Source organism: Bos taurus, chromosome 10 (assembly GCF_002263795.3).
Source record: "Bos taurus isolate L1 Dominette 01449 registration number 42190680 breed Hereford chromosome 10, ARS-UCD2.0, whole genome shotgun sequence".
NCBI classification, from domain to species: Eukaryota; Metazoa; Chordata; class Mammalia; order Artiodactyla; family Bovidae; genus Bos; species Bos taurus.
Window position 1 is genome coordinate 79,579,095 of NC_037337.1, and position 1,086,728 is coordinate 80,665,822.

The following is a 1,086,728-nucleotide window of genomic DNA, read 5'->3' on the forward strand; positions in this document are numbered from 1 at the left end:
AAGCAAGTAAAACAGCAAAGGAGACAGAAATCAATACAGCTAATGACAACAGCCAACTCCTACACACAACTAAATGTGTTAGTTTCTGTCTCAAATTTTCTATTTAAATACTTTAAAAGGTAGGTGTATATTTTATCATGCCCATTACACAAGTGAGGAAACTGAATTAACAGAGAGGTTTAGTAACTTACCCAAGGTCACTGCTCTGGTAAACAGGTCAGCTGAGATTTGAACCGGAAAGCTCACTCTAGAGACCACGCGCTGGCACACTATCCCTTTGCTTTGACATGTGTACGTGTGGGTTAACTTCACTGAAATAGAACATAAACACAGTCAAGGGCTTCGGTGGGGGGCCAGTGGCTAAGAATCTGCCTTGCAATGTAGGGGACACCAGTTTGACCCCTTGTCCAGGAGGACCCCACATGCTGTGGAGCAACTAAGCCCATGGGCCACAACTGCTGAGTTCATGAGCCACAGCTACTGAAGCCCCATATGCCCAAGAGCCTGTGCTCTGCAACAAGAGAAGCCACAGCAATGAGAAGCCCATGCACCACAATGAAGACTCAAGTACACTAAAAAATAAATAAAAAAATTTAAAAAACCACCAAGTGCACAGATCAAGTGCATGACTCAGTGAATTTTCACCAAGTGAGCACACCTGTGTAACAGCAGCCACCTCAAAGAACAGAACACTCCCAGCACCCCCCACCAGAAGATCCTAACATGCTCCGCCCCAATCTCTACCCCTTCCCCATCAAGGGAAACCACTCTGCTGAATTCTCTCATCGTTCTCCTTGTCTATTTTAATCACACTGTATTTCAAATATCATGGGGTCTGTTGCTAAAGTTAAAAATATTCTATTTTGCAGGTGTGGAGCTGGGGGTGGTTGAGAGAATACACCTCCTAGATAAGATAAATGATTGAGGATGGGAAAGTTAGGGGGCTGTTCTCCATCTGCCCTCATTCTCTTTGCTAATGTGAGGCTCTGCTCTTTTCTCTGTCCTCCTCCCCCAGGACTACATCTCCCAGCAGGCTGTGCTCTGACAGTGCTCGGATTTAAATAGGATTCTGGGCTACACTCAGAGCCAGGCTGTTGCTGAGCACCCAGGATCGAGAGGAGCTGGAGGAGAGAGAAGCAGCAAGAAGCAGCCAAGAGTTGGAGCCAGACCAGGAGGAGCCTGAGCCAGAGTTGGAGTAGAAGTTGCTCTTGCTGAAGCAGCAGCAACTAAAGAAGTTGAAAAGATGCTGGTTGTCTTGGGACTGCTCACCTCCTTCCTTTCTTTCCTGTATGTGATCGCTCCATCCATCAGGTTTGTCTTAATTCAGTAATTCATTGAATAGTTTACAAAGCCCTGAGTTGGGAGCCATGGAGCTTGTAAGGAGATGAGTTCTCAGCTGCTGAAGGAGGAGAAAGGGATGGAGGCCAAGGGAGAGAAAGTCAAGGCAGAAAAAGCACGAAGGAAGGAGGTGGTTATGAATACCATGGTGGAAGATGAGAAGGAAGCACCTGGGGCTGGGAGAGGAGAGGTGGGTTTGAATTCTGAAGCTAGTGAAAGGCTGCATGGATGACTCTAGTAAGTAGCTTGAAAGCCATCTTATGGGGGAGCCCTTGCTCTTTCATTCTACTCCCTTGGGTTCCTCTGAAGACCTCCCTTTCTTCAGTATCCCCAGTCAAGGTGGGCTTGCTGCATTATCATGGGTGGTCCATGCCAAGGGACTCATTGTTAAGTACCAGGCATCTTGGGAAGGAAACAAACTCTCCCCACTTTGAAACTACTGACAAGTAATGTTTGGGGATGGCTATTTTGCTGTAAGATTTCTGGGGTTGTCAGAGAAATGTGTGTTCTGACTAGAGAATTTTTAAATTGCTGATGGCCAAGAAGGTTAAAGGGACATATCTAGGACAAAGTATTACTCTAGGTCCTGGCAGAGAAACCTGGGTTCAGATTCTAGTTTTACCACTGTTAGCAAGTGAACTTCTTCAAGCCTCAGCTTTCTCCATTGTCATATGGGGATAATAACAGAATGACTGAATTAAATTTCCTTGGAAAGAGCCTGGCTTAGTGCTTGGCAGCTGGATGATGTTCAGGTCATGTCAGGTCTGTTCCTTCCTGTCCTATTTTGGGGAACTTGTCAGGTCAACTCTATGTAAAAGAATGCTCTTCGCACAGAGGTCTGAGCAAGGGAGGTTTTCCTCTCTGTGCACTGACGGCTAGAATGAAATCTCTAATAAGATGGCAGAATATTCTGGCTCTCTTAAAACTGGCAAGGCAACCCAAGAGCCATGTTTACATATGGAACCCCTGGAGGTGCTGTTCATCAGTTACTCACCACTGATGCTTATTGGAGACCGAGGGCTCAGGACCACTGATTGCACGAATGCCCACCCCTCTCATGTTTGTGGCGCAGGTTAGAGGAGGAATCTGACCTCTGAGAACCTCTAGAATTAACAGCAAGATATCTTTGTTATCTAACAAGGAAGGTCTCCATTGGCTCTGGCTCAAGAGAATTGATTTTATTTGCTCTGATGATCATTTGTAGCTTCCAGGCACATGACCTCCCCACCTGAGCTGATAAGCAGGAGACTGTCTTGCTCACTGGGACAATGCTGTCCCCTGAAGATTAGCTGCTTTAGATCTCCTGACAACAATGCAAAGAAATCCCTCTTTGAGGGCAGGTGGGTTTTATGAATCTCCTTCTGGGGTTAGAAGAGATGGTGCGTAAATGTTTTGTTTCCTTTGCCTATAGGAAGTTCTTTGCTGGCGGGGTTTGTAGAACAGATGTGCAGCTTTTTGGAAAGGTGGTGGTGATCACTGGTGCCAACACAGGCATCGGCAAGGAGACAGCCAGAGAGCTCGCTCGCAGAGGCAAGTCTTTCCCTTCGTCTCCACAGGGCAGGACCTTCTGCCTTTCTTGCTAGGAGCTCTGCTCACATTCCCTTATCTTTCCTCCTGGGCTTTGAGGTTGTGGCCAGGAACTCAAGGATCCTGGGGTTCAAGTCCAGCTGGGACACCAACTTACTCTATGTCCTGAAACCTTCCTTCCTGCCTGCCCCTTCCTTTTTATATAAAGTAAGGAAAACAGTGATGCCTGCGTATAATATTGATCAGGTTGGTTATTCTAAAAGGAGGTCCTTAGCTATGGTAAATATAAAACCAGGGTTGTGAAAATCAGGGTTCCCAGCCTGGGCTGAAGCTGATAGCAAAGAGAATCCAGAAGTGGCAATATAGCCACTCATTGTTTTAAGAATGGTGAGGGGGAGTGCTCTGCCCACCAGTCCTGAACTCACTTACTAGACTCTTCTTCAGCCCAGGCTCTGAACTTGTAGTCCTCTGTTTGTTTCGGCCCTAGGAGCCCGAGTATACATTGCCTGTCGAGATGTACTGAAGGGGGAGTCTGCTGCCAGTGAAATCCAAGCTGATACAAAGAACTCCCAGGTGCTGGTACGGAAACTGGACCTATCTGATACCAAATCCATCCGAGCCTTTGCTGAGGGCTTCCTGGCAGGTGAGGCCCCAGTAGGTGGCTAGAAAGGCAGGAAGCTGGGTGTGGGAGTGGCTGCTCCACCCTGGACCATCTCTAACTGTAAATCAGAACCATCACAGATCCCACTGGACAGGTTCTGCCGCATGAATTAGCAGGGCAGGGAACTGGCACAGGGACAGCGGGTGGACAGGTTGGGCAGGATCCTTATCATTCTCTTGCCCCAGAAGTGGGGATGTTGGAAGTGTCAGCTCCCTGTCTGGGCTTGCACCTTGGCATCATGGTGTGGCCCTGATGCCACGCTCTTCTTTGATTCTGAGAATCAGCGTTCTGTGGCCACAGGCACTAGAGGAAGTTGTGTTGCTGCTAATACTCTTCTGTATCTTGGAAAATGACCATCTCCCATCAAGGACTATGAAATCTATGAAGGACAGGGACAGTGTCTGTCTTATTTACCACTGTGTGCCCAGTGCCTAGCCCAGCCCCGAGTCAGTAACTGAATACACATTTGCTGAATGAATGGATGAATGGTGTCCGAGAAGACAACAGCAACCAAAATTAGAAACCCAGTGACAGCGGTTACAGAATATCACTGAGATAGGCCCAAAGGCAAGGAACAAACACTCAGAAGTGGGACAGGCAGCTAACCACATGGTCTCCTTGGCTGTGCTCTTTAGAGGAAAAGCAGCTTCATATTCTGATCAACAATGCAGGAGTGATGCTGTGCCCGTATTCCAAAACAGCTGATGGTTTTGAAACCCACTTGGCAGTCAACCACCTGGGTGAGTATCTTTGAGTGACTGAAAAGCAAGGCATACTGGTTTTTCCTTCATTATCTCTCTCCTAACCAGTACAAAAAAGTGAGCTCCTCTTACTCACACCATTAAGAAATCCCCCAAATTAGGAGATACCAGGAAGAAGAATGTCATTCTTGAAGGGAACCATGGTAGTGAAGACTTGCCAGGCAGGGCCAGATGTGGGGGTGCAGGGATCTTTGGCTGCAGGGGGTCAATTACTGTAACAAGTAAACCAAGGGTTGGTCCATGGAGGAGGCAGACCTTTGAGACTTGAGGTATGAGAGAGGTTATGGTTCAGAGTTCAAGGCAATGGCTTTCATGAGGGTGTCATGGAGCATGTTCTCTGATCATAAGCACATGTTATTTTCCCTGAATATTTCATCCTTCCTTAGTCCATGGCCCCAGCTGTGTGATCATAGCTAGAGGGGAGATGTCCAAAGCTCACAGTTGCCCCTCACTGGGGCAAGGGCAAAGGTAGAAATAACTACAGGTTACATCTGTATTGCCTTACCTACAGTCCAGCTCTGGCCCTTGCCTTGAGAACTCCACTAACTCAGACTGACTGACCACTAGTGCTAAGTTGCTCATTGTATCAACGAGTTCATACCCAGAAGAGAGTGAGCTAGTGCTAAAGTCCTGTCATACGCCAGCTCTCACACCCAAGCCCAGGCTGCCAGTCCACTCTTACATTCCCCCTCCACTGGCTCTCCTCACAGGTCACTTCCTTCTCACCCACTTGCTCCTGGGGCGGCTGAAGGAGTCCGCCCCTGCACGGGTGGTGAACCTGTCGTCAGTGGCCCACCATCTCGGCAAGATTCGCTTCCATGATCTCCAGGGTGACAAGTACTACAACTTGGGATTCGCTTATTGCCACAGCAAGCTGGCCAATGTGCTCTTCACTCGCGAGTTGGCCAAGAGGCTCAAAGGTGAGTCTAGAGAAAGGGCCAGAGTTAAGACGGCAAAAGCGAGGGCTCAGCCCAGTTTCGAGGTTGGCAGAAACTTCTGAAGTCAGAATGTCAAGCATGCACATTTCTGTGGCAGCTCTGTGCACTAAGGAGAATGAGGTTACAAACAGAGTGAAAAACGAATGAGGTTATAAAACAGAGTCCTTGCCCTTGGGAAGGACTGTTAAAATTGAACAGGGGTCAGGAAAACCTATAAACCTTATGTGTTTTGTTACATCTTATTGGGTTGGCCAAAAAGCTCATTTGGGTTTTTCCATAACATCTTACAGAAAAACCTGAATAGACTTTTTGGTCAACCCAGTATTTCATATTTATAATCTCATCTGATTTTTAAAATAATTTAATTTATTTTTGACTGTGCTGGGTCTTCATTGCTGTGAGGGCTTTTCTCTAGTTGGGAGAGTAGGGGCTACTCCCTAGTTGCAGCGTGCAGGCTTCTCATTGCAGTGGCTTCTTTTGTTGCAGAGCGTGGGTTCTAGTGCATGCAGGCTTCAGTAGTTGGGGCACATGGGCTCCGTAGTTGCGGCTCCTGGGCTCTAGAGCACAGGATCAATAGTTGTGGCGCACAAGCCTAGTTGCTTCACAGCATAAAGGATGCTGCTGGATCAGGGATCGAACTCATGTTTCCTGTATTAGCAGGCAAATTCTTTACCACTGAGCCACCAGGGAAGCCCTCATCTGATTTTTTCATGACAACCTCTTGCAACAGGCAGAATAAGTATTATTTTTACTGTTTTATGGGTCCACACTGAGATTCAGAGAAGTGGCCAGCCCAAGATTATACAACAAGTGAAGGACAAGGACTGTAATGTGGGGACTGTGATTTAAGTCAGGTTGCTTCCTTTACTGGGCCTTCTGCTGAGGTTCACATGGTGAGCTGAGCTACAGAGTGGCCACTTGCTGCCTGGAGTCAGGGTTTCAGATACTTGGGTCTGAGTTTTTGCTCTGCCATATGCAGAGCCACGTGTATATGCAAACATGTCCCTTTAATCTCCCTTGACTTCATCCCTTCAGCTGTAAGGGGAGGTGAGGCCACTCTTAATCCTATGATTCTATGCTCCCCTGGAGTTTTTGTTGAGCTGTTGACTTTGATATCTTTGAATCTAGAGGACCATTTGCTCTAGTGAATAAGCCAGAGTTTGGGGGAAATGGTATTTACTATCAGAATGCAGAAAGTAGAAGAATCGGGTAACTCTGTTCAATGTCATATGGTGGCCTGGGTAGGAGGGGAGCTTGGGGGAGAATGGATACATGTATATGTATGGCTGAGTCCCTTTGCTGTCCATATGAAACTATCACAACATTGTTAATCAGCTATACTCCGATATAAAATAAAAAGTTAAAAAATACTAATAATGACAACAATAATTGAGAGTTTGTATGTGCCATGTACTATTGATGTCTTTACTCATTTAATACAATATTCCTATGAGGTAAATGCTATTATTTTTCCCCTCCCTACAAAGAAAGAAATGAGCACAGATATCTTAAGAAACTTGCCCAAGCAGGATATATTATTCCTAAATGAGACAGGATTCAAATCCAGGCCGCTTGGAAGTCCATGCTCTTTGCTCTACATCAGGGTTCAGACCTTAGCTCTGCAACCTGCTAGGTGGGACCTTGGGCAATTTCCTTAACCTGTCTGATGAGAACTCAATTTTCTTAGCTATAAGTGGGCTTCTTAGTATTGCTTACCTCATGAACCTCTTTGAGAGTCAAATGAGATAACATGTAAAATATCTGGCACAGCCCTTGGATGTAATAAATACTGAAGACAGTAGAGGTAGCAGGGGTGTCTTAGGGGCCTGTCAGTAGCCCCCATCATATCCATCAACACCCCTCAACCTATATACTTCATCAAATGTGCTTGCCTGGCAAATGCAGTTTACAACAAGGTCCTAGCTTCCTACCTTCTAACAGAATTGTTACCCCTGAGACCCTCCAATAGAAATTCCAAAGACACCATTGAAGCCAAAGATTAAGATAACACTGAAACAGGGACTTCCCTGGTGGTCCAGGGAGTTCACCTCCCAGGGCAGGTGGTATGGATCTGATTGCTGGTTGGGAGGTAAGATTTCATAGGCCTCATGGCCCAAACACCAAAATATAAAACAGAATCAATATTGTAACAAATTAAAGACTTTAAAATCAGTCCACATAAAAGAATCTTCAAAAGAAAAGATGACACTGAAATAGGACCTTCAACCAAGCATTCCATCTGGCACATAGAAGGCTGAGAAAGTTATAGATTTTTCTGGATAACATCAATGAATTACTTGTGAGCTTCTACCTGGCGACTTAGCAGCTAAATCACCACCACCACCTCCACCTGGCTAGAAGTGGTGTCTTTGGAACACAGGGGTTCTCGAGGCTCTTCTTGTCGCTTGTGCATGATGGTGCAGGAGGTGAGCTGTTTTCCTGGCTGGGACTGTGTCTCTGGTCTAACTGTGCCTTCTTTGCCCTAGGCACGGGAGTCACCACCTACGCAGTGCACCCAGGCATCGTCCGCTCCAAGTTGGTCCGACACTCCTTCCTGCTGTGCCTGCTTTGGCGGCTCTTCTCCCCCTTCCTCAAGACGACGTGGGAGGGGGCCCAGACCAGCCTGCACTGTGCGCTGGCTGAGGGCCTGGAGCCTCTGAGCGGCAAGTACTTCAGGTGAGTAGCAGCTGTGTGCCTGCCGGGGGAATCCGGATTCAGGCTGGGCCAGTAAAGCAAGTGCTTTTACTTTTTAAAGGAAGCTTAGATTTGATACATAGGCTTCCCCAGTGGCTCAGTGGGAAAGAACCTGCCTGCCAATGCAGGAAACGTAGGTTCAATCCCCAGGCCAGGAAGATTCCCTGGAGAAGGAAATGGCAACCCACTCCAGTATTCTGGCCTGGAAAATCCTATGGAAAAAAAAAAAAAAAATCCTATGGAGCCTGGCAGGCTACAGTCCATGGGGTTCTCAACAGAGTCAGACATGACCTAGTGACTAAACAAAAGCTTTGAAACTTGGCAAGAACTGGTTTCAACAACAACAACAAGGGTTGGTTTCATGGCTCGGTTTGAAGCCTGTGGGCCACAATTCCAGGTAAGCTTTGCAGAGCCTTTTTCTTTTCGCTGAAGCTTTTGGCTGACTTCCTTCATGAATTTTTAAATAGCACATAGCACAAAGCTCCAGGGCAAAGCCACTGCTTCCCAGCGTGAACTCTGTCTCCCAAAGATGCCGAGATTGGCACTAACTGATGGGATGTAAGAATAGACATTTTGTGGTCTACTAGATGAGCTAGCCTGGGGTCTGATCACCACCAGATTTCAAAGGATTGGTGAGCGTAAGTGACATTCTGTGGTCTCTGAAACAGAAGGTCTCTGAAATAGTGGACCTCTGAATAGTGGTCCCTGAAACCACTGCAAAGTGACATGAACATGTTCCTCTGCTATACATTTGTTTTTAAAATATTTTATGCTGTATATAAGACAGATAACCAACAAGGACCTATTATATGGCACAGGGAAAGCTACTCAGTACTCCGTGATAACCTTTATGAGAGAAGAACCTAAAAAAGAATGAAGATATATACATGTCTAACTGAACCACTTTGCCGCACACCTGTGCCTAACACAACACTGTAAATCAACTCGACACCAAGAAAATTAAAATTTTTGAAAAGTCAATACAAAACCCCAAATATTTTAAAATTGCGTTTTAGTACAGTTAGTTTCCTTTTTATCTAATATATTTTATACAGTTAGAAATCTATTCCAAGGAGGAGGACGTGAACTTTTCCGGACTGTCCATTTTCACACCTGGATATTCACTCTCTTTCTCTGCCCTCCAGTGACTGCAAGAAGACCTGGGTGTCGCCCAGGGCCCGGAACAATAAAACGGCTGAGCGCCTGTGGAATGTCAGCTGTGAGCTTCTGGGAATCCAGCAGGAGTAGACCTGGTGGAAGAGGCATTGTTGTATCAGGCCGAGACCACACCATGAGAAACAGGGACGGAGGAGAAAGCCTACCCTGCAGGCTTGTCCTGGCAGGCTGCTGTAGTGAACCCTGACCTGCTGTGATACTCCCAACCCTTCTAGAAATCTTTGCACACCCAACATTCTCATGAGGCTGGCTCATGGCATAAGATGGTCACACCTACAGAGCACTCTTCTCCAAGACTTACAGAGACTCTTGGGCCAGGAGAATGGGGCAGATGTCAGGCTGGGCATGAGAATGGCAGAAGAACCTGGGAAAGTGGCTCAGTTTCCTCACCAAGACCAGGAATGCCAGTCAGCACACTCAGCTGAGGGGATGAACATCAGTGTTACATCTTTCTAGGATCTATAGGCTCAAAGACTATTGACTGATCTCTTTCCTCTTTGTAACGCTAGTCTGGAGTCTGGACCAACTCAGGAAGATCTTGGCTCAACCTTGGCTGACTTTATTTCCTTCCTCTGAGCATCCTGGAGCCATAGTGTAAAGGCTCCAGTGTAAAGGCACAACAGCCTGTTCTCTCTTTCCAGTAGTTTTTTTTTTTTTTTAATTAAAAACAATTTTTTCAGCTCTATTGAGATATAATTGACATATAACGTTGTATAAGTTTGGACCTTCCCATTTTCAATCATGTAGATGGTTTCTTTTCCTAAAGAGTTGCCTTTGCCTCAATTTTAGAGAAAATAAAGACTGTGTATTCATCTTATTGCCTTATTTATTCTTTCAGGGTAGCAAGGGAGAAATGAAACCAACGTCAATGAGTAATATTTCACTTTCTTACCCACTGACCCATAATCTTCTTATAATATGTCCTCTAGGTACAGAATAAGATGGTTCAGTTGGGTGTTTTCTCAAGTTTCTTTCAGCTCTCACATTTTACTATTTAAGAAGTGGTAGGAGTGATTTAAATTATACAGATGCTGAGCTTCACTATAGATCAAGGTCAGAGGCAGTAGAGGACTTCATTTAATTTGATACTTAAAGACAGAAAAATCAAGCTCTGATAAACCCTCTAATTAAAACCATAGATCTCTTCTCTTCTGGCCTCCCTGTTCCCGTCTACTGTGGCCCTGGGTGACCTGCTCCTTGCCTTAAGTGCTGAAGGTCACCAAGAAGAGACAGAGAGATGCCAAATTTTTAAGTCAATTGACCCAAGAAATTATGTTATTGCTTCCAGTTTGAACATATCCAAAGGGCATATGGGAGAAGGCAGTGGCACCCCACTCCAGTACTCTTGCCTGGAAAATCCCATGGACGGAGGAGCCTGGTAGGCTGCAGTCCATGGGGTCGCGAAGAGTTGGACATGACTGAGCGACTTCACAGCTATTTGTAAGGCCTCCCCAGACAGCCATTTTGCTTTTTTGCATTTCTTTTCCATGGGGATGGTCTTGATCCCTGTCTCCTGTACAATGTCACGAACCTCATTCCATAGTTCATCAGGCACTCTATCTATCAGATCTAGGCCCTTAAATCTATTTCTCACTTCCACTGTATAATCATAAGGGATTTGATTTAGGTCATACCTGAATGGTCTAGTGGTTTTCCCTACTTTCTTCAACTTAAGTCTGAATTTGGTAATAAGGAGTTCATGGTCTGAGCCACAGTCAGCTCCTGGTCTTGTTTTTGCTGACGGTATAGAGCTTCTCCATTTGGCTGCAAAGAATATAATCAATCTGATTTCTGTGTTGGCCATCTGGTGATGTCCATGTGTAGAGTATTCTCTTGTGTTGTTGGAAGAGGGTGTTTGGTATGACCAGTGCATTCTCTTGGCAAAACTCTATTAGCCTTTGCCCTGCTTCATTCTGTACTCCAAGGCCAAATTTGCCTGTTACTCCAAGTATTTCTTGACTTCCTACTTTTGGATTCCAGTCCCCTATAATGAAAAGGACATCTTTTTTGGGTGTTAGTTCTAGAAGGTCTTGTAGGTCTTCATAGAACTGTTTAACTTCAGCTTCTTCAGCGTTACTGGTTGGGGCATAGACTTGGATTACCGTGATATTCAATGGTTTGCCTTGCAAATGAATAGAGATCATTCTGTGGTTTTTGAGATTGCATCCAAGTACTGCATTTCGGACTCTTTTGTCGACATGATGGCTACTCCATTTCTTCTAAGGGATTCCTGCCCACAGTAGTAGATACAATGGTCATCTGAGTTAAAGCCACCCATTCTAGTCCATTTTAGTTCGCTGATTGCTAGAATGTTGATGTTCACTCTTGCCATCTCCTGTTTGACCACTTTCAGTTTGCCTTGATTCATGGACCTAACATTCCAGGTCCCTATGTAGTATGGCTCTTTACAGCATTGGACCTTGCTTCTATCTTTAAAAGAGAATACAAAATTACAGATACAGGGGACATCATTGGTGGTTCAGTGGTTTAAGACTTTGCCTTCCAATGCAGGGGGTGAGGGTTTGATCCCTGGTCAGGAAGCTAAGACCCCCACATGCCTTGTAGCCAAAAAGCAAAAACATAAATCACAAACAATATTGTAACAAATTCAACAAAGACCTTAAAAATGGTCTGTATTCAAAGATCTCAATACATATACAAAATTAGGTACACAGATGACATTGATTTAAAATGAGGAAACCCCCCACTCCCAAATCCTGAGTAATTGGAGCTGTGGGAATTCAAAATCATCTGATATCTTTAGGCAATTTGATAGCAATACTTGCATAAAAATGCCTTCTTAAAGTAGTCTGGCTTCCTCTCCCCACTTAACTCCCCTCCCCAGTTCCCAGGAACTCCTGTAACTCTCAGGGGCCCAAGTGAACTTCAAGAACTTAATTGTAAAAACAGCCTTTAGGTTACAATATGAAGAGGTTCACATCCTCTCCGTATTTTTAAGCCACTTCACGAAGCAGCTCCCTTGAATTAGTAACAGGTGATTTCTCCTCTGATTTCATGGAGAACATGGAAGCCAGCAGTCCTAACTACTTCAACTTTCTGCTACCACACTAGCAAACTTACCTATATCCCATTCATATTATCTTCCTTTCTACGTTTCATGGTAAAAGAGGTGTTACTCCCTCTATTGTTTAATTTTCATATTGAAAAATTCTCTGAACATTTATCTCCTTCTTTCATCAAAGATGAAGTTTCTGTTTGTGTTTGTTGCCCTCCTTCGCTCTTTGGGGGTGGTTTATGAGAGTAAACAGAGCCACGTGGAAACAAGAGATCAACACTTGTTCCCTTGGTTTCTGTGAACTGCGTTTCTAGTTCTCCTCCCCTCTCTGGAGCTTCTTTCCAGGTTCTTCCTCTTCCTGCCCTTAAATTGTAGACATCCTCCATTTCTGGTGGCAGAGTCTGGAGAAAGGGTGGCAGGTGTGGTGTGGGGCATGAAGGTGGCAAGAAGAAGACCCTGCAGCTGCCCAGGAAGCAAGCCCAGGGAATGGATGAGGAAGATAAGGCATTCAAGCAGAAACAGAAGGAGCAGAGGATATTTGAGGAGCTGAAAGTGAAGGCCATGGGGAAAAGGTCCCCAGCCTCAGGTGGAATTAAGAAATCTGGCAAAAACAAGCTGTTCCTTGTGCCCGAGGCAATTATGATCTTTAATTCCATCCTTCTTAAAACACCTGGATTCCCTGCCATAACATTTGTTGCCACCTATAGCTAGAATGAAGTTTTGTCTCGAAATCTATTGTACTTTTAAGAACAAGCTTTTGTTAAAAAAAAAAAAAAGTAAAAATAAAAAAATTGTAGATATCCTCAGGCCACCATTAGATCATTTATTTATTAAAAAAAGTACACACGATGTTCCAGGATTGTTGCCAGTATGGGTGACAGGAAGTGAACAAGAGACATGCTGTTTCTGCTCTTACTACAGATACACATGGCAGAAGTGCCCATGCTTGTCTGCGGTGGGGTGAAGAGATCGGAGATGTCCTAAGCCACGTGCCATGTGTTTAGCAAGACTTGTTCACCAGGTGAAGAGAAGGTAAAAAGAGATCAGGCAGCAGGCTCACAGGGGGCAAAGAATGGTCACATCTGAGAAGCTGAAAGAAGGGAGTGGGGGTGGAAGGTGAGAAATGAGAGGTATGTCAGGATCCAATAGGGCTTCCTTGGTGGCTCAGTGGTAAAGAATCCTCCTGCCAATGCAGGAGACAGAGGTTTGATCCCTGGGTCAGGAAGATCTGCGGGAGAAGGAAATGGCAACCCACTTCAGCATTCTTGCCTGGGGAATCCCAAGAACATAGGAGTCTTGCAGGCCATGGGATTGCAAAAGAGAGAGTCAGACACAACTTAGCGACTAAACAACAACGATGAGGGTCTAATAAGGATGGGCCTTGTGAGCCCTGTTGAGGATTTGAAGTTTATTCTGAGGGCTACAGAAAGCCTCAACTACCATCCAAATTTGGTAAAATCTCTTCTTCTCCTCCTCCCCTGCCCCAATTAACCTGTGCTCCATTCTGCAGCCAAAGTGACCTTAAAATTAAAGACATATCATGTCATTCTCTTGCTGAGAACATTCTGATGCTTTGTATTATTCAGTGGGTTAAATCTGGAACTCTTTAACAAGCTTATAAGACAGCATGCTGACCTGGTCTCAGTGAGGTGCTCTGTTGTTTCTGGACCCCAAGACAAATTGTTTATCCTGCCAGGAACATTCCTCCAGCTATTTGTGTGTTGAGCATCACATTTGCTGGGAAGCCTCCATTGACTGCTCCCTAGTCTATATCCAGGACTCCTCCTGTGAGCTCTCATTTATACTTGGACATCCTCTCAATATTTAATACATAAGACTTATAACAAGTGACTGGGCATCTGCTATGACTCTCAAAACCCTAGCATACAGCTCACAATATAACCTTGATATTTATTGGATAAATAAGTGAATAAAAAATGAAATAGGGGATGTAGTCAACATGTTCTGTGATCGCTTCTAGCTCTGAAAAATACATTCTCTGTAGGTGCTGTCTGATACAGGTGACTTAGGAAGAGTTGAACAATTTACTTCTAACAAGACAGTGGGAGTCAAATTTCTACTCTTTGAGTTCCTATTTCCATTAAATTGAAGTAACTACTATGTTGGATTTTTTTCCTCAGCTCAAATGTTCTCAATATATCAACACAGAAATGAAAAGTATCTCCTCAGCTTTTCTTTATATATGTTCAATCTTGCCCATTTTCTCTATAAAGTACTTTTCTCTATAAAGTCTTTTTCTCTCCGAGGAAATGATTTCTATACAGGTTTCAGTTTCAGTTCAGTTGCTCAGAGAGTCCAACTCTCTGTGACCCCATGAACCGCAGCACGCCAGGCCTCCCTGTCCATCACCAACTCCCAGAGTCCACCCAAACCCATGTGCATTGAGTTGGTGATGCCATCCAACCATCTCATCCTCTGTTGTCCCCTTCTCCTCCTGCCCTCAATCTTTCCCAGCATCAGGGTCTTTTCAAATGAGTCAGCTCTTCCCATCAGGTGGCCAAAGTATTGGAATTTTAGTTTCAACATCAGTCCTTCCAGTGAACACCCAGGACTGATCTCCTTTAGGATGGACTGGTTGGATCTCCTTGCAGTCCAAGGGACTCTCAAGAGTCTTCTCCAATACCACAGTTCAAAAGCATCAATTCTTCAGTTCTCAGCTTTCTTTATAGTCCAACTCTCACATCCATACATGACCACAGGAAAAACCATAGCCTTGACTAGACAGACCTTTGTTGGCAAAGTAATGTCTCTGCTTTTTAATATGCTATCTAGGTTGGTCGTAACTTTTCTTGCAAGGAGTAAGCGTCTTTTAATTTCATGGCTGAAGTCACCATCTGCAGTGATTTTGGAGCCCAGAAAAATAAAGTCTGCCACTGTTTCCCCATCTATTTGCCATGAAGTGATAGGACCGGATGCCATGATCTTAGTTTTCTGAATGTTGAGCTTTAAGCCAACTTTTTCACTCTCCTCTTTCACTCTCATCAAGATGCTCTTTAGTTCTTCACTTTCTGCCATAAGGGTGGTGTCATCTGCATATCTGAGGTTATTGATATTTCTCCCGGCAATCTTGATTCCAGCTTGTGCTTTCTCCAGCCCAGAGTTTCTCATGATGTACTCTGCATATAAGTTAAAGAAGCAGGGTGACAATATACAGCCTTGACATACTCCTTTTCCTATTTGGAACCAGTCTGTTGTTCCATATCCAGTTCTAACTGTTGCTTCCTGACCTACATACAGGTTTCTCAAGAGGCAGGTCAGGTGGTCTGGTATTCCCATCTCTTTCAGAATTTTCCACAGTTTATTGTGATCCACACAGTCAAAGGCTTTGGCATAGTCGATAAAGCAGAAATACATGTTTTTTTCTGGAACTCTCTTGCTTTTTCGATGATCCAGCGTATGTATGTTCCTTAAGTAAACTATTCCCATTGGTTCGAACCAATTAAAAAATTCAGCTAAAACTGATTGATAGCCCATCACGTGCCAGGCTCAGTCCTGGGGATATAAATAAGTCATTTGACCTTACCGTTATCTGACCGGCTTACAGCCTGGAAAGAGCCTCTTGAACAGATAACTTAAAAATGTTTCACTTTCTCAACTATTTCTGGTTCAGGACATGCTTTATACTATACAGTTTAATTTAAAATAATATTTATGTACTGGTAAGCAGTGCACAAGTAATTTGTAAGTGAACTTGAAGATGAGCAAAAGATGACCCTGGCTTCCAGGAGCTTATGGTCTATGAAGAAACAAAATGATAAGGTAAAATTGACTGTCAGCTCAGGGAACTTAGAGGGGTGGGAAGAAGGGAGGGAGGTTTCAAAGGGAGGGGACACATTACACCTATAACTAATTCATGTTGATGCATGGCAAAAATGAAACCAATATTGTATAGCTTTATCTTTCAGTTAAAAATAAAGAAATTAAAAAAACTGAATGTCAGGAAGGCAGACTAGGGGAGCTTTAAGAGAGACAGAGGGTTAAAGGAGTAACAGCACACATCCTTCGGGGAAGGGCAGAGACAGAAGTTGCCTAGTCACTCAGTCGTGTCTGACTCTTTGTGACCCCATGGACTTTAGCTCGAAAGGTCTCAGTCCATTGGATTCTCCAGGCAAGAAAACTGGAGTGGGTTGCCATTTCCTTCTCTGAGAGAAGGAAGTGGGGAACCAGGAAACAAAAACTTCTCAGCACAACTGCTATTCGGAAAAGGCCCCGAAGTACCGATAAAATTGATGTAGGTACGTTATGTTAGTGGAATCATGTAATATTTATTATCTGTCCTTTTGCATCTGGCTTAGATTTCACTTAGCGTAATGAAAAGACAGTTTTTATGTAGTCAAATGTATGCTTATGGGTTTTTAAAATATGGGCTTCCCTGGTGGCTCAGATGGTAAAGAATCCACCTGCCATGCAGGAGACCCAAGTTCGATCCCTGGGTTGGGAAGATCCTGTAACAAAAATAAAAGGACTACCAAAAGTTGGAAAAACATGTTTGCAACATATATGACAAAGATCTAATTAATTGAGATGTAGGGTAGCACGGTGATTACCAGGGATTAGGGGTAGTCGAGGAGGGATAGAGGGTTAGTGGTGAATGGGTACAGGGTCTCAGTCTGGGAAGATGAAAACGTTCTGGAAAGGGATGGTGGTGATGGTCGCAAACAATGTGAATGCATTCAATGCTACTGAACTGCACACTAAAAAATGGTTAAAACGCGAACTTATGGTTACCAGGGGGAAGGGAGTTAGGGAGTTGGGGATGGTCATGTACACACTGCTATATTTAAAAAGGATAACCAACAAGGACCTACTGTATAGCACACGGAACTCTGCTCAATGATATGTGGCAGCCTGGATGGGAGAGGGTTTGGGAGAGAATGGATGCATGTATACATATGGCTGAGTCCCTTAAGCTGTTCAATTGAAACTATCACAACATTTTTAATCAACTCTACTCCAATACAAAATAAAGAGTTCCAAAGAAACAAAATGGTTAAAATTATGAATCTTTTTGTTAGGGACATTTTAATCACAATAACAGCTAAATAACTTCATGGAAAATAGATGGGGAAACAGTGGAAACAGTGACAGATTTTCTTGGGCTCCAAAATAACTACAGACAGTGACTGCAGCCATGAAATTAAAAGACACTTACTCCTTGGAAGAAAAGCTGTGACAAACCTAGACAGCGTACTAAAAAGCAGAGACATTACTTTGCTGACAAATGTCCATATAGTCAAAGAAATGGTTTTACCAGTAGTCATGTACGGATGTGAGAGCTGGACAATAAAAACTGCTGAGCACCAAAGAATTGATGCCTTCGAACTGTGGGGCTGGAGAAGACTCTTGAGAGTCTCTTGGAAAGTGAGAAGATCAAACCAGTCAATCCTAAAAGAAATCAACCCTGAATATTCATTGGAAGGACTGATGCTGAAGCTGAAGCTCCAATACTTTGACCACCTGATGTGAAGAGCTGACTCATTGGAAAAGACCCTGATGCTGGGAAAGATTGAAGGCGGGAGGAGAAGGGGACAACAGAGGATGAGACAGTTGGTAGGCATCACTGACTCAATGGACATGAGTTTGAGCAAGCTCTGGGAGATGGTGAAGGACAGGGAAGCCTGGTGTGCTGCAGTCCATGGGGTCACAAAGAGTTGGACACAACTGAGCGACTGAACAACAATAATTAAATGTTTCAAGGATTCTGGAACTTACATCTGCTTAGAAAGACTTCCCATGCTTGAAGATCATAGAAAAGTTATTTTTTCCAGAAGTATTTTGTCTGTTAATATGGAGTTGATTGGAGGTACAACTTTTGGATAGGTGTTTGAGATGAAGAAAATAGGCTTCTGCAACAGTCAGAGGAGGAAGTGACAAGGACCTGAAGTAAGGTGATGAAGGGTCAGGTTCTTCAGTTGGGAAAGCAGGATAGGAGGTCTTGGCTTTCAACAGGATATATGCTTGATGCATGGTAGGTACTTGAATATTTATTGAATGATGAGGGAAAAGAAAGTCAATACAGAGAACTCCTGAGGTTTCTAACCCAGGTGGCATTCACAATAGTAATACTAATATTAATTAATTGATGATACTAATATTCATTGAAGGAGGAAGGTCTGTGGGTAGAAGAGGATTGTGTTCCATTTTGAACATGCTAATATTTTTACGGGCAGTTCAGCCATCTGGGTGAGTTTCAGAAAAGAATCAAAGATGGATCTGATGTGGAAAAAACTTAAGGAAGACAAATTTGGTTTATAACTTGGCCAATGAAGATGACTGCTGAAGCTATGGAATTATTCAGGAGAGTATATGAGTGTCAAGGAAGAATGGATGTGACCTTGAAGGATTTTAGTCCTTCAGTGGGATGAAGAGGAAGTATAGCCAGAGCAGCAAATAATTTGTAGACAAGACACTTGAAGTGGGTTTGAAGGGGATTCCCTGGTGGTCCAATGGATAGGAGTCTGCACTTCCACTGCCAGGGATATACGTTTGATCCCTGGTCAGGGAACTAAGATCCCACATGCTGAATGGTGTGGCCAAAATAAATAAATAAATAAAAGAAATGGGCTTGAAGGAAGGTTTTGGATAACAGCAGATTGGAGGGTGGGGTAGCAGAGGTGATGAAAGAAGAGCGCCAAGCAGGAATGACAACGTGAAGAAATAAGGAGAGTGAAAGCACCCCACTAGAGAAGCCATTCAGTAACCAGATGTTGAATAAACCTGTTGTAGAAGAATTGGAGGCTTCAAGGATGGGTCAGTTAACATCATTACTAAGAAGAGAGGATGATGACCAAGACAGGCCGTTTCCCTCAGGGTTATGGTGACCATTGCTATTTGGTTGCTTGAGTATGAAGAACCTGAGAGCATTTGATCTACTTCACTTAAAGCTCCAGCCAAAGATATCCAGTAAATTTGGAGCATCTCAGGTTTCTAAACATAGTCCGGGTCCTCTATCTTAAGATTTACTTTGGGTGTTCCAATTTCCTTTGTTTGAAGCATCTTCGTGACAGATCCCAAACAGGGGGTTTTCAGGTCTACTTTCATCATTACTTTTTGTTTGTTGTGTGTTTGAAGTTTTGTTAATTTTCTTAAATGAGATATTGGATGACATCATGTTCCTGGGGAAAGACGATAACGGTAGCAAAGCTCCTGTCTGTGGCTCAAGTGTCATTCTGCACACAGGTGCTGTAAGAGGGCGGCCGGAAAACAACAAGCCCAGTGTGAGTTCTACTTTCCCCAAAGATCTGACCCCTGGTTTCAAAGAGTCACAGTTTGGTTGATATTAAAAAGATACGTAGAATTAAAAAAAAACAAAAAACAAAACCAGCTTGAAAAAAAATTTCAGAGTTCCATTTTTCATTCTCAGACTGGCAGAGATCTACAGAGTTTGCTAAGTGTTGAGGTAAGGGTGTGGGAAAGCAGGCCCTTGTCTTCACTGCTGGTGGGACAGGTAATTACCATGACCTCTATGGAAGTGACTGACAACACTCACCAAATGCTCATACTCTCTGACCCAGGGTATTCTAGTTCAGAGGTTTTTTAATTTTTTGACTATGCCATGCAGCATACAGGATCCTAGTTCTCCAAACAGGGATAGAACCCATACCTCCTGCATTGGAAGTGCGGAGTCTTAACCACTGGACTGCCAGGAAGTCCTTGACCCAGGGTATTCCAGACAAGATAATTCCCTGCAGCATAATCTGTTGTGGTAAAGATGGCAACCACCTAAACTATCCGTCAATAGAGACTGCTTAAATAATTATGGCATATCTTCACCACAGAATACTTTGGTCATTATTGCTTCTATATGCATAAAAGAGTTCTGAAATTATACACAAGAAACTGGTCACACAGGTAGCCTCTGGGAGGGGATGGGGCTGAGGGCTGAGGAGGTAGGAATGGGAAGGACTTTTCATTTGCCTTCTCTACCTGATGAATGTATAACCTACGTCCACCCACCACTCTGAATGAAGCAAAAAAAAAAAAAAAAAAAATCCCTGGCGGTAGAGAGTACACTGGGAGGTTTTTGTGTGTGCCTAGTCGCTTCAGTTGTGTCTGACTCCTTGTGACTCCATGGACTGTAGCCTGCCAGACTCCTCTGTCCCTGGAATTCTCCAGGCAAGAATACTGGAGTGGGATGCCATGCACTCGTCCAGTGGATCTTTCCAACCCGGGGATTGAACCTGGCTCTCCTGCATTGCAGGCAGATTCTTTACCATCTGAGCCACCTAGGAAATTCGAGAAAAATCTTAACCCAAGAGGCCTGAGTTATAACAGGAATCATTTTGAGAAGTTCAAGAGTTGAAGGTTATTGCATCTTTCCCACCCACCTTTTCACTCCACAGAGACAGCACAAATGAGCCATGAAGCCAAGAACTTGTAGGACAGACATTTTATTGTGACTTGCTTATAGTCAAACATTCAACCCGGCGACTTGCCCATTAGTTAATTGTTTTGCTGGAGATCACAGCCTGATGCCCAAAGGCCCTTAGCCTCATCTTTTGTCAGTCTAGTCAATGGTTGCCTATTTTACATTTCAATTAATTAGAGGAAAATGTCAGGAAAATCTGGTCTTAACATCTCAAATTAATGGCTGTGAGATTTGCAATCCATTTAATATAAAGTGCTCAAGTTCAGTGCAAAAAGGGCAGACTCAGAAGGGCAAGCAGGTGCCAGGGAGGAACGTTTCCTGGGAGACAGATGCATTCTACGACTCAAAGAAGAAAAAGCCACTTGTCCAACTTCCCCATAACGGGGTCTAGTATTTTCTTTGCCATCTCTTCCCTCTCTCAGAGGACCAGAACCTCTACAGATACTCTTAGAGTTGTTTAGTTCACTATTTAAAAAACCCAGTTCAGAGGGAGATCCGCAGGGTTTCTAAGCACCAGAGATACTGACTTGGGCTTCTAGCTCCCGTTCCTCTCAGCAGCCCCTGTGAGGCTGACAGGCTGAGTTCTGGCTGGTGGGAGGCTTGCAGCTGTGGAGCTCTCTTCACACCCCTCATTTGCAAATCACATCACGGACTAGGGCAGACTTTTTCCAAAAGCTTGTCACATCTCCAGTGGGAAGACAGGCCCACACTAATTAAATAAAGGAGCACTTCATTTGGTTGCTCACCAACTGGACATGACCTATTTCATCTTCCCCTTGTTTAACTCTTGTCCTCAGGCCCAACTTTAAAGTGAACCTTTGACTCCCACTGTTAAGACAAAGAAGTGCACTGCCTTCTCAATGACCCTGGGTCTCTTCATGTCCATCCTTCTGTCCTGAAGAGACTGAAGAGAAGCAGGTGGGAAGAGGAAGCGATTTTTTACCAATTTAAGGGGCATAAATAGGACTGTAACTCAAACAGGCAAAGTCTAGCCATTCGGTCCCAGGACCTTGGCTATTGTTTCTCTCCCAGACTCTCCAAAAGGAAGCCACGTTCTTTTACTTGGCAGCAGGAATATTGACAAAAGCCAGTTCTGTGCTTGTAGACAACTCTCCTGCAATGCTGTTTGGAGAGGTTCCCCTTTCTCTCCCTGTGGATGAACACGATGGCACCCCTCCTGCCCGTGTCTGGGGCTCCAGACTCCATCAGGTGGCCAGGCAGCCACAGCTTTCAGAAGCTAGCACCTGCGGACTCTTCTGTTCAGACTACTTTCCAAAGACTCACAGTAACTCTTGTGCTTGTGAGAGGAGAGAAGCTCAGAACGGTTTCACACCACAGGAAGCACCTGCCCCAAAGCCATCTCTGCATCTGGGGACGGGAAGGAGGGGAAAAGAGGCAAGCCTCTGATGTAGCTCCATCATTCTCAGTCAAAAACCCTTCTAGTCACGAGCAGCTACTGGAACATCTCCACACCAAGGAGACTGGGTACAAACAGGATGAGCCCGGGTTAAGAACCAAAAACGCAGGAAGGTTTTCAGACAGGCAGAAGTCGAAAGTAAAGTGCCTCTTTGCAGTGGGGGAGAGCTTCGTTTGTTCAGAAATGCTTGGGCGTAAACATGAGCGCAAAGAGCGTGAACACACACACACTCACTCTGAGGTAGAAAGAACTGGCCATCTCCAGACAAACACACACACAGACTCCACAATTTTACAGAAACATGGCACTTGCGTGAAAGATCCTATCTTTGCTCAAGATGGCAGGTTGGGTCCAATTCCAGCTCTTTCCAACCTGGGGTGGAGCCAGGGAAGTCCTGCCCCACAGGAGGAAAGAGCTGGAAGTGCGCCCATCACTCCTGCCCCACAGCTGTCTGGCCCTGCAGCCAGGGTCACTTCCTGGAGGCCGAACCATGGGCACCCCGGCTGCGGCTTGTCAGAAGCCACTGGGAGCAGATGTCTTGCACCACTGCGTCCCCGCTGCTCTTGGCGGCCTGCTGCACCTGCTCGACTAGGACTGCGGCCCGAGAGTGTTCTTGTTTCACGGCGATCAGGTAGGCAGAACGCAGCTTGCAGCACTTCAGGTAGGCCTGAACCTGGCAATTGGGTGTGAGAGATGGCCGGAAGGAAACCATCACTGACAAGTCACCAAGAAGTACACAGGGCCGCGTGAAGAGAGACAAGACAGCACTTCTCACCTACCAGTAACTGGGTTCTTGCCTTTTATTACGTTATGGCTACTCTTTAAATATTCTGGACACTAAGCTATTATACTGTATTACTGTACAGTGTAAAAGTTATTATAAATAAGACATGAATTTTAAAAAGCAGAAGGCAGGCAGGCAGAGCCTGGCCTCTATCTACTCCCTTCAAGGCCCTCCTTACTCTCCTGGGCTCTCCAGCTTTCTCCGGGCCTCATTGCTGACAAACTGGTTTTTGTGGTTATTTGGGTGATTATTTGATTGATGTCTGTCTCCCTGACTAGGAGGGCAGGAAAAGTGTCTGCTTTTTCTAACCATTCCTGGAGCCAAGCACAGGGCATGTGGGTGTTCCATGAATGTGCATGAAGTGAATGAATGAATGAATGAGTCATCACACCTGCCCTCTACAATGGGCCCATAGGGCCCCTTTCTCTATTTTTCTTCGACCTGCTTAGTTAAAAATCTTCTATCAGGAAGCTTGGGAAAAGAAACACAGATACACAATTAGAAAAACGTCTAATTAAGGGGTGGCCCCAGATTGACCTTACTTGCTGTTTGCATCAGAGACAGTCTAGTTTCCTGCATTCTGGACACACTCCATCTCATGAGTTCCTAGTGTGAGGGAGATGAGAGCCCCTTCCTTCCCTGCCCTGACCCCACCAGCACCTCCCTGGTTAGCCAGGGCTCCAGGCTAGCAAATGGCAAGGTCCTGGTGAGCTGCCTCAGACCTCTAGGCCAGCAGCTGCCTTTTGCCATGACAGTCCTCCTGGTGGTTGGAGAGGACTCCTCTCTTCATGTTTCAAAGCTCTACCTTCTTTTCTTACTTCAGTCACTAAAGTCTTCCTTTTCTAAGCTCAGTTACAGATAATTGACAGCTGCAAGATGGCTGGCACGTTCTGAGCTCTGGTCTGGTTAATCCACCCACTGCTCTGGGATGTTCGCTCTCACCCAGGCCTTCAGCTCCACTTGGCACCAGTGTACATTGAACAGAATATCACCAAGTCGACAGGCAAAACTCCCTACCTAGAGAAGGGCATTTTTCCAGAAAGTCTGGAATAAAAACTGAATGAAGCTCTTTTACGGCAAGATCTTGTGGCCTTACATCTTGTGTGTTAGAACAGCGACTAACAGAAGAAAAAACCTGAATAAGTTAACAATGACGGTAGAGATTCCAGGGTCCATCTTTTCCAGGGACAAAGGCTCTGTCCTACTGAGCAGGAGGTCCCTGAAGGCTTAGAAAAGAGCCACACACAGTCTGAGAATCAAGAAGCCTGGGTATCAGGCCTGGCTGTCAGGTTCTCAGTCTGATTCTAGAAAAGGAATTTTTCACATTTCGGGATGTCAGAATTCCATTCTTTTCATAGGATCGCATCAGGATCTTGCAGAATTAGATGAAGAAATGTTAAGAACAGATCCTCCCTAAACCCTCGAATGAAACATGCCCTGGAAATTCAGTTCAGGAAACAGCAATACCGCCATGGGGGGCAGCAACGTGGTAGTGTGTAAGAAGTTGTTTGCTAACATGAGTTTTCTTCACGAGGCACTCAGCTGCCGGAGGATTCCGCTGCTAGTGGCCAGGGCAGGCTGGCTGGGTTTTCTCATGCCTCTCCTGGCCTGCAGGCCTTCCCCTGAATGGCAGGTGGATTGAGTCTATGGTGAGCCACAAACTGGAGCAGCTGGGAATACTTTTAGTCTATCCATTTCCTATGCAACACGAAGCAGGCACGGGCCTCAGGGGAAAGGCCTGTTCTGGAGACCAAGGCACTAACAGGCATTGTTGGTCAAAGGGCTGGCTGGATTTTTTCCCTACCATAGAGGGTACCCTCGCTCCTTTAGGATAAAGAGATGCCTGTTCACTCTGAGAACCTTATTCAGTGAGACAAGCTGCAAGTGAGGATTTCCTAGGGATGGGAGAGAAAACCTCCATGGAAAATGGGGAGAGTGGAAAGGCCTGTGTGTCTTGGGGGTACAGAAGAGAGAGGGCCAAGGCTCATGTGGTCAGGGTTCTTTCTCATGTTCTCTACATGTTCCCTCCCTTCTACGCCCTTATCTGGGTCCCGGCCCCACCTCTGATAATAAAGAGGGCGAGATAGGGGTTGAATGGAACTGTCGTAGCAAGTGAGGGGTGAAGGTGACAAGGCAACTCCAAAGGGCTGTTCCCGAGCATTACTGGGTGAGGAGACAACTCTGCTCACCTTGTTGTCGTCACTGTGTATCGCCTGGATCAGGCCCTCCAGCTCCTGTGCGGGACAGAGACACAGCAGTTGTGAGATGGAGCATGGGAGCCGGGGCTCAACTCCGTCTCAGCCCAGCCCTTCTGACTCTGGTTGGGGATGCCCGCCTGACCCTTCCTTATAAACTCAACTCCTGGGAAATCCTGGTGGTCCAGTGGTTAGGACTCGGTGCTTTCACTGCCGAGAGCCCACGTTCAGTCCCTGGTTGGGGAAATGAGATCCTGATAGCCTTGTGGTGTGGCCAAAATAAAAAAAAAAAACACCTCAACTCCTGCTATCAGAGCAATAGAGGAAATCTAATGATAACACTAAGCTTGGGAATCTGAGAATCAACATCAGATCAAAAGCTTTTCCTTGGCTTTCATGAATGATGTGTCTGTTCATCCCACAAAGCCATCAGGGGACAGTTTTGCAGGTGACATGCCACCTGCAGGCCCACACTGACCTCGTCTACAATCCCTGGGAGAAACTCAACTCCGTCTGTCCGCAGACACTTCCAGGTGTCAATAACATCAGACAACGGGATGCTTAGGGGGCGGCTTCTGGATACGTACCATGAATTTTCTTTCCAGGGAAGGGTTGATTAGCGTAAGGCCATTATTATAGAGGGGTCAGAAAGACAGAGGGATCTTGTAGAGTTTTGGGTACATGATGGGGAAGAGAAAAATAAAGACGGGGATGTGAAGACACTGAAACAGATGCAGGAGCCGAGGTCTGAGGTGGGCGTACCTGGGGGGGAATCCTCCTGAACGCTTCCACGCAGTTGAGGAGGACGGTGTCCCTGTCGCTTTGGGCCGCCATGCCCGACTCGCTGACGCACTTGAGCAGCTGTCGGATCTCACCGAACTTCTCCCTCTCCACCAGCTGCCGGGCGGCCTTGCAGTAGGTAGCGGCGGCATCCAGCTGGAAGTCCTGGAACAGAACACAGGATGACAAGGGTAGGGAGGCAGGGACTCCACAGCTGGGGGAAGGACGGTGACATTCACAGAGCTCCGAACGGGCTTGGGGCAGACACGCCAAATTGACTGCAGTCCCAGTAGAAACATACATAAGCAGACAACCAGCAGAAAGTTCCTCTTTTGGAGTCTGGCAGACGTTTGGGAAGCAAGCATGAAAACTGGGACTTTGAGATCTATGCTGGTTCATCTCCCTTGCTGCCGCATCACTGCCTGAAGATATTCTAATCAAATGCCCGAGACCAGCTCATTCTCCCTCTAACGAGTCAACCTTCTCTTGGAAAATGGATGCTGGGGGCTGATACTGGCTGCCCGGGACACCAGGTGCTCTGTGAAGAGAGGCTGTGGTGTTAGGAGATAGACCAATTCCCCAAAGGGTGGATGATCTAGAAACTACTGGATAAATACTTTGTTGCCTTGGGGTCTGATAGGAGCTGTCACTCTGCCTGCCCACGGGGGTATCTGTGTATGGAGAGCTTTGTCCAACACTGAAAATGGGTGGGAAAAAAAGAGATCTGTCAGATTGGATTGCTTGCTGTCTTTGATCCTTGAGATGAGCACAGTGTTAATTAACACCCTGCCTGCCTGGAGAGCGAGGGGCCTCTGGGTGCCTCTGTGTCACTGTGAAGTAGGGGTGGTCTGGCTTCTCATGGTCTTAGCTCCCTGCTCCATCCTGCTCCAGTGCCACAGCTGTACCTGGGTCCTCTTATCACAAGCAACAAAAAATGTATGCCTCGAGCTGGCTCGTGGGCAGATGAAGGATGGAGGGGCGGCTCTTGTTGCCAGGGGCCCCCTCCCACTGAATAGGACCTCTCCCCCCACCAGCACCTCCTCTAGCCATGCTCCCCTGCAGGGAGGAGAGCTGTGGTGAACTGTTGTAGACCTGGTTTCAAGTATTTATTTGACGTTTTGATGAACTTGTCACCAGTTGCTTGGCTTTTGTCAAAGTGGCCTTCGGTCTCGAACTTGACCCAGTTTTGTAACAGCCACCTCGTTGCTTTCATCCTTGATGTAGTATAAATCTACTTTTCTCGGGATAAAAATTTTCTGAGGAATAATCTCTCACAGAACTGTGCTCATGTGCTGATCCCTGCTCGAATAATCCTGAGTAATCCGGTCATACCTGCAGAACACGGAATGCGATTCCAAAACCATCTTCTACATTTTTCCCTCCTAGCATGACCTGAAAAGGAGAGGGAAACATGCTTACAGAAACAATAATGACTGGAGCAGCCCCTCAGTTAAGAACAAGGCCCTCGTTCATTCGTTTATTCAACAAATATCCGGGAAGACTCTACTGGGCACAGGCATGAGGGATACGAGAGTCATCAAAATGGACTCAAGCCACAGCCTTCTGGGGCTCACACTCCATCGGGGAGGCAGCCATCAAACAAACGACTGAAAAGATCAGACGATTCCAAGCGTGATGAGCATTTAACAGCCTGTCGGGGGCCTGCGACATCAGGCATACCTTGCAGGCAACATCCATTTTCATGTGGTTATTTCCAAACAGGGTTGGCAGAGGCGAGGTGGTGACTTGGGAGGTCCCGGCACTTTCGCAGCGATGCAAGAACCTGGTCACTTCCATCTGCAGCTGAAGGGTGTTCATGTGTCTGTGGGGACAGGTGACACACAGTCTGGCCTCAGGAGGGAACTCGGGGGTAACTAGGACCAGGGGGGACTGAGAAGTCATAACAGGATGGCAATGAAAAGGGCAAGAGAAAGGGTTCGGAGGGAAGAGATCCAAAAGGCCCTCTGAGAAGTTACGACAGGACAAAAAGGGGTGACGAGTGTTTACAGAGCATGGTATGCTGCTAACAACAGAGGTTGAGACAGATGTGAATCCTGGCCCCAGAGGCTAGAGGAGAGCTGGGGAGGGAATAAACACACCAAGGCACCTAGCGATTGGGACTGTGAAGGAAAAAACAGTGACAGCGAGCATTCACTTCAGATGCTATGTTTCGGCATAAAGGCTGTGAGGAGGGAAGGACTCGGGGCGCCGAGGAGCCAGTGTGCCTGATGCACCTCAAGGAAGGAGAGTGCTTTGACGTAAGATTGAGATGAAGGGTCACCCAGGACTTCTTTTGCCTCTTGGAGGGGGTAGGGGTTTAGCCTGATTGTCACGGGTGAGCCTAATCCCTGCCCCTCCCCCACTCTCCTTTCCTCCAAGCTCCTCTGGAGACTTTTGAGACTTAACACCAGACACTATCATCCGTGAATGACTCCTATCAGGTATATATGTTTGTTTCCCATGATTTCAGAGATGGGCGAGGGCGGCTTCATCACCAACAGTCCTCCCGGTTCCAGCCCTTCTGCACTGCCCCAACTGTTCCCTGAACCCCGAGCTACCTTGACACATCAGACGCCGTCATCTTCTTTCGGAAGAAGGTGGTTTTCTTCCTTCCGCTACGCCGGGAGGTTTCTTGGAGGTAGATCTTCAGGTGGTCCTTGGCTTTCAGCAGCCAGGAGAGCTTCTCTCCCAGCTCCGTGTATGTCTTTGCTTTGTGAGTGAAGAACCGGATACAGGTCATGGCGGCCCGCACATGGTCCTGGAAGAGGAAAATGAATGTTCGGGTCAAAGGAGGCTTGGAGGCTGGGGATGCAGGGAGAATTCTGATCTGAATTCCACCCAGGATGTCTGGTTGCCAGCACCCCTTCCCTCAGAGGCCCAAGAGATCCAAAAGTCAACCGACTGGCTGGGTTCTTGTTTCTGCAGCCTTGTGGGCTATGCGTGTGCTCAGTCGTGTCTGACTCTGTGACCCCATGGACTGTAGCCCGCCAGGCTCCTCCATCCATGGGATTCTCCAGGCAAGAACACTGGAGTGGGTTGCCATTTCCTCCTCCAGGGGATCTTCCTGACCCAGGGATCAAACCTGCATGTCTGGTGTCTCCTGCATTGCATGGCTCCTGCTGAGCCATGGGGGAAACAGCTGGCCAGACTCTTGGGTAGGACATTATTCCACCACAAAAGAGATCTTTAAAAAGGAGACTTAGGATACTCCATGAGACTTGCCATCACTTTCACTCTGGCTTTGAATCATTCAATGTCTCTGTGACTTAGTATTGGCCACCCTCACAGACTGGAAGAAACATGATCCCTCTCCTTTCGTGCATGTTCTCTACAAATACTTCTCTACCCTTCCTTATGAATTCTGCATTCACACCCCATGTTTATCTAGAAACTACCATATCCCTCTCCTTTTTAATCTTTATATTTCCTGAATTCTGAAGAATGCCATTACTGACAAGATTAAAGTTTGCCTCTTTGGGATGAGAATGGAAATCCTGATATTACATAAGAATGCCTCAGAGCAACATGGATTTCTTGTTGCTGAGTCAAGGAGCAAGGCTAGGGACCAAGTGACAGTCTTGTTCCCTTATCCTGCGCAGACCCACCACATGGCAAGGCTGCAGGGACAGAGGTAGCAGGCAGGATGGGGCTGTTGTTACCTTCATAAACTGCTGCAGCTCATACAGGATGTGGTAGTAGTTCTTCTTCTGTAAATGCTGGCAGGCGGCAATCAAGTATTTTCCCCAGCTTTCCAAGGATGAGTCAATAGATTCTAGGAGGTTTTCTAAATCATGTAGCTTCCCACTTTTATAGCTTGGCTGGAAAATGCCTTCTATGAAGACTTCTGGGGGACTCTCCTGGAGCAGGGCAAAGCAACAAGGCAGAAGTCTTGAGCCTGGTTCTGGCACTGCTTAGGATCCATTCTGAGTTTCCTTCCACTCACAACCCTCCGCATTCTCATATAGGGATGCTACTTAACCTTTTTTGTGCATCACAGATGGATCCCTTTGAGAATCCCACTCCAGGGACTGCTTCTCTCCTCTGTACAGAAGAGCTCTTTGACGGAGTTATCTACACCCCCTGTCTCTAATTCCTCTCCTGTGATTGTCTCTTGAACTCACTCTCATCCAGCTTTTATACCTACAACTCCACTGCAACTGCCCCTTAGGTCACCGAAGACCTCTACTTTGTTAAATCTAAAATTCTTAGTCCTTATTTTCCACCTATCCTGTCAATAGCTGCTGATAGCTGGTGGTTTGCTCCTAACTGTCTTTATTTGGCTCCCAGGATACTATCCCTGCCAGGTTTTCATTTTATTTCTCTGGCTAGTCCTTCTCTACCTCTTTTGTTGATTCCTCCTAAGCTCCCCAGGGCTTAGGAGGATCCTCTTCTCTTTTCTTTTAGTCACTCTTTTGATTTTATAAGTCTCAGGGCTTTAAATCTAGCTATTTGCTGATTATGTCTAAATCTCTATTTCTAGCCTGTTTATTCTTCCTGAACTCCAGAACTGTATATCTAAATTATATTCAATTGCCGACCCAAAAAGTCCTCTTGGGTATCTAGAGAATACATACTGATATAAAACTGCACTCCTGATTGTTTCTCCTCACTCTGCTCTTTCTGTGGTCTTCCCTTTCTCAGATGGCAATTTTATTCTTCTATTTGTTCAGGCCAAAAGCCTTCACCATCTTCTTCTTACCTTGCAACATAGAAGTCATTACCAAATTCTATTGGCTCCACCTCAAATATACACAGTATCTATATGTAATTGACCACTTCTCACCACCTCATGTACCACCCTGGTCCATGTCATGGGCACCACTTGCCTGAATGATCCCAATGGCCTTCTCCCTGGTCTTCCTCTTCTACCTCCTGCCTCTTTTTTGACTAACGTCAATCAACCCAAGTGATTTGGTTAAAAACATAAGTTAGATCACATTATTTCTCTGCTCAAAATCTTCCAAAGGTTTTCCTTCTCATGCAGCACAAAGCTCAAGTCCTCATAATGTCTGCAAGGCCCTATATGATCTGGGCCCTATTAGGTTTCTGACCTTACCTGCTACCACCCTTTCCCCAGCTCACTCTGCTTAAGCCACCCTGGCTTTGCCCTTGTGACTCCATCCACCTGGACTGTGCTTCTTCCACAGTCTACATGGTTCATTCCCCACCTACTTTAAGCCTTCGCTCAGATGTCACCTGTCCAAACATCCTGTCTACAATTGTACAATTCGCCTCTTCCCTCTCCTCTACTTTATTCTTATTACTTGTCACCTACACTATATATTTTATCTTGTTTATTGTCTCTCTCCCTAGTATAATGTAAGTTTTATAAAAGTAGATTTTTTTTTGGTTTGCCTTTTTTTTTCTTCACTGTTGTACTTCTGGTGCCCAGAATAGTCCTTGGCCATTTAATAACTATTTTTTGGGTGAATGAATAAATGATAAATATCATGGATCTTATCAGGAAAGTGTACACACTCACTAATCTACTCAATTCTGAAGCTCATCTGTGGTTCAGAGACCCTGAATCATACCCCCTCATTGCATAGTCATAGAAAAGAAAATCATTTGGCCATTTAGACTTTAGATGAGTAAGTGATGAGAAGTGAAGGACAGCTATAAACTCGTGGCCGTACAACCATGCTGGCCTTGAAGCACTGGGCACAAGCTGTTTAGAAGTGGAGAGGATCTGGGCTTTAGAACATCCACAGTGGGCGAGTGGCTTCTTTCCCAATTTTGGCTCTTCCTGAACACTCAGACCTAACCTAAAAGTTGTAGGACACACTTTAAGAAGTAGGGAGATCAGCTGCACTGGAAAGGTACAATATCTCAGAAGAGCAACCCCTTAAGAACTTTCATTTCATCCACTCATTCACTGGCATTAGGACAGGTGGCTGAAGACAGCAGGTAAGGGAAGTAAGGGCCTTCTCGGTCCAGATGGGAAGACACAGTTGTAAAGAAATAGCTGCAATCCACTGGGATAAAAGCAATAAGAAACCTAGGTTCTAGGCACAGAGGTGGTATATAGGAAGAGGTGAATGCTCAACAGAGAGGGTCTAGAAGGACAAACAGGAGTTCTCCAAGAAAACAAGGAGGGGCAGGGCATCCTAGGGAGGGGAAACAGCAATGCAGATTCCTGGAGCTAAGAAAGGGCATGGTACTATTAGGAAAATTTAAGCAATCTGGCAAGTCTGGAATACAGATCATAGATAGGACTTGTGGTGAAAGTAAACTGGAGAAATAAGAGGACCTGATCCTATTGTGTTCTGCATTCATGCTAAAGAACGTGGACTTCATCTTAGAGCCATGGGGATCCACCGAAGGCCTTTTAGAGAGAGGAATCACATGAATTATGAATACCATAAATAACATGTACTATGTTTTAGAAAGCTCTCTCAGGGATGAAAGGCAGGGAATGAGCATCTTCCATGCTCTAGGCATTCAGTTGTAGTTTTCACAATGTTTTTTTTTTTCTGTTGTTCTCCACCTGCTTGAGAAGGTAAGATAGTCCACTTCAAGGGTAGTTGTGATTACAGGAGACAGAAAGAAGAAGCAGGGGCAAAGCTGTCATCAGCTTTTACCAAGATAAGTAGGTAAGCAGCTTAACTCTCTGGACTGGTCATCAGAAGAAACAGAACTGGGTGAGGTAAAGCAGCTTTATCTCAAAACTCATTTGGAAACTGAACAGACAATTAGCAATTGAAGACCAAATAACATAACTTTTACAATATTCTTGACACCCGGTTAAGACACAGTAGCTAAGGCAGGAGTGAAAACATCTCCCTTTTGTGTCCTGTGTGTGTGTGCTCATTCATGTCTGACTCTTTGCGACCCCATGGACTGTAAACTGCCAGGCTCCTCTGTCCATGGGATTTTTCAGGCAAGAAAACTGGATTGGGTTGCCATCTCCTCCTCCAGGGGATCTTCCTGACCCAGGGATCAAACCTGCGTCTCCAACACCCTGTAAGGGTGGGGTTACCAGGACTCTGTACTGCTGACTCACTTGGAGATATTCGAGAAGGTATGTCTATTTGTAAACTTGCACTGGCTACCATTTTGGATGAGGGCAGCAGACTAAAATTAAAGTAAAACTCAAGTTTCTTTAATTTTATATGAAATTTGCTATGAATCAGTTTTTCCCTCAGAAAAACTTCATGGGACATTCAGATAAAAAAAGAGAAGGTCAAAGAGTCATGGTGAAATGGAGTTTTGACTTGGCTTAAGAATCGCTCCAAGGAAATCACACACTTCACCTTTGCCTCCTGTGAGAGGAGAGCAGAAGACGTCAGAGGAAGAAAGGAGAGCATACTCTCTCCTCCCGTAAGATGCTTGGGGCCAAACTTAGGATCTGTGTCTTAGGGTGCCTCCTGGGCTTTGTGATGACAACTCAGAGTGGATGCGCAGTTGGGTTAGCAGCAGGACATAGTCCAGGGCAGGTGGGAAGTGTGTGGAAACAGAAGTTAAGCAATTTGCCCAAGGTCACACCACGCATACCAAACATCTTGTTCCAGAGCCCACATTCTCAGCTATTATTTAGTTCTGCTGTATGTTCTGGGAGAAGGGATGAAGTGTGTCATTGCCAGTGACAAGGGCAATCTGGGATCCAGGTTAAGACTTTTACATGCTCGTCCAAACATGATTTGTGTAGAGAGAATTTGCCATTTGTGGTTTTTTTTTTTTTTGGTCGTGCCACACAACTCACAGGATCCTAGTTCCCTGAACAAGGATTGAACCTGGGTCCTCGGCAGTGAAAGTGCAGAGTCCCAACCACTGGACCGCCAGGGAAATCCCTAGAATTTGCCATTTGGACTTGACTCTGCCTGAGATGATCCTACAGCTGAACCCTGGGGTAGCGTTAAGGGGGGTTATTGCTCCCGGAAGCTGGGCAGGCCAAGCCAGGGGGGCAAGGCAGGCACTGCATGCGAGGTGTCTGGGGTCCCACCGTGTGTAGCAGGTGCAGCAGGGCCTCCCGCAGGCAGCTGTGCCTCACGTAGAAGCTGATGATGGCCAGGTGGGTGCTGTAGCTGTGCAGGTAGAAGAGGCATTCTTGGTAGTAGGTGTTGTTCAGGATCTTCCCTTCAGGAATCACTTCCAGAGAGAGGCTCTGGGTCCGGAGGGTTGCTTCCAGCTCTTTCAAGGTGGCCAAGAAGTCATCATCTTGCTGCCAAGAGAGGACAGAGAGGGAACAAGGGACCCAGAGAGTTCTCAGCAGCCTCTGGAAACGCTGCTTTCAAAAAACACTTAACAATATGGAAAAATGCTCTCTTGTATAGTGTTAAGGGTAGAAAACAGGCAGGATATAAAATTCTACACATTATAAACCGTATGCCATGCTGCGCTAAGTCACTTCGGTCGTGTCTGACTCTTTGTGACCCTATGGACTGTAGCCCGCCAGATTCCTCTGTCCATGGGGGATTCTGTAGGCAAGAATACTGGAGTGGCTTGCCAGGCCCTCCTCCAGGGGATCTTCCTGACCCAGGGGCTGAACCCGCATCTCCTGCATTGGCAGGCAGGTTCTTTACCACTGGCACCACCTGTGGAACCCTATATACTGTACAGCAGCAATTTAATTCAGAAACATAACGAAGAAAAGTCGCCAAAATCCAAATACGGCTTAAGTCTGGATATGGGATTATATGTGATTTTCATGTCTTTAAAATAATTCTTTTTGTTGTTGGAAATTTGACTGTTTATGACTTATCTAATCACACAGATGGTGAGGGACAGGGAAGCCTGGCATGCAGCAGGTCCATGGGTCATGAAGTGTAGGACATGACTAGGCGACTTTCTTGGAAAAGGAACCACATACACTGGAAAGAAGGAAATCCAAACTGGACAGCTCTGGGCCAGGGCTGCACTGTCATTGGGACGGAAGCTGATCTTCTTCCCAGGCCGTTACTGCTCTGGGGCCTCGCTGTTCCCCTGAGCCCAGCCTGTGCCTGCTGCGCTCTTACCACAGATAGGAGTGGCCTCGCTGTGGACTCCAGGTACTCAACCACCTCCTGTACCAGTCTTGAGCCATGACTCAGCTGATTGAGGTCGAAAGGGGGCTTCAGGCAGCGGCTGAACTTCTCCCGTGCAGCAGTGAGGTTCCCAGCTTTGAGGCAGGCCATGCCCCAAGCATGCCATGCCCCGGTGGGATCAAGGCCAGTCTTTGTGGAGACCTGGAGGAAAAACCGCTCCTTTTAGGGAAGAGGACTTGCAGCCAGGCCTGAGGGTCCCAAAGACTGACACTATCCCCTGGTTGTCAATCATCTCCCCTACCCCACCCCACCCCACCTGCCATGACTCCCACACTGGCAAACTGTCATGCCCTAGACACTCTCCATGGCCAAGGAAAAGAGGAGGAAGTAACTCACTGGGGCAGACATCAGCTCTGTGCCTCACCTCAACACCCAGTTGGTAGTACTCAGCTTCCAAGAGCTGGTTCCTGAGCCTGGTTACCGCAGCTGGTTGCAAGATCTGATCCAGAGATGGCACGTGGCGATAGGCAGCAGCAACTAAAATATTCAGCACATCGACCTTGCTGATGTAGCTACCAGGAGGAAAAGGGCATGGCAGTGAGGCTCCCCAGGGTCCTCCCAGCAACAGTGCTGCTTCAAGGTTCCCTATTTCATTTTTAATGTGAACTGGGATCATGAGAATTGGGAGGTACATGGGCGAATAGGTGCTGGAGTCAGACGTTCTGATTCTCAACTTTATCTCTTGGTGGCTCTATGATCTTAGGCAAGTTAGCTAACCTTTCTCTGCCTCAATCTACTCATCTGTGAAATGGATATAACAGGGGGTTTTAAGGATAAAATGAAATAACTGAAGGAAAAGACTTAGGATGGTATCTGGAGCTTTGCAGTAGATTGCAGTAGTTGTAGTGTTAGTCGATCAGTGGTGTCCAACTCTTTGTGACCCTATGGACTGTAGCCTGCCAGGTTTCTGTCCATGGAATTCTCCAGGCAAGAATACTGGAGTGGGTTGCTATTTCCTTCTCCAAGGGATCTTCCCAACCCAGGGATCGAACCCAGGTCTCCTGCACTGCAGGCAGATTCTTTACCATCTGTGCCACCAGGGAAGCCCCCCCAAGGAAGCTTTCAGGAACTCATTAAATGTTAGCTATCAATACGTGGAGTAGGGACGTTCTGGAACACTCAGGTCTATTTGAGGCAAGGCCTTTACATTGAATGTTAGGAGCTCACAGGCTACCCATTGCTTTTTGGTTCTCTGGAAGCCTATTTGGGAGAGCGCATACAGACTGTATCAGGGGTCTGCACCTCCAGTCAGTATGGAGGTCACAGCACTACCATCCTCTGGAGTGCTGCTGGGCAGGGGCCTCCTGGCCTTTTGGATTCTCGTGCCCTGGACTTGACATCCTCTATCTGGGTCAAGGATGGATACTGTTACTAGGACTGCTGCCTCTGATCTTACTCCGAATATCTGGTGATTGCAAAAACCTTTTAAAGACAGACTCCAGAAAGCTGTCTGGGATCATTCTGTGTGGTCCTACCTGAGACAGGCCTACACTCAAGGTTCTTGACTCTTGCATCAGATTCTATCAAAACCCTTCCATGGATCCTGACTTGTCCACTGATTTCCCTGGAAAGGGATTCAGCACATGAGTGAGTCTCAACGAGTCAGGGTAGGGCAGGGGACGTTACAGTGTGTAAAAGCAAGTTTGGTATTATCATGTACTGCTGCTGCTGCTGCTGCTAAGTCGCTGCAGTCGTGTCTGACTCTGTGTGACCCCATAGACGGCAGCCCACCAGGCTTCTCCGTCCCTGGGATTCTCCAGCCAAGAACACTGGAGTGGGTTGCCATTTCCTTCTCCAATGCATGAAAGTGAAGAGTGAAAGTGAAGTTGCTCAGTCGTGTCCGACTCTTAGCGACCCCATGGACTGCAGCCTACCAGGCTCCTCCGCCCATGGGATTTTCCAGGCAAGAGTACTGGAGTGGGTCGCCATGCCTTTTCCGACTAGATACGTGTAATAGGTGGTTTGAGCTTCTGTCTTTAAACATTATTTGTCTATAGACTCTTGAGCGTCCCTTGGACTGCAAGGAGATTAAACCAGTCAATCCTAAAGGAAATCAATAGTCATTGGAAAGACTGATACTGAAGCTGAAGCTCCAATACTTTGGCCACCTGATGTGAAGCGCCGACTCACTGGAAAAGACCCTGGTACTGGGAAAGACCGAGGGCAGGAGGAAAAGGGGATGACAGAAGATGAGATGGTTGGATGGCATCACCGACTCAATGGACAGGAGTCTGAGCAAACTCTGGGAGACAGTGAAGGACAGGGAAGTCTGGCGTGCTGCAGTCCATGGGGTTGCAAAAAGTTGGACATAGCTTAGCAACTGAACGACAACAATTTGTGTACTGGAAGAAGGTATTTAAAACAGTGGAAAAATACTCTGCAAACCAGGAGTTCTCAATACCCGAGAGATGAATCTATTGTTGTCAGCAACTGGGTACAAATGCAGCTAATGTGAGGACTCCAGGGTTGGGCGGAAAGAATGTGCAATTTGAAACCACTGCTGTTACGGGGCCAGCAAGCCCAAGACACCTGGGGGTGGATGAGAATCCTCCTGAAGCAAGGCCCTCCTTAATTTCTGCTTGCTTAGTCCAAAGTGGATATTGCCTCCATCTGTACTGGATTTTGAAGGAAGTTTAGGACTTACTATTAAATTTGTTCTGCCTCCCCACAATCTGAGTATCTTTTTTCTCTTAATAAGACTGTATTTCATTTACATTTCCGATATTTGAGAAATATTCAGACATCTCAAGATTTTTGCCATTAACTCTGCCTTTTGCTATATGGGATGGTTTCTGTTCTTTCCTTCTCTTCTCCCCCATTTCTGATAAATTGGTATAGTTTTGGTTCTTTACATGGTTATTTAAAAAACTGTATTTAACATATTATATTCCTCTTTTTTTGTCAACTTGAAAAATGATATAGACACCTTTGTCTCTTGATCAAGGAGTAAAATTAACTCCTACATATTTCCTTCTACTTTCTGTCCCACTTCTTTCTGCCTTTCTCAACCTTCGGGTGTTTGTTAATATGAATAAAACTGACATTTTTGGAGTACACAGGCCCAGTTCTTAGCCCTTTATATGGTTATAGTACTCACACTTTATCCTTATAACAGCCATATAGAATAAATATCATTATTATCCCCATTTTCCAGAGGAGGAAACTGAGGCCCAGAGTCATCTAAAGTTACAGAGCTCTAGGAAGTGGTGAAGCTGAGCGTCACTGTACTCTCTGTGACCCGGTGAGTGTGCAGGCTGGTACTCTGGGCAAGTGCCTGAAGCCCTGACACGTCAAAGAAAATTATGCTCTCTGCTCTGAAATCTGGGTAGGACTGAGTGCTGGGAACATACAACATGAGTCACACATTTGGGTGGGTAAGCTGGAAACTGGGAGTTTTCAATGTCAGGTTAACAGAGGCAGAGCAGGTTGTGCAGGGGCCTGGGGCAGAATCCTCCCCTTTCCACAGAGACTTCTATTTTATGACTCGCGTTTCTCCCTGGGATGCAGGGACAGACGAGTCCACAGTGTGCTTCAAAGATCTGTCATCCACAGCTCCCTGAGGCCACACTCTCAATTTGATCAAGACTAGGTAGAGTTTTGGTTAAGGCTAAGGATACATTTCCTTGTCTTTTTTTTTTTTTAATTTTTGGTTGCACTGAGCAGCATGCAGGATCTTAGTTCTCCAAGCAGGAATCAAACCTGCAACCTCTGTGGTGGAAGATTGGATTCTTAACCACTGTACAGCCAGGAAGTCCCAGAACACATTTTCTTTAAAAGCCAGAAAGTTCCACAGGGACTAAAGATGTTCCCCTAAATTAATTTTAATTACAAATTAGCCAGTCTTTCTTTCAGACCGGGTATAGCTAGAGAACCTTCCTTGAGGACCCCTCAGGGAAAGGGAAGAACTGTCTCGGGAGGGTGAGGAGGACGGCTTGTGGTCTGGTGATGGCATTTTGCCAACGTCAGACGGGATGCAAAACAGTTCAGCACGTCTTGTCAGAGGATGGGGAGGTGAAAACTCACAGTGGGATCAGAAAAAGAAGCTGGATAAACATGTTGTTTAGTCGCTAAGTTGGGTCTGACTCTTTGGCGATCCCATGGACTATAGCCTGCCAGGCCAGAATACTGGAGTGGGCTGTCACTTCCTTCTCCAGGGGGAGTTCGACCCAGGGATCGAACTTGCATCTCATGATCACCAGGTGAAAGAAGAGGGACTCACTTCCGCTTACCTGTCACAAAGCGCCAGGTCCTGGCTCTGGCCTGCCTTGACGAACATCATCTTGGCGCTGAAGAGCAGCTGCTTCATGATGTCCGTGAGCAGCCCCGCATCCACCTCGGGGTTGGTGAGCCCCTGGGACAGCCTGCAGCAGTGCTCGATCAGCTGGTGGCCACAGGACACGCTGTCCTCGTGCAGATTCAGGATGGCAATGCACAGGGAGGCACTGGGGGCCTGGCCCGAGCGGAAGAGGAGAGAGGCACACCGTGAGTTCAGGGGCCAGGTCGGTCTTCAAAGGCAGCCGGGGAGGCAGGAACTCTACCCATTTCAGGAAGCTTGAAAAGCTCAGGTGGAAGAAGCCAAACTCCCACAGAGCAGAAGTGGAACTAAACCTATTTTGGAAGTTCTAAGTCATACTCTGGCTGCTAGGCTTTGTCACCTGACTGGGAAGAAGGCAGCTGTGTCCACGTGTCACCTACTGCTTGGGAATGTCCGGAGGGGCCCTTCTTTTCCAGTTTACTAGGAGTTCAGGTACTCTTTGATGCTGGTTTGGACAACAGTTGACTTGCTTATTTAGCTACCTGGAGAGGTCTCTGCTTCAAGCCACTGGACACAGTGCTGCTAAAATTAATATTCTTAAAGCACATTCCATGGCCCCTCATGTCTACCTAGTACATATATCTCACTGCAGAGTGTAAGGCCCTACACATACGTAGCCCATTTCAACCTTACCTCTATTAACACCCCATGTTTCCTCCAAATTAAACCACTTCTAATTCCCCAACTATTTTGGGCACCGAGTCTTTGCTTGGATGTTCTAGTTTGGAAATCTTTGTCCTTACCCTATCCTCACTCCCCTCATGACATCCAAACTTCTGCTTGTCAAACTCCTACCACACTTCCCAAGCTCATCTTAAATGCCACGAAGGCTTTCCTGATTTTCTCCTGTGTATTTCTCAAGCTGTTCCTCATTTTGTGCTTTTAACTGGTTTCCTTGCCTTAGCTCCCATGTGATTACACTGTGAGCAAGTGAAGACCAGCCTGTGTTTGCCCAGCTCTGCGTTTCCTGCTATGTGACTATACATCACGTGTGTACGTGTTTTCAGCTGATCAGTCGTGTCTGACTCTTGGCGACTCTGTGGACTGTAGCCCGCCAGTCTCCTCTGTCCATGGGGATTCTCCAGGCAAGAATACTGGAGTGGGCTGCTATTTCCTTCTCCAGACTACACATTATAAAGAAACTCAAATGACTATCCATTTTATCGCTATTACCTGCTCATAGTAAAATTCACTCCGCACCAGCTCATTTTCCTCCTCGTTCAGATCCAAAATCCATTCCACCTCTGCTGCTTTGGGGACTCTCACCACAGCTGAATACGGAGGGCTTTCACTCTTGGAGCTGTCTGGGGCTGAGAAGACAAATACCATCCACGTGTCATTCATTGGCAGCAGCCCAGTTAGTCCAGCCAGTGGGCAGCGTGAGCTGTTGGCAGATCCCTGCCTGCTATCTTAGGGCTCTTTCTTTCCTTTTGGTCCCTTGTATTTCCTTCAGGAGATCACCTTGGGTACCTCAAACTTTCTTCCCCAGGCACAGACCTGGGATGAGTGTTGCAATATTTGCCACAAAACCCTGTTGCTTCATGTGAGAAGCCCTGAAAGGTACATGCTTCCCCAGCAGAGGGCTGAGCCACTGGCTGCTCTAAACCAACCTGCCCAAACTACCAACGGTGATTACCAAGGGGAGGGAGGGAGCATTGGGAGGCAGGATGGTGGTCAAGGGGAACCTAGGGGGAAACAAGAAAAATAAGCTACTAAAAGTTAAGGACCCAATTCTTTGGCTACTGGCATTCTCGATGCTGGAAGCTAATGGGCCAGTGTGATAAGTTAATATGATGACAAATCTTAAGGGAAACAGCCTGATAGAAATGCCAAGAATTTTCTTTGGTCAGCCTACTGGACTGAGTTGCCACTGAGGGTGTCAGTTGCAGCAGATATGCTGAAGGAATGGCTAACTTGAGCACAGAAAGGAAAAGTCACAAGGAGGGAGCTCCCAGGCGGTCCAGTGGTTAGGACTCTGTGCTTTCGCCTCCAAGGGCTCAGGTTCAACTCCTGGTTGGGAAACTAAGCTCTTGCAAACCTGGCAGCATGGTCAAAAAAAAGAAGTCATAGGGCATGTGAGTCAGCCTTACCTTCTGCTTGTCCTGGATTCTCCTCTGGTACACTGGAAACAGAGAAAGAAAAGGAAATGCCTGTGAAAACCGAATTCCTCCTCCTCCTTGACCTTGGTATACAGCACTGACATTTACTATTACTGCACTGAAATTATCAGGGACTCATCCAAAACTCTTCTCTCTCTCTCACCTGTCACAGCCAACCACTTACCATTTCTTGTCCATTCCATCTCCTGAATCCCTCTTTAAATATCCTCATCTCTCTCCTCATCCCTGTCTCAGAGACAGCCCTCATCACTCAATGCTATTGCCTCTGCAGTAGCTTCTCAAATGGTCTCCTTGATTCTGCCAATCTATTCTCTACTTTGTAGCTATAGCAAGCTTTCAAAAAATGCATTATGCTATGCTTCTGCTTAAAATTCTTTAATAGCTCCTCGGGGTACAATATTGCACATTTGCAGGTTAGCAGACAAAGCTCCCCATGGAGCTGCCTCTGGAGACCATCTCCTACCACCCATGACCTCTGCTCAACCCATAAAAGTCCTATTCACACTGTCACAGGCTTTGATCAAGTTCAATTGGTGCCGTTAACCACTAAATCCCAATGTCACAGGCCAGAGCCCAAGGCTATCACCTGCATGAGGAGCCTTCTGATCAACCAATCCCAGCCCATGCTGCCAAAGAGCAAGCTCCAAGCCATTGTGCCATTCCCTAGGTCCTCCCAGCTCAGATGCCAGCCTCTGAGTCTAGAACCTTAGCCCATGACCTACCTATTTACACTTTTCAAAGGACCCACATTTTCTCCTATCCCTGACTTTGCAGGTGTTATTCCCACTTTTGGGCACACTCTGTTTTGACTTATTTTATCACCAACTTTTCATCCTCTAGGGAGGCTTAGGCCAAGTGCCACACCCCTAGGAAACCCTCCTGATCACTGAGCTAAGCTGGGTGTGTCTCCATACCACACTTACCAAAGGGCTCTGTGCTCTGTGTTTTGGCTATCTTCCCACCAAAATAGGAACTCCTCAAGGGAAAAGTGATTACTGCTGAGTGATTGCTGAGTGAAAGAATCCGTATTGACTGCTCATTTCAAATCTCAGCAGAAAGATAAATGGGTAATTTCCCTGACCCCCACTGGGAGGGAGACAGTGGTATGCCAGGGTCACAGAAACTGTGGTATAAGCAAGGCACACCTTCCTTTCTATCAGGTCAGTAAACACCATGATAAACAATGATAAAAAAGTTCATGTTAAAAGAAACACAAACATGCGTTTGAGATCGATTTAGGTCTGTTCATAAAACACAAAGAAGTCAAAGTAATTTGGCTTTTGGATAGCTGCTTTGGCTCATATGCCCACACGCACTTAGTTTTACCCTCTTTTGCCGCTAGAAGTAGTGGAAAAAACTGAGCGACACTGAGCCGGCAAAAATCCCTTGACCTGTTTTGCCAGTGGCGTGAGCAGTTTCTGAGATTTGTCCCTGGGTGAACTGTGTGTAGGAAAGTGTGTGGGGACTCTGAGTCATGGATAACAAGCCAGAATGATAAGGTTGATGAGAGCTGATGTAAGTGAGGCCCCAACATTCAGTAGGTGAGCGTGTCGTTTTGAGTCCAGCTGAGACTGACTGAAGCAAGAGTGGCTGGAAAAGAGGTGAGGGTGTTGGCAAGCAAAGATCAGTGGCCTCAGTTAGGGGACAGGCCAAAGAACCCAGGGCCCTGATCTCTGAACATCATGCACGCACTTGCTCTCTGCTTCTACGCACCCCTACATCCTCTCTCTGATGTCTCTCCGACCAAGGTTGACCATTACACCGCAGGCTTAATGGCATTTCAGTGTGAATGTGGAAAGAAAACCTTCTGTAACTGCTCAGATTTGAGATGCTCTCCCTCATGAGACTTGTAGGTATGTCAGGACCCCGGGGGAGGGGGCACTGGTCACCAGCTGCAGTGGCCCCGCCGTGGGACACTCACTCTTGGTTGAAGTAGCTGTAGCACTGGTCACACACGCGGGTGGGGTTCTCTCGGCAGCCTTCCACTACCATTTTCTTGGTGGAGCAGGAACTGCACACCAGCCGGCCACAGCGGCGACAGTGATGACGCCTGTTGAACTGAGGAGTGTCATTGGAAAGAGAAAGAGGAGTAGGGAAGAGAAAGTGAGATGGCCGGACCTGTGAGCAACCTGTCAATCCATTTATCCTTGGAATGAGCCACCTGTGACTTGCTAAGACTATCAGGTGCTTGGGCCTCTGTTGAGAAAGAACACACTAATCCTTGCCTTCACAAAACTGACGTTTAAAAATCTCTCAGTTGATGGGCAAACATGCCCAAGCCATGGACAGTTTTGCAAGAGCTTCTGACAAGCCCTACCTGTCTGTGGAGGAAACATGTGAAGACGGAATAAAAATCAGTGGGGAAGAAGTGACTTTCCCAGCCAATGAGGAACACAGTTCTACAAGGTATTGATGATGATGAAAAACTGTCCTTTTTTCAAGTGTTTTACAAATACTGCCTTATTTCATCGTAAGAGGTTGATAGACATTTTACACCTTTTTTATAGAAGAGGAGGAAACAAACCCAGAGAAACTACACCATCGTCATTTTCCCACGGGCTGAGCTGTTATGCCAGTCAGGTACTGTGCTCAGTGTGGTAACGTGTGTTACTATAGTGTTTATGAACCAAGTAATAATCATTGCCCCCAGTTTACAAGTGAGCATCTGAGATGAAAAGATTAATAGTCACATTGCAAGTAAGAGGTAGGGCTGGAATGAGAACTGAAGTCCTCTGGCTCCAGCACAGAAAACCATTACCAGGTCACCTGTCTCATTGCAAAAGACACAAGAGCTGGAAACAAGATTTCCTGATGTGTGGTCACTCCTTCTGCAATACCTCTGCCTCTTATCATTTATTTCATAAGAAAGGCAGAGATTTAGAATTTAAGGCTACTCAAGAGTGGGGGCGGTCTACCCTCTGTCTGAACTCAGAAAATACATCCTGGTCAGGTCAAAGATAAACTCAGTGCCTTAGACCTTCTGAACATACCCTCTCCCTTGGGGACAGGAGGTGACTATAAATTCAGGCTCATGAAGGAGAACTTTCATTTCTCCTACAGGTGAAGCTGGAGACAGATAAGACTTACCATGGTGAAGCGCTCCCTGCGGCAGACCATGCAGACACTCTCACTCTCATCTGGGACCCACTGGTGCCTGGCAGGGGGTGTAGCCGGGGGCACAAACTCCAGTGGCAACTGACTCGGGGGGAAGTTCCTCTCCCTCACACTTGGGGAATGTACAGTGGAGACACCTGGGAGTCAGAGCCAGAAGTCAGAGTAAAAGGTGATTAACAGTCAAGCTGATAAATGACAAACGAAGGAGACAATTAGAATTGTACCATTTTACAAAGCCTCCTGATATCACAGCTCCAATTAATGATCATCGATGGCTGATTGCCAAAAGAGCATTGTGTGGGACTTCCCTGGTGGGCCAGTGGCTAAGACTCTTGGCTCCCAATGCAGGGGGCCTGGGTCCAGTTCTTGGTCAGGGAACTGGATGCCACATGCCACAACTAAGACCTGGCACAGCCCAATAAATAAATACGTCATGTTTCTGAACTTGGTGATTTAAAGAAAAAAAGAGCATTGTGCATTTCCTGACGGAAGGCACAAGACCGCCTATCAAATATACTAGCCAAAAGACACTGAGCCTGAATCAAATCAAGCTTCTAGATCTATCTACAGGGTACTGGATACAGAGGGGACGGAGACCCAGATTACCACAGGGTGACAGTCAACAAAATCCAGAGTGTGGGAAGCTCTATGGGACAAGTGAACCAGTTTCCTTCACAAATAAAAAAAGAGGTAGAGGAAAAAAGAGGGTACGGAAACCTATTGATTAAAAGAGATTCTTATTGAGAGAGAGTTTAGTCAAATGCCATGTGTGGACATTATTTACATCCTTATTCTAGAAATATCAATTCTAAAAAAACTCCTCATGAGATTACTGGGGAAATCTGAATATTGACTGGATAGTTTATAATAATAAGGAATCATTAATTTAGTTTTAGGTATGAGAATGATGTTACGGTTTTGTTTTATATATGTCCTTACCTTTCAGAGATATATACTGTTTTTGGGGTTTTTTTGCGGGGGGCCATGCCATGCAGCTTGTGGGATCTCAGTTGGCTGACCAGGGATTGAACCCAAGCCATAGCTATGAAAGCCCTGAACCCTAACCATTAGACCACCAGGGAACTCCCAAGATAGACACTATTTCATTTATGAACAAAATGGTATGATGTCTAGGATCTATTTCAGAATAATCCAGTAGAGGGACAGGGGTACAGATGAAACAAGAATGGTCAGACTCAGATGATAAATATTGCAACTGAGTAATAGGTATGTGACACTTCATTACACTATTCTCTCTACTTTTGTGTACTGGAAGTTTTGTATAATAAAAAATAAAGAAAAAATTAAGTACACTAAAGCTGCTCAGGCTGCCTTATGCAGATTTGTGCAGCTGCTCATATCCCTGTATACCTGAGCCCTTCTGTCAGGTCTGCTGATTATCCTGAAGCATGGCTCCTTCTCAAAGTTGGGCCACAAAATGCCACTTTGCTCTATGGTATCTAAGGAGAAGGATGGTATGGTACCTAGCAGAATGATGTTGGCACGTCACAGTAAAAGAGAACTGGGAACACAGTGACTCTTAGCAGCACCCAAAAGAAGAGGGATTGTTGACCTCTCCCCAGGAGCCTGTTCTCCTGACTGTTGGCAAAACAAACACTCGCTGAGCGTCTTCTGAGTGCAGCCCATTGGGCAAAAGTCAGGAGACTGGAGTGGAAGGGTGGTGAAAAGGGGTGACCGAGAAATGGCAGGAGACTTCAAAGGCCTTGCACCCAGTGTGGGTGACAGGCGTAAATAACTGCCTGCAGGACTGGGCCAGAATGAACATGACAACTGAACAGTCGATCCTCCTTATTGGTAGATTCCGTATTTGTGAAGTGGCCTACTTGTTAAAATCTACTTTTAACTTCAAAATCGGTATGTGCATTGCTTTTGTAGACACATATAGAGTGGTGAATAATTGGAGTTGCAGGCTTGTTATTATGCAGGTTCTCATCTACGGTTGAGTAAGGTCATGTTTTGCTTCCTTATACAGAGCAGACCAGAGAATGGAGCCAGCAGAGGACAGTGCAGCAGGGAGTGCAAGAAGCTCACTTCTGGGGATGGCTGGACAGGGTTTGAATCCCAAATGCTCAATATGCATTCGTGGATGGGGTGACTTCAGGCAAGTCACTTTAACACTCTGAGCCTCTTTTTCTCTTTTGTACAATAAAGAAAATAGAATCTACTGGGATGAACTGTCTTCAGTTTGAGATTATAATGTATGTGAAATGTTATATATACGTATATATACGTCTGTGTACGTACAAGCATACACACACATACAAGCATATTTTCCCTAGGAGCAATGGTTCAGTATTTGCTAATTCATTGTGGAATCTTCATAGATATACTATTGCAAATAATAAGAATCGTTCATATGTTGAGTTTTCTGGGATATACAAAGCTGGAACAAATCAACAAAACCAATAAGAATGTTGTGACTGGAAATGAAAAAAGCAGCAAAAGAATAAAAAAATCAGAGTAAGGCAAGACTGAACTGAAAAATGGGTAACTCTCAGAACTCATTCTTACCAGGAGCAGTAGCAGAAGAGAACTCGGCTGATGGTGACCTAGACAAGGTCTCGAGGTCTGAAACCTGACTGACAATCTCCTGGAGGTGAATTACAGAGTCTGCAGGGAAGGAAAGTGTTGACAGATCATTCTACCATAAACAAACCTTACTTGTTTTGCTAGGAATTTAGTTCAAAGCCCTGTTGGTTTCACTGTCATCCCATGATTCTACCAGGTATGCAAAGAATGAGAGAAGGGCGTCTAAGATAGTCATAAGCATGCTTCTCAAATGCCTCAATAAACAAACTATGTTAGGCATGTGAGATAAATGATGTAGACACTAGGATTTTACAGAATAAATCTAAAGATGTCCAGAGGGAAGTGGAAGATATTTAAGTGATAGTCCTGGAGGGTAGGGAGTAAGAAAAAAAAAAAGCTGGCTGGGAACATTAGCCCTCATTTATTTAATTTTCTTCATTCTATTAGAGGCTGAGTCAGCTCACATACTAGTGACATCTGATGTGACCCTGGGAATAGTCCTCAAATCAAAATGATGGCACTTAAGAGCCCATTGCACCAAGGCTAGACAGACACCACTCTCAGCATGTTCTGTTTTCTGAACCTTTATGTTATTATGCACATGGCGGTTATCCACCATCATTTCATTCAGGTTAGCCTGCCACTTCCTCCAAGACTGAGATCTCTCCTATACAAAAGAGCTCTCTCTCCTGAAGCGTATCCTCTCATTCTCTATCAACTCAAAACCATAAAAGAAGAGAAATGGAAACTAAGGATGGAGCACAGTACTTCCTTCTCCACATAGAACTCCCCCTGAGCACGCTGGCCGTTACCTGAGCGTTTCTCCCGCAGAGGGTATGGGAAATCCAGGGCTTTTCCCGCGTATCTGGAAAGCAGCGCATCCACCTCGTCCGTGGTGAAGCCAATCTCCTGGCCGGCCAGCAGCTGGCGCAGAGTCTGCACGGCCACAGCGGCCCAATCCACCTTCATGTTCATGAGCAGCTGCTCCAGCATGAGCAGGGGGCTGGAGGACAGGTGGGCGTAGCTGGCCCGGTGCTGCTCGGGCAGGGTCAGCAGCACCTGGGAGTGGGGGAGAGCCCCAGCGTGAAGGAAACAGGATATGAACTTCAGAAGAAAGTCAAGATTCTCATGGGGAAGTGGGAAGGGTATCTGGGACCAATGGGCTCTTGGCCAGCTGGCTGGGAGTCTTTTAGAAAGGAAGTAAGGCTGGACTCCTAGCTAAATCCTCCAGGTGGCAATCAAGATGAGGGGAACTGTCTCTGGAAAGGTTCAGATAGTAAATATTTCAGACTTTAAATATTCAGACAAAGGCCATAAGGTCTTTGTGGCAACTACTCAACTGGTAAATGACCGTACATGCTTGTGTTTCAATAAAACATGATTTATAAAAGCAGGCAGAGGACTGGATTTGGCTCACAGGTGCTGGTCTCCTAACCCCCAGCCTAGACCAACCAGGCATGATTGACTTCTTCCTGATCCTTAAAGTCACCGTTCTGTCCTTCTGAGGCTTTGCTAGAATAAGCAATAGAAGGTGAACTAAACCTGGCATCTCCAGGGTCCTACAGGTGAATGATGACTCTAAATTCTTCCTAGGGGTTGTTATCATTGGGCTTGAAATATGTTCACTGGCTCTGATCATTGCCAGTCTTCAAAGATTCCACTCAGGCACAGTACAGCCAGAAAAGAAAAACAGGTGTATCTTCTTTAGGATCATTTTACGTGGTTGAACTCTTAGCAAGTAGGCTGGTGGTCATGTTCATGGCTCTACCAGCACTGGTTCTATTCATGCGGTGTGTTCTATACTCAGGGGACAGTATGACAGGCAACCACAATCATCAGAGAGTTAGAAGGCCTTATCTTTTCCTAAACACTACTCCACTGAAATTAGCTTGTAATTTCTTCTACTAGGTTACACATCAAGGGTAAGGACTTGTTATCCCACTGCATAGTGAGAGAGTCAGTTCCTAGGCAGGTTGATAGGGAGTCTAGGGGTTCCCAAGGAGAGAGGGGTCTGGAATTCTCAAGGAGGAAGAAAGGACAAACTTTTCTTTCTCCACATTCCTTAGGATTATATAACAATAATGTATCTTGCCTAAGGACAGTCTCTGGATTAAACCTTCTGACACAGTTTTTTTCTTTCTCCACATTGCTTAGGATTATATAACAATAATGTATCTTGCCTAAGGACAGTCTCTGGATTCAACCTTCTGTTATCTTAAAATGTAAATTATGGGAGTAGGTGTGATGAGGTCTTTACAACCTCCAGACATTCTTTGGATTCACTGGAGAGTATATAACTTCATTGTTAACACTAGCAAGTGGGTACTCTTTCTGCCCCCTTCTGATGCCTATGTCAGAAGTTTTCTCTATCTCCTTTATACTTTAATAAAACTTTATTACACAAAAGCTCTGAGTGATCAAGCCTCGTCTCTGGCCCCAGATTGAATTCTTCTCCTCTGGGGGCCAAGAATCCTGGTGGTTTCGCGTGATTCAACAACAACCTTTCAATAGACAATTGACCCCTTTCCTTTAGCACAGAGTAGTTTTAAGGATTTAAAGCAGCAGTTTTAAGTCTTCACATCAGAATCCTTCTGGAAAGCAGGCAGGTCCTGTCCCAAAAAGTTCAGTTGTAATTACTCTAGAGTGTGAGTCAACTACTGCTATTTTTAGAAAGTCCAGGTGATTCTAATTCATAGTCAGACTTTAGAAGCCTTGATATAGCAGATGTCAGGCAAAGCATAAAGAGAACTTAGGAGGACTGTAAAATTCACTTTGGAGGCAGAGCAGTAGGCAACGCTAAGTTCTAAGGGATATGGTGGGCTATTAGGGTCAAGACTTTGTATAGCACAGGTCAAGGAAGGCAGGTGCCTGGAAGAGCAAGTTCTGAAGTGGGAGCTGGACCAGCATGCTTTCCCAACAGCCCCTTCCCCTCCTGACCTTGGATCCCATGTACAGTGCCTGGATTTCACGGTGTCGGTCAGCAGTCAGTTCTCCATAGAAGTGGGTGGTGAGGTAGTTGGCCAAGAAGTGAGAAGTGGCCAAGCTAGGGTGCTGGTCGAGGGACTGCTCTGTGACCTCAAGGCACATGGTGGGGTCGGGAATTCTTTGTAGAAGCTGTTGCAGGAGGAAGGTAGAGGAGAAAGGTGAGGCCTGTAGAAGAACTCTTAGTCCAGCCTTGTTTTGTTTGAGAACAGAACCTTTCAGTTTATTCACTTTGGATTAACCCTTTTTCTGCACTCATTTTTTTCCCTCCACCACTCCTCAGCTTCACAAATGATTTTGACAGGACCAGAGATCAGCAGGATCTTGGACCCAGCTGCCCACCTGGTATCTAATGTAAGGTTGGCACTTACAGGCAGGGTGACTATAACCAGCTTATGGAGGAGCAGATGTGAGACTGTGAGTGCTCTGAATGGGATCCAGTAGGAACAGAGCCATCCGATTCGACCAACTTTTGAATCCCTCCCCAAAGAAAACTGGGAAGAGTTGGAGGCTTACCTGCAGAGCCTTTTCATGATCTCCTCTTTCTAGAAGGTGGAGGAGATGCTTCTGATGTAGGTTGATTAAATGTTCTCTTGGAATAGGGTAGAGGCAGCCCCACTCCTCACACAGCTCATACTCCTGGAAGGAAACACACATGCCTTCAACCCATTTAAAATCCAGGCCTTGTCACTCATTCAACGCTTGCCTGGTTTTTCTCAGCAGTCCTGAATCTGCCAAAGCCCCAGGACAGCTTGGGAAGTGTTGATGGGAACTTCGTTGTGGGATTAAAGTGGGATCATAAAGGACTACAATTGGCAAGGTAAGTTCTGAAAATGGTGCAAGTAGGCAGCTAAAGATGTCCTTTTCCTCTTAGCTCGACTATAGAAAAGAAACAGATGACATACAGCCACAAGCACTTGGTGTCGGTGCCGGGAAGATACTAAGGAAGTGGGCAGGACGGAGAGGACTGTCAAAGGAGACAGAGCCCACTCAGCTCTGACTGTGGCCATATGACTGTGCAGGCCCCGTGCTGCCAGAGTTTAAAAATTTTCAAAAAAAATTTTTAGGGCTTCCTTGGTGGTCCAGTGGTTAAGACTCTACACTTTCACTGCAGGGGACATGGGTTCAATTCCTCATCAGGGAACTAAGTTATCTCTCACATGCTTTGTGGCACAGCCAGAAAAAATAAATTACAAAAACATTTTTTTTTAATTGAAAAATCTCCCTATTTTCCAATGCTGGCAATGAAATCAATATGAAAAGCTAAAAATTCCACAGACCACTATTGCACAGGCCAAATAAACACGTTGGTGTTAGATTCCATTGATATCAACCCTTGCTACTCCCTGCATCCCCACCCCCAATTTGTGAACTCTGGATTAAAGTTTCAGACGGTGGAATTCTCAGAGCTACGTCTGAGTGTTCTATGGTGGCATGTGGAAGGCTCTCCCCACAACTCTGCCTGGGGCCACCTTCTTCAGGATGTTCCCTTGTCTCTCAGGCTACATTAGATGCCCTGCCTGTGCCACCACCACCGTCTGGGCTTGCTTCTGTCACCTGGTATATCACAATCACCTAGGGATATGTCTCACATTGCCCCCCACCCTCGCCCTACCCACCCCCTTCCCAAAATAATGAGCGGCACAAAGGCAAAGGCAAAGGCTAAGTTGAATGACCTTTAGTTTCACCATCATCTAGCAGTGGTCAATAAAGGTTCCCTGGATGAGTCAGCACCTGAATAAACACATCTACATTTTGATCTATGATACAGATCAGCTTCTTAAAGGGTAAAGAAAAAATTTACTCAGCATTCAATGTCCAACAAACATGTGGAAAGGTAGTTGAGGTCATTAGTAATCATGACAACGTAAATTAAAACAATGATGAGATACCGTCTTATTGGCAGAAAGTAAAAAGCTGGACGATGCCAAAATTGCCAAGAAGATGCAGCAATACGGACTGTGAGTGGGAGACTAACTGGACCAGAACAATGTGGTAACATCTTAGTAAAGGTGAGGATGCTCGTGCAGCAGTTCCACATTGGGTATGTATTTTGTACCTACTGTGGACAGTGTAGGAAATTTCATGTATGAAAACAAGGGTGTTAGTTCAAAAGCGTTAACTGCCTTATTCTTTATACTTCTCCGAATGTTGGTAAGTTTCACATGCATAAAAAAGAGAAAAAAGAGTGTTATGTAATTATAGAAAAAACTGTGAACCTTGACATATGGAAAGGAGTCTACCTAACTGGCTAAGGAGGGGCAAATCTAGAAAGAGGAGGAAGGAGAACAGTACCCAGGAAAATGGTACCTTGGCTTCCAGAATCAGGTTCATGACAGTCGATGGGTCCTCAGCACAACAGTTCCTCAGGGCCTGCCAGTTACACCACACTGGGGTAGACTGCAAACCTAGAATCTAAGGGAAGACAAGAAAAGCTATCAAACCACACTGTAGTTTCTCTGTCCAGGAACAAGTCCCTGGAGTTTCCAGGGATGGGCCATCCCCAGGTCTCTGTACCAAACTTGCCAGGAGAGAGAGGGAATGAGAACCAATGGGACAGAGTGTTTGGAGAGATGAGTGAACCAATCTGGCAAGTATAACCAGAGAGCCAAGATTTGGAGTGGGGAGGCCCCAACTGTAGGACAGTTCTCAGAGGCTTCTGTCCTTTGCAGCTTGTTCAGTCTTCTGGGGTCACTTGTCCCTTGCTCCTTCATCTCAAAACTCTATCCAGGTTATTCTTCTGGCTTGAATGCTCTGTGGGATCACCCTTCAGGCAGCATTTTAGCTCAGCATGAAAATTGCTGAGGAAGAGTAGAAAGAAAATCTTTTTCACTTGCCATTTTCACTTTCCCTGGTAGGGCTCTGGACTCTGGTTAAACAGTACACTTGGAAAGATTAGCATATATGTATACTTGTTATGTAGCTGTATCACGTAAATCTATCTCCCTAAGCCTCTTGATCTTGAATATAACACATACATCACAAGAACCTTTCACTTGAAAGGTTGAACTGAAAGTGAAATTGTCACTTTCAGTTATCCCTTTCAAAATGGCTATTGTTATAGTGAAGAGTTCTCATAAAACATGATCCACTGAAGGAGGAAATGGCAAACCTTGAGGTAATTTTTGCCTTGAGAACCCCATGAACAGTATGAAAAGGCAAAAAGATATGACACTAGAAAATGAGTCTCCAGATCAGAAGGTATACAATATGCTACAAGGGAAGAGTAGAGGGCAATTACTAATAGATTCAGAAAGAATGAAGTGGCTGGGCTAAAGTGGAAACGACGCTCAATTGTGGATGTGTCTGGGAATGAAAGTAAAGTCGAATGCTGTATACAGCAATACTGCACAGGAACCTGAAATGTTAGGTCCTAAAGCAAGGTAAATTGGACATGATCAAGCAGGAGATGACATGAATGAACACTGACATCTTAGGAATCAGCCGACTAAAATGGACAGGAATGGGTGAATTTAATTCAGATGACCATTATATCTACTACTGTGGGCAACAATTTCTTACAAGAAATGGAGTAGCCCTCATAGTCAACAAAAGAATCCAAAATGCAGTACTTGGGTGCAGTTTCAAAAATGACAGAATCATCTCGGTTTGTGTCCAAGGCAAACCACTCAATATCATAGTAATCCAAGTCTAAGCCCCAACCACTAACACCAAAGAAGCTGAAGTTGACCGGCTCTCTAAGACCTTCTACAGCTAACACCAAAAAAAGGTGTCCTTTTCATCATAGTGGATTGGAATGCAAAAGTGGGAAGGCCAAGATACCTGGAGGAACAGGCAAGTTTGGCCTTGGAGTACAAAATGAACCTGGCGAAGGCTAACAGAGCTTTGCCAAGAGAACACACTGGTCTTCAGATCAGATCAGATCAGTTGTTCAGTCGTGTCCGACTCTTTGCGACCCCATGAATCGCAGCACGCCAGGCCTCCCTGTCCATCACCAAGTCCCGGAGTTCACTGAGACTCACGTCCATCGAGTCAGTGATGCCATCCAGCCATCTCATCCTCTGTCGTCCCCTTCTCCTCCTGCCCCCAATCCCTCCCAGCATCAGAGTCTTTTCCAATGAGTCAACTCTTCGCATGAGGTGGCCAAAGTCTTAGTAAATACCATTTCCCAACAACCCAAGAGATGACTCTACACATGGACATCACCAAACGGTCAGTACCAAAATCAAATTATGTTCTTGGCAGCTGAAGATGGAGAAACTCTATACAGTTAGCAAATCAAGACTGGGAGCTGACTGTGGCTCAGATCATGAGCTCCTTATTGCAAAATTCAGGCTTAAATTGAAGAAAGTAGGGAAAACCACTAGGTCATTCAGGTATGACCTAAATAAAATCCCTTATGATTATACAGTGGAGGTGACAAATAGATTCAAGGGATTAGATCTCTTAGACAGAGTGCCTAAAGAACGATGTACAGAGGTTTGTAACACTGTACAGGAGATGGTGGCCAAAACCATCCCCAAGAAAAAGAAGTGAAAGAAGGCAAAATTCTTAAAGAGATGGGAATACCAGACCACCTTACCTGTCTCCTAAGAAACCTGTATGTGGGTCAAGAAGCAACAGTTAGAATTGGACATGAAACAATAGACTGGTTCAAAATTGGAAAAGGAGTATGACAAGGTATAGCAGAGTACATCGTGTAAAATGCTGAGCTGGATGAATCACAAGCTGGAATCAAGATTGCTGGGAAAAATATCAACAACCTCAGATATGCAGATGATACCACTCTAAATGACAGAAAGTGAAAAGGAACTAAAAAGCCTCTTGATGAAGATGAAAGAGCAGAGTGAAAAAGCTGACTTAAAACTGAAAATTCAAAAAACGAAGATTATAGCATCCGGTCCCATCACTTCATGGCAAACAGAAAGGAAAAAAGTGGAAGCAGTGACAGAGTTTATCTTCCTAGTCTCTAAAATCACTATGGACAGTGACTGCAGCCATGAAATTAAAAGATGCTTGCTCCATAACAAACCTAGACAGTGTATTCAAAAGCAGAGACATCACTTTGCCAACAAAAGTTGGTATAGTCAAAGCTATGATATTTCCAGCAGTCAGGTACAGAAGTGAGAATTGGGACCATAAGGAAGGCTGAGTGTCAACAAATTGATGTTTTTGAATTGTGGTACTGGAGAAGACTCCTCAGAGTCCCTTGAACTGCAAGGAGATCAAATCAGTCAATCCTAAAGGAAATTAACCCTGAATATTCCTTGGAAGGACTGATGGTGAAGCTCCAATACTTTGGCCACCTGATGTGAAGAGCCAACTCATTGGAAAAGACCCTGATGCTGTGAAAGACTAAAGGCAAAAAACAGAAGAGGGTGGCAGAGGGTGAGATGGTTAGATAGCATCACTGACTCAATGAACATGAATTTGAGCAAACTTCCCTAAAAGACAGGGGAGCCTGGTGTGTTGTAGTCCATGGGGTCACACAGAGTCAGACACAACTAGGTGACTGAACAACAGCAACACTGAACTTTAACTGAAGTTTAAAATAATCTTTAAAGAAGACAGATTAAATTCTATAAAAACTCTTGACCATCACCAACAAAGACACCATATCCATAAAATGTACACAAAGCTCAAATATACAGGTATTCCTTGGGGGTACTGCGGGTTCAATTCTAGACGACGACAAAATGAATGTTATAATAAAGTGAGTCACACGAATTGTTTGGCTTCCCAGTGCAAATAAAGTTATGTTTACACTGTACTGTAGTCAATAAATTGTACATTGTCTGAAAAATGCACATGCCTTAAATATTTTATTGCTAAGAAATGCTATTTTTTAGCATCTGAGCCTTCATCTAGGTGTAATCTTTTTGTGACAGCAACATCAGAGTTCACTGATCACAGATCACCATAACAAATATAATAATAATGAAAAAGTTGAAATACGGTGAGAATTCTCAAAATGTGACACAGAGACATGAAGAGAGTAAATGCTATTGGACAAATGGTGCCAAGAGACGCTCAACACAGGGTTGCCACAGACCTTCAATTTGTAAAAAACGTAGTATCTGCAAAATGCAAAAAAGCGAAGTGCATCAAAAAAAAGAAAGGTATGCCTACACATAAAAAAGATGCTTTTTAGACTGTACAGCATCATTGCAGTGTTAATCTTGTTATGATTTTTAATCCTCATCTGACACATATATATTTAAAATCATAGGAGTCAATACAATGGGAACCAGGTAAGAGACCCTATCGATATTCACCTAAGAACAGAAGCTAGACACAGAGAAATAGCCAGGCCTAGATTTTGTTTCTTAAAATCCACCATCACATGAGAACAGGCTGGAGCTGGTAACAGGGTAAGAAGCCTACTTCCTTTCTCTTGATGCCAGGTCGTATACCTTCTGATACACCTGCAGCTCTGCGAGCTTTCTCCGTAGCTCACACTCCAGCCCATCTTGGACAGCTGTGTCTGAAAGGCAGTAGGCCAGGATCTCCAGGCACCACTCCAGGGGCCACCGGTCCACAAACTGCAGTGTTAGCTGACTTCTCAGACATGCATCCTTCACAGCAAACAGGAACTGCCAACCTTCTTTGTCTACGAGACAAAAAGATGTTCAGCAAGCCTGGCACGGGAGCTCAAGAGTCCAGGTTACTTCTTAAGAGAAGGGCTGCGTTCAGTTTTACAAACAGGAGCTGGGTGGGTCCTGAAGATCCATCCGACCCGAATTAGTTTTTACACTTGGAACAATTCTATGATGGGGACAGATGCTGTATCTTGTTTCTTGTTTATGCAAATGAAATCAAAGTCATGGGAGTTTCTGAAGAGAAAGGAGAAGAGAAGAGAGGAGAAAGGAAAAAAGGGAGAAAGAACGAAAAGAGAGAAGACAGAAGAACAGATGAGGAGCTCCATGGTTTGGCAAGCTGCATGCACAGCACCGTTTCAGACTCAACTTGTCAGCAGAACTTTTGGTTTTCCCTGTATTTCCATGCTGCTTCCTACATTATGACTTGAAAGTTATTGCAGGCAAACTAAGTGTTTTTTGTTTTTTTACTGTTGTTTTTACTTAGAAGCTCTCTTTCTCACACTCCCACATCATAGAGCTGAAACACAGACTCGAAGCCATTAAGACCTCGGAGCTGGTCATGGATTTCTCTACCTTCTCATGGAAGGATTTTCTCCTTTGCATAGAGAAGCCTAGGACCCACTCACAGCCTGCCTGGCTCTTGCTCCCCCTAGTGGAGGGCTGAAGGTCGCCACTCTCACCTCTGGGTACACGTCAGTCTCCTGGGGAGCTTTTATAGTAGGAGTTAACTAGCAGGCCCTTGTGTATGTATGTTTTAAATAATTTTTAAAAATCATTTATTTATTTACTCTTGAGTGCACTGGGTCTTTGTCACTGCCCAGGCTTTCTCTAGTTGCAGTGAGCACGGGCAACTTTCTAGTTGCGGTGTGCAGGCTTCTTATTGTGATGGGCTCTAGAGCACAGGTGTGGTTGTGGCTTCTCATTGTGGTGGGCTCTAAAGCACAGCTGACCACCTCAATAGTTGTGGTCCCATGGGCTCTGTTAGCAGGTGGGATCTTCCTGGACTAGGGATCGAACCAGTGCCTCCTACACTGGCAGGTGAGTTCTTTACCATCAGGGAAAGGGTCTGTTTTTATAAAGATTTACTAGAAGATAGCCACACTCACTTATTTATGGTCTATGGCTGATTTCATGCCGTAATGACAGATCCGAGAGGTTGCCACCAAGCCTGTAGAGCTTACAAAGCCCTTTACAGAAAAACTTTGCTGATTGCTCTTTTAAAGCAAACACTTGCCTGAACCTTATCATGGGCTTCTGGAAATGCTGCTGCTGCTGCTAAGTTGCTTCAGTCGTATCCGACTCTGTGCGGCCCCATAGACGGCAGCCCACTAGGCTCTCCCGTCCCTGGGATTCTCCAGGCAAGAATACTGGAGTGGGTTGCCATTTCCTTCTCCAATGCATGAAAGTAAAAAGTAAAAGTGAAGTCGCTCAGTCGTGTCCGACTCTTCGCAACTCCATGGACGGCAGCCTACCAGGCTCCTCCGTCCATGGGATTTTCCAAGGCAAGAGTACTGGAGTGGGGTGCCATTGCCTTCTCTCTGGCAATGGGGCTCAGATATTTGTAGTCTATAACATTTGCCAATGATTCTGATATGCAGGGTTGAGAATACTGGTTATGAGTGCCTGTCCCAAAGCTTGATGGGCTTGGGTTCTAAGCTCTGCTTCACCACTGACTATCCTGGGCAGTTTCCCACACTCTGGGCCTGGCTCGCCTCTCAGTATCATCAGACTATGGCGGCACCTTTCTCTAGAGTTCCTGTGAGGATCAGACATGATGAGCCACTCGGGGAACGCTCAATGTTATTACCACTAGCTGAAGGAGGGAGACACAGCTTTCTGCTCACCACAAGCCGCTGCACAGCTCAAGACTGCATCCTGTATGCTGCTCAAGTCGTCCACATCTTGTCCGTACACATCAGTGAGCTGAAGGGCCCGGCGCCAATCTCTAGCCACCAGGGCTTCCTCGAAGGCCTCGGTGAGCACGTCCAGGGCAGTGGGAGAATGGGGGCCCAGGAGGACGGTGGACAGACTGGCCTGGCCACAGAGACTCGAGGCCAGACTCTGCCCCTGCTCGGAGGACCCTCGGAGGGGTTCCCAGGCAGCCAGGAGGGAGGCCTCCAGCACAGGGAACTGTTCCAGGAGACGCTCACACTCCCGAGCTACCTGCTCGGCTGTCAGAGGCACTTCCCTGCGGCCACGAAGCTCCTTCCAAGACAAGCTGGTCTTGGTGACCTTTGACCCCCGGGAAGCCCCCAGACAGGCCACGGTAGCCAGCAGCTTCGAGCGGGACTTCAGAAAGGCCAAGGCGGAGGAGGTGAGGGCTGGGGGTGATGAGTCCCTCGGGGAGGAAGGGGGCTTTCTCTCCAGTGTGGGGTTCTCAGTTGACTTCAGGCAGCTCAGCGTGGAAAGTGGGAGGTCATCCAGGCAGCGGGAGGTGTGCAGCTGGGCCAGGGTGCCCAGGCGGGTCAGAAGGGCTGATGTCTGCTTGCTCTGCCTGGAGGAGCAGAGGGTGAGGGGCTCGCAGCAGCAGTTGACAATGACTTGTGGCACGCTCAGGCTCAGACCCTCTTGGGCCAGGAGGGCTGCCAGCCTGGAGGGAAAGAAGCAGAGGGCACGCAAGGCTTGAGTACCTGGGCACCATCACTCAATCTCCAAATTTCTTTACGTTTAAACAAACAGAGGTAAATGCAGACTCTCTGTTTGCCCCTAATCTTTTTAACTCAATCTTTTAACTTTTAACCCTAATCTTTTTAATCCCCTCCTCTTTTTAACTCAAAAGGCAGCCTATTAGACCCAATGCCCTGCCCCTTGCTTTTTTACTTAATAACACATCTGGTAGATCTGTCCATATCCATCTACAGAGAGGCCCCTCATTCTTTTTTTTTTTTATAGCTACACAGCATTCCATTATCTGGAGGAACCTGAATTTAACTAGTCTCCTATTAGTGGACGATAGCTATGCCACACAAAGTTGTGATAAAATGACTTAGTACATACAGCATTTTTCATATGTATAATAAAGCTTTGGGATAAATTTCCCAATGTGGACTGCCAAAAATGTCAAAAATGCGGATCGTCATTTTAGTGGACATGGACAAACTGCTTTCCCACAGGGGCTGTACCGATTTATATCCTGCTGGCAATCTGTGAGAATGTTTGTTTTCCTACAGCCTAGCCAACTAATTGTGTTACCAACGTTTTGGATTTTTGCCTACTCTTAAGTAGAGTCACCTCTTTATTTTATTTACTTATTTATTTTTAATCTGATTTTAACCCCTTTATTTAGATGGGGATAGGAAGAAACAAGGCACATTGAATTTTAATGAAGCCTGCATAAGAGTAACTGCAAATTAATGGAAAAGTTGAAGAAATCTCCACTTCCTGTACTGGACTCAAACACAGCTCCACTGAGCCCTTGGTTTCCTTGATGAAACAATTAGGAAGGCCCATGCCTTACACTCATGGGGTGGCTCCTACCTGTCTGGGGGTACTTGTCGCTCAAGCAGGAGATGTGACACCAGTTGGGAAGAGCTTTGTTGCAGGAGAACAAAGGGATTTCCTACCTTGACCTCCACGTGATCTGCAGAAGTAAAGAAAGTGATCTTTGCATCACTGACCGCAACATTCAGAGCCCTATTTTCCAGACTCACCAACAAAAATAGTGTCAAAACTACATGGAAAGTCCTTTCATTGGTATTTTTCTAGGTAAAAGGTATTCTTGACATGATCCTGACCACAGGTTTATCACGCCTTAGCACTGTTCTAAAGACTTCCAACCACAGACACACTTCAGTGAACAGGTCTAGCCACAAATAGCAATTTCTGCTCCCTTCCATGCGACTGAAGTGCAGGTAATACTTGCTCTGTGGTAATACTTGCTCTGTGGACTCGAGTAAGCGTCTGGCATTTTAAACAGAGACTCAATTCCTCTTCTCAGTTCTCATATCCACAGTAGATCGAAGATCTGAGAGAGTATTTTTGAGTCATTAATGCCATCAAAATGTACTGAATACTCTCGTGTGCTGTACTACTGTATGAGGCATCGGGGAGATAGAGGTGAATAAGAGAGGACCTCATAAATCTACTGCTGCACCTAGAACCTCTTCATCGTGTGCCTTCTTCTTCCTTGCCCTAGACACTTGTGGGCCGGTCCTGGCTGTATTCCTGCTACTTACCAGGCTCAGAGCTCAGGCTCCGAAGGAGAACAGCAGCCAGGGTGCTGCAGTACCTGAAGAAGGTGCCCATGTAGTCAGTCTGCTTGCCGCCTGCTGCCGTCTGTTTGCCCAGGTTCTTCTGGAGGAGCTGAGCCTGGATATACACAGGGTGGGCCTCGGCCTCCGGAGCTTTCTGGGCCACCTGCTCCACCAGGGAGGAGAGTGGGGTACTCCTGGGCTCTGGGAAGAGTTATGGAAGGAGAAGGCATGCAGTCTTGAGTCTGTGCATCTGGCTTTGGGTCAATTTCCAACACAATATGGGAACTGAGCCTCTGCTCAGTTCTGCATGGGGCATCCTATAGGTGGGTATTATACTTACAAGGCAGCTATAAAATCCTAAGTTTAAGAAATATAAACGCAAGTATATACTGCATGGGGCATCCTACAGCTTGGGTATTACACTTATAAGGCAGCTACACAATCCCAAGGGCTTCCCTGATAGCTCAGTTGGTAAAGAATCTGCCTGCAATGCAGGAGACACAGGTTTGATTTCTGGGTTGGGAAGATCTGCTGGAGAAGGGATAGGCTACCCACTCCAGTATTCTTGGGCTTCCCTGGTGGCTCAGGTAAAGAATCTGCCTGCAGTGTGGAAGACCTGGGTTTGATTGCTGGGTTGGGAAGATCCCCTGGAGAAGGGAAAGGCTACCCACTCCAGTATTCTGTCCTGGAGAATGCCATGGACTGTATAGTTCCTGGTGTCGCAAAGTAGGACACGACTGATTGACTTTCACCACACAATCCCAACTTGGTTCCCCGTGCAAGTGATTCTCAGCCAGGAAGAGTTCTGAGTCTGGAGAAATTAGGGTGAAGAGTTCCAGTTTGAACTCATCTGCGAAATGCACAGCACTCTTTTGGGCACGGTTTGCCAATGTTTATGGAGTGACTTCTGGGTATATCTTTCACTAGGAATGAGAAACGTGCACCAGCTAATGGTGCGCTAAGCATCCCTTCACTTAGGAGGTGGGCAAACAGGTGGGATTAGTTACAAGACCAGTCCTGGTTAACTACAGTGCTGGTAGGGCCCACTGCTGGGCTTCCCAGGTGGTGCTAGTGGTAAAGAACCCACCTGCTAATGCAGGAGACTTGGGTTCAGTCCCTGGGTCAGGAAGATCCCCTGGAGGAGGGCATGGCAACCCACTCATGCCTGGAGAATGTCATGGACAGAGGAGCCTGGCGGGCTACAGTCTACAGGGTGGCAAAGACTCGGACATGGCTGAAGCGACTCAGCACACACACTCAAGGGCCCACTTCTGAGTCCTAAGCCTCCCTTCCAATGTGCTCCTTCACGCTCCGCTATGTCCTTTCCCTAGTTCAACCTCAACTGCTCCCTCACAGAAGGACTGGTACCTGGCAGCTCTAGCGCTTCTCTTAGCGACTGCAGGATCTGCTCCAGCTGCTGGGAGAGGGTGGTGTGGCTGGCTACACAGTCCTCGGTGAGGCTGGGCCAACACATCTGAAGCAGCTCAGCAATGCTGCACCGTGGGGGACCTCCTCCTTTATCCTCTCCACTCTCTATGGAGAGCAAACGAGAAAGAAAAAGTCAGGTCTGATGCTGACCCAACGTTCCGAGTCCAGGAGATTAAAAAAAGGTAGTTAAGCAGCTCACCTGATTTGATTTGCCCGGCTGACACAAGTGGGTAATTGAGAATCTTACTGATCTGCTGAAGAACGCCTGGAAAACCTCGAATGCCATCAGCATTGACAAATACGTGGTCTAGCCGGCGACCTGGAAATGGATGAATCAAGAGGGAATGCAGAAAAAACACAAGGTACTTTCAGAGATTGAAAGTCCTGTATTTACATGTCAAATTTTATCTCCTTCAATATTAAGGGGGAGGTAGATGCTGTGCCAGTTGAGTAGACCAGTAAATCTGGTGTATTCCATGCTTGTGGTTCCAGGGCTATCTGCGGCAAGATGCCTCAGCTGTCCACAGCAGCAGACCCAGGAGCTCTGGTATTCCTGGGGAATTGCTGTCCCAAGCCAACCAGGTACTTCTTGTGGATTTGCCTTGGTACCTTTCTTAGTTGAGAATTTGATCTGGTATCCAGTCTCCTCTGATTATTTTAAATGGTATCCTGATACCCTGACTAGACTATAAAGAACTTTATGTAGAGATTATTCCTTATACCTCTCTTGTGCTCCATAAACTTCAGATAATCTGGAAATGCAGCAGGTACTAAATTAATTCCTGATTGGCATGAAACCAGTTGGCCTGAACATTATATAATCTTCATTCATTTTGGAATATAAGCGCTAGACGAGGGGGCAGTAAACTGTTCAGTAAAAACAGCATTGTGTATGCCACAGCACACTTTCTTAGAACAACTATGTCAGCATTAAAGGATTTCAAGCCAACCGCTCAGAAGTGATTTAGAAGGGTGTGCATAAAAGAGTTAACACAGAAGGCCTGAGACTGCTATCCTCAGAAAGGCCTGCTGGCAAGGCTGGTCCTTGGCTGGCATCTCCGAACTTGACTGGTAGAAGCTTTTCTACACTGACAAAATTTTCCCTAAATGATGGAAGTGACTGATTGTGCCTAAACTGTACGGTGTGGTTTATGCTGAACACCTGCCTTCCTTCCGAGACTCTGGAAGTTTGGTACATGTTGGGCAGAGGGTGCCTTTGTCACCAGCCCCCAGTAAAAACCTTGGGCTCTGGGTCACTGATGAGCTTCCAGTAAACAACATTTCACATTTGTTTGTCACAACTTACTGCTGGGAGAGTTCAGTACGTCCCGTGTGATTCCAGTGGGAGAGAATTGCTGGACGCTTATGTCTGGTTTCCTCCAGACTTTATCCCATGAGCCTTTTCCCTTTGCTAATTTTGCTTTGTGTCCTTTTGATGATACAATTTGTAGCCATGAGTATAACTGTATGCTGAGTCCTGTGGGCTCTCCCAGCGAATCACTGAACCCAGGGAAAGCTACTCATGTCACACCTGTTCACCATTCCACCCTCCGTATTACTCAGAGTACGTTCCTTTCTCTCTGCCTCGTCAGTCCTTCCAGTGTTGGGTGTGTGTATCAAGGATGGGCGGGGAGTGACACTTTGCCTAATTCTTTCTTCACATTCCTCTACCTTCATTCCTCTAAGAACTCCATAGACACATTCTGGGATATCATTAACCTCAAGGTACAATCCTCCCCTTAACTGTGATCCACTAAAATTTTCCCTTATACCTGGTGTACAAGTTTGAGACCCAGGTTTAGAGTGAAGTGGGATTCACTGTGGAGGAGGTATGCAGTTTAGGGGCACAAATTCCATTTGTACCATTTTTGGAAGGCAACTATATTCACCACTGTATCACCAATGCCATTTGAACCAGTTTTGAATGTTTATCTCTTTCTTGAGTTTATCTATAAACCAGAAGAAAATTTCCCCAAATGACTGTAGACTATTATGTCTGTTAAGAAGGTGAGATTCTTGGGCTTTCCTGGTGGCTCAGTGGTAAAGAATCCGCCTGCCAATGCACGAGACATGGGTTTGATCCCTGATCTGGGAAGATCCCACATACCACAGAGCAAATAAGCCCTCATGCCACAACTATTGAGTCTGTGCTCTAGAGCCGGGGAGCTACAACTACTGAGTCCCTCACGTGCTACAGCCTATGCTCTGAATAAGAGAAGCCACTGTAACGAGAAGTCTGAGCACCGCACCTAGAGAGTAGCCTGGCTCTCTGCAACTAGAGAAACAGCGAAGACCCAGCAGGGCCAGAAATAAAATAAATTAAAAAGAAAAGAAGGCAAGACTCTCAATAGACTAGTCACCAGAATGGACATGAAGAAATAAAGAAACAATCCTTTCTCCTTGTCCCTCCTTCCCCAGTAACTTTCTTCCTGTACAATTATCAAGCATCTCAGAACCCTGTCTCCTTATTTGAGAATAAAGGGATCATGTGAAAGAAGCATACTCACCCTGACTCTCAAGGCTGCTGTTAAGGCGCCGTTCAGCTGTTTCCAAGAGCTGCTTGCCGGTTTTCCAGAGCTGGCACTGTGAGCAAGCCAGGTCAAACGCAGCCATGGCGGGCGGGCTGAGGTCTTCCAGAACCTCTTTCAGGGGAGCAGTGAGCTCCATTGGGCAACTGCTTATCCAAAAGTCCTCCTGGAGCGTGGGGATGGGGTCTCCAGAGGTGCTGAGCAGCTTGTCGGTCACATCAGAGATGGAATAAAATACCATCCCTGGACACCCAGCGGTTGGGGGTAAAAGGCAAGAGGTTAAAATGATGCTCACTACCACTTTTATTTTGAGAAGTAGTTATAAGGTCAGGAGGAGTAAGGGTTTCTTCCAGGTCGGGCCTAAAAGTAGGCTGAGAAAGAATGTGGTAGGTCTGTGTGTGCTCATCTGAAAAGATCTCTAAAATATATTGCTAAAAAACCAAAGCAGAAAATAGTACTTGTTATAAAAGCCCATTCATATTAAAAACAAAAAGCATATGCATATATTCTTTTGAATCTGTAAAGAAAATTTCTGGGAGCATATAGAAGGGGCAGTGTGTGATGGTAACTTGATATATACAGCCTAGACCGGCAAAAGATGTAAAAAATGGGACAAGGTTCCACTTTCAAGAAACAATGAAAGGATGAGCTCTTTCTACAGTACAGCCAAGGTTGGGCCTGGAGATCTGAGAACCCCAGGCCACAGATGTTAGACAAAACTTCTTCACTTTTTAGGAATGTAAAATAATCCCTGAATAACTACATGGGAAGAAGATACACTAATCAATTCCCCAAAGCTCAAGATAATGGCCATCAAAACCCATGGTGGAAACTGCATTCACACTCCTCAGTATAAGTCACGTAGGACAGACTTAATGGAATAGTTCGAGCAGCAGGTGAGAGACCCCTGTGGTCAGCATAGTTGGCCGCAGCTAGAAAATGACTCGGGGGGTGTCAGGACTGCTGTTCTTCAAGGCAAGCGTCCTGCCCTGGGTTTCTGTCATCTTCACAGTGAGCCTCTGGTTTGGGTGGTTTCTTGCCCACACCCTCCTCCCACAACTCCCTCAGCACCCGACAAGAGGGAAGCCGGACCTGCGGCCGCAGCGCTGCCGATGGCCTGCAAGGTGGAACGGCCACTTCCTGTTCTTCGGATAGTGCTGCTGCCCCCGTCTGAGTTCTGGTTTTCGATTTTATGTTCTACTTGGGCCAGCTCCTGGATCACCTCCTGGTAGCGCTCCATGAACATCAGCTCCCCAGAACCGTGTGAAGACTTCAGGTTGAAGGTGAACACCACCTGTCATAGAGAGAAAGGAGTGTGGCTTTTGGTGGGCCTGCTGGAGTGGGGAGAGTCTACAGATCTGAAATCTTGCCAGGCATCAGCCTCTGGCCCTGAGACAGCTGCTTTGGGGGGCTGGAAGAGTGCTGGATGTGCAGAGAGTAGATCAAATGTAGAAATGACTCATAAAAGTCAGCAAGAGAGTCACCAGAGCCCCGGCAGAATATAGGCAAATGATGTAGACAATTTCAAAGAGAAAATACATGTGACTAATACACACATGAAAAAATGCCTTCCCCTCCAAGTAGGATTCCTGTATTTCTCACAGCTTGCACACAGTCCTCTTAACATTCCAGGAGGCAGCACAAGCAGGTGTTACGTTTAACTCCAGTTTTCAGGTGAGGATATCAAAGCTCAGAGGGAGTAAGGGTCTTTCCGATTTTTAAATTTTAAATTCAGGGAATTTAAAAGTCATACTACTGTGCATCTATCATAAGGACAAAGTGTAAAAATAAACTCTCAGGGGGTGGTGGTAGAATGAGCTGTCACAATCTTTTTTGAAAAGCAATTTGGCAATCTATGGAGCTTTAAAAATGTTTATATTCTTTGACTCAGTCATTTTTATGAGAAACTTTCTTAATGAAAAAATTCCAAAGTCTTAATGTGTAAAGGTGATAATCTTTACACTAGTTATTACAATGATTACAGGATTGAAAATAATGGTCAAACACAGCTACATGATCAGATAAGGTTACTAAAATCAGTTACAGAGCAAATACTTGTAATGTAAAAAGGCACTAAAATTTTAGATTCAAAGTGATCTTGGCTCTATATAAAGGTCACATATATTTCAGAAAGACATTGGCAAAAAATATACTTTTATCTTTAGTATTGGTTCCTCTGGATAATTAGTTTTAATCTTATTTTATTTTCTGGTGAATACTTTTTGGCATTTTCTTATATGCACAACTTGCTCTGTAACCAGGTTGAAAAACTTCTATTAAAAAAGAAAAGAAGAAAAGAAAAACTCAAATTCTCAGAAAAGGAAGTGAGCACTTTAGTGGTAAAGCATCGGGGACCTCATAACTGACTTCTTGGTTTGGGTGTCAGAAAGGCTAGTGAGAGTCCTATCCTCCTGAGAGGGACAGAATTGTTACTGTTATTAAAATACAAGAGCTAAAATGTGTCAGAGGAAGTTAAACAAAAATTATCCCATTGCATAGATGTTTCCATGTAAACTCACATGAAAGAAAAATTCTGACCTGTGTGTTAAGAGACCAGCATAGGCATCATAAGTACAACAAGAGAGTTTTAAAAATTACAATGGTGGGTTTTTGTGCTATTACATTTAAACAATAGCAGAGGATTCCTGTATTTCTCACAGCTTACACACAATCCTCTTAACATTTCAGGAGGCAGCACAAGCAGGTATTACATTTAACTCCAGTTTTCAGGTGAGGATATCAAAGCTCAGAGAGAGTAGCTCAGAGGGAGTAAGGGTCTTTCCATTTTCACTCCCTGCAATTTCCCCTACACACATGAACCTAACAGTCTGCTAGCCCCCCTCCACTTCCTGCGTATTGAACTGGCTTTCTATTTCTTGTTAAAAATGGTCTGCACAGTGATTTCTAACTATATAAAACCACATATACGTTCAGAGAAGGACTACAAGGAAAGACATAAAAATCAATGTTTTGATTGCCGCCCAATACTTTATCTTGCTAAAACACCATTTATGTTAAGAAAACAAATGATTCAACAGCTTAAATCTCCCCTAGGCTGGCTCTTGAAATCCACAGTGCTCAATGGGGTGGATCCCACCCCCCCACCCCCACCCCCATGGGGTGGATGGGGTTCTGTACACGCAAACTCCCTCCTGCTTCTCCTGCTGGAACTGCGCCCTCGGGTGCACCCGAGTGGCTCTGGCTGCACACACACCTGCCTCTACCTGTGGCCCGCGGGTCCCGGAAGGTAAAAGGCTGCCCTAGCGCTTTCCTGCGACAAGGTAAGGCTGAGGCTCCTAACGCCTGTTGCACAAGAAGCCAGCTCACCTGGTGGGCTTCTGCAAAGTTCCCCCGGAGGATGCAGGATGCCAGCAGTGACTCCGGTGGGGAGAACATCATGGGGATGAGTGAACTGTGAGGCTGCGGCTGCAATCGGCCCTCCAGCTCGTTCTTCCCAGACGCAGCACTCAGACTTCCCTCTGTTGGGATACAGGAACATGGGCGGCTATGGAAGGGACAGCAATTGGGGAAAAACTATCCTGTCACCTGCTGCCCAACTCCTATCCTTCTCAAAGTCCTCTAAAAGGTCTATAAATAGATCTTGGTTTTTCCTCAAATGAAGGGCACACCTATGCTATCATCTTTTTATCTTCTTCTTAAATCTGAAGTACAGTTGAAGTAGAGTTAATATTGCATACTTTCAGGTGCACAGAAAGTGATTTGGTTATATCTCCTCTTTTTAAAAATTCTTTTCCGTTACTGGTTATTATAATAAGTATAGTTCCCTGTGCTACCTACCCAGTAAATCCTTGTCTATTTTATATATGGTAGTGTGTATCTGTTAATATGCTAAATTCTTTAACATATTAAATATAAGACTTTATCATCTTTAAATGTAAGACTTACGTACCAACTACTTTCCTTGGGTATTTACTTCTGTTTCTCTCTACTGATGGGTAACTCAGCTGATAGGGAAATAGCCCCTTCACTGCTGAACACAAGCAAGAACTGCTCAGTCCAAGGTTTCACATCAGGGTGTATGACAACTCTATCAGGGCAAAGTTACTGGAAGTTGGCAACTGGCAGGGACACTGATACCTGAAGTACTTGTGCTCAGTTCACTACTCGTATTTTCCAGGGATGATCTGGAACCTTTGTCCTGGTCATCTAGAGGTATTAGGAAGAAACAGAGAAAATCAACCATCAGTACCTTACAGTGCAGAAAGTGGGAGGTTGGCTTGAGAGCTGAGATCCAGGTAGAGTGAAAAGATAATGAGTAGTTACTACACCAGTGGCTCCTTCTACAGCAAAACACCAAGTTCCTACGGACCTATATATATATGTATATATATATATATAATTATTTCCCCCACCCGCTGCCCAGTGGTGAGTCTTTATTCCTTTTAGCTGAGCTGTATTGCTCCCCTTGCAGGGAGGAGAATTTCCTCCTATCTCAGTCCAGCTGCTCCTTCTGAGCGCCCTGAGAAATGGGGATCCATCTTCTTAGTCTCATTCTAGAAGGCTCCAGGCTTCCTCAACTGATGGTCCGCTTCCCCTCCAGCACGAAGATACACCTACCAACAAGCTCCAGGGAGGGGTGCTGGCCCTGGCAGAGGAGCAGGGTCAGGAACTGGGGTGAGAGAAGCGACTCAGAGTCTGGCTGAAGGTGCTAGAGCAGCAGCTGCAGGAGTGGGCCCAAGAGGTGAGAGCGAGGGCCCTGGCTGGACCCCTCCCTGGGCACACTGATGGCCCCAGGGCGGGCTTAATATGACCCCAGTGCCCATTTGGGTAGAAGCTTATACCAGTGGTTAGCAAGCTCTGGGTCTCAGAGCCCCAGGAGCTTTCAAATTACTTCTAGGGGTCACCGACCCCCATCTGCCCACTAAGCACTGTCAACAGTCTGAAAAAAAATAAAAGCACAACTATGATAGCCAGGAAGCAGCAGGATGCCAAAGAGGGTCACAAAAACTTTCTGACATAGAAAAGGTGGTCCTAGTACTTGAAAGAGTAGGTAACCAAAGTGTAAGGCCAGGCAGGCTGAAGACCACGATATTGAAAGCCCTGGAGAAAAAGCATCTTCTTCTCAACACTTGCTTTCCTGAAGTGCTGGGGCTTTCAAGGGAAGCTTGCTATTCCTTGTTGTGAAGAATATGTAATTTGAGGGTAATGTCAGGCCACATAAGGCAGCCTCCTTGGCTTACTGTGGGGAAGGAACAGACAGCTGCGGGAAAGAGAAAATGAACTATGCATTTGGGGTTGGATCAGCCAGGTGAATGCAAACTATGCCTTTTGACTCCAATTAACTGAGTCACTTAAGGGGCTCAGCCTTTAAGTTTTCCGGTTCTCTCTCCATATCTTCCAGTCTGGCCAGGATGCTTGCATCTCTCATTGCCACTTATCTAAAGCCAACTCATTCATCCATGTTTGGTTCAATAGTCAACTCTTTTATAAAACCTGTTTCTCTGCCTTTTCAGGCTATGCTGACCTTCCCTTCCAAGAGATCTCTTCTGTTTTCAGGCCATGCCACTGGGCAGTTTAAGTTTTTCATGGGTATTGTTTATGCAGGTAAATTATAAATTCTTCAAAGGCAAAGTCCCGGTTTATGCCTCATTCACCTCCCTCAAAATACCCAGTATTTTTTAGGGCACAGTAAACTATTGAAGAATTACCTGTTAATTATTTAAAAACTAACACAAATCATAATGGAATATGACTATCCAAAATTTAATACTTCTGTATAATGCTCAACAGACAAAATGCAGCAAAGCCTGTAGCACATAATGACAGAATATTTTCCTTCAGGTATAAAGAGCTTCTTACAATTCAACAAGAAAGACAAACCCAATAGAAAATATGGACCTGAGACTGAAAATTATAAACAGCCAATAAATATATGAAAAGACACAATCTCAAACTAAAAATTAGTATTAAAATGATGACACACCATTACTATACTAATCATATTGGCAAAGATTAGTACTACTCGTTTTTTTTTTGATACTCCTCATTTTTGATGAGTGTATATTCAAATAGGCTTTTATATACAGATGATGGGAGAGTAGATTGGCCTGCCTTTTTGGGGGGCGATTTGTTACATCTATATTTTGTACCCACATATACTTTGACTTGGTGAAGGCAATGGCACCCCGCTCCAGTACTCTTGCCTGGAAAATCCCATGGACGGAGGAGCCTGGTAGGCTGCAGTCCATGGGGTTGTGAAGAGTCGGACACGACTGAGCGACTTCACTTTCACTTTTCACTTTTATGCATTGGAGAAGGAAATGGCAACCCGATCCAGTGTTCTTGCCTGGAGAATCCCAGGGACGGGGGAGCCTGGTGGGCTGCTGTCTATGGGGTCGCACAGAGTCGGACACGACTGAAGCGACGCAGCCGCAGCATACTTTGACTTTCTGTTAAACTGCTGTCTATATTATAGATATATTCACACAAGTATGCATAGACATACATACAGGGTTGTTTACTGTAGCACTGTTTATAGGAGCAAAAAACTAGAAACAATTTAAATGCCCACAAAAGGGTACGTAGGACAATGGACTCCTAAGCAGTCTTTAAAATAAGTGAAGTGACTTCTCAATACGGAGTATGATACATTTACATATGTAAGAGAATGTAAGTGAAAAAAGAAAGTTGCAGCTCTCTCTATATGGTAACAATGAATCTATATATCTTCCCAGGTGGCACTAGTGGTAAAGAACCTGTCTGCCAATGCAGGAGATGCAAGAGATGCAAGTTTGATCCCTGGGTTCGGAAGATCCCCCTGGAGGAGGGCACGGCAACCCAGTCGAGTATTCTTGTCTGGAGAACCCATGGACAGAGGAGCATGGAGGGCTACGGTCCATAGGATCACACAACTGCAGCAATTTAGGGCACATATATATGCTTGCATTGCATAGAGAATTTCTGGGAGAAAACTACAAGCAGGGGTTATCTTAGGGGAGTGGGATTAGGATAATCTTAGACCACTTTTGTTTATACTTTATTTGGAATTGCTCTAAGATACTTTATCTTTGGGTGGTCCAGTGGTTAAAGACTCCACATTCCCCGCGCAGGGGGCCCATTTGGATCCCTGGTCAGGGAACTAGATCCCACATGCCACCACTAAGACCTAGCACAGACAAATACATAAATAACAATTTAGAAAAAAAGATACTTTATCTTTAAGAATTGCTTGACTGTTTTAGCTTTAAGAATACTAAACAAGCGGCAATACACCATCTGCCTGGTGCATGGGATGGAGGCATGGGGAGAGCTCTTTGGATTACCTGCCCGGCTCTTTCTTGTCCGACGACCCCGGCGGAGACTGGGGTGCCGTGTGGTGATGGGTCGGTATCTTCGGGAGGGTTGTTCCTCTGAAACAGCAAACCCAGTGGGTCATATGGGAGGGTGATCAATTTTTTTTCTAATTGATGTATCACTGCTGCTGTACAGTATTATATAAGTTATAGGTGTACAGTATTATATAAGTTACAGGTTATATATAACATATAATGTAATATTGTATATTACAGTTGCACAATATAGTGATGCACAATTTTTAAAGGTTATACTCCATTTATAGTTATAAAATATTGGCCCTATTCCCCGTGTTGTACAATATATCCTTGTAGCTTATTTTATACCTAACTGTTTGTACCTTTTACTCCCCTACTCCTATACTGCCCCTCCTCCCTTCGAGGGTGACCAATTTTGAGTTGGTCCACCTCCTAGGGTAATAACAGGGAAGATCTGAACCGGACTGTGAGCCGTGGAGCAGTCCCCCAGTTCTGACAGGGGTGGCTCTGGTGATGTGTCTGGAGCTAGTTGGCTCTATGCACTCCTAGCTCTCTCCCGTATTCCCGAGATGCTTCTTCCACCTCCCCTTCTGTTATCGCCTCTCACCTGAGCCCTGGATGCTGGTCACCACCTTGTACCTCCACTGGGCCTCCGAGAGAACCTTGGAGAACTGGTGCAGGCGACTCTGCAGTCCGTCTCTGCTGCCCGAGCCGCTCTGGTCTTCCAGCAACTTTGGCTTCTCAGGGGGACCGCGGCTGCTCAGCTCATCCAGCTGCTCCTGGAGCAGCCTGAGGAAGGCTCCTATCGCAAATTCATCAGCCAGGAACCCACTGACACTGCTCGTAAAGTGCTTTAGGTCCAAAAAGCTGTGCCCGTGAGGCTCCGGGGAACTGTCTTTTGGCTCTGGCTTCGGACAGCTTGGAACTGTGTAGGCCAGGCCCCTGGCGGTACCCAGGGCACCCTGTTCTGACTTCCTCTCAGGCTGTGCTATGTGCTGAGGGCTCTCTAATGGGGACCTCAAACCCAGCGGGCCTTTCCCCTCAACATCATCGTCCTCAGCGTAGTCCTCGGGCAGGTGAGGCTCTGGGTGAAGATCGGCAGAGGTGATGAGGAGCAATGAGAAGACGTTTTCTAGAAGTTCCAGGCACAGAGAGTCAGGAATACTGCACAGATACTGTTGACACCTGGCCAGGTATGTTGAGAAGAGATCTGAAGCACCTGAAGCAGCATGGGTAAGAGAAGAGGCCAGAGAAGGAGAAGGAAAGAGAGAGAATGCAAACATTAGAAAGAGTACTTGCCAGACTCAAACACTTTCCCAACTTTAACTCATTTCTTTCTTTGTAACGACTCAGGGAACTGTGGTTACAGTCAGAAGAACGAGAGACCGCTGAGCCATGTCTTCATGATTTGCAGAAAGATTTTGTTCCCTTAAAAAGCACAGCTGACTGAGCACTCAAAATTTTGTTTCTGCTTTTTGAAATTAGATTATTCCTCATCTTGGAGAAGCACTCCATATTTCAATTCCTACAATGAAGACAGCCTTATCCCTCATTTCCATTTTCATTCACTGTTACACTACAGGTGGCCACAGGCTACCCAGATCGCTTAAGACATACTCACTGGTCAAAAATGACCATGCTTAGAGGTGAAGGTCTATTCCAAAGCTGCAAGGGAGAGATATATATGAACACAAGGCACAGAAGGCATCATAAGGAGTTGCAAGTTATTAAGAAAAATGGAAGAGAATAGGACAGAAGGTTCTTTCAAACTGTAGGCTGTGACCCAAGACACTGACTTAGCTGCACTTGAAAAAAATGAAATAAAATAGAAAAATAATCTGGAGTGTGCTCTGTATGGAAGGGTAAGCAATGTTTCTTGAAAGTTATTTCAGTTTTGTTGTTGTTTAGTTCTTAAGTTGTGTCTCTTTTGTGATCCCCAAGGACTGTAGCCTACCAGGCTCCTGTCCATGGGATTTCTTAGGCTAGAATACTGGAGTGGGTTGCCATTTCCTTCTCCAGGGGATCTTCCCTACTCAAGAGATCGAACCTGCATCTCCTGTAGTGGCAGGCAGATTCTTTACCACTGAGCCACCAGGGCAGCCCTATTTCAGTTTATACGTCACATATATACATACACATAAAAGCACAGATTATATACCTAGGTACAAACTGAAGTGATGTAAAATACTGTGGGTTGAGTTAAAAAAAAAAAAAAAAAGCATTTGGAAAATACAGTACTAGATCAGACTCTGAGAAGTTATATAAATCACTTGCTTTCTCCATGTCCCTTTGATTCACAGAGGCTGATACATGGAAGAAATTAATCATGGGCATAATAAAAGGCCACCTTCCAATCCTGGTGGAAAAGTGTTCCCACGCAAAGAGCCTCCTGGGGCAGGTGGTGCGCAGCTTCTGCTGGGGAAGGGGTGAGGGCAGCGCTGTACCTGGGGAGGAGGGAGGATCGTTCATGGGCTCTGCAACTGAGGCCAGGTCATCAGAGGGGCCGTCTTTGCACTGCCGGCACTGGGAGTGCTGGTGTGAGCTGACGCACAGGGCATAGATGGCGTACTTCATGGCACAGAAGCTCCGGTAGAGAGTCAGGCTCTGACTCTGGCTCAGGTGTGCGGGGACGAGGGTGTCAGCTGAATCTGAATTGCAGAGAGAAACAGGCAGAACTTCAGGGTTGCTCTTTTTAGGCCAGGGCCGCACTTGGGGCTGAAGCACAGAGATATCAAGCTACTAGTCCCCTAAGTGTTCTCACCCTCTTTCTTTTTGGGCAATGTGATGGGTATCCCTTCCAGGTCTTGTTTCCTACTCAACAACAATGTCTAGTCCCCCTGTTTCCTCTTCCCCACCAACCTCCCCTCTACATATCTGTTCAACCCAGGTCTCCTGGCTATTTAACAAGTTTTCCCCTTGCATTTCTTAAAATACTTGTTTTTCCTTTTTTAAATAATTAAAACTTGTAGAAGTTTAGTCTACTTTTAGAATGCCGCATTATCCAAGAGGAGGCTTAAAATGTGTTTAGATCGAGAAACAAGAGAGCAAAGGTAACACAAAATTTTTTTTAAAATTGATATTTTTAGGAAAGCCCCAAAGCAGACATCATGGGAAAAAAAATACAAACTCTGTTGAGATTCCTTTACACTTATTTAATAATTTATAATTTTTTATTAAAAATTTGTTTTGAATTTAGGAAGCAGGGTCCCATAATCTTTACAGAATCTCTAAACATCTTAATCTAGCCCAAATTATTTCCATAGAAGAAGTATAACCTGTTCAAAGAAATAAAGCAAAAAGAAGAAAAAAAATGTCACCCACAATCCTACCAGCTAAACACAAACCACTGGTAGGTACATTCTGGTTTAACCCCTTTCACACTTTTGTGTACAAGTGTATGTGTTTAAGTTGAATGTAACAACATTTTGTATACAATTTACTTTTTCTACTTCTTACGAATCCCTTGGAGCATAAGCACTGGATTATGTTTCTTTATAAACTAAATCTCTGCTGGCTGCATATAGTTCTACCATATGAACCCTTTGTCTAGGCATATTCCTCAAGGGACACTGGAGTAGTTAGGGATGCTTTGCTACTACAAACCCTTACAGGTTTCCTAGTGATCAGTTCCTAGAAGCTCGGCCTTGCCAAGGTCAGGGTAATAAATAGAACAAGGTCAATATTGTTCTATGGCCTTGACTTCTTCATGGCATTACTGCCCAGAGCCAGGACTTGCAAGCACCCAGACAGGGAGTGGCTCCAACATTGTTGTGCCAGACGCCACTCTTGCCTTACTCTGTACCGTGTGACACGCTCAGTTGTGTCCAATTCTTTGTGACCCCATGGACTGTAGCCTGCCAGGCTTCTCTGTCCATGGAATTTTCCAGGCAAGAATACTGGAGTAGGTTGCCATGCCCTCCTCCAGGGGATCTTCCCAACCAAGGGATCGAACCCATATCTCCCTCATTGTAGGCAGATTCTTTACCCTCTGAGCCACCAGGGAAGCCCAAGAATACTGGAGTGGGTATCCTATCCCTTCTCCAGGGGATCTTCTCGACCCAGGAATCGAACTGGTGTCTCCTGCATTGCAGGCAGATTCTTTACCAGCTGAGCTACCAGGGAAGCCCTGCCTCATCTGAGTCCAGCCCTGTTATCACTCCTCTTTGCCTCTTCCAAGTTCAAGGTCTGAGTGTGTCCTGTGACAGAATTCAAATGCTTCTTTGGAAGATTTTTGTACCTATATGTGGAAAATAGAGTTCCAGTTCTTTTAGGAAATCTGCTAAAGTTGTCTACATTTCTAAAAAAAAAAAAAAGTGGAATGTAGTAACACTAGCTGTAGAGTTAGTGGTAGGTCCTTTAAAAAAGTAAATGGTGGGGTGGGATGAATTGGGAGATTGGGATTGATGTATATACACTAGTGATATTATATATAAAATAAGTAACTAGTGAGAACCTTCTAGAGAATGAAATGGCAACCCACTCCAGTATTCTTGCCTAGGGAAATCCCATGGACAGAGGAGCCTGGTGGGCTATAGTCCATGGGGTCACAAGAGGCAGACACGACCGAGTGACAAAACAGCAACAATGAGAACCTACTGTAGAGCACGGGGAACTCTACTCAGTGCTCTGTGGTCACCTAAATGGGAAGGAAATCCAAAAAAGAGGGGATATATGTATACATATAGCTGACTCACTTTGCTGTACAGCAGAAACTAACATAACACTGTAATGTAATTATGCACCAATAAAAATTAATTTACAAAAGTAAAGCAAAGCAATATCTAGGCTGAAAGACATCTACTGCCATATGAAAATGTTTGTTTCTCCCAAAGGTAAGGTCCCTGGCCTGTGTAGCAGATTGAGACCACACTATCGTATGATTTTTGAGAGCGGAAAGAGCTTGCTACGAGGGCTCTGAATTTACACCAAAGATCTAAGGCTAAAGTAAGGCTTTATTACTGTTTAAGGCAAGTCTTTCTTTGGAAAGAAAAACTCTAAAAAAGTTTGAAAAAGAATGTTCTAAGAGAAAAATCCAACCTGTTCAATAGACTATGAAGAAGGTACAGGAGGGAAGGCAGGCACAAAATGTGCTACGAGACAGCTAATGGACCTTAGAGACTCACCAAGAACTGGCATAGATACTGCCAGTGACAATGCTGTGAATCGCCACGTCACATGACAGTTCCTAATTCCATGGAATGAGGGTATGCTTGTGGTTCCTGAGCTCGATCCCTAAGGGACTGCTCTCATAGGATTCCCCTGGCCTCACCTAGAAAGGGGAGGGTGTCCCTACATCTCATAATCTGATTGGAGCAAACAGCACTAATTTAGAAGGTACCTGCTGGACCACCCATCTTGACAGATCCCAGCAATCATGCTAAATAAATCTTGTGCTAAAAGAAACATGTGTAATACTTTCCTTGGGGGGAACCCTGCCTAGGTCACTCCTTCGCCAACTCACCATGCTCTTGCTGGGGGTCCTTGGCTGGCACCTTCTGTAGGAGCTTGAGAACATCTTCCTCCCTGAGGGCTGGAAGGTTTGTAAGGTGATGGAGAGAGTAGAGCACTGAGTGGCTGTCTCCACCATGTAAATGACACAAGAGATCTCTCTTTGGTATGGGGTTGCTGAAAGCAAAAGTTGGGAGGATGGAAGGGGAGACAGTTTAAATAATTGCTTGGGAAAAGACCAGTCTCCGTTTCCTCTTATTCTTTCTCTCTGGCTTGTAACACCACAGGTTTCACTTCCCCAAACACTAAATTTCAGATGGACAATGACAGAGGATAGCATTTGTTTTACCCTCAGGGAAGGACATCTATCAAACAAGCTTTTTACTTGTCTAGAAAAGATCTAGGAAGGGCCTTTGTGCTCAGCAGACTCTAAAAAGGCCCCACAGATTAAGCTTCCTAATTTCTGTAACCTTCCTAGCTGAGATCCAACAGGGGCTTCTCTGCTTTTCTTTGAGTCAAGGCCCCTCGCTACTTCCACCTCTGCTGGTAATGTGGGTGAAGAACAAAACAGGAACCCAGATTTAGGGAGGACTAAGGCTAAGTTATCAGGAAAACACAGGACCTCACACACATTTCCAAAGGCAGTTGTTGAATAAAAACGTGACTTAAGATAACATGCAGCTAAGGATGTGGACTACGCCCAAAAGCTGTGTGACTCTAGGCATGTTACTTAACACTTCTGGGCTTCAGGGGCCCCATCTTTAAAAAGAGGATAACTTTGGTGTCTATCTCACAGGATTAGGGTCAAGCTCATTACGTAAATGACTTAAAGCAATCCCTGGTATACAGTAAGTGCTCAGGAAACACAAGCTTTTGTTTTTGTTATCATTGTCATCCTTAAATTATCCTCTAGTTATGACCTTGTGGCTGTAGTGAAGATCATCACTACTTGTATTTCTTTCCTGGTTTAATAGTTGGAAAAACTACTTGTTGTGGGTCAATACTGTCAACTCAAGACATTTATGGGGAAGATGTGTTGAAAAGGCCACATGCGTAGATTGTGGGGTCAAGTGTGCCCAGTGGTGGGAAGGGGGCTGGCGGTACAGAACCGTACCTGCTGTGCTGCACACACCACTCCAGGACCTCCAGGTGAGCCCACAGCCCATCGCAGGCATCCCTCAGGAGCTTATCACAGCCTTGGTCCTGCATTGATACAGGAGAAGAAAGAGATGCTGACTCGGGCCCCTGGGGTCAAAGGCTGTGACCTACTTCAGGACCCTGCCCCAGCCCAAAGCCTCATCACACACATTTCTGGAGGAGCTTGGGCTGCAGCGTGAGTTACCTGGGTCCTGTGGAGTGTCTGGAGCAGGCTCTTGGCTGACGCTAGGCTCTGGCAGTGTGTCCAGCCCAGGAGCACAAGCAGTCTGCTGAGAGGCCTGAATTCTCTACTGAGCAGGCAGCCAAGACTTGGGAAGTCTTCCTCCTTCAGTAGGGTGAGTGCTGTCACCTGGAAGCCAAAGGAGATGGCTAGAGGACTTGCTGCGCATCAGGGTGAGAAGATTTTCCATTTAGAAGGGAGGTTTCCAACAATGCCAGAAGTGGCCAGTTGTTTATAAAATGTTTACAAAAATACTAGATGGTAAGCTTCCTGAAGGCAGGGACTGACTTCTATTGTATCTCCAGATCCTAGCATAGGATGTAGCACATAGACTAAGTTAATAAACAGTTGTTGAATTAAACTGGAGCTCAGCTGCAAATGGAAGAAGGGTAGAGTAATTAGATTCCCCTGTTAATTAGGTGACGTGTTGTTGCCACTGTCTCTTCTTCCTCATGCTCTCCAGAAAGCTTACACATACCTGCCCAAGGACAGATATGAAATGAAATGCTGGTAGTTCTAAATATGAATGATACTGGTTCTCAGAGCCTTCTGGAATTGTGAGAGGGACACAAACTAGATGACTTACCACTAAACTGCTCTGCATTGGACAGATGAATGGGCAAGAAAGGAAGAATGAAAAAAACCTGGTAAGGATCCCTGGGAACTTGTGTGATGGAGAATCACTGAGTTTGACTTACCAGGATCTGCTCGAGGAAGTGCTTGCTGTTGCTCAGGCAATAGAAATAGGCCACTTTCCAGGCGTGGGCTGGGTCAGGATTGGAGAACAAGGCTAGCATTGCCCGCTCAGGATCAAGAGGATCTGGTGGGAGTGAAAATTAACACAGACAGCCCAACTGATGTGAGAGTTCATTCTTTCAGAAAGTTACACCAGATTTTCTACACTTCTATCTTAAAGACTCTTTCTTCTCTCGGTGTGTGTGCTCAATTCATCAGTTGTGTCTAACTCTTTGCAACCCCATGGCTCCCCTGACCAGGCTCCTCTGTCCATGGGATTTCCCAGGCAAGAATACTGGAATGGGTTGTCATTTCCTTCTCCAGGGGATCTTCCTGACGCAGGGATTGAACCTGCAACTTTTGTGGCTCCTGCATTGGCAGGTGGATTTTTTCCCATTAGCGCCACCTCTTTCCTGCTAGTGTGTCATTTTTCCCCCATCACTCCATCTTGGACTACAAAATCCGTGCTTTCACAAAGCACAGATGCCTATTTTTACAGAACCCTTGCCCATTTTTCCTTAGCTTTTCCCATTAGATTTCCAGAGCAACATAGAAGACAGGGATTCAGAGGGGTTGGACAGGGTGGAATTGGCAACACAGAAGCTGTGCAGGGACACACCTTTTCCTGAGGGCGTGGCCTTCTCTGCATAGGTGTGGCTGTACAGGGACACCAGGTCCCGCCCGGCCTTGTGCAGCAGGCAGCCCAGCAGCCGCTCCTCCCTCAGGGGACTCCCCTCGGACCTGCAGGCCTCCAGCAGCTCCTCACACAGGAGACGCAGCTCAGCCCCGAGTGGCTCTGCAGGGCAGCGCAGCGTCCGCAGAGCCCCGTAGATGGCATCGACTGTCCCTGGGGGAGCGGCGGTAGGGCCCTGCAAAGTTCGCAGTGCCTTCCGAATGAGGTCCACCAGTGCTTTCTGCAGAGGCCAGCCTCGGAGGCCCGCACCATCAACCTCCCCAAGCAGGAGCTCCAGCAGGGCCTGTGCGACCTGGGGGGCCTCCCTCAAGAGATCCCAGAGCATAGACACAGCTTCTGAGCTAAGTCGAGGTGGCCAGCTCTCCTGCCTCAGGTTTCCATCAAGCACAGGGTCCACTCTGTCTTGTGCTAAGACCGCATACAGCTCCTAAATAGAGGATGAAGAGAGAGATGGGTGGTATGCCCAGAATGTCATCATTTACAAGCCTCGATGTTTCCCTCCTTTCAGTGTACACATGCATGGATATATACAATAGTAGCAGTAGCAAAGGTTTCTGTAGTCGCTACTATGTGCCAGGTTCTTTAGACAGAAAAATTAATACTTAAAACCACCTTAGGAAGAAGACACTACTATTATCCTCATTTTGAAGGTGTCCTCTAACTAGGGGGTTGAGGCAAAGAGAGATTTGTCCAAGGCCTCCATCCTCAAGCTAGTCTATCCACACCCCTACCCCCATTGCCCCTGAAACGTACACTGTCACACTAAATCAGGGACTGCAAGCTCACAGACCAGGTAACAAGTTTTTATAAGCACTTAAATTCAATTTTTAAAAGAACACTACAGACTAGTTTTTAACCCTGGATCTAAATCCCAAGCAAGATTTCAGATACAGCCTGTTCTTTTCTTTTTGATTGTTTATTTTCTCTCAACTTTTAATTTTATATTGGAGTATAGCAGATTAACAATTTGGGGATAGTTTCAGGTGGACAGCAAAGGGACTCAGCCATACATATACATGTATCCAATCTTCCCCAAACTCCCCTCCTATCCAGGCTGCCACATAACATTGCAGATACAACCCATTTTTTTATCTTTCCATAAAACCTTCCCCAGTACCTCCAACCCACACAAGTCTCCCTCCTTATGGGGCTCAGTACCATATGGTTTAGTACATAATTGTGCTATGCACGTATTTCCTTCTTCCCCCACTAGACTGTATGTAGTCTTTAAAAGGCAAGATCTCTGGAGCCTATAATTTGTTTGGTAGGTTATTTCCCACTCTTCATTCCTGTGGGTGGTGCTCAGGGATACTTCTTCATTACCTGCCTCCGAGACAGTCAAAGGACCTTGAGTCCTAGTGAAAGTCCCTACCTTAAATCCTACTGTAAATATGTCTTTCATTAGCTGGTGGCCAGGTCATGAAGAAAATAAGCATTAAGCCTCAGAGCATCCCTCATGCACTAAAGGACAGATCTAGTTAAGATTCTGAATCTCTTCCCAGAAGGTGGTTGTGAGGATTAACTATAACATATTCAGTGCACCTGTTACAGAAAAAAGATTTTTTTTTTTTTCCTTGTCTAAGGGATTTTTCCAGGCAAGACTACTGGAGTGGGTTGCCATTTCCTTCTCCAGAGCTATACTTAGTACTTCTGGCCAAAACACTTCTAGGAAGTCTACAATTAGATAAGATTTCCCTATCTGTAAATTTCCTTCAAGGGGCCTCCCCCTGGTCTGGCCTGAGAAAAGTGAACAGCCAGCATCCTGAGGGCTTGTTTCTGCTGGATCCCTGAAAGCTGGGCTTCTTGAGTGACTGCACACCTGGGAAGACAGAGCTGGGGCTCTTTCTCACCTTGAGGATGTCCTCTGAGATGTCACTTGGGAGGTCTTCTGACAATAAAAGAAACTCAAGTTTTCTCCGGAAGCCAGTTGGGAGTAACTTCTAGAAGAATCATACAAAGGAGCATAGAGATTAAGAATATGATTTAAGGGAATTCCCTGACTATCCAGCGCTTTCACTGCAGTGGGCCTCGGTCCAATTCCTGGCCAGGGAACTAAGATCCCACACACCACATGGAGCAGCCAAAAAAAAAAAGACTATATTTTAGCTGAAAATTATAAGTAAGTACTTACTTTTCTCCCGTTCAGCTTATTTCTGCTGTTTTCTCTAAGATAAACTACTTTCTTTCTTGATAAAATACTTTTGACCATTATGACCATTACATTTCTAGGTATGTTTTCATTCAGACACTTTTCTTTATAAACAAAAACAGCTAAACTGAACATATACTCCCCTTAAATACTAACACTGAGATCCCACACTGATCAGCCTCAAATGCCAAGGCTTGCTCGTTTCATGTGATTTTTTCCCTCCCTAACTTGAGGACCTTCTCCAAGAATCTTCCTTGTGGTGTCCCAAATACCCAGTTATGAGTAAGTTGGGATGGAATGGCCCACATGATCCTTTTTTGGACCAACCCCCTATTTTTAATTTCCATTTTTAGTTAGAAAATTAAAGGGGGAGAGATCTAATGTTCATGAAACACTTATTCTGTGCCAGTTACTACATGCCAAGTTTTCATATGCTTTTAAAAATCTCATTTAATTGCTAAATCAACAAACCTATGGCCTTGGGATGTTTTAAGACACAATCTTCAGTAAAGATGAAATGATTAGGAAGTATTTTCCAGTCATTTCAAGCATGAAAAGGAAGATGTTTGTTAAGGAGACATGTCATCAGAGATTAATGCATAAGGGAAGAGAAAGCTTCTGATTTATTCTGTACCTACTTATTTCACAGTAACTTCCCTTCAGCTGGTCCTTAAAACTAAAATGATAGTTCCCCTTTCTCTAGGCACAAATTCAAATAAGATGAAAGTCTGGGACTAATCCTGACAAGCACTCTTTAAAACTAGAGACACCTGTAAATCTTGCAGCTGGTTAAATCTTCCAGAAGATGGGTTTTATTGAAAAGTCTCCTAAGTCAAGGCAAGAAGCACCTGCAGGATTGTGTGTCTATTAAGCGAAGTTTAGAACATAAGAGCATGCTTACTTTATTCGTGTGTCATTCATTACATCAGAGGCTAATAAGATCTAGTATGTTCTTGGTCCAAAATCCTTCTTACCATGCCCTCCCCTAATGCTCTATGCCACCTGAATGCATGCATAATGCTAGTGATTGGAAGGTGATAAAGAAAATTCATCTGGCAAGCTGAAAGTTAGTGATTCCATTGAGGACTAGGAGGAAGGAATAGATAATGCCAGAGAGCAGGCTCTTAATAAAAGAACTGGTTAAGATTTTAGGACTTTCATTTAAAGTCCTAAAGACTGACTAGCTTGTATTTTTCTACTGGTGAGGTTACTTTATGTCTCTGCAGGGTCATAAACATTTAACATTTGTAAAACAGGCAAGAATTTGCCCAATGTTTCTAGGCACAGATTTTCTTATTAGAAAATCAAGGCCACATTCAATGTAGAGAAATCAGAGAATACAAACAGGCAAATGAAAACACACATTCACAACACACACATACCCCAACTCTTTCAACTGAAGGAGAACTATAATGACAACTGTATTCTAAGAGTATTCAGACCATTTTCTATATATGCATATAGGCATGCATAACAAACACTGTTTTCTAAACAGCTTTTTCTTTTTCTTCACATAGCAGAATACAAATATCCTTCCACAAGACTGAAAATTCATTCACCATGTAATTTTAATAGTGCCATGGTATGTTACAAATAGATTAATCAGTTCTGGACTGTGGACATGGGAGCTGTTTCCATTTTTCCTCTTTTAGAAGCAGCAGGCTGTGAACATTATGCTGTTCACTTGATAAAACATAAAAAGGCAGAAGGCAAAAATGGATGAAGGAAAGGGAAAATGGAATCACTGTTTCAACAAATAATTAAAAAGGAGCTTTCAGTAGCAGGTGGTAGACAGGAGAAGGAGCTGCCAGCAAGTCCCTAGAAGATGAAGGCTGGTCTAGGATAAAGACTGGCTTTGTAGAACTACTCCAGAAATGCATTTCAAGTCTTGGTCCTTGTATAAAGTTTTAAAATTCTCTGAGGTCCTTGTATAAAGTTTAAAACATTCCCTAAACTGCTTAAATAACTGAGGCACTGGGGCTTTAAGGACCAGATGATCTTCAATGCTGGGTAAAACAACTCTTAAGTCTGTGAAAAGGAGCCAGGGAAGTGAAATTCACCTTCAGATCTGGTTGAGTAACTGTACAGAAATTTAACCACCACCAGTTAGCATAGAGTAAGCAAATATGCTCTGTGAGGCGAAAGTTCATCTGGTTTGACAAATTCCATGTGTGTACTGAAAAGGTCCTTGGTAACAGTAAGACATTTTTTTCCCCTTTTCTCTTTGAAGATACTTTTGGATATTTTAGTTGAAGATGTCTCTTTTAGATATGAAACTATAGCCAACTCTGAATCACCCTGGGGTTGATTATTTCTCAGTTTCGGTTCTCTTTCTTCCCTCTCCTGCTGACCTTTTTTGTCATTTCTCTTTGCTAGTCCATTATCAAAAATCTGGATGATGAATGCATTTAGATTAGTAACTTCTGGTACTTTTTGAAATCTATGTGAAGAAAGGTAAGTGTCAGGCAAATTTGGAACTAAAGACAAAATTCATTTTGATGATCAAGAGAAGGGAAGAAGAAAATCAGGCTGAATTATAGACATTTAGAAAACATAATTTACAGTTTCTTACTTTCCAGTCCATGTAGGCTAAAGATAACACTGAGGTGGGAAAAGGAGAGGACTGAGGAGTTGGAGGCAGAAGACCCTGGTTCCGGCTCCAGTTCTGCCAACTAACTTTATGGTGTGACCTTGAGCCAGTCATCTCTTTTTTGAGTCAGAGGTTCCTCACTTAAATCTTAAAGTGTCAACTTTAATACAAAATTGCCTCAGAGTTTCTTTAATGGATATTTATTTCTGATAATTAACACATATTTCCAAAAGAGCTAAGAACGGTAATTTTTCTTTTTTTTTTTTAAAAACGGTAATTTTTCTTAAAAACAAACCCTAAACCCTTCCTTATGTTTTCTTTCACTATTAATTTATTCATTTTTTTATTTGGTAACTTTTAGTTCCAGTCACGTGAGTTATTAACTTATTAATTAATGATGTTTAAATCAATAAGATTTCACTGTACTGGACTAGTTAAAATACAATTTTTGTATCAACAACCAAGTTTTGATTCAGCCATTCTCCATTATTTGAGTATTACGAGGATTAGACTTTATTCACAGTCTTGTCACTTTCACCGAGTTCTCCAAAGTTCTCTTCCAGCACAAGAGTCACAGTGGTTTTTAACACAATGGTACCACCTCAAATGGTAGGTTGGTGACTCAATGCCAATGCAAGTTAGTAAATTAATAAATGAATTTAGGTAAGGAGACATCAATAAATATTCAAGCCAACCTCACTGCCAATACTGAAAAAGGAATACAACAAACCTCAAAATAAAGGAAGCAGCAGACAGAAGGGAAATTTCACAACTCCTTCCAAGTTCTTTTCAATCCTGGCCTCAGGAGAAAATTTGAAATGTAAACCTATTTACCTTTTCCAGGGCCAACCATTTTTCCAGTACAAGAAGCCAGACCCAGGCTAATCTTTGAGGACTGATATCCTGTCCACATCTGAAAAATGTAAAAAGAAGAAAAAAAATCTAAACAAAGAGTTTCTACTTATTTTTTCTTCTTTGTGATCCAAAATTTAGATTTCACTGCTCAGTCTGTTTTACACCTGAACAGATAAGACATCGCCCTAATGAGAAATTTTTGAATGTATGTGACAGATCAGTAAAGGGAGAATCAGAACAGAACTAGCAGCATTCACTTAAAAAAAAAAAGGGAAAAGGTCTCAATTCTATCTCTATCTCCTTATCTAGTCTTTCTTATTTTTAACAAAATAATATTCCATCAAAAGCCATAAAAGCAAAGCTATCTGAAACAGAAAACTTGAAATCTTGAAATAGAAACTGATATCAAGTAATCAAAGAAACCAGAAAGTTCATAAAAATTTAACTCTATGCTAAAAATAGGATTGGGGCTTCCCAGGTTGCCCTAGTGGTAAAGAACCTGTCTGCTAATGCAGGATATATTAGAGAGGTGGGTTCAGTCCCTGCATTGGAAGATTCCCTGGAGTAGGAAATGGCAACCCATTCCAGTATTCTTGCCTGGAGAATTCCATGGACAGAGGAACCTGGCAGGCTACAGTCCATAGGGTCGCAAAGAGTTGGACGTGACTGAAGCGACTTAGCATAAAAAACAGAATTACAGGAATTCATAAGCCTTTCTTTGAAGTTAGTAGTTTAGACAGTAATTGACTAGAATCCAAATTTAAAGGAAAAAAAAAAAGGAAGAAAAGAATCATGTAAATCTCCATTCTATATGTAATACAATACTTTCTTATAAATAATTGCCAGAGTAAGGAAAAATGAGGGAAAAGACTGAAGTTTAACTCCTCTACCACTAACTGTTAATAGCACTGCTAAGAAGGACTTCAACATTCACACAGAGAACATTGGTTGCCAGGGGACAAGGAAGGAATCAATGCACAAACAGGTAGTCCCAGGGACGGGGGGGAATTCTTTTGCAGTGATGCCTGATTATAGTGGTAGTTACATGAATCTAAGAATGGATAAAGATGCACAGAACTACACACATAAAAATGAATACATATTGGGACTACCCAGGTGGTCCAGTGGTCGGGACTCCCACTTCTAATGCATGGGGTGTGGGTTCCATCTTTGGTTGGGGCACTAGGACCCTGCATGCAGTGCAGCACGGCCAAAAAAAAAAAAAAGAGAGAGAATGCAGATTAAAAAATGGTGAAGACTGAATAAGGGCTGTAGTCTAGCTAACAGTGGTGGTGGTTTAGTCACCTAGTCGTGTCCAACTCTTTGCGACCCCATAGGCTGCCAGCTCCTCTGTCCATGGGATTTCCCAGGAAAGAAACTGGAATGGGTTGCCATTTCCTTCTCCAAAGGATCTTCCTGACCCTGGGGCTGAACCCAAGTCTCCTGCATTGGCAGACGAATTCTTTACCAATAAGCCATGAGGGAAGCCCCCACCTAGTTAACAGTACTGGTGTCAATTTCTTGGTTTGATATTGACTATAGTTATATAAGATGTCACAATTGGGGGAAGTTGGGGAAAGGGTACTCTTAGTATCATTTATGCATTTCTTGTGAGTCTATAATTAATTATTTCAAAATAAAAAGCTTTAAGTGAACTCACTTCTGGTCCTTTGTTAAAGCTACAACAGTATCTTCAATTTCACAAGCAAGAAGGGAGCAGGATTTGCTCTTATGGAGGCAAAGAAAATGCTTTATTATTAATGATAATAAACATGAAATGCTGGTTCCAGGCTTAAATGCAGTTTCAGATGCTAGTTCAAAGCCAAACTGATTAAGTAATAAACAGGCATGTATCAATATTATAGAAGTAAAATTTCAGAACAAGTGAAATACAATCTGCCTTTGTTAATTCTTCACAGGTGATTGAGTGAGGTACGTGGACCAGAGCTCAAGTATTGAACCTTTCCTCTCCGGTCCTGTTGACTGCATGGCAGGAAGCGAGAGATCCCTTACCTCAGCTGATTGGGACACAGGACCAGCGCCCAAAGTATATCTTCCACCTTCTTTGGGATATCCCCTTGTGCCTCGTGTAGCTGAGGTACGCATGCCTTTGCCAGTTCCCATTCTCCTCTCCGAAGGCACTCACAGAAAAATCCTAAAAGCTGCTTCTGGGAAGCAGCTTCTTCTTTTCCAAATGGATGGTGCATTTTCCCCAGCACAGAGTGCAGGGAGATATAAACAGATGAATTACACAAAACACATCGGCTTTTTTCTCATTTGTGGACTATCTCCTAGAAACAATACACATCCGAGAGAGAAGAAAAGGAAGGAATAAGACAAACTAGTAACTATTACTCGCACGAGGAAAGGCAGGACTTACTTTTCTAATTTGACATGTTACCGTCTCTCTTTTTGAGAAGTTCCACCTTTCCACAAGGGGTGGATCCCATCTTTCTAGGCGCATCCAATATTTGATTAATATTAATCGTCATATTAGCCCGCGACGCAGACCCAAAACTCCACTTCCTTATTTCCTCCTGAACTTTATGCCCAATCCGGCCCCGAATCTCCAGGTGGTCGCCTCCCTAAAGATGAGAAATTCAGCAGGAACCTCCCTAGTTTGAGCCCTCTTTTAAGGCAGAGTACTGATGATCAGGAGAGGAATCGGGGTCAGAACTGGAGGGCGGTGGGGACTGGGGCGCAGGGATGCTTTCTACCGGGATCGTGGAGAGTGCTCCTGCCTTCTTGGGGCGCCTTACACTCACCAGCTCCCGGTGCCCAAATCTGTACATCTTCCAGCGAAGCCATGTTTGAGCCGAGTCAGGTGACAAATCTTGTTCGGCAGGCTGGGGCGGGGGAGGGGGGGAGGGGGGGAGGGGGGAGGCGGGAATGACGATTGACATCGGCTACTGTAATTGGTCAATGGAGGAAAGATGCAAATAAAGCGCCATATTTGTTTGGGTCACGTGACTCTACCTCAGGCCCCGAGGAAGCCAGCCAGCTGGGAAAGCGATACCAGATACGTGCCTTAGGACCATCCCTCATAGTTCTGACAGTTCCTCCGCTTGATACCTTCCGTTTTGCCTTCGATGGAGTGAGTGGCAGGAATAGCTGTGTGCCTTGATCTTTTTTCTTTTGTTTTCTTTTCTCCTCCTAGTTTGAAGTTAGCGTTTGCCTAGCGCCAGCCAGTGACAGTGCTTTGCCACGCCCTGGGGATACCCAGATCAAGGAGATTTAACGTGAAGTCGCTCAGTCGTGTCCGACTCTTTGCGACCCCATGGACTGTAGCCTACCAGGCTCCTCCGTCCATGGGATTTTCCAGGCAAGAGTACTGGAGTGGATTGCCATTTCCTTCGCCAAGGGATCTTCCCAACCCAGGGATCGAACCCGGGTCTCCCGCATCATAGACAGATGCTTTTCCGCCTGAGCCACCAGGGAAGTCCAAGGCGACTTAAGTCCTCCGTTATTATTCCGACCACTTGGACTCCCTTATAATTCCAGAACCCTACGTTCTGAATTTCCGGTTCCTTCTGCTTAACTCCCGTTATGTATTTGCTCATTTACCGACTTATGACCAACCTAAACAGCATGTTAAAAAGCAGAGACATTACTTTGTCAACAAAGGTCCGTCTAGTCAAGGCTATGGTTTTTCCAGTAGTCATGTATGGATGTGAGAGTTGCACTATAAAGAAAGCTGAGCGCCAAAGAATTGATGCTTTTGAACTGTGGTGTTGGAGAAGACTCTTGAGAGTCCCTTGGACTGCAAGGAGATCCATCCAGTGTATCCTAAAGGAGATCAGTCCTGGGTGTTCACTGGAAGGGCTGATGCTAAAGCTGAAACTCCAATACTTTGGCCACCTGATGCGAGGAGCTGACTCATTTGATAAGACCCTGATGCTGGGAAAGATTGAGGGCAGGCGGAGAGGGGGACGACTGAGGATGAGATGGCTGGATGGCATCACCGACTCAATGGACATGGGTTTGGGTGGACTCCTGGAGTTGGTGATGGACAGGGAGGCCTGGCATGCTGCAGTTCATGGGGTTGCAAAGAGTCAGACACGACTGAGCAACTGAACTGAACCGACAACCGTGAACTGTGCACTAGACTCTACTTTAGAAGCTGAAGAAGGTACGGTCTTATCCTCAAAGAGATCACAGTCTACTGAGGGGTGCAGGTCAATAGTAAGGATGCAGTGGGCTAAATGATAAGACAGAGGTATGCACAGGGGAGATGAGAGCAAAGAATTAGCAAAAAGCCATTCTCAAATATAATAATCTGAAATTGAGTCTTAAAACAATTTACTAGGTTTCCTCATCACAGCTGCTTTTATACTGAACTTTCTGGTTTCCGTCATGTTCTTCAACTATAGACTAGGACTTTTCCCCGTTACATGTTTTTGGCTTGAGCAGTTTCATTCAATGTTTTCCAAACTATTTCACCACCAAAGGCGGAGAAAAAACCAAAGCAAACCAAAAGTTCTCTTCCAAAACTTGGATGATTGGTGGATTCTCATCTATTCTCAGAAAATTAACTTGTCTTTCTGGTCCATTAAGCAGTTTTTCTCCAGTACTCTTGCCTGGAAAATCCCATGAACGGAGGAGCCTGGTAGGCTGCAGACCATGAGGTCGCTAAGAGTCGGACACGACTGAGCGACTTCACTTTCACTTTTCACTTTCATGTATTGGAGAAGGAAATGGCAACCCACTCCAGTGTTATTGGCTGGAGAATCCCAGGGACGGGGAAGCCTGGTGGGCTGCCGTCTGTGGGGTCACACAGAGTCGGACACGACTGAAGTGACTTAGCAGCAGCAAGCAGTTTTTAAATGAAGTGACAAAATAAAGAATAGAAAATTAAAAGAAAGTCACTTCCTGGCATCGTATTCTCCTTGCTGATATTCCTCCACCGGATTTTAATAATCAGTATAATGGGAAATTGATTGCGACTCACAGGTATTGGAGAGTGTGAACTACAATTCCCAGCAAGCAGCGGAGCCGCCCTGGGCCTGTGCCTACCTTTTATTGGATAGTTCCCCAGGGTGACGACCCAATCAGGGCTTCGGTTGTTACTTTTCCTCACTTTCCGCGGGGAAGTGTGTAAGGGATAGGGGAAACTTTGAAAGTTGGATGCTGCAGAACCCGGTACTGGAAAGTTTCCTGTTGCGGGCGGTTTGAGGGAATGGGGTGCGCTTATTATTTCCTGCTCCCTCTCTGGGGACGTGTTGTTGATATCGGGGGAGTGGAGAGCCACTCTTGGGTGCAGGCGCACGCCCCCTTAGGTACATTGGGATCTTAACTTGATCCCAGCCTCAGATCTTAGGGGGTCTGGTCTTCCTTTGTGGGGGTTGCGTGGAAGCTGCACCTTTTTGGGAAGAGCTATTGTTAAGGGATTCTGGGGTGATGTTTTCGCCTCTTGATGTCCATCCATCTTCCCACGTGTGGGCAGTTTGAGGTCTAGGAAGGAGAGCCTGTCATTAAGGAAAGTTGAGTGTCTTCTTGTCTTCAGGTGTTGTTGAATTAGAGGTACTTAATAGTGTGGAATATGGAGTCAGATACCTGGATTCGAATGCAGACTCCACCTTGTGCTAGATGTTAGGTAGGCTTTGCTTAAGTTTTTCAACTCCCAGTGCCTCAATATCAAACTATAAAATGGGGTAAAAATCGGAGTTCTTGGAAAAGTGGCATGTAATAAGGGCTCAAGAAATATTAGCTATGATTGTTAATTCATAGTTTTCTATTGTGAGGATTTTTCTTTTGATAAGAAGAGCATTCACTTTCCAGGATCGAACTTCTTCCCTCACACCCTTGTGTACATGCACTCGCACATATACGCAGAGCATGGATTTAACGTGGAAGAAACAAACGTTCAAGCCATAACAATGTGTTAATAAGATTATCGAACAAATGAGTACACCATGGGATGAGAACATTGGAGAGAAACAGAGTAAGCAGGAAGTCTTTGTGGAGGAAAATCAGGGAGGCAGGATGGCGCTTATGTAACCTATTAATGTTATGGCTGGAAGGCAGGTCACCTGAGGTTGCAAACGCTGGTTTTGCTGAATGAATTAATAGTAATTGTTAGCACTCCGAGCCAGGCACCATCCACATCCTCTAACCTTCACTACGTTCCTGCAAAGTAGATATTTACACGATGTCTGTTTTTCAGATGAGCAAAGTAAGGTACTGGGAGGCAAGTGACTTTACCAGAAAGGTCAGAATCTGGGCCTTGCAATCTGATATATGAATAAGAGGAAAGTGAGGGACCAGTTTACCAAGAGGCTTTAGGCCATCATAAGAAATGAGTTTATCCTGTGGTCTCACGGTCCCATGGGCAGTTTGAAAGGATGAGAGCGACAGGATTGGAGCACATTTTTAGGAGGCTACCTCTGACAGGATTGTGACTTGTGGGTCAGTTTGGTGCTTATTCCTCTCTGCTTCCATCTGAGTGTGTGTTCTTGTTGCTGTTGTGTCCGACTCTTTGTCACCCTGTGGACTGTAGCTGCCTAGGGGGATTTTCCAGGCAAGAATACCGGAGTGAGTTGACATAGCACATTTAAATTCCTATGACAGTACTTGCTACATGACTAATTATTTGTGTATGTATTACTTTTCATCTTTTACTGTGAGTTTCCAAAGGGGAGAAATATACTTAAGTGATTCTTGTGCCACAGCACTCAGCAGAATGTGTGCTTAAGAAGCATCTGTGGAAGGAACAAACGATTTATTTTTTTGTGGGTTGGTGGGTGGGTGTGCAGGGCAGGGAGTGACCAGAGGCAATATGAGTAGTCTAGGCAAGTGATGTGTGTGTGTGCGCTCAGTCGTGTTTGACTCTTTGCGACCCCGTGGACTGTAGCCCACCAGGCTCTTCTGTCCATGGGATTTCCCAGGCAAGAATACTGGAGTGGGTTGCCATTTCCATCTTCAGGGGATCTTCCCTATCCAGGGATCAAACCTGCGTCTCTTGCATTGGCAGGTGGATTCTTTTATCACTGAGCCACCAGAGAAGCCCTGTTCTCCTTTTTGGGTTGAATTTATTAGTCAAAATGATGTCGTTGCCCAGAGCTACCTGGTATGTGAAGACCCTGGGCAATGATTCAACAGATGTCACTTGGTAAACTTTCTACTGGAGACACAAAACCCAACACTGACAAATTCCCTTTGAGTAAAATGAGAAGGATTTATTTTGTGATTGTGGGAGGGATGTGTGTGTGAGAGAGAGAAAGATGAGGGAGAGAGAAAGAGTGTTAATCTGATTAGAAATTTGGGCCATGGTATTGGAAATAAATATCTACATTCTCAGTGAATAGTTTAGTTCCCAAATGTGACTCTTTTTCTGATCATTTTATTGTTTTATCTCCTGGAACAATGAAGAGTCCCTGTTTCTATTTTATCCAGAGGATATTCTGCCATCTGAGTATAATACAGCTTCTCCTTTGTTTGTGTAATTAAGAGAATCACAGTGATTCTGTTCTAACTCTCTGAAGGCACATATTTCATGAGCCTCATTTAGTCCTTACAGGGTTCAACAGCAAGAGTGAAATTTAATTGCATGTGGGAATATGAGCAGCTACTATAATAAAAAACAATTTCAGTTTGTAAATAACACCTGAAATAACAAAATCTCAGTTGATTCAGAATGTTTGTTCTGACTCCTAAAAGAGAGGTTCAGTATGATTATGGACTTGTAGAAGAGTGTACTGACTAAGGGATAGGCTTCAGAGTCAGACTTCCTGGGTTCAAATTCTGGATCTACCATTTACTTTTTTTGGTAACAGTGGAATGGCTAACCTTTCCAGACTTTGGTTTTCTCATATGTAAAAATGGGATCCATCATCAACCTTCTTATAGGGCTGTTGAGAAGCTTAAATGTGGCAATTGATGTAAAGCTTTGAAACAGTGCCTGATATATAGAAGGTGGTCAATAACTTTATTATTGTTTCAGTACAATGAAAGCAGATGTTTTGGGAGTGCTCTTTGGGAATATTTGTATTAATTACACATCCAAATAAAGTTTATGGATGAACTGAAAATCTTAAGAAAGAAAGAAAAAGTGAAGTTGCTCAGTCATGTCCGACTCTTTGTGACCCCGTGGGCTGTAGCCTACCAGGCTTTTCTGTCCATGGGATTCTCCAGGCAAGAATACTGGAGTGGGTTACCATTTCCTTCTCCAGGGGATCTTCCTGACCCAGGGATTGAACTCAGGTCTCCGGCATTGGAGGCAGATGCTGGTATTATTATATTTGTGTAATAAGTTTTTACAGAATTTTTGTGAAATGCAGATTCTTACATTGTTTCTTTCCATGTTTGACAAACAGTAGTCTCCCCCATTTAAAGTATTTAGAAAGATTTATAGCCTTCTTTTATCAGTAATATTTTAAATACCATACATTTCATTTTATATATGGAGAGGCTTGAAAAATGTTTTATTTTGTAGAGTGTTGTGGATAGCCCATCTGCTACTGCTTATGCTATTTCCCAATGTTTTTTCAAGGTTCTTTTTCTTGCGGCACCTGGAGGCATGGGTAGCAAGAAACTAAGACGAGTGGGTTTATCGCAAGAGCTGTGTGACCGTCTGAACAGACATCAGATCGTTACCTGTCAGGTACAATTTGTTTAATTTTTCTCAGTGAGAAACCTTAAGTGCAAATTAATCTTAAGTGTACCTAAATAACTCTTTTCTTAAAAAAATTTTGCTTCAAGTTTTAGAAAACGTGTTTATTTTAATTGGAGGATAATTGCTTTAAAATATTGTTTTGGTTTCTGCCATACATCAACATGAATCAGCCATAGGTATACATATGTCCCCTCCTTCTTGACCGTCCCTCCCAATAATTCTTAATTGCATCTGAATGAACATTTAGGTTTAAAAAAAAAGATAAATGATGGCGCTTGCTAATTCAAAATAACAAACCACTTACCTTGTATTTCCAAATGTGATTTCATTTCAAGAGTTTTGCATTTTAGTTAGGCTTGGGTCTGGAGAATGCTCATGGCAGAAGGCGAAATACACCTGGCCATTTATTTGGGATTCTAGAGAAGTTTTGTCCTTGTAAAAGAAATTCTGTAGTTACATGAGAAATATGACTCAAATGAGGAGACAGTATTCAAAATGGAGAATTTCTCATGAAAGCAAGAAAAATTTTTAGGATTATTTTTCTATCAGTGGAGTGATGTTGTATATTTAAACACAAGAGTAAAGCAAATCCCTCTTAGGAGGTTAAATTAGATTTAACATTTTACATTAGGATTTAATCCTTGATAAGATGGACTTTTAGAGAATGCTGGAGTTTTTTTTTTTTTTTCCAATTGTTTTGTGTGTTAATGCTATCTTTGCTTTCTCTGTTATACATTGGATAACCTTCGTGTTCATACTTTGAAACACTCTTAAAAATATGATATTTAACATTTCAGTCCATAGTTGGTTTTATTCTCTCTCAATTATTAAATACTTCCTCTGAATGATCTTATAGCTTAGGATGAAACGGATTTCATTTCTGGGTGTCTGTTTGTGTCCAAACTTTTGGGCACAGGGGCAGTGCTCATATCCACTTGGGCTGATTTCTGCTGCTGTGTATTTTCACTTGGTGTGTCCTCTGATATATACTAAGTTGGATAATTAGAAGATAAGATTATGTCATATCTTCTGGTTAAGGAATATGTAGGAGGAAAATACTATAAGAAACATACAAACTGATCTACAATAAATGATGCTTTTATTTACACATGGACAGTGTCAATTGAAAGCTTCCTTTTAATTCCAATATCTTTGTTATACATGTATATTTAAAATAGTCTCTTTATGTTTTTAGGACTTTCTGTGTCTTTCCCCACTGGAGCTTATGAAGATGACTGGCCTTAGTTATCAAGGTGTCCATGAACTTCTGTGTCTGGTTAGCAGGGCCTGTGCACCACAGATGCAAACGGTATATATGTATTTTAGAGTTATGGTTTGGTTATGATTTTTATTTTGAAAAGCTTCTGTATTCTCTTTAAAATCTTTTAGGGGATAAGGTAAAAGCAAAAATAGAGATGAACACCTCAAAAATACCAACCCTCACAACATAAGAGTTAGTCCTGTAATGAGAATAAACTTATGTTCTTTATAAGTTCATGGGAGACAGTTACGGGAATGAGAGGTAACAGGAATTTTTTTTCTCTGTAGCTGGCAGTTTTATTTCAAAAGGTCATCTTTCTCTTTTACTTGTTTGGGAAGGATTTGTGAACCTCATGGTTAAACTATAATATACTCATTTAGAGTATATTTAGGAAATTTTAGAATGTCCCTTTCTCTATAATACTAACTTTTACCATCATCATTTACTCTACATCTCAGAGTATGCATATTGGACTTACACTGACTTTTGATTGAATGAATAATGCTTTAAAACTTATCCTCACTCCTGAGAGGAGTTAAAGTCTTTTGAAATAAGCCCAAATCAAGTTGTACTATTATTTCATACTTTCTGTGTCCTGCCTTTAGCTTTTCAAAATGTAGGTTTAGTGCATGGTAGAAAATGTCTTATTTTCTCAGCATAAGAGTTACCTGAAAGTCTGTCCAGTGTTTTGTAAATGTATTTATTTGTGTGGGTTGTAAACTACTTACTATGTTATATTGAAATTTGGTAACCACTGAGCAATAAAGGAGGATCCAACTCTGTGGAGGAGGAAGGAAGGAATATTAGTGTCATTTGAAACTTTGAAAACAATGAACAGATTGAGCATTTTCTTTTGTTCAGGTTTTGCTTGTGGGTCTCAGGAAAATACTTTAAAGGCAGAATCATCAGAAGGTGATTTAGAATTGGAATTAGAGATGGGCACTAGTCTTAGCTTTGTCATTGGTTTCAACAAAGATAGGTAGCTTTGAACAGCTCACTTTGTTTTATGGGATAAGTTAAAGAGTTAAAATCATATGTGATGATTTCATTAGGAGGTTCAAATTAACTGTCACTATTTTGAAAGTTGTAAAGTACCAAGAGAACCTTTTAATTTGACATCTGTGATTCAATATGTATTGCGTATTCCTAGTCGGATAATTAAGCAGGAGATGATGGCTAGGAAATTCACCTTCAATCTCCACGTCCTTCACCACTTTCAGCTGCAGTGTCACTGCCATCCCAGTCGCCAGGGCAAGGTGCCATCTTTCTCCTTTGTTGCACATTTACTTTTGTAACAGTCATTCTTTAGAGTCCTGCCTTAAATATTGGATTAGCCTTAGTTCATTCCCTCACAAAGATTTTTTGTTTTGTTAATTTATTTATTCAGTCATTTATTCCTTCAACCAATATTTATCGAGTGCCAGCCATGGATGTGTCAGGTACTGGAGATACTGTAGTGAAGATGATTGATAAAGTTTTCTGCACTTGTGTAGCTGACAGTCTAGTGGAAACAGTTGGACATTAAACAAACAATTGTGTAAATGATCAATTAATTGTAGTAATGATAAGTCCTATCAGAGAAAATACAAAGAGCTTAGGAACTGAAAGGGACATTACTTAGTGTAGGGGTCAGCAAAGGCTCCCTCATGGAAGCAACACTTCAGCTGAAACTGATGGATGAACAGGAGAGAGACAGCCAAAGGGATTGGGAAGGGAGGGGAACAGGGAAGGGCTTGCAAGCAGTGGGAGTGGGAAATGCAGAGACCCTGTGAAGAGCAGGAGAATGCTGCTTGTATGGTAAGAAGGTCAGGCCGGTCTGAGTGAACATAGCAAAGAAGAGAGGGGCAAGAGATGAAGCTGGAGAAGCAAGCAGGGTCAGATCACTGGGGCCTGCAGGCCTGTTAAGGATTTTGGACTTTATTCTGAGAACAATGATAAGTCATCAAAGGGAGTAATCTAGTATGTGTTTTTAAAAAACTCAGTCTTTAAACATAGACAAGTGATTGAAAAGGAACAAGCAAGTATTTGTGGACTAGTTAGGTATCTGTGACCATACTCCAGACAGATTGTGACATGGACTATTAGTGTCCATGTGTTAATGCCAATGGTATAATGTCAGTTACTGTGAGCGATATGTAGGAGGCAGCATGAATAGGATTTGGTGATGATTTGTCTGTGGGAGGTGGTGAGGTACAGGAAAGGTCAGAGATTCCTTGGTTCCTTGATTTTGCTCTAAGAGACGGCATGGTACCATTTCCTGAGATAAGGAATATTGGAAGAGGATCAGGTTTGAGGGAGGCAGATCATGGTTTTGTTAGTACTTGTTGAATTTAGGCACTTGTGAAACACTGAATGAATATGTGAAGTAGGCAGTTAAATATGTGGACCTAAGCTTGAAGGATAGTGTGCACTAGGGAGTCATCGGAATGAATATGGTAGTCAAAACCATGAAAATGGATGGGAGATTGCTGAGAAAGTATGCACAGTAAGAGAGTAAGTGTGCCCGAGGCCAAGTCCCGAGTCAGTCAGCATTAAAAGATCAGATCAGACAACGATGGATCTGAGAAGCAGCCACCGAAGAAGAAAACTGGTGGAGTTGCTGATAAAAGTTTTTGGCCAACCCTGTATTAATATGTTGGTCTCCTGTGTCCTCATAGAGGCAGAAGAGCTTGGATTTGAGACCAGATTTATTAAATTGTAAGCTGTAAGTGGGTAGAAACTATATCTATTTGGTTTACCACTCTATTCCCAGAGCTTATCATATTATATAGCATGCAGTAGGCAATTAATTTGTATTTGTTGAATGAATGAGTGAATGAATAATTGTAATTCTGTGGCTTGACCTCAGTTTATTTGGGCAACTTAATACTAGTAATTTTTATTGTTAGAGATTCTTACACATTGCCAGTAGGTATGTAATCACGTCAACCACATCTGGAAAGACCCTTTTTCCAACTAAGGTGACATCACAAGGATTTGATACGGCTTTCTTTTGAGGGGCCGTATCTTAGTCCACACCACGTGCTTTCAGGCTGTTCTTCACATACCAAGCTTGGTTTGAAATGGTAGCTTGATCATGTCACTCCCTGTTGCTCTCAGCCTACATGCTACACTTCAGCAAGGTTCATCTGATGCAGACCCTGCTTATTTCTCCAGCCTCATCGTTTGCCATGCCATCTCACGACCATGCTCCATCTTTCAGCCATTCTAAATCACCTCTTTCTTTTTTGCAATTTCCCTTAGTTTCCACTTCTTATTTCTTGCTCCTTGACCTCTCTTCCTACATTCTTGTCTCTTTGGCAGGAACATGCACATTTCCTTTGCCCATCTCATAGCCTTTTCAGGTTTTAGCTCAGACATCCAGATCTTCCCTTGATCACAAAATCCAGATCAGGTGATTTGACCTGGACAAATCCACTTGCCAGTCTCCACTTGCCCTATCACAGTAGCTTGTGTTTAACTGTATTGTAATTGCCTACTTTCTAGTCCTGGTTTCATAGTCTCTAGTTGGCTATAAGTCCTGTGAGGGTAGGGGCTCTGTCTTTTATATCACAGCCTTCAAATTTAGCACAGTCCATGTGAAGTGCAAGTTGGTCAGTCATGTCCGACTCTGCGACCCCATGGACTATACACTCCATGGAATTCTCCAGGCCAGAATACTGGCGTGGGTAGCCTTTCCCTTCTCCAGGGGATCTTCCCAACCCAGGGATCGAACCCAGGTCTCCCACATTGCAGGTGGATTCTTTACCAGCTGAGCCACAAGGGAAGCCCAGCACAGTCCATGGTACAGAGTAAATAGTTGTAGAATAAATAATAGAAGGAAAAAAACATGAATTGGGTTCTAGCTGCTAAAATTTGAATTTGGAGTTGGCTTATGTTTTTGAATAAATATGGAGGTTGAAAAGAACTTAACTTCTTCTTTGATCAGGCTTATGAGATAAAGACACAGAGGTGTGCTGCTCACTCATCAGCATTTTTGTCTACAACCCTGTCTGCTTTGGATGAAGCCCTGCATGGTGGTGTAGCTTGTGGATCCCTCACAGAGGTAAAGAAGACACTTTCCAAACCTTCTAACATTGACCTAGAACCTTCAGAACCAGGGGAAAAAATATAATTAAGATATATAAATTATTTCATGAATACTAATCTAAATTGTAAGTACCTCAAGGGCAGGGTTCTCCACTCAGTCCCTGGTGGTACTAGTGTAGTATACCAAAAGGAAGATGTTCTAAAAATCTTTGCTGACTGACTGAAATCTACTTGGGTGGTTGTTCCTCTGAATTAGAAATTGAATATTATGAAATAATAGGAAACAATTCGGGGGGAATTAGAACAGGATCCCTATTTAGTGTATTAGGAAGAAAATTTGAAATTTTATTAATGTGCAGGTAAATTTTAGTATTATGCTGAAATGAGCTATTTTTACTCCCTGTTAAAGATAAAATTTGGTTCTAGGAAGTAATCAGTTGTTGTGTTAGTTATTTATTGTTACATAACAAACTACCCACAAACTAAGTGGCTTCCACGACAGTAAACAGTGATTTCTGTTTCTTTGGGACTGGCTTAGCTTGCAGATACTGGCGAGGGGTGCGAAGGGGCAGGTTGGTGCTGGTTGTTGGCAGGAGGTCATGATTCTCCCCTGGAGAGCTCCCCGCAGGCTGCCTCAGTCTCCTCGTGGCACGATGGCTGACTCCCCCAGGCAAGATGGAAATGGCCATTCCTTTGATGATTTAGCTTTGTATGTTACACACCATCATTTCTGCCACTTTCTTCTCTTTAGAAGCAGGTCATTAAGTCCAGTCCATGTTCAAGGAAAGGCAAATTAAGCTCTACGTTTTGAATGGAGTGTCAAGAGTTTGAGGATATTTTAAAACAACAACAGGTTTTTTCCCTGAAAACTGCATTGATGTGCTTACTGGTCCTGATGTGGTGACTCCATAGGCTGTGTTTACCAGTGCAGTCCTGAGGGCCTCCTTGCCTGAGAGTTCTAGGGGCATAGATGCGTGAATCAAACTTTTAATAAGAGTAGATGCTTAAAGCATTGTGATAGGCATAAATTTAACTGTAGATATTTTTCTTGGAAGATAGAGAACCTGTTTTAGATAGTAAGCCTTGTTTTATTTCCTGACTTCCAAGAAAGATTTAAAAATATGTGTTCTTTGCCTAGTAAATGAACCAGTGAAAGAGTTGATCTTAAAAAGAAATTAGAATCTGCTGTTGCAGTGCACTGCCACCAGATGGTGCCAGAATCCTATCTTCCATAATCTTTGCACTCTAGTTAGATCTTTCTTGAAATAGGTCTATGAAAAAAAAGTTTTATAACAATTGTGAGCCATAGTTATAAACTTACTTATTTAGATAACAAAAAATTGAACTTCAAGATGATTAACCAACAAATACTTTTTTATGTTTTTAAGTTTTGGTGTAGTTTTCAATACTTTTTCACATCAGTCAGTTTCAGTCACTCAGTCGTGTCTGACTCTTTGTGACCCCGTGGACTGCAGCACGCCAAGCTTCCTTGTCCATCACCAACTCCCAGAGCTCACTCAGACTCATGTCCATTGAGTCAGTGATGCCATCCAACCATCTCATCCTCTGTCATCCCCTTCTCTTCCTGCCTTCAACCTTTCCCAGCATCAGGGTCTTTTCCAGTGAGTCAATTCTTCGCCATCAGGTGGCCAAAGTATTGGAGTTTCAGCTTCAACATCAGTCCTTCCAATGAATACTCAAGACTGATTTCTTTTAGGATTGACTGGTTTGATCTCCTTGCAGTCCAAGGGACTTTCAAGAGTCTTCTCCAGCACCACAGTTCAAAAGCATCTATTCTTTGGTGCTCAGCTTTCTTTATAGTCCACCTCTCACATCTGTACGTGACTACTGGAAAAACCATAGCTTTGACTAGACGGACCTTTCTCAACTTTTTCATGTAGCTTTTATCAATTCTTTTCGAATTCAAGAGGTAGTTACAAGCCCTGAGTTGTGTTTTCGTGATCTGATAGGATGGCATGGAATATAAATACCCTGATAGCTTATTAGTGGCAAGTTCTTTACTTTCTGTTCCATCCACAGGTAGCCTCTGCAGTCTTTTTTGGGACTTTTCAGCTGATTACAGAGATTGTTTACCTTTTATTAAAAATAAAATTTAACATATATCTTCTGTATACAAGATTAAATACTTCCTGCATGTATAAATTATAAACATTTATGAGCCTGTGACCCCAATATAAACCCCAGAATACCAAAATCATTGAAATTAACTGTGGGCTCCTCCCTGATCCTATCTTTGGCTTTCTGTTGGGAGGTAACTTCCATCCTGAATTTCTGCCATTCTTGTAGTTTTTTAAAATTGAAGTATAGTTGAATACTTCAATTATTTACAATATAGTTGAATTAGTTACGATATAGTTGAATATCGTTGAGAATTGACTTAACGATATATCAATATTAGTGTCATGTGTACAGCCCAGTGATTCTACCATTCCTATGCTTTTTTCCCCAGTGTTTACTTATACCTGTAGTTTTTTTTTTTAATCACCCATGTACATAGGAAATTTAGCATTTTATTTAGTTTTGCTTTTTGAGCTCTGTTACATCATATATTGATGATTAAATCATAGCATATCTCTTCTATGAATTGCTTTTTCCACTTAATATTATTTTGTAAGATTTATCCATGTTGTTGCAAGTAGCCGGAATATAATTCACTTTCATTGCTATATCATACTCCTGGCCTTTTTTTTTTTTGATCCCTTTTTCTGTGAATGAACATTTGGCTTGTTTCCAGTTTCCTGCTAGTATAAATAAGTCCTATGAAAAGTGTTGTACATGTCTCCTGGGTCACACGTACAAATATTTCTCTATAGCAGGGACTGGCAAACTACTTCCTAGTGGTCAAATCTGGCTAGCTGCCTATTTTTTGTAAATAAAGTTTTATTGTCACACAGCTATGTTCATTTGTTTACATTTTGTCTGTGGCTTTGTTTGAGATACAAGACAGAGTTGAGGTACTTGTGACGGAGATCTCACGGTCTGAAACACCTAATATATTTACTGTCTGGTCCCTGTTGAGGGTATTTGCCTTGGAGTAATGGCTAGTTATAGAGTATGTACATAGGTAACTCTGCAGAATCAGGACAAATTATTTTCCAGAGTGGTTGTGCCTGTTTAATTTCCCACCAGTGATGTGCATGAATACTTCTTGCTCCATATCTTGCCTTGGTATTATCTGACTTCTTAATTTCTGCCTGTCTTTGTTTTCATTTTCCTGATTACTAATGAGCTTCAATTTCTTTTTTTTTTTTTTTAATAAATCATTTGGCTATTTAAAAAGTAATTTTATTAATGTACAACTTAAATACTATGAAAGTCAATGTTTGTAACTGTATAATTCCATTGTATTAGGGGATTTATAGTAAGTCATCACCACAATCCACTTTTAGAACATTTTCATTATCCTAAAACATTCCCTCGTGCCCATTTATAGTTAATCCCTACTCCCATTCTCAGCCCTAGGCATCCACTGATCTACTTGGTGTCTCTATAAATTTGCCTTTTCTAAACATTTCATTTAAATGGAATTGTATAATATATAGTCTTTTGTGTTTGTTTTTTTTCACATAGCATGATGTTTTTAAGGTTCATTCATGTTGTAACACGCTTTGCCCATTTCTGGTCGGTTCCCGAAGGAGACATTGGGTGCCTCTTGGCATTGGCAGGCTACGGAGAAGGCAGTGGCACCACACTCCAGTACTTTTGCCTGGAAAATCCCATGGACGGAGGAGCCTGGTGGGCTGCAGTCCATGGGGTCGCTAGAGTCGGACACAACTGAGCGACTTCACTTTCACTTTTCACTTTCATGCATTGGAGAAGGAAATGGCAACCCACTCCAGTGTTCTTGCCTGGAGAATCCCAGGGACAGGGAAGCCTGGTGGGCTGCTGTCTATGGGGTCGCACAGAGTCGGACACGACTGAAGTGACTTAGCAGCAGTAGCAACATGTATCAGAAGGTTGTTTCTTTTAATTGTTGAGTAATATTAATATCACTCCAGCCACAGGACTGGAAAAGGTCAATCCTCATCCCAGTTCTCAAGAAGGGTAGTGCTAAAGAATGTGCTAACCGTCGGACAGTTGTACTCATCTCCCATGCTAGTAAGGTCATGCTTAAAATCTTGCATGCTGGGCTTCAGCATTATGCGAATCAAGAACTTCCAGATGTCCAAGCTGGGTTTAGAAAGTAAGAGGAACCAGAGATCAAACTGCTAACATTCACTGGATTATAGAGAAAGCTAGGAAATTCCAGAAAAACATCTACCTCTGTTTCATTGACTACACCAAAGCCTTTGTCTGTGTGGATCATAATAAATTGTTGAAAGCTCTTAAAGAGATGGGATTACCAGACCATCTTACCGGTTTCCTGAGAAACCTGTATGCAGGTCAAAAAGCAACAGTTAGAACCCTGTATGGAACAACTGATTGCTTCAAGATTGAGAAAGGAGTATGACAGGGCTGTCTGCTGTCACCCTGTTTGTTTAATCTATACGGTGAGCGCATCATGAGAAATGCCAGGCTGGATGAGTTACAAGCTGGAACCAAGAGAAGCGGGAGAAATATCAACAACCTCAGATATGCAGATGATACCACCCTAATGGCAGAAAGCAAAGAGAAACTAAAGAGCCTCTTGATGAGGGTGAAGTAGGAGGGTGAAAAAGTCAGCTTAAAACTAAATATTAAAAAAAACAAAGATCATAGCATCTGACCTCATTATTTCATGGCAAATAGAGGGGGAAAGGTAGAAACAGTGACAAATTTGCTGATCTTGGGCTCTAAAATCACTCTGGTGACTGTAGCCATGAAATCAGAAGACGTTTGCTTCTTGGCAGGAAAGCTATGACAAACCTAGACAGTGTATTGAGAAGAGAGACATTACTCTGCTGACAAAGGTCCATATAGTCAAGGCCGTGGTCTTCCCAGTGGTCATGTACGGTTATGAGAGCTGGACTGTAAGGAAGGCAGAGCACTGAAAAATCGTTGCCTTTGAACTGTGGTGCTGGAGAAGACTCCTGAGAGTCCCTTGGACAGCAAGGAAATCAAACCAGTCAATCTTAAGGGAAATCAACCCTGAATACTCGTTGGAAGAACTGATTCTGAAGCTGAAACTCTAGTATTTTGGTCATGTGATATGAACAGCTGACTCACTGGGAAAGTCCCTGATGCTGGGAAAGATGGAGGGCAGGAGAAGAGGGTTTCAGAGGATGAGATGGCTAGATGGCATCACGGATACAATGAACATGAACTTGGGCAAACTTTGGGAGATGGTGAGAGACAGAGAGGCCTGGTGTGTTATAGTCCATGGGGTTGCAAAGAGTCGGACACAACTGGGTGACTGAACAGCAACATTAATGTTATTCCATGGTATGGTTATAACACATTTTGTTTATCCAACTGTTAGTTGATGTTCACTTGGATTGTTTATAGTTTTTTCTATCGGGAATATGACGTGTCTTTGTGTGGATGTCGGATTTTATTTCTCTTGGTTAGATTCCTAGGAGTGGAATGGCTAGATCATATGCTAGGTGTATGTTTAGTTTTTTAAGCAACTGCCAAATTTGCTTTCTGGAGTGGCTGTGCCATTTTACATTCTCACCTGCAGTGCATGATAGTTTATTTCTCCATATCCTCACCAACACTTAGTATTGTTTATCATTTTAACTATTCTAGTGAATGTTAATAGTATTCATTGTGGTTTTAATTTGTCTTTTCCCAGTGACTGATGACATTGAACTCCTGTTCATGCACTTATAACCATTTGTATGTTTTTTAGAAATGAAATATCTGTTCCAATCTTTTGCCTGTTTTTAAATTGGTTGTTTTCTTGTTACTCAGTTGTGAGTTCTTTGTATACTCTGGATACAAGTCTTTTATCAGATACATAATTTGCAGTCCAATCTATGGCTTCTCTCCTTATTTTCTTAATGGCAGCTTGTGAAGTTTTAAATTTTATAGTCTAGTCTGTTGGTTTTTTCCTTTATACTTGGTGTCAACTCTGTAAATTTTTTTTGTCTGGCCAGGCACACAAAGATTTTTGCTATATCTTTTTCTAGAGTTTTATATTTAGGTTTTGCATACAGTCTGTGGTCTATTTTGAGTTTTTTTTTTCTGTGATCTATTTTGAGCTATTTGATAGAATGATTTGTGGAATATCTTCTCTTTTTTATGTACTATAATAGTTTGTACATTGTTTCTTGAAAATTTGATATAAGTTTCCTGGAAAAGTGTCTGATCTTAGTATTTTCCCTGTGGGAAAATTAAAACAATGAAATAAATTCCTTTAATGATTAAAGGACTATTCAGGTTTTTTATTTCTTTTTAAGTAGTTTTACTGAATGATATTTTTAGAGATTTGCCCATTTTAAGTTTTAAAATTTATTGTCATAAAGTTTTTCATTGTATTCTCATCTTTAAATCTTGTTTGAATGTGTTTCTACCCCCTCTCCCTGTTTTCATTTCTACTGTTACTTCTTTGTCTTCTCTTTGCCTTCCTTTTAAAAAGACCTGGTCAGATGTTTGAGTATTTTATAGTCTTTTCAAAGAACTGTGCTTTTACTTTTGGTTCTTTGTTGGTTTTCTATCTTTTCTCTGTCTTCTACTTAAGTGATTTTTGTTTTTTTCTTATCTCCCTCTATCTAATTGTGTTTTTCTGGGATTCTTCTCCCCCTCCCTCCAACTTATTAAATTACACATTTAATTCATAATTTTCAGTTTTTCTTCTTTTTACTCTGAGCTGTTGCATTCTTTTTGTGTGTGTGTGATGAAGTATTTTCATTTTTATTTAGTTCTCATAGTGTTTAAAAATTTTCATTATAATTACTTCTTTCACTCATGATTCTTTTTGGAATTTTTGAAAATCTAAATTATTTAATTAAATTTTCTTTCACATTTTAATTAGATTGCTAGCTTATTTGCATTTTAGTCAAAGAATTTTGTGTGATACTGATTCTTGGAATTTTTCTCGTTTTAAGGATTAACGTGATTAACTTTTGTAAGTGTCCTAAGTGTGCATGAGAAGAATGATTATTCTCTAATGATTTAGTGTTCTGCTTATGACAATTAAGTTAAACTTGGAATTTGGGTTGTGCAACTCTTCTTTATCTTTGCTGATTTTTTTCTTCAACCCGACCTAATACTAATCCAGAGAAGGTTGTTAAAATAGTCCATTATATCGTTAGCGAATTTACTTGTAGTTCTGTTATTTTGAATATTTTGAGCCTATTTGATTATGTTTAAATCAACAGAATTGTTGTATATTCCTTGAGAACTGACATGTTCTATGGTTCTTCTATGTAAGTACTTCTCACTGTTACAGTTTTACTGTTTGTGTGATTAGTTACTATATGTCTTCCTCATTGGAGAATAAATTCCAAGTGGGCAGGAATTGTCTTTTTCTTCTTATTTTTACATCTACAATATTAACACATGTGGTGGTGGTGGTTTAGTTGTTCAGTAATGTCCGAATCTTGCAACCCCATCGATTGTAGCCTGCCAGGCTCCTCTGTCTATGAGATTTCCCAGGCAAGAATACTGGAGTGAGTTGCCATTTCCCTCTCCAATTAGCATATGTAGAAGGTACATAGTAAATATTAACTGAATGAATGAATTTGTTTTCATTTATTTATTTTTAAGCACTTATTTACTCTAATGTTTTGGTTCCTGCTGCCTCTCCTTCACTCTCAGACTCTTTGGTCTTGGAATAAGCCAAACTTCAGTAACTTTTAATGTTACTGCTCTTCCGTAGTACGGTATTTATTTTCATTTGTATGCCATTTGGTTTCTTCAAATTATCAAAATAGTACATTTAAGAAATATGATTTTTCTACCTAATTGATTTCTTTATTAATAAACATCAGCGATTATTTTAGGAGTTTTTTTTCTCATAAGTTTTAAAGTCGTTCCTCTCTGATTCTATATCTACAGATGTATAGAACTGTGTTAAACTGCTGTTTAACGAACCATTCCAAAACTTAGTGGCTAAACACATCAATAAATGTTTATTATCTCACACAGTTTCTGAGTCAGGAATTCAGGAGAAGCTTAGCTGGCTGTTTTCAGTTCTGGTGTCTTAGGAGATTACAATCAAGAAGTTGGCTGAGGCTGCCGTCATCTGAAAACTTGCCTGGAGGTGGGGAAGATGAAGATGCCTTTAAAGCAGCTCCCTGACCTATAGAACTGTGAGATAATAAACAGGATTGTCTTAAAGCTGCTAGTTTGTGGTTAATTGTTATATAGCAATAGAGAGCTCATGCAGATCTCAGAGGAGATGTCTAACTAGTTGTGTTGCTGGATCTTTGTTTCTGGTGAAAAGTTCAAACCTAGCATCCCAGATATCAGGTAGAAGTTAGATCTGGTGAAGATAAGATGTAAGGCATCTAGTTGAATAAACTTCGACCAGGCCTAAGGATGACTTGAGGGAGGAAGAATAAATCTGGAAACATTCTGCTGTCACTTTTATAGCTGCTCTTTCCTGACTCTGACTTCAAAACAACCTAATTTATTTATCATCAGTTTTGATTTATGTGAACTGCCCTGAATCTGTGTATGTTCAGCTACAGTACCAAGATTAAAAGTGGAATTAGAGAAGTGCTACTCATGCCAAAGGCAGAAGCAGCAGAGGAGAAATCAAAGGGAAACCAACTGTGCTGAATCACTAATGGAAGTGAGCTACAGGGCTTTGTCTCATTCCCAGAGAACATCAAATCCCTTACTTATGGAATATATAAGCAGATAATTCTACATCTATTATGACAGTATTGGTAGGGAAGATATGTTTGAAGTTTAAACTTTAAATATTTATGTTATGTGGAGATCAGACCGTGTAATGGTAGCCTTCTCATATGAGGTAATATAGATCAGATCAGTGTTTCTCAATCTTTGTTCATTACCACCCCTTAAGGAGCTTTTTAGTCATTTTTCCCCCCAATAACATTTCCACCCCCACTCGAGATTTTAATTGTTCCTGGTGAATTTAAGGTTCTTGCTTTGTCATGAAAGAATTTAGAGACAAAACGATAGGTTAAGAAGTGGCTTTATTTAGAGAGAAACACACTCCACAGACAGTGTGTGGACCATCTCAGAAAGAGAGAGCAAGAGAGCCTCAAAACATGATGTGGGTAGTTTTTATGGGCTGAATAATTTCATAGGCTAATGAGTCAGGGATTATTCCAATTATTTTGTGGAAGGGGTGGGGGTTTCCAGGTATTGGGCCACCACCCACTTTTTGACCTTCTGTGGTTGGCCTCAGAACTGTTATGGTGCTGGTGGGTGTGTCGTTTAGCATGTTCTTTTACCAGGAGGAGAAGGGGATGACAGAGGATGAGATGGTTGGATGGCATTGCCGACTCTGTGGACATGAGCTTGAGCAAGCTCCAAGAGTTGGTGATAGACAGGGAAGTCTGCTGTGCTGCAGTCTGTGGTTGCAAAGAGTGGGACACGACTGAGCAACTTAACTGATATTACCATGAGCACATAATGAGACTCAAGGTCTGCTGGAAGTTGGCTCATCTACCCTCTTGGACCTAGTTAGTTCTAACCAGTCTTTGTCATGTTCTGTCATTCTTTAAAAGGTTGTGCCCTGCCCCCTTCCCTCCTGTTTCATGTAGATATACTATATATCTGTTTATGTACTGTATGTAGATCTGTGCTTTATAAGGAAAAGAGAGTAACATCTTTCTTCCGTGATCAAAACCAAGTTTTGCCCTTGAGGTCACTGTCACCCTTGCTGAGAATGCATGATAAAGATGCTGATATAATTAGGTAAAATTAAAGGTTGTATTTAAAGGGATCATTAAAAAAAGGTATTTTCATATTGTAATCCAGAGATTATAGGAATAGAAAACTGGTCCAAACTCACGTCGATGAAAAGAGGTATGGCATCTGCATATGTTGGTTGGAGAGTACCTCTGGACGGGTAAACCTGTGAAGCACCGCCAAATCTTTATAACATTTAAGAAAAATGATTATACCCAGATCCTTGCTCTAAATAATGAGAAACAATGTGGCACATGTCTACATTATTTGTGTTTCCTGAGTCGTTTCTATGCTTTGTTCATGATTTAAGAAGACCAGGTGTCCTCCTCGAAGGGGGCAGTTTTGCTTTGGAGGTGACCACTCTTCTGTCCCTAAAAGGTAGAGGCAGAATGCCAGACTCCTCTTTTGGCTTCCTTATCTTTCCTTAGAACAGTTCTGCTTGTTTCTCGTTGACTGGGTGGGCTGTCTAAGATTACAGGAGACAATAAGTCAAGGCTTGTAAATTCAAGTGTCCACAAAGGTCTTGGCATGTATAGAAATGCATAAACAATGAAATACAAGACATACATACTTTATCAGTCAATTTTGGCTGCTTACTCTGCTTACAACAGCAGCAGACAGTCATTTTTCTTGCTCAGGGGTCTGTAGGTCGGTCAGGGTGGGTCTCATCTCTTTTTCAAGCTGCAGTCAGGTTCTGGTCTGTTCCACGTGCAGCAGCAGCAGTAGGAAAACTAGGGAGAGATTTCTAATCTGCATTCCTGGAACATCATCTGCTGACAAGATTTGTTTATCCTGCCCTGTGTTTTGAAAGGCAAGATAACCAGGCCTCTGTTCTAAGACAGGAGTTTAGCATATGTGGTTGATTGAATCATTGTTCCTAATTCGTCACTCATTTCCTGATTTAGAAATAAGTATCTTTCTCCATAAAGGTTTCATAAAGTCTTTTATATGGCACATATTATATGATTGTTAAATTTTTTTTTAAGTTTTATTTTTAAAATTTATGAAGGATAATTGCTTTACAGAATTTTGTTGTTTTCTGTCAACATCAACATGAATCAGCCATAGGTATACATATGTCCCCTCCCTCTTGAACCTTCCTCCCATCTCCCTCCCATCCCACCCCTCAAGGTTGATTCAGAGCTCCTATTTGAGTTCCCTGAGTCATACAGCAAATTCCCATTGGCTATCTATTTTACACATGGTAATGTTTTGACACTTTTTTTTTTAATGTGAATCTTGGGGTACTTGTCATTTTCATGTCCTCTTGTTTTCTTTTTCTACTCTGTTACCCTGCCTTCTTTTTTCCCCTTACCTTTCCATTTACTTTAAAAACAGCAGTTGTCAGTATGGAGTAAGAGAGAGTTGTGGAGAGAATTTAAAGTATAAAAGCTTCCACTTGTTGATATAAAATAACTTTAAAGATGAAAGTTTCTTTCACAAGGCAAACAGCTGCCTGACTGTTCTGAGATTGTTTGCTTTTTGTTTATTTTGGGATTCAAAGAGTGATTTTAAAAAAGAATTCTTTAGGTTTGAAAACCTAATTGTATTTCTGCCTAATCGTAGAGCATATGGAGACAGGTAGTTGGATGCTGGGGAAGGAGGCCATTAAAAAGATGATGTAATGTTTCCACATGCTCATTTCTCAGATCAGAACCAGGCAGTCCTTAAATTTTCTCTGCAAAATATTGGCTTGGTGGATTGACCCATCCTCTTGACCTCATCTTGAATGTGGAGGAACTCTCCCCCACATTCAAGATTTTGGGTCCTACTAGGTCTGGGTTTCACATTCATCTCTACTGCTTGTTCTCTTTTGAGACTAAAGTGACTAGGCTTCATTTTCACTTCAGTACAGTTAAACTGGGCTTCTTGGGTGGCTCAGTGGTAAGAATCTGCCTGCCAATGCAGCAGACACAGGAGTCTTAGGTTCGATTTCTGGGACGGAAGATCCCCTGGAGGAGGAAAATGGCAACCCACCCCGGTATACTAGCCTGAAGAATCCCATGGACAGAGGAGGCTGGTGGGCTCCAGTCCATGGCATCGCAAAGAGTCAGACACAACTGAACACACACGCATGCACAATTAGACTTTCTTGGTAATAATTCTTTCTCCTTTAAAGCAATTGCTAGTATTTGCTTCTTTGTTGATATTCTAGTGATCTTTACTACTCGATGTTTCCTTTCTGTTCTTTTACATTTCTCAGGCAGGATTGTTGAAACTCAGGCTCTAACTATACGAAGCTAATCGTATTTTACCAGTATCTTCTGTGTGTAAATGCTGTATTCACTCTGAGTTTCCAAGAAGCAATCACTTAGACTATTCTGGTTTGGCATGTCTGCTGTTTCTGACCACCATTGGAGCTGAACCTGGGAACTGAACACAATTTGAAATTTTGTGGTTTGGCTGCTAGAAGTCAGAGCTAAACTATCTGAAGCTAAAAATTATTAATGTTGAAATGTTTTAACCCACTAAGTAAACTTGAAAAAATAATGAAATTTAACTCTAGCCAACCTTTAAAAATTGCAAACAGCATATTTTTTGAGGCTAGAAAGAGAGGAAAAATATATGAAAAGGATCTGAAATTGCTAAAGAATTAGCAATTATTTATTATAGTTTACTTAAAGAAAATGTTAATAATCAAATTTGAAAGGGAAGTAAAGCAAACATAGAAAACCAGATGAACCCCAAAATCTTATGTTATCCATGTGATGTTCTACTTTTCTCAAGACTGTACTGAATCAGTACATAAAAATAATGAAGCAGGTAAAATGCCAGTTGCGCTCGTTTAACTTCAGAATTTTTAAAAACATGTTTTCTTTGAAGATGAAATGATAAGATATCACCTTACATTTTCATGGTATTTTATACTTTACTAAATATTTTCACATATAACATCTTAAAAAATGTTTTTAAGTTGAGGGCTTGCTTCACCTTTCCACTAAATATTAAAAGTATTTCATAGGTTTAAGCTCATTAAATCTCAGAACATATCTAAAGATCTAATTAAATCTTTTAGTTTAGTTCAGTAGTTTGGTCGTGTCTGACTCTTTGCGACCCCGTGAACTGCAGCACACCAGGCCTCCCTGTCCGTCACCAACTCCCAGAGTCTACCCAAACCCATGTCCATTGAGTCAGTGATGCCATCCAACCATCTCATCCTCTGTTGTCCCCTTCTCCTCCTGCCCTCAATCTTTCCCAGCATCAGGGTCTTTTCAAATGAGTCAGCTGTTCCCATCAGGTGGCCAAAGTATTGGAGTTTCAGCTTCAACATCAGTCCTTCCAATGAACACCCAGGACTGACCTCCTCTAGGATGGACTGGTTGGATCTCGTTGCAGTCCAAGGGACTCGCAAGAGTCTTCTCCAACACCACAGTTCAAAAGCATCATTTCTTTGGCACTCAGCTTTCTTTATAGTCCAACTCTCGCATCCATACGTGACCACTGGAAAAACCATAGTCTTGACTAGACGGACTTTTGTTGACAAAGTGATATCTTTGCTTTTTAATATGCTGTCTAGGTTGGTCATAACTTTTCTTGCAAGGAGTAAGCGTTTTTTAATTTCATGGCTTCAATCACCATCTGCAGTGATTTTGGAGCCCAAAAAAATAAAGTCTGACACTGTTTCCCCATCTATTTCCCATGAAGTGATGGGATCAGATGCCATGATCTTCGTTTTCTGAATGTTGAGCTTTAAGCCAACTTTTTCACTCTCCTCTTTCACTTTCATCAAGAGGCTTTTGAGTTTCTCTTCACTTTCTGCCATTAGGGTGGTGTCGTCTGCATATCTGAGGTTATTGATATTTCTCCTGGCAATCTTGATTCCAGCTTATGCTTCCTCCAGCCCAGTGTTTCTCATGATGTACTCTGCATATAAGTTAAATAAGCAGAGTGACAATATACAGCCTTGTATATTTCTAGGACATATCTGAAACTGGATAGGTAGATAGTGTATATTGAAAGGAAGTCGTTTATTCCTCCATTGGTTAACACTCTGAAGAGCTATCATTTCTCACCTTCAGGATCCACTTTCAAGTTTATTTATGAATATTTCCTTTGCTCTGATATCTGGCAGTTAATTTGATCCATATTGTTTTTGATGATGATAAAAAAGTCAATGAAAAGTGTTTTGGGGTCTTCAAAACTGCCAGTCTCCAAAGGAGAGTATGTAGCATGGCCCATTAGGTTATGGGAAGAAAATACTAGAATTTTTATTGGTGTTACATCTAAAACATAAAATAAACCTTAATTGACATTTAACATACGGCATCCTCACTTGATCCCTATCTTATACTGTCACGTGTCAGGTAATAATCCATGAGGAAAAGGTACAGAAGGTTGACAGAGACACCTTGTTTATATCTTTATTTTCAACATGTTGGGGTAGATTATAGTCCTACATGTTGGGATTCCCTGGTGGCTCAGACAGTAAAGCGTCTGCCCGCAATGAAGGAGACCTGGGTTCCATCCCTGGGTTGGGAAGATCCCCTGGAGAAGGAAATGGCAACCCATTCCAATACTCTTGCCTAGAAAATTCCATGGATGGAGGAGCCTGGTGGACTACAGTCCATGGGGTCGCAGAGTCGGACACGACTAAACGACTTCACTTCACTCACTTATAGTCCTACATGGGTCTAGTTAGGTCAATTTATGGATTTAGCTAAATCAAATCTCGCAGAACAGACAAATGGCATAAAAAGATTCCTGCAAAAAATACCTGTGGTGGATTCATTTTGATATTGGCAAAACTAATACAATTATGTAAAGTTTAAAAATAAAATTAATTAAAAAAAAAAACTATATATTGAAGGCAGTACTAATAATGTGAGTAGAAATGAACCACATGTATGTAAAAGTCAGAGGTGAGACCTCTCCTACGATTAATGAAGTAAAAATCAGTGACAGTCTAATCTCATTTGTAAAGACATCCCCAAAATTTGGAATTAGAAAACAATTTGATATGGAATTATCTCCATTATTGTTAATAATGAAACTTTCTCTGGTATTTTGTTCCTTGAAATAGTGATAGTAGGAAGCCATTGTTAAGAAACATACGTCACAGAAAGACAAACATTCACAAGTTTTTCAGTCATGTTTAAGGTCATGTGACACATATTCAGTATCTAGACAAATTTCAGTAAAATTAATGTTAGATATTTAAAAGCCTCTTTTGGGTTTTCTTAATAACAAAAGACCAAATACAATACATTTTTAATAACATTAGGGATACCCTTCAATGGACATGGTTTTGGGTGGACTCTGGGAGTTGGTGATGGACAGGGAGGGCTGGCATGCTGCGGTTCATGGGGTTGCAGAGAGTCGGACACGACTGAGAGACTGAACTGAACTGAACTGTTCTTCTGTTAAAATGGATGACATAAGACAGGGGAAGCAACATGGAATAACTTACATGGATTCTTTTAGGAATAAATACTTTCATCTGGAAATCATTGCCAATGATGTGAAGCATTAAGGATTAAAGCAAATTATTCATTGAGGAAAGATGCTAGACAGTTAAAGTACAGAAGTTTCTAATAGGGCCCAGATTATCTTCTTAGCTAGATTCTGTTTCAGTAATGAGATACATGAACTAAATTATTTTTAAGCCACAAAAGTGAAGATATATCAAGGAAGATATATTCTCAAAAATAAATGACTTCTTAAATATAAAACAATGTTTATGAGGGAATTTCCTGGCAGTAATATTCTTGTTCTGACCTGATAGGGGTTTGGATTGCTTACATATATATACATTTGCTACAGTTCATCAAATGAAACACTCACGATCTGGGCATTTCATTGTGTGGAAAATTTACCGTAAAAGAAAAAAGAATCATACTTACTAAATTCAGGTTAATGATACACACATCAAACTTTTAGGGGAAAGTATATTTATGTCTCTGACTTACTTTGAAATACATTTAAAAACATCTAAGATGGACTGACGAATGAATGGATTGATGGATAGTCTAGTGTATTAGTGAAAGTGAAAGTGAAGTTGCTCAGTCGTGTCCGACTCTTTGCGACCCCATGGACACCAGGCTCCTCTGTCCATGGGATTTTCTAGGCAAGAGTACTGGAATGGGGTGCCATTTCCTTCTCCAGGGAATCTTCCTGACCCAGGGATTGAACCCAGGTCTCCCACATGGTAGACACATGCTTTACTGTCTGAGCCACCAGGGAAGTCAAGTGTATTAGTAGACTGTACAATAGTATAAATATATGTATATATGCATGCACACTCAGTCGTGTCCAACTCTTTTTGACCCCATTAGTAGACTATACCCCTCCAGGCTCCTCTGTCCATGGGATTTCCCAGGCAAGAATACTTGAGTGGATTGCCATTTCTTTCTGCAGGAGATCTTCCTGACCCAGGGATAGAACCTGTGTCTCCTGCATTGGCAGGCAGGTTCTTTACCAGCTGAGCCACAGGGGAAGCCTGTTATAATAGTATAATAGTAATAAAATGGCAGTTGCAGAGTTTGGGTGGTGAGTATATGGATGTTACTTGTAAAATTCTTTGCATTTTTCTGGTACATCATCAGTCTATAGTAACACAGAAGTTGATGTCATATGTGTGAAGAATGCTTCAGGATGGTACAATTTTTATAAAAACCTGACTAGTTTTTATTGACTCTTTATAGTACTCTGTAACGTGATGAGTGATCATGAAAATCATTTGAATCACAAGAACTTCTTTGGTTATCTCTCAGCAAAGATTGTAAAAAGCTGTTGAATTTAAAAATGGGTGAAACTTTTTAAAAATGAAAAGTCAAATTTGTTGATCCTTTTTGTAAAACAAGTGACTGTGTAACTTGCCACCTAGCAGATTGCAAATCAGGCAGTCAGCCAACCAAGGGAACACTCTTATTCCATCCCTTCAAAGTAAAGGTGATATTTTTACAATGAGTGAGAAAGTAACTGCTTATTAAATGACAGAGATCAAAATACAGAACATTATTCAAATTTCTGCTTGGAAATGTTTTATGACGTGGTTTTTGTCTTCAAAGATGTACGTATCTTGTGAAAAAACTCTAACAATATTTTCTAAACTGTTAAGAAATCTTCCAAATAGTTTCATTTGATTTTGAAATCAATTTTTAAAAATGTTAAAGTGTAATACATCTTGATTGGTTTGCAAGAATAATTAATTGACCCGAGGGAAAATGACCATTTATTAGCCAAAGTTGAACAATAGCTTTTGCAATTATCCTTTCTCAACTACAGAGACATTACAATTAAGTACTACAATAAGCAGAACTTAGGAACTGTTTCAGTTGCTGGATTACAAAATAGTTAAATCAGTATTTTAAAAACAATGTACATAATTTCATTTATTTTCATTGTTTATTAGATTGAAAAGATCTGTATAACTAATATATGAAATATGAGTATTCTTTATGTTTCTAGATATTACTACTTTGTCACTTACATATATCACAAATGTAACCTTCAAATTTATAAGTCATCTTTTTTACTTTCTTTATGGCATATTTTTATCAAAAAAAGTTCTTAAAGCAATGAAACTATTGATTTGTATTTTAAATGAAAAATATATGAAACTTTTTAAATGCTTGTAATCTTTTATTTTTAATCTCTATGTGTATTTTTTACTGTCCATAATGTATTAGTAAAATAGTTTATATATAATACATATGCATATACTGGAGGATTGTAATAAAATTTTGTTTGTGTTTGTTTTTTTTTGGGTGTGTTTGTTGGAGTATGTAATCAAAGAATTTTGGCATTTTCACTGATCACTGATCTGGCACAGTGTTATTGCTAGCAGCAATTATTTATACTAAAAGTTTAAATCATTGTTTTAGAGATTATAAATCAACACATGGTTTCTAGCTTGTGAGCCTTTGTTTTTTTTCAACGTTAAACTTTGAAAAATGAAGTTTACCTTTAGTCTAAGTTCTATAACTGGTTCTCAAATGTGGAGCAGCATTGGTGTCAACTTATTAGAAATATAAATTTTCAGGTCCCCTTCCAGACCTATGGCTAACCAGAAATGCTGGTTAATGAGCTTGCCAGTTGAGTTTAAGCTCAGTCATGTTTGAGAACCACTGGCCTAGGTGATTTAGACTCCTGTGTCATCACTTCTCATTTCTTCCTGCTTCTTGGTATACCTGAGACAGTGTCTTCAGATCTGGTGTGTCTCAGTTTAGCTCAGAGTTCTGTTCGTCTCTACCTCAGATTTTCTTCTCTCCTCCTTTTCTCCTTTTTCTTTTCCCTTCTTCCTATTGTGAAAAATTATTCATTAGTGCTATTCTCACAAAAGGGATAGTGTTTTGGTTCTGAAAATCTGGATGCCATAGCCAGTATGACAAACAGTATGTTTAAAGGGGTTATTTTAAATATTTCAAATTAATTTTTGTTAACTACTTCCTGTTGGACTCAAATATGCCTTGATTAATGTCCTAGGCATATTCTTTTCCATCTATGCCCTCTTGTTTTCAGATTTTATAGTCTCAAATAGCTTTCCAACAACTAAACTTTTAAAATATACACTTCAAAGTATGAATCACCTAGATTTAGCAGTTGTTGAATTTGTTTCATTTGCTTTATCTCTCTTCTACACACACACACACACTTTTTTCCTTTGCTAAACCATTTAAAATTGTATACATCAATACCTTTTACTCTTAAATACTTTATTAATATTAACGATCAAAGTACCTTTAAATGGGACTAATTTAAAATTGTTTTGAAAGGCCAATTCATAACAAATGTTAAACCAATTATTAAAGCCTCTTAAATATTTTCAGAGCTTTCTATAAATGTCTTATTGAGAAAAAATATAGAACTTCAAGTTGTGAGTGTATCAATGAATCCTCAAGCCTTTCTCAACCAAAGTTTTTCATCTGAATTTTGCACAACACAGGGATGATTTTGGTGACTGTTTTCTCATTTCTCCCAAGGATGGTCCATACCTAGTACTAATCCAGATGCATAGGGGAGAAGTTCTTTTATTATATATATATAGTGAAAGTGAAAGTCACTCAGTCATGTCCGACTCTTTGTGACCCCATGGACTATAAAGTCCATGGAATTCTCTAGGCCAGAATACAGGAATGGGCAGCCTTTCCCTTCTCCAGGGGATCTTCCCAACCCAGGGATTGAACCCAGGTCTCCCGCATTGCAGGCGAATTCTTTACCAGCTGAGCCATAAGGGAAGCCCAAGAATACTGGAATGGGTAGCCTATCTCTTCTCCAGTAGATCTTCCCAACCCAGGAATTGGACTGGGTGTCCTGCATTGCAGGCGGATTCTTGACCGACTGAGCTATCAGGGAACCCTTAAGAGTTGTATTAACAGTGTTCCCTTTGGGAACCCAGGTTAGTTGAACTGTGGCAAGTTCTTAAAAGGGTTTTGCTTTAACTAGATTGTGATGTTTATACAAATAATATTTTTTTCTTCTTATTTTTTTAGATTACAGGTCCCCCAGGTTGTGGAAAAACTCAGTTTTGTATAATGATGAGCATTTTGGCTACATTACCTACCAACATGGGAGGATTAGAAGGAGCTGTTGTGTACATTGACACAGAGTCAGCATTTAGTGCTGAAAGGTAGGAGATTTTATTTTCTATTATAATGCTTTATTTTTGTAACATATACAGCATAAAATATTTACAAACAGATTAATATTTACTTTTGAGAATATATTGTTAATAGATACAGGTTTAAAGGAATTTTCTTTTTAAAATTGACACAGGAAGCGTATTCTTTTTTTCACACTTTAAACTTTTTGTTTTAATTTGATGTATAGCCAATTAACAATGTTGTGGTAGTTTCAGGTGAATATTAAAGGGACTCAGACATACTTATCCATGTATCCATTCTCCTTCAAGCCCGGCTCCCATCTAGGCTGGCACATAACATTGAGCAGAGTTCACTGTGCTATACAGAGGTCTTAACCTTCCTAAAGTCCCTAACTCTCCAGGAAACATTTTCTTTTTGCCTTTTCTATCCCTTTGTTATGGTTTAAAGGGAGTTTCTGGATAAGCTGTGTTTTTCACAAAGTCAGGAAGAAACAAGTTTAAGAAACAGAGGGAGAAATGTAAGTAGAAAATGGAGAAGAGGGAAGATTAATAAGAAAGACAAAATGTAAAGTGTTTTGTAAGTAATTTCTAGTTGGAAGTAAAATATTTGTGAGTGAAAAAAATTGCAATTTTCAAAACATTTTTTATTGAACATTATTTTACTTTAATCTTTGAAATAATGTGGTATTAAATGCAGGAAATACTGATAGTAAGTATATGCATGCTTAGAAAGAAAAGATTTCCTTAATTTGGCAAGGACCTTTGTTTTAACATTCTGTGAGAAAGGTATTCAGTCATTTATGTAATTCTGTAAATCTGAAGATAAGTCTGGTCTCCTCTTCTGCTACTCTGATAGACATTCATAAACAGGAGTGCTTTATACATCTGGAAGCTGATTCAATTCTGTTTTCTCAGCCAAGGTGTAGTATAGGTATAGTTCTTTGAGTCTTTCTCTAATTGTATCACAATGAATCTTCCTTATTTTTCTCTAAGAGTACTACAAAGATCAAAGTGTATTCCCTGACCAGGTAAATTCCAAATTTTGCCTAGAGCTTGTTTGCTTTGTTCTACAAATGGCACCCCACTCCAGTATTCTTGCCTGGAAAATCCCATGGACGGAGGAGCCTGATAGGCTGCAGTCCATGGGGTCGCTAAGCATGGGCATGACTGAGTGACTTCTCTTTCACTTTTCACTTTCATGCATTGGAGAAGGAAATGCAGTCCACTCCAGTATTCTTGCCTGGAGAATCCCAGGGACAGAGGAGCCTAGTGGGCTGCCGTCTATGGGGTCGCACAGAGTTGGACACGACTGAAGCAACTTAGCAGCAGCAGCACACTTCTTGATAATCTTTTCTTCCTAAGTATATACCACTGGTTTGTCAGCTGTTTAAGTTTGTGTTACATCTTTGTATCTTCAAAGCCAAATCCTACAAGTGGCACATACTGGCTACTCAGAAAATGTTTGATAAATGAGGGAATTGACAAGTGTTACTCTCAGATCATGGAATCCAGATACCATTTCCTACTAAAAGGAACTAGGGTTCCATAGGGGAATGGCCAATTCTAGGTATGGAGCAGAAGGTTTTTGTTTTTTAGTAAGAGGCAAAAGATTTATTTGATCTGAAGTTCAATCAGTATTAGGAGGTTTATAAGTTGAATCTGAAACATCAGATATCAAGAGAGCTATCGAAGACTACTTACAGGAGTATCAGAAGGACTTAAGAATCAACCTGAGGAGCTCACACTAGCCAAAGATGAAACAAATTAATTACCAATAGAACAATAATAGAAGTAGACTAAGATACATGAAATATATTTAAATTCATGAGTCTGTAATATTAAGAATGAAAAGCAACAAATTGATCATCCTTGGAGAATTCTGGAGATGCAACTTATTATTTTGAAAATTAGTTTTTATAAAAAGGGAAATTAAGCATTTATTCTGTTTTCTGTATAAATATTACTAAGTAGCTGCTGCTGCTACTAAGTCGCTTCAGTCGTGTCCGACTCTGTGCGACTCCATAGATGGCAGCCCACGAGGCTCTGCCATCTTTGGGATTCTCCAGGCAAGAGCACTGGAGTGGGTTGCCATTTCCTTCTCCATACTAAGTAGCAAATATGTCTTTTTTATAGACAATAAATGAAGAAGAAATAATAGAATATCACCAAATTATAAACCCTAAAAATCTAATGGATCTAGGCACTGAATATTGTGATATAATAAATATGTGTTTTGTAGTCATCCTGGTTCCTGTCAAAAGAACTTCTAAAACTTTTGAAATTTCCTGAGTGATAGAACTGAAAGAAGCATCATTTGTATTCATAATTACCCCCTTTCCAACCATAATTGATTTATGCTAATGAGATAACTCTTGATGGCCCTCTAGATTGCATCCAAATGGACCTGATTGCCAGAGGAATCTGTCATGTAATTATAGGTTTGAACTTTCAGTCCTACCTCCCCAGTCTCTGAGCAGGGAAGAAGGACTAGAATTGGATCAATCAGCATTTCAATCATGCCCATGTAATGGAATCTTCCAAAACTCTCTAATTGATAGAGTTTGTAGAGCTTCTGGGTTGGTGAACCTGTTGAGGTGTTGGGGGCAGGTGGTGCTCTCAATTTATTGCTGGTTGGTGTGAAGTAACAGAGGTCTGGGACTTGTGATTGATGTCTGAGGTCGGGGCAGTCTTGTGAGTCTGAGCCTTTAATCTATGGGGTCTGAGTTAACTCCTAGTAGTTAGTATTAGAATTGAACTGACTTGCAGGACACACAGTTAGTGTCCATAGGGAACTGGAAAATTGCTTAGTATAGAAAACCTACACATTTGGTGTCAGAAGTGTGAATAAAAATGGTTCGTAAACAGAAAAGCATGCTGACATCACAAGGCAACCAGCCATTTTGGTACTTCCTGATGGAAGAATAATCAAATCAGAAAGTGATCAAGGTTTCAGATCCAATGACCAGTTTATAGGGGCTTCCAGGTGGTGGTGGTGGTAAAGAACCCACCTGCCAATGCAGGAGACATAAGAGATGTGGGTTCGATCCCTGGGTTGGGAAGATCCCCTAGAGAAAGAAATGGCAACCCACTCCAGTATTCTTCCTGGAGAATCCCATGGACAGAGGAGCCTGGTGGGCTATAGTCCATAGGATCACAAAGAGTTGGACACTGCTGAAGTGATTTCAGTCACTTAATAATGTTTCCTAACTCACAAGGAACTTATGAAGGTTATTTGAAGACAAGGATTGAAATTTATATTGTTTTTACTTTTCTAGTCTATTCTTCACAAGGCTTGAAAAGTGTAGTCATCTAGTGCTAGGGTCAGATCGAATCAAAGGTCCTGGTGCTCTTTTGTATAGATGTCAGACTTGTGTTCTTATAGTGCCTTCTGGAGTTAGACATAGTGGGTTACAGAGTGGCACCAGCTCTGTCCTGCTTGGTCATGTTTCATTTGTGCTATTACAAGAGTGTTTGATCCCTGTTTGGTGTTGCTGGGAAAGGTAGGTCAGGAAAGCTTTCTCCTGCAAGCAGTTGAATACCCAAAGAATAGTGGCTTAAACAACAAGAGGTTTATTTTTTCTCTCATAGCAGGAAGACCTGAGTTGCTGGCAGTGGTTCTGCTTCTCAGTGGTGGTAGAGACCTAGGGCTGGTACATTTTCGGCATTATATCCATTCTGTGTTCCAGTCAGTGAGATGAGAAAGAGCCATTATATCTTAATCAGGAAAGTATATTTTTCAGAATAGCTGCCTCTTCTTCTCTGCTGATTTTCTTTTCATGCTTTGGAATCCTTCTCCAGATTTCTCAGTTGGTCACCCTTGCATGCAAAGGAGGAGGGGAAAATCAGGGGAGAAATATTTGTAACAAGTCTGATGGGGCTGGTTAACATTACTGCCTGAGTGAAATTGAGGTTCCCACATTGCAGGCAAGAAGTGGAAATGGATATTGGTGGGTAATTAACAGTGTCTGCCACAGCTGGGATAGTTTATAGACTTGGAAAAGATATAAAGCAGGAAAAATAAGACTGAAAAAGGAATATTTTTAGCTTTCTGTATGTCTCTATATGGAGCACTCTCTCCATTTTGTGTTTACAAACAACTTGTTGGAAAAAGGCAAATGAGAAAGTAAATTGAAGGATTAATATGACGAAAGATTAAAGGATTCACATCTAGGGAATTTAGGGTAAGTGGAAAATATTTTCTATCAATAAATTGCTGAATATCTTTTTATCAAGAAGGAGGAAGAAAACAATAAATAGAATGAAAAAGAATAAATAAAAGTAAAAATTTTTAAATTTATTTTAAAAAAAGAAACCCTTGTGGGTGATGTACGTAAAAGCACTTTGGAATGAATTGGGATGATTAGTTATATATATTTTTTACAACAGTGCACTAGGTAGCTTATTTTTATATGACTTTGAGCAGTATGTTAATCATACATGTTCATCACAGACTGCAATTATATTTCCATACTGTTAATAATTAGATAATAGTATGAAAATCAAAGTCGCTCAGTTGTGTCCGACTCTTTGCAACCCCATGGAGTATGCAGTCCAGGGAATTTTCCAGGCCAGAATACTGGAGTGGGTAGCCTTTCCCTTCTCCAGGGAATCTTCCCAACCCAGGGATCAAACCCAGGTCTCCCATATTGCAGGTGGATTCTTTACCAGCTGAGCCACAAGGGAAGCCCAAGAATGCTGGAGTGGGTAGCCTATCCCTTCTCTAGTGGATTTTCCTGACCCAGGAATTAAACCGGTGTCTCCTGCATTGCAGGAGGATTCTTTACCAACTGAGCTATCAGGGAAGCCCAGATAATACTATAGTCTGGTGCTAAACCCTCAGGTACTTAGGGACTGCCTTGGGGAGAGGGGAATGCGGCAGAATTCTGAATCCCCTTCTTCTGATTGATTCAGGAAAAGTCTGTTTTTATTTGTTTTACCTATTGGATTTCTGATTAGGGTCTGATATAGTTTTAGATGCTATATACTATATACACCTTGAGAATATGGATAAATAGATTAGTGACCTGTCTATGGAAATTTTGGCAGCCATGAAAATTCCAGTATACATATATTGAATAAATACTATATTGTCCCTATTGGGGATAATTAGAAGAAAAGATGGAGCTGGAGGTTAATAATAAAAAAGGAAGGTAATATGAATGGTAAGTAGTAATAGTGATTTTTGAAGTAAAACTTTGTGAGAAATAAAGTGGATAAAGGAGAATAAACCCAGGTCTTAGGACTGCAGGTGGATCTGTGTGTGAGAAAGGCTGAAGGATCTGGGGAAGCCGGAGATCTGGGGAAGCTGAATTCAGGGCCCTGGAAGGTGGCGACTTGGGGAGGAGGGATATAGAACTGGAACTGTAAGAGGCAGAAGTGGACATTCCTGAGTTGTCATGAAATCAGAAGAGCTTGAAAACCAAGAAGAAAGATGTAGTGCAATAGGGGACGAAGACAATCAACTAATCACAAAAATGTAAAATTATAACTATTATAACTAAGTATGCAAAGGAGAGGTATATGTTGTGTTGGTACCATGTGGAAGCAATGGCCAAGCTTAGATCTGAAGGAAGTTTTCTACTTAGGGTGCAAGTCACTTCTGAGGGTACCGGGTACTTTACCATTGCTGCTGCTGCTGCTGCTAAGTCACTTCAGTCGTGTCCGACTCTGTGCGGCCCCATAGATGGCAGCCTACCAGGCTCCTCTGCCCATGGGATTTTCCAGGCAAGAGTACTGGAGTGGGATGCTATTGCCTTCTGACTCTACCATTAGTGCCCTTTAATTCCTACCAAACTACTCAGAACATCAGTTTTTCTGAACCAGTGAAAGAGGGAGCAACATGTAGTGGTAGTGATAGCTTGACTTTGGCTGATTCTGATGGCAATGGCAGTGTAGTCTTAGGACCATCTACCTACTTGATAGTTAGTATGAAAGTGAAAGAGGAGAGTGAAAAAGTTGCTTAAAGCTCAACATTCAGAAAACTAAGATCATGGCATCTGGTCCCATCACTTCATGGCAAGTAAATGGGGAAACAGTGGAAACAGTGGCTGACTTTATTTTTGGGGGCTCCAAAATCACTGCAGATGGTGATTGCAGCAATTAAATTAAAAAACGCTTACTCCTTGCAAGAAAAGTTATGACCAACCTAGATAGCATATTAAAAAGCAGAGACATTACTTTGCCAACAAAGATCCGTCTAGTCAAGGCTATGGTTTTTCCAGTGGTCATGTATGGATGTGAGAGTTGGACTATAAAGAAAGCTGAGTGCGGAAGAACTGATGATTTTGAACTGTGATGTTGGAGAAGACTCTTGAGAGTCCCTTGGACTGCAAGGAGATCCAACCAGTCCATCCTAAAGGAGATCAGTCCTGGGTATTCATTGGAAGGACTGATATTGAAGCCTAAACTCCAATACTTTGGCCACCTGATGCAAAGAGCTGACTCATTTGAGAAGACCCTGATGCTGGGAAAGATTGAGGGCAGGAAGACAAGGGGACGACAGAGGATGAGATGGTTGGATGGAATCACCAACTCAATGAACATGGGTTTGGGTGAACTCCGGGAGTTGGTGATGGACAGGGAGGCCTGGAGTACTGTGGTTCATGGGGTTGCAAAGAGTCGGACACGACTGAGCGACTGAACTGACTGACTGACTGACAAATCCAGGATCTTTGATCCAGGAGACAAACAGTAAGGGAGATAAATTCCCTTTTACCAGTTTATGAGATGGCTTCTTGAGTCTGATTAGGTTTTTATTGGTTCACTTCCAGCTCTCCTATCACTTGTGAATCCAGGTAAATTAGTGGTGAGGGAGATCCTGACGATTTCTGTGATAGAAAATAAAAATTATTCATAAGTACTTATTATCACTAAAACAAAACTTTGGAATATTCTGGAATCTGTAAGGAATTAATAGGTTCACATTATTATACTTCGTAATACCACAGTACTGAGCAAGTACATACTGAATTAATGAACAGGAAAGTATTACATGTGTGCAAGAAGCTTTGAGAAACCATAAACATATTTCAGCACATTTGTTATGCTAGATTTCAACTAGAATTTTGAAAAGCTTTTTTTTTTTTTTTAACATTAAGCTTGTGTTTTGTTTCAAATTGACATGTGGTCACTAATGTAAAGCTTTTAATTCTCTTTTTATATGAGAGCTGTGAAGTAACAGGGGAAACTAATAAAAACCTTGATCTGAATCCAGTCTTCTTCACTTTCAGTTCAGTTCAGTTCAGTCGCTCAGTTGTGTCTGACTCTTTGCGACCCCATGAATTGCAGCACGCCAGGCCTCCCTGTCCATCACCAACTCCCGGAGTTCACCCAAACTCTTGTCCATCGAGTTGGTGATGCCATCCAGTCATCTCATCCTCTGTCGTCCCCTTCTCCTCCTGCCCCCAATCCCTCCCAGCATCAGAGTCTTTTCCAATGAGTCAACTCTTTGCATGAGGTGGCCAAAGTATTAGAGTTTCAGCTTCAGCATCATTCCTTCCAAAGAAATCCCAGGGCTGATCTCCTTTAGAATGGACTGGTTGGATCTCCTTGCAGTCCAAGGGACTCTCAAGAGTCTTCTCCAACACCACAGTTCAAAAGCATCAGTTCTTCGGGACTCAGCTTTCTTCACAGTCCAACTCTCACATCCATACATGACCACTGGAAAAACCATAGCCTTGACTAGACCTTATCTTGAATACAGTGTTACTAATTACCTGAGCTGTTCTCTCGGTCAAGTCATCATCTCTTATCGGGATGACTGCACTAGCTGATCTTGCTGTCACCCTTGCCCCTCTGTGTCCTATTCTCCATTTGGTAGCTAGAGTGATTCTTCAAAAAAAAAAAAAAAAAAAGAAGTCAGGGTTTTCCTTGTGGCTCCGTGGATAAGAATCCACCTGCCAATGTGGGAGACACAGTCCAGGAAGATCCCACATGCAGCAGAACAACTAAACCTGTGCACCACAACCACTGAGCCTGCAGTCTAGAGCCCGGGAGGTGCAACTGTGTGAGCCCACACACCCTAGAGACTGCTCCGCAATAAGAGAAGCCACCATAAAGAGAAGCCTGCGCACTGCACCTGGAGAGAAGTTAGAGAAAAGCCCGTGCGCAGCAACCAAAACCCAGCACAGCCAAAAATAAATAAATAAAATTATTTAAAAATATGTCATATCGTGTCAATCGTGATCGTAGGTTTCCTATCTTAGTGAATAAAATCTAAAAACAAAAACAAAACAAAACACCCGCAAACATAAAAATCTTTTGTGTCTTTGGCCCCTGGCTGTCTCTTTGACCTTATTTCCTTTTATTCTGCCTCCTGGTTTCTGTGTTTCAGCTACTACATTAGCCCCCTTGTTTATTCCTCCAGCACACTAGGTATCTTCTCACAAAAGAGTGGACTTGTGCACTTGCTGTAATTCTTTCTTCCTGTGTGCTGTTTCACTGGATAGCCATATGGTTCATTTTCTCATCTCCTTTAAACTTTAGCTCAAATGTCAGTTTATTAAAGAGGCTTTCCCCGACTACCTTCCATGAAATAGCCCTTACTTCCTTCTGTTACAATGTGTTCTCTGATCCTGACTCACTTTTCTTTAAAGCACTTATCATCTGCCATATATATTTATTTGTCTTTCTCAGTAGCATGTAAGTTCCATGAGGGAAGGATTTTTTTGTTTTGTTGTTTTTGTTCACTGTTGTATCCTTAGCACCTAGAATGGTACCTGGCATATAGTGGTGATGGTTTAGTCACTGAGTTGTGTCCAACTCTTTGTGACCCCATTGACTGTAGCCTCTCAGACTCCTCTGTCCATAGGACTTTCCAGGCACGAATGCTGGAGTGGGCTGCCATTTCTTTCTTCATTGGGTCTTCCCCACCCAGTGATTGAACCTGGGTCTCCTGCATTGTAGGCAGATTCTTTACCGACTGAGCTACCAGGCATATGATAGGTCCTCAAATATTGGTTGAATGAATGAATATTAAGTGCACCTTTTGGAAAGAATGCTTTTTATAAAAAAGACATCCACTAGATGGCATTGCTTTCAAATTTTTTGTAATTAATGTCCGGGAGGAAAAGATAAGATCTTTTGCTTGCTGTAACCAAAAAGACCTTTGTAATAAAGATTGTCCTAGATTAATGTGAGGCCTACAGAATATTACATTTATATTTGGTGTTTGATTTATATGTATTTTAGATACATTTTTCTAAAGTAAACATGTGGAGAAGCTTATAGGAAAACAACAGCATATTGGTATGTGAATAACCATAAGATACTGTTGCTTAGTGTGGTTAACTGTGATGTCCATATAGTTCATGTCCACACACTGACCATCCTGCTTCTGAGGGGCCTACATGCAACAAGAGAGCAGAAGTGAGTCCAGAGTCTTTCACTACTCCAGCCACTAGTTAAAATCGAGCCTAGTGTTAGAGGCAGGAAATTATTGTTGTCTGTCAGCTGTTCAGTTGTTGCCACCAATGAGTTAAGTACTCTCATCTCATTAGGTACTCTCAGTCCGGTTTCTAATCAGTTGAAGATCCAAATATTAAAAAAAACCCTCCCTGTTTCCTGCAGATGTCACCATCACTATCCTGTTGAAAAGCAGTAGACTCCAAGGATCAGAGCTTTTTAGCTGACTTCTCTGACTAGCACTTAACTCAGCAAATAGTTTTTCTAATCAAGAAATTTGAACGTTTTCCCCAAGCTGTTAAAATCTGCCTGTTCCACCTTTGCCTGTGTCATCTCATTTCTTCCTGCTTTCATCACTTACCTCATTATTTGTCCAATCCCTATGCCTACCTCTCTCAAGTACTTCTCCTGAATGGTCATTTGATCCATCTTGTTCTCACTTTGATGGATCCTGATTCTCAAGCTGGAATTGGGGTTGCCAGGAGAAATATCACTAATCTCAGATATGCAGATGACACCACCTTTATGACAGAAAGTGAAGAGGAACTAAAGAGCTTCTTGATGAAAGTGAGAGGAGAGTGAAGAAGCTGGCTTAAAACTCAGCATTCAAAAAATGAAGATCATGGCATCTGGTTCCCATCACTTCATGGCAAATAGATGGGGAAACAATGGAAACAATGAGAGACTTTATTTTTTTGGGCTCCAAAATCACTGCAGTTGGTGATTGCAGCCATGAAATTAAAAGATGCTTGCTCCTTGGAAGAAAAGCTATGACCAACCTAGACAGCATTTTAAAAAGCAGAGACATTACTTTGCCGACAAAGGTCCATCAAAGTCTGGTTTTTCCAGTGGTCATGTGTGGATATATGAGAGTTGGACCTCTTCTTGGAACTCACTATTTAGAAATGAAAAGTGTTTTTTATACTTCTGTATCATTAAATGGGACATAAAATATAGGATGGTTTTAGTGTTTACAGTCATTCCTCCCAGTCACCCTTGGATGATTAAGTTTTGGGGCTGCTGACTATCAGAGACAGAGACAGTTACTCAAAGATTTACATTTTTAACCAGAAATATCTGAAATTTCTAGTATTACTCCATGTCTTATATTATTAATGGTAAAGTTGCATCTGTTTCAACATGTCACCTCTAATGCTCAGCCTACCCCATGTATTTGATCTAGCTTTGAGGTGGGAATTCAGTATTTAGAAAATAGTTTTTTTTTTTTTTTTCTGAAGGAAATGATGGGCTTCTCTCGTGGTTCGGACTATAAAGAATAGGCCTGCAATGCAGGAGATCCGTATTTGATCCTTTGGTCAGGAAGAACTCCTGGAGAAGGGAATGGCCACCCACTCCATTATTCTTGCCTGAAGAATTCCACGAACATAGGAGCCTGGTTGGCTACAGTCTGCTGCTGCTGCTAAGTCACTTCAGTCATGTCCGACTCTATGTGACCCCATAGACGGCAGCCCACCAGGCTCCCCTGTCCCTGGGATTCTCCAGGCAAGAACACTGGAGTGGGTTGCCATTTCCTTCTCCAATGCATGAGAGTGAAAAGTGAAAGTAAAGTTGCTTAGTCATGTCCAACCCTCAGCGACCCCATGGACTGCAGCCTTCCAGGCTCCTCCGTCCATGGGATTTTCCAGGCAAGAGTACTGGAGTGGGGTGCCATTGCCTTCTCCGGGGCTACAGTCTATGGGATCTCAAAGAATCAGACGTGACGACTAAGCACAAAGGCAATGTGGATAGCATCCATATGTTTAGAAAATAGCATCCCGTTTACAAAGGAGCAATTGGATAGCATTTATTTAGTATGTATTAAGCTTTCATTGATAAATCATATTTTTCTGGTCTGAGACATGGAGATTTACTGATATCTGATTATTAGAATAATATTCAAATATATATTTCATTCATGAAATTGAAAGCCCTTTTCTTAATTTACTAAACACATCTTATAGGTGGGAGTCAGATGGTCATTTATAATAACATTTTTGTGTTAAACCTCAGAGATACTGCTTTCTCAGCACTAGATGAGATCTGAAAGCCCTTGCTGGGCTCATGCTCTGACTGGTAATCTTTTAGGAATTATAAAGAAGGGCTTCCATTCCAAAATCATATACAAAGCCATTTTGCTTATACCTGCTGTATTGATAAGACTTTTTTTCTAGTGTTACTTGTGGCTTATGAGTTTCCTAAATAAAAGTCATTAGAGGTTTTGTAGTGTAACCAGAGATCAAATTGCCAACATCTGCTGGATCATGGAAAAAGCAAGAGAGTTCCAGAAAAACATCTATTTCTGCTTTATTGACTATGCCAAAGCCTTTGACTGTGTGGATCACAATAAACTGTGGAAAATTCTGAAAGAGATGGGAATACCAGACCACCTGATCTGCCTCTTGAGAAATCTGTATGGAGGTCAGGAAGCAACAGTTAGAACTGGACATGGAACAACAGACTGGTTCCAAATAGGAAAACGAGTACGTCAAGGCTGTATATTGTCACCCTGCTTATTTAACTTATATGCAGAGTACATCATGAGAAATGCTGGACTGGAAGAAGCACAAGCTGGAATCAAGATTGCCGGGAGAAATATCAATAACCTCAGATATGCAGATGACACCACCCTTGTGGCAGAAAGTGAAGAGGAACTAAAAAGCCTCTTGATGAAGGTGAAAGTGGAGAGTGAAAAAGTTGGCTTAAAGCTCAACATTCAGAAAACGAAGATCATGGCATCCAGTCCCATCACTTCATGGGAAATAGATGGGGAAACAGTGGAGACAGTGTCAGACTTTATTTTTTTGGGCTCCAAAATCACTGCAGATGGTGACTGCAGCCATGAAATTAAAAGACGCTTACTCCTTGGAAGGAAAGTTATGACCAGCCTAGATAGCATATTGAAAAGCAAAGACATTACTTTGCCAACAAAGTTTCGTCTAGTCAAGGCTATGGTTTTTCCTGTGGTCATGTATGGATGTGAGAGTTGGACTGTGAAGAAGGCTGAGCGCAGAAGAATTGATGCTTTTGAACTGTGGTGTTGGAGAAGACTCTTGAGAGTCCCTTGGACTGCAAGGAGATCCAACCAGTCCATTCTGAAGGAGATCAGCCCTGGGATTTCTTTGGAAGGAATGATGCTAAAGCTGAAACTCCAGTACTTTGGCCACCTCATGCGAAGAGTTGACTCCTTGGAAAAGACTCTGATGCTGGGAGGGATTGGGGGCAGGAGGAAAAGGGGATGACAAACGATGAGATGGCTGGATGGCATCACTGACTCAATGGACGTGAGTCTGGGTGAACTCCAGGAGTTGGTGATGGACAGGGAGGCCTGGCGTGCTGCGATTCATGGGATTGCAAAGAGTCGGACACGACTGAGCGACTGAACTGAACTGAGTGTGACCTTAAAATTTGACTTATTTAAAATTTTTATTACAATTTTAAAGGTTACTATCCATTTATAGTTATTACAGAATATTGGGTATATTCCCTGTATTGTACAATACATCCTTGAGCCTGTCTTACACCCAATAGTTGGTATCTTCAACTCTTCCACCCCTGTACTATCCCTCCCCACTCCCCACTAGTAACCAATAGTTGTTCTCCATATCTGTGAGTCTGCTGCTTTTTTGTCGTATTCACCAGATGGTTATGTATGTTTTAGATTCCATGTGTACGTGACACCATACAGTGTTTGTCTCTAACTTATTTCACTTAGCATAATGCTTTCCACGTCCATCCATGTTGCTGCAAATGCAGAAGATATTAACTACTGTTGCTTGTGCTATTTTTTCCCTTCACAGACTAGTTGAGATAGCAGAATCTCGTTTTCCCAGATATTTTGACACTGAAGAAAAATTACTTTTGACAAGCAGTAAAGTTCATCTTTATCGGGAACTCAGCTGTGATGAAGTTCTACAAAGGTATGCTGTTTTAGATTTTGGCATGTTAGTAATAGTTTGAAGATTTATTCTTTTGTTCTTCATGTTTTTAGCTTCTGAGTGAAAAAAAGTCCCTACATATTAGGATTAAGAGAAAAATCATTTCAGTGTTCTTTATTTACCACAGCCTATTGGTTGAAGTATTTCTTTAAAAATGAAAAAAAATTAAATGAATAAAATGTTTTAGATTTGACTAATTAAGTTGTATATTAAATATCTACTGTTCTGTTAACAAATTACCCCAGAATTTAGCAGCTTAAAATAATCTATTTATCTCACCTAGTTTTTGAGGGTTAGTTATCTGGGAATAGCTTAATTGGGTATTTCTGGCTCAAAGTTGCTCAAGAACTTGCAGTTAAGCTGTTGCACAGGGCTGTAGTCATCTCAAGGGTCACTTGAGGCTGGGAGATCTTGGAGAATTCCAGGATCACTCATGTAGTTGTTGGGAGACTTCCATTTCTTCCTGGATTCTAGCCAGAGGTCTCCATTTCTCACCATGTGAGCCTTTCCATAGGGCTTCTTACAATATGTTGTTTATGCAAAAAAGTGCACAACTTAAAAGTTGAGAATTATGTTTTATTCAGTGGTCATACTGAGGACTTCAGCTTAGGGGGCAGCCTGTCTGATAGCCCTGAGGGACTACTCTAAGGATGTAAGGGAGGAACCAGGATATAGGAGTTTCTGTAACAAAAAACCAGGTAGTCAGAATATCAAAAGATTACTGTTAATTAAAGAAAAACCAGACATCTTTTAAAAATATATATATATTTATTTGGCTGTAGCAGGTCTTAGTTGCTAGTTTCAACACATGGGATCTTCCTTGCAACATGCAGGTTCACAAGGGATCTATAGTTGTGGCCTGTGGGATCTAGTTCCCTGACCAGGGATTGAACCTGGGCCCCATGCATTGGGAGTATGGAGTCTTAGCCTCTGGACCACGATGGAAGTCCCCAGATCAGACATATTGAGTTAAAGAATTTAGCATGTTTCTGTGTGTGGGAAGATGCAAGAGTCTGGGCTCATTGAAATCATTCCTTTGCTATGCACCTTAACTGTCTAGAGCCAGTATCTTGCTTTTCTCCATCCTGAATTCCCTCATGGTGCACAGCTTCAGTAGCTGATGGCTTGATGGCCTCAACATCATTTGTTTACTCATGTGGCAGGTAGCATTTCTGGTCCACAGTGGTATCTTGCCTTCCCCAGAGCGAGTGCTCTGAGAGAGAGTGGGCAAATGAGAAAGATCCCAAGACGGAAGCCTATCTCTTAGCAATGATGCACCATCGTTTTGTCATTTGGTCCACAGACGAACCCTGGTACAGTTGGGAAGGGGACTCCATAGGGATGTGAATACCGGGAGATGGGAATAAGTGGGGGCCATTTTGGAGACTATCCACTGCAAGTAGTTTTGCTCTAAAACTGGAGCTTTAGCAATATCATGAAAAAACCAAGGAATAAATCTACAGGAAAATATTTTGGCCTATTTACAAAAGAATGCAATATGTATGGAAGAGCTGGAAAATAAGTTATGTTTATTGAGAATATCTGCACTAACTACTGTAACTTAGAGAAGAGTAATTTGTTGTTTTACAGTTGGTTAACCTTTGCAGTGCTCTATTTTTAAGAATTATACCTTGAAGTCATCCACTATCTTATATATTCTGCTTTTACAGGATTGAATCCTTGGAAGAAGAAATTATTTCAAAAGGAGTTAAACTTGTGATTATTGACTCTGTTGCTTCTGTGGTAAGAAAGGAGTTTGATACACAGCTTCAGGGCAATGTGAGAGAAAGGAACAAGTTCTTGGCTAGAGAAGCAGCCTCTTTGAAGTATTTGGCTGAGGAATTTTCAATCCCAGTAAGTTTTTCTTTTTCTTTTTTTCCTTTCTTTTATATGAAGTTCACTAATTTATAATATCAAAAATATAATTAGAAAGAAGTATAAAACAGATGACTAAAAAGGATAACACAGTCTGGTTGCTATAGCAAATACTGCCATCTTCTAAAATTTGTTTATCTGTTGAGATTGTTTTATCTTTTTCATAATTTGAGCCTAGAGCAGATTTAAATATTATTTTCCAAAGTTCCTATAGTCAGTCCTTTTCTTCTCTCTCATTGTTTACTCTTTGTGATGTTTTTATATTACTTTTGTTATGCTGAGGTAAGTAATAAGAATTAAAACTCCATGAAATCGCCCATATCTATATACCTTTTTTTAAATGACAGTATTCATCAGTTTTATAAATTTTTAAGGTTTAAATATTGTTATTGTGTTCAGTGCTGTTTTGTATGCTGTAGGAATTGGTTTGCTTCAAAAGCCAGAGATTGATTCTTAGGGTATGAACATTGGGAGCGATAGTAATGAAAGTGTAAGTAAGGAAAACTTGAAAACTTACTTTTGGCATGACTTTTAATAGTGGACCAGGAAATCTGAAGATGAGATGTATTGTAAGAGTTTGTGGTGGGTAAGCTACAAGAGCAATAAGTTATATTCCCATCAGTAGCGTGTGGGAGAGGACAACTTGTTCTGAAGTCTCGCCAGCATTTAGTACTGTCAGGCTTTTAAATTTTAGCCATGTGTCATCTGAACAGAAGATAGGAAAATTCCTTAAACTGAGATAAAATTTAGTAATGATTTTATAATTTTTAGATTTGTTTGGAAAATTAAAACCTTGGATCTTGGTAACATAGGAATATGTAGCATTAGTGGAAACTATCACATAGCCTTTGAGATTTATAAACCAAAACAAGGAGTTGAGGGAGAAAATGTGGCATTCAGAAAGTTCTGCATGTTTTAATGGCTTTTAAATTCATATTTTGGATTATATGGTATAATTCCTGGTGAAGCAAGTGCTGTAAAAGTTATCTTGGATGATGTTTATCTTTTAAATTTTGTTACAGTTACATAAAGGGACAAATTCAAACTGTATATTTCCTGGTCAAGGAGAATAGGGAATTAAAAAATATTTTATAGAGTGGATTGAGTGGAAAAGTTAAGTGTATATGTTTATTTCATTAATTCATACTGTTGCCTGATTTAATCTTATGTAAAATATGAAAATTCACTTTTTAAAAGTTGTATTTGTTATTGTTCTATTGTAATTATAGACTAATGCATTTCAGGTTTTTCTCCGGTTGTTACTTTTCTGAGTGAGAAAGGGCCTCTGCTTCTGTTTGTTTTTATAGAGCCTTCGGAAAGAATGGGTGCTTAGCATCTCCACATTCCTCTGTCTTTGCCTTTGTTTTTCTGTTTAGAGGTAAACGCAGAATACAACATATTTTTATATAACACGGTATGGTATTGGTTTTTCTGACAAATCAGTATTGGTTTTAGAAAGCTTTTGAAAAATACTTCCTTTAAGAGATGTCTGACTTTTCCTAGCCTACTTAGCTTGTCTAAATGGAAAACCATAAACTTTTAAACTTTTATATTGTACTTTGAATAGGTGGCTTCGTATGGAACGAAACACGTTAAAAAGTGTGTTGTCTTTTGGTTCATCGTACCTTTCAAATTAGCAGTCTTATGCCTCTTTGTATTCACTCAAAGTGAAAGTGAAAGTTGCTCAGTCGCGTCCGTCTCTTTGCCACCCCATGGACTATACAGCCCATGGAATTCTCCAGGCCAGAATTCTGGAGTGGGTAGCCTTTCCCTTCTCCAGGGGATCTTTCCAGTCCAGGGATCTAACCTAGGTCTCCCACATTGCAGGTAGATTCTTTACTAGCTGAGCCACAAGGGAAGTCCAAGAATACTAGAGTGGTTAGCCTATCCCTTCTTTTTTTTCTTTCTTTTTTTATCCTATCCCTTCTCCAGTGGATCTTCCCATCCCAGGAATAGAACTGGGGTCTCCTGTTTGTGTTTACTCAAACATGTCCACAAACATTCCTGTCCCAGTAAGTGTTTGCTGTTCCTTAGCCTGAAATATTCCTCCACTATATCCATGTGATTTATTGTCTCCTATTGTCTTGTTAAGTGAGAACTTCCCTGACCATATTAGTATTAATCACACTACTTGTGTCTCTCTCTCTTATTATGCTTTATGTTCCTCCATCATAGTTTTCACCCTCTAGCATTATATATTTTTTATGTTTATTATCTGTGTGTCCCCACCGCCCATCGTGTGGTTATAGGGACTCTGTCTTCTTTGTTCATGGCTTTATTCTCAGTACCAGGAATAGTGCCTAACACATAGTAGGCACACTGAATGTGTGAACTTCTTAGGCTTGATTTAATCATGTATATATTGATATTGAACTTAAATTTTATTATTTGCTTTAAATTCTATTTTGATCCTATCTTTAATATTATTTACTATTTATATAGTGATAAAATATGATTTTAGATGGCAGAATCTTATCATATAGGAGCTGCCCTCAGTTTACACTGGTGTCTTATAGGAAGAAAAATAGTTTTTAAGATTCTTAAGCTTGGAAAAGTCTTTAGAGATCTAGATAGTATCACAAAGCCAGGAATTTTAGAAGAGATTTTATCTCAGTTTAGTAAAAGTGTGAAAAGTGAATGTATGATGATCTCTGAAGATTGGGCAAAAAGCCAGGCCCTCCAACCTGTTGTTTAACTGTGGATCTGAGGTGGTGGATAGGGCCAGGAAACCTGGCATATTGATACACTTTAGGTATGTTTTCATTCAGATGAGAATAAAGAGTCAAACCAACTTGGGTAGTGGGTTGATTGCTTCATTGAATTTAAAAATTTCTCTGTAGTGAAACTTCAGTGCTTTCAAAATGTGGGGGAAAAGCTTAAAATATAATTTGTATTTCATTTTGATCATCACACTGTGTATGTTTGTGTGTAGTATGTACAGTTGTCCCTCAGTATCTGTAGGAACTTGCTTCCAGAACACCCACAGATACCAAAGTCTGCAGATGTTCAAGTCCCTTGTGTAAAATGGCGGGCCTCCTTATCTGTGGGTGTTACGTTCAGGGCTTTGCATCAGAAATTGTTTAAGTGAGAATTTTTGATCCATGGTTGGTTGACTCCTCAGTTTTGGAACCCATGAATATGGAAGATGATCATATGTATGTTTGTATGCAAGCATGTCTATGTGCATGGAGATTTCAACTTCCTTTCTCAGTAACTAATGGAATAAATAGAAAGTCAGAAGAATAACATCAAGCAGCTTGATCTAATTAATATTAGATTAGATTATAAAACTTTCCACTTAAATGCCTGCAGAATACATACTCCTTTCAGGTGCACATGAGATATTCACCAAGATAGACTATATTTGGTGCCGTAAAATAAATCTCAACATATTTAAAAGATTGAAATAGTACAAAGTATGTTTTTTGACCACAAGAAAATTGAACTAGAAACAGAAACATGTCTGGAAAATTCACAGGTATTTGCAAATTAAGTAAAAACACTTCTAAATAACTCATGAGTCACAGAAGAACTTAGAAAATATTTTGAAATAAGTAAAAATGAAAATACAGTGTATCAAAATCTGTGGGTTGCAGCTAAGTCAGTGCTTGGAGGGAATTTTTTTTTTCTGCTGTAAGCACTTGATAAAGAAAGACTTATTTAATATTTAATATTAATTTTTAATATTTAACATTAATATTTATTACTTTTAATATTTATTATTTGATTTTATTTAATATTTATTTAAAGCAATCAGTGATCTAAGCTAGTGAAAAGTAGAAAAAAATTAAATCCAAAATAAGCAGAAGGAAGGAAATAAGATAAAAGCATAAATTCATGAAATTAAAAATAGGAAACAATAGAGAAAAAAAATCAGTGAAATAAAAAGCTGGTTCTTTGAAAAGTTTAGTAGAGTTGATAAGACTCTCCAGACTGATCAAGAGAAAAAAGAGAGAAAAAGCAAATTAACAGTATAAGGAATGAAAGAGGTTATATATCACTGGAGGTCCTCAGATATTAAATGAACAATAAGGGATTGTTATGATCAACTTAATTTCACTAAATTTAGTGATGAAATGGATAAATTCTTTGAAAGCTATAAACTACCAAAGCTTTCTGAGGAAGAACCATATAACCTGGATAGTCTCATATCCATTAAAAGGGACTTCCCTGGTGGCTCAGTGGTAAAGAACCCACCTGCCAACGTGGGAGACTTGGGTTTGACCCCTGATCTGGGAAGATCCCACATGCTGCTACAGAGCAACTAAGCCAGCTGTTGAACCTGTGGTCTGAAGAGCCTGGGAGCCCTGCTGAACCTATGTGCTGCAGCTACTGAAGCCCATGCAGCCTAGCACCCAGCTCCACAACAAGGGGAGCCACCACAGTGAGAAGCACACACGCCGTAGCTAGAGAGAAGCCCCTGCTTGCTGCAGTTAGAGAGAAGCCCATGCAGCAACAGAAATCCGGCACAGCCAAAAATAAGGAAGTAAACAAAATTATTAAAAAGAACAGAAATTGAATTTGTAGTTAAAAATCCCATGAAGAAACAGCTACATGTAAAAGGAGGAAATCAGAACACTTCCTAACACCATACACAAAGGTAAACTCAAAATGGGTTAAAGACCTAAATGTAAGACCATAAACTATAAAACTCTTAGAGGAAAACATAGGCAGGACACTCAATGACATAAATGAAAGCAAGATCCTCTATGACCCACCACCTAGAGTAATAGAAATAAAACCAAAAATATACAAGTGGGACCTAATTAAACTTAAAAACTTTTGCACAGCAAAGGAAACTATAAACAAAGTGAAAAGACAACCCTCAGAATGGGAGAAAATAGTAGCAAATGAAACAACTAACTAAAGGATTAATTCCAAAAATGTACAAGCAGCTTGTACAACTCAATACCAGAAAAACAAACAACCTAATCAAAAAGTGGGAAAAAGACCTGAATAGACATTTCTCCAAAGAAGACATACAGATGGCTAGCAAACACATGAAAAGATGCTCGACATCGCCCGTTATTAGAGAAATGCAAATCAAAACTACAATGAGATATCACCTCACACAGGTCAGAATGGCCATCATCAAAAAGTCTACAAACAATAAATGCTGGAGATGGTGTGGAGAAAAGAGAAACCTCTTGCAGTGTTGGTGGGAATGTAAATTGATACAGCCACTATGGAAGACGGTAGGGAGATTCCTTAAAAAACTAGGAATAAAACCACCACATGACCCAACAATCCCACTCCTAGGCATATACTCTGAGGAAAGCAAAATTGAAAAAGACACATGTACCCCAATGTTCACTGTAGCACTGTTTACTGTAGCTAGAACATGGAAGCAACGTAGATGTCCACTGACAGATGAATGGATAAAGAAGTTGTGGTACATATACACAATGAAATATTACTCAGCCATAAAAGGAACATATGAGTCAGTTCTAATGAAGTGGATGAACCTAGAGCCTATTATACAGAGTGAAATAAGTCAGAAAGAGAAAGATAAATATCGTATACTAATGCATATATATGGAATTTAGAAAGATGATACCAAGAATTTATCTGCAGGGCAGCAGTGGAGAAACAGACACAGAGAACAGACTTATGGACATGGGGAGAGGAGAGGAGAGGGTGTGATGTACGGAGAGAGTAACATGTAAACTTACATTACTATATGTAAAATAGAGAGCCAATAGGAATTTGCTGTATGTCTCTGGGAACCCAAACAGGGGCTCTGTATCAACCTAGAGGGGTGGGATGGGGAGGGAGATGGGAAGGAGATTCAAGAGGGAGGGGACATATGTATACCTACAGCTGATTCATGTTGAGGTTTGACAGAAAACAACAAAATTCTGTAAAGCAATTATCCTTGAATTAAAAATTATATAAATTAATAAACAAAATCCCATGGAGAAAATTCTAGGTAAAATTCACTGGTAAAATCTATCAAACATTTAAAAGTGAAATAATATCAGTTCTACACAAACAACTACAGACTGATGTTTCTCATGAACATAAATATACAAATCCTTAAAAATATTAACAAAGTAAATTCAGCAATAAATAAAAAGAGTGAATACATCATGACCGAGCAGAGCTTATTTCAGGATTGCTAGGCTGATTTTGAATGCAACATTAAGATGTAAAATTTACCACAGCAACAGATAAATAAAAAAGATCATTTCAGTAGATGTAGAAAGAAAAAAATCATTGACAAAATCTATTAACTATTTATGATGAAAACTCTGAGGAAACCCAGAGTAGAAGGGAACTTTCTAAACCTGATAAAGGATTTAATACTTAATAGTGAAAGGCAATGGCAACCCACTCCAGTACTCTTGCCTGGAAAATCCCATGGATGGAGGAGCCTGGTAGGCTCCTAGGTTCACTAAGTCCAAGGTTCACTAAGAGTCAGGCACGACTGAGCGACCTCACTTTCACTTTTCACTTTCATGCATCGGAGAAGGAAATGGCAGCCCACTCCAGTGTTCTTGCCTGGAGAATCCCAGGGACAGGGGAGTCTGGTGGGCTGCCGTCTATGGGGTCGCACAGAGTCGGACACGACTGAAGCGACTTAGCAGCAGCAGCAGCAGTGAAATACTGGGAGAAGGAAATGGCAACCCACTCCAGTATTTTTGCCTGGAGAATCCCAGGGACAGAGGAGTCTGGTGGGCTGCCATCTATGGGGTCGCACAGAGTCGGAAACAACTAAAGCAACTTAGCAGCAGCAGCAGCCGTGAAATACTGACTTCTTTATTCCTAAGATTGGGAATAAGGCAAAGATGGTCTATTCTTGCAATTTCTAAGTAGCAGTGTATTGTTGAATCTAGCCAGTGTGATATGGCAAGAAAAAGAATTTAAGTGTATTTAGATTAGAAGAAATAAGACTATCTTTACTCATAGACAGTATGATATATTTGGTAGAAAACCCCAAAGATTTTACCCAAAAAGCTACTAGATTTAATGAGTGATTTTAGTAAGATTACAGAGTATAGGCATTAATTATTTTTCTGTAAGCTAGTGATGGACAATTGGAAATCAAAACTTACAACCTATACCATTAATAAGAGAATCTTAAACCATGAAATATTTGGTGATAAATGTAGCAAAATATATGTAAGATTTATATGCTGAAAGCTATAAAACATTGATGAGAGAAATCAAAGTAGACCTAAATAAATGAAAATATACCATGCTCATATACTCAAGACTCAGAAGTGTCACAATGTTAATTCTCTCCAAATTGCTCTGTATATTCAATACACAATCCTGTAGATCCCAGTAGGCTTTTGGGTAGAAGTCAATAATCTGACTGTGAAATCTATGTAGGAAAGAAAAAGATTAAGAAAAGCTAGAGCAATTTATGAAAAAGAAAGTGTAGTTAGAAGACTTGCACTCCCTGATTTTAAGAGCTACTAGAAAGCCATAATAATTAAGACAACATTGTACTGGTGATAGGATTGACACCAGATCAATGGAACAGAATAGAGAGTGAAGAAATAAATCCACAGTTTGCAGTTAACTTTGAACAAAGATGCCAAGAGAAGTCAATGGAAAAGGAATAGTTTGTCAACAAATGATGCTAGAACCAGTGGATGCTGCTGCTGCTGCTGCTAAGTCGCTTCAGTCGTGTCCGACTCTGTGCGACCCCATAGACGGCAGCCCATCAGGCTCCCCTGTCCCTGGGATTTTCCAGCCAAGAACACTGGAGTGGGTTGCCATTTCTTTCTCCAATGCATGAAAGTGGATATCCGTATGTAAAAAACAACAAATAAACTAATTCCTTTCACTGTTGTAGAAACTCAACTCAAAATGAATCATACACCATAACATAAAACCTAAAACTATAAAACTTCTAGGAAAAAAAAAAAACATGGGAGAAAATCTTTGTGGCCTGGGGCCAGGCAAAGATTTCTTAAATGACATAAAAAAACATAAAATATAAAATATTAACATTTCTATTCTTTGAAGACATTTCAGAAAATGAAAAAATAAGCCACAGACTGAGATAATATTTATTATGATTAATATGATTAATATGAGATAATCACATGTTAAAGGACTTGGTAACTAGAAATATAAGGAACTATGAAAACTCTAACAATCTAATTTTAAAAATGGACAAAAAAATGGGCAAAATATTTGAATAAGCACTTCAGTAAGGAAGATATACAGATGACAAATAAGCATGAGAAAATATGCTCAAAATCATTAGTCATTAAGAAATGCAAATTAAAATCACAATGCAGTACTACTATATACCTGTTAAAATACTTCAAAAAACAAAAACAAAAATCCTGACATTACCGAATACGGACAAAGATACGAGCATGCAGAGCACCTTGAATTCTCCTACGTACTGATGGAAATGCTATTAATAGTATCGCCACCATGGAAAACAGTTTCTTATAAACATCTACTTTAACCATATGACCCAGCAGTCTTTCTCCTAGGTATTCTCTTTACCCAAATAAATGATATATATCAGTGCAAAAATCTGAAAATATTTTTAGTGGTTTAATTCATAATCACCAAACACCAGAAACAGCCCAGACAGGTCTGGGTTATAGTAGTAACTAGTTGTTCTTTTAAATTCAATTTATTTATCACAGAGCTTCAAATACAGCTTAACAAGTTAAAAAAAAAAAGAGCTGTAAGGGGCCCTTATGTCTAATATTTAACATCTTCATTTTATAAATCAGAGAATCTTATCGTCTTATCTCTCTTCTAGAAACAGTAATGCTTTGTTTCCCACTTGTTTGCTTCAGGACTTTCAAATGCCAGTGAGCGCATTCTCGTTTTGCCCTATTAGCTCACTGGCCAAAGGTCAGCAAATCTTTTCTATAAAGAGCCAGATAGTAATATTTTAGGTTTTATGGGCCCTACAGTCTCTGTGGCAACTACTCAATCAGCCATAGCATAAAGGAGCCTTAAACAATTTGTAAACAAATGGGTAAGGTTGCAGTTCAGTACGATTCGTTTACAAAACCAGATGGAGGGTCACAGGCCTTAGTTTGCCATCCCCTGATCTGCCCCTTTCCCTTTGCTCCTTAGCCTCAGGACTCAAGGCTGGTGCTACCAGTAGGATGAGGGTTTTAGAGGAAGGGTCAGAGAGCAGTCTCCTCATAAAGCAGGGTTTTCTCGAACTAGTGTAAGGCATTGACCCCTCTTAAATGCAAGTAATACTTTCATTAACCTCCATTTCTGACTTCAGGATTATTATAATATCATAGAAGTATATAGAATTATGTGCTAAGTAACTTCAGTCATGTCTGACTCTTTGTGACCCTATGGACTATATAGCCTGCTAGGCTCTTCTTTCCATGGGATTTTCCAGGCAAGAATACTGCAGTGGGTTGCCATTTCCTCCTCCAGGGGATCTTTCCAACACAGGGATTGAACCCGAGTCTCTTATGTCTCCTGCATTGGCAGGCAGGTTCTTTACCAAAAAGTAGTTAATAACTCTTCGTTTTAAACCATACTTACGAAACCATAAAAGTGGGTTGTATTTATAAATAACATAATACTATTCAAATTAATTATTCTAATATTATAGGTGATAATTTGTTAAATTAAACTATTACTTGCAATATAAATATACTAACGGTATAGCTTCTTTGAATTATGTGTGTGTGTGTGTGTGTATTTACTGTAGTTCACGTGATGCCTCAACTTTGAACTACTGTAAAATCTTTTTCTCTTTGGGAAGGATGACATCAATTGGTCTTCACCTGGGCATGAATGCCTTTACATTTGAATTCTGCCATTACTTTTTATCATTCAGTTCAGTTCAGTCCAATTGCTCAGTCATGTCTGACTGTTTGTGACCCCGTGAACCGCAGCACACCAGGCCTCCCTGTCCATCACCAACTACCGGAGTCCACCCAAACCCATGTCCATCGAAACGGTGATGCCATCCAACCATCTCATCCTCTGTCGTCCCCTTCTCCTCCTGCCCTCAGTCTTTCCCAGCATCAGGGTCTTTTCAGATGAGTCAGCTCTCCGCATCAGGTGGCCAAAGTATTGGAGTTTCAGCTTCAACATTAGTCCTTCCAGTGAATACCCAGGACTGACCTCCTCTAGGATGGACTGGTTGGATTTCCTTGCAGTCCAAAGGACTCTCAAGAGTCTTCTCCAACACCACAGTTCAAAAGCATCAATTCTTCTGTGCTCAGCTTTCTTTATAGTCCAACTCTCACATCCATACATGACTACTGGAAAAATCATAGCCTTGACTAGACGGACCTTTGTTGACAAAGTAATGTCTCTGCTTTTTAATATGCTGTCTGTTAGACTCTGACAATGAAAGTTGTGCCACTTGGCATCACTTGACTGAAAATACACATTAACATCTGGTGTCAGTTTTCAATTATAAAATGCCTATACTAATACAGATTTTGCGGCCATCATTGAAATGGAAACATAAAATTTTAAAATTCTCAGAAACAATTTATAAATCTTTGAATATGTTCACTGACTATAGTTTGAGAAACATTTGTACAAGTTTTGCAGAATTTTTTTTCTGAATTTTTTGGGGGAAGTTTAAAAGATACTTTGCTCTTGGGATGTAAGATGCAAAACCTTTGTCTTTTTAATTGAAGTATAGTCAATTTACAATGTTTTGTTAGTTTCAAGTGTGCTGCAAAGTGATTCAGATTATTTTCTATTATAGAAAACCTTTGTCTTTTTAAAGTGTGTCTATGCCAGTATTGGAAGAAACAGTAAGCTCTATAATTGTTTATAGATAATTGATGAAAATAACATAAAAGAATTTAAATATTACCTCTATAAAATAAATGTTGGTTATGGTTGCTTGTTATCATTGATTTCTAATTGCCATACAAAATAGTTTAGATATATTGTTAATTATGTATTAGATTAAAATAATTGAGGGTTTTTTGTTTTTTTTGCCAGAAAAGACCTTTAAAATCATTTTCATTTTATAGATGACACTGATTCTGAGAGGTGACTTGACTTATTCTATTTTTAGCATAAGAGAAGACAGATGAGTGGGTACAATGCAAGGTCTTTGGGGTGCCAGTTCTTAAATTTTTTTCTTACAGTAGGAGTCTCTTTTCTGAGCTCTACAGAATGATGGTGGTGCTTCTTTGAAAATGCTTCAAAAGTGTCTTAAACAGGCCCTTACAAATGCAAAAAATGCACAAAATGCCGATAGCAATTTTTCATGTTCCAGAGAATTCAAGTTAATTTTAGTGTTGATCTATGAGTAGCATTGAAGTTTCTTGTCTCTTTCCCCTCTCTTTTCTTTTACCTTCCTTGCTTGATATTGTGCAAATGTTTTCTAGTGAAAGAGAACTAGTACTAGTTATCAGAATTTAGAGATGTGGTATTTCAAGAAAAATCAGAATGTACTATTTAAAGGTTCTAAGAAGGAAAAGTCTTTTTTTCATTAAAAGTTGTTAAAATCCAAATTATTTTACCAAAATGTGGTTTTGACAGGTTTTTCTGTTGTTGCCATCTGTGTATTCTTGATTATGTGTTTTTTGAGAAAATGCATTGGTCTAATGTGTTGCATGATTTCTTTTGAAATATTAATGCTCATAAAATATTTAAAGCTGTTTAGAAAAATGAATTAAAACGTGTATTTCCTATTTTCATGTTTTAAGGACATAAGAGTTTAAAATAATTAACAAATTGAAATTGTGTTTAGTGAGGCAAATATTATAAAGTTAAACTTTTCATTATTATTTGACAAAAGCATAAAAACATTTTTCTCAGTTTCATGGTAAATTCACATGGGCCAGAATTTCTTATTCTTTATTTTTAGCTGTTCGTCATACAAGATAGATTTAATCTTATAGGATTATACCTTATTTTAGATATTAATAAATATTGAAAATTAAAAAAATATGAAGCTAGGTCAATGCATTTAAAATAATTAAGGTTTTGTTATTTGCAAAACTATAATACAATGTTTATGACTTGAAATAGAGAGAAAAGGTACATATGAACCCAGTTTTGACATTTTTATCATAAATGTAAAAATTCAGGACTTGGATTTTCATAAAGCATTTTGTAATGAAGTTTCTCTAATTGCGAAGTTGAAATCCTAGACTCTAGATACATGTAAGTAAGCCATCAAAACTCTATAGTTATATTTTATTCTTGTATAATGTTATTATATGATTTTTCAGAAATGATACAATTTTTGGTTTGATTACTTTCATCTTAATTACTGAAAGCAAACACTATGGGAATTCTATGAGATAAGAAAAGTCTTTTACATTTTTCTTTCTTTTTTCATAAGTACCTTGTGTTTGCTAACTCACATTTGAAGTCAGAGTATCCTTAACGGTACCCTATATTCATTTTGGTGGCTGAAACTAACAGTCCGGACTAAGTCTTTATTTTATTTCATTAGTAACTGATAATAATTCTGGAAAAATTATATTCTTCCTTTGTGTGGCTCTTTATAATTTATAAAACTTTGTTTTTATTGTTGACTAGAACAAAAAGCTAGGAACAACTTAAGGTGAATGAGTGTGGGGTGCTTGGCTAAATTAGTGGTAGAATACCCATACAATGGAATACTGTGCTGTTGTTAAAATGAAGGAGATAACCCAAAAATGTATTCATAAGTTGTATAGGGAAAGGTTAACTCAGCTGGGGTGGGTTGCTGAGACCTAGCATGCCCCCAAGAAAGTCTGGTTTTTAGGACTACCAGCTCCTGGGAAATGAACTCAGAGCCTTTGGAACATTCTTAAGAGTGTTTTTGTATGCTGGATGCCTTGGACCACATAATACCAGTTGAATCAGATGGTTTATGCAAACAGTGTGATTTATGGTGAACACTTAACGTTGCTCTGGTGTTTAGTTGCTAAGTCATGTCTGATTCTTGTGACCCTATGGACTCTAGCCCACTAGGCTCCTCTGTCCATATCGTTTTCCAGGCAAGAATACTGGATTGAGTTGCCATTTCCTTCTCCAGGGGATCTTCCTGGTCCAAGATTTGAACCCAGATCTCTTGCATTGCAGGCAGATTCCTTACTAACTGAGCTACCAGGGGACTGGAGTCTCAGTAGCTCACGTCAGTCATGCAGGCTCTGCATGTTGTGTGACTGACCCCTAATAAAAACTCTGAACACCAGAGCTTGGGCAAGCTCTCTTGGTTGACTTTACTTTTCACATGTGTTGTCACATATAAATTCTGGGAGAATTAAACACGTCCATGCAACTCCACTGTGGGATGACACCTGGAAGCTTGTACCTGGTTTCTCCTGGACTTTATTCATGCTCCTTTTCTTTTTGCTTATATCAGACTGTACCTTTTTGCTGTACTAAACCATAACTGAATGTAAAAGCTTTTCTGAGTCCTAGGAGTCCTTTCAGTGAATCATTGAGCCAGAAAGTGGTCTTAGAGACCCCTGACACAGAGGGACATTAGTAGATAGGTACAAGAATGTTTAGGACTTTTATGGCAACTTAATTTAATTGTTCAAAACTGACAAAATTTAGTTATTAGTATTTCATCAGCCTTACTTTATTGGTTTTGATCAATGTATAAGATTATTTATAAAAGATGTCAACATTAGGAGAAGCTGGGTGAAGAGCATGTAAGAACTCTCTATTTCTTTTTGCAACTATTTATTGGATGAATCTAAAATTATTTTTGAATAAAAAATTAAAAAGAACAGAGTGGGTTGGGTGCTTTTATATGTGTAAATTGGCTCTGGAAACTCATTAAGAAACTCTGTTGGTTGAATCTGGAGAAGGAAAGTGGGTGTTGGAAGAGGGCTTATGTTTTAATCACTGAATGTCTTCCATTTAGTCATCTGGTCCTGTAGGTGTTACCTAATACCACTTCAATTTAGATGCTACTCTTCATCTTTCAGCTAATCTGGCTCCATTTCCAGTATATACTAAGTACCATCATCAGATTAATTCCCAGCAACTTCAGTGCTATCTACCCTGGTTCCGGGTGGTTAACAGTACTGGCTTTGGAGTTAGGTGTTGATTTGAATCATAGCTTCACTGTTTGCTGGTTTTATGACCTTGAGTAAGTTCCTAGTTCCAACTCTTAGTTTCCCGTTTGAAAAAATGGGGACAATAATATCCGACTTATGGGGGTGTGGGGATTAAATAAGATAATGTCTGTACTGTTCTTTGTGCAGTGTTTGATACATTCAATAAGAGGTAGCCATTAATTATTAATTTTAGTAGTTACGTCATTCCACATGCTTGGTATATTTTATCTCTCGCCTCCTATTTTTTTTTTTTCCTTAGAAGTCTGCAAGCTCTTCAGAAGGAAAAACGTCTTACTGCTGTATCCCCTTCCAGATATTTTGCTGATGGTTGCTGTTACCGTCTGACTCTCCTATACCTGGTTTACTCACTTATATCTTTGGATCTCAGAAAAGTCCTAATTCGATCCTCAGCAGTGTGTACAAAACTCTCTGCTAGGCACTATGAGATCATAATGATGAATAAAACATAGTCTTTGCCCTTAAGACTTCTATAAATAAGTTATTTGTAGAAGACAAATGGCTCTCTATGGTATAATGGAGAATGAAATAAGTACCTTGTCTACTATTCTTTTTTTAACAGATAAGTAAATGCCTTGGTGTACTCTCTTCTCTGTCCTTTACTTGGAACTACAGATTACACACAGAGAAATAAAGAGAGGTGGCATAGATCTTCATTTTTGTTGTTCAGTTGCTCAGTCATGTCCCGACTCTTTGCCACCCCATGGACTGCAACACGCCAGGCTTCCCTGTCCTTCACCGTCTCCTGGAGCTTACTCAGACTCACGTCCATTGACTCTGTGATGCCATCCAAACATCTTGTCCTCTGTCCTCTTCTCCTCCTGCCTTCAATCTTTCCCAGCATCAGGGTCTTTTCTAATGAGTAGCACTTTGCATTGGGTGGCCAGAGTATTGAAGCTTCATCTTCAGCATCAGTCCTTCTAATGAATATTCAGGACTGATTTCCTTTAGGATTGACTGGTTGGATCTCCTTGCAGTCCAAGGGGCTCTCAAGAGTCTTCTCCAACACCACAGTCAAAAGCATCAGTTTTTCTGCTTTCAGCTTTATGGTCCAACTCTCACATCCATACATGACTACTAGAAAAATGATAGCTTTGAGTAGATGGACCTTTGTAGGCAAAGTAATATCTCAGCTTTTTAATATGCTGTCTAGGTTTGTCATAGCTTTTCTTCCAAGGAGCAAGCGTCTTTTAATTTCATGGCTGCAGTTACATCTGCGGTGATTTTGGAGTCCAAGAAAACAAAGTCTTTCACTATTTCCATTGTTTCCCCATCTATTTGCCATAAAGTGGTGGGACCGGATGCCATGATCTTCATTTTTTGAATGTTGAGTTTTAAGCCAGCTTTTTCACTCTTCTCTTTCACTTTCATCAAGAGGCTTTCATCATAGATCTTCATAGGCTCTAGCTAAATTCTGTCTCATCTGATCTTGACCCTGATGGTCCATTCTCTTTCAAAGAGTGTGCTTTTGGAGACAGATAGTGGTTAAACTGATGAAGTATAATGCCGAAGTTGAGTTGGTAAGAAAAAGTTAGAGATGAAAGAAAGCAAGTTGTAGCTGTTAGATTTTAGTGTTACTTTACATTTATTAGGCAGCGCTTTGATGTGCTTGTAGAATTTTCCAGTTGAGGATCTTAAGGTTGTAGCTGAATGGCAAACTTCAATTCTCAAGTGAGAACAGGGATGCAGAGAAATGAGGTGTTTTATCTAAGACTGCTCAAGAAGTATTTGCAGAATTGAATACTATCACTTATATCTTCTCTCCTGGATTATTATTACAGTGTCTTAATTGTTCTGTTGCTTTTCCACCCAAGTACCTATTACTGCTGCATAATATCCCAGAGTATATCTCTGATCACATCCTCTGCTCTGAAGAATTGCATGGCACCATATTTTTTTTATAGAATAAGCTACTAGACTATCATCACTGTGAGGGTAGAGAACTTCTCTGTTTTGTTCACACTTGTATCCTTTGCGTCTCGAATTGGGGTACATGACACAGAATAATTGCTCTAATTGGTATATGTTGAATAATTCATTCTAAGTTCCTGATCTGATATTCAAAGTTTGCTTCCACATGGTTCTAGCTTACTTCTCCTGCCTTTTCTCTTTGGTTCTGGCTGCTGGTCTGTCCCTGGTCACCTTATGTTTATTCCAGCTGTGGATGTCCTTCATCTCTCCTTTCTAAACTTTACTCTTCTTTGTTGTCTGAGCTCTCACGTTTTCTCTTTTTCCTGAGAGTTTTGTACCACTTGATTTTTAAGTACCAGTTAATTCTACACGCAGGTTTTAATCTCCATCAGTTCTGTCTTCTTTGTAGTATACATGGTCTTGACTTCTAAATTGGAACTTTAATCATTTATTGCTTTGCAGTATTATTTAAATTTTTGTGTGTCCATGTCTGGGCTCCTTAGTTATATTAGGAAGCTTCCTGAAAACAGAGCTATATTATAGGTATACTCCAGAGCTGCCTATATAGAATAGTATCCCTGTTGATTAGTGTCCTATGTATATTTTTAGAATGATTGTATCACTTTTTCTAGTCATGCAATTTATGAAATGCATATTTAATTGTCTACTTCATGTCTTACAATACTTAAAGGGAAAACCTTCTAACATTCATTATAAAAAGTGAAAAGATACTTGGAAACTAAACTTTGATGTCTTTTGCCAACCCCTTTCCTTCTTTAAAATTGATTTGCTCATGATTTGCTAGTTCTGTACCTTTAATATGATGGAAGAACTTCTGTCAGACATCATTGATCAAGATTTTATACAAAGAGTTGTGATCATCAAAGTGGGAATTTAACATTAGTGCTCTGATACATTATTACTATAATGCCTTGTTTGGAAGCTTAACAATATCGGATAATGCTCTATTTTAAGATTTTTAACTTATCAGAGGAAAGCATTGTAGATAAATTGGATCTTGAGTTTCACGGAATCAACAAACAGCTCACTGTTTAATTAAATTCAGATGAAGACTTTGAAATACAGTCTCGGCTCTATGAGAGGTTGGTCAGAGCATACTATCTTGTGTTTTTCAAAGACAAAAATTATTTCTTTGGTTCATACTGTTGTATGTTCTTTGTCTTTCTTCAGTATATCTGTTGAGTTAATTACACTTATCTTCCAAGTGCATACATATTGACATGTTGTTAGTGTTTTAGTTTTACACTTTTTAAAAAGTGTTTAAAATCTTCATATTTTAAAAAAAATTTTGTATTTTTTTGAGCTTAATTCTTTGACATTGTAAATTTTGATTTCTTTCTGGAAGCTTCCAGTTTTATAATTTCTGTTTTCCATCAGTTTATTAAGTCAAATAAATTTATTTCTCAGATAACTTATAATTTTAATAGAGTTTGAAGTCCTAGGCAAAGTTTTGCCTTAAAACAGAAAACAATTTTAATCATGGCAGTTAGAATTTTTTCCTTTATTGAGTACAAGAATTAAAGTAGGCGTTTAATTAACTGTCCAAGATTTAAGAAAAGTTTCCAAATACTTGAGTCTGTGTAAACATGTAACAGCTGTAGTTTAAAGGTTTTATTTCCCTTCCAATACAATTAAAATAATTTATAATAGAGACTATTGAAAGTTAGATGTTTCTTATTTGAGCAGTTTTTCCTTCCCCCTTTTTAATCTTTTGTTTATCCTTGATATTGAAATATTTCAATTTCACATTTTCCTATTTGTTTCGATTCTCTTAATGTGGATTCGTCTCTGCTGGGAAATGTCTTATTAAAAGTAAGACATTAAGGAATTCTCTGATGGTCCAGTGGTTATGACTCAGCGTTCTTACTGCTGGGGCCCTAGGTTTGATCCCTGGTTGGGGAACTATTATTAATAAGATCTCACAAGCAGCATGGCATGGCCAAAAATGAAGTAAAACATTAAATTAGTTGATGGCTCTTTAATTCTTAAGACTGTTTTGATTGTTACGGGAGAGAAAAATGTATGTGGATAGAAAGAGAACAAGGGCTCCTTACCACTAGTGGTTTGAAAAACTTAAGCGGCTTCTAAAATTAAATTTTGATCATAGATGTTTGGGTTTTGAAATCCCTTTTAAGATCAAGGACCCCTTATTTAGTATTTCAGAGTTTGTGTTAATTGTTTTACTGGCAGAAGTAAGTAGTTGTTGACTTTGTAGTTTGTCATCTTGAAAGACTGTTAATTATAAATAGCTGGACCTTACTGAGCACTTAAGTTTTTGTTCGAGGTATTGTAATGAGTACATTTTAAACATTTTTCATCTAATACTTTAAATAATTTTATGAAGCAGGTTATATTACTCTTGTTTTATAGTTGAACAAATTGAGTCTTGTAAGCATTAAAGATTTTAACTTTCCCAGAATCACATGGCTCGTGAGCGAAAGGGGTAGAATTTGAACTCAGATCTGTTTGATTCCAATACACATATTTTTTATTCACAGTGGAGCACATTGTTTCTTAAAGCACTAGTCAAAATTATTCTGCTCCCTCACTTAAAAAAAAAAGAAGAAAGTTTTATTTATTTATTTTTGGCTGTACTGGGTCTTCATTGCTTTGCATGGGTTTTCTCTAGTTGCAGTGAGCAGAGGCTACTCTTCCTTGTGGTACTCAAGCTTCTCATTGCCGCAGTTTTCTCTTGTAGAGCACAGGCTCTAGGCGTGCAGGCTTCAGCAGTTGCAGCACATGGGCTCGGTAGTTGTGGTGTACAGGCTCTAGGCACTCGGGCTTCAGTAGTTGTGGCACGTGGGCTCAGTAATTGCCGCTCATGGGCTCCAGAGCATGACCTCAGTAGTTACAGCAGTACGGGCTTAGTTGCTCTGCAGCATGTGGAATCTTCCCTGACCAGGGGTTGAGCCCGTCAGTGTCCCCTGCTTTGGCAGGCGAATTCTTATCCACGGCACCACGAGGGAAGTCCCCTTAAAAGCTGTTCAGTACTCAGAATTCTTTCTTCCAAAGCTTTTTCAGTGGAAGATTTCACACTTCACTTAATGCTTTGATTGTTGTTTGGAAGTGTAATGGTAGATGTGCTTCTATGTTAGCTGTATTGGTATTTCAAGTAAGAGAAATATTTGAACAGTTACAGCTTGGTTGCTTTTCCACCTGCATATAAATCATACTTGTATGTTAAGGGTATAATTAATCCCTTTTATCTGCTAGTGAATGTGCAGACTTGTTGGGTTTCTATATTTTCCAGCTAGAATTGGCGAATCTTAGCCTAAATCCTGTGTTAGGTATGCTATCTTAGGAAAATAATTTCTAGACACTTGTACTTTAGACCTCTCTTAGGGAACATCTGAAGTACAGACAACCTCCTAAGATTTTGCTCTGAGGTTTAATGAAGACTTAATACGTGCTGTGACTGTACGGGAGATATTTCAGTTTCATGGCATTGCCAGATGTATCTGGTAAAATTGGGTGTTCGTGATTTAATTAAAAGTTCCTAGGAACTTACAACTTAAGGTAGTTTTTATAAGCATTGGTACTCAAAGGATCTTTAATATATATATTTGAGGGAGGGACAGTTTTGACTTGAACTGAAATAAAGCCATGTTTGTAGTTATGATGACCAAGGTGCCATATTTTAAAGAAATACTGAAAATGTTATAATGTGAAGCTTTTTTTTTAATGCTCCTAGTTTAAAGTTATTGCAGTTGGTTTCATTTCCTAGACTATATTGCAGTGAATCTCTCTTTTGTTCTTCTTTATGATCTTTAGCTTAGTTTACCGGGTTGTCCAATGACATGAGATTGGTTTGCTCTGCTGCTGCTGCTGCTGCTGCTAAGTTGCTTCAGTCGTGTCCAACTCCGTGTGACCCCATGGACTGCAGCCTACCAGGCTTCTCCGTCCATGGGATTCTCCAGGCAAGAACACTGCAGTGGGTTGCCATTTCCTTCTCCAGTTTGGGAAAGTGAAAAGTGAAAGTGAAGTCGCTCAGTCGTGTCTGACTTTTAGCGACCCCATGGACTGCAGCCAACCAGGCTCCTCCATCCATGGGATTTTCCAGGCCAGGGCACTGGAGTGGGTTGCCATTTCCTTCATGGTTTGCTCTAGAGCCTTAGAAATGACACTTCAGTGTTCAACAGTAGACCTCTCCTTTCACATTTCTTACCCCATCTTTGGGAGTCAATCATGTTTTGAAGAGTAAACATTTTATACAAACAGGATGATGTAGTAGAAAGTACCCCAGAATTTCAAGTCTGAAGATACGAGTGTAAGTACCAAGTATATTTCAACCAACTGTGTGATTATGGTCCAATCAGTTCTCCTTCCGGAGCCTCAGTATCCTCGTCTATAGAAAGGGCATATAAATTCCTTCTCATAAGCCTTAATGTTATTGTTACTCATAATAGTAATATTATTACTAATACAAACTATAACTAGTAGATGAATAATAGTATTCATATTATTAGTAATATTTATTGCTAATACAGATTGCTAAATTACTTTTATAGAGATTTTTACAGTTAACAAACCACTTTCATATGTAGTAATTTTTAAAGAAGATCTATCTATCTATGAAAGGACTAAATTCTAAAGTACTGTGTGGGTATTAATTGATATTTGCATAACCAACTGAAGTGGCTGTTTTCAGTTTTAGTCATTTGAATGATAAACCAGAGTTTTTAAAATTCAGATAACACATTTCTGTTTAGCTAAAATAGAAGTTTTAGAATGTTTTCTGATTAGTGTTAAGATTGATTTTAAGTTAAATTTCAATAACATCTGATTTCTATATTACTATTATTATTTGGATTTCCCTGGTGGCTCAGACAGTAAAGCATCTGCTATTTAAAGAAATAGAGATAGATGATCAGTAAAATTATGAGTGATCAGGAGTACTTGTGAACTAGTGTCATTTCTAGAAAATACAACAAGATTCCCGTTGCACTAACAGTAAGTTTATCATTTACTGCTAAATCACTGTGATTATTTAAAAATAAACAGTTAGCCCTTTGTATTTACAAAGTACCCTGCAATTGTTAATTAGCCTGCACCAGTGTTTATAAAGGGCTGGACTAGTGCCTGTACTGGTCAGCTTTGTGCAGGATTTCCAGACACCATTCTGATGACTCAGTCTAACTCTGGGATCAGTTGATATTTGTCTGTATACTGCAGGGCATTATCAAAGCTTATTTCATCTTTCAGTTGCACCATCATTTTCTCAGAAAAAAGCTGAAGAAAAAATTATTAAATCTTTTCTGTGCATTTGTTTCAGAACCTCACAGTTTCTGGGACCTAGAAGTTCTTACTAAGTATGATATAAATATTTCCCTTCAGAATTTAAATAGCTAATAGTTTTAAGGTAGTTACCATTTAAGGCATTTTGTAATGAAATAATCTTTGCCTTCAAGACTCATATTTTACTAGTGGATGTAAGACATATATGTGAGAAAAGATCAATGTGATATAAGGTAGTAGGTAATGAGTGTTAACCAAGTGGTTGTGGCAGATACTGTTAGTTGCCTATCTAGTCCTCATTTCCATCTCCCATTGTTAATAGACCCCGATTAAGGTGGCAGTGTCCTCACCTTACTTAGTGTTAGTGTCAGTCACTCAGTCGTGTCTGACTCTTTGTGACCCCATGGACTGTAGCCCACCAGCTTCCTCTGTCCGTAGGATTTTCCAGGCAAGAACACTGGAGTGGGCTGCCATTTCCTTCTTCAGGGCACCTTAGTTAAGTTCATGGCCATCATGTTCCCTCATTTCCCAGGTTCTTTGCAGGTGAAGGTGGTCACGTGAGTTAGTTCTGGCCAATCATAGCAGTTTTAATTCTCGATTGTGCTTAATAAACTCTTCCAGAATGTAGTGACTTAAAACAACTTAAAACTTCTAGCTGTAGCTAGAAGACTCCAAGACTGGAGGCTGGAATTGTATGAAAAGGCCCCTTTGTACTGTTTGACGGTTAATGCTTACGTCTGCTGGGGACCCAGCTAGAACATTCACACGTGGTCTCAGCGTGGTTTCTGGGCTCTAAGAGTTTCCCAAAAGAGAGAGCCCCAGATGGAAGCTGTATTCTTTTTATGATGTTGCCTCAGAAGTCACATAGCATCACTTCTGCTGTACTCTGTTGGTCAAAAAGTCCCCCTTCCCAGATTCAAAGGGAGAAAATATGACCTCTCAGTTGAAGAAGTACCTATCACATTGTAAAAAGATCATGTGGGCTGGGGTGAGTTTGTTGGTGTGGCTATCTTTGAAAAATAAAGTTTGCCACAACCTATTGAGGGGAAGCTTATAAGAAAGCTTTTATAATACTTTCCAGATAAAAGAGAAGTGATATTTCTGCATGGTTCTTTGTTACTTGTCCCTTTTTCCTGCCTTAAAGGAGCAGCAACCATCTTGTGCTTATGATGTGACAAACCAGTATTCTAAGGATGTTAACATCATTGGATGTCAACCCTGGACTATCTGCTTTCAGACTTTTTCTTCAGTCAGTTCAGTTGCTCAGTCATATACGACTCTTTGCGACCCCATGGACTGCAGCATGCCAGGCTTCCCTGTCCATCACCAACTCCCGAGCTTGCTCAAACTCATGTCCATCGAGTTGGTGATACCATCCAGCCATCTCATCCTCTGTTGTCCCCTTTTCCTCCTGCCTTCAATCTTTACCAGCATCAGGGTCTTTTCCAATGTGAGGCAAATAATTGCCTATTTATTTAAAATTGCTGTAGAGAGGTTTCCATTTTTTTTTGTTGTAATTTATTTATTTGGCTATGCCAGGTCTTAGTTGCGGCATGCAAACTCTTAGTTGTGGCGTGTGGGATCTAGTTTCCTGACCAGGGATCAAACCCAGGCCCCTGCATTGGGAGCACAGAGGCTTAGCCACTGGACTGCCAGGAAAGTCCCTAGGTTTTCATGATCTTGAAATCTCCTCGTTGTCAATACTGAGTGTGCATAGAGATCACCTGGAGAGCTTGTTAGGGCTGACTTAAAGGGAGACATGGATCTTGGGCTAGATAAGTACGATTTGGACAGATAGAATTAGGGAAGCAATTCAAGTATTACAGGTGGAATGAGCAAATACATCAAAGCCAAAAAAGTTAAGTTTTTTTTTTTGAACTTCTATAATCAGCTTACTTTGAGTTTTTATTGAGGGTTGGAAATTAGTTAAAGGGGAGGGAACAACTATATTAAGGAGGTCCATGGAGGCCAGAAAGACATTTCTTTTTTATTTTGTAAGTAGTTAGATGCCCAGAACTTGTCAAAGGCTTGTACTGTTTGACCATTGTTTGTCATTCCCCACCCCTCCAGTTCCTGCTAACCACCATTCTACTTTGTTTCCTTGTTTTTTTTTTTTTTTTAAGATTCCATGTATAAGTGAAACCAGACAGTATTTGTCTTTCTGTATCTGCCTTGTTTTACTTAGCATGTCCTCCAGGTTCATCCATGTTGTCGCATATGGCAGAAATTCCCTCTTTCTTATAACTGAATAATACTCGTTCATTGGTTGACACTTAAGTTGTTTCTATATCTTTTTTTGGCTATTGTGAATAATAATACCCTTTAACTTTTATATTTCACTAGATTTGTGTAGTGCCAGATTTATGTAGTGACTCGAATTAGGTACCAATTAGACTTCAAGTTACTGACCCATATCTGAAGATAGCCTTGTATAGTATATATGTAATAATTTATATTGTGCATTGTAGGTCCGATTTTGAATTAATAGTTCTTCCTTTATGTCAGTGTTGAATACAAGATAGAATCCTTTATAAAACAGTGAGCCTAACCTGTAAAATGATCACATTCCTTTAGCTTTAGTAGTTTAAAAAACTGTCTCGTCTGTTAGTATGTTATGACTGAGATGTTTGCCAAGTTTTTCTTAGGAGCAACTGTTGTGCAAGCTATGAGCCTATATAGTTGACTCTGGCCTGTGCTTTCTGTTATTAGCAAATAGTGTTTCTTCCAGGGAATGTTACGTTTCCTGAGTCTAGAAGTTCTGTGAGGTAGAGCAACACTGAAGGTCAAATCACACAAACCACATTTTTGGTATTGCTTCCAGAGACCTCTTACGCAGTTTCTGTGACTGATTTTTGTTTAATCTAAATAGTAGATGTTTGACATTTGTGACATATGTGACTGTCTTTTTTAGATAGTTTTCTCCACAAGTTGTTGCTCTGTATTGTTAGAGGGAAGTGTTTTGTTTGTTTGTTTTTTAAAAACAGTTTTTTGAGCTATAGTATACATACCATATAATTCACCCTAGGAGGAAATCTTGCTTCCATGGAAAGACTAATAGATTCGAAACAAAGCCCACATTTCTTTATTCATTTATTCCTACATATATCCCATATTATGAATTTATTTCCTACTTTACTGCTAGGCTACTATATATCCTGTTGCCATTATTATTATTATTATTATTATGCATCTTACTTTATACATTTTGAAATAAAAAGCTTCCATGTCATTTTAGATTGATGAGTATTTTGAAATTATTTTTATAGTTATACTCTAATATGAATTCTAATAGATGAAAGAGCTTTGCAAGCCATCTTACCAAAGACAGTAAAGATTTTAAAGATGTCCCAGTATAATGAGATTTCTAACAGCTGGAAAAGTTGATGCAGTGAATTCAGAACCAAATGATTGCATTGAAACATTAATGGGATGAGGGAAGAAAATATTTTTCTTGGATGTTATTTATAGTCTACAAAGCATCCGTTCTTCTTTCTTCTTTCCTAATGGACCCATGCTTTTTCTCCAGGATTCCCCTGAAAGTGAAAAAGAAAGTGAAAGTGAAGTCTCTCAGTCATGTCTGACTGTGAGCTCATGGACTGTAGCCTACCAGGCTCCTCCATCCATGGATTTTCCAGACAAGAGTACTGGAGTGGGTTGCCATTTCCTTCTCCAAGGGATCTTCCCAACCCAGGGATCGAACCCAGGTCTCCCACATTGCAGGCAGACACTTTACTATCTGAGCCACCAGGGAAGCCCTGGGATTCCTCTACTCCCATGTAACCAGTGAGCATCAGGAAAGCTGATTTCCACCCTCAGTTCAAGGGTGGGCCTGGTTGATCCAGGGTTACTTGCTGCTTGATGGTTCAGGTGTGAACAGATGACCTAATCCTGGCAAATAGGAAAGTGTTTTAAGTTTTGGGGCTAGTATTCCTTGCTCTTATAAGAGATCCATGGGAAGCCACTCTGTATCTTCTGTGGGAAATAATCAAGGAAATCATGTATTAATAGCTCTGATTACTATTGTCATCCACACTGTACCCAAAAAGGTGGAGCCAACCTTAGGATGAAGTGACATTTTGGATGGTATCTCAGAGAGATAGACGAGCTATGGGTTCTTGATCACATTGTTGAACAGTCTTATCTCTGGGTTTCCAGAAGTATTAATACATATATTTCTTTGTGGTTTAAGTCGCTGGTATGGAAATGGTGGTCTGTGAACTGATAGCATTAGCATCACCTCTGAGCTTGTTTGAACAAAGAAATTTCAGGGCCTACTGTAGTCCTGCTGAATCAGAATCTCCATTTTAATAGGCTGTCCGGATGATTCATGTACACACAAAAACTGAAGAAGTGTTATTTTAACCCACTTTGAAATGAGTTTTTGTTTACTTAACAAATGAAAGCATCCTACTATGATATTCTAGAGTTTTTTCTCTAAGAAATTACAACCTGTTCCAAGCATGCCATTTAGAAATAATGGAGTTGGGGATAGGCACTATTTCTGGTTGTTATAGAAACAGCATTTATTGGGTCATGGTACAGAGTTTAAAAAATTCTCATCACACTTTGACTGATGTATGGTTTTTTTGGTTGTTTTTAATAGTTATTTTTAGATGAAACCTAAAACTGTAGTCCTTACTACTTGTGGTCAAAAAGACCCTAATGTTATTTTTGGAAAGTTGGGAGATGTGAGCTTAGCTGTGCTGGCTGAAAGCCAGCTTTGAGAGCTGCATTTTACCTTACCTAGGACCACCCCTTCCCATTCTCTCCTCATTCCCATTCCTATTTCAGCTCGTTTTGTACTGCTCTACTGTTCCAGAACTATTAACCCATTAACGTCTGGGGAGTACGTCTTGCAAACGTCTGCCTTTTAGACCAGATGTGTGTTTCAGTTACATGAATGGAGAAAAAAATTTTCTCCGCCTGCTGTAAATTATAAATTATCTGTCTGTATGAAGGTTAAAGATAGCATGAGTAAATTAAGTCCACTGTCTATCTGGGAATTTTATTTGAGAATTTTTTTCTTCTACATTTGTGCAGAATTAGATGCAGCATTCCAAAGAAGCAACTCAGATTATTAAATTATACTTCTTTGTCCATTTTTCTAGAGGCCTTAATGAGCCTCTGTCAGGATAAATTGGATAATTCAGTTCACAAATTAGATGATCATTTCTGTAATTAATTGAGGATGAATGGTATCTGGTGTGCTGTACTGTGAGAATTGCCAAAGGTCTGTGTTCAGTCAGAAAGGTCTTAGCTCTGAAAGGAGTACTTTTAATGGAAATGCCAGTATGCCAATTGATTTTATTATTGCTATTTGCTGAGTTTTTACTGTGTGTTAGGCATTATGCTAGTTACTATGAGCATTTATCTCTGATCCTTACAGTTACTCTAAAAGTAAATGATCATTTTATTTCCATTTTAGACATGATAAAATTGGGGCTAGAGAGATTCATTAACTCCCAAGATCATATATATGTTAGAGCCTATGACTGGTATGGAGAAGGCAATGGCACCCCACTCCAGTACTCTTGCCTGGGAAATCCCATGGATGGAGGAGCCTGGTAGGCTGCAATCCATGGGGTTGCTAAGAATCAGACACGACTGAGCGACTTCACTTTCACTTTCCACTTTCATGCATTGGAGAAGGAAATGGCAACCCACTCCAGTGTTCTTGCCTGGAGAATCCCAGGGACGGCGGAGCCTGGTGGGCTGCCGTCTACGGGGTCACACAGAGTCAGACACGACTGAAGTGACTTAGCAATAGCAATAGCAATGACTGGTATACCCAAGCTCATTCAGGCCCTCAAGGAGTTTTAATTTCTACTTAATGGGAGTCTAACATGCAAACAGTACAGTGTAATACAATGAAAGATAAAGTAAAATTTTAAAATAAAATAAAATCTAAAGATAGAATACAAATAACATTTAATGAGAGAGTAGAGGAAGAGGGAATTAATTCTAGTCCAGAAGATCAGGAGAAAAATAATTCATCTTCCTTCCCATTTCTCTAGTTCCTTAATAGGCTTCACATGACTTCTCTTGTTCTCTTAATGTTATTAGTAATCAAGACTCAGAACCTTTGCTATTTTGATTTTCTTCATATTCTTAACATTTCGTCAATCTGTAAAGTCTTTTAGTAGAGTTTCTGGCAGTCTCCTACTGTTCATTCCCACTTCTATTATCCTAGTTTTATCTATCGCTGTACCGTCTAGCCAGTAGTTGTTAACCTCTGTTGCGCCTAGGATTCAGCTAATGGTGCTTTGTCAATGTACAAATAGATTTGATTCATTAATTTGAGGTCACAGGTGATTCTGATGCACATTACAGTTGAGAACCACTTGACTAAGACAGGGGGTCCTCAAAATTTGATCTAGGCCTCCCGGGGTTAGGAGGCATTCCCTGGGAATCTTTCAGGGGTGTGCACAGTCTATAACTGTTTTCATAATTGTACTAAGATGTTATTTGCCTTTTTCACTGTCCTGACTTTTCACTGTTGGTGAAAAAGCACGAAGAGTAAATTTGTAGTGCTTTACTCAAATTAAGGCAGTGGTGCCAAACTATGTTAGTAATCATTGTATTCTGTACTGTCACACCCTTGTGGAAAAAAATCTAGTTTTGCTTAAGAATGTCTTTCATGAATCAGTTAGTATTGTTCATTTCATTAAATCTTGCCCCTTGAGTACATGTTTATTATGACTCTATTTGACTGCACATTGTGCATTCTGATGTACAGTGGTTGTCTCAAGGACTGGCACTTTTGCAGTTGTTTGAATTGCGCTAAACTTTTTTTTTTTTCATGGAACACCATTAAAAAAAATACTGATAGACTGAGGTTATTTAAGATTTTGATATTGGGCAGAAGTTTTCCCCAAATGAGCAAAAAGAATTTTACCATTGCTTGTGATAAAGTTTAAGCTTTCAAGCAAAAATGAAAATGTGAAAAAAACTTCCCAGTACTTGAAGACTTTTCGGATGAAATCGATGGTGTTTGAAATGTGTTGCTATTAGAAAGATAGCCAGTGTATTCCACATGACCAATGCATGATATTATAAAATCATTCAAAGTGCAAAGTAGAACAATGGATTTTAATGTAACAGAGCCTCAAGAGTTCACTGATAATAGTTCAAGTAGCAAAGCAACTGTCCATTTCTCTACCTCCTCTTCAACATTTGTTATTTGTGTTCTTTATGATGATAGTCATCTGGCAGGTGAGGTGATATCTCATTGTACTTTTGTCTTTAAAAAACGACCATTTGTTGAGTTTTGATGTACTGTCAAGGAAGACTATCTATAGTTACCCATAAAAGCTACTGAAACACTTCTTTTTCCAGCTACATATCTGAGGCCAGATTATCTTCAGATACCTCAACCAAAACTGTACATGATAAGACTGCAGAAGTAGATGTGAGAATCTAGCCATCTTTGATTGTGATTTACAGACATATAAAACAGTGCCATTCTTCTCACAATTTTTTTTGGAAAATACATTTATTGTTCATAAAAATGTGTTAAAGTGCAATGAGGTTTTTTTTTTTTTTTTTTCCATTTCTGTCTTAAATGAGCAAACTCAAGGAGATAGTGAAGGACAGGGAAGCCTGGCATGCTGCAGTTCACGGGGTCACAAAAAGTCAGACACAACTTAGCGACTGAATACAAACTACAACAAAATAAATGAGTAGAAAAGTACTTAAGCACTTAATTTTTATTTCTAATATGGTAGATATCAATATCTAACATGGTCAGTCAGTTCAGTTGTTCAGTTGTCTGACTCTTTGCGACCCCGTGGACTGCAGGCCGTGAGGCTTCCCTGTCCATCACCAACTCTCGGAGCTTGCTCAAGCTCATGTCCATCGAGTTGGTGATGCCATCCAACCGTCTCATCCTCTGTCATCCCCTTCCCCTCCTGCCTTCAGTCTTTCCCAGCATCAGGATCTTTTCCAGTGAGTCAGCTCTTTGCATCAGGTGGCCAAAGTATTGGAGCTTCAGCTTCAGCATCAGTCCTTCCAATGCATATTCAGGACTGATTTTCTTTAGGATTGATTGGTTGGATCTCCTTGCAGTCCAAGGGACTCTCAAGAGTCTTCTCCAATACCATAGCTCAGAAGCGTCAATTCTTTGGCACTCAGCTCTCTTTATGATCTAACTCTAACATCCATACATGACTACTGGAAAAACAATAGCTTTGACTATATGGACCTTTGTCGGCAAAGTAATGTCTCTGCTTTTCAATACGCTGTCTAGGTTGGTCATAGCTTTTCTTTCAAGGAGCAAGTGTCTTTTAATTTCATGGCTGCAATCACCATCTGCAGTGATGGAGCCCAAGATGATAAAGTCTGTAACTGTTTCCATTGTTTCCCCCATCTGTTTGCCATGAAGTGATGAGACCAGATCCCATGATCTTAGTTTTTTGAATGTTGAGCTTTAAGCCAGCTGTTTTACTCTCCTCTTTGACTTTCAACAAGAGGCTCTTTAATTCCTCTTCACTTTTTGCCATAAGTGTGGTGTCACCTGCATATCTGAGGTTATTGATATTTCTCCCGGAAGTCTTGATTCCAGCTTGTGCTTCATCCAGCCTGGCGTTTCGCATGATATACTCTGCATGTAAGTTAAATAAGCAGGGTGACAGTATATAGCCTTGATGTACTCCTTTCCCAATTTGGAACCAGTCTGTTGTTCCATGTCTGGTTCAACATATGAAAAAACCCTTTGGGAACTGCAGTCATTTTTAAAGAGTGTTAAGGGGCCTGTAAGTGAGTTGAATGTTCCCCCAAAAGATATATTCATGTCATAATCCGTGATCCTTTATTTGGAGACAGGATCTTGGCAGATGTATTTAAGTTAAAATGAGGTCATGGTGGATTACCACAGGCCCTAAATCTAATTACTGGTGTCTTTATAAGAGCAGGAAGGAGGAGATTTGAATATAGAGATGCAGAGGAGATGTATAGAGAAGAATGCCCTGTGAAGACAGAGGCAGAGATTGGAGTGATGTAGCTATAAGCCAAGGAACACCGGAGATTACCAGAAGCACCAAGGCTAGCAAGTGGCAAAGAAGGTTTCTCCCTCAGAACCTTCAAAGGGAGTGTGGCCCTGCCGGTACCTTGATTTCAGACTTCTAGCCTCCAGAATTGTGACAGAATACCTCTCTCTGTGTTAAGCCACTCATCTGTGGTACTTTTGTTACGATAGCCTAGAAAACTAATACAGGATCTTGAAACCAAAAAAGTTTAAGAATCTCTGACCTAGGTTACCCACCTATCTTTTCTTCCAGATTTTGTCTTGTCAGTACATACTGCTCACCACTGCTAGCTTACTTATCCTAAAACAAATATTATGCTTCCCTTTCTAAGAAAATGTCACTGATTTTTAAAATTATGTTGCAAATATAGTTCAAACTCTAAGTTTGCATTCAAAGTCATCTATAATCTGGCCCTAACCTACTTTTCCAATTTTGTGTATCACATTTTCCTAAGATACGATTTTCTAATATACTATATACCCTTTGGAATATTCACTTGAGTGTACATTTAAGCATGTATTCTCTTGTTCATTCATTTATTCAACAGAAACAAATACCTGTTCTGAGTTTTTATTCTAATAGTGTGTTGTCTAGTATGGTAAGCAGTAGCTCCAGGTGTCTATTCATTTGAAATTAAATACATAAAACTGAAAATTCACTTCTTTGGTCTCAGTGGCTGCATGTGACTGGTGACTGCTATATTGATCAGCACAGATATAGAACATATCCACTCTGTAGAAAGTTCTTTTAGATAGTTCTATTCTTATAAATAATCTCTTCACCTTGGCCCCATATCACCTTGCATTTTCCTTTGTTTTCAGCACTCCTGATATGGTCTTTCCAGAACTGGCTCTCTATCACACACCCCACACCTTTCCTCCAATTCCCTGGCATACTTTCCTCCCTGTTATTTATCAAAATCAACTTTTGATTCTGACTCAAATGATTCTTTTAAGATGACTCGAGCTGGATAGAATCCCTTGTTTCTATTACTGTAACACTAATTTTATTCTGTGATATATTTGCCTTGACCTGCATTTGCACCTGGCATGTAAGATGAACAGTTATGGTGTCTTTCCTACTAAGCTCATTGAAGGTAGGAACCTTGTCTTAGAGACTGGGGTATACTAATCATCATACTAGAAATAGAAGAAAAGAAAAAGAAACCCACCAGATAAATCAAATGTTTAGTGAATATGTTAATTTTAAAATCTTAATTTCTATTGAAAAATCCTCTCAGGCATATCTGTAAGGTGGTTACGATGCCTTGTTTTTGTTGTTGTTCAGTGGCTCAGTCGTGTCCGACTCTTTGCGACCCCATGGACTGCAGCACGCCAGGCTTCCCTGTCCTTCACCGTCTCCTGGAGCTTGCTCAAACTCAGGTCTATCGAGTCGGTGATGCCATCCAACCATCTCATCCTCTGTCATCCCCTTCTCCTCCTGCCTTCAATCTTGCCCAGCTTCAGGATCTTTTCCAGTGAGTCAGCTCTTCCCATCAGGTGGCCAAAGTATTGGAGCTTCAGCATCAGTCCTTCCAATGAATATTCAAGATTGATTTCCTTTAGGATTGACTGGTTTGATATCCTTGCAGTCTGGGAGACTCTCAAGAGTCTTCTCCAAAACCATAGTTAGGAATAAGAATTACACTGCTTCAGTATTTTGTTGTTTGTTTTTTGTCTCCTGTTTCAGAACCAATCGAATTGCCAGGTAGGTATGTCTTCTTGGATGTCTCATAAGCTCTTCAGATTCTTTGTATCTAAAACTGAACTTCAAATGCATTAGTAGCTCCTACTGGCCACAGAGAAGATTTGAGTCTCAAAAACAAAGCAGAACAAAAACCCCTACACAATTGATTGAAACATATTTAACATAAAATGATCTATATCATAATGACAAAAGGAGAATTACCCAACACCTCACTGAGACCACTGAAGAAACTAGGGCACTAATTCTAGTCTGAAAATTGGCCATTTAAAGGAAGAAATTCAGCATTTAATTAATTCACACTTAATACTAATTAAGATTTGTATAGCTAATCCTCTGGATTAGCTTATACTTCAGGAAGGTCAAGTAGCCCTTTACAGAAGAATTCCAGCTAATAAGTATGGAAAAAAAAATGATAGAAATAGAAGCTCATCATTTTGTGACTCCCCCCACACTCCCTGGGAAATAGATGGGGAAACAGTGGAAACAGTGTCAGACTTTATTTTTTGGGGCTCCAAAATCACTGCAGATGGTGACTGCAGCCATGAAATTAAAAGACGCTTACTCCTCGGAAGGAAAGTTATGACCAACCTAGATAGCATATTCAAAAGCAGAGACATTACTTTGCCAACAAAGGTTCGTCTAGTCAAGGCTATGGTTTTTCCTGTGGTCACGTATGGATGTGAGAGTTGGACTGTGAAGAAGGCTGAGCGCTGAAAAATTGATGCTTTTGAAGTGTGGTGTTGGAGAAGACTCTTGAGAGTCCCTTGGACTGCAAGGAGATCCAACCAGTCCATTCTGAAGGAGACCAGCCCTGGGATTTCTTTGGAAGGAATGATGCTAAAGCTGAAACTCCAGTACTTTGGCCACCTCATGCAAAAAGTTGACTCATTGGAAAAGACTCTGATGCTGGGAGGGATTGGGGGCAGGAGGAGAAGGGGACGACAGAGGATGAGATGGCTGGATGGCATCACTGACTCGATGGATGTGAGTCTGGGTGAACTCCGGGAGTTGGTGATGGACAGGGAGGCCTGGCGTGCTGCGATTCATGGGGTTGCAAAGAGTCGGACTCGACTGAGCGACTGAACTGAACTGAACTGAAACCATAATCATTGACGGATGAGGTTTGACTGAAAGGTTAAGTATGATTGATTATGTGTGTTTTGTTCCTTTATGTATATTTGATGCCTCTTTACCTAAATATGCATGTCTTTTTACTAAAGTGAAAGTGAAAGTGAAGTCGCTCAGTCATGTCTGACTCTTTGCAACCCCATGGACTGTAGCCTACCAGGCTCCTCAGTCCATGAGATTTTCCAGGCAAGAGTACTGGAGTGGGTTTCCATTTCCTTCTCCAGGGGATCTTCCCGACCTAGGGATCGAACCTGGGTCTCCCGCATTGTAGGCAGACGCTTTACTGTCTGAGCCACCACTAAGTATGCACCTAAATAGTAAAATCTCCTTCAGTCTGAGTTTTCATATGATTAGATGTGAGAAATACTCTTTCTGGGAGGGGATATATGTATACCTTTGGCTGATTCATGCTGAGATTTGACAGAAAACAGCAAAATTCTGTAAAGCAATTATCCTTCAATAAAAAATAAATTAATTAAAGAAAAAAAAGAAATGCTCTTTCTGACAAGAATACCACAGAAGTGATGTGTATTCTGTGTATCACAACAGAAGGTAAATGATATTGATTTGTCCCATTGCTTTTGGTATTAACTTCAATCACCTTGTTTAGGAAATATCTTTCAGGTTTCCTACTATAAAGTTACTATTGTCCCCTTTGAAATTTAAGCGTCTTATGAGGGGTTAGCTTTGAAACTGTAAATATGTTCTGTTCCCCCTCAAGCTTTCACTGTTTTAACATCCACTGTTGCTTCTTGCCTGAATCGGTTACCACTATGATGGCTGTCAAATGGTGATTTTCTAATATTATCATTTTATTTATATTTGTTAATGGGATTTCTACTGGAAGGAGCAAGTTTTCTTTTCTGTTTGTTTATCTGTTTGTTTTTATAAGCATGAATTTATGGATTTTAAAAAATTCAGTTGTCTGTAAACCATTACTATTATTATGAGAAAAGGTGAACATCTTTTCTTAGGTTTAAAGGCCATTTTTATATCTTTTTGTGTAAATTATTGATTTTTTTGCACATATTTATTTGGCGTTTTTGGACTTTTTTCCTTTAATTTTAAGATTTTTAAAATTTTGTTAGTGATTATTAGCCCTTTATCTGTGACATATTTTACATATACTTACATATTTTACATATACTTTTTCCATTTGTTTTCTTTTGACTTTTGCACATTTTTTGCCATGCATAAGTTTTTTATTCTTATGTAGTCAAACATATTTTCTTTCAAATGTATCTAGAATTTAAGTCATGGTTAGAAAGCCTTTTCCTATACTGAGGTTAGAGGGGAAGCCACTTGTATTTTCTTGAAGTGTGTACACATAGGTGATCTTCATTGCAGATTCTGTATTTGTACTAAAATGTATTTGTAACCCCAGGTCAATACTCGTGGTGCTCTTGTAGTCATGTACAGATATTTGCAAACTGGCACAAATCCGAGTCAGCCAGTGATCATGGGCCCAGCTGAGTTCGTACAAGGCGATGCTCTGCCTTCTTTCAGCACTCGCATTGTAAACAGTGTCCTTTTCATATTTTTGTGCTTTTTGTTGGTGATTTTACTGTTTGACCCCAAAGTATGGTGCTGAATTTGTGTCTACAGAACTTCAGTTCTTAAGCACATAAATACTGTGATGTCCGTTAGGGAGAAAATAAGTGTATTAGATAAGCTTCATTTAGGTATGAGTTACAGTGCTGTGGTGGTGTGTTCAATGTTTATGACTCAACAACATACATTGAATAAGGTGTCTCTGAACAAAAACACATAAAATAAGTTATGTGTTGATCAGTTGATGAAATTATTATCAGAGGCTTGCAGGAACCTGACCCTTTGTTTGCCCTAGGAATAATCATTCAGTATTTGTGAATTCAATGTTTGCAGAAACTTTGTAGAACATTGCCATGAATGCCATGAATACCAAGAATCGACTCTCGTTTCATTTTTTACTTTTTAATCTCTGATCTTTTGGGATTTGTGTAAATAATTTGTTGTAGGGATCTAGTTTTATCTTTTTCCAAATGGCTAAACAGTTGTTCCATCATTTTTCTTTCTTCCTTTCTTTCTCTCTCTTTTTCTTTCTTTCTTTCTAAAATTTACCTTAGTTGTAGTGATTTGAGATACCATTTTTATTATTACTAAGTTTCTATATGTATTTGGCTCTGATTTCAGAGTCTCTTTCATAGTCTATTTGTGTGCTGATACCTCATGTTTTAATTATAGATATTTTGTTTTATGTTCTAATTTTGGTAGGGATAGTTCCCTCTCACCGGAGAAGGCAATGGCACCCTACTCCAGCACTCTTGCCTGGAAAATCCCATGGACGGAGGAGCCTGGTAGGCTGCAGTCCATGGAGTCGCGAAGAGTCGGACACGACTGAGCGACTTCCCTTTCACTTTTCGCTTTCCTGCATTGGAGAAGGAAATGGCAACCCACTCCAGTGTTCTTGCCTGGAGAATCCCAAGGACGGTAGAGCCTGGTGGGCTGCCGTCTATGAGGTCGCACAGAGTCGGACACGACTGAACGACTTAGCAGCAGCAGCAGTTCCCTCTCATAGCTTTTCTTTTTTAGTGTTTTCCTGGATATCTTTACTTGTTTATTTTTCCAAGTTGTCTAGCTTCCCAAAAAAGATTGTTAGTATTTTTATTAGCATTGTATTAAATTTAGAAGTTAATTCAAGGAGAACTTAAAATTTTATGATGTTTAGTTATCCTGTCCAAGAACACCAGATATGTTTTCATTTGTTCAAGTCTATTTTTGTGCCTGTCAAGTGTCTTAAAGTTTCTGTCATATAAGTTTTGCACATTTCTTGTTAATTTGTTTGTAAGCATTTTATCTTATTTGTTGTTACATTAAGGAAAATTTTCTTGTCCACCATATCCTTTAACTATTTAGTATGCTTTCATATGAAGGCTATTGTTTTTTATATTTTAATTTTATATCTTGCTACCTTATTAAATTCTTTTATTATTTTAATTAGTTTATCTTATTGATTTACTAAGATTTTCCATGTTCCCTTCTACGTCATTTGAAAATAGTTGTTTAATTTTTTTTTTTTTTCCAATTTATAAGCTTCTTGCCCATTTCATTGGCTAATACTTTCAGTCCAGTGTTGAATAGTAGTGGAGATAGTGGACATCCTTGCCTTGCATTTGATCATGCATCTCTAGTGTTTATTAAGTAAGATGTTGGCTTTAGGACTGAGATATGTATTATTTTATCAAGTTAATGAATAATGCTTTTATTTTGATATAGTAAGACTGCTAGAATTTCTAACAGTGCTGGGAAGATCTAAGTAGAGAGAGGAAATGAAGTTGAAATGGACAAAAGAAGGAAGTAAGTGAGAAAGCAAAAGGCTTTGGAATGATCAGTAAAACTGCTCAATGGGAAAGAGAATGCTGTTTTTAATAACAACACATCTCACTGTTCACTTGGTTAATTAATCAAAGACTGAATGTCTGCACATTAAGATAGTAGAAATAATTCTAGAAATATTATTATCACTCTGCCTCTATTATATTCTTGGATTTTGCTGGTAGCTTGAGTAAATAAAATACTTATATGACTGTAACCCTGAAAATGGAGCTTTGCCTTGTTTTTGAACTTCCAGTTTTTCCAGATCGCTCCATAAGGCAATCATAAATGTTTATCGAGTGCCTTATATTAGAATATATATATATTTATATATATGCACACACACATATATTTACATTGTGCACACACATACACATTGTCTAGCTTCAAGTGAGATTTAATCCAAAGGCTCAAATGATTTTATCAGAACTCAGTCTTCTTTCTCTTGATCTTTCTGTTCTACTTTTGTTAGTGTTACCCTCATCCTCAGGGTCTGCTTTTGGCAGAAGAAATTTAGATTTATGTCTTCACCTCTTTGTAGCTCCTGTACAAGTCCTTGGAGTTCACTCTGGCTGGACTACCCCCATCATATGCCCACAGTGGCAGCAGGGTTTGTGGTTCCTGCCGGACCCCAATGGCACATTCCACTCCTCATGGGGATGCAGTTTCCTCCCCAAAAAACATGGTCTGAGAGACTGGAGGGGTAGTTTTCCAAAAGAAATGGGGTGTATTTATTGTAGTAGAAGAAGGGAGGGTTAGGTGCCAGTCAGGCAAAAAAGCAGCAGCTGTTTGCTGCAATAACTGAGTAAAGTTTATTCGATGGACTCGAGTTTAGTAGTGAATGAAAAAGTTGCAGTAATTTGGAGAAAGGGAATATGCCTGAATGAATTCTTTGGACATAGACTCCTCACTGCTTGCTTCCTTCCTTCCTTTGGCAATAGCTTACTGTTTTTCCTCCAGAACTGATTCCTCTAGCTTTATTGGATTCTTTCACCCTTGCTGGAGGGAAATGATATCAGGTAAGTAGTGAATGTGAAGATAAGCATCACGGTTCTGTTTTTCTGCAGCTTTAGTCCTTTCTCCCAGATCTGCTGCCAGAGATGAATAGAAGGCCTCCTCCCAGCTTTCTTCTTGACTCTAGGGGATGAAATGTGTCATTCTTACATAACACAGAATATTTATCATATGGCATACTTGACCGCAGTATTGGTTCATTTTTTTAGTGTCATCTAAAGTAACAATACGTATAAGTCTCTATCTTTCCTTTCTAGGGCTGCCAATACAAAAAAGTAATATTTCCTTTTGGAGCCTGAGGCTTGTTTTCCTCTTATTTATGGAGAATATGCAATTTAGATATTTGAATAGGAATAGCGGAAGCAGCCAAAAGCTTTTCAATAGTCCAGTTAAAATACAGAATAGCATGTGTTTAAAGTAAATCTTTGGAATACAGATCGGAAAATCCTGGATACAGTCATATCGTATGTACCGCAAAGGCATGCCTTGCTAATAAGTACAAGTGGGAGAAAGCACTACATATCCTACAAGGGGTCAGAGATTCCTACTAAGATGTTTCTCTGGCAGCCTTGTTCCCATCTAGGTAGCTGAAGGACTAAAGGAATTTTCCAGTCTTGCTTAATCTTCTGGCTTTTATTGAGTTAAATGCCATCACCTCTGCAGCCTCACATATTTGCATAAACACTCTCCTTCAGAATTTAAACAAAGAGTTATATATTCTCCTTTGTTAGAAATGTAAGAAAAAAACTTGCAAAGCCTGGAAGTCTGTGGAGGATTCACCTCATTTTAATCATAGACATGGACAGGGGGCAGTCTAACTTAAACATGTGGACTTTGGCACCAGGCCAGCATGGATTTTAACCCGGTTTTTCATGTTTTGGATGTGTATCCTTAGACCAGTTGATCGTCGTAGGCCTCACTTCTCTTAAATATGAAAGTTATTCATTTATTCATCCGACATGTTTGTTATTAACTACTCTTCCAATTAATGCATCAATAAACAAAACAATAGAGGTCTCTTCCTTTCTGTGGCTTATGTTCTAATGGTGGGGAGAAGCAAGAAAGAGAAATTAGGTGTTCAAAAATCATAATTGCTGTAAGAAAGGAAAGAGAAGAGCAAGATCATGGAGAAATGGATTAGGAAGAGAGTGGGTGCAGAAGTAGGGTAATCAGGATTGGCGTCACTGAGAAGGTGATGTTTGAAGTTTTCAGTGAAGTTTTAAAAGACGCTCTCTGCCTTGAGAACAGATTGTCGGGGGTTAAAAAAATAGAATTGTTAGGAGGCTTTCATTGTAATGTCGGTGAGAGTTGATGGTGACACAGTAGTAACACTGAAGATGGTGAGAATGGCTGAATTCTGTATACATTTTGTAGGCTCAGCCAACAGAATTTTCTGATGGTTAAGCTATGTTGTGTGAGACAAGAAGAGGAACCAAGGCTTTTGACCTGAAGAACTGGATGGAGGAATTGTTAGGTGACAAGAGGAAGACTGTGGGTAGGGTGAGTTTTAGGGAAAAGATCAGGAGTTCAGTTCTGTATATATATATATTGAGTTTGAGATGTCTGTTGGGCATCCACATAGGCATAAGAACATATATGCACAGGTTGCTTGTGGTGATTCAGTATGGTGAATATAAGTCACTTAGCACAGTGCCTGACATAATTATCTGTATGAGATCAGAGAATATATTGCTACATGAAACAAGAATCAGTTCAGTTCGGTCACTCAGTTATGTCCGAATCTTTGTGATCCCATGAACCGCAGCACGCCAGGCCTCCCTGTCCATCACCAACTCCTGGAGTTTACCCAAACTCATGTCCATTGAGTCAATAATGCCATCCAACCATCTCATCCTCTGTCGTCTCCTTCTCCTGCCTTCAATCTTTCCTAGCATCAGGGTTTTTTTCAAATGAGTCAGCTCTTCGCATCAGGTGGCCAAAGTATTGGAGTTTCAGCCTCAACATCAGTCCTTCCAGTGAACACCCAGGACTCATCTCCTTTAGGACGGATGGTTGGATCTCCTTGCAGTCCAAGGGACTCTCAAGAGTCTTCTCCAACACCACAGTTCAAAAGCATCAATTCTTCGGCGCTCAGCCTTCTTCACAGTCCAACTCTCACATCCATACGTGACCACAGGAAAAACCATAGCCTTGACTAGACAGACCTTTGTTGGCAAAGTAATGTCTCTGCTTTTTAATATGTTGTCTAGGTTGGTCATAACTTTCCTTCCATGGAGTAAGCGTCTTTTAATTTCATGGCTGCAGTCACCATCTGCAGTGATTTTGGAGCCCCCCAAAATAAAGTCAGCCACTGTTTCCACTGTTTCCCCATCTATTTGCCATGAAGTGATGGGACTGGATGCCATGATCTTAGTTTTCTGAATGTTGAGCTTTAAGCCAACTTTTTCCACTCTCCTCTTTCACTTTCATCAAGAGGCTTTTTAGTTCCTCTTCACTTTCTGCCATAAGGGTGGTGTCATCTGCATATCTGAGGTTATTGATATTTCTCCAGGCAGTCTTGATTCCAGCTTGTGCTTCTTCCAGCCCAGCATTTCTCATGATGTACTCTGCATATAAGTTAAATAAGCAGGGTGACAATATACGGCCTTGACGTACTTGTTTTCCTATTTGGAACCAGTCTGTTGTTCCATGTCCAGTTCTAACTGTTGCTTCCTGACCTGAATACAGGTTTCTCAAGAGGCAGATCAGGTAGTCTGGTATTCCCATCTCTTTCAGAATTTTCCACAGTTTGCTGTGATCCACACCATCAAAGGCTTTGGCATAGTCAAGAAAGCAGAAATAGATGTTTTTCTGGAACTCTCTTGCTTTTTAGATGATCCAGCAGATGTTGGCAATTTGATCTCTGGTTCCTCTGCCTTTTCTAAAACCAGCTTGAACATCTGGAAGTTCATGGTTTGCATATTGCTGAAGCCTGGCTTGGAGAATTTTGAGCATTACTTTACTAACGTGTGAGATGAGTGCAACTGTGTGATAGTTTGAGCATTCTTTGGCATTGCCTTTCTTTGGGACACTGCTGAGTTTTCCAAATTTGCTGACATATTGAGTGCAGCACTTTCACAGCATCATCTTTTAGGATTTGAAATAGCTCAACTGGAATTCCATCACCTCCACTAGCTTTGTTTGTAGTGATGCTTCCTAAGGCCCACTTGACTTCACATTCCAGGATGTCTGGCTCTAGGTGAGTGATCACACCATCGTGATTATCTGGGTCGTGAAGATCTTTTTTGTACAGTTCTTTTTTTTTTTTTTTAATTTTATTTTATTTTTAAACTTTACATAATTGTATTAGTTTTGCCAAATATCAAAATGAATCCACCACAGGTATACATGTGTTCCCCATCCTGAACCCTCCTCCCTCCTCCCTCCCCATACCATCCCTCTGGGTCATCCCAGTGCACTAGCCCCAAGCATCCAGTATTGTGCATTGAACCTGGACTGGCAACTCGTTTCATACATGATATTTTACATGTTTCAATGTCATTCTCCCAAATCTTCCCACCCTCTCCCTCTCCCACAGAGTCCATAAGACTGTTTTATACATCAGTGTCTCTTTTGCTGTCTCGTACACCGGGTTATTGTTACCATCTTTCTAAATTCCATGTATATGCGTTAGTATACTGTATTGATGTTTTTCCTTCTGGCTTACTTCACTCTGTATAATAGGCTCCAGTTTCATCCACCTCATTAGAACTGATTCAAATGTATTCTTTTTAATGGCTGAGTAATACTCCATTGTATATAGGTACCACAGCTTTCTTATCCATTCATCTGCTGATGGACATCTAGGTTGCTTCCATGTCCTGGCTATTATAAACAGTGCTGCGATGATCATTGGGGTACACGTGTCTCTTTCCCTTCTGGTTTCCTCAGTGTGTATGCCCAGCAGTGGGATCGCTGGATCATAAGGCAGTTCTATTTCCAGTTTTTTAAGGAATCTCCACACTGTTCTCCATAGTGGCTGTACTAGTTTGCATTCCCACCAACAGTGTAAGAGGGTTCCCTTTTCTCCACACCCTCTCCAGCATTTACTATTTGTAGACTTTTGGATCGCAGCCATTCTGACTGGTGTGAAATGGTACCTCATAGTGGTTTTGATTTGCATTTCTCTGATAATGAGTGATGTTGAGCATCTTTTCATGTGTTTGTTAGCCATCTGTATGTCTTCTTTGGAGAAATGTCTATTTAGTTCTTTGGCCCATTTTTTGATTGGGTCGTTTATTTTTCTGGAATTGAGCTGTAGGAGTTGCTTGTATATTTTTGAGATTAGTTGTTTGTCAGTTGCTTCATTTGCTATTATTTTCTCCCATTCTGAAGGCTGTCTTTTCACCTTGCTAATAGTTTCCTTTGATGTGCAGAAGCTTTTAAGGTTAATTAGGTCCCATTTGTTTATTTTTGATTTTATTTCCAATATTCTGGGAGGTGGGTCATAGAGGATCCTGCTGTGATGTATGTCAGAGAGTGTTTTGCCTATGTTCTCCTCTAGGAGTTTTATAGTTTCTGGTCTTACATTGAGATCTTTAATCAATTTTGAGTTTATTTTTGTGTATGGTGTTAGAAAGTGGTCTAGTTTCATTCTTTTACAAGTGGTTGACCAGATTTCCCAGCACCACTTGTTAAAGAGATTGTCTTTAATCCATTGTATGTTCTGGCCTCCTTTGTCAAAGATAAGGTGTCCATATGTGCGTGGATTTATCTCTGGGCTTTCTATTTTATTCCATTGATCAATATTTCTGTCTTTGCGCCAGTACCATACTGTCTTGATAACTGTGGCTTTGTAGTAGAGCCTGAAGTCAGGTAGGTTGATTCCTCCAGTTCCATTCTTCTTTCTCAAGATCGCTTTGGCTATTCAAGGTTTTTTGTATTTCCATACCAATTGTGAAATTATTTGTTCTAGCACTGTGAAGAATACTGTTGGTAGCTTGATAGGGATTGCGTTGAATCTATAAATTGCTTTGGGTAGTATACTCATTTTCACTATATTGATTCTTCCAATCCATGAACATGGTATATTTCTCCATCTATTAGTGTCCTCTTTGATTTCTTTCACCAGTGTTTTATAGTTTTCTATATATAAGTCTTTAGTTTCTTTAGGTAGATATATTCCTAAGTATTTTATTCTTTCCGTTGCAATGGTGAATGGAATTGTTTCCTTAATTTCTCTTTCAGTTTTCTCATTATTAGTGTATAGGAATGCAAGGGATTTCTGTGTGTTGATTTTATATCCTGCAACTTTACTATAGTCATTGATTAGTTCTAGTAATTTTCTGGTGGAATCTTTAGGGTTTTCTATGTAGAGGATCATGTCATCTGCAAATAGTGAGAGTTTTACTTCTTCTTTTCCAACTTGGATTCCTTTTATTTCTTTTTCTGCTCTGATTGCTGTGGCCAAAACTTCCAAAACTATGTTGAATAGTAATGGTGAAAGTGGGCACCCTTGTCTTGTTCCTGACTTTAGAGGAAATGCTTTCAATTTTTCACCATTGAGGATAATGTTTGCTGTGGGTTTGTCATATATTGTACAGTTCTTTTGTGTATTCTTGCCACCTCTTAATATCTTCTGCTTCTGTTCGGTCCATACCATTTCATAACAAGTTGCAAAACCAAATATTCAGGGGAAAAGGGCTCATTGAATATAATAGCAAAATGATAAATAATAGTTTGAAAGGCTGAGGAAATGAAAGGCTGAGAAAATGAAAGTCAGAGGGATGCAAAAGTCATAGAGAATCCATGTAGGAGATCTAACTCCTTCCTAATGGGACTCTTAGACACAGACCAAAGAAAATGAAAAAAAGAAATTATGAGTGAAACAGGACAAGAAAGAATTCCAGAACTGAAGGACAAGAATTCCTATTGAAAGTGCTCAGCACTAAGAATAGGGGGTTGAGTGGGGTGGGAAGAAATATAGTACCAAGACATTTTAGAGCAGCAGGGAGAAGCAGCAAGTCATAAAGAAAGGATTAGAAATTAGCAGATTGTCAGACTTTTCAAAAGTAATACAGGATGCAAGTAGACAATGGATTAGTACCTTTAAGGTTCTGAGGGAAAATGATCAAACATAGATTTCTATGTCCAGCCAAACAGTTAGTTATAAGGATAAGGTGACAATATTTTCCAACGTGCAAGGTCTCAGAAAATTTATCTCCTAATACATCCTTCCTTGGGAAGCTATTAGGAAAATAGGATATAACAGTAGAGAGACATAAAGGAAATTCCTAGAATGATGATGAAATAAAGTCCAGGATAACAGCTGAATAGCAAGTCTAGAGTTTAAGGTAAATACAGTTAGGGCAGAAGGATGTAAGACCCAGGGAACGTGTCTCTAAGAAGAAGATTGAACTGACATTTGATGTGTTTGACTTTTCTGAAGGAGATTCATAGGTCTTTCAGAGAGCTAGGGGATCAACTGTTCCCAGCTTAAAGCAACTTACACTGCAGTATGGCATATGCACAAGGAAGGAGGTAATTACGTAGTCTGTGAAGGTTTGGAAAGCTTAGTACCTTTCTCCTAGACCACCCATAGTTGGAATGTGGGTTTAGAAGTCTAGTATTTAGCTCCTTCAGCATCTGTAATTGAACTGTCAAACCAACAGCTTGAAGCTGACTGTTGGACTAGCTGAAAAATCATTCCACAGTCTAGGAAAGAAAGTCTTTTTCTTTTTCAGGAGGTGGGCGGGGGAAACTATTGCTTATTATTAGTTGAAAGAATTTAAAATATATGTATGTATATTTATAATCATTTATCAGTTTTTATTTTTGTATGTATGACACTATATGTTTGTAAGAATGTCTTGTTTTTACAATGGGTGTGGAATAGTACAAGAGAAAAAACTTTCAGTTGTCAATTTAGGTATAAAAAGCAACTGAATTTTTTATATAATAATTTATTTTATCCTCCCAAGATAACTTAAACCCCAGTGACTTCTGCCTATAAGATAATGTTCTCCCAATATAATAGTGACCTTTTGTGTGTGTGGAATTCTTCACTATAAAGTTATTTTATAGTTGGAGATTGATTGCAAGCAAATTCAAATTTTACTCTTTGGCTTAGACTTTGCATTTTTTGGTAAGCTTTGGCTATAATAGAAGATATAGTGGTTTTGTGTCACATAAGTATTTCTCAATATAAATATGGAATGATATTTATGTCTTATCTAATTTCTCACTCACTGCTGCAATCCATGAGGTTGTGAAGAGTCACACATGAATGAGCAACTGAATAGCAACAGTTAATATATATACTGTACAGATGTATAGAGTGAGTATATAAAGAAAAATTGCAAGGGGAGAAAAAGATAATCAAAATGAAGTTTATTATTTTAAAGTTCTAATACTATGTAAGATTTTATGGTAGTTAAGTTCCTATAGAATATGGTCATCTGTAATATATGACCTGGGAACATCAGTTAATCTGCTGGGAACACAGGAAAAGTTAGGACATTATTCCTGCTCTCTGATAATTCTTAGTCCTAAAGAAATTAATTTATAAACAAGTAAATGTAATAAAATAGAGGGTTGTTGATGTGTTGTGCTAAGTTGCTTCAGTCGTGTCTGACTCTTTGTGACCCTATGGACTGTAGCCTGCCAGGCTCCTCTGTCCATTGGATTCTCCAGGCGAGAATACTGCAGTGGGTTGCCATGCCCTCCTCCAGGGACCTTCCCGACCCAGGGATAGAACCCATGTCTCTTATGTCTCCTTCATTGTCAGGTGGGTTCTTTACCACTAGCGCCATCTGGGAAGCCCAAATAGAGGGTTAGAAGTACTTTAAATGATATTTACCAAATGAGTAAAGAGAGAAAATCATCCCAAGAAAAGTATGGATTAAGAAGACAGATATGGAGATGCAGTACTATTTGTGGAAATGGCAAACTTTTTGTTTGTTTGTGGCGTAGATTAAGAGGAAGGACCTGGGAAATACATGAGCTCCATCTCATAGAGCAGGCCTGCCGTACTCAGAGATTTAATTATTTCGTCCTAGGACAGTGTTTCTCAAATTTATGTGATCATAAGAATCAGGTAGAAAGTTAAAGCAAAGCAGAACAAGAAAACCTTTAAAGTTCACCCTTGACCTGACAAGTCAGAATCCTCAGAGGAGGTCTGGTTTAATGTATCTGGTGCTGCTAGAAGACCTAACTGGCACAAACAGAAGAACTGCAATTCATTGGTATTTCTTAGTTGTTGTTATTTGGTCGCTCAGTGTCCAACTGTTTTGCAATCCCATGGACTGTAGCCCACCAGGGTCCTCTGTCTGTGGGATTTCTCTGGCGAGAATACTGGAGTGGGTTGCTATTTCCTTCTTCAGGGGATCTTCCCGACCCAGAACCCGGTCTCCTGCTTGGTAATCAGATTCTTTACCACTGAACCACCGGGGACACCCATTTCTTGGTTAACTTTCAGGTTTTCCAGTTTTATTATGTGGTTCCTCTGGATAAAGGGAGCTTAGACCACTAGGGGGTGCTTTGTAATTAGAAAATGCAGGTCCTCCTTTGCTACCACTGGGGTTAGTGCAGCAAAGCAGTGGCCAGTCAGAAGAGTTGGTGCCAGTCCTAAGACACATTTAAAATAAGAGAGAGAAGAAGAAAGGAAGAGATGACGATAGCGAGAAAAGAAGTCGAAGGGCAAGAAGAGAGAAGAGGAGAAAGTAAACAGGTATACTGTGAAGGAGGTTGTCAAATACCATCAGTAATTACCTCAGGAAAATGGCTCCTATGCCGCTTGTTGCTGATTTATTTCTGTGTTTATTCATTTGACTCTCATTTAAGGAGAGTCAACTGAGGATACCATGGTTAACAAGATGTTCTCCCTACTTTCCGAGAGTTTATAAAGGTAAAGGGAGCTTAAAAAATCTGAACTTAAAATCTTGACCCTTTCTTTGTGGAGTATGTTAAATAATATGGAAAAGAATACTTTAAAATTTTAGTTTTGTTTGTTTCATATCCTCTGTTTCATTCCCCTACTGGAGAAAACCTTTTCTAGAATTTCAAAGAAATTTTTCTGATAAAAGTATTTGAAAATTAGCTGCTTGAGGTCTAATTCTTCAGAAATTCAGAGCATGTAGTTCATTACTGGGCTGTTATTAACAGGTGAGGGAGTGTGGAGGTATCCAAGTGTGTTGAATAAATGATGGGTTCAGAGAGGGCCCTTAGCAGCCAGCTCCTGATTAGAGTCTGCAGCCTTCCTGGCTCATTCCAGAATTCAGGCTTCTGACCTTGAGCACTCTCCCAGCAGCCCAGTATTCCCTCCTCAGCTGTAGCACACTGCTGCCATTGCCTGTTTACAAGGCATTCTGTGTGTCTCCATAGTGGTGAGTTCTTTTATGGTAGACTATGTGTCTAATTTAACTCATTTATGTAATCCCAATGTTTGGCAGGTGTGAGTGCTCAACAAATTTTGGTTGAAAGGGTGAGTAAATCGTATTCGGTAGTGAACTTGGTAAACAATAGATTCCTAATAGGGCTCCCTTCTACAAGAGGTGTTTTTTGAATATGCCAGAAAGCCCTTTCTTTAACACTTTTCATATGCATGAGTGTGTAGACTTGAAGTATAAGATTAGAGTACACTTTCAGAGATAACCAAATGATGCACCCTTCATCAGATAGAGATGGATTTGTCAATCCAACTCAAATTTTAATGTTGGATTCTGTTGCTTCACCATAGGTAAATAGCCCAGCTGTAGTTCTCTATATTTCTAATATAATAGGGACTGATGGCACCTATTATTAATATTTCAGGCTCTATGGCCTGCTGAGGACTTTGTCTTACAAAGATGTGCATTGAAGTTGTCAAGGTTGAGTTGAGGAGTAAAAGACAGGAAGACAGATTTCACAGTGGGTGAATTCTAGTCCCCCAGAAGTCAGTGACAGTAGATCAACATCTACTGAATGCGAGAGCTTTACTATTCAATAATGCACATCATGAAATAGATGTATCATTATAGGCCTCAAAAATGCTTGTTGTTTTATAAAGAACACATTACAGAAAGCCTTCAAATAACACATTTTTTAAAACAGCTTTATTGAGATATAATTCACATATCATACAACTCACCCTTTTAAAGTAGATAAGACTGTTTTGTTTTTTTTTTAGCATATTCACAAATTTGTGCAACTGTCACCACTATCTAATGCCAAAACATTTTCATCACCCCCCCAAAGAAACCCATTCCTAGTTAATAGTCACTCTCTGTGACTGTGAGAAGAGAATAATTATTTCCCTCTTTTGTGGTTCAGGCAGTGTATGCTTTTAGAGATACAGCTAAAAACAAAAAGCAACAAAGGGCCAACTGGTTCCAGCAGGGATGGCAGTAGTTCAGCTCTAGTCAAATCATTATCAGAGCAATATCCTCACAGTTGATCAATATCATAGTGCTGCAAGCTGTTATCTTTCTTTGACTGTGGGTTCAGTGAGAGTTGCCCTTGGGCTACCAAACACCTAATTTAGATGATGAAGGGGAGATATGAGGAGAAAATATAATGTCTGTGTCAAGGTTTTCTACTAGCCATGGGCGAGTGAACTGCTCTGATGAACATGGACATGGAGTGACACAGTGAGGTGGTTGTGACCACTTGCACATCTTTTTGGCGGAGTCTCATCCTGTGGTCAAGAACAGTCTTGGTGCCCTCACCACACCTTTAGCTTGATATCAAAGTGTAGTGGTAACAGTGAAGATGGTTTAAACTCAACTGAGACAAATTAAGAAATGGTCATATGTAGCAAGTGATAGGTACAGATGAGTGATTTTTTTTTCTTCTTTTTTTCATGGAGTGTTTGAAAAAGAATACTAAGAGTCTTCTGGGAATGATGTTCAATGTCCCGAAACTTTTTCCTGGAATGACCTATCAAAACTGTTATGGATTCTTGACCAAGACTTCTCAGCTGTATTAATGTGAAAAGGTTTGGGTTTGGTAAAGTAGCCTGGCATATGCTGCAGTACTTAAAATTTTTTTTTTTAATTTTATTTTTTTTTTAATAATAGCACTAATTCCAGATTATAGGTGCACTTGTGTGAACAGTTCCCTAAACTTTTCTTTCTAAAGTGTAAATTGTTAAGTCTTTCGGAATAACAGTACAGTTGTCTCTTTAGAAAGATCCTTTAGATTGATGTCTTATGACTGGCCTAAGTTCTTCTGGCACATTCTCTCCTGACTCCTTTTTATACCCAGAGAGATATTTCTTTCTTCTTAATCTATGCTTTGTTCAGAATAAAGAAATGTCGGAGAAGTTCTCTAACATACTTTTAGGAGAGATTGCACAATAAAATTTTGAATCCAGAATGGCATAAACTGTCTACTTTTGCTGTTCTTGGCTGATGGACAAATTTGTAATCAACCGTTTTGCATAATGGTCATGTAATTGAAGTTGTAGGTTTATCCTTAAGAACACAGCCTCAAAGACACTTGTGTTCAGTTGGTAATGTTTAAGGTGATTGTGAAACTCTTTGCTGTCAAATAGTGGGGACTTCTCTATCAGTTTGGTTTGCTTTGTAGACAATGCTGTTTTTAAGTAAAAAACAGTTGACACCTCCATGTCTTATTGGCATGTCTGGTTAAGTGTAGCTCAAATATATATTAAACTTTTGTGTGTGATAATGTGCTCTCCAAGTAAGGAGTCATCACTGTATGACTCTAGTAGATGAATTGTCTCATTTGATAATTTCAGTACCACCTAAGATTTTATCTAGTGTGTGATGAGGTCATATAGTGACTGTTATTATATATTGATTCAGAGTCTAGGAAGATAACTGATGAACTTGGTCCTTGGTTCCTAGAGGTCTGTCATAGGAGAAAGGCAATGATTAAAGAAGCAATCTTTATTGTTGCTGACCAGCTCTACTGTGGAACATTTAAGACATTGGGGCTCTGATGTGAAAGGTGAATTGAAAAATAAGTATTTAGCACTTATTCTATGCCCATAACTTTGTTAGGTACTGGTAAGTTAGAGACATAATTTCTGATCATGAGGTACTTAAATTTGGGGGAAGATAGGCAAAAAGATACTTCTTTTAAAAAAAAAAATACATTGAGGTAATGGCTTCCCTGGTGGCTTAGATGGTTAAGAATCTCCTTACCATGCAGGAGACCCCAGTTAGAACTCTGGGTCAGAAAGATCCCTTGGAAAACGGAATGACTACCCACTCTGGTATTCTTGCCTGGAGAATTCCATGTACAGAGGAGCCTGGTGAGCTACACAGTTCATGGGGTTGTAAAGAGCTGGACACGACTGAGTGACTAACACTTGAAGGACTTTACTTTTTCTTCCCTCCCCATTGTGGAAGCATGCACAAAGAGGGATTAGCAAATACATCAGAACACGCCATCAGTTGTAGTAAAAATTATTTTATAAGAGGCAAGAATAAAATAAATGCATTACTCAGAATATTGATGATCTTCGGGAGGGAGACAGAAGAATGGAATTCAAGAAGGGCCGATGTGTAACTTCACTGGGATTGGGAATATTCTGATTCATAAATTGGGTGATGGGTTCATGAGTATATATTTTATCATTATGGTTCAGTAACCTACATAGTATACATATTCTTTTATATCTATTAAATGGTATATAAGTTTAAAAAAATCAAGATATTTTAGTAAACATTTCCCAATCTTAATTCATTAGAAGCATTTACCTAGGATAAAATGGAAGACTGAACTCAGCCAGACTTTCTCTGAACAGTATCTATTCATCCACTCATCCTTTTTTTTTTTTACTTTTAGTTTTTGAAATATAATAAAAATAATGTAGATTTTTTTCATATGACCTGAATGCCCTATTTCTGTGCTCCCTAAGGTTCCATGGACTCTGTGTAGAACCCAGTTTATAAGTCAAAAGGATTCTGTCTGGACTGGCTGGCTAGACATTTAAGTATTCATTACCTCTGTGCATGTGTGTGTACGTGTGTGTGTATATTTAATGATGTTTGTGCATGACTTAGCTAGGGATTTTGAAGTATTTGTAGGGTTTTCCTATTTGCTGGGTGGCTTTAGAATTGAGAGCCATCAGTAGAAAGAAAACAAAGAAAAATACTATTTCTTCTTTCATCTGTGTCCTGTATCATACAAGTGTTGGCTGAAAATAGCACCAATTTTCTGGGAAAGGTCATGCCTGAGACTTTTCTCACCCTTTACCCCTACTCTCCAATTCATGTTTCCTTCTTACAACGTGGTCATGCGCTTGCCCAAGTCGGGCTTATGAACCGTGTCGAATATTTGTGCAGTTTTGTTTTTTAAGCCCTGCACTGTGCACATGATGCAGTATTTAATTTGGAATGGACCCTGAGTTTAGTCACACGTGCTTCTTGTGGTGTTTATCTTGGAATCCACAAGTAGGAGGGAGGTATTTTTGCATTTTATACATCTGGACATTGTTCATGATCCTCTTGTGACTTGGGAATTCTGTGTGGGGCAAAATCCAAAGAACAGCATTAAAAATAACACGGAGCTATTATGACATCTGAGTAAAAATCCTTGAGAATGCCCTTCTAATCCCAGCAGAGTTTGATCTTGACAGTGCATGTATGTGTTAGTCACTCAGTCGTGTCGGACCCTTTGCAACCCCATGAACTGTAGCCCTTCAGGCTCCTCTGTCCATGGGCTTTCCCAGGCAAGAATACTGAAGTGGTTTGCCATTCCCTTCACCAGGGGATCTTCCTGACCCAAGGATTGAACCCAGGTCATTTGCATTGCAGGCAGATTCTTTACCGTTTGAGCCACCTGGGAAGCCCTTGATTTTGAGAATGAACTTTTTCAATTGTGCACTTCACTGTTGGCCTGAGTAGATTGCTGGGGTTATGTTTACCTGACACCTTTGCGTGGAGGCTAATGCACTACCAGGCTTTCTGAAAGTCTACTGCACAGTCAGCCTTTTGGGAGGGGAAGATTCTGCCTTGATGGTGCATGGGGTAAGACAGATGAAGTAAATTCTGCTTACTGCTGCAGTGTCTCTGCCATTCTCTTACTCCATGGGCATCTTAAAATGATGATGACCTGTGAGCATCTTTCTAGTCATTCCCTTGATCTTGCCTCATTCCATGTAGTTTAGAGCTAAAGGTTGATCTGACACCACCTTGGGCTGTGTTAAGACTAGGGATGGGAGTCGGGGGAGGGTGTTGGGTGATGGGTGGGGGAGGCAGGGAGGTGCATCCGGTGAACTTATCCTTTCCTTGATTATACATGGGAAGTCGTTTTCAACAGAATTGGACAGATATAGTACATCGCCTCCTCCTTTTGGCTAGGGTTCTGCTAGGATGGCAAAAGTGAGAAGGGATGTATAGAAGCCTTGCTGCTCTTTGAGTGAGTTTGCGTACGGACAGTATTGCTTTTTGGCTCCAATCTAGTTTTCTTTCATTCCCATGTCTCATCTTTTATGCAGCTGCAGAGAGCAGGCTTGGAAAGTGGAATGAAAGCTTCAAACAAATTTGCTCTTGAATACAAGAAAAGAGTGATTTCTCTGGGTCAGAGTACAGATTCAACTGAGGAGGAAGCTATTTGCCTTATCACTTTCTGAGTGAGGGCTGTTAACTTTTTTCCCTTCAAATGTAATAAAAAGGGGAAAAAGCTGATAAGGTAGTTGGATCTGCTAGTTATAATTTATATAGAATTTTCAAATGTACTTAATAAGGTTTATCATATGATTATAAAAGAAGTAAATACTTGGAGGGCAAAGGTCAGCCTTTGCTTGAGGTTTCAGAAAGAGTGGAATATGGGGTGGTTGAGTGCTTGAATAGGACTACTCAAGTAGGAGCTGTTTCTCTTTGCTGGTTTCTTTGGCTTTTCCTTTGGGAACTTTTTCCTCCTTACTTTCTTAATGCATTTTGCAACTTTCAGTTAAAAAATATCCACCAGAGTTTAAGCTTTTAGCAAATAAACACGTCCTGGTCCTACTATGGGAATCACAACATAACTGAGAATGGCTTGACTTCAGCTGGAGAGAGGTTAATCGTCGGAACTCTGAGGGTTGATACCAAGATCGTGCTTGTTTAATGTTTTAATGACTCCAAAAGGAAATGGTGAAATCTGCTGATGACACCAAATAGTTTTTGCTGATCCAAACAGGAATTTCTGGGAAGCTTCTTCATAGTATTTGGAAGACTGGAAGAATTGGGCAATGTGGTAGCAGACACACCAAACTTGAAGTGAAGGTTTATGTGAAGTAGCAGGAGTAATGTCAATTTGTTGAAGCTACAAAGCCTGCCAAGTCCTCCAAGGGGAAGACTGCGGTGTCCCTATAAAGGACTTGGCTTTGATTCCTCTCACGAAAGGAAGATTTAGAACAAAGCATATTTTGATATATAGAAAATGAAAACTACTGTGGTAATAGTTGTAATTATAAAGCATAGTGATTTAAAGATACGGTGTCCAAGTTTCTTTGCTAGTGCCAGCAGTAGTATATCCACATAAGTGCTATTTTCTCTCCAAATGCTCATAGAAGATTGTATACTCATTTTATGCGTGCTCCTTTTTGGGGAAATAGTTCCTAGTATATATCCTTTTCACTATTTTCTGGGTTGGCAGGTCTTAATTTTTTAGGTTTATTTTTGATTTTTGATGTAGCCAGTGGTCAAAGGACTTCCCAGGTGGCTCAGTGGTGGTAAAGAATTTGCCTGCCAATTTACAGGAGATGCAGCACATGTGGGTTCAATCCCTGGGTCGGGAATATCCCCTAGAGAAGGAAATGGCAACCCACTCCAGTATTCTTGCCTGGAAAATTCCATGGACAGAGGAGGCTGGTAGGCTATAGTCCATGGGGCCACAAAAAGTTGGACACGACTGAGTGACTGAGCAAACTACACACACAAGTTGTACAGGGTAATGGTTTGATATATGTATATAGTGTGAAATGATTACCACAATCAACACACCCAGCATCTCACATAGTTACTACTGTTTTATGTTTGTTGAGAACACTTAAGATTTACTTTCTTAGCAAATTTCAAGTATATAATACTGCAGCTCTAAGTATAGTCATCATACTGTACATTAGATCCCCAGAACTCATTCATCTTATTACTGTCCCTTTGTCAAGCATCTCCCCATTTCCCCCCAATCCAGCCCTGACCAACTACTATTTTGCTCTCTGTTTCTGTGAGTTTGACATTTTTAGATTTCACATATGAGTGAGATCATACAGTATTTGTCTTTCTCTTTCTGAATTATTTCACTTAGCAGAGTGTCCTCCAGGTTCATCCATGTTGTTGCAAATAGCCAGGCTATTTAGAGTAAGTTCTTGATTGATTTATTTCCCAAATGTCACTCAAATAGATATGTAATGATAGTGTTGTTAAAACACTTGTTTCATTACATTATAGATACACCATGTTTATAAGTGACCTTCTCTTTTTAAAATTCTTAGAACTCTGTGTCCCCCAACTGTACTCTTAAGGAGGAATGAAGAGATTGAATAGTAACTGGAGATTCATTTAATACATTGATATTTTCTCATTAAAACTTCCATCTGTATAATTAAAAAAGACCCTGTGGGTTAATTAATAAGATAGTCACTGTCACAGAGGCTCTGGGCTAGCTGTCTATATCCATCCATCCATCCATCCATCTGTTCATTTACTTCACAAGAATAGTCATAGACCCTTACTTCAAGATTTTTTTTCCCTGACAGGGTGGTAAATTCATGTGAAGCAGATAGCAGTGAGTTGTACCGGTGTCAGTGGAGTAAGTCAGTGGTTTTCAGACTTTGTCTATGGATGTATTTTGATTAAATGAGGGCAGGATGGGAGCGGTATTTAATTTTTGTCTTCTGTTTTCCCCCTCAATGAGAATTCATGGAGTAACTTTTGAAAAATCACAGGTACAGAGAATAAGTTATCTGGAAGGTCAGAAAAGAGTTTGTATACAGAAAGCAGTGAGGGAGGCTTACTTCATTTCTTCCCTACTCTTCTAAGATTATTAAAACAGAATTAAGAATTTCCATTTATCAATCTTATATTTTTGTATCTTGAAAGTCAGTAAAACACAAAATCCCAATTTATGACAGTTTCACCATCATAGTTCTCTGTGTGTAAACTCTCTAAAATACGAGAAAAGTAACGAGAACTTCTAATTTAATAACAGATGGATAGCGCAAACATAAACTATGTCTTAGAGCTCTATTGTTCTAAATTCTGGGCCCCAGACTGACTGTGTCAAATCTGGCAAGGCTTTCAAGTTTCAGCTCAGACATAATGAATCAGAATCTCCAGAATAAGGCCCAGGTATTTTAAAAAGTTCTTTGCGTTAAAATAACACCTCTGGAAAAACAGATGTATACGAAAAAAGCCTATAGGGAGAGATAATGATGTTATAATGTATTAAGGTAAAGTGTTGTAGACTTTGTCCTATGGAGTTCTGATGACAGAAGGCTGATTAATCATGATTTGAACCTACCTATAGTAATAGCTTGATATCATGGTAAAGAGATGGGTTCTAGACCCAGAATGTCTGGATTTAAACATAGTTTGATCACACTTAGTTGTGCTACCTTGAGCAAAGTTTGAATAACTCCTTTGTGCCTCAGTTTCCTTATCTGTAAAATGGAGATAATACTAATGACAGCTGTCTCAAAGGATTATTGTGACAATTACTTGAGATATTGAGTCTAAAGCACTTAAAACACTATTTGGCACACAGTAAACTTTCAGTCCAGTTTCATGGATCACAGCCTTGTGGTGAAAGGGCTTGTGACCCTGATGCTGGGAAAGATTGAAGGCAAAAGAAGAAGGGGGCGGCAGAGAATGAGATGGTTAGATAGCATCACCAACTCAATGGACATGAATCTGAGCAAACTCTGGGAGATGGTGGAGGACAGAGGATCCTGGTGTGCTGCAGTCCATGGGGTCGCAAAGAGTCAGACACAACTTAGTGACTGAACAACAACAAAAACTCTCAGTCAGACTTTGCTACTATTATGACTTGTTCTTCTAATATACAGGAGTAAGTATTTGGTCCCTACTGTGATACTCTGCTTATAGTGAGTTTAGGCCTACTAATTAGAAAGTGAAGAGAAAGCAGGAAAAATGATTGTACAGATATGAAAGTGTGTGTTTGTGGGTAGGCAGTTCCACTAAGTATATGTATAAAAATATGTAATGGGGAAAAAAGCACACCCTCTAATTTTTTTGGAATAGAATTTTAAAGTAACAGATTCTTAATTTACTACATTTTGCTTTTCTCTAGCACTCTGATAAAATGAACAAAAAAATGATGTGATCCTGACAGACACAGTAGATGGCGCTTTAGACTTAATTTTTAAAGGAACTGGCACCAGAAGGAAAAAGAAAACTAAAGCACACTTTAATGGACTTTTTAGAAGTTTCACCACCAGGACAGTTTCATCTTAGGATACATGCCTTTAAGAAGTAAGGATTTTTTTTTTTTTGACAGTGCTGGACAATAATTTTAGCAAAAATAAATTTCCCAGTTGCTATGTTTGTGCCAGGTTTGTCACTTGGAAAATGTTAGTTGTGTTTTAAGCCACAAATATATAAGGAAATAGCTTTCTTTTGAAACACTGAGATTTATGAGATTTCCCCTGCTCTTTTTCTCTATATTTAATATTTCTTTTCCTAGTTTTTTTTGGATCCTTTTTAATTATTTATTTTATAAAAATGTCATAAAATTAATTTGAATCACATTCATTTATAATGTAGTTATATTTAAAAATTCAGCTACAGTCTTCCTAACAGGCCTCAAAATGTAGGTCTCCTTTAAAGGATAATTATAGTACTTTTGTTACTACCATGTTATGCTTTGTGTACTTGATCTTACTTAATCTTAGCAATAACTCTATCAGGATTGCTGTTCTCTCTTTTTAGATAAATAAACTGTCTCAGAGATGTTTTGTAACTTGCTGAGCTCACATACTTAGTGGTAGAAGTAGTAGCCGGTTTAAAAGTTTCATCAGTGCAGTGTAGGTGCATTTTTTGAGCAACTGCTGTGTGTCAGGCTTGCCAAGCACTGGCCGTAGTATAGTGACCAAACCCTGACCTTCTGGACCTTGCAGATAGTTAGCTATTTGATAGCAACTCTTTGAAGTCTACAAGATTGGGAATATGCAGAGATGTATTTCAGAGTCACTGTGATTTTTAGGTAGATTAGGGAGCCCTTAACCAGAGAGAAAGACTCATGCCTAGCTTGAACGTATTGTTATACTGAAATACTTCTTCAGGCATACTGATTCTAGCCAAGGAAAGAGCAAAATCTCCCTTCTCTCTACAACTCTGGACAGTTAAATTATAAAATCAAAAAATGAAAAAAAGTAAAATCAACAAATAAAACCCACCATAAGCTAAACTGATTTCCAGATATGGGACAGGTAGAGTAAGGAAAATATAAGTGTACTAGAATGTCAAAATTTTCCTTTGGTTAAATGGTATTGAAACATATAAGGCAAGAAAATGTCAGTGATAGTCTGAGAGAATAATGGACTTTGTGCCCAGTAAGACTATAGTAACTTCTAGATGGTTTCACTTGTGCCATTTGGTGAAATGTTTTGGTGTACAACCAGTCTGTGCTTAGTCGCTCAGTTCTGTCCAACTCTTTGTGATCCCATGGACTGTAGCCCGCCAGGCTTCTCTGTCCATGGGGATTCTCCAGGCAGGCATACTGGAGTGGGTTGCTGTGCCCTCCTCCAGGGGATCTTCCCAACCCAGGGATTAAACTAAGGTCTCCTGCATTGTAGGCAGATTCTTTACCAACTGAACCACCAGGGAAGCCCAACCAGTCTAGTGATACCCAAATTGCCAAGTATCCCTTCCACTTGGAGACGTTTAATGTTTTTCTTTTAACTGATTTTTTTTTTTTTCCAAAAAGTTTTGCTCTATTATTTTCACATATGATCCCAAGCTCCTATGCTAGAGAAAGGTATGTAATCGATGAGGAAACAGACCAAGAGTTTTAAACTAAGGTCCATAACTGGGCTTCAGTAAGTCTTTAGAACTCCTGAAATTGTATGAAATTTTATGTGTAAGTACTCAGGAATGTTACTGTAGGAAGAAACTCCATAGCATTCACAAAATACTTAAAAGACTTCTATGACTATTAAAAAAGTTAAGAATTACTGTAATTAGGACTTTAGTCAAAGAAGTTTGCTAGATTCACTCCAGTTCAGGATCATGAAAAGAGAGGTATCTTCCCAAACAGCATCTTAGAGAAGAAGGGGCTGTTTTGTTCCTTGTAGGGATTGCAGTTTTGAGACTCTGAGTAAATTTGGGATTTGAAAGTGGAGTTTTAGAACTCTCCGCTCTCAGTGGGGTATCCTGACTTCAACTGGGGGATACCTTTTGGGGAATTGGAAAATGCTTCTTTTCAATATAATCTTTTAGTCAAATGATTCCCAGGTAGCACAGTGGTAAAGAATCTGCCTGCCAGTGCAGGAGACCCAAGAGACTGGGTTTCAATCCTTGGGTTGAGAAGTCCCCTGGAGTAGGAAATGGCAACCCATTCCAGTATTCTTGCCTGGAAAATCCCATAGACAGAGGAGCCTGGCGGGCTGCAGTCTATGGGGTTGCAGAGTCAGACACAACTGAGTATGCATGCATGGACATTTTTTTTTTTTTTTTAAATGAAATAGAAAGGTAGTAGCAAATGAAAAAAGTTGTTAGATCGCAGTGGAATAAATAACTGAAGAAATTAATTCCTAAATCTTTAAATTTCATCAAGGTTAAAGATATTCCTTTAGTTCAAAGTCTTTGGTGTAAGTTCTTTGATAATACAAATTGACTTTTTTGGGACACAGGTTTAAGAGGATAGGAGATAGGTATAGGAGATATGTATAGTTCTTCTTTCTTCCCTATCACCTCTCTTATCTTAACCTTTGCATATATTTTGCTAAAGAGCAGGTAGTTATAACTTACAGTTAGGGTTTCCCAATTAAGCTGTTACTTGTGATTCATATTAAAAAGCAGAGACATTACTTTGCCAACAAAGGTCTGTCTAGTCAGCCTTGACTAGACCATTGGTCATGTATGGATTTGAGAGCTGGACTGTGAAGAAAGCTGAGCACCAAAGAATTGATACGTTTAAACTGTGGTGTTGGAGAAGACTCTTGAGAGTTCCTTGGACTGCAAGGAGATCCAACCAGTCCATCCTAAAGGAGATCAGACCTGGGTCTTCACTGGAAGGACTGGTGTTGAAGCTGAAACTCCAATACTTGGGCCACCTCATGCGAAGAGTTGACTCATTGGAAAAGACCCTGATGCTGAGAGGGATTGGGGGCAGGAGGAGAAGGGGACGACAGAGGATGAGATGGCTGGATGGCATCACTGACTCGATGGAAATGAGTTTGGGTAAACTCCGGGAGTTGGTGATGGACAGGGAGACCTGGTGTGCTGCAATTCATGGGGTCGCAAAGAGTTGGACGCGACTGAGCAACTGAACTGAACTGAACTGTGGTTCTAGATAGATGAATCAAAAAGTAGAATTAGATTTCTTAATTTGATATATTTGTCTTTTATTTTTATCTAATAATTTTTGATCAAACAGTGATCTTTTAATTCTAACACTGTCACACATAATAATAGTACCTATCAAATAGGATATGGTGAAGATTATGGTGAAGGGTAGACTGAATAATAAATACGGTGTTTAGTGTAGTATCTGAGGTTTAATGAATACTTACACAAGTATTGGCTATTGCTGTCTTCATCATTATCGTTATCATTAATAGTAATATGTATATTATATATCTCTATGACTGAATACATAGCATAAAATCACCCCAAAATGTAAAGAAATGGGAAGGCTACATTAGCTGGCCTCTTGTTTAGGGAAGCAGATTATCCCAGGAGTTGAGAGAGTTTCCTGTAAGGCATGCATATCTTTTATTCATGGGTTAATGGCAATATGGATAGCTTTTTTAAAAAAAATTATTTTTTTACTGAAGGATAATTGATTTACAGAATTTTGCTATTTTCTGTCAAACCTCAACATGAATCAGCAATAGGTATACATATATCCTCTCCCTTTTGAACCTCACTCCCAGCTCCCTCCTCATCCCACCCCTCTAGGTTGATACAGAGCCCCTGTTTGAGTTTCCTGAGCTCTTTGGATGTAAGAAAAATAATGGCGTTAGATCAATTATAAACTCATGAGGGCAAGGACTGTGTTTTATTTGCCTGTATTCTTTTTGGTTTTGGCTGTGCCATGTGGCTTGGGATCTTATTTTCCCAACCAAGGGGTCTAATGTGGGCCCCCTGCAGTGGAAGTGTGAAGTCCTAACCACTGGACCACCAGGGAAGGCCCTCTGCCTGTACCCTTAACTCTCCTTTCAGTGTCTGGCCCATGATCTGTGTTCCATTACTTGTTTTTATTTATTTATATTTTCTTTGTTTTTCCTTCAGCTTCCAAAAATATTTGCTGTTTCCATATTCAGAATTCCTATGAAAGAGTTACATTAGTATTGTGACTTTTTGAATTATTGATTAAAATATGGATCTTTTTTGGAATGTTTTGCTTGAAGCAAATTACCTGTGAAACAAGACTCAATTCAACTTAAGAACATTCAGACTTAAGACTTTTTGTAGAAAGGCAAATATTTGGTCTTAACAAAGGAAAAAGAACTTTATCTTCATTTATGTGTGTGTCCGGCAATCACTAATGTTTAACAACACTTAAGTTACCTAGTGTACTGGTGTGTATATATAATAATGGAAAAATGTACTGCCTAAAGAACAATATCTTTAATAAGATATTTAAGAAACACCGTTTACTCTCCCATATTAGAGAACTTTAGACAGCCAAACAAATATTTATAATTATAGGAAACATGATATTTTTCAGAAATGAATACCAATCATAAGTATGGCTACTGTGACAAAATTAGGTAAAATAGTTAACATCTGTTAACTCATCTTTCTTTTGGAAATGTATTTAGATTAAATACTAAATTGGACATAAAAATTAGTATCCCTATTGCATAAAAGAACCCAGCTATATGCAGGCCCAGGGTACTTTGTTATAGTTTATAAGAACATTGTAGATATGACCCCTTTGAAAAATGGACTTTTATGAGGCTTGGTTGGTTCTTGAATTACTCAAAATTGAGCTCAAGTTAGGGGACATTTCACTTCTTTGGTCATTGAATTGTTTTCTCCCTATTTCTAGTAATAAACAACTCTGGATGCCTTCTGAGACAGAGTAGAAATAGTACATATCTCTAGTAACAGGAATTAGGGTCTGGAGATAAATGATACTCAACATACAGTATTACAGTATCTTTGTTTTGGTAGGAGATTTGCTTACAGTATATGTAGTTGGTCACCTATGGTTTGGTATCCATTGAAATGTATTATTACTCATCTGGTCTGGAGTTGGGTGAGGTTTGTATTAACAATATCTACTTGTTGTCAGAGGGCTTCTGGTCTTTTTCTTTCTTCTGTGGTCGTGTGCTATTATTAAGTGAAATTTTTATGAACATTTTTAGAAGAATAGAAATTGAAAAATTATTTGTTAACTAACTTCAGTCTTAAATGTAGCGTTCATTCCTCCCACCCCCCAAAAAATTATTGTCCTCTTAGATTAAAAGGTTTAGACGGTGGAGTAAGAATGATGAGTAATTTTGAAATTCAAAAGTTAGAACCTGTTTTCTCTTGATCATATAATCACTGCTGCTGAGTCACTTTGTCGTGTCCGACTCTGTGCGACCCCACAGACGGCAGCCCACCAGGCTCCTCCGTCCCTGGGATTCTCCAGGCAAGAACACTGGAGTGGGTTGCCATTTCCTTCTCCAATCCATGAAAGTGAAAAGTGAAAGTGAAGTCGCTCAGTCGTCTCCGACTCTTAGCAACCCCATGGACTGCAGCCTACCAGGCTCCTCCATCCATGGGAGTTTCCAGGCAAGAGTACTGGAGTGGGGTGCCATTGCCATATAATCACAGGAGTCACAAAAGAGTGGGCCTCATTATCAGTAGATGAGAGTTCAAGATTATCTGAATTTAAAGTTTTAAATTAGGGTCTTCCTTGGTGGGGCAGTGGATAGGAATCCACCTGCCAATGCAAGGGGGCACAGGTTCGACCCCTGGTCCAGGAAGATTCCACATGCCTTGGAGCAATTAAGCCTGCTAGCCGCAACTACTGAGCCTACGTGCCACAACTACCGAAGCCCACTCTCGAGCCCGAGGGTAGCAACTCCTGAAGCCCGCTTGCCTGGATTCTGTGCTCTGCAACAAGAGAAGCCACCATAATGAGAAAATTGTGCACTGTGATGAAGAGTAACCCCTGCTCGCTGCAACTAGAGAAAAGCTCATGTACCAATGAAGACCCAGTGCAGCCAAAAATAAAGAAATAAATACATTAAAAAAATTAAATTTTACTTTAACCATAGTAACGTTATTAAAAGCCTTACTTAAATCACAGTTGACTTGATGCCACCATGTTGTCTTGGGAGGTAATGTCAGGTGGCTGGAGAGTTGCTTATAGTTAACCTTGAAGGTACCTCATTCTCCTGAGAACACTTTCTATAACTTAGTATTTATTTGCAAAATAAACCACATTTTCCCCTTGTCTTATTAAAATGATGGAATTATTTCTAGCATATGGAAACATTTCTGCACCTCATGTTCTTTTGAGCAGGTAACGCCATGTGATTTACAAATGTTGATAAAAGCAATAGATATTTCCAAATGCTATTAGAATGATGCAACTAATATATAGATATTAAAAAATTTTCTTCATTGGGATAAATGAAAACTGCAATGAATAAAGTATTAGGTACTCTTTCTACTGTTTTAATTCCAGAATTACTTTAGTTATTGTTGCTACTTTAATTTTTGTTGCTACTGTAATATCAGTATCACCACAAAAGATTCAACACTCCTCTCAACAGGCAACTGAATATTGCCCACCAAAGGTAGAAAGTTCTCCTTGCTTCACTTACAGAGAAAATAGCTGGTAGTTAAAAAAAGGTGTCCAGACTCTTGAAAGTATCATTTTAAATTATCATTGTCAAAATACATGCCAGGTTAAGATTTTAAGCATGTAAAATCTGTGCATGGAAAAATGAATGAAATATTTCTATAATATATTAATGATGATCAGATATTAATATATGGGGAGAAGTAATAGTGAACCTGGTCCTGTATTCTGACTGTAAATGAGCAGAGTGCTCATAAAAAATAGTGACATATCACTGTAATAGGATGTATTCTAAACTCCTTCCTAAATGACATCTTGAAATTTTGCCCTGTCCAAAAACATTTTTTTTTTTTTTTTGAGGAAGGACAGATGGGTTTAGCTGCTGTCTTCAAGGAAAAAGAAAAAGTGACATCATAACCTGTATTAAATTTCATGAGGTAAAGTAAAGATGGCCTCTGAAAAAATGATAAGGTAGAGAAGGAGCAGGAGAAGAAGGAAAGGATCTTTAAAAAAAAAAATAGAAATAGTTGAAGATATTGGGGTGTCTAATATCATCAGGAACGGTGCGTGTAATGAGACTGTTGGCAGAGTGCAGCTTCAGAGTTCTCTGAGGATTCTAAAAGCAAAAATTGTTTTTTCAACACAAAGGAATCAGACATTCTTTGGCATCTTAAAATGAGTGTCTGCTACTACATCAGCTATTTTGTGAGACTTCATTAATTCAATGCATATTCTAGATCCATCTACTGTAGGCTGCTATGCTGAGCACTTCAGAAAAAAACAAGATGTTATGATATTGTTTCTGTCTCAGAGAATTTATTATCCAGTAAGGGAGAGAACATCCATATACAAATATCTACAGCACAGAGCAGAACAAACATCTGAGAGGACTCGACTGACAAGACAGATCCCATCCTTTTGTCAAGATGAATGCTTCATGAGGGAGGACAAGTGAACTGGATGTTGTTTTGCTCCTTCCCCCCCGCACCCCCACCGGCTATACCACGTGGCTTGTGGGATCTTAGTTCCCTGACCAGAGATCAAACCCTAGCCCCTTGCAGTGGAAGCACTCAGTCCTAACCACTGGGCTGCCAAGGAAGTCCCCTGGGGTTGTTCTTGTGTAGAATTTGGACAGTTTAAGATGGAATTGGGGTAGGAGTTAGGCTTTTGGCAAAGAAAGAAGCATGAGCAAACTGGAGCAGGGATGAAAATGGGGGGCATGTTTAGGGAACAGGGCAGAGCTGAGAGAGGGTGAAGTGCAGGTTTTATGGAAGAGAGTGGTGGGAGGCAAAATGGAAAGTAAAGCTTGAGGTCAGGCATGGAAGGTTTTAAAAAGTGAACTGAAGGATTTTGGTCTTGATTCTCTAGGCAGTGGGGAGTCCATGAAAGCTCTTCATTGGTGACAAGATAGGAGCTAATAGCTGTGCTTTAGAATACTTAAGTCGGAGAAGGCAATGGCACCCCACTCCAGTTCTCTTGCCTGGAAAATCCCATGGACGGAGGAGCCTGGTAGGCGGCAGTCCATGGGGTCGTTAAGAGTCGGACATGACTGAGCGACTTCTCTTTCACTTTTCGCTTTCATGCATTGGAGAAGGAAATGGCAACCCACTCCGGTATTCTTGCCTGGAGAATCCCAGGGACAGGGGAGCCTGGTGGGCTGCCGTCTAGGGGGTTGCACAGAGTCGGACATGACTGAAGTGACTTAGCAGCAGAATACTTAACTGGAAGGATACACTGGAGTAGGGAGAAACTTTAGAACTAAGATTTAAAATCAAGAGGCCTGGAGAGGCCCATGTGAAAAATAATCAGGGCCTGACAGAAGCTGTGGCAGTGGAGAAGGTAAAAAAGGAGAAATATTTAGTGAGAATCAGCAGAACTGAACTGTGATTATGTGGGGTAAGTAAAAGAAAAGAGAATTCAAGGAAGATTTGCATCTGCCTCAGTTAGGGCAGTGGTGCTGCCGTCAACAGAAAGAGGAATGTTAGGCAGAGGAGCTGGTTTGGGAAATTAAAATTCGTTAAGGCAGTGGTTGAGGAGGAAAAAAGAAGATTTATTAAATGCTTGAAATGAATGGGTAGGGGCACATAAGAATGGTAAGGAAGAAAAACAAGAAGACAAGAGAAGTTTAAAGATGAAGAAGCCTTAAGAAATACGTACCTTTGGGGATTCGAATAGAAAAAAGGGAAGAAGTTGGCAAGAATGGTCAAAGAGGGGATGAAGAGATAAGGACGCTGTGTTCTTCAAAGGCCCCTCTTTTAGGCTGTGTGACCCTGTTTTATGGCGGTCACTGAAGATTCTACTATCTGTGTGGTCCCTGCTATACTCCCTCAAAGACTTTTCACTGTCCAGTGAGTGGCCTTTCTACCAAAGAAAAACCCCCAAATTTCTGGGAAATTGGTTACAGTAACCCTCTAACTCAACTTAATTCCATTGTTCTTTTTATTTCAATATCACAGGAGCTGTTATGACTGATAATCAACAAAAGGGTACAAGGAATCAGAGGCTTACATTGCCAGTGCCAAGGTTACACAGCACTCCCGAGCTCACCTGATAGGTCAGATTCTGTGTGCGTATTTCCCCCACACATAGGAAGGAAGGAATCGGTGTGAGTCCGATGTTTCTTTTCCTGTATCTTATGAGTGAGGGAAGGGTGGTAGGCATTTTGTTGGTGTCCAGGCTGGCTCTCGTGTTCGTTCTCCAGATCAGTGTGTCACTTGGAAACCAAGAGATGAAAACATTTTAATGAGAGTTCAGTCAGTAGTATCATGATTAATACCACTTGGTTTAGTGGTTTTGAGTTCATGGATGGCCTTTGAAAAGATAGTTTTAGTAAAATAATATAGGTAGAAGAATCCACTAGTTATAGAATAAATACATTATCAAGAATGGACTTAACTATTGTAAACTACTCTTTCAGGACTTGAGAATAGAGAGGAATGGGAATAGATAGGAGCACTAGGATGAAAGGAAGATTTTTTTCCCCTTTCTCTCTCTCTCTGTTTTTAGTGGAAAAATGAACATGTTTGTAGGCAGAGGTAAGGGAGCCTTAGGAGAATGTACTGGGGAGGAGAGGGTTCATTACTGATTGACAGATATTGGAGGAGTCTGGAAAGAAGGAGACCAAGAGTATGGGTTCAGGTATTGATGTTGGGAGGGAATATTTAGAGATCAGAGGAAAAAGGACGAAAGATGGATGAAGGTGGGGGAGCTCCATGGTGGAGAGCATGGGTGCTGAGGGACAATGTACCACATGACCTCAGACATCTCATTAAAGAAGGAAAATCCACTTGCCAGGGGTGAGGGGAAAGGAAAGAGGAGAAAAGATGTGGAGTAGCTGCTGTAAGAAATAGTTTAATTGTTGAGTTTCAGTGAGAACGCAATTGAGGATAGTTAATCTTATTTCTTGCTTTTCTTTAGTAAGATTTACGTGAGGTTTTTGTTTTTTTTTTTTTTCACTTAAAAGGATAGAAGAAATTTCCATGAACGTCTGCGCTCAAAAATGTGAAGAATTTTGTTGTCAGCTAATTCATGCTGATGCACATATCTTGGATCCAGAAATATAGATGACGATGGTACTATTCCTGCTGATGGGTGGATCACAGAAAAGCAATATCCACTGAGGACCTGATGGTTCTTTCAAGTGTTAAAAGAAAACAGAATTTCTTCAGGGACTTGTTTTAGGAATGTAGCTTGGGATTTCGCCAAGCATATCTTCTCTGTCACTCAGTGCATGGTTTTGCATGACAGTGTCTGGCTCCTCTTGTTTCTGATTTCTTCTCTTTCATATGAAAGGTATTTCTCTAGGTTTGGAAATACTCCAAATCAAGATATGTAAAAGATGCTTGACTCAATCCAAGAAGACTGTAAATTTTCTGAATTTGTCATGATGAAAAAGGAAATATTACATATAGGTATTGGTGGTAGTTCAGAAAAGTGGGACAGTAAACTCTATGGGGCTAACATTCATTGTGTAACATTCATTGTGTATAATGAACTTGACAAACATCTGTAGAACAAAGCAGAATTGAACCATCTGAGAAGACTCCCAGATCCCAGCCTTTTTTTTTTTTGGTCAAGGGGAATGCTTCATGAAGGCGCAGTATATGAACTTGACTATATAGTACATTTAGAATTTGGATGATGAAGGTGAGTTTGGGGTAAGAGGCTTTTGACAAAGAATATAGTATAAGCAGAGATGAAACAGAGATGGAGATGTGGGACATATTAAGGAAACTTCTTTCTTTCCCTAGTTCCTTTTCTGAAAGTAAATACTTGACTTAGCTGTTTGTGGAGGACATACAGTTCAGACAGTATAACATCTTTCTTTGTCTTGTTTTACTTTAATGGTGATTGTCTGATTTTTAGAATTACTTGCTATTTTTCAAGTGGAAAGAAAAAAGAAATGTCAAAGTCTTTAAGTTTTAGCAGTTGCTATCTTCATTTCAACTAAAGAGTGTTTTAAAATACGCCTACTATATATAAGATGTTGATGAACAAGATAAAATTCCTACCCTGAAAACATGTGCACCCTGTTAAGAGAAATTTTACCTTGGAAATTTTAATTATTTGAGCAAACTATGCTTTAATGTTCAATTTATTACACAACATAAGCAAACCAAATTGTGCATAATTTTGTATATTCCCATTGTGATTCTAGAGCTACATTGTTCAATATATTAACCACTAGCCACTTGTGGCTGTTAAAATGAATGAAAATTAAATAAAATTAAAAATTAAGTCACACTGGTTCATTTCTAAGTGCTTTGCAGCCACATATGACTAGTATTTATTAGTATATACTGTACTGGAAAGCAAAGATACTGAACATTTTCACTGTTGCAGGAAGCTCTGTCCTGTTCTAGAGATCTAGAACAAATTTTAATTGTTTTGGTCAGGTGATTGGCTTAGTCATTCATCTCCTCGGTGATGCAGCCACAGTACTGAGCATTTTTTCTGTGCCAAGTCCAGCATCGTGTTAGAGAAGCCCCACAACAGCCCAGTGAAGATGAAGAAACTGAAGCTGAGCAAGGTCAAGTCACTTGCCCACATCACTTAGCTGAGAAAAGGCTGAGTCAGGATCTGTACCTAAGCCCCTCTGATGCCGTGTGTGTGTGTGTGTGTGTGTGTGTGTGTGTGTGTGCTCATTCAGTTGTGTCCGACTCGTTGCGACCCCATGGACTTTAGTCCGCCAGGCTCCTCTGTCCTTGGGATTTCCCAGGCAAGAATACTGGAATGGGTTGCTATTTCCTCCTCCAGGGGATCTTCCCAACCCAGGAACCGAACCTGCGTCTGTTGTGTCTCTCGCATTGGCAGGAGGATTCTTTACCCCTGTGCCACCTGGGAAGCCCCTCTATAAACCTTCATGAAATGCCTGCCATGTAGCAGGTGTTGTGCTAGAGCTAAGTAATAAAAGTCATGGTTTCTGTCCACATGGACTTTTCAGTCTGGTGGAGGAAAGAGATAAGTTAACAGGTGGATTACATAGGATATGATAAGTGCTTTCAGTTGGTAAAGAATCTGCATTGCAGGAGATCCTGGTTCGATTCCTGGGTCGAGAAGATCCACGGGAGAAAGGATAGGCTACCCACTCCAATATTCTTGGGCTTCCCTTATGGCTCAGCTGGTAAAGAATCTGCCTGCCATGTGGGAGACCTGGGTTTGATTCCCTGGGTTGGGAAGATCCCCTGGAGAAGGGAAAGGTTACCCATTCCAGTGTTCTGGCCTGGAAAATTCCATGGACTGTATAGTCCATGGAGTTGCAAAGAGTCAGACACAATGAAGCGACTTTCACTCACCATGGGAAAAGAAATCCAATAGGCTATGAACAATATATAAGGAAAACTACAGAAGCAATGCTCAAGATTTACCTCTGAGGAAAGGTCAATAGATACTAGCTTGTGTAAGCTGGAGAGAGTGGTGAAAAGATGATCCTGGCAGTGTAAAACACCTAGGATGTAAAACAACACAGCAAATTGGAGGGACTGAAAGATGTTCACTCTGACTGGGGCCAAATAATCTCTAAGATCTCATAATTCTTTCTTTTTATGATATATTTACATTATTTTAAAAAACAGGCTGAAGTTGAACAGTTTTGTGAAGACCTACAAGACCTTCTAGAACTAACACCCAAAAAAGATGTCCTTTTCATTATAGGGGGCTAGAATGCAAAAGTAGGAAGTCAAGAAATATCTGGAGTAACAGACAAATTTGGCCTTAGAGTACAGAATGAAGCAGAGAAAAGGCTAATAGCGTTTTGCCAAGAGAACACACTGGTCATAGCAAACTGTCTCTTCCAGTAGCACAAGAGAAGACTCTACACATGGACATCACCAGATGGTCAATACCAAAATCAGATTGATTATATTCTTTGTAGCCAAAGATGGAGAAGCTCTATACAGTCAGCAAAATCAAGACCAAACTGTGGCTCAGATCATGAACTTGTTATTGCCAAATTCAGACTTAAATTGAAGAAAGTAGGGAAAACCACTACACCATTCAGGTATGACCTAAATCAAATCCCTTACGATTATACAGTGGAAGTGAGAAATAGATTCAAGGGATTAGATCTGATAGAGTGCCTGAAGAACTATGGATGGAAGTTTGTGACATTGTACAGGAGGCAGTGATAAAGACCATCCCCAAGAAAAAGAAATTCAAAAAGGCAAAATGGTTGTCTGAGTAGGCCTTACAAATGGCTATGAAAAGAAGAGAAGTGAAAGGGAAAGGAGAAAAGGAAAGATATACCCATCTGAATGCAGAGTTCCAAAGAATAGCAAGGGGAGATTAGAAAGACTTCCTTAGTGATCAGTACGAAGAAACAGAGGAAAACAATAGAATGGGAAAGACTAGAGATCTCTTCAAGAAAATTAGAGATACCAAGGGAACATTTCATGCAAAGATGGGCTCGATAAAGGACAGAAATGGTATGGACCTAACAGAAACAGATGATATTAAGAAGAAGTGACAAGAATACACAGAAGAACTGTACAAAAAAGATCTTCCTGACCCAGATAATCACGATGGTGTGATCACTCACCTAGAGCCAGACATCCTGGAATGTGAAGTCGAGTGGGCCTTAGGAAGCATCACTACGAACAGAGCTAGTGGAGGTGATGGAATTCCAGTTGAGCTATTTCAGATCCTAAAAGATGCTCTGTTAATGTGCTACACTCAATATGCCACCAAATTTGGAAAGCTCAGCAGTGGCCACAGGACTGGAAAAGGTCAGTTTTCATTCCAATCCCAAAGAAAGGCAATGCCAAAGAATACTCAAACTACCATACAACTGCACTCATCTCTTATGCTAGTAAAGTAATGCTCAAAATTCTCCAAACCAGGCTTCAACAGTACATAAACTGTGAACTTCCAGTTGTTCAAGCTGGATTTAGAAAAGGCAGAGAGGAACCAGAGATCAAATTGCCAACATCTGTTGGATCATCGAAAAAGCAAGAGAGTTCCAGAAAAATATTTACTTCTGCTTTATTGACTACGCCTAAGCATTTGTGTGGATCACAGCAAACTGTGGAAAATTCTGAAAGAGATGGGAATCCCAGACCACCTGACATGCCTCCTGAGAAATCTGTATGCAGGTCAGGAAGCAACAGTTAGAACTGGACATGGAACAACAGCCTGGTTCCAAATCGGGAAAGGAGTACGTCAAAGTTGTATATTGTCACCCTGCTTATTTAACTTATATGCAGAGTACATTATACGAAATGCCGGGCTGTATGAAGCACAAGCTGGAATAAAGATAGCTGGGAGAAATATCAATAACCTCAGATATTCAGATGACACCACCCTTATGGCAGAAAGTGAAGAACTGAAGAGCCTCTTAATGAAAGTGAAAGAGGAGAGGGAAAAAGTTGGCTTAAAGCTCAACATTCAGAAAACTAAGATCATGGCATCTGGTTCCATCACTTCATGGCAAATAGATGGGGAAACAACGGAAACAGTGACAGCCTATATTTTTTGGGGCTCCAAAATCACTGCAGATGGTGACTGCAGCCATGAAATTAAAAGACGCTTGCTCCTTGGAAGAAAAGTTATGACCAACCTAGACAGCATATTAAAAAGCAGAGACATTACTTTGCCAACAAAGGTCCGACTAGTCAAGGCTATGGTTTTTCCAGTGGTCATGTATGGATGTGAGAGTTGTGAAGCTCTGTGCTTCTGAGCTTTCTGTGAAGAAAGCTGAGCACCAAAGAATTGATGCTTTCGAACGGTGGTGTTGGAGAAGACTCTTGAGTGTCCCTTGGACTGCAAGGAATCCAACCAGTCCATCCTAAAGGAAATCAGTCTTGAATCATTGGAAGGACTGATGCTATAGCTGAAACTCCAGTACTTTGGCCACCTGATGCAAAGAACTAACTCATTGGAAAAGAGCCTGATTCTGGGAAAGATTGAAAGCGGGAGGAGAAGGGGATGACAGAGGATAAGATGGTTGGGTGGCATCACCAACTCCATGGACATGAGTTTAAATAGGCTCTGGGAATTGGTGATGGACAGGGAAGCCTGGCATGCTGCAGTCCATGAGGCTGCAAAGTTGTACACGACTGAGTGACTGAACTGAACTGAAAAAACAGGCTCCTTCCTTTTCTGAAAAGAAAAAAAAAGTCCCTGGGTCTCTCCCACTGTTTGGGGAGCTTCTTATACCTATCTTACCTTTGTAGATCCTGCAGTTACAGGAAGACAAGAGGTAAAAAGAAATTGGAGAAAAGAAGAAAGAAAGAGAGAAAGATGGCCAGAACAAGCTGCAGAGAAATAGGACAGGTGATATTTGATGGGGAATGTCAGTGCCATTTATAATACTCAGATTCCCTGTCTCTCATCAAAAGTTCAGATCAACCATTTCAAAAGGTCATGTCTTTGTATCATGAAATGTATTTATGTGAGAATATTTTTGATAAGGTATCTAAAAACTGAACTGCTATAGTGATTCATTTCATTAGAATCATAATAGAATTTTCTTTGTTCTATCGTCATGTCTGTGCACTTACAGTATATTCCACCTGGCAGAAATTTAAATGCTATTATTTTATTTTTATAGGGCAATAAGTAGTCACTGTAAAACTGTAAGATTGAAACATAAGGAGTCAGAGATGGATTAAAGTCAGGACACAATGAATTGTATCTTTACTCACCAATTCTAGAGATTATTCCATGTATTATACAAAATACATTACACATAATAAATCTCTCACATTTTGTAAATATTTAGTCGTTGTTGATTTATTTCTGCCTTGGCAGCCATCATGTCTCTGTTCTGCGTTGTGAAAGTCTGTTTATATGTCTGTGTCGACATCATCTGCGCTAGGGTGGAGGCTTCTGGAAGGCAGGGATGATGTCTATTTGCTTTGCATAATGCTTAGCATATAGCTCTGTACATGGAGCTTTATTTTTGTTTGATGAGGATAATTTTCTTTATGTATTTCTTTTCTTTCCTGTCTTCAGATTGGCCACATCTTCTGGTAACAATGACTCCAGTAGAACACAGAGATGAAATTAACTGTTGAATGCCTACTCAGGCCGGGCAGCCCAGTGTCTCTTGCAGCTATATGAGGTCTTACACCACCAAAAAGAGGCACCCTCTTGTAAAAAAATGAAAAATACAGAGAAGCCACCCACGTTGGTTTTCATGAAGGAAAAATTTGGTGTCTAGTTTTACCACCAGTGCTTGTCAAATAAACTTGGTCTGAAATCAAGGCTGAATACAGTAAACAGAAAATTCAGATAAAAGCTAAGTGGGGGAAAAAAAATCCTCTTTATTTCCATCCCTATTCTTTCTGGGCATGGGCTTCTGGAATAGTGTTGGGGGTTCAATGTAAGTTTGATCAAATGGAGCTGGAGCCAAGTAAGAACTCAGTATTTTTTGAAGATCTTCCAACTCTTTGTTTTAGTAAAAACAAATTTTACTACTGTATCCTCCTTTAGATTATCCATCTTTTAAAACTGGCATCACTAAATTATAAATCTGGGTATCTAAAGTCATTGTGTGGACACAATTATTAAGTTTAGTTTTGTTAGAATATTCCAAACACTAAAAAGAAACATCCTAGACTCTTAAGGTACCTTTAAACATTTCCTTAAAAACTCTCTTTTCTCCTTTACCTTGCCTTTTCTGCTCTTTCTCTAGATTTATCATGAGTTTTTCTATTGAATTTCAGAGAACTTTTAGGGGTTACTTGTTACAACTTTTGTTATAGTCAGTTTTTTATGTAACCTTTTTTGTATTAACCTATTATAAGTGACATTTCTTTTATATGATTTCTAGATTCTTCATTTTTATTTTTTTTTTCTATATTTTATTGAGGTCTGTATGTGTAACATAACAAATCTTATTATAAGGGGAATCAATATTCAGTTCAGTTCAGTTGCTCAGTCGTGTCCGACTCTTTGCGACCCCATGAATCACAGCACGCCAGGCCTCCCTGTCCATCACCAACTCCTGGAGTTCACTCAAACTCACGTCCATAAATCACATTTGTTTTGTTAGTTATCAGTGAAGGTTCTTATTTTCTTCAGTGCAACATTTCAGAGGAACCTATATCTTGGCTTTTGTTTCAGGACCCTGTCTCAGGGATTTTAGTAATTTGAACGCATCAGAGTATAGGTTTATCAATATATACACAATATACCTAAGAGGAAATATATTTAAGAGAAATATATTTTTGAGAACACTGGATGGTGCCTGGACATATTAATCAACAATTTCCCAGAATTTAAAAGGAATTTCTTTATTCAGATACAGTTTGATAAGAGAAATTCTCTAAGGTCCTTATTTCCTTAACCTCTGAAACAGAAGAACGAGATCAGTCAGGAAAAAAGGAGAAGTTTTCTTTCACACATGCTCTGTATCTCTGTCTCAGACAGATGGGGTGCTGGTGATTAGAATAGCAACACGGCTTACTTTGCTATTTTTTCAAAGCTACTTACTACTACTACTCATAGCTTGAGGAAGAACTTTATTCTTGGAAAGTTATGTATTTCGGATCATTGACATAAAGATGGTTAGTGCTTAGCTGGATACTTAAAACTTAGAGCTAGCTTAAATTAGTTATGTAAGCTCTATATGTGTTAGTGCCTATCAGTATCTGTGTCCGAGTAACAGTATTCAAAAAAATTTAGGAAGTTTGGGTAGGCAAAAAGAAAAAAGTCACTGACTACAGCAGAAAGCTAGTAAAACTCTGTTGTTAGCCTTTTGGACTTTATAGTACATGTACATACACATAAATCAAACACAATATACATAATTAAAATAATACACTTTAAAATACACTCATATTGATGAAAAGTGAGATTGTAGAGCTATGGGAACAAATTATGGACTAGAACAACACCATTAAAAAACTAGTAAGTGGTGGAGAACCAATAAGGAATAGAATAGAGATGGCTGAAAATTTAATGGGTTGGAGCAAAAGCTTGACACAATCACTGTGGAAACAGGGGTAAAGATGAAAGCATATTGGTTAACAGTGAAAGATAACGACACAAGGCGAGTCAAGGAAAAGATTACTGGTGTCTGTGAGGAAGAGGAGTCAAACAAATGGAACTAAAAAGGTATTCAGAGAATTGAAACAGCGAAACTTAACTGAAATGAAGAGCTGAATCTGCAGGTTAAACATACACACCAAATACTGAAATTGGTAAAGGAGAATCAGTATCAACTCATATCCTGGTTGTGTCTGAAGAGAGACTTCTTCAGTCATCACACAAAAGCAAAAGTCATCTGCAAGGGAGAAGATGAGTGGTCTGAGACTTCTCCACAACAAAGTGTAATACTACAGAAGCTGTGTCAACAAAGTTCAGATACAGGGAAATATGACCAAGAATATTGTATCTAGACAAGTTATTAAAGAATTAAGGTAGCAGGCATGTAATCCTCAAATGTGAAAGAACCCTGAGAATACAGTATCTGTGAGATCCCTGGAAAACTTGTTAAAATTTAGCCAACCAAGAGATGAATCAAAACAAAACTGGTTTTGAATATTAAAAACATTTATATATGTCTCAGATTTAGAAACTGTGGTAACAGGATGTGAAAATTATACACCGTAGCAAAGTAAAACAAATATTGGGAGGTGGGTGGAAGGGAAATGGAAATTATTAATCTCTTTATCTTTCATAGCAACAATTCAGTCAATATAGTCTAAAATTTAAAGTAGTTTTAAAGTAATATTAATCTCTCTGACTTTTTATAATTTTTCTTAAACATGGATTTTTATAATTAATATTTTTTGAGTGAAGAAGCAATTATCTAAGGTTTAAAATTGCTTCAGTTTCGTTTTAACTTCTGTTACTTTCAAGTAAAATTAGCATTGATACATTTTTATTATTTTTAAAAGTGAGTATACTCTTATTTTTTAGAAGTAAGTATACACTTATTTTTACAACTGAGTATACTCATCCTAGAAATTATAAATTTATTTTTGTTTATACTTCTATCTGTATATGCGAGTAGCTGTCTGGAGTGATATTCACTAAATCTTAATACTGAATATTTCTCAATGGTGAGATTTTGGATCATTTGTTGAATTTTTCATTGTTTATTTTGTATTATGTGAATATTGATAGACTATTTAGTGAAAATGATACAATGAATCTATTATCCTGAAAAATGGATTTATATTTATATATAGTTTCTCAGATATAGAATTTACTATCCTCATTTACTTTGCCAACAAAGGTCTGTCTAGTCAAAGCTATGGTTTTTCCAGTAGTCATGTATGGATGTGAGAGGTGGACCATAAAGAAAGCTGAGAACTGAAGAATTGATGTTTTTGAACTGTGGTGTTGGAGAAGACTCTTGAGAGTCCCTTGGACTGCAAGGAGATCAAACCAGTCCATCCTAAAGGAGATCAGTCCTGAATGTTCATTGGAAGGACTGATGCTAAAGCTGAAACTACAATACTTAGGCCAAGAAGTGACTGATTGGAACTAACTGGGAAAGATTGAAGGCAGGAAGAGAAGGGGATGACAGAGGATGAGATGGTTGGATAACATCACCGACTCGATGGACGTGAATTTGAGCAAGCTCCGGGAGTTGGTGATGGACAGGGAAGCCTGGCATGCTGCAGTCCATGGGGTTGCAAAGAGTCGGACAGGACTGAGCGACTGAACTGAGCTGATCCTCCTTTAAAAAAATTTTATTATGACCCTTTTCCTCTCGCCATGATATTTAACAGCTCACAGTGTTTTATGGATATGTTACACTTCTTCCAATCTTGATCTCAGTTTCTTCATCTGTAATTTCAGAGTTGGATTAGGTTAGTAGTTTGCAGTCTTTTTCTTTAAACAGTAGAAACTTTCCAATAAATAAAACAATTTATAACTCTTGGAATATAGTTTCAAAGCTGTACAGATTAGGTAATTTCTGAGATTTATTCCATTTTACCAGAAAAGTGTTTTTCTTAGGATTTTTTTTTTTGAGTGACTGCTTACTGTGTGTTAAAAAAAGAAAAATCAAGTAATAGCCATAAACTTAGGAATCAGAATTTTAAGGTGAAAGGGAAGAGCCTTTAAAAACCGTCTCATCTATTTCCCCTAACTTTTAGATATAAAGAAACCAAATTTAAAGTTGCTTAACTAATGTGAAATGTATGGGACTTCAGCCCAGATCTTCTGACTTTCTATGCTGTTCTTTCCTCTACAGTACATGTGAATATATATATATATGTATATTTTAAATGATGGGCAGGAGAGATACAATTTTATCTTAACCTATTTCACATGTAGACTAACTTGTAAATGTGAGGAAATGCACTTAATTTATAGTGTATTTATTTTTTTCCTCGTGAAGAAAGATCTGCAGGGCAGGCATTTATCGAACTCCTAAGTTCTAGAAATTAGGAAAGTGAGTGGGATTTTGGTGAGGAAGAAAGCATTTACTTGTCAAAGATTTGGAATTTACTGTGGTTGCTGAGATTAAAATAAAACTAAAACTTGACTTGGCAGAGGATTAAAAACAAAGCGGCTCCAAAGTGTGTGCACATTATGGAGAAGATGCCCTTCTTCCTTCAGGCGTCCAAGGGGGAAGGGAGTATTGTTTCTTTGTGTTGCCGGAGTTGATTTATTTAGTTATGATTTCAGCATGCCTAGGAGGCAAACCCCAGAAAACATTGCACAACATTAACCGGAACAAATGTGTTTTTTTCCCCCTATATCCCCCTTCTTAAGGTTTTCCAAATAAAACAGCACTGGTTTTTGTTTTTGTTTTTTCAGACTGTTTAGCTGGTTGTGATTATGTTTGACTGTTGGGTGTGGCAGGTTTTAGAATCTTAAGTGGTACTACAGGTTCCTGAACAAGAAAGAGAATTAAAGGTGAGGTGACTTGATTATTGGAATGTGTAGAATGTAAAGTCTAAGAGGTATTATGGTCTGCCGCAGGCTGCTCTTAGTAATAGGCCTTCTTGTTAAAAGCCCTATTATTATTGGAAATTTATTTTGGAAACGACTATAGACGAAATTTGACAAGAAAGTGAAACAAACCACCTTGTCTCATATTTCCTTTCCACACCAGGCACTTTGAAGAGCTATCTTAAATATTGTCAAGCCTCAATTATCCTGGGATAGGTTAGCATTAGCACCATCCTCACATCCTCACAAACTTAAATTAAACACACACGGTGTTGCATTGTGTGCAACAGCACAGAGACAGTTAGCAAACAAGATCCTTATCCTTTTGGAGCTTGCTGAAAGTTGATAGCTTCGTGTGTAGTTCACCAAATCCCCATCTCGTTTTCCCACACGCTGTCTCTAAAGCCGCCTCCCTTCCTGTATTCTGTCTCTTCTTTAATAGCTCTCCATCCTCTCAGCTGGAAACCTCACGTCCATCTTGAGTCCTTATGTTCTCTTAGGTTTCCCAGCCAATCGATCTACAAGTCCTGTCTCTTCTGTCTCCAGAATTGCTTTTGAATATGTTTCCTCTCCTCCATTCTCATAGCCATAGGCCTTGTTTAGGCCCTTTTCATCTTTCACTTCTTAGGAGAGATGCTTGTCTGCTTTCAGGCTTTCCGTTTTACAATCCATCCTCCATACTGCTGTCAAACCTTTCTTTAAAGACAGATCCAATCATATCATCTTCTGGCTTAAAAACCTTTGATGGGCCCCCATTGCCTTCAAGGGGATAAAGTCTAAACTCCTTAGCTAGTCATGCAAGGGTTTCATAGTCTGGCCCCAATGTGCTTATTCTCGCCTCATTTTCTGCCACATTTCCGTCTCCCTCCACCTCTTGTTCCACCAGCTTCCTCATGGTTTCCTGAGTTCACCCTTTCCTCGTACTTTTATCATACTGTTCCTTGCTCTCTACTCACAGAATGCTTTTTCTTGATTGCCATGATCCCCAAGCCCAAGCCTGGTTCGGTTCAGTTCAGTTCAGTTGCTCAGTCGTGTCCGACTCTTTGGGACCCCATGAATCGCAGCACGCCAGGCCTCCCTGTCCATCACCAACTCCCGGAGTTCAACCAGACTCACGTCCATCGAGTCAGTGATGCCATCAACCATCTCATCCTCTGTCGTCCCCTTCTCCTCCCGCCCCCAATCCCTCCCAGCATCAGAGTCTTTTCCAATGAGTCAACTCTTCGCATGGGGTGGCCAAAGTACTGGAGTTTAAGCTTTAGCATCATTCCTTCCAAAGAAATCCCAGGGCTGGTCTCCTTCAGAATGGACTGGTTGGATCTCCTTGCAGTCCAAGGGACTCTCAAGAGTCTTCTCCAACACCACAGTTCAAAAGCATCGATTCTTCGGCACTCAGCCTTCTTCACAGTCCAACTCTCACATCCATACGTGACCACAGGAAAAACCATAGTCTTGACTAGACAGACCTTTGTTGGCAAAGTAATGTCTCTGCTTTTAAATGATGACTATTTTCAGTTTGGTGTCTGTCCTTCCAAGCAAGCCTTTTTATATGCGTTGACTTAGAGATAGATGCAGGGGTTGATAAATAGGTTTATGAAAGACACATAGTGTTTTGTATGTGGGTGTTTGTGTGTGCTTTTCCCACAAAAACAGTATTGTATGTATTGCCTTGCATTGGTCAAACTTCCTTTTTAGATTCTACAATTGATATTGGAGAGATCTTTTCATATTATCACATACAGATGATGATTTATAACCTTTTTTTCAGTTCCTCCCACATGGTATCACCTTTAGGACTAGCTTTACTTTTCCTCTTTTCCTGTATTCTCATATGTACAATTAGAAGGTAAAAGAGAAAACAGTTATAGCAAGCAAGTATAGATTCTGATGCCAATTAAATAAGGAAGTGAAAGTGAAGTCGCTCAGTCGTGTCCAACTCTTTGCGACCCGTAGACTGCAGCCCACCAAGATCCTCTGTCCATGGGATTCGCCAGTCAAGAGCACTGGAGTGGGGTGCCATCGCCTTCTCCGATTAAATAAGGAAGAAGCTTGCAATTGCTGGCTGGGGGAAGGAATGTTTTCCTTAAAAGTTAGACTGTCTTAGAAACACTGTTGGACGCAGTTCAAAGGATATCACTGACATTAACACCCTCTCCCCTCCCCTTCCCCTACCGCGTTTCCCCAAATGTTGCTGGAAACTAAATGTAACCAGGGCTCTTTGTGTTATGTGTACATCTGGCTTTCCCTTTTCCATATGCTCAAGTCCTCCCTCCTCAATTGCTTCTGTTTAGTACTTAATTTAAATTCCCAAATTAATCCAAGAAACAAATTTGAAACCTGTGAATTGAGGGGGTTTGATGATTTTTTTAGGTCTTTTAGAGCTCTGAAAAGCCAAAGTGAAAGTTGCTCAGTTGCGTTCACCTCTTTGCAACCCCATGGACTGTATAGTCCATGGAATTCTCCAGGCCAGAATTCTGGAATGGGTAGCCATTTCCTTTTCCAGGGGGTCTTCTCAACCCAGGGATCAAACCAAGGTCTCCTGCACTGCAGGCGATTCTTTACCAGCTGAGCCACTAGGGAAGCTCTTTAGAGTTCTAGGATTCTTTTAAATACTTAGTAGACAGTTTTATTTCAGAGAATTTATTCTAATAAAATGTTTAAGTTGTTTGTTTAAGTTGTAGTTAAGGGCCCAAGAGTGGGCTCTTGTCTAACATTCTGAAACAAATTGTCGGAGGAGACAATTATTGGGAGACTTTATTGGGAAGGGGTGCCCAGGCAGAGAGCAGGATGGTAAGGGAACCTAGGAGGACTACCCTGCCATGTGACTTGCAGTCTCTGGTTTTCTGGTGATGGGGTTAGTTTCCTGGTTGTCTTTGGTCACTCAGGGTCCTTCCTGGTGGCTCACACATTGCTCAGCCAAGTTGGATGCCAATGAGAAGGATTCTGGGAAGTGGTAGGACACATGGGGTCTCCTTTTGACCTTTCCTGAATTCTTCAGGTTGCTGGTGGCTTGTTTTGTGTTCCTTGCCAGGACTTCCTGTTGTAAAATAACGCATGCAAATAGTTACCACGGTGCCTGGCCAGGGTGAGTGGTTTCAATCAAAGTTTCCTCTAACATTAGGCTAAGGAAAAGTTTTCTATGTTAGAAATAAAAATACTGAAAACTAATATAAAAGTAAGGTTTGTAACATTGTAGGATCTGATCTGATCTATACAATTCTCTCCAGCTCTAACGTTTGAAGATATTTACTGCCTTTGACAAATAATTAGTGACACACGTTTTAGTTTTTTTTTTGGTTATATATTTGTTGAAATATTCTCCATGAGTTCTGTCCTTTAGATAACCTTGGAATAGAAAGTCATATATAAAATTTTCCACTTTATTTGAATTCTAATCCTTTTTGTGGAGTTATTATGTCAGGTTCTGTTTCTAAATTCCATTTCTCACTTTCTTGTGATTGGTTGTTTTTTATGATAAAAACCTGTTAAAAAAACTCTTAACCTCCTTGAAAAATATCTGTTGCTCTTTCAGTTGATGCAAACACCAGTAAGCTTCCTCTTTAAAGAAAAAAAGCAATTGCAGTCGAAAGGAGATATATATTTGAGGAAGAGTGTAAAGAAATGCATACTTTTCTCATTGTACTTCTTTCCAAATTTTTGTCACCCCAGAGGGTGTGAGAATTCTCTCGAAGCTTCAGGTCTGACTGGTGAACAGAGCTGACACTTGATCGTGTGAAGTCCAGTGGTGTTTGGTTGTGTAGTTTCTGCATCTGGAGACGATTCTGTTATGTGAAAAATTAAGATTACAATTTTTAAAGTATATATTTCACAATCAGAGTATTTATAAACACATATGAAACTTGTTCTACATGTAACTTATGCTGAAATGAAATGGTAATGTTTATAACTCAGTAGGTAAACTACTCTGGAATGTTTCAGACCCGTCTCAGCTGACATTTTGAACTAATAACATAAGAAAGAGTTTGTTTCCTTATTCAGCAGTTTCATATGCATTTAAAAAGGTAGCTGATGTCTAGTTAGTTCCAAATTCAAGTTTGCTATACTTATGCCACTAGAACATGTTTTTTCTTCTGTTTGTAGACATAGTGGTGTTGGTTTTGGAATATGGATTTGCAGGTTAAAAAAAAAAAAGATTATTTGATTCTTCTTGAGCTTTAGAATTCAAATCAGTCAAGTAACCAAGAAGCACAATTAGGATACTGTTGACATGCTTTATATTTGTTGCTTTTTCTTTCTTTGTCTGCAAACTTATACTGAACTGTGGTTTTGTACTTAAAAATAAACATTAGAGAAAACTTGGAAAATGGAGAGAGGAAAATGAACTATAATAAATAGGGTCTGAGGTGAGTCTTGAAGAATACATAGTCCTTAATGTTGGTGTTTAGTCACTAAGTCGTGTACGACTCTTTTGCAACACTTTTGCTGTAGCCTGACAGCTTTTTTCGACATTCAGAAAACTAAGATCATGGCATCTGGTCCCATCACTTCATGGGAAATAGATGGGGAAACAGTGGAAACAGTGTCAGACTTTATTTTTTGGGGCTCCAAAATCACTGCAGATGGTGACTGCAACCATGAAATTAAAAGACGCTTACTCCTTGGAAGGAAAGTTATGACCAACCTAGACAGCATATTCAAAAGCAGAGACATTACTTTGCCAACAAAGGTCCATCTAGTCAAGGCTATGGTTTTTCCAGTGGTCATGTATGGATGTGAGAGTTGGACTGTGAAGAAAGCTGAGCGCCGAAGAATTGATGCTTTTGAACTGTGGTGTTGGAGAAGACTCTTGAGAGTCCCTTGGACTGCAAGGAGATCCAACCAGTCCATCCTAAAGCAGATCAGTCCTGGGTGTTCATTGGAAGGACTGATGTTGAAGCTGAAACTCCAGTACTTTGGCCACCTCATGCGAAGAGTTGACTCATTGGAAAAGACCCTGATGCCAGGAGGGATTGAGGGCAGGAGGAAAAGGGGATGACAGAGGATGAGATGGCTGGATGGCATCACCGACTCGATGGACATGAGTTTGGGTGAACTCCGGGAGTTGGTGATGGACAGGGAGGCCTGGCGTGCTGCAATTCATGGGGTCCCAAAGAGTCGGACACGACTGAGCAACTGAACTGAACTGAACTGACAGGCTTCTCTGTCCACGGAATTTCCCAGGTAAAAATACTGGAGTGGTTTGTCATTTCCCTCTCCAGGGGATCTTCTCGACCCAGGGATTAAACCCGTGACCCCTAGGTTGATGGTCAGATTTTTTACCACTGAACCACCAGGAAAGACCAGTATTTGATGTATTCCAGACTATCTCTTGGACAATCTGTGTGACTGTTGTGTGTTATATGTTATGCAACTGTGGTCATCCTGCCTTGGTGGAAAGAGTTGATAACTACGGTATAATCTTTTAAAATTTTTTCTAACTTAAAAAAAAATTTTTATTGATGTATAATTGATTTACAATGCTATGTTAGTTTCTGGTATATCGTAAAGTGATTGTTATACATATATATTCCTTTTCAAGTTCTTTCCCATTGTGGGTTATCACAGATATTGAATATCTGTGCTTGTTTATCTATTTTGTATATAGCAGTTTGTATCTGCTGATCCCAAACTCCTAATTTTTCCCTCCTCCGCCCCCTATAATATAATCTTAACATATCTCCATCTATAAAATGATCATAGCTATATAATTTAAGGTCTATTTAATTCAGTGGAGGTAAACCTTTTAAATTTGTGGAAATGACTTTCACTGTGAGTGGATTTAAGATAGAAGATAGCATTGCATATTCACACATTGTTCTACATTTAAGATGGAACCCCCCCCTTTTTTTTTTTGGCATAACGGTGAAGATTAGGCTCCCAAGATAGTTTGAGTGCCTTCTGCATGTTCTAGCTCGCAATAGTCTTAACCAGCATCTGGTTTATCCATGAGAGCCTTATAATTAGCCAGTTAGTACTTCTCTGTTTGGGAAGATTTATAGTATACTTCAGGTGATGTGAGATAGAAGGCAGAAGACTAAATAGCTAACTCTTCTTAGTTTAGAAGAAATGTGTATTCCTGATACCAATATTGTTAAAAAATTATTTCCCAAAACTCTTCATTTGACGTGGTTGATAACTTTACTGTCTGAACAACCTAAGAAGCTTAAGCCCCTTGGGTGTGGTTTTAGTCTTAGGAAAGCCTGAGGAACCTGAGCTTTAGAGGGGTTGACTTGTGTGTTCTGGAGTGTTATGCAAGGAAGAATTATTGGGCCAGGTGCCTTTCATGTCTGTATCTGCCACAGTAAAAAGCTGTAGAGGCAAGAGTTTGTTGCAATAAAATTTTCATATGTTCTCTTCTCTAGGCAAAATGGCTTTGTAGTACAAGCAAGAGTCCAGATACTTCATAGGTAATCAATCTCAAAAGGGAAATTTGTTTTCTGATTGGTTATCAAATAGATACACACTTCTGTTGCTGTGTTCTGCTTAAACTATAATTAAGAAAATCTTGTTAAATAGGATTTTATGAAATGAAGCCTATTAATTACATCAGACCCTTTGGTTTTATGTGAAACTATTATCATGGCATGAATTGAGAGCTGATTGTGCAACCTACTTATTTGGAAAATTCGTTACCTTGAAATTTTGTTTCAAATCCATGACTTCTAATGGAAAGGGTGTGGTGAGAGGCAACAGTAGATTTCTCATTCTCTTTTTCTTAAAAATCCCTCAGTGATCAAATTGCTTTGATTGAGTAGATCTAAAACCAGGGTTTGAGGTTAGTTTCAAGACATTTTGTGAAATACTCTTCTAGGGACAGGTTTATGCTAGCTAGACCCATAGAAATCAAAACTTATCAACATAGTGATGACAATGTAATTAGCCACATCTATCAGCAGTGTATAATCAACCATATCTGAGACTGCTGAAATGTCCACTGAGGTAAAAATTCTTGCTGTACCCTTGACTCTCAGTAATGACCTGAGATTTTGAACTCTGTAAGTGGACTTAAATCTAACCTGGGATTTACTCTGTGGTTCCAGGTAAATAGTGTGCAAAGTTAGGAAACTAGATCAAAACAAAACTCACTTTATAACTTGGATAAATTATGATAGAGTGAGAAATTGGCAGTAAGAAGTTTTAGTGAATAGGACCTTCAAAGAAAGCTGAAGTCTGTTGCATTGACTTTAAAAAAAAAAAAAAACTTTGTCTAAACTGTTAAAGAAGATTTTATGTAAATTGTTCATGCTAAATATTTGCATTATATATTCCTATTTCTTTGTACTTCCCATTTGATGAAGTTTTCAAACTGTGGTTTGCTAGAGGGGAAAAAAAACCCAAACCCAAACCACATAGGACAAATTGAATTACAAACCTGGTGTGGTCCTTTAACTCAATTACATCTAATTTGTGTTATTTTAGTCATCCTGGGAGGCAGCTGTTCTGCGTGATTGCCCACAAACAATTTCAGTGTAAGAATTTGTCCTGATTAAGACTCCTTAAGATTAGTAGTAGCCTATTTCTATTGTAAGGGGCAAACTTACAGATTAATTTTGTGTTATCAGGACCATTTTAAAAAATTAAAAATACAGTTGGTTTGTTTCTTAAATTGACTTAAGAATTAATAGTAAGCATATAATGTTTAAATGTTAACTTTTTAATAAGTTCACCTCATTTTTTAAAAAATTTCTTATGCTTCTAAAGTTTCTCCTAACAATAGCCTCTTAATTACATCTTTTAGGCAGTTATCAATTTGAAGGCAAGGGAATATGGAATTTTAGGTTTTTGAAATACCTAATAAATATTTTGACATTCTAAACCAACATTTGGAATGGTCTTGGAAGAAAGGACAGGAAAGAATATGGAATTATTGCTGTTCAGAATAATTGAGAGGGAGATTTCAGTTAGAGTTGAGTTAGGATTGAGTCTGAAATGCAATTGACTTTACAGAAATGAAGAATTTGTAAATTCTTCAGAATTTATAGAAATCGAAACCCAAGTGGCTTATGCAAAAACAGACACAGGAAGCACTTACATGAATGGTGTCTAACAATATCAACTTGTCCTTCACTCACTTTCTGTCTTTTATGATTATTCTTATTTTATTCTCAGGGGATTCATCTTCTGAGCAAAATACTCAGTTTAGATCATAGAGTATTATTAACTTTGACAGTAAGAGGACACTTAAATGTCTTTATTATTAGAGGTGAAATCTGCAGAATATATAGATGCAGAAGAGAACATACATGATAGAGAGATCTCAACTAGTTGTCTGAAGTGGGCAGATGGGATTACTGTGAAGAGATACTGTCCAACAGAGACAAAAATGGAAGAAAAATCTTAATTCTTCAGAAATGATATATGAATATGTTTGGAAAGACATCTTTCTACTGTATCTAGTAATTTTCAGTTAGCAACTGAACATCGGTTATAGGTTAGATGTTGTTTTAGGTACTGAGACTTCACAGATCACTAAACTATAGGTCCCTACTTTGGAGGAATTTACGTGTAGAAAGGATGGCAAACATGTAAATAATAATTTATAGGGAATTCCCTGGCTGTCCAGTGGTTAGGACTCCATGCTTTTAATGCATGGGCATGGCTTCAATCCCTGCTTGGGAAACTAAGCCACTTGGCATGGCCAAAAAAATACATAATACTTTATGGCACCAAATGGTAGGTAATGTGATAGAGGTTTGAATAACTTCAAAGCTTATATTTTGTTAGGTCAAAGTATAGGACTAAAGTTAGGATTTAGATCAAAATGGAAGTGTATTCCAAAACATACTACTTTATATGAGAGGCATCAGTTACTAGTTGACCATAGATTTAGGAATATAGATTAAGTTTGTGGTGTCTTTCGGCTGCCTGTACTACTTTCCTGTCATTCTCTTCATAAGGAAGAAACTAACAATTTGATTGCCTTTTATTCTGAGCATTTTCTTGCATATTATCTGCTTTTAATTAGTTGTGAACTATACCAAGTTCAGTAACATTTAAAAAATTTTTTCATCATCCTATATTCTTTTATTTCTGACCCTACCCACATATTTACTACTTGAAACTCTTACCACCCCCTTGGTTTTCAATGGCAGTATATTTTTTGATTTTCCTCCTGCCTTTCTAACCTTAGTTGGTGCCCCTTTTGCTGGCTTCATTTCTAGATTAGTTATCTATTGCTGTGACAAATCATCCTAAAATTTAGTGGCTTAAAGCAATGAACGTTCATTGTCTGACTGTTTCTGTGAACCAGTAATAACACAGGCACATAATAAATATTCAGACATTCAACAAATATTGTTGAATGTTTCATAAATGGATGCTGTTATTCTAGTTGATGTTCTCATCATTTCACACCTAGATAACTCCACCTACTTCTTTACTGGCTTTCAGTCTTTATCCCCGTGTTGCTGTTAAACCAGCATTTGTGAAGAATTTCATGATGCTGCTTCTCTGGTCCGTAACCAATTGTGACTCTCATTGGACTAACTTTAAGTTTGTATTGGTCTTGGCATTCAAAGTATTCCATATAGGAGCCTCACCCTATTTAACCATTTTTCTCAACAAACACCTACTTTATCTACTTATTTATTTTTATTGGAATATGGTTGCTTTATAATCCTGTGTTAGTTTCTGTTGTACAACAAAGTGAATCAGCTATGCATATGCATACATCCCCTTTATTGGGAATTTCCATTTAGGTTTCCACAGAGCATTGAGTAGAGTTCTCATTAGTTCCATTAGACAGTAGGTTCTCACTAGTTACCTATTTTATGCAGAGTATTGTATATGTCAGTCCCAATCTCCCAGTTCCTCCCCCTGACCCTGTATCCATACATCTGCTCTCTACATCTGTGTCTCTCTTTCTGCTTTACAAATAGGTGCATCCGTGTCATTTTTCTAGATTCCACAAGTAAGCCATATTATCTGATACTTGGTTTTCCTTTTCTGACTTCACTCTGTATGACAGTCTCTAGATCTATCCATGTCTTTGCAAATTTTGTTCCTTTGAATGGCTGAGTAATATTCTGTTGTTTATATGCACCACATCTTCTTTATCTGTTCTGCTGTTGATGGACAGTTAGGTTGCTTCCATGTCCTGGCTATTGAAATAGGGCTGCTATGAACATTGGGGTGCATGTATCTTTTTGATTTATAGTTTTCTGCTGGTACATGACCAGGAGTGGGGTTGCTGGTCTATGGTAGTTCTAGTTTTCGTTTTTTAGGGAACCTCCATATTGTTCTCCATAGTGGCTGTATCAGTGTACATTCCTACCAACAGTGTAAGAGGGTTTCCTTTTCTCCACACCCTCTCCAGCGTTTACTGTTGGTAGATTTTTTTTGATGATGGCCGTTCTGATGGGTGTCAGGTGATACCTTATTGTAGTTTTGATTTGCATTTCTCTAATAATTAGTGATGTTGAGCATCTTTTCATATGTTTGTTGGCCATCTGCATGTCTTCTTTGGAGAAATGTCTATTTAGGTTTTCTGCCCATTTTTTGATTGGGTTGTTTGTTATTTTGATATTAAGCTGCATGAGCTATGTATATATTTTGAAGACTAATCCCTTGTCAGTTGCTTTGACAAATACCTTCTTTAGTTAAACTGGTTGTTTATACCATATAAACCCCCAGCTCCATCCCTAATACTGTGTTTGATTTTGTTTTTTTATTGCCTTTATTACTGATTTTCTGCCAAATTTTATTCTCTCTCTAATTATATTCCTTCCACTTTTTCAGTAGTCACTTTGGACTTTTTCTGGCCCATTCTAGTTTTTAATATTTAAATTTTCTGTTAAGTAATGCTCTGGCCTGGAGAATTCCATGGACAGAGGAGCCTGGCAGGCTACAGTCCATGGGGTCGCAAAGAGTTTGATACGACTGAGTGACTTTCAGTCACACACTCACACACAAACCCACCAAACAGTATAGTTCTTTATCTTTAGTTTGAGTTAATTTCTCTTCCTAACTAAGATCCCAATTATCTGAGAGCAAAATTCTTTCACTGCTTGTATCTCTAGTGTACTGAGTCTGTAATGTGCATACATGCATAGTCACTTCAGTCGTGTCTGACTCACATGTTGCTTGATTGAGAATTAGGGTCACCTGTGAAAATGCTGCTGACTGAATCTTAACTCCCAGAGCCATAAGTGAGGATGAGCTGGGACTTCAGGACTGTTTGGAACTACATTTCATCATTTTCATGAAGCATTGATGTATGAAGTGATTAATTTGAAAAATGTTCCCTCTGGCCAACAATCAAAACTGGCTTTTAGCCTTGAACTATCAAAGCAAAAGTTTCACAGTTGCCTGGAGCAAAACAGGTATTCAGTAGCAAGCAGTTCAAGGCCTCTGATCCCTGCTTCAGCTATCTGCCTGGCCAAGCCCCTTGGCATAGATGAATCAAGGAATTTACTTTTATCTTCTTTCTCTTGAAAGTTTCCTGAGTTTGATTCACAAAGAAAGGGTAATAATTGAAATTTTATGTCAGCATCTTCTCATTCTTCTAAAAAAGTTAAAGTTAGATAATAATAGTAATCAAAATATAAGAACACGTATAGCTTGAAAACATCATTGGGGCTAATTGTGTTCCTTAATCCTCGGTATAATTTTGCACTAGCCCTGGAGAATGAGGCCTGAGAGCCAGTGGGAAGTAAAACTCCAGTTCTTTTGGTAGCTTTAAGTTTAGTTTTGTGGTTTTGCTAAGATAGGATTCTCTTAATATTCCCTTGTATGCCTTTATTTTTTTTATTTCCTTCTTTCTCTCCCTTTCTGTTCCTCTTTGTTCAGTTCAGTTCAGTCGCTCAGTCGTGTCCGACTCTTTGCGACCCCATGAATTGCAGCATGCCAGGCCTCCCTGTCCATCACCAACTCCTGGGGTTCACTCAAACTCATGTCCATTGAGTCGGTGATGCTATCCAGCCATCTCATCCTCTGTCGTCCCCTTCTCCTCCTGCCCCCAATCCCTCCCAGCATCAGAGTCTTTTCCAATGAGTCAACTCTTCACATGAGGTGGCCAAAGTACTGGAGTTTCAGCTTTAGCATCATTCCTTCCAAAGAACACCCAGGGCTGATCTCCTTTAGAATGGACTGGTTAGATCTCCTCTTTGTTGCTGCTGCTGCTAAGTCGCTTCAGTTGTATCCGACTCTGTGTGACGCCATAGACAGCAGCCCACCAGGCTCCTCTGTCCCTGGGATTCTCCAGGCAAGAACACTGGAGTGGGTTGCCATTTCCTTCTCCAATGCATGAAAGTGAAAAGCAAAAATGAAGTCACTCAGTCATGTCCGACTCTGAGCGACGTCATGGACTGCAGCCTACCAGCCTACTCCTCTGTCCATGGGATTTTCCAGGCAATAGTACTGGAGTGGGTTGCCATTGCCTTTTCCTCCTCTTTGTTACTTACCCCAAAGCTATAGGTATGGTATTTGGTCATGGTTAGAATATAAAAAGAACGTTAAAATTTTCATTGCAGCCATCTCAAATTCTTTTTAGGTTTGTATTTTAGGATTATTTATAGTATCAGAACTATGATTTAGTTTATTATTTGCACAGTTTTGGTTTCACTGTGGCTAAATTACTGATGTTTATATAAAAACTTTTTTTTTTTCCTTTTTATTTGTTCATGTAGGTGTTTCAGCCAAGATTCCTGTCTTTAGCACAGGAATATTTGAATTAGAGAAATAAAGGAAGTTGAAAAGGTTAAAGCTTTTGATTCTGGCCTTTTATCTGTATAGCTAATGACTTTTGGCTGTGTTTCCTGGAGAAGATAAAGAGTATCAGTTGTGAATTTACCTGGTTACTACCCAGATCACCTTGATTCATACATCCTGCCTCTGCATTCCTGCCTCTAGTTTCCCTGCACGTCTTAGGGCCTGCTCATACATGCCAATCCAGTGATGCTAGCTCTGATTATTACCTCTTTTAGTTTTCTTCTGTTCTTATCCCATACTTCTTCACATATGGAAAAGTGAAGTCGCTCAGTCGTGTCCGACTCTTTGCGACCCCATGGACTGTAGCCTACCAGGCTCCTCTGTCCATGGGATTTTCCAGGCAATAGTACTGGAGTGGGTTGCCATTTCCTTCTCCAGGGGATCTTCCCGACCCAGGGATCGAACCTGGGTCTCCCGCATTGTAGACAGACGCTTTACCATCTGAGCCACCATCTGCTACACTACCTTCAGCTGTGCTTAAAAGTGGGCTTCCCAGGTGGCTCATTGATAAAGAATCCACCTGCCAATGCAAGAAGCCTGGGTTCGACCCCTGGGTTGGGAAGATCCCCTGGAGGAGGAAATGGCAACCTACTTCTTGCTGATATAATTCCATGGACAGGGGAGCCTGGTGGGTGAGCCACTGAGTGTGCACATACTTAAAGGTAAAAAATAAAGAAGTGGGAGACAGAGAGTGAGGGAGAGGCAGAGACACACAAGAAGACTGTCAGGAAGAGATATGATTGTTATCTTCAGTGGACTCCCTGCCCTTTCCAAACACTGCCCTCCTCTGCCTTGTTCCTGTTGTCACCACTTGAATGTTTCTAAAAGGAAGTGTTAGTCACTCAGTCGTGTTTGACTCTTTGCAGCCCCATGGACTGTAGCCTGCCAGGCTCCTCTTTCCACGAAATTCTCCAGACAAGAATACTGGAGTGGGTAGCCATTTTCTTCTCCAGGGGATCTTCCCAACCCAGAGAACCCGGATGTCCTGCGTTGCAGGTAGATCCTTTACTGTCTGAGTCACCAGGGAAGCCTCAAAAGAGATTTAAATAAAAATTAAATTTTTATTTGAATTTCAGTTCTCAACACTCAGAAGTGCTTTTGAGAAGATCACCAATGTTGTCCTTAAATCTCATGGTTTTTGCTTAGTTTCTGTCTTCGTTGATCACTCTGCTGCATTTTATACAAATTGAACATTCACTTCTTGCTAAGAAAGAAGACTTATGAATACAACTTTTGCCACATGAAACCTTGCCTAATCAGCCTCATTTGAAAGTACACATTTCATTTTATGGCATTTGCAAATTATCTACCCTCCTCTGTCCCGGAACTTGCAATATTAAAATGCTTCCATATGCTAAAAGCCAGTCTACTCATTTTGCTGAAGAAGAAAGAAGAAAAACGTACTTTACTAACTTGCTGTTTTATAAACATGAAGCTACAATGTGGGCGGACTTGGCAATGGCAGCCCCTCAGAGTTCACTGTAAACAACTTTGCAGCCCTGAGGCCTCACTGCCATTCAAGATGAGTGTGGAGAGTTGTTTTTGCTCCACAAAAGTAAATTGTTAAAAACGAAATGCATTTGTGATTTGTATACAGTTCTAAACTATTTCAGTTCAGTTCAGTTCAGTCGCTCAATTGTGTCCGACTCTTTGCAACCCCATGAATCGCAGCATGCCAGGCCTCCCTGTCCATCACCAACTCCGGGGTTCACTCAGACTCACATCCATCGAGTCAGTGATGCCATCCAGCCATCTCATCCTCTGTCGTCCCCTTCTCCTCCTGCCCCCAATCCCTCCCAGCATCAGAGTCTTTTCCAATGAGTCAACTCTTCACATGAGGTGGCCAAAGTACTGGAGTTTCAGCTTCAGCATCATTCCCTCCAAAGAAATCCCATGGCTGATCCCTTCAGAATGGACTGGTTGGATCTCCTTGCAGTCCAAGGGAACTATTTAAGTACAGTTAAAATATAGTATTAGACTTTGATTAGATTTGGACATTTAGAATAGCTAAAATACTTAGCTATTCAAAGTTTCAGATTGTTTATCTCAAGGCATTTATTTCAATAGCCACCACTCTGATCTGGGTCCCCAACACCACATGGTTGGATTACAGCAATAGTCTTCTCACTGAGCTCCCTAACATTAGTCATTCTCCCTTTTAGTCTCTCCTACCTGGTGCTGTAGGATAATCTTTCTTAAATAACTTTATGCCTTTTCCTATCAACTGATCTCACTTATACTAATCTCACCAGTATTTCTTTCAAGCTCTGACTTATAATTTCCTTTATGGAGTCTTCCTAACAATCCCATCTGGCCCTGTTTTTTCCACAGTACTTTTCAACCAAGCTCCTGCTCAGTTGTATGTAGTTGCTTTGTTAAAGATTTCCTTGTTTTTGTTGTATGTGTGTTGTTTCCTTCTCAAGTGGATATTAGTGTGATAGAAATACAGTCTGCTATTTCTTTTGACTGGATTCTCATGGACTTAGGAGCAAATAATAGATATAAAATATGTATATTCTGTTAACCACAGGTTATCAGTTAAAAATTGTGGCTGTTTGCCTAAATTGAGTAAATTATCAAATAAAGAGCTGAATTACGGTATCTGAGCAATGCTAAATATATACTAGAGACTTTAAAATAAATCCTACTGAAGTCAGTAGGAGACTATACTTTGTCTTCTTTGAAGATTTATTGCTTGGGTTTTAGCACTGATGGTTTTATCTTTTAAAGAAAGAAATAGGTCTGCTGTTCATGTGGTTATAGACAGAAATTCCAGTATTTCATATTTATCACTGAAGCATCTTACACCAAAAAAAAAAAAAATGTCTTAAAGAACAACTTTGGAAAAGAAGATAAGGTTCGAGGACTAACATTACCTGACGTCAAGATTTATAAACCTAGAACAAATAAGACAATGTGGTATTGTCATTAAGACAGAGAAATAAACAAATGGACTTGATCCACACATGATTGAACAACTGAATTTTGACAAAAGTGTAAAGGCAATTAATTGGAGAGAGACCATTCTTTTAAAATGATGGTGCTAAACCAGTTGGATATCCATATTAAAGAATGATTCATATCATACCATATAAAATATTAACTCAAAATGGATCATAGACTTACATGTAAAACCTAAAACTGTTAAATTCCTAAAGGATATGATAGCAAACCTTTATCTTGGTTAGGCAAAGGTTCTTATACACAATTACAAATGTATAATCCATAAAAGAACAAATTGATAAATTGGGCTTCATCAAAGTAAAAAAGTTGCTTTTCAAAAGAAAATGGAAAGATAAGCCACTGAGTAGGAGGTAATATTTTCAGAACCTATGTGTGATAAAGGACTTGTATATACTCAGAATGTATAAAGAACTCAAGAAAACAAACCACCCAGCGGGTAATGAGACAAAAGCTTTGAACAGATTTTATTTTACCAAAGAAGTTATATGGATGATGAATAAGAACATGAAAAGAAGCTAAACATCATCAGTTATTAGGGAAATGGAAATGAAAGCAAAAGTGAGATACCATACCTATTGGTATGGCTAAAATTTTAAAGATTGACCATGCCACGTGCTGGCGAGGATGTGGAGGAACTAGAACTCTGATGCCCTGCTGGTGGGAACATAGAAGACAGTTTCTGTTTTCTAGCTTATTTTGAGATATAATTGATGTTGAACATTGTGTAAATGTAAGGTATGCATGTTGATTTGATAGATTTATATACCACAAAGTGATTACCACTCTAGCATCAGCGAACATTTCCATCCTGTCACATAATTACTAATTTTTTTTTTGTGGTGAGACTATTTAGTATCTACTCTCTTAGCAGCTTTCAAGTACATAATATAGTATAATTAGCTATAATCGCCATGCAGTACACTAGACCTTATTAACCTTTCAGATGGAAGTTTGTGCCTTTGACCAGTTATCTCCCCATTTCCCCTACCCTTCAGCCTCTGGTAACTGCCACTCTACTCTCTGGCAGTTTCTTAAATGTTAAGCATAGACCTACTATTCAATCAGCCATTCTACTTAGCTTTTTACCCAAAAGTATTAAAAGCATATTGCTGTACAAAGGTGACTTATACATGAATATCATAGCAGCCTTATTTTTAATAGCCCCAAAATGGAAATCATGTCCATTAACATGTGAATGGATAAAAAACCTGTAGTATATCCGTGCAAGAGAATACTGTTAGGAATAAAAAGAAATTAATTATTGGCACATGCAACAACATGCATGGCTCTCAAAATAATTATGCTGAGTCAAACAAGGCACACTTTCTCTTTACTGCCCTCTCCCCAAAGTATATACTGTAGTATTTCAATTCTGTAAAATTCTAGAAAATGGAAACTTTTATGTATTGACAGCAGATCACTGGTCACCTAGGAATGAGGGGCAGGGGAAGAGGAAGGAGTCCAGAGAGGCACATGGAAACCTTTGAGAGTTATTGACATTTTCACTATCTTAATTGTGGTAATGGTTTTGCAGGATGTGTATGTGATTCAGAGTTTATAAAATTTTACTCTTTGAATATGTGCAGCTATTTTATAGGTCAATAAAACTATATCTCAATTCAAAAAAGAAAAAATATTGTGAAAAAAAAGGTCTAATTTAGCAGCAAAAGCAACATCATTTAGCATACTTATTTACATGCTGTAAATAATATATAAACAAATATATATTTATAAACATAAATATAACACATATACATTATTGAAGAGACCCACATGCCACTTACCATATTTAGTCTTATAGAGTTGCTAGAATGTTATCAAAGAAGACCATTTTAAAAGGGAATTATTATACCCTGACCATCCAGCACTTGCCTTTCATTCTGCATAGAAGATGTGTACAACTGCAGTGATAACAATAAAAAAAGGAACTGCAAGCTTTATTTTTAATTCTGGTAGACTATCTCAATCTTTATCTAAATATCAATATTTTTGTTTTTTTTTTCTTTCACTTTCTTGATAAAGCCTTATATTTTGCTTTATCTTCTCAATGTGTTCTCTTAAACCAGCTTATTATTAACATAGAGAGTGGATCAGAGGAGCCATGTAAACTGTTCCATGGTATTGCGTAAGCAACTAAATTACAAAATAATGTGCGAAGGGAAATTACTGTATTTTATCACAAGTGAGGAATGAGAACCGAAAAAATGCCAGTGGTTAAAATAAAGAGTCTAAATCAAGCAAAGTCTTAAGATTCTCTTGTTATTTTATATATTGTGCTGAAGTTTTCCATTATGAAAGTGAAGTCAAATCTCATTGGTCTCTTTATTTTTTAAAAAAGGGGAATTTTATGTAGGCCAACTTATATCAACATCAGTCTGAGTGAAAGAAAATAATGAGTTTCTGCTAAGGTTCAGTGACACCACTTGGACAGCTCAGTACTAACATGTAATAATGCACAAAATATACACAAATTCGTTAGTGTTTTCTCACGGCAAACTATCACCAAACTACCAAGGAGCAGACACTAGGGGTGTATGACTTTGACTCTATATAATGATGTTTAAGAGATACTTAAACTTGACTTTAAAGCTCTGCAATGATTTGTCTAAGATGAACCTACAAAACTACTAAACTTTAGTTTTTTTTTTTTTTTTTAAGTTCTTGTTGATAGTAATAAGCCTGTCAATTATTTGATGTTTTAATACTTTGGAGGAAAGAATGTGACCAGTTGACATTTTGGCTGAAATAACATTGGCAAAATAAATGGCCTGTGCTGACAGTTGTTAGGTATATCTTGAAGGTAAATCACTTTGATGGATCAGAAACAACTTTATACCTATAGTTAGATAACTTAGACAAGTAAAAATATTAGGTGAAGCTAAGTTTTTATTAAAGATTCAGTTTGGTTCTTAAATGTTATAACTAAGTCCTGATGCATAATTTACCAATGACTTATGTACTTTCCTGAATTAATCCTGTAAGACATTGCCAGGTGTTAATTATTGTAAACATTTTTGGTTTCAGGACACTTCTTACTCTAAATACAAGTTTTTCATTGCCTATGTGCTTTGTTCTTCCTTGAATTTATGTTCAAGACCTTTCACAATCCATCATCAAGCTATTCTTTATCTCTTTGTGTCACTGCGCCTCTGTATGAATTGCCAAGAATTCTGTGATTTTCTTCTTCTTTGCCTTTTGTCTGTCTCTGTTCAGCTGGACCCTCTGCTTTTCTCTCCTCTTTAGTTTTCACCCCTCTAAGCCCTACAGTGCTTCAGGTGCCACATAAGTCAAACTTTTCTTGATATTCTGGGCTTCCCTGATGGCCCAGCAGGTAAAGAATCCGCCTGCAATTCAGGAGACACAGGAAATGTGGGTTCGATCCCTGGGTCAGGAAGATCCCCTGGAGGAGAAAATGGCAACCCACTCCATTTTCTTGCCTGAAAAATCCCATGGACAGAGAAACCTGGCAGGCTATAGTCCAAAGGGATACAAAAAGATGGACATGAGTGAGCGTGCACTATGGCTGTTGCGTTTGACATTCCGTTCACACATGTTATATATGCCTCTTTGGTGCTTCAGGTGGTCTGTGCCATTTGTCACCAAGGTAGGGGCAGATGGAGAGACTGCCCAGGATGTTCCACTGCGGTGCAGGAAGAAAAAATTAGAATTTTACAAATATTTTTAGTCTCATCCTGGCTCATGTGTGTGTGTATATATATGTCTTATAATATACAAGATAAATTATTGTCCAAACAGAAGACATAAAATAATTGAAATACATATAGTGGGGGTAGAGGTACATGCCCAAAATATGTTACTGATGGAGCACACACCAAAAAGTTAGAGGACCACTCATCTACACTGGTTATCATATGTCTCGAATTGTCGGATCTGTTTCTTCATTTGTTAAATTAGGTCCAGGATTGGGTTAGATCATTTCTAAGGTCTTTTGTAGCTTAAATGTTCACTGAGTTAAAAATGTTGTTAAAAATTTTTTTAAGCATACAGAAAAGTTTCAAGTATGGTATAGTGAACTCCCTTATGCTACTCACATAGTTTTATCCACTGTTAACTTTGTGCTACATTTCCCATTTCCTCTTTCTCTCTTAAATACATGTATATCATAATACTTTTAATCAGAACCATTTCATAACAAATTGCAAAGGTTGTGACCATTCAATGTAAGTACTTTAGCATGTATCTATTAAGAGCAAGGACAGTCTTACATAACCACAGGACATTGATCGAATTCAATACTGGACTATTATCTAGACCTCATTCAAATTTTTCAAATTGTCTGGAGTATGACCTATGTAAGCTGTTCTCCCCACAGTCCGAGGATTGAAGGATAATTTTTTTTTTCATGTCTCTTTAGCCTTCTTTACCAGAACAGTCTTTTAACTTTTCTTTGTCTTTCATGACACTGACATTTTTTGAAGAATAGAGACTTTCAGTTTTCTGGAGTGTCTCTTTTGAGTTTTGTGCAGCTGTTTCCACCGAACCTTGGTGTTTTCTTTTTTGTAGTTTAGTTCTCTCTCTATGTTATGTACTCATGCTGCGTGTTTATGTGTGGGTCTTCTTTTCTGAACTAGGTTCTAAGTTCCTCAGAGACAGTGATGATTTATCCTGTTCATATCTGTTCTTTACACTTCCATGCACATGTAATACTTTGCCTATAATATGTGTTACAAATATTCACAAACCAAAAGCTCTTTCATAATTTTTTGTAGGTTAAAAGGGTTCTTTAAAACATAGAGAAGGATATAACAGATTAATTAACTCTCAGTAATTAATGTCAAAGAATGCCATGGTAACAATAGACTCATTATGTTTTATTTTATTGAGTCTTGAAGGAAATTGGCTGCCTCAAAGTGTAGTATAATATGGGGCATGCTAAGAACACTGTGAATCTTGTACTTATTGACATACTTCTTTTCATCATTCCTTTGAGGAAACCCTTTGCAATAATGTTTGACCCCTTTCCATACACAATATTCCAATATAGCACTTGCATCTGTTCTGATATTTCAATAGGCAGTGAAATTAGGATGAAAGATCTTAGGCATAAAAATATCTTTCAAGATTGGAAATATCTAAGGTTGTCAAGAAAAGGTGTTTATTATCCTTAATTATCCTTTCAGTTAATAACTAAACAAAGTTATAAGAAAGTGATTCAGCCGAAGTTTCAAGGCAGCCACAAGTTAAAAGTTTTCCATTTTAAAATCAGCATCTGAGAAGATGCACTGTAGCCTTTTAGAGGCTCTGATTTCCCCTAAAATTCATCAGTTATTTGTAAAAGTCCATAGCTTTCAGGAAGTCTTAGAACCCGGTTTTCTCTTGTTTTGATGGCTGACATTTAATACATGGGTTTTCTTAGAATTGACATTTGTAGCTATCGTCTGGAATAATTATTGTCTTGGTTGATTATCTCTGAAAGCGTATTCTAACTCTACATTTATCTGAAATTACTGAATAACTCCTCGTTACTCAGCACATACTTCAGTGAAGATATTCTTAGGAGTAGTGGCTGACATTCTCCATATTGTGGTTTGTCTGTGTGTTTGTGCCTGTGGATAACTTGGCAATCACTTCCTCAGTAAAATAACAGTCAGTGTGGTTCAGCCAAAGTTTAGAGGAGTGAAATGACTGAAGTGGGAGTTTTTTGCGTAATGCCAAGTGATACTGTCCTTGGTTCATTCTTATTGAATTGCTCAGGTAGCAGGTAGTGTTTCGTTGCCTTGGAAGGTATTAAAAGCACAACAATACAAAGCAAGCAAGCAAACAAAGAAAACCCAACAACAAGTGGCAAACAGGAAATACCAGGTAATTCAGGTGCTCTACTCTCTTGCCATGGTGTGAAGACAAAAACTCTTCCTGTAACTGAAAAATGTATGCTTGGATAAGAATCTGATTTAGAGAATGAAAAACATCTTTTCTGTTTTTTCCAGGATCAGATTTAGTAAGAAACTGGTGATGCAGTAATCTTTTCTTAGATATGACTTGAGACTATTTCATATGTTAAAAAAAAAAAAAACAACAGAATTTTTTGAGGCTTATTTCAACTGCAGCAGGAAGAGGAGTCCTGTTATCCACTAAATTGTATGAATTAAAGGCATGATCATGGAACAGGCCATTGAAAATGATGGCTCCTGCAGGATTAAAAGTGCTTTGATCTTCTGTTTTCATATGATGAGTTTATCTTTAATTATATGTGATGATAGTTGATTACTATACACTTAGACTATTATAATGTGGTTTGTAAAATGTAGTTTGCACTATATAATAACTTTAGCACCCATGTTTCAGTAGTTATGGGCTTGCAGAGATATGTTCTAGTTTTGTTTAAATGAAAACTACTAGATTTCTGAATTAGAAGACACTTAAATTGTAAAATATTTATCTGCCAGGCAAAGTATCTTTCCTGTAAAATAAGGATTATTGTGCTCAGTTAGACCCGGTGTCTTATTTTATGAAGGTAACAGAATTATGTATGGTTATTAATTCCTGATCTATCCACTAACGGTCTGCTTGACTTCAGGCAAATCACTCAGGGCCTTTGAAAAATGAAGGCCTTAGACTGGGTGAAATTGTTACTGAATACAAGTTCATGTGTCTGTCACACAGTGAAGCCAAGCAAACTGAAATGTCAGTTTGGAGCAGAGAAAGGGTTACTGCAGGCGAAGCAAGGGAAATTGATTGGTATTTGCTCTAAAAATCCCCCAATAACAATATCCCAGGCTTCAACTCTGAAATTCTGTAATTCTACTATTCTGTGATGTCTGTGGTAGACATAATACAGAATAAAATAGAAATTCCCAACACATTTTCTAAAAGAAAGATGTTTGTGCAGTACTGCATAAGTTAACAGTTTGACCTTGCATTTTGATATGGAAATGAGATAAAAAAAAAAAACCCTACAATGACTTTTTCATTTTGCTGGGTCAGGGCAATGGATTGGTGGGCAACCCCGCTATGAAGCCACAATTGTCAATTTTATTTGAAATTTCCTGTATTACACCATCCCTTTAGCCTTAAGGGTATGAGGTCTTTCTTTGAAATTGCCTGCTTTGCTTGCTTGCATTTACATGCCCAGCCTTGGATTTTTCCCAGTTTAGGCAGTTATATGCTCTGCTTATGAAATGTCCTTAAAAGTTTGAACTGGATTTAATTCTCCAGAGGAAATTACAAAATGATTCTTTTCAAATGGTAGCCAGTCATAGTGATTTGATTCTTAACACCATTTCATCAATTTTGCAATTGTTCCTAATGGGACAATCAGGCAAAAAACAAAAGTAAAAACGAATAAACAAAATCCTTCAAGTCCAGGGGCTATTTGGATAGTACAATTAGGGAGCATAATATTCCATGTGTTTTTATCCTGGATTTTGCTTATCTTTGTCATATGATAATCCTTTACTTGCTTAAAAGGCATCTCATGTTTTAAGAACTTTTCCCTAATTATGGTTAGGATGATCTGGAAACATACAGGATGATAGGTCCATAATAGAAATTTGTAAATGTGAATATAAACTTTTAATATTTATTTATTATATTTTTATAAACGTAAATTCACTCAATAAATATTTAAGTGAATTGCAGTTTCAGAAACATTTTTCAAACATAAACATGAAAGATTTAAGAGACTGGATTAGTGGTTGAAATTGTTAAGCTTCTTAACAAATGCTAGAGTTATCTTTGTTGAAGAAATGAATTGTATGTTTTTCTTCTCTTTTTTTAATTGACTGTAAGATTCATTACTTTAAATTCTGATTGGTCGCACATGACAATTGGGTATGATTATTTACTGCCTAGGAAATAAGCATTACTACTTTGACAAGTTTAAAAAAATTTTTTTTTACTGAAAGATCATAGTATGTTTTATTTGTAAATACTTGCAGATTTTTTTAAGCTAAAGCCTATAAATACAGATAATTTGTAGTAAGTAAGTGACAGAGTGAAAAGCAAAACCAGAAAGGTATAATCATACAGCTGCATCTCAAGCTAGCCTCTTCTTTGCTCACAGACTATTGCTATGTTAAGATTTTAGAATTGGTTTCTTCTTAGGGAGAGTGGAAAGGTGAAGTCTTAGCATAAACCAGCAGTCCTCAACCTTTTTGGCACCAGGGACCAGTTTCATGGAAGACAGGTTTTCCTTGGACTGAGGTAGGGGGGATGATTTTGATGATCAAATGCATTACATTTATTGTGCACTTTGATTTTTATTATTATTTCATCAGTTTCACCTCAGATCATCAGGCATTAGATCCTGGAGGTTGGGGGCCCCTGAATGAACCATTTCCAGGCAGTTAGCTCTATACCACATACTAATGGAGAAGAAAAGAGGTACAGATAATTCAAAACAGTTGTTACCTATTGCTTCCCTTTGTTGGTAAAAAGAGCGCAGGAAAGGCATTTGGGAACTGGAGCTGGGTGGGCATGTAAAATCTGGAAACCCTGTTGTTGGTGTCTTTTTTCCCCTCTGCCTCTGTCTGGATCCCTCTCCCTGTGCTTGTTCAGGATCCCTTGAGATTGAACTTCAGTAGGAAGAATGAAGGGGGAAAAGAGAGAGAGGACAGATCACTGAGCCTAAGGCTATGGTGACCCTAATGGTAAAGAACCCACCTGCCAAGTGCAAGAGACTTTAGAGATGTGGGTTCGATCCCTGTCGGGAAGATCCCCTGGAGAAGGGCATGGCAACCCATGCCAGTATTCTTGCTTGGAGAATCCCATGGACAGAGGACCTGGTGGGTTACAGTCTATAGGGTTGCAAAGAGTTGGACACGACTGTAGCGACTTAGCACACACGCAAGGCAATAGCATCTATGGGTTCTCTTTCTTTCTTGTTCTCTACAGGCAGTGAATGTGACATGAGTCTTCAGTAAAATTCCAGGTTAGAGGATTTAGCAGATGAGCACTCAGAAGGAAAAATATTGATCTCTAAGGAGCCAACCTGAGTTTATTAAAAAAAAATGTTATGATAGATTAACCTAAATTCATTCTCCTTTAGCAGATTATCAGGAGATTCCCTGGTGGCTCAGTTGGTAAAGCCTCTGCCTGCAATGCAGGAGACCCAGGTTCAATCCCTGGATCGGGAAGATCCCTTGGAGAAGGAAATGGCAACCCACTCCAGTACTCATGCCTGGAAAATTCCATGGATAGAGAAGCCTGGTGGGCTACAGTCCATGGGGTCGCAAAAAGTCGGACACGACTGAGCGACTTCACTTCACTTAGCAGATTATTAGACTATTAACACACAATACAAGTGTCTGAATTTTATCATGATGGACCATACCATCATGATATCATTGTAGGCAAGATGAGTGAGAATGGTATGATAATGCAGTTATGTTAATGTGCAGCTGGTTGAGTAATTATCTGAAAGAGTGTTAACAGAAAAGGAAGACTCCGGGATACTACAGGAATCCTGTCTTCAGCTTCATATTACATAATACATAAACAAAGAGGTAAAAGGAAATAGTAGCTGGCACACTGATCAAATTTGTAGATAATGCATAATTGGAGAAGAATGGCTAAAGTTACTAGATGATAGAGACAGGAATCGAGAGCTTTTAAACATGCAGGGATGATGGCCTTGATCAAGGAGATGAAATTTACTGAGAACAGATTTAGAATGTAATATATACTGTGCATGCATGCTTAGTTGCTCAGTTGTGTCCAACTCTTTGTGACCCTATGACTGCAGCCCACCAGTCTCCTCTGTCCATGGGATTTTCCCCTCAAGAAAGTTGGAGTGGGTTGCCACTTCCTCCTCCACAGGATCTTCCTGACCCAGGGATTGAACTCGTGTCTCCTGTGTCTCCAGCATTGCAGGTGGGTTCTTTACCACTGAGCCACTGGAGAAGCCAAGAGGTCATAATAGCCATCTCCTAATCTTTGATGGACTTCCCTATAGAAGAGGGTTTAGAGTGAGACTGTGAGGGTTCACAACATAAAATGATAGCCAATGGTTGTATGTTATATAGCGATCAATTTTGGCTCCATATAAAGAAGAGTTTTCTGGTCCTTAGAAGTGTCTGAAAGAATGGAATGGGCTACATTGGGAATTAAATAGTGAGTTTTCCAGGCTCTTGCCAAATTATTTTCTGGGCCTGTGGTAACAGGAAATTTATTCATCCAATAGGGAATAAAACTGGTTGATTTAAAGATGCAGCCTGACTTTTCTTTGGTGGTATGGTCCCTGTTTGTTTACTACCAGTCTTGCTTCCTGTCGTTTGGCTAAGAATGTCTTTGACCGAAAATTATGAATCAGGAATTATCTGTATAGGTTATTATCAAAACATGCCTGTTGCTTTTTCAAGGAGCTTTTTTCTTATCTGTTCACTCCTAAAATATCTTTCTGAAATTAGAAGGACTTAACAAAAATGTTTAGAAGGGAAAATATTTGTAGGAAACATTATGTATATACTTGACACATTTTTTATTAGCACCAGAACCAAAATGATCATATGGTAACTGTTAGAAGATAGTACTCTGCAATGAACACATACAGATAAATCAGAAAAACCAAGTTTACTGGTTTGGTCTCTCATTTGTTCTTTTGCTCATTAATTCATTTATAAATATTTTTTGACTCCTGGTAAATGCTAGGCACTTTGCTAGGTGATAGGAAGCTAATGTATACTAGTTTCTCTCGTCAAAAATCTGTCATAGGCTCTGTTTCTTATAACTTGCCCAAGAAATACTTCCATTTAAAATAATAATATTTTCTATTTTTTGATAATATAAACTTCAAAAAAGACTATAGGGAATTCCATGGCAATTCAGTGATAAGGACTCTGTATTTCTACTGCTGTGGGCCTGGGTTTGATCCCTGGTCAGGGAACTAGATCCCACATCTCATTCCCACAGCCATGTGGCATAGCAAAAAAAAAAAGAAACTCTGGAAAATCCTGACATTAACTCTGGATTATATATATTCATATAAAAATTATGATTTTATTAATCATAATTGTATATAATAATCGTCATTATTAACATTGCTTTGAGACTGGATTCGCAGGCAGAACTTGTTTTTTTCAGCTTTCTTTTCTTTCAGAATTAGTGTTTTATATTTTCTTGTTTTTCTTCCTTGGACTGTTAGTATCCATGTTGCTCTTTGAACAGAAAAATAAAATACTATATAAAGGGCTTAAACATACTAAATACAACTTTTTAAGAAAAAGTTTTGCTCTCCTGACTGAATGTTTTTAGCTAGTTTTAATTCAGTGTGTATTATTGCTAGGTAGACAGGAATGATCTTGAAAAAAGAAAGCTTTTGAAATATTAAGCCAGCAAAGGCATTGCCTGCAGGATAAGTTAATAGTTGAACATATTCACTGGTTATGCTGCCAAGTTTTATCCTTAATTTATTTTAATGTAAGGTGGTTACTTTGTCTTTCATCTTTAAAGTGCACCTATTAATATGAGCTTATAAATCAATATCACACCCAGGTAGGGTTTATTAGTAGCATTCTTATAATTAAAAATATAGAATGAGAAGCAAGTCCTCCTCTGTGTGACTTCTATAGCCAAGCAGTGTTTAAGTCAGGGAGGGTCCCCGCTGGTTGGTCTTCAAGTCATCTGTACATGTCTGAGACTATTGCTACTGCCGTGTTGTCTTTCTCTGAAGTTTTCCAGGTTTCTCTGGTGAAATGTTAGCTTCCAACAATCAGTCTTACCATCCCCAGCTTATGGTCTTCTCTAACATTTCCCATAATCATCCCAAGACTGCAGAGAAATGGAAAAGATACTTATATACTCATGTTCATAGCAGCATTGTTTACAATAGCCAGAAGATAGAATCAATCCAGATGTTCATCAGCAGATGCATGGAAAAATTTTCAGCCTTAAAAAGAAAGGAAATGTTACAATATGGATGAACCTTGAGAACATAACACTGGGTGTAATGAGACAGTAATAGAGACAGATAGTATATGATTTCATTTATATGAGGCATCTAGAGTAGTCTAGCTCATAGAGACAGAAAGTGGAATGTGGTTGGCAAGAACTGGGGGAGGTGGTAATGGGAAGTTGTTTAATGGGTATAGTTTTCTAAGATAAGAAAGTTTTAGAAATTGGTTGTGTTAATACAACAGTGTGAATATACTGAACACTGATGAATTGTATACTCATAAGTGGTTAAGATGGTAAATTTTTTATATGTATTTTACCACAATTAAAAAGAGAACTTTCAAAGATACTTCAAAAGGTTAACTAAATAGAAGTGTTCCCATCATATTAAATAAAAAGTTGCAAAGAAATGAAAAAAAATGAGAACAAAAACATGGCCTCCACAAAAATAGGTCACCAGATTAAGACCTGGCTTTGACTTTCAGGATTTGGACTGTGAGACAGATTTACTAGAGGAAATAAGTAAGTCATTTACTCCACATGTCCAAAACTGAACTCAGCATCTTTTCACAAATATGTTTTTGCTTCCTCTGTCCCTGTTGGACATATGAATGTCAATTCACACCTCTTTTTGTCATTTGCCCTCCAGATACTACTGATGGGCAAATCCTGCTAATTATATATTCTTCACCTTTCTCTTAGCTGTGTTCTCTACATCACTGATACAGTTTATTCATTTCAGGAATACTTTGTTAGCAGTAGTATATGCAGGACTCTGTTCTAGTTGACTGAGACTTATCAATCAGTCCAGTTTAGTCCCTTAGTCATGTCTGACTCTTTGTGACCCCATGGACTGCAGCACGCCAAGCTTCCCTGTCCATCACCAACTCCTGGTGCTCAAACTCATGTCCATCAAGTTGGTGATGCCATCCAACCATCTTATCCTCTGTCATCCCCTTCTCCTCCCGCCTTCAATCTTTACCAGCATATATCAGATGTATCAATGAATAATAGCAAAAAAAGATCCCTGCCTTCCTGAAGCTTGTGGTGAGGACAGATAATAAAGACTAGATCTAAGAGTTAAATGAAATGTATAATATTTTAAAAGGTATTAATGCCACAAAGAAGGAAATAGTATGATAAGATGGGGGTTTTGAACTGTGGGAGTGTGGAAAGAGTTGTGATTTTAAAAATAGTGGTCTGTGTTGACCTTACTGAAAAGATGGAAATTGAGCAAAAACCTGAAGGAGGTGAATGAGAATATCTGGGGAAAAGCTTTCCAGATAGAATAACTCAGTGCAAAGACTGTAAGATGAGAGCATCCCTGGTGAGTTCAGGGAACACCAAGGAGGCCAGTACATATGGAGTACCTCTGGAGTACAAGAGAGCAAGAGCAAGGGTCATGGGAAATGAGATTTTAGATTTAACAGTGGTCAGTTTCTGTAGGGCCTTTGTGGAGCACTGAATGGAGGTATTGCGTTGAGCAGAGAAGAGATACCAGATGTATGTTTTAAGAGAGTCACTTTGGTTGCTGGGCTGAGAATGGACTGTGTGAGCAAGGACTGAAACAGACCGGTTAGGAGGCTGGAATATTTTAATCAAGAAATGAACATAGCTTGGATGGAGTGTTTAGTGTTAAATGGACTAGCACTTAGTCCAACAGTAGTTGGCAACAGTAGTTTCTAATAGATTAGAAACTGGGCATAACAGACAGGGTCAAGATAAATCTAAGGTTTCTTTTCCTCCCCTCACTGAGTAACTATTTCCCATCAACTGAGATGAAAATGCTGTAGGTGGAAGAGCTTTAGAAGGGAGCAATAAGCCTTGAGTTGTTGGACTTGCTAACTTTGAGATGTCTACTTGGTATCCAAGTGAAGGTATTGAGTAGATAGTCAGATACATGAGTTCAGAATTCAGTGGAAATAAATTTGAGAGGCAAATGCAAATATATGGTATTTAAAACCAAAGGCTAAATGAATGTTCTAAAAGTATGAGTAAAAACAAATAAATAAATAAAAGTATGAGTAGATGGAGAAAGGGACAAGAACTGAGCACAGTGCTCTTCAACACTAAGAAGTCTAGGTTTGGGTGAGATGGGGACAAAAAGAGAATTGACAAAGGAGATGAGAAGAAGCAACCAGTGAAATGACCAGGAGATCTAGTGTGCTGTCCTGGAAGACCAGTGAAGGAAGAGTATCAGGAAGGAGCAAGTAGCTCATCTTTGCCTTAGTTTAGGTTTCCTTAGTCATCTCCTAAGTTATACAGAGTCCACATCTCCAGGCCTGTCCTCAGCCCTTTCTGTATACCCTATCCTTTTCCTACATCTCTATTGTGAAAGTGCACTTTAAAGCAAAAACACAAAGAAAACATTATTCTGCAATTAAAACTTTATCAGGTACTCCTAGTTGTCTCTGAAATCCATACTCCTTTTCGTGAAACAGATTTTTGTGGTCTGTCATCCCTTTATCCGGTCTCACCTCTGTTCCCTTTCTATCTTCTGCTTCAGCCTTACTGAATTATTTTACTGACTCACACTATCTCATGCCTCTTCTATTTATGGAATATATTGTGTTTTCCTACCTTCATCCCCAAAATCACTTATTGAACATCTGTATATCTTTCAAATCTCAGCTCTGTCATCATCTGTGGATGAAGACTTCTCTGTAGAACGTACCTCCTAGCAGAATTGATCTCTTCCTTCCTTGCTCTGACTATGGCAAGTACCTACTCTTCTCAAAAATCCTTATATATTGCACATATATAAGCATATTTGTTTATCTGTCTTTCTTCCTCCTAAGTGTCTTGAGGGTAAATATTATTTCTGATTCATCACTTTATCCCCTGATTGTAGCATAATGTGTGATACATAGTGGTACCAAACAAATGATTTAAAGGTAACATTTTGTGCTTTAAACAATGTTTGAAGGAATTAAATAAATGAGGAAAAAAGCCTTTTATATTTAACATTAAATAGTAATATTTTAATTAAATTTATTTTATAAATTTATCAAAGTTTAATTTGTACATGTTTACTATGATAATACAATTTATAAATGATGATTTTATATTTATTAACCCACTTCAGTGTTCTTGCCTGGAGAATCCCAGGGATGGGGGAGCCTGGTAGGCTGCCGTCTATGGGGTCGCACAGAGTTGGACACGACTGAAGCGACTTAGCAGCAGCAGTAGCAGCAGCAGCAAATATTAAGTATTAAAACTAAAAATTAATAATAAATGCTACATATTTACCTTTTCTGATATTCTTTGTTTCTTTGTGTAGATCCAGGTTTTCATCTGGCATCATTTAATTACATCCTGAAGAATATTCTCTAACATTTCTTTTATTGCAGATGTGTTTGCAATAAATTCTCTCAGCCTTCGTTTTTCTGCAAAAAAAATCTTTATTTTACTTTTGATTTTAAAGGGTATTTTTACTAGATACAGATTCTGCAGTGACAGTATTTAGTGTGGGCGTGTGTGTTTTTCCTTTTTGCACTTAAGTTGTCATTCTATTATATTCTAGCTTGTGTTGCTTTGCATGAAAATGCAAAGGAATTCTTACCTTTGTTGGCATGTAATGTTTTTTCTGCTACTGCTTAAAATTTTTTCTCTGTTTATAACTTTTCTTTTAGCACTTTGATAATGATGTAATTTTCAGTGGTTTTCTTTATGTTTATCTTGCCTGCCATTTGTTAAGCTTTTATGTGTATGTGTGTGTTTTTTCCCCATCAAATATGGCAACTTTTGACCATTAGGTTTTCAAATACTGTCCTGCACATCCCCCACCCCCTGCCCCTCTCCGTTCATGGTACTCTAATTATATGTATGTTAAAATAGTTGATTTTGTTCCACAGATAGTGAGCCTTTGTTAATTTTATCTTTCTTTTTTCTGTGCCTCAATTTGAATAATTTCTATGGTGCTTCGAGGTCAATGATCTTTTCTTATGTCCAATCTGTGATTAATTCTATTCACTGAATTTTTCACTTCAGATAATGTGTTTTTCACTTTTAGGAGCTCTGTTTTGTGTGTGTGTGTGTGTGTGTAGCTTTCATTTCTCTCCGTGTTTTCGTTTCCCTTTACATTCACAAAATAAGTAAACTTAGTTCTTTTACAGTCTTTCTCTGCTATTTCTGTGTCTTTGTCATTTATATAGCTATTTTATTTACTAACTTTTCTTTTGTTTATGGGTTTCATTCTCTTGCTTCCTTGTATGTCTAATAGTTTTTATTGGATATTGTGAATGTTACGTTGTTAAATGGAGAATTTTATTGTCTTTCTATCAAGTGTGTGTTAGGTTTAGGTATAGCAAGTTGTTTAAGTTAATTGTGGATCAACTCTCTTGAACTGGCTTGGAGTCAAGAGTTATCTTTTCTCTAGGGCAGTGGTTCTCCAAATTCGTTACCTGAACTAACTGCATCAGTATTATGTGGAAACCGGTTAGAAATGTGAATTCTAGAGCTTTACTCCAAAATTACTAAATCAAAAACTGTGGGGGTGATACTTAGCAGTCTGGGTTTTAACAAACCCTCCTAGTTTTTCTGATGCATTCTAACTTTAAAAAAAAGATTTATTGTATTTGGCTGCCTTGGATCCTGGTTGCATCACGTGGGATCTTCTGTTGCTGTGCCGAGACTCTCTAGTTGTGGAATGTGGGCTCGGTAGTTGCCGCGCCTGGGCTTAGTTGCTCTGTGGCATGTGGGATCTTAGTTCTCTGACCAGGAATCAAACCCAGGTCACCTGCATTGCAAGGCAGATTCTTAACCATTGGACCACCAGGGAATCCCTGCATCCTTACTTTTTAAGTACCACTCCAGAGCTACTTGGGACTCTTTTGGAGTCTCTGTGCAGTGTTCTATACATTTATTGAGGGCTCTACTTTAGCTGGTTAAAATATGTCACAGCCTTGTATGAATTCTGGATGTTATTCAGATTACCAGTCATTGAAGTTTGTCTCTGTGGCCTTTATTCTAGTTTTCACCCATAGTCTCAGGAAGACCCCTATACAGATTTCTTGAGCTCTTCTCTGCATGGCTGCCTTCTCTCTACTCTGTCCTGCAGAGTCCGTCTCTTCTCTTCTTCAAATTCTGGACTCTGTTCACCCCAAGTCAATAAGACATCTGTACTCTGATTGGGTTACCACTCCCTGTGTTGCATTCCAGAAAATGCTATCAGACAGACATCCTGTGTAATTTGGGGGCTTACCTTATTCATTTCCCTTCACTTAGGGGACACAGTCTTATCCTGACATTTGTCCAAGGTGTAACAATAATTCTTTTGTATATTTTATCCAGGTTTCTCACTGCTTATAATAGGAGGACAACTCTGGTCCCAGGTACTTAATTTTTTATGATCATGAGGCCTTACAATAGCTAATTATATGAGGAAAATGAACATTGTATTAATTTCCTCATATCATATCTAGCACTACTAGAGTGCTTTATGTACTACATAGTCGACAATATACTAGGACAGGCGTATTCAAACCTAGACAGGACAGAGTCTTTGCCTTCAAAGATCTCATAACCTCTGAGGGTGGACTGACATATAAACAACTCATCATAGCTCAGTCTATGGTAACGGCTATAATAGAAGCAGCTTAAAATTATGTAAAGACCATGGACTTTGAAGTCAGATAGGCTTCATTTGAATCTCGTATCCATGACTTATAGCTTTAGTTTCCCATTCTGCAGAATAGAGAGAATAGTACTTTGTAGAACCATTGAGAAGATTAAAATGAAACTCTTTTGTAGAGCATCTAGCATGTAGTAGAGGCTTGTGAAGTGGTAGTTTCTCCTTAGGATAAATGGAGGATACAGGGACAGGAATTATTAAATACATAGAGTTCTTGAGTGAGGAAATGATATTTAAATTGTTCCTTTGAAGGTCAAGTAGGATTTTGATAGATGTTAGATGTGTGCCAAGAACATTCCACTTTTATGGAGCTAAATGAGCAAAACCTCCAAGGGTAGAATGTGGGAAAGCTTGCAGATATCCTTATGAAAGTTAGCATAGTCTAGACCCTTAGGAAAGCAGCTTGGATATTAAAAAGAAAATTCCTAGGAGTAGGAAAGTAAAAATGCAGAAAAAAGGGCAAACCGAAAATCTAACCCATAGTAAAAAGTATACTTCCTTAGACCATTCCTATTTACTGCCATGACTAATAAATTTGGGCAGGCCTGTGGAAAATTCCTGTGGGCTGATATTTTCCTAACCACTATTCAAAATGACTTTAAGTTGATATTCTAAGCCGATCATTTCATTAATATTAAACTCCAGACCATGTCCTCAAGTTTCCAAGTTTGCTTCATTGTTTTTCTCTAGTATCTGTTTCCTTGGGTTACTTCCATTTTTTCTTTCTCATTCTGCAAACATTTATTCTCTAGGTTTTCTAAATGATTGGTAATGTGAAAGCACTAAAAAGATCTTTCTTAAACTCTGGTTTGTCTTTCTGTGTTCACATTTGGTAGGAATACTAAAGGGCTTAGTAAATTATATGAATGGTATTCTTTCTACATTTCTATTGGTGGGGGATTATAAACATAAACAAGTTTAAAGAGGATTTTAAATTAACTTTCAGGTTAGGATTTGTCCTCATGAGATTTTTGTTTGTTTGCTTTCAATTATTATCTTTTATACTGTCTGTTAAGAATCAGATGGCTTCCTGGATTGAGTTTGCTTCATTTCTTCAGTGAGTAACTTTTATGTGACCTTTAGATATTTGTTCTAATATTGTTTGGTTTGCTTTCTGAAGCTTTGGGATGTTTTAGGAAAAATAAAGCTTAGGACTTCCCTGGTGGTCCAGTGGTTAACTTTCTGCACTTCACTGCAGGGAGCCTGGGTTCCATCCTCGGTCAGCGAACTAAGAACCTGCATGCCCGTGCATGCTCAGTTGCTCAGTTGTGTCTGACTCTTTGCTACCCCATGGACTGTAAACCACCAGGCTCCTCTGTCCACAGGATCTTCAGGCAAGAATACTGGAGTGGGTTGCCATTTCCTCCTCCAGGGGATCTTCCCAACACAGGAATCGAACCCGAGTCCCTTGTGTCCACGGGCAGACTCTTTACCACTAGTGCCACCTGGGAAGCTCTGCATGCCATGGGGTGCGACACCCACCTCAAAAAAAAAAAAGTCTCATGGAGAAGAGCTATTATCCCTGAGAATGAAAAGATCAAAAATGGAAAAAAGAAAAATCAGAAATCACTCCTGAAATCTTTATTTCCGTTTTTAAACTGTCCTTTGCTTCTGTCTCTGATACCAATCATTTAGAAGATTATCTGTCTCCTTCTGTGATATATTTTCACCAAATATTCTTTTGTGTTTGTACTAGATTATATTGAGTTCAAAACTTAAGTGAGGAGAAATTACATATTTATGACAGTGAATTTTCTTACTCATAAAAATGTTTTTTCCTTTATTTAGACCTTCTTCAGTAATATTATAGCTTTATCCCCAGAAAGCTTACACATCTTTTATTAGGTTTATTCTAATAAAAGTTCTTAAGAGTTTTTAAAAAATGGGAGTTATGCACAGTCACATTGGTAATTGCCTCAAAAAATTGATTTTATGTTTAGATTTTGAGTCCAACAAACTTGCTTTACTTGCTTGTGAAAATGAGTTGTAGATTTTCTTTGATTTTCCAGGGAGAGAATCTTATCCTATGCAATGCAATCCTTTCCTTTTCAAATCTCATACTTCTTTATTCTTGAATGACTATGGTGCTGCTGCTGCTGCTAAGTCACTTCAGTCGTGTCCAACTCTGTGCAACCTCATAGACGGCAGCCCACCAGGCTCCCCCGTCCCTGGGATTCTCCAGGCAAGAACACTGGAGTGGGTTGCCATTTCCTTCTCCAATGCATGAAGGTGAAAAGTGAAAGTGAAGTCGCTCAGTCGTGTCCGACCCTCAGCGACCCCATGGACTGCAGCCTACCAGGCTCCTCCGTCCATGGGATTTTCCAGGCAAGAGTACTGGAGTGGGATGCTAGTAGGACCTTATTTTGTTCCAGATTTAAAGAGACTCTCTCTAATGTATCAATTTTCATGTTAGAAAGTTTCTTTTTGTTGCTGAATCAGTGGACATTTTCAAAAGTAGTGAATCACTATAGAATTTCACAAATGTGTTTCCAGTGTCTACTGAGGTAAATTGTATGGGTTTTCTCTTTTATTCTATTAATGTAGTAACATATGTTAATGGATTTTCTAGTGTTGAACCATTCTTATACTCCCAAACTCTATTTGGTTATATAAAAATAATATATTGCCAGGTTTCTTTTATTAATATTTTGTTAAGGAATACCCTGGGATCTTTCTTTTTACTATTATACCTACCTTTTAATGATAGAGTAAACTTGGTAGCTTTTCCTCATTTTCTGTTACCTGTAAAAAGTTATATAACATAGGATTTATTTCTTCCCTGAAGATGATATGGTAAACTTATTTTACGCCATCTGTACCTAGTGTGGAGTTTTTAGGTGGGAGGTTTTTTGTTTTTTCTTAAAGTTTTAAAATATTGGAATATAACATGGATATGGAAAAAGTACGTAAATCATAAACATGTAACTCACTGAATTTTCAGAAACTGAATAGATGTATATAACCAGAATCCAGATTAAGAAACTAAAAATTGCCAGCTCCCCAGAAGTCCTTATTGTGTGCTAAAAGGACACACCATGGTCCTCCCCAGGGGTAACCACAATCCAATTTCTAAGCCATAGGTTAGAATCTTTTTGTTTGATTGGTCTCATACTATATGTAAATAGAACCAAAGAGAAAGAATTTTTTTGTATGTGGCTTCTTTTACTCAACAGTTATATTTGTGAGACTCATCATATTGTTTTGGTAATTACAGTTTATTCTTTCTGTTTACTGTGTAGTATTTCACTCAATAGAATCCACTACATCATTTATCCATTCTAGTACAAATGGATTTTTGAATACTTTCCAATTTTGGCCAATATGACTATATCTTTTGATGAGTAAATTTACATATTCTCCTTTAAATTTTTTTAATTAAAATATTGTAGGTTTACAATGTTGCATTAGTTTCAGGTGTATAGCAAAGTAATTCAGTTTTACATACAAACATATGTGTGTATATATGTGTGTGTGTGTGTATGTGTGTTTACATTCTCTTCCATTGCTGCTGCTAAGTCGCTTCAGTCGTGTCCGACTCTGTACGACCCCATAGACGGCAGCCCACCAGGCTCCCTGGTCTCTTCCATTATAGGTTATTATATGATATTAAATATAGTTCCCTGTGCTATACAGTAGGTCTTTGTTGATTATCTATTTTATATTTATATATTTTAATCTCAAACTCCTAGTTTATCCCCCACCCCTTGATAACCATCAATTTGTTTTCTATATCTGTGTGTCTATTTCTGTTTTTTTAAATAAGTTCATTAGTATCATTTTTTTTTAATTCCACATATAAGTGATATCATATGGTATTTGTCTTTCTCTGCCTGGCTTACTTTACTTAGTATGATAATCTTTAGGTCCATCCATTGCTACAAATGGTATTACTTCATTCTTTTTTATGGCTGAGTAATATTTCTATTGATAGACACTCAGGTTGTTTCTTCAGCTGAGAAGTTGAATTGTTGGATCATAGGATTTGTGTTTGTTCAGTTTTAGTGGTGGTGTACAACAGCTAAGTTGTAGAACTAGCTTACATTCTTACCAGCAGTGTTTGAATTCTGAATGTTCCACATTCGTGTTGGGATTTCATATTTAATTATTTTACTTTAGCCATTTAATGGCTATGTTGAATATTATAGTATTCTGTTAATTTTTCCTTGGTGAGGAAGTGCATTAAGGACCTTCTTCATAAACTTATTGCTCATTTGTATAGTCTCCCTGGTGAAGTACCTAGATAAGTTTTTGTTCATTTATATCATCTGCCTTTTTCTTATTGATAATATGAAAGTTCTTTATATATCGATACCATCCCTTTGTTGGATTTCTTTATTCCAAGGAGCTTCTCTTAATGATCAATTATGAATAGACATTTATTATATAGTAATTATGGATGTTTGGGCCTACATCTTCATTTATCAACAGCTCCAACCCAATTTTAAGAGAAAAGTATTAGGAACTTTTCCAGCATAAATTAAATGGAGCTAATTAGTAGCAAAGTGCTGATAAAAACTACATGAAAAGTTTAAACATCTGTTTACTAGAAAAACTTTAAAGGCCAACAACAAAGAGGTGGAACTGTTTGCAGCGTGTGTGTTGATGAAGGGCAAATCTCTTTATACATAGTGTTCATGAAAATCAGAGAGAGAAACGATGCTAATCTCTAATATAAAATGGCCAAATAATATTAAAAAAAAAAGATTTCACAGAAGAAATACAACTGGCTAATAGAAAAAAGATTAGCTTCATTGATTAAATAAATGCAAATTCAATAATGACATGTTATTTTTTGCCTTGCATATTTTCAAAAAATATGATACCTTTTGTGGGCAAGTATGGAATGGAAACTCTCAGATAACTAAGTAGCAGAAATGTAAGTTGGCATTACCTTGTGGAAGACATTTGACAACACTTATAAAGCTTGATATATTATATCTGTATAATTTAAACCAGAGTTTTACTGCTTGGAATTTATTCTAAGAAAATAATCGTTATTTTTAATATAGGTTGAATACAGTGATGTTCATTCCAACATCAAGTTTAATGGCATAAATTTGAAATTAACAATGGAGAGATGGTTAGTTACATACAGTAGAATATTTTACCATTATTGAAATTAATACTTTAAAATGTGGGCTAATTGCTTTTCAAGTAATATTAATGTTAAATGAAAAATAGCAATATACAAATCTATGTAAAAAGTATAACACTTCCATGAAAAACTATTCCCATAACAACCATTAAACATATACATGCATATACATATATAAAAATAAACACCTCTTTATATTGGAAATAAATACCACATTTCACTGATATCTTTGGATGATATTTTCTCTAGATAGTTCTGAATTTTCCACATTTTCAAGAATAGATACATATTGCTTTTAAATTAGGAAAAAAGTATAACAATTACAAATAAAATGTTTTCACACAGATTAAACAGATTATTATAGCATGGTGAGAATTTGTTCCATATGGCCATGGGATTTTCTGTTTATAAGTTGAAGTGCTGACAGTTGTGAACTAGTTTTCTAAGTGATAGGAAGCAGCTTTGAAATGTGAAGCATTCTAAACCGTATGGGTTGACAATGAAGAAAATACTTGGGCAAATAGTGTCAATAAGCTTGACAAGTACTGCTAGCTTGTCACCAGTTTGGTTAACATCCATGTGATGATAACTTTGTTATTCCTCCCCCATTTATTACAGTCTCCCAGCTCACCCTTTGCCAAGCCCATATGAGTAGTTATATGTTGCAATAATAGATATGAGGCCCATTTCAGTAGTTTTCTCTCACTCCAGCTTCCTTTTAAAACCTAACATTTACCTTTAAATGTTATATTTTATTTATTGTTGTGAATATGTTAATGGAATTTCCCTAAATAAGGAGAGCCATCTGCCTGATTTTGGGGTCATGGTCTCTTTTAATTATATTGGAGTTTTTATAATTATATCTAAAGTGGAAATCTGCATTAATTCAACCTTATTTTACGTCTCCTGTGTATCATTGTACTTGTATTAGGGATATAACAAGGAATGGACTGTGAATTTTGTCATTCTGGAGTTCCCAGTGGAGACTATATATTAATAGTATAGTGGGGAGAGAATCAGTTCAGTTCAGTCTCCCAGTCGGGTCTGACTCTTTGTGACGCCATGGACTGCAGCATGCCAGGCTTCCCTGTCCATGACTAACTCCCGGAGCTTGCTCACACTCATGTCCATTGAGTCAGTAATGCCATCCAGCCATCTTCTCCTCTGTCGTCCCCTTCTCCTTCTGCCTTCAATCTTTCCCAGCATCAGAGTCTTTTCCAACGAGTCAGTTCTTCACATCAGGTGGCCAAAGTATTGGAGTTTCAGTAATTGAAAGAATGAACTACTTAATGGGATTAAATGCCTGCTTTATAATTTACCAGCTTGCGATTTAAGCTCTCTATAGCTTCATCTCTAAAGTAGAAATAACAGTACTTCCTTCTATCACCCTCTCTTTCCCTTTATTTTTCACTTTTCTTCATTGAACTTTTCACTTGTGAGACATGGTTTTGTTCATTTATTGACATTAATGTAAAATCCTGGAGGACAGTCACTTTATTTGGTTCACTTATGTATTTTCAGCATCTAGCTTAGGATCTACTACATAGTAACTCTCAGTAAATTGGTATTCCTTCTCCTGGGAATATTCTTCCTACGTATTTGCACATAGCACATCCTCATGCTCTATTATCATGCCCAAATATCATCTTGGTGGAGGGACCTTGCTAGACAACCTCTTCTATAAAACAGCATCCTCTATTTTTCTCTGTTTTATCTTGCCTTATTTTTCTCTGTAACACTTGGCACTACTGATATTATATTTCTTGCTTATTGTCTATATTTTCCACTAGAATATAAGATTTCTGATTCTAGGACTTTTTTGGTTTACTCCTTGATCCTTAGTTTCTCACCAGGCACATTAGGCTCTTAAATGTTTGTTGAATAAATAAGCGAATAACAGTGTTAAATATATGGATGAATAGGTAAAGGAATATTACTTATACTATAGGGTTACTATGAAAATGAAAAAATTCATGTGTTACACTTCCATAGTGACTGATACAAGTAGATGTTTAAATAAATGCTAGCCATAATATAATGGAGAAGGCAATGGCACCCCACTCCAGTACTCTTGCCTGGAAAATCCCATGGACGGAGGAGCCTGCTGGGCTGCAGTCCATGGGGTCGCTAGCAGTCGGACATGACTGAGCAACTTCACTTTCACTTTTCACTTTCATGCATTGGAGAAGGAAATGGCAACCCACTCCAGTGTTCTTGCCTGGAGAATCCCAGGGACGGGGGAGCCTTGTGGGCTGCCGTCTATGGGGTCGCACAGAGTTGGACATGACTGAAGTGACTTAGCAGCAGCAGCAGCAGCTCCTTACTGTGAAGAGTATCGAAAGAATTTTTTTAAGCAGAATTTTTATAACTGGGGGTGTTATGGACATTCTGGCTGCCAACTTTGTCAGCGATTTTACAAGTCTTAATGGGCATATTTCTGGCACACAAGCAATAGACCTGAACTGCCCAAAATGGTAGCCAGTGGACATCTGTGGCCATTTAAATATAAATTAAAAGTAAAGTTAAAAATTAGTTCTTCAGATGCCCTAGCTGCATTACAGGTGGTCAATAGCTACAGGTGGCCAGTGGCTACTATATTAGAGAGTGTGGTTATGGAACATACCCATTGCAGAAAGTTAAATTGTGCAGCATTGTTAGAGACAGCTAACACATGACTGGGTAGAGGACTCAAGCTGATTTATATAGAAGGAGAGGATAGTGAATAAAAAGATTCCCCAAGCTAAAAATGTTTTACAAACAGAGTGTGGAGTAGTTATTGGAAATTCTACTCTAATCAAACTTAAAAAGGTCAGTTAGGCTTTTGTTTTTCCTTATAGATGAAAACTTCAGTTTATTTGGCCTGGGTGGAGATACAAAGCCAAAAGCTTCAGGAGTCTTGGAACATCACTTCATGGATATAGATTAAAAGTCATCTAATGTGACAGAGGATGAGATGGCTGAATGGCGTCACCGACTCGATGGACATGAGTTTGAGTGAACTCCGGGAGTTGGTGATAGACAGGGAGGCCTGGCATGCTGCAATTCATAGGGTCGCAAAGAGTCGGACACGACTGAGCGACTGAACTGAAATGAATGTGCCTCTCTATGCTGCCCATTAACCTGGCATGCCAAAACAAATGGAGTCAGAAACTTGGAATAGCCCATCCCTGATCTAGGCTCTGAACCATTTAGACTGGTTACTGATTAGGTAAAGAGTTGAGTTTACTTAATATGGATTTATAATCATCTTCATATTTACAGAAGTTTATATATTGTCTCTTCTCACTTTATAAAAACTTCACATAAATCCTCAAAATATCCCTGTGAGTTTGGCTCTGTTTCTTCAGACAGAGAAATAAGAATGCACGTAACCATGTAACCGATACCATGTAACCAGGAGGTGTTAGAGCCAGTATGCAGCCTCATATTTTCTGACTTTTAGGTCAAATGCTCCTCAAACCACATTAACAGTGAGGATACACTGTTTTAACCTGGATAAAAAGGAATGTAAAACTCTTATGACCAAAGTGAGAAGAGCTCAGATGAAAGGTAGGATGAGAGGCCTTAAAGAAGTGACTCTTTTGGCAGCAACAGGTTGATCCTTAAAATCATTGAAAGTCACCAAAGTTCTGTCTTTGCAGTGTCGTAAAACTTGGTAATGAACTTGATCACTCTGTTGAGGAGCAAATAGGTGAAAAAGCATGTTTGATCCTGGGAATCTAATGAAGTATTATAAATAAAAGATGATCTGGGCTTGGACTTTGTAGAAAGAAGTTTAAGGGAGGTGGATTAAGATACATCTTGAAGAAAGAATACATATTATTTGGCATAACATTATTCTAACAGTCAAGCTTAAAACATTGGTCTTCCCAGTTCTACTCAGGATTGATTGTGCCATCCTCCAGACTATTATAATATGTTGCTTATACCTATATTATAATATTGATTATGTTCAAACTTCATTTTCATAATTTTTGAGTGCCTTGTAGGCACTCAAGTGTCAGGTCTCCTTAAATGTTTGCTAAACTTGTCCATGCTTTCTGTCTTATTCTCAAATTTAATAAATTGCCAGTTTGTGACAATTTTCAGGTTCCCTTTATCTGTTTCTGTGCCCGCTTCGATTTTCCTTCCCACCACTGTTGTTCAGGCATCAGCCACTTACTTTGTGTACAGTTGAAGTTTCTTAATTTTGTTTTTTTTTCCTCCAGTCCTTTAACCCTCTAATCCAACCTGCACAAAAATCTAGATTACACTTCTTCAAATATTGCTATTACCATTTCACTCTTTTTCAGTGGCTTGCCATGATCTCTGAATTAAGTGAAAATCCTTAACTTGATATTCAAACATTTTTATATGATAGCTAATTGGAATATACTTTTCCACAGCACTAGGGAAAATCTTAAAGGAAGTAAGTTCTTAAGAATTGCTTATTGATGTGTTTAGATTGCTTTGAGATTCAAAAGCTTCTAAAGACACAAAGCAACATAAAAAAATGACTTGAAAATAGTAGAAATCAATATATCATCAATTACTTGACCATGTGATTCGTCCACACATACTTCAGAGAAAAAGATCATTGAAACTTTGGGTCATCAGACATACAGCTTTATTGGAGAAGCTGACAGTTTTGGGGGCCCTGAATCATTTATTCATTTTATTTATCCAGAGTAAATTTCCCCCTGTTTTCCTAGTAAATATATGAGGTTTTAGAGTAATGGGCTCTGTTTTGTCAGTATAAAAATATTTCTTTTGTCAGAAGAATTCGGATACTTATACATAGAAACTTGTGGTTAAATGTCATTATTTTAAATGTTATTGGATCCCTTCTCAGAACATTGAAAATATATATACCTGAGCTGTTTCTTCTGATCAGCTTCTACTGTGGGCACTTAGTTTGAAGTCACAATAGAATAATTGGAGAAAAAGTTGAATTTGGCAGATATAGCATTTGAGTATCTTTCATAAAATTTGGGTTTCAAATAGGCTATGGCATTGTGTAAGCTCAACTTATAATAAGTATAATTTGTCAATTATGTAATATATACTCAAAAGTTCTATTTTTATGGATGATGGCTTTTCCTATATGGTTAACTTCTCTGTTTTGTACTCAATACAAAGAAATTTGTATTTCTTTGTCTTTTAGATAAAAGAAATCTAGAGTGTCATACACAATAGTAAAAATATCAGATGCCTTAAATAACACTTCTAATTTTCCAGGAATTTTCAAAAATAGAAGATGTAAATTGGCTAGTTGTGTCTTTTTAGTGACTGGATTGGTTACTTTTCCTGAGGACTATTTTAACTAATTAATTCATCCAGACAAGCTGTTTCTATTACCATGACATGGCTAGCACTTAAGCTGCTAGTGTTCAACTTGTATCTATCCTATGTCTGTAAAAAGGGCTGTCTGTGACCCTATACTTACTGCTTTTTATTTACTTAAACTTTATTTTGCATTCCTAAACAAAATGAGTAAACATTTTTATACATATGATTTCATTTCCTCCAATACTTATTCCAGTTTCTAAGGGCTTTCTGATTTACAGACTCTTAAAAATCTTTCTCCTTCCAATTCAAATCTAAGTAATTAGCTTCTTCCTAATTTGGAACTTCAACTTGAAAACCAGTGTGATTTGGCATTAGATTAGGAATCTTATTTTAGATGAGATCGTATAACTTTGGTTTTAGGTGATCACAGAAGTGTTTGTCGAGCAGCATCTTTGTAGCCTTGAGAAAACTAGAAAACAACTTTTCTACTAAGATTATGATTCTCCTTGACAGTCACTTTAACTGCAGTTAGGTCCTGGCTGTACCAACTCCAGTTTAAACAACTGGACTCTGAACCTGTTTTTGTTCTGATTAAGAAGTTTATTTATATGTTCGGGAATACAGAGGCACAACCTGTTAACAGCTGTAAATTTGGTTGATTAAGCTCTATGTAGACAAATTTACTAGCGAGGACTGCTCCCTAGAAATTCCAGTTCACTTACATATGAAGGTAGTCTGGCTATTTCTCACCAGTTTCCATCACTTCCTGCCAAGAAAAATAAACATTTTCTTGCAAAGGATTGATGTAGAGGTTAGAAGTGGTCAGTGTTTTATCAGTCATACTGGGCTGTCGTGAATCTCAATAAACAAACATAGTAATATCCATGTATATGCCTGGAAAAGCAGCCAGACCCGAGAGAGATCATTTCTTTCAGATGGTCTTCCAGACCTTTTCAATGTAGGTGAATGTCAATTATTAATAGACATTTATTGTAATAGAAATTATGGATGTTTAACCCCATATTTTCACTTACCAACAGTTCAGGGAAGCTTGTGGTTTTAGTGGATAATAATAGGCTGGAGCCAGAAACGATGTTTTCTTAATTTAGTGTAACTGTAAGTACTATTATAAGTATTGTAATAAAAATGAGCTTATTAGGTCAAACTTCTGGTATTCAACATTTCCCTATAGTGGTCTATTGGGCAAACTATGGCCCCAGAGCCATCCCACAGAATATTTTTGTGGTGGGCACAATCTGAGAATTGTTTTATATTTTTAAAGAGCTATAACAAAGAAGAATATGCAGCAAAGGCTATATATAGCTTTCAACGTCTAAAATGTTCATTATCTGACCCTTTAAGAAAAGTTTGCCAACTCCTACTAATATAGATTAGCAATAGTCATGGTGAGATCCACTGTTGTTTAGTTGCTCAGTAGTGTCCGATTCTTTTGTGACTCTGTGGACAGTAAGTAGCCTGCCAGGCTCCTCTGTCCATGTGATTTCCTACTCAAGAATACTAGAGTGGGTTGCCACTTTCTTTTCCAGGGGATCCTCCCGACCCCGAGGGATAGAACTCATATCTCTTATGTCTCCTGCATTAGAAGGTGGGTTCTTTACCACTGAGCCACCTGGGAAACCTGGCGATCCATTACAAGGATTCAAAAAAAGCCATCTGAATAAACAAAGCAAGACGAAAATATGGAAAATATGTTTTTCATAGTTTTAGTTTTAGAGCCTCTTATTTCTGGTTTGCACGTGATATGTGAAATAAAGATGATACCATTATCCTTATAGGGTTCTTAGAATCATTGAATCATGGCTCCTTGCAGTACCTTACATATGGAAGATAACTGGTATCTATTATTGTTGTTATAGTAATGTGTTGAATGCCTGACAGTTGTTTCTGCTTTATTTTATGAGTCTCTGTTCTATTCATGCCATATTTGCATTTTATTTAATTTCATAAGCCACTTTAATTCTTTTATATTTTAGTTGAAATGTAAATCTTAAGTGTTACAGTTTTATTGCTCCTGTTACTATGGCTGCGTAACAAATTACCCCAACATTTAGTGGCATGAAAAAATAGGTTATAATGCTCACAGATTCTGTGGATCAAGAGTTCAGACAGGGCACAGCAGGATGACCTCTCTCTTTGTCCTGCAACATCTGAAGCTGGAAAACTCAAAACTGGGAACTGGAATCATCTGAAGACTTCATTCACTCTGACGGTTGTTGCTGTCTGTTGGCTAGGAAGGCTCCAGTTCCTCTCCATATGGGTCTCTCCTTGTGATATCTCCAAACGGACTAGTTTGTGCTTCCTTGAGTGAGCCAACAGGGTTCCCCAGAGCATGCATTCCAAAAAGACAGAGCCAGGCTGGAGCTATCCTCTCTATGACATAGCCTTGGAAACCACAGAACATCATTTCTTTTTTCTGCTTTGATGGTCAGAACAGGCACAAGTCCACCAAGTTCAAGGGGAGAAAAAAAGACTTTTGATGGAGGCTGAGGATATTTTTGGAATTAAAATTTCCTGTAATTATATCATTGTATTTATTTAACAATTGCTTACATATGATTTAATCCACATACCAGACACTATTCTAAGTATTTTGCAAATATTAATTCATATACTCTAGAATAGGATTATTTTATAGATGGAGAAATTGAATCAAAATATTGAATTAACTGGAATACAATTTTCTCTGACTTTGATGGGTCATAAAAAAGTACTATAATTTTTTTTAATTTGAACAGTATTAATTCAAAGATTTAAAAATATTTCAAATACATACTTCTGTTTCTTGCCTTAGAATTGCTTTGAGAGAGGCGTAGTTTCACATAAGTAATTTCTTAAATGTGTGCAGTGGTTAGGCCCCCACGGTTCCATCCTTCCATATTCTTAGTGTTGGGCTGTGTGGTAAATAAGTTGGGATTTCTTAATGAAGCAGGTTTCAAATAATAAGTAGCAATAATACTCTATTTTGACAGCAGTCTTGGACTAGCTTACCAAACTTGACTAATAGATTGATTCTGTGTCCTTTTATGAAAATCAGTACAATGTCTTGGTCTAGGTGTGATGATCTTACATATCAATTGCTATCTTTTCCTTCATTGCTATTGAAATTGCAAGCTTTGGTTGGTAAGGTCAGTGATCTTTCAGTCTCCATTGTCATGAAGATATTTTATCAGGGGCAAATGTTCCTTCTCTTCTTCTTTTTTTTTTTTTTTTAATTAACAGTATAAATGTTTGTTGGGTATATTTCTTTTTTTTTTGGGGGGGGGTATATTTCAAGCCCTAGGTCTTTTTGGTTTTGTGATTTTTTTGCTCTTTTACCTCTGTTGATTGGTTTTTACCTTGGAGATTTAGCAGTCTCTGACCAAGTTGTTTATAGCTTTTCAATCGGTTTGGTCTCCCAGAATTCAGTAGTCTTATTTTAAGGGTAGCCCAAAGTGACTTTCACCCTGATTCATTTGTGACACAGGTAACACTATATCTCCGAGTCTAATGAATTTATGCTTGCTTATATGTTGTACTATATTTAAAATGGATAATCAACAAGGACCTATTGTATAGTACATGGAACTCTTTTCAATGTTATGTGGCAGCTTGGATGGGAGGAGAGTTTGGGGGAGAATGGATACGTATATATGTATGGCTGAGTTCCTTTGCTGTTCACCTAAAACTGTAACAACATTGTTAATAGGCTATCCTTCAATACAAAATAAAAAATTTAAAGAAACACTCTATCTCCTAGTCTCTGCATATATAAATGTATAACAGGTATGAAGTATGCAGATAAGAAAAGGGTAGCCTTGTTAGAGTTCAGTTCAGTTCAGTTGCTCAGTCATGTCTGACTCCTTGCGACCCCGTGGACTGCATGCAGCACGCAGGCCTCTCTGCCCATCACCAACTCCCAGAGTTTACTCAAATTCATGTCCATTGAGACAGTGATGCCATCCAACCATCTCATCCTCTGTCGTCCCCTTCTCCTTCTGCCTTCCATCTTTCCTAACATCAGGGTCTTTTCAAGTGAGTCAGTTCTTCATCAGGTGGCCAAAGTATTGGAGTTTCAGCTTTAGCATCAGTCCTTCCAATGAATATTTCCTTCCCTTTCCTTTCTTTCCCTTGTGGCTCAGCTGGTAAAGAATCTGTCTGCAATGCAGGAAACCTGGGTTCCATCCCTGGGTTTGAAGATCCCCTGGAGAAGGGAAAAGCTACCCACTCCAGTATTCTGGCCTGGGTCACAAAAAGTCGGACACGACTGAGCAACTTTCACTTGTTAGAGTATCAAAACTCAGATGAAGTATCTAATACTTTAGGGGGATATTTAAATAATTTTGTTCTAATTGTAAAATTTGGGTTGTTCTTTTAAAACATATTTGATTAGGAGTAAATGTAGAAATTTGCATATCAAAACTTGCCAAATCTAAGACTCACTAATTTTATATTTTTAAATTTAAAATATAAGACAGAGAGATCAGTACTATGTGATCTGATTACACATATGTGTAATGTATGTGAATGAACTGATTACACTGAGTGGCATTATTTATTTACTTATTTAGACTCAGAAATAGTGTAAGAATGAATGCACAAAGGAGCTGTCCTGCTGCCCACTCATTTATCTGCGAGGTAGCATGGTGCCTGGTTTTATAGTCTAGCTCTTCTGCCATCTATGTGATTTTGTTCTAGTTATTATTTCTTTGTGATTCAGTTTCATTGTGTAATAGCTTAGTTCTCTCACTGGTCATGGCAGCACCTACCTCTTAATATTGTAGTGGGAATGAAATGATTTAATACATATCAAGTGCTTCAGACAGTGTCTAGCAAATTGTAAGCTCGTAAACAGCTCTTATTCATTAATCCATCCTTTCACTTACTCATTAAAGAAACATTTACTGAACATCTACTATGATGTGGACACAAAGATAAAGTTCTGCTCTGAAGGTATGAGTAGTTTAGTGGGGCAGAGGAATACAATAGTTGTTGTAACATAGGATGAGGGAAGTGATACATTGTAAAGTAGATATACACAAGTGCTATGAAAAGGAAGAGGTTGGGGACTTCTCTGGTGTTCCAGGGGTTAGGGCCCTGCACTTCCACTGCAGGGCACACAAGTTCCATCACAGTGCAGCCAAGAAAAAAACAAAAGGAAAGGAGGAGGATGGAGTTTTTGATAGCCTTAATCATTTTACTTTTCTATGACACTGTTTTTCATCTGAAAATGTTCTTTTGTGAACCTTTTAAAATTCTTAAGGACATAGTTTCCTTTCTTTGTATCTCTGTATCATTTTATCTTACGATATTTATCACTTTTTGTCTTGTTAAATCATTATTTGTTCATATCTTTTTTACTTCAAGATGTCAACATTTCTGTATCACCAACAACTACTCAACACAGTACTCTTTAAAAATACTTTATAAACATTTGCTAACTTAGCTGGTAAAGAATCCACCTGCAATTTAGGAGACCCCAGTTTGATTCCTGGACCGGGAAGATCCCCTGGAGAAGAGATAGGCTACCTACTCCAGCTTCCCTGGTGGCTCTGACAGTAAAGAATCCATCTGCAATGCAGGGGACCTGGGTTTGATCCCTGGGTTGGGAAGATCCCCTAGAGAAGGGAACAGGCTACCCACTCCAGTATTCTGGCTTGGAGAATTCCATGGACTGTATAAGTCCATGGGGTTGCAAAGAGTCGGACACGACTGAGCAATTTTCACTTTCTTTCTTTTTCAAGTGGCTCAAAAAGTAAAACTGATTAAAATACTTAGATGCCAGTCTCTGCTTCTACCTTTTGAGGACTTTTTAAATGTGTAGATAAGTGGAAAAGTACAGAGTCTGAGGGTAAAATAAACAAGATACATATATGGCTCACTGTCTGAATAATCAGGCTAGTTCTCTAGATTCTCTAGGAGGGTAAAAAGCCCCATTTGTACCATTTCCCCATTTCCACAATATGAATACTCCCACTATGGCCAAACTTATGCTACAATGTGACATTACTGAGTGTAGATGGGAAGAGATGTGCAGTAGAATACCAGTATATAGTAATATCTCCACTGTATAGATACAGTAGCTATAATTAACTTTGAGCAAAGATATTAATAAGGTGTATTAATACAATTAAAAAATGATGAATTTTGAGTATTTTTTAATTTAAAATTTAATTATACATTTACAGAATTTAATTTTTAATGATGTTGATATTTAACAACTTGCTTAGAAAATTTCTGAAAATTTAACAATAAGTACTTGTGAACCTATGCAAGCTGAGTCTATCACATCTCTTGTCCCAGGCCCTGTTCTTTACTGATTATATGTCTTTGACTAGTGATTTAGTTGCTAGAATTTATGCTAAGGAAATTATCTGTGAATCCAAAAAAACACAGATATTTATCTTGGCATTATTAGCATAACAAGAAGCAACCTAATATAATAGTTTAAAGTGAATTGTGGGATTTTTATTGGTTTGTTCAGTCACTGAATTGTGTCCAACTCTTTGTGACCCCATGGACTGCAGCATGCCAAACTTGCCTGTCCTTCAGTATCTCCCGGAGTTTGCTCAAACTCATGTCCATTGTGTCAGTGACACCCTCCTACCATCTTATCCTCTATTGCCCACTTCTTCTGCCTTCAATCTTCCCTAGCATCAGGGTCTTTTCTAGTGAGTCGGTTCTTTATATCAAGTGGCCAGAGTACTAGAGCTTCAGCTTCAGCATCAGTCCTTCCAGTGAATATTCAGGGTGGATTTCCTTTAGGACTGACTTGGTTTGATCTCCTTGCTGCCCAAGAGACTCTTGAGAGTCTTCTCTAGCACCTCGGTCTGAAAGCATGAATTCTTTGGCACTCAGCCTTCTTTATGGTCCAACTCTCACATCCATACATGACTACCAGAAAAACCATAGCTTTGATTATATGGATCTTTTGTCAGCAAAGTGATGTAAAGTATGAATTGTGGTTAAGTAATTTATTAGAATATTTCCTAGAATTAAAAGTGACTTTATTGAAGACTTTATAATAGCATAGAAAAATGCCATAAGTTTAAGTGAATAAGAAAGAATGCTGAATACCTAATTTATATAGAATTATCAAAGATTTTTATAATATAGAAATATATTAATTAGAAGGAAGTGTTAGTGGTGAGAACATGGCTGTATTTTTTTTTAATCTTTATCTTCACTTTACAAATTTCCAGCAATAAGCATATTTTATATCTATAATGAAAACATAGTATCATTTTTGTTACAAAACCAAATTCTAAGTAATACCTATAATTTTTTGTTGAATTAAAAGCATTATCAACATAGATCTTTTCTGTTTTGGAAATTAAATCTTTTCTTGTAACAACCAATAAAACATATGATTTGAATTTTTTTTTTTTAATTCAGAAACACAAAACTTATTTATTCTTTTAGTTTGTTGCTTATTGTTTTATTGGAATTTCTATAAAAAATGCTTTCTTTAAGAAAAAGTAAAAGCTGTTGACATCCAGTGACATTTTTTAAAATTTATTTTTTAACTGGAGTATAATTATAATTGCTTTATAATGTTGTGTTGGCTGACTCATGTTGTTTTATAGCAGGAGCTAACAGAACATCGAATTTGATTTTTATAGATCTATACTAGATTTGTTTTTCTCCCTAGATCTCATATACAGGCTGTCATAGATTTCCATGGAATACTTTGAATTTTTATAAAAGTATCCTACATTAAAAATGCTAACTTCAGAAATACCATTTTGAAAAGCTGTTTAGCAGTTAAGTCACTAACTCTTCACTTTAAGAAAACTGAAGATATATTGTTTCACAATGATGTGGGCCCTGTGTGTCTCACATTCCTGTCTAACCTCGGCATTGTTAAAAAATTTTTTGACCATTATAGCTCTTCTGTTGTGAAGGAATTTCTCTAGAGCTTTTCAAATTTTCTTTCAATATAAACAGATAATCTAATTTCACACACTTCCAGAAAGTAGTTTTAACTACTTTTACTGTCCCTTTTTAGTTAATAACTGGTTAACTGTAGTAGACAATTTAGAAAAGCTTCTGTGTAATTTTTTTCCCCTGAAGATTAAGATGTGATGAAACAAATCACCTGTGGCATTCTTTGTAGAAAGAATATGCTTTTTTGGTGATTTTTTAAAAGGTACTAATTTAAACGTCAAATCAAGTTCTGTTAGGATTTTGCCTTTGTTCCAAGGTTGTAATGTCTCTTACCACTTTATTTACTTGGTTTGGATTGGTTTCAACAGGATTTGGTCTAATGTAATTCTCTATATTTTTATGAAGGAGAAATTGAAGCATTTCACGATCTCTTGAACTCTCCCTCCTAGGAACTCCTAGTACTTATTATTTGTGTGTTTTTATCATGTGTTCTTATTAACTTTTTGAATTATTCAACTTTTTATTTGTCTGGATTGTGTTTTTAAAATACCATATATTTCTTTTGTGCAGATCAATTTTTAAACTCGTATAAGTAGATATCTTTACAGTTACAAACTATGAAATGACAGTGTTCAACCAGAAGGTATGACGGAGCAGTGAAAGTCAGAATTCAGTGAAGAAAACACTGAAGCAATAGATAGTTCTCTGCTTTGCCTCGAAGTGTCATCAATTTATAGTTTTAGTGTTAACTCTGCAAGTGTCTGTGGATACATTTTATATTAAGGGTAGACCAAAGTCAACACATCAAAACTTCAAAAATTGGGGGGATCTGGATCAAGTAGAAGCACTTTTGGCTTCAAATAAATATACTGATTTTTAACTGCTTTTGCCCACATAAAAAGCTGGTATTTACAGGAAACCTGGCTACCTTTATAATTATGGTTGAAAGTATCAATTATAATGCCAGAAGATGATAATGTGTAGACAGTAGTGGGTATCTGACAAAGTATTTTTCAAAAGTGATGAACTTAAAATGTTAAAGAAAAGTAACATATTCACAGAATCAGGGGTGTTAAATTTTGGCCAATCAGGATTCTAGGTGATCAACACATAGACCACTCCTGAATGAGACTAATTTTGTCTTTTGATTGTCTTAATGAACTTATTAAATAATCTGAATTTTAAAACTGCTGCTTATGTGAGAATTAGGCCCTTGATGAACCATTGAGTGTTTAAAATATCTTTGCATCATAGTACAGAAATTTATAAAAATATGTTGACTGCTAACAGGTATTTTCACAGGTTTGACCTGTTTCTTGATAAAGTTATTAAGACATTAAAGAAAGGTTGAAATAAACAACTAAATGAGACTTGAGAACTGGCCTTTGGTTTTAAATACTTGATTTGTTCCTATAAACCTTGTCAATAAAAACAATAAATCAAAATAAAATAAAATAAAATACCATAAACTCGGTGATGCAGATATGTGTGGGCCATGGGGAATGATAGGTAATGAACTTTAGAGAGGGTAAATCTGACTTATCACTTACTGGCTATGGGACCTTGGGTAATTATTCTTTGGGCCTTAGCCCTCTTATCTCTAAAGTGAATAGAACAACCTCTAGCTTGTGGGGTTACTGAGAGGATTAGAGATAAGGTATAATGTTCCTGGCATATAATAGCTGTTCAATAAATGATTGGTTATTAGGTGATCAGTAACAATTGAATGAATGATTGTGTATTAGTCTGCTTGGGCTATAACAAAACACCATAGAAACACCATAGACTGGTTGCTTAAGCATCAAAAATTTATTTTTTCACAGTTCTGGAGGCTCACAAGTTGAAGATCAAGTTGCCTGCCAGTTCACTTCCTTTTCCTGGCTTACATGTGGCTTCACATGGTTAGGGCTGGGGGTAAAGAGAGAGAGAAAGGGAAGAAGCAAGCTCTTTGGTGTCTCTTATATGAGCACTAATTCCATCATAAAGAACCTTCATGACCTCATTTAACATAATTACTTCTCAAAGGCCCCATTTCCAAATACCATCACATGAGGTGGGGGGAGATTAGGGCTTTAATATACACATTTTGTCTTGAAGAAGGCAATGGCGACCTACTCCAGCAGTCTTGCCTGGAAAATCCCATGGACGGTGGAGCCTGGTAGGCTGCAGTCCATGGGGTCGATAAGAGTCGGACAGGACTGAGCGACTTCACTTTCACTTTTCACTTTCATGCATTGGAGAAGGAAATGGCAACCCACTCCAGTGTTCTTGCCTGGAGAATCCCAGGGATGGGGGAGCTTGGTGGGCTGCTGTCTATGGGGTTGCACAGAGTCAGACATGACTGACGTGACTTAGCAGCCCCATACACATTTTGGAGAGACATGATTCATCACAGAAATTTGGATTACTGAAATAGCCATTAAACACCTACAAAATTTTAAGCACAGTCAAAACATGAAATTAAAAGATGCTTGCTCCTTGGAAGAAACACTATGAGCAACCTGGACAGCATATTAAAAAGCAGAGATGTTCCTTTGCCAACAAAGGTCCATATAGTCAAAGCTATGGTTTTTCCAGTAGTCACATATGGATGTGAGAGTTGGACTATAATAAAGAAAGCTGAATGCAGAAGAATTGATGCTTTTGAACTGTGCTGTTGGAGAAGATTCTTGAGAGTCCCTTGGACTGTGAGGAGATCCAGCCAGTCCATCCTAAAGGAGATCAGTCCTGAGTGTTCTTTGGAAGGACTGATGTTGAAGCTGAAACTCCAATACTTCGGCCACCTGATGCAAAGAACTGACTCATTTGAAAAGACCCTAATGCTGGAAAAGACTGAAGGCAGGAGGAGAAGGGGATGACAAAGGATGAGATGGTTGGATGGCATCACCGACTCAATGGACATAAGTTTGAGTAAACTCTGGGAGTTGGTGATGGACAGAGAGGCCTGGCATGCAGTCCATGGGGTCGCAAAGACTGAGCAACTGAACTGAACTGAAAACTTAGAAAAGAAAATCACTTATAATTGCATTGTCCAGTATTAATGTTTTTAGAGTATATCAGGTCAGACTCTTTTTGTGTTCACATGTAAAAATTTATTATTTTCATGTGATAGATACAGAATTTAAGTTTGGAGACAAAGTTCAGGAGATGGATTGTAATGATAGTTGCACAATAATGTGACTGTATCTAATGTCACTGAACTGTATATTTGAAAATAGTTAAAATGGTAAGTTTTATGTTATGTGTATGTAACTGCAATAAAAAAAAAATTTACTGTTTGCAAAAATAAGCTCATACTCAATATCTTTTTTTAAAGTCTACTTTTTATGCTCAACAATGAAAAAAGAACACCTTTCCACATAAGTAAATATATTTTTGTACTGTGATTTTTGTGGCTGAATATTTATTTTATTCTTTGGATGTACCACCTTTTATTGAGGGCAGTGTTAAAGCAAATAAAAAGGAGTGTTAGCCCTTTCCTTTTTAAGTGGATTCACAGAGAACTTTGTGATGCATGGCAGAGGACTTGGGGAAATAACCAGATGGTGGAAACTGAAAACCCCCCTGGGTCCTTAAACTGTGTCTGCCTTGTTCAAATGACTCTCTAAATAAACTGCTTTACTGTTCTGATGTCAACATGGCAGCTTTGCTTTCTTTTTTTTCCAAGTATAATTTTTTTTTATTTGTCTAAAAGGATGTTTATTCCAGACTAGTGGTTTTCTTGGATTTCTGCCTTTACTACGTTAATGTCATATTAGAGGAATCAGGGCAAAAGAGAAGCAATAGATGGAGAATATTGCACCCTGAGAATTGGTTCCTTCACACAAGGATCAGATGCCATGATGGCAGGCATGTCTGAAATTTCAGCATTGGTAAGCCACTCTTAGGAAGCTTCCTCTTGACTTAAGGTCTGGCTCTCCCCTAAGATGCTATTTTTTTCTTTTTTTAAATAGCTCTTCTGAAAGGATGCTCCTCATTTTCCCACACTTTCTCTGTCACAGGGTCCTTGTCTTCCTAGGCTGCCCCTACCTCTTTTAGACCACCATTTCTTCACCTGCTGTAAAATACTCTGCTTCTTTTTGTTTCTTTACTTTTGACTGAGCTGGGTCTTTGTTGCTGCACGCAGCTTTTCTCTAGTTGCAGAACGTGGGCTTCTCATTGCAGTGGCTTCTCTTGTTGCGGAGCAGGGCTCTAGGGCATGCGGGGCTTCGGAAGTTGTGGTGCACAGACCTAGTTGTCCCGCGGCATGTGGAATCTTCCTGGACCAGGGATAGAACCTGCAACCCCTGCATAGGCAGGTGGATTCTTATCCACTGCACCACTAGGGAAGTCCAGTACTCTGCTTCTTTGAGGATGCCTTTGCTACTCAGCTAAGCTAACTGGTATTTCTTTTCTGTGCCATAATTTCCTTATCTTTCCAGCTTATACACCAAATCTTCAGCCTTTCAGGGACTTGCTGTTATATGGCACACGTTCTTCACTCCTTTTTATCTTCACTTTAGATTCCATGGACCATAACTCTTAACTTATCTCTTGTCAGCTTACTGAACTCCAGTGCCCCATTATCAGTCATGTCTGCTTGGTGTTTTCACAACTGTGGGTGACTCTGAGGTTTTTCTGCAATTGCTCCCAGGCTGCTAAATTCAGTGGGAGAAAAGTATAGCGTGAGGCAGATGTCTCCATCAATACATGGCCCTCTCCTCATCTGTGCTCTCAGCATTACCGAGAAGTCTTGTGTCATTCCCTAAATAACCTTTTCGGCATCCTCCATGGCAGTGTGTTTCACCTGGGGCTTTTCCTGCTAGTCTCAGCTTGCACCCCACCAAGCACCTCATATAAAGCAGTTCTCTGTAAGTTCTCTTGGCCCCGGAATCCTGATTAATTTCCTCCAGTAGCATATCACAATATGAAATTATCTTGTTTGCTTGTTTATTTTATGTGTTCCCCTGAATAAACTTAAGGATCATATGAGCTGATAACTTAGTTTTGTTTTACTACTATATTCCCTGTGCCTAGAATAGTACCCAGTGCCTTTTGTTGAGTGAATGGGTGACAGTTTCAGTTGTTTTCTACTCTTTAATCCTATCTTGATTCTCAGCAAATAACTACTTCCAAGTCAATAGGAAAGATGTATGTGTGTGCTCAGTCGCTCAGTTGTGTCTGACTCTTTTACGACCTCATGGACTATAACCTGCCAGGCTCCTCTGTCCATGGAATTTTCTAGGCAAGAATACAGGAGCAGGTTGTCATTTCTATGCCAGGGGATCTTCCTGACCCAGGAATCGGACCTTTGTCTCTTGTGTCTCCTGCATTGGCAGGCAGATTCTTTACCACTGTGCCATCTGGGAAGCCCCAATAGGAAAGATAGAAATCTTCAAATGGAAAACCTGTTCCTCATTTGCCATTAAAAGTAAACCTTTCTACATGTTTTTTTTTTTTCTTCCTCTGTCCTGTCTGTTATGAAAAAAAGGCTTTCCTCATTTCCTAAAGCCTGGGGCCCATCCTTTTTCACCTTATAGGTATCTTGATTTTTCTCTAATCCTGTGTATGGTATGGTGATTATGAATGTGGACTTTGTAATCAGACATATGGATTCAAATTTGAGGTCTGTTGCTATGAAATTTTGGGAAAAGTTTCTAACATCTCTCAGCCTCAGTTTCTGTGTGCTTGGTTGGAGATAGTAATATCTATATCATAGAGTTGTGAAGCTGGAAAGATTTCATATTTTTAAAGTGCTAATAAGTTTTGTGGTTGGGACAAAACAAGCACTCAGAAGAAAGGTTTTTGTTATTATTGCCTCCCTTTCTATGAGCTCCTAATTTTATTAAGGTCATCTTTAAAAATTGTCCTATTTCAATGACATATTTAACACCCTATTTTTCTTTTACCCATCACACCTCTTCTCCAGTTTTTACCTCCTCCTCATTTTAGAACCCACTCCGGTCTGGCTTCCCAAACATTTCACATTTTATTCCCACTCCTAATCCCAGTCTTGTTACTTTCCCATCCATCTCTCTCCAAGCCTGTCCACCTCCAGTGATTTCATCTCCCAGTGGTCCAAATCAGAAGCCTGGAAGGTAGGCTTGTCCTCTCCGTCTTCCTTCCCTACATTGCATCACCAAGCAGAATTCTGATAATTCTACCTCCTAAATATTTCTTCAATTTTCCCTCATCTCTTTTTCCTTTGATGCTGCCATTCCAGTTCAAAGATCTATCATCTCTCACAGGATTGTGATCATAGCTTCCTGTCATTCACTCCTGTACCACACTGTTCCATACTCCATACTGTCGACAGAGCAATCTTCTAAAAAATGCAAAGCCGATAACATTATTCCCTTTTTAAACATTCCAGTGACTTCTTATAGTTCTTCAGGCAGAGCCCTTCTTGATTAGATCTTACTTATCTCTTTGGCTTTACCTTGTACCATGGTTCCCCATGTCCATGCCTTAGCCCTCTATTGAATTTAAATTCTTTCTCGTTTGTTCGGCTCTTTCACATTACTGTTCTGCTGCCTCTTTCATGATCCCTCTTTCCTGCTTAGCCTTCTGTTCTCAACCTAAATTTTACTTCCTCAGAGAGGCCTTCCTGCAGTTTGGTGCCCTGTGGTCTGTCCCATATCACTGTATCAACATGGTGTTTGTTACATGTGATAGGTCCTTGTCTCTTCTCTAGATCCCTGATGGCAGGAGGCATGTAATGTTTGCTCATCGGTGTATTCCCTTGTGGAGTGCCTGGTCTATAGTAGATACTCAGCAAAGTTTTATTAAATGTTGTTATTAAATGATAATTCAGTGAGGAGAAAAAACATCCTGTTTTACATTTGGTAGGGTTTAGAGCTACGTATGGTATTCCTGTATTTAGCTTTGAATATATCTTTAAACATAAGTAAATGTGGAAGATAATAAGACTGCTTTTCAACACATGCTCTTATTTTTCTATCTTCATACATTCCCTTATTTTAAAATCTTTTAATGTTTGTTTTTATTCTGTACTACAAACACAGATTCCCCCATGTGGATGCTTTTGAGTGTGAAATGCCACTTAACATCAGCACATCTGCCAGCTTTCATTCAGCTCTTTTCCATAGACGATCTTGTGAAGCTTTTCTATTAGACACTGAGTCTAAGTCATGCAGTCTTCTAATGGTGCATTTGCAAAATGGTGAAGCCTACTGAACTGTCTTGTTCTCTAGCACACTAGATAGAAAGCACTAGGACAGAGAGCTGTGACTTGGACTTTTTGGCTCTTCATAGCCACTCCACAGGCTCTTGGATTAATGATCCTTTCCTTCTCAGTCAGCCTTGGGTCTAAGCAGGTTATGGAGCTGAATCATCCCTGACAGGCAAAAATAAATGCTCTGGAAAGACATGGAAATTGGCTTAGATGCATTTTCTTCAAGGGTATTGAAAGCTTCATTATGGAAGGTAGTTGATACTGATTGTGTTTTTACTGTTCTTAAGAAAGAAATCCTTTTTTTTTTTTTTTTTTTTAAAATCTGAGCTACAAGATCACTGTATGTTAGTTTCCCTTGCCTTACTAATATGACCACCAATTATTTGACTGTTGTTTGATAATGTAGTTTGTGGCAGCTTTTATTCGTTTTTTAGTGCATTTTGGATTAAAAGTGTAAATAGGAAAATTTTACAGGGAAATATTTGTAATCTTGTATTTACTGGGCTTTCCATAGGATTTGTCAGAACTCTTTTCCCTGAACGGATTAGACTTTTATTTTTAGATCAGTCATGATTATTTGCTTTCTTAAGTCTATAACAAGAATGTAAGATTATTATATTTATATAACCCCATTTGATACAAAATTATCATTAGCTAGAGTTAAATTAATGGATATCCCTTGTGCACAGTTTCAGGCAGACTTGGATAGCACTTTTAGCAAGAAAGGTAAATCGGTTGTTGAAAATCCTCAGAGGAAGGTCAGTCTAGTTAGTTATGAAAAGTCCTTTAGGGAGAAAGAGTAAGCTGTTTCAATTATTTATTTATTTTTGATGTCAGGAAAAACTGAGAAAGCAGTAGCTAGAGGGATCAATGGTTAAAGAGGTTCTTTTGTTTGTTTTTTTAAATTTTTATTGGGGATAGTTAATGTACAGTGTTGTGTTAATTTCAGGTGTACAGCAGAGTCAATTAGTTATGCATATACATATATCCATTTTGTTTTGTTTTTAGATTCTTTTCCCAGATAGGTCATTACAGAGTATTGAGTAGAGTTCCCTGTGCAATACACTAGGTCCTTAATAGTTAGCTGTTCCACTTTTTTTTTTCCTTCAAATTTGACTCTGGCAATTGTCTATACCCAGGGAGCCTGGAGGGCTCCTCTGAAGAAATTGGGATTTCTAATGTTGCAAATTAAGTAATTCATCCTTGTGCCTTGGATTTCAAGCAGAAGCAGGAAGAGGATCTGATGAAGGAATTAACTTTGTGTCTCCAATGTTAAATATATTCTAAATCCATTTTGGTGATAGGTGTTTCCTGGTTGCAATGTGATCTCTGGTTCTTTTAGACTCTGATAATTTAATTTACTCAGTTCTTCTACTTTAAGTAAAACTGTCAAGAGCTCGTATTCATGGATTTCATCATTTTATCTCTAATTTCCGGAGTCTTTTTTTCCTTTTATCCTTATCTTTAAAAAAAATAACTTAAGGTGTTTGTCTTAGGAAGGCTGGCAGGATGTCAGTTTTAATGTGTTCATAAAATGAGCTGTTTTTGTTTTATGTACATGCTCAGATACTCTGTGTAAACATCAACTAATTTAAAGGAAATTAATTCAAGTGTTTTAATAAGTGAATAATTACTTTCTCACAGATTAACACATTCTGAGTTACATTCTTGGGTGAGATATGAAAATAAGAAAATACACCATTAATCTCCTCTTGTTGAGTACTAATATGAAAGGAAAGTTTATCTCATTACTACTTCGACACTCCGGGAGGTGGACTCGAGCTGCTGTTTATACTGTGGAGGAAATATATCCAGGGTTAGATGGGGAACAGCCATCCGAAGTTCCCCCCCTCACTCTTTCCTTCTGCTTAATCATGGTAGGAAAGGCTGGGGCCGCAGGAGCTGCCACTGATATTCTGGATGCTAAGAGGGCCATGCCTTCCTCTGGTAGTGTAAAAAATACTGTTTCTCCCCCTGGTAATAGGCCCCAGGGCATAATGAAAAGAACACAGACATTGGAAGCAAGATGGACTTGGGCTCTAATCCCTCTGCTTTGATTTACTTGCTGCTTAGTCTTAAGCAAACTGCACTTTCTGATGCTCAGAGAGATTAAATGAGCTTGAAACTGAGAGTGAGAAAAAAATATGACGTCTTAGGTTTATGACCCGGTTCACCTGAGGGAGCCAAGCTTCCTGTTTCAGGACATAAAAAGGTAGATGCAATCTTCAAAGGCCTATTAACTATTCTTGCCCTGTTGTTACTGACCATGGTACCAACTTATTAATGACAGACTAGATTCGTAACAAAACCTAACACCACGTTTCGGTATCTTTCGAATACAAAGAAAATACCAGAATTAGTTAATGCTAATAGAAGTTAAACGTGATCTACCAGTATATCCTAGAAGATTATAATGACTAAAGACTGGTTATATAGTAGATTTCAAACCCGAAGGTTTAAGATTCAGCTCACTCAGTCATGTCCATCCCTTTGCAACCCCAAGGGCTGCAGCACTCCAGGCCTCCTTGTCCATCACCAACTCCTGGAGTTTACTTAGATTCGTCTGTTGAGTCGGTGATACCATCCAACTATCTCATCCTCTGTTGTCCCCTTTTCCTCCCACCTTTAATCTTTCCCAGCATCAGGGTCTTTTCAAATGAATCAGTTCTTCCCATCAGGTGGCCAAAGTATTGGAGTTTCAGCTTCAGCATCAGTCCTTCCAATGAATATTCAGGACTGGTTTCCTTTAGGATTGACAGGTTTGATCTCCTTGCAGTCCAGGGGACTCTCAAGAGACTTCTCCAACACCACAGTTCAAAAGCATCAATTCTTTGGTGCTCAGTAAGGTTTAAGATTTTGGTCAGTCTTAACAAACACAGTTTATGTTAAGATGTAGAATTTTTGCGAAGATTATTCGTACGCTCAGTCATTCACTCCTTTTTTATTCTATGATTTTACTTCATATTATAAATTTTCAAATGCTGCTCTCTTGTCATATATTAGTAAGTATCTGGCATTTGAAATGTGTGGCCATTGTGAATGGAACTTCTCAGGAAAAAAAGAAGCAAACTGTTGCCATCACTCTGTGCCCAATAGTTTAAAAATAGAAATTATATGTATTAGACACATTAGAGTTTAGAGAGAAGATTCAACTGAAACCATTGTGCCCCAGAACCTTAATAACTTAAATGTAAATACTGGCATATATCCAGAAAGTAAGATTCAATTAAGTACAGTTGTTTCATCTTTAAAAAAATCATCTTTCCATCAAGAAATTTTGGCAGCTGTATTGATGACTTCTCAAGAGAGGGGCAGATGGGACTATAAAGACGCCTGAAATCTTCTTTTCCCACTGACTTCCTAATTCTTCATTTTTTTTTTTCTTTTTACTGTCAGGAGGAACCAGGCCGTAGAAATCAAGTACTCTGACTTGCCCTCTGCTTTTCCAATCATAAGTTTAGTTACTCTAGCTGTCTCTTATCTGTTCAGATGTTATAATTTGTAGTGATGGCGTAAGTGGATGTAATGGAAGTGGAAATTGGATAGGATCTAGATGGCAGATTATGGGCTTAGTTTCAAAGACTGTTTTTACCTGGAGAATAAATAAAAAGAGTTAATAAGCATTTTCTAGTGATTGGTGGTTTATCTGTTCCTTGTGTTCCACCTTGACTTAGCACTGGTCTCTCGGGAACTTCTAAAACCTCTCTTGCCTATGTCGGAATTCATTTTTTTCCCTGAAGAGATCAAAGCTTTTATGGGCATTATTTATTGTAGTCTCACAATATCCTAGGGAGCTAAGTAGAGTTTATGTGGCTCCATTTTTATTTTTAAAGTCAAGCGACGAACAGATAAATCTCTTCACCAAGGTTACAAAATGAGGCTGTGGTGGAGGCAGAAATAGACTCCTTAGTCAGAGACATCTCTTAATTCTGGCCCTTGTGTCTAAGATGCAGTAGATTGTTTGGCCTTTCTCTAAACAGGCCTTTGACACTTAGAGTGTGTGGAAAGTATGCGCTTCCGTCAACGAGTTTTGCTGTTTAGCTATTCTTTGCCTGTTAAAGCAATGACTGGGGGACTAAAGAAAACAGAAAGGACGTCCAAGCCTTATTTCAGCCCCGAGCTTTGAACAGAGAGTGCTTTTTTATTTCCTTAGGATTACTTTTCTGTCTTTATATTCAACTTGAACAGGATTTTTCTTCAGGGCACTACTGATATTGAGAACTTTTAAGGGAAATTAGTATTATTATTTTTTTTAAATGAAAGCTTTGTATGTGAAAATTAGACTTTTGAAATAATAAGTATACCAATACTAGACCACATTGAAAGAAGATTTGGGGAGATAACTGCACATTTTTACATTTTCAAATGTAGGTTTAGTGGCCCCCCCACTTTTTTTCTTTTTTCCCCTGAAAGTCATTGCCAAATGGATTATATTTTAAAATTACCCTAATTCAGCAATTTATATTACTATACATTAAAGTTTTTAAAAATGAAATAGTATGCTTGATAATAATTATTTTGTCAAAATTTCAACTGTTTTCATTTGAATATTTATCACTCAGTGGTTATTAAATTTATGACTTTTTATAAATTTACTCACTCCACTCTTCTCTTTTAGTATCCATAATGCTTATTTGGAATTTTAAGCACAAGACAGGAAGGAATAGTTTTTCTTCTTTCCTTTTCTTTAAGGTCTGCTTCTCAAATTAGCCTGCATGCCTGAACCTGTGTTACAATTCAGAAGGAACAGTGGAGTGTATTGCATACAGTCTTTTTGTTAAGCCGGGTTAGCACCACTATCCTCCTGATGTCTTAAACATTGCAATTTATGTAAACTTTTCCATGTGCCTCCAGCATCTCCAATTTGTGAGCGAGTCTTACTATATTTATCCCTATTGTATATGTCCACATGTTTGTTTTGCAGTGGAATAACTCTTGACAGTTATAAATTTTTCCATATGTTCCATCCTGTAGAGATAAACAATATGTGTGCTGTAGGTTTCCCTCAGCTTTGAAGACTTACTTTTGAAATAAACAAACCCAGAGGACACTATGCTTGGTTTTGGAAAGTCATTTACATGAGCATACTTTCCACGAAAGGGAAGGTAGTGAATTTTCACCCTTTTAATGTGAAGCTGGTTAATTGAATTTTTCTAAAGGACTGAGAGCTACTTAACTGCTTTCAGTTTTTCAGAGATTTACCAGGCAATTCAGACTTATTTTTGAAAGTCTTTAAAAGTGCCAGTTAAATCATAAATGACCATTTCACGAAGTTCTCTCAGTCTCTCACCGGTTTACTTTGGCTGTAGGGATTAGTGAAATAGCTTTGGATTTCCTTATAATTTTCCCTTTTATCTTTATAGATTGAAAAGTTGGTATTGGCATGTAATGATGGCATCTGAAGCATTTATATTGTGGCTGCTTTTTTTTTTTTTTTGTCTATAGAAAGAATTATTATGATTCACTTATAAGCAGCTATTTCTTTTTCTTTGGATTCTCCTAGGAAATCAAGTCTTTCTGACCAGTTTAATATGTGAAAATTGATGCAAGTATCTTTATTCTTAGCTAGATGCGTGTGTGTGTGCTCATTCATGTCTGATTCTTTGCAACCCTGTGGACTGTAGCCCTCAGGGCTCCTCTGTTCATGGGATTCTCCAGGCAAGAATACTGGAGTAGGTTGCCATTTTCTTCTCCAGGAGATCTTCCCGTCCTGGGGATCGAACCCATGTCTCCTCCCTTGGCAGGCGGGTTCTTTACCACTAGTGTCACCTGGGAAGCCTTGATGTTCTTTTTTACCCCAACAGATATCTTCTGCCTACATTTCTTTCCCCCAGAAATGCAAAGGTGCTTTTATTAGTTGATTTGCTAAAGCCTTTGGGTATATAAATGTTTCCTACGTTTTCTATTGCTAACTGCAAGATTGACTACATAAGGGATACAAATTGTATCTGTATTGCAATTTTTATTTATTTATTTATTTTTTTGTCGTCTCTTTAACATACAAAATTTATCGTCTTTCTCCAAGTGCTTTTTAACTTAGAAAACTGAAAAGTGATGTGTAAATCTGGCGGTATAAGCAACAATGTGTGGGATGTGGTTCAAGGCTAGTGACGTGCTAGAGTGAGCCCCCACCAGCTCCTAAAAACCAATTATTAAATTTTCAGAAAATTTCTGAGCTTGTTAACATTAAAAATTAAAATATATAAACTTTTAATTAAAATAAATTATATTTAAAAAAAGATTTGTACTCAAAACTCATCACATCATAATTATTTTTTACTACATTTTACTAGTTGACTCATTGGAAAAGACTCTGATGCTGGGAGGGATTGGGGGCAGGAGGAGAAGGGGACGACAGAGGATGAGATGGCTGGATGGCATCACTGACTCGATGGACGTGAGTCTGGCTGAACTCCGGGAGTTGGTGATGGACAGGGAGGCCTGGCGTGCTGTGATTCATGGGGTTGCAAAGAGTCGGACATGACTGAGCAACTGAACTGAACTGAACTGAACTGTTATCAGTGCTCTTGAAATTATTTGTGCCTATTTTATCTGTATTGGAAATACTATATACTAGTGAATACTTCTGGACACCTCTTCCAACTCTATGTTCACTGATAACTTGAAATCAAAGAAGTAGTAACACCATTGGCAAACACAGCAAATTAGGACTTGATTTATTGCTTTGTTAATTGTCTACACTTATGAAAATGATGAAGTATCAGTGATGAAGACTAAGCTATGGCTTAGTCTATAGCTACTATTAGGTTGGTGCAAATGTAACTGAGGTTTCAGACTGTGAATTTTAAATCGTTATAACTAGGCTCGAATACATCTTTATTAATCAAAGTAGGAACCATTACAGTCAACACATTTTTGCCAACAAGAAATGTTTGTTTATTACTGTAGCCTAAAAGTCTGGGCTTCAAGATTTGATGAACTCTTTGAAAGCATTTTCTGCCTCCTGATGGTTGTGAAAATGTCTTCCCTGTAAAAAGTTGTCGAGATCCTTGAAGAAGTGGTAGTTGGTTAGCAAGAGATCAGGTGAATATGGTGTGTGTAAAGTCACTTAAGTTGTCTGACTCTTTGTGACCCTATGGATTATAGCCCTCCAGGCTCCTCTGTCCATGGAATTCTCCAGCAAGAATACTGGAGTGAGTTTCTATGTCCTTCTCCGGGGATCTTCCCCAACCAGGGATCAAACCTGCATCTCTAGCATCTACTTCTCATGTAGTTGTAAGAGGATCAGTTATGATGATCCTCTCAACTGGTCTTTGTCAACTTCCAATGACTGGCCCCTATGCTCCCATCTTCAAGGCTCTCATCTCCTTTGCAAAACTTCTTGAATCACCACTGCTCTGTACATTTGTTAGCAGTTCCTACGTCAAATGCGTTGTTGATGTTGTGAGTTGTTTCTGCTGTTTTACAATGCATCTTGAATAAGAAAATCACTTCAATTTGCTTTTTGTCTAGCATCATTTCCCTAGTCTAAAATAAATATAAAATAAATAGCAAGTAATAAGTCATTAGCACATACATCACAGCAGGATCCTCTATGACCCACCTCCCAGAATATTGGAAATAAAATCAAAAATAAACAAATGGGACCTAATTAACCTTAAAAGCTTCTGCACATCAAAGGAAACTATTAGCAAGGTGAAAAGACAGCCTTCAGAATGGGAGAAAATAATAGCAAATGAAGCAACTGACAAACAACTAATCTCAAAAATATACAAGCAACTCCTACAATTCAACTCCAGAAAAATAAACGACCCAATCAAAAAATGGGCCAAAGAACTAAATAGACATTTCTCCAAAGAAGACATACAGATGGCTAACAAACACATGAAAAGATGCTCAACATCACTCATTATCAGAGAAATGCAAATCAAAACCACTATGAGGTACCATTTCACACCAGTCAGAATGGCTGCGATCCAAAAGTCTACAAATAGTAAATGCTGGAGAGGGTGTGGAGAAAAGGGAACCCTCTTACACTGTTGGTGGGAATGCAAACTAGTACAGCCACTATGGAGAACAGTGTGGAGATTCCTTAAAAAACTGGAAATAGAACTGCCTTATGATCCAGCAATCCCACTGCTGGGCATACACACTGAGGAAACCGGAAGGGAAAGAGACATGTGTACCCCAATGTTCATCGAAGCACTGTTTATAATAGCCAGGACATGGAAGCAACCTAGATGTCCATCAGCAGAGGAATGGATAAGAAAGCTGTGGTACATACACACAATGGAGTATTACTCAGCCATTAAAAAGAATACATTTGAATCAGTTCTAATGAGGTGGATGAAACTGGAGCCTATTATACAGAGTGAAGTAAGCCAGAAGGAAAAACATCAATACAGTATACTAACGCATATATATGGAATTTAGAAAGATGGTAACAATAACCCTGTGTACGAGACAGCAAAAGAGACACTGATGTATAGAACAGTCTTATGGCCTCTGTGGGAGAGGGAGAGGGTGGGAAGATTTGGGAGAATGACATTGAAACATGTAAAATATCATGTATGAAACGAGTTGCCAGTCCAGGTTCGATGCACGATAGTGGATGCTTGGGGCTAGTGCACTGGGACGACCCAGAGGGACGGTATGGGAGGGAGGAGGGAGGAGGGTTCAGGATGGGGAACACATGTATACCTGTGGCGGATTCATTTTGATATTTGGCAAAACTAATACAATTATGTAAAGTTTAAAAATAAAATAAAATTAAAAAAAATAAAGGAGAATGGTTAAAAAAAAAAGTCATTAGCAAAAAACCATAAAATGAGAAATGTGCATTAAAATGATGTATGGCATAACCATATTTATTTAAGAATGTATTTCAGAATCAAATGGCAAAGTTCAACAAAGCAAAACTGCAATTACTTTTGCACCAACCTAATATGAATAACCCAAAAAGCTTGAGAAAATATTTTTCCAGTATTTGAAACGGTTATCTGATTCAGCAAAGAAGCGGTTCACATCGTGGAAAACTGAATGAGTGAAATTCTGACATACGTCTGTGTTCATGTTCCTTTTTCTCATTAACTTGAACAAAATCATCAACCAACTAAGCAGAATTGTAAGAATAATATATTGCTCCAAGTGTACCAGACATTCGATGCTAAATACATCAAGAAGCCTTTTATAGTTCTCTTCTGAAAACCATGCTACTCACAAACATGCTGCCTCTCTTCCAACTCATACATGACTTTAGATTTCCTCTCTTTGCTCTAACGGCTATTGTTAAAGGGTATGACAAATTCATTTATTCAGTCATCTGCATCCATCCCTTTGACCACAAATTACCTTGGAGTAGTGTTAGAAAAAGTTTGCTGGAAAAGAGAAACAGTTTAATACTGGATTTATAAAACCGTAGCTTTCCTTTCTTGGAGGCATAATTCTGTTATTTAGGCCACTGTTGAAAGGTGGTTTAGATTGGCAGTTTACGTATCAAAGGAGAAAATAGCTTTATTCAATAGAATTTGTTTTCCTAAGCTTTATGGATAGTCTTCCCTGGTGGCTTAGAGGTTAAAGCAATGCAGGAGACCTGGGTTTGATCCCTGGGTCAGAAAGATCCCCTGGAGAAGGAAATGGCAACCCACTCCAGTACTCTTGCCTAGAGAATCCCATGGATGGAGGAGCCTGATGGGCTACAGTCCACGGGGTCACAAAGAGTCGGACACGACTGAGTGACTTCACTTCACTTCATGGATAGTCTGATGATCCATGATAGTGTATGTAATTCATACAAATAAATGTGGATAAGAATATCATATAGTTAAAGTTCAATTTTTCAGCCTTGAGTGACCAGAAGATTTTGAAATACATTTGGAGCTCTTATCACACACTTGCTCCTTATGATGGGATAATCTAGTCAAGCCCCTGCCTTCCTGTTTTAATTGATGCTTCAACTTTAGTCATTTGAATATCACCCTCATCATTTTTGTCATATCCACGTACCTCTTATACCTTTATTTACTTATTAATTTTTTAATTGACTTTTCCCTTATGACATAGCTTTATTCTAGGTGACAATTGGAGAAGGCAATGGCACCCCACTCCAGTACTCTTGCCTGGAAAATCCCATGGATGGAGGAGCCTGGTGGGCTGCAGTCCATGGGGTTGCTGAAAGTCGGACATGACTGAGCAACTTCACTTTCACTTTTCACTTTCATGCATTGGAGAAGGAAATGGCAACCCACTCCAGTGTTCTTGCCTGGAGAATCCCAGGGACAGGGGAGCCTTGTGGGCTGCCGTCTATGGGGTCACACAGAGTCGGACACGACTGAAGTGACTTAGCAGTAGCAGCAGCAGGTGACAATACCCATGAAATCTTGAGTTTAATGTAATCATCTTGTGTTTAAGTTATTTTTTTCTAATACCCATTAAAATATTGCCTACAAATTAAATTTTTTTAAGTTTGTCCATGTACCACCAATGGTATGTGTACCACATTTTGGGAAATGATGTACCAGTGGATGGTAATAACTAGACATTAGGCCAAATAGTCTTGTTTATTCCTCATGTCAACTTAGTGAGGTAGGGATTGCTATCTCTTTTTAATAGGTGAGGAAGCAGAGAAATTAAATTTGTTAACTAACTTGTCCACAGTTATTAGTTGAGTCAAAATTTACCTAACAAAGATCCACACTAACCCCTGAGACTCACAGCTTGATTTCTAGTCCAGCAGTATCCAGCATCACCTGGGAGCTTCTTAGAAATGCAAAAGCTCTGGCCTCATTCCAGACCTAATTAATTAGAATCTGAAGTTCAACAAGATTCCCGGATGATTCTGATGTGTGTGAGAAGGTGTGAGAAGCCTTGATCCAGACTCCTGTGGTGTCTGCCACAGGAGAAGAAGAAAAGATGGATGCCTCGACGAGTCTCTTTTACTCTCTGCAGTAAAAGCGACCATCATGCCCTGCTGCTCTGAGATATAGCTATTTCTGAGAAACACCCATTGGTTATGGATGGGAAGGTAGGAAATCATGTTCTCAATCACTTTGGTTATTTTTCTCTCTTGAAGTCACCTTTTGTTTGCTTCACTTTTTTCCTTGATTGAGGTATAAGGCTGGGTTGAAAGGTCAACAGTTTCTCTCTTTTCTCTCCTAGTTTCCTTCCCCAGCATCCACAGATCCACTTCTTGCCCTCTGAAATGGCCTGGTCCTTTTTCTCTTGCCCACCCCAAACCCACCTAGGCCCTGAGAACTGTCTGCACAGCTACAACTAATTTTCAGTTCTTCTTGGATGGTTCTAATAGTGTGTATGCTGCCCTGACTCTTGGCTTCTTTCCTTCTGCTTGCTGCTGTCTGCAGCTCAGCCATTTTACTGCTTGCTTTTATTTTCTCTAAGCCATCCTTACCTCTGCACTCAGGAGGCCGCTGTTTCCATTCTGCTCTGCATCTCACTCTTGCTCTTACAATTGGAAGTGTTACTATAAGCAGCAGCCTCAGGAGACCCTATTAAGACAATCTCATGGAAATGGTCAGAGTGTTGGGAATTTGATGGTTGGTTCTGGGAATATCAAGAATGGCTGTGACTGATGAACATAACTAGCTATAAATTTTGAAGTATTCCCGTGCGTCATCAGCATTTCATCAGCTTATTGTCTTAGTGTTTTTTCGTAGCATTTCCTTGTGAATCCTATGCCTGGAGGAATCTGCAGGGTTTCTAGACACCACACCCCATTTGTACAGTTACAGGCCTTCTGTCTTGGAATTTATGTAGTTGTTTATTCAGTCTCCAAGATGACTAGTTATTTGAGATGAGTGGAAGTTGCATTTATTAATGAGATCAGACCTTGCCTTCTTGTTCACTACTGGCCAGGTACAGGTCATAATAGTATTTCATTTTCTTAACTTTGAATAGTGTTAAAAGGGAGTTGACTCATTTGAATTATAAGAAATACTGAAAGAAAACTATACTGTTCATTATATATTGTAAACTGAGAAACAAAGAGGGATGGTTGTTTCTTACCATAGTAATTTCAGGCTCTGAAAGATTTGTTTATCAGCCAACTGTAGACACACCTATCCCAACCCAGATTTTTTTAATGACCTTCAGCTTTGTAGTCATTTAGACTTGAGTCTTTTTTCCCCCCCTTTTCTCCTTTCTGCCACATTTTTTGGGTACACACCCTTCTTCCCTCCCCTTTGTCATTTTCTTGTTTCCTTGAGAAAAGGAGAGTCCCTCTTAGGGTGTAAACAGTTCTTTGTGGAGTGTGACTTATTTATGCTTGAGGGGCTGTCAGTGTATACACAATAGAGAGGGTGACGGAGGCTCCCAGGCATGCCAAGTCAGCACTTTGCACATGTGAAGGCCAAAGAGCATGTTAAGCAGGCTGAAAAAATTTTAACAAGTCAGAACATTTTACAATTTCCATATTTATCAAACATGTCAGGGGATGGGATCACAAAGCCTTCCAGGGATTAACTGCCTCTAGGACCTGAACTGTTTTATTAAGATGGAGGAAGCCAAGTTCTCAATACCCCATGATTTTCTCTAATAACCACAGGAGTTAGAATGTAGGTGATCCTTGCTGAATGAAAGGTAATCCTCGGGCTAAATTGCTCATTGAATGGGGAAAAAAAAAAATCTTTCAACAGATGAACTGTGTGTGAATCTATCTGACAGAGCTTTGGAGTTTGAAGTTTATTTACCTAGAGCTTCAGTTTTATTAAATCTCTGGTTGGTGGTTCTTGACCTTTGACACTTAAGGGCTTAGAATATGAAGACTAAGTAGATGTCAGAAACATGCAGACATTCTTAAAGAGGGGTGGCCTTTGGGTTTTGGGGTTTGGCAAGGCATCCTAGAGTTATTATTTATTTTCAAATGTTTGGGGTTTGGCAGATCCAAAGATGCATTTTGCCAAGCATTTTCCTTTGAATTTTAGTACAGGAATATCTTGGGTGGAATTTAATTGCTTTATTGGTGATTCATTTGCAGTATACTGATCAGAATGCTATTTTGGAAAAGATATTTGATGATTGATAAATATTAGGAACTTGACAGTTTTTTGAGTACCAACATTTTCTTAGATGAGGATAGAAATGGCATTCAGGCTCCAAATATTTTCAGTAAGATTTGGAACTTGGAATCTTTAAGTAGTAGTTTCCAAATTTGTCTATCCCTTTTTCCACAAAAGCAAACTAGACTCTACTTCTCTGGCTTGATCTGCAAACCTTTAGAAAAGTTGCCGAGCTGATCTGCAACATTGGGCCAACTCTTAATTTGAAAATTAATATTAAAAAAAAGATTTTCAACAAGTAGAGAGAGCAACCCTCTTCTGGAGAAATAAGCTGGAATTAAGACAACAACCGAAGAAGACTAAGCATAGGGTAGATTTTGGGTTCTAAAGCCAAATTACCAGGAATGACAAAACCCCTGAGAGGACTAAAGTTATATAAGGTGCCATGAGGTAGCTTTTCCATTACAGTTTGTAGAAAAGCTTGTAAAAGAAGGAAGCATGCTGAGACTTTACAAATGAGGACCAAGTCATAACTTTTTAAAGAACAAGAAAGGGACATGGCTAAATATGGCACTGAACTTCTCACTGCCCATTGGGTTACAGCAAAGCATGATGATAAAAACAAGTTTCTTATTGTCTGTTGCCAGCTTCTTATCTTTTGTGATTGGCTCAGAAGCGGCAGTGCCAGCAACTTGAATGACTGCACACACTCTCCATGAGAAAACAGCAATGCAAATAATCATCTAGCAGGAGAAAGAAAAGCATTTAAAACAAATTGACATGGATGTCTTCCATGTCCCAATTATTTTAAAACCAACTGGTGGAAATTTTGGGAAATTCTAGTTATGAATTCTGCAAACTAGTGGTAGGAGATGACAGAAGGACATAGACTTCTTCATTTGCTTCAAATAGTGGGGTGCAGGAAACTGTGGATGTATCATTGAGCTCGTATCTCCCTTAATCCATATGTTCTTTAAATGACTTAAAATGCCCAAGCAGCAAGGTGATCTGTTTTGAATCCTTGAGTTTATCCTGGTACTGATTTAACAGATGAGATTATTAGGTGATCTGTAGAGAACCATACTGATGTATGCCTAAAATTTTTTATTTGGACCAACTTTAAGTAATTGTAAATGTCTTTCAGTGTAAGTAAAATTTCATGTTTTTCTTCTTAAACTTTGGTCCTGATGACCTTAAAACAGGCAATTTGCCAAAGACAACTTTTTATTTTTCCTTTCTCTCTCTTCTCCTCTCTTTTTTTCTTGTTCCTCTTTCCTTCCCTTTCTTACTGGTTATCATCTAATTAGTGGGTGCTTATTAATGACCAATGGAACATGTGACTTTTTGCTCAGCTGCAGTCTGTTCCAGCAGGCAGGATTTGTGTGAAGTTGACAGGAAAGGATGGGTCCCACCCATCTGATGCTGTTACCTTTTAGAAAATTGAAGTGATTTGTTTCATAATTGAGAACATGTGTTACATTTGGACAGTAGAGAATGTAAGTAAACATTTCAAGGGTAACTCTTGCTCTATGCTTGCTATCTCCCACAGTGCCTTTTATGTAGTAGAGGCTGAACACAAAATTGTTAATGATTTTAATTCTGTTAATTTTTGACTATAAGGGAAGATAAACTCATTTTGTTATCGTAATATGTTATCCAGGGGTGGTAAACAACATATTCTGCGAAAAACCCACTAACCATAGTAAATAAAAATCAACGAAAGTCTTACAAGTAAGAAGTAATTTAGTTTTTACAAGTAATGTATTTTTTAAAGAGAAGGATAAAATGTTTTGCAATCTGCATTTGAAATTAAGATTAAGAAGCAAAGCATTCTCACAAGTAAGTATGTGAAACAATGAGAAAGTACCTTACCTCTGCATTTAGTGCTGTTCTACAGTAGGTATTAATTAGTGACCAGAGGACAAGCCAGTGTGTAATATGGGATAGGAGAAAAGAAAGCATCTTACTTAGCTCAGGGCTGCTCTAGCAAAATACCAGAGACTGGGTGACTTAAACAAAAAGTGTTTATTTCTTATATTTCTGGAGGCTATGAACTCTAAGATCAAGGTTCCTGCAAATTCATTTCTTGGTATGGGCTCTCTTCCTAGCTGTAGACAGTTGCTTTCCTGCTGTGTGGTCATCTGGCCTCTCCTCACTGCTTGTGTGTGGAGAGAGAGTGAGACCTCTGTGGCCCTCTTCTTATAAGGGCACTAATCCCATCATGAGGGTCCCACCCTCATGATTTAATCTAACCTAATTACCTCCCAAAGACCCCATCTCCAAAACCATCACACTGGGGATGAGGGGACTAGGGCTTCAACACATGAATTTTTGGGGAATTCTTTCAATGCATAATAGAGAGTGTGATGTGCAAGCTCTCATGCATGATGGTTTAACTGCTTAAAAAGAGAAGCCTTCTAGATTTGTTCAGGGTTTACAAATATTGGATTTTTAAAGTTTAATTATTTTAATTCTTTTCTCAATTCTTCTCAGTTTTTTCTTCTTAGATTTAGTAGCAGCACTACTGGAAACCATGGCTTCCTTCTCAGGAAATTGGAGGAAAAGAGAATCTGTGGAATACTTTGTTCATCTTGTAGCCATTAGGAATATTGCTTCTGAAAATGTTTAAAGCCATCTGCAAACTGTGGTTTTCAGTATAAAATGGGGTTAATTATTGATACTTCACTACAGTCAGATAGAATTATGTTATGGTCCAATTTAAGCTCATTGGATGAAAGATCCTCCAATTTAGTATGGTATTTGTAATATATAAGATATAGGATAATTAGGATTTTAGCATTTTTAAATTCTAACATTTCCTGTGTTTTCAACATATTAAGAGGCCAATTCACATCATGTATTCACTACAGGAGGCTTTTACAATAATGTGTCATGTAGCTACATAAGTAAGATTTCTATTTATAAGCTTCTTAAGAGCTCATTTTTGTTTATTTTTTATACATATAATTAAAAAATTTTTACTGAAGTATAGTTGGTTTACAATGTATTAGTTTCAAATGTATAACAGTGATTGTTATATATACATACATATGCATATATATTCTTTTTCAGATTCTTTTCCATTATAGGTAATTTAAATATACTGATTAGAGTTTCCTATGTTATACAGTAGGTCCTTATTACCTATTTTATATATAGTATGTGTAAAGTTTTTATTCTTTAAGATCAGAAAGCAAGTGAAAGAATAGCAGGTAGACAACTTTCAAAGAATCAGAAGGAAGAAGTTGAAGGAAATAAAGTTTATGAGAAGAGCTTTGATCTTGTCATTAAGAGAGCCAAGGTGTTCAATAGAGGGAGAAGACAAAAATTCTATCAGTATCTACTTGGCAGAGGAAGTAAGACCCTCCCATTTCTTTTATGCAAAATCCCAGGTATTTTCACATTTACGATTATAAAAAAAATACCTACCTGTTGGGAGAAATTTGAAAACAATCAGAAAAAATAAAGAGTAACCATGTAACATCAACCATCTGGAGATTAATGACTCAACTTTTTTCTCATGGTTGCATGACTTTATTCATGCATTTTCCCATATTTATTGAAATGTAATTGATTTAATATCATTATATAAGTTTAGAGTGTACAGTGCAATAGTTTGACATATGTATATAGTATTATGAAGTGATTACTATGATAAGGTTAGTTAACCATCACCTCACATAGGTTTTTTTTGTTTGTTTTTGGTAAGAACTTTTAAGATCTAGTCTCTTAGCAACTTTTAAGTGTATAATATGGAATTATTAGCTATAGTAATCAGGCTGTTCATTATATCCTCAGAATTGATTAATCTTAAACCTAGAAGGTGGTCCCCTTTAATGATATGCACCTCCTCCACCTGCCAAGCATCTGGTATCCACCAGTCTGCTCTGTTTCTGTGAGTTCCTGTTTTTCAGATTCCAACCTATAAGGGATATCATACAGAATTTGTCTGTCTGACTTAATTCACCTAGTATAATGCCCTCTAGGTCCATCCATTTTTCTGTGTTGCTGTAGATGGCAAGATTTCCTCTTTTTTTGGTTTTTAATGGCTGAATAATATTTCCGTGTGTGTGTGTGCGTGTGTATGTGTGTATCGCATCTTCTTTGTCCATTCTTTTGTTGATGGGCACTTAGGTTATTTCCGCATCTTGGCTATTGCAGCAATGCTGCAGCGAACGTGGCGGTGCACCTATTTCTTTTGCGATAGTGACTTCATTCCCTTCAGATATGTATCTAGAAGTGTAATTTCTGAATCATGTGTCAGTTCTGTTTTAATTTTTCAGGAACCTCCGTACTGTTTTCTATAGTAGCTGTGCCAATTTACATTCTCACCTGCGATGTAGTAAAGTTCCCTTTTCTTGAGCCCTCCTGTACTGTTAGTGGGAATGTAAATCGGTATAGCCACTGTGGAATAGAGTATGGAGGTTTCGTAAAGAACTAAAAATAGATTTGCCATATGATCGCACTCCTGGGCATATACCCAGACAAAAATATAATTCAAAAAGATACACGCATCACTATTTTCATAGCAGCAGTATTCACAATAGCCAAGACATAGGAGCAACCTTAATGTCCATTGACAGATGAATGAAGAAGATCTGGTATACGTATACAATGGAATATTACTCAGCCATTAAAAAGAATAATGCCATTTGCAGCAACATGGATGGATCTAGAGATTATCATGCTAAGTGAAGTAGGTCAGACAAAGAAACACGAATATTGTCTGATGTCACTTACATGTGGAATCTAAAATACAACACAAATTAATATGTCTATGAAACAAAACCAGACTCATAGATATAGAGAACAGACCTGTGATCGCCAAGCAGGGGGTTGTGTAGGGAAGGATTGGGAGTTTGGAATTAGCAAATGCAAATTATTATATATAGGATGATAAGCAAGGTCCTACTGTATAGCACAGGGAATGATATTCAATATCCTGTGATAAATCATTATGGAAAAGAATGTGTGTGTGTGTGTGTGTGTGTGTGTGTGTAACTGAGTCATTTTGCTGTATAAGCTATACTTCAATAAAATTTAAAAAGAAAAAAAAATTCCTTTTCTTCCATCCTCTTCAGCACTTGTCTTATTTTTAATAGTAGCCATTCTAACAGATGTGAGGTGATACCTCATTGGGGTTTTGATTTGCAATTCCCTGATGATTAGTGATGTTGAGCATCTATTCATATACCTGTTAGCCAATTGAATATCTTCAATGGAAAATGTCTATTCACATCTTTGCCTGTGATGAATAAGTGTTGTCTTGCTATCGTCCTGCTTTTGGTTTTGTTGACCACTGTGTTTTATTCTCATTCTGAATAGTTACAATATCTTAGGCACTGTGTTAAGCACTTTACAAATACTATATCCTTTCATCTTCCCTGGTGGCTCAGGGGGTAAAGCATCTGCCTGCAATGCAGGAGACTGGGATTCGATCCCTGGGTCGGGAAGATCCACTGAAGAAGGAAATGGCAACCCACTCCAGTATTCTTGCCTGGAGAATCCCACGGACAGAGGAGCCTGGTGGGCTAGAGTCCAGGATCACAAAGAGTCAGACATGACTGAGTGCCTTCACTTTCACTTTCACTTTCATCAACACTATAAGGATAGATACTATTATGCCTTGAGGTTTTGTTTCAGGGAATGTCTATAAATGAGTCTGCTTCTTTAAGTGAGTGGGCTTCACTGTATGGGGAGAATGCCTACAGGAAGAAAGAAAGCTAGATACTTTTCATCTATAGTCTTTTCATTTCTCTCACCTTTTTCTTTCTCTTTCTCTTTCCTCTCCTTCTTTGTTAGGTTTTATTTTAGAAAGAAGGAAAGAAAATTTTCCTTTTTAAAGGATAAATGTTTTTAACTGAACCCTTGTCTGCCATGTTTAGTGTGTGAACAAGTTTTAAATTGTGAAAAAGTCTTATCAGAAGAAAGACTGCTTTGAAAGTGATATGGACATATTTGTTGGGTGTTCACTTCTTTAAGCCTAGATGAAGTATACGAGGGAGTAACTAAATTTTACAGTGTTTGGATAGTTACACAGTGAGTAAGCATTCTTTATGCCTTTAATAGAAAGTTAAAATCAGTCTTCGTAGAGTTTATATGATAGGACTGAATCACGGAATCGGTACCTTGGACATTTTTGTTAGCTCTAGAGCTGCTACTCAGACCCTGGGCCAGGTCCCACTTCCCTCTAAGGTGCCAGAACACATCAGAGTTCCTAGAGGCTGCAACAATGTTCCAGAATACTTCTCCAATTAAATGCCTCTGTTCCTCTGCCAACACCCAAGGCCTCTCCATCTTTCCTCCTCAGAGGCACTCCTTGCCCTTTCCTCCACCTTCTAGATTACAAACAACTCCAGATTCCCTGTGTCCAAGTGATCTGTAGCTCCTAGAGCCCAAGATCTCTTTGGAATTGCTATTAAGACTTTGAGATTTTATAGCAAGAGTTTTCGACTTGGATTTGCCCCTGTGAATCTATCACCATAGCCAAGAGAATAATCCAGGCCTTCGTTACTCCAGCAGCCTCCTAATCAGCCCTTCTGCTTCTTGCCTCACTGCTCATCCTCTTACGTACCATTCCAGATTTATCTTTCTAAAACGTTTTTCTCCTGTCATTCCTCTTCTTAAGAATGCCTTGAGCATCAGGCCCAGATTCCTCAGCTTGTCCTCCAAGGCCGTCTTTAACCTAACCGGCCCTACTGGGCCCCTTCCCCCATGAAACTTTCTTTGTGGCCCACAGGTGTGTGTTTTAGCCTGTATCCCTTTGATTGTGTTTTTCCCATAGGTCTAGAAAATCCTTACTTCTTAAAATTTATTGAAACTTTATCTTCAAGTTCCATTTCTTCTATTAAGTGTTTCCTAATTCAGTTTTCCAAAGTGTTGTCTTATTCTGACAACTTCCCCTTATAGAAAGTATCATACAGATGAAATCATGTTATTATGGAAGTTATTTTCCCAAAGAGATTATAAAATTCTTCATCAATGAAGCTATGATAAAAATGGAGTGAATGCTGTTTCCTTTTCTTCATCATCATGATAAATAAAGCATGTACCCTTTAAAAGCTTACTCTTTTTTTTTTCTCCAACTTTTTTCCTATTACCCCTCCTTGATAATTCAAATCATTGGACTGTTATCCCCTCTCCTTTCTATTACATTTCTCTCTTTTCTTTCGGAAGCCTCATCAATATACCAGCATACTCTAGTATGTATCATATTTTAGTCTATAGTGAAAAGAGCTTGTTTTTTTGTACATATTACTGTGTAATTACCTTCATGTAAAACATTTTTGAAACCCTCATAAAAAAGAACCTGAAATCCCATCACAGTAAGAAGTCTACCGTGAACATTTTGGTGACTTGTCTGTTTAGGTATTTCCGTTTGTACACACATTGACGTAAGTGCCATGCTGCTTTTCAGGAATATCTTTTCAAAAATGTACATCTTTTTTTGAGAAGGAGGTTTATCTTTTCTCATCTTCTTACTATCTCTTTAGGCATCCATGTTAACAAGCTGTATGTCTAAACATTCACCAAGTTCATTTGATCATATACAAATACAGGGGCTTTTTTCCTTTTGTTGCAGGAAAGGGGACCCCTTGCAGGGCCCGAAACTGGGCTCTTGTCTAACACTCGGAAATGAATTGTCTGAGGAGACACGTGTGTTGACAAAGCAAGAGATTTTATTGGGAAAACGCACCCGGGTGGAGAGCAGTAGGGTAAGGGAACCCAGGAGAACAGCTCTGTCATATGGCTCACAGTCTCCAGTTTTATGGTGATGGGATTAGTTTTGGGTTGTCTTTAGCTAATCATTCTGACTCAGAGTCTTTCCTGGTGCACGCCTTGTTCAGCCAAATGGATGCCAGAGAGGATTCTGGGAGGTGGTCGGACATGTGGTGTCTCCTTTTGACCTTTCCCGAACTCTTCCGGTTGGTGGAGGCTTATTAGTTCGGTGTTTCTTAACCGGGACCTCCTGTCATAAAATCAGTGTGCCTTCCCTAACGCTTTCAGTTTATCCTTAAGGGTTTTTGAAATTTTTGACACTGCTATGAATAGAACAATTATATTTTTAGCTAGTTACTTAATGGTATAAAGAAAAGCTATTGAGATACATATATATTTAGTATCTAGTCATCTAATCAGACTTTTTTCTTATTAATTCAAATTCGTTGTTAAAATTTCTTGTAGAGTTAGACACAAAGCAATTCTTTAGAAGAATTTTCTCAGCGTATAGTTAAGTGGAAAAAGCTAAATCCCAATGACTGTATATAATCTGATCCCATTTTGGCAAGCATACTCCCCTCCCATACGTAACACTATATCCATATATCCATATATATATATATATATATATATGTTATATATATATAAATATATATAATATATATTTTATATATAAACAAATATATGTATAAATATAAATATATATATAAGTATAAATTCATATATATAAATGTTGTAAGGAGCATCCTGTGGGTAAATTTTTGTGCACAATCCTGGTTGTTTCTATGAAATAAAAAACCTGGAAATAAAATTGCTGGATGAATTTTCACATTTTTAAGGCCTTTGCCACATGGGTGCTCATTATCGTGCTATTAACAATTGTTGTTGTTTTAGTAGCTAAGTGGTGTCCAGCTCTTTGCGACCCTATGGTTTGTAGCCTGCCAGGCTTCTCTGTCCATGGGACTTCCCAGGCCAGAATACTGGAGTGGGTTCCTGTTTCCTTTGCTAATCTAATTCCCAATGGAATCTTTGTTTACTAAAGAGACTGGACATTTTTCACATTTGGTATTTTTATTTGACAAGTATTTTTTTCTTTTTTGACAACTGTTGTTAGGGGAACTACAAAGGGATCAACTCACTAGCTTTCAAAACTAAGAAAAAAACTTACTTGAGGTGTAAGGCATTTTGAGATGTAAATGGTATGCAAACTGACAAATTGCAATCAAACTACAGACTCCAGCTTTTTTAAACATGACAGGAAGATCTGGTTTTTCTACATTTTGCTGTTTCACTCTCTATGGCAATTAGGACATTAATATCTTGAGGAAATAAGTGATAAGCAAAATGTGATATCTGGGGAATTCCATACCAGAAATCTCTTACATTTTCTTCTTAGGTCCAACTTGGGTAACACCATCAAGGTGTATTTCTTCAGCTTCTACTAGTAATTAATTAACAATAGTAGTAATAACTAACATATTGAAATAGAATAGATAGAATTCTATTATTCTGAGATAGAATAATAGAAATCCTGAGATAGGATTTAAATATTTTGTTTCTTTTTACTGATGGGAAAATTTACCATAATGAGGAATTAACTAGCATTGAGTGAGAGGACAGAACCCTGCAGCTGGCCTCATTATTACTCACCATAATCGTTTCCCTCATTCAGTCTTTTCTGTCCTTAGTCCTAACTTCTGCTTCATCACCTCTAGTCATTTCTAGATTTCTTTACTCTTTTTCTCTCTTGGTGTCTTCCTTTGTCCCAATTCCCTGCCTCCTTGTTATATGGACACCAGCTGTGCCGCCTTCTCTTTCTTTTTTTTTTCTGTCTTATCATCCATTTGTTTTATTGGTTGCTGCTGCTGCTCCTAAGTCGCTTCAGTCGTGTCCGACTCTGTGCATAGACGGAGGCCCACCAGGCTCCCCCATCCCTGGGATTCTCCAGGCAAGAACACTGGAGTGGGCTGCCATTTCCTTCTCCAATGCATGAAAGTGAAAAGTGAAAGTGAAGTCGCTCAGTCGTGTCCGACTCTTTGAGACCCCATGGACTGCAGCCTACCAGGCTCCTCCGCCCATGGGATTTTCCAGGCAAGAGTACTGGAGTGGGGTGCCATTGCCTTCTCTGGTTTTATTGGTAGCTATATTTAATTTAACCTACGGAAGCTTGATCTTCTTCTGTAGAAAAAGGGATGGATCTACTGCCCATTCAGTTGGAAGGAATGTTTACTTACATTGTTGTGTTTTAAAAATGTAGTTATTTATTTATAAAATTAAAAAAGCTAAAAACTAAAAAACATATGTGTAAAAAAGGAAATAAACATTGGTATAATACTGTTACCTAGTTTATAGACCTTATTCAGATTCTTTCATTTGTTTCAATAATAGCCTTTTTAACAAATTAAAATCCCTGATCATGTGTTGCATTCACTTACCATGCTTCTTAATCTTTACTCTGAGACATTTTATTAGTCATCTTTGTTTTCTACTATTAACATATTTGATTAGTACTGGTTTGTTATTTTATTCAAAGCACATCATTTTGAGTTTGTGCAATTTCTTATGAGCAGATTCAGATTGTGTATTTTCAAGCACTAATACCACAGAAATGATATTTTGTCCTTATCTCTTCCTGTAAAAAACTATGGGTTCATACTGATTACTCCAATTCCAATTCAGTATCACAAAGTTCATTCTATTTTTCCTCTTTTCCATATTTTTAGTCCTCTTTTTTTGACCGTGAGAAACTGGATCCGTTATCTTCAATATATTTACTTATTTACTCAATCCTAAAATACAAAGAAAGCAATTTCAGAATTTCTAACCCATATATCTACCAAAGGAACCTTGTTAACTATGTACAGTGTTTTAGGGTGCTTTGTTTTTAGTCTAATAAATATGGTTGTATTTATTATAGTGCAAATAACTGTGTCCAAAATTTACTTGGATTAGTTTGCCATTCTCAGTTCTCCTCTGCTCCTCCATCAAATGTGGTTGTGTTATTCATTTAAATACAAGTGTGATTCACTTATTCTATTTGTGTTTCATTTTCATATCTCCTGTCATTCTTATTATGTGTGTGGGCGGGTGCATGCATGTGTAAAACATCGACATGTTTCCAAAACTCAGAAATGTATGAAAAACTATATTCAGAGAGGGAGGCATTACCTCCCATTTTTTTCCATGTCATTTCCATACCCCATATTTCTCACCCACCAATCTATAAGTATCTAATCTCTCTCATTTCTTGTGCATTCTTTTGATGTTTCTTTTTTTGCAGATATGTATATATTTTGTATATATTTTTTTGAAGATATGTATATATTATTTGAACAGATACTTCTATACTTCTTCTTTTTCTCTTCTTTCTTACACAAAAATGTCACATACCATAGATACTATTCTGTATTTTATCTTAATAATGTTCTTAAATCATTCCGTATCAGTTCAGAGATTTTCCTCATTCTTTTTTTCAATAGCATAATACTTCATTATATCAATGTATCTTTAGATTACATTCATCTTTTTAAAAAAAAAAAACTTTTTATTTTGTATTGAGTTATAGCTGATTAACAATGTTGTAATAGTTTCGGGTGAACAGTTTAGAGACTCAGCCCTACATGTACTTGAACCAATCTTTAATTGTATTGAGGGAACTTTTTCCTCTTTAAGTTTCAATCAGTTTGGAGAGCTATTAATAGTTAGGCTATGGTGGTCGTAGTATATTGTATTAATTTCCACAAACTCAACAGTGTAGGAATAAACTAGTATTCCTAACAAGTGAGAAAGACTTATCTAATTATGCAGTAACTTGGGGCCTTACTTTCTGCACCTATAAATATCAAGGCATTGATCTAGATGATCACTGATGTCCCTTCCATCTTGAATATATTGATTTTGTATCCTGAAACTTTACTGTTTGTTGATTTAGTTCTAATAGTTTTTTTTTTTTTTGGTAGTGTCTTTTGGGTTTTCTATATATAATATGTCATCTGAAAGTAGAGATAGTTTTATTTCTTTCTTTCCAGTTTGGATGTCATTTCTTTCTTTTTCTGGCCTCATTGCTCTGAGTAGGACTTCCAGTACCATGTTGAATAAAAGTGGCAAGAGTGGGCATCCTTGTCTTGTTCCTGATCTTAGAGGAAAAATTTTTAGCTTTTTACCATTGGATATGAATTTAACTGGAGAAGGCAATGGCACCCGACTCCAGTACTCTTGCCTGGAAAATCCCATGGACAGGGGAGCCTGGTGGGCTGAAGTCCATGGGGTCTCGGAAAGTCGGACACAACTGAGCGCCTTCACTTTCACTTTTCACTTTCCTGCATTGGAGAAGGAAATGGCAACCCACTCCAGTGTTCTTGCCTGGAGAATCCCAGGGACGGGGGAGCCGGGTGGGCTTCCGTCTATGGGGTCGCAGAGTCAGACACGACTGAAGCGACCTAGCAGCAGCAGCAGCAGCATGTTAACTGTGGGCTTGATGTATATATGGCCTTTATTATGTTAAGGTACCTTACCTCTATACCAACTCTCTGGAGAGTTTTTGCTATGAATGGATGATAAATTTTGTGAAGTTTTCCTAAATCTATTGAGATGATCCTATGATTTTTATCCTTTATTTTGTTAATATGGTCCATCTCATAGATTGATTTGTGGATGTTGAACTGACTATCCTTGTATCTGTGAAATAAATTCCACTTGACCATGATGTGTGATGCTTTTAATGTATTGTTGATTCCAGTTTCTTTATATTTTGTTGAAAAATTTTGCATATGGTTCATTAGGGATATGGAAGTATAATTTTCTTGTAGAGTTTTTGTCTGATTTTGGTATCAGGGTAGTGCTGGCTTTGTGGAATGATATTAAAAGTGTTCTTTCCTTAATAAATCCCTTGAAGGATGAATGATTATTGACTTACTTATGTATTTATGTATGATTAGGATGTTCAGGAATTCTAATGTACTTGATGATATGCAGATAAACATACTGCATTATGATAAATTATCATCAAAGGCAAAAATTCCCACAAATGATTCAGAAAAGAGGTTAAAATAATTAACAACCTAGAAGAAATGGATAAATTCCTAGAAATACAACCTACCATGAATCCTGAAGAAATAGAAAATTTCAATAGACCAGTTACTAATAAGGAGACTAAATCTGAAATCAGAAACCTCCCACAAACAAAAGTCCAGGACCAGATGGCTTCACTGCCTCATGGAATGTTATGGTGTGAGGTGGAGAGCAATTATGTGATAATAGCAGCTAGAGATCAATAAGCAATGCTAGTGTGCTCATGTGAGCAGTACATATACTAAAAGTAAACAATGCTAGGTATAGAAATCTTGTTGAATATTTTAAAATATACAATTATTTATATCTTTGCAAAAATATAAGATAAATATCACACAGACATACTTTCTAGATATTTATAATGTCCTACTAGAATTGGGTTACAATATTATCATTTGCCAGTAGATGCCACTATCTGATATTATATCTTCTTAACAACCAGGATATTGTGTTCCTTACTTCCCAGGCCTCAAATACTAAAAGTAGTTGCCTCCAGTATCTATTGGATACTCCAATATCAGTTTCTATAAAGTTGAAAGTCTAAATTGCAAGTTTATTGAAAATGAAGATTATTTCAATTGCCTTGAAAATTTTAACATTACAAAAGCTTTCCTTTTTTCCTTTTTCTGTTCTCCTTTTATTTTTCTCTTTAAAGTTTTCATTTCCCTTCTTGAATGAAACCTCCTTTCATTTATAGGGTTGTGGGGCTTCCTTGTTGGCTCAGATGGTAAAGAATCTCTTTGCAATGTAGGAGACCCTGGTTCAATCCCTGGGTTGGGAAGATCTCCTGGAGAAGAGAATGGCTACCCATTCCAGTATTCTTGCCTGGAGAATTCCACGGGCAGAGTAGCCTGATGGGCTATAGTCCATGGGGTTACAAAGAGTTGGGCATGGAGAAGGAAATGGCAGCCCACTCCAGTGTTCTTGCCTGGAGAATCCCACGGATGGGGGAGCCTGGTGGGCTGTCGTCTCTGGGGTCGCACAGAGTCGGACACGACTGAAGTGACTTAGCAGCAGCAGCAGCAGAGCGACTAACATGGTGTTATTAACAAGGAAAGTAACCCTTTGTTTTGTCTTGATATTGCTTTAGCAGAGGCATGTGAGTGTCATTCAAGCTTCATTCCAAGGTTGGCTCTGATTTTGTCAGTTTTCAGTATTTATATATTTTTGAAATAGGTATTGAATCTCAACTGATATATCCTAAGTACCAGATATGGCACTAAAAAAAAAACCTAAAAGAAAGCATCAGTAAGTGCTGATGTGAACCTCAATAGAGAATAATTTCTTAAGCCTAAGAGCAATGGAAGAAATAAACGATTAATAGACTTGTGTTAAAATATTAATACTTTATTAATACAAAAACCTTAAATATAAAAAACCATATATTTTGAAAGTGAAAGTGAAGTTGCTCAGTCTTGTTGGACTCTTTGCGACCCCATGGACTGTAGCCTACTAGGCTCTTCCATCCATGGGATTTTCCAGGCAAGAGTACTGGAGTGGGTTGGCATTGCCTTCTCTGGGGATCTTCCTGACACAGGGATTGAACCCTGGTCTCCCACATTGTAGGCAGACGCTTTTACGGTCTGAGCCACCAGGCATACTTAAAACTTATTGATTTCATTTTATTTTGTTTAAAAATAATGCCTGAAGTTATATATGATATGAACTCACTCACAGACCTTTGGGGGTATAAAATGATACAGCTCCCATAGAATGTAACTTAGTGTCATCATATTAGGAATTTTGAAATTGTCTATAAATTTTTTTAGTATCATGATTAACAGAAGAACTGTTAAAAATAATCATATATAAATATAAATATTTATAAAGAATTTACTGCCTTATTATTTTAAAATGAAAAATAGAAAATAATGTAAATATTTCAGTGATTAAATGTTATTGATATTTATACAATATTATACAGTTTTGGGGCTTCCCTAGTGGCTCAGCTGTAAAGAATCTGCCTACAATGCAGGAGATGGAGGTTTGATCCCTGGGTCAGGAAGATCCCCTGGAGAAGGAAATGGCAGCCCACTCCAGTATTCTAGCCTGGGAAATTCCATGGACAGAGGAGCCTGGTGGCCTACAGTCCAGGGGGGTCATAAGAGTTGGACATGACTTGGTGACTAAAGCACTACATGGGTGCTATTTTCTAAAGGGTGTTTTCTTCCTTTGACCTGGCGAGATCAATCTATTGACTTGCAGTATATTCCAAAAGAATAATCAGAAATATAAAAAAGTATTCATTGTCATACTCATAATAGTGAAATTTTGAAAGCAACCTAATGTTATGAGAATTAAGGAGGATGATGGTTCAATAGAAGAAGATATAATGTTTGCAAATAATCTGTAATGGTATGAGGAAACACATTAATATAATTAAGGGGACATTTTATAAAATTGTATGTATAGTTGAGGTCTCAAACTATGTTGATAATACCTGAAATAAAGTATGAGGGAGAATACAGAAAAATGTTAGTTTTTCTGCTGGATTGATAATATAATAAATACTTTAAATTTTCTTTTCACTTTTCCATTTTTCTAGAAAAACATATATAATGTTTTCATTTTTGTTTGTTTTGTTTTGGCCTAAGACAACAGAAATTTATTTTCTCACAGTTCTGGAGCCCAGAATTTCAAAATCAGTGTCTTGGCAGGGTTGATTCCTTCTGGAAACTGAGAGAAAATTGGTTCCATGGATCTCTCCCCGTGTTTGGTAACTGCGGGTAGTCCTCAGCATTCATGGTCTCGAGGCTTCTTAACTTCAGTCTCAGCTGTGTGGATATACCACATTTTATTTATCCATTCATCACTTGATAGACATTCAGGTTGTTTCTACTTTTGGGCTATTATGAATAATGCTCTTATGAGTATATGTATACAGGTTATTGTATGGACATGTTTCAGTTCCCTTGTATTTTTACTTAGGGTTGGAAGGAATAGCTGAGTTGTTTGGTAATTCCTCAATTGTTGCAGGCCTTTTGATTGATTCCCAGAGTTCTGGAGGAATTGATTTTTGACAATTTTGCTACCACTGGGTGTAATTGTCAATATGGGAGGAAATATTGAGGGCAGTATTGGTTGTTTGCAACTGGCCTTCTATGGGTCAGTTTCCTTATGTCTAACTGAGATGATATTACTTCTCTATACAAGAAATATTCTTTGGGTGTAGAGGTACTTTTTCATGCTTCTTCTTCACAAATAGAAGGAGCTGAAAGTAGTATTTTTATTAGTAATACTCATATCTCAGTAGCTATAGATAGCAATCAACTATCTTATCCTCATGGGTATTTTATCAAGTGCCTTTATCACACACAGGTAAGAATGAGTGACTTATAAAATATTACATGTCAACTATATTTCAGTTTTAAAAAATGAGTTTTAAAAACTTCTCTAGCCCACTCATCTCATTTTTTAAAACTGAAATGAGTGGGCTAGAGAAGTTTAACCTGAAGGAGAGTTAATACAAGTGAGTAATAGGGCATCGCTCTTCAAAAAGCTGAAAAATTGGCACATGGAAAGCAGAATAAATCCAATTTCTGTAGAAGACAGACAGGACCAGTGGATCAAAGTTATAGGAATACACATTTTTAGTTACTTCCAGAAAGGGGCCTGACAGTTAGAGCTGATTTCTTATGTTCAGAAGTAGTTAGCATGAGCTTCTTAGGAGTTTGTCAAAATAATTCCTAATTGGGAGAAAGTTTGAACTAACACATTTAGGGAACTTTCTTACTTGAAGAATACATCTAGTATTTTTTATGTCTTACAATTACTGTGAAATAAATTACTTGCCCCAGATTCTTGCTTAAACAAACTTTAGTTCATTTCTATTACTTATTACATGAAAGTGAGAATTTCCTTTAGGAATATAAGGGACCTCTCAGAATTCAAGAAATAGTTGTACAGCCATACCTAAAAAAAGAAAAGGAACTAAGATAGCTCTAAGAAACTCAGCAAAACCTTTAATAGTCTGCCATTGACATGTTTAACTTCCCAGTATCAGTGTGTGTGTGTGTGTGTGTGTGTGTGTGTGTATGCCTGTGCTCAGTTGTGTCCAACTCTTGCGACCCCATGGACTGTAACCCACCAGGCTTCTTTGTCCGTGGGATTTTCTAGGCAAGATACTGAGCGGGCTGCCCTTTCCTTCTTCAGGGGATCTTCCTGACCCAGGGATGGAACCTGCATCTCTTGCATGGCCTGAATTGGCAGGTGTATTCTTTATTGCTTGTGCCACTTGGGAAGCGCAAATACCACTTTATGTGCCTCTGATTTCATATTCTCAGGTGAGACAGTCTGATTGCCTTTATCTGTGTTCTGTCTGCCTGTGATTCATTCGGCTCTAGGCCAGGAGTAAAAGTCATGTAACAGGAGGTTAACATGGTGGTAGTGCTGGGCTTACTCCTCTGGGTGGTGGTCAGCAGCTCTAAGAGGGAAGGTGGAGTAAGCTGTGGACTAGATGCTCCGAAAGATATTTATCACATTTCCCAAAATGTCAATGATAAAAATAGGGCTAGGATTTGGACTATTTAACTCTATTTTGGACAAGTATTTATTATATAAATATTATATGCAAGCCACCATGCTAGGTGATGGACAGAATGTAGAAATGTAAGAAATAGTCCCTGCCATCAGTATTTATAGTCATTCTGTCTAGTAGACTATTTATTATTTAAGAGGTCATCTTGCTGAGGTTTCATTTTGGAAGGATTAACCTACTGATTATGTTAAAGGGCTCCATGTAGACTGAAAAACGTGTCAAGTTGAATATTAAAACATTTGCTTTTTCTAAATATCCACACGTGTATCATTTGTGTAGACCAATCCTAAAGGATGATCATAAGCTCAGACTCCAAAAACACAAACAAAACACCCAATTTCTTCACATCAAAGAAAAAAATGAGTTGTATGTCTTACATTGCTCGGAATCTATCATATTAAAATGTGTGCCGATTCTTCTGTGTACATGAGGAGGAAGACTACAGATATTTTAAGGCTCTTTGAGCTACCCAGTGTCTTTGATAATGAACATATATAACATGACATACACATGCTGCTGCTGCTAAGTCGCTTCAGTCGTGTCCGACTCTGTGCGACCCCATAGACGGCAGCCCACCAGGCTCCCCGCTCTGGGATTCTCCAGGCAAGAACACTGGAGTGGGTTGCCATTTCCTTCTCCAATGCATGAAAGTGAAAAGTGAAAGTGAAGTCGCTCAGTCGTGTCCGACTCTTCGCGACCCCATGGACTGTAGCCTACCAGGCTCCTCTGTCCATGGGATTTTCCAGGCAAGAATACTGGAGTGGGGTGCCACTTCCTTCTCTATGGCATACACATATGGTGCAGATATTACCTGAAGGAGTATGCATATTAATTATTTCTAGTTTTTATTTTCATTATTTTAAGGGTATGTATTTATTTCAATTGAATGGCTAAGAATATTGTGTTATTTCCTATCTGTGTTTCAGCTGCCTTTAGGTTTGCAATATGTGAAAGGTGTCATTTCTGGTTTGCATTCAGCTCTTATTTTATCAGTGGAATAGTTTATCAGTAGCAGATGATAAAGTAAAAATGTATGTGTGTTCAGTCACTCGGTTGTGTCCGACTCTTTGCAGTCCTGTGGACTATAGCCTGCCAGGCTCCTCTGTCCACAGAATTTTCCAGGCAAAAATACTGGAGCAGGTTGCCATTTCCTACTCCAGGGGATCTTCCAGATCCAGGTGGATTCTTTACCATTTACCTGTGAAGCCCATAAAGTAAAAATAATGTAGTGTATATGTTAAATTCTAAGCCTTAGCCTTATTTATTTTCTAAATAAAGATGATGAAGATTTTCTAGGTGGAATGTAACATTAAAACCTTATAAGGATAATTAGTAGTAGACTTAGAAAATTGTTTAAATGTTTCCAGAAAATACTGGATTTCCACTTGAATAGGCCATTGGTTTTATTAAGACCCTATGTTGAAATCCTGGATTTATTTTAAATGGTTATCCATATTTTCATGGTACATGCTACACCTTCTTCTGGGACTCTGTGTGGCCTTAGAACCCAACTAACTTCTCTATGGATATTTCTCAGAGACCATTTTTCCTAAACAATCATTTCATTTTTTTGGATTTTAGTGCGCATTTTAAAAGTTGTTTTACAATTGCTCATATATTGTTAACTCTCCACTCTGCTAGTATGATTTCAGGAAAGGAGCACTTAAGAGAGTATGTTCAATTAAAGTTTCTGCAGATAAATTATTACTTGTCCTACTTTTCAAGTTTCATGTGGTCTTGGCAAAATGTAGTCAAAATTGTAGTATAAATGTAGCTTAGAATCGTATGTTTCCATTGATTTTTATAATATTTGTGGCTGTTAAAAAAAAAAGTACATCAATCCTGCTGCTGCTGCTGCTAAGTTGCTTCAGTCGTGTCTGACTCTGTGTGACCCCGTAGACAGCAGCCCATCAGGCTCCTCCGTCCCTGGGATTCTCCAGGCAAGAACACTGGAGTGGGTTGCCATTTCCTTCTCCAATGCAGGAAAGTGAAAAGTGAAAGTGAAGTCGCTCAGTCGTGTCCGATTCCTAGCGACCCCATGGACTGCAGCCTACCAGGCTCCTCCATCCATGGGATTTTCCAGGCAAGAGTACTGGAGTGGATTGCCATTGGCTTCTCGATAGTAATGTTTAGCTCTTCAGATCAGATCAGATCAGTCGCTCAGTCGTGTCCGACTCTTTGCGACCCCATGAATCGCAGCACGCTAGGCCTCCCTGTCCATCACCAACTCCGGGAGTTCACCCAGACTCACGTCCATCGAATCAGTGATGCCATTCAGCCATCTCATCCTCTGTCATCCCCTTCTCCTCTTGCCCCCAATCCCTCCCAGCATCACAGTCTTTTCCAATGAGTCAACTCTTCCCATGAGGTGGCCAAAGTACTGGAGTTTCAGCTTTAGCATCATTCCTTCCAAAGAAATCCCAGGGCTGATCTCCTTCAGAATGGACTGGTTGGATCTCCTTGCAGTCCAAGGGACTCTCAAGAGTCTTCTCCAACACCACAGTTCAAAAGCATCAATTCTTTGGTGCTCAGCCTTCTTCACAGTCCAACTCTCACATCCATACATGACCACAGGAAAAACCATAGCCTTGACTAGACGGACCTTTGTTGGCAAAGTAATATCTCTGCTTTTGAATATGCTATCTAGGTTGGTTATAACTTTCCTTCCAAGGAGTAAGTGTCTTTTAATTTCATGGCTGCAGTCACCATCTGCAGTGATTTTGGAGCCCAGAAAAATAAAGTCTGACACTGTTTCCACTGTTTCCCCATCTATTTCCCATGAAGTGATGGGATGCCATGATCTTCGTTTTCTAACTGTTGAGCTTTAAGCCAACTTTTTCACTCTCCTCTTTCACTTTCATCAAGAGGCTTTTTAGATCCTCTTCACTTTCTGCCATAAGGGTGGTGTCATCCGCATATCTGAGGTTATTGATATTTCTCCCGGCAATCTTGATTCCAGCTTGTGCTTCTTCCAGTCCAGTGTTTCTCATGATGTATTCTGCATATAAGTTAAATAAACAGGGTGACAATATACAGCCTTGACGGACTCCTTTTTCTATTTGGAACCAGTCTGTTGTTCCATGTCCAGTTCTAACTGTTGCTTCCTGACCTGCATACAGATTTCTCAAGAGGCAGATCAGGTGGTCTGGTATTGCCATCTCTTTCAGAATTTTCCACAGTTTATTGTGATCCACATAGTCAAAGGCTTTGGCGTAGTCAATAAAGCAGAAATAGATGTTTATCTCTTACTTCTGTCTAAACTCTGATACGTTCAAGAAAGTGGAGGGTGTCCTAGTAGTATTTTCTTTATAGTTGTAGCATAGAATATTACTATCATATAAGTAAGTATTTGAGAATTAGGATGAGCCTGCCTATCTCAATAGAATCTAAGTCTTTTAGTTGATTTTTGCTTTGTCACTGCTGCACCCAGTGCTATTTGAATATTAAATCAAAATGCATTAACAATATAAAAGGCAAAAAGACAGAAGGCTTTTTAATGTGTATATATTTTTTTCTCATTTCCCATGACATTAGACTACCTCTGTGCCATCTATTTAAAATGAATTTCTGTTTCCAAAAAGATTTCAGGTGTGTTTTTCACTCTCTCTCTCCATCACCCCTGCCCCTCTTCCTTACACACATAAACACCCTCCTAGACCTCAAGGACCCTGTCTTTTCTCCCTTTCTCCCCACTTCTTTTGTTGCTGTTCAGTCACTAAGTCATGTCTGACCCTTTGCCATCCCATGGACTACAGCATACCAGGCTTCCCTGTCCTTCACTATCTCCCTGAGTTTGCTCAAATTCATGTCCATTGAGTCTGTGATTCTATCTAACCTTCTCATCTTCTGCCGCCCCCTTCTCCGCTGGCCCTCAGTCTTTCCCAGCATCAGGGTCTTTTCCAAGGAGTTGGCTCTTCGCATCAGGTAGCCGAAGAATTGGAGCTTCAGCTTCAGCATCATTCCTTCCAATGAATTCAGAGTTGATTTCCTTTAGGATTGATTTGTTTGATCTCCCTGGCTAAAATAATATTCTGTATGCATGAAAATGACCATTGCGTATTACGCCGTGATTATTAGGTAGTTCACAACTTTCTTGAAGGACAGATACAAAGAACAAACGGGTCCTTCTTTCAAAGGAAAGATTAAAACATAGCTTCCTGCGACTTAACCTTACTGTTCTCACTCAATCATTACTTCTGTAAACCTGTAACTTTTCCCCTCCACATTGTGAACTTTTATGCTTCATGCCTGATTTTCTTATTTGCAAAATAAGAATAAAAACAGTTGCTTCCCATTTACTTCACAGAGAATTAAAGGAATCGGCTATGTTCCTTCCCCAGATGTAGCAACTTAATCTTACTTGTATATTTTCTGTCTGTTATTCTCTTCCATAATGTCCAGTTGTATATATATTTTCCATTCTTTTATTTACATTCTTTTCTTTCTCTGGGGTTTTTCAAAATCAAAGCGTGTTAATCACATTTCACAATGTACTTGAGTACTCAAGATACTTTTCAGACACGGGAGATGTTTGAATAGCTGCATTTGTTTTGGAGTGTCTGTCAAAATCCAGGCCCCGGACCATTGAAAAGTACAATAAGGCGGAGCGTCCCCAACCTGAAGTGTTGATTAGTTCCAAGGTGAGTGTTTCAGCCTTCTCTGAAAACCTCTCTGGTCTTCTCAGTTACCTTCTTTTCTTTTCACCTAGATGATCATTTATGAAACAATGGCATGATTGAGGGCTGAGTTTGCTCTCTTCAAAAGCATTAGCTGAAAAGTCTGATTTCTCATCTGAAGAACAGATGCTTTATCACAGTCCTCAATGCTTATGTGCCTGGTCAGCTTGGTATTGATAGAGAAAAAGAAAAAGTTTAGTAGTCAATATCTGGTGTCACTATCAATTACAGATAAACTATTAACAGTTAAATTACAACATAATTATTATTTTTGAATAATAGAGCATTGAAACTTAGACCTAAACTATTAATTGATGGAATTTCACTGAAGGTTAGTGTCAGAATAATGGCTTCCATCTATAAGGCTGTGCAGAAATCCTGACCTTGATATGATTTATGAATTCCAGTGGGAGCAAACTCTTAGTTGAAAACCCTAAGTTTTTAGCACTAACACAACCTGGAAACAATGATCTTAGATTTTGAAGTCAGGAGTTAATTAGAAGTCTCTATCACTTTATTATGGCTCTTTAAAAAATTTAAAAAAATTTTTTAAAAATTTGCCCTATAGTGAGATCCCTAAAGGATAGAGTGTCCTCCAGAGATCACAGGTTTTGGGTTGGTATAACTGATAACGAATTTTTTGTCTTCTGTTAGAAGGTGACCAAAGATTCAAATGCTTCTTGAATCTGCTCCTAGAATATGTGAGCAGGGCTGTGGTCCCAGTTCCATGGAGCATCCTAAACTTTCTTTTAGCTGTGGCCCCAGGACATGTGTCCAGATCATACAGTCACTTCATGAAATAATTGTTGTTGTTTAGTCACTAAGTTCAGAGAAGGCAATGGCAAGCCACTCCAGTACTCTTGCCTAGAAAATCCCATGGATGGAGGAGCCTGGTAGGCTGCAGTCCATGGGGTCGCTACAAGTCGGACGCGACCGAGAGACTTCACTTTCACTTTTCACTTTCACACAATGGAGAAGGCAATGGCAACCCACTCCAGTGTTTTTGCCTGGAGAATCCCAGGGATGGGGGAGCCTGGTGGGCTGCCGTCTATGGGGTTGCACAGAGTCGGACATGACTGAATCGACTTAGCAGCAGCAGCAGCAGCAGTCACTAAGTTTGTGTCTGACTCTTTGTGACCCCACTTACTACAGCACGCCAGGCTCTTCTGTCCTCTACTGTCTCCCAGAATTTGCTCAAATTCATGTCCATTGAGTTGGTGATGCTATCTAACCATCTCATCCTCTGCCACCCACTTCTCCTTTGCCTTCAGTCTTTCCCAGCATCAGGGTCTTTTCCAGTGAGTTGACTCTGCATCAGGTGGCCAAAGTATTGGAGCTTCAGCAACAGTCCTTCTAATGAATATTCAGGGTTCATTTCCTTTAGGATTGACTGTATTGATATTACAGTCTAAGGGACACTCAAGAGTCTTCTTCAGCACCAGAATTGGAAATACAGGTTTGTTTGTTTTTTTTAGAAAGAAAGGAGCTAGGACAAAATTTTAGTTTTTGACACTTAAATTTGGAACCACCTGTGTCAAACTTTTTTCTGTATTTATGTGTATTTCTTAATGATAGACAAATAAATTAGGCAAAAACATCTCATTTTTTTTCTTTTCCATAATTTAGGAAAATGAGTTTTATCAGTGTTCACTAATTGAATCTTAATACTGCCTCTTTTTCATTGCAAGTACATTGATTTGAAGAGAAAGTTATTGAGGAAAAAGCTGCCATCGATTTTGTTGTTGTTGTTGTTAATTACTGTTTTGTTTGGGCTTCCTCAATGGTGCTAGCAGTAAGGAGCCTGCTTCCCAATGCAGAACATGTAAGAGATGAGAGTTCAATCCCTGGGTCGGTAACGTCCCCGGGAGGAGGGCGTGGCAACCCAGTCCAGTGTTCTTTCTTGAAGAATCCCATGGACAGAGAAGTCTGGCAGGCTACAGTCCATAGGGTAGCAAAGAGTGGACACGACTAAAGAGACTGAGCATGTACTGTTTTGTTAGGAGTTCTTACCAGTGCCGTGTTCATAGAATGTTGAGGTACACATTGAACAATATATTAACAGAATTTACTGATTTAGAGAGTAATAAATAATTTTTCCCCTGATGGACAATTATGCATTGTTTTGGCAAATTAGATTTTAAATTTCAGTTGCACTTTTTTCGAATAGGAACTACATTCGCCTGGTTCACGATTCCAGAGCCACACAGCTGCACAGCAGTCTGTAGGAAGAAGTGTTCTGCTCATTCTTGTCCCCAAATCACCATAGTAGTCTCTCTGAAGTACAGTTTCTGTTATCTAAATTCCTTTGTTTCTTTCCATAAATATTTTACACATATAGAAGATATACATATGTGTGCATGTATATATGTATATTATTTGTAACAAAAGAATTTTCCTTCTCACATAAATGCTCACTACTATTTCTCCTGTTGCTTAGTTTCACTTAACAGTGTATCTTAAAAACAATTTCATGTTGGTCTGTAAAAAGCTTTCTTACTCTTGTGGCCTCATGGTATCTATTATATGGATGGATGGTAGTCTTATTTAATGTAGGCCCCTACTAATGAACATTTAAGTTGCTGCCAATCTTTTATTTTTTATTAACAATGATTAATATTGCTTTCTCCTTATTTTTCATTTTTAATTCATTTCCTGCTTTTGTCAGGGTCTATATATTAGTACCAAGAACTGAGAAGCATTTATTCTGACACATTTGGTGTTTGTGTGTAGACATTCAGGTAAATGTACACACTCCTAAGCTATATAGTTCTAGTCTCCTTCCTAGAGTACTCACCTACAATAAAACCTATTTATTGGAATTCATATGCTATATAAGTGCTGAGTCATAGCGCCTATTGGCAAACTAGAAATTTCCAGTTACTAATCTGTGATTTCGATTCCTGTGCCATATTCCATGTTTCAGTGACAGGGAACATCCCTTATTTGGTGAGAGTCAAATAGCCTTAAGTAAAACTGTATCATTGATAAGATAGGGTTAAGAAAATGGAAACTGTCTAAGTTCTTAGGGTAAGATGAGTTTAGGAGATCAGAGCAGTTTTACTCTTTGATTTCAGGGTTTCTGTACGTTATTTCAGATAATTCTGTTAGGGCCACAGCTGGGACATTTGCTGATCAGAACTCTTAAGGTAGTAATATGTGTGTGTGTTTAGTTGCTCAGTCGTGTCTGACTCTTTGGGAACCCATGGACTATACATGATGTTTTCCAGGCAGGAGTACTGGAGTGAGTTGCCATTTCCTTCTCCAAGGAGTCTTCTTGATCCAGGGATCAGGGTCTTGTGTCTCTTGCATTGGCAGGTGGATTCTTTACTGCTGCAGCCCCAGGAGAGTCCCTAAGATAGTAATCAGATGTAGTAATTAGATAGCGAATCATTGAGCAGGTTTGTTGACCTATGGTTCAGTTCAGTTGAACTCAGTCGTGTCCGACTCTTTGCGACCCCATGAATCGCAGCACACCAGGCCTCCCTGTCCATCACCAACTCCCAGAGTTCACTCAAACTCATGTCCATTGAGTTGGTGATGGCATCCAGCCATCTCATCCTCTGTTGTCCCCTTCTCCTCCTGCCCCCAATCCCTCCCAGCATCAGGATCTTTTCCAATGCGTCAACTCTTTGCATGATGTGGCCAAAGTATTGGAGTTTCAGCTTCAGCATCAGTCCTTCCAATGAACACCCAGGACTGATGTCCTTTAGGATGGACTGGTTGGATCTCCTTGCAGTCCAAGAGACTCTCAAGAGTCTTCTCCAACACCACAGTTCAAAAGCATCGATTCTTCGGCACTCAGCTTTCTTCACAGTCCAACTCTCACATCCATACATGACCACTTGAAAAACCATAGCCTTGACTAGACGGACCTTTGTTGGCAAAGTAATATCTCTGCTTTTCAATATGCTATCTAAGTTGGTCATAACTTTCCTTCCAAGGAGTAAGCATCTTTTAATTTCATGGCTGCAAAGTTACTCTAAATCGTTATAATATCATATAAAGTACAAAAAGAATATTGTCAAAGCAAGCAATGGAGGTTTTAATATTTAATCACTAGATTGAACCAATTTCTCCCTAAAATTTTCACTTTTTCACTCAATGAATCATAACTGCAGTTCTCTTAGCTTACTCTGATTTTGTCCAGAAAACACTTTAAAAAAAAAAAATGTATCTGGAAGGACAATAGAAATAAAGTCATTAGGATTGTTGTATATTGGTATTGATTTGATGGTTATTTGGCTGTATAAATAAAGAGAAAACAGATAAAATTCTATATTTTAAAAGTCTATGGAAGTAAATAAAAATTTTACTGGATCCTGATTATTTTCTATTAATGTATTTCAGTGACATATACATATATATATATTTTAAATAGACTTAGCCTCTTTAACCCCTCTTTCCCTCTGTTTAGTAACTCCCTTTCCCCTCTCTTTTTTCCATTTCTTGCTTTTCTTCAGATAATTGGGGACTTTGTGTTGCAGCATTTGCTGCTATCAGTCATGCCAGGAAATCTTCTGCACCAGAAATACTGTGAGATGTTTTTAAGCAAGACACAAAAAAGAGAGAGAGAGGGGAGGATAAGACAGGAGGAAGGGGGTAGATGGGGGGTGGGGGGATGGGAAGGAGGGGGGCAGAAACAGTGTCTGGGGTCATCGTGCTGGTGTTTTTTTCCTCTTTCAGTGAAGCTTCAGATTCTGTTTGGCTCTGGCTCAGCTGCTCTTTGGTCATAACTGAAGAAGGGGGTCAGAGAGGGGGAGAAGGCAATTAAAACCTTGAATACTGTAAAAGCCCTTCTAATTAAGTGGTGAGGATGGAAAAATAAAATTGCTTCTTAGGCTTTATTTCCGTTCTCCCTTTAAAAGTCTGCTGAGGGATTGAAGTTCATGTCCCTTAGAAGAGATAAAGTTCAAAATAACAACTCTGGAAAGAAAAAGTTTTCATGAACTTTTCAAATAAAGCCATCTTTATTTGATTTCCTGGGGCCCCCTCACCTGGGTCCTCCTCGCCACCCCCACCGTCACTCCAGCCTGAAGCACCCAATTCTCTGGAGTATTGCAGGAGACAGTTCAAGTAGCTCGCTGCTCCAGTTCCTTTGTTCAGGTTGCTTTTGGTCCTTGCTGGGAAATGTTCTGAAAACTGAACCGGCCATGAAACACAAAGGCTGACCTATGTCTTCCCTCCCGGTAACCACTGTGCGATTTGTTCCCACTCCTGTTCAGGACTCATTAGTTCCTCGGAACAGAAAAGGTTGTTCCCCTGGAATAAAAGGAATGGGCCGGGCTCAGAGTCCTCTTTCACCTTTTCCTGTGTTTTATTTGGGTGCTCTCACAGCCCCCTACCTTCATTAGTGACCTGGTGCAGGGGGGTGGGGGGGGGTCGTGGTGGGTTGGCACAGTGCTGAGACCAGCTTTTGCTGGTTCCCTGGGTGTATCGGAGATCTCAGAACTCAATACCTTACTGTGAAAATAAAACACTCTGCTTCAGACGACCTTTGCATGGAACAAAGCCATACGTCCCAATCTGCCTGGGCCTCTCAAATTGCCATCCCTGCCAAGAGCCCGTCTTGCATTTTGCACATGCCCTTCACCCCCCAACTTCCCCCTCGCCCCCACCCTTCCTCTGACTGTGGTTCTTTAGGTTGCCTCTGTATCAGGTAGATATTTATGTGTGTGTGAACATGCAGGCTTTATGTGAAGACCTTGTGTATTTAAAACACAGTTCAGGGTGGTAGTTTCTTGGAAGAGCTGTAAGCAGCAGATATCTGTGGGCTTTTACACCCCAAGTGCGGGCTTCCCAGGTCGTGCTAGCAGTAAAGACTCTGCCTGCCAATGCTGGGGTTGCAGAAGACACGGTTTCTGATCTCTGGATGGGGAAGATCCCCTGGAGGAGGACGTGGCAACCCATTCTAGTATTCTTGCCTGGAAAATCCGATGGACAGAGGAGCCTGGCGGACTGCAGTCAATGGGGTCACAAAGAATTGAACACAACTGAGTGAACAGACACACACATACCCCAAGTGATATTATTTCAGATTCATATAGGAAGTTTGGGAAAGTATGTGAAAACTTAAGAGATGCTCTAGAAAACTGAGTTACGTATTTATAATTCAAGTTGTTTTCCCTAATTTTCCAGAGTGACTCAATTATTTTCTTATTTAAAACCTGGTCTCCTGGAGATCTCTCCCTGATGCCAGAGCCACATGTATGCGTGTGTGTGATAATGTGCGACACTAACATGTACAGTGTCCATCAAACTTATCTTAAAGCCCTTGGAGTACTCAGAGTATTGTGTCTGTTCAGCTCCCAGTGTTTACATGCTATAATTCTTGGAAACGCATTACTGTACTTACTTTAAGGCATTGTGGGAAACTAAAACTAAGGGACTTTTTGTTATTAAATGACCATTTGAGTCTTAAGTAGAACTCAGCTTTCTTATCCATTGATTGTTATCACATCATCACTGCAACAACAAGGTAAGATTTGCAGTTCTAATGTGCTGAGTCGCTCAGTCGTGTCCGACTCTGTGAGCTCATGGACTGCAGCCCACCAGGCTCCTCTGTCCATGGTCTCCTCCACGCAAGAATACTGGAGTAGGTTGCTGTTCTTTTCTCCAGAGGATCTTCTCAACCCAGGGATCAAACCCGGGTCTCCTGCATTGCAAACAGATTCTTTATTGTATGAGCTACAGGGAAATTCTAATAAATTGTTCTAAATCTCAAAGTTCATTATTTCATTTCAATGATAATATTCAGATTGTATGAGATAGTTAGGGCCTTTGTTTATAGAGTATTTAGTAATTCAAGAAAAATCTCTTTTGAGTCCACAGGAAAATAATATACATATGCAAATATGATGTGCTATTTTTGTTTTGTATTTCAGGTTTGCAGACATGCTCTAATTTTCTACAGAAAGTTTATGATAGACTCTTGTTTGAAAAATCTATAGAGATAGAAATATTTTCATAGTTTGGGTCTACATGATTTTATATTGCATAAAAAAGTGGATTACCTCTTCCTTCCTGCTACCACAGACAGTAGAGCATCTTTGAACTCTCCAGGGTTTGTCCTCGGGAGTAGGATTGCAGGGTAATCAAGAACACACATTCTGAACATCCCTGAGTACTGCCAGGTTGCTTCCTGGAAAGGCTGCCCTAGTCTGTGTCCCACCAACAGGAGACGACTGCTCCTGCTTCCCACATCCTTGCAAAGATTTGCTATGTTTAGACTTCATCATTTTTCCAAACTGATGGGTGTAGAGTGATATTTCATTTTAATTTGCATTTCTCTGATTGCTAGTAAAGTTGAACATTTCTTTACATACTGGTTAGTTATTTGGCTTTTTACTATCATGGCTTGATTTAAGGTTTCACGTTGATGTAGACCTTAATTTTGAGTTTCGTAAATATATTCAAAAATGATGTCTCTTTTAATCTTACAGTTTATGCTGTTAGGATTCAAGACCATGGGTTACTCTCTGACATTTTTTCCTGTTAGCACACTACTTTTAGGCTTTAATTCATCTAGATGTGACTTTCGGTTGCAGCAGCGTCGTTTTAGGTAGCAACTTCATACTTTGCAACATGATACAGCGGTGTGGTGTGAACTCAAGGGCTATATTGCACCATGGATGCAGTCTGAAGAGAGGATTCGGTGAAAAAAAGATGGCTGTGAATTCATGGTATATTAACCATGTATATACACAAGATGGAGTAGGGAATAGCAACTCACTCCAGTATTCTTGCCTGGAAAATTCCATGGACAGAGGAACCTGGTGGGCTATGGTTCATCGGGTCACAAAGAGCTGGACACGACTGAGCAAGTGAGCACATATGCAAGACAGTACTTGATATTTTTCAAATAAACAGTCCATATCCAAAGATAGTCACCAGGCAGGTAAGTGTTTGTTTATGTAGGAGTAGGAGAGAATAGGAATTATAGATAAAGGGGAAAAAAAAACAAATTAATAAATTAACATAGACTGAGAGAGGGGCTTTGCAGAGATAGTATATTCTGGACTGAGAAGTATGATTAACCTAGTGATTTGGGGACAGGGTGAATATAATTTAGAGAGGTAATCAGAAAATAGGTTAGGTGACCAGCTAAAAGAGGTTAATTGAAGGAAAATAAAAATAAAATATTTTAATTGTTGTAATTTGTAAGTAAGATGCCTATAAGGAAAAAAAATGCTCTTAAATAACTGCATCTGGTTGTGGGCTTTTCTTATTTTTTTTTTGCTTTTAAAGCTTGTGTGGGAGAAACAAATTTTTCTTATTATTCCTTAGGTGAAGATATCTGTAAGAAAGAAAGCAGGTGTTTCTTTTCAAGTGCATGTGTACACCTGCCATAAGACAAAATGAGTAGGTACCGCTGAGAACAGGCCCTGGTTATTTTTTATGTTGCTTGTTAAATTAAAAATTTTTTTTCCTGGCAAGCATAGGTTTATAATTAAGTCATTTATCATAAGTGTTCTTTTAACTGCAACTTAAGTTTAATGACATGCAGAAGTAATATGTGGATGGTTACTTGGAAATTAGATGAATGAATTATTTTACTGGCCTTTATCAGTTGATGTGTTGATCTTCCTATTTATAATAAACACTTAACACTGATCAATTATTTGCAACTGAAAAAGTAAAAAACATCTTCGTTTGGAACTGTGTTCTTGACTTATTTCCAGCCCACCAACACTTGAGGAGTGTGCTACATCGCATTAATAGAGGTGGTGCTCTCTTGGCACCATACTCAGTTCTTTTACAGTATGAAGAAGCTTCCATGTCAGATATAGATTCCATGTCTCCCTTGCCTCAATATCATGTATTCTCTTTTTTTGCTATATCGGTTCTGTGGGTACTCTGCCCCATGCCCTCTCATTTATTTTGTGTCCACATACTCAGCACTACACTAGCACTTTACATTTTTTTTAATCTCATTTATTCCTCATTACACGTCACATACTATATAGATAGAGAAAATAGACTCAGAAAGTGGATGTGATTTTTCTAGGGTCATACAGCCATCAGTAGCAGAACAAAGATTTGAAGCCAAGCATAACTCCTAAATGCGCCTCTTTTTCTGCTTGACTGCATTATATTTTTCATGGGCTATCTTCAAAATTCATATTTGTGTAGAGTGTGGTATCTTCATTGCTGTTAAGTCACTTCAGTCGTGTCTGACTGTGTGCGACCCCATAGATGGCAGCCCACCAGGCTCCCCCATCCCTGGGATTCTCCAGGCAAGAACAGTGGAGTGGGTTGCCATTTCCTTCTCCAATGCATGAAAGTGAAAAGTGAAAGTGAAGTCGCTCAGTCGTGTCCGACTCCTAGCGACCCCATGGACTGCAGCCTACCAGGCTCCTCCATCCATGGGATTTTCCAGGCAAGAGTACTGGAGTGGGGTGCCATTGCCTTCTCCAGGTATCTTCATTAGGCTCCTTAATTTTGAAAGAGAACATTAATCCTATTCTCTGCTCCCACTGTTGCTGAAAGAGGTGGACAACTTTAAGTTGCATCATAGAGAATCTATATTCAGGTTCCCTTTACAGATTAGTATTTTGAACTCTCTACTATTCTAGTTGGTCAAAAATCTGCTTGTAGAAGATTGGCCTTCAATGATTGATGATGTCATGAAATCCACTCTTCATAAGTAATGGAGTTTTTGAAGAGGCCCTGACTATATCACACCCAATCATCTTTAGGATGACCTGGAAATGAAATTCCTCAAGCCTCTGGGTCAGGAAACACTGCTTGATTTTCTGTTAAAAAAAAAAAAAAAATCTTGTGGCTTTTATGAATCTTATATTTGATTATATTTTCATCTTTAAGTACCTTAGAGCCAAATTTACACGTAATTTCTAATAGCTGTGGAGAAATAAACAATGTGCATTTGTGTGCTAATCTTACTCTTAGCATTATTACACCTAGCATTATTTCTCTGTGTTCCTCTTTGATCTTTTGTTTCTTTTTCTCTGTGGCCCCATGGACTGTAGCCCACCAGGCTCCTCTGTCCATGAAATTCTCCAGGTAAGAATACTGGAGTGGGTAGCCATTTCCTTCTCCAGGGGATCTTCTGACCCAGGGATCAAACCCGGGTCTCCTTCATTGCAGACAGAATCTTTACCATCTGAGACACTAGGGAAGTCCTTATTTATTTGTATTAAGTGTATTTTCATTTGTTGTTGTTGTTTAGTTACGAAGTAGTATGGGGTCGCAAAGAGTCGGACACGACTGAGCGACTGATCTGATCTGATCTGACTCTGTGATCCCATGAGCTGCAGCATGCCAGGCTTCCCTGTCCTTCACTATCTCCTGGAGTTTGTCCAAACTCAGGTCCATTGAGTCGATGATGCCATCCAACTATTTCATTCTCTATCATCCTCTTCTTCTCCTGCCTTCAATCTTTCCCAGGATCAGGGTCTTTTCTAATGAGTCAGCTCTTCACATCAGGTGGCCAAAGTATTGGAGCTTCAGCTTCAGCATCAGTCCTTCCAATGAATATTGTGTTGATTTCCTTGTTGATCTCCTTGCTGTCCAAGGGACAGTTTATTTTCATAAATTGTCACAAATCATTTCACTGGTGTGGAATATAAATATACAATATCATGTGTAAGTTTTCCTGATTTGATGGCTCAGTCACATTCCTATTAGGAAATGTCATGTGTTCATCTTTCATGTTTGTTTCCTCCATTCTTTCATTTCCTAATTTTCCATTGTCTATTAGGGATTTCTCCCTTGATTAACAGGTTAGTAGAATTTCAGTGGTGTTTCTGATTATTGAGTGTCTACACAAGGAGTTATTTTATTTTAGAAAAATTAATCATCCATGTTTTTAGTAAAAGTATAATTTTTTATGGAAAAAATAAATTTAACTAATTTGATTTTGTTTTCATCTGAGGATAAGAATAGGGAAATCTGGAATCTCAGAGCAGTGCCATTATATAAAGTTTGGACAGTTTATATAGAATGAAATGATTTTTCAACTTATTATAATGAAGGCAGTGAATTCTCTGTCTGTTGCCTACTGGACATCACTAATTGGATGTTCAGCTGCTACTTCAGATTGTCTGAAACTTCACATCTAATTCCCCTCCTCAATGAAGTTACCTCCACCATTTCTGCCTTCCCATTCCTCATTCCATTTCCTAATTTGGTGACTCGTATTACTTTGTACCTCGTTACCCAAATCATATATGTGGCAGTCATATTAGACTCCTCTAAGCAGTCACTTGGCTTCCCCCGTGGCTCAGTGGTGAAGAATCTGCCTGCCAGTGCAGAAGACACAGGAGACATGGGTTTGATCCCTGGGTTGGGAAGATCCCCTGGAGAAGGAAATGGCAACCCACTCCAGTACTTTTGCCTGGGAAATCCCATGGACAGAGGAGACTGGTGGGTCCATGGGGTTGCAGAAAGTCTGAAGCAACTTAGTGACTAAACAACAACAGTCAGTCACTCAGTTCTTTACTTATTTCACAGCTTTTAAGCTGGCCCTTTTCCAGTCTCATTGCTTTTTACCGATTCCAGTGCCTTGCCCAGAGCCTTTCCTAGGCAGGCACTCCAAATTGTTGGTTGAAAAAAGGAAGAAATGGCTGAATGGATGCAGGAAGGAATTGTCTTCATTTCATTTCTGCTCTCAGGACTACTGCAAGACTTATCTTTGTGCCTCTATCCTGGCCACTCCTAATGCCCTCAGAGTGATAACCCGAAAATGCAGATCAGATCCTGTCAGTCTTTTGTTTAAAACCTCCAACAACTTCTTTAGCTTCCAGGATTAGGTTTAGTTTAGTACCAGAGCCATCCGCGCCAAGTCCCCTGTGTCTTTCTCATTTACCGCCTGCATTTCTACTGGCAGCTTCATCATGTGGCTGCATGTTCCACCTCCTCCCACACGCTCCTTCATTCTGAAGAATCTAACTGTAGCTTCACTGGAGAACTTGACTGACTCTGCCAAGTCTGAGTTAAATGCTTTTTCTCATTGCCCTCATATTCCTTTATTCACAGCACATGGCTCATCTCACATTAAACTACTATCATGACTTCCTTATCTAGGGGCCTTTAATTTTTTTTTTTTTTTCTTTTTTAATTTGGCTGCATTGGGTCTTGGTTGTGACACTTGGGATATTTGATCTTCGTTGCAGCATGTGGGATCTAGTTCCCTGACCAGGGTCGAACTCAGGCCTTCTGTATTGGAAGCAGGGAGTCTTAGCCACTGGACCACTAGGGGAGTCCCTAGGGGCCTTTTCTTAACCTGGGTTCTTTACTCCTAGACAGTATCCGACATGTAGTGAATAACCAGTAATTGACTGACTGACTGACTGAATATGGAATAGAAAAAGTCTGTAGGCTATAATCCAATCTGTTTATTCAGTAACTATTTATTGAGTACTTACTACATTTCAGATGTTGGTTGAGGGCTGGGATTATTGCAGTGAACAGTTACTACACAGACAATTTTAAAATTAGCAAAAAGATGTATAGTGTTGGATAGTGTTAAGTGCTATAAGGAAAATGAAGAAGGAAGGATACAGAGATTCCAGAGTGTACAGTCAAGCAAGACATGTTTGGAGAGGAAACCTTTGAGCAGAGACCTGAATGGAGGAGCCACGTGGCGCAGGTGGTGGCATGGGAGAGGGGTGGTTCTGGGCAAAGATAGTAACTTTCCTGAGTACTTATCATGTACCAGGCCCTACTCTCAGGGTCCTGGGGAAAGCAATGAACAATACTGTTAAACATCAGCATTGTTTATTGTTTAATGGTGAAGTCTATTCTTTTTCAATATTATATATCATACCTTTCTTTAATTGCTTGATTTTCTGAAATTAAAAAATTCTATTATGGTGAAGTCCCTTTTTTCTCCATAACTGCTTTTCATTTTTCTTCAGGAGAAGGACCTCTAGATTTTTACTATCTAGGGAGTCCTTGGAGAAGGCAATGGCACCCTACTCCAGTATTCTTGCCTGGAAAATCCCATGGACGGAGGAGCCTGGTAGGCTGCAGTCCATGGGGTCGCTAAGAGTCGGACACGACTGAGAGACTTCACTTTCACTCTTTACTTTCATGCATTGGAGAAGGAAATGGCAACCCACTCCACTGTTCTTGCCTGGAGAATCCCAGGGATGGTGGAGCCTGATGGGCTGCCGTATATGGGGTCGCACAGAGTCGGACATGACTGAAGTGATGCAGCAGCAGCAGCAGCAGCAGGGAGTCCTAATGCTAGTAAAGTAATGCTCAAAATTCTTCAAGCAGGCTTCAGCAATACGTGAAACGTGAACTTCCAGATGTTCAAGCTGGTTTTAGAAAAGGCAGAGGAACCAGAGATCAAATTGAAAAAGCAAGAGAGTTCCAGAAAAACATCTATTTCTGCTTTATTGACTATGCCAAAGCCTTTGACTGTGTGGATCACAATAAACTATGGAAAATTCTGAAAGAGATGGGAATACCAGATCACCTGACCTGCCTCTTGAGAAACCTATATGCAGGTTAGGAAGCAACAGTTAGAACTGGACATGGAACAACTTGACAAGGAGTACGTCAAGGTTGTATATTGTCCCCTTGCTTATTTAACTTATATGCAGAGTACATCATGAGAAATGCTGGGCTGGAGGAAGCACAAGCTGGAATCAAGATTGTCGGGGGAAATATCAATAACCTAAGATATGCAGATAACACCACCCTTATGGCAGAAAGTGAGGAAGAACTAAAGAGCATCTTGATGAAAGTAAAAGAGGAGAGGGAAAAAGTTGGCTTAAAGCTCAACACTCAGAAAACTAAGATCATGGCATCTGGTCCCATCACTTCATGGTAAATAGATGGGGAAATAGTGGAAACAGTGACTGACTTTATTTTTCTGGGCTCCAAAATCACTGCTGATGGTGATTGCAGCCATGAAATTAAAAGACGCTTACTCCTTGGAAGGAAAGTTATGACCAACCTAGACAGCATATTAAAAAGCAGAGACATTACTTTGCCAACAAAGGTCTGTCTAGTCAAGGCTATGGTTTTTCCATTGGTCATGTATGGATGTGAGAGTTGGACTATAAAGAAAGCTGAGCACCAAAGACTTGATGCTTTTGAACTGTGGTGTTGGAGAAGACTTTTGAGAGTCCCTTGGACTGCAAGGAGATCCAACCAGTCCATCCTAAAGGAGATCAGTCCTGGGTGTTCATTAGAAGGACTGAGGCTGAAGCTGAAACTCCAATACTTTGTCCACCTGATGCGGAGAGCTGACTCATTTGAAAAGAACCTGATGCTGGGAAAGATTGAGGGCAGGAGGAGAAGGGGATGACAGAGGATGAGATGGTTGGATGCTATCACTGACTCAACGGATATGGGTTTGGGTGAACTCCAGGAGTTGGTGATGGACAGGGAGGCCTAGCGTGCTGTGGTTCATGGGGTTGCAAAGAGTCGAACATGACTGAGCGACTGAACTGAACTGAACAGTAGGATACTGATTCAGGGGACAGACCCTCAATCTGCTGCTGCTGCTAAGTCGCTTCAGTCGTGTCCGACTCTGTGCGACCCCATAGACGGCAGCCCACCAGGCTTCCCCGTCCCTGGGATTCTCCAGGCAAGAACACTGGAGTGGGTTGCCATTTCCTTCTCCAGTGCATGAAAGTGGAAAGTGAAAGTGAAGTCGCTCAGTCGTGTCCGACTAGCGACCCCATGGACTGCAGCCCACCAGGCTTCTCTGTCCATGGGATTTTCTAGGCAAAAGTACTGGAGTGGGGTGCCATTGCCTTCTCTGGACCCTCAATCTAGCCATATTTAATTATGGTGTTTGGGAATGTGTGAAAGTGTCTTAAGCTTTTATGTCTTTGAGTTGACACAAATGTGGATATACATAAAGTTCCCTTTCCATGACTAGATATAAATATCCCCGTTTCCTTTTTCCAGACCCCCAATCTAGCCCACAATCCTGGGTAAAACATTTTTAGATCCTTGTGAGTCACTAAAACAAGAAATCACAATTTAGAAAAAAGTGGAGTATATAGGTAATTTACAATATTATCTTTCAGATGTACAACATAGTGGTTCAATATTTTTATAGACTGTACTCTTTTAGAGTTATTACAAAATACTGATGGCTCAGCAGGTAAAGAATCTGCCTGCAGTGCAGGAGACACCAGAGGTGCAGGTTTGATCTCTGGGTTGAGAAGATCCCCTGGAGGAGGAAATGGCAACCCACTCTAGTATTCTTGCCTGAAAAAAATCCCATGGACAGTGGAGCCTGGTGGGCTGCAGTCCAAAGGGTCGAAAAGAATCAGACACAACTGGGCGACTAAGCACACACACACTTGTGCTGTGCAATATCTCCTGGTTGCTTATTTATTTTACACATAGTAGTTCTTTAATACCCCTGTCTTCCCCATCTGTACTTCTCTCTCCTCACTGGAAAACACCAGCTTGTTCTCTGTATGTAAAAAATCATAATTTTGAATGCTATTCCTTACCTTGTCACTTGCCTACTTGGTAAGTTAAATCTGCTTTGTGGCAGTTTCCCATTGGTAAGCAAGGCACCCTTCCAGTTAAGTCATAAACAATCTCTCTTTAAATAAGCCCCCATGCCCTTGAAGAATAGGAGCTGTAGAAGCGGAGCGTCCAAATAGGAAAAAAGAAAGAACATTCCTAAGAAAACTGTGTAAATTTGCAAATTCGTTGTCCCCTGGATGCAGCTGACAGGTGGAGTGACAACCCAACCAAATAACACTAGGGCCATTGTGATAGGAGGGAACTTAATATTGTTATTGTTCCGCTCGGATGAAGTTTGCGTGAGGCCATGCCAGCTCTTGTATTGAGAACACCCAGTCTAGCGGAAGAGTCTTTGGTTTCTGCGTTTAGAGCTGCCCAACTACTGAGGAAAACCGATTAAATCTGGAAGGTGGCAGCTCACTCGACAGGCTTCTCCGGGCACCCTTGAGCAGAATCAAAGATAAATAAATACCACGTTTTATGAGAGGAGTGTGGGGTGAGAGGGGGTGCCTGGACAGGAGCTAAAATTTCAAAGGGTGGGGGACGTTCTCACTGACTTTCTTCCTGATCACACTCTTGTCTTATGACCTCGTTCATGCTCGGATTAGAGCCAGCCTTGTAAACATGTGTGAGTTTGATGGGGAAGAAAGGAGATAAGAGTGTATTTCCAACGACCTCATCTGTAGAAGCAAAATATTCAAATACAAATATCTTTTAAAAATGGTATATTGGGTGTTTGTTTGCCTGTGGAATGTGTAAAAATTCTGGCCTGTTATGCAGAGATTTATTTTTGAAAGTCTAATTCTTTTCAGGGAAAGTTTATGGACTTTTCAATATGGCCCATGTTCCAAGTTCAGTAAATTACCTCAAGGCCAGGTGGCACTCTGATTCTGTTTCCTGGGTTTGGACCTTGGTCCCTCATCTTTCCACTGTGCCTTACTTTTTTTTTTTTTTTTTTTAAATCTTAATGAATAATTTTTCACTTGAGTTTGACCTACCTCAGAGGGCTATGAATATTTAATTGGCTGAAAATCATTAATTATTTTCATAGACTTATAGAGCTTTAGAGATCATTTGGCCCACTCCTCCCGTTTTATAAAGAGAAACAGAAGTCCAGAGAAGTCCAGTGGCTTGCCTAGGGAAAATCAAACGGCAAGGATAGGCTCAAGGACTTCACCCAGATTCTGATACACCCAGTACTTTCCCCCCACCCCCCGTGTCTTTTGAGCTGCTTAGGGTTCAATATTACATACAGTGGAGAGAACTATAGCAGTTTACTTTATTGATTTATAAAAAATAATTAATGAAATAATTACAGGAATTTTCATATAATTCAAAACCTTTTCTGAGAGCAGCTGCGAAATAGATGACCACAATGAGTTTTAATTTATTGTGTTTTCCTTCCTGCTGTGGTGACTATGGTAATTAAAAAAAATAAAATGAAGTAGCCTAAAGTTAGGCAAACAGCAGGTGAAGAACAAAACCAAAGGTGTTAATTACTTTGTTAAGTGCCAATAACTGAGATTCTAGACCATGACTCCTGTGAATATAGTTTGAATCGCTGTGACTATTGTTAAAACATTTTATGTCTCCATAGCTTGTAATACTTTCTCATTCTCGTTCTTTTTTCCCAGTGTGCAAAGTTGACTTAAAATACTAGTACAGATTGAGGAAGGATAGCTTTTAAAGATTTTCGAGGAAGATAGGGGCCCTTGCCTGGACTAGAATAAAGGAGAAGAAAATATATTATTGACTACTTTTGATAGACCACTTCACAGAACAAGTTCTTAAACAATTAATTTAAAAAGGCATTAGTATCAAATAATCCCTCAAAAGAAAAGTGCTTTATGGATGAAAAATACAGTTAATTACTCCTGTAAAAATGTAGGGAATTTTGCAGGTTCAGTATATTTTGTTCCCTCTTAGAAGTGATAGTTGGCATTTGTTAGTATTAGTTATCAGTGCTGCTATTTTTCAGTATTAGCTGTGGCTTGCCTGGTTTCTCCTCCTTCTGTCTTTGTTTTAGAGAATAGAACTCACCCAGTCAGTTTTCAGAAGGGCTGAGGTAACCTTCAGTATGACAATAGTACTGTTTATGTTGGAGACAAATCCCAGAAACTCACAGTAACGACATACACAGAGTGAAAGAGTATATCCGGGAGATTTTTATTTGGCATTTTTACTGCTAACAATCTACAGAAGTTTTAGTATTTAGTGCCAGGTCAGGCTTAAGGGGCAGTTTCTATTTCTGTGTGATTTTGGAAGGTACAAAGAATAAGCAAAAGAATTATATAATAGATAATAGACAATGAAGAATCTGGCTTCTATAGAAATTTACAAAGGTATGGGGGAAGGCAAACAGCTGCTTCTATTTTGCTGCTGTTGTTTTAATTAAAGGAGCTGAAGAAGTTCGGTGTGTGTTTTGGTTCTTTGAGCAAGGCCTTTGTTTGCAAAAGTCTTGGAAACCCACCCCCTTCCCCAGACCTATATATACTAATGTGACAGATTAAAAAGACAGGTAAACTGAGAAACAAAGAATTTAGAAGATAGGCCTCGGGTCACATGGTGTGACCAACACAAATTCTGTGTCTTAAAACTTAGTTATCTAATCTCCCCACTCCATTGCATATTCTACTAGCAGTCATTCAGTAAAGTACCTTTCAACACTGTGGAGTCTTGCTATAAACACAGTGGCTTTGGAACAAGGTTATCTCTAGACTGTTGACATCGTGTCTCTGCTCACATACCAATTGGGTGAATATTGGTCCACATGATTCTTTTAAGTGGATTACAAGGAATCCATGATAGATCTCCTTCACTTCTGATGAAACCAGGAACTTTGCCTCTCCAGTGTCTTAGTGAGATACTGTTATTTGTGTATTACTCAGGGTGCAGGTAAGGGCTGTTAGCTCTCTGAATTCTTAGGCATTCAACTGTGAAAATCAAATCCATCATTTTACTGCACTTATGCAGAAGTTAGCTACATTTGTAATAAGGTCTAGTAGGAAATAGTAATATCTTTTAAAATTATGCAAGGAACAAAATAGCAGAGCTTCCAAGTCCTAAAGAGTTACGCATAGCTCTGGCAGTTAACTAATTTTGGACAAGTTACCTAATTAACTGAGTTTGTTTCCTGAACTCTAAAACAAAGATAAATACTCTTCAGGTAAATGCTCTTCTAAGTTGCCTCAAGCTCTTAAGTTCTCTAATTACTGTGTTATAGTCATACACTGATAATGAAACAAAAATTATCTATGTGCATAGTTATATTTTGCAGTAAAGAAGATGCTTTATATTTGTTAATAGTAGACTTGAAATTTCTTTTGTGTGTGTATAGTTGGTTATACTTGGCCAGTGAATGCAAAATTTCAGGTTGTAACTAAGAAACAGTTAACGGTTTCTTCTAAGGAGCAAGGCTATCGGTTTGTGGTAAGAGAGGAAGAATTTTATATTCATTTTATACTTCTTTTCGCTTTTATTTTTTTACTAAGTCCATGCAAGTTTTAAGTTATTTAAATTTGGCCTTATTATTTTTCAAAGAGCAAAGGGAAGACTTTAGAATCATTAGTGACTGTATACTAGAATGATAGTATCTGGAACTTAATTTCTGACTCCAAATACTTTATTTAGCCTGAGAGTATTATTTGAAATTACACGTAAATTGTTTGCTTTTATTAAAGGTCTTTTAAATCCTATCAATGAGAGCAGCTACTTTTGTTTGATGAAACAAGCAGCCTTTTAAAAGCATAGAAGCAGAGTTTAACAATATTAATGACAGTATTATATAGCTTCTATTTACTGATCCTCTGAAGATCTTTATTCTTTATCCTTTCTGTAACAGTTTCTGGAATTATCTTCCTTTGATTTGCAGCTATGCAAATGAAATAGAGGTGGGAAAAAAATTGTTTTTCAAATCAATTAGAAAAGATGAATGCCAAGTTTAGAGTCTCTCACAGTCATATTGCCATGCTTTAAATGCAAAACAGTAGCTCTTTCTTAATCTTCTTAGAAGAAAACTACAGGAAATGAAAAAGTCTGTTCAAACGTTAGAAGCCATTTCTAGAGGCTGCATATGGCAACTGGACTTGAATTTTGGTTTGAACATTGGTTTTTGTTCTCTTTTCCTACTTTTACAGATACTTCTATGAAGTTTTGAGAAACCATAAGAACCCCAAAACTAGGGGTTTCTAGTCTGGCATATACATGGGGTTCCTTTTCTTTTTATCTTTTCTATTTTTTGGTTTTTTGAAAAAATGAACTTTTCAGAAAATGAGAGCCTAAAGAACATTTCATTCTATTTTTGAAAAATTGGAGTACCTTCTTAGCACTGTTAATGCATTTATTTTATTAAAATCAATATAATACAGACATGATGGGGTTTTTATTTTCAGTTGTTCTGTCAAACCTTGAACATTTCCCCCTATCTGGATCAATGTTTTCTGGCCTTATCCAGATTCAACAGGAGCAAATATGGTGGTTCCTTCATATCTGAGGGAGATTGGTTGCAGGACCCCCGTGCATGCTCAGTAACTCAGTTATACCTGACTCTTTGGGACCCCACTGACTGTAGCACACAGGCTCCTCTGTCTGTGGCATTCTCCAGTCAAGAATACTGGAAGGAGTTTTCATTTCCTACTCCAGGGGATCTTCCCGACTCAGAGATTGAACTTGAGTTTCTCGTGGCTCCTGCATTGACAGGAAGACTGGATACTGAAATACGAGGGTAGTCAAGTCCCTCATATAACATGGCATAATACTTGCATATAATCTTTGCACATCAGCCCATATACTTTGAATTATCTCCAGATTACTTATAATACCTAATACAATGTAAATGCTATTATATAGTTGAAAATACAATATAAACACTATGTGAATTGTTGCCAGTTCTTGGCAAATTCAAGTTTTGCTTTTTGTAACTTTTTGGATGGTTTTCGAATATTTTTGATGCCCAATCAGTTAAATCCAAGGATGTGGAACTTCTGATACCTTATCACAATCTACTTATGCGGAGAACCTGTCTTATTTGATTCCAGTCTGCATTCTGCTGCATTCTACTGCCTCATGATAATCAGTACTATTTCCTTCATTAAAGATGTTTATAAACATATAGCATTGGTTTGAACATGCTTGATTATGGACATAATTATTTCTTTTTAACCTTGGTGCCTCGAGACTAGAAGAGACACTCAAACCTAATACTTTAAGCATCAAAAAGGGTACAACACTTTGAAATAAATTTTACCAAAAAAAAAGTTAGAAGATTTTTACATTGAAAACTACAAAACATTGCTGAAGGAAATTAAAGCAGCCTAAACAATGGAAAATCCCATGGATGGAAGAGCCTGGAGGGCTGCAGTCCATGGGGTCGCTGAGGGTCGGACATGACTGAGCGACTTCACTTTCACTTTTCCCTTTCATGCGTTGGAGAAGGAAATGGCAACCCACTCCAGTGTTCTTGCCTGGAGAATCCCAGGGACAGGGGAGCCTGGTGGGCTGCCGTCTATGGGTCGCACAGAGTCAGACACGACTGAAGCGACTTAGCAGCAGCAGCAGCAAACAATGGAAAGATATCTCGTGTTTAAGGATTAGAAGACTCAGTATTAAGATGGAAATATTCCCCAAGTTGATCTACAAATTCAGTACAATCTCTATCAAAACTTTAACTGATCCTAAATTCATTTTGCCTCAAAATACCCAAAATAATTTTAAAAATAAAAACAGAGTTGACAGACTCAACATTTCTAACTTCAGATTTAACTGCAAAGCTACAGTAATCCAGATAATGTGATGCTGGTATAGGGTAGAAATACAGATCAATGGATTAGAATTAAGAGTTCAGAAAATAGATTAATGGTTGCTAGGGAAAAAAAAGAAAGAAAAAATGGGAACAACTACTAATGAGTTTTTTTGGGGGTAATGAAAATGTTTTGGACTTATATATTGATGATGGTGATATACTCTCTGACTATACTAAAAAACACTGAATTGTAAAAGAGTAAATTTTATATTGTGTGAGTTATTTCTCAATGAAACTGTTACATGTATCTGGTTTTGGGAGTTTGGATTAAATTTGGATTATCTGTTTGTATTTGGGTTCTTTCAGTCTGAGTACAGTGTAATGTAGACTTTTATTACCATGAGGATCTTTAATCTTCTTTGTCTGTCTGTTGCCTTACTTTACACTGGCTAGCCTTATTGAAGTGAACTGAAGGGAAGTCGCTCAGTCGTGTCCAACTCTTTGCGACCCTGTGGACTGTAGCCTACCAGGCTTCTCAGTCCATGGGATTTTCCAGGCAAGAGTACTGGAATGGGTTGCCATTTCCATCTCCAGGGGATCTTCCCGACCCAGGGATCAAACCCAGGTCTCCCACATTGTAGGCAGACGCTTTACCCTCTGAGCCACCAGGCTAGCCTTATTCAGATCAGATCAGATCAGTCGCTCAGTCGTATCCAACTCTTTGCGACCCCATGAATCGCAGCACGCCAGGCCTCCCTGTCCATCACCAACTCCCAGAGTTCACTGAGACTCACGTCCATCGAGTCAGTGATGCCATCCAGCCATCTCATCCTCTGTCGTCCCCTTCTCCTCCTGCCCCCAATCCCTCCCAGCATCAGAGTCTTTTCCAATGAGTCAACTCTTCCCATGAGGTGGCCAAAGTACTGGAGTTTCAGCTTTAGCAGCATTCCTTCCCAAGAAATCCCAGGGCTGATCTCCTTCAGAATGGACTGGTTGGATCTCCTTGCAGTCCAAGGGACTCTCAAGAGTCTTCTCCAACATCACAGTTCAAAAGCATCAATTCTTCGGTGCTCAGCCTTCTTCACAGTCCAACTCTCACATCCATACATGACCACAGGAAAAACCATAGCCTTGACTAGACGAACCTTTGTTGGCAAAGTAATGTCTCTGCTTTCGAATATGCTATCTAGGTTGGTCATAACTTTCCTTCCAAGGAATAAGCGTCTTTTAATTTCATGGCTTATTAGGTGTAGGCAAAAACGGATACAGGATACAATATACAGCCATTTTGTTTATACTTTCTTCTTGATTCCTTTTTTTAAAACCTTAATGTTATATTAATTTTCAAACCAAAAGTGGCATATTATTATAATTATATCACTCAGGTTATGTATTTATTTTCAGGAGTACAGATTTGATTTAGAAACTGCTTTTCCTTCATTCTTACTTATTCATTGCACTTGATGGCCACCCAGTTTAAATGCTCCCTGGCCAGAGCACAAGAGTCTTGGTGGGTCATTGTAGAAGTGATTCATGATTTGATAAAATAGAGGCAGGTGGAATATGACTTTTATAATGTGGCTGTGAGCCCAGCTTATGGTATGGATTTGTATGCGTCTCTTTTGTAAACATGGAATTGAAGTAGGTTTTATTTCTTGAATGTTCTAGCATAGTGCTGGTGAGAAGTGTGAGTGTCCTACCCAGAGCATTCTATAGCAGGAAGCAAAGTTTGCTGAGAGAAATAGGGATCTTGGTAGAAAGAGAAGATAAAAATCTTTGATGGGGGATAGTTCTTTTCCATTGATATTCCCAATGCATTTCCCCAGGGTGTGTGCTGGAGGATCCTGTGCTATAGTTGGTAGATAATATTTCCTCTTATGCAGGGTGATTGGATAAAGAAACCAGTTATTTGGGGCCTGGAGTATAGACAGCAAGGAGCCATGGTTCTGAATGTGGTGTCTGGCCAGGCATTCTTGCCAGTGATGGTAACATAAGCTGGGCGGAGAAAGAGTGGGCGGCAGTATTTGATAACACAAGCCCTGGCATCACCAATTTTATTTCTGGTCTTCCCTTTTAAAATAGATTATGTTTTAGCCTCTTGTCAAATTACATTCTGAGTATCCCTGTAACTGTTGCCTGCCTTCCGAGTCATTGACAAATATGGAGAGAATTCTGTAAAAGCAGTTGCCAGCACATTTGAATTGTTAATTTTAATCAACTCTTTCATACATTGGTCCTGCCCACCAGCAACTTTCCCTTTTTGCACTTTAGTCTTTCTGCCCAATTCAAGTGACAGCAACCTCCAAATTCAGCACTCTTAATCCCTAACCTTATAGTTGTTACTTTCAGTGGTACCATGGGCAGTTGGCTTGTTTGTTCACTTGAATTTCTGAAGAAATAACATGGTTTCATGCCAGAAATGGACTTCCCTGGTAGCTCAGATGATAAAGAATCTGGCTGCAATGCAGGATACCCAGGTTTGATCCCTGGGTCGGGAAAATCCCCCAGAGAAGGGAATGCCAACTCACTCCAGTATTCTTGTCTGGAGAATCCCACGGTCGCAAAGAGTCAGACACAACTGCACGACTAACACTTTCACTCTTTCATGCCAGAAATGCATTTTAATTATTACACCATCTTGGAGTTAAGTGGAATCTTGAGATAACGTCCACTCTCTTCTTCCTAGTGGAATGCTTTAACTAAAACCATCCTAAGAAATAAACAGTCTTAATTTAAAGAAAACCTTAATTTTAAAAGAGATAACTCATTTAAGGTTTATGGGTTTTTACAGTCAGGGAAATTGTGTTTTAAATTTTTTTAAATTGATTTCCTTAAGCAAAGTTAATTCAGTTTTCTCACTTATTTTTCCTTAATATCCTATCAGGTAGATTTTTAATATATTCACTCTCAATCTGAAGCATGTCATTTTTCTCTACTTTAACACTAAACATTTCTCTCCAAAACAGGGGGAGAGGAGACAGTCTCTTAGACAAGTGGCTTCCTAGTCACCCTTGAGTTGTATCTCCCTTGAGTTCACGTTATGCTTGAACTGGACATAGATGTCTGGTTTTACTACTCAGAGATATGCTGATGTTTAAGTATTATTAATAGTTTGAAGTCTCTGAAGTCCAAATTCTATTGAAGTTCATAACTAGACATATGCCATTCCCAAGAACCATCACATTCAGGAGCTACTGAGAAATCAGGGTAAGTTTAGTGTGTCTTCTGTGAAAGGTGGAAGTTTAAGGTGGGAGAACTGTGCACAAGGGGGCAGCAGGCCTATTCTTTGAGGTTTCCTGTTGAATTCAAGATCCTGATGGGTTAGGAACTCAAGAGAATTCGTGCCATGGACACAAGGGAGCTGGATAGAAGTGGAGGATGAGGAGATTCTTAACTATGCTGAAAAAAATGGGGAAGTGTTCACAGTATCCCGTAATCCCCTCTTCTTACCATTATGACTTTGGTAAGAGGACAAAACTTTCTTACCTCTGCGTCAAGGTTGTTAACCTGCATTGGATGGACAGGAATCAGGGAGGGAGCAGAGCTACGTTACTTAAATTTCTTTTTTTAGGACTTTGGATGCTGAAGTCTTAATGATGGTCAGTTTAGGTTTTCATAAGTAAAAGTAGGACTCATAATTATTACCATTTATTGAATACAGGAATTGTGCTAAGCACTTTAACTATATTATTGCTTTATTTATTTAATCCATACAGCTCTGTAATATAAGCATTTCTCTATAAGTTAATGGATGTAAAGCACTTAGAATAGTGCCTGAAATATAGCAAGAACTCAATAAAATGTTATTGTCAATACCCATTTTGAAGATAAGAGAATTATCTTAGAATAGCATTGGTAGAATTTGAATCCATGGCTGTTAAACTCTGAAGTTCATGCTTTAAACTATTATGCAATATAGTGTCCCTTTCCTTCAAGAACTAAACTTCCTTTACAAAAGTGTTTCCTGATCTTCTCTGTGATATCCATTCTAGGATAATACTTATTTTTTAAATTCTACATTCCTACCTGTTCTAGTTTGTGAGTCCTAAATCCTTTTTTCCTCCCCACTGCACTTATCCCTGGGGAAGTTCATTCTTCACATTATCAAGGTCTGGGCCAGATTTGTTTAGTGAGAATGTAGAATTCTTCTTACAAGATTTTAAAAGAACAAGTAAGATAATTACATGAAAGGATCTGTTTAGGCTCTTTTGCATGGTAGGGGGTGGACCAAATAACCTTTGGATCACTTCCACTTGTATAATTCACCATTTCGGCAGGACAGCAACATTTCAGGCCAAAGTTCAACTTTTTTTTATTATTAAATTCTTTTATCGTCACCAGGAAACTAGAGAAAATGAATTCTTCACAGTGTGCTTGTGCATGCAACTTGAAACGGTTTGCACACTAAATGAAATTAAATGAAAGACAGCTGTTTGGGAAAGAGCTGTCAGAAACTGATTGGGTTCTATTAGGGAAGAATAGAGGCTAGGAATAAGTTTTCAGAAACAGGATATCAGTGGTTTAAAAAGCAAGCAAATTTACATACACAAAAGCTCTCATGTGGTTGTGCTGTTGCATGTCTTTTCAGTTCATTCATCTTAAATTATTATTTGCTCTTGGTGAGGAGGTGTCTGCTTTCAAGGCTGGTTTTCACATATCAAGTGTACAGCAGTTCTTTCTGAGAAGTAAATACAGCACAACCCCACTACAATGCCATTCTGAGTACTTTGGTTTTGGTTAAATTGCAAATCTAGTAATGCTCACCAGACCACTTCCTTTGCCCAGTACCTCTGTGTTCCTACCAAAATGCAAAAGGAGAAGGACCACCTAGGCTTGGTTGCCAGAGGTGCCACCAGGGTCTCCTAAAATGGCTGACAGCAAAAAAGGAGCAATTACATCCCGTCACAGTCTCAAAGCAGATGGTCTCCTATGGTGATAAGAGCTATGATGTTATTAAGCCTTTGACTTGTGATTTTACTTTGTACTTTCAAAGCATTCAAGTTGTGTTACCTGTGTGGTGCTGCTCTCTGACCCGCAAGACCTCATTGCTTATTGTTTGGGTATTTGTCCTTGTATCTTACCCTGAAACCCTGCTACTGCTGGAAAGCTTCACTCTGCTGTCCTCCGACCCTCCTGCTAGATGATAGCTCTTAGTAGAGTCTCTGCTGGGCCCTCACAGCAGCGGATACAGTGCTACATGTGAAACTACCTTTAAAGGAATTAAAGTATTCCTTTAAAGGAATAAAAATATCCTCACATTACAGCTCCTATATTCTTTATTACTTCTACAAAATAAGTGGCGGTAGGCACCAGTTTAGAGGCACCAGCAAAGTTCGCCATCTTTCCAAAGGTATTTCCTGAAGCAGATGTCATTACTGAAAGTAAGCCATGAGCTTACCAGTGATTTTGTTGGTGAGAACATTTGCTTCTTAGTTCTGAAACTGCTTATGTTAATTCCTCTGAATGCTTTCTTCCTTTTTCTCATCGTTAAGCTCTAGAGCAGATACCAAAAACATTGCCCTTTTTTTCTTAAACTTTTGATTTTGTATTGATGTATAACCAATTAACAAACCATGTTGTGATAGCTTCAGGAGAACAGCAAAGGGGGGATTCAGCCATACATATACGCGTATCCATTCTTCCCCAAACTCCCTTCCCATCCATGCTGCCACATAACAACGAGCAGAGGTCTGTGTGCTGTACAGCAGGTCCTTGTGTATAGCAGTGTGTATAGGTACATCCCAAGCTCCCTAAGTATCCCTTCCCCCTCACCTTTCCCCCCGGAAGCAATAAGCTTGTTCTGTAAGTCTGTGAGTCTGTTTCTGTTTTGTAAGTAAGTTCATTTGTATTGTTTCTTTTTACATTCCACGTATAAGGGATGCCATGTGATATTTATCCTCCTCTGATTTACTTCACTCAGTTTGACACTCTCCAGGTCCATCCATATTGCTGCAAACGGTATTATTTTGTTCTTTTTAATAGCTGAGTCATATTCCATTGTATATATGTACCACATCTTCTTTATCCATTCCTCTGTTGATGGACATCTAGGTTGCTTCCATGTCTTGGCTATTGTAAACAGTGCTGTTAACATTGGGGTGCAGGTATCCTTTCAGATCATGTTTTTCTTGGGATATATGCCCAGGGGTGGGATTGCAGTGCCATATGGTAGCTCTATTTTTAGTTTTTTAAGGAACTTCCATACTGTTCTCCATAGTGGCTCTACTAATTTACATTCCCACCAACAGAATAAGAGGGTTCCTTATCCTCTAAACCTTCTCTAGCATTTTTTGTTTGTGGATTTTTTTTTTTTTTTTATGATAGCCATTCTGGCTTGCGTGAGGTGATATCTCATTATCGTTTTGATATGCATTCCTCTAATAATTAGCGATGTTGAGCATCATTTCATGTGTCTGTTGGCCATCTGTATGTCTTCTTTTGAGAAATTTTCATTTAGGTCTTCTGCCCATTTTTTAACTGGATTGTTTGTTTTGATGCTGTTAAACATCATGAGCTGTTTATAAATTTTGGAGACTAATCCCTTACCTGTCACATCATTTGCAAATATTCTCTCCCAATCTATGGGTTGTCTTTTTACTTTTATTGTTTTCTTTGCTGTGCAAAAACTTTTGAGTTTCAGTAGGTCCCATTTGTTTATTTTTGTTTTTATTTCCATTATTCTGGAAGATGAATAAAAAAAGATATTGCTGCTATTTATGTTAGAGAGTTCTGCCTATCTATTTCTCTAGGATTTTTATAATATCCAGTCTGACGTTTAGGTCTTTAACCCATTTTGAGCTAATTTTTGTGTATGGAGTTAAAGAATGATCTAATTTTATTCTTCACATGTAGCTGTCCAGTTTTCCCAGCATTATTTGTTGAAGAGACTGTCTTTCTAGCATCATATAGTCTTACCTCCTTTGTCATTTATTAACTGACCATAAGTATATGGGCTTATATCTGGGTTTTCATTCTGTTCCATTGATCTGTAGTTCTATTTTTGCGCTAGTCTCATACTCTTTTAATGACTGTATCTTTGTAGTATAGTCTGAAGTCAGAGAGCCTGATTCCTCCAGCTCCGTTTTTCTATCCCAAGATTGCTTTGGCTTTTCAAGGTCTTTTGTGTTTCCATATAGATTCTGAGATTTTTGTTGTTGTTGTTCTTTTTCTGTGAAAAATGCCATTGGTAATTTTATAGGGATTGCATTGAATTTATAGATTGCTTTGGTAAGTATAGTCATTATGACAATATTGATTCTTCCTTTCCATGAACATGGTATATCTTTCCATCTGTTTATATCTTTGGTTTCTTTCATCAGCATCTTATAGTTTTCAGACTACAGGTCTTTCGTCCCTTAGGTAGGTTTATTCCTAGATATTTTATTCTTTTTGATGTGATGGTAAATAAAATTGCTTCTTGAATTTTTCTTTCTGAATTTTCAGTGTTAGTGTATAGTAATGCAACATATTTCTGTGTATTAATTTTATAACCTGAAACTCTACCAAATTCACTGATGAATTCTAGTAGTTTTCTGGTAGCATCTTTAGGATCTTCTATGTATAGTATCATGTCATCTTCAAAGTGAGAGTTTAACTTCTTCTTTTCCAATTTGGATTTCCTTTGCTTCTTTTCTTTGATTGCTATAGCTAGGACTTCCAAAATTATGTTGAATAAAAGTGGTGAGAGTAGACATCCTTGTCTTGTTCCTGATCTTAGAGGGAATGCTTTCAGCTTTCCATCATTGAGTATGATGCTAGCTTGGTTTATCATATATGGGCTTTCTTATATTGAGGTATATACCTTCTATGCCCACTTTCTGTACAGTTTTTTTTTTTTAATCACATATGGTTGCTGAATTTTGTCAAAAGTTTTTTCTGCATCTACTGAGATGACCATATCATTTTTATTCTTCAATTTGTTGATGTGGTGTGTTATATTGATTGATTTGCAGATATTGAAAAATCCTTGTGTGCCTAGGTTGAATCCCACTTGATCATGGTGTATGATCTTTTTATACTGTATTGTTGGATATGAATTGTTAGCATTGGGTTGGCCATTTTTGCTTCTATGTTCATCAGTGATATTGGTCTGTAATTTTTTTGTGTGTGATATCTGTTGGATCATCAAAATATCTGTTGGATCATCGAAAAAGCAAGAGAGTTCCAGAAAAACATCTGCTTTATTGACTGCACCAAAGCCTTTGACTGTGTGGATCACAACAAATTGTGGAAAATTCTTCAAGTGATGGGAATAACAGACCACCTGACCTACCTCCTGAGAAATCTGTATGCAGGTCAAGAAACAACAGTTAGAACTGGACATGGAACAACAAACTGGTTCCAAATAGGGAAAGGAGTACGTCAAGGCTGTATAGATTGTCACCCTGCTTATTTAACTTATATGCTAAGTACATCATGAGAAACACTGGGCTGGAGGAAGCACAAGCTGGAATCAAGATTGCCGGGAGAAATATCGATAACCTCAGATATGCAGATGACACCACAATTATAGCAGAAAGCAAAGAAGAACTAAAGAGCCTCTTAATGAAAGTAAAAGAGGAGAGTGAAAAAATTGGCTTAAAACTCAGAAAACTGAGATCAGAAACATTCAGAAAACTAAGATCATAGCATCAGGTCCCATCCAGTAGATGGGGAAACAATGGAAACAGTGACAGCCTTTATTTTTTTGGGCTCCAAAATCACTGCAAATGGTGACTGCAGCCATGAAATTAAAAGGCACTTGGTCCTTGGAAGAAAAGTTGTGACCAACCTAGACAACATATGAAAAAGCAGAGACATTACTTAACCAACAAAGGTCCATCTAGTCAAAGCTATGGTTTTTCCAGTAGTCATCCATACATGGATGTGAGAGTTGGACTATAAAGAAAGCTGAGTGCTGAAGAATTGATGCTTTTGAATGGTGTTGTTGGAGAAGACTCTCGAGAGTCCCTTGGACAGCAAGGGGACCCAACCAGTCAGTCCTAAATCCTAAAGGAAATCAGTCCTGAATATTCATTAGAACGACTGATGCTGAAGCTCCAATACTCTCTACTTCTTACTTTTCCTGTGTCACATAAATAATTAAATCATAAGTCTTGTCTTATTGTTACCTAGTTAGGGGAGATTTAATTGTTTGTATCAGTTACCTTTTATAATCTTCAACACTTTCCCACCTCATTCATTTAGAAAACATTTCTTGAGCAACTGTTCTGTGCTAGGTACTATTCTAAGACTGATGTCAGAAAAATTGGTGAACTGTGTCTCTTGCTCTTGAGAGCTTATGGTCTGGTGAGCTGTGAGGAAAAGTGTTTTTCTGAGTGTTGATATAATAATTACTTGTTGTTAATGGCATTTATGTCAATAATAGTTTTAATAATATATTTCTCTCCTTCTTCATCTAATCAATGTGATATTTATTCCCCTCCACAAAATATGATCAGCCCTTTTGTCTACCTGACCTCAGATGAGAAGACAAAATGTACATTGGGGTACATGACACAGCCACAAACGTAATTCTCTGTGCAGATAGTCTTCCCTATTTCTTGACACATTTTAATTGTTAATGTTGTGAGTCTTCGCTGTAGTAATATAGATTGAATTATCGTGTGATCAAGCTGGGGTGATTGTTTTTAGTGTAGCCATGAGAAATCAAAGCTGACAATGGGGATGCAGCTGTGACCCAGCTGGTTCTGTTGAGCTGCATTCAGTGGGAGAAGGGGTGGCAGCTCTCCAGGCTCCACAGCTCCAGGAGATGGTCTTCTTCAGTCATCCAAGGCAAGCTCTGCCAGATGCTTTTGAAGTCAGTGCAAATAACACTCAGGAAGTGAGACTTCAGTAAAAAGATATTAAGAATATAGTGCGTGTTTAGGTCACATGTCATCGTCATTTTCTTCCTTACACATTTAATAAACCTACAGCATAAAGACTACTTACCTCATACAACCAGGCAATATTTTCCCTGCATTACAAAGACATGCTTTTAAGGTTGACTGTCCTAATGTTCTCTAAACTCTCATAAGATTCTAACCTATGATGTCTAATTTTTGCCTGAAAATATTTGTAGATTCTATCAGGCAGAATAGCATATTTATGTTTAAAATATATTCAGTTGTTTTACTGATTTTATTAATTCTCACTAGAATTTGCATTAGCTACTTTTAGTTTTCTTGGAGCAAACCATGTTTGTAATTTAAATTAATCAATGTTGTCCTTATTTTAAATGATATTAATACTATAATGAAAGCTGGAATAAAATTGTTGCTGTGCATAATGAATGACTGACTAGTATCCACAATATATTCAGAATTGTACAACCTATTGTGTTGGTTTCTGGCATATATCGACATGAATCAGCTGTAGGTATATTTATATCCCCTCCCTCTTGACAAGCTTTATTTTTAAGGATAAACATTTTGAGGTTTCTTCACATATGATCTGTTAGTGAAGACCTTCCCACAATCATTATATGTACAGGTTTTTCACTGTATATATATGCATATGTATAAATGATGCAGTCAAAGATATGATTTCTCAGCAAAAGATTTCCCACATATAGTACATCCATGAGGTTTCTCTGCAGTATGAATCTTCTGAAGTGTAAATTAATTCTGACTTCTAGCTGTGGACCTGCCAATATTCAGTGCATAAGAGTTTCTCTCCAGGAAGAATTTTCTGGTACGAATGAAGTCTTAATCTTTTGATAGGAGTTTTTCTGCATTCCATATATATATATATAGTTTTTCATGTCTGTGGACTCACTGATGTCCTAGGAACTGCAGGACTCTTGCTTGTTTTACTATTTTGTCCTAAATACTTGTGATCCTTGTTAGTGACAGCTGTCCAATCCTGAGTCATGGCAAACACTTTACCTTTATTGAATGACATGCTCTTTGCCTAATTATGCTTTTTGTTATGTATCTGAATTTATGAAAGTGGAATTTGACTATTTCTTTGTTATATGCTAGAAATTGTTCCAAGTTACATTGAAAGACCACTTGTTTTTGCTGACCCATTTATATAGATTGCATGCTGACTTGCCATAATAATCCTTCAGCTATGTAATCTGAGTGTCACACAGTTGAATAACAGTATTTTTCTTATCTACCAGCATAGTATGATAGTCACTCTTTCAATTAAGCTTGTGAGGGTTATACATAGCCTTTTGTCTTTAAATTTGTGCAGTTATATATGATGGTTTCTCTGTTCTATTTCATAATATACCAACATGTTAAAATTGTTATGTCAAGAGTACTTATTTTCTTAATCTTGTTACTCTTATTGGGTTGAGTTTCTTATCAAAATATAGGCTAAATATTTATTAACTTGTGTTCCATTGTCATGGGTTTGGTGTACAAGTAAAAGTATTGGTATTTCCCTAAGACATTCATAAAATCATTTTTATTGAACATCAATTGATTTGTCAGAGTTTATTATTATTAATTGCAAATCATTTTTATAATTGCTGTTTATTGAGTTCATACTCCTGAACAGCAATTGTGTAGAATGTTTCATGTATTATCTCATTCAATCATCTTAATAACTTTTAGTATGGTTGTGTTTTCAAGTGAGTAATAGTTTCATACTGGCTAAGTAGAGCACAAGTAGCAGTCATTTGAAGGGATTCATTGAGAAAATGTGTAAAACTACAGTAACAGAGGGTAAATGATTCAAATCTGCAGATATAAAATTTTCTTTTAGTCTCTGTAGGATTCTGCTCTTTGAATAGTGATAGAATATGGTCTAATGTTTAAGCAGAGAATCTGAGAGTTGTGAGATAGTATTGTGAACTTTAAATCTTTACTAACTCTCTAAATCATTGTATTTCTCTAAAAATCCCCAGCTGGAAATGTTGAATGAATGTGCTTAGCTATTACTGAGGGGCATTTTTTATACTCACAGGCTTAGACCATCGGTGAATACTGCTTGGGGTTTTTGGTTAGTTAATTGTGTTTGTTCCTGGTTCTGCAGTATAAGAAATTGGACTTTGCTTATATAAAGAGATGTCTATAAAGGCACAGGCAAGTAAAGTTGGTATTTCTTCCTAGGGGAAATCTGGAGTGTAGAGGTATAAGCAAATATTAAGGTTCAAAGCAGGCAATATAATGAGCACATTCAAGAAATTAGTAAGTATGTAACACTTCATGTTTGCAATCTGTTTTACAGCCATATTCATTCATTTACATAAGTTCCCTGGAAGGTAACAATGTTATTACATCTGTTTTATAAGCAAGACAAGCAAAATATAGGCAAATTAATTGGCAAAAGATAGAGAAATTAGGACATTGATTCCAAGGCTTGGGCCTATAATCTGTACAACGTTATTCCATTAGGGAAATAAATAAAATGCTTCTGTTTTGTTGTAGACTTGGGCATCATGCCTATTTGGGTAATTGCTTATGTATTTATATAATTTTATATATTATTTTTTCAATTATATGGTTCAAAAGCCTCCCAATGCAGCTTCTAATGAATGAAAATCTGAGCTTATTATTCATGAATAAGGTCCCTAGTTATAAATTTTACATAAAATGTTCATGGCCAACAGATTGGTGAATATGTCTGGGGGATGCTCAGTGTTGACCTTGATAGAATACACACTGAGACCAACCAAGGGATGGATGACCTCGGAGAGCTGACCTTGCTAACTGCATACTGCCTGTACACCACTCTCTTCTCTCACTGTTTCTCTTTGTACTTTCCTTACACCCCCCAGAGAATAGCAAATTTCTACTAAGGAGTAATAAATTTTCTCATAACCTCAAAAAGGTAAAACTAGAAGAACTTCCTAACAGACGAGATTAGAAAAATCACTCAGACTCTTGTGTTCGAAAACAGGAGACATGATAAATTATTGCATTCAATTAACTTTTCTTTCACTTACTAAGCACACAGAAATTGCTTTAACACCCTGAGGTGTTAAAAGTAACGAAGAGTCACTTTTTAGAATAAATATACCATAAGGTACCCTGTTTAAATGAATGCTATTCTTCAATGTAGCCACTCTTTTACACTAATTCAACAATGCTGTTATTGCAAAAAATATTTTTGGACCTTGTCCTTTTGAATTGCCTTTGGAAGCTATAAAACTGTAAAAGAAAACAGAGTCGTATTTACCTAAAGTCACACCATGTTTTTTTAATCAACTCCTCTCCAACCAAGAAATTTATTACCCAGATAGATTACTGACCTTTTCACCAGCCTTTGTTCTGCACTAATTTTTCTTTTCTTTTCTGATTTCAAAATCAGTTCTATACTTAAAAAAAAAAAATAACAATTTGCCATCAATAAGGGTATTTATTAATTTTTTAAAACTTAAAATCTTAAACTTAGGAAGTTACAAAAATAGTAGAATTTCCATTATTCTTCACCCAGCTTTCTCTAATGTTAACATCTACTTGAAGTATAGAGCAGTTCTCAAAATTAGGAAATTGTTATTGATAAATACTATTTGATAAATACTAGATAATACTATTTGCTAATCTGCAGACATTATTGAAGTCTCTCCAGTTCCCCAGTAATATACTTTTGTGTTTCAGGACGCAATCCGGGATCCCACACGGCATTTAGTTGTCATGTCTCTTTAAGACTTTAACTGTAATCTGTGACAGTTCCCAATAAGAACATTTAAAAGAAAGTACTCCCTTGGAAAAGAAGGCCATAGACTCCGAATGTAATTCCAAAAATATCTGTCTCTGTCACTGTCTTGTGAATATTTGATATATTGTGGCCTAAAATTTGTGCTGACTGCTGAAATAAAAAGAAAAGTAGGATATGCTTGGACACAAAGGAGCTCACAGTGCATGAAAGCAAAAGACCTGTCTGTTAGGGTGCCAGGTGTATATCAAGCTCTGGATTTTTTTTATGATGCTCAGAGCCTCTTATATCTCTGCCTTCCTTTCCATTTCCTTTGCCGTACCCTCAGTTTAGACTCTCTCTACCTCACGCCTTATCTGTCACAATAATTTTCTACCTAGTCTAACTATAATTCCCTTCCCCCTTCCAGTTCACCTAAAATATCTCTTATATGTATCATCTCTCTATTCAGTAACTTTGTAGCTCTCCCTAAATTTAATTTCTTAATAACTTCTCTGTTTCTTAACTGGACAGCTCTAATGTTTGTTAATCATTGAACCTACTCTAATAGCTCCCTAATTGGTTGCCCTATATCTGCTCTTGTACCTTCGTATTATACAGAATGATCTTTTCAAAATGCAACTCTGACCACATCATACTTCTGTTTAACCCTTTGAGTGATGTCCCATTGTTCGTAGGATACCATCCAAGATATCTTTAGCAAGACCTATTAGCCCTTGTATGATCTGACCATAATATTATTGCCTCATAGGGTTTTAGGAAGGATTAGATGAGTTAGAACTCATAAAGCACTTGAAATGTCGTAAGCAGTTAATAAAAGTACAAAATCATTTCATTAAGAATGGTGAATTTTATAAAATACTTTTCATCATGTAAAGACATGCTAATATAATTTTTCTATTGATGTTCTAATATGGTAAATTATATTAATAGATTTCTTAACATTGGACTATCCTTATATTCCTAGTGTGAACTCTATTTCGTCATAGTGATTATTTTTGCAGGCATAATGACTGAGACTTATTTGTACTATTAATTTTTTATGTTAGTTTCTCATTCTCTAGTCTTTCTATGAGATATCTTATTTCCCTTATATAGTGCTTTCTGCTACTATAATTAGTTTTTGTCCAATTATTTGTTTGATGTCTTTTTCCTGTTAGACTATAAATACTTTGAATGCAAGAACCAAGTTTGTTTTATTCACCAGTGTATCCCTTACACTCAGGTCTTCTGAGGTGGTTCAGTGGTAAAGAATCCACCTGCCAGTGCAGGAGATATGGGTTTGATCCCTGAGTCAGAAAGATCTTCTGGAGTAGGAAATGGTAACCCACTTTTGTATTCTTGCCAGGAAAATCCCATGGACAGAGGAGCCTGGCAGGCTACAGTCCATGGGGCTGCAAAGTGTCAGATTTGACTGAGCACGCACAAACATTCCTTACACTCAATACAATTCTGCGAGCACAGTAGATGCTCAACAAATATGTATTTATTGAATAAATGAATTAATTAGTAATTATACAAGCGAACAGATACATTTTTTGCAGTGATGCAAGCGACTTTAGCTTCTTCCACCACTACTACTACAATAAGGGACTATGTAAATACTATACAAGTGTTTTGTGTGAAAGTCGTTCAGTTGTGTCTGAGTCTTTGTGACCCCACGGACTATTACAGTCCATGGAATTCTCCAGGCCAGAATACTGGAGTGGGTAGCCATTCCCTTCTCCTTCTCCAGGGGATGTTCCCAACCCAGAGACTGAGCCCTAGTCTCCCACATCGTAGGTGGATTCTTTACCAGCGAGCCACCAGGGATGCCCGTAAGTGCTTTAAAGTTAAGCAAGTCCGAGAAAGGAGAATTTAAATGAATGGTGTCTATTTTCCCTGTTTCCTCTGCTCTCACAAATATTTGTGATTTAATGAAGAGGTAGAATAATCTTACAGGAGAAATTATTGAATAATTCCTTACCTATAACACTTCCAATCAGGCTGAAATTGTTATTTAAATAAAAGACACTGTATTTACAAAGATAAACGGGACAGAGGGCTGAAAAATTCAGCCCTTTGTCCCTTGTTCTCAAGATTCTGACCATTTAGAACTTCTTAACTTTGGCCACCTCATGCGAAGAGTTGACTCATTGGAAAAGACTCTGATGCTGGGAGGGATTGGGGGCAGGAGGAGAAGGGGACGACAGAGGATGAGATGGCTGGATGGCATCACTGACTTGATGGACGTGAGTCTGGGTGAACTCCGGGAGTTGGTGATGGACAGGGAGGCCTGGCGTGCTGGGATTCATTGGGTCGCAAAGAGTCGGACACGACTGAGTGACTGATCTGATCTGATCTGATCTGAACTTTCTGTTTTTCCTAACACTTACTTTTAAAGAGAAAGTTTAAGTGTTAGGGATGACCCACCACTGGCAAAGTTCATACTGAAGAGGAGAATGTGATTGGGCTTAATCTGTTTTCAGATTGGTAAGTGGGCACTCACCAACCACCTATGGATTGTGGATCCTGAGTCAAGTTAGTATCTTTCATCCATCTGACTGAGGACAGAATCATATGGTATAAACCTTGGCTGCTACCACTCAGCAGGGTGAAATAACATCTCTTAGAAGGATATTGGTAGGCAGTTGCCATCTGTGTGTCTACTACAACTTCCTACTACCTTGAATCATTGGAAAAGTTTCATAAATGGTCTGACTTTCAGTTTCTTTACTTTAAAAATAAGGCTAATAAGGCATGGTTACAAAGTTAGTGTAATGATTAGAGATAATATATGTAAATGCCTGGAACACAGCAGTACTCAGTTGTTATAGCTAGTGTTATTCATATGAGATAACATTAAAAAGTGTTCTAATTTGGAACACACAGAAGAAAGCTATAACTTCCATGGATTCTTGTTCAGTTGCTCATATCTGACTCTTTGCAACCCCATCGACTGCAGCACATCGGGCTTCCCTGTCCTTCATTATTACCTAGAGTTTGTTCTAATCCATGTCCATTGAGTCAGTGATGTTATCTAACGATCTCATCCTCTGCCACTCTCTTCTTTTGCCTTCAATCTTTCCCAGCATCAGTCCTTCCAGTGAATATTCAGGGTTGATTTCCTTTAGGATAAGCTGGTTCGATCTCCTTGCAGTCCAAGGGACTCTCAAGGGTTTTCTTCAGCATTACAATTTGAAGAGGTTAGGTAATTTTTTTACTCCGGACTACATAGTTTATATGTAGAAGAATTTAGTTGCAAAGTTTGTGCTTTTGACTACTATGTTGTCTTTCATATGAAGATACTTTTTAAAATATATGTATGTATATACCTAATTTGAGAGGCCAACATCTTGCTTAATAAGGAAACAGCAAAAGCATTTCCATAAAATTATTAAGACAATACCTCTATTCCCACTATCACTTAATATTGATGTAGAGATACTGGCCAAAGTAGTCTTATAAGAAAACAATTAGAGGTAAACAAAAAGTTGGAAAGAGGAGTGTTAATCATACTTTGAAGCTTATATATTGAAGAATTGGATATCTGGAAAAGTGAAGTGACTCAACTGAAAACCTGATAAAAATAAGAATGCATAATGACATGCTGAGAAAGAAGAGTATAGAGGTGAATTAGTCCATCTTTTTAATAAAAATATTGAACTATAATTTATGCTGATATAGCTGAGTGGAAAAGCCTGGGAAATTCAAAAAATCAATGTGGGATAAATAGACATACGTGGAAATGTCACAGATGATAAAATTGGCATTATGCTTCATAAAGGACAAGATGGAGGCTTTAATAAATGTTAACTTTCTGTAAAGAAATAAAGTTAACTTTTACCTTAAACCTTATTACAAAATAATTCATAATGGAACATAATTTAAATGTAAAGAATAAAATGAGAAAAATCTTTTCAAGATAAAATACAAAATCCAGTAGCCATGAAAGAGATGATACATTTATATACTTAACAAAATTTTTCATTGAAAATAATCCATCATAGCCAAAAGGCCAAGACAGAAAACAGCAAAATTCTGTAAAGCAATTATCCTTCAATTAAAAAATAATCCATTATATGCAAAATCAAATAACACATGAAAATCTAGAGAAATATCTTATGTATATATGTCACAGACCAAGGCTATTTTATTTATTGTATAAAGAGCATCTACAAATAAGTAAGAATACAATAACCAACAATCTGGTAGAAAAAATAGATAAGGGACAAGGACAGACAAAGTAGTAAATACTAATGATTTTTAAACTTAAAAAAAGATGTCCAATTTCACTTATATATTAAGTGAAATAACATCAGATTGTTGAAGATAAAGAAGTTTAATCAAAAGTGTATCGTCAAGGGTTTGAGGAAACAATTGGTCTCATACTTCTGGTGGAATGATAAATTGAAACAACTTCTGTAATGGTCAGTCTATTAAAAAAGAAAAACCCTTGAATTTGTGTATACTTTGATTAAGTAATGCCACTCTTATGAATTTTCCTACATTTGTACTTTCATTTGAGCAAAATGGCGACATAAGCATAGTTACTGCATTATCATTTGTAATACCAGAGGTTTGGAAACAACTTAAACATCTATCAGTAGGGGGCTGATAAATATATTATGATATACCATGGAATATACTATGCAACTTTTTAAAAGAATGGGGAAGTTCTACAGTGCTAATGGAACAATCATATTGTTAAGTAATAAAGCAAAGTTAGAACAGTAAATATATTATGCTACCATTTGTATAAATTACACACATGCAAAGCTTAGCTTATTTTTATAGGATTGTTTTTAGGGAGAGAACTGATGCTTGGGAAACAGGGAAAAGAAAGAGATTCTCTTTTCACTGCAAATCCCTTTGTATTTTATATCATGTGCAGGCTTTGCCTGTTGGAAAAAAATAAAATTAGCCATGTAAATATTGTGAACTTATTTTAAAAGTGAGATGATGTCAATTCATGGTTGCATTTCAGACTGTTATTTGAAAAGATCTACAAGCACAGGAATTGCGTGGAATTTCATTTGTTTCTCTTAGAAGGATAAAAGCTTGGTTAGACTTGGTCTGATTGGACTGTTTCTGTAGGAGCTAATATTCCAACATGATGTATTAGGTCCCTGGACTCTTGATTAGTGATCTATAGGTCAAGACCTATGATATGCTATTTAAATCATCTGGCAAATAGATGTTTGAGGGAAAGAACTCTCCCCATTTTTTAAAAAAGAAACTTAAGTTTGTTTGTGTGGTAAGCACATAGAAAGATTGGAACCATCATTTTGGAAACGTCCTTAAATGAAAGGAGGATATGTAAACTCATAATTCCATCCAACAGGGCAAGTCCAACTTTATTTTTCCGTTCCTTCCATGGAGCTGCTGGGTAACCCTGAGTAAGCAGTTTCATGCACTTTGACCTTAAGCAGTTTCATGCACTTTGACCTCAAGACTGTATATTCCTAATGGAGGAGCAGTTATGTTGGTACGTTTCTTATTCAGAGGGTGGCAGATTAATGAGACTTTGGGTAGTTTCAAGATTCTAGCCAAACGAAAAGGACTTTTGTATACAAGATGGTGTGATTTTTCACTTAGTTATTTTATTACATCTCTACTCTTTGAAACCCTATAAGAGTTTTTCCTAATTTAAAACACTGAACTAGCTCCTTAATGTCACTGAATTTGCAAATCATTTTGGTTCATTTTGAATAATGAATAGGTCTCATAAATTGTTAATAAAAAGAAGACAGATATTCTTATTCTCATAATAATATAAAGATGCAGTTGAAAGATTATATAACTTTCTCAAGTTCTCATGAGAAACCAGATGACAAAAGCTTAAGTTTTCTCACATAATGTCATTTTGGATGAGAAATATATCCTTGTTTAAAATATTATATCAGTGAGTCACAAGCTTTGTGGAGCTCTCCTGCCAGCAGTAACATTACTAAGCCCTATACTGGGCAAGCAAGCAAGTGGTCTGAAAATTGGATAGAGCTCTAGCATCCATTTACATAGCATTCAAAACAAAATTAATTTCGAGTCAGGCAAGTGGAACTGTAGAATTTAAGGGGGTGGGAAATGATTTGTGTTCACTTCTTTTTTTATCCTCTCGTTTTCTTTAGCTGATGTTCTTCTCAGATGCCAGAGAGACCAGTCATGGTTGCCAGATGACTGGGCCCTGCTGGCTCATTGAGGGACTGTGGCAGTGCTTGTTTCCATGAGAGCTGGAAGAAAAGATGCAATGGAAAAAGCACACGCAGTCATTTATAAGTAGCTGGCTACGTAATTCTCAGTGCCCTGTGCACCTCAAAATGTGAACTTAATCTGGGAATTCTTACATCTGGGGCATCTTTAATACAAATTCAAGTGCCTGAAAGCTGATACATGAGCAGTGGCAGAGCGCTTTGGTTAACGTGTACACATCCAGGCTTGTAGGCATAATCGGTGCCACTTGACTTGGGTCGATTTGATTGCCAGGAGTCTATGAGTGAGAAAGACAAAGTGCCTCCTTTCTGGAGATACTGTAATCATTTAGATACTTAAGAGATGTATTTTGTAAAGGTAAATCCCTTTTGGGTGATCAGAGTGTTGATCTTAACTATCATGTAATCTGCTATGAAATTTGATGGTAGGCTCTGTTCCGAGAATAGGAGTTCAATCAAAGCCCATTCTCATGGTGTTTTTTAGAAGTATATTAAATATGATAAGGTACCAAGGCCCCACAGGAATCACATAAAAGCAGAGTTTATAAAGAAGTTACTGAAATGATACCTTTGAAGTTGGTGTTTTCTCATGGCTTCTCTGTTGCTAGATCTGACATGAATTACTTGGCTACAATAATTGTAATGAAATGGAGATTGAATTGTAAACATCTATTTCTTATAGCCATGCAATTTCTTTGGGCTAATGATGTTTTTTCATGACAGAGTGACTGACTGAGCACATACTTCCCATAGTAGCAAAAAAGAATCAGTTTCCTTTTTTGAATATTCATACTTCACTTTTTTTTTTAATTTTATTTTATTTTTAAACTTTACATAATTGTATTAGTTTTGCCAAATATCAAAATGAATCCACCACAGGTATACATGTGTTCCCCATCCTGAACCCTCCTCCCTCCTCCCTCCCCATACCATCCCTCTGGGTCGTCCCAGTGCTCTAGCCCCAAGCATCCAGTATCGTGCATCGAACCTGGACTGGCATCTCGTTTCATACATGATATTTTACATGTTTCAATGCCATTCTCCCAAATCTTCCCACCCTCTCCCTCTCCCACAGAGTTAGTTCATATGGCCTAATTTTCTGATCACTTTTACTTTCTTGGTTCTGCTGTGCATATTATTTTTCCTGGTGAGCCATTTAGTTCTTGTATATGCCAAAAAACATCTCACATTCAAGATGCACAGTTACTTTTCTTCTTAATGGATTATTCTGTTTTCAAGTTTTCTAATTCTAAATCACTGTCAGCAAAGATGAGAAGCAGCAGTCCAAAGTATTCTACTCCTTTGAACAACTAGATAAAACTGTATCAACCTGTCCACCTCCAGATGGGTTTTGCACTATCGTACATCTGATCAGTGTGAGATTGCTGCTGGACCGGACCAGAGGCTGTGCATCGACCCTCTCAACAGCAGAGGAATTTTTTACTTCCCTTATGCCTAATCTGAAGCATTTGTCTATACGCAGAAGTGACCAGCTTGTTTTCCAATCAAAATGGCTTTTTTCTGCAATTCAACCTTTTTTGGAAATTAGGTACACTTTCCAACATATATGTTTTGAGGCCCTTGGGTATTTGAACCATTTCCTAGCCCATTTTCCCAGACATAAAAGATACCATGTGTGAAATATGTGGAATGAGATTGTCAAGGTGTTTGGGTGGATTCTTTCTGCAGAAAATGTATTTGCTTATTGCAGTTTCTCTATAAAGACTTTGTGTCAGGGAAAATCTATAAGCACCTCTTCAGAACTGAAGCCATTTATGTCTCCCAGTATAAATAGAACCTAGAATATAAGCCAATTAGCCGCTGCAAATACCACCTCCTTTATGTAGCCTTCTTCATTCATTGCCTTTGTTGAAAAGAAAGCAGTCATCCCTTCTCCACTTTTACCAAGCACTTTCCATTTACAAAACAGTGCTTATCTCATATCTCAGTCTGCCTCTAATTAGGTTTTTATACATTTCTCTCCCCGTCCACCATTAAAGCAGGGTAGGGATTTTGTCTTCCTCATTTTTTATTTCTCCAACTGTTATATCCGGACCATTGATTGTAGCAATAGATCAGGCACCTGCCCCAACCTGCCTGATTTCTTCCTCTAAAAAGGTCTGTTTACTCCTTTGTCTCTGCTAGGATTATGTTCTCTTAAAGCACTACTCACACACTATTCCAATGACTTGCTTGCATAGGGGTTTCTCCTGTTAGATTTTGTACTCCCTGGTGACATGACTATGCCCTCCATCTGTATTTCCTCAGAGTCTATCATAGTGTTGGGACATACAGAGTACTCATTAAATTTCTACTGAATGACTGTTGGACTTAGTGAACAGTGGCCTTAAGTTATATGAATGGGAAAGATAGGGGCCCATTTTCCAAAGTTAGCTATACTGTGTAATAATAATAAAGCATAAATAACAGTTGCACATTGCAATACATATTCATGCTTTGGTACTTTTTGTCCCTGGAGAACTGTGAGTACTCAAGAAGTATTCTACTGTATGTTCATATCATCAAGACATGAGGCATATTTTGCTTTTAATTCTCACCTTAAAACCCAGAGATCTGTCATCTCTTAGAAGGTTAAGTAGAGTTGATTCCTGTCTTTTTGTCTGATCTGTAATCAGATTTAGACTTAAATTTTTGAGTTTTTATTTTATCAATTGATAGAATTGGCTTTCCTGGTGGCTCAGATGGTAAAGAGTCCGCCTGCAATGCAGGAGACCTGGGTTTGATCCCTGGATTGGGAAGATCCCCTGGAGGAGGGCCTGGCAACCCACTCCAGTATTCTTGACTGGAGAATCCCCATGGACAAAGGAGCCTGGTGGGCTACACTCTATAGGGTGGCAAAGAGTCTGACATGACTGAGTGACTAAGCACAGCACATTGATAGAATTGCCTGTTAAAGAAATGGTCTGTCTCTTCCAGGAATGTGCACACCCTGGGTGTGGAAACTGTGCCTCTTACTCCCAGGCTGCTAGCAGAGAGCCTGAAAAGTATGGTAGATGATCAATCAATATTGAATTGAATGTGAAAATAAATATGACCCAAATGAAATTAAAAGACGCTTGCTCCTTGGAAGAAAAGCTATGGCCAACCTAGACAGCATATTGAAAAGCAGAGACATTATTTGCCGACAAAGGTCCATCTAATCAAAGCTATGATTCTTCCAGTTTTCATGTATGGATGTGAGAGTTGGACCATAAAGAAAGCTGAGTGCCAAAGAATTGATGCTTTTGAACTGTGGTGTTGGAGAAGACTCTTGAGAGTCCCTTGAACTGCAAGGAGGTCCAACCAGTCAATCCTAAAGGAAGTCAGTTCTGAATATTCATTGGAAGAACTGATGCTGAAGCTGAAGCTTCAATACTTGGCCACCTGATGTGAAGAACTGATTGGAAAAGACCCTGATGCTGGGCAATATTGAAGGCAGGAGGAGAAAGGGATGACAGAGGATGAGATTGCTGGATGGCATCACTAACTCAATGGACATGAGTTTGGTCAAGCTTCAGGAGTTTGTGATGGACAGCGAAGCCTGGCGTGCTGCAGTCCATGTGGTTGCAAAGAGTTGTACACAACTGAAGCGATTGAACTAAACTGAACTGAATTAGAAACACCTATATGAATTATTTATCTTAATTTTCTTTTTCTTTTAACTTAAAAAAATTAACTAATTTATCCGCATTGGGTCTTAGCTGTGGCACGTGTGCTGTTTCTTTGCAGTGTGCGGACTCTCTAGTTGTGGTGCTGGGCTCCAGAGTGCACAGGCTTCAGCAGTTGTGGCATACTGGCTTAGTTGCTCCGTGGGATGTGGTATCTTAGTTCCCTGACCAGGGATCAAGCTTTCATTCCCTGCATTGCAAGGTGGATTCTTAACCACCGGCTCGCCAGAGAAATCTCTCTTTATCTTAATTTTCAAGTGAGAGCTCTTTTGCCTGCTTGGAAATGATCACTGGACAAAATGACTTTTGTCATTTCCAGATAAAAGTTGCAAAGATGGTGTCTTACTGCTAGAATATGGGTTGTCTGGTATTGGTTATTCCTAGGTTCTTTTTTTAGAAAATTGTGCTTCATTCCTTTAGAAGCTTAATCCTATTTGTTTCCCTATTTCTGTCTTAGATTATCATCCAGAGAAACAGGTTTTCAGAAAAGGTAATGTGGAGAACAATCAAATTAGGTCACAAGAATAAAGTTTCCTAGCAGTCACATTTTCTGTAACTTTCAGATCAAATGTGACAGAGGATCCTTTTCTGCCTATTCTCACATGAAAGTAATTGATATTACCCAGCTCTTAATAAGTTATCCCTTTCCTCTTAAAGTGACATGAATTAAATTTAAATTCTCAACCTAATTTTGATAAGCCTCTAAAAGTTAACGTGTCATTGAAAATTAATTTCTCTTTACTCCCAAAGATAGCTTCCTACAGATGGAAAGATATCTAGCATTTTCTACTTCTTGTGAGATATTATGCAAATTAAGCAACTTGCAATATTATTTACTACTTTATATCTTTCTTTTATCATCAAGGGCATTGGTCTGGCCTCGGCAGGAATGATCTGTGAATGAGAAAGCCACACATAATTTAGCTGCAGAAGACCTTAGAGCCCATCCATTGTGCTTCATTTTATAGATGAAGAAATAAAGGCTCGAAAGTATTCAAAAATAAACTCAAAATGGATTAAAGATCTAAATGTAAGACCAGAAACTATAAAACTCCTAGAGGAGAACATAGGCAAAACACTCTCTGACATACATCACAGCAGGATCCTCTATGACCCACCTCCCAGAATATTGGAAATAAAAGCAAAAATAAACAAATGGGACCTAATTAACCTTAAAAGCTTCTGCACATCAAAGGAAACTATTAGCAAGGTGAAAAGACAGCCTTCAGAATGGGAGAAAATAATAGCAAATGAAGCAACTGACAAACAACTAATCTCAAAAATATACAAGCAACTCCTACAGTTCAACTCCAGAAAAATAAACGACCCAATCAAAAAATGGGCCAAAGAACTAAATAGACATTTCTCCAAAGAAGACATACAGATGGCTAACAAACACATGAAAAGATGCTCAACATCACTCATTATCAGAGAAATGCAAATCAAAACCACTATGAGGTACCATTTCACACCAGTCAGAATGGCTGCGATCCAAAAGTCTACAAATAATAAATGCTGGAGAGGGTGTGGAGAAAAGGGAACCCTCTTACACTGTTGGTGGGAATGCAAACTAGTACAGCCACTATGGAGAACAGTGTGGAGATTCCTTAAAAAACTGGAAATAGAACTGCCTTATGATCCAGCAATCCCACTGCTGGGCATACACACTGAGGAAACCAGAAGGGAAAGAGACACGTGTACCCCAATGTTCATCACAGCAATGTTTATAATAGCCAGGACATGGAAGCAACCTAGATGTCCATCAGCAGATGAATGGATAAGAAAGCTATGGTACATATACACAATGGAGTATTACTCAGCCATTAAAAAGAATACATTTGAATCAGTTCTAATGAGGGGATGAAACTGGAGCCTATTATACAGAGTGAAGTAAGCCAGAAGGAAAAACATCAATACAGTATACTAACACATATATATGGAATTTAGAAAGATGGTAACAATAACCCGGTGTACGAGACAGCAAAAGAGACACTGATGTATAGAACAGTCTTATGGCCTCTGTGGGAGAGGGAGAGGGTGGGAAGATTTGGGAGAATGACATTGAAACATGTAAAATATCATGTAAGAAACGAGTTGCCAGTCCAGGTTCGATGCACGATACTGGATGCTTGGGGCTAGTGCACTGGGACGACCCAGAGGGACGGTATGGGGAGGGAGGTGGGAGGAGGGTTCAGGATGGGGAACACATGTATACCTGTGGCGGATTCATTTTGATATTTGGCAAAACTAATACAATTATGTAAAGTTTAAAAATAAAATTAAAAAAAAAAAAAAAAGAAAGAAAGACTCTGGGATGTTAACTGACTTCTTAGGATTACACAGTTAGACTCTGGTAGAGCCTCACTGGATCCTGAGTCCTTTGGCAGCTAGTCCAAGACTCTTTCTACTGTGCTTTATGGGTTTTCTTTATCTAGTAAGGCACGATGCTCACTTCCAGGTCCTTATTGCTAAAACTGACCATCAGAGTTGTATGAATTGAGTTTTGGGTGGCTAAAATGTAACACACACAGCCAAGATGTAAGGATTTAAGTTCACTGTATTATTCTTTCACTGGAGAGCTAGATGTAGATACCACATGGCAGTGATCCCCAACCATTTTGGTACCAGGGATCATTTCTATGGAAGACAATTTTTCCACAGACTAGAGGTGAAGGGAGTGGTTTCAGGATGATTCAAGCATATTACACTTATTGTGCACTTTTTAATATTATTATTACATCAGCTGCATCTCAGATCTTCAGGCATTTGGTCCTGGGGGTTGGGGACCCCTGCCCTAGGGGAACAACAACAGTGAGGTGCCTCTTAGTTAATGAGGTAATGAATGTAAGGTTTATCCTTAGAGGTTAAACTACAAATCAAGAAGTACTGGAGCCCAGTGGGTATTTATACAACAGTTTTAAAGAGTATGATGCCAAGGCAAAAATAGATGACTACAAAACTAAATAGCATGTATTAACATCCCAGAGAAAGAGTGTATCAGTCAGAAAATATGTTGGCCAGCTGTTGAAGCATGGATGATCACAAGGTCAAGTTTCCTGTGCGTTAACCATCATGTATTTCTGTGGTTCCTAGACTGCCGTACACTTCAGTGTTAGCTAGAGGGCTTGTTAAAATACAGATTGTGGGACCCTACCCTCCAAATTCCTCTGGCCCAAGAATTTGCATTTCTAATAAGTACCTAGATGATAGTGATGCTGGCTGGGGGAGCTACATTTTGAGAATCAGGCGTTTATAGGTGTATTCGTTTTCTATATTTGTATAACACATTACTAAACTGTGGCACACTTAGCAGCTTAAAACAACCTGTTAGCTCATGGTCCTATAGGTCAGAAACAGGGAACGGCATGCCTGAGTTCTCTGTATTCAGCCCGAAATCAAGGTGTTGGATGGCAACATTCTCATCTGGAGCTCAGGGTCCTTTTCCAAGCTCATTCCTGTTATTGGTAAGAATCATTCCCTTGAAGTGATAGGACTGAAGTCTTTTTTTTTGCTGTCAGCTCTAATCGAAGTTGGGGCCTGCTCTCAGCTCCTGATGGTCACTCTCAGGTCCATAGAGGATCCCTACAAGGGAGAAAGTATGCTAGACCGATGGACTCAAATGTTCCTGGTCTATGTAGTAACTGATTTCACTCAAATGATTAGTAAATCAGTATCCTGATTATATCTGTTAGCTCCTGTGATCTTATTTGATGTGAATCTCATCTTAGTAAAAGGTCCCATTCTTACTGCATTTAATAGACGGGGGTTTGAGACTGCGTAGCCTCAGTTCAGATCCTGGATAAAAATAAACTCAACAAAATGGAAACTGATGTTGGGGAGCAGACAGGGCAGCCAGCCTACTTTCCTAGCGATCACCCTTCTCTATTGCTTTACATTTGTACTTGTTCTTCAAACGTTTTATTATGTAGCATATCCTAGACTAAGCCATGCTTAAAATTAAAATGGAAAAGTTCTCAGAAATTCGGACAAAACGTCCACTGATTTTTCTTTAGCCAGTCTCCCCAACATCTCTTTGTTGGAGTTGATTCTTTAGCTGAAGCCTTGCTGAGCAGTATAAAGTTTCCGAACTGAAGTAGGACGCTGAAGATAAAATGAGAAAAGGTGAAACAGTGACAGCTTCTCTTCGCTTACCTGGGAGATTCCTGAAAACACCAAGATGGAGAAGTACACGGCAGCTGCATATGATTGAGAGTTAATACATAAAGCTTTGTGATCTACTGGTTTTTAATACCATCTATGTTCCTAATTGTGCATGTGTGTCTTTTATTTCTGTTTTCCTAATTGTTTTTCTTCATCACTTAGGAAAAAGGGTATCAGTGGCCTAGAGGTCCTTTAATACGCATTTGTTGTTTTTGTTGAGTCACTAAGTTATGTCCATCTCTTTGCGACCCCATGGACTGCAGCAGGCCAAGCTTGCCTGTTCTTCACTAACTCCTGGAGCTCGCTCAAACTCATGTCCATTGTGTCGGTGATGCCATTCAACCATCTCATCCTCTATTGCCCTCTTCTCCTCTTGCCTTCAATCTTTCCCAGCATCAGGGTCTTTTTCACTGTGTCGGCTGTTCACATCAGGTGGCCAAAGTACTATAGCTTCAGCATCAGTCCTTCCAATGAATATTCAGGACTAATTTCCTTTAGGATTGACTGATTTGATATCCTTGAGTCCCAAGGACTCTCGAGAGTCTTCTCCAGCACCGCATTGCAAAAGCACCAATTCTTTGGCACTCACTTAGCTTATTTTTTAATATAACTGAAATATTCAAATATAAAATTTTTATATTCCTTTAGTAAAGTTGATAATAGGACTATTCTTAGTTCATTCCTTTGTTAGATCAGGATAGGTTTGCATTGCAAGAGAATAAAGCTCAGTTCTATTTGCTTTCTTTCCTAAAGTCGGTGACAATCATGTCAGAACACTGGCAATAGTAAACCTTTGTAGACTGGGCTAGAATGAACTATATAATCCCAACAAGCTGAAATGTTACTCAGGTTTTTAAAAGTCAACTATGTAACTCAGGGCAGAAAATATTTAATTTTATAGAAATTAGTATGAAAAAGACCTAAAATTTTAATTCCCTATCAACTCAAACTGTACCATCATTCTCGTACACTTGTGACAGGGAATTTTACATGAACGATATTTCCATAAGCATGTGTCTGGCCCAAAGGTGGAAATATTATTCTATCTCTGCTACGACCAGGCCACCTGTTTTTTGACTGTTCAGAAATTTTTTGATAAATGAGTTTACTTAGGAGGGAATCATTCAGGTTAGAGATTGGAAGTCGTCACATAAAATAATACATTTTTAACAAACTGGGCTTGTTGTTCAGTCTCTGTCATGTCTGACTCATTGTGACCCCATGAACTGCAGTACACCAGGCTTCCCTGTCCTTCACTATCTTCTGGAGTTTGCTCAAATTCATATCCATTGAGTCAGTGATGCCACCCAGCCATCCTCTGTCTCCCCTTTCTCCTCTTGCTCTCAATCATTCCCAGCATCAGGGTTTTTCCCAGTGAGCTGGCTCTTCGCATTAGGTGGCCCAAGTATTGGAGCTTCAGCATCAGTCCTTCCAGTATCTATTCAGGATTGACTTCCTTTAGGACTGACTGGTTTGATCTCCTTGCTGTCCAAGAGACTCCCAAGAGTCTTCTCAAACACAATTCAAAAGCATCAGTTCTGTGGTGCTCAGTTACATAATGTAAAAAGAGAACTTGAGGGGTGGGAATGTTTCAGTTAAGAGTCTTTGATTGCATAAACTAGGTAACTTTAACAATAATATACCTCATTGGAAGAGGGTCAAGGAATTTATAGACTCAGAGAAAATAGAAGAATCAGGTTACCAAAAAATGGGGTCTCAGCAGAGGTCTCAGTTACCCTGGTGGTCATGTTCCTCAGGGCTTCATTGCCAGAGGCATCAGTCCTCAGCAACCTTCAGCACTTTTGTGAAGATTCAAAACTAGGGATTCTAACTTGGGTCATGTACTCACTCTTTGGCTAAAGGAAGGCAGGATACCTTGACTCACAGTCCTACCAGGCTACATTCAGTAGGGGAGAGGTAATTTCCCACAAAGAATTGGGATTCTGTTATTGATATAGGGAAGCATGCTCTGCAGTCAAAAAGTAACAATTTTCCACAACAGGTTATGTGATCATGATCTTTGAATATTTGGAAAAGAGATGAGACTTGGTATAGATGTAGGACAAGGGTTAGCATGTCAAGGAGGTCTTATTGGATTTTAACTTGAGGAAGAACATTCCAACAGAGCTGTTAATAGGCTGCATTGTGAGGTTATGGACCTCTTATTTTTTATTAGGATCCTTTTGGTTGCATGCAGCAGAAATTTGTTTTGCATTAGCTTGGTAGAAAGAGAAAATTATTAGAAAAATACTATGACTATCTCATGTGAACAAGGGAAGGACTGACCAGCCAAAAGACTGTGGGAAAGGCAGACATCCCACTGGGTCTCAGAAAAACTAGAACCAAGGACTCAGATGCAGCGGGTCTTATTTCTGTTTCTCCCATCACTTGCTGTCTCTGAGTATTGGCTTCATTTTTTTTTTTTTTTCCTCTGCGGACTCTCTCTCATGTGCATCATGTGAAACATGGTTGCTGAGTGCCTGAGTTTCACATTTCACAACACTGCAGAGAAGCTCTCTTTCTCTATCACATTTGAGAAGAATCTTGCGGAAAGGCTCTGGTCCAGCTTCGGCCAGATGTCCAGCTCTGGGCAAACCAACCAGCGCTAAGGGACAGGAGGGCTTCGCAGGTGGTGCTAGTGGTAAAGAACCTGCCTGCCAATGCAGGAGGCATAAGAGACACAGCTTTGATTCCTGGGTTGGGAAGATCCCCTGGAGGAGGATGTGGCAACCCACTTCAGTATTCTTGCCTGGAGAATCCCACAGACAGGAGCCTGGCAGGCTATATAGTCCATAGCATTGCAAAGAGTCAGGCACGACTGAAGCGACTTGGCACACACAGGGTCAGGTTGCTCAGTGTGGTCAGCTATCTTCTCTGGACTGAATCAGAGTATGGGAGAAATTTGGCTCTTGGTAGAACCACAATTGGGACAAAGCAGTTCACCACAGAAGAAAAAGGGGTGCTTGTGTTTGAAAAGAATGTGGTGGGCAGGTAAAACAATAAGAATCCATTGCTCTGTCACTGCATCTGTTTAAACAAAGGTTGGATCAGTCAGAGATATTACAGAAAGGATACTTCTGTTGGTGGAAATTTAAACTGGAGTTATTAGAACCCTAACTTCTAAGAACTTAGAACCCTAAATTCTTTCCAACTTGGAGATACAAACATTCCAACTGCTTTCTAAATAAAGCAGTCCTGTGTTAGTTTTGGGTTGTATCTGAGATTTTCTTTTTCTGTGTATTTCAGTTCCACAGTTATTCTGGTTGAAAACCAGGAAATATTTACCCAGAATTTTTTTTTTTTTTTTAGTTTGAGAACAGAGAAAATATTGTATGATTTAAAAATGAATAGATTCCTGGTTCAGGAAGATCCGCTGGAGAAGGGATAGGCTACCCATTCTTGGGCTTCCCTTGTGGCTCAGCCGGTAAAGAATCCGCCCGCAATGCGGGAGACCTGGGTTCAGTCCCTGGGTTGGGAATCCCTTGGAGAAGGGAAAGGCTGGCTACCCATGCCAGTGTTCTGGCCTGGAGAATTCCATGGACTGTGTAGTCCATGGGGTTGCAAAGAATCAGACATGACTGAGCAACTTTCACTTGGCTTTCATCCAGTGGAGGAGTCATGTAAAGGTTTAAAAACAATGGACCTTAGGGACTTAAAATCACATAATTATCTTCAGAGGGCGAGAACACTCTTAACTCTGAATTATTTGTTTTAAGATGATTTTGTAAAAACTTTTCATTTTGAAATAATTATAGATTCACAGGAAAATGCAAAGAAATGTCCAGGGAAATCTCATGTGCCCTTCACCCAGCCTCCCCCAGTGTCAGCATTTTGCATGACTCTAGTCAATATCAAAACCAGGAAACGTGAATCAGTAAAATCCACTGAACTTATTTTTCACAGATGTTATATATGCACTCATTTGTGTGTGTGCATACATATAATTTTGCATTTAATCACATGTGTAGCTTTGTTTAACCACCATCAGAATACTGTACCGTTACCATAAAGGTCTCTACAGCCACACCCACCCCCAAGTCCCTCATCTCTGGCAACCACTAACCTGCTCTCCACATCTGTAATTAGATTATGTCACAAACGTTATATAACTGGAACTTCCACATGTACCATTCTGAGACTGACTTTTTTCGCTCAGTAAGGTTTCATTAAGGTTCATCCACATTGCTGTGTGGATATGTAATTCATTGTTTTTTATTGCTCAGTATTATTCTGTGGTATGGATGTACTGTAGTTTAACTGTTTACCCTTTTAAGGGTATTTGGCTAGTTTCTATTTGGGGGCTATTATGAATAAAGCTGCTTTGAACATTCATGTACAATTTTCCAAATGTAACTTTTATTTTCTCTTAAGATATATGGCTGAGAGTATTTATCTGGGTTGTTTGATAAATCCATTTTTAGTTTTAAAAGGTATTGTCAAACTATTTCCAGAGTGGCTATTCCATTTTGTGTTCCTGCCAGCAGTGTATGAGTCTTCTAGTTATTCATGTCCTCTTAAGCAATTGGTGTTATCACAAATTTTAATTTTAGCCATTTTGATAGGTGTGTAGTTATATTTCATTGTTTGATATTTTTTTTGGCCAAACTGTGTGGCATGAGGGATCCCAGCTCCCTGACTAGGAATTGAATCCATGCCCCATGCATTGGAAGTGCAGAGTTTTAACTACTTAGCTGCCAGGGACGTCCCTCGTTATGTTTTTAATTTATGTTTTTCTAATAGCTAATGATATTGAACATCTTCTCATGTGCTTACTTGCCATTTGTGCATCTTCTTTGCTGGATTGTCTCTGCATATCTTTTTGCTTATTTTCTAATTGAACTGTTTGATTTTTTAATGTTGAATTTTGAGAATCCTTTCCATAGTCTGCATACAAGTCCTTTGTTGGATATGTGGTTTACAGATGTTTTCTATCAGACTGTTAATTGTTTTTTCATCCTCTTAACCTGGTCTTTTGCAGAGCACAAGTTTTAAATTTTGATGAAGATGATTCTGTTTTAAATAATGAAAGAATATATTTTGCATATTTGTGAGTGATCTAAAGAATTTTAAGTTAGTAAATTACCTGCTCCACCTTCTCCTTTTTCTGCTGAGAAGCTGAGACATGGTTAAATTTAAAATGAATAAAATCATATAGTATACATGTTCAAATGTACTGGAATGCCTGTGTGTTTGACTCTATTGTGGACTTCCCTGGTGGTTCAGATGGTAAAGAATCTGCCTGCAATGCAGGAGGCCTGGGTTTTGATCCCTGGGTCAGGAAGATTCCCTGAGAAGAAAATGGAAATGCACTCCAGTATTATTGCCTGGAGAATTCCATGGACAGAAGAGACTGGTGGGCTACAGTCCACGAGGTTGCAAGGAGTTGGACACGACTGAGTGACTAACAATTTTTTACTCTAACACCTATTTTTTTCTTTAGTGATATTTTAATTAATGAAGAAAAAGAAAATTCAAGTCTTTTAAGGAGGTAGTTTCATTTTTAATTTAAGCAAGATACTACAGATTGGAGAGAGGACATGTAATTCTGCTTGTACCACTGATTTTGCAAATAAAGACACTTCACATTACTAGTAGTTTTCTCTCCACGCAGTCCCAAACACACCAGCAGGTGCAGCCACATTCAATATTGCTTTGGTTATACACATTTGTCTTTTGGCTTTTCCTCTGGACAGTCCATTTGCTCAGTCTAAGATACCGCAGGACATACCAGAACCTCAGGACTGTGCTGGATTTAGGGTTATGATGGGGAACAAGATTCACATAGGTGCTGCCCTCATGGAGTTTACATTTTTGTTCTTATTTCTTGGTATTATAATATTTGTTCTTATTTCTTAATATCATAGACTTGTGTTGCTTGTCAGTGTTTCATTGATTAAATTAAATGTTCTTATTTCCCATCTCTTGTTACAGAATCTTTCCCACTTATCCAGTGTGTCCAAATTTCAGTGAATGATTTTGATGCTTTGGGAGTGGCTGCATTCCATTAAAATGACAACTAAGCCAAACAAGTAATACTTACAAGCATACACATGAAAATTTGTTATGAGGAGGATAATCCTCATATTTAGTTACTTTTTTGCTAATGGAGGAAATTTTTGGCAGAGCCTTAAGTTATCTTAAGCGTGATTGAAGATTCTAAATATGAGATCTCAAAGGCTCCCATTCACCTTATTCTATAAAATGAAGCCCAGCCATTTAAATGAGCCAGTTCATATACCATTTGAATGAACCAGTTAATATACTTTCTGCATAAGCTATGTTTTAAAAAATCTTGATCTTGTATCATTTATAAAAATTATGATTCCATGTTGATTTTATGTTATAAATAGGACACTTTTCCTGTCTATAAACTGGGTGACCTATTTGTAGTCTGGCTTAAATGTAACTTGCCCAAACATAGAGAAAATTCTAAAATAGCATCTAAAATGTATTAGTTAAAAATCAAAATTGGTTAAGAAACATTCTGAGTTGAAATTTTAGTTTTGCGTTAAATTCTGTGTTATTTGATAGGATATCAAAGTGATAGAATCAATAGAGTTAAGAACAGAGGGAGAAGGAAACTAAGATGTTCGTATCTGTGACAGATGATATTCTTTTGCATTGTTATAGCTGAACTTTGGGACCTACATCAAAGTGGAAAGTCCTTGTAGATTTTTAGTACTGCACTGATCGATCAGAACCCTTTTTATGAGAAAGTAATAAAAAAATACAAGTAAAACTCTATCATTAGGTTGCATTTGGCTGTAAGTTACAAAACTTCTACTCCAAATGACTTAACAAAAGGGAATTTATCATCTTGTTATCTCACATGTTGAGAATACAGAGTTGGCAACAATTCAGCAGCTCATTGATTTCATTAAGAACTCCTATTCCATCCATGCCTCTACTCTGCCTTTTAGTGGGGAGGCTTTGCTGCTAGATTGACTCTCCTCATGTTCAGATGGCTATAACATTTCTATCACATTTTAAACCAACATTATCCAAAGACAGCAGAGAGACTCTTGTGCCCCTTTTTTAGGAATAAGGAAGCCTTCCCCAAAAGCCTCTTGACACACTTCCCCATATGTTTTATTGACCAGAATTCTGTTACATGGCCCATTTGAAAATCAGTTTCAGGCAAGGAGAATGGCATTACCATGTTTGACTAGACTCCATGCCATCCAACAGAACTTTCTGTAGTGATGGCAATGTTTTGTATTTTTGCTGTTCAGTACAGTAGCCACTCACCACACGTGGCAGTTAGTGAGCAACTAACACTAGTGCAACTGAGGAACTGAATGTTAAAAATTATTTTAAATTTAGCCACATATGGCTAGTGGATGCCATATTGAACCACATAGGGCTGGATCAGTCATTTGAGACAGTGGATTTTGGGTAGTCAACTACCATGTTCATCACATCTTTAAATGAAACAATGAACCAATGATACATTAGTCTTTAGAACTTCAGTCGAACTACTGACCCACTAAGAAGGCTCTCTGGGAGACAGATAAACCACATAAGTAAAACCAGTGCACACAGGTGTGCATGCTAGCAGTAGCAGCCTCTCGTAGGTGAAAAGGTAAGGTTGTGAGATGATGGGATGCCAGCACTGTGGCACGGTGTAATTGATAGTGGGGGTTGGATTGGGATATCGTTGGCTAGGAACTCAACTGGTGAGGAACTCCTCTTCTCCACTAGGATGCTGTTTTATTTGCAGTGCTGTAAACGGGGAATAAAGACAGCTCTTATTAATATAATAATGCCAAAGCCTTTTTGCCTTGGAGGTTGTACAGCCAGGGAAATGCATAGATGGCACTGGTACATCCAGTAAATATCAGTTATTTGCTGTGCTCCACATACTATTCTAGGTACTGAAAAGATAGTAAACAGGACTCAGACTAGTGAACAAGTTCCTGCCCTCATGGAACTTAGTTTTTACAAACAAGTAATCTATTTCAAATTGCGATAAGTGTTAAGAAAAAAGCAAGATAATAGGTAGAGTGAATAAAACAGCCTTAACAAATGTCTAGATCTGTGACTGTCTTGTCAAAAGCTCGGGAGTTTTAAGTTTTTTCTCTGGGAAAAAAAGGACATTTGGTTTTATAGGCTTAATTAGTTTAACAGCAAAGAGAAACAAAAGGTCTTTGGCTTAGCTATTTGCCAAAATACAGGGAAATTAAATTAGTTTCTGAGAACGGTTTTCTGATTTTAAACTAAATTTTGCCTGAGTTGTTGTGGTATTGTAGGTGTGACCCAATTGTAGGATGAAGTTTATTTCTATTTTGTCCGTTTTCTTCTGTATCCTTTGCCTTATCTGGAGAACTTTGGCTACTTTGTCAACTTCTAGGCTCCAGCTCTCTCAGCCATAAAATGGCATTATTTAATAATAATAATTAATTATATGGGTTCTGGGAAGATTGGCTATTATCAGAATAATTATGAAAATTTTATAAAATTGCAGGCCAAAGGAAACATTAAGCTTTTTTCATTAAAATTGAGCAAGTCCTTTAACCTCTCTGGGTCTTAGTTTTTCCAATGTTGAAACAAAGTAGTTAGTATTGTCAAGAATGTTAGCAAACAGATCCTCTCTTGCAGTGCTGATGGAAATTGTTGTTTAGTCACTCAGTTGTGTCTGCTGCTTTTGCGACCCCATGGGCTGTACCCCACCAGGCTCCTCTGTCCATGGCAATTTCCAGGCAGGAATGCTGGGGCGGGTTGCCATTTCCTTTCCCAGGGAACCTTCCCAACCCAAGGAGTGAACCCAAGTCTCCTGTATTGGCAGGTGGATTCTTTACCACTGTGCCATCAGGAAAGCCTTGCTTTCCTGGGATTGGTATATTCTTCCTCCAGAGCCAATTTTCAGAATAATTTCAAGTTCTTTAAAATGTACAAACCTTTTCCCCCTAGGAACAGAATTCAAACAAGTATTCACATGTACATGTTTAAGGATGTTTATCATACTATTGTTTATAATGGCAAACAGACCATAAATGGATGTTGAACAATTGAAATTTGGTTCAGTTATGATACACTCCCTGTGAAATTCTGTGCAGCTACTAAAGATGGTAGTATTAATAAATATTAATGTAATTAGATAGAAGTTCTCTGTGCCAACATATGTGGTAGTCTGCCTCTTCACTTTGACCTACTGCAGTCAAGGGAGTAATTAGGGTTGCCTAGAAAACAGTCTAGCAATAGTGAAAGATAATAATTGAGCACTCCAGTATCCTAGGCACCAGGCGGAACTTTCCTCACGTATCATCTCACTGAAGTTTCCATATTAACCCTACTGAGTAAGAACAGTTTGGAACCTAACTTTACAGATGAAGAAACCAAAGCTCAGAGGAACAAAGTACCTTGTCCAAGGTCTTAAATGCAGTAGTAAAGTCAGCCTTCGTAACCTAGTCATTTGACTTCAGAGCCTGCTTTCTGAAACTAAGGGCCAAATTGCCTCTCTCTAAACTGTCTTTGGATTCTTCTTGCACTGGTAGATTGTGGCAACTCCTTCACATCCTTTCCTGTAGCTGCACACTTATTCGAGAATACTTTGGCCTGGGACTATGGTAGAGGAATGAGTGGTTCACTGTTTAATACAGAGGCCGGCACACTATGGCCAGAGTGCTGATACAGCCTGCGTTTTTGTGAATCAAGTGTTACTGCAACCCAGTCATGCTTATTCATTTAGGTCTTGTCTATGGCTTCCCTGGTGGCTCAGATGATAAAGAATCTGCCTACAATGCCGGAGACCTGGGTTCGATCCCTGGGTTGGGAAGATCACCTGGAGAAGGAAATGGCAGCCCACTCCAGTGTTCTTGCCTGGGAAATCCCATGGACAGAGGAGTCTGGCAGGCTACAGTTCATGGGGTTGCAGAGTCGGACACAACTGAGCAGCTAACAGTTTCAGTTTCATGGCTGTTTTTGCACTGCTAGGGCAGAAATGAGTGTTTCAACAGAGACCATATGGCTATTTGTATTATCTGGTCCTTTACAGAGAAAGTTTGTCAATAGAAATCTGGAGGGATGTGTGCTGTATTAGTTATCATTTTTCTTTCCTTAAAGAGAGTAACTTATAAGACACAACAGTGGCTTCTCTGGTGGCTCAGTGGTAAAGAATTTGCCTGCCAATGCAGAAGACATGGGTTTGATTCCTGGTCCAGGAAGTTCCCACATGCTGTGGAGCAACTAAGTCCATGTGCCACAACTACTGATCCTGTGCTCTAGAGCCTGGGAACCGCAACTATGGAAGCCCGTGAGCTCTAGTACCCCTGCTCTGCAATAAGACAATGAGAAGCCCATGCAACTAGAGAAAAGCCTGCGCAGCAACAAAGACCCAGCACAGCCAAAAATAAACTTATTAAAAAAATTTTTTTTTAAAGGAGGCAAAACAGCTCAGTTTTAGGACCACTCTCCTGCCACAGGGATACAGGCTGTTGTGGGGTTTTCCAAGGCAGTGAATAAGAATCTATTTCAGGACAACTGAAGGCTCTCTGTGTGCACGCTGACTGGCATTCTCTAACTGGGTCTTAGTTGCCTTGAAACCCTGCCTGCTGTTGCTCCTCTGAGATGGAATGTGTATTCACAAGTGAGGCGCTCCATTAGTCATGGTGCATTTCCTGGGCCCTGGAGACATGGGCATGACATCACCAAGGGCCAATGAGAAAGGCTTCCCCTGCCCCGCAAGCCCTTGAACCTCTTTAGAGGTCTGTATGGAGTGTGTGTTCTGTTCGTAGCCCTCAGGGTGTGATTTGAGACTGCCCTCCTCATCCAGCCATATTCTGGGCACAGAAGTTGAGCTTCCAGACCCCAGAGGCCAGGACAAGTTTGAAAATCTGCAGAGCTGGAGGCAGATTCCCATTTCGTACTTTTTTCCAGGGCTAAGGTTTTTATTCCCACAGTTTTCCACTCTTAATGACGTTGATACTTCATGTGGGGAAGGGAGGCTGGTGAAAGGCGCAGACTGTGTTAGATAAAAGACACTTGGCAGTTAGAGTTTCTGGGTAAGTATAGGTTGGTAACATAACAAAATCAAAAGCATATTTTGCTGTTTTGTTACATGGCTTTTGTGTGTAGCTTAACATTGTAAAACAACATCTTTTAACAGAAAAGGCTCCTGGCAAAATTAGTGTGGCTCAGAGTAGGGCAAGTACCAAAGGAATTTTACTGAGGGGAATTAGTCACTCATTAAATCTTTTATCTTCAGGAAGAAAAGAAATTTTTCTTTTCCAATTCTTTTTTCTTAGAATTTAAGCATTTTAGGTATACCCTGTGCCAGCACCCCCTCTTCCTAATTTGTGTATTTGTTTATTTATGAGAATGATTTGTGAAATTTAGTCTCAGGGATAACTGCTCAGGGATAACTACCAGAAAGTTAATTGAAAAAGACTTGTTTTCTTATGGATAACAGCTCAATCTCTTGCTAACAAGTCATAATCGTAAAATTCCCTCTTTAAAAATCATTCAAGGAAACAGGCTCAGGACTCAGGGTGAGGTTATACTGGACAGACTTTTATAGTTTAATTTAGGAATTGAGCCCAAACTTGTGTTTTCCAATCTTCATAGGCAACCTATGGTTGAGTGAGAATGATTCCTTCACTATTTTTTCATGTTTGAACACTTTTTTGAGGACATCTAAGAGAAATTATGAGGCACAGTCATTTTTGTTAGTATGTTATCTGTGGCTGCCCTAAGCCACCCCTACTGCTTAAAAAAATAATCCTCATTGTTTCTGCAAAGATGAAGATGATTTTACTTTATTAAATTGTAGGCGCTTTTAAGAATCGCTTGAAAGCATTTGAATTTATTCCTGTGGTCGCTAAGAGTCGGACACGACTGAGCGACTTCACTTCTAAGGACAAATATATAGTAGGTAAAGGAATTTCTTCTAGAACTGTGCTATATACCATAAAAGAGGGCTGTGTGTGCGCTTACTTGCTCAGTTGTGCTTTTTCGCATTTCAGAGATTCTCCCTTGAAGAACTCTATGCAGTTTAAAATATTAATGATTAAAATTTCCAAACATCTGTGGTATTTTTTCATGATATAGCTTTTATGGGTGAGGAAACTGACATATGGAAGGATTAAATCTCCTATCTTGTGTCATTCATAGAAGTAGATGCTGAATGCATAAATCATTCTTACCAAAACACTTAAGACATTCCTCTGTGTCTTTATACGTAGTTCTTATTTTTTCTTTGCTAGCTTCAAGCTTTGCCTCATTAACAACAAATTGTGTTTTTCACAAGCTCTTTGACTGGGACAAAAGAGCAGGTTAGCCTGGGCAGACTGGAGCCAGCCTGGAAAGGGGCCAGTTACTATAGGGGTGAAGGTGTGGGGCCAGGCCTCTGGGGGATCTCCTACTGCCTTGCTCTTGGCAAAAGGACTTGATTCTCCTCAACCCCATCCCCCACTTTCTCACACCTGAACTAATATTTTGCCACCTCTCAGGGTTGTCATGAACACCGATGAGTTTCATGTCAAAAAAATGCCTTTTGGAAAGAAAGTCTATCTTATATAAGTAAGTACACAATTAGTATTGGCCACAGCACCTAGTCACAAGCCTCTTGAGTGGGCAGTAGGTACCCTTGAATGAAGTTAACCAGATCCTCATTTTGCTGAGGACAGACTCTGGAGTGAGGTCTGCTGCTGCCTTGAGAGGACACATCTGGCTTAAAATGTTGAAAGCCAGGTGCTCCTTACAGCAGCTACACAGTAATGTCACTTCACTGCTTCTGTTTTCTGCTAATCTGGTGAGTAGCAGATGCCTCCTTCGGAATCCCTCCCAGAGCGCTGGCATGCCATGGTGATCTTCTCACTAAGCCCTGCACTTCTCCCACGAGAAGAAAAGTCTCGAAAGACTAATTCAGAATATGATAGCGAGAAGTCTTGAGAGATAGTCAAATTGGTTTAGGAAAAGTTAAGGATGAGTCATGTTACTCCTAAAGGGCTTGGCATCCATTTATCACACTAAACCAAACACTGAAGGAAGAATGTCTTTAGTCTCATTAAGGAACCCAGACAAAAATCCCACTTAATCCATCTTGCTTTTCCTTTTCCTCCGACTCAGCTGGTGTGCAGGTGTAGGGCAGCTTGGCAGAAGCTTTGAACATTTGGAAAAGGGAGTCATTACTGAAAGTCACTGACACACACTTCCCTTGGAATGCTGCTGATGTCATGGAAAACTGGGACCTTAGCAGTAACCCCTAACAACCAGAGCTACAGTAAACAGTAAATGTTACCTCCACCAAGGCATTGGTTTTTAAAGAGTTTTAACAGGCTAGGGCTTGCCAGCCACAACTCATAAAAATGTTCTTATAATTTTACCCTACTCTCTAAAAGCACTGGATAACTGCTGAGGTTTCTCTGCCACTGGGGTATGCAAAGCCAAATGCGCGTCAGTTTCAAGGTTCACTATTCAGAATTTATGGTGCTTCTTTTCCATTCCTTTTCATACCCCCTGCCATGCTCACAGGGAGATTTAATACCTTTTCAAAAAAGGCTCTTGTCTTACTGAGTTGCCCCCATTTCTGATGATGGGGTAAATCTATGTGCTAGCTTTTGCCTAGTGTTTTATTAGCCTAGCGGTTAACCCAGTCTGGTTAATTTGTAGCCCTTGATCAATAGGTTATATTCCAACCAATTTGAGATATTTGGTTTAAGTGACACCTTGTAGTTCAAATTCTGAACTAGGTGAGTAACAAGAGAACAAGTAGCCCGTGCTGTCGTATAGAGGTGTCAAGAAAGGAAAAGTAGATATAGAGACCAGGAGATCAGGAGGACTTTTCTTCCATGATTGGCTTTCTTTAAGGAGAAGAATTTGGAGAAATATTACTTTGTAAACAAAACCCAGCGTGGCTTCTTTTAGACCTGTCCACACAGTGGGAAGAAGCAGAATGCTAGCACTACTCATGCAAGACATTGTCAAAACCATATAACTTACTGTCCAAACTGGATACTTGGGAGAGTGAAAGGGCTCTACTAATAATTACTCCGGGACAATGGGAATAAACCTGGATTGTCCCAAGCAAAGCCGGCAATGGGCACCCCCATCACTGTACCAAAATCCAAGCCCAGTCCCTTTGAGGAGGCAGTCTTCACAGTGCCAGAGAGAGTAGACCCATTCATGCAACCTGGGTTGTCTCAATTCCAAGAAGACAAATCCACTCCTAGAATTAGTGGCCTAGATAAGGAACTCTCTTACTGAAAAATTTCCCTAAGTTAAAACCTCAAGTAGAATAAGCACTAGGATATCTGTTAAATATACAGAAGGAAGGAAAGTTAGTTAATTTAGCTAGTTATTGAAGTCTCCAGCCCCCCAGCCCCCAAAATAGAGGGCATTTATTACATCTTTAAAATATCACAGATAGGTCTTAGGAATCATGAAAAAAGTGAAAGTGAAGTTGCTCAGTCATGTTTGACTCTTTGTGACCCCATGGACTGTAGCCTGCCAGGCTCCTCTGTCCATGGAATTCTCTCCAGGCAAGAATACTGGAATGGGTTGCCATTTCCTTCTCCAGGGGATCTTCTTAACCCAGGGATTGAACTCGGGTCTCCCACACTGTGGGCAGACTCTTTACCACCTAAGCCACCAGAGAAATCCAAGAATGCTGGAGTAGGTAGCCTGTCCCCTCTACAAGGGATCTTCTAACCCAGGAATCGAACTGGAGCCTCCTGCATTGCAGGTGGATTCTTTACCAGCTGAGCTGCCCAGGAAGGCTGGTTTTAACCTTTGTGACTTGCTAAATCAAAGCAGCTGAATTTGACATAAGTTCAATATAGTTTCCTTCAAGAATTAACTCATGTTTCTAGACTTGAGATACCCTGTGGATATTTTTTCCATGTTTTTTTCCCACCCAGGACATTGTAGAGTTCAACAAGAGACCGCTTTAAAAAAAATTGTTTTTAAATTTTTAATTGGAGGATAATTGCTTTCCAGTGTTACGTTGGTTTCTGCCATACAACAAGGTGAATCAGCCATAGGTATATATATGTCCCCTCCCTCTTAAACCTCCCTCCTACCCCCTACTTCATCCCACCCCTCTAGGTTATTACAGAATACCTGATTGAGCTCCCTGTGTCATACAGCAACTTCCCGCTGGCTATCTATTTTAATATGGTAATGTATGTATTTGAGTGCTACTCTCTCAATTCATCCCCTCTCCCTTCTTCCCCCCGCTGTAAGTGACCTCTTCTGAATAAGGATGTCAGCTGGGAGGTGGGCACGTACAGGCTTCACCTTAACGACCATAACAACCCCTGTAATGCCCTTGTTGGTGTCCTGTATAAAACTGCAGATGGTGCCAACTACAGCCAGTTCTTCGTGTTTCCCACTATTTGCCAACCCAGAGCCTCTTTTCCCTCCAAGGGCAGCTGAGGTCTACATTGACGTGACTGAAGCCCCTCTGCAGGGTGCCTCTGGGGCCCTTCACAGTAACCATGTGGTGATGGTTATCGTCTATGTTCAGCGTGATGTGGACATTTTCTGGAATGTCGACAGTCTGTTGAGAATTGACTTCATTCTTACAGTAGATGCAGCAAAGGGAGGCATTTTTGTTTTTACGTTTTAATGTCATTTTAACATGGTTTCCATAGTACTGAACAAAAATTTTTTTCTCAAAAACAAATCTGAGAAAAGACGATCGACTGCTTTGTTATGTACTTGTAAACTGATATTCAGTGGGCCCTGCGTATCCCCAGATGCGGAACTTGTGGATGTGGAGGGCCAACTGTACTGAGCCATTTTATATAAGGGACTTGAACATTTGAGGATTTCGGTGTCTGCACAGGATGTCCTGGAACTAATTCCCTGTGGATGCCAAGGGGCCATATTTCCACCCATCCCTCCACACTCACAAACTCCTTATCAGAATCGGAACCTTTAAAGCCTTTAAAGGTTGGTTACTTTTTTCTGAGAATGTGATTTTTCTCAACATCAGAAATTATTTGTTTTGGCAAGAAGGGAAAAATTCTACTATATGTTATATATGTGTGTCCGTTTGTGTGTGTGTGTATATATATGCATACCACATCTTCTTTATCCACTCACTTGTTGATGGACAGTTAGGTTGCTTCCATGTCTTGACAGTTGTAAATAATGCTACTGTGAACATTGAGGCGCATGTATCTTTTTGAATTAGTGTTTTTTTTTTCCCCCAGATATATACCTAGGAGTGGAATTACTGGGTCATATGATAGTTCTGTTTTTAGTGTTTTTTAGAACCTCCATAGCATTTTCCACTGTGGCTACAACAGTTCAGATTCCCACCAATAGAAAGTCCCATTTCTCCATATCCTTGCCAACTTTTGTTACTTGTGTTCTTTTTGATGATGGCCATTCTTACAGGTATGAGGTAACAACTCGTTTTGTTTTTGATTTGCATTTCCCTGTTGATTAGGAAACTGACTCATCTTTTCATGTGTCTGTTGGCCATCTGCATGTCCTCTTTGGAAAAAATGTCAATTCCGTTCTTCTGCCCATTTTTTAATTGGGTCGTATGGGGTGTTTTATAATGTTGAGTTGTATGAGCTGTTTATATATGCTGGACATATATATCTCCACATATGGATATATATGTTGAATATTATATATACAAATATAAGTATATATATGTATATATGAAACCTCTTATCAGTCATATTATTTGCTAATATTTTCTCCTATTAAGTAGGTTCTTTTTTTGTTTTATATATGGCTTCCATTGCAGTATGAAAGCTTCTAATTTTAATTAGGTCCCATTTGTTTATATTTTTTGGATCCATCTCCTAAAACAAAGAAAGATATTCTGCTTGGTTTTAGGTTAGTCTTTTTTCTGACTGCAGTTAGTTATATGTCTCCAAGTCTCTTTTCCTTAAGACCTAACATTTTGGATAGTTACTTACAAAACTTATATGCAATTTTAAAATAAGTAAACAGAGAGAATATATCACAGTTCTTATCAAGTTCTCTTTTAAAAAGGGCTTGAAAAAAATTTTTTTAAATAAAAAGGTTTGGTGGGGGAAGATTAGTATTTTGTCTGAGATGGAGTCCTAAAGGAACACCGATATTTGTGGACAGGGAGGGCACTGACTGGATGGAATGGGAGAACTGGATATTTGTCCTGACTTTTGCTGCTCTCTAAATATTAGTATAATTTCAGCAGGTCACCCTGCTTTCCTTAGGTAATCTTCGTTTCCCCATCTGTAAAATCAGAGTGCATTAGATGGTCTTAAGGCCCCTTGCAGATCATCTTACTCTATAGTTTGTATTATACTGTCAGGACTTCTTGAAGTCCTTAGTTGACAAATAAGGTTTGGGCGGAAATGACAGAGTCTTGAATAACCAAAATGGATTTTGTCTACACACATGTGCTAATCCCCAAAAGAAGAAAAAAATGCAAACGAGCCAGGGGCCGAACACGAAAATGGTGACATTGAGAACATTGAAGCAGACAGCTGAAAGCTCCATTTCCTGGCCCGCATGAGAAAAGCTGAGACTGCCAAAGCCTCCAGGCAATCAAGGCCAGAACTTTGGCTCACTCTTATTTTGAGCTACCCCCACACCACACACACAAACCACACAGGAAAATTGTCTCTCTCCCTTCATATTTGTGCATTTTGGCTATATTTCTATTTATGCCAACTTCTTGCCTAATCCCCTTCTTCCAGCTGTCACTGTATTCTGCCTGCTGCTTTCTGGGGCTTTGGAGAGCAGCTGTAGTTGTCAGTGAAGGCCCAGAGGTGGTAGCCTTGGCAGTGGGCGTTGTCAGGGTGTGTGGACTCTTTCAGAACCCACAGTCACTTTTACCTGGTTTATAGGCAGCTTGAGCAGTGTTCTCACGCTCCTTCTTTGGCAAATGTCAGAACTGATGGCTTTAATTTTTTCCTCTCCTCTCTTTGGGGGAGATTTTTCCTCCCTTTGCATTCCTCAGGCTTTTTGTCTGCGAACGTCTTATGGAAGGTTTGGTTTGTCTCAGGTTCTCTGCCCATCTTCTTCTTTTTTTTGCCTTTTTTCCACATAAAACATATTTATCTATCAGGAGAGCTTGAGTTGGATAGCCAGAGCTTACAAGACTAGAAATTTGACCACTTCTCATCTCTGACAGTGTATCCCAAGCCATTAGGTTTCCCAAGGCCCAGAGAGCTCTTGGCTGGTCGCTGTCCATCCAGCCCCAGTTGTGGGGGTGGCTAGCTTTGGTGTTCTTTCACCTCTGGCTTTCGGTGTTTTCCCATTGAGCTTGTCTGCATACACCTCATGCTGGCTCTTAGTGATGGTGAATGAGCAAAGAGACACTTGGTTCTCATCATTTTAGAAAACTGAGCAAGAGTCAGGAAATCTGCTTGAAGAATCTTGGCTGAATATAAGAAGTCATGAAGGTTTTAAATCATTTCAGCATGCACAGACTGACCTTCCTGGCCTGAATATTGAAAGCAAAACACAGCAAAACCGCCTCACAGTCATCTTTTGCTGATAAGGAGAGCTTCTTTAGGTCCAGTGGATTGTTCTCTGCCACTCTGGAAATGCCATCAACTATCTTGCCTCCTACTTGGCAGAACCAGTTCACACTGTTGGTTATATAAGAAGAACTTTACATAGTTTTCAGAAGCTAGGGTAAAAAGCAAAACTAAAAACGTGTCTGTATTTGTATGATTTTTGTATTTTATTTCAAGGAATTTAAATGTTGCTGCTAAGCTAAGTCGCTTCAGTCGTGTCCGAGTCTGTGCGACCCCATACAGGGCAGCCCACCAGGCTCCCCCGTCCCTGGGATTCTCCAGGCAAGAACACTGGAGAGGGTGGCCATTTCCTTCTCCAATGCATGAAAGTGAAAAGTGAAAGGGAAGTCGCTCACTCGTGTCCGACTCTTTGCGACCCCATGGACTGCAGCCCACCAGGCTCCTCCGTCCATGGGGTTTTCCAGGCAAGAGTACTGGAGTGAGGTGCCATTGCCTTCTCCAAATTTAAATGTTAGGTATGTTAAATTTAAATAGGTGAGTCTATTTGATAAAATCCTTTGGTGATAGGATTCTGTTTAGCTTTGTAGGAACTATGTAAAGTCTTTCCATTCATGTTGGGAATATAATACCAATATTACAAAGCCATTTTCTTTCAGTTCTATGTCTTTTTCTCAGTCCTGGACTTACTTGATGATATTGTTTCTTATGCCCAGTTAACCCTTTTCTCATTCATCCTTTCATCCAGTCCACATTTTTGTGTTGTCTATAATTCATAGAGCTATAGTTTGATAAAGCATTAGTGCTAGAAGGGCCCTTAGATGTTAACTACCCAGACTTCATTCCATAGATGAGAAGAAGCCTACAAAAGGAACAGGATTAGGCCAAGGTCACATACCTGCCAGAGCTTAGGCTCACAAGTATTTTTCCATTATACTACTCCAGACTCCATGTGTCAGGAATTTTCCAAATCACTAGACCAGTAATAACTGCTTCAACAGCCAGGGAGTGCATCCTCCTGGAAAGGGCAGAGGGTAAATTGGGCAAGTAATAAGTTTTTAGGGACTCTGTTTCTTCTTCTGTGATATGGGAAGCCGTCTATGGGGTCGCACAGAGTCGGACACGACTGAAGTGACTTAGCAGCAGCAGCAGCAGCAGCAGTAATAGTTCAGAGTTATTATGAATATTGCATTATCTGATCTATATAATGTGCCTGTTATACATGTGTTCAACAAATTATTATTATAAAACTCTACCTATCATAGGGAAATGTTGTATCATATATGTAAATAATAATTTATTAAAATAGGTATTTTATAATTAGCGAGTCTGAGCGTCACTTCTTCAATATTCTCCTAAATTTAGCATTAAAATATGAATGGGGTGCATTGTCTGGAAATGAATTCCTGAAAGTTATTTATACCATGACAGTGATTCATGTATTTCCCTTTTCTTTATGGCTTTCATCTGTACTTAGCTGCAGTGTATCTTGTCCAGAAATTTTTGTGCAAGTTGAACTTAACTTAGGAAGACATCTGGAGCATCCTTGGGTTTGGCCCCTGGTTTTCATTTAGATAAACACTAGGGTATAAATCTAGAATATAAGCTATATGGAATGTTATATTCATATTTCTGAGAAACTTGAAATATTTACTGTTATCCTGAAACTCAGAGAACTGTGTGATGAACAGCTTTGATGTGAAATTATACGTACCTGTTTGGAGAATAGGCTGAAGTTATGTTCAACATAAAGGGGTCCAAGATCATTATGTTAAAAGGAAGTAAATCTATGTTTTTATTGTTGTTCTTGTTGAACCGTATGGCATGGAGAGGAGGAATGAGTTAGGAAACAAAAGCTAAGACTGAATTAGCAAAGGCCAGAAGCAACAAAAGAAGGTTTGGAAGCTTCAGAAGGAGTGATTCAGGGGAATTTCAGTTGAGGGCCTCTTGGGTTGCATTGATGTCGTTGGCTGACTGGAATGCACTTAAGTTTGAAGTGGATGGAAGGACCTTGAGAAACTAGACAGAAAGAATTTTGCTTCTTTAATAAAGAGAGGGCTTGGGATAAAGAGCTTTGGCTTAGATTTTAGAGAAATTAAGTGCAACTAGAAAGAAACACTATTTACTTTCCTCCATATGGAACCCTTCATTGCTTAGGTCCTTACAAATCCATGTAATTTGGTCCGTAACTATGATTAGATACATAGAAGTGTAGATGGTTTTTTTAAATTGCTTTTTCAGTAAGGAGAAAGTGAAAGTGCAGGAGTGGTAGAGAGCAGAATGGATATTCCTTGTGCATGTTCCTGTCCAGTGTCATATGTTAGGTTAAAAGCCTTAGCCTGGCAGTTTCTTAAAAGTAGACAAGAGTTTGGAGGAATATTATAACCAAATATGAGCAGGAAGTAGAAGGTGCTATTTTGCTCTAGTTTGGGTTCATCCAGATGGGATCAAACCAGAGGAATTTGGCAAGCATTGGGACTCACCACTTAGAACCGCACTGAAATAGTTGTGGTAGCAAAAGAATTTCTCCAGGAGACTTATTCCACTTGAGGCATAACAGCCAGAGATTCCTGACCCTTAAGGGGAGCGTGCCAAAGTTGATAAATTTTAGTACAATCAACTGAAGTCTATAAACGCAGAAATAGTTCAATTAGATGATACCGGGCCTATATTGTTTCCTTGATTTTCACACAAAGGACATATGATGAGAAAAATATTTCTGTAATCCACTGTTTAGAATTAGCTCCTCCCTAATATTATGTCCTTTCCTTGGGATTTATTATATTGCAATTTAATAAATGAGACGAGTCTAAAAGAATTTAACTTTAAGAATGTGTGTTTGACTTCTGTATTTGTGAAATTCTGACATATTAACCTTATCGTTTTTTTTTTTTTTTTTAAGACTTTCTGGAAGAGCTCTTTGTGATCTAAAATTTACCTTCCCGTTTAATTATTTTCTGAGGTTTTTTATAGTCTGGCAACATGAACTACACTTCATCATCAATGGTGTTGCTTATCCCTTGTCACCTGACATCTATCCCTGTATTGTCCAATTGTATCCCCTTCAAGCGCCCGGTCCACTGACTTAACATACATTAGGTTTTCATTAAATATTTTTTTATTTAGTGGTGAATGAGGAAGTATTTCTTTATATTTGAAACAACTGGCTATTGTGGAGAAAGCGCAACAGGAAGGAATTACTGTGAGTAAAGAGTCAAACGAGACTAAAAATGCGAGTGTTAAAAATTTTTAACAGCTCTATTGAATCATAATCGACAGTAGGCAGCACATCTTTAATGCAATTCAAAAAGATTTAACATATGTATACACCCATGAAGTCATCACCACAGTCAGGATAATGAATGTATCCATCATCCCCAAAAGTTTCTCTGTGGCTGTTTTAATCCATTTCTCTCATCCTTCCCCACCTTACCCTCTTCAAGCAAACCACTCATCTGTTTTTGTCACTATAGTTTGCATTTTCTAGAGTTTTATATAAACAGAATCATTTAGGGTAAACTCTTTTGGTCTAGCTTTTCCACTCAGCTTAATTATTTTGAGATTTATCCATGATGTTGCATGTGTCACTATTTTACTCATTTTGAGTAGTATTCCATTGTATTCATATAACACAATTTACTTATCCAGTCACCTAGTGATGGATGTTTGGGGTTCTTTTCCAGTTTTTGGATATTATAATTAAAGCTACTATGAACACTTGGCCACAAATCAGAGGTATGCTGTTTTTTGTTTTGTTTTTTTTTCATGGATAAATTCCCAGGAGTATAATGGTTCAATCACAGGATGATGTGTGTTAAGTTTTATAAAAAACTGACAAACTATTCCAGAGTGGCTATATATACCTTTTTGCATTTCTACCAGCAATGAAATAGAGTTCCTGTTGCTTCACATGCTTGCCAGCATTTGATAATGTCAGAGCTTTGCATCTTATCCATTCTAATAGATGTACCGTGATATCTCATTATTGTTTGAATTTTCAATTCCCTAATGACATATGAGGTTGAGCATCTGCTAAATAAATACTTATTTGTCACTTGTGTGTCTTATTTGGTAAGAGGTCTAGTCAAATCTTTTACCCGTTTTTAAATCAGATTGTTTAAAGGTTGTTTGAGTCCCTTGTGTGTTTTGGATATGAATCCTTTATCACTAAGCATTTTGTAAGGTTTTTGTCTCAGTCAGACAAGCCATTTCATTCTCTTAACAGTGTCTTTTGCTAAGCAGAAATTTTCAATTTTAGTGAAGTCCAGCTTGACAATTTTTTCTTTCATGGAGAGCACTTTTGCTGTTATATCCAGAAAACTCATTGCCAAGCTCAAAGTCACCTAGCTTTTCTCCTATATTATTTTACCTTCCAGAGTTCTATGACTTTGTATTTTATATTTAGTCCTATCATCCACTTTGAGCTAATTTTTGTAAAGAGTGTAAGCTAAGTGTCTAAATTCATTTTTTAAAATGTGGGTGTTTGACTGTTCTAGCACCGTTTGTTGAAAAGATGATCCTTCTACATTGAATTGCCTTTTGCTCCTTTGTCAAAATTCAGTTAACTATATGTGAGTCTATTTATAAGCTCTCTATTCTTTTCCATTGATCTAGTTATCTGTTCTTTCACTGATGGCACACTGCCTAGATTACTGTAGCTTTACAGTAAGTCTTGAAGTCAGGTCGTTTCAGTCCTCTGGTTTTGTTTTTCTTCTGTATTGTGTGGACTACTATGGGTCTTTTGCCTTTCTTTATAAGCTTTATTATCAATTTGTCCTTATCCATAAGGCAACTTATGGGGATTTGAGGAAGAGTATTGAGAATATTGGGTCTTCCTATCCATGGAATGTCTCTCCATTTATTTAGATCTTCTTTGAGTTATGTCATCAGAGTGTTATAGTTTCCTCATATAGATCCTAAGTATTTATACCTAAGTATTTCTCTCCCTTTCTCTTTCAGTGGCAGTATAAATGGTGTTGTGTTTCTAATTTCAAATTCTAATTGTTCATTGCCGGTGTGAGTGAGTGAGTAATAGTCGCTCAGTCATGTCTCACTCTTTGCAACCCCATGGGCTATAGTCTGCCAGGCTCCTCTGTCCATGGGATTTTCCAGGCAAGAATACTGGAATGGATTGCCATTCTCTTCTGCAGGGGATCTTCCCAACCCAGGGATCAAACACAGGTCTCCCACATTGCAGGCGCATTCTTTACCAGATGAGCCACCAGGAAAGCCCACCAGTATATAAGGAAGCAATTAAGTTTTGTACATTAATGTATCCCATCTTCCTTTGGATTAAGTATTTTTTATGATACCATTTTATATCCTTTATTGTCTTGTTACCTATAATACTTTATTTGTTTTTTGTGCTTACTTTAGAATTTATATTATATATCTCAAGTGATCACACTCTAGCTGCTGTTATGCCGCTTCACATATAGTATACAAATGTTGTAGTAGCTTTATTAGTAGTTGTTATACAATGGCACCCCACTCCAGTACTCTTGCCTGGAAAATCCCATGGACGGAGGAGCCTGGTAGGCTGTAGTTCATGGGGTCGCTAAGAGTCGGACACGACTGAGCGACTTCACTTTCACTTTTCACTTTCCTGCATTGGAGAAGGAAATGGCAACCCACTCCAGTGTTCTTGCCTGGGGAATCCCAGGGATGGGGGAGCCTGGTGGGCTGCCGTCTGTGGGGTCACACAGAGTCGGACACGACTGAAGTGACTTAGCAGCAGTATACGTTTTATTTATATGTGTTATACTTAAATTATGAATCACACGTAAAGTTTTGTTTAGGCAACCAATTTTATTTAAAATATATTTAATAAAATGTCTTATATACTTACTTGCTGCTGCTGCTGCTGCTGCTAAGTCACTTCAGTCATGTCCGACTCTGTGCGACCCCATATAGGGCAGCCCACCAGGCTCCCCCGGGCCTGGGATTCTCCAGGCAAGAACACTGGAGAGGGTGGCCATTTCCTTCTCCAATGCATGAAAGTGAAAAGTGAAAGTGAAGTCGCTCAGTCGTATCCAACTCTTCAAAACCCCATGGGCTGCAGCCTACCAGTCTCCTCCATCCATGGGATTTTCCAGGCAAGAGTACTGGAATGGAGTGCCATCGCCTTCTCCATATACTTACCTAGAAGGTATCATTTTCATTGTTCTTTATTCCTTTGTATAGATCCAGATTTCAATTTGATGTTATTTCCCTTCTACCTGAAGGACTTACTTTATTATTTCTTGTAATGTAGGTCAGCTGGTGATGAATTTTTTCAGCTTTTGTATGTTTAAAGAGCTCTTTACTTTACCTTTGTTTTTGGAAGATAGTTTTCCTGGGAATAGAATTCTCAGTTGAGTTTTCACTTTCAGTTTTTTGAAGTTGTGCTACTGTATTTTTACTTTCGTTGTTTCTAACTAGAAACTGCACTTATTTTTGTTTCTCTGTATATAACACATCTTTTTCTCTTGTTCCTTTTTCTTTCTTTTCACTTGTTTCGAGCAACTTAATTGTGATGTACCTTTATGTCATTTTCTTATGTTTTTTATGTTTGGGATTTGTTGAGCTTTTTGATATTTGGAGTTACAGTTTTTATCAAATTTGGCAAAATCCTGACCATTACCTTTTCAAAAGTTTTTCTTCTCTTTTACTTCTTTTCTCCTCCTTGGAGACTCCAATTACACATATAGTAAGCCACCTAGTATATTCAAAGGCAGAGACATTATTTTGCCAACAAATGTCCGTCTAGTCAAGGCTATGGTTTTTCCAGTGGTCATGTATGGATGTGAGAGTTGGACTGTGAAGAAAGCTGAGCACCGAAGAATTGATGCTTTTGAACTGTGGTGCTGGAGAAGACTCTTGAGAGTCCCTTGGACTGCAAGGAGATCCAACCAGTCCATTCTAAAGGAGATCAGTCCTGGGTGTTCTTTGGAAGGAATGATGCTAAAGCTGAAACTCCAGTACTTTGGCCACCTCATGTGAAGAGTTGAGTCATTGGAAAAGACTCTGTTGCTGGGAGGGATTGGGGGCAGAAGGAGAAGGGGACGACAGAGGATGAGATGGCTGGATGGCATCACTGACTCGATGGACATGAGTCTGAGTGAACTCCGGGAGTTGGTGGTGGACAGGGAGGCCTGACATGCTGCAATTCATGAGGTTGCAAAGAGTTGGACATGACTGAGCGACTGAACTGAACTGAACTGAACTGAAGCCACCTCAGGTTGTCTCATAGCTCAGTGATGCTCTTTTCATTTTGTTGATTTTTTTCTGTATTTCATTTTAGATAGTGTATGTTGCTATGGCTTCTACCATTAATCCTATGCAGTGTATTTGTCATCTCATATATTGTAGTGTTTATCTATAAAAGTTTGATTTTCAATCTTTGTGCCATCTCTATTTAACTTTTCAAACATACAGAATATAGTTAAAATAAGTATTTTAATGTTCTTGTCTACTCATTCTAGCATTTATGTCAGTACTGAGTCCATTTCAGTGACTGATTTTTCTCCTTATTATAGGTCTCAACTTTGCAGTTTCTATACATATTTAGTTATATTTGATTAGATGCTAGACATTGTGAGTTTCACCTTCTTGGGTGCTGTATTTTTTTGTACTCCTGTAAATGTTAAGTTTTGTTTTGGGATACAGTTGAATTATTTGGAAACAGTTTGATCCTTTTGTATCTTGCTTTTAAGATTGGGGGGTCGGGGTAGGGGCAGAACCAGAACCATTTGGTTTAAACCAAATTATTCTTCCCTATCAAGGCAAGATCCTTCTGTATACTCTATTCAGTGCTCCATGATTTATGAAATTTAGTCTGGTTGATGAGGAGATAGGCATTATGCCTGGCTTTGTGTGAGTACCAGGCACTTGTCTCTTTGCTCCTATCAATCTTTTTTTCTACAGCCTCAAGCAGTTTTCTCACATGCATGTATTGAGGGGGATTCCTCACAGATCTCTCCTGAGAACTCTAGCTGCCTTGTTCTTCCCAGGTCCTAGGCTTCATCTCGTCAACTTGAGGGGTCTGCTTGACTCCATCTGGGCTCTATCTCCTTGTATCATAGCCTAGAAATTATTTCAGGGCAGTATGCTGGGGCAATCATAGAGTGTTCTTTGTTTTTCTGTCTCTGAGGGATCACTCTTTTTCACTGCTTGATGTCCAATGTCTTGGGAGGGAGGGAGAAAGTTGTTTCATATGTTTCATCTTAAAACTTTTCTTTTTTTTTTTTACTATTCTAGGTGATGGGGTAAATCTGATCCCTATTACTCCATCTTGGTCAGAAGCAATAAAGCTTTTAAGTTTTCAGTGGTGGTTATAAAAATGACCAATAGTAAAACAGGGAGTCTCTAACCAAAATATCCATGGTATTTTTTCATAACTTTAGAAATTGGAAAGAGAATTAATCTCAGAATTATCATTATCTATTCTTTCTTCCACTCATATCCATCACAAACATTTACACAACAAGATTCGTTGAACAAATAGTCAATCACATCATTCAGGGAGGGGAACATTGAATCTAAGAGGAAAAGCCATCACAAGCCACTAGAATTATAAGTTTCAAAGAACATATTATGTAAAAAGGAAATGATGTCAAGTGAATTGAGTTGGTATCATAGTACAGTACTATTTTAATTTCTTTATATCAGTAAATAGCTGTGAAATTTTTGGTTTTGTTTGTTTTATTTGTGCTTCACAGGGAAGCCAAGTGATTTTTGCCAAAAAAAGAAGCAGAAAAAAATAAGAAAATGCTAGAGAAATGTAGGTTATCTCTTACATGTTCTTATAGCCCCTATAATGTCAGCTTAGTCAATAAATGTTTGCAAAAATCCAACTAGAATGTGATAAGGTAGTTGCTGTAGCTGCTTTCTCTTTTCCTACTTTTGTAAAAGTAGGAAAGTTCATGGATAAATGGTAGTAATTAGCATGCAATTGTGAATCTAGGTTGCAATTTGCAAGTGTGAGTTTCAAACTGACTAGGCCCTCAGAACAGAAAGACCCTTCTAAGACTGGTACACAAAGACTTGGAGTTCATCTGCCCAGTTTATATGACTAATTAGCACTTAGGGTTTTCTTCAATAGGGGCTAGTGAAATAAGACCTAAATAATATCTTGTAAGATTTTTTTTTTTTTTCTATCTGTACTTCTCAGAAGAGGGGCTTGTTGAATTGGAATGGAAAAATTAAACAGATTTTTAAATGAAGCCCTGATATACTGGCTGCTTGCCTGCTCTATTGGGACAACTCTGGTTCCAGGGAAAGAGAATGCTTTTTTTGTTTATTTGTTTGTTTCCAGACAATTTCCTGCGTCATCACATTTTTTGTGAGAGCCAAGTGTTTGAGGTTGATGATGTTGACAGAGCCCTTGGAGAATCGAAGGAGTTCATCTCCACAGAGAAAAGCTTTTGTATTTCAAGTTCTGAAATCCCAGAATATTTTTCTATAGCATTGTTATTGCTAGCTTTTTATGTCTTTTTATTGGAGAAGACTGATCTCCCTTTTATCTAGTCATCAGCTTTTTAGGTGGATTACTCTTTTAAGTCGAGAAGGCTTTTTAGAAAAACTATTTCTCTTGGTATTTATGAAACTCACAACCACGTATCTTGCTCTATTTGAGTCTGTCTGGCTGGTTGTACATGTTGTAATCCCAGAGGCTTAGAGTTTCATTGTAACTATAAATTCTATGTTTATTCATATTTAATTTTCCTATAATAGAATCATTGTTTAATTAATGATATTATCTCTTGAAGTGTTTGGGAAAATATAAAATATGTTTGAACTATAATGAATTATAATGGTTTCCATTTATTTACAAATTTACTTTTCTGAATAATGTACCCAAGACTATTTTTGACAATTTGAAAACAGAAACTTTTTATATATGTGTGTACACACACACACACACACACACACACACACACACATACACATGTTTTTCTGGTAAGATTTGGGACTCTGACATAAAGGTATAAAGTCTTATTCATAATAGAGTTCTCAGTCTGGTTCCATAGCATCTCTGATTCAAAGAGAGTGTCACAGTTTGTAAAAAGACTTACCTTTGGTAGCTGAGGTGGTGATTTTGGAGAAATTGTGGTAGAGGGGGAAGTGTTAAGTACAGAAATATTTTTCTAACATCTATTATATGCCAAGTGCTGGGCCAGACATCTGTATGTTATCCTTTTATAAATTGTCATTTCTGAGTCTCAGAAAATGACCTGATTAGGTGGGATTTATACAACTAGAAAATCTTACTGTTATTTCTTTTTTAAGCTAGACCTATAAAAGAGCATTAAAAATTCTTTTAATAGGAGTGCTTCTTTTTCTCTGCTTCAGATTTAAACTGTTATTCTATAAGCTAATCAACAGAGGGGTAATTAATATTTTAAAGCATGTTATAGGAAAGGCAAGGCATTATGAAAAATGGAGACACTAAATAAAATGTAATGAATAGTAGGTATGAAATCCGGTAGTCTGAGAACTATAGAATTAAAAATAATCTTAGAAATCGCTTGGACCATATATTTCACCTGACAGACTAGAAAATTGCTGTCCTTGCTGGGCTGGATGAAGCTCAAACTGAAATCAGGATTGCCAGGAGAAATATCAATAACCTCAGATAGGCAGATGATACCACCCTTATGGCAGAAAATGAAAAGAAACTAAAGAGCCTCTTGATGAAAGTGAAAGAGGAGAATGAAAAAGGTGGCTTAAAACTCAACATTCAAAAAATGAAGATCATGACATCCAGCAGCATCGCTTCATGGCAAATAGATGGGGAAACAATGGAAATAGTGACAGATTTTATTTTCTTGGGCTCCAAAATCACTGCAGATGGTGACTGCAGCCATGAAATTAAAAGTCACTTGTTCCTTGGAAGAAAAGTAGTGACCAACCTAGACAGCATATGAAAAAGCAGAGACAGTACTTTGCTGACAAAGGTTCGCCTAGTCAAAGCTATGGTTTTTCCAGTAGTCATGTAGATGTGAGAGTTGTACTATAAAGAAAGCTGAGCACCAAGGAACTGATGCTTTTGAACTGTGGTTTTGGAGAAGACTCTTGAGAATCCCTTGGACTGCAAGGAGATCAAAGCAGTCAATCCTAAAGGAAATCAGTCCTGAATATTCATTGGAAGGACTAATGCTGAAGCTGAAGCTCCAATACTTTGGCCACCTGATGAGAAGAACTGATTCACTGGAAAAGACCCTGATGTTGGGCAAGATTGAAGACAGGAGGAGAAAGGGACAACAGAGGATGAGATGGTTGGATGGCATCACCAACTCGATGGACATGAGTTTGAGCAAGCTCTGGGGGTTGGTGATGGACTGGGAAGCCTGGCATGCTGCAGTCCATGGGGTCGCAAATAGTCAGACACGACTGAGTGACTGAACTGAAGGAACATGTAGCTCATGGCAGACTATTCTCATCACACCCTTCCCATAAACTTTTTTTTTTCCCTGCCCCATATCCCATTCCAACCTGCCTTGACAAAACACAGTGAACAGGAACCATTGTATGAATCGGAAGGAAAATGCCTTAAATATATGAGTTATAATGACTTGGTAAGTGCTATAAAAATACTCTGTAACTGAGTTGGAAGTTGCATCATCCATGCCTGTGGCACTATGGACTGGGCCCAAGTGGTATAATTCTTTACTGTAACACTGAAGTAATGTTTGCATCTGCCGAGTAAATAGGTTAGATTTCAAACCCGTGAAATGGCCAACTGTAATTGTTCAATTCCAGTGAACCACAGGTATATTTTGTTTACTTTACTTCTTACTGTCTTCTTTAGGTATGCTGAGCCATCTAATTAAGATTGTGTTCTTATATGAATCTACAAGGTGAGCTGTAAAGTCACTCAATGTATTTGAATGCCTACATATTATACAGCCCTGCTGTCTTAAATGTACAAACTCTTTAATAGAGTATAAGTCCATTTCTATACAGAAAACAATAATTTTCATCTACATATGTCATGGTAATGGTAGAAATAACATATTGTAATAATAGAGCATGCTGCTGCTGCTGCTGCTGCTGCTAAGTTGCTTCAGTTGTGTCCGACTCTGTGCGACCCCATAGATGGCAGCCCACCAGGCTCCCCCGTCCCTGGGATTCTCCAGGCAAGAACACTGGAGTGGGTTGCCATTTCCTTCTCCAATGCAGGAAAGTGAAAAGTGAAAGGGAAGTCGCTCAGTCGTGTCTGACTCTTCGCAACCCCATGGACTGCAGCCCACCAGGCTCCTCCGTCCATGGGATTTTCCAGGCAAGAGTGCTGGAGTGGGGTGCCATTGCCTTCTCCAAATAGAGCATGAGAAATCAGAAATTTTAGATTCATCTTTTCCCTTACTGTCAATTTTCATCGGATCTGGCTTGAATCATTTCCTTTCTCTTTAGCTTCTTTATCTGGTGAAGGTGAATAATAATACTTTCATTTGCCCCACAGAGGTGCTGGGAGAATGAAAGATAAATTTTTCCAAAGCATTTTGAGCTATTTAAAACAAAGATTATTTGTTTATTTGATTATTATATTGTTATTTCTTACATTCAAATACCACAGTAAGTGTTAGAAGAGGCTCAAAAGATTTGGTTGTTTTTCATAATTTCATTTGTAGTAGGTAAGAAGGTGAGTATAATGGCCTGCATCTTATAAACAAAGACTAAGGCCCCAAAAGATTTGTTTATTGTGGCACTTAAAATGAATATCCCTTTATGAGAACTGGGAGAAATCAGTGAGGGTATAGGCAATAACACTGGCCATGAGTTGATAATTATTGAAACTGTTAATGGGTATATGGGGGATCATTATACTTTCCTGTACACCTTGTCTGTGTTTGAAAGTTTGCATAATACAAAGTTAAAAATATATTGATTTTAAAAAACGAATGGCCACTGTTTTTATTTACAAAGTCCTTTTCAAAAGCTACTGAGTCCCTTTATCTCCTAGGCCTGGATAATTCTTTATTTCATAGGGTTCAGCAAAAAAAATTAACATGCTTGGATCAGAGCACAGGCATTTTAGTTTTTCATATTTAGTGTTTATGTTCTATTTCCTCATGGCTCAGCTGGTAAAGAGTCCTCCTACAATGTGGGAGACCTGGGTTCAATCCCTGTGTTGGGAAGATCCCCTGGAGAAGGGAGAGGCTACCCACTTCAGTATTCTGGCCTGGAGAATTCCATGGATTGTATACATGGGGTTGCAAAGAGTCAGACACAACTGACCGACTTTCATTCACTCTTTTTCCATTGCTTTTTCAGTCACCTGCTACTTTTATCACTTTAATGTAATCGATTATTTTTTAAAGAATTAATAGATTACTTTTTTTCTTACTCCTATTCCAGATACTTGTTAGCTTTTCTTTGTTGTTGTTGATTTTAGATTTTCCTTTTCCTGTTTCTGAAAATTGTTGGGAATTATAAGCAGTCACTTATTAACCCAATTATTTTATGCTTCAGCAGACTTGTCAGTGGGTGGGCCATATGAATTATTTCATCTTTTAGCGACACAGATCAACCTTGCTACTCCATACCCACAATGGAAAGCTGCTGACCTCCCCACCGCAGGATCTTATAATCAAACGGCATGTGAAACATGTGAGAGCACTCATATTAAACAAACAAAAACAACCCTCAACCTGGGTTATTTTCACTGGTAGACTTGAATGCTTCAAGCTTGTTATTTCATAGGCTCCTAGATAACACGAATGCTGGACTGAAAATGCAACATAATAGTATTTATTTGTTTTTAGACATCAAAGAAATTAAATTTAGAATATAATCATAGGACTTTAGAGTTAAGAAAGCTCAGTTTATGTGTGAAAAAACTAAAGTCTAGAATGGCCAAGTAATTTTCTGGGTTACGTAACTCAGTACTGGCAGAGCTGGTTAGCTTTCAATTCAGAGTTCTCAACTGGGTTGCCTCTCAAGAGCATTTAGGTCCTTGATGTTGTTTGTGAACACTAGATATGCCTCTGCTTTTTCTATTAATAGCTTAGAAATTTTACTGTTCTGGAATGCCATGATGAGCCATTTTGAAGCCTGGGGCAAAGGAAAAAGTCAATGATGTTGACCTTGCCTTTATTTAAAATTCTGATATTTTCTTCATCATGGATTTTTGGCATTAATTTTGAATTTTAAATTGTGCATTAAAATATCATTAATCTTGCTTCTATTTTGATTACCGAGTTTTGCATCTAAGGTAGGTGTCTCACTCGACACACCCTAGTCCCAATCATGATATTTTGATGATTAAATCCAGTTTAACCCCTCTTTCAGTCTTCTGGAAGTTATTAAAAAAAAAACTATTAATATTAAATCATTATACTCAAAGCAAACCTTTACTGTTGGCCACCTAGAAATGTGGCAACAAAGAAAAGAAACCAAATTTGCATGTGCTATTCATTGACATCATAGTAGGTAACTCAAAGCATAGTAATTTTTGGCTCCATGAATTTAAGCTCTTTTAGACTCTATACCAGAGAAGGCAATGGCAACCCACTCAAGTACTCTTGCCTGGAGAATCCCAGGGACGGGGGAGCCTGGTGGGCTGCCGTCTGTGGGGCTGCACAGAGTCAGACACGACTGAAGCGACTTAGCCGCGGCAGACTCTATACCAGTTTATTGAAAAGAACTCAAAGCCAATCATGGGTTCTGATCCTTGACTGCATTGTGTTTTTCGGTCTTATATAATTGTGTTTGTTTTGATTTCTATAAAGTGAGAACCAGAGGAAGGAAGCTCTTTATAGGCTTATTGTGTTCATTATTTTACTTGGTCTTTTCAACAACTGTTTGAGATAGGTAACTCATAGGTTAGGACCTTTTTGGTTCCAAGTGATAAAACCCAACTCAATCCTGACTTAAGTAAAAATAAAAGGGAATTCATTACCTAACGTAACTGAAGAACGTAAGGGGTAGATCGAACTTCAGGTATTTTACATCGTCTCATCAAGGCTTGGTCTCTCTATGTCTCTTGACTTTATTTTCCACTGGGTTGATTTTTCCCACACAGAAGCTCTAGGCTTATGGTCCTACTCGCTTAACAACTTCAGGAGAAAGACAATGCATCTTTCCTCTTTCTCCAGCAAAATGCCTCAGAATTGAGTATAATTGGCCCAGCTTGGGTCACATGCCCATCCTTGCGCTATTAATTAATGCCTAGGACATGCATTTATTTCACTGGTTAGGCGGGCCTCACATGCTCAACCCTGGAGCACAGGAATATAATGAGAGTGGAAAAACTGTTTCCTCCTAAGGAAGAGAGGACTGGGCTGGAGGGCAAAGGCAAATGTCTACTAGGATGTTGTTATACCCGTTTCATTAATGAGGAAGTTGAGGCTTAATCAAGTTGATTTTCAGAAGGCTACGCAGCTATTGAGTGATAGTCCTAATTCCAGTCTGCGTAACTCTAAAGCCCATCTTCTTTTCTTCGTAACTTGTATCCTAGAATACTGTGCTTCTTCCCTGATGGCTCAGGTGGTAAAGAATCTGCCCACCATGTGGGAGATCTAGGTTTGAGCCCTGGGTGGGGAAGATCCCCTGGAGAAGGGAATGGCTACCCACACCAGTTTTCTTGCCTAGGGAATTCCATGGACAGAGGAACCTGGCATGGGGTTAAGCAACCAACACTTTGACTTCACGTTCTCCTGAATAAAACTGTGATGGTTGTCGTTCCTTTATAGCAGTTGTTTTCAGCTGGGGTGATTTTGCCTTTAGGGGAAATTTGGTGATGTCTGGAAACATTTTTTTGGTTGTCAGAACTGAGCAGGGAAGTTGAAGAGATACTGCTGGGTAGAATGCAAGGATGCTGCTGAACATCTGTGCACAGGACAGCACCTCACATGAAGAATTACCCAGCCCCAAACGCCAATATAGTGCGAAGGTTAAGAAACCCTCCTGTATAATAAGGTTCCAGTTCCAAGCTATTACTATTAAGAAAAATTTTGAAAGAAAGGTATGATACAGAGCAAGATTTGAAGGATTCAGACATCTAGGTACAGTTCAGTAGCCAATCAATTCAGAAAAACATTTATTTTCATAACAGCCAATATTAGAACACTGATTTCTCTTATTTAATGGGTAAAATTGTCATATTAGTGAAGTAAATCAAACAGAGAAAGCAAAATATCTGTGATATCACTTATGTGTGGAATCTAAAAAAAATTATACAAATAAACTTACTTATAGAAATAGACTCACAGACTTAGAGAATGAGCTTATGGTTCTGAGCTATGAGCCTGGGGGAAGTGATAGTTAGGGAGTTGGGGATGGACATGCACACACTGCCATATATAAAGTGGATAACCAACAAGAACCTGCTGTATCGCACAGGGAACCCTACTCAATGTTGTGTGACAGCCTGGATGGGAAGGGAATTTAGGGGAGAAGGGATACAAGAAAACCTATGGCTGAGTCACTCTGCTGTGTACCTAAAACAATCACAACACTGTTAATTGGTTATAATCCAACATAAGATAAAAGGTTAGAAAAAAGTTTTTAAAAATTGTTCTATAAAAGCTTTAGCTAATTTTTCAGGTATAATTTTTATTTCATATAAAATTTCTTTAAATTTAAATTTAAATAATCTAGGGTTATTTTAAATCAAATACTGAATGCTTTCAATTAAAAAATCTTCACAGTATTTATCTCCGTTTGTTTAATCTTATTTTATTGCTTTCATGAGTTTTGGGTAGTTTTCAGCATACAAGTACTGTACATGTTTTGTTTGATTTACATCTAAGTACTTCATTTATTTTAGTGATGATAAATAGTATTTCTCCTAGTTTTACTGAGGTATAATTGACAAATAAAATTTGTATATTTAAAGCATACAACATGATTGATATATGTATACAATGTAAAATGATTACCATAGTTAATTAACATCCATTACCTCACATAGATACATTTTGTGTGAGTGTGGTGAGAAAACTTAAAATCTATCCTCAGCAAGTCTTAAGAATACAGAACAGTATTCTTGACTATAGTCACCATGATGTGCGTTAGATCCCCAGGACTTCATCTTATAACTGAAGGTTTGTGCCCTTTGACCAACATCTCCCCACTTCCTCCACCCACCATGGCGACCATGATTCTGCTCTCTGCTTCTCTGAGTTGGACTTTTCTATTTTTAAATTCCACGTAATGGTGAGATCATACAGTGTTTATCTTTCTCTTTCTGGCTTGTTTTACTTGGCTTAATGTCCTCCCTGTTCATCTATGTTGTCACAAGTGGAAGGATTTTCTTCCTTTTTTATGGCTAATTGTGTGAATGTGTACACGTGGGTGTGTGTATATCACACTTTATTTATTCTCAACATTGAGGTTGTATATCTATCTTGGCTATTGTGAGCAGTGCTTCCATGACCATGGGAGTACAGATATCTTGCCCAGATACTAATTTCATTTCCTTCAAATATACACCCAGAAGTAGGATTGCTTGATCACATAGCAGGTCTGTTTTTAATTTTATTTCAGTATCCTGTGTACAGGCTTCTCTGATGGCTCAGTCAGTGGTAAAAAATTTGCCTGCCAGTGCAGGAGACTTGGGTTTGATCCCTGGGTCAGGAAGATCCCCTGGAGAAGGAAAATGACAACCCACTTCAGTGTTCTTGCCTGGAAAATCCCATGGACAGAGGAGCCTGGCAGGCTACAGTCCATGTGGTTGCAAAGAGTCAGACATGACTTAGCAACTAAACAACAGCATCCCTGTGTACATGCTAATATGTAGAAATGATTTTTGATTACTTGTTTTATATCCTGTGACCTTGCTAAACTCACTTATTAGTTCTAAGAGGGTTTGGTGGGGGTTTTGGTATATTTCTTAGAGTTTTCTTTTTCTTTCATTGAAATATAATTGATGTACAGTATTATGGTACTTTCAGGTGTACAGCATAGTTATTTAACATTTACATACATTATGAAATGAAAAGTCTAGTAACCATCTGTCCCCATCCAAAGTTTCTACAGTATTATTGATGATATCCCCTAGGCTGTATATTACAACTTGTGACTTATTTATTTTATAACTGAAGTTTGTTCCTCTTAATTTCTTTCACTTATTTCTTTTATTCCCCTGGCCCTTCTCCTCTGGAAACCACCAGTTTCTTCTCTGTATCTATGAGTCTGTTTCCATTTTTTAAAACTCATTTTGTTTTTTAGATTCCATATATAAGTGAAGTCATAATTCCACATGTAAGAAATCTGACTTATTTCATTTAGCAAATACCCTCTAGGTCCATCCACATCTTCACCAGTAGCAAGATTTCATTCTTTTTATGGCTGAGTATGGGCTCCCCTAGTGGCTCAGTGGTAAAGAATCCACCTGCCAATGCAGGAGACTAGGGTTCAATCCCTGGGTCAGGAAGATTCCCTGGAGAAGGAAATGGCAACCAGTAACCAAATACTCCAGTATTCTTGCTTGGGAAATCTCATGGACAGAGGAGTCTGGTGGACTACAGTCCATGGGGTCACAAAAGAGTAGGGCACAACTTAGCAACTAAACAACGACAACAGCATTCCTGTGTGTGTGTGTGTGTGTGTGTGTGTGTGTGTGTGTGTGTGTATCTCTTGGAGAAGGCAATGGCACCCCACTCCAGTACTCTTGCCTGGAAAATCCCATGGGTGAGGAGCCTGGTAGGCTGCAGTCCATGGGGTTGCTAAGAGTCGGACACGACTCAGTGACTTCACTTTCACTTTTCACTTTCGTGCATTGGAGAAGGAAATAGCAACCCGCTCCAGTGTTCTTGCCTGGAGAATCCCAGGGACGGGGGAGCCTGGTGGGCTGCCGTCTATGGGGTCGCACAGAGTCGGACACGACTGAAGCGACTTAGCATATATATATCTATATACCATGTCGTCTTTCCATTCATCTTCCGTTATACATTTAGGTTGCTTCCATGAATACTGAATAATTTTAAAACAAATATATAAGTTTATCTTAGATGCCTTTTAAACCTTTCAAATAGAAGATTCTATATGAGGGGAAATAATTATTTTTTAACCTCTCAGCCAAAGCATTTTTTAAAATTATGATGCAAATAGGATATTTAATGTGCTAGAAAATGTACAGAATTTTATTCCCTTTAATCAGCACATATTTTGGGGAAAAAGGAATGAAGGCAGAAGAGTATATTTAATATACTGTAGCTGCTAGTTATAGGGGCTTTCCTGGTGGCTCAGATGGTAAAGAATCTGCCTGCAGTGCTGAAAACCTGAGTTCAATCCCTGGGTTGGGAGGATCCCCTGGAGAAGAGAATAGCTACCCACTCCAGTATTCTGGCCTGGAGAATTCCATGGACAGAGGAGCCTGGCAGGCTACAGTCCATGGGGTCGCAAAGAGTCAGATACGACTGAGCAACTGAGCTGCTAGTTATGGGGCTTAGCATTTCAGAGAAATCAATCTGCTTGTTTAATGACACGAACATACTTCCAACAGTCCATCTCCTTAGGACTGCAAGTGCTTTCTGGATTGTGCAAGTCTGAATAACGTAGGAAAGCTGTACTTCTCTAGTCACACGTCACATAGTATTCCAGTAGAGTAATGGAATGAGTAGAGGGATAGTACAGAAGGCATTGACAGAGAAGTCTTTAACAATCCAGCAAATCAAATTTATTATTGGAATTGGAAGATTTGGGACTTTTCTCATTTTGCCTGTCTTACCAAATAATTTTTCAGTATCATATTCCAGGTGCCTCACAATTCTGTGCATGCACGGAATTACAGATCCATTTCTCTCTAATTCTTTTCAGCTTCACTGAACCCAAACCAGATCAACAGCATTTTCTCCAATTTCAACCAAATAATTCCTACTTGCCTTGGTATCTCACGTGGAAGACCCTCCTTCTGTCTTGCTTTAATCACTTGAGGTCCCTTCAGCCCATGCCTATCACCCCCTGGTTTGGCTTCGTTTTTTAATTCACCATCCACCCAGCTCTATGATTGCTTCTTTTGTTCCTTCTGTTTTCTTTTGGCCTCAGTTCCCTCTCCTTTATTATATTTCCTCCATGCAGATTACTCTTACTTCCTTTTGTGTCCCAAGCCTTAAATGTTGTTGTTGTTTAGTGGCTAAGTCATGTCAGAACTCTTTGCAAATCCATGGACTGCAGCACGCCAGGCCCCTCTGACAATGAAGCAAGAATATTGGAGTGGGTTTCCACTTCCTTCTCCAGGGGATTTTCCCTCCCCAGGGATCAAGCCTTCCTCTCCTGCTTGGCAGGTGGATTCTTTACCACTGAGCCACCTGGTAAGTCCTCAAGCCTTATTTACTGGTTTCATATCCCTAGATATCCCCATTTCATAGTTCGTGTCCTCACCTACTAAGATGTCTAATGTCTACCCGTCTAGCATATGTTAGTAAGGTATGGGTGTATAGACAAGCCATCTATTCATTGTTCATAAAATCCAATTTGCAATTTCCTGGGAAATAAGGCAACTACTTATCTTCAAACTACCCAAGGTCTTAGTCTCCAGAATGCAAGTCCTCCTGACACAGTAGCAGGGGTAATAATTGTATGTCTACAAAACATTTTGGGAAAATACCTTTGTAAATGGTGCTGGGTAAAATGTTACACTTTATTAGTATAGTCCTGCTAATTTCCTTGAGAAGAAATGTTCTTGGAGATTTGGAATTTCTTATCTCTCCATTTATATGCATTTTCCTGGTGCTGTCAGAAGTTTGCTCCTCCCCACAGTTTTGTGGGATATGTTGGTATTCTCAGTTTACAGAGCAGAGAGAAGAGAGGTCACTTGACTAACCGAGTCATCTGACTTGTTTAGAATTTTACAGCAAGCTAATTGCAGAGTCCTTGAGTTTCCTGGCTCTAGTTCCTGTGATATAAATATAAAATGATTTATTTTGCATTGCTTATTTATATAAATGCCTTAGAGCATTTCCTTTCCTTCTAATAAAATTGTAAAAACTCTTACCTGGTAAAGATATTGTTAGTATAGAAAAGAAATGAACTAGGGCCAAGGTTACCTCAATTTGATTACTGCCTCTCCAGCTGACTAGCTCTAAAGGATGTTGGTTCCTAGACTCTCCTTTCAAATTGTGAAAGCTGTACGCATTTTATTCTACACTGGTGATGTCCCTTGAAGTCCTTTAAAAAAAAACAAAACAGAAAACTTAAAGTACAAAGTGTTCTTATTGATTAACTTAAAAGGACCCTTGTTTGTGTTGCTAGGGCAGGTGATCCCATGGGTTAGCATTGTGGAGTGTGGTGGGAACCAGCCAGGTCTCAGTAATTTCTTTTGGATTTCTAGGACTGTCTTTCTGTGGAGTTGAAGTGGGGAAACAGCTTGTGGAACTGCTTTTGGTGCTGCCATGAGTGTGTTTGGGAAGAAAAGGGTGCATTCCGATGGTATGTTAGGGGGATGTTAGCTGTTCAGGAAAAATAACCCTTACCAAAGTTAATGGCTCCCACTAGCATTTTCAGTAACATGTACCAGATGTGGGTAGTTAATTATTCTCAGATCTGATAAGTACCTGCCAGCCAAGGCTAATTTTATTTTCAGTAAACAGTGGCCAAAGGTCCTAGCTGTTCATTTGATAGGATAGGGCCTGTTTGCACTTATCTATTAATAAAAGCACAACACTCCTTTAGTTTTCCTTTCCCAGGGCCAGATAAAACATTTCAGACACTCAATGTATTTGTCTTAGTAAATCAGGCAAAGTAAACAAATCTGGTGGATTAACTTGGTAAACAGAGAGTGGTTAAGTGTTACCTTTTGAGTTTAGCTCAATGCCATATAAATAGCATTAATCGCATGGTATTTTCAATAACCTTTATGGAGCAAGACAGAAGAGGCCTTTTTTTTTTCTTTCTTTCTTTCTTTCTTTCAGTCACAAGGGATATGGTGTGTTTCTTAAGTACTTTCAGATGTCCTTCTGTAGGAAGATTTGAAAATCACTTTAAAATGAAATTTATTCTTTTGTCCCATTAATAACGCATCGGGAAGCTTGCACCAGTTAATGTGTGTAAACCTGGAACCCTCCATGGATCCTCTTAGAAAGTAAGATTGCACAGTGGCATGTGGGCTTTGCCACAGAGAGATAAGGAACATCTAGAGGTTATTGATTTGGATGGAACAGTGGAAAGGGGACCACCTTTATGGTGGAGAAAGGGGCAGGGAGGCAGAAATTCAGACTTTATTCATCCAGAATTTTTCTCTTGGACAGAGTCCTATTAGGGTCAGGAGTGCTATTTATTTTGTGGTGTAGATGCTTGTCTTGTGAGAACTGGCATAAAACAGATCAGTTATTTCATACTAGCCAACAGAGCACCATTATATCAAAGTATCTTCCAGTTACACCAGGCCTGGACTGGATTTGTACTGGTGCTCCAGTCTCTCGCCAGCTCTCTGTATCATCTTGTATCCCTCGTTAAACTTTCTTTTTTTAGTAATGATCAAAACCAACTCTCTACTTATACAACACACACACATATATATTTTGCACTGGGTTTATACTCAAGGTTGTATGTACTTTATAAAATGCTTTTTAAGTTTTGCATGCTGTAGAATAATTCATTTAATTTGGTAAACATCATGCATAAGAGAAATAGCTGAAAGGCCTTAGAGACAATTCCCTACTCACACCTCCACCCCCATTCCTCTGCATTAATACCTTATTCTACAAAAGGGTGATCTGACCCAGTGCTGTGAATACAGTGCCAGGTGAACAGAGTACAAGGTACCCACCCAGTGGTAACATCCCGGATGTGACTGATGATGATAGAGTGGAAGAGACAGTGAAAGCCAGGAATTTAGATCTGTTCTCTCTTTTCAGCTTCACTTTATTGACCTACTCAGGGACAACTGAATGACTGCAATTGTCTTCTTGCCACCAGACCTATCCAACTGCAGTCTATTCTCGGGCCATTTCTAGATTAGCCTTCCAAAATACAAGTCATAAAGTGTCACTTTCTCACTTTAAAAAATTTGGTAGTGGATTCTTGTGTCCTTACAAGATAAGACTTAAACTTCTGATATTATCACGGTCTTAATTATTTTTACCTTGTTTCTAGCTTGGCATCCTCTCGCTGGTTTATGCTTCAACCATATTGAATATTTGTGTGTTATTAAACATACATGTTGTTGAACACTCTACCCTCTCTCTGTCCATTTCTTTGATCGATGAATACCCGTTGATTTTTTAACACCCAGTTTCAGCATAAAGTCTCTAGTGACTCAAATGGAATTGATTAATCTTGCTTCATCGTACCCTGTGCATATTGCTTACATAGTTCCTATGAAACCTATGGCACGTACTTTGTGTATTGCCTTTTCTTCGTACTTAATTACCAGAGGGATTGTATCTTGTCTAGTTTTGTATTTTCGTGTCCAGCTGAGTGATTGGCACAGAGCTAGGACCTGTCTGGTTGGTTGGATGGATGGATGGATAGATAGTTGAGTGTATGCATGGATGGATGAAGTAAAGTCCCATAACCATATCTCCTTGCTCAAATTCCACTCCCTTTTCAGTGTTGCATGGAAATAGCCCTTAAAAGTACCCAGATTAAGATTTGATAGGTATACCTGGTCTTTACTTGTGTGAGTGAAGGATCAAGAAGAACGCTCCCATACTCCTTGTACTTACCCAGAGATTTCATAGTCTGAAATTTCACCTTAAAGACTCATTCATCAGTTTTCTTATATTCTGTCTACATTTCCTGCCCTCTTTAGAACTTTATACATAGTTGTGAAGTCCTTCCATAAGCATTGTCTTATTTAGTTTTGAAAAGGACTTTATTAGATAGATTTCTATTATATATATTTTAGAGGTAAAAGAATATAACTTCAAAGCAATTCACTGATCTGCCTAAGGTCATTCCTTTGCCATGGATGAGCTAGTGCTGAGCTGAAGGCCTTTGACCCTGGCATCCTCTTTTCTTTAGCCCCTTGCCTTAGAAGGAGACACAGATCTATTAGTCATTAAATACTTTAGGATATTAATACTGTTTGATATTAATCAAACAGATCACTGTCTCCATGCCAGCTCACCAGATTCTGAGGAAAATAAGAGTTTTGATTTCTAAATTGGGAAGGAGAAGTAATATGAAGAGAAAAAATGAAGGATAATTTTAAAGACTGGGTCAAGCACAAAGAGTTTGGTTAGATGTGACAGTGGCCCAGGATGGACACTATCTTAACGTAAATATACCAAATTTATATTTCTTAATTCACCACTTCTTTGTTAAACTACATTTTCACTAATAAAAGGGACATAGACATTTCTATCATCATTATATTGATATTCATACAGATCTTATCAAAGTACAAGGTGCCAAATATTGAAAATCGTATCCTTAACATGCCCAGAAGTGCCCTTTAAGCATCTTTAATATAGTTGTTTCATTGTTGTTGTTGATGTTCAGTCACTAACTTGTGTCTGACTCTGTGACCTCATGCACCACGGCTTGCCAGGCTTCCCTGCCTTTCACCATCTCCTGGAGCTTGATTAAACTCATGTTCATTGAGTTGGTGATGCCATCCAACCGTCTCATCCTCTGTCATCCCATTCTCCTCCTGCCTTCAATCTTTCCCAGAATCAGGGTCTTTTCCAGTGAGTCAGCTCTTTGCATCAGGTGGCCAAAGTATTGGAGCTTCAGCTTCAGCATCAGTCATTCCAATATGTATTCAGAGTTGATTTCCTTTAGGATTGACTGGTTTGATCTCCTTGCTGTCCAAGAGACTCTCAAGAGTCTTCTCCAGCATCACAATTCAAAAGCATCAGTTCTTTGGTGCTCAGACTTCTTTATGGTCCAACTCTCCCATTGGGAAACACAAACTGTTTTTATGACACAGGTGACATGGATGGGATTATGATTTGCTCTTTATCTCTCATGGTGGAGGCTTTCTTTCAAAAGTCTGATGTTCTTTGGCCCTCTGTGTTGAAGAGTAAGAGGTGCATGCACATGCATGGGCATCACATGTTTGTACCACACACACAGGTGCTTTAGGTACATGGGCAGTTTTGTTGACTGGTGTCTTTATTAGACGGTTTATGGCATGGAAACAGTGTCTTGTGGGTGGACCTCCAAATGTCTACGTCTGTATGTCTTTTCTCTACATAGAAAAGAAATCTTTTTGTCCAGAGAAGACGGTTTCAATTTTCTTTTTGAGAGTTAAACATCTGGTTGCCAGAGTTTAGGGAGCTGAGGGAGAGAAAGAGGCTAAGGTGCAGATGTTGTCTGTCCCAGGATGTAGACTCTTCCTTAAATCTTCCATTTCAGTTCAATTACCTCCTCCAGCCCACCCTCTACTTTTGTGTCCAGAACTCCTTTACATCCATTTCATTGGGAATAAACCCCTGAAGTATATGTTAATTGTGGGTAGGATTTAAACACAAGGCGATCAGAAAACCTTCCTGCAAAAAGAAGAAAGCAGGAGAATGTAAGGCTGAGTCCCTCTGTTGGGCACCTGAAACTATCATAGTGTTGTTAATCGACTATACTTCAATATAAAATAAAAAGTTTAAAAGAAGAAAAATGCAAGCTAAGACATGAATTTGGAGGAAAAAAAAAAAAAACAATGAATGGGAAATAGCCAATAATTCACTTCACTTTGTGTGAAGCACACATGAAGATCTGTACTTAAGAAGAAATGAACGTGGGAACAGAGACTAAAGCTTCAAAGACTAAGAAGCCTAGACTTCTGGAGGCATCAAAGAGCCAGCTTCTGCACACTCATTCATTCATTTGTTCAGTCAGTTTCTGAGAGCCTGGTAGATCGTTACTGGAGTTTTAAAAATGAGTTAGATCGGACTGCTGCTCCGTGACTTTGACTCAGTTCACTATTTTTCAGTTGAGGTCTCAACATGGAAAGATTTAATATTTCATATATATAATGTTGGAGCTCACAGATTCTAAGGAGGTTATCAGGCTTGGGAGACTTGATGTTTTTTGAGATCTGCATTTCTTTCTCCAACAATGAGATCATTTTGTTAGAGTATGAGAGCTTGGAAATATCTTTTATCTTCTTGTCAGTGAATGTTATTACTTATAGCACAAATATCACTTCTTCAGGTGGGCCATATGACCAAGGATCCAGGTGGGCCATATGACCAAGAGGCTCGAATGAACATTATCGCTTCATAAATGGAATTAAATTTGATGTTTAATAGAAATGGACTTCTAGAATTTTTTGCCATCAACCCAGGACCAAAATACAGGACAAAACTATTGTACATTGCCTAACATTGTGCTCAGTTCTGCAAAGTCCTTTTATGCTGTTGATGATAGTGGTGAAAATTTGTAAGTAGTTTTTGCCCACATATGTATGCCATGGTAAAGCAGTTTTCTTCCTTAGCAGTCTAGGAAGAACATTATTATATTTATAGACCTCAGTTACAAATTCTCTCCTTCAGACTATTGGCCTGAGCTTAAAAATATGACATGATTACACAAGCACTCTGGAATTTAGATTAAACAGCATTCAATTTGAAAATCTAATCATATTATCTAAATATCATGAAGTTATAATAGGCTGATTGATAGGGACCAACGGTGTCTTTTCCTGGCGCTACATGCCTTTCACTCAGCCAGCCTTTTCCAGCTAAGATGTTGATAAAGGCGACTATAAATCTTAATAGTTGCAGACAGTTTAAAAGCATAGTTCACTGGGTAAGGTCACACCCACTTAAGTGATCTATTTTGTATACTTTTCAAAAATAGGTTAATTAACTTAATAGAAATAATAGGACTCTCGTATTGATGTGCAATTACTACTAAAACAAGTTTTTTCTTTCTTTTTTTTTTTCCCAAGTGAACATGATGTTCATGAAATTGAGGGCATAATAGCCATGACAAGAACCAGGCTTAGCAAGGCAGGTCACATTCAGCGAGTATATTTCAGACTTGCCCTTTAAAACCTGCCTTTATTCCCGTCCTAGGACATGGGCATGCCTCCACCAACGCATTTCATTCCTGGCACTCTCCTCTTTCAGTTTTCAGGAGGGATTATTCTTGCTATTTTGTTTCCCTAATCACTCTCACAGTCGTTTATATAGCCCCTGTTCCCTGAAGACTCCAACGTGCGTAGGATGCTCTATGAATTTGGGTCTCTGTTCTTTTTCATCTGGGGCTGTTTTCTTCACTCTTCTAACAAATGATTCATCTGGTACCCTGGGAGAAGCATGGTTTCAGAGGAGGCTGCAGTGAAGGACGACGAGGGAGGGCCCAGGCCAGAGTCATGTTTGGGACAAGTTATATTGTCCTAAAATGGCCTGGTTTCATTTTATTGTTTAGTGCCTGGTTCCAGCTTTCTACACTCAAAGTGATTTACCCTACTCTAAGACCTCTTGCTGATGGCTTAACCTTCTTATTTTATTATTGGTCACTCACTTTGCATAATTTGATTTTTTCCATTTATTTAGTCTTTAAAATAGACCTTACAGTTTTATATCTTAAATCAAGTGTATGGGTGTTTATTATATTATTTTTCAGAACACCTCAATATATTTAAAATAGCATATTACGTTTTAAGATGTGCATCCCTTCCTTCAATGTGGTATCTTATATCACAAACAGCTCTCTCTGTGGATATTGCTGAGTCCTCAGGGCTTGAATTCTCCTGTGGCCTAGGCGGTATAAGAGGGAGTTGGTTGTTGTTTAGTTGCTAAATCATGTCTAACTCTTTGTGACCCCATGGACTGTAGACCGCCAGGCTCCTCTTTCCATGGGATTTCCTAGGCAAGAATTCTGGAGTGGGTTGCCATTTCCTTCTTCAGGGCATCTTCCCGACCCAGGGATCGAAGCCACGAATCCTGCTTCGGTAGGAAGATTCTTTACTGTCTGAGCCACCTGGTTAGTGATATCTGTACATATGAGGGCAGGATGCATTTTGAACCAATGGGCATATTTTGAACTGGGGATCCCAGGTGGATTCCTAGTTTATCTTACGGCTGTACTGTTTTTCCACTTCCTTACACTGCCCTGCCAACACAGCCTTTTCTAAACAGAAACAAATCTTGTTGGTACGTATGTGTGAATGTACATAGAAAAGAGCAGGTAATACTTAGCTGGGGTAGAAAGAACCTTTTAACCATCTCCCTGCCTTAGGTTCATTAGAGAAATGCCTTCCTTACAGATGGTTGCAATGACTGTGAAGTTCAGTTTTCAGACTTAGTTTTCTGTTGAGCAATAAAATGGTTCACCTGCAGTGCAGGATGGAACCACCCCACTTGAATATGCCATATTCCTCTGTTTCCTAGGTTAATGTTAGTGGTTTTCCCTCCCAAGCATTCTCTCTAGAGTTTAGCAGCATTCCTTTCTTGAAAGCAAAGACCTCATTTCCTATTTCTTTCATATCCTCTAATTTGCCCAGTACAGGGTCCAATTGAGAACAAGCGTTTGTTAAAAACATTTTAGGTAATTAACTAGAAAACGTCTGGCTTGGGTTTCAGAGAGCATGAGAGATTGGGCACGGGAAGTTCTGGCAACGGAAGAATTGAACTCAAAGGGATATCTTTTTTTGTTACTATTTTTCTTTAATAATAAAAGAATTATAAGTACCTTGTACATATAAGATTTGGGAGCACAAAATTGTTTTAAAAACGGATCCATCTGCTCCTAAGAATACACTTAAAATAATTGAAAAAAAGTTGTATACAAATGTTCATAGCATCATTATTAGTAATACCCCCAAAGTGGAAATACCTTAAATATACATCAGTGGATGAATGAATAAACAACAGGTGGCATGTCCATACAATGAAATATTATTTGATGGTAAACAGAAATGAAGTACTGATACATGTTACAATGTAGATGAACCTTGAAAACATTATGCTAAGTGAAAGAAGCCTTTCACCAAAGACCGCACATTCTAAGATAACATTTGTGTGAAATGCCCAGAGCAGGGAAATCTATAGAGACAGAAATTAGGTTAGTGGTTGCTTACGGATGGGAGTGGGTGGGCTTGTGGATGATAGCTAAAGGGTACAGGATTTCTTTTTGAAGTGATAAAAAGGTTCTAAAATTGATTGTGGTAATGGTTGTACCACTCAGTGACTATTTTAAAAATGATTGAGAATTTTCCAATGAATGAATTGTATAGTATGTGAATTATCTCTCAATAAAGCTATTATAAAAAAAGTTAATGATCTAAAAACCCATCCTTAAATATCTACTGTTAATAATATTATATTTCCTTCATCTTTAAATATTTAAATTTTTACACACTTTAGCTCATAGTTTACATAATCTTGTATAGTGTTTTCATTTGCCATTTCATCATGATCATTTTCTCATTCTATTAAAAAATTTTTTGTAAACAGATTTTTAATGGCCACAAAATAAATTCTCTCATTGTAGCATAATTTCCATCACTGTTCTTCTAGATGTTGTACATTTAGGTTGTATCTCTTTTTCACAATTAGAAAGTTACATTTTGGAAAGACTATGAAAACTTTTATTCTCATTTGTGAGCATAAAGAGTTGAAGTAAAAGAAAAAAGAAAAGTGTAGTGAATAATGCCTTCATTGAGTTTTAGACTAAGGTTTCCCAAAATAAAAGCTTTATGTCTTGGTTTTAGCCTTTGGGTGCTGCTGCTGCTAAGTCGATTCAGTCGTGTCCAACTCTGTGCGACCCCATAGACTGGCAGCCCGCCAGGCTCCTCCGTCCCTGGGATTCTCCAGGCAAGAACACTGGAATGGGTTGCCATTTCCTTCTCCAGTGCATGGAAGTGAAAAGTGAAAGTGAAGTCCCTCAGTCGTGTACGACTCTGAGCGACCCCATGGACTGCAGCCCACCAGGCTCCTCCGTCCATGGGATTTTCCAGGCAAGAGTACTGGAGTGGGGTGCCATTGCCTTCTCCGAGCCTTCGGGTAGAACAAAGTAAATTTTCATTAGGAGTCATTAGAAGAGCAAGGCCCACCTGCCCAGGGAGAGTTTTAGGTCAACATACAAATTAGCTCCTCCTCCATACCCTGGCAAGTAGCAGAAGTCTCTTGCTTTCCTGTGTGAAGAGGTGGACAAGTTCTCAGCCTGACTGAGTTCATATCTCTATACAGTAGGTTCTTTTTCCTAAGAGATTCTACCTTATTTGATCCTTCATCATTTTCTGTTACTCTCGAGCCTGCAGTATGAAAAAAAAGTAAGAATTTCTAGAAAAGAGTCTTCTCTAGAGAAAAGGATTAAAGTTTTATTCACTGTAAATTTTCATTTTGTTATTTTCTAAAGAAAAAATTAAATGCAGTGTTTTAGGCAGTTATAACCTTTCATCATATTTATCATATCTCATATTCTTATTTTAGGCTGATGAAAATATTTAAAACTCATAACTCTGTTTAAATTTGTATACCCACCAGCCAGTTTTAGTATGCTTCTTTCCATTATATTCTGTTTAGTCTCTAATTTCAATTTGTACCTTCCCTTCTCCCTTAAATTGTCCGGTTCTAATTCAGAAGGGTAAGGAAATGCTTGGTCAGTTGTTGAGAGGAGGGTGTTGATCCTGTGTGTTTTTCTGTCATTTCATTCTTAACCTATTACATGTATTAATACATTTGTCCTGTCCTCACTGACTTGACCTCTGATCACATTGCAAAGTACAAACATCTTCTAAGGAAGGGAGAGCCAGGCGCTAATGAGCTTGTGCCTTTGTTAGCCAGGGCTCAATTCAGAATTTCTGTTTTCTAACTTGGGGGAATAAGAAGCTTAGCTAGATTAAGAGACTTGCCTAAGTCACATAGCAAGAAGCTGAGATCAGGACTGAAAGCTGTTGCCAAATTCTTCCACTAAAATCTGTAAACTTATGGAAGCTCACTCATACAATATATAAATTGGTGTAGGGAAGAAAAATAATTATGTATCCAGGTTGAACTGATCTCTCTCAAATTTCAAGTGAAGAAAGACCCTTTAAGGAAGAATTTAAGAGAATTAAAATGATGTGAACCTGAACCATGGTTCCTTTCTCATTCAATTATTTCCTTTTAACCACCGATGGCTTTTTGTGCTTGGCTGGGTATGTTTTCAGCTAGTCAAGCCTATGTTATGAAAGAGAAATAAGACACTTAATCCTGTGAATGATTAACCTGCATTGGCCTCCCTCCCCAGTAGCTTGCCCTTCCTGTATTGTAGTCTGTTTACTCACTTCTGAGCCAAATCTCCAAGGTCTCTTCTTATTGAGTGTAGGGCCATCTGGATCAGGAGTAGGGCCTTGCCTTTGTTTTATTCTGGAGATGATGTGACTGATTATACAGCTCCAGGCATTTGCATTTTTCAAAGGAATTTTTAAGTTTATTGCTTGCAAAAACCCAGTTACAGTAAAATATCAGTTAAAAAAGTTTACGGATGAGGAAGTTGAAGCCAGCGAAGTTTTGACTTTCCGAAAAAAGTTCCCCAACAAGTCAATGGCAGAATTCAAATTGGTGTACACTCTTATATAGTTAGTTCAGTGTCTAATTTGTTGAGGTGTGTTTTTTATTCTTATTTATAAAGCCAAGTAGAGCTGGCTTGAGTCATTTGTAGTTAATAAGTTTTTGTGTTTGATCTGTTGCTATTGCAACCCAGGTCAGGCTTAAAGATAGTTATATTCTCTACATTCTTGGCAAAGAGCTGTTTGCTATTTTGTCATAATGTCTGAGAGAGAAATTCAACCTGAGAACCAAAAATTTATTCTCCAAGATGGCTGTCAGTAGGTTCACTGAGACCTAGGGAATAACCTTTGGGCTGTAGATTTTCCTTCTGTGAACTGGAAGGCCTAATTGGGCTCCCAGAGGCGACAAGAACAGACTGATTACTCAGTGATTTAGATTCCAGGACTTGGGCATTTTAGTGGGATAAGAATCCCGTGGAATATGAGTAATTTTGTGTGAAGGTCTCTAGGACTTAGTCCAAGGGCATAGACTCTTAGTTCCTTAGTAGAGGGAACTAAGGAGAAATGGCTTTCACACTGTCATATTGAAAAGCAGGAGCAGAAAGAAGCCAGATTTCCTGGCTTCTCTCTTTGGGCTGTAACCATTAGACTGCGTAGATAAATATTTACTCAAGGAAGAATGCATAGCACTGAAAGAGCAAAGTCTTAAAATGGGTAAAATATACAAAATACTCCAAGGTAGGTTATTATATTGACATTTGTGGCCACATACTGGTCCATGAAGGGGAAAGTTCTAGCCACTGAAACCTCAACCACTAGAAACTTACTCTGCAGGGCGTCTTTGTAATTATGGCACTGACTAGCCCATGTTAATTAGCAACCCCTATTAATTCCTCAGTTCAGTTCAGTCGCTCAGTCGTGTCCGACTCTTTGCAACCCCATGGACTGCAGCATGCCAGGCTTCCCCGTCCATCATCAACTCCCGGAGCTTACTCAAGCTACTCCTTGTGTTATTTTCCTAATGACCCTTACAAAGTTTGCTATCTTCTTACTTTGCACATTAAGCTTCTGGTGGAGGTGCTGGTGAGTTCTACTTTCTGGTAGATTTTAGAGTCCAGATAGTCAAGAAAGAAAGAACAACAATGAGAAAGAGGAAAAAAAAAAAAAACAACATCAATTTGACTAAGACAAGGATATAGTGTTGATGGGCCTCAGTGACCCCAAGCTAAGATCAGAGCAACTTAGATTTAGTGTTAAAAGCTCTTTAATGGAAGCTATTTAAAACTAAAGCGTATGAACCTAAGACAAGCTGTGTTGGCAAGAGGGAACAATGCTGGAGCAAAGCCAAGAGCACGTGGTGAGACTCCATCCAGTGGGCCCGAGATAGGAGTGTTGGGTTGGATCAAGGTTAGTGGCGAAAATGCTCTTCTCCTTGATAACCACATGACTAACTCCCTCACCCTCTCCATTCTTTGCTTTAAATATCATCTTGTCAATGAGACCTACACATCTATTCTGACCCATCTATTTGAACTTGCAGTGAATAAAATGAGTTAATTAAACCTCATGTTGATTAATCCTGAATTACAGAAGAAAATTTAATGCTATAGATGGTTGAGCTCCATGGTATTATAATCCTCATCTTGGTTTTTAGTTTAATGCTCCTTGAAAATACTGGTATTCAATTAGTGTAAATATTAAAAAATATTTGCCCATGAGAAAGGAATAGGATGTGTATTCCCTTTCTTCAGCCATACTTTGAATCCTGGTGATCAAGATTTTCCTGAAAGATTAAAAATGAAATAAGGCAATACATTGATTTTGTTACATGATCTTTTTGTATACTAATATACTGTATTTTCTCATTTCCTTTCTTTCTTGTCCATGTTTTTTTTTTTTTTCCTAGCCAATGGAAACTCACAATCTCAAACTCCTTTTTCATCCTTTTGCTGTCAGGGGTGAGGGAGAATGGAAGATGCTTTTGCTGAGCTTAAATGTAGTTAAATGTTTATAATCAAAGTAAAGCATACCAGTGGAGAAGGAAATGGCAACCCACTCCAGTATTCTTGCCTGGAGAATTCCATGGACAAAGGAGACTGGCAAGCTACAGTCCATGGGGCCACAGAGTTGGACACGACTGAGCGACTATCACAGAGTGTGCCAAAGAGGCACAGTATTAGAGTTTCATCAGTCATGTAGGGTAATTTAAGTATGAAACGCATCAGACAGCTTATTTCCGCTTTCTTTGTTATAGGCATAGCTTAAAAAGACTTGGTAGATGTACTTGTTCATGGCCTTCCCACCTGTGTTTGGGATGAGCTCATCATGGTTTATAAACATAGCTGACATGAGGTAGTCTTTACATGGAATACAACTAAGAAACACCTATTTTGGGTTGCATCAGGTGAGCTATTGCTGACTCACCCTGTGATGCTTTTCTGTCTAAATCATTGCTGGGGCTTGATACTAAGTGTGCCAGTGCTCACCAGGAAGACCAGAGTTCTTTTATGGTTCCTAAATCAAATTCAGGTTCTGGAATTTATGGTGTCTGTTTAAATTCCAGGTGGCTGAGATAAGTTCTCAGTTAACATTTACACACTGGATTGTCATCTTCTAGTAAATTCATAGTATTGATAGAAAATGTATGGATTAGTCTGACCTAGGTTCAAATCTTTCTACTGCTACTTATTCTGTTGGGTAAACCTCTTTGTGCTTCTACTTCCTCATCTGAAAATCTGACAGTTCAAAGATGATGGCTTCATGATTCTTGACTACACATTCACTTTTTAGAATAGTTGCAAACAATTTGCAATATCTGTCATTGAGGCGTTACCTGTTTTTCCTTCCTTTGTTCTTCTATTGCTGTAACTGATATAGCAGCCTGTTTACTGCAGTCATCAGGAAATTGCTAGTCTTCTAATTGACTGGCTCCTCCTGGTGAGCTGGGACTCCATTTGGGTGTTGTGTTCTATTTGTTGTTGTTCAGTCACTCAGCGTGTCCAACTCTTTACGGCCCCATGGACTGCAGCACACAGGTTCCCCTGTCCTTCAGTATCTCCCAGAGTTTGCTCAGATTCATGTCTGTTGAGTCACTGATGCTATCTAACCATCTCATCCTCTGCCACCCCTTCTTCTTTTGCCTTCTAATGCTTTCTCAGCATTAGAGTCTTTTGCAATGTGTTCACTCTTCGCATCAGGTGGCCAAAGTATTGGAGCCTCAGCTTCAGCATCAGTTCTTTCAATGAATATTCAGGGTTGATTTCCTTTAATATTGGCTGGTTTGATCTTCTTATAGTCCAAGGGACTCTCAGGAGTCTCCTCCAGCACCACAATTCAAAAGCATCAATTGACATTCAGCTTTCTTTATGGTCCAGCCCTCACATCTACACATGACTACTGGAAAAACCATAGTTTTGACTATATGGACCTTTGTTGGCAAAGTGATGTCTTTGCTTTTTAATATGTTGTCTATGTTTGTCATAACTTTTCTTCCAAGGAGCAAGGGTCTTTTAATTTCATGGCTGTGTGTTCTATCAGCTGCGTTCTGAGTACGTGTTGACTTGCCAATCTATCTAGTCCTTAACTCTGGGAGATGAAGAGACAGATTTTATTTCTTCGGTGTATGCATTTTGGGAAACATCAGCTCACACTTACCTACTTTTCTGGGACTTTGTGTGAAGAGTAGAAAGTGAAAACTAGAGGTTATGTCACTTATTCAAGATCCACAATAGTAAACAGGGAAACAAATTCAAACATAGGTCCAACTAGTTTCAAAACCTGCACTCTTAGCTCTCAAATACTTGGTCATTTCTAAAACTAATGTAATAGAATCTAGTGGTGAAATAGTGAATCAGGAAATTAAGATTTCACTTCTCAGCGTCACCATTGCCTTTACCTCGGCAACTCAATTATCCTTTGATGATTTGTCCATAAGGATAGTGAGGAATGTAATGTCTGTAACATTAAAAGCTAAAACAAATTAGCATCAGAAAAGACTTTCAGTCTCCAGAGAGGATGAACATTGCATGAATTTATAGTTGTTAATGTTTCATATTGAAGACTTCTGAACACATCCATTTTAAATACAAAAAGGTAAACTTTGGACCATGAATATCCAGATTCTGGGAATCAAATGGTAACCAACCTTGAAATAGTTATAACAGTGCCCAAACAGGCTAGGATAACAGAACAATGTCACCCAGGTGACTACCAGAGGAGGCTGCTGGATCGTTTCAGTTAGCAGCAAGAGTATGCATTTCTTGGGCCCAGAGCATATTAATCAACTGCCCTGTGCCAAGACTTGAGTTATGTTTTTTTGCTAGAGACCTGTTCTAAATCACTTTGTTCATAATATTGTCGTCAAGTTTGCCATCCACAGTTGAGGCATGTCACGAAATGAGCAAAGGAGCTTTTTTCTCCCAAGCTATAACTACAAGAATGAGCCAAGAAAGACAATTTTGAGGATTTAGACTTGTTTCTGTGAAAGCTTATTCTTTTAGATTCTAGAATGCCATGGAGTGTACACTGTCACATCTCCCTTCAAGGGCAAACAGCACGTAATGCTATACACAGACATACTCAGTGATGTTTCTCCTGGAAACCTTTAAAAGTACCACCTTTTCCTGGATGCCGGAAAGACACTCAGCCCACCAGCAGCTGCCTCTGTTTATGCACGTGTGTGCACATAAAGGCACTTAGGTTCTTGTTTTTAGAGAAGGATCTTTTTTTTTCCTGAATGATCTTGTTTTTTAGAATGACCCTGTTGCTGCCCATTACCAGAGTAATCTAATTATGTATGCTTTACTGATCCCCATCTAGCAATATCCATTTTTCAAGTGTAACTAGGGTTCTTCAATGGTTCTTTAAAAACATGTGATCCATCACAGGTAGTTATCATTTCACTTAGAGCTGAAGTCCTTTCATAAGGAGAAAATATAAAATTGTTTTAATTTTGGCATTACCATTGAAGTTTCTCCAACAATTCTAAATTGAGAGAGTGTGAGAAAAAGAAAGAGAAAGGAGGATGGAAAGGGAGAGAGGGGAAGCAAAAGGGAGAGAGAAGGGGTTAAAAGAATTGAACTGTCCAGCCAAAAGGTTCAAACCTTCTGACCTTTGACCAACCTTTCACCTGGTCTTATCTATTGTTCCTTGAGTCACTGTTGAGCTGACCAAGATAACTAGGGGCTGAGAATACTTTAAAGAAAGTTGCCTTGCTGGAGAACATTTTCCTCCTCAAAATCTTTAACAGCTCAGTGCATATGACCTTGACATTACCTGAAAGGGCAGCTCATCCAAGTGGGTAGAGTACCAGATCATGTCTGCACGGCTTTCATTCATTACGACACTTTCCTAGCATTGAGCTGGTGACTATGTGCCGCCTTCATTTTGCAAGAATCAGGGTCTTCTCCTTCTTTTCTCACCCTCCTTCCCTGCCCTGAGGCTGTTTTGACTACGGTAAGCATAAACTGGAAACCCATCTCTTTGCAAAGACCTAGAATCAATTAATTGATAGGCAGCTTTTTAGTATTTAACTTTGGACTCATTTATCAAAATTCTAACTAAGACTCTTCCCTGGTGATCCAATTAATTGGATTATGCTTTCTAAAGCTGTTGGAGAGACTATTACTGCTTTATATGCTTTTCTGTGACCACTTCCCATGTTGCAGTGTACTGTACACACTTTCTTGTCACCATCTCCCTGCCTATACTGTTGGTTTCATGAACGACTAACTGGGGTTAGTACTTGACCATAATCATGTGAGGAGCTGGCATTGGAGATTGGATTAAGATTTCGGTCATCCAAGTAATTAAACTACACACAGCTTATTTAATCACATTCCTTTCCAAATCCTTCTTTGTTAAAAGTTTGAAGGTCGGGATGTTTTATTTTCTCTTATTCCTATAAGTCAACCAAGGAATTTTTAGGCTGCATTTGGACTTCTTCCCAGTCCTGGCCCACAGCTAACATACGGGAAATTGGCAAAATGTAGGGTCAAGAGAGAAAGGGGTTCTCAGTAAAGCACCGTGAAAGCTTTCCCCACACTAACACATCCCTTTCAGTGCTCCTGTTTTGTGTGGCTGGCAATTGATGTTGTTTGGGTTGTAAAAAAATCATTTTGCCCAAGTTTTTCAGGCAGACACAAGACAGGATTCTTTGAGGTCAGAACTCGAGCAAAGTATTTGGTTCTATTGAAGAAGTTGAAATAAAGGGCACTTTGAATGAGATGCATAGATGAAAATGTTGCTCTGGTCTGAATCACAGAGAAGTGTGTGTTTTGTCAGAGTATTGTGGGAGTATATTGGCGTTTTGGACATAGAAGCAGGTGAGATTAGTGCCACCTTCTTGCAAAGTACAGTAAAACCCCTTCTTCCTTCATTAATATTTTTTCCTTTGAAGATAAAGGAGCTACTTCCAGTATGTGTTAGCATTCCTTTTATCATTAAATTACTGTTTATTGGTATGTGATTTCCTTGTTACTCTAGAATGTGATAGATTCTCCTCATATATAATCCCTGGATTACAGGCTTTGTTTTTAGGATAAGGCTTTGTTGTTATTATTATTTTTTTCTTTCTTGACAAGAATCTGCTTGGGGATAAAACAGATTTCATTCAGCAAATTAAAAATAAATATTTAAATTACTTTTTTCTTCATCTAAAAATTTCAAAGCACTTATAGCTAATATTACGCTCAGGTCAAGCCAAAGGGATAAATATATATATTTTATCTCTGACCTATAGGTAGGAAATTAAAGAGCAGAATAATAAAGGCCTAGTTTCACTTACTAGGTTGCACTTACTAAGTTATCATTAAATGTTTGAAGCTTACTGAATGGTAGGTTTCTTTCTGGTATTAGTTTAGAGCAATGCTTCTCGACCTTTCTATGCCATGATACACAAAAATGCGTACTAATTACTGGAATATTTTTTTCAAAGGACATCTCTAGTGATAACATAATTTAGATAGGAGAATAACTTGAAAAATATTATGTTATATTATTATTGTATGTGTTGGGTGTAAAACTGCCAAAGGGCTCATGCATTAGAGTGCTCATCTGTGACATGGGTAAACAGATAACACATCCTTTACCCCATAGGAGTGTTATGCCAGACATCATGCTAAAGATACAAATGGCTTACAAGGAGCCACAAAGACTAGGATTCCAGCCAGTTCAGGTCTTACTTCAAGACAATTGATTCCTTTACAAATGGTAGACAGTGTCTATGTGTGTATTCCTCCAAGGCATTCTGTGACTAGAGCTGGGCCTTTGACACCAACAGTTTCTCAGTTCTGAAGAACATGTATAGGCCAGAGCATTGCCTAACTCCAATAGTCATCCTTAGTATTCTTGCCTGGGAAATCCCATAGACAGAGGAGCTTGGTGGGCTACAGTCCATGGAGTCACAAAGAGTTGGATATGATTTAGCGACTAAGCAACAACAGTCAAGGAAAGGAGTTTCAGCACCTGTCACCTTAAAATATGTCAAATTTGGGTAGATTCTGAACCATCACCTGCATTTTTAGAGCATTTAGTTTCATGGAGTACAGAGTATTTAGAGCGCTCCACCCCATTCATCTTTATTTTGCCTTTGACTAATACTTTGCCCAAACTTGTTTATCCTATAGCATGCTTACAAGTACCTCCATTTGCCTTTGCTCACTGTGCTTTGCAAGTAGCAGCTCATCTGTCCACTGATAGATGAGGCTGTACTGGTAACACTACATTACTATACTGTACTATTAGAGGGGACCAGTTAGAGGAATGATCTTTTTTAAAAAAGTACTCAGCATTAGTAATGGAAGTATCGTCATGTTCATCATCGAGCATTACAACATTTTAGACTCTGCTATAACATTGTGTGTTGATCCTTTAAAAGAATATTTTAGGTTGGACATGAGTTTGAGCAAGCTCTAGGAGTTGGTGATGGACAGGGAAGCCTGGTGTGTTGTAGTCCATGGGGTTGCAGAGTCGGACATGTCTGAGCGACTGAACTGAAATGAACTGATAGGTGATTTACATCATTGTGCTTATTTCTGCTGTGCAGCAAAGTGATTCAGTTATACATACCTGTATTCTTTTTCATATTCTTTTCCATTACGATTTATCACAGGATATTGAAAGTAGCTCCCTGTGCTATACAGTAGGACTTTTAAAATTAATCCATCCTATACATACTACTTTGCATCTACTAATCCCACACTCCCAGTCCTCTCCTCCCACATCTCTCCTCCCTCTTGGCAACCACAAGTCTCTTCCCCATGTCTGTGAGTCTTTGTTTCATAGATATGCTCACTTGTGTCATATTTTAGATTCTGATATAAGTGATATCATATTGTGTGTGTCTCTGTCTTTCTGGTTTACTTTTCTTCGTGTGATAAGCTCTAGGTCCATCCATTGTTTCATTCTTTTAGACAGCTGAGTAATATTCCATTGTATGTGTGTATCTTCTTTATTCATTCATCTGTTGACAGACTTTTTTTTAATTTTTAAAATTTATTTATTTTAATTGGAGGCTAATTACTTTACAATATTGTAGTGGTTTTTGCCATACATTGACATGAATCAGCCATGGGTGTGCATATGTTCCCCATCCTGAAGCCCCCTCCCACCTGCCTTCCCATCCCATCCCCCAGGGTCATCCCAGTGCACCAGCCCTGAGTGCCCTGTCTCATGCATCGAACCTGGACCAGCGATCTGACAGACACTTAGGTTGTTTGCAGCTCTTGGCTATTGTGAATAGTGCTTCTGTGAACATAGGCGTGCATGTATCTTTTGGAATCATAGTTTTCTCTGGGTATATGCTGAGCAGTGGGATTGCTATGTCATATGGTAACTATTTTCAGTTTTATGAAGCATTATGTTTCCTATAGTGTGTTTTTCAACAATGTCTTTCCTCCACAGCCTCTCTAACATTTACTATTTGTAGACTTTTTAATTATAGTTATTCTGACCAGTGTGAGGTGATACCTCATTGTAGTTTTGATTTGCATTTCTCTAATAATTAGCGATGATGACCATCTTTTCATATGCCTATTGGCTGTCTGTATGTCTCTTTAGAGAAGTATCTATTTAGATTTTTTCAATTAGCTTGTATTTTTGTTATTGAATTATATGAGCTGATTTTATCGTATATTTGATCTTTACAACTCTACGAGGTTGCTGGCATCCTTATCCTCATTTTACAAATTAGGAAACTGAAGCAAAGAGAGGCTGAGTAACTTTTCCAAGGGCATGCAGGTCATGAGTTTGCAGAGCCTAGAACATTTAACTCCAGAGTCCCTAGCCTTATGCACTATTTCTTCTTTACGTAGATGGAAGTGGGGAGAGATACCTTAGGGAGCAGATGCAGAGAATAATAGATAATCACAGTGGTGGGATGAGCCCTTATGCTGAGTTACATACTTCAAGAGGTAAGGAAAAGATGGGGAAATGTGGAAAGACAAAAGCATTTTTTTTCTAGATGAGAGCAGCCATGTGGCCATCATGGTGAAGTTGGATCCTGTCTGGTGTATACTGTGAGCATTCCTGTCCATATACATTGGGAACACTAAGATGGGGAAGTGGCAAGACAAGCCAGCATCACCTCCATGAGGCTGATGAGGAAAGGGAGGCAAACAGTAGAAGCATGGAGTGTCTTGTATTTAGGTGAGCACACAGCCTAATGTGAAAACTCACTTATTATTACATCAACATTTGGATGCTCTTTGAAAGGCTTCTGGGAGGGTTATGAGAATGATTTGAGGGTGGGTTTTGGTCTTGACCCTGTGCCACAGCAAACAAAATGAAACTCTCCTTGAGCTCAAGGTAATCAAGATGAAAGTGTGTTTACATAGATGAGCAGTGGGATTTATCCTGCAACTCTGGAAGGTAATCCCAGGGTTCAGCGCTCCATGAATACCATGCCGTGTTCCTAAGCTGGTAAATTACTGTGAGCTTTTATGAGAATGGATTGTGGGAAGCATCTAGATGAAATTCAGCCTGTTTCACCTCAAGTCCAGGGCCCACTAATGCACTCCAGGTGTGCAGGCTGCCCAGGCTTTCTGCCTTGGAAGCCTCAAAGAAGAACTTTCATCCCACAAGGGAAGCTTTGAAGAATACCAAGGGCCTTTCTATCTCTCCTTGTTTTTTTGTATTCTGTCTGCCCACATTTGGTAATTGGAGATATTTGTGGTGTTAAAGCCGGACTTGTTCCTTCTCAGCCTACCCCTCCAACAGTGAAATTTTAAGCCTGTGGCTTCAATTGTGCACAGCAGTGATTTCTCTGCAGTGTCCCTCAGATGTAAAAGGAGAACGGCTGAAATTCTAGAAAGGGGGATATAGGAAATCACCAAACAACAATTTTCCACGTCTATAGATCCTTTCATCTGAGGGCAAAAGAAGCTGGAAAGGGTCCCTCCAAGAGGACTGGCGGGGGTTGGGGGCACAATTTAAAACTCCCTGGTTATGGGCTAAGGAACTAAGATCAAAGGACTCTGTCCTCAGAATTACACAGTGAGTCACTGGAAAAACTCTGAGTAAAAGTCAGGCATCCTGTTCTCCAATCTTATATGGCTAATAAGTACAATTGACTTTAAACAGTACGTTTATTTTTTTCATTTAGATCCAATACCTTCCTAAAGAATATAATTATATGTGCATTATGGATGAAGAATTTCAAGCCCTGGGGCAGTCTGAGGGATTTTGCTGTGATGATACAGTAGTTGAAGGGAAAAGGGACTTGAGAAGCCGTGTGTCTATTGTGTGGTCCCTGTGCTCTCCTGGGTTGTTGGCCCCCCTTACAAACCACTGCCATTATTCAGGCCATCTTGTGGCTTCCATTTAGAAGTTCTCCTTTAGGAGAGATTTTTCCAAAGCTAAATTAACAGCTATGAACTGTACTGGATAAGTCTGTGATTTCCTTTTTCCAGTTTTGACTGCTGTAAGCATTTCAGTCTGGTGCCCACTAGTTCAGATTAGCATGTTGGTTTTAACTTTATTTCCAAATGCACTGCTTTCACATAGTATAACAAATGTGTTTGTAGATTTGAGGGCAGCAGAGTTGGCTTGAACAGGGACTGTATAAGTTCTGTAAATATTTTAATATCCCATTTAATTTGGATTCTTTTTTCATAGGTCCTCCTTTTTAAAAATATTTTTGGCCTCACCATGTGGCATGTGGGGTCTTAGTTCCCTGACCAGGGATCGAACCCGAGCCCCGTGCACTGGAAGCACAGTCTGAATCGCTGGACCACCAGGGAAGTCCTCACACGTCCTCTCGATGTATGTCAGTTTCTGATGATGGGTGATCTGGCTTCAAGGTCAGGTGCCTTGAAGTGCAGGTGGCTAATATGTGCATGTGCCCACATGAAATGTTCATGTGGTAAAACTGAGCCAGAGCTGTTAATCTTCTCACTACCTGCCAGAAGCTGGAAGAAAACATCCACTGCAGAGATGAGTTCTAAGTATCTTCCCCAAGCATGTTCTAAGAGACCACCTCCTGGGGAAAATGTTGAGGGCTTTGCCTCTTTGTTTCTTGGAGATTTAAAGAGCATTGGCTCTCTGACTGTACCTAGGTTGGTGAGACACAGGGCTGTCATCTTTGGGGTCATCCAGGAAGTGTATTAGAGTCAGAGAGACTTTTGCAAATCCCTTGAGACGCATACAGATATATAAAGGTAGCAAGGACATAATGCAAAGAGCATGAACTTTGCAGTGAGACAGATTAGGGCTTAATGCAGGCCGCACCACTTCCTGGATATGTAACTTTCAGTTAATTACTTAATTGCTATCATCTTGATTTCTTCTTTCATGAAAATGAGAATAATAATAAGTACCAGCCAGATTTGTTGTGAGACTTAACCAAGAATAAATATGTGAAAGTTTCTAGGACATGGTAGAGTTTCTCTAAATATTAGTTTTATTTCACCTCTGTCATAGCCCCCTTCTCACTCTATCCTCATATGACCGGCAAGAAGAAAAGAAAGCTCTTGTGTTTCTTCCTGTAAGGGCGCTAATCCCATCATGAGGGTTCTACTCTCATGACCTAATTACCTCCCAAAGGCCCCATCTCCAAACACTATCACATTGGGAATTAGAGTTTCATTATGTGAATTTTGGGGGGACACATATATGTCCCCTCCAATTCATACCACTTTCCCTTTCTCCCTTTTGCATATCTGATTTGAAAAATCTATATGCTATCAGTTCAATTCAGTTAAGTTGCTCAGTTGTGTCCAGCTCTTTGCAACCCCTTGGACTGCAGCACACCAGGCTTCCCTGTTCATCACCAACTCCTGGAGCTTGCTCAAATTCATGTCCATCAAGTCGTTGATGCCATCCAACCATCTCATCCTCTGTCATTCTCTTCTCCTCCTGCCTTCAATCTTTCCCAGCATCAGGGTCTTTTCAGATGAGTCAGTTCTTTGCATTAGATGGCCAAAGTACTGGAGTTTCAGCTTTAGCATCAGTCCTTCCAGGAATATTCAATATTCAATGAATACTGATTTCCTTTAGGCTGGACTGGTTGGATCTCCTTGTAGTCCAGGGGAATCTCAAGAGTGTTCTCCACACACCAGTTCAAAAGCATCAGTTCTTCAGTGGTCAGCTTTGTTTATGGTCCAGTCGTCACATCCATACATGACTACTAGAAAAACCATAGCTTTGACTAGATGGACCTTTGTTGGCAAAGTAATGTCTCTGCTTTTTAATATGCTGTCTAGGTTGGTCATAGCTTTTTTTCCAAGGAGCAAGGCTACAGTCACCACCTGCAGTGATTTTGGAGCCCAGGAAAATAAAGTCTCTCACTGTTTCCATTGTTTCCCCATCTATTTGCCAAGTGATGGGACTGGATGCCATGATCTTTGTTTTTTGAACGTTGATTTTTAAGCCAGCTTTTTCACTCTCCTCTTTCACTTTCATCAAGAGGCTCCTCAGTTCCTCTTCACTTTCTCCCATAAGGGTGGTATTATCGGCATATTTGAGGTTATTGATATTTTTCCTGGAAATCTTGATCCCCCAGCTTGAGCTTCATTCAGCCCATCATTTCACATTGTACTCTGCACATATATTAAATAAGCAGGGCGACAATATACAGCCTTAACGTACTCCTTTCCCAATTTTGAACCAGTCCATTGTTCCATGTCCAGTTCTAACTGTTGCTTCTTGACCTGCATACAGATTTCTCAGGAGGCAGATAAAGTGGTCTGATATTCCCATCTCTTGAAGAATTTTCCTTAGAGTATTGTGATCCACACAGTCAAAGGCTTTGGTGTAGTAAATAAACAGAAGTAGATGTTTTTCTTGAACTCTCTTGCCTTTTCTATGATCCAACAGTTGTTGGCAACTTGATCTCTGGTTCCTCTGCCTTTTCTAAATCCAGCTTGAACATCTGGAAGCCCTTGGTTCACGTACTGTTGAAGCCTAACTTGGAGAATTTTGAGCATTACTTTGCTAGCGTGTGAGATGAGTGCAATTGTGTAGTAGTTTGAACATTTTTTGTCATTGCCTTTATTTGGGATTGGAATGAAAACTGACCTTTTCTAGTCCTGTGGCCACTGCTGGGTTTTCTAAATTTGCTGACATATTGAGTGCCACACTTTCACAGCATCATCTTTTAGGATTTGAAATAGCTCAACTGGAATTCCATCACCTCTACTAGATTTGTTTGTAGTGATGCTTCCTAAGGCCCACTTGACTTCGCATTCCAAGATGTCTGGCTCTAGTTGAGTGATCACACCATCGTGATTATCTGGGTCATGAAGATCTTCTTTGTATAGTTCTGTGTGTTCTTGCCACCTCTTCTTAATATCTTCTGCTTGTGTTAGGTCCATGCTGTTTCTGTCCTTTACTGTGCCCATCTAGCATGAAATGTTCCCTTGGTATCTCTAATTCTCTTGAAGAGATCTCTAGTCTTTCCCACTCTATTGTTTTCCTCTGTTTCTTTGCATTGATCACTGAGGAAGGCTTTCTTATCTCTCCTTGTTCTTCTTTGGAACTCTGCATTCAGATGGGTATATTTTTCCCTTTCTCCTTTGCCTTTAGCTTCTTTTCTTTTCTCAGCTATTTGTAAGGCCTCCTCAGACAACCATTTTGCCTTTTTGCATTTCTTTTCTATATGCTATAATTGATTTTAATTATGCTTTTCTCACCATAAAATACGATCAAAGTCTTCTAAAAACTTGATTGGACATTTGGATTTCATTGCATCTTTTCATGATTTGCTTATAACATGTGTATGCTTCTATCATTTGACTTTCTTAACCTATGTGAAATTCAGAGTATAAATTCACTGACAAGAAAGCATTCAATGTGCGGTTAGCATTTTCCTGTCAAAGTCTGGTCACAGTTAATGGCCCTAGATTAAGGAAGAGAGGCTTATCCGCGACTCGGTCAGGGTCTGGCCTTGCGCACTGGGCCTATTGGATTTGTCAGCTAGCACTAGTTGTTTTCATGCATAAACTCCTAAATCTCAATGACTCAGTGAATTCAAATTTATTTCCTGCTCCCATCAAATTTAATTAGATGTTCTTAGTTGGTGGAAAGCTCTTCTCCAAGCAGAAATTCCTTCCACTTTGTAGCTCAGTCATTTTCAACAAGTGACGTCCAAGGTCACTTTGGAAGAAGAAAGCACATGAAGATTTGTAAATGGGAGGTTTTTAGAGGTCAGCCCTGGAAGTGTCTCAGATCAGTCCCATCCATATTCCATTGGCTTGGACTTACACGGCCGTAGTGAACATAAGGACAACTAGAAAGTGTGACATAGCTATGTGTCCAGGTGGAAGAGGAAATAGGTTCTGTGTACAATCAGCCATCTCTGACATATGTATTTGTTGATTCAACCTCATCCTTCTGGACTTGTTTGTCTTTCCTCAGTTGACCCCTGTTCCAACTTATGACATCAGTTTGTAATTTTGACTCTAACTTTATTAACACCTTATTTAAGAGATTTTGACTTACTTAATTTGTCCTCATCTTATATCCTTTTGACTCTGATTCTTGCCCCTGCCCTCTGGCCTTTTTTCATTCAGAGAAGATTGGAATTGTTTCAGAGTTAAAGAGAATTTTAGAGATCATTGAGTTCAAGAATTGTTTTCTGTGCTTCCCTGGCGGTCCAGTGGTTGGTACTCCCTGCTTCCACTGCAGGGGACACGGGTTCGATCCCCGGTCAGGGAACTAAGATCTTGACTGCCATGCAGTGTGGCCAAAAACAATAAATAAATAAAAAGAATTGTTTGTTATACTAGAGGTGTCTATTTCCAAAGACCATTGGTAAGTTTACATAGTACATGGAAACAAAATATGAACGTATCAGGATCTTTTTCTGCAGCTTTCCTCTTTTCTTAAATATTTATTTTATTTATTTATTTGGCTGTGTCGGGTCTTAGTTACAGTTTATGGGATCTAGTTCCTTGACCAGGAATCAAACTCAGGCCGCCTGCTCTGGGAGCATAGAGTCTTAGCCACTGGACCCCCAGGGAAGTCCCTGAAGCTTTCTTCTTTATAATGCTTGGGCATTGTGAAAGGAGCTTCCTGGTGTGATGGAACGTGTTCATGAATTTCAGCCCTAGTTTTGATGTTGATTAGTCATGTGAAAATTTTCTCATTTTAAAATGGGCTTAATAGGAAATGACAACCCACTCCAGTACTCTTGCCTGGAAAATCCCACGGATAGAGGAGCGTGGTAGGCTACAGTCCATGGGGTCGCAAAGAGTCAGACATGACTCAGCAACTAACACAATGCTTAACAGAATGTAGAGAAGAATTATTAGACACAAGGAGTAACAGTGTTATTTATGTCTGGTGGTAAGACTATGAATGATTCTTTGGCTTGGTTCTGTTTTGTTTTGTTTTTCACTTTTTTTTCTCCAGATTTTATGCACTGGGAATGCATTCCTTTTCTCTTTACTGCCCTTTCCCAGCTGAGTATCTCTTCAAATGTAAAAATCATGAAGAGCAAAAAGATGGAGATAAGTTCTAGCTCTAACTATCTCATAGAGTTAGGAGAATCACATGAAATAAGATGTAAAAGTACACTTTGAAAAATGAAGGCTAACTATATAATAAGGTTATTGCTGACAGGTTGGACTTGGCCTTAAAGATTCAGAATTGCTATGCAGGGGAAGTGGAACACATGAAGACATATTTTTTTTAAATTACTGGTTTATTTGGCTGCTGCCAAGTCTTAGTTGGGGCCCACGGATCTTTAGTTGCGACCTGCTATGACTATAAGACATCTTGTTGTTGTGTTAGTCACTTAGTCGTGTCTGACTCTTTGTGACCCCGTGGACTGTACTCCACCAGACTCCTCTGTCTATGGGATTCTCCAGGCAAGAATGCTGGAGTGGGTTGCCATTCCCTTCTCCTGGAGATCTTCCCGACCCAGGGATCAAACCCGGGTCTCCTGCATTGCAGGTGGACTCTTTACCGTCTGAGCCACCTGGGAAGCTAATGATGCATCTTGAATATCTTCAATTCACCACTTCAGTTTATTGCTCCTCCAAGAGGAGGAGATTTGGCAGACCCAGCATGAATATTTGTTTCTCACAAAGACAAAAGCTAAAGATCATTTGCTGCTCATACAGACTAACAGTAAAATATTCAGTATTAAAATAATCACTGCTCATACAGACTAACAGTAAAATATTCAGTATTAAAATAATCACTTGAACATCCACATTTGGGGGGGGGAAATGACCTTAGGAAGGAATTACACCGTTTTCCTGAAGAAAGTGAGGAGATAAATAAGGATTGTCTGCTAATCTAGAAACCCTGCCTTTGATATGTTATGTTGGCCACATAGAAATGGGGCAGACCTGCTTGTTAGTGGTGACTGTCACATGGAAGGGCTTTAGTTCACTTATCTGGCTTCCCACAACCTTTGTGATTATAGGCCACTGTCGAAAGGTTTTATTTAAATCAAATTGATCCTTCAGTGGTTTTTCTGCTTGTAAAAGTAGTACATACTCATAAAATTCAGACTTTTAAGAACTGTATTATGGGGAAAAAGAACTAGTCCCCCATTATCTTAGACTTAACTACTGATAGCAAGTTTGTGTATAGTCCTTTACGTTTCTTCAATGCATATATGAATGCATTTACTATGAATTTTCTGAACAAAAATGTGTTTCTATGTTACATACTGTTTTGCACATTTTTTTCCTCATGTTACATCATTACATCTTGAACATATTTCATAGGAGGATTTTTGATACCCGTTGCCCTACTTTTCTCATTTTCTTTCACAGACCCTTAGACCCTGATCTGGATGGTAAATAACTTACAGTGTGAAAAACAAGAGAGCCGGAGAGTGATTCAAAAAATAAGGCAAAACCTTTTTTAAAGTCAGAGCTTTTTCAGTTTGGCCATGGCCCTACATTCTTATTGGCCAACCTATTACTTGTGACTGTTGTATTGATAGTATGAGTCATGAATTAATGACTTCAGAAAAGTAATTTTTTCCCCCCATCCTGGCATTCTTTCCAGCACAGGGCTTGTGAAAACTAATTGGATTTAAGGGTGATGTTGATCTGCCCTGGAAAGATGGAATGAGTTATCCACTGAGAAATACATCTGATCCAGCCACTCTCCAAAAACATCTCTCAATTTCTCTTCTACAGAATAGAATCCAAACTCATTAGTTTCATAGGTCAGATTTTCTTGGCTCATCTCTCCAGTTTCAACTCCCAGCATCCCATTTCATGTACACATGCTTCACAAACTGCCTTTCTTGCTGACTCTTACCTTTGTGTTTTTGCATTGACTTACCCTTTGTGAAGATGCATTTTGCTAGCTTTGCTTGGTGGAGGGCTTCCCTGGTGGCTCAGAGGTTAAAGCATCTGCCTGCAATGCGGGAGACCTGGGTTCGATCCCTGGGTTGGGAAGATCCCCTGGAGAAGGAAATGGCAACCCACTTCAGTATTCTTGCCTGGAAAATCCCATGGACAGAGGAGCCTGGTGGGCTATACTCCACGGGGTAGCAAAGAGTCGGACACAACTGAGCGACTTCACTTGCTGGGTGGAGTTTGTATGCTCATCAGCTCTTTGGTGAGATTTTGCTGGACTCCCTAGGCAGAGTAAAGAACTCCTCTCTCTTCTCCATGCTGGTTCTATTTCGGTGGTTCTGATGCTAGAGTGAAACTTACCTCACCAGTCTGAATTCATACCTGAACTGTAAGCCTTTAGAATTTAAGAACCATATTTTATTCATCCTTTCTCTCCAGAGATACTCAATAAGTGCTTCAGTGAAATTAGTAACACTTATAATTTCCTCAGTCCATCTAGTGTTGATTTCTCTATGGGAAGGGGACAATAAAGGTTTTGTTTTGTTTGTTTGTTTGTTTGTTTAGGACTGTGACCAAGTATATTTGTTTACTTCCTTGCCACTAGCCTCAAAAGTGAAGAGATATAACTCAGTACGAATTTCCTTAGTAGGAGTTATGGATTGTCAGTAGCAATTATGGATCCATGAACAAAAACAAATGTTATCCATTTATCTATCCACTTGATGAGGCTTCCTTGATAGTTCAGTTGGTAAAGAATCCATCTGCAATGCGGGAGATCCTGGTTTGATTCCTGGGTCAGGAAGCTACCCTGGAGAAGGGATAGGCTACCCACTCCAATGTTTTGGGGCTTCCCTTGTGGCTCTGCTGGTAAAGAATTCGCCTGCAATGCAGGAGACCTGGGTTCGATCCCTGGATTGAGAAAGAGAAGAGAAAGGCTACCCACTGGAGAAGAGAAAGGCTACCCACTCCAGTATTCTGGCCTGGAGAATTCCATGGTTAGTCCATGGGGTCGCAAAGAGTTGGACACGACTGAGCGACTTTCACTCACTCACTCACCCATTTGATAAAGTTTTACTGGAAAATATAAATCTTAAGACTTGAGGTATTAGCAGAGAGACATGGTTAGGATCAAACTGCCTTCCCCTTATTATTTATTCCTTGTAGTAAAAAGCAACTGTGCCTTCCCTTTTAAATTCCTAAATCTAGATTTAGACTGCTTAAGAAATTGGAAATGGATGTTTAATTTCAAAATTGCTTATCCCACTAAGAGTTGCCAACATAGTAAAGGAGATAGTACTTATGTATGTTTTTTTAAGCTAAATATCAGAAAACTTGCTCAGAGTAATTTGACTTAACAAAAGGGTTAGTAATCTTCCTTGAAAAATGATCCTGAAATCAATTCCTTTAATTTACACTAGGCTCTCCAAGGAAATAAACACACTTTCCTATTTAAAATGAGGCTGGCCCAGATACCTTTTCTGAGCTAGAAAAATCCAGGCTGAAATAGTACTTTACATTGATTCCTTTTATAAACTCTTCTTTGGGACTTCCCTGGTGGCTCAGATAGTAAATAGTCCGCCTGCAATGCAGGAGACTCAGGTTTGATTCTTCCTGAGTCAGGAAGATCCCCTGTAGAAGGGAACAGCTACCCACTCAAGTATTCTTATCTACAGAATTCCATGGACAGAGAAGCCTGGCTATAGCGCATGGTGTTGCAAAGAGTCGGGCATGACTGAGTGACAAACTCTTTCACTCTGAAAAGTATATCTAGAAATAGCTAAACAATAGAACCAAATGGGCATGTTTTTTTCTGTCCTTATGAACTCAGATACCTTTTTCCCTTTTCAGCCTTAGTTTTATTATACAACTGCCCTTCTTCCATTAATTAACTAAGCAATCAATCACCTCATTCATTCACGTTGTCATTGTTGATGCCTCTTTGATGTGCAAGACACTCTAGATTTGGGAACACAAAGGTACCAAGTTCAGGTTAGACTTTTATCTCATCTCTCTATTCTTAAAAAATTAGTTTTTACTCCCTGTGACTGACTGCTCAATTTAATGAGTGTCCATTTAGGATCTGTTCTGTGCTCAGAACTGTTCAAAACCCTAATCCATAATCTTTCTAGAAGCTAGCAATTTATCCCATAAATTTAAATGACTAATAAATTTGAAGTTCTTTCTGTGGTTAATGTCATATGTTTCTTTTTTTAATTTATTTTTTATTGAAGTATAGTTGATTTACAATGTAGAGTTAGCATAAGTTATACAGCAAAGTGATTCAGTTATATATGTATATATTCTTTTTCAGCTTCTTTTCCCATATAGGTTATTACAAAATACTGAGTATAGTTCCGTGTGCTACACACTAGGTCCTTGTTGTTCATCTACAGTAGTGTGTATATGTTACTCTCAAATGCCTAAGTTATCCCCCCCTCTGTTTTTCCCTTCAGTAACCAGAAGTTTGTTTTTCATGTCTGTGAGTTTCTGTTTTATAAATATATTGTGTATATTTGTATCATATATTTCCTTAGTAATAATGAAATGGAAGATTTATGGAAACTCTTATTTCCTGTGAAATATATATCTCCTTAGTTCTCAATATTGATTATCCAAATGCTTTTAGTTAATGCTCTATTACTGTAGGCTTTTTGAAATATGCTGAAAGAATGTATCTGTGTTAGACAAATGTTATTGTTCATTTTTAGATGGACTGAGTGGTTTTGTTAGCAGAGTTGGAAACAGAAATGTGATTGCTTAAATCTTAAATTGTGTTAAGATGTGAACTGGTGATAAACAGACAAAAATTAATCATATGTGCCATGATTATGGTTTTATAGAGGTCATAGATCTGCTTTATGGAAACTGGAGTTTCTGTGTAACAGTTTGAAATTATTGCATAATCAGGCCACTTAATAGGACAACCCAATAAAAGGTAATTTGAGGTCTATGTTAAGAAACTGAAAACTAAGTGATATGACTACTTACCAGGTGAAATGAGAAAAGTCAGTCTCTCCTTTAGTTTCATCTGTTGTGGGCAGGGGAAAAACAGTTCTTAGAATCAGGTCTTAGCTTATCTAAGACTGAGAAGACACTGGCAGCTTCTCAGTGTATACCTTCTAGGGAAGCAGATAATGAAAGACCCTTTCTTCCTTGTCTTGTATGATCTCTCTTTTAAAGCCCAGGTCTTATTTAAGCATAGATTCTCATACTCAGAAAAACTCAGACTGTTTTGGTCTTAACCTATAAATCAAGAGGTAAAGCCTTTTCCTGCTCTCCTGAAGAGTTCTGCCCTCAGTAAAGGGCAGAGAAAGAGTTTATGTCATAAATCACTCAGGAGTTGTTTACCATGTTAATCTAGAGGGCACTTGCCCATGGCAGGCAGTAAAGTTACCTTGGTTGTTTAAAAATAACCTGAGTGGTTTATTCAGACTGTTCACAAATGTTTGGACATTATTCAGGGGCTGTCTTAGACTGACCAATTACCTTTATTTTTCACTGCTCTTCTTAGATTCACCCTTACACCATCCAATCACATTGAGTGGAGCAGGGGTTCCTGAAATTGCAACATTACTGACTTTCCAGCCATGTGATATAGCGTCTCAGACCCTGAGTTAAATTTCAACCCAGGCATCTCTCTTCAATTCGGGTCACCTACAGGCCAGACAAAAATCAAGGTCATGTTGAACCAATGTAAGGAGTTTTTTGTTGGTTGCAATAACTATAATGTTATTCACTGTTTGAAATACTATGCCATGGTTAATCATAAGTTGCTGCTGTTGTTGCCTTTTATTTATGAGCCCTTAATCAAGAGGATGCAGCAAGGGCCACTGTTTGAAAGGAGCCTTTCATGAGGTCTTCCTTTTGGATCTCCTTCATCTTTCATTGTGAAAAGAGGACTTCATGTGACTTTCAAAAGTTATTGAATATTGTGTATTGGCCTCTTAGAGAACAGATTTTACTCTTCTGAATTGAAATGATCGTGTTATAAACTTTATGTTTCAGCTGATAACCAATAGAACACTAAGCCAGTACTCTTCAGACTATTCCTTTCAGTTGGTCCCAAACTTGATTAATTCTTATATGTCAGTCACTATCACTAAAAGTTATATATTGGTTCTCTGAAAGCACATTTTGCTATCTAGAATTCAAGTTGTCTGTTTTTAACCATATGTTTCTGCTGATGTTAATGTAAACAGTCAGACCAGATCCCTCCAGGCAGCCCTTTTTACTGCCCCTCCTCCCCCACTCCTTCAGACTAATGGTTGAGACCTTAAATGTCAGTCTCTCTCTTTTTTTAAGCTTTTATATCCTATTTTATGAGAATTCATCTTGTGAGTTACCCTTGTTAAAAGAGGGGGTGATATCCAGGAATTAGAATAGGATCATTTTGTGAATGAATTTTGGAATTGATCATGCATGTGAATGAATATTTTTAAACCTAAGAATTGAGTAAGAGGTTATGCTCTCAGACTTGTTGATTTGTCAACTTCATCCTAAATTGAATTTGGATAAAACTAAAGCTTGGGTAGCTGCTTTTTCTTTGAGGCACTCAAAATGTTTCCAAAGTTTAAAATCAAATTTATTTTTTACTGATAGCTTTTTTGTGGATAGTGATATGAAATGATATGAAATGAAATGATAGCTCATTTCATTTACATGAGCTTTTAACTCTTCAGTTGATCCCTTGTGAGCCCTCTCCACGGGCCACACTAATTTCATGTGGTTCCCTAAGTATAGCACACACTCCTGTGTGGCTTGGCTTTTGCTGTTACTGTTACCAACCTGAGTTCTTGGCCTCCTTAATCAATAGAAATAGATAAGAGGCTAGACAGGAAATTCAGGCAAAGCATTATCAGGGTTCCTGTTGTAGCAGGAAGGAGTGAGCACAAGTAACAGGTTCCCTTGCTTGCTCACTCCCTGAGGTGGGACAAGCTGGTTCCTTTTGTGAAGTGAGGGTAGAGGTGGGTTCAGCTGTTGGGCCTGAGGGTGGCTTAGGTGTTTTGCCCATCCTTTTGGTGGTATTGTGTGCAGGGAACATACATAGTACCCTGTTTTTGCTCCTTCCTCTTAAGAAGTGGCAATTGGGTTTTTGGTCTTTTTGTATCTTGTTGTCCATAATTTGTCCCAACTGCTCATGCATGTGGTTATTATTAGTCCCTTATTTCTTTTGTTTTGTTGCTTGAGGAGACATTTGTCCAGGATCAAGCATGCTAGCAAAGGGTCCCAGGTCTCGGTCCCAGCCTGTCTCATTACTTCAGGCTGGTGTTCCACAGTACTTGACATCCTTGGAGGTAAGGCTGAAGTACTCCTTCCATCAGTACCTTCTGCCTCTGCTTACCACCTGGACTTAAATGCTGCTCACTGAACCATTTTATTTGGCCTGTTACTGAAGCACTTATTTCTCTCTACCTTGTGTTTTAATTGATTTTGTGCACATTTACTCCTCTATGAGAGGCAGACTTATTGAGGAGCGGGACTCTATCTTCATGCAGCATCCAAATGATTGACTTGATACAAAGCTGTGTGCATATCTCGTTTTTTCATTAACATAAGGAAACTTTTCTCATAACATTTCTCAGAACTGCTGTGAGGAAGGGCTAAGAGATGGAGAGGAAAACTCTTGATCAAATTCAGAAGTCTCTTTACAATAGTGTTGATCTGAAAAGGAACACCTCAAGTTTTCAGTGACAGAGTGTGACATAACAGCTTTGCATTTTTCTAAGATACCCAAAGATCAAGATGGATAGTTGGCCAGAACAAGAGGTGATAACCTGCCTCCAATCTGTTTGACCAAGTCAGGTTGAGACAAGAATGCTGGAGAATGAGCTTCTCCGACTGAACATGCTTGTTTAGGCCTCCTTCAAGCTTCTTACCCCTGGGCTTCCTCTCTCCTGGTACCCACATTTTCAATGCTCTTTTTACGTAGAATGGCATGTTAGCTGTAAGAGATAATAGGGATCATATTCATTGTGCCAACAATAGTCTATCTTAATGTGATCACACGCACTAGACAGATTATTACAGGAACTTGGGGTAAATAGCGTGGGACATTAAAACAAACAAGCCAAGAGGGCTGTCTGGGACCAAAGGAACAGAGTTACTGGATTTGTTTAAAGAATTAAGCTTATGAGCTACACTTTCCCCCTTTGCAACACAGATAAAAATCTTTACTTGAGGGACATTTCAACATCACAGCTGCAAGTGTAGCTTACAATGGAAAATGTTTTTCATTTTGGAAAGAGGCAATTGCTATTTTGTAATGGAAGACATGCTATTTTGCATGCATAGCCAATACAGTTTGATGAAGGAAGCAGAGTCTAGTGTATCAACCTCTAAGTCAGGAGATCAACATTTTCATCTTACTAGTCCTTCAGTCAAGAAATCTTAAGTGTCTCCTCTGTTTGGAACTGCTAATATCATGGACAATATAGTAAAAGTAGAAGACATTATGTCTTCCCCAGGAGGGAGAGGAAATGTAATAGGCAGCTCATATGTACCCAGGTCAACAAAGTATGTTAGTTCAGCTGGGTCTTATCAAAGTGTCACATGACTAACTACGACCAGAAGGCAAGGAGTGGATTGCTGTGGATTTTACTGCTAGGTGGCTTTAGATTCTTGGATCTTCTCCATGACTCATAACTTCCATTTAAACTAAAGATTATACCCACTGTCTACCAAGTAATGGAAGTAATCAAAGTAATGTTGAGGCTGTGAATTTAGAACCTGAGTCTCTTGCACTTTGGTACACAGAAAGAGGAAATATGACAGTGTGGTAGAAGAGACTCTTGAAGATTGATGAGATTCATGTTGATGTATGGCAAAACCAATACAATATTGTAAAGTAATTCAGTTCAGTTCAGTCGCTCAGTCATGTCCGACTCTTTGTGACCCCATGAATCTCAGCACGCCAGGCCTCCCTGTCCATCACCAACTCCCGGAGTTCACTCAGATTCACGTCCATCGAGTCAGTGATGCCATCCAGCCATCTCATCCTCTGTTGTCCCCTTCTCCTCCTGCCCCCAATCCCTCCCAGCATCAGAGTCTTTTCCAATGAGTCAACTCTTCACATGAGGTGGCCAAAGTACTGGAGTTTCAGCTTTAGCATCATTCCTTCCAAAGAAATCACAGGGCTGATCTCCTTCAGAATGGACTGGGTGGATCTCCTTGCAGTCCAAGGGTCTTCTCCAACACCACAGTTCAAAAGCATCAATTCTTTGGCACTCAGCTTTCTTCACAGTCCAACTCTCACATCCATACATGACCACAGGAAAAACCATAGCCTTGACTAGATGGACCTGTGTTGGCAAAGTAATGTCTCTGCTTTTGAATATGCTATCTAGATTGGTCATAACTTTCCTTCCAAAGAGTAAGCGTCTTTTAATTTCACGGCTGCAGTCACCATCTGCAGTGATTTTGGAGCCCTCAAAAATAAAGTCTGACACTGTTTCCACTGTTTCCCCATCTATTTCCCATGAAGTGATGGGATGCCATGATCTTCGTTTTCTAACTGTTGAGCTTTAAGCCAACTTTTTCACTCTCCTCTTTCACTTTCATCAAGAGGCTTTTTAGTTCCTCTTCACTTTCTGCCATAAGGGTGGTGTCATCTGCATATCTGAGGTTATTGATATTTCTCCTGGCAATCTTGATTCCAGCTTGTGTTTCTTCCAGCCCAGCGTTTCTCATGATGTACTCTGCATGTAAATTAAATAAGCAGGGTGACAATATACAGCCTTGATGTACTCCTTTTCCTATTTGGAACCAGTCTGTTGTTCCATGTCCAGTTCTAACTGTTGCTTCCTGACCTGCATACAGATTTCTCAAGAGGCAGATCAGGTGGTCTGGTATTCCCATCTCTTTCAGAATTTTCCACAGTTTATTGTGATCACACAGTCAAAGGCTTTGGCATAGTCAATAAAGCAGAAATAGATGTTTTTCTGGAACTCTCTTGCTTTTTCCATGATCCAGCAGATGTTGGCAATTTGATCTCTGGTTCCTCTTTCTTTTCTAAAACCAGGTTGAACATCAGGAAGTTCACGGTTCACATATTGCTGAAGCCTGGCTTAGAGAATTTTGAGCATTACTTTACTAGCGTGTGAGATGAGTGCAACTGTGCAATAGTTTGAGCATTCTTTGGCATTGCCTTTCTTTGGGATTGGAATGAAAACTGACCTTTCCCAGTCCTGTGGCCACTGCTGAGTTTTCCAAATTTGCTGGCATATTGAGTGCAGCACTTTCACAGCATCATCTTTCAGGATTTGAAATAGCTCAACTGGAATTCCATCACCTCCACTAGCTTTGTTTGTAGTAATGCTTTCTAAGGCCCACTTGACTTCACATTCCAGGATGTCTGGCTCTAGGTGAGTGATCACACCATCGTGATTATCTGGGTCGTGAAGATCTTTTTTGTACAGTTCTTCTGTGTATTCTTGCCATCTCTTCTTAATATCTTCTTCTTCTGTTAGGTCCATACCATTTTTGTCCTTTATTGAACCCATCTTTGCATGAAATGTTCCCTTGGTATCTCTAATTTTCTTGAAGAGATCTCTAGTCTTTCCCATTCTGTTGTTTTCCTCTATTTCTTTGCATTGATCACTGAAGAAGGCTTTCTTATCTCTTCTTGCTGTTCTTTGGAACTGTGCATTCAGATGCTTATATCTTTCCTTTTCTCCTTTGCTTTTCGCTTCTCTTCTTTTCACAGCTATTTGTAAGGCCTCCCCAGATGCCTCCAATTAAAATAAATAAATTTAAGTTAAAAAAAAGAGTGCTTTTATAGTATGATTTTAATTAAAGAGATTCTTCTTTTAGTTTTGTAAAATGTAACTTTCTGTTAATAAGTGGCAACTTATTAGGAAGATCTATCAAGTTGATTTGTTGTTCCTTTAAGAAACACAGGACATTTTATTTTCCCATAAGACTATTTTTTTTTCATTTTTATTTTACTCCATTCATTAATTCATTCAGTTTGTAATTACTGAGCACGTATGCTTTACTTGGCAGGAATATAAATCTGAAGAAGACATGGGCCATGTTGCTAAAGATCTCATGTAGAGGAGACTGAAGAAACCAAGGAGAGTTTTTACTGTTTTGAGTAGTTAGGATCATTTTTGCTTGTTTTCAACAGTTTGAAGAAAACTCCAGATTTTAGCTAGGTTTACTGTGCTGTCTTCATTTGTTCATTTTTTTCCAAGTTAATGGGTACTAGACACCTGATCTTTCTTGACATCTACTTTTCATTTCCCTCGAAATACAAGTGATCCCCACGTCCTTTTGATGCCTGTCTCCAGGAGATGTGTGAATCTGTCCCCTTCTCAACTTATTCACCCTCTTGACTACTCCATTCACCTTCTAACTGGTTTCCGAGGGTTTGCTCTTAATCCCTCTCATTAGAGGCTTTCGACTTTTTTTAACTATGACTCACAATAAAAAAATACATTCACGAGACCCACAGTACACATATGTCTGTGCTTTGTTTCTATCAGTAACTCTGAAATGAGAGAGTCATGAAATAATACTTTTACTCTGTATGACACAGTCTGATATTTTTTTAATTCTGTTTTTTTTTTTTTATACTGCCATGGTCAACTAAATTCACTTCATGATCCATTAATGGGTTGAAATACACTGTGCTGATCCTTTTCAACACAGTGGCCAGCATGATGGTATTATCCCACTTCTTGTTTAAAACTTTTCATTGGCTTCCCATTGCACGGATGATGAAACCTGGAAATAACAGTGCCATCCGTGAGGTCCTGCATGATCCCACTCCTGCTTCTCCTCATTCTTTCCCATTTTTCAACACCTTTTCAGTTCAGTTCAGTCACTCAGTCGTGTCCAACTCTTTGTGACCCCATGAGCTGCAGCACGCCACGCCTTCCTGTCCATCACCAACTCCTGGAGTTTAACCAAACTCATGTTCATTGAATCAGCGATGCCATCCAACCATCTCATCCTCCGTCATCCCCTTCTCTTCCTGCCCTCAACCTTTCCCAGCATCAGGGTCTTTTCAAATGAGTCAGCTCTTTGCATGAGGTGGCCAAAGTATTGGAGTTTCAGCTTCAGCATCAGTCCTTCCAATGAACACCCAGGACTGACCTCCTCTAGTTTGGACTGTTTGGATTTCCTTGCAGTCCAAGGGACTCTCAAGAGTCTTCTCCAACACCATAGTTCAAAAGCATCAGTTTTTCTGCACTCAGCTTTCTTTATAGTACAGCTCTCACATCCATACATGACTACTGGAAAAACCATAGCCTTGACTAGACAGACCTTTGTTGACAAAGTAGTGTCTCTGCTTTTTAATATGCTGTCTAGGTTGGTCATAGGTTTCCTTCCAAAGAGTGAGTGTCTTTTAATTTCATGGCTTCAATCACCATCTACAGTGATTTTGGAGCCCCCCAAAATAAAGTCAGCTACTGTTTCCACTGTTTCCCCATCCATTTGCCATGAAGTGATGGGACCAGATGCCATGATCTTCGTTTTCTGAACGTTGAGCTTTAAGCCAACTTTTTCCCTCTCCTCTTTCACTTTCATCAAGAGGCTCTTTAGTTCTTCTTCACTTTCTGCCATAAAGGTGGTGTCATCTGTATATCTGAGGTTATTGATATTTCTGCCAGCAATCTTGATTCCAGCCTGTGCTTCTTCCAGCCCAGCATTTCTCATGATGTACTCTGCATGTAAATTAAATAAGCAGGGTGACAATATACAGCCTTGACGTACTCCTTTTCCTATTTGGAACCAGTCTGTTGTTCTATGTCCAGTTCTAACTGTTGCTTCCTGACCTACATACAGGTTTCTCTAGAGGCAGGTCAAGTGGTCTGGTATTCCCTTCTCTTTCAGAATTTTCCACAGTTTATTGTGATACACACCATCAAAGGCTTTGGCATAGTCAATAAAGCAGAAATAGATGCTTTTCTGGAACTTTCTTGCTTTTTCGATGATCCAGAAAATGTTGGCAATTTGATCTCAGGTTCCTCTGCCTTTTCTAAAACCAGCTTGAACATCAGGAAGTTCACGGTTCACATATTGCTGAAGCCTGGCTTGGAGAATTTTGAGCATTACTTTACTAGAGTGTGAGATGAGTGCAACTGTGTGGTAGTTTGAGCATTCTTTGGCATTGCCTTTCTTTGGGATTGGAATGAAAACTGACCTTTTCCAGTCCTGTGGCCACTGCTGAGTTTTCCAAGTTTGCTTACATATTGAGTGCAGCACTTTCACAGCATCATCTTTCAGGATTTGAAATAGCTCAACTGGAATTCCATCACCTCCACTAGCTTTGTTCGTAGTGATGCTTCCTAAGGGCCACTTGACTTCACATTCCAGGATGTCTGGCTCTAGGTCAGTGATCACACCATCGTGATTATCTGGGTAAAAAGATCTTTTTTTGTATAGTTCTTCTGTGTATTCTTGCCATCTCTTCTTAATATCTTCTGCTTCGGTTAGGTCCATACCACTTCTGTCCTTTATTGAGCCCATCTTTGCATGAAATGTTCCCTTGGTATCTCTAGTTTTTTTGAGGAGATCTCTAGTCTTTCCCATCCTATTGTTTTCCTCTATTTCTTTGCATTGATCACTGATGAAGGCTTTCTTATCTCTCCTTGCTATTCTTTGGAACTCTGCATTCAAATGGGTATACCTTTCCTTTTCTCCTTTGCTTTTTGCTTCTCTTTTTTCACAGCTATTTGTAAGGCCTCCCCAGACAGCCATTTTGCTTTTTTTGCATTCTTTTTCTTGGGGCTGGTCTTGATCCCTGTCTCCTGTACAGTGTCACGAACCTTTGTCCATAGTTCATCAGGCACTCTGTCTACCAGATCTAATCCCTTAAATCTGTTTCTCACTTCCACTGTATAATCATAAGGGATTTGATTTAGGTCATACCTGAATGGTCTAGTGGTTTTCCCCACTTTCTTCAATTTAAGTCTGAATTTGGCAATAAGGAATTCATGATCTGAGCCACACCTATACATGTGTTCTTTCCTCTTCCTAGTTTTTACCCAGCCTACTCCTTCTGTTTTCCTGCAGGACTCTGTATAAAGATCACTGCTTTAAGAAAATTAGATTTCCCTTTATAATCCCTCATCCCTCATCTTCCTCTTTACTTTTTATTAACTGTAATTGTTATAGTAATAAAAAAAAGTTTGTTGTGATTTTATGATTATGTGTTCCATTGTATGACTCTTTGTTTAATCTTGATGGCTCACCCTGGACTGTAAATTGCACAACAGCTAGGACCAGGCCTGTTTTGTTTATTGCTGCCTCCACAGCACCTCGCACCGTCCTAGCGTGGTTAGCAAATATTTTTGAGCATCTACTTTGTGTCAGGCTCTGTGCTTGGCCCAAGAGTGCAAAGATGAATAAGTCATAGACCCTGCTGTCAAGATATGCCTCTTTGGCATGTGGTGTGTCTCCCATGGACGGAGGAGCCTGGTGGGCTGCAGTCCATGAGGTTTCTAAGAGTCGGACACGACTGAGCGACTTCACTTTGGCTTTTCACTTTGATGCATTGTAGAGGGAAATGGCAACCCACTCCAGTGTTCTTGCCTGGAGAATCCCAGGGATGGGGGAGTCTGGTGGGCTGTCGTCTCTGGGGTTGCACAGAGTCGTACACGACTGAAGTGACTTAGCAGCAACAGTGTCTGAAAACAAGCTCTGTAGAAAGCAAAATAGGTTAAGAAAAATGTTTGAAAGGGTATGAGAATGCTAAAATTCCTACAAATAAGGGTTTCTTTAGTTTAAGACTGTAACTGGAGCAGGGTTTTCCTTATTGTGATACAAATTCAAGAAACTATAGTGTTTTGTGGAATGACTATGACATTTCTCACTGATATATAGAAGGATTTAAGCAAATGATAGATGCCTTTTCTTTTGAATGTTATTTATGTCTCATTACGTGGTTCTCAGACTCAGTCTGAAAGACAAGGCATTGAGACTAGTCTCCCTCTGAATTCCGGAACACTCAGTTATAACATCCCTGCCAGGTGCTCATTAAACCTTGAACTCTTGGAGAAGTAACTCTTAGACAAAACAGCCTTTTCCATTTTGGAACAGTTTGAATTGTTAGAAAATGTTTTATTACGTTGCCTTATTTTTCTGCCCATTTGTCTGCCCTTTCGAGATATGCTTGCTCTTTCTTCCACAAAACAACTCTCCAGCTATGTATTTGCAGATAGCTCACCTGCCCACAGCTTTCTTTTTTCCCAGTTGAAATAATTTTGGTTTTTCCAATTATGCCTGTGATATGATTTCCCTACCCTTTCTATTCCTATGACACTCTTAACACGTTCCAGGTATTTCCATGTATACTTGGAAACTTAGCACCCACGGTGGAGGCAGCACTCCACTTGTGTCCGAACCAGTGCAGCACAGGACTATTTTTTCCTCCTCTGAACACTATACCTCTGCTAATCTGGCCTTAAATTGCATTGGATTTTTCAGCAGCCAAGCCACACTGCTGGCTCACATAATGTTCACAGTCAGCTAAAACCCACTAGGTCTTTTTCACATGAACTCTTGTTCAGCCTGGTCACTCTCCCACCCTGACCTGAGGCATGTAATAGTTTTCTTTCTTGTATCTATGTAGTAGGTTTTTACGTTTATTCCCATTCAGTCTCATCTTATTAACTTCAGACCAACATTCCCTCCAGTTGCTTGTGGAGTCTACAGGCTTGGCAAAAGAAGAAAAAAAAAAAAAAAAACAAACCAAAAACCCTCCAACTCCAGTGAATACCACAAACAGTTATTTGCTTTAGGTTCAGGAAATGAAAAGTTATGCTGGTTTTAAGTTTCTCAATTTGCCTTCCTCGTCCCTCCTCCGTGCCACCCCCCACCCGCTTCAGTGTTTTGGTCTGAGGCCCAGTGCAGTATGTCTGCAACTTAGGCTCTTTTTACGGAGGGCCCAGCTCTCATCCTCCACACACTGAGGTGCGGCAATAGCCAGGGTCTGTCTTGGCTAAGCTGAGGGAACATACATCTCTTAGCCTTGCTGAGGAAACCTTTGCTGCCTTATGATATGAAACATGCCACCTACTTGCTCTGTGCCATTGTGGGGCCGACTTGGCTCATTGTCTCCCAGAGGAAACACAGAGCAAGCAAACTCCTTCTCCCTCGCCCCCTCCCTCACCCCCCACCATCTCTTTTGTCCCCACAATCCAGCTCTGGAAAATATCTGAAGGCCACAGAAGTGGGAGTACCCTTTGATGTTTATATTGGCTGGCTCCTTTTCCTTTTTACTTCTTCTTTTTTTTTTTTAATAATCAGAGTAGTAGAAAATGTGGAGAATTAACCGCATGACAGCAGCAGAGGAATTCATCAGAAAAACTGAGATGAATTCTGCTCAGATTTCAGGTTCTCAGGCAGGAGTCACAAAGGAGTAATCGTCTTCTAGTTGTTTTTAATCATTTCTTTTGTGGCACCTTCCTTGTCCATGAAACCAATCTCAGTGTCCAGCATGAGGGAGCCTGAGAACAGAGGCTGTTGGAATGGAGGCTTTGATTGGCAAATTACTACAGTGGTATTAACTACTTCCTTCTAACCTCCCTTTGATGGAACTTGTCCATCTTGGAGAGGGCAACGGACAGTGCTATGTCACTGTATTTTATTTCAAGTGTTACCTATTAACTTTTTAAGACTGTAAATAATGTGCATAAAACTTTACTACAGAAAATTCTTAAATTGACAAAAACAACTTCTGAGGCACCAGGTTTTGCAAAGTGTGTTTTCTCACTTAAACTGCAGAACTCCTCCCAACCCTTTTTTTCTTTATTATCCTTGAAAGCAACTCTGATGGTGTCTCTGCCCTTGATTTAGTTCATTTATGCTTAAAGTTTTTCTTGAAGGAACTTGGTAAAATAAAACATTGATTTTCTCTCTAAATATATAAAGGCAGCAACTGGATTTCCAGAAGCTATGATAGGATAAAAATTTTACTCCAAAGTAGTTTTGACTGCTTTGCTTAAATATTGGATCTTCATTGCTATTCTATTTACTCATGAATCTGTTTTTAAAATGCAATCATATTAGGAAGTTTCATAGTGGAATAATTTAAAAGAAAAATCTTTCTCAAGTACTTTCATACCCTTCAGAAGTTCCTGTTAATACATAATGTATCAATCTTTTAAGTATGAATCTTTGTATCTACTTATTAAAGCAGATTCTATAAAGCCCCCCTTTCAGACCTTTTAGTGCAGTTCTAGTAAAATAGATCTACCCGAAAGCAATGAAAAGGAAAATGCTTGAATCTTAGTGATAGTTTTGCAAAGAGAATTCATTAACCTGAAGTACTCATGCATGTCATTTATTTAAAAGCCATTTGGTTTTAACTTTAAGCTCACCCAGTCAGCACGTGCTTTCGTCAGACATTTAGGGCCTAACAGGGATGGATTTATTTAGTATCACAGAAAATTTCCCAGGGAACACTCTTCTCATCTTAGGGCACAAAGTCAGACTCCGAGACTCAGAACCAGACCGTTGGCAAGTAAATTACTTTTCATGTCATGTTCCTCTTACCTGCCCAGTGGAGATGCACAAACTCATTATCTGCTTGTCAATGAGAGAAAAATATATCCTGTCTTTTTTGTGTCAGTGGTTATCAGGAAGCAGTGATAACTGTGGCCTGCAGTTTTTATAGGGAAGGCCCTGTGGAAGATGGGAGACATGAGCGAGGCCTGGGAGAGTACATAGGATGTTAGTCATTCTGAGACCATTTTTTGAGGACTTCTGATACAGGGACATTTAAGATATGTTGCCTGCTTCTGTTTTAGATTGGCACAGAGAAGTCACGAAGGCAACAAGAGAAAGGGAGTAAAAGCATAGCAGCCAAAAATCTCATAGTGTGTTTTGTATTCATGAAGCAGTGGAAGATGTGATTCAATTTAAGTTTAAAAAAACAGCCATTCATCCTAAGGAGATCATTAAGAAAGGAGTATAAAGTATGTTTTTATGAATATTTTTATTTGTGCTATTTATAAAAATGAAAAGTTGAGGGGAAAAGTCTCAGAAAACTGATTAAATAAGACTATAAGTAGAGAATGGAGTACTCTACAGATATTAAAATCACGCTGTGTAAAAGTATTTATTCCAATGGGGAAATACTTGTGGTATAGGGAAGAATGGAAATGTAGGTTATGAAATAGAATATACACTGTGGTCCCAATTTTGTAAAGTGTTTATATTTATTATGTGGGGAAAAATTAGAGAGGATCCGTAACAGTTAGCAATATGTTCTGAGATGAGTTTGACTTTCTTCTTTGGGCTCTGATGTTTTCAGCTTTCTTCTTCCAACAAAAGGCAATTAATTCTTTTTTAAAGTTAGGCTAAGAAGTTAGGCACTTTTTGGAATTGATTTATTCACTTATATGAGGCAATACAGAGTCCATTGAGAAAATCTGAGTCGATGAGTGACAGAATGAAAATAATCTTGTTGGGAGACGAATAAGATAAATAAGCCTAAAATGTTTCAGTGTAGAGAGACTACAGTTGGAGTGATGCATCTACAGACTGCAACAATACTTTATTGTAAAATGGTAGATGTTTGATGTTTGTTCCTGGAGTAGGAAATGGCAACCCACTCCAGTATTCTTGCCTGGAAAATTCCATGGACAGAGGAGCCTGGCGGGCTACAGTCCGTGGGATCACAAAGAGTCAGATGCAACTGAGTGACTGAGCACAGCACAACACAGATGTTTGAAATAAGAAGGTAATTGTAGGAATTCAAAAGAAGGGATGGATGCGGAACAGTATGAAGGGTGAATAGGCAGAATATGGTGAAATGGCTCTGGAGATGGGGGAGAGAATAGTCCTGAGGGAAAATGCAATATTTCAAGCTTGTTGAGGGCATGAAGTCAATAGAAGACAGAGACCGCTGTCTTGGAAATAGGGAAAAGTGGTTTTCAGACCAGGTTGGTTGGTTGGTTTGGTTGGTTTTTAGTGTGTATGTTTTAGTTTCTAGCTTTTTATTGGGAAGTGCAAAAAAATGTTGCAAAATAAAAATAGTATATTTGAGTACCTTTACCCAGTGGTATTTGACTACAGTTGCCTCATGACTTATCACTTGTCTATGTACATATACATACTTTTTTCCAGATATGTTTATCTTGATCCTTTACCCTCAAATACTAAGTTTGTATTCCAGAGAAAGTGGGTATTCTCTTCCATAACCATTGTAGAGAATTATCAACTGTAGTAAATTTGGTTAGATACATTTATCTACACTATCATTAATATTCCAGTTTTGTCAATTACGTCAGTAATGCAACAGTGTCTTTCACAGCATTTTTTTCTCTCTAGCACAGGAAAAAAGTCTAGGTTTAAGTATTACAATTAATTGTCTTTCCTTTTTAGTCTCCTTTCATCTAGAACTGGAACATACTCATAGCCTTTCATTTTCTTTTATGGCTGATATTTCTGAAGACTATGGTTCGTCTATCCACCCTCCACCCCCTTTTATTTTTAATTTGTTTTATTCAGTTTCCTCATGATTAGGCTTGAGTTATGCCTTGTCAGCCAGGTAAATGTTTTGTTCTTCTCAGGTTATCATATCTGGAGGCACATAATGTTCATCTGCCTCTCACTGGGATGTAAATTTTAATCATCAGGTCAAGGTATTATTAGATTTTCCTCTACATAGGTACTATTTTTCCCTTGAAAACACTAAGCAGTCAGTGGGAAGCAAATATCTTATTCCTCATGGTTCACCCAGATTTACTGTCCATTAATAATTCTTTCATAAGCCAAACTTTTTAAGATAGTTGCAAAATCACAATTTTCCAACTCCAACATTCCTGCCACACTTACCAATCATCACTAGATATTTTCCAGTAAGCAAAAGAGCTCTTTGTTTTTCTCATCTATTTATCCATCCATCTCTTCCTCCATCCATCCCTTACCAGTTTGGATTTATGGATTCCTGTTTTGTTTTGTTTTGTTTTAATGGTCAATACTGTACCGAATCACTTTGGTGCTCAAATTGTCCCAGATTTGGCTAATGTGTTTTTGTGCCATATCCTCACCATTTATTTCCCTTTCTTTTAAAAATATTTACTTTCTAATTTTTTGGCATAGTAAGTTATCTTAGGCTCATCTAAACCTATTCCTTCCTAGTCCTCAAATTGCCCATTTCTCCAAGAATCCTCAGTTGTTTTGTAGTGGCATGATATTAGAGACCAAGTTCTGGGAATAGGTGGGCTCATTACTGCTGGAGTATCTTTGCTTCTTGGCCCTTTTGTGGACAGAGTTGAGAACTATATACATACATACACATCTGCATATATACATACATACGTATACATATTTTAGAAACGGAATTCATTCGTATACTTCCAAATTTAGTCCATTCCCACAGGTTTCTTCCTTGCTTGATTCAGTTTTCTATGACTTTCAGTTTGAAATAATGATAAGGCAAAATGGTAAAGAAGTCTAGCATGCAGTAGGGAGACAGAAAATTGAAACTCACGTGAAAGCGTCAAGCTTAGTGATTAGGTTAGGGTGTCCCCCACACAGAGTAAGGCGCAAGTCGAGCTTGCCAAATCCAAAGGCAAAAGAGAAAGATAGTGAAAGTGGCAGAGGATGGCCCCTGAATTTTGAGATGAAGACACTGCAGTAGAGATAAGAATAGCTCAGGGAAGGAGGTGCAGAAAATGAAGTCAAAAAAGGAGGAGAAGCCAGTAGAGTCATGATGGTCAAGACTGGTAAGATTTTCAGTAGCTAGATACTTCAGAATGGTCAGAAAAAATTGAAGATTGAGACTAGACCTTTGGATTTGATATTTGATTACCAAAGATTTTACAAACTAGAGCTCATTGGAGAATTTTTTGAGAGTACAACTTTAAAGTGGCCACGTAGCTCAGGCTAATTATGATAACATTTGATTAAATGTTTGGGGGATGTTCACAGTTACTTTTTCTTTTAGATATGTTCACCAAATACCATTTTGTTTCTAATTACATGCTAATAAGCCAGTATGTTCTGTGTATAAAGTGACCAAATCTAAGAGGCATTGTAGACGGGCTATTTTAGGGAACTCATGTTTTTCTTTAAAAGCTCAGTTAGCATTTGGAATCGATATACAGTATAATATTTAAAAGAAAAACAACATATTTCCTCATCCCCCAAGAGGTTTCTTAAAATAGCATGTAATCTTACCTACAGTGGGAAAAAGTCTCAAATTTTATAAATTGGGTTGAATCTACTAACTCAGATTACCTGACCAGGAGAGCCCCCAAGAAAAACAAGGTGTGGTAAAGGTTATTGTAATGGTAATTAAGAAATTTGTGTTCTGCATGCTGGGCCTCCCTCACTAAAGGCAGTGACCCAGCCTGTGGCTACTGGCACCATTTCTACTGCTGAGACATGCTGTCTTTTTAGAGAGACGTCCAAACCAAATCTTTGCCCACTTTGAAAGCCAAGATATTCTTCTCATTCCTTGCAGCCACAGAAAGGCTGAGCTTTTGCTAATGGGATCCATGTCTCTGTGACCTGTTGAGGCATCAACCTGTTTTCTTACGTGGCATGTTAGCAATACAGGGTTTAATTTTAGTTGTTTTTCTTCCCAGAGTCAGAAGTGCTAGAAATCAGAAAGGATCTCTGAGGTCAACTGCTTTAAGCCTCTCACTTTCCAGATGAGAACACCAAGGCTCAGAGAGGTGAAATAATGTGTGCATGGCCCCACAGCTGGAAGACAGTGGAGCTTGAACTCAGGCCAGTTGACCTTCCTCCCAGGTCTGCAGCTGTAGCATGCATCACAGCATCTCTAGTCAACAGTAAAACCTCTGGGGTTATGTATTATACGTTAGATTCTATGTATCAGATTCTTACTGGGCTCAGCAACAGTTTGGTAGCTATACCCACAAGCAAACCCTGTGGGCAGTCTGAAGGTACAGTCTGTTCTGAGTTGAAAGGAGTCTGTGGAGATCCGTTCTGTAAATCTGTGAAGCTCTGTGTTGCTGAGTGCTTGCAGCTATTCTCCAAGCTGTTGCATTTGGTGGAAGTCCTTTCCTCTTTCATGATGGGTAATTCCATTTGCCATGAAATTAAGACGCTTACTCCTTGGAAAGAAAGTTATGACCAATCTAGATAGCATATTCAAAAGCAGAGACATTGCTTTGCCAACAAAGGTCCGTCTAGTCAAGGCTATGGTTTTTCCAGTGGTCATGTATGGATGTGAGAGTTGGACTGTGAAGAAGGCTGAGCGCCGAAGAATTGATGCTTTTGAACTGTGGTGTTGGAGAAGACTCTTGAGAGTCCCTTGAATTGCAAGGAGATCCACCCAGTCCATTCTGAAGAAGATCAGCCCTGGGATTTCTTTGGAAGGAATGATGCTAAAGCTGAAACTCTAATACTTTGGCCACCTCATGCAAAGAGTTGACTCATTGGAAAAGACTCTGATACTGGGAGGGATTGGGGGCAGGAGGAGAAGGGGACGACAGAGGATGAGATGGCTGGTTGGCATCACTGACTCGATGGACGTGAGTCTGAGTGAACTCCAGGAGTTGGTAATGGACAGGGAGGCCTGGCGTGCTGCGATTCATGGGGTCATAGAGAGTCGGACATGACTGAGCGACTGAACTGAACTGAACTGAACTGAACTGAATCCCATTTGCAAACTCTGATGGACCAGGAAGATTTTCTTATCCTTCATATTACAAAACTCAAAGACAGTCGATTAAAAATAGTATTTCTTTCTTCTTTCTTCCAGTAGCGAACATTCTACTTTACTTTCAATAGCATGTTCTACATGCTAATGTCTAACATTTTGGCACAGACAGGAGCTTGTTTCCATTTTATCTGATTTTAGTGAACAGATATTTATAGAAGGCGGTGTGAGCCAGGCACCATGCTGGGCACTGTGAGGTGACCAAGGGCCTTTGAGAACTGTTCATCGTCACTCCTGAGTTCAGGGTAGTGACCGATTGTGCAGCAACCTCTGCTGACCGTCTCTGAGAGGCCCTTGATGAGTAACCCCTCTGGTTCCCAGGGCCTTGCTATCAGCTTCACTGATACTCTCTCCAGGGAACTTGTCCCTCTCACTATGATTCCCTTCAAAAAGATGAGATTTTCCAAGAGAATTTAAAAAGTGTCTTTGTTGTCTTACTCGTTTCATTTTTCTTTAACATTTGAAAGGTCTGAAGTCAGGAGAAAGAAGAATGTTTAAGTCTAAAAACATGTGAATGTTCCTTTAAATCTGCTTTTGAGAAATGATAGAAAAACGTTCAGTACACTCAGAGATCTACTGCCCTTGGGATACTCATGCCTTGATTATCATCATGTTAGAAGATACTATGTTTAGGCTTCAAAGAAAGGAATTATACTGGGAACTCTTAGTAATGAATCTTTTATTGTAACCTTGGTTTTCTTCCTCCTGCTAATCTTTTTAAATGGGTATTGCAGGAAGCTACTTGCCAGGCTGTAATATACCTCCAGGGAATGTAGCACATAATCTTTCTCCTTATTTGGCACTGAAATTTCATCAGGCTGTATTAATCTGAGTGAAGCACACTCTAGGAATATCTTGAGAATAGGTCTCTAGTTAGAAAAGTTGAGACCAGATGCATGCCTGAAACAAATGACCAGTATTTGTGTGCAGTATCAGATACACCAGGACCAAATAAATAGTACTATCTTGAAAACATTCTCATCCATGTCTGTGTTTTCTTTTAAAAACGTTAAGGGTGATAACACAGTGTAGGGTACGTAGATAGACATGAATCATTGCAGAAACCGGGCTCGCTTATTTGGTTGACTAGGACACGGGCTAATTAAGGGTAGTGGAGTGATCATCCTGTCTGTCGTGGTGGCCTTTGGTGAAGTCTGGGTGGGCTGTGATAGCAACCTCAGCTGCTGTAATATCATAGAAAAAAAACCTTGAACTTAAAGCAGTTTCCTTACCTGTAACAGACAGACAGTAATCTCCACCTCACAGAGTTGGTGTGAGGGTTAAATGAGAAAGTGGGAAAGTGCTTTGTCATCCACATAGCTCTCTGCAGAAGCAAAGATGTTCTTCTGATCATTGTCACAATGACATGGAATGAGTTATTCCCCAGATATTTTGATAAGGTTGTCAGAAAAGAGTAGGTAGCTCACTTCACTAGGATTCTGAATGTGTTACAGGAATTCCCAGTTTGAGTCACAGAGTTAAATGAAAGGCAATGAGAAGTGTGCTTCATTGAAAATGTTGTTTCATTTTCACATTTCATTCTTCACCACTGGACTCTTTCACTTCATTTCCAGTCACTTTCACTTTCAAGTTCTCAAGCTTCACTTCAGTGTTAGTGATGTTCCCACACTTCAAAATTTGCATTGTTTTCCTCGATCTTCTCTGACTAATGGATTGTGGTCAGGATGAGAGCATTGCTCGGGGTGCATTTCCTAGGTAGGAATGTCTAAAATCAACAAGAACATTCTCTATGACCCTCCTGACCCACCCTCCTCTCCCAATGCCAAGTGACTCTGATTTGTTTGCATATAGGACTACTTCATTTTTAGTTCAAGGGCCTGACTGCTTGTACACTGGACTCTTTCTGTGAACTGTGGCTTAGAGCCTTTATCAGCATCTGGCTGCCTGCTTTTTTCTGTAAGTGAGAGTGTTATAACAAGGCAGTAAGCTCTTCCATGACAGATTTTTGGGATTCCAAGGTATTCTGGCTTAGTCTCAGGAATCACAGTCTAGAAAACATTCATAGCACGTATCCTGTTCTGTCATCTTTCAGCATCCTTCTCATAAGCCCTAGAAAATACTTAAACCAGAAGAAAAGGTAAGCAAGTAGGGTTATGCTGTGCTTAGTATCTGAGCTGGTCTGAGGCCTCCAGGTGTCTAAGGGAAAGCAGGATGGGATGTGTCCTTTGGGGCCCAAGAGACAGACAGAACCAAGGCCGTGGGCAGAAGCTACACAGAGACAGATTTTGAACTGAATAATATGAAGATTGTTCTAACAGAGCTGTCCAAACATGGGATGAATTGCCTCAAGAGTCTGTGAGTTTCCATTACTGGAGGTGTTTAGAGTAAACTAGACTACCAGTGAAGGTATATCATAGGGAAAATTTATATTATCAGATGAGATAACTTATTTTTTTAAAGCATTGGAATTTTAACCATGAAAGTAACTCATGCCTTTTATAACAAATAACACAGGGCTATATAACGAATCTTAGTAGTCCTTTTTCTTTTCTCTGATCACATTGCTCTTTCTCTTTCCCCTGTCCCCAGTGAAACCACTGTGAGGAAAAGATAGGAAAAAAAAATCTCAAATCCTATTTCTATACTAAAAAGGGGAGCTTTCCGGTGGTGCTAGCAGTAAAGAACCTGCTTGCCAATGCAGGAGACATTAGAGATCTGGGTTTGATCCCTGGTTCAGGAAGATCCCCTGGAGAAGGGCATGGCAACCTACTCTCCCATATTCTTGCCTGGAGAATCCCATGGACAGAGGAGCCTGGTGGGCTGTAGTTCATAGGGTCACAAAGAGTCGGACACGACTGAAGCAACTTAGCACGCATGCACACACTAAGAAAGAAAATTAAAAAGATAGTAGGAGAGCGCCTGTTTTTCTTAACTGAGTCAAAGGTTTTAGGCCAAAGCTGGTTATGTTATGAGTCTAGACCAGATGTGGGAGTTACTCAAGGACTTGGTTGGGAAGTAAATTTATATCTCTCTATTTATATATGGCCATCAGAGAATGGATTAGAGCAAAGATGTGGAAATTCATCTAAAGAGAATGATGATCTCTAAGCCAAAGACTGGCAGGCGTGGTGGTGGTTTAGTTGCTAAGTCGTGTCCAACTCCTGCGACCTCATGGAGCCTACCAGGCTCCTCTGTCCGTGGGATTCTGCAGGCAAGATTAAACCTAAATAAAACGCAGATGTGTCAGAAAGGAAGCTAGTCAACATCAGAAGCATCCAGAGTGAACACTGGTTGTGCTCTGTGTCCCCAGCAACTGTCTATAGGAATGGGAGTCTTCAAGGTCTCAGTTCCCCTGGCAAGAGCCTTCCTCTGTAGAAAATTCAGCTCGACATTCCAGTTCTATAGCAAGCTCCTCTTTGTGATACCTCATGATTATCATTTGCCTCTGTAGCTAGAACTGTCTGAAGGGGGGAAATGCTCTGGTCAGAATGTTACGAGTATCTTAGTCTGTGTGACAGATACATCACCATTGTAAAGCAATAAATTGGCATTCTGGTTTGCAGCACTGGTTTATTATGAATTTCGTTAAGGTGAAGTGTGAGAACTAACCCTTGTCAACTCTGGGATACAGACAATGTCAAGTTTCTGGGCCTGCAAGGCTGGAACTGCACCCTAGCTGTTAGTTCGTATAGTCTTAGGTTGTCATTTAGTACAAAAGGGAGATAATATATACTTGGATAATTTAGTCTCTAGAGTCTGATTTGGGTTTGAATGCTTGATCAGCCATTTATAAAATCTATGAACTAAGCCTTTTTCCTTCTCTGTAAAAGGGGAGAGAGATCATCATAACCCCAACCTCAAAGGGTTGTTTTGAAGATGAAATTAGATAATCTATGTAAAATGCTTGGCTCAGAGCCCTGCACAGAGCTGCTCTCATCTTACTACCAAAGCAAATGACACCTTGTGATGATTATTAAAAGCCAGTATGAGCTCATTAAAGCAAAGCATTCCTGTTTCCTTCTTTTACATTTCATCTGATTGCTTATAAGAATGTCATGGAGTAGAGTTGAGGTGTTTGGCAGAGATTTTTATTATATCCTTGATGTCTCATTGGGTTAATTAAGTAAACTCAGAGCTGGTTGAACAAACGTGACCAAGTGGTTTTGAGCTTAGATTGATGACAATCCAGAGGGAGATCATCACAGTAAGGAATCTGTTTGCTGATACTGTTCTATCCAATTTTCTCACTTAAAATTTTGATGAAAGCAGAGAAGACATGTTTGTGTAACATATGGTGGCCTCAAAGTTGAAAGAGATGGCTCACCCATCCAATAAGAGAGACCGGATTTAAAAAGATCTGTGTAGGTTGATGGGATAGGTTTGCAGCTAACAACCACATATGCATTTATTGAGCGCTTATCATGTGCCAGGCAGAAAGCTAAATGTGTTCCATGGATTCCCTCATTTAATCCTCACAGTCACCCTCTGAGTTGTACATTATTAATACTCCATTTGATAAGCAGATATAGAAGCACAGAGATGTTATTTCCTCAAGTCCTCCAGCCACAGAGGCACAGCTGGAACATGGACCAGTTGTCTGACACCAAAGCCCACACTCTTAACCATTGTAATAAGCTCTCTGAGCCAGTGAGTCTAAATTTTACATAAGTTGATGTAAAGTTCCACACTTAGGTTAGCAAAATATTGTGATAAGTCCTAAAAAGAAGGCAGGAGCTTAGTTTGATAGCAAGTAATGGGGAGAAGTTTTAGGGGTGTTTGTTGATGGGTAACTCAGTGAGTCAACACTGTCATGTCCTTGCTTTAAAAAAAAAAAACTAATACAATTATGTAAAGTTTAAAACTAAAATAAAATTAAAAAAAAAAAAGAGTTACAGAAAAACATCTATTAAAAAAAAAAAAGAAGAAGAACAATGTCTTCCATACTCCGAATTAGAGAGAAGGTAGCCTATTTCACATCTGCCCCAAAATCCTTCTTGGAATCCTTGGATGGGGCTGCAAAAAATACCAAAATGTTGCTCTAGCAGGAGGCCCCTCAGGAAAGCCTCAGGGCAAGGGAATTGTGTTAGCCCCAGTACTGGTCATCTGTGGCTCCAAGGGCAACCAGATCAGCAGGGCAGCCTTGTCCCCGGACTGTCCAGCCTCTGTGTGGAATGGGTGAAGATGATCCTGCCAGCAATGGGAGTTGTGGGGGATAGAAGATTTCTAAGACCCCGTGCCTAAGATTCTCTGAGATAATTTATGACACACTGAACAGCAACTCTGAGTTAAGGAAGTCGGTGGTTTAAGGGCTGAGTTTAAGCAACAAGAGACGGCCGATGTTCTGAGTGTTGCGGCGGTCATGTTTTGGACGTGGCTTTGCTTCTGCTGTTTGTTCACCAGTGTTTTGAATTAAAGGGAATGACAGTCTAGAAATTTATGTACATGGCATTTCACAGAATAGAAGAAGCCAGCTTCTGGCCACTGATATCCACATGCAACAAATAGAACTTGTAGCCTTCCCCTAGGACTCAATTTGTAAGCCTCTTTATTGCATTGTGCTGTAGTAACTATTTCCCAGTTTTGTGGGCAATCTGTGAAACCACCTTTCCCTTGATTTCCACTTTATTGTTGTTGTTTTGCGTTTATACAATGAGTTAAATGATCCCTTAGGGGTTCCAAATATATTACGAAAAAAAGACCTTGGAGTTCTGAGAACCTGAAGAACATTTTGTTTTTCTCAGCTAGATATTTAGGGACCTTTAGGACGTAGTTATCATTTTCAAAAAATGTCAAGATTAATCCTCTCTGTCAGCTCAGATGTCAGAGATAGTATATTCAATTCTCTCTTGAGTTATCCTCATAATAACCCCATATTCTTATATGGTCTTTTACATTTTCCCAAATGCTATTATTTCACGTATGATAATCATCACAAATAATACTATCTGGAAGATAGAACACAGGAGGCAAGATAGATATTATTGCCTCATTTCAGAAACAGAGAATGTGAAACTATGAAATTGGTGGTGGTAATAATTAGTTATTTTCTGAAAGCCAACTCTGTGCCAACTACCTGCAATACTTTATTTAATTCTTATTAATAATAGTTCGACAAATTAGGTATTATTATCTCCATTTTGAGATGGGGAAGCTGTGGCTCAGAGAGTGATTTGCTCAAGGTCACACAGTAGTAAGCAGAAGAACCAGAATCAAATCTAGGGCTTTTGGTTCTGAAATCCAGGCTCATAATCAATAGATTATTACCATCAGAGAGGTTATGAACCTGCCCAAGGCCATCTGGCTACTCAGGAACCTCCATCAGGCCAGAATCTATGTCTTTAGACTGCTCAGCACATTTTTTCCTATGTATATACTGCAGCTGCTTCACTGGTTTTCATTAACATTGGTTCTTTACGACGTATGAAGAGGAAACCTCTTCATGGATCATAGCCTTGTTGTGCTGAAGGGGCTTGTGTAACTCAGTGAGATTACGAGCCATGCTGTGCAGGGCCACCCAAGATGGACAGGTCATAGTGAAGAGTCCTGGAAAAATGTGGTCCGCTGGAGGAGGAAATGACAACCCACTCCAGTATTCTTGCCACAAGAACCCCATGAACAGTATAAAAAGGCAAAAAGATGTGACACTGGAAGATGAGCCTTCTATGTCAGAAGGTGTCCAGTATGCTGCTGGGGAATAGTGGAGGGCAATTACTAATAGCCCTAGAAAGAATGAAGCAGCTGGGCCAAAGCAGAAATGACACTCAGCTGTAGATGTGTCTAGTGGTGAAAGTAAAGTCTGATGCTGTAAAGAACAATATTACATAGGAATGTTAGGTCCTTGAATCAAGGTAAATTGAACATGGTCAAGCAGGAGATGGCAAGATTGAACATCGACATCTTAGGAATCAGTGAACTAAAATGGATGGGAATGGGCGAACTTAATTTAGATGACCATTGTATTTACCACTGCAGGCAAGAATCCCTTAGGAGAAATGGAGTAGACCTCATAGTCAACAGAAGAGTTTGAAATACAGTACTTGGGTGCAACCTCAAAAATGACAGAATGAACTCTTCTTTGTTTCCAAGGCAAACTATTCACGATGACAACAATTCAAATATATGGTCCAACTACTAATGCCAAATAAGCTGAGGCTGACCAGTTCTGTGAAGACTTACAACATCTTCTAGAACTAACACCAAAAAAAATGTCCTTTTCATCATAGGGAATTGGAATGCAAAAGTAGGAAGTCAGGAGATACCTGGAGTAACAGGCAAGTTTGGCCTTGGATTACAAAATGAAGCAGGGCAAAGGCTAGCAGAGTTTTGTCAAAAGAATATACTAGTTATAGCAAACACCCTTTCCCAACAACCCAAGAGATGACTCTACACATGGACATCACCAGATGGTCAGTCCTGAAATCAGATTGATTATGTTCTTTGAAGCTAAAGATGGAGAGGCTCTATACAGTCAGTAAAAACAAGATCTGGAGCTGACTGTGGCTCCAATCATGAGCTCCTTATTGCAAAATTCAAGCTTAATTTGAAGAAAGTAGGGAAAAGAACTTTCTTTAGGTTTCATTTATGTATGACCTAAATCAAATCCCTTAGGATTATATAGTGGAGGTGAAATTAGATCTGGTAGATGAAGTGCCTGAAGAACTATGGATGGAGGTTTGTAATGTTGTACAGGAGGTAGTGACCAAAACCATCAAAACCTAAGAGAAAGCAATGCAAGAAGGACAGTGGGTATCTGAGGAGGCTTTACAAATAGCTGAGGAAAGAAGAGAAGCAAAAGACAAGGGAGAAAGGGAAAGATATACCCAACTGAATGCATACTTCCGGAGAATAGCAAGGAGAGATAAAAAGGCCCTCTTAAGTGAACAAGGCAGAGAAATAGAAGAAAACAATAGAATGGGAAAGACTAGAGATCTCTTCAAGAAAATTGGAGATACCAAGGGAACATTTCAGGCAAGGATGGGCAAAATAAAGGACAGAAACAGCAAGGACCTAACAGAAGCAGAAGATATTAAGAAGAGGTGGCAAGAATGCACAAGAATGTACTGAAGAGCTGTATCAAAAAAGGTCTTAATGACTCAGATAACCACAATGGTGTGGTCTCTCCCCTAGAACCAGACATCCTGGAGTGTGAAGTCAAGTGGGCCTTGGGGAGTGTTACTATGAACAAAGCTAGTGAAGGTGATGGAATTCCAGTTGAGCTATTCAAATCCTAAAAGATGGTGCTGTTAAAGTGCTGCACTCAATATGTCAGCAAACTTGGAAAGCTCAGCAGTGGCCACAAGAATGGCAAAGGTAAGTTTTCATTCCAATCTCAAGGAAGAGCAGTACCAAACAATGTTCATACTGCCATAAAATTGCACACATTTCAAATGCTAGTAAGGTGATGCTCAAAATTCTTCAAGTTGACTTCAGCAGTATGTGAACTGAGAACTTTGAGATGTACAAGCTTGGTGGAGAAAAAGGAGAGGAGCCAGAGATCAGGTAGCCAATATTCGTTGGATCATAGAGAAAGCAAGGAAATTCCAGAAAAACATCTACTTCTGCTTCATTAACTATGTTGAAACCTTTGACTGTGTGGATCACAACAAACTGGGGGAAATTCTTAAAGATATGGGAGTACCAGACCACCTTACCTGTCTCCTCAGAAACCTGTATGTGGGGTAAGAAGCAACCATTAGAACCAAACATGGAACAATGAACTGGTTCTAAATTGGGAAAGGAATATGACAAGGCTGTATATTGACATCCTGCTTATTTAACTTATATGCAGAATACATCATGCAACGTGTTGGGCTGGATAAATGACAAGCTAGAATCAAGACTGCCGGGAGAAATATCAACAACCTCAGATATACAGATGACTTCACCCTGGTGGCAGAAAGCGAAGAGGAACTGAGAGACTCTTCATGAGAGTAATAGAGGAAAGTGGAAAAACTGGCTTAAAACTCAACATTTAAAAAACTATGATCATTGCATCTTGTTCCATCACTTTATGGTAAATAAAAGGGGAGTGGAAGCAGTGACATATTTTTCTTTTCTTAGGCTCCAAAATCACTGTAGATGGTGACTGCAACCATGAAATTAAAAAATGCTCCTTGGAAGGAAAGCTATCGCAAATCCAGAGAGCATATTAAAAAAGAGACATCACTTTGCCGACAAAGGCCTGTATAGTCAAAGGTATGGTTTTTCCAGTAGTCATGTATGGATTTGAAAGTTGGACCATAAAGAAGGCTGAGCACCAAAGAAATGATTCTTTCCAATTGTGGTGTTGGAGAAGACTCTTGAAAGTGCTTTGGACTGCAAGGAGATCAAACCAGTCAATCCTAAAGGAAATCAACCATGAAATACTCATTGGAAGGACTCATGCTGAAGCTGAAGCTCCAGTACTTTGGCCACCTGATTCGAAGAGCCAACTTATTGGAAAAGACCCTAATGCTGGGAAAAATTGAGGACAGGAGCAGAAGGGGGAGGCAGAGGAGAGATGGTTGGATGGCATCACCAACTCAATGGACATGAATTTGAGCAAGCTCCAGGAGATTGTGGAGGACAGAGAAGCCTGGCGTTCTGCAGTTCCTGGGGTCATAACAAGTTGAACACAACTTAGCTTCTGAACAAAAGAGGAAGCAAATGAAAACTGAGCCAAATTTTGCCCTTATCACATAAAGGAACTCACTCAGAACCAAAGAGAATCTCAGGCTCTTATGGGTTTTTAAGTGCCTGATGTTCTCTTCATAATCTTCGTCTTCACCATCACCATCATTTAATGCAGGTGGTTCTTGTCTGAGGGTGATTCATATGTGACCCTGAACCAGGTACACCTGTTCTACTCGGTTTGACATCTGTAGAGGCAGCATGTTTTTCAACCAACTTGGGGGAAGTAAGTTCTGATACTCTGTAGTAGACCAACAAACAGGAGAGACAACAGATTGAGCAGAAGGAACTTTGGCATCAGTTTTCAGCAGAGTTAAAAATCCCAGCTCAGCCTCTTCCTAAAGGAATGAGTTTCTCAACCTCACTACAAATTTGTTTCTGCATTTTAAAATGGAGATAGCACTTGAATCATGGGTTTGTTGTAAAGAACAAATGAAAAAGGTAATTAAGTGTTTATCGGGCATGTACTCTCTGGTTGGTGCTGTGCTTGCATCATTTACTTTTTTTTCTTAAACATTTTTACATCATTTAATCCTCATAAAAGCCTTAGGAAATAAGTGTTATTAGCCTTTTCCCCACTTCCAACCACTTGACAGATAAGGGAACTGAATCTTAAGGAGATTTTATAACTTTCCCGAGGTGATTTTTACCACGATGTCTTAGAAAAGTTTAAGAGGGCATTCTATCAAACATACCTAAATCAGTTTCCCTAAGCCATGAACTATCCTTATGACCCCCGAAAATGTTTCCCAAAATCTTTTTAAAGAATGCCATCTAGCTTCCATTATCTTAGCTGTTTCTCCATCTTTTTGGTGCCATAAAATTAAATTTAAAATTACACAGAAAAAAAATTAAGTGTATATTGCTCTGTGGTATGGATTTATGTATCCCATTCTACATCATCAGGAATCAAGAGGGGGTATATACACTTGAACAAGATTCACTTTTACTTAACTTCATTGGATACTCCGTTATCAGGAGTCAAGGGGAACCCAGGTGATCATCCCTCTCTGACCCCACTCTCAGCCTGGCCATCAATCTCTGCCTCTAGTAACACAGATCTGATTTCATTGTGCTTCGATTACTGTGTAGATGTCACAAGGAGCCCAACTTGTAGGAAACCCTTTATCTCCCAAACTCTCATTCCTCTCTTCCACCCCTTCTTCATCTCCCTGCCAAGTCCTGTGTCCCTACAGTTCAGAAACTGACATCAGCAAAATCTGGCATCCTATATCCTCAGCCTCTTCTTGGAGCACTCCTTTCCCCTTCTAACTCTAGGAGAACTTTGCTTCTCCTGTGTCTAAGCCTGCTGCCCTCTTAGTTGATGGCAGTTATTTTCCATAGTCTCCTACCATGAGCCCTGGATGTGGGGTCGGCATCATCCTTTTCCTCATTGCTGCTTTCAGATCATTCTTCATTCCTCCTTTCTAAAAGCCTCCAACTTAGAATCTCAGATTATCAGTAATATGGAAACTTCAGAGACTTTTTTTCTACACAGTATAAAGGCATATCATTTGTGGTTGATTAAATGCTCTTTTACAGAAAGTGATCCTTTGTAAAAGGTCCCTTGATCAAGAACATAACTGCTGTTTTAGTGAGTCAGTATTTTGTGATAGAGCTGTGTGGGACAGGGGAAGTGGGTTTAGCTTCCATCACTGGGAGTTGGCGTCATAGCCCACGAAGGGCACAAGAACTGCTGTATTAATGAGCAGACACTCAGACGCACTGTCTGAAGTATGACTGGCATCTGTTCTGAACATCAGAAATATACCATCCCTGCCCTGGAGTGATGATCACAAGATTTTTTACCTGGTGGGACTGTGTGGCTCTGGGCTAAATTAAATTTGAAATAAACTCCATTTTCATAGTCTCTGTGGAGGAATGGGACCTACAAAATGTGGTGCAGAGAGTTGGGCACCTATGTTGAATGTTTTTCTAAAACAGAGGAAGTTGTGGAAGACTCAGGATCTGGAGTGTTAAGTGTTTGTCTACCTAATTTTGAAAGGACAACTTTGTAGACATGAGCAAAGCCTTCTTGTTGAAGGTTAATTTTAAAAAGTAAGAAGGCCTTGTTGGATTTCTCCATAATTCTCAGTGGTTCCCAGAGGTCAGAACTACTCCTTATCTATAAGTGGCGGGTCTTTAGGTTATAGACCTAATGGGGATATAACTTTAATGTTGTGCAGTTAAACCAGCTTCACACTATTTACAAGACATGTCAGACAACACTGAAAACAAGAAATTAGAGTATGTGGAAACTATGCTACTAAAATTAAGCAGTGTAAGGAAAATTAATATAACCCTGTAAGTCACAGCTTGACTTCTGTTTCAGGAGCCAACCCAAAGGCAGTGGAGCCAAAAACAATTTTAAGACCTGTTCTGTTCTGATTTGTAAAGAGTATTTGATGTTACCCCTCCACATACACCCCTACCTCACTTCCAAGTTAGTATAGGGGTTAGGAAGAAGATTATAATATTTCCTGATTCATTTCTGGTCTAACTTTGATTCTGGCTTCAGTAAGGTGGGATGTGTGCTTTCTATTCAGTATTGCTGGAGTTAGCAGTGCATTTTGTGTTAGTTTATGTGGCTGCCAGTATTATTTATGATACTCTGAAGATGGACACTGAGGAAATAGGTGCTTATTGGAAAGTATGCCAATTTGTAAGGGATGACTTAGTTTTGCTATTACCTGAGTGTGAGTGCTATTAATATGGCATGATCTATTTAATCAAGAGACAAATTGCAAATGTATAATTATGACATGAGTGTATTGATCTCTCTTCAGAGATAAAAAGCATATTGTTAAGAGCTGTGCAAAGTTGCCCTAATTATATCAGAAAATTCATAGTTCTATGTTGAAAATGTATGTAGCTAATATAATCCAAAAGCTTGATTTTGTGGAATTTTCAGTATGAAAATATGATGTATTAGTGAGTGGGCTGTATATATTTTATCAAGGCACAACTTGGAATATTGATATTTGATTATCCAGTTATCATGGAGGGGAGCAGTAGGGATTCTGTGAAGCACAAAGTCTGGCAAGAGGTGAATGAGAAAAATTCTCCAGTCTGACAGACTGGTTGGGCAGAGATAAGGCTGACAGCAGAGAAATTTTCAGAATTAGGGGAAAATTAGAAACTTCTGGAAATATTAGTAAAGAGAATGGGAACTTCTAAGTAGCTAAAAGTCCCAGCATCAGTGTTTTTGACAGAACGCCTGAGTCTTGTGTATCAGAGCTTCTGAGTTCATCTGCAGCAAGAGAATTTGGTCATTTTTTTTTCTCCCATAAGGATGACTTATAGAGGAAAACAATAGGAAGCTGAAATTATCCAAAAAAAGTTGACTTCAACATAAACCCATTTGGACTTCATCTAGTCCATAACATATCTTTCTATCTATCCCACTTGCTTACCTTAAAATACTCTCTAGTCCCCCTCCCCCACTGCTGCTGTCCATCGCTAACCTACTCTCTGCAAATTCTAGACATTGCGTATAAAAGTGTATGTTGCCTTTTGTGTCTGACTTCTTACTTTTAGCATAATATTTTCAAGTTTCTCCCACTCTGTAGCATAAATCAGAACCTCATTCCTTTTATGGATAAATAATATTCCATTGCATGGATACACCATATTTTGCTTATTCTTGCATAGTTGTTAAACTCAGAGTTATATTAATGTCATATAGTCTATTCTCTTCCTCCCTCAGGATACTCTGTCAGATTTGAGGTTTTGAATCTTATTTAGCTTTTCAATTCTTTATTCTTCAGTTTTATAAGATTCTTTTGAATTCCTAATTTTACTGCTCAGCACAGTATTATTCACAAGCTACATAAACCTACATCAAACATGACTTGTTTCATTTTTTAAACAGACATGTTCATTATATGATGGATACAACAAGTCCCTTCTCATTTGTCAGATTCTCATCCCTCACAAGTTTGGGCATTTACTAAACAGTCTTAGAGAAGAGCACTTCTCAAAGCATGCTAACTCACTGGTCCTGGGAGTAGGTAAGGATGGATTAGCGTGTTTGATAGCAGCTGCTCAGTTTTTACAAAACCTCCCTCCTGTTGCTGATGGTGATCATTTGTCCCCTCTTCATGAGGAGTGGACATACAGAACATGAGGACTTTTAAAAGAGCATGGATTGGGACTTACTTGTGGTCCAGTGAGGTTAAGAATCTGCCCATCCCTGGTTGGGGAACTAAGATCCCACATGCCATGGAGCAACTAAGCCTGAGCACTATAACTAGAGAGCTGGCATGCTGCAACTAGAGAATCCATGTGCTGCAAGGAAAGATCCCAAATGACCCAACAAAGATCCCACATGCCACAACTAAGACCCAACATGGCCAAATAAATATTTTTTAAAAACTTTTTAAAGAACGTGGATTTACTCTTGTGAACATAGACACATTTGGCTTTGTGTCTTGGCTGTGCTATTTGGCAGCAGCTGTATCCTAACTGTTATATCTGTGAAATGGAGTAGTAATATCAACCTTGTATAGTCATTGTGAAGTCTAAATGAAATCATCTGTAAAGTCCTTCCAAATAATACCTGAAAAGTGAAAGTTAAAGTGTTAGTTGCTCAGTCATGTTGGACTCTTTGCAATCCTATGGATTGTAGCCCATCAGGCTCCTCTGTCCATGGAATTCTCCAGCCAAGATTACTGGAGTGAGTTGCCATTCCAGGGGAATCTTCCTGACCCAGGGACTGAACCCAGGTCTCCTGTATTGCAGGCAGATTCTTTACTGTCTGAGCCAGCAGGGAAGCCCTTAATAATGCCTGGATGTGCATTTAAGAACAAAATGAAAAGCTTAGGGAAACATATTGGAAAGGCATAGAAAGTACAAAATAATATTTTCTATTTCACTTTAGTAAATTTTGAGGGACAGTGTAGAACCTGGTGGGCTACAGTCCATGGGGTTGCGGAGTTGGGCACTTCTGAACTGACAGCATGCACACGCGTAGAGGAGGTACCACTGATATCAAGAAAGAAGTGTGTCTTACTCAGATGCCCATAAAACAGTCTCCGGGAGGGCTGGGACTCCCGTTTCCTTCTCCTCTATGCCTGGAAGTACCACATGAAATGACTGCATGGAGTGGCCACCCCAGGGAGGTATATACTAAATCGCTGCCTGTTACAGCATTCTAGATGCCAGCCTTGGTTTGCCTCTCACTGCGTGTTCTCCCTGGGCGATCTCTTATTTATGCTTATGAAATCCACCCACACTCCGACCAGTCTCAGAACTCTACTTCCAGCCCAGACTTCCCCCTACGCTCGAGCTCCTGTGTCCAAGTGTTTGCTGGATATCTACTCGATGTTGTGTAGCCGCCTGCAGCTCAGAACGCCCAGGTCTGGGCTGCTAGTCTTTCTTTCCACAATGACCATCTCTCACAGTTTTCCCATTTTTGTTAGTGGAAAATCCTGGTCCACATAGCTGCCCAAGTCACAATTTAGGGGCATAGGAACTCCGCCTCCCCCATCCAAGTGAATACATTTACCTTCCTCTTTCTCCTGTAGTTCAGGATTCCCACCAAGACAGGGTCCTTTTCTCATTACTCTTAGCCTTCCTCACCAAAGTTTGATTCAGAATATACACGTTTTTCATAAATGTCTAGTGAACTGGCATTTTATTCTATAGTTTTTCATTTTTATTGAAAGGGCACACACACAAATGTGTGGGCCTGTGACCACATACATCCATATACGTCATCCTAGTTCACCATCTCCCATTCAGTGCTCTTAACTCCCCCAACTTATTGAGGAGATGAGCACAAACCTACAAGCCTGTCTAGTTGTAAAGAGGATGTGAATTGAGAATTCTGCCATGATAAACTCAAAACTCCTTCCTACTGGCTAGTTAAGCCACACACTCCATTCTGCCAAACCTTTCTCAGACATTTCTCAACCATTTTCCTTCTCCTTTGCTAACCAATTTTCAAAATTAAAGAAAAAGAAAGAAGGAGAAAAGAAAAGCATACCCTAAGACATTATCTTGAGCTGGATGCAAATACCGTTTGGATTCCCAGTTGACCATTTTCCATTCTGTCATGGAGATGTATCTGAAGAACAACAATAAATAACCCCTGAGCCCTGTCGTTGTTTCTTTATGGTTCATGTTTCATGCTCCGCTGCTTAGCCGGCAGGGAGGGAGGCTTAACTGACAAACCCAATTTCTGGAGCTGTGCTGATATCATCCATGATTCAAAGCCACAGTTAAAAAATTACAAATCAACCTCAGCCACATTTTTGTTGTTGTTGTTCTTCTTCTTCTTGCTGAGAAACACACATGCACAGACAGAGAAGCCCCGTGTTTGCCAAGTGGGACCAAATGATCCCACTGTGGAATGAAGAAAGATTGTGAAACCATAGTGAGTGAAATTATGGAAACCATAAAAGGCAAATGACTTTGTTTCCCTGGATTGCCTGGCCTTTTAAACCGTCTCCTTTTTACGTAGTGTCCATCCTGCACGAAGCCTGTTGTGTTAATTAGTTGTTTACTCACTGAGATTGCACTGAAATGGCGTGACTGCGTGAACGGTACTTGGATGACTTTTAGTTGGAACATTTACTGTAAAAATAGCGTGTCTCCAGCATCCAGTTCAGTTCTTTCCCAACGACTCCCTTGGCCAGTGTGCCAGTAGCTGTGTCAGGAATGCCATCCTGCCTTCCTGTGCTTAGTGGATGTGCCTTCGGCTTGAGTGTGGGGTCAAAATCCTGCTCACTCCTCAAGGTCCTCCTTAAATGTCATCTCCTTTGGAGAACCTTCCAAGTTTATATGTGTTTTGTTTTTTTTCAATATTCTTTCCCAATCTCTAAGCACCTAGTGTGTGCACAGCAGGCATGTGACAAATATTCATTAAGTTGATGTTAATCTATGGCTCATACTATTGTGATCTTAATTCTTCATGTAAACAACAAAAGACATCTGAAAAAGCCAGTTTCATTTTGAGCCTCAGTGGTACTGACAGAGAACATAGGAGATAAGTTTGTCTGTTAGAGAAAAAAGCATTTAGACACGCCACTGTGCAATTTATAAAAATTCTTTTTCCTAAAATATTCTGAATTTAGAAAAATTGTGCAAAGAAGGAGAAAACACTGTAGGAACAGTGTATGGAACTAAATTGTGTTCCAGCAACTCATTACTTCTTAGATGCCACTGAACTATCTGTGTCAATATAAAAACAGTGATGCACAAAACCCAAATCTCCTTATATTTACATTTGATACACATTTTAGGATTCCTGTTCAGCTAACCTATTGATACTTTCTTATGTTTTTCCTGTATTCTTCCAAGGTAGTTCTCCCTAACTGCTTGGAGGAGAGTAGATAGAAGCATGTTGAGAGTTGGGAGATAGCCAGTTTACGTTTGCTATGAAGGATAATTTACTTTTACCCTAAATTAGGGTGCTATAGTTTTACAAACCAAAGCATGGTCTTGGAATGCTAATTTAGGGAACCTTCCTGTAGGAACTATGACACAATCAGCTTGCTAGTCCGCATTCAGAACCATAGTAGGAAATTGTGCTCAGTTCTGTGATTTGTAATTAACGGGGAGGAGTTGAGTCTCGAGGTAGCTGAGAGTTCAGCCACAAAGGTGATTAAAGGATTGGGGAAGAAGAAGTATGAGGGAATTTAAAGAAACTGGGATTAGTCAGCTTGGAAAGAAAAGAGGATAAAAGACAGTTTAATAGCAATCTTTGCGTCCATGAACATGCTTAGCAGAAAATAATGACATGTGTTTTCCATCTCACCTGAAAATAACACAAGAGGCTTAAACTGCAGTGTGAAGGATTGGGAGTGGATATAAGGAAGTATCTACTAAGAAGCAAAACTGGAGTAGACTATGAGAAATGTCTAGAATTTCCATCTCTGAAGGTTATATATATATATATATATAACTCTGTTCTCTTTAAGTGTTTTAAAATGAGTCCTTTTAAAAAGTTTTTATTTTATATTAGCTGATTAGCAATGTTGTGATAGTTTCAAGCAGACAGTAAAAGGACTCACCATATATACATATATATATTTATATATATATACATGTATCCATTCTCCCCCAAACTCTGCTCCCATCCAGGCTACCACATAACATTGAGCAGAGTTCCCTGTGCTATACAGTAGGTCCTTGTTGGTTTTTCCTGAAATAAGTCCTGCTCAAAGACAGTGGCACCAGAGCATGACAGAAAACAACAAAATTCTGTAAAGCAATTATCCTTCAATTAAAAAATAAATAAATTAAAAAAACAAAGCAGTGGCATGGATCCTATGGCTTCTTTGAATCTCATTAATCATGTGGCATTACTTTGAAGTCTCACGGACAGCAGGAGAGAAACAAGAGTACCAGTCAAGTCCTGAAGCAGTGTGGGTAGAAAAGCGGGTACCACACTTTTGAGGGAACTTCACTGCTGTCCTATGTGTCAGTCAGTCAGTTCAGTCGATCAGTCGCGTCCGACTCTTTGCGACCCCATGAATCGCAGCACACCAGACCTCCCTGTCCATCACCAACTCCCAGAGTTCACTCAGACTCACATCCATCGAGTCGGTGATGCCATCCAGCCATCTCATCCTCTGCCGTCCCCTTCTCCTCCTGCCCCCAATCCCTCCTAGCTTCAGAGTCTTTTCCAATGAGTCAGCTCTTCACATGAGGTGGCCAAAGTATTAGAGTTTCAGCTTTAGCATCAGTCCTTCCAAAGAACACCCAGGACTGATCTTCAGAATAGACTGGTTGGATCTCTTTGCAGTCCAAGGAACTCTCAAGAGTCTTCTCCAACACCACTGTTCAAAAGCATCAATTCTTTGGCGCTCAGCTTTCTTCACAGTCCAACTCTCACATCCATACATGACCACTGGAAAAACCATAGCCTTGACTAGATGGACCTTTGTTGGCAAAGTAATGTCTCTGCTTTTGAATATGCTATCTAGGTTGGTCATAACTTTCCTTCCAAGGAGTAAGCGTCTTTTAATTTCATGGCTACAATCACCATCTGCAGTGATTTTGGAGCCCAAAAAATAAAATCTGACACTATTTCCACTGTTTCCCCATCTATTTCCCATGAAGTGATGGGGCCAGATGCCATGATCTTCGTTTTCTGAATGTTGAGCTTTAAGCCAACTTTTCACTCTTCTCTTTCACTTGCATCAAGAGGCTTCATCTTCACTTTCTGCCATAAGGGTGGTGTCATCTGCATATCTGAGGTTATTGATATTTCTCAACAGCTATCTTGATTCCAGCTTGTGCTTCTTCCAGCCCAGCGTTTCTCATGGTGTACTCTGCATATAAATTAAATAAGCAGGGTGACAATATACAGCCTTGACATACTCCTTTTCCTATTTGGAACCAGTCTGTTGTTCCATGTCCAGTTCTAACTGTTCTAAAGTTAATTAATTAATAACAATTGTATTGTTCTTGCCACTTAACTTCTCCATATTTTAAGTTCCTCATGTGTAAGATAAGGAGGCCAAGTTAAATGACAGAATGGAGTTTAAAAGATGAAAAGTATCATATCAGTAAACATTAAGTTAAAAGCCTCTTCTAGGCCAGCCATTGTACAAGACTGCTTTACATATTATCTCCTTTATAGATCATCTTATCAACCCATTTTATAAATGAGGAAGCTGAGGGCCAGAGAGATTAAGTTTTATTTTATTAAAAAATTTTTTCTTTTATATTGGGGAGCTTCCCTGGTGACTCAGATGGTAAAGAATCTGCCTGCAATGTGGGAGACCTAGGTTTGATCCCTGGTCAGGAAGATAGCATGGAGAATGAAATGGCTACCCAGTCCAGTATTCTTGCCTGGAGAATTCCATGGGCAGAGGAGCGAGGTAGGCTAGAGTCTATGGGGTCTCAAAGAGTCGGACACACCTGAGCTACTAACACTTAAGTTATTACATATTGAGTCAAGTTCCTTGTGCTACACAGTAGGTCCTTGTTGGTTATCTATATTTTAAATATAGTAGTGAGTATGTTTAAGAGACTTACTCTTTTTTTTCCCTCCACTTTTCCTCGAAATTAGCAGTCTGATTTTTCAGTCTGTTGCTGGATTGGATTTAATGTAGTGTTTCTGTTTCATCAGTTTTATACATCTAGTTTTAGAACTGGGTAGGACCCAAGTCTCCTGACTCCCAGGCCAATGTTCTGTCACTGAGCTAGGGCTCTGATAAATTTTTTGAGAATCTTTTCTAGTTTTTTTAACCTTCACTTCCCCCTTTCCTTCTAGAAATGTTTATTGTGCCCTATTAATATGGTAGGCACGATAGAAGGTGCTGGCCATACCTAATGGATCTTTGATGGAGTCATCAAGGACTTTAATTCAGAAATGTTGGAGGCATCTTTGGGATTTTTCCAGGCATGTAAATACCTATCACAGTACAGTAATGCCTCCTTGACCCAAGTCGGTCAGAGGCAGAGTATCAGGACAGAGAGATACACATCCTCCAAGGCCTGTGGCTTTGACTTAGAGGTCAGTAGGCCTCTCCTGTCTTTTTTTCAGACAGTCCCTTCCCTCTTTTTTTCTCTCCTCTCAAAACCTCTGATTTGGACCTCAGCATGGCTGAGACATAGGTGGAGCTTTCCCAGCTGCCGGGACCAGGTTCTGGAATCCCAGGAGTGTACTTCCCCTCCTGTGGGGGCTCAGGGCTGTAGCCAGTCCTTCAATCTGAAGATTCCTTGGGTTTAAATCCCTACTCTGCCCCTCACCAGCTGCTGCTGCTAAGTCGCTTCAGTCATGTCTGACTCTGTGCGACCCCAGAGACGGCAGCCCACCAGGCTTCCCCGTCCCTGGGATTCTCCAGGCAAGAACACTGGAGTGGGTTGCCATTTCCTTCTCCGATGCATGAAAGTGAAAAGTGAAAGTGAAGTTGCTCAGTCGTGTCCAACTCCTAGCGACCCCATGGACTGCAGCCCACCAGGCTCCTCCGTCCATGGGATTTCCCAGGCAAGAGTACTGGAGTGGGGTGCCATTGCCTTCTCCACCTCACCAGCTGGTGACCTTCAATAAGTTACTTAAGTCTTCCACGAAAAGGAGGTAATCCTGATGCCTCTATCTCAGAGGGGTGTTGTAAGGATTAAATGAAACCATGCCTGTGAAGCTATGATTATTACTGAGGAAGCAATTGAGTGTTAGCAGCCAGTACATTTTAGCCATTTTGATTTCCGAGGCAGCAATACTACCCTCATCTTCACAGCCATGGTCCCTTCAACATAGTTCCAAGGAGACCAACCCCTCCCAGATCTTTTCAGTGAAATGGTGCTTTCTTCTCATGGATTAGTCTAGAGAGTGTATTTCTGTTTGGAGACAGTGTACAGAGTAGTCATGTGTTCAGCTTCCCTTTTTTCCATCCTAGGCAAGAATGAAGGCCTCACTTCTGGACCAGAAGCAGACGTCATACTGGTTTCTAGGGCTTACTTGTTAGCTGACTGAAAATAGCCCCTATTGCTGGCAAAACAATTCACATACTGTTGAGTCATTATTGTTGATATGATTGTACACATTTATTTATCTTTTGCCTCAATTCTCTTGCCTTTACCACAGTGTGAAAATGTATTAATGCTAAAACATCAAGAGGCACTTTTAGAAAGCAACTTTTTTCCCTTTTTTTTTGGAAGGAACTTAATTATATTTGTATTTATCATTTTATGCCTACATAGACCAGCTCCTGGCATATCAGATGTGTTTTATAAATGCATGTTGAATGGGATGAATGAGAATTTAGTAGCTTTGTTTTTAAAGCACTTGGTGTAGTGAAACAAGCACTGGACTTAAGTCAGATAATCTGTGCTCTCAGTTTAGCCAGGCCACTGATCAGCTATGTGACTTATATCAGGTAACTACTTCCTAACTGGCCCGCACATGCAGTTTGACCTTTGTAAAATGGTGAAATGTAATCTAAATGATTGCTAAGGTCCCATCTGAGTCTCAGCTTTTGTAGCTTTCTGTAGACTGTGGAAATAAAGTATTCCTTTTTTTTTTTTTTCAGGGATTCATCTGGAATCCCAGAACCTAGCCAATTTGGAAAGAAAACCTTGTGTTCTCCAAAAATACTACAGAAATTCTTAAGTTACCAACAGATAAGTTCCAAAAGTCTACTTGTTCCTAAGTCCCAAAAGATACTATTCATGCAACAGCTAATAACATCTTTTGCTGATGAGCTAAGTTGACTGAGACATAGCTTTATACTTTTGAAAGTTTATAAATGGAAAGTTCTGTAAGTAAATACTTCTAGATTTCTGAGAAGTAATTATTTTCTCTTACATCAATTTGAATATATTTAAATATTTTATATTAACTTGTAATAGCATCACTGACTCAATGGACATGAGTTTGAGTTGGTGATGGACAGGAAAGCCTGGCGTGCTACAGTTTATGGGGTCACAAAGAGTTGGACATGACTGAGGGACTGAACTGAACTGAATAGTTGTCATCCTGGTCAAGTTAACATGTTTTAATGGCCAGGAGCTGGAGAACCTAGTCACTACTGGCCTCATTTTATTCTCGGCATACCTATGGAACTCTTGGCATTTATAGGGTTTCTTATAAAACTCTTTCCTGGAGGGGCCTTAGTGGATAATATGAATAACACATTGCATTTTAGAATAGTATGTGATAAGAACCAAGATGATGAAATAATGTTTGAGACTTCTGGACAATTTTCAATGTAGGTAAGAATTTGATATTATGTAAGATGCCTCTGGCTTACATTGCCATTTCCAAGGTCTTTTATATTGCAGACTGAGAGAGAAATGAGCCCATGGAGTAGACAGCTGCAATGAAATCTGAGTTAATCTCCTCACAGTTAGTTTCAGAGCAGAGCAGTATCCAGGGTGTTGGGAATAACCCAGCCACAGTCTCTAGTCGTAGACTCCCTTACATTCTTTTTTTTTTTTTTTTTTTAATTTTACTTATTTATTTGGACACACAGGCATTTGGGATCTTAGTTCCACGACCAGGGATTGGAAGCACAGCCTTAACCACTGGACCATCAAGGAAGTCCCTCACATTCTTGCAAGGTGTTTGGCATAAGCTGTATAGTGCTCCCTTTTCAGGTGGTCAGTCACCGTGTCTCCAGACAAAGAGGCTGGTCCTGAAAGCTGTGACCAACAGGGCAAGTATCCCAGCTCCAGTGTGGGGCTTGCCATGCCCTGTTAGACAAGGCTTAATTTTGGGGCCAGGCTCAGAGCTGTGTTATAGATCTGTATCTCTGCAACCATACCCCCCACCCTCAGTTCTCTAGATTGTCTCATCTCTAAATGAATGTCTTAGGGTTTGACAGAATGGTCCTGACCAGTTTCTGGTGCCATCATAAACCAGGCTACAGCTTCATCTCTTATTAAAATTTTAACTTTTTGACTAGGTTGACTCATCTCATTTCTAGCCTGTCACCGCATTCTGGCCCTGCTTTTCAGAACAAGTTAAACTGTTTCAGCTGGGCTTCCAGGACTGCGATGGCACAGAGAACAGGCCTGTAGTTGAGAGGTTGCAAAAGGCGTCAAGCTGCAGGACAGCCTTACACAGATGACTTGTTGATTCAATGTAATGTGGATCATATTAGTTGAGAGTTTTTAATTAAAATTAACAGACACTAACTCTGGCTGATTAAAGGGGAAAAACAATTTTGGAATAGATGCAGAGTAAATCATATAACTGAAGGAAAAGTAGAGTAGGACAGCTCTAGGAACACAGGAAACAGGAACTAGTGGACACATCATAGTACCACCTTGGGGATGAATCCATTCCAGATATTTTCTGATCTTTGTTGATTAGCTAATATCAGATTTCCGGGAGAGAGTTCGATTGGCTGGCTTGGGTTATAAGCCCACCCCTTGGCTAGCAGAATCACCTGTGCCTGGGATGACAATCCCATCAGCACTGCCTACAATGAAGGTCAGGATGGTGTTCCAAACCATGTGGTTCTACTGAAAGAAAGGGAGGCTCAAAGACAACAGATGCTAACTACGAGTCTGTACAGAGTGTGAATAGAGTCAGCCTCACAGCCAAAGAAACAGGCAGCTGTGCAGATATTTCTGTTTCTTAGGAGTTGCCATACAGATATTTAACCCAGCTTAGGGGTCCTTGGCTCTAATTTTCATGCCCTTTTGTCCCCAATATACTTTCAGGCTTTAAATCAGTAATTAACAAGAGGCATCTTTTGGTCATTGTAGTTGCCTGGAGCAAAATGAATTTTTAAAATTCTTTGTGATTAAAAAACACCATCATTGTCATTATCACATATGGAAGGCCAGTAAACTGTCAGAAGAACATCCCAGTTAGTTCTTTTCTCATTTTTGAGTTATGTCAATTGACAGGATTTGAGTCTTTGAGGGCTTTGATGAGAGTAGCTGACTTCAAAAGAGTCAGCAAGACAGATATTTCAGTTTCTATAGGCTGAGGGATTTCTAACTGGAAGCCATATTGTGGATAGTAGATTATAATAACAAAGGAGATTTTAAAAATGAGGATGACACATTGACTTGGAATGTTTTCTCATCTGTATTTACTTATTCCTAAATATTTTCCTTTATGCTTTCTTTTTCAAGTGGATGGCCAGCTGCCTGCCACCTTTTTCTTTTCTCATTGCCTCTGTTCCTCATTTCTTTCTTTTCCTTAGCCACTCCACTTTCCTTCCTTGAATCCTGTGTTTTCTCTCTAAATCTTCCTTTCTCTAATCCTATTTCATCCCTCTCTTTCTTTTCCTTATTTGGTCTTACAGTTCATAACTTCTCTTTCTTTTCCTGAAATTCCCTTCTGTTCTCCTCCTCCAAAATCAATGTTCTGGTGCCCTATTCCCAAGCTTCTTATCTCTCCACTGTTAATCCCTAATGTGTTTACTGATCTGTGGGCCAAACGGCAGAATCCCCAGGGCCCTCTCTCCATGCCAACACAGTGCAAAGCAGCAGTTAGCATTGCTCAACAAGTGCCCTGTGAACCATGAATCAGTGGGTGGAAACCCTGTCAGTGAGAGGTTGCATATGTCTGTTTGTATGTGTATATGAGATGTATGATGATGCTCAAGCAACTAGTTTGTTGAATGGAGGGATTCCTGGATTTTTTTTTTTTTCCTGGCAGTAAAATGAATTAAGCAGCAAGCTTTGCCTACATTTCTTTCTTCATTAAGTTAATGGACACGTTTCTAAGAAGTTATGTAAGGAAAACAGATGATGTTAAAGAGAGAAACAGAGACAAGAGACTGGTAAACAGTCAGGCATTAGTAGATCCTGCTGACACATTTTTGATAGCAAACACAAAGAATGTGTTATGAATGCAGTGATAGAATAGAAAGCAGAACCAGGAAAGAGATGGCAATAAATGGTAATAAAATCCAAGTGATTCATATGTTTAAATCAAAGAAAGAAGAAGGATGGTAGTGCCCAAAATGTGAAAGGGTAATAAAATGGAAGTAGAGACATACTGGTGAAGACCAAGAGATTAGAAATTTGAGGAACTCTTCTTACATCAATACAACATTACATGTTAAACAACAAACAAAGAGCATGCAACTATACTTCTCAGGTGCAGTATCTCTAGTAACTTTAGGGAAATAAAAGCCAGATAAGATTAGTGTAGCATCTTTAAAAAAAAAAAATGTAAACTTCAGAATTCACATCCGCTATAAAAGGATTGGAAGAATTTGAAAAGATGAGGAACAGTGGCAAATGATAGAAATCTTAAGCAGAAAAAGTGATTTTAAATGGTATGGCCAGGTTTTCAAAAAGGAAAGTACTCTGGTTCTCTCTGCCCTGAGAGTTGGGAGACCAACATGGCCTAAAGAAGAATAGACCCACCTCATGTTTGCCATATACTGAGCTGGATGCTTTACGTTCACTTCTCATTTAAGCCTCATGATACATAAAGTGAAGCCAAAGACTGAGAATGATACCCACTGGGAGGAAAAAGAGGGAATTTTCTGAGCTAGTTCCAAAATCATAAGGCTCAGGGGGAGTAGCTTTGGTTTTGTCAAGTCAGAGCGGACAGCCAAAGGCAGCAGACATAGGATATTATCAGAGGTAAATCACCCAGCTAAGCCTGTTCTGTCTTTATTGCAAGGTCAGAGGACCGTAGCAAGGCAGCCAAATGTTTTCAACCATGGAAATCCCCTAACTTTCCAATGGCTACAGCCCCACAGCTCTGAGGTTTTACTCACAGGATGGCTCTCATCCAGCTTTCAAATGTCTTCAAGTGGATTAATCATTTTCTTCTCCTGACTCATTCAAGCCTCCAGCAAATAGCTGTAGGTACTGGAGGGGCTGAGTAGATCAGTTGACTTGATATTGGGCTATAGAAAAACTTATAATACAGTGACAAAAACACCTAAGTGTCTGTCCTCAGGTGCTAGTGTGTGGGTTATGGCCAGACGACATTGGCTCATTCATGTGTTTGAAGCAGGGTATTTTCATTTGCAGTAGGAAACTTGGTTATGTGTGGGGATTTTAGTCTCTAATTGTAAGATGAAGTATTGTATGCCACTGACTTAGACAGTAGAATTCCATTATGACAGCTTAGTTTTATATTTATTTAGATGGATTATGGGTCAGAACATAACCCCTTAATAACAAGACCAAACATATATACAGTGCTTATGGTGTGCTGGGCATTGTACTAATTGCTTTCCTTAAGAGGGCATAGTCACAGGATTGAAAGGTCGGTTCTGGTTGTCTAAGCCAAGACCATGTCTATCAATTACATTATTTTGTCTGGCTAATGTTCCTCATCATGAAGTTTATTTTTGAAGAAGTGTTCATTTCTAGATTCCTGATTGTACTTAGTTATACTGGAAAGTCAGTTTTTCTTGCTTTCGGAATGCTTTAATTTCCTGGTTCAGTCATTCAGTTCATGGACATTTATTAAGCACCTGAGTGTACTGATCATGGAAGATACGGTTGTGAGTAAGACATGGCCTCAGACCTAGAGTTCAGCACTCTGTTAGTGCTTTGTGATTGGCGTGAGCAAAATACCTGGGAAGCAGCAGCAAATATTTCTTCAAAGGAAACATTAGAGCTGAAACTTTAAGAATATATAGAAACTGCTCACTCTAATAAAGGCAAAAGGAGCATCAATAGAAGAAACAGCATGTGAGAAAGAATATAGCATGTTCAGGGTGGAAGAAGACATTTTAAACATGGGATTGTGGCAAAAAAAAAATGAGCCTAAATAGGTTAAGTTGGGATAAGATTCTGATGGATCTTGTATAACATCCTAAGGCATTCTCTTGTAAGCACTGGAGGGGCTTATGGAGGTTTTTAAGAAAGAGTAACTTTATTTGATTATGTTTCAGTAAGAGAGTCCTGATGATAATGTAGGGTAGGAGAGAGGGGTAACAAAATGGGACTGGTTAGAAAACTGTTGCACGGTCTAGAAGCGATAGCAGTAGGGGCAAAGGTGGGGGATAGATTTGAGATGCAGCTGGGGAGTGATGTGAGCAGGCTGTAATGTCGTGTTGGATACAGAGATTGATGTGTGGGTGCCGTCCACGATGAGGGACTCAGGTCTTTGGATGGGCCATGATGCTTTCCCATGAGAAATGAGGAGGAAAACTAGCCTTGGGGAGTGATGAGATTCCTTTGTGACATGTTGAGTTGAAATTAAGGTGCTAGTGAGAGGTGAAGTGCTTGAAGCTGATTAGATCAGTGAAGCTGAAGAGGAAAAGGGGCCAAGGATGGTAAAGCGTGCATTCTATTTAGATTGTGGGTCAGGAATCTATCCACGCTGTGTAGAGAGAGTTTGGGGAATTACTGGCTGGCTGTTTTAGCCATGTTGGTTGTTTCTGTGGTAGAACACACTTTGGATTCTGTTATTTTCCTACGCATGACTAATACATTTTTAAATGAGGTTGGAAGCCTCAGTCAAAGGCTAGCAGGACACTGACCGCGTATAGACCATTATTCTGCATGTGCTGCTTTGGGGAGGAGTTGAAGAGTCATTCTTGGAGATACAGAAACGCAAGTTCCCACTCAGATTTCTCTGGCTGACCTGGATTCCAAAGGACTGCTGGCCCTATAGAGATTTGCAGACATCCACACAAAAGGAGCATCGTTTGTATGCAGCCCCTGAACTAATTGTAACAATCTGTTCCTTAAGTCTCTGAGAAAGCACACAAATTGATTCTCCAGGACTTGTCCATTTTCAAGGACATCTGTGTGACCCTTCATCACATCAGCTGACCCCTCCCCCTTTTGTTCACCTGCTGTTTCAATTATGTGAGCTGGGATGTATCTGCCTCAAAACACCCTGTCCTGGGAATTTCCTTCAGAAGAAAATTATTGGAAAAAATATTTCTGCTTTTGAGGCAACTCAGGGATTTAAATCTCCTCCGGCCTACAGAGCCCTTGGATTCAAGTGTCTCTTCCCTTGTGACTCTGGAAGATTGAGTTGTGTCCTGAATGGAAGCTCATAAGCACATTGAGGAACTCGGAGTCTGTTTCCTCCTGCTGTTTACTGAAGCAATGAAAAAATAAACAAATTCAGGTAGTCCAGAGCCAGTCCTAAGGATCATGTGATGGGGCCCAGTGGTGTCCCGGAGCTCAGGAGGCCAGTTTTGGTGCCTGGGGCATAACTGTCTCCTGCAGGCTTCTGAAGCCACCTGCCTCTTTCAGAAATGCCACTTTCCATTCATCCTCATAACTGACTGACCAGGACGTGTGTTCTTGTTCCTAACTTTCACTGCCTTATACCCAAGAGGTCTGTGACAAATATTTTCAACCTGTTGGATTGTCTCAAGTTTTGGAGGTCACTTAATATATTTAAAGGCTTCTGAGCTCATTGAATGCCTTTGCTAACAGCAAAGGAAGGTGCATATATTGATTGAAGGTCAAAAGCTGGCAGTCATGGGATCCTCTGGTCTACAGATCTATGGGCCATACTTAACTCTCTCAATGATGTCTTTAGGAAAATATGAATTTAGTATCAATATTAACAGATAGAGCAAAATCATCGTAAAACAACCCAGGTTTTCTGACTTTTTTGGAAACTGCAAGATTTGACAACATTGGGCTGCATTCCTGCAGGTTGATGATTGATGAGAGCTGCATAACTGCTGCTCATTTGAGGGTGGGCATATCTCTCCCATTTGCCAAGATCTCCACATCCCTCACTCATGTTTCATGCCTCACTTCTGTAGGTTTTTCTTTGTGGGTATCAGCAGCAAAATTACTTAGAAAACTTACAAATTAGCATGATATTTCAAAAGCATTTTATTTTGATATAATTCACTTACCATAGGGACTTCCCTCATGCTCCAGTGGTTAAGACTCTGCACTTCTCCTGCAGGGGATGTGGTTTTGATCCCTGGTTGGGGAACTAAGATCCCACATGCCATTCAGCCAAAAAATGGAAAAAAAAAAAACAAAACCACTTACTATATATTAAGTTCACCCATTTAAAGTGTGCAATTCAGTATTTTTTGGCTTATAGTTGTGTAACTATTGCCACTACTGCGTTTCAGAACTTTTTCACACTCAAAAGAGATTCTATACCCATTAGCAGTCACCTGCTATTCTTTTCCCTACCCCTAGACCTCTGTTAATCTGCTTTCTGTCTCTGTGGCTTTGGGTTGGTTCTACTTTTTAGCTATTACAGATAATGGTGCTAATGAATATTTGCATACAAATGTCTGAAAGGACATATGTTTTCACTTCTTTTGGGAATATACCTAGGAAGTGAAATGATTGGTCTTAACTCCATGTTTTAATTTTTTGAGGACCTGCCACATTTTCTTCCAAAGCGACTGTACTATTTTACATTCCCCGTCAATGTATAAGGGATCAAGTTTCTCTATACCCTCAACAGCACGTTTTGTTTTTCTTCTTGTAGCCATTCTAGTTGTTGCAAAGTGGTATTTCATTGTGGTTTTGATTTTTAAAAAACATTTTTTTTATAAAATAGAATTTATTAATTTTTACAAGGAAATGTTGCCAATAGGTCATGCTAACCCTTCTTCATCACTGGAACTCTCAGCTTCATCTCAGTTCTCATGGGCAGAACACATCATATATTGCGTATATTCCCCTGGATGTCACCTGTGGCGCCCTCATGAATGGGATTAGTGCCCGTATTAAGAAGACCCCAGAGAGCTCTCTTGCTCCGTCTATTATGTGAGGTTGCAATGAGAAGATAGCAGTCTGCATTCCAGAAGAGGGTCCTCACCAGAAGCTGACCATTTTAGCAGCCTGAACTTGGTCTTTCCAGCCTCCAGAATTGTGAGAAATAAATTTCTGTCATAAGCCACCCAGTTAACGGACTTGATTACAGCAGGCCTGATGACCTAGGTGGGAGCTTCTCTGGTGGTTCATATGGTAAGAATCTGCCTACAGTGCAGGAGATCCTGGTTTGATCCCTGGGTCAGGAAGACCCCTGGAGAAGGGAATGGCAACCCACTCCAGTATTCTTGATTGGAGAATTCCATGGACAGAGGAGCCTGGTGGGCTAGCGTTCATGAGGTCGCAGAGTTGTACATGACTGAGTGACTCACACACACACACACACACACACACACACACACACACAGGCACCAGACTTAGACACTGGCCTTCCAAGGGAAGAAGCAGTGATCCTCCTCTATACTCAGGTTCTCTTTTTTTCCCAAGAAGCTGTACTTTTTTTTTCCCCACTGAGTCCAAGGGCTTGACTCTGATGCCTGACTTGGATCTGTTTTCGTAAACTCACCATGCTCTGCTTTTTTTCACTGCTCTCTCTCTCTCTCTCCTCTCACGCTTTCTCGCTTCTACCCACCCATCCCATCAGCCCAGTGGTTCTGATCCAGTTCTGAGACTCTGGAGCCTCCTTTAGTGATACCACCAGGCAGAAGAACCACATGAGTCCTTTTTGTCCAGCAGTATCTGATTTAATTATCAGATGTTCCAACAATTGCATTTTGAATATTCTGTTCCATCCTTGCCTTAACTTTACTGGCAAGGTTTTCAAGTTGCAAAAATTTGGCTACCTTAATTGTAATACAATCAATATCTGAGTGAAAAAGTGAAAGATCTTAGTCTGGATGTGAAAAAGCTTCATTGGCCACATTGTTCCAGTCCACAATTATTCCGTATTTTTACTGAGTCTACGTAAAAGGCCGCTATCTGACCACAAGAGCAAAGAGACCTTTTCCCTAAGTGTGACACTGAAATTCTCCAGCAGCCCCCAACCCCTCTTTATCAGCAATAGTGGGTTTTATAGGACACCCTTATTACCTGGGGCGTTATATCTGCAATAATAAAGACTGCCTCAGATCTTTCGCTTCCTTTATCTCAGAACAGACCTTGTTGTGTGTATTTAGAGCCACAGCCCAGGCCTATTACATCTGTAACGAATGGGATGACTTAAAACAGCACCTTTCACCTCAGAATCTGGAAGCCTTTAACAGCCTCAGCTCCACACTTCCACACACAAACACTTTAGGGAAGGACAGACAGTAAACAGGAACTTCTGGTGATTGTCCTGTCAGGGAGAACGGAGAGAAAAAGAAGACGGTATGCCCAGGCAGTGTGAGCCTTTCTCCTTCAGTCACTGTGACTTAAGCTCATGTGAGTGTCTAGGGTAATTTTTCTACAGCATAGGCATAATCAGTGCTTTCATTTACCTAATCTTTCATTAGAAGTGCTTTACTCATCGATTGCTAGAAGGGAATATGGTGATAAAGGACAATTATTTCTCTAACACATAGGAACTTGCTCTTTCTGGTGAGTCAGTAGAAGAATAAGATAAAGTGTCCAGAGTACAAACGGCCTCTTGTTTTCGTATGGCCTAATATTTGTTCACCTTCTTGCTTCATTTATTTCTCAAGGAAACAGGCTCTATTCCCGTACCTATACTCACTTATAGGTAAGGCCGGAACTCCAGGACTTTAACCCATAGAAACTTGCCTTGATGTTTTTCTTTCTGAAGATTTAGAGAACTACTTTATATTTTTCCAACTTAAACCTTCAGAGAAAGAGAGCTTATCTTACCTGTTTGTTGGCTAGAGTGGGAAGCTGAGAAGGAAAAGGAGAGGATCTAGCATTTGCCTGGCTTCAGGCTCTGTGCTGGTCACTTTGTCTATATTATCCCATGAAACTAAAAGAAAACCCAGAATGTGTATCATTTGTTCTGTTGGCCAGTAGCCATCTGTATGCCATCATGGCCTTAGTCCTGATACCCACCAGGACCTATTCTATGATATCTTGTTTTTCCTTTTAAAATGTGGCTCTGGTACATTAATAAACCCAAATTGCATATTCTTCGCTCTTGCAAGGTGCTGTTCAGGGTCGAACTTAGCATTAGACAAACATCTTTCTCTCTGTTTTAAAAATCTCTTTTCTTTCTTCCTTTGTTGTGAGAAAAACATATTTATACTCTTTTAGAGTTGTCAATCACAGTGTTATAGTAAAATACTTGGTTTTATCATTTTGGCTCAATCGAATAAATAAGTTCCATTTAATTTAAATTCTCTTGGTTCTCAGATTTTCTTTTTTTTTTTAAGAAACCTGTAGTCCCTGCTTAGGAGAAGGCAATGGCAACCCACTCCAGTACTCTTGCCTGGAAAATCCCATGGATGGAGGAGCCTGGTAGGCTCCAGTCCATGGGGTTGTGATGAGTCGGACACGACTGAGCAACTTCACTTTCACTTTTCACTTTCATGCATTGGAGAAGGAAATGGCAACCCACTCCAGTGTTCTTGCGTGGAGAATCCCAGGGACGGGGGAGCCTGGTGGGCTGCCGTCTATGGGGTCCCACAGAGTCGGACACGACTGACGCGACTTAGCAGCAGCCTCAGCAGCAGTCCTTGCTTGCTGCCCCCTTAGCCCACCCCTGGCAGTCCAGCCCATGTTTTTACCCCCTACCAATAGTCAAAAGACTATTACATGATTCTCCTGCCCAGTTCTGTCTCTGTCTTCACAAATTCTGGAGTCATACTGACTTTGTCACCCCCAAAACTCACCCCCAAAACTGAGCTGTGTGACCTTGGGCTCACATTTCCTCATTTCCCCATCTGAAAACACTGACTCAGTTATTATCAGGATTAAATGACCTGGTAGTGTCTGCCCTGTTCCCAGGTTCCCCCTGCTTGGGTTGGCTGTGTACCCAGCTGATAAATCATTTTGCCTGAGCCTTGCCATATCTTGACTCTGAAGCTTCTCTGGCTCCTTCCCACCGTGCCTTCGCATTTGAGGGCCTTCTTGATAAAGAGTCTGCCTGCAGTGCAGGAAACATGGGTTCGATCCCTGGGTTGGGAAGATCCCTTGGAGGTGAGCATGGCAACCCACTCCAGTATTCTGGCCTGGAGAATCCCCATGGACAGAAGGTGCTGGTGTGCTGCAGTCCATGTGGTCACAAAGAGTCAGACGTGACTAAGCACCGCACGGCCCGGCACAGGCTGCTCCACACTGCTCTTTCCAGACCTATTTCTCGCTACTCCACAGCATAAACTGTCTTCCAGCCAGCCTGGACTAGACATTCCCTAATGATGTACTTGCTGTCTTCACATTATACTTCTCTTGGTACACCCTGTTTTCCCAGGATGAGTCCCTTCTGCCATCTTTGCTCATCAGAAACCCCATCACCTTTGACGGTACCCTCGAAGGAGCGATTACTGGTCACCTCCGGACTCTGAATCCTAGTTAGTCTATGCCTGGATAGCTCTTGTCATAGACAGCTGGAGAATGATTAGCACAACTTCTTTTCCTCTTCTAGGTTGTAAGTCCCATGGAGGTAGGAAGTTTAGTTCTTACATGTCAGTCCTTAATAAATATTTGTTGAACAAATAAGGCCCCTTTGTCACTTTCTTGTCTCCTCAGTTGAACTTGATAGTTTCCTCTACTGTTTAAACAGAGGAGGACAGAGTATATGTACAGTCCGGATTTGATTTTATGTCACCAACTTGCACTTTCTGAGTACCTGCTGAATGTTAGAAACTGTGCTATTGCTAGGGTCAAAAATAATAATTGCAGCTACAATTTACTGAGCCCTTCCTAGGTGCTAGGCACCATGCTAAACTGTTTTTTTAAATATTATCTCACTTAACACTCAAGATAACCTTTCAGTGTATTGTCATGAAAGCTATATGGTTCAGAGAGGTTAGTACCCTGCTCAAGGTCAGCAGCTAGTCAGAGGTAGAGCCAGGATTTGAAACTAGGTTGTCTACTCCCAAACCTGTGCTCTTAATCATGTTAATAAGAGTTCTACCTTTTGAGTTACTAAGTGTCCAGTAATGAAGATATGTGAGCTGGTCCACATCTTCTTCTCTGACTTTTACCTTGTAATACCACGCTTGAACCACACTGGCCTTCCAGAGTCGCTTCATTGTACCAGACCTGTTCCTGCCCCAGGACCCTTGGACCTACAACAGTGCAGACAGCCGCTTAGAATGCTGTCAGTGCTGACCTTCACATCACTGGCATGTCTTGATTAGAAAGTCATCTCCTAGAAATACTTCCCTGAACTCCTCATTTAAAGTAACATTCCACTTTCCCACCTGCTCTGTGCTCCCTCTACCCCAGTTACCCTGGTTCATTTTCTTCTGGTATTTCTATCACTGTCTGCATTGATCGCATGTACTTGTGAATTTATTCTTTTCCCCTACTAGAATTGAAGTCCAGCAAGAGTAAAATTTATTCACCACTGAATCTCCAGTATCTAGAACAGGCCTTGTGTGTTGAACAAATGGGTGAATTTTTGACAGCTAACTGTTTCAGATTGGGTTCCGGAAAAGTATACACTGAAATGGACTTTTTAGTGCAAGATGTTGTTGGGAATCAATACTCGCAAAAGACAGGGGAAGCGGCAGGATTGAACAGAGGGAGGAATTGAGTTGTGCAAAGAGCCAACTCTTTGCAACAGAGAGTTGGATCCAACAGAGCTTCAGTCAACCCTGTAGCAAGTTTTAGAGTTAAAAAAAAAAAAATCTTCCCACTAGAATTTGCTGTATGACACAAGAAGTTCAAACCGGTGCTCCATGGCAACCTAAAGGGGCGGGATGGGGTGGAAGGTGGGACAGAAATTCATAAGGGAGTTATTGTTGTTCAGTCACTAAGTTGTGTCTGACTCTTTGTGACCCCATGGATTGCAGCACCCCAGGCTTCCTTGTCTTTCAGTATCTCCCGGAGTTTGCTCAAACTCGTGTCCATTGAGTCAGTGATGCCAACTAACCATCTCATCCTTTGTCACCCCCTTCTCCTCCTGCCCTCAATCTTTCCCAGTATCAGAGTCTTTTCTAGTGAGTTGCCTTTTTGCATCATGTGGCCAACATATTGGAGCTTCAGCTTCAGCATCAGTCCTTCCAATGAATATTCAGAGTTGATTTCCTTTAGGATTGACTGGTTTGATCTTGCAGTCCAAAGGACTCTCAAGAGTCTTCTCCAACACCACAGTTCAAAGCATCATATCTTGATGCTGGGGGACATATGTATACCTATGGCTGATTCATACTATAAAAAATTATTCTTCAATTAAAAATAAATTTTAAAAAGAGAGAGAAAAAAATCCCTCCACTAGACTAATAATAAGCTAGCATTATATTAATAATTAAAAATCAGGTTTAGTCTAGAACTTGCTGTGGACTTTATACTCCCTCCCCCCTCCACTGATGCCCCCTTAGTTAAGGGGTATGGGTGTGATCTACTCCTGGAAGGTCATGACCTCAGGCAAGGAGACCTCTAAAACTGGGGCTGACCCTGAAGGAGTTAATGTTGGATGCTGTTTGCTGACTATCCTCCCATAGCCAGAAATCGAACCCTTCCTTACAGAGGCCTTTGGTCAATGAGTTTTAGTATCTACTAACTAATGACAGTATTATAAATAGTGCGTACCTTATGCATGATTGTCTCTATTGTTGATGTAAGTGGTGTTCTTCAGAATTAATTTACATCTAAAAGCTGGGAGTATTTATACCAGAAATTTTAAAGCAAATCAGTACTTGTTGCTTTCAGATCACCCATTACTTTGATTCACATATGATATTCAATGACCTTTCTCTCTCTTTCTCTTTCTAATATATGTTTGGCATTATAATTTTTCAAAATGCACCAAAAACTTGCCTAGAATTATTATTATGATGACTGTTTTATAGTTAGTGACAGATTTTCAAGGTGATCACATTTTTTAACCTTTGTAAGTTCTGGTAAACTAAAGTTTCTTTTTATTTTTTCTGTAAAGCAGTGTTCAAATTTTTTTTTCTGATTATAAATATACTTATATAAACCTTTAGACTAACAGCAACTTTCTGCATGTTATTTCATGTTTTTAATAGTTTATCTTTTTAACTAGGTCATTTAGCATGTAAGAACTATTGAGCAACATCACCAATAAATTGTCATGTTTGATGTTATTTTGTATTTTCTGAGGTCTCAATCTTAACTGACTTTTTTTTTTAATCTGGCGTTTTTCTTCCTTGGGGAATTTAATTTCCCTTTGTTCGCTTATTTATAGTTTTGCAGATGGCGTGGTTGGAACCTTAGTTTTTATTGGTTTGATTATTCTACAGTAATTGACACACTAAACATTCCTAGTCCCATGTTCCATTTACATATGGACACATACAACTTGATGACTCAAATAGACTATAATGAATCCCCTTTATTCTGGGTTATCTTTGAGATTCTGGGTTACTGTGTGGGTCTGTTCTCCTTAAACGTGGAACTGACAGCATTGAGTATTGGAAACAACTGACCTTTTATTTCCGCTGGCATTTCATCACTATGGGTGCATCCCAATCTAATTATATGTTGATTTGTAATCAACAGAGGCTTCCTCTCATTTAATTTTCTGCTGACTTTATTTTCTCCCTGTTTGGAAACCTCCAAGATTATTATATCAGTTTCAATTTCTTAAACAGGTTTTCTTTCATGATGGCCTGCTTCCAATCTCTTACTTTGCTATTCAGTTACTCTGTCAACCCATGTTATCTGTTTAAAAAATAAAAAAGCCAAACCAAACAAAATGCTGATCCGTTGGTGGGCTCTATGCTGTCATCTAAACTGTTATGGAGAGAACTATTTATGTTATAATGTTGTTATGAATTAACGCAGTGGCCCATATCTCTCTGTACATGAAATGCACTTGACCTTAGAAGAAAAAAAAATCTGAACCAGAGTCCTCATTGAAGTCTCTGACTTGGCTACAATAAGAATTCATCAAAAACATAGAAGCTACATTTCCTAGGAAATGCAGGCTTTTTCCTGTATTTGGGAGCGGTAAAGGATACGCCCAAGAACTTGGAACACATACAACCCTGGCAGACAAACAAAAGATCTGAAGGGCAGAACTTCCTTTTTATTCCCTGAGCTCTCTCTCCCATTGTCTAAGAGAAGATGGGGCAAATACCCAGACAGAAGCTGTTTCAGTATTGTCTTTTATTGATAGGCTGCTTGTGTTCAGTGATTCCTCTGGCCCATAGTGTCTGCTGGACAGTTGGAGGCTTTTTGAAGCCATTGTATTGTTAGAGAATAATTAGGGTGAATGAAGCAGGGGGTAGGGGTTAACAACAATTCTTTGTTGCAAGCAATTGCTAGTCTTGGCATCAGTATTGGTAACAAGGCCAATCTACTGGAAGGGATGGAAACAAAAGAAGGAAAGGTTGCCGTTGGTTTGTCTAATCCATCCAGCAAATCCACCCATGCGTGGCCATTGTGCTTTGTGAGCTCTCTGGAAATGCCTTTGGTCACACTGCATTCCAAGCCACTGGGTGGGTGATCTCTAGGCGGATCTCATACATGGATTTCCTAGAATGCTTCCCATAGCGAAAAAGTGGATGCACAGGTGTTGCCTTGGCAACTAATCGGCATACTTCATAAAGAAAATAATCTTCTGACATTTGGGTAGATGAATGTCCTAACACAAAAGAGCTAAGATGTGTCGATTGACACCAAGGTGAACACACCTATGCAGAACCTTGGCCTGTGTCCTCACTTTCTCCTCCATCCTCTCTAGGATAGTCAGGCCCTGTCCTGATCATCATGGTCTTGATCTCACTTGAATTGTGATCTAGAAGAGCCCCAGCCGGGGTAGGGTCCAGCAAACTGGGGTGGTTATCAATTTAATGCTTCTAGGAAAATGGTTCTTACTAGAAGACTTTATAAACTGGTTGCCTATCTCAGCTTGCCCATTTGGGGAACTGGAGCTGCTGCTGCATTCAGAGTCAAGGTGACGTCTAGTTGTCGTTGATCAGATACCTGAGGTATTAATAATACATGGCAGAGTACCTCACACGGGGGCCTAGGTTCCTACTTGAAGTCTGTGTTCAGATTTTATAGCATCCGTGTAATTCTGTAGCATGTGTTGCTTCCTACATCCTTCTCCCAAGTCAGCTTTCTGACAAGGGTGCCCAAGCACAGAGGGGATGTGCCTCAAATAGTTGATTCAAATTGTACAACAGAAGTTACCCCATATATCCCTTCCTGTTGCTTATCGAGAAGGACAGAGACACAGAGGCAGTTTGGAAGTGGATGGAGGCATCTCTCCAAGGAGATTTTTTGACCTTGGACACACCTCCCCGAAAGGTGAAATCCTGCTCTCACGTATGAAATAGGGCTTTAATGTTACAGTCTGATTTAGACCAACGATGATTTACATTTGAAATCTCAAACGGGGAATGTTCAAGGTTGATCTTGAACTCTGAGCAGTCGGGGCAGGGGTGGTGTTTACCTATGCGTTATGCTGAGGGCATCTACACTCCCGGGAGTGGAGTGGTGGGCGTTAGGCAGTGGGTAGGGAGAGAGAGGTGGCATGGGGCTTTAAGGAGCGGGGAGGACGGACAGAGTGTGCTTCTTTTCAGTTTGTCAGCTGTTCTGGAAAACTGCCAAAATGAATGAGCTACAACAAGCCCGCATGGTTGTTGTAAGCCAAGGCGAGGCTAGGCCCCTCCTTTTAAAAGGCTCTGTGGAATTTAGACTTAAAACTTCATGTGTATTTGGTTTGGGGCAAATGTGAAATCCCTGAACTTTCCCCAGGAAAATATTAGCTCCCTGGAACACACAGTGGGTCCGAACTCTCTGGACAGAAGTGTGTCTTGAGGGAGAAAAAAGAATCCAGCACCTTCCCATTTAGCCTCCTGACTCTGTTTGGCTAGCAGAGAAAGATTGATGAAAACCCTGATTAGATCTGTCTCCATGGCCTCCAGCAGATTATTGGAAAGTCCTGAAAAAATCCTTTTGATACAGGGGGTAGAGGTTCCAGTGGACGGGGGGAGGGAAAGGGCTGAATCTTACTAGCCCAAATGTGCCGGGATACACACAAACGAGCAGCCGGTGAGCAAGGGGGAGAATGAGCAAAGGCTGAGCATTTTTACAAGACTAGGCACCGACATTCTCCTAAGGGAGAGGGAACCTGGAACATTTAAAATAAGGCTCTTCCATATGGGAAGAAGAGCCTGTAAACCCAGTGTGGTTGAGATTTCAGAAACAGAAATCCATGGCTAGGTTTTTCTAGGCAGGACTTGTATCCTCTGTTGGCAGTCAGGTTCCAAGCCTGACCCCTCTGCCGTGTGACTTTGGTCTGACGTTCATGTCAGGAAAACTCTAGGCTGTTTTTGCCGTCCTGCCTGCTAATGTTGACATTGGTAGGGAGAGAGGAAATCTGGATAAATAGAACTCTTTTCTTGGCGTTGTTAAAAATATTACTAAAAAGAGCAAAGGGTGTTTTCGGAGCTACATGGAAGCAAAGTCTTTCTTTGGAACTTTGAAAGCCTAGGTAGGTGGCTGGGTAAGCATTTTCTTGCAGCCTGTTTGTTTTAGCCCGTGGCGGTTTCTGATTAGTTTTAAAATTCTGATCGAGGGCACACACACCCCCATCCCACAGTGGCCCTCTCTCCTGACGCTGTCCTTTGTATCTTGTGATTGAAAACTTACACAGCTTTTAGGACTTTTCTGAGGATCACATTGTAGCTGGTCTACCACGAGCTTTAAATTTTCTTGAAATTTTACTGTCAAAAGCAGAAGAACAGCTTTTCATCATTGAACTGGAAGGAGCAGTTTTGTTTGCCCCTTATATTTTGCACTTTCAGAAACTGAAATTGAGAACTACAAGCAACTTGCCTGAAGTTACACCGTTTAGTTAGTATGGGAACAGAAAGGAAAAACTCCTAAGTTTCCTGATGCCTGGGTTATTATCATAACAAAAGCTGTGCCCCCAGAAGGAAATTTCGGTTCAGATTCTCTACAACTTTAAGAACATGGACGAATATATGGATTTTAGTAGAAACAGCTGATCAAGATAACCTCATCATTCTCAAGGGAATGTAACTTTGAGGAGACAGGTTTGGAATAACCTGATTTTACACGATAATGCAAATTCCTTCTCTATTCTAGTGGGGGAGATTTTCCTATGTTGCATGAACTATTTGAACATTTTCTAATTTAAAATTTCTTATAACCATAAAAGCATTTGTGCTGTGCTCAGCCGCTTCAGTGGTCTCTGACTCTTTGTGACACTGTGTTCTGTAGCCCACCAGGCTCCTCTATCCATGGGGATTCTCCAGGCAAGAATAGTGGAGAGGGTTGCCATGCCCTCCTCCAGGGGATCTTCCCAACCCAGGGATCGAACCTGCATCTCCTGAGTCTCCTGCATTGCAGGCAGATTGTTGACCCACCGAGCCACCTGGGAAGTATACTTTTTTGAGAATAAACACAAATTGGTTATGCAAGCCCTTCACACAGAGGGCTCTGTAACTGATGCTGTCAACCAAGGAAGGGTACAACAGAATGGGGGAGATGGTCTCCATAGTGCTTTACAGCTGACAGGACGCCTTGGCATACATGTTCAAACTGATCCTCTGGACAGTTTTGGAAAAGTAGGCATAAGTACAACTGTTTTCCAGAAAAGAAAAACAAAGCTCAGCGATACAGAGTAACTCACCCAGCACAGGTGGGTGCTGAGTTGGGTCTCAAACCCAGGCTTTCACTCTAAGCCCGCAACTCATTTCATTACCCGCTGATACATTACGCAGGTGATAATGCCTTATGGAGCAATCCCTGGTTTTTTTTCTTTCTAAGACAGAAAGTGCAGTGGCTACACTGTGCCTGCCCAGATGGTTTTTACTTCCTGGCTTGTTTTATTCTATTAGTGCTATTTACCTTCCATGGAGGGACTCGACCTTTTAAAAATCATTAAAATGGGGTTTTGAGGTTATCCTCATTTCTCCTTCACATCCTGAACTTGAGACCTAATGCTCCCTTGTCTTCCCATTCAAACGAGAAAAGGATTATTGTGATTGTTGGTGATGCCTCCCCAGGATGCCAGCATAAATGAAGGATGCTCTTTTTAAGAAAGAAAGAAAAAAAAATGCAGTTTAGCAGTGTTCTTGATTCTTTTTACTCTTTCAACACCGCATCTGCTTTTAAAGACGTTGTTTGTTTGTTTCCTTGTGTAACACTAGGTGGCAGAATAACTACACCGCACAACACCAGAGCCTTTGTTTCTGGCTGCTCTCAGAGCAGGGACCCGAACTGTGAGGCATAAACCATCTGTGGTTGCATGAGACTGGACCAACCAACCTGGCTAATATTTTCTTGACAGGGAGCTGGCTGCAGTGATTCTAAAACATATGCTTCCAAGATCCTGTCTTTAAGGTTTCCCTCTTTCTTTTTTTCCCAGCTCCCCAGCATTTTAATTTGTATGCCCCATTGCATCCACGTAGACAAGGCCTGCAGGCAGCTGCTTTGAAACGGCAAATCTGGATGGACGCACCCAGTGGCGCTGGCACTCTTGCCCTAGTGTGCCAGTGGGTCAGGGAGGGTCTGGGGAAAAGAGGCCTGAGCCCTTGTCCCCAAGTGGTGTCAGCGGGTGTGGTTGAGGGGCAGCAGTGGCCAAGCTGGACCAAGCTTGAAAATGCTGCCCTCACTAACTCAGGTATACAGAAGGGTGTTTGTTTTGAAAGAGCAGCCTGATCTTGGTTCAGCTGTTTAGCGGGTTTAGAAATGCTGCCACGTGGTCTGTGGGACCCTGCCTCCGTTTCTTCCCCCTGACGCTCTGCCCGAGTCTCAGTGCTCGAAGTGTCTGTTGCCCTGAGCCCCTCCCGAGCCAACAGGATGTGCTGCGCTAAATGGAGCTGCTCTGGCTTTCCCCTTTCATGTTGTAAAGAGGATGAGCTTGGGGGTGCAGAAATACTTCTTTGGATTTTTTTGCTGAAAAAGAATATCCTTATAACAAAACAATCCATATTTAAGTCTAGTGATAGCACTCTAAGTATACTCTACCTCAAGGCATCCCAATGAAACCAAGTCTGAATGTGTAAAATGGATCAAACAGGAAGGTCTTATTTTAATTATAAAAGCGTTCCTTACAACTGAAGCCACAATCGGATTTTCATTAAATAGCATGCTCCCTGATGTGAATTGTAAATGATTCCATTTACAAAAATGAAGAAAAAAGAAGTATTTAAACCTTGACTTTTCAGGAACCCACTTGTTGCATGAACTGGACTACAGTTTACCGTACTTTCACCACACCCTACTCCACTTTCCAACTGGGAATCTCAGGGTATTTTTAGCTTATAGCTGAGGGTGCTGGCCCTGACTTAAGTTTTCAGGGAAGACATTGGTGACGTGAAGGCTCCTTGTTGATGGGACCCCGGTGAGTCACAGTAATCAGGGCAAGTCTGCAGCTTAGGGATTTGGGGGTTTTGTTTGTTCGCCCTCCAGAGATGCCACTCTTTCATAAAGAATAAACTATGTGACTTTGGAGAATACCTGAAACAACATACATAAATCAGGCCAGGGATATCCATCTCAGGCCACCACCATGGGGAGGCTTTGAAGCTCAAAGAGGGTTGAGCCCTTCTTGTTTGTTAAGAATGAAATGTCATAAAAATTCCAAAGTAAGACTCAAATTTCCAGGGGGAAGGGACCTCTTTATTGTTTCCTCTAATAGCTGCTTTGGTGCTTTAGTGAATAAATGTGTTGCTCAAAATAACCCAAGATGCAGGCTCGGAACTATAGCCTGGCTTGGCTCCACTTTTGTCCTGAGCATCCATCCTGAATTATTTATTTATGATCATTTTGCTATTTTCATCACTCCTCGCTGCCCCCTCTCCCCACTCCCTGCCACCATTTGCCCCATCTTTTATTCTCACGCCCTTCAATTAAGTGATATCTTCTGCTCTTAGGACAGCGGCAAATGTGTCTCTGCGTGTTTATGTGGGATCCTCAGTAAGCAGGCCATGCTTTTAAGTTTCTGGAATAGAACAATGACAGAAATGAGTCATGGCTTGTTTCCATGTTTGCTTCTGAGTCAAGAAACTTAGTTTTCCCAGTATAATGCTCAAGGTGCAGAGCTTGAGTTGACTTTTTAGAGACATAACCAAAATGTAGTCAGCTCCTTTCATCAGATGTTTTTGAATCATACAGAATTCTCTAGATTTGTATTTCCAAAATGAAAAAAGCACAGTGGCCATGGTTTTATTATTTTTTGTCCATAGGGAGAAAAGCCTTACCCAAAATAGGCCAGATCCTACCCCAAATTTTCTCCAGCAACAGGCCTTTGGGGTATGCCCAAGGTTGCTTATAACCTTAGGATGACCAGCCTTCACTGAGGGCCTTATACCTGTATTTAAATGACATCTTAAAACCAGAGACCTGAGGGACTGGGATCTAATAGTCAGAAAATAATGAGATACAACTGAGGGCTAGGGGGCATTTGTGGGGCAAGGGTAGAATATTGGCAAAACAAAACAGGAGAGGCGAGCTGGGGGCCCAGCCCCACTGCAGTGGACCGGACTGTAGCAAAGGGTGACCAGAGGCTCTGGCGCCTCCCCCCCATGGACACAAGCCAGAGATGTCAGTGTGCCTTGATTTTCAAACATAATAAAGCCAAGTAATGTTCTTGAGTGTCAGTTCATGGATATCTCCAGTGCAGCCTCATAACTTATATTAATTGGGAGGAAAATGCTTCCAGAGAAAAGAGAGATGCTGGGGAAAAAAAGTGTGTCTTTGACTAGCTGTCACAGCCCTGCTGTTTGCAGTCACTGACGAGTCCTTGGTTCTTTAATGACAGATCCTGAAGAAAAGTGATTCATCTTCTCTCTGCTGTACCTTTCAAGGAGGACATTTTTTTCTTTCTTTCTTAAAGACAGATTATGTTTATGGACAGAACATCCCTGGCAGTGGCCAGTGGGCTGAGAATCTTTGCAAGATATAATTTACTATTCTGCTCCTCCCTCCTAAGTTTGTGCACCACGAGAAGCTCCATCCCATTAAAATTCCTTCTTAAAAGCATAAGGTGAAAGAGCCAAGCATGTGTTTTTTTGTTTTTTAAAGGGAGTGTAGCTGCAAAAAGGGAGAGGACCCTGGCCTTTTCTCTTTAAAATGCTAGTAAATAGCTTAAAACCTGTGGAAGCTTTTGGAGGAATGTGAAGGAGTTGTCATTTGACTCTAATGTCTAGAAAAACAAAAAAGTTTTAAGAAGACACTTTTCCATGATGGACTCGACTCCCTGAAGTGTCCTGTGAGCACCACATCCGTTCCTCCATGTACACCAGCTAACTTCAGTTGCCTCTATGATTGCTGGACCCAACAACTTTGCTCATTTTCCTACTGAATTTTTTCTTCAGACTTTAGGTCTGTACTTTTTTCAGCTCCCTCCTTAAAAAAGTGTGCAGTACTGTTTTTGATGGCAAGGAAGAATAGTGTTGTTTAAAGATGAGATGCTAATATATTTCTGTACACATTCTTCATTATCTAATGTTAGAGGAAAACCACCAGTGTCTGTTGTGACTGAATGGCATTCTCACTCAGCCGTGTTGCCTTAGGCTCACGCCCGTAGAGATGGACCTGCGAAGCCTTCACAACCTGAAAGGCTCGGGAAAGAACTGGTTTTTATCAAGAATTTAGAAGGAGTATCTTTGATAGCCAATAGCTTTCCTTTCTGAGTCTCTTATTTCTAAGAGGTCTTTTGCAGCTTCTACAAAAGAGAGAGGGCTTAAATTCATCTTTGAATCCTCCAGCCTGAAGGAATTGAATATACCTATAGTCAAGCAGGGCCTCACTTGTGGCTCATCCGGTAAAGAATCCGCCTGCAATGTGGGAGACCTGGATTCCCTGATAGCTCAGTTGGTAAGGAATCTGCCTGCAGTGCAGGAGACCCTGGTTCGATTCATGGGTTGGGAAGATCTGCTAGAGAAGGGAAAGGCTGCCCATTCCAGTGTTCTGGCCTAGAGAATGCCATGGACTGTATAGTCCACAGGTTGCAGAGTTGGACATGACTGAGTGACTTTTACTTTCACAGTCAAGCAGCTAAAACTTGAAAACAGCAAAAGAAAGGTGTGTATTCAATTATGTCCGACTCTTTTGCAACCCCATGGACTATATCCTGCCAGGCTCCTCTATCCATGGAATTTCCTAGGCCAGGATACTGGAGTGGGGTACCATTTCCTACTCCAGGGGATCTTCCCAACCCAGGGATCGAATCCACGTCTCTTGTGTCTCCTGCATTAGCAAGCAGATTCTTTACCACTAGTGCCACCTGGGAAGCAAATTACAATCTAAAAAAATTGTTTATTGTATTTTAGCTGTGGACATTTTGAGCTTCAGACCCCGATGAGGTCCTGGTTTTCCTGGGAAATTGTCTGTGTAGGGACCTCAAGTTCAGATCTTGAAAAATTATATGATGGTGAAATAGAAGCCATATAAAATGAGGTGAATCTAGCTTGGATATGTATTTTTGAATATACATTGAAAATGATCCTATCTTAGACTCTGAAAATGCAGTATACTCCCTCAGACCCTAATTTCTTCTCCTGCTTCTCATCCACCATCTCTCCTTCCATCACACACACACACACACACATATGCATCTTTTGGCAAATAGCGGAGAAATATACATAATATTTTTAATGAGGTTATACTTAACTGTTTTGTAACTTGTTTCATTTTATGTTAAAACATGGCAGAAAAAATATACTTCATTCTGTTATAACAGCTGCTTATTTGAAGTTATTTGAATATATGCATGCATATTATGTATGTTTCTAATCCGTTTGCTATAAATGGACATTTAGAGGACTCCGGACTCTTAATTTTTCACTATTCCAAGCAATACTGCAGTGTTATTTTATTTGTCTATTAAAAAGAAATGTTTCCCGTTGTAAACTTGGTCAAATTCTCCATTCACAAAGGCAGCAAAACATAAAGAATATAAAAATCACTTACTCGTAACCCTCTATCCAGAGACGCCTTTAACATTCTGACTTCCATTCTCTTTTCAATATATTCATGTTTTTATCAAGTTGATAGGCTGCTGTATGTAGTTTTGGTCATTTTTTTCTACTTAACAGTTTACTTCAGGTATTTTCTCACATCATTAAAACTTCTTTTGAGCAAACTTTCCGTGTGTATTTTGTCTGTTTGTGTCTTTTGTTCATTTGTCTATTGGAATGTTAGGGTGTGTGTTTGTATTGATCTGTGAGAACTCTGTTTGAGGTAAGACCATTAATCTTTTGTCTCTCATAGTCATTTCAATTATTTTCCTTAATTTTTCATTTACCTTTTAATTTTGTTTATGGAACCAATGCTATTTAAAAGTCTTAAATTTCTGTGTAATCAAATATATCAGTACTTTCCTGTATAGTTACTTTTAGGCTTGAAAGGACCTTTAAAGAAACCGTAATAAATAATAGACATTTTTAGCACTTAACTACCATGTCAACAGTTTTATATGTATGTATTTTCGCTTTACAACAAATCAGTGAGGTAGGTAATATTATCTCTGTTTCCTTGTTGAGGAAATTAAGGCACAGAATGTCGTATAGACGGAAGAGGCAGAAACCTAGGCAGCCTGGCCTGGGAGCCTGTCCTCTTCCTGACTTCACTGTATTTGCCATATGTTTGACAGAGTGTATTTATTTAGCCTCAAGTTCTCTGCTAAATCCTGCTCTGTTTCAACAATCACTAAAAACAAACAAACAAAAAAAGCATCCATATTTTCTCCTGGTTTTGAATAGTTTTAATTATATTTAATTCTAGTGTGTCCAGATCTTACCTTGACGTGTGGTGTGAGCTGGGGCTTGTATATTTCAGTCAGTCAGCGTCCCCAGTGTGAGGGCATTTCTTTAAGAATTTGGAAAGGACTTGCCTTTTCCAAGAAGCCTTTGTAGTTAGTGCCACTTCATGCTGTTTCTTCAGCTATATTTCTTCAGAGTTGTCGGTTTTCTCAGCAACTTTGGTCTGCATAATTTTGTGGAATCTCGTGTGCTGCTGGATTAAAAGAGACTCTTCTACTTATTTTCACTCTGTATAAGAATAGGATAAGAGATTCTCATCCTAGGGTCAGTGGAACCCTCTTCTCCCTGAATTCAGGATATCTGGGAACTTGGATGAGAAAAAGAAAGTGCATCTCCATTTTCACTAACCTTTTAATGAAATTGATCTTTTCCCTCAATTTTGAATGTAGATCACACACCTCAGTAGTATTAGCAGAACCTGAGATTTTAAACTATAGATACTTAGTATTACATTTCATTTGTTCTTGAATAATTCTTTACACTTATCACTACTTTGACATTATAGTAATTATATTAGACCGACCACTAGATTTTGCTATTTAAAGGATTAAGAAGCACATTTATTAATATTTTACTTATTCAGAAGTTATTTTGAAAACTGGATTTCTATAGAATTGGTTTCCTTTGTGATCCTATGTATTTTTTTTATGCACTAGGAAACATTTTTCTGACAAAGTTTCCATAGGTTTCATCAAACCACCAAAGGGATCATGGCATAAACATTGTGAAGAGGCCTCATCTCTTTGAATGCAAGGCATACCATTCAGCTTTATAAGCAGTCCTTAGGTACTGAGTAATTGAGAGATGATTTGGGTGGAGGTGGAAAACAGTCCAGCATATTCCTCTCTGTTGTCTTGATTCTTTCACTCCTGGAAATATTCTCTTTATCGTCCCAAATAGAACTGTTTCTTCTCTTTCTTCTCCTTCCTTCTTTACCCTCCCTTTGCACTTAGTACTCCTCATTCTTCCTATTTTCTCTCTTTTTCATTTCTTCCTCTTTCACTTCCTCCATTTGGCTCTTATTTTTCTTCCTATTCTTTTTCTCTTCTTAAAAAAATTAATATCTTAAGGAATTTGTTTCAAATATTTTAAAAAATGTTTCCTCTTTTGGGTTTAAGAATGAATTCAAAGACAGTGGAGGAAAAGAATTGATAGAAAGAGTTAATAACATCAGCAAGAAGTTGAAAGCAAGATTTGCCAAAGATAAGTGTGAGATAATTAAAAATTGACATTTTGTTTGGCCACAGGAAAGAGCCTGTGTCTCTTGGTTCTGGCTCATAAGTCCAAGTCCTGCTTTCACATCTGACTTAACCAACTTCTTTGATAAATTGTTTGCCTCATAATACAATCAGTCACTCGATAAATTTACAGAGTACCCACAGGGAGGAACCTGTTTTGAAAGAATGAGACAACCAGGCTGTATTATTGATTTGCAGTCATTTCTTTGGAATCAGTTAAAAAGTACACATATTTAATGGGCAAAAGTTATCACACAGTTTTCTCACTTAAAGTGGAACTTCTGATGCTTGGAATAAGTTAGTATTTCATTTCTGAGATGCTCATGCCATGGGCTCACCTGTCTGCTGAAAGGTAGTAATGATTCATTTTAGTCATTGGTCATGGGTGTCTACTGATAAACAATCTGTATGGCGATAGAATTTTTCCTCTTTTTCTTAAAGTAAGTTCTGTCTGGGACAATGCTGTTTTTCTACACTAAAAACATTAGCTCGTCTTACAGCTAACATAAGCTGAAAATTAGAGGTGCCTGGGGGAGGGAAATGAGGCAGATGGATTGTTTACATGAGTGCTATAGTTTCACTTTTTATGCACCAGTCACCTTGGAAAAATTAATGCCCTGTAAGTTTGCCAATCAGATTGCTCCAGTCATCTCTAAACATTCCATTTGGTTTATTAGAATAATAAATACTGTGCAAAGAAAGTTCATCTGGATCCAAGACATTATACTGTGGTCAACCAAAGAAATATGTGCTGCACCTTACCTCTGACTACATTTGGTCAGGTGATATGCTGAACTGGACAAACGGATACAGATTTACCCTATTTGGGCATTGAATCTGAGCACTGGCCACTGGAGTTACAGCATCATTGTTGCCTGACCTGGCCAGTGTTGGTGGCCCTTTCACTCGCCGTGTCTGGCGTCCTTCACCATCTGATGTCTGCCATCTGATGTTCTCTTTGGAAAGGAGTAAGAAGTTTCTCTTCATCTGTCAGGTAGATTTTGTATCTGAAGTTATCCCCAGAGAAGACTTACCAAAAAGTCCATTTAAATGTTTCATCTGATTTGATGATTGGGACCTTGAATTAATTTCGATTTGAGAAGTCTCAGTTTTTACATTTGGCTTTCAGATCCTTCTCTTTCAGGTTGTTTTAGCTCTTCCCGTGATACTTCTGCCTCTCTCAGGGAACCAGTTCTTTGAGTCACACTGCTTCATCATATACTTCAGTATTTTCTCTGAAACTGCTTTCCTTATCTGTAGAGTCCCTCTTCTCTGAGGTATGTTTCCAATGCCTGAGTCAAGTTTCACCTTCTTCGCTTGCCTTTCCTACTGTCTCCATCCATCACCAGTTCTCTCTTGCTGCGCTAAACTTCTACTGATCTGACAGTTGGTACAAAAAGACTAACTTTGGGCATAGGAAGCAATCCAATTGAGTCAGAGACATACTAAAGTCATCAATATAAAAAATCTAGTTTTTTTCATACAAGGTATACTAAAGAGATCATAAGTACTGTCGTCTTAGAACAACATTCTTGTTTTAACTCTTTATTTCTGGGGATACCAGATATAGGGAAAAGTATTAAATCTAAAATTGAATAAACATTACAAAGTGACCAGTGCACTGATTAAATTAATTGCAGCATTATTTATAAAGGGAAAAACATCCTCAATGTCTAACAGTAGAAGAATGACTAGTTTGCTTAATACACTGTGCTTTTATTAATTGATAACAATTAAAAATTAAATGATAATTTTGAGGATGTTCCACTGATAACAATTTTTGTGTAATAGTAAGCACAAGCTGGAATCAGGATTGCCAGGGGAAATATCAATAACCTCTGATATGCAGATATACTACTCTTATGGCCATAAGCAAAGAGGAATTAAAGAGCCTCTTGATGAAGGTGAGAGAGGAGAGAGAAAAAGCTGGCTTAAAACTCAACATTCAAAAAACGAAGATCATGGCATCTGGTCCCATCACTTCATGGCAGATAGTTGGGGAAACAATGGAAACAGTGACAGACTTTATTTTCTTGGGTTTAAAATCACTGTGGACAGTAACTGCAGCCATGAAATTAAAAGATGCTTGCTCCATGGAAGAAAAGCAATGACAAATCTAAGCAGCATATTAAAAAGCAGAGATATTACTTTGCCTACAAAGGTCTGTCTGGTCAAAGTTGTGGTTTTACCAGTAGTCATATACAGATGTGAGAGCTGGACAATAAAAAAGACTGAGCACTGAAGAATTGATGCTTTTGAACTGTGGTGCTGGAGAAGACTCTTGAGAGTCCATTGGACTGCAAGGAGATCAAACCAGTCAATCCTAAAGGAAATCAACCCTGAATATTCATTTGGAGGACTGATGCTGAAGCTCCAATATTTTGGCCACTTGACGCAAAGAGCCAACTCATTGGAAAAGACCCTGATGCTGGGAAAGATTGAAGGCAGCAGGAGAAAGGGATGATGGAGGATGAGATGGTTGGATGGCATCACCGACTCAGTGGACATGAGTTTGAGCAAGCTCCAGGAGATGGTGAAGGACAGGGAAGCCTGGTGTGCTGCGGTTCATGGGGTCACAAAGAGTCAGACATGATGTGAGTGACTGAACAACAACAAAGCAATAAAATCAGAACATGAAATTATAAACGTGTGTATATATGGATCAGGATAGAGCATAGATAAATGAAAACAGCTGATTGGTTAAGGTGGTGGGGATTGGTAATCTTTTTGATTGAAAGATTTTCATTTTAGCAATATTATAAAATCCTCAAGTTTGTTATATGAATATATTAGAGTTTCAAATCTTGTTTTCTGTGAAAATTTTTGGCATCCTAACTCAATTGTAAGCTCCATAAAAGAAGAGTATATGTCTTTTATTTCTATCATACTCTGTGCTTTTAAAAGAATAAATTGGTGCAGCCACTATGGAAAACAGTATGGAGATTCCTCAAAAGATTAGAAATAAAGTTATCATATCCAGCAATTCCACGTCTGGGTATTTATCCAAAGAAAACAAAAACACTACCATGAAAAGATATACACACTACCATATTCATTGCAGCACTGTTTACAACAGCCAAGATAGGGGAAAACCTCAATGTCTATTGCTGGATGAATGGATAAAGAAATTATGATATACATTATGGTGAAGATCGCTCAGTCATGTCTGACTCTTTGCGACCCCATGGACTGTAGCCTACCAGGCTCCTCTGTCCATGGGATTTTCCAGGCAATAGTACTGGAGTGGATTGCCATTTCCTTCTCCAGGGATCTTCCCGACCCAGGGATCGAACCCGGGTCTCCCACATTGTAGACAGACGCCTAACCGTCTGAGCCACCATATATATATATATATATATATATGAATATAATATAATATATATAAATGAATATATAATGATATATATAAATATATATAATATATGTAATATATATAAATGAATATATAAATATATATATGAATATAATTAATATAAAATAATATAATATATATGAATATAATATATATGAATATATATATGAATATATATGCAATATTATTATATACAGTATTATTTAGCCATAAAAAGGGATGACATCTTACCATTTGTGACAACATGGATAGACTTTGAGGGCCTTATGCTAAGTGAAATAAGTCAGAAAGATAAATACAATATGATCTCTCTTATATGCAGATTAACAAAAAAACAGCTTATAGATACGGAGAACAGACTGGTGATTGCCAGATGTGGGGGTCAGTGGGTGGGAGAAATGGGCCACAGGGTCAAAAGATAAAAAGAATTAAAAAAATAAAAACTAAAAGCCTCACTTCAAAAAGTAAATAAAATAGTAAAGTAGAACAGATATTATCTCTCCAAAGAATTACTTAGTAATCAAGAATTAACAACAAATGAAATATATAGTTTAACTTTGTCAGCAAGGAAGACTTAATTTTTTTCTTTAGGAATATATGCATTATTTTTTGTGTAAGTACTTTTTTTTTTTTACCTCTCTATCACTTGGAAAAGCAGAAAATCAAAAAGTAATAAAATAAATTATCTCTTGATTTATACACTGAGCACTTAATATGGAACAAGAGTCCTTACTAAGGTTTATGATTTCTAAAAAAAATTTTTTAATTAAATATTGCTTTAAAATGAATACAGGATAGTTCATGCTTTTTGGTTAATGAGTATATTTATTAATTATGAGGAAAGTAAGAACATTTACACTAAAGGGTGGAAAGTGATGTTTTTAAATACTTTTTATGTGCCCGACAAGGGGCTAAATGTTTAATATAGTTTGTTTCATTTAAATATCTGTTCAGTTCAGTTCAATCACTCAGTGCTGCTGCTGGTGCTAAGCCACTTCAGTCGTGTCCGACTCCGTGCGACCCCATAGACGGCAGCCCATGAGGCTCCGCCATCCCTGGGATTCTCCAGGCAAGAACACTGGAGTGGGTTGCCATTGCCTTCTCCACGGCATGAAAGTGAAAAGTGAAAGTGAAGTCACTCAGTCGTGTCCGACTCTTCTCGACCCCATGGACCGCAGCCTACCAGGCTCCTCCGTCCATGGGATTTTCCAGGCAAGAGTACTGGAGTGGGGTGCCATTGCCTTCTCCATCAATCACTCAGTAAAACCCTGTAAATATCTGTATTCTGTATATATCTGTAAATACCTCATTTGTGGAAATCGTGGGAAATCAAATGGTTCATCCAACCCAGGGTGAAACTGTGAGCTCAAAGAATAGCAGTCTCAGATCTGCTATGTTGTGTCTTCATAGTGACTTGAATGGTACTAAGATGCTGATCTCAGACTTCTGTAACAAACATTAAGCAAGTACAGTTTCCTACAACACAAGTAAGAGTCACAAGTTTAAGGTGAAATTGTTGTAAACAAAAACATTGTTTTTAAAAATCACTAAGTCAAAGTAGAGCTTAAACTAGCCAGGATTTACTTTAGTGATGAAAATGCACAGAGGAAGTCTGGTGACAAAGGACCTTGCCTCTTCCTAACACTGATACACACACACACACACACACACACACGCATATATATATATATATATATATATATATATATATATATATGCATGTATATACACCACTTGAGTGACAGTTGGACTATAAAGAAAGCTGAGTGCCAAAGAATTGATGCTTTTGAACTGTGGTGTTGAAAAAGACTTTTGAGAGTCCCTGGGACTGCAAGGAAATCCAACCAGTCCATCCTAAATGAGACCAGTCCTGAGTGTTCATTGGAAGGACTGACACTGAAGCTGAAACTCTAATACTTTGGCCACCTGATGGGAAGAGCTGACTCATTTGAAAAGACCCTGATGCTGGGAAAGATTGAGGGCAGGAGAAGAAGGGGACAACAGAGGATGAGATGGCTGGATGGCACCACCAACATGATGGATATAGGTTTGGGTAAATTTCGGAGTTGGTGATAGACAGGGAGGCCTGTCATGCTGCAGTCCATGGGGTCGCAAAGAGTTGGACACAACTGAGCGACTGAATGGAACTGAACTGACACCACTTGAGGCCATGTAGCTTTGTATATAAACATGTATATACCCAGGTGGCTCAGTGGTAAAGAACCTGCCTGCCAATGCAGGAGACACAGTAGATTCAGATTCAATCCCTGGGTCAGGAGGATCTCCTGGAGTAGCAAATGGCAACCTGCTCTAGTGTTCTTGCCTGGGAAATCTCATGGACACAGAAGCCTGATGGGCTACAGTCCATGGGGTTGCAGAGAGGAGGACATGACTGAGTGATTGAGCACATGCACCTCTTTTAATGGCGAGGTATCTGAGATTCAGAAACATGAATTGTGTGAGGTGATGTGGGTAGTAAGATTTGAAACTAGTTGTTGGTTTTGATTAGTTTTTCCTTATCCAAGAAGCATATCCCTTTAGTCAGTAATAAAATTACTGTGACCCTGGGAAATGCCTGTGGGCTTTGTGTCTTGTCTTAATAAAACTTAAAAGCCCTAGATTCACTGAATATGTGTGTATATATTATATATGTATATATATATATGTATATATGTATATAATATATGTATTAGTATATTTATATTAGTATTTATATTAGTATAGAAATCATTATTAGTGATACATATATATATTACATATATTATATGTATATAATATATATACGTATCACTAATAATGATTTATTATTATTTATATTATACATATATATAATATATATATGTATCACTAATAATGATTTCTATGACCACCTGACCTGCCTCTTGAGAAATCTGTATGCAGATCAGGAAGCAACAGTTAGAACTGGACATGGAACAACAGACTGGTTCCAAATAGGAAAAGGAGTACGTCAAGGCTGTATATTGTCACCCTGCTTATTTAACTTCTATGCAGAGTACATCATGAGAAATGCTGGGCTGGAAGAAACACAAGCTGGAATCAAGATTGCCAGGAGAAATATCAATAACGTCAGATATGCAGATTACACCACCCTTATGGCAGAAAGTGAAGAGGAACTAAAAAGCCTCTTGATGAAAGTGAAAGTGGAGACTGAAAAAGTTGGCTTAAAGCTCAACATTCAGAAAATGAAGATCATGGCATCCGGTCCCACTACTTCATGGGAAATAGATGGGGAAACAGTGGAAACAGTGTCAGACTTTATTTTTCTGGGCTCCAAAATCACTACAGATGGTGACTGCAGCCATGAAATTAAAAGACACTTACTCCTTGGAAGGAAAGTTATGACCAACCTAGAAAGCATATTCAAAAGCAGAGACATTACTTTGCCAACAAAGGTCCGTCTAGTCAAGGCTATGGTTTTTCCTGTGGTCATGTATGGATGTGAGAGTTGGACTGTGGAGAAGGCTGAGCGCCAAAGAATTGATGCTTTTGAACTGTGGTGTTGGAAAAGACTCTTGAGAGTCCCTTGGACTGCAAGGAGATCCAACCAGTCCATTCTGAAGGAGATCAGCCCTGGGATTTCTTTGGAAGGAATGATGCTAAAGCTGAAACTCCAGTACTTTGGCCACCTCATGTGAAGAGTTGACTCATTGGAAAAGACTCTGATGCTGGGAGGGATTGGGAGCAAGAGGAGAAGGGGATGACAGAGAATGAGATGGCTGGATGGCATCACTGACTCGATGGACATGAGTCTGAGTGAACTCTGGGAGTTGGCGATGGACAGGGAGGCCTGGTGTGCTGCGATTCATGGGGTTGCAAAGAGTAGGAAACGATTGAACGACTTCACTTTCACTTTTCACTTTCATGCATTGGAGAAGGAAATGGCAACCCACTCCAGTGTTCTTGCCTGGAGAATCCCAGGGACAGGGGAGCCTGGTGGGCTGCCGTCTATGGGGTCGCACAGAGTCGGACACAACTGAAGCGATTTAGCAGCAGCAGCAGCAGACTCATATTTAGATGCTGAGTTTCACTCAGAAGCAAGAGTTAATCTCTAATTAGAGAGGGAAAATATAGAACCTAAACTGGAGGAAATCAGACCTATGAAATATCAATTTCTAAAATATGGTCATCATTCAACTTCCTGTTCTCTGCTAGGCTCCTGACTTCATTTCTGTCCACCTTATGTTTATAATCCTTCTTGATGATCTAATTACCCCAGGTAGATAATCTGTCCAACATTCTAACTTCTCAGGGTGACTCCCTCCCCTGAAGGATCTTTTCTTCTGTCCTACTTCAGCAACCCATTCTAGTTGGCTTACCTTACACCTGATACCAATTACGCCATCCCCTCTTCCAAAGTCATGACTTCAAGTATCTTCCACTTCCTGTATTTTTAGGTCATTTATTCTATTATCCCTACTCCAAAAACACTTTGATCACATGAAGACCCCCAAACTGAGTCCATGGTCCATTATGATAATAGCAATTTTGTATATACACTCAACTTCTTGCTTTTTGTCATACTCATACCCTTCGGAAGACCTCTATACTAATTCTAATATACTATAGAATCAGATCAGATCAGTCGCTCAGTCGTGTCCGACTCTGTGACCCCATGAATCGCAGCACACCAGGCCTTCCTGTCCATCACCAACTCCCGGAGTTCACTGAGACTCACGTCCATCAAGTCAGTGATGCCATCCAGCCATCTCATCCTCTGTCATGCCCTTCTCCTCCTGCCCCCAATCCCTCCCAGCATCAGAGTCTTTTCCAATGAGTCAACTCTTCGCATGAGGTGGCCAAAGTACTGGAGTTTCAGCTTCAGCATCATTCCTTCCAAAGAAATCCCAGGGCTGATCTCCTTCAGAATAGACTGGTTGGATCTCCTTGCAGTCCAAGGGACTCTCAAGAGTCTTCTCCAACACCACAGTTCAAAAGCATCAATTCTTCGGCGCTCAGCTTTCTTCACAGTCCAACTGTCACATCCATACATGACCACAGGATAAACCATAGCCTTGACTAGATGGACCTTTGTTGGCAAAGTAATGTCTCTGCTTTTGAATATGCTATCTAGGTTGGTCATAACTTTCCTCCCAAGGAGTAAGCGTCTTTTAATTTCATGGCTGCAGTCACCATCTGTAGTGATTTTGGAGCCCAGAAAAATAAAGTCTGACACTGTTTCCACTGTTTCCCCATCTATTTCCCATGAAGTGGTGGGACCGGATGCCATGATCTTCGTTTTCTGAATGTTGAGCTTTAAGCCAACTTTTTCACTCTCCACTTTCACTTTCATCAAGAGGCTTTTTAGTTCCTCTTCACTTTCTGCCATAAGGGTGGTGTCATCTGCATATCTGAGGTTACCTCTATACTAATTAAGCCTAACTCTTTGTCCACTCTGGTTTTCACTAAAATACAACACATACTGTCTAAATTTATGTTTATAATCTTTACCTGAATGCCTTCAGTCCTGCCCAGCGTCGCCTCTCTGAAATAACCGTTTCATATCTTCTTCTTTCTCTAACTTCTGATACTTCTTCTTTGCTCTTTTCTGTTGAACTTTTCTCAGACTTCACTGAGAAAATGGAGGCTATCAGAAGAGATTGTTTCTCATCTTCCCACTAACAACCCTGTCAACTCTACCTCTACTCATTTTCCCCCGGTCCTATCTAAGGCCAGTGCTTAATTTGTGCACTGGATCCCACTTACTCTCACCTCCTCAAATTCCTCACGCCTTTCTTTCCTCCTAAATTTCTCTCTCTCCACGTCCCATCAGCATTAAAACTGGAATAATACTTACCTTGAAAATCAACTTTAGACTTCACATTTCCTCTCTGGCTACCCTGTGTTTCCTTCAACTCAAAGGGCATATCTAAATCCCCACTCACTGTGTTCAACTCACCATCCATTCTCTTCTCAGCCCACTCTGATGAGGCTCTTGTTCCCAGCCTCCCCCGAAACCAATCTTTTCAAGATTACTAATGACCTTTGCTTTGTTGAGTCCAGGGGCCAGTTCTCAGTTTTCATCTTTCAGGCATTCTCACTAGCATTTGACACAGTTGATCCTTGATTCATTTCCTTTACTTGGCTTGGCTTCTGGGACATCATGCTGCTGCTGCTGCTGCTTCTCCTCCTCTCTTTAATCCATTTCCAGTTAATATTTTTGTGTATGGTGTAAGATAGGGGATCTAGTTTCATTCTTTTGCATGTGGCTGCCCAGTTTTCCCAACACCATTTACTGAAGAGACTCCCTTTACCCCATTGTATATTCTTGGCTCCTTTGTCATAAATTAATTAACCATGTTTGCAGAGGTTTATTTCTTGGCTCTCTATTCTGTTCCATGTGTCTTTCTGTGCCAATACTATACTGTTTTATTTTCTTGGGCTCCAAAATCACTGTGGATGGTGACTGCAGCCATGAACTTAAAAGATGCTTATTCCTTGGAAGGAGAGCTATGACAAACCTGGACAGTGTATTTAAAAGCAGAGACATCATTTTGCAAACAAAGGTCTACAGAACCAAAGCTATGTTTTTTTCAGTAGTCATATACACATGTGAGAATTGGACCATAAAGAAGGCTGAATGCCAAAGAATTGATGCTTTCAAATTGTGGTGCTGGAGAAGACTCTTGAGAGTCCCTTGGACTGCAAGGAGATCAAACCTGTCAGTCCTAAAGGAAATCAACCTTGAATGTTCATTGGAAGGACTGATGTTGAAGCTGAAGCTCCAATACTTTGGCTACCCAATGTGAAGAGCCAACTCATTGAAAAAGACCCTGATGCTAGGAAAGATTGAGAGCAGGAGGAGAAGGGGATGACAGAGAATGAGATGGTTGGATGGCATCACTGACTCAGTGGACATGAGTTTGAGCAAACTCCAGGAGATAGTGGAGGACAGAGGAGCCTGATATGCTGCAGTTCATACAGCTTCCTTAGAGTTGCACATCAGTTAGCAACCGAATGGCAACAGCAACAAAATACTGTTTTGATTACTATAGCTTTGCAATGTAGTTTGAAGTCAGGGCATATGATACTTCTAGCTTTCTTCTATCTCGAGATTGCTTTGGCTATTCAAGATCTTTTGTGGTTCCATACAAATTTTAGGATTATTTATTCTGTTTTTGTGAAAAATGCCTTTAGAATTTTGATAGGCATTTCATTGAATCTAGAGATTGCTGTAAGTAGTATAGACATTTTAACAATGTTAATTCTTTCGGTCAATGAGAAACTTCTTTGCTATTCTCTTTGTTTGTACCTGTCCCATGGTTTTTATTATTATTATTATAACCTCAGATATGCAGATGACACCACCCTTATGGTAGAAAGTGAAGAGGAACTAAAAAGCCTCTTGATGAAAGTGAAAGTGGAGAGTGAAAAAGTTGGCTTAAAGCTCAACATTCAGAAAACGAAGATCATGGCATCCGGTCCCACCACTTCATGGGAAATAGATGGGGAAACAGTGGAAACAGTGTCAGACTTTATTTTTCTGGGCTCCAAAATCACTACAGATGGTGACTGCAGCCATGAAATTAAAAGACGCTTACTCCTTGGAAGGAAAGTTATGACCAACCTAGATAGCATATTCAAAAGCAGAGACACTACTTTGCCAACAAAGGTCCGTCTAGTCAAGGCTATGGTTTTTCCTGTGGTCATGTATGGATGCGAGAGTTGGACTGTGAAGAAAGCTGAGTGCTGAAGAATTGATGCTTTTGAACTGTGGTGTTGGAGAAGACTCTTGAGAGTCCCTTGGACTGCAAGGAGATCCAACCAGTCCATTCTGAAGGAGATCAGCCCTGGGATTTCTTTGGAAGGAATGTTGCTGAAGCTGAAACTCCAGTACTTTGGCCACCTCATGTGAAGAGTTGACTCATTGGAAAAGACTCTGATGCTGGGAGGGATTGGGGGCAGGAGGAGAAGGGGACGACAGAGAATGAGATGGCTGGATGGCATCACTGACTTGATGGACGTGAGTCTCAGTGAACTCTGGGAGTTGGTGTTGGACAGGGAGGCCTGGCGTGCTGCGATTCATGGGGTCGCAAAGAGTCGGACACGACTGAGCAACTGATCTGATCTGATCTGATCTGATTATTATTATTTTGGCCATACCATGCAGCATGCAGGGATTGAACCCATGCCCCCTGCAATGCAAGCTTGGAGTCTTACCACTGGTCTGCCAGGAAAGTCCCCCCATGGTTTAAATATCAGCTGTATATACACAGATGGTGATTCCTGCTCTGTATTCCTTGGTTCCAGATTTATATATCCAAATACCTCTTGACACTGCCATTTGTATGTCTAATAGGCATTCAAAGTTAATATATTTAAAACAAAACTCTTGATTTCTCCCCAAAGCTGTTCTTTCATAATCTTCATGATCTTAGTTAATGGCACACCATTTACCCGGTTGCCCAGGCCAAGAATCTTGGAGTCATTCTTGATTATATTTTCCTCACTCACATTAAATCCATCAGCAAGTTTGTCAACTGTACTTTCAAAATAAGCCCTGAGCCTATTCTCTTCTTCCTTCTTCCACCTCTATCACACTAACCAAGTCACCATCATTAGTGATCTAAGTAACTTGGTATAGCCTGGATTCCCAGTTTCTACTTCTGCCCTCTTAAGTCTGTTCCCCTTACAGTAGCCAGGGTGGTCTTTCCAAACATAAATCACTATCACTCCACTGCTTAAAACTTGCCAGTGGCTTTTCTTCTGTCTCAGAATATAATCCAAAATCCTCACTCTGGCCCCCACGGTTGTACATGGTCTCCCATCATTTTGATCAGGTTTCCCTCTTGACTACAGCTGCACTTGTCTGCTTGTTGTTTCTCCAACCTACACACCAACATGATGTATCCTACTGTGATGGAAGCTCCACAAAGCAGGGACTTTATTTTGGCCATTGCTATAATCTCAATCCTTAAAACAGAACCTGTTATGTAGAAGATGCTCTATAAATATTTGTTGAATGAAATGAATAACGTAAGAGTTTATTTTAAAAAAAAAAAATAAAGAGGGAGTAGAAAGTGCTGTCATCGGCGAAATCATTCCAAGTATGGAATTTTTCCTGCATTTCTCTCTCATATCTGTCACTCCTAAGAATTATGTGATTGCAAATAAATCATACTGAAATTCTTGATTGTCTCAAGGAAATAAAAATGTTGTTTTTAGATGCATGAGAATGTATTTTTAAAAATAATTTTAGTTTTGTATTTATTTTTGATTGTGCTGGGTATTCACTGCTGCGTGGGCTTTTCTATAGTTTTGGCGAGTGGGGACTACTCTCTGTTGCAGTGAGCAGGCTTCTCATTGCGGTGGTTCCTCTTGTTGAGGAGCACGGGCTCGAGCACATCGAGGGCTCAGTAGTCGCCGCTCCCGGGCTCTAGAGCACAGGCTCAATAGTTGTGGCACATGCACTCAGTGCTCCACTGTATGTGGGATCTTCCCGGATCAGGGATTTAACCTGTGTCTCCTGCATTGGCAGGTAGATTCTTTACCACTGACCAACCCGGAAAGTCCCATATGAATAAATTTTTAAATGTTGAAAATCATATGTAGAGGAAGCATCAGGATTTCAGGAAGTTGTGGAGATGAGTTCATCAGCATGCTGGTCCTTCCACTCAAACTTTATCCCATTGGGCCTGTCTGCTCTCTTACTATTTTGAAAAAACTGAACAATATGCAAAGAAAAGGAGTATGATATAAAAACTCTTAGAGCACAAATAAACTGTTCTAAAGGCCTTTGCTGGGGTCACCACATGTGATTTCACATAGAAGGGTTTGCCTTTTTCTGGGGATTGAAGAAGAATTGGCATGGTTAAGCATATAATGCTAATTGTAATCTGACAGTGTGGTTATAAATGGCCATAGTTTCATATGATTTCAAAGTAAGGTGCATAGCAGACCATGGATAAGCACATATCTGTGATGGATACATACACAGAGCACCACTAAAGTATGTTTTTTACATTTGCTCCAGTCTATTCAAAGAAGCTGGCAACACATTTTATAAAGTAAATTCTCTTAGTCATCCTAGAAAATTTTGGTAAGCAACCAGTGATAATATTTATTTTAGTCTTGTTTTGTTTCCAGTTCGATATTTTCCAGTGGATATTTGTAACAAACATTTCTGAAAAATGAATGATATAAGTCAAAACCAGTATCATTATTTCTACCCCATCTGGATAAAAAATTGCCTTCTGAGATCTGTATCTTTCCTGGATTACATCCTTTGTTTTGTTTGTTTTTAATTTGAAGGTTTATGTCATTTTCACCAAAAACATTAGATTTGGAAAACTCATTTGATGTGTGGTTTTCTGTCTCACAAAGATGGGTTCTGTGAGATCTTGATCAAGGAAATGGTTGTGGGGAAATAAAAAGAGAACTGTCTACTGAGGCTCGGGATTTGGGTTCCAATCTTGACATGTCCCCTTCATGTATTTTTTAGTCACATCTCTCTGGCCTCCCGTGTTTTCATGTGTGTAAACAAGGATAAAGTTGAATTTTTACCCTACATGGTTATTATAAGAATTAAACACCCATGTAGACATAACGGGGGTAACTAGGATGATGCCTGACACGTTAGAAGATACTGGGGGAAATATTTGTTTGTTCTCCCATTCATCATGGTTTGTTACTATATGCTGTTTTATTCCCCATTCTCTAGTTAAATATTCAGTGTCTTCCATGGCTTAGATTATAGGGAACACATACATTTATTATCACTGATTCCATCTGCCTTCTGCATCTTGTCTTCTAAGTGGATTATTTGTTCCTATAACAAGTGATTCCTGGGGTGAGCCCCCTCTGAGCCTCTTCTGATATTTTCAGTCAGCCTTGTATGCACATATGTTTGTCTTTTGTCTCCTACTGTGAAGTTGGTGGTGTTGAGCTTGCTGACTCTTGCTCCCATCAGTGTCCTCTGTGGCAATGTTCTCAGTGCAGTGTCGGGTCTGCAGTGTGATTGGTAAAGTTCTGTGGACTTGAGTCTCAGCAGGTACTGTGAAAAGAAGTGGGTATATTCTTTTGGTCAAGGAAGAAGGCATCATGTCTTATGGTTATGCCATAACCAGCTTTCTTTTCCCACAAAGCTGTAAATTGGAACTCTGTGTTCTCACTGAGTCTAGCTGAACCAGGTATAAGGAGCCTGGGTTTTAGTTCATGGTACAAAGAATTGGTTCTGTTGGAGACCTCAGACAGGGATATACCTGATATTCCTGGTAGGTGATGGTTCTGTATCTCTAGTACCTCTCCCCTCTTTTTAGTGGGCAGAGAAGGAAGACAGTATATAGAGGAGCCGCAAACCAATCAATCCTATAATATTCTTGGCTATCTAGAAATTTAAGCTTGCAAGTCATCTCTTAAAACTCTGTTTTCCCTCTTGGCCTCTTCCTAGTACTTAAGGTAGCAGGTACCAGTTAGACAGGGTTCCCTGGCCATGATGCTGTGGTCCATGCAGGAGGGCTAAGGCTACATGGCCATAGCCTTATGACTGTTTTGAGAATTGTTTATTCTCTCATCAAATATTTACTGGACACCTAAACTGAGCCAGGCGTGAATAGGTATTTAGGAGAGAGTGGTGAATAAGACAGAGTTTCTGTCTTCAAGGAGCTTACATTCCAATGAAGGGATTCAGACAGTAAGCAAAATAACAAATATATGAGATGTTTTTCCAATAGTTATAAATATGACAAGGTAAATAGAACCTTGTCATTGCTCGCCATGGCTTCCCTGGTAGCTCAATCAGTAAAGAATCTGCCTGCAGTGCAGGAGTCTCGGGTTTGATCCCTGGGTTGGGAAGATCCCCTGGAGAGGGAAATGGCAACCCACTATAGGATTCTTGCCTGAAAAATCCTATGGACAGAGGAGCCTGGCGGGCTACAGTCCATGGAGTCTCAAGAGTCGGACACAATTTAGTGATTAAACCACCACAAACAGGGAGAAGACAGGTACATGTAGAGAGACTGGAGAGACTGACTGCTGTAAAATGGGTGGTTAGAGGGACTGCCCTGGTGGTCCAGTGACTAAGACCCTGTGATCCCAATGCAGGGGGCCAGGGTTCTATCCCTGATTGAGGAACTAGATCCACATTCATAACTTAGACCTGGAAGCCAAATAAATAAGTAAAAAAAATATATATATATATATATATATATTTTTTTTTTTAAATGGGTAGTTAGAGAAGGCTTCTTTGAGGACTCAACCTGGGCTGAGACCTAAATGATGACAGATCCAGTCATGGGAAGAACTGAGGAGAGCATACTCAAGATAGATGTAGATGGCTGGTGCAAAGTGCTGGGGTAGGTGCAAGCTTGAGTTACTGAGACCTTGTGTGCATATATGTGGGGAGGGGGAAGAAGTAGGGAGGAAAGGAGGAAAGTAGGGATAATGATACAGGGATAAGCTTATTTTCTCACATTTACAGGAATATTCAACAGCTAAGATAAATAATTACTGACACTATATTGAAAGATATACTTGGAGAATGAGTACTTTAGACCCCATAAGCACTTTTGCAAAAATTATTCAGCTTCCATTCATCCTTCAGTGTCTCTGGTAACGTTTGTTTTACCCCACGTTTTAGTTCAAATGCCTTTTCCAGGTCATTCTGCCTGGCTTCTTAGAATTTATTTTCTCTTTAGGCTGGTGCATCCTTCAGATACCTTGGGCCAGTTGGTTTGAAAGACCCTTACATTCCCTCCAGGTTGAGTGCGGTGGACGTGGCAGCCCCAGGAAGCATCTGAAACTGGGCATCTTTCACAGCCTGGTGTAGAAGTTATTGCCTGCAGTTCTTACCGGCTTTCTCTTTTAGAAATCTTCTTTTGTTCCTGCCACAAGGCAAAAACAGGAAAAGAGATCTGTGTGAAAGAATGCTCTCCCTTATTCTTTTGTGGTGATTGTGTATCTTAAGAGAAGGCCTCAAAGGTTCCCGGAGCTGTCTGTCTTTTCATGTAAATGGAGCCCTTAAGCCTATTTAGAAGTGTGCGGAAGCCTGTGGGAGTTGGGGGTGAAAGAGGCCTAGGTAGCATCAGCGGCCCAGTTAATTTATTCAAGTTCAAGTTTGCACTGTCTTTCGTGTATATAATTAAAAATACTGCAGAATTGTATTTTGCACTTGTAATTTTAATTATATGCTATGCATATTACTGTATACACATATTACTGTGCTGTGTCGTAACTGCAAAACCCTATATTTTTTACTGGGAGGTTTAAGGGATTTTCCAGGGTAATTTTGACTATGTAAATTTTGCCTCAGATGCTAACTATAGAGGGCAATCCCTGGGCAAATGTGACCCTCTGTATTAGATACTTGAAAATCCTACTCATCCCAAAGGGGTAGACATAACTGGGACTCATATTCATCCCTCACCCCCAAACCAGTGACAGGTATAGGATTGATACTGGGCTTTGTGAGTAGAAAAGGGATGAGGCAGAAGGAATTTAGGAGATTAAAACAGAAGAGAGCTGAACAAGGGAATCTCAGGTCAGAGGTGGTGGGCCAGAGATTCCAAGGTCAGGCAGAGAATAGGGGCTGATGGGTGGTTCCTGAGTGAGACTGTTCCTTCCAGTAAGTGCAGGGCTCAGGGCCATCCAAGTGATGCAGGAGTAGACCCTTCTGGGTGGCATGACACCTTTCCCCTAGAAGCCCTTCACCTTAGGACAACACTACAGTGCACTGTTCCTTGTGAGCATTGCTGCCTGTGTGTGGGTATGCATGCGTGTGTGTGTGTGTGTGTGTGTGTGTGTGCATGCACGCGCGCACAAATGTGTACTTGTGCCCTTACAGACAGAGTGGAAGGAAAAAGAAACAGTGTTGGAGAGAAGAGACAGGGAAGCAGGAGGATTTAGGACCTGAGGTTTTAGGAGCAAGTTCAGCCTTTCATGGTTCTGTGGCTGGGGCAGTGTTAGATGGGAGGGGCCTGAGACACTAGGGGCGGAGCAGAGTGAAAGTGAAACTTGTTCCATCCTTGCAGCCCCTTTCCCAGGCTGCTGCCCTCCCCCCAGCACCTCTCCCCACTCCCTTCCCAGCCCTTCCCAAACCCCAAGGCCACATCTGTTTATTCTGATGCACAAAACTTTCAGATTTGGTAGCTGTGCTTAGTTACTCAGTCTTGTACGACTCTGTGTGACCCCATGGACTTCAGCCTGCCAGGCTCCTCTGTCCATGGGATTCTCCAGGCAAGAATACTGGAGTGGGTTGCCATGCCCTTCTCCAGGGGATCTTCCCAACCCAACCCAGGTCTCCACATTACCGGCGGATTCTTTACTGATTGAACCACCAGGAAAGATAAACAACCTATCCCAGTGCACCACCTAAGCTTTTTACTAAAGTGCAGGTGAAACTTATATTCAGAATCCCTACTGTGGGATTTTCACTGACTCCGTTACCCATTCCTTGAGGACATAGATGGCATTCTGAGTCTTACCAGCCTGGGTTGGAATCCTCTCCAGGACTGTCAGCTGTTCTTTTTTTTCCCCCTTTTTAAAAAAATTTTATTGGGATATAGTTGCTTTACAACTATATTCTATAGTTGTAAATACACAGCTATATTCTGTGGTTGTAAATACACAGCTATATTCTGTGGTTGTAAATACACAGCTATATTCTATGGTTGTACATACACAGCTATATTGTATTAGTTTCTGCTGTATAGCAAATTGAACCAGCCACACATATATGTATACTCCCTCTTTTTTAGACTGCCTTCCCATCTGTGTCACCACAGATCATTCAGTAGAGAGCCATTTATTTTTGAGCGAGTCTCTGAGCCTCAGTTGTGAGGGTTGAAGATAGCATTGTCTTCAAGCACTTTGCCACAGGTTTTTGCAGGTTGCCTGTAAAACAAATGGGTCTACCAAGGGACTTTGAACACAAAAGATTCTAATGCATAGTACAACATTTTGATCAAGACTTTGTTGCCAAGTGAGAAAAACCCAACAGAGACTGCTTATTTGCAAAAATCTGACATTTCTTATTTCGTAGAAGCCAGGGAAGAGCTGGAATGAAGGTTCCCAGTGACATTAACAATGTATTTTCAACCAAAATTTAAATGATGTTTTTGAATTTCAATCTTACAATAATATTCATTATGAATACTTAATTCTAATTTTACATTTTAGATTTATTTTGCTCATATTGATTACATATATGGCAAAGATTAATATATTTCACAATGGTTTTTTTTCCCTTAACAATTAGTTGTTATCTGAAGACACAAACTACATTTTACTGTAAGCAAAAAAGAATCTGTCAGGCTTTCGATTCGGAAACCTGAGTCAAATCTGCAGTCTCCTGGAGGAGGAAGGTTGTAGGGCCTCCGTTCTTTCATAATGGGTCTAGCCCTTCCCCCTCATCTGACATTTTCTTGTGGAAAACATCTGGTTCAAATGAGCACTCACGGCAGCCTTGATCATCAGAAACCAGAAAGCAAAAATCATAAACAGTGTATAGTACATACAAGGGATGCCAAGAAGCATTGTGCAAAGAGCCTGTCAGCAGCAAATTTATTTTCTATGGAAATTTCACCTTTTGGGTGCTTATCTTCTCACTAACTTATACTTCTCTTCTGGAGAACAGCCAAGCCCCCCTCAAACACAGGGGTGAGCCTTTGTCCCACCTTGCCGAACCTTTGAGATGGATCTGCAGACCTATCCTCTAATTCATGACCTTCCCGCCACTTCATCCAAATTCACTGAAAACAGTGGATAGAGTTCTACAGACCAGGGCATGCTGCTTAGAGTATCGGTGAATATTTTGTTTATCTAGGGTGATAGCTCCTAAATGAGTAGAACAATTCTGACTAACCCTGTTCTCCTGGTGGGCTTCCTGGGTGGCACCAACCCAGGTGGGTAAAGAACCCACCTGCCAATGCAGGAGACCCAAGAGATGCGGGTTCAGTCTCTGGGTTGGGAAGATCCCCTGGAGGAAAGGATGGCAACCCATGGCAGTATTCTTGTCTGGAGAATTCTATGGACAGAAGAGCCCAGTGGACTACAGTCCATAGGGTCACAAAGAGTCGAACACAACTGAAGCAACTTAGCACACACGCATGCACATTCTCCTGGACTTACATCCAGGGATGGAACCAGACTTCTGATATATATCAGAAGTTTATAGTCTTAGAATTTACCAGAGCAGAAAAGAAGAGAAAGTTTCTGAGTAGGTAGTATTTTGGAAGGATGGGGTTTGTGAGAAGGTTTAGGATGAGCCAGTAATTGATACTATGGACTATCAGGGGCCTTAGCAATTTGCAGGGAATTCCAGAGGTGCAGGAGGTATCTCATAGGGTGTTTGCCTTTCCATAGACTAGGAAGGAGAGGGAAGGGAAGGTGATACAAGTTGGTTATTGGAACTTTTATGGAGCTTTACTCCTTGGAAGAAAAGTTATGACCAACCTAGATAGCATATTCAAAAGCAGAGACATTACTTTGCCAACAAAGGTCCGTCTAGTTAAGGCTATGGTTTTTCCAGTGATCATGTATGGATGTGAGAGTTGGACTGTGAAGAAAGCTGAGCGCAGAAGAACTGATGCTTTTGAACTGTGGTGTTGGAGAAGACTCTTGAGAGTCCCTTGGACTGCAAGGAGATCCAACCAGTCCATTCTGAAGGAGATCAGCCCTGGGATTTCTTTGGAAAGAATGATGCTGAAGCTGAAACTCCAGTACTCTGGCCACCTCATGCGAAGAGTTGACTCATTGGAAAAGACCCTGATGCTGGGAGGGATTGGGGGCAGGAGGAGAAGGGGACGACAGAGGATGAGATGGCTGGATGGCATCACCAACTCAATGGACGTGAGTCTGAGTGAACTCCAGGAGTTGGTGATGGACAGGGAGGCCTGGCGTGCTGCGATTCATGGGGTTGCAAAGAGTCGGACACGACTGAGCGACTGAATTGAACTGAAGTGAACTGAAGATGGTTGTCAGGGGCAGGAGGCTGAGGCCAGTTTGGAGACATTTCAGAGTACTGAATAAGATGTTAGAAGCTTTCAGAATCCAAGGAGAATGGATGTCAGGAAGTAAGAGAGAGTTGTTCACTTTGTGTTTTAATGTCCTTTACCACTTCTCATCTGCCTTGTCTGTATGTTACTTATCTCAAATTAAAGGTGTATCTCTGGAGGTTGAATACTGGGAAAAACATGAAATATAGAGTCTGAAGACCTTTGAACTCAACCTTTACGGTGGAATATGTTTACCACAGGCTTTGGTGTGAAATAAATGGGATAATCTAGGTCAAGTGGATTGGACAGAACAGTGGCCAAGTGACCAGATGTCTTGGGATGAGTGGGATAGTCTTGGATTTCAGCTTCCTATTCTGTATCAAGTTCACTTTACTGATAGAGCTTCCTGTTACCCTGATATGTGGAATGAATAAATCTTTATGAACTAGATACCAGTGGTAACTTTTATCAGTGATTAGAACAGAATTCTTAAGCTGGATTTATATGTTTAAGTAGCATTATAATGGCAGAGTACTGTGTCTTTGGGACAGTGATTTGGCCTTAGTAAAATTTGGTCTGTTAAGATTCATCACTCATTTATGGCTAAAGTGTTAGTCGCTCAGTTGTGTCCAACTCTTTGCGACCCCATGGACTGTAGTCTGCCAGCCTCCTCAGTCCATGGAATTCTCCAGGCAAGAATACTGGAGAGGATTGCCATTCCCTTTTCCAGGGGATCTTCCCAATCCAGGGATCGAACCCAGGTCTCCCTCATTGTGGGCAGATTCTTTACCATTTGAGCTGCCCAGGAAGCCCATTTTTGGCTAAGAACATCACAAATAATTATTAGGTCCCATAGTGAGCTTTCAGCAATCATTTCCGTAGGATCTGCCATGTATCAGGTGCTGTGCTGTGCAGAGGTGACTGAGCTAATGGTCCTTGTTTTTAAGGTGTCCCCAGACCAGTAGGACAGACTGGGATGAAAATAATTGAATGTGTAGAATAAGATAGTTAAGTGCTATTCTATTGGTATGAATCAAGTAGAAAGAGAAAATAATTCCCTTTGGAAAATCAAGGAAGTACTCATAGAGGAGGGAGTGGATGGCTGGGGTTTTGAGGGATGAATATGATCATGGTCAGCAAAATGTGGATTATAAATATAGTGACACTGGAAATGCACCATAACTGAAGTGCCACCAAATAGGATAAAGTGTACCTTTTGGGTTTGTGGATGGCAGATGGATGATCCTGTTGTTATTCTTTATCTCTTTACTACTCATGAGAAAGTCCTTGTCTAGCAAAGTGATCAGTGTTTGCAACCTTGGAAACAGGCGTTAGATACTTCCTTCTCTGGAAGGCAGATGGCTTTTTGATCTAAGTGAAGTTATCAGAGGCAATGTGGTATAAACGAGCAGAGGACAGGCTATGAAACAAAATTCTAATTCCACCACTTACAAGCTGAGTGTCTTTGACAAACCTCACATATTCCCAAGGACTTTGATATCTCTATGAAATAGGATTAAGAATAACACTGATTCACAAGGTTGTTGCCTCAAGTGCACTAATAAATATGAAAGCACTTTGTAAAGTGCTGTGAAAAGATGTAAATGTTACTGTTTTCTTGAACACATCATCTAACCATTTATTTATGTAGTTGTATATATTGTGCAGAGCTGCAGAGATAGAGGAGCCATCTTCTGGGGAAATAGAATCAGAATTCCAAATTGGCTCCAAAGCAGGGAGACCAAAGCCTTAAGTTCTCACTAGGCACCCTGACCCAAAAGAGTAGACATAGGAGTCTGCCTCTGTGTTCCTCCAATGACCCTGTTTGCTCTTCAGCTGGGTAAAAAGCAGTTTGGAAAGGGGAAGTAGATTATGCTCTCAGGAAAGAAATTACTTTTTTTTTTTTGCTCTTTGGAAATGTTTGCTCTTTTAATTTTGAGCTCCAAATATGAACAATCCAGCTGATTCAGATCCCTAGAGTAGCCCTAATCACAGAAATACTGTGACAACCACAAATATTAAAAACATACCCCAGTTCAGGCAACCAAGGTAAGGCAAATACAAATAGTATTATATGAAAAGAAAATTCCCCTATGCAGACCTAGAATGTCATTGCATTTAACATTAAGGAAGTAATGACAGAACTTGTTTACCACAGGGAGATTCAAGGAGATAGTCTTCTGGATATAGGCAGTAGAAAGAGAATAATGAAGAGCAATCTTGTTTCTGGAAAAGTAAAATTGGGAGATTATCTTAACATTAGATTTTAAAAAAATTTTTTTAATTTATATACAATAAAGTGTGTGGTTTGATGCGTTTTGACAAACATGTACACCTAAAAACCACATTTTCATTACCCCCAAAAGTTCCCTCATGTTCCCTTGCAGTCAGTCCCCTCCCACAGCCTTAGGCAAACACTGATTTGCCTTCTGATGCTGTAGTTTTGCTAAAGTTTCATTTTAATTCATATTTTGCTGGATAATGATGATTTTTTGCAGAGATGATGATAACTGGACATTGTCAAAATTTAGGACTAGAATCCTACCTCCTTTTAGTTCAGTTCAGTCTCTCAGTCATGTCCGACTCTTTGCGACCCCATGAATAGCAGCATGCCAGGCCTCCCTATCCATCACCAACTCCTGGAGTTCACTCAAACTCATACCCATCGAGTTGGTGATGCCATCCAGCCATCTCATCCTCTGTCATCCCCTTCACCTCCTGCCCCCAATCCCTCCCAGCATCAGGGTCTTTTCCAATGAGTCAACTCTTCACATGAGGTGGCCAAAGTATTGGAGTTTCAGCTTCAGCATCAGTCCTTCCAATGAACACCCAGGGATGATCTCCTTTAGGATGGACTGGTTGGATCTCCTTGCAGTCCAAGAGACTGTCAAGAGTCTTCTCCAACACTACAGTTCAAAAACATCAATTCTTTGGCACTCAGCTTTCTTTACAGTCCAACTCTCGCATCCATGTATGACCACTGGAAAAATAGCCTTGACTAGATGGACCTTTGTTGGCAAAGTAATATCTCTGCTTTTCAATATGCTGTCTAGGTTGGTCATAACTTTCCTTCCAAGGAGTAAGCGTCTTTTAATTTCATGGCTGCAATCACCATCTGCAGTGATTTTGGAGCCCAGAAGAATAAAGTCTGCCACTGTTTCCCCATCTATTTCCCATGAAGTGATGGGACCGGATACCATGATCTTTGTTTTCTGAATGTTGAGCTTTAAGCCCACTTTTTCACTCTCCTCTTTCACTTTCATCAAGAGGCTTTTGAGTTCCTCTTCACTTTCTGCCATAAGGGTGGTGTCATCTGCATATCTCAGGTTATTGATATTTCTCCCGGCAATCTTGATTCCAGCTTGTGCTTCTCCAGCCCAGCATTTCTCATGATGTACTCTGCATAGAAGTTAAATAAGCAGGGTGACAATATACAGCCTTGACGTACTCCTTTTCCTATTTGGAACCAGTCTGTTGTTCCATGTCCAGTTCTAACTGTTGCTTCCTGACCTGCATATAGGTTTCTCAAGAGGCAGGTCAGGTGATCTGGTATTCCCATCTCTTTCCGAATTTTCCACAGTTTATTGTGATCCAAAGAAAGTACAACTCCAGTAATTTCTCTGAATCTCAGTTTTACCATATTAGTAAGTATAGTAACAACTTTTCTGTATACCTCGAAAGATTGCTATAAAAATCCAAAGAGATAACAGATGAGAATTAAGTAAGAACTTGAAGAATTATTTAGCAAATATTAAAGCTAATCAAAAAGACGGCACTTCTAGATATAAGCCATTTTATGGAGTAATTTCCATGCCAGAGCTCATGTGGTGCCTGTGCAGACCCGTGAAGGCAAGTCTTCCTCACAGTAGAGAAAATTGTCTTTGAAATAGTTGGCTCATGGGCCAAGAACTCAGTCTCTTGTCTTTCTAGTTGACAGTAGAGGACTATAACTCAGCTGGTATATCTGAGTTAACATCAGCTTGATCATATAAATCATACTGAGTATGAATATGATATAAAATATTATTATTTTTTTTTTTTTGCTGTGTTCACGATGCTTTCTCATAATAAATTAAATAGTTTGCTTCATGCACACACTCCCACTGGCCTGGCTCTGAGGAGTGTCAGTTTTACAGTTCCCATTTCACACAGATAAAACTGAACTCTTCAGATGTCAAGTCATGTGCCAGGGGCTCCAGTTTAGACTATCAACTCCCGTTATAAATTGCTGTCGTTTTAAACAAGTGACCTAAAAGCCATTTTTATTGGAAATTGTTTGAGTGGAAGGTAGAGACTGACATATAAAATAAAGCCTCTGACTGAGTTCTAATATTTCTCTGTGGGCAAGCAACAAGAGAATTGCATTCCTTGTTGGCCAGAGAAAACAGACCAACTTTATGTTCCCTTTCTGGGAGAGATCACGTTAGACACTTTGTAGGCATATTTAGATCTTGCTTATTTCTCTTGGATGAGCTGTTAGAACGCATAGGTATGTGTGTACACACACCCTCACTCACAACCATACACACCATGCTGCCATTCTTCTCTGTGTATGCATATATATATCACATGTAGATGGTGCATTTCCAAAAACGACAAATGATCACCAGCTGGTCACTCTCACTTCCTCCCGTGTACATTTTGTAGCTTCCCCATAGGGAAGCGAAACTGATGGTGGTTTGGAAGAGATTGCGTTTACTGAAGTGGATTCAGCCAAGTGGCTGTTTATGGATGACCTTTGTCTTTTAAGGGGCAGTAGCAGGAGGAGATATAGATTCCTCTAGAATGTCTGATCATGTCTCGTCACAATTAGAATTATAAACCATGGGCCTTGTGAGTGCATTCATCTGAGACAGAGATGGACCAGGTATCCAAAGACTCGGGACTGAGCTCTGTCTTTAAATATCTCCACATATGTGAAGGTAGCCCTGTACCACTGTGCATCTTTTCCCTCTTCCTTCTGTCTTCCCCATGAGCTTTTCTAATCTTCAAAGGCACATTGCATCTGTAATTTACACAGTATTCACTTTTTCATCTTTTTCTATTCCTGCTCTGCATTTAGTAGGGATGTGATAATGACTTGACAATAGAGTGAGAACATATCCTGCCTTGGATGAACTGGAATTCTTTGAAAGTGTTGCCAGCTAGAAATATTCTGCTTCAGGGCCATCACTACTGTTAAGAATATGCTGGAACAGTGTGATCAGATACCGTATCCTCCCAGGTCTCACTCTCTGGTCCCCCTGAGAAGATGGGGCTATGAGAGTACTCCCCTGGCTCCAGTCTATACCCTTAATGGGTCTTTCTCCTATTGTGCTGTGTTTCTGAGACCCTGTATTGAAGTCCGTACACCTCTCTCAATTCTTAGCATCCTGAAGAGTCTTAGTGGATACTTTTCTTCCTTTCTCCTTTCCTTTCTTTCTATCTCCCTCTGTCCCTTTCTTTCAAACAAGAGGGAGTGAACTCATGAATATCTGAAGTAGATTTCATAGAACGTAAAATTTCACAAGGGGGATACAGAGGTGGAGTTTTAATTCCTCAGAATCATCACACTTTAAAACATAAACCAGATCATGTCAGTCCCCTACTTTAAACCCACTCGTGGCCTCCCACTACCTTTAAATTCAAACCCACAGTCTTTGTACTGGCCTACAAGACGCTGTCTGAGTCTACCTTGTCCACCTCTCTCACTAACCTTCAGCCACGTGGGTCTTCTTTGGCTTCTCAGAGCACCCCAAGTTGGTTTCTGTTTCAGGACCTTAGCACCCATCTTTTGCCTGGGACTCTCTGCCCTGAACTCTGTGCTGCCCCAGAGCCACTCAGATCTCTGCCCAAGTGCCCTCTCTCAGACAGGCCTGCCCTGACCATCCCATCAATAACCCCCACACAGTACTGTTTCCTTCATGTCACTCATCATATCTGAAATGTCCAACCCATCTCCATTTTCTTGTATGTTGCTAGACCCTGGCTAGCGTGGGTACTCCCTCCACAGGGCAGATGGAGGCTTTATTAGTCCTGTTCTGTTATCTCCCAGTGGGGCTCCATGAACATATAACATGTTACTCAGTGAGGGATTGAATCTGAATTTATTTCCGTCTCTCTTGGCTTTTCCTTCACTTGCTCTCTCATTTCTTTTGCAGAAACTAAATCATGAACAGCAGTGTGATCTGATGCTGGAGCACAGGTCCTGGATCAGGGCCCTGGGTTTTGCTGCTCAGTTGATCGTACACAGCTGCCAATTAAAACAGCTGTTCTCAAACGACTCTCTTTTTTTCCATTGATCAACAAGGAAATCAAAAGTAGGAATAAGTTTCAAATAGTCTGTAAGACTTTACTAGCGTTAAGTCTGGTAATAACTTTCAGTCTTAACTTCCATGACCAAACTGCTGCTTCACTTCCCCTACTTTGTGAGTTACTCTGTGATCTAACCCAATAGAGGAGATAATGTAGGATATATACTGCTGTATCCTTGGGGCTTTTCAGGTGGCACTAGTGATAACCCGCCTGCCAATGTAGGCAGACATAAAAAACATGGGTTCAATCCCTGGGTTGGGAAGATCCCCTGGAGGAGGAAATGGCAACTCACTTCAGTATTCTTGCCTGGAGAATCCCATGAACAGAGAAGCCTGGCGGACTATAGTCCATAGGGTCGCAAAGAGTTGAATACAACTGAAGTGACTGAGCACACGCGCGCTCACACACACACACACACTGCTGTATCCTCAGATACAGTCAAAGAATAGTGCTTGTGAACTGGAAGGGGAAGACGGTTCAACCAGGGACCATTCATAGAGGAGGCCAAGTACCAGAACTGAGTGCCTAGCTTTAGGTGTTTTTCGTTCGAAATTTGAGAATACAGGGATAGCTTCGTAGGATTTTGCTAATAGAGGGATTCTCTTTTTGTTTGTATTAAGAGATTATCTCTGGAACTTCCCACAGACATAGGCTGAACTCCCGGGTGACCCTAGCCCTGTAATAAGTTCTTACAGCAGGATTGCCTAGGCCTTGTGAACTCTTGGAAAGTGTAATGGAGGTTTTGCTGGAGATATCACATTTAGGTCACAGGGGTTCAGCTGGTCTTTGGCTGCTATGCCGAGCAGTTTTATGGGAATAGTTGTATAATGCTAACATCTGTAGGCTGAGAGCTTGACGAAGACATCACCCAGATTGCCTCGGAAAGCTGCTTACTTTGGGAGCTCATTCTTTATGGGTTAAATATATGCCCCTCCTCTTTCCCCCTTGCCTCTACACAGTCACCCAACCTTCCCATTTCCATCTGCAATGGTGGAAGAGCTCTGTGCGTATTTGCTTGTCACCTTGCACTATGCATTTTTGGCAATTTAGGAGGCCAAGCAAAGGCCCTTGGCTTTTGAACTTTTCTGCTTTCTTAGTGTTTCCCTATGAGATAAGATGTTAAAGGGCTAGAGGATTTCTCTTTAAAGATTTCTGGTGAGGAGATAGGGAACTGACTGATACTCACATGCCTGCTGCCTCAGCAACTTCAAGTCCATATTTCTCCTTTCCCATGAAGCCTCTCTTGCCCGTTTTGTTTAAAATCACAGCCTGTTCCAACACCTTATACTAAATCCCCTTTACTCTGGTTTGTCTCCCCGAGAAATGATTACTCCTGGACATGCAGTATTCTTTACCACTTACTGTGTTCATCGTCTGCCTCCATTGTCTGCCGTAACATAGACTCCTCAAGGGCAAGGATTTCTAGGTGTTTTATTCACTGTGTATCCGAAGAGCCTAGAATGCTGCCTGGTGTGTAGTTAAGTCTTGACACAGAGTCCTTGTAAGAATGAGCTAACAGCCCAGCAAAAGGAGAGATGATGTAGTGTCATGGTGAAAAGCTTGAGCTTTGGAGTCAAATGATCCTGGATTTGAACCCCAGCTTTGCGACTTACCAGCTCTATGTCTTCAGAAAGTGATTTAAACTCTCTGAGTCTCAATTTTCTCATCTGTAAAGTAAGAATTGTAGCACTAACCTTGGAGGTTTGTTGTAAAGATCAGAAGGGAGAAAGAGGCAACATGACTTGATGGTTATGAGGCAAGGCTTTGCATTCCTGTAGATCTGGAGTCTGGGCTTTACCTTCAAGTTCTGGCTCTCCCAGTACCTTGTGCAATTTTTATACAAACTCTCTAAGCCCGCCTTCTTCACATGTCAAATGGATATAATACCCTGGCCTATCTCATAGGATACTGGTAAGAAGCTAATTCATATGAAGCTCATAGCAAGGGATCCATTAACTTGAGCGGGTTGGAGGAAGGTGATAATGATGTTTGTAAAGTTAGCCTCATTACTTGCACAAAGTAACTACTCAATAAATGGTAGGTTTGAGAAAAGAGCATGCTTGTAGAACCTTGGAACTCTCCTAAATTGATATGGCCATTTTCTTTGCATTCCCCTTCTTCAGGGAGAGTAAAGCAAATGCTTATTATCTTTGTAATGTACTTGTTTCAACTTAAAATGGAACAGCGAACATTTTTTATGTACCATAGCCCCTTCTTTGATCTGTAATCAATTCTATTTGGATTTCAGGGGTTATTTTTGAATTTTCCTTTTGAGTTGCCACAGGGGCTCTGCTCCACCCAGTGACCTTCAGGGGGACTTCATATAACTTGGGTGTTGAGTCAGCACATTCGCAGCCAATGGAATTGGCTCCAGCAGCCATGGGTTTGGGAGATTGTGCTGTTTCCAGGGTTCCATCAGCTTCCGCCTGCTTTTATGAGAGATGCTTCCTCCCACCTCTAATCCTCACTTGCAGTATGAGTCTCAGCAAGACACTTCACATCATCCAAACCCTTTAACTGTATGGTTCCTATGGAAATCCATGCTTTGTCTTGCCATGTGACCCTGGCCAGATTATTCAACCTCACTGTGTTTTATTCTCCACTGTTGTAAATTAATAATGGAAATAAAAACAGAATGTTTTCACACCACAGGGTTTTGTGAGGACTGAATGAGTTATTCTGTGTAGTAGTAGTCACTCAGTCATGTCTGACTCTTCACAACCCCATGGACTGTAGCCTGCCAGGCTCCTCTGTCCATGGAATTCTCCAGGCAAGATTACTAGAGTGGGTAGCCCTTCCCATCTCCAGGGGATCTTCCCAATTCAGGGGTCAAACCCAGGTCTCCCACATTGCAGGCAGATTCTTTACTATTTGAGCCACCAGGGAAGCCAAGAATACTGGAGTGGGTAGCCTTCTCCTTTCTCCAGGGCATCTTCCAGACCCAGGAATCAAACCAGGGCCTCCTACATTGCAGGCAGATTCTTTACCAGCTGAACTACCAGGAAAGCCCTATTAGGGCATTTTGAAAGTACTCAGTAATGTTTATTATTATGTTTTTTATAAAAATTGAAATATTCTACTACTAGATCTATGAACATTTCCTGTATTTAGAAATCTCTTGGTACTTCCGCTTCTGCTCACAGTGCCCTGTGGGGTCCTGGAAGTGCATGGTGAAGAATATCTTTGCTTGAAAGAGCCACACTTGTCCACTGCATCTTCCCGGAGATGGTCAGACACAGTTGCCTCTCCACTGTTTAGTGTTATGTAGGCAAATAATAGGGATTCACTGGGTTGTTGTGAAAGTGCTCAGGGTCCTGTGATGAGAGGACACTGCAGCCGGGGCAGCTTCTGAGGAGGAGGCTGCTGGCCAAAGTCAGGCAGTTTGGCAAGGTGGGCTTTATCTGGTGATCTGGCCTCGGCCCACGTTTTGACCCAGGGCTTGTCACACTCAGGAGGACCTGGCCTGTTCTTGGTCCCAGAGCTCAGAGGGACCGAACTAGGAAAGTAGAATGCCAAATTATTCATTTTGTGATGAAAAAGAAAGCTGTCCTATGCATTGAAGAGCCACGCCTGTCTAGCTAGCATGTTTCCCCTTTAAAGCAAATTATAAATGAGAAATTGAGTTATTGGCAGATTCCTTGGTAAGTATGAAATTGATCAAGGGATTAAGTGATTCAGAGGGTTATGGTATCAGGAGCCGTTAGCCTGCTGCGACCGTCCCCACAGTCCAGCCCTCCTTGTCAAGTGATCTATGCTCATGGAGAAGGGAGGGGTCCCACATACCAGGGGCCTGACAGCTTTAGTTGGGTTTGGAATCAGTACTGCTACTGTTTGTTTCTCTGACTATCCTTTAAAAAAAATGAAGTATTGTTTCTTTACAATGTTTTATTACTTTCAAGTGTATAGCAAAGTGATTCAGTAACACACACACATACAAAATACTTCTATATGTATGTATATTTTCTTTTCCATTATAGGTTAATCTAAGATATTGAGTTTGGTTCAGTACAGTAGGTCTTTGTTTATCTATTTTATATATAATAGTTTGTATCTGCTGATCACAAACTCCTGATTTCTCTCTTTCCCACGACCTCCCATGATCCCCTTTGGTAACTATAAATTTATGTCTGTGAGTCAATTTATGTTTTGTAAATAAGTTCATTTACATCCTTTTTTTTTTAAGATTCTACATATAAGTGATATCATAGGAAATTTGTCTTCCTCTGTTTGACTTACTTCACTTAGGATGATAATCTCTAAATCCATTTATGTTGCTGCAAATTGCATTATTTCATTCTTTTTATGGCTGAATAGTATTTCATTGAATATATTCCTCTTTTACTGTGTGTGAAGCAACACTTACGTTGCTTCCTTGTCTTGGCTATTGTAAATTGTGCTGCCATGAACATTGGGGTGCATGCATCTTTTTGAATTAGCGTCTTTTCCAGATATATACCCAGGAGTGGGATTGCTGGATCGTATGTTTTATTTATAATTTTTAAAGGAAACTTCATACTGTTCTCCATAGTGGCTGTACCAGTTTGCCTTTCCACCAGCAGTAGAAGGGGTTGCCTTCTCTCCACACCCACTCCAGCGTGTATTTTTTGTAGGCTTTTTGATGATGGTCACTGTGACTGGTGTGAAGTGATACCACATTGTAGTTTTGACTTGCATTTCTTTAATAATTAGCAATGTTGAGCATCTTTCCATGTGCCTGTTGGCCATCTGTATATCTTTAGAGAAATGACTGTTTAGGTCCTCTGCCTCTCACTATCCTTTATATTAATTTTTGGCTGACAAACATCCTCCCCACATCATTCTAATGTATGTTTTAATTTACATTTTGTCTTTCATCGGAGTGAAACATATATTGTTTTATAAATCTAATAATCATATAATAATATAATACTTATATTGAAAAACAGCATGTCTACTTCTCCCCTTTGATTCTTTCTTTCTGGAAGCAGGGACTTTCAAATCATTATAGCATAATTGTGTTTCATTCTTTCCTTGCTGATTCTGCTAGTTACTCCCACATTTCTAAATTGTGTATACAAATTACTATTTTTGTTTTTCCTATTGAAGATGACATCTGTGGAAATGACCACTGAAAACTTATTTTCTCTTCCTTCTTGTATGGTTATATCTTATATATTTAGTTAAAATCATATTTAACACTTACATTATTGTGCCAATGTAAGTATCCATGGTGAGCTTCTAAAATGTACCATTATTATGTTTCCTTCCTTCCTCTCTTGTATGTATTTTTAATTTTGTCTCTGGAACATATTTCTCCATCCACCCTTTCTCTTTAAATTGATAAGGGCATTTGAAACCATAACTTCTATGCTTGTACCACACCTAATAAAATGAACAATTCATTAAATCCTGTAATACCCAGCCCATATTCAAATGCCCCGATTGCCTCGACAATGTCCTTTTATAGTTGTTTACTTTGAATAAAGATCTAAATAAGGTCCACAAATTGTATTTGGTTGTTACATTCCCTTTCTTTTAATCTGTGACACCCCCTGCAGCTTTATTTGTGACATTGATTCATTGATCAATTGAATGTAGAGTGCCATATTTTCTAGTGATTGGCTGATGGTTTTGTCATGGTGTGATTTAACTTGTTCTTCCATATCCTGTAAACTAGTGGTTATTAGATTAGGGTTTGGATTTTTTAGGCAAAATATTGTATAGGTGGTGCTATGTACTTGCAGTTTTATTGTCATAAGGGAATAATATCTGGTTATACCACCTGTAATGATGATTAAATTGATCAGTGGATTCAGAGGATGATAGTCTCATCAGTCTATTGCTAACTTCCCTATCAGCTTTTGACCCTATGGTTACCTAATGACCATCTCCTGAAGATTTTTGCCTAGATCCACTATTTTACGGAGCACATAGCCTGTCTTCTTATTCTGCATTGAGCCAATAAGTGCTGATTACGTAGTTTACCCCCAGAGGGTCATTTTATTTTCCTTATTCCCAAGTCTAGGTTGGGGTCAAGGGGACTTCTGTGTGACTCACATGTACTACTAAATAACTGACTAAGTTTACATGAAATCAATATGCTTATATGTTATATTGATTAACATTTTTATTTGAACCATAGTTGAGCTTTGCTGTTGGCTTAGAGAACATAAACAGAAAAGTGGAAACGTTTGTCAGTCATGTTGAAATGCAACTGGCAGGAAAAAAAATAGATTGTTTTAAGAAGTGGAATAAATCAGAGGACTCTGCTTTGGCTCATAATGCCTTCTTTCTCCAGGGTAGGAAAACTCTGAAATCTAATGGGGTCTCTTCTGCTCGTGAGGGAATTGAAGGGAAACTACCAGAATGGTCTCCGATACAGTCACTTGAGGACTTTTGGGTTGTTGTTTTGTTTTAGTTTTCACTCTGCTAGTTTGCTAAGAAGTCTTTCATAAAGATTTTTCCTAAACCCTGTTGCATATGAATTAGGGCTTTTCCTTTCCTCTGTAATGGGGCCTGATACCCTTTGATGTGTTCTAGCAGAATTTAGCTTCTAAATACAGTTTGAAACTTAGCTCTACAGTTTGAAACACACACACATGTGCCCTTGCCCCTCCCTCCCTTCCTCCCTCCCTCCCTCCCTCTCTCTCTCTCTCTCTCTCTCCCTCTCTCTCTCTCTCTCTCCCTCTCTCTCTCTCTCTCTCTCCCCTGCAGTGTTTGTTTTTTCACTGCAAGAACCTTTCCTGTAGGAACTAACTTCCATGGCAGGATGGTACTGTGGAGACCCCATCTCCTTCCTGAAAGGTCAGGATGTGCAGGCGTGAGAAGTTGTATGAAGAAGGGAAGTTTTCCCCAGTGTCTCTTAGCTGGGAGATCTGTTTCCATTTTTTTCAAGTATCTCCTTTTAAAGACAGATACATCCCTGATATAAATGTCTGTTCTGTTACTGTAAAGAGATGCAGATTGATTACCTTTTGAGTGACTCCTAGTATTCCAGTTTAAGGCTCTTCTCTGAAATACGCTGCAGATCCAAATTCTTACAATATTGGGGCCTCTTTTGCCATTTGGAATGACCTTTCACATAACTTTCAATGACCAAATGATGCCTATCTTTCAAGGCCCAGATCAAATGACACTTTCCCTGAATCCCCCAGTGAGAAGTCATGTCACCCCATCTTCTAGACTCCTGCATGACAAGAATTATTTATTTGCTCCCTTTCATTCTAGTTTGCTCATCTACTCATATTACTGCCCCTTTTTAACAGGAAAATAGCAGTCTTATTTTTTTGTTCTGACCATAGTATTTAATAACCAATTTATTAACATTTTAAATTTTAATAATTAATAAATTGCTTGAGTAATATTATTTTGTCAGACATTCAGTTTATATTTCAGCTATGCTTCAGATATCTGTGGGGGAAATCTGTCAGTCAGATGTAGAGCCAGATTTTCTATTTCAGAAGAGGGACGGAAAGAATGTATAGAGAATTAATGTGGAACTTGAAGATTCAAGACCCAGCTGTACCACTTCAGTGTCATTGTTTTAGAGCAACAGGTTAGATTCATCACTAGGGGCCCTATCCTGAGAAGGCAATGGCACCCCACTCCAGTACTCTTGCCTGGAGAGTCCCATGGACGGAGGAGCCTGGTAGGCTGCAGTCCATGGGGTCGCTAAGAGTTGGACACGACTGAGCGACTTCACTTTCACTTTTCACTTTCATGCCTTGGAGAAGGAAATGGCAACCCACTCCAGTGTTCTTGCCTGGAGAATCCCAGGGATGGGGGAGCCTGGTGGGCTGCACACAGGTCACATGTGTCTATGGGGTCACACAGAGTCGGACACGACTGAAGCAACTTGGCAGCAGCAGCAGCAGCAGTAAGGGCCCTATCTGGTAACATGAAGATCTTCAGCCAAAGTCACTTAAGACTTATTTAAAATTTAGTTCTTTAGAGAGAGCTGTACAGATTTCCGAGCAGTGGTAGATGGTACAGGGATGGGGTCTTGGGCTCTTAAAGCCCAGCAAGGTAGTGCAGGCAGGGAAAGGAAGTCTGGGAGGGGTCCCACTCTTGCTGTACTAGGAAGGATGAGTGTACAAAGGCTGTGGGGTACCTAGGAGAGAGAGCAGATCATGAGGCCTGGAGTGGAAAGCTATGATTATATACTTTATTATTTAACATCCTTTCAGTCTTGCCCTGGACCTACCTAGTCCCAGATATGGCTTTCTCTCGCTTCTTATTTCCTCTGTCCTTTCTTGGGAACTCCTTGGCTGAATTATGAATGGGATCACTTTGATAAACTATAATAGCACTTATAATGAGCCTTATATTACTAATGGAGGACTACCCTCAGAGAGGCCATAGAAATTCTAACACTGTATAGATAGTCATCTCTGTAGAGAAGTGAAGTAAAGCCAAGATCCCATGTACTGGACTTCACAACTCCACAAGCAGCTCATATTTGTTTCAGAAAGACCTGAGACCCAGCTTTTTCATGGTTGCTATTTCTTTACCATCAATCTGCCTCTCTGCAAGCTACCCTCCCCATTAGGATCAAAGAATGTAAAGAACATGGGATCTGAAGTCTTCTGACTGGGTTTGGGTCCATTTATATGCTGTAAACTATAGGCTACTCACTTTTCCTGATGTAATACCTGCCTTATCACTAGGTGGTAAGGAGATTTAGATGCGATATTACAAAGAATTCTTCCGCATTAACGAGTTATCATATTTCAAAAGGTACATCTTTCCAAGGGTAAGAATCGAAGTCATGTTATGGTCCAATGCCACTTCTTTTTATTGGCGTGAGCAATTACCTACAGCTCTTGGCACCTTTGCTTTCCTCTCCTGTGAAATGGGCAAGAATATTCGTTGTCCAGAGACGGAACTTATCTGGAGTAGAAAATGTGCAAGGTAGACTTAGGACTGGTGAGTTACCATTATGCTAGTTCTAATACCACCAATTTCATTTCTTCCAGCAGGATTTAGAATGCCACAGTAGTCTTCTCGGAGCCATGCTTGAACCTGGTATATCTGGTTGAAAGAGTAATTTGGGGCAGCTGCTTGCTATGAGCTAGGCACATTATTCGGCTTCCCTGGTGGCTCAGATGGTAAAGAATCTACCTGCAATGCAGGAGACCTGGCTTTGATCCCTGGATTGGGAAGATCCCCTGGAAAAGGGCATGTCAACCCACTCCAGTATTCTTGCCTGGAGAATACCATGGACAGAGAAGCCTGGCAAGGTACAGCCCATGGGGTCTCAAAGAATCAGACATGACTGGGCGACTAAGCACACAGGCACATTATTAAATATGTTTATCCTCAAAGTAGAAGAATAATATCATCTACCTCATAAGATTGCAAAGAGGACTGAGGAGCTTATGTAAATAGGGTGCTGAGTGGGGTATTTGGCACCCAGTGGGGACACAACCCTAGACTATATATTGCTTTTCAGGTTCTACCTTCATCAAATAGCATTTATTAAAAACTCCAAATAAGACATGATACTAGGTGCTTTTACTTTAAATAATAGAGGGCTAAGGGAAGGTCTGGAGAAGGAAATGGCAACCCACTCCAGTGTTCTTGCCTGGAGAATCCCAGGGACCCGGGAGCCTGGTGGGCTGCCGTCTATGGGGTTGCACAGAGTCGGACACGACTAAAGCGACTTAGCAGCAGCAGCAGCAGCAACAAGGGAAGGTCAGGTTAGGGTGAAGGGCGAAGGGAGCCAGTTTGTATTTGTTTGTTTGTTCTATAATAAACAGTAGTAACATTGCCTCTCCTTCCCCTGGTCCCGAGCCTGCTGAGTCACTGTTCCAGCCTCTTGGCCCCACGATCTCTGGCTGTGTCCATGGAATACAGCAAAACCCACAAGAAACCAGCACTAATAAATGGCAGATCATTTTGAGGGATTTTTGTTTGCGTTCCTGTGCTTGCTCTCCTGGCGAGATAGGAAACCTTTAATAAGACTTTTCCAAAATGATGCTGCATGTGAAATGTGAATTTTTTCCCCCTCTGTTCTCCTAACAAATGACCATTTCATGAGGTTTCTTTTCATATTTTTTCCATCTTCTTTCCTGCTTCTCAGTACATTCTACAAAGAGCTTATTCCTCTGCTGGTTACTGATTGATGGTTCTACTCTGTGTGCCCTTTAATTTTGCAATAAACCAACAAGGAGTTGAGACCACAAACTTAAAGAGGATTGACTTATTTATTTGACTGGATTCACTAGAGCAACAGGCAGATTTAGTCATTTCAGTGTGGTCCTGGGGAGGGCAGGAGGAGTCCATGAGAAGGAACACTCTTGTAAATAACCAGATAGAAGAAAACTTGCTTGTCCTCCCGTTCCTGGACACCCGTTCCCAGCAGTGATCCCTTCCAGACCTTCGTGGGAGCAGGAAGTCTTCCACGAGACTTGCCCACAGATCCAGGATTCTGAATTCACTGGGACTCTGGATAATGTGGAAATGATAGCACTACCCACAGGTCCCATGTCCCTTCTTTTCAGAGAGATCACAGTGCCCCTTAAAGAGTTGCAGGAATATCCACAAACCTGCCAAGGTCACCAGTCTTTCAGACCTAGCCTCTTGATTAGATCACTTCGAAGACCCAGAACAAACCTCTCTCCCTACTACCTCCATCCCAGCTGTGTCTTCACCATAAAACTGGGGCCTCCAGGATTCAGGGGCACTAATACACTTCGTGAATTGATAACAAAACATATTAAGAATTAGTCATTTCTCACTTAGCACCACCATTATATGGAGTCACCAATCTGAAAATAAATGCAAACATCATTTCAAGTAGGAAAATAACAAGCTTCTTGAATGACTCATGTGAATAATCCTCAGTAAACTAAAGAGAACGCTTATAGGGTATTTAAAAACATAAACTATAATGGAAAAGAATCTGAAAAAATATATGTATTAATATATAACTGAATCACTTTGCTGTACATCAGAAACTAACACAACATTGTCAATCAACTATAATTTTTAAAAAATGAGTAAAAAAAAAAGACCACATAGATATTATTATCATTTAGATTTAAGGATTGCTCCATACCCAGTGCTGCTCTCTAAGAATTGATGTGAAGCTGGAAAGACAAATGCCCAAATGGAATTTGTCCCAGCTGTGAACTGCTCCAGATCTCAATGTTGTTTGCGGCTCCGCCACTTTTAACCAACTAACTGCCTGTTCTTATTCTGCTCTTATGTGGCAGCCTTTCTTCTGAAACTCTTGTCATCGCATTTTAGCAGAAGTGAAAATACTAGCAAAGTGGCTAGAGGCCAAGACAGAAATAGACTCCAGGAGTCTGTGTCCTTTCTCTCGCCATACCTGCTAGAGCATGGTTCCTCCCTGGCCTGAAGACTCAATATTTCCAGCTCTACCAGACAGCAGTCAGTCGACTGCTTTTTTTCTGTCACTGAAAGTTTGTCTTATTCTCAAATGTTTGGTACGGTTTTCTTTTACATGTGATTTTGCTTTAAACAGCACAGAACTTGGTCAGTGTTATATCAGCAAATGCCTGGCTCTGAAGAAATTAATCGACAAAGATCCACGAGGCTATGAGTTTTCATGTTGAGAGCCTTTTATGTGGTAGAACCAGCGTAGGCTAGAGGGCCAGACAGATCTGGTTTGAATCCGGCTCTTCCACGTGCTAACTATTTGCTCTCAGAAAATTGCTCAATTTCTCTAAACCTCAGTTTCCTCATCTTCAAAACTGCGATAATAATGTTTACTTTCCTGGGGTATGAGGATGAAATGAGCTAATGTATGTAAAGTACTTGGTACAAGGTCTGATGCATAGGAAGTGCTCAGGAGATGCTGGTTTCCCTGCCTCTCCCTCCCCTCCTTTAGAAACACATAAAACCTCATGGCATTTACACTGAAGGTCGAAAGATAAGAATAACACGGGCGACATAACTAGGAAAAATTCTCATACTGAATTACTTGGTTCTGATTCTAGGGTGGGAATGTTCAGAACTGAGAGGTCAGTGTCAGCTAGCATAGTTAGGGAAGAGCTCATGGAAGAGGTAAGATTTAAATTGGCCCCAGAAAGGTGGAAACTTAAAGAAGAATAAAGGGGTTATTTCAGACTGGGGCACTTGGGGTGGGGTCTATAGTCCAAGTGAGTGAACTGTGAAAATATAAAGATAGAATATAAAGGTCACAAGCCTCAGTTGTTTTCACTTGGAAAACTGAAGTGCATAGAATAAAGAGCTAATATTTTTTAGGCACCTGCTAGATATTAGGCACTGTCCTAAGTGCTTTGTATCGAAGTCATTTATCCCCGCAATAGGTATGATTGTTATCTCAGTTACAGAGTTGAAGAAAGGCAGAGAAAGCCTAAGTATCTTACCTGAAACTATCCAGCCAGTAGGTGGTAAAACTGAGATGGAAACCCAGGAGGTCTGACCGCCGAGCCCACCCTTCTGACACTCGGCAGCTGCCTGGGTTATTTTTCATCTTCCCTCCCAAGGCAGTGAGGGTCAACTGAGACCATTCTGTGAACAAACTCTGAAAAATCTAAAGTATCATGCTCGTGGAAGATGGCGTGATTGTACTAGCTAGTAATGTCAAGTGTGAGGTGAACAAGATGGTAGAAAAGAACTGAAAGTGATGGAGAATTTCAGGATGGCACACTCACGCGGCAGTGGGCAAGTTCAGCAGCACCGTGTCCCCCCCATCCCCTCTAGCAACACAGACGCCTGACGCCACTTCCTGTTTCCTCCCGGGTCAGTGCTTCAGGTGGCCGTTCCCAAGCCACCAGAGTGGGTATGGGAGACTCGGGCCTACTTGTCATCTGGCATTAAGTGTTTCTGGAAAATCCCATGGGCGGAGGAGCCTGGTAGGCTGCAGTCCATGGGGTCATGAAGAGTCGGACACGACTGAGCGACTTCACTTTCACTTTTCACTTTCATGCACTGGAGAAGGAAATGGCAACCCACTCCAGTGTTCTTGCCTGGAGAATCCCAGGGATGGGGGAGCCTGGTGGGCTGCCGTCTATGGGGTCGCACAGAGTCGGACACGACTGAAGCGACTTACTGCAGTAGTAGTGACCTGCCAGGATATCTGTTTTATGGACCTGTAGCATGTGATCGGTCGTTGGCTTATCAGTGGCCATGATGGAAGATCACCACTACGTGGCATTGCCTTGGAAGGAGGTCTGCTCCTCCTCACCATGTAAATATTTAACCATTTTAATGTATTTATTCTGGGCCTGTTCTTCTTGTGTCTCTCCCGAGTTGACTGTTTAATCAAAGTTGATTACTGTTTGCCTTTATTGATATCATGTACTTAAGTATAGACACAGACAGCATTGCTTCAGCTCCCAGCCACGACCCCGCCCTGCACCTTTTGTTTTTAAATAACACCTTACACAATATCCCTTTCTTGAGGATGTCATATAAATAGCTTTTGTTCGAGAGCATATCTGATGAGGCTGCTGCCTTGGAAATTTGTTCCTAGGCAGACCTTTTGACCTCTTTTTGAACAGACAGTGAGTGACCTCTGCTCCCATTTTATGCCACAGATTCCCTCTGGAGATAGAGTTGAATGCACACATCCATTTACTGAGTTTGGAGAGCCCTTGGTTAGCCTGCCATTTGCCTGTGTGAAATAGAGAAACAAGGAGTCAGACCAGTGTTGGCTCATCCTGCTTTGGAGGTTCCTCAGAGGCCCCTCTGGGCTTTAGCCTCTCCCTCCTCTAAGCCACTGTAAGCGTGGTGGGGCCTGGAGAGTAGCCAGGTCAGTGTTTATCAGGCTGGACTCCCCCAAGAACTATATTTTCTGACACCGCACCCCCACCCAGGGAGCAAGTGACTCAACAGGAGTGTTTTCTTGATCTCAGATGAGTCTAAGGAGGGGAAATCAGTTAATAGCAGCCGTCTGTGATGGACTGATCACAAAACTGTGTCTTTCTAATCCTCTGCAAATCAAAGAGAGGGGAATCCCCAGAGTCCAGGCGTACAAGTGAATAGAAAGCACCACCAAGTAACAAAACACCTAAAAAGGTCAGCAGAAACTCGGGGGGGTGTTGGAAATTCACCTCCCTTGCCTTTCTGTAGGGCTCAGTGGGCAGGAGGGGTGTGGGCGAAGACAACCAAACAAACACCCTGCAAAAGCCACTCGGCCACAGGAAATGTACAGTGGAGGAAGGTTTCTTCCACGTCCGGGAACCCCAGAGTCCTCTGACAGTTGGCCTTGTTCTTTTCCAAGCCCTGGCTTCCGGAGACTCTTTTGCTCCCGTGCTAACTGCAGAACTGCACACCGTCGGTGTGCGCACCATTAGAAGCCGCTGTGAACGCACTGTCGCAGTTCACCAATGGTGCGTGTTGCTTCCTGCAGCGGGCCCCACATCGCTGACAGGATGCCGCCGAGGTTGGGCTGAAGGTGGAAACAGCCAGCCTGCTCTTTGTGGCCTCGTTACAACTGTCGCCCCATCTGAGACCCGGAACCAACACGTGTTAACCTCAGCCCCATTGGGGCCAGTGGAACAGTGAGCCGACCGTGGAACCCGAGCACTTCACGCCTACGTCCACGGCACAATAGCTGCCGGCCCAGGGTTTCCACTACATCCTCTCGTATGTGCACCCCAGGAGAAGTAGGCCAAGGGGAAAACCGCCCTATGGTGCAGCCCTGTTTGCTCGTGTGTTTATTTTGGCCAAATGGCAGACATGGTACTTACTTCAGTGCATTTTCTCTAAACTCGGTGGTCAAGGCAATGGCTGCAACAGAGTGTAAGCAGTACGTCATCAGTCCCTTCGTGATTGACTGGATGTGTATTTGTGCAAGGATGAGAAGGTTCTTTTCTGTTCTTCTGTCTATGTTGCCTCATACTGAGCCAGTATCTTCTTTAGGGACTCCCCTACTAGCTCTACTGTGAAAATCACAGTGAAATCTACAACAGAGATTTCCCCCCACCCCCAGGTCTACTATTGGAGATATGGATTTTATCAAGATTGAAAATATTCTCAGCATAAACACAGAATTATTTAAAGTTGTCTCCCTTATTCTTTTTTCCCCTCCTCTCTTCCTCAGACTCTGCCAATTGGTTCTATGTAGGATGGATTTCCTAAGGTTAGACATGATGAGAACCAAGGATAGTGGTGAAATATTAAGTACAACACTAATACCGATGTGGTGTTAAACCTTTTTCGTAGTGGGCTGCCATTATAGTCATAATACATTCTTTTCTTCATGTCCTTTACGGACTCACTTTTAGGTGCAGAGAGGTTTGGAGCCTTTCCCAAAATTGCACAGCAGGTTAGCGACAGAGCCAAAACTAAAAGGCAGGCTTCCTAACTCACACAGTAATCTTTTCGTCAAGCCAAAGTTCAGTTTGGTCCTTTTACCACAAATATTTCTAAAGGAAAATCCCCCATAGCCTTTCAGATTTTCCCAGAGAACAGTTGTCACGCAGAACTTCAAGATGGAAATAGCAGGCTGGAATACTAAAACCCTATCAGTTCTTTATTCTAGAGCAGACAGTTGATATTCTCTGGGCTGAAGCTAAAGAAAAATGATTTTTTTTTCCCATAATGGAATGATTTATAATTTTCCAGAGCTTGGCAAAACTAAGCCAGTGAATAGTAAAACCAGATTTGTGATGCTCAAACTCCAAAATATTTGGTCTGACTTTTCCTCAAATATTGGATATCTCCTTTCAAAGCTGGAAGTGATGGGAAGGGAGGGGGTGGGGAATCGTCAGAGGAGAGGCTTGAGTCTGCAAGTATGGCTTTCCAGATCTGCTTTTAGGGGGGCTTACCCTGTTCCCACGCTGTACTCAGAGCACCCCCTCTCTCTTCTTGGCCTTCTCCCTGCCTCCCCCCACCCCCCACAGTCTCCCTCTTACTCTTAGCTCCTATTCAGCAGGCCGGTTGGGGCAGACACTGTCATGGTTGGGAGGCAAGAGGAAAGGATGGTGAAAACCACTCCAGGGCCTTTCTCTCAAGCCTTGGCGATGAAAGGACTCAATGAACCTTAACAATTTCTCACAGGAAAATTCCATCCTCTGTCTCCTTAAGAGCAAGGCATTCAGTAACCCTTAACCGAGTCAGGATGAAAATTCAGGATTTCTAACTGAATCGAGGCCTGTGTTTAGATAGTAAGGCTCCGTCACAGTCATACCTGGCAATTCAGATCATTCTAGATACCAAAAGTAACATTTTTAAAAAGGGTACCTTAAGCAGATAGGTTGTGTTTAATATAAAAATAATAAATACAGGCTTCAAACCAGAGCCCTGGTTTGACAGGGCTCAAACCAGAGGCCTGTCATATTTTTTTCATATTTGGGGAAGGGTTTGGCTATAGTCCCTTTATTTTTCTTAATCAAAGTATAGTTGCTTTATAATACTGTGTTAGTGTATTGACCATGGATTTGCAGAGAGTCAGCCATGACTGAAGCGACTTAGCAGCAGCAGCAGCGGTATTGTATTTCAGGTGTATAGCAAAGTGTGATTTGGTTATACGCGCGCGTGTGTGTGTGTGTGTGTGCATGCGTGCTAAGTCGCTTCAGTCATGTCCAACTCTGCAATGCTATGGACTGTAGCCCGCCAGAGTCCTCTGTCCACGCGATTTTCCAGGCAAGAGTACTGGAGTGGGTTGCCATGCCCTGCTCCAGGGGATCTTCCCAACCCAGTAATCGCGTCTCTTCTGTCTCCTGCATTGGCAGGTGGGTTCTTTACCGCTAGCACCACCTGGGAATCCCTTGGTTATACCCATATATGTATATATCTATATTCTTTTAAAAAACTTCTATGCCATTTTAGTTTAGAGCTTGGTCATTTTGAGAGTGCTAGATATGGCATCAGGCAAGCAGTTTGGGAGCAGAGTGAGTCCTGAAGTCTCTCTTTCTCATCAGCTGATTCCTTTCTCCGGCTGCCCAGTTTATCCAGGGGGCTGCCTGTTCTTTTGGGATCTGTGAGTATCAGGGCCTTTACTGTACCTAGCTCTTCAGGCGCAGTTAAAGTGATCTTGAAACTTCTCTGATTTCTTTTATGTTATAGCAGGTTTCTGGCACAGAATGAGCAGGAGGGCGAAGCTGGTATCCTTTTGGGTGTAGAAACACCCCCAAGATGCCTGAGGTTGCCTGATGATTCCTCTAAACCAGTGTGTGTGTGTGTGTGTGTGTATGTGTGTGTGTGTTCAGTTGTGTCCGACTCTTTGTGACCCTGTGGACTGTAGCCTGCCAGGTTCCTCTGTCCATGGAATTTTCTGGGTAAGAATACTGGAGTGGGTTGCCGTTTCCTACTCCAGGGGATCGTCCCCATTTAGGGACTGAACCTGTATCTTTTGTGTCTCCTGCGTTGGCAGTCGGGTTCTTTACCAGCTGAGCCACCAAGGAAGCTCCCTCTAGCCCAGACAACTCCTCAAACTTTGTTGCACCATGAACATGAAGAGCTTTAGTGTTCAAGCCTCCTATGGGTTTTGGAAATGACAAGCCACATACATGCATCTGAAGTCACTGAAAGCCACTAAAAAAACTGGCAGAATTTGGCTAGGATTGCTTCAAATGCTTAGTCCTTTCATAGAGGCTGAGCTTTACTTGGTTTATGGTTATTTATTAGCATCAGAGTCTGAAAGCATTCTTGCCACAAGATTGGACTTGTTACAGTGTTCAGTTCAGTTCAGTTCGGTCACTCAGTCCTGTCCCATTCTTTGCAACCCCATGATCACAGCAGGCCAATGCCTCCCTGTCCATCACCAACTCCCGGAGTTCACTCAACTCATGTCCATCGAGTCAGTGATGCCATCCAGCCATCTCATCCTCTGTCGTCCTCTTCTCCTCCTGCCCCCAATCCCTCCCAGCATCAGGGTCTTTTCCAATGAGTCAACTCTTCACATGAGGTGGCCAAAGTATTGGAGTTTCAGCTTTAGCATCATTCCTTCCAATGAACACCCAGGACTGATCTCCTTTAGGATGGACTGGTTGGATCTCCTCACAGTCCAAGGGACTCTCAAGAGTCTTCTCCAACACCACAGTTCAAAAGCATCAATTCTTCGGCGCTCAGCTTTCTTCACAGTCCAACTCTCGCATCCATACATGACCACTGGAAAAACCATAGCCTTGACTAGACAGACCTTTGTTGGCAAAGTAATATCTCTGCTTTTCAATATGCTATCTATGTTGGTCATAACTTTCCTTCCAAGGAGTAAGTGTCTTTTAATTTCATGGCTGCAATCACCATCTGCAGTGACTTTGGAGCCCAGAAAAATAAAGTCTCTCACTATTTGCATTGTTTCCCCATCTATTTGCCATGAAGTGATGGGACCGGATGCCATGATCTTAGTTTTCTGAATGTTGAGCTTTAAGCCAACTTTTTCACTCTCCACTTTCACTTTCATCAAGAGGCTTTTTAGTTCCTCTTCACTTTCTGCCATAAGGGTGGTGTCATCTGCATATCTCACGTTATTGATATTTCTCCTGGCAATCTTGATTCCAGCTTGTGCTTCTTCCAGCCCAGCATTTCTCATGATGTACTCTGCATATAAGTTAAATAAGCAGGGTGACAATATACAGCCTTGACGAACTCCTTTTCCTATTTGGAACCAGTCAGTGTAGCATTTTCATAATCTTTTAATGTATTTCTAGATGTTGAAACAGGTATAATATCATATGTGAAACAAATCGCCAGTCCAGGTTTGATGCATGATACAGGATGCTCGGGGCTGGTGCACTGGGATGACCCAGAGGGATGGGATGGGGAGGGAGGTGGGAGGGGGGTTCAGGATGGGGAACACGTGTACACCCGTGGTGGATTCATGTTGATGTATGGCAAAACCAATACAATATTGTAAAGTAATTAGCCTCCAATTAAAATAAATAAATTTATATTTTAAAAAATTAAAAAAAAATAGATGTTAGACACTTTGTTCGTTACTTTTATTAGATCAGATTCTGGTGACCCAGATTCAAGGCCTGGGCCTGTCCGTGGCTGTGGGCTGAGAGTTGTTCTCTCTCTTCTCCTCTGCTCAGTCCTGTCTTGGGAGGGAGAGTGGGCAGGGAGGCCTGCAGACCCCCTTTCTTATCTGAACTATTAATCTCAGGCCAGTGACTCTAGTTCAATCTCTGAAAAGAAGGGATTAAAAAGTTTGTCTCTCACCTGCCTGCACAGAAAGCTAAATGAGAGCATGTGCCATATTCTTAGGTCCTTAAAGATATCCAACTTATAGATGTTGAGCTATTGTCTTGTTGATCATGAATCTCTCTTCTGCTGACCAAACAGGGCCAGACATCCCATTCCAACTTATTCTACTCCTGGCTGACCACACAGTCCCTCTTAGTTGCCTCCCAAGAGTCAAATAAAAAGAGCTTCTTTTTCAAAGGCTGGACTTTTAGGCCTGACAGTTTCCCACTCTGATTTCTCCAGCACTGTCCCACTCTTTCTTCTCTCCATCACTTTCTAGTACTCAGTGGGCTGGACTATACTGAGTGGCTACTAATGATACTTTTTTTTAACACTTCAGTGTAGGGTGGATCAGGTTAGGTACATACAAGCTACACACATACAGAGGCCCCAAAGGCAGGATTTATTCTGGACCAGGAGCGGGAGGCATGAGTGGGGTGTAGGTATAGCCTAGATTAGTCTTGTCCTACTGTAGCTAAAGAAAGATGTGCCCACTGAAGGCAGATGGTCCACACTGGTGGAGGGTCAGGCTCAATTGGTCAGTGGACTCCAGCTCACCAGTTCCCTGGCCCTGGGGGCTGATGGTTCTTCTGACCAGCTCATCCTACTCCTACCTGTTTTGTTGTTGTTCAGCCTCTCAGTTGTGTCCAACTCTTTGCAACCCCATAGACTGTAGCCCACCAGGCTCCTCTGTCCATGGGATTTTTCAGGCAAGAATACTGAAGTGGGTTGCCATTTCTTTCTCCAAGGAATCTTCTCAACCGAGAAATCAAACCTACATCTCCTGCCTTGGATTATTTACCACTGAGCCAACTGGAAGTCCTACCTGCTTATCTCTAGGTATTTCCTTTCGTAAGCTACCTTTTTGCTACTTACTGGAAGGGAGTCATGTTTTCGTTTGTCTGTTGGCTGGATTTTCTTCCCCAGGACCTTCTGCCTTCTGCCAAAAGTGACATTCATTCCCACCTGTCTGCCTTATTAGTTCTTCTAGTCTTTAAATGCTTCATGTTTTTCCATCTCCTTGCTAGCTTATGAGAGAAGTCCTACTCTCTATGAAGGCAGGGGCTATTAGGTTTTTTATAAATCTGTACTCTGAAACTTCTTCCTTAGAGAGCTTCACTGTTCCCTTGAATTGAGCTTAGCTGTTCAACTTCAGTACACACAAGGGTTGAATAGGATGCATTTAGAGAAGTTGGGTGATGCAAGGGAAACTTAGAACCCAAGGGCAAACTTATGAAACCCCTTTATTTTGCCTGGGGAGGGGAGCACTAAAAATGAGACTCCAGGTGTACATGACATGATTTGAGAAGTCATTTCCTTTCATGTGTACCTGAAACATCCTATAACCAGCTGTCGTTGCAAGGAAGTTTGGGAGAAATTGATCTCTCCTTATTTCACGCTGAATGGAGTTTAGTTAGTAGTTACCTTATACATTGTATAGGGCTGCCTATTTCTCCCAGTAAGTAGATCATCTTCTCTGGTCTGAAGAGTAGACTTTAAGCTGAATTCCATCTCCTCCTGGCTTCAGATGTAAAGATGTAATCACAACCATCAAAAAAACCACAAAAAACCTAAAACCAAATTTCTCCTTAGTTCAAGAGTCTCACTCTAGTCTTTGGATTTGAAATTGATGGTAGTAGCAGGGAGAGGGAATGTTATATGTTCTCAACTAGTCATATTTTTAGAGAAATGGCAAAAATAGCATGCACTTTCATTTAAATTTTTATTGCTTTTTTAGCATATCACCAACCAATATTTGTTCTTTGTCATCAGTGTACTATATATTGTACAAAAGGGAATCAGACATAGGTTTTCTGTCTCAACAAGCCAGATATAAAGTCAGCAAAAGATAACTAAAGACAATGGTGGAAGTTAACGTTTAAGCATTTCCCACTGGCCAGGCACTATCCTCAGGACTTTATGAGCATTCTTCAGAACTCTGAATTAAGAATTATACCCAGAGAACTTGTGACACTTGCCCATCATCACACAGTAAGTGGTAGAAGCCAGGATCTGAACTCAGATGTGTCTGACTCCAAACTTCTCAACCTCATCATGTACACAGACAGCACTCTTGCACAAATTCAGTACCAAGTGTGAGAAGGCTTCATCTTTTGAGCAGAGCAAAGCAGCAGGAAAGCCCCTCTGAAGTGTCAGTATCAAAACTCATTTTCTGAAAGCAGATAGTGTTAAGATTCTGTTCATAACATGTAATAGTATTTGATAAGTTATTTTAGGAGTGTCGTTTTCATGACTCCAGGTTGCCTCAGAGGACAGCACATCTATAGGCTTCCACCCAAGTCATGATTATTTGTAATCGATGCTGTTTGGAAAGGTTTCCATTCTATCATTTTGCTGATCACAGGCTTAGCAAATCACAACAATTCAGTAAGAGCACCCTCTCGAGTTTGGTTGTGTATCCCTTCAGCAATTTGGCTTTCAGACTTATAGGAAAAAGGGAGTGGATTATTATCAAAACCATGGACGCGCTTGTTCTTTTGCCATTGGAGAGTGAAAATGTTTTCTTCTCTGTCTACTCTTTCATTGGAAGTGGCGGTGGGGGTGGGTATCTTTGGAGGCACATCTGTAGTTTGCTTTTAGGCTTGGCAAGGTATCATTTTTATTAGCTATGTATAATAAAAACATCATCTCAGTGCACGTTTCCATTGTAGGACCAGGGAAATAATAATGCAATTGAGAATAAGTGGTCTGAATACCTTAGTAAATGTTTTACTTTTAACTTACTTAGTTTCTTGAGAAGACACACCAAGACTTCCTCTCTTTATTTTCCCCTGGGTACATAGTAACATGCTCTGCATGGTCAGTATTCAGAAACTTTTTTTCTTGTTACTGTATCACTAGTGTTTTAGTCATTTTCACCAAACCATCTTTTAGAAGAATTCCCTAAAAAGTAGAGCTTACATATTTAGCTCTCTCGAAGCTTCACTTTTTTAAAAAGACTATGACAGGCAGATACATTATCTTCTTCATTAGTAGACAAACTATGTAGTACTCTCAGAACAATATCAGTTGGTTGCTGGCTTTGCTTTAAGTAATTACTATCTTTTTCTTACTGAGATTTTTACGTAATTCTTTGCACCTAAAGAAAGTTTAGGACTAAGATTGGCAGAAATGATCAGGTGCTGATCTTGATGTAGAAAATTGTGATTTCATGTTGTTATTAGATCTAATATCTGAAGCATGTGGCATGTGCTTTATTAATAATTTATTAGCCTATATAACACCCTTCTGAAGGAAATAGTAGCAACAACAATGGCTTACATTTACTGGATATATATCATGTGCCAGATACCGTATTTAATACCTTGCATTGGTTATTGATTATCTCATTCGATTCTCATAATGATTCCATAAGATAGGTGTTATTTCACCTATGAATAGATGAAGTTCGAAGATTTAAGTAACTTTCCCAAGGTTCACAGTGTCAGAATTTGAATCCCGTTCTATTGAACTCCAAAGCTCATACCCTATAAAATAAAGAGGAAAATGAACATAATTTCTTACTCTTGCTCCTAAATATGAATATTGTTTCATAAGAGAGCAGGCTATTATTTGACCATTTCCAGACATTTTAATTGAAAAACTTATCATATGTGATTCTTACCCATCCAGATAAAAATGAGCAATACAAAAGAATAGGAGGGAAAAGATTAGCAAGCACTCAGTGGAATACTGCAATATCTGGCAGATACATTATTATGTATTATGATTATTATGTTTTATACATATTATGGCAGATACAATATCTGGCAGATATCTGCAGATCATCGCTGCAGAGAAACTGGGGACTCACACGAGCCTTGTTGACACACAAAGAGCTTGGACAGGCTGTCTTTGCTAATAGAGTACTTCATTTCTTTACCTGACCCTGCCATCCTGCTGCCCTCTCCGCCCCCAATTAAGCTGCCATTGGCATAGGATTTATAACGTGTCATTGGTCCATTCAAGAGACAGCAACAGAGGTGCAGCTGAAAAGCTGGACAATTAAGAATGGAGACGATTTCCATTTCTACTCCAGTCAGGATGGCAACAAAACCATAGCTGACCCTTGGGACAGACCAAGACAGTCTGGCCAGATGCGTATTCCAGGCACCAAATGCCTGGTTTTTCAGAAGAGGGACCAAAATGGCTCACCAATGTGTCCATGATGGGAACACCCAAATCTGGGAAACTGATCGTGGCATTAGTCGGGCTGCAGTTTTCCAAAAGAGAATCTGTGTTTTGTTCTTTAGCTTTATAAACAATAGAGTAAATTTTACAAATGAGGATTTTTAAGGAAAAGAATAATTTCTTGATAGAACCACATATTAAAATATTGTGTGGAAATAAACCATGTGAATTAAGTAATTTCAGAGTTCTTTCTAGGAATTTTAAATGTTATGGACTTTATTTTGTATAGGTCAGATTCTATTCATTTGTGTTTTAAATACGTAGTGAGACTTCGAATTTCTTTTGTTAGAATTCAGCTTGTTTAAGAGAAGAGTGCTAGTCCTTTAGAGATGAGTTTTATTCCAATTTCACAGATTTGGAAAGAAAATTCTGATTTTCACGTTGACAAGGGAAGAAGCCCCAGGCATTCAGATGTTAAATCATTGCCTCTCTTCAGCACTGTGATATTGTATGTTGTGGATATAATCTTAAAAATGATAAAATGTGTACATGTGCATTTTCATTCTCTGGTTGGCCTTGTGTTAATATTATTCAGCTGATACGCCAATACCTCTCTGTCGCAATTTGCTCAGCATTTAGAAATAATTGATAAATAGTTTAAGCTGGAAAAAAAAAGTTAGTCTGTTTCCTGGGTTTTCTGTGATTTGAATGACCTGGAGACTTGGCCAGATATTCTGGCCTCAAGATAAAATTGATGAAAGTCAGAGCTGGGGTTTTCCTACCTGTGTACTTAGCAGTCTTCCCCTAAACCACAGTCTGCCTTTTGATAGCTCTAATAATTAATTTGGTCTTCTCTCTTTTCCCTTCCCTCCACCTTCTCCTTGTCTGTTCACAGGTTATCTTGACGAATCAGATTACAACCCATCTGAGCGGAGCCCTAGCTTCTCAGGCAGACCTGGTGTCTCCAGCTGATGATTTGTCCCTGTCTGAAGGTAAGAGATCTGTCCTAGAGGGGCTGAAACTTGACACTGACACCCAGCCCCACCACCACCTCTCTGCCTCCTGCTGAGAACTGAGACACAGCTAATAGGTGCTGGCCAGTGAACCAAGCCGGAGGCGGGCGACGGAGTCTTGGCCACCTTTCCTGGCCTCTGATTCCTTATATTTGTAGAATCTCTTATTCTGTCTCTAGCTTGTTCTGTCTCTACAAGTGAACTTCCTTTTTCACTTGAGTGAAGCATCTTCTCAGGCATCTTCACCACCACCTAAGGCCTCCTCTATAGTTTCTTTTGGGTCCTTAGTACAAAAGCTGGTAAACTGCTCAATGACTTTGTTTTTGAGACTGATGCTCCAATGTTGGCTTTACCCCTGGTTCCACAGCAGTTTAACCTTTTTTTTAAACTGGGTCCTTTGGGGCTCTCTAAATGTATGCACCAGTATCACATACTAGAGATGTGGCATTCCCAATCAGTTTTACAGAAAGATTAAGAAAAAACTCTCCATGTAGGTAAATCTGCAAATTTTATCCACCCTCCCATGCTAGCAAAGGTCAGACTGGCTCTGGTTTACGTAGCTAGGGGAATTACAGCACTGAGCCAGTGGGTGGTTTCTAGTTTTATTGAAAGTTCTTACTTGACATTTCTGAGTTCTGCTAGTTGCCTTCTGATTTCTTTTAGGGTAAAAAGCTGTGGGCCTGGGTGGATGAACATAGCTGTTCCAGGCCCCTCTGCACTTTCCATTTTCTGAGAATTATTCATGATGGAATATATGGGACCTCTAGGGCTCCTAACTGCCCAGGTGGTTTTTCATGGATTGGCCTTGGTTTATGGTCCCCCAAATGGCAAGGACTACATCCCTGCTTCTTGGTGGTGCTTTTCAGGATGAAAATGAATTACTTCTAAAAAGCGTAAAATGTTCTGTGTACCCTATTTCCACACTCGGTGATGCCTTTCATTCTCCCATCACCTGGGCTAAAAAGCTGAATCACCACCTATCATCCTTCCCTCCATATACTCCTTTCATCATCAAGTCTACCTGATTTTTTCTTTCCAAACATACCTGTCCCCTCTTATGAGTTATATTGTGAGCAATACACTGACTTACTAAAAACTCACAATTGGATTATTTTAATAAATTCCATAATGACCTTCCCATTTCCAGCCTTTACCACATCACCCACTTCCCCATTTCTGGCTTCCTTTTATTGTGTCATTCTCCTACTCTTGAATCTTGAAATTATTTTAGCCCATTTCCTGAGAATGGGCAAAAATCAACAAGCTGATTTTAAAATATTCAGGAATTCGTGGCTTGTTAGCTTTCAATCAACCAGGGTGGAAGTATTTACACCATGGAAGTCAACACATACTGAAAATCAGGTTTTTTTCTTTCCTTTCGTGTGGATCAGTTTCCCCAAAAATATCCTAGGTTAGGCTGATACTTCTCAATTCTTGGTGGTCTGGCCTTTCCTTCGCATTCAGCCTCTGGGAAGCTCCTCCAGCAAGTGTGCGCCCTTCTGCCGGCTCTCCCGACCCCTGCCTTTGTGCTCTGCACAGACAGCTTGCCCGTCTAGAACACCATCCCCCTTTTTACTTCTACCTCTTCTTTTCCTCCCAAATCCTCCCACTCCCTCGAGGTGAGGTTTGTTTAAAGACCGCCTCTTCCACAAAACCTCCTTGCCTGTTCCAGGCTGCCTTGGTATCACTCTCTCTTCCTCCTCTGTGGTCCTTCTACCTGGTCACTAAGATAGATCTTTAAAAGATCTTTAAAAATAATTTCACTTTTCATGGTTTCCCTACTGAATTGGCAGATATTTTAAGGACACAGGTTTCTCGTATTCTTTTTTTATCCATGTTGTGGATTAAAAACTTTGCTGAGTGACCAGCAAGGTTTTAACCGCAGTGTGTGTGTGTGTGTGTGTGTGTGTGTGCGTGCACGTGTGTGTGCGTGTGTGTGTGTGTGCGTGCGTGCGCACGCTCAGTCGTGTCCAACTCTTTGCGAACCCATGGACTATAGCCCACTAGGCCCCTGTGTCCATGGAATTTTCCGGGCGAGAATACTAGAGTGGGTTGCCATTTCCTTCTCCAGGGGATCTTCCCAACCCAGGGATGGAACCCGAATCTCTTGCATCTCCTGCACTGGCAGGTGTTTTGTTTACCATTGTACCACCTGGGAAGACCGCCTAGGCACAGAGTGGGCACTAAATAAATGCTGAACCAATACCGTAGTAAATGCTTTGTAACAACGGTTAACCATGGGGATCACCTATGAATGTGACCAAAAATTGTTATTATAATAATTACACACAGACACACACATTTATTCAGTTCCTAGGAGGAGACCACAAGAGAATATCTTGTTTCCTCATTTGAAAACCAATAAGCAAGAGTACTTCTCCCTGTCCTGGCTTCCTGGTTTATCTCAAGCAAAGAGGAGGAGCAAAACAGATACAAAGGAAATTGCTTTGGGGCTCCAGTGTAACCGCTTTAAGAAAATGGTAAAGTCATGTTCATGGCAAAGGGACAGTTACCAGCTTGTTCCGAGACAACTTTTTCTTAACGTGAAACCCAAGGGAGAACGGAAGCAATTGATGTTTTTGGTCTTTTCCTTGCATAGCAAAGCAGATAAAGAGTCTATGGAATTTTTTTTTCTGAAGTTCTTTACCAGTGAATGAAAAAGATAATAAATTTCTTAGAATATTTATACCTATTCCACTATATCACAGTGTTTATTAATGTTGCTATGATTAAAATGTATAAATCGCTTTGTTGCTGTTGTAAGCATTCATTGTATCGGCTTTGCCCTTGTGCTATTATCTCTGTAAGCTTGAGCAGCTCTTTTAATTACTTTGGGCCTCAGTTTTTTTCTGTTAAATGACAGACTGGATGAATATAAGATGGCTGAAGTCTTTTCTGGTTTTAACATTATTAGATTGTGATGTGGGTCTGAAGGTCAGGAGCTTTCACTCATTGATGGGGTTTTAAAATTCTGATTTACAGGGTGGGAAGAGTGACCTTGTCGTCCTAGATTAAGCATAACGGGGCGGATCTTTGGAAATCTTAGCGCTGATCCATCGGCATACCTCTAACAACTCCCTCTCCCCATCCTGCTGTTTCTTTCTCTGTAAACATTTCTGGGTTTGTCTGTCCCTTGCTCTTGCTGCCTCTCTCCCGCGCAAACGTGTACACAAGAAGTGTGCAAGCCGGTGAGAGTGAGGAGCACACTGTGATGGGCTGAGTCCACGGTTTACCCTGTCCTGTAATGGATTTCAGCTGCAGAGCAGAGGGCACAGCTTAAAACAGCGCTCCCTTGAAAAACAGTTGTAGGGTGAGAACAAGCAGCAGAGAGCAGCCAGTGAGAAAATGATCCGAGTTGACCCGAGAGAAGTACCCAGCAGGGGCTGATGTGCGGAGATGAAGTCCCTTCTGCTCTGACGCAGAGCAGGGAATATGAGTGACCTGGCCCAACTGAGAGATCTCTTCCACACCAGCGGATCCTGTACTATTAATATCTGCCAGCTGCAGGCCCAGAGCTTCCCCCTGCTGAGATCAAAAGAGCTCCTATCTTAGCTGGAACAAGGTCATCTGCACAGGGCTGTAAAAGGGAGCCCTGGCTGGCTGCAGGGACCTCGATGGGGGAGGAGAAGGCAGGAGATGGGAGGTGTTCTCTCACGCTCCTTTAATCTCGGCTGACCAGCTGTTGCCCTCCCAGTGTTTGTAAAGTTGAGAGTTCTTTGTTTTTGTGTTGCTGGGGTGTTTTTTTTTTTTCTTATTAAATTTATGCTTGGATTATGTAGACCCACATTCACTGCTAGGGTCCATGGTCTGATTCCCTTCGAGGATTCATTCCCCAGGTAAATTATCCAGTTCCCAAGCAGGGGGAAGCGACGAAGGGAGAAGTGACCCCTGGAGAACTGTCCCGACATTGCTTCTGCTCATAAGCTGTGTGCGTTGTGAAGGCATTAGAAGGCAAAGTGAATTTTCCCTATTTAGTTAAAATAACTCCCCACGTGTGTACATGTGCTTGTCAGTTTTCAGACTGCCTTTCACAAACATTCTTTCCTTCAAGTGGGAGAATGGACTGGTCGAGGCTTATGCAAACTGACCCAAGTTCTATTGTGAACCCAAGGGCAGAAATCAGGATTTTTGACTTTATGATCTACATTGTTCTTGACCAGGCACTGTGAGTCCAAGTATTTTCTTCTTCGGTGTTTTTTTCTGCTGGTGGAAACTCAAGCATGTAGGTTATTACGAAGTTCAGTGTCTGGTTACTCACTAGATTATGGTAACTGTTCCGTGGCCAAGGATATATTTCTTAGATGCCCTTGATGTTTCTTCCTGGAGGTCATTGAAGGTGTTAAGGATGATGGGATTTCACAGAGAACATCCTTTTTGCCTCTATTGATCAGTGAAGAGAGGCTCTACAGTCCAGCTGGCCTAAGACACCATCCGTGTCCTATTCTGAAGTCACCTGGAATTTGAGCAGAAGGGCTTCCTGAGTCCCTGTCTATTCAGGCAGAGTTGGTAGTTGAGATTGATGTATGGTGACTGTGGACCCTGTGCAAGACTGAAGCTCTCTTCAACTTAGGTCATTGGCTTTCCTTCCTTTGATAATATCCTTTGGGATAGCATTCACTCCAGTGTGGTGACATGTCCATTTCAGGAGCCTAGGGTGGCATGTTAATATCCTTTTATCTGTAGTAATAGTTTTGGTAGATAATAGCCTTAAAAACTAAAAATTTAAAGTATCTGGCTGGGTCAAGGAAAGAACACAAGAGAAAAAGTATTATTACTAGGACTAAAAATGATTTCTAGTTTTAGTATTGGAAGCCTTTCTATTCCAATTGAATTGATGGCTGATTCCATGTGCACGAGAAATATTTTGGGATTCATATTCCCTAGCAAACCATCCTTGCAAAAAGCTGGAGTCCATTTGATAGATTATATGCAAGTGTGTGTCTTGTGTCTCTTTTAAAATAAATTCAACACGCGAGAACAGCTCGGAGTGGTTGGGACAAATCAGGGACTCGTGGTTGTGAAAGAGGCAGACTTCAAAGCATGGTATGAATTTTCAAGTTTTATTTCCACTCTTGCTTTCCAGCTGGATCTGCTCTGGATTTACTGCAGGATGTTTGAAAATGTGGCTCCCTGCTAATCTCAGACAGTTGCTATGATCAATGGTTTCTTCCATTTCCGATAAAAAACACTGGTGTTTCTGCTTAAATTGTGTGTACTTTCAGCTTTATTATTATAGTAGTAATTTATTGTCCCGCATTACCCAAATTTGTAATCCATTAACCACAAACTTTGGGGTGGATTGGTCAAGTTAGCAGGACTCTGTCCACGCTTTGGCTCCAAGGCTTTGCACAGTCCAAGCCCAAACTCATTGTTCATTTAGATAGGACCCTGGGCAAAATGAGTGTGGGCTGAAGCAGCTTTAAAAATCCACTGCTCGGGGTCATGGTGCAGGTTGGTTATAATTAGCACTTTGAAAGCATGAAGTGTCGCCATGTGACTGCAAGGTTAATATTAACAAGGACGATCAACATGTGAACATTAGCATTTCCATAGTATTTTAAAATGTCTTAATGTGATAAATCATTTGATCTGTCTCAAGCAAGTGAAGCATGAAGGCGAGAAGGGTGTTGCCCAAAGGCCCCACAGCAAATGAGAGGTGATGGTGCCAGAACCAAAGCCAGAGCTCCTCTCCTGAGGTCCTAGGTTCGCACACTGCTGCCACTTAGGAGAGAGTTTGGGGCAAAAACGTATGTGTCCTAGTGGCCTTTCCATTTTTGATTCCAAAGCCCCAGACGTGGATCAACACACACAACTTCACAGCTTTTGGTTACAAGGGGACACACACCTACCTCTGCTATGCTTCCCCTAGGTAGTCAAACATCCAGGGTCCTTAGCTGGGTATATACCACTTCTAGCAATGATTCAGGTGCTATGAAAGGTCTAATTTATAGAGAAAACTTAGAAGATTGAAACACTACCCAAACCCTGTAGTATTTAACTAAAAGGAAACCTAAATGTTATGTGAGGTGGGGGCTGCCAGAGTTGAGAGGGGACTGGGCACAGCCTACAAACATCTGAAAAGCTGTCAGTCTCACAAGGGAGAGGAACTTGTTGAGGATTTTTCAGCAGCGAGGCCAGGGGCAATACAACCATAGCCGAGGGATCAAATGGAGAAAGGAACAGTGAAGTCAACCCCCAGGAAGCGCTTCTTGATCAGGAGCTCTGTTTTGCTAGAGAGTTTGCCAGAGAGACGTGTTTGAGGCAGGAGGTACGTTAAGATCAAATGAGATGAGAGCTGAAAGTTTTCTTAGGGAAGAAGTCTTTGAGGTGGTTCATGGGAGAACAGGGTTAAATGTTGTGAAAATCTTTTCCCCTCACCCTCAGACCTCTCACTATTTAGGATTGACGGGCTCATTTCCCAGATCACACATGTTCCTTCAGTGTCATGAAGGCAGAAGGGACGAGAACACCAAAGCCAGTTTTGCCAGTTGCTTCAACTACAGAGACAGAGGGGCCGAAGACCCAGAGAATGGGATGTCAAGAAGAGGTGTGATCCCAGAGGGCTACAGATTAGAAGGATTCTCTGAGAAGAGATCCTCGTTTACCATCATTGAAAAGAGTTCTGTACTGAAGATGAGATGCGTCTAGGTCAGCAATCATAAGAAAGGTATGGTTGGTTTCTAGGAGTGGTGCCGGGGGATAACTTAGTCTGTGCTGTTATGTGGCATGAAAAACATTTAGAATGCATTGGTGGTGTTTACTAGGATTTGGGAAGGATTGTAACAAGGTCTGGTAAAGTGGTCTAGCCCTAGAATAGACAGTCCAGCTCAGCTGTGCCCTAGGTCTGGATCTCCGACGGCTTTGCTTTTCTTCCTTTTTCTGATAAGCCAGTTGATAAATATCAGTTGGATTAAACAGTATTTCATTCAGTCAGACTGACTTTTCCTGGGCATTAGCTGCATTCCTGCATATATTAGCATAGTTTTAGAGCCTTGGTCCCTCCAAAAAAATTTTTTAAAAAAACACCTTTTTGGCTAGGTGAGGAGACCTTTCAGTGACTTCCAACCTTATGATTTCATGAGTGTGGAGCCCATACTTTATGCACTGTATTTACTATATTCATGTTATGGTGCCATTTGAGAGTCATTCTAAAGAACAGTATTTGGGTAGAATGTGTGCAATGCTTTAGACAAGTAGGGTATGAAACAAAGTCTCCAGGATTTAGGAAGAAAGGAACATCTCTTTCAGTAAAGGGAGAGCTTAAGGGTCCAGGGAAGAAGGTAGAAGAGATAGGCCTCGAAGGATGGATAGGATTTCAAGAAGCACAGAAAAGATCAGGAAAAGCTGAGAACTAAGGCATTAAGTTCAAAATACGCCTTTTCTGCCCTCTTTCCTATCAGTCTCCCCTTCTCCAAACCTGCTCTAGCTGTATAGCCCACTTCCTTGTTCCTTAGACTCTGGGCTTTCTGTCTCTGGCCTTTTGCACTTGCTCTTCCCATTGACTGGGGCACTTGTCCAGAGCTTCACTTTGCCTGTTGCCTCACTACCTTCAGTCTCACTCAAGTGTCATCTTCCCAGAGAGGTCTTCCTGCATTTCTGTCTTCGATGAAACCACTACCCCCATCCCAACCTTCTCTAATCCCCTAAGCCTGCTTTATTTTCTTCATTGCCCTTATCACTACCTGACCTTATAAGTTTATTTGTTTATGGGTTTATGGACTGCCTCCTTGCTTTTGTATAATCTTCTCAAGGGCAGGGACTTTGTCTTGATCACTCCTGTATCCCCTAGGTCCTGGAGGGTACTCAGTAAATACAGCATCTCTGTTGCAGGGAAATGTAGCATATGTTGGGAAGGGGGCATTTGCCTGGGGCTTTAGGGTAGATATAGGAGGTCATGCCAGACTGATTAAGGTTTTATGATAAAATGATCATAATATGTACTCTGTGGATTCTCTAGATGAGATGTGTTAGATGGCTTAGGGATGGGGAGATTGGAAGTAAGGAAACAATGAACTCATCAAATATTTAGGGAAATGGGACACCCATTATGCACCAGGAGCTATACTTAGTGTAAGGATACAGAGATGAAAGGATGATGTTCTAGATAGAGGATAGATCATTACCAAAGCTACGATGGCAGGAGCATGGCCATCTGAAGAAGATAAGAATCATTCCTTATGACTGGGAGTGCAGGGGGCACATCGAGGAAGGCAAGGGATGAGACAGTGCAGATCATGGACATCCGGCATGCCATGATGGGGAGTTTCCTGAGGCCTCTGTGAAAAGAATGAGAGGATGATCCATTGGCAACATGTCATTTCCCTGATCATCGTGATTGATGAGACTTATTTGACTGGCTGGGAATGCTTCTCCATCCTCTTTTGTAGTTTCTTGTGTATCCCTTCCTAAGCCATGAGGTCAAAGGTGGATGATCCCCAGATAGAATAGGACTTCAGTCAAGGATAAGAAGTGGTGTTTCCCCAACAGAACCCTCATTCCAGTGGGTCTCAAACTTTAGTGTGCGTTAAAATCATGCTGAGAGGGTAATTAATACACACACCACCAAGCTCCCACTCTCAAAGTTTCAGTCAGTCTTGGGAGGGGCCAGGGAATTTGTAATTCTAGCAAATTTTCAGGAGTTATTAATCCTGCTGTTCTAGAAACCTCACTTTGTTATTGTTGTTATTCAGTTGCTCAGTCGTGTCCAGCTCTTTACAACCCCATGGACTGCAGCTCCCCAAGCTTCCTGGTCCTTCACTATCCCCTAGAGTTTGCTCAAACTCATATCCATTGAGTCTGTGATGCTATCCAACCATCTCACCCTCTGTCGTCCCCTTCTCCTCCCACCTTCTATCTTTCCCAGCATCAGGGTCTTTTCCAATGAGTCCGCTCTTTGCATCAGGTGGCCAAAGGATTGGAGATTCAGCTTCAGCATCAGTCCTTCCAAATGAATATTCAGGTTGCTTTCCTTTAGGATGGACTGGTTGGATCTCCTTGCAGTCCAAGGGACTTTCAAGAGTCTCCTCTAGCACCACAGTTCAAAAGCATCAATTCTTCAGCACTCAGCTTTCTTTATGGTCCAGCTCTCACATCTATACATGACTACTGGATAAACCATAGCTTTGACTATATGGACCTTTATCGGCAAAGTGATTTCTCTGCTTTGTAGGTTTCTTTCCAAGGAGCAAGCGTCTTTTAGTTTCATGGCTCCAGTCACTGTCTGCAGTGATTTTGGAGCCCAGGGAATAAAAAATCTATTTGCCATGAAGTGATGGGAACTTTGAGAAACACTCTTTATGCATTGAGTCTTTTATCCATGTTAGGCACAGAAATACCAAAACAAAAGCATCTCTATCTGAGCTCTGAAGGAGACAATACCCTAAGAGAGGAGACGGGCATGTAGAAGGTGTATCATCAGACTCCTGGCAGCCACATGCTTTCACTGGGTCACCAGTGGAATTTTCTTCAGGCTTTGCCTCACGTCTGGGAGACAGTATTTACTAGACTGTTTCAGGGCTCTTTTGGTAGCAAGAAACAGAAAGCCACTCAAGTTTACTTAAAAAAAAAAGCCTCAGGTCTACTAATAAGTGTCGCTACCATTCATGGGCCATGTTTTTGTGTGCCTGGCATTGTACATCCACAATCACATTTAATACTCACAACAACCCTCTGAGGCAGATGGTAATCATTATCCATTTTCTAGATGGAGGAACTGAGTCTTCGGAAAGTGACACCATTACTGGCAGAGCCGGGATTCCGACTCAGAGAGTCTGGCTTTAGAACTTAAATTTTCATCCACTAAGTTCTTCTGTAAGGATGTGTTGGCATTCTCATGGCTATGTGCAAATAGAAAGCAAATTACAGTCAGATTTCTTGGAAACTGGAAAGGTTGAAACTTGGGACATTGTCTTCCTTTTTCTCCTATCTGTCTAATCTTTCCATGGCACTGACCTTGGACCATATGGGCTGATCAGCCCAATTTACCTTTTCACACCTGCTAATTCTGTGGCTGGGTTATCTTTTGGTCCAATCAGCCATGGCCAAGAAATAATACAGTAAAGAACTCAGCCAGTACACCCATCCTTTCTGTTGGGTCCAGGAAAAAGGGGCATTTTCCTCTTATAAGGGGTTATGTGTGAAGGGCAGATTCCCTTAGAAGGAAGTACCTACGGAGTCCCCAGCCATAGCAGCTAGTTAAACAACTGTGTCCAATGGAGCCGATATTTTTATTAAGTTTGCTTGTAAACACGGAAGTCTGTGTACCTTTGTCAATGGCCTTCAATCATATTCATTCTCAAAATCATCTTTTAGATCAAAGTTTTAGTATTACGTCCCTATTGCTAGTCAATGTGTTAAATCCAACATACTGTTTTTCTTGTTAAATATTCGAAAACATTTTATTTCTAGTTCCAGATCAGGCTCCTCTTTGATCTGATTTTCTTTATGCCCACTGTCAGCCCTAAAGTACCTCTTCAGGGTAAAGAGAGGTCTCTCCTGTTTATTCAGAATTCACTGCCTCCTCTAAACAGTTATTATCTGAGGAGGTATGAGGCTAAGCTTACCTGTGTGGAAGTTGCTTCCTCTTCAGGGACATGTGGCAGGTACCTTAGCACAGACTGTTTATCCTGTGGCCAGCCATCATTCACCCCTACTTAAGACAAGACAGGGCAGAGAAGCCAAGATGGCAGCTGGCGGATTGAAATGTGTGCAGGAAGTAGTCTGTACCTGTCAGTTACACCCTCTCCATCATTTACAATATGCTGGAGCAAAATTACTCCTTCCTTTAAGAGAGGGTCTGAAGGATGAAATGAAATGTGTGTGTGTGTATTGGAGAGGGCTTCTTATGTTTTAATAGAAGACATGGAGGCCTTTTTAGGTTCTGATGTTTATTTTTCTCCACTACCTTTCTATTGAATAGGCCCATAAAAGAAGCTCAGAGAATCTAAGTTTCTCAGAAGTATTTCTTTCAGCTATAGAAGATAGATGACACCCCAGTGGGTGAGGCAGTAAGGAGACAAACTTTTTTGCTTTTAAATGTAATGTAAGGGGAGAGGGATAAATTAGGGATTTGGGATTAACATGGACATACAACTGTGTATAAAATATATAACCAACAAGGCCGTAACTGTATAGCACAGGGAGCTATACTCAATATTTTGTAATAACCTATAAAGGAAAAGACTGAAAAAACAGATATATATGTATATGTAACTGAATCACTTTGCTGTACACCTGAAAATAACATAACGTTGTAAAATGTATAGATAAATGAGGCTGGAAAAGCACTAAAATAAATTGCTTCTGAGTTGTGTGACAAGGTGGACATGCCTCTAAGACAGATGTAGACCAGAGATAGAACAGGTGATTGAAATCTCTAAATGTAGAACTCATGAAACCAACATCAGTGAGTAAGTAGCTGGCAGAGCCCAAAGTCAGGCTCTTCCAGCCAGGAAGAACCTCCTTACTCCTTCAGAGACCCAACTAGAACTAAGGAACATTGCTTGCCCTTTGACATGATAGCCCCAAGTTAAGGTAAATCAGCAAGAGAACCCTGTCATAGGGTCATTAGAATGTAAGCTCCCTAAGGAGAGGCCTCCTTATCTCTTTCATTCACTGCTGAATCTCCAGAGCCAGGAAGAGTGCTTGGTCCTTATAATTACTCCATAAATACTCAATGAATGATTGAGACACCTACAGCTACAAGAGGGACAGTCAAAGAATGATTTAAAGTTTTAGACCAGTACTCACCTAAAATAAGCATGAGACTGCCACTGTGACCTCTGAGATATCACGTATGCTCTAAAATTCCTACCAAGTACAGTCAGCTTGAACTATGTGCCCGCACTGACTGTATTAATGAATAACAGTAGGCAGCATAGGGAAAACATCAGAGAGGAAAGGGGCCCAACAGTTCTGCTTTGGGAAAAGGAATCTCCCATATTCACGCAAGAGTTGTGAGTGAAGTAGTTTAGTCTGATTTACAAATAAGGGTGTTTACCAGGACTCTCTACTGGGTCCTTAGCTAGACAGACGGCTTAGGGATACAGAGACAGAAGCTAAGGCCCAGCTCTTTGGAAAGCTCATAGTTAGGTTGCTGGGGAATCATGATGTACGTGTATACAAAGTGTGCTGTAATGGTTCTTGCATCAGGGTTTTGCTGGGGAAGCACATGAGAGTCCTAATTTGGGGGTGGGAGTGCTGTGTGAAGGTTCTTCATGAGAAGACACTTGAGCTGGATTGTGAAGGATCAGTAGCTGTTACCTAGAGGAGAAAGAGAAGAGGAAGGTGATCTTGGCCAAGATAAAAGCCCGTGTAATGGGACAAGAGGCAGGGTTCCATGGGAGACCTGTGGGCCATCCGTTATGGCTGACATGGAAGGGAGTGGTGACAGATTGTCAGCCCCCTGAAACCTCTCTACAAATGGACGTTAGAGAAACAGTGTGTTATAACAGTAGATAAAGCACCGCATTTGGAATTAGGAGATTTGTGTTCAAGGGCCAGCCCTAGCAAGTCACTTAACTTCTCAAAATTGAGCTTTGGTCTCGTCAACTTTTCATTCATTCAAAACAGAACATGTGTAATAAGAAATGCTTCCTGAAGGTTCAAGGGTTAAAAAGAACAGTGTCAGGCTTGGTCTCTGCCCACTAGAACATAAAGGCTAGTTCTCATTTTTTGTCAGCTTTATCTGGTTGGAACCCAGAAGTCCTTCCTACTGTAATGAGCTAACCTTACATCCAAACTGGCTGTATGTGTTGTACTACCGTGGATAGGACAGGAAAAGATAAGAATATAAGGAAAGGCCAGAATACGAGGCCCACATCCATGGAGCAGCTAAAGTCACACTACAGCCCAGCAGCTAGTGAATTACCAGGTTGAGGGAGACACATCTTTTATGTCAGAAACACTCAAGGAAAGGTGTTCATCATGATCTTGTGGCATAATCTTGTGGTGGCTTGGGCCACCATCTTGAGATATCAGGGCATAAAGACGGACTCCCTGATCAATCTTTCCTGAATCACAGTATAGGTAGGTCCCTGGATATCAGCCAGTAGCCAATCTCCAAGATGGGCTTAGACCCACTCACAAAGTGGCAGGCTGTAAATCAGCCCCACACTTTCTGAGAACTTGCCCGGCTGGCCAGGGGAGCTTAGCACCTGTGGTGGGTGGCTGTTTTTCTGGGCCAGCTGTTTAATGAGCCCCAAATCAGGTAAACTGCAATTGGTTCCTGTGTGCTTTCCAGACACAAACAATGACGCTCATCCAGCTGGAATGGTCCTGTAGCGAACCTGGCTTCCCTGTGTCAATCATCTGCTTTTCCCACCCCCTTGAGGGAGATTTTGGAGAAGCTGTTGGGGTGACTTTGAGAAAGTTGTTAACTGTTTAAAGTTTAGCTCTTCATCACCAAAATTTTTCAGAAATGGTTTGTAGCCAATGCCTTCCTGCTGCTGCTAAGTCACTTCAGTCGTGTCCGACTCTTAGTGACCCCATGGACTGCAGCCTACCAGGCTTCTCCGTCCATGGGATTTTCCAGGCAAGAGTGCTGGAGTGGGGTGCCATTGCCTTCTCCCAATGCCTTCCTAGGTAGTTTTAAAGTTATCAAAATCACAACTTAATTCATCCTACCCTCTACTCAGGGTTGGCTGAGAGAAGTAGGAGGTTACAGTTCATGGATCCTTTTCTGGTTTTGTAACCAACCTACAGTCTCAAGTTGAGGTAATCACCTTGCCCTTCTTAGTTTATTCATCTGTGACCCGGGGTAAAGCTGCCCATGCCTCATCTGGTTGCGTTTCAAATTTTGTGAGAAATTTCTTTGCTTCATGAGAATGCACAGATCAGCTGAGACTAGCATGATTGATTCCAGACACAAATTAGAACAAGCCTGAGCTGAATAGCTCTCCTGAGCTGAATAGCTCTCCCAGGAGAAGTCATCGAAAATTGGTTTGTGTGGCCTAGTATATGGCCTTTGACCAACTGGCTTCGGGAACCGGGACCGGCATGGAGGAACTCTGACCTTGATCTGTTGCCTGCCCTACTGATAAATATTCTTGCCATTAAGTGTATCTTGAATTTGTGGTAAGTGTGTATTGGAGAAATCTTTAAAAACAAGCAAGTCAGTAATGCTGTCTCTTTGGGAGGATGTACTTGCATGTCCTTAATGACCCAAATCAGAGATTTCAGTGGGAAGAGTATGGTGGAGAGAGAGCAAGAGAGTGTGTGTTGATCACTGGAGGACATATTATGGTGTGCCAGGTGATGGATTTCCCCATCAGGAAAGGAATCTAGAAAGGCAAGGAGACTCATGAGAAAGGAGGTGACTTCTGTTGACAGGTCACTGTTGTTCAGACTCACAGAGAAAGGAAATCCAGAAACCTATGTGACAGCTTCTCTTGGACTGGACGAAAATACTGACTTTTTTTTTCTAGCTGGAATTTGCCAGGGTCAGTTCACGTCTGGGTTTTCAGCACTTAATACAGGGCCCTTTTGTCTCGGGAGGCGGCTGGACTGGTTTTTCCTCCAGGCAGGTGCACAGAGAACGTTTATTGTAGCCTGAAATGCAAACACCAAGCCCCTAGGCCCTGATCCCCACACTCTCTGGCGTGGCTCAAGGAAGTACAGTGAACAATGTCTCTTGCAAAAGGCAAGCACTGTAAATGCCACTCCTGAATGAAATATTTCTTTAAACGTTGTATCTGTAACTCGATCGTCTCTTAAAACTTAATTATATGTCAGGAAAAGGAAGCCATTGGCTCCTCCAGCCGTCCAGGTTGAACATGGACACACAATGGAGCATATCCGATTCACGGCCTGGCTTAGGTAATCAGATTAATATCTCTTGAATTGAATTTACCCTTTTGATACGGAGTCTTTCAGCTGCCTTGTTTCACATCTCCAATTCTGACAAAGCTGTGCGGCCTTTGAGTAATTCCCCTGAAATCTATATGCGGGAAGCCTGTGCTCTTTCGAACACTTTTTGGGACTTGTACCAATTAAATCTGTTTCTGGCACACGTTTAATGGCATACTTTCCCCTGAGTCAACAACTGCTCCAAAATCTGAGGTCATTTGTTTAATTTAAAAGCAAAGGTTATGAAACATCCATTTCAGGCTTCACCAGCCAAGCCCCTGTGGCTTTGAAAGGGGTGATGAGACAGGGGAAAGGCTAATAAACTGGATTTCTTACACACCAAATAAATTCATTACCATGTTTCTGTGAAATCAGTATCAAACCAGGTTTGTCCACACCCTCCCTGCCTGCCTGGCTGCCCCTTTCTCTTCAAACACACACATCCTCATCTTCTGGGACTCTCATGCTCAAGACTGAAGTTCACCCTCTTGCTGTTGTTCTTGCAAAACAAACATCTGGACTGGATTTTTGTCAGCTGGAGTTGAGAGAGAAATGTAAATGATGCAGTGATTTTTTTTTTCATGCTTATTAAATTTATTTATAACCAGGCTGAAGCCAGGAAACATGTTTTTAAATGGCTAGAGCCCTTGATTGGAGGTGCTCGAGGAACAGACAGTGGATGGTATTTTTCCCCCTGCCATTTTCTAAATAACACAAGGGTAGAATTACATAATTCCACCATTTGGGTGGTTTTATTTTCCCCCTGAAGGAACCTTCATGAAGACATGTTGTAGATCAGAATTCTTCCCTTAGCCTATCCAGCGTGCCCTTCTTTCTGTCTGTGAGAGAAAAGAGAATGTAACTGGCAGGGTGTTTCTGAATAATATAATCATGGAGAGTGAGTTTCTGGTTATTTGAGATGTGAAGCAGGGGCACGGGTATTTTCTTTTGCCAGAAGAACACAGCCTGGATCCTATTTCTACCTTTTCCACTCACCAACCTCTAAAATCTTAAAAGCTGCCATAGCCTAAAGACTCTCAATCATTTTCTCATTATTTAAGATAATAAAAGGCTCCACGAGGGGGCTTACTAAAATAATTTACCAAATACTTTGGTGTGCCCTTAGATCTGATTAAATCACAATGCCTCCCAAGGCATTGTATAATTATTTAAGGAAAAAAAAACCTTCTAGGGGAAGCTGAGTCAGATGATGATTTTTTTTTGAGGTCCCTTCCTGTTCTGTGATTGGAGATGATTCTTTGATTTCCTTTCACTGTCATAAAGCAAAAAAAAAAGGGGGGGGCTGTTTGAGAATGAGGTTTGCTACCCACAGGCATTTTCTTCTCCAGAGAAAAGGCTAATCTGCTTCCTGCCACCCAAGTAAGTCATCCTCAGCCTGAACAATGGAGCTTAATGTTCTCCATCTTGCTAAGGGTTAGTCTCTGTTGTTATGAAAGTGAATTGAAACCAAATGCACTTTCTATTGGAAAAGCTGCAATTGATATCAGCTCATAGACAATACTGAAAGGGAAGGTGCTTATAAAACAGAGGGGAAAAGCCCTCGCTGTTATATCCCGACACCACTTATCTCACGGCGAGGCCTATGCACATATCTTTGATGCCACATCACTCTGTTTTATGATGTTTCCGTGCCACTTGAAGATTGCTGTTCCACATTGAGTTCTTAGGAACGTTAACAGGTTATTTAGTGAATTGTCTGGCTAATGGACTGGGAAAGCTATTCTTAAAGCAAGACCCTTCATTAACTAAGAGGGCATAAGATAGCTCACGTTCTCCACCAAGAAAGGCAGCTCTATTTCATCTGCCTAAATGGGGAGGCTTTGGAGGCAGGGCAGCCTCATCAAATGTGGTGTCTGCTGCCCACTTTCCAGTTATTAAAGTAGAAGCCAAGTCATTGGCACTGGTGCTGGCAGTGAAATGAGCCACAGAGAGGTCACCACTCATCACCAGCATCACGATTCAAGCCTCTGGAGCAGAAAATGGCAGGCCCAAGGGTAAAGAACATTTATTTTCCATTAAGGAGAACGGAGAATCACAGAGAAGTAGAGAGAGGCAAAGGGCAGAAGATGGACATCTGGACATTAAGCAACAGTGCATCTTCCAAGATCATAAAGCCAAATGGTTCCTGCTAGATTTAACTTTTATTATGTTTGGAGATGAAAATCAGAGGGTGGATAAAGGTGCTTGGAGATTTGCTGCTCTAGGCCACTCGTGCGAGGGGTGTGAAGTCCTTGGTCTGCCCTTGGAACATTCCACGGTACTTTCCTAACAACAACAACAATATTAATAAAGATAGTAATCGCTTTTATTAAATCCCGCTAAAGAAGCATCTTTCAGTGCGGTGTTGTTTGCTATAAAACTTTCCAGCTAATGGCAGGGTCAGGATCTCGCTGGAGCTGTGGTGAGGGACTGGACACAGAACCACGGGTAGTGGACGCTGGCCGAGTCAGTTCCTCTGACCAAAAGTAATGGCTGGTTATGGTCAGTGGTTATTCTAGCTGTGATGCTTAGAGAATTTCAACAGAATGGGATAGTATTATGTAAGGGATATTTTTCGACTTATCAGGATGATGTATGTCAATCAACTGGACTGGCTATAGTAGGGAAACCTAATTTGATGAATATGTAAGATGTTTTGTAAGGTGTTATTTGATTCGGCTATATTTTATGTTAGTTTTGAGTCATTGTCAGGCATGGACAGTCTTTCATTTATATTCCTGTTTTCTATAATTCAGTACCATATACGTAAATTAATTTTGAGTCAGTAAAATCTTATGAGGATACCCCACATCACTCCTGCATAAAATCCATCCTCCTCTGGAATCTTCCATTGAGTAGCAGTAAGATCAGATAACCCTGTTCACTCTAGGATGGAAAGGATCACATCAAAACTTTGTTGGCTATTTTCCCCTCAGGCACCCGAACCTGATTTCCTTTTATCACTCTATGAATTTTTAAATGTTCTGCTTTTTTCATCCTCTGTGTTTGTTCTTTTTGTGAAGCCACAAAGCCTGAAAAACTGCATGAGAGATACGATCACAGCATTACTTGGGAGCACGCCACGCTGTTGTTTGGACTCTTGTGGGTCTGAGAGCTGAGGTGGGACCAGTCAGGCTGAGCGTGAGAGGGAAGAGAACAGTCTGCTGAAAGAGCAAATCGCCTTTTTCTCTAAAGGAAAGCTAGTTTTTTGGTTTTGTTTGTTTTTAAAATAATGTTTATTGGAGTATAGTTGCTTTATAATTCTGAGTTCGTTTCTGTTGTATAGCAAAGTGAATCAGCCTTATATACACATATATCCCCTCCCTTTTGGACTTCCTTCCCATTTAAGTCGCAAAAATAAACTCCACAGAGTGGAGAGCAGCCTTGCTTATTTGAACCAGGTTCCACCCTGTCCTCTGCCATTTTCTCTTTAACCCCACTGTGAGCCACTTCACTTCCTCTCTCAGAGGCTTTCCCAGGGCACTGCAGTCATGGCGCAGCCTCCGCTGTGGAGATATTTTCAGTCACGTTGTCCTCCCAGCAGGGAGCCCAGTCTCTCATCAGGCAATACTTTGGAGATGAACCTCTTCAGAGAGTAGCCTTTCTTCCCTTGCCTTTTAACTCTTTTTTTTTTTTTAATTTTATTTTTTGACTTTACAATATCGTATTGGTTTTGCCATATATCAACATGAATCCGCCACAGGTATACACGTGTTCCCCATCCTGAACCCTCCTCCCTCCTCCCTCCCCGTACCATCCTTCTGGGTCGTCCCAGTGCACCAGCCCCAAGCATCCAGTATCATGCATCGAACCTGGACTGGTGACTCATTTCATATATGATATTATACATGTTTTCCAACCCTGTATACCTCATCTCTATATGGACGAAACTTAGTCTCCCCAGAAAGTTTCCATGAGTGGCCAGAGTAGACTATTGTGCCGTGTCAACTTTGTTCGTCACAGCCCAGCAAGTAATCCAGTAGAAGTGGACTTGGATCCAAATCAGGAAAGGTGGTGCCATTACAATGGAGGAGCATATGAGGGTGAGGAACGTCATCCTTGGGGCGGTGTTCAGTGTCAGAGCTCTTAATGGGGCCAATGAGTAACCCTCATTGCTTGCATTTTACTTGCAGTAGTGATTGAGTAAAGGATTGCAGTCATAGTATGCACACTACTTGCTATTGTTTTGTTTTAATATTCAACTGTGGGAGTGTGTTAAAAGTTAAATGAACCCTGTGTGGCAGGGTGGTGATTTACTAGGGTAGTCAGAGGAGGACTCATGGAGAAGGTGACATTGGAGGAAAGACCTGGAGGTAAGCCATGGGACCATCTAGGGAAAGAATGAGCCAGGCAGAAGGCACAGAGTGTGCAAAGGCCCTGAGGCAGTGTTGTGCTTTACATGTTGGAGGAACAGCAAGGACCCCTGTTCAGGAAAGAAATCCAACAAAATCAATTTTAGCAGACTACCCATAGGCAGTTTTTTCTGAAGAGGAAGTAGTGGCAAACTAGAAAAATGAGACTTAATGAGTAGGCCATTTGGGAAGCAAGCAGTGATTATTTTCTTTTATTTTTTTGCCAGCAAAATGGGTTTATTTGGAAGCAGCAAAGAGGGCAATGACTATTTTAAAGTTGGGGGGCAGTGTCTAACATATGTGTATGCCTTTTCCCCCCTCATCTCTAACAAATAGATAATGGTTGACGTCAAGAGAAAATTCAGGAAAAATGTCTTTTTTTTTTTTTTTTAACTTCCAGGAAATCTGGTCACTGTGTCCTGTAGCCAGTGATAAATGGCAATGCCACCAGCAGTGACCTAGGACATCCTGAATTCTTGCTCTTATGAAGAGCTTGCATTCTCTTTTTGAAGGGCTTGCATTCTCTTTTTGAAAGGTACCCTGTTCTAAAGCAATCCTGGAGCTATCGCAGCTCAAGATCATCTCCTTTCCGCCCATTACCATACTTAGAATAGCAACGGTGCTGTATAGAAGACTCAGCAGAACTCATAGATGTTGATGTCATCTGGAAGGAGGGAGGGATGAAAAGTTGGGAACTGGATACTGGCCCCGAACATATTATAGTGCAGCAAATCAACCCACCAAAACTCAGTTCTGTTAGTTCAGCTGTTTATTTCAAATCAAATAAATACTAGTTTGTCCACTGGTGGGAGTTCCCAAGTGCCTTACATCCACAAAGGCCATATTCCTATAGAGTAGCAGCATCGTGGAGGAGGAATGTGATGTTTAAAACAAAATGTGCTGGTGAAAGGCCCTGTTCCCAAGGGTAAATTGTAAACAGAGCAACTGTTTCTGATTATGAAGATTGATTCACTCTGTCTGCACGGATGCTACCTAAAGAGGTGGGAGGAGCAAAGAATTGTTCCCAGGAGCCTCTCAGTTGCTTTGTATCCCTGTGAGTTTAAAGCAAAAGATAGAACCAATCCATGGTTCTGCTTCCCTGCTGTCTTCAGTTTAAAACGTGTTGAGGACGAAGGTCCAGAGGGAGAAGGCTCTCTTGTGCCGTCTCTGCCCCGTGGGTCTCCACACAGATTATGCAGGTCCTTCAGTCTTCAACCCATTGTCTGCTGGCTGAGGCAACAGGTACATCCCTCTTTTCCCTGAGCCAAGGCACCTGGACTTTCAGGGGAGAAAAAGCCCAACTCTAGAAAAACAGTTCTGAAAACCCAATTAAACTAGAATGTCTTGTTAGCAGTTTCTTTCCACAGTTTATGGATTTTACATAATTATCATTATGCAAATTTTTGCACAATTATCACTAAGCATCATTAGCAAGCTTTTACTGTTTCTCTTGTTTCACTGTCTTGCTTTGTTTGAGTCACCTGATGATATCATTGCCTTTCTTTCTGAAGAACCTGTGGAAGATAAAATATTGCTAAAAGCAATTGAGATAGTACTGAAAAAATATTAGGAAAGAAATAGAGGGAGTAGCCATTGTCAACAAAATGGCCTGGTTGTAAGTAGTAAGCTTTGAAGAGAAGAACTGAGACCATTTGGGCTATCTGTACAAAACACCTTTGTTTATCCAACCATGGAAAAAGCCCTTGCTTGGGGTGTCTTGAGGAGTCAGAACCTGGGATGGTTCCAAGATTGCTAGCACTGTGCTTCAACCACCACATGGCTGTAACTTTCAAAGTTTAGAGGAAAGGGAATGCTATGAGTTTTGCGGTCTTTGCTGATTTCTTATTCCAAACACTCTTTGAGTTCCAAGCAGCTGATTACTTGGATTGCTTATACCTGGTGAATTCTAATACTCTGTATGGAAACTGCACCGCATGGGGTGGGGGGCGGGCTTCCCATCTGCCTCCTTTGTGAACCTCTTCCCCTTTCAGTGCTTCCAAACTTGGGGCTCCGGAGAGGAGGACAGCAGCTGAATGTCATGCTCTTGGGCCTTGGCCCAGGCATGCATCTTTCTGGAAGGATGATTGAATCCCCTTCTTAAGTCTAAAGTTCCTCTTGATTAGCAGCTCCTTTTGTTTGTTGTTTTTAAGGCATCTCTGTCTTTCATGGGTAGCTTACAGGGATGTGTTTGAGAGCCCCTTCCAGCTGGGAAGCTGCCCAACTCCCACCAGCTGAGTCGGGGGATGACTTCCCTTTAGTTCCGCTGCTGCCTGTGGCCTCCGCAGACTCCACTTCCAGCCCCGGCCACAGTGGTCCTTGTCTGCTGTGCAAACTTGGCTCTGTTCTGCGGGTTTTCATTCTCCAGCCATCTGGGCATTTTGAGCACCCCTCTTATCTCAGTACCTTGGCACTCAGGACCACATGCCATCCTATCCTAGAGATGAAAACAAAGGCATCCTTCATTTTTGGCCTGCAGTTTCCCTAGAACCATCCTAGGTTGAGTGACAGTCAACAAGACTGTGGGGCCAGGGATGGGTCTGGAGTGATGTAAACGGTTTTGCTGATAGAAAGCCTACGGAATGGTGTGACAATAGCTAGGATTGTTCAGGGCCAGATTCCTAGTAACTAGTCTTCATTTTCCCTTGGCTGTTTTGAAATCAAGGAGCGAGGAGTCAGGAGCATGAAGATCCCTGTGGCCTCTGATGGCTGTAGCCTCTCCAGGACTGTCAGCCAAAGATTAGGGTCTAGCAAGTACTATATGCTGGCAGAGTGAATCTAGCTTGCAACTAAGAATTCTGTATGCATCACCAGCTTTTAAAATCCCTCCTTCCACCTCCTCAACTGCTGATTTGGGAAGGGTTTGATCAGAGTCCTGTACTCTTCAGAGAAGTGTCTGGAGAGATTAGTCTAAGAGCGCTGACAGCAAGTTCCCTATAATCATTCTGCCTAGAGAAAAATAAGCATTTGATTCAAAGACAGTCCCATCGCCTAGTTTCCTCCTACTCCACAGAGTCCTTTCTGTCCCTGACCCCCATGTACTCATCTAGACCCCTCACCCTGTGCACACCTCTCGGAGGTGGTCTGTGAGGCATTGGCTAGCCAAAGAAATGCAGCCAGTGTTAAGTCACGTCTTTGTAGACCCTGGTAATTGGGTGTGGCTACAGCTTCTTGAAAGGCAGATGTAAAATGCTTGCCTCTTTTTAGAGATTCTGATTTCACATTTGGCCGCTGATCATCTGGTACTGGCGTTAATTCATATGTTGGAAGCCCAGAGCTTCCACACACTTGATTCTACAGAGCCTTGTAATACTAACAAGACATGTCTTGATTATGGAGCCAAAAAGGTGATGCAACGTCATTTCACACCAAAGCGGGTGGGTATGTTTACTTATGTTTTAATAGTTGAGGCAGCAGAAACACAGGGAGGGTCAGAAATTCATTCAAGATCATCCAGTGAGCCCAAGTTCTGATCTTCTGGTCCCTATGACAGGCAACAGTGGTCTCTTTCCTGTAGAGCATGTGACCAGTGTGACTGGAATCATTGTTTCTAGATATGACTCCCCCTCCCCACCTACTGACACTGTCACCCAGTTGCCAGAACCCAGCCGGTTTCTGTAGAACGCCAGCTAATGGTACATGGTGTGGGTTCCACCAGAAGGCTTTTCAGTCTATCTCATTTGAGGCGTTACATCTCAACCAAGAAGATAACTCTTCACATATAAAGTTAACTCCCTCTAATTTTCACAGTTTCTTTCCAAGAATCACCCACCATCAGCCCCTAGTCCTCTGTCTGGCAATTTTAGAAGAAATGATGCAGTTCAGACTGATCATCACTCTCAACACACATTAATGAAACAGTGACCTTTCGTGTGTCTGTAAATGAATGGAGAAGGAATGCATATTCTCTGGCACAAGCTGGCTCTCCCACATGGTTTGAAGTAAATGCCATTTTATTTCACATTAGGAGGAGAGACTGGAACAGCTTGGCAACAGATCTGTAGCTGGATAATTAATCTAAGAACCATAGCTTTCTTCCACTCAGGAGATTAAATACCAGTCTTTGGTCAGATCAAAGCAGGCCTCTTGAGCGATCTGGTCTTTCCAGAAGACCCCATGTTGGGCCAACACAACCATTTTTTCATGTATTGCTCCCTATGTTAAAAAAAAGAGAGAGAGAGACCATTTTAGTGTGTTTAAAGAATTAAATCTGCCAGTGTTTGTAGCTCTTTGTAAGCTGAGTAAATATGGATTTTCTTCTACTAAAACAAGTCCACTGTCTCTCAGAATTTGAAGAAAGGTGAAGGTTATTTTCTGAATGAAAACAGTGGCGTTTCTCTTTGGGTAGCATTACAATAAATAACATTTAAGACTAATCTGGCATTTTCTTTAGGGCATTAACAACTGAGTTTATGGCGTCTCTCATTCATTTTCTTGATATCTCATCGAAATGATTTGGAGACTGGTCCTATAGCCTTCATCTGTAAAACAGAAAGAACCAAAGTATTAAGTTCAACTTAGATGGATGACAAGAAAGAATGTAGACATTTGTGTGATCTGTGTTGCCAAGATGCTGCCCAGAACTTTTAAATTTTATTAAGAGCTGCGTTTCACCTAACTAGGGGGCATCTAAGCAGTGTATAATTTGGGCCAGGGTGCAACAGGCTTATGGCCAGGTGGAACTGGACAAATCCGTGGAACTGGTTCCAGTTTACCAACCTGGCACTAATTATGTGCTGGTCAAGGAAGTGTTTTTCAAATCACAGGGAGCCACCAGTGAAAATCCATTGGTGCTTTGATGGTGGCCTTTGGAGATGCTTCTATAATTTGAAACCATTCCCATGGCTGGCCCAGGGAGAGGTCTGACTTCAGCCAACATGCAACATTAGGCAGAAGAAACGGGGCCTTTCTTGCTGAGTTGACCTGTGGGTGGGCCCTCTTCCACATGTTTCTAATTAAGGATGCAAGAGAGAGTAGATATTCCATGGCGACTCTCCTTTCCTTCTCGGCTGTGAGATAGAACAACAGTGCCTTTATGGTGACCTCTGCAGAGCTGTTGACATTTGGTGACCTGCCTGAGCTCCCCTGCTAGCATGGATGCACCTCCTGGCTAACAAGGAACAGCCACGATATCTGGTACTATGGTAGACCCTGAAGTCAAAATGAAAAAGAAGATACTTTCCTTGTGGTGTAGACTAAGTTAAATTTTTTTTAATGTATTTATTGAGGTGTAATTTATATACCATAAGCTCATCCATTGTAAGTATACAATTCAATGATTTTTAGTAAATTTAGAGAGTTATATTACCATCAACACAATTTGGTTTTAGAACTTTCATGGGACTTATTTGAAAATGCCAAATAATGATCATAATGGGAGTGCAGATCATGCTGAAGTTGAAAAATAAATTCTGAGGCTATCTTGGACAAAGGAAAAGGGCCACATAGGATGTCATTTGAGACAACTAAGTCTTAAATTTCTCCAAGTACATGAAGCCTTGAGATTAGCATTTATATTTAGGAAGACTTTACTTATTTTTGCTCATCAAATGGTATGACCTACGTGAAAGAACCAAGCAGACATTTGCTACAGAACCTAACCTCATATGTTGACATCAATTAAAGTTTCTTAATTATAAAGAGAAGATACAGAGGGTGAGAATGTGTGTACCCTCCCCTCAAAGAGCTTATAGTCCACTTTGAAAATCTCATCAAGTCTTTATTTGCTTGACCGCCCATCTTCAAGTATTATGTTAGGCACTGCAGATACATAGATGAGTGGACCAAGGTTTCTACCTAAGAGCTTGTAGTCCAGTGGCTTATGTAGCTTATGTATAAACAGATAATTTCAATGTGATGTCATAAGTTCTGTGGTAGAGTTAAGTGCCATGCAGTATCAGAAATGTCATCAATATAAAATTTTCCTAGAGAAGATATTACTAAGAAATCAAAGACATAGTTAATAACTACATCAATCCTGCTGACATAGGTTGAGTACCCTGCCCCCTGCTCTATTTGGACAAGGCCCTGTAAGATCTGGTTCCTGTCTTCAGGGGGCCTTATAACTGGTAGGGAAAACAAGACCATCACTATCAAATGGTAATGACTGCACTTAAGTGGAAAGAACAGCACACACTAAGAATTCGAGGCAAAAGAAAGATCATTTCAGGGAAGCCTTCCAAGAAGAAGTATCCAAACACTACTTCAAAAGCTGGAAAATTTGAATTTTGACCCATAGGTAGGACTTCAGCAGGCATGATGAGTATTAGGAAGCAGTCCAGAAGAAAGATGCGAGCAAAGGCTCAGGGGCAGGAGAGCTTGGGATGTATGCGGAGAACAGTGAGCAAGCCAAGATGGACTGATAAATAAAACTATGAAGTGAAGTGAAATTTTAGTCACTCAGTCATGTGCAACTCTTTGTGACCCATGGACTATAGCCTGCCAGGCTCCTCTGTCCATGGAAGAGAATTCTCTCTCTCCAGGCGAGAACACTGGAGTGGGTAGCCATTCCCTTTTCCAGGGGATCTTCCTGATCCAGAGATGGAACCCTGGTCTCCTGCATTGCAGGCAGATTCTTTACCATCTGAGGCACTAGGGAAGCCATGAATATGTCTGATAGTATGAAGTATTTCTATATGTCTGTATCAGAAACAGGGAAGTCAAGTGGATCAGAAGTTCAGAATTCCCTTGCCTATATCAAGGAAGGCTTCCTAGAGACGTGGTTTATTCTCTCTGTCTCTTAGGTAGGCCCTATGCCAAGGGGATATGATGATTAGTTTTCTTCTTCAGTTTCGTCTTTCATGATTCATCATATTGCCACCACCTACTGGGCCGCCATCAAAGCACCAGTGACTTTTCACTAGTGGTTCCCATGATTTAAAAAGCTCTCCTTTGATCAGTACATTCGGGTGCCAGGTTGATGAGCTGGACCAGATTCCATGTGTTTGTCCAGTCCTACCTGGCCACAGGCCTGTTGCACTCTGGCACAGAAGTTTCATGCAATACTTTCAAGAAAATTTAAGAAGAAAAAAACACTTGGAAATATTGGCTCCCGACCTTTGAAGGAGTCATTCTTGTACCTGAGTAGACTTAGGAAGTAGATTAGAGGTCTGAGAAGAAAAAAATGGATAAGAATGGTACCATTCGCTTAAAATTCCCATGGGTCCACAGGGTAAACCTCTTTCTAAATTTAGGTCGCTAAGGACCTTGAACCTGGAGTTGTTCGGGGGGATATTTTGCAAAATAAGGAATCCTGTTGGCTTTCACTCAGGAAGGAAAGAACTCAGTTGTCTTTGATATAACCAAGGAAGAAGAAGTTCTGTATTTGTTTGTTTGCATGGATGATCCACCTACAGCATGGCCTTGTTCGCGACATGGCTAACCTCTCTCTGGGGTCAGTGTGAATAGCCAGGCTGCAGCTGTGACTAGAGACAATGGCCAGCACTGTTGGGCAGTGCCCTTTAGGCCCCAAAGATTAATTTCATAATATTTTGTGGCATTGAACCTGCCAAAGAAAATGCTTTGTCATTTGGTGAAATGTTTCTGTACGTGTGTTTTGTTGTTGGTTTTTTTTCATGAAGAATAAAGAATAGAGATTTTCGGAAGGACTTAACTCATCCTATTGGCCTTGCTAGAAAAGCTAAAAAAGCAAGATGTCATACTCCTACAAGCGTCATGTCTGAAACGTCAGTTGACCAATAATTATGCATATGCCATCACAGGGCAAATCCCCTCCCATTGTTATTCTTTTTCTCTAGACTTAGATGCTTGAAAAAAAATCCCTGGGTGGGGAAATTATATCTTTTTTTAAAGTCTGTAAATGTAGTACTATATTTGCTGAGAAGTAACAGCCCTAAGAACTGTGGGGTTTTAGGGTTTTGGTGGTTTTCTTTTTTTTTTTTTTTTTTGCCGAAAAGTAACAGCCCAAGGAACTGTGGGGTTTAGGGTTTTGGTGGGGTTTTTTTTGTGTATGTTTTCCAATGCAGTGCCAATTATGGATGGAGGTAACTTTGCTTTGCCAGTCTGCAGGTTAAAAAGGGCAGTTTCTTGGCCACTGTCTAGAGTTGCCAGGTAAACCTACAGGATGTCCAGTTAAATCTACATTTTAGCTAAACAGCAAATAATTTTTTAGTGTTAAGTACATCCCAAATATTGTACTGAGATATACCAAAGTAAGTATCCTTTTTTTTATATACCCAAAAATTCATTGTTTATCAGAAATTTAAATTTAACTGGACATCCTGTATTTTTTAGTTGCTAAATCTAGCAATCCTACATTTACTTATGTGATAAAAATGCCACCCGAGGAGAGTGGGAGCTTTCACAATGACTGAAAGTCACTCTCAATTTTGAACCCAAACAGAACAGTGTATGAGAAAGAACTGAATATAGAATCAGGTTAGTCATATGAAGGTGAAGGGGGTCCTTCCTCATTTCTTTATCTTTGTGTGGCTCTGAGGATTCATTTCTATTGGGAATGGCTCTCCGACATCCACTGTAGGTCAACATCATACTTGGTAGGCCACCTGGATGGCATCTTTGTCCCAGCTTTAACTAGATGAGCATATCAGACCTGGAGGTCCCTTTTATTTTTTATTTATTTTACAAGTTTATCTATTTATTTGTGGTTGTGCTAGGTCTCGCTGCTGCGGGCAGGCTTTTGTAGTTGCAGCAAGCCAGCTGCTCTCTGTTGCGATGCCTGAGCTTCTCACTGCAGTGGTTTCTTTTGTTACATAGCACAGGCTGTAGGCATGTGGTCTCAGTCGCTGCAGTGCGTGGGCTCTAGAGTGTATGTGTTTCAGTAGTTGTGGCCCACGGGCTTAGTTGCTGAATGACATTTGAAATCTTCCCAGACCAGAGCTTGAATTCATGTCCCCAACATTGGCAGGTGGATTCTTAATACCTGAACCACTAGGGAAGCTTGGAGCTCCCTTTTAAATCCAAAGTGCTTGACATCTTTAGGATAGCTCTGGGCCCTCTTGAATTTTTGCTTCTACAAAATTTCTACCAGGCCTAGTGAAGTGGGTTCTTACCAAACTTGTGTCTGAGATTAATTATAGCTGTCATTTAACTGAGTGCCTTATAGATACCACTGCTTTTCCAATATCTACCTACATGGGTCATATTGCCTCCTAACAGCCCTGTTAGATGGGTACTGTTATTTCCCTTTTACAAACGACAGAATGAAAGCTCAAAAAGATGAAGTAACTTGCTGCAGGTCACAGAGCCATTGAAAAGCAGAGTTGAGATTTGCATTTAGATCAGTCTGACTCTAAAACTCCATTGTTTAACCACTGCTCTTAACCACACATGGTCCCTTAGATCCCCATTCTTCCCTCCACAGAACCCAGTTGGATTGATATTGGAATAGCATCCCTTTGTCTCATTGGTCCTTACTAGTTGGAATTGGCCCTGCATCATCGTCAATATGTATCATGCAGCAGTGCAATACACACAGAAAGCTGAGCACTGGAAGTTGTTACCTTTGGATGCTTCCTATTTTACATGAGAATGATTAAACCAATGGGGGAAAAAAGCCCAGGAACTGTGTTACAACATTTTAAAATGTTTCATCGTTTTAATATCTTTAAAGAGCCTTAAGAGACTTTCCAGCATGAGACTGTAAATAGCTAACAGCTCCAAGATGAGCTGATATAGGAATCACATGATAGTTCCAAAATGGCCATTTGTCCAAACTCTGCAGAGCTGCCGTAGTGCTCAGCCAACTCTCCTGCAAAGGCGGAGGCCCTCTGTACCCCACCCATTCCCTCCACCCAGCTCTCCTCTTGGTAAAGAAGCAGCAAAAATATACTGCCAGACACCATTTTCTTTTTGAACCAACACGTGCTTCCCCTCAACACGTTCACTCCTTATATGAAATGATTTGTCAGCATTTTGAGCTCATCAAGTGAAATGTTTTACTTGTTCCAGCTGGGAAAATCCACAGAGTTGGCCATTCTCTTTCCATCATCTGCTGTGGCCCAGTTGTTAAGTGCAAAATATCTCTGTTGGGTGCGGTCTACACAATGGCATTTCTCAAATTGTGGGTTATGGACTCAAGGGTCTGGAAGAATTTGTTTCACAGGGTCACACTCGAACACTGACTCTTTCTGGTGAAAAATTGGCCCAGCCTTCTTCCTCTGACTCTCATCCTGTCTCCCATCTTTCTTTTTCCCCGGAGTAGCGTAATGAGCTGTCTCTCTTCTTTTCCTCTGCGCTCTTATCATGTCTCCTTTCCCCATTTGCTATATTTCTTGGTGTTCCTGATTCTTTTAACCCCTAACTCCTCATAGTCTTAAAAACCAGGTCCATCCATCTCTCAAAGAAAATTTAAAATAAGAAATGGGACACTAGGAAAAACAATGGAGGTGGGAAGCATAATATTCCACTTTTCTTCTTTAGCCATCCACATCTGAGAAAAACAAGCTTGTTCTGTTCTCCATGGAAACTCAGGGCAGCCCCAGGCACTCCTTCCCCCTTTATTTTCCCTCCTGACATCCATCCCTCTGTTCTTTTGTATCTCTAACTCCTCTCCCCACTTCAGGTGTAACGTAGCCAATTTCTACACTTGGTAAATTTGCACACATTTTGTTTCCCTCCTTTTGGGTGGTGGAATCCTAGTGCTTGGGGACTTTTAGGAACAATTCAGTAAGTGATAGTCGTGTGAGTGTGTGTGTGTGTTCAGTCCTGTCCGACTCTTTGTCACCCCATGGACTGTAGCCCGCCAGGCTCCTCTGTCCATGCAATTCTCTAGGCAAGGATACTGGAACAGACTGCCTTCTCCAGGGGATCTTCCCAATACGAGTCGGAAATCTACCCCAGGTCTCTTGCGTCTCCTGCATCGGCAGGCAGATTCTTTACCACTATCACAGGAAGCTCAAGTGATAGTCTTAAAATATTTCAAAAGAAGTTCTGTGAAGATGTTATTGATTAATCTCTGCACATGGTATTTCATTTGCCTCTTTGAGGGGCTCAGCAGACAGAGCATTGGTCCATCATCTGCTCTTCCTTGGGAATAGGAGAGGCAGCACAGGCATAGGCCTTAGCAGATCTCCTAAATTCTGTGGTTTTTTTTTTTTCCCAGCTGTATAAAGGACAAAATAATTACTCCGACTTCACGGCACTGCGGTGCATATCCAATGAATTAATATTTATAAATCTGTTGGAATAGGGCTTAGCACATAGTAAGCACTGTATTAAATAAGGAAATGTAACAAGGCAAAGAGCGATAAGAATATCTTTCTTCTGATTCATACATGAATAGGTGTATTCAGCTCCTTTATGACACCTTAGAGATATAAAATAAATCCAAGGACTGTAGCCTAACACACTTCATAATTTCACTCAAGGACTTTGGCAATCTGGTCTTAATGTACCTCTTCTCACCTGCATTTTGGCCAGACTGATTGACTGATTATTTTCCACTCAAATTCCCCCTTCCATGCCTTCCAGATGTGTCTAGATGCCCTTGCTGCCTTTACCTCGTATTGGCTGTCAGCATGTGTGGCCCAGTAGTATTGAGTATCTATTTAAGTGCAGAGCCTTTCTTCTCTTCTAGATCACAAGCTTCTTTTGAGGGGTGAGGACCACCTTTCTGATGGTTGTGTATCATTCTTCATGCCTTGTACATAAATGGTACTCTGTAAATGTTTTGATTGGCTGATTTGAGCTTTTGCAGACTAGGAAACAGTTGGCTGAGAGTCAAGTGGCCCCTAGATGAATCTTGCCTCGAGGACTTATGGATCTGTTCTGTTGAAAGGCCAGTGCCTTCCTGCTTTGTGTTAAGACAATGAAGCCTCCCATTTGTCCAGAATGGGTCGGGGCAGACAAAGCCACTGTGAGATTGGGGTGTTGGGGGCAGTGTGCTGGGATTCAAATGTGGGACAGACGAAAGAAGAAGTACCAACAAATAGAAGGCTAAAGGCAGTGGCTTTGCACAATTACCAGGAATGCTTTTAATTAGCACCTTGAAAAAGTTTGGGTGAAAAGGAACAGTTAAAAAGTACTTTTTATAATGCAATGGCCTGCCTCCAAAAATGTTCCAACTTTGCAGGCCTAGTGGGAAAACGACTAAACACAGTTGGAGAAAAGTCACAGCACCATTGCTCAAAGGTGTATAGGTTGGAGCAAAATGGAGACGTTGGCACACCCATTAGAGGCCGTCTCTAAAAAAAAAATAAACCAGTGGGGTGCTTTTGCTCATATCCTGTGTGATTTTTGGTGGACGGATAAATAAAATTATATGAGAAAGCTGTTTTCTAAAAGTAAATTCTGCCACTCCAGCACAATGGTATGTATGTCCACCCTTTGATAAATAGATTTACACAGACTCACGTGGCCATGTAGCTAGCTCTCACATGTTAGAAAGACAGTTGGCAAAGACAGTTGGAAGAATTATAAAGTGCTATGTTTTTTCCCCATTTGTGGGTAGCTTTTGATGTTTGTAAATGTGTGGTTTTATTAACCTTGACTAGTAGGTATGGCAACTGTGAGAATTTCAACAAGGAAAGCAAGACTCCAGAGAGGAAAACATCTCCTGTTTCTAGGGGGCAGTCTTCCCAGCAGCCCTCAGTCCAGAAGACAAGGAGGGCCCAAGGACAAGATAAATAGGCTTCCCGACCCAAAGCAGGAACACCCAGGAGACCAGAGGATCTGGGAGTGGGAGCAGATGGGAGAGGTAGTGTGTCCAGAGGGAGGCTGGGACCAGCTGTGGGCTGGGCAGTTGGTCATTCTGTGGCAGCTGAGTATTGCTGCTGTGCAGCAGAGGGCAGGGCCCCTGAGAGGCCCAGAGGTGGAAGCCTGCCTTTGTTTGTGCCTTCATTCTTCAGCAAACCTTTCCTGCGTTCTTATAATGTGGCAGATACTGGGCTGAGCCCCAGTGTGTGAACTCACTAGGCACTGACTCCGAGGCCTTGGCGGCTAAGGGTGATGTTCCTTAGAGAACTGGGAGGTCTGCCAGGGAAGAGGCATAGCACAAACAAGAAGGCACTGGAGAACCCATCAGAGGAAGTGAGGCACAGATGCTCTGCACCAAGAGCAGCAGCCGGAGCCGCAACATTCTTCTGAGAATTCAGACCTGACTTTGTACTGTGGTATTCAGATACTCGGAGAACTTGCAGAAGGAGTTCAGAGACCCTTCCAGCCAGGGTATGCCATTGTGAGTCTTCTGAAGCTACACAGCCAGCCAGGAGGAGCAGGAGAAGAAGCTGAGAAAAGGAGGCAGCACAGATACCTGCAATCGCCAAACCTCTTTCAGGGCCATAAATAGCACCATATCTTCACTTGAACATACTGTCGTTCATTTGATAAGTGCTCAGCATAGCAAACTGTGCAGTTTACTTACAGTCCTCTTGGTTGGTTTTCAAATTAACCTCTTGTTTTATGTTCTAAAGTCCACTTGGATACTGCAAGCATAGAATCTGAGCCCAGGTGGCCTGAACAGATCATCTTCCCCCAGCCTGCATGTCTGGGCAGGGATGACTCTTGTGAAGTTTATATCACCTCTCAGGTTGCTTTTGACCCATCTGCTCAGTGCTTTATCTACCTGTCCTTCACACTCTGCCCCAGTTCTTCCTTGCCTGTGCTGTATGGCCTTATTAATGTCAATGGGGCATTACCCATTCTATTTCTTGCCATTTATGGGTCCAGAGAAAACTCTCTTGCGTGCATCTCTGTGCTTCCCATAGCAACTAGCACAATGCCTTTCACTCTAGTAGATGCTCAATAAATGGGTGCAAATAAATTCCATTAGTGAGACAAGGTAGTTAGGAGCAGGTATTAGCTCATTGGTGAGGGAGCAGGAGCAGACTAGTTAAGAGTACAAGCATTTGAGTGGGACTGCCTGGGTTCTAATCTTGGCCTCATCACTAGCTACATTTATGACTTTGAGAAGTCTGCCAAACCTCCCTGGATCTCAACTTCTTCATCTTTAAAATGAAGACAACAGTAGTACTTATGTGATGAAGGTAAGGGCTAACTTAAGAGTTCAGATAAGTACCACACTTAGCCCAGGGCCCAAATTCATTATCAGCTGCCGGGGTTTGAATAAAGAAAGCTAATTCCTCTAAGTCAGGGGTCCCCAACCTCTGGGATCTAACACACGATGATCTCAGGTAAAGCTGATATAATAGAAATAAAGTGCACAATAAGTGTAATACACTTGAATCACCCCAAAACCACCCCCCCGCTAGTCCATGGAAAAATTTTCTTCCACAAAACCAGTCCCTGGTGCCACAAAGTTGGGGACCACAGACCTAGGTTATGTTCTGTGAAGTCTGGACTAGGATGCATCTTCTTAGATCCCTCATGGAGTACCTTGTATCCTGCCTTTTTTCTACACAGGGAACATGTCTGCTTCAGGGTCATATGGACCATCTTGACTCAGAGTATTTTTTTCCTCTACCTGTAGTCTTTGACCTATATTTATCTATTGGTGTCAGAGCAGGTATATTGTTTTCATCAGATTCTCAAAGGGGGAAGTCCATGACCCAAAATAGGTTTTAATACCACTGCGGGAGACGTTGGTGATATTCTGATAAGAAGAGTGAGGAAAGTCAGAAAGTGCACCGTTGTGCACACGGTGGAAATGTACACTCAGGACACACAAGTGTGGCTTCCCACGGCACTTGCCACCCTCCTGTCCCCATGAACAGACACTCCAGTTCATCTCGATAAATGTTTTAATGGGCCCCTATAGAGTGTCAGGCGCTGAGCTAGGTCTGGGGACCAGACCTGTGAGTCGGACATGGTTTCTGCTATGGAGGTACTTGGGGTTCTAACAGTTGCCTTTAATCTTTTATTAAACACTAATTGAATAATTTTATAGCTCATGAGTAAGTAAGACTCATCTCCCTGAGTGAACTGACTGTGTGCTTAGTACTGTCCTGGACACTATTACAGGCAGTGCTGTTTGCCCCACCACTACCCAGTGGAAGGAAAGAGTGACAAGCTGAAAGATGAGGTGGGGATTTTGAGGACAGTGGGGAGGAGAAGGCAGGGTCATGTCAACATGCTGAAAGCCGAGCAGTCCTTGCTCCACGCTTGGTATCTATGTCTAGATAGAGGGTAGAGGACTGAAGGCTTTTTTGGTCATAAACCTCCTTATGCCTTGGCTTGGCCTGCATTCAGCTCTCATAAAAATAGTAGTAAATGTGAGGACTAGAAATGAAACGAGGCACAGGTTGCGATTAGAACTTTTTCTACAACTGAATTACTTTTTCTTCAGCTGAATATATTACATGTTGTATCAGCCAAGATCCCATCAAGAGATGGCTTTCATTAGAATCATTCGGAGACTTTAATGATAAAAGGAGTACTCTTAGTGGAATGAACAGGGGCTTGTGCAGGTCTGCCAGGGTTAATTACAGTAGGGCTCCACTAATACCCCTATTCCTGAAAGGATGAGGGGACAGACTGGATTCTAGAAGCAGGAGACAGAAAAGGCTGTCTGGGGGAATCTGAGACCTTCAGGAGGTGCAGGCAACCCACAGCCCAAGGCCACTCTGCCACCTCCCATCTCCTGCAGGTGTTTCCCAGCGGTCAAAGCCAGGAAAGGGTCCTGTTGATATGGTCCACATAGGTCCGATGCCAAAGCAAGAGACCAGGGTGAAGAAGGATGTAGAGTGTTCTGGAGGGACACACAGGAAGGTAGCTGGCAAACATGTGTGTGCTTGATTTTAGAGATAAGGGTGTGTATTTCAACTTACCTGTTTTGGCAAGCTAGATTTTTAATAGGGTATAAAATATTTCTGCCATACTCATTACACCATCAGTTTGATGATCTCAGCCATTTTTCTCAGTGCCTTATGAGTTTAGCCTTTCTTTTTGTACGGGAATTTGTATACAAGCCTGTTCTCTTCCAGAGCATACAGAGAATAAAAATGCTATTTTTCACAGATATTTCCTTGTACAAAGAGAGTTGTTCCATTTCCTCTCTTTTTTTTTCCCTCTCTACCACATTCTCCTTCTATGCTTTGGCCAAGAGTATATTATATTTGGAGACATCTTGCCCAGTGCTTCCCAAAGCTTTCTCAGCCAAAGACTCCTTTGGGAATCCAACTAAATTTCCTGGTTCTCTTTTGCTTTTAATACCAATGCCCATATTACCCAACGAGGTTATTTTTATTACTTACAAATATTTTTATAATTAACTTAAGACTCAACAAGGAACCAAACCAAAGATAAACAGACCGTAATTATTTCAAGTTCTAACCACTATGAGTGGATATTAATATCTGAAGAAGGTATTATTAAAACACAGTATAAAATTGTCACAAATATCAAAGTCATAATTGCAAAGGCATATCTGTGACTATAAAAGGCAAAATAAACTGGAATTTAAAAGGTAGTTGCTGTGCCATAGTAAATATGATTGTGACACATTTCAGCACAGGATTAGAATAGGACCTTATCTTCCGATTATTCACTGATAGGCATTCGTATTACTATGATATTCAGTAAGAAACCTCTTATATCACTTTCCAAAGGTAGGTGACTTTGTAGAACAGCTGCCCTGCCTCTGCCAAGAGCCTTATAGGCACCCACTCCTCTAGAGAGCCCCGGTTTCTTCCTCCCTTCCCACATACCTCATACATCTTTATCCAGCCTTGTTCCTCTGGCCACCCCAGCTGTTTTACTGAGCTGGCCAAAATTCACTGCAAAATTTTGATCAGAACTTCACTGAACCAGGGATCAAAGACATGCTAAAGGAATTCTCATTATAGGCTTTAAGTAAATATATGTTACTTCTTAGATGCATGGGAGTGATTTCTCTAATTCTGGGGTTGCCCTCCCTGAAATTACACAGAAAGGACTATGTCTTCTCAACCCTTTTCCCTTCTCCACCACCCCCAACCATTCCAACCCAGCAAACATTTCCCCTGGTGCATTGCTAAGCAGTGCTACGGTTATTCCTAAGTGCTTGAGGTCTTGTGCTGGTACTGGGCCCGTGGTCACAGAGGGGCCAGGCTGCTGGCCAATGGACTCATTCTTCAAGCCCTTATCAATTCCATTCTGTGTGTCACAGACCGTGCTATTTGTGGCCTTCCTGAAAGGCTGTGAATAGAGGAGCGTGTTCTTCCCTACCACACTTCTCCTCACCCTTCTTATGGAAATAGCGCCTAATCTGCACCAGGTCCCCAAAGTTTTCCTTTGGGGAACTGCCCCAAATGAATCTCCATCTAGTGGTCTGCATGAAGCTGATGCCACCTTCTAGCTCTAGAAGTTGACTCTGAACTTGGATCAGACCAAGCAGAGTTTTGGTGATTGGTTTAGGAATAAATATGTGACCCAAGCTGAGGATGTGAGAATTCACCACGAGTTTGGGTGGAGCTACTAGAAAAGAGGAACCTTCTCTCTCTGCCGGGTCCCTCTACTGGTATTCTGTAAGCCTGTTGTTGTTTAGTCGCTAAAGTCATGTCCGATTCTTTGCAACCCCGTGGCCCACCAGGCTCCTCTGTCCATGGGATTCTTCAGGAAAGTAGACTAGAGTGGATTGCCATTTCCCTCTCCAGGGGATCTTCCCAACCCAGGGATCAAACTCACATCTTCTGCATTGTAGGCGGATTCTTTACCATTCAGGCAACAGGGAAGCCCTTATGTAAGCCTATAGTCATCGCTTAATGGAAGTCTGCCTAAAAATGCCAAAACACTGGAACACAGAATTGGAAGATGGAGAAAGACAGCTTCCCATCATCATTTAAGCACTTGGGTCCAGCTCCTTTTGGTAACGTGACCCATTAATAGACTCCACCTATTGTTTTGCCCACAATGACCGTTTGAGTGGCACTCTTGTCATTTCCAACCTGGACTCCTGAGTAAGACATCCACACCCTTGATAATTCATCACTTTCTGGGACCCCAGCCCTAGGGAGGCCACAAGCTACTAAAAAGAGACTACAGGCAGCTTGAGCTGCAGGGCCCAGAGAACTACATAGAGTATTGTTATTTTTCCTTGGTTCCAGAAAACAAGATGATGCACATATGAAATTTTGAAAATTCCAGGAGCAGACTCGGGACTGTAATAAGGTATATTACCAGCTATGTGTGCCATCTGTGATTAAATTTGTTAAAACCCTATGAGGACTAGGTTTTTACCTTAAGAGAAGCACATTCTAAATGATTTGGGGACTTTTCACTTTTAAACAAGTTAATGTTAAAAAAATTTTTAATAACAGTTAAAGAGGTCAAAGTAAAAATCAATTACATATACACACATATTTATATATGTGTGTATGTGTGTAGATATATATATATAATACATAAATATACATATATATATATATATTTAAGTACACTTTAAAATCTAACACAATGCTGGACTGTACTGGCATGAAAGCCTACGTCACCATACTCAGCGTTAATGGAACACTTAGTGGCCAAGCTGTCATTCAGTGACCATGCCCAGTTTGGGCTTCTGCATTTTGAGAGGATGTGGAAAGCAATTGAATTGATTAAAAGCATGGAAAATCAGATCTCTGAAGAATGATGAAAGTGGGCTATTTAACCTACAGAAAGGAAGATTGAAGGAAGAAAATAAATGGTGTTTAAGTCTAGAAAGAATTCTTATAAAGAAAAAGGTGGCCGATGTTTTCCGCCTCCACTGAGTATAAGAAGAGAAACTTGCCTTAGGTATTTTATTTGTAGTAAAGAAGGATTTTTTTCAAGCAGATGAGATTCCTATACTGGATAAAGAAGTTGGACTAGGTGAACTTTAATATTTCTCTTCACTAAGATTCTGTGATTACTGGATTGAGAATTTGCCTATCAAAAGAGTTGTGGAACTGCTTGGTGCATATCTTAAAAGATAACTTGAACAAACACTGGCTGGTTTAGTTTAAATGTTGTTCAGCCCAGGAGTTACTTCTAATTCTCATAATATGCCTGTGAAGAAGCAAATATTATGTATAGACAAATAGCATATCAAAGAAAAAAGAAACCTGGTGGTCAAGTAATGATAAAACCAAGGACTTCTATTTTCTACTCCTTCATTTTTGGCATTGGAAGGCAAATGAGAATTCATTTAAATGAGACAAATTATGGGATAGCTTAGTATTGTGCCAGTATTTTTGGAGAGGTAGAGTTAAGTATATAGGTTCCAGATTGAGTCAGGAGCATTTTAATGTTGGCTCTGGTAGGTATCTGGCTTATTTCCTACACGTCTAATTTAGATTCAGACTTCAAACCAAGACTCAAGAAAATGGATTTTACTTAGGGAAACAGTTCTAGTTTATATATTAAAAAGCTATTCTAAAGCACAATAGCTTTGGCATTATTACTGCTTTGATTCTAGTTCTAGACTTATTTTAAAAGTTAAGGTTAAAAAAGTGGTGAAGCCCACAGGTTGCTCCACATGGTTCTATACTGTTGGGTTGGCTGAAAAGTTCACTTGAGTTTTTCCATAAGATGTTCTGAAAATAAACTTTTTGGCCAACCTGATATTTGGGCCATTACATCAAGTTCTACTGTCTGGCAATCCTCTGACCATACTTTTCATGCATCCACATAATCTACTAATTGGCTTCACCACTGGATTCTGCAGTTTCCTTGGCCACATGGCTTAGAGGCTACAGTCTCTGCATATTACATACCAACCGTCATTTTTCCTTCATGGAGCCCACATGGTTGCTTGCCAGTCATTTATCCAGGAGGCTTTCCAGTCTTTAAGCAAATCTCTTAATAAGCAAAGGTTGACTGACTTCACAGTCAGTTACTCTAAATAAATTCAAATGATAATTTCTAGATCTGTAGTTTTCAGGTTACTAACTGGGGAGAGAGAATAGCAAGTCTGCAAACCTTTTGTTGAAAGGAGGAAGAGTTTTCTGAAGCTGGTGATTTTGATAAAACAGGACCTCACAATCCCTTCCCCGTACCCATTTTCTGACTGAATTTTGTAGAAAGAGTCAACTGAGAAATAAAACCAAACGAGCAAACAATCCAAACACCTCCTAACAACAGCAACAAAACCTGGCTTCCAAACGGATTGCACATTTATAGGTGGCCTTTTTTAAAAACTGATTTAGAAACAAGAAGCTAGTTTCTAAGTTTATTTCCACACTTGCCCTCTGACCTCTGTCTTGTTGAAAGATTCAGAGTATCAGATTCTCTCCCATCATCTCCTTTCAACAGAACTTACTGTATTACCCACCCACCCCCCAAATATAAATTGCTAACACAGCTGGCTCTTTCACTCTGGGTATGCACACACAAACAAAGGAGACACACATATACATGTAGAATATACAGCTCTGCATATGTAAACACACACTTTGGTCATTTATTTTTTTAACAGAATAAAAGTCATTAATCAAAATACAATTCATTTTAACAGTCAAGGTTTGACAAAAGATCATTATTTCAGGGAAACCCAAAGAGACTAAGCCCCCTTTCATAGCATTGTTTTCTTTCTAAACCTCTGTAGGGCGCGTGACTCTTCTCCTCTGAGGAAGTTGGGGACAGAGCCGTGGTGCAGCCTGGTGCCCACATGTTCAAAGATCTAGGTTTTCTTGGGGAAGGAACTTATGCCACATACTCACCTTACAGAGGAGAAGACTTTGCATCTGCTGTATTTCTAACACTAGGCTGTCTCTAGTTAACCCTAAGGCAAAGAAAACAAAAGTATTTCCTCCTGTTTCTCGGAAGGTGCAGAGAAATAAAGCTAAATGTTTTTATGAAAATTGCATTTTAGTTTAGTTTCATCTGCTTTTTTCTTAAATGTTTTATAAGCTGAGAGGAAACATTTTCAGGTCATTTCATCTAAGTGAAACCTGTCTTTAGAAAGCTTAAGAGAGTACAGGTCTTTTTCTTCTTCAGTCCATGCTGCTGCTGCTGCTAAGTTGCTTCAGTCGTGTCCAACTCTGTGCAACCCCAGAAACGGCAGCCCACCAGGCTCCCCCGTCCCTGCGATTCTCCAGGCAAGAGTACTGGAGTGGGGTGCCATTGTCTTCTCTGCTTCAGTCCATGAGAGATCATGAAAAGGCTTATAAAGATTTCTGCCTCTTACTGCCTAGGAAATAGAGGTGTTGAGTAGCAGATTGAACAGATGAATGACCAAGCAAGTGAAAAAGAACCCAAGAGCTCTGTCCATAACCTGCCCATCCAGATGAGTAACTAGTTATCTGTTTCCTGAATAACATGACCTCACTCCTATGCTGTTGATGCAGGCTTTGCCACGAAGCCTGCCCCCAAGTTGGGTGGCCCCTTTGCCCAATCAGGGCCATCCAGCAGCTCCCATTACTAGTCTGTAATCTATGACCCTCTAGCCTTAAGATGTTCAGTATATTCATATTCTCTAAGTAAAAAGAAAATGGCAACCCAAGAGAAAAATGGGCAAAGGCTATAAACTGGTGATTTGTAGAAGAAACCTGAGTATTCAACTTTACAAGTCATTAAGGAAATAAAAATTAATGCAAAAATGAGATACCACTCTTAACCCATCAGTTTGGCAACAAACAAACAAAACAAAACAAATAACTCTACCAAAACCAAAACTGAAAACTCCTAAAGTTGGTGAGCATGTGTGGAGACTGGGACTCCATTGCTAACGGGAGAGTGGATTGGTACAGGCACTTTGAAGAACAATCTGGCAGCTTCAAGTTAAACGTAGAAAGAAACACTGCGACCCAATGAATACAGTTCTGAATTTGTGCCTTAGAGACACTCTATGCTTCACTGATAAGATTATGTAGTCCCAAAGACTATATTTATTTTAGAAAGATTAGAAGGATGCATACCAAATTCTTGAGAATGGTTGTCACCTGGAGAAGGCAAGGTGATTATGGTACTTCAGCATGATATATTTTTAAACATACAAGACAACAAAGAAAAAAACTGAGGAAAATATAGAAACTGTGTTTGTTATCTTTTTCTCTGTAATTTTCTATATTTAAAATTTTTTCAGAGTTAAAAAAAGAAGAGAACCATCCATGCATTTGACTAGTACTATCAGCGTATTTTAGTCCTTCAATAATTTTCTGATTTGCGTCTTTCCTTTCCTGGAGCACATCGACTTTCCTTTATGATACCAACAGGTTTCACTGTGACTAATTTTCCTGCCTAGAGCTGCTTATAAGCTCTGTGAAGGTGGTGCTGACAAGACCCACCGTCATGGGTGCTGTAGAAGAGGCCTAGCAGCTTTTTCTGTTGTTGTTGTTTTTAATAACATTTTGCAGAGCTGGAAAATAGCCTCAGGATATTTTCTAATACCTACTATCTAATATCCTAAAAAGATCTAATATAATTCTTTTATTTAAATGAGGAAATTGAGGCCTTGAGAGGCTTGTTCAAAATCACTAGCTAACTAAAGGTAGAGTTGGGACCAGAATCCATGACTACTGATTTTCCAGTAACAAAAGTTTGACATGTGGAAATGAATGGAAGCAGATCCTTTCTTCAGAGCCTTCACGGTGGACTTGCAGGTACCCCACACAGGTTTAGTGTTATGGAAATGGCCATTAGACCAGCAATACTTGAAGAGACTGGAAGGAGAAAAGTGAAGACTCTGTGTGGTCACTATGACACATGAAGCAGGAAAGCGTAGAGGTGAAGGGGTTTGTCAGAATTTGCAGTTTTTGCCTGGATATAGCCTGGCTCTGTTGCTTCAGGCATTTTACCTTCGCTGTTATTTAACCCTTCTGTGCCATTGTAAACATGAGCATATTAATCAAACCTATTTCAGGGGCCAAAATGAGAGTTGAAAGAGTTAATACTGTCATCTGTGAGGATGCTGTCTGATATGTGTGTTCAAGTGTTAGCTCTTATTATTACATCATTTGTAGAGCAAGCGATTGAGGAAACTGGATATTTAATTATGGTTCTGCCATCTTTTGCCTTAAACCACATACCTACTCTCAAAGCTGTCATTAGTATCTTCCTTTGTATTTGACTTGGATGAGTCTCTGTTTGTAGTTAAGAAAGCAGAATTCAAAAAGGTAAGATCATTTGTTTGTCCAGAACAATGTCATAAAGGAGTGGTAGTGATTATATTTTCTTTTCACTACATTTCACTTAACACTTATTCCTTTCTTTTGGTACACCTGGGGCTATTGGTGGGGGATATTAAGCAGTGAAGTGACCATAGTAGAAGACTCGTTCCTTGAGGGGTCTTACTGTCCAATGCCCAAATTATTGTGGTATTTTCCAATCAATTACCAGCAGGTTCTTGAGGTTTTTCAAGAGGTAAATAACCACCCCCTAAATTCCTACAGTCATCTTGACAGAAGTACCTTGAACTTTAACCTAAGATGATGACAGGATTCTACTCGCTGCCAAATTTGTATTGATTACTTGGAAGAGGTTTCTAAGTTCTAAATCAGATTCTCTTCCTCTTATTTTATTTTTTATTGAAACTCCTGTTGTTGTACAGGAATCCTTACATGCCTTTCAGACTTCAGTCTGTTCACTGGTGGAGAATTCATTCCCAGGGTTTACAGGAGAGCTACCATATCTTTCTTTATTACCAGTGCCTCTTAACCCAAGAATGTAGTTCTTAAAAGGTACATTTTTAAAGAGTAGAAGATTACAAACTTTTTTATAATTGTTGAAAAAAATCTTGACAAATATTACAGTAATCTTTCTCATCTAGCTCAGAAAAAGATTACTCTCTAAACCTGAGATAAATTCCTTTGTCAAAGTTACAAGAGGGTGATTTCATTTGTAGTTATACTTACTAATTTATTCCATAATTTGGGTGTTAATTTTGCTGTCAGATGAATACAATCAACTTTTGGACTCAATTTCTTCCTGTGCAGGGGAGAATTTCTATACCAAATTCCCACTTAATTGCCTCTTTTACACACACCCACATCTTATTTTCATTTGTGCCTTGCCTAGCCCATCATAACCTATAATTGTCTAGCTAAATAATGTTTTTTTAAGATCTGATGCTTCCAGATACCAAAATGATTTAGATTTAAAGCTACAGGGAATAGTTTATTGTTATGTAAAGCAAACCTGAAATACTTTGAATCCTTGGAGCCTTAAATCCCTTTCATGACGGAAGACTGACATTGACCGCAGTTTGCTCAGTGTGGAAGTACATGCTGAGTCATTTACAGTGTGCAGCTTTGTGGAAGTGGTGTGCAGTCTTGCATCCTATGGGTATTCCTTCCCCTTTTGCCATTGTTATCTTGGCCTGGAATGTCTGTTTTCTTTTGATGCCCAGCCTTCTGCTATGTACTGGTTGCCATTCCATCAACCATAGTTCTTCTCTTGAGTTTTTAAAAACATCACGTGTCTGAGTTCTTTCCCAGACCTGCTGAATCAGGGGTCTGAACAGGGGTATTTGGATTTTCAGAAACCTCTCTAGGGCATTCTGATGCTCAACCAGAACTGAGAACTACTGTCTCTTTAAAAAAAAAAAAAAAAATATATATATATATATATATATATATATTGCTTTATGATGTTGCTTTTGTACAGCAAAGTGAATCAGCTATATGTTTACATATATCCCCTCTTTTTCAGATTTTCTTCCCATTTAGCATTGAGTAGAGTTCCCTGGGCTAGGTTCTCATTTGTTATCTGTTTTACACATAGAATCAATTGTATATGCATGTCAGTCCCATTCTCCTAATTAATCCCCCCCACACACACACTTTTCCCCTTGATATCTGTACATTTGGAGAACCACTGTCTTATTGCCTAGGTTAAAAATCTTTTGCTTACAAATAGTTGAAACCCACTCAAACTGTCCATAACAACAAGAGAAAATTTACCATAAGAAAAGAGAAATTTACCATAAGAAAGCAGGAGAGTCTTATAGAACCCAGGTGCGTGGGATCTACATGGGCTTCTTAAAAAGACCCAGTCCTGAAACTGGAACACTGACAAGGACCCAGGGAAGCTAGTCCTCTCTTCCCATGCATCCCTCTATTTGCCCAGCTCCTTTCAGATCTTGTGATCTCAGAGCTCTACTTCGCTCTGTATGTCTGCTTCTTTCTTTTTCTCTTTCTTAGTTGGCCTCTTTCACCACGAAGTAAATACATGTCCCAACATGGTAGCCTCCTCAGTACCCAAGACTATATATTCTCAGTTCAGCTGACCAGTCTAGGTTGACTGGCATCTTTCAGTCTAAATTCCTATGAGAAGATCAGATTGGCCGAGGACCGGTGATGTGTCTGCCCTTACCAATCAGATAACATGGTTCAAACATGGCTGCCAAAGGTCCACCCTGTGTGAGTTCAGAATGAAGGCTGTTCAGATATCTCAAACTATTTATCTACTTGCCATATTCTCCATACTAAATCACTCTATTTTTTATTTCAGCTTTATTGCCAACATTTTCCCATTTAAGGAAGTTGAGCTGCAACGATTTCCACATATCAGGGTGTTTTAATTTTGCAGATGCCAAACAGTGAATGTGCTATTCTTTATCCTTTGTCCTCCCTTTTATAAATATGCATCACTTTAAATGTTGAGAAAATTGGAGCCTTGGGAAATCTGCTTCTCCTAAGTAGTAAAAGTCGAAAAGTAGTAGAGTAAGAGCAACTGAATGGCACAGTTATTTTCTATAATATACAATGTTAATCATCAAAATAAAGAATGTTTAAAGGCATAGAGGTAGTTCATCACAGACAGTGCTGAGATGTGACCTTACAATGATCTTTTACAGAAAAGTTTCCTGCCTTTTCTTTGTCAACACAAAGACTTTAAAAAAAAAGAGGAAATGCTTTTAGGAGGAATAAAACATAGAGCCTGGCAAAGGATTAGTATTCAATAGTATTTTACCAATAGCATTTACTTAGAAATATTTATTAGAAGTAACTTCCAGGCAGTATTGAAACACTGGACTAAGTTACCAAGGAAAGTAGGTAAGAGTTTATTCACTCCTATTTTAATCGTCCTGTGAGCATCTTACACATATGGAATAGACAGAGATACCCATACTTGGCTCTCTATGAAAACAGAGTTTGTTAGAGGAAGTAAAATACAAAAACAGTGGTAACACTCTTATCTTTGGTATTCAGAGATCTCCACGTGCTCTTACTTGTCCCATTTTATTTTTACGGGGCGAGAAAAAGGAATAGGGTTCACTGTCTCTGTTTTACTTCTGAGTAAACAGAGGCTCAGCCGTTCCTACAATTAAAGATTCTAATTTCCCTAATTTCTCCTCCAGGGAAGGTGCACAACAATTTGCACATATCACGGTGACTTAATCTTGCAGGTATCACTAAGATGAACTAAGCAGATAGAACGTTAAGAGAGAGCACAATGTTAATGACTAAATTAGAATTGAATTTGGTCTCTTTAAAGGGCAACAAGAACCAAGGTGACTGTATTTCAGTAAATTATAATGCAAAGAAAATTCACAGAAGTATATTTGTGTTAGTGAAGGTTGGGTTAGGAAAGGGACTTTTCTGGTGGTCCCATGGCTAAAACTGCATGCAACTGAGCACATGATAGGAGAGCTAAAAACTGAAGGTAACAGTTGATAAATGTTATTGTATCAGAGTAGCTTCATCACTGGATGACACTGTGTCACTTAGAGCAAAACTGGCAATTCCTGGAGCATATCTTACAGTGTTAAAGCAGTAAGCATCTTCATAAAGCTTTGCAGAAGTCTCAGCTCTAATATCTTCAGTCAAAGGTAAAATAAAAACAATCTATAAGTCATGTTTTCAAGTAATTTGTAAGCTTATGATAAATACTGTGTTATCTGGGATTTTTTTGTTGTAAGTAGCAGATTCAGTGGAATCTATTGGGTAAAATTAATTGGGTAATTGAGATCTAAGGAGTAAATCTAGCTCCGTTTCCAGTGATGTCATCATTGTTTCTTCTGATATTTCCACCTCTCTGCTCTGCCTTTCTCCTGATGGTTTTATTCTCAGCAGGTTTTGCCACATGATGACAAAGCAGCTTCCCTGGTCCTTATCTCTTAGGATATCAGAAAGCATGAGGTCCTTTTTCTTTCTGCTTTTAAGTCATTACCCCCCAACAGAATCCAATTGGACCACTAGATCACCTGCCTACCCCTTAGGCAGGGAGGCAAGAGGCCTAAAGTTGGGGCTGAGTAGTTCGCTAAAGAAAAGGAAGGCTTCTGTTACCAGAAACAGGAGAAGGGGGTGTTGAGTAGGCAGAAAGAACAGATGTCCACCCATATATTACACAATTGCCCGTTAGGCACTTTCACATCCTTGGCAAAAAAAAAAAAAGCCTTCACTAATGAAAAAAAAAATGACAGCTTGAAATATTATAAGTAGTAAAAGAAAAAAATGTTTGAGTCCTTTTTAATATTCTCTCCAGTGCCCCAGGGTTACAACTAATTATTACTTTCTCTTTGCTTGTAAATATTTGCTTGGCCCTCTGCTCTGTTATTCAGTTATCTTTCTTCTACAGATCTATCTTCCTAAAATAGGGTATGAACACTTGAAGACAAAAACTTTGTCTTTTATCTGTTAATGTCCAGTGCCTAGTTCAGTACCCGGGACACAAAAGCTTTTAAAATGGAATTGGATCCTATCTAACATCTATCTGTTATATGTACTACTTAAATTAGGAAAACAGCAATAATAAACATTACGCTAGACTAGATAGGTCACTCCTCCCCAGGGAAACTGGAATGGCTCATCTGATTGGTGAGTCTGGGATGAGGAAGGAACTGCTCACATTCAAGTAGGTTCTTCCCCCAGCCACAGAGGCATGGGAGCCACTGCCTGATCCACTTTGGAGGTGCCCACAGTTGCTGTGCACCCAAGCCATGTCTTTTACCTCCCCTGTTTCTTTTGATGGGTACAGAATTCAGGTGCAGAAAGAGTGTATAATCCAATGGTCCTCTCAGAGAGTTTAGAAAGACCCTGTGTTTGTGTTTAGATATGTGCAGAGAATGGATTTAAAAATAAGTATCTTTAAAAAAAAAGTATCTTGGTATTTTACATATTAATTATTTATATCCCATCATTTTCCAAAACAAATGTAAGATGGCTTCAACTTTGGCATGCTAATCTAATCCATGACATTCAAAAGCCACAAGGGCAGATAAAGAATTTTCTAAAATACCCTGAAGCACTACTTCATCTATATGATTTCTTAGCCTAGATTATAATCAGGAAGGCACTGATCCCTTTTATTGTTGTTGTTTTTAAGCAGAAAGGATCCTATTGCTCCTCCCCTCTTCTTCCTTGTGGTGAAAAGCTCCACCAGCTACCCCATCACCAAACCAGAAACCTGGAATCAGCTGATTTCTTTTCCTCCCTGCTGCCCTTCCCCATAAATATCCACTCTATCATCAGGATTTCCTCCTCGACACCTTCTCTAAGTTCACACATTGAATTTTCTTTCTCCTGGCCCCCATCCGGCATTCCCCTTTATAGACCTTCTTTTCCTTTTCTGACTGTGGCCAAAGTGTTCCTTCTAATGTAACAGTGTGATTGTATTACTCTTGCATTTGAAATCTCTTTACTGCCTCTAGGATTTAGTCCAAACTCCTTAGCATACATACAGGGACTTCAAGGATCTGGCAGCTGCTGAGTTCTCCAGCCATGTCTCTGAATGATTTCTCTCTCAGTCCCGTTTCCCCATCACCCCTCCTCCTCCAAAACACATACACTAGAGCCATTGTGAAGTACTCACAGTGCCTCTTATGGGCTAGGCTCATTCACATTTGGGGGTTGCTTTTGCTGCGCTTCTGCCTATAATTTACCCCTTCCAGTCTCCTCCTGCCCCCAAACTAGCTCAGCTTTCAAGACTCAACCCAAGTGCAACTTCCTCTCTGAAGTCTTTTTGACAACTCACCCTCAGGAAAAATCAAGCACTCTCTTCCATGTGTCTCCTTCTGTGTCTTGTAATCTCTAACACATTTTTTTTCATCAGCTGTCTGCAATACTCTGCCTCCTGTAGACTGAAAAGATCCTGGGGACTAAATCCATGTCATGATCCTTTCGTTATCTGACACTTAAGCAATGTCCCATAAATGTTTGTTGACTAAATGCATGTTTCTATGCATGAAAGAAGAACAGTTCAGGAATTTTTATTAGCAGTGTTCCTTTACTTCCTGTAACTTTGAGAATATAGAATTAGCTGCTCCCCCAAAATGGTTGGGGAGGGGGGCCTGTATTGTAAAGAACTGGCTTTAAGAAGCAGCCTTGTGAAAGGCAGCAGGCTCTGCCTACAGTGATTTCAGCTACTGATGTTAGCAGGCTTTGTTCCTTGTAGGGTTCAAAGAACTGCTGGCCACTTTTGGTCTTTATCTTACAAACACCCACACACAGAAAGATTGCATGGGAAGTCAAGCAGAGAATATCTGTGTATATTGAGAGAGGACTTAAAAGCTTTTGAGCACCTCATCTTTCTGGAGTATTTTAAACATGCATGTCTCAGGCATAGGGATGGAATAAATGAATTGCCTCAAAATTCCATCCAGGTTCTGAAAACCAACAGAGCAAGAGGGAAGTTGAGAAGCAAAGATGGCTGGTAAAGCCAATAAGGATTTACTTAGTGACCATTGCTTGGCTCGTGCTATGAGAGGGAGGGCACAGACCGAAGTTAAGTAAAAAGAACTTTTCTCAAAGAGGTAACTGTGCAAAGTCATTAATGTTACTAAAATAAATATACCTTCTGTGATAGGTTCTAATGAGAATGTAGACAGCTTTTTTTTTTTCTAATTATATAACAACGTAAAGTACTTTGGGGCTTCCCAGGTGGCTTAGTGGTAAAGAATCCGCCCGCCGATGCAGGAAAGGTGGGTTCAATCCCTGGGTAGGGAAGGTCCTCTGGAGGAGGAAATGGCCACCCACTCTAGTGTTCCTGCCTGGAGAATCCCATGGACATAGGAGCCTGGTGGGCTACAGTCCACGGGTCGCAGAGAGTCGGACACAACTGAGCATGCGAGCACTGTGCACTGCATAAAATACTTTGCAAAGCCCAGACTGTTTTCTTACAGTTTATAATGGTTGAAAAGTGAAGAGTTCAAGGGATGTTCATGTTCTGAATCAGAGGCTGTATGTTGGCCCACTGGACGAGAGTCATACAAAATTTTCAAATTCAAGAATTTTTTTAAATAAAAATTAAGATTTCCTACTTGTGGTTTCTTGGGGGAAAACGTACAAACAGTTTTGGATAAGTGGTTTCTTGTAGAAACACAGAGTATATTTAGCTCTATTGTGAGTTCCTAGGCATAATGCATAGGTTTGTTAAAAACAGCCCCATCCCCAAAAGCAACTGAAAATTAATATTGCCTTTGTTTCATGGTTTAGATCTGAGATCAACACACACTTTCAGTAAAGGGCTAGATAATCAAAGTTTCAGGCTTCTCATTGTAAATCGTGTGGTCTTTGTCGCAGCTGCTCAACTCTGCCATTGCAGTGAGGAAGAAGCCGTAGATAATATCTGAACAGATGTGCATGGCTGGGCTCACCTGGTGGCTCAGCAGTAAAGCATCTGCCTGCAATGCAGGAGATGCAGGAGACTGGGTTCGATCCCTGGGTCGGGAAGCTCCCCTGGAGGAGAAAATGGCAAACCACTTCAGTATTCTTGCTGAAAGAATTCCATGGACAGAGGAGCCTGGAACGCCACAGTCCTTGGTGTTGCAAAGAGTCAGACACAACTGAAGCAACTGAGCATGTACACACGTATTCCGATAAAACATCATTCATAAATACAGACATTTAAATTGTGTATAATTTCCATGTCACAAAATATTGTCCTTTGTCTTTTTTTCCCCAGTGATTGAAAAATGTAAAAATTATTCTTAGCTCGTGGACCATATGAAAATAGGAGGCAGACCTCACTTGGCCCTAGGCCAAATGGCCATTCGATGATTATCATTAAAAATTTTTGCTCTTAGGCGTTTTAGTCCTAACTAGACCAAGAGGAACAAGTTAGGATATGCTATCCTCTATAGAGTGCCAGGGAATTCTCCGTTCCTCACTTCTTTATACTCAAAAGAAGCTGGGTCAGTATTCCACTTGAAGATAGAAGAGCCAGGTTGCTCACCTCAGAGGCTAGTCTGCATTTCAGACAGACCGAGTGAAGAGTGAGGCTTGTGTTTTCCACAAGGAACTCTATCCCTTCAGCATCTGTATCCCAGTCATACTTATGCATGGAAAAGGCTAAGTAAAATTTATTAATATCCTAGCTAGAAAGAAAACTATAAAATTACACATATATGCAAGCTTGTGTGTATCTGCAGTTCAAAGTGTAGTCAGCAAAAAATGCACGCACACTATTGCACTGGGAGGAAACCGGTGTCTTTGAAATCAAATACCCTGCCATTGGCATATTCAGGCTTGAAACCCGGCTTCAGCTTTTAGCTTCCACCACATGTTTACATTGGAAATCTCTCTGTGCGCATATAGAGTTTGTTCTCTTATGAAATCATGTCTCTTGGGAAGGATAATTTAAAGCCATTTCCGTTTGTTATGTCTGAGCTGAACTAGACTATTAGGGCTTGTTAACGCTGGATAAACTTGAGCCCTATAACTGCCTTCATCTGCAGATTATAGAATCTGTCCAACAAATTGCATTCTGATGTTTTCAGATGAAGGCTAAGCAAGCAGGGGCCTTTTAATTTATATTCTATCACCATGGTTGTCTGAGGAATCATGGTTTTGCCTTTCATGCCTACTTGGTAGAGTATAGATGATATAAGTCTTGAATGGGCCAAATCCAGAAGTAATTGAGACACAAAACTCCCATCTGCTACAGCCAAGCAAGAAAGGCTGGCAGTCAGAAAACTGCTGGCTAAGCATCTTTCTTCAGAGTATCTCCCTCCCCACCCCAGTCTTAGCATAAATCAATGTTAGGTCCACTGGAATATCGTGTGTGGTCTGCATTTAGAAATTTCATTTGAAAATTATATCGTGGCAACCATGAGACAGAAGGATAAAGTAAAACAAGTTTTCTTTAGGCTCGTGTTAAGTAAATAGAATTAAGTGAAGATAGACGGTTTCCTTGATTTAGCAAAGGGGAAGTGATGGCTGCCCCAGGGATCTCACTCCCTCCACCTTCATACATCAAGCCCACAGAACACCCTTACTGTCATGCTCCTCTTTAAGCAGTTGGCTTGTTGTCATTCTCTTTCTTAGATACTGGGGTATTAGAAGGTGAAAATTGCATCTGTTTGACTTCTTTTTAAAAAAAGTTCAGCAGAACTGCAGGACAGCTTCAGTAACATCTTCAGTAGGATGGTACTGGGCAGCAGTGTGACCAGGCAACATGGTGTCTCTAACTCAGTCTTATTAACAGTGTCTCTGCTGAGTTCAGTTCTCTCCAATAAACTTGTAGAAGGCACCATCCTAACACCAACGGTTGGTGACAGGGGTGGTGATGGGATATAGAGACAGTTAAGACATGGACCCTCTCAAAAGATGACTATGGATATGAATCACCTTTATTAGGACCAGATTCAAAGAATGCCAGAAATGAAGGGCAGATACTAGAGTATAAAATTTAAATGGGGTTTTGAGTAGGAAATCGGGTTTTAACCAGCAGGAAGGAGAATCTTCTAGACTAAGGGAACAACATAAAATTCTGAAAGTAGAAAAGTTCAGAACGTGTTCAAGGAGTGTGGGAATAAGCCCTCTCCAGACTTCCTTCCTTCCCTCTTTGCTTTATCCAGTAGTTATTTAATGAATACCTGGGGGAAACCAAATAGACTTGGCCCCTGTCTGCACAAAGCTTACAGCCTAGAGAGGAGACAGCGATGATTCAGGGAAACCCAGTGTGAATGACAGATTGTAGCTGTGATCCCTGCCTCCAAGAAGAGGGCTGCTTTGGCTAAGAGAGCATTACAGGAGAATTCAACATCCTTTCGGAGTAGTTTAAAGGGATAATAGGCACTGATTTGTTATTGTTGTTCAGCCACTAAGTCAACTCTTTGCAACCCCATGGACTGCAGCACGCCAGGCTTCCCTGTCCTTCACTATCTCCCAGAGTTTGCTCAAACTCATGTCCATTGTGTTGATGATGCCATCCAACCATCTCACCCTCTAGTGCCCAGCATCAGCCCTTCCAGTGAATATTCAGGGTTGATTTCCTTTAGGATTGACTGGTTTGATCTCCTTGTAATCCAAGGGAGTCTCAGGAGTCTTCTCCAGCATCACAATTTAAAAGCATCAATCCTTCAGGTTCTCAACCTTCTTTATGGTCCAACTCTCATATCTGTATATGACTACTGGAAAAACCATAGCTGTGATTGAAGACACTGATTGTAAGGGGTCATTGCATGAAGTAGGAGTGTGCAAAGCATGTGCAGGAGACTGCAAGAGTGAGGCTATGTATGTCGTTCGATGCGGCCCCCAGAGAGTCAGGGGATGGAATGGGGTTCTTGTCTTTGTTCTAAGAGCAAGGAAAACTATTGATTTGCTTTGAGCAATGAAAGCGATGGCATGATGAGATGTGTGTTTTGGAAAGATCAATCTGGCTGAAGTGTAGAGACTGAATTAGAGATGTTGGGAGGGGGTGGGGAGTTTTCCTGGATGGCAGATGCAGTTTTCCAGAAGAAATATTACTGGTTGTTTACTCTGGGGTGATGCTAGGGAGATGAGAAGAAGGAAATGATTTTGAGGGCTGAAGATGATCTTGACCTTGGAGACATTGATTTTGAGATGCCTGTAAGACACTGAGAAGATAGACCAGAAAGTTATGAGGCTGGAGCTCAGTGAAAACATCTGGACTGAGAGACGCATTTGAGAGTCATCTCCTTATAGATGGAAATTGAACCATGAGTGTGGTTAAATGCTTAATGAATGGATGATAGAATGAATAAATTAATAAATGAGATTGGGAGAGGAGAGAGCACACAGGGTAAGAGGAAGGGCCAGCAACTGTGTGATGCTGTGTTTCTATAACTGCCGTTGTTGCTTGTGAGGATGCCAAGGTAAGCTTCTAGTTCCATGGTTAGATCTCATGCTTCACATGGACATATTTGGAGAGCTGACAAGAACCACAGAAGTGACCAGGCACCCTCTTTCCCATGAGGAGATGCCTCTCCTAACCCTTCCAACTTACAAGTGGGCAGGCTCCAAGAGTTCCCAGAGAAGATGGTTGTTTGGGTTGTAAAACTGTTCCCCAAAGAACAGCCTCGGTCCTAGGCTGATGCCATCAATGATCTGAATTGATCAGGGTCCTTTCTATGAGACACTATGTTCACGAAGACCTTGGGGGACCAGGAGAACTTTGTTCTGGTCTTCCTGCCTTGGGTACTCTTGTGGGGAGCCTTCCCTACTCTCCTCCCATCCCACTCACCAGGCACTGAGAGACAGGACTGTCCACCTAGGTGTCATCGGAAGGGGCTTCAGAGAGGGAGTTTCAGGGGATTCGGGGATACCTACAAGCACAAGCTCCCTGAGGCTCTCCTAGGTCTGCCCCTGAATCGTCACCCCTTTGTCATCTTTTCTTAGGACCCCCAGGGTTGGCCTGCCTGTGTCTCTTGGTTTCACCACCAGCAGATGGGGATCCGGTGGGGTGAGGGGGAGAGATATGATGGGGAAGGTGGGATGGCAAGGCTTTTCCTCGTGTTTAGCCTGCAAGGTGTAGTCATAAAACTTCTCATCCTTCCAGTTCCTGAAGTGAGCACACAGTTCCTTGGAAGTTTCTGAGGGTTTTTATGACTCGCAAAGTCAGAGAGCAGGTTAAGAGCCAAAGCAGCCCCCTCTGGGCCTCCTCCCCCAGCTTCTCCTTATTTTGTGTCGTTTTCCTTAGATACCTATCCCAGTTTCTGAGGTCAGGCCTGGTGTACACCTGGTATCTTGGCGTAATTGCCAGTCACACCTCCTTACGCTTTAAAATGTTTAGAAGATAAATTACAGCCACCCTATTTAACCTCAAAGAGAAAGAGAAATTGATGTCTTGATGGTAATGGTAGGTTCACAAAGGACTGAAATCACCTTATCTGTATTTTAGTGAGCCAGCAGCATAACTTTTTTGGTATTTCGTCCCAACAGCTGGACTGGGCCTCTGCGTGTGTAGGGGTTGGGGTGCTGGAAGGGAGGATGCATGGGAAAGTGCTGGATCTGGTGCTGGGTGCTGCCACAGAGATTAGCCTGCCCTTTTCTCCTGTCCCTTCCTTCCTCCATGACCAGTTCTGCCCATGGGAGATTCAGACTGGCCCTTGAGGAAGATGAGCGTAAAGACTAGGGTTGAGAAAAGTGGGTTTCCAAGCAGCTATGGGGGTCAACAGTGGAGAAGAGAAAAATTTGGAGGCAGAAATGGAACCAGGTTACAACAGAACAAAGCGTAGGGGTTGCAGTGGGCCAGCCTGTCTGATTGTTGTCTGGTTGTTGCAGCAGCGGGTGGGGAACACAAAATTGTCAACATTTACTTATAATTTTTCTCTAGAATAAGTTGCCACTTTGGGGAAATGGTTCAGGAAGACCATCCCTGTGTCCACATAGCTGTGCTTCTATTATGAGGTTTCTGGGCATCTCAGGCCACCCAAATGGAGTAACCCACCCAAGTCTGTGGGTCTCTAAGGGATGTATTTAAATCACATGTACTCGATGTAAGAGCCATCCGTGATGTTAAACCAACCAACAAACAAACATCTGATCCTTTCTCATTGCCACTTCCGTGCAACAAAAAAATATTTAGAATTGTTGACTATAGGGGTAGTGTTTTCTCAACAAAGAGATTACTGGTAAAGTAACAACATTGGAAAAAGAGCCACAGTCACTACTGTTTTTGGTGCTACATTGGCGATCTGCTTATAATAACCTTTGCATCTCTCTTTGATGTTTTAAAATAGGAAAATGAAGTTTGTTGCTTCTGGGCACTCAGAAAGTCTGAAAACCTTATGCTGTCTGATAGGGAAGACAAATCAGTTAAGTCCTTGGGAATCTGTAGGCCAGCCTCTGGAATCACTCATGACTTGAGGAAGAAAAGGAAAACTCAGTGGTGGATTCGGGACTGAAATTTGAATTCAAAGCCCCATATCAAGCTTTAAGTTCCAAAATGCCTTTGTGTAAGCCACGTGGTCTCAGCGTGACTCAGTTTCTTTTGCTGTAAAAGCAGAAGGTAATCCTAGTATTAGAACTAGTATCTCAGTACCTTCCAGCATTTAGGAAAAATTCCAGTGAAGGAAGTGAGCTCTGACTGTGTAGCAGACCATGGTGTACAGTGACGTGGGCTCGTCACTGGAGGGGTGACCTTGCTCAGGAATGGTAGAGAGACACTCCTGCTTTGGTGGGACTAGTGCCAATATGTTTTTGCATCACGTTTTTATTTTGTCTGTTTTTAGAGAAACACCTTTTTTAAAAAAATTCTTTGCATTGCATAAAGAAAATGTTAATATAAATCTTACTGAGTGGTAGTTTAGTTCCAATAATTCTGAGTCAGTTCAACATTCATAAATAAAGAATAACACTATTAATTAAAGTGACTATATATAATATTTCATTAAATAGATGTGCCATAGCTCATTTATACATTTCCCAATTATTGATCATTTGGGTTTTCTGGTTTTGTTTTGTTTTACTATCACAAAAAAGCATTGTAATGAACATCCTATTACAGATTTCCAAATTTGTCTAATCATCTCCTTAAAATACATCCCTGAGTGAAATCAGTCGTGAATAATCATTGGAAGGACTGATGCCAAAGCTGAAACTCCAATACTTTGGCCACCTGATGCAAAGAACTGACTCATTTGAAAAGACCCTGATGCTGGGAAAGATTGAGGGAGGGAGGAGAAGGGGACGACAGAGGATGAGATGGTTGGATGGCATCACCGACTCAACGGACATGAGTTTGAGTGAACTCGGGGAGTTGGTGATGGACAGGGAGGCCTGGCGTGCTACAGTCCAGAGTTGGACACAACTGAGCGACTGAACTGAACTGACTTAGTGGTATTATGGGTCATATGTGTGTTTCTATTTTTATGTGAACTGCCAGACTACCTGTGAGGAGGGTATTGGTTCACATGCCTACACTGGGGGATTGTATTTTCTTTCAGTCTTTGTGACTGTCATATGAAAATGATATCTCGTTGCTGATTGTACTTGCTTTACTTCAGCTCCTAGAGAGGTCGAGCATCTTTTGTGTGTATATCGCCTGTTTGTATTTTTCCTATTGTGAATGGCTTGTTTAGTCCAGACTGGAAACTCTGGGAGGGCTATGGTCTGGTTGGTCCATGGAATGCAGGATGTGGGCTATAAATTATTCTTCAGTTAGATGGCATGATATGAAAGCCTACAGTAAAGAAATTTTTAAAAACCATTAGAAGGATATTTTCAGAGTATTGCATGTTTATGATAAACTATGCCATGGAGTTTAAGTATCCTTAAAAAAAGGAGAAATTCACAATGCTAATTGGAGAGACCAGGCCGAGGAAAGGTGGGACAAGACTGTGTCCCTCTGCTGCCTGTCTACTAGGAGTGACGGAATTCTTGGAAACCTCTCCAAATTGACACCACCCCGCAGAGGAGCCGCTGCAGCAGCCAACCGTACCCCACTTGCTCACAGAGGCCATAGGCCTGCCTCTCCAAATTTTATGATGCATCTGAAATGAAGTTTAACTGCATCCTCCCCACCCAACTCACAGAAAACCACGGTAGGGGAGGAAAGAAAAACAGAACCCACCAAGAGGAACCGGCAGACCTGTCCAAGGGTGGGGACTTGGCTACTCCGTGGGGCAGCGGGAGAGTAAACGACAAAAGGCATAAAGCACACCTCGCTTTAATCCCTTCCATCCGCCCACAGTCCCCAGAAAGCTCATAAAGCCTCCCTTTCTGGGTGATTGGATTCCTTTAGCTTAGGGGCAGGCGGGGTGTTTTTCTTGTTTGGAGAGAGGGCAGGGAGGCGGAGGGGGCTGGTTGAGGAAAAGGAGAATGGCCATCACTGGGGGAGAATGAAAACCAAGTCCCCCACTTGCTTCAAGGTGGTGAGTGGTAAACAGAAACAGCTGCTGCCTGCAAACACGTGGGGGCCGGGCAGCCAGGGCAGTCAGCTGCTGTAAGAGGACCCAGCAGTTCCTAGAGGCAACTACCTCCCTCAGAAGCCATGCCTATCTGCGAAACGTTTTTGTTTTTTTCCCTTTTTTCCACCTTTTGAGGGCTCTTCTTGGCTAACTCAAAGAAATCATTTTGAATGCTGCTGGCAAAAATGTTGCCGAAAGTTGTGTGTGGTGGGTGGTGTGTTTTTTCTCTCTCTAAAAAGAGTAGTTGTTCTCCTCTGCCAGCATTTAGAAGCTGAAACTGTCTGTTCTTTTTGTTTGAAGTAGAGACTTTGGAGACCAGTCCTTTCAGAGACCAGAAAAAAGAGAAAGAAAGAAAAAAAAAAGAATCCTCTCCTTTGCCTTTGGCCTGGAGACTTTTCGCTTGTTTATTTTTGACCTTTCTCCCTATTTGTAGCCTACACAGGAATCCTGGTCAGCCTGGGCTGGGCTCCGGGTCTCGAACAACAAACTCGCAAACAATCCAAAAGAAAAATTCTTTGGCACTCAAGCTCCTAAAGTTTGTCTAGGCTTGCTCATTTTTGAACTCCTGGTGAACGCGGAAGAGAAAATGCACTTACTTGCTCTTCATCCTGTGGCCCACCTCCCTCCTAAGGCCTTCTCTTATTCCTCCTCACTCAAGTCTCCCTCAAAACACACTCCTCGACAGAGCTGCCCTTTGGGCTTCTCCACCTTCGCAGGTGCCACTCCCTCTCCTGGAAGCTTTCTTCCCCATCCTTGGCTGGTGAAGTCCTCCTGGTCGTATCCAGCTGCCCTAAATGCACTGAGCTCAGCTGGTAAAGAATCTGCCTGCAATGCGGGAAACCTGGGTTTGATCCCTGGGTTGGGAAGATCCCCTGGAGAAGGGAAAGGCTACCCACTCCAGTATTCTGGCCTAGAGAATTCCATGGACTGTATATATCATCCACGGGGTCATAAAGAGTCAGACACAACTGAACAACTTCCACTTCACTTTCCTTCCGTTCCATTGGCTGACGGCTTTGAAAGCAGGGCCTAATCTTAGGTGTCTAGCACAGCGCCTGTGGTACCAGGGCAGCAGGGTGTTAAGATTAGCGTCAGTAATGGTAACATAATACTTGCTCTTTTGGGGGCCTGTGCCTTGTGCTAGATACTCTCACATGCATTGTCTCTTATCCTCCCAATAACCCTACCTCATAGGTGATGTCATATTTGTTTTATAGATGAGGAAATTGAGGCTTAGAAGTTCAGAAAGTTCACTGAGCTAACAAATAACTGAACCCAAGTTGGAATCCAGGTTTTTACTCATTCCTACTCTATTTCCAGGCCTCTTAATAAATGCTCAATAACTATCTATTAATTGAACACATGGCCCTGAAATTGTTTTTCTGAGCCTGGGGAAATCTTTCCAGGAATTTCAAGAGCCACAGCTTTTACACTTGATCCCTTACACTTGGTTCCCTTGACCTTTAGTCTCTCTTCTTCTATACCAGGCATCATCTCATCTCCCATTTTGCCCCTAAGAATCATACCCTGTCTTCATGTTTTAGCCCTGGAGGGTGGGGATGGAGCAAAGCAGTAGCCTCCTGGTCCTTCTTCCACGTGTCTTTCCTTGAACTGGTCTTTGTTCCCCTGAAGTCTTTATTGTCCCCTGAAGGAAATTAGGCCAGCTTAAATAAAGATCAAAAACAGTTGAATTTTTTACAAACATACAAACAGCCATATTGTATGGTTCAAACGAATACAGTGCCTCTATCAGAAGCCTTAAGAAGGTGCCTACAAACTTTCTTCATGGAATTGTAAGAATTACATAAATATAAGACCACGAATGTCTGACACATGGTGAGTTCTTAAAAAATGCAAAAGTTAGCTCTTGTCATTGTTTTTGTAAATCCTTTACTGGGGTACTCAAACTCCTAAAAGGGATTGAGATAAGGGAGAAACTTTCATATTAATAATTATTATCAGTTCAGTTCAGTTCAGTCACTCAGTCATGTCCAGCTGTTTGAGAACCCATGAATCACAGCACGCCAGGCCTCCCTGTCCATCACCATCTCCTGGAGTTCACTCAAACTCATGTCCATCGAGTTGGTGATGCCATCCAGCCATTTCATCCTCTGTTGTCCCCTTTTCCTCCTGCCCTCAATCGCGCCCAGCATCAGGGTCTTTTCCAATGAGTCAACTCATCGCATGAGGTGGCCAAAGTACTGGAGTTTCAGCTTTAGCATCATTCCTTCCAAAGAAATCCCAGGGCTGATCTCCTTCAGAATGGACTGGTTGGATCTCCTTGCAGTCCAAGGGACTCTCAAGAGTCTTCTCCAACACCACAGTTCAAAAGCATCAATTCTTTGGTGCTCAGCCTTCTTCACAGTCCAACTCTCGCATCCATATATGACCACTGGAAAAACCATAGCCTTGACTAGACAGACCTTTGTTGGCAAAGTAATGTCTCTGCTTTTGAATATGCTATCTATGTTGATCAAAAGTTTTCTTTCAAGGAGTAAGTGTCTTTTAATTTCATGGCTGCAGTCACCATCTGCAGTGATTTGGGGGCCCAAAAAGATAAAGTCTGACACTGTTTCCACTGTTTCCCCATCTATTTCCCATGAAGTGATGGGACCAGATGCCATGATCTTCGTTTTCTGAATGTTGAGCTTTAAGCCAACTTTTTCACTCTCCTCTTTCACTTTCATCAAGAGGCTTTTTAGTTCCTCTTCACTTTCTGCCATAAGGGTGGTGTCATCTGCATATCTGAGGTGATTGATATTTCTCCTGGCAACCTTGATTCCAGCTTGTGCTTCTTCCAGCCCAGCATTTCTCATAATGTACTCTGCATAGAAGTTAAATAAGCAGGGTGACAATATACAGCCTTGACGTACTCCTTTTCCTATTTGGAACCAGTCTGTTGTTCCATGTCCAGTTCTAACTGTTGCTTCCTGACCTGCATACAGGTTTCTCAAGAGGCAGGTCAGGTGATCTGGTATTCCCATCTCTTTCAGAATTTTCCACAGTTTATTGTGATCCACATAGTCAAAGGCTTTGGCATAGTCAATAAAGCAGAAATAGATGTTTTTCTGGAACTCTCTTGCTCTTTTGATGATCCAGCGGACGTTGGCAATTTGATCTCTGGTTCCTCTGCTTTTTCTAAAACTAGCTTGAACATCTGGAAGTTCACAGTTCATGTATTGCTAAAGCCTAGCTTGGAGAATTTTGAGCATTACTTTACTAGCATGTGAGATGAGTGCAATTGTGCGGTAGTCTGAGCATTCTTTGGCATTGCCTTTCTTTGGGATTGGAATGAAAACTGACCTTTTCCAGTCCTGTGGCCACTGCTGAGTTTTCCAAATTTGCTGGCATATTGAGTGCAACACTTTCACAGCATCATCTTTTAGGATTTGAAATAGCTCAACTGGAATTCCATCACCTCCACTAGCTTTGTTCGTAGTGATGCTTTCTAAAGCCCGCTTGACTTCACAATATAATAATTATTATAGCAACTAATAAATATTTATTACTATGTATCAAGCACTTTTTAAAAGGTTTTTCAAATATTAACTCATTTAATTCTTACAATCTGATAACATCGGTACTATCACTGGCTCTTTTTACAGTTGAGGAGATGGAGGAGCAGAGAGGTTAAGTTGGGGAGCTTGGGTTCAAGTCTCTGGTTCTAGAGTCTATACTCTCATAGTCATCACTGCTCTGAAAAAAAATAAGCATGAAGCCTAAAAGAAACATAACAGAAATGTGATATATTTAATCCCTTCTCATTCTTTTCTTGAATGTGCATTTTCAGGAGAGTGAGTGTATTTGTGAGAGGCAGTGCCTCTGGTGTTTTTGCACCATTCCAGGCACCACCAGGAGGAGGGCGGGTAACCCAGAGTCATCCATGTTCCTGGTAAACAACTCAAAATGGGTAGAACCTTGTGCGCCAAACCCAGCCTCTGCAAACTAGTATTTCCCAGTTGCCAGCTTGGCACAAAACCCCACATTACCACAGTTGAGCCTGTTTTGTGAGGAAAGACTTTTTGGTACAAAAATGTTTTTCATATTCGCTCTTGTTACTCTTGAGACTGCAAAACACCATGTCTTCCTGCTGCCAGAGGCCAAAACAAATTCTATGGCTGAGGACAATTTTTGCAGCTCTTTTTCAGAATGGTCCAATGCAGAGAGTAGAATTAACCTAAGCAGCTAAACTGTAAAAAGCAACACATGTACCTAGGTGCTGCATATTTGCATAGGAAATCACACACATACAAAATAAATTTCATACACAAACTGTACATTTATGTGTGTGTGTATATATATTTGTTAACATATATTTTTTTCTTTCTTTGTGCTAATATGTCTTTTCTGAATTTTCCTTGGTGTAGAGATGGAACACGTTTAAGGGTGCAAGCTGGGACTCGGGAGGCCCCCTGACCGCGGTGTGCTGGGCTCTGTGGACCGGTGCCCGCTCCTGTCTTCCTGCCTTATTCAGCTCATCACCCTGTGGTTACCATCACTCTGGGGTTCGAGTGGCGGGCCAGGAGCAGAGACCCAGGGCTGGTGTCACCTCTGAATGTGTTAAAGAAGATGTTCTATCACCGTGTTTCCACCAGCCTCGTAATGCACCAGGCAGAGCTGGAAACGGGCCGGTGGGGGTGTGGGGGTGTGTGTGTGTGTGTGTGTGTGTGTGGGGGTGTGTGTGTGTGTGTGTGTGTTGGAGGTAGAGGCACCCACTTAGTAAGACTGAGCCTGGCCTTCACCGTGTGCTTCCCTGTGCCCACGGTGGAAATCACAGAGCTCCCCAAAGAAAAGGCAAAATCGACGATGTGTTAGCATCTGCAGGAGACCGCTGTGTTGTGGAGAGAGGCCAGCGCTCTGCTGGCCGGGCTGCTTGCCCATTTTTACACACAGGCTCTGAGTGAGGGCAACATGCAGCGGGCTTCCTCCCCGGGCACTGGCCACGTGTGGCAGAGTTAATGTGTGTGCGGCGTCTCCTTTGGCCCTTCCTCATCATTGAGCTCGGCCTAATGCTTTCTCCTCTCCTATGGTCCTCTCCTCTCTCAGGACTGCACTTGTTTGTTCCTGCACTTCCCAGCTCCCAGCCACCCCGCTCACCCCTTGCTGCCTTCTCCCCTCCCTTCCCTCTACGACCACTCACTCCCCACAGGCCCCAGGAGAGCCGTCTCTTGACTCAAGACACCCATTAAACAAGACTGAGACACTAACAATCATCGGGCACTTTGTGAGGAGGGCCAATTAGAGGCCGGCCTGACCAGGGCGAGCAGCGGGACGTCCAGAAAGACGCTTTGCTCCTGGGGAGTGGGAGCCTAATCCCGTTACTGGCTGGATGGAGGCTCCTGGGGCCCAGGAGCCTCATTCCTGCTGGGCCTGGAGGGCTGTCATTGGAGGATGGCTGGGCCTGGGGGCTCTGCTCTCGGGCAGCCTCCCTCCCTCCCCCAGCCCCCTCGTGTCTCTTTTCTTTCGCAGTGACACACGCTGCAGTGCCTCTGAGGTCATTCGTTTCCCACAGCCTCACAGGGCGCTGTGGCAACCAGGGGGACAATGATCTCTCACAGGAATGATGGGAGGCCTTTTTTTTGCCTTAAATAAGCCCCTTCAAGGGAGCAGTAAGGTCTGTTGTGCGTGCGGTTTGTTTTTTCAGAAAATCCTCTTGCACGTAGTTCCAGTGTGAAGGACTCAGGCAACTTCAATAGAAACCATAAAGAATCTTGTGTGTGTGCCTGTGTGTGTGTGTGTGTGTGTGTGTGTGATTTTATTTTTATTGCTGTTTTGAGACCAGGATCGTGTTTTCCCTTCTGCAAGATACCCTTTTCCCACTCATGCTCCCTCAACCCTAGTGTTCTTTGATAGTTTTAGGCAGGAATTGGCAGGTGTTGGGGCAGAGATGCCCAGGGCTCTGTGCTGGCATCTGACTGCCCTTGACTGTGGTGATGCGGCTCTGGGCTGAGCGCCCCAGAGGTCTGGTCCTCCGCACATTTCTCATCCTATCCCAGGCACTCAGAGAGTGCTCGGGACTGGATAACTAAGGCTGGAATTCAGAGTAGAGTGAAAGTGAGCTGGGAGGAAACACAGCTTTGTAGATTGCCTCAGAACAGATCACTAGCTTTAATGCCAGAGCTTCAGGGGAATATGTGGAAAGAAAAGGGTCTGTATGTGAAATCTGGAATAAAGAGAAGTCAGGTTCTTTATCTGATGTAGCTGTTTCGTGAGGGAAGATATAGTTTATTTCTCCCCCACCCTGATAGCACCATTGGAAACCAAGACTGTCCTGTTCTCCAGTGTGCTAGGTCTTCAGACTGCTGAGGATCGAGTAACCTTAGAGCCTACATATGCACACGTTATTTTTAAAGGCTCTTTACTTCATGAATTACATTGTATCATATAATCTAGATATTTCATCTGGGAAAACTGAGTTTAGGCAGATTAAACTCTGTCCCAAAACCACATGATGAATTAATTTTAAAGCTTATGAATAAAACCTAGATCCTTACCTTTCCAGATCATTAACTAATCAGTGTGATCTGCAAATTGTTTCTCCTTGTTCCAAAGAAAAAGAGTAATCAAGACATTCTCTCATCTGAGCCTAATGTATTATCAGAAACCGAATGGCTGTCTAAATTATATTTTAAAGCTATCTTTTTATTCTTTACCTTGTATAAATCATGTTTTCAACTGTGTACAAAATTTTATCACCTCTTGACCATTTAAGGCTCAAAAACTGTTGGCCTTACGGCTGAGCCACTAGAAAAATATAACATTTTTTCCCTTACCTTTTCATTCCCTGACTTCTTTCCAGTGATAATTTTAATGCATTTGTGAAATACTCAAGCAGGAAGGAGAGTTTTCCAGATGTTTCTGTTGACTGCTCTGTTGCAAACACAAGACAATTCAAAGACTGGTATCACTTTTTGGTAAAGTGAAGAAACATATTTTTTTGATCACTAGCTATCCTCGAGATAATAAACATTCCTAAGATTAACTCTTAACAATCCCAGTGTTATTTTCACTGTTCACAAATTCTAAAGTGGGAGTCCTGGAAGTTCTGATAAACAGATTGACATGTTGACATATTTCTCTGGACCATCTGTTAAAGTTTTATTCTCAACTGTTCATTAACTTTGCGTAACAAACACACCATAGTCAATTCCCCAAAGAGAGCCAGTGTCTCTTTCTTACAGTCATAGGATGTTGGCCAGACCATCTTTTCTCTGACCATGACAGACGTGTTCCAGTCTTAGCTAAAGATAGACCAACTCATGCTTTAGTATTCATTTTAAAGGAAACAACAAAAATAAATAAATAAAGTCACTAATATACGAGCTGTAGCAGATGATGAATAGCAAAAGAACTCCCTGATCCTGCATCCTTAATAAGCCACCTTTGGAAATGTTTGACTCAAAGGGCAGGCAGATTGTTCCTGGTCTGCCTGGACTCAAGCTCCTTCCCTCTGGGCTCATCTCAGTATCTTCCTAGAGGTTTCTTACCTCCTGGCAAGTCCCACTGCATCTTCTAGATGCACAGAAGATGAGTATGATTAAATCAAAAATGGTAACCCAAAATGTTGAGTAGCTAGAAAGTGGCCATGGTGGCGTCAGAAGCTGGTAAATAAATAACAGGCTTGTTGTCCCACACCCTAGTTTAATGCTCTCAAGAGGTTCTTATGTTGCTCGCATTAGTGGGCATGTAAATGAAACCCCTGTTGGCCTTGGCAGATATTGGCCTCTTCTGTGACCTTGTTTGACTGAAACAAAAAGTCATTGGTGGAACAAAATTTTCAGAGCTCCGAACTGGGTTGAAAGAAAAGGGCAATTCTCTGAATTGGGTAATTGGATCACCCTCCCAAGTGCCCTAGGGCTTATATCAAACATATAAGAAGAGAATTAATAACTTCAGTGTATAAATGAGCTTTAGGCGGCTTCCAACTGTAACATTTCACTCTCAGGAGCTTTAAGACATAAATACAGATTTCTTTCCCCCTAGAGCATTTTGAAGTGCTCTTCATAAAATGCAGGAAGGGACTGCAGACCTCTGTGGAATCCTTATAATTGTGTATGGTCTATCTCATGGGTGGGCAACCTGAAAGCCTCTATAAAATAGCGACTTAATAAAACTGTTCATGAGTTGTATTATTGGCGTTAGATGATGACAATAATATTATTTCAAATTGTGCTTGATATTCATTTCCTTGGTCATCATTCTGTTGTCTAGATTAAATTAGATGTATCTATACAATGGAAAACTCATCATTTTCCTATTTCTTTCAGTTGAGTCAGTGAATTTTAAAACTTACTACAGACCTATATACTTTTGTGTGAGTTGTAAGGAGCCATTTGAGAAGCTGAAAACTTAAATAATAATAATTTGTTAATTTATTCATTAATTTGCTTACTCAATATTTATTTAATACCTACTATACACCAGGCTTGAGAACATACAAAAGCATAAAACAGAACAAGTATAGTAAGACCCATGAAAAGATATTTGAAATATCTATTGAAATATTTGTCAAGACTGAAGGAACATGCAAGCGGGGAGCCATTATTTCTTAGGAATGGGGAGGTCAGGAGAGGGCTAAAACTTGTTTTAAGGTTTTCACTCAGACAAGGGGTGAGTCCAGGAGGCAGAAAGATGAAGAAAAGTATTTCAGGCAGAGGGTTCAACACTGGACAAGATTCTGCACCAAGGCCAAGTTGGTGAGTGATTTGGCCCAGATTAGCGATATTGGCCAAAATTGTCATTCTTCTCTTGGAGGAGAAGGATCAAGAAGGGTCCTGTTGGGTCCTGAAGAAGTTGAATTATTAGTGATGGAGGCAAACTGTTAGAGCCCCAACTTGAGTAGAAATGGGGAAAGGAGTGAAAACGTCTGAAAATACATCATTTTGAAATATATCTTTAAAGTATAGACATTCTGAGACCTTTGGCACCCACATAGAAGAACTCATGGGGGAACATTCTAGAATTGATGCTTATCTTAATGGCTATAGATCTGTCTGGATTCCAAAACAGTTCAAAGACTCCTGCTCTGTATTTATGACTAATTAAAGTTGGCTTTTTTTTTTAACTGAAGAAATACTACCAAAGCTGGGTAGAGTTGTTTCTAAGAACTAAAATACCAGAAAGCTAATCAGAAAATGAACTAACTTTAATCATGATCCAAGTATTTATTTTCATTTTTCTCCTATAATTTGAATAGAAACCTATGAGGCAAGGGTTTTATCTAGGTAGTCACAATAAACAACTTCAGAGAAGTTAAATAAATCCTCAGAATCCTACATCAGCATTTGGCAAAGCCCATGTCCTCCTCGTATCGATACTCCAGCCCCTCATAGCTAAATCTTTAGGTTTAGGTGCACCTATAGGCGTGCATGTGTAGTCAGTCACATCAGTCATGTCCAACTCTTTATGACCCCATGGACTATAGCCTGCAAGGTTCCTCTGTTTATGAGATTTTCCCAGAAGGAGTACTGGAGTTGGTTGCCATGCCCTCTCCAGGGGATCTTCCCAACCCAGGGATCAAACCCACATCTCCTGCATCACAGGCGGATTCTTTACCACTGAGCCACCAGGGAAGCCCCCACCTACAGGAATAAAGGCAAAATACTTGAATTCTCTCATACTTGTTTTGGTTTTCTCACAGACCATGTTTTTCTTCCTATAAAGTAGATTTGTTTCATTCTTCTTCTTTTTTCCCTATATTATCTAGGTCCTTCTGATCAGAGGTGGCAAATAGGTTCCATCTTCTATTCAATTCCAAAGGATCAGAGTAGTTTAATGGATGACTGTATAGTAACTGCTTAATAGCTGCTCCCATGGTCTCTGTAGTGGGGAGTGGTACATGGGCTGCATATATGTTACCAAGGCTGCTATGTTAGCATCTTTATATCATGCCTAAAGTGGTGAATGAGATAAATCCTCTAAAGTCCTAATGTAAGAAAGTTATGTCTTCTTCCCAAAGTAGGGAACACACCTCTTCTGCATTAAGAAATGGAAGACAGCAGTGAATTTATAAGAAAGATTTTCAGTCTGAGAATCAGAAGGGGAAGTCTGTAGAGGGCTAGATGAAATAGATGACAAACATCTGAAGTGTAGCTGCAAAATCAAGTTGGGATTTTTATCTTCAGAGTAGATGTAGAATCTGTTTGCTGTTTTCTTTTCTTTTTTTAGCATCATTGTGTTTTTTTCCCTCTGTGCACAGTGAGATGGCAACCACAAAAAGCAACAGTCTCTTGGGTCTCTTGGCTTTACAGTTTAGCCAGTACCCAGTTCCCCTCCCTGCAGCCAGCACTAGCTTGTCCTAAAGAGGCTGGTGACTCATCCCTCTTGGGAGATGAGATGTGGTTCCATATTGATATCACTCATTGGGCTCATTGCTTGAATCCCCAGATTGTTCATGTGTTTGTTGAGTTTTCATCTAAAAATAAAAGTCACTTAAGGCAGATAGGCTAGTGCCAATGGGTTTGGCTATTTGTACAGTTTATAAACTCATTTAGGAAACCACCATCAGGATTTTCTTGGCATTGTCTCAGACTTGGAATGTTGCACTTCAGCACACCAGCTCTTGCACAGATGGAGTCTGTTGAGTTGAGTTATGGGAAACCTCCCTGAGAAAATCAAAACACTCAGGAAGTAGTATTGGTAATCCACAAGGCATTGCTATGTCCACTAAGGTTCTCTCCTGATATACCATTGTTCCTTCTTGAGTAAAATGTGAGGGTTTCCCCTTCCCAGGGGAAAACATGCTAGTTGCTTGGCTTTAGAATTTAGTGCAACTCAGTCAGTGATCTACCTCTTCCATAAACTCCTCCTGTTCTTTAAACGGGTGCCACATCCTTCATTTTCCCTCCCAAGTCATTATACATTATTTCTGGCTGCTAGATTCCATTCCAGAGCATACTAAATTTAAGTAATAGATGGAATAATCTCAATGACTAACTCAGTACAAGTTGCAGAATTGGAAACTGCAGCCTAGTCATCTCTCTGGGTCACACAGAAGTCACTTAGGACAAAAAGTGCTGTATACAACATATATTTTTAAAAACGATCTTTCTTCTACTTTGTGCTGCAAAAACAAACTTTGAGGGGATGGTTCTCCCACAGGATATGGAAATGGCCTTGGAGCACATCCAGGGTTAGTGACACAGCTGCTGTTTCCTGCTAGGGACATCCCACAGCCAGAAAGGGAAAAAGACAAAGTTAAATATATAGCAGGAAGTTAATGACTGAACCTATTAACAAGAATGAAAGGATCAGCCTGTTACACAGTCTGTTTATAATAATATACAGCCATTGGCCAAACTTAACAGTTTATGTTTAGAAGACATATTTAAAACTCTTTACCAGAGGGCAACTGATGCAATAATAGCCGTAGCATCAACAACATTGTCTGCTTATGGTAGCCAATAATTTTAAAGTTCCTTTGGGTACTTAGGTCTATATTCACAACAACCTGGTGAAGCTGGTAAGTTGGGTAGAGAGGTTGGTGGCTTAGATGGTAAAGAATCCGCCTGCAATATGGGAACCTGGGTTCGATCCCTGGGTTGGGAAGATGCCCTGGCGAAGGGAATGGCTACTCACTCCAGTATCCTGGCCTGGAGAATTCCATGGACTATATTGTCCATGGGGTCACAAAGAGTTGGACATGACTGACCGACTTTCACTTTCATTTCTTTCAGGGTGTGTAAGCAAGGAAAGGAGTTTGGATTTCATTTTAAGAATGATGTAAATTTTTAAGCAAGGCCATTGCATGGCATGTCTTACATTTTAGAAAGATCGTTCAACTTGCTCTATGGAACATGGACTATAGGGTGCCAGAGCAGAAGATGAGGGACTAGTCAGGAAACATGACACTAATTCAGGTGAAAAATGATATGGTTTGGACTGGGTAGTGGTGGTGAAGGGGTGGTTAGGTAGATTTTGAAGAAACTACTTAAAAGTAAATGTTGCTCAGTCGTGTCCGACTCTTTGCGACCCCATGGACTGTAGCCTACCAGGTTCCTCCGTCCATGGGATTTTCTACTTGCAAGATCTACAAATAGATTGGAGGTAATGTGTGAATTTTTTAAAATTAAGAATATCTAAATTTGGAAGCCTAGATAACTTAGAATTCTGGGGTGTTTTTCTCCCCCCTATGAAGTTCTGTGATGTTATTTAGGCCCCAAGATCTAGGAATGCTGAAGGAAAGAGCAGATTTGTGTGGAGAAGAGTAGGGTAGGGATTTCTATCCTGGAAATGTTGAGTTTGAAATGATTGTTAAACATGCAAGTGGAGATATCACATAGGCAGCTGAATATAGGAGCCTAGAACTCTTGGGAATGGGCTGAACTGGGGATGGGGAGAGGCCTAAGGACTGATCTCAGAGGTACAGCAGCATTTGGAGACAGAGAAGTCTGGGAGGGAAGGGATAATAAGCTGGGGGAATCCCTGAGAGTATGATTTTTCTGGAAGTCAAAGGAAGCAAGTACTTTGAGAAGGAAGGGGCTAAACCCAGTGCTGAGAAGTCAAGTAAGATGATGACTGAGAATTGACCCTTGGATTTGACAGGATACAGTCAATGTTGAACTTGATAATAATGGTGCCAGTAGAGTGTTGGGGACTTAAGCCTGCCTGGAGTAGGTTTAAGGGAGAATCAGAGATAAAGAAATAACATGGACAACTTTTTAAAGGTGTTTTGCTATGAATAGAAAGAAGGAAATTGAGTGGAAGCTGGAGAAATCAAAGGTGTTTTTATTTTATGTTTTTGTATTGATGTACATGATTAGTAGAAAGGGAAAATGGGTTAATACTGGAGAGAAAGAAGGATCACCGCTTATAAGTACAAAGACCTGGAGGATGTAAGCAGGGATGGGATATAGGTCTGTGTGGATGGGCTGGCCTTCCAGCCAGGTTGAAGCAGGACTGTTTATCCACTGGACCAGAGAAGAAGGGCAACTGCTTGAGGACAAGTGTAAATGCATAAGTAGATTTAGTGAGGATGAGAATGAAGTAGTTCTCTTCTTATGGCTTCACTTTTCTCTGTGAAATTAGACATGAGATGGTCAACAGAAAGTGGAGAGAGGGAAGAAAATGTTGGAGATGGCAGAAGACATGAAATAGTCAGATAATCTTTATACTTAGCCACCACTGCCTTGATTCCTAATGATTTCGTGGGAAAACAGATAACAGGTCTAGGCTTGGTAATTTACTCGACAGAGAAAGAGCTCAGGAAGAAGATATGACTTAAGCGGCTGCCAGCTCTGTGGACTAGAGATAGTGGGATTTATAAAGAAGGGATAAAATGTTGGTGGTCAAGTGAACCATCTCTAAAGACTCCCCTGCTCCCTGTTTATATCCCCCCCTATAGAGTGTGTGGAGCTGGGAAGCTATACAAGCCTTCTCCTCCTTCCTAGTTGCCCCACTTGGCAGAAGTCATGTTTCCCAGCTCTCCCAGGGGCATTGCTGACCCAACTCATTCTGTCCCTTACTGGGTTGCTTAGAGACACTCACCAAATCAATTCAGCATATCATCATTCCCCATTCACATTATGCCTCTTTCATATTTATGATAGAAGTCTTGACTCATATCTGCATATACTACAGACCCTCTTAGGGAAAGAGAATAATGACCAGAGGACTTCACATATGGTATATGTCTAGTATATTCCCTTGCAGATAATTGAATTCTGCTCAAATGCTATCAGTATGCTGGGGTTAATTAAAGTTCTTATTTTCTAAGATCCTTGCTTTGTGTTCTGATAACTAGAAAGTAAAAAAGCTAGACTTATAGATGATAAAATTCTTGAGCCCCTGAAAGGATGGCAACAGGGAAGTCAAACAGAACTTTCTTCCCACTTTAAGGTGGTGATATTACCTTTATTTATTTGCTTTTTTATTTTGCTGTGTTGGATCTTAGTTGCAGCATACAGGATCTTTCATAGTGCACAGACTCTCTAGTTGGGCACAAGGGCTCCAGAGCACATGGGCTTCAGTAGTTGTGGCACGTAGGCTTTCTAGTTGCAACACGCAGGCTTAGTTGCTCCAAGGCATATGAAGGTCTTAGCTCCCCACCCAGGAATTGAACTTACGTGCCTTGCATTGCAAGGTGGATTCTTAACCACTGAACCACCAAGGAAGTCTCAATGATATTGCCTTTTTGTGGCACTTTTCATTACTTCTCCCGGAAATCCTGTTGTGATGTACTACATCCTTATGATTAATGATATATTCCTTTAATCTGTATTTTTGTTGCTCTATAAATAAATGAAATAAATGAAGAAAAGTACATACAAATAGTACTGTAATAATTAAATCAAACCAGTTCCTTTGAGATAGGCTGTGTGTGTGTCTTTATTATTTGCTAATCACCCAGTTATTTTTCACAGCTTATTGGTTAACCAGATGGCTCAGATGATAAAGAATCTGCCTGCAATGCAGGAGACCTGTGTTTAATCCCTGGGTCAGGAAGATCCCCTGGAGAAGGGAATGGCTACCCATTCCAGTGTTCTTGCCTGGAGAATTCCATGGACAGAGGAACCTGGCAGGCTAAAGCCTGTGGGGTCACAAAGAATCAGACATGACTGAGCAAATAATATACATTGGTTAACCTAGACATGTTGCATTGATCATCTTATTTAACTCTCAAAACTGCTCCATCGTTGCCATTTTATAGATAAGGACATGGAGACCCAGAGAGATTTGAAATAGTAATATTGTGCTCAAGACCACATATCCAGTAAGAGGGAAAGTCAGTAATTTAATTCCGCTGTCTGTGTTTCCAAAGCCAGAAATCTTTCCACTAACCACATTGCTTACTAAATGATCGATAGTAATAATGGCTTGCTTATTTGAATTGGTGAAATATCTCTTATTGAAACTCTAAACATTAGTGTCGTCTTTGTGATTTCGAGAAAGAAAGGAAAGAACCAATGTTTATTGGACACCTTATATGTGTCAGCTTCCCAGGTGCTGCAATGATTTAAAAAATCTCCCTGCCCATGCAGGAGACACAAGAGACATGGGTTCAGTTCCTGTTGGGAAGATCCCCTAGGAAAAGAAAAGGCAATCCACACCAGCATTCTTGCCTGGAAAATTCCATGGACAGAGGAGCCTGGTGGGCTATAGTCCTTGGGGTCGTAAAGACTCGAACACAACTGGGCATGCACATACCTTATAAGTGTCAGATATAATTTTAGGCACATTCACATACCAGATGGGTTATATTATCTTCATTTTCAGATGAGGAAATGAAACTTAACAAATTACTAAGTTACCCAGTGCCACAGATTACAAAGGAGTTAAGAGTCAGTTCTGGCACTTGTCTTCAGCAAATGCTGAAGTCTGCTGGAGCAGGGAGAGAGTCTGTTTTTAGTCCCTGTTATACACCTAGTGTTTAGTACAGGGTCTCTGGCACATAGTAGATGCTCAGGAAAGGTTTATTGAGTAAATAATGATTGAACCTACTATAAGCTGCAGTTAGAATGCAAGAAGTCTTGTCTTGTGCTTCCTAGGATCTTCCAGTGAATATTGACATGATATAATGAAGGGATTCTGAAAAATGAATCAGCAAATGCAGGAATGTTTCTGATTACAGAGCCCTTGCCCTTCTCACAGTTGTGTGAGCTCAGTGATAAAATTGCTTTTCTATCGTCGGCAAAACTGAGGCGTAAAAGTCACCCTGGCAAAGGTTTTGCAAGTCAGTGGACACTTTGTGGCACACCTAAAATCTTGAAATTCTCACCTTTATAGCCCCAACCACTTAATGATCCTGTGGTGCTGGTGGGATTATAGCTTTCCATAAATCTGTAACTTAATCATTTAATCATTTAAAGAGATGGCAATTTATCTTAAATACACCCCTTCATATGGATGTGACACGCTTAGCACAGATGGTCTCAAACGTTTTTCCTGGCTTCCCCTACCCTCACGGTATCTAGTAAGTGAACGTCAATATTAGCTTTACTGTTTTAGGTAACTTTGGTATGCTTCTCATTAGCTGGAACCATAAAGAGCTCAGTTTTACCTGCACTGAGGGATCGCTAAATTCCTATTGGCATCTGAGCGCTCAGTCCCATGTCGAAAGTGAGGTCATGTTTCTCCTGGATTGTGCCTGTATCTGATGAGCCTGGGCTGGCGTGAATCCGAGACAATGAAATAATCACACCCATTAGCTCACCAGGGCCCTATTAAGATGTGGCCTGGCTTTCCATCCATTTCTCCTGCTTGGAAAAACTGACACAGTCGTGGCTGTAAAGGTTAGTAGAGCTGTAACAGCTTCAACAACCGAAACTTAGCACTACCCTGTATTTAGATCTGAGACCTGCCTGCTACTTAATCTGGGGAAATGGCACTCCAGGAGCTGGGGTGCAAGGATCTTCTTTAATCTTCTTTTGTGCGCTGGTAAAGCTGGATTTTCCTAACACTTTCCCCCGTCCCAGCTTCTGTGACTAGTGGGTCACTCTGGAGCAGTGGTTCCTAAACAATTTACTATTTATTGTATTTCTTTTTACAGACCTCACTTTAAAAAAAAAAATTGGAATATAGTATTGCTTTGATGTTGTGTTGGTTTCTGCCGTATAGCAGTGTAAATCAGCCGTAAGTATACATATATCCCCTCGCTCTTGGCCCTCCCTCTCACACCCACTCCCATCCCTCCCCTCTGGGTCATCCCAGAGCACCAAGCTGAACTCCCTCTGTTATGCCGCAGTTCCCACTAGCTAACTGTCTTACACATGGTAGTGTATATATGTCAGACCCCACATTTTGAAGGTTTGGGTCTAGTAAACAAACCATAAGGGTTAGATAATGATTCGGTTTTCTTGTTGATACCTAATGTCACTATGCTGCATCGTCTCTGGCTCAGGTCTTCATGGTTCTTTCTTAGGGCCACCTTCCCAGACCCTGTGACCATTTTTGGGCTGTGGCCTCGAGTTATACCTCACAGAGTGTCCTTAACCTCAACAGAGCACTTTTCACAATTATAACTAATTACTTGTGTAACTATTTGCTCATCTAGACTGTAGGCTCCAGGAGCACAAGGACCACACCTGTCTTGTTCACAGCAATTTTCCCAGTGCCTAAGCCTTCATTGACACATAGCGGACATTCAAGAAACATTTGCTGAGGGAATTAATGAATTAGCTGATTTCATCCCAGTGAAAAGTAAACCTGTCCCTTATACTGACTTAGGGAGCCTTATCCTGTGTAAATTTGATAGGATTTTTGAAGTGTTGATGGGGCTTTCCTGGTGGCTCAGATGGTAAAGAATCAACCTACAATGTGGGAGACCCAGGTTTGATCCCTGGGTCGGGAAGATCCCCTGGAAAAGGGCATGGCAACCCACTTCGGTAGTCTTGCCTGGAGAATCCCATGGACTGAGGAGCCTGGCTGGCTATAGTCCATAGGGTCACAAAAAGTCGGACACGACCGAAGCAACTTACTTCTTTTGAAGTGTTGATGGTAGCTTGACTGAAAATCACCACGTTTAGAATAAAGGTTAACTCAGGTTGGAGACAAGATGGTGCTACTGGGGAGGATTGCACAAGGGACTTTCAGAATATTGATAAGGTTCTATTTCTTAAACTAGAGAACTCCTAGGGATTCAAGGCCCCCGACTCATTCCTAAACTAGGAAAGTAGTGAAAGTGTTAGTTGCTCAGGCATGTCTGACTCTTTGTGACTCCATGAACTATAACCTGCCAGGTTCCTCTGTCCATGGAATTCTTCAGGCAAGAATACTGGAGTGGGTTGCCATTTCCTTCTCCAGGGGTTCTTCCCGACCCAGGGATTGAACCCTGGTCTCCTGCATTGCAGGCAGATTCTTGACTGTCTAAGCCACCAGGAAACCCCCCTGAGGGGGACATGCCAAATAAGCCACTTGCAATTTATGCTATGCATATACCCAAGGCAGAGTCATCAGGACCACCTAAGGATTTTGCAAAAAGGGAAGGTGATATTAAAATAGGCTTATTACTTTATAACTCTTATGATTGTTCACCAAAATCCTTGAAAACTACCTGTTTCTCTCTGCTTATATCTCTGGAGACAGAGTTCCTGCAAACAAGCCTTTTATGTCAACTACCTCTTGAGCCCATCTCATGTTCCTAAGCCACCTGCTGAAACAAAACCAAATTAAAACCTAAAAACAAGCAATCAGCCAGCAATGGTCAATTGAGTACCTACTATCTGCTTTGCATTATTAGCAGTAATTAAAATACCTTGAGTCTTGTCCTGAGAGTCCTAGGATCTTGTGGATATTGTTATGTAACAATAAGAAAGTTATCCGAAAGTGATCTGATGTCAGGGCAATTTTTTTAGTCTTGCCTGAACGTCTGATGTTTTCTTGTATGGGTCACAATCTTTGGAATGATCAGAGATATCTTGGAAAAGTCACAGCATGTCCCAACACAGTTGAGCAAGGACCCAAGTGGGATGACTGGTGTGGCATTGCTCCCTGATATTCAGAAACCACCTAACACCAAAAACTTGTTAGGACCTGTTCCAGGGAAGGGTCAAGGCAGCGGGCCCAATCAATCTTCTCATCAGATCACAATCAAAAGTTACTTGATAAATCAGTAAGGCTGAAAATATTCTTGGTAGTTTTAACAGGCAGAGGTAAGAACATGCTTTCTGAATTACAATGAGTTTATTATGTAAAGGCCGGAAGTGACCAAAATCATTGATTGGCTAATTATACATAACTCAAGGACCATAATGCTTCAGTCATTTTGTGGGAATCCTCATAAAGCACTTGAGTTCAGTTCCAATAGGAGAAGGAATGCATCCAGGGAACTGTAGGGCAAAGTCTGGGAATGGAGAGAGTATAGGATATTATTGGTCTAAAATGGAAAGGCTTAACGTATTATTGAGTTTTGCAAACAGATACTTGAAAAACAGACTCCCTAAGTCTTTCCCAGCTTTCAGATGGGATGAAAAACTAGAAGCCTTAACCTTTACTTGTGGTCGTCTAAAAATCTGCCCTATTTTTCTTAGGAAGGGAAGCAGTTGCCTTAACACCTTGGCCAGATTCCCAACATGTACAGGGTGGCCCGTTTAAAACAGGCCCGTGGATGCTTCAACGTGAGGAAAGGGGTTTGTTGTAAAGTGCCATGTGTATGTGGGTGTTTAATGAATATGAGCTGATTAAATTGGCCACCCTGAATTATAACCTCATACCTTCTGCAGTTCCTCTCCGGTTTTTAGCTTGAGACCATATTCTTCCTACTTTTCTGCCCAAACTTGTTAGGCAGAAATGCTATCGCTATTAAAACTGTTTGGTTTTCTACCCAAAGTTCCTTTGTTTCAATGGTGAGCAAAAGAATCTCTCCTTGGAAATAACTCTCTTACAAATTGCTGGCCCAGCTGCAACTTTCCACATCAGCCACACCCACGTCACCTCCCCTTCAAACCTTCTTGCCTCCATCTGTTTCCCTGTCTCTGGGCTAACACAATACCAGTATCTGTCTGGAGCAGATAGTGAGCTCTGCCACAAACAGAGGAGGCCTTGTCTAAAGAAGGAAAAGGCTTTGCTCTAGAAATCAGGTGACCTAGACTTCTGGCTTGCTTTTGCTAATAGCCATTTGTGTGGCTTAGGAGAGTCAGTGTCTTCCCAGACCTAAGTTCCTTCATCCATAAAAGGAAGGGGCGAGACAAGAATCAAGATTTCTCAAAATGGGGGCTGTGGCAACTTGGAATCTGCATATTCTGTAGGGTTTTATATTTTTTATGTTTTTATTTTAAATATATATATATTATTATGAAGACAATGCTTTGCAATGAAAAGAGATTTTCAATAAGTAAATCCTAAGTTTCTTAAGTTGACAATTCTGAAACTCAGACCAAGGTCTCTTAGAGGTTTCTAAATATATTTTTGGTGTCTCAAATAATTTTTCTCCTTTAAAAGGAAGCCATATATCATTCCCCTTTGAGAAACACTGGACTATTTCCATATACTCATAAACTAGATATATAAGTGGGACAAAATATTAGCTCTAACTTTCTTATCCTCATCCTACTCAACCTAATTATTTTTAGATCACCCTAATGGGCTTCTTTAGTTTTCATAACTGAAATATCCCCTGTTTTCAATCACTGTGTATTAATTCATAGAGCATGTTTCTCCCAAAAGCAGTTTCTCTTTCCCTTTAAGACTCAGATGAGTTCATTTATTGGTAATTGACCTGGTTGAGACCACCTTCTTCTGTAAAGGCTTCTGTGTTGGTTGAAGTGAAAAGATGAGCTCCTTTCATCCGTGACCTTAAGACTGAGCAATTGCACCTATAGTTTATATATGCCTTCTATTTTCAGACTATACAAAGTGCCTTCTTTCATGTAGGTTATTTCTTTTGATTTTCGATGCAATCTCATTTTGTAAGTAAACAAGTAGCAGGAGCCCCATTTTACAGATGAAGACACTAAGGCACAGACACGCGTCCTATCTTTTCTTTTTCTTTTTTATTAAAAATTTATTTATTTTTAATTGAAGAATAATTGCTTTACAGTATTGTGTTAGTTTCTACCAGACACCAACATGAATCAGCCATAGGTCTACCCATGTCCCCCCTGCCCGCCTACTTGAACATCCCTCCCACCTCCCCCTCATCCCTCCCCTCTAGGTTGTTACCAAGCACCAGTTTGAGTTCCCCGAGTCAGACAGCAAGCTCCCATTGGCTATCTATTTTACATATGGTTATGTACGCTTCCCTGTTACTCTCTCCGCAATCCTACCCTGTCCTCCCCCCGCCCCCAGCCATGTCCATAAGTGCATTAGGCCTCCTATCTTCTGACTCAGTTTACTCGTTCTTTCCAACAATAATGCTTCTTCATCCAATAATAGCAGCAGTATATACTGGGTAGTTATGATTTGCCATATTGTGCTGTTCCACTGTGGTTTTGTTCCAGGAAATTTTAAGTGAAGCTTCTCACTTAGGATAGACTAATATTACCAGGCTTGTTCAGCCTGACATAAGTCATATGACATTATTTACTAAAAGACCTAGCTGGTCTTACTCAGCCCAGTTCCTTGTACTTAGAGATTACTCAATAAATATTTATTGGAGGATGAATGCATAGATGAACAACTCTAAAAAAATCCTTCCGATAAAAACTCACACACTGGAGATAATTTTTGCCAACATTTGTTCAAGTTCTCAGTCAGTTGGATTTGCTCAAAGACTGCCAAGTGCTCGAAAGGGAGAAGAACAGGGAACTGCTGAGAAAGGTGCACTGACCAGCCAGCAGAGGAAATCCCCTTTCTGGCTTTATCTGCCTTCCTGCCTGTGATGGGTTTCCTCGGCTCAGAGTAGATATGGGAAATGGGTCACTTTGCCTGGAGCTGACTGAAATAATCAACTCCCACCATAGGGAGAGGAGAGAAATGATGGATATGTGTGAAGAGTACGTGGAAAGGCAGATCAGTGGAACTGAGTTAGAAGATGAGGAGGAAAGCAGAGCAGTTGGTGGGAAGACGGTTTCTGTGGTCAGGCTATGTCTGAGTGGAGAGGGGAGAGATGTTTGGTGTGCTCCTTCCGTGGTGTGGTTTGGCTGCTTTCCCTCTGCTTTCCAAGAGAACTATTAGTGACCAGGGACATCACGTTTCAATCAAGGCAGCTCTCTCTGGGCTGGTAAGCTAGGCTCCCAAGGGTGTGGTGAAGTTATAGCAGGCTGACCAGGGAGTCTCCTGGTCACAAAGGGATCTAGTCACCCTCTTCCGCTGTTGGCGGCTGTTGTGGTGTCTATAAACATATAGTGTTCACTCACAGACTCATAAATGCTGGTTATTGTCATATGATTGCATTGTCTATGAAAGTGGATTGCCTGGAAAAAGTGATTCCACTTCTTTTTTATATACTCATTGTTCCTGGAACCACTTCCTGAAATTCCAGGCTTCTTTTTTTCTTTTGCTGTCATTTTCTTAAATTACTTCTTTCTCGGAGCCCCAGGGTTCTGGAGATGTTCTTGTGCTAAAGTGGGCTTCTAAGTAGCTTCTGGGAACTGTGTGGAATGGGTCCGGCTCCAGCTGGTCAATGAGGAGGCTCCTTTGCCTCCCGATTATTCCTCTCTGACAGCAGTTGTCGGTCATATTGAAAAGCTAAGGATGTGAGGGGACCAGAGTGAAATTGCAGAGCGTGGTCACCCAGCCAAACTGAAACACACATGATTAACTGACCACACACATGGTCTTGGAATGACATCTCACTTGGGGAGTAAAAGCCAAGGATTGTGGTTAGTGCCCCAGCAGGCCCCAGATGGTTAGAGTTAATATACACCTGTACTTTCTGCCAGGCAGTTTTCATCAGTTTCCTCAGGATGTCAGTGTGTGTGTATAATTAAGAGTATTTAATCACATTATAATTCCCCACAGAGAGATGGGGGTGGGGGGTGGAGTAGGATCACTGGCTTTTACCGTCACAGAGAGTCATCAGTTGAAAAAGAAACTGAGAAAAGCCAAGTCTCTGAGCTATGTCTGTGCCATGCTCCTCAGAAGCTGGGCTGGCACAGCCCCTCCAGTGACACTGCAGTGAAAACTTAACCCACATGTTTTGTTGCAGTCTCAGGGTTCTCGGTGTTAGGTTAGAATACTTGAATTGCAGGAGGAAAACTATGTTTTAATTCTCCCTCCACTGAGGCTGGGAGAAGGCAATGGCACCCCACTCCAGTACTCCTGCCTGGAAAATCCCATGGACAGAGGAGCTTGGTAGGCTGCAGTCCATGGGGTCGCTAAGAGTCGGACACGACTGAGTGACTTCACTTTGACTTTTCACTTTCATGCATTGGAGGAGGAAATGGCAACCCACTCCAGTGTTCTTGCCTAGAGAATCCCAGGGACGGAGGAGCCTGGTGGGCTGCCGTCTCAGGGGTCGCACAGAGTCGGACACGACTGAAGCGACTTAGCAGCAGTAGCAGCACTGAGGCTGTGTTTGTGGAAACCCACGTGAGGCAACCTTCAGTTTGAAAGGGCAGTGACTCTAGTCTTGTGAAAATAAATAAAGCGAACACTTCAGTCATTTTAAGTTAGATCTGACCAACAGAGTCCATTTAACCAGCATCTGTTGATAGGATTCTAAATAAAAAGAGTGGAACCTAAGCCATGAAATCATTTTTATGTTTAAGTCCTTCATTTTTTCCAGCTTTTCTGTAAATTATCTTTTCTTTATCCTGTCAATCGCCAGATTTAGCTGCTGAAAGTGACTTCTTATTTTGGATGAGGAAACCAAGTCTCATTGACAGTAAGGGACTTTTAGGATCACACAGCTCGTTAGCTAGTTAGAATCTGGGCCACCAGAATTCTCACCTTTTCACTTTACCAGGTAGTCATCCCTAGGATATATATTTTTACCTGTTCCTTAGAAGAATTTTGGTAATATGAGTTTCACTTAAAGCAACACAGTTTTATTTTCTAATTCCATTAAATCGATCATGGTGAATTTCTGTTTAAATGCCATAGAGTTTCCCTGTAATTAGGTTCCAAAATCATTCCTTCATTCATACACTGAAAGAATAGCTATTGCAGATGATACTTTGTCAGTCCCACGAGAATGCAGAACTTAATACTCTTTAGATGCTACTCAGTATAGTTGATTTGCTCACCTGTATGAACGAAATGAAGATTTTGAGGTTGTATTCCCTTATCTAGCTTTAACTTGGACCAGGCATCTCACAGATTGGATCAGCATAAAAGTATCCTGGTTACTCCAAAAAACATTTTAAAGACATATCCTACTGATGGTACGTTGAGAGCTTCCTAGGATATGAAGGTGACATGGTAAAAGCTTGAAAGGACTCTTAGAGACAAGTGGGGGAAAAAATCCTCTTGTGAAATCAGCAGCACAGTGTCACATGGCTTTTTCTGGCTCAAGTGAGCCCAGCCCTATTGGTCGTTAGACTCAGATCACTATTCTTTATGATACCAGATGGCCTTGTTTATATTTCTTATATTCCTTTAGTTTCCTCTGATTCTTCTTTCTAGATAAGAAATCAGCTGGGGGGCGGAAATCAGTTAATACTTAATTTGCTCTTAAATGTCTCCCCCTTTTTTTAAATTAAACTTTTTATTTTGTATTGGAGTATAGCCCATTAACAATGTTGTGATAGTTTCGAGTGAACAGCAAAGGGATTCAGCCATACATATACATGTATCCTTTATAGATCTAAAATATCTCCCCTTTGGAAAGTAATCAATGCTCTGTCATTTGGTCCTGGTTCTCCTTCAGTATTTCATTCTCTTTGGATGCTTATGAGCTGGATTCTTATTAAGCAAGATAAAGATATATATCACAAGCTAGTTACTTAACTTTTCAGAGCATCGGCTGTAAGTTTATATTAAGTCTCCCATTCAAGCTTTTTTCAGAATTTTAGCTCTACCTTGTGTGCGAATGTACCAGTTATTCTCAAGCTGGGGTAATGTTGCCACTCCAGGGATGTTTGGCAATGTGTGAAGTCATTTTGTTTCCAACAACTGGAGGGGGATACTTCTGGAGGATGCTGCTAAACATCCTATAATGTATAAGACAGCCCCACAACCAAGGCTTACCCAGTCAACATGCCAACAGTGCTGAGGCTGAGAAGCCCCATGGTGTAGAGTGCAGGGAATGTAACTGAACTAGATGCTGATCATTTACCAGTTCCACTCCTTCAGGATATCCTCCTCTTTTTACAAGGAAGTTGTGCCTAGTTACTTCCCATGAAAGACAGCTGACCCTTAGGGTTGCAGAGTGTGTTCCACCATGAAGTTCCACTTCCAAAAAGGTTATATTTGGTTCCCTCAGAGCAGTGCTTTCTGTACCCAGTGTTCAAGATCTCTACAGGCATATTTTACTGCTTCTAATTATTAGGCATATGATGAAGGGTAGAATATAAGTATTTTCCCAGGTATCCTTTGGTCTGGAATTGACCCCGCTGGCTGACAAGCTGCAGATCCTTAGAGGTGATTGCTTTCACTATGTCCGTCCCAAGGTCCTCTTCTAAGAAGACAGAGGTGAGCAAGGAGCCCCCAGAGGGTCACTGGGTAGGCAAATTTGGGGATATAGGCTTCTTTCTCAATGTCTCTATTTAGGTGCCTGGTCTATTGAATAATTCAGTGACCACTTAAGTTTCTTCTCATGAGTCAGCTTTTCACTTTGCAAAAGCAAAACCCATTTGCATCAGTGACGTTTAAATGAACTTTTTTAAGCCTCTTATTTACCTTACTGAATGAAATAGAGGTGGAATAGCTGGTGTGGAGGACATTTACCAAAATACATAAATCAGGGATTTTTTTAAGCTTCTTTTTCTTTCTGAAGCTCTTCTATTGTTTACATACTGGAATTGTGTTACTAAAGAGATTATTATAAAAATGAACCGATTTTCAAAAGTATGAGGCAGGTTTTCCAGTAGGGCTCAATCTCAGCTGGCCTCAATGCCAGGTGAGTCTCTGAGCAGCTGACACCACATTACCACCTGGAAACAATGACCAGTGAAAAAGAAGCAGAAAAAAAAAAAAAACCCTACAAGAAGTACAGTGTGGAAAATAACTTGTAAAGTGGCTGTTTGCCTCCCAAAGTGGCAAGGTCTGGTCTAAGCATGCAAACATCAGTTATCACATGTGATAAATGCCCATGAAGGAAACTGTTCCACAGTCTATAGGTCTGACTAAAGGAAACTTATTTTGCGTTCAGAATAAAAGTTCCCTTTTCTTGTTTTCATCCCCAAGTTATAAATTATACCCTTCTGAGCATTCTCGTTTGCAACTGTGTGCCTTTTAAGCCGTTGTTATGAGGAATCATATGTCAAGTATAAAATAACAAGAATTCAATAAAATTAACTTTGCTTTTCCTTTAGAACCAAAGGTCAGTATCTCTCCAAAGCTGTCTGAAAGACATTCTCACCCTATACCCCACTTGTGGGTGACAGTTATATTTAGAAAGTCCTGTTACAGCTTTTTTTTTTTTTTTTCACACAGGATGGTTTCTCTGTGACTATGATCTTCTGAGATGAGCCAAGAGGGCCGGGTAGAGTTAGATAGCGTGAGGACAGAAGAGAAGCTAGTGGGAGCACAGTGCAAACAGAGATGGGAGAGTTAAGTTACTGCAATTGCCATCTGTCTCTGTTTTGCTAACTCATTAGCTCGGACACCACATTGTGTTAATCCCCACTTCCCCTGGCTATGAGCTTGATCCAGATCTCCAGGAGATAGTGGAACTGCTTAGCCTGACTCTCCTGTCAGCTGGCTACTGCCTTCCACAGTGGGCAGCTTGCCAGGCCTGCACCTTTCCAGAAGACTCTTTGGCCTTTTATTCACTAGCACCCTGTTCCCTGCACCTGCCCTCACCCCCACCGTGCCACAGCCCAAGGCAACTGCAATTTCAGGCTGACCATCTTGGAAGTTTGATGGCACTACATACTATCAACCAAATGGTCTTTCATCCTTTCTGAAAATGCTGAGGGGCACAAGAGCCCATTGGGCAACTAAGAACAAGTGAGCCCTTATTTGTCCCCCAGGACAGTACTGAGGAGGAGTAACCAGGAGGACAGAAATATCTCATTTCTGGTCCTAGTCCAGCATTAAGAACATCCAATGATGATACTTATGGAACTTTTTGAGACTAGTTTTTCAAGAATGTCATTGTCTCTGCTGACAGACTGGTTGGGCTATGCGAGTCATTTCTGTTCACTTATTTTGACCTCTCTGGCCCTTGGTTTTCTCACCTGTGAAAAGGTGTTTTCTGAGGGCTCAATATTTTGTGAAGTCTTTTTCAGCTCTGAAAATGAAAGTATGTTGTGCTTGTTAGTAGTAAAATTTACTAATCTTGCCAGACACTGCTCTGGGCATTTAACATATATGAACTCATTTAATGGTACCTATGATTCATCTAGTCAAGGCTATGGTTTTTCCTGTGGTCATGTATGGATGTGAGAGCTGGACTGTGAAGAAGACTGAGCGCCAAAGAATTGATGCTTTTGAACTGTGGTGTTGGAGAAGACTCTTGAGAGTCCCTTGGACTGCAAGGAGATCCAACCAGTCCATTCTGAAGGAAATCAGCCCTGGGATTTCTTTGGAAGGAATGATGCTGAAGCTGAAACTCCAGTACTTTGGCCACCTCATGTGAAGAGTTGACTCATTGGAAAAGACTCTGATGCTGGGAGGGATTGGGGGCAGGAGGAAAAGGGGACAACAGAGGATGAGATGGCTGGATGGCATCACTGACTCGATGGACGTGAGTCTGAGTGAACTCTGGGAGTTGGTGATGGACAGGGAGGCCTGGCGTGCTGCGATTCATGGGGTTGCAAAGAGTTGGACACGACTGAGCGACTGATCTGATCTGATCTGATGATTACAGATGGACTTCCCTCGTGGCTCAGTTGATAAAGAATCTGCCTGCAGTGCAGGAAACCTGGGTTCAAGCCCTGGGTTGGGAAGATCCCCTGGAGAACAGAATGGTAACCCACTCCAGAATTCTTGCCTGGAGAATTCCATGGACAGAGGAGCCTAGAAGGCTACAGTCATGGGGTCGCAAAGAGTCTGACTCAACTAAACAGCTAACATTTTCACTTACTTTTTGATTACTGATGTCCTCTGTGATTTACAGACGAGGAAACTGAGACAGTGAGAGATTAAGTAGTTTGTCCAAAGGCACACAGCTAGTAAGTAGCAGAGCCAGAGCTGAAACCCAGAGCTCAGCTCCAGAGTCTGTGCTTTTAGCCATGTAATGTGATTACTTATTGTGGCCCCTTAATCTGCCTATTTCCTCAGCATTGTTTCCAGAATTTGTAGGTTCTTCAGATGTGCTCTTATTAACGTTTAGGGCTGTATATTTGGAAAGTTTTTGTTGCCCCTTGTTTTTTACAAATTTAAACTTTGAGATAAAAGCAGGGACTTGCGTAAGGCCACACGTAAGTTCTTGTTCTTCTCGGAAGCCAGAAGCCCCTGCTTTCTGGCTGGGGCCTCCATCTGCTAAGTGTCTCTCCTACACATCACGAGCAGAAAATTCAAATATTAGAGGTTAAGTATTCTTTGACCTGCTTAACCCTTTCAACCAGGGCAAATCAGGAACAACTCCACAGACAATTGGGTTAAGTTCCCAATTCAAATGATGAATGATCTACACAGGATATAAAGCCTGTACAAGCCTATGACATAGACAAATGTAGCAATAACATACCGTTCCCCACTTCTCTCCTTGGCACTCAATAGCTCACACCTCTTGGGATGGCAGGAGTTACAGAGAATTCTGCAGACTTCCTCCCACGTTCAGTCCCTGCAGGGCTCATCAGGGAATTTTAACAGCAGGAGGTGATGGAGAGCTTGCTCTTTTTGGTCCTTCCTGACTCTCTGCCCTGATACTGCCTAGAACTCTTTGGCCTTTACCGTCTCCTCCAGTCTCCCTGGATCGCATGTGCCTTTAGCATTAGAGGGTTTGAAAGCCAATCCAGAAACCTTCATTATAGAATTCTCTCTCTCCTCACCCCAGGAGGGTTTCCCATCAAGCAACGGGAGGGTGATTGTTTTAGCCTCTTATTTAGTTGTGCCTTTCCACCTTCCTGGCAGTAGTTGCCTGCCGAAATGTCCTGGGACCTGGGACCACATATGCATTTAGGATGCCCAAAGACTGGTTTGTGACATGGGAAAATTAAAATCCAGATAAAACTCTACATTGATATCACCTCTCCTGTTCAGGTCTGGACCTATAGCAGAATGAAATTAACCTCAGTGAAGTTAAGCTCTCGACCCATTCCCCTCAAATTCCAGTTCCATGTTTAACCAAAGACACACAGAAATAAATGTGTGTTGGCAGAAAGACAAACCCTGAGATGAAGTAGGAGGGATGTTGGCTGATAGAAAGGCTGTTTTTTCATTTCTTTTACATTGCAGCAGTCTCAGATGGATGGTATCCAGGTAACTTGTAGTGCCTGCACCTTATTAAACTCCTGTTTGATTCAGAATTTACAGTTAAAATGCACCTGGAATACTTCAAGCTAGAACAAGACTTTGGTTCATTTGTTCTCAAAAGTGGTATACAAATTGATGGTGCAACCTACAGCAAGTAATAGAAAAAAACTTTCAGAATTAAATTTTTGTTAATGCTTTTATTTCTTGATTTATAAATTCAACAATGCTGATTTAGTGTCAACTCTTTGACAGATGTTGTGCCTCTAAAGCAGGATGCACATATGGGTGTGTTTTCCCTATATTTATCTTTATAAGTTAGGACTCTTTTTATTCCAAGTGTCAGAAACCATCCTTGAAGTAGCTTAAGCAGAAAGTGGAAATTCTCAAAGGATACTGGTGTATCTATAGGAACTAAAAACTGGAACATAGCTGATTTCAGGAACAGATGGAGCTGGTATTAAATACCATCAAGTCAGTGTGAGTTTTTTCCTCTTTCTCTCTGGCAGTTTTACACACACACACACACATACCCTGTTCATCTTTGTAAAAGAACTTCCACCAAATGGATATGCCCCTAGACCTGCATTGTTGATACAATAGTCACTAGACACATGTGGCTATTAAGCATTTGAAATGTACTATATGTGTGAAATATACACTGGATCACAAAGACTTAGTATTAGGGAAAATAATGTAAAATATCTTAATTTTCATATTGATTTCATGTTGATCTGATAATGTTGTAGACATACTAAATAAGATATATTATCCACGTTTATTTTAACTTTTTCTTTTTTTCATGTGGCTATTACAAAATTTTAAATTATATTTGTGGGCTATATTGTATTTTTATTGGACAGTGCTTTTCTAAATGGCTTTACCAAAAAACTACAGCAACACAAACCTCCCCACTCCTGACTTGGCTTCCTTGAGGCACACTGAAGGGACAGAGACACAAATCACTAAATATATGTCATCTTACTACATCTTTTTCCTTTTTGTTTACCATTCATGGTAACTTCTACTTGAGCTGTAACAGTTTCCTCTTTTTGAAAGTGGATTTATACACTCCCTCACTTCAAAAATATTTATTGAGCCTCTATTCTGTGCCAGGACTTGCATTAGGCGCTGGGGATATGAGGTCCTGGCCTTCACAGAGCCTCTCTTCTAGCAAATATAGTCACTTTCGCTTGTTTTTATGAATGCACGCTCAGTGCGGGAAGTGCACCTCCCAGTGTGGCCGCATCTGGTCCAGGCTGATTCATCAAGCCTTATAGTGAGGCTGAGTCAAATGAAAACCTGGATTTCCAGAGTCACCATCAACAGATCAGGACCCTTCTGTGACGCAGATTTGAATTTCTCTTCCTGCTTTTGTGGAGCCTGGTTCCAGGCCCCCTTCCTCAGAGATGGAGCTACGGGGATACTACCGTCTTCTCCTTGGGATCACCATCATCCAAAGGAGACAGTTGTATACCTAAAGTTCAGTTTGAAGTATCTCTCCCCACCCAAAAAGAATTGCCGTTTCTCTCGACTTCTTGACTCTGTGTGTGTGTGTGTGTGTGTGTGTAAGGAAGCCTCTGGATGTGGGTTTGGTTTAGCTTGGTTTGGTTTTCATTTCAGTAACTTTAAAAGTGCATCATAATACAAACAAAAAAGTGTATGCATCATAAGTGGACAACTCTGTGAACTTTTGCAGCAAACACACATGTGTAACCACATCAAAGTAAGAAAAAGGGACATTAACATATCCTGGAAGCTCCCCATTTCTATCACTACCCCAAACGCCTCCACCAAAGGTAACCACCATCCAGATTTCTACAAACATAGATTAGTTTTGCCTGTATTTAAACTTCATATAAACAGGATCATGTAATAAATTTTCTTTGGTAATGTTGCCTTTTGCTCAACATTATGTTTATAAAATTTATCCATGTTGCTATAGGTACCAATAGAAAATATAACCAAAAAAGAAAATAAAAATCACAAAGGCATTCCATGAGATAATGTAAAATATCAGTGTTTATAATTTTATCCACTTTTCTATGCATATAATACTTATGTACATTTTTTTTTTCAAAAATTAGACCATTGTGCACATACTACTTCATGATTTGCTTTTTTGTTTAATATATCAGATCTACCAAAGTATTCTAAACCTTGGTCTGTCTTGAGGTTGCATTCTGAATTGACCTGAAAGGTAATATAGAAAAATGAAAACTTACCTTTTAAAAATCAGGAACACACATTATTATCTGTATTAGTCATTTTGATAGATCTGATCAGGCCTCCAAAAGACTTCTAAATAAAGATAGTAAGCAAATGGACCAGTGAGTCACCAGGGAAATCAGATACTCAGGATTGAATTGGACCTCTTGTTTCTCAATGAATCTTCTAAATTTCTCTCTACTCTTTTAAATCCAGGTTTTCTGATAACCCATTCGGAATCCAGGTAATCCTGTGAGTGACTTATTGGAGTCTCTGGTTTAGTCCTTACACTCTTATCCTAGGTAAATCGATAAAATGTCCTCTATTTCTCAAATGGAGAATCTCATTGCCACATCTGTTTGAGATCATAAGAAATAATACTTACATAACATGTTTAATATCTTTGAATGAAAAGTTCCTTGGAGTTGCTGACCATTTAAAATTTCCTCAACTAACATTGTGGAAACCCATTGTCATGGAGATAGTTGATGAGCTGGGTCATAAACTAGACAGCAAATCTTGGGTATTGGAAACATCTGAGCCCTGAAGCTCTAGTCATTTATTTCAAAAGCTACCCATTGATTTCCTAGATGTTAGCATAGAGAACTTACCCTGTTGTAGTTTTTATTTCCATGATGAATCTCCCCATTTGGGTCTTCATCCTTTCCCATTTGGAATGTATCCACTGGCATATGCCAGCAGGTTCTCCTGAGTGAGGTCACCTGGAACAATGGTATTCTGACTTTAACTTTCTTCTGTAGGAGTGAAGAAAAGTGGCCAGGAAAGCTTGAATTCCTGACCTGAGACTCCTCAGACACTGTAAGGCACCCCTAGGGACCAGCACTGGATAAAACTACAAAGATAGAAAATATAGTATGGCTGGGGAAAATGCTGGAGCCAATCTACGCAGAGATACAGTAGTTTTAGGGCATATTAGAGATGGAGAAGGTATTAGAGGCCCTCTAATCCTACTCCTTCATTTTTCAAGTCGAGAAACTGAATCCAAGGAAGTCACAGCATGAGTTCATCACAGAATAAAGTTGGAAGCTCACTTTATTGTTCTGTTACCTACCCAGATGTCTGTACTGTTCAGGAGATAGAGGGAAAGACATGTCAGAGGAGTGGTTAGGGTGAGCTCTAGGCTACATTATACTAGTACTATCCTTAGTAGGATCCAAAGCCATACACTTCTCTGGGCCATTCAAGGATAAACTGAGAATATTAATCCATTCTTCCCCTTTCCTCACCTTGGGATTATAATGGGGAGAGATATTTGGCTTTTTACCTGCTTGGCACTGGAAACTTGACCTTCTTCTGGAGAATTCAAACGTTCAGTTCAGGAGATATTCAGAAAATGCCTTCTTCCAGAATCAGGTGATGAAGATCAATTGCTATTAAATTTATAAAGCTTTCCTTCTCTCCCTCTCTCGTCCCTCTTTCCCTCCCTCCCTTCCTCCTCCCCTCCCTTCCAGTATTCTTTTCTAAATTTAATTCTGATGACCTCTTAACTCCTGCTTTTCAAGTTCAATTACATTTCTGTTGTCACAGATATATCTGTGCTTGAGGCTTTAGTATGCAGACATATTGAACTTCCCTTCTGTAATTCTTCCGGGGTCAGTTTGCTTTATGGTCTAGGTCCAGGAAATTAGAATATTTCCAATTCATCAGGGACCATCTTGGCCTTGAGCAGAAGTGGCGTCTGAATCATTACCTAAGAGGGCTTTGTAGATTGTCACAGTTGGCAGCCTCCAGGCTTGAGCTAATCCTGGAAATTCTTTAACTTCCCAGAAAGAAGGTTCCACAAGGTCAGGCTGAGGTCCTCAGAGACAGCAGATGGAATAAAGCTTGCGGCTAGTCACTTTTGCAGCTGGATATGAAGATAAATAAAATTATACCCATTTTTTTTTTTTTTTTTGCATCATCAAGTCTTTGACTTTCATTTGTTCTTTACTCTTTTTTCCCTGTATGTGGAGGGGGGGAAAAAAAAAGAATGTGCTGCAATCAGTGAAATAAAAGCAAGCAAACTTGTTGACTCAGTTCCCATGGTGAATGCAAGGAAGGCCAGGCCAATAGAAACAACTGAGATATTACAAAAATGTGTTTCTTTCTGGCGGCTACACAGTCAGTCCTTTATATCCAGTCATTGTAATCAGCCCATCACCCAAGACTCTTTCCAAGGTCATTATTCTGGTTGCGGGGGCTGCTTCTCCTGCAAACAAATGTTGATTTTACTAAAAGTCCTGTCTCTCCAACCCTCTTTGTGACAAAGAGTATCAGAGCATCATTCTTGAAAAGAAAGTATAAAAGATCAGAGAGATAAAATACTTCGGGTTTTCTAAATGCTTAGACATATCTGGCTCAAGCAACACAAATTATAAACTATGAAGCCACCTGTAAAATCCTGTTTTAATTAACTTGAAGGCACACTAATGTTATTTCATTAAAATGAAATTCTCTTTAAATGGAAAACCACCACTGCAGGGTACATTGAGGGCATTGTTCACATGGCTTTTAGGGTTGGCAAGTGAACCCTGTATTTAGAAAAACTAAAGCAAATGCTATTTCCTTGGAGCCTTCTTAAACTTTGAACGACTTGTCATAGTTTTCTTGGAATGTAAGGAGTATCCCTCGGTAAGCCCTGGGCAAACTCGAAATGTTGTTTGCCAATTCTTTTTTTTGATAATCCTTCCAGGCTTCTTCCTGTTCCCTGCCTCCCTCCATCTCTTTAGTCCTTAGCCTTGATGTTCCAGGACTACCTCTCGCATCTCCCACCTGGAAGACTGATTTGATGCCACTGTCGTTTGGAAGGATATTGGATGACACAGAGGCTCTATGAGGAGACAAGGGTGCTATTTCAGACTTACGAGCAAAATGAAGCTCAGATTGTCACAAGGGGCCGGTGAAACATAGAGGCCCTCTTTTGAAATTCTCACTCCACTCATGATCTATGGAGCTGGAAAGAAAAGTAAAAGTGCTAATTGCTCAGTTGTGTCCGACTCTTTGCGATCCCCTGGACTGTAGCCCACCAGGCTCCTCTGTCCATGAAATTCTCCAGGCAGGAATACTGGCGTGGGTTGCCATTTCCTTCTCCAGGGGATCTTCCTGATATGGGGATCAAACCCGGGTCTCCTGCATTGCAGGAGGATTCTTTACTGTCTGAGCCACCAGGGAAGCCCAGTGAGCTGGAAGATACCTTAAAGATCCTCTCGGAAACCCCTCAATTTCCCGTAGAGAACGTTGAAAATCAGAGGTGAAATGACTTATCCAAACCAGTTAGGACCACCCCCGTGGGGCTTCTCCAGTCGACTCTTGTCCTACTTCCTCCAGCAGTTCTGTGGACCTGTTGATTACAACACTGCCCACGGCCAGAAAATCCTGCCCCATCAGCAAAACAGCTTTCCAGGCTGACATAGGACATGTCCCGTTAGAAGACGGCTGAGTTTTAGTTCCAGTTCTGCCCCTGCTTTGTTGGCTCAAATGAGTCACTTCTTCCTTTGTCTATTTCCCCTATTGGTAAGGAGAAGATAATGAACCTTTCCACCTATCAGGCTCACTTGAGTGTTGTAAAGAATAATGAGGTGATATTTGTAAAGTGCTTTGAGCGGCTGGGAAAGAGGAGGGGGTGGGCTCAGTAGAAAGCATTATTAGCTGCAAGCACTTATCAATTGAGCTGTTTAACAATAGCAGAGAGTAAGAATACCCAGAAATGAATTCCAGGGACTCACCCTGCTTTGAATTTAGGAGGAGGATTAGTGGGGACCTAATAGGTATTCCACTTCTCCAGTTTCTTTAGAGTACCGTCAAACTAGGAAAGGTAATTACATTCTTCTATGGCGGCTTCAGCCTGGAGTTTCAATTGGGATGTCAAAGCGTACTTGTCTTCTATTCTCCTCCTGAGGCTGTGTTCTGTTGTAATTGTTAAAGCCTTGGGCATCTTCTATCCCCAGGGGTAAATTCACTTAGGAGCTATACAAAGTCATTTCTGTGTAGTGGCTGGGCTGCTGTTTATAAGGTTGATTAGTGGAGCTTTCTAAATCTAAAGCGCCTGGGGAGCAATTTGGATGAAGCTGGGAAATAAAAAGGCAAAGTCTTCATCATGGTTGATCTTTTTTTATTACACTGCTCCATGGGAATTTTCTCAGTAACTCAGTATATGCACAGTGCAGTATGGCTGGATAGCCATTGCCACATCCTCTTTCCTGGGGAAACGGAGACCTAGCCCAGGTTAAGATGACTGTGCCAGGTCACTAAATATATTTAGAGCCACCTTTTAACTTCTCTTACTCCCACTGAGGGCTTTCTGGTGGTTCAGTGTAAAGAGTCCATCTGCCAATGCAGGAGACATGGGTTCGATCCCTGGGTCGGGAAGATCCCCTTGGAGGAAGAAATGGCAGCCCACTCCAGGATTCTTGCTTGGGAAATCTTACAGACAGAGGAGCCTGGTGGGCTACAGTCCATGGAGTTGCAAAGAGTCGGACACTGTGACTAAACAACAACTCCCACTGGAGGTTAGATGAGAGGTATTTGTGGGGGTCTTAGATGTGTAGGAATGTTTCCAAATAATGATTCTGGTCTGTTTCCCCAAACTCATGCCCCACTGTCTCAAGATCCTTAGGCTTGAGTTCAGTTCTCTCTCATTTTCTGAGTCAGGGCAGAAGAGAGAGGCAAATCAAAACCAGAGAAATGTTTTGAGCTTGTGCAGGTCTCTGTGGGCCAACAGGACAGTGAGCCAAGAAGAATGTGGCTCCCTCCTCATTGGGTAGGAGCAGGGCTGAATTCTTTCATCATCCTCTAGAGGCTGTAGGGAGACTTCAAGGGGTCATTTGGAATAGAAATTTTCTTGATCAGAGTTATATTAAGGAAAGTATACTGAAGGATGCATCTTTGTGCCCTGAAGTTTATGGGCATTTTTGCAGTCGCTGCTTCCGCAAACCCTTAGCTCCTTAAACCAATTATCCAGGCCTCCATATGCAGGGGTTAACACTCCCAGGAGACCAGAGGTGCATATTACCAGCATCGCTCCATGGTGACTTGTGAGTCTCCAATAACATCCACCAGCAGTGAGCCCATCCTGGTGCCTGTCACACACCCACCCACCCCACACACCCACCCACACACACACACACACACCCTGGGTGCCAAAGGTCCCTCCTCTCCTCCTGTCATCCCACTGTGTCCAGCAAAGCCCCACTCAGAATTTGGTACCTCTTTGGGGGCAGACTCAGATCTCTGGGCTCCTTCCTGAGTCTGCCCCCCAACTCCTGCTGGATTTCCTCAGCAAATCTTCTCTGCCCTGAGACTCCTTGAAATCATATGGGATTTACTTGGCAGGATTCTCTGAACTCTTTCAAAGACCTAGATTTCTTGTTTACTGTAGTTTCAATCCTCTAAAAGCATTTGGAATATTTTCTTCATTTCCCTCTCCCAAGGTATCTATTTGGTCCCAGGCAGGCCTCCCCCAGTGCCTTTGGGGGTGGGGGAGGATGCTGAGACACTGGGCCCCAGCCACTGTCCTTTCCTTCACCTCTGCCAGGGCAAAGACCAGTGCTGGGCTGACCTTTCCTGGCCAGGCCAAAAGAGAAGGCTGTGGAAACCCGCACGCCCCCACGGCTGTCCTGCCCTCTGCGGCCACAGCTGCTTGCCCTCCCCGCCCCCTCCGCCTGCTCTTTTTCTCAGTGATCCTCCACGCCGCTGGTGCCCCAGCGAGCCGCTGGGAACAGAGGTCTGTTTCCCGCCCCTGCACTGGCCTCGGCTCCCCACACTAGAACATTCAGGCATCAATGGGAAACAGCAAGATCTGTCAGCATCGCCCCTTTCTTCGGGGCTTTGAGGGCCACATTCTCCACGGCCATCTGTTCCCTTTCACCTCTCTGGACAATGTTGCTTTTTAAAGCCAGGGATTCTTCCTCCTTTATCTCCTCCTATCCCGCCTCCCCTTCTTCTGCGTTCCCACCCTTCCCTGCCCCCCACCCCATCATCATCTCTCTCTTTGCCCAACCCTCTGAAATGAGCTTCTCTGAAGAGAAAACTTGCCCTTCTTCCACACAAAGCTGTTTTACAACCCCTATGGGTTTTGGAGTTTTTATTAAAAAAAATTTTTTTTTTTGAAGTGAGAGTTAGCTGCTTTTAAACTTTGTGATTGTCTCGGATAGGGGGGAGCTATTCTTTTGATAGGGATGGGAATCGAAAAACCTTTCAGTCATGCAGAAAGAGAACACAGAATAATAATAAGTGTTAGGTTCCTGCTGGCAGGCACTTGCCTCTTTCAAGAAGGAACTTGATGATCAGTTTAGAGAAATGTTTATACCCTCGAGGTGTTTCCACCATTTATTTTATTATTATTTTTGTTGTTTCTGTTGTGCTGTTTGTATTTGTTTTCTTTTTTATTTTAAGTCCACGTGTCTTGTGCTGTTTTTAATTTAGAGGCAGGGCTGCTGCGAAGCGGGTGCTGTGTTCCCTATGGCCCTGGAGAGCTGTGTCCACTTACAAAGATGCTTGGTCTGACAGGAGGCCAGTGTTGTCTAGGAGAAGCACTAGGTTCTGAGGTTCCAGGACGTAAGAAGGAGTGTTTGTCCAAGTACTGACCTATGACTAAGCGTGTCACCTTAGGTATGTCACTTTCCTTAAGAGCGATGGTGATAAAATCTTAAAATGCTGATAAAAATCTTCGACTCTAAAAAAAATGCTTAATACGTGACTCTTGTATTTGTACTGTGACGCTGTTTCATAAACAAGATGTGTCTATGGTAATATCATGAAAACTTTATGGGCCATCCTTGACTATGGATGTTAGAATAATCCACTGCTGGGATCAGACTCAGCTGCTGCCATGGGAAGTCAGCTAGAACAGGGACTCCCAGCCTGGACTGCCTTTCAGAATCATGGGCAAGGCTGGAGCAGGCCCTGGGGCTGGACTGTGAGGGTTTGAATCCTCCCCACCACTTACTAGCTGTACAGATGTGAGCACAGTTTCATCCTCTGTAAAATGAGGGCGGTAATAGTATCCAGCTTCATACTGTTGAGATGATTAAGAGAATTTTATCATGTAAAGCGCCTGGAATCACATCTGGCATGTAGTAGGTACGTGTAAATGATAACTGTGGTTGCTGTCTCGGCATGCATCTCACAACTATAGTAATATCTGCAGTGCAGTACAGACGAGAAAATGGGCTGGTTGCCTCCTGTGGGTCTCTTCTGACTCTCCCACACTTGCCTTCTGCTGCTTTATTTTTTATTGTGCAGTTAACATTGAGAAAAGCACTAATGCAATTATCAATGGGATTGTAATGATGATTAACATAGCAGTTCCACTTGGCAATGTCATAAAACACAGCAACATCCTAAGATATACACAAAAGACATATGATAATGTTCTTCTGGCAAAGAAGGTGAACCAGATGTGGAGATTATAGTCACAGAAGGAAAGCCAGTCATGATTTTGGCAACTCAGGTTATTTGACATATTTTCAGTTGAAAAGCTACAGAATCTGGAGATTTATTTTTCTTCGGTATCAGTTTCAAGAAACCTATCATATGACTAAGAGTTTCCCAACAACAGGGAGAGAACGCTAATCAAATATGCTTTTCTAGTCAGGTACAGATGACTCTGAATAAGACATTAAATATTATAGTTTAACGTGGAAAAGAAAATGAGTAGAATATTTAGAAAATGGGGTAAGGCAGCCCAATGAATTTTCTCTTCCAGAGGGGGAAATGAGTGGTCATTGTTGTGGTACCTTCTAAATGGCTGAAGTGACTAGTTAGACACCTGGGATCAAGTCCTTACTCTGCCACTTGCTAAGCAACCTCGGGTAATCACTGAGTCTCCCTGTTGATCAGCTTCCTTCTCTAGAAAATTGGCATCATCATGACATCTCCCTCATAGAGATAATGTAGGTAAGGTATTGAGCCTCCTGCTCAGAAAGTACTAGTCATCCCCAAAAATGTTACCTGGTAGTCAGTCCTTTACCATAATGCCTTATATCAGCTGACCTCTGAGATGGGAGACAAATTACACCAACCCAGTCGTCTTGGTCATTTTGCTGAAACTGGCCATTTTCAGTAAACCCATAGTTCCAGCCCATAGATAAACAGTGGCCTTCAAGGAAGAAGGAAATTGCCTTGCTTAAGAACTCATGGTTTGAAGATGTGGACTGACAGCCTGCTGCCACCAAAACCAGTTCCCCCGATTGAAATAGCCCTGTTAGCGTCAGCACATTCGGTTCATCAGTTCCCTTTCCCTTCACGAGCCTGCTGCCCGAAAAGCTGTGCTGCGCCAGGGACTGGGACACTCTCTTGGAGGAACCCTTGAGGAAGTTAAAGCAAGGTCGTCTCCATTGCCTAAGAGCCCCTACATCCTAGCGGTCTGCACGTGGTTCCGACCCTACAGCTTGTGATCTGGGGGCCACTGTGAGTTCCTGTCACAAATGGGATTTTCCCTTCCTCGGCGGCTACAGTTTATTTTGAGCCTTGTGTTGGTATGACAGGCATGGGGACAGCCCTTGTGTACGTGTGCGTGTGTGCACGTCGCAAAGTAGGAGATGTGCAGTTGCTTCTATCCTAGCCTTGACTCAGGAAGCCCAGCTCCAAATGTCAGGGAGACACAGGCTGAACTGAAGGAACGCAGCAGCCAAGCTGGGTTCACCAGTGTGGGAAGGAAACCTGAAGAACCTTTGGGGTTCTTGTGTAAAACTCAGGGTGCGGTGGGTTCTGAGATTGCCTCACCAAGGATTCAACAGTCTACTCCCCCACCGCCCGCCCCCTTCTTAGAGCCTTCAGGGGCAACAAACATATGTGACGCCAGCATTCCATTCCCTCCCACGCATGAAAATATCCTGATTTCTGTCATGATCACTCTACTTCCCAAAGGGGTGTTTAAGGTGGGGCCGGAGGAAAGCATAACAATAAATCTTCGCACTCTGGGCAAGGTGATAATTAGAAGCATTCCCCACGATGATATGCTCTCAGATGCCCAAAGGGAAGCAACTGGGACAGCAGGAAGTCACAGAATACCTGGGCTTGGGCCCCAGCTCTGCCTCTGACTAGATGGGTTTCAGGAGTCGGGTCACTTCTTTGTTCTGTGAAATGGGAATAATGATTGCACCAATGTAGCCGCTTTGAAGGAAGCAGTATGTATTAATGCACTTTAACTTGGATTCACTGGATGCTCCTACGTTCCCTGGAGTTTTCCAAGCACCTCAGGGCGTCTGTCTCCAATCCTGTTTCATTCTCTTTATTTTCTGTTTCTGTTCTCACGGAAGAAACAAAGCGGGGAGCTTGAACTCTGAAAGCTGAGCTGTGTTTGGCCTCTGGAAGAAATGGTGGTCAGGGAGCCTGACTGAGGACCTTACTCAGGGTCTCTGCCTGCGTGGGGACCTGGGCCCCTTTACTTGCCCCGTCCTGTTTCATGCCCCAGACAGTCAGCTGCCCCTCCTTCACTTTCTGAATTAGGGTCTTGGGTGATTATTCTGACAAGCAATTTAACCAGATGAATTATAGAATTTCTAAAGAGCATTTACTTCTCTTCTCTACCCTCCTTGGAAAACAAACCAAAGGGCATTCACCAGAATGTTGCCTTCCATGATGAAAAGCTGCATCATGGGGTATTTAAGTAGAGATTTTCATAACATTTGCTTCATGGACTGTCCATGGGTCTGAGAAACCTACAGTTAAAAACCAAAACAACAAATGCCTAATATGTAATTTCGTTTTCAAACGAATGATCTGGGAGAGCATTTTGAAAATGCAGACCTCTGGGCGATGACCGCTCAGAGATCCTGACTCACTAGGTTTGGTATGGGGTCAAGGATTCTGCATTTTTTAGAGTGGTTTGCCTGGTTTAGGTGATTCTGCTGCATAAACACACATATGAAACAATGCCTTTAGTTATTTCTCCAGAGATCTAGTCCTGTATCCTGATTTCATATCTACCCAGGTCTTCTCATAGGGTAGGCCAGCCTATATTTTCACGCTGTTTTTTTTGGTAGAAAAATAATTCAAACCTATAAAAAAGTTCTAAGGAAAGTATAATGAACTCCTACATATCCTTCCCCTAGATTGTAAACATTTTACACTATTCATTTGATTTCTTTCATATTACTATTGTCTATTTTTTTATAATATTAATTTATTATTGTTATCTTTGCTAAACCATTTTAGAGTAACTTTTAGACATCATGACCCTTCATCTCCAAATACTTCAGCACTTTCCTTTTAAGAACAAGAACTTCTTTGACATAACCACAATACAGTGATCTCACCCAGGAAATTAGTGCTGATATAATACCATTATCTAATATACCAGCCATATTCAAACTTTGCCAGGTGTCCTAATAATGTCATTCACAGCAATTTTTTTTCTGATCCAAGAGCCAGTTCAGGATAACACATTGTATTCAGTTGAAATGTCCTTCTACATTGATGATCTTTTTTAAGCCACTGCTGTTTTCATAGAAATATTTTTCAAAAACATATTTCCTGATAAACAACAACATTTTCCCTCCTTCTCTCATTACTTGCAAAGAGCCAGTGATCCAGTGTCAGCCTGAAGCAAAAGCAGACTTACCTGGGCCAAATTCTGCATCAGCTGAGGCCTCGGGAAAAGACTCTGTCTCCTGGTCCTGGGTTTGCCCTGTAAGCTGATTTCCCAAAGACAAACCCTGTGACTGTTAGTGTATCCCTTTGATCTTTAATCAAATGGGCTGTCACCTGGCTTACTCACTGTCCAGACTAATTCCTGGGCTATGAAAAGCTACTAAATATTATTTTGCCATGGTTTTTAATAAACCTTAACTGTAACCCACCAGGCTTCTCTATCTTATGGAATTCTCTAGGCAATAATACTAGAATGGGTAGCCATTCCCTTCTCCAGAGAATCCTCCTGACCCAGGGATTGAACCTGGTTCTCCTGCATTGCAGGCAGATTCTTTACTGACTGATCCACCAGAGAATTCTCAATATTCTTGCCTGGAGAATCCCATGGACAGAGGAACTTGATGGGCTATATAGTCCATAGCGTTGCAAATAGTCGGACACTACCGAAGCAACTTAGCACACATGCGTAGTTTTTAAATCTGCCCAGGAAAAGTGACCAATAAGTGATATGCCACTTTAAAAACAAACAAAATAAGTAAAAAAGTAAATAAAAAATAAAATCCTTTTTTAAAGAATATATAAATTCCAAGCAATGTTGAAAAGGGAAAAAAAAAAAGATATGTGACTTTTTACCCTTCCCAACTTTCTCCAAAGGCAATGCACATATCTGAGGGTGATCTTTTTCCAGAAGCCAGGGCTATTTTTGTTGTTTAGTTACTAAATGGTGTCCGACTCTTGCTACACCATGGACTGTAGCCCACCAGTCTCCTCTGTCCATGGGATTTCCCAGGCAAGAGTACTAGGGTGGCTTGTCATTTCCTTCTCCAGGGAATCTTCCTGACCCAGGGACTGAACTGCGTCTCCTGCACTGGCAAGCAGATTCTTTACCACTGAGCCACTATAAACAATCAGTAATCAGGATAAGTTGGCTGTATTCCTTCTGCTTCAGCAAGAAAAGAGAGTCATCTGAAAATGAATGGTCAAAAAATGAGATGATGACCAGATATAATACCTAAGATTTACTGCAATCTGGCTCTGATATCCTCAGATTCTACAGAGTAGAAAAGCAGAACTCATACCAAGATGGCTGATGGGCACAGTTTGAGGAATTCACAGCAAACAGATGGGACACATTTTTGCAGAAGAAAGCCCATTTCACATAAGTCATCTTCCTGCCTTATATTGAATGACACCTAAATTAAGAGGGGAAAAAAAGCCTTTAATTTCCTTAAATGATTGAGTTTGGGGATTTTTTCCCTTTGTTTTATTTTGCTGGCATTTACTTAAGGATAGCATGTGTTTTCTCTAGTGAGTGAATTTATTTTTATTAAAGAGTTTTTCAAAGGGTCAGGAGATGTAGCTAGAGGCCACCATTCAGAATCTTTTTTTCCCCTTAAATAGAGGCTAGCAGGAGGAAAACTGTGTCATTGGAGAAAACGTTCAGGTTCATGGGCTCCTGAGCAAGATGGAAGCTGAGCTAGATGGGGCAGATTGCTCCTTTCTATTCAGACATCCTAGTTCTGTCCTTCTCAGGCCTGTGTTTTCCTAGCTGTCTTTGAGGACCTTTCCGATTGTCACTGCAAACATAAAAGCCCTATGCAGTATCCCCTATAGAACTTCTGGTCGGTAAATGAGATGGGTTCTGGAAGGACCAGTATTTCATAGGGTGAGAATCCTCATCCCAATTCTGGACATTTCCTACAAGACATCTCTGTAGGGTGAACCATGCATCTTGGTTGGCCCCTGAATGGTCCTGATTTCTCTCTTTCATCCCAATATATTTATTGAGATGCCCCCATTTCATTTTCTAAAGCATTCTGGTGGGATTATAGCCTACATGAACCACTCTGAGACTATGGGAAACTTAAAGTATTTCCTCCCCACACAAAAACCAGTGGACTTGTTTGAGTGGTGTGTGCTGCTGCATAACCACTCTTTATCCTAGTGATTAGCTTAACTCTGCGTCTCCCTTCTGCTGTGGAGGATTGCCCCATCTCTAACCCTTGCATTCCAAAGGTTCTGATCATCCCACCTTATCTTGTCTTCTTCACATTTCTTACCTTCCTCAGGAATGAGCTTTACAGAAACTTGGACAAGACTGGGTGTGTTGTGCAAGAAAAGACTCTGGACTGCATTTACCTTTTTCACCTCTCACCAAGAGACATTGAGAATGAAATCCTCTGTTTTCTCAAAATGCAGCAACCTTATTCTTTACTCAGGCCGAAGGTCTTCCTCAGTGGGCAGATGCTGTTGAGGCAGTTATTGTGTGGTTTTATGCCTCAGATCCTTTATTTGTAAATTTGAAAGAAGACTAATAACTTTAAAGTATTTTGAGAATCTCGAGGCTCAGAAGATTATAAATAACAAGAGATTTTTTTTTTCCTCGTCTAAAATGGCAGCACAGATACTGTGGTTACTTACTTAATAGATAGCGTGTGGTCCCCAGGCCATATGCAGCTGATGGGTTTTTTCCAGTGTGCTATTTATAGAGCTAGATCAGAAATATCACTTCCGTTGGAACTTGACCTACAGACCATCGGCAATTTTAAAGACCCAAGGAAGTAGAGTATATGCTAAATACAGCTGGTTCACAGGTTCAGTTAGTGAAGCACAAGCCGCCAAGGAAATTAAGTTTGCTGGAGGACAGATGTCTGAGCCTGTCTCAATCACTTTTTATTTAAATTAATTTTTATTGGAATATAGTTGCCTTACAATGTTGTGTTGGTTTATACTGCACAGCAGAGTTAATCTGCTATATGTATACACATATCCCCTCCCTTTTGAATTTCCTTCTCATTTGCCATGTGGCCTTATGGAACTTGTCAGTCGTCTTGAATCCTTATTCTCAAATACCCTATCCTCTGTAGTCTTCCCCCCTCTTTATAGACAGCCTCTTCAGTGTAGGCTGCTGAAATTCTGGCTTTCTGCGTCAAATAGCAAAAGAGCTCACGATCCATTAGCAGAAGTAACTCAGGCTACTCTGGGAAGCTTCAGAAAAAGATCTAAACATTTCCCTACTTCATCTTTCTATTGAGGCTAAACAAGATTCTCAGTCACTTCCTCACTTCAAATGAGTGACCCAACAACAACAACAACCAAAAAAGCATATGCTGAAGCTCAGCAACTTCCACGGGCCTGGTTTTAAACAGGGGAAACTGAATTTAATGAATGATAATCCCTTTCTAATCCCTACTCTCTCACTCAGACTCCCATCTTTAAGCTTTGTTCTTATGAAGTTGTGTTTGCTGGGATTTGGCCACTGGCCAACACATGTTTACCCATCAAAAGGTTTTAGTAGGTAGGATAGACTAAGAAAATCCCTAGTCTGGGGAGAAATCTGCTCTTAGGAAAAGGAGCCCACATCTGCACTCTTCAGTCTTAGATGAGTGCTGGGTGGGGCGCAGACATTGACAAACAGCACACTGAGTACAGCAGTCTCAGACTTCCTGGAAAAAGTAAGGTCCAGAATGAGGAACTAATTTCTTGCCATTAAAATACCATAGATTCAAAGTTCTTTGTACAGGCGGGAACTTTTGAGATCATTTTGAACAACCCCTTCTTGTCGTGGATGAGGAAATGGAGGCTCAGAGAAGTGAACTAACTGCTCATTACCAAGGTCTGCTAAGATGTTCTCAGTTACATCATTCTCTTCTCCCACCTGGTCTCATTAAAAGCCCACAGCTAGGGACTTCCCTGGTGGTCTAGTGGTTAAGAATTTGCCTTGCAATGCAAGGGATGCGGGTTCTACCCCTGCGTAGGGAAGTAAGATCCCACATGCCACAGAGTAGCTAGGCTGGTGCACCACAGCTAGAGAGTCCACGTGCTCTGGAGCCCATGTGCCACAACTAGAGTCTGTTCACCGCAATGGAAGTTCCCACATGGAGCAACGAAGATCCTCCGTGCCTCAACTAAGACCGGACACAGCCAAATAAATAAATAAATATTAAAAAGAAATAAGCCCACAGCTAAGTCAGAAATAGAATTCCAGGGTCCTGTCTTCCAGCCAGCCATATGCCATCATGCATCATATAGAACATGTTTCAGATGTGAGGATGAGAGATCAGAAAGAGAATGTCAACTCCAGTGGTTAACAACACCATCCCCTTCCCCGAACTTATTTAAGGACTGAAAACATTTGTATTTTCATCCTTTTTTGTTTTTTAAAATTTCCTCTTTCTAGTCTCAATAAATTGTCTTTCATTTAAAGGGGCAGGAGAGACCTAATGTCCAGAGGAGCCAGCCCTCTCTGGCCATGAACTTCTCCTTCCCCTCAGTTCCTATTCTGGGAGTCGCTGCTTTGTTTACATTTTTTTTTTAAAGCATGGAAAAGTCTAGTCTTTTAAAGTTGACCTTGTGCCACAGGGCACACTTTCATGTTATATTCTGGAGATTCCATTTGACTTCCCAGAAACGCTTAGCATAGGAGTCATAAATTGCAATGTTTTTAGAGAAGGAGTTTCCTCATTGAAAGCGCCCTCAATACTGACACTGGTTGGTACCAGAAGCCCATTACCTTTTTGGAAATCAAGGCTACATAGCAACCTGCTTATCCTCCTCCAGGCTGATTGCACAAGGACTACACCCTCCATGCAGAGCCGAAAGAGAGAGAGAGAGAGAGCGAGCGAGCGCGAGCGCGCACGCGCGAGCAAGAGAGGAAAGCAAGCTTCTTGCCTTGTAAGAAATTTGTCTTTGTAACCACTCCCACTCCAAAGGAGTAGGGGAATGAATCCAGAGATAGTAGTCATGAAAGATATTCCAGAATCCAAATCCTGCTGTTTTAACCACTTCATTACTGAGCTTTACTAGCCTGCCTCATTGTAAGAATAAAAAAAAAGTACTAGATGATTAAACTTCTTTTCTCCCTAGAATATTATCTTCAGTGTTTGATCATCATTGTTCCTGTCATTTATACATATCAAGTATCTTCATCTAAGGGTCATCAAGAACCTTTGGTTTCCTGGAGGCAAAAATTATTATTCACATTTTACAGATGGATAAGCAATCACAGAGAGAGGGTATGCTTTGACTTACCTGAAAGTGTCTCTGAGACAGTAGAGGATGACTATTCCCTCAGTCTTTTTAAAAGAGATCTGGTGATGGTGGTTTAGTTTTAAGTCATGTACAACTCATGATCCCATGGACTGTCGCCTGCCAGGCTCCTCTGTCCATAGGATTTCCCAGACAAGAATACTGGAATAGGTTGCCATTTCCTTCTCCTGGGAATCTTCCCAACCCAGGGATCAAATCCCCTATCTCCTGCATAGCAGGCGGATTCTTTACCAATGAGCCACTAGGGATTCCCAAAGAGACGTGACTTCGGTGTAAATAAATTAGATTTTCTGTCTGGAGCTTACTCAGGTACTTCTATAAGCTCAGTCTTGTGACCATGAAAAATTTCCAATAATGAAAATATTTTTAAAACCCAGTTCACTTATTTGATTTTTTATTTGTATTGGGATCAACCAAATTCTAGTACAATGAAGTCATACTGCCTTGGCAGATCTAAATATCACAGTCATCGAAAAGGAGAGAGGGAGGGAATGCCCCGATTTTTGTACCTTCTGCTAAAATGAGCTTAGAAAAGATTCACATAGCTGTTTCCTGACCAATTAGGTCATTGGACAGGAAATCACCTTTTCTGAAAAGCCAATAAGCAGATTCCTTCTACCTTAAATTTCCTATAAACAGCATTAATGATCATCTATTCCAGCCCTCACACAGGAATGCTTAAAAGTCAAAAGACATTAGAGACCACTGAGTTTTCTAATTGAAAATAAAATTACAAATTTATAGTAACTGATAGCTTCCCCACTTCCCTTTCTCAAGCCATGCCACCACCTGTAACCACTCTTCGATTGTTTTTCCATATTCAGAGTCCTATTAAGTGAAATAACTTTTCAGTCTTCACCAGATTTTTTAATCCTCCAACCAGAGAGGGTTAGTTTCAGGCCACCTGATTTGCCTGAATCCAGTTGCTGGGCCAGTTGAGTGAGGTTAAATAACTTGCCACGCCAGGGCACGTAGTGTCTTTCTGGAAACCCCTTGCCCTGGGTTATTGCTGTACATCAGAACAGAGGAAGCCGAGTGTAGGGCCTGAGTGACGCACAGAGTTCAGATGAGTTGATAAGATGCTCACAACATACTTCCATCAGTGTCTTCCCAGAGATAAGCCTCTGGGCTCTTCAGGCCCTTCCCAGCCACCACCACCCCACCTGCCCCAGGCTGGCAGAGTGGCCAGCTATTTGACATAATGAGCCTGCTGCTGCTGCTGCTAAGTCGCTTCAGTCGTGTCCGACTCTATGCGACCCCATAGACAGCCTCCCACCAGGCTCCCCCGTCCCTGGGATTCTCCAGGCAAAAACACTGGAGTGGGTTGCCATTTCCTTTTCCAGTTCATGAAAGTGAAAAGTGAAAGTGAAGTCGCTCAGTCGTGTCCAACTCTTAGCGACTGGATGGACTGCAGCCCACCAGGCTCCTCCGTCCATGGGACTCTCCAGGCAAGAGTACCGGAGTGAGGTGCCATTGCCTTCTCCGGCATAATGAGCCTAGAGAAGGCTAATTGGAATAGTGGTTAAGACCCAGTCATATACCTGCTACTATATGTAAAAGAAATTACCAACAAGGACCTACGTGTATAACACAGGGAACTCGACTCAATATTTTGTGATAACCTGTAAGGGAAAAATGGAGAAGGCAATGGCACCCCACTCCAGTACTCTTGCCTGGAAAATCCCATGGACGGAGGAGCCTGGTAGGCTGTAGTCCATGGGGTCGCTAAGAGTCAGACACGACTGAGTGACTTCACTTTCACTTTTCACTTTCATGCATTGGAGAAGGAAATGGCAACCCACTCCAGTGTTCTTGCCTGGAGAATCCCAGGGACGGGGGAGCCTGGTGGGCTGCCGTCTATGGGGTCGCAGAGTCGGACACGACTGAAGTGACTTAGCAGTAGCAGTATAAGGGAAAAAACCCTGGAGAAGAAAATGGCAACCCACTCCAGTATTCTAGCCTGGGAAATCCCATGGACAGAGGAGCCTGGCGGACTAGAGTCCATGGGGTCACAAAGAGTTGAACATGACTAAGCGACTAACACATTGGTAAAGGAAAAGAATCTGGAAAAGATATATATAATCTGAATCACTTTGCTGTACACTGGAAACCAATACAACATTATGAATCAACTATACACCAAAAAAAAGACTCGGCCTAGTTTTGAACCCTGGCTCTATCATTAACGAACATGTGACCTTGGGAGAATTACTTATCTCTTACAGCCTTGGTCTGTTGATAGGGATGATGATATTACCTACCTCATAAGGTGGTTTTCAGGATCAAAAAAGATGTACCTAAGATACAAAGCTCAAACAGGGTATAAGCCCTCCTTATTTAAAGGGCTTACCTAGTGCCTAGTTTATAGTATTATACTTTTAAAATATTGTTTTTCCTTATCAACTGTTTAACGTTTAACATTTCCCATTTCCTTATCATCTAAGGTCCTGCTGTTATTGCTCTTGTGGTGGCTTAGCATTTGTAAACACTCCTGAAGATATAGCTCCCTAAGCTTGCCCACTCAAGGTTTCCACTGGAAAATTTTCTCTGGTTATTGTTGCTCATGGCCTTGGGTTAAGGACCCAAGCTTACCTGTCTGACAAGCAGCCAAGCATGTGGGTCCTTTTCTAAAATTCTGTTTTCATTCGTTTAGGGACATGGAATTCTTTAAATAAGCACTGCTGCCTTTTATGGCTCTGACCCCTGTAAACATCTTTTGGACCCGGGCAACACCTACAGTTGTATCACCACTTTTTTTTTTTTTTTTGAGTGCGTAACTCATTAGCAACTCCTCAGTATTCACATGTAGCTCTTCCTTGGTGAACTTTCAAATTCAGGCTCAGTTCCTCCTATCACTTAGTGGGCATCGGAGCCACAAGCTTCTAGAGTTTGCTTGAAAAATGTAAACCTATTAACTTTGGCTTAAGCAAGATCAGATTAAGAATGTAAATCTGCTGCTAAAACAAATATATAACATAGTTCAAAGTTTAATAGTAATAACTTATTGACTATTTAACCACAGTTTCTGAAGCATCTTTTGGGTCTTCAACCTCGTGAATCAGGCACACTAATATAAATCAGACTTGGACTTGATCCTCTTAAAATATACATCAGAGGTGCTAAGAAAAGCACACAAGTAGCATGTCACAGGATAGAAAATGGCAGCAACATGAGAGCATAATATAAAGTGTCATGGGCATTTGAAGGAGGAAGGCATTATTTCTGTGATGACCAGGGAGGTGGCGTGTAAGAAGGAGTACTGAAGATGATGCGTGGGCATGGGAGGTGGGGCACACGAGAAAAGAGTGATTACATTGGAGCAGACAGAGTCTTTATGAAGTGGAATGGAGGGAAGACGTGCGCAGAGGCAGGTCGGACACAGCTGCACGAGCACCAATCTTAGGAATTTAGAACTCTTCAAAAGAACTCGGGGGCCGCCAAAAGTTTCTGAGCTTGCTGCTCGTAAGTGGAAGGGCAACACGCTTAGCTGTGTGCCTGGGCAGCTGAAACAAACAGTAGAATAAAGGATGTTTTCATAGGGAGAAACTCAGAGCAGCATGGTGACTGCAGCCATCCCAAGGTGAAAGTAATGTGCCTCTGATCTAGGATGGGGTAGAATGAACGGATGTAGGTGAGACATTTACAGTGAAGCGAACCTGACTTCACAGTTTATTGAAACTGAGAAGCACAGGAGAGGGAGACATTTTTTAAATGGAACTAAGGTTTCAAATCAGATTAACTAGAAGGCCAAAGAAGGAGGAGTAAATTTATACAGGAAGCGTATAAGCTTGATTTGAAGATACTGAGTTTATAGTACCCAAATTCATCATATTAGGCCTGCAGATCTTGTCGTTGAAAATGAGAGACAGGGGCTGAGGTAAGTGGGACACTAAGACAGAGGCTTAGAAGTCATTCCCTCTGGGGGTGTCATCCTTGTCAACAGTGAGGACATCCCGCATGGAGCAGACATTGCAAGCTTGGTGGGAATGAGTCATTTAACATGTTTAAAAATTGTTTTAAATAAACCAGCATTTTCCAATCAGAAGATTGTACTTAAAGTATTAGTTTTTAAAATAAGATCAAAAGATATGGGGACTTCCCTGGTGGCTCAGACGGTAAAGCATCTGTCTACGATGCGGGAGACCCAGGTTCGATCCCTGGGTTGGGAAGATCCCTTGGAGAAGGAAATGGCAATCCACTCCAGTACTATTGCCTGGAAAATCCCATGGACAGAGGAGCCTGGTGGGCTGAATTGTCTGATTCACCACCATCTCCACTATTCCCCATCATCTCCTAGCACTTAATATTAGACGGAAAGTGGATTAATAATTGCCTAGGGCTTCAAGACAGGAAGGACGGGCTGCAGGCTTATGGCTAAGAGATCTGGAGTTTCTTCTGGGGGTGATGAAATGTTCCAAAGTTGATTGTAGTGATGGTTGATCAACTCTGAATATAGTAAAAACCATTGAACTGTACACTTTAAATGGGTGGATGGTACAACATGTGAGTTGTCTCAGCAAAGCTGTTTTGTAAAAATGCAAGAAAAAGGAACACCAGTGGCTATTGTCCTTGCAGTGTTGGCTTTCTTGTAGCAGAAAATACTTCTCTGTTAGTGTGTCTCGATCAAAAATGGGGGAATGAAAGACGGACTGAGAGGTCCATGTATTTCAAGAAAAACGGGAGGGAGTACATCTCTTTGTGGTAGTAAAGACTTTTCTACGGGCTAAGATGCAGACACTTGGTCTCTTTATTAATATACATTACCTTCCTAGCCACTGAAGGCATGTGGGTGTTAGGGAAATAACTGCTCATGACCAGTTCTCCGAGATCCACCCACAACTAAGGAGAGAGAGAGAGGAAAAGCAGAGAAGGAAAAGGAATACTCAACATGATTGATACAAGGAGAAGCAAAGAGGCTAGTATATTGGATGCTGGAAGAAGCTTTATCAAATGCTGACAAGAGTTCAAGGAGGATGGAGACAGAGAAGTCAGGAGGTTACAGGACCATCCATCCAGAGAAATGGGGCCAGAGAGATGCAGATGCAGATGACAAAGCATTCAGAACACCTAGTCCTGAAGTTAGCAGTGTGATCAGATCAGCACAGTCCAGATTATTTGTTTTCAAATTAATTCATTTGTGTTTTGAATTGTATATATGATGAACCAAGGTCACCCTAAATTTTATTCTCTCCTTCATTAAATTCTCCCTCAGTCTGAAACCCCAGATTTGTTGAAGCCCTAATGTGGATGATATCCAATTCCCATATCTGCTTGAACCAGAGAAAAATATGTGTTGTTGTTGTTGTTTTAACCCATGGCTTCTCACCATCGGCTCTGTTGTATCTGGGGCTGGATAATTTGTTATGTGGACTGGGCTGTGCATCACAAGGTGTTTAACAGCATCCCTGACCTCTACCCTCTGGACACTATAGCACTCATACCTCGATACTGCCCACAGAATCATTTCCAGCCTAGAACCACTGAACCACATTTATCTGTTGCTGTATTTGAGTCCAGGAGTTATCAAATCCCCTATGAATATGCAGTGGAGGTGAGGAATAGATAAAGGAATTAGATCTGGTAGACAGAGTGTCTGAAGAACTGTAGATGAGGTTTGTTACATTGTATGGGAGGCGGTGACCAAAACCATCCCAAAGAAAAAGAAATGCAAGAAGGCAAAGTGGTCGTCTGAGGAGGCCTTACAACTAGCTGAGAAAAGAGAAGAAAAAGGCAAGGGAGAAAGGGAAAGATATACCCAACTGAATACAGAGTTCCAGAGAATAGGAAGGAGAGATAAGAAAGCCTTCTTAAGTGAACAGTGCAAAGAAATAGAGGAAAACAATAGAATGGGAAAAACTAGAGATCGCTTCAAGAAAATTGGAGCTATCAAGGGAACATTAATGCAAGGATGGGCACAATAAAGGACAAAAACAGCAAAGACCTAACAGAAGCAGAAGAGATTAAGAAGAGGTGGCAAGAATACACAGAAGAACTGTACAAAAAAAGATCTTCATGACCCAGATATTCATGATGGTGTGATCACTCACCTAGAGCCAGACATCCGGGAGTACAAAGTCAAGTGGGCCTTAGGAAACATCACCATGAACAGAGTGAAGGTTATGGCAATCCAGCTGAGCTATTTCGAATCCTAAAAGATGATGCTGTTAGAGTGCTGCATTCAATATGTCAACAAATTTGGAAAACTCAGCAATGGCCACAGGACTGGAAAAGGTGAGTTTTCATTCCAATCCCAAAGAAAGGTAATGCCAAAGAATGTTCAAATTACCACAAAATTGAGTTCATTTCACACATTAACAAAGTAATGCTCAAAATCCTTCAAGCTAGACATGAATCCTTCAGCAGTACATGAACCAAGAACTTGCAGATGTACAAGCTGGATTTATAAAAGGCAGAGGAACCAGAGATCAAATTGCCAACATCCATTGGATCATAGAAAAAGCAAGAGAATTCCAGAAAAACATCTATTTCTGCTTCATTGACTACGCTAAAGCCTTTGACTGTGTGGATCACAACAAACTGGAAAATTCTTAAAGAGATGGGAGTATCAGACCACCTTACCTGTCTCCTGAGAAACCTATATGCAGGTCGAGAAGCAACAGCTAGAACTGGACATGGAACAATGATTTCCAGCCATGGCTGGGAACCCACTGGTGCTGCCTCCTGACCAAGCACTCTCACCAAGTGCTCGCATCCCTGATGGGGTTTGTGGCCCTGTTTATTACCATTCTTATGTCCAGGTGTGGGCCTGATTCCCTGTGGAAACCAGGGCTTCCATCACAGGGATTTTCCCTAAGCACAGGGTTAGGATCAACGTGGTCAGTAAATGTGCAAATGAACATTTTTTTAAAACACCAAAAAAAAAAAAGGGAAAGGAATACGTCAAGGCTGTATATTGTTACCCTGCTTGTTTAACTTCTATGCAGAGTACATCATGTGAAATGCTGGACTGGGTGAGTCCCAAGCTGGAATCAAGATTGCCAGGAGAAATATCAACAACCTCAGATATGCACATAATACCACTCTAATGGCAGAAAGTGAAAAGGAATTACGCAGCCTCTTGATGAGGGTGAAAGAGGAGAGTGGGAAAGCTGGCTTAAAACTCAATATTTAAAACTCTTAAGCTCATGGTATCTCGTCCCATTGCTTCATGGCAAATAGATGGAGAAAAAGTGGAAACTGACAGATTTTCTTTTCTTGTGCTTCAGAATCACTGTGGATGATGACAGCAGCCATGAAATTAAAAGATGCTTCTCTTTGGAAGAAAAGCTATGACAAACCTAGAGAGTGTATTAAAAAGTGGAGACATCACTTTGCCGACAAAGGTCCATGTAGTCAAAGCTATGGTTTTTCCAGTAGTCATGTTCGGATGTGAAAGTTGGACCATAAAAGAAGGTTGAGTGCCTGAGGAATTGATGCTTTCAAACTGTGGTGCTGGAGAAGGCTCTTGAGAATCCCTTGGACAGCGAGGAGATCAAATCAATCAATCCTTAAGGAAATCAACACTGAATATTCATTGGAAGGACTGATGCTGAAGCTTCAATACTTTGGCCACCTGATGTGAAGAGCTGAGTCATTGGAAAAGATCTTGATGCTGGGAAAGATTGAGGGTAAGAGGAGAAGGGAGCAACACAGGAAGAGATGGTTGGATGGCATCACTGACTCAATAGACATGAGTTTGAGCAAATTCCAGGTATAGTGAAAGACAGGGAAATCTGGCATGCTGTAGTCCATGGGGTTGCATAGAGTTGAACATGACTGAGTGACTGAACAACAACAAGCTTAAGACCATGCAGAGTTGGGAGAGCACCCTGAAAGATGGTGACCCAGAAAAGAGGACCAATTCCTATTTCACACAGACGGTGAACATGAGATGATCATGAGCAGGCAACAAATGAGACATTCAAGGCCTCATTTTGCTTTAGTTGATTCAGTGGACTTCGGCCTTTTGGTACTTGGTCCCCTCATTGGAAAGAGATAGCATTTTGAGGACACAAGACAAACTACAAGTCCACATGCCCCCTCAGGCTAAGACCCATTTCATGGCCCAGGGCCAAAGTGAACACAGGAGCTTGGAGGAGACCTCAGAATGTGCTCCAGATGAGAGTCAGTGCTGACTTCTAAGTGATGGGACTTGTAAGCCTGCTGCTAACACAGAAAAGGGAGAAGTGCAGGAGTGGGTTCTTTCTAGTTATGTCAAAAGAGGTCAGTGATGCTCTGGAGATGTCAGAGGGTAGCTGAAATGCAACTTGGTATAGACTAGAAAGTCAGATAAAGTTTACTTCAGATCCTCCCCCTTATAGGAAAGTCTTAGAAGGTAAAAGAATGTTTCTCTTGGGATAAGAATGTCTAATACAGATTAGATATGAAATGATGAGATCTTCCAGATTCCTCTTTGGGGTTCATGTGTGTTCAGGTTGGAAAGGCATAGAAATTTTATATACATATGCCATCATTTCTATATTGATAAGGGAAACTGAATTAAGAGTCTTATCAACCTGGAAAAGTCTTACAACTTTATTAAACTAAGACTATTTCATAACAGGCTCGTATTCTGTGTCGTCAAGTTATGCCTTTCTGCCGTGGATGTTGAGTAGCTTGATTTATTATTAGCGATGGCTCCAACCTGCCTTGCACTGTAACCTCTTATTGATATATAACTCTGTTATCTCTGAGCCCAATGGTGGTTACTTTCACTGAGGCTGAAGAAAACCCATGCTGGTTTTTCTTTTTCGTCTCATATTCCTTAAGCCCTTGCTTCCTTCTTTCCTTCATCAACTTTTGTAGTAGTGACCTGGGCTCCCAAGTGCTGTCTGAGCAATGAACAATGACTGGACTTTTGCTTAAGACCATGATGAGACTAGGTGTCCATAAGCATGCTTTCGTTCTGTTTCGTTTCAGGCACTTCTGGATCTAGCTGTTTGACAGCTGCGCTAGGAAACACCTGGAGTCACAGTGTGAACACCCGGCTGATTCTCCAGTACCTTGGTTCAGAGAGAAGACAGGTGAGTGCTTTGACAATGTTCTCTGACTGTCAAGGTCAGAGAACAAGATGTACCAGCAGTCTGGGTGTTCATCTTCTGAAAGCATTGGCCATGCTGTCTGTCCTGGGCCAACACTGTCAGAGGGTGGGTAAAGAAACCAGTCTCCCTACCCACCTCAATAGCAGTTCTAATAAACTGGGAAGATAAGTCACACACAAGGAAAAAAATACAAAAAATAGAGCGTTGACCCCTGATTTTTTGCCAATAGCTTGGTGAGTGACCAAGGTTTCTACCCCTAAGGGATCTCCAACACTCTACCTCTAAAGGGTGAATAAATGATCATTTCTCTTAGCTAGTATTTGTTAAGGGCTAGATTATTTGTGTATAAATTAAATAACGATGATGCTTTTTCTTGAGGTTAGGATGTTTTGAAATCCTTAGGCACACAGACTCTGCTAAGTGAATACACTCTTCTCCAGATCCTGGGTACTTTTGCATTAACTCATAAACCAGTAGGTTAAAGTACTGAATGATGCCAGAAATTATCCAAAAGGATAATGACTCTCTCAGAACTCTATTAATTCTGTCTATCCTGGACTCAATTCCCCACCTGTATCCAGAAAGGTTACTTTTTACATCTTTCTTAATTTCCCCTCCCACTCCAAAGAAAGGAACACCACAGTTTGACCCTTTCCATGAAAAGTTTCATAATTAGGAAGTTTATTTTTCCTGATATCTAACCTCAACTTTATCCTGCTATGTGGACCAGGCTCCATCTTGACTCTCCTACAAGCGGGAGAAAGAAGACAGGGGGATTATCCTGTTTTGTTGGATGGAGCAGAATTCAGAACCCAGACTTGCCCATCTTGCTAAATATATAACAAATCCAAGTTATTAACGAAAGAGGCATGAAGTATCATGATGGTGGTCCTTTCTGGAGAAGGTGGTAGGAAGGGAGTTGTTTCCCTTTACCTGCATTAAGTAAACTGGCTGTTTTTCAAGGAATCAGGAATCGTCAAAAACAGACATGAGTCTTTGCCTGTTGCAGACATGACTTTCTGAGTGCCCTTGGTTACAGACCAGAGACTTCTTAGTTTGCTCGGGACTGTGTAAATAACATTCCAGCTCGATGATTGAGTCGGCCATGTTCTGAGAAGATAGAGCTGCTTGTTTTCACTGAAGGGAACATTCTTGAGTGTTCAGGCCCTGGCCTGCTCATTACCTCAGTGATACCTTTTCCCTGATGACGTAAGTACTCTGGGTTCTAAATCCATTACTTCTCTTTCAGTGGAACATGTTAAAAAATGTTCCGGTAGAACCCAATAACCTTTGGTTTGTACCTTAAGTTATAAATCATGTTAAATAAACCCTGTTTACAGCCATCGGGGATACCATTAAGGATTGTCAAGCACTACTACCTAAACTCTAATTTGAGAAAGCAAAATTGCTTGTGTGCTTTCATTTTCATGGATCCTTAACTTTATGCCTTCAAAACTTGCAGTTTATCTCTGTTCTTGATTTTAGATGGTACACACAGATTTTTTGATTCAGTTTATTGTATAGGGTACCATGGATTCCAGGTTCCCAGATCCCAGTTTTAGTAATTCTACTTAGCTATTAGTAAATAAAGAGGTCAGAGCCACATTTTTCTTTTCCTTTTGTTTTAGTAAATTAACTAGTCATTTCTAGTTTGTCAGTGTCAACAGGAAGTAGCAGGCAGGCTACTGTTATTTGGTGAGTGGAGGGTTTGGGTGGCTCTTGGTTCTTGGCTCATAAGGTCAAATGCAGGCCACTAGTCACAAGAACAGAAAGCAAAGCAGGGATAGATCAGTGACAGTCTATCAACTCCTATCCTATTAGATAGGTCAGCAGCGTTATCTTAATCTACAAAGGACAACTTGTTACCATCATTACTAATCCGTCGAGTGGACTTAATGTTTTTGAATCATGTTTGCACACAATAATCGGAAATTAAAGTAAAATATGACCAGTGTTAAAATGGCCAACCCAAGCAAAAGAATGTACATTTAATTAATTTCTAGAAATGTATGTGACTTTTGGGACCAGTTGTTAAATGTGTGGCCTAACAACCAGGATAAATGTTGGTACTGAAAACATGTCTCTATTTGATGACCTTATCTTGCCTTAGCAAAGGGGGTACCTAGTGATTCACTGAACCTTTCCTGTGATCTTACTTCCCGATCAAGTAGAAAAGCTGTATGCAAGCCAAACTTTTTCTGGGATATGGGCACAAAATAACATTTGAAAGCCACCTCTTAAGGTAATTGCACAAAATATTTCCTTCTAACTCAATTTAGGAGGAGAATTTGCCTGGATCATTCTAGTACGGGCAAAGCCATGGAGCACCAGCTACTTGGGGAAGATACCAGGATAGCTTTTTTTTTTTTTTAATGCACAGGTAGAGGCCACTAGACCAAAGGATCAAGGTTATAGAATAAGGATTATGTTTTATCCCCTTTCTATGACACTGAGCTCTACAACAGGGCTCTTGAATGTGAGGCTTAGTCTGAGACCACAGAGCTGGAAGGGGGTCAGGTCAAGCTGAGCAGATCCGCAAGCCGATTAACCCGAAAGTTGAATTGTATAGTCCAAGGCAAGGAGTCCGCCATGGGTGATTATTTTCTTTACACCCTGGAAACTTTGTAAAATTATATAACCAGGAAAGAAATCTCCTTATCAGGGCACAAGCCAAGTTAATTCTCTTGTTTATTCTGCTTCGGGGTTGCAAAAAAAAAAAAAAAAAACCCTTTTAAGAAGCTGGGAAACATTTTCTTTTGGACTAATTTAGCTTTTTTTTCCATTTGACTTTTATTTACTCTTTCCCTCCTCTCCTTCAATCTTGCCCCACCCTTTTTGCAGCATTTTTATTCTTACCAAAGACATATCCTTAGAGTTAAAATGGCCTCTACTAGGTGTTTTGGTTTTGTTTTTTTTTTTTTCTTTTTAATGCTCAAAAATATGTTTTGGTCTACTGTATGCATGGCGTGGGGATGCAAAGAAGTAGAAGACACAGCTCCTGCCTTCAGGGTTCTTCCAGCCTAGTACAGGAGATGAACCAAACTGCAGTGAGTCAGTTAAAAAGCAGACTCACACTGAGGGCCTGTCACAGGCAGTGTTTGATGTGTGATCTAATACGTGGTTAAAAACGATAACTGCTTTGAAGCCAGAGGAAGGTGAACTCCTCGGAGGCACGTTCGTCTTTTCAGGAGAAGGTGGAACTTGAGTATCACTTTAAATCATCATTTCTCAAGCCCTGGCTGCACCTCCCACTCACCACAGGAACATTTACAAAATGCCAACGCCAGGGCTGCACCCCAACCAAGTAAATCAAAATCTCTGCTGATGGGGCCAAGAGTTGGTGTTCATTTTATTTATAACACTCCCTCCAGTGCTTCTACTGTGCAGCCAAGGTTGAAAATCTCTGCCTTAAATAGATCAAATTAGGTGAGTGAAAAAGGAAGGGAAAGATGTGGGAGGGAAGTCAAACAGCAAAAGAAGAGAAACAGAACGACAGGTCACATGTTCAGAAGATCCGGGCTGAGGTTTGCCTTTTAACAAGAGCAGAGGGTTTGGGTCACACATTCATTTGATACACCTTTATTTAATCACCTCTTGTCTGCCAATTTGTGTGTAAGATGCTAGGATTCAAAGTGTAAGTGGATGTCCTGTAGTTGTTCACAGATAAACATCTAAAGAGAACATGCTGTACCAGCATCATGCATCCGGTGAGCATAGAGGAGGTGGCGGCTGCTACAACGAAGGAAAACCATGAATGAGGCAGTGGCACCCAGAATGGATTGGCTAAGGACTACTTTGGGGCAGCTCTTATAGTAACCAGGTGCCTTGTAACAAGGGACTGGAAAAGTTAGAAGGAGGGAGGTTATACTTGAAAGAATGATGAAAAAACTTGATGAAATATTCATACTATTTCTCATCAGATCCTCATGTAGTCTGTTCATACAAACCACATATGGGATTATATAAATTTTTAAGTGCCCTGGAAGGAGTAATGAAGTAAATTAATCCCAACTAAGCTTCACACCCCCTTGATGAAATAAATATTATGACTCTCTTATTTCAACAAATTGGAGAGAGGTAACTTTTTCATATAGGAGGTTTATTTAAATGGACTTTATAATAATATTTTCATCTTCTGCTTAGAAGGCACTCTGAAGTTTCAGAACACTGGAGGGAAGAGCCTAAAGACCAATCCAATTACTCAAACTCTGATTCTTACTTGAATCCTTAGGCTTTTTTGAAGTCCCTGGTTATTTTGCATCTTGAAGGTATTTGGTGTTTCCTTTCTGGTGACGGAATTCTTCACTCAGTATCCATTTTGTGTTTTGAAGGACTCAAACCCCATCACTGTATAGATTTTGTAATGCATGCATGCTCAATCTTGTCCAACTCTTTGTGACCCTGTGAAGGCTGTGACTGAATCTTAACTGTGTACCCTCAGAGGCAAGACAAGTGCTTGACACTCACACATTCAATGCATGTATTTTGAGAAAGAAAAAAGAAAAAGAAACTCCTTATATCCACACATGAATGCAGTCTTGAGGAAGAAGGATATACTGCTTATTTAGAATCACTCTTCCCCACAGAATTTGAGTTTTCCACTGTAAAAGTTCCTTTAAATTGTTAGTAATAGTCATTTTTAAAGATGAGCATCAAATCAATTCAAGCAGATACTTCTATAGATATACTGTAAGAATACTGAGTATAGGAATATCTTTTTGCAGAACCCGCCTGCTGGGGGCTGTCGGAGAGTGGGAGCCAGGCTTTCCTTGAAATCCTAGTTGGAATTCCTTTGTGTAAGCAAGCCAGAGGCCTAAACACAGACCCAGGCGGAGCACAGGAGTCCTGCAGCTGCTCCCAGGGAACAGGCAGCCAGGGGACTTTGGCCTCTGGGAAGGATAAGAAATCTTTGCTGCTCTCTTCCATAGGTCTTAAGTTCTCTACTCTGTGGTTGGAAAGGCTTAATGAAGGACTGAAAAACTGAAAGAAAAGATGATAAATCTTTTCTCCCAGATAAACTGAAGGGCAGATTTGGGGCAAGAATGTCAAACATATATCCCTATTCACCCAAACAAAGACAGAGATTGGAAATGATGTTTTGCCTGATGTTAAGTCAGTTTTAACTTTTCAACTTTCAAGTCAGTTTTATAAACCTTTATGAACCTCTACCTTTGTAGAATGGTCCAGGGCACTCATCTTGTTTGTTCCTTTATTTTCTGCCCCAACTCATTTGCTTTTCTTAAGCAAAGAGACGTTTTTTTGTTGTTGTTGTTTTCAGTGGTGACTCGATCCAGCCAGAAGAGAGGTTTGGCTGTCCTGCAGAGGTGGGAGAAATGTCTTTTTAAGCATAAATATCTGCAGAAATAGCAAAGGGCACAGAGAATCCCAGCCAAGTACATTGCCATGGGTATAAATGTTCCTCCCTTTCAGAGCCCCTCATGTGTGAAGTCTAACCCACTGCTCACACTCTTCCATCGGAAGTGTTCTAACAGCTATTGAGAATCTGGGAGAATGTATGAAAGGGGACCCCAAAATAGGGACTTTAAAGAGGATTCTTTTTTCAGGTCACCAGGTAAGTGTATTAAAATCTAAGGAAATCGCACCTTTAAAGTAGACAGTAGCAGCAAATGAATGCAGTGAACTAAGACTCGAGGAGCAGAAAGACAGGTTCTGACCTAGAAAGGGTAACTCACATACCCAAGTGCACACTTCCTGTTTCTATCTTCACGTTCGAAATAAGAATATAATTATCTTTCCCACCACTTAACCAAAAAAACGTAAATTCCATAGGGCTCCCTTTGAAAAAAATCAGTGTGCTCCCAAAATCACTCCTTGTGAATGGGCTAAAGTAGAGAAAACTTTTCCCTTTTCCAATGAAGAGGTTCCATTGGAAACTGACAGTTTAAAATGTACTTTGCACAACTGCCCCCAGGCTTCTGATGGGGGTGCCCCTTTCAGATACTTTGTACATGAAAGACCACAGACCTCTGCTGAGGAAAAGTGCCCATGTCCCTAGGAGATTTTGAGCCACTTGAGGTCAACAGAAGTTTAAAGAAAAATCAAACCAAAGCAAGAGTTGGGGAACCAGCATAAAGTTTTAAATGTCTTTTTTTTTTTCAGTCAAATAGAGTTGCAAAATTAATTGTTGCCACCCTTTAAAAAGGGTTAAAATACCATTAACACCAGAAAGTAGAAAGAATACATCTGTGAATAAAGAATACTGCTATAAATTGAATACATTTGTTTTTATGAAAGACTTAGTACATGTCTTCATTTCTCTGTTTGAGGATCACAGCCTCTGACGGTCAGGGGCTGAATGAGGGATCCAGTCACTGAGTGCTTAGGTAACTTCCCCTGTGATGAACCACTCATTTCACCGGTGTTTTGTTACCTCTGTCATTCTCCTCCAGCTCTGACTAGTTTTATTTTTACGCACTGTCTGGCACCAAATCTCCTTATTCAGTGACCCTCTCAGCTCTAACTTGCCAAGTAAACCAGAGCAAATAGGTGAATGAGAGATTTCTAGAGAAATCTCAGCTGTGGCAGGAAGTAGAAGAGACTCAGGGTTCTGGAATCAAAACTGAAGGCCTCACTGTCAGGCTAGGGAAACAACAGAGGAAACAGCTACAAGATCTCATGGACAAGGCAGTGACCTGGGAGTCAAGGATGCTGATGATTAGTTGGCTCATTTGAAAATGAAGGTTGGACAGGATGTTGTATCTTAGCCTTGGCTGGTTAGCTATAGAAAGTGAAGTCGCTCAGTCATGTCCGACTCTTTGCGACCCCATGGTTAGCTATGAGTGAGGGAAAAAACTGGGTTCTTTGGTTAGGAGAAGCAAAGGAGAACGAAGGATTCCGTATGTCTATAAAGTGTAAACTGATTTACAAATGAACCAGCACTTTCACTAGAACAAAACCATTTAGAATATGACAGTGTCCCTGTCCTGAGATACCCTCTAGGAATCATCTCATCCAGTGATTATCAACTACAGTGAGAGGGAGGCGTAAGAGGGAGGGGATATATGTAAACTTACAGCTGGTTCACATTGTTGTACAATTGTACAGCAATTGTACAGCAACATTGTAAAGCAATTATCTCCCAATGAGCAAAATAAAAAATAATAAAATTTAAAACAAGAAAACAAAATCCCAAGTGTTCATTAACAGTGAAGATACCTAGGCCCTGCCCCTAATGACCACTCAGATAGGGCAAGCACTTTCAGTGATTCTCACAGGAGTGGTCTTCAGACCCATAGTCTATTCTAGTCCCTTCATCAAATGGTTAACAGTTAGGGGTGACTTATTCGGTATCACACAACTAGTACACAGTAGAAATGGAACTGGAGTTAAATTCTCTTAACTTCTAATTTGTCACTATTCTCCCTTTGCCAACTTTTAGTAAGAAAAGTGGGCAAAAAAGTCCCCAACCCAGTCAAATTACTATGTTTGCAGGCGATGTGATATTTATATTCCCTCTGATTTTCCGTGGTATATAGAAAGGTTCTACAGAACTCTGCAGAAAAATATTTTTGAAAGGTACCATCCCACCCCGCATTGCAATGAATTATCAGCCTTTTAAATGCTTGGGCCCAGGCGTGTGAGTAAGTGACTTTTTCCAAGTTGAACCTCACCATGAGTGTGGACTTCTCAGTTGAATGACTTACAGACAACATCCTGCAAACAGGGCTGACTTCTCTGCCCCTCTCCTGCAAATGGTCTTTTGTGCTCGTAGAGGGTCACTCTTAAAATCTTGAGCTTCCTGTTGCCTATCTTCACAGGCTAGATGTGCTCAATGGTTTTTGAGTACTGGAGTTGTGTGTCTAGTTTTCTCAACATGGGAGAAACTTCATAGCTATATTTTTTACGTGTTTGCATCTTTAGTTTAAGAAGTCAAAGTGGGACAGAGAGAGCAAAGAAGGCAAGAAGTAGCCCATGTGGGGACCTGTTTTCTACCATCTTGGGGTCCCACTGTTTGGTCGTGAAAAATATCTTTTCTCCATTTCAGTGCGCTAGGCAACACTAATTTAAACCTTCTTTAATTTCCAGGAATGGAAGGAAGTTCTTTGTGGATATCAGATTTTATAATTCCACATGCATTTTTCCATTAACTTCAACAAGAACCTTTTAGTATACATCTCATCATCTTCCTTTTTACAAATAGATAAACTGGGCTGAGGATAATACTGTATATCCAGTAGTAGTATTGAGATTTGAAGCCAAGTTTGTGTTAACTCTGGAGCTTAAGTGTTTTTGGCTATACCATATTCTCTAAGATGAGGGAATTTATTTTTAATTTAGGAATGAAATGAGATGCTGGAAAATGAAGCCTTGTCTTAGTGATGATTCTTTTGGCTTGTAATGAATAGCTCTTGTTATCTTTCTGTCTGATTTTTCCCTGGAGATGGCTGGATCTTGAGTGTAATTGAGCTTACCTCCAAAGTTTACTGAATTGCATATTAGAACAGCACTTCTGCTCTGGGGCAGGGACATTAGGAAGTAGATGATGGGCTGCTTCTTGCTTTTTTCTCTTACTCTTGCCATTATTTGGCTTGTGACTTCTGGCACGTGACTGATTTAGAATGCTCCTTGCCCTGTCTGAGTACAGGATTTGAAAAATGTAGTTTGTCACACATATGAACCAAGGAGATCCAACTTACAGAACTCATTGTCTGGTTGGTTGCTGTGGATGGTAGAGTGTGCCTGCCTGAGCCTATGGCTCTGCTTCTCTCCCAGGGATCTGCGTGGTGCGATGCTGGTTTGCCTTTCAGTCTAATTGGAGCAGCAAATGGGGTGGGGCTTCAGACCCTTCCAAAATCTTAATGGCTTGTGAAATTAGGTGTAGGGGTATGGGAAGCAGACAAAGCATTTGCATGATGGAGATGTGAGGGGAAATGAATCAAGTATGTCTCTAGAATTCTATTTGAATATATATGTCTGATTGTGTGACCATAATATTTTATGATATGCTAAACATTATCTAATGCATGATTGGTTGTCAACTGCAGTTTAACTCATTGAGCATTCCTGATTTCTGCTAATCTAAGTAATTTGTGATTTTCAGTTACCAGAGTTGACATATTCACTCCTTCCTTCCCTCAACTTTTTCCTACCCTGTTGATCCTCTCTCCACACACACCCCTCCAGTCACCTTCAGATTTTTAAACCAGTCAATGACTGTTGGCAACTGCCTTACAGTTCAAATGCTTGAAGCAGAGATTTTTCCACAGAGGGTCTCTTTCTGAAAGTTTCCCTTCTTGGCTTGGCAAAGCTTAAGAGTTCTGGCATCTAGGACAAAGAACATGTGTGCTGGAGTCTTGGACCCTTGTTTTATTGTTACCAAAGGGATCATGATTTGGCGAACACCTTCGGAGAGCCGAGCTACAGTGGCCCTACCCGTGCCTACTTTCTGAATCCTCGACTCAGAACTGGCAGTGAGCGACTGAGCCGAGATCATGATCCGTGACTCCAAGTAACAGAATTCCCTGCGCGTCACACTTCCAGAAAGAGACGCATCAATATAAACCTGTAAACGTTAGAAGTGAGGCATCTGGCGTGTCGGGAAGGGATTGAGCACAGATCACCCAACACAGCCCTGACTTTCTGGTTGCTTTGCTCAGTCTTCTCAACCATTTATTGAGTTTCCTTTGTGCCAGTCACTCTCGTAAGTACTTTGTGGACATTTTCTTGGTCAAGCCTCACAACTACTCTATGAGAGAAGTATTACTTGGTATACTTTAAGATGAGTGTATTGAGGTTTACAGAGTTTTTTAAAAACTGCTCTGAATCACATGGCTTCCAAGGGGTGGTCCCCCTATACATACACACTCTCTTCGCTGCAGCCCTCTCTTCTTAATCATTATCCTATATTGAAAATGTCACTCAGTTGTGTCTGACTCTTTGTGACTCCATGAACTATAGCCCACCAGGCTTCTCTGTCCAAGGAATTCTCCTGGCAAGAATCCTGGGGTGGGTTGCCATTCTCTTCTCCAGGGAATCTTCCCAATCCAGTGATCGAACCCAGGTCTCCTGCATTGCAGGCAGATTCTTTACCGTCTGAGCCACCAGGGAAACCCATCCTATACTGAACCCCGTGTTAATATAAGATCATTCATGCACACTCCTTGGAAGTAATTGCAGAACATTTCTCCAAACAGTCACTGTGGTGTGGCCACCTTCAATGTTTGAACCAGGAAGAATGATGCCTTCAAAGAACAGACTGAGTCTTTGCCTTGAGAGAGCTTTGTATAATAATCCCTAGTTAAATAATCCCTAATTATTTCCTATGATGATGTGGCTCTGGGTAGCTACAGAACACCCTTGAGGAAGAATGAGCTCCATGGGACATGTTCAGCTCCTCTGAACCTCACCATCCAGACAGGGGACAGCCTGGCCCTTCCTCTCTCAACTGCTAAGTTCTGGTCTTTCCAGCCGGTTTCTTTTTCACATTCTGATTTGGCTTCAGTGTTCTGCCATGTTCCGTCAAAGCCGAAAAAGATAGTCTCTGTGGAGTCTTGCCCACACTGGAGACAGTCTGTGCCCACCTGTTCATGGTCTCTTCCGGTGGGAACCTGCAGGCCAGGAGGTACAGTGGCAGAGACATGCCTTCCCTCATGGATGATACAGCATGACATATAAGCCATCTCTGCCTCTTTACACTTCCCTTGCAAAGTCACTTTCCCCACAGAGTAGTCAATGCCATGTTTTACATTTACAGCCTTCCTGAGTTGTCTATTCCTCTCTGAAAACATTATTCTACCCCTGCTGAGGAAGATTCGGTCACTGTCTAGTGAAATGGGAAGACTCTGACAGTTCTGTGTTCTCTGATGGGGGCCTCCTTAAAATACAAGTGCAATAGGTCCAGTGTGGCCTCTTCCCCTTCCACAGGCATGCTTATACCATGCTGTTCTCTCTTGTTTATAGCTAGGCAGTATTCTTTCCAGACACACTGTTCTATATGGCCACACATGGAAACTTAGGCTATTCTTTGTGACTGGTCTCCACTTTCTACCTGTAACTAACCTTACATTCTGCGACTAACCTTACGTGTTTATAGCCCTCACTCTGAGATCCCTGGGACAGCCTCTGATAAGAGCATGTCAGCATTTCATCCCATTGCCTGGAGAAGAATAGTTCTTCCCAGAAGCCAGCCTTTAACCTATTAAACAGCAGACGTTTCTACCAGAGGCTTCATTTGTCTCTAGGACCCCTGTGTATAGGGAGTCTCATTACACGCTGTGGTTGTCCGAAAGCCAAGTATTCGCAAAGAAAACCCACTGAGACAAGTTGGCTGAGCGACGGCCATAGCATCTGTGAAGTTTTGGTCACTTTTTTTTTCCTTCTCCTAAAAATTGAATATTTTCTCTCAGTTAAGAAATGGTATACATTACAGCTTTAAAGTCTTTCACAATAAATCTTCTAGAGTCTGCAGTTGTAATAATAGTCCTTTGTGTTTGCTCTAACCATAGACATGGATCCTCTTATGACTCTTCTCTTTTTATCTGGACGAGACCTTTAAGTGCTTGACACTCCCCTTTCCTGCCATCCTTTCCTCCCTTCTTCCTTTTCTACCTTCAGATCTTTGCCAGGTAGATGTGTGTGCCAAATGCTGGGGATATGAAGTCAAATGAGTCTGATTTCCCACCCCAACAAGCCATACAGCAGAAGGAAGATGCCTAGTAGAGAGTGACAGACATAAATATCAATATAAACAAGAAGGGACTGAGGGAACTTCAGTGGAGGACAGAGTGGTCATCAGCATTGGGACGCTCAGAACCCTCAGCAGCGAAGACAAGGTCAGGGGAGGATTCAGAGGAGGGTATAATGTTTAAGACTTGAAAGGCATATCAGTACTGGCCAGGTAGGTGGGAAAGAAGGCTGAGGAAGCTGCGTGAACAAAGGCTCCAGGGTGGGAGCTGCAAATGGTCCTTCTTTAGTGCTGTTGGGGAGAGGATATGGGTGTCTGTGCAATGGGTAGGGGTGGGGGGAACTGAGGCCTGTGTAGAGAAATAAAGCAAGGAAAGATAGGAGAGATTAGACTTGACTCTGAAGGCTTGGAAGCCCCCATGAGAGACTTCCAGCAGGGCTGTGACATCAGATTTATACTCTGCAAGGTGCTCTTGAGCAGGAGTTTACATATGGGTTTGGAGGCGTTTGAAATAAAATGCAAAGAAATGAGGGCCTGAATGGGAACAGTGGCCACTGAGATGGAGAAGAAGGAAAAGAGATGCAACGACTAGGACGCAGGATTCAACAGCATTCTAGCACAGTGATTGGCTCTGGAAGGGGGTTGGAAGGAGGGTCGTTTCTGATATAAGTGAGTAAATGAGGTTATTGTTCATCTACTCACAGACTGGGCCAGTCCAGGAGATGAGCAGGCCTGGGAGGGGGACAAGAGCTGGCCTTGCCCAGAACACACGCCATTCCCTACTTATGGGACAGAGTAGCAATTTCCTCTCTTTCACCAGACCTCAGTGACTGCCGTCAGGATGGAGATCAGAAGGGATTTTTATAACTGTGCAGAATCTTAGGTCCAAATGTTCTCTTCCCCCTGCTGACCCTGCACCATCTCTTCCAGCCCATCATTCCCTTCTTCCCAATCTTCAGTGCTATTTCCTTCTTTTAGAACCCTGGTTTCCATAAAGAGACAGTGGTCATCAGAACGTGCAGGAAATGAAGTTTAGAAACACATGCTGGGGAAAGTGAGGACAGGTGTGTCTCCTGCTCCAGGGAATTCTGGCAAACTTCAGGTCTAGGGGTGTAGAATCAGTAACCAGTTTGGAGAACTACCAGTTTAGGCTTCAAAGTTTTGTTTTTTGAAGATCCTTATCTGCAAATTGGGAATCAAGAGGCCCTGCCTTGTTGGGTCCTGCCAGTCAATTGCTTCTTCGCTCTCAGATACACTCCCTGCCTTTCCTCTGCTCAGGTTAGTACCACAGGGAACTAACCATGTGAGCTGCCTTTCCCAGCTCCCTTTCCATTGATTCTGCTTAGTTTGGGGCCCTGGAGGGAGAATGAAAAATATGGGAGAAGCCACACATTTCTGCCTCCCTCTCTCTTTTTCCAGTGATGTCTCCAATGACCCCAATTCCTCCTCCGTGATCCCTTTGTATGGGCTTCTAGATGGTGCTAGAGGTAGAAAACCCATCCATGCAGGAGATGTGAGAGACATGGGTTCAATCCCTGGGTCAGGAAGATTCTCTGGAGCAACCCACTCCAGTATTCTTGCCTGGAGAATCCCATGGACAGAGGAGACTGGAGGGCTGCAGTCTGTAGGGTCGCAAAGAGCTGGACATGACTGAGCAACTGAGCACAATCCCTTTGTGGACCCAGCTCTGTGAAGAGCTGGAGATGGGCAGCTCTATCGTCTGAGCCCTAACAACAGCACCCCTTCCTTTGTTAATCCAGCCCTAGGGGTGACGGTGGCTTCTTACTCTTGTTAGTCTCTATGTTGCTTCACTGTTCCTTATTCTCCTTTCAAGCTCTTCCAACACATTTGTAATTAGTTCTCAACATTAAACTCTCTCTCTTAAACTACCTGGGGTGAGTCCCATTTTTCTGATGGACCTTGACTGCCATGATCTACATTAGCTCTTTGGTTAGCACATGGATATGAGACCCTAAATCATCTCCATTGGTTCTGTTCCCCAGAGGGCTCCTCTGTCTGCCATGATTCTCCAGTCCTGAGAGTTGGGTTCCTGGACTGGGCTGTCTTAGAGGGCAAACATTTTGTGCAGTGCTTCTTGAATGGCATGAGAAAAGGAGTTCTCTTGGCTCAGTCTCCTTCCTGTGGGATTTTCCAAAACTTTCCAGATGTATCTAAGCTCAGGAAACATTTTAATGGCTGGAAATAATGCCTCATGGGGGCTTGAGGGCTTGAAACCCACAGAACACCTAAAAGAGGTGTGTTGAAATATTTCATGGCCTGTATGTACGTATCCAGACCCTGCCTCTCCCTTGTTGGAAGCCTGGCAGGCTCCCTTCCTTGTCGTGGAAGAGGAGTTGGCATTCTCTGAATGCACTGATGTCATGGAGCAGAGGAGCAGCTCTGAAGGTTGGAATTCTATCCAGGAAGGACAGGATGATTAAGTGGTTAACTATGTAGCTGGATACTAATTCAGATTCCACCTCTGATTCTATAAGGAGAATTCTATTATCCTCTTCTAAGGCCAATAATAATGACTATAAGATTGATCTGGTGGTGGTGGTGTAGCCGCTAAGTCATGATTGACTCTTGCAACCCCATGGACTGCAGCCCTCCAGGCTCCCCTGTCCGTGGGATTTCCCAAGCAAGAATACTAGAGTGGGTTGCTATTTCCTTCTCCAGGGGCCTTCCTGACCCAGAGATTGAACCCAGGTCTCCTGCATTACAGGTGGTCTCCTGCATTGCAGGGAGATTCTTTACTGACATGAGGGAAGCCCCATAAGATTGATCTGCTGCTGCTGCTGCTAAGTCGCTTCAGTCGTGTCCAACTCTGTTCGACCCCATGGACTGCAGCCTACCAGGCTCCCCTGTCCCTGGGAGTTTCCAGGCAAGAGTACTGGAGTGGGGTGCCGTTGCCTTCTCCGAAGATTGATCTAAGTCATAATAAATCTTTTCTAAGGCCACCATTACCAACTTAATGAATAGGAGCCTTCTGAGATTCTCAGAGGGTGGGCATCATCCAACTGCAGAATACATTACTGATTTTCTCCAAACAAAAAGCTGAGGCTTTCACTGTGCTTTGTTGCCTACATTTCTTAACAGCTTTCAGAAGGGACTCTGTTGGGGGATCATCGTTATCTTAAAGCACTCATCAAAGAAAAATAGAAGTGGGGGTGCTATATTTGTGTACCTTCTCAGATTCTTCAATATTGGGCCAAGAATTAGAGAGTAATCACTTCTAGTCTGTGGGGGTGAACCCCCCAGAAATTGCTAAGAGGCTCTTACATACTGCTGGGAATATCTGAAACTCCATCCTTTCCAATGACTCTGAATCCAACCCCATATTGATTCATCTGGGCTGTGTCCAGGAAGTTCCCAAATTCTTTAACACAGTAACCACTAAAGAGGATGCTTGTGCGGTTATTTGATGACGCACAGAATTTTATAGGTCTTGGGGTCAGATATATGTTTTATATTAGAAGAGCAGAATTTTAATGAAAAGGAAGCAGGTGGTGTGCACTAATGTGAAGAGAGTTTCTGGTGTCTCTGACATGTCCAGCATTGTATGGTGGTGTTACTTCTTTCTTCTAACCAAGTTTCTTCCATTAGCCTGCAAAGGAGCTGATAGAATGAATAATAGCCCCAGACACACCGTGGGAGAACTTTTACGTTTTATTGCATCAAAAAGCTAGGATGATTTTTTTATTCTCTCAGCGATTAAAATTAATTCATAGTTCCTAGCCTATAACAAAGATACATACATAGCCCTTTGTCTTCACCTCTAAGTACCTAGAAAAAAGATTCTCCATTGTGAAAACAGGTAATGATATTTTAGAATTACATTCTAGCTTTGTTTCTAATTAGATGCGTGATCTTGGGCAGAGGACTCTGAGTCACAGGTTCTTCCATAAAATAGATCTAGAAGATGAGGCAGTGCCATGTTCTACCTCAATTACTATTTTGTACAATGGGAAACATTCTTCATTATTTATGGTAGGGCTTGCCACACTGCTTGTGCTGAACCATGGGCTACAACCCTAGGACTCTGCACAGTTCTTAATATTTATTTGGCTAATGACTTCCTCTTGTAATGTTTCTTGACCAGTGGTCAGAGGAATACCTCTGGGAATCCACTAGTAGAACTTGTTAGCATTCAGATTTCTGGGCCGTCCTAGACTAAATCAGATGGTTCTAGATATCTGCATGTTTTATACATTGCCCAGGTGATTCTTAGATACACTGGGTCTAAGACCCACTGCCAGCTGATAGCACATGGTATCCTCTGTAATATGAATCACTTTAACTCTTTTTACCCTTTGTATCCAGTCTGCAAGGTCTTAGCTCAGGATCTACCACTAACTGGATGACTTGGTCACACGTTTTCATCACTGATGGCTCAGATGGTAAAGAACCTGCCTACAGTGTAGGAGACCTGGGTTCAATCCTCAGATTGGGAAGATCCCCTGGAAAAGGGACTGGCTACACACTCTGGTATTCTCACCTGGAGATTTCCATGGACAGAGGAGCCTGGCAGGCTACAGTCCTTGGGGTAGCAAAGAGTCGGACACAACTGAGCAACTTAAACTTTTCATCTCTCTAGGACTGTTTTCTTATGTATAAAATGTGGGGGCTGGAGTATTAATCTCTAAGGAATCCTTGGGTTCTAATAGTCTATGATGGTAGTTCTCTGGTGACTTGTTAGAGTTCCGGAACCAAGCTTAGCAAATCCTATTTCTTGAGTCCCTACTATGCCCTAGGTATTGTGCAACTTTTACATATTCTTTATTTTTTTCTTCACAGTAACCTTTGATATTAGCACTATTATATTCACTCTTGACACTTAAGGAACTGAGGCTGGGAAAAGTGAAGCAGCTTGTCCAAGTCTGCTTAGCTAACAAGGGGAACCGCAGTGAACTGGGATTAAACTGGGGTCATAAACACATGAATAGTTGCCAGAGTTGCTGTGCCCCCCATGACTTCGAAAGGCCTGGGGCTTGTCCAGCATGCCTTTCACTCACTCTGCGTTCTACTATTCCAGCAAAGGAGCCTGGTGTTGGTTTCCTTAGATGTTTACTTGGCCTCTTGCTAAAGCATTTGCCTTTCCTACTCAGTAACAGTGAAAAGACCTTTAAAAAAAAAAAAAAATCCCAGGGCTGGAAACATTTTGTTTCCTACAAAAAGAATATTTTGCAGCCAGCTCTGTGGTCGAAAGTATTTTTCCTGTGGTCTAGGGATGGGTTGGATCCCATCTCTTCTTGGCCAGTGTCTGAGAACTTAGCCCATGGCTTCCCATCAAGTCAGCACACAGTACGTTGTGTTTTTTAAAATGAGTGTCTAGTGATGTTGAGTGTGTGCACAAGTGGACGGATCCGTTTATCTGGGTGTATAAGAATGTGTACATGTACCTCTGGCCTTTCCATGGCAGAGAGAACCCTGGAATGGTTTTCCACATGCTGCACACATCAACATAGCTTTTAAGGTTTCATCACTCACACGACAACCAAACAAATTCAGATGCTGACAAAATGAGAAGAGAGTGATATGTGAGCCTTATGTGGATTTGCAAGTAATTAGAAAGCCAAGGGAATCTGAGATTTTGACCTGTCACATTTCTTTCCACTTTCAGATGTTCAAAATCAAGACCTGGGGCTGGTTTTATTAGATGGCAGGGTGGTCTGATGGTGATGGCAGAAAACATGAATTCTGAGATCCGCCACCAGCCTGGCCGCTTGTAAAGTTCAGGACACTGACCTTTGCCCATTCTTGCATAAGTCACTGCTTCTCAAGGACTGCTTTTTCCTGTCTAAAAACATAAATTAAAAAAAAAAAACACACAAAACACAGCTGTATGCTTCAAATAATAAAAGCTCTTCCATGGGAGATGAATCTTGAGCATTCCAACAGAATTTGCAGATAAGAAGTATTACTAGTACTAGGTACATTTTCTTTATTCATAATTTATGTGCTTTCAGTAAAATGTTGCACTGTGTGGTAGTGCCTAGAACTTTCTACCCTTACTTTCTTTGCTCAGGCTGTATTACCTGCCTGGAAGGCCCTTCATTTGAAGAAATACTACTTGTCCTTTATGGTGTGGCTTGGATGATACCATTTCTTTGCATTTGTCTCAACCACAAGGCTCTCTGTCTTCCCGCTGAGTGTGGTTTTAGGTAGTACTTTCCTGCCACATTAGGCGTTCAGCTAAATTAGAAGGCAGGGCTGACTCACTCCTAAAGGTCCCGGCACAGTGCAGAGCAGATGGCCAGTGTGTGTTTGTTGACTCAAATGGAATTGACTTCTCCAAGCATGACAAGCTACTGTTTGTAACTTCATAATTCTCTGGTGTGAGTCCTCTATGTAGCTGTCCAACTGGGGACATTTTGAAAACTCAAGGCATCATGGCTATCCAGGGAGAAAAGTTATAGTCACGGGATTTGGGGGTACCATTTGAAGAAATAAGCAAATCCCAATGGTGGAAGGAGTTATGAATCCTATTGTGTTTACAATTTTTGAGAGGGGGAGATATTAGGGAAGAATTGAGGGGCTATTGAAATAGAAACTAAGCCATCATGAGTGGTTCCCTTGAGAAGGGCAGGGATCGAGATAGAAGTAGACCCCATGCCCAGGTTGAAGCATTGGTGACATTGGCTATAGAGCTGCCCCTACCCTGGGATGCAGGAACTGGCCCATCCAAGAGAGTCCGTGGGAAAGGATGACCACAAAGAGATCAGGGTTCACCAATGGGGAAAAGCTGGCCTTTGCTCCACTTCCTCACAGAAGGCAGTAGAACTATTCTCACGATAGGGTTGGGGTGGGGTTGGGGTAGTGGTGGTGATTTTAGTAAACCAATTTTCCGATGACAAGCATGTTTCTGTTTTTACCCCTTAACAATGAGACAACAACCCAAATAACAGATCCCTCAGTACATTGAAATGCCAAGGCTAAATGAACTGGTGGAACTTTGTGGCTTTGGCTCTTGGCTTACAGGCGTATCCATGCATTAGGGCCATGGCTTGGCAGTAGACAAAGTGGCTGTGTGGGTCCATAGGGAGCTTTCTGGCTCTGTGGCTTTCTTTGATATGCAATTGAACTTTGGCAAATTTTCCCTCTCAAGTCTCTGTTTATGAGGTTCAGAGGTAGATAGAGACTCTCATTACGGAGCCCAAAGCTAACAGCAGACTAGAACTACAGGATATCTTCCCACTTTCACACTTTGCTTTCAAGGGTAAAGAGCTGGCCCACAAGGCTTACAACAAAGGGACAAGTTAGGGGTAGAGACTGCTGAATTCTCTTCCCAACTTCATACATCTCTAAACCTGTAAGCTTGGCCAGAACTCTTAAATTTTCTTTCTTTCAAAATGGAAAAGATCTCTTGCTTGTCAAAGGACCAGTAAGATCATCAATTTACTGGTTTTCAATGTAGCTGTTCTTAACAACAACAGCTAACATCAAATGCTTAACCACTTACATGGTCCCATGTAATTATCTATTCAGTCATCACATCTTTGTAAGATAGGTACTATTATCCTCATCTTACAGATGAAGGAACCAAGGCACGAAGAGGTTAGGCCATTACTAGTTGTTGCTGTGCTTAATTATTATTCACTAAGTTAAGGTCCAACTCTGCAGGTATATCTTAAAATTGACTGGCTTTCCTGAATCCATTTCTCCTCAGATTTTATCACTGGGCCAGAAATAATAAAATTATTGGAGTTAATAGAGTTAGCATTCTTAATTGCTGACTCGCCTTAAAGTGTAAGTAGTCTTTGGCCATGTTCAAGTTACATCATTCTTATATTGAGAAACCTTAGAAATTAAGACTTTGGAAAGTGATCGATTTGGTGAACAAGGGGGATTATCCATTCTATTGAACTTGTACAGTAAAGAGAAAACAAATGTGGTATTGGGCTGAGAAGAATTTTAAAAATTGAAAGTAGGGATTCTATTTAAGTGCCAAGAGCAAGCCAGTGGACTCCAGGGAGACTGAAAAATGAGGCTGTATGCCATGGTTTGCATCTAGGTTATGGCTGTGCACCTTCTTTCCTACTCATTTCTGTAAGAAAGAGCCTTTGTGAGGTAGCGTTTGTGCTTTCTATAAATGCCCCAGGGAATGCCGATGATACCATTAACTGTCAGCCATTTTTGTAACAGGCATATGATGAGAGCTATACAAACTTTATCTTTACAATATACTATGAGATGGGTTTTTACAGTAACACTATGAGATGGGTATTATTACTCTGATTTTACAGTTGGGGAAATAGGCTCTCTGAAGCAAAAACAACTAGTAAATGGTGGAAAATGGAGTCAAACTCAGATTTAACTCTGAAGTGACTGAGCCCTGATTTTCTATAAGGAGACACCTCTCTTCCATTTTCAGCCTGCGCTGTATCCACTGGCTTGAGGTCTGGCCAATGGTGGGATCACACACTCTCTGTAAAGATGGTTTGCAGCAGTCAGTTTAGAATCAACCTGGGACTTTGCTAAAATAATCAGAGTTGCTACATTGGGAGAATGTAAGTCCGGCACTCTTGGTGGCCATCTTTGCCACTATCCAGAGGGAACCTACTTGGGAATGACAGTGAAGTCAACCCAGAGGGAGACAAAACCAAGAGACTCCATGACGGGGAGAGGGGGAAGTTCAGAGGTCATCATTTGAGGCCCTGGATCCAGCTGTGCCTGAGGTCACATACCCTGAAGATTCCAGTTATGTGAGCCAAGAGGCTTTCTTTTTATTTAGTCTCAGTTGCATTTCTGTGACTTGCATCTGAATAATACATGCATTAGATGTTCATAATTGTGTACCAATGTGCAGCCAGAAAATTCTAATAAGGAGAACCTTTATTATTAAAGGGGCTTCCCTGGTGGCTCAGACGGTAAAACATCTGTCTGCAATGCTGGAGACCCGGGTTCAATCCCTGGGTCGGGAAGATCCCCTGGAGTAGGAAATGGCAACCCACTCTAAGACTCTTGCCTGGAAAATCCCATGGACAGAGGAGCCTGGTAGGCTACAGTCCATGGGGTTGCAAAGAGTCGGACACGACTGAGCAACTTTACTTTACTTTTACTTTTATTATTAAAGTGGTTTATACCCTCCCATTAGGTAGAGACGAGTCCTGATTATTCAGGCCCACCTTCCATGTTTCTAGATGATTCTACTCCTGTGCATCTCTTCTTCCTCCTTTTACATTTGTTGAACCTCTCACTGGTTTCCTTTCAGACTTTTTCTTATTCACCTCCACTATTCTAGAGAGAAAAAAAGGCGTGAAACTCACATTCAACAGCTTTTCTGGTTTATGAGGCTCTTTGAAACAGTTCAGATAAAGAGTAAGTTAAAAATAATGACTTAAAAGCAATTAAAAAATCATTTTGAGCTTCTAGTTAGCCATGGCTTCTCTGCTACGTACGAAGTTTTATGGAAGTACTTGATGTCATTTCTTCCGTGATAAAAATACATTTTCTGGTTTAGTTTCACTTAATCATTAATGATAGGCTGTAAAATATTCTTTCCAGTTCAAAAGTGGCATCAAATAAGTAGCTGAGATTAGTAATAATTTTGGAAATGTGGTCATTTAGCAAGCTGGCATTTACTGAACATCTACTGTGTACTGGACTAAGCTCTGGAAAAAGCAAAGATGAATAAAACATAATGTTCAAAATCTAGCTGGATCGGCAAGGCTAGGAAACACTGACCATAATGTAGTGTGACGAGCAGGAGGATAGTGCAAGCATTGTATGACTGGTCCTGAAGAGGGGGGGACCAGGCAGGACGGATGCCAGACCATGGGCGAAGGGGCTTCTGCAGCACCCCCTCCCCCGCGCCAGGCAGTAACCCCTTAGTACTGGATCACGTGGCGGGGGAGCCTTGGGCTGGTGAAATAGTGGAGCCCTAAGGGCCTTAGGAGCCGCAGATATTTGCCAAATGACATGGCAGTATTTCAGTATTTTAACAACTGGAATGGCCTGAGGAAAAGCCTGGGAGTCATTCTGTGATCAAGGCCTCTTAAAATAGAGGGGAGGGAAGAATGACAAAGAATGCGGAGACAGGAGGTGACTTTTGAGCTGGTCTCTCATGAAATTCATTCAGGTAAGAGAGATCAGCCCCAGGTAAGGGATGCCTGACATCTTTAATTAGCAGAGTTAGATTGGGGAGTGATCAGGAGGGGAGGAGTTAAGAGGTGAAATCAGTGAGTTGGGCCAGGTTGAGAAGGACCTGCCCAAGAGTTTGAAAAGATACTAGAGAGCCAAGAATGGATTTTGAGAAATTAAAAAATGTGATAGTTCAATGGTGAGATCCTTTGGTTTATCTGCAAAGGGTCTTGCTTCTCTGATGGAGAGAGAACACTCATTTTAAGATTAAATGGATATATGATCCATATGATCTACAAGGACCCCTCTTTTATAGATTGATCTGATTAATCTGGAAAAGCTAGAAGTACAGGGCTTTATGCCATGAAAACCTTGGACTGCCATTCACCCTGAGGCAAGGGGCTGGGAAGCAAGTGTTTTCTCCCTGTTATCTTCTGGATCCCCAAGGCCTTGGGTTACTTTGGCGCTAACCATTTAGCTTCTTATGGGTGGGGACCTCATCATATTCATTTTCATTTTCCCTAATGTCTAGCTTAGTACCTAGGACATAGGACGTACTCAGTAAATATTTGTTGAATTAGTATAACATTAACAAAGTCATTCAGTTCTCAGCAGCTGTTGCTTACACTTATTTTAAATATGGCTTTATTTAATTGCAAAGTATCTATCCTTTTTAGGTCCTGTGTTTTTGTTCTGGCATGATCTACTTTCAGTGGCATTCAGCTACAGTCTATGCCACTCAACAGGAAATTTCTGGCAACAACAAATTGCATATCCTGGCTAGATTGCTGACTAAGTATGGCAGAACACTCACTTTCTCTTTAACTTGACTTTCCCTATCTGTATGAAGGAAAGAATGTTTTTGCTTATTTATTCTGAAACAGGAAACATAAAAGTAATGCTTGCTTGTGGGGGAAAAAAGCAAGCAATATACATAGTAGAAGGGAAAATCTCCCAGGGGTATATAATCTCCTCGGCTTTTCTGTGCATATATTAAAATATGTGTATGCTCACAATATCATCCATACATCATGGATAATCTTTCCATGTAAACATAGTTACTATCCTTTTTTTCACAGCAGCATAGTATTCCATGATAGGGATATATAGAAATATAGGCAAGAGGATGGCAAGTGGAAAATTCTTAAAGAGATGGAAATATCAGACCACCTTACCTGTCTACTGAGAAACCTGTATTCAGACCAAGAAGCAACAGTTCAAACCTTACATGGACAATAGATTGATTCAAAATTGACAAAGGAGTATTACAAGGCTATATATTGTCACCCTGTTTATTTAACATCTATGCAGAGTACATTGTGTGAAATGCTGGGCTGAATGAATCACAAGCTAGGATCAAGATTGCCAGGAGAAATATCAACAACCTCAGATATACATATGATACCACTCTAATGGCAGAAAGTGAAGAGGAACTAAACATACTCCTGATCAGAGTGAAAGAAGAGAGTGGAAAAGCTGGCTTAAAACTCAACATTCAAAACACTAATCTCATGGCATCCGGTCCATCACTTTATGGCAGGTAGATGGAGGAAAAAGTGGAAACTGTGACAGATTTTCTTTTCTTGGGCTCCAAAATCACTGTGTCCAGTGAGTGCAACTATGAAATTAAAAGACACTTGCCTTGGAAGCGTATTGCCTAGACAGCATATTAAAAATCAAAGACATTACTTTGCTGACAAAAGTCTGTATAGTCAAAGCTATGGTTTTTTCAATAGTCATGTACAGATATGAGAGTTGGACCATAAGGAAGGCTGAGCGCCTGAAGAATTGATGCTTTCGAACTGCGGTGTTGGAGAAGACTCTTGAGAGTCCCTTGGGCTGCAAGGAGATCAAACCAGTCAGTCCTAAAGGAAATCAACCCGAAATGTTCATTGGAAGGACTGAGGTTGAAGCTGAAGTTCCAGTACTTTGGCCTCCTGATGTGAAGAGCTGACTCATTGGAAAAGACCCTGATGCTCGGAAAGATTGAAGGCAGGAAGAGAAGGGGACAACAAAGGATGAGATGGTTGGATGGCATCATCAACTCAATGGAACGTGAATTTGAGCAAACTCTGGGAGATAGTGAAGGACAGGGAGGCCTGGCGTGCTGCGGTTTATGGGGTCTCAAGGAGTTGGGCACAACTTAGTAATTGAACAACAACAGGCAAGAGGATGATGACATTAACATGATTGAAATGGTACATTCCTTAAACTCAAAAAATTTAAGCATTTTTGTTTTTAATTATTTAAATAAAACAAACAACTTTGATCTAAGCTAGAGAAGTAGCATTCAATAGCTTCACTTCTGAAATAGCTGGCAGTCTACTAATATTTGTGGCCATTCTTTGCTTCATTGTTAACCTTGCCTAACCCCTTCTAGCTAGAAACCCCAAAGAGCACAGTAAATGTTATACAAATACTCCATAAAAGTTGTTCTTTACTGATCTGGACCGAAATGGATCTTAAAATATAGTTGGTTTTTTTAATGTCTTTTAATAGGGCTCGCCTTAATTGGTCCTCTCTCTTGATCCTGATTTTAAAAGGAGATGATGGCTCAGAAAACTGCTCCAGGTCACCAAATAAATCCAAGCTCAGAACAATAGGATTCCTTTAGGCCCATCCCCCAAGCTGTCCCCCCAAATCACACTCTCCATCACATGACTTCTGTGAGCTGGAGATTCTGCAGCTGTTTGGAAGAGGACTAAAATCTCTGCTCTTGGGTTACTGAACCTGGCTTTTGTTTTTTTGCTTCCATTCTTTTTTTTTTTTGCCTTTCTTCCTCTTTGGTGTCCCAGTTTTTATAGAGTCCTGGCTGGCTCCCCTAGAGATGAATCTGCCTGCCTGTGTATAGAGGAATCCACGGTGTCATTAGGGGAGTTACCTCTAACCATTCTTCCTCATTGCTAATAGAGGAACTCTGAGCGCTAAGAAAACGTCAATGTGTGGGCTCTTGTCTATGCGATGAAAGCTTTTGTCCCATAGTAATGAGGCAGAGCTCTCGTTTACTTCTAAAACATGATTAACTCCTTGGGAAGGAGGGGGAAAAAACAGAGTTGTTATTTAAGATGGTGCCCTGGGGGAACAAAGGAGAGGCTTTTCACATTATTGTACCTCCTAATTGGGCCAAGCCAAGGTTGCTGTGTACCATTCCAGAAGGCAGTTCCCTGCTTGGTGGAGGGGACAGGAGCAGAGGGGTGACAGATTGAAGCTGACATTGGAAAGGCATGGAACCAGAAAGAGCTTAGGACTTTTTAAGGCCAAATCTTCTGGACTTGCCTCCCATCCCACCTCCAAAGGGCCCCAAGGGAGAGAAGGGAGCTTTGACCACCCACCACCTCCCCTAACCCCAGCTCCCACTCTGTGGTCCCTGACATCAAGAGTTCCCTTACCCAGAATTTCTGGGAAAGTGCTGGTTTGCTTTGTTCCTCACAATTCTATATTTATTGAATTGTTTATAGTAAACAGGCATTATTAATATAATCAGGGAAACATAAAGAAAGCTATAATCATAGTGTGGCAGGGGAAAAGAGAGAGAAAGTCAGTAGTTTGGTAGAACTGGCAAATAATTCCTTAGTGCAGTCCAGTCAACATTAAAGATAAAAAGTTTATTTGGGATTAGGATACTTTAAAGGTGCCTAAATTCTTAACAGAGCTGATCATTAGCATGAAGACCAAAAAGGAAGACTAAACACCCTCACCTCCTTCCTTTAGGGGCTCCATGCCAGGCCTTGCTGGACCCTGCAAAGCATCCTGTCCAGATTTCCCAGCCCAGAGAACATCTACATTAGACAGTTTTCTACCCTCTTGATGGTCAATATTCATCTGTATTCTTCAGGGTCATGCATTTTAGGCAAGATTATCTGCTGACTTATTCTGGAGAAGTTTCTCTGCCTGATAGAACACACTGTTTGTGTTGAACAGGGAGACCAGCTGGAGACACAGGTTTACCTGAATGTCTGATTCCAGTGAGAATTTCAAACCCTAACAAGTCCGCAAGAGAGGGAAAATTTTGACTAGGGACCTTTGGCAGCCCCTCCAATCAGATCCCATGAGTGGCTGCCTAGTGAGTGCACTTGTTCTCAATATTGTATAAATAAAAGTTTTGGACATGGACATGGGCAACCAGACATGCCCCTCTGGTGATCAGTCGACTTTCATGATCTGCATCTCAACTTCTTCATTGGTTAAATGGGATAATAATAGCATTCACCTCGTAAGGTTGATATAAGGATAACCTGTCTTAGGACAGTGCCTGGCACATAACAAGAACTTAATAACTGTTAGCTCTTATCACTATAATTACGAAGTCTGCCAGGAGTCCTGATGTTTAAAGTAGGCCCCAAATGGAAATCTGATGGGTTCTCAAAGAGATCAGATAGTTTTAGACTCCTTCCAAATCCGATCCGGTTGCTATCAACTCTTCTTCCCACGTCCTTTCTAAAGCCCTTCTCCTGCAGATTCCTATTTCTTGAATTATTTCAGTCTATGAACCTGTTTCTATAGGTTAAAAATACCTTAATTTTCCAACAATATGTTATAAATGCACCACTTTATATCTAGTGTAAGATTTAGATAGAGTAACATTAAAAATACAAAAGACTAAACTGACAACTCCCAATTATGCCCTAACAACACCAGAGAGAGTTATTATATGAAGTTGCAGCTTCCTTCCATCTGATTGAACTTGTTGCAAAGACTGGTTCCAACTAGACTGAGTTGAAGCCCTAAAGGAAAGGATAGGAAAGGTACTCTATTGTCTCTCTGTTACACCCATGAAGTCATCTGAAATCCTGTCTTGTGTTTCCTTCTTGTCCTTTGCCCTTTATTTCACTGGAGGAAGGCTTTAGGGAAATAGTAAGAATGCTGCGGTAACAGAGGGGATTAATTTGACCCTGCTCTGAAGAAACAGTGTGTTGATTCCCACTAGCAATAGTTTCTCCACCCTTCAGAACAGGGCAAGGGATGTGGTCCATTACACAAGCCAGTCCCACTTGACCAGCCACTTTTGGAGATGTCAAATCCAGAGTTCAGCCTCTCTACATAGAAACATGTTGCCTTCCTCGAATCAATTCCTTTGAGACTATAGAAAACCCCGTGTGGCCCAAGCATGATGTAACAGGGATGTGTGCTTCAGAATTCAAGACACACCCTCTGAGTTCCTGGCATCTTTTTTACCATAATAATCGCACAGTCACAGCCTTCCTTCAGTGACCCTTGCAGGCCAGAGTTCCCTTGGCTGTGTCTCCTAGCAGACTCGTGACAAGAAGGGCCAGCTCTGCTTCCTCTGGGTCTGTGGACAGTGCTAGGAAGTCAGGCCTATCTCACCAGGTGTTCAGAGAACTTAGCATTTATATCTGGACAGAGTTCCTGTGCATCTTATTTTTATGGTCATTTTTATACTCCTGGTTTATGGTAGAGAAAGGGAATTGGTTTTTGTCACTTGAAATTGCCTGTAACAGTATTTAGTTGCTTTAATTAGAGCCAGATTGAAATTTCCAAATTTCTAAATTCAGACAATGCAACAAGCACATACTTGTTCATACTTGAAAGTTAAAACCAGTAATACTTATACCAACTTTTGATTTTTAAAAGAAACATTAAAAATAAAGTTTAAATGTGGTATTTGATGGCCATGAACTTGCTAGTAATACAAACATCTCTTCTTTCTTTAGCAGCACCCCACAGCAATACTAACAAATGATAACACTAACAATTTCAAAAAGGGTTAGAAATATCATTTTAAACCTAAATGTACAGTGCTGTGGCCTGTGTATAAAACTGTACATTAGCCTTATACACATAGACCCTCTTACATGGGCCGTAAAGTAAGCAAAGGCAAATAGATCATGGAACTAATTCTTTAGCCTTCAAGATAGGGAAAAATCACTAACCTTCCTACATTTTTTACCTGCTCCCCCACCACAGTGGAAAGAAACTTACATTTCTTAGGTTCTTATGATGTGCCATATTTTCCATTCATTTCATTCATCTCACTAATTTTCACAATAAGCCTATGAAGCTGATATTACTGTGCTCATTTTAGACATAAAGAAAGTGAGAGGTAGAGAGGTTAAAATGCCCCAAATCATACAGCCAAGATTTGAAGCCATAGTAACTAAATTCAAAGCATCTTACATTTTGTAATAATGATGATCATACTTGGCCTCAAGCCACCTTTTTTCAGTCCCCTGAAAGGATAATTTAAAGATAGTTAAAAATTATATTAACCACTGAGAGGAGCTTTTAGGTGTATGGTAATTTTATATGTAGTATGTGCATAAGTGTATGTGTGTGTGTGTGTAACTGACCCTCAAAGCTGATATTGTGATAATACCACCAATTCACTACCCAACTGGAGATAAAAGAACTAAAGCTCACAAAGAGGGCCTCCTCTCTAATGTGAAGGTTTGACCACTTAAATCTCCACTCTTTCTCATAATCTATCTGAAATTATTTCCATTTAATAATAATAAAAATGGTTAATCCCAAAGGGCAGGAAGATTAGGTCTCTTTGAGACATCAACAGGTTTCTACAAGATATTAGAAGACAGGAAGTGATGGAAGATTGACAAGATATAACTGAGGAAACTATAAGCCAAAGTATTCTCAATGTAGTGTAACAGCAGAACACTTAAAAGATTTCCTGGGACTTGGAAGCACCAGATATCACAGAAAGCAGAGAAGATGAAAACAGGAGATTGGTTGAAAATTTTACATGAAATATAGGAAATAGTTGGACCACGTTTCTCATCCTGAGAGCCAGGTGACCAATCTCCAATCCAAGTTGACGACCAAAATTTATTTTGGAGAAAATGAATTAAAGAAGTTTCAGACTTAGGACTTCAAATAAAAGTGGAGGACAAAGTGGGAGGCATTGCCTAAAACAAGGGATTACACCTGTCAAATGGTGAACCTGAAGCCCCTTTATCTGCCCTGCTTCTAGAATGTAGGAACTAGACAAGAGATTGGGCAAGTCTTTTCTGTAAATACCAATCTACCTCTGAGAAGATATCTCCATGTATTGACATTTATAAGTCCCCAGTGAATCCCACCAGTTTACCATATGCACGTTATTTCTAATTATAGTTTTAGAGTAAATTTTATTTTCTATTATATAATTTAAAAATGACTGGACAACCAAGGATCACCCAACTCATAGAATGTACCTCACACAAGAAGGCAAAAACTAATAAAAAGAACACTGAGGAATTATAGATAATACAAGATTTAAGGGAGGAAAGTCCTTACTATAATTAATATCCTTAGAATTAAAAATTATATAAAAACAAAGGTAGGATGTGTTGAATTAGAAATAGAAGACAAGAAAGAGCTCTTGGAAATTAAAAATATGATGGCTGACATAAGCTCAATTAAAGAAGTAGAAGATAATATGAAGTGATATTATCTGAATTATGTGTAAGCATTAAATTGATTAAAAACAAAATAATCAATTTTCTAGAATTGTGAAAATATTTTAAACAGAAAGAGAATTGCAGAGTTGAACAGGGGGAGATAACAAAGACAGATGTTGAATCAATGTTTAAAAATTTGTCTTGGGAGACTTAACATATAGAATGGCAGAGTAAGGCACTCAGGCAACTTGCATCTCCTCAAAAATGACAAGAACATTGATTAAAACTGTCAAAATCAACTTTTTCAGAACTCTGGAAATTACTGGAGGCTTGGAAAATCTGGCAAATTTTTACTCAAGAAAGCCAGGTGAATCTCAGTAAGAACAGCAAGATTTGTGGCCTTAAACTTTTACAAGTTCCACCGTTCTTTCCCCAGTTGTGTAGTAATCTTGAAAGCCAACCATCTCACAACTACAGTAGCATTGTATTGCAGCTTGGAAAGGTTTGGAGGTCCCTATAGCCCCACGCAAGAGAACTGTCACTATTTGACCTGACTCAGAGCTTGGTCTGTGTGAATAGCCCTACCCTACAGGCTGGTGGCAATTGTTTACATCATGGCTGCCTAAGGTCTTGTTACCTGGTAGAGCTCACAAGAGGCTGACCAAAATATTTTAAAGAAAAAAATTGGGTGATGAGATATCCATAAGGAGTTTTGTAAAGGTCCTACGTATACCAGGCTAGAATGCCATACGCCTTGCTCATGGCCAAGAAGAACCCAAGAAGACCTTTAAGCTGTCACTTCTGGCTGACCTTGAGGCTCTGTGTGAACAGGAAGTGAACATTAAGACAAAGCTTTAAATTCCCTGAATGCATGCCCCAACACACACACGACACACACATACACACAGCTTGGGAGACTTACTGATCCAGGTTATTTAGGGAAACCTGTTCAATCAAATTCAGTTCAATCGTTAATCACTAAGTGACTTCATTTACAAGGCATCCTCAATAAAATTATAGGCTGGCTTCCAATCAGAAACTCTGGAGGTCAGAAGGCAACAGAATGATGTATTCAAATTGCTGTCAATCCACAATTGTATATCCAGCAAAACTATCCCTCAAAATTGAAGAAATTAAAACACTCTCAGAAATACAGAATCTTAGAATTTGTCACTAGTACACCAAGCCTACAAGAAACACTAAAAGCAGTTCTTCAAGTTGAAATGAAAAGACTCTAGAGGGTAACTGGAATCCATATGCAAAAGTAAAGAGCACCGGTAAAGGTAAATACATAAGTAAATATAGAAGTATGAATGTGGAAGGTGTTTGTTATTTTTTTCTCAAATATGATTTGAAAGACACCTGCATAAAACCATAAATCTAAAGTTGTGTTGGTGGACTTCTAATGTATAAATATGTAATTTGCATAAGAGTAGTTGTGCAAAGGAGGAAAAGAGAATGGAGCTATAATGGAGCAATTTTTTTGTAAACAATATAAGTTAGCATCAGTCTAAACTAGATTGTTTTAAGTTAAAACATTAATAGCAACTTCCAGGGCAACCTATAAGAAAATAACTCAAAGTAGATAGTAAAAGAAACAAGAGAATTAAAATGGTAAACTAGAAAAATACCTAACATAGAGACATCAGTAATAGAAAAATAGAGGAACATAAACCACAAGATATACAGAAAAACACATAGCAAAATGGCAGACATATATCCTGTCTTATCAATGATCACATTAAAAGTAAATGGACTCAACACATCAATCAAAAGGCAGAGATTGGCTGATAGAGTCAAAACAAACAAACCCCACCCCCATGATCCAACTATATGTTGCCTCCAATAGATACACTTTAAAGTCAGACACAAATCAGTTGAAAGTAAAAGAATGGAAATTATATACCGTAGTATTGCAGAGTACATCATGAGAAACGCTGGACTGGAAGAAACACAAGCTGGAATCAAGATTGCCGGGAGAAATATCAATAACCTCAGATATGCAGATGACACCACCCTTATGGCAGAAAGTGAAGAGGAACTCAAAAGCCTCTTGATGAAAGTGAAAGTGGAGAGTGAAAAAGTTGGCTTAAAGCTCAACATTCAGAAAACGAAGATCATGGCATCCAGTCCCACCACTTCATGGGAAATAGATGGGGAAACAGTGGAAACAGTGTCCAACTTTATTTTTCTGGGCTCCAAAATCACTGCAGATGGTGACTGCAGCCATGAAATTAAAAGACGCTTACTCCTTGGAAGGAAAGTTATGACCAGCCTAGATAGCATATTCAAAAGCAGAGACATTACTTTGCCAACAAAGGTTCGTCTAGTCAAGGCTATGGTTTTTCCTGTGGTCATGTATGGATGTGAGAGTTGGACTGTGAAGAAGGCTGAGCGCAGAAGAATTGATGCTTTTGAACTGTGGTGTTGGAGAAGACTCTTGAGAGTCCCTTGGACTGCAAGGAGATCCAGCCAGTCCATTCTGAAGGAGATCACCCCTGGGATTTCTTTGAAAGGAATGATGCTAAAGCTGAAGCTCCAGTACTTTGGCCACCTCATGCAAAGAGTTGACTCATTGGAACAGACTCTGATGCTGGGAGGGATTGGGGGCAGGAGGAGAAGGGGACGACAGAGGATGAGATGGCTGGATGGCATCACTGACTCGATGGATATGAGTCTCAGTGAACTCCGGGAGTTGGTGATGGACAGGGAGGCCTGGCGTGCTGCGATTCATGGGGTCGCAGAGTCAGACATGACTGAGCGACTGATCTGATCTGATTGTGATTTAGAAGATATATATAGATATAGACATATATTTGGTCATTCAGATAACCAAAATATATTTCTCCAAAATATATATATTTATGCTGCTGCTGCTAAGTCGCTTCAGTCGTGTCTGACTCTGTGTGACCCCATAGACGGCAGCCCCCTGGCTCCCCCGTCCCTGGGATTCTCCAGGCAAGAACACTAGAGTGGGTTGCCATTTCCTTCTCCAATGCAGGAAAGTGAAAAGTGAAAGTGAAGTCGCTCAGTCGTGTCCAACTCTTAGCGATCCCATGGACTGCAACCCACCAGGCTCCTCCATCCATGGGATTCTCCAGGCAAGAGTGCTGGAGTGGGGTGCCATTGCCTTTAGTTTTTATTCGTAGTTCCTAACTCACAGGTTCCAAAACCCTTGGAATTTTCTGAGTGATAAGAACAACAGGAGCATCATTTGTTGCAATATTTTCTCTCTTCAGTTCAGTTCAGTTCAGTCGCTCAGTCGTGTCCGACTCTTTGCGACCCCATGAATCACACACAGCATGCCAGGCCTCCCTGTCCATCACCAACTCCTGGAGTTCACCCAAACTCATGTCCATTGAGTCAGTGATGCCATCCAGCCATCTCATCCTCTGTCTTCCCCTTCTCCTCCTGCCCCCAATCACTCCCAGCATCAGGGTCTTTTCCAATGAGTCAACTCTTCGCGTGAGGTGGCCAAAGTATTGGAGTTTCAGCTTCAGCAGTTTTTGAAAATGCTTCAGAGCCATCACAGTGAAATGGGTTACTTGTTACTTATAACAAGCTGTTTCCACCACAATGGGGTTCACGTAATGAAGTTGACTTTTGTATAGCACCTAAGGATGGGTGCTAGTTGCCAGGAGAACCAATCATGAAAAGAGAGTGGGAACTTCCAGTCCCACCCCCTGATTTCCGGGGAGGGCAGAGGGGCTAGAGGTAGAGTCAACCAGCAGTGGACAATGAGTTAATCAATTATGCCTGTGTAATTCAGCCTCCATAAAAACTCAAAAAGAGAGGTGTTTAGAGAGCTTCCACACTGGGGAACCAGAACACTCTCCTATGCCACCATGCTGGGCTCCAAGCTCCACTAAGACAGAAGCTCCTTTGTTTGGGACTTCACCCTATGTATCCCTTCTTCTGCTTGTTGATCTAAATTAATAATAATAAAAGGAAATTTGGGGGATTCTCAAATGTGTACAAATTAAACACACACTCACATACTTCTAAATGAGCAACAAGTCAATAAATAACAAGGGAAATTAGAAAATACTTTGAGAAAATGAAAACAAAAATATACCAAAACTTATGAGATGCCGCTAAAGCCGTGCTTGGAGGGAAATATATAACTTATATACCTGAATTAAGAATTTTATTGTATGGACTTCCCTGGTGGCTCAGTGATATAGAAACTGCCTGCCAATGCAGACGACACGGGTTTGGTCCCTGGGCAAGGAAGATCCCACATGCCAAGGAACACCTAAGCCCATGTACCAGAACTATTGAGCCTGTGCTCTAGAGCCCAGGCGCCACAATTACTGAAGCCTGCACACCGTAGAGCCTGTGCTACGCAGGCAACAAGAGGTATCACTGCAATGAGAAACCCTCGCACTGCAATTAGAGAGTAGTCCCCACTCACAACTAAAGGAAAGCCAGCACAGCAGTGAAGACCCAGCAGAGCCAAAAGTAAACAGATAAATAAAATTATCAAAAAGAATTTCATTATATGCATATTCACCTCAATAAAGCTGATATTTAATATAGAAATAATGACCCATATTCTTTGACTATACAAATTTGCATGCTACCATACAGGAGTAGACACTAAATTCTCTCTAATTTTAGTATAAGTTGGAAAAAATCACTAATACTTTCAAACCACATATAAAGTGCACTGGAAAAAAACAAAAGAACCCTAACATGATTTTTAAAATATATGGACAAAAAACTAAGCTTATAATTAATTATATGCATGCTGAAGTATTTAGGGGAAAGTGCATGATGTTTGCAATTTACTTTAAAATGCAACAACATAAAGCTAAGATGGGTTGTTGTATAGATAAGTAATAAAAACAAGTATTATAAAATGTTAGTGGTAGAATCTACTTGTTAGGTTTATGGGTATTCACTATAAAATTTTTTAAATTTTGCTGCATGTTTGAAATTTTTCATAATAAAATGATAGGAAAAATAATAAACTCAAAATACCACTCTGACCTGAACTATTATGATTGCATAATTTACTAAGTTAATAGCCTATTGATCTGAAGAAATGAATGTTTTCTTTAAGGAGCAAGTTATTTTAGTTTATAAACTTTGGGAACCTAACGTATTATATAAACATTTTTAAACAATCGCCTCACCCAGAGAGATGTTATGAAAGAGCATAATGATACTCTGGGGGGGAATAAGATCTTGTAGCCTCAGGGCCAAACTTTCTAGGAGAATCTTCCCAGGGTCTAGAATTATATGTCATAAGGGATTCAGATCAACTTTAGATTTCTGCCCCCCGTTTCTGTCAGAAAAGTTGTGAAATAGGCCACGTGTAGGTAAATTAATAAGTTCATGCCTGCTCAAATACAGTGCCTTTTTCCACCTTGTCATTTTCCAGCACAGTATTACTACTACAGATCTTGCTTCCCTATTTTGAGAAGGCAGTTTAGACACCATTCACTTCTTTCTCTACTCTCCCCTCATAATCTTACAAAGCTGTTGGTACTGAGGCTTCAGTGTTCCATGGAGAGTGGTTTTCCAAGTGATGAAGCAGGTTCTAATCAATATACAATCCAGATATGTACTGGGACCTGGATCTCTGCCACCTTTCCCTCCAGCTCTCTTAACACAATGACTAGGGAATTCCTTTGAGGATCACTGAGTATGCTTCAAGCCACCCTGTTCCTGTGGCCTCCTTCCAGCCACAAGATCTTCCTGTCTGGAGCATTTCCGGCCCTTCTGTCCCTTGGCTTGGAGAGTTCAGCTCAACCTGGGGAAAGGACAGAAGACTCGAGGTTATCAAAAGCCTGTTGAATTATCTGATGCAAGACTGGCTGGCTTGTTTGCCTCCCTGGCTCTCTTCCTGGGCTTCAAAGCAGCTGAGAAAACAACCTTTTTCTAAGTCTTGGACAAGGAGGAAAATCTCAGGCATGAAGGATTTCTGTCGCAGACATTTGGCACAGCTAGAGGAAAGGTTTGGTTAGCTTGCAAAAGGTTTTATTAGCCCAGACATGCAGGCGAAATGAGATAATGGGGTCCCTGTTGAAGGACATTTTAGAATCAATGGGTTTGCTCCCTTCCTTCTCAGCAGGTCCCTTGTGTACAGATGTAAATATTAGAAGTGTTTAACGAGGACACCGCCGGTGAGTTCATCAACTACCACACAATCCTGCTGATCATGGGGGAGACTGAGATAGGGTTAAAAAATTAGCAAGCTAGAAATCTGTGGATGGATGCAAAGTCCTATTTCTGAGCGATCCAACTCAACCGTTTCTCACCCCAGCTTTCTTAGCTGAACACATCACAATGTCTTTGGTCCCTGCATTTTGTGGATGGAAAGAAAGGGATAGAAAGAAAGCCAGGCCTACCACCTGCCCCTGCAGGAAGAAACTGTGCTTACACTTTCCTTCTGCCAGCTCATTTTACTCTGCCCTTTGCCCCTGACCAATATGAGATTTGGGGTAATGGGTGGGAAAGGGAAGGAAATAAAAGAGAGGAAGGATTCATTAACAGTGTTAAAGGAAGCCTGCCTGGCACAGGAGTCAGAGAAGAGAAAGTGAAAGAATTGGTGCCAGCTAACCCTCAGCACATGGCTGCCTATTCATGTCTGCTTCCCTGGGCCACAAAGGCAAAACTCACTTTTTCCTAAAGTCAGGGCTCTTTTGCAGAAACTCATATACCCTGCCAGGACCAGAATTCTATAAAAGCAGCCTCCAAGAGAGCCTGTACCTAAGGTTCCTGATGTCTTTGTGCTGTCTTGTCCACACTGACCTTCCTGGCCACCCATAGAAGAGAAGGGTAGGCCGGGTTGCTCTGGAGGAGGGTCACACCTGTACTTTAAAGGGACACAAGTACTATCTCTAGAAGGTGTCACCATCCTGGAGGATGCTTGAGGTTCCTATGTCCAGCACTTTCTGTTCTGTGGCTCCTTTTCCACTTTCTGAGCCTCTTGGAAGTGGGATCAAGCCAGGAAAAACATGTGATGCTATAGCAAGCTGAAACCAAAGACTTGACTGTGGTTCTGCCCAAGCCAAGTCTTGGCAATGATTGACGGGGCAGCCTGCACTTTTCTATGTGACATAGTCTAAGTCCCCCAACTTTGGGGATGGGTTGCCAGATAAGCCTCAAAATAGGTATGAGTCAGAGCTTCAGAGAGTCACCATTTTTTTATATTTTATAATTGAGTTTCCGTTATGCATACAACATCATACTGGAGGTTGCTAGGACTAGAAGCAGCAATGATGATGATGTCCTTTGCCTTCAAACACATGGTAATAAATTCAAGGGGCATTAACTATAAAATGGTGGAGAAAACAGTGAATGCTGTTAGAGAGGTTATAGATACAGTGTGATAGATTTGAGAGACGTTACCTCAGGCTAGAGAAATTGGCATGAGCTTTCTGGAAGAGGTAGCATTTTTACAGCATTCCAAGAGGAGGTAGGATTTGGACATTGAGACAGGAAGGACAAAAGGAAGATTATTAGTGTGGAAGCTTGTGAGCCTCTTAGTCAACCTGCATGGATGCCCTTCTTTGTCTTGAACTGTGCAGAATCCATGCTGGAAAGCAAATGCCTTTATTTGTTGTTATGTATTCTGCCTCCTTGATGTCTTATCCCTTGGATGTGGATTTATCTATGCATGACAGATTAGAGGTTACCATCATGCTGGTTGAAAGTACAGACTATAGAACTGGTTGGCTTGGGCCAGAATCTTGTCTTCAGCACTTATAAGCTGTCTGCCTCAGAGGGCTATTGTGAGGAATAACATCTATTGGTTGTTTGCATCATCATTACTGTGGGACCCTTGGAAGGTCCTCCAGCCCACCCCAAACCATAAGACTTTCCACCATTTTTAGGTCTATTACTCTCTTCTGACAGTCTTACATTAAAATGCAAAATGTAAAGTTTCCTTAGCACTAGAAGGTTTAAACCAGCTCTGCTTTAGAGCAAAAGAGAATCAGCTGATAACTTATTTGCTTAGAGCAAAATAGGCACCTGAGTGGAGAGATATAAAGGAGGAGAAGAGATTCTGTACAGGGAGGCCAGTGAGCTCCAGGAGCCAACTTCTCCCCCCATGTTTTATTTAGAGTACCCAGGCTTCTGGGGTTTCACTTGTACACTGAGAGAAACCTTCACACATATACTATGGGGATAATGTGAGGAACAGTGAAGAAAATGTCCATCTGTCATTTTCAGAGACCACACATGCAAAGCACTGAACTAGGCTCTATGAAATGGAAGAGTATGGGATCAAAGGCAATGCCCTTGATCTTTGCAATCCCACTGAGAATTCAGAACATATTTCTAGGAAATAAATTGACGTAGAAATGTATAGCAGTCTTTTTTTTTTTGTCATCATAATGGTGAAAGTGATGATATTCCAGTTGAGATATTTCAAATCCTAAAAGATGATGCTGTGAAAGTGCTGCACTCAATACACCAGCAAATTTGGAAAACTCAGCAGTGGCCACAGGACTGGAAAAGGTCAGTTTTCATTCCAATCCCAAAGGAAGGCAATGCCAAAGAATGCTCAAACTACTGCACAGTTGCACTCATCTCACACGCTAGTAAAGGAATGCTCAAAATTCTCCAAGCCAGGCTTCTGCAATACGTGAACTGTGAACTTCCTGATGTTCAAGCTGGATTTAGAAAAGGCAGAGGAACCAGAGATCAAATTGCCAACATCCGCTGGATCATCGAAAAAGCAAGAGAGTTCAGAAAAACATCTATTTCTGCTTTATTGACTATGTCAAAGCCTTTGACTGTGTGGATCACAATAAACTGTGGAAAATTCTGAAAGAGATGGTAATACCAGACCACCTGATCTGCCTCTTAAGAAATCTATATGCAGGTCAGGTGTTGGAGAAGCAACAGTTAGAACTGGACATGGAACAACAGACTGGTTCCAAATTGGGAAACGAGTACATCACAGCTGTATATTGTCACCATGCTTATTTAACTTATATGCAGGGTGTATCATGAGAAATGCTGGGCTGGATGAAGCACAAGCTGGAATCAAGATTGCTGGGAGAGATATCAATTACCTCAGATATGCAGATGATACCACCCTTATGGCAAAAAGTAAAGAAGAACTAAAGAGCCTCTTGATGAAAGTGAAAGAGGAGAGTGAAAAAGTTGGCTTAAAGCTCAACATTCAGAAAACTAAGATCATGGCATCTGGTCCTGTCACTTCATGGCAAATAGATGGGGAAACAGTGGCTGATTTTATTTTTGGGGCTCCAAAATCACTGCAGATGGTGATTGCAGCCATGAAATTAAAAGACGTGTACTCCTTGGAAGGAAAGTTATGACCAACCTAGACAGCATATTAAAAAGCAGAGACATTACTTTGCCAACAAAGTCCATCTAGTCAAGGCTATGGTTTTTCCAGTAGTCATGTATAGATGTGAGAGTTGGACTATAAAGAAAGCTGAGCACAGAAGAATTGATGCTTTGGAACTGTGGTGTTGGAGAAGACTCTTGAGAGTCCCTTGGACTGCAAGGAGATCCAACCAGTCCATCCTAAAGGAGATCAGTTTTGAGTGTTCATTGGAAGGACTGATGTTGAAGCTGAAACTCCAATACTTTGGCCACCTGATGTGAAGAGCTGACTCATTTGAAAAGACTCTGACTCTGGGAAAGATTGAGGGCAAGAGAAGAAGGGGACAATAGAGGATGAGATGGTTAGATAGCATCACCGACTCGATGGACCTGAGTTTGGGTAAACGCCGGGAGATGGTGATGGACAGGGAGGCCTGGCTTGCTGTGGTCCATGGGGTCACAAAGAATTGGACATGATGGAGCAACTGAACTGAACTGAACTGAATGGTGAAAGTTTAATTATTTGTCAACTCTATGATTGTGTCTGCTTTCTCTTTAAAAAAATTTTTTTTGTATTTTAGTACAATTGTTAAAGATACTTTCCATTTACAGTTACAACAAAATACTGGCCATATTCTCCATGTTGTACAATACATCCTCAAGCCTAGCTTACCCCTAACAGTTTATACCTCTTTTCCACCCACCCCATGAACTCCCCTCACCCCCACCACAGGTCACCACTAGCTTGTTGTTCATATGTGTGAGTTTCAGATGGCAGTCTTTTAAAAAGTACAAATTCTCACAATAGATAGGATTGTGGCTCACAGTACCACACACCTGTCTTGTGGAGTTCCAGAGTTTTCAGAGCCGCACATGTCTGTACTCATTCTTACCCAACTATATATTTCCGTGAACCCTTAGAAAATTCTAAAACCAACTTCACATATTACACACAGGGTTGAGTGGGATAAAAACTTTTCACGAAAGTCCTGGATTCTATTAAGCTGCAGGGCTTATGTATTGAAGAATCCAGGAGGGCACTTGAAAACAGCACAAGTCAGACAATGATTAGAACACCCCAGCTGTATAGGTTGACTGACCTTCTGAAACAGCCTGAGTTATCGGCTAGGGAGGGTTGTTTGCTTTATAAGAGGGTTATTTATTGTTTGAAAGGCACAAGGGCATGGGGTGCTCATTGAAGTCTAAAAGAGGGAAAAGTCAATATGTGTTCACAAGGACAGTGTGGCAAACATCACTTTTTTTCCTGAAATCTGTTAAGCTAAAAAGCTAATTTACACTTCTTCACTCTGCCACATAACACTAGAGAATCTTCAGGTCAGAAAACTCATGTTAAAAGCAATATGCATTTACCTTTACCCCAGGCCTCTTACCAGCGTGTTTGCTTTGAAGTGTTTATGGTCATAGGTTGGTTTGGGTATCTAACCACCCTGATGGAGTTCTCCTCCCGTTGTTCTCTTGTCAGTTTCCCTGTAGAAATTTGGGCTCCAGTCCAAACATATTTCATCCACCATGGCTGAATGAGCAGAGTAGCACCTTGTTCTAGATACTCTGTCTCCATTAATACAACCTGAGATCACACTGCTGCTGCTGCTGCTGCTAAGTCGCTTCAGTCGTGTCCGACTCTGTGTGACCCCATAGACGGCAGCCCACCAGGCTCCCCTGTCCCTTGGATTCTCCAGGCAAGAACACTGGAGTGGGTTGCCATTTCCTTCTCCAATGCATGAAAATGAAAAGTGAAAGTGAAGTCGCTCAGTTGTGTCCGACTCTAGCGACCCCATGGACTGCAGCCTACCAGGCTTCTCTGTCCATGGGATTTTCCAAGCAAAAGTACTGGAGTGGGGTGCACTAGATTTTTGCAAACCACATCTCCCACCTGACTGGTACTGAACTGTAGTGAACTAACACGTAATTCATTTTCTGAATGTTAAATCTCATCTTCCCCGTTCTGAAACCAGAACAAATTAGTCCCCTGTTCTTAAGGGCAAGGCTTTACATGTATTTCAATAAAATTGTGTCCTAAAGATTCATAGGGTTTGTCCCAACATTCTAACCAAATTGAGGTTTGTTTTCATATAATGGCTGTCTAATATATTAACTGTTCCTCTAAATTTGGTGTCTCCTGTTGCCGTATCCAGCGTCTCATCAGTGGGTTTAATTACATGATTCATGAGTCCAAATGTCACTTTTAGGGTGAGATCTTCTCTTAACTCCCTCTTTTAATCCAATATGTTTCCTATACTCTTTCTCTGCTTTTTTTCTCCATAGCATATATAATCATCTAATATGCGATATATTTCACTACATATTCATTTTGTTTATTATCTTTTGCCTCCTTTAGAATGTATCTCCTAGGGTAGCAATTTTTTTCAGTTCTATTCCCTGTTGTATGGATGTGGTTGAATACAGCAGTGTGTGCATCCAGGTCAGTAAGTACGTTGAATATGATAGGACTGAGGATAGAATGCAGTACCTTCTACTAGAGGTTGTTACCCCATACGATTGTTACTAAACTTTTGGATACTTTCAGATCCATTTCATGGTATTAGCATCCAGTCCACCTTGTCTTCACTTTATCCAAAAGGCTACTGAGAATTTGTTACCTTTTTTTTGCTGAAAATCTGATAGTTTATGCTGGTGGTAGCCCTCTGAGCTATCAATCTGGAAGTTCTTTCCCAAAAAAGGAAGAGGGATTCATCTGACGTAACTGATCACTTCCTCTTTCCAACTGCATACAATCATCCTTTTGATAGCTCATTTTAAACCCTGTCCAACCCTTGATTTCCTGGAAAGGAGGTACTTCCAAGTGTGAGAACCTTCCATGTGAGGTCCTTCTGGCTCGAGCTCTGGGCTTGTTCACAGAATGGGCACATGCTTCCTGGAAGAGGAAGTCATCAGATGATGGTGGGTACACCACTGAGCTGAAAGGCTTAGGTTCAGGTGGCATTTATTGTGTTGCATTGGAATATCATATCCTTTTTCTGATTCGAAGATTCTGTGGTCTATTAAATAAATTTTCAAAAATATAGTATAATAGTTTATTGAATACTGTTTATTTACACCCTTCTGGCTTTTCATGTCCAATTTTTCATGCGGGCAATGAAGATCTGAGGTTTGGTATATGTTTATTTATATTGATTTTTGATCTAAAGGCTTTTTATTTCTCTTTTTATTTCAATTCTCCATTCCTCTTTTCCCTTTCTTCCTGACACACCTGTGGTTTAAGTGTCTCCTCATCCCTGAATTATTACAGTAGCTCCCTATCTGACTCCAGGACTCCTGTCTCTTGCTTCTACACCTCAGACTCTTCAGTCAGGCTAATTTCCTGAACCCAGCTGTTCAAAATGTGGTCTATGGACCACAGCATCAGCATCTCCTAGGAGCTTGCTAGAAAGGCAGATACTCAAGCCCCACTCAAAACCTAGTGAATCAAAATCTACGTGTCAGGACCTGCAGGTGATTCATACCAACATTAAAGCTTGAGAAGCACTGTCCTCTGTTCTGCCATTCCCCTACCAAGGAGCACCCATACATGCACGTTGAACCGTCCCTACATCATCTCTGTCAGAAATGATCCACTTTAATTATCAGGTGAGAAGTTTTTGACTTAAAGATGTAAGTGTCCGCCTATACCATCTACTCATTTGTTCTGAGAATGAGCGCTGGTTTATCTAGATAACTTCAGAGCAGTTATCAAAATTGAGATTCAACTTGAATTGAATCCTTCAGGTAAAAACCAAGTATATTGCTTTTTGGTAAGTGAAAGTTAAGGGGAACTTGGGAATCATATGTAGTGAGTTGGTTGGAAATATTCAAACTGAGGTTTTTAGTTTGACACAGGTGTTTTTAAAGGTAATTTATTTTAGTTTTATTTATTTATTTTTGGCTCTGCTGAGTGTTCACTGCTGCACCGGCTTTTCTCTAGTTGAGGCAAGCATAGGCTACGCTTCATTGCAGTCCCCAGGCTTCTCCCTGCGGTGGCTTCTCTTGTGCAGCACAGGCTCTAGTGTGCAAGGGCTTCAGTAGTTGTGGCTCCCGTACTCTCAAGTACAGGCTCAGTAGTTGTGGCTCATGGACTTAGTTACTCTGCAGCCTGTGGGATATTCCTGGACCAGGGATCAAACCCATGTCCCCTGCACTGGCAGGCAGATTCCACCAGGAAAGCCCAACACAGGCATGTTTTATACTTAATCTTCAACATTATCTCATTTAGGTGGGTGTTGTTATCTCCATTTTACCTACAAGGAAACTGAGGCTCAAAAAGGTGAAGTTGTCCAGAGCCAAAGTATTGGGTACGTTTCAGGCTATACCATAGGCATCCGAAATACAATGGTTCGCACAAGTGGCTCTGTACTGAGCTGGACAGGTGACCAGGTGGGAGGCTTTGCTGATTTATGAGGTCACCCAGCTTCCTTCCCACATGTTGCTTCATCATCCCCCAGGATGTGGTTGAAGCTGGGTCTGGCCCTTGGGAAGAGGGAAAGGGAAAGTGAAGAGCCCATACTTTTCTTATAATCCAGAAGTTCTACCTGTCACTTTTGTCATCTTCTGTCAGTCAAAGCTTAGCCACATCAGCACACCTAGCTGCAAACAAGGCGTAAAAATGTTGAAACCTGGGGAGTTGTTAACTCTAAGGAAGAAAGGATGTGGCTACTAGGGGGAGACTACACAGCCATCAGTTGACTTGCCATAGGCATCAAGTTGATTAGTGGAGGAACCTTGATTCAAACTCCATGCCTACAACCTGTGATCTTTCTACCATTCTGTTCCACCCTTTCTCACAGTTGACAGTGAATGTTTGTTGAATTGTTGTAGATTGAGATAGTACAAGTGTAAGCCTTTGGTTATTTGAAATTATTTCTTCCTTCTCCCCTCTCTCCCTGATTACTTAAGTGGCTCTGTGCCAAACTATCACTATTTTTTGATGATGTTTATTTGCAAAACAGGAAACAGATCGTCATCTTCCTTCAGGAGAAATACAATAATAAAACATAATCCACCAGTTCTTAGAGGTTCTGTGGAATCATATGCAGTGTGTTAAAGGGTTAAATAATAGTAATCTTTTAACCATCAAATGACCATCCCTTTTAAAGTAGGTATCCTCATAGTAGAGTGCCATCATGCAGAATATTTTTGATACTTTGTGTTGGTTGGTGTGTCAGCCAACTGTCACTGCAGTAGTGCTTTGTGACAACTTCAAAATCACAGAGGTGTGCATACAGTCATAATCATTTAACCCATGTGTATGTAGATCTCCTGGGGATCAGCTATTTAGATTGGACCTAACTGGCCAGCTCTACGTCAGGTGTCTCTCTTCCTCCTTCTGAGACAGCAGATTAGCTTGAACATATTTTTATCTGGCAGTAGCAGAAGCATAAAAAGAACAAGTGAAGTTTTGTGAGGCTTCTTGAGGCCTAGGCTAAGAACTGGCACAACCTATTAGTCAATGCAAGTCATGTGGCCAAACCTATGGTCAAGGATCATGGGAAATACTCTATACCTCCAGGAGGAGGGAAGGTAGTCACGTGGCTAAGGATGTGACTATAGACTTAGTGAAGGGTTGGGGGCCAACCAGGCAACCTGCCATGGCTCTGCCTTTAGCAAGTTATTTTGAATATTTGCAGTGATGTTAAATCTTTATCTTTTAGGGGTAGATTTGAATTTTTTAATAAAATAGCTAAATTTATGAATATAGTTAAAGGCTCAGGCTAAATGATCTTTGGGCGGAAAGGTAGCTATTTAAGCATGTGAGATAATAATGAAACTTGTATCTAAAACTGGCTCAAGAATATGGCCTTCATTGATAGAATAGTTGGAATTGATGTACAGCCTACCAAGGTGGTCAGTTGTTTGAAGGAATAACACTCATTTGGTTCTAAAATAATTTCAAAGTAAACAAACCTCATAGTTTGTGGTCACATGTTACCACTTTGCTTCAGAGTGGGAAGAGGAGTGAACAGAGGCTCGTCTCTATTTCCTTTGACTAATCCTGAGCAAATATGCTTTCTGTGCAGATTCTCATTGCCAAGTCCCCTCTGGCACCCTTCACCGCCTTTGTCTACACCATCGAGAAGGAAGGCCTGGTTCTTCAAGGTAAGATCTTCGGACGAAGCCATTTCTTTCATCTAATTATACTCAGCACTGCCCATTGTGGGTGATAATTACTGCTTTGCTCCTGATGGAAGCTCCTTCGGGACAGAATCAAAGGCCAAGAAGAACTAGCCGGTGATGTTGATCCTGATAAGATAAAAGAGGTTGGCAATTGTGGCAAGAATTTGACAGAGGTCAGGGAGAATTACAGAGTTCCCTAACAGAGTGGGACAACCCAAGAATGAGGGACAAGTCGAGCAGGCTAGGAACTGCAACTCCTCCAGTCCTCTTTGCAGATCCCACAGGGGAAGGGACCCAGCCCTGCCTCAGAGCCTTCTCACTTAGCTGGGAAAAACCATCTGGGCTGGCAGCCTGTGGGGCACTTTGTCATGGCTCCATGAGCACCACTTCCTCGGCCTCCGTCTGGTTATTCTATTTCCTCCCCCTGTACTCAAGTCCCGACTAGGGACCAGGCCTTGCAGACCTGCACTTTGTGACATGGGCCTGAGTTCTGACTCACGGAAGAGCCCCTCAAGGCCACAAGCTGGAACTAATTCAACAAACAGGGGAGAAAGCGGATTGAGAGGCATCATTCCTTGATGTAGGATCAGGGTGATTAGGAAAGGTGTCGTTTGATGGCAGGTCTGCAGAAAACAATGAAGAGGAGGGGTTAAATTCAAACCCCATTGAACTTAGCCTGGAGGGTCAGATGTCCCACACTGCTTTGTAGATTAAGAAGGGTCCCCATAAAAGTGCTCAGAGTACACATCTGTCCCCCACTGTTGGGCTGGAGATGTCACCCAGAGATGCTTGGCACATGTCTGCTCAGAACCTCCGAGGAGCATATTGTCTTTGCTGTCTGTGGGAGGAATATCTGCCCTTTAGGATTTTATAAGCTGAATGTTTTCCCCAAGTTAGGGGAAGGGTGAAATAGGGTGAGCCCTTACAGTATCCCCATGGAGACACCTTGCATTATAAAGCTCTAGCAGGACTTCTAGGCAGGCGGCTGGACAGTGCTTCTGACTGAGGAACAGGCTTCAGCCCTCCCTTTCCTTGCCTTCTAAAGCATCCACTTCTTAATGGATCCAGAAAGCAGTGTGTTTGTTTGGTGTAGCTGAGCTCCACAGCAGGGACTCGGGTCCAAGGAAATTTGGAGTAAGAACTCCTGACCTTTGGCTCTTAGCCTTTGACTTATGCTATCCAAGTTCCTTGGTAAATATTTTTTTTTACAATTGCAAATATTGTTTTCTGACAAAGAAGCAGAGATTTTAAGACCAGATTAAGCAAAGCAAACAGCAGGCCTCTTTGTTACGGACTCTCTAAGGGTGTATAAGTAATAAGCAATCAGAGAGCTGGACTTGGGTTTACCCTGTGCGGTATGCCCTTCGGCTTTTCATATTTAGAGCCTTGCTTTAAAAGATTAGAACTCCAGCAAATAGCAGATTTAGACGAAGATTTCAAGATGTTCTATGCAAGATTATAAGGTAATTTCAGGAGGGAAAGAGCCCATTCTGCCCAGATAGTTTGTAGGAGAGCCTTGATATGGTGCCTATATCTTGATCACTGGGCATTTTGGTAAACAACAGTTGAAAGCCTGGTCTTAATTGGATAACTTTGGGATAATATTGTGGAAGCGAGATTCACAGAGTTGCCTCTCTGACTCTCATTGCTAAGATCATGATTTTGACGGGAAAGAGGAAGTTGTTTAGGGAAAGTAGAAACTGAAACCACAGTAAATTGGTAGGGGTTAGAAAGCTTCAAAGAAAGACTATTAGAAATAGTTGGAAAAGGAGAGAAAGTGGATTACTAAAGGAGGCTGGCCTGGAACCGGGTGTCCAGGAAATAGAAACATTCAGGAAAGTGTCTGATGATGCAAGAATCCCAACCAGTAAATAAAAATGTCTGGGAGACCTCAGAGCCTCACCTGTTTGCTTTTGAAGCCACACCTTCCTCTCTGAGGTTTTTTGGAGGCAGCAGGAACCTTCTGCCCCTATCAGCAGTGCCATTTCATGTAAACCTCTGGGCATTCCCTCCCCTCTAACTATGTGCTCCCAAGGCTTTAAGTAAACAAAAAGGAGCTCTGATCCTCAGAAAAATGGGGGCCCCTCCTGTATTAGACCCACCTTGGATTTCCGTTCCAGTTCTGGTATGTTCTTGAGAAAATCTCTCAAATCCTAGTTTTGTCAGCTTGAAAAAGACAATGTTGACCTTGACTCAGTGCTCTGCAAACTGTTTTGTGACTCATTGGTGGGTCATGAAATAAAATTAAGGAATCACAACCAGCATTGGGGGAAAAAAAAAAAGAAAGAGAGAATAGAAAATAACAGATTATATCACATATGTTGTACTGCTTTGTGAAATATTTCCTGTGTGATTGCGTGTGCATGTACCTGCATTATGAATTTATGTACAGAGGTTGCAGTGCAAAATGTTTTTCTTCATTGCATTGTAGTTATCAGCCTGGCTGATCTCTAAAGGCCTTCCCAATTCACCTTTATCTGATTCTCTGAGGAGATGATGTACTTATCATTCACTGAGCTCAGTAGAGTTGTACCCTTGAGATCTCCACAACCTGGAAAGTAAAAGCTTACTTTCCCCCCAGTTTTAACAGATGACTGAGCTAAAACACACCTGCACCATTTCCCAGGTTTAAAGCAAAGAAAGCTTTGATCCCTGGGTGATAACCTTGGAAAGGTCTCAGAAGTCAAGGCCAAGAAGCTTTTCTTGTGAGAGGTTGTTCTGGCATGATAGTCCTGAAGTGGCATGCAGGTTGGCACCCACAGCTGTGGCAAGGTGGGGGCACGTACAGTCCTTGTCTGAGGGACATAGAGACAGAGAGGGGAAGGGCTGGAAGAGTGAGGGCAGTTCCTGGGTTACCAACTAAAGAAGAGCCAGCGGCTGTGGCTCCACTTTCCGTCTTTGTAATGGAGCCAGCCTGGGGTGGCAGGAAAAAACCAATCCAAATAGGCTAGCCTGGCTTTTGGCGGGGGTGAGGGTGGGGGTGAGGGACAGAGCTATTAGTGAATCTGGGAATGATCGCTGGGTGCCTTTTATCCCCTTAGCAAGCCCCGAGATTCCTACCAGCCTGCTAACCAGGAGGTTTTATAATACCTGAAGAGCTCCTGAGTACAGAAGCAGAGGGAGGGAGAGAATAAAAGGTGAGGCCCACATTGGATTTACCAGCTCCACAGGCCACGCCCCACCCCAGTTCTCAAGGATTAGGATGCTGAGAACAAGCCAGCCACCGGGGCCTTTCAGCCTTCCCGCCCTTTTGTTCACAGGGATGGGAGGGACAATAAAACGGCGGGCTGGGGAGACTGAGGGGCTTGGTTAGAGATTTCTCAGGCTGCTTTTTGAAACACTTGAAGGAGCCGGTCCATGCTATTGTTGTAGTAAAATAGAAAGCGGAACTATTCTCCTTTCGCAAGGAAAAAAGAAAGAAAGAAGGAAACCCCCCCACCCCCCACCCCAGCATCTTCAGGAGGCTGCTGGGCTCAGGCTGTTACCATGGTAATACTGCGTTGTTCACATCTTCTTTGTCTCCCACTGGTCCAGGATCCTGGCCTCTCCTGGTTGAGCTCAAGACTCTGGAAATACTTGGGCCCCTGGACCCTGGAAACATTTGGGCCCCCAAGGAGAGGGATCTCAGAGCCCCCAACTTCTTGATGGTTCAGACTCTGACAGGGACCAGGTCCCAGCAGAGGAAGAGTTCAGCTGTTTTGTGCTACTCAACTGGGAAAGGTGGAAGGGGGTCAAGAAAGATCCTATTAATCCATTTTCCCTTTTGTTCCCAGAGTTCACCGTGAAGTCCCAGTGCCCACTGAATGGGAAAGCTTAGAGGTTTGACTAGCCCAGAGTGAGGCCCAGTGGTGCCAGGACCTAGTGGAGAGGAGAGGGAAAAGCGAGACTTGGCTTTGGGAATTGGCTTGCATGGAGTGGGTCCACAGAACCGAGTGGCTGCGGATGGGAAGGGAGTGTTGACTCTGAAATCCAACTTGATCCACATCTATTCTGGTCATGTCCTCTGCTTCCCCAGTAAGTTCCAAATGTTGTGCCACCCAGAGCACAGCCGGGGCCCCTGGACCTCTGTGTCAAGGCCAGGAATAATGATTCTGTCCCTGAAAGCAGCCAGACTGTTGCTGATGCCACAGGAGGCGAAAGGACAACCTAGAGCCCGAGTCTCCTGGAGCCGTTGTGGCTTTCATGGGTAATAAAGCCCTGCCAACTTGGCAAAGGAGAGGATACCCTAGGAGAGGTTGGCCAGGGAAAAGGCAGGAGTGGGCTCGGAATCTGGGTGGGGGGGAGTGTCCTCCTTGATCACTCTTCCCTGCCCTCTAGTCTCCTTTTACTTAGGGATCTAGGAAGTGTTTGAAAAACAAAAAACAAGTTGATTTGAACAGGATAGAGGACAATGGTTTCGTTTCTCAACAGGGCAGAATTATGTGCTTTTAAATTGTTTTTAAAAAATAAAGATCAGGTCAGGCAGGTTGAATCTTGATTCTGGTGCTGCCTTTATTAGTTTAGTTTGAATAAGCAGCATATACTTTGGGCTTGGGACCCTCAGGGAGCCTAGAGCACCCTGAGATAGGTCCAGAAAAGGTTCTGGAAACAAGCTAGTTTCCTGTTTTTCCAACTACCTGGTATATAGGGACTCAGAAAATAAAAAATAATGATTTGAGAGCTGGGAAGCTATAAGCCTCATCTTCCTTGTAAAGTCAAAAATGATTGTTTGATTGCTTTTTTGAAGCACACTGGGAAGACATTAATCTCCTCTGTTTGTTCCCTTGTCACAAAGTTGGGTTAGATTCTTCCACCCCATTTTCTTAGTCACTGAGCCAACTGGATGATTCACTGAAAACTTCTTTGCCCCCAAATACCACCATCTGAGTTCATCAGATTTCAGTTACAATCAGTAACCCATCTAAATGTTTCTGCCCAGTGGACTCAGAGTGACCCAGAAGATTCTCAGTCTGAATCCATCCATCCAGGTATGGAGGTGTCTGCCTGGTAAATATCACCCACACCTGGCACAGCCTGGCATGCTCTTGGGAGCCTGGCAGAGAGCCCTGGGATTCAGTGGAGCAGAGTGAACTCGTTCTCACAGGGCGTGGAGGAGAGGGCCGCGGATGCCTGTCTCATTGTCCTGAGCTGCTTCTGCCTGCCCCTCTAAGAGGTGCTTCCGAGGGCAGAGAACACAGGACTCCCATTCGCAGAGTTGCCCCTTTTTGCTTCACATCCCCTCCCTCCATGACAGCGTCCCACACTGGCCCTCAGCTTTTGGTCCCTTCTTTCACTCTCGCTGTTAGCCTCAAAGACAGATTTTCTTTTTAATGTGGAAAATATAGTTTAAATATATAACAATACAGAAAATAGTAAAGCCAAACCCATGACTCTAACATCCAGAATTAACAAATGTTAATGTTTTCTCAGATTTTTTTAGGCTGAAATATAGTTGACTTATAGTGTTGTGTTAGTTTCAGGTATACAGCAAATTGATATCAGTATATATATTCTTTTTCAGGTTCTTATCCCTTATAGGTTATTACACAATACTGAATAGTTCCCTGTACAGTACAGTAGATACTTGTTGTTTCTCTATTTTATATGTAGCAGTCTGCATATATCAATCCTGGGGCTTCCTAGGTGGCGCCGGTGGTGAAGAACCCGCCTGCCAATGCAGGAGACATAAGAGACACAGGTTCAGTCCCTGGGTTGGGAAGATCCTCTGGAAGAGGGCACAGCAACCCAGTCCAGTATTCTTGCCTGGAGAATCCCATGGACAGAGGAGCCTGGCAGGCTACGGTCCATAGCGTTGAAAAGAGTTGGACACAACTGGTGCAATTTAGCACACCCCTATGTTAATCCCAAACTCATAATTTCAGATTTTTTTTTTAAGTATAGAAATATAACCTTACAAAGTGCAAAGCTCCTTTGTACCTATCCCTAGCCGATTCTCTCTCTCCTCTATGTTGCTCCACAGAAGTAAAATCTCTCTAGGGTTTGATATATATCTTTCCCCCACTCTGAAAAACTTTTCTACATATATGTGAATCCAAATATCATATTTGCTCTGAGTGCATCCTAAATTTGCATAAATGGTCTGTTGTACACATCATTCCACAACTTGCTTTTTTCACTTAGCATCATGCTTTGCGACATATCTGTGTTGATACACGTGGATCATATTCTTTGAATTTAACTGAGGTGTCCATATCCATTGTATGAATATACCGCATGTTATACATTTCTCTATTGATGGAAATTTTAATTATTTGTTAACTTAATGAATCCTGTTGCACATGTTTCTTGGTATATGCAAGTATGAGAGTTTCTCTGCTGCTGCTGCTGCTAAGTTGCTTCAGTCGTGTCCGACTCTGTGCGACCCCATAGACGGCAGCCCACCAGGCCCCGCCGTCCCTGGAATTCTCCAGGCAAGAACACTAGAATGGGTTGCCATTTCCTCCTCCAATGCATGAAAGTGAAAAGTGAAAGTGAAGTCGCTCAGTTGTGTCTGACTCTTAGCGACCCCATGGACTGCAGCCTACCAGGCTCCTCCGTCCATGGGATTTTCCAGGCAAGAGTACTGGAGTGGGGTGCCATTGCCTTCTCCCAGTATATATAATTTTTAAAAATGGAATGGCTAGCCAGGGGATGCACATTTTTGTCTTTATTTTCCCAAATTGTTCTTCAAAGAGGTTTACCAATTTATGCTTCCTTTGGAAGTAGTAGACCAATTCCTGTGTAACTGTGTATAATGATAAGTGCATTGTCATGTTTCCATGGGCAATCTTCTTATGTATTCTTTATGGCTGCCTCTTTTATCTACACTATTGGGGTGTAAGCTTTCCATAGCTTCTAGAGGGATTTTCTGCATAGTCGTGAGCTTCCTTTGTGGCTCAGATGATAAAGAATCTGCCTGCAATGCGGGAGACCTGGGTTTGATCCCTGGGTTGGGAAGATCTGCTGGAGGAGGGCATGGCTACCCACTCCAGTATTCTGGCCTGGAGAATTCCATGGACTGTATAGTCCATGGGATCACAAAGAGTTGGACATGACTGAGCCACTTTCACTTTCACATGTGCTTTATGCATATAGTTACATGATTAACTGATAAAAATTATTCTACTCCTCTTAAATTATTCTACTCCTCTATCTCCCAGAAAGGGATCTTTTCACATTCATCTTTATTTTCAGGTGAGGGGACTGAGTGCCAGAAAGGTGAAGTGATGCTTACTGCCTCAGAATTGGGTTTGTAGCCATTTCTAAGTATTCAGCCTGGGCTCCTGTGATTTTTCATAAAATCAGAAATGAGTTTGGGCCCCCTTGTCTCCCATCATGGCAGCCCCTGTGACAATTTACCTCTTGGGCTTCATAAGCCTCCATTGGGGTAGTCTAGGCCCATTCTGAATCTTGAATCCTGAAATCCTAAGCTATGATGGATCAGTCACATTGATATAGTGATCCTTCAAGGAATTTCCTTAGTTGGATCATAAATTTGGCTGGGTGGAACCATAACCTAGATCAACAGTGGTGTACAAGGTAGAAGTTGACTGCTTTCTCGTGTAGCATTATGGAGGAATGCAGTCCAGAGCTGATATAGCAACTCAGCCTCACATATTAGTCCAGCTGCTGCTGCTGCTAAGTCACTTCAGTCCTGTCCGACTCTGTGCAACCCCATAGACAGCAGCCTGCCAGGCTCCGCCGTCCCTGGGATTCTCCAGGCAAGAACACTGAAGTGGGTTGCCATTGCCTTCTCCAATGCATGAAAGTGAAAAGTGAAAGTGAAGTCATTCAGTCGTGTCCGACTCTTCACAACCCCATGGACTGCAGGCTTCTCTGTCCATGGGATTTTCCAGGCAAGAATACTGCAGTGGGGTGCCATTGCCTTCTCCAATATTAGTCCAGAGACCCTGGCAATTCTCTTGTTGCTCCAGCATGCCTGGGAGGCTGTCTTCATTGTCATGATCCAAAATGGCTCACTATCATGTCCTATATCAAGGTAGTGGAAGTTATATGGGGCAGAGATTCAATAGGAGGAAAGGGCAGCCCCCTTCCTTAAGGGTATTAACAAGAAGTTACATGTATTATTTCTGCCAATCTATAGATGTATAGAAAGTAAGGCTGGAAAATGTAGTTGTTAATCTCAGTGGCCATGTGCCGAGTCAAAGTTAAGGAGTTCTATTATCATGAGAGAGAGAGGAGATGCATATTCAGTGATACATTTCGTTCAGAAGAGCATAGTTGCAGAGATTAGCCCCCAGGGTACAATAGTACAGACCCTAGAGCTGGACTTGTTGCATAATGTCCAAATGCAGTATAAATATTGCAGTTTCTCAGAGTTACCTGGAAAATAGTGTGGCTCAGATACATCTCTTTTCCGTTCTTAAAAAAACAAATGTATATTTAAAATGGTATCAGGACATTCTTTAATAGAGTCTAAAACAGAGTAGTGGAGTTTCACAGTCAGCAATGCCACCAAAGATCAACACCCAAAAATCTTGGTTCCCCTTCCAAAACAAAATCTCTGTCAAGCAGAAACGTAGGACGTGTTTTGCTATTGTGCACTATTCAAGAAAAATACTTGAACAAGAGCTAGTGCTTATAGCACAAAGCAGAGTATAAATTTGGTTCCAAAGTCATAGACTAAACACATTTTTTTCCCAAAATGTTTTTTCTGTCTCCACCGTCAAAAAAAAAAAAAAACATGAAACAAAATGTCAGTTTGAATAAGGTTATAGAGAAAAACTTATTCCAAGGCCTGGACTATGGTTAGAATCAATCCATACTCCGCTTTTGGAACTGGGAAGCCATTTGGCTATCTTTGCAGAGTTAACAATTTGCATTTGTGAAAATGCCCAGGTAATAATACCCAAAGATGTTAAATCAATTCAGGTTGTTGATTTTCTTTGAAAACCTCTTCCAGAAGGACTTGGAGTTCTTTCTGGAATATGACTTAGGCTCCATTTCAGTGAGTTCAGTTAAGCAGGTATTTCTTGAACATCTATTATATATGAACCATGGTGCTCAGGAGAGAGAGGCTGATTTAAAAAAAAAAAAATCCCTTATTTTAGTAGTTGACAATCTAAATAGTTAGCTTAAAAACAAACTAGCAGACTGCCACACCTGTTATCAAGGCTTAAACACTGGGATCTAAAAAGATAGAGGAAATAAGACTCATTCCATCTGGGATGACTGAGGAAGATTCCTGAGAGGACAGGGGACTTGAACTGGATGTCAGCTCCTGAATACTGACAAAAACGGCATTTCATTGTCTCTTGACAGAGGCCAGTTTCTTTTGCTGTTTGAGGATAGATTTGGGCGCACTGGGGAATGCTGATTAGTGCCGTGTGACTCGTGTTGAATCATGCTGACTAATGTGTTCTAAATGGATTGATTCAACAATAAAGGGAACACTGAGAGTCAAGAGTTCAGATCCTGAATTTTATCATGTGATGAAGTATAAATCACTTAGCCTCCGTACTTCATTTTTTTGTCAATTAAAATGTGCTCCTGATGAGAAGCCAACAAATCACCTTGACTAGAAAGTGCTTTACAGAGCTCAAGGATAACAGAAATGCTTAACAACAATTCCCAGGACAGGCTTATGCAACCTTGGGTTATTCATGGTCCACACAGAATCAGAGCATCCATCACATGCTGCTCCCTAGCCATGTGAAACTTCTATTTCCTCACACATGCCATGAGAACTGACAAATAGTGCACTGCACTCACAAAAACTGACAAACAGAGGAGCTTTTGAAAAATCTTCCTATATACCTACTGGGGTGTCTCTGTTTCTCGACAACAAATGTCGCCACAGAACTAAGAGCTTGCATTGCACACACAGCTCTTTCTCTCTTTTGACATCTCCGCAGCTAGACTGCTTGAGAACCTGGCCTTCCGTGTCCAGATGTTTACTGAATTCTGAAGGCCCCCCCAAAGGGCCCAAGTTCCTTTGTTGCTCTCCAAATCACTTCCCACAGAGACTGACCAATGTCCTGAAGGAGCCCTTCAATAGGGAGGATAAATGGAGGCAGATGAAGACATGACCCCCTGAGGCTCGCCCACGTCCACGCTAACAAAGGGTCTGAGGCACAACCTTGTAAGGAGCATTTTGGTCAGCAGCATCCCCTCGAGAGGCCAGGTCTCCCCCACAGGGCTGTTTTCAATGGCTCCCATCGCAGTGGAAGCCCTAGGCATTTGTTCAGGGCCGGGGTGTGCTAGGTATAGCACAAAACATCTAAATCATAGCCCCCAGCCTTTGTGAGGGCTTCCTGGCTACAGATGGCAGCTGGCTTTCTCAGGGGAAACCTGGGGGCAGTAGAGGAAGCTGAAGGGGGGCTCCCGAGTCTCTGGATGACCTCTTCCCACTCGGCCCAGAAAGGCTCCCCTTTTGTTTACAGCTATCAGCAGTCTAGCCAGGGCTGTGGGGCCTTAGCCCACACCTGTGCTGAGTTTCTGGGTGTCTGGTTTATGAAGCCATTGGCTCCCTGAGTAATAGATAGATAGGTACGCATGTCAGAGGACTGCCACCGGAAGGAAAAGTTTATTTAGACTGCTGGTGAGAAGCTAGTGCATTTCATGACAGCGATGGTTTTTCAAACATTCTTTCTCTCCCTCTCTCTCTCTTTTTTTTCCTTTAGACCAACAGAGGCCATAGGGACACTATGACCTTTGTCTCAAGCTGATGGGGGCGTGATTTGTGAAATGAAACAGGACCGGGCTGCTTGGAAGAAGGAAACGGAAGCCAACATAATGGGGATTAATTAGTTGATTGCTGTTGAGATGGTAACAGATTTGCTCCCCCACCCCTTTACCATTGAGCCAGCCATCTCAGACCTAGCAGGGAAGGTGAAGATGAAGAGGCCTTTGTTCAGGTCTCTAGATGCTTGGGGCTGAAGGCTTTGCCGCCCTGGGATGGCAACAGCCATAATAATAATAATTTGCACTTATATAGCACCTTTCAACCAGGCACCTCAAAGCGGTTTAACCACATTAATTAATTAAAGCCCACAATCCCCCTGGGGAGAGGAGGAGGATGACTAACAGGATTTGTAATTACAGGAGGGAACATTTCCGAATAAAGTATTGTCCACCAAATAAAAAGAGTAGGTGTAAAGGAATTGGGGTCTCCAAAGAGTAACTGATTCAGAAATGAAATCTTGGAAGGATGGGGGAGGCTGAGGGAGGGCATGGGCGTGGGGGTCTGCTCTTGTGTCACAGGGAGGTCAGTGGGCTCAGAATTCACTGACAGGTTCGGATCCAACTGAGAAGCGGGACACGTATGGTATTAGTGGCATTTGGGAAGGTCATTAGTGGTACATGTATTGTGGTGTAAATTCAAGTTTCACTGGTATATTGTGTAGAGCCCTGCAGGACAAAGAGTGAGATTCATGCAGTGTTTAATAAAGGATGAAATGATTTCTTTAGATTTAAAGCCCAAGGCTGGGCCAGTCAATGAGCAAATCAATCAATTGGTGACCCATAGGATAATTTAGTCATTTTCAGCAGAAGACCCAGCCTACTCCTCGTACCGCATGAGGTTTCCAAACGAAGCATCAAAGCTGGGGGGTTCAGCCCCTTCAAAGCCAGGCATCAAATCTTCCCAGCCTTTGACATTGGGACCTCTTTCCCCCACCTTGTTGCTGACACTCAGGCTGTCCTCTATAAAATCACTCTGTATCTGCTTCCCCTTCAGAGGTTTATAAATGCCTTGGGTGCTAGAATCAAGTTTTGTCCTATCTCATGTCTGCCATCAATGCCCAACAGAGTGTCGTACCCAAAGTAGGTACCTGATCAGCGAAGAATGGTTAAATGACAAAGTCTTTTAACAAAACTCAGCATTTGTTGAACACGTCCCAAATGCTAAGGCAAAGCTCAGACACATAGGTTATGTGTATTATGAGGAATGGAAATGACTCATGTACTCCCAGCTATAATATAAAGCAGAATAAAATAAAGTCGACATTGTAGATGTACGCCCCAGTCACAGGCTGAAAGCGCAAAGGAAGGACACTTTATGCAGCTGGAGTGAATCAAGGAAGATATTCCTGGAGAGCAAACAATGCACCAGGCATTGGAAGGTGAGAAAGATTTTGCCGGACCTGGAAGAGGTGGAGGACACCGAGTTTCCAGACTGTGGTCATCTGTCTCCTTCAGAGCGAGGGGCCTTTGGAGAGCTTGCGGTCTTCAATAGAACATTTGTGGAAACCAGGCTGAGTTTTTGCAGCTGATTCAATGTACATTTCCTATGAATTCTTGAAGATGAGCTGACTAATTTGAAACAGCCAGGGACTATTCGGGAAGTTGAGAAAGATATTTTGTTCTCTGTAACTATTAATTCGCTCTCTCTGCACTTTTACTGTCCACCAAGAAAGAAAAGCTAAGCAGTTCACACATTAAACAGGGCACTTAGGAATGTCTGAGAAAGGAATGAGGAAAATATATCTCAATCCCAAATGTTAAAGATTAAATAGCTTCCTACTTAAGGTCGAAGATTTTTCTCTTTTCAGTTTTTGACCGTGCTGGGTCTTCGTGGCTGCGTGCAGGCCTTCCCTGGTTGCAGTGAGAAGGGGCTACTCTCTAGCTGCGGTGTGCAGGCTTCTCACTTGAATGACTTCTCTTGTTGTGGAGCACGGGATCTAGGTGCAGGGGTTTTAGTAGATGTGCGCATGGGCTTAGTTGCCCCGTGGTATGTGGGATCTTAGTTTCCAGATCAGGAATCGAACCCATGTCCCCTCCATTGGCAGGCGAATTCTTAGCCACTGGACCACCAGGGAAATCCAAGGCCTTTTTTTTTTTGACCCCAGAAAACAGTAAGACAGTGCTCTCTGCTCAGTGATTGACAGACAAACCAGTCCCTGTGCTCTCCTGCTCCAAGGTCCACCAGGACTTTCATCACAAACTGAGCTGCCGGGAAAGGACCTAAGCACTGTCTTTGCATCGTGCCGACACTCAGTGTTGCTGTGTGTGTCTCACACACACACACACTGTAGTTGCAGCCGCTCATCTTACCGCCTCACAGTCTCACATGATAGGACTTTACGTCATTCCTTCTTCAAAGATGAGGGATGAGGCAAGAAAAGTTGTCTCTTGCTAGAACATGATGGGATGTGGATTTGAACCCTGGCAGTCTTGCTGCTTCCCCTCTTCCCCCTCACCCCTGTACTCTTTCTGTTCGTATCTGTTACAATCTTTCTTAGTCACCCTCACTAACATACTCAGCAAAATACTGTACACATAGTAGGAATTCAGTGAATATTTTCCAAATAAAAGAATCATCAGAGCAGTACTGGTAGTTGGATCTTCCAGTAGAAGTGACTGCAGAGAATATGGTAGAGGATCTATCACTGCCTTCTTCTCTTTTCATTAAAAATGGGGAGACGTGTAGGAAAGCTGCCCCAGGGAATATTGACAAGGAAGAAGACACAGGTGGCACTCCTGAGCTGAAAGTCTGCCAAACTGGTACCACTCATGGAATGCTAGTGAAGCATCTTGTATTATTGATTACTTTTATTGAACTTGGATGTAATGCATGGGATGTATTTCTTGTGATTTCTTGGGATGTACGTACCCGTACATATGTAAGGCAAAGTCCAGCTTTTGTCTTCCTAAGTGTGCTACCATCCTACCTGCTCTGCTGATGTGCTGTAGTCCTGGTGAAGATTCAGAAGTGCGTGGTCCCTGTCAGCCCATGGAGTAAACACTTTTGAATTAACCCAGAAGTGCCAAACTCTATGCCTAGTGTCTTTTAGTTTGATGTTGTGAACAAATCCCGGAGATGGGATTGTAGAAGTTTGTCCTGCAAACCCAGGATTGCCAAATGAGAATTCTGGAAATTGGCAATGAGGATTAGGTAATGGAGGACAGGGGAACGAAAGTAAGAGGAAGTGCAAAATATCAGATTCTGACCTAAGCAATCATGGTCTTAGAACCACTTGGGAGTGTCATTTTTTCCCTAAGCTTTGGTTTTAATACTATCACCATCACTTTTGTCTGATGGCCATGAAAGGAACGTCTTTACAGAATCCAGCAGAGGCCACTTTTGCTCAGATGGAGCGAAACAGTCCATCGCTCCTCTCAGATGAATAACCTAAGTGGGAGAGAAAGCACATGGCCTACTTTGAATTTCAGTGAAGGTGGGATTCAGATGTAGCACAAGTGCTCCAGAACTCTGAACAGAACTTGGAGGAGAGAAGACCAATCAATAGTGGGCCTAAGTCAGGACAGACTTGGTTTTGTTGCTGAAAGCAACTCCCTGAAATCTCAGTGACTTAAAACCAGTCTGTGCATAACTGAGAGACCCTCCCCAGAGGCTGTCCTCTGTGTGATGATTCAGTTCTTCAACTCAGTATCAACATGCATTTCACATTTGCCAATGGGGGGAGGTGTTGTATACTAGCAATTAAGTGCCTCTTCCAAGAAACAACACATAATCACTTCTTTCATGGCCAAGTAATCATGCATCCACCCATCCCCAACTCCAAGGAGCTGGGAACCTCGACTGTATTGGGAAGGAAAGGAGAACTGGAGATTGGTAAACACTCGCAATGTCTGCCACAGACTCTAGACCCAGCAAGTGGTAAACATCTTCCTTCACATCCACCGCTTGTTCCTTTCCCTTGGATTACTGGGCATTTAGCAAAGACTTATGGGGTAGAGTTGAAAACTGAAGACCAAATAATTTTGTAGCCCATTTTAGTCCACAAAATGGTGACCTTTTTGAAAAAGAGGAGCAGCAAAGGAAAATCAATTAACTTTGGGTTCTTTTCCCTTAAGCTATCGATACTAATAACTCTAGGAAAGGATAATGGGTTAAAGGCAGCCATGGCCCAATTTAAATGATATCTAAGACAGAATGACTCACCTTAAGTTGCCCAGGACCATCATGCTTTGTGTGAAAAGACATCTGGAAATGTGCCCTCCTGCCTCCATCCCGTCCCTTGTTACCAGACATGATTCAAATTCCCTCTAAGCCCTGTGATTTTTCCAGAAAGCAGCTTTCCCAGCAGCAGAGAGAGAGAGAGAAGAAAAAAGAAACTTTCCCTTATTATTCTTCCAATAATGAATTCCTGCTCTGAGTGGGCTGCTTCCATGTGTTTTCAGTCAAGTGCTGATGGCAGCCTTGCTGGGGGACATTTCCAAGAGGCTGTGGACATAATGGCTGCGGTCTCATATTGACAAGAGCTGCTCTCAGTTTTCCTTCCAGTTTAGCCCTCCTGAGCCCTGAAATCCAAGATGAGAAATGATTCACGAGATCTCGCTGGTGAACCAATATGGCTGCCACACCTCTCTGCTCTTTTGAACTAAGTAAAAATGCATGCTTTTGAAGCTTCCCTTAGAGAGATTTGTTGACATGGATCCTAGTAACTTTAAAAGGTCCTACCTTTCTTAGACTAAACCAGTTCTTTGTAGATGCCAAGATCTCCTTTCTTCAGGACTGAAATGTAGTTTTGACTTGCTTTGACATCAGAAGAACAAAAGGAGAAATTGGGTCACACCATTTCCTGCCTAAAACCTAATCTCAAGAACGCAAGATGCTTCCAAGTAAGCCGTGGTGGTAGGTCATGTTTGCTAAGGGAACCAACCTACTCCTTTTCCCCAAAGCAAATGTATTCAGATAATAATTCAATTTCAGCTTACTTACAAGAATTTGAGCAAACAATTATAGTTAGGCTCTTTCCATTGAGAAGAAACTCAGTTACTCCGGTAAAAGGGAACAGATGTTGTTAAGGGTACAAGGGGTTTGGAATTGGAAAATCTTGAGGAGCAAAGGCAACCCTGGGGCTTCGTTACCTTAGAGTCTCTGCTTCTCTCTGTATACATGCCCAAGGCAACTCTCTCCCAGCAGACATGCCCTGCATACTACAGTTCTGCTTATTCAGAACTTCAGCTGGCATATACTCGTCTTGGTCTCTTGAGCTCCTCTCTGTCCATCTCAGCCTTTCAACTCCAAGTCTGTTGGCATTTTTCCTTGGTATTTAGTAGTTGGAATTCCTAGGAGAAAGTATGATTGATGTAGAATCATCTTATTGTTTTTTCTCAGATAACATCATTGGTCACTAGCCAGCCAGTCTACTGTGGGCTGAAGGAGGAGCTGAAAGCGTGGCTGCCTCAGCAGTAGCAGATATGGGCAAGGCAACTCCATAGAGAGGCCATGGAGAGTGAGGCAGGAATGATGAGCCATCGTGCACTGTTTATACCCTTAACCAGACTTCTGCACAGATTCTCATTCTCTCTCTTTCTTCTGTCGCCCCTTCTCATCACCGTAGACACCCCCCATCACAGCCTGGTCTCCCACTATTGCTCATCCCCCACCCCTGAGTTCTAGGCGGTTCCCAGGTGGTTCTATTGGTAAAGAATGCACCTGCCAAAGCAGGAGATGTAAGAGATGCAAATTTGATCCCTGGGTTGGAAAGATCCTCTGGAGGAGGAAATGGCTACCCACTCCTGTATTCTTGCCTGGAGAATCCCATGGACAGAGGAGCCTGGCGGGCTGCAGTCCACAGGGTCACAAAGAGTCGGACACGACTGAAGCAACGTAGCATGCGTGCACATACCCCTGACTTCTGTATCCTGTTTCTCATCCTGTGAAAGTACCCAGCCACAGAGGTGGATGACTGGGATGGAAGGAAGAGATCTTAACATGTATGTGAGAATAGAAGGAAAACCGGGGGAGGTGTGATATGGAAGGAGGAATGGAAATAAAATCCTTTCTTAGTGAAAGAAAATCTCATTCCCACCAGAAGCACACTTTCACCAGAAGCACCACTTTCCTCTTTCTCCCAATCTTTACAGCAATTTCCCTCTCCCCAAAACCAGACATCCGCAGAAGCAAAAAAAAAAACATCCACTGAGGAACGCCAACCAAGCAGAGAGGGAAGGTATTCTGGCTCAACTAATCCTTAAGACCTTCTGACCCCTGATGATGAACCGTAGAATGCTTGGATGAACCATAGCATTCGAAGTCCCCATCCCAGATCCTTGCCTTTCCCTGGCCCCACCTAGGCTTCAGGGAGCCCTGATCTCAGATCCTTGAATAGTAAATGCCAAACAATTTACTTTCAAACTAAGGTTTAGAAAACCAATGAATGACGCTGTTTAAATAAGGTCTTTGCCAATTGTGTCCTCCCAAGATGCACAAAGCTCTTCGTTGGCAGTTTTCACAAATCTTCATGATGCTTTTGGAGGACTGGTCATGTGTAGTGTTGCCCTATTTCAACTGAGTCAGAGAAATTGTGCTTATGTAAATTCCACACATCAATAGAGGACTAGGGAGAAAATTGACTTGTGATTCTGAGCTTCGCCTTTTACTCATTATAGACCATTCCCTTTATCTCTCATCAGATAATAAAAATCCAACCCAAACCATCTACATTCAGATTTCAGTATTTCCATATTCCTTTCAGTGGACATGAAGCTAGAAATGAATTCAAGGGAAATCTAGACAACCCTGTGTTTTCCTGCTCTCTCCTGAGCCCTGAGTATGTTAGTGTTGATTAAAACACAGGTCGACCCTTGACCTATGACTGACACTTTTATCTACTGACTAAAATTTGAACTGTGGTGTTGGAGAAGACTCTTGAGAGTCCCCTAGTCTGTAAGGAGGTCAAACCAATCAATCCTAAAGGAAATCAGTCCTGAATACTCATTGGGGGGACTGATGCTGAAGCTAAAGCTCCAATTCTTTGGCCACCTGATGTGAACAGCTGACTCATTAGAAAAGATCCTGATGTTGGGAAAGACTGAAAGCAGGAGAAGGGGATGACAGAGGATGAGATGATTGGATGGCATCACCGACTCAATGGACATGAGTTTGAGCGAGCTCCAGGAGTCGGTGATGGACAGGGAAGCCTGGGGTGCTGCAGTCCATGGTGTCGGACACCACTGAGCGACTGAACAACAACAAAATTGCAGTTTCCCTAGGAATCTAAGATGGCAGAGGAGGCGGTGCTGATGGTGTTTCTAAACCCATTGCTATGAGATTCTAGAGCCAGTTTCATGGATCACTTCCAGATCTCTGCTCATTCCATTTGAAATCTGGGTTTGAAATCTCTTGCTATTGGCTGTCCCCTGGGATCTGAGGGCCCGTCTGGGGTTTGTCTGATGTCTCTCCCTCCCACCATCCCCCTCCACAGTCATTACTACTCTAACAGCTTGAAAGTTGATGCAAAGATGGAGCAGAAGCCAGTTTGGCTTTCCCCCAGTTCTCCAAGCCCCTCTGGGGTTAATCAGCAAACAACCACCTATCTTTGTGTTAAAAATAAAAGCCTCTCTAACTAGAACACCTGGAGGAGACCCATAGGAAAGCTTAAGATGAAACCAATTCTGCAGTAATTATTCTGACCATCACTCTGTTTAAGCTTAATTCAGACTCTGCAGACAAAAACAGTTTGCTAAACCCAAGCAATGGCCTGGATGGACCTATAACTCTTAATGTACCTTAACCCACTTTGAGTTTTGCTAATACCCCACATCTCAGCTCCCAAGTCTCCTTATGCTGTGTACTTCAGGCAGCATCTCCCCATTTCAAGTTTAGCAAAATGCCCTGAGTGCATCTCGCTGGTAGTGGCCCCCTCCCAGCCCTTTCCCTACCTTCCCAGACCATCTGATGGTGGTGGTTTGCACCTTGCAGAAGTAACAGAACTTCTTGCCTGGGGCTGCTGACCACTCCTTTTAATAACTGATCCAAATGCCCTTAAGTGTTAGGTGATTACCTGTGCTGAGGAAAGGGACCAGGGGCTGGGGGTGCAGAACAGATGGGCAGGGAGTGCATGGAAAACAATTCCTTGCTGGTTTCTGCTAAGGCCGCCATAACAGAATACCACTGCTGCTGCTGCTGCTAAGTCTCTTCAGTCGTGTCCGACTCTGTGTGACCCCATGGATGGCAGCCCACCAGGCTCCCCCGTCCCTGGGATTCTCCAGGCAAGAACACTGGAGTGGGTTGCCATTTCCTTCTCCAATGCATGCAAGTGAAAAGTGAAAGTGAAGGCGCTCAGTCGTGTCCAACCCTCAGTGACCCCATGGACTGCAGCCTTCCAGGCTCCTCCATCCATGGGATTTTCCAGGCAGGAGTACTGGAGTGGGGTGCCATTGCCTTCTCCGAACAGAATACCACAGAAGAGCTTAAACAGCAGAAAGTTATTTTCTCCCAGCTCTGGAAGCTAGAAGTCCAAGCTCGAGTACCAGGTGCTTTGGTTTCTCCTGGGGCCTTTCTCCTTGGCTTGCAGATGGATGCCTTCTTGCTGTGTTCTCATGCAGCCTTTCTTTACGTGCACTCCGAGTGTCTCTTCCTCTTTTTGTAAGGACACCTTGGATTAGGGTCTCCTCTTATGACCTCGTTTAACCTTAATTACCTCCTTTTAAAGGAGATAATGTTGCCAGAACTTCTGATTTTTCAAGGGAAGCCAGAATTCTGGATCTTCAGATGACATTTTTCTTCAAATAAATCTTTACATTATGGAAAGTAATTCAAAAATTATAAAATACTGTAGGTCAAATAAACACATTTACAGTCTAAATGAACCCTGGAGGCTGGCAGATTTCCATTCTCAGAATACTAGAAAGACATCTATAATGTCATCACATGAGGATGTAGGTGTTTAAGAGCTCAGGGTCAAGAGTACACTGTTGGGTTCATATTCCAGCCCACCACTTACTAGCTTTGTAATCTTGGGCAAATTATGCATGTAACTCAGAGGTTTTATGAGAATGAAATCAGTTAATACATGTAGATGCCTAGAAGAATGCCTGCTTCCTAGTAAGAAACTAATATCTGAGCCAGTATTATTAGGTAGTATCAATAAACCTCTTGGTTTCCTCATCTGTAAAATGCAGACCATGTTTGCCTTACCTGTCCCCCAAAGGAAATAAATGTAAATGAAAGGATTTACAAAAGTGTGAACATTACTAAGAAATACACCATGCATAATTTTTGCTACAGTACCTATAAATGAGACTCAGCCTTGCGCCATACAGGCATGGGAATCCCTAGGAGGAGGAGGAGGAGGAGGAGGAGGACAGTGGGACTGGATCTGGTCTTCTTTTTCTTTCAAGGGTCACTTGGCCATATTGCTGTTCTTAGAATTTGGTGAGTTTTTCTTATTTTATGACATTTTTAAACATTCAGCAACATAGAGGAAACAGTCTATGAACACCCAAGTAACTTATCTAGATTTAATCTTTGTTAACATTCGTCTTAGTGAGCATTCCTGGCAGAATGTAGGAATGGAATGTGACAGAGATGCAGTAAGGAAATGGGGTGGGGGGAGGAGTGGGCTTAATGGTGCTGAATGGGAGAGACCGGGAGTTTTAACTCCCTCAGAGACTCCTCGTATTTTGCAAGAAAGTAAAACCCAATCAGTTGTAGATGATTCCTTTTTTTAGATAGGGTCCAAAGAAGTGGTTTTTGTGAGGGATTGTTTATTAGAGATGATACATTAATACCATCTTAATGATAGGGCATTATAACCTGGGACGCAGAAACTTTTTCATTATTTATAAGGTTTTTATTGTTGTTTTTAAGGGTTTGGGGGTTTTTTTGTTGTTATTTTTAAGGTTTTATACATGAACATATTCATATATTGCTTGTGTAATTGAAAACCTAAAATGTCTAAAGAGACTTTTAGAGTACAAATGTCTGTCATAAAGGATTTAGGTAATGAAACTGTGGCGGATGTGTGTGAGAAGCCCAGTAAAATCATGGTGATATAAGAAAAGTTGGTCACTAAAAATGAAAGGCTTGAGGAGCAGAAACATTCAAAGAAAGTATATGCCAATTATAAAGGGCTCTTCTGTTGAAGCATGTAAAAGGGTCTCTAAGACACATTGCCCCATTTCTCAACATGAGCTCTTAACTGCATGTAAATGCAAAAGCTTCTACCCTGGAAAGGATGCCTTCCAACACGAAAGCAACTAAACCTTGCTTTAAAATTCTATTATTCAGACCCTCATTCATTTAAGCTGACATTCCTCCTCAATTGAGGCAAATCATCAAAGCTTTATTGTATTGAGAACCTTGAATTCAGCAACAAAGAGCGTGGGGTTTGGAGGGAAATGTGGAGGGGGGAAGAGGCTGAGAGCTCTGAGACCCAAAGAACCGGGGAGGGGAGGTAGGGGAGGGGAGGGCTGGAGTCCTGAGAGGCAGAGGGGAGAGCAAAGGAAGTAAAAGAGCCGAGAGGGACTACCGGAGGCAGCTCTTTGCTGCAAAGCTGCCCCTTGTTAATCAACATGGCAGAAAGCAAAACCAGCCTGCAACTCTGTCCTCCCAAATACTTTTCCAGAGTCAGGACAAGAAGGAAGAGAGGGAATAGGGAAAGCATTTCCCTTTCTTCCTTCATTCAGGGGCCTCTGGAGTCTCCTGTCCCTGGTGCCCTGAGCCGCAGCACAAGGCCTGGCAGGAAGTCGCCCCTGAGCCTGGATCCCAGAGCTCCCCCTCCCTCCTTTCATCAGTTCCATCTGGCCCGGTGGCACCTCCACCCCAGGCTTCCAGCAGGCTCTCTCTTCCTTTCTGGTGTGATTTACTGCAGGATGTACGAAGTGGGATGTAGAATATATTGGGTGCATTGTTGAGGCATCAGGCAAGAAAGGATCTTTGAAATGTGAGGATGTCACCCACAGACTTTTATTGAGCATCTATGATGTCTAATGAGAATAAAGTAAAATTTGTAAGACAGACTTGAAAGCCTAAGGGAAAACTGGGTTTTTCAATTAAGTAAAATACTGATTTTGAAAAGCAAATTACAGTAGTCCCTCCTTTTCCATGGTTTCACATTCTATGCTTTCAGTTATCCACCGTCAACCATGGCCCAGAAATACTAACTGGAAAATCCCAGAAATAAACAGTTCTTAAGTTTTAAATTGCAAGCCCTTCTGCGTGATGCAACCTTGCACTGTTCAGCTCCATTCAGCCCTAGACGTGAATCATCTCTTTGTCCATCGTATCTATATTGTATGCTCTACCCACCCATTAGTCTCTTAGTAAAGACGCTTACTCCTTGGAAGGAAAGTTATGACCAATCTAGACAGCATATTAAAAAGCAGAGACATTACTTTGTCAAAAAAGGTCTGTCTAGTCAAGGCTATGGTTTTTCCAGTGGTCATGTATGGATGCGAGAGTTGGACTGTGAAGAAAGCTGAGCGCTGAAGAATTGATGCTTTTGAACTGTGGTGTTGGAGAAGACTCTTGAGAGTCCCTTGGACTGCAAGGAGATCCAACCAGTCCATCCTGGAGGAGATCAGTCCTGGGTGTTCATTGGAGGGACAGGTGCTGAAGCTGAGACTCCAATACTTTGGCCACCTCATGCAAAGAGTTGACTCATTGGAAAAGACTCTGATGCTGGGAGGGATTGGGGGCGGGAGGAGAAGGGGACGACAGAGGATGAGATGGCTGGATGGCATCACCGACTCGATGGACATGAGTTTGAGTGAACTCCAGGAGTTGGTGATGGACAGGGAGGCCTAGCGTGCTACAATTCATGGGGTTGCAAAGAGTCGGACACGACTGAGTGACTGAACTGAACTGAACTGAGCCTTCTGGGTTATCAGATTGACTGTATCACAGTGCTTGTGTTCAAGTGACCCTTATTTTACTTAATAATGGCCCCAAAGTGCAAGAGCAGTGATACTGGTGCTTTGGTTGTGCCAGAGAGAAGCAGTGAAGTGCTTCCTTCAAGTGAAAAGGTGAAATTTCTTGACTTGGAAAGGTTACAATATACTGGGTTCAGTACTTTCCCCGGTTCAGGCACTGGGGGTCTTAAATTTACATCCTCTGCAGATTAGCAGGGGCTACTGTAGTCCCAGATGGTCTTTTTCCTGCACCAAAAGAGTCGTCAAGGACGCAACAGACTTATGTGGACACCGTGGAGCAGACAGATCCTGGTGCCCAGTGACCTGCTGCGAGTAACTCAAAGGAGGCTATAGGACTTTAGCTTCCAGACTGCCACCTTCCAACTCTGTGACCTCAGTGAATGCACGTGACCTCCCTGTGTCACAATTTCCCAATTTGTAAAATGGTTACAGAGATAATCTGTCTCATTTTCAGCCTGAGGGACCCATGAGGGTAAGCAAGTAGGCAAACAGGTGATTTTCCAGCCTTCCCTGTGATCTGAACCAGGGTTACTACATTGACCCATCCTCCGGCTTTAAGATAAATCAGGTCATGTTATTCTTATGCTCAAAACTCTGAAGTGGCTCCCTTTTCACTGAGACTGGAAGCAAAGTATCTCCCCTGTCCTTAAAGTCCCCCGTGCCCAGAAGCACCTGGTGTCCCATCTCAAAACTACCCCCAGGCTCACCTGCTACAACCACCCAGGTCTCCAAGCCCTTCCTCCAGTTACCAGGAGCCCTTCCCCTTGGGGTCTCTGCAACTCCAAACCCTTTGTCTGAATGCTCTTTCCCCAGACAGTCTGTAGCTGATGCCCACACCTCTTTCCCCAGATTCTGGCATGACTCTCTGACTGCTTAGTTTTTGCCAAAATGTCGTCTTCTCCATGAGACCTACCCAGTTTAAGCTGCAGCCCACTCTCCCTCCCCCCATCCTGTTCTACCCGTGCTTTCCCCAAGCACCCATCACCAGGCAACAGCACAAATAACTCACTGTGTTTACCATTCGTTGTGTGTCTTCCCCGCTAGTTTAAGCCCTGGTGGGCAGGCATCTTTGATTGTGTCCTAAGCACCTTGAGCAGTGTCAGGCACATTAAGGACCCTCAATAAATAGGTTGGATCTTTCTCAGAGGTCCAGGGTATAAAGCAGACCAAGAAGGGCTACTCCAGTTGAAGGGAATACGAGCTCAAAATCTCCTCCACCATCTCTGCAGGCTCTCTGTGGAATACTTCTTGCTCTAATGAGGAGGTTTGAAAACTGCTGACATTCCCTCCTATGTAAAACCTGTGTCTGAGATACAAAGTGCCATGTCAAGTCCAAAGGCCTGGCATAAACAGGTTGGTACAAACAGACACCAGGTTGGTAGAGTAATAAAGGAATTGGAGGGGTAGCAGGGCAGGGACAAGGATCCCAGGACTGGGTCTTTGCTGCCTTCACCACTCAGCCAAGCCTTACTTGTCTATTCTTCCTTTGTTTCACACAACATAACTATGATGATTTTAGACTGGAAAACACATTTTTAAGGACGTTTGTTGAGTAGCTACTGTGTGTTGGGCAGTGTCTGCGCTCAACTCACTACATAAGTGATCTCACAAAACTATCAGCCGTCTCACCGCTGTCACTATGGTATCTTATACCAGTCCTGGCACCTATAAGGTGCTCAATAAATGCTCACTTATTTCCCTAACAACTCTCTGGGGCAGTACTATTAACCCCTTTTTCAAGTGAGGGACCAAAGTTCAGGTTTGGGTAGCTTGCTTCAGATCATACAAGTAGTGAGTGACAAAGCAAGGATTTCTTTTTATTTTATTTCATTGTTGGAGTATAATTGCTTTACAATGTTGTTAGTTTCTGCGGTACAACAAAGTAGATCGGCTACATACATGCATCTATCCGCTCCCTTCACATCCATCTAGGCCATCACAGAGCAGTGAGCTGAGCTTCCTGTGCTTTAGAGCAGGAGCCCACTAGCCATCTATTTTACACATGCTACCCCAGTGTTCACTGCAGCACTATTAACAGTAGCCAGGACTGGAAACAACCTAAATATCCATTGACAGAGGAATGGGTAAAGAAGATATGGCATGTATTTCCAATGGAATATTACTCAGCCACACAAAGGAATGAAATACGTCATCTGTAGAGACGCGGATGGACCTAGAGACTGCCATACAGAGTGAAGTCAGAGAGAGCAAAGTAAACATCACATATTAACAAATATGTGTGGAATCTAGAGCAAGGGTTTCAGTTCTACTTAGACAAGCTCCAGCCACAGTGGTTCTGAAAGAGAATTCAAGTTAGATCAGCCCTCCAGGCTCCCCTCAAGCAGATCAGTCTCCTGGCCACACCAGGAGATAAGGGAATGGGTATTTCTTTTCTTCTTGGCTTTCTCTTCTCCACCTGGCTCATGCCTTCCCTTTGTATATTAACTCACCTGGAGGAGGCTCCTGCCACCTTTTGATTAATTGGCCTGCCTTTCCCACCCTCTGTGCCTTGGTAACCCCAGTGTTAGCAGTGGTTCATCTTGAATCATAAATCAAGTTCTGAAAGACATTGTGTTTGTGCTTAAAATCTTCCTAGAATTCAAATTCTTTCAGAGGGTCCTTCGCTTATGAGTAGAAAGATGGATTTCACATCTCTCCCTTTAAGAAAAATCTGGATGGTATCTGCTGACTTCCCCTTGCCCCCTTCAAAAACACAGCCCTAGTTAGTCCATATGATGCAGCTAGAATTCCCCCAAGGACCTCACATTCCATTTCCGCTCTGGCCACACTAAGGAAAAGCTCCAATCATGTCATCTTTTTGCATAAACAGAAATCATTTGTAACTCACATGTGTTGTGCTTTCCATAACCCACCCTTAGGTGGATTTTTCTTTCTTCACTATTGCTGAAAGCCATGCCTGCTATTAGTAAAAGGCTGGAGTAGTTAGTTCTTCAGTTGTGTGGGACTCTCCTGTGTACTAGGGGACTTTATCCTTCCTGCCTTATCCATAAAATGCCAGGTGCATCCCCCAGTAACTGAAAGAAGCAGAACAGCCTGTAGGCAACGTTCCAAGCGCCCCTGGCTGAAGCCACCAGTGATGGGATCTCTGAAGATGGTGCACCAGATGCAGATACTAAGTTCTGCCGCTGGCAAGGGCATCAGTCTATCTCCAGGGACACCCCCTTTCTCCCAGTGTAAGTTGCTTCCCTCCTTGGTCTTGATGAACACTTATTTTAATCTCTGATTTCTCCTATGTAAAAATGTAGACAGTGGGAAGAAGAGGAGAAAGTACTGAAATTTTCCCTGGGCCCATATCATTTTAAGAAGGATTTTGTTCTCTGGAATGATTTTGTACTCTTTCAAGTTCATGATTGAGAGAGTTTACTAGATGTAAGTTACCAAATCTAATCAGCAGTCTGGGATAAAATCAGAGTCTGGGATAAAAGAGAGAAACAAATGGATTCACCAGGACTGAAACATTGGACGGCACCCATTCCAGCTTCCCTACTTGTGCCCCACATCAGTCCTGACTTGCTGTGAATCCCTGAGCTCCACTCCTTTCCTACCCCACAAAGCATGGCGAGTTCTAATTTCCAAAATACCAACATTCTCTGCAAATGGCCAGAGTCAGAATCTTCTAGTAGGGCAGGGATTCAGTAACTCCCTGGACCCTGGAAGAGTGCAGCTGTCTATCAAGAACCATCCAGAGAGGCTGTCAGATGAATCAGGGTATCTGTTCATCTTGTCCTACTTCTTGTCTCTCTTGGGCATGACTTGCCATACATGCCAGTGCCCCAGCTCACAGAACATCTATTCCAGCCCTGCATCCCATCCTCCCGTCTTGCCGAGGCAGTGCTCTGTGCTGCTCTCAGCACATCCTGTTTGTTCAGTCCCCTTTGTCTCCCACCGGAGCAATAGGGAGAGAGGATTCTTCGGAGTCCCTTTGCTTTGGGCTTTGAAATCAGATCCTGGCACACCTGATTACACTCAATAGCTGGAAATGGTAAGGATGTCCGATGGGCAGACGGCTCTTGTTCTAAGCTGTGCACATCAGGAAGGCAGGGGCTGGGTCTCCTCCTGGAGTTTGCGCTGGAGGGGGCAGGATGCTCTAGCAGGAAAAGCAAACAGTGTAACTGAAGGGAAATTCACTTGAAAAAGAACTCAGACATAACCATCAAGCAGGGTATAAACCATCCCCAAGGACAAAAAGTGGAGCTTAGACTCATTCCTCTCGCCCCCTGCATCCTTCCCTGGGAAACATTCAGTCCCAGTAACCATCTGCCCAAGGGCCAGGAGGGTCAAACCTCCTCCTTGTCCTTTTTTCTGTACAAATGTTGCCACTGAGACCTTGGCAAGGGGAATAAAAACATAGCGACTTACATGCCACACAGTGGGAAGCTCAGCAGGCATTGGAACATGAAAGGGCAGCTCTTGTGCTTCCAAGAGCTCCTCAGCCTCCTTGTACTGCAAGCTTTCCAACACTGAAGCTACCCCAATACTTGAAAAGTCATTAGGAAAATGTTCCACATACAGAAAGGCTTAAGGAGCAAAACTGACCCACACCCAGCTTAAGAAATGAAATATTTCGCATGCAGTTAGAGCCCTGCCTGAACCATTCTCCTCCCTGCCTCCGCCGTGCTAACTGCTCAGCTATGCTGGGCATTTCTTTACACCTTATACATCCCAGTGATGTGTGCAGCCCTCTTAGGGATATTGCTTAACCTTTTTGAGCCTCAGTGTCTTCATCTGTATAAAGGGGCTATTGAGAGGATTAAAGGGAATGCCTTATGATAAATATTTGGCTGCTGTTCTTAGGAAAAGGAAAAAGTCAGCAGAAAGAACTGGGTCAAATGCAAGGCTCTTCCTAGCCTGGCCCTGACCTGCCTGGACAGCCTCCCTTCCTCTCTGCAGCCCTCCCCAGCCTTCCAAATGCCAGGTTCCCAGAATCCCAGAGGGGCCACCTGTTTTCCTGACTTTTGGACCCACACAGATGCTGTGCTCACCTGCCTGAAATGCTCATCCCCTATTGCAGTCCTGTTCGACTGTGCGTTCACATGTCACCATTGCTGGAGACATCACCCCATCACCCCAGGCAGTGACTCTGGAGCTCTCATGGCCCTCTGCTTCTGTCTGAGCACTATGCCCATGACATTCCCAGGGTGCCCACCCCTACTCTCTCACTGAGCTGCAATGGCAGGAAGGCCAGGGCCTGCGGCTCCTCTGGCTGCGCCAGTTATTATCCTGACCCATTGTCTGCTGGTGCAGGTCAGGCCCATGCTGAGTGAGCGAGTGAGTGGATGAGTGAGTGAGGGCGTGAATGAATGACTGTTCAGTCATCAGACTTAAAACTTTCTGCCCCAGTTAACAGGAAGAACTCCCTGTGCCCCCAGTTCTCCTTATAGGCATTTTTCTCCTCTTACGTCCCAAATCTCCTCTGTCCTAGAAGCACAAAACTAAAAGGTCTCTCCGTATTTCTCAGAGTTGGAGCAAATGTAATAGGAGCCTGAACTTTCTACTTCCTAACTTCAGCAAACAACAGTTGCAAAGAGTCCCAGACGGGCTTTGTGTGCCTTATGCAGGCCTTAAATATGTTTTTCTAGGTGTATGGCCACTTGTGTTCTTTTTCTTATTTGCAGCCTGTAGAAATTCTTAAAGACAAAGCAATATACAAGCCCATTCATCTTGTTTAGAAAGGCTGTTTTACCGCCACAAAACCCAAACATTGTGAAACAGCAGTCTGGCTATGAAGGTGTTCTCACCTGCACCCATTGTTCTATGCCAGAACGTTTGCTTGCCTCTGTGCAGACTCAACTTTAGTCATGGCAATTTAGAGGATGTGTCTCCGAAGTGGGATCAAGAGCAAGGCTGACGGTAATCTGCACCCTAAGCCAACTGGGTGCCTTGGCACTGAAAATGGGCACACAGGTCTGCCCAGGAAGGCACTATGAAGTGAAAATGAGAGCAGTGCCTGGGGTGTTCCAGTGCCTGGAACACAAAGGTCAGCTTTGGGTTTTCTTTCTTTTTTTTCCCCCACATTTTAAATTTTTATCAAGGTGAAATTCACATAGTATAACCATTTTAAAGTGAACAATTAAGTGGCAATTAGTACATTCACAATTTTGTGTACAACCACCACCTCTGTCTGGTTCCCAAACGTTTTCATCACCCTGAAAGGAAACCCCATACCCATTAGGCAGTGCTCCCCAATCAGCCTTCCTCCAGTTCCTGAAAGACACCAATCTGTGTTCTGTCTCTCTGGATATACCTCTTCTAGATATTTCATATAAACTGAATCATATAGAGTGTGACCTTTTGTGTCTGGCTCCTTTAACTAGCATGTTTTTGAGTTTCATCCACATTATAGCATGAATCAGTACTTCATTCCTTTTTATGGCCATGTAATATTCCACTGACATTCAGAAAACTAAGGTCATGGCATCTGGTCCCACCACGTCATGGGAAATAGATGGGGAAACAGTGGAAACAGCGTCAGACTTTATTTTGGGGGGCTGTAAAATCACTGCAGATGGTGATGGCAGCCATGAAATTAAAAGATGCTTACTCCTTGGAAGGAAAGTTATGACCAGCCTAGATAGCATATTCAAAAGCAGAGACATTACTTTGCCAACAAAGGTCCATCTAGTCAAGGCTATGGTTTTTCCAGTGGTCATGTATGGATGTGAGAGTTGGACTATGAAGAAGGCTGAGCGCCGAAGAATTGATGCTTTGAAATGTGGTGTTGGAGAAGACTCTCAAGAGTCCCTTGGACTCAAGGAGATACAACCAGTCCATTCTAAAGGAGATCAGTCCATTCTAAAGGAGATCAGTCCTGGGTGTTCATTGGAGGGACTGATGCTGAAGCTGAAACTCCAATACTTTGGCCACCTCATGCAAAGAGTTGACTCACTGGAAAAGACCCTGATGCTGGGAGGGATTGGGGGCGGGAGGAGAAGGGGACAACAGAGGGTGAGATGGCTGGATGGCATCACTGACTCGATGGAAATGAGTTTGGATAAACTCCGGAAGTTGGTGATGGACAGGGAGGCCTGACGTGCTGTGATTCAGGGGGTTGCAAAGAGTTGGACACGACTGAGCGACTGAACTGAATATTCCACTGTATGGATATACCACTTTTTGTTTATCCACTCATCCACTGATGGACATTTGGACTGATGGACAAAATTGTTTCTACATTTTGGCTATTGTGAACAGTGCTACTATGAGTGTGTGTGTATTTATGCAAATACCTGTGTTCAATTCTGTGAGGTTAGTAGAATTGCTGGATCATACAATAATTCTATGTTTAACTTTTGCAGGAACTGCCACACTGTTTTCCACAGTGACAGAACTGTTTTACGTTCCCACCAGCAATGTAGGAGCACAGGTCAGATTTTATCCTTCTGGGAGTCACATTCTAAAGTGACACAAGGCCCTCCCAGGTCTAAAGGGCCATTTTCCATGTACACAGAACTCACACTCTATATGTGAAGATACAGATTCTGTACACACATGTGGACAGGGAAAGGGGAGAAAGTGGAATCCTTGGTAGACAAGCTGAAGGATGGTTCAGAGAGTAATGAACTTCTTAGCCCATCTGTCTTGCCATGTTATTCTTAGCTAAACAAGGAACACACTGAAGAATCTCACTGTCTACTCTGTCTTCTTTTACTTCTTTCCAGTTAGTCTTCACTCCTACTTTATCCTCGAGATTGTAGGGTTGCAGTGACTTTGCCACCCTTGGCCATTTTCCAGTAAACATGTGGGACTGTTAGCTTGTGATCCAGTGTTTAGAGCTCCCACATTTGCGAATGCTGAATGCTCCACACGCCACTCAGCAACATCTGCGAGCCAGAAGTAGGAAGAACACCTTTAAAGAGAGAGATGTGAGAGCAGAATTATTAATAGTAACCTGTCGAGAGGATGAGATGGCTGGATGGCATCACTGACTCGATGGACGTGAGTCTGAGTGAACTCCAGGAGTTGGTGATGGACAGGGAGGCCTGGCGTGCTGCGATTCATGGGGTCGCAAAGAGTCAGACACAACTGAGCGACTGAACTGAACTGAACTGAAACCTGTTGAGAAGAAAGGTAAGGCCATCGACAGAGTCCCCTGCTGAATCCGATTCTTCGGAGGGAAAGGGCACAAAACTGGTTTATTTCTCAAAACCACCTAGAAGGAACCAAGGCCTGCGTTAAATCTACGAATCGGTATTATTTGATTAGAAGAGTTAAAAATACTGTAGTATTCTAATCTTCCATTTCTCACAGTCTGGCAGCTGAGGTCTCAGCCATCTGGAGGGGAAGGCCCTCCTGAGAGGGCTGAACTCCTGGGACGATACTCTTTCTACTAGACAGAGGCCTTCATGGCTGAACAAGGGTCTGAAAGAGGAAATGGAGGAGAGGGGCCAGGGAGGAGGGCCCGAGGAGGCCTCTGAGAAGAGAGGAATGGGTCCCCTGGGTGTTCTCCATGAGTGTGGGGCCTCAGGAGGGTGGCAAGGAGACAAGGGGAAGGCCTGAGCGCAGCGAGAATTAGTGCTTCCAGGGATTTGGAGGGAAGGAGACTCACCACACCACTGGGAAGTAGGTCTTTGAAGCTCACTCATAAGCCTTAGAGGCAAAATGAGATTGGAAACCCCAATGTATCTGGCTAAGAACAGGAGGCCCCAGGATGCAGTTCTGAATTGAAATTGAACCCTGCCTCTGGGTATGGTTGAGGTGGGGTGGTCCTCAGTTCTTCACAGAGCAGGAGGGACTCACTATAGTCCTCACTATCTGCCAATAAAGAAAGAAGGAACAGCCAGGTTATCTTTCAAAGATGAGCCACACTCCCTTTTAGGGGTCAAATGGAAACCTGGTGATGTCAGCCTAGAAAGAAGAGAGCCTCCTCCCCAGCCACAGGCAAGAACTCTTAGCTTTTTAGTCATAATCCAATGAGACAGTTTGCAGAGTTAGTGGGTGTGGTGGGCTTAATGGTGCCCCCACAAAGGTATGTCTACACCTCAATCCTTGGAACCTGTGAATGTGACCTTCTCTGGAAGATGGGTCTTTGCAGATGTAATTAAGTTAGGGATCTTGAGATGAGATCATCCTGGATTACCCTGGTGGGCTAAATCCAATGACAACTGTCCCTGTAACAGAAGGCCACGTGACCATGGCAGACTGGAGTGATGCCCACAGGCCAAGGAGCATCTGGAGCCACCTGAAGCTGGCAGAGCCAGGACATATCCTCCCCTGGGGAGAAACACGACCCTGCCAACACCTTGACTTTGGACTTCTGGCTTCCAGAACTGTGGAAGAATAAAGTTCTGTTGTTTAAGCCAAAAGGCTTGTGGTCACTTGCTGCAGCTAATACAGGGCAGATGCACGGAGAGAATTAGGGACTGCAGAGCGGAAGGGTCTGGAAAACCAAGTTCAGTCCTGGATCTGCTGCTGCTGACTGAGGTGAACTTTATGCTTCAGGTTCATTTCCTCTCTGTTCCTCACATGCCTGGCCCTCACAGCTGGGCGCGGGGCTCACATCTCACTTGAAGAAGTTACTCAAAATCTAAGGAGGTCAGGTGAGATACTCCCTACCTGTTTGGAACAGTGGTAACAGGAATAACCACACTCGTAGAATGTTGAATACATACTAGATACGTTTACACACATTATCTTGTGTAATCCTCAAAATATTCCCACGAGATTAGCATTCACATCCCCATCTTCTAGGTGAGGAGACTGAGGTTCCGAGAGGTCCTATAGCCTGTTCAAGGTCATTCACCGAGCGAGCCCATGTCTACCTGTGCTCGATCCACAACATTACAAAAGGCTCAAGCTCCACAAAGACAGTGGGTCCAGATTCCCACAACATCCCACAGCACTCACAGCACTCAGCTGGATGACGGAAGGGGGTTTGTTTATTTTCTGAATATTAGCAGCACTGGCACTACAGCTCGGTGGCGGATGACAGAGTAAGTTTGCTGAGAGAACCTGTTTGGACTCTGCTAACAGAGTGGACTCTGCTAGCATGGTGCATGCATGTGTACTCAGTCGTGCCCAACTCTTCACGACCCCATGGACTGTAGCCTGTCAGGCTCCTCTGTCCATGGGATACTCCAGGCAAGAGTACTGGAGCGGGTTGCCATGTCCTCCTCCAAGGGATCTTCCCAAACCAGAGATGGAACTTGCGTCTCTTATGCCTCCTGCATTGGCAGGTGGGTTCTTTACCACTAGCATCACCTGCGAAGCCCTGCTAACAGTAGAGGGTTAGCAAAATATCCACATTAGGGAGAAATATAGTCTCAACTAAGACCCATCTTGGTCCTCTTGGCCCCAAGTCTCCGAGGCTTTCTTCTCTCTCACCTTGCTGGAGAAAGAGATGAAACCCCTAGCCAAGGGGCTTCTGCCAGGTGAGAGTCTGGATGGACAGTCACACACACAGAGAGAACATATCCACATCACTCCCTCCCCAGCCAAGACGAAGAAGAGAAGGAACCAACTGAGAGGCTCTAGAGAAGCCCTGTCCTGAGCAGCCCGACACATCTGGGGCCCCCTCTTGTCTGGCTGGAGTCCCTGTGCCTTTCCCAGAGTCCCCGTCAGAGGTTTAGGTGATCTATACCGATCCCCTGCTGGCTGTGGTTTAGGCAGGGCCATGGCTAACATGGCAGCTGCTTCCCTGTTCTTCCAGCGCTTAGGGTTGGAGAGAGAGCTGGAGCCCAGAGATGACCCAAGGACCTGCCAGATTTCCTCCCAGGCAGACCTCTGTGCGAGATAAAGTCAGGCAAGGCTGAGCCGCAGGACAGCAGCATAATAAATTCCCCTGGCCTCCTCCCAGGCTCATTGTTCTATTGCTGGAGTTGTTTTGAGTAGGATCAAAAGGAAGGAAGAGCTCTGTGCTATCAGGCTGGGGAAGAAGGATGCTCTCCTGACCGCTCCTGTTGCCCTTGGCCACCCTCGTGTTAAATATGAGGAAATCGAAGGGCAGTGTGCAGCCTAACCTCGTCCTCATGGTGAGGCGCACGGCCCTCAGTGAGGCAGCACCCCCATCAGAGCCCACTGACGGCCGCCGTGGTCAGCCCTGGTCCTCTCACCCCGGCCAGCCCAGCCCTGGGAGGCCGAGCCCAGGGTCAGCAGCGTTGGGGAGGTGGGGGAGCCGGAAGTGGGCCCTAGAATGGCTGCATTAGCTGTTGTTTACCCCTGGGGCTGAGAACTGAAGCTGTAGGGCCACAACCCTTGGAAATAATAGGCCAGAAAAGGACCTTCCCGAGCTTGGCTGGCCTAGTGCCTACGGCTCAGACAGTGAGTTGCTCAAGTTCTCAGGAAACCTAGTCAGCTCCAGGATCTGTGGCCTTTCCTCTGCTCTGCCTGTGTTCATGGGGTGGTGAGCGCCTTCAGGCCCCACGACTGGATTCCTGGGGGGAACTGGAGCAGAAAGCATCACCTTCCTTCAGCCCTGGACTGAGGAGACAGGAAGGGCTGAGCCAAGGGTTCCTCATCGCCGACCCACAGGGCTCAGGGAGTCCTTGGCCCCTCAGACGTTCTGCTCTGCCCAGTGCCAGGGTCTGATTCCCCAGGTGCCTGGCTGCAGCGGGCTCGGTCACCTTTGTCTGGGCTAGTGGCCATATCTGCGCCATCAAAGGACCTCAACGGGAGAGGATGTCAATGTGTTTCCTCAACCAGAAAGGTGGTTTGAGTTCAGCCAGAGCAGCCCAAGCAAACAAGCAGAAGCCTGTCAATGGAAAGCTGGGGGCTGCTGGGAGATCACAGACAACAAAACGAGAACCATTATCAGTCCCGGCCGGGCCCGAAGGAGGGACAGCCTTTGAAGGCACAAACAGGCTGAACAGAACTTTCCACCTGAGAGACGCTGGAGATGGGAGGTCAGGCTGCCTGCAGCCCCCGCAAAACCTGATCAAAGCCTCCTGCAGAAGGGAGGAGGCCCACAGCTGCAGCCCCACTGCCCCCCACCCCCGGCACGGGGCCTCCCAGGGCTTTCTGAAGACAACCGGGCCGCCTTCGCAGGGGCCTGTGGGAAAACCCAGCACAGATGCGCTGTGCAGCCAAACCTCCGAGCACTGTGGGCCAGGGGAAAGTAAACCCCTCAGCGGTCCTGAAAAGAAGAGGAAGGGAAGCAAAGCACACAGAAAATGCAAAGACCACCCACCTGATGAGCGCCCACCTTTCGGAAACAAATAGCTGCCAGCTTCCCAGGCGCACTTCTAAAAGAACAAACAGGCTAAACACACCACCTCAAAGCTCCGTGCACCGAGGGAATTGTGGGAAGCCCGGCCTCTTGTAAACATTGGAAGCTTAATTTAAAGTGCATTGGCCTCCGTGGTGCCTGTTTGAGGGTTTCCTTGCATCCGCTCTCTTCCCTGGCAACTGAGAAACAGCGAGAAGCCCCATCAGGGCGGGATCAGGTCCTACGTGGACGCCCTTAGTGTACTTCTCTCGGGCTGGATAGGGACATTCTGCCAGGAGGTGTTCTGGGGGCATCTTCCAGATGGATCCAGGATGAGGGTAGCCCTGTCGGTCCTGCCTGGATTGGTCCCTCTGGGACAGCCCGCTCTGCCTGGCCTTGTGGTTCTTCCCTTTGCAGAACCAGCACTTCACGGAACCCATAGTTTGATCTTTTCTGAAGCCAGGTGCAGCAGAGCAAAACCATCTCCGCTATGTTCTCCTTCTCAAAAGACTGAGAAGGATTTTTTCTTTTCCTTTTTGGAGATAGGTTTGAGGTGGGCGGGAGGTGGGGTGGTGGAGGAGGACAGTCATATGGAGGCCTTGTAGGTTTTAGGGGAAAAGAGGGAGTGTGTGGAGGAAGTAGTTGCCCAGCAGTACTGGGGGAAACTGAGATGAGAAAGTTCCAGAACCTCTGGTTTAACCAGCTGGCATTCTTTCCACAGTGGATGAATGAGGACTAGACAGAGGGCCTCAGGGAGAAGAAACAGAACAGAGGACAGCGGCATCTCCTCTCCCAACTTATCCAGAGGCCAGATCCTAAAGAGGGGAGACAGTTGGGAGTTACCGATCGCCCACCCACTACCCACTAGGAGATCTATACCTTTTTATTACTTTGCCCTTGAGATGATTGGGATTGCCTCCATTTTACAAGCAGCAAAACCAAGATCCCAAAAGGTAACCAAGGCTCTGCTAGGACATATATGAAACTGCAGAGCCAGAACTCAGCCTCAGATGGCCTGGCTCCAAAGTCCATAACCTTGCCCACTGTTTCCAGCCCTGCCCTGCCTCTCAGGATTAGGCACGTGTTTGTCGATGCTACCAACTGAACAGACACAGGCCTCTTTCACCCTGATCAAGAGGCATCCTTACAGGGTCTGGGTTATGGAAAGAAATTCTCCAAGGCACCAATAAAATCCTGCTCTGGAGTGCAAGAAGGCCTTTTTGGAAATACTTCCTAATAAAGTTGACACTGACCTCCCCAAAGCAAAAACAGAAGGGAACTAGATCAGTCAAAAGCAGAGTAGGTAGATGATAAAGCCTCACTGGGTCAGCTTTCTTCCAGGAAGCCAAAGCCCTCACAGGCTCTCATTATGTCCTCATCCCCACGGCCCTGTCTGGAGGCGGTGGACACATGTGGACAGTGGTCCTCATGTTAGGCGTGGACAGTCTTGAGTACTAAAACCATCAGTTCTCCCTAAAGTAAACAGAGTACAGAGCCGAACTGGGAGCACAGCCTCATTCCCCAAAGCTGTATGAGATGCTACTTTTAGTTGCGTCTCCTGGCTTGGCAGTTAAAGCTAGGTTCTTCTTTGAGAGGTTTGGAGGGTCCAGGGATGAGAGGGGCACAGCTGAGGAAGGAGGCCTCACTTCGTTCGCCCATAGGCCCATTCTTTAACTTAGGCTTGTGCTCTTTAACTTAGGCTCATGTCCATCATTGGTGCTCACAGTCATGGGGCACAGAGGCCTGGGATGGGCCACTCGCCAGACAATAAGCACCTCTGAAGATGAAGATGGGAAAATGGCATGTGGGCTGACACTCATCCAGGAAGGCCTGCTGGACACAGGGGCTGTTGAGGCTCAGACAGCTGGAGAAGGGAAAGGGGATCTAATTGCAAGAGAGTCATCCCCCTTTGCTGGTTCATATCCAGTCATGTCATTTCTTGGCTTTAATAACATAGTCCATCCTAAAGGAAATCAGTCCTGAATATTCATTAGAAGAACTGATGCTGAAGCTGAAACTCCAGTACTTTGGCCACCTGATGCGAATAACCGACTCATTGGAAAAGACCCTGATGCTGGGAAAGACTGAAGGCAGGAGGAGAAGGGGATGACAGGGGATTAGATGGTCGGATGGCATCACCAACTCGATGGACATGAATTTGAGCAAGCTCCAGGAGTTGGTGATGGACAGGAAGCCTGGCATGCTGCAGTCCACGGGGTTGCAAAGAGTCGAACAGGACTGTGTGACTGAACTGACCTCAATTCCATTTCCGCTCTGGCCACACTAAGGAAAAGCTCCAATCATGTCATCTTTTTGCATAAACAAATCATTTGTAACTCACATGTTTTATGCTTTCCATAACCCACCCTCAGCTGGATTTTTCTTTCTTCACTATTGCTGAAAGCCATGCCTGCTATTAGTAAAAGGCTGGAGTAGTTCTTCAGTTGTGTGGGACTCTCCTGTGTACTAGGGGACTTTGTCCTTCCTGTCTTATCCATAAAATGCCAGGTGCATCCCCCAGTAACTGAAAGAAGCAGAACAGCCTGTAGGCAGCGTTCCAAGCGCCCCTGGCTGAAGCCAGCAGTGATGAGATCTCTGAAGATGGTGCACCAGATACAAAGTTCTGCCACTGGCAAGGGCATCAGTCTATCTCCAGGGACACCCTCTTTCTCCCAGTGTAAGTTGCTTCCCTCTTTGAGGCCCCTGTCATTGTGTGACTCCTTCTAGGACCTCAATTCTTATGTCTTGCTCCTCACCTAATTTCTGTGCAGGGATTTCCCCCAAAATTTGTGAGCTGCAGACCTGTGGGGGCCATGGAGTTTCAGCAAGGGGTTCCTCCCTCTGTACCCTACACCAAATAGGGGCTACAGCCTGAATCAACAGTATGAAAAATTCAGGTTAATTTGAAAGGGTCGTCAAATTTCTAGCAGTTCTTTACATTGTGTGTTTTCTTGGTTACTGGAGTTCAGCAACTGCTATGAGAAGAGGCCTCCTGCATTGTGATGTTGTTCAGTAGCTAAGTCGTGTCCAACTCTACGACCCCATGAATGTCAGCACTCCAGGTTTCCCCATCTTTCACTCTTTCCCAGAGTTTGCTCAAACTCAGGTCCACTGAGCTGGTGATATTATTCAACCATCTTGTCCTCTGTCACTCCCTTTTCCTCCTGCCTTCAATCTTTCCCAGCATCAAAATCTTTTCCGATGAGTCGGCTCTTCGCATCAGGTGGCCAAGGTATTGGAGCTTCAGCATCTGTCCTTCCAGTGAATATTCAGGGTTGTGATAGCGGTTTTCAACTGGGATCCAAGGAACCCCTCAGAGAGGCCCTAAAGGGGGAAGGTTCAGGATGAAACCAGAAGAGATGGAGACCCCCATCTGCCCCCTGCACACGCACGCACATGCACTCACACACACAACTAATTCATCCCCTTCCTTTGCAACCAGAGCAACTCTGCTTTTATCACTCTTGCACACTGGGCTTTCTAGTAAGATTTTATTTGACGAAAGGACTCTGCTGGGTAGGAGGGTGGGGTGGTGTTTACAAGCAACGACTGAGGACAAAGTACAGGTACTCCAGCCATCTCCTTGCCGGTGTTCAGTGGAGCACAGTGGGACATCTGTCACAGCCCCACTTGTGTAAACCGTGAATAAACTGTGATGTGTGACTGACACGATGGCAAGCAGCTGCTCCATCCAGACCCACGACGTGACAAGCTGGGTTAGTTTCCCAGATGCCTGAAGTCCATCAGGCTCTTGGAAATAAAAAATGAACTTGTACGTTAGTGGGTCCTATGGTCAATGCAGACAGTGTCAATGTGTATACATATGTGGTGCAGCATTTACTGCTGGGGGGGTGGGGGGGCGCGGGGTGGGAGGGAAATCCAGCCCTCCCAATGCACCAACGTTCCCAGCAGGGGTGGTCACTTGGGGCCCATTTTCATCTCCTTTAGTTTCTGCCCAAATTAGTCTTTGCCCGTGCTGGTGCTTTCTACCCAGGCCCTCAGAGGACACGGTTTGCCCTCAGGCAGCCTGGGCCTAGAATAACGAGAGGCGGCAAAGCAGAACCATGAGCTGGTAGTTAGGTGGCCATTTATGAGTCGGTCCTGCCTCATCCTAGACAGGGTCATCTTTCACGCCCCAACCTGGACACGCCCAGAGATCCTCTCTTTTGTGGTCAAGGACCTCTGCTGGGTTTCCAGCCATATCAGGACCAAGCAAGGTAAAACAGCCAGCACAGGTTGGGGCATAAGACCTAAAATGTGATTAAAATTAACCCAGGGTTCATCATGCTGTATTTGTAATAAACTAGCTTTGTGGTTTTTGCACCCTCTGACAATAATATTTGTGGAAATTCCTCGGCTGAGACTCCATCCTCCCAGTTTGGTTTCAGACAGGGCAGCAAATAAAGAAATTCTCTAACCCTGCTTATTAGCACATGAAACTCAGGCAGGAAATCAGGAGGGCCGCCTTTGTCCCTGCTTTGGCTCTACTGTCACACGTACTTTTAAAAAGCCACCTTCCCAGCACTCAGGCTCGGGGCAAATGCGACAAAACAGATGGCAAACCTCTCTGTTATATGAATGTCCCATTAGAGGCATAGGGGAAACAATGGCAAGCAGACCCAGGCCTGTCAAGTGTGTGACTGGGCCTGTTGGAATGTGGCTGTGTGTGTGTGTGTGTGTGTGTGTGTACACATGGGAACCTAAACACACTTGGCTCTGAGTTCCTACGTGCTGGGGGTATGCTGAGTGAGCAAAAAGCTTCACGTGTGTCTGAGAGGGTGACAGGGAGCCCCCAGACGCTTAGCTGCTCAGATTTCTAGATGGGGAGAAGCAAGGGGAAGTTTTGAGAATGGGAGGGCAGCTGTGTGTGAACACACGTCTCCATTTGTGTGTATCGGGGGAAACTGAGGGGAAATTCTGCGTTCGGGTGTGCTAGCCCTCATGGCGGGTGTGCGTGCATTCAAGCGTGCCGAGGGGAAGCTGAGAGAAAGTTTTGCGAGTTTTGAAAATTCTCAGAAAAAATCTGGCAACTGCCCATACCACAGGTTGGTACACATTCAATGCTTGTGAAGCTCATTTCCTGTACTAGTTACCAGCCCTTGTTTATACAGGACACAAAATATGATTTAGAGCAAAAGCTCCAGGTGTCAGAGGTGAGTCAAGGGACAGTGTATTCCCAGAGGATAGGGAAGGGAGGGCAATCTCTGCCAATGCCTTTTGAAGCAGTGAAATCAACTTTCAGTTTTAAAATCCATGGTTCCCACCTTTATAGGCTTGAAAGGGAGAGATGATTAAACTCAACTCTTAAAATTAATGCCATCCTGCATCATTGCTCTGAAGCCATTTTAGCACCCAATCTGCTCAGCCAATAGCAGCAGGGCGTTCTTGTGTGTTTATGCGTTGTTAAGCTCGGCTGTCTGGCTTCACTCTGAGCCCCAGTTTGGGAGCCCAGCTCCAGAACCTGTTTATGAGCTTTTACACTCGGCTTTATTCTGACTCAGCTTTGTTTGTTGGCACAGAGGGTAGCGCCTAACTTCAGCACTCTGTTCTTTGCATGGGGATCCCAGATCACAGAGGGTCCTAGGGCTGCCATCCACAGCCAAGTTGAGGAGTTTGCACCATCGCCTCGTGGTGTGCATGTGGGCAGGCATTTCTGAACGCCTCAACGTGGAGAGACACTGCACTCTACAAACTCCTTGGCATGCGACTTTCTCAGAGTCTGTCTTGCCAGAGTGTTCATGCATGTGGCACCCAGCTTGTAACAAACTTTCAGTGGCCGCTAATTAACCATGGTGCATTCCATTCCGTTCAAGGCTCATGAAGCCATGACCAGAGACAACAGAGCCAATATCGCTCGCTCATCAGCCCAGCTCAGGACCTTGCTAGATCAGGTGTCCTGAACACCTGCATGGTTTCCTGATATATCCATGTGACAGTCATGAGCCTCTGTTCTTTCTCTAGTTTAGAGTAGAGGGAAGCAGGAACAAAAGTCTCCCAGCTGTTGGACTCCAGGGAGCAAAGAGCCCAACCCTATCAGGAGACCAAGTCTAGGCAAAGCACAACTTTGAGGATTACTCCCACAACTCTTGGTCCTGGTGGAAGTGAAGAATACCAACCAGGCTCATCAAAAGGTGGAAGCCAGAGAACCATACCTTATCCTTTATCAAGCCAAGATCTAAGTCCTGCTTAAGGCTCTTCCTGAGTACAGTCCCTGTGATGGTAGGACCCAAAGATGCTGATGGGGGCATTTCCCAGGCTTTACACTGGTTCAACTTGGGACTTACTTCAGTTGTTCATGATGATAGGAATTTGCTTTATACTTCATCCTGGCTCAGTTGGAGCCCCTGCATCATCCTCAGGCAATTCACAATCTTAGTAAGCTGGGAGTGAACTTCCCAGTTGGCTCTAGTAGTAAAGAACCTGCCTGCCAATGCAGAAGACACAAGAGACTCCACTTTGGTTCCTGAGTTGGGAAGATTCTCTGGAGGAGGGCATGGCAGCCCATTCCAGTATTTTTGCCTGGAGAATCCCACGGAGAGAGGAGCCTGGCGGGCTACAGTCTATAGGGGCACAAAGAGTTGGACACAACTGAAGCGAGTTAGTACTCACTTAGCATGCAGTGAACTGGGAGACCTCTGAACAACAGCAGGACTCTAAAGATTGTGGCCCATGACTCCTTAGTGAATTCTACAATCCTTTGAGGCACTACCTGAAGTTCGAGGAGGAGCTTGCCAAGGAAGAGGGACCTGAGGACAGCAGTGGAGATGGAGATGTGGAGTACAGATCATTATTCTTTACAGGAATTCTCAGATCCTGTCTGCTGGAGGTCTTTACAGAGAGTTGACCTTCTGTGCAAGTTAATGTGGCAGTCTGTTGAGCTGTGATTCTGTTCGAGGCCCAGTATAACCAAGAAGATGAGGGGGAAGGAAGGAGGGGGAGGGGATATTCCAGGTCACAGCCACTGCAGCCCCGGGGTAACATCCTTCCTTGGGTAGAAATGTCTTCACCTGTGAAATGGGAGTATAGTGTTGTCAGGGCAAGTGCTTTGAACCCATAACTGAATGGCCAGATTGTTAGCTTTGTTCTCTGTTGCCACTGGTTAAGTGAGCATAAAGACACTTCCCTAGAAAGCAATATTTGCAAGGATCCTAGTATGGTGTGGGAACTGAGTGGATCCTAAATCTGTCTCCTCTTGTCCTGTGAGTGGAATGGCCGCCCCATAGTTCTCCAGCTAAGGGGTCAGCAAACTTTTACTATGAGGGGCACATAGCAAATATTTTCAGCTTTGCAAGCCATACCATCTCTGCCACGGTCACTAAAGGAGCCGTAGAAAATACATAAACAAGTGGGCATGGCTGTCTTCCAATTCAAGTTTATTTACACAGTCAGACTGTGGACCAACCTGATCCATGGGCTGTAGTTTGCTGACCCCTGCTTTAGCTCATGGTAGATGTCCAGCAAACACTTGGGAAATTAACCTGTTGAAGATAAGTGAGTAGGGATCTCTCTGTCCATCCAGATCTTTGATTTGAATGCTGTTTTCACAGGCCCAGGTTATGTGTTCCTACCGTGGGGTCAGAGCAGCAAGACCCTCACCTCCTCTTCACTCCCCTCCCCCAGCTTTGAGAGACCACAGCTCATTCAAACCCACCCCCATAATGGAGAGCAGCATTTCTGCACCTTCCAGGATCAGCTTCCCTACCCCTCCCCACCTAGGGCCTTTCCCTTCCATCCCGTTTGTGGGACACACAATTTGTAATCTCCTTAAAGCCCAAGAAGCCAGGTCTCTGATTCATGTAGATTAAAATCAGCTGCAACCTATTAATGGCCCAGAGCCCAAGACAGATTTTAGGAAACAAAAACACTGGACCAAATTAGACTGAACTGGCCTCTGTCTCCAGGGGAGGGGGGTGGGGTAGGAGGCTGGGGGTGAGGGGAGTGGCCATGTGGTTTTAATTAATTTGGATTCTCTTCCTGAAGCTAATTCACCCAACACAAAGCATGTGTAGCTCCATGGAAGCAGGCCGCCATGGAGCTGGGCTCTCCCTGGTGCAGCCCCAGGTCCTACTGGGGGACTGGGACTGGTTGTGTGTCTGTAATTAACAGGTTTCAAAGTGGTTATTTTGGAAAAGAGAATTTCAGTGGCGCGTTAAAATCCTTTCATCAGCCATCAGCCAGCGTCCCAAGGCCTTTAGCAAGGCCCTGGCCACTTACGGCTTCAGAGCTTTGCATTCCCAGGGTCTTGTTTGAGAATGTGGAGGCTTTTGCCATGGGTTTTATTAGGCTGATGGTTACCATGATTTTCATTATGTTGTTTGGTTACTGGGATCATAAAAATGCTTCTCTCTTCCTAGAGTACCTAAGAACATAAAAAATAAAAGAAAAAGAAGAGCCCCTGCCTTTGTAGAAGTTGCATCACATACAAAGCTAATACTCCCTCATGAGAAAGAGCTGGCTGTGCCTCTGGGTGGGTGGAGGGTGGGTAGAGGGTAGGCAGGAATCAAGAGGCTAGGAAGAGGCAGGAAGGGTGCCCGACCAGCACCCCGTCCTGACCTCACATCTGAGGAAACCGAGGCCAAGAGAGATGCCTCCTGCTGGACTCTGGCTCCCCAACTCTCAGTCCCGTGTTCTTTTTCCTCCTGGTGGCATCAGGCTGTGAACAAGAGTTGCAGAGGTATTTGCGGAAGTGAGAAGGAGTCTGAATTCTTTTAGGCTGGTGCTTCAGGACACTTCTGAGAGTAGAAGGAAATGGTCGGATTCACATGCAGCTTAAAATAAAGCGCCGAGGTGTATAGGGAACTGATCCAGCCCGTGCTGTGTGTTCTGATGGTGCCTCTGGGGTGCTGGGGCGGGAGGTGCACTCCTCGGGCTGCAGCAGCTGCACGGAGGCCCTGGAAGGAGAGGGGAGTCACTGGGGCCCTCACTTGGCACCCACAGCCTTGAGCTGCGGGAAGAAGGGAAATAGGTACCAAATCCCACAAGCCACAGAGATGATTTCTTGCCGCTCTGAGTACAAAACCTCTGAAACCTGGTCAAGCTCCCAGAATCACCATATGGGGCAACAGGAACTTCGGTTAAGCCTGAGTTATCTGATAAATGGAACCCCAGCCTGGCTTTCCTTCCTATTTTGATGGTGGCTACCTTCCAGAGCGTTCTTTCATGGGGGACATGAAAAATAGTGTGGGAGAATTTCTATGAAATCACCTCTGTTACTCCAGAGCAGCAGCTCTGGCTTTCAGGAGGACAAGAGTAAGACCTTCGTCCACATGAAAGCTATGATGGCATGTTCAGAGAATCATAGAGTATCAGAGCTGGGAAGGAAATGCAAGTCTAGCCAGCCCATCTTACAAATAGGGAAACTGAGGTCCGAAGCCAGGGTCGGGTCCAGCCCATGGTTTCTGACTATCAGTTTGCTCAACAATACCATTCCTCACCAGGCCACAGTTCCCCTTTGTCCTGATATTTTTGTTCATTTGTTTAATATTTACTGATTATCCCCTATGAGCCAGACACTTTGAGGTGCATTAATTTTGTTTCTTTAAATTTTTTGAGATGAAATAAAAAGTACATGTCTGTGGAATATGGTAAAGAAGGAAAGGAAAATCTTCTCCCCTCCCAAGTTCAGGTTTTAGGAAAACTTTGTGAGCCTGGGCACCCTTGGGAAACACCTGCTGGGCTGGATGTGCCTTTTAGATGGCCTAGTAATATCGCTGTCATGTAAGGATGGACTTAACTAGAATGCCTCCACTTGCAGTCACCACCTAGGCAGCCTAGCCCAAAGGGTTCTGGGAGTGACAATCATCAGGGATTCTCTGGATCCAAGTTTGAGCTGATGCTGTGGGGAACCCACGCCAGTTGAAGGAATACGGATTATTGGGGTCCCTTGGTCTGTTTCCCATCATTCTTATATAATTTGCTTGTCAGTCCTTTGCTCTTGTTTACCTCTGTGTGAATAACTCCTCGATTATAAATCAGAGGACTTGGCACTGAGGTTTGGATCATCTGTGATCCATAACTTTCCCAAGGCAAAAGAAATTTAACAAATCTCTTCTCTCACGATGTAGTATCCAAATCATGGATGCGTTGATCTGTGTAGAGCAAGCCAAGTCTGAGCCTCCCCACCCCCACCACACTCACCCTGAGCAGTCATGCACACATTCATTCACTGATTCATGGGTTCATTCAACAAATATTCAGTGAGCAATTAGGTGCCAGACTCCATTCTAGACGATGGATATACAGAGTGGAAAAAGACAACATCCCTCCTTATTCTGTTTACATCTTGGGGTGGGGGCAACATATAATAAGCCAAATATATATACTATATATCTATACACTCACACATACATACATGAACTAGTGATAAGCCCCTTGAAAAAAGTAAAGCACGATGAAGAGACAGGGGTGAGGGGAACACTTTTACACACAGAAGAGTCAGGAAGACCTCTCTGAAGAGGTGACCTTTGGGCAAGGCTTGAATGAAGAGCATTCCAGGCAAAAGGAATAATAAATGTGAAGACCTGGGACAAGGACCTGTTGGATGTCTTGGGGAACAGCCAGGAAAGTTAAGCTGGAGCAGAGGGAGCAATAGGGATGTCAAAGGTACAGAAGGTCAGAGAAGTGAGCAGAGCCCAGGTCAGGGGAGGAAGACTTGACGTCTGTTCTGAGCACTATGGAATGTCTTAGGAGCAGGAGAGTGATGCTGCAGAGATGTACACTAGAGGGCCACGGAGAAGCTGACAGTGACGATGGCCCAGCTCCGGTTAAACGTTTGCATTCAGACCCATGGCAGGTGGTGCGCCTCGAGGGCGGTGCCTGCAGTGGAAACCTTCCAAGAGAGCTACATGTCTCAACAGGGCGAGGCTGGGCCTGGGAGCTCACTACCTCTCTACCAATTAGTCTTCAGCCCCAAAAAAGGAAATGGTGCTATTTAAATAGCAGGGTTGGGATCCGTGAGTCAGAGAACTCTCAATCCATCAGGTCACCCCCAGTTAGGCTCTGGAAAATTGCTGATACTCAGGCCCCCAGTGGAGAGTTTGGCTGCAGGCTCAGATACAGACCTGGCCTTTAGGGGATCGGGCTTTTTTTCTGGCTGACTATATACTGTCTGGTCAGTTTCATTCCCAAGCCCTTCACTTTGCAAAATGCAGGTGACTTAGCTGGGGAGCAGAGGGAAGAGGGAAAAGGCATGAACTGTGCTTTCAGTCAGCCCTGGGTTGCAATTTTTGCCTCCATGCTTAACAAACTTTTGGAAATGCTACCGGATCTGCTACAACTACACTATCCAATACAGTAGCCACCGTCATGTGTGGCTACTTACATTTAAATCTTAAGTTTAAATCAATTAAAATGATATGAAATGTAAAATTTAGTTCCTTAATCCCACTGGGCACACCGCAAGGGCTCAATAGCCACGTGGAGCTGGTGATTATCATGGTATTGGACAGTGCAGACATAGAACATTTCTGTCATGGCAGGAAGTTCTGTTGGACAGTTTCACTTCCTCGAAAAAGAAGTAACCCGTGAGAAATGAACGTGTTAATACACAGAAAGCACAGGGTACTTCTGTCTCATTATAGGTACCCAGCAAACAGCAATCTCCATGATTTACTATGTGGATCTCCATCCTGGCCCTGCTACTGACCAGCTGTGAGGCCATTCAACCTCTCTGAGCCTCAGTTTTCTGATCTCTAAAATGGGAATAACAAGTAATACTGAGTGAGTTTCTCATAGCATAACATATAACCTAATCTTTATTTTTCTCAGTTTTCCCTGGACCTGAGAACATCCCCGTTAACCCTCTGCTGACTTATCGAGACCCAAATTTGGAATCTCCAATCCTGCCACGCTTAGTAGGAGGCATGACTGAGATCATGGCTTTGTGATGAGTCCTGGAGCTTTTAGCCATTTTGAAGGGTGTGAAGTTCTAATGAAACAAGTGGGCAAATCTGCTCAAGAAATACAATCATTTTTACTCAAGTCAGATATTCTCCTGCTCTGGTACTCTGAAAGCAGTCGTGTCTGGGTTCCCCTAGCCCTGGGCCCCCACTTCCTTGCCTGAATGCTCCTTCTCAGGGTGCAGCCTGCAGGGAGAGGCTCTCAAGCAGCCCTTCTGGTATCTTAGCCTCCAATCAGTCTTCTTTTTTCTACTTTGGGGCTTTGTTGTTGTTGAACATTTATTAACTGCAGGCATTTGGTGGGTGGAAGTGGATTTGCCTGGGGCTGGAAGGAAGTTATTTGCCAGGCCAGGAGAAGGTGTGGTTTCAGAGTTGAAGCTGGAATCCCCTTCACCTGCTTAATGCATTTCAGGGGAGATTTGCTTTCAACTCCCAAATTACCTGCTAGGATTTCTAGACCTGAGATCATATCTCCCCTGGCTGTTTTCTTTCATTTCCCATAAAAAAGACAAAGAAAAAATTAAAGAGTGAGAGGCTCAAGAACAATAGTCTCCTGCTCTTTTAAATTAAATTGCACACAGTGAGTGATTTTTTTTCACTGTCTACTGTCAGGCTGGCAGGAGAAGGGCCTGTGCAAGTACTCAGAACCTCTGCTTTTGGGGACCCATGGAGAAAGTACAGCTGGGCTTCTACAGAAAACTCAGGGAACAGTATAGACTTACTGTGTCCACTGGAACTTTCTAAATCTACCCCCTGCAAGCTGTTCCACCTGCAACTTTCTCTTAAGTGATAGCAGCTCCGACCCTTGGGCTGTTTACGACCCAAACCTAAATGGAGTCATACTTAAACCCCGACTTTCTTTCACACCCCACTTCCAAGGTGCTGGAGCATGTTATTGGCTTTACTTTCAAAATCTGTCCAGAATCCACCCAATTCTCATTATCCCCTCTGCCAGCATCCTGGTCTAAGCCACCACCATCTCTTCTCCAATCACCTGTGATAACCTCCTACCAACCTCTCTCTTTCCCCTTCCCACTAACTGGCCCACGTACTTCTACTTGCCTTGCAGTGTATTCTCAACGTACTCTGCTCCAAATCCCCAAATGGCCCACAATGAGTCCCATCCCATCCAGAGTAAAAAGCCAAAGTCCTTCCACTGGCCATGGGAGCCCTGAAGAATCTCACCCATGCTAATGCTGACCTTTCCGCCCTCCCCTCTCCCCCTTGCTCATTCATCTCCAGTTACCCTGGCCTTCTTGCTTTTCTCAAACACACAAGATACATGCCCTTGTTGGGGCCTTTGCTGCAGCTGTTCCCTTACCTCTTCAAGTCTTCACTAAAATGTCACCTTCTCACCAAAGCTCCCTCTGATCACCTGGCTCATCTCAAGTTCTCCTCATACCCCCTTGCACTCTCACTTGCTTTGAGCTGACTCAGCCTCCCCTCCTTAACACTTATCACTCTCTAACCTACTACAGTCTCCCTTCTAGGATTCCCACGTCCCCAGATCTGCAGGGTTTGCTTCCGCAGAGAGATGACTGTGTATCATTTGGGTGTTGGTTTTATTGTTTTTCTCTCTCCTCACTTGTAGAATTGTCATCCCCATGAAGGCAGGGACCCTGCCCTGTTGAGTTTGCTTCCAGGCACTGGGCTCAGAGCCTCTCTTTTTCTCCCACCAATAACCCCTTCTTGGAGATGTGAGCTGTTCAGGGAGCCTGACCTGAGAAGACTAGAGCTGACTTGAGCCCCAAGTGTTGCCAGGCAAAAAAAAACCCAATAGGTCAAGGCTACAAGGAGGGTTAAACTCATAAAGGAACCCCAGATAAGTTTGAGTTTAGAAGGAACTGTCCCCAAGGTCATGGAGGGTAAGTGAGCAAGAAGTTGCCTAAATGATCGTATGACTATGAGCAAGGAGACAAAGAAGAAGGAAGAGGAGAGGGAAAGAGAGATGAAGGAGAAAGAGAAGAAAAAGAATTGACAAGGCTATCAGCTCTCACATGTTTTGCTCATGTGCTGTGCTGTGCTTAGTCACTCAGTCGTGTCCGACCCTTTACAATCCCATGGACTGTAGTCCTCCAGGCTCCTCTGTCCATGGGGATTCTCCAGGCAAGAATACTGGAGCGGGTTGCCATGCCTCCTCTAGGTTTTGCTCTTAAGGACCCCTTTATACTTAAAACTTGTTGAAGCCCCCCCCAAAAGCCTTTGTTTCCATGTTTGCATCTGTTGATAAATCCGGGGGTAACCAGCCTCCTGGATAGTCCCCAGTGATCCTTCTCTCCCAGCATTCCTGCCCTTGTGTGTTCAATGAGGGCTGGTCTGTGTGGCTGCAGAAAATGGCAGAAGTGAGGATACGTGACTTTAGCTGGCTTCAGAGGCTAGGCCTTAAAAGGGGCTACAGGTTTCTACTTGGTCTCTTCTACTGTCCACTCCAGAGAAAGCCAGTTGCCGCATTTAGAGGACACTGGGAGAGACCTATGTGAAGAGGAAATGAGGCCCCTCACAATAGCCAGACACAACTGGCCAGGCTTGTGAGTGTACTACCTCGACAGCAAATACCCTAGCCCTGGTCAGGCCTTAAGGGTACAACCTCTCAAGAGAAAGAGCCCAGCCACTCCTGAATTCCTTATCCGCAGCAACTCTAAGGGGTAAAGGTAATGGTTGTGTGTTTGAGGGTGGGGGGAGTTATATTTATTTTATTGAAGTATAGTTGATTTACAATATTGTGTTCATTTCTCCTGTACAGCAAAATGATTCAGTTATTCACATATATACACATACTCTTTCATATTTCCCATTCTGGTCTATCCCAGGATTTTGACTGTATTTCCCTGTGCTGTACGGTAGGACCTTGTTGTTTATCCTTCCTCTATATACTAGTTTCTGTCTGCTAATTCCAAACCCCAATCCATCCCTCCCCGCCCTCCTACCTCTTGGCAACCATAGGTCTGTTTCTGTGCCTGTGAGTCTGTTTCTATTTTGTAGATAGGTTTATTCGTGTCATATTTGAGATTCCACATATAAGTGATATCATATGGTATTTGTTTTTCTCTTTGTGAGCCACTTCACTCAGTGTGACATTCTCTAGATCCATCCGTGTTGCTGCAAATGGCATTATTTCATTCTCATTTACGGCTGAGTAGTATTCCATCCTGTATGTCCCACGTCGTCTTTATCTGTTTGGTGACTATTGTTGTTTTAAGCCACTAGGTTCTGGAGTATTTTGCTATGCAGCAATAGATATTTAAGTCATTTACCATATTAAAAATTAGAACAGAAAACTATTTTAAACAAAAGTTGTTGATACTTGCTCAAATGTGGCTGTTTTGATATATACTTACATAATAAATTGCCAGCCATGGGCATTAGTTTCTGCAAAAATCTCCCAGTCAATATTGTGTTAATGCTTATTTGTTAACCATTTAATGTATATTTATATGAATAAATTCCTATTTATTAATTAACAAAAATCCAAAACTTTATTTGTTTAAAACTTTAAAATAGCACAATCTTACTGTAAAAATAGCTGTTTTCCAAAACAAAACAGAACAAAATTTAATGAGAAGAATGACAGTGTTTTACATTTTTGCAAATCTCTTTAATGTCTGGCTTAATAGAAGACAGCTGGATTCTCATATCTACTTCTGCATTCAATCAGCAGTGATAATATTGTTTTGGTTGAAGTTTATGAAGGAAACCCAGCCTCACATAGATACGAAGTTGGAAAAGGGAGGAATATTTTTAATAGCCTTTTCAGATAATTGTAGATATTCTTCTTTGACACTATACCAGAACTCGATAAATGGTCGTTTATTAAAGGTTACTTGCAGTGTGGAATCTGAAACTATCTCAATGAACTCTTTGTACTCAGTTTCATTAAAATCTGTTTGGTCTGTGTTGCACTGAATGGATCTTTTGCCCATGCATGATTTTGTAATCTTTGCATGGTCATTTGGAAAATATTGCTTCACTAAGTTATGCGGATCTGAATCTGATCTACTTCATGATGAAAACTAAAAATTCACATTTGTTGATATCACCACTGATCTTATCTGAAACCTCACTAAGTACTGAAACAGTATAAAGCTCACTGAGACAGATACAAGTTTTCAGAAATTTTAACGTTTGCTTGAAAGTTTTTATTTTGACAACGAGCACTGTCGATTATCTTTCTTAAAATGACAAGTTCAGATTGTTCCTTTTGGAGAAAATGACTGTCAAATAACCAAGTCTGAATAACCGTGGTAATTCAGGCCTTTCAAGTAAACATGATATTTCATGAAAGTGGCTAGTTCAACTCACAACTCCGCCGCTCTCACAAATGCTTTTTCTCTGAACAAACAATTGTACCTCAGAAAGCACCAGAAATGCCTCATGCTTACTTTCTAGTTTGCCACGCATAATACTCAAAAGACTTGGACTTTGGGCAAGATTTCATAAAATTAATAATTTTTACTGCTCCATCTCAGACACACTTAAGTGAAATTGGTTTCTTTTTTTTGGTCCGACTTTGTGGCAGTGAAGAATATGACAATTTTACCCAAATGTCGACACTGTGAAGCAGACAAATAACATCTTGGAATTATGAACATAGTTTTGACCTCGAAAACACCTTCTTAGGGTCTCAGGGACCCCAGGGGTCCATAGACCTCACTTTGAGACCCATTGCTTTAGAGAAATGGATCCTGTTTCATCACTTAGAGCATTTGTAGGTGAGTGTACTACATGCTAACACATGCGTGTACCAGGTCTTTGTGTCAGACTGTGATGGCCACCATCTGTTACACAAAATGGAAACATTGTTAGATGTTTGTTAGATACATAGCTTGTTAGATACCAGCTTACTCTTGTGGTTAGAGTAGATATGAGAAAGGTTATGTAAGGGAGGTTAGGGTATTTTTATGTTTGTTTGCCCCACTTATGAAAGGTGTGTGGATGGTAGGAGAAAGCTAGGCTCTGGGGAATTCCTCGGATGATCAGGGTGGTATAATTAAGGTAAATGAGGAAGCTAACACCTGCAGCCCTTTATAATGCTTTTCTTCTCTCCCTTTCATCCAATGAGCTATAAAAGCTCAGTGCACTGCAGAGGCACCCTTTTCAGAGCAGTGGGGTCCTTCAAGCTCCAGATTTAAAGCGGGCAAGAGGGCTCACTCCCTCTGGCAGGACCACCAATCAGGACAAGAGAAGCAGCAGGCCCGAGAGGCTGCATTGGTTCTAAAGGTCAGGGCACCCGTGAGGATTTGGTCGCCGTGGAAAAGCTAACAAGCCGGCCTCTCGTAAAGTCCTCAGCATTTCCACAAAGTGGACTTAGAGCAAGGCAGGGAGGGACGGGGTTATTTTTCAGTCTGTTTCAGTTCAGTTTTTCACTGCAGACACACAGAGTAGGTTTGAACCCGCACCTGACTGGGCCCAGCTCTTTGGTGAGTGATGTGTAACTGTTCTGTCTGTGATCATGGGCCCCATCGGCGGGGGAGAAACAACCAGCAGTTGTGTCCGGAGCCCTGGGAACTGGAGACCTTTCCACATCTGTTTGCCTAGTCGGGGGTGGGAGGAAATCACCAAAAACCCTCCAGAGCTGGGCCAAAGCCGGAGGTGGGGGTCAGGGCACAAAAGGGCTTAAGCCGCTGGCGACCCCGGGTCATATGACCACCCCATGGTCCTCCCCCAGCCCCTTTCATCCCCTCAGGTGCCCAACACTCAGCCTTTTCATCATCCCCTAGGTCAGCAGGATCAGGTTTATGTGAGTCGACCAGAAAGCTTATCAAACGAAGGCAGAAGCAGGTGTTTGAAAACCTCCTCCTGCTAAAAGCTGGGTCGAACAAGGTTGTCGATGCAGCCAAGGCCAGGGTCCCTCACTAATTGCGTTTTCTTTCCTGTTCCCTTTTCCTCTCTTTCTGCTTTGGAACCCCTAGAGGTCTGTGGGAATCAGTCACTAAAATAAACCACTCCAAGAGCTGGGGATACAGGGAAAAACAAAGCTAAATCAGGGTGTCATTGTTGGTAGCTTGAATCGACCGTGATGGGGGCAGTTGCATCATGGAAATCAATAGGCTACAATGCAGACTCTCTTCCCTCCAAAATCAGTTGTTAAACATTTACCAGCTTTCACTGTGGAGACTGTTGCTCAAAGTATGATTCTCAGAGCAATTGTATCTGAATTTCCCAGGGAAAGAAAGAAGGTAGGGGTGGAGGTGTTGCTATTTAAATACAGATTTCCTGGTCAACCTGAACTCATTGAATCAAATTCTCTGGAAGGGAGCCTGGAGAGATGTGTTTTTAGCAAAGTTATTAATAAATTTGATAAAGTTTAAGACTTCGGTCTTAGGGAGTGGGAGAGAAGAGTGGGTGTACATCTGGCTTTTGGCATCTAGAAGGAACAGCTGGCTTCAGTCCCAGTTGGCCTGAACCCGGACAGCTGTTTTCCCTCGAGATATAAACTTCATGACGGGAAAAGGAGGTGGGAATTCTGGGGTCCCATCCATCCACTGACAACATGATTGGTTCTGCCTTGGATCGCAGGATGTCTCCACATTCTAACCTTGAAACTTGGACCCAAGACAACATGAGCAAATGCCCAGACATATGCATTAGCGTGAAGAAATTCACCACCATTCATGCCATCGATAGGGGCAGTGGAAGCCCTACCCAGGGCTCCAGGCAGAGGAGCCCAGGCAGGACCCAGTGTTTCCATATTAGATTGCCTAGGACAGCAATTTTCTTTCAGGTTTGTAGAGGCATTAGCGGGAGCTTTCACAATCAGATATGATTTATGAAAAAAGGTCCTTGTTTACTTTAGCCCACTGGATCAGGAAGAGAAGGTCCTTTAAAGAAGAAAGAAAAAGAGAAGAAAAGAGAGATCTTTCTTTCCTCAGAGGTGAAACAGAAACTTTGCAGAGGGCTCAACATTGCTTTTGACTTGTTTTGCATCTACCTGAGGGAATAGTACAGATTAATTTTTTTCTGAAAACTTGACTACATTTCCAAACAGTTCTGGGAGGTAGGTGTTGATGAGAAAGCAAAGACCAGGCCAGACCACATGAAAATAGAGCTGGTAAGTGGAAGGAAGGGCTGGAGTTTGGACTCCAATTCTGATGAAGCCCCACTCCCCAAAAAATACCACTGCAGTTCCCTTCCAAGCCCAAAGCAGTATTTTTTTTTTTTTTTCTTGCATGTGGTTGGAGCCCAGAGGTGGAGAAGGAAATGGCAACCCACTCCAATGTTCTTGCCTGGAGAATCCCAGGGACGGGGGAGCCTGGTGGGCTGCCGTCTATGAGGTCGCGCAGAGTCAGACACGACTGAAGCGACTTAGCAGCAGCAGGAGCCCAGAAGAGTTGTTAACAGGCAACTGGGACAGTAACATTGGACATTTGAGCTCAAATTATTGTGAATTCTTAAACCATTAGAGCTCCTTGTATCCTGATGCAAATTCAGAAATATAAAGCCACATGTAAAACTTTCAAGATTATGAACTATTAAATTATGAACTATTATATTATTGGCTATTTAATTATCCACTGGAATGGATAGTTCAGAGTCCACCATGTTGCTGAGTATAATTTAGGCACTCCCCATATCAGGCATTCAGGCTCATAGCACTTCATTAAGTTCACAAGCAGGGCCTACTTGTTTGCTCTGACTGTTCAGGGCTTTTATCAAATATGAAACTTCATCAAGTGGAAGGGGGAAGTGGCCAAATGGCCTACTTCAGGAAAGCAAGATGTGATCTCAAGTATTTTTTCTGAGGTTTCATGGCCTTCTTGTACCTACGAACTCTCCTCCTTACCCAAAGCCTCATCTCCACTTTGAAATCACTCACTCATTTAGCAAATAATTAGCAAGAACCTACTATGCATTAGGGCTTCCCTGGTGCCTCAGTTGGTAAAAAATTGGTATGCAATGCAGGAGACCCATGTTCCATCCCTGGATTGGGAAGATTCCCCTGGAGAAGAAAAAGTCCACTCCAGTATTGTTTGCCTGGAGGTTTCCATGAACAGAGGAGCCTGGCAGGCTACAGTCCATGAGGTCTCAAAAATCGGACAGAGCTTAGTGACTAAACCCCCCACCACTATGTGTCAAGGAAGAACAGAAAGCAAATAGACCACATCTCATCCTCATGAAGTTCAGTCTATTGAGAGACAGATATTATACAAAAATATATAAAAATAAATATATTCTACCTTGTCTGAAATGCTGTGAAAAGAAGAGCACATGGTGTAAAGAGACCAATGGTTTTGATGGTCATCCACATTGAGAACATTTACAAGGAAACCTTACTGATAGGATTTTTTGTTTTCATTGTTTTGGATGGCACGGGGTGGGGAGAAGGGGTTGCTGAAAGTTTAGTTGGGAACACTTGAAAGGGAGATGTCATGTAGGCAACTGAATTCCCAACTCAGGAGAGAAGCTGGTTTGGGAGTCAGCAACACAGAAGAAGACTGGGGCCCTCATCAGAGGGCCCAGACGAGGTCATTTAGGGACGATGTGTAGAATGACTGAGGCCTGCACCCTGGGCTGCCCATATGGAGCTCTCTTGGACAGAAAGCCACTTGAAAAGTCTGGTTGGTTGCACTTAGGAGTAGTGGACGTGCAAATACAAAAATCAGAAAAGCAATTCACAGCCCCCAGGACACTGACTCCCACATCTTTTTTTTCCCATGAGCCAAGCAGGCTGTCTGAGGGCCAGTGAGTGGATTAAACTAGAACTTCCAGAACTGGAACAACTAGCCTTGTCCTAGGAAGTGCTTCATAGCTCTGTTATTTTCTCTTTCTTCCTCAGTTCCAAGTTCCTTGGCCCCTTGGAGATGCTGCGTGTGTAGGTATTAGGGAGAAAGCAAGTAAACCAGTTCACACTGGTGTGTGAGTGCTGTTTAACCACCTAAGCCTCACTGAGGTATATCACTGAAAAAAGGCAAAACTAAATCTCAAGTCTGTGCAGTTTTAGGAAACCTAGTATATTTATGGTGATGCCTTCAGGAGGGAAGACACTTGTGGGTAGGGGTGATCACTCTGTCCCCCCTTCAGCTTCCTTCCGTTCCTCCTGCAGCAGCTTCTTTTCTTCCTCCATTGCAAGACTCCCGAGAGCCTTGAAAATCTCCACCACTTACAGAGTGGCTCCTCTGGCATCATAACCAGGCCCCTGACAATTATGTTAGCTAATAACAGTGGACATTAACTGAGCACTCACTATGTGTAGTGAGTGCTACACTCAAGCACTTTTCACAGCTGACTTCGTTTATGTCACAGCAACGAGGTTGGGCCACTCTTCTCACTTTATAGGGGAGGCCAAGAAGGATTTGCCGTGTGACTCAGCTGCCTATGGACACGCAGCTCATAGGCTGAGATTTGAAACAGGGTCTTGCTTCCCAGTCCACACTTGGGGAGGTGAGTCTGAGACTCTGTATTTGGGTTTGCTGGGAGTATAAAAGTGAACCCCAATCTGATGCTCTGAGGTGGGCTCTCACTATGCCTGGCTTAGTTTGGCCCCATCCTGAGGTGTCTCAGGAGGACAGCCCAGGCCAAGCCTGTCATTTCTGATCACAAACAAAATGGGAGTCCTGTGAGGTGTCAGGCTTCTGTCTCTTTAGAGAGAGGACCAAAAATTCCCCTGAATTTGTTAGAATGAGATTGAGGACACAATCTTTTCAAGCCAAGCCTCTTGGGTAGAGCTTGCAGTGACCACAGAAGAATACGGAAATTCCCTTCACCATCTCTGAGGTGTTCAAATTCTTCTCTCTCTGGAACAAAGCCTTTGGAAGCCTCCATAACCCTCCCTCTCTTGGCTCAGAGGCCCAGCTACACTTTATAAAACAACCCAGGGCCATCTGATTTGAAGCATGTACCGGCTCGTGTGGGCAAGACAGTAATTACCTCCAATTCCAGTTAGGAAAGCTGAAACCTGCCTTTTTCATGCCTCAAACAATTATGGAAGCGCCTTTTGAAGCTCTAGATAGAATAGAAAAGCAAAACAAACCAGAGCCAATTAGAGCCTGGGATTTGAGGATGGCTTAGTTTTGTGCAGCGGGACTCAGGAGGAACTGTGGGAGAGGGTCAGGGGTCACCCCAAACCTCCAGCTGCCAACCAACTTTGCCTGTGCCAAAAGGACCATTATTTTGTATTTAAAATCAAGGCCCCTTTCCCTGGCTCGGGAACAATTTGCAGGAACGGCCTCTGCATCAGCTGTGAAGAAGACTCCCTGATTAGATAAGGCCTGGAATGCATTTGATGTTGAGCAAAACAGTTCTCTGACAGCTTTCCTCACATGCCTTTAAAATGTTTTTCCCTCAGCTCAAAGTTGGTAAGAGAAACTGAATCCCCAGAGGCTCTTTTGCTTTGGGGTCCATATCTGAGGAATTTCTGTGGCCCGTATGCCATTTGGGGTTGAAGTTCTCCAGCCCTGAAGCCCTTCTGGTCTTGGTTGTAGAATCTGGCTGTTTGGAGGCAGGCTGGGGAACTACCATGAGAGTGGAAAGAGCAGATGACCAGGCATGAGGTCAGAGGTCAGCAAACAGTCCTGGGGTGGGGCGGGAAGCCCGAGGACCCAGGCTTCTTTACAGAACCCAGTGACCATTCTGTGTTGTTCAACACTGTGCCACAAAGTACAGAGATGGGAGTGGAGCTGGGGCATGGAGGTTTGAAGCTGCATTAAAGCTGGTTTGGCCAAAATCTGTTCATGAGAAAGATTGTCCAGGTGGCCTTTTGAATTAGTAGGATTGGGCTGACCTTGAGGGCCACGTGACATTGCTCTGGGAGGCTTCCCTTTTGAGTTTGAATTAAGATAAACTGGACACCAGAGAGCCCCAAGAGAATGCCCTCTGCTGTATTTGTGCCCCTATTCCAAACTGAGAAGAGACCTTGGTATAGCTGCTCTGCTCTCCATCTGCCTGTCATTCACCCACTGGAAATGGGGCTTGATGTCTCCCTTTGACTATAAGAAACAGCCATATGGGAGCAGTATTCCTGTAGAGCAATACAAAGGAAACTTTGCTCAGGAATATATCGGCTGCAGTCAAGATTGAGTGAATATCAGTGTTCTTGAGATATCAAAATGACTGGTTCTCCGGCTATAAGAGAAAAGCTTCATATCTTGTTAGGAGTAGAGTCTTTGTTAGGAGTTAGCTTCATATCTTGTTAGGAGTAGTTAGAGTCTTTGATAATTGTAACAGCCAAGATGTATCAGAGCTTTTACCAAGTACTGTGCTCTATTCTAAGGGCTTTGTGTGGTCTCTCATCTGCTCCTGACTCCAACCCTTTGAGGCAGGTGCTTTTATTATCCTCAAGGTACAGATGAGGAAACTGAGACGTGGGGAGGTCAAGTAACCTGACCAAAATCACAGAGGGAATCAGCCTTGCTCGTAAGACACCGACAGAGAAAGCTACTGTCATGATTTTGGAGTGGCTTAGAAGCACTGAAAATTTAAATAATAATCAGATCAGATCAGTCGATCAGTCACGTCCGACTCTTTGCGACCCTATGAATCGAAGCACTCCAGGCCTCCCTGTCCATCACCAACTCCCGGAGTTCACTCAGACTCACATCCATCGAGTCAGTGATGCCATCCAGCCATCTCATCCTCTGTTGTCCCCTTCTCCTCCTGCTCCCAATCCCTCCCAGCATCAGAGTCTTTTCCAATGAGTCAACTCTTCGCGTGAGGTGGCCAAAGTACTGGAGTTTCAGCTTTAGCATCATTCCTCCCAAAGAAATCCCAGGGCTGATCTCCTTCAGAACGGACTGGTTGGATCTCCTTGCAGTCCAAGGGACTCTCAAGAGTCTTCTCCAACACCACAGTTCAAAAGCATCAAGAAAGCGCTCAGCTTTCTTCACAGTCCAACTCTCACATCCATACATGACCACAGGAAAAACCATAGCCTTGACTAGACAATGCTTAAAATTTTTAAATCCAAACTTTTCAATCTGGTCAGACTAAAAGTGTATAGCTGGAGTTAACCCTGAATGGGTAGCCAAGCAGTGTTGGAATCAGAGGCCTCTCTCCTGCATAATCTTGAAGGAGCTCTGTCAAGACCAAGAAATAGAAGCATGTTACAAGTACTACATTAACAACCCTAGAAGGGAGACATGTGAAACACCCACAGGCTCAAACTGCTTTTGAATAAAGTGTCCTTAATGTATCCAAAACACATGATTAAGAAATGTTCTGGATACACTTTCAAGATTTTGGAGCTGAGTTACCTGTGGAGAATGCTCATATTCTCCTAGAAACTGTGTCTTGTGGTCATTGTTCAGGAGGATTCCTGGCTACTGTCATTAATTTGACCCTGTGGGATGGTTCTTTTTCTAGGCTCTGGTGGGGAGCATAGGCATTGATGCTCTAGACTTTGAGTTGAGTCTTCTCAGGAAGATGGGTGTGTCTGAAGCCCTTTAAGCATTGTTTATGTGATTTCCCAACCTTTTCTCTGCAGCAGACCCCAGGTGATTCTTCTCCAGGATGCAGCAGAGACTGCCAGCTGCTTAGTAGGCTCTCAGTTGGGCTTGAATGCTCATGATCAGGGTTCTCAGCTTTTCCATTTGGGGCCTATGGTAGGCAGAATAATGACCTCACAAAGATGTCTATGTCCTAATCCCTGGAACTTATGACTATGTTATATGGCATGGGAGAATTGAGGAAGCAGATGAAATTAAGGTTGCTAGTCAGTTGACTTTAGAAATAACATCCTGGATTATACAGGTGGGCCCAATGTAATCACAGGGCCTGTAAATGTGGAGGGAAACAGAAGAGTCAGAATGATGTGATATGAGAAAGACTTTGATGGGCCATTGCTGGCTTTGAAGGTGGAAGGGGGCCATGAGTCAAAAAATGTGGACAGCCTCCTGAAGCAGGAAAAGGAAGGAAATAAATTTTCCCCTAGAAGCTCTAGAAAGGAACACAGCCCTTCCAATACCTTGATTTTAGTCCAGTGAGACCTATGTCAGACTTTTGACCTCTTGAACCATAAATTTGTATTGCTTTAAGCTATTATATTCGTGGTAATTTGTGAGAGCAGTCATAGAAAACTAATCCAAGGCCATAGGCAGCTACAACATGAAAGACAGCAATCTCTTCAGGGTCCATGACCTGGGAGTGAGAAACCATGAAGGCCACCTCAGCATTTTCCCAATAACTGTCTGGAAACTCTCACTGCCCCCACCCCTTGGCCAGTTACCATCTACATGTGCACACTCCAGTCATCAGAGTTTTCCCTGGATGGGGCCTCTTCTCAGCTGGCATGGTCCATTTCTGGGCAGTGTTGCCAAGGCCTCTCCCCAGTATGGTCCATAAGCCCTATGGTGTGATGGTGAGAGGCTCTTCACATCCATCCAAAATGCCAAACCCTTCTGGCCAGCTCAAGGTTTGGGGGATTTTTTCTGTCTTTCCAAACAGCCAGCCACAGCTTCTCTGAGATCTAGAATATGGAATTAACATGACAGAACCTTGATATGCTAAGTGTGGGAGGACCACCTGAGCCATCCTTGGATTTGAGAAGCCATATGTTGCAAAATTTATGGTTTTCTTCTATCTTCCACTATTCCTCTCATATGAACATTCAAGTCAAACTTGTGGTCTGGGTTAAGAAGCTAGAATTCCTGGGATTCCGGCTCAGTCTCTTACTAACTCTGTGATGTTAGGTAAGTTATTTAAATTCATTGTGTTTCATCTCTTGTCTGTAAAATAGGGAAAATATGAGTTAATATAGGTAAAGTGCTTAGATTATTTCCTGTAACATGTTCAGTGCTATGCAAAAGTTATTTCTTATTATAACTACTGTGTGTGTTCTGGTTGCTATTATTATTAAATGGGTCCCAAGCCTCAGGGGCAAGTCATTTGGCACATTGGGAAAACCAGCCTCTTCGTGGTTTGCCATGTTTTATACTTCCAGCAATTGAGATGAATTACCACCATATGGAGTGTGGAAGCTCAGGTGTGTAACATCCTTTTAAAACTTTTCTTCCCACAAACATCTCCTTCAGGAAGCGGACTCTGTTGTGCCAGGGTCAAATGAGTAATTGTTGGGAAAGGCAAAGCCCTATGCTTAGAGTTATGCAAATATAGTGGAGAGAGGGCATCTCAGTTGCTGAGTCACATCCACTGTCAACCCAGCCAGATTCATCCAGGTAGCTCAGAGCTCTCCACTTGGAGGATCTCAGCTCACCATGTGGACAACCAGGAGCCCTGACATTTAGGCCTCTTGGTTCTTCAACACTTAGCTCATCGGTCCCCAAAAGTGGTGAGGAAGAGGGGAGAAGATTGGCCAGTTTTCGGGCAGAAGCACCCCCGGCACACAGGACACTACTCGCATTGGCCAAAGGCCACTCTCAGTTAACTGCCCCTTCTGGGTGTGGCAGCCAGCCTGTCTTGGCCACCATGTAGCCTGGATCGTGTAGAGGGAGCAGGTTATTAATAGTTCCTTAAGGGCTGCTGTAGGATGCTTCAGTCTGTGACTCACCCAAGAGAGAAGTTTCTGGGCAGATAAGGGGGCTCAAGAGAGAAGGAACTTACAACTGCACAAAGCTTCAATTGTAAAGCACAGTAATAACAGTGACACGCAAGAATGTTCCCTGCTCTCCGGTATCATGGGGACTGAAAACAGAACCACGATTTCGGACTTTCTCTTACCTTGATCCCCATAAAAGATGTTTGAATTACAATATTTTATCAGAACAAAACCCATCAGAACAGCTGCCTGAGCTAACCTGAAAACCTCACATGCTGGAGTTAGTGACCTCCAAAATGTAGGGGAAGGGGAGAAAAGAAAAGAGAGAGATAAGGGAAAGAACGAGCTCCTTCTGCTTTCTGTTCTGGCCATTTGGCACCCACGAGCCGGCTGAGCTGATGTCAGACCCAGGCACCCCTGCTCCCAGGAGTCACAGGCGAGTACCAGGCACCAGGGAGATGCCTGTGTCTCAGAGAAGCAGCACCTAGTAAAAGAGAAACACTACCCTGCAGAGTCAGACACACCCAAGCATGTGTTCTTGCTCCTCCTCTCACCAGGTGTTATTTAAAACCAGTTATATAACCTCTTTGCAAACATGAAAAACTGCCTTATACCTGTTGGTATTAGGACTGTAAATACCAGTAAGAATCTGGAGCACATTGGGCATTCAATAGGCAAGCAATAGATATTCTTATTATTAAATATAGTAACCACTTGGACCAAAGACCACCTAATTTATAGTCATCTTACTGGAAGTTCACTACAAGAAGTCAGCTAATATATGTACACGTAGAAAAACGTCTAGAAGGAAATTCATTAAAGTTTTGATAATGATTGTAGGCAATGGGATTATGAAGAGACAATTTTGTTTTCTTCTTTATACTCTTGTATTTTCCAAATTTTGGCAATAAATATGTATCTTTTACTACCTGAAGTTTTCAAAACATTACTGTTTAAAAAGTTCTCAATCCCAGCTTCCTGTCTCTGAGAGTCATATTTGCAATAAGTCACCCAAATCCAGAGTTGTTCAGCCTATTTCTAAAGCCAGAGGGATAGATTTCATCTCTATGTAGAGAATTCCTTCTTCCACACCATGTACCCAGAATGGAGTTCAACCCCTAAATGGTTTTTAGTCCCTTGTAACCTTGCCAAACTACTTAAGAGAAAAACTTTAGCCATTGAGAACTATGTCACCCATCACTTTCCACTCTTTTGCCTTCAGCTGCCAAAAAGCCTTAAACAAATTTAATTCTCAATTACAGAAACAATTAGCTCAGGTTTTTGGCATAAGTATTCCCCCTTTCTCCTCTATGGTTCAAACTTCTCTTTTTCTTATTCATCTAATTTATTGTACATGTGTCTGTTATTATAAACTATCTCAAGAATACTTTGACAGTTGGATATAAATCATAAAGTCCAAATTAAATTAATGAAATTTTACCTGATCTGTTGTAAGAACCTATGATCAGCCTGTTAAAATTCATATTATTAAGCATCTTGATCAGCAAGTACCAGGAAGGAGGCATGAAGAGAGTACTGAGGAGAAAGTCTCTAAGTCCAGATCCCATATTTAGGGGAGGGGGACTTCTGGTTACAAATATGGATTTGTTTGCAACTAAATATTTATGTTTTAAAATGATTGGTTGATAATCATTCTAATGCATGTTGTGAGCATCTACTGGGTGCCAGACACTGTTTCAAACTTCATCCCATCAAAGTTGTGAGGTAGGTATTATCATTTCTAACTGATGAATTTAAACATAATCAAACAAGTTAGATAACTTTCCCCAGACTTCCAGCTAGTAAGTGGTGGGTCTGTGGCTGGCACCCTGGTCTGTCCAACTCTAAATAATTCTGCTTCCACAAATGAAGCTAATTTTCTTTTTCTCAGTGAATTAATGTTGAAATGGTAGACAATGCTGAAGCTGCAGTTGGCTGAATTTCAAATCTAGAAGGATAAAAAGAAGCTCCTGTGGAGTAAGGAGGACTAAATTGCTCCAAGCAGAGTTGATGACTGGAGTTAGGTTCATGGCTTAACATTAAGCACTGAAGTAGAACTTTCTCATTAGAGAAAGAAGGTTGGAAAAAAAAAAAAAAAAAAAGCTGATGACACTACCAGAACTGCTTCCATGAAACTGTAAGACTTTTTAGATGAACAAGGAAGTACTCACAGCTCAGCAACCAAAAACCACATGCTTCTACTACTCAGGGAGAGATCACTAATACCATGGTTGGGCAGGATCTCAAGCTGTCATTTAGTTCTGAACCAGAGACCTCTATAAAACCTCTAGGATAGAAAAGATGAAGAGAAAGAAGGTAAAAGGACACCCACTCAAATGGGCATTCAAAAAGATACCCAACACTAGGAAAAACAGTCAACAAAATTAACACTTGTTAGATCAGTTTTGTCCAAAAGATATTAATATGACAATCTGACAAAAACTTTGTGTGGTTTAAATACTCAAAGAATAACATCCATTTTTAAAAGATAATTATGAAACAGAGCAGGCATAAATGAAAGGAGAACTGGTAAATATAAAAGAAAACCAGTTAGAAAGGTAAAATCTTTAGATAGAATATATTCTAGTCAATTCAGAGGAAGAGGGAATTAGTGAATGGGAAGGTTGTCTTGAAGAAATCACCCAAAAAAAGTAGCCCAGAGTCAAAGTTAAGGCCATGAAAGAGATTGAGAAGTTCCAATTTATGTCTAATATTAATAAAAGTTCTGGAAGAAACTTGGGATGGTAAAGAAACAACATTTGAAAACATATTAATTGGAAAAATGCATTTTGAATACTGAGCAGAATAAATAAAAATAAATCCATATCTCTATATTTGCAGTAAAACTGTAGAATTTCAAGGATAAAAAGGCAATATTGAAACGTACTTGAAGAAAAAGAAGTTACTTATAAAGGAATGAAAATTGCATTGATGGTAGACTCCTCAATAACAATAGATTCTAGAAGACAAGGGGGTGATATCTTAAAAAATCTGAGGGGGGAAATTGTTAATCTAGAGTTTTATACCTAGTTAAACTATCATTTTAAAGTGAGTTTAAAAATAAAGGAATTTTTTTTTAATTAAAAACAATTGAGTTTATCAGCCTTGAACCTTCATTAAAAGTGCCATTAAAGGATGTATTACAACACAAAACTGAATCTTTAGTAGCGTATATAAATCAAGAATCCTTAGTGAGCATAAAAATACTTTTTTTTAATGGTTAAACAAAATATTAATCAAGATAATATGATGGGAAAGGGAGTGTTCATTAGTTAAAATGTACTAAGACTCTTGCCTATTCAAGAGAAGGATAAAATACTGAAAATCTTTATACTTTGAAACATTTGCAGTTAAATGTAGATGGTAAAGGTGCTTCCCTGGTGGCTCAGATGGAACTTTAGGGTCATAGAACTTCAGTCTATAGCTTCCAAAACCAAACAGGAAAATATGGGATACAGAATACCTTATAAATTTAAGAAAAGGCAAAAAAGAAGAAAAAAAGGAAGAAACAAAGAAAGATAATTAGAATAAATAAAATGGAAGAAATAAGCCGAATATAATACTAACCACAATAAATGGATTAAATGTACCTACTAAAAATTAGAAATTATCAGATAAGAATTTTTAAAGTATCCAGCTACGACCTATTTTCAAAAGACAAAATCACACAGAAACTTAGAAATAAAGAGATGGCAAATGATATACCAGGAATTCCTAACCAGAAGAAAGGGGGAGGATCAGAGTATCAATAGCAGACAAATAGAATATAGGTCAATACATATTATGTTAAAAGAGATAAAAAGAAACTCATAATAACAAAAGAAGCACTACATCAAGAAGACATCACATTCATGAAGCTGTATGCCTCTAAAAGCATAATCTCAAAACCTCAAAATATGTAAAATAAAAGCTGAGAGAATTACAAATGTACAATCATTGTAGGAAATTTAAACTCATTTTTATGAAGATGCTTATTAAAAACTTAAAAACTATAACTACAAACTGACACTTTACTCAAAATTCAACAATAAAGGATACATATTCTTTTTTAAGAAAACAGTCAACATTTACATAAATTGACATCACAGTCCACAAAAAGTCTCAACAAATTTTTAAGAATTGACAACAAATAAGAAAACAATAAAAAATAGTTTAGAATACATTTGGAAACCAATCTCCTGAGTAACTCATTTGTTAAAATAGAAACAATGTAGTTATATATCAAAGCTTAAGGACATAGCTAGAGCAATACTTAGGAGAGAAATTTAAAATCTTAAAGTTCATTAATAAAAAAATGGAGTGAATATGAAGGAGCTAAATGTTTAAATCTAGCAGCAAGGAAACCAAAAGCTCAAATCCAAAAAAAGCAGAGAACAAAATAATACAGTTCAGAAACTAGTGGAAAAGAAACAGAGACGCAAACAAAGAAAATGGAATCAACAAGTTGATTATTTGCAATTACTAGTAACACAGATATAACTTGATACAGCAGCTCAAGAAACTAAGAAAAAACATAATAAATAATATTAAGAATTAAAAAGAGACTGTGGCTCATATCTACATATGTAGTTGGGATGAAAAATATTGTCATAAAGGAGGATGAGCAATTTTATGAACAGCTCTGTAAGCAACTTAATGCCAATGGATGAAATCGATACTTTTTAGAAAAAAAAATTTCAAAATTGAATCAATGATATTTAACTGGAAAATTCAAATGAGTCAGTATTCCATGAAAGAACTGATCGATATTCAAAATTTGCCACTCAAATGACATTGGGCCTAGGTAGTTTTGCTGGAATGTTTTACCAATCTATCAAGAAACAGCTAATGCTATGCTAAGTCACTTCAGTTGTGTCCGACTCTGTGCGACCCCATAGATGGCAGCCCACCAGGCTCCCCCGTCCCTGGGATTCTCCAGGCAAGAACACTGGAGCGGGCTGCCGTTTCCTTCTCCAATGCATGAAAGTGAAAAGTAAAAGTGAAGTCGCTCAGTCGTGTCCGACTCTTAGCGACCCCATGGATTGCAGCCTAATAGGCTCCTCTGTCCATGGGATTTTCCAAGCAAGAGTACTGGAGTGGGGTGCCATTGCCTTCTCCAAGAAACAGCTAAACGTCTATGTAATACAAACAATCTTAGAGTGTAGAAAAAGAGGGGAAATTACCCAATTTATGAGGCTAGTATAAACTTGATATGAAGTCTACGAGTTTACAATTATAGATTCAGTTCAGTTCAGTTCAGTTGCTCAGTCGTGTCCAACTCTTTGAGACCCCATGAATTGCAGCACACCAGGCCTCCCTGTCTATCACCAACTCCCAGAGTTTACTCAAACTCATGTCCATCGAGTCCGTGATGCCATCCAGCCATCCCATCCTCTGTTGTCCCCTTCTCCTCCTGCCCCCAATCCCTCCCAGCATCAGAGTCTTTTCCAGTGAGTCAACTCTTTGCATCAGGTGGCCAAAGTATTGGAGTTTCAGCTTTGGCATCAGTCCTTCCAGTGAACACCCAGGACTGATCTCCTTTAGGATGGACTGGTTGGATCTCCTTGCAGTCCAAGGGACTTCAAGAGTCTTCTCCAACACCACAGTTCAAAAGCATCAATTCTTCTGTGCTCAGCTTTCTTCACAGTTCAACTCTCACATCCATACCTGACCACTGGAAAAACCATTAGTCTATTACAAATTAGGTGAAAATTCCCTAAATAAAATATCAGAGATGATGATGGTGTGTATGTGTGTATTTTTTAAATTCTCTATTGAAATTTATCTTAAAAATAGAAGGACTACCCAACATCAGAGGCTGCTAATATAATAAATCACTGTAATAAATTAAAATATTAATAGAAAAGGTTTACGATCTTTTACAGATGCAGGAAAGTCATTGGATAGAATCCAAAATTCCTTTGTTATAAAAACTCAGTAAACTAAGAATAAGAGGAAGCGTCCTTTATTTGATAAAGAATATGTAACAAATACCTTTTAGAATCACACTTTGTAGTCAGAGCTAAACTATGTTCTCATTAAAATCAGAAAAAAAAATAATGATACTTACTACCACCCTCATTATTCAGTATCATTCTGGAAGATCTACCAGTGCAATAGAAAGAGAGAGAAAATAAGACATAAAAATTGGAAAGGGAAGAGTCAAATCTATCTTTCTTTAAAGATAACAAGATTGCTTACATGGAAAATCCATAGTATAAGGAAAATTATTTTAGATAATAAGAATTCAGCAAGTTTGCTTAATACAACATCAATATGGAAATTGCCAGAGGCCAGCAAGGAGAGAGAGATGAATAGTTAGTGCACAGAGGATCTCAAGGGCAGTGAAACTATTCTATAAGATACTGTGATGGATACCTGTCATTACACATTTGTCTAAAGCCAAACCATTATATATTTGTATAATACCAAAGCAAACAATGGGCTTTGAGTGACAATGATGTGTCAATGTGGGTTCATCAGTTTAACAAAGCTCCTACTCTGGTGGGGGATGTTGATGATGCAGGAGGCTACATATGTGGAAGGCAGGAATATCTCAGAACCTTCTGATCAATTTTGCCATGAACTTAAAACTTCTCCAAAAGTAGAGTCTGAAAAGTCACTATCATTTCATACATACTGCTGCTGCTGCTGCTGCTGCTAAGTCGATTCAGTCGTGTCCAACTCTGTGCAACCCCAGAGACAGCAGCCCACCAGGCTCCCCCGTCCCTGGGATTCTCCAGGCAAGACCACTGGAGTGAGTTGCCATTTCCTTCTCCAATGCATGAAAGTGAAGAGTGGAAGTGAAGTCGCTCAGTTGTGTCTGACTCTTAGCGACTCCATGGACTACAGCCTACCAGGCTCCTGCATCCATGGGATTTTCCAGGCAAATGTACTGGAGTGGGGTGCCATTGCCTTCTCCGTTCATACATACTGCTGTTGCTGCTGCTGCTGCGTCGCTTCAGTCATGTCCGACTCTGTGCGACCCCATAGACGGCAGCCTACCAGGCTTCCCGTCCCTGGGATTCTCCAGGCAAGAACACTGGAGTGGGTTGCCATTTCCTTCTCCAATGCGGTTCATACATACTAGGTAATACTAATTAAAAGGGAGACAGAGAAATAGGATGGTAGCCAGAGTAGAATGTTGAGTCAGAAGGGAAGATTTTTAAAGATGAGAGATACATGGGCACTTTGTTGCTTATGTGGATAGAATGACTTAGTAGAGTGGAAGAAGCTGATTATGCAGAAAAGAGGGACAACGACCTCAGGAACAAAGTTCTTGAGATATCTAGAGAAGATGGGCTTTTAAACACAAATAGAGAGGTTTGGCTTTAAAGCCAAACCTTATTTAAATAAGAAGAAGGGCACTTCTGTTGTAATGAGAGGGAAGACATACTACACCAATATACTTGGAGATGTCATTATGGGGAGATAGGAGAGTTTCTGATTATTTCTATTTCTCATTGAGACAGGAGTTGAGATCATCAGCTATAAGTAGGTGATCATTGGAGGTTTGAGAGGGAGAAGAGATATAAAGTGTGATCCTGAAAAAAAAAAAAAGGAATGAACTTACTAGGAAAACAATGTAGGATTTCTGGGCAATATTGAGTGTTCATCTATTGATGAGCACTCATCTATTGATGCACTTATTAATATTGAGTGCAGTAGTCATCTATTTAAAGTTTGATCAATCAATTCAGTATATTATTTTCTCCAGTAGTCATATTTAATCAGCTTGGGGTTGTGGTAGGCAAGTTTGATTCGAGGAAAGAGGGGCAAAGAAGTAGAGGATATTTGTAGTATTTGTAGGCAGTGTTTATAATCATGGGCCATAACACTGATGATGGATAAAGAGAAAAACAAGGACATGAGAGGAGGTGACAAGTAGAACAAAAGAGAGCAAAACAACACAAAAATAATAAATAAGCAGGTTGCTTAATTGATTAGAGGAGAAATATTAGAGAAAGTTAAGTGGAAAACTGAAGCAGGTGGTTGGATCATATGACAAATGAAATCTAGACTTGAAAAGTTGTGATGACAATACCTAGGCTGCTGCTGCTGCTGCTGCTGCTGCTGCTGCTGCTAAGTCTCTTCAGTTGTGTCCGGCTCTGTGCGACCCCATAGATGGCAGCCCACCAGGCTCTTCTGCCCCTGGGATTCTCCAGGCAAGAATACTGGAGTGGGTTGCCATTTCCTTCTCCAACGCATGCATGCACACTGAGTTGCTTTAGTCATGTCCGACTCTGTGCTACCCTATGGACAGCAGCCCACCAGGCTCCTCTGTCCACAGGATTCTCTAGGCAAGAATACTGGAGTGGGTTGCCATTTCCTTCTCCGATACCTAGGCTATAGCCATCTTAACGTAGCTGAGGAAAGTGGAAGAACAGATCACTGGAAGTGAGGAAGCCAAGGAATTCAAGATATTAAAGTCATGAAGAATGACAGAAATAGGGGTGAAAGGGAGGAGGCTGCGTTGGGTGCTTCAGTGTGCAATAAATGGGTAAAGAGGAGGTTGTTGATGACAGCAACAAAATGGGAAAAGAGGGATACAGCCTAAGGAAGAGCTGTGGTTTATATAAGATGAGGAGGAGAAAGGAAACCAGCTTATCTATCTTCAGGCTTTGGGATATGTGGACAGTGAGAGAAAAAGCATAACCCACTTTTGAGGGCAATGGGAAAAAACATCCTCAGGGCCATACTGGTTTCATTTAAGACACCAAGAAGAGCGGAATGCTTAAAGAAGAGGATAAAGATTTAAAGGAATTTCAGAAAGTTTGGCAGAATAGGTGGGTATTGGGTCAGATAATAATAATTGGGTCAGATATTAAAAATAGCACCAACATTGCTCATTGTCTCTGCCCTTACTCCCACCTGCCCTAGCATGTAATCTTCATGGAGGCAGGGATCTTTGTCTATTTTGTTCATTGATATATCCCAAGGACAAGAACAGCATCTGGAATGAAATATCATAGATGCTCAACATTGGTTGAGTGAATAATTGTAGGTAATATTTGTTGAGCACTAATGTACCAGAATATGCTAAATGTTTATATGCATTATCATTATCACCCTATGTTATAGGACAGGACGTTGAGGCACAGAGAGGTTAAATAACTTGCCTAACTCAGGTCATTGGGCTAGTAAGTGGTAGAGCTGAAATTCAAACACACTCTAGTTATAGTTTGGCCCTACCGCTACTGCTAAGTCACTTCAGTCGTGTCCAACTCTGTGCGACCCCACAGATGGCAGCCCGCCAGGCTCCGCCGTCGCTGGGATTCTCCAGGCAAGAACACTGGAGTGGGTTACCATTTCCTTCTCCAATGCGTGAAAGTGAAAAGTGAAAGTGAAGTCGCTTAGTCGTGTCCGACCCTCAGCAACCCCGTGGACTGCAGCCTTCCAGGTTCCTCCGTCCATGGGATTTTCCAGGCAAGAGTACTGGAGTGGGGTGCCATTGCCTAGAGTCCTTGTATTCTTAACCTCTAAATTACCCCTGTGGTTGGCCCATATCTAGAACAGTATCAAGATAAGAGACCAGGTGAAGGTAAATGATGAAAGCAATGAGATTAAAAGTTAAGCAATAAATATTGCTACTGATTTCAAAAGCTGGTCTAGGGATCTGCTGCCCCTAATGTCATATACTCATGTCCATCTCTCACTGTGACCCAAGCACTTTCTGCTATCGGTTCCTAGTTCTTCTCATTTCTTTCCTCTATATCTTCACCCACCCCTCACGTATCCCCCTTCTTCATTATTTTTCGTTCCACCTGGCAAACCCTCAGCCTTTTCCACTAGCTTTGATCAAGGGCAGTCAGGCGCACTGGAAGCTAGTTTCTAAGCATGTGATATTGACACATCGATCTTACAGCAGGCCTTAGGCTCACCAGGCTGACTCACTGTCATACTGATTCCAACTACATACTCATTCTGGGAGTGTCCTTTGAAGTGCTGAGAGTCTGCTGGCCGTTTTCTGAACAGCTCATGCTGTGAAGAGAAAAATGAAATGAACATTCCACAATTCGGGAAAACTGAGAAGGAAACTGAATCCACGTAACTGGGTAAAAGAAACCTGGGATAGTGCCACTGTTTTGGGGTTAAGTCTCTACATCGTATCCTTCAGGGAGATACCCTGAGGTCAAGATATATGGAAGGTTTCGATAAACACTGGTTAAACTGGACTGAAGGTCAGTACCCATGGTGCATTGGTGGTGGTTTACTCACTAAGTCATGTCCAACTTTTGTGACCCCATGGACTGTAGCCTGCCAGGCTCCTCTGTCCATGAGATTCTCCAGGCAAGAATACTGGAGTGGGTTGCCCTTTCCTTCTCCACCCATGGTGCATTAGGTACAGTGATAAATGAATACAATAACTTGTGTCCCTTAAAGTTCTTTGGTTGCATGTAACAGAAACACCTCTGGCTAACATAAGCCCAAGGGAGTTTAAAAGAAGAAGGTAGGATGCCTACAGGCATGAGGGGCGACTAGAGACCCAGTCACAGAAATGGATGAGAAGCAATCAAGTTCTGGAATCTAGGAGGTAAGAATTCTAGAAAGTGAGAATCACAAAAAGGGTCATAAAAGTCTGTTCAGGATATGCTGCTCTGTGACATTCCTAACATTTTCATTCTCTTTGTTCCTCTGCTCAAAACTCATATTCCAGTGAAGAAGCATCTGATTGGTCTAACTTAGATCACAAATCACCTAATAACCAGCTCTATTCACAGACTGTATCCTATGGGGAAGAGATTATCCCCCCAAAAGAAAACAGGGTGTTGTCAGGCATGGAAAATGGGTGTTAGGTATTCTAGCACAACCAATTCCCACAATTCCCAATTCCTCCATGGATATTTCAGTTCAGTTCAGTCATCCAGTAGTGTCCGACTCTTTGCAACTCCATGAACCACAGCACGCCAGGCCTCCCTGTCCATTACCAACTCCCAGAGTTTACCCAAACTCATGTCCATAGAGTTGGTGATGCCATCCAACCATCTCATCCTCTGTCATCCCTTCCTCTTCCTGCCCTCAATCTTTTCCATCATCAGGGTCTTTTCAAATGAGTCAGCTCTTCACATCAGGTAGCCAAAGTATTGGAGTTTCAGCTTCAGCATCAGTCCTTCCAAAGAACATCCAGGACTGATCTCCTTTAGGATGGACTGGTTGGATCTCCTTGCAGTCCAAGGGACTCTCAAGAGTCTTCTCCAACACCACAGTTCAAAAGCATCAATTCTTTGGCACTCAGCTTTTTTTACAGTCCAACTCTCACATCCATACATGACTATTGGAAAAACCATAGTCTTGACTAGACAGACCTTTGTTGGCAAAGTAATGTCTCTGCTTTTTAATATGCTATCTAGGTTGGTCATAACTTTCCTTCCAAGGAGTAAGTGTCTTTTAATTTCATGGCTACAATCACCATCTGCAGTGATTTTGGAGCCCCCAAAATAAAGTCAGCCACTGTTTCCTCTGTTTCCCCATCTATTTGCCATGAAGTGACGGGACTGGATGCCATGATCTTAGTTTTCTGAATGTTGAGCTTTAACTTTTTTACTCTCCTCTTTCACTTTCATCAAGATCTTGGTAAGGGGAACCCCTGCCTTGAAACCCATGCTTTAAAGGGCCTAACTCTGGCCCTTGTCTAATACCATGGACCAAAGAGGTATGACCAGCATGAGCCTATGCTCCTCCTTCTAGACCATGTGCTGGGTCTCTAAGCCCATTTGGGTCTGTCCTCCCCAAGGACAGACTGCACGCTTGATGTGGTTAACACTAAGCCAGAGGGACAGCAAAGGGTGACTGTTTGAAATGTAGGGGTAGAGCCAGAGCTTGGACTTGTGGGCTGGAGCATCTGTCTGTGTGAATGTATGAGGCCCCAGGCAACAGAGGACAGAGCCAGGAGAGGGGACAGAAAGCTGGGGACCAGGAACCAGCACTCCCCGCTGCTGCCCCATTTCTGTAAGGAACTCCAAGGTGACCTCGAACTCTGAATGTATACCTGGCTTTGCAGCCCACTCCAGTATGCTTGCCTGGAGAATCCCAGGGACAGAGGAGCCTGGCAGGCTACAGTTCATGGGGTTGCAGAGTCGGACATGACTGAGCAACTAACACTTTCACTTTTCAATTTCCAGGTCATTACAGGAAGGCATGTTTTTTCATTACAGGCAGACAGAGCATATTTTAACAGTTAGTGAGCTTGATTTTTACCTTTTCAGTATTTAGACATGTGATACATGGGCCTCCATTTGTGCTTTTGGCCCAGACCCTGAGAACGTGAGGAGTGGGCTTGCAGTATGCTAACATATTTTGTTTGGCTACCATGTCTGGTTTTTTTTTCTTAAACATCTTGAATTAGTTTCCAACATTAACAATTGGAGATGTCATATAAGAATTAGAGATTTCTGGTTTCTTTTTTTAACAAAACACAGAAAATCATGTCATTCAGAGCCTGCCTATCTGTGTGGCAGGAAGGGGCAGAGGCTGCATCTCAACTGCCTTCCCTGGATGGGCAGGTGTTTTCTCCTTGGCCACAGTTCCCACCTGTCTGCTTTCACTCGTTTTGGTGACCGCTCTGGCCGCTGGGGGCATTTGAGTTTGTCATCCCTGACTCAGGTCCTTCCTTAGATGTCTCCTTTCCAGATAAAGCCACCAGGCTCACACATTTTTGTACATTTGGAACCTCTTCTCTCCACCTTTCCTCAAAGAAAACTGTTTTTCAGGTTTTGGTTTCATTAGCTAACTCTAATTCCCTAAATTTTAATATGGCTGAGTCCCCATCATTTTAGTATCCTGTTCCCTAACTTCTGAGTCTTGGGGAATCATTAAAACAAGAGCTAGGAATTTCAAGGGAGCAGTCTCTAGGCAGAGATCGCCCCACTTTCACCAGGCTCTGCAAACTGGGGACCAAATGAGATGGATTTTCTCACTTTGACCCCAGTGAGGGAGGGAGATTTTCGATAACTGACAAAGAGCTTTTGTTCAGATTTGCGTCAGGATAAATCAGCTTGCCCTGCTGCATGGCCCCTTACTTCTACCAGGCTCATCTTCCCTTTCTACCCTAGAAGAGCCCCCTGCCCTTCCTCCTCCCATGCATGGGGGCCACAGCCCTCAATGCCTCCAGGTCTCCAGCACTCTACCCCTCCTCCACTCCGCCTCTCAGTCTGGAAAACAGCTTTGCAAGTTAACCTCCAGGGGCATTCACTGGGTTTCCAGCGGGGTCCCCAGCCCCACAGGCTGCCAAAATAGGCTCTTTACACTCCATAGATGGGAGAGAAAAATCTGCTTGTTCGGTTGCAACTGTCAAGCAAAGGACGTGCTGAGCTTAGATAGAAATAGCAGCAGGGTCAGGGCAGGGCAAGGCCCTAGCATTTCATTAGCTCAGCCCACTAAGGGTGATTGAATGCACACAGTGGCCCATGAATGGGGCCATGGAGGGCAGCCACACAGTGCAGCACAGAAAAATCATTCTTTGGCCGCTGTCAGCTGGCTGAATGGGACTTAATTATCGGGATAATGAGAACTGATTTTCATTGTTTTAATTTTGGGGAAGGGGTGAGAAAGGAGGGACTTTTTTCCCTCATCTGGGTGAAAGGATGCTAAGTATGGCCTCCAACTGGGCCCCACATCTTCTAGGCTGCTGTGAGCTAAGCCTCCTGCATTTGCTGTTTTTTATGGATGCAATAAGTAAGGGTGTTAGGTTTGTCTTCTGTGTTGGTACTTCCTGTAGGCCCTGTAAGCCTGGCAGGATGTATCCTTGTAAGAGCATGTCTGTGCTGGCATCTGACCCCAACAGCTGGGCCGAGGTAACATGGACAGAATCCGCTGGACAGATCTGTCTGTTCTCAGCTCTTTACAAGTGCTTTCAAGTCATCAGTGAATCCTGTCTTGTTTCTCTTTTTGTTTTGTTTTTAATGCAAGATCTAGAGAATTCCAACTATTTGCTGAGGTCAAACATAGGAGAAAAATTCTGAGTTTCTTCTGTTCATTTTGAGGCTCAAAGTCCCAGGGGTCCACTGCAGACCAGTGTGAGGGTCATCAGAACTCTTTAAAACCCAGAAATCCTTGATGAATGAGATAAGCTCTGACCGCACAAACCGTGAACGTCACAAATCCATCTCACTCTTATTCAGTTTAATTCACCTGCTACTTTCCTAAGAGCTTGTTCTTCATAGAGAAATGAGAGGGTTATTTATTCTCCAGCTTGATCCCTCCTTTCTCTAAATGACATATACTATTAGCTGGATGGTCAGACAAAAAGTATTTGTAAACTTGGGTTTAGCATGGTTCTAGATACATCCACCCCATGAAAGTCATCTGGGAAGACCTAAAACAATTACAGAGGCACACAAGGAGGCTAGCCAGGGGGAGGAGGAGAGAGTGGGTTTAGGAGTGGTGAGGGAAGCTTTATGAAGCTGAGGGAGGCTTGAGAGGACTCCAATTTCATCAGGAGCAAGAGGGTGAAATTGAATGGTGTGTTTGCGAGAAGGAAACAGACATCATTAAAATGAAGAATTCACATGAGGCGTAAGATTTAAGATTTTGTAGAGTAGGGCCAGATGATTAGAGTTGTGAAAACCAGAGCATGTTTTTTTTGTTGTTGTTTTTTATTTTCTTTCCTAACTCCATCTTTGGCCATAAAAAAATGGTTGTAATTGCTTTTGTTTTGTTTTTTATTTTCATTTTCCCCTCCAAGTGCTTTAATAAGAAAAGCAGAAAGGAAGAGGGTGTACTCTCCTTCTGAAGAAAGAGAAGAAAACTCTCCTAGATGTTTCAGGGTTTTTAGTGCTTATTCCTGCCCGGAGACTGCCTGACCTCTGTACCCCCTGGAATTCCTTATCCTGCCCAATTCAATTTATCCCTTCTTTCCTTGAAGACTTGACAGGGTATAGGTTAAGTTATTCAAATCTGGCAACTCAGTTCTTTGTGGCAAGGAATAGATGGTTAAAGAGAACTGGCTGTGATAGGTAAACGGCCCACCTGCCCCTCTCCAAGGAGAAATGCCACACTCCTTCCAAGGAGCCACATCCTACCACATGCAGAGTCTTGATAGGATGAGCCTGCCCATCACAATCAATTAATCATGCCTGTCCACAGTGGGAATGTCCTCTGTGACTAAAACAGCGCTTATGTCCCTCATGACTGAAGATTCCTTGCTTTGGAAACCCTTACATGTGAGACAGGAAAGCTGAGTCTGGATGGCATACAGTATTCTTTGGGTATGTTTTCTCATCCCCAAAACTTGCTCTGTGCTTTATGTCAACCAAATAACTCTGTTCATTGCAAAGCTATATTGTCAGTGTAATCTTTGTGGCCAGAGGTCAGCAAACTTTTCTGTAAAAGACCAGAAAAGTTTTATAGGCCATACTGTTCTTGTCACTACTCAATTCTGCCATTGTAGTTCAAAAACAGCCACAGCCACAGATAATGCAGACATAAACCAATGAGCATGTGTTCCAACAAAACTTTGCAAAAATAAGAGGTAGACTGGGTTTGGCCCTAGGGCTGCTGTTTGTTAACTTCTTCCATAGAGAGCTTCTACCATCCCACTTCCAGCTTTTTCCCCAGGATCGTCTGTGTAAAATCTCCCCTTCCCCAACACACAGAATTCCTTGAAGTCAAAGACTTTTATACATCTCTTCCAGAACCTAGAAGTCCTGGGCCTAGAGGTCATTCAGTAAAGACATACTGGGGCTTCCTAGGTGGTGCTAATGCTAAAGAACCTGCCTGCCAATGCAGGAGACACAAGAGATGCAAGTTCGATCCCTGGGTCAGGAAGATCCCCTGGAGGAGGGCATGGTGACCCACTCCAGTAGTCTTGCCTAGAGAAGCTCATGGACAGAGGAGCCCGGTGGGCTACAGTCCATGGGGTGGTGAAGAGTTGGACAGGACTGAAGCAATTTAGCAAGACATAGCATGGCAAAGGCATACAATTCCACTTTAATTCTTATTAAAATATAGTTGATTTACAATACTGTATTAGTTTCAGATATATAGGATATATATATCCCTTTTATTAACTTTCTTTTCCATTATTACCAAGTATTGAGTATAGTTCTCTTGCTATACAGTAGGTCCTTGTTGGTTATCTGTTTTATATACAGTAGTATGTATATTTTAATCCCAAACTCCTAATTTATCTCCCCTCTTTCCCCTTGGGCAACCATAAATTTGTTTTCTATGTCTGTGAATCTACTTATGTTTTGTAAATAAGCTCATTTGTATCATTTTTTAGATCCCACATGTAAGTGATCTCCTATAATAATTCGTCTTTCTCTGACTTACTTAGTATGATAATCTCTTGTCCATCAATGTTGCTGCAAATGGCATTATTTCATTCATTTTTATGACTAAGTACTATTTCATTGTATATATGTATATGTACCACATCTCCTTTATCCATCCATCTGTCAATGGACATTAAGGCGGCTTCAAGTCTTGGCTATTGTAAAAAAGTGCTGCTATGAACATTAGGGTGCATGTATCTTTTCAATTTATGATTTTCTCTGGATATATGCCCATGTGGTAGCTCTATTTTTAATTTTTAAAAAATCATCCATACATTGTTCAGAGTAGCTATACCAATAGCAAAGGCATATTATTGAAAATCTAGAAAAATTCTTCCATTGAGTATAAGATTGAATAGCTTGCTTCTAAGACTTACTCCAAATAAAAGATATATAAAAATCGTAATTAATGAGATTAAAGCATTTTGCTTCAGTAGGAACTAGACTTGCTAACAGGCCAGTGTCCTGCTGATCTGAGCACCCACGTTCATATCCCTATCATGCTATTCTGACCCACTACTTCAGTGGAACCTGGAGAAGCCCTTCATTTTCAATCACAGAGGCATTTCTAAGACTGAAACCTCCCTAAATGTATATGATACTTTATGGTTTGCAAAACATGTAGCACAATTCCCATTTTGTAGATGAGGCAACTGAGGTATTGTAAGGGAGTTGCCCAGTGAATGACGTAGTTTGAGCTTTGACCTGGTTTTCTGATTCCCCACTTAGGCTCTTTCATTATACCAGACACCTCTTAATTAATTAGAACAAAAGGACAGTGCAAAATTAATTCAAAGAATACATTACCCCTATTTAAGATTCCAGAGAGACTTAGGACAATACATGTGAGAATTTCAATGGTATTTTGTGGAGCTGGCCCAGTGGAAGTATAGATACCCTGCCAGCTTTACACAAGATACATACATCTCAAAATTGATTTAGCTAACCTTCATTTATTTTGGAAACACAAGACTTCAAGCTAGAAATTGGCTTGAATGAAGAGATTCACACCAAGCCTGCAGCCTTGCTACTCTTGGAAAATGTTTCATGAACCCCAGTGTTGAAGACCTCACTGTTTTAGTTTGACTGTGAAGGCAGCCTACATATACTTGCTGCCAGTGGAAGGTTAATACTGACTCAGAAGCAAGAGGTCCCCTGACTGAATCACCACCACTTACTCCAGTCCTTTCCTCTGTGTTCCTTGGAAACCTCTTGCCTCAGTTTGGGTTTAACCCAACCCACTTAGAAGGAAAGACAGCAATTTTACAGGCCCGCGTGGAGTGACTCCAAGCCAATCGTATCTATTTCCAAATGATCTGACGCAGCAAGTGGATCACATTTCCTTTGGAGGCTTGGCTGAGGACAGTTGAGTTGGCAACATTGAACCAGAGTGAATAAAATACGGCTGTCAAGAAAAAAATCTGAAATGGTCCCTAAGGACATAGGAGTAATGAAATGCTCAGGTCAGGGGTGGGGTGCTTTCTGGGGAGACTGAGAAAAGAAAAGAGGATGAGGTGACCATGTGTGAAATTCAAATGAATCAACAGTGATTTGAGAAAGCCAGGCAGATTGGCACATGCCCAGTACCTTTCTGAGAGCAGGCACCAAGCCTAAAAAAAGTTTCAGAAAATCTAACTCCTCTTTCATTCTTACCTTTAATTGGATTTTTATTGCAATTTTTATTCTTGGTTCCCTGTCCACTTTTCCCTCATCCTGCCAAAGGAGCCAGGGACTCTGAATGTATTTACCAAAGACCTACAGACCCCTGTGTTCAATTATTCTGGTATTAGGGATTAATGATTAGGAAGTTCCAAGGATGAGAGCACAGAAGATAGGTTCCATTTAAGGTCATTGGAAAGAAACAAGTACCCTAGTTGCTAGGATGGAAATGGTGCTGTTTCTTTGCACATCTTTTGAAGAGATGAACTGAACCCTAGAACCAACTCACAACCCAGGGGAGTGTCTGTTCACATGAATACAGGCAAATCTTTGAGCACCAGTCTCCACTGACACATATCTGCTTCATTGTTCTCTCCTTGGTTGTGCAAAAATATTTTCAAAGGCAAAGACTCAGTGACAAAGTTAGGCTCTTTGAAGCTGTTCCTTGAACAGGAGGAGGTGTGTGCCTCTGGCCATCCACTTGGCAATGGATGTCTCCACACTGCTTCTTTCCATCCAAATATTTTGGCCACTAAAATTGTTTTAGCAGGAAATAGTCTACAAAGGACAACAATCACTTGCCTTTGCTTCATGCTCTTCACAGTCAATTCAACTGGCGTGTTTCATGCACCCACTCTGTGCCAGGCATTTTTTCAGAATGGAACAAGACCTCCCTCAATGCCTTAGCAGGCTAGCAGGAGAGACAGTCAAATATTACAAGTACCTGGGGCAGAAACAGTGGAAACACCATGGAGACTCAGGGGAAGGAGCCATTGCAGAAAAGCTTCACCAAAGAGCAGATGTGAGAAAGGGGAGAGGGCATTACTCTGGTTGGAACCCTATCCATCATTCATTCATCCACACATTGATTCCCCAAACATTTATTACCCATCTGTTATTTGCCAGTAACAAGGGACTTGGGATTCAAAGATGAATGGGATTTGGAGCACAGAAAGGAGGGGCTTGAGGGTAGAGGAAGTTGTGGAAGAGGAATTGAAAAAAGATTGGGCCAGATTGGCAAGGGCCTCACATGCCAAGCTGAGGAGTTGAACTTCGTTCTATAGATATTGAGGAGCCTTTGGAGATCTTTACATGGCTGGTGGCACAGATACTCACACTACCCCTTATTACTACAATTTAAAAGTATTTTATTCACTCATGTGTCTTGTGCTTTTTCCCCTTTGACTCCCCAGCTGAGATGTGAGCCTGATGAGGACAGAGATCCTCCCAGTCATATTTATTGTTGTATGCCCAGTTCTGGCACAGAGTGGGCCCTCAGCAAACGTTTACTGAATCGAATCTGTGTTTAGACAGTTGTCTCCTGTTTGTAAAGTGGAGGGAGATGCAAGCCTGGGAGATCCTGTAGGAGGGATAGTAATAGCAGAGAGATGCTAAGAGCCTAAAGGTGGCACAGATGGAAGGGAGAGAGAGTTAAAGGGCTCATCAGAGTTAACACCGACAGACCTTGATCTGGGAGAAAGAGGGGTCAGGGGTGATTCTAAGGTTTCCATTGGGATGTTTGAGTGGCCAGTGATATCACTGACTGAGAGAGAAAGGATAGGGGAGGGACCATGGAGGGGCTTGTCATGGGAAGCAGGAGAGCGTAGATAATGAGATCAGTTTTGGACATGTGTGATTTGAGACAACTGTAGAACGTCCAACTGGAGATGTTCAGCAGACAGTTGGAAATATATGCGGGCAATTCAGGAGGTGGTGGGGGCTGAGGTCACAGGGTTTCGTGTGATGAATGGAGCCAGCAGAGAATAAGGGCACTCAGAGTAGAGTTCAGAGAAGGCAGAAGCCCAAACCTGGAAGAAATATAATTTAAGGGAGGTTGGAAAAGAGGACCCAGTGGAAGAGACAGAAGATGAGGTCTTAGAGATAGGAGAAGGGAGGAGGGATTCCTGGCTAATTGAGAAATATGGGTCTACCCAGGGCTTCCCAGATGGCACAGTTGGTAAAGAATCTGCCTGCCAATGCAGGAGATGCAAGAGACACAGGTTTGATCCCTGGGTTGGGAAGATTCCCTTGGAGAAGGAAATGGCAACCCTCTCCAGTATTCTTGCCTGGGAAATCCCATGGACAGAGGACCTTGGAGGGCTACTATCTGTGGGATTGCAAAGAGTTGGACACCGCTGAGCACACACACAGGACAGAGCCAAGAGAATGGTAGCCGCCATCTTGGTGACTAACTGCCTACTTCTTCCCATATTAAGGATGTAGGGGAAGGAGGAGGTTCTTAGCAATTCTGGGCCACAAAGAAGAACAGAAACACCTCTGTGTAGTTTATCAGTATTTTCACATTCTGAAAGACCCTGAGGGCGGGGCCAGATTTAGACATGTGCCGCATGGTGTGCCTATTTGAGGATGTCCTCAGCTTGGAAACCCTTTCAGGTGGGCAGTTATGACTCCAACACCAGCACGTCCTGCCTCTTATCACCTTCTGCTGAGAATGGTTCAAGGGGACTTGACGGTTGCTTGACAGACAGCCCCCACTCTGGGGTCTGGTTCAGGGTCCAGCAGAGCGATGGCGGCTGGTTCCAGTTCTTTCAGGGAGATGGTTTCCTCTGAGAGCTGGTTCACACGGAAGAGTTGATCCCAACCCCGCCTCGGGGCGCACTCCTTTTCTCAGCGTCCTCTGCCACATCCTACCCTGTTTCTACAGACCCTCCTTCTGCCTGCCTGCCTGCCTTCCACCCACTGCGTACTGCTTTCCACTTCCTGCTTGCCGGGGCAGACCGGTGATTTCCATACTGATTTTCATCACTGAAAATGTTGTGGAAAAGAACTGAAAACCTAAAAAGAAGCCTGGAAATCAGACCAAAGTGGAGGTGCTCTGACTCCAGGGAGAAGCATAGGGGTCCAACAGTCTGGCTCACTCAAAACCCTAGGGTGCCAGGGAATCTTCTGTGAGCCTCAGGATGGGAGAATCAGGTCACGTCTCTGAGTCTGCGGACCTAGATTCCTTAGCCCATCTCTTCCCCTTATCACCGGTGGATTTAGGTTCCCCCTGGTTCTGAAATTCTCTGAGAAAGCATCTGCAGGTCTTGAGTCTCCACTCTCTTGGCGGGGGCATTTTCCCTCCCAGGGAAAGAACAGGCCAGGCTGGGACAGAGTGTTGGACACCCTGACTCAGAACACACTCCCATCGTCCCCCCGGTTTTTCCCAGAGCTTCATCGCCCAGACTTTCAGACCCTTTCTGTGAATGGAGTCATGTAGTCTGTGTGGCTGAGCAGAGCTTACCTGGAAAAGGCTGCTTGGGGACTCAGAGACATGGGTGTCCCACTGTAAGAAGTCCTCCAGTGGAGGACTCCCACCACACACACACACACACACAATTTAAAGGATCCTGTCTTACAGGCCTCAACATTTTCCTCTTAGGGAGGAAAGCTAAAGGAGGAAAAGGAGAAGCTTTGTAAAGTTAGCATCATATTCTCATAGTCTATCTATCTATCCACCTGCTTCCCAGGCAGTGCTAGTGGTAAAGAACCCACCTACCAATACAAGAAAGGTAAGAGATACAGGTTTAATCCCTGGGTCAGGAAGATCCCCTGGAGAAGGGCATGGCAACCCAGTCCAGTATTCTTTCCTGGAGAATCCCATGGACAGAGGAGCCTGGCGGGCTATGGTCAATAGGGCTATAAAGAGCCGGGCAAGACTGAAGCGACTTAGCACAGCACAGTACATCTATCTAACTATATCCACCGTTTATCTATAGCTCTTATCTCTCTCCTCCTTTGTTAACTGCTCCCTCTCTCTCTTTCTAGCAGACTGACCTTGCTAGGGCTTCCTTGCCCCTCCCTCACTTCCATTTAGTGCCGGGTGAATCCTGTCCATCACCCTGCCTGGGACTGCACCAGTCTCCCTTTGCGGCTTACTCACCCTGGTGCCCAGCCCAGCCCCGCCCTGCCGCATACTTTACTCAGCTCGTGCGTCATGGCTATTCATCTTGTTTAGTGCTCGGCTTGGCTGCAGATGCTGTAAATATGGTAATTTTAGACTGGCTGATTGGAAAGGGTTGTGGGGTGGAATGGGGAGAGGGCAGGAAGGAGAGCTTGGTTTACTCTGTTGGAGCTGGTTCGTAGCTGGCCCTGCCACTCACTCTCTGTGTGCCCTTCCCCAAGCTTCAGCCTCTGCAGCCCCTCTCCTTGCTTTCAGTCCTAACTTCTCTGAGCCTCTGAGAAAAGAAAGGAACAAGAGATGTGCCTGGTTTCTGAGCCTAGCCTGGAGAATGGCAAGTTAGCACAGGGCACTTTGGGCCAAAAGTGTAGCCAGTGACACATGGGGTGGGGGTCCTGACCCTGCCATGACAATGCAGAGGGTGAGTGGCCCGGGGATTAGTCCCCCACCCAGGGCCTGTGTTCCAGAGCACACTGGAGATGAAGTGGGGGCAGCCAGAGGCCTCTGACCCCTCCTGAGCTCACTCCCTTTTTCCACTCTTTCCCTCCTGACCTACCCCTGTGGGGGGCTGTCATTCCCAAGGGCCTTAGGCAAGGCTCCCAGGGCTGCCAGCTAATCCCTCCTCCCACCCCTATAGCATTTAATGGCGTAATTTGCATTTGAGTGCAGAACCCCTGATCAGTCTCTGGGAGGATTCAAATCCCCAGGGAATAACTAGGAGGCTAACATTTCAGGCATTGGGAGTCAGGGTGGGAGCTGAGAGAACTTAGAGCCCAGGGCCATGTCGGGTCCTTCTAAAGCCACCAGATAATGCTTCCAGCTGTCCCTCCTGTCTGAAGGACAAAGCTAATCTGAGCTGGACTTGGAATGACAGTTTTTGAGCCACTGTCCAGTCAATCCTAAAGGAAATCAGTCCTGAATTTTCATTGGAATCAGTTCACTTCAGTTCAGTTGCTCAGTCATGTCCGACTGTTTGCGACCCCATGGACTGCAGCACGCCAGGCCTCCCTGTCCATCACCAACTCCCAGAGCCTACTCAAACTCATGTCCTTCACATCGGTGATGCCATCCAACCATCTCATCCTCTGTCGTCCCCCTCTCCTGCCCTCAATCTTTCCCAGCATCAGGGTCTTTTCTAATGAGTCAGTTCTTCGCATCAGGTGGTCAAAGTATTGGAGTTTCAGCTTCAACATCAGTCCTACTAATGAAGACCCAGGACTGATCTCCTTTAGGATGGATTGGTTGGATCTCCTTGCAGTCCAAGGGACCCTCAAGAGTCTTCCCCAATACCACAGTTCAAAAGCATCAATTCTTACTAAGAAAATGCAAATCAAAACCACACTGAGGTACCATGTCACACCAGTCAGAATGGCCATCATTAAAAAGTCTGTGAACAGCAAATGCTGGAGAGGGTGTAGAGAAAAAGGAACCCTCCTACATTGTTGCTGGGAATGTAAGTTGGTGTAGCCACTGTGGAAAACACTATGGAGTTTCCTCTGAAAACTAAAAATAGAGCTACCATGTAATCCATCAATCCTGGGCATATATACAGACAAAATTCTAATTCAAAAAGATACACGCACCCCTATGTTCATAGCAGCACTATTTGAAATAGACAAGACATGGAAATAACTTAAATGTCTCTCAACAGATGAATGGGTAAAGAAGATGTGGTACATGTATGCAATGGAATACTATTCATCCTTAAAAAGAATGAAATAGTGCCATTTGCTTCAACATGGATGCAACGAGAGATTATACTGTCAGAAAGAGAAAGACAAATATCATATGATATCTTTTATATGTGGAATCTAAAATATGACACAATGAATCTATCTATGAAACAAAAACAGAATCATGGACATAGAAAATAGACTGGTGTTGCCAAAGGAGAGGGGGTTGGGGAAAGGATGAAATGGGAGGCTGGGGTTAGCAGATGTAAGCTTTTATATATAGAAGGGATAAACAGCAAGGTCCAACTGTATAGAACAGACAACTATATTCAATATCTTTAGATAAAGTGAAAGTTGCTCAAAAAAAAAAGCATCAATTCTTCGGCACTCAGCTTTCTTCACAGTCCAACTCTCACATCCATACATGACCACTGGAAAAACCATAGCTTTGCACAGATGGACGTTTGTTGGCAAAGTAATGTCTCTGCTTTTTAATATGCTGTCTAGGTTTGTCATAGATTTTCTTCCAAGGAGCAAGTGTCTTTTAATTTCATGGCTGCATTCACTATCTGCAGTGATTTTGGAGCCCAAAGAAATAAAGTCTCTCACTGTTTCCATTGATTGATGCTAAAGTCCAATACTTTGGCCATCTGATGCAAAGAGCTGACTCATTGGAAAAGACCTTGATACTGGGAAAGAATGAGGGCAGGAGGAGAAGAGGGTGACAGAGGATAAGATGGTTGGATGGCATTATTGACATGATGTACATGATTTTGAGTAAGCTCCAGGAGATAGTGAAGGACAGCGAAGCCTGGCGTGCTGCATCCATGGGGTCTCAAAGAATCAGACAAGACTGAGTGACTAAACAACAATGACTACAAGTCACAGAATGTTCGCCCCAGGAGCCAGCTCAGATTTCTATGAGCCCAAATCCCCACTTGACCAAAGAGAAGTGACCTGCACAAAATCACAGGACCCAGTAACCATGGGACTGTTAGCCTATATCTGGTTCTTCATCCATGCCCCAGATACATTTTTATAGGAGGTTCTAGAAGAAGGAAAGAAGGGTCTGATAGGTATTTCTTTGTTTCTGAGGAAGCCACAGTCGCTGCTGATAGATGTTGAGCTGATGTTTGGTCATCTCTGGGGACGGGAAACTTGTCGTCTCCGAGGAGGCAGCCTGTGAAAATGTTGGTCAGCTCAGACTGCTGTTTAATAACTCTGCCTCTGTGAGCTGTCCTGCATCTGTTTCACAGGGTGGGGTGGGTCCTGGGAGAAGAACTGGGGGGAGCAGGGAGTCTCTGAAGGGGGACATAGGCTGTCCTGCTTTGGGAAAAGAACTAGCGGGTCTTGGACATCTGGGGGTCCAATGTAGCAGCCTAGAGAGACCCTCTCAGCTCTCCTCAGTAGGCCCACTCCCTTCCTGTGTTTACACCACAGACAGACGCTCCCTTCTGCAGTGTCCATCCACCACATACTTGTGCTTGTTCACTTTGCCTCCTGGAAATGGGGACCCAACAGCGTTTGACTCACTTCAGAGCAAGGGGTCCTTTCCTGGAAGCCTTAAGGTGCATAATCCCCAGTGAGAGTTGTACCGTCATTGTGGGACCGAAACAAAGAAAGAAAAAGAAAGTTGCTGAGTCGTGTCTGACTCTTTGCGACCCAACAAACTGTAAGCCCACCAGGCTCCCCCATCCATGGAATTTTCCAGGCAAGAGTACTGGAGTGGATTGCCATTTCCTACTCCAGGGGATCTTCCCGACCCAGGGATCAAACTGGGGTCTCCCGCGTTGTAGGCAGACGCTTTACCATCTGAGCCACCAGGGAGTCCACCTGTGGGACCCAGGTGTTCAGTGATATTTCGTGGAGTTTTTCTTTCTTACATATGCATTGCAATGAAATGGCACTGGTTCGGACTAATACAGGTTATGGCTAGAGAGCCTCAGGCTTCATGCATGCCTAGCCTAATAGTCTTATTACTCTCCATCCTGTCGAATAAATCACAATCACAGCTAACAAAAATCTTCTCTGGGAGAGGTGTGGCTTGCTCTGCTTTGATGGGCCTCATGTATAAACAGCATTTTGCCTGTTGGGCTATAAATGGTGTGGGAGTGTTCAGAAACAGTTTGTTCTCTTCGTGGATTACCAGTTTCCCCCTGAAAAAAAAAAAAATTGTTTCACAGAATTTGCACACTCTTCCTTTGTATGCAGTAAGGGATTTTATATCAGCCAGCCTGGAAGGGTCAGAACTCTGGAAGCTTTGCTGTGCTCAAGCCATCGACCCTGGCAATGATCTCTGTTATAGAGAGTTGGGGACAAAAAGGGGCTGAATATTTTCTGGAGAGATTTGAAGATAACAGTACATTAGCAAAAGAAGGGGATGCTTCCAAATTTTCAAAATTAGTTAAGGAAAAGGTATTTACAACCACAAGACCTGGTCAGCAGAGAACACAGACGTGCTGGTGGAGGAGAACCAGAGGAACGTGCAGGTGGGAAGAGACGAGTTTAAAATGTTTTCCTTCTATAAAATTTCCATTATCCCCCCGAGGCAGTCAGTTTGGGCAGCATCCCCCACTACCTCCCAAATTTCGTCCATCCAGAGACCTGGTAAAGAAGGCATCCTTCACAGGGCTCCCCACCCATTCCCAGGCCCCAGGCGGGGTCTCCCCACAAGCCTGCTGTCTCATCTCCACTTCTGCTTTATCCTGTGCTCACCAACCCCTGATGACCACTCCCACAGGTCATTTCTGTGCTTCCCCTTCCCTGCCAACAAGTGAGATAGTCTGCCATGCTCTGGCCTGGCATTCAGCATCCGCATGGCTCCAGGGGACCCTTCCCATCTCATGCCTTGTCCCTCATGTGTATGAAGCCAAAGGAGCTTACTTACCAACCCATAGAGCACTTAGAGAGGGCCTAGCATGCCACAGCTACCATTGTAATAACCAGTTATTATGATGATTTTATTATCTTGCTTTTGCTTGGGTTGCCCCTCCTGCTCCCTCTCTGTCTGGAAGGACTCCCCCAACCCTGACCCCTCTCCACACAAAGGACCCTCCTCTTGTCTCCTGTAACTGATGCAGGTAACATTCTTATAACTGACTGACTCACAACATCCAGAGTTTCTCTCACTTTCCAGAATGAAAACCCCTTTGGGTCAAGGACTCTCTCTCGCACTTATTTGTTAAGTCCTTAGCACTTAGCACAGTGTGCTGTACACAGTAGGTGTTTGTTTCAGGCTGTGACATACTTAATAATAATGGTCATTCTACTTTATTATTCATTCCCCATGTGCAAGTTGTTGGGGACTTCTGCTGAGATTAATCTTCACAACACTCCCAAAGAGTGTTCTGTTTTATGGAGTAGGAAAGTGAGGTTCAGAGGATGTTTACTTGCCTGAAATCATAGGTAGTGAATGACAGAGCTGCAATTTGAACCCAGGTTTGTCCACTCTTGAACCTGAACTTGAACTCATAAGGGCTCCGTTATACTCTCATGAAGACAGGGACTGTGTCTTTCCCTAAGACAGGGTTGCAAATTGGCAACCTGAGGGCCAAATCTGGCCCACAGATGTGTTTTGTTTGGCCCATGCAGTGTTTTTTAAAAATCAGGAAATTTTACATCATCATCTACATTTCTGGCTTTGCTGGAAAACCTGGGCGATCCAGTAACCCTGTCTCAGCACGGTGATACTAGGCTGCTGCTGAGAAGCAGCTGTGCCCTGCTTTCTCTCTGTCCCTCCCAGACGTGGCCAGCATCAACTACCCAGTTCTGTTCTTCTCCCCCAGGGTGTCGGCGCTGGGGGCAGGTCAATCCTTGGTTACACGGAACTGTCTACCTAGCGTAGGCTGTTTAGCAACCTTGGTCCTCACCCCCTGTAAGTCAACAGTGCCCTTCCTTCTGTGACTTTTGACAATCAAGAAAACACCCGCCAAACGCTTCCAAAGCCCTTGGTGGGGGGAGCCACACCGTCCCCTGTTGAGAACCCCTGGTAGACAACCCCTTACACTACCAGTGCTGGCACACAGTAGGGCCTCAGATAAATAGATTAAGTAGACTTAGAATGAAATAGCCATAACCAAATGGTTCCACATGTGAAAAGTTCCCATGAAAAAGAAGGCAGAAAAATGAAGTAATCAAAGCATTTTTTAAAATATAAATTATCTGGAGCAAATTTAGCGCATTCCCCTCAACACCTGTCCAACAGTGGAAAAAAAATTAGTACTAACACGTTCCTGTTGAGGCATTTCCATTCTGCATGCCTCAGTTCCCGCTGTAATGTTAATTGGTTATGGTTTTCTCTGCTTCTAGTCCTTACATGTAACAAGAGTTACTGTGCAGCTGTCAGCCAGACACCACCCAAAAAGGCTGCATTTAAAGGGAAACAAGCAGAACTAAATCACAAGTGGCCTTTCTTCAGAGAAACATTGTTAATACTATTTTTGCCTTTTGTTCTAATTATAAAAATACTATATGTTTACAGTAGAAATTTCAGAACATGGTGAAGTACTAAGAGTAAATAAAAATCACACACTCATCACCTGAAGATAATCACTATTTCTATTTTTGTGTATTTTCTTCCAGTCTTTTTTACCCCCATGCACATATTTGTGTTGTTAAAAAAAAAACTTGTTTCTTTTGGCCCTTAGAAAAACTGGGATCTTCCTACTTATAAAGTTTTTCTTGATATCTCATGGCTGAACCCATAATGAATTCAACCAATCCCCTTTTGTTAGACATAGAGTTGGTTCCCAGCTTCAGCTCTTAAAAACAGCACAGTGATCAGCTTCCTTACTGATAAATCCTTTTTGTTCACTCTGATTGCTTTTATAGAAAGTGTGATGTGCCCACCCGTACAGAAAGACCTTATCCCCTCCACTGGGAGATAATGTTGGCTCTGGATCTAGAAAAGATGGGTAAAGAGTAGATTAAGGTTTGATAATGAAGGTCTAGAATTCCCAGGTGGCACTAGTGGTAAATACCTTGCTCGCCAATGCTGGAGACATAAGAGACGGAGGTTCGATCCCTAGGTCGGGAAGATCTCCTGGAGAAGGGCTTGGCAACCCACTCCAGTATTCTTGCCTGGAGAATCCCACAGACAGAGGAGCCTGGAGGGCTACAGTCCACAGGGTTGCAAAGAGTCAGATATGACTGAAGTGACTTGGCATGCGCACACACAAGAAATGTCCAGGCAGGGAAAAGCCCATGTTGTTGAACTTGCACCTTAGTGTAGCCAAAGCCAAGCCACCTGCCGGGAACAAGGGGAGTGGATGTGGAGTTGGGGACTTGGGTTTGGAGTTCTCACCGCAGGAAGCAAACAAGGGCTTAACCAAAGGATGAAAGCTGTGGCACCACTGAGAGCCCAGTTGAGGTCACACCATGGGATTTAGTAACAGAGGCCATTGGCACAGACACACAACTCTCTCCAGTGAGGCTGGGAGACAGAAACCGAGATGGGGGGTGGGGTAAGGGCGGGGATCGTAGGATTATCTGAACTTTGGGAAATGGCTTGATAGATCATCCAGAGAGCCTCATGCAGTCTTTTCCCACTCCAAATAATAAGTAAAAATAGTCTTTGCAACTTGGCACACAGAACTAAGAAATTATATTTGCCTGTTAGAATGGCTTTATAGATCCAGCATGAGCTGAACAGAGCCCCTGAATTGCTTTATGGTATAATAATAACAACAATGAACAATTTCTACAGCACATCGCAGTTTACAAATGTTTTATACAATATAGTCCTATTTAGTCCAATGTCTTCGGGTGAAAGTTATTAAGCGTGTATCCATTTTGCAAAACAGAAAATTGAGGCTGTGATTTATCTGGGCTCAGAGAATGTGATTTGTCTAAGCAGACAGGTAGCAGTACTGGCGCTGGACTCCAGACCAGCATGAAAGACAGAGTTGTGACAGACCATCCATTCTCTTGTATTGTCCCTTCTGCCCTCGTGAGATGACATTTGTTGGGAAACAGATATATCCTAAGCCTATGACTTTGACCTCCTTAGCAAGATGAATTAGCCAGGTGAGCTACCGGGAAAAGCTAGTTCTGTCCATGGTCAGAATGGACTTAGTGCTCTTCCCATCAGACTGCCCTCCTCGCTGAGCCTTGAACAGATCATGTATGCACAGGACCATACCCTCTGCAGGCAGTTGCTGCACCTAAAATCTCTCCCAAATGTCACCACAGCTCATTTCCTCACCTCTTCAATCCAAAAAGATAACACCTTTCAGTGGCGCCTTCCCTGTCCACTTGATTTTAAATTGTGTCCCTCCAACAGCCAACTCCCACCACTGGCACTTCCTGTCTCCTCCCCAGCTTTATTTTTCTCACCTTCTCTGTCCTATACATACTCCTCATCTTCTTGTTTGTTTTCTCTACTAGAATGTAAATGTGATGAGGACTGGATTTTTGGCTGTTTTTTCCCTGCTGTTTCCCCCAGTCTAGACCATACCGGGGGCATGGTAGGTGCTTAAAAGGAACTGTTGAATGAGTAGCGGTAGAGGCATTAGGATAAATAAAGACTTCCTAAGAGTACTAGCATGTGACTAGTTCATAATAAGGAATTAATATGTGTTGGGTCCCTTTCTCTCCTTTCCTTCTCCTCTGTTAAATGCTATATGCTCAGCACAGCTATCTTTTTTATTAGAATATAATTACTTTACAATTATATTTTATGCTGTACAGGGAAGTGAATCAGCTCTGTGTATGTATATCCCCTCTCTCTCGGACCTCCCTCCCACCCATCTAGATCATCACAGAGCACTGAGCTGAGCTCCCTGTGCTTTATAACAGGTTCCCACTAGCCAGCTATTTTATGCAAAGTAGTGTATATATGCCAATCCCACTCTCCCCTCACCCCTCGACTCCGCATGTCTGCTCTCTACATCTTTGTCTCTATTCCTGCCCTGGAAGCAAGTTCATCTGTACAATTTGGGAACAACCTAGATGTCTAACAACTAATAAATGGATAAAGAAGGTATGGTCCATATATACAATGGAATATTATTCAGCCACTAAAAGGAACAAAATAGGGTCCATTTGTAGAGATGTGGATAGACCTAAAGGCTGACACGCAGAGTGAAGTTAGAGAGAGAAAAACAAACACTGTACATTAACGCAAGTATGTGGAGTTTAGTACAGTCACCTTTCACAATTAAAATATTTCTGAAAGAGATAAAACATTAAGCCTTGACATCCAGTCCATAAAGCAGATATTGCAGGGAGATGAAGCCCACATTGGCCCTCAAGAGAAGCGGGCAGTTCACACCCAAAACCAGTGAGGGTCTAGGTCAATCTCGTGGCGGGGTGGGGGTGAAATGTGTGGTCTCAGGGGACGTCTTCAGTGCTGTCTGCGATTGCAGCCAGGCTTGGCTCAGTGTGGCCGAAATAGGCGACAGGTGTGGGAGTGAGTCCCCTCCTCTGCCTGCTGGAGTTCCTGGGATGTCTGGTCATCAACTTGTAAGGGAGGAAAGAATTTTCCTGCACTCCCTCAAGGTCCCTGTTGGGCTTGAAAATTAAAGTGCCAGAGACAGATTAGCAGGTGAGAAGCATACACATTTATTTAATGTAAGTTTTATGTGACACGAGGGCCTTCATCAGGAAAGGGAGACCCAGAGAAATAGACTGGATATTTTTATGCCAGGTCTGATGAAGAGTGGGCTGTCGTGGAGGGATAGGATAGGAACACGAGGCCAGTGGAACAAACCGGGGAACTTGGCAAAGCTTGTTTGCTAGGATTCTTCTTGGCGTTCCTTTGTCTTCAGAGACAGATGTATTTCCGGTCACAGGAAGGGCACCCCTCACATGAGGGTTTTATGGGCTGGGTCAGGGGAGAAGAGTCAGGGGGACAGTCAGAGTGACTTTCTTGCTTCTATTGTTTTCTCAGACTCCTTCAGCTTAAAATATTTCATGTCTTAAGTTGCCATATTTGAGGGTAGAGTGTCCAGAACCCCATTATCTGCTGTGGGCTTGCAGAGAGTGTCCCTTCTCTTTGGTGGGGACTCCGCTGAGTTACTCACTTACCCACTCACCCCTTCACCACCACTTCGCTTATTCAGTAGATATGTGCTGGGTGTCCACACACGTCCAGAGCCTTCTGGGGCCGGAGAAGTGGTGTTGAAGGCACAGACAAAGGCTCGTGGCTCCGGTCAGGTGAAGGCAACAGACCTCACTCAGGAAAGACCCGCCTTCAGGGCTGACTTTCCTATCCTCCTTTGTGAGGGCTCCTCCTTCCCAAGGCCTTGCTCGGGCTGTCCCAGGAGCCAGCGGCCTCCCCACCGTCCTCTTGTTTACACCCTCCCAGCACACCCCTCCTCCCAGTGCAGCTGCTCCCTTCCAGGTTGTTCCTAAAAGCCAGGATTGGATGGAGCATGGTGGCCCCAGCAGAGGCAGAGGGCTAGTCTTGTGGAGAAAAGCAGGCCCGGCTGAAAATGCCCCGTGCTCCTGAAGGACAGGCCTATCTGCCCCAAAGGGAGGGGCCAGGTGAGCAAGGAAGGTCAGAGGAGATGGGGGTGGAGGGCAGGCAGGGGACACCCCAGGTGGGGACCATCTGAGAGGCGAGGTGGCCAGAAAGAGCAAAAGGGACAGGGAACAAAGAAGGGTGATTCTAGTGTGGGAGACTGGAGGAGAAAACATCCCACAAGGTTTGAGGGAAGGTTTGCTCTGAAGCGCATCAGAACCCACGGCATGGCCACCAGGAAGCCTGGGGTGAAGCACCCATCAGGCCTCACAGACCCTTTTCTGAATTCAAGTTCAAGGGGAAGCCATAGTTTGGGAGGAACAATCTGTTTACACAGATTCTGGGCACAGTTTCGACCTGTTCCTCTCCACTGCCCACCATTCTTAGCCAAGCTCTCAAGACCACCCCCTGCCCCCCAACTCAAGGCCTCTGCTCACCTCTCCAGCCATGTTTCCTGTCCCTGCCTGGCCATCTCCACACACCCTAGCTTCTCACCATCCCCCGAGAAGGCACATGAGTGGCTTCACCACTCGTTCCAGGCTATTCTCAGGAGCTCCGGCCCCTTCTTCCTCTTAGCGTGTTCCCAAACCCTTCCTGGTGTTCATGCCTGTAAGTATCTTCCATTTCTTCCATACACACCCAATTTCTCCTGGAAAATTTCCTATAAACCCCCTCGTATGGGATCATTTTCTTGATGTTCATGACTTAGCTGTTGTGCCATCTAGATTGTAAACTCCTTAAAGACAGGACTAGGGATTAAAATTCCTTTTGTCCTGCAGAGAGTTACTACCATGCCATGGACATGGAGCCCCTTAGATTGCAGCTGATTGCATCCACTTCCCAGGGCCAGCCCAGGGAGAGGCTGCCCACGGCAGGGGCAGGCAGCAGAGGCAGTCAGCATCCTAAACGTGCCTGCTGCCTTTGGGTCTGGTGCCTGGAAACAACTCCAGTGGCCTTGAAGAATTAATACTGCTGTCAGAGGGGCTGCCCTTCAAAGGGTCCTGATAGCTCTTGTTATATTCAAAGTGGAAAAGGTAAGGGGACTGTTCTCGGCATTTCCTGCCTCTCAATTGAGTGAGGACAGATGGATGATTTATTGGGCATTTCCTACCCTCTCCTTCACCATAGGAAACCAGTCTGGGGGGAAAAAAAGGTGCAAATTTTAAAAAGATGTGTGGCTGTTTGGAGGAGTGTGGGGAGGATTCCTGTGTACCATTAAAGTGAAAAGACAAAACTCTGTAACAGCCTGAAACTCCCATCTAGAACACTAGCCATAAATTTCCACCACACTTTGAGGGCTCAAAGCTCTCAAAAAAGCTGTCCTGGTGTGGGGAGAGAGTGGGGCAGGGAGAGAAAGGCTATGGAGTGTCATCCTCTCTCACCTCCCAGTTTCCAGATGACCAGGCGTGGACTTAGGGTAGGTGGCCAGTTGCCCTGAGCCATCAGCCATCACCATCGAGGACTGGGGGATATGGGAGCTTCATAATCTGTCAGATGTTGGTTTCAGTTGGAAACAGTTAAGTATCTCCACCCTACCCCTTCCCCTGAGAGAGAGAGAGAGACTGCCAGGGAAAGGAGCCAAGAAGTGGGGGCTCAGCAGATGCAAAAGCTTGGTGAACACGAAGGCTTTGCTTCTCTTCCATTCCACAGCAGGAGGCTTGTTCATTTCCTAGGGCTGCCCTAGCAAAGACTCACACACACTGATGCTTAAGTGGGTGGCTTAAAACAACAGAAATGCATTCTCTCACAGTTCTGGAGACCAGAAGTCTGAAGTCAAGGTGCCTGTAGAGCCTTGCAAGCTCTCAGTAAGGACCCGTCTCTGCTGCTTCTTAGCATCAGATGGTTGCTGGCAATCCTTGGAGTTCCGTGGCTTATAAGATGCATCACTCCAATCTCTTTCCATCACCATAGGGCCTTCTCCCCTGCATGTCTGTGTCTTCTCCCTCTGTATGTCTATCTCAGTTGTTCTTACAAGGACACCGGTCATACTGAAATAAGGGCCCTCTCTCCTCTAGTATGAGTTTATTTTAATTCACATCTTGGTTACATCTGCAAAGACTCTATTTACACATAAGGTCATATTCACAGGTTAAGACTTCAGTATATCTTTTGGGGGACACAATTCAACCCTCAGTAAGAGTCAAATGTTTATTTGACTCAGTAAGAGTCAAATGTAAATAAAACATTTGGGTTTCATTGGGAAGTCTTAGGTAACTTAACCAGTGGCTCATGCAGGTCTGTATATGTGATTTGTCTTTCTGTATAGTGTTTTATATATACATACAAATACCATCATATATGTGCCTGTGTGTGTGTGTATATATATATTTTGTTGTTGTTGTTTAGTCGCTAAGTCATGTCCAACTCTTGCGACCCCATGGACTGTAGCCCTTCAGGCTCCTCTGTGCATGATATTTCCCAGGCAAGAATACTGGAGTGGGTTGCCATTTCCTTTTCCAAGGGATCTTCCCAATGCAGCAATTGAACCTGCATCTCCTGCATTGGCAGGTGGATGCTTTACTGCTGAGTTACCAGGGAAGCCCATGTGTATGTATATACAAATACCTATATATAGATATTTACCTATATATACCTATAATGTAATAGGTATGTGTAATATACATATAAACACCCTCAATTTGTATTTGTATAGTGTCATATATATTTATACAGTGTCATATATATAACACTATATGTGAAACATTATATAAACACAAATGACAGGTATTTATGATTTGTATAAGTGCTGTGCAACACAATGTAAATAAATATATGACACTATATAAATACACATCACAGGGGCAACTTTGAGTAATGCTCTAAGTTTATTACTCTGCAGAAGACCGCAGAGCTACCCTGTTTCCTGTGGTTTTCCCACTGAAGAGACAGTGGGAAAGGTCTGGGTTTGCCCAGGTTGGACTCTAAGGAGGACTCCAGCATGCAGAGTGGACAGAGGCTCCGTGTATCCGCTTGGGTGGCCCCTGTGCCACAGGGCAGCCGCTCTGCTGGCCACACTGGGCTCTCCCCGCTCATCCGTGTGCTCCCCGGACCCAGAGCCTTGGCGTGGCTCGTCCAAGTCCATGTGGACACAGAAGGAGAAGGAGAAGTTGGCCTCCGTGTGCCCAAAGTCTTCCGTCTTCCCATGCTCGTGCCACCTCACTGCTTTCTCTCCTCCTAGTCCCACTTTTCTGTCGTTGTTTCTCAGTTGCTAAGTCATGTCCCGCTCTGTGACCCCGTGGCCTGCAGCACCCCAGGCCTCCCTGTCCTTCACTCCCTCCCGGAGTTTGCTCACATTCATGTTCACTGAGTTGGTGATGCTTCAGACAGCATCTCCATCTCATCTTCTAACCACTTTCCGGACTAACAGTCAAATTTTCACTTGAGTTACTTCCACAGAGCATGCCCAGCTGTTATAGGTGGTTACCAAAATAGCACTATTTTCCTTTAAATGAGCTGAGAAATTATTTTCATGGAGGTTCTACCACGTGCCAAGTTTAAAGTACTCTGTGTTCAGTTGTTTTGGAGTTGTTGGTGAGTTGAGGAAAAACTCTTCCAATTTTATAAAGGATTTTTCTTTTTTTCATTTCCTCAAACTCCAAACTGATCAAAAGCTTAATTTCATTATCTGGACACAGTGGCCTGCCCAGGAGTGTCTTCCATTAATGAGTTGGGGACTCGGGGTCTCTCGGGGCTGCTTCTCTGCTAAGCCTCTGAAAGCGACCTTCAGCAGTACTGGAATGTCCTTTCCTTTGCCCTGGGTGGCCTACCTGGGTGTCCACCGCGTTCTTTCTGCTTTGCAGGCTGTCTGCTTTCCCTTTTGAAAGCCCTAGGGCCTGATATACTCTCCATCCTGTTTGCTGGGATCATCTAGCAGGAAATGGCCAGATTCAGAAATGCCTTTAAAATGGGGTTCTGGACTCACTCTACTTGGAACTTTTGCTGGGGAATTTTTTGCCAGGGCCTTCGCCTCTCCAGGACTTTCAGATGGACTGGCAGAGAGACCACATCGCCTCCTACATCTTCCTGTGCCAGTCCTTACTTCCTCTCAGCCCAGTCCCCCCATTTGAGAATACCCACACAGGGACCCAGCTAAACTCCCAGCTCTTTGCACGGCGCCTGCTCTACAGCCTCTGAACCACAAGAGGCAGAGTTCAGTGCGTTGCTATCTGGTTTCTGTGTGGCTACATCTGGCTCGTGTTCAATACATCATAATTCATAAAAAGCCTAAACTATGGGCCTCAAACTTTAGGGAGCATCAGAACCCCTTAGGGAGCTTGTTTAAAATGCAGATTTCCAGTCTCACTGCTGAGAACCTTAATGAGGTTTACAGCAGCGCCTGAGAATCTGCATTCTTGAAGCATCCTAGAGGATTCCGGTGCTGGTTGTCTAATTGCCAGCCTTGGATGTTTGGTCAGACTGGCTGACTTGGGGCCTCTACTCTGCAAAGCGCCACCCAGGGCACTTAGAGGAAGAGGTGACAAGGAGGAAGGAAAGACCAGAAGTGTGAGAGTACGGACTGAGGCACAAATATAAACCAGGCGGGCATGGGCTTGGGCCTGGGGAGCTGGGTGGAGGGAGGGCAGCTCCGAGTGTGATGGCTCAGGGACCGACACTGCAGGGCCCTGCATGGAAACACAGCTGGGACGGTGACTGGAGAGACCTGGACGCTTTCTGCTGGCGTGGCACAGGCCGTCAAGCCTGATGAAGGAACTGCTCCTAAATGCTGTATGTGTGTGTGTGGTGGGGGGGGCTCCTGCAGCTTCTCCCCAGAGTCAGCCCCGCATGAAGAACAAAAGCCCTGGCTTTGGACTCACCCTGCCTGGGTGATTGTCATTGTCCAATCTCTCAGGGCGAACTTCAACAAGCTACCTACTGTCTCTGCACCTTGGTGTCCACCTCTGGAAAAGCAGAACAATAGTACTTGCTTCTGAGGGTTATTGAGAGGGTTAAATCTGAGATGATATGTACAAAGTCCTGAGCCGTCCTGGGAACAGCGAGGGCTACATGAACCTGGGCTATGGCCTTGGTGCTCACCACTGCCTGTCTGCCTTGAAGCACATCTCCAAAGCTGCCTTTTGCAGACTTGGGCCACATGAATGGTTTGGATGGTCCACGAGTGCCTTTGTTCCCCGTCTACCGGAAAGCCTTTGGTTTTCCCTTTTCCTCCCTCTGAAGGCCCTTGACGCCCTGCAAGTGCCAGTTTGAAATAAGCAACGCCTACAGTAACACCCGCCTTCCTCTCCAAGTGACCTCACCTCACGGAAAATGGATGCCCTCCCAGTGATATTGAAGGAAGCTCTGCTCAACAGATGGGGGCCAGAACTCTGCAACCGAAAACTGCGGGTTTGAATTCCAAACCTCCGCCTGCTGAAGGCTGTGTGATCTACAAAGTGATATAGGGAGTTCCAGGTTGGAATCAAAGACTCCCGAGCAGATGGAGAAAGGAAAGGCACAGACGCAGGTCCAGACGGCCCCCAACTAACGCCTCTATGCCTCTGCCACCTTGCGGGGGAGGGGAGGTGGTGGTACTGGCTTCAGCCTTGAAGGACACTGCCCCAGTTTCCCCCTGCAGGCTGGAGCCAGCACACATGTTTCACTGCATGGTGAACTAGCTCCTTTTGCAAGCAGTACAGTATTGGGAGCACTATCAGTAATGGTTCTTTGATCTAATGATCAGCTGTGAGCACCTAAGAGATGCTATAGCTTTGTAAATAAAAGATCTCAATTTATCAGGATAACCAGGTAGCCATGAAGCAGCTGTCCCCCTGCCCCCTCATCAGCAGCACATGTCTTAAAGGTCAGCGATGCTGTTTTGTACTCATCTGGTACAAAAGCCCAAGGTAAGATAGCCCAAGGTAAGTATCCCTGGGCCAGAAAAGTGAAAAAGAACAAAGTAACATCTCTGCAAGGGAGACTCAAAACCCATGGAGCATTTTCTAGGTGGAGACCATTGCCTCCACATCCAGACACCAGCTATGTTGCTAACGAGGAAGACCCTCCTCCATGTTCCATGAAAGGAACTGAGGTCCTGCAGGGTTCACAGTGGGGCCCCCGGGGGCCGACCCCCTCCTCACTGGGGTGGCTGCCTGGTGAGTGGGAAGACGAGGCTGGGAGAAGAGCCAGGGTGTGCTTTGTTGACTCTGTGGAGTTCAGAGAGGGCTTCCCATTTGACTTGGCGAAGGAGAAAAGTCCTTTATTTCCCCCTAGCTCTGGGGCCTGCCGGCCCCACGGCTGACGGAGGGGGCTGCCCCCCTTCCCTGACTCCTACACCGTGACTTGCAGAGTTCACTGAGAAGCCCCATCCAGAACGGGCCGAGCTGGGTCTGGGACGTGCCTGTTCGGTCCCCAGAGCACGCTCACGCGCCCCACCTCCAGCCCAGCCAGGCAGGCCTTCCCAGAGATCCTCTCGATCTGGCTTTTTTTCTTTCTCTTTTTTTCCCCTAAGCCCAGAGCCCAGTTATTTACCCAAAGAAAACAGGGAAGTGACAAGGTAACAGAGTACACATGTTGTGAAAATATGCAGGCTGAGGCCGAAGAAAAGAAAACATTCTTCCATAAGTAGCTGCCTTGTTAATTCATTTTTTTCCCCCAGATTAGAACCAGCCATTTCTTGTGCTCCTTCAAGCACCTTCTGTGGTTTCCTAACAGCTGCCTGCAAGGGGTGAGATTTGGCTTGAAAAATGGGCCATCGGTCATGCTTCAGGGGCAGGGCAGAAACCAAAATTCCCAGATTGCTCAAATTCACTGCTCCCTTTTTAGAGGGGAATGAAAGAGGGAGAGGTGGTGGGGAGAGGATTGTATAAACTCCGAGGCGTCACCTGATTTTCCATAAGACACGACAGCTCGGTAATGAACCGTCCTTGGGACTGGCTTTCTTGCCTCCTCTGAAGTCAGTTTCCGACCCCTGGCAAGCCCACACTCTGCAGCTTTGAGGAACAGCCATGGGCTGATTCTCAGCAATTAAAAATAACATTGGCCCTGATAGAGGACTCATGGCTGCCCCCCCTCCCGCCCCACCGTGCATACACGCATGTGCACAAGCGCGCACGCACACACACACACACACACACACACACACACACACACACACGCCTTCTTCATTCCGTGCCAAAGATCACTTTCCCAAACCTGTTTGAAACACCTGGCTGCATCCGAGGAGCAGGCTGCAGCCCTGAGCACCCTGAGTGGACCTGGGAGTGGCCAGGGTTATTAATAGCATTTGCTCGGCCTGGTGTTTGGGGCAGAAGAAGGGTGATCTGCTTCTTTGGGGGATATTTGGCCATCATGGTTTGGAGCCTGATTTTTCCTCGTTGGATCCTTTAAACCTCAGAGCCAACAGAGAATGGCCGAGACGGCCTGCAAACCGGCTCGCCCGGCCCCAGTACAAACCTTCATGTTTCTCATTTTTTCCCTCCTCAATGTTCCCACTCTACTTCTCGGCCTGTGGGCATTGGCCCACCGCTTGGCCTGGCTGCTCACAGGAGAGATCACACCGCAGAGGCCTGGATGGCCCCTGTTAGCATTGCTGTGACACTTTCTGTTAACCGGAGGCCTCTGGAGCCGGGCGGTCCACCCCAGCGTGGGGCAGGCCTGTGAGAGTATGTGTTCCCGTTTCCTAGACAGGCCTGTGCAGGTCTGAGGGGGAGCTGGGCTTATAGGAGGCTTCTCACGCCTTCCTTACTGCCACAGAGTTCGTCAGCTCCCCACCACCAGCATGCAGCAGCCTTGACCTCAGAATGGGTGGAAATCCGACCGTCTCCCCAGAGGGCTTGCCACCACCACAAGGCCCCTTCCCAAGAACCCCGGAGGGGGCTGGACATCAGGCCTGGAGTGGCCTTGCTATCAGGTTGTATTCAGGCAGAAGTGATACACCTGGAGATGGAGGCCCATTACGGGTCGGATGATAAGGTGTGGCCTCCAGGCAGACCTCTCCCGCTGAGAGAGCTGCTAGGCTGGGGCCCTTCCCATCAGAGCCTGCGGCCTCGTGGGTGGAAGAAATCTCAAAGAGCCAGTGTTCAGGGCCCAGGCTAAGAAAGCCCAGCCGTGCCCTCTAACGAGCCTCCTTAACGTGGGTCACCAGGTTCTCACTGGGGGAACGCATCCTCTCCCCCAGGCTGGGCCAGGTTCCAGCCTCGGGCCGTAGGTGAGAGACTATTTCCGACGATTGTTTTCAGATATTCTACCTCTAGTGCGTGAAAACACAATAGTGACAGGAAAAATTCAGCTCACACACACACGCACACAATACAAAGGTGGTTCCATCCTCACTGTGAGGAGGTCAGAGGACTCTTTCATCACTCCAGTCCTTGATGTGGCTCCAAGGGAAGTAGCGCCTTTGAACTCTGCGGCATCCACCGCAGGCCCGGCTGCAAGGGTGGGGTCAGGGAGCCAGACGCGACGAGCGGCCTTTTCAGGGGCCAGTCTCAGGCCCTCCTGTGAGGACCAGGCTTCCTCTCCCACAGGGTGATTTAGAGCTGTTTGTTCAATCATCCGAGATGGCCGAGGAGGGCTGGGAGCAGCTGGGATCTGACTTAGCCAGAGCCAGACCCTTCTGTTCTGGAGTTTCTGCACAGACCCCTGAGGACTGTGTTCTAATTCTGAGCAAGTCTCTCCTTTGACTTTTGTCTCTCCATTTTGGGCATTTTTTAAAAAAATGACTCCCAGGAGAAGGAATGACCGCTAAGCCCTTGGGGATGAAGGGCTGGCAGGGAATGAATTCTGTCGACATTCAATTTTGAGAACCAGCTTTTGCACCTACAACCATGCCTTGCATATAGTAGGTGTTCAACAATGGTTTGTTACTATGTAGTGGAGGGAGACCACCTGTGTTAAAATCCTTGCCTAGCACTCTCTAGCTGTGTATCCCTGAACAAGTGACTCAACCTCTCTGTGCCTGCTTTCTCACGTATAAAATGGCAATAATAAAGTGCCTATTTCATTGCTGGTTGTAAGGATTAAGGTGTTTAAAACTTTCATCCATGTAAAGTGCTTAATAAATATTAATTCAGTTCCGTTCAGTTCAGTCGTGTCCAACTCTTTGCAACCCCATGGACTGCAGCACACTAGGCCTCCCTGTCCATCACCAACTCCCAGAGTTTACTCAAACTCATGTCCATCAAGTCGGTGATGCCATCCAGCCATCTCATTCTCTGTTGTCCCCTTCTCCTCTCGCCTTCACTCTTTCCCAGCATCAGGGTCTTTTCCAGTGAGTCAGTTCTTCACATCAGGTGGCCAAAGTATTGGAGTTTCAGCTTCAGCATCAGTCCTTCCAATGAATATTCAGGACTGGTTTCCTTTAGGATGGGCTGGTTGGATCTCTTTGCAGTCCAAGGGACTCTCAAGAGTCTTCTTCAATACCATAGTTACTAGTCTTAAAAAACAAAAGAACCAGCTTTGGGGGTTCTATACTTGCTTCTAAAAGGTTTTTCTCTGGATTCTGGGTGAGGCTGATCCTCAGACTCCTCCTTCTACCTTTCAGATCTCTGCTTTCCTTAATTAGAATTTGAGATTGGGAGAGTAGGAGGGCTTTGATTGGCCCTGGAGTCTAACATAACTGTTCCAACAGATGACCATCCTGGGGTTTGAATTCTCCCAGAATGGGCTGTCCACTACTTTGATATCTGAACCATTGTTTGAAAGTTTTCATCCTTAGGCAGGATTTTTTTCTTACTGAGGTGGAATCTGCCACTCCGTGACTTGTATCCATTGACCCAGTTTTATACTAATTCTTGAGACCTGGGTAACAGTACAGCCAGGTCTCCATACCAGGCAGAGCAGGCACACTGAGAAGCCTAACCCTATCCCCTCTGCCCCTGCTTCTCTCTGTGTCTCACGCCAGATTGTTAATACTTTGATTACACATTAGACAGACTGAGTCTTGCTTTCCCCCGATGCATTTTCATGATGGACTTAACATCTTCGTGTCAACAGTACTTTTTTAAGATCTTCCTGGAAAGATGCTATTTTTGGAGAATGCTCAGAGGAAGCATCTGCCTCCATGTGCATCTCATTCCATCCCTTTATCCTGATGCAGCTGGGAGAGTATCTGGGTCTCTCCGCTCCAGGGGAGTTTCACCTCTCCCATCCTTTCCTGGTATCACTATGACTACAAGCCACTTTTGCTGGTATATCTGTTTGCATCCCTTGGGCATGGTGGGGTAGAAAACGCGAGGACTGCTTTTCTAAAACAGGGTAAGCTTGCTCCCTCCTCATGGTGCCAAAGCCCCATATTTCTCTGGTTTTTCCCTTCTCTCCTGGCCTCTCCAGCTTAAGCAGTTCTAGGACCCATGTTTCTCTGCAACTGACGAGAAGCTAACTTTACAGAGCTTCTTACCAGAATGGTAGCTCTGGGAGAGTAGGGAGTTTGTTTTGCTGCTCTGTCCTCAGAGTCTGTAACTATTTGTTGAACGACTGCCTTACTCCCAAGGTGCAACTTATAAAGAAACCCACATCTTCATCTCTCACCCTCTGTACTAAAAACCCAGAGAATAAACAAGAAGGTAGATGTGGCCCGTTGTCCACAGCACTGTCTTATCTATTGTTCTTGTTGGATGTTAAGAAAGCAACATCAAGGCCGTGTTTAAAACAGCAAGAAAGCAGCATAACCAGACCAACTCCTCACGCTTGTACACTCCTTGCATCACATGGTATGCCTGATTCACTCGTAACGCGATCTTGATCCATTTCTAGCAAGTCCATACTCACGGAACACTGCGGGATCTTACCCACTGCTGCCAGATCCACTACAATCTTCCATAGCTCTGTTCACAGATAATCATGAGGTCACAGCATACGGCTGCAGGGCTGGGAGAAACTCTTGCTGCCTTGAAGACTGGGAGAATGTTCTAGTTTCTCTTAATACTCGTCAAACTCTGCTTCTGCGGCTATAATTTTCATTACATCACTTCTCAGCTCTAAAACCTACAAAGCCTCTTGTGTTCTTCAAAATCGAGTCCCAACTTCTCTGCTTGACTTTCAAGACTTCGCCATCTGGCCCCACCTTGCCAACCCAACGTAAGTTCTTATTATTCTCTAATGCATACTCTTTTCCACAATCTACGGTCAAGCCATGTTGTCTGGTGCCTTCCCCATGTATTTTGCTGGCTCTTTTTTTCAATATGCTTGAAAATGGACTCATACATTTGTAAAAAAAAAAGTGGACTTAATTTTTTTAAGAGCAGTTTTAGATTCACAGCAAAACTGAGCAGAAAGTACAGAGATTTCTTATATACTCTGTCCCCCCCCACACACACAATCTCCCCCACTATCAGAGTGAGTGCATTCGTTTAAGTGATGAACCTACACTGACACATCAAAATCACCCAAAGTCCATAATTTACATTAGGGTTCATTCATGATAGTATACATTTTGTGGATTTTGACTAATGTATAATGACCTGTATCCACCATTACAGTTTCATACAGAACAGTTTCTCTACCCTAAAAACTCTCTCTACACCTTCTTCTTATAATCCTATTTTCATCATCATAAATAATGGAAGCTCTACTTTCTTCCCCCAAACCCTTCCAGTAACTGTAGTCCTAACAGATCTGTCTTTCCCCAGGACTCTTGCTGTACCCACAGGTAAGGACACCCTTGCCAACGCCCTTATTGCATCCTTCCGTGTTAGCTCCCTCTCTGCAACTAGAGTTGAAGCTCCTCGTACTTGGATTCCCCCATTGTGCCTGTGTAGGTGTTTCATAAACAGGACCACCATACTGAATAGCTCTGGGGGTCTCATTCTCATAATATCCATGTGCATAGGGTCCCTAGAATTAGGTAGCTGGATTTAGAAAAGGCAGAGGAACCAGAGATCAAATTGCCAACATCCGTTGGATCATAGAAAAAGCAAGAGAATTCCAGAAAAACCTCTGCTTCATTGACTACGCTAAAGTCTTTGACTGTGTGGATCACAATAAACTGTGGAAAATTCTTACAGAGATGGGAATCACAGACCACTTCACCTGCCTCCTGAGAAACCTGTATGCAGGTCAAGAAGCAACAGTTAGATCTGGGCATGGAACAACGGACTGGTTCCGAACTGGGAAAGGAGTATATCAAGGCTGTATATTGTCACCCTGTTATTTAACTTATACGCAGAATACATCATGTGAAATGCCTGGCTGGATAAAGCACAAGCCAGAATCAAGATTGCCAGGAGAATTATCAATAACCTCAGATATGCAGATGACACCACTCTTAAGACAGAAAACAAAGAGGGACTAAAGAGTCTCTTGATGAAGGTGAAAGAGGAGAGTGAAAAAGCCGGTTTAAAACTCAACATTCAAAAAACTAAGATCATGGCATCTGGTCCCATCACTTCATGGCAAACAGATGGGGAAACAATGGAAACAGTGAGAGACTTTATTTTCTTAGGCTCCAAAATTACTGCAGATGGTGACTGCAGCCATGAAATTAAAAGATGCTTGCTCCTTGGAAGAAAAGTTATGACCAACCTAGATAGCATATTAAAAAGCAGAGACATTACTTTGCCAACAAAGGTCCATCTAGTCAAAGCTATGGTTTTTCCAGTGGTCATGTATGGATGTGAGAGTTGGACCATAAAGAAGGCTGAGCGCCAAAGAATTAATGCTTTTGAGCTGTGATGTTGGAGAAGACTCTTGAGAATTCCTTGGACTGCAAGGAGATCAAATCAGTCAACCCTAAAGGAAATCTGTCCTGAATATTCATTGGAAGGACTGATGCTTAAGCTGAAGCTCCAATACTTTAGCCACATGATGCAAAGAACCAACTCATTAGAAAAGACCTTCGTGGTGGGAAAGATAGTAGACAGAAGGAAAAGGGGATGACAGAGGATGAGATGGTTGGATGGCATCACTGACTCAATGGACATGAGTTTGAGCAAGCTCCAGGAGATGGTGAAGGACAGGGAAGTCTGGCGTGCTGCAGTCCATGGGATCACAAAGAATCAGACACAACTAAGTGACTGAGCAACACAAGAGTTATGTAGTGCCATAGCCCTGTTCACAAGTCCTTGGTTATTGAATCCCAATCTAGGACCTGAAAAGAAACAATTATCCTAATCATGATTCAATTCAATTCTTCAGATGATGGCTAAATAGCTAACCACCACCAATACCAAAATCAATAATGATTGACTGAGGGTGATCCTACCCTTGAAGGAATTATAGTCTTGTAACAGAAAACTAAGTAAACAGATCACCATAATACAATGTGAACAGTGCTAACATATAACTATGTATAAAGAATATAGCACTAAATATGTAGCTTGAAGCAGCAGCAAGAATCTATCAGGCAAGGGAGTGGGTAGAGGACACTCCAGCAGGAAGATGGCAAAATGAACCCAGATGGCATATTTAGAGACTTGCAAGTGGTAGGTTATTTCCCAGTGATAGAACTGGAAGCACGGTGGTTAAGTGATTGCCTATGCTCCCCAGGTAAACTGATAGCAGATCATTGGCACAATAGGAGTGCGTAGTCACTTCTAGAATCAGAAATGAAAGAGTAGAGCCCTATCCTGCTAAGTCATCTCTTGCTCTTCTGAGGATTGGGTGGGATAAGCCCCAGGGCCAGTGTATTTCTTTCATTTACCCTGTCCTGTGTTGCTTTGTGCACGGTGGGGTGGACCATCCGGGCAGCAGGATTGGGTCCTCCCGAGTCCTCCTTGAACAGCCTCAGGAATGGGTCGTAGTTTTCTATAGGCTTGCTTTGGAAGTTTGCACTGTTTTGGCCTACTTCATGAATTTCGTCTTTCTCTTCCTCCTCTTTCTCATCCTCGATTTTGGGGGCATATTAAATGTCTGGTTAATCAGCTGAACACCAGTGTGGGCCAACATAGAGCAGCTTACGCCCCTCACACAGCTTCCTTTTCCCAGTCCCGTGCTAAGTAGACAATCATTGGCTGCCATGTTGGAGTCTGGACATGACTGGGCCACCGCAGTGCATGGCCCAGTCCCAGGGTATGAACAGGGTGTCGAGGCCTTGCTGGATGAAAGGGCTGGAGCCCCACGTTGTGATTCTGGGCACCTCTCATTTCCCCCTTCTCCGTTTCTGCCGTTTCATTGCCAGCAGGAGTCTGTTTGAGGCTTCTAGAGCTTGTCTTTGTTTCACCTGGGAAAGTCCCTTCAGGGAGAGCGAAGATCTCCCCAGAGGAATGGCTGGAGGCCTGACCTCTGTCACCTGAATTGTTTAGATGAAGAAGCCCCCAGAGGGGTTAGGAGGGTGATCAATTGGGAACTTAAGGAGCAAAGACCTCTCTCTCCCTCTCCTCCCTCTGCTCATTGTGCTCAGAAGGGCAGCGGGGTCAGCGGTAGCAAACTGAAGGGCCAACTAGCCGCGCCTTGAAAGGCGCTCGTTTTGTGTTTCAGTAATGAGCGCTCTCTTTCTCCCCTTGGATGCACTCAGATTTCACGAGTTACAGGGAACCTGTCAACTGCTGTTTTCATTGTATGGGACTCACAGGGAACTTGGGTATAGGGCAAGCTCGTTTCAAAGAGAGCAGGGGGAGGAAAAGTCCTGAATAGATGCAAAGTGCTGTCATATGCAGATCACAGCCCCAGTTGCTATGGGACACCTCTGCCCGCCTAAAGGACGAGACGCTGAAGTCCTGTGTTGAGGTGGCTGCTTCCTTGGAGATGGGAATGCCACTGCCGAAAGGGCACAGCCAGCAAGCCTGCACTGCCTCGGGCTCCCGGGTTTGCCACGGAGCCCGGCTTAACACGGCTTGGATCCCAGCAGCCTCTGCCCCAGACTGGCTCTGCAGTCAGGAGCCTCTCACTGAGGCCTGAGGGAACAGGCCCATTAACCCTGGAGGAGTGGAGACAGGCAAGTAGAAAGGGGGTCTCTTTAAGGGCCACCAGGTCTCTGCTCCCAGATGAGCCACCAGAGCCCATGGACCCGAACTGGGACCTGATGTGAAAGGCAGGTTTTCACCTTCTTTGTTTGCCATGCCCTCTGAGAACACTTGGCAGTAACACTGCTTTCCTGATGGGTTCATTTTGTAGCTGACAGACATTGTTTTCTTTCCCCTGTTTACCTAGAGTGACCCAGGGTAACAGGACAGGCCGTGCCTAAAAGAGGGAAAAGCGGGCCTGCCTTGGCTCCCCACACCCAGGTCCTTCTGCCCTGCATCCACCTATGGGGACAGGGACGAGCCCGGGGACTGTCCTGCCTGGAGTAGAGACCAGAGCAGGACCTACAGAGGAGTCCAACACTATAGAAGTGCCCAGAATTAAGACTCTCTCCATAAGACTCTCTCTAAGGCGTCCTTCAACTGGAGGTCCTTGGAGTGAAAGCATCTGGTAGAGCTCATGGTAGGACCTAAAAGAAACCAGGGGAGAGTCCTAAGGGAAATGTTGCCAGCAACTGTTTACTGAACACCTTACTCTGTCTACAATTAAAGGGCCAAGGAATGGCCCTGTCTTTGGGGAGTCTGAGTCTGAGAGCTGTGGCTAAGCCAGGAGTTAGGGCCAGTGCCCTTGGCAACATGTTGTGACCTCCTCCTGACCCTCATGTTTTCACTCCTGTGCCCACTTTTATCACAGCTTAGCTTCTCCCTAACCCAGTCCAGTACTCTTACCTGGAGAATCCCATGGACAGAGGAGCCTGGCAGGCTACAGTCCATGGGGTTGCAAAGAGTCGGACATGACTGAAGCGACTCAGCACGCGTGTAAGCTTCTCCATACGAGGGCTGACAAGATACATACTTCAGTCTAGGACCTTGCCCTCAAAGAGGCCTCTGTGTAGTGAGAGGGTAACTTCTGAGTATACGGAACTATTGTGGAAGGTGCTTTGCAAGGCTGAAAGCTCTGTGCAACTGTAAGACATAATGACCCTCTAGGAGGAATCTCAAACATTGGCAGAGGTGAGAGGCAGGCACAGTTCAAGAGTGGCAAGACGCCATGACTGGCTGGAGCACAGGACAGGGGACCTTGTGAGCTAAGGCCGGAGCAGCAGGCTGAGGACCACATATGCTGCAGCCCTGAGATTGGCCATGTGGAACAGTTTAAATCGTTACGGTGTTTGTTTTCTATTTCAGCTATAGCACGTTGCCACAAACGAAGCGGCTTCAACAGTACAAATTCATTATCTTACAGTGCTGGAGCTCAGATGCCTGACATGGGTCTCACCGGGCTGAGATCAGGGTACTGGCAGGGCCATGTTTATCTCTGTAGGCTCCAGGGTCAACTCCAGTTCCCTGCCTTTTCCTGCTTCTAGAGGCCACCCACATCCCTTGGCCTGTGGCCCCTTCCTCCATCTGCAAAACCAGTAATAGAAGGCTGAATCTTTCTCACATCTCATCACTCTGTCCTCCCCTTCTGCCTCCCTTCCATTTTTAGGGACCCTGTGGTTACATTGGGCTTCTCTGGTGGCCCAGCGGTAAAGAATCCACTTGCAATGCAAGAGACGCAGGAATCACAGGTTCGATCCTTGGATCTGGAACATCCCCTGGAGAAGGCATGGTGACCCACTCCAGTATTCTTTCGGGGAGAATCTCATGGACAGAGGAGACTGGCAGGCTACAGTCCATAGGGTCACAAAGAGTCGGACATAACAAAGCAACTTAGCATGCAGGCACATGATTACATTGGGCCCATCTGGATGATCTAGGACAATATGCCTGTTTTAAGGCTAGTCAATTAATAACCCTAAGCCCCCTTTTCCTTGGAAAGTAATATGTTCATAAGTTCCAAAAATTAGGACATGGGCATCCTTGAGGGCCCATTATTCTGCCATTGGTTAGTTGGTTGGTTATTAGTCAGTTACTGGTTGTTTGGTTGTTGGCTGGCTGTTTTCTGAGACAAACCCCTGCCCTCCACACTCACTCAAGAACTGGATAATCCCATTTATAAGAAGAAGGGAAAAACAAGTGTGAGAGGCCCCTAAGGGGAAGAAGGGAGGCAGACATGGTTAGAGAATATCAATGTCATCCCACTGCCTATCAGAATGATTTGATAAACCACAATCGCAACAATAAGACAGCATATGGTTCTGGAGAAGTCTGTTAGTCCATACACCCCCTCAGACCCTGGTGCATAGCTGGGTTGTTTTCCATGCAAAAATTTAGCCTCAAGTTCTTGGTTTCTGTCCTGTGTCCTCTGGCTTAGAAGCAGAAATGCTTGTAACCCATTCTAAAATGTCTGGTCAACCTTTTGAGATAGTGTCTCTAATCCAAATACACTAGTGGATTTTTCTAAGTGTCTAACAGTCCCCCGAGCCTCTCAATTCCACAGTGGGTTTTGGTCTGTCTCCTACGCTTCAGCCCCAGCCCTGCTTCATGAACCCTGCCCAGCAGCCTTGAGGACTTCACAGCTTGCAGGCTGGACTATGTCAGCAGCTGCTCTGCTTCCCACCTTGTTAGAAGCTGAAGCTTGCTCTTTAGGAAGTCCATCAAAACCCTTGAAGTCAAGTGTAGATATCCTTTGCCCCTGAAGATATTGATCTCCCATCTCTAAACTGCCTGTGTCCCACAAACAGCAGCAGCAGCAGCGTAATAATGGCTGATGTTGGAACACTTTCTGTGTGCCAGGCACTGTGCATGTATTACCTCATTTAATGCTTGCAACCACCCTAGAAAGAGCCCTATGAAGAATGGGCACTGGTCCATTTCACCCATGAGGAGGCAGAAGCAGAGAGCGATTAAATAGCTTACCCAAAGTAAAGGAGGGTTTCCCTGGTGGCTCAGTCAGTAAAAAGAAATCCAAATGCAGGAGAGCTGGATTCAATCCCTGGGTCGGGAAGGTCCCCTGGAGAAGGAAATGGCAGCCCACTCCAGTATTCTTGCCTGGGAAATCCCAAGGACAAAGGAGTCTGGTGGGATATAGTCCATGGGGTTGCAGGAGTCAGACATGACATAGCAACAAACCACAAAGTAATGGAGCTCATATGAGATGGAGTCAGGATTCAAACCCAGGCTGTGGAGGCCCGTCATCCCTCACCAGGATCACTGCTGTAGGCACCCTCTTTTCACTTCACTCTGCTTACCATCCAAGCCCAACAGCCGGAGTGATCCATGTATATGAGGTTGTGTGCCCCCTGTTTTCAGAACCCTCCAGTGGCTCTCATCTGACTCAAGAAAAGCCAGGGGCTCACAGGGGCCCCTAGGCCCACATGATCGAGCCCTGCTCCTTCTCTGCTGGCACCTCCTGCCATCTCCCCAGCCCTCTCTCTTCCTTTCCAGCCACACTGGGCTCCTTGCTCTTTCTCCTGCCTTGAACATGCTAGTCTTTCTCCCTGGTTGCTCTCCCCAATCCCCATATCTTGGCTCATTCTCTTCTCAAGGAAACAGTCTACATAAAGAAAAAAGCAAAACAAAACCTGTATTTGTGGCACCCTTACCCAAAGACTCCCTAACCCCATTCCCTAGCTTATTTTCTCCATAAGATTGTCACCAAATAACACATGAGATATGTACCTGTTGCTTATTATCTGTTTCTCCCACTGGAAACAAAGCTCCAGCATGTGCTCATGGATGAACGAGTGAAGCCCCAGGACTCCCCTGAAGACCTTTATTTAAAATCATAAACCTGAGAAATCACTGTTAATCTCTTTCTAAGGATGGCTCCACCTAGGACTTCTGCAGCCCATGTAGGTGGCACCCTGAGGGTTGCTTGAGTGTGTCTGGGGCACTGGGGCCGCTATGTTGAATCCACCAGAACCGTCCTAATGAGAGCCCGCCTGGTCAATGGATCCTGGGCTGGGAAATAGGAATGTGTTACTGAAATGGCCCCGTGGTTTGAGAGCCCCATAGGAACAGGTTCTGGGCTTGAATCCCCCATCACCGTTCTCCAACAGAGAGTAGTCTTTTATTTTCTTATGGCTGATGGCAAGGCTGCACCTGTGGTAACCTCATTAGTCTGTTCCAGAGCTCCACAGAGAGAGGTGAAAGCCTGCCAATTTAGCGAGGGATTTTTCGTCTCAGGCTGCTAGGTGTGGGGGGATTGGGGACTCAGCCAGACTCCAGGCTGAGAATCCACAAAAGTTTGGGGTCCAGCTGATCTGGAGTGAAATGAGCTCAGGGGATGTTTCTTTGTGTCTTGGACCCCACTTGGTAAGTTGAAATTGATCACTGGATCAACCCCCAGCCTCACAGATTTCAGACCACAGAAACGCAGATTCTGTCTCTTTCCCTATAACCCCCTCCTTACTTCCCTTTGTACACCTTTGCTGAGCTGGGACTATCCCCAAAAGGAAGGCTCAGTAACTGCTGGGGCCCTCTGCCCTGCTCATTCTAGAAAGCTATAGGAGCCAGCAGCCACCCCTGTGCCTGGCCTATTCGCCCAACAGGCAGCCAGTTTCATCCTTTGTGGGTCACCAGGTTTTGGAGAATGAGATGTTAAGACCTTTGCAGGAAGGCTGAGGATGCATAAACATAAAATCCTTGTTCAAAGGCAAGTCTCTTTGGCATCCTTCTCATGCTGCCGGGTGATGAGGAATGAGTCTTACTTTAGGGACACAGACACTAAAGCTGTGGGCATGACTAGCCCTGAGGGATGCAGGGAAACATTCTCAGGCAATGATCCAGGCCTTGGTACTTGGGAGCTTCTAGTGTGGGAGATATCTTCGCCTCTTAACAAGTAGGTCACTATTGCTCCTCTGAACTCTATTGTTGGATTGAGCTGTGTTGGAGGCAAGATCTGGTTTGGACTTTGATTCAGGGCAGGAGCATGATGTGAGGTCAGCGAGGGGTCAGAGATGGGCCTGAGCTTGATCTCTGCCTCTTCATTCAGAATCATTGTTCTTTACTGTGCTCTTTTCTGAACTCACCACGGCCTCAGTACAGCAGATCCCAGCATGCAGATATTTCAAGAGCAAGAGAAGACAGTTAATTTTATCTTATTTAGAAACAAGCCTGGATGAAGGAGAAATAAACAGGGCCATTCTCTTTGTGGTTTGCTGAGATTCCCTGGAAAGCAAGCTTAGGAGGCCAGAGCCTATGTCAGAGCAGGAGAGACCAACGCCCTCTGCAAGATATGTGCAAACAGAAAGGGCTTCAGAACTGGCTGGAAGTCATGGAGAGGGAAGCAAAATTTCCAGTTTGGGTCCAAGTCTTTTCAGGCCTTGACCTTTAACCTAAAAGCCAGAGAACCAAACTGATCTCCATGATGACCATGGCTCCAGAGGAGACCCATGGGCCAGGAGATGGGGGAAATGCTAGCTTTGCATGGCCAGGGTCACAGGAACCCAAGGAACTGCCCTCCCCTTTGCAGGATAACTAAAGCAAAGCTCCTGGTTCCTCCTCATCCCAAGACCTTATCGTGCCCTTGTCTGTGACTTTAATCATTTTGAAAATGAAGTCCCAAAAAGGATTAACTAAGGATGAATCCTGTCACCTCTACTCTAGATGATTCCACAGTGAAATGTAAAGTTATTATTCTGGTGATTTTACTCATTGTTCCACTGAGTTTTACTTAAAAAGAATAACAAATTTGAATCTCAGGCTGGTGCTTGCCATGAGGTTCTAAATCCCAGGCCACGAGCCAGGGTTCCTACTTCTCTCTTCACCCCTTCCTCCTACTTCTCTCTTCACCCCTTCCTCCTACCTCCGCCCAGATCCCACATTGCAGCTTCCACCTACCTGGACCTGGTCTGAGCCCTTCTGCCTTCAGGCCATTCACCCTGCCATGTTGCTTCCCTGCTGAGGCCTAGGTTTTGTCTCAGAATGAAGGGATAAGGCTGGTCCTGGAGTGCAGCCCTTCCCTGGTGCCCTGTGGTGGAGGTCAGCCTCTTTGCTGACACAGGGACCAGCTCAGCCCACACGCCCACCTCCCTGGCTCTGTCCTTTGGTCCATCTCCTTGCCTTTCTCTTTTTCTTCTCATTTGGAGACAAAAATGTGTCCCTGCCAAGAGTCACGTTCTCCCAAGGTGCACTTCTCTCAGTGAGGGAGCTACTCCCGACTTCATAAAAATACATCTCCTCCTTCTTATACCTTCAGTACAGCCGTTTGGAATTTGGAACTGGACTGGCGTCTTAAAGGGACCACGTGTTGTCCTTGCTTTTTCTGAAATCTTTCCCCGAATCTTTATCTGAATAGACCTGGATGTAGACAGAGTAGCCTAAGATCATGAATGATCATTACAATCCCAACAGTTGCCATTTACTGATTGTCACTTGCAGGCTCAGTGCTAACTAAGCCCCTTGGTGATAGCTCAGCTCAGTAACTTGTTGGGGGTGACCTTGGGTCAGCCTGACTGCAGAGGCCACTCCCTGAACCACCACACAGAAAGGTTCCTCTCTGCCTTCTCTCTTCCAATCTGCCTGGACCCCGCCCTACAGCACCCACCCACCCAAGCATAGCCAGCTTCTTGGGATCTACTTCACTACACATTGCTTGCCGACACCTCAGGTTCATGAGGCCCCAGAGCCTGTCATCAGCACATGATCATCATCACCCACAATCTACTTGTGTAGCCTGGCTTTCATGCCTTCAAAAGGTCTCCCATTGTATACACCTTAAGTCTCACTGGGACACCAAGATCTTCCCATCTCTAGGTGCAATAGAATATGTGTGCAATCCATTTGCAGCCATCACTCACTCCCAAGGATGTTCTTGATTTAGGAAATCTGTACCCAAAAAGAACCAGCCTTTGCTGCGGGTAACCTGACTTGCCACCAAATTCTGAGCGTGGCTCTTCAGTAGCGCAGAGAAGGACCTCAGGGCTCCACCCTCAGACCCCTTCTCTTTTCCGTCTTCATTTACTCCCTACATGATCTCGTGCTATCTCATAGTGACATCCATCTGCCAACAGGTCCCAAACTGAGTCTCTGGCCTGGACCTCTCCCCTAGATTCCAGAATTGCATCTCTAACTGCCTACTTGATATCTCCACTGGGATACAGCTCTGGGGCATGTTCAGATGAATGTATCCACAATCAAACTCCCAGTTCTCATCATCCTCACAACATGCTCTGCCCTCAGTCTCCTCATATCTATAAAAGGTAACTCCATCCTTCCAGTTTTTCAGGCCAGAAGTTTTAGAGTCCTCCTTGCCTCCTCTGGGAATATTACACCGTGCATCTCAGTCACTGGCAAATCCTGCTCGCAATTCCTTCTAAATAAACCCAGAATCCAACCATCTCTTATCACCTCGATTGCTCCTTTGCTGGTCAAAGTGACCATCATCTCTTGCCTAGATTATGCCTAGATTATCTCTTGCCTCCCATGCCTCCCTTCAAACTATTCTCATCACCACAGCCAGAACGATTGTTTTGAAAACACAAACCGATCATGTCACATCTCTGCTCAAAGTGTTCCGGGCCTTCCAGCCTCACTGAGAGTAAAGGCCAGTGTGCTTATGGTGGCCTGCAGGGCCTGCCTGGTGGCCGGCTCTACTCCTCCCCTGCCTCTTCTTGCCTTCATTCTCTGCCCTGCACACTGGCCTCTGTGTCCTTCCTCCTGCGTGATGGGCTTGATTCCACCTCAGGCCCCTCTCCTTGCTGATCCCTCCGTCTGGAATGCTTTATCCCCTAGATCTTTGTAGCTAGCTCCTCATTTCAGGTTTCCAAATTATCAGCTTTTCAGAAAAGGGTTTGTCACCTCCCTCCAGAGAAGAGCAGCCTTGTCACCCCTCACTGCTTTATTTTTCTCTCTAACACTACTGTCACCAGATAGATGGTGTTTGTTTATTGGTCATCTCCCCCTCAACACATGCACACACACAAATACGGACTTTGTCTATTTTCTCCAAACCTATATCCCCAACACTTTGAATAATGCCTTCCATGTAGTGAAGTGAAGTGGAGTAAATTGAAGTGAAGTCGCTCAGTCGTGTCCAACTCTTTGCAACCCCATGGACTGTAGCCTACCAGGCTCCTCTGTCCATGGGTTTTTCCAGGCAATAGTACTGGAATAGATTGCCATTTCTTTCTCCAGTAGATCTTCCCAACCCAGGGATCGAACTCAGTTCTCCTGCATTGTAGACAGATGCTTTACTGTCTGAGCCCCCAGGGAAGCCATCCATGTAGTGAGTGCTCCATTAAGTATTTAATAAGTGAATGAATGAATGATTTGTCCTCGGGGGTAGGATCAAAGCTGAGGGAATGTTGGGTGTGGAATTTGTTTTGCTTTGTGGGATTTCAAGCTGGTCCAGTGGGTCATTCTCATCAGGCAAACTCCTAACAAGCTCACTGAGCCTCCTGATGCTGTGGGGTGGGGTGTGTCATCAGCACGTAGTCGGACACACTGCTGCCCTTGCAGCAGAATGCTGCCACAGCTGTTGAAACTCGTCGCTAATGGAAGTGAAAGCCGAGAAAGCAAAAATGAACAAAGCAGTGTGCCCTCAGAGAGAGTGTGACATGGCAGCCTTCATGGGGGTTTCAGAATGTGCCAGCCCCACTCCTACATGACCTGATACACAATTAGCTAAAAACAAACCATCACATCTGAGCCCCAGGTTTTGAATGTCTTTTGATAACCTCTCTCCCTGAAGATTATATCAAATTATAGGGAAAAGTCGTGGATGATGAACTGCCAAGGTCAGGATGGAAGGAGTAGGTCACAGGACCAAAATCCAGAAAGGTGTTCAGAGAAAATAGTCTGGATTTAGACACTGTACCCAACGCACGTACCTTCCAACACATGACGGATCAAAGGGTGATCAGAGACAGGAGGAGAGGAGAGTGCGCTGGAGGAATAACTAATACATTTATGTGTCACCCTACCCCAGACCTAACTCTTGGGAAGTACTGGGATAGTCAGTGATCTGGGTTGCAGGCTTAGCTTCCCTCCAGCGGGACCGCCCCCACTTGCCCTTCGTACACCTGGCCTCGCTTCCTCGCTTGCCGCAAAAACACAAGGATCTTAAGGCAGATCCTTCAGAGCCTCTCCTGCAAGGAAGCAGCCCCTAATCTGCTTCAGGATCTTTGTCCAGCTGCTTCCAAAGTGCCAAGCTACCCCTCTGCCTCACTCTGGCTACCGCCCATGGAGACATAGGCCCCCTGCCAGAGTGAGCCAGAGGAGGGACCTCTTAACTTGGCACTTAAGCTTCTCAGACAACAAAACAAGATAACTCAGAGATTTCTCTTATCCAAGGAGCACAAGGCCATAAGCAGGTCCACTAGATCAAAGGCTCGACACCTGCCTGAGCTTCTCTTTAACTGAGTCCCGGGAGCCAAGCTGCGGGTTTCTGTTTCAGGGTAGCATTGCCAGATTTGGCCAATGAAAATAGAGAAGGCCCATTAAAATTTGAATTTCAGGTAAATAGTGAATGACTTTTTAGTTTAAAAGCATGTTCCGTATAGTATTGGGCATATACGTATGCTGAAAAATCATTTCCTTGTTTTCTGAAACCCCAGTTGCATTTGGTGTTCTCTATTTTATCTGACAACCCTATCTGCATGGTTTCTAAACATACCAGCCACACCCCAGTCAGCCTGGATAGATCTGGGCCTGCAGCATGGGACACAACTCTTGACCCCAGTTTCTGTTCCCCACACACATCCCTTCCAATGGAGCTGGCTGGCCATCCATCAGGGGAGAGAGGAAAGAAAATGCTTGTTGTACACACCTGACTTATATAATGTTACAAATCAACATGATCTCAATTTATACATGGATGCATGAAAGAAATGAAAAAAGAAAATGCGAAGAAGAAACTGCTCATGGCATTGTGCTCCCCAAAGTCAAGGGCACCGGGATCTGTGAAGTGCCTTGTTCAGATAATATACCCGGGAAGAGGAGGTGGCCAGGGAAGGGTGGCCACAGGGAGCAGAAGCAGGAGAGAGGGAAAGGGCCCAGTAGGGCCAGCGTGAAGCTTTGAAGGGGTTTCCGGAAGGTACCACCTGGGAGGCACTGATTTCCTGCAGAGCAGCTGCGAGCCCTGCCCTCCCTGAGGCCTCAGCTGGCTCCCCCTATCCCAGGACAAAACAGGGCCTGAGCTCTGGGACCCTCTCATTTCCCCCTTTAAATTCATCGTCTCTCCATCCTCAGCCCCCTCAATGTTCTGGAAGGTGGTGGACATGGACACCTTGTGGAAAGTTCCAGACATGGCAGAGGCCCCACCGCTCTATCCCCCACCCTCATGTCCTGCTCATAGACCCACTGTGGTCTGACTGGAGGGTAGTAACCAGCACACGTTGGTCTCCCAGGCTCAAATCCCCATCCCTGCCTTGTCCTAGCTGTGTGACCTTGGAATACTTAGCACTCTGCCCGTCTGTTTCCATCAGCAAATGGGGACTCGAGTCAGGATGAAATGACTTAATACTCAGGAAGCACAGTGACCAGCCCAGAGAAGGCGCTGTTAAACACTTGGGCTTGTTTTCTATCCCTGCTTCTCCCAAAGGGCCACCTCGATCACGCTTGCTGATTATATTCTTGGTTCTCGCCTTCTCGAGCCCCTCGCTGCCCCTGACATGCGCCTCCCACTATCTCCTCTCGTGGCGTCCATGTTGCTTGCCCTGTGACTGTGCTTCTCCGCCGCTGATATCTCTGCTTTCTTCTCAAGGTCCTTTACCTCCTTCGGACTCTTCTAACCAGATCCATTTCTCCAAGGTTCTTTCTAGGCATGATTGTGCTCTCATCTCTGATCCCCTTCCCTTGGAGCTCTCCAGTAACAGATGGGAATGCTAAGAGAGTCTAGCCTTGGACACACACAGAAAGTTCTGCATGGGACACAACCACCGTGTTTCCATGGTCATCTCTGCAGACAGGCATCTGAGCCTCAGTAAGGTGAGGGAGCTTCTGCGTTTGACTTTCTACCCTGCTGGAGGATATGTAATCTTTTCCATGGGCATTAACTACTTTTCCAATAGTAATTGCAATGACAATGTGGTTTTTTGGAGGAGAAGGGATGGATGTCTTCTGACTGGGTTCACAGGCAATTCTGTATTGAACAGTCTGTCTTTAGGATGGGGTGGAAGAAGGACATTCAGAGTATAACAGACGATCTGTGCAAAGGCACAGAGTAAGAGACAGAAGGGACTGAGAGGCCTTGGTGCTTATATAGAAATTTCAGGCCTCACTGGTGGAGACACAGAACATGGGGGAAGCTAAGGAGATCCTCCAGGCCCAGATTACTCAGGGGCCGAGTTTGCCTCCCAGTAAGGCAGACCCTGCATTCTCACACAGGATCCCTACGATCAATACGTGATCAAGGCCAGAGTAACATACCTGGTAGACTCTCTGTGGGCCTGGGCTCCGTGTTGCTGTGCCTTCTGAGACTGACTGCAGGGAGAGGGGCGATTCACCGAGGCCTGGCCTCCATTGGGTTTGCCCATAAGCTTGCCTAGGGTACCTGCAGGTCTGCCAGGAGGGGATGAGCTCATCCGAGACTAGGTGATCCTTAATAGCCTTGCAAGTTGAAGGAAGGACTGTAAAATTGGTAGGAAACTTAGACTCATCCTCTAACATTTGGAATCCAGCCATGAATACAACAGAGGCCTGCTCCCACACGTCTAAATATAGGAAAGTACAAATCAAGCTAACAAACTATTAAATATCATGTTCTCTCCTCTTACCCTTGACAAATACACCTTCATGACATCCTGAAGGCCAAGTTTGAATTTAGAATTTGTGGACTCCTTGGAGTTCCCTACTGTATTATGGTGGCCTAAGCAGAGGGCTGGCTTCATAGCTTGGCTCCGTCTGGTAGGGTCTTGAGTGCACACGTTTGTACACTCAGCTCACATGTTCAAGCTCCAGGTCCACACACACACACACACCACCCAAAGCCCACCACTTGGTCACCGCTGAGGGTCATAGGTATGCATACCGTAGCACAGTCTACTCTTGTTGGCAAGTCAGGCATAGGTTAGAGATCTGCACTGACCTTGGGATTAAGCTCAGGGAATTGAGCAGGAAACTCCAGGGTCTGAGTACTTGCAGCTAGGTCTGGAGCAGAGCATGTGTGGGTTTGGGGGGAAGTGTCCCTTTACCCACATGGACTCCTGGCTCATGGCTGCTGGACTGTGGCTGGAGGAGAGCAAGAAGACCCCTAACTTGTGGGCCACCGCAAGGGCCACTCTTGTCCCTGGATAGGGGTGCCCACTGAGGGGGAAGGTAGTCAACGAGGAAGAGCCTCCAGATTTCCTAGAAGAGTCCTCAGTGCGCTCAGGCATCTCCCTGTCCCAGACTGGGCATCTGTCCGACACCTCGTGCCTCAGGGTCATTCAGGTGTCACCCTCTCACGCTCCTGACACAGTAGGGAACTTGTTTTTCTCTTCTCTCACTCCCTGACTCTAATCCTCACCAGCTTGTGCCACTTGGCTGGCCTCCTTGGCAGAAAGGTGACAAAAGGAAGTGTCTCTGAAGAGTCAGATCCCTCAGCCAGAACTCAAGCCCTCCTTGGGGCCGCGTGAGCCGATGGTTGAGGGCCCTGACCTCCAATCACAGACCCTGATGTCTCTCGCCTCCCACTGCTGGGGTGTGGGTGGCATCACTCAGAGTAGGTTCACCGACAAGAGAAGCAGGAGCTGTCACACTGCTGAGAGCAAGCCTCCACTCTCCTCTCCTGCACTCTCGCTGCTCCCCACTGCCTGGACTGCCCATCTTCATCAAGCCTTACCTTCTAGTGTTTCTCAACATCTACTTTGACTCCAGCCAGCTCACCTCCTCCCCTGCTCCCAACAACTGCTCATCTGCCCCCAGCTCATCAACTTTCTCCTGTCCAAATCCCTTTCATTCTTCAAGGTACACTTTAAATTTCACCTCCATGAAAGCTTCCCAATACTTCCATTAATCCTCCTGATTTCTCACCTGCATGGTTTACCACCTGGACCCCACATTTGGCCCGTGAATTATATTCATGTAGCACTTTATACCATTCGATGTTACTATGGACTAACTAACAGGACTAGAAGAGACCCTAAAGACCATCTCATCCAACCCTCGCTTTTTGAAGATGAGGAAATCAAGAAAAACAGGTTCTGTAACTTACCCAGGCTGAAACTCTTGAAATGACACTAAAACTACAGTCAGCTCTCTTAACCTAATGCAGGACTTCCCCACATCCCCTTGCTGCCCCTCTACATGGAATTTTGTGTCACCCACAAGCTGGGGCTGTCATGCAGGGCAATCACATGATGTACTGATCAGTTGGGCACATGGTGCCTCCCCTTTACCAGCAGGACAGAGCCCAGACCTGCAGCCCACCAGTAGACCCCATGTATTTCAAGTTCCTTGCTATCCATTTTAATAACCACCCAGCCAAAAAAAAAAAAAAATGTGATTACCAGAGGTCCCTTGGATTTTCTCAGACCAGCTCTGATTTCCTGCTGTATCCCCTTTAATTCAAAAAGAATAAGCCCAATTCCTACTCCACCATGGCAGAAGGCCAGCTTCTCCTGCTGCCAATCCCCATAATCCCTTATATTTTCATTTTGGAAGACCAGAGCGCATCTTAGCAAGCCTCTCCTCTGTCTTTCACAGGGAGAGACGAGAAGGCAAGAGGCTGGCGGGCCACAGCCAGGACGGGCACTGAGTACACAGCCAAGGAGGGCCTGAGTGGAGGGGCCCAGCTTTCACAGAGGGCGGGGAGCAAGGGGAGAACAGACTAGGGGCAGAAGATCCGGGAGTGGCGGGGCAAGGATGACCTGCCCAAAATAAGGCCCCTAAACTCCAAGCCAATCACCCCATTCAAAACCAGCCGGAACAGGGCAAAACAAGCATTTTTCTTTTCTCCCTTCTGCTCTAGCTGCCCTGCTCACTGCAAGGAAGAAAGATAGAATAATGAGCCACGTCGTCAGAGAGTGACACCCAAGCAGCTCCGGAAGGCCGTGGGCAGACGCCTGGCTGGGTGGCTAGCTTTCTCTGTTTTCTGGTAGAGGTTTTATAAATATTCGGAGAGTTTGATCTGAGGCTGGTGGTGGGGAGGCGAGGGGAGCAGCAGAAGGGGGAGATAACTCAGCCCACGGGGGTTCTGGGACCTCTCCGAGGCCTGCTTTTCATTAGCGTCTCCAAGACAACGGCCCATCCGCGGCAGATCCCCTCACTCCCTGCAAAGCGTCCTCAGCGCATGACGCCTTTCCTTGAATAGTGAATCTGCTGCGATCAGCCTTCCTCCAAACCCCCTCCCCTCAGCCTGCACCTCCTAGGCTGGAAAAGAGAAGAGAATTATGGGGGAGATTGAAGTCCAACTCTCAGGCTGTTGTGGAGAGACAGAGCCTCAATCTTCCTGCTCCAAGGGTGATGATTGACCCGGGGGGCAGTTGGAGGCTGGGTGGTAATGAGTTTGGGATAACCAGGCTGCAGCAGCACCTCAGTTTCAGTCCCTCCTCCACTTTGCACACCCAGCCTTAACTCTCATCTCCTCCCTGTCTGACCTGACCTTTCCCCTCCGCACATACATTTATTCTTGATCAGGGCAAACGTTTGCAGAGTTCCCAAGGAACAACCTGGCCAGTCATTGTGCTGATAAGTTCCAGATGCCCATGGAAGCACAAGCCCATGTGTGTCTCTGGTTTTCACCAAGATGTCCAGTGGGTTCTAAAAGGGTGGTGTCAGGGAGGCTGGCCAGGGAAGAAAGGGAGGTCCATGTTTGCAAGTCAGTGTGAGAGTGGGCAAGTCTACCCAACGAGGTGGCCGTCTCACCTTGGAGAGAAGAGAGCTGGGCTGGGTGATCAACATGGCCTGGGAGGAATTGTAGACTCAGAACCTGTAACCCCAGCATCGCAGACACTTGGCATTTTCTCCATGCAACTCCATTTCTCTACTTAAAGATCAGCTCCCTCTAGCTGTGGGCTCCATGGGGCTACAGGCAGGGACCCCTGGTCTCTGCTACACACCTGTGCCAGCCAAGCACCTGTGTGTGGCCCTCGGTAACACCTGTTGAAAGGAGAGTTGTCGGCAGATAGACTGCAGGGTCTGGGATTTCTGGGTTGTCTTTCTAGCCTGTCTTTGTGCTCCTGAGCAGACCTGAGCCCCAGCCTCTCCCAGCCCCTCCTTTCTGTGGAATGCAGGTCACCCCAGCCCTCCTGAAAGGTCTGTACTCAGAGCCAGCCCTGGAGGCCGGGGCGAAAAAGCCAGAGAAGGTCCTCCTGGCTACAAATGGAGCAGAACCATGAACCCGAGGCATGCGGCTCAGACAAAAGCCACTTCTGCCTTCTTGCTTGTGTTCTTTTTCCCACCAAGATTGGCCCTGGAGGAGCAAACCCCGAGTTCCTCTGCTAGTCTGAGCAGGAAATTCCTGTCAGCTCGTGGGAGAGACCAACCGGGGGAGATATCATCACGTCGATTTCCCCTGAGATACAGGATCGTATCAAAGTCTTATCCTGGCCCTGGGGAGCGACTACTCCCTGCCACCATCCCCTCTGTGGCTCTCTCAAGCAGACCCTGCCAGTCTTCCTCACCCGGAGATGATGTTAGGTTTTCGGCAGTCACCCAAGGAGCAAGGAGGAGTGAGATGATTAACAGTAATTAAGCGTAGCTAACTGGGACACATGGGTGGTTTTTGGGTGCATTCTGGTGGCAAAGTTGTATCAAAGAGGCCAGGACATGCCAGCCCCAAGGGCACAGATAAGTATGAATTAAAGAAGGCAGGGGGATGAAGATCCTTGCTCCTCACATGTGATCCAGGGGCCTGCAGCATGGCCATCAGCAGTAGCTGGCTACAGGGGCAGAATCTTAGGCCCCTGCTGAATCAGGAAATATGTTTTAACGAGATGGCCAGCGGATCCAAGGCACACTTGAGTCTGAGACACATTGGTGCACAGGAAGGGACATGGGGTGCTTCCATCTCTGACCCCACGGATTCTAGTCCAGATCTGCCAGTCGGTAACTGTGTGACATTAGGTAAGTGAAACCCTCTCTCTGAGCTTCAGTTTCCTCATTTGAAAGCAGAAATGCTGTAGTCTATCCTAAAGGTTTGACTGACGTGACATGGGGCTTGGCACCAGTAGGCTCCAACCCTAGTAAATCGTTGTTGTTTGCTGTTTAGTCACTCAGTCACGTTCAACGTGTGACCTTATGTACTGTAACCCTCCAGGCTCCTCTGTCCATGGAATTTCCAGGCAAGGATACTGGAGTGGGTTGCCATTTCCTTCTCCAGGGGATCTTCCTGACCCAGGGATCGAACCTGTGTCTCCTGCATTGGCAGGCGGGTTCTTTACCACTGAGCCACCAGGGAAGCCCCTAGTAAATGGTAGCAGCACAGAATTGCTTGCTCGGAGAACAATAATAATATCCTTGGCTTCCCCAGGCCAGCTACCCAGGAGGCTGGGATTCAGCCAGACCTCTTGCTGTTATTTCACTTTTGCATTTTCTAGAGAGGATCTATAGACCTCCAATCATGAATCCTGAAGCCAATAGTCATAGCCTTTCATCTCCAGTTTCCCCATAAGTGAAACTAGGACATGAGTGCCCTCGTGGTGGGATGGATGCTGTGGGTGTAGGAGCTGGAGTATGTGGCCAGGCAGGGCCAGGCTGAGAGCTGGGGCTTCTAGGAAGAGATGACACCGCCTCTGACTTTGGCAATGGAACCTTATGAACAGCACTTCAACCATTTCCCACGAGCAAGTAGTACAGAGTCTGGGTTTCATTTCTTTTATCATCTCTGTGTTTCCTTGAGACACTATAGGATTCCCATATGGTTGAGGGGGTCGACCCACTCCCCTATGTCCTATCTTGATGTTTCTGTAGCAGTATTTCCCCCCACTTTCCCAGGATAATGTAATGGGGTCTACAGGGAGCTCGAGGTCTTTCTGAATGCTGGGCTCACAGAACTGCTTCCCCAGTAATGCTTGGCTGAAGTTACTTTTCACTTTAGTTTCAGGGAGAAGAGAGAAGGACAGTCCCCAGGTATTCCCTGGAATGTGCTGGCTGATGACCTGGATGAGTCATTTAACCTTTCTAAGCCTCAGTTTCCTCCTAAGATGAAAATATTAAGTCAAAGAAATGCCCCAAAGATGCCAGACAAGTCTTTACCCATTCCAGGGATGATGGGATTGCTGAGGGATTAAATGAGGTGATACTGATAAAGAACATGGTCCAGAGAGGGATATATATGGTCAGTACGTGCTAGCTGCCCTTTCTGTGGGTTGTTGGAAGAGGTAGGCCTCAGACAGTTGGCCCCGGGCAAAAATCACAAATAAGAGAGTGGCCTCCATTTGCAAACAGCAAAGCCAGCCTTCTGGCTCCTGTACAGGTCAGCAACTGACCCTTCCCTCCCCTACCGTCATATTTCTTTCTTTCACACAGAAGTTGAGACTTGTGGCTCGCCAGGCAACCTCAATGAGTTTAAAGCTTGAAATCAATATACTCTCAAAACTGCTGTCACGTCCCTGCCCCCACGACTGTCGCAGGCCCCTCCTAACCTGGGGACGGCTCTCCCGCCCTCTCCTCCTGTTTCCTCTCCTGCTGGAAGCCAGGCCGGGGCTGAGCCCTCGAGAAGGTATCTCCGCTGCACGTATGCTGGCCCCAGGGGCCCTGCACGGGGCGGACGGGGCTCGTCCTGATCCAGCACAGACTCTCCTCTTCCTGGGTTTGTTAGAAGCCTGACCAGGCCCCCGAGTCTTATGACTTCAACAGATGTTTCTGCTTAAGCAGCCCTGGCATCTTTATGGCCTGTTTTTTCCATTCTTGCTTCTCTTCCTCTGTCCCAGCAGCCCTGAACGCAATTTGGACTTCATTTTCTTTCTAATGGTTACAGGGATAGAAAGGACTATTTTTTTTTGTTTTTCATGTGTTCCCTTTTACTTAGCTTTTCAAGTGACACCCATACACCCCCCCCCGCCCCCCACCCCCACACACACTCCATAGGCAGGCAGATCTGTGCTGCCGGTGTGCATTTGTCAACGTTGCGCTGACATTTATTTTCACTTCAGACTGAACCCCAATTCAAAACTTCCCTCCCTGCCTCCACCAGCACCTCACATTTATCCCCTCTGTGTCCCCACATGGATCACCCCAGGGCCGCTGATTAGCGCATCTTCCCAACTGCTGATTCTGAAAGCTTGTGCTGGCCTCGGGCTCTGGCCTGTCCCTCCAGTGAGACGTGAAGAGCCGCGTGTCTGTCCGGCTCTGTGGGTCTGGGAAGGTTTTGCCATCTGATGGAGGGAAAGCTAAGAATACAGTGACCCCGTATCTCATCAAACTGCCTGGCCAGCCGGTCTGCCCAGGCTCAGGTGGGGCCAAGGTGACAGCTGTTAAAAAATGGAGCCAGTTTTCCACGGGTACGTGACAAGCTTGAAACCAGTCTGGCCACTCTTCACGTCAACACCTATAATTCCACCTGGCTTGCCACCATTACAGGGTGTTCCCACCCACTGGCCCTATAGGGCTTGGGGTCACTTGCCTTGAGTCTGGTTCCCAGAGCAAAGAAAGCCTGGAGACTGCAGGTGCTCCGCCAAAGGCTGGTCTGTGTCGAAGGCCCCTAGGGCTCAGAACCCTTGATCTCCTCCCAAGACTGCGGTGCAGAGCTGGATTCCTCCTCTGGGCTCCTACCACGGGTGTGGACAGATCTACGCGGAGTGCTGAATGTTGACACCACCTGCTGCCTCACCTGGTTGCCCATTGCCTAAGAAGTGCGTGTGTGCGTGCTCAGTTGCTCCAGTCATCTCTGACTCTACGAAACCCCATGGACTGTAACCCGCCAGGCTCCTCTGTCCATGGGATTCTCTAGGCAAGAATACTGGAGTGGGTTACCATGCAGTCCTCCAGGGGATCTTCCTGACCCAGGGACTGAACCCAGGTCTGCCGCATTGCAGGCAGATTCTTTACCATTGAGCTCCCTGGGAAGGCCCAAAGAAGTGCATCCAACGTTAATTCCTCCAGGTCCCTGCAGCCTTTCTACCTGAGTGTCTGATATACTGACTCACCTCTCAGGACATGTTTAGAGCTGAGCTAACCATCAAGGACCGCTCTCGTGAGCCATCTTCTGCTGACCGTGGGGGAGGGGGAGTCATCAGGATGTCCCATCTTCAACGCCCTTACATGAAGGGCCTTTTCAGAAGGACAATGACAGGGGCCTGAGCTCAGCCTCATGAAGTCCTTACTTGGTGACTGCTCCACTTGAGAAGAGCCAGCCAGCCAGCCTCCCCTCCTCTCTCCACTGTGGTCCTGTCACCGTATACATTACATACATCGCCATTCTCTTCTCACCTTCCTATTGACACAAGTTAAAACCCTGGTTCCTATTTCTTCATGTTTTGGAGGCTGAGTCGTGACACCCTCCCCACAGTGGATTAAGGGAGGCTGCTCAGGGAAGTCAGCCACAGAGGGGTGAGCTTGGGCTTCAATAACAGGCTGACACGCACATGAGGGCTGCGGGGAGAGGAGGAAGGAGGAAGCCCTGGAAGCAGGGGTGAGGGGTGACGGTCCCCCACGCAGCTCTACTGAGCTGGGCATGCAGAACGGCAGCCACATGCTTCCAGCAGGGTCCTGTGGATGCCCCCTGCCGTTTGCTTCCCTGTCACACATATTCACCAATGAAGAGGGAGATGGGAGCTGGCTCCTTGGCTTTTCCATTCATATGACCCTTCAGAATTCCTCTCCAATGTAGACATATCTCCAGAAACAACTCTATGGTAATGTCATAACCAGAGATCCTGCTGATGGTTCAAAATCAATTCAACATCAACAGCCCCGTTAGTCTGAAGCCGTCCTTCCCTGAGTGTTTGCCTAGCTGTGTGTATGTGAATGGTGGGGGAAGTGAGTGGGGGAGAGGGGGTGGCTTGTTTCATTTCTGCTGCTCTCCAGGGTCCCCCAAATCAAATGTTTGCAACAGCATCTCTCTCCTTGTCGCTGAGGAACACTGGGTACCTGCATCCATGTGAGGCTCTGGCTCTGCCCAGGAAGATCTTTGGGGATCTCCAAGGGCCATTGGATTGGGAATGCTGAGCCCTGGGGAAGTGGGACTGTCTGGCCAGCCAGATACCCAGCATAGCCCTCTGGTCACTTCCCTTTTTCTCCTGTCACTAGGGGATCCCACCAGAGGAATGAAGCCTGGAAAACTAGAACTGTGTGGAGCCAGACAAGATACAGGTGGCAAGTGACCTCCAGACGGTCAGAGAAAGCCCACCCTCCGTGTTCTCTGGAGGTCTCCTTCCCAGAGGGACCTGGCCGAGCCCTTCTTTCTGGACAGCTGTGATGTCGTGTCTCTTCTATCCCAGGAGTGAGGAAATGGATGCTTTCCTCATTCTTCAAGAACCAAACCTCCAAAAAAAAAAAAAAAAAAGAACCAAACCTCCAGGCTTTCCTGGCAGTCTAGTGGTTAAGAATCCACTTGCCAATGCAGGGGACAGGGGTTTGATCCCTGGTCTGGGAGGATCCCACACATCTGGAGCAGCTAAGCCCATGTGCCACAATTAAGCCAGCACTCGAGAGCCCACGTGCTGCAACAACTGAAGCCCATGCATTCTAGAGCCTGTGCTCCACAGCAAGAGAAGCCACCACAGTGAGAAGGCTGTGCATGGCAACTAGAGAGTAGCCACAACCCACCACAACCAGAGAAGGCAACGAAGACCCAGCATAGCCATAAATAAACAAATAAGTCCTTAAAAATACAAAAAAACCAATCCCCCTTCCTGCCTTAGGAGGCCCTGCTTTCATGTTTGATAAGGGAACAGCAGAACCCCCAGGCCTTTATTCCACCATATATGTGAGGGTAATGATGCAGTAAGGATGGGGTGTTCAAGGGAAGGGAGAAAGGAGCAAGCAGGTCTTTCTGGAATATCCAAGGTAGGTCTCTGTTGCAAGGAGAGACCTAAGTGACCCTCGTGCTTCAAATATATGCACCCCAGTTTTCAAAGAACCACGGTAGTAATACTAATAATTTTTTGACTGTCATTCAGGGAGATCTTTCTCTATGCCAAGCATTTAGCATATATTTATGTCATTTAATTCTGTGAGGTACCTATGAGGTACAAGTATTGTTATGTCATTTTTCAAATGAGAAAACAAATATTGAAAAGTTAGGTCAATTGCCAATGATCATGGATCTGAGAAGTGGCAGAGCCAGGATTAGACTCCCAGCTCCTGACCCAGAGCCCACAGTCTTTACCAGGCTGCTCATCCACCTCTATAGAGGAGTGACAATATCTACATGGAAAATAGCAACTGCTTACATTTACAGAATGGGCTTCCCTGGTGGCTCAGTGGTAAAGAATCCACTTTCAATGCAGGAGACTCAGGTTCAATCCCTCAGTTGGGACGATGCCCTGGAGAAGAGAATGGCAACCCACCCCAGTATTCTTGCCTGGAGAATTCCATGGACAGAGGAGCCTCACGGGCTATAGTCCACGGGGTCGCAAAGAGTTGGACATGACTGAGCAGCTAACGCTTTCACATTTGCTGTGTACTTGCCACGTGCCAGATTCTGTTTTATGTGCTTTATATAGATTCACTTAATTCATTGTCACAAAACTCTATTTGCTATTATCTCATTGTACAGATGGGCAAACTGAGGTACGGAGCATTTCTATACTGATTTCCTTCCACAAATATAAATTGAACACCTCTTGTGTGTTTAACACTGCACCAGGGGCTCTGTGTGGGACCCAGAGATGAGTAAGACACCAATCTTATCCTCTGAGTATCAGCACGGTCCATGGCCATGACCAGCAGAATGAGCTTGGGGTGGGATTTTGGAACTTGAAATGGAGCATGGTTACAATAGGGCATCCTAAGATATCCTAGAGAGATGGGCATACCCGGAGGTCTCCAAAGCAGAGACCCAAGCGCAGGAGCAAGACAGAATCCTGTGGTCAGATTGAGGCCTCAGGTCACATCTGGACTAGCAGTTGAACAGATAGAACCAGGGCCATTTGATTCTGCCCTCAATGGGGCCTTAAGAACAGGACTCCAGAACCCAGCTTCCAGGTTTAAATCCTTACCCTTCTACTCTTCAACGGTATGACCTGGGGCAATTTCAGTATTCTCATTTGCACAATGAGGATAATAGCAGTGCCTGTCTCATAGAGTTGTTGTGAGAACTCAATGAGTTAATACAGGAGACACCCTTAGAACAGGGCCTGGCCCACGGTTGGCTCTCAGGCTCCCATCAGCCTATGATCACGTTGGATACTTGAGGCTGAGGCAGGCAGAGGCTCCGGGTAGGGGCCAAGTTGTCTCAGCAATAGAAAAAAACTGTAAAAGGAACCAGTTAGAGCCTGTCCACGGAGGCTTCAAAGAGAGGAGAGATGAACTCTGATGGGATACAGAGGGACTTCACAACCTTGGTGGAACAGGCGGACAAACGGGCATTGGGCTCTCCCTTCTTAATCACCAGAGGCCAAGATGCAAGTGCCTGGCACCCGGGCTGGATGGAAGCGGCGCATTTCTCTGGGCTGGCATTTACAGTGTCGCCACTGATGTCCAATTCTGGGCGTGAAGAGAGGTTCCTGCTGCCTTTCCACAGTTTCTCAATCACTCAGGACAGGCTTATTGATCTTTTCCCAGCATCCTCTCTATAAACTTCCCCCAACCTCAGCCTCTGGCTTGGAAGAAAGACGGGGGTGACTGGGGGAGGTGGTGGACAGCAGCCATATTCTGTTGCAGTAAATCCTTCCTAGAAGCCCTGCCTGCTTTCCTAGAAGAGGAGACAGCTGAGCTCATCATCCAGGGCTGGAACAGCCCAGAAACAATCCTTTCCAATCCCCAGAAGACCCCTCAGCAGCTTGGGAAAGGAGCGGCTCGCTGGGGGGCTTTGTTTGTGGACGTGGGACTGTCAGACTGGGCAGGGGCGCCTGGTGACAGAGCGGAGCAGCTGAGGAGCAAGGATGGCCTTTTGGAGGTGGGACAGACATGCAGCCTAAGGGGAATCTTGTGACTGGCCCAGTTCCCCACTCCCACTCTTTAGAGAACTGGCTCCAGGACTTTTCCTATGCACTGGAGACTACGATTTCCTCTCAAAGCCCCATTAAACTGTGAGTGAGCCAGTGTGCGCGTGCATACGCAGGCACATGTGAGCCTTTTGCCCCACCTACTTTTAATTTCTCATACTTCTTTGCACATTTCAACTATCTTGTGATTTCCCATGACATTCCCCTTGAACTCATTCTCTTGCCCTGGAGTCTTCCCCTACAGGCTTCTTCTGAAAGCCTCGGGACCTCAGAGGATAGCAAGAGGGTCTTACAATTTGCCTTGAAATGAGAATTTCTTCCTTCTCGTCATTTGAAGGCCACTGAAGATGTGCGTGGGGCCGTTGGGATGAGAAGTGGGTGATGGTGTGGGATGTGACCACTGACCCCTCCCACCCAGACCCAGCTGTCAGGCCTGCAGCACCTGCCTCTCCACCTCGGAGCCTGTTTCCCCTCTGGCCTCCTCTGGCCTGAAGTACCAGCGACACGGAGACTGGAGGTGTCTAAGGCACACCCCCACGTGGAAGCTTGAGCTTCTCGAAGCTGAGCTGAACTGAGAACCAGTGACCTAGATTTTGCCCCAGATTCTCAGCTGGGAGTCTGCTCAGTGCTGTCCTCTGGCCAGGCCAAGAACAGTATAAGCTCCTTGGCACGCGGGGAGCCCTGGGTCTTTGTGCTAGTCCCTCACGGTGACCTACTCTAATGGAGCAGAACAGCAACACTGAAAATACGAAACATAGATGCTGGTTCCAAACGATGGACGGTTCAGTCCGGAACTCGTGCTCCCAGTTGCCTTCACTGCTCTACCCTCTAATTACAGGCTTCCACAGCTATTAAAGTCACCCTCCCTCTCCTGTCAAAAAGACGATCAAGTCAAAGAGGAGCCAGTTAAGGGCGCCCGTTTTATCTGAAACAATGCATCTGTGAAGAAATAAGTTGAACACAGCTATCTTTTCACATTGGTGGGTGTTTCGGTGGCATGGAGGGAAGTCTCAGGGCTACGCAGTCTTGAGTAGATTGCTTGTCCTTGTTTTCCGAGCAAGAGTTGGGAAGTCATGAGGCAGAGTCTGTCTGGCCCACACATGACTGATGGCTGCTGAGGAAGAACTAAGTGATATACGTCTAGGACAATGAGGCAGCCTGAGTTAGTCTCGTGAGTGGGTACAAACTGTTATCTACAATAGCAAAAAATATTAGGCACAACCTAAATATTCACCCACGAGGTATTAGTTGAATGACCATCTATATGATGGAAGACAGTCGATAGAATTATGGGCTAGAAGCAGGCTTAATCTCATGGGAAAATATTCACAACATATCATTAAGGAAAAAGTGGATTATAAGGCAGTATGCATAGAATGTAGCAGTTGTGCAAGAAAAAAATATTGTGTACATTTTTTAACTGGAAGAATACATACAAAAATGTTAACAGTGCTGTCTCTGGGTATTAAGATTTGGCTTGACTTTTATTTTCTTTCTTGGATTTGTCTCTGTTTTTCAAATTTTCTCCCATGAATACATATTATTCCAAATCAGGGGGGAAAGAATTGTATTTAAAAAATTATTATCTCAGGGATCCACAGATGTGTTTCCTGTTTCTTATCCCATGTCTATTCTGCATTTGATTTTGGAGATTCAGATGCCTCAGGCTTTCCCACCACAGACCCTGGAGCAGGGGGGCTGGAGTAGCTGATGTCCTGAACAGTGCCAAGGTGAATTAGTCACTGACAGTAACGACAGCAACAGCTTTGGAAAGATTTCATTTCCATCTGACACTGGGAATTAATTGTACCCAAATCTTTTTTTTTTTCCCCCTAATCAGGAATGAGCTTCTCCAAGGGATCTTTTAATATGTATACAGGGGCTTACAGAGGACAATTACAAACCTCAACAGCTGCTCCATGGGTTTTCAAATGGGAGAGTGAATCATCTCTTCTCCCAGCACTTTTTACAGCATCCCATCCCTCAGAGTTTTAAAAACCTGCTGTCACAGTGACATGGGAAGGAGCTGGAAGAGCCGTGACCCCTGCTTCTTTCATGGAAGGATAAGGAAGGGAAATGGAGAGAACAAAACTGAGGGGCTGAGACAATCTGGCTTGGTGTATCTAGTTCCTAGGGCAGGGTCTCACACAGAGGAAGGAGTGCCCAGAGAGTGGATGAAGGGGGTAAGAAGTGAGTTCTCAGGAGGGAACAGCTGGAGCGTGGAGAAGTCTACTGATGAAGAGAGACAGACCTTAGCGCGCACCATTTCTGCCACAGATTTGGTTTTCCCTAGTGGCTCAGATGGTAAAGAATCTGCCTGTAAGGCAGGAGACCTGGGTTCGACCCCTGGGTTGGGGAGATCCCCTGGAGGAGGAAATGGCAACCGGTTCCAGTATTCTTGCCTGGAGAATCCCGTGGACAGAGGAGCCTGGTGGGCTACAGTCCGGAGGGGGTCACGAAGAGTCGGACATGACTGAGCAACTAACACCGTGTAGCTTTTTTAGCGGCTCCTCATCTAAACAAAACGGCCTAGACTGTCTCCCTCCTCACCACAGGAGTCAGCACTACAAGTGTCCCAGCCGTCCTGGAGGCTCCGTTCATGTCAGTGGCAGATGTTACGGGAAGGGGAGAGCTGCTGCCCTCCAGGCCACCATTCCCGCTTCCAACTCCGTCTGCCACCCCGGCGGTGCCATGTCCCGCTACGGGTGCAGTCAGAGGATGGCTTTTCTCAGTCAGCTTGTCCTTGGAAAGTTCATCCCCTATTGTATTGGAAAATTCCTCTTGTGCCTGTCGCTGAGCACATCAGGAGACCAAGGTTTCCATTTTCTCAGAAGTAATTAGCCAGCTACTGTCATGGAGACTGAGCTTGTTCCTGGAATTTTTTATTTATTCTTTGAAAACTATAATCCAACCCCAAGAGACGAAGTCTGAGGCAGGGGCCTGAGTTCTCCCAAAGTGGAGAAATAAGCTGAGGCTAGGCCGGGCTGTGTCTACACCCACTCAGCCTTACCACTGAAGTCATTTCGTGTCATCTGCTCTTAACTGCCTGGGGACATCTGAAGATGGCAGAATAGAGACCACGGAAGGAAGGGCCAGCTGAGGAGCACTTTCTTTATTGAATAAGGCTTCCTCTGCCCTGGCTCTCCATAAGACTTCTTAGAAGATATATAAATAAATAAAAGGAGATGGACCTAGATCAACCCTGATAGTGGGAAGTCTATCTTATCCTTGCCAGATTACAAGATGGGGAGACACAGAAATATAAAGTACTGGGTTTCAGGGGGCCCAAACAGAACAGATTCAACAGAAGATCCTCACTGTTTCAGTTCCTGGGATTTGCTGAAGTGAGGAAGTCAGCTTGGAAAAATAGATGAGAATCCCCTTTGCCCCTGAGAGTGCCATAGCGGGCTCCATGTGATTTTAAATCTAAATTCTCCAGTGTAAGTGGCTCCTGGGGAAGAGAGATCTACTTGTGCACAAAATAGCGCTATCAGTAGGAAATCCTGAGGCCCTACTGTCTCATTATCAAAGCTGATGAATGTGATATCAGTTGATATCATTGTCAGATGATGCAAAACAGACCAACCCAAACCTCACATTCATTCCTGTGTCTGTTTAACAAACATTTACTGACCATCTTGTATGTACATGAACCAAATATCATGCATTACCTACCATCCCTGAGCTCATAGCACAGGAGGAGGGCATTCAGGGAGATGGGGAAATTACAAAAGGAGGAGAGGGCGGCAGAGGATGAGGTGGTTAGATTGCATCATTGACTCAATGGACGTGAACCTGAGCAAACTCCGGGAGATAGAGAAGAACGGGGAAGTCTAATGTGCTGCAGTCCCTGGGGTCACAAAGCATCAGACACGACTCAGTGACTAAACAGCAACATGATTAATGCCTAAAGCAAAGTAAGAAGGACAAGCCCCAGGGCACAAAGACGAGGGCTGCTCACTCTACCTACGGCTCCTGGGGCTCTTCACAGTCAAGCAGACTTGTAAGTTGGGGTTGAAAATGAGCAGAAATTTTCTTAGAGTTGAACTGATGTTTTCATTGTAGACATGCTTGTGTTTCACTATGCATCTGAGCTCCAAGAGTCAGGACACAGTGACTGTGGATGACAGCTTTCTGAAGGACATATACACCTCCACCAACAGGAGCCATGGCTGCTCTTTGGCAGTGAGCCTGCCCAAGGGGCTGGTGACCCAAAGCAAGCCATCATGTTTAATGCAGCCAGAAGACACTTCAGACCAGAGTCCTGAACCCAGTGGCATATCCATCCCGGGACAGCTCCTTCTCAGGAAAAGGAGGGTCCAACTCTACTGAAACAACAGGCAAACAGGCCTGGACAAGGATTAGAAAGGGCTTGTACAAGGGTAGGTCCAAATTCACCATGGGTCTCAGTCCCATGGTTATACCCCTCCCTCCCTCTGCCTGTCACATCTGCTCCCTTCTCCCCTGAGCATCTGATGAACACGCACTCAGGATTCAAGACTCGGTTCAAATGCCATCTCCTCTCAGACAACTTTCTCAATATTCCCAGAGCAAATGATCATCCCCTGACTTACCCCACCCCACCCTTCTTACCTTCATCAGAAGTCACTGCATTCACTTACTTACATGTCAGTCTTCCATAGTGGCTCAGATGGTAAAGAAATCTGCCTGCAATGCAAGAGACCCAGGTTCAATCTCTAGGTCAGGGAGATCCCCTGGAGAAGGGAACGCTACCCACTCCCGTATTCTTACCTGGAGGATCCCATGGACAGAGGAGCCTGGCTGACTATAGTCCATGGGGTCACAAAGAGTCGGACACAACTAAGCCACTAACACTCCCTGAGGGTACATCTCTGGTGTCTACCTGAGTGCCTGGTAAACTTACTGAATGGATGCAGGCTGCACTCGTGTACTAAGCACGCCCTGGAATCTCTCAATAGAGCAGAAGATATTCTACTGCAAAGCACCCCCTGATAAAAATCCCTGAGTGTCTAATACATATAAAAATATCACATATAATGAAACTAACGTGTAAGGGGAAGCAAGTCCAGAATTGAGTTTGTGACGGATGCCAGAGCACAGTTCCCAGCCAGGATCGTGCTGAGACCAGAATTCCTCAGAGCCCCTGGGCCACCCCAAATCAGATGAAATTCTAAACAAGCCAGAGCCTCACTGAACAGCTCCACAGTGTTGGGCTCCAGAGTGTTCTGGAAGGTTCTCCTGGGCTATGCCTCCAGAAGGTCAAGGAGGGCAGAAGCCCCACAGGCCCCAGTGCAGTGTCAAGTTCCCCCTCTGCTGTCAGCAGGCCTGGAAGAGCCTTGAAGAAAATGGAGTATTATTATTTGTTTGTTTTTACAGTGACTCATCTGTCGTAACTGGGTTAAAGTCCACTAAGAGAAAAGGAGAACAAAAGACCTCCTGTTAGTGCTGGAAGTTTGCCTCTTAAGATATCACTGAGAGGAACTGGGAAGAAAAAAAACCCCAGCAGGGCAGAGGAAGCGGCAGGCCTTGAGGAACACAGCGGCACTTTGGAAAGCCAAACACGGCGGCTTTCATCTCCAGCGCCCTTTCTGCGCTGACCGCTCCCTCGGCTTCTGCGTTGTGACCCGCCGTAGCGCTGACCCTCGGATGCCGGCCAGTGCCCGATTCCCACACTCTGAGAACAGGGGGAGGCTGCCAGGAGCTGTGTCCATGTGGGCAAATCCCTACATCCAGCTGAAACGCCAGGCTGAGAAAGATGACTGTGGGACTAACATCTAGACCTTACTAGGTGGCAGGCTGTTCTAATATTATATAACAAAACTAATTTCATAAGTTCCCCAGCTGCAGCAGAAAGGAGATGCCATAAGGCAGAGATGTGGTCTTGCCCACTTTGGGAAGCCCGCTGGCCTCATTTCTCCCAGAAGAAGAAGCATGGGGCTTGTAGGCTCCCTAATGGAGTGGAACCAGCTTTCCAGGGTACGGACTCAGGCCATCTGATGCCACGATCTTCAAAGGGTGAAAACTCACCCTTTACTCGCTTCAAATGAAAAAAAAAAAATACAGTCCAAGAAAGAGAAGACTTTAGTGCTCTTACCATAACCTTCCACCTGATCAGCCCCACCAATGTTCAACCTACACCCATGACCTTTATCTGTGCAGTGTCAAGCTATGTCAGGAAATGCTGTTCTCACCCTTGCCCACACAGTCCATGGGGTGGGTCTGCACCACGACTGCCCATTCTGCTGCTGGCCCACTTCACCCTTATGGTAAAAGGCTGGACTTTCTCTGTTCCAAGGCTATGAAAGAGGGATGGGGACAAGAAAAAACAGACAAACTCCCTGAAAATCCCAGGTCTTCCCTCCATTCAGAAGCCTTTCATACCACCCTCTTTACAAGGGTCTGCTGGTCCCCCAGAGATGAGGCCTCGACTGTGGGTCCCAGGCCTCTGCCCTTCAGGCTGGCTGGGCCTTCTGGGTCTCTCAATTCAAATAGCCATTTCCTGAACAAGACACGGGCTTCCCTTGTAGCTCAGTCAGTAAAGAGTCTGCCTGCAATGTAGCAGACCTGGATTCAATACCTGGGCCAGGAAGATCCCCTGGAAAAGGGAATGGCAACCCGCTCCAGTATTCTTGCCTGGAGAATCCCATGGACAGATGAGCCTGGGGTCGCAAGAGTCAGACACGATTTAGGGACTAAACGATGACAATGAACAAGACATGTTTTTGGTAATTTCTGATCAGACACCAAGAATTCTGCAACAGAAGCTGCAAAATGAAAGTGTTAGGATGCTAATTTATCCTTTCTTTTCTCATGCATATCCATGTTCCATGGCCTGCAGCAGAAACCACCTACATGTTATAGTAGGCGCCACAATTTAGCTGATCCTGTGCAGGGCTGGTCCTCCAGTTTTCTGTTCACTGCTCTGTGACTTTGAAGGGATTATTCCCACTAATGAGCAAGGCCTCCACAAACAATGAGTTGACAGGAAGACTCAAAAGAAGCTGATCCAATGTTCTTTGGGTTGCTTCTCCTTTTGCCTAGCCTTATGGGGTTCAGCCCCTTGGTGGAATCACAGGAGATTTTGGGCTTAATTAAACCCTGGCTTTAGGCCAACAAACCGATGGCCCCTTGAATTTCCCAGGTCCATCCAAGTGGATAAACACTAGACTGGGAATGCGAACTGCTTAGCTGCTCCCACAAGAGCAGTCCTCATTAGGTAAGAGCCTGAGTATCACCAGCTCCCAGGGCTCAGCAGATGTGGGCAGGCCCAATCCCAGAAATGCAGCATGACTTTAAGGTAATGGTTCCCACATCTATACTCCCTGGGGCTGCAGCTGGGGGGCTTTGCAGATCACCTACACCATTGGGATCTTAGGATCCTCTTTCCTGATAAAACCCGAGCTCATCACTCAGTGGAAGAAACCAAATCACCTTCTCAGTGGGCTGTCCTTGACTATGCTTTGCATTTAGAGATCTTTTTGCTTTTGAGTAAATGGTTGGATCTTGCACAGCCCCAAGCATAAGGATTGGGAGTATTTCCCTACTTGAGGGCACTAGAGAATTTCTTGTGTGAGGGAACCCACCAAAAAAAAAAAAAAAAGTGGAACAACTGCATGCTTTCTTGAGTTTGGTGATTTTGTTGTTGCCTAGACCCAGCCTGGAAAATCCCATGGATCAAAGAGCCTGGTGGGCTGCAGTCCATGGGGTCACTAAGGGTCGGACACAACTGAGCGACTTCACTTTCACTTTTCACTTTCATGCATTGGAGAAGGAAATGGCAACCCACTCCAGTGTTCTTGCCTGGAGAATCCCAGGGACGGGGAAGCCTGGTGGGCTGCCGTCTATGGGGCTGCACAGAGTGGGACACAACTGAAGCAACTTAGCAGCAGCAGCAGACCCAGCATTTGCTCAGGACCCTCAAAGACTCAGCAGAGGAAGCTGCTTAAATGTCCATGTGGTCCAGGACTGAGCAAACAAAAGACCCTTTTCCTGAGCCCCACAGCCGGCTGGCCCTTAGGATCCCTCTGGGATTATCCCCCAGTCACCCGCTGAAGCATTGGACCCTGTACTTGGTCTCATTGCCAAGTTTCACCAGCTACTTGGGGGGCCTGACAAGATGTGGGTGATTTAGGAATGGCCTAGCAGCGGAAGGGGTGGAACCAGACACAACTCCCACCCCGACCAGCTTTGTGACCCTGGTTGGCAGCACGGTTCTTATCTTGGCCAAGATGTCTGTGCCTGTAAACATAATGATGATAACTGCCACCAACTTTTCCCTAAAGGGGGCTGCGGGAGTGAATTAATTAATGTTTATTGAGCACTTGGAGTTCTTTGGAGAAAGGCCTTTATAAATATAAGGCATGATTAAAGGATATCAGTTTGCCAGCTCTCAGAGGAAGTACTTAATGGGATCAGGGGTGAATATCTTGATGACTGAGTTTCATTCTTTATTCAAATATGCACCAGGCTCCCATAACTCAACTCTGCTATCCACTCTTGTTATTATCCTGGTGCTTTTCATTTCCACAAGTATAGTGGAGTCCAACAAATGTTACCCACTTACCCTGCTTACCCACTTCCTCTTTCCCGCACATCAGCCTCTGACTCTTCTGCTGAGGTTGCAAGGTCACCAAATTTTCAAGCCCAAAGGCTTTTTCTCAGTCTTTATTTTCCCTATCCCTTCTAGAGTATGACACTGGTCACTACCCCATCCTCACCTTTGAAAATCTTATTCTGCAACGTCTGCGATGTACAGCAAATCTAAACTGAAGTCCCCGTCGTCCCCAAGCCAACTGACCGTTCCTGTGCAGCCCAGCCTCCAGACCTCCCTCTTCATTGCCATCCCCTCAGTGCAGCCCCTTATTGCCCCGCCTACCCAGTCCCTGGCTGGTGGAAACTCCAGACTCAAGGCAGAGTGATATGTATGTCCCTGAACTGCTCCCTTCACCCAGACCTCTCGGCACCACCTTGGCCTCCAGGTATCCTGTTCCCAAACCCACCTGAGTCTCCTGCCATCTTGCTATTTTCCACTCCATGCACCACGAGACTTGCTTTCCTGCTAGTCCACCTTCCTGCCTGGTTCCCAGACCCAGCTTGCACCGCTACTACCAGAAACCAACCAAAAGCCCAACAATAGAGGTCCTTTTCCAGGATACCATGACAGACCCCCCCGCCAACAGACACAGGCACTTGTACACTTGTGTGGGTAGCCACAGAGGCGCACAAGCATACAGAGAGATGCAGGTACACACGCAGGCCCACACAGACATACAATACAAACACACACACACTCATGCAGATATACACAAACACAGATTCCTAGATATAGTCACAGACATAAATACTCAAACAGATACACACAAACAGACACGCACATAGGCACACACATCCAGATACACACAAACCAAGCAGGCATGCACATAATGACACACACACGGATGTATATACACACACACATCCATTTTTGCTGTGTTCCCAGCATCCTGACAGACTGAACTGGTCCTCCTACTACTATCTCCATTCCCATCTGCATTCGTTAGGGTTCTCCAGAGAAACAGAACAAATAGGATGTGTAATATTCTCTTATATGGTTACATATACCTACAACTATATTAGAAAGCAGAGACGTCATTTTGCTGACAAAGGTCCATATAGTCAAAGCTATGGTTTTTCCCATAGTCATGTACGGATGTGAGAGTTGGATCATAAAGTAGGCTGGGTGCCGAAGAATTGATGCTTTTAAACTGTGATGTTGGAGAAGACTTCTGAGAGTCCTTTGGACTGCAAGGAGATCAAACCAGTCAATCCTAAAGGAAATCAACCTTTAGTATTCACTGGAAGGACTGATCCTGAAGCTGAAGCTCCAATATTTTGGCAAAGATTTGACTCATTGGAAAGACCCTGATGCTGGGAAAGATTGAAGGCAAAAAGAGAAGAGGACGGCTGAAGATGAAATGGTTAGATAGCATCATTGACTCAATGGACACAAATTTTAGCAGACTCCAGGATTTAGTGGAGAACAGGGGAGTCTGGCATGCTGCAATCCATGGAGTTGCAAAGAGTTGGACACGACTTAGTGGCTAAACAACAACAACACCTACACCCATACCTCTCTGTCTCTGTCTAAATATATATGTGTGTGTGTGTGTGTGTGTATGGAATTGGTTCATGCAGCTGGCAATTCTGAAATCTTGCCAGTCCCCAGGGAAGAGCTGATGTTGCATCTCAAGTCGGAAAGAAGTCCAGAGGCAGAATTTCCTCTTCTTCAATAGAACCCCATTCTTTTCTCTTAAGGCCTTCAATGGATTTGACAAGACCCACCCACATAGTGGCAGGTCATCTGCTCTACTCAAAGTCTACTGACTGAAATGTTAATCTCATCTATAAATCACCTTCACTGCAACATGTAGACTGGTGTTTCACCAAATATCTGGATACTATGGCCTAGCCAAGTTGACACACACAATTAACCGTCACACCATCCATCTGGTAAGCCATTGCTCATATAAATCTCCTAAATGTCACTCTCATCACAATGGTTCCCTGCTCTAAAACCTAAACACCTTTCACCCCTGACTCACAGAAGACACAAGGTAAATAATTATTGAGTAAGTGAATAACGAATAGCCTTGGTGATGGGCACCACTCAGCTCAACACAGCAAAATATTTTGAGAGCCCAACAGTGTGCTTTGCCAAGAGCTCAACGTCCAGATATCAAAAGCCTCTCTATGTGTCTGATGTTCCAATACTTGGGCCACCTGATGCCAAGAACTGACTCATTGGGAAAGACCCTGATGCTGGGAAAGATTGAAGGCAGGAGGAGAAGGGGATGACAGAGGATGAGATGCTTGGATAGCATCACTGACTCAATGGACATGAATTTGAGCAAGTTCCGGGAGCTGGTGATGGACACGGAAGCCTAGCGTGCTGTAGTCCACGGGGTCACAAAGAGTCGGACACGACTGCGTGACTGAACTGACTAATGGGTCACTTGTCTTCTCCCTCCACCTTCTCAGGGCCAGGCCTGCGATGCAGACATCACTAATCCCCACAGTACTTTAGACAAAGCAGACCCCCAGTTACTTGTGGATTAATTCCTTTTTACTAATCCTTGTATCAAATTTAGGGGCTTCCCAGGTGGCTCAGTGGTAAAGAATCCTGCCAATGCAGGAGACACAAGTTCAATCCCTAGGTCAGGAAGATCCCCTGGAGGAGGAAATGGCTACCCCCTCCAGTATTCTTGCCTGGAAAATTCCATGGACAGAGGAGCCTGGCAGGCTATAGTCCACGGGGTCACGAAGAGTCAGCCACGACTTACTGACTGAGCACACGTGCATATCAAATTTACCTGCAATTTTAGGGCCTCATTTACAAAACTATAAATTGCCGTGCTAGTCTGTTTCCATTTTTATTTTTAAGGTGCAGATGTGAAGAGACATTTTCATACCAGGGGCGGGTATATATACTCCAGAACACTGACCATGGTCTCTAGGGATGGGATTGTGGGTGGCTTCTATTGGATTTTTTATTCTTTTCTGTGTCTTCCAACGTGCCCTCTGTGACCATGTGTTACTTTTATAACCTGTTTTTCTTTCATCTTTTCCTTTATGAGCATGAGGAGATTAAGGTCCCATTCTCAGCGTTTTCTGGGGGCTCTCAGCATATCTACACAGCCTTTGAAAAGAAAGTGTTCTGGGACGAACGTCCTTATAAAAATCCACGAGGTCGTAAAAGGTAAAGTGAACTGCAAACAGTTGTTCTGTTTTAATTATGTTCAAGTGTCAGGTAACAGGGAACTTTTCATAAAAGGCTTCGAGGAGTTAATGATTATGGCTGTTGTGAAACAAGAGACAGCAGGGAACCCAGGTACCTAGGTCTCGCCTCGGGCCACTTCTCCAGCCTCCAGGCCAGCTGCCCGCCTATCAGTGTGTTGTCAGTCTTGCCAGAGAAGCACTACCCAGCCCCACGGGAGAAGCCGTGGGGAAAGCAACTGTTCTTTGAAATTTGCTTCAGATCCTGCCTGCCGCGGTCTCAGGAGGAAAGTGTTCACCTCTCGCCCAAATGAACTGGAGCTTCAAAAAACCCATAGCCTCAGGCCTGAACTTTGTATTTCTTAGACTGCCAGAATCGCTGGCTTCGAGGACTCCCCAAAATGGGAAGGAGAAACCAGAGAACCGGAGGAGCACAGACATTTGTGGCTGCAGAGTCTGAGAGCGGCCTTGGATGTGGGGCCATGTGTGCGGGCAGCAGCTGGGCCTCATGCGAATGTGGGTGACCCAGAACAGGGAGGCCAGGCCCGCTTCAAGGCTGCCATTCCAAGACACTCCCCCTGCACCAGACCAAGTGTGTGAAATCCTCCCTGTTCTGATCCTGCATGAGTTCCCGGGGTTTCCAGTGTGATACCTGATAAGTGCAAATGGGCTGAAAATATTCCCAAGATTTGAGGATTTGTACAATTAGCGGTGGCTGCCGAGGCCTGTCTCACCACCTACAGCATCCCACCAGTGGGTGCAGTTTGTCCTGGGCCACTTTGCCCCTGCAGTAAACTCTGCAGAAGAAAGCGGGGCCCAGCTCTACAGCCCCACAGGCACATGCCCCACTGCAGCCCTTCCTGGGCCTGTCCAGGCAGAGACCACGTGTGTGCGTGCGTGCTAAGTCACTTCAGTTGTGTCCCACTCTGCAACCCCATGGACCATGGTTGCCATGCCCTCCTCCAAAGGATCTTCCCAACCCAGGGATCGAATATGCGTCTCCTGTGGCTCCTATGTTGTAGGTAAATTCTTAACCTCTGAGCCACTGGCAAAGCCCAGAGAGACTGCAGTAGCCCCGCAAAATGCCCTGGTGGCAGCACAGTGGCCCTCAGCCAGGATGCCCTCTTTGCTCCCTTTTAGTCACCAAATATCAGAGCCATGCCCATGGGCTCAAACTCCTCATTTGGGTTCAAGCTCCCTGAGTGCAGGGCAAGGCTGGCTCTGGGCTCTGGCCCTTCATGTTCCCAGAGCTCAGCACACAGTAGGGCTCTATAAATAGGTGGTGAGTGAGTACGTTAATGATTGGAGTGACTCATTTGTTCTCAGCTTACCTTCATAGAGTAACGTTTTGGACAGGTCACATCTCACTCTGTCCCCTCAGCTTTTCAGTAGAAAGAGCCCATTGTGCCCCCTTCTTGCCTTGCAGAATCCTTGGCACCGAGCCAGGCACAGCCTGCCGCTCCCCAGGTGCCCCCAGTATGGCTGGGCTCAGGCCTTGGTCTCTGTCACAAGTGTCACAGGAGGAGTGTCTGCAGCAGGGATTTATTACCATCAGCCTCTGTACTTGTTTCCTGCTGCTGCTGTTGCTAAGTCGCTTCAGTCGTGTCCGACTCTGTGCAACCCCATAGTCGGAAGCCCACCAGGCTCCCTCGTCCTTGGGATTTTCCAGGCAAGAAGACTGGAGTGGGCTGCCATTTCCTTTTCCAATGCATGAAAGTGAAAAGTGAAAGGGAAGTCGCTCAGTCGTGTCCAAGGGCTGCTGTAACAGCATCACAAGCTCAGTAAAGCTTGGGTTCAAACAGCAGACACTCATTCCCCCACAGTTCTGGAGGCTAGAAGTCTGAAATCAAGATGTCAACACGGTCGGCTCCTTCTGGAGTCTGAGGGAGGATCTGCTCCAGGCCCTCCTCCTAGCTTTTGACGGTTGCCCACAGTCTCTGACATCCCTTGGTCTATGGCTGCGTCCTCACTCGTCTCTGCCTCCCCCTTCACATGGCATCGGCCCTGTGTGTCTCTTTGCTCTTATCATAAGGACAGCAGTCATGTTGTGTTAGGGGCTCCCCCTTCTCCAGTATGGCCTCATCTTAACTAGTTACGTCTGCAATGACTCTCTTTCTGAATAAGTTCATGTTCTGAGATTCCTACATCGTTGTTGTTCCGTCGCTAGGTTATATCCGACTCTTTGTGACCCCATGGACTATATAGCCCACGAGGCTCCTCTATCCAAGGCATTTTCCAGGCAAGAATACTGGAGTGGGTTGACATTTCCTTCTCCAGCAGGTCTTCCTGACCCAGGGATTGAACTCACATCTCCTGCATTGCAGGTGGATTATTTACCGCTGAGCCACCAGGGAAGCAGAGAGGACATGAATTTTAGGGGGACACTATCCAACCCAGAACAACCTTCCTACGCCCCTAACCAAGTTCTGTCTTGTTCTTCACCTACATGCCCCACCACCACCTGGCAACCTCACTTCCTTTTCCCTTTAGTTGGGGGTGTGGCCTTCTGGAATTCAGTCTCCTGTAGTCTAAGCAGCAGCTGGGAGGCAGAGGGGAGGGAGCTGTCTGTCACTGTTTCCCATCCTTGGACATGGACCCTCTGGGGCTCCTGAACTCCCAAGTCTGAACTGTAAGGCAGTGTACCCAGCTCACACTGCATCTCAGAATTGCCCAGAAGCTCTTCACCTCACAGAGCATTTACACACCCAGGATTCTGGCTCGCTGGGTCGGGGTGGGACCTGGTCTTGGGGTTTTTCAAAAGCTCATCAGGTGATTCTAATGTGAAGCCTGGGATGAGGACAGCTCTTCCATTAGCACGACCCCATGGCCCCCACCCAGACCACATTCACCAGCACAATGGGTCTCTGCAGCTCAGCTGCCTGGGGGGGCCCAGAACAGCCATTAGAAAACTCCCCCACCCCATTCTCAGGCAGCAAGAGAGTGCAAATATGTACGTACTCTGAAGGAACCCAGAACAGACAGCAAGGACAGAATGCCCTTGATGCTTCCTGTTGTAAAGTTTAAATTTTGCATCCTCTTCTATAGTCTGGCCATCCTGTTTCACAATTTTTTGGTACATTGGTGTGTTTTTTTTCCCCTCCAGAAATAGCCAAGTGTAGAAATGAGGCTCCAGAAAGATGTGCCATGTTTACCCTCCTTGACACATTATTCGTTTCCCCTGAGTTTCCTGACTTTGAAAAGCCCAGCCAGAGTTAGATGGAACAGCAGCCGATCTGTTTAAACTTCTTACAGAGGAAAGCCTGCACCCAGAGAGATTATGTCACTCACCCAAGATCACACAGTTTGTTCCTAACTGAATGGGAATGATACCTCAGGACCCACCTTTTCCACTGCACTGACCTAGGTCAACTGCTGACTTGCTGTGTGACCTTTGAGAGATCTCTTTCTCTCTGTGTGTCAGTTTTCCTGCCCATAAAATGCTGATGCTATCTGCTCCACTTCAGATGAGAAAGGGTATGTGGGGGCACTTTGAAATTATATATAAAGGCAATATGCTGTAATTGTGGCAATTACAGCCTCACACTTCTGGGCGAGGCACAGAGATTCCAGCAAGAGAGACGCTCTCCAGGGTCATGATGAGCCGGCCTCTGTCTGAGGGCGGGAAGAGCAGCATTGTGCCGCCTGGTCCTCTGAGCCAGCTGAGAGGTCCAGGCAAACTCCGCGATGTTCCAGTCCCAGGACAGGCTGAGGCCAGCAAGCTCAAACCCACGCTTCACTTTGCTCTCCACTGGTCCAAGCTTTCTCTCTGCCCGACCCCAGCCTAAGAAAGCATTTCCCCTAAACAACCTTCTGGCCCAGTCCAGAGAATGTCTTTTCATAAGGATAAGTCATAGAAAAATGAGTGGCAAACAAGGAAGGGCCAGCGTCTTCTCTCTCCTTTATGAGGCCGTGGAGACCTTCCCCAACAACCCAGCCCTTCCAGAGGAAGTGGAGGCCGCTCCAGGCCCCTCCCTCACCGTCCCAGCCTGAGCGAGGCTCCACAGCCCACGTCCGCCCTTTTCTGTTTATACTGCGAGATGAGCTTCTACTGAGCTTAAGTGCAGTTCTGGCCCTTTTGTTTGTTTTTAAGTCAAGTTACAACTTTGCTCCTGGATTTATTGCGAATTCCATTTATCTTCTTCTGCCCAGGGTCTCTGCATAAATCCTTTTGAGCTCTCCTCCCCTCCTGAGGACATATAACCAGGGGGCACAGGGAAGGGAGAAGGAACACATGGACAATGATGGACAGAAGGACATGGGGGAGGACACCCTGGGGAAGGGCCAGAGCGGTCCCCTGCGGACCTGGGGAAGAGCAAGGCTGACCACACAGGATTGGCTGCAGGTTACCCAGGGCAGGTCAGGCCAAAGGAAGGCCAGTGCCCGACCTCCTGTCCCTTTCCTACAAAGACCTCCACTGGAAGGACGAGCCAGGTGGACAAGCAAAGAAACTCCAGGTCTCAGTGGAGGGAGGAAAGAAAAATTAGTTCTGATTTGGAGGGAAGGAGCCCATGGCGGTTTCTGGCAGTGGTGATCTGAGCCTGGGGATCCCAAGGGCCTGGAAGGGATGTCACGTGGGGCTGTCCGACAAGGGCTGAGGGTCTGAGGGCTGGCTGTGGACATGCACCCGTGGAGGCCACTCAGGCAAGGGGAAACCCACTGGGAGGGCCGAGCACAGCATCTGAGAGTTCCCTTCCCTCCTCTTTCCTCCCCAGACACCACTGGTTCCCCGAACCACTGAGGAAGAGCAAACGACCACAGGCTGAAGCTCACCAGGGAGAGAAAGAGAATCAAACTGAGGGTAACAACCCACGAGCCAGGCAACCAGCCACACTGCCAGCAGGTTCTCCTGAGGCAGGCAGGGCCGGCGCCCCATCCCAACAGAGCTCCTTGGTGGAGGATGTGCAGGGGACACTCACGGGCTCCACTACAGGCCTTCACAGTTTGAGGCGGATGGGAGGCAGATCCCAGGGGCTGGGAGAGTGGGACCTGCTGGATGCTCAGTGCCTAAGGACCTGATGTCAGGATGGGGTTTTCATCTTCCCTGGCCCAGGAGAGCGGCTGCAGGTGGCTGGACGACCACGGAGTGCAGGCTGTGGGACGGCGGGTCAGTCGCTGAGGCACTCTCTCTCACACCCTCCACTCCATGTCACAATCCAAACACATGAAACTCAGGCCCCAGTGTCCCGGCCCAAGACTGCATTCAAGGAGCCTCAGGAAATAGGGACTGAGTGAATGAGAACAGGGAAGGCCCCTCTGCCTTTGGGAGCCATCCTGGCCTCCAAACAGGTGCTGTTGCAAATGAGAAGACAGGACTTACCCAGGAATTTGACAGGCTGTGGCCTGGCTCTGCCCCTACCAGTGCTGTTGGGCTTTGACTCTCCCTCAGTGGTCCTCACTCTGCCACAAGACCAACCTTGCCCGCTCACCCTGCCCTCCATGCTCTGGCCCCTCCTCATCTCTCCAGCTTCCACTCTGCTCCATCTCAGTCACATACCTGACTGGCCACCTTCTTTGCCCACAACTACTCACCTCTGAGACCTTCTCTAATTGTGGCTCTTGGACCACAGCTTCCCCTCTCACATCTTCCTTTCTCCTGCTCTCCCCTCTAACCCTGTCTCTTGTGCTTGCACCCCGCCCCCATGTCCGTTTAGGAGCTTGCCCTCCACCAAGCTCTCATCTGAGCCCTCAGGCCCACCAGCCTGTTTTCCCTGAGCTTCCAGGGCCCACAGAGGGGAGAGTCACCACCCTGGCTACACAGCTTACCTGAGTCCTGCTCTGCTCTACAGCCAGCAAGTCAGCCAGACCACTGTCCCAAGGCTTTCACTCTCCTCAGAGTCCCCCATGCCCATTCTACCTTCTGTCTGAAGAATCTCTCACTGCCCACCTGACAGAGAAAGTCCAGGCCTTTCCACAGGGACTCCCTCAGTCTCCTTACCCCACCTCATAACTCATTCACATCACCCTTCCCTCAGTCTGAGTGCAGCTGACCTCCCACCTCCTCAGCACAACTAACTTACTTCCCTGGTCCAAGATGGCACATCAACTCCCATCTCTTCCAGGCCATGTTGACCCTGCCCTCATTCCTGGGTCATAAGCTGCATGTTAACAGGCTTCCTATGATCTGAATGCACGTTCATGGGTGAGAAGCATGGCCTTAACCTAACATGGTTTCCCTTGGCCCTGCTGCCTCTCCGTTTGTTCTCCCTTCCTTTATTACAAACTTCTCTGTAGGGTCCTATACACCTTCTCCTTCTACTTCCTCTTCTTAGGCCTTGGCAATTGGCTGCTGGTCCAGGGCCATTTCATAGGACTTCCTCGCAACAGTGGCCCAGGAGCCACCTCACGTCCTTCTCCTCACATGGCCTGGCGCCCCTCCCACCACTAAGATTTATTCTTCAGGCTCCTGGCTACTTCCTGCTGGGCTGCTTCTTTCCTCTCCATCCAGGTGCTCTCTACCTGCTTCTCTGCCTGGCCATCCTCTCCCCTCACCACATCCTCCTCGTCTATCTCATCTACACCCACATCTTCAACTATTATGTCCATGAGCTCCAGATCTCTAGCTACCAAAATTTCCACATTTCCACCTGCCTGCTAGTCATCTCTACATAGGCATCTCAAAGTCTTTCTGCACAAAACTAAACTGGTTGTTTCCTCTCTATACCCACCTCTCTTCTGGAGGTTGCCCATCTCTTGTGAATCTCCACTCTCCCCAATGCATAGGCTCAAAATCCTCAAAACTGTCCTTCTCTCCTTCTTCTCCCTCTACTTTTACTTCTGATCAACCTAAAGTCTGCAGAATTTTCTTTTGCTCTATTTTTTTATATATCCTTTCCACCCCAATGTGGTTATCTAATTCAAGCCACTATCAAGTCTTCCTTGGCCCTTTGGGCTCCTCTCTTGTGGTCCACCTGCCCTTGAACACAGAGCCAACGATAGTGATCCATCTCACTTTCAGAAACACATGTGGACTCCACACTGCTTATGGCTCCCCAGACAGGGAGACTCTGCCCCTGTTCTGGCCCAGTCCTCACTGCTCCATCATCACTTAGCTGATAGTCACTGAAGGCCTACTGTGTGATGAGCCCTACTCATGGATGCCTACTTTCTGCTCCCAGAACTTGCCACCCTCTCCCCACCAGTTTGCTGGTCCTTCTTTTGGTTCACTTGTTTGGTTCACTCCCATATCCACCTAGCAACACTTTATCCGACCTTTTTCATGCCCGAGCTCATAGCCCACCTCCTCCAGTAAGCCTATAAGATTCCAGAGACAGACTCAATCCGTCCCCTTCCCCATTCTCCCTCTCAGTACTGTCGGTTTCCTATTACAACTGTGTCTGAGCACAAGTATATGTCTCATCTCCCTGGCTGAGTGGTCCTACAGCCCAAAGGACAGTACTTGCTCAACTCTGTAGCCCAGACATACTTAAGAAACTTTTGTTGGATTTGAATTGGGTCCTATTCCCTCATGATAAAATTGTGGCCCGGTCTTAGATGCTAGTCGGCAGTAGAATCACATCCCAGCCCTAGTCTCCTGGTTCCTGGTTACTCAGGAAATGAAAGAATCCCAGGCTCACCTGCCCAGGTCCAGTTGCACATGACCTCTACAGAGGTGGGTGGGGTTTTCCTGGCCACTTGGTAAAGAACCTGCCTGCAATTCAGGAGACCCATGTTCAGATCCCTGAGTCGGGAAGATCACTTAGAGAAGGGAATGGCTACCCACTCCAGTATTCCTGTCTGGAGAATTCCATAGACAGAGGAGCCTGGCGGGCCACAGTCTATGGGGTCACAAAGAGTTGGACATGACTGAGCAACTAACACTTTCACTCTTTTTTCACTACAGAGGTAGGTACCCACTGTCCTCAACTCTGCTCTTCCTCCTCTAAGCTGGGCAGACTAAGAACAGAACAGAGAGACCTCAGATGTGTAGCCAAGGTGCATCCAGGGGTTACCTAGCCTATTTTTCCAGCACCCACAGGTCTACACTGAATACCCAACAATGAGTGAAACAATCCTGTTTCCTGAACCTTTGGGGAAATTGCTTTCTCATCTTTCTCAGCAAAGAACATCATTGTCTTACAACGTCTCCAGGGAAAAATTACTCTTTCCTCTTCTCTAAATCTTCCTCCTACCCCTCCAATCCTTGACACCCACGATGAGTCTCATTTGCTGTGGCCAGGTCTTCTGTGGAGATAGGAGGAACTCCTCCTGCCTTCATGACGGCATCGTCTGTACCGCAGGAGGACTTCTGAAGCTGGTTAAGGCTTATGGCTCCTAGGAGGAAATGATGCACCATCCAAAAATAAACAAATTAGTGTGTTTTGTAAAAGTCAAGTAGGGGCTTCCCTGGTGGCTCAGACGGTAAAGAATCTGCCTGCAATGCAGGAGACCTGGGTTCAACCCCTGGGTTGGGAAAATCCCTGGAGAAGGGAATAGCTACTGGCTCCAGTATTCTTGCCTGGAGAATTTCATGGGCAGAGGAGTCTGGTGGGCTACAGTCCATGGGGTTGCAAAGAATCAGACATGGCTGAGCAACTAATACTTTCACTTCACTTTCATTATCTGTATAGCTGGCTGTCCACACTGGGTGGTCATGCCAGAGTTCTCATAGTGGGATTTGGGGAAAGCTAAACTTTTTCACTTGGTGAAGGTTCACATAGCTTTGTGCCTGGGCACCTGCACCCAGAACGAACTCAGTCTACCACCAGATCTGGTCTGGACATCACAGTGCCTGTGAGAGTCACCTTCATTTTCACATCTCCTTGCTTCCAGTCTATCTGTGGCCTGACGTCAAATCCAGTGAAAGTTTCTCTCTTTCAGTATAAGGAATTGGTTCATTCATCTTCACAAAAGCTGGTGGCAGGATCATGCAGGAGACTCATATCTTTGCAGTGAATTTTGAAGGCCTGACTGAGTAAATACCATGTCGTGCCAACGGCATAGATTGCATCAACCACAATTAGTCACGGCAAAGGACATTTTGAAAGTCCTTCACATTGCATTCTACATAACTTGAAACAGAAAAATATTCATTTCTCTGAAGGAGCTTATGTTCTCTTTCAAGGTAAGTGGGAGCAGGCTGACCTGGGAACAGGCGCTTGAATATTTTCACTTGCGTGGGAAGTCCAGCTGTCTCGATGGGGCCCAGGAGACAGACCAACAAGGGGAGAATTCCTGTGTTTGGGATTGGGTTTGTAAAGGCTCCTGTTTGTAACAGCCAACTTACAGAAGAATGTCCAGCTGCTGTCATGGTGAGAGAGCCCTCCTGATTCTGACTCGGGCTGTTTCTATGCTCTGGTCTCTCCTATTCCTTTTCCTGGGTGGGTTACCCCCATCAAACCCCCATCCTCTGGGCCAGCAATGGAGCCAGGTGACACTTTGCCATCAAGAAACAGAAGTTGTAAAGGGACAGATACTGTATGAAACTACTTAGGTAAGGTACCTGGAGAAGTCAAATTCACAGAGACAGAAAGTAGAATGGTGGCTGGTCGGGGAGGAATGGGGAGTTTGAGTTTAATGGGTAGGAAGTTTCAGTTTGGGAAGATGAAAAAATTCTGGAGATGGATGGTAATGTCACAGAATCGTTTACTTAAAATTGGTTTAAACAGTACATTTTACAATCTATAGTTTTAATCATAATAAAATAAGAACAAAAGAAATATAAGTAGGGATTCAGCCGTGGTCATAGCACTGCTGAGAGAAGGCAGTCAAGCGACTCAATTTCCATCTCTAAAGAGGATGTGTGTATGGGTGGATGGGAGGGTGTGTGGGTAGGTGGGAGGATGTGTGTGAGGGTAGATGGGTGGGTGTGAGGGAGTGTGGGTGGCTGGGTGGGGGGTGGGGGGGTGGAGGTGCACATATGTGCACATGTGTGCACAGGTACATGCATGTCATGGGTGATGTGACCCTGCAGGAGTGAAAAAAGGAGGTAAAAACATCATCGTTAAGGAGATACAAACATCATAGTTAAGGAGATGAGCCTACCAGACCAAGCCATTTAACCTCTAGGGCTCCCCATGACTAGTTTGGAGATCATTCTGCAGAATGCAGACCAATGGAAGATTCTCAATGGAAGTTGCTTGAATGCCAGAAAGCCTGCCTAATATCCTTGGAGGGCTGGGTGGGAGGCCTTTTCTTCATGACCTGTTTAAAAATGGATATCAGATGTTCTAAGAAAGACTAGGTTTGGGGAGGTGAGAGAAATTGGGGCTGGAGTTCAGAGTCTGCCCCTGTGTGGCAAGTCATGATGCTTAATGGAAATTTAAATGCCCAAGTTCAAAAGAGTGTAAATATGAAAATACTCTTTGTAAACAGTACAGTGTCTCTTCATCATCGTTTATTCTTTCAATCAAGACTAGCTACGGGAGCAAGTTGGCAATGCATTTTAAAAAACTCACACTGCAGGGAAGTTTGCATAAACCCTAAAATACAAGTTCTCCTGTACTACCTGTTACAGGATTCTTTTGGCTTTGGAGGCAGCCCAGTAGCAACCACAGTTGAAAATGAAATCTAAAGTCATAGGAGCTAGACTTTTTGAGAAAACAGATTCTGTAGCTTCTGAGGGGAGAGGTCAAGGTAAACAAGATATTCCTGAGAAGACTGGCACATAAAGCCTTTATCAGCATCAGTACAGATATATTTCTATCAGATCCTTATTTTTTTAATCCACATACCATAAAATCTACCATTTTAAAGTGTATAATTCAGTGGTTTTTAGTATAGTCACAAGGTTTTATAACAACCCCTACTATTAAGTTCAGAATATTTTCATCACCCCAGAAAGAAATCCCATATTCATTAGCAGTCACTCTCCATTCCTCCCACCTCTAGTCCCTGGCGACCAGTAATCTACCATCTGCCTCTCTGAATTTTCCTATTTTTTAATTTCATATAAATGGAATTATACCATATACGACCTTTTGTGTCTGGCTTCTTTCATTTAGCATGTTTTCCAGGTCCATCCAAGTTGTAGCGTGTGTGAGAATTTCATCCCTTTTTATGGCTGAATAGTACTCCATTGTATAGATACACCACATTTATTCATTCATCACTGATGCACATTTGAGCTGTTTCTATTTTTTGGCCAATATTAATAGTGCTGCTATGGACATTCATGTACAAGTGAAGGTAGAGATGTATTTTCAGTTCTCTTGGGACAATATCTAACAGTAGAATTGCTAGGTCATATGGTAACTCTATGTTTAACTTTTAGAGGAACTGTCCATTTCTTTTCCAAAGTAGTGGTACCATTTTACATTCTCACTAGTACTATATGAGAGTTCCAATCTCTTCACATTCTTATAACACTTGTTACTGTCTGTCTTTTTCTTATAACCATACCAATAGGTATGAAATGATATCCCATTGTGATTTTTATTTGCATTTTTCTAAAACCTATACATGTGTATTTTTCATGTCTTTATTGGCCATTTGTATGTTGTCTTTGGATCAATGTCTATTCAAATCCTTTGCCGCTTTTTAAAATGTGGGACATCTGTCTTTTTATTGTTGCATTGTAAGAGTTCTTTGTGTATTTTGGATACAAATCGTTTATCATTTATGTGCTTTGCAAATATTTTTCCCATTGCATTAGTTGTCTTTTCACTTGATGGTATCCTTTGACACACAAATGTGTTTAATCGATAAAGTCCAATTTATTTTTCTCTTTTGTTGCTTGTGTTTTTGGTGTCACAGCTACGAAACCATTGCATAGTGCTGTGTTTTCAATTTCACTTATTTTTACTCACTGAGTCCAGTTTGCTTTAAATTTCATCTAATGACTTCTAATTTCAGATATCATACTGTTTCATTGCTAGAAGTTCCACTTGGTTATACACGCGCACAAACACACACACATACATACTTCACTTCTTTCCTCATTCTAGTCATGCTTTTCTTTAGATCTTTGAGCACACTGTACATAGTGTGTGTCTGCTCATTCTACCAACTCTGTCATTTCCAAGTCTGTTTCTATTGCCTGATTTTTCTCTTGGTTATGAGTCCCATTTTCCTTCTATTTGGTGACTCTAGTGATTTTTTTTTTTTAACTGGATGTTGGATTTTTTTTAAAGTTACATTGTGGATTGTCTACTCTTTTTTTTTTTAACCTTCCTTTAAATAGTATTGGACTTTTATTTAGCAGGCAGTTAGGTTACTTATGGATAAGACTGGTTCTTAGGAGATTGTTTTAAGCTTTGTTAGAGTGAGTCTAAAGTTTTCATTTCTCTAGGGATAGTTTAGTCCTGGGCTTCGCTGGTGGCTCAGCCATAAAGAATCCATTTGTAATGTAGGAGATGCAGATTCAATCCCTGGGTCAGGAAGATGCCCTGGAGGAGGGCATGGCAACCAGACTCCAGGATTCTTGCCTGGAGAATCCCATAAACAGAGGAGGCTGGAGGCCACAGTCCATAGGGTTGCAAAGAGTCAGACATGTGAAGTGACTTAGCACACACGCAGCATAGTTCTGTTCTATGATTAGGCAGGGCCCTTGTGGGGTGTCTACTAAATGCCCTAGGGGGTGAAGTTGGTTAATATTTGAACATTTCTCAGTCCCATATGCAGTTTGTGAATTATTCAGCTCCTGGTCATTCTCTGCCCAGCCTTATAGAGCTTCGTTCTGTGTGTACATCTTCGTATTAACTAAGTAATCAAGAGGACCCTTATGCAGATTCCTGGAGCTTTTTCTACAGAATCCTCTCTTTTCTAGACCTCTGTCCCATAACTTCCAAACAAATTTTCTCTTTGATCTTCCTTTTCTTGTCTTTCAACTCAGGAAAACCATCATACTCTGCTCAGGATTCCTTCCCCTAGTGCATCATCCAGAAATACGTCTCCAATCACAGGGCTCACCTCCTTTATTTCCTTCATCTCAGGGATCACAGTCCTGTACTGTCCGTTGTTCAGAATCTGAAGCCATCCGTACAATTATGTTGTCTAGTTTTTTTAATCGTTGATGGTTGGAAAGAAAATCTAGACCCTGTTGCTCTATCATGGCTAGAAGTGGAAATCATAAGAACTGATTTTGATTAAAGAAATAACAGTGATTTCCATTTCTAGCCATGATAGAGCAACAGGGTCTAGAAAAGAGAGGATGACTTAGAGATGTTAGAGTTTTACTACTCCCTTTCTGTACCCTGGGACCCCCAGCCTAGTCATCAGAATCTAGACACTGATGATTAGGCTGGGGGTCCCAGAGTACAGAAAGGGAGTAGTAAAACTCTAGCATCTCTAAGTCATGTAGGACCAGGTACAACAATAAAGAAGGAAGAAAAAAATGTGGAGGCTACTATGAACCAATCTTGTCTGTTTTCTTAGGTAGCTAGATAGATTCCATGTGCTCCTCCAGATCCAGCCTCCACCCTTCGCCCTAACTGGTACCCCAGATGATGAACCTGTCCATATGGCATCCATGCTGCTCCTGTGACCTCTGGTCTCTAGTCATACCCAGGCAAAGGGAGGTAACAGCAGGAAGTTGGAAGATTATTTATCCCCCTAGTTCCTTCGCTGCCAATCACCGTGGATTAGTGTCTCCACCAAAGGTCACAAGTCAGGTCAGGCAGCCTTCTCCTTACAGGTCCTCTCTCTGGGTTCTAGTAATGATTCCTTCTTCTTGACACTTCGAACTTAGAGATGGTAATACTTCCTCCAAGTTATTAAATCTGAAGTATCACACCATCCTTTGTCAGTTCCTTAAGCCCTGCCCATACCTTGCTAAATAATCCCTTCACTAAACTCCCTCTATTTTCCCCACCAGGCCCCTAACTGATACTATGGAGTGCTTGATGCCCCTAAATGTGAACAATCTACTGTCCACTAATTGTGTGACCTCTGGCAGATCCCTTGACTGACTTCATCCATCCTCAGTTTGCCCTAATTCAGGAGACTACACCACAGCAGCAGCCCTGGAATAAACAGTGGCCTCACTATGTCCCTTAGCTGTTTTTTCTGTCCCCTACTCCCAACGCTGCAATTCCTGGCTTAGCTGCTCTGCTTCACAGGGTCATTCAAGTCCCTCCCTCCAGATCTTAGAAATGGATACAACCTGCTGAAGGCGAAGCTAGCTGGCCAAATAAAGAACACTTACATAGAGATGACCATCAAGCGGGGATCATAGTCAAGGTCAAGTTCATACAAGCCACTCAATTTTTAGCCTGAACTAGTAGGGCTCAACAAATAGGAGCCTCTTTCCCCTCCTGACACATGCTTCCTGGAAAAACATTTATTTTTAGTTTTTAACTAGAAAGACAGATGAATAGCATAAATAAAGAAAAATGTTGAAAGTTCAAGATTTTAAATAATAAAGAAGGGAAAGTCATGAGTTTTTAAGGGTTTGTGTTATATAAAGGTAGTCAGTCCATAATGCAAAAAAAAAAGAAAGGTCAATAAAGCAAATCAGACAGAGCTGGTACTGCAGCCCCCCTCCACCTCGCAGGCTGAAGCAGATTTAGAAATGGATGCCAAAGGTATGGTGGAAGGAATCGACAAGCAAGAGGAGTCAGAGTTGGTGGCAACCTATCCTCAAAGACCTTCAGGACCTGTGAAGACCCTACATGTGAACACATGACTACCCGGACAGGCATCCACCAGCTTCCTGTCCTGTGAGAAGGATGATGAAGTGGCCTTCTGCCCTTCTCTGAAAACCCACTAAACCCCCTTGCCTTCCTGGGGAGGTTATTTCTGCATAGTGCACCTTTTGTGTCTTCCCCTTGATCAAAAGAACATGTAAGGCCCCTCTGAGGCATCTAACATGACCAGTCTATTCACTCTCCAGGGTTGACATTTTCCCAGAGTTTCACTCGACCCTTGCCCAAATACAATGTGCCTTTTCTCAGCCCACCTTGGAACGCAGCGCCAAAGCCTCCAGGGCCTTGCTCCTGGGCCCGTCCTTCTCTCCCTTGCTCACTCTTCCTCCTACAGCTCCTTCCAAGATTTTTCAGGTAAGGTTTACACTTCTTTGGGAATGAGCCCTCCTCATCCCTATTCTTACACAGTCTTAAACATGACATTGCATCTCTTTTTAGAGAAACTGCCATTCTTTTCCTGTTATTTGCAGACATTATCAGCAACCTAGACCTACCAGAGAATTCACCCAGGCAGGTTGCTGGATTGGACCTACCCAGGAGCCCTGGGATTCCTGAGTGAGTTCAGAGAGCCCTGAAGTAGCAGCGTCCTGAGAATGGGACCGGTTCCATACAGCCTCTGTCTAACTCCTTTCTAACCACCGCCACCACCTAGCTGTTGTATACTGACTCACAGTTCCCCTCTGGAAAGATAAGGGCCTTTCATGAAAGAAGCCTCACTCATCCCCACCCACACTGCCCACACTCTTGGTCCAGGGCTTGGAGGGTGTAACCCTTTGACCTGCTAACCCTTTATCCTGATCCTAATGAACTGTTCCCAATGGGCCTTCCCTGGGAATACACCTGTACTTGACATTTTTTACTGAAGGGAGAGAAGAGACAATCCACTCAATGATTTGCTTATTGTTAGAGTAATTAATACTCCAAATCCCTGAGTAGGAGTGACTGAAAAGCTTAAGGCTCTTTAACTCTTCCTATTCTCAAACTAATCTGGAGTGTATTTTCCCCGCCTCCTATAATCATGTTTCAGGCCCTCACCTGTCTTCCTTGCCTCATTTACTTGGTCCGGGAAGGGATTTGGGGAGAGTAGACACAATGCCTTGCAGTTGACTGGTGGCAGCTCTGGAATTTCTGTAAAGGAGGACCTAGATGTGAAATATGGCTGATACAGAGCGGGGGGCTTTCTTCAGGATGCTTGTATAGTAAACACTATTTTTCACTTAGATTGCTTGCTTTTTTAGGACAGAGATTAGAGGGAAGACAGAAGGCCCTCTCAAACCACCCCTGGCACCAACATTGTAGCTGACAGTCCCTGCCAAAACTGCTTCATCCATTATTGGATTCTCTCACGACTTTGTTTCTCCCCCTTTTTACCCACTCAATTCCTAGCTAATTCTATCCCACTGATCTTTGTCCTACTCACCCACCCACCCACCCAGGATGGCAGCTCCTTCCCAATGGGGAATGAAGTCCCTTGCTAGAGAGAAGCCCTATTTTTTTCATCCAGGCCTGTGGGGCCTGTGGGACCTACTTTGGCTTCACACCCCAAGTGGTCCCCAAGGCTGCTGTGGGTGTTACTGCACTTCTCCAAGTTACCTTTCTCCTCATCCCCTCCCCAACCCTTTTCTCTACTTACAAGTTTCTTTTCTGTTTTCTCTCCCTTTTTCCTTTCCTTTTTCCCCGCCTCTGCTCCCGGTTCTCTAGGCCTACTCAAGGAAGCCCCACGGCTACTGTGTCGTCATTAAAACTAAGGAAGGACCACAGAGTCCCATCTTAGAAGAGCTAACAGCTCTAGTTCACAGGTCCCCCGTCCCCCAGCCACCCTCAGTTTGCCTGAAGTACAAGTCGTTCAGTTGTGTCTGACTCTTTGTGACCCCATGGACTGTAGCCCGTTAGGCTCCTCTGTCCGTGAGATTCTCCGGGCAAGAATACTAGAATGGGTAGCCATTCCCTTCTCCAAGGATCCTCCCGACCCAGGGACTAAACCCAGGTCTCCTGAATTGCGGGCAGATTCTTTACCTTCTGAGCCACTAGGGAAACCTCAGTTTGCCTGGGGCAGAACTAAACTTACCTACTCCTCACTGGCCACCAAGATCTGGACTTTAAGGCTTCTCTGGGGTTCCCAGAGCATCCAGCCTCTGTGTGGGGCCCCAGCCTGGTTACAGCCCATCTACAGGAGAAAAAATGAGCTCTCTACATGGAAAGGACGGCCTTCCCTCCTGTTGCTATTGACAACAGAACAACAGAAGGCCAGGATCTAGTGGGCCAACAAGAATTAAACAGTGCTATTCACAACCAAGGCCCGGATAATCTCCTTCCACGGTGACTTGGGTTCTGCACAGTGACGATTGGTGTTACCGGACCCAGAGATCGGAGTTGCAGGAGGCAGGTCCACAGCCACAGCCTCCCCGTTCTCCCATCTCCTCTGCCTCTGGTTGGTTGGAAGGCAGTGGGGTCACATGGGCTTGGAGTACCGACATCACCATCCAGCTCACTGATGAGGGTGCCTCTTCTGAGCTGAACTCTCAGGTCATAGCTTTATTTCTTTCCTAAAGAGGGAGCAGGACCAAAGCCAGGGCACGTGGAATGGCTCTGCAAGCACGCCTCTTACCTGGCCTGCACCCCATACACTGATTACCCCTTTACTATCCAGGCTTCCAGAGTCTCATCCATCCTAGAATTTCTGGCTTTAGGCTGAAGGAACCTTAGCCATCATCTGGTCCCAACCCTCTCAGGAGCAGAACAATCCCTGCTTGGGATTCAACCCCCCACAGGAGATGTATTTCCTAAACACTGGACTATCACAGGACAGGAAGCCGTTCTGATCCAGTCTACTTGGTGGAGAACAAATGGATTCAGTCAACACACAATACTTGGGGCCATGCTTAGCCAGGACTGGTACAGAGGCATCAGACAAGTGCAGACGTTGTCCCTCCCCTCCTGAAACTGACTAGTGGGGAAAACAGAAATGCATCAAGCAAGTAAAGTGAAATGCTATTTATCAAAAAGGAGTGTGCATAGGGGTGGTCAGAAAAGGCCTTTCCAAGAAAATGGCATTTAAACAGACAGCAGGAGAGTATTTTTCTCATCCACCTCTTCACCCCAGGCCTAGTATTGAACTGGCACATGGTAGATACTCAGTAAATGTTTGCTGAATGAATGGACGAGGAAATGAACAACCGTCTACATGTTTCCTGAGAGTCTGGTTCCTCGCAGGACTGGGGGCTGAGTCTATTAATGTATCCGTTTGTAGAACAATCTAAGTGAACTTGAAGTTGTGAGTCTTCATGAGGTCTACTCATGTTATGGACATGCTGCATGCTGTCCATTCTGCTTTAGAGGTGAGTATGCTGGGGCATAGCTGGGGAAGATGATACCCCTGAGATTCCACAGAAGTCTTCTGGACTCACTCCCTCCCCCGCAGATCACACCCTGGAGAACTCCATAAATGGGCTCATCAAAGCAGGGAAGGCCAGCCCCTTGACAGGTGATTGGATTTAGATCTGAAAGCAGAGATGGGTTACATCTCCCTGCACCCAGATGTCCTAACCACAGACCAAAGCTCAAGAGGAGGCGAGGGGAGACTAGCTCCATGGCCCTACCCTCTCTTTCTCAGAAGAGAGTTAAGGGTTCTTGGAAATTCCCATAAAGCATACAGATGAGCAAATCCGGAGCTGGTTGCTGTCAGATTTCCCAGTAGGATTATGGGCCGACTAGCCAGCTGTTCCATCCCCCAGGTCTGTCTTAACTTCAAAGACTGGGTTCTCTGTCCCAGGAAAAGTACACCCTACTGGAAAATGCCCTGAAACTCTCAAAACATGCCTGCATTCAAGTGCTGCTCTTGGGCCTCCAGGAACCTGTCTCTAACATACAGCAATAGGCATTCTCTTCCCTCTCCCTCTCCAGCAAACACCTCTCCAAGAAAAGAAACTGAACTAGTGACAACATGCGCAGGCAGGGCCACCATGCACAGTTGCACAGGCTGTTCACTGCACAAAGCAGGGGCTAAAATCCAGCCCTCACTCTGCTTGCCAAGCTGTGCCCCCTGGCATAGCTACATCCACACAGGGGAAGGGGTGGCTTGTTCTAATTTGCAAATAGGTGCCATGTGGATGAGCAGTGACCCTGGGTGGAGAGCCCAAAGAATTGCATCTGAGAAAGGAAATAAGCCAATCCTAACCTTGTCATCACCTAAATAGTTTAACCAGGTGTTCCTCAACTGATCAGATATGCAAATAGGGCAGCCTTCTTAGAAGGTAATAGAATATGATGGATAAACCACTAGGTCCAGTAAGGTTTTATTTCTCTATGTCCTGAGTTCAGATGACAGAGAAAATGAACTATTGAGATGTACTAAAGGAGGATCGAATGTCTTCTTTCTGTTAAACTACTTTAAGGAGAGTAAAGATTTACAGTAAGTATAACCGTTGAAAACACCAGAGTTTTGGAATCTTTCCCAGACACAGGGCTCTAGCTTCACGTATCTAGAGCCTGTTGGTCAGGAAGTAGGCCCCTGAAAGATGAGGTAAAGCCGGCATTTTCTCAGGAAAACGACCCTCCCTGTGGAAGGCCAGGCTTCTCACCAGAGAACGCACTCCATACTGAGAACGATTCCCTGACAGGACCTTCTGAAAGGTGGCCTAACACGATGCACTGCTTGGGAAAGGCACTGTGACCCCAGCAAACACTTGATGGACCCTGAGGACAGGGCGCTGATGTCCCTCACGCGCCGCTCTACACCGCAGGCACGTTTGGCCAAGGCTAACTTATACTCCTGGGCAGGCGCTGCTGCCCCCTCTCAGAAATGCCTTCCAACATGGTCTCCTTTGGTAGCTGTCTATCTGCCCCATCTTCCTGGAGGTTGAAAAACAAACTATGGGCTGGGGACACTGAGAGGAAAGATAAGGAAGGAGCAGAGACTGCAAGTCACAGCTCGCCTAGTGCTCCTGACGTGTCCACAGGCTGGAGCCTGAAATTTGATCAAGGGATGGAACCAAAATGCTTCCCGAGGCTCTGGGGCCCCCCCAAGCTCAATTCCCTCCCGCGCCAGCTCCAAATACTCTATGGCACCTGGGCCAGGCAATTCCCTGCGAATGACCCTGGGGGGATTAGTGGGGGCAAGTCTATCCCTGGCTTCAGGAAGAGGAGCCAAGGCTCCCAGGGCCATGTGAAACTCATGGAATGCTGGGGCAGTTCTGGGTGGTGGGGCACATGTGAGCACCTCGGCCAGGAAAATCAAGTCAGTGTCATATGGGTCCTGCTTGATCTCCCAAGCAGCAGATGACTGGAACATCCATCACCCTGGGCAATTTCATTCCCAGGTGAGTCTCCCTCCTCTAGCCCCATCATTCCTGTTGATTTTTCTAAGTAAAAACCACTCCTGCTACATCAGTCAGGACCTTGCAGATAACTGCACATCCACAGCCTACCCATGCCTTGACGGAAGTGCATACAATAGGAGCCAACAATTCCTGAGCACCCGCAGGCACCAGCCATGGAGCAGAATGCTTACTTTGCTAGCAGGATCTCATAGAATCCCCAGGCAACCCACAGATGAAGAATATTACTATTCTTACTATACTGATGAGGAACTCGAGGTTCAGAGAGGTTAGGCAACTCGAACAAGATCACACAGCCAATAAGAGATAAAGCTGGGGCTCGAACTCAGATTGTGAAGCACCAGAACTTCCAGGTCTCGTTAGAAGATTGAGGTATAATGAGGAGGCACCCTGAATAAGCACCAAGTTCTACAGAAGCAGCCCTGCCTCTCCACCATGGACCCTGGCGTCCATACAAGTCCATAGGTGAGCCTGGGGAGTCCTGCGGGCTCACACTTTTGTGGGGGCTTGCTTCCATCCATGCAGTTGTAACCTCCCTGGCAGCCATGATAAAAGACATCAGCAATCACATGTGAAAGAGCAAAAGCCAAGCCACAAAGCATATTGTGATGCTGTTCCAACTGTTATTCTCCAAGTTTATTGAGGGGAATGGCTTGACAAATCTGCCAGTGTTAGGGAGGGTAGGAATTAAATCAGAGCCTACCTCCCAATGTCCACAAAGGCATGGAAGAGACAGATGCACGTGGAGCAATTAGCAGGAATACAAGGTTTCTGTGCTGTGTGCCAAGCATACTGCAAAAGGAGAGGCGGCATTGGGAGCACACAGAGGAACAGTAAAGACTGATGTTAGAGCCCCTTGAAGTGAATGAGTTACCACAAGTGCCTCTTCTGTCTTCCCTCTCCATCCAGCATTTGGTTGGTATTCAGTTTCTAAGTCGTGTCTGACTCTTTTTGACCCCGTGGACTGCAGCACACCAGGCTTTCCTGTCCTCCACTGTCTCCTGGAGTTGGCTCAAGTTCAAGTCCGATGAGTCGGTGATGCTATCTAACCATCTAATCCTCTGCCGCCCTCTTCTCCTTTTGCCTTCTGTCTCTCCCACATCAAGGTCTTTTCCTATGAGTCGGCTCTTTGCATCTGGTGGCCAAAGTATTGGAGCTTCAGCTTCAGCATCAGTCCTTCCAGTGAATATTCAGGCTTGATTTCCTTTAGGATTTCCTTTAGGTTTGATCTCCTTGCTGTCCAAAGGACTCTCAAGAGTCTTCTCCAGTATCACAATTCGAAAGCATCAATTTCTCAGCGCTCAGCCTTTTTTATGGTCTAACTCTCACATCCATACATGACTACTGGAAAAACCATACCTTTGACTATATAGACCTTTGTTGGCAAAGTGATGTCTTGACTCTTTAATACACTGTCTAGGTTTGCCGTAGCTTTTCTTCCAAGAAGCAAGCATCCTCTTATTTCCTGGCTGCTTTCACCATCCGCAGTGATTCAGCGCCCAAGAAAAGAAAATCTGTCACTGCTTCTACTTTTTCCCTTTCTATCTGCCATTAAGTGATGGGACTAGATGTCATGATCTTAGTTTTTTAAATGTTGAGTTTTAAACCAGCTTTTTCACTCTTCCGCATTTTATCCCCACATTCAATTACCAGTTGCTACAGAATAGACTACCCTCAAACTCAGCAACTTAAAATAATTTATTACTATCCCTTACACCCCTGCTGATTGAGCTCAGCTGGCTGGCTCTCATTCAGAATCTCTTGCAGTTAGAATCAAATGGCGGCTCCTGTTAGAGTCATCTGAAGGCTCTACTGAGCTAGACAGCCACGTGATCCTCACTCACAAGCTGGCAGTGATGTGAATGCTGGTGGAGAGCTCAGCTAGGGTTCTTGACAAGAGCACCTACCTCTGGCCTTTCAGTGTAGCCTGGACTTCTTACAGGATGGTGACTGGCTTCTAGAGGTAGTGTGTCAGGAGTGAAGGTTCTAACAGACGCAGACAGAGATCACAAGGTTCTCATGACCAAGTCTTAACAGTTCCAGGATGTCACTCCCACCATATTCTGTTGGTCAAGCAAGTCTCTATGGTCTGCCCAGATTCAAGAGGTGAGAAGCAGCACACCAACACTAGCCCGAAAATGGTTGAGGGCTGCCATTTTGGAAACCATCTACCACAACGTACTGTAGATAAAGATAAAATTCTTTTATTGAGCTGGGAGAGGGAGAGGAAATGAGCTCTGGGCTAAGGAAGTCGAGAGGAAAGAGACTGTGTCCCTGTGTCCAGAAGAAGGTACTTGGCCAAGTCCCTCCCCACACTGTTCTCTTACCTCACATCCCAAGGTACATTCTTAAACTGTCCTAGACTCAGAACGTGAAGGAGAGTGGAAAAAAACCACTGACATCATCCTAACTAAGCAGCCTTCATCGAGAATGAGTCTGCTACGTGACTGTTGCCACAAAACCGTTTTATCTGCCCTTGCTGCAGCGTGGCCTTTAAGGGACACGATCTGGTGCCAGTGACATCCCAGTGGTGGTTGCCCTGGAGACCCAGAGGTCAAGGATGATGAGGGAGAGTGTTGCCAAGATGACCTCACATAGAAATCTCTTTGCTTTCTTGTGACCACCTGGTAACTGAGCTACAAAGGAAAGAGAAAAAGCCATAAATTCCTCAGATGCATGTTCACAGGCAGAGCAAAGAGAGCTAAAGCACAGTCCCGGCACAGAAGTTATGAGACACCACACTGATGCCTTCCATTCCCCCTGACTTACTCTGATGAGGCCTCCATCTAACCTCCGTTATTCTGAAGGCTCTGGGATCACCTGGTGCCTTTCCCATTCATCTGGATAATTTAAGCATAATAACTCACAGTTCTAAGTCTGCAGTTAGCTTCTCCCAGCCTCTGCCTGACACTCCCCCATTACGCGGGGTGGGGGGAAGGGAGGAAATCATTGCCAGTATACAGCAGGATCGGGTATTTTGTGCACCCATCCCCCACTAAGTCATTCCTAGTCTATCTTAGCTGGGAGACTTCTTCAATAATCTTCCTCTCAAGCAATAAAATATTTAATAATTACTATCTTTCTTCCTTTTCTATCTCAGAAACTCCAGCGCATTGATTGCATGAATTATATTTCTTGGTTCTTGACCCAATCTTATCTTTGTACCATGCACACTCCACTTCTACTTAGTTATTTTTAAAATATATTTATATGTATAAACATCGGCCAGCCCACAACCCCAAACAAAAGCCAGGGCCTTGACAATAACCAACATATCTTTCAAATCCCAAGTGACAGTAAACAGGAAAATAAAACAGCCAGTCACCCAGCATACACAAGACAGAAGAACTAGGCCTTTAAAAAGGTTTTGCTAGCGCCTGAAGAAGGCGTCTTTTCGAAATACCTCGATTTTTACATGGCCCAAGCGTCCCATTAAATCCCGGTCATTTAAAATCTGGGTTCCCAACTGGTATATCATTTTATTTTAATGATCTGTGCTTCCTATAGAAACACGGAAAACGACTATTTCTTTTTTCAATTAAACGTGTAACGGCCAGCAGATGAAAGCCAGCTTCTCTCTCCGCCGACCCCGGGGAGCGGCCGGGGAAGGGGTTAACGAAGGCTCCGCGGACCGGGGTGGAAAACTCTGGGTAACCCGAGCGCGGCCAGTCCGCTGGGCGCATGCGCTGGGGCAGCACTCTGCGCGCCCGCCCGCAGCTCCCCGCTCCGGGCTGCTTGGTACACAAAGACCTGCTTTGTTCCCTCGGCTCTGTTTTAAATATCTGACGGTTATTCCCCCCATCCCTGCGCCAAATCCCCGGCCTGGCTGCAGGCGCGGCACAAGGGCGCATTGTGGGGCCGAGCGAGGGGAGAAGGGGGTTGGGGGCGGCCGCCCCGTTGGGGACGCTCGTGTTTCGCCAAGTTGACGCAGCCTTTTGGGTCACCTGGGTTGTGTCGTGGGGGTGGGTGAAGAGGAAGAGACGGGGGGCGGGGGGTGTCTCATCGTCTTTTTTTCCCCTGTCCCAGACGTAAAGATCGGAACCTGGGGACCCTGGGAATGAGCAGAATCCAAAGTTTCCAACGCAGGCCCCGGGAGGAGGTGCTGAGGTTTCAGCCGAACCACCGAGGCGGGGGGGAGGGGGGGCTCGCCGGCCCTGCCCGAGCCCCGGGGCTGCCAGGAGGGCCACGAACCCGCGAAGCCAGACGCTGGGTTTCTTATCTCTCCATCGCTGTATATTTAGAAAGTGCCGATCACTCAGACACTTTGAATAGCGTGGCATTCCAGCGCAAACCAACCCGAACGAGGGGAGGGGGAGGAAGGACGAGGGGTGGTCCCTTCTTCCTCCAAGCTGGGGACCCAGAGGCGCTCCAGAATAGGCACTACCCTGGTCTTTCTGCACCCCAGCTTTCAGGCCCTCGAGGTGCCCCGCTCAGTTTTAGGAATAGCCCCCTCGGGGAAATCATACCCGCCCCGGCGAGGCTTCTCCCTCCCACGGGCAGGTAGTGAAGGCTGGGATGGGGTTCAAACAAAAGTAGGCTTTCAGCTCGCTGGCTAGCTGGCCCTGCCCCACCCTCGCCCCTCCCTTGTCTTGCTGGCGCTCCCTGCAGACTCCCAGGTAGTTTTTCTTCCCATCTCAGGTGTTTGTTTACCTGCTGAGAAGGAGGAGTTCTTGTACTCTGGGGAGGTTTGCAAAACGCCAGTCAAAAAACCCACTTCTCTTTCCCATTTTCTTCTTTTAATGACAGGGAAAACATTGCCTTTCAGACCAGGTCTTGGAAACTTAAAGCAAAACACAAAATGTGGGCCCTAGCAATTCTGAAAGGTGAGCTTGGTCTTAAGTTTGTGACCAAAGCCCCCAAGACCCCTCAGAGTCTGGGAGGGAAATTGTGACCCTTCCACAGGGCAGGTGAAGGAGGAGGAACTGGCTCAGAGGATTTGATTCAGAAGCAAAGGGCGCTGTGATTTCCATGTGGCTGTTCTAGGCCTGACTGGGAGCCCCCAAAGCCCCCCTCATGGTTTGTAACGAATTTCAGGGTGGGTCTCACATTGCCTTGGTCAGATTCCTCAGCTGTGAAGACCAGAAATATTTCCTGAGATTTATTTTTTAGAATCATGCTTTATAATTTTCACATTTCACATGTTATCTCAGTTCACCAATACTCTGAGTGTTAGAGTTCATACAGACCAACCCTCTTACTTTGCAAATGAGAGAAGTTGTCGAGAGCCACTCAGAAAGACAAGGCAGAGGCCTGGAGGTCAAGTCTCCTATGGGCACCACTGGATTCTTTCCCCTCTGAGGTGCCAGATAGTCGTGGGCTAAAAGACCCAGGTTTCACCTACCACTTCCTCCAAAAGTCCTTTCCAAATAAAGTATTCTAATTCAAGGGTAAGAAGCTTTGAGAAAAGATTCTTGAGTGTCAGGCAGCTCTGATGAGTGTCTAGGACTCACTCTTCAGTGTATCCCCTAGAACTGCTGCTGAGTTTGCAAGGACCGACCACACTAGCTTCAAGCCTAGAGATGTAAGTCACGCTCTACTGCCAGGGTTGCTAAGTGGCAGAGAAATCCTGGGTGTCTGTTACCAGGCACTCTTCGGTCGGCTGAGGAATGTCTTCAAGCAACACGGAATGTCCTTTCACCACTCTGTTCGCCAGTAAGCCCCATATCTCTGGAGGTGATAGCAGCCCCCCACTGCCAGCAGTCCAGCCTGCCATGAGTTGTATGGAAAAGTGTTACCTAGAACTTGACTCCTGGTGATGAGTGTATAGAATCTCTCCAGCTGTAAAATAGGATAGGGGTCCCTACAGTCCCCTTCCGCTCACCCACCTGCAGCCTCAGAGATGTCAGAATGTTTACTGGAGCATATCTGTGACGTCACACAAACTGCTTGGAGAAAAACCATCACCAACCTCACTGCATGGCAGTGCCTGCCCTTTGGGGCAGGAGGTGGCAGGATTTATACCCTCACTGAGCTTCAGAGGGTGGGGTCATTCCAGATGACCCTTAGTTTGTATTTCTGACTTTGGTACAGCCCTCTTTTTCTGTACATTCAACATTGGCCCATACCACCTCTAGCCCTCACCCCACACCCTCCCCCTTGAGCCAAATGCTGGTTTCAAGCTTTCCCAGGTTGGCGGATGAACTAACATTTCAAGCCATCCCATGGAAACACAGCCTGGCAGCCAGCAGTTTAATTTCAGCAGTGTCACCTTTGACCATTCAGCAATGTTTGTGCACGTATTTAAATATTTTATTGCATTTCAACCTTATTATTTTATAAGAATGAGTGGAAAATGGAAAAATGAAGTGCTGATGCTAGTGATAAGAAGTGCAGGTCTCATAAACCTAATATAATTGAGACAAAGATGGAAATCATTAGGCATGCCGAACATGAGGAATATTTAGCTTCAATCAACTGCACACTGGATGTGAGCCAGTCAACTTGTGTTCAATCGTGAAGAAAAAGAATAAAAGATTATATATGAAATACTGAACATACAAGGTCAAAGATTCTATCTAAAGGTGGTGTGTTGCAGGATTTACCATATTTCTTCAATTCTAAACCTGCACTGATTTCATAACAGATTTTCTGAGCTGAGGTGAGGGAGATGCCGTGAGACTGGAAATCCAGAAAATAGAGTGATAATATTTTCTAACTTCCTGGGAACAGAACCTTCCTTTAGAACGTGCAGGTCGGCTACTTGCCTCTTGCATGTGAGACCAGTGGATCCTCAGAAAAGCGTTAGGTATGAAAGGAGATGGTGACCTATGGATACGGTCACCATGGGGGTCACCCCAGCACCAAAGTCAGGAACAGGCCTTGAGGGAATGTGCCAGAAGGGAACTCAACAGAAGCCCTTGTGCCAGGAGGCTTTCTCAGCCCTCTTGTGCCTGGCTGTCAGAAAATCAGGAGAGTCGAAGGCAAAGACTTCGGGGCGGACCTCTTCTTTGGGCACAGGCTCCCATCACAGTCCTGTCCCAGCTGTCTCCAGGGTGAGGGCGGGGGCACGATCCCGCGGTTGCACAGACGTGCCCTCTGCCTGGATTAGCTGTCCTTCCTCTTGGGCTGCCTGGCTGATTCCCGGCTCTTCCTTGCAGACTCAGCTCACGCTCCTGCCCGCTCACTGCGTGCTCGCTGCCCACTCTCTATCCTCGCTCTTTCCGCACTGTGTCACCATCACTGGCTTGCGTGGGAGACCTCTGAGGGCAAGGAGAGCCCTCAACCACAGCATCCAGGCTCAGTGGCCCTCAGGAAGTGTCTGCTAAGTGACCAAGGGACTGAAGGACCAGTAGACCCTTGGAAAGACCTCTTTGGCACGAGACTGTTGATGGGTGCTTGCAAGGGCGACCTAGGGCTGTCATTTGAACTCCCTGAAAGTGAAAGTATTAGTCGCTCAATTGTGTCTGACTCTTTGCAACCACATGGACTGTAACCTGCCAGGCTCCTCTGTCCCTGGAATTCTCCAGACAAGAGTACTGGAGTGTGTTGCTGTTCTTTTCTCCAGGGGATCTTCCTGACTCAGGGATTGAACCCAGGTCTCTTGCATTGCAGGCAGATTCTTTACTGTCTGAGCCACTAGGAAAGCCCCTTGAACGCCTTAGACTCTTCAAAAAAACCTTTTTTCTCCTCCAGACGCGGACCATTTGTCTGTAAATTCCTCTCCCTTTGCTACAAGTTTCCCTCATCGGTGGGCCTTCTTGCTCACATTAGCGTCTTCAGTCTCAGCCCGGTACGGCTGCCCCTCACCTCCCCTACCACACCATGGTTCTTTACAAACACTTTTATTAAGTAAATCCACTGACTTTTCCTCCAACGATAGACCTCTTGCTGAATTCCTACCACTTTCCTCAGGCAAAAACAACCCAGAAATGCTGTCTGATCCAAAGCATTTCCCAGGGAGGGCAGCCAAGTGAGTGCAAGAACCTCTCGGCCGTCTGGGACTGTGATGTGATGTCTGAACAGCTTCTTTAGACACACTCCAGCCTTTTCCAGCGATGCCATGCAGACGGGGTCGCTCCGTGTCAGCCCCTCGCAGTTGTCGGGGGTCCTGGGGGTAGGTGGGAGAACACCCAGCCAAGGAACTTAGCTGACTGGGCCTCAGTTAGGGTCACTTGGTCAGTCCTACATGAAGAGGGGGTCAGAACTCTGGTTTGCAGCCCTCCATCCACTGACTCTTTCTTGGCCTAACACACCCTGCCCTGCTGCCCTTGGCTGTCACAGTGGGAAGCAAGGCCTGAAAAGCCTGAGTGGGGGCAGCTCAGAGAAGCCCACCACTATTCCACCTCCCACCCCACCCAGCATGGTGCCCAGGAGCCACCTTGACCAGCTGGGTAAGATGCATTCAGCACCGGTCAGTCCCCCTTACTCTCCCAGTCCTCTGGAGAGCCAGTCCTCTGGAGAGCCAGCTCTCTGGGGTGGAACCCAGAGTCCATTTGATAGAAAGCTGATTCTTCTCCTGTGGGGCAAACAGCTCTGATCAGGACACGTCAGCCAGGGGGCGACTTGGCAGAGCTACAATGCCAAGGCCTGATGCATCCTTTCTCTGTGATTTCCCAAATCCAGGCAGGAAAGCATGCCACCCCACCCCCAGCTCCTGGCTCCCCCCACCGGCATTTGCATCCCCCACCCAGTGCTATATAAAAGGAGCCAGTCGCCGGCCCCAGCCAGGACAAGGCTGTGATTCAGCCAGGCTCCTGTGACATCCCAGCCGTGAGAGTGCAGCTGGGGCAGTTTATGAACAGCGCGAGTCCCACGGGGAAGTCGGCCCTGTCCTCTAGCCCACAAACGTCTATTGTTCACTTTCTTGTTTTTCTCCAAATGTTGAGATGTGCTCAGAGCACAGAAAAGCCCCAGACCAAGGCCATCAGCCAGGGCCAGCTTGAGGCTGGAAATGTGGGGGCCTCCTCTCCCTTCCGCTGACAGTTGTTCCCACCTCTCCCTTAGATGTGACCCTGCTGGGGCTGGAGGGTGAGAGGGTGGCCTCTTCTTAGCGGAGGCTCTTTGGACCACAGAAGGCTTGGGCTGTTCCACTGAGCAAGGTGTGAGGCCACGGCACAGGCTCACTTGGTTGGCAGCTAGGTGCTACTGTCCATGTTACCCGGGGTGGGCCGCAACGTGGACGAGGAAAAGTATCTTCCAGTTGCTTGTCACTGACCGCAGCAGTGTGACAAGAACACTCGTGTGCTGGGTCCTGCCTGCCTCAACAATTTGGGCTCCAAGGGTCAGACTCTTGTGTTTGACTCCCAGCTCCAGCTCATACTAGCTATGCAATTTTGAGCAAGTGGCTTAGCCTCTCTGAACCTCAGTTGCCTTCTAGGCAAAATGAAATATCCCTCTTAGAGCTTTTTTTTGGCTTTAACATGACAATCAAGGGAGACACCTGACACAGCCCTCTGTAAATACTCATTATTCTTTGCATAATTCTTCTTCTTGTCTGTGACCACTCTCACACCATCCTGAAACCACCCCCTCTCTGCTTTGAGGGCCCGCTTTTGTACCTAAACTGAATGCCTTTGACAGTCTCCAGTTGGGGGTCAGAGAACAGCTGTGCTGGCCGGCAGTGCCAGAGGAATGAAGGATGAGGTGCCTTGTGACGTAGGTGAGGAGAGAACGTGCTCAAAAGCCCGTAGCCTCCGCCTCCCCCGCCCCTCAGCCCCAGATCCCTTTCTCATGTTACCTGCCCTCCCCCATCAACGATGGTTCTCAGCCCTGCCATGCCACGTGGCCAGTTCCAGCAGGCCCACCGAAACCCCATCCCTGCCAGGAAAGCCCCTCTTGTGCCACCTGGGCAGCTACCAATAGCCAGCGTGGGGACCGGGAGGTGCACAGAAGTGGAGTCTCTGGAAATTTTGCCTGATCGAGAGGGTGTGAGGATTCAGATCCCCATCGCCAACCCTGCATAAGCCTGGGCTGCTAAGTGTGGTCTAGAGATTGGGGGTTCATTGACAACAGCCCAAAAGACCTGATGGACATGAATTTGAGTAAGCTCCAGGAGTTGGTGATAGACAGGGAAGCCTGGCGTGCTGCAGTCCACGGGGCCTCAAAGAGTCGGACACAACTAAGCGACTGAACCGAAGGGCTTTGTTGTGAAGTGGGGGTGGACAGTGTGGGAGAGAGAGGAGCCCAGGGAAGGCAAGAGAAAGTCCTGAGTGCTAGTCCTCCCTGCCTGGGATCAGTCAGTTCCCGTCCCTACTGGGGGGTTTGGGGCTTTTGCCTCCTCAAAGCAGAAAAGAGATGATCCCCTTTTGGAGTCATTAATCCTTTTGAGAATAAGGCCCTGGGAGCCTCCTGACAGGGCCATATGGTTTCCTTATCTTCCTTATCGCCAAGCACTCACCTTCCATTCGGAATGTTTATCCCAAGATAAAGATCAGATTCCACTTAGGATGATTGAATGGGGGCCTCCTCTGGGTATTTCCCCCACAATCTCAAATGAAGGGACCATCCAACCCAATAATAAATGAGCCAGACCAGGCTCTGATCATGGATAGGACACCCCCACACTCTCCCAGGCCCCCTCCAGAGATCCCCCAAATCCTCTTCCCTCTCTTCCACCTGAGCAGCTACACTTTTACCTGCTTTGTATAGTGGAGTTCCTACTGGACAAAGTGTAACTGCCTTAAATGATGCATTAAAACACGCGTTTTTTAACATTTAATTTGTGAGGTATTTCACTTTCACTTTTTGATATTTAGTCTTCAAAATCTAGTGTGTGTTTGATGTTTTGTGTCGATGAGGACTAACCACGTTCCAAGTGTTCTGTTGGCCCAGTGGCTAGTGGCGCTTGCGTTGGACTGGGAGGGTCTAGACAGACTGCACTAAGACAGCTGGGGCCAGGAAAGACTGTCATGGGCAGCACCGCCATCGCCCTTGATCTGGCTGCCATCGAAAGGCTCTGGGGGAACATCGACAGTCCATGAGTTTGTTCCCAGTCAAAACAAAGGTCCAGACTCCATCTTCCTGCCCCCTAGCCTTTCCCCCGCCAGGAAGGAAAACACATACACCACAGTGTTTTTTTTAAATGGTAGCCATTTTTATTGCTGTTTATTTAATATTAGTCATTTCAGGTACTAATAAACTTGTTCACCGAAGCCCCTATCACTAAGGTACTTTTCCTTTGGGCTGTTTCAAGGTGAAGATGGTGTTGGTTGACATCAAGCATCCATTCAGTGGGTTCCACTGTCAGAAGAATGGGGAGCCCTGGCTCCCCCTGAGTAGTTGGCCAGATAGTGGTCACCAATGCCAGTACATGCACCCTAATTCTAGGAAGGAAGAGACGTGATTTGGACACAGACAGGACACTTGGACAAAGCTGCTACTACTTACTCAGACACCACATTGTGTTCTGAACAGGGAACCAGGAGAGGACCGTGTCTGTGCTAGGTGATTTCCTTCTGGCCAGGGTGAGGCTCTCATAGTTAATAATGCAGTAGCTCTCCTGCTGCGGCTGAGCTGTACCCAGTGCCTCCCCTGCTCTTAAGATCAAGATAAACACCATACAAAGAGAAGGATGGGAGGGAAGACCTCTGGCAAAGCAGGGGGATGTTAAAGATGCCAGCCATACACCTCACATGGAGAAAAAAAAGGTGGGGGAAATGGTCCAGGCCTCCTGGGGAGGCCTTCCTGATCAGTCTGTGTAAGAGTTGGTCTCTGGCCCCCTCTCTCTGTTTCATCTTTTGAAGTATTTATTTATTTGACTACTCTGGGTTTAATTTGCATCACACTCAATCTTTCGTTGCTGCATACAAACTCCCTAGTTGTGGCACTTGGGTTTAGTTGGTCCACGACATGTGGGATCTTAGTTCCCTGACCAGAGATCGAACCCAGGTCCCCTGCATTGCAAGGCGGATTCTTAAGCACTGAATCACCATGGAAGTCCCCTTTGCTTCGTTTTTCTTTATAGTCCCTGTAAGTCTCGACATGCTCTTACATTTTTCTGTGTTGACTGTCTGTCCTCAGTTTGGTTCTTGTGCACTCCAGTGCCTAGGAGGGTGTCTGTCACTGTTAGTAAACATTTGCTGACTGAATAAATAGTGCTTGAGAGGTTGTGCAGGCCCCAAAGAGCTGTGGTCCCTGCAACAGCAAGAGGAGGAGAGCGAGTGCTTCGGAAAGGCAGTGAGGGTGGGACAGGGTGGGGAGGGGTGTGAAGACACAGAAAGAGATGGTGGTCTGTGTGTGCGATTCCCCTAGTAATGGGAGACAGAGAAGAATTTGAGAAAGTGGAGGAATGTGATTGCAGCACAAAAGCAGTGAGATTATTTTGTCAGCAACATTTGGATCCCATTGGTGATGAGAGACATGTGGGCCCAGCAAGGAGACAATTGTGGTAGTCAAGACAGGATGTGAATAAGACATAAAGAAGTGTTTCATCAGTGGGGATGGAAAAGAACCAGGGCTGCGGTAGCCAAGTCAAGGAGTAGGAAGGGTCAGCCCCAACACTCTCGTGGGCTGCGTCTCATCCACGCACAGTGTGCTACACACGTGCACAAGGGCAGACACGCGTGCAAACCTGCACACACACCCACATGCACGTCAGGACCCACTAGGCTGCCAGCAAGAGCGGTGCAATCAGAAGTCCCCATCACACCTTCCAGCACAACTGCAGACGCCACTTTCCACTCCGATCTCTGGTCTTTGTCTTCTTTTGGCTTCTTCCCATTTCCATGAAGACAGCCTGGTGGGGACAGAGAACAAGGACCCAGAAACTCCGGAGCAAGAGGCAGTATCTTGTCCATTCGCCAGGTTTGTTTCTGTCTAGTTTGAGAGGGAAGAGGCATGGAAGAAGGTTGCATAGTCCCCTGGACTACACTGAGGAGAGGAAAGCCGCAGGGAAGGAAAACCTGGAAGAAGAGAGAAATCTTCTTTGAATTGATCGCTGCCATCCTAATGCATGGTCACACATGTGTGGGCCACGTGAAGGGGCTGTCATTGGGACTGGGGACCTGGAGGAGGCGAACAAGCTTGTTCAGAGTGGGTGGGGACATGCTCGGGGATCCAGCTGAAACAGGATTTTATTTTTAAAGAGGCTTAGATTGATGTCTCTGCTAGCCTAAATATAACTGAGCAGCCAACTTCTTCCCAGCTCAGCCAGGCCTCCGAGCAAGCTCCAAGGGCCTGTGTTTAAAAAGAAAAAAAAAAAAAAAGAGAGAGGGGGAAGAGAGAGGAATCCACAGATGCAAAAGGTCATGCAGTTAGCCCTCTGAGTGTGCTGGGAGGACGAAGATGGATGAGCTGGCTGTGTATACTCTGCAACTCCAGCCTCACCCTCCAGCACGAAAGATGGAAGGTTGTTGCAGGGAGGGGGAACAGACACCCGCCTTGTATCTGGGCTCTGCCTGGCCTGATGGGCACAGTGGCAACACAGGCTTGTGCTCAGGGGAGCCGACAGTCCAGTGGGAGGGAGAGAAGCAGGGGTGAACAGGCTCACGGCGTTGCAGCACAGCGATGATGATGGGAGGCAAGCGAATGGTGGGCTGTGAGCATCCTTCCACGTGGCTGGAGGACCCAAGAAGCCCCATCTTGAAGAAGGAAGGATTTTAAGTGGGAGGATTTTGACAAAGATGGAGAAAAAACAAAGAAGCAGCAGAGACAACAGTGGACAGGATAACATTTGGGCAGCTCTGAGTTTGGATCTGACAAGAGTGCAAGAATGGGAGAGAGACAGAGAGAGCATAAGTGGTGGGGAGGGGCTTGGAGCTCCAGGCTCTGTGCCTCTTCCGGAGGCTCACCCTGGAGTCTGTAGACAAAGGGGAGCCATTGAAGACTGGGGGGAACAGCAGCGGCACGACCCAGATAGACTGAAGGAAGGTTGCTTTGGCAATGAGGTGTAGGGTGAAGGAGAACAGGGAGTCTCTGTGATGGGGAGAGCCAGGGACACAAAGATCGGTGAGGGCTCTGACCTCACTGAGGTTCGCTAGCTGCTGCAGCAGACTCCCGAACCTCAGACACACCATAGGAGTTTACTCCTTGTTCACGTACAGCTCACTCGGCCCAGGGCTGGGTGTAGGGCTCTGCCCCTCCAGTAACTCAAGGACTCAAGGATTCTGACTGAGGAAGGCTCTGTACCCTTCAGCATGCCGCACTGGAGGTCACCCTGCAACTGACATCCACCTGGCACAGGGTTTTTCTTTTTATATGGACCAGGCATTCTGCTGACCAGGGCCCAGGCACCTGCAGGGGCCCTGTGGATAGTCCCTGGCTGGCCACACATCTCAGAACATGGCAGTCAGGAGGTCATCTTGGCTGCAAGGACAAGGAGAGGCACTCAGATCTGAAGGGGTATGTTGGCAGCAGAAAAGGAAATCTTTCATTTATATGAGGTGGGCAAGTGGGCAGAGCGGCCACATTTAGGAGTTAGGAGGAGGAGAAGCCAGAGAAGAAAGTCAAGGGAGGCAGCTTGAGGGGAAAGAGAGAAAATGGGTCAGTGTTACAGTCTTCAGGGAAGGGGGACTCAGGAAGAGCCTTTGGATGTGACTCTCACAAGGCCTGGGAGTTGGGTAAGGAAGCAGCTGGCAATGACTCCCTGGGACTTTCCACAAGCACACCCCTGAACTAGGTGTGCATGACCCCTGGGAAGGCGTGCACCAATGACTCGCTGTGGAGCAGCAGCGGGAACATGGACTTGAGCATGAGAAGACCTGGTTTTGCATCCAGGCACCCAGGCATTGCCATCTTCACTTGAACAAACACTTATCTCTCCGAGTCTCTGTTTTCTTACTTGTTACCTACCTCTCAAGAGTCCCTTGGACTGCAAGGAGATCCAACCAGTCCATTCTGAAGGAGATCAGCCCTGGGATTTCTTTGGAAGGAATGATGCTAAAGCTGAAACTCCAGTACTTTGGCCACCTCATGTGAAGAGTTGACTCATTGGAAAAGACTCGGATGCTGGGAGGGATTGGGGGCAGGAGGAGAAGGGGATGCCAGAGGATGAGATGGCTGGATGGCATCACTGACTCGATGGACGTGAGCCTCAGTGAACTCCGGGAGTTGGTGATGGACAGGGAGGCCTAGCGTGCTGTGATTCATGGGGTCGCAAAGAGTCGGACATGCCTAAGCGACTGATCTGATCTGATCTGATCCCTTGTGTAAAGTGCTTCGCTCAGTGTCAGTTTTGGGTAACTCGTGCAGCAAATGTTTGTTGTGCACATAATGGGGGCCAGGTAACCTTATTAGGCATTGGGTATTTAAAGGGCCCAGACAAAATTCCTGCCCTCAAGAGGCTTATACTCTGGTAGGGCTGATAGCCACAGAAGCAGATCCTTAAAATATAACAGGATAAATGCAGTATTGGAAGTATTTCTAAATGGGGAGGTCCAGCCCTGGCTGGCTGGAAGAGATGACTGCCTGACTCTTAGTAGAGAAGGGTTCTTGGAATAGAAATCCCAAAGATAAACCCAAGATCCTATGGGGATCTTATCTTTGACAAAGAAGGCAAAAATATGCAATGGAGAAAAGACAGTCTCTTCAGTAAATGGTGCCGGGAAAATTGGGCAGCAATGTGTAAAAGAATGAAATCAGAACACTTCCTGACACCATACACAAAAATAAACTCAAAATGGATTAAAGACCTAAATGTAAGACCAGAAGCTATAAAACTGCTGGAGGAAAACATAGGCATAATACTCTTTGATGTAAATCACAGCAAGATCCTCTCTGACCCACTTCCCAGTGTAATGGAAATAAAAACAAAAATAAACAAATAGGACCTAATTAAACTTAAAAGCTTTTTCACAATGAAGGAAGCTATAAGCAAGGTGAAAAGGCATCCCTCAGAATGGGAGAAAATAACAGCAAATAAAACAACTGACCAAGGATTAATCTTCAAATTATACGAGCAGCTCTTGCAGCTCAATATCAGAAAAATGAACAACCCAATCAAAAAGTGGGCAGAAGACCTAAGCAGACATGTCTCCAAAGATGGCTGATAAATAGCTGAAAGGCTCAACATCTCTCATTATCAGAGAAATGCAAATCAAAACTGCAATACAGCATCATCTCACACCAGCTGTAATGGCCAGCAACAAAAAGTCTACAAACAATAAATGCTGAAGAGGGTGTGCAGAAAAGGGAACCCTCTTTTCTGTTGATGGGAATGAAAATTGATACAGCCACTATGGAGAACAGTATGCATATGCATGTGTTCTCACTCAAGTCCAACTCTTTGGAACCCCATGAACTGTAGCCCACAAGGCATGGGATTTTCCAGGTAAGAATACTAGAGTGGGTTCTCATTTCCTTCACCAGGGGATCTTTCCAACCCAGGGATTGACACTGTTTCCTGTGTCTCCTGAATTGGCAGGCAGATTCTTTGAGCCAGTAGGGAGGTTCCTTTAAAAACTAGGAATAAAATTACCATGTGACCCAGCAATCCAGCTACTGGGCATATACCCGTAGGAAACCATAACTGAAAAAGGCATGTGTACCCCAATGTTCACTGCAGCATTATTTACAATAGCTAGGACTTGGAAGCAACCTCAATGTCCATTGACAGATAAATGGATAAAGGAGTTGTGGTATATATACACAATGGAATATTACTCACCTATGAAAAGGAATGCATTAAAGTCAGTTCTAATGAGGTGGATGAACCTAGAGCCTATTATACAGAATGAAGTAAATCAGAAAAAGAAAGACAAATATCATATATTAACACATATATATGGAATCTAGAAAGATGGTACTGATGATCTTATTTGCAGGGCAGCAGAGAAGACACAGACATTAAGAACAGACTTTTGGTCACAGTAGGGGAGGGAGAGGGTGGGATGACTTGAGAGAGTAGTATTGAAACATATACATTACCATATGTAAAATAGATGGCCAGTGGAAATTTGCTGTATGATCCTGGGAACCAAAGCCAGTGCTTTGTGGCAACCTAGAGGGGTGGGATGGGGAGGAAAGTGGGAGGAAGCTTTGAGAGGGTGCTTATGAGGGAGAGGACATGTGTAAGCCTGTGGCTGATTCATGTTGATATATGGCAGAAACCATTACAATATTGTAAAATATTTATCCTCCAATTAAAATTAAGATTTGGGGGGAAAAAAAGAGTTCTTGGAGGGTTAGTGTGCTGTGGGCATTGCTAGCATGCTGATTCACGCAACAAATATTTATGTGTTCATCGCAGTTCATACAATGAACACCTACTGAATGCTCAGAAGGTTGCCCCTAAGGTCTTGGGGGAGAGGCGAGCATTCTGCAGGGCTGTAGGGTGTGGCCCTCTTCTGGTGCCAGGCTGAGGCCCAGGACTCTTGCCATGGGGCCTGTTCCTGGTCACCCGACTATAGGAACTACCTCTTTCTGCCTCTTCTCTGCCACCCTAGGAACCCCTAGAATCCTTCTTTGAAGCTGGGACTCCATCCTGGGACCCTACATGGAAACAAGACCCTGGTTTCTGCTGCCACTTTTTGAAGCCCTCATACCACCCTGAGGGTTGCTCTCCTTTGTGAATCTCTGCCTCAAGAGCAGGGCTGTATTAGAAGAGGCATCACCCGTCCATCCATTTCCTATCTCACCTCAGAGTGTCATTTGTTCGGACTCTCCTAGATATGTCATCAAACAATGGTTCAGGTTGGGACCATGTCTCAATTTTGGTTTTATTATATTTTCTTAATTAACTCCACACCTGCCGTTGATCTATGCTCATGCTGGAGACATTAGAAGGAAAAAAAAACTATTAATATAGAGAGAAGAGAATAAAAATAGTCTCAGCACTCAGCGGGAGCCACTCTTGGCATTTTGTTTTTCTCTCCTGTCATGAGTTTGAGTGAATTCTGGGAGTTGGTGATGGACAGGGAGGCCTGGCATGCTGCAGTCCATGGGGTCACAGAGAGTCGGACATGACTGAGCAACTGAACTGAACCTGTGCTTATTGTTTTATGTACTTGAGATCATAGCTTTGGCCTCACTTGTTTTAAACTTTTTATTGTGGTAAAATATACCAAAAATTTACCACCTAAGCTATTTTTAAGTGTACAGTTAAGTGTAAAATAGGGACATTTTGTACATGTCCCTATTTTACATGTTGTACAACCATCACCACTTTCCATCTCCAGGACTCTTCCTCTTGCACAACTGAAATTCTGTACCCATTAAACACCGATTCCTCACCACCCTACCCCCAGCCTCTGGCAACCACCACTCTAGTTTCTCTCTCTATTATTTTGACTACTCTAATTTTCTTAAATAAGTGATGAAAGTGAAAAGTAAAAGTGAAAATCGCTTAGTCGTGTCTGACTCTTTGCAACCTCATGGATTATACAGTCCATGGAATTCTCCAGGCCAGAACCCAAGTTTCCCGTGTTGCAGGCAGATTCTTTACCAGCTGAGCCACAAGGGAAGCCCAGGAATCCTGGAGTGGGTAGCCTATCCCTTCTCCAGTGGATTTTCCCGACCCAGGAATCAAACCGGGGTCTCCTGCATTGCAGACGGATTCTTTACCAACTGAGCTATCAGGGAAGCCCACTTATATAAATAAGTGATATCATATAGTATTTGTCTTTTAGTGACTGGCTTATTTCACTTTGCAAAATGTCCTCAAATTTCATTCATGAGGTAGCATGTGTCAGAATTTCTTTTCTTTTTTAAGGCTGAAAAATATTTCATTGCAATACCACATTTTGCTTATCCCTATATACATCAATAGACACTTGGGTTTCTTTCACATTTTAGCTATTATGAATAATGCCGCTATAAACATAGGTGTACAAATAATCTCTTCGAGATCCTTCTTTTAATTCTTTGGGGTATATACCCAGAAGTGGAATTGCTGGATCCTGTTAGTTGTATGTTTAATTTTTTGAGGAACTGCCATGCTGTTTTCCACATTGGCTGTACTGTTTTACATTCCCACCAACAGTATACAAGGGTTCCCATTTCTTCATCACATTCTCCCTAACACTTGTTATTTTCCATTTTGTTTTGTTCTGTTTTGATAGTAGCCATCTTAAGGGATATGCAGCGCCTGCTTGTTTTTTAACTTTACCTCTTATTATAAGTATTGTCCTTATGACCTTGATGCTGGGAAAGATTCAAGGCAGAAGGAGAAGAAGGCAACAGAGGATGAGATGGTTGGATGGCATCACTGTTTTAATGAACATGAACTTGTGCAAACTCCGGGAGGTGGTGAGGGACAGGGAAACTTGGTGTGCTGCAGTCATGGGGTCACAAAGAGTCGGACTACTTGGTGGACTCAACAACAAACGTACGTATTGTCATTAGAAACTTCAGACGCAGACCCTTTCCCGTTCTCCTACTGCTGAAAATTTATTTTCCTTTGATATTTTTGCTATCATCATAAATAAAATTGTAACAAAGATCTGTGCCTGAATCTTTGCAGGATTTTGGATTATTTCCGTAAGCAAGGATTGACAGATAAAATATAGGATGCTCAGTTGAACTTGCATTTCAGAGAAACAATAAATAATTTTTTAGTATTTTAGTCCCCAAAATATTGTCAGGGACAAACTTATTCTTAAAACATATTTGTTGTACACCTGAAATTCATATTTAACTGAGTGTTCTATATTTTTATTTGCTGCTGCTGCTGCTGCTGCTAAGTCGCTTCAGTCGTGTCCGACTCTGTGCGACCCCATAGACGTCAGCCCACCAGGCTCCCCCGTCTCTGGGGTTCAAGTCTAGCCAAATTACCACAGGTAGAATTCTCAGGAGTGGAAGTAATGGATCAAAGTTGATGAACATTTTCAAGAAGCATATGGCAAAAGGTCTTTTCAGTAAGGCGATGCTAGTTTTTCCCCCAACAGTGAATAAGAATGCCTGTTTCCCTATAAAACTGGCATCTTTGAGTTATTTCATTTAAAAATAAGCAAAACCTTGCTTCTTTAATAAGAAGAAAATGATTGATCACAAAGTTTTCATTATCAATGAATCTGGTCCTCCTTCCCTTCCAAAGGTTGGTCTTTGTACTTCCTTTTACATAAACTATGTGTTCCTGCCTTTGCTCATTTATCTTTTTGTTTTTCTTGTCAAAGTATATGAACTCTTAAAGGATAATAGCCTTTTGTCATTCACTATTTCATTCAAATACTTCTCCCAGCTTGTTGTTTGCCTTTTAGTTATGCTTCTATAATTTCCAAAGTAAAAGTATTTAAACATTTTTATATAGTCAAATGTCTAGTTTTTCATGACCCTTCCAGATGCTTTGAGTCTAGAGTCCTCTCTCATTTAGAGATTAGGTATGTTTATTCATTTATATTCTCCTCTAGAAGTTTGTGTAGGTACTTTTACCTGTTTTTTGTTTGTTTGTTTGTTTTTCATATTTAACTCTTTAAAGCATTTGGAGTTTATTTGGAAATGATGTCCAATGAGTCTCTGAATAAATTTTTCTCTCAAATCTCTAATTTGTTTCAGCTCTATTTGCTGAATAAAGTCCTTCCCTTCTCAATGATTTGTGGAACCTCTTAATCTTATACATAAAGAAAAATCCATGTTTCTTAAAAGTGAACTTATCAATGTCATTTAATCATTCATATATTCAAAAAATATTTATTGAGCACCTACTGTAGGTCAGGTACATATTTAAGATTTCTTCCAACCTTAAAATTCTAAATATATGGGAACTTCTATCCATTTATTTTCACATCTTTGGAAGAAATGGACATAATTTGCTCCACTTGTTGGCTTTTATTTATGTGTCTTACATTAATCTACTTTGTGTGCATGTGTGCTGAGCTACTTCAGTCGTGTCCAACTCTCTGTGACCCTCATGGACTGTAGCCCACCAGGCTCCTCTGTCCATGGGATTCTCCAGGCAAGAATACTGGAGTGGGTTGTCATGCCCTTCTCCAGGGGATCTTCCTGACTCAGGGATCAAACCCATATATCCTACATCTAAAGCTTAATTTTATTCATCTCCTTTCTAGGAGTTTTACCTCTTATTGTTATATCATGTCTTATTGCATTAGAAGAAACTTCAAATGATTTTTATATAATAAAATTGTATAGTTTCATGTAATCTTTATTTTATCTCTACTTTTAATGACAATGTCTCTAATGTTGTGCCATTAAGAATATTCTCAGTGGTCCAGTGATTAGGACTTAGTGCTTTCACTCCTGAAGGCCCGGGTTCAACCTCAATCAGGGAACTAAGGTCCCACAAGATACATGGCATGCCCCCCGCAAAATAATAATAGCTAAATAAATAAATTTAATATAATAAATGTAATAAGTAAATAATATAAAATTTTAAAAAAGAAGAGCCTTGGCTTTTGATTTAAGAAGCATTTTCATGTTAAGAAAGTAATAGTCTCTTCTTATTTTTCTAATAAGTTTCTTTTTTTTAAAGAAATGGAAAATCAGAAATGATTAATTTTGCTTAATGTATTTTGTAGTTGGGGTTCCCTGGTGGCTCAGCTGGTAAAGAATCTGCCTGCAAAGCGGGAGACCTGGGTTCGATCCCTGGGTTGGGAAGATCCCCTGGAGAAGGGAAAGGCTACCCACTCCAGTATTCTGGCCTGGAGAATTCCATGGACTGTATAGTCCATGGGGTTGCAAAGAGTTAGACACGACTGAGTGACTTTCAATAATTAATAATAATAAAACTGTGCCATTTTTATTTTTATAGTTTTTCATCTGAAGTACAAGTACTGCTGGTTCACCAAACTGCATGAGGTAGTATTTGGGTAAATAGACACAATCCTCACCACATTATATTATATGGTGCCTTTGTGAGCAGCAACTCTGAACTTGAACTATGTGTTAAAATCTTGATTGCACAAGCCTACTAATAAAAAAACTTGAAGATCCTCCAAATATATATGGATATATATATATATATAGAGAGAGAGAGAGAGAGAGTTTTACAATTATATATAATAGTAAATAAACATATACTTTATACGCATGTGTGTATATTTACTATAATATATACATTATAAAAGACAACAAATTAAATTTTAAAAAATAAATATTCTAATATTTTTCCCTTATCCCAATAAGTCAGTTTTCATATACCCTACTTCCATGACCAGTCATATAAAAGATGAGCATTAGTGGGATATTTAGAGGTTCATTCTACCATGAGTGAATACCGAGTTGTGTGGTGCACACTCATGCCTATCAGTCATCAAAGATAACAAATAATGTATTTGAATTGGAATATTAACAACTCAAAATGCCCTCTGAAGCTTGTAGAATTTTATAAACTAGTGGGATTAAGCAAACCACAACCCCCTCCCCCCCCTGCCCCCCCACCCCCGCCCCAGCACACATACCGGAAAAGCAAGTTATTCAACTCTGCCTGAACTTGTGCAAGTTATGTAGCTCTTTGGGACTCAGTTTCCTCATTACTAAAATGACACAGTTAGGCTAAATAACTGCCGAGCCCCTTGCTGCACTGACATTTTGTAACAGTGATGACCCTGGAGGAGTATCAGGTTAGGGGAGAAGCAGGTCTGCATGTCAGTCAGCTGGACAGCTCTGTTATTAGGAAATCAAGCAGTGCGATCCTAGGGTGGACGACCAGGAATGCAGTGTGCATTGCAATCAGTCCTGGCTATCCCCAAGGGCAACCCTGGCACCAGATGGAGCAATGGGACATGAAGAATTTGGAAATCTTTAGAAGGGATCAGAGCAAGACAACATAAAGATTAAAGCCTTGGAAAATGGGTCCTCTGAGGAAATGTTAAAGACTTGGAATTCCTCAGGTTGAAGAAGGACATATTAAGATGGATCTAGCCTGGAGCTCCTGGTGTTTGAGCAAGTGTTTTAAAGAGATTGTGGCAGTCTTAGACAAAGCACTCTCTGTTGCAAAGAAGAGACTTCCTCTAGATAGAGCATAGAAATCCACAAGGACTCAGAAACAGACAGCTGTGAGGGGCTCAGCCAGCCCTCCTTTAGTGACTTCACATTCTACACGTTCTCCAAACCTCCGCTCTCCACTTCTTACTCCCACCTTCCACTTGGCCATAGGAAAGTCAGCTCTCAGCCAACATCATGGCCCCACCATAGCTACATTTTCAACGTCAGTGTCCAATAGTTCCAGTCTTTCCACTTCCAATCCTAGATTTCCTTGAAAGGATTGATTTATCCTGGCTCATCTTTTTGAGCCAGGCCATCTCAATCTTTGGTCATCATTGGTTGGGTCACCCATAAGTGGGTGCCCACCCGTGGTCCCATCATGTGAGGAGGGGAGATGGATTACGTGTTCCAGAGCATGGTTTGTGTAGGGCACATTTCCTCAGATCTGCAAGTGGGCAGATCGGCCGTGAGGCACATCTCAGCAAAGGGACCAATTGTCTTTTAATCTGACACTGATTATGAGAGTAAAATATGTCTGACCCTGAGCTCTCATATAAGAGAAAGTTGTAACAGCACTTCTCAAAACCCTCTTTGAAATAATGTGAGACTCCTCCTGTCTTGAGTCAACCTAATAGAGCACTGCCTTGGTGCGGTGGCCTGGGCTACAGCGCATCTGAGAGTCCCCTTTTGGCCTGTTGGTCTGGGAAAATAGAAAGTCACTTCCCCTCGTGGAGCCTAATTTCTCTGTCTGAACTTTGCTGATGGGAGATCAGCTATTTGAGGACTTGACACAGCACTGAATCTGATTAACCACAGTAAGACCATCACTGCTTAACCAGAAGAGAGCAGAAACAACCCAAGGATCTCTAGGCCCTCCCAGGTTGGCCTGATTTGAATATCCAGTCTCTACCTAGAACCGATACACAACCCAATTCCTTCCTATCCTCCCATTTTTTGATGCTACATATGGCTCTTCTGCTCAGCATCCTGCCTGGAAATCATCATCATCTTCCAGCACATAGAAAATGGGACATTCGTGAGCAAGTGGGTAGGGTCATTCTTTATGGTCTTTTTCCCGTGCTGGGTCTAATCACACTACAAGCCTCACATACAGGCAGGCAAAAAATCCATTGACCTCAAATGCAAAGGCCTTGAGAACATAGGGTTCAAAGGAGAATCAGACTTCCTTTACCCAAAACATAACTACCCAGACACCTCACTATCTAAAATCAGACCAGAACCTGGAGATGAGCCAAGTGACGTCTAAGTAGCCAAAATTATCTGCATAGGCTCATATTGGTTTATTTAAAGTAGCATATAATTCAAAGCAACTGTCCCCAGAGAACTAGATGAACTATTACCCTCTAAGAAAGACTGAATAAATCCTATAGGAATAGAAGAGGCTAAATTCCTCACTCATATTCTGTTTACTTTCTGTTTACACAGAATTTTAACGACTTGGCATATCTGGTTTCTCAACCCAGAACAGACTAAAAAAAGTTAGGTCTTGGAGTCAAATGTCATGCTCCCGGATAAAAAGTAGACCCAGGAACCCCAAAAGTACAACAACATGAAGTGACTTGGGATAGAGACAATGGCCACACATATCTCCAAGGTCTTGGGTCCACTGGAAGAACAGCATGGTGACTAAAGTTTATTAAGAGAACTTTAAGCAAAATAACAATATTAAATTAAAATCAGCATACTCCATCTCAAAACCTAGGAAATGAATGCTTTTTTTAAGAAAAACTTCCATTCAAAATAATTACATTTTAAACGTAATGTTTCAAAGGGCAAACCTTGAGCTAGCCAGAAAGTTCCACTGTCTGGAATAATACATTCCATTCTGGATAACTGAAGTTTTATTATAGCTCCATTTGAACCCCCTAGACTTTTTCCTAAAGGACGATGGAGCACTTAGCCGGGGAAATCCTGTTGCTTTGACTTATATGCTATTTGGAATAAAGCAACTGGGGCTTAAGGAGGTTTTACTGTATTTGGTTTGCAGGCTTCTTTTGGCACCATCTCTTTAAAAGGCTGCCTGCCTTTGAACTAATCCTCTATTTATAATCCAGCTGGAGAAAGGCCTCGGCAATATATACAAATTCCTAGGATTTACAGAGTGCTGCTCACGGAGCTCTGAGCCCCCACGCCGAGCCCCTGCCTCGGCCCTCACCCTCCAGAAAGCCCCCTGTGGCATCCTCACCCACATCTCGGTGCCGTGGCTGACGGGCCACCTGGCACGCCCAGGAATGTACCGGTGTCCTTGGTGGAGAGTACAGGGCTTGTCTGGGGACATGGGCATGAGCTGGATCAGGCTCCGTAAACACCATCACTCACTCTTGACGGCCTGCACTGTTCAGACGCCCTTTCCTAAGGGCCCGGGGCTGAGGCTTCGTGCACGGCTCTCCCCTATCAAGCCGTTCTTTTCTTATAACTCATTCCCTCCCTGAAACGACGCCAACTTCACATTTTCCTTTTTCCCCCCTTGCACAAATTATTGCAAGTCATGACAGTCTAAATATAGCCCCCGGTCTGTTTTCCAGATGCGGAGGCCTCGACGTTTTCCTGATGTCTCTCCAGCTGCCTCTCTGCTCTTGCTTTCCTTTCTCCTTCTTTCTCGCCTTTTTTTCCTCCCTGATACTCCTGCCCTCTGCCTCCCAGGCTCCCCTTGTCTTTCCTGCTTCCCCAGTTCAAAGGAAAGTTCTAGAAGCAAGGCCTGAAACCTGGCCAGCCCTCTCCCCAGAGCTCCAGCAGTGCCAGTAGTGGAGTGGGGATGTAATCAAAGGAAAAAGGCACTTACTTGCTCTGTCCAGGGGCCATTTACCTCCACCCTTCTCCCTACCCCCACAGGCTTCTTCTTCTTCAGTCCTGGGCACCAAAGAGTGGCTGGTCATGTCCTCCACTTAGAAACCTCCCGTGTTACTGAAGTACAGCCACTAGGACTCCCTTCAGCCATCACTCCTTGAGATTAAACAATATCATTCCTTTGCATTTCTTCATCAGGCCTAGGCGTCCAGAACTTTAATCATTTTTATAGATTCTATCGGTAATGACTCCAAGCTGGTCCTATCCCACCAGTAGGACATGAAGCCGATCCTTAAGTCCTCTGCCCTAATAAGGGTCAACTCCAGCCGTGAGCCTGCATTGAAAGAATTCACCTGATACTTCTCAATTACAGGCTTCTGTCTAATTAAAAAACAGATGCTACAGTGGAGATATGTGTTCATGCCAAACTTGACATCTACTCCAGTGGTATTATATAGGTCCTTTCCTGCAGCGAATGCAAACGTCAATTCAAGAACATGTTTTATTGCATCCTTTTCAATATACTTCCTCACTATTGGTCAACCTCACTATTGGTCAAATTACCTAGTCTCAAAGTGACCCACATGTTATAGACAGAGAGGACAGAAAACTATTAGTCAGTCTGCCATATATTTGTCAGATACCTCTTTAGGCCAAGCACTGCAGACAAAAAGACACAAAGAAGAAGTCACCTTAGAGATATACATTCTAATACAGAGTGGCTCAATCTTGGCACATGTGGGGCTAAATAATTCTTAGTCCTGGGGCTGTCCTGTGCATTGTACAGTGTTTAGCAGCATCCCTGGCCTCTACCCTCTAGATGACAGTAACAGTGCTCCCCAAAGTTGTCTCCAGACATAGCCAAAAGTCCTCAGAAGGTAAAATCACCCCCGGGGGATAGACAAATATGTAATTGATGGTTACAGTTTTTTTTTAAGTCTTACGAAAGAGACGCAAACATGGGACTGTGCATGGAGTTAGAGGGCATTTGAACGGTGTTCTAAAGGACAGATATGCATTTCTGGGTAGAGACAGTGTTGGGGGGGTGATATTCTAAGCAGAGAGAATGGCATGTGCAAAGGCACAGGGGCATCGGGGAACAGTTTCATGTGCCTGGCGTGGCAGGTACCTGGGGAAGCAACAGGTGGTGAGGAGGAACTGGGGCTGGCCCCAGTTTATACTTGTGTGGCTAAGATGCTCGCACGTGAGCCTGGGGATGAGGGAAAACAAGGAGATTTTCAGGCTGGGAAGTGTCGTGAGCAGATGCATTTTTGGTATGACAGGATGGTGGCAGGGAGGGTGGTGTGAGCAGGTATGGTGGTAATTCAGAAAGAGATGATGGGAGCTTGAATTAAAGCAGTGGTGCTTGGGGACAGAAGGAAGAGGCAGGATTTGGGAGCCCTCTCTGAGACAGAACATGCAAAACTCAGACACAGCGGCGGATGGGGGACAAAGAAAGAGAGCAGAGTTGGACGTGACCCTGGTGCTTCGGAGTGGATAGGATCCATCTGTGTCAGCCTTGGAGCTGAGGCCTGTTTTTATCCTGGAAACACTCTGGAGTTCGCACCACGTCTGCCTCACAAGGGAAGATGAGGCCCTGGAAATATGTTTACCTTAGGGAATGTTTACATTAAGCCTTCTTCCTCTCCTGCCTTTACACCAGGCTCGTGGGAGGCAGCTGGTGGAAGGAACCTCACCTTTAGGAACTGGGTTAAGGGACTGAGCTTTGTCACCAGCAGCGTCTGGCAGTCAGGTGGCCCTGAGCCTCAGTTTGTCCATTTGCGGTGGAAGGAGAACCCCCCCTCCTCCGCCCCCACCTCACCAGGATGTGGTGAGTGTGAAGAGGGCAGTTTCTGTGGGTGGCTCAGACCCCCGTAGGTACTTGGCACTTAATGCCTGCAGTTGGCCGGGATCATGAGTGGTTGTAATCAGGCCTGATGGAAAGGCCCCTGACTCCACCGCGGCCTTGAGCAGCTGCCAACTCCGAGACTGGCCTGCTTTGAGACTTGCCTGCAAATTCTTTTCTTTTCTTTTTTTTTTTTCAGGGTGTCTGGTTCCTGCAAACTGGCTTCCCAAAATCTTCTCGGGCTCCAAGAAGCCCTTTTGGCTGTGCATCCCACTGTCCTTCATGGTCCCCCAGCTCAGAGGGAAGTTGAGACAATCCCAATCCATTTGGCTTCATGTAAACCCTCCCTTCCAACTCCTCCTCACTGCTTCCCAGTTAAATTAGAGGGAAAGAGCACATGGCTGGGATAGAAGCAGCTTAGAGAGAGGCTAGCCCAGCTGGCCAGTCGTCCTGGACTAGGGCCCACTAAGGACCACCTCTCCCAGAGCGTACTCTTCTGGGCAAGGTGTGTGGATGGTACCAGGAGGCAAATGGTGGGTGTGAGTATGTGTGTGCATATGATTGCGCCTTGGTGGTGGGGAGTTGAGCTAACTGCCCCTCATTCCCAGGAGCCCCAGCACTGATGGTGATCTCTCTCAGTGCACGAACAACGGTTTGCATTGTTAGCTTGCCTGTCTCTTGGTTTCTGATTCACCCTGGGCCACTGCAGCCTGAGCAGGTTCGCAGCTGCTCTGGGATATACTTTCCAGCACATTTAGGACTTGGAAGAGCCCCAGGTTTCAAGAACACATGGTGAGGCGGGAGGGAAGGGGCTCGAATGGAGTCGGAAGGGGAGAAGTGAGCTACTTCTTTCTTGCTTCAAGACGAAGCTCCATTTTCATCATCTGGTGGCAGGAACAGCATCTGAGGATGCCAGATGAATTGCAAACCTGTGCAGGTCGGGGGAGAGGGCAGGCAAGTAGGGGGAGATGGGCAGATTCATTTCACCCTGGCTGAGGTCTTCTTGTGCAGCCCCGGCCCCTCTGACACACGGCTCCTGCTACAGTTACAGACTCCGCCCAGCCCCAGCCTGCCTGCCCAGAGCCCGTGGGGCTCTCGCCTGCAGTGGAAGTCAGCCCCAGGAGCCAGTCTCTGGCTTCCAACCACCAAAGCCAAGGGGCAAGACAGGAGCCAGAGACTGGCTCTCAGACCTGGGGTCCTGGCGGAGCACCAGTGCCAGTGGGCCTGGTTGTACAAACGAGCAGCCTCTCTTCTCTGCATCCTGTTGCTAGTAAGGAGGAAATAGAGACTGTCCTGAACAGGGGTGGTACCGTCGCAGCTCTGGCATCACCTCTTTTTCTCCCAGACAGTTAACTGTCTCACAGCAGACAGGCTCTGGGCGACACTGTGCCTACGTTCAGCCCCATTCAACCCCAGCCATTCATCCATCCGTCTGATGTCTGTTCAGGGCCTTCTTAGTGCCAGGCATGGTCAAGGTACCGGCTCTTGCAAGGAACAGAACAAGATCCCTGCCTTCTGGGAGTTCCACTTAAGGGAGAGTCCAGAGAAATAAGTCCACACATCCAGTGCAGAGTGAAGGGGCTCAGGCAGGACGAGTCCAGATCTGAAACCCTCAGTTCCTCGGAGAGACCAAGCGACCTGCTCACTGGACTTCAGACAGCCTCTGTCTCTGCCACCATCAGTGCTAGCAGTGGAGTGGGGTTGTAATCAAAGGACAAGGCACTCATTTGCTCTGTCAAGTAAGGCTGGGTGCCCAGGGCCAGTTTCCCTGTGCCCATTAGTCATCTCAGTCCGCCAGAGAAGATGATCATAGGGAGTCCCACCTGCCTCCCAGGGTAGCTGCCAGACTCCAGTTAGACTGCACACAGCCCCTTGGCAGTGTATACATCTCTGATTCTCCTATCCTTCGACTCCCTCTTTCCCAGTAGGGTAACCGAGGATGACAGTCCATCCCACACGAGCCAGCATGAGAACAGGGAGGGGAAGTGCGCCGCCGGAGCTCGCTGCCCCTCCCCAGCCGATCTCTCTGGGCAGAGCTGCACAGGACTGGCCTCTGTGTGGGACTCAGAGCAGCTCCCGGGCTCCCAGACAGAGAGCCTTTCTGCACACTTCTGCACAAAGCTCACTCACAGGGCCTATTCAGAGGGCTGAGGGACTGAAAGGACGACCTCTGGGCCTGCCTGGGTGGGTGAGGGAGTCAGGCCCCACGGCCCTGCTGCCCTGAAGGGTTGGTAGCTTAGTCACTCAGTCGTGTCCAACTCTCTGCGACCCCATGGACTGTAGCCCACAAGGCTCCTCTGTCCGTGGAGATTTCCAAGGCAAGAATACTGGAGTGGGTTGCCATGCCCTCCTCCTGGGGATCTTCCCAACCCGGGGATCAAACCCAGGTCTCGCGCAGTGCAGGCAGATTCTTTACTGTCTGAGCCCCCAGAGAAGGCCAAGAATACTGGAGTGGGTAGCCTATCCCTTCTTCAGGGGATCTTCCCGACCCAGGAATCAAAATCGGGTCTTCTGCATTGCAGGTGGATTCTTTACCAGCTAAGCTATCATGGAAGCCCCCTGAGGGGTTTGCCAGGCCCTAAATCTGCATAGACGCCTCAAGGAAGGTACAGAGGGGCCTGAGGACAGGGCTGAGTGCCTGGACCCAGCCCCTCTGCTCTGCTAGGCTCCTGTTCCTTCCCAGAGCCTGGGGATTAATTACCACACTCCCCTCAGGGACAGACAAGCTGGGTAGGCAGAGGGTAGAAGACATAGGTTTGAAAAATAGCTAGTTTGTAGCTATTTTATTAGTTTATTTTTATTTATTTTATTAATAGTTGTTAATTTTATTAATGGTTTAGATGGCATGACTAAAACAATAGCAAGTTAGCACAGCCCAGTCACAGTCCTGCCTAGTAGAACTTTCTGGGCAGGTGGCAGCTTCCATGTCTGATAGCCACCAGCCACACGTGGCTACAGAGCACTAGAATGTAGCTTGTGTGACTGAGGAACTGAGGTTTTTGTTCAGTTCAATTAGCTGAGTCACCTGTGGCTGCCCCTGGACTAGTTCAGTCAGTTTAGTCGCTCAGTCATGTCCGACTCTTTGCGACCCCATGAACCGCAGCATGCCAGGCCTCCCTGTCCATTACCAACTCCTGGAGTTTACCCAAACCCATGTCCTCAAGTCAGTGATGCCATCCAACCATCTCATCCTCTGTTGTCCCTTCTCCTGCCCTCAATCTTTCCCAGCATCAGGGTCTTTTCAAATGAGTCAGCTCTTCACATCAGGTGGCCAAAGTATTGGAGTTTCAGCTTCAACATCAGTCCTTCCAATGAACACCCAGGACTGATCTCCTTTAGGATGAACTGGTTGGACCTCCTTGCAGTCCAAGGGACTCTCAAGAGTCTTCTCCAACACCACAGTTCAAAAGCATCAATTATTCTACGCTCAGCTTTCTTTATAGTCCAACTCTCACATCCATACGTGACCACTGGAGAAATCATAGCCTTGACTAGATGGACCTTTGTTGGCAAAGTAATGTCTCTGCTTTGTAATATGCTGTCTAGGTAGGTCATAACTTTCCTTCCAAGAAGTAAGCATCTTTTAATTTCATGGCTTCAATCACCATCTGATTTTGGAGCCCAGAAAAATAAAGTCAGCCACTGTTTCCACTGTTTCCCCATCTATTTGCCATGAAGTGATGGGACCAAATGCCATGATCTTAGTTTTCTGAATGTTGAGCTTTAAGCCAACTTTTTCACTCTCCTCTTTCATTTTCATCAAGAGGCTCTTTAGTTCTTCTTCACTTTCTGCCATATGGGTGGTGTCATCTGCATATCTGAGGTTATTGATATTTCTCCCGGCAATCTTGATTCCAGCTTGTGCTTCTTCCAGCCCAGCATTTCTCATGATGTACTCTGCATATAAGTTAAATAAGCAGAGTGACAATATACAGCCTTGGCATACTCGTTTCCCTATTTGGAACCAGTCTGTTGTTCCATGTCCAGTTCTAACTGTTGCTTCCTGACCTGCATGCAGGTTTCTCAAGAGGTAGGTCAGGTGGTCTGGTATTTCCATCTCTTTCAGAATTTTCTACAGTTTATTGTGATCCACACAGTCAAAGGCTTTGGCATAGTCAATAAAGCAGAAATAGATGTTTTTCTGGCACTCTCTTGCTTTTTTGATGATCCCGCGGATGTTGGCAATTTTATCCCTGCACTAGGGACATCCCCAGTCCGTCAGGCTGGTCTGCTGGAGAGGGGATGCAGATGCTCCAAAGCCACACAGACCAGGTTCAAGCCTCACTGGAACTTATTGCTGTGCGACCAAATCATGGTGCTTGGCGTCTCTGACTCAGTTTCCCCATCATTAAATAGATGGTGGTATAATGATACGAAGTGAGCCTGGCGGGAGGAGCCTGAGCAGCCTGACACTGACCAGAAGGGTCCAACTCACAGGCGCAGAGGTGAGCTGGTAGATGCCTCAGTCAGGGTGCATGCTCCCCTGGTAGGGGTCAGTCTGGGGGCTTCAGGCATCCAAGTTCGCAAGGAGGAGACAGATCCAGGCTTCTGCTTCCTGGGTCTGTACTTCACAGAGGGAGGCCTGTACACAGAAGAAGGTCACCTCTCCACGGGGTGCGAAAGGTTTGACAGAGCAAGTCCAGTAGCCGTGGGACAGGCCGTCTGCCTGGGCCTTACGCTCTGGGCCCACCTGCTTGATCATCTATGAACAAACATCCTGGACTCTGTTGGCCAGCCTGCCAGATTCAGTTTGGACAGTGACCAGACTAGGAGGAAGTTTCTCTCCCTGGACCTCTGCTTTCCGCCTAAGCCATGCACCTGTGCCAACTTTTCTTCTTCCTGTTGTACCTGAGTCAAACTTACCCCACGCCCCTCAACATGTGCCATCCTGGTAAGAATTTGCTCACATCATTTTGCCAAATGAGAGCTGCCTTGCCCTGGTCCAGATGCTGGTTTCTTCCTGAGATCTGACCATGTCATTGCAGGACTCTAGGAGCAGGACTGTCAGGCAGTGTGTAAAGGAGAGAGGTTCTGGGCCGGGTGGGCAGGTGACATGGCGAGGAAGGGCTCCCCAAGCCACCCTCTGAGGGCAGCCTCATCCTCTGCCTTTTCCTATGGGAACCTCTAAGCCAGCATCCCAGAGACCCCAGGCCACCGGGCCCCAGCCAGCCCTGACAGGTCTGTCTTCATGATGCATGGCACAGAGACTTCATCCACATGACAAGGGCTTCTGACCTCCCTGGCTAGTAAGACCAGACAGGAGAACTGGTGCGTACCATGGAGCCTACAGGCACAGAGAGAAACAGCCCCTACAGGGCCAAGAGTGCTGAAGTTCCCCCATCACCCCTTCATCTCAGGTATATCAAGAGGATCTGCTCTACTTCATGATCCTAATCCCTCTACAGAGAGAAGGGGAAAAACTCAACTCCATCTGCAGAGAAGATGGAGGTCCTGCAAGTCACCCAGAGACTCAGCATCAACTTTCTCCTTCCCTCCCACCCCATATCCCATCGGGTCATCATCTCCGCCACCAGTGCCACCCCCTCATCACCATTTTTTAAGTATTGCCCAGTTTTGTGTGGAATGTGCTTGTTATATTGTTCCATTCTGTGTGAAGTTAAGTATCACTATCCCCATTTCACAGATGGATAAACTGAGGATCAGAAAAGTTACTAACTTATCCAGAACCACACAGCTCCTTTGAGGCTGGAGAGAAGACATGACGCCCAGGCTGTCGTTCCCTGTAAAACTGAGCAAGCCGTCAAGAGAGAAAAGCAGAGGGGAGGAAAGCTGGTGGGACGGTCCCTCCTCCATAACGTGCCTCAGAGCTCAGAACAAGGGGTTTGCTGCCAGTGGACATGGCCATGCTGCCTGCAGCGCATGCAGGCAGAGAGCAGAGAGCCGGCAGGGAACACTGCCGACCCAGCTGCAGAAGCAAGCCGAGCCTCTTTCCACGGGCTTTTCCTCCAAGCCAGCCTGTTCCACTGGAAAAACAACCTCCCCTGCCTGGGGACTTGGGGCCGGCTGGGCCACCTTCTGGTCTGTCTTCATTCAGATCCCATTTCTCCTCTCCCCGGGAGGTGGGGGAGGGAGTCCCGCTGGGGAGGGCGAGGGTGAGGCTGAAGTCTTCATCTGTCCCCCCTTTAAGCCAAGCAAAGAAAAATAGCTCTTTGCCAAGATCTTTCATCTCAGTCATTTACTCTCACAGATGTTTTCTGCAATATAAACAAGAAGCAAAGAATGTTGGGGAGGAGAGGAGGGCAAGAGGCGGGCGGGAAGAGAAGGAAGAGTGAATACAGCTTTGAAATCTGGGCCTGAGGAGGGCAGGAAGTGGGTCCTCGGCAGGGTCCCTACTGCCCTCAGAGCGTGGGCAAACTCGGGTCACTGCCCCGGGCCAAATGGAGGGTCACTTCCCAGGGTGTCTTTGAAAGGAGGTTCTAGGGAAGTGGCATTTGGAGTGGGTGGTCTCCCCACACAGCCTCCCCCCACCCCCAGCCTGGGACCTGACTCACACAAAGCAGCTGCTGGGGTCTCTGGGCTCAACCTGAAGCTGGGCCCTGCTGGGGCACACACCTGCCCACCTAGGGCTGCCCATGCACTGGGCGAGGCCCCTGGGGCAGGGATGCTCAGTTTACTGCCAGAAGCTCTGTCCTCAAGACCGACTGGAGGCAGGGGGCCCGCTGTGGGAATCAGGACTTGGTGCACCAGGAAGAGAAAGAATCTTGGGCTGAACTGGGATGGAGAGGCACATCCTAGAGCAGATCAGGATACAATCCAGGAACTCAGGTATCTCTAAGCTCAAAATGCCTTGGGATTCCTACTGATGTCAGTCGCTCTCAAACTAAACGCAAATGCCGAAGGAGGCTAGCAGGAACCCAAAGGGGTAAAGCTGGGTAGACCGCCATGACCTAGAGAAGGCCTTTCTACAGAGGGGAGCCACAGCTCAGTATCAGCCGAACATTTAAGAGAGCCCAGAAATTCAGAGTAAAATCTGTGGGCAGTTTTTAAAAAAAAAAACATTTACAATAATTTAAAACAAAACAGCAAAACTGACTGTTGACCTCATGAGACATGCCTATGGGCAGTTTTAGTTCATGAATCACGAGTTTGAGACATTTGTGAAATGTTGGTTGAATGAATGAATGCTAACTTTCTGTTTACTCCTCCTGCTCTAGACTAGACTTTCGTGAGAGGAAGTTTGGAAAAAAAAAAAAAAATCAAGCAGCTTTTATTGGGTACCTACTGACATGGGCTTCCCTGGTGGCTCAGAGGGTAAAGCGTCTGCCTACAATGTGGGAGACCTGGGTTCGATCCCTGGGTTGGGAAGACCCCTTGGAGAAGGAAATGGCAACCCACTCCAGTACTCTTGCCTGGAAAATCCCATGGTCTGTGAAGCCTGGTAGGCTACAGTCCATGGGGTCACAAAGAGTTGGACACGACTGAGCGACTTCACTTCACTTCTTCACTGACTGAATGACTAACACTTTCACTTTGGCCTTCCTGGGTGGCTGAGATTGTAAAGAATCTTAGCCTGCAATGCAGGAGACCTGGGTTCGATTCCTGGGTAGGGAAGATCCCCTGGAGAAGGGAATGGCTACCCACTCCAGTATTTTTGCCTAGTGAATTCCATGGACAGAGGAGCCTGGCGGTCTATAGTCCATAGGATCGCAAAGAGTTAGACATGACTGAGCAACTCATGCTTTCCCTTTTTCACTGTCTTCCCAAGACAGAGATAAACACTGTGATAGATTGAGAAAATCAGATGACCTGGTCCCAGTCCTTGAGGGTTTACTCTGGGATTGGGGAGACTGCAGTGACACAGGCAAAGAGACTGGCCCTTGACAGTGCTTGCTTGTATGGCACAGAATGTTCAGGGAACAGGGAAAAAGCAGGCACCGCTTCCCAGAGGAGGTGGTGTCTGGGCTGAACCTCGACAAATGGGTAGAACACGCACTCATTCGGGCTGCTTGTGAACTCTGAAACTGGAAGGATTCTCACCCCACCCAGGACATGGAGAACTATACAGAATCAAGACCCAGGAGCACAGGAAGAGGAGGTTCCGCCTGCTAAGAAAGAGTGGCCACTGTATTATTGGCACCAACCTCCCAACCCCACCCACCCACCACCACTACCCATAATTTGGGTAGGATCTTCAAGGAAAAGTTATTGAGGGGGAGGCACGAGCCATGAACAAGCTGTGGAGAAAGAGCGGCCATTTAGGAAGGACCAAGGGGCAGGCCTGGTGCTCAGCACCTTTGAAGAAGGACAGAGGGGGACAAATTTCACATAAAGGCCCATGAAATTTCTGGGCCTTCATGATTTCCTGCCAATGGCCCTAGCTCTAGCTCCTTGCAAGAAATAAAAGGCAAAGGGAACTAAGCGTGGGCTGACCCCAGACTCCACCCATGTTACCCCTGTATGTCTTACAATGCTTGCTGCAGGGCGGGAGGCAAAGAACACGGCAGCTCCCTGAACTCCGCTCCCCAGCATGGGGCCCACACCCAAGAGCTGAGTGAATCTTCTGAAGTCTCCCAGCCAGACATGCCCAAGAGGAGGCAAGCCCAGGTCTGCCTGACCCCACAGCCCAGGCTCTTTCCACTCCACTGGGAAAGCCTACATCCCCAGGGTTCTCAGACAGTTACTGGATGTGCTCTGTCCCCATGACCACAGCCAGTGGATGGTCAGTGAGTTGGAAGAGCAGCGTGCAAACATTGCTCATGCAGCTGGGCATTCGGACGCACCAGAGATCCTCCGAAACGATACGGGCGTCCTTTTCACTCTGTGCCTCAGGGTCCTCTGCACCAACCTGTGGCCAGAACACCTCCAGGGAGAGAGACCCACAACCTCACTCCCTCCTCTGACTGCCAGCAGGCTGAGCTCCAATTAGCTGGCCTCTCTTTAGACTTCAGAGACATTACTTTGCCAACAAAGATCCGTCTAGTCAAGGCTATGGTTTTTCCAGTGATCATGTATCAGTGTGAGAGTTGGACTGTAAAGAAAGCTGAGCGCTGAAGAATTGATGCTTTTGAACTGTGGTGCTGGTGAAGACTCTTGAGAGTCCCTTGGACTGCAAGGAGATTCAACCAGTCCATCCTAAAGAAGATCAGTCCTGGGTGTTCATTGGAAAAACTGATGCTGAAGCTGAAACTCCAATACTTTGGCCACCTCATGCGAAGAGTTGACTCATTGGAAAAGACCCTGATGCTGGGAATGATTGGGGGCAGGAGGAGAAGGGGACGACAGAGGATGAGATGGCTGGATGGCATCACTGACTTGATGGACAAGAGTTTAGGGGAACTCAGGGAGTTGGTGATGGACAGGAGGCCTGGTGTGCTGCAATTCATGGGGTCGCAAAGAGTCAAACACGACTGAGCGACTGAACTGAACTGAATGGTCATGGTGCTCACGTTCTACACAACATGGACAAGACACCTTGAAGACCCCTTTCTTGTTCTCCCTCTCCCTTGTTGTCCTTATCTGCCGCTCCTTTTCTTTCACGTGTGTTCCTCACATGCCACGCTCTCTGACACCCTTCTCCATCCCCGTGCCTCTCCTCAAATGCAGGGCCATCTGTGCTTCTCCTTTAAAAGTGATGCTCACTGTGGCCTTCCAGGGCTCCCCTGGTGGCTCAGATGGTAAAGAATCCACCTGCAATGTAGAAGACCTGGGTTCGATCTCTGGGTCAGGAAAATCCCCTAGAGAAAGAAATGGCTACCCACTCCAGTATTCTTGCCTAGAGAATTCCATGGACAGTGGAGCCTGGCAGGCTGCAGTCCATGGGGTCCCAAAGAGTTGGACACGACTGAGTGACTAACATTGTGGCCTTCCAGATGGGACAGACCAGCAAAGGGTCCAGCAAGAGAAATACCTCCCTGTCCTCAATGCTCTTTGTCAATTAATGTCACCTAAAATTACACCAATTTTCTTGCTAATCAACTCATGTCAAGTTTACCATCAACATAAACCCCCAAGTTTTTCACATCCTCCCATCCAAGATGGATAGGTCCATTTGTTTAGGCCCCAAGGTTTCAGATGTACCTTTAACCCTATTATTTTTTATCCTGTTACAGTTAGCCAAAACTCATCCAAACTATCTATCATTGGTGGGGGGTGGGGGGGGCGGATTTTAATTCTTTAATCCAAAGTATGAGCTACTCCTAGCCCCTAGTAGATGGTTCTTCCTAGTCTCTGATGGAACTGTTGATATAAAGGCTTTGGGGGAGCTTTGAGACACTGATGGAACTATCCAGGCTGACATTCACCTGTTTCAATCAGCATTTTAAGGCTTCCCTTGTGGCTCAGCTGGTAAAGAATCCGCGCGTAATGCGGGAGACCTGGGTTTGATCCCCGGGCTGGGAAGATCCCCTGGAGAAGAGAAAGGCTACCCACTCCAGTATTCTGGCCTGGAGAATTCCATGGAGTGTATAGTCCATGGGGTCGCAAAGAGTTGGACACGACTGAACAACTTTCACTTCACTTCACTTCACTGAGCACATTCCCAGCCACTCTATTTATGCTGTCTTCGCTTCACTGTCCTCAAGAATGCCCTAAGGTCCTTCCTGCCTACTGCAATGCCATGAGCTCCCAACTCAGGATTCCCATGCCCTCCCTAAAAGGGCAACTGGAAGGCCATCTCTTTTCTTGGTGACTCCATGCTGATTCGTAATGACCAGAATTTTCTTTCTCATATCCTTAGAAGACATTCCTTTACCTGTAGATGAAAGAGATTATCCTTGAACCCCAAAGCAGAAGCTACCCTCAGACAGTCAAACTTGTTATCTCACTGTGGCTGGGCATGTCCATCTGTCCATCTGCTCCTCCAGTTCCCCTCTTCATCCTTCTCCCCTGGCTCTGTGCCCCAGGAGGCTAACTTTGAGGACATCATCACTGGGCACTTTTGCCCTCTGGCTTCAGTTGGGTTCAGCCAATGAAAGGCACCCAGAGAGAGGAAGGCGGGGCAACATCACGGGTGTATATCCCCCTGGTTCCTCTCCACCAGCCCCTACTTGGCTGTGTCCCTCTACTTCCCTCTACTCAAGGCCATAGCACCTATTAGGCAGTTCTCTCCTAACGAACTTTCTCTCATGCCTCTGTCCCTCTCCCCATAGGCTCTTACTTCTCTTAGCCCTGGAAGGCTTCCCCGTACCTTATTAGTTTCCTTTAACCTTACTCAACCTGTAAGTCTTCCCATTTCTAAATTCTCCTCAATTACCTGGAGTGTGCCATCTGTCTCCTGCCAGGATGCTGATGGATGCACTCCTGTTCTGAATCATGTTGCCCAAAGCCTTAGACAACAGTGTTCAGGTGTGTGGGAGGTTGTGTAGGTGCTGGTGAGAACATTATAGTGGTTAAGTGCACAGAATCTATGGTCTAACCAACTGGAGTTGAATTTTATCTCCACCATTTTCTCATTTTGTGGCTATTTCACTTCGTGAACCTCTGCTTTCTCTTCTGCAAAATGGGAACAGGGGCTTCCCTGATAGCTCAGTTGGTAAAGAATCCCCCTGCAATGCAGGAGACCCTGGTTTGATTCCTGGGTCAGGATGATCCACTGGAGAAGGGATAGGCTACCCACTCCAGTATTCTTGGGCTTCTCTTGTAGCTCAGCTGGTAAAGAATCCACATGCAATGTGGGAGACCTGGGTTTGATCCCTGTGTTGGGAAGATCCCCTGGAGAAGGAAAAGTGTACCCACTCCAGTATTCTGGCCTGGAGAATTTCATGGACTGTATAGTCCATGGGGTTGCAAAGAGTCAGACACGAGTGAGCGACCTTCACTTTCACTTTCAATCCCTTCTCACAAGCTCATTGCAAGGACTCAATGAGATTATAGTAGTAAAACACTGAGTTTAGCATCAAGTTATAATGCATCACTCTATAAATGAGAGTTATCATAGATTATTATTAAAAGAAAATCCAACCATTGAGGGTGTTGCTTTGGCAATAGGATCAGCTATCAGTATGCTTCTAGATTTTGCTAGATTTCTTATAGCTACCGGGGAATTTGGACCTCAGGTTATCTGTCCACATGCTACAGGAGAAAGAAAACAAACATAATTGTTGTTATTTTAATAGGTAAAGAAACTGTCAATTCTATTATTAATACTCAGTTTCAAGAGAAGTTTTAACAGAGAATACTCTAGAAGACTATTTTTTATATTTGATCTAAACTTTCCTACCCCTTCTTGGCATGATCTTAAAGTCCCCCAATCACAAAGCATGATTCCTACAAGTTTAAACTCCAGAAATGTGATGCCCTTTCGCCTGCCCTTGCAGAGCTCCCCCCACCATCCCATCCTTCCCCAAATGATGTTCTTAACCAAAATAAGGCTCAGAAGAGAGTCTCTTAACTCTGTCCAAAAGCTAAAACCAAGAGAGGACAAAGGTTCTCTGGTTAGTCACATTTCACCCAACTATTTTTAGCTGGCATAGGGTGAAACAAGGTTCCCCAAAGATCTGGGTCCTGTGAAAGTTGGAAGCTCTGCCAAGATGGAGGAATACAGCTCCCCCCGTTGGAAGAGAGAGAACAATTCCCTCCTTCATCACTTGCTGCCAAGGAGTCTTCCACCTGCTCTGTCTTGCTTACATTTGATCCCATTGGGTTGGTCTGCTTGTTCACTGTTTCAGCCCCAACTTTTGCTACTGAGCTGTCAATTTGTCAATTCATTCTGTGGACCATCTCATGCCACATTATCCTCCAGCTCTTGTGTTGGAAGCTTGGTGGGTTTCTGAATCTCTATCCTAATGGAAATGCATGACAAAGCGTCCTGGATTCTCAACCTGGACACACTTCTTTTTCCTGGTTTATCTCTCCTAAGAGCCCCAAGCTCTGCCATACCCTTCTCCTTTCAGCCCTTTCCTTCTCCTACTCACATGGATGCATCAAGGACAAGCATCTTCCTGCCCAGAGATATCTGCGCTTCCACATACTCCTATATGACCTTACACTCTCTGACCTCCATTGCTGAAATTCCTTGAGTTCGAAAACCAGAGATGTTTCCATGACTTTTAAGGCTTATATTGGCAAGACTTACAGAGAAGGGAGTGAGGGACCATGCTGAGTTTCTGCCTGACCCCAGATCACCACTGAGGGCAATGCTATGGGAAGGTTGCCTCCCCATAGGCCTAGGGGCTATCTCATTGGGATGACACCATTGGAGACTCAATATCCACTCTTCTGTTCCTTCAGTCTTCAGGCAGGATACTGGGCAGACGGAAACTGAGTTTCAAGTTAAAGGAGTGGGTAGAACTCCATACAGTGATTTATGGTCTAGGCCAGGGCTTTCAAAACTGTATAAAGAGCTATTCCTGGCCAAGTTCCTTATTAGTCATATGTGTGAAATGGAAACATCACTTTGTCAGAAATATACTCCCCCACCTCCTCCCCAACTGTGTCTATAATCAGGTTCTGGAAATAGAGCTGGGTGTTGGGAAAAGGACTTAAGGGAAGAACACTTTACTAATAGACCTTGCATTACCCTGGCAGCGGCATTTGCACCAAACACTGATGGAAAGAGATCCTGGGGCAGGCGAAAAAAGGATAAACCAACTTCACGTTGGCATTGCCCCCAGAGGTGCTTTTCCGTAAATGAATAGATTGTGAATGTTTCAGCTTTCTCATTTGTCATTTTATCTATTCAGCACTCATCTACTCGTCTGGTACCCATGCCCCATTTTCCTCTTGGGGAATCCCACCGTGTCCTCTGTTCTCAGTCCATGAGATTCCAGGTCAGCTCAAGACGAAGCACATGATCCAGGCTTAAGCCAATCAGTGCAGTCCATTCTCCTGGGGATAGAGGTTAGTTTAAGAACTGGCAGCTGATCAATCAAATTCAATTAGATACCTTGAGGTTTTCTCTAGGATTTCTGGGAAAAAGATTCACTCTTTCTCTTAAACCTCAAATCTGGGAGATGTAGGGCCTGGAACTCGGCTATTTTTTGATCATGTGAAAACTGAGTCTGAAGCCAGCAGAGCTGAGAGATGGAAAGTAATCACGTCCTGACAATGGTCCTGAATCCAGTTGTGTCTGATGCTAGTTCTCATTCTAGATCTTTTGGTTGCAGGGACCATTAGATTTCCCTTTTGCGAAAGCAGTTTGAGACAGATTTTCTGTCCCTGGCCTTTGTTAACAGTTGTTTAAAAGAATACATAAGGCTTAAATGGAACTAAAAGAAAAGCAGGAGGGCCAGCACGAGGCCTGTAATGTGCAAGCACAATCTGTGGCTCAGGTGCACAGACTGAGGTTCATCACACACTTTAATGTGAGCAAAGCACACCAGGACGTACCCAGACAGGAAGATGAAGAGCCCTAGACAGGAAGTTCCCCCAGCAAACACCACCTTTTAGAGATGAAATTGCTAAGACACTAGACCATTTCTATTGAGTTCAGTCTGTGTTACATCCCACTTTATATATTTAATGCAATAGTAAATACTACTACTTTAGTAAAACTCCCTCATTTATACCATTTCAACTTATAATTCCCTATAATTTATTCCTTTTCCTTATGAATTCATAAAAAAAAAAATGCCTGTTCATCTATGAAATGACTTCTCATTTAATCTCTGCCTTCCCCTCATTAATCAAAGTTCTTCAGAGAAACAGAGCCAATGGGAGGTAAAGATAGAGATATAAGACAAGAGAGAGGTTGAGAGATTTTTTCCTAATTGGCAGCAGGCAGCCTGGATTCAGATAAGAGTTGATGTTACAGTATTGAATCCAAAGGTTAGACACTCAGGCAAAATTTTCATGTTGCAATTTGGAGGCAGAATTCCTTCTTCTTTGGGAAACCTCATCCTTTATCCTAAAGGCCTTCAACTGATTGGATAAGACCCACCCACATTATGGAAGGTCATCTACTTTACTTCAAAATCAACAGATTGCAAATGTTAATCACGTCTAAAAAATACCTTCACAGAAACATCTAGACTAGTGTTTGACCAGATAACCTGGCACCACAGCCTATATAAGTTGACAAATAAAATTAACCATCACACCCAGTTGTAACCAATAGTCCCATCAGCTCATCCACATATTAGTGAGGGTTCAGCTCCAGATTCTCAAGCCAATACCAAGGAGGACTCTATACAAATGACATCCTCTTGTCAAAGTTCTATTAGTTCCCAGCATAGAGGAAAATTCATAATGATCACTCAGTTCAGTTTGGATGATTTGCTTCACTATTTCTGTTGCTGTTGAAGTATGTAAATCAGCTCTCATTTATTAAATCTCCCTTGGTTTAGTTTTCACTATTTGCAGAATTTCCCTTCTTAACTACCATCCCAGAAAAGCACTTGAGCCCTGCCCCACAGATGTGACCACTGTATCCTAGTTGAAGGCAACAAAGGAGCCCTGGGATGTTGGGATGAAGCACCTCGAGCAGGAGAAAGCATTTGTCCCATGAGTTCTGCCTGTAGGAGAGCCTGAAGTGAAACAGACACAAAGAAGACATTTCACCTGGCCTGAGTCTAGTAGAGAAGTTGACCTTTGGTCCCCATAAGCACGTGTGTGTGCTCAGTCACTTATGTCCAACTGCTGTGACCTATGGACTATATAGCCCACCAGGCTCCTCTGTCCATGGAATTCCCCAGGCAAGAATACCAGAGTGGGTTGCCATGACCTCCTCCAGAGGATCTTCCCAAGCCAGGGATCGAACCTACATCTCCTGCATTGCAGGCAGTTTCTTTACCCACTGAGCCACCTCTCACGGCGGTAAGCACAAGTTACTACAGTTCCATGTGCTTTCAACTGAAGGACTTTGGTCCTGCCTTCTGAAGATCTGAGATATGTCTACTTACACTATAAGCCAGGTACTTTTTTTTATTCTCTTTGGCTACCTGTTCTAGGTCCCATCTTGGCTTCTAGCCCTGCTTTATGCCCCAGGATGTCTCCTTGAAGCAGCTACCTTCCTTCAGGCATCTATGCCAGGAGGGGACAGTGGTGGTGATAGCAGGCCCTGTCAGTCCATAGGACTGCACTGCTACAGCTTCATTAAGTTTTTCTGCGGATGTTCTTTAGGCTTCCATGCCATGGCTGATGACACCAGGTCAAAGCCTCCAGTGATGCCTACTCATCCCAAATCTGATATTTCCCAGCTTCCCTTGCTGGGAAATTGTTAGGTCCCTTGTTAGGGCAAAGCCAGGTGACTGTGTTCCAGCCAAAGAGACATGGGCAGAAATGGTATTAGCCAATTTTACAGGGCCTTAACAGCATCTCAGCAATCCTCCTGTCCTACCTTCCCTGACTACGGCAATCCTGATGTCCCAAGTTTCAGATGGTGTGACAACTGAGATGTGGGGGTGTATTTGTTACTGTAGCCCAGTCTTTCCTGTACTGACTAATGCAGAGCGTAAGAAGGAGTGTTCCTCTGACCCATGGCCCTCCTCACCTCAGTGAGCCATCTCACAGATGGAGGGTATTCCCCGCATCTCTCTCAATCTCTGATGAAACAGACTTGGACATCTGCTGTGCTGATGGTGGCAGGTCAGGAGCAGCATCTTTGTGTCTACAGTTGCTCAGGATCTGCTCTGTCCCAAATCCCTAAGGAAAGGCACAAATTAGTGAAGTAATTGAACCACAGTAGGTTTTTTCTGAAAAGGCTTTCACAGCTTTGAGCTCAGTTAGGAGGAAAGAGAGAATTTCAGACCCTAAACTGTATGGAACCCTTTCTACTTCAGTTGAAGACATCCTTGCTAGGATCAAAACACAGAGTCTTATCTGTTGAGAATTCGTGCAACTTCAAGTTCCTACATTACAAAAAGCCTACCCTGCCTACCACGCCATGTGATCCGTGAATGAGGGTGGGGCTGCTTGGTATTTTCATACTGTTGGAAACAGTGGTCTTGTTGATCTCAGAGAGTCCCAGATTAAGCTGATTTCGCTATTTTTAATCTCTCCGGAAATAAGCAAAGAAGACAGGCCTAATTGCAAACAGACTGAACTTTACATAGGAAATATGTAGGTCCCCCGAGGCACCTAGAAAGTGTCTGAAACCCTAACAGCCTCCTCGTCTCCCCCACTGCATGCTTCCCTCCCCAGAGCACGTAGGCCCTGCACCCAGGGAAGCCTGGTGGGGGCAGCAGGGGTTGGAATCAGGAGTTCAGCTCTGGCCTTGAACTGGCCAAACCAGCCCAGCCAGCCCCTGGGGCCTGAAGGCAGGGGCTCTGCATGAGAAACAGGAAGATATTCTACCCACAACTTGAACCATGGCTTTGGGAAGGCTCTTTGTTTTCCCATCCCCTTTATTTTGGGTTTTTTGACCCTTCTCTACTCTGTTGCTTGTCAAATTCCAGGCATGGGGAGGATTTCAAACAGCACCATCAAGGCTGCAACACACCCACACACACACACACACTGCAATTCCATTTGCCACACAGCCCTGGGATTTGTGGCTAAGTGTGGCCCAGTAAGAGCTTTCTAACCATTCACATGGCCCCCAGCCTTCCCCACAAAGCCAATGTGAAAGTACCAGCCAGAACCCTGGGCCTTGCTGGCAGCTGTGCTGCTGGGTCGCTGCAGGAGGTCGGACAAGGCCCTGTAGCCTGCTGTGCCTCAGTTTCCCTGCCCGTCAGTTTGGACAACCATGACCGCAGCTAATTTAGAGTTGTCTGCCTGCTGGTGGGATCGAGCACTGGAGGGGGCTCAGATTTATGGCTCGGAAGTCCCAGAATGAGTCAAACAAGAAAAAGACCAAAATAGATTGGGAGCCGAGGGCCCAGAAAGGCAGCCAGAGGAGATTAGACACGCTGTGGAGAGAACCATCCCGATGACTTTATTGAGGGCTCTTGCTCATAAACAGCCAGTGTGTTACATTAACTTCCATGGAGCAGGCCGATCCTTGCCTAGGATGGGAAGTTTGGGATTGGAGCCATCCATGGGTCCTGCTGCTGCTGAGGTCACCCCAGGAGCTGGGGCTCTTCCAAGGAAAATCAGCATGGGGCTCTGAGGCTTGGCGAAATGGCTGGACAGATGGACAGTTCTTTGAGTGAGAAAGTCATGGTTACCAGGCAGGGGGGAGTGGTAAGTGTCCCCCATGCTGCACCTCTGCTAGCGGAAGCAAGTCTTGGTTTATGGGGCATTTCTGCTGAAAAGCCCTTCTTCCCTTCCCTTTGCCTCTTGAGCTCATGAATCCTAACAGTGGGCAGCAGGCCAGGAGCACAGACGTGGAAAAGACCCAAGAACTGCTGCCATAAGCTCCCACCCCTGATAGCCCCCAGTCCGTGGCCATCCCCAGCCATGACTTTGCCTGTCACATCCTGACCCTTCACATCCGCTGCCTCTTTACAGCACCCAGCTGGCCCTCCTGGCCGCGTGCTCCTCCTCATCTTCCCTTTCACAGGGAGAACAGCACTGGCAGGTGATGTTCCCCTGTTGCTTCAGGCAACAGTGAAACTTGATTCAAGTTTGCCAACAAGACTGCCCAAAGCCACTGTGCTCTTTTGTAGATAGGGGCTCATAAATATCTCATTTCAACTCTGAAGACCCTTCTTTCCCTCTTACTGTCTGCTCTCAACCGGCCACCCATTTCCCGCTCATCTCTGCCGGAAATGATCCCAGCCAAGCCGAGCCAAGCCAAGCCAGGCAGCTGTCTGTGGGCTCACAGACCTTCCCAAGATGAGAGTCTCTTCTGTGGCTACCAGATTGCACCCTGATGCCAGCCAGCTCCTGGCATCTACCACCGGCCCTCCCAAGGTGGTAGCATGGGGAGACACAGCCCAAACCCTTGATTCAACCTCCTTCCAGTCCAGTTCTGTTGGCAAAATGAAACTCTCTGATGAAGAAAACTCAGCCTGGACTGCCTATGAGGCACCTCTGATAACCAGGCAAACCACTTGTCCTGGATGGGTCCATGCTTGGGGGCTTACTAGTGGACCAGTATAAGGAAGAAGGTAGGAGGAAGAAGTCTAGAGCAAATGTCAGGTTTGGGGACAAGCCATTCGCTGCTGGCAACATGTCTTTATCTGGAAAACAGCACACAGGAACTTACAGTGAAAAAGAAGAGTTTAAAGGCCTCCATGGACTTCTCCAGTGTTCCAGTGGTTGAGGGTCTGCCTGCCAATGCAAGAAGTGGGGGTTCAATCCCTGGTCCAGGGGGATTCCATGTGCTGTGGGGCAGCTAGGCCCATGAGCCACCTCTGCTGGGCCCGTGTGCTCTGGAGCCCATGCTCCCAAACAGGGGAGGCCGCTGCGGTGAGGGGTTGGCAGGGGGGCTCCACGTGCTGTGGCTGGAGGGAGCCCAAGCACGGCAGCCAGGATCCAGTGCAACATAAATACTAAAAAGTGATTCACCACTGAACTAACCTGAATCTTGAGCCACTAAGGTCACTTGATCTCTCTGGGTTTCAATTACTAGGGAGAAATGGTCACAAAGATCCTTCCAGCTCCCGCAGCTTATTATGCTGGGTGCCAGTTGTTCTCAGGTCCCAGGCCAGTGAGAGGAAATGACAGAAAGAGGGCTTAGTTCTCTGGGTTACTGTCTCTCAGGGCTCTCCTTGCATTTATGGGTTGGGTTCAACCTGAATCTGACTTCAGGATGAGTCTTTGTAATTACAGTGCTCAGTGATTCTGTCCTGTAGCAAGTTCATTTTTGAAGATCTTCTCTACAATTTATTCATTTACTAAAAAACAGCAGTTTTTTAAAAATTATTTACTGCACAAAAATAAATTATATTTTTTTTTTAAATGAAGCCTTCTATGATGTAACCCCATGCCACCATGGCTCCAGTCTGCTCCAACACACCTTCCCTCATGTGAATTGCATCTTGGTCAGACCTACAAACCCAACCAATGGCCTGCTCATTCCTGCTCTCTGTCCTTGTTCCTTCCATCGCCTTTGCTCACAATATCTATCTAGATTTTGTCCATCTTCTAAGGCCTTGCTCCAACCCTGTCCTCCCACCAAACCCCTGCTGCTGCTGCTAAGTCACTTCAGGTGTGTCCAACTCTGTGAGACCCCATAGACGGTAGCCCACTAGGCTCCCCCATCCCTGGGATTCTCCAGGCAAGAACACTGGAGTGGGTTGCCATTTCCTTCTCCAATGCATGAAAATGAAAAGTGAAAGTGAAGTCGCTCAGTCGTGTCTGACTCTTAGCAACCCCGTGGACCGCAGCCTACCAGGCTCCTCCACCCACGGGATTTTCCAGGCAAGAGTACTGGAGTGGGGTGCCATTGCCTTCTCCTACCCTTGGCCAAACCTCAGAGAAGCCTAGAGCCTACACCTTCCCCTTCTCCACCCCCAACACTTATTGTCCACCCTACACAATTTACTTCTTTATGGATGACCATCCCATATGATCTCTTTCAGATGTGCTGGCCTTTGTCTCTTTGAGTCTGTGTCCCAAAATTCTTGCCTCAAGGACACATCCCCAGTTCTCTGAACACTACAGGGCCTTAGACAATACCTACAGATTCGATTGATTATGCAATAAGGAATTTAAGTGATCAGAAATGTGCATAACCTGGAAGAAAAATAGAATGTTCAGTGAAACTGTGAGTGTGGGCCCAGGTGGTCCTGCTTAGGGGAAGTGGTGTAATGGGTTTTCCTTTCTAGGCTGCCCTCTGATAGGCCTAGAATCCCACAGAGGCCCATGGAAGGTGGCGGTTGAGTGAACAGTGATCTGCAACCAAAAGAGACCATAAATGCAAAGGAGAGAGCTGAGCAATGTCAGCTTCACAACTCCAGGTGATGAGAATGGTATTTATAGACTCAGTGACATGTTTGAAGCAGTGAGTCCCAGAGGGTAATATTTTAAGCTGGACATCCTGAGACCCTGACGTTCTGTTTTTATTCTCCTCCCTATCCTTCCCTCCTGTAGCCCCTGGAACTTTCCATGGTTTGGACAAGAGCATGAAACCTCTATTGTTTCTCAATCTTTGCTAGTGCTAGGGAAGGATTTAAAAACTGCTTTGTGGAAGGATGATTAGTGATGAGTGAAAAACATTCTGAGGCCTCAAAAATGACATTTGCCATTACACTGAAACGTCTAGCAGAGAATTTCAAAATAATAGAGAGGGAGGCCTATCTGCCCTTGGAGAACTCCAAGGGCAATGGGCCTGGGAGGAGGAACAGAAAGCCCTTGTTTGTACATGGACCCATTGGAGCCCAGAGGGTCCAGAGAGTCTAGAGCCACCTATTTAAGAATTTTCTTTCTCTTGAGCACATTTTTATATTGGGTAAAATTCTCTGAGGAATCTATAAACAGAGGGTGGGAACCTAAAACTACTCTTTACATGGCTCAGAATACAGATGGAGAAATCGGTGTTTTCCCTCAGAGCAATCTAGAAAGTACTAGCCAAAGAGCAAATCACAAACAGCCACACAAGCACTAGGGAAGTCCCACAGATCATAGGGGGTGGAAAAGAACCGTGAGGTCATCAGGCTCAACTCCCCAGTGACCTGCACAGCCGGATGCAGCCTCACCATCCCCTCTCGGAGAGCGTTTCACCTTTCTCTTGCTTGGGACCGTGCACAGAGTCCCAGATTCATCGTCCATACACCCCCACCTCCACTCCCAGACAGGCAACGCCTACAACAGAGTTCCTCATGCATAAAAATTAAGTCCAGAACGTTCTCTACGGTGTGGTTTTTATGTTGTTTGTAAACAACAGTGGATGCTTACTCCCCTCCTCCCCCACATGTTGAGGAGTCTACGGATCAGTGGGATCTGGCCAAATTGAAACATCAAGTCCTGCTTAGCCTCTGAGTCTAAAGCCCAACTTTCAGAACAGGAAAACAAAACAAAACAAAACGTACCTGTTTTCATGCCAAAGAAAGCTGATACCCTGCAACACGGTAAATATATAACACTGATACATGTTATATATGAAAGTTGTTAAGAGAGTAAATCTAAGAGTTCTCATCTCAAGAGAAAAAATGTTTTTCTATTTCTTTTCTTTATATCTATATGAGATGATGGATGTCTTCTAAATTTACTGTGATAATCATTTCATGATGTAGTTAAGTCAAGTCATTACGCTATACGCCTTCAACTTATACAGTTCAGTTCAGTCGCTCAGTCGTGTCCAACTCTGCGACCCCATGAATTGCAGCACGCCAGGCCTCCCTGTCTGCCAGGCCTCCCTGTCCATCACCAACTCCCGGTGTTCACCCAAACTCATGTGCGTCGAGTCGGTGACGCCATCCAGCCATCTCATCCTCCGTCGTCCCCTTCTCCTCTAGCCCCCAGATCCCTCCCAGCATCAGGGTCTTTTCCAATGAGTCAATTCTTTGCATGATATGGCCAGTGCTGTGTGTCAATTTTATCTCAAAAAACTAGAAGGGGAAAAAAGCTAATTTTATCCTCTAAATTTAGGTTAGTCAAAGGGTAAAAATGGATTTACTGCTGATGATGATGGAGAGATAAGCATATGAGTTCTGATTTCTTCTCTTTTAAATGAAAAGGAATGTACAGTTGCCAAGAACAAATAAAAATGGCACAAAGAAACAAGCAAAAATATTATACATGTGGGCAGAAGAAAGAAAAGCACATACCCTCTACCAGGGAAACAAACAAAACTAATGACCTAAAAATAACTTGAAAACTTTTGTTTCCACCAAAGAGAAACACACACACACACACACATTTTTTTCCCTCCTAATTACAACAATAATAAATGCCCAATGCAAGAAACTTGGAAAATACAGAAAAAAACACAACTGAAAAACTATTATAGTATTTTGTTGTGTTATCTCCCAATATTTCTTTATGACTAGTCACCTATATATTAGCAATATAATATATACTAATGCTATGTCAAAGCTTTCTAAGGCAAACCATTCAATATCACAGTAATCCAAGTCTATGCCCCAACCAGTAACGCTGAAGAAGCTGAAGTTGAACGGTTCTATGAAGACCTACAAGACCTTTTAGAACTAACACCCAAAAAAGATGTCCTTTTCATTATATAGGGAACTGGAATGCAAAAGTAGGAAGTCAAGAAACACCTGGAGTAACAGGCAAATTTGGCCTTGGAATATGGAATGAAGCAGGGCAAAGACTAATAGAGTTTTGCCAAGAAAATGCACTGGTCATAACAAACACCCTCTTCCAACAACACAAGAGAAGGCTCTACACATGGACATCACCAGATGGTCAACACCGAAATCAGATTGATTATATTCTTTGCAGCCAAAGATAGAGAAGCTCTATACAGTTAGCAAAAAAAAAAAAAACCAGGAGGTGACTGTGGCTCAGACCATGAACTCCTTATTGCCAAATTCAGACTTAAATTGAAGAAAGTAGGGAAAACCACTAGACCATTCAGGTATGACCTAAATCAAATCCCTTATGATTATACAGTGGAAGTGAGAAATAGATTTAAGGGCCTAGATCTGATAGATAGAGTGCCTGATGAACTATGGAATGAGGTTCGTGACATTGTACAGGAGACAGGGATCAAGACCATCCCCATAGAAAAGAAATGCAAAAAAGAAAAATGGCTGTCTGGGGAGGCCTTACAAATAGCTGTGAAAAGAAGAGAAGTGAAAAGCAAAGGAGAAAAGGAAAGATATAAACATCTGAATGCAGAGTTCCAAAGAATAGCAAGAAGAGATAAGAAAGCCTTCTTCAGCGATCAATGCAAAGAAATAGAGGAAAACAACAGAATGGGAAAGACTAGGGATCTCTTCAAGAAAATCAGAGATACCAAAGGAACACTTCATGCAAAGATGAGCTCGATAAAGGACAGAAATGGTATGGACCTAACAGAAGCAAAAGATATTAAGAAGAGATGGCAAGAATACACAGAAGAACGCTACAAAAAAGATCTTCACGACCCAGATAATCACGATGGTGTGATCACTGACCTAGAGCCAGACATCCTGGAATGTGAAGTCAAGTGGGCCTTAGAAAGCATCACTACAAACAAAGCTAGTGGAGGTGATGGAATTCCAGTGGAGCTATTCCAAACCCTGAAAGATGATGCTGTGAAAGTGCTGCACTCAATATGCCAGCAAATTTGGAAAACTCAGCAGTGGCCACAGGACTGGAAAAGGTCAGTTTTCATTCCAATCCCAAAGAAAGGCAATGACAAAGAATGCTCAAACTACCACACAATTGCACTCATCTCACACGCTAGTAAAGTAATGGTCAAAATTCTCCAAGCCAGGCTTCAGCAATATGTGAACCGTGAACTTCCTGATGTTCAAGCTGGTTTTAGAAAAGGCAGAGGAACCAGAGATCAAATTGCCAACATCCACTGGATCATAGAAAAAGCAAGAGAGTTCCAGAAAAACATCTATTTCTGCTTTATTGACTATGCCAAAGCCTTTGACTGTGTGGATCACAATAAACTGTGGAAAATTCTGAAAGAGATGGGAATACCAGACCACCTGATCTGCCTCTTGAGAAATGTGTATGCAGGTCAGGAAGCAACAGTTAGAACTGGACATGGAACAACAGACTGGTTCCAAATAGGAAAAGGAGTTCGTCAAGGCTGTATATTGTTGCCCTGTTTATTTAACTTATATGCAGAGTACATCATGAGAAACGCTGGGCTGGAAGAAACACAAGCTGGAATCAAGATTGTCGGGAGAAATATCAATAACCTCAGATATGCAGATGACACCACCCTTATGGCAGAAAGTGAAGAGGAACTAAAAAGCCTCTTGATGAAAGTGAAAGTGGAGAGTGAAAAAGTAGGCTTAAAGCTCAACATTCAGAAAACGAAGATCATGGCATCCGGTCCCACCACTTCATGGGAAATAGATGGGGAAACAGTGGAAACAGTGTCAGACTTTATTTTTCTGGGCTCCCAAATCACCACAGATGGTGACTGCAGCCATGAAATTAAAAGACACTTACTCCTCGGAAGGAAAGTTATGACCAACCTAGATAGCATATTCAAAAGCAGAGACATTACTTTGCCAACAAAGGTTCGTCTAGTCAAGGCTATGGTTTTTCCTGTGGTCATGTATGGATGTGAGAGTTGGACTGTGAAGAAGGCTGAGCACTGAAGAATTGATGCTTTTGAACTGTGGTGTTGGAGAAGACTCTTGAGAGTCCCTTGGACTGCAAGGAGATCCAACCAGTCCATTCTGAAGGAGATCAGCCCTGGGATTTCTTTGGAAGGAATGATGCTAAAGCTGAAACTCCAGTACTTTGGCCACCTCATGCGAAGAGTTTTGACTCATTGGAAAAGACTCTGATGCTGAGAGGGATTGGGTCAGGAGGAGAAGGGGACGACAGAGGATGAGATGGCTGGATGGCATCACTGACTCAATGGACGTGAGTCTGAGTGAACTCCAGGAGTTGGTGATGGACAGGGAGGCCTGGCGTGCTGCGATTCATGGGGTCACAAAGAGTCGGACACAACTGAGCGACTGATCTGATCTGATCTGATCTGATGTCAAAGCTATGGCTTTTCTTGTAGTCATGTATGGACATGAGAGTGGTATCATAAAGAAGGCTGAATGATTGATGCCTTCTAACTGTGTAGTGCTGGAGAAGATTCTTGAGAGTCCCTTGGACAGCAAGGAGATCAAACTAGTCAATACTAAAGGAAATTAGCCCTGAATTTTCATTGGAAATACTGATGCTGAAGCTCCAATATTTTGGCCACCTGATGTGAAGAGTCAACTCATTGGAAAAGACTCAGATGATGGGAAAGATCTAGGACAGGAGGAGAAAGGAGTGACAGAGGATGAGACGGTTGGATGGCATCACTGACTCAACAAACATGAATTTGAGCAAACTCCAGGAGATAGTGAAGGACAGGGAAGCCTGGAGTGCTGCAGTCCATGGGGTCACAAAGAGTCGGACATGACTTAGCAACTGAACATATTAGAGGACTTCCTTGGTGGCCCAGTGGTTAGGACTCTGCACTTCCACTGCAGGGAATGCAGTTATATAATACATAATATATATATTATGTTATCTTATATATTACATAATATATAGTTATATAAATGAAGGCTATAGAATTCTTTACATATAAAATATTCATTCATTCATATATGAATTTCAAATAAAATGTTAAGAAATTCTCAGTTAAGGTAGCATATGTTAATTATAGAAATCAGAAATAAGCTTTAGCGGAAAGAGATGAAAATTATTTTCCTCACATGGGAAAGTCCACTTTCATTTGCTGTATATGCCCTTCTCACTTATTTTAAATATATATCCATAAGTATAATAAGAAATGATATGGCAAAGCATACAGAAGTAGCATGGTGACGTTTGATATGCCAGGCGATATCGGTGAACCTCCTAAACCATCGTATGATCCTTTCCCCATGAGTTATCTCCTGCTATGGCTTCTTCTTGTGGAGGGGACGCTGTCCTTGACAATGGGCCACTGACCGGCCTGCAGGGCCCACGATGACTCTTGAGGAATCCTAAATGGTAAAGTCTTTCTTTTCCGTAACAGGAGCAGAGCCAGGAAGTCTGATAACAGAACTTACAGTAAGCTACAGCAGAGAGAAGACAGGCGACAGCCTGAGGAGAGTTCCGGCAGCACAGTGGGGACAGCAGAAAGCTCTTCTGGGTCAGGAGGAGAAGCTGAGGAGGGCGAGGAAGAGGGGCAGCAGTTAGACTAGCCAGGTCTCTCCTGCTCCCCTTCCTTGAGGTTGTATCTTGAGGATTGGGGTTTTTCAACATCTAGAGGGAATTTCTAAATAGTCACTCAGACGTGTCCAAGCCCGCCAGGCTCCTCTGTCCATGGAATTCTCCAGGCATGAATACTGGAGTGGATGGCCATTTCCTTCTCCAGGGGATCTTCCCGATCAGGGATCAAGCCTAGGTATCCTGCATTGCACATGGATTCTTTACCATCTGAGCCACAAAGAAAGCCCTGGGGGGAAATTCAGGGGGATCTAAAAACATCTGGGTTGGGTCTTGCATTTCTGAGATATTGTTTGAGGAGATGCCAAGTCTCTTGGGTTCGCCTGGCACACATCCTGCACGGGGCCACGGGGTGAGTTAGAAGTGACAGCAGAAAGTGGCACAGGTCGTGGGGCATCGGCATGAGTCGCGCAGCTTGCTTGGGTGTCTCGGGGATTCCAGATGCCCCCAGGGCCCAGCACAGTAGCAGAAGCATGAAGAACAGGCCTGGGATTAAGACCAAGAGGCCACAGTGTTCTCAGCCCTCCACCCTAAATCAAGGGAGGGGGTGTGTGGTGAATACACTAACTTTCAAACGCAGTTCAATTTAAGGGCCTTATATTGAGTTATCACCTTACACAAGGAGGGCAAAGATAAGGCTTCCGCTCAAAGAGCTTAGTATTTGAAGAACTGAACTGGTTCTATACTGTCATTGGAGAAGGCAATGGCACCCCACTCCAGTACTCTTGCCTGGAAAATCCCATGGATGGAGGAACCTGGTGGGCTGCAGTCCATGGGGTCGCTAAGAGTCGGATACGACTGAGCGTCTTCACTTTCACATACCGTCATAGAACTAAAAGTTACCACCACGTTACTAAAAGTTAGACTAAGGCAGGTGCTGGAAGGAACAGTGGACCAGTTCCGCAGTTGCTCTTGCTCCTGCGCTGGGCTGTTGGCCTCATCCTCATGGTTCCCTCATCCAGTTTCTACAACCTCTGTGCTCTCCCACACGCTCCCTGAGCCCAGCTCCATCCCCTTCTCAACCCTCCCTCCCAACCCGCTTTAGGCAACTTCTCTTCCACCCCTGCTCCTGTGAATCTTGGAGCGCTCATGGCAGTAGCCAACATTAGGGGGACAGGCTACAACGAGAAGTCAGAAAAATGGCACCAGAATAATAACTGGGCTAGAAAATGGATAGTAACAACTACTATGATTCATCACTTATAATTAGTCTTGCTACGTGCCCGGCCCTGGTTGAAGTGCTTTTCATACACATTTTGAACTCATATTGTGCTAACTCGTACATTAACTCATATGTCAGATATACAGGCTCAGACATCTATGTAAAAACCTATGAGGGAAATGTGACTGCGAGTCTTCCTTTTAGGGATAAGAGAAACATGGCACAGACAGGCTACAGTGATTTACCCAGGGTCACACAGTGAGTAAGTGAAAACTAGAGCCCCTCCTGGCAGGCCAACTCTAGATCCTCACAGTGGATAACATCTGGGGACACTGACGTCCCTGAGTTAGAACAAGGGACAGGGCTGCGTGTAGTCAGTGAAGGCAGACTGTCCCACAGATGTCCCAGACACTCTAAAACTATCCATAAACTTTCAGGAAGAAGCGGGTTTAGGGTGCTTGAGGCTCTTACCTGGCAGGTCTGGAAACTGAGACCCGGGGAGATTAGGGCTGCAGGGCCCACAGGTGCAGAGGCAGCTGTGGGAGAGTGGAGTTTGCACTGCAATGCACACTCTCAGGGATACAGTCAGCATCCAGGGAGGCGTACGTGTTCACACCTGCGCAGGTGTGTCTGGGGCAAGGCGGGCTGGCAAGCCCCCTGCTGAAGAATGAGGCAGGGGAAGGCACCCTTTGCCTCTCTCCCGTGGCTTTTGAGCAAAAAGCCCAGAGTGCTTTGCAGGCGCTCTTCCATGTGCTTGGCACCTGAGCCTCACTGATTGGCTGACTTGCCTCTTGGCCCAGCATCCAGGAAGTGTGTCTCCACTTGCAAACAGGCCAGTGGGAGGTCAGCATCTACCGAAGGAGCCCAGTTCTTCTCTAAGGAGCACATCTCGAAGGAGCCCAGTGGGCTTGCTGCAGTGAGTGGTCCCCTGAGCACCCAGACCCCGAGGTCCCAGGGGTTCATAACAAACGGGCCTGTAAGACCAGCTGTGTCTTTTTCAGTGCTTTATCTCGTTCAGCCTTGGCAGTGTTTCCAGGGGAGGAGCCAAGCATGCTCCTCCCAGTGTCACAGATGAGGAAACTGAGGCTCAAGGTCAAAGCTAAAAAATGACATTTCAGGAACTTCAAATGAAATCTCCTGGCCCCTGCACCATACCATCTTCAAGTATATCTTCACATATACCATACAGTCCTGAGCACCCACGCCGCTTAAAACACCAAACACAACAAGGAGCTTTGGCCATAATTGGCCTGCCACTGGGAACCATTCCAGGGCACAAATTTAGGCCTCCTAAGCGACAGGTCCTGTACACTTATTATCTCATCTAAACCGACTCTTGCTACAAACTCGTGAATTAGGCATTATTGTCCCCATTTGGTAAGTTAAAAACAAACAACAAAACTTCAAAAGGTGATCCAGTGGATAAGAATCCACCTGCCAATGCAGAAGACACAGGTTCGATCCCTGATCCAGGAAGATCCCACATGCTAAGGAGCAACTAAGCCCATGGGCCACAACTATTGAGCCTGTGCCCTAGAGCCCAAGAGCCGCAGCTACTGAAGCCCGCATGCCCTGGAGCCCATGTTTCACAACAGGAGAGGTCACCATAAAGTAGAAACCTGTACACCACAACAAAGAGTAGCCCCTGCTCGCGGCAACTAGAGAAAGCCTGTGTGTAGCAGCAAGCCCCAGTACAGCCAAAAATAAATAAATACAGTTTTTAAAAAGACTATAGACCAGTCTTTCTCCTTAAAAAAAAAAAAAAAATACAAAAAAAAAAAATACAAAAACTTCAAAAGATAAATGTTACCAAAGTCACATAAATGACAAGTTTGGGTTTTTAATCCAGGTGTGTCTGACCCCAAGAGAGTGAAAGTGTTAGTCATTCAGTTGTGTCTGACTCTTTGCAACCCCATGGACTATAGCCCACCAGGCTCATCTGTCCATGGAATTCTCTAGGCCAGAATACTGGAGTAGGTTGCCATTCTCTTCTCCAGGGTCTCTTCCTGACCCAGGGATTGAATCTGGGTGTCCTGCATTGCAGACAGATTCCTTACTGTCTGAGCCACCACAGAAGCCCCGACACCAAAGTCTGCACTATTTCTCTTTCTTCATCAAGTACCAGCTTAGCCATCGATGTAGAAAGAAAAACCTTGGGCCAATATGGTAGCCACAGTTTCCCATCTGTAAAATGGGTAGGATGCTGAAAACTAAGTTATCTATTACCTCACAGTTCTGTTCCAATGGTCACATGAACTCATGAATAAGAAAGGCCTTTCAAACTTTAAGGCGGTGTGAATAAATGGTATTAATCTTCGCCGTGAATTTAGAAGTTATCATGGCTTTTCCGTTCTCTAACCTTATTGGTATCCAATAGTATACTTCAACTTAGCCTATCTAGTTTATTTCCTGCATTTCTGTTCTGATGGGCTACTCTCTGTTGCTGGCTCTGAATTGTATCATCTGTGTTGATCTCTTCCACTCTGTCCTTCAGACATGCCCCTTACTGCTGAGTCGCTGGTATTCTACAATGATCTTACTTCTGGGACCCCAAAGAAACAATTCATATGCCCTCCTTTCTAGTAGTGTGATGGTTTTTCCAGTGGTCATGTATGGATATGAGAGTTGGACTATAAAGAAAGCTGAGTGCCGAAGAATTGATGCTTTTGAACTGTGGTGTTGGAGAAAACTCTTGAGGGTCCCTTGGACTGCAAGGAGAGCCAACCAGTCCATCCTAAAGGAGATTAGTCCTGGGTGTTCATTGGAAGGACTGAAACTCCAGTTGAAGCTGAAACTCCAATACTTTGGCCACCTGATGTGAAGAACTGACTCATTTGAAAAGACCCTGATGCTGGGAAAGATTGAGGACCGGAGGAGAAGGGGACGGCAGAGGATGGGATGGTTGAATGGCATCACCGACTCAATGGACATGGATTTGGGTAGACTCTGGCAATTGGTGATGGTCAGGGAGGCCTGGCGTGTGGCGGTTCATGAAGTCGCAAAGAGCTGGACACGACTGAGAGATTGAACTGACTGAACTGAACTGACAGCCATTGTTTCACCATCGGTTTCCTACATGGAGAACTGACATTGAATGTTGGTTGATAATCACACTTACAAGCATCAGTAAGTCAAAAGTGAAACAACAAGGATGCATCCGAGAACTTCACTCATTTGTCAATGTCAGGAGTGATTTCTTTGCTGAACTGGATAGTTGTTTTTGAATACTGGAAAAAAATTGCCTTGATTCGTTGGGTCCTTCACCATGTCATTGCTACAGAGATAACATACTTTTATGCTTATTCTGCCTTCTAAGCATTTTCTCTATCACTTTCTTAAGTCTGGACAAGCAACAAACCAATATATCAAGCCCCCGTTCGTAGTGTGTGCCAGTTTCTGTGGTACAAATAGTCTCCCTATATCTGATTCCCAACTATCCAATGTGATGCCACTAAACATGAATTTGGGAAGAGAGGCACAGGGACATAGCACCATGTAGTATTTCCACTACATCCATGTAAAGGCAAATAACTCCAGAGCATGGATAATAGCAAAGGGCAGCAAAATAATTAGGATGTGATCTGTCTTTAGTATTGATTACCTTTGTTTTTAATATTAATTTAAGTTTATAAAATTTAATTTACTGTAATGGCTGTGTTGAACAAGCAGCTCGCGAAATTCCTAAAAATTTAACAATCAGTCAATGTAAGCTAGCTCCAGTACATCATTGTCCCTTCCCTCCTTCCTGTTAGCCTCTATGGGCTTCATGACATCTGATGGCCACACCCTTCATTAAATAGCTCCAGCTAGCCCAGGTCCACAGGAATTAAGAGATCACTCAGTGCTCAGCTTCTCCAAACAAGCAATGTCCACAGCTTCAGTCCAATGAAGTGAAGTGACTTAATAATCTGTGTCCTTCAATAAGCTGTGATTTCTGAACTTAATTCAGATACCTGAGCATCACTGTAAGCTGAGAATGAGGCCCAAAGGCGTTCATGATGTAATATACCAGGTTTAAACTTGGCAAGTGGATGACATTGTGAGAAATGGATTTTCTTAGGCTGATTTTAGGAGTCTGGGGTGTTTTTTTAAGAGTTAAGCCAAGGCAAAAAATAACCCTTGCAACACATCACTTCACAGCTGGTCAGCCTGGGAGAAACTATTCTGGGATATCCAAGCTAAGGTGCCTCTTTAAACTCCAGGCAAACTGAAATCAGGATGTGGGGTTTCTATTCTTGTCTCAAGAATTTGCTATGACACCCCTGGCCAGTTAGTGCCCTGGCTGGTGCCTCAGTTTATCCTCTGGTGAAATCAAGTCAACTGCCTTAGCTGAGGTTATTAGACTTGAGCCCTGGGAAGTGAAAATCTTTGTTTCCAAAGGTGTGGAGCATCCACTCGAGGAGTTCTTAATCTATGGAGAATTTAGAAGGAGCTAAGTTTTAGATGAAATCTTTTAAGAAATGACAAGTGAGCATGGTCTAACAGAGAGGAACACGAAAAGCAATAGAAAGTAAAGGAGGAGGTGAGCCTTCAAACAACATCTGGAGAAAGGGATTAGACTGGACCAGGGATTAGAGGAAACTGGGTCCATATTCACTTCACCAGGACAGAGTCTGTGCAAAGGGTGAGTTAACTACCGAAGAAAAAGCAGCCAAGACGGGGCTAGTAGTGCCTTTTGTTTGGATTTGAGATAGTTTCCTGAGTAGAAATGGAATGTGATCAAAGTTATATTAATAATTCTAACTGCGTGGAAGATGACCACGGAGTGGGTAAACTTGAAAGCAATACCATCCTGGAAATACCCCTGGAATACCTGTGACCTGATGTGTGCAAGCTCAGTCACTTATGGAGTCTGACTCTTTGTGACCCCATGGACTGCAGCCTGTCAGGCTCCTCTCTCCATGAAATTTCCCAGGCAAGAATATTAGAGCATGTTGCCATTTCCTACTCCAGGAGATCTTCCCAACCAGGGGATCAAACCCCCTTCTCCTACATCTCCTGCGTTGGCAGATTCTTTACCCACTGAGCCACCTGGGATGCCCCACATGTGACCTGGGCCCCTATGTAAATAATCTCTCTACTGTTCATCACCCGGCACTGTAATTCTCGGAGAACGAGACTCTCCCCTTTATTGAGAGCCTGACTCAGCCCTTTGGAAGGAGAAGAATTAGGAGTGATCACTGTGTATTTCTGTCCAGTTCTCCCCATGCCTTGGAATTCTGCCATCTCACTCTTTTCACCAGCAACCCAGAGGAGAGGGGACACTATTCCTAATTTTAACACAGAAGCCACTGAGACTTACATTAAGTGACTTGCCCCAGATCACACTTAGGCTTGATCCATCGCTCAACCACAAATCTAGCACCTCATCTACACCAAGCTGTCTCTACCAAACCCAACCTGCTAGTCAGCTTTTCCCTCCATAGGCCAGACACATTCTGAAATAAAAAGCCGACTGAACTGAACGGCTAGTTCCAGTTGTCAAACACTATAAGTTAGAGAGTTTCTTCCAAAACTTCTACGGGAAGTCCAAGGATTCTGAAATCCAAAGCCAGCCAAATCTGGATTTCCTCTACAAAGAGACTGTCCCTCCCCATGAAGAACATACCCTTCCCCATTAAGCTCGTTCCATGTTTCCTAATAACTTTTGCTTACACCACAAAATTGTCATAGATTATGGAAACACAAAGGCCTTGGGAAAAAAATGTCCCGAGGCCCCTGGAAGTCATTATTTTTTCCTTTAGCAATTGCTGAGTTAAGCAGTAAAAATATGGTTTCCATCTTGCGCACACACACACACACACACTCACACATACACATTCACACAGCCGATCTGCTGGACATATGTTCAGAAGAAAGCAGGGATGTGGGGGTGGGAGAAGATTCACATGTCGTGAGTCAAGAGCTTGAACATTTGAAAAGAAAAAGTGGGAGAGGGTGGGGAGTTTGCAGCCCTGGAAAGGGACTATCCAAAGGATTTATTGCCTTTGAGCATCTCACAAGGCATTTTTTTTTTATAAAAATCTGTAACTTATGGCTTTTTTTTTTCCTGTATAGGGTAGTAAACAAGAGCTCTGAAAGGGGAAGGAAACCAGGAGAAAGCCAGCTCCATTAGTCACGCAGCTGCATATCCTGTCACAAAGGACCCCAGTTGAGTAATCGCCCAAAATATGCCTGTTATTTTTTTTTCTGTCAGAAAAAAAAATGGGGCCTGCCAAAATGTACTGTAAAAAAAAAAGAAAAAAATCTGGTCTCTCAGCCCCAGAGGGGGAAAAGAAAAGAAAGAAGAAACAGGCGTAACTTCTCAGCACTCCTCTAACCCTCTCCCCAACTTATCTTTAAAAGAAAAAGCCTTCAGATTCTCCACAACGATGGAGCCGGCTTGAAAAGAGCTGGGTCTGTGAGATGTTCCAGGTCTCCGAGTCCAGGCAGTTATGCAGTGCTGAGAGCTTAGAAAGAAGAGGGAAGATAGGAGAGGGGAGGAAGAGGACAGGGACATTGAAGCAGGCCTTTGATAGACTAAGGGGGTGAGCTAAGTGTCCCACAGAGAACCTGCGGTGACCCACAGGTTTCATGAGCGTGCCATGGGCCCAGCCAGTGGCCAAGCAAGCTACAGAAGCTTTTCTGATGGCCTCAGCGAAGCCACCCTTGTCTCCAGCCTCCAATGTGCCCTAGGCTATGTGGGCCACAGAATGAACAACAAAAATTTGTGTGGCAGGACTCTGACTCTGGGGAAGTCTGCAGAACAGGGGCTGGGGAAGGACCAGAGCTGCCTACCATCTCAGGAATTTTCCTGGACTGGTTTTTCAAAACCCCTGGAGGCAAGGCTCCTGGTGGGGCAAACGGAGGCACGGCAAACCAAGGTGTTCTAAAGCCTGGCTCAGTCTCTGGACCTCTCTGTCAACGCCCTTGGTCCCTGAGTTCTCAGGACCAGGACACAAAGGATGGTCAGTCCAAGCACAGGGCACCCTTAGAAAGTCACAGTTTCCCTCCTGTTCACATTCTGATCCGTCAGCGTTGTCCACGGGGAATCGGCTTTCTGAACCCAGTTGACCAAAAGAAAAAAGAGCAGCCGAAAGTCTTCTGCTCGGGAAACAGAACAGAGGCCTACAGGGGAGGAACAGACTGGTGTACTGCTTTTGCTCTGGGCTCTTCAGAGGAGAGCACAGCCCTGCCTCAGCTCCACAGTGCCAGGCTGGGAGGAGACCCTTTCCAGAAGCACCTCTAGCGACCTGGGTCCTAATTTGTCTGCTTGGCAGTTTAGGACCAAGGGAACTCCAACTCCAAGGACCACATTAATCCCCAGGCCAACTGCTGCAGGAAGGCCCTGATGTTACTAAAATCAGCACTTCCAGGTCTTTGATCCCTGCCCTTTCTGTCCAAGACACAGTCTCAAAGCCAGTCCTGAGGTTTGAGATCCAGCCCTGACCACTGCTTCCCCGGGGTGAGCTAACTGACACCTAAAGCCGTTCAAAGGATGCAGCAGTATCCTTCAGAGGACCAGCCTTTGAGGGGTAGGGGCAGATTTTCCTCCCCAGCACCACTGCTGGTTTGCTGTGGAATTTCAGGCAATTCAATTGAACTCTGTGACTATTTGTCCCTCCCTTAGAGACCTATCAACTATTAGTCAGAGCCTCTATATGCCTACAATGTGCAAGATGCTGGGAATTCCAAGGTAGAGAACACAGATTTAGTCTTTTTCTTCATGTGAAACCTGGGCAACCTTTTCTGTATCTGCTGCAGCAGGTGATTTCTTGAGTTTCCAGAAACTGCTCCTTGGCTGGGTGACTCTATGGGTTGAGGGATGGGATTTTGTTGTTGTTCAGTGGCTAAGTCACTTTCGACTCTTTGTGACCCCATGGACTGCAGCGTGCCAGGCTTCCCTGTCCTTCACTATCTCCCAGAGTTTGCTCAAATTCATGTCCATTGAGTCAGTGATGCCATCAGACCATCTCATCCTCTGTTGCCCCCCTCTCCTCCTGCCCTCAATCTTTCCTAGCATCAAGGTCTTTTCCAATGAGTCAGCTCTTAGCATCAGATGGCCAAAGTATTGGAGCTTCATCTTCAGCATCAGTCTTTCCAATGAATATTCAGAGTTGATTTCCTCTAGGTGTGATCTCCTTGCTCTCCACGGGACTCTCCAGAGTCTTCTCCAGCACCACAATTCAAAAGCATCAATTCTTCGGGTTTCAGCCTTCTTAATGGTGCAACTGTCACATCTGTACATGACTACTGGAAAAAACACAGCTTTGAGTATATAGACCTTTGTTGGCAAAGTGATGTCTCTGCTCCTAAGGTATGGAATAGGAGCAAATACAACAACAAAAAAATGCACTGAAATGTTTAAAAGGGCAGAAACTAATGCTAGCATTTCCAAAATGCTTCTGGACAGAGGACAGCCCCTTAGCCACTGGCATGCTTGCATGCTAAGTCGCTTCACTCATGTCCAACTCTTTGCAACCTTATGGACAGTAGCCCACCAGGCTCTTCTGTCCATGGGATTCTCCAGGCAAGAATACTGGAGTAGGTTGCCATTTCCTATTCCAGGGGATCTTCCTGATCGAGGGATCAAACCCACATCTCTTATGTCTTCTGCATTGGGAGGCAGGTTCTTTACCACTAGGACCACTTGGGAAGCCCCTTGACCACGGTGAAAATTCTAGCAAGGCAGTTGGAATCCCCTCCATTAGACATTCCAGCTCATTGGCACATGGAAAGGACCATGGTGGCTTAATGATGCACAAACCATGTTGATGGTGATGCGGACAAGCTAGCCCACATCAAGCCCTGGTTCCTGGACTGAGTTGCGGGGACCCTGCTTTAGAGGTAGGAACCTGCTTTAGAGGCAGGAAGTGCCTGAGGGCTGCTGTCTTCCTCAAGGCTCAGCTCCTTCTTGAGGCCGGTCCTTCATGTAAACCAAGAATTGAAATCAGAAACTTCAGCACAGGACTGTTGACTAATGCTCCGTTAGTTGTCAGGCCGGGCATCCGAACACAGGGGGGATGTTCTCGTCCCCTGAATCGCAAGTGAATGAGGTCTCTGGAGGTGCCCACCGCCCCCCACGGATTTCCCTTTGTGGTGACAGTGACATCTGAGTCACTGAGCGTGGGGCCGCCAGGTAGCTTCACCCCTTCCCGTCTCTCTGCCCCGGAAGGGGGCTGGGGGCAGGTCCTCGCAGCAGAGGAGCCTCCGCTTCCTTCCAGCTCCCGACAACAACGCTTCTCAGCCGCGCCAGGCCTTGCAGCTTTGCAAGCCTGCGGTTGACAGGCACCCAGGTGATGAGGTCTTTCTCAGCCTATTCTTCTCTCACTAACCTTTTGATGTTTTTAAGTTGACAAAAGTCAGCATCTTACAGGCTGTGGGGAACAAGTTTGCCAGGTACACCTTCCAAGCAGCTGATTAAGACGCAAGACAGTCTCTGGTCAGAGGAGAGTCTCAAGGAGCTGTTGAAATGACTCAACTAACTCAACCCCATCCTTTGGGGAACTCTATCCTGTCAGCCAAAGGACTTTAACAGAGGATGAAGCTGGAGAGCCAAAAGGGAAAAGCTCTAAGTAACACACACACACACACACACACACACACACCCCAAATGAGGTGAGAGATGGGAGGAGGGTATCTCTTTTACCTGCCAGGGCCGAGGAGTCCTGTGCTCCAGTATTATGCTTAGAAATCAAGCCCAGCAACATCGGTCCATCATGCTGGTGAGAAATGAGCAGGCTCCCAAGGCCCTCAGAGTCCACTCAGCAGCCTATGCTGTGGTGCCCTCAGCCCTTATGCTGGGGGATAATGTAACCAGAGCCTTCGAGTGTATGGAGTCAGGGCCTGACAAAGCACTTACTGACCGAGAAAAAATTAACTTCAGGTGCAGCAGGAAAGGTCTGGTACCAAGAATGTCTGGGGTTTCGAGACACTGGAAAAGATTGCCTAACACTGCAATGGCTCCCTTCCCTGGAAATATCTGAAAATAGGATAAGTACTCTCAAATCCTGAATAGGTCAGCCTTGCCTTGAGGTGAGGAGATGGTTACATTGACCCACGGAGAGAGCTTGCCAGGAACTTTGAGTCTTTAAGATGGTATATTTCCATACAAAAAAAAAAGTTTTTGTTGTGGTAACATAGACATAACATTAAATTTACCATCTTAAACCATTTTAAAATTTACAGTTCAGCGGCATTCACACTGTTGTGTCAATCACCTACAGAAATGTTTCATCTTTCCAAGCTGAAGCTCTGTACCCATTAAGCACTATCTCCCCATTCTCTCTCTCGCCAGCCCCTGGCAGCCACCATTCTAAGTTCTGTCTCTATGAATCTGATTACTTCAGGTACCTCATATTAGTGGAATCACATACAATATTTGTCATTTTTATATAACTGGCTTATTTCACTTGGCATAATATCTTCATTTCAACCATGTTGTAGCATGTGTCAGAACTACATTCCTTTTAAAGGATGAATAATATTCCATTGTGTATATATGTCACATTTTATCTATTCAGTCATGATGGATGTGTGGGTTGATTTCACCTTTTGCCTATTGTGACTAATGCTACTCGGACATGGGTGTACAAATATCTGTTCAATTGCCCTGATTTCAATTCTTTTGGTTACATACCCAGAAGTGGAATTGCATGAAGAAAAATTTTAAAAAGCATTGTGCCGCAGGAAAAATGTTATTATGCTCACATCATGATTCTGTATGGAGAACAGACACTTTAAAGGATGGAAGCTGCAATCAGGCTTAGGCGAGAGGGCTAAGGAAGCTGGAAGAGGGAGCCAGTGGGCTCCTGGTTCAATCTGGGAAGGCTTCAGGGAGGACAGGAAATTTGAGTTGGGTAGTTTCTGACAGATGACTAGGAGTTTGCCTGGTTAAAAAAAAAAATGAAAAGGGGCAGGAAAAGAAATAACCTTTTTTTAGAAAAAAAAAGAGTAGACAGACTGTTAAAAGAGCATGTCTTTTGACCCTGTATTGTGCTGGTAAGAACTTCCCTGAAGATATACTCACATACATACACCCAAGGCACATAACCAAAGATCCTCATGGCAACGATGTTTGTAAGGCTATAAGATGGAAATAGCCTCTGTGCCCATCACTAGGACACTGGTTAAATAAACTATGGTATAGTCACAGGATGAATTAATATGCAACTGTTAAAAAGAATGAAGGGGGTCTCCATGTGCTGATATGGCAAGAATTCTAGACTTATTTTTAATTAAAAAAAGATGTCAGCATACATCTAAATTATTTCCCTGAAGAATACACAAGGAACTGTTAGCAATCATTGCCTTGGGGAGGAACAGCTATGGTTTAAGAGAAGAGAAACTTAAGTTTCATGATATACCTTCCTATGCTTTTTCTTTTAAGCCATATACATGCACTGCATTAAAAAAATGCTAACAGGACTCTCAGGTGATAGGATTATGAGGCATTTTTACATTCTGTACGCTTTCCTTATTTAAAATATTTTAAAGGGGAAAGGAGCTATTTTTCTGGAATGGTTTAGTCCCACTGGCTCCTAAAGCATGGAACAGTTGCTTAAAGGGCCAGCCTTTAGAAGAGTTTCTCTTAGAACTTTGCAAGGATTCCTTTCAAGACAGAATGGTGTCCTCACATTCTGGAAAGGGAAACTGAGGGACAGTGGTAAGAGGAACAAGCCAGAAGTGTCAGGCGAGGAAAGTGCGGAGTCAGGGGAGATCCCAGAATGCCTGCCCATCTGTCTAGAAGTCCCGAGGAACTCCATGTCTTCTGCAGTTTCTGCTCCCCTCGTGGATGCTCACGTCTCCAGGACAGAGACCCAACCACACAGGGTTAACCCACGTGCTTTGCTTCACTGAGCATGGTGGGAGGACTGCTGGGGGGCGCGCAGAGGGGCCCAGCCCACCCCATTCCAGGCAGCATTAATAAAATGCAGGTGCTTTACAGTCCCGTTACAGAGCAGGGAAGAAAGGGTCTCCGCCGCAGCAAGCGGATAGCAGTATAGAAACAAGAGCCGATCACGGTGGGGGGAAAATACGCCTGCAAATAATGAGGAAGCATTTTGGAAAGAGGGCTGGCTTTGGGGTTAGGAGGAATGTAGCAGTTTCTGGCACAGGGCTACCCTATAGCTGTGTGTGTGTGTGTACACAGGCTCCTCCTGTTCTGCTGCACACATGCATGCACACACACACACACACACTCTCTCTCTCTCTCTCTTCCACCACCATCACAGATCTTTTCCCAATAACACCTCAGACACCTCGAGTCCGGCCTTGGCTTGCCTAGCCCCGGGATTGGCTCTGGCACTCCCAGGCCAAGGTGGCCTGCCTCTCCTCTGCGCCCTTCCTGTCTCTGGGCCCTGGGCCCACACACCTCCTCCTTTTCCAACCATCAGCTTTTCTTTCTGGGGCCACTGGTGGACTGTGTCTCCGTGTGGCCTGCCCCTGTTTCTTCCTCCCCCTGCATCCAGGCCAGCAATCTCTGAGCCTGACTCCCACCCCCTTTCCCAAACCCCACCTTCCTTGAAATCAGGGAGAAAGGAAAAGAGAACAAATGGTGCCTCTGTCTTGGGCTTCTAGAAGACCGTGGAGCTGGGTTGGTGTTCCCCAGCTCCTGCTGCTTTTGCTCCATGGAGATGCTCTCTGTTTAATTTCATAAACCTGGAGCCTAGATGAGCCAGGTGTGATACAGCACAGGGCAGCCTCCCTCCTCCGAGCCACCCCAGGACAGCAGAGGGACTAGGGGTGGCCGCAGCTCCGCGGGGAGCTGGGCTCACTGGGGGTCCTTGGCCCCTCCCCTCTCTCCTCCCCTGGGGGTGGGGGTGGCAAACAAAAGAATCGCTGCCTTGCCCTTGCCTTTCAGGGGCTCCCAGCTCTCCCTGAGTTAAAAGAACCTGAAAGGAGTTACTTCTGTGATTTGTTTGGTTGACTCCTTGTCTGGGACTACTGAGCCGTGCAACGGTCAGCATGTGGTCCTGACACAGGAAAAGGCTTTGGGAGAACCAGGCAGACCCGGGAGGCCCCCTGCTCAGTCCAAGGTGGGCTGGAGTCCGAGATGGAGGCGAAGCTCCTCCAAACAGATGGGGGTGCAGATTCCCAAGAGGAGGGACGGGGAGGGAAGTGTGTTGGGGGCCCAGGAACTGTCTCCTGTGACCGGCAGTTAAGCTTACCCTGAGGGTCTGTGTATGTGAACCCTGACCGGCTGAGCCACAACCGCTGCAGGGTGGAAGGCCAGCCCAGCTGCACGGAAAAGCGTTCCCCAGAATTCAGCACTCCAAACAAGGTCAGAGCAGGGTTGGGGTGACAAGAGCTTGTGTGTGAGGTGTCCTCTGCCCTGGCCTCTGGATGGGAGCAGCAAACCTCCGAAGCCCAAGTTTCTACTTTCTCAGCTCCCATCCTCCACCCAAATTACCTCCCCTTCAAAATCAAAACAAAAAACAGCCCCAGCAGAGCAATGTGGACCGACCGCAACCAAAGCGTCACCCAGTTCGTGCCCCCACCCATCATTGGGCCACTTGCTGTGCGGAGGGGACAGCACTGGCTGCCAGCGGTGGGGTCTATGTTCAGAGGTTCCAGAGAATTGGAGACAGAGTACAGTTACTGGGACTGATGTGCCAGGTCCACAGCTGGAACGATCTGCCCGAAAAGACCTGGACTTGTCACCTGTAGGGCTAACAGTGGGCACCATCCTGAAATCCAGGCTGCAAGAGCACCCCACCAGCGCCAAGGGGCCTTGGGGGCCTCTGGTGTCTCCACACTTAGCCTTGACTCTCTTCCACGAATGGGATGGGGGAAGACGGCTGAAAATCGCCCTCGGGCATAACTATTCCTCTGCGGCCCTGTGCCCTGCACCGAGGAGTTCTTCGAGGACCAGATGTTTCCAATGAAGGGCCCAGACTAGGGCCCCGGGGGAGAACAGGAAAGCCGTGTGGCTCTGGCTCCCATGGAGGAGCCGCCCCCGGGCCTCTGAAAGCAGGAGCCGGCTAGTGAATGGGACACACACTCTCTTGAATTCTCAGCTCCTTTCAGGAAATTGCCAAGCTGGCCCTTGGCTTTCTCTTCCCCGAGCCGCTTGCTCCGTCTCCATAGCAACCGCCTCCCCATCCCTCAGGAGCCTCTCCCGGCCCTGCCCGCCCCTCCTTCCCTGCGCCCTCCGCTCTCATCTGTCTGGGTGGGAACCGGGATTAGAGTTGGTCCGCGCCCGCGGATGCTTTTCCCAGGGCTGTCGCGCCTTCGTGATCCTTTTGCGCCGCCCGGCCCCTGCCCCAGGCTTTTCAAGTGCCCAAACTTAATGACTGGCCCTGGGTTTCCTCCTCTTCCCTTTTCTCTGCCTCCAATAAAGCGGGAGAATTAACCCAGGTTTTAAGTGCCCCCGTTTCCAAGCTGCATATCAAAGGGGGCTTCCCCAAGCTGCTTCTGCATTTCAAAGGGATTGATTTATCGCTTTCACTTAAACTGGCACATTTTGGGGAAGAGTTTTACCCAGAGGTCAAACCGTGGAAAAACAAATGGATCCCCGTCCACCCCCTCCTGCGATGCTGGGGGCTATTAGTATATCAACTGCTGGGGGACAGGGAGCAGGTAAGGAAACAGGCACGCCTCAGCAGCTTGGGGACTAGCCTGAGCCCCAGATCACTCACATCCTCTGAAGGCTGTGTTGTAAAGAACCGGGGAGAGAACGGAACCACTCCTGACATGGGCCAAGTCACCATGTCTGTTTCCTGCTTCCTCAGTCTTTTCTGGAGTCCTAACCTGAGAGCTGAATAGCCTCTGGCCTGAGTTAGCGATTCCAAGTGTGTGTGTGTGGCGGGGGGGGGGCGGGGGCGGAGCGGGTGGTGGTGTGCTCACCGCCCCTGTGATTCTGCTCCTCCGATGTGACCCTGGCCCCTGTGCGTGCCTGATTAATTTTTCCCTCCCGCGCTCACGGTGAACCTTTGCAGGCACTTACAGTTCAGCTGCTGTACCAGCCCGGCCACTGAGTCACATGCACTCCTGCTCCCTCCTACCCTCTCACAGTGGAAGCTCGCCCACGCCCTTCCTTCCACATCCACCCTCACACAGGGTCACTCACTCTCTCCCACAGCCCCCTCCCACCCACACTCAGCTCAATAAACTGTCCTTATTATTTCCTGCCTCCCAAAGGAATCACCCCCAAACCCCGGAACCTTTCTTTCCTGTCTGTTTGTGCTGCATGCCCCACCCCCACCCCCAGCAGACTCCCTCCAGTTTCACTGGAGAGTGTAAGTTTCACCTTCCTTCTATTTAATCCAGACCTGAGTCCCAGGCATTCTCAGGCTTGAAGTCACCACCAAATGTGCAAGTCTCTCATTGGACTGACCAGAAAAGCCGCAGGTGAACTGCAGTGAAGAAGTCCTTGGAGGAGGCTGGGCAGGTGGCCCCCAGCTGGAGGAGCTCCTCACTTAGCTCTAAGGACAAGAGGTGGAGAAGCAGCCCCAGGAAAACAACCTCTGGAGAGGACATCCTGAGTCAGGTTCCTGGAGGCAGGTTTCCCCTTAAAGGATATATGTCTTGTTTCTTGTTCTTATTCATTCATTCATTCACTCATGTGGAGTGCCTGCTGTCCATATGCAGCAGGAGCTCCTGACTCTGGAGCAGGGGAATTAGACAACAGAGCCAATCATTAATCACCGTGTGAGTAGATTAACCTTCCTTTTCGTAAAGAAGCTGGCGACTCTCACTGAGCTCACCTAACTCCTTCTGTGGGGGACCCAGGGAAGACTCCAGATAGGGGGAGATCTGACTTGAGTTTGAAAGAAGAATGGGAGCTTATCAGAGAAACAAGCATATTCCAGGCAGAGGGAACAGCAGGTACAAAGTCATGGAGGCTCCCTGGGCCACCCCAGGTGCTGCTGTCAGGTAGTCAGTGGGGCCAGCACACAGAATGTGGATGGAGGAGGGAGGTGTGGGGAGATGAGCCTGGAAGGGCAGGAACGAGGCGGTGATCACCAGGCCAAGGGATCTGGAAGTTGTGGCTGAGCATCAGAGCATGTAAAACCCAAAGAGGAGACTGAAGGAGGTAGAGGTGTGGTACACCCCTATCACCCTCACCACTAGCTTCTTTGTAGGCTACACGGGCTCAGATCCTGCCTTTGTGTATCCCATTCCACCAGAGAAAAGAGACAGGCTCTTCTCCTGGAAGCCGTGCTATAGAATGCGCTCATCATTGCATCCTGAGCTGGGGAGCTCAGTAGAACATATGAGGGGAAACTTCTCTCTCCCCAGAAAGAAGTGAAGGAGACAGAGAAAGTTTGGAGCAAACTACAGAAGGCCTGGCAAAGTGTGCAGATAAGGTGGGGAGGATGCAGGGGCACTGAGAATGAAAATACCACCCATGTCCCAGGACCCCACAGAGCAGCCTTTGGAATTTTATAGAAAGAATTCCTGGGAGGGATCCTCTAAGCCCCTTCCAGTGCCACATCTTGTGATACCAAGGCTGATGCCATAAAGCAGGGAAGCCCACCCAGCCATCATTTTAGCTTCCTATTGCAAGGGCAGCAAACTGCCCGGCCCTCACCAAGCAAGCCATAAGTAGCAGAACTCCCATTGCTGCAGCTCGTATCTGCAGCCCAGGTAACCCAGAAGCCCAGGCTCTCAGCAGATCGCATTGTCCTGGGCACAGGACTTCTGAAATCACAGAGTTGCGGAAAACAAAGATCAGAGCATGGTTCTGAACCTTCATCTTTATGATGTTCCTCAAGATCCAGGAGTTGAATAACCTGTCATTTGCACATTTCACGTGCAAACAACAGGCTTCATACAATAGGTATGTTCCCCCAGAACTGTTGGGGTTAAAATGGTGCTATGCAAGTAATGATTTTAGAGGTCCCAGAAGGGGTCGGTCTTTGTGCCGTGTGTTCATATAATCTGGATAATTTGGATAACTGCTGTGTATCTTGGGTTGGCTTAAAGCCAGGAGGCATCTTGAACCAAAATAGGAGCGCTGTGTGTGGCCTGGCGCCTTCCGCTTGGACTTGCTCTGTTTGTCAAACGTCCCCCTTAAGTCTTGGCTTCCCCACTTGATTTCACTGACATCTCCAGCCCCTGATGACTGCCCCAGAGTCACCCTCCCAGAGTCTTTCTTCACACCCTCTTTTGGGCTTTTTCTCCTCAATGAGCATTTGCTTAGTCTGTCCAAAGCTCAGGATGCTGCTGAAGGTGTGAGGAAGGAAGGGAGGGAGAGAAGACTCCACCCTTGGAAAGCTTCCCCAGAAGGAAGGACCCCTGCTCTGGTCTTCCAGGAGTGTCAGCATGCCCTCAGGCCATAGGAAGCCCCACACAGGCTGCCCCAGGCTCTACTTGGCCAGGTCTCCCTTGGAGGCAACTGCAATGCAGGCAGAAATCGCCAGCCTTTATCCTGAGGCTTGTTCCAGCTTTGTTTCTCCTCCTTCCAACTCATGAGAAGAAGGGTAGAACTGGAAAGAAAAGAAAAATCCAGTCGTGCTCAGGAATCTTATTTTCTGTGTTTCCCTCTGAACTTTCTTGCCTTCAGCCAAAACACTACACCCCTTTCTCTCCATGGGCACAGAATCTATGCCCTGTCACACGGACCAGGCCTCCTTTTCCTGCTTAAATCCATGAGCCTTTCAGGAAAGTCTTGCTCCAGTAACATCATCTCATCTCCTCTTCTTTCTGTAACTGGTCTCAGGCCTGCTCTCCACCACCAACCAGAGCCTGGATCCCTGATTCAGCAACCGAGGCAGGTGTTTAAGAGAGTCTGGGTGAGGGCCAAGGGAAGCCAAAGGAAATAACATTGGTCTGACTTGAGACCTTCAGGAATGAGTCACTCCTCAGCCCATGAACCATCACGTTTCATAATATCATACCCGCATTATTCATGAGTGATCGTCTTCAGTTTACTAGACAGCAGAGCCCAACATGACTTATGGAGCCCGAGCATGACTTATCAGTCTGCTGTGAACTCAACATCAAGTATACATCTTACGTCTATCCAAAAAATGAAGTGCAAGAGCACCACGTCAAGGGGGCTCATCCTCAGAGTATCTTTCTGAAGCCTCTGCCAACCCCTGAGCAGTCAGTCCTGAATCTCACACCTTAGAAAAACATCCCCTGCGGATGCAATGAGTGGAAAGGGTCCTGGGAGGAAGGAGGGGGCTGGCTGGCCAGTGTGTGCAGCATCCTGGCCCAGCCCTCCTTTGCCCACAGTCTTAGGTTGGCACAGTCTCTGGCTGCAGCTTGCATCCTGCATCCTATGGGATAGACTGATATTATCTTTGGTTCTCATTCCTTCTATGGTAGTTCCAATTAAGGACCCACCAAGTCATAGTTTTAATTGGATAGTGACTTTCCTTCACATGGGGCAAGGGGGACTTTTCTGGGCATAGTGGGATAGTGCCGGGGTTGTAAACATGGCTTTGGAGATCCAGAGACCTGGACTTAAGTTCCAACTCTGCCACCTACCAGCTCAGCAAATGATTTCACTCCTCTGAGCCTCAGTTTCCTCACTTATAATGGGAGTAGTAAGAATGACAACCTTGTTGTTCTACTGAGCTTGTAATGACTTTGGGTTCATAAATGCCCAGCACATAATAAGCTCTCCTTGAATGGTCCAGCCTTGGTACTGTTGTTGTTAGTACTAATATTACCACTATTACCACCATTCTCCCTAGGCCAAAGCTTCTACAACACAAGGAGCCTTGTCTTATTTATGTTTGCTTTCTCAGCACCAGGCACTTAGTAAGACACAGTCAGTGGTGGTTAAATTAAACTTCAGAAGGTGAGGAGCCTCAGAGAGAAAGTTTGAAAGAGAGAAAAGAAAGAGGGCTTCCCTGGTGGCTCAGATGGTAAAGTGTCTGCCTGCAATGTGGGAGACCTGGGTTTGATCCCTGGGTCGGGAAGATCCCATGGAGAAGGAAACGGCAAGCCACTCCAGTATTCTTGCCTGGAAAATTCCATGGACAGAGGAGCTTGGTAGGCTACAGTCCATGGTATCGCAAAGAGTCAGACACAATTGAGCAACTTCACTTTCCTGTCATTGTTATTACTATTATTACCACCATTCTCCTTAGGTCAAAGTCATCTGCAACATAAGGAGCCTTGTCTTATTTATTTTTGCATTCTCAGCGCCAGGCACTTAATAAGACAGTCAGTGGTGGTTAAATTAAACTTGAGAAGGTGAGGAGCCTCAGAGAGAAAGTTTAATATATATAAAGGCCTTGTGTTGGGAAGTAAATGGCACATTTGAAGAAAATACTGTATAAAAAAAAAAAAATATATATATATATATATATATATATATACACACACAAGTACCAGCTAAAGGAGAAAAACAGATGCCCTAACCAACCTTCCTACCCCATAATTTGTGACTCAAGATCACTGAAGCCTGGGGCCTTGGTGCCTACTCAGGGCCCCCTGCTTTCCTCCCTGGCTAGGAAACTTCCAACAGGACAGAAATGCCTATGGACCCAGAGGAGTGGAAATACACCGAGAAAGGATGCTGAGGCCTTTAGCGTTTGGTTGCCCTAGAGAAATAATCACCCAAACTTGTTGGGGCGATTTGTATTTGGATTGGATAATTAGGAGGTAAAGAAGGAAGGCGAGGAGGACATCCAGCCTGTGGTTGCCAGGTGGGGAGGGAGCACTTTGTATCCAAAGCCAAAGGCCATGATGGGGGAGGTAGGGGTCTCTGCCTTCCATGTAGCTCGTACGGCCCCAGCCCCAGCGTCCTTACGGTGCATGGATGCAGCCAGGCCACCGACCACACCGCCAGCTACCCCCACCTCCCACTCTTCTCCCTGCCGCCCCCTCACCCCCCTACCCCCACTGACTCTGCCACAGCCTCTCTCAACTTAAACTAGTCACCCTCCCAGGGGTACTTGCATTTAAGAAAAAGAAGGGTCTCAATATGCAAAGCAGAGGCTCCTTAATAGTTCCTTTTCTGGTCCTGGAACACAAGGAGAATAAGGCCTATCAGAGCTTACTGGGGCCCTCATGGGCGGTTCGGGATCTGAGGAGGCAGAAAGGCAACAGGAACCAGACCCAAGGTGGGTCTCCACACCTCTGTCCTAGAACCTAGTTGCACTGTGTCTTTTTAAAATCAGATTTATTTCTTTTTTGGCCGTGTGACATGCAGAATATTAGTTCCCCAGACAGGGATCAAACCTATAAATCCATGTACCCTGCAGCAGAAGCACAGACTACCAACCACTGGACCGCCAGAGAAGTCCCGAAAGTCAGCTTTATTGTTTGTAATTTATATACAGTAATTTACATATATATGTTTATAATTTACATACAGTAAAATTCATCCATTTAAAATATAATTCTATCCAAACTTACCGTTATGGGGGGAAGAGTGAGGGAGAGGGATAGTTAGGGAGTTTTGGTTGACATGTACACACTGCTAGATTTAAAACAGATAGCCAACAAGAACCTACTGTACAACACAGGGAACTCAGCTCAATACTCTGTAATAATCTAAGTGGGTAAAGAATTTGAAAGAAAATAGATACATGTATATGTGTAACTGAATCATTTTGCTGTACACCTGAAACTAACAACATTGTTATCAACTATACTCCAATATGAGCTTCCCAGGTGGCGCTAGTGGTAAAGAACCTGCCTATCAACGCAGGAGATGTAAGAGACAGGGGTTCGATCCCCAGGTTGGGACGATCCCCTGGAGGAAGGCATGGCAACCCATTCCAATAATCTTGCCTGCAGAAGCCTCATGGGCTATAGTCCATAGGGTCACAAAGAGTCGGACACTACGGAAGCAACTTAGCATGCATGCACATACTCCAATATAAAATAAAAATGTTTTAAACATGTACTGCATATAGTTCTGTGAGTCTTAACAAACGTATGTAGTCATGTAACCACCACCTCAGTGAAGATACCGAACAGTTCCATCATCCCCCCAAATTCTCCAGTGTTCTCTGTAGTCAACGCTGCCCCTAGCCCCAGCCCCTGAAAACCATTCTTCAGTTTTATCATCTCTGTAGCTTTGCCTTTTCCAAAACACCATGTAAATGGAATCATACCGTCTGTGATCCAGGTCTGCTTCTTTCCCTTAGCAAGTGCTCTTAAGATTTGTCTGTGTTTCTGCCTGTGCAAACAGCTCATTTTCATGGCTGAATAGTGAGCGTCCACTGCAAGAGGCATAACAGTTTGTCTAACCATCCAGCGATCCAAGGATATTTGGGTTTTTTCCAGTTTGGGGCCATTATGAAAAATGCTATGTTAAATATTTGCATACTGTCTTTTGTGTGGACCTAAGTTTTCACTTCTCCTGGTAAATACCCAAGTGTGGGATTGCTGGGTCACGAGTGTGTGGTTAGCTTTACACTAAGCTGCCAAACGTTTTCCAAAGTGGGCTGTACCGTTTTGCATTCCCACCAGCAAGGAATGAGTTCCAGTTGCTCCACGTCCTCCCAGTCGTTGGTACCATCAGTGTTTTTGGTTTGTTTTAGTGTGTTTTTTCTTTCATGTGTGTGTGTGTGTGTGTGTGTTTTATTTTTATGTTAGACATTCTAAAAGTTATGTAGCAGTTTCTCATTATGATTTTAATCTAGTGACTAATGATGCTAAACATTTTTCCATGTGTTTACTTGCCATCTCTATTTCTTCTGTAGTGAAATGTGTGTTCAAATATTTGCCCATTTAAAAAATTGGATTGTTTTCTTGTTATCAAGTTTTGAGAGTTTTTTTTTTTAATATATTCTAGATTCAAGTCCTCTATCAGATACATGTTTTATAAACATTTCCTCCCAGTCTATGGCCTGTCTTTTCGTTTTCTTAACAGTATCTTTTGGGGAAAAAAGGAAGAACTTTTTAATATTGAGAAGTTCAATTTGTCAGCTTTTTCGGTTATGAGTTTATTATGCTTTTGGTGTCTTATATAAGAAATCATTGCCTAAAGACAAATCACAAAGATTTTCTCCCATGTTTTCTTCTATAATACTTTTAGGGTTTTTTTTTTCTTTTATGCTTTTGCCTCTGTTTCTTTTATTCTTTTATGTTCTACATTTAGGCCTATGATTTATTTTGAATTATAGGTCAAGGTTCTTCTTTATTCTTCATTTTGTATATGAATGTCTATTTCCCATTGAATTCCCCTTCACTTTGTCAAAACTTAACTACGTGTGTGTGCACTCCTTGTGTTCCGCTGTTATGAATGTCCATCTTTCATCAGTTCTAATTACTGTCTTGATTACTCTAGCTTAATAGTGATTCTTAAAATCAGGGAGTGTGAATCCGCCCGGTCGCACTGTTTTCCTGCAAGGCCCTCCTCTTTCCTATGGTCTTTCAGGTCAGGAGGCAGAGGTTGAACAAAGCCCCAAGGCCCTGATGTGGCCTTGCAGGTCCTGTGATGCAATCCCACTGGCTCATCTCCTATTACACTGCCTGTAGGAATGATGACGCGCTTCTGTTCTCTGCTTTCATCCAGCAACGTCAGACCTCTAAGTCCTTACGTGCACTATAACCTCTGCCTGGAAGGCCCTGCCTCTGTCCCCACCCCACCCCTTTCTCTTCTCCTGACTAACTCGGATCATCCTCCAAGGCTCCGCGGAGGCATGATCACCTTGGGGACAGCTCCCCTGGCTTGCTGGCTGGCAGAGTGCGGGCTCCACTCATTGTTCCCCCGCTGCCACCCCCAAGTCTCCCTCTTTCCCACACTCAGTCAATAGACATCTGACTGTCTCTTCCTCTGCCGCCAACACCCCAGGGTACATAACATGTCTACTTTAGCAGGTTCCTCCCAGTGCCCAGCCCAGCCGCTGGCACAACGTTGGTGCCAACACATGGCTCTTGAATGAAGAGAATCAGTGGTACTTTCCTCTGGCCTCCATGTGAGTGACAGTGGAAGATGCCAAGCTTGCAGCTCAGCCTGAAGAGTTTTCTCCCCCTCTTCCCTGGGGTTCTTGTCAAAGCCCTCAGGAGCCTCAGCTGGTAGAGAAGGAGGTTCAGACATTCTGGCTCCTGAAAGAAAAGGAATTTCTCCTAAGGAATCGGGGTCTCATTAGAAATATCCAGGGGAACCAGGACTGCCTCCTCGAAAGGCTCATAAGCAATCCAACATAGTGGCTGGAGTGTGGATGGGAGCCAATTGCCCAGGTCTCAATTCAGAGTACCTGAACCCATGGCTGCCTTACTACTAGGGCAAGTTACTTCCCTTCTCTGTGCCTCAGTTTCCTCATCTGTAAAATAGGAACAAAGTGCCTCTTCTTTGGATTGCTGTAAGGGATAAATGAGTTAATATATGTATAGATAAATACAGCTGCATATTTAAATATATGTTGTTGTTCAGTCATCCCCCAGCCATGTCCGACTCTTTGCAACCCCATGGACTGCAGCATTTCAGGCCTCCCTGTTCCTCACCATCTCCCAGAAGTTTGCCTGGGTTCATGTTCTGTGATGCTGTCAGCCATCTCGTCCTCTGACACACTCTCTCCTTCTGCTCTTGATCTTTCCCAGCATCAGAGTCTTTTCCATCAGATGACCGAAATACTGGAGCTTAGCTTCAGCATCAGTCTTTCCAGTGAATAGTCAAGGTTGATTGATCTCCCTTAAAATTGACTGGTTTGATCTCTATGCCGTCCAAGGGACTTGCAGGAGTCTTCTCCAGCACTATAGTTCGAAGGCATCAATTCTTTGGCATTCTGCCTTCTTTACAGTCTAGCTCTCACAACTGCATGTGACCACTGGGAAGACCATAGCCTTGACTATATGGACCCTTGTCGAAGAGTAATGTCTCTGTTTTTCAACAACTGTCTAGGTTTGTCATTGCTTTCCTGCCAAGAAGCAATCGTCTTCTGATTTCATGGCTGCAGTCACTGTCTGCAGTGATTTTGGAGCCCAAGAAGAGGAAATCTGTCACTACTTCCACCTTTTCCCCCTTTATTTGCCATGCAGTAATGGGTCCTGAATATTCATTGGAAGGACTGATGCTGAAGCTGAAGCTCCAATACTTTGGCCACCTAATGCAAAAAACTGACTCGTTGGAAAAGACCCGGATGCTGGGAAAGATTGAAGGCAGGAGGAGAAGGGGATAACAGAGGATGAGATAGTTGGATGGCCTCACTGACGAAATGGACATGAGTTTGAGCAAGCTCCGGGAGTTGGTGCTGGACAGCCTGGCATGCTGCAATCCATGGGGTCGCAAAGAGTCGGACACAACTGAGCAACTGAACTGAACTGAACTGAATGGGGCCAGGTGGCATGATCTTAGTTTTTTTAATGCTCAGTCTTAAGCCAGCTTTTTACTGTCCTCCTTTGCCCTCATCAAGGAGCTCTTTAGTTCCTCTTCACTTTCTGCCATTAGAGTGGTATCATTTGCATATCTGACTTAAATATATACTTACTATAATAAATAGAGGACTTCCCAGGTGGTGCTAGTGGTAAAGAACCCACCTGCCAATGCCAGAGACATAAGAGACACAGGTTCAATCCCTGGGTCAGAGAGATCCCCTGGAGGAGGGCGTGGCAACGCACTCCAGTATTCTTGCCTGGATAATCCTATGGACAGAGGAGACTGGCGGGCTACAGTCTATAGGGTTGCAAAGAGTCGGACATGACTGAAGTGACTTAGCGCGCACGCATACATGCATAATATATAGAACAAATACCCAATAAAGCTGGGTTATTATCATCATCATTTAAGTGGAGCCTTGAGTCCACAGCTGTCAAGAAAACATGTGAGCACAGCTTTTTCCCTCACTGGTAACCCCACCTCAGGCAGAGGTCAAGGCCATCAACTCCCTACTCCAGCACTGCTGCTCTCAGGAGGCACATGGTGGAGAACAAGCTGGCACGAGGGACAGACTAGCCCTGCCTCAGTGTTCCTGCGAACCCATCAGGGGGCCAGCACTGTGGGAATCCCTGCCCAATGAGGCCTAAGCCGGGGTTCAGACCCAGATGGCCTTGTGGTCCTCGGACAGTGATGTGTCAGCTTCAAGTCCAGATCAGCTGGACCATCTATTGTGGAGGAAGAAGCTCACTTGCAAGGGGACCCCAGGAAGCAGAGCCCTGTTTGCCCATGAGGTTAGGTTCCCCTGAAGGAGGGGATCAAGATAGCACCACTGACTTTATTCCAGGGCAGAGTACAGAAAATATCTGAAGATGAGAGACATTGAGGTACAGAGAGAGAAAACCTCAGGGCATCCAAACTTCCTCCCTGATCTCAGGCCATACACTTGGCTGTGTGCTCTTACCCAGGGTGGGATATAACATTCACAGAAGCCCTAGTCAATGCAATGGATCCTGTTTTCAAAGAAGGGGAAAACCTCTGGTTCTTGGAGCGACTGCCCACCTCCTGCAGCCTCTCCCAACTGGGCCACTGGACATGGCCTGATGGCAGCTCAGGGAGGGTGCCATCCTCCTTCTTGCCCCATCGGTCCTGGCTGAATGGCCTGGTTCCTCAGGCCTCTCTCCTCCCAGGACTGCCTCCCCAGGCCCTGCAGAGCTGAGGGGTGGGAGACAGGGGGTCAGGCTATTGCCAGACCCGGCGCCTTGAAGCATCGGCCAGTGAGGAGTGGGTGGACAGTGCCTTTGCCAGAGCTTTGGGGAGGAGGGCAGGGCATTCTTTTGAGTCCATTCAGCTGCTCAGCTATTTCCTGCCCTGTTCCAGCACCCGGCATGCTCCACCTGCTCTTACTTAACCATTTCCTGTTTACCGCCTGCCTTCTGCATCCTCCAAGCTCCCAGGCAGCAGCCAGCAGCCCAGAGCTCCCCGGATGGACAGATGTACCGCCAGCCTTCTGCAGCCTCCAAGCTCCCAGGCAGCAGCCAGCAGCCCAGAGCTCCCCGGATGGACAGATGAACGCCTGGCTGCCAGAACAGACAAGGCTGGATGGCTGCTCTCTGGGCAGGGGGTGGCACCCTGGTCCTTCCCTTCAGATGATTTAATCAATCACAGAGCTAGATAGCACAACCCACATTCCCCAGGGTTAGGACATGGGCCTGGGGATGTTTCCTGGGCTCAGGCTGACTGTAGTATTAGTCTTCCCTGCACAAGAATCAGCATTGACCTCTAGTAGCCTCTTCTTTAGCAGGGCCCCCCTTCCCCATGATTACCTGCCCAAAGATTCACTCCCACCCACCCTTACCCACACCCACTGACGCAGTTCAGACAGACATGAGAGCCCCCGTGGTCCCTTTCACTCAAAAGGTTCCTCTGTGACACCAACTTCCTGCAGGAGAAATCATCAGGGGTGTTCTATTAATAATTACAGATTTGGGGGCAAAGACTTGGTTTCAATCTCAGCACTGCCCCTTCCTACCTCTCTATCTTGAGCAATTTAAAAGACTCATCTGGACCTCAGCTAGGTTTGTTTTCTTTTTTCTCAAGGAGTAATAAGTAATAATATTACCCATCTGATAGGGCTGTTGTGACAATGATACCATATCATCATATGGGAAAGTTCCCGGTACAAAATAAGCAACTGATTCATGATATTGACTACTATTAAATACTATTTTATGGCTCAGATGGTAAAGAGTCTGCCAGCAATGCGGGAGACCTGGGTTCAGTCCCTGGGTTGGGAAGATCCCCTGTAGAAGGGCATGGCAACCCACTCTAGTATTCTTGCCTGGCCCCACAGACAGAGGAACCTGGTAAGCTACAGTACACGGGGTTGCGAACAGTCGGACACGACTGAGTGACTAAGCACATATACAGATAAAAGAAAAAAGTATTCCTTTATATATAGTGCCTCCAATGTGGGAGACCCAGGTTCGATCCCTGGGTCGGGAAGATCCCCTGGAGAAGGAAATGGTAACCCACTCCAATATTCTTGCCTGGAGAATCCCGTGGACGGAGAAGCCTGGTAGGCTACAGTCCACAGGGTCGCAAAGAGTCTGACACGACAGAGCAACTTCACTGTCACTTCACTTTCTGAGAAACAGTAAGAAATCCCTCGTTTCCTTGCCCCTTTGAAACTCTGGGCTGACATGGAATAAAATAAAAGAAGGTAAGAGGTTTTCTCAGCATTAAAGACCTTGCCCTCCAGCCCCAGATATGGAAGCAGGGATGGAGATGAGCAGCGAGGAGCAGGACCCATCCTGCAGGGAGAACTGTGACTCCTCGCGAGGACCCAAAGGGAGAGAAGGCTGTGAAAGCACCATCATCCTGGACTCATGGAAGCCCACGTGAGTTCACCTCTTAACACAAGGCCCCCCACACCAGCTGCTCCAGGCTCTTCTCTCGCCTTTCTCAACTGTGGCACTGTTGACACTTAGGCCAGATTAATCCTCTCTTGTTGGGGGAGGACGGATGTTCTGTGCATTGTCAGATAAGTTTAGCAGCATCTCCAACTTCTGCACAATAAACGCCAGTAGTGATCCCCTCCCCCTGACACTTGTGACAACGCAAAATACCTCTAGACATTGCCAAGTGCCCCAGGCTGGGGGGCAGGATGGAGAATCACCTCCCTGCCTCCAGGGAGAACCGCTGCTCTAAAGAAAGGCTATGGGCACAGAGAGAGGCCCCCTGGTCCTCCATGAGTCCATCCCCCATCTCCCTGCATCTTCCTGAGCCTTCCTCCCCACCTCACCCCTACCCAAGGCCTGGCTGGGGTGTCTGCCCAAACAGTCGTCGGAAGAAGCAATGCCAATTCCCTGGCAAATGCACCACCCAAAGTTGACCTCCAAGTGCAGGCAACCCGCTGCATCTCGGGAAGGCTGCCTGTGGCAATTGGCAGATGGCCTGACTCAGCGAGAATGGCCAGCTCTGGACCAGGGAGTGGTCAGTGGAGGAGTCTGGGAGCGAACAGAGAAATCCAGTGCCTCAGAGATGAGCCAGGGATGCAAGGAGCATGAGGCTGAGGTAAGGCCAGGTAGTGTGTGTGGGCACTGACCTGGGCACTTTCTGCTTGGTCAGGAGCACACCCGTGGGGAGGCCCCCGAGAGCTGACAGGGAGCTCAGAGCTCCAGCCACCAGGCACGGCCTTACCAGGACCCTGAAAGTCCAGCCAGGTTGGACCCCAAATATTCAGAGGACCTAGGCCGGCCATTTCTGGAGCCTCACAGAGGGCTGAGGGTCCAAAGCTTCCAGTGCAACAAGTTTTATAAGTTACAGCAAGGGGGAAAGAAGTGGGAAAGCAGCAGGCTTCACAGAGGAGGTGACTGTGGAACCAGTTTTTTCAGATGAGAAGTTCGCCAGGCAGAGAAGCCAACGGAGGAAGGACATTTCCAGGAAAGGGTGCCCAGACCAGGGCCGCCCAAAAAACAGGGGAGGGTCGCAGCTCTGTGGGGCTGGGGTCGGCCCCCTGGCGGGCAGCACAGTTTAACCTTTGGGCCATGGGGTGGGGGTGGGGTGAGTCTGTGCATCTCTGCCCCCAGAGAGTGGCCAGGTCGAGAAGGGACCGTTAGACTTGGCCTCCTTCCTGCCCCACCTCACCAGAGAAGTTCAGCTCACCCTGAGGCCAAAGTCAAGCTCTCCTGGTGTGAGGGAGGTGGCCATTGTTCCTGCAGGAACCCAACCCCAAGTATATCCGGCACTGATCAGTTCCCTGGGGAAGACCCTGAGGACTGCCCCCTTTGCCCTGCTCAGCAGGAGGATAAGGTAGCGACGTCACCTGATCCAAGAGCAGGGTCAGGAGGCAGGAGGGGAATGTGGGATGCCTTGCTGTCTCTGAGCACTGGTATCTCCCTGTGACCAGCGATGAGGTGGGAGAGGGGGTTAATATTCTCCATCCTCACTCTGCCCTGGCCCACTGGGGCCATCCCTTTCCCTCAGGCCATTAGAGAAGGCCACCCCTGCTGTAAGACCAGCCCTCCATCGCCCCAGGTCCGGGAGAAGATCAGAGAGATCCAGGGTACCCAGGACCCAGCCCCTCCCTGCCCTGCCCCCGTGGGTCTTTCCCGTCCCACCCAGTCCCAGGAAAGGGCTGGGACCATTTCTATTTCCAGCATGTCTGGGCCTCTCCTTCTTGCCCTGGTAACTCTTCTGGGAAAACCTAAAACCACTGGGCAGGCTTTTCGGGACTGACAATCTCACGTGCTGCTGAAATACCTTATTTTAGAGGACCTCAAAACCTCTTGCAAGAAATAGGGGTTTTGCCAGCTGTGGGAGGAGCCAGAGAAGGGGATCACATGTCAAGCGGGTGGTACCTTTGAGTGGAATGGATGCTCTGAAAGACTGGCTCCCAGGGAAGAAGAATGGCAGAACCCAAAAGCTGAAATTGGGTCTCTAATAAAAATTGTTTGAGGTTAAAGCAGGAGTTGCCTTTCTATGGAAATTTATACAAAGCCAATAAGCACACAGCGAGGGGAGTGTGTGTGTGTGTGTGTGTCTGTGTCTGTGTGTGTCTGTGTCTCTCTGTGTGTGTATCTATATGTGTGTCTCTGTGTGTCTCTGTCTCTGTGTGTCTGTATGTGTCTGTATATCTGTGTGTGTGTGTGTGTGTGTGTGTGTGTGCATGTTGCAGAGAGCAGGTAGAACAGAACAAGATGTGATCTCACTCTGCCTCCATCTGTCTTTCTAGGATGACAGACTACTGACAGTGCCTCTAACATGAGAATCTTCCCTCCAAGACCCTGAACCAAGGGTGCCTCCTCCTCTGCACCCAGCAAGGCCCAGATCCCCCACTTGATAGAAGACAGCCACTTTAGGCCACCTGTCCTCTTGATGTTCACCTGTACATCCTACCTAAGAGACGAGGCCATTACTTTGCAATGTCCTTCTGATCATTCTTCCCTTCCCACAGACCCCTGCCACCTGATGCTTAGCTCCCCACCCCACTGCCCATTCTCACCAGTCTTACATGCTATCACCAGATTAACCATTCTAAAATGCTGCTTCAAATGGTTATGCATCCTTATCCAAAACATATGGTCCAAAATCCTCCCAAGGTCCTCAAGCCCCTCCGCAGGTTGATCTTCCTCCTCTGGTCCTCCCAGCATGAAGTCTCTTCCAGGTACTTCACGTCTGTTCACCATCACCCTGTGTGCCACGAGCCCTCCTCCCTCTCTGCCCTTCTAGATCCTTCCCACTTAACCTGAGGAACCAGCTCTGCCAGGAAGCCTTTCCAGCACAAGTCCCCTGCCACTGAGTCTGTTACCCAGCAGATCACATCCAAAACTGTTCTTTCTCCAAAGTACTTATCTGTACTTCTCACTCCGTCCTTGTTAACACACTGCCTGGGTTGTAAACTGTCTCTTCAGAGAAATTGGGTTGCCAGATTTAGCAAATAAAAATTCAGGACTGCCAGTTAAATTTGAATCGAAAAATAAACAACAACAAAATGTTTGAGTCTAAGTGTATTCCATGTATATTAGAATATACTTATACTAAAAATTTTGTGTTGTTTATCTGAAATTAAAATTTAACTGAGTATCCTGTATTTTCTCTGGCAACCCAACAAAGAAAGCACAAACCCTTGTCTGGTACTTTCCACCTCCCTTGGTGTTTGACACTTGGACACATTCTTCAGGATCTGTATTGTTGACTGATTCCTTTTATATTCAGTAGAGAATTGCCGGCTTTCATCTGCTGTTGGCCTCAAGACCCAGAGTCTGTTTAAATGCCTTTGGTCCAGTCTAACATCTGTAGCAAGCACAAAGCATGCCACCTATGAGAATACCTCTTCCTCTTCTTCCCTTTAAACATTTATCCTGAAATTTGCAGTGGCAGCGGATGGGCTCCAGGTGATAAAACGGTATATTTCTTGCTCACCAAAGGAGGCAGAAGCTATGGAACCAACCTGCCTGGTTTTAAAGCATAGTGGCTGCGGAACCTCGAACAATGATTTAGCGTCTGTGAACCGGGGATAATAATACTGCCTACCTCAGAGGGTTGCAGTGGGAATTAAATGAGATGATGCATGGAAATTGGTGAGGACTCTTGAGTGGAAGGCACTCGGTGAACGTGAGCTGACACTGTCAGCGGTTAACTGAGGCTGCATGTGGCTGCTGGCATCAGCACAATGTCCTTTCACCAGCTGCTAAACTGTCAGGGTAAAGCCCACAAGGGAAGTCATGTGTAAATGTGTACAATCAACAGAGCGGAGGCAGTCACAGAGGGGTCACTCCAGGGAGAAAGTACGGCCCACCTTAGGTGAGGGGGAGCAAGAATTATAGCGGCTTCTTTCCTCTGAGAGTGCAGTCTGGCCCTACTTCTCCAACAACAGTATTGCAAACTGTTGACCTCCTGTTTGATGTTCTCTAAAGAATGGGTCTCAGCAACTGTATAATGACATGTGTCCATCCTTATGGCATCACACAGAGTATTGTCACTGCCCCAAAAATCTGTGCTCTGCTTATTCGTTCTCTTCCTGCCCTAACCGCTGGCAATCACATATCTTTTTACTGTCTCCACTTTCTGGAATGTCATATACTTGAAATTATACAATAGGTAGCCTTTTGGTTGGCTTGTTTCACTTGGTAGTATGCATTTAAGTTTCCCGTATGTCCTTTTATAGCTTGATGGCTCATTTCTTTTTAGCGTGGAATAATATTCCATTGTCTGTATGCACTACAGTTTACTCACCCATTTACCTACTGAGATACATCTTGGTTGTTTCCAAGTTCCCACAATTATTAATAAAGCTACTAAAAAAAAGAAAGAAAAGGATGGGTCTCAGGTCTTTACAAGAGTGGTGAGAGTTTCTGTCTTCTGTGATGAAGTAGCTGCCAGCCTCCAGACCCACTGGATGTGAACAGAGGAAGAGCCATCACTGGCGTCCTTAGGACTCTAAGGGGCACACGGAGAGACAGCTCCCTCACCCAGATCCTTCCACAGCCTGCAACCCAACCTCAGCCTCCTACTCTTCCAACTCTCCTGAAGCTCAGCATGGCTAGGGTACCCTGGGCTTTCTGAAAGATTGTTCAGTCACTAAGTCCTGTCTGACTCTTTGTGACCCCATGAACACACCAGCCTTCCCTGTCCTTCACCATCTCCTGGAGTTTGCTCAGACTCATGTCCATTGAGTCGGTGATGCCATCTAACCATTTCATCCTCTGTTGCCCCCTCCACCTGCCTTCAATCCTTCCTAACATCAGGGTCTTTTCCAATGAGTTGGCTCTTCGCATCAGGTAGCCAAAGTATTGGAGCTTCAGTTTCAGCATCAGTCCTTCCAAAGAATATTCAGGGTTGATTTCCTTAAGATTGACTGGTGCGATCTCCTCGCAGTGCAAGGCTCCCTCAAGAGTCTTCAGCACCACAATTCAAAAGCATCAATTCTTCGGCACTCAGCCTTCTTTATGGTCCAACTCTCACATCCATATACATGACTACTGAGGAAAAAATAGCCTTGACTATTGTCAAGACTTTTGTTGGCAAAATTGTATCTCTACTTTTTAATATACTGTCTAGGTTTGTCATAGCTTTTCTTTCAAGGAGCAAGAGTCTTTTTAACTTCATGGCTGTAATCACCGTCAACAGTGATTTTGGAGTCCAAGAAAATAAAATCTGCCACTGTTTCCACATTTTCCCCATCTATTTGCCATGAAGTGATGGAACTGGATGCCATGGTCTTAGTTTTTTGAATGCTGAATTTTAAGCCAGCTTTTTCAGTCTCCTCTTCCACCTTCATCAAGAGGTTCTTTAATTCCTCTTCACTTTCTGCCATTAGGGTGATATCATCTGCATATCTGAGGTTGTTGATATTTCTCCCAGCCATCTTGATTCCAGCTTGTGATTTATCCAGCCCAGCATTTTTCATGAGGTACTCTGCATAAAAGTTAAATAAGCAGGGTGACGATATACAGCCTTGTCATACTTCTTTCCCAATTTTGAACCAGTCTGTTGTTCCATGCCCTGTTCTAACTGTTGCTTTTTGACCTGCACACAGATTTTACAGGAGGCAGGTAAGGTGGTGTGGTATTCCCATCTCTTTGAGAATTTTCCAGTTTGTTGTGATCCATACAGTCAAAGACTTTAGCATAGTCAATGATGCAGAAGAAGATGTTTTCCTGGAATTCTTTTGGTTAGGGTGATGAAGAATGACTAATTATGAAGAGTTACTAAGATATTCTAAGGTGGAATTTTTTTTCTTTTTTTTAGAGTGCTTTAAAATTACACCTAACATTAACACTGGGTTTATTAAATAATAAAAATCACTTGTATCCCACCATTCTGACACAATTAACTTCTTTTGCAAAAGCCTTCAGTATGAATGCATACTTTACAGATTACCAGAATGTATAAAAAATGCTTACTTATATTCTACTTTTTCCTTTTTTGCCTGCATGCTAAGTCACTTCAGTCATGTCCAACTCTTTGCTACCCTATGGACTGTAGCCCACCATACTCCTCTGTCCATGGGATTCTCCGGGCAAGAATACTGGAGTGGGTTGCCATGCTCTCCTCCAGGGGAATCTTCCCCACCCAGGGATCAAACCTGAGTCTCTTATGTCTCCTGCATTGGCAGACAGGTTCTTTACCACTAGCACCACGTGGGAAGCCCATCTTTTTCCTTTAACTACCAGGTATATGAGTTATATATGGTATACCACCTACAGATTAGCTATCATTTATTCAACTAGCCTTCTAATCTTTTATATCTCCTTTGTGCTAAATTGTTTCCAATTTTTAGCAGCAGTAAATATCTCCAAATGTGAAGTTTGGGTTTCTGTTGAATAATTTCCTTAGAATTCATTTCCAGGACTGTTACAAGTGGTGTGGTAGGAATCTACAGTCATTCCCTACAGTAAGGCAATGGCAACCCACTCTGGTACTGTTGCCTGGAAAATCCCATGAATGGAGGAGCCTGGTAGGCTGCAGTCCACGGGGTCGCTAAGAGTTGGACACTTCACTTTCACTTTTTACTTTCATGCATTGGAGAAGGAAAAGGCAACCCACTCCAGTGTTCTTGCCTGGAAAATCCCAGGGATGGGGGAGCCTGGTGGGCTGCTGTCTATGGGGTCACACAGAGTTGGACACGACTGAAGCGACTTAGCAGCAGCAGCAGCAGCAGTAAGAACAAAACAGAAATAAGGTACAAAGGCCATTCCTAGGATAACATGCTATGTGTACATTGTAATTTTCCACTAAGTCACTCTTGTGGGGCCATAGGAATAAGGGTCACAGTTAGTTTTACAGGTCAATTTAAGTTCAAGTCATTGAAGAAGCTGGACATGTAGGGTTCTGAGTTTCATATAGCATCATGATCTTGGGAAGTCCTGAGATAATGTAGACCTTAGTGAGTCCCAGGATTCAATGCATAATAAAGATAGAACACTTGGTTCACCAACAGTCTAGCATAATTGAATTGCACCATGGATACTCCTTGCCACACCATCCAACCATCTCAGTAACATCTAGAAGCATCCCACTGAGTTCCAAGACCTTGGGAAGGGTGGAGCCAACACCCCTAACTCCCACCCTGCCCTGTCCCCTGCTATTCCACCAACAGAGGATAGAAGTGGAAGTCTGTTTGTACCAAAGACCATTACCCAAGTCTCACTTCTTGTTCAGAGCTGACGTTTTCACAGTGTGCGAGGAACCAGGGAAAACCAGGAGGAACAATCTCGTTGCTCCCCAGACGTGTAACATAAAGTGGTCATTCTGATTTTGCTTCCATGCACATGGGATCTTTGTCTTACTGACCCCTTGGGAAGTACTCAGCAAAGAGCTGTTGGTTGAGTACATGAATCAATGCCCTTTGTCTAACCTCCTAGACCCCTCAGGCTCCCCATCCCCCAGACTGCCTCTCCCTGATGTGCTCTGTAGGGGGCACTCTCACTATGGCCTTTGCTGCAGCCAACACCTGGGATACGGGCAGCTGTGTCTCCATCCTGGACAGTGTGACCTTGGCTTTATCTCTTTGATCTGACCTCAGGGAAGCTGTCAACAGGGCTCAGTCTCCGCAAGACAAAAGGCAGGCAGGCATTCGGGGCACTGAAGCAGACTCTGTGAACAATATTTTTTAGGCAGTTGCACACTGTAGCAGCTACAGAGCCTCCTTTCATGAGGCATCATGGCAACATCGCTGCCTGGAAACTGGAGTGCAGGTTCTTCTTCCCCAGCTGTCTTCTCCATCTCTCTCCAGCCTACTTGAGTTTTCCCTCCCTGGCTGTCCAACTAGCATCTCTTGGCAGGTTTCCGCCTCCTCTTCTGAGATCCAGCTATCCCTACTAAGAAGTCAGCTTGTAAACTTAGAACTAAGAGAGTCCTTCCTTTCTCTGTTCCCTGCCTCCTTCCAGCCCCAGCATCTCTATGAACCTCACCAGGGTCACTTAAAGCACCCAATCCCATTTTACAACAACCAGGAATCAATTCAATAGATATTAAAGGCAGAGCCTTGGTCCCACCAATCATGGGCCATACATTTAGGTGGGAGCCACAGCAGGGAAGCCACCTTCATTCCACCTCCACTTCCAATTCCCAGAATTCTGAATCTCCAGTAAAAAGTGGAGAGGTGTGCTTCCTGTTTTCCCAGCCCAGCAGTCAAGAGATGAGCTAGAGAGGACGGCCTCCATCCAGTTGGCCCAGGCTGAGGCCCAGACAATCAGACACCTCCTAGTTCCCACGCTCAGACAGCAGGCCTGAAGCAGAACTGGTTTCATAATCTCACCTCTGCCAGTGCTTTTTGCATAATGATCTGCCTTTTCGTTCCCACATCACAATCATAGTATTTATCTATGCAAAACAGCACCTCATTAAAAAAAAGAAAGAAAGAAACACACCACCATTGGCCCAACCCTTCATTAGAGTATAATGCACAAGCCCTGGGCACACCCAGGGTGGAAACAGCGTTCAGGTTTTAGGCTTCCAGGCCTCCCTGGTACTGCTCATACTAGCTCTGCCCCACCCTCTCCTCATTCCCCCCAGTGAGTGGGCTGTTTCCCAAATCCATGCAGTGGAAGATCACAGAGGAGCCTTGGGGACCAAGAGATGGGTCCACGGGGGATCCCTACCTCCAAGAGGCCTTCTCCCTGCAAAACGTCTTCTCCCTGCAAAATGTTGTCTCTAAACCCCTTTCTATTGTTTTTAGCCTAATTCATGTATTTGGTGCTGACCTATTTTAACTTTTGTTTCCCATTAGAATCAAAACTCCATGAGAACAGGCACTATATTACATTTTTCAGGGCTTAAACCAGTTCCTGGCACGTAGTAGGCCCTCATTAAATATTTCTAGAATGTCTGCTTTAATTTTTGACTTCATGATAATAAATTCCGTGGTTGTTTCTCTGCCAAACTGGTCCCCGTCCACCACCCCCTTTTGTTTCTTTAAACAATCCTTTCAACCCTTAATACCCCAGGCCTTGGAAATAATAGTTAAAACGCCTTCATTCTGAACAATAATGTTATGCTTTTTGTACTGTTAGAATGGTTTCAATTTAGTGTGCAATATTTAAGATATGCAGAAAGGAAATAAAGAAAAACAGAACACCCCTGTTCTCACCACCAAAAAAAAAAAAAATCCTAAAACATTACTAATACAGCTGAAGTCCCTGGCTATCCTGACGCCATTGGTCCCTCCTCTTCCTCCCCTTCAGAGGAACCTGTATCCCAAATTTGGGGGAACCTATATCCTAAATTTGGTGACCACTCGAAATTCTTTACAGTCTGTATATTAGGTTTACCGTCAGATAAAAGTCCTAAATATTCATTGGAAGGACTGATGCTGACGCTGAAACTCCAGTACTTTGACCACCTGATGTGAAGAACTGACTCACTGGAAACGACCCTGATGCTGGGGAAGATTGAAGGCGGGAGGAGAAGGGGACAACAGAGGATGAAATGATTGGATGACATCACCAATGCAATGGACTTGAGTTTGAGTAAGCTCTGGGAGTTGGTGATGGACAGGAAAGCCTGGCATGCTGCAGTCCACGGGGTCGCAAAGAGTCAGATGCAACTGAGCAACTGAACTGAACTGAACTGAACTGAAAGGGCTAACACTGTTTTTCTTCTAAAGCTGTTTTTTTCTCCTTGTTTGGGCTCAGGGGACAATGTGGACAGGACAGGGCCCAGTGTGTCCTGCGAGCCAGGGTCAGATGTATGTTCTCAGTCTGAGCTCCACCTGTGTGCCACACCTGCCCTGTGTCCCAGTTTATCTGTAAAATGATGCTAATAATATATGTCTCTTCCCCACTCCTCAGAGTGTGCAGATGACTGAGATAAATGTAAAGTGTTGGGAGCATCGGCCAAGGAAGAGAGGCACTAGATAACCCCCAAGAGGGCAGGCAGCACACGGAGACTCAGCAGGCACCCCAAAGCAGAGTTCTCATGCCTGGGAAGGGCTGGCTAAGTGAGTCTTTCCTCCAGTGCCCCGGCCCACAAAGCCAGCACCTTCTCATTACACAGACAGCTCACCTTCATTTATGTGGAGAGACCTCCCATCAATGCTGTATCATAAGACAGTGTCACCTTCTGGCCACGGGGGACTCATTTTACCAGCACAATTGGCAATTTCTTGCCCCCACTGCATCAGGATCTTTCCCACCTCCCTTCCTGCCTTTCTGTAAACCAGAGCTGTACTGCCTTCACGGCAAGCCCCTAAGGAATGGAGAGGATCAGGCCAGCTGTACTCCAGAAGAAATGGGGAGAATTTTCCAATAGTGTCACCCCAGCAGCAGCAGCATTTGTGAGATCTGTGTGATCACACCAAGGAAACGGTCCAGGGAGGCTACCAAGTCAAAGACCCCTGCTCCCTGGACCCAAGAGAGAAAAAAGTTGAAAAACAAACAAACAAAAAACACCAAATCAACATCAAAATAGAAACTTAAAGAGTCGATCATTTGCACCTCTGGCCATCTGTCCACATTTGCACCGAGAGCTTCACATGTGGACACCACGTAAGGAGAAGTGAAGCGAGATCGTGTGGCTGGTCCAGGAGGCTCCAGAAGACACCCGATGAGAGGCAGAAGGCCAGGGACCGAGGTTTGCCCAAGACGCCAGCACTAGACTGACCAGGGGAGGGCTCTGAGGTCAGTCATGTGACGACATGCTGGAAGACAGGGGCAAGCAGGGTAGGTAAAAGCGTTTACTAACACAGATGTTATCTGTGACACAGAAGAAGTCACTGTCATCGGAAAATATTCCCACATGCGCTAAGTGCTTTCAGCACTCAAGCGAGAGCCGTGATTCAGAGGGCTGATGTTGCAGACAAGAGCAAGTGTGGGAGCGGCGATGCCGCCCATCCTTGAATCTGGTGTTAGTTTCTCAGTCATGTCCGACTCTTTGGGACCCCATGAACCATAGCCCCGCAAGGCTCCCTTGTCCATGGAATTCTCCAGGCAAGAATACTGGAGTGGGTTGCCATTCACTTCTCCAAGGGATCGTTCCAGCCCAGGGGTCGAACCTGGGTCTCCCATGTAGCAGGTGGATTCTTTACCATCTGGGCCACCAGGGAATCTAGGATTCACTGCAAATTCCAGGCACCCTCCTGTGCCTCATATTTCAGACAGCCCTTGGGACCAGCATTGTTCCCAGAGAAATCCCAAAGATGTGTGCTGGTGGGAGGATGGGAGGCGCCAACCTGGATGTCATGAGTGGCTGCAGATAAAGACCAGGAGGGTTAGGGTTGGAAAGCAAGGCCATCACTGGGGACTTTCCTGGGAGAGAAGAAAGAATCCTGAGCTAGTGAGCTGAGCTCTAGATCTAGCTCGGCCACTTACTATCTGTGTGACCTCGGGTGAGTCAATTCATCTCTCAGGGTCTGTTTCCTCATTTGGAGCCCAAGGGGACTGGAGTGAATTACCTCTAAAGTCCTATCACATTTCCATCCTAAGGACAGTGTCAAAGGTCAAGGGAGAGACCGACACTGGAATATTCCTAAATGTAATACTCACAGCCATGTGAACAGAATGGAGTATAGAATTAGAACTTGTATTTGGGAAGGATCAGGACACACTGTCCAGCCCTACTTCCCACAGTCACATGCAGCACCCTGACTTCATTGCCCTGCTGGTCGGAGGATTAGCCAATGGCCTCCTAGTTGGGCAACCTGATTCTCGGTCTAACACTTCTACTGGCTGTCACGTTAGGCAAGGCAGTTATCTTTTTGCTGTGCCTGTTTCCTCATCTCTAAAACCCTCTGCCTCCTCCTCAGCCTGTGAGGAAGCTGTGAGAATTCACTGAGTAATGTGCATGAAGTACTTAGCTTGCACGGGGAGAAGAGTCTCCACATAAACAGAAGATGATGATTGTTGTGACAGCTGCTTGATTCCCTTAACTCTTCCCCAGCCCTTCCTTTGCTGATGCCGGAAACTAACCTCTCGTGAGTCATCACCTTCTTTTTCTCAAGGTTGGTTCAGAGAATTCCCCTTAAGCACTGAGTTCATATCTAGCCTCATGGCCAAGCGACAAGACATCAAAGAACAAGGCTGAAAAAACATGATGCCAAACTTCCCTAACACCTGATTTCACTTTGCCTTTTACCCACAAGCATGTACGTTTCATAAAGGCAGGGACATCTGGGCCACCATGTTACCTAAGTACAGCCTTCAGTTGGCACTCAATAAACGAATTAAATGAATGAGTGAAAGGCACAAACTGCCCAGATGAGATCTGAGTGAAAGGAAGAAAATTACCACTTTTTTAATGCCCACCCTAGGTCTTTTCTATTTTTATTTTGTTTGTTCCTCTCCATAGCCCCATGGAATCAAAATCATTCTCCCACTTTATGGTTGGGCAGACCGAGGCTTAAGCATGAAGTAGTTCAACTAAGATCTCACACTGTGTCAGTGGTTGATGTAACATTTAAAACCCCAGGACTGTCTGGCTGGATTCCAGCCACAGTGCCTTGAATGGGCATGGGAAGCAGGCAAACCCCTTGAACAAAGATAAGCTATCTTCTTCAACAGGTGTTTGAACTGGGCCAGCCAAGCAAACAAGTACATAAGGCCCAGACAGGCCCAGACAGCCCTCAGTCATATAGGACTTGGCTTGGTTTGTCGTGGATCAGCAAGGTAACAGCAGGGAAGGGAGCTACCTGTGAGCAGTGCATATGTGCTAAGTTGCTTCAGTCATGTCTGACTCTTTGGGACACCGTGGACCATAGCCTACCAGGCTCCTCTGTCCATGGGATTCTCCAGGCAAGACTGACACCTTGGGTTGCCATGCCCTCCTCCAGGGGAATCTTCCCAACCCAGGGATCGAACCCGAGTCTCTTGTATCTGCCCAGAGTAGGGGGATGGGACTGGGTGAGCTCATGCAATTCCTCCTGCTCTTGCCAGAGACCCAGCATAGTCAGCTCTCCCAACCCCTCAGAGACAGCGGCGTCTCAGTTAGGAAAATGTAACCCGAGCTTTGCTCACTAGGATCTACAGAATAGCTTCACTAAGCAGGGAACCCAAGACCAAGACTTGTTTTTAAATGTGTGAGGCTACATCCCAGCTCTGCCAGTTTCTACTGCACTCATTAGATAGGGCTGGCGTAACAAAATCCCACAGAATTCAACATATTTTCATATCTACTCAGGCCTGTGACACTCATAAAGGAATTATTGAGAGTTGACAATAATCTGGGTGGCTTAAACGACAGAAATGTATTTTCTCATACTTCTGGAGGCTGGTAGTCCAAGATCAAAGTGTCAGCAGGTATCTCCTGAGGCCTGTGTCCTTGGCTTACAGACGGCTGGCTTCTTGCTGTGTCCTCACATGAATGCGCTCCCCACCCCTTCCCCCCACCTCATCCTGTGTCTGTCTGTGTGTCCAGATTTCCTTTGCCTATATAGATACCAGTCAGATTGGATTAGGGCCCACTCCAATGGCCTCATTTTAACAAAGTTACCTCTTTAGGAACTTCCCTGATGGTCCAGTAGTTAAGAATCTGCCTTCCAATGCAGCGGATGCAGGTTCAATCCCTGGTCAGGGAACAAAGATTTCCCATGCCGCAGAACAACTAAGCCTGTGTGCCACAACCACTGAGCCCACGCGCCCTGGAGCCCTTGTGCTGCGACAGGCCAATGTGCCATAACTAGAAAAAAAGAGCCACGTGCACAGCCAAAAAAAAAGATAAAATAATAAATTACCTCTTTAAAAAGGCCCTATCTCCAAATATAGTCATGTTCTGAGGTACTGAGAGGCTAGGACTTCAACACAGAAACTTTGGACACGATTCAGCTCATAACACTTCCCTTGGCCAAATCATGTTCCCAAACGGTGCCTTCATTTTCTTCACTTGGAACCCATTTCCAGGCCAGTGGCTTTCTGAGGAAGGCAGTATGGCTATACTCCTCAAGGAAAAACTGTGTAAGAAATGCCAAGGGCAGAGTAGGAAGCAGGAAAGAGCCCTCTGTGAGCTGTCCTCGAAAGATTAGAGGTATCTGCGGAAGAGCAAGCCCCTACCTGACACCATTCCCTCTCTGAAATTCTCTCTCCTTGCTTCCAAAGGTATCGCCTGTGGATTTTGATTTAGGTACTTCCAGGTGAACTCAGGCCTCTGTTAAAAAAAAAGGAGTCAAATTTCTGTCCTGTAAAATATCTGATGTTGCTACTTTTTTAATTAATTTTTTTCCAGGCCTTAGTGGTAAAGAACTGAGCTAATCCTATTTTTCTATTCATGATGTCACCATGCTCCCTGCATTTCCCCAACCTCAACAGCCACCACACTAATGTATTTCTAGATAGCCTTTGATATATGTTTGTTGTTTAGTCACTAAATTGTGTCCAATTCTTTTATGGCCCCATGGACTATAACCCACCAGGCTCCTCTGTCCATTGGATTTCCCAGGCAAGAATACTGGAGTCGGTTGCCATTTCCTTCTCCAGGAGATCTTCCCAACCCAGGGATTGAACCTGCCTCTCCTGCATTGGCAGGCGGATTCTTTACCCCTGAGCCACAAGGGAAGGACATACAAATTCATACCTCCACATAAACTTCCGGTGGGTAATAAGTAATGATGATGTAAAATACCTCTCATGGTGAGTCACTCTCCATAATTTTGAAAGCCACTGATTCAATGTCCCCTCAGCCCTACAACCTCACTCTGATCATCTATGTCCAGAGAGCACGAAGGATAAAATCTACTTTACACCTTTAAGTGTGACAGGAAATTGGTGAAAAGAAACTAGTTCTAATTACTAAGAAAGTAGAGAACTGTATCTGTGAAAGAGGAAAGCCAATACAAAGGCACACAGGTCAAGGCCCCTGGAGATGCAGCCTGGCCTCTCTAGCTCCACACTCACCTCAGCTGTACCTGCATCTATCTCCCCAGGACGGGCTCCATCAAGTCTGAGATTCTAGGAGACAACCAAGCAGAGTTCCTGACCACTGCCAGCTAACCTTTCCCGTCACCATCTTCATTGCCCCAGATGCTCAAGCCAGATCTGAGCTGCCCTCCAGAGCTGCTCTCTCGCTCTCCACAGCTGAGTCGGCCAAAATTCACCTCAGAACTTCCCCCATCCCTCCATCCGGACCACCACCAGCCCAGCAGGGAATCACCATCAGCACTCCTCAGCTCTTCTTACTCCCAGACACTCAAACAGGGCTCTGACAAACTTTGCGCTCTGCACGATATATTTAAGTAATCCCAGCCTTTAAAATGTTATGCTATGAATCTAAAAGTTTACAAAGAGTGTAATTTCTGGCATATTGTAAATACTGGCATTTTTAGTCAAACTTACACTTCTTAAAATACATTCAAAGGAATCTAAATACCACTGCAACGATATCCATCATCCTTTTTTTTTAAATATACAGATAGGCTTTCCTGTATTGCTGGATAGTCCCTTAAAGAATTCTAACCTAATATAACTTTATGATCAAAGCCTTTTTCAACAAAACTATGGGTACAAATTGAGATTTCAGGATTTTTTTTTTTTTACATCCTGGAACCATAGGATCTAAGTGTTAATTTTTTTCTTCTGAATTTTATCATTATAATTTTTATTAACACACAACTGATCAACAAATTTTACAAATGTTCATAGGTAATTAAACATAATTTTATTGAAAATTCATCCTTTAATGAGATGAACGGAACTATCTTTCCCCCCAATTGATTTATGTGAATATTGTTGCCAGAATGAGCAAGGTTAATTAGCATCAATTTAATCTTATTTTTCTTGTCCTTTTTTTTTTTTTTTTAATGTAAGCCCTGAGAAAGCTTGTTCACATAAATAGATGTGAATGGAAGGACTTTTGTTACAGCACTGTCCCTACATGCTCTAAACTCTCTCAGCATTTTAGCCAAAAACCTATCATTAAAAAGAACTTTTGGGGAAAATATTTGCAAACAAAGCAACTGACAACGGATTAATCCCCAAAATACACAAACAGCTCATGCAGCTCAATATCAAAAAAACAAACAACCCAACCCAAAAATGGGCAAAAGACCTAAATAGACATTTCTCCAAAGAAGACATACAGATGGGCAATAAACACTTGAAAAAATGCTCAGCATCACTAATGATTTAGAGAAATGCACATCAAAACTACAATGAGGTATCACCTCACATCGGTCAGAATGGCTATCATCAAAAAATCTGCCAACAATAAATGCTGGAAAGAATGTGAAGAAAAGGAAACCCTTTTATACTATTGGTGGGAATGTAAACTGGTACAGCCACTGTGGAGAACGGTACGGAGATTCCTTTAAAAACTAAAAATTAAACTACCACATGACCCGGTAATCCCACTCCTGGGCATATACAATGGAATATTACTCAGCCATAAAAAGGGATGAAATTGTGCAATTTGCAGATACATGGATGGACCTAGAGACTACCATACAAAGTCAAGTAAGTCAGAAAGAGAAAAAAAATGTATAATATTGTTATATGTGGAATCTAGAAAAACTATACAGATGAACTTATTTGCAAAGCAGAAACAGAGACTTAGATGTAGAGAGTGGCCATATGGATACCAGAGGGGATGTGGGGGATGGGATGAATTGGGAGATTAGGACTGACATATATTCACTGCTGCTGCTACTGCTGCTGCTAAGTCACTTCAGTCGTGTCTGACTCTGTGCGACCCCATAGACGGCAGCCCACCAGGTTCCCCCGTCCCTGGGATTCTCCAGGCAAGAACACTGGAGTGGGTTACCATTTCCTTCTCCAATGCATGAAAGTGAAAAGTGAAAGTGAAGTCACTCAGTTGTGTCCGACTCTTTGCGACCCCATGGACCACAGCCTTCCAGGCTCCTCCGTCCATGGGGTTTTCCAGGCAAGAGTACTGGAGTAGGGTGCCATCGCCTTCTCCGATATATACACTACTATTTATAAAATAGATCAATGATGAGAACCAACTGTATAGCACGGCGAACTCTACTCGATGTTTTGTGGTGACCTAAATGGGAAGTAAATCCCAAAAAAAGAGGGGATATATCTATACATATAGCTGATTCATTTTGCCATACAACAGAAAATAACTCAACATTATAAAATGCTATACTCCAATAAAAATTAATTTTTAAAAAAAGACTTTTGATGGTCTAACAACTCCCAGTTTGACTGGGTCCTCCTTTAATTTTATAGAAAGTAAAGACTTGGAAACCATCGGAGTTACAAATGACTCTATCATCCAATTAGAGTTGAATAATTTTCTCCTAACCAATACCAGTATTTCAAATTGTCCCTTTGCCCAAGATGAAGCACAAAGCAAGATAAGGGCCAGGTAAAAGGTATGCCTCTCTTTGGCAAAACAGAGAAGTGAGATTGTGGAAGACATGGTGGAAAATGATCACTTGAGACCTCAGATCAGTAGCAAGATACATGGATATTGGGGATTCTCTGAAAGTTATCCCCTTGCCCTGGTACCACTTAAGAGTTTTCAGGTACCAGATAGCCCAGTTTAATAGCAACTAAGCAACAGGACCTGTGACCAAAAGCATTCTCTTTTAAAAATGTAATTTGCATCTTTTGGTTTGCTGGCTACTTTTAACAACTCATCTCACGCTTAAAAAATAAAACTGAAGCTCCTCACTAGGACCTCCTCTAAAGTCTAACCTTATCTCACTATCTGACAAAACCACACTGGCCTTCACCATGTCCCTGGATTGCCAGCAGTGCCTCCCACCAGAGGACCTTTGCACCTGCCCTTCCCTCTGCTTGCTGCACGGCTGCTCCTACATGTCCTCCAGACTTCAGTTCCAACATCACCTCTGACCACCTGACCACGCTGCCCACTTCACTATTCTCTCCCACAGCAATCGAATTATTGATAGTTCTTATTATAAGCACAACTATACTTCCTTGTAAAATATATGATAGCATTCGGTGGGGAGCTGTGTTTTTAACTTACAAATGGCATGCTCTGAATAGCATTTGACTACCAGCTTGTTTTCCCCAGCTGTAAAATAACTGTCATAGTATAATATGTACATGTAGTTCTCTACATCTAAGAGCTATGAGTATTCCGTAGCATGTGTCCACCACAGTTAACTTATCCATTCCCTTGGTGATGGGACGACTAGGCTGCCACAAAACAAGGCTGGAGTGAATATCCTAATGGCGTGTATAAGAATTGCTCTTAGTAAGAATCCCAGGAGGGGTTTCTGTGACCCTGGTGGACACACCCTCATGTCACTGAGCACTTTCAGACTGGTCTCTGAAATGGCAAGACCAAATTGATCTATTTAATAGGGCACTCAGTACAGTGATATTAATTTTATCAGCTGTTAACAAAAGAATTCTATGCTGGAACATCAGGGTTTAACCCAGCTCTGCCACAGGCTGGCCATGGGGTCTTATGAAAGTTACATCACCTGTGTGGGTCTCAGGGTCCTCTCCTGCCAAGTGAGTGTTCCAGACAAAGTCAGTGTCAAGGCAAAGTCCAGCACCACGTGGGAATGCATCTGGAGCAGAACAGTAAAATAGGCAAGGAACAAAACTGGACCCTAAGTCCTGGCTTTGAAAACCTTAGCAAATGACCGAAGAAGATAGTTTCATCACCCTTAATTTGGAAATATGTATGTAACAGGAGTTCTTGGACAATCAAATGAAACGCTGTATGTTGAGTACCTGGCACTTTGAGAAGCTGTTCAAGCAAATTAGTTCTCTTCTTTCTCTTCTTCACCCCTTTCTTTGTTTTGTTTGGGTTTTATTTGAAGAATTCACCTTTACTTTCTCTCTCTCTCTCTCTCTCTCAATCTCACTCTTGCTCTCACTCTTTGAGGTGTAAATACACACAGTAGAATGCACTAATCTCTTTTTAATAACAGCTTTATTGAGATATAATTCACATACCATAAAACTCACCCTTTTAAAGTGTGCAATTCAGTGGTTTCTACTATATTCACAGAATTGTGCAACCCTCACCACTATTTCATCTAAGAACATTTTCATTCCCCTGAAAATACTGTAGCCATCAGTCATCACTCCCCCTTGCCTCCTCCCCTTAACCCCTGGCAACCATTAATCTACTTTCTGTCTACGATTCTGAACATCTCATACACATGGAATCATTCAGTCTGTGGTCTTTTGTGACCAGCTTCTTTCACTTAGTATGTTTTCAAAATTCATACATATTGCAGTATGTATCAGTACTTTATTCCTTTTTATCCTTGAAAAATTCATTCTGTAGATAGACCACACCTTGTTTATCTATTTGTCAACTGATGAACATGTGGGTTGTTACCACTTTTTTGGCTATCATGAATAATGCTGCTATGAACATTCATGCACAGACTCTTGGGTGGACATACATTTTCAATTCTCTTGGCCATATACCTAGGAGTAGAATCACCAGCCATATGGTAATTCCATGTTTATCTTTGTGAAGAACTGCTACATTTTTCTTTAAAAAACTCTCTAATCCCAGCAACCATGCATGAGGAGCAGCTCCTCCCCATCCTCACCAGCACTCGCTATTGTCTGTTTTGTTTTCGCCTTCATTGTGGTGGTAATAGAAGTGGTATCCCACTGTGGTCCTGAAGTGCACTAATCTTAAATTAACAGCTGGATGGATTTTGCAAATGTACACACCTATAAAATCACCACTCAAGGGACGTCCCTGGCAGTCCAGTGGTTAAGACTGAGTTCTTCCACTGTTCTAGACTCAGGTTTGATCCCTGGTTGGGGAACTAAGATCCCACATGCTGCAAGATACAGCCAAAAAAAATTTTTTAATCACCACTCAGCCTGCGACATAGGCATTTCCCTCATCCTACCCCCCAGTCACTATCCTCTTACCCAAAGTAATAACAGCTCTGCATCATCATGGATTAGTTTTTCTGTTCTTGAACTTTATATAAATGGAATCATGAAGTATATACTCTTTAGGGTCTGGTTTCTTTCATTCAAAAAATTTTGTGGTATCAATGTTTTAGCTGTTTATTCTTTTTATTTCTGTGTAGTATTCCATTGTATGAGTATGCTGCAATCTATTTGTCCCTTCTCCTATTAGTGGGCATTTGTGTTGGTTCCAGTTTGGGGTTATAAGACACATGAACACAATTTCTCTTGAGTATATCCCTAGACATGGGATTGCCGGATCACGGGGTAGTTTTAGCTTTAGTAGATGTTGCCAGTTTTCCAAAGTGGTTGTACCAATTTATACTCCCACCAGCAGTGCATGAGAGTTCTAAGTTGCTCTCCATCTTCACCAGCACTTAAGTATGTCAGGCTTTTTAAGTTTTGGCCATTCTGATGTATGTGTCTCTCCTGGTGGTTTTAATCTGCACTCCTCAGGTGGCTAATCACATTGAGCCCCTTTATTCATTGTCTTTAGTCTGAAATTTAGCTAAAGGGATCTGATAGCTAATACTTACCTCTCCTTGGTGATTGCTGGAAGAGCTAAAGAACGGGGTTCCCCATCAGCATGGATACATGTCTGTGTATGGCTGAGTCCCATCACTGTCCATCTGAAACTATCACAACAATGCCAGCTAGCTATACCTCAGTACAAAATATAAAGCTTTTCAAAAAAAGGAATTGGGTCCACCACCCCGGATCCTTGATCACATTCTACTAGTTAAAGTGAACACTGACGTAAAATCAGTTGTGAGTTCATTCATTTCTGAATAATCTGTATTTTACTCTCAACTCCTAAATCTCTCTTGCAACACATCCTTAGTCCAAAACCGAAGAAGAAAGAGTATTCTGAAAGCAAGAAAAAAAATCAACCAGTCAACCTTCAAGGCAAAGACTTAACTATGTTTAAACAAAAGAACTTTCCACTTTAAAGTTAAAGTCAGATGAAATTATCATCCGCTGTTTAGTGGGTGTTTAGGTTAGTGGAGTTTTTAAATAGGAGGGTTTTTTTATTCTTTATGGTGGTTTAATGAAAGGAGCACTTAAAAGACAGTTTACTCTGTCTTCCAGTTGGGTAAGAATTTCAGGAGATTCTTTAGGATAGTCATATCATCCATGCTCCATGGGAAGGATATGGAACTGGGAGTGGGGGGGGCGGTGGGGGGCGGGTTGGGAGGATGCTGAGAGAATTGCCAAGGCAGTTGGTGTAAGGAGCAGTTCGACTCCAGACGGCTTCTGCCGTGTCCACCTCCCAGGACTGGGGCAAGATACCCAGGTCCTTTGGATGGAAGAATTGCAGACAGTCACAGAGATGCGAGGCAAGACATGAAGTTCCCAACCCCTCCACACTAGGTCTCATATAAACAAGCCAGCGGTAAACTCCCATCTTCTCTGCCCGACAAACAGCGCTGATGTATTTATGTCCTGTAGAGCCTTGGGGCAAAAGAGCAAGCCCCACGTTAAATAGAGCAGAAATCATCCCACAACTTTTATCAAATGCTAAAAACAATTTTGAATGTGGAAAATTTCTTCTTAATAGGGAAATGGAAAATTACAGATATAGAATCACATAATCTTAGAGCTGGAGGGAACCTTGGAGGTCATCGGTTGAACCTCACGCCTAGTTCTGGAATTCACATTACGACATCCCTGCCGTCCCGTTTTCACGATCCTGAAACTGGGCCCTTTCTCAGCACCTCCAAGGAAGCTTTCCATTCATCGTTGGATGATTATTAGACAGTCATTCTAATATTGAACCAAAACACTCTTTCTGGAAACTTCCACCCTTCAGTCATAGTTTGAGTGAATCTATTTCCTTTCCTTCATGAGAGCCCTTTGGGTATTTTAACACTATCAGCCTGATCCCTTCTGAGAGTTTTTTCCCCAGGATAAGCATTCTCAGTTCCTCCAAGCAATCTATTATAAAACACAGCCCTGGACAGGCCTGAGCTCACTGGAGTGGAGTCTTCCTGATGTTTCTTCCCCTTGTCTTGAAAACCAGACCTGTGTTAGGGGCTGGGGCAGGTAATCCGCTCTCAGGGATTTGCCCAAAGATACAGGGAGTGCTTCTGAGAAATGCAAGGTCTACACAATAGTACTGGAAGATTTTATTTTCAAAAAATGTTTAGCAAAGTCAGAGTATATTGAGGAAGTAAGTGTGACACTGTTGACCCCCATCTGGAACAAACCCAAGTGGTTTCCCCAGGAGAGGGGTAGGTTCATGTTAATCAGATCACATACTCAAGCTCACTATCTTTTCCAGGCACCTCTGAGGATGGCAGAATAGCTCCTTCAGAACACTGTTGGACCTGGGACTTCCTCAGTCCTTTGTTCTGTCCACCTGGACAAAGTGGCCCCGACCAGCACTGGAGAGGAAGAGAATGTGGATACCTTAGAGTAAGAGTCGGTCGAAGGCCTTCTGTGTTCATGCCTTACCTGACTTGAAACTGCTTCACCATCTCGTCCCCCACAACCTGGGTCCCAGGGTGAAGCAGTATATTGTGAGCATGTGCACAAGTGTGTATAGACCCACACACACTCACAAGTACACATGCCCTTAAGGCTTTTCTTATCAGCACCCCTACTTGTATTCAACTATCCACCAAGACCAGGAAATAAAAACCAGCTCTTCACAAGCAGAATCTTGGCCTCTCCTTGGAGGCTGAATGATTTTATGGTAGAGGCAATTTTGAGCAGCCAACAAAACAAGACAAAGGTCTTATTTGGTTTATCAAGCCCAGGTTACGCCCATTGTTCAGCAGGCCAAGCATCGTTAATCAGTACCCAGACCTCTGAATAGAATCTTTACTAAATAAATCTGTGTAGATATTCTTGCTACATATGATAAAATTACTATTCTGGGGAGGAAGCAAAATCACTAAGGTTTTAGGCAATAATCTTTCCTTCCCTATAAAAATAGAAAGGAATGCCTGTCCCAGAGATATAAAGGAAGGGAAATCTATAACTTATGATAAAATCAACTGCCAAAACAACACTTAAGTGGGGACTTTTGGAAAGAAGGTATTGTAAGTCAAGTCCTAAAAGGACCCTCTCTCCCCAGTTCCTTTTTACATTCCCATGCAAACTCATAAAGGGGAAAACTGCATGATTTTGAAACCCAAGTATCCTATTTTTAAAAAATCATACGTCAAAATTTAAGAATGTAAAAGAATTGTAATTACAACACCAAGAGGAGTGGTTATGAAATACCAATAATGGTTGATAAATGCTCAACCTATTTAATGAAATACATAAACAAACCTTTGACCAGAGGCATGGATGTTAGCAGGTCACCGTCAGGGTGATGGAAGCCTCTGAACACACCTCTGACAAGGGTGAAGGTAATCAGAGAGCAGCCTGTCTCCCTTTGATGAGGGCTGCTCTCTGAGAAGACCAGCTTGAGAGAGAGCTGGAAATAATCAACCATTGTTTTGGAAAGGGCTCTCCTAGATCCTCAGGTTATCTTGCAGCCCATTCTACAGGCCTCCCAACTTCCCCCACTGCTTGTCAAAACAAATCTGTGGGAGAAGCATGCTCAGGAATGTATGATGCTCTGTTTAATATGGAAAAAGAGAAAAAAATGGAAAATGATCCTCTGGAGGCCTGGGAAGAAATAAAGAAGCCCATTTCTGCAACCTCCACATTACAGACTCTAAGAGAAGGAGCCTTTTAACAGGACGCCTAAGAAAGTTTGAGCTTCCCCGGTGGCTCAGTGGTAAAGAATCCTCCTACAATGCAGGAGCCACAGGAGACATGGATTCGATTCCTGGATCAAGAAGGTCCCTTGGAGGAGGGCATGGCAGCCCGCTCCAGTATTCTTGCCTAGAGAATTCCATGATCAGAGGAGCCTGGTGGGCTACAGTCCATAGGGTCACAAAGAGTCAAACAAAACTGAAGTGACTTAAAGACGCATGTATGCCCTAAGAAAGATCTGGAATTTGTCCCTCCTTCAGAAAATTGTCAGTCCATTTCATTGTAGGCTTCTAAAAGTTTAAGTCAGCACCATGGACTATAGTTCAATCTGAGCTTTCCTTCCTATTCTCTTCTTTCACTGGTCTTATGAACAGCAGGGCCTGTTTACCCACTGCTTAGAGAAGAACACGAAAGTACTACCCTCAACAGGGCAACCCCTGTTGAATTTTTAAAGGATTAGCACACAGTGAAACATGTCACACCTAACTAGGCTTTTAATTCTGAATCTCAGCCTCCAGACTTAATAGCAGGGTGATCTTAATATCTCTGAGTCTCCGTTTCCTCAACTACCAAATGGGGCTAGAACCTAAGTTACAAAAATTAAATCAGTTAAATGAATTCAAATTTCATCCCATTCCCTGGCACATGGCATCTAGGAAACAGTAACTATGATTATAATCAACTTTTCACTGCTGATTCATTCATGGGCTCTAGACATTTTGCGCTGAAGAATCGATACTATGAAAATCAATCATTGTGTAGGGAAACAATGCTAGATTCAGACTGTAGAGAAATAATTTAGTAACAAAGTGCTGAAATCCCTGTGGCTCTTGCTCTTGAGATTCTGAACAGACACATTCTTACAGGATCCAACTGGTACATTTCTGCTGTGATGTAATGAAAGGGCCTGGGTTTTAAACCAGGGAAATTGTCTCAGTCTCAGCAATGATACCTTCTAGCTATGTAACTGGGAAACAGCTACTCAGAAAATAGCAAGTGAAATTTATAAAGCATTTACCTGTTTTGAAAATTTTATAATGCCATGTTTTCTTTTTATAGTCATTTCAATAGCAAGACTTTGCATTTTTTAAAATGAAAGTCTAATCACTCTTTCAATTTTCTGTTTTGTTTTTAGATTAGAAAACTACAGTATGTAACTTTGGAAAACAGCAAAGAGGAAGAAACAGCATAATTCTACCTTCCTAACCATCTCCGTTATTCTCTTACAATAAAAGCACTCCCAAAACCCAACATGATCTTTCTTACCTGCCTTCCCTTCCCCATTCTCTCAAATGCTTGATTACTGGCTCATTATCAGACTAAAGTGCATGTATGTGTGTATGTGTGTATGTGTGCACACACACCCCACACAAATATGAGAAAGGGCAAAATATATAGATTTCGAGGATGCTATCAAGAACTTCCGGGGTGGTCCCTCTGTTAAGAATCCACCTGCCAATGCAGGGAACACCGATTTGATCCCTGGTCTGGGAAGATCCCGCCTGCCTCAAGGCAACTGAGCCCATGCACCACAACTACTGAACCCACGCTCTGCAACAACGAGAAGCCCGAGCACCACAACTGGAGAGAAGCCCCTGCTCACCTCAACTAGAGAAGCCCATGTGCAGCAACAAAGACCCAGCACAGCCAAAAATAATTTTTAAAAAAAAAAGGATTCTATCAAATGGACCAATGCTACCTATGACCCTTATCGATCTTGCTCAATAGACATTTTTGTTCATTCGATCAGTCGTGTCCAACTCTTTGCAACCCTGTGGACTGCAGCACACCAGGCTTCCCTGTCCTTCATTATCTCGTGGAGTTTGCTCAAACTCATGTCCATTGCGTCCAGGATGCCATCCAACCATGTCCTCCTCTATCTCGCCCTTCTCCTCCTGCCCTCAATCTTTGACAAATGTGGACATGATCAGGAAGGAAACTGACAACCTCAGATAGTCTTCTGCCAATATTGAATCCCCTCAAGTCTTCACGTCTGGATTACTGGTACCATCGGAAGTTATCCACTCAGAAGTCTCTAACAAAAGACCTGAGGAAAAGTGATCAGAAAGATGGAAGGGTTATAAAAATCAACTATGGGAAACTTATCTGATGCTCCTGGCACTTCTCTGTTTAGAAGGGGACACTTAGTGAGGAGAGGTGAAGACAATTCATGACACTGCTTCACACAAGAGATAGTAAACCCTGACACTCTGCCTTCAGAGGTACTGTGTACTGACAAGAAATAAAAGATTCAAAGAGGCTTGGGTATGTAGGGCTGGGAGCCAGAGTTGTCAGATAAAATACAGGACACCCAGTTAAATTTTAATTTCAGGTAACCAACACTTTTTTTTTTAGCATGAGTGTCTCCCATGCATTCTTTGAGACATGCTTACTCTGAAAAATTATTTGTTGTTTATCTGAAATTAAAATTTAACTGAGGGTCCTGTATTTTGATTTGCTAAGTCCAGCATTTCTACTTGGAGAGAAGAAGCTAGGCAAAAAGAAAAGAGGCAGAGACTGGGCAATAAAATGAAGTGTGGTGACAGAAAATGTTAAGATTTTTTTTTTAAGTTTGAGTATCATTTATAAATAATGGAGTCATCAATGTTTGCTATATAGACCAGGAAAAATTTCCTAATCGAGCCTCTAAAATTAAGATTGTTTCCTATCACAGTGGGTAACTGCCTCCTGGCAATATTCCCTGGGTGCCTTGGGCCAACAAAACCCTTGTAGATGGGAATGGGTGCAGCATTAGAGCACCCATGTTCCTCATCCTCCCTGTCCACCCTCTTCCCTCTAAGAGGTCAAGCTGCAGAGCCTGTGTGACCTGTTCCCAGCCTCAATCCACAGAAATCTAAGCATCAGACACCATACAAACAAGAGCCCAACTGCCAGGTCCCAGGGAAAGCGCTCAGTATATTTGTTGAATAAATACTTGAATCAACTCATTCCCTTCCAAAGCCTGTCCCCAGCATTCGCATATCACCTCAATTCTCCTTAGAAAAACTCCTTCACTTCCCTGCACCCTGAGCTCTAATCAATACCTGCACCTTGACCCGTATGAGTGAAGAATGAATGAATGAACATCGGGCCGTATGGACAGGGGTGGGAATTTTGCTTATGGGCCCTCCTGACCCTGCATGTTCTTCACAGGCAAGGATCATGCCCTGCTTGTCTTCAACTGCTTCTGACCGCTCTACATATATTATGGTGGTTTCTGTCACTTAGGGGCTAAGTTTTTGCCCATGGTGATTCCGTGTAAAAGGTGATCTTTATCAAGTAATCCTGTACAGATGGGTGAGTAGGCAATATGGCCAGAATACACCCTGACTTGGGCATCTGAGAAGAGTTTGATCCTGTCCTGGAAGTAGCTGGACCATGAAATCAGATATCAGGCACCAGGGGATACAGGAATGCTAGCTAGGCTGAGGGGCTATGCACACATGGCCACCCAAGTAGGCTTTGGCCAGAACTCATTCCCCTCTACTTCCACTCAAGTGTTACAATGAGTCCAGCCCAAGCTTGCTACATCACTCCATCCATGTTTAGGAGTAAGGTGTCATGGGGCGGTGTCTATTATTTCCTAGTTATTAATTAGAATTTTAATTCTCCCACTGTGAATGTATCAGTTTATTGAATGAGACACACTGGTTAACACATGAATTTCGAACAGTCTCCACTGACAGCCGTGACTGCGGACACAGGACATTGAGATAATAAAAATCCTTTTACTCAAAGGGACTTCGAAAAAATCTAATTTGTTTTCTCTCCCCCTTGGTGCCTTGTTCATGATAGATTCTTAGCAAATATTAGTCGAGTGACTGAACGAATAAGTGAATGAGTGAACGGCAGATGTTTAAATCCCCTTTGATGCACGAGAACGAAACGTGAGATCAGGCTTCAAGCCACTGTGGGAAAAGCCCCGGAGCAGTCATAGCTTTACCAGAGAGGAATCTTGTGATTGGAACAAGTCACTCCACCATCTGCAGCTTCTCAGGCTGTAAATGAGAATAATCTCCTGCCTTAATAAGGAGTTTTGAGATTCAACTGAGATTTCATATCTGAAAGTGGCTGTTATATATATAGATATAAGATAATCAGATAGGATTTGAAACCCAGTTCTTCTACTGTATGACCCAGCAATTCCACTCCTAGGTATATATCATGAAAAAAAAAAAAAGGCACTAATTCGAAAAGACACATGCCCCCCAATGTTCATATTATTTACAATAGCCAAACATGGAAGCAACCTATGTGTCCATCAGCAGATTGATGCAGTACACGTATAGAACGGAATACTTCTCAGGCCTTAAAAAACAATGAAATTTTGGACTTCCCTGGCAGTGGAGTGGATGGGAATCTGCCTGCCAATGCAGGGGACATGGGTTCGATCCCTAGTCTGGGAAGATTCCACCTGCTACGAGCCTGTGTGCCACAACTGCCGAGCCCATGTGCTGCATCTACCAAAGCCAGCCTGCGCTCTGCAGCAAGAGAAGCCCCCACCGTGAGAGGCCCACACACCACGACCGGAGAGTAGCCCTCGCTCACTGCAGCTAGAGAAAGCTCACGAGCAGCCTCAAAGACCCAGCAGAGTCAAAAGTAAAATTAATTAATCTAAAAAATAAACAATGAGATGTTGTCATCTGCAGCAACATGAATGGATCTGGAAGGCATTAAGCTAAGTGAAACGTCAGACAGAGAAAAGACCAATACTGTATGATATCACTTACATGTGGAATCTAAATAAATATGACAAACCAGTGACGCAGGCTCACAGACACAGAGAACACACTAGTGGGCACCAGTGGGGAGGTGGGGGAGCGGGAAGTACAAACCATTGGGTGTAAGATAGGCTCAGGATGTATTGTGCAGCATGGGAAATATGGCTAATATTTTGTAAATAGGAAACGGAAAGTGACCTTTAAAAATTACAGTTAACTTTTTAAAATTTTTAAACAATCATTATTTTAAAAATTTAACTATACTTCTAGATAATAAGGAAAAACAAGCTGAAAAAATTAAAAAACAAGACAGGAGGAGATAAAAAACAAAAAGCCTAGTTCTCTCCATTTTAAGCTATGAGATCCTGCTTCAGTTAGTTAACCTACCCACGCCTAGGTTTTCTCATCTACAATTGGGAAAAATACTCACATCCCCTTCCTTGAATTGTCATAAAAATAAAATGAGATTATATATCCCCAAGAGTGCTCAGAAGGTAAGCTCATATCAGTCTCTCTCTGAGTTCCCATTCCCTGGATAATTTCTAAATAGATTGTCCTCTTGTGTTGCCTGGACTTTTTCTCTGCCAGTTCGCCAGTCTGTAAGTAAATTAATTAGGTGATAAGGGATTCCTTAACCTTTTATTATTACTATCATTATCATTTTGATGATGATCATTAAAGCAGGTGGTCATCTGATTGACCATAGGTCATGCATTCAAAGCAGCTGCAGTGGTATCTCGGGATTATTTCCTGATCCAGGTCCTGCCACCCAGGTGTTTCCTCATCTCAGAGTTCACCCTTGAGGTTTCCTCAAATTGTGTCTTTCAGAGAAGACCCACCCACTGGAGCTGCACTTTGAAGGGACTGACCTTGTTGTATCTGAGGAAGTATTTCACTGGGGATGGCCTCAGCCACTCTCTTGGGAAAACAGTGACCTCTCCCCTCCCTTCCCCACCCCCAGATCCTCAGGCATGAACCCCGTTCTCATTATCTCCAAGAACTGCCCAGCCATCGCAGACAAGAATTTGTGTTTGTTTTGCTTTTCAAAAATCATTTTCAGGGTCCTGAACAGTAGGCTGCTTTATACTCTTCATCTGTCTTCCTAAGCCCCCATTTCACTTTATTGATTCTGCTTGTTCCACGTGGGAGATGCCATGCTTTTGCTTTTGAGGTGTTCGCAGTCAATGCCAGGTCGCAAGTCCTCACAATCTAACACCCCGGGGGGCGGGAGGGGTGGGGGTTACACCAACATTCCCATGTACCTCTATTCTAGTGAAAACAAGTTGGGACCTGTCATCCCAGAGTCCTGGGTCAAGGTCTCCTGGCCCTTATCTCTTGTTTTCACTGAGGCAAAAAGCATCTGTTTGGTATGTGTATAGATTTTTTAACTCCTTTCACAAAGCCTAGTGCTTGAGACAAAGTTAGCCCAGGTTCTGCACTTTGTCTGTGCTTCAGCAGCTCTCTTGCTTGATATTAAAAATAGCCTTGTCTTGCCCATTGAGATCAGACCCAGGAGACGGGCGCCTGCTATTCTAATCTCTGCTTCACAAATAGCTCTCTATGAACTCAAGCATCTATCAACACTTCCAGGGGTCTCCAGTTACAAAACAAGGCTGGGCCTTGCTACCTATAAAGGTAGGCTCGGCTGAACTCTCCCGAGCTGTCCATGAAGTTCATGAGAGGCCTACTCAGATCCATTCCCATCGTGGACCACCAACCATGGCCCAGAACTGGGAAGCGGTTAAGAACAGCCCCCACACTTGGGTATCCTGTATTTCCCAGGCGGGAACCTACGAAAGAGTCCCTCAAACCGTCCCTCAAACCGTGCTGGTAAACAGGCTGCCCCTCCCCCCTTCTGCTCACTGCCCCCAACCCCCACCCCAAGCCCATCTTGCTCTCTGTGAAAGACCTAGCTCTTGCGGTTGCCAAGGGAACCAAGCCTTTTATTCCTTCCCAGTGACTGGGCTGGTTGGGGCTGAGGAGTGGGGTAACAACTGGCTCCCCTGGCCTTTGGAAGCCCCCCACCAGGCCCTCCATTTTCTCAAAGTGGGGTGGGGTGGGGTGCACCCCCGTTGCCTTCTCACCCAAGCTCAGCTGGGTGGCGTGGAGCCCCCGGGCTCTCGGGAGCTCCCTGGGCTGCAGCTCAGGGTGATCGGCAGCCTCCTTTGGCCCTGGCCCTTTCCAGAGGACAATAGCCTCTATGCAAGGGAAAATTCCATCGCCTAGGGTTCAAGTCTCCAAGGAGTTGCTGGGGCCTCAGTTGAGCCTGCAGTGGGCTCTGAGGAGCCGCTGCAGCTGCCTGGCTTGTTCCCCCCCCCCTTGCTGTGTTTTGTTTTTAACCCCTGAACTGCCAAGGATTGTCTTGCCCCAGCCAATGCCTGGGAACCTAGAGGAAAGAAATAAGGCTTTGTTCCCTTTGGGGGATTAATTGGGAGAGGCAGGCAGTGTGAGGCTCCCACCCTTGCACACACATCTGCCCCCGACCCCAGCCCGCACCCAGGAGTCTGGGAGCAGGGGTCAGTCCTCTGGGACTGAGCCCCGAGGGCTAGCGGAGAAGTAGGGGACGCTTCAGAGGGCAAAACAGCCAAAAGCCATTTTCTGGGGCTCAGAAGATATTCGGGAAATAGGGATGCTGGGAACTGGAAATGTCTGCTCTTTGCCTTTTCAGACCTCCAAACCGACTCCTGCTTTTATCCCCTGTTGCTCCTTCCCAGATCTGCATAAGGAACTCTGGAAGGAAAGCGAGGGAACTTAGATAAAGTAAAAAAAAAATAGGAAAATCAAGACGCGATGCTTTTAAATATTAGGTTAATAAATGGAAACACCTAGCAGTCCCACTTTTAAATTTACCAAAAAAATCCTTTTACTCAAGAATTTAATCTCATACGTGCATGTGTGCTCAGTCGTGCTCGACTATTTGAAACCTAACGGACTGTAGCCCACCAGGCTCCTCTGTCCATGGGATTTCCCAGGCAAGAATACTGGAGTGGGTTGCCATGCCCTCCTCCACGGGATCTTCCCAACCCAAGACTCCTGTGTATCCTGCGTCGGCAGGTGAATTCTTTACCACTGAACCACCTGGGAAGCCGTAATCTCATCCAAATCAGCTCGAATCAATGAAAAGTTTGACCCACTACCATCTTAAGCCTGAATAAATCCCAGATAGGGATCCATAAGAGAATTTAAGGATTATTTTGATCCCATTTAGAAACAGCAAATTTCTTTTTTTTCCCCTAAGTAGTAATTGTTTGTGTTTATTGAATTCCTGTTATGTGGCATATGTGTTCTTTTTCTTCCAGTTTATTGAGAAATACTCAACATCAGAGCAAATTTCTAAGAAATCATCAACCCCGTCCACTTGCAGCAAGCCAGTCATATTGTGGCAAATGTCCACCCAGTGCATTCAAGTAAGGACTGTTGGTCTCTCCATCAAGAATGATTGAGAAAGAAAATGCTCTTGGCACTCAGTAAATGACAGTAATGCAGATGAACACAAGCCAGGCCTAAGTGCTAACTGGATGCAATGGATAATCTGCAAAGAGCATCTCTGCACCTGGGCACCCATGCTCCACTTTTTGAACGAGGGTCCCTGACCCTGGTGTGTAGACAGCTGGGGAAGAGGACAATGTGGGCTGAGAGAACCAAAGGTTCATACTCATACTGGAAAATTGTTACATAGCGTGTGTGGTAGAAGTCAGTTTTAATACAATTTCAGCCTTGTTAACTTTTCACACATTCAGCTGTGGCTCTGACTCTCCCTCTGTTAAATCCTGCTAACACAGGATCCCACGCTGCTTTTGGTCCATCCTTCCTCCATTGTGGCAAGACTACATTTTCAGGAGCTGGTGGGCAGAGTGAGGCAACTCTAAGCTCTGAAGAAGCATCTACGTGCCTTTTAGGGTCGGAGTTTAACCTGCAGGAACTTCCTAGCATGCACACTGAGGTCTTGAGAGAGCAAATGGAAGGGTGAGTCAAGCTGAGTCTCAGCATCCTTGAGCCTGGCCATGGCTCCCCTTATGTCATCCCACACCGTCTCTGTCTGTCTGCTCCAAGTAAATGGAGTCCCAAGCTTCTGCACCTCACTCCACACTCCCCATCTCAGTATCAGGTGCCAAGCCAGAATCAACACTGAGCCCAGGTCCTCTGAGAACTGGGCACTGCTGGCAGCCCTGAACCAGGCCATCTCAGAGGCGGGCTCCGTGCCACATAGCCTAGCCCCCGCCAGGGTTGACTGTGCATTGGGCCATCTATATTCTTTTTTTCCCCCAGCTTTTCTTAAGACAAACTGCTGGCTGTTGGGAGACCGGCCAGGGTTAAGGTGGAGCTTCAATGTGGCCATTTTCACAGCCCCAATAAAGTCCATGGTTGGTGCCAAAGTCTCATTGAGTTGAATAGAATGGAGGAAAGCAGACCAACCCATCAGAATAATAATAGCTAACCATTAGAGAGTGATCACACACCAAGACTGCTCTAAATGATTTCTGGGCATTATTTTCCCCTCATGCTAATTGCAGAAGATAAGAGCTATTACTTTTCTATCTTATAGATGAGGAAACCAAAGCAAGGTTGCAAACCAGGCAACCCCAAGTGCCACAATTACTGCCTCCCTGAGGAAGCCCAGTCCAAATGACCAGATTGTTGGCCCAGGGTCATCTCCCGGCAACCACGTGTCCACACTGCAGCATCACCTGGCTTATCTGCTGAAAGAAGAAAGATGCAGGGGTCCCTCCAGAAGCTTAAAGAGGTAGGCATGTGGTTTAATTGGGCAAACGTGGCTTGAGAGTCAGGAGACCCGTATTCCCATTCTGACTCGGCCTTTTACGCATGTAAGTGTTGCCGACTATCCCAGCTCCTAAGCGCTGCTCCACTCCTTGGTCAGGCATGAGGTCTCCCAGACCTCCTAGGTCCCTAGCCATCCTCAGACTCTCTGAAGAACGGTGACAGGTCACACGAGTTGGCTTAAGGATGGACTCCAGACAGGGCAAACCTGACAAATCACCACTCACTCCACACATGAGCCTTAGTATGCACATTTCGGTGTTTGGGGAACTATGTGTTCTTTTGAAATGTGTCTGGGTCATGAGTAAGTACTGGGGGAGAGGGGACAGGAGCCTTTTTCCAGTTAATGAAGTGAGGCTTCATGGAGGAAGATTTTCTTAGTCACATTTCCTGTTTCACACTGACCTTTTCAAAGGAAAGCCACAAGTAAACCAGTACCAAGGCCTGCTTATAAGATCTGCCCACAGGTATAATAAAGATGCTCTAAATAAAGAGCACATTGGGCTAAGCTTCACCTGAGTTAGTGGAAATAAGACACTAAGAAGGTCTGATGGGCTGAGATAAAGAGGATGGTGGCCCTCCGTGAACTGCAAAGAAAAACAATGGCATGTAAGAAATCTGAATGCTTGCTCAAGAGAGATGCAAGCAGAGAGGCAGAGAAAAACCGTGCAGTGATCTCCTCGTTGGTCTCTAGGTACTTAGGGCTTTGTTGTTGTTGTCTAGTCACTAAGTCACATCTGACTTAGCGGACTGTGACATCTGACTTTGCGACTCCTTGGACTGTAGCCACCAGGCTCCTCTGTCCATGAGATTTTCCCAGGCAAGAATACTGGGTCAGGTTGCCATTTCCTCCTCCAGGGCATCTTCCCAACCCAGGGATTTAACCTAAGACTCCTGCATCTCCTGCATTGGCAGGCGGATTCTTTACCACTGAGCCACCAGGGAAGCCCACTTAGGGCTTAACCTCTTGTTGTAAAACAGAGGCTCTAAAATTAAGAGAGATGCTTGGTGTGATTTCAAAAGAAGGAATGATGTCTGCATTGTAGAATTAGTTACAGGACTCAGGATTATTTAGTCTTGTGAAGAAAGGACCGAGAGATACCTGAGGAGCCGGAGAGTTGGTGAGGATTGGTTATTTGATGGGCAAGATGGCTGAGATGCAGCTCCACAGCTGTGACCGCAGAATGGAAGGCCCACACAGAGAATGTCCAAGGATGTGCTGAAGATGACTGGAGCTGGAGATGGACCAGCTTGCCGAGGCCATGGTTGGCCTCACTGTCACCAGCAGAGGTGGACCATCGGGTTTCAGAGCCAAGGTCCCATGAGATGAAGGACACCAGCTGTCATTGCTCTCCATGTCTACTCAAGGAGAATGTCACAGAGGAGGGCTGAGGTCTGGGAAACTTTGTTTGTTTTAAATAGGGAGGCCTGGAATTGGACTAAGGGTGGAAAAAAAAAAAATCAGGCAAAGGAAGCAGTGATAATGTTAGTAAAAATGAAGTGGGAAATAGGGGCCAGGAAATAAGAGGCACTAAGCCAGAGAGCACCTAAAAGTTAAAGAGTCTTGATTTTTGTGTTTTTGTCAAAAGTAAAAAGGACTTCTTAAAATAGGTAATCCATGGTCAGAAATAAAAACATAGCAAATGATAAATAATATCTCATTCCCACTTGTCCCCCTCATCCATCCAGTTCTTATGTCCATATACCCATCTTTATTCATTTCTTACCTAGCCTTCCAGAATTTCTTTCTGTAATTATAAGCAAATATGATCACAGATATTTGCCTTTTCAATTCCTCTTTTGCACAAATGTAGTATGATACCACATATACATAGTATTGCACCCCAGGGTTTTTCACTCAAAGGAGCATTCCAGAATTCTTACCCTATCGGCAAGTAGGGAGTTTCCAGATGCCTCTCTGCACAGGGAATTGAGAGAGAGGTATTCTCAACCAGAATACCTCCAGGTCTCTTCCCAGCCAGCCTCCAGGTTTCTCTTCCATCCAACTCCACACCTAAAACTCTCACCCACCGCCAGAGTTACTCTCAAATCCCCTTAAACCCTTCTGTGCCGCTCAGGAGATTTCTTACTCGGGCACCATATCCCTGAGGAACTCACAACGTCCGTTTGATGGAGAGGAATGCAACTTTGCAGAGTGAGAGTACGGCCAGACCTCGGCATTTCAGAGGAAGAGACGCTCCTCTGTTGCCAGAAAGCACCTTTTCCAGCCAGCACGAAGCCCTCAGCTGCCACGATCGAAGCTTCAGGCCACCCCTCACCCTGGTGTTCCCTCCACACCCCCAGCCCTTCTCAGCTCAGTCGACCCGGCTGTCCTTCCCCCATGACAGAGCTCCCAGGACCCACCCTCCTCCGGCCCCAACCTGCCTGGAAACTGAGTGACGTGGGGACTTGCAGGCCATCTCTGCCAGGTCACAGTCGGGTGAGGCAAGAGAGCTGGTCAAGTGGTGCCCACATGCTCCTCAGAAGGGCACAGGTAGCGGGGAGCAGAGTGGGCACCTTTGCCAGGCCCTCACGCTGCATCTCAGGCCTCACCTGAGACTATGCCCTGACTTGTACTGCTTGGGACCACCCCCCAACAGTGTCATGTTCCCAGGGGTCTCCACCTGCTGTTCTGTGACTCCCCTGAAATAACATTTTGAAAGGCGGTCTATGTCATGGCTATGAGCTTCCCAGGTGGCTCGGTGGTAAAGAACCCGCCTGCCAATACAGAGGCCATAGGAGGCGAGGGTTCGATCCCTGGCTTGGGAAGATCCCCTGGTGGCAGGCATGGCAACCCACTCCAGTACTCTTGCCGGGAAAATCCCCATGGACAGAGGAGCCTGGCGGGCTACAGTCCATGCAGTCACAAAGAGCTGGAGACAACGAAGCAACTGAGCACGCACGCATGCACGCACGTGGTGGTTATGAACACTGGTTTAGGGTCAAGCAGATGTGGGTTTGTGTCCTGGCTCTGCCCCTCACACGCTGTATGGCCTGGATAAACCCCTTGACCTCTTAGGGTCTCAGTTTCCTTATCTACAAAACAGAAATAATACTTATTCCAGAGGCTTACTGTGATGATTAAATCAAGGTGATGCTCAGACATAGAGAACAGACTTGTGGTTGCCAAGGGGGAGGAAGGGGAGGGTAGGGCTAGAGTGGGAGTTTGGGATTACCAGATGGAAAGTAGTATATAGAGAATGGATTAACAAGGTCCTACTGTATAACCCAGGGAACTCTATTCACTATCCTGTGATGAACCATAATGGAAAAGAATATATAAAAGAATGTATGTGCCACAGGCGTTAACAAAGTGTCGCAAATCAACTCCACTTCAACAAGATTTTTTAGAAGTATATGGGAACTTCCCTGGTGGTCCAATTATTAAGACTTTGTCTTCCAATATAAGGCATGCGGGTTCCATCCCCCGGTTGGGGAGTTAAGATCCCACAGGTCTCACGGCCAAAATATCAAAACATAAAACAGAAGCAATACTGTAACAAATTCAATAAGGATGTTTAAAATGGTCCACATCCAAAGGAAAAAAATCTTTTAAAAAAGAAAGAATGTATATACAGGCATAACCGAATCACTTCGCTGTATAGCAGAAATTAACACAAAGTTGTAAATCAACTATCCTTCAGTAAAAATATAAATAAAATTTTTAAATTAATTTCATGCTATTTAAAGTCTCAGTCTGGTATAATCAGATGCTCCAAGAGTGGCCTCAGTTGTCTCTCTTCCACCTGCCCTGCAGAGCCCAACACCTAAGCACAGGTAACAAGTGGACCCTGGCTGGAGGCCACACAGACACAGGCAGGTTTTGAAGAGCCCCTTGCAGGTGGCAGCCGCAGGTGAGGGAGGGCATCGATCAATCTAGCAGTCTCAGTGTGGGCCTCTGCCTCCTGGAACTTTCAGGGTACAGAAAAGGCCCTCATGCTACCTGCTCAGAGTCTCCAAAAGCATCTTCAGCTCCTGATCTTGCAAAAACAAACCCAGGCAGCACAGGAGATAGCGTTCATACACAGCCACTCCCTGCTTAGCTGGGTAATTTCTATTTTTTTTTCTGCAGCCCTGGTAGGTAGGCCTGGGGGAGGACTGGGTCTGGCTACACCACAATCCCCTGATAAACCCTGAGAGGGAGCAAGAAGCCAGGCAGGGCCTATGCCATGCTCCACTGGCACCTGCGATACCCCCACCACTGAGCCAACTAGGGGCCACACACAGGTAGGGTCCTCACCCTTCCTAGGCCCCGCACCCAGACCAGACCTCTCCTGAAAAGAAATATCCCCAGGGCCCATGTCCCACCAGAGTCTGACAAGGAAGCCTCAGAAAATCACTGCCATCTAGGGCACCCCCTTTACCACCCCAGTCTTTTCAGGAATTTCTTAAACAAGGTGGGATGCAGACCCACAACAACAGAATTCATGAGCCCTGCCAGGATTAACAATGGAAGGAGTCAGGAGGGCCGCCAGGCCGGCAGTCTTTCTTTGGGGTCACTCCACAACTGTGTGTTCAGTGTTGTAAGTGGATTGAACCCCAAACAGAATAAATTCCCAGGAAATCCAGCTGTTTTTATGCCTGGGTTTCTGGGTCATATGTTTAGAAATTGTCTTGGCTTAACTAGTTCTATTCAGTTTTAGAATCTGCAAGGGGGGTGCCAACCCAAGATATTAAACGGCTAGATCCAGGTTCCCAGCACCTTCCTGCCATGGCTTCCGAGACCTGGTCTGACACAACCTTGCCCACTGGCCAGTCTCATCTTGAGTTCCTCCCCCTTCTTCTGTATTCTACCCACAGACTCTCCCTCCATTCCTCCAAAGTGTTTCCCATCTCACCCATCCCTCTTTCTTGGAGTAGTCAACCCCTCCCTTTGCCTGGCTAACCCTTACTTCATCTGTTCTTCTGCATTAGAGTTTTAAAACCTAAGTGCAGGATTTAGGTTCATCTCAGCCAGTTGAGATCTTTCAGGATACTGACCCCATCCCTCCATGTCCTGCCTCTCTCTCTCCATGTGTGACGTCCACTATTTCCAAGTAATCCTTCCAATGTTCTTATTGTTGCTATTGTTGTGGCTACCTGTAAGTCTTTGTCATCAGAGAGGCTATATAGGAATGAGTTGTGTACCCCACTGCTAGAGGCTTCCTTCCTGAAAGCTGATGTTGATCCATCCACCTCCATGCTAATGGCAGAAGGACGAGGTGGTTTTTTAGTTATCAATTTTTATGGAGCAAATGAGCTCAGGCTTGGCGATATGAAACACCAGATGCTTTTTCATACTCTGAGCCTCTGTGTGTAAGGAATTTGGACAGAGCACTGCAGAGATGGCTTTCCTCTGCTTTACCATGTCTAGGGCTTCAGTTGGGGAAGTGGATGATGAGGAAAGGGCAGGCCATGTGAATAGCAGGGGCTGGAGTTATCTAGAGGCTTCTCCATTCACATGTCTGGAAGCAGTGTTGGGATAATTCAAAAGTGGGTTCAGCTGGAACTGCCCCACTTAAGCCTACATGTGGCTTCTCCGCCTGGCTTGGGTGTCTCATAGCCTGGCAGTTGAGCACCAAGTGAATATTCCAGAAGGCAGAAGCTATGGCGCCTTCTATGACCCAGCCTTAGAAGTCACAGAGCACCACTTTTCCATCCTCTACTGATCAAAGCCGCTGCAAGACTATCAGATTTCAGGGGAGGAACATAGATACCACCTCTGGATGGAACGAATGAGAATGTCAAAGGATTTTAGAACAACCACAGCAGCACTGGAGGCCCACACCAGTGCAGAAGCACTTGGAGTTGGGGGCCCTTCGCCAAGTCAGGGCGTATGTTCTTGCTGCTCAGGCTACTCAGCGGTGATAAGTAATCAAGGAGAAGCAATATTCAGTGTCTCTGACATTCCTGCAGAGAGGAATATAGGCCAGGCTTCCACAGGTAGGACCCTTTGACCAAACTAAGATTGCGGATGTGTCTCCTGAAAAAGGCAGAAGCCCATTTACCACAACTGGGGCTTGTGCAGGGACAGACCAGCAGCATGTGACCTGATGCCATCACACACCTGCAATCCTCCTCCTGAGAGCATGTGAGTTTATCAGAGCAGGTTCCTGATCTGACAATTCAGACATTGTGTCAGAAAAGGAAGGCGACCAAGGCTTGTTCCTGGTGGACCTACGCCAGCTCCCAGTGATCACCATGCCTTTCAAATGCACGTGGACCATCCTGGACCACCCTGTCTGAGACCAATGTGGAACTCCCCAGAACGGGAAAGGGAGTAGCAAGCACACACGCTTGAAGAGGGAAATGGGAGAAAGCAGGAAGAGCTTTCTAGAATTATCCCCAGATTCCTCTAGAGATGTGAGAAGAAAGGGATCCCAAGGCCCAGGGTATTCAGGTGGTCCCAACCTGTCAGCAACCTGGCTCTTTCTCAGTGTCCTGCTTCAGGGCAGGCCCCATTTCTTCCCGGAAGAAAAGCATCTGCACTGAAAGGGGTCACTTTATTTCACAAGCTGGAGTACTTGGGACTTGGAAGGAGCAGCAGAGGGGAAACAGCTCAGAGATGGATCTGGGGAAGGTGAAGAGGTGAAATTGATTTTTAGGGGGGTAGTATGCAGTTCTTCTCGTGGAAGCTATGTATAGTAACCCAGAGTTATTGCTTGCTGTAAGTCATCAACCTCCAGATCTCTGGTTGACACAGTCCTAGAAGCCCAGAGCAGGTGATGCCTGCTCTGAGATGATCTAGTCCAACCCTCCTATTAGAGGGATGAAGAAACCATGGCAGAGTTCATTGTACTCACAGAATATCCAGTGCTCCCCCTGCATTTCCCAATCTTCCCTGCAGCTAGTCAGGGATCATGTGATTCATTCTGGGCTGTAAACTGTAAATGACATGTTATTCCCAAGCCCAAACAGTTAAGAGATGGTGTGCTTTCATCATCTCTCTCTTCCCTTTCCATGGTCACCTTACGGGCCACATGTTTCAGTAGCATGGCTACAAGATGGAAGAGGTTCTATCCACCCTCATTAGAGCAAGAGATGAAGCGTGATTGTGTTAAGCTACTGACGCTCAGGGTTTATTTGTCACTTCAGCATAGCCTTGCTTAGCCTGACTAATATGGAAATCAAGGCCTACAGAAAGGAAGTATTTGTAGTAACCTGAATGATGCCTGCCAGGTCTCTGCTCCATCAGGAATGCAGAGTAGGTAGAGTAACAACAGTAGGATTTTCTGCTTGGGGGTAGTGATCAGGCAGCATTGATCTTACAAGCACCGTGCAGTGCTTTATAATTTACAAAGCACATTCATGGAAAATCCGCCACCAACCTTGGCAGGACCATCTTCAGCTGTATTTTGTTAAGAATTTAAGAAACACAGCCAGAGTTTCCCTAGTAGCTCAGTGGTAGCGAGTCCACCTGCCAACGCAAGAGACATTGGTTCAATCCCTGGTCTGGGAAGATCCCACAGGCCACAGCGCAACTAAGCCAGTGTGCCACATCTACTGAGCCTTTGCTCTAGAGCCCAGGAACCACAATTTATTGAGCCCACATGCCACGGCTACTGAAGACTGCACACCGCAGAGCCTGTGTTCACAGGAGAAGTTCCCATTATGAGAAGCCCACACACTGCTACAAAGAGTAGCCCCCACTCACTACCGCTAGAGAAAAGCCCAAGCAGCAACAAGACACTGCACAGCCAAAAGTAAATAAATAAAAAACTGTTTTAAAAAACTACTGACAAACTGTTTAAAAACCAAAAAAAAAGACTCTGGGTGGTATAGGCTGATTTTTTTCCCATAGGTCTATTTTTGCAGAAAGTTTATTTCAATATTTAAATAAATATTTACATTTTGCCTTGAGAAGATTCTGGGATCCTTGGAGAGAACTGGAGGTACCCACGGAGTCAGGGCTGGGAAACTCCACCCTCAGGGGTCTCTGACTCAGAGTCCCCTCGGCCTGTCCCCGAGGAGCCACCGCCACCATGGTCCCTGTCAGACCAGCAAATGAAGAAGTTGGCTTGGACCACATCAAAGCAAGATTTCTTCAAAAAATCCAAATCAGAACCAGGTTCCTCTTCTTCACACCATACAGAGTAAGTAAGAGGGACCTTCTGGAGCTGCTTCCTCTTTCAAAAGAAAGGGGAAAAGCTACAGGCCTGAGAATGGCTGTTTATGTCTGAGAGTAGATGACAAGTTAAAGGCCAAGCTCGGGGACCCAGGCTCCCCGACACTCTGTGTTTTCCAAATTACAGCCTCAGCCACGGGGATCCAGGGAGGCCCAGCCCCCCTGCAGCCCCAACGCTGGTTACCCGCCAGGCCCACCTGATCTGGAGGTCACTTCAGACCCTCATACGTGTGCCCTTCCCTCTTTGTCAACACAGATGAATAACTCAGTTCTGGGGTCTCATTTCCCCTCCAGCTCCTTCCTCCGAAGACCTCCATAGTCTGACTTCCATTTTCACCTCGATTCTAAAACTGTTCCCACCAAGGACACCACCAAGATGCTATTGTCCAAACGAGAAGCCCTGGCCCCAGCTAGCCCTGCTAGCTCACCCACACCTTAACTCTCTCCCCTGGGATTCCACAGCCCATGGGAGTGCATGCTGTACAATCAGAGATCGTTTTATATGGAGACCTGCTGCGTGGCGCCATGAACCCAAGTCAAATCACTGAGGGCAGGAAGAGGGTTTTCTATTTCTCTGGTCTTCTTAATAAGTAGAGCTAAGTACACAGTCGGGGCTTAATAAATGCCTCCTCCATGAATTCTGCTGCCTGCTTGTTGACTCTCCCTCTAACATTGACTTGTTTGGGGCTGGAAGACTGCAGCTTCAAACAAAGCTCTATCACTTACAAATTTGTGGCAACTGGTAAGCTGCTTATCTTCTCTGGTCTGTTTCCTCATCTGAAAAATTGGCATAATAACAGGACCTGGCTCATAGAGTTGCTATGAGGATGAAATGAGTTAATGTGGAGAAAGAACTTGGCAGAATCCATGGTTCCCATTGTCTATCATGTGATGAATACAAGTTATCAATCTTTCATCCAAAACACTTGTGGCCAAAGGTCATAACTGTTTTAAAAATTGAGATATAATTGACATGTAATATTATACTAATTTTAGGTGTACAACTTAATGAGCTGATGTGTGTATAGATTATGAAGCGATCAACTGCAATAAGTTTTGTTAACATCCAACTCTCACATAGTTACAAATATTTTTTCTTGCAATGAGAGCTTTTAAAACCTACTCTGGTACCAACTTTGAAATATACAATACAATATTGTTAGCTATAGCCACCATGCTGTGCATCATATCCCCAGGGTTTATTTATCTTATAAATGGAAGCTTGTACCTCTTGGCCACCCTCATCTGTTGCTCCCACTTCCACTGCCCACCTCTGGCAACTACCATCTGTTCTCTATGAGTTTGGTGTTTTTTCTTTTATAAGCATTCATATGTAAGTAAAATCATACAGTCTTTGTCTTTCTTTGACTTACTGCATCCAGTTTTTATTTTAGAAGGTAATATGGTTCATAACCATCTCTTGACATATCTCCCATGGTGAGTGCCAGGGCAGAATGTGCCCACATCAGATACATTCCTGATTCTGAAGCAACTGTATCGATCTTCATGGAGGGACTTAAGACAGAGCCTCTTAACTGAAAGAGCCTCTTCAGTTCAGGTCAAGTTTGCTGCCAGGTAAGATTTGGCAACAAATTAACAACAACATCAACAACAACAAAACAATTGTTTCTGTTGTCGAGATATTTGGACTTCAGCCTTGCAGACAAGGGATTGTAACTTGGTATTAATACTATTCATATTTATCCACTGGAATTTTTCTGTCACCTAGACTGCAACGTGTGCTCGATGACTCCTCTCCAGGAAGCCCTGGCCCCAGCTAGCCCTGCTAGCTCACCCCACCTTAACTCTCTCCCCTGGGATTCCACAGCCCATGGGAGTGCGTGCTGTACAATCAGAGATCGTTTTATATGGAGACCTGCTGCATAGCACCATGAACCCAAGTCAAATCATCGAGGGCAGGAAGAGGGTTTTCTATTTCTCTGGTCTTCTTAATAAGTAGAGCTGAGTACGCAGTCGGGGCTTAATAAATGCCTCCTCCATGAATTCTGCTGCCCGCTTGTTGACTCTCCCTCTAACACTGACTTGTTTGGGGCTGGAAGAGACCGCATGGTGTCCGGAAACGACGTGGCTTCTGTGCCCATTCAGGTCTAACTTTGCAGCCCACTTAGGCACCTCACTGGCCACCTGTAACCCCCCAAAATGTACTGAGTGTGTGCAATATACTAAAACCTTTCCTAAGCCCCTTTATGCTTTAATTCACTTAATTCTCACAGTGACCCTGCTGAGACTACCATTTCTCCAGTGAACCCCAGGCACTGTGCATAACATACAATTTACTAATTTCCCCATTTTAAGTGTACAAAGCAGTGACACTAAGGACATGCACTCTGTTGTATCACCATCACCACTACCTATTTTCAGAACTTCTCATCTTGCACAGCTGAAACTCTCTACCCATTAAGCACATCTCCCCATCCCCCACCCCTTGGTAGCCTCTGATTGACTCTGTCCTGATGAATTTAACTATTCTAGATATTTCATATAAATGGAATCGTACAATATTTATCTTTCTGCGTCTGGTTTATTCCACTTAGCCTAATGTTTTCCGGGTTCACCCATGTTGCAGCATGTGTCAGAATTGCCTTCCTATTTGGGGATGAATAATATTCTATTGGGCATCTACACCGCATTTTGTTTATCCATTCATCTGATGGACGCTTGGGTTGTTTCCACCTTTTGGCTATTGTAATGATGCTGCTGTGAACACAGGTGTACAAATATCCATTCAAGTCCCTGTTTCAATGCTGAGGATATACAATTACTAGGAAATTGAATTGCTGGCCTTATGGTAATTCTATGTCTGATTTTTTTGAGGAACCAGCAAATTATTTTCCATGGGAGCTTCAATCCATTTCAGTTATTATTTCTCCATCCCTCCACTCGTCACACAACTAGTCAGTGGGTGTCGTCCTCATGCAGGCATGGTGCTAGGTTCTGGGGACTCACGGGGCACTTGCAGTGTGACAGCACATAGGCACAACCAACAGTATGAAGAACACAAACGCACGGCGTGGGCTTCCTCCCTGTTTGTCCCAGTATATCTCCCCACCTACCTCCTCTTATCAGCTTTTGTGGTTCTCCACCAATCTGATGACTCTTCCTCAGCATCCATCTCTCCCAGCACAGTTCAAAACACTCCACACACCTGCAGGCTGAGAGAAGTCCCTTCCAGACTCTCTGGATTCCCACCTTTCGACCTTCCTTAAAATGACATCACCTTCCCTGAAGCTTGTGGAACCTCTTGCCGTTGTCAAACTCTGACTTGCCAATCGTGGACTTCCAGCTCCCCATCCCCACTGGTCTTCATAATTGTCTGGTCCCCTAGGCAACCCACCCCAGCATCTTCACACACCCCTCGCCGTCCCTCTGTGCCTCCATCCTGGTGTCTCCCCAGCTGCCCTGGGGGCCCGGCCAGGACCAGCCTCACTTCAAAGTGGAGTGAAAGTTGGATTTTCCGTCCAGAAATACGAAACCAGAGTCACATTCTTTGGTGAAGCCTTTCTATATGAATCCCTCTCCGGAGCTTCGGGCCACTCCTATTTTGCTTTTAATCAATTTGGTTTTAATGAATTTCTGTACATGAACCCCTCTCACCATCGATTTCCATTATAAAACTGGAAGATGGGTTTAAAGAAAATAAATTCATGGCAGGCCTCCCAAATGTCTGCTGGGCAACTATGGGCTCCCACCCCAAGGACCTGAGCGTTATGGGGAACCGCAGCCTGGGCCCTGTTCTACCGTGTTTTGTGGGGAACCATGGCTTTTCACTTTTGCCCTCTCTTGGCCCCCTTTCTGCGAGGGGTCTTCTGTAAGACTCGAGCTCAGCCTCCCAGCCATAGAGAATGGAGCCTCTCCTTTGAGGTGCGACAGTCCTTCCTTTTCTCCTACCATGTAGTTGGCAAGACTTCCCTCAATGGGCTGCTTGCTGCTTTCAGGGCTTTGGGAGCCCGCTTGCCTCTGGGGGTTAGCATATAGACCCCCTCCTTATGTCCCCTGAAGTCTCCAGCCCACATCAAATCACATGGTTTCCTAAATTCCAGTTTTCTCAAACTGGAACAATGGGGAACTTCAGTTTTCCTTTCTCCTCTCCACCTCCCACTCAGTTCTCACAGCTTCCTCCTAGGCTCCTCGACCCATAACTGGCTGGGAATTCATGTTCAGCCAACCTGAAACATTAGCATACCTAAAAGCCACATTTACATTTTATTACTCTGTAGGAAGACATGTACAATACAACCTACAATAAATGGAAGAAAAGAGAAATTGACACAGGTTCTCCAGGGTGTAGGGTGGGCAATATATACCTATATATTATTTTTAAGACTTTTTTTTAATGAGAAGGTGGTTAATGAAGTAGCTAGGCCTGTGGTATGCCGGGTGTCTTATGCCACTGGTGTTTCTGCTTCATTTACCCAATTCTTTTTTTAACCAGAGGAATTTTTCCCTAACGGGGAATCCCCTGATTTTGCATTCAAAGCTCTCCAAATTTAGTTCCTCCCCTCTTTTTGTTTTGTATTTATCTGTCAAACACAGCCAGACTGAGAAAGTACACTTTGAAGTGCTGGGGTGGAACCTTTCTTAAGTTCTGCTGTGGGCTGTGCATTTCTTAAGTTCAAACCTTGAAAAAGAGTAAATCATTCCAGGGCACCGAGTGGCCAATTTTATGCCTTAGAAACTCTAAGATAAGTTTAAGTAAACTTGCTGGAATTCAGTTTCACAGCCATCTTCTTTGTCCAATGGGTTGATGCTACATGGCAGCACAGCTCCCCAGGGTCCCTGAAAAGCAAAAGTCATGCAAGCCTTTGAGTAAACTCTCCTTAGCTGATGGAGCTGACCCTCTTTTGCTCCCTCGGCTCACAGCTCCTGAAACACACCCGCTGCTGACCCTCCCTCCCTGAATTCGGCGTTAGGACTATCCTCTCAGGCTGCACCATCAACAAAGGCTGGTGACACCTGGGGACAGTGTCCGGAGACGCCCTTCAGCCCTTGCAGTGTCTGGAGAAGAACACTGCCTCCTGGTCTTCGTGGCTCTGCTCAGATCACACTGAGTATCCAGGGAAAACCAGAACAGTGATGCTGTTCAGGGTCCTGTCATTGGAAAACTCTCAGGGAAGTCTGCCCGGGGTGACAGACCTGAGGCGTCCCGCACTCCGCCTGGACTCCACGCCCTCGTGTTGCCCCAGGGTGTCACTGTGCACTGCATGCCCTCTCTCTGCCCAGCTTTTCCTTCCCTAGTGAAGCACCCCCATCAGTGCACACATATATTTTACTACCTTTCATCTTTAAAAAATAATTAAATAGAAACAAATCCCTTGAAGCTAGGTCACTCTTCTGCTAGCACCCGATTCTTCCTCTCCCTTTCGGAATAAAATTCATCAAAAGAACTGATTTTCACAGTCACTACCTTCCCTCTGCCCATCATCTCTTGAACCCTTTCCAACCAGGCCTTGCTCCCACCACAGCCCTGAAACTGCTCTTGCCAAGGGTTACAATGGTACCCAGTGGTCAGATCTCAGTCCTCATCCTCCCTGCCTCTCAGCACCTTTGGGCCAGTAGACTGCTCCCTCCTAGAAACATCTTTCTGGGTCTCTTAACATGCCTGTCTCTGATTCTACCTCCCTCACTACTGTTTTCAGTCCACCTGACGAGGTCATCCTTAACTCCAGGCTCCATCCATGGATCCCTCATTTTCTTGAGCTGTGCTCACTCCCTGGGCACTGCATTGCATCCTTGTTTTGAGAAGCGTTCATATGCAGACGAGTTTGCATTCTAGCTCTGACCTTTCTTAGCTGGGTGACCTTGGACAAGCCAGGTAACCTCTCCGTGCCTGGGTATCCTCATCTGTAAAATGAGGAGAATAATAATACCCCAATCATAGGGTTGTCATGAGGATTAACTGAGGTGGTACCTGCAATGCACTAAGTCGTGCCTGGTAGGTTGATCAAGTAAATGCTTTTCCCACCCCTTCACCTGGCCAACCTCAGCTCACACTCCAGGTCTCAGTATAAATGTTACTGCTAGACTGCTATGCACCTTCTTCTACTTATCTCACTTATAATTGTGATGGATGCATTACCTCTGCGGCTGTTGGCTTTAGCTATCTCCGTGCTATAACCAGTTAGCCCCTAGAGATCAAGGACAGCACTTTTCCATGCTCTATTCCCAGCATTCAGAGTGATGGGGTGCTGGTGGTGGAGGGGACACCTCCGTGAAGTCACTGGGTGAATGAAAGAGCAACTGAACACATGAATGGCTGTACTCTAAGTGGCTTCTGAGGCCGTGGAGCTTAATTAAGCAGGTGGATCTCTCCTAAGAAAGGAACTGTAGAAGGATCTTGATCAGGACACACTGAAGAGCCTGGGCTGTAGAGGAGGCTGTGAACTCGCATCCCCATGACCCCGACGGAGGCTCTTGTGTCCTGCTGTGCTTGGCTCCTGTGCCCTGGATGACTCAGATTTTTCCCACAGCAGTGGATGATACATCTGAGCCCTGGACATTCTGTGGCTGAACAAGGCCCAAGCTGACTGACAAGAATTGGTCAAGAGTTGAGGATTCAGTTTATACCTGGAACTGAGACTCAGTCATGAACTGGTATTTCTGAACTAGACTTAACTATGGCCAGCTGGACACCATGGAGGCAGCCAGTGAGACAAGATCATGGTTGCCGTCCAGTGGACCTATGTTGAATTCTGGCTCTGCTCCAGGTCACTTGTGTGACTCTGGGAAGAAATGGTTGAAACTCTAGGTCTTCAGTTATAAAGTAATTACACTCCTGGTGCTGCTGGGAAGGTAAAATGAGGTGCTAAGCTTAGCACAAGGTAGAAATGCACACGTTTACTTCCCTCTCTCTAACATGAAACAGAAGCTTTCCACAGACAATGAAAACAGTGGACATTAAGAAGCTCCAGGAAGGAGCAGAGGGTTTGTCCCATCAAGAGCTACACGTTTGACCCTGAATATTCATTGGAAGGACTGATCCTGAAGCTCCAATACTTTGGCCACCTGATGCAAAAAGCCAACTCATTGGAAAAGACCCTGATGCTGGGAAAGATTGAGGGCAGAAGGAGAAGAGGGAGATAGAGGATGAGGTGGTTGGATGGCATCACTGACTCAATGGACATGAGTTTATGCAAGCTCCAGGAGATAGTAAAGGACAGGGAAGCCTGGCGTGCTGCAGTCCGTGGGATCACAAAGAGTCGGACTCAACTGAGTGACTAAACAACAACAAGGGTAAATGTGAGGATGACTCAACTCAATTCATTACAACTCAGTGAAAAAATATCTGTAAGGACCCTACTTGGGGCATGACTAAGTGATGACCAAAGGAGAAGATGGCAAAACTTCAATTTTTGTTTCTCTAGAATTTTGTGTATAAAGCCATAAGGGACTTTTTTAAAGTCTTTAAAGTCCTTCTCTGTTAATCCCATGATTCAGATGGAACAAGCTTCTAATGAGGGGAGGAAATTAATATTGCTTGAATACCAACATAGTCAGAAGCCTTCATGTGCTTTCTGATGAAATTCCCCCCGCCACCCAGTGATGCAGGTATTCTGAAACATCACCCGAGTGAAGCCCCGTCTCTGGAGTCCCAGCAGGCAGGGCCTCCATGAAGGACCGGAAAACCCCCGAGCCTCAGAGCATATTTAATCATGCCTCGGGGGTTTAGAAAGACACCAGAGGAGCCAGTTCAAACCTGCAGAAGTCCTAAGCCCTGAACCTATGATTCAAAATGAAGGCACTGCAAATTCATAAAATGCAAAACTTACATGTGTGCTGAAGTTAAAATTGCTTCTTTTCAAACACAACATATGTGTTTCTGTCCCAAAACAATATACTAGATATATCAAAGCTACATTTTTTTTTTTTTTTTTGCTTATTGCTTTGGGCCCCCTGACTTGCTGGTACCCTAATGAGTCCCTTGGTCTGCCTATTGGGTCAGGGAGCAGCAAGTGTCTGCTGAGTCCTCACAAGATCAGGGGTGAATGAGTTTAGGCAAGGCCAGTATTGTCCACAGCCTTTCCAGCTGCTGAGGAGTTATCAGCTCTAAACACTTCATAGGGGCATTCCTTATAAGCACTATTTAGAGAAACAGAAACACTGATGAGGCCCGTGAGATAACCAGATAGAGAGATAACTAGGGACTGTTTCAAGGTCAGTGGATTTGGTGGCATGCTCAAACTCATCTTCACTTCTTTTTTCCACTCTTACATGAAAAAAAAAAGATAAATGTGTAGCCTCTCTATGGTTCAGTGCAAGATTTTCAGGTAGAAAATCCTGGTCCCCGTTGAATAACTCACAGTACTCAGAAGTTTCTTTGGGAAACCTGTTGACAGTTTTTTGTGATCTTAGACCCAGATACTACTCTCCAACAGGCCTTGTGATCATGATTTTAAGTATCTCTGGGAAGACACTGAAAGAACACACCCGCAAAAGAATACTCAATCTCAACCTCCTAAGGAATGCATAGCAGAAATGGCAACAATACCCATTGTTCATGAGGATGTGGGGGAATAGCAATTCCCATAACTGTTGGAAGGAGTGTAAATTGATACTTCTTTTTTGGAGCACAAATTATAAAACCTATAAAAATGTTCATTCTGTACGCATCTTCTCTGACTCAGTTATTTCATTTCTAGAATTTTATCCTATGCATTCAGACAAGTGCTCAACAACATATAAGCAAAAGTTTTCACTGCAGCCATTTTTGTCATTTTTTCAAAACAGGAAATAAGCTTAATGTCCATTAATGAAGGACAGTTAAATAATGTATGGTATATCTGTTTTATGATAGACTATGCAGCAGTTTGCCTTTTTATACAGTTCATGGGGCTCTCATGGCAAGAGAGTGGTTTGCCTGGAGTGGTTTGCCATTCCCTCCTCCAGTGAAGAGGAGAGTGGAAAAGCTGGATTAAAACTCAATATTAAAAAACTAATATCATGGCATCTGGTCCCATTACTTTATGGAAAATAGAAGTGGAAAAGGTAGAAGCAGTGACAGATTTCCTCTTCTAGGGCTCTAAAATCACTCAGAATGGTTACTGCAACCATGAAATTAGAAGAAAATTACTTCCTGGAAGGAAAGCTATGACAAATCTAGACAGTCTATTAAAAATCAAAGACATCACTTTACCAACAAAGGCCCATATAGCCAAGGCTATGGTCTTTCCAGTAGTCATTAGCAATGTGAGAGTTGGACCATAAAGAAGGCAGAGCACCAAAGACTTGATGCTTTGTAACTGTGGTGCTGGAGAAGATTCTTGAGAGTCCCTTGGACAGCAAGGAAGATCAAACCAGGCAATCCTAAAGGCAATCAACCTGGAATACTCATTGGAGGGATTGAAGCTCCAATACACTGGCCACTTGATGCAAACAGCCAAGTCATTGGAAAAGACCCTGGTGCTGAGAAAGATCAAAGGCAAAAGGAGAAGGCAACAGAGGATGAGATGGTTGGATGGCATCACTGATTCAATGGACATGAACTTGGGCAGACTCTAGGAGATGGTGAGGGACAGGAAGGGCTGGTGGTGTGCTGCAGTCCATGGGGTCACAAAGAGTCAGACACGCCTTGGCAACTGAACAGCAACATGTGGCAGTTTAAAAAACTAAGGGTAAGATCTATTTTCATGACATGACACAGAAAGAAGCCCACAATTGCTCATTAAGTTGGAAGCACAAGTTTTCAAACTATATAAACCAAACCATGTTTTTGTTAAAAAAAAAAAAAAGTAAGTGCGTGTGTATTCCTACAAGCATAGGAAACATTAGGAAGATATTATGTCAGTTGGAAGAGGGGCTCTGGGTAAGGGGGTAGAGAATGTAGGACTTTGTTATTTTTCTATACGGAATTTTTTTTTTCATGTAAGGAAGATATGTGACTTTAATATTAAGGTTGTTTTATTTTGTTAAGAATGCACAGGGGGCTTCCCTGGTGGCTCAGCGAATTCTTTAATCCACTGGCCAATGCAGAAGGCACAGGTTTGGACCCTGATTCAGGAAGATCCCATATGCCAAGGAGCAACTGAGCCCGTGTGCCAACGACTATCGAGCCTGAGCTCTAAAGCCCAGGAACTGCAGCTACCGAGCCCATGTGCAGCAGTGACTGAAGCCTGAACGCTCTAGAGCCCGAGCTCAGCAACAAGAGGAGCCACCACAGTGAGAAGCCCTTGCACCACAACTAGAGAAAAGCCTGCACAGCAACGAAGACCCAGCACAGTCCAAAGTAAATAAATATTTAAAAAAAGCATACACAGAGGCGTTTGGTGATGTTTTGTCAACAACACACGGCAGGACCAGAGTCAAGGCCACCTCACCTCCACAAACGCTGTTCCAAGCTCCATGCCCCTCTGAGTATAAGTGAACCCAAGGCTTTCAGAAAGAGATTGGCACGCACCTCCTGCCAGGTGAAAGGAAACACCCCCTACTCTCTCTGCTTGTTGCGGACAGAAAGAGCTTTGCAATTTACATGGTGCCTTTTCCCTACCTTATCTCCCTACAGTCTGGGAGACAGACAGGACAGGAATTTTCATTTCCATTTCTACAGGGCAGGAGGATGGTGAGAGGGGGACTATTGAGCCAGCCCCTGATCACGTGACTGGAAAGGCAGCAAGCCACCCCTGGGTCTGATCAGAAGCATGTTAAGTCACAGGCCTATCTCCCTGTGAAGGCACATACTTTTCACCAGGACCAGATAGAATGTGCCGCTGGGCCAGAGTGGGCTCTTGCTGGTCAGGGCTTCATGGAAACAACCCACATTGTCTCTGACTTTTCATTTTCAAGCTGACACAGTCAAATCTGACTGAAACCTGACATGTCAGAAACCCATTCTAGCTCTTGAAACTAGGTATCTTTGCGGGGCTCTGCCTCCAGCCATCTGTTACTTAGTGATGTGTTGGTTTGGGCTGAATTGTATCCCCCCAGAATTCGTATCAGTTCAGTTCAGTTCAGTCACTCAGTCATGTCTGACTCTTTGTGACCCCATGGACTGCAGCATGCCAGGCTTCCCTGTCCATCACCAACTCCCAGAGCTTACTCAAACTTATGTCCATCGAGTTGGTGATAGCATCCAACTATCTCATCCTCTGTAGTCCCCTTCTCCTCCCACCTTCAATCTTTCCCAGCATCAGGATCTTTTCCAATGAGCTGGCTCTTTGCATCAGGTGGCCAAAATATTGGAGCTTCAGCTTCAGCATCAGTCCTTCTAATGAATATTAAGGACTGATTTCCTTGAGGATGGACTAGTTGGATCTCCTTGCAGTCCAAGGGACTCTGAAGAGTCTTCTCCAACACCACAGTTCAAAAGCATCAATTCTTTGCACTCAGCTTTCTTTATAGTCCAACTCTCACATCCACACATGACTACTGGAAAAACCATAGCTTTGATTAGACAGACCTTTGTTGGCAAAGTAATGTCTCTGCTTTTCAATATGCTGTCTAGGTTGGTCATAGCTTTTCTTCCAAGGAGCAAGCATATTTTAATTTCATGGCTGCAGTCACCATCTGCAGTGATTCTGGAGCGCCCCCCCCCAAAAAAAAAATCTATCACTGCTTCCATTGTTTCCCCATCTATATGCCATGAAGTGATGGGATCAGATGCCATGATCTTAGTTTTCTGAATGTTGAGTTTTAAGCCAACTTTTTCACTCTCCTCTTTCACTTTCATCAAGAGGCTCTTTAATTCCTCTTCGCTTTCTGCCCTGCTTTCTGCCATAAGGATGGTGTTATCTGCATATCTGAGGTTATTGATATTTCTCCCGGCAATCTTGATTCCAGTTTGTGCTTCATCCAGCCCAGCATTTCACATGATGTACTCTGCATATAAGTTAAATAAGCAGGGTGACAATATACAGCCTCGACGTACTCCTTTCCCGATGGGGAACTAGTCTGTTGTTCCGTGTCCGGTTCTAACTGTTGCTTCTTGACTTGCATACAGATTTCTCAGGAGGCAGGTAAGGTGGTCTGATAGTCCCATCTCTTGAAGAATTTTCCACAGTTTGTTGTGACCTGCACAGTCAAAGGCTTTGGCATAGTCAATAAAACAGAAGTAGATGTTTTTCTGGAACTCTCTTGCTTTTTTTATGATCCAACAGATGTTGGCAATTTGATCTCTGGTTCCTCTGCCTTTTCTGAATTTTTCTGCCAAAATTCATATATTGAAATCCTAACCACCCAATGCCTCAGAATGTGACTGAAATTAGAGACAACATTTTTAAAGAGGTCATTAAGTTAAAATGAGGGCTTCTCTGGTGGCCCAGCTGGTAAAGAATCTGCCTGCAATGCGGGAGACCTAGGTTTGATCCCTGGGTTGGAAAGATCCCTGGAGAAGGGAAAGGCTACCCGCTCCAGTATTCTGGCCTGGAGAATTCCATTGACCATACAGTCCTTGGGGTCGCAGAGTTGGACACGACTGAGCAACTTTCACTTTCACATACAGAAGGAAGAGGGTATGGAGACACAGGTAGGAGATGACAGACCACCAGCTGAGGAGAGTGGCCTCGGGCAGGTCCTTCCTTTATCACTCTCAGAAGGAACCAACCCTGTGGACACCTTGATATTGGGCTTTCAGCCTCCAGAGAAACAAAACAATGAATTTCTGTTTTTTTTAAAGTCGCCTGGCCTGTGGTGCTTCATTACAGCAGCCCCAGCATACTAATATATGCATCTCCCAGCAGACAACGTTGTATTCCTTATCTCTACCTTCTTGAGCGAGGACCTTACTATCCTGTACAAATTGTAATATCATCTAAAAAATTCTCAAGAGATCTACCTTAGGATGATCCAGCTCTACAAAATAATCAGTCCTCCTAAGTCTTTAGGTGGAACCTCTAGACAGTAAGTAAGGAGGACAAATGGGCCTCGGGGAACTGTAGCTTAGCAAATGTCTATAAGTGAAGCCAGGTGGTGGAAATGCTTCCAAGAAGGATCTGGGCCCATTTGGAGATGAAGAACCCAGTACTGCTTAGTTTCAGGGTCCTCAGTCTGTTTATAGATAAAATGAAACTCCTCAGCATATGAATCCTAGGAAATAGAAAGCCCTTTAATTTGTCCCAAAGAAGATGATTTCTGTTTTAAAAGTGTGTATTTATGTGTTTCTATGATAAAGTAATACTCACTTTTAGAAATTTTGGAAAATGTAGAAAAAAGAAGAAAAGCACTATAACCCTACCACCCTGAGACTGCCTTTGTTTACATTTTTGTATATTTTTGCTTTGTTTTACATGGTTGTATTTCATAATTAAATAGAGTTATATATACAGTTTTACATACTTTTTTTTAATTTATAAAGCATTCCTGCCTGTTATTGTAATCTCTCTGTAAACATCATTTGAAATGACTGCAAAATATCCCATCAAGTTGATTAGTTTTCTTAAATGTGAACTGCAGAACATCTGCATCAGAATTATATGAGGTATGTTAAAAATGTAGATTTCTGGATCTCATCCCAGACCCGTTAAGTCAATCTCTAGGGGTGGAGGCTGGGAATCCTCAGCTTAATAAGCTTCTCAAGCAACTCGTAAAGTTACAAAAACTTGGAAACCACCGAAATCGGCTAACCGTAGTTTGATGTCACCTTACCCCAAATGTTGCACATTTCTGTTGTTCCTAATTTTTTCTTTTATAAACAACTGTGTGAAGAACATCTTCATGCATAAAGCATATTGCACATTTTACAGCATTGCCTTAGGACGGTTTCCCAGAAGTGATACTATTTTGAAAGACATAAACATTTTAAAGACTTGATAACACACACAAAACACCTGACTACACAGTCAAGCACATAGCCTACTCAGGTGTCGGGGAGCAGTCAGTTGTCAATTACTTGTCTGTATTCCTGGTTTAGACTGCTTTTCTTTTCCAGCTCTCTTCTCAACAGGGTTCTAACTTATTACTGAAAGTATGGAGTTGGATCACAGTAAAGTAGGCAAGGAATGAGCAGACAGTCAATAAAATGTTCTTTATTGATACATAAATGACTCTGGTCTAACCCCACAGGAAACCCAGGCCACAGATAACCACGGCACCCCAGGGATTCCAGATGCTAACCAAAGCTTAAAGTGGACACAGCAGCACCCAGGCACCTGCGTCCCATGCGCCACAAGAGCAGTGTTCTCCTGATGAGAAGAAGAAAGTGATAGTCAACATGAAGGCGGATGCATGTGGGTAGAAGCTGGACTCATCTTCCCCGACTGAGGAGGCATTCATCTTTCAAAACACAAAGAACACAGCAGCTAGCAGGATTTGGGGGTCCTGATGAGAAAAATCGGTTTGCAGAGCCATAATGCACTCAGAATAGGGCAACTTACAAGTGGCCAACGGGTCAGGGAGAGCCATAAAATGGGATGTCAAGGGCATAGCCAGCATAGGTACTGGTTTTTGGCTGTGTATTTACATGGCTAGAAAGGGGGCGGCTGAAGGGAAAAGAAATGATATGGAGATATGAGCAAGCTAAACAACCCACTCTGCCACGGCATCAGGACAATGAGAGCTCAGTCATTTGTTTAACTAAGCTCTATAGGCTACCCACTCCAGTATTCTTACGGCTTCTCTTATGGCTCAAATGGTAAAGAATCGGCCTGCAATGCAGGAGACCTGTGTTCAATCCCTGGATTGGAAAGATCCCCTGAAGAAGGGAAAGGCTCCCCACTCCAGTATTCTGGCCTAGAGAATTCCAATGGGCTGTGTAGTCCATGGGGTCGCAAAGAGTCAGACACAACCGAGCGACTTTCACTCATAGCTTTAACCATGTGCTAGGCATTGGTCTAAAAGCTTTACAAATGCTAACTTGTTCAAGCCCTACAATTAAGCCTGTAAAATATCATCACCCTCACTCTACAGATAAGGAAACCCAGACAGAGAGAGGTTAAGTAACTTGACCAAAGTCACACAGCTAATAAGTACAGGAGCCAGTATTTAAATCCAAGCAGTCTGGCTCCAGAGTCCATGCTTTGGGTCAGTATTCTATTCTCCCTGAGAAGAAAGGACTAAGAAGTATTGGGAACCCAGTACACAGAAAGAAATTCTAGAAAAAATTTCGAAAACTCAGATTATTCATTATAAACCGGTCTTTCAGAAAGTCTTCTCCTACTGCCCTCGCCCCCCACCCGCTTTGTCACCTTCCCTGCTGGCTTCAGCCTGCGGCCCCTAAGCCCCTGGGGTACCCTCTCCCTAGTTACAACCCCTCCCTTTAGGGACCACCTCTGTATTTTACAGGAAGACTGCAAAATCCATCACAGAAGCCCTCATCCCTTGCCTCCAAGGCCTTCCACCGCTGCAACTAATTATGTGTGCTGTAAACTCCCATGTGGAAACAATCGACAGGATTTCCCATCAAACCTGGCTGGCTGGCGGCTTCCACGCCTGCACCGAAGCAAGCCCGCCTCCCCTTTTAAACAAACACATTAAGTTAATAATAACACCAACCACGTTTGACAGCCACATTTACTAATTAATTCTCATTTGTTCCTTCTGCTAGGAAGGGGGACTAGGACTTGCCCAGCTGACTGAGGAACTGAGGCTCCACAAGGATTTCTCTTAAGGCGGCACCAAAAATGTATTGGAGAGCTTGAGAACCTTCCTCTTTATTCAGCCTTGCCCACTGAGGTAGTGGCCTCACCTACACTTCACCTAAGTTCCCCCAGGGCCATGTTTGGGACGGAGAAGAGCCTAGAATCACCTTCTGCTCACATCAGGTAGTGGGTAGTCCTGCCCCTTGACATGCATGCAGGCTGCTCCTCAAAACCTCCCCTTCCATTCACCCAGTACAGCCTGTAGTGATATCACTCCAGCTTACCAACCAGCCCTAAGAAATCTTGATATGACCCCATCAAAGAGGGGCAACTGTGGCTTTGAAAGGTCAATGACATGCTCAAGAACACATGGCTTGGAAGAAACAAGATCTATTGTCTGCAGCCTCTCCCTTTGCCCAGAGATGATTGGTCAGGAAATTTGTTCCAGGTGATATGACAGCTTCCAGGAGAACAGAAGTCTCTGTGCTGGCCTTGGGCTCTGACCACAGAACCCACCCTCTCACCCCACACCTGCCTCCAAAGACCTTTGGGCTCTTGGCACTGAAGAGCTGAACTGTTTGCAGGCTCTTGAGGAAGAAGGGCGGATCCTTCAGGAAAGCTTCTCCTACTCCAACAGCCTCTGTTCCCTTAATCCCGAATCAGTTTATCCAAAGAGTGCTGTTGCCTGGGCCAGAGAGCCCTGGACTAATGGCTTAAGCCATGTCATCGCTGGAATTGCACCCCACGCTGTTCTCAGTTCATGGCATCCCAAGATTAGGAAACATTCTCTATCTGCTTATCTTAACCTCACCCCCTATCTTCTCTCCCTTCTGTAACATTCAGTGAGCATTTCGATGAGCCAAATGTTCCACTGGAACCATTAATACTCTAGATCATCTTTAGTTCTTGCAGCAACCCTACAAGGCATGTATTGTTATGGCAGTGCTGGTTTTACAGACATGGAAACTGAGGCACAGAAAGCTTTGTGCATGACAGGCCATGTGACTGCCGTACAGCAGAACTGGCCTCTGCCTTCAAATCCAGGCTTCAGACACTGGTCTCCAGCTGACAGGAGGCACATTTCACAAGGTCCGCCACCTCCCACCCTCCCATTGCAGAGGCTGCTGAATTCTCAGGGCCAATGGCCCCATTGTCACATTTTCAACTGGTGATGGCCCCGGGGGCTGGTGGCAGCCCTGTGTCGTCTTCCAAGAGGTCTCAGGGTCTCTGGTCCAAAAACCCTTACCTCTACTTTGGTTGTCAGGCAAGGGGTATCAGCTGATTCTGAGCGCTAAGAGCCCCAGATTTCTGAGGTTGCACGGAGGAAAAGGGGGAGTACACTTGGCTTCCTGCTCCATCTGGGTCCAGCTAACCATGTCCCACCAGCATGGGACTTCATGAGGAATAACACCACTGGGCTCTTCTGGAACCTCAGAACTCTGAATTTTCCCAGGGCCTCACCAAGGACCCACAGCTCTGTGACAAACATGACCTCACATACTCTTGTGATACCCTCATGAGCCAGAGGGAAAGGGTGGCCAAAGGGGCCCTTCTCCTCCTTTAAAAGTGGAGGGGGTCTTCCCTGGCAGTCCAGCAGTTAAGACTCCATACTTCCAATGCAGGGGACACAAGTTTGATCCCTGGTCAGGGAACTAAGATCCCACATGCAGTGTGGTGCAGAAAAAAAATTTAAAAATGGTGGAGACAGTGAGTTACAGAAGGGAGATTGGGTTTGCCAGCAGTTGATTAGCAAGAACTGAAACTCCAGTCCCTTATCTGTCAGGAGGCCAGAGCCACAAGACGCCTCCACTGCTTATCCTGATCCAAGAAAGAAGGATGGTTTCTAGGCCTCTCAAGGCAGCTGGAGTAGAGGTGGCTCCAGGGTGCTCATTTAAAGAAAGGCAGTGGCTCTGATGGGAAAGAGCCCAGACAGCTGGAGTGAACAGTTTGGCCATTATCTGCAGGCCTCCCCACCTCCCCCTCCTGCTTAACCGCCCTGCCCCAAGATAACACTCAGGGGCCGCTCTGAACACCATGGGCTGCCTGTAGACACCGCCTTTCCTCTATGCTGGCCTCCAAACAACCAGGAAGCAAAGCTACCGTTAGTCTGGAGAGCTTAGCTTGATCCTTGCACTTGCCCAGCCATGCTGGCCTCCACAGCAAGGTCCAGCTGGGGGTGCCTTTCCTCCTCGCCTGCCCCAGGCAGGTCCATTCAGCAGAAAGCTGTCGGGGCAATCCTGTGAGGCAAGGGCACCCATCTCAGTCAGTGAGCAGGGATGACATCACTGACTCCAGCCCCCTCAGAGGTCCACCCAGGCTGGATCTTGGCCTCGGGGTCTCTTTTGAGATGGCTGAGTGGGATGGACAAAGCCTGAGAGGGTAGCTAATTGCTCTGATTCCCTATTCACAACCCTTACCCCTAACTCTGACCTTCCAGCCCTTCTTCCTTAATTTCTGTACCTCAGCTGGTTTCTATTACTGCCCTCCTGCTCCCCCAGTTGGTTCCCCCTTTTATACCCACCCAGGCAAACCCCTCAGCCTGAGTTTCCTAGCAGTCTCCCTGGCCCACCCTTGGTGAATGGCTTTGCTGAGAACATTCGAGCTGGAAGAACCCCCAAAAGCCACTGTCAGCATTTCACATTCAAGGAAACCATGGCCCCCCTTCCCCAAAGGGTTAGTGACAGGTCCAGGGCCCCCTTTTGGTAAAAGCAGAACCGAACTGGTGTCCAAGAATTCCAGAAATGTTTGCTCCACTAACCTACACACAGGAAACCAAATTAAGGTAATTGGGTTGGTAGGTGGGATTAGGTAGAGAATGTTTTATCCAAATTAAAGACGAGGAAACCGATGTCCAGAGGGGTGAACCGATGATGTTCAGTGTTACTGAATACAGGGTAACTCCGTGATCAGATTGTTAGTGTGATCTCTTTTACACAGCCTAAATGGATGAGAAGCCCCCAATTCTGTTGGTGACAGCCAATGTCCAGAGAGCATGATTTTGTAACCTCAGTTAGTCATCTATTAACAAGCACCTCTGAAAATCCTTTGGCAGGGTTGCCATCAATCCCTTTGGTTACAAGGTACTGTACACACCTTGGTTCCCAGGAGAGCTTCTCCACAAAGGGATTCAGTTCCCAAGTCAGAATAGAAGCCGATGAATCAGAAAAGGAATCAGGGCCAGATGTGCGAGCTGTGTGTGCCCAGTCACGTCCAATTCTTTTCGACCCTCTGGATTGTAGCCCACCAGGCTCCTCTGTCCATGGGATTTTCCAGGCAAGAATACTGGAACTGGAGTTGGTTGCCATTTCCTCCTCCAGGGGATCTTCCCAACCCAGAGATCCAACGTTCGTCTCTTGTATCTCCTGCATTGCAGGCGAATTCTTTACCGATGAGCCACAAGGGAAGCCCTAAGGGCCAAATAGTACTTTCATTTTTAAAGTGGTTTAATAAAGAAAGTTTTAAATTATTCAAGTAGCCAAATCACTAGCTCCTGGAGAACACCCTGAGTTGTGAGCACCACAGCTCAGTAGCCACGGGAGCCCAGCTCCCCTGCCGCTGCTCCAGTTTCTCAGCCCCTTTGAGCCTCAGTTTTCTCATTCATCAAATGGGAATATTACCTTCTTTCCTGTCTCTGTGTGAGATTGAAATTAGAAAATAAATGTAAACAAATGCTGTGATTTGTTAGGTGTTCCACAAACATAATAAGTTATTTGTGATTAACGTAATACTCTCCTGATATTTGAGAAGGGCCCTTTGTGGGGAAGGAGGAAGGGCATTTAGGTAACTCTGCCAGGTTACTCCCACCATCCTGATTTAATGAGCTCCACTCTTAGTCACTGAAGCTGCTCTCTCATAGTGCCTGCCTGGGTCCATCAGCTTTTCCTGAAATCTATAATCCAGAGCCCTCGTCCACATATCCCATGGTCCCTCTCCACTGACAATGGAGCCCCCAGGGGCTCTCAGGAAAGGGTTTCTCCCTCGCCTTCTCCCACCTCCAGCTCCCCTCCAACAGGTGAGCTGACTGGGTGACCTGGGCAAGCTGGTGAGGTCCCTCCTTTCCCCGTAGAGGCATCACAGGATGAATCAGAGGCCAGCTGACCCCCCGGTCCTTAAGGCAGAGCCTCTCAGGTCAGTCAGACACTTCCGGGATGGGGACAGAGGTGGGCTTGGGCCAGGTTGGTGGCAGCATCCCTGGCCCCTCCCATTTTCTGAATCCCACACTACATCAGAGGGCGGGGCAGAGAAGTAGCATTTACTAACCCTCTATTATGTTCCCACATGAGGGTTACTTCCCATAACCCACGGAGGGTATCATTATCTCCGTGTAACAAATGAGGAGAAACAGGTTCCAAAATGCTAAGAAACACATTCACAGTCATACTGGGCAGAAGGGATGGGACGGAAATATAAATCCAGGGTTCTCACCTCTCAACTGGTGAGGGTGGATGGCACACACCACGGTCATTTCCTTAGTCTATAGATAGCAGGTTTACAGGAGCAGATGAAAAGAAAAGAAAGTATAAAATTCCATGGACTTCTGGATTTTTTATTATGATTTCGCAAGAAATACTAGAAGTCAGTATAAAAAGTTAAAATAATTGCTGTCAGAGTAGATATCTTTAATATTGCTGTATTACATTCTCAGTTAAAAAAAACAAAAAACTGAACGATTCTTTCCCAACAATTCCTATTCCCAAAGTGAACAGCTGAGATATATAAAGAGTAGCAATTAATACTGATTGACCACTTAAATACACAAAGCCTTATACAGAAACAATCTCTTTTAACCCACTGCTATGCAATAGGGACTATTGTTACCTGTTTTACAGATGAGGAAACTGAGAGCAAACGTGATTTCCCCCACGTCACTGAGGTAGCTAGAACATTTGAACCCCAACAATCTGATATTGGGGACTTCCCTTGTAGCTCAGTTGGTAAAGAATCTGCCTGTAATGCCGGAGACTGGGTTCAATTCCTGGATCTGGAAGATCCCCTGGAGAAGGAAATGGCAACCCACTCCGGTATTCTTGCCTGGAGAATCCTATGGACAGAGGAGCCTGGCAGGCTGTAGTCTATGGGGTCGCAAGAGTCGGACACGACTTAGCAACTAAATCACCACCAATCTGATATTGGAGCCCATACTCTCCCTGACCCATTAAACCTAACAGTATCAGCCCTGGGACTTCCTGAACCAAGGATGGAACTTCAGCCAATGAAGGGATCTACTGTGGGCTAGTGCCAGAGTAAGTAAGCACTCAGTAACCACCGAGTGGAATGGAAAGAAGGAAGGATGAGTAGAAAGCAAATGGATGACTTCCTGGGGGGAACTCAGGGGTAACTGACACACATGGAAGGGTTGGGTTGACCATCAGCAACTGGATCCTTCTAGCTGCCACCCCCACGAGGGCAAGATGGGGATGCGGACAGATACAGCTTCAAGGGAATCAGGCCCTACCCATATGGGGTACAGCTCAACCCTCAATATGGATCCCACCCGTCCTACTCCAGAGAGGCCAACCACCCAGGACAATAGTGCCTGTCTGGTGTCTTCTCAAACTATCCAAGGCTGGGCTGAGGGACCAGACAGATGCCTGCCACAGATGAGGCGGAGGCCAAGAGGAACACCCATGGGAGGGAGCCCGAAGCCCACAAGCGTTTGCTGAGCACTGACACTGGGAGGCAACCAGATGAGAATGATGAGGCTTCTTGCTCTGGGAGTTACCACCTAAGATCATCTCAGACTTGACTGTGGTTTCCACTTCTCCATAGAGGAAAGTCTCCTGGAGGCCTCCCACCTCCCATCCCAACCAGTCCACATTGCTCCCATTCCCCCCCGCCTCCCTCCAGGTCCCCCTTGTTATTTCCATCTGCCTGCCTCTGCAGCCCTATACCTCACTGCTTCCTTCAGTCTCATGAAACACCACTACTGTCTTTGTCTCCCAAATACCCCAGTCTCTTTAACGTCCTTGGTGCTTTCATCTGCATAATGTCCTCTGCCTGGGATTCTCTTCCTCTGTACTGCCCCTGATTATCTAGACAATCCTGCTCACCCTTCAGAAAGTCTTCCTCAACCATCAGGAAGGTTGGGTCCCTGCCATATGCTTCTATAGCAAGTCCTGCCTTGTGCTTGGTTTCTTTTGCTCTCCACGAGGGCATGGACTATGTCTATTTTGTTCATTATTCTATCCCTATTCCCTAGCACAGCACCTAGCACAAGAGCAATTAATCTTCCACTGTGTTTAGCTCCCCAGGTTTTGTACAGTTTAGGCTTTCTTTCAGGGAGGCTGAGGAATGCAGTTCAGAAAAAAATAAGGCAGGGGATCCTTGAATTAGCTTAAGCCTGTTACCATAAGGCTCTGTTGTGGCTGGAAACCCTTTCCCAGAGACCGAGGAGGCCAGAGGAGAGGTAGAGCTGCCATACCCATTACTTTGGGGAACCCAAGCCACAGTCCAAGGTGAAAGCTTTGTATTTTAGCTCAAGTCCTTGCTCAGCCAGCTTTCTGCAGAAGTCCGGGCTGGGGGTAGGAGGTAAAGGAGAGATGTAAAAGCCACTCAGGCGTTGGCCAGCTGAAAGCAAGCCTTGGTCCAGGAACCCCATACTGCCCTCCACCCACACAGCTCCTCTATCCCCACCCCCAGGGACCAGCAGCAAGAACTCAAGCTTATGTAAACAAGGCCACAGGAAAGCAAGCAATCTGTTATCAGTTCTCTTTCTCCAGCTCAGCCACTTGGCTGGAATGGCAGCCAGGAGGTGGGAGCTGGCCAGGCTCCTCCCCTTTTCTGCTTTATCTTTTCTCCCTGGTCAGCTCCTCCTCCCCGGGGGCTTGAGCTCCCCAAGGGTCACTGCTCCCGCCAGCTGGAGAAGGGAGGCGGTCCTATCTTAACAACCCAAGTCAAGGCCAAGTCTCTGATTGTCTGTGCTGGGGAGGCTCCCTCCTCCCTTCTTTCCTCCCTCCCGGCTCCCTCAGGATGGGGTCGCAGATGTGTTTATCTTGTAGGAGGAGATGGGGAGGGGCCGTGGGCAGCTGTCTGAAAGTAGCTAAAGGGTACGGAGTGTCCATGGGGTCTTAAGTCCTGGCTTTGACACCTAGGATAAGAGCGTTGCGTTTTGGTCCTCGTGGCTTTCAGATATCCAGTTGGAACCAGATGGACAAGAGTTCATTAGGTGCAAGGTCTGTTCGTGCTCTAAACTTGTGTGATGACCAGCTAGAAGGCTGCGGGGGAAGGTTCTTGGCTGGGGTGAGTCTGCCTGTCTGCCTGTCTCCTCTTTGGACTTCTAATTACATAAGTCTGGTACTGACCCAAAAAGAGGGGGCGGCCGGCTAATACTCTCCAGACTGTCATATCACACCAGAGGCATTCCAGCCTGAAAAGAAAAAAAAAAAAAAAATCTATGGGTCTGAGGCATTAGATTCCATGACATGAAAATATCTGAGCCACATCCCTAAGAAAATAGAGCTCTCTTCTCAGATCAACTGAACCATGAAGGGAATGGTGAACTTCTGCCTCATCCAGCCCTTCTCTTTTCCAATAGTCTAGGGGCCCCTCAGAGAAGTCAAACAAGGAATGTGGACTCATGCCCCAAAGCAAAAGAGTTGAGGATACCGATTCAGCAGACACCTGAAACTTAGAGCAACACAGTGAGACCCAATCCTAGCCTGGCCAGGGATGTTAGGAAAGGAAAATAAACTAAAGCAGAAAATTAACACTGGAAGTGGATGTCAGGAGGTGCCCAAACTATAATATTGTGGCATTTCATTTTATGGAGATTAGAATAATAAATGTATGACCCTAAGATGGTCCCTGAAAAAGATATTAGGGGAAGCAAGGGGGAAAGCAAGAGCTTCAGAAGGCAGCCTTGTGGCTAGATTAGGGGTAGGCAGACTGCAGCCCACCAGCCTATTCTGGCCCACAGACTGCCTTTGCAAATAAAGTTTTATCGGAACATAGCCACACCCACTGATCACCTACACATTGTCTCTGGCTGCTTTTGCATTTCTACAGTTGAGTAGTTGTCACAGAGACCATATGATATGGCCTCCAGAGCCTGAAATATTTACTATCTGCCCTCTACAGAGAAAAAGCTTGCTGACTCCTGGGCTAAACCAAAACAGGGGCTGAAAACAGCATCCAAAGTCAGGAGGTGAAGTCTTAGCTCCTCTGGTTTCATCAGAGAGCTACAGGTTCTCCATACCCAGAGATACAGGAGCACGGGACACAGATACTCCTTGGCTGAGGCAGAAAGGGTCAAATTGCATCTTAAGCCCATTTATAATTCATTCAGCAACAAATACTTGTTGAAGGACCTGTTCTTGGCCCTCGGGATACAGTAAACAAATTAGACCAAGATTCATCCCTCATGAAGCATAGGTTCCTGTAACGTTTATATCACTATCCCAAGACAGCAGTTATCCACAACAGGACTCTGAGGTGTCTACACCTCTCAAGAACTGGAGGTGAGGCTGGACCCCTAAAGGATCTAAAGCAAAGCAGGCTTTGTGGGAGAGACTTTATTGTTGTTCATTAGAGGACTATGCTTCCCTCTCCCAGGGGAGTTTAGGTTTGGCCACATGACTTGCTTTGGCCGATGAAACGTGAGCAAATATAACAACTGTCACTAGAAGTTTTAAGGACCAGAAAGTTGTTCGTCACATCCGTCTCTTTTCCCTCTGCTATGAAACCATCAGTGCACCAGATGAAGAAGTCCCACTGTCCCTCCATTAGCCCAGGAGTAAAAACCACTCAGCATCCCTAAAGCCAAGACGCAACAGACATTTGGGACAAATGAAAAATAGCCTTTGTTATGGTGAGTCACCAAGACTTTGTGGCCGTTACCACAGCATAACCACACACACCCTGACTTCATTTTCGTACACTAGATGTGTCCCCAGTTGAGCTGACTGTGTGTTTTTCTCTTTTTGCCCATTGACTGTCATTGGGAAAATGCTCAACTGATTCCAGTTGACGACGTGAAATTCTTCACAGGCCGCAAGGACTTTTCACCACTCTTCCCTGTACGACACAGGCCTCCCCTCAAGACTTTTTATTATGCTTGATTAGTTCACTCACAGTTCCCCATACCTTCTTTTTGTGGCCCCTAAAGGACAAGTCTTGGTAGGTCTGTGTTCAAATCTTCCTTTTTTTGTTTTTTTTGGCTGCATCACATGGCATGCAGTAACTTCCCCAACCAGGAACTGAACTCTCAACCCCTGCAGAGGAAGCACAGTATCTTAACCGCTGTACCACTAGGGAATTCCCTCACAGTTTTTACATAGGTAGACCCATCTTCCTCACACTTACAGATTTTAGCCTGATTCTAGAGGATTCCATTGGTTATAAAATATATTCAAGCTGATAGATGAATGGATAAAGAAGATATAGTACCTACATACAATGGAATATTACTCAGCCATAAAAAATAATGATGATAATGCCATTACAGCAACATGGACGGACCTAAGATTATTGTACTAAATGAAGTCAAACAGGGAAAGCCAAATGTCACATGATATCGCTTATATGTGGAATCTAAAAAATGATACAAATGAACTTATTTACAAAACAGAAACAGCCTCACACCCATAGAAAATAAATGTACCGTTAACAAAAGGGAAAAATGAGGTAGGCAAGGGATAAATTAGGAGTTTGGGATTAGCAGATACAAACTACTGTGCATAAAATAAACAACAAAGTCCTACTGTATAGCACAGGGAACTATATTGAATATCCTGTGATCAATAATAAAGGAAAAGAATATGAGAAAGAATATGTATATATGTATAACTGAATCACGTTGCTGTACAGCAGAAATTAATACAACATTGTAAATCATCTGTACTTGGAATTAATATATACATATATCCACATCTGTCTGTGTCTTTAGTTCAAAGTCATACACATCCAGTTGACTTCTGTTTTATCTGCACATCTGTGCTCCATCAACCTTTCCTCACAGTACCCTCTATTTTGAGAGTGTTTCCTGTTGACCTGCTCAGTCCCAACTCTACCAGAGGAGCCGTTTTCCCCTGTGACCAACTGTTCTTGGTCTCTAGCGTGTATTCCAGTTTCCTTGTCAAAACCATTTGTCTTCTGGGATTCTATACACCTTTCTTCTGACTCTTTTACTTCCCTGGCTGGTCTGGGGCAGCCTGCAGGTATTGGCGGAAGTTTCCAAAACTAGAATGCTCAAGTTGGAAAGATTGGTGTGCTTATGGGGAAATATTGGAGCGTTTATCTGGGCCAGGATTGCCTGAGATCTGTGCCATTTGGAAGGAAGGAGGCTGAGACCCAGTCGGTATGGGAGACAGTACTGACCTCTGCCTTGCCTGGCTGATGGACCTGCAGAGCCATTGGCAGAACAAGATGGAAAGCCATGGGCAGACCCGGTAGGAGAGACAGGTGTGGAAATAAACAGGGATTACTCTAATGTAACAAGGTACCAGGAGCTCTGGTTCCCCTCCTAGCCTAGAGTTTCTCCCTTCTGGGAGACACAGGAAGAGGGGAGCCGAGATACGCCAGGTAGGGGCACGTGTCTGGGAAGAAGAGGGGAGCATGATTAATAGAAATGAAGAAGGTTGCAGGAAGGAGCACCATCCCAGAGCCGTAATCCCTCCTCTCACCCTACATGAAAGCTGAGCGTGGCAGCACATCCCGTACAAGTTCTCAGTCCTGGAAACAGGGAGGAGAGGGATGGGAGGGTCAGGGTTAAGGCCCTCCTGGGAGTACATGGGGTGGAGGCAAATGAATTCCTCAATCCTCTCCCAGTTCATGAGCTAATAGACACGAAAACCCTTTGTTCACTACAGAACATCATAAAAAATGTAAGGTATTGCCGTGGTTGGTGGTGGTGTTGGTATTATTATTATTATTACTATTAATCACTCTCTCCTTTGCCCCAGAGGTCAGCCGAGGTTCTGTCAACCCCAAGGCTCAATTTCTCCTTAAGGACATGGAGTCTGGTCACATCCCCAGGCTTACAGGAAGCTCTGTATTCCATAGCATTTTGAGTGACTTGTCTTCCCATACCCCTCCTCGCCAGCGGTCTCATTTTTTGGCTCCATGCACCAGCGTCCCCATCTCTCCTGAAGTGACATGTCATCCCATTCCCCTTGCACCCCATTCCATCCAGGCTGGAGGTGAACAGAGACCTACCTGGTCTGAAGGCCACATTGACGCAAAGAGAAGGGCCACGTGGGAGATTCCTGGGGTGGTTCTCAACAAAGCCCTGAGTAAGTCAATGGTCTTCCTTGCCCCAATGCCTCTTCTTTCCACCCCAGACCTTTCTTCCCTAGCCACTACAGTCTCTGGTTGTTCCAGCTTAGAGCCCCATTGCCTTGCCCCACTGTGGAGCCCATCTTTCTTAGGCAGCACCCCCGAACTAAGCATTAAAGCCTACCAGTCCCATGACCCATCCTTTGAAGCTCTGCTCTCCTATGTAGCTCAGCTACCTACAAACTATCAACCTTCAGTAAATGCTTCATAAGCACAGAGCACTGTGCTAAGTGATGTGTGGACATCAGTGGGACCTGGACCTTGTCTTCAAGGGAGTTAAAGAAATAAACATATACCTGGAAACAGACATTCATTCAGGAGAATCAAGGCCATGAGTGGTACCCTATGTTCTGTGTAGGTCATGGAGTTCTCTGGGGTTCTATGGAGCTCAGAAGCAGGGTCCAGTCCTGCATGGAGGGTGAATTTCATCTGGGTGGAGAGGATACGGTGGGCCTTGCTGCCCTAACATATTCCAGAGTGATGAAACTGTCCTGTTTGTGAAGGACCTCCAGGGCTGGAGGTTCACTGCAGCCCAATGGTCTGGTGCACTCTTTTCCCTTTGACCTCTCTCAGATATGGCTGTCCACTGCGGCCAAAATTCCCTGCTAATCCCCAGGAGATGGAAAATAGCTGGTGGCCAGCCTCAGTGCGACCACCTGACCAGTAGATGGGAAGATGGGCAGAAAAGTAGCATGGATGTCACTGAGAGCTGGGAAAACCAGCCCAGTTAGACCTTGAGAAAAGGATTGAGGGAGCAGTCCCCACCAGTCATCTGATATCTGGTTTCCATGATGGACAGACACTTAATTAGCCACCATTCTAATAAGGGGGTGGGAGGTATTTGGGGATCTGCAGGGGACAAGAGATTCCCAGGTGTTCTCAGGTAGTGAGGATGATTAAGAAGGAAGGCATGGCCAGGTCGTAGGAGGACAAGGCTTCACAGTCCCCTTCCCAAAAGGGAAGTTTATGCTTCCAAACTGACAAGGCTGTGAAATGAGCCTTCTGTTGAGGTTGGATGCGGGCAAAGGAAGAGCCAGGTGGGAAAGGATGTTGTGCTCCTATTCTTTCCCTATCTGCCCCATTCCCACCACGGCCAGCACAACAATCAATGTTTATTAAGCACAGATCGTGGGCTCTTCACTATGCTGAGATCCCACTCATCTGTCCCCAACTCCCCACAACTCTTTTAAAGTGGGTCAGGTGTGTAACCCCCAGCATAGACATAAGCAAACCTCAGAAGGTTTGTTGATCTGCCCAGAGTCACACAGCAAGAAGTGGCCAGAAGCCCCCAAACAAATCCCTGCTCCAGGCTCCTGCGACTACCACGTGACCTCTTGTAATCTGCATAACCCCTCCATAAGGTCATAATAGTGCATAATAGTGCAGGACTATTATCATCCCCATTTCACAGCTGAGGATATTGAGGCTCAAAGAGGTCAAGTGCCTTCCTTAAAGTTATGCCAGAGGCCAGAGGGCAAAGTTAGGGTTGAACCCCAGGCTTTCCAACTTCAGAGCTCACACTTGTAATCAATCAATCTCTACTACCCACCTTCCCATCCCCAACATGAGAAGCAGAGAGGGGTTCAGATAGTTTCTTCCAAAAAGAGTTACCTTCTCCAAGAGTAATGTGATCTGTAACGTGAAAACGCTTGTGAAGAAACACACACCTGGGCTTCCCAGGTGGCTCAGTGGTAAAGAATCCACCTGCCAATGCAGGAGACATGGGTTCGATCCCTGGGTGAGGAAAATCCCCTGAAAAAGGAAATGGCAACCCACTCCAGTATTCTCGCCTGGCAAATCCCACGGATAGAGGAGCCTGGCGGGCTACAGTCCATGGGGTTGCAAAGAGTCAGACACGACTTAGCGACTAAACAATAACGACCCTTTTTAATGTCATGTGGCTGTAGAAGGTTGTTGAGTGGGATAGCCTCCTGCTGCCTTTTTGGTGGTTTATCATGGATTCATTGTTACTGGGTGGGGAGAAAATGTGCCTCTTGGTAAAACATAAGGGCACACCCGCTGAGAGACTGTGTCTGCAAACACCAGCACTGTCGCAGCAGCAACGTGCTGTAGGAGAAACTCACGTCACACAAAGGAAGGCGAGGGAAGACCCAGGAAGGCACCCACATCTCTGAGAAAGCAAGAAGACCCTTCTGCTGGGGCCTCATGGGGCCAGGGCCAGGGCTGGGGAGTTTGGGAGGCCTCATTTTCTGACCTGCCAGCCTCACACTACCTCCAAACTGTGCCCAAAACGGTTTCCTAAACCAGGGAGTTCAACCTGGCTCTCCTGAGGAGCCTCATAAGAGGAGCCGGCAGAGGATGGGAGTGGGTTGCTGAGCTCTCCCACAGAGGATCTTCCCGACCCAGGAATCAAACCCAAGTCTCTGTCTGTCTAACTGCATTGGCAGGTGGGCTCTTTACCACTAGTGCTGCCTGGGAGGCCATCTTTATGGCAGCAGAAGGCAAACTCGGCCCCAGCCCCTCCTCCCTCCTCCACCTGGAGGAAGTGGAGAAGAGCTTATGCTTTCCCGGAAGCCCCTCACCTGCAAATCTGAACAAGGGGTCCTCACTGCCGTCCTTCCTCTAAGTGGACAAGGGCCTCCTTAGAATTCCTCGCTGTATGATTTCTTGTACCTCATTCTCTAAGACTTGTGTTGCTTATATTGTCATTTACCTTTTTTTTTAAGTCTTTATTGAATTCGTGACAATACTGCTTCTGTTTCATGGTTTGGTATTCTGGCCCAGGAAGCATGTGGGATCTTACCTCCCTGACCAAGGATCGAACCAGCACCCCCTGTGTTGGGAAACGAAGTCTTAACCACTGGACCACCAGAGAAGTTCCTGTCATTTACCTTTTCATGCCTATTAGTCTTGTTTCTGAGAGGGATTGGGTTGTTTCTGGTTCATATGCACAGCTGCATTCCCCATCATACCCACAGGCACGTAGTGGGTCTCTTCAGTTACTTGTTCAGCAAGCGCCTGTGCGGGGAAAGTTAGGACCCGGTCCACATTCCCCGCTCCTTCCCCACCTGGGTACCACCGTACGTGTCCTTCATCACCTCCTCTCTTGGTTCATTTCTCTGTTTCTGCACTGAGTCCTTGAAATAGGGCTCTTACCCACACCTGTTGGAATGCTCCTTGCCCGGCACAGTGCCTGGCACACAGCTGTTATTGGCATTCATTCACTTAACATGTATTCCATTCCTTCTGCTGGTTTTGTCTCATATGCTCCATATATACAGTCTCCTTGATTTTTAAACCACATTTCTGTAAGCGTCCATAGGTGGATATTCTCCCATTTTAGAGAGGGAAAACTGAGGCTCAGAGACCTTAACTGAGGACATCCAACTTGTAAGAGGCAGAGGCAAGATTCAAGTCCAGGCTCTTCTGGTGCCAAAACCAAGCTCTGTTTCACAGGCCCACTGCCACCTCAGCCTCAAAGCAATAGCCTCTCTCATCCAACCCTTCCAGGCCTGTGGGATACAGCCACAGCATCACCCCAGTAGGAAGCCTGCTTCTTCTGGGCCCCAGGGAGAGGTTTTGGAGCTCAAACCTGGAGCTTTCCATCACCATGCTGGGAGCATGGGAAGCGGGTGTTTTTCTTCCTTGTGGCCTCATGGCTGTTTCCTACAACGTATCCGCCCTGGAGAATGCCCGGAAGAGGTGGCTTCCAGCTGGCACAGGGAGGAGCTGGCCTCTTCCCATCCTGCAGAGAAGGGGTTTTTGCTCCAATGCAGCAGTTCCCTCTGCCTTACCCTTTAACGGGGAGCATGGGCGAGTTTGGGTGCAGGGTCTGGATCCTTCCCCTGCCTGTTCAGATCAAGGAATAGCTATTGAGCACCTCCTAGGTACCAGGGACTGCCTGAGATGAACTCCTCCCATCATCACCTACCAGCTGGGTGACCTTGGGAAAGGTACTCCATTGTGCGGAGGCTATTTCTCCATCTGAAAACGGGAGAGCGATAGTTATCTCAGGTTACTGGAACATTAACACAAAAATATAAGCAAGGGGCTTAGAACAATGCTTGGCACATAGCGAGTATTCAGCAAACGTTCAAAAGCATGTGAGAGAGAAACAGATACTACCCTCGGCGTCAGTATTCCCGTCTGTAAATTGCTCGCAGTTTGCCAGGGAGAGAGCTGACACCAGTAGTAGTTGCTCCCAATTTACAGATGGGAAAACTGACACAGACAGTAAGAGTGAAGCTGGGATTTGAATCAAGAGGCCCTGGTTCCAAATCCTCTGCTCTTCACAAGGCTCCGCACGCCTCACAGCTCTCACCACGTGGCCAAGCGACACAGCTGATAAGTGACAACACCAGGAGGATTCCATCTCAATCCTATAGAATCGGAATTAGGAGGTGATGAAGTGGGGGATTTATTATATTCCCTATGAATATAATTTCTAAATTACAAGTTTATAGAATTTACTATTTAATAATGGCTGTGTTTAAAGACTGACTCTCAAAATTCCTGGAAACTTAGCAATCAGCTCTCATGAGCCAGTGCTTCTACAATAACCAATTACTTCTCAGGGCTGTTGTTAAACCAAAGGAGGAAAGGTGAGTGTCAACCATTGGTGTGCAAGAACCAGCTGTAGGGCCTTGGTCAAGTTTCTTAAGCACCGTGTACTTCAGATTTTCCCCAATTGGAAAATGAAGCTGTCATGAAGATTGCATGAGAAAATGTATATAAAAAAATCTAGCCAGGGCAGATCCAGGGTGAGGCAAAATTCAACCTATGCTGAGAACCTACAGTACAAAATTCAATAAGGTGCTCTCTTTCAACGTCGCCTAGTGCAGGGTCAGCAGCGAGGCGTGCCTTAAATTGTGTATGCTAAGCGTCTCACGTACCTCACCCTCCTCCTGGCCCTATTCCTGGCACACAGTAGGCAGTCGCTGTTATTACAAGAGCTTCAAGGAGGGTGTAACCTATCAGAGTAGACAAGGCTTAAAGATGAGAAAAGTTACCTAACAATCTGGTATTTGTGAGAAAAACAATAGCATGGTACATTGTCCTGGGGCATAAGGTAGGTACTTCGATGAGTCTCTCAGATAGCTGTGTTAAATTTCCACAATAATTGGCCACCGCCTGCCAAGGAGACTGAGCCATCTCTAGATCCAAGGCTGTCTCTGGAAATAGCTACTGCAAGCAGGAATTTCTTCACATTCATTCGAAAGATAAAAACACTAGTCCTTAAATATGCTTTCTAAGAGGTGGCAAGAATACTCAGAAGAATTATACGAAAAAGATCTTCATGACCCAGATAACCATGATGCTGTGATCACTCACCTAGAGCCAGACTTCCTGGGATGCAAAGGCAAGTGGGCCTTGGGAAGCATCACTATGAACAAAGCTAGCAGAGGTGATGGAATTCCAGGTTAACTATTTAAAATCCTAAAAGATGATGCTGCGAAAAGTGCTGCACTCAATATACCAGCAAATTTGGAAAATTCAGCAGTGGTCACAGGACTGGAAAATGTCCATTTTCATTCCCATCCCAAAGAAAGGCAATGCCAAAGAATGCTCAGACTACCGCACAATTGCACTCATCTCACATGCTAGCAAAGTAATGCTCAAAATTCTCCAAGCTAGGCTTCAACAGTATGTGAACCGAGAACTTCCATATGTTCAAGCTGGATTTAGAAAAGGTAGGGGAACCAGAGATCAAATTCACAACATCCACTGGGTCATAGAAAAGGCAAGAGAATTCCAGAAAAACAACTACTTTCTGCTTCATTGACTATGCTAAAGCCTTTGACTGTGAGGATCACAGCAAACTGTGGAAAATTCTTCAAGAGATGGGAATACCAGACCACCTGACCTGCCTCCTGTGAAGCTTATATGCAGGTCAAGAAACAACAGCTAGAACCAGGCATAGAACAATGGACTGGTTCCGAATTGGGAAAGGAGTACGTCAAGGCTGTATATTGACACCCTGCTTGTTTAACTTATATGCAGAGTACATCATGTGAAATGATGGGCTGGATGAAGCACAAGCTGGAATCAAGATTGCTGGGAGAAATATCAATAACCTCAGACAGGCAGATGACACCACCCTTATGGCAGAAAGTGAAGAGGAATTGTGATAAAATCTTGTGATGAAATTGTGAGGAATCTTGATGAAAGTAAAAGAGGAGAGTGAAAAAGTTGGCTTAAAACTCAACATTAAGAAAACTAAGATCATGGCATCTGGTCCCATCACTTCATGGCAAATAGATGGGGAAACAATGGATACAGTGACAGACTTTATTTTCTTGGGCTCCAAAATCACTGCAGATGGTGACTGCAACCATGGAATTAAAAGACACTTGCTCCTTGGAAGAAAAGCTATGACAAACTTAGACAACATATTAAAAAGCAGAGACATTACTTTATTGACAAAGGTCCGCATTGGTATAGCTGTGATTTTTCCAGTAGTCATGTATGGATGTGAGAGTTGGACCATAAAGAAGGCAGAACGCCAAAGAATTGATGTTTTGGAACTTTGGAGAAGGTGCTGGAGAGTTCCTTGGACTGCAAGATCAAACCAGTCAATCCTAAAGGAAATCAATCCTAAATTATCATTGAAAGGACTGATTCTGAAGCTGAAGCTCCAATACTTTGACCACCTGATGCAAACAGCTGATTCATTAGAAAAGACCCTGATTCTGGGAAAGATTGAGGGCAGGAGGAAAAGGGGATGACAGAAGACAAGATGGTTGGATGGCATCACCAATTCAGCGGACATAAGTTTGAGCAAGCTCCAGGAAATGGTGATGGACAGGGAAGCCTGGCATGCTGCAGTCCATGGGGTTGCAAAGAGTCAGACGCAACTGAGCGATTGAACAACAGCAAAAACAACACCACCTCCCCAAAAAACTTTGCCAGTAAAATTGACACCAGGATAAGATGTGCCTGTTGACATGTGGTTTCTGAAGCTCCCCGACACCCCACTGGGCACCAGCCACTACTGGGGAGGATGGGGGGAGGGAAGACCAGAGTGCTGAGACCCTAGCTGTACCCTGTCGGGAAAAGGAAAGAGATGTGTGGGCTGAGGTTTCTCTTATTGAGGAACAGGGAAGGGGAATTGGGGACTGGATTTGGGCTTCCCTGGTAGCTCAGATAAAGAATCTGCCTGCAATGCAGGAGACCTGGCTTTGGTTCCTGGGGTGGGAAGATCCCCTGAAGAAGGGAATGGCTATCCACTCCAGTATACTTGCCTGGGAAATCCCATGGACAGAGGAACCTGGCGGGTGACAGTCCATGGGATCACAGAAAGTTGGACATGACTGAGCAACTAACACTTTGACTTCTCACTTTTTTCACTTAGGCATCTCCAGAGACAGAATCAATAGGATATAGAGAGAAAGAAAGAGGAATTAGTCCAGGTGATTATGGAGGCTGAGAAGTCCCCCATCTGCCACCTTGCAGGCCTGATGCCCAGAAAAGCCAGAGTTATAGTTCCAGTCCAAACCTGAAGGCCTGAGAACCACGGGGGCTGATGCTGTCAATCCCAGTCCAAGTCTGAAAGCCTAAAATTTGGGGGACATACGGTGTCAATCCCAGCATGAGTCCAAAGGTCTCAGAACCAGGGGCACCAATGTCTGAGGACAGAAGATGAACTTCCCAGCTCAAGCAAGAACAAATTTGTCCTTCATGCACCTTTTTGTTTTATTCAGGCCTCAATAATTGGATGATGCCCACCTGCGTTGGTAAGGGCAGTCTTAGTCTACTGAATCAAACGTGAATCACTTCTGGAAACACCCTCACATATAAAAATATTCTACCAGCCATCTAGGCATCCTTTAGACCAGTTAAATTGACACATAAAATTAACCATCACAGGGTTGATGCCTTGAAAATTCCTAAAGTGTGTAACATTTTAAAGGAAGTCAACTCTTAAAACTCTAAGTCATTTCTCTTCAGTGCAATATTTGAGCAGATTCCGGACTGACGTTGGCATTGTGATTAGAGTATTGGATTTGGAATTTAAAAGACTTGGTTTCATGGAAGTAAACTGGCTATTGCTTAGGGTTGGGAGGGTTTGAGGAGGGGAGGAATGAGGGGTGATAGCTAAAGGATGCTGGATTTGAGGGGGGGTAATAATGAAAATGTTCTAAAATTGACTCTGGTAATGGTTGCACAACTCTGTGACTATACTAAAAACCATTTAATTGTACACATTAATGGGTAAATTACATCTCAAAAAACTTTTTTTTTATTTTAATTAACGATTTTGTGTGGTATTGTCATGAAAAATAAAAAATCATTGTTTAAAAAATAAATCCCTTATCACCTCCATAGCCTTGAGCTAGTCATTTGATCTGTAGAGATCAAATGACTAGCTCAAGGTACAAGGCTCAATTTCTCTATCCATAAAATGGGACCATGCTGAGGAGCCAATGAAATGAGAGCCCTTCAAGGTGAATAGTTGCTACACCAATGGTCACATGGCTATGAGTTGGCTGACCATATGAAGATCCTCAGCCAGTGATGCCAAAAGCCTCTTTGACTTCCAAGAGGCATGGTGAGTGCTGCGGTGAGGGCCATTCATACAGATCAGTCCTGACCCATGCATATTTGAGCTCTGCAGACTTAGTTCACATCCAGCTGGACCCATGTAGAAATACTGCAAGAATGTCTCTGCCTCCTGGGTTGGAAGGAGGGCCTTCCATTGCAATTGATGTCTTAATATCAAAGGAGTTTGCTCCTCTCAGAAAGACCACACCACCAGGGAATGAGGATGAGGCCAGAGCCACCCAGCCTTTCTTCACATTCAAATTTGGTGAATCTGGAAGGGTGTCCTAGCCCTGAAGGCGGGTTGGCCTTGGGGATCTCTCTCATCCCTGCCCAGTCTGGCTGTGCAGACTTTAGAGAATATACCTAGATTTGTTCTCTTCTGAGCTTGATGGTGCTGTAAGAACACAGTGGGTTTCTACCTGGCATTTAGGAGAGCAGAATAGAGGAGGAGAAAAGGCCAGAGATCTGCAGGAGGCATTCAAACATGAGCTGTGTGTTGGCAGAGAGGTGGGTAACCCAAAGGTGGAGGTGTGACCCCAGGCAGCCCAAGAAACATGCCATGGCTGGGCATGTGCTCCCCAGCTCATGTCTGGACAAGGGCTGTCACTCCACCCGAGGTAAACAGATGCCACGCTGTACACCGGGTCAGAGCGCTTTGGCTAGCTCTTTGTATGTGTATTTCTTCTGTGTTTTATGTAGGGAGGTGAATTAATACCTCTCCATGACGCCACCTACATTTGAAGTAGCTGCCAAATTTCCTTAAGCTCAAAAGTAAACTTTCTTTAATGGTTGATTAAACGAAGGGAAGCAGTAACATCCTATGTGATTCACTCACCTATGTTTTTTCCTATAAAAATAGCTTCTCTTAAGGAAAGAAAACTTGCTTATTAGCTAAGCAAGTTCAGGGCTTTAAAAAAGTAAACCACCGAATACAAATTATACGTCCTTGACTCAACTTCACTGTTACAACACGTCCCTGTCCAACAGTGGATGCTCTTCAGAGAAAAACAATGAATTTCATCCTTGGTTCTTTTCCCCTAGGATCCATGACTGTGCTTCACGTCTCCCCTCCCACCACCACTCCCCACCCACCAGGCCATCCCAGAAGTTGGCGTCTGCTCCAGGGATCCAAACCAGAAGCACCCGACATCCCCATGTCTCCAGATCAACCTCTCTCACTTATTCCTCCATCCTCCAGTCGGCTTCCTAAAGGGGGCAACCCTTTACTTTCTGAAATTCTACCTTTTTAAAAGACAAATAAACTATCCCATGCTTTCAGAAACATTTACCCAGTTTTCTTTACCACTCCCCGTGGAGCCGGCATTGAGCAAAATAGAGAAGTAGAACCAACGCCTTCTTTGGGCCAGTCTCTCCCCTCCTTCCATCCATATGCTTCCCTCCCCACTCCCACCTTACAAGTTGGGTTTCTTAGCTGCAAGCCAAGTAGAAATTCATTAAGAGGATATGGTATACTTCACATAATCCCTGGGAGAGATAAAAAACAAAGCTTGAGATTCTGCAGCCAGAAGCGTGCATGCATGCTAAGTTGCTTCAGTCTTGTCTGACTCTTTTCAACCCCGTGGACTGTAGCCCACCAGGCTCCTCTGTCCATGGGATTCTCCAGGCAAGAATACTGGAGTGGGTTGCCATGCCCTCCTCCAGGGGATCTTCCCGACCCAGGGATTGAACCAGCGTCTCTCATGTCTCCTGCATTGGCAGATGGGTTCTTTACTACTGGTGCCACCTGGGAAGTCCCTGCAGCCAGAAGAAATTCCCCCAAAACATGCCGCAGAATTTGTTTAGCAAAAATATCACTGCCATGGATCCTGGACACCATGGCTGGTTCCAACAGCACACAACCCCTGATATGGGACTCAGCCTCTGGCCCCACAGCCACCGCTGCTCCAGGAATTCAGACCACCTCTAGAGAGAGCTCACCGATCCCACTTCTTCACATCACTAGCTCCTATCCTGAGTCCAGAGGCAGGTATGTCTGATCAGCAAAGCCCAGGTCGTACACCCACCTCCTGGCTGCAGAAGAAGGCTAGGAAAGGGAAGACATGGTCTTTCCACCGTCTAACGTGGCCAGCTCTGCCACCACTCATCAGAACTAGCAAGGTAGGCATTCCCTAAACACAGGGAAAAGGGTTCAGATACTGGCCAAAAAGAGATGTACGTGTCTATGACATCTCCTTTCCCTAAAGCCACTCAGCTCTTTTCTACTCTCCCAACCTACACAGAATCACCGCCTTGGTAAGCAGAGATTTAATGAGCTGTCCCTCAGAAATAATTGCTTACTTACAGATGATCAACGGAAAAGACTGCTTAACAGAAAGCATCTGTGGAGGAGATGCTGTAGGACAGAGATGTTCCCACATTTGACCCAAACAGCTTCTGACTCCTACTCCATCTAAAAGACAGAGCCCACTGGTTTTCATTGTCCACCGGAACACAAGCTGCCTCGAGGCTCAACCATGTGGTAGATTATTTGTAAGAGTGGATGCAAATATTCCTCTTCCTGTACATATCCTCCTAAATATAACTTTCTAGCTCTTCCCACCAAGAAGCAGAGTCTATGTCCCCACCCTGTGAATCTGGGCCAGACGGATGACTTGCATTGGCCAACAGACTGTGGAGGCAGTGATACCGTGCCAGTTCCAAGCCCAGGCCTCCAGAGCACTTGCCTGCCTCAGCCCATTCCCTTCCCTGAGAATAAGCCCCAGCTAGACTGCTGGAGGATAAGAGACCATGGGGGACAGATAAGCTGTCCCCACGAGGCCATCTCAGACCAGCCAGTTGGTCGCAGATGCATGAGTGAGCCCTGCTGAGTCCAGAACTGCCCAACTGAGCCCAACCCAAGTCGCCCATCCACTGAGATGAGAGCTAGGTAAACTTGTTATTTTAAGCCAGAAAATTTGGAGAGATCTGTTATGTAGCAAAAGCTATGGTATAGGATGGGCATAGTACCTCTGCAAAGCACCCTGGGGTCCAGACAGGACATTCAGCCTGTGTGGATAGAAGGGAGGCTGCGGGTGCAGCAGGTACCCTCCTACACATCCCCTCGCCCTCACCATTTCAGTGCATGCCTGTCCAGATGCCAGATGCCAACACTGTATCTCTGCTAACCAGAGCCCCACCCCCACCCACCCTCACATCAGGGCCAAGTGGCCCCAACCCATCACTGAGGGGTTGGCATTTGAACACCCCAGTTCCCTTGCCCCTTGGCTATGCTGTGTCTGAGGCATGTGTCCTTCACTGACTCCCAGACCATCCAGGAGGATCAAGGTCCAGCTATCCCCGGGGAGAACAAGCTTGACTGCAAACACTTTATCAGCTGCCTACCGTCCTCTGACTCACTTCTCCCCCACTCCCATTGGTGCTTCCTGGGATTGCCTCTCAAATAAACTACTTACATTCACATCCTTATCTCAGGGTTTGCTTCTGAGCAACTAACGGCTGGCACTGAGACGGGGCGTCCACACGGGACCGCTACTGCCATCAGCCCCTCTGTGTCCCACAGCAATCCCCCACTCTGGTCCTGGAGCCAGCTACACAAACACTGCCCACAATCCCACCACAGGACAGCCCCTCTCAAGGCTTCAGTGGCCTAAAGGACCACTTCCTATTCCATCGGGCTTCATCAACAATTATGCTTTTTCCTTTACTCTCCAGTGAAGATGCCTGCTGTCGCATCTCATAGTCTGGAGGGTGAAGGTGGTGGAGAAAGAAATACTTACAGGAGATCTAGACTTGGAACAAAAAGGTGTGGAGCAAGTTGGTCTGTCCCTGCTTGTCGCTCTGATCAGACCTGAGCCCCCAGCAGGACACTGTGCGCAGAGGAACAAGTTCAGTAAACACAGCCCCAGACCACAGGGCTCAGGGGCCATCTGCCAGCACATATCTTCAAAGATATTCACCAGGTGCCTGTTAGGCAGTGAGTACTGCTCTCGGTGCTCGGACAGAGTTCACACACTTGCATGCGCACACGCACGCACACACACACACACACACACACACACACACACACACACCATGCACCCATCATCCCAGGCCAAGGGCATCTGTCTTAAAGCCTCACAGCACAAAGGAAGCAAACATGAAACTGGATTCTGGAGTCAGACAGTTATTGTTCAGTCGCTCAGTCATGTCTGACTCTTTGCGACCCCATGGACTGCAGCACACCAGGCTTCCCTGTCCTTCACTATCTCCCAGACTTTGCTCAAACTTATGTCCGTTGAATCGGTGATGCCATCCAACCATCTCATCCTCTGTTACCCTCTTCTCTTGCCCTCAATCTTTTCCAGCATCGGGGTCTTTTCCAATGAGTCGGCTCTTTGCATCAGGTGGCCAAAGTATTGGAGCTTCAGCATCAGTCCTTCTAATGAACATAGAGGGTTGATTTCCTTTACGATTGACTGGTTTGATCTCCTTGCAGTTCAAGGGACTGTCTAAGAGTCTTCTCCAGCACCACAATTCGAAAACATCAATTCTTCAGTGCTCAGACTTCTTTATGGTCCAACTCTCACACCTATATATTCAAATCCTGTCTCCACCCTCAAGGAGCTGTGTGACCCTGGACATGTTGGTTAACCTCTTTATGTCTGCTTCCTCCTCTGTGAGGCAGAGATAAGTAACGGTACCTATCTCTCAGGGTTGTTGGGAAGGTAGATGCACATATAAACCTCTAATAAATCTCAGCTATTAGGACTAGCTTTCTTGCGGCAGAGCCTCTGTTATATAACCTATCTGTTTCCCACAAGCTCCTGCAGACTCCACTGACACAGAGCCCAGCAGGAATCTACAGGAGAGAGGCAGGTGGGCTAAATTCCTTCAACATAGATGCCCTTTGTTTGCATATTCTTCATTTCTATGAAGAACAGGCTTGTTCTTATCATCTTTTAAAAAAAAAACACAGCTCTATTGGGCCTTTGTTTTTCTTATTCTTGATAGAAATATGAGTACAAAGATATATTTCTCTACCATTATGGGAAAAAGATTCAGGCAGTACTGGGGACTTACAGGGAATGGTAGGGACTGGAACAGGCTGAGGAGTATGAGCTTTGACTTAAATGAATGCTACTTAGATCCGCAGGACTGTTGCCACAAATGATGTCAAAGAGGAATTTGAGTTTTACATGGCCAGATCTCCCAAGGTTCCCAGAGATGTCAGACAACTGGATTTTTTTTTTTTTAAGAATTTGCTGCTTACATTATTGCCTGTTTTTTTATTATTTATTTTATTTTTTATTTTTGTATGTGCTGGTCTTTGTGGCTGCGTGTGGGCTTTCTCTAGTTGCGGCAAGTGGGCACTGCTCTCTTGTCGCAGAGCACGGGCTCTATGCACATGGGTTCAGTAGTTGCAGCTCACAGGCTCAGTTACCCTGTGGCACATGCGATCTTCCCGGACCAGCGATTGAACCCATGTCCCCTGCATTGGCAGGTGGATTCTTAACCACTGGACCACCAAGGAAGTCCTGGATTATTGCTGGTTAAATCTTTTGGTTTTGAAGCGTTGGCTCAAATATTTAGAAATATTTGTGTAAAGGGCAGTACATTTAATGGGTCCATGGGCTGACCAAGACCCAGAGGTGGTGACCTTGAGGCTTCTCCATCCTTTGCTCATCTCAAGGTCTCTGCAATCTAAGCCTCGTGGTGCAGGGCTGCCACCCTACACAGCCCCAAGTGGGCACCATGCACATTTGATTCCCTGAGAATTGTGACTCAGAGCAGTAGCAAGGGCACAGCTATACCCCTAGGGCCAGGCCAGTGTAGAGCTGCAAGCAAGCCTTTCTCCAGACAAATGCTGACCCTCACTAATCTCCCTCCTCTGACTCATTGGCACTACGTGTTCCACCCAATCAGCAGGGTCTCACCAGCTACTGTCCCCTAATTATCTCAAGCTTGTCTGTTATTGTATCAGTACACAATACTGCTGCTGCTGCTGCTAAGTCGCTTCAGTCGTGTCCAACTCTGTGCGACGCCATAGACGGCAGCCCACCAGGCTCCCCCGTCCCTGGGATTCTCCAGGCAAGAACACTGGAGTGGGTTGCCCTTTCCTTCTCCAATGCATGAAAGTGAAAAGTGAAAGTGAAGTCTTTCAGTCGTGCCTAACTCTTAGCGACCCCATGGACTGCAGCCTACCAAGCTCCTCTGTCCATGGGATTTTCCAGGCAAGAGTACTGGAGTGGGTTGCCATTGCCTTCTCCAATCACAGTACAAAATCCAGTCTTTTTAATTGGTGGTTTCATTAGATTATGCCTTGTCTCCTCAACTAAAATGTAAACTTTATAAATAAGCATCACATTTTATGCTTTTTGAACCATATAGCAACCTTTATGCTATATTAGCACCCAATGCCTACTTATACGGATCTTATAGCGGCTCAGTGGTAAACAAACTGCCTGCAACGCAGGAGCTGCAAGAGACCCGGGTTCAATCCCTGGGTCGGGAAGATCCTCTGGAGAAGGAAATGGCAATCCACTCCGGTATTCTTGCCTGGAGAATCCCATGGACAGAGGAGCCTGGTGGGCTACAGCCCACAGAGTCACTAAGAACCCGACATGACTCAGCACACATGCACCTACCTGTACACTGACTGCTTTATCACGAAGCAGTGATTTATCATACTTTGCTAAGTCGCTTCAGTCATGTCTGACTCTGTGCGACCCCGTAGACGGCAGCCCACTAGGCTTCCCCGTCACTGGGATTCTCCAGTGACAAGAACACTGGAGTGGGTTGCCATTTCCTTCTCCAATGCATGAAAGTGAAAAGTGAAAGTGAAGTCGCTCAGTCGTGTCTGACTCTTCTCGACCCCATGGACTGCAGCCTACCAGGCTCCTCCGTCCATGGGATTTTCCAGGCAAGAGTACTGGAGTGGGGTGCCATTGCCTTCTCCGTATCATACTTTAGGATGTAGAAAAAATCTTTTCCAAGTACAGGAAGAAATAGGAATATGTTGGGGAAAGCCCTAAATTTATCTAAAAGAAAAAACTGTCACCTTCTGCCCACCTTCCATGTCAGCCCATGCCAGCCACAGAGCACAATCCTTCAGCAGGGGGCATTTTAACTTTGTCCTTAAGAGTAGCTTACTTTCAATTTTCTCACCAGTAAAATGGAGTCATCCAGGCTTACTTAATATGCCTAGAACCCCTAATAAAAGAAAGTTGAACAAACAGTCTGAGAACAGACGAGTGAATGCAAACAGAGAGTACTTGAAATCACAAGGTAGGCCAGCTGGAAAGAGTCTTGAAGATAACCGAATCCAACCCTCTCCGTCTATAGATGAAGCAACCAGACCCAGAAATGTTGGATGACTCACCCAGGGGACCCACAGCCAGCAAGGGAGATGACACAGATCCAATTCCCAGGGCTCACTCCATGCTCACTAACCCAGGACACCAAGGCCCTTCAAACCACCCCGCCCAGGCTCTCGAGGAGCCTAATCCCATAGACCAGTGGGCTAGTAGACCTGGAAGTGATAAACCTAAACCAATAGTAAACTTTTATCTGTTCAGTATGGCTGCGTACAGTTCAGCTGTTTCGGTCATGTCCTACTCTTTGCTACCCTGTGGACTGTATCCCATGAGGCTCCTCTGTTCATGGGATTCTACAGGCAAGAACACTGGAGTGGGTCCCCATGACCTTCTCCAGGGGATCTTCCTGACCCAGGGATCGAACCTGCGTCCCCTGCATTGCTAGCAGATTCTTTACCACTGAGTCACTGGGGAAGCCCCAGTATTTGATGAGTGACTGCTAAGTGCCAGGAGATGGAACACTGGAGGAAGAATGATGGACAAGAGTCCAGGGGCCTGCTTTGCCAGCTTTACCTCCAAGTTTAGTAAGGCAATGGCCAATGAATAAAAGAATACATGAACGTGACACTTACAGAAAGTGTCAAGTATTTAAAAATCCAACCAGGATGGTATGAAAGAGTAGGGAAGGGGGTGCTGCTTCGGACAGGGTGTCAGGGAATCCCTCTGCAATGTCCCCGATGAGGGTGGGGGGCAGGAGAACACAGAGGTGAGCAGAGGGTCAGTGGTAAGCTCCAGGCTTTGGTTTGAACATCACCAACAACAGGAAGTTCAGCATCTCTAAAACCCAGCCCCACTTGTTAAAAGTTCTTTCCTGGACTGAGCTGAAATCTACCTCCCTGGGACTTCAGATATCAGTAACTCGTTCTCACGAGTGTCACAAAAACAAGTCAGCTAAAGAGATGTTAAACAGCATGTTCAGGTGCTAAACACAATCCTCAAATAAGACAGTTGCTTCAATGTTTTAATTTAAAATGGCATATTTGGGGAAATACAACATACCAACGAGATGACTTACATGGTCTCGGTCAACCTCCAGTTCATAAAAGGGTTTCAAACCACCACTTCAAAGGAGGTTCAGACAGCCAGCTTCTAGAGTCTTGGACCTGTCCATGTGAGTTACCTGACATCATCAACGACTCACACCAACTCCCTTCCATCTAGAACTCCGGCTGGGGCTGTACAGCATCAACACTGCTGCCCCCACTGCCCCATCACTCAACGTGGTAAAGGACATGTGGCTTCATGTGTTCTGCTTTCTAAGATATCCGTGGAATCATAGAACTAAGAACTCATCTGGCCCAACCCCTTTATTTCATAGACAAGGAAATAAAGCCTGGAAATAAGAAGTAATGATTCAGGTCAATCTATCAGCAAGTTGTAGCCAGGACTTGTCCCCTCCAGCCCCCAAACCAAGCCGGATATCATGGGGGAGTTGTACAAACATGTAGCTCCCAACTTTGCTTGGATGTTGGGAGGGACTTCCAATCCTCCAGTGATTTCTAATGCACGTTTAAGAAGAGAAAGCCCAGCTCCCTAACTCCCTTCTCATGTGGACCCATAGCCAGGGCTCAGCTCCTGCCCCTGGAGGTGGCTTCAGTGCTGTGACAGGGACACTTTGCCCCATGTTCCCACAGCCTCAAGTAAACCCCACCATCCCAAGGCAGCTGTCTCACCATCAGCCTCCAAAATCACTGTGGACAGTGACTGCAGCCATGAAATTAAAAGACGCTTGCTCCGTGGTAAAAAAGCTATGAGAAGCCTAGACAGTGTATTAAAAAGCAGAGACATCACTTTGCCAACAAAGGTCCATACAGTCAAAGCTATGATTTTTCCAGTAGTCATGTATGGATGTGAGAAGGTTGAGCACAGAAGAATTGATGCTTTCTAACTGCGGTGCTGGAGAAGACTCTGGAGAGTCCCTTGGACAGCAAGTTCAGACCACTCAATCCTAGAGAAAATCAACCCTGACTATTCATTGGAAGGACAGGTGCTGAAGCTGAAGCTCCAATACTTTGGCCACTGATACCAAGAGTCGACTCGTTGGAAAAGACCCTGATGCTAGGAAAGATTGAAGGCAGAAGGAGGAGGGGGTGGCAGAAGATGAGATGCCTGGATAGCATCACTGATTCAATGGATATGAGTTTCAGCAAATTCTGGGAGATAGTGAAGGACAGGGAAGTCTGCCATGCTGCAGTCCATGGGGTGGCAAAGAGTCGGACACAACTGAACGACTGAACAACAACAACACAGCCCAGAGATCTTCCGAACATCTGGCTGCACATTGAAGGGGTCAGGGGCAAGCGCTGCTCGGCTTAGGGGGAGGGGGTCCTCCACTGTGCGGGAAAACTAGCTTCCTGCTCCAAACTAAACCAAAAGACGCAGGATGCTGGAAGAGAAGCCAAGGTCAGGGTCAACACCGAAGCTAAAAATATTCTAGCTTCTATCTGAGTCCAAAAAGCTGACTGAACCAATTGTCTGACTGCCTGCAATGCCCTCAGGAAGGGCTATAAGCTGAGCAGTGAAATGGGAGTCACATGAGAAGGAAGAGGCCCGGGATACGGGCCTCCTTGAGCCAGTCAATGAAGGACCAGGCCCTGCCCTCCTTCCCCCAGCTTGAGGCAAGCAAGGGAGTGTTTGAGCAGCTGACAGGCAGGACCTCCTTCCTCTGCCCTTGCTGGCTTCTGCTGCTGGCTGGAGCTCTGAGAATGTAGCATTTTTGCCCCTCGGACCCCCACATTGGCAGGAATAAACGACTTCCTTGGGTGGAAGGGGAACCCTGGAATGCAATTCAATAACATGGGCAGCATCTCTCAGAAAATAAAGCATCTAAAAAAGAAGTACCAACTCCAGCAGCCAGCCAGTGCCTTCCAGCGTGGGCCCCCAAGGTCCCCAGTTTCAGGTAGACCGTAAGGCTGGCAGCTGATTAGACAGTAGTCCTGGGGAGGACTACTGTTAGTCCTGAGGAGGCTCCCACATTCCCTGGGGTTTCTCCATTCCTCATCAGGCTGGACGACAGCATCCCTCTGAGTGGTCAATATACCCTCCACTTCCAGCCGTGCAGCGACACAGCCGAGGTAAGAATCTGGTTTTCAATCAGCTGCTGCACCTGAGGGTGAGCCCAGCTCCATTGCCATCAACAGATCAGACCTCAGACTGCCCCTCAATAAGAGAAGCAGAGGGCTTCCCATTGATTCAGTGGTAAAGAACTTGCCTGCCGATGTAGGACACGTAAGAGATGCGGGTTTGATCCCTAGATTGGGAAGATCCCCTGGAGGAGGGCACTCCAGTACTCTTGCCTGGAGAATCCCCTGGACAGAGGAGCCTGGTGGGCTACAGTCCAAGGGGTTGCAAAGAGTCAGACACAACTGAGGTAGTTTAGCATAGCATGCACGCAAGAGGCAAAAAACAAGCCTACTCTTGCTCACAACTCCAATCCCATGGGCTGCAGAGAGGGTAACCAGATGGGATAGAAATATCCCAACAAGGGATGGGCTGGGAGGAGACCAATTCTCCTCCGTGACCATGGGTCTCCAGGGAGAACAAATATCAGAATCCAGACCCGCTGAGTGACCCCAGTGCCGTCTGACATCTGCCTCCCAAGTCAAGTACGGGGGCTGAGAGCTTGGGTGTTGGGGTCACACAGGCCTGGGTCCCAGCTTGATTATGTATGGCTAGGTGGTTGTGAATGGAGACTTCTCCCTGAGCCTTTCTTCGTTTGTAAAATGGGTCTAATGATAGTACCTATTCATAGGTACCGTCAGCTGGGACCACATGACAAAAGCTGGGCCCGGAGCGTGCTGCTAAGTCTGAGCTGTGTGTAACCTGAATCGTGTGTTTTCTCATGTACATTTTAATGAATCACCTACAACATACACACCACATGTGAGTGTGAGATAGGAACTCTAGAGGGTGGGCCAAGGCAGCAAGGCACGCCAGGTGATGACACTAAAACATCTCTGGAGAAGGGCTTTTTCACCCAAGGGCTACACACTATCCCTACACTCTTAGAAACACCTATGTCCAGGGTCTTTTCATTCCTGAAGCTCCTTTCCCTCCATCTCATCTGATCCTCACCACAGCCCTAGAAGGTGGCCAGGGTGTCCCTGTTTACAGGAGGAAAATGAGTCTCAGAGTGGTTAAGTGACTAGCCTCAGGTCACACAGCTGGAATGCGACTGAGCAGAGTCACATTAGTGACTGGCTGATGGGACTGGAATGAGAGGAAAGCGAGTAAGTAAGATGCCTGGTGTGTAAAGTGTATCGAGGCACTAGCTGGCAAACAGGAAGGAGCATCTCCTTTAGCTCAGCCCTGCTCATGTCTGAGCCCAAGCCCACGAGCCCTTCTTGGAGCACGAGGCTGCTGTCCGCACACACTGCCTTTGAAGGTCAGCCCTGTAAGAACCCACCCCCAGAGCCTTGGGGTGGCCACATCTACTGGCTGTGCTGGGTGTCTTCCTCTGTCAAGATTCAAGAACATCTTCCCAGAGACTGGCTACTGGAACCACTTCCCAAAAGAGTGAAATGGAGCAGATTGCAGAGGTGGTACCATAATGGCCACATGAGGCTTCTGTGCCCTCTTGAGCCTGAGGACCTGGGAAGACAGGCTGGGCCTGGCCCACGGAGGCCTCAAAACCCCCGCCAGCCTTAGGAAGAGAAGAGCGGAAACAATCAGGCCACGCTGGAGAGTCCCTGGACCGTGGCCCCTGGATGCTGGTCTACCCAGCCAAGCTCTCCTCTCTCCAGCCCTTCAGAGCCAAGCAGGCCCCAGCTAGGCCTCTTTCAACCTCACACAAAACCTGGAAAGCATCAGCCAGCTGACAGAGATTTCTTTAGAGTCTGCAAAGAGCAACTTTTCTAACACAGATGATCACCTTTAGGTATTAGCCCACCTGCCCAAGTCTGGATTACCGTATAGTTTTTCTGAAGAAGCCTCACCTGTGTATCCAGGGCCGCATTGAGTCATTGGCACTGTGTAGGCTTGAGACCTGATCTGCCAGATTCAAGGCCCACTTCACCCGGGCAGGTAACTCACCTGTTCTGGGCCCATTACCTCCTTCTATAAAAAGAGGATGAGAACAGCACCTGAAGATTTCAGGTTGTTGCTATTTAAAAAAAAAAAAGCCACAATGTATTAAATGCCTATAACGGGCCAGGTACTGAATTTCTTTTTTTCTGTTTCTTATATGTATTTTTTAATATTCACAATAGCTCTGTTTCTCTTCTTGAGGTGTAGCTTGCATGCAGTAAAGTGCATAAGTCTTCAGTATGCAGTTCACTGAACTTTCCTGTGTTCTTCTAATCAAGTCTCGGTGTACAGCAGTTTTGCCTGCGTATGAACCTCTTACACATGAACTCAGATAAAATGTGCTCTTTTGTGACAGGCTTCTTTCATTCAGCTTTCTGTTTTTGCAGTTCAGCCAAGGTATTGTGTATATACATGTCATTTATCCTTTTATATCACTGTATAGTATTCTATTGTGTGCCTCTGCCAGAGTTTATCCATTGAATTAGGTGTTTGTCCTCATCATTATCATCATAATCCCATTTTGCAAATGAGGAAAGAGGGGCCCTTGAGCTGCTTAACTAAGTTTTTAGCCTGAAGTCTCAGAGTGCAGTTGACTCCAAGCAGGAACTTGAATCCAGACTCCTAACTCTAAAACTAACTCGTTACCTGGGCAACAGAGCCTCCCTCCCTCCTGCAGTGCTGGGGTGGGCAGAAATGAACTCTGTCCCACATGGTCATGAGCTCCTTCTCCCCGAAATACTACTGGGAGTCAGGAGCAGCTACCTGACTGGCTTCCGGTGGTGAGAAAATTGCCTCTGCTTTGGCCATTGCCAATATTTATTTTTCACTATCCCCCTGATAGCACAGGCACAGTCGTCACTCCCAGCCCTGTACCTTGAGACCCAGCCTCTGCCGATATGTCGAAAGAACTGCAAACAGCCTACGTGTGGTGGAGGCAGCCTTGGCCCCCGATCAGCAACTAGCTCTCGTGGGCAAGTGGAGCGATCCCAACCTGGCATGCGAGTAGCCCCTGCCCTATTCCCTCAGAGACTAAGTTCCCACAGTGGTAACTCAGATGTAACCCTTCAAGGCTCCTGGAGAAGTATCATAAGTCCTTGGAGGTTTCTCTGTAGGCCAAGCTTTACCCACCGAGAGGTGGGTCATCCTAGGGCCCTCCAGTGCTGATCTGACCTCAAGAAAAGGCCAAGATTCCACCTCGCTTCCCACCTCTCTGAATCCTCGTTTGCTGGCAGAGGCCGGCCTGAGGGGGCCACCTGCAAGGAGAGGGGAGGACCGTGGCTGGTCACCTGTCCCCGCCCCCTGAACTCAGGTAGCATTCAGGTCCATCCAGCCAGATGTGATTCAATGATTGGTTACATGCAGGGAGGGAGACCCTGGGGGAAGAAGGGCACAAGGCCAACTCTCGAGGCAGCCCCAGGCACCCTTTGCCCTGTCAGTCATTAACAGAAGCCACCCCATGACAGGCAAAGAAGGGGAAAGTCCAAGGCGGTGGCCTGCCCCTCCTCCTGGGCACCGTCCTCCAAACACTTCAATCCAGGGCCCCGTGGGACATGAGATCATGACACCCAGTGGAGGGGGTGCGTGCAGAGTCATCTAATCCAACTGGTCGCCTCTCACGTCCCTGCAAAATCTCCAGAAAAGCCAAGGGAGATAGGAACTAACACTGTCAATCTGCAGTTACTATGGGGGACTATGCCAAAAGCATTTGGTGTCTGAGACATAATAGTGAAAGGCAGGCATGGAGCTGGCCTACTTGTGTTCAAATCCTGACACTTCTAACCATGTGACAAATGAGGGAACTTCTCTGCACCCCAAATTCTCCATCTGTAAAATCGTGGTAGTATTGAACTTCCTCTGAGTGTTCACTATGAGCATTTAACGAGTTAACACACACAAAGTTCTCAGACTACCTGGCACTGATGGAGAGCAATCATTGGTATGGTTCGCTTAATCCTCACAGTCACCCCTTAAGATACAGATGGAAAATTCAAGGTTGAGTCACTCACCCAAGGAACAAGCTGGCATAAGTAGAGCTGGGATTTGAACCCAAGTTGAAGGGCTCCAACCTCCATGCCATAAAAACATCTTCCTGCTTTGACCATGTCTGCCCATAACCAGTGCTTTTTATGATCCACTTGAATGCAAAACCTGTCTCACATTTGCCTCCCCATTCCTCCCAAAGGTCCCCCCACTTTCACCAGGGTAACACTGAGGTAGAGCAGGCTCCCAAACTCCTCCCCAAAAGTGAGGCTTCAAGGCCCAAAAAGGTGAATCATTGCTCAGTGGCCAAAAGAGCTGATGTCTTTGAGCTGCTGCAAGGGGAAAAGTTTAACCAAAAGCCAGACCATAAGTTGCAGACCTGATGCTGGGAAAGATTGAGGGCAGGAGGAAAAGGGGGAAACAAAGAATGCGATGGTTGGATGGCATCACTGACTCGATGGACATGAGTTTGAGCAAGCTCCAGGAGATAGTGAAGGACAGGGAAGCCTGGAGTGCTGCAGTTCATGGGTTGCAAAGAGGTGGACACAACTGAGCGACTAAACAACAACAAAATGATTTGCAGGGCCAACAGCCATGGAGGCCCTGCCCAGCCAGGACAGACCTTGCAAAGACCCCCAAAACAGAGATGCCCCAAGTTTCAGGGAAGGAGGTGAGGACGTAGGCCTCTTGCCCCAGGAAGCTGGCTGACAAAGGCAGGCCTGGCCTTTCCTGCCCCACCTTCCTCTCTGGAGGCCTTACTTCCCGCTCTCTCTGCATAGCTCTTATCTTCTCTGGCCACAGAGGGGCTCAGGGAGGTTCCCTGCCAGCTCTGGGCTCACACCTCCTTGGACTCCCTGCCAGCCCAGAGCACAGGACTAGGGCTGCTTTCAAGGCCTTTCATCACCTAATATCTGGGAAAAAGAATAGGCCTGAAAAGATTCTGCAATTTCATTTCCCAAGTAGCTTTGGACTTGGGGATCTCGTCTACCTTTAAGTCTATATGGTAGAAAATCAGGTTCTTGTGGTGATTATGCTTGGGCCTGAGTGGGCCTAAGTCCAGCCTGTGTGAGTTTTCCATGGAGACACTGAAGTAAAGGGTCAAGTCTTGGGGACAGGAAGCTTCCCCAGGCCATAGGGAACCTCCCCTCACCTTTACAGCCAGAGCCTACACTCCAGGATCTCTGGGAATCAATGCTTCCATCTTTGGTATCACCCAGGGACTGACTCCGGTGGAGGAAATTCTGGGCTGGCCAATGGGTGTGCTCAGCCCCCAACCAGTGCTCCATGAACTGGAGAATTACAAAGATATCTGCCATATGCTCAACTATGCCTACAGTAAACCAGCTCAAGGTGCACAATTATATATGTTTTTGCTTTTAGTCAGAGAGGAAACATATGCTCCCACACCACGATCACCATCCACCACACACACATACATGTATTCATTCCCTCTGCAAGGGACAGGAGGCCTAGGTTTACTCCAGACCCCGGGAGGGCTGATTTTCCTCCTTCTTCCACCAGCAGCCCTTGCCCTTGAAGAGGTAATAGTCCCATTTTTCTACATCCTGGCCCTGTTCCCCAGCAAGCACCTACCGGCCAGGGAACAAAATCACAGGATGCCTAACGTAGGTCTGCCCCACCTCAAGGACAGCTCTGGGCCAGCTGATGTGTGCTGCAGACCTGTCTGCCTTGGGAGAGGCCCAGTGGAGTCCCAGTGGAAATTCAGCTTACTCCCTAAAACTGAATGCTAGGAAAGATTGAGGGCAGGAGAAGGGGGCAACAGAGGTTAAGATGATAGGATGGCATCATTGACTCAACAGACATGAATCTGAGCAAGGTCCAGAAGACGGTGAAGGACAGGGAAGCCCAGCATGCTGCAGTCCATGGGGTGGCAGAGTCAGACATGACCAAGTGAATGGGCAATCACAACAGCAACCCTAAAACTTACTGAGTGCAAGGAACTGAAGGCAGCTAAGCCTCAGATATCCTTGCCTCCTCAGAAAGAAATCCTCCCAAGAACCAGAATGAGATTTCAGAAGGATGCAGCCTCTCTCTGGCAGGCAGAACATCCCCTCTAAGTGGCCATCTGACACTGGCTGAGGTTCCTCTAGCCAAGGAGACCTCATCCTTCCCAAGATGACCACCTGCCCATCCTGTGTGGCATCAGGGATGCAACAAAGACTAAGGTGGTGGGAATGATGATTTCCCGTTACACGGGCCATTTTCATGCCTCTTCCCTTTAACAGCGTTCCGGATATAGCAGCACATGTTAAGTCCAAACGAAACTACCTTTGCCCCTAGTGCCCTGTGACAGCCCCTCGCCACCCTGAAAACCCATGAGTCTACAGTGGTTAATCATACCCACCCCAGACAGGTGTTAAGAGGCTAGGGCTTCAGGTCCATCTCCTGCAGGGAAAAACAAGCCTAGAGGGAATTCCTGGCTGTCCAGTGATTAGGACTCCACATTCCCAATGCATGGGTGTGGGTTTGACCCCTAGTCTAGGAACTAAGATTGCATGTGCCAGGTGGCACAGCCAAAAACAAAAAAAAGGCTGGAAGCGCCCAAATAAAAGAACAAATCCAGGTTTGCTGGAGTGCCATGTGCTACATCCCCCTCTTATCATTTCAGCACCCCAAACATTAGGACCACAGACTAAGCAGGGAAGACTGGAAGGCCCCATGCCTCAGGTCTCCAAAGAATCTTCGAGGCTACAGGGTGGATAAGGCTGGCCCCTTGTCAACAACCAACAACTGGGCAGGTTAATACAAATACAGGCTGCTTTGCAATCAACCCCCACACCATCCCCTCTAAGCTCAGCAGACTTTCCAACCTCAACAAAAGGAACCAGCCACTGGTTTAGCTGTTAAAGACTAGAAGAAATCACCCAGTGCCCTTCCCCACTCCTCCCCTTCCTAGCACCTACCTCATCTATAAAGGACAAGCCTACAAGGCACAGTAAAACCAAAGCAAGCAAAACCAGCTTCACCATCAATGTTTCTTGAAAAAAAATGGGTTTATTGATTTTTAAACTGCAAATAGTCGTTACAAAAAGTTTTTTTTTTTTAAATAAATTCACACAAAGAAAGAGAAATAGAAAGCGACGGTAGTGACCAGCAAGAGGAATAATAATTACATTCATCTTAATGTGTGGTGTGCCAGTTCTGTTTGTATTAACATTGGAAAACTCCAAAACCTGGAATCCAGAACCTCAAATCTGCAATCGGAATGTCTTGAGATGGGCACGTGGAAGTCAAAGGGTTTCTTTTTTTTTTTTTTCCCTTTTAGAAGCTATACATAAGAAGTTGTTTTCCTTCTGTACTGTCACAGAACTTTTACATACATTCTCAGTCCTAGTTGTGAAAGGCCAAAAGAGAAAGAAACTCAATTTGCAGTCCAACACAAAGGGGGGAAATTTCTAAAATAAATAATCCAACAGTTTTTTGCATTTTTTTAAATTAATTTTTCATTTTTTTAAAATAAAATAACCAAAAAAAGTGTAAAGTTACAAAAAATGTCGTTGAAGAATAATATATTAAAACTGTGGAAAAAAAGGAAAAAGACACGTCACAAAATTTTAAGATTAATATGAAGATCATAATTTAACATAAAAGAATATATTCTATGGATTTGTCATCCCGATAAATATGAACAAAATTAACAAAAAAAAAAGCATAGTTTGGCAATAAATACGTTTTGATAAGTTAAATAAGCTTTTTTATATTGATGTGCAGTGACAAGCAAAATTTTTGCTCTCCAATTTCTGAAAGTTATATGAAGTTTAAAACCCAGGGAAAAAAGCATGGCGTGAGTGCTCTAAGGATAGACCTACGGTATTCTAGAGCAAAAACCATTAAAGCTACTTCTACAGGAAATCGTTTTACACAGATATTGTATGTGGAATGAATACCATTAACTGCTCACCCCTTACATGTTTTTTTTTTTTAAGCTTTTCTCTCTTTTTGTTGTTATTTTTTAAGATGTCACATATGAACTGGGGAACTTTAGCACCAAAATCAAGTCTCTCATAGTCCATCTAGCTTCCCCTTCCTCCCCACTTAAAAAAGAAAAAAATTAAATCACAAAGTCCCACTTATGTCACAATCTTCATCCGCTTTTGCAGTCTTCCTTCCTGCAGACCTACACGAACCCAGGCAAGATTAGTCAACAGAGGTTCAGGTCGGGAAGAAAAAAGGTTTTGAATGTCAAGACAGGTTTCCCCAAAAACCCAAGTCTGGCAACAACTCTCCCAAGGGGGGTGTGGGGGCTACCAGGGAGAGGGAGAGAGGAAGTGTGTGGGAGATTGAAATTAAGGAAAGGTGCAATTGTGTTGCCAGTGGAGGGAGCTGCTGTTTCTACATGCCCCCCCCACCTCCCCCTCCCCGGGGCAGAGGCTCTGGGGAGGCTCACGGGTGCCCTCTGGCGCTGAAGAGGTAATGTAGTCACAGTGACAAAGTTAGATTACAAGGCACTAAGTTGCTTCTGTAAACTGTTACTGCTTTTTCTTTTGTGATTTGGCACTTAAGGCTTAAGCCAGGGGGGGTAAAAAAAAAAAAGGCATCTACTGACAAATATGGGACTTGTCTGTTATGCATGGTTAAGTGGGCTATAAAAATCGAGGGGGTTCAAGCCAGAGGAAGCTACTGACAAACTGACTTGTCCTTATGTTGGGGGGTGGGGTGTAAAGAGGGGAGAGGGAGGGGGCGTTCCAAGGTTCTGGGGGAAAGGGGTTGAGCTTAACCTTGTTAATGTAGGGGTTTGTCAGGAATCAGATGGGGAGGGAGGTAAGGGTAGGGGATGTGGGGAAGGGATGACGGGGTGGGGGAGGGGAGTAGGCAGGGGGGTCCCTCCCTACCCTGGTTTAGTCATCTGAGATGGAAAGTCTGCTGAAAATGGGCAGGCGTCTTGAGTTGTCCAAAGTAGGGGAGTCTGAGCCACTGTGGCTGCTGCTGGAGCTGCTCAGGTAGCCCTCCTGGTCCGAGAGAGAATCCTGAGGGCTGGGGGGAGAGTCAAACATGTGAGGGGACTCAGACATGGGCCGGAAGAGGAAGGTGGTCGGGGAGCCACCCCCGGGCAGCCCCATGCTAGGGGCAAAGAGGCTCGCCAGCTCCTGGCTGGAGAAGGCGAAGGGGTTATTGGTGCCATCGGGGAGGGTGGGTGAGCCCAGGAGGTCATCGGCGCTCAGGATGGGGGGTGGGGTGATGGATGTGGGGCTGTCCAGCAGCCCCGTGGCAGCGGCGGTGGCGGCGGCACTGGGAAACCCAGCAAAGCTAAAGCTATGCTGGAGGCGGGGACGGTCAGCAGAGAGGTCCCGGGCCCCGGCCAGGGCACGGCGCTCCTCGGCGTTGTGGATGAAGTGGCAGCGGGGCCCGTAGGGGCAGAAGCCGATGGTGTGGAAGGTGCGGCACAGCTCCGTCTTGTACTTGGGGTGGCGGGTCAGGCTTCGGAGCTCGTGGATGCCGTGGGCGAACTGGCACTTGTCGCCGTACTTACAGGCTCCGTTCTCCTCGAAGGGGCGGCACAGCTCCGTCTTGTAGCGGCTGGAGTTGACCTGGCCGCTTCCCGGCTGCTTCTGGGGGGGCAGCAGCCGCTCGCCCCCTTCTGAGAAAGAGCGGTCTCGGAAGCGGCTGTCCCGAGAGCTCAGAGCTGGGGCTGGCTCACCCTTGAGGCTACTGAGGAGCTGGTTCTGGTGGAATTTGGAGCTGGGCAGAGTGACCGAGTGCCTCCGGGGGAAGCCCCCACCGGCAGGGGTGCCCACTGCCTTCCTGTCCAGCAGGCAACCCCCGGCACTGGGAGTACTGTAGTTGAGCATCTTGTTACCCTGGAGGGGAAAGAGAGGAGACTGCGGTTAGCAGCAAAGGCCATCCACCAGGCCCAAGAAGGGTACCCTCTACGGGCAGCCCCCTCCACAATCAGAAATGCTCCCTCTCTCTCAAAGGAACTCATCATCCCCACCTCTGCCCTGGCAAGCCCCCTCCTCCTCTTTCTCCCATTCCACCAGCCAAGAGGGTTTACTTTGGTCCCAGGCAGAAAAAACCACAAAAATCCTGGCCTGTGTGAGAAATTGTTTTACACACGCACCTACTCCATGCCGATCCCTGGATCCCTGGAATGCACTGTCATATCCTGTCCCTAAAGCTACCACTTTCATCCAGAAAATCCAACTTCACCTTCCTCAGTTCAAAATCTCACACACAACTCACAAACTCTCATTTCCCACCCTCCTAACAAAAAAAGGTAAACCGCAGGAGACTATGGGCTAGGCCTCCTTTCAATCAGTCCCTGCTTAACTGACTATCCCCGCCCCAAACACACACATACACACAAACACACAGCCTGGCCGGACTCTCAACTTCCTCCTTCAGAAGCGATCTATTGCTTTGGCGACAGGTTTCCAGACTGCCTTCACTTTACCTAGCTGCTGAGAGGGGAGAGGGAGGGGCTAGAGGAGAAATCCCTAATGGGGGTGGGGGGCTACGGGGAGAGGGATGTGATCCCTGAATACAAAACTCCCATGGTCCCAGAAGGGGAGCCTTCTACAATGATCTCTCCCACCATTCACTGCGCACCCCACCCCCTCCGCTGAGAGGATGCCTTTGCAGTTAGTCTCCTGGCTGCAAGAGCAGGCTTGGATAAGAGCGCCAGTGTTTAATCTTTAACGCAAAGCTGCAGGTGGGAAAGAAAAGTAAAGCACCAAATCCCCCCAGCCTCATCCCAGTCAATAATGGACGTGGGGGGCGGGGGGGGGGGGGGGGGGGGCGGTGCGCAGAGGCACCACAGGCAGGTCTCTGTTCCAATGGGACTCAATTCACCTGCCCAACCTGTACCCAAGATTTGGAAAGGGTGTGAGCAGGGGACCTGGGAGTTGGCTTCCCGGCCCATGTGGGTGTCATTGTGCAAATTCTAAAGGTGGCCCCTTAGGATCAGCTGCGGGGGATCGGGAATCTCTAACAGCAACCACCCCCTGGAGCGGATTACAGGAACCGAGTGGAGAGCCAGTTCCCAACAATGAGGTTCATTTAAAAAGTCCTGAGGGGGGAGGGAGCAAGAGAAAGAGAAATAGATCAAAGAGCCGGAGAGCCGCGAAAAGAAGGAAGAAGTGCCGGCTAGCTCAGGCAGCCGCCAGGGCAACTGAAGTTTGGAAAAGCACAGGGAGGGAAGGAAACTGAAATTCAAACTTTTTGATGTTGCTCTTCAGCTCCAGGGTGTCCCTGCACCCCAACCCGGCAGCCCTGGGGCCCTGGCAGCTGCACCGACTGGAGAAGCAAGCTAGGAAAAGACAGCAACATGACTCGACGTGTTTAAAAGAAGGCAAAACACTTTAGCAATTAAAAGTAGCCAAGCAGCTTTTTCTCTTTCAAACTGGGGAGAGGGGGCGAAAAAAAATTTAACATCCATGGGCTTCTGGTATATACCCTTAAGCTGCACTCCTGGAATAAATATTTCTGATTTAAAACTCGCCTTTTTCCACACCGGCTGGCAAGCTACACAACTTAAGGAGGCCCTCATTAAATCCTTCCTCGCCAAGACCCTAGAGCTCAGACGGGTATTTTATCGTTGTGTCTCCCCCACCGCCCACCCCCCCCCCTTTCCGTCCATATCCACGAGTCTCATTCTCTAGGAAAGGAGGAAAGCGGGTGAACCCGAGTGCCACTTTTACCCCCAAAGTTTGCAGCACGATCGGCTATCACAAGAGGAAGCCTGTCGAGCTGGGGCGAACTGAAGTCCCAGTGCAAACTCGTTTGACAACATCCTTTGAATCACAACTCTTGGCCTTTTTCTCGCAGATCCCCAGCCTCTCCAGAACAGAGGGGGAAATCACTCAGCAAAACGTCATCCCGAGATTCTCCTTCCCGAGGGACCTGCACCTCCCGACCTGCAGTCCGGCAAAGTAGCTGGAGAGACTCGAACTCCCTCCTAGGAGCGGCGACACCCGAAACGGAACGGACTAGCGAAGCCGGGCTCAAGAGCGGCACGTCACGGACGAAAAGAATCACCGAAAAATTGCCCCAATCCCAAACATTGCCCAGGGCAGCCCCTACGCACACTGCGCACCCTAAAACTCTGGTCTCTGGATTCCCAGGTAATGCCCGCCAGGAACAGTTGAAACGCAAAGGGTGGGGAGGAGAAAACCAAATTCCTTCAAACTGGGGAGAAAAATGAGGCGGAAAAAACAACCGTCTCGCCTCTCTTTCTCTTCCCCCACCCCTGCCTGTCCAGACCTAAACTTCTGGAGATTCTTTTTGAGGATAAAAGAAAAAAGACTTTGAAAAGCAAGCGCTGCGCCCCACTTTACCTTGCATAAAACTTCGCTCAAGTCGAAGATGGTGGCAGACACGAGGGTGGTGGTCATCTTGGGCGCTCGCGCGGGGCAGGGACGGGGGTCTGGTGTGTCGCGAAGGTCCCGGTGCGGGGAAGGCGCAGCCTCCGGCTCTCCGGTCAGGAGTCCCACACGCCTGCTCCCGGCGCCCCTCGCCTTTCTGACTCTCCCGGGCTGCGGCGCGCGAAGCCCAATTTATATAAGTTTCAGATTTGGTGGGCCGGAGGGGGAGGAGGAGCTTTAAACTTATTTAAATGAGGAAGAGGAGGAAAAAAAAGTTGATTGACACTGGAGTTGAATCAGCCATGCGGTCAAACTCGGGGGAAAAAAAAAAAAAAGAAAGAAACTTTCAAAAGGAAGAAGGGGGAGGGGAGACGAGGAAAGAAAGCGAAGAGGGAAAAAAAAAAACCCCACTGCGAGCCGCGCACAACTTTTTTTTTTTCTTAAAGAGGAAAAGTTTCGAGTCCGCTCGCCTGTCTACCCCCGGCTGCCGGCGCCCCTTTCTGGGGCCGCGCGCGGCGCGGGGGGTGGGGAAGGGGCGCCCCCCTTTTGTCAGCCTGCGAGCGCTGCTCTGTGACATCACTCATTCCACACTCTTCGGGGTTCTTGTTGTTGTGTTGTTATTTTTCTTTTTTCTTTTTTTTGGTCGGGCAGGAAGGCGGGCTCGACTTTCTCTTTTTGCAAGCGGGAGCAGAAAGAAGCCCGTCCTAAGCGCCCGGTTTCCATCTTGTGCCGATCTCCCATGAAACTTCTCCAAGTTCCCGCACAACTTCACTCTTCCCGGGATCTCTTCAGCCCTCGGTTCCCCTCCGCAAACCCCACGGGGAGAGGAAACTGGAAATAAGGGGAGCACAGAGCGTTCAAGTCTAGGGTTTTGTTTCTTCAGGGGCGGGGGTGAGGGAGAAGGATTAAGGAGGTTCCCCCCCCACCCCGCCAAACACACACACACCCTGGAGGACCGGGCCTGGCGAGGACGAGCACCAAGCGATTTCGCGCGCCGCTCGCGTCTACACTGGCGCTCGCTGTGCAGCGGGCACTCTCCAAGTCTGGGCCGGGGCGCGGGGTCGGGGGGTGCTCCGCGAAAAAGACCCCCGCCTGGGCGGATTGTTTGTTTTCACAGGCCTGGGAGTGGTATTTATTGCACGCAGCAATCTTTAAATATTTTTCTAAAACAAACCTGAATCCTCACGAACGCCCTTCTGCCCACCCCCAAAAAGAAATCACCCAGCAACGCACAACTTGCCCCGCGCTCTGAACCACGGGCTGCGCCCGAAACTCCCTGAGCAACACGTATACACACCACAGACGCTAGAACCATGAAAAAAAAAAGTTACTTTGGTAAGAATGAAGATACTAAAATGGGGGGAGGCGACACTTACTGTTGCTTCTCCCCCGCCCTCACGGGAATGGAACATATGGCTTGTCACACTGCGCTGTTTTGGCGGGATGGGGGGAGGGGGGCATGGGATCCTCGAAACCGAAAGGCCTCGAGTTGGCAATTACTCTTCTGAAAGCTGGAAAGTATATATTTATTTACTGTTTGTTCGGACACCCCTCTACCCACCCAAATAAAAAGTTGTGAATGTGTCCCCCACAGACCGAGGTGGAAACCGCGGGGCTGCGTTTCTTTCCTGTTTCCCCGCGTGCCCGGCCGCCTCCTCAGCCCTCGCACGTTTCTTCCCAGCACTCGAGGCCGCCGGGTCTGTTATGAAACCCCGTGCGCCGAGTGGCTAAGAGCGGGTTCCATTGCGATGTAATTAGGTCACCCCATTACGAGCACGTTTCTTTGAAAAGGTCCGGGCGGGCGGAGCAGAGCGCTGGAGTCGCACTCTCGCCGCCGCCACCAACACACACATATTTTTACTGCATTTCTTGTCAGCCTCCGAGCAAACCCAGAAACCTTCCAAATCACAACTGTTTTAGGAACCTGTTGGGGTTGTTTTTCATCTTCGCGAAACACACCACCTTTGCTGCAGCCATGAACCAATGTATGTGCAATGTATGGGTCCCCATTCCGGTCTGCTTTTATTTGTCCCCTGTGACTTAAATTAATGGCCCCCATTTTTAACCTGGCCGCTGCCCCTTTGCTTTTCTTCTTTTGGTGTCTTCTTTTGCCTGTTGCTTCCCTCCCCCTGCTCCCATTTTTCAGCTTTTCTTGAAATCTGGCAAGCGCCAGAAGGGGAAATAACTTCCATCCACCTTAATTTAAATCATTCAAATGTAGGTTTCTTTCTTAAAGGGCTGTTTGCTCCCTCTCGTCCCCGCTTCAAGGAGGGGGTGGGGGGGAGCGGTTTCGTGCAGTTTCTTAGTGATGAGGTAATGAGTTCCAGATTTCAGGACAGAATAGGGTGCGCGTTAAAACCACAAGGTTAGTCTGCGTCCTGATGTGAAGCTATTTCAGTTTTTTATACCCCCACTCTCCCTGCAAGAAAAAAAAGGCCCATTGGTCTTTAAATCTGGAGGGTTCGCGAAGCTCTGCTGGGGGGGACAGGGGAGGGGCGGAGAAGCGGGGATGGAAAGCCTGGGGGAAGGGGCCCGGAGCGGGCGGGGCCCAGGGCCAGTCCCGACCCGCACCCAGGGTCCCCCTCTCCAGGTGGCGCCTCTTACACCCCCCCCCCCCCGCCTCCAACCCCCGCGACTGCGGGACCCGCCAGAAGCACCATGACGGGGCCTTGGCACCGCGGGCTAGCTAAAAAGTCTTCCACTGCGCCCCCCCAACCCTGCCAAAAGAAGGCCGATTCCTCGAATTTCCTTCGGTTCCCAACTCCTGGAGGGCGCTCCCCTCCCCCGCTCCCAGGGGCGCGGGCTCCGCGGGCGGCGTCCAGCCCGGCCCGCTCGCTCCGGAGTTGTTTACCGGCCCCACCGACCGACCGGGTTTGTTCCAACTCCCAGAGCCTGTCTCTATAATTAAACTCTTTTTTTTAATTGTCGGGTTGCAACGTCATTTCGGGGACTTTCCAAGGGTGAGGAAGCCGGCCTCCTTAACCCTTCGCTGACCTGGCATCCGCGCCGCGGCGGACCGGGGAGCAACGTCCCGCCGGGTGGAGGAGGGACAGAGCCGGCCTGCGCGCCCCCTCGACCCCGCGCCCCGTACGTGCTCAGCAGGTGCCGGGTGTCGGGGGAACGGCAGCGACCCGGGCCGGAAGCCGGACGGGAGGCGTGCGCGGACCTCCGCCGCCGCCTGCGCTCAGCCCTCGGGTTCCTCGCCCGCGCCCGGCCCAGAGCCGCCGCCCAGTCACCTGCACTACCTTTTCCGACCGGGAGGCGACGGGCCAGATTTGCCGTCCCGGGCCCAACATCCGGGCCCTCCCCGCTCACACGGAGCCGGTCGCCTAAGCGAGGAGGGGCTAGCCAGGTATTTTCGGCTTGGGGGTTTTAGGTTTTACGAAAAGAGGAAAGTGAAAGTCCTCAGAATTAGGGAAGCGCGACGGACAAACTCCTTCGGCCAGTTTGGGCGCACCTCGCGGCAGGTGAGAGTGTGGGGCGACGGGCTGCTGCGATGTTGTGCTTCTTCCTCAGCTTCAAGTCATTTGCAAAAAAAAAAAAAAAAGCCCAAATTCTCAGATCAGACCCCGCGCTTCCCTCGTAACCTCTGCTAGCTGAGACCCTAGGATAACAGCTAGGTTCCTGGATTAGAGAGAGAGGGAGGAAGGGACAAGTGCTGTTGCAAAGTTATCTGATTCAGATTCGCGTGTGGAATGCAGGTTCCCCTGCCTTGGTTCCAGGCCCACTGAATCAATTACTCTGGGATGGGACCAGGAATCTGCATTCTTTGTAAATTTCATGTTAGTGACTCAAACACCAAGGTGTAAGAATCAGTGGTCCAGGGCTTTGAAGTTGGGGCAGTTTGGAATCCAAATTTTGGCTCTGCCACTTCTTAACCTTTTTTCAAGACACTGACCAAAGTCTCTAAAGTAGGGATAACAATTCCGCCTTAAATTGGCAGGTAAAGTGTCTAGTCTCATGCCTAGCTGAACCCTTGTGTATGTCCAGCCACTGTGTGTCAATTAAACCATTCTTGGTGTCTTTCTAAAGCATAAAACAAATTCAGGAAGTATTCACTTTGCAAAGGATTCTTCAATATAGATTCTTCCATAAAATGATCAGCTGACAGCTTTGATCTGGATCACTCTCTGACCTCCCCCCCAACCTCCTGCCCAGGCCCAGGCCTGGACAAAGCAGGCTTGGACGCCTGGAAAGGGGCAGAGAGCACTGGCCCCAGAGCCTGGGAAAGAGCAAGGTGAGTCAGGATGAGGTGATCAGGATCTGCTGCCCAACTGAAAAATACCAGGTTGTTGTCACAGGTATTTCTCAAAACTAGATCACTCGGCCCTGTTGATATCCAATAAAAGCCAGACTCTTCTTTCTCTCAATATCCTCAAGCAACCTCAGTGCTTAGTGGCCACAGCTCAGCTGCCAGTATGCTATGAACCAGGCAGAGGCTTCAAGAGAGGGCACTTGAGGGTCTGCTGTAAATGCACCTCTGCACAGTGTTGGGAACCTTTGGGGTACAGCTCAGGGAGCCCACCACCTCCTGGTGGGACTGGGAATCCAACCCCAGGGCTACCACAGCCTTGGGGAGTCTCATTGCCTGGCAGCGGGATATCTAAACCTACTTCTTGAGTCAATTGTTTTAACACTTTTCCTGCAGAAATGTCCCACCATTCCATTAAGTTCCCAGGCTAACCCACAGCTATATAACCCCTCCTTCCTTGCCTGGGTCACCTGCCTAGAGACACAGGGTTAGCCCATGAGTTTTGAGCCACCTAGACTTTGATAGGAAGCCCAACTCTGCCAGCTGGTTACCAGTTGGACAACCTCGAGCAGGTCCCTTCGCCTCTGGGGTGGTCAGGAAGGTGTAGCCCTTTCCCGACAGTGCTAACCCCTGAGAGCCATTTCCCCTTCAGCCACTCCAAGCTGCTAACAGTTGCTGATGGTTGCTGCATACCCCTCCCTGGGGCTTCCTTTTGCTGGGATTTCAGGCAGCTCCCCAGCAGGCAAAATACCTCTTTCTTAGTGGCGCCGTTGTAGCCTGCAGCATTTTATGGAAATTACCTGTTTATTCCCCTCTAGGCTGAACTCCTAAGGGCCAGGACTTCTCTATTACTGGCAATTCGTGAATAGATCCTGCGTAGGTGGTCAGTAAATGTTTTCAGTTTGCACCCGACCCTTGCTGTTGAGCCCATTCAGACTCTTGGGTCACCATGAAATCTAGCAGCAGGAGTAGAAGAAGGAAGGGGAAGAGGTTCCAGGGGTGGCAGGAAGGGAGGGAGGGCCTGGGCTTTGCAGGAAGAGGGGATGACAACCTTAACACTGGAATGTTCAGAAAGCCAGCACTGGTAACTCAGGGAGGCTGGGCTTCCGCAGTTTACCCAGGGCATATTCTGTGCAGCTGTTAAGAGGCAACAGGGTTCAATGGAATGAGCACTGATCCAGGAGTAAGGCATTCTGGAGCTACTCTGCCTCCGTTTCAGGGGGTCGTTTGTCTAGTCTGGGCTAAGTCTTCTGAGATAGAGATGGAGAGTGGGGACTAGGCTGTGGTACCCAAACATCACTCTGAGCACAATCATCTGGGAAGCTTTTAAAATAATGCTGGGCGTCAGGCCCCACCCCACCTCCAAAGATTCTGCTTCAGTTGGTCTGGGGTGAAGGCCAGTATTTGTATTTTCTAAGCTCCCTAGACGATTCTATTGTGAAGCCAGAAATACTGAATTTGGTTGTTTTAGAATGGTGGTTCTCAACCAGGGTTGATACACCTGCAGTGAATATTTGGCAATGTCTAGAGAAGTTTTTTGGCTGTCACAACTGGAGGAGGGAAGGTCAGTGCTACCGGAATCTGGTAGGTTGAGACCAAGGATGCTACTGAATGTCCTGCAATGCACAGGCCAACCCCTGGCCACGTGCCCCGCCCCCGCCCCCCCCCCCACAACAAAAAATTATCTGACCCAAAATGTCAATAGTACCAACATTGAGAAATCCTGTTTGAGAGGTCCTTTCCAACTCTAAGATTCCTGTGTGCTCCCCAAATCCTCTCCTTTGGGCACCCATAGTAATTTTTTTTCAAAACCTAGATCTGATCTTGTGTTTTGTGTGTGTTAGTTGCTCAGTCCTGTCCGACTCTGTGAGACCCCATGGACTGTGGCCAGTCAGGCTCCTTTGTCCATGGAATTTCCCAGACAAGAATACTAGAGTGGGTAGCCATTCCCTTCTTCAGGATCTTGTATTATACAATTGCCTCAAACCCTTCACTACCCATCCCTTGTAGAGTAAAAACCAAACCCATAATCTAGCATAATCAGACTCTTTTACTGCTCAGTTCTTGGCTTTCATGCTGCTGCCCCTCCCCACCACCATCTCTCCCACCCCTCCAAGGCGCTCCCTGTGCCCTAGTCTGTCTCAGATGAAAATGAGCCATCCTTCCTCCTGCCCCAGGGCCTTGACACATTCAATTTCTTCTATCTGAATTGACCTTCCTTTGACCCAAGTAAATTCTCAATCATTCTTTAGAACCCAGCTCAAGCATCACTTCCTCAACCATTCTTGGCACCCTCTCCCCTCATCAAGGCAATGTGTCTGTCTTCTCTCTTCTTTCTTCAAGGAATATTCGTTTCCTCCAAAGTTGTTTCAATTTGTATTTGTACATTCCTGTAACTTTACTATTTAATTTAAAATATAGCAAAATTGACCTTTATTCAGTATACAATTCTATGGATTTTAACATGTGAGTATATTTATGTAGCTACCACTTCAAATGGGAAACAGAACAGTTCCATTATCCCCCCAAAACTCACATGCTCTCCCTTTGTGGTCAGATGTGCTGTGCTAAGTCGCTTCGGTTGTGTCTAACTGTCACCCTATGGACTGTAGCCTACCAGGCTCCTCTGTCCATGGGATCCTCTAGGCAAGAATACTGGAGTGGGTTGCCTGCCCTCCTCTTTGTGGTCAGACCCTCCCCCATCCCTTCCTCTGGCAAGCACTGATCTGCTGTCTATAGTGTCATTTCGTCTTTTCTAGAATGCCATATAACTGGAATCATACAGTCAATATGATTTCACAGAGCATATTGCCTTTGAGACTTATCCATGTTGTTGCATGTATCAATAGTTCATTCCTTTTAAATGAAGAATGGTATTTCACTGGGTCTACCACCATTGGTTTATTCACCTGTTAAAAGTCACTGGATTATTTCCAGTTTGGGGCCATTGTAAATAGAGCTGCAGTAAACACTGTGTATAGATTTTTGTGTGAACATAAGTTCTTATTTCTTGAGGGTAAATAAGTAGGAGTGGGATTACTGGATCACATAGTAACTGTATGTTAAAGTTTAAAAAAAAAAAGGGCAAACCTTATTTGAGAGTGAGTATACCATTTTGCTAGAGAAGGAAATGGCAACCCACTCCAATATTCTTGCCTGGAAAATCCCATGGACAAAGGAGCCTGGAAGGCTACAGTCCATGGGGTCACAAAGAGTCGGACACAACTGAGCAACTTCACTTTCTTTCAGTATACCGTTATGCACCTCCCACAGCAATATATGAGTTTCCAGGTGGCTCAGTGGTAAAGAATCTGCCTGCCAGTTCAGGAGACGCAAGAGATGTGGGTTTGATCCCTGTGTCGGGAAGATCCCCTGGAGTAGGAAATGGCAACCCACTCCAGTATTCTTGCCTGGAAAATTCCATGGATAGAGAAGCCTGGGGGGGCTACTGTCCTTAGCAGCACTCACAATTGTCAGTATTTTTTATTTTAATCACTCTAACAGTTGTGTAGTGGTATCTTATTGTGGTTTTAATTTACATTTCTCCAACAGGTAATGATTTTAAACATTTCATATGCTTATTTGCCACCTGTATGCCCTCTTTGATGAAACGTCTGTTCAACTCTTTCCCCTGTTTTTAATCGGGTTTGTTTTCTTACTGTTGAGTTTTGAGAGTTCTTTAGATATTCTGAATATAGGCTTTGTCAAATAAGTGATTTGCAAATATTTTCTGCAGTCTGTATCTTACCTTTTCATTCTCTGAACAAAGTATCTTTCACAGAGCAAAAGTTTTAAATTTCGATGGTGTCTAACTTATCAGTTTTATGAATCATGCTTTTTGGTGACCCGTCTAAGGACTCTTTAGCTAGCCTTAGGTCATTAAATTTTCTATTTTATTCTAATAATTTTATAGTTGTATGTTTTACACTGAGATCCATTTGGTGTTAATTTTTATGTAAAATAGATTTAGGTTGAGGTTAATTTTTTTTTTTTTTTGCCTCTGGATGTCTAATCAGGACATTCTTTATTGAAAAGAGTATCATTTTTGTATTATGATTGTATATTTTTTTGTATACAAAAAATCATTTTGTATTTATATTTTGTAATGTATTGAATTTTTCTACTGAATTGCTTTTTAGTCTGTTCTGTTGATCTGTGTGTTTCATTCCTTTGCCAATTCCACAGCCTTGATTATTGTAACTTTGTGTCTGTGTTCAGTCCTGTTTAACTCTTTATGACCCCCTGGACTGTAGCTCACCAGGCTCCTCCGTCCATGGAATTTTTCAGGCAAGAATACTGGAGAGGGTTGCCATTTCCTACACCAGGGAATCCTCCTGACCCAGGAATCAAACCCACCTTTCTTGCATCTTCTGCATTGGCAAGCAGATTCTTTACCACTGTGCCACCTGGAAAGCCCAGTAGTAAGTCTTAAAATCAGGTTGTATAATTCCTCCAACTTTATTCTTAATTTTCCAAATTGTTTTAGCTGTTCTAGTTCTTTTGCTGCCTGTTCATATAAATTTCAGATTCAGCTTGTCTGTAACTACAAAAGAAAAAGAATTCTACTGGGATATTATATTGGAATTGTATTAAGTCTATAGGTCAATTTCAGGAAGAATTATATCTGCTTTACTAATATGTCTTTTAATTCATGAACATGATATGTCTTTATTTAGGTCTTCTTCAATATCTTTAATCAGTGTTTTGTAGTTTTTAACACAAGATCTTATGTATATTTTGTTAGATTTATATCTAATATTCCCTTTTGGGGGGGGAACTATAGTTGACCCTTGAACAGTGCAAGAGTTGGGGGCACCAACCTTTCTCACAGGCAAAATTCCATGTAGAACTTATAGTTGGCCCTCAAGAATATGTGCAGTTTCTCACATCCACAGTTCTGCATCTGCGGATTTAACCAACCTTGTGTCATGTAGTACTGTTGCATTTACTTTTGAAAAAAATAAGTGGACTTGTGCAGTTCAAACCAGTGTTGTTCAGGGGCCAACTATATTATAATTTTTTTCTTAATTTGTTTTTAATTTCTCATTACTATTTTATAGAAATACAGTTGACTTTTGTATATTGATCTTGCATCCTATGACCTTGCGAAAGTCATTTTAGTTTTTTTTTTTTTTTTTTCAATTAATTTTATTGGCTGTGCTGGGTCTTCATTGCTTTGTGTGGGCTTTCTCTAGTTGCAGCAAATGCAGGCTACTCTTCCTTTCGGTGCGTAGGCTTCTTAGCGCGGTGGCTTCTCTTGTTGCGGAGCACACGCTCTAGGGGTAAACAGGCTTCAGTAGTTGTGGGACATGGGCTCAGTCATTGCAGCACACGGTCCAAGTTGCTCTGAGGGTAAGTGGGGTCTTCCCGGACCAGGGATCGAACCCATCCCCTGCACTGGCAGGCAGATTCTTCTCCACTCTACCACCAGGGAAGTCCTCCTTTAGTTTTAAGACGGTTTTTTGGTGAATTCCTTGAGTTTTGTTTTGGATTTTTTTTTAAATATAGAAAATTATGTTGTCTTTGAATGGAAATAGTTTGACTTCTTCCTTTCCAATTATATGCATTATATCTCTTTTTTTTGTGCTATTGCCCTGTCTAGGACTTGCGCTATGGTATTGAATAGGTGTGGTGAGACTGGACATGCTCATCTTGACCCCATTCTTAAGGGAAGGTGTTTAATCTTTCACTATTAAGTACGATATTAGTTGCCAGGCTTTTGTAGTCATCTTACTTTCTGACATCTCTCTTCCCACCAGCATGTTTGCTCCATAAGTAGGCTCTTTCTGCTCTCCACTCAACTGCCAGTACCTGGCCCAGTGCCTAGCACACAGTAGGTCTCAAATAAGTAATTCTCTACTTTGGTAACTTAGCCAGCCATAACTATTGTCCTGTGACAGACAACAGAGGGACTTGGCTGAACACACACAGACATAGCGAAGAATAACGTTACAGTAAATATCCCAACAGATCCAACCAGGCAGTGGCCCCGTAGAGTTAACTATTTTAAGCTGTACAGCATCCGTAGATCGGCTTTCTAGCAAGCCATACTATGTCAGAGTATTTATCTATGAGGAATAGATGACTGCAGTAAAATAATTATTTTAGATCGAGCACATTCCATTTTCAAAGGAAATTTTAAACAAAAAGCTCTCAGCTCTGAAAAACAGGGGCTTTCAGGGGAAAGAGTCCCACTGCTCTGAAATCTTAGGCCCTCAGACGGGTGGGGTTGTTTCGCTAAATTTATTTCAGCCGCTTATAGAAACAGAAGGGGGAAGAGGGGGGCGGCCGCTTGCACACCAGCCCTGGCTCTGGAGTATTAATATCTGCCGGGTCAGACTTTTATTTGGGTTTTGTTGTACCTTTGGGGGGTGGGAAGGCAGGCAGCAACAGGAATATCTCCCAGCTGCGCGGCTCTGAGCTGTGGTTTCCTACTTTCCCACCCTGTGCCCAGCCCACCCCTCCCCTGCCTCACCTTGGGATGGCCTGCTGCCTGCTGGGTACCAAGCGCTGGGCCAGGCCTCTTACCTTTTGACAGGAGCTTTCCTCTCAGGCCCAGGAGGAGTCTGAGCTCGGAGAGAAAGACAGACCAAATCTACCTCTTTGCTTTCTGGCACAAGTATGAGTGTAGGAGGAGCCTGGGGCCTCTGTCTCTGGCCCCCATCAGGAACCCCTACCCATTCACACACCCGCCTTCCCAGTGGCTCGACCCCTTGGTGAGATCCAGGCCTTTTTATCCCCGTCTTCTTTCTCCTCAGGCTCCCTCAGCACATATGCTTCTTCGTACCTGATACCTGAACAGTCTCTTCTGTCACACACACCACCTCCCCGCCATACATAGAAAAAGGAGTTAGATGACACCACGCTGTTGCTTTTTAAAGCCTGTTGTTGCACTGCGTTTAGAATGCTCTATGGGGAACAGGTTAATTACCTCCCACAAGTGTGGGGAAAGCAAGGTGCAGGAGGGAGGCTGCAGCAGGTGACCTGCCCTCGCTGTCGGCGAGAGACAAGTGTCCTCTGGCTGGCCCCTGGAGACTCCCCAGGACCTGAGAAAGCGCCAGAGGAAGACAGGGCACTGTGTCTGGGAGCTCACTGCCACGCGGCCATGGCTGTCTGAGGGCAGGAACAAGAAACACACACACGGAAGCTAAAAAATCTGCTGGCTTAAGGCTTGAATAATTACATGAGACCATGGGGAAGTACCTCGCACAGCACCCGGCCCGTGGGAACCCAACAAATGGCAGCTTGATTCTCTGGCAGACTCCTGCTTCCTAGGTCACCAAAGAAGATAAGGGAAGAGGCATCTGTCCCCTCCACTCCCCAGCCCCCAAGTATTATTGGTGGGAAGTAAGGTGGCCTGGGGCAGGAGATGGGGAGAAGCCCCAGTATGAAGATCCTCCAGCACTAAGCCGGGGAATCTGCTTCAGGGGGAGGATCAAGGGTATAGCACAGACTTGCAAACTGTAAAGTGCTTGTAAGTACACTTAAGTTCCTGTTTTGTCCTAGCACCAGCCAGCTTGCTTCAGCATTGCTCTCCAGCCCTCTCCGGCACACCCAGCCCAGAGAGGGGCAGATCCCACCCTGGGGAGCTGTTTCTTGGAGAAGCAGGACCCACGACCCCAGCCAGAGCAGGGATCAGACAGCTCTTGGAGGGTCGCCACGGAGGCAGCCGGCAGAGGAAAGCATGGACCTTTGCCACAGCCTGTGACTTTTTAACAGTTGAGTTTCTCCCGCCAACTGCACCCTCCACCCCAGAGGGGGCCCACAAGGCCCCCAAACCAGGGCCTGCCCTTGTCTGACCAAAGGCAACCAGATCTGCTGCAGCTGTTCAGTAAGAGAACAAGCTCTCCCAGAAACCAGGGAAGCAGCTGGAGAAAGATTCCTGCCAGCCCGGGGGTGTAAATATTTATACAACGTGGTGCGTGGGAAGGGGGAAAGCAGAGGGAGGTGGCAGGAACGAGGCGGCACTGACACCGCAGGTTGCATGAGCGTGTGCTTTGGGCTCAGGTGGGAAGGGCAAGAGGCTGCCAGATCCTAACCCCACCCAAATTCCTGCATCAAAGAGGCCGGGGCCTCCCCCAGAGTGGAAGGGAGAACTTGGAAGAAAATTCATCATCTGTCGCCTCACCAACCCTCCTGTCTAGGTTGACCCTCTGTGCCGGGGAGGAGGGAGGCTCTGCCTTGAACCAGAGATGAACCAAGTCCATGGGGCCCAGGAGTCAGGGCCTTGGGGTGGGCGGGGGGGTTGGTGGGCGGCTCTTGGGACTCATGGTTCCAGGGTCTTGAGGGATGCTGCTGCTGCTGCTAAGTCGCTTCAGTCGTGTCTGACTCCGTGCGACCCCATAGACGGCAGCCCACCAGGCTCCCCCGTCCCTGGGATTCTCCAGGCAAGAACACTGGAGTGGGTTGCCATTTCCTTCTCCAATGCATGAAAGTGAAAAGTGAAAGTGAAGTCTCTCAGTCGTGTCCAACTCTTCGAGACCCCATGGACTGCAGCCTACCAGGCTCTAGCTAGACCCAAGAGTTGGACTCTAAGGACTAGAGGCTTAGAAAACATAAGCAAATGAGAAGAAGCAAAATATAAAACAAGTGAACATTTCTCTCAAGCTTCCATATGATCAACTGTCTTTCCTAAAGTGGCAGCGAACCTTGTGCACTGATAAGGGAGGAGGATAGATGGGACCCGGCAAGTGAGCAGGGGGAGGAGAAGGCAAGGGGCCCTGACGGCACTTCCAGGGAAGCAAGTGGCCGCCATCACCACAGGGCCTCAGGGTAGGCAGCGCACCAGAGCACCTGGTGCTCTCGGGCCCCTTTACCCCAGGGTGCAACCCAGCTGCCGCGGTGCCCCAGGCAGAACACTGATGCGTCTGCCCCCCGCCGAGGACTCAGCCAGCACCCAGCAGCACTGATGGCCCAGGGTGGGACGCCAGCCTGGGCCGGGGAAGACAGCCAGATGGACTCCAGTTGACTCGCCTCAGACAGCTGGGGAGCAGGGGCCGGCCACTCCTCACCGTCCCCCCCACCCCCAACTCCAGACAAGGAGGGGTGCGGCTGTGACTTCTAGGATTTCTCTGCCACCTCACCCATCGAGAAGTGCCACCTGCTTCTCTTGGTACCAGACTGGACCCTCAGGGCCTCCCACAGATGGGCTCTGTGTGGCTCCCAGTGGCCAAGAGCCTTTAAAGACACCTCACAGTGATCAGCCTCTTCTTGCATTCTTCCTGGGCTCTCAAAACGCCTACTGGCCGGGGTGGGGGGTGGGAAGGAAGGACTCTCCACCAGAGAACTGCCTCAGTTTCCCCGCAGGCAGCTCCAGATGCTCAGGCCGGCTTTGGCCAGGGACCCAGGGTCACAGGATACCTAGACTCCCCCTGAGAGGCAGCCCCCACGCAGCAGGTCCTCCCACCCACAGCACAGAGCCTTGCAAGTGATACATTCCCCTCCGGGGCACCTCCCCCGAGCCTCAGCCTTTCTGGGTGGAACCTGATGAGTCTTCCACCTGTCCACCGAGAAGGGCTGATTCCATCGCTGCCTTGTGAGATGGGGCCCCGGCCCACACACCGTGGAGGAAACACCATCTGCCCCCAACCTTCAGCCGGGGGCTGGCAGGCGACGTCCAGCCTCACAGGGGGAGAGCAGCAGAGGCCCAGCCCCCTCTCCAGAAGGAAGCCCTTCTTCCAAGGACACCCGAGCTGGGGGAGAATCTTCAGACTCCCAGGTCCTCTTCTGCCACCGTGGCCCTGCCTGCCGGCTGTGGCCTCCTTCTTGCCAGCATGTCTTAAACAGATGAACAAGAATAAAAGCCTGTGTGGCCCAAGGAAAGCTTTGGGGGAAAGAACTGAAGCTAAAGGAAGCGAAACAAGAACATCAACAACAACAAAACTGTAAAAAATGGGAGAGGAGGGAAATTCAGGAAACAGACAAAATAAACCATCCGGGAATCCAGATGCAGAACAAGGAAGGCCAAAAGAAAAGAAAAATTATGTGAAGGCAGAGTGGGGTGGGAAGGGGAATTGAGAATGAAAAAGAAGGGGGTGGGGTGGGGGAGATGTGAATATTCTGAAGAAAGAGAAGAATGTGAGAGCAAACACCACCAGAAAAACAAAAAACACAGACCCAGGAGAGAAAAAGAGGCAGCAGTGGATTTAAAACAACTGTTTTGACCCTCAACCAACCACACTCAGGAATGTTCTGAGCCTTAATGTTTCTTATGGATTACAGACTCTTCCAAACACTGAACAAGGACAGTCCTAGAAAAGCAAGCTTTCCTTCTTGCCCATGTTTTTCCTACAGTTCTCCCAACTCACTCCCACTGGTGGTCTCTTGCAGAGTGAGGGCTGATTCTTCCTGGAGCAGGGCTGAAAGCCAGTCTAGTTCACTGCAAATTTTGGAGGCTTCCACTGTGGTGCCTCCACAGTGGAAGGAGGACTCAAAGGAGAATCTGAGCAGAAGCATATGATGGAGCTGGGTTATAGCTTTGCATTTTCCAGGCACCTACCTCTCTGTATACCGGGGCAAACCCAACCCACCAGCACACGATTCCTAGAAGAGCAGGAGTTCGTGGAAGATGGGCATACCGAACTGAGGCCAAAGCTGGAGGAGCCCCAGCAAACGCAACTTTTGGAAACAATGTAGATGATTTGATTCCTCTCTAGACATTCCCAAGGAGACCTAATGATAACCCCAGCTTCCTCATTGCCATGGTGGGCAGACAGCTTCTGGAAGTTCAGCCTCACTGCCTAGTGTCCATAAACCCCACGAACACGTCCAGCAAACACTGCGTCCTCTCCTTTTGAGTTTGGCCTCGTGATTCAGCTTTCGGTTGCTTCTCTTTCTCCTGTGAGTCCGCCAGTGCACCTCTGCTCTGTGTCTGCTTTGGTTGTTCCATGTCCCTTAATTAATCAAACCCACCTCTGCCCACTCTTCCATTTCTCTAGAGCAGCAGGAGTTGGGAAAAAGCTTAAGCAAACTAAGGCAAAATCAAGAATGTGACTGAATTTAGTTTAGCGCCCAGCTTTCATGCCCAGGCTGTCCGAGGTGCGTGAGACAGGCTTGCAGTGGATTGGGACTGAGCCTCACCAGGCCACCTAAAACTGCTCCTGCAAAGTTCAGCCAAGGCGAAGCCACACAGGCTGAACTCTGATTGCCTGGGGTAAAGGACACTGTGCCTGCACTAGCCCTTCTCCCTCCAAGATTTCTTAAGTATTCGACCCTGATTCTGTATGTTCCAAAAGTCCCATTTTTCAGACTATCAAACACTGAGAGATGTGACAAAATGTACAGAAAGGATAATGTCTAGGTTGTAGGCTTACTCAACCTAGCTTCTTCCCATCCCTCCTAACCTTCACACCTGTCACAGTCCTGTAATCCATGACTCAAACTATTATTTAACCATGAAAAAGACAAACCAGGAAATTAGAAGCTGAATGACCTAAAATGTTTTCCATTCAACTGAGCTAATCTCCTAATAAGGGCGTGTGTAATAATAAGTCATGCTATATCTGTTCTGGAAGACGTGAACATTGCAAGGAAAAGTGCATGGTGACTGCAGATCCCAACTTGTCAAGATTTGTCCTCAGAAAGGTAAGAGCCTTGTCCTAGGCCAAGTTGCCTAGAAGTCTGCTAAACGAGGCTTAACGTTTGAGAACCAGTGTTGCGATGGAGAGCGCTCAACATTCAGAGGGACCGTGTTCAAATCCTGGCACAGCCACTTCCTCGGCCAGCAAGGCACTTACCTGCCCTCCCTTAGTCTTATCGGCTGTGAAATGGCAGTGACAGCAATACCCATCTTCTGGCACTGCCGTGAGGACAGATGAGCAAAGCTCTTGGCATGAAACCACCATGAAACCACCCTGTCAACTGTTGCTGTATGTTAAGCAGCAAATTGGCAAAACCAAGACGGCCGGAGGCCCCACAAAGTGGGGTTCCATGGAGTCACTGGAAAATAGTCAAGTATCTGGAGCGAGAGAGAGAAGAGGGTTCCCTAGGAGGCCCCGGCAGCTGGCGGGTGGAGCACCGCATGGAAAGCCAAGGACAGCCACTCAGAGTGTGGGTGGGAGGACATAGGGGCTGCTCTCCAGTCCCCCCACATTAGCTCAACGCGCCACATCCCCACCCTCCCTGTGTTCATCTTTAACTGAAGCTCACACTGGCCTGGCCCCCACTTACATGCACAGCCCTGGCCAAGCAGAGGGCGGTAGTAGGAACAAGCTTTAGAAATGATCGCTGGCCTCAGAGAATTAATAACTGGGCGTTTCTGCCCAGATTCAGAAATCTATCCTTTTAGGAGCCATCGTCAGGATATGACCTGATGCTGAGAAATACATGTTTCTTTTTTTTTTTTTTTTTCTTTAAGTAGAAAGGCAAAAAGTTTAAAAATGTTCTAGAAAGGTGAAGAGCAGATGGATCTTGCTAATATTTAGGCAGTTATTATTAATTTTTAAATGAAGTAAGAACAACGTAAGCGTAATGAGTTTTTTTAAGAGATACGTACTGAAGTACTAAAAGATGAAGTGATATGACCTGATGCATTGGACTTATCTAAAAACTATATGGGTGTGGAGAGGCGGATGCTGACACACATGGACGGACTTGGCCAGGACTTGGCAATGGTGCTGGTGGGCACATGGGCGTTCAGCATACCATCTGCTCCTTTATATGTCTGAAATTTTGCATAATGTTTTAAGTTCATAAAAGCTGAGGAAAATGTGCAATGAGGGATTCTCATCTTACTGGTTCTTGCAACACGATATTTACTTCCTAAGGACATGTGCTTTTGGACAAGAGATAAGGCTGTGGGGAGGCCTGCCAGGAGCTGGGAAGGGCTGGAGAACAGACAGGGAGACCACCACCCGGGGATGAGGAAAGTGCCCCAAACATGCTGAAGACAGAGTGCTGTCCTGCCTCTCAAGGACCTCCGAGCCTGGAGAAGAAAATATTCATTATTGTCCCTGTGCACTCCTTTTGAACTCAGTGACAAGTATTTTTTAGCAGACAGCCATGATAGAGTGGACAAGTATTCCGACCTCAATTTCTTCAACTGGAAAGTGGGAAGAATCACACGTACCCCACTTCCCAGGGTGTGGGGTAAATGAGATGAATGGTCCTAAAGTGCCCTGGCACTGATAAAGACTGGGTCTGATTGAGGGGGTTTTGGCAGATGTTGACCTTCAGCCTGTCAGGACCACGGGGGGCCATCCCATCGTGGGCACTCTCATATGTAGGTGCTCCACTTAAACATATAGGTTAAATGTGAGTCAAGGCACACATTCTGTGAGACCACTGGGGGCCAGGCGTCCTGCCGAGTGTCGGCCCCCTTGGGTGTCACACAGGAGCCACTGCTGGCCTCCTCCCTCCCCAGAGGAGCCACCCCTGCCGTGCACCCCTGAGAAGAACAGGAATGGAGCCCCCAGAGTTTTCTCTCTAGATGAAGAATGAGTTAGAAAATGAAAAACAGGGCACTACCCATTCTGGGCTGTGGCTTTGAATGGAGAAATGCATCCTAAGAAAACAGATCTTTGGCAGATCAGCTCACTCTCAAAGAGGGGGACAAGGGCTGCACAGACAGACACCTGCTCTGTGCTCAGTGGCGCCCCCACAGGGAGCTTCTGGAGCTCTAAGCAGGCATGATGGCCTCCAGACACCAGGGGGCAGCCTAACACACCCTCCAGGGGTGGAGGGACCCGCCAAAGGTGACCTGGCAACAGACACTTCCAAGACAAATCTAAGTAGCCCGGGCATGCAGAGGAGGAAATCCCAGGGAGGCAAGATGGCCCACACCGCCAGCTCTTGAGTCTTTGCCATTTGCCCCCAGGCAACTGGTGAGTAGCTTCCTGCAAGACAAGCTTTAGCCAGAAGAGAGTGTTGGTGAGGGACCCACAGGCTACAGAACTGGCAGGGACATGGCATGCAATAAAAGCAGAAGGTAGGCTGGGGGCTGAGAGAGCAGCCACGCCAAGTCTTTGGATTCTTGCTCTAGAACCTCCTGCCGAGCAGATGAAAGGTCTGTCCCATCCCAACCTGCTCCACATCCTCCCCTTCCGCTGTCCATGGGACCCCCCGCATGTTCCGTGCCTTCATCCCAATAAGGAAGCAGAAAGGAGACCCCAGGAAGGTCTGAATGTTTTCCAAAACTCCTTGGAGTTTGAGATCTTTGAAACGCATTCATGGGATTACTCTCAGAAAGCCCCCTGGCTCCAGAGAAGAGAGCAGCCTCTGTTTGAGCCCTTCAGAGCTTCAGTGCCTGGGTTCAAATCCTGCCTCTGCTGTTTACCAGCTCTGTAACAGAGGGCAAGGTACTTAGCCTCTGCGCCTTAGTCTCCCGCTCTGTAAAAAGAGTAACAGTGACTCTCTTGGGTCATTGCCTACAACAATGGCTGGCTGCAACAAGGGAAGGCATTTGAAGAAAGCCTGAAGTTTTCATAGAAAATAACTCAGAGACACGCACAGCACTGCTCTCTGCACAAGCCAGAAGCCCCAAAGGTCTGTGCTTCTTCCTAGCAGGATGCATTCACAGAGACCACCAAGCTGTGGAGGCACAGGCCCTGAGTCCGCAGCAGGAGTGGGTTTAGTGTCTTCCCAAGAGAGGGAAGCTCCTCTCACAGGGAGCTTCTGGAGCTCTGAGCACCTGAGTTCAGTGCAGCCAGCTTACCCAGTGCAGCCCGCCTGTGCCCACTTTGGGTTTTGTGCAGGACAAGCAGAATACATCACTCACATTGAAGCTGGGCTTGTTAAACTCATCAGCCAGAGGCTGAAAGGCAGGCTGGCAGCCCTCTGGAGGACGGGCCCACGTGGGCAAGCCTGGGGAGAGCCAGCCTTGCGGAGGCCAGGCCTGCACAGAGGGTGTGAGGAACCTACCAGCCTCAGAGCAGGGTTGGGCTTCCTTGGGATGGAGACGAAAGAGTTAAGTCGACTCTGGGCTCCAGAGGGCGGCTCTACAGCTATAAACAGTGAGCCAAGGGAGGGAGGGAGCTGACACAGGATGTGGCCAGGGCCTGAGCTGTCTGATTATTAACTTCACTTTTATTTGGAGGGGGATTCGATTCTCTGTTTTACTTCCCATCAAGGAAGTGAAAGCCCAGGTCTCGGAGGGGCCTGGTTTCAAATTGTTTTGTCACAGCTCATTTATTTTTCCTCTTAAATAAATAAACAAAACCGCCTCTTTGTTTTCCCCTGAATGAATGTTCAGCAAATTATCTGTGGGTGAGGCATGAAAGGGGTTTTCTGGAGTCTTTCGTGGGGGCACTTGGGCTTTTTCTTTTAAAAGGAAAAAAGCAAAGACTCTTCCTTTAGCTTTGACCTTCTCCAAGACTGTCAAGGCACTTTCTTTTCTGTCTCATCTTGAGATGGCAGCCTGAAATCACAGCCTCAAGCCCAATCAGACACACAGACTTTCCTTTGCTGGTCCTTGGGGCCAGCCTTCACATGTCACAGGCTCCAACCCCACGGCCACACAGAGGAAGCAGCAAGAACACTTGGAGCTCAGTGGTTAGTTAGTCCTCTTGGTCAGCTAGGACCCATGGGGTTTTTTTTCCTATGGCACTTTGGTGTTTCCACTAAAAATAACAAAGCAATGAAACACAAAAGGATTCCATCACAGGGCTTAATAAAACCCATTACATGTTCCTTCGCTCAAGGTTCAAAATATTTGGAAAATTCGTTTACAACACCAAAACCATTCAATAATCTCTTGACTCTTGGAATAACCCTTTCCTGTATGACCTACATATGGGAGGGGCCAAGTGGGGTGCAAAGACCACCGTCACACAGTCCCTACCCTCCTGGTGCCCACAGTTCAGAGAGGAGAGAGGAAAACAGGAGCTCCTACAGCAGAGGCCAGTGGAACCACAGGTGGGCAGGGAGGGAAAAGACAGGCTCTGCTGGAAATGAGGGGGGAAATGGAGGATAGTTTCCTGATGGAGCTTATATTTAAGCTGGATCTTGAACCGATGCTATTAAGAAGAAAGGATATGCGAAGAGCTGAAAAGTACTCAAATGACAGACAATATCAATCTGTGAACCAGGTCAGATACAAGACCATGGGACTGGTGGAGGCTGGAGGGCCTATGGTTCCTCAAATGGCATTCAGAAAGGCGGCTAAAGTCCTCACGGTGGAGAGGAGCTCAAAGGAGCAAGCCACTTCAATTCCGCTTCAGCTGCGAGTCCCTGGCTTGGCTTGGAGACGGGCCTGCGTGTGAAGAAGCTGCTGTTTATGCTGTGAGATACACTTGTCTGGGGAGGGGGCGCGGACAGACGCTGGGCTAGTCCCAGACACCTGAAGACGACCACCACCGGGAGCGACCACCACCAGGAGCAACGTTTGGTGCCTGTTCGCTGCCTCTAGCTTTCTGATCCTGGAATAAGGGGCAAAGAAGGAAGGAGTGACTTTAACAAACCCAATTCACTTAAAAAGGCTCGGGCTCCTGATGCTATATAGAATACGGGATGGGGTTTCCAAAGACCACCACCACCCCGGGGGGAGTTGCCAGGATCTACGGTTTTCTTCTAGGTCTTGGAAATTCCTGCTCCGCCCCCCGTGGCATCGCAGCTTCCAACCCTCAAGGTGCCCTCGCCGCCGCGCTGGGCCGGGCGCCGCGGCCACGACGGGGTTAAGGCGCCGCCAAGATGGCCGCCTTGTTTTGCACTTCTGAGGGGGTCACGCGGGAGGCTGCCCTTTGCCTCCGGGGAGGCAGTCAAGGTCCCGCCGCCCTCCCCGGGCGGGCGCTCTGCCCTCAGCGGCCGGACGGCGCCTCCTCCCCTGCGCGTCCCGCACTTTCGGGGCCGCTGAACTTTCCAGGCCCCAAGCGAGCCAAACTCCCAACCTTCCAGGCAGCAGGCCTGGCCTTGGATGGGGCGAGGCAGGGAGGGCCCCCCACCCACCCTCGGCGATACCCGGGCCGGGGGTGCGCTCCAGCCGGGCCCCTTCGGCCTCTGAGAACGTCTGGAGGCCCTGTGAGCCGAGACCACAGCCTGGGCCGCGATTCCTACTTCTTGTCTCTTGCCTGAAGCCGCCCCTGCAGTCTCCCGGAAGGCCTCCGAAGGCTGCTCCCGCCTGCAACCGGGCAGGGGCGCGATGCACGTGGTCGCACTGCCCTCCAGTGGCCGGTGTGCCGAACAGCACGGCGGGCCGGGGCAGGGGTCCGGGTGATGAGCCAGTGTCCCGTACACTCGGCCGGCCGGCCCGCCCGCCTTAGAAAAGGGCTCCCCCTTGCTGCTTTTGAAGACGTGGCCTTGCTCATCCCCAGTGCCTTTTATAGGCGGCCCTTTGCCGCGGTGGCCACTAATCCAACAACAGGGCATTTGCTTCCGCCAGTGGTTCTTGAACTCTTGTGTGCCCCCTTCTGGGTGCCCAGTTGCTTCAAACCCAGATTGCTAGACCCTACACCCAAAGTCAGGGAATCTGCATTTCCTTGCTAACAAGTTCCCAGGAGCCGCTCCTGGGGAGACATTTATAGAACCACTGGCCCAGGGGCTCCTCCTGTCCTGAGGATCCTGTTATTCACTCATTGGGTATGTGATACGCCCTGCTGGGCGCTGAAGACCAGAAGTGACCGTCACCAAGTTCCCACCTCACCAGGCCCCCTATAACAGAAAAGACAGATTCATTTAAATAGATAATCTCATAAATAAATACGGTTCCATTTGAAAAAGTGTTCAAATTCCTCTGAAGGAAAAGAATAAGCTGCTCAAAGAACTTGTATGCATGGAAAACTATTTCAGAGTTGGGATGAGGAGGCTGTTGTTCCCTCTCTGAGGAAGCTCTAAGTTGAGGCCGACAGGAGGAGAGAAGAGATGTCAGAGAGGTGGGAGAGGGTCTGAGGCAGCAGATAGAGCAGGCGAGAAGCTGTAGACAGTGAAAGGAGATGCAGAGACTGGAAGGATGGAACTGGGTGGTAGAAGGGGAGGGGATGTAGAGGGTCAGAGACCCCAGGTCTATGCATCTGGTACCCAAAGACCCCACTTCAAAAGGGGCAACATGCAGAGAAAGCTGAACAATTAGCCACCCTCCTCAGGGCCCAGGAATCGTGTCCCACCAGAGGAAACCTCAGCCAAGTGCCCTTGGCCCATGAACTTGCTGCTCCCTGAACCAGATTGGTGCAGGCTTCTCCCCCAAACCTGAAGGAGAGCCACATTTGATGGATCCAGGTGAGCAGTGGTAGGAAGACGTGCTGTACCATCTACCCATCTGCACACTGGGCGTTTCATCTCCTCCCTACTGTGGGTACAGGATACAGCCATTTCTCCAATGAGCATTTTTAGTTATCTATGTGTCTGCTCTGGAGTCACTACAGTAACACGTGAGGTGTGCCACAAGGGGCATGGCCTGCCCGCTGGACTGTCCTGCAGGGCAGGGAGATGGAGGACCCCATCCCTGATCCCAGTCTCAGTTCCTAGCTAGCTGCCTGAACCCACATCCCACCCACATATCCCTGGGGCAGCTCCTGGAGGGGAAGCGGGGCAGGGAACAAGATGGCAAAGGGAGTCTGAGAACTCCAGTGTGGGGACGTTGTGTGTGTGCACGCTCAGTCACTCATTCATGTCTGAGTCTTTGTGACCCCTTGGACTGTAACCCTCTAGGCTCCTTTGTCCATGGGATTCTCCAGGCAAGAATACTGGAGTGGGTTGCCATTTCCTTCTCCAGGGCATCTTCCCAACCCAGGGATCAAACCCACATATCTTGTGTCTCCTGCATTTGCAGGTGGATTCTTTACCACTGCACCATTTACTTGGTATCAATGCCAGTTTGATGGCAGGGGTGAGGTGACCTCCAGCCACTCCACTGCCTCTATTCCTCAAGCTTAATCTCTAGGTATCTTCTCATTAGGACTGTCACCTTGCACAGTCACTACCCTCTCCAGTTTTCTCATCGGAAAAATGGGGGTGGAGATGAGTTGTATTAGATGATCTCCAAGGTGTTTTGATCCAGGCCTAGCCTATCAGCCCACGGCTGGAGGGATGGATGAAGAGAAGGTTTCTGCTCAGTGACACTGCAGCTATGCAAAGTCAGGCCTTGGTGCTAATCACCTCCAGGTTGCGGGGAAGGAGAGAAGAGCATCTGGAAATCTGTTGCAGCTTCAGAGTCAAACCAGTCCAGTTCAAATACTGGCTCGGCTCCTGACTCGCTGTGTGATCTCCAGCAAGTGGCTCAACCTCTCTGAGCCTCAGCTTCCTCACTTGAGAAATGAGTATAACATAGGACCTTACCTCATCAGGTTGTTCTGCAGATGCACAGTGATAGCTAACCACTTATCAAGCACTTATTCCATGTGAGATGGCACACTAAGGGCTTCTTAGGAATGACATGAGGTCACGCACGTAGTCCTGGATCGCTGCCGGCGAGGAGTGACGTTTGATAATGAGAACCCCAGTTGTTATCATTTCACAATCGCCCCCTGGTGCTTTGCACAGGCGGGTGTGTTCAGTAGACAGGAGGGGCTTAGCAAGCCCTCGGCACACAGGAAGCACTCAATAAAAGATGGCCTTTATTATTAAGACAGAAGGGACCCTTGTGAAGAGTTGCTGCAGCAAGGAGAAGTGGGGGAGGGTGGGCTGAGAGCAAGGCGCACCCGCTTCTCCCCAGGCGGGCCAGGCCCCGGGCTGCCTGGTTAGCCATTGCCCGGGCTGCGACGTCAGCTCTTACTCACCCTTCCCAGAGAGCTGCTAATTAGCCTCCTCGCAGCCAGGAGCTCCCCAGATGAAAGGTGCCTAATACACATGCAAGGTGTGACCCCCATATTTATAACCAAGGTTCCCTTGGGTGAGGAAGGCCCGGAGGCAGGGAGACAGGCCAGATCAGGGCCTCACCTTCTTTATGACAGAGGTTCTCAGGGAAGGGAGCTGCGCTGGGGTGGTTGCGAGCCTGAGAAAAAGGCTTCAGGGCAGTGGGTGTGGGACACCCAGGTCCTGGGAGTGGGAGGAGCTGGGTGGTTGAGGGGGAGGAACGCTCCAGGCCTCAGGCTGCATCTCGGACCAGGAGCTCAAGGTGGGGATGGTGGTAGCCCTGACCTCACAGCACTTAGGACAGTAGGCCTGCCACCCTCTGGCCTTTGCTCCTTCCGTAGACATTGATTAAGCACCTACTCTGTGCACCTACTTCATGGCAAATAGATGGGGAAACAGTGGCTGACTTTATTTTTCTGGGCTCCAAAATCACTACAGATGGTGACTGCAGCCATGAAATTAAAAGACGCTTACTCTTTGGAAGGAAAGTTATGACCAACCTAGATAGCATATTCAAAAGCAGAGACATTCCTTTGCCAACAAAGGTTCGTCTAGTCAAGGCTATGGTTTTTCCTGTGATCACATATGAATATGAGAGTTGGACTGTGAAGAAGGCTGAGCGCTAAAGAATTGATGCTTTTGAACTGTGGTGTTGGAGAAGACTCTTGAGAGTCCCTTGGACTGCAAGGAGATCCAACCAGTCCATCCTAAAGGAGATCAGTCCTGGGTGTTCATTGGAGGGACTGATGCTGAAGCTGAAACTCCAATACTTTGGCCACCTCATTCGAAGAGCTGACTCATTGGAAAAGACCCTGATGCTGAGAGGGATTGGGGGCAAGAGGAGAAGGGAACGACAGAGGATGAGATGGTTGGATGGCATCACCGACTCGATGGACATGGGTTTGGGTGGACTCCGGGAGTTGGTGATGGACAGGGAGGCCTGGTGTGCTGTGGTCCATGGGGTCCCAGAGAGTCGGACACGACTGAGCGACTGAACTGAACTCTGTGTCAGGCACTGGGTGTGCTGGGAATACCGACGTGGACATGCCAGATCAAGCAGACCTCCCCACCGTGGACTCACATTCTGTGTGGAAGACAGACAAGAAACACAAGCACCGAGTGATCCCTGATACTCTCCCTGACAGTGGCCCGCACTGTGAACAAGACAGGACTGAGGTGCAGGGATACGACAGAGGTGATGCGTCAAACGCAGCAGTCACACACACTTGCCAAGGCAGGTCTGGGCAGATTAAGAAATGGACGGAGGGTGAAGGACCAGCCCAAAGCTGCCCAGCAAATCCAAGGCTGGAGCCTGGGTCCGCAGCACAGGAACCTTGACCACAGCTGGTGAAGCGGCCGCAGAAGTCCCCTTTACCTCTGGTTAACAGACGCGCTCGCTGCCTGGCCTCATCTGTGCACCACCTGGCCCTGTGCACTGGCCAGTCTGGAGTTGGGGGGGCAGGCGGGCAGCGAGGGTTACAGCTGCTAGGCTGCACCTCGGTCTCACATCTCTCTCCGTTATCCCAGCTGCCCGGCGAAGTCAGTAGCAACCCCATAATGTTCATTCAGGTGAGATTCACATACTGGAAAACGAACCCTCTTAGAGTGACCAGTTCAGTGGCATCTAGCACACGCCCAGTGTGAGACCCGCATCTCTACGGAGCTGCAGCTCATTCTCTCCAGCCCAGAAGAGAACTTGTGTGCATTAAGCAGTTGCTCTCCATCCCCTCTCCCTGCAGTCCCTGGAAACCACCAGTCTACTTTCCATCTCTGGATTTGCCGGTTCGGGATGCATCCTGTACCCAGATCTTTAGGCCTGGCTTCGGTCACGGGACCTGTGTTCAAGGTTCACCCACACTCTAGTATTCTGTTTTTTGGCTGAATACTGTTCCATTGTATGTAAGCATCTCTGTAAGCAGTTTACAGACAAGGAAGCACTCAAACCAGCAACGCCCAAAGGTCACAGCCCGTCCACACAAGATTGGATCCCAGCCTGAGTCCACGCAGGCCGTTTCCACGAGCGGGCCTGCTCCCCGGAGCATGGGCCCAAGTCCCAGGATGGGAGAGGGCCGCCTCTGGGAGTGGACTCCGGCGCCCCCAGGTGCGGCCCCGCCTCTTCTCAGCACAGGTTCTCAGTGTGGGCGAGGTGGCCTCCCAGTCACCCTGCTCCAGGTCAGCCCAGAGCGTGGCTGAAGAGGCCGCCTCCTTGAGTGGAATTCCAGGTCCCTGCCAACCTCAGGGCACTCCTGGGCCCCAAATCCTCCCTCTCAGCTGGGTCACGAGGCTGGCAGGCACCTCAATCCAGGGGCAGCCTGGTGGGCTGGCCAGGTCAGGAGCACTGGACCCCAGCTGGCTGATGGCCCTGGGCAGAGCCCCCCCCCAACCCAGCAAGTAGATACCTTGACCCACAAGCATTTATTAAGCACCCATTCTTTGCTAGGTGGCACGTGACTTCTGCCTTTACAGTGGCTCCCTCGCTGAGGGAGGCACCAACCCCTGCACAGAAAGTGGGTTCTGGGACCCAGTAACAGAACGGAGTTGGGGAGTCCCTGAACTCGGTCAAGAAGGCTGCACATGTGCCAGCCCTGCCAGCCTCCCTCTACAGGGCAGGTGGAGGGCACAAGGCAGGCTACACACAGACCACTGGGATGCCCTCGCAGGATGCCCACTTGGGCTCCTCGATGCCCCAGCAGGATGCGATATTCACTGTCCATGTACCCTGACCTGACTGCTTGCCTGCCTAGCATCCATTCATTCATTCATCCCATTGTGTTGACCAGTGCCCATCTAGGGTGTGTGTGTGCGTTAAGTCACTTCAGTTGTGTCTGACTCTTTGCGACTCTATGGACTGTAGCCCCCCCAGGGTCCTCTGTTCATGGGATTCTCCAGGCAAGAAAACTGGAGTGGGTTGCCATGCCCTCCTCCAGGGCATCTTACCAACCCAGAGATCGAACCTGGGTCTCTTACATCTCCTGCATTGGCAGATGAGTTCTTTAACAGTAGCACCACCTGGGAAGAGGATACAATGTTTTTTTAAAATGTCAAATAGTCCTTGTCCTTTGGGAGTTTGAAACCGAGTGGACTCTGCAAACTAACAATGACCATGTGGCCTGGTGCAAGGAGCCCAGAGCCAGGGCCCCCACTCCGTGGGCAGCCACTGCTCGAGCGTGAGTGTGAGCAGCTCCCATGCGTCCCGCAGCTGAGCCTGTTTCTAGACAACAAGCTCCTCACCCCAGACATGTACACTCCCCCCATCCATACACACGATAGGTTCACTCGGCAAAGAATTTCACCAGCCAGGAAATGTCCCCTGAAAGTTCCCCTGAGGACTCGCAGAGGGGAGAGAAGGACCCCCCAGGGCCCCCAAAGGGCACCATTGCATGGCTCCTGAAGGCTGTCCTGGGGGGTGCTGGGCTGAGCTGAATGACTCAGGAACTCCCCCAGGCTGGTACACGGCCACTGCCCACAGTGGCCTCCCCTCGGTGCCAGGCACATGCTCAGCATGGCACGTGCATTTCTTAAACCACTAAGATTTTTATCAGTGACCAGCCCAAGGTGCCAGGACCAGTGGAGAGTTTGCAGTGTGGTCTGATCCACCCCGAAGTCCACACCCACAGTTGTACACATTATCCCCGAGACAAGGCTGGTATCCAACGCTCCCCCACGTACTGGGCAGCCTCCTGACTGTCTGCAGGAGAGGGAACTGACCCCCTTTCACATCAAGTCCCACCCTAACCTGCTCCTGCCAGCTCCCCTCGCCCACCCCAACTGACTCTTCCTGCAGTCAGGAAGCACCTTCCGCTCCCAAAGAGCCCCCAGAGGGCCTATGGAAGGAAGAGAATGAGGTGGGGACGGACAGGTCCATGTATAGGCCTCGGAGGGGAGGGGAAATGACCCTTTGAGGGGTCAGATGCTCTAAGCCGCCCCACTCTCCACAGATGTCATGAAGACCTTGCAGCCAAAGGGGAGGGAGCAAGCTGGTTCTTCCAGGTGTCTTGGCTGACCTGATGTAACCCCAGAGTGCCCTGCAAGCCAGAAGGCAGAGGAAGGGGTGTGTGGGAAGGTGGTGATTATCGACCTCCATTTCAGGGCTGGGTGTGAGGGCCACCTGCCCAGGGAGGACAGCCTGGTCAAGAAGCAGGGATGAGCCCCTGCCGGTCCCGGGTGTAACCTGAGGCACAGGGAAGCCATGGGAAACAGGCCAAGTGGAGTCCCCACAGCCGGGACATGGCCACTGAGAGGCCCAGTGACCACAGCCGCGTTCCCTGGGCTCTGGTTAAAGCACCCTAATTAATTCCGAATCCAATCTTTATGCCCACTGTGGGAGGAAGAGGGTCCCCATTTTACAGATGAGGAGACTGAGGCTCGGAGATTTGACAAATGTTCCCATTGCCACGTGGCCTGGAAACAGTACAGTCAGGATTCACATCTGGTCTCTCTGACCCCAAAAGCTTTGCCCTCGGTCACTTAGAGCTTCCCTAATGGCTGGGTTCAGTGCCAAGACCGGCAACTGAGCTGTTCAGACTCCCTCTGGATGAGAGGGTGAGAGGACCAGGGAGTGGACAAGTGGGCAGTGGGCAGTGGGCAGCATGAGTGAGGGCAGAAGTATCTCCACTTCCACAGCCACCGAGCCATTGAGCAAGTGGACAGGTAGGCAAGTAGACTAAGATCCAAATAGTAGGACAGCTAAAGGGCTCAGAAGGGAAAAGCAACCACTGCTCCATCGAATGGCCTCTGGAGGACAAGAAGGACCGAGGTTTCTGGGAAGCTGGGTGGCCCATCTAGTGCTAGCTAACCGTGAAGAATACCCTGTAGACCTCCCTCCTGAGACAGCAAGTCTCCAGAACAAGGGGCCCTGCCCGCCAGGTACACACGCTCCATGACCAAGTACCGGGCCGGCCTGGTCAGTCATCGACCGGCCATTGCTTGATTGCGTAAGAGGACCCCAGGCCAGGCGTTGCCGTGCCAACCCCTGCTGGGAGGAAAAGAGGAACAAGAGATCCATTGGCCCTTCCCGAGGTGGAGGTGGGGGTGGTGGCCGAGAGGGCCTTGCTGCTGCCTCCTGCAGGGAGGTAGGCCTGGCCAGGACAGCAGCTCTGCCCTGCAGCCACCGGGCCCCGGGGTCAGTGCCCAGGCCTGTTTGCCAAAGGGATTGGGTACAAGCTGGCATGGAAGTAGCTCACCAAGGGGTCATTGCCAAGGGCTGGGGGAGTAGGGGATGGGGGGAGATCTGAGGTCCAAGGAGGTAACAGGGCTATGAAGGGTGGGGTCAGGGTGCACAGAAAACGGTTCAACAGCTTGCTTCCCTCCCCTGTGCCCACCCGCCTGTGTGAACCCCCTGAGCCAAGGAAATCTTTAAGGGGACAGAAACCAGTACTGCCCTCCTTGGCCTTTCTATGCGGGGTTCCTTGGTCTTCTTAGCCCCTTATCCCCAAATGAGGACCTTCTGAAATTATACTCCATTGGAAAATGCCACAGAGGTCAGTTTGGACCCTGAGCTGGACAGCAGTGAGAGGCAGGGTTAGGGGCAGGGAACGGCCCAGCCTCAACACAAGCCCTGAAGAGGAGGTGTGTGCCCCCTGGTGGCTCTGTGTGGAACAGACGTGTGGAACCACACTCCCCAGACAGGACTTGTAGGAGAGCAGCCTCCACGCAGCCTCCTACAGGCTCTCAGTTCAGGAGCATCTAAATAACCCATAAATTCTTAACGGGAGTGGGGGGAGGTGATACAATTTACACAAAAGGTCATTGTGAGGATTGCACAATATGGGCAGTCCTCTCAGCGTGACATTCTGCAAATAATAATAATGACACAGTGACTCGGGAGGTAGGTGTTTGTTTCCAGTTTTCATGAAATGGGGGCTTGCTCAGAAACACTCAAAGAGTAACTGGCAGAACCCAGATTTGAACCTAGGTGGGATGCCAAGCTTGTACCGTGTTTTAGGCACTATAACCACTCAGATCTTAACAAGAGACCGTTTCCAGCCAATGGGTAGCTTTTTCTCTCCTGTCTCCTGCTTCCAAGAGACTGCACTAATGGGGAGAAGACAGAGAAATGACCCTTCCTCTTCGCATGTTCAAAGGATCAGTGTTAAATCTTTGTGTGTCCCGCACTTTACAAAGGACTTTCCCTGTGTTACCTCACTTGCACTTCACACCAGCCCCGTGAGGGAGGGGGCTGTGGCCCTCTACAACATGCAACCCTAAAGTCGGTGGTTCACATAACTTCCAGCCCTGCACCCACATAAGCCCCACCTGGGGCCAAATCCAATACCCAATATTCCTGTAAAAATCCACTCACAGAAAATATTTGCAAAACATATGTGACGAGGGACCAGTATTCAGGATATAGAAAGAACGCATATAACTCAGTAGTAAAAGGACAACCCCACCTAAAGATAGACAGAAGATTTGAACAAACACTTCTCAAAAGAAGACATGTGAATGGCCAGGCCAATAAGCACATAAAAGAAGATAATCAACATCATTAGTCATCATTAGGAAGTATAAAATAACACATTATACACCCACCACCATGGTGGAAATTGAAAAGCCTGACAAAGCCACATGCTAATGAGACTGTTAACGGGAACACTCATACACTGTTGGTAAATGTATAAAGTTGTACAACCACTCTGGAAAAAAGTCTAGTGATTTCTCATAAAAATGAAACCTATACCTCTTCCATGACCCAGCAATTACGCTTCTTAGGTATTTACCCAAGAGAAATGAGGATATATGTTCACAAAAAAGACTCATAGGGGAATGTTCCTAGTAGCCTTATTCATAATAACCAAAAACCCAGAAACAGGCCAGCAGATGTACAGACCGTGGTATACCTACATGAGAGTACACTCCTCAGCAACACACGGGGACGAATTTCTGAAACGCACGGCATAAAATCAAAATCATTATGTGAGTGACAAAAGTATTACACAGGATAACCTATTGTCTGATCCTATTTATATGGAGTTCTAAAACTGGCAGAGTAATCGATGGTGGGAAAATAATCACAATGGCAGTTGCCTCTAGGGGCTAGGGTAGGGATTGCCTGGGGAGAGAACTTTCTAGTTGCCAGTAATGCTTTATATCTTGATTGGAGTCTCGTTTCATTATTAGATGCATTTATTGAAAATTCAAAAAGACAGTTGTTGTGAACATTTCATGGTATGTAATTTTTTTTTTTTTTTTTTTTGCTTTCCTGATGGCTCAGCAGTACGGAATCTGCCTGCAAATACAGGAGATACGGGTTCGATCCCTGGGTCGGGAAGATCCCCTGGAGGAGGGCTTGGCAAGCCACTCCAGTATTGCTGCCTGGAGAATCTCATGGACAGAGAAGCCTGGCAGGCTACAGTCCATGGGATCGCAAAGAGTCGGACATGACTTACTGACTAAACAACAATGACAACAAACCTTCTTTTACCCCAAAGGAAAAAAAATTATAAACAAATACTGAATTCTAGTTAACAACTTGCACATGGAAACACTGAGGAGGAAGTGTGCCCAACCCATCTCTCCAGCCCTCCTTCCACTTGCCCCACCAACCACTGCTGACAGCTGGGCTTCTCCAGCACCAGCAAGCAAGCAGATCACCAGGACAGCCTCATAAGAAGTTCCTTCTGAGTGAGTGCACCTGGGCTGGGGCCCAAGCATCTGCATCTCTGACAAGCTCCAGGTGATGATGCTGCCAGTCCTCGGACCACACTTTGAGTAGCAAAGACTTTGAATGTTACCTTCTGACAAAGATAATTCCTATATCGGGATCCACCAAATGAAGGTCACCCCAGTGGCCTGGCCCACATCCCAAATCTAAACAAACCTCAGTCGGGCCTCAGTTATTGACACACCTTACTGAGGAAAACTAACATGCACGGGTGGCAATCCTCTAAGATAGCTGGAGCTAGCTTACCTGGCCCTAGAAGAGAGGATCCGCTGGCCTTATAAGGAAACCCTCACCTCATAGCCAGTCATGCTCGGTATCCTTGTTACTGCTTCTAATGCTTGATGAAACCCTTGCCCCAGAATCCTCAGGAAGGGTGCTCCACCCCTTGTGAGGCCATATACTCCCCCAACCCATGGAGTGTCTTCCCTTGAATAAAGGACACTAAAGCTCATTAGGAAATTGTTTTATTTCATCACCTGACACTTCCTGCCTCTTCTCTTTGGCTCCCACTGCTCCCCTCCTGCTTGCCTTGCCTTGACCACCCTGTGATTGGCTCTCTGAGTGCCCATCCATTTTCCACCTTTCCCCACCTTCCTCTTCCAGTGGGTGACAACTCCTACTAATGATGATGATGACTGATAGCAACGACAACCATCTGTGACACTAGGCGCTTGGACTGTGCTGCATACTTTACAAGCATCGCTTTGTGATTAATCCTTTTAACAGCCCTATGAAGTTGATACTAATACTGTTCCCATTTTACAGATGAGGAAACTGAGGTACAGAGAGGTTACACATTTGCCCGAGGTCGCAAAGTCTTGGTCACCTGTATGTTTCCTCTGGCTCCAATTACTACCAGCCTCATGGTAACGACTGTTGTGTCTGCATGTGCACACTCACACACCTGTTTTCTCTCTGCACTGACATCATGTTGTCTTTGAAAGTAGGGACAATAATGCTGTCTCTCTCCCTCCTCCCCAGCCCCTCACCCTCATCAGCATGCAGGCATGCTAAGCCGCTTCAGTCGTGCCTGACTCTTTGCTACCCTATGGACTGTAGCCCACCAGGCTCCTCTGTCCATGAGATTCTCCAGGAAGCAATACTGGAGTGGCTTGCCAAGCCCTCCTCCAGGGGACCTTCCCAACCCAGGGGTCAAACCCACCTCTCTTACATCACCTGCATCGGCAGGCGGGTTCTTTACCTCTAGAGCCTTTGCCACATCAGGGTCTCTTGTTCAAAATGGAACACGACGCAAGTCTCAGCCCACCTGTCATGGGGGCCACAGATGCCCCACTAGTCCTCCCACAGGGTGCTGGCATGGGCGCCCCCAGCTTGGAGCTCCCCAGCTGAGTGGGCCTCCCAGGCAACCCCTTCCGGTTCAGCCCATCTCTGCTCCTAGCTCCTTTCAGTCTTCCCTCCCATCCCAGGGTGTCCAGAGCCTAAAGCAGCCAACCTGGGCCCCGCTCCACCTGCCCTCTGAAGGGGACCCCACGAAAGTCTCCTTTGCTCCCACCCCACACACTACCCCCTGCACCACATGCTCTGTGAGAGCAGGGAGGGACCAGGCCCCTCCATGGTAGAAGGGTCTCCCGGGCTGGCCTGAGATCGGAGCAGAGCTCAGGTTGGAGGTCCCCGCCCCCTCGAGTAACCTTGCCGGCTGCTCGGTGTCTCCATCACCTTCCAGCCTAGACCGGAGGCATCTCCCACGTGGAGCCCTAACCATGTCCCGCAGTTCCCAGCCCTCCCCAGCACCCCCTCCATCCTCCCGCAAGGCCCTGCTTGGTTTCTCTCCTCCCCGCTAAGACCGAGGAGGGAGGAGATTTTACTTCCCCAGACAAGCTCAGCAATGCCGTGTCTCCTCCTAAGAGGTTAAGGCTAATTGCTCTTCCCAGAAGAAAAGCCTCCGAGGTTTTCCTTGTGGTGAGGTAGGAGGTTGGAAAATTACATGTTCGAGGCAACATCGGGTGACTATATTAAGTCCAGTTCACAGTCGGACGGCTACTGGGCAGCACAAGCTCCATCTGCTGGCCCAAAGCAGAATACCAGCGCGGTCCCGGGCGGAGAGGCCAGCACCGCTACTCCGCGGGGGTGGGGAGTCCTGACGAAGGCACGACGCACACCCGGCTCCGTCTTCCCTTACTGTTCTGATTTTAAAAGCCCCATCTCAACAGTGACGTCTAATTTATCGTGTCCCACATACACTAATTTTGTGATTTCCAGGGATGGAAAGACTTAAAAACTGCCAGTTATGAGCACATCAAGTTGCATACATTAAATATCTACAGGTTTTTGTTTATCGATCAGACCTCAATAAAACAGTTTCTTTTTTTAAAGGTACCAGACACACTATACACATTAGGCAACGAAAAGACTGTATTTCTATACATGCCCATACAAACACACTGAGACATCTAATTGATGTGATCTCTGACACTTACTGTACCAAATTAGATTTGGCAGCCTTTAGCCTATCGGAGAAGGCAATGGCAACCCACTCCAGTACTCTTGCCTGGAAAATCCCATGGACAGAGGGGCCTGGTGGGCCGCAGTCCATGGGGTCGCTAGGAGTCGGACACGACTGAGCGACTTCACTTTACTTTTCACGTTCATGCATTGGAGAAGGAAATGGCAACCCACTCCAGTGTTCTTGGCTGGAGAATCTCAGGGACGGGGGAGCCTGGTGGGCTGCGGTCTATGGGGTCGCACAAGTCGGACACGACTGAAGCGACTTAGCAGCAGCAGCAGCAGCCTATGGTGTTAGCTGCCCACTCTGTGCGACCCCATCAACTGTAGCCTGCCAGGCTCCTCTGCCAATGGGATTTTCCAGACAAGAATACTGGAGTGGGTTACCATTTCCTTCTCCAGGGGATCCCCCCAATCCAGGGATCCAACGCAGGTCTCCTGCATTACAGGCAGTCTTAACTGTCTGAGCCACCAGAGATGAAAAGGTGTGACCCAGTCAGTCCAGTCAGTGGTAGGCCCTGAGCTAAGACCTTGCAGACTGGATCCAGGGGATCTTCCTGACCCAGGGATCAAACCTGTGTCTCTTGAGTCTCCTGCGTTGGCAAGCAGATTCTTTACCACTGGGCCACCTGGGGATCCCTTTTATCCTATTAGATTGTCTCACGTCCATCTTTAAACAAATGGCTCTCTCAAACGTTACGGTGGGAACGTAAATTAGAAATGATTTTCAGTCAATCAAATGATAAAAGCACATAGAGTGCAGGAGTCCCGTTACTGGTAATGAACTCAGTGGACGCATCCACATGCCCCAGACCCCCAAGCGTGAGCCCTGGAGGGGCAGCACCCGTACACGGGGAGTGGAGAGGGTAGAGGGTCAGAAGCGACCTTGCCAGTGGGGGTGCTCAGTCAGGGAGTGGTTACAGCAGCCTCCAACACTCCAGAGACAGAAAAGTCCAGAAGCATAAAACCACAAATGAGAAGCAAAAAAGAATCACTACATTTCATGGATGCTAAGATAAAATGTAGTTTTTTTTTAATGTACTTTTTTTTTTCATATTTCACTTCCTCTGAATTCTGAGTATGTTTCACATTCACTGGCAAGTCAATTTATCTGGCAGTTTTTTCTCCCTTCCTTTTGTTTGTTTGTTTGGTTTTTTTTTTTTTTGGCCACACCACACAGCATGTGGGGATCTTCCAACCAGAGATGGAACCCATGCCCCCTGCAGTGGAAGCATAGAGTCCTAACCACAGGACCCCCAGGGAATTCCCCATCTTTCTTTGTTTCTTTGAAGACTCTTTTAAAAAAATTTTATTGAGATATAATTCACAAATAAAACTATAAGATATTCAAAGTATACTAAATATACATATACATTATGAAAGGATTCCCCTTGAAAGATGCTTCTTAAAACTGATGGCATGTTAGACTCAGTGAAATACATTATCTATTGAGCCCTGAATATGTTGCAGGCACCATGTTGGTCAATTAGCATTCATTATCATAAACTCATTACAGATGAGAAAAGCACCTCAGAGAAGTTAAGTAACTTTCCCAAGGTCACACAGCTAGCAAGTAGCCGAAGTAGGATTCAAACTCAGGCTTGCTGATCTCCAACGCCCCTGTGCTTCCCACCACGTCGTCCTAACCTCCTTCCTTCTGGATGAAGTGAGGGGGACAAAGTCAAAGCCTCAGGTCTGTAGGTCCTAGATGATTCTCCTGGGTGATTTCTTCCGGTCAGCTTTACTTGGATCCTCACTATTCCACTCCAAGCCTAGATGCTTAGGAAGCCCTGGTTCATGGCTCACAACTCAGCCGGTTCTGGAGCAGCTTCACAGACCTCCCTGGCCTGTCTCCACCGCCTGTCCTCCCCAACTCTAATTTTGGGTTTCCTGTTGCCTTCCCAAGCTCACTGGGTACTTTACTGGCCAAACCTACCCCCGCTCCTCTGCCCACCCCAGATTCTAGGGGGAAAGGCTAGAAGAACTCCACGAGGTGGCAGTTTTGGGAAAGACACTAATTATGAGTTGTCTCATCAGACTGGAACTGAGAGGATGAGCAGACCAGGGCTCCCACTTTCAAAACAGCCCGTGACAGAAGGGGCCACTGGGAAGGCCTGCGGGGAGTCAGTGGAATTGGAACTCAAACCAGGGTGAAGCAAGGGGACAAGCGCCAAAGAGTCTGAGAGATCCCTCCCTTTTCTCCTCCTCTATGCTGCAGCCGCCCACTCGCCAAGGACCTGACATAACCTCTCCCCACCCTTTTTCCCCCCACCCTCCCCCCATCTCTGGGCTCTGACTTTGCCTGTGGGTTCAATTCCCCCCGCCAGGCCTTGAAGTTTATGCTTTGTCTCAAGGCTCAGCTGCCTCCAGGCAGTCTTCAGCCCTCCCAGTCCCACTGGTCCCGCTCCCCTCTGCCAGGACACCCCTCCCTGAGGAGCTCTCAATTATACCACCATGTGGCTTGGTTACTCTCTTTGGCTTGTGGACCAGAAATGCTGCCTGCCATTTCAGTAAACATACTGCCCACCACCACGCCCTCAGTCCCTGCAGCCGCCCCCAACAATGTACACAGAGGGAAATTCAGGATGGAAATAAGATACTGGTCCCAGATAGTTAAGATGCTTGTCAAAGGAATGATTTCAATAAGCCCAGACCCTTGCATCTTCCCATACACAGAAAACCGTTAAAATCATAAAGTTGAAATGCCTGTTTTTGTAATGAGCAGTAATTTTGTGATATTCGACTATATGTTTGTTTGTTTTCCAGCAAAAACTATACATCCTGGCTCCTCCCTTACCTCATCAGAATAGCCCCTCAGAGCCAACTATCTGAGAGTCTGTCTCCCGGGCTATAGTTCTCAGGAAGGTCCCTGAATAAAACATAATTCTCAAAAAAAAAACAAAAAACAAAAAACCCCACATAATTCCCAACTTTTAGTTTGTGCATTTTTTCAGCTAACAAATAGTTGTGCCTACAATAGATGGACACTGTCCTTAGTGCTAGAGTGGCAAGACACTGCAGAGGGGACACTGAGTAGAATCAAACACAGTGGAGGAGAGCAAGTGTTCCAGCAGCAGCCCCTCGGGAGAGCCGGCTCCTGGGAGAGGGCAGTGGGCAGCTCCTCTCTAGTCTGTGGTCTCAGTGACATCAACTTGGCACTGGAAATTGGTCCTGCTGGGAAGATTTATGCCACAGAAATCTGAAAACCAGGACTTTTCTTTTCCTAAATAGTAATTTATTAAAGATGAACTAGTGGGCTTCCCTGGTGGCTCAGTAGTAAAGAATCCACCTGCCATGGCAGGAGACCCAGGTTCAATCTCTGATCTGGGAAGATCCCACGTGCCACAGAACAGCTAAGCCCCTGTGCCCCAACTGTGCGGCCACGTGCCACAACTGCTGAAGCTGGAGTGCCCTTGAGCCCTGTGCTCTGCAACAAGAGAAGCCACTACAATGAGAAGCCCACTCAATGCCAGAGAGTAGCCCCCCACCACCACCACCACTCTCCATAATGAGAGAAAAGTCCATGCAGGAATGAAGGCCCAGCACAGCCAAAAATAAATTTAAAAAAAAAATTTTTTTTTAAGATGGACAGGCAGGCCACTGTGGGAGGAGCAGGATGAGGCCTGTGGGTCTGGGGAGAGCCACTGGTTTGGGTTTCCCCTAAAAACAGATTCTGAGACAAGGACTTAGCAACAAGTGGTTTCCTTGGAAGGTAATCTCAGGGGACAACAGTGGTGAGGCAGGGAAGGGAAGGAACTTGTTTAAGGAGGTATTACATTTTCAAACATGGGCAACCAGCGCTCAATCTGGGGATGGCAGACAGTGAGGAACAGAACTTCAGTCAGCCACTGAGGCTCGAGGAAGCCGGGCCATTTATCCACCCCTGTGAGTCTTTGGAGGCCTTCACTCCCTGGCTTCTTGGACCCCACATGCTCCTGTCTCCCTGAGACTGTAAATCCCCTGGGATTGAGACTCTGCTATTCTGTCTACTGAGGTCCTTGAGACCCATTCAGGAAAGCCATTAGATCAAAACTATTTCTACAACAGGCTTCCCTATGGTAAAGAATCTGCCTGACAATGCAGGAGACCCAGGTTCGATCCCATTTCTTTCTCCAGGGGATCCAAGTCGGAAAGACCCCCTGGAGAAAGAAATGGCAACCCACTCCAGTATTCTCACCCGGGAAATCTCATGGACAGAGAAGCCTGGCAGGCAACAGTCCTTGAGGTCACAAAGAGTCAGACACGACTGAGCGACGGACACTTTCACTTTCATATTCCTACAACAACACTAAGACATTGGTATTTTGCCTTCTCATTCTCTCATGAGTCTGCAGTACACTTTTCCAGAGGCTCCATGGCGTGTAATATTACAGTAGTTCTGCGTGCAGAAGCAAATACAAGAGTCCAAGCTGTTCTTTTAAGCCAAACATTAAAGAGATTTGTACAAATGTAGCAAAAAGTACTGATCTTCTCACTTATTTGTTTTGAAAGATACAAGTTTTAAAGGTGAGGTTTTTATATTGGTATTTCACATCTGAAAGACAACATCAAATTAGACTTTAAGGTTTCGAGTCGGAATTTCTCAAACTGGGTCCTGGGAGGTTTTCTTAAAAATCTGTGAAAACATGTTTCTTTTAAATGAAATTATTGCTCTCGGTGAGTTAGCCTGTTTTCCTGAAAACTGTCCAATCTGTAGGTTTCCCCAAATGAAAAGGGTTTTTTTATATATAATAATTGTAAGAGTAGCACTTGCTTCAGGTTAAAAAAAAATCAGATAATGCAAATGGTATAAGGAGGAAGTTGTGAGGAGGGAAGCACTAAAGAAAGAAGCACTACAGTGGGGGTGGGTGGGTGTGGGGAGTGAGGGGGAGCCCTCGTGGTCCTGGGGTGGGTGAGAGTGGGACGGAAATCCTACTGGTTTATGGAAACAAAGCTGGTGGGGGTGTGGGGAGGGAACCCTCTTGCAGGCAGACCCCGGCTTGGAGCCCCAGAGCCTGGGCAGGAGCAGCTAGTTTGGCCATCCACACAGTCCCTTGTCCCTCAAGGCCAGGTGCCCCCAGAATTCACCCTTGGCTCCCAGTGTTACCAAACCAAGCTCAGGTCACATGTAAATCACATGTGAGTTCCGGCACCTGCCGGAGGCCATACAGGAGGTAAAGCAGAAGCTGAGAGCGTCATGTTCCTGCTCTTGGCTCTGTCCTTCCATAGGCCTCCCCGCCCTGCACACAAGCTTGCAGAAACTCCTGGGCCCTCTCTGGATGGACGGCCTGAGTCCCTAGGGTGCCGGGGAGGGGTCTGTAGCACTCTGCCCTCTCAGACCCTCAGGACCCAGCCATAGAGCCAACCCCTTCCCCACACAGCCTTTGTCCACAGAGCAGAGTCAGAAGACTCACAGGGTCTGTTTTCTGCCTAAATAACTGAAAGTCTAGGCAGAGACCCCAAGGCCCTGGAGGCCTTGAGCCTGGGAAGCCATCAGACTCATGGCCGGAGTATCCCAGAGGGCTGCTCCAACTCCAGGGTTGAAGCCACCCTATGAAATCTAGGGCAGCTGCTCCACAGGCCCACCAGACCCTTATATAAGCATGCTCACAACAGGTGAGGCAAGTCGGCTTAACAACACTGAAACCCAGACCCTGTAAACCCAAGTTCCTCTGCTGAGTTTCTGATCAACCTCTCTATCCAAAACTTTATTCCCTTTCTTGTCCCGTCCCTATTCCCCTCAGGACTGAGGAGAATTAGAAAAGGGGGATCGAAACTGAGCAGAACCCTGAGGGGCCCTCCTAGGTCCAAAAGCCCCTGTTTCTCATTTGTAGAAAAAGGCTTTCATCTCCTAGACCTTCCCTGAGTTCCAAAGAGCAGCTTCAACTATCACTAATTAGGGAAGTGAGAGAATGAGGAAGCCAAGGAAAGGCAGTCAAGAAACAATACTGCAGAAATAAAAGGGTCCTAGTTTCTCCTCAAGGGATGTACCTAATAATCTGATAAAGATTTCTGAGCACTACCGCAGAGGGCTGCTCCAACCTCAGGGCTGATGCCACCCTATGACATCTTAGCTAAGAAAGAAAGCTGAGCGCCAAAGAATTGATGCTTTCGAACTGTGGTGTTGGAAAAGACTCTTGAGAGTCCCTTGGACTGTAAGGAGATCCAACCAGTCCATCCTAAAGGAAATCAGTCCTGAATATTCATTGGAAGGACTGATGCTGAAACTGAAGCTCCAATACTTTGGCCACCTGATGCAAAGAGCTGACCCATTGGAAAAGACCCTGATGCAGGGAAAGACTGAAGGTGGGAGGAGAAGGGGATGACAGAGGATGAGATGGTTGGACGGCATCACTGACTCAGTAGACATGAGTTTGATCAAGCTCCGGGAATAGGTGATGGATAGGGAAGTCTGGCGTGCTGCAGTCCATGGGGTCACAAAGAGTCAGACATGACTGAGTGACTGAACTGAACTGAACAGATTTCTGAGTTGCTCTGCACGAACTAAGGCCCCACCAAGATGGGGGATGGAACTACATGCTGAGACCCTGGACTGGCTGGAAGCAGAAGGCTGATGACTGAGATTCCTGGAACACCGCCCTGTTACCTCACCACCACCCAATCAGAAGAGAGTCACACACTGCAGCCCTCACCCCAAATGTTGCCTTTAAAAACTTTACCCTGAAAATCCTCAGGGACTTCGGGTCTTTTGACCACTAGCTGCCCATTCTCCTTACTTAGCCCTTTAACTCAAATTTTCTCTGCTCTTAATTCTGACATTTCAGTTTGTTTGGCCTTGAGGCAGGAGGTAGGTAGACTCCAGGCTGAAGAGTTTTCCCCCTGTGGACAGAAAGTCCATAAAAGCAGGATGGTGGGGGAGGCTGGCTTCTGCCCAGGCAGATATGAGATAAAGATATTCTTCATTCTCGAAGTCAAGGAGACCTCACCAACTACACACGTGCAGAAAGGCTCCTTGGAGGTCCAAAAGGGAGGGGGCGTCCCCTCACAGTAAGTGGTGTCAACTACGCATAAGCCTCTTCACTAGGCTAAGAGATGACTAAGAGATGAGCGTGCACACAGGAGTACCCTGAGCTATACCAAACACTGACTCAGAGGAGGCAAATCAGAATGACTTGTCAAAGGAAACCCCAAAGAAATGCCCCGTAAAAGTGATTCAAACCACTGCAAGGGTGCAACTCAGCTGCCTGTGTGTCTATCCACACAGCCTATACTCTTCTTCCTCCGAACAAACGTTTACTTGTTTCTCTACTTTCCATCTTTGTGGGAATTCTTTTTCACGCAAAGCCGAAGAGCCAGAGTCTTGTCACTGACCACTGGTCTAGTAGCTATAGAATTCGGTGTTCTCACCGCCGCAGCCCAGCCTCAATCTCTGGCCGGGAACCAAAGCCGAGCTTCAAGCCCCTACAGGCTGAGATCAGCCTCACTGAGTGCTGGGCACACAAACTTGAGTTCGATAAGGATGTTGTGCATTTTAAGTCACTTTAGTCACGTCTGACAAAAAGAATCTGCCTACGAATGCAGGAGATACAGGTTCAGGGGATACGTTCTCCAGGAAAATCACATAACGCGGAGCAACTAAGCCCTTGTGTCATAACTGCTGGGCCCATGCTCTAGAGCCCTTGAGCTGCAGCTATGGAAGCCTGTGTGCCTAGAGTCCACGCAACAAGAGAAGCCTGTGCGCCTCAGTGGAGAGTCGCCCCCACTCACCACAATCAGAGAAAGCCTACACGCAACAGTGAAGACCCAGCAGAGCCAATAAAAGTAAATACACCTTTAAAAAAAAAAAACAAGAGGAAAACAAACAGAAGTCTATTAACATGTGTATCCTGCACATACATGGGAGCTCTCAGAGTTAAGTAACTCACAAGAGTGGTGAGAACTTGGGCTTGTATAGTATCTTAACAAAAGAACAATAAACTTTTAGAGAAATGATAAGACACAGGAAAAGGAACTTGGAGGGTATAGGGTGGAAAATTATGGGAAGGCAAATATATGGGGAAGCCAGTGGTAGCTAAGGGCTAGTTTTAGCAAGACTTGTGCTTAGATTCGGAGGTGATGGCACCCCACCCCAGTACTCTTGCCTGGAAAATCCCATGGATGGAGGACCCTGGTGGATCGCAGTCCATGGGGTCACTAAGAGTCGGACACGACTGAGCGACTTCACTTTCACTTTTCACTTTCATGCATTGGAGAAGGAAATGGCAGCCCACTCCCGTGTTCTTGCCTGGAGAATCCCAGGGACGGGGGAGTCTGGTGGGCTGCCGTCTATGGGGTCGCACAGAGTCGGACACGACTGAAGCGACTTAGCAGCAGCAGCACCAGTGTTTAGATTCCTCTGATGTTGTCTCTAGGCTGGAGAGGGTCTAGAGCTGTCGCCAGAGATTAATTTCTGGACTTCTTGGTAGAGAGCAGAATTTACAAATGATACATCAATTTATAAATTTATGATCTGCTTTTAGGCAAATAGGAGAAAGGAATAGAGCTTTTTTGTATCTGCTTCTCAAAAGCCTTCAGTTCAAAATAATCCTTGTGCTGAAGTGGCATATTTTGGAGTGTCATCAGGGGCTACCCACCGTGATGGGCTACCAATGAAAGGAGCCTCAAGATAGAAGAAAGGAGAGGAGGAATTTCTTATCTCTTGGAGGTTCACACCCTGGCATCCTCATCTGTAAACCGGGGCCATCGACCTCCAAGGGTTACCAAGGAGGGGAAATGAGATTGTGTGCACCTACATCCTTGACGTGTAGACATTAGCCGAATCAGAATATAGGAATATTACAAAGTTCTTTCTTATATCCTAACAAACTCTTCCTCCTATTAATGATGCGGTCTTAATCTAATGCTTTCCAAAGCGTGGCCCGTCACCCTGCTTGGACTACTTATTGGATTCTACCCATAATGTGCCATGGACAGATTCCCAATTGTCTTTGCTCCTCTTAGATCCACTCAATCACAATCTTGGGGGATAGAACCCTAGACTCTGCATCTTTGACAAACTCCCTAAACAATTCTTGGACATAGCAGTTTGCCTACCACTGGTAAAGTGAACGAACCACTGCTTCTGGTGATTAGAGAGACCTGGGTTCAAATCAGTTTGGCCATTAACTTAAGGTTTCTATGCCTTGGTTTCCTGATTTTTAAAATGGGGATGAAAATACTATTATGTGACATTTAAATGCAAGGAAATTGCTTAAGATGGGCCAGCACAAGTTAAGTGTCAAGAGGTGTTAGCCTTTGTTTTTCTCCCGTTAAATGTTGCTTCTGCTGCCCCTCTGTGGCACAGACCATGGCCCCAACCATCCTGCGAACAGCCCAGCTGGAACCTGTGGTGAGTGAGTGAAAGTTGCTTAGTCGTGTCCAACTCTTTGCAACCCTATGGACTATACAGTCCATGGCATTCTCTAGGCCAGAATACTGGAGTGGGTAGCCTTTCCCTTCTCCAGGGGATCTTCCCAATCCAGGGATCAAACCCAGGTCTCTGGCATTGCGGGTGGATTCTTTACCAGCTGAACCATAAGGGAAGCCCAGAATCTGTTGGGAGCAGTGCAAACCAGAGTGAGGAGGATGGGGGCTTGGGTTTTGCACCTTCTCCCTTCAAACTGGGAAACACTGTACGGACACATCTGGCCACTGGAGGGCAGCATCCATCTAGCTAATTTAAACAACCGCTTTCTCAAAAAGCAGCTTTCTGTTGGTAATGAGGGAAAGATGGTGGACCCTAGGTGAGATGCCTCACCCGAAGCTTTCATTTAAATTTTCCTCCTTTAGTCAGCCCTTAGACGTGCCCTAAAATAACCTATGAAGAGAGGTTTTGCGCAAAGAACTCTGCTTTCCCATTGCCTTGGATTTGCATGAGAATTTTTATCCTAAACCTGGGTTCTCTCACAGGTGCCCAGTGACAGTCTTCTGAGTCTCCATGTGCCTGACCGCCAGGACTCTGCACTCCACCCCCAGCACACAAATAGCTCCCGATTTTCCAAGCCTCAGCTGCTGCACATGAAGAGCACAGAGACTCTTGGTATTCCCTTCTCAAGGTGGCAGCGGGGTGCCTTCTGCAACCAGTGGGTCGGAGTGTTCCAGTGTGGAGCGAGGACCAGGCGTGGGGCCCCTGGTCACCCATCTCAAGGGTCTCAGAAGTCACTCCCCATAGCATGTCCTCGAGAATGGTCCGGGTCTCACTTTGGGTGAGCAAAGCTCTAGATGACGGTGTGCCAGTTAATCGCCCTCTGGCCGTACGAGCTTGAACTGGGTTTTGTGGTTCTTGCCCTAGAAGGCTTCCAACCAAATATACAACCTACTGAGCAGGTGGTGCTAGTGGTCAAGAACCCACCTGCCAATCAATGCAGGAGATGTAAGGGATGCTGGTTTGACCCCTGGGTCAGGAAGATCCCCTGAAGGAGGGCATGGCAACCCACTCCAGTATTCTTGCCTAGAGAATCCCCATGGACAGAGGATCCTGGTGAGCTATAGTCCATGGGGTCTCCACGAGTCAGACATGACTGAAGCGACTTAGCACGCATGCATGAGCAACCCCCTCACATGACTCGGGGTTGAGTACATGCATGAGATATCACATCTAATCTTCTCAAGCTGATTGTGTGAAACCAAAATATCCTTCCCTCTCTTCCTTTCCCACCCCCCACCTCCTCCCACCCACGTGGGCTCCAAGCTTGGCTGGATGGTAGACAGAGCCCTGGGCTGAGTCAAGAGACCTGAGTTCTTGTCACCCTGCGACCCTAGCAGTGCAACCAGTGCTCCCAGGCCTCGATTCTCTCCTCTGTCAAATGAAAGGTTTTCCAGCACTAACATTCTATGGATATTTTCCTCCATCCCATATTTAGCCAGTCACCGAGGCCCATTTAAGTTCCCTCAGACATCTCACCCACCCCTTCCGCATTCTATTACCTTTGTAAGGAGAATGAATACCTTCTCCCTTTCTTCCTTAAACCACTGCTTTCTCCATGGGGTCTAAATTTAGAACTATAAAGAAATTTTGCAGTGAGGAGAGCCTGAGAGATACCCCTCCCCCTGAAAGTTCTGGAGCGCCAAGGGGACATCTCCACTAATTCTGATCCTCAGAATAAGTCCCAAATGACCCTCTGCCTGGGGTTTCCTCAGACAACCTAGAGTCCTTGGTTGTGTCTTGCCCATCCCACTACCTCCGTATAAAGTGTACACCTTTTTGTATTGGTTAGGACTTTCACTGCAAGTGTCCAAAGCCCATCTGAGCTAACTTGCATTAGAAAAGGAAAATGTGTCACTACAGACAAGGATCCAGTTCATTTCACTCCCAGGCTTGGGGTTGAGTCTCTCCTCTGTGGAGGCAAGGCTTTATTTTGTCTTGTCAAAGGCCAGCTTTTCATGCTTCTCCTACAATTGGCAGATGTGAGCACGAGCAACTTCTGAGTTTCCAAGTTTTCAGTCCAACCCAAGATCAGATTAGCCCTTTGAAGCTGCTTCACTACTCTGTTCACTCATACTAAGCTGAGGACCTTCTTGGTCTCTTTTTCAGGGTATCTCCCACATCTTGTGTTTTTTTAGATCCACCTTCAGGGTTTTACATGCATTCTCATAAAACATAATCTTAGAAGATTACTTTCATTGCCCGTTGAGATCTTTTGTGATCCTAATTCTCTTGTTTACCTTATAGGCTTCATAACACCTGCGGGTTTGAAGGTGAACACCTGAGTCCGAGTCAGTAGGACCTGAACAAGACAGGACCAAGAACCAGTGCTTACAGCCTACAGCAACCTCCCAGAAGTCGTCAGATTCATAAGC

General features: G+C 43.0%; 4 protein-coding genes and 1 long non-coding RNA gene across 15 annotated transcripts; 2 read left to right on the forward strand and 3 right to left on the reverse strand.

Annotated features, from left to right (window-relative positions):
* Positions 1–1,055: 1,055 nt before the first annotated feature.
* RDH12 (retinol dehydrogenase 12) lies at positions 1,056–9,912 on the forward strand. 2 transcript variants are annotated; one of them, XM_005211942.4, is made up of 7 exons: positions 1,056–1,287; positions 2,750–2,868; positions 3,353–3,508; positions 4,162–4,266; positions 4,998–5,207; positions 7,712–7,901; positions 9,065–9,912. In XM_005211942.4, the coding sequence occupies exons 1-7, from the start codon at positions 1,244–1,246 to the stop codon at positions 9,165–9,167; spliced, it is 927 nt and encodes a 308-aa protein (XP_005211999.1). In that variant the 5' UTR covers positions 1,056–1,243; the 3' UTR covers positions 9,168–9,912.
* Positions 9,913–20,506: 10,594 nt separating this feature from the next.
* Positions 20,507–88,548, reverse strand: ZFYVE26 (zinc finger FYVE-type containing 26). 3 transcript variants are annotated; one of them, XM_005211968.5, is made up of 42 exons: positions 88,396–88,452; positions 87,644–87,921; positions 85,610–85,688; positions 81,887–81,976; positions 79,962–80,463; positions 79,306–79,427; positions 78,572–78,736; positions 78,344–78,432; positions 77,243–77,406; positions 74,226–74,429; positions 72,389–73,000; positions 71,773–71,859; positions 68,588–68,656; positions 67,817–67,968; positions 65,582–65,783; positions 64,469–64,732; positions 62,161–62,280; positions 61,902–62,066; positions 60,516–60,734; positions 59,818–59,920; positions 58,185–58,930; positions 56,155–56,351; positions 52,091–52,195; positions 50,297–50,419; positions 49,736–49,912; positions 47,611–47,857; positions 46,781–46,879; positions 44,222–44,385; positions 43,056–43,192; positions 41,105–41,136; positions 40,188–40,324; positions 38,929–39,149; positions 35,064–35,211; positions 34,631–34,840; positions 33,619–33,837; positions 29,336–29,533; positions 28,235–28,434; positions 27,357–27,498; positions 27,009–27,068; positions 25,659–25,841; positions 24,891–24,935; positions 20,507–22,590 (listed from the first exon to the last, which is right to left on the reverse strand). In XM_005211968.5, the coding sequence occupies exons 2-42, from the start codon at positions 87,835–87,837 to the stop codon at positions 22,387–22,389; spliced, it is 7,596 nt and encodes a 2,531-aa protein (XP_005212025.1). In that variant the 5' UTR covers positions 87,838–87,921; positions 88,396–88,452; the 3' UTR covers positions 20,507–22,386. The 3 variants fall into 3 exon arrangements, with proteins under 3 accessions (XP_005212025.1, NP_001192718.1, XP_024853242.2); NM_001205789.1 differs by having other exon boundaries at positions 79,306–79,436; positions 88,396–88,436; XM_024997474.2 differs by lacking the exons at positions 85,610–85,688; positions 87,644–87,921 and having other exon boundaries at positions 88,396–88,548.
* Positions 88,497–825,117, forward strand: RAD51B (RAD51 paralog B). Of its 8 annotated transcripts, none has more exons than XM_024997838.2 (11): positions 88,497–88,724; positions 94,119–94,229; positions 95,437–95,550; positions 99,431–99,547; positions 118,734–118,870; positions 132,043–132,162; positions 133,851–134,034; positions 539,720–539,816; positions 652,479–652,582; positions 697,021–697,099; positions 824,942–825,117. In XM_024997838.2, the coding sequence occupies exons 2-11, from the start codon at positions 94,146–94,148 to the stop codon at positions 825,013–825,015; spliced, it is 1,110 nt and encodes a 369-aa protein (XP_024853606.1). In that variant the 5' UTR covers positions 88,497–88,724; positions 94,119–94,145; the 3' UTR covers positions 825,016–825,117. The 8 variants fall into 8 exon arrangements, with proteins under 8 accessions (XP_024853606.1, XP_024853605.1, XP_024853607.1 ...); XM_024997837.2 differs by lacking the exon at positions 88,497–88,724 and adding an exon at positions 88,731–89,759; XM_024997839.2 differs by lacking the exon at positions 88,497–88,724 and adding an exon at positions 90,706–90,811.
* Positions 755,611–761,012, reverse strand: LOC132346404 (uncharacterized). The gene is made up of 2 exons (XR_009496234.1): positions 756,143–761,012; positions 755,611–755,748 (listed from the first exon to the last, which is right to left on the reverse strand). It is a non-coding gene; the product is annotated as an uncharacterized lncRNA (long non-coding RNA).
* A 210,410-nt stretch (positions 825,118–1,035,527) lies between the features above and the next one.
* Positions 1,035,528–1,041,021, reverse strand: ZFP36L1 (ZFP36 ring finger protein like 1). Its single transcript, NM_001101234.1, is given in 2 exon segments — positions 1,035,528–1,038,351; positions 1,040,827–1,041,021. Coding segments are annotated over 2 exon segments (1,017 nt in total). The 5' UTR covers positions 1,040,884–1,041,021; the 3' UTR covers positions 1,035,528–1,037,391.
* Positions 1,041,022–1,086,728: the final 45,707 nt, after the last annotated feature.

Coding starts and splice junctions, on each gene's coding strand:
- RDH12 (XM_005211942.4), top strand. CDS start 1,244: ATGCTGGTTGTCTTGGGACTGCTCACCTCCTTCCTTTCTTTCCT. Junction 1,288..2,749: donor ACCTCCTTCCTTTCTTTCCT/GTATGTGATCGC, acceptor CTTTGCCTATAG/GAAGTTCTTTGCTGGCGGGG. Junction 3,509..4,161: donor TGCTGAGGGCTTCCTGGCAG/GTGAGGCCCCAG, acceptor TGTGCTCTTTAG/AGGAAAAGCAGCTTCATATT.
- ZFYVE26 (NM_001205789.1), bottom strand. CDS start 87,837: ATGCACCATCCATTTGGAAAAGAAGAAGCTGCTTCCCAGAAGCAGCTT. Junction 50,420..52,090: donor ACCTGATTCTGGAAGCCAAG/GTACCATTTTCC, acceptor GTTTCCTTCCAG/GAGTATGAGCTGTGTGAGGA. Junction 34,841..35,063: donor ACTACCAACTGGGTGTTGAG/GTGAGGCACAGA, acceptor TTTTTCCTCCAG/GTCTCCACAAAGACTGGCCT.
- RAD51B (XM_024997835.2), top strand. Junction 95,551..99,430: donor GTGCACCACAGATGCAAACG/GTATATATGTAT, acceptor TTCTTTGATCAG/GCTTATGAGATAAAGACACA. Junction 99,548..118,733: donor CTTGTGGATCCCTCACAGAG/GTAAAGAAGACA, acceptor TTATTTTTTTAG/ATTACAGGTCCCCCAGGTTG.